The 985,835-nt window shown below is 48.4% G+C and overlaps 4 protein-coding genes, 1 long non-coding RNA gene and 1 other non-coding gene across 12 annotated transcripts; 3 read left to right on the top strand and 3 right to left on the bottom strand.

Annotated features, from left to right (window-relative positions):
• Positions 1-115,855: 115,855 nt before the first annotated feature.
• LOC139436253 (uncharacterized) lies at positions 115,856-125,116 on the bottom strand. Of its 2 annotated transcripts, XR_011645348.1 has the most exons (4): positions 122,295-123,973; positions 120,089-120,193; positions 119,153-119,251; positions 115,856-118,312 (listed from the first exon to the last, which is right to left on the bottom strand). It is a non-coding gene; the product is annotated as an uncharacterized lncRNA (long non-coding RNA). The 2 variants fall into 2 exon arrangements; XR_011645347.1 differs by lacking the exon at positions 115,856-118,312 and having other exon boundaries at positions 118,993-119,251; positions 122,295-125,116.
• A 1,615-nt stretch (positions 125,117-126,731) lies between these two features.
• HNRNPU (heterogeneous nuclear ribonucleoprotein U) lies at positions 126,732-136,989 on the bottom strand. Of its 2 annotated transcripts, none has more exons than XM_058309401.2 (14): positions 136,070-136,989; positions 135,229-135,340; positions 135,067-135,140; positions 132,963-133,102; positions 132,324-132,423; positions 131,804-131,916; positions 131,150-131,413; positions 130,940-131,059; positions 130,341-130,469; positions 129,966-130,134; positions 129,315-129,569; positions 128,712-128,896; positions 128,272-128,343; positions 126,732-127,852 (listed from the first exon to the last, which is right to left on the bottom strand). In XM_058309401.2, exons 1-14 carry the CDS (start codon positions 136,758-136,760, stop codon positions 127,799-127,801), a joined length of 2,478 nt encoding a protein of 825 aa, XP_058165384.1. In that variant the 5' UTR covers positions 136,761-136,989; the 3' UTR covers positions 126,732-127,798. The 2 variants fall into 2 exon arrangements, with proteins under 2 accessions (XP_058165384.1, XP_058165385.1); XM_058309402.2 differs by having other exon boundaries at positions 136,127-136,960.
• A 43,476-nt stretch (positions 136,990-180,465) lies between these two features.
• Positions 180,466-182,169, top strand: LOC131273119 (cysteine-rich, acidic integral membrane protein-like). Its single transcript, XM_058275361.1, has one exon. The coding sequence runs from the start codon at positions 180,466-180,468 to the stop codon at positions 182,167-182,169; it is 1,704 nt and encodes a 567-aa protein (XP_058131344.1).
• A 25,723-nt stretch (positions 182,170-207,892) lies between these two features.
• On the top strand, positions 207,893-421,030 carry EFCAB2 (EF-hand calcium binding domain 2). Of its 5 annotated transcripts, XM_071207325.1 has the most exons (8): positions 208,288-208,319; positions 253,017-253,096; positions 360,263-360,335; positions 413,096-413,188; positions 416,762-416,841; positions 418,109-418,196; positions 418,301-418,367; positions 420,741-421,030. In XM_071207325.1, exons 2-8 carry the CDS (start codon positions 253,053-253,055, stop codon positions 420,854-420,856), a joined length of 561 nt encoding a protein of 186 aa, XP_071063426.1. In that variant the 5' UTR covers positions 208,288-208,319; positions 253,017-253,052; the 3' UTR covers positions 420,857-421,030. The 5 variants fall into 5 exon arrangements, with proteins under 5 accessions (XP_023440486.1, XP_058165381.1, XP_071063427.1 ...); XM_023584718.3 differs by lacking the exons at positions 208,288-208,319; positions 413,096-413,188 and adding an exon at positions 207,893-208,128 and having other exon boundaries at positions 253,017-253,101; positions 418,154-418,196; XM_058309398.1 differs by lacking the exon at positions 413,096-413,188 and having other exon boundaries at positions 208,137-208,319; positions 253,017-253,101; positions 418,154-418,196.
• A 77,750-nt stretch (positions 421,031-498,780) lies between these two features.
• Positions 498,781-966,974, top strand: KIF26B (kinesin family member 26B). The gene is made up of 15 exons (XM_058309397.2): positions 498,781-498,952; positions 499,602-500,003; positions 682,703-683,218; positions 727,738-727,901; positions 828,261-828,444; positions 887,871-888,077; positions 892,598-892,691; positions 893,689-893,951; positions 896,477-896,660; positions 911,819-911,978; positions 940,345-940,507; positions 941,904-944,838; positions 954,252-954,454; positions 954,744-954,894; positions 966,166-966,974. Exons 1-15 carry the CDS (start codon positions 498,890-498,892, stop codon positions 966,312-966,314), a joined length of 5,838 nt encoding a protein of 1,945 aa, XP_058165380.1. The 5' UTR covers positions 498,781-498,889; the 3' UTR covers positions 966,315-966,974.
• LOC111764634 (small nucleolar RNA SNORA70) lies at positions 660,466-660,600 on the bottom strand. Its single transcript, XR_002797203.1, has one exon. It is a non-coding gene; the product is annotated as a small nucleolar RNA SNORA70 (small nucleolar RNA).
• Positions 966,975-985,835: the final 18,861 nt, after the last annotated feature.

Below are 985,835 nucleotides of genomic sequence, written 5' to 3'. Positions count from 1 at the left end.
TGAATTGAGATTCAGAAAATCATCATTCTTGTGGGGACCGTTGGTGTGGGTGTGATGTTGTATTTGTTCAATAGTCCGCAGTGGAATGTGGATTTCACTTGACTGGCAAAGGGGCCTGTGGAATAAAAAAGGTTAAGAAGCCCTGCAGTAGAGAGAGGACACGGCTCCCACGTCGGGGATGGAGGGGAGCCTTCCTTGAGCCCCCCGCCCCTGCCCCTGGCCCTGCCCCCCGCCCCTGCGCCGCCCCCCCTTGAACACCAGCTGCTGAGCCCCGCTGCCGCTTGTCAGAGCCCTTGGGTTCCTCGGAGCCCCTGTCCATGCCGGGGGAGCCCGTCCCTCACGGGCTGGTGCCATGAACGGGTGGGCTCAGGAACAGCCCAGAGATGCCGTGGCTGAGGCTGCCGTCCTCTGCGGCGGGAGAGGAGCGCGGGCGGACAGGGGTAAGAATTAGACCAGGAGACGTAACTCAGCCCACCCAAGAGAGGGCTGGGGCTTTCAGGTCACAAAACTGGAGTAGAGGCCTGAGGGGGCCGGCGCGGCCAGCCTCCGGCCTGAGCGGGAGGCGCTCCTGCCTGTCGTCTCATAGTCCTCCAGAGGCCCGGCCAGGAGCCGCAGAAGGCGGGCCCCGTGCGGTGGAGCCCCTCAGGCCCGGCGCTGGGTGTCGTGGGCCCCCCAGGAGAGGCAGCTCTCACCCCTGCCGGCCTGCAGTCGCGCTCCAGCCCTGCCAGCCCACGGCCTTGTTGACCTCACTCGGGGGACCCCCCCAGGGCCTTGACCTCACTCGGGGGACCCCCAGGGCCTTGTTGACCTCGCTCGGGGGACCCCCAGGGCCTTGTTGACCTCACTCGGGGGACCCCCAGGGCCTTGACCTCACTCGGGGGCCCCGGGCCTCCTGGGGGCCTCGCCCATCCCGCCCCGCCGGCGCTGTTCCTCAGCCACACTGCTTTCCCGAAACGGACAGCCCCGGCCCACCCTGGCCCTCCCGAATCCAAACCCGCCTCCCTGACAGGGTCCCGGGGCTCCGCGTGCCTTCCCCGCCGAGGGGCGCCGGTGCGCGCCCCAGGAGTGGGCCCTGCCAGGAAACGCGGCCCCACCACGGCCCCTGTGGGCAGCTGGGCACGACAGTCAGGCTCCCGGAGGACACCCCGGTTCAGCAGGCCTGTGCCGTGCCTTTCTCGGCTTTTCCTGGGTTGATTCAATCCATATAGATTGTCCAAGGAGCCCCCCACTAACCATAGGTCTACGTTTGAGCCGTCCCCACTTGCTACAAGCCAGCTCCTGTTCCCGGAGCTCAAGATTCCAGAATCGCCTGCAGCTGCCAGCGCGCGGGCCGCGCCCCACCTCCGTGCAGGCCCACCAGCCGGCCCGGCTCCCGCTCCTCCGCTGCCCGCCTCGGCCTCGCCTCCAGCCCCGGAGCTGCCGGCCGCGGGGGCAGATGGCCCAGAGCCTCAGCTCCTCAGGTGCGTCCTGACCTCCTTGGTCTCTGTCGAGCCTGGCTGCCCCTGAGGGCTCCGCCTGCCCCAGGCCTCCCGTCTCCCGGGGCTGGTTCCTTTCTTTCTCCTCTTCTCCAAAGCCCCCAGCGCCTCCGTATCTCAGCGCTCTTAGCTGTGTTCACAGCGTTGTCCTCCTTAGGAAGCCTCCCGCTGCGGAGACCACCGCCATGCCCACCACTCCACCATCCCAAAGGGAGCGCTGCACCTTCTAACCATCAACCCGTCACCTCCCTCCACCCCCACCCCTGGTGCATTATTTTCTAATTTCCAGATAGGAATTTGCTTATTCTAATTTCTTCCTATCCAGTGAGCTCATACAGTCTTTTCCTTTTGTTCTGGCTCACTTCACTCAACATGATGATTTCAGAGTTTGTCCATGTTGTCTGATGCTCCAGAACGTCATTCCTTTTTATAGCTGAAGAACGGATTCCAGAATGACTATGAAAATGAGCAGGTTCTTCTCAAGTGGACTAGGAAACAGTTCCAAATGTTTCTGACTCTTAACAGTTTTTTTATTTTTAAAAAATATTGAACTATATCACTCATACATACATATAAACAGTAAGTGTGTAGTAATAGTTGTGAACATACGTAACATCACACAGGGCTACTGTACCTCACCTCACCCTACCAATACCTTGCATTGTTATGAAATATTTTTGACTAATGATTAAAGAGCATCCTCAAAATATTACTACTAACCAAAGTATTTCACCCCAACCCACCCTATTATTCTTTTTTATGTCATTTATAAATGAATATTCATAAACAATAAGTGTATAGTAAAGACTGTGAACTTACAAAGCAAACATGCATAACATCATACAGGGGTCCCATACATCAATCGTCCACCAACACCTTGCGTTGTCCTGAGACGTTTGTTACAAATTACAAAAATATTGTCAAAATCTTATTACTAACTATAGTCCTTGTAGCAGCTTGATACAGTTCATGAATTCCAAAAATAGATATTGGACTATGTTTGTAAACTGGTCTGTACCTGGGTGTGATTAAATTATGATTAATTTGGGCTTTGATTGGGCCATGTAAGTAGTGTGTGGAGTCCCCAGCCCTTGGTGGGGGGGGCACACAGATAAAAGGCATGGCAAAGAACAGAGGTGTAGTTTTTGATGCTGAAGTTTTGAGCTAAAGCCCCAGGAAGTAAGCACACAGGAGAGCTTGGTAGTGAGGAAAGAGAAGGCCCTGGGAAGAGAAACAAGCCATTTGCCTGATAGTCTACAGCTGGCCTTGTGGACATAACTGAGGCACTAAAGCCCAGAGAGGAGCAAGCCCTGGGAAGAGAGGAACCCAGGAAGCCTGAACTCTGGCCACGTCAGCAGCCATCTTGCTCCAACACGTGAAAATAGACTTTGGTAAGGGAAGTAACATGCTTTATGGCTTGGTCACTGTAAGCTTCTACCCCAAATAAATAACCTTTGTAAAAGCCAACAGATTTCTATTATTTTGCATCAGCACCACTTTGGCTGATTAATACAGTCCTTATCTTACATTTGGTGTATTTTTCCCCCAACCCACCCTATTATTATTTTATAAATATATTTTTATGACATAAGTTGTAAACTCACAAAACAGTCATGTGTATGTGCAGAATTCCCAAACAACACCCATCTATCAACACACCACACTGTGGTGGAACATTTGTGACAGATTGAGAGAATATCAGATTATTACCAGGTCCATAGCATACATTTGGCACACTTTTTCAATACTCCCCCATTATCAATACAGTATATCTATGGCATAGGTGCATGACATTATTACTGTTAACCACAGTCCATAGGTCACTCCAGTTGTATTTTTCCCATGCGTCGCCACATCTCCACCACCCTGCAATGGTGATGTACATTTGCTCTAGCTCACAAAGAACACTCTTGCATCTGTACCATCAACCACAATTCTCATCCACTTCTGGGTTTACTGTGCTATTCAGTCCCCTAGATTATTCTCTAGCTTTCTGTCAAATGGCATTTATATCCCTATATTATCCTTTTCAGCCACATTCCCATTTATAAACCAGCTGTTATTTACTATCATGTGTTATCAACTCTATACATTTCCACAGTTTTACAGTAAAGTTAATTAAAACTTCTACATACATTAAACATCAGTAGTCCATCTCAGTCCTCCTCTTACTTCCTTTAAGAATCCACCACCTACCACCAGATCTTGAAGATAGTTTCCTACATTTTCTTCTAGAAACGTTATGGTTCTTGCTTTTATATTTAGGTTTTTGGTCCATTTTGAGTTTTCCTTCCTTTGGCTATGGATATCCGGTTCTCTTAGCACCATTTCTTGAATAGACTGTTCTGCCCAAGCTGTGTGGGTTTGACAGGCAAGTCAAAAATCACTTGACCATGCATGTGAGGGTCTGTTTCTGAACCATAAATTCATATTCCATTTGTCTATGTGCCTGTCTCTATGCCAGTACCATGCTGTTATTACCACTGTAGCTAGGGAATGTGATTTAAGTCTGGAAATAAGAGTCCTCCAACTTCACTTTTCCTTTTTAAGATGTTTCTGGCTATTCCAAATAGATTTCCTAATCATGTTTTCCACCTATTTAAAAAATGCTGGTGGAATTTTTATCTGGATTGCATTGAATCTAACCAATTTGAGTAGAATTGACATCTTAATGATATTTATTCTTCCAATCCATGAGCATGGAATGTTCTTCCAATTATTTGTCTTTTTATTTTCTTTAAACAATGAGTTGTAGTTTTCTTAATACAAGTGCTTTACATCATTGGTTAAGTTTATTCCTTAATATTTGGGTTTTACCTGTCATATTTTATTTTCACCACTCTTTTGACATTTTCAGTTACTTTTATTGATATAAGCTTCATTTCTGTACTCTCTTCCAAGCCTCTCTCTCCTTTTCTTTTCAGGCTGTACCACACTATTTAGTATTTCCTGCAAAGCCAGTGTCTTGGTTACAAACTCTCTCAGTTTCTGTTTATCTGTGAATATTCTAAACTCACCCTCATTTTTTAAAGAAAAACTTGCCACATACTAGATTCTTGGTTAGAAGTTTTCTCTTGTAGTATCTTAAATATATCACACCACTGTTTTCTTGCCTCCATGGTTTCTGATGAGAAATCGACACTTAATCTTATTGGGTATCTCTTATATGATATGCATTGCTTCTCTCTTGCTGCTCTCAGATTTCTCTCTTTGTCTTTGGTGTTTGATATTCTGATTAGTGTGTGTCTCAGACTTGGTCTATTTGGATTTTTTGGGAAGGGAGTATGCTGTGCTTCTTAGACATGGATATCTGTGTCCTTCAATAGGATTGGGAAGTTTTCTACCATTATTTCTTTAAATATTCCCTCTGCCCCTTTTCCCTTCTCTTCTCCTTGAGACACCCATGACACACATGCCTGCATGTCTCTTGCTATCATTTAATTCCCTGAGACCTTGTTCAATTTTGTCCAGTCTTTTCTTCATCTGTTCTTTTGTATGTTCACTTTCGAGACCATTTCTTCAAGCTCACCAATCCTTTATTCTGCCTCCTCAAATCGGCTATTATATGATTCTAGTCTACTTTTTATTTCATTTATTGTGCCTTTCATTCCCATAAGATCTGCTGTTTTTCTATGTATGCTTTCAAATTCTTCTTTGTGCTCATCCAATGTCTTAATATCCTTAATCTCTTTAGCCATCTCATTGAATTTATTAAGGAGATTTGTTTGAACATCTGTCGGTTGTCTTAACTCCTTTATGTCATCTGGAGGCTCATCTTGTCTAACTGGGCCATGTCTTCCTGTTGGTGTGGGTTGTAATTTTTGTTGGCGTCTTGGCATCTGGATTATTAGATGTATTTATTCTGGGTGCAGTTTCTCTCTTTAGTTTACGGCTTTGTGCCATTTCTCCCTTGCTGTTTGTGTAGTCAGGGCCAAGGATGTAGTTGGTGCTGTAAGCTGTGGAGGTTCAAGCTGCCCTCATTGCCCCAAGGACTGATGAAGCTTCTCCCAACTTTCTCCTTTGCCAGGGGTTGGGAAAAAGTCACAGCTGTGTGGAATAATCCAAGTCATGCAGGCCTAGACTGTAGTTGCCCAGAGAGACTGATGAAACTTCTCCTCTGCCTGGGGAGATGGAGCTGCAGGTGTGGGCAGCAGTCTATGCAGTGTGGGTCCAAAATGACCACAGTTGCCCTGGTAAACATCTGATTATTCAGTCTGTGTCAACCAAGAGTACTTGCAGTTACCTGGATAGGCTGGTGCAGGGCCTGCCAGCCTCCTCCCTGCCAGAGGTGGGGCTAAAGCCTAGGCTAGGGTTGCAGGCTGATCTGGGTGAAAAAAACTGGTCCCTACCATCACTGTGGGTTTTGATCCTAGCTTCCCCTCATGCTGGGGGTGGAGCCAAAATGGCAGCCACCAGCCTCTTTCCTATTTGGACAGGTTCAAACTTTAGCTGTTCTTAGGGTTATACTTTAGCCAGCCAAATTTACTAATCAGTAGCTGAAATCGTGGCCAACCATCTCCTCCTCCCATTTTTAGGAAATGGAGCTTCCAATTCCAGCCACAGAACAGCTCCTGGGGTGGCCTGCGCCTTCAGAGTAGGATGATCTCCATCCTCCATGGGGTAGACTGTATTTTCCCAGAGAGGTTGATGCAGGTCCCCACAGCTTCCTCCCTGCTGGAGGTGGCGCTGGGGCCTATACTAGAGCTGCAATCTGACCTGGATGGAAAGAAGCCGGTCCCCACCAGCACTGGGATCTCCAGTCCACCCTGCTTCCCCTCGTGCCTGGCACAGAGTTAAGATGGCGGCTCCCGGCCTCTTTCTGACCTGGACAGGCTCAAACTTTAGCTGTTGTCAGGATTATACTTTAGCCTGCTGAATTTAATCATGGTAGCTGAAGTTGGTGCCCATCCATCTCTTCTTCCCCCATTTTTGGGAAGTGGAGCTTTCAAATCCAGCCACAGAACAGCTCCCAAGGTGGCTTGTGCTCCAGTGGAGGATGGGCACCAGCCTCTGGGACATGGAGCACTGTACTTACGAGTCTTCTCTGCAGATGGGTAGTCTCCTTCCATTCCTTCAAGGACGTGGCAGGATGCTCTTCTGGCCTCGTGGAGCCCCCAGACAGGTGCTTCAGCAGCTCCAGAGAGCTCTGGGTGTTTGCTAACTCTCCTGTAGCACTTGCTGACTCCACGAGCCCCTTACTCCACCACCATCTTACTGGTTGTCTCTGACTCTAAGTTTTGTTTGTGGTTATTGGTCGTTCTTTTTCTTAAAATTTTTAAGTGAGTGTGGTGACTGCAGAGGTTAGAGTTGTGAAAAGCTGGTCTAAATATTCTTTCTATAAATTCAATTAGGATTCCATCCCCATGAGATAACACAAATTTCACTTTTTAGAAACAACAGCATATAAACTATAATGAAAGAGAAAAATTAGGTAGGTATGCATAACCATATTTGTGAATCTTTCATTTGACTCAAATTATATTAGAAACCAGATTAATAACTTTAAAAGTTCAAAAGTTTTAATTGTAAAAAAAAAAAAAAAAAAAGAAACAAACCTTCCCACCTCCACTGAAACCCTTGCTATCAACTTCTACCAGCCCTTCTCCTCCCTGGACAAGCCTGCTGCTGTCCTCTTCTTGCTCTTACTATCTTCCTCTTTTCCTCTCTTCATTCTCAGTGACTTGATAATCACTCGGACAGCCCATCCAGTGCCCTGGCCCAGGGTTCCTCAAAGGGGGCTCTGCTGGCATTTGGACAGTTCCTCATTGTGCTAGACTTGCACGTTTCAAGACGAGGCAGCCCTCCCTCCCTGCTGCTGTGAACCTTCTAATGCCTTTCTCCCGCTGCAAGGTGTGATGGCTCTTCTCGGCATGGAATTGCTGGGTCGTAGGCAATGTTCAACTTTATTAAACTAGAAAAAGCAATGTACTCTTCTTCTTATACTTTTATTAAATAAAATCCTGTTTAGCCCTTTCTCCATCTGCTAAGCAAATGGAGCTCCACATTTAATGTCATATAATGAAATTCCAGAGCCTGACCTTAAAAAAATACTTCTTTCATAATTAACAAAAGAAGTCAAAAAGTTGAGAACTGTGCCCTACTCCCTCGCAGCCATGGAGAAAAATAACAGCAACGTAAAAATAGTTCAAAGAATCAGGTTGATTCGGTCGAGAACTTTATCTTGTTCTCCTTTATAGCGTGCACGCCTATGTGAATATTTATTATGATTAGCAACTCTTCTGTTGGAGCAGGGTGCCTATTTAGACTTCTATAACTTTAGAAATTATTGCCACATCCTGTGTAAATAACCACCCTGTGAAAACAGCTTTCAAAATACATCTGTATTTGATTGCTTATTTTACCTGATAAATCGCTGTCTTCGTTGGAATGTTATAAATGACATCTCAGGATTCCTAAAGTTCCAGACACTTGAAGGACTTCTTGACAGATGAGCTCAGAAGAGGATCATGGCACTGTCCTCTCACTTGCACGATGGAAAAATCACAGACCTGCTAAATGTATTATTTAACAAATTATCTGAGAGTCCTTGATTCATCAGATCAACACTGGGTAATCAAAATTATTTCCCAAAGTGTCTGTAACACTTTACACTCCATCAGCAGGAGATTTTAGTTTCCGTTATTCCATACTCTTGATACTAACTCTTGAATGGTCGTCAATCTGGTAAGCAGAAATTGGCCTCTAGCTGTGCTTTGATTTACATTTTCCTGATTATTAATGAAGCTGAGTATCTTTCATTGTTTCTTGGTCATTTAGGTTTCCTTTTCTGTGAAATGTCTGTCCTATCTTTTGTCTTTTTTCTATTGTATTATTTATATTTTTTCCTTACTGAGTTTTAGGTAATCTTTTCATATTCTGCCTGATATTCTTTGTCAGCTCTATGTGCTACAAATCTTTTCTCCCATTTGAGGCTTGTCTTTTCATTTTCTTTAAAATGTGTTTTGATGAAATTATTTTAAAATTAGTAAAAAATATCAGCATTTTCTCTTATGGTAAATATTTTTTGTGTTGTGTTTAAGAAATCCATCTCTCCCCACAAATCATAAAGATATTCAAGTACTTTAAGATCTTGTCTTACACTTTTTTTTTTAAGATTTATTAATTTTTATTGATTTCTTCCCCCTGGTTGTCTGTTCTCTGTGTCTATTTGCTGCGTGTTCTTCTTTGTCCACTTCTGTTGTTGTCAGCGGCACAGGAATCTGTGTTTCTTTTTGTTGCATCATCTTGTTGTGTCAGCTCTCCGTATGTGCAGTGCCATTCCTGGGCAGGCTGCACTTTTTTTCACACTGGGCAGCTCTCCTTACGGGGTGCACTCCTTGTGTGTGGGGCGCCCCTACGCGGGGACACCTCTGCGTGGCAGGGCACTCCTTGCGTGCATCAGCACTGGGCATGGGCCAGCTCCACACGGGTCAAGGAGGCCCGGGGTTTGAACCGCGGACCTACCATGTGGTAGACAGATGCCCTAACCACTGGGTCAAGTCCACTTCCCATTGTCTTACACATTTAAGTCTTCAATTCCACTGGAATTGCTTTGTGTATGAGTGAGGTAGGGAATCAATCTAATATATTTTTCCATATGGGTAATTATTTGTCCTAAAACAATATGCTAAAGAGTCTGCCCTTTACCCACTGATAAGCAGTTCCTACTTTTCTCATAATCAAGTTTCCATATATATGTAAATCGTTTCTGGACTGTCTCTAGTTCTGTTGTTTTATTTGCTATCCTGCACCAAGGACACACATCTTAACTACTAAAGCATAATAATAAGCCTCAATATACAGTAGAGCAAGTTCCCTCAACTTTTTCATTCTTGACATAGTTATTCTTTGCCCTTCATATTGACTTTTGAGTCAGTTTGTCAGTACAGGCACATATACACACAAATCCTATTGGAATTGTATTGAATGCATAGATCCATTTATAAAAAACCAACATCTTTATGATATTCAGTCTTTACCCAAGAACATCATCATCACTCTATTTATATTAATCTTTAATGTCTTTCAATAAAGTTTTATAATTTTCTCCATCAAAGGCTTTCATATTTTGTTAGACTTATACCTAGATTCTTTGTATTTTTGTTGCTAGTATAAATTTTTTATTTCTAAATGCCTCCCCCCAAGATGGCTACTTCATCTGTTTGCTTGTTGTTTGCACTTGTCTCTGTTTTCTCTTCAGGAGGCACCGGGAACCAAACCCAGGACCTCCCATGTGGGAGACAGGTACCCAACTGCTTGAGCCACAACCACTCCCTTTTATTTCTTATATTTTCTACCCTATTGTTCCTTGTATGTAAAACTGCAATTGAATTTTATAGAGTTTTTACTCTACAATATTGCTAAAATCTCTTGTTAATTTGAATAATTTTCATGAGACACTTTGGAGTTTTCAACATAGTTATGTCATTGGCAAATAATGACAGTTTTGTTCCTTTCTAATCCGGATACTTTAAAAAAAATTTTTTTTTGTCTTTGGCTAGGACTTTCCAAACAATCTCCCAAACAATATTATCTTGATTTTAAAGGGAATGTTTTCCACATTTCAAGTTTTACTTCATGCACTTTGAAGCTCTGTTATTAGATGCCTACACATTTAGAGTTACGTCTTGATGAAATTAGCTCCTTTATTATTCTGAACACCATCGTCCTTACCCGGTTCTCTTCCATGTTCTGAAGCCTACTTGTCTGATATTACTATAGCTACACCAGCTTGGGTAGGACTAGTGTTTTTGTTTTCCATCTCTGGCAGACTGAGTTATATACTCCAGAAAAAAAAAAAGTTCTTAATCTGAATCCATTCCTGTGGGTGTGAACATTGTAAACAGGACCTCTTGAAGATGTTACTCTCAGTGAAGGCGTGGCCACCTGGCTAGATGCGTCTTAATCCTGTTCCTGGAAGGTTATAGAAAAAAGCCAGGGAGAAACCAGAGGCTGGAACCAGGAAGCAGCAGGAGAGAACATGGCCACGTGATGAAAGAACTGGGGCGTTCAGGGATTGCAGGCCAGCCAGAAGGCTTCAACCCTGCGAGGGAGCAAGTCTCCAGCCTCGGAAACTGGGAGCCAATTGTCAAGCCAACTTGGCGCTGGCTGACCCTCCCTCCCTCCCTTCCTCCCTCCCTCCCTCCCTCCCTCCCTCCCTCCCTCCCTCCCTCCCTACCTACCTACCTCCCTCCCTACCTCCCTCCCTACCTCCCTACCTCCCTACCTCCCTCCCTACCTCCCTCCCTACCTACCTACCTCCCTCCCTTCCTCCCTCCCTCCCTCCCTCCCTCCCTACCTCCCTCCCTACCTCCCTACCTCCCTACCTCCCTCCCTACCTCCCTACCTCCCTACCTCCCTCCCTACCTCCCTCCCTACCTCCCTCCCTACCTCCCTACCTCCCTCCCTCCCTCCCTCCCTACCTCCCTACCTCCCTCCCTACCTCCCTCCCTACCTACCTACCTCCCTCCCTACCTCCCTCCCTCCCTCCCTCCCTCCCTCCCTACCTACCTACCTCCCTCCCTCCCTACCTCCCTCCCTCCCTACCTACCTCCCTACCTCCCTCCCTACCTCCCTCCCTCCCTACCTCCCTACCTCCCTCCCTACCTCCCTACCTCCCTCCCTACCTCCCTCCCTACCTCCCTACCTCCCTCCCTACCTCCCTACCTCCCTCCCTACCTCCCTCCCTCCCTACCTCCCTACCTCCCTACCTACCTCCCTACCTCCCTCCCTACCTCCCTCCCTCCCTACCTCCCTACCTCCCTCCCTACCTCCCTACCTCCCTCCCTACCTCCCTCCCTCCCTACCTCCCTACCTCCCTACCTCCCTCCCTACCTCCCTACCTACCTACCTACCTCCCTACCTCCCTCCCTACCTCCCTCCCTACCTCCCTACCTCCCTACCTACCTACCTACCTCCCTCCCTCCCTCCCTCCCTCCCTCCCTCCCTACCTCCCTACCTCCCTCCCTCCCTCCCTACCTCCCTACCTCCCTCCCTACCTCCCTACCTCCCTCCCTACCTCCCTCCCTCCCTACCTCCCTACCTCCCTACCTACCTCCCTACCTCCCTACCTCCCTCCCTACCTCCCTACCTCCCTCCCTACCTCCCTCCCTCCCTACCTCCCTACCTCCCTACCTACCTCCCTACCTCCCTACCTCCCTCCCTACCTCCCTACCTCCCTCCCTACCTCCCTCCTTACCTCCCTACCTCCCTACCTCCCTCCCTACCTCCCTACCTCCCTCCCTACCTCCCTCCCTACCTCCCTACCTCCCTCCCTACCTCCCTACCTCCCTCCCTACCTCCCTCCTTACCTCCCTACCTCCCTACCTACCTCCCTACCTACCTACCATAGCAGCCAGGAAACTGACACCATCCTTTTACTTTTAATCTATGTGTGTCTGTATATTTAAAGGGTGTGTGGGGAGAAAGAAAAAGAATGAGAGACTTTGCACAGAATTGGATGTCACCTTTTTATCCCAGTCTGATAACCTCTGCTTTTTAATTGGAGTTTTTAAATGTTTACATTGACTGCAGTCATCAATACTGCTGGGTCTAAATCTACCACCTAGCTCTATTTTTTTTTTTCTATTTGTTTCATATTTTCTTTTTGTTCCTTTGCTCCTGCCTTCTTTTAGGTTATTTTTTGAACTCCAGTTTATCTAATTAGTGTATGTCTTTTTCTAAGTGGCTTACAATATGTAAAGTAAGTTTACAATACGCATCTTTAAGTTATCACTGTCTACATTCAAATATTATACCACTTCATGTATATTGTTAGCACCTTGAAATGTATACTTCGGTTACCCCCCCCCCATTATTTGGGGTGCTGCTATGCGTTTTGCTCTACCTATGTTGTAAGCACTGTTCTTGCTTCAGTCAAGGTGGGCGATTAAACTGTGCACGCCAGCGTGGGCACGGTCTTGGTCCACGTTCTGGGAAGTGTGAGCGCATCGTAAACAGGCTCCTGCGGATGCGCCTTCATGGGGTGAGGCCAACTGCATCGGGCTGGGCTTTAATCCAGACTGCCGGAGTCCTGTGTAAGCAGAAAGAAATCAGACGCAGAGAAAACCACAGAAAAGCAGCGGGACTCATCAGAAAAACGAGGAGCAAGGCTTCCACGCAGCTGGCCCCAGAATGCCACAGCCTGACGCCTCAATCCAGGGCTTCTAGCCTCAGAGCCATGAGCTAGTAAATTTCTGTTGTTAAGCCAACCCATTATATGGTATTTGTTTTAGCATCTAAAAATTTAAAATAGTTATCTTTTTTTTTTTAAGATTTATTACCCCTCTCCCCCACCCTGCTGTTTTTGCTGTCTGTGTCCATTTGCTATGTGCTCTTCTGTATCTATTTCTCTTTTTGTCTTCCCATCTCGTCTTTCTCCTCTAGGATTCACCGGGATTCGATCCTGGGGACCTCTGATGGGGAGAGAGTTTCCCTGTCAACTATGTTCCTGGTCTCTGCTGTGCTTCACCTTGACTCTCCCTTCGTCTCTCTTTTGTTGCATCATCATCTTGCTGTGTGACTCACTTGCGTGGGCACTGGCTCTCCATGCGGGCACTTGGCTCTCCACGCAGGCACGCTTTCTCTTCTTCTTCACCAGGAAGCCCCAGGGATCGAACCCGGGTCCTCCTGTAGAGTAGGCGGAGGCCCTACCACTCGAGCCACACCCACTTCCCAGTCAACTATCTTTTAAGTAAAAATTTTAAATGACAAAAATGTCTATTTTATTTACTCATATATTTACCATTTCAACAAATCTTCTCTCCTTTGTATAGATCCAGGTTTTTAAGTGGTATCATAATTCTTTCACCTGAAGTACCTCCTTTAACATTTCTTACAGTACAGTCATTTTCTTGCTGTTTTCAAATTTTCTGGAATTTTTGGCATTCTTTCTCTTTTTTTATGATTTTTATTTCTACTCACCCAAGCCCTCATTGTTTTGCACTCACAGTCTGCTCATTTTAATTTTTTTTTAGTAGGCACCAGGTACTGAAGCTGGAGGCACCCCATCACTTGAACCACCTCTGCTCCTGCTTGTTGTGTCTTATTGTGTTATTTTGTTGTGTCATCGTCTTGTTGCATCAGCTCACTGCGCCAGCCCCTGTCACCTTGCTGTCTTGCTTGTGTTTTTCAGGAGGCACCTGGAACAGAACCCAGGACCTCCCATGTGGTAGGCTGGCACCCAAGGGCTTGACCCACATCCGCTTCCCAGAATTATTTCTTAAAATACTTTTTTCTGTACTGCCCCACCCCCACTCCTCTCCTTCATAAAACTCTGATTGCTCATTGTTAAAATGCTTGCTCTTGTCTTAAGGCTCACTGATACTCTGTTCATTTTTTGTTTCAGTCTTTTTTACTCTGTGTTTCACTGTGGAGAGATTCTATTGCTCTGTCTTGATGTGATCTATATTTTCTTCACAGTGCTTAATTTGCTATAAATCCCTCCCAGCAATTTTTTTCCTCTAAGATATCATTTCTGGAAATCTTCCATTTCTCTTCTCGTTCTGTCCATGCTTTCCTTTAAATATATAAGCATATTGAGAGTATTTATAATAACTATCTTAAACCTTATTTGATATATTCTATCACGTCTTTCATTTCTGAGCCTGTTTTTATTGACTGATTTTTCTCCTGATTATCAGTCACATTTTTCTGCTTATTGACACCACAGGAATTTTTTATTTGGGTGTATTTATTCAAGTGTTACATTGTTATGGGTCTGGATTTAAATATATACATTGTGCTTTGCTTTGGCTGGCAGTTAAACTGTGGATCAGCTTGATCCTCCTGAGGCTTGTGAAGCATTGTTAGGGCCGGTCAGCAGTAGCCTTTGCTCTCAAGATGGGTTAGCCTTGCTGTTGGGCTGTGATCCTGCAGTGATCACTGCTGAGCACCCCAGACGATCAGCAAAGCCCTTCTAGTCTGGCTGGTCAGAGTTTGGACATTTCTCCATCCTGTGGAACTCTGGGAATTTTAGTGTTGACTTTCCAGGTCATTCTCTGCCCAGACTAATGGAGTTTGACCTTTCTCCCAGCTTAGTTTTCAGTGACGTTTCAAAGGGGCCTCTACAGGGAATTCTGGAGCTCTTTTTCTATGTCGCTCTCTCCTGTGTGGGACTGTCCCACAGCCTGCTCGGCTCTGCCTTCTCGAACTCCGATCTCGAGTTCTCCACTCGTGAGCTGCCATGCTCCGCTTGGCCCGTGCCTTGGCTGGGTGGAGCGCGCCTCCAGGCAGAGCTGAGGCAGGCCCGGGCTCCACCTCCTCTGCTTCCTTCCCCCGCACCACCAGCCCTCGTCCTGCACTTCGTGTTGTCCAAAGTCTGAAAACAGGTGATTCGTATGTTTTGTCCAGTTTTTAGCTGGTTATGGCAGAAGAACAAGTTGGAACTCTATTACTCTATAATGGCCAGAAATCTCTGTTAATCTCTTAATATGGTGAATTTCTTGATTGATTTTCTAAATAACTGGTTTTCAATTTTACAGTCCTTGCATAATTGGAATAACTACCCATCATACAACTTGGTCATAATATATTTCCTTGTTAATATTGCTGGATTTAAGGCAGACAGGTAGATGATAGAGATGAATGGATGGATAGAGAGATTCTAAATGCTGAGTGAAATTGGCCTGTAATTTCCTTTCTTGAAATGTCATCTGATTTTGGATTCAAGTTTATTCTGCCCTATACAATGAACTGAGTGTTTCTTCTATTATTTGGCAGAATTTGTGTATGACTGGAATCATATGGTCCTTAAAATTTTGTAAAATGAAAGCTGTCAGGCTGACTGAACCTGATGTTTTCTTTGTGGGAATATGTTAAAATATTGATTCAGTTTGATTAATAATTACAGGGTTATTCAGATATTCAATTGTTTCTCAATTCTATTTTTGTAAGTTGTATTTATGTAGGAATTTATCCATTTTATTGTATCTTTCAACAGTATTGAATAAAATTATTCTATTTATTACCATTTTAATCTCTGCTAGATATGTAATTATGTCCTAATTTTCATTCTGAATATTTTTTGTTTCCTCTCTTTTTCTCTTAGTTAATTCTTCCAGTTTAGTGTGCCTGTTTCACTTTTTTTATTATTTATTTGTACACTGTTGTGTAATTGTTTCCTATGTCATTAATTTCTGCTTTTATCTTTTTAATTTCTTTTCTTTTGCTTTTTTTGATTTATTATATTATTCTCTTTTCCCATGAATTTTTAGCTTTTCTTCTTTTCTAATTTTGTTTGTTTTTAGGAGGTACAACCCAGGACTTCATACGTGGGAAGAAGGTGCTCAACCACTTGATCTACGTCTGCTCCTCTCTTTTCTAATTTAAAAACGTATATTTCCTTCTCAGTGTTGCATCCCTCAAATTTTGTGTTTATTTATATATTTACTGTAATAACTGATATAATTATATTTCTATCTTCCTGCTTTTTTCTTCCTCCCCTTTTTTCCTTTCCTTCCTTTCCTAGCCTTGACCTTCCCTCCCCTCCCCTCCCCTCCCCTCCCTTCTCTTCTTTTTCATCTTCTAGATTACATCATTTCTTTTAAGAAGTCTGCCAGTAGTCTAATTGCCTTTCTTCTGTAGTGATTGATTCACTCATTCTTTCAGCAAATACTTATGACATGTACTATGTGCCAGGCAGTCTTCTAGCTACTGGGTACAGACCAGCAGAGAAAACAGGCAAAGGCCTTGCCCACATGGAGTTACATTCCAGTGGTAATGTGTGTGTTTTCTCTCTCTAGTTCTCTTTAAGATCTGTGGGTTGCTGCAGTTTCACTACAGTGTGTCTAGGTAGATTGTTTATTTACCCTGGTTGAGAGTCATCTCTGGCTTCCTGAATCTCAGGAACAGTCTTTCAACAATTCTGAAAAATTCTCGACCATAATCCTTTAAAATATTTTTTTCTTATCTGATCTCGCTAATATCTCTTCCTTAGACTTATATTGGCCTTTCTCTAGTCTCACTCTTAATATCCCTTTTATATTTTCTCATTTCTTTGCTTCTCTGTTATACATTCTAAGTAATTTGGATCTATCTTCTGGTTCACTAACTTTATCTTTAATTGGGTCTGATTTGCTACTTAATACATTCATTGAGTGTTTAATTTCCATTATTATATTTTCACGACAGGTATTCCTATTTGGTTCCTTTCCAGACTTGCTTGGTCATTCTTCATAATCTTTTGTTCCCTGCATATTTTTCTAACCCTTTAAAAAATTTTTTTTTCTTTAAATATATTAGACATACTTATTTTTATTCCTTCTTTAACCAATCCAGTGTTTAAAGCCTTTACGTTCTGCTGGCTTTTTGTTTTTCATCCTCACGCATAGTACGTTGCTTCTTGGTGTGTTTTATAATTTTAAGGTGAGTGCATGTTCCCTGGCACTTTGTAGAGATTCTTTCAGGCCAGGTTGAGGTTGTGTTGCTTCCTAGAGGATATGCATCAGTTTCTGCCAGTTGCCTGTGAAAACAACACATTCAGGATCAATTTAAATAAGTTAAAATTCTGCATTAGACACAAAATGTACTCAAATATAAAAGCCCAGGGAGCAGGGATGGGGCTGGGAGGGAAAGAAGGAATAAAAAATTTAAGAAATTGTCCTTTTAAAACATTTGGATCTTAATATGTAATTTTTAAAAAAGATTTTTTATTTCTCTCCCCTTCCCCCCCATTGTCTGCTCTCTGTGTCCATTTGCTGTGTGTGCTTGTGTGTCTGCTTGCATTCTTGTCATGCAGCAACAGGAAACTGTCGCTTTTTGTTGTTGTTGCATCATCTTGTTGTGTCAGCTCTCCGTGAGGGTGGTGCCATTCCTGGGCAGGCTGCACTTTCTTTCGCGCTGGGCGGCTCTCCTTACTGGGCGAACTCCTTTTTTTTTTTTTTTTAAAGATTTATTTTTATTTATTTAATTCCCCTTCCCTCCCCTGGTTGTCTGTTTTCTGTGTCTTTTTGCTGCGTCTTGTTTCTTTGTCCGCTTCTGTTGTCGTCAGCGGCACGGGAAGTGTGGGCGGCGCCATTCCTCGGCAGGCTGCTCCCTCCTTCGCGCTGGGCGGCTCTCCTTATGGGTGCACTCCTTGTGCATGGGGCTCCCCTACGCGGGGGACACCCCTACGTGGCACGGCACTCCACTGCGCATGGGCCAGCTCCACATGGGTCAAGGAGGCCCGGGGTTTGAACCGCAGACCTCCCATGTGGTAGACGGACGCCCTAGCCACTGGGCCAAAGTCCGTTTCCCAACTGGGCGCACTCCTTGCGCGTGGGGCTCCCCTACGCGGGGGACACACTCCTTGCACACATCAGCACTGCACGTGGGCCAGCTCACCACATGGATCAGGAGGCCCTGGGTTTGAACCATTGAGCCAAATCTGCTTCCCTTAGGAGTCCTTTAGATGACAAGCTCCCTGAACCTTTAAAATGATTTGAGCTAAGTTGTGGTTGTCAGGAATACAGCGTTGTATCAAATAAGGTCTCCTTGTACCCATATAAATCAGATTCCCTTTTTCCCTTTTTTTCCATCTTAAATCTTACCTATCAGTCGAGACAGACTGGACAAGCATACCTACTGGTCAGTGTATATCTGCTCCCCACTTTGTAAAACACTCCCTGTGTAAAAAAGAAACTCAGTGATGTCAGCCGATCAGAGCATTTCCTCACCCGCCCCCCGTCACCCTCGGTGGAGTCCCTTGCACCTTGTGAACGGGATGCTACCCCGCTCAAGAATCACACAGTAAAGCTCAATCAATCCTAAGCTGCATGCAAGGTTTTCTCTCCTGTCTAGCTGCTAGCCCACAGCACAGCCCCTCTGAGCCTCTCTGTTATAATAAAACAGTTAAGACGCCCAGTCCTGCCAGATTCACAGAACTGCGCACAGATCCCGAGAACTGCAGGTGAGCAAGGGAGGAGCGTTGCCATGGTTACGGGTGAAGAGAAGGACAGTGCTCAAGAGGGGACGGCCCAGCCACCTGCGCACAGAGGCCGGGCTGGCTTCCAGGGCGCAGGACTGACGAGGACATCCTCCTCGCCTGTAGCTACCCCCTCTGGACGTCCACACGCCAGTGACAGGCGCGCCCGCTCAGGCTGCCCGTCCTGCCGGGAGCCCACTCTGACCAAGACTGCGCAGCCCGGCCCCGCCGCCTTTCCGGGCAAGCAGGGCCAGATTCCTCTTACCCCAGCCTCTGCCTTGAGCCACAGCAGCAGCACTCCCCCTGGCATGAAGTAGCCTGGCCTCGCCCCCAGGAGAGCTGGTGGCTGACTGAGCCAGGGCTGCCCGCGGACGTGGCAGGGGAATACAGAGGGACTGGCTGTCGATGGTGAGAGACGAAGGGGGCAGAGCAGCAGAGGAGGCGGGGCTGCCCCCCCCAGAAGTGCCGGGAGGAGCCTGTCCCCTGGGCCACCTCTGGGCCAACGGTCATCCTGCCATAGTTCCCGCGCAGGCCATCCTGTATCCAGCAAGCACGAGTCTGAGCTGGAAAGGCCTCGAGAGGGGAACTAGAGCAGAGAACTCATCTAGAGTAAGTCAAGGCCCAGCTTGACTGGCCTCCTCTGGCCAAGAGACACGCTTCTGGAAAAGCGACATCAGAAAACACTCAACCGACAACGCTGAGTAATGAGGCACTGCTCCCCCAGCCCCCAACTGTTTTCCTGCCCTTAAGGTGATGAGTGTAGAAAGAGGTCCGAGTCATATGCCGGGACTGTTCCAGCCCGGGAGTAGCAGAGATCAAAGCTGTCATCGTGAAATACTATAAAACGAGCCTGGGAGGACGGGGCGGGGAGGGGCCGCTGGCAGGCGCGGACAAGTGGCCTCCGCACCGAGGGCCACGCCGCCCCTGATTTGGCCCTTAGCCAGGGGTGCCTGTGGTCTATCAGCCCAGCAAGCCCTGCAGGAGCGGCCGTTTTGCCAGGTGGAATCCACTATGATCGATGGCCTGGAGACTCCGATCCCAGGCAGGTGGCTCCACCAAACACACCACGCTCTGTATGGGGACCTGAGAGTGAAACTGGGAAGAAAAAGAATTCACATGGAGCCTCCGGAATAAACGATCTAAATCAAGCTTCACCTTGTCGTGGCTTATACACAGCTGACACCTCTGAGTGTGTGAGAGAGAGAGAGTGTGATGGTGGATTTGGGTCCACAGTCTAAGCCAGTTTCCTTGGCCCATGAAAGGGCCATGGAAGGGCTACCCACAACCCAAAGTCACAGCCACGTTCAAATTAAGGGTGAGAGAACGAGCTGGGCTTTAGCTGGGGCTGCAGGACTGAAAGGAAAGGGGAGCCAGCTGGGCTCTCCTGCGCCTTCAGCAGCACCTCTTCCCGGCATTTGTGGGCTCAGCGGCCTGGGCTCTTCTGGTGGGCTCCCCCTTTTGGCCTCTGGCTTCAAGCTGCCCAGGCAGGCAGGATTCAGTCGGGCTCCTCCCCAAGAACAGCTTTTAGCTGCGGCATCCTGGGCTCCCAGACTTCTAGCAGGACGGTTTCCTGAGAAGGTGAGGACTGCTGCGGGAGCCTAGCCCTCCCCAGGCCTGCAGCGCGGTTACCCCTCTGGGCAACCTAACCCCAAACCACAGCCTTAGGGAGCACCCCGCCTGGGGCCAGCTCCTGGCCCCGCACCCTGGCCTCGATGGTCCTTCCCTTCTCAGCTCTCCAGGCCCCTGCCCACAGCTCGCCCTCACTCCCCTGCCTCTGAAAGGGGGTCGCAGGCTCCAGACCCTCCACAGCCCCCTGTCCTGAGACGACCCTCTCGGCCGAGGGCAGGGGAGGCCACAGCCTGGAAAGCATCGGGAACTGCGCAGCCGCAGCGCAACCCACGGCGGGGACTGGGGGCGCTCCTGGCTGAGTTTTTAACTTGCTGCTTCTTCGGGGATGGGGGGCGGGGGGGGGGGGGGGTTGGCAGTCTGGAATAGCCGGGGAAAAGACGATTTCACAGCGTCCTAAAAGCCCGCTGGGGTCCTTGGAGCGCCTTCCCGTCCCTTCCTCCCACCCTCGCGGGGCTGTAGAGCGGGAGCAGGTTTTCACCCACCAGGAAAAGGGAGACCCGCCCACGAGCGGCTGGATCCCGCGCCCTCTCCTTTTCCCCCCACCCTAGCTTCCCAGCCCCCGCCCCAGCCTGGGAGCTGCAGGCACCTCGGCTTCCCCAGGGCTGCAAACAGAAACGCTGCGTCCATCACGTGGGTGTGGGGTGCGGGCTCAGCCGCAGCTGGGACCCGAGGAAAAAGGGCAGAACCCGAGGACACTGCAGGAGACTGAGCCCCCCTGCTGCTCCCCCCTCCACCCTGGGGGTCTGCAGGAGAGACGGCGGGGCCTCTGGGCAGCTCTTCCAGCCTGGCAGCCCCTGCCAGGGATCCCGAGGCCCTGGGGCCGCAGAGGCCCCTGAGGGGCAGAGCCTGCTTTCCCCAAAACCTGCGACCCTTGAACTCCTGAAAAGGTTTCAAGTGCACGTCCTCAGGGACCAGGCCCTAAGTTCAAGGCCAACGACCCTTCCGAGGGATGGCAGAGGTGGTGGGTAGGCCGCAAGCTTCCCGAGGCAGGGCTCGTCCTTGAGAGCGCGATGAAAGCGTCACCACGCGCCGTGCGCGCCCAGGACCGCAGGAACCGTGCGCTCGCCCCCTGGCGCGGCCTCGTCCTGAAGCCCCTCTGTCCGCCCTCATTAGCGCCTGTCCTCCGCGCGCTACCCGCATTCTCCGCGCCGCCGCGTGGGCGCCCCTCTCCTGTCCCTAAGGCCCAAGCTCGTGGCGCGCCAAGTGCCAGGTGTGTGCTTGTCTCCAGGCCGCACCCACGCGTGCCCTCCTGGAGCTGGGTCGTGGCGCGCAGCCCGCCGAAATCCAGGTCCTCGCACTCACGGGGTGGGGGGTTTATTTCCATTTCTTTGCTTTGTTACAACAAAACCAGAGCTCTGGGTGCTGGGGCGGCCGGGCGCGGGGCTGCGGGGCTAGTCGGGGGCCCGCGCGCGCCCCAGCACCAGCAGCGGGATCTCCTCCCGGCGCTCGGGCCGCGCGCCGCGCCGCCGCCACCGCGCCAGCCTCCGCAGCAGCGCCCGCAGCGCCGGGGGCGCCCACGCGCCGCGCGCCGCCGCCCTGCCGGGCCGGGCCCCGCGCGCGCCCCGCAGCAGCCGCCAGCACCAGCAGCCCAGGCCCGCGCCGTCGCCCGCCGCCTCGGGCTCGCCGCGCTGCGCGCCGCTCCGCCGGGGCCGCGCCGCCCGCTCCCGCCGCTCGTGCTGCGCGCGCCGCGCCTCCGCCATGGCCCGGCCGGGGTGCGGGGGGTGCGGGGGCGCGGGAGGTGCGGGGGGCGCGGGGGGCGCGGGGAGGTGCGAGGGGTGCGGGGCCCTGCCCGCCTCTCGGAGCTGCAAACGCCAGCGCGCGCCAGGGACCCGCGTCGCCGTCTGCGGCCCCTGGGCCTGGGCCTGGGCCCCCGCGCGCCTCGCGGTCGCCAGGGCAACGCCAACGGTGACCTCATAATGCCCGGCCGAGGCCGTCCCGCCCTCCGCGCCCGCGTGCGCACCCCGCCCCGCGGCAGCCGAGCGGGACCCCCGAATCCGGGCTCAGTCCCAAACCAAGGCGGCCGCGTGGCCGTGGAGGGATTTGTGGGCGTGCCGCAGGCCAGAAGAGAAGCCGGAGCCCCCGCCACCGCCCCGTCCACTGTCACAGCCAACCTCGGGCCACCCCTTGTCCACTCTTACATTCAACCTCGGGGCCACCCCTTGTCCACACGGTCGACATCGGGGCACTGCCCTGTCCACTGTCACATTCAACATCAGGCCACCGCCCCATCTACTATTAAATTCAACATCACACCACCCCGTGTCCACTGTTACATGCAACATCAGGCCACCCCTTGTCCAGTGTTACATTCGACATCGGGGCCACCTCCTCATCCACGCGTTCAACATCAGGCCACCCCTTGTCCACTGTTACACTCAACATCGCCCGAAGGTGTCGCCACGGGGCCTGGACGCCAGCCGGCCGTGCGCTGCCCTGACCCAGCCCAGGCGTCTGTCCTCTGCCAGCCGGGGGCCAGCACTGGGAGAAAGATCCCAAAACCTGTTTTCCTTTATCCAACGGTCACTTCTTTGTGGGATCATTGCAAAGAAATTTTGATTTCTTTTTCTGATGGCAAACCTAAGTTTTTTGTAGAAAATTTGAAAAACACAAATACAAGGGAAAATATTACCTTTTTTCCTGCTTCGTATACTTTGTGGTGCTTTTTATTTTTCCCAATTTCAAGTAAGGAAACGATCAAACAATAATAACAGCCGCCGTGTATGGTGCTTATTCTACGAAGCCCTCTGCTTCGCCTTTAGCCTAACTTTCCTCCTTTAGTTTCTTCCCCACCGACAACGGAACCGGCTCTGGAGTGGGTCAGCCTGCGTTGGAATTCTGGCTCCAACATTTACCAGCTGTCACCTTGGTAAAGTTACTGCACCTCTCTGTGCCTCGGGTTATTCATCTGCAAAACTGGGATAATAATCCTACCCCAGAAGGTGGTTGTGCGAATTAGAGACAATACATGTGCAACACTTAGCACATGCTTGACTCACAGTGCACAGTGAATAAATGTGTAGCACGCAATCCTCCCAACGCCTCAGGAAAGTGCTTTCCAAACGGAGTGATGTTCCCATTTTGCAGATTGAGAAAACTGAGGTAGAAAGTTAAAATTCTTACGTGAGCTAGCATAGCTTGCAAGTGGAGGAGATAGGATTTGAACTCTGGGTTCTTTGAACCCCAGGATATCAGATGATGGTTGCTGTTAGCCTTCAGCTATTTACCATACCAGGCCAGTGTCCCATCCCCCCATACCTACCCTGCAACACGGCCACAACCAGCACTAGAAGTCAGCATTGCATGTGCGTGCAGCCTCTGGATACAAAAAGCAGGCAGGCGGGGGAACTACCCACTCCTTATTTCTAGCAACTTTTAAAATCTCCAACCATCTAGACAGGAGCATATTTGGGTCCCACACTCCTGCACACACCCCTCCAATGTCCTTTCCTTGTCCCCTCACCTCAGGGCAACCCCACGAGCCAGTCTCCTTTACGAACTGCCATTTGCCATTAAGAATTCCCCAGTTTTCCGGGGGGGGGGGGGCCTCTTCCTTGTAGCTCCTGCCCCAGTTCTCCAGCAGGACCTCCTTCTCGTAGCTCCTGCCCCAGTTCTCCAGCAGGACCTCCTCCTCGTAGCTCCTGCCCCAGTTCTCCAGCAGGACCTCCTCCTCGTAGCTCCCTGCCCCAGTTCTCCAGCAGGACCTCCTCCTCGTAGCTCCTGCCCCAGTTCTCCTCCCAAGACCTCCTCCTCATAGCTACTGCCCCAGTTCTCCTCCCAAGACCTCCTCCTTGTAGCTCCTGCCCCAGTTCTTCAGCGGAACCTCCTCCTCGTAGCTCCTGCCCCAGTTCTCCTCCCAGGACTTCCTCCTTGTATCTCCTGCCCCAGTTCTCCAGTGGGACCTCCTCCTCATAGCTCCTGCTCCAGTTCTCCACCAGGACCTCCTCCTCGTAGCTCCTGCCCCAGCTCTCCAGCGGGACCTCCTCCTCGTAGCTCCTGCCCCAGCTCTCCAGCTGGACCTCTTCCTCGTAGCTCCTGCTCCAGTTCTCCAGTGGGACCTCCTCCTGGTAGCTCCTGCCCCAGTTCTTCAGCAGGATCTCCTCCTTGTAGCTCCTGCCCCAGTTCTCCTCCCAGGACCTCCTCCTTGAATCTCCTGCCCCAGTTCTCCAGCGGGACCTCCTCCTTGTATCTCCTGCCCCAGTTCTCCAGCAGGACCTCCTCCTCGTAGCTCCTGCCCCAGCTCTCCAGCGGGACCTCCTCTTCATCTCCAGGCTGGCCACAGCTCCCTGCCTCCTCCAGCAGTCAAGCGCCTGACTGACAGATTCTGCTGGTGAGAAACTGCCAGCCCCTCTTGGGCGGTGAAAGGAGCCAGCCCAGAGAGGCAGCTGCCCGTGGGCCTGGCACAGGGCACCGCTGAGACATAAAGGGCCCCGATGAGGGCGACAAGGGCGCTGGGAGCTGCTCCTGTCACCCGCAGCTAAGCATTTAGAGCCCGCAGCCGCGCGCTCTCGGCGTGCCCCCTCCCCACCCGCGCGCCCCTCCTCACGGCACCTGGAGAGGAGGACAGGCAGGGCTGGACACGGGGACCTCGCGGCCAGCAGGAGCGCAGGGCCCCCTGCCAGGACGCAGACGAGCGCTTCCAGCCTGGCCTCCCTGGAGCTGTGCACGGCCCGGGGAGGCACGAGGCACCGTTTCTCGGCACGAACCACTCACGTGCTTCCCAGACCCGTCCCTGCGTGACCGGCACTGGCCTCCGCTCTCCTCCTACCTTCCACCGCACTCCGCGGCCACCCCTCTCCCCAGCCCTGGAAGCACGGCCTCTGAGCGCTGCGCTCTGGAAGCCCCCCGCCGCGGCGGCGCAGCCCTGCGCACCTGCAGCTGCGCCCCGGGCCCCGGGCCGCAGGCCCCCGCGAAGCTCGGGCACCCGGACAGCCGCAGGCCTGACGTTCAGCCAGGGGCAGCTGGAGCAGCCAGCCGAGGCCCGGGCTGGACCGTGACGCCGCACCCAGGCCCGGCGGGATGCGTGGTGACGTCGTCCTAAACGTGCGCGGTGACGCAATCGTAAGCAGAGCCACGTCACGGCCACAGCACCTGCCACTACTCAGGTACCGGGGCCAGAAGTGGGGTGCGGAATTTGGACAAAATAGAACAGCTTTTGCCTCTTTGCTTTACAGATCTTGTCCCCGTTCTAGGAGATCAACCTCACAGGGTGAAATTTTCCAAATTGCTCTTTAGTATAAAAACCAGGGAGCAGAGTTGACTCAAGCGATTGGGGGCCTCCCTCCCACATGCGAGGTCCTGGGTTTGGTTCCCAGTGTCTCCTAAGAAAAAGAAGACAGACAGACACAGAGAGCAGACAACCAGGGTGGGGGATGGGAAGGGGGGAAATAAATTAATAAAGTAAATCGTTAAAAAAACAACAACAAAGTTTTCTCCAGGCATCCTGAGATGGAATTTCAGCGAAATAAATGCATCATAGAAAAGGGCTGGTTCCCGTATTAGGAAAGCAAATTCTATGTCCGATATATTCCGTGTAATGATGGTGTCATAATTTTTCAACAAGTCTTTTGAGGCACCTACTAAGAATTTAAAAGTGGAACCTCACAATGTCCAGAATATACTTTAATATATTTAATACATCTAGGAAAAAGGAGCAGGGGGCAGGTGAGAAAGATGAAACAAGTCTGGCAATGCTGAGGCCGGGTGAGGCTGGGTGAGGGGTTCCTGGGGAGTGGTGCCCTCTCCCCTGATGGGCAGGTGTGAACTTTCCAAAGGAAAACACTGCAAAGCTCCAGGGACGGGGTTTGCGCTGTGTCCCACATGAGCGTGGAAGGGAGAACAAACACTCATGCAAGGGATTTAAACAAAACTTGGAACTGCCTACCTCAACTCTCTCAACCATTTCAGGAGAAAGTGCGACTTGTCTGGGTGATCTAGTGGGTTTCCACCTACTTTGGCCTAATCTGCAGCCCAGAGACCTCAGAGCAGGGAGGGTGTGCCCCACATTTTTTTCCCCCGTTTCACCGCCGCAGGGTCACGTGCCCAGAAGCCAGGCCGACTGGTTGTCACTGCCTGAACCCAGGGGACGACTTTCTTATGCCACTTGGAGTGTCTAAATCAAAAAATCAAAACCATTACCATAAAGTCAAGTTACTTTCTCTTGGTGCCTCAGTTTTCACATCTGGGGAAAATACAGGACATAACAAACCAGTGACCTGGGAAACAATGACAAGCCACACAGCTTCCCAGTGACTCCCCCCCTGGCCCCTGGTGCCTCTTTAGCCAGGAAGGCCAGAGCCTTGGCTGCCAGAGGCCGGGGTCCGCGTGCTGCACGATTCTGTCAGACACCCCTGAGTGGGCCGGGCGCAAAGTCCAGGCAGTTCAAGAAAGCAGGGCTGAGAGCTCAAGTGCGGGGATGAGCAGCTCAACCCCAGCTTCCACGCTGTTGAAAGGAACTTGGCCAAGGGCTGCGTTTATTTTGGTGCACATTCTATCTAAGGACACCCAAAACATTTGTTGCAGTCAACAAAGTCCCTGTTTAACACTCAGCAGCCAACACAGCCTCAGAAGAAAAGACGTGGGTGGGTAGTTCGTGTTGCCCGTGAAAACAAACGCTTCACCCTGCGATTTAGACCGTGATCCCCAGAAAGTCAGGACCAGATCTCTCTGCCGGGCTTTGCCGCCTTGAGAGGGTGTGGAGACCCACGGGACGGGGGAAGCAGAGGGCCTCTTCTCTTCGCGGCTTCGCTTTGCAGATGGGAGCGCGTCCCGCCAGCCCGGGAGCAGGGCAGGCCCCGGAGCCGGCACAGCCACTGCCTCGGCGGGCGGGATGGGCAGGGAGACCAGCCTGCTCAGCGCCCCTCCCCGCACCGAGAATCGCCCCAGCTCCGGCCCTCGTTCTGCACCACCTGCTTCTCCCAAGCCGCAGACGGAACTCACGGGGGCAGGGAAGGTCTCTCTCCAAGGAACTAGGAATTGGGACAGAGATTCTAGCCAGGCAGGTGCCAGGAAGGGACCTGGAAAGCCAAGTATAGTCGGGGCATTGGGGCACCACCACAGCCCAACTTTATATCTATAGAAAGAGAAGGAGAGGGAGGCGGGGGGAAAGGGAGATCTGGCCCTTCCATCTGCTCAAAACTCTTCTGAGCAGGAAATATCCGTTCTGTTGGATAGGGCAGGCTAAGACTTTCAATAGACATGTCAAACGACTTCTCAAGGTCATACAATAACTCACTAAAATAAGCTAACCGGCATTTGGATTTCTCTACCCAAAATCAGCTTGTGCGTGCTGAATGAAGACCGCTGCCTCCCTTGCAATGCCACACGCACATAGCGGCAGCTGCCCTAATGATGCGGATTACAACGGCTGGCAGTGGTGAGGCTAAGTGCCTTTGAACCCTGGAAGGTCTAGGTGGATTATTAAACAGCTAGCATTCAGCAGAAAATTGCCAGCCCTGAAATCACGGTATCCAGCAGATCTCCCAAATTACATATACTTTAGGTGATGAATGTTATCTTCAGCTCTTTTTTTAGCCTTCTGATCCTACAAAAGCGTTCGTAAGAGCACAAGAAAATCTCTGTGACAGAAGCTATTAAGTGTGCACTACTCACCTGGTATTTCAGGGGCAGAAAGTACAATTTCTCGGGTTGCGCACTGGTATATTTTTGGAAGGTAACACAAATGGAGTTTTAAATTTTCCCCTCTTCATAGTAGGGTACGTAACACATCTTTGTAATTGGAACATTCCTCAAGGTCTGTAAATTAAATCATTAACACTTAGTCTTTCTCAGGCACGATGCTGGTGAAAAGGCTGAAAAAAGAGAACTTTGGTTTTCCTTGACAATCAACTTTAAAAACCTTCACCAGAACCGTGGTCACAGCGAAGTGTTAAGCTGGCCGCTTGGATTTCTGTGAGGATGCATCACACTCACATTTCCACGAGGGGCGAGTGGACCCTTCTCGAGCTCAGACACTCCCCTGGGATTCCCGTGGACTCAGCACGCCCCAGGCCGCACTGACCATCTTCCACTCCAGCCCGGACAATTTCCCCATCAGGCAAAGACTGAAGGGTGCTCCCTGGATTGGGCGACAAGGACGTGATCTTGGCCAGGGCAATTTCAGAGGAGTCATAAGATGAAATGGAATATTGGAGCTTCATGTTTCAGAAGGGAGCCGTTCCCCCAGTGGCTGCCGCGTGGAAGTGAGGGCTCCTGGAGGTGAAACCCCAGAGCAAGGAGGCTAACGGGGCGGGACCGAGGGCGCCTCGGAGAGCGCTGGGACTTGGCGTTCCTCCGCGGACGTGCAGGCGTGTCCCGACGTGTAGCAAGGAGGAGAAAAGTGCGGCTGCGCTGGACGTTTGTCATCTCTTTGGTTACTCAGCATCCAAGCACCTGCCTTTTATAGGAGGACTATGACAACGAAGGCGGGGGGGGGTACCAGAATCAGGGCCTGACAGTCCTTTTCCCAGGCCCCCCCGTGAGGATGCAGGAGTGAGTTGATCTCATGTTCTTGGCCAAGCCTTCTACTCTCGAGGGAGGGCCTTAAAGACGAGGGGTCAGCTAGCGTGGCCGGCAGCAGAGCCACAGGCGAGCAGCGTGGTGGCACAGGTCGAGCACGTGGTAACGGTAGATCTTCCAGTGGAAAGATCTGGAAGTGCACGCAGAGGCCCGCTCCCATAGTCTCTACACACTTTCTGAGCCTCGTGTTCTAGACTTCCCTTTGATCCTGTGACCCACGCAATAGTCTTCCGATACATTGATTTTCTACTGAAATTAGAAGTGGTTCCTGCTGTTTGCAGCCGCGCTGAGGTAATGACACAACTGGGTGGTGTCAGCTATGAAGGAGGAGAAGCAGTTGTTACTATGAGATGGAGGAGCAGTGAGCAGCCTGGAGAGGAGCAGTGGGCAGCCCAGAGAGGAGTGGTGGGCAGCCCAGAGAGGGCTGGTCTCCTTCCCCAGGCTGGACATGGTGGGTAGAAGTAGCTCAGCGAAGGTGTGAGATGGGGGTCATGAGTGGTTCCTCCATGCAGAACCAGATTTCAGTTAAAGCAAGGGGTTGGAGTATTATTCTTTCTTTTTTACTTTTTAGAGCAGTTACAGGTTAGAGGGAAAAAAGCATGCAGAAAGTCCGAGTTTTCATATACCACTACCACTACACCCATGTGCACAGAATTTTCCCTATTATTATTTTACATTAGTGGAGCATTGTTTTAGTTTGCCAAAGAGCTGCCGATGCAAGGTACCAGGATGGCTTTTATAAAGTGGATTTATTTGGGGCAAAAGCTTACAGTTCTAAGACTGTGAAAAGTCCAGACCAAGACACCAAAGTCAACTTCCACGTGTAGAAGCAAGACAGCCACCGAGCTCTGCTGAGGTTTGAGCTCAGTTGAGGACAAGTAGGAGTAAGGCTGTGTCTTTCTGGGCCTCCCACATTAGTCTCGGCTATTCCCCACTCTTCCCAAGTTCAGCTGTGAGCCATCAGGCATAGAGCAGGCCCGTCTCCTCCTGAGCTGCTCAGGGCCCAGCTCCTTGGGGCTCCATGCTGAAGCAATCCCCTCGTCTTCTCTCTTACATGGCAGAATTCAACATGGCGGCTCCCTTTCCCTGTGTCTGTCTGTGGGATCAAATAAGGCGGCTTCCTTCTCCTCTGATGTATCTCTTTGTGTCTCTGGGCTTATATCAAACCCAGCAAGGGGGTAGAGCCTCAACCTGAGTCACGCCTCACTGATGTAACCCAGTCTAAAGCCAAAGCTTATCAAGCAATCTAATCACAGGACCCTCAGCCAAACTGAACGCAATCAAAGGGTATCACAACCACAGGAAGAGGTGAGTTTAAAAGCATAAGCTTTCTCCTTTTTAAAATAACCTCAAACTGCCACAAGCATTCTTCTTTGAGGTGGTTGAGAATGGAGGTCAATGGAGTTCCCAAGTTCCTCAGTGGAAAGGGGAAGGAGAGCGGAATGAGAAAGAAGATGGGGCAGGATGAGGAACTGCGGCGCAGTGTCAGAGAATGAGGGGAAGGGGTCAACAGAAATAACCATTTATCTGCCCAATGTTCATTTTGCCCAAAGTTGAAAGGTAGCAGGATAATAGGTGACTAATAAATAGCTAGCAAATAAAAAAAGGAATAGCCCATAAAACCCCCCACAGGCAGTTCCCCACTCTGTCTCGTCTGCATCAGTCTTGGAGTTTCATGTTGAAGGTGACAGTGACACAGGGGGAGGGAGGCTGGGTCCCTGAATGACATGTGAAAAAGCCATCTCCATCCTCTTCCCCCACCAGCTACTTTGGACTGTGGTATAAGAAGTAAACTTTTATTGAGGTAGGCCGCTGATTTGAGGGATTTAAAGCATTTAGTCTATCCTGACTAATACACCAAGCCATTGTGGTAATGAATATATTAAGATGCCTTCCATTGCAAATAATACACGAAAAATAAAAAATAATCTATGCCAAAAAAATTGGATGAATTGGCTTGTGTAACAGAAGCAGCTTCAGATATGGCTGGATCCAGAGACCCAGGTCCTCCCATCTCATCACTAGCTCTGTCCCTTCTGGGTACTGGCTTCATTCTAAGTCCTGGAGGTGGCTTCCTCCATGTGGCCAGGAAAAATGGCCCTCCAGCTTGCTCCTTCCAGTACCTTAACCGTGAAAGCAGGAGGCAGTCAGGCATACTAAGTGAAAGCTTCGTGTGATCCCTAATCTTCACAGACTCATCCCCGAGCTAACCACTGGGGTGGACAGGGAGCAGGGACAGTGAGGTACTGTACACGATGCCTGGGTTTCCAGCCAGCACTGCCAGGAATGGAAAAGTGGCAGGGCAGGAAAAAAATAAAAGCTACCATCACCCCTTACGGTGCACAGAGGGCTAAAGGCTCACCTTTTCTACTCCAAAGTCAGAAAATGCCACTCTTTGAAGTTTGCATTAATAAACACCAACCCATGGACAATACCCATCCCCAGGAACAGAGAGAGTCTGCAACTGCAAGCAAGACAGCTCCACCCATCTGCCCCGTGGGAGCTAAGCCCTTCTCCACTGGAGGCAGAGTGCGCATCGCCGCCCACAGATCCTCAGGATTGGAGAATGAACAATGGACTCGTGTAGACTTACGGCCATTCTACGATAGCCTTACTGTGATTCTAGCAATGGGAGAACTTTATCACTGATATGGAGGCAGCAGCTGCCAGAGGTTCTGAGGGGAGGGAGAGGGAAAAACAGGTATGATATGGAGCGTTTTCGGGATATTGGAATTGTCCTGCATGATGTTGCAAGGACAGATACAGAGTATTATATATTTTGTCATGACCTACAAAATTGCGTGGGACAGAGTGTAAACTGTAATGAAAACTGTAGTCCATGGTTAGTAGCAATGCCTCGATACGTGCTCAGCAATTGTGCAATAACAAATGCACGACGCTAATGAGCAATGTTGTTAATGTGGGAACGTGTATGGGGGTAGGGAGTGAGGCCTATGGGAATCTCATATTTTTTTATGTTACATTTATGTAATCTAAAGTATCTTTAAATAAATAAACAAGTAGGTATTATAAATAAATATCAACCCAGAATTGATGGAAAGCTCTATCTCCAGAGGTTAGCCAGTAGGTGACAAGATTCTAGGAGATGAAAACAGCGATCAGAAGCTTGACTGATAAGCAAGGGGTTTGGCGGGTCCTATGGGATATTTCCCAGGCCGGGCTGGGGCTGAGCGTACCTCTCTGGAGGCCCGGGTGGGCCTGCTCTGGGCTGAGGATGTATTTCAGTGGACTCAGGGCAGTGCGAGGATATGCTCAAGAGCCCACGGTGGAAAACAATCCTGGGGTTCTCTAAGTTGCCAGATGGCTTTGTGGTGTTGAGGGACTCCTCCCAGGGCTGGTCAGAGGCCCCCAGCCAAAGTGTCGCCCAAAGAACAGTCTCGGGGGCTCCCGTCTACCATGCAGGAGGTCCAGGGTTCCATGCTAAGGGCTTCCTGGTGAGGGCGAGCTGGCCTGCGTGGTGAACTGACCCACGCAGAGTGCTGGCCCAGCAAGACGACGCAACAACAACAAAGACACAGAGAGGAGATAATAAGAGACGCAGCAGACCAGGGAGCTGAGGTGGTGCAAGAGGCTGAGCACCTCTCTCCCACTCCAGAAGGTCCCAGCATCGGTCCCAGAGCTGCCTACTTGAGAATCCAAGCAGACACAGAACACACAGCGAATGGACGCAGAGAGCAGACAACTGGGGTGGGAGTGGGAGGGGGGGAATAAAAAAACAAATAAATCTTTAAAAAAAAAAGAAAGAAAAGTCTAGGGCTTGGAACCAAAGGCTTTGTTTTCAAGTCTCCTGTTTCTTCTGTTGGAAAATGGGGGTTGTTATATCAACTCCAAAGTACTTGGTTAGATATTACGATTCCGTGAAGAAACTGAGGCTCATTGCGTATACTAGCACCCGGCACACTGCCCTCTATGTACAAAGTACTCAGTGAATATCCGAGGACACGGAGAATCATTACGACTGTTTCACAGCCTGCTGAGCTCCCCCCTAGCGAAAGAGAACGCAAAGCTCGGATCCCGGTCATGACGCAACTGCAGGGGAGGGGCGCGTGCCCTCTGACCTCCGGGGGGGCGGGTGAGGCTGGGCGGTGGGCCTTTGAAGTACGTGGGAGCAGAGAGGCCCTGTGTCAGCCTTTTATAGGTGGCAGATGCTGTCTTTTTTTCCCTTAGAAAAAAACTAACAATTAATGGGCTTTGGTTTCCAGGCAACCGTGCTCCGTGGAGTCCCGTGCTTTGGCAGGTCTTTGAGGCCTGCGCCGGTTGCCTGTGCGCTGCAGTGACTGTGCAAAGGGACACAGCTTAGACGAGGCCTTGGCAGGGCTGCTCAGCCTTTTCGTGCCGTGGGTGCCCTGGGCAGCCTGGGACGCCCATGGCCCTCTTTTAAGAGCAGTGTTTCTATAGGATTAAAAGTGAAATACTGGGGGGTGGGGGCAGTGGGGTTGAATGGGACCTCATATTTTTTGAATGTAATATTTTTAAAAAATGAATAAAAAAATGAAAGTAACCAATGTTCAACTTAAAAAAAAGTAAAATAAAAGTGAAATACAGGGGAGCGGAGGAAGCGCCGTGGCTGAGCGCCTGCTCCCACGTACGAGGTCCTGGGTTCAACCCTGGTACCTCCTGAAAAAAAAAACATACACAGGGTTATAAAGCAAACCAATCAAATTCGTGATAAATACAGTTATTTCATTATCGACTCACTCAATAACAAGATTGAGCAGCAGGTCTAACATAACCGTCATACTGGGAAAAGACAGGCCAAGGACAGGTCACGACACTGTAGCACGCTCTGAAAAGGCCTGTGGCTCTGCGGGTGGCGGTGCCGGGCCTGCCAGGGCGGCGGGGGTCCCTGCCTTTACAGTGGCAGCACAGGGCGGATTTCAGGAGAGGCCAGTGAAACCCGCCCTCGGGCTCCGGTCCCCCTGAAGTTACCCTCAGACCTCCCGTTAAGAGCCCGTCCCTAGAGCTCAGAGCCTGGGGGTCTCCCCAGCTAGAGAGCGTCTCCCTGCCAGCAGCCGCAGGCGCAGCACCCATGGCTCAGGACCCTCCCGGGGTCCCTGGGAGCCCTTGAGCCTCTGGCCCACGCAGAGCTGCAGAAGGCCTTGGTGGCGAGGCGCGGCGGGGTCTCGGCAAGAGTGAGCGGAGAAGGCCAGAGGTGACGGTGGAGGGCAGGAAGGGCGAAGCCTAGGCTGAGAGAGCGCCTCGCCCGCCCGGCGCCCACCTCGCCCGCCTGGCGCCCACCTCGCCCGCCTGGCCCGCCGGCGCCCGCCGCCTCTGATGGCAAGCAGGGCCGCCTCCAGGGCCCGCGCTGCGCCCCTGTCCCCTGGCCGTGGTTCAGCCTCCGATGCGCGCCCCCCAGGCCAGGCATTTCCGCTTCAGGCCTGAGTGGCTGCGGCAGGTGTCCCCCTTCTCCCCCCAGGGTCCCTGCGCGCTGCGGCCAGGCCAGGGTCTCCCGGAGCGGCTTTCTGCCGGGAGTCGCCCCTGCCACCGCTCCAAGAGCCGCATCCGCCTGGCTTTGCAGGCCTCTCGTCATCTCACCCCACCCTCCCAGCCAAGCTCATCCCCTGGCAGTCCTCAGCCACTGCCCGTCTCCCGCGCCCCTGGCGCGCGGGCACGCTGTCCCGCTCTCTCTCCTCTCTCTCTCTCTTTCTTTCTCTCTCTCCTTTCTCTTTCCTCTCTCTCTCTCTCTCTCTTTCTTTCTCTCTCTCCTTTCTCTTTCCTCTCTCTCTCCTCTTTCCCATCTCTTTCTCTCTCCCCACCCCCTCTCTCTCCATCTCTCTCCTCTCCTCTCTCCCATCTCTCTCTTCTCTCTCCTTTCTCTCCTCTCTTCTCTCTTTCTATCTCTCTCCTCTCTCTCCTATTTCTCACTCCTCTCTCCTTTCTCTCTCCTCTCTCCCATGTCTCTCCTCTCTCCTCACTCTCTCCTTTCTCTTCTCTCTTCCTCTCTCTCTGCCTCTCTCCATCTCTCTCCTCTCTTTCCTCTTTCTCCTCTCTCCTCTCTCCTTTCTCTCCTCTCTCTCTCCTCTTTTTCCTTTCTCTTTCTTCTCTCTCCATCTCTGTCTCTACTCTCTCTCTCCTCTCTCTTTCCTCTCTCCCCTCTCTCTCTCTCCTCTCTCTCCCTCCCCTTCTTGAGAACTCCTTTCTCCGTGGACACCCGGCCCCTAGCCTGAAGAGCTCTCCTCCCAGCCCCCGGGGTCCGGCCCTTCCTCAGCGCAGTCCGCGCCCCGCTTCCCTCCCCGCCGCGGTCCGGCCTCCCGCAAGCTGGGCACTGAAGCCTTTCCCAACCGTGCCCCGTATATGAATTCTCTCTCCAACTGGGCTCTGAAGGCTGGGGAACCATTTCTTAGGCTCCCCTGTATTTCTCTATATTAAAGCAGAGCAAATAGAAAATTCATGTAATTGGTCAAGTTGTAATGAGATGGCGCTTTTTTTTTTTTAAAGATTTATTTATTTAATTCCCCTCCTCCCCCGGTTGTCTGTTTTCTGTGTCCATTTGCTGCGTCTTGTTTCTTTGTCCGCTTTCTGTCGTCAGCCGCACGGGAAGTGTGGGCGGCGCCATTCCTGGGCAGGCTGCACTTTCCTTCGCGCTGGGCGGCTCTCCTTACGGGGCGCACTCCTTGCGCGTGGGGCTCCCCTACGCGGGGGACACCCCTGCGTGGCACGGCACTCCTTGCGCGCATCAGCACTGCGCGTGGGCCAGCTCCACACGGGTCAAGGAGGCCTGGGGTTTGAACCGCGGATCTCCCATGTGGTAGACGGACGCCCTAACCACTGGGCCAAAGTCCGTTTCCTGAGATGGCGCTTTTTAAATGTCCTTAGCTCTCTTTGGGAAGCATCGCATGTGTTTAGTGGAAATACTCTGGCGCAGTTCTCCCAGGACAAGCGTGAGGACCCCGGGGTACTCCCAGGCAACTCAGGGCCAGGAGGGAAAAGTAAAGAGGAGGGTGGGAACGAGGCAGGGCCGTGTGCATTGCAGGGTGTGACTCCCACCCCCAAATTCCCCGAGTCCTATGAAAACCCACCAGGGCTGGTGTGGGTGGCTCCTGCCCTGTGCCCGTGGAGGGTGACGGGAGGCTCTGAGGCATCCTGCGCCCCCGGGGGCCGGGCCGATGGGGCCTCGGCCGGGTCTGGGTTACCGGGGCCTCCAGCTCCCCGTATGTAGCACGTAAGGGCAACCTCGTTCTCCTACTACATCGTCTGCAATTATCATCTGGGGAGGGGGCAGTTCTGCCACCAGTGAACTAGAACTTGACTGGTTAGATGAACCGAGGCAGAGGGCTGATCAAAATGATTTGGGCTCCAAATTAAAATATGGGCCTCAATCACCATCTTGCTAAAATCCTTCAATTTAAATGTGATTATTTTGTTGGGTGGAAAATTTATTTAGGCATCAGGTCATAGGCTGGAAAGAGATGACCCCGGTTTCGCATTCTAGCCCTGCCAGCCATCCCGCAGGGACTCTTGGGGGCCATTTCCTCCGCCTCACAGTGGTGTGGGGTGGACCAAAGTGCATGTACGCGAAGCGCTTAGACCGTCGCAGCTCCTCGCGTAAGTCATCCCTGTAATTCACTGTTCCAGGATCCTGTGGCGTCAGGTGAGCCTGGCCTGAAGAAAGTGGGTGTAGTTCAGCTAGAAATGTGTGTGAACTCCTCTAATCCTTAGGAGGTCTGTAGCTTTTCACTCAACAGGGGACATTTAAATAGAATCTAGACCAGGTCAGATCAACAAGTTGCATCAACTGGATTATAATATGTGTGATTAGGTAAACGTATTTTCACTAAGATGGAATAAATGAAAGTTATTTCAAAAGAAATTTAGTATGGTTGGCCTGATGTTTTTATTATCTATGATCAACCCATTTGATGACATGAGCATGTGCTAGGAAAGTAGTATATTTAACTGCATTTGATGAACTGATGGAGTTTTAAATCTTGAGAAATAGAATTTGAAATGACAAGTGTAGTTCAAAAATAAGTAATGAATATATTTTAGTGACAGTAAAAAAACTTCCTTTTCACATTAATTTAGCTTTCCTGCTAGCCTTAGAAAAATTAATTTTCTACCCAGTAGTTTACAAACTATGACAAAGTACTGAGACCAATCTTAACAAGCATTTTGAAAATGTGATTACTGAAGAAAGTAGTGGAATTTTTTTCCTTCGGCGGGGCAAGGGAAAGTTTCTCTTCCTGAAACTTTCATGCCAGCTAACCCCAAGGTATAAGCCGAAATGAAAATAATTATGTAACTTCTCTGCTTCATCTTATCTCCTTTTTAAGGAATATAAGATATTAGTAATACAGTAGTGAGATTTTTAATATGTGAGTCACAGCATGTGAATCATGGTAGCACATCAAAAGGCTCTCAGAAAAACCAAATTATGTCCCTGTTCCCACAGTAAAATAATAACTCCCCTCCCACATGAGCTAGAAGCAAAACACGGTTTTTCAGCAATGAACTTAAATGCCTTTTCTTTCTTCTCTTCTGATTGATTTTTACAGGACTCTGGTCTAGGATGTTCGGGCTCTCTAAATTTTGCGTTGTTTAGAACTTTCTTCCATCCAAGCCATAACTCATGCTTTTCCTCTCTTCTCTCTCTCTCTCTCACGTAACTTTCTTGTCCTCATTTCCACAAACTTTTCTTAGAACTTTACAGTTTACAATGAACTTGCATAAACATCTCACCCCAGCATCTTAGCGGCTTTGTAGGAGAATATACCCATTTGTGCAGCTCAGGAAACAGGCGACGAGCAGCCGCGTGACTTCCAGAGGCCCCAACGGCAGCGCCGCTTCCAGCAAGCCCAGCCAATCTAAAGCCTCGTGGGCTTGGCGGGCGCCGCCTGCGCTGTCATCACGGAGCACAGGACAGACACGGCGAGAGCACGACAGCTGCTTCCCAGCAAGGCGCAGACCTGCAGAGGTGGGCGTGTGCGCAGGACACAGGTGCGCAGGACACAGGTGTGCAGGACACAGGTGTGCAGGGGGGCCCGGACACACGTGTGCAGTGGGGGCGCAGGACACAGGTGTGCAGGGGGCACAGGACACAGGTGTGCAGGGGGTGCAGGACACAGGTGTGCAGGGGCGCAGGACACAGATGTGCAGGGGGCGCAGGACACAGGTGTGCAGGGGGCACAGGACACAGGTGTGCAGGGGGCGCAGGACGCAGGTGTGCAGTGGGGTGCGCAGGACACAGGTGTGCAATGGGGGCACAGGACACAGGTGTGCAGGGTGCGCAGGACACAGGTGTGCAGGGGCGCAGGACACAGGTGTGCAGGGGTGTGCAGGACACACGTGTGCAGGACACACGTGTGCAGGACACATGTGTGCAGGGGGTGCAGGACACACGTGTGCAGGGGGCGCAGGACACACGTGTGCAATGGGGGCACAGGCCACAGGTGTGCAGGGGGCGCAGGCCACAGGTGTGCAGGGGGCGCAGGACACAGGTGTGCAGGGGCGCAGGCCACAGGTGTGCAGGGGGCACAGGCCACAGGTGTGCAATGGGGGCACAGGCCACAGGTGTGCAATGGGGGCGCAGGCCACAAGTGTGCAGGGGGCGCAGGACGCAGGTGTGCAATGGGGGCACAGGCCGCAGGTGTGCAGGGGCGCAGGACACAGGTGTGCAGTGGGGGCACAGGCCACAGGTGTGCAGGGGCGCAGGACACAGGTGTGCAGGGGGTACAGGACACAGGTGTGCAGGGGGCACAGGACACAGGTGTGCAATGGGGGCACAGGCCACAGGTGTGCAGGGGTGCAGGACACAGGTGTGCAGGGGGCGCAGGACACAGGTGTGCAGGGGGCACAGGCCACAGGTGTGCAGGGGGCGCAGGACGCAGGTGTGCAATGGGGGCACAGGCTGCAGGTGTGCAGGGGTGCAGGACACAGATATGCAGGGGGCGCAGGACACAGGTGTGCAGGGGGCACAGGACGCAGGTGTGCAATGGGGGCACAGGCTGCAGGTGTGCAGGGGTGCAGGACACAGATATGCAGGGGGCGCAGGACACAGGTGTGCAGGGGCGCAGGACGCAGGTGCACAGGACACAGGTGTGCCGCAGGGCGCAGGACACAGGTGTGCAGGGGATGCAGTGATGTTCCCGACCCCGGCAGCGCAGCGCAGCTCTTCTCGCTGGTGGGTGGGATTACACTCACCTGCCCGCCCCTCTCCCTGGGATGCACGCGGCACCACGTGCGCACACACGCACACACCCCTGCCCACCCCCCCCCGCGCCCCCCATCCCAGCCATCCGCTGACCCACTGAGACCCCGGCCCCCCACATGAGAGGCCCCGCCTGCCTGGGCCGCTCCCTCCTCTCCTCCCTCCTCCCCTGCCACCCTCATGGTCCCACAGCGCACCCCCCACGCCCCCACCACAGCCCCCTCCCGCCCCCCGGGCCCCTACGGAGGCTGCAGGAAAACAGGCCGCCCTGCCCTTGAGCACCCTCGAGTCACCCTCCAGGAGTCGAGGGGCCCGGGGCTCCCCAGATCCCTCCCCTCGCCCTGCCCCCTGCCCACCCCCCTGGACAACCTCAGGCCTTCTCCTTCCTCCCCCAGCCTCCCCCAGCCTCCCTCTCAGCGACTTGCTTCCTGCTCCCCCAAGAAAATGGAAGCTACGAAAAAGACCTCCAGCCTCCGGCCGCCTGCACCCGTGTCCCCGCGGGCGCCGCCTGGCCCCGGGGACAGCTGTGCCCTACAGGGCAGCACAGGCGCCACCAGGTGCTCACCGCCCTCCCCGCCAGCGGCGCCCAGCGGCTCCGGCCTCTCTCCTGCATGTCACTTCTTCCATTTCTACTCACTTATTCCCATCAGCACAGAAAGATACGTGGCTACCACCCCAGCTCTCTTCCTTCCTTTGTAGCAAAGTTTTTTGAAAGAATGAGGTTTGTCTCCTGCCCCCTCCAGTTTCTCTCTCTCGTGTCCACAAGGCGCCCAGGCTCTCCCCACCGCACCCCGCCCCCTCCACCAAGTCGTCGGCAAGGTCACCGGTGAATTCCGCGCCGATCACTCCTCCCTTGGTCCCAGCAGGGACTTTCATCGTCGTGGACCGCTTTCCTCTCTTGTTCCAGGACACCACACGCTCCTTCCTTTCCCGGGAAGCTCACTAGGCTCATGGCTTCAAAGACCGTCAGCATCTAAATCCTCAGACAGGGAAGCGGACGTGGCTCAACTGATAGAGCGTCCGCCTACCACATGGGAGGTCTGCGGTTCAAGCCCCGGGCCTCCTTGACCCGTGTGGAGCTGGCCCATTTGCAGTGCTGATGTGCGCAAGGAGTGCCCTGCCACGCAGGGGTGTCCCACGCGTAGGGGAGCCCCACGTGCAAGGAGTGCACCCCATAAGGAGAGCCGCCCAGAGCAAAAGAAAGTGCAGCCGGCCCAGGAATGGCGCCACACTCACGCAGAGCTGTGCAGCAAGATGACGCAACAAAAAGAGACACAGATTCCCAGTGCTGCTGATAAGGATAGAAGCGGTCACAGAAGAACACGCAGCGAATGGACACAGAGAGCAGACAACTGGTGGTGGTGGGGAATAAGTTATAAAAATCTTAAAAAATAATAATAATAAATTCTCAAACGGTTCTCTCTAGTAGGGCCTTTCCCTGAGCTCCACCCCCCGCCCCAGGGCTGGGCCATGCGGGTAACAGGCGTTGCCAGCCGAGGAGCCAGGACGAGCGCCCAGGCCCCCCCACGGCCCCGCAGCATCTTCTCCATTTCCACAGAGGCAGCGTCCCCTGCTCGGCCGCAGGCCTGGTCTCATCCTGGCTCTTTCTTTCTCTTGCCCAGGACATCATGTTCACCAGCAAATTTGTTGGCTGTGCCCTCAGAAGCTATCCAAAATGCAGCCACTTTTCATCACCCGCACCAGCCCTTGCTCAAGCCACGGTCACCCGTGTTTGGATACTGCAATGGCCTCTTTAAAAAAAAAAAGATTTTTTTTCCCAGCCCCCCTCATGGTTTTGCCCTCATTGTCTGCTCTCTGTGTCCATTGGCTGTGTGTTCTTCCTTGCCTGCTTGTCTTCTCTTCAGGGGGCACCAGGAACTGATCATTGGACCTTCCGGAGTGGAGAGAGGCGTTCAATCTCTTGCACCACCTCAGCTCCCTGGTCTGCTGCGTCTCTTATTGTCTGTCCTCTGTGTTGCTTTTTGTTGCATCATCTCGCTGTGCCAGCTCTCCTCGTGGGCCAGCTCGCCACGTGGGCCAGCTCGCCTGCACCAAGAGGCCCTGGGAATTGAACCCTGGACCTCCCACATGGTAGACGGGAGCCCAGTCGCTTGAGCCTCGTCCTCTTCCCTGCACTGCCCTCCTGAAGGTCCTCCACCTCAGTTCTGCCCCCGCCTGCCCAGTCTTAACAGAGCGTTCAGAAGCATCAGGCTGAGTCCTGTCACCCTCCAGTCAAAGCCGTCCAGGCATTTCCATTTCCCCTGGAGACAAGCCACGGCGACCCCGCGCCCCTGCCCCTCGGTCTCTCTGACCCCTCCCCATGCCCCTCGCCCTGCTCGTTCCGCATAGAGCTCTGGGTGCCGGGCTCCCCCCGGCGCCGGGGCCCTCCCGCAGCCTCCGCCTGGGCCGCTGTCCCTCCGGCAGCCCCCGGGGGGCTCCCACCACCCCCTGGGCCTTGTTGAGGCCTCCTTTCCCAGACTCCTTCCCTGCTCCCCCTTTCAAAGCTGTCACCCCCACATCCCCGGCCGCCCTCGCCTGCTTTCATCTTTCCCCGGAGCACCGACGGCCGGCCAGCCCAGACACTTACTTGAGCGTCTCTCCGGCTAAGAGGCGTCTCCCGGCGCCTGGGAGAGGCGGGCACGGGCCAGGACCCAGCCAGCGCTGCTTGTTTCAGAGGCAAGAAGGTGTCGCAGCATGGGCGGCCCCGCAGACTCTTCTAGAAGCCAGTGGCCTGGGCCGCACACGTGCTATGGTTTTCAGAGCCCGCCTCCTCGAGGACCGCAGGGACGCGGCCAGTCGCGACAGCTGGCTGGGCGGGCGTCCACCTCCCCGCCGGGCCTGCGGGGCCGCGGGCCCGGGCTCTCCAGCCACAGCGGAGGTTGACCTTGGAAAACCGCCCTGCAAAGCGCAGGCCCCTGGCCAGTAAAGCGGAGATGAGCTCGACGGCCCAGGACTCCTGGAGCGTCAGAGGACACCGTCCCTGCGGCGGGCTTTTTACAGCGCCGGACATAGGGCACACCTGGAGCACGGAAATGGGTTTTATTGGTAGTAAGAGATTGTATATGGTGTGTGACTACATCTCAATAAAATTGTGCTCATTTGTTTAAAATGAAAAGTTCTAAGCCTTGCAGGTGTGGGCCTGGAAGAATCTCACTGGTGAGATTTGCAGACTGTATCGCCTTTATCAGAAGGATTCAGGCTGGTTGTTAGCTACCGCCACAGACGCTGACGCAGGAGGAAACGCGCCTTAGCTACAACAGGAAAGACTCCAGTCCAACCTGTGGGAGAACTGTCCAGTTTTAAGGGGACTAACCATGGCAGCGGGCTTATCTGAAGAAGCTGCAGATCCTACATGGTCGTGCGTTCCAGCCACAGATCAGATCTTTCTGGATGAGAAACCTGCAATTGCAAGCCCCAAAAATGACCCTTACCAAGAGGTGCAGCAAACTGCACAGCAAAATGAGGCTGCTGACGGGCCCTCGGTCTACACGGCAATTGCGAAACATAGCAAACCCCGTATTCTAATTTTTTTCTTTTACTTTAAAAAAAATTTATTGAAGTATCTCACTCCTCCATAAACATACTTACGCAAGTGTAGAGTACTAGTTGTGAATTTACAAAACAAACATATGTAACATCATACAGGATTCTCACACCTCACCCTACCACTAATACCTTACATTATTGTTAAATCTTTTTAACTAATGATTGAAGAGCATTGTCAAAATATCACTACTAACCAAAGTATTTTCCCCCATCCCTGTTATTATCTTTATATCATTTATATATGAACATATATAAACAATAAGTGTATAATAAAAGTTGTGAACTTACAAAGCAAACAAGAATAACATCATACAGGGGTCCCATACATCAACCTTCCACCAACACCTTGCATTGCCGTGAGATGTTTGTTAACAAATTATGAAAGAATATTGTCAAAATCTTACTATTTATATAGTCCTTATCTTATATTTAGTGTATTTTCCCCCTAACCCACCCTATTGTTATTTTTTAAATATATTTTTTATGACAGAAGTTCTAAACATATAAAACAATCATGCACATGTGTAGAATTCCAAAACAACACCCCTCCATCAACACACCACACTGTGGTGGAACATTTGTTGCAAATAATATAATATCATCTGATTGTTACCACATCCATAGTGTACATTTGGCTCACATTTTCCAGACTGCCCCATTACCAATACAGTACATCTTTTGCATAGATGCAAGAAGATTATATTATTACTACTAACCACAGTTCACAGGTCACTCTAGTTGTATCTTTCCCATGCTTCTCCACATTCCCACCACCCCTGCAATAGTGATGTACATTTGCTCTAGCTAACAAAGGACACTCTTGCATCCGTACCATCAATCACAATTTTCATCCACCTCTTGTTTTACTGTGCTATTCAGTTCCTAGAATATTCTCTAGCATTCTGTTAATTGGCATTTACATACCTAGACTAACATTTTCAGTTACATCCCCATTTATAAACTAGCTGTTACTATATGTTATCATCCACTCTATACATTTCCAAACTTTTACAGTAAAGCTAATTAAAACTGCTACATACATTAAACATTAGTAGTCCATCTCAATCCTCCTCTTACCTCTTTTAAGAATCCACCATCTGCCACCAGGGCTTAAAGATATTTTCCTACAATTTCTTCTAGAAGCTTTATGGTTATTGCTTTTATTTCTAGATTTTTTACCTATTTTGAGTTAATTTTTGCATAAGGTGTGAAATAGGGGGTCCTTTTTCCTTCTTTTGGCTATAGCTATCCAGTTCTTTCAGCACCATTTCTTGAATGGACTGTTCTGCCCGAGCTGTGTGGGTTTGACAGGCTAGTCAAAAATCACTTGACTATACATGTGAGGGTCTGTTTCTGAGCCATCAGTTTGGTTCCACTGGTCTATGTGTCTATCTTTATGCCTATACCATGCTGTTTTTACCACTATAGCTAGGTAATATAATTTAAAGTCTAGAGAGGAGAGTTCGTGTTTCATTTTTAAGATGTTTATGGGTATTCAGGACCCCTTACCCTTCCAAATAAATTTGGTAATCATGCTTTCAATTTTTTTTTTAAAATTCTGGTGTAATTTTTATCAGGATTGCATTGAATCTGTATATCAGTTTGAGTAGAATTGACATCTTAATGATATTTAGTCTTCCAGTCTGTGAGCATGGAATGTTCTTCCAGTTATTTAGGCCTTTTTAAATTTCTTTTAACATTGAGTTGCAGTTTTTTTAATACAAGTGCTATACCTCATTGGTTAAGATTATTCCTGACTTTTTGAGTTTTATCTGTCATATTTTATTTTCATCACTCTTTTGACACTTTTAGTTACTTTTATTGATATAATCTTCATTTCTAGTCTCTCTTCCAGGCCTCTCTCTCCTGTCTTTTCTTTTCAGGCTCTAGCACACCCTTTAGAATTTCTGAAAATCTTATCTCTTGGTTAGAAATTCTCTCAGTTTCTGTTTATCTGTGAATATTCTAAACTCACCCTCATTTCTGAAAGACAATCTTGCTGGATATAAGATTCTTGGCTGGAAGTTTTTCTCTTGCCGTATCTTAAATACATCACACTGCTGTCTTCTTGCCTCCATGGTTTCTGATGAAAAATCGACACTTAATCTTATTGGGTATCCCTTATATGTTATGCATTGCTTTTCTCTTGCTGCTCTCAGAATTCTCTCTTTGTCTTTGGCCTTTGACATTCTGATTAGTATGTGTCTCAGAGTTGGTCTATTTAGATTTTTTCAGATGGGAGTATGTTGTGCTTCTTGGACAGGGATATCTATGCCCTTCAATAGGATTGGGAAATTTTCTACCATTATTTCTTCAAATATTCCTTCTGCCCCTTTTCCTTTCTCTTCTCCTTCTGGGACACCCATGACATGTATGCTTGCATTTCTTTTGCTGTCATTTACTTCCCTGAGACCTTGTTCAATTTTTTCCATTCTTTTCTTCATCTGTTCTTTCATATGTTCACTTTCAGAGGCCATTTCTTCAAGCTCACCAATCCTTTCTTCTGCTTCTTCAAATCTGCTATTATATGATTCCAGTGTTTTTTAAAAATTTCATTTATTATGCCTTTCTTTCCCATAAGGTCTGCTATTTTTCTATGTATGCTTTCAAATTCTTCTTTGTGCTTATCCAATGTCTTCTTAATATCCTTAATCTCTTTAGCCATCTCATTGAATTTATTAAGGAGATTTGTTTGAACACCTATGATTAGTTGTCTTAACTCCTTTATGTTATCTGAAGGCTTATCTTCTTCCTTTAACAGGCCCATAGCTTCCTGTTTCTTGATGTGGATTGTAATTTTTTTGTTGGTGTCTTGGCATCTGGCTTACTAGAGTATTTATTCTGGGTGCAGTTTTTCTCTTTAGTTTAGGACTTTCTGACATTTCTCCCTTACTGGTTGTGCAGTAGGAGCCAAGGATGTAGTTGGTGCTATAAACTGTGGAGGCTCAAGCTGCCCTCATTGTCCCAAGGACTGATGAAGTTTCTCCCAACTTTCTCCTTTGCCAGGGGCAGGGACAGAGTCACAGCTGTGTGGAATAATCCAAGTCATGCAGGCCTAGACTGTAGTTGCCCAGAGAGACTGATGAAGCTTCACACCCCTTTCTTCCCCACCTGGGGCAGGGATGGAGCTGCGGGTGTGGGCAGCAACCTACGCAGTGTGGGTCCAAGATGACCTGGGTTGCCCGATAGACTTCTGATTATTTAGTCTGTGCCAGCCAAAGGTACCTGCAGTTACCCGGATAGGCTGAGGTAGGGCCCACCAGCCTCCTCCCTGCCAGAGGTGTGGCTGAAGCTTAGGCTAGGGCTGCAGGCTGATCTGGGTGATAGAAGCCGGTTCCTACCATCATTATGATTTTCGGTTGGCCCAGCTTCCCCTCAGGCTGGGGGCAGAGTCAAAATGGCAGCCACCAGCCTCTTTCCAACCTGGACAAGTTCAAACTTTAGCTGTTCTTAGGGTTTAGGCAGTTGAATTTACTAACAAGTAGCTGAAATTGGCAGCCAACTGTCTCCTCCTCCTGTTTTGGAAGGAGCTTCCGATTCCAGCCACAGAATAGCTCCTGGGGCAGCTTGTGCTGCCAAAGTAGTATGATCACCAGCCTCTGTGATGGGGCCTGTAGTTGCCCAGAGAGGCTGGCGCAGGTCCCTGCAGCTTCCTCCCTGCTGGAGGTGGGGCTGGGGTCTAGGCTAGAGCTGCACTCTGACCTGGATGGAAAGAAATCAGTCCCCACCAGCACTGGGATTTTCAGTCTGTCCCGCTTCCCCTCGAGCCAGGTGCGGAGTTAAGATGGCGGCCTCTTGCTACTTGGACAGGCTCAAACTTTAGCTGTTCTCAGGATTATAGTTTAGCTGCTGAATTCACTCATCAGTAGCTGGAGTTGGTGCCCAACCGTCTCTTCCTCCCCCGTTTTGGGGAAGTGGAGCTTCCAATTTCAGCCGCAGAACAGGTCCTGAGGTGGCTTGTGCCTGCAGTGGAGAATGGGCACTGGCCTCCAGTGTGTGGAAACTGTACTTAGGAGTCTTCTCTGCAGACGGGCAGTCTCCTCCTTCCACTCCCCCAAGGATGTGGCAGGATGTTCTTCTGGCCTCCTGCAGCCCCCAAACAGGTGCTTCAGCAGCTCCAGAGAGCTCTGGGTGTTTGCTAACTGCCTGTAGCAAGAGCTGTCTCTAGGAGCTCCTTACTTCACCACCATCTTGCTGGTTGTTTCCATATTCTGTTTTTTTAAAATATATATATTTTTAAAAAGATATTTAGATTACATAAATGTCACATAAAAATATAGGGGATTCCCATATGCCCTGCTCCCTCCCCCTCCCCCACTTTCCTACATTAGCAACGTCCTTCATTAGGTGGTACATTTGTTACCATTGATGATAACATTTTGGTGCACTGCCAGTAAGCATGGATTATAGTTTACCCTGTAGTTTACACTCTCTCCCACACAATTTTGTAGATTGCCCCGTATTCTATTTGTTAATAATCTTTTCTGGTCTTTTGTTTTTGTTTTTTTAATCCATGCTCTAAATTCTCAGTTCTTTTTTTTCTTCTTGCAGTGTTAACAAATGCAATTTAAGCACTTAGCTTTGAAAACTGTACTTCTCACAGCTGGTAAAAGAAATCTCATTGAGATGAGAAGGAAAGACGCCTGCACTTTTTCCTGCAGGCTGGAAAAAGCAGCTGCTCGTAAACCATCCTTACAAATACAACTTCTAGCGAAAGATGTGGTAAGATGCTATGGATTTCAGAGAGTGTTTCAAAAATAACCTTTAAAAGTCTATATTTCCCACCGGTTATCTCACCTAAAAATGTGTGCCTTGGTAATACTAACACTAACGTTGACAGTCTGTTTCCTAAACGCTCCTGAGTGCTCGTGTCTTCAGGCAGAAGGTCACTGCCCCTCCCTTCTCACCCACAAGGAGATTAGATACAATTTAGCGCTCTCTAGATTTCCTTATTTAAACAACAAGTTTGCAAGTCCATGTCTCATTTGAATGAAAACGCTGAGCAGAGCAGGGTGACAAGGTCACCAGTAATGTTACCTTTACGCCAAACTGGATAACAAGGTCATGAGTTGCTCAAACAATAGATGATGATGTATTGAATTAGCTGAGATGCTCTTCCAGGAAAACAAACTCCTGCCCTGGAGAGCGAGAAAGCAAACAGGTCAGCTGGCCCTCCGTCCACACCTCCCTGTGGGGACACCTGTCTTCACCCTAGAGAGGTGGCCGCTGTGGGTGATTGCAGTTTAGCCATGACCGCCGGTCGCCCTCCAGAGCCGGGACGTGAATCCTGTTAGACAGGGGAGCTGCCCTCAGGGAAGCCTCTGCTGACCTGCCCTCCTCAGCGCGGGAGGAGTCCCCACCTCGGATTAGGCCGGACTCCCAGCCGGCCAAGGGCGGCGGCCCGCGGCGCTGCTCTTTGCTTTCCTCGCCTCAGCAGCGTGCGCCGAGCTGGCCTGCTCTGCTCCCAGATGGCCCGGAACCAGGGGCCGAAGGCGGCGGACCCCTTCCCCAGGGAATCAGCGGTGCTTGCCAGGGCCTGCTGCCCGCGGTGCCACAGCAGGAGCTCCTGCAGCAGAAAGCTAGCTTTTGGGGGATTTCTGCCCTCTGCCTGACAGAAAATCTGACAGTGGATGTATTATGGAGATTTAGCGATTTTAGTATCTCTCCAATCATACCTTTTTCCTGAGCAAAAAGTGGGATTACACCCACAGTTCTCTACCATACAAGGTTCAAAAACTGTTCAAATGGGTTTGAATGTTCAGAGTAAAGGAGCCTGACCCTGTGCAAACCGTCGAGTGGCAGGGATTGGCAAAGAGTATTGCTGGAGTCTGAGTGGTACAATGTGGATGAGGGAAGCGCTCATGAGAGGATTGCGGGGTACATGGGCCATTGGGGTTTCGGAGGTGTGAGAGCTTCTGCTGGGACTTGAAGGAATGCTCCTCCACTGAAGCATTCATTAGCAGAGCTTGGAAGACAAGCCAAAACCCCCATTCTGATACATAAAAACTGGTAAGGGGAGCGGATGTGGCTCAAGCAGTTGAGCACCTGCTTCCCACATGGGAGGTCCCCGGTTCAGTTCCTGGTATCTCCTAAAAGCAAAAACAAATAAAAGAAAGAGAAAAAAAAAAAACTCAGGGAAGCCAATGTGGCTCGGTGGTTGAGCACCAGCTTCCCACATATGAGGTCCCTGGTTCAATCTCCAGTACCTCAAAAACAGCACAAAACTGATGGGTAAAATCGCAGGCTATGCAGAGAAAAGGCGGTGGTTATCCAGAAGCCCGAGCCTCACCCCATGATCCCAAATGCATAACAATTGGAATGTCAGCCCTAAAATTCTGGTGGAAGGTCAAAGAGGCAAGGAAAAGAAATAAAACACACCCAGGTTGGGGAAAAAGACCTTGACCAAAAGGGGGGGAAAGGTAAAGACGAATGAGTTTATGTGGCTAAGAGACTTCAAAGTGAGTCAGCAGGTCATCCCAGAGGTTACACAGATGCACGTCTCAGCAGGATCTCATTGACTGCCAAAGTAAATACTACCTCAAAAGTGGGGCTCCTGAGGGCTCTGGAGACACCCAGACACTATATTCAGGGCAGACAGCTCAGGAGGTTGATGCCTTGCCAGCGGGCCCTGCTTTGGAATTTATGCTTCCCTGTGTGACAGAGTTGGACTCAGTTGTGGTTTCCTTAAACATGGCTCTTCTGGCCCCTCTAATTTGAACCTATAATTAGTACTATAGTTGATAGGTGTACGTCCAAGAGACTAAAATCTTTGGGCTGCCCATGCACCAGTTGGGCCTTGAATCTCAACGGAGTTGCAACACCTACTCTCCAGTTCATTGGACTTACTCAGGCAACTCACAAGGAGATGATGATGGACAACGACCATCCCTAGGAACTGAGAGTCTGCAGCTACAAGCAAGAGAGTCCCATCCATCTGCCTGAGGGAATCTAAGCCCCCTTTCAATTAGAAGTGGAGTGGGCATCACCATCCCAGAATCCTCAAGATTGTGGAATGAACTATGGACTAAGTAGACTTACTGGTATTCTACTATAGACTTATTATGATTCCAGCTATGGAAGACCTTATATCATTGATGTGGAAGCAGTGGCCCCTGGAGGTTCTGAGGGAAGAGAGGGGGAAAAACAGGTGAAATATGGGGGCATTTTCGGGACTTAGGAATTGTTCTGAATGACATTACAATGACAGACACAGGCTATTACATATCTTGCCATAACCTACAAAATTGTACAGGAGAGAGTAAACCACAACATAAACAATAGTCCATGCTTAGTGGCAATGCTCCAAAATGTTTTCATTTTCAGTGAAATTTCGTTTGTTTCAATTGTAACAAATATACCACACTAATGGAGAATGCTATTAATGTGGGAAAATGTGAGAGGTATAGGGAGAGGGGCATGTGGGAATCCCCTATATTTTTATGTAACACTTATGTAAACTAAATATCTTTAAAAAAATAAAAAATATATTTTTAAAAAAACACCTAGATTGGAAAGGAGGAAATAAAATTCTCAATTTGAAGATTACATGATTGTATATAGGAACTCCTAAGGAATCTCTTTTTTTAAAAAAAGACTATTAGAATTAATAAACAGATTCATCAAGTTTGCAGGGATCAATATACAAAAATCAATTGTATTTCTAGACATTTGTAATGAGCAGCCTGAAAATGAAATCAAGAAAACAATTCCCTTCACAAGTCCATCAAAAAGAATAAAATGCTTTTTGGGGGTGGGATCATGTTCTCCACCAGATATGTTCAAGCCCTACCCCTTGTCCTGTGTGTGTGGACTCATTTGCAAATAGGATCTTTGATAATCCTATGAAGATGAAGCTAAGCTGAAGCAAGGTGGATCATAGCACAGCGTGACAGGAGTCCTTATTATTAGCAAAGGGATTTTGGACGTGGAACAGAAGCCGCAGGAAGAGACCGAAGGAGATGGACCACCATGTGGAGGAGGCAGAGACTGACGGCAGCAGCCACCACCAGAGCACGGCGGATGGCGGAGGCGTGGCCTGTGAAGTCTCAAGCTGGCTGACCAGCCTCCAAACCTGTGAGCCAGTAATTTCCTGTTGTTCAAGCCAGCCTGCATGTGGCATCTGTCATACCAGCCCAGGCAAACTAATTCGTACTTAGGAATAAAGTTAACAAAAGAAATACAAACCTTGTACCCTGAAAACTACAAAACATTGTTGAAAGAAATTAAAGAAGATCTAAATAAAGGGAAAGATATCCCATGTTCATGGACTGGGAGACAATATTTTTAAGATGACAGTACACCCCCAACTTAATCGACAGATTCAATGCGTTCCCTATCAAACTCCCCACTGACTTTTTTGCAGAAATTGACAAGCTGATCCTAAAATTCATATGGACATGCAAATAACCCTAAATAGCTATCATTCTCTGGGAGAAGGAAAATAAAGTTGGAGGACTCACACTTCTCAATTTGAAAACTTACTCTAGAGTTACAGTAATCAAGGCAATATGGTATTGGCATAAGGATAGACATTTAGATCATTGGAAGAGAATTGAGAGACCAGAAATGAACCCTCACATTTATGGTCAGTTGTTTTTTGTTAAAGATTTTTTTAAAAACTTATTTCTCCCCATCCTTGTTGTTTTGCACTTTGCTCTGTCTGTTTTTGTTGTGTGCTGTCTTCTCTTTTTAGGAGGCACTGGGAACTGAGCCCAGGACCTCCCGCTGTAGAAGGGAGGTGTCAATTGCTTGAGCCATCTCTGGTCCCTGCTTTGTTGTGTCTCTCATGTTTTTCCTCTTTGTCTCTCTTGTTGTGTCATCTTGTTGAATCAGCTCGTCACACCTATCCATCACATCAGCTCACTGTTTTGCTCATCTTCTTTAGGAGGCACTGGGAACCTCCCATCCTTGCTTTGTTGTGTCTTTCATTATATTTTACTCCTTGTGTCTCTTGTATCATCTTGTTGTGTCAACTCGCCATGCCTGCCCATTGCATCAGCTTGCCATCCTCCTTGTCTTCCTCAGGAGACACTGGAACTGAACCCGGGATCTCCCATGTGGTCGGCAGAAGCTCAGTCGCTTGAATCCATCTGTTTCCCTCAATTTATTTTTGGCAAGGATGCAAAAACTATTCATTGGGAAAGAATTAACTTTTCAATAAGTTGTATAGGGACACCTGATATCCACATGCAAAAAAAAAAAAAAAAAGAAGAAGTTGGAGCATGTATTAGTCAGCCAAAGGGGTGCTGATGCAAAATACCAGAAATTCATTGGTTTTGATAAAGGGTATTTACTTGGGGTAGGAGCTTACAGATACCAGGCCATAAAGCATAAGTTACTTCCCTCACCAAAGTCTATTTCCACGTGTTGGAGCAAGATGGCTGCTGATGTCTATGAGGGCTCAGGCTTCCTGGGTTCCTCTGGGCTCAGCTCCTCTCTTCTCTCCACAAGGTCAGCTGTAGACTAAAGTGAACGGCTCTGTCTCTTTCCCTGGGACTCCAGCTTAAGACTTCAGCATCAAACTCCAACATCAAAACTCCATCAGAAACCCCCAGCTCTGTGCTTCGCCATGCCTTTTATCTGTGAGTTCCCACCCATTAAGGCATAGGGACGCAATGCCCTAATCATAACACAGACATGCCCAGGTGCAGATCAGATTACACGCATAATCCAATATTTCTTTTTGGAATTCATCAATAATATTAAACTGCTACAGAGACCATGTGTACCTTAGTGACTGAGCACCTACTTCACAAATATGTGGTCCCAGGTTCAATCTCTGATACCTCCTTAAAGAAAAGAAAATAAAAAAGGCAAGGGAAGGAAGGGGAGGGAAGGGAAAAGTTGGACCTCTTTCTTAAACTATACACAAAACTTAACTCCAAATGGATTATAGGTCTAAATGTAAGAGCTAAAATTATAAAACTCTTAAAAGAAAACTTGGGAGTAAATCTTTGATCTTGGGTTGGGCAAAGTCTTCTTAGATATGACACCCAAAGTATAAGCAACAAAAAAAAGTATTTGTAAATCACATATCTGAAAAAGGACTATCTAGCAACTCTGTTAAAAAAAGACAAATAACCCAATTTTTTCAATGGACAAAAATGTCTGAATAAACATATTTCTAATGAACATATACAAATAGCCAAAAAGCACATGAAAAGATGCTCAAAATATCTCATTAGCATCAGGGAAGTGCAAATTAAAACCACAAGATACCACTTCATACCCACTCAGAAAGGAGAATAAAAAAGTCAGTGAGTGTTGGTGAGGACGTGGATAACTGAAACCCTGATACACTGCTGGTGGGAATGTTAAAATGGTACAGCCACTTCAGAAAATAGGTTGGCAGTTTCTCAAAATGCTAAATCTAGTGTTACCAAATGACCCAGCAGTTTCACTCCTAGTTATATACTCTAAGAAATTGAAAACATGTCCATACAAAAACATATATTATTATCCATAATAGCCAAAAAGCAGAAACAATGCCAATGCCCATCAATGGGGGAATGGATAAACAAAATGGAATATTACTGGACAATAAAAAGAAATAAGGTACTGATACATGCTGCAGGGAAAGCATCATCCTGAGTGAAAGAAGCCAGGCACAAAAGGGTACTTACTGTATAATTCTATTTATTTGAAATGTACAGAATAGGTAAATCTATAGAGACAAAGTAGATTAAGGGTTGCTAGGGTTAAGGGGAGGGAGAGGGGATTCTTTTGGAATGATGAAAGTGTTCAAAAATTGATTGTGGTGATAGTTGCACAGCTCTGTGAATATACTAAAAACCATTGAATGCTACAGTCCAAATGGGTCGGTTATACATATGTGAATTATTAGGTTTGGGCAAAAGTAAGTGCGGTTTTGCACTGGTGAAATTTGCCATCTAATATTGGCGTACATTCTTAAATAAATGTGGTTATGGTATGCATCATTTTAATGTGCATTTGTTGCTTTATGCTTTTTGCTAATGACTTATTACTTGCTGTTTATTTTATATTTATTTTAGACTATGGAAAGGATGTTAGGCAAAAAGCAAATTTGAGCGATTTTCTTATTTGAGTTCAAAATGGGTCATAAAGCAGCGGAGACAACTGGCAACTTCAGCAACGCATCTGGCCCAGGAACTGCTAATGAACGTACAGTGCAGTGGGGGTTCAAGAAGTTTTGCAAAGGAGACAGAGCCTTGAAGATGAGGAGTGTAGAGGCCATCGGGAATTGACAATGACCAATGGAGAGCAATCATTGAAAGTGACCCTCTTAGAGCTACCCGAGACGTTGCCAAAGAACTCAGTGTCGACCGTTCTAGGGTTATTTGGCATTTGGAAGCAAATTGGAAAGGTGAAAAAGCTCGCTAAGTGGGTGCCTCCTGAGCTGACCAAAAATAAAAAAAATCGTCGTTTTGAAGTGTCCTCTTCTCTTATTCTACGCCACAACAATGAACCATTTCTTGATCGGATTGTGACGTGCAACGAAAAGTGGATTTTATACAACAACCGACGATGACCAGCTCAGTGGTTGGACCAAGAAGACGCTCCAAGCACTTCCCAAAGCCAAACGTGCACCAAAAAAAGGCCATGGTCACTCTTTGGTGGTCTGACCCACTACAACTTTCTGAATCCCGGTGAAACCATTCCATCTGAGATGTATGCTCAGCAAATCGGTGAGATGCACCAAAACTGCGAGGCCTGCAGCCGGCGTTGGTCATCACGAGGGGCCCGCTGCTTCACGACAATGTCCCGCTGCCGTCGCACACCCAACCCTGCAGAAGCTGAACCAATTGGGCTACGACGTTTTGCCTCACCCGCCACATTCACCTGACCTCTCGCCAACCGACAACGTTTTGCAGGAAACGCTTCTACAACCAGCAGGATGCAGAAAACGCTTCCCAAGAGTTTGTCGAATCCCAGAGCACAGAATTAGCAAACGTATTCCTCCTTGGCAAAAATGTGTTGATTGTAATGGTTCTTATATTGATTAATAGACATGTGCTTGAGCCTGGTTATGATGCTTTAAAATTCACAGTCTGAAACCACAAGAATTCCTTTTGCACCAACCTCAGTAAAATGCTGTTAAAAAGGCAAAGAACCGGGCGGGCCGCCTCCTGAGTGCGGCCTGACCGGGCGCCCACGAGCGGGGAGACGCCGGTGGCTCCGGGCGGGCGAGGAGGGCAGGCTTCGGCTTTCAGCCACTCGGGCGTTAAATGAGAACCGCACATTCACGCGCCCTGGGTGAGGTGCGCTAAGCACAGGTGACACCTGACGAGGCACATTTGGCGTCCCCAGCTTTACATGCGCTCAAGTTGGAGAAGCTCCAGAGGGGCTGAGGCTCTACCGAGTCTAGACCGAGGCCAGCAGTAGTGGACACAAATCGAGAGGCTGTATTTAGCTTCCCTTTTTCTTTAAATATTACCTGTAGATTGTTATTATTACTGCTTTTGGAAATTGAGATAGTTAAATGTTTGCACTGTTCTGTGGACATAAAGGAAGCGCTCGGTACCGACCGCCCTTCGCCACCTGGCCCGAGGGCCCGCTGCCTCCTGCCTCCTGGAGAGCCCACCGCCGGCGCCAGGGGCGCTGAGGCTTCCCTGCGGAGGGCTGCCCTTCCCACGCCACTGCGCACGGCCCGCCAGCCAGGAGAAGCCCCCTCCATGCTGGAAATTGTTGGCTGTTCACGAATTTACCTAGCCTAACCTCACTTATTGTAACTATGTAATCCAGAAAAAAAGCAATGAAATGTAAGGGCAAAGCGTTTCCATGAAAACTAAATGAAAAGCTTTGGAAAGGCTAATTATGAGTGAATTACTTTATTTAAAAAAAGCCCTCGGTGGAAACATACCTGTGAAAACTTGGAGGAGGACCAGAAGTGGCTCAAGCAGTCGGGCGCCCACCTCCCACATGGGAGGTCCCAGGGTCAGTTCCCAGGGCTTCTTAGAGAAGACAAGCGGACAACAAGCAGACACATGAGTAGACACAACAAGCAGTGAATGGATGCAGTTCAAGCAGTTGGCACTCACCCCCTGAACATGGAACAAGCAGGCAAAACGGCTGGAGATTTGGACCTGAAGGGTATCAGGAATGAAAGAAAGAGAAAAGGGAGAAGGAAACAAGGAGAAAGAACGAGAGAGCTGGGATCAGGGGGTCTGTGAGTAATGACTGCTCAAACAACTTTATTGTTTACAAGGGGGTCTTATATACCCAGTGTACGTGCCTATGCACACAAACACTAGCCTACGTGACATGAAGCATAAACGTTAGCATTGACACAGCATACGTGACATTAAGGAGCAACATGTATTAACTATCCGCATTACCCAGTCTAAGGACTTTAAAAAATCTTATCTCAAGGTACAAAGTCTAAGTGTCCTATTCACTACAAAAGGTCTGAGGTCATCTTGTCTTTCAGCCTTTAGCAGCTTCATCCCATTTGCCGGGAACTCCCAATCACCGCATTCCTTAGGTTGCAAGCATAGTTATGGAGACAGCATGTCTCTCCTTGAGAGGTCACTGTGCCTCAGTTTCCAACACAAAACAAGCAGGGAGCGAATGTGGCTCAAGCAGTTGGGCACCTGCCTCCCACATGGGAGGTCCCAGGTTCAGTTCCCAGTGCTTCTTAAAGAAGACAAGCAGACAATGAGTGGACACAATGAGCAGACACAGCAAGCCGTGAACGGATGTGGCTCAAGCAGTTGGGCACCTGCCTTCCACATGGGAGGTACCAGGTTTGATTCCCAGTGCTTCCTAAAGAAGATGAGCAGACAACAAGCAGACATCAAGGGAAAAAAACCAAGCAGACAATGAGCAAAAAACAACGAGCAAAAACAACAAGCAAGACAACAAGCAGATAACGAGCATAAACAAACGAGCAGGGAGCAGATGTGGCTCAGACAGGCTGAGCACCCACCTCCCACACGGGAGGTCCTGGGTTTGGTTCCCAGTGCCTCTTAAAGAAAAAGCAAACAAACAGACAGGGGAGCCATCTCAGATAGGGGAGGGGAGAATAAAGAAATAAAGAAACATTAAAAAAGAAAATGTGCTACCCTCTTAAACTCATCAGAGTACAGAGACCCTTAAGGCGCTCCCAAAGACGGCTAACTGCTCGTGGTCCCTCCAAATTCACTTTTTCAACAAAGCTAAAATGTGCTGGTGGTGACAGTCACCCTGAAGGGAACATGAGCACGACAGGCCAACAACAGAGTGGCCAAGTGCGGCTTGGAAATGGGTCCCACAAGGAGGGGACAGAATAAAATAGGAGTGACAAGATAGCATAGTTTAAATTCGGGTCAGATAGTGCATCATTTCAGATATAGAATCAGGCAATATTTATATCTGGAAGTGACTCTCAAATATTTCCTGTACAGAAAAAAATTAGAGGCCCATATGGGGAAAATTGTAAATAGTGAAAGGATTAAAAATATCTAAATAAAGATACCATGCTCCAGAGTTAGAAGATGTAATATTGTAAAGATGTCAGTTCTCCCCAATTTTATCTATGATCTTCATGTAGTTACAACCAAAATACCATGGAAATTAATAAACTGATTCTAAAATGTATAAGCAAAAGGCTGATAATAATCACGACATCTCGGGGAGGGGCTTCCCTCGCCATATAGCACGACTTATCATAAATATCTAGCTATTAAGACAGCGTGCTTAGGTGCAGTGATACATCAGCTGAACAGCAGAACAGCACAGAGAGCCTAGTAAGTCAAGAGAGGTAACACAGCAGATCAGCGCAGCTGGGGATAATGATTATTCATTTGTACAAAAAATGAAATGAGAGCGCTACCTCTCTATGCAAGCATAAACCCCAGGGGCACCAAGGCGTAAATAGCAAAAATAATTAAGCGTGCCTTTTAATTATCTAAGTGAACACGTTTTCACCTTGATATAGGAAAGATTTCTTAAACAAGATGAAAATAGCATAAACTATAAAAAATGACTGATAACTTTGACTATGTCAAAATTAAGAAAACTGCTTATCAGAAGACACCTTAAGAAAGTAAAAAGGCAAGTTACAGACTAGAAGATATCTGCAACAAATTAGTATCAAGGACCATGAAGATCTCCTATAGATCAATAAACAACAACAACAAAAAAAAAACAGAAAAAAATAATCCAGTAGAAAAAAAATGGGCGAAAGATGTGAGCAGATATTTCAGAGAAGAAACACATATGGTCAACAAATATACAAAAACATGTTCAATCTCATTAACGAGGAAAGTGCAAATCAAGACCACAATGTGTTAACATTTTATCTGCATTCAAATGACAAAAAATATGACTACCAGTACTGTTTTAGAGAGGAAGTAGATCAACCGACTCTCTTACACTTTCCAAGTGGTAGCATGTATTGGTAGAGGCATTTTGGTAAGCAGTTAAAGATAATTTTATAAAGTTAATCATTTATAAAGCCTACGATGCAACAATTCTACTTTTATATATATACACTTAAGCAATCTCTGTACTTATACATCAAAGGATGAATGCGAAAGTGTTCCTAATAGCCCTTTTGTAAAATAAAACCCTGGAAACAACCCAAAAGCCCATTGGCAGGAAAACAGATACTGGACTAGAGGGACACAATAGGTAGGGTACAGCAGCTTCATGCAATGATGTGTCCCAGTCGCCTACTGCTGTGTAACAAACCACCCCCAAAATTGACTAGCTTAAAACTTAATGGTATAAACAACAGCCACTTTATTATATTTCATAATTTATGGGTCAGGAATTCAAACAGAGCTCACTTAGGCAGCCCCGCCCCACAGGGCATTGACAGCGGTCACCACTCTCTTGCCGGCGCCTTGGCAGGGATGACTGGAAGCCTGGGCTTGGCCAAGGTCAACCAGAGAACCCACCCGTGGGCGCTCCAGCCTGGTGGCCCCAGAGTGGCGAGACTTCTATGCGGGAGTCTGGCCTCCCAGAGGGTTCCAAGAGACAGGAAGTGAACGTTGCAGTTTGTGTCACTTCCACCATATTTTATTAGTCAAAGCAACCACAGAACCTGTCCAGATTGGAGGGGAGATTAGTGACCATCTTTCATCTCACACAAATATAGATAAATCTAATAATTAATTCTGAGAGAAAAAAGTACTAGAAGGTTATGTATATATAATGCTCTTTTTATAAAATTAAAAACAAGGATGATGGCAATAGTCTGTAAATAGATAGTGGAGAAAGTTACAAAGTACTGTTAATGTACTTTGAGTTAAGGAATTGTCCACTTAAAATGGTTTATGTTGGAGTGGATGTAGCTCAGTTGTTGAGCTCCTGCTTCCCAAGTTCAAGGTTCTGGGTTCAGTTCCTGGTACCTCATTTTCAAAAACAAAGAAAAAAGGTTTATGTTACATATATTTTACCAGAATTTTTTAAAAAATTAAGTAAATAAATAAAACAAGGTAAGAAAAACTGTAATTATAATGCCATAATGTTATGATTCTAACTTTAATGTTCACATACACACACACATAAACTCACATATATGAACTGACCTATATATTTTTAGTGAAATATTTCTGGTGACTTTCAATTATTCTTTATACTCTTCTGCTCTGTCGTAATTTTAAACTGTTAGTATATATTATCTTTACAACAGATTAAAAAATAAGCAAGTTTCCTTTCAAAGCAGCAATAAACACTTGAAGCGCATTAGCACCTTCTTCAGAAGGGACGTTAGCTTTGAACCCTAGCAGTGGTTTATGTGGCTTCACATAATCTGAAACAGCTCAGTGCAAACCTCGTCTAAATTTAGTGTGCCCGCCAAGACATTGTGATGCGAGAACAGTCAATTCAAATGGGAAAGACATAGCAAAACCTGCTATTTACCTGTGGTATTGAAACAGCAAGAGCTGGGAGCTGAGGACGCAGCTGGAAACAGCAGCACCTGCTCCACCTCGGTTTCTTGTCACTGCCAGGTACAAAGTCAGAGTTACTCTTTTTTTTAAATTTTTAAATTTTTTTAAATTAAATTGTCTTTTTTTTTTTAGATACATAGATCACAAAAATCTTACATTAAAAAATATAAGAGGTTCCCACGTACCCCCCCCCACTCCTCCCACATCAACAACCTCTGAGGAAGTCACCAATGGGAAGCAACCTGCGTAAGTGTACTGTGGCGACACCTGGCGGTAAGGCATGCAATAACATCATGAACCTCCTGTGATGGCATAAAAGTAAATAATACGGAAATCTGAAGAAACATTCCCTAGAGTTAGCAACAAGGAAAGAGTGCATGTGTGAGCATGTGAGTGTGCGTGTTTCTCCTTGCACGTTAAGGATAAAAGCGTTCCAGGACACAGTTGGTGGAGGCGAGGGCTTGGCCAACAATTTGTGCTTTCATTCTGCCACCTGCTGCCCTGGCCTTCAATGCTTAGCCCCTTTGGCCTCAGCTTTCTCATCTGTGAAATAGGAGCGCTGACTAATCCCTGCTCAGGTCACTGAAGAGCGTGGGTCAAAAGTGTTCTGTGGGGAAGCGCTTGCAGCTCAAGCGACTGGGCTTCCGTGGACCATATGGGAGGACCCGGTCAGCCCCCGGGACCTCCCGGTGAAGGCGTGCCCACGCGGTGAGCCAGGCCCACAGGGTGAGCCACGCAGCGGGATGATGACGCAACGAAAGAGAGGCACGGGGGAGCCAAGGCGAGACGCAGCAGAAGCCAGGCACTGAGGTGGCGCAAGCGGCAGAGAACTTCTCTCCCACATCGGAAGTCCCCCGGATTGAATCCCAGTGAAGCCTAGAGGAGAAAACAAGAAAAGAAGGGAAAGAAATAGTGTTTTGCAAACTGTATGCATATTATGCTATACAAATATCAGCTATTTTTTTATAATGGAGGTGTTATTACAAAGTCAATTCTCAGCCACATGTCACAAGCATTTCCTTTGAGAATTTTAATATTGTTTAAAGATGAGACAATATTAGTCTGGGCTTTGCACCTTAGAGAAAGTCCCTTTTACTCGGTGGTTAACTGTTTAAAAGTATCACGTGGGGGGGGGCGGATGTAGCTTAGGGGTTGAGCACCTGCCTCCCTCTATGTGGTCCCAGGTTCAATCCCCAGGTCCTCCTGAAAAATAAAAATGAAAATGTGCTAATCCACGACGGTCACAGCAGCCACCTCTAGGGCAGTTGTTCTCAGCCAGGGTCGGTTCTGCCCCCCAGGACATTTGGCAATGTCTGGAGACATTCATTCTGGGGTGTTTGACCAGGGAGGGAAGGAGGGGGAGGCATGAGAAAGTGCAGCTCGCAGCCGCCGGCAGCCATCTTGCTCTAACATGTAAAAATAGACTTTGGTGAGGGAAGTAACTTATGCTGTATGGCCTGGTATCTATAAACTCCTACCCCAAATAAATACCTTTTATAATAACCAGCCAATTTCTGGTATTTTGCATCAGCACCCTTTGGCTGACTAATACAGAATTTGGTACTGAGGAGTGGGGAAGTGCTTTTGCTATTACCAGAATGCTGGAAGGGTTTTATAAATAGGTAAGAGGTATTTTTTGGAGGAATTATGAGGTGCTTGGAAGAAAAGACCTATAGTGCTTTGAAGAGACTGTTGAGCCTCTCTTTCTCTCTTCCTCCGCCATTGTGTGTGCGTTTGACTTCAAGCTTCACCATGTCTTCTCATAAGACTTTTAGAATCAAGCGATTCCTGGCCAAGAAACAAAAACAGAATCGTCCCATTCCTCAGTGGATTCGAATGAAAACTGGCAATAAAATCAGGTACAACTCCAAGAGAAGACATTGGAGAAGAACCAAGCTGGGTCTGTAAGGAATCGCACATGTAATAACTCACATGCTTACGCTGTATTGAGTTCACTTACACCTTGTTGGAGGAGACACTTTTCTTTCTTAACAGTTGGACTTTATTAGAAGAAAAAGTTATTTTTGTGCTTTGGCATAAATATATTGATTCAGTAATAAATATGTGAGACCTTCTGTTTGAAAAAAAAAAAAAGAGACTGTTGATAGCAATATGGATAATGAAGAGACTTTTTATGATGCCTTAGAAGTAAATGATGAAACTATTATTGGAAACTGGCGGAAAGGCAATCCATGTTTTTAAAGTTGCAGAGAACTTAGCAAGAATAACTCCTGGTGTTTTATGGAAGACAGACTTTGAAAACGGCGAGCCTGGGCATTTACTTGAAGAACTTTCTAAAGGAAACCCAGAGAATGAGGCTTGGCTTCTTGTAGCTTAAGCAAAATGCTAGATGAGAGAGATATGCTGAGGACTGAACTGTCAGGCACAAAGAAACAGAAACTGATTCTGGAAATTCCAAGCCTCTGGAAGTCAAGCTCCCAGGTGAAAATGCCCCACTGGAGGACTTAACTAAACTTGGAATTTGTAAACCAGGATTGAAGATGCAGTTATGTCGGAAAGACTTGTGGAAAGTCTTACTGTCTGATGACTTGGATCCCTGCTTCTTGCATGCTAAACCAACAAGGTTTTTGAGAGAGCTGTATGAACAAAACCACTATTGGCTTGGACTAAAAGATGCATGGAAAGGAGAGCTTGAAGGAGAAACAGCTTTAAGAGGAAAACCACGGAAGCTGAGATCTGGAATTAAGACATCACCTTGGGCCAAGAGAGGAACCCCACCCATGTGTGCAGAGAGGGCGAGTTTGCCCCAGCAGTTAAAGAGGGTGGATGTTCCCACCCAATGTTTGGGGAGAGTTTTGCCACCCCAGAGTACAGGGAGGGTGGAGCACTTTCCTCAAGGATTAGGGTGGCTAAGGTCAGCACCCGACAGGTCTGAGAGGGGTGGACCTGTCCCCCAAAGGTTAGGGAAGGCCAGGTGGTCACCTCATTGCTCTGAGAGGGTTGAGCCTGTATGCCAAAGGTTAGGGGAAATGTTGTCTTCACATCACTGTACTAGCGGGCTTAAGACTCTAACCCAAAGATTGGGTAAGGTGTGGCTATCACCCCAACACTCCTGGAGGGTGAGGTCTGGAGCTTGGTGAATACCCAGATGCTTGATGAGGATGGAACCAAGTGGCCGTTGGGCAAGCGGGTGGAAAGGGTGGGTTCCCATAAAGCCCCAAGGAGAGGAAACCATCATCTTAAGAATGACTCTCAGACTGCAATCGAATGGAGGATGCCATGCAGGTTTACTGACCTTTAGAGGACCGGTGACTCATGTATCCCTCCCAACTTCTCCTTATTGTAATGGAAATATTTATCCTTTGTCCATTTGTGTATTGGAAACAGATAAATTGTTTTGTACGTTTCAGAGGTCTATAGCAGATAGAACTTTGCCCAAGACAAACTTTATTTCTTTAAACTTATTGTGATATGATTTAGTACTTGCATTATTACTGATATAAGGATTTTTCAAATATTGTAATGTCTTTTTGGAATTCAGAGGTTGGAGTGTAGCAGCTTGATATGATTATGAATTCCAAAAATAGATATTGGATTATGTTTGTAATCTGGTCTCTACCTGGGCATTACTGAGTTATGACTGGAGCTTTGATTGGGCCACGTCATTAGGGCACTAAGGGGTGGGGACTCACAGATAAAAGGCATGGCAAAGGACAGAGTAGAGGGTTTTTGATGTTGGAGTTTTAATGTTGGTGTTTGATGCTGAAATCTTAATCTGGAGCCCCAGGAATTCAGCATGCAGAGGAAAGAGAAGCCAGTCCCAGGAAGAGAGGACCTGAGCCAGGAGAAGAATACAGAGGAATAGAGACAGCTCCTTAGACATGGCAGAAACCCCAGCGAGAGAGAAAGAGCTGTTCACCTGATAGTCTACAGCTGACCTTGTGGAGAGAAGCAAAGCATAGAGAGCCTCATAGTCTACAGCTGACTTTGTGGAGAAAACAGGAGCTGAGCCTGGAGGAACCCAGGAAGCCTGAGCCCTCACAGACGTCAGCAGCCATGTTGCTCCAACACTTGGAAATAGACTTTGGTGAGGGAAGTAATTTATGCTTATGGCCTGATATCTGTAAGCTCCTACCCCCAATAAATACCCTTTATAAAAACCAACAAATTCTGGTATTTTGCATCAGCACCCCTGTAGCTGACTAATACAAGGGTTAAAAAGGAAAGAGTAGCTTCCAGGCTCAAACATGATGTAGGTTTTCTCTCACTGTTACCTGGGGCAACAGCTGAGCAGTCTGGGAAGGACCGCAGCTTTCCTCCTGTGGGCGTGAGTCAGGAGCTGCCCTCCGTCATCTCAGTAAGACCAGGTGGGATGTCTAAAGGTGTGGGGAAAGGACCAGAACTTTCAGGACCTGTAGCCAACAGCCCAAACTTACTGTATCCATCAGCGATGGGGGAAGTGAAGTTGATGTTCCAGAAAGTTCTTCCAAACAAGGGCAGTTGTCTGTGGAAGATGTGACCACAATGGTACTGTGTAAACCCAAACTTTAACCCTTAATCTCTGACTCTGGAAAAACTGGAGAAAATGCACTAAGCCACACAGGATACAACTGGCCAACAAGAAATAGTAGAGAACTGGAGTTGCTGAAGGCAGAGAGAGGGAAAAGGAGGGGTGACATGGGGGCATTTCAAGACTAGGAGTCATCCTGAATGGTATTGCAGGGACAAATGCAGGACAACATATATCCTGCCATAACCCACTGAATGGACTGGGGGAGAGTGTAAACTACAATGTAAACTAGTATCCATGTGGTGCAGCAGTGCTCCAAAATGTACTCACCAAGTGCAGTGAATGCGCTACGATGATGAAAGAGGTTGTTGATGTGGGAAAAGTAGGGTATGTGGGAAGTGGGGCATATGGGAACCCCCTATATTTTTTAAAGTAACATTTTATGTGTTCTATGTATCTTTTAAAAACAAATAAAAATATTAAAAAAAAAAAAAAAGAAATGTCAGAGAAGGAACAAGAGCAGCAAATAACAAGGGAAGGATTTAGCACTTCCATGAAAACCCGGCTACTATTTAACAATAACCAGAACATAATCTGCATCTGTATGCTGAAAGTAGTATTTGTTAATAAAATCAATAGTATTCATATAAACAATGTGAAAATACCCAAGACTGATGAAACCTATACAGTGACTTTTAAAATTTTGGTTTGTATTGAACTCAAAACTTTGAACTGCATTTTATGGTTTGTTTACCCAAGTGTTTAAAATTGCGAACTAAATTATTGTTCAATATTCCTATTGCTATCAGTTTTTTGGATAACATTCTTAGGAACAAGTAACTAAATGCAACTTTCTGTATACGGGAGATCATTACCCCTTTATTAAAAACCTGCATTTGAAGATATGATTTAATCTTGCTTAAGGCACTCATGCTGGGCTTTTTATGTTACCCACCATCATATTTTACCAATTTTTATGTGCAAATGTTTAAAGCTATCTTGCCTGACAAACTGATCCTACCAATAATGATAAAATGTGTTTCTTAAGCAAATTTAATTTTTTAAAAACCATCACCTATTTTGTATAGTCACCTATATTTTTAGTTATACTGATTTTTTTCTGGGAGGTACCCGGGGTTGAGCCCAGGACCTCGTACAAGGGAAGCAGGCGCTCTGCCACTGAGCCACATCCGCTCCCCTATACTAATTTTTTAAATGTAAGAATTACACGGCTACCTTGATTTTTCAGGTATCAAATAATTAAAATCCTGAAAATGGTTGTGTAATTATCTATAAGCCACAGTAATGTAGACTTTAAAGAGATCATGAGGTAAATTTGGAGGTTAAGTTTGGAATTTTAGTTCTAAAAGACTCTACCTAAACTTGTAATAGTTTTATTCCTAAGAATACTGCTATCAATTCTAAATAGAATTCTAGATTGGTTTGTGGTAGTCACTAATAGGCAATTTAAATTCTCACAAACCTTGAGGTCTTGCTGAGTAATTAAGCTCTACAAATGAGAGGTTAGAAATGTGACCATTCTCTGGGTGGTTGTTATTTATTCATAGCTGGTATTATTTTCTCAGACACTGGTAAATGTAAAAAGTTGAGTCTTTGGGGAGAAAGTGTAAACTACAATGTAAACTGTAATCCACGCTGTGTAGCAGTGCTCCAAAATATTTTCACCAAAAGCAATGAGTGTGCTGCACTGATGAAAGAGGTTGTTGATATGGGAGGAGTGGGGGTAGGGGGTTGGGGAATGGGGTATATTTTTTAACGTAACATTTTGTGTGCTCTATGTATCTTTTTTAACAAAGATAATAAAAAAGGGGGAAAAGCTGAGTCTTTGGAGAATAATTTTTTATAACACAACATTAGTTGGTAGTAGACTTTTTTTTTTAAGATTTATTTATTTCTCTCCCCTTCCCCCCTGTTGTCTGCTCTCTGTGTCCATTTTCTGTGTGTTCTTCTGTGTCCACTTTTATTATCAGGCGGCACTGGGAAACTGTGTCTCTTTTTTGTTGCATTATCTTGCGGCATCAGCTCTCCATGTATGTGGCACCACTCCTGGGTGGGCTGTGCTTTTTTTCACGTGGGGCAACTCTCCTTATGGGGTGCACTCCTTGCATGTGGGGCACCTCCATGTGGGGCATGGCACGGCACTCCTCGCACACGGCAGCACTGTGCGTGGGCCAGCTCACCACACCGGTCAGGGGAACGTGGGTACCGAATCCTGGACCCTCCATATGGTAGACGGACGCTCTATCAGTTAAGCCATGTCCGCTTCCCGGGAATAGACTTCAAGAATAATGAAAGGTACACAAATTTTAGAAATTTTATTAAGGTCTAGATAAGATCAATAAACATCTTGCATGCAACTTTCCCCAATATAATACTAAAAGAATGCATTCACTATTACGCTTTTGATTTAAATTCTTGCAAGGAACAAGCTTATATTCACTAGATTCTAATGTGCTTCTTTACGTGTTTTTAAATTTTCTCTATGAAGTAAAAGTTTAAAAGTTTTTTAAAAGACAAAATAAATGTACTTCCAATAAAAATCAACACTAAAAAAAAAAAGGAAATAGAAGGGGAGCGGGTGTAGCTCAGTGGTTGAGTGCCTGCTTCCCAGGTATAAGGTCCCAGGTTCAGTCCCCGGTATCTCCTAAAAATTTTTTTTAAAAATAAAAAGCAAAGAGTAAATAGTATATTTTGTAATGGCCATATGCTTTGACATAGATAGAGTATGGCAGTTTTTTTATTTGGGGAGCGTACCAAAAACAGGGTGTTTTTAAAATGGTGTCTAGTAATCTCCTTGGTAGTATCACTATTGCTACACTGAGACTGTTGTGTGGGTGACACAGGGAAAGCAAAGGCCCAAGTATGAGATAGTCTGATTCTACTGTCCATTTTTTCCCCCAAGGGAGTAAAGAGTTTATTAAAAAATAAGAAAAAGAGAAAAGTACACAGCTGAGGTATGGGCTGCGGGCGTGCTGCAGAGTGAGAGGCTCCATTTGTTTCTGAGACTCATCTTCTTGGCTTGGAAGAAAGAGTACAAGACAGAAGAGGCTAAGGAAATGCCTCGTAGTCCTGAATTTGAACTTGAAGGATAGCGTGAACTCGTGGGGTGTAAGATTTCTCAACAGATGAACTGTAAAGAAGAGAAAGGATTGGGAGAACTTTAAAGAGACTCCAAATCCTATCAAACTGGAAAAACGGACAACTGTCAAGTCCAGAGGTGATCACTTGGGTGATAGAACTATAAAGATGCAAAGGCTTCTCGGGCGCTTATTGTGGGAAGGCACACAACCCTGCTTCTTGACTTGAGTGGTCAGTTACAAGAGGGTTCCTCTGACAGTGATTCATAAGCTATACAGTGGTTTTGTGTGGTTTTCTGTATCTGTGTTTTATTTTCCCCAAAAAAGTTTTAAAATAAGTGGTGGTAGAATATGTGGCATCTTCTCACACCAACAGAAATGCGCGGTGGATTTCTGCAACTTTTCTTTCCGAATTGACATCAGCGTGGTAGTGAGAATTACTCAGGCCGGCCACTAGGGCGCGCAGTGTGTCACCCGCCGCGTCCCCTCGCAGGGATAAAGGGGATTTTAGATGCTTACTACGTAGTATCCCAGGAGTATCAGGACAGAGCAGACCGTTGTTCATTGTCCTGTGATCATGATTTACATAAGCGAGGGCCAGGGCTGGATGGATCAACTGCACCTTTTACGTGGACAGCCAGGCCCACCGTGTAAAGGCAGCGTGGGTCCTGAAAGCACTGTAACTTCCCCTCCTCTGAATGAGCTGAAGCCACAGGCCTCGTGCTGAGGCTGGGCAGTGGAAGTTTCTCGGAGCCGCCTCCTAAGAGGACAGGGGAGCCAGGGTGCAGGGGAGAGGCCCTGGGGGGCCTTGGCGGGCAGCTGGGAGCCCCGGTGGGGGCGAGGGGCGTCGTCTGAGGGCCCAGCTGGGGGCCGAGGGGCGCAGCCGAGGCCGCCAGCCAAGAACCGTCTGCCTCTGCACAGGGTGCCGGGTGCGAGTGCTGGGACTGCACCCGTCTGCACCTGGGCCGAGACTGGCAGGTGCGCGCCCTAGGTGAGAGGGTGGCTGTCCCGAGCAGGGGCCTGTCTTTCTCAAAGGGGAGAACAGGTAACATGCCCGCCTTCGTCACCTCCTCACGGACCCCAGATGCTGAGTGTGCCAAGAGCATGGACCCCAGGTGCTGATAAGCCGAGAGCATGGACCCCAGGTGCTGACATGCTGAGAGCCTGGACCCCAGGTGCTGATAAGCCGAGAGCATGGACCCCAGATGCTGAGTGTGCCGAGAGCATGGACCCCAGGTGCTGGTATGCCGAGAGCATGGACCCCAGATGCTGAGTGTGCTGAGAGCATGGACCCCAGGTGCTGGTATGCCGAGAGCATGGACCCCAGGTGCTGAGTGTGCCGAGAGCATGGACCCCAGGTGCTGGTATGCCGAGAGCATGGACCCCAGGTGCTGGTATGCCGAGAGCATGGACCCCAGGTGCTGAGTGTGCTGAGAGCCTGGACCCCAGGTGCTGGTATGCCGAGAGCATGGACCCCAGGTGCTGGTATGCCGAGAGCATGGACCCCAGGTGCTGAGTGTGCCGAGAGCATGGACCCCAGGTGCTGAGTGTGCCGAGAGCATGGACCCCAGGTGCTGAGTGTGCCGAGAGCATGGACCCCAGGTGCTGAGTGTGCCGAGAGCATGGACCCCAGGTGCTGAGTGTGCCGAGAGCATGGACCCCAGGTGCTGAGTGTGCCGAGAGCATGGACCCCAGGTGCTGAGTGTGCCGAGAGCATGGACCCCAGGTGCTGGTATGCCGAGAGCATGGACCCCAGGTGCTGAGTGTGCCGAGAGCATGGACCCCAGGTGCTGACACGCCGAGAGCATGGACCCCAGATGCTGAGTGTGCTGAGAGCATGGACCCCAGATGCTGAGTGTGCCAAGAGCATGGACCCCAGGTGCTGAGTGTGCTGAGAGCATGGACCCCAGGTGCTGGTATGCCGAGAGCATGGACCCCAGGTGCTGGTATGCTGAGAGCATGGACCCCAGGTGCTGAGTGTGCCAAGAGCATGGACCCCAGGTGCTGATAAGCCAAGAGCATGGACCCCAGGTGCTGGTATGCCGAGAACATGGACCCCAGGTGCTGATATGCTGAGAGCATGAACCCCAGATGCTGATATGCCGAGAACATGGACCCCAGGTGCTGAGTGTGCCGAGAGCATGGACCCCAGATGCTGAGTGTGCTGAGAGCATGGACCCCAGGTGCTGAGTGTGCTGAGAGCATGGACCCCAGGTGCTGATAAGCCGAGAGCATGGACCCCAGGTGCTGGTATGCCGAGAACATGGACCCCAGGTGCTGAGTGTGCCGAGAGCACGGACCCCAGGTGCTGAGTGTGCTGAGAGCATGGACCCCAGATGCTGAGTGTGCCGAGAGCATGAACCCCAGATGCTGATATGCCGAGAACATGGACCCCAGATGCTGAGTGTGCCGAGAGCATGGACCCCAGGTGCTGGTATGCCGAGAGCATGGACCCCAGATGCTGAGTGTGCCGAAAGCATGGACCCCAGGTGCTGACACGCCGAGAGCATGGACCCCAGGTGCTGAGTGTGCCGAGAGCATGGACCCCAGGTGCTGATATGCTGAGAGCATGGACCCCAGGTGCTGATATGCTGAGAGCATGGACCCCAGGTGCTGAGTGTGCCGAGAGCATGGACCCCAGATGCTGAGTGTGCTGAGAGCATGGACCCCAGGTGCTGAGTGTGCTGAGAGCATGGACCCCAGATGCTGAGTGTGCCGAGAGCATGGACCCCAGGTGCTGAGTGTGCTGAGAGCATGGACCCCAGGTGCTGACACGCCGAGAGCATGGACCCCAGGTGCTGAGTGTGCCGAGAGCATGGACCCCAGGTGCTGGTATGCCGAGAGCATGGACCCCAGGTGCTGATATGCTGAGAGCATGGACCCCAGGTGCTGATAAGCCGAGAGCATGGACCCCAGGTGCTGATATGCTGAGAGCATGGACCCCAGGTGCTGATATGCTGAGAGCATGGACCCCAGGTGCTGAGTGTGCTGAGAGCATGGACCCCAGGTGCTGGTATGCCGAGAGCATGGACCCCAGGTGCTGAGTGTGCTGAGAGCATGGACCCCAGGTGCTGATATGCTGAGAGCATGGACCCCAGGTGCTGATATGCTGAGAGCATGGACCCCAGGTGCTGATATGCTGAGAGCATGGACCCCAGGTGCTGATATGCTGAGAGCATGGACCCCAGGTGCTGAGTGTGCTGAGAGCATGGACCCCAGGTGCTGGTATGCCGAGAGCATGGACCCCAGGTGCTGAGTGTGCTGAGAGCATGGACCCCAGGTGCTGAGTGTGCTGAGAGCATGGACCCCAGGTGCTGATATGCTGAGAGCATGGACCCCAGGTGCTGATATGCTGAGAGCATGGACCCCAGGTGCTGATATGCTGAGAGCATGGACCCCAGGTGCTGATATGCTGAGAGCATGGACCCCAGGTGCTGAGTGTGCTGAGAGCATGGACCCCAGGTGCTGGTATGCCGAGAGCATGGACCCCAGGTGCTGAGTGTGCCGAGAGCATGGACCCCAGGTGCTGATATGCTGAGAGCATGGACCCCAGGTGCTGATATGCTGAGAGCATGGACCCCAGGTGCTGAGTGTGCCGAGAGCATGGACCCCAGGTGCTGAGTGTGCCGAGAGCATGGACCCCAGGTGCTGAGTGTGCCGAGAGCATGGACCCCAGGTGCTGACATGCTGAGAGCCTGGACCCCAGGTGCTGACACGCCGAGAGCATGGACCCCAGGTGCTGAGTGTGCTGAGAGCATGGACCCCAGGTGCTGAGTGTGCCGAGAGCATGGACCCCAGGTGCTGACACGCCGAGAGCATGGACCCCAGGTGCTGAGTGTGCCGAGAGCATGGACCCCAGGTGCTGATATGCTGAGAGCATGGACCCCAGGTGCTGACACGCCGAGAGCATGGACCCCAGGTGCTGAGTGTGCCGAGAGCATGGACCCCAGGTGCTGATATGCTGAGAGCATGGACCCCAGGTGCTGAGTGTGCCGAGAGCATGGACCCCAGGTGCTGAGTGTGCCGAGAGCATGGACCCCAGGTGCTGAGTGTGCCGAGAGCATGGACCCCAGGTGCTGACACGCCGAGAGCATGGACCCCAGGTGCTGAGTGTGCCGAGAGCATGGACCCCAGGTGCTGACACGCCGAGAGCATGGACCCCAGGTGCTGACACGCCGAGAGCATGGACCCCAGGTGCTGAGTGTGCCGAGAGCATGGACCCCAGGTGCTGATATGCCGAGAGCATGGACCCCAGGTGCTGATATGCCGAGAGCATGGACCCCAGGTGCTGATATGCCGAGAGCATGGACCCCAGATGCTGAGTGTGCCGAGAGCATGGACCCCAGGTGCTGGTATGCCGAGAGCATGGACCCCAGGTGCTGGTATGCCGAGAGCATGGACCCCAGGTGCTGGTATGCCGAGAGCATGGACCCCAGGTGCTGATATGCCGAGAGCATGGACCCCAGATGCTGAGTGTGCCGAGAGCATGGACCCCAGGTGCTGGTATGCCGAGAGCATGGACCCCAGGTGCTGGTATGCCGAGAGCATGGACCCCAGGTGCTGATATGCTGAGAGCATGGACCCCAGGTGCTGGTATGCCGAGAGCATGGACCCCAGGTGCTGAGTGTGCTGAGAGCCTGGACCCCAGGTGCTGATATGCCGAGAGCATGGACCCCAGGTGCTGATAAGCCGAGAGCATGGACCCCAGGTGCTGAGTGTGCTGAGAGCATGGACCCCAGGTGCTGATAAGCCGAGAGCATGGACCCCAGGTGCTGGTATGCCGAGAGCATGGACCCCAGGTGCTGAGTGTGCCGAGAGCATGGACCCCAGGTGCTGAGTGTGCCGAGAGCATGGACCCCAGATGCTGAGTGTGCCGAGAGCATGGACCCCAGGTGCTGAGTGTGCCGAGAGCATGGACCCCAGGTGCTGGTATGCCGAGAACATGGACCCCAGATGCTGATAAGCCGAGAGCATGGACCCCAGGTGCTGATATGCCGAGAGCATGGACCCCAGATGCTGAGTGTGCCGAGAGCATGGACCCCAGGTGCTGAGTGTGCTGAGAGCATGGACCCCAGGTGCTGAGTGTGCCGAGAGCATGGACCCCAGGTGCTGGTATGCCGAGAACATGGACCCCAGATGCTGATAAGCCGAGAGCATGGACCCCAGGTGCTGATATGCCGAGAGCATGGACCCCAGATGCTGAGTGTGCCGAGAGCATGGACCCCAGGTGCTGAGTGTGCTGAGAGCATGGACCCCAGATGCTGAGTGTGCCGAGAGCATGGACCCCAGATGCTGGTATGCCGAGAGCATGGACCCCAGGTGCTGGTATGCCGAGAGCATGGACCCCAGGTGCTGGTATGCTGAGAGCATGAAACGCTCGTGACGTTTTCTCAGGCTGAGAGGCAGGGGCTCAGGTCCTAGAATTTTCAGCAGGGGCTATGATCGATGATACCGCAGAGCAGGTCCTAAGCTTTCACCCTCGTCGTCAGGATTTCGTCTTGCCACACCTCTCCGGCCATCCCCAAAGGGCGAGACGGTGTCTGCGAGTGTAGACGGGTGTGCACCTGTCAGAGTGGGCCGGGAGCCACTCACTGCGCTCCGTTTTGAGATTTCCTCGGAGGCAGCTGGAGCCCTGCCCTCCGCGCTGTCATTCTAGCGTCTTGGCCCTGGACAGGCGGAATGCGGACTGTCCAGGAAGGAGGAGAGGGGGAGCAGGCTGGGCCATGCTTGGGGTCACAGCTGAAGAGCCCTGGGGGGCTTCTCCATAGCCCTGTGCCCCTCGGGGCCCCCGGGCCCACCCCATTCGGCACGTGACTTCCTTCCGAGCAGCGTCGCCCCCGACACGCGAGGACACCGTCCTTTCTACCATTCTCAGTTGCTCTCCAAAATCGACGTTTAAGTTTGCTTTTTTGCTTTCCTCTTCTGGCCCCCAAGTTTGCCTTCGCGCTTCGCCCACACCCTCCTCTCCCTTCGCGCCCTGCCCAGCCCCTCGGCCGCTCCCGAGCCCTCACCCACCCCGTCACTGGAGGAAGGACGTCCAGCGACAGGCTGCGGCCCCGTGCTCTCTGCCCAACCCCCAGGCTCAGCCCCAGCCCGCCCGCAGCTCTCCCGGGGGCGCCCGGCCCCGGCCCCGGCCCCCGCCTGCCTCTCACCGCCTGGTCCTGGCCACAGGAGACGGTTCCCACCTGCCTGGCTGTCGGGGGTTTGCCGAGGATGTGACTAGAAGAGAAACTGAGCAGGAGCCCAGGACGGGAGCAGTCGCCTCTGCTGTGTGACAAACCACCCGACGCTCGGCAGCTTCAGGCGACAAGCGTTTCTTACTCAGGTTCCGGGGCAGGAATCTGGGCGCACTGGGCCGGGGCTCTGGCTGGAGCCCCCTGTGAGGGCGCAGCCCCCGAGGCTCCATGTCGAGCTGAGCCCGCGGGCCTGGCGGGCTGCAGTTCCTGCCGCCTGAGGCTGCCGGCTACAATTTCTCCTCACGGTCACCCCTCAGAAGGGCCCTGACCGTGTGGTAACTGGTTCCTCTAGAGGGTAAGGCACAGAGGGGGAGCGGTGCCCCGAGCCGGCAGCCGCGGGCTGGAGTGACCCAAGCCAGGACTTCCACCCATCCCTTTTGCTGAAATCTGTTCTGTAGCAGCAGGTCCCTAAATCTAGCCCAGGCCTAGGGGGAGAAAAATTAAGCACAAACTCTTGAAGGAAGGCGTACCAAAGAATTCGTGAATATATTTTTAAAATTAGCACAAGGGTGTTGTCAAGAGACTGACTGGATGGAGAGAGAAGTAAAGATAGGAGAGGGCTGACAGAGAGAGAAAGCATAAAGGCAGCCCTAATAAATAAAACATAGAGGGTAACTTAGTGTGAAAAGCTAGTGTGAAAGCTAGAACACTAGGAGGACAGAACAGAATATGTGATTTCTGGAGTAAACATGGAAAAAAGAAAAGGAATTTACAGGAAACAGAGATAGTGTACGGAACAAAAGAACACTTCAATTAATATCCTCAGTGAGGTAGGACCAGATACCACATCAAGTAAAAATGATGTGATATGTTAGAAAGGGATCGGAGCATGAGAGAGGCTTCTCAGGTATGAAAAGTGATAAAGAAGGTCCAGTCAAGATGGCAGAGTGGGGCGCTTCAGGGCGCTGTGCACCTACAGAAGCTTTGAGCAACCAGCAAATGCTGGCAGACAACAGTAAAGAGAGTGCAGGAACAGAGCGAGCGCCCATCGGGAGAGTCGGCTTAAAAGGCCTGGCTGGCCCCTCCCCCACGCTCCCAGTGGTGTGAACTTGAGCCATGCCCCCAGTGGCATGGACTTGGTCCACGCTCCCACTGCTGTGAAATTGGTCCACACTCCCACCAGTGTGGTGTGGACTTGGTCCATGCTCTCATCAGCGTGGTGTGGACTTGGTCCACACTCCCAGTGGTGTGGACTTGGTCCATGCTCTCACCAGCGTGGTATGAACTTGGCCCACGCTCTCATCAGCGTGGTGTGAACTTGGTCCACGCTCCCTGTGGTGTGGACTTGGTCCATGCTCTCACTAGCATGGTATGAACTTGGCCCACGCTCTCATCAGCGTGGTGTGAACTTGGCCCACGCTCTCATCAGCGTGGTGTGAACTTGGCCCATGCTCCCAGTGGTGTGACCTTGGCCCATGCTCCCTGTGGTGTGAACTTGGTCCACGCTCCCTGGGCAAACCCTTCCTCCCACTCTGGAGGGAGCAGAGTAACCCTCGTGCATAGACTGGGAGCATGTAGGCCTCGCCTGGTCTGTCTGGTGGTGGCCTGAGGGACTTGCTTAGTCGTGCCCAGTGTGAGGAGGGTGGCACTGCGTCCCCTACAGACGCTGTAGGAGGACAGTCAACTAGAGCTACCTGGGGCAAAGGTTTGCTGGCAGTGGGACATACATCAGTCCTTGGGACCACCAAGAAACTATTTCCTAGGGAAGATGAGAGTCATATCCATGTATTCAGGGGACTTCATAGGACCACATGTACATGCCCCAGGCAAGGATCAGGAGGCCCCTGCAACTTGGGTGAGCTATCCCCCAAACCCATTCATGGATAAGCCTGAAGGAGAGCACTTGAAGAGGACAATCTGCAAGGACTTGAAAAGGTGTTTTCTCCTCCTCCTCTTCTTCCTTCTCTTTCTTATCCTTCTTCTTCTTCTTCTTTTGGTTACCTCCTCACATTCATTCAAGGAAAGCTCCGTCAGCTTTGCCACAGCACTAGCTGGATACAAGCTTAAGGAACAGATGCCTGAGAGTCTAAATTCCAGGGAGTACACATTAAAATATCAAAATGCCCAGGTTTCGATTAAAGGTTACAAAATATACAAAGAAACAGGAAGTGATGGCCCAGGCAAAGGAGATTAAAGCCTTAGAAACCATCCATGAGGAGAATCAGACCAGGGACATTCCAGACAAAGACTTTTAAAAAATGGTTCTAAATATGCTCAAAGAACTTAATGAAAACATGGACAAAGAACTAAAGGAAATCAGGAAAACAACAGATGAACACAAAAAGAACATCAATAAAGAGATGTAAATTATGAAAAGAGATTAAACAGAACAGAGGACCAAGTAACAGAAATGAAAAATTCCCTAGAGGGGTTGAACAACAGATTAGAACTGGAAAAAGGAATCAGTGAATATGAAGATAAGACTATTGAAACCATCCAGTCTGAGGAGCAAAGAGGAAATAAAGAAGAAAAATGAGCAGAGCCTGAGGAAACCATGAGACACCATCAAGTGCGCCAATATATGCATTGGCGGAGTCCAGAAGGAGAGAGAGATAAAGAATACAAAGAAATACTGGCCGAAAATTTCCCCTATGTAATGGAAGACGTGAATATACACATCAAAATACACAAGCAAAGCAGATAAATAAACCTACTTAGGGAAGCTGATGCGGCTCAGTGGTTGAGCGCTGGCTTCCCACGTACAATGTCCTGGGTTCAATCCTCAGCCCCAGTACAAAAAAAGGAAAGGAAGGAAAGGAAGGAGGGAGGAAAACTAAAGAGATAATGACAGTTAAATGCAACACATGATACTGGATGTTATCTAAGAATGGAGGAGAAAAGTTTCAAAAAGTCATTATTGGCAAAGCGTAGGACGCCATGGATGAACCTGGAGGACATTATATTAAGTGAAGCAAGCCAGACACAGAAGGACAGATACCGTATGATTGTACTACTATGAACTAAACACATTGTGTAACATATTGTATGATGCCATTTATATAAAATGTAAATATAAATCAATTTATGAGGATGAAATCGGATTGGTGATTATGTAGGGCTAGGGAAGGCATGCTAAGGGATGTGGAGTTTTTCTTTTTGGAGTAGTGAAACTGAAACAGTTCTAAAATTTTGTGGTGATGAATGGACAACATTATCATTATACTAAAAGCCATTGATCATACACTTTGGATAGATCATATAGTATGTTAATATATCTCAATAAAACTGCTGAATAAATAAATGAATAACTGTGCAAGAATAGCCAGAAATAGCAGCTGTGTACAGCAGGGGAAACAGACTGAGAGGTCAAGAATTTTCTTGCTTACTTGTGCATTAGTCAGTCACAGGGGTGCTGATGCAAAGGACCAGAACTCTGCTGGCTTTTATAAAGGGTATTTATTTGGGGTAGAAGCTTACAGTTGCAAGGCCCTAAAGAGTCCAGCTCAAGGTACCATAAGAGGTACTTTCTCACTAAAATCTGTTGCCATGTGTTGAAGCAAGATGGTGGGCGCCCTCTGCCTGGCCTCTCCTTCCTTCTTCCTCTTAGGCTCCGTGGGCCCAGCTTCTTCCGATCTCAGCTGTGGGCTGGCACAGGGCTTGTCTCTCAGGGCTTCTGTACCAGTCTGGCATGGCACTTGTTTCTTGCCAAGTTTGCTCAGCTGCCTAGCTGCAAACTATCAGGCAAATAGCTCGTCTCTCTTCCCAGAGGTTTAATTGTTTGAGCCTTCTCCTTTCTGTCACATGGTGGGACCAAAAATGACCAAGTTCTTTCCTCTTATGTCTTCTTGAGTGAGTATCCATTAATATCAGCCCACCAAGGGGTCAGAGACTCAACCCTGAGTCATGCCCTATTGACATGGTTGAATCAAAGCCCTAAACTTAAAATAATTTAATCAAAGACATCTCAGCTGAAGCTAATACAATCAAAGGGTATCACACCCCAGAGGAACAGACCAGTTTACCAATAGAATCCTTATCTTTTTGGGGTTTCATAAAAAATCTCAAACTGTCACACTCCACCCTCCAAACCCAAAAAAAGATATTACAATATTTAAAAAAAAACTTAAATCCTTTCAGCTAGCAATGCTAAGAATAAAAATCACATCACAAGTATGTAGAAATACAGTTTGTCTTGGGGCAAAGTCCCCTCTGGCTGTAGACCTGTGAAACTTAAAAAACAAGTTATCTGCTTCCAACATACAAAGGGATGGACACAGGATAAACATGTGCAGTACTGCAAGGAGAATTTGGGAGGGAAACAGGAGTCACTACAGTTACATAAACCTACAGGGCATCCTCCGTTAGATTTCAAAGTCTGAGAGTTATTCTTAAGATGATGGTTTCTTTTCCCTGGGGCCTCATGGGAATCCACCCTTTCCACATGCTTGCCCAAAGGCCATTGCCTTGGTTCCACCCTCATCAAGCATCTGGGTGGTGACTGAGCTCCAGACCTCACCCTCCAAGACCACTGGGGTGATGGCCACTTCCCCTGATCTCTGGGGTACCGTCTCAACCCTCTTAGTACAGTGAGATGGTGGCAACATTCTCCCTAATCTCTGGCATACAGGCCCAATTTTCTCAAAAAGTGAGGTAGTTGTCTGGCATTCCCTAATCTATGGAACAAGCCCACTCCTCTCAGAGCACTGGGGTGGTGACCTCAATTTCCCCAACCCTTGAGGTATGTGTTCCACCCTCTCTGTACCCTGGGGTGGCAAAACTCTCCCTGAACAGCAGGCTGGAACATCCACACTGCTCAAATGCCAGGACAGACTCACCCTCTCTGTACACATGGGTGGGGTCCTCTCTCGGCCCAAGCAGATGTCTTAATTCCAGACTTCAGCTTCCATGGTTTTCCTCTTAAAGCCATTTTCCCTTCATCTCTCCCCTCCATGTCCCTCTCAGTGCAGGCTGACAGTGATTTTGTTCATACAACTCTCTCAAAAAGCTTATTGGTTTAGCATGCAGGAAGCAGGGGTCCAAGCCATCAGACAATAACAATTTCCACAAAGCTCTCTTGGATAATTGCATTTTCAATACTGGCTTACAAGTTCCAAGTTTAGTTAATTCCTCAAATGGGGCACTATCGTCTGGGGGCTTAATTTCCAGAGGCTTGGAATTTCTGGAATCAGCTTCTGGTTTCTTTGTGCCCAACAGTTCAGTTCTCAGCTTATCTCTTTCATCTAGCATTTTACTATAAGCTGCAAGGAGAAGCCTGGCCCATTCTCCAAGTTTACTTTGGAAAGCTCTTCAGCTAAATGTCCAACCTTGTTATTTTCAAATCCTGCCTTCCATATAACATCAGGAGTCAATCTGTTAAGTTCTCTGCAGCTTTAAAGCACAGATCGCCTTTCCTCTAGTTTACAATAATAGTTTCATCGATTACTTCTAAGGCCTCATCAAAAGTGTCTATAATGTCCATATTTCTACCAACAGTTTCTTCAAAGCAATCTAGGCCATTTTTATCAAGCATCTCACAATTCCTCCAAAAAAAAAAAAAAACCCTTACCCATTTGTAAAACCATTCCAGCACTTTCTGGTAGTTGCATCCGATTGTACTCTTCTCTCATGGTACCAAATTAGGTATTAGTCAGTCAAAGGGGTGCTGATGCAAAGAACCAGAAGTCTGTCGGCTCTTATAAAGGGTATTTATTAGGGGTAAGAGCTTACAGTGATAAGGTCCTAACGAGTCCAGCTCCAGGTACCATAAGAGGTACTTTCTCACCAAAGTCTGTTGCCATGTGTTGAAGCAAGATGGTGGGCGATCTCTGCCTGGTCTCTCCTTCCTTCTTCGTCTTAAGGCTCCATGGGCCCAGCTTCTTCCAGTCATCAGCTGTAGGCTACGTAGGGCTCAGCATCTCTCTTCTCTTCAGCTGCAAACTATCAGGCAAATGGCTCAGCTCTTTTCCCAGGGCCACAGGATCAAAGTTCTAGCCTCTTCCATGTCTATGGAGCTTTCTCTCTCTCTTCCTGTGTATCTTCTATATCTTCTTGAGTGAATGCTCATTTATATCAGCCACCAAGAGGGCAGGGACTTAAACTGAGTTATCCCCTACAGACTTGGTTGAATCAAAGCCCTAATCTTAACATAATATAACAAAGACATCTAGCTGAATCTAATACAATTAAAGAGTATCATCGTGCCCAGAGGAACAGACCAGTTTACAAACATAATCCTTATCTTTTTTGGGGTTCATCAATAATCTCAGACTGCCACAACTTGTTTGTCTGTTGTTTATTTATTATTACTATTGAAATAATGAAAATGCTGTAATAATGATCAAAATGATTAGTGTAAAACTACAGGGAAGCGGCTGTGGCTCCATCGTTTGGGCTCCCGTCTACCGTTTGGGAGGCCCTGGGTTCACGTCCCGGGGCCTCCTTGTGAAGGGCTAGCCCGCAAGTGCTGCAGAGTGACCTCCGGCCCACAAGCACCACAGAGAGCCAACTCAGCAAGGTGACGCAACAAAGAGGGAGACAAGCAAAAAAACAAAAACAAAAAAACCCCACAAAAGAGCATGCAGTGAATGGACACAATGAGCAGACCACAAGCAAACCACAAGGAAGGGGGATAAATAAAAATAAGTACAGACACAGAAGAATGCACAGCAAATGGACACGGAGAGCAGACAGGAGCAAAACAAAAAAACAAAACAAAACAAAAACTACACTGGTTATACCAAAGACTATGAATTGTACACTTTGGAGGAATTGTATGCTTTATTAATATGTACCAATAAAATTGATTGTCGGAAAAAAAGACAGCATTGGAACATAAGAAAAAAAATGGATCATAGAATGTAAGTTTATATCAGTGTTGTATTTCTTGCTCTTTATAACTGCACTTACACTGGTGACATAAGTAAATATCACTGTTCATAGGAAATGTACATGAAAGTATTGTATTCAAGGAGTATGATGTGTGCAATATGCTCCCAAGTTTTCAGAAAATAGATAGATGATAGATAGATAGATAGATAGATAGATAGATAGAGCAAAGGTGGCAGAATGATAACATCGGTGGAACTGAGTATCTGGGAGGAGGAGTATATTGAAAGTTTCTGCACAAAGTTTGAACTGTTTTTGCAACTATCCTTACATGAAAATGTATTTTAAAATAAAATGTGATAAAGAAAATCTTTACTAGAAGGGGTAATTGACAAAAATCTCTCGGAAAGTAAAAAAAGAGAAAAAGAGATGGAAACTAGAGAGTAAAGATAGTAAAAATAATGAGTCAAATCAGAAGGTCTCACGTACAAATAACAGAGGAGCTTCAGAGAGGGCATAGAGTGGAAGGCATTATCCAAAACTACAAGAAAATTTCCAACTGAAGGACATAGGTTTCTAAATTGAAAGGGATCACTAAATGCTGAGCACGGTGAATGAAAAACTACCCACACTAAGGCATACCATCATAAATAATCAGAACATCTGGGATAAATAGAAATCCTAAAAAATTCCAGAATGACAGAAAAAAGGTCACATGCAAAAGACCAGGAATTTCAACAGCAACACTGCAGACTAAAAGATAATGGGAGGGGAAGTGGCTGTGGCTCAATCAATTGGGCTCCCGCCTACCATATGGGAGGCCCTGGGTTCACGTCCCGGGTCCTCCTTGTGAAGGCAGGTTTGCCCGCATGCCACGGAGAGCCACCCAGCCCCCAGACACTGCAGAATCCTGCCCAGCCCACAAGCGCTACAGAGAGCCGTCTCAGCAAGGGGATGCAACAAAAAGGGAGACAAGCAAAAAACCACAGAAGAGCGCACAGCAAATGGGCACAGAGACCAGACAACAACAAGCCACGAGGAGGGGGGGGAGAAAATAAATAAAAATAATAAAAATACAGACACAAAAGAATGCACAGCGAATGGACACAGAGAGCAGACAGCAGGCAAAAAGCTGCAAGGGGGGGGAGGTTAAAAAAAAAGGAATTAAAAAAAAAAAAGGGAACAAGAAAGAAGGTCTCCTAGGATTTAAATTTAAAAAAAGAGAATGGGAGGACAGGAGCAGATGTGGCTCAAGAGGTTGAGCACCTGTCTCCCACGTGGGAGGTTCTGGGTTCGGTTGTGAGTACCTCCTAAAAACAAAGACAAACAACAAGCAAACAAATGAAAACAACAACTCAGGGGAGCAGATGTGGCTTAGTGGTTGAGCGCCAGCTTCCCAAATATGAGGTCCCTGGTTCAAACCCCAGCCCCAGTAACTAAAAAAAATAATAATGGGTGGAAAATAATGGCCAACCTACAATTTTTCAGCCCAGGCACAATCTCCAGCAAATCTGAGATTAGACTAGAGACATTTTAGAAATGCAAAAATCTCAGGATGAATCTCAGGGAGCTAAGGCTGTGCATGAGCAAAGCAAGGTAAACAAACAAACAAAACAAAGGAAACACGCGATCCAGCACCAGAAAGAGGTGAAGTAAAGTGCCAAACCGAAAGGCCTAGAAAGCTGTCTCCCCACAGAGCCCCAGGAAGGCTCTCTCTGAAAACCAAAAATGTTCTGATGCCTTGGAGGAAGAACTTAACAGCTCTCTGTTGATGAGTCTGGAAAAATTGAAAGAAAACTAAACAAGTTATTTCAATGAGGAAATTATTAAAAACAAGGCATTGTTTTAGTCCAGTAGGGGGGAAATTTATATAAGAAAGGAAATGTGATGAAGCATACTGCTAGGCTTACCTATGAGTGATAACTTCATAGTCATACTGATGTAAATAGTGACTAATGATTTTTTTAAAGATTTATTTTATTTATTTCTCCCCTTTCCCTCATTGTTTGCATTTGCGGTGTCAGTTGTTGGGTGCTGGTCCTTCTTTTAGGAGGCACTGGGAATGGAACCTGGGACCTCCCTTGTGGGAGAGAGGCTCCTAATCGCTTGAGCCACCTCCACTCCCTGGTGTGTTGTAGCTCTCATTATGTTTTCCTCCTTGTGTCTCTTGTTGTGTCATCTCATTGTATCAGCTCACTGTGCCTGCCTGTCACATCAGCTTGCTGTCTTGCTCATTGTCTTTAGGAGGCACCAGGAACCAAAACTGGGCTCTCCCATGTGGTAGGCAGGAGCTCAATTGCTTAAGCCACATCCACTTTCCATGACTAGTGACTTTAACCAAAAATTTAATAATTATAATATATTGGGAGGAGAGAAAATGGTGGCAGGAAGGGGTCACAGAGAGGGAATATAACAGAAGCTAAGCCATCATACACTATTACAGGATGTCATCAAATAACATTTAAAATTTTAAAATAAAAAATAGCAAGATAAACATATTCTTTAGAAATAAGAAGGTTAATACCAGAAAATAGCTAGAAAATTGGAAACTGGTTGCCTACGGTTCAGAAATTCAGGAAAGGGAGAATTGAGGTAGAATGTTTTTCTTTATAAACATTGTAGTACAACTTGACTTTGTAAGCCTATAAAATATATTTTTAAGCCTGTGCATGTGTTAATTTTTATAAAATAAATATTCATGAAGGCATAAAGAGAAAAATTAACAAAATATTGATTACCACCATTTAGGACTAAATTAGCTACTACATGAAGTAGTCTTCCAAATTCTACTACAGGGGAAGCGGCTGTGGCTCCATCAGTTGGGCTCCCGTCTACCAGGTGGGAGGTCCTGGGTTCGCGTCCCGGGGCCTCCTTGTGAAGGTAGCCTCACCTGCACACCGCAGAGCGCTGCCCAGCTCACAGGTGCCACGGAGATCTGACTCAGCAAGGTGACACAACAAAAAAGAAGGGAGACAGGCAAGAACACAGAGGAGCCCGCAGCACATGGACACAGAAAGCAGGCAGCAAGCAAAAAGCCACAAGGGGGGAGATAAAAAAGTCTATAAAAAAAAATTCCTACCGCAGACCTTAACTTCTCATTCCTCTCTCTTCTACTCTGTGAAACACTAAATCAATTATTTACATTTTAAATTTGAAGAATAGATTTTGAAATATCAGTGAGTCCAATTACACAAAAATCTTATCTCAAAACATGAGAACATGAAAGAACTTCGACATTTTTAAGGTGCTATTCAAAGGTAACAGAGAGAAACCTAGAGACCCTCTCCACATTGTTACCGTAAGGACAGCTATTCCCAAGGGGCCCACCCAACCCCACGCTGCACAGAACAAACGTGTCTTTTAATGAGAAGGTGATTTATTGTGAGAGCACAAGCAAGGAACTGGGGGAATCTCCCCAGAACAAGGTCAAAGTGAAAATGGGAACTAGGGTTTTCATAGGGGAGAAAAAAGGAAAGGGGTCGTTGAGAAGAAAAACAATAAAAAAACAAACAAACCCAAGCGTTGCCAGACGTCTAGTGAGAAGGGAGCGTGCGGTTTCTCAGTCCGGGGCGTCCCGAGCCCCTCCAGCCCGGCCAGGGCAGCGGCTGCTGACCACAGGCCTCCGCGGCCCCTTGCTCAGGCGACACTCAAGATCAGACGTTTCGTCTCTGGGAAAAGCTAGAGAGTTACACCATTCTGTCAGGTTTTCTTTGAGCTGTTCTCTTATTCCTGTAAGACTGAGACGTTCTGGTGAAAACCTTTCAGGGAACTAAGCACAAAGAGTGACCCTCTAAGACTAATGAAGAGAAGAGCAGCGCGATTACCTTTAGAAATCTGAAAGCTGCTTCAGGGAAGAAACTTCAGTAAGCGCGTTTTCCCCTCTCACAGCTGCTTGAGTCTGAGAAATACGGGGGGAAAGCGGTTTGGAAGAAAACAGAAGAAGCCCAGGCTGCGTGACATTCTCCGTAAAGCCCGTCTCCCTCTGCGCCTCTGGCGCTTCCCTCGCTATTAGTTGCCCGGGCCCTCGTCCCCGCAGGCCATCGTCCCCACAGACCCTCATCCCACAGGCCCTTGTCCCACAGGCCCTCGTCCCACAGGCCCCTCATCCCACAGGCCCTCATCCCCACAGGCCCCTCATCCCACAGGCCCTCATCCCCACAGGCCCCTCATCCCACAGGCCCTCGTCCCACAGGCCCCTCATCCCACAGGCCCTCGTCCCCACAGGCCCTCGTCCCACAGGCCCTCGTCCCACAGGCCCCCGTCCCCACAGACCCTCGTCCCACAGGCCCTCGTCCCACAGGCCCTCGTCCCACAGGCCCTGTCCCCACAGGCCCTCGTCCCACAGGCCCCTCATCCCACAGGCCCTCGTCCCACAGGCCCTCGTCCCACAGGCCCCCATCCCACAGGCCCCCGTCCCACAGGCCCTGTCCCCACAGGCCCTCGTCCCCACAGGCCCTCGTCCCACAGGCCCTCGTCCCACAGGCCCTTGTCCCCGCAGGCCCCCCTCCCCACAGGCCCTGTCCCCACAGGCCCTCGTCCCACAGGCCCTCGTCCCCCAGGCCCTGTCCCCACAGGCCCTCATCCGCCAGGCTCTCGTCACCCACAGGCCCCCATCCCACAGACCCTCGTCCCACAGGCCCCCGTCCCCACAGGCCCCGTCCCCACAGGCCCTCGTCCCACAGGCCCTCGTCCCACAGACCCTGTCCCCACAGACCCCCGTCCCCACAGGCCCTGTCCCCACAGACCCCCGTCCCCACAGGCCCCCGCCCCCACAGGCCCTGTCCCCACAGGCCCCAGTCCCACAGGCCCCCGTCCCCACAGGCCCCCATCCCCACGGCCCTCGTCCCCACAGACCCCCGTCCCCACAGGCCCTCGTCCCCACAGGCCCCCGTCCCACAGGCCCTCGTCCCACAGGCCCCCGTCCCCACAGGCCCTCGTCCCACAGGCCCTCGTCCCACAGGCCCTCGTCCCACAGGCCCTTGTCCCCGCAGGCCCCCCTCCCCACAGGCCCTGTCCCCACAGGCCCTCGTCCCACAGGCCCCCGTCCCCACAGGCCCTCGTCCCCACAGACCCTCGTCCCACAGGCCCTTGTCCCCGCAGGCCCCCCTCCCCACAGGCCCTGTCCCCACAGGCCCTCGTCCCACAGGCCCTCGTCCCCCAGGCCCTGTCCCCACAGGCCCTCATCCCCCAGGCTCTCGTCACCCACAGGCCCCCATCCCACAGGCCCTCGTCCCACAGGCCCCCGTCCCCACAGGCCCCGTCCCCACAGGCCCTCGTCCCACAGGCCCTCGTCCCACAGACCCTGTCCCCACAGACCCCCGTCCCCACAGGCCCTGTACCCACAGACCCCCGTCCCCACAGGCCCCCGTCCCCACAGGCCCTGTCCCCACAGGCCCCCGTCCCACAGGCCCCCGTCCCCACAGGCCCCCATCCCCACGGCCCTCGTCCCCACAGACCCCCGTCCCCACAGGCCCTCGTCCCCACAGGCCCCCGTCCCACAGGTCCTCGTCCCACAGGCCCTTGTCCCACAGGCCCTCGTCCCACAGGCCCTCGTCCCACAGGCCCTCGTCCCACAGGCCCCTCATCCCCACAGGCCCCCGTCCCCACGGCCCTCGTCCCCACAGGCCCTCGTCCCACAGGCCCCCGTCCCCACAGGCCCTGTCCCCACAGGCCCTTGTCCCCACAGGCCCCCATCCCCACGGCCCTCGTCCCCACAGGCCCTCGTCCCACAGGCCCCCGTCCCACAGGCCCCCGTCCCACAGGCCCCCGTCCCCACAGGCCCTCGTCCCCACAGACCCTCGTCCCCACAGGCCTGTGCCCACGGCCCCTTCCCGGGAGCCGGCCTTACCAAGCTATTTCCACTTCCTGGTGTTTGCTCAAGCAAAGACAAAAGCAATGGTTCCCCTTGAACAACGGGAAGTTATTTGCTGAGAGTTTTGAGGCTAAAGGAAAGTGCAAATCCGGCATCGCCGAGGCAGGGCTGGCTGCCCGGACGCTGGGGCTCACCCGCCCGTGGCCGGCTGCGGCCTCCGTGGCGCGCTCTGGCCTTTGCACGCCTTATAAGGGACCCCGGAACAGCAGGAAGCCTCATCCTGCCTGGCCTGAGCCCCTCCGTGGCTGACGTCGCCGCGTTCAAAGGTCCACAGGAAAGGATTAAATTTGCCAGCCTGCCCTTCTGGGCACCGCGGCGGCATTTGTCCTGACACCACCCTCCTGCCCCAGCTTGCTCCGGGCCATCGTGGAAACAGAGGACGGATGCGAGACTCCCCTCTCCACCTGCAGGTGACATCTTGGTGGATGTAGAAGTGCCAACAGCTTACACAGCTGCCGAAGTCCATGGGCTGCAGCTCGAGCGTCTACACTCGAGAGGGGACAGTCGCTGGATCCATCCCCTGGGCCTCAGTGATTGTCTGGCACACAGCAGAAGATCAAAAACAACTTCGAAATGAGTGGATAAGTGAAAGCCACTGGAGAACATTTGAATTTGAACTTAATGGTAAACATTTTATATTTCGTTGAGGCAGCAAGGGAATTTCCAAGAATTGGTTTATTCATTGCACAGAAGTTCCATGACTCTCTAATTATGTGCTGTTATTTTTTACCCCCTTCTCCTTTTCTCTTTTTTTTCCCCCAAATTTAATTAATTTATATTGCCACCTGTGAAAAGCTGTAAGAGTTATGACTTACAGTGGGTTTGAAAATCACTCTCAAACACAAACATAAAAATCCCATTCTAGGGAAACGGACTTTGGCCCAGTGGTTAGGGCGTCCGTCTACCATATGGGAGGTCCACGGTTCAAACCCCGGGCCTCCTTGACCCGTGTGGAGCTGGCCATGCGCAGTGCTGATGCGTGCAAGGAGTGCCATGCCACGCAAGGGTGTCCCCCGCGTGGGGGAGCCCCACGCGCAAGGAGTGCGCCCGTGAGGAAAAGCCGCCCAGCGTGAAAAGAAAGAGCAGCCTGCCCAGGAATGGCGCCGCCCGCACTTCCCGTGCCGCTGACGACAACAGAAGCGGACAAAGAAACAAGACGCAGCAAATAGACACCAAGAACAGACAACCAGGGGAGGGGGGGAAATTAAATAAATAAATAAATCTTTAAAAAAAAAAAAAAATCCCATTCTAAGTGTAAAAGATAAATTCTATGAATGATTGCTATAAAGAAAATGTCCAGGGAAGCAGCTGTGGCTCAAGCAATTGGGCTCCTGCCTACCATATGGGAGGTCCACGTTCGATTCCCAGGGCCTCCTGGTGACAGCGAGCTGGCCCGTGCGGAGAGCTGGCCCACCTGGAGTGCTGGCCTACACAGTGATCTGGCCCGAGCAGAGACTTGGCTCAGAAAGATGATGCAACAAAAAGAGACGCAGCAGACCAGGGAGCTGAGGTGGTGCAAGAGATCGAGCACCTCTCTCCTTCTCTGGAAGGTCCCAGGATCAGTTGCCAGCACTGCCTAAAGAGAAGACAAGCAGGGAAGCGGATGTGGCTCAACGGGTAGAGCGTCCGCCTACCATATGGGAGGGTCCAGGGTTCAGACCCAGGGCCTCCTGACCCGTGCGGTGAGCTGGCCCATGTGCTGTCATGCACAAGGAGTGCTGTGCCACGCAGGAGTGTCCCCCGCATAGAGAAGCCCCCTGTGCAAAGAGCGTGCCCAGCACGGAGGGCTGCCCCACGTGAAAAAAGCGCAACCCGCCCAGGAGTGGTGCCGCACACACGGAGTGCTGACGTAGCAAGGTGACACAAGAAAAAGCGACAGTTTCCCAGTGCCACTGAGAATGCAAGTGGACCCGGCAGAACCCACAGCGAATGGACACAGCGCAGACAGTGAGAGCAGGGGGTGGGGAGCAAAAGAAAGAAATAGATCTTAAAAAAAAAAAAAAGAAAGAAAATTAGAAATTCATCTTGACCAAAAGAAGCTGGTCCCTAGATGAATAAGTGAATCGTATACTTAATGACGCCAACAAACCTTTAAGAAGTCACGTTTTAAGGAAAATTCCCTTTTGAAATGACAATATTCAAAGCGTTGACCTGAGTGGACACACCAGCGCCTTCTCTCTTATTAACACCCAGGTCTCTGACTCCTCCCCCTTCCGGCCTGGGGGGGGGGGGGCCAGCGCAGCAAGGGCCACCGGGGCTGGGGGCTTGGGGCCTCACGCTCACAGTCCCGCTGTGTGACCTTGAGCCAGTCGCTTAACCTCGCTGGGCCTCTTTGTTAAACGAGGTACTAGTGCCTCCCTCCTAGGGCTGCTGTGAGGCTAGATGCCTGAACTACAGCAGCGCTGGCCGACATTGGCCATTGTCTCCATTTTTTTAGGCTAAAAACCTGAGAGTCCTGGAAGCAAAATAAGAATACTAAAACACGAGCAAACCGTCAGAACAACTGGTTTAACATCCTCACAGGGTCCCACTCCGGAAAGAGCGGTCAGCGAAACTGCAGAGACTTCACCAAGGTTTACCAGCAACAAAATACCTCAATATTTTACACTGACATCTAAGCAGGTCTAGTGAGGGCTGGGTTTTGTGTTTTCGTCCTTTTTTATTTAAAGACATCACCTTCTCTTACTGGCTGTGTCACCAGACCCAAATCTACCGTGTGATACAAACATGGGCCTCGGGACAGGCGGAGAGCGCGGGCCGTGGAGCGGGCTCCTGTCTGCTCGGCCGGGGAGGGGCAGCCCCGGGGCAGCCTGGCTCTGGCCCTCTTGCCCGTGAAGTGCAAGGCGGCATGAGCTCACGTCCCGGCGTCCCCCAGCACTGGCGTTCAGTGGTGGAATGGTAGATGGCTGCACGGTTACGGAACCAGTGGGCGACTCGAGGCGAACACTTCACCTCCATGAACCTCAGATGCTTTCTTTATAAAACGAAAACTTCCATCTCACAGAGTTGTTGGGGTAAAAAATAAAACCATAATCTATGCAAAATGCCTAGTGCATAGTGAGCACTAAAAATATTTATTCTTCTTTCCCAAAAATGCATAAACCCTGCTTATGAATACAAACTTGTTCAACGATATGCTGTTAAACAAAGCTAGTTAGTAATTTTTACGTGTCCAAGAATGGCCAATGACCAATATGTTTTTATCAAGTAGCTTAGTTACTGGTAATAAAAGATGTCAGGATTGTTCCTGGGACTTCTGGGGAGATGGTGCACTAGAAAGACGCAGGAGTCTTCTCCAGAAAAACAGCTGGAGGACAGGCAGAAGAAGCCTAGAAAAACAGCTTCTGGGAGAATGTAGGATGCCAGGCGAAGACCAGGCACTGCCCAGAACAGAGAGGAACAAAGGAGGGGAATCACGACACCCGAGCTGCGAGCTGAAACCAGCGGCTGCTGCTGCCGGCCCCCTCCCCACACTAAAGACACTTCAGAGTCCTCGGGCCGCTGGGCTGAGGCCACAGACAAAGGGGCTCCCGGGATCCACCCCCCCAGGAGAGGGGAGAGAGAGGGACACACCTAAGGCCGACAGCTTCTGAGCCACAGACTTGGTCTGGGGTCCCAGGAGCGCCTCCAGCCGGGTGGGCCAGGCCATTGCTTGCCTTGGAGCGGGCCAGGGGCTCAAGAGGCACGACCCTCCACTCTCCTCTGACTGTGGAGGACTCAGAGGGGAGGGGAAGTATTCCCCACGTGGGAAGGGCAGGGGGCTGCCAGAGAAGGCTGGAGGACTGTTTCTGAGGAAGTTTGAGCATGAGGCTCCGAGCCTCCAGGCAGGACCTCTGTGACGTTGGTCCGTCTGGGTGGCAGAGGGCTGCGGACCAGGCACGGGCATGGGAGGGCTGCCCAAGAGCACCACCTGCTGGCAGGCACCGTAGTGCGTGTGAGAAAATTAAAATAAACTAGGCTTTTTCTGGCCTGTACAGCCTCCCTCCCAATACCCCAGGAAGGAGTCTGCGACCCATTAGTGGGTCCAAAGCACAGTTTTGGATAACTAACGGGGACAGTCTTAATGATCCATGTAGAGCCAAGAGTCAAAGAGCGGCAGTAACACACAGCCTCCCACCACTAAGTCCCTATGAAAGAGAAAGAAGTTGAGCATCTGAGGAAACTAATCCTGATCAGATGCCTAAACAACAGCAAAAAGTTACAAGCCATACTAAGAAAATGGAAGACATAGCCCAGGAAAAGGAATGTATCAAAGCACCAGAGGAGACACAGGATTTGAGAGAGCTGATTAACGAGGTGCACGCAAATTTCCAAAATCAAACTGATGAGCTGAAAGATAATGTGGCTAAAGAGATGAATGACATCAAGAAGATATGGAGCAAGCACAAAGAAGAATCTGAAATCCTGTCTAGAAAAGTAACAGAGTTCATGAGAATGAAGACATATAGGTGAAATAAAAACACATTAGAGGCATACAACAGCAGACTCAAAATGATAGAAGAGAGAATAAGTGACACCAAAAACAGAACAGCTGAAATAGAACAGAGAAAAGAATAGAGGGAGAAAAGAGTGGGAAAAAATTGAGCAGGGGCTAAGGGAGTTGAATGACAACACAAAACATACATTTCATGAAAGTTCCAGAAGAAGGAGAAAGTATTTGAGGAAATCAAAGCTGTAAATTTCCCAACTCTCATGAAAGAAATAAATCTCCATGTCCAAGAAGCACACTGTATCCAAATCAGAATAATCCAAATAGACCTACCCCAAGACACATATTGCTCAGAATGCCAAATGTCAAAGATAAAGAGAAAATTCTGAGAGCAGAAGGGAGAAGCAAACCATCATCTACAAGGGATGGCCAGGAAGACTTAGTGCAGATTTCTCATCAGAAATCATAGAGAAAAGAAGACAGTGGTATGATACAATTAGGATACTGAAGGAGAAAAACTGCCAGCTGAGAATTCTGTATCCAGCAAAATTGTCCTTCAAATATGAAGATGAGTACAACATATTCACAAACAAACAGAATCTAAGAGAGTTTGTAAAAAAGAATCCACATTGCAGGAAATATTAAAGGAAGCCTTAGAGCCTGAAAGAAAAAAAACAGGACAGACGGGCTTGGAGGAGAGTATAGAAGAAAGAATAGCAGAAAGGATAACCAGGGAAACGGATTTGGCCCAGTGGTTAGGGCGTCCGTCTACCACATGGGAGGTCCGCCGTTCAAACCCCGGGCCTCCTTGACCCGTGTGGAGCTGGCCCATGCGCAGTGCTGATGCGCAAGGAGTGCCCTGCCATGCAGGGGTGTCCCCCGCGTAGAGGAGCCCCACGCGCAAGGAGTGCACCCGTAAGGAGAGCCGCCCAGCGCGTAAGGAGAGCCGCCCAGCGCGTAAGGAGAGCCGGCCAGCGCAAAAGAAAAGTGCAGCCTGCCCAGGAATGGTGCCGCCCACACTTCCCGTGCCGCTGACGACAACAGAAGCGGACAAAGAAACAAGACGCAGCAAATAGACACAGAACAGACAACCGGGGTGGGGGGGAATTAAATAAAAATAATAATAATAATAAATAAATAAAAGGATAACCAAAAGAGTAAAAAGACAGATGAAAATATGATATGACCTATGAAAACCAAAGAAAACAATGGAGGAGGTAAATAGTGCATTTACAGTAATGTCATTGAATGTGAATGGATTAAACTCCCCAATCAAATGATGCAGGCTGACAGAATGGATAAAAAAACAAAAGCCATCCATAGGCTACTTACCAGAGACCCACCTTAGACCCTGAGATACACTCCAGCTGAAAGCAAAAGGCTGGAAAAAGATAATACTTGCAAATAGTAACCAGAAAAGAACAGGGGTAGCTATACTAATATCAGACAAAACAGACTTTAAATGCAAAAAAAAATGTTATCAAGATACAGAAGGCCATTACATATTAATAAAAGGGACAATCCACCAGGAAGATGTAACAGTCATAAATATCTATGCAATTAACCAGGGTGCCCCAAAATATGACACAAACTCTAGCAAACTCAAGGGAGAAATAGACATCTCTATAATAGTAGTTGGAGATTTCAAGACATCACTCACATCATTAGGTAGAACAACTAGACAGAAGATCAACAAGGAAGGAGAGAACTTAAACAATATGATAAATGAGTTAGACTTCACAGGCATATACAGAAGGTTGCATCAAAATTCAGTGGGTTTTACATTCTTCTCAATTGCGCATGGATCTTTCTCAAGGATAGACCACATGTTAGGGCACAAGGCAGATCTCAATAAATATAAAAAGATTAAAATCATACAAAGCACTTTCTCAGATCATAATGGAATGAAAGTGGAAATCAATAATAGACAGGAAAAAGTACACTCGCCAATGTGTGGAGGCTAAACAACACAGTCCTAAAACAGTGGGTCAAAGAAGAAATTGCAAGTGAAATCAGTAAATATTTAGAGACAAATGAAAATGAGAAGACAACTTATCAAAACTTATGGGATACAGCAAAGGCAGTCTTGAGAGGGAAATTTATAGCTCCAAATGCTTATATTAAAAAAGAAGAAAGAACTAACCTCGGAGATTTAACTGACAACTAGAGAAACAAGAGAAAGAACAGTAAGTCAATCCCAAAGCAAGCAGAAGGAAAGAAATAATAAAGATTAGAGCAGAAATACATGAAATTGAGAACAAAGACAAAAAAAAACCAGAAACAATGGAGAAAATAAACAAAACCAAAAGCTGGTTCTTTGGGAAGATCAATAAAATTGGCAAATTGCTAGCTGGAAAAAAAGAGAGAAGATGAAAATAAATACAATCAGAAATGAAAGAGGGGAAGTTTCAACTGACCCCACAGAAATAAAAAGGATTATACAAATATATTATGAAAAATTGCATGCCAAAAAACTAACCCCCCTAAATGAAATGGACAAATTCCTAGAATGCACAAACAACCTACATAGACACTACAAGAATACAAGAACTAAACAAACCAAATACATTTAAGGAGAGTGAATCCATCATCAAAAATCTCCCAAAAAGAAAAGTCCATGACCAGATGGTTTCAAAGGTGAATTCTACCAAGCATTTCAAAAAAAATTAACACGAATCCTGTTTAAAACTCTTCCAAAAAAGTGAAGAGGAGGGAAAATTATCCAACACATTTTATGAAGCCAACGGCACCCTAAAACCAAAGCCAGGTAAAGATACTGCAAGAAAAGAAAATTACAGACCAATCACTGTAATGAATGTAGATGACAAAATTCTCAATAAAATACTTGCAAACTGAATCCAACAGCATATCAAAAAACTTATGACCAAGGGGAATTTTTTTCCTGATATGCAAGGTTGGTTCAACATAATAAAATCAATCAGTGTAATACACCACATTAACAAATTGAAGGGGAAAAAACACATGATCATCTCAATCAATGCAAAAAAGGCATTCGACAAAATCCAGCATCCTTTTTTTGAAAGAAAACACTTCAAAAGATAGGATTAGAAGGAAAATTCCACAATGTGATAAAAGGCCTATATGAAAAACACACAGCCAACGTCGTACTTAATGGGAAGAGGTTGAGAGCTTTCCCTCTAACTTCAGGAACAAGACAAGGATGCCCACTGTCACCATCGTTACTTACTATGGTACTAGCAGTTCTAGGTACTGCAATTAGGCAAGCAAAAAATTTAAAGGCATCCAAATAGGACAAGAGGAAGTAAAACTCCCACTGTTTGTGGATGACATGACCCATACTTAGAAAATCCTGAAGCATCCACAACAAAGCTACTTGAGCTAATAAATTAGTTCAGCAAAGTGGCAGGATATAAGATCAACGTGCAAAAATTAGTAATGTTTTTGTACACTAGTACTGAACCATCAGAAGAGGAAATCAGGGGAAATTTTCATTTACAATAGCAACAAAAAGACTCAAATACCTAGGAATTAATTTTTTTAAGACTTATTTTGTTTATTTCTCTCCCCTTCTGCCCCACTGTCTGCTCTCTGTGTCCATTCACTGTGTGTTCTTCTGTGTCCACTTGTATTATCAGGTGGCACCAGGAAACTGTGTCTCTTTTTTGTTGCGTCATGTTGCTGCATCAACTCTCCGTGTGTTCAGCGCCACTCCTGGGCAGGCTGCACTTTTCTCACATGGGGTAGCTCTCCTTGTGGGGCACACTCCTTGCACATGGGGCATCCCTATGCGGGGGACACCCCTGCGTGGCATGGCATTCCTTGGGTGCGACAGCACTGCATGTAGGCCAGCTCACTACACGGGTCAGGAGGCCCTGGATATCGAACCCTGGACCCTCCATATGGTAGGCAGATGCTCTATCAGTTGAGCCACATCCACTTCCCTGAATTAATTTAACCAATGAAGTGCAGGACCTATTCTGCAGAAAACAAAAAAACAATGCTAAAAGAATTTTAAAATATCTAAATAAATGGGAAGACATTCTGTGTTCATGGATTGGAAGAACAAATATTGTGAAGGTATCAATCTTACCAAAACTGATTTATAGATTCAATGCAATGCCAATCAAAATCCCAACAACTTACTTTACAGAATTAAAAAAGGCAATTACCAAATTTATTTGGAAGGGACAGTGCACCCAAATAGCCAAAAGCATTCTAAAATAGAAGAGCAACATGGGAGGAATATCACTGCCTACCTTGAAACATGGTACAAAGCTACAGAGGTCACGAGAGCATGGTACTGGTATAAAGATAGACACATTGATCAGTGGAGTAGAATTAAGAACTCAGAAATAAACCCTCACCTATACAGTCAACTGGTTTTTGACAAACTTACTAAGCTAATGTTCATGGACAAAACAGTCTCTTCATCAAATGGTCCTGGGAAAACTGATACCTACAGCCAAAAGAAAGAAAGAGGACGCTTATCTCACTCCCTATGAAAGAATCAACACAAAATGGATCAAAGATCTAAATATAAAAGCCAGGGCTACTATAAAACTACTAGAAGAAAATGTAGGGAAACATGTCCAAGACCTTGTAGTAGGTGGTGGTTTCTTGGACCTTACACCCAAAGTATGTGCAACAAAAGAAAAAATAAATAAATGGGACCTCCTGAAAATTAAACACTTTTGCACCTCACAGAACTTTGTCAAAAGGATGAAAAGGCAACTAACTCAATAGGAGAAAATATCTGGAAATCACATATCTAATAAGGGTTTAATATCCATGATATATAAAGAGATATTACTGCTTAACAATGACAAGAAAAATGATCCAATTTAAAAATGGTCAACTTTCTATACCTGCCTCTTCTGTCACTCACTATTACTGGACCTTTGGTTGGTGCTAGGGATGGTGCATACTCAGGGGTCTTGAATCTCTGGACCGCCCATGTGCCAGCTGGGCCCTGAGCCTCAGCAGAGTTGCAACCCCTACTCTCTGGTTCGTTGGACTTATCCAGGTCAGTTAACAGGGAAGTGAAGACGGTCAACTAACATACCAGGGAACCAAGAGTGCCTACAACTGCAAGCAGGAGAATTGCACCATCAACCATGAGGAATCAAATCCCTCTCTTGATATAGAGGTGGAGTGGACATCACCATCCCAGGGTCCACAGAATGGAGGAATAAAATATGGATTAGAGTGGACTTACTAATATTCTACTATAAAACTATTGTGACTAGTAATAGAAGAAATTGTACCATTGACGTGGAGAAAGTGGCCACAGTAGCTGCTGAGGGCAGGGAGAGGGAAGAAGAGATGTGATAAGGGGGCATTTTCGGGGCTTGGAGTTGTTCTAAATGATATTGCAGGGTCAGATACTGGACATTATATATCCTGCCGTAGCCCACTGAATGGACTGGGGGAGAGTGTGAACTACAGGGTAGACTATTATCCACATGGTGCAGCAGTGCTCCAAAATGTGTTCTCCAAGTGCGATGAGTGTGCCACAGTGATGGGGGAGGTTGTTGGTGTGGGAGGAGTGGGGTGGGGGGATGGAGAGTATACGGGAACCTCTTATGTTTTTTATAATTTTTTTGTGATGTATGTATCTTCAAAAAAATACAATTTACAAAAATGATGGCGGTGGGAGAGTGGGGAGTGGGTTATATGGGAACCTCTTATGTTTTTTTTAATGTAATGTTCTATGTGATCTATTAACTTTAATTTTAAAAATGTGTTAGTATTTTTTAAAAAGGGAAAAAAAACAACTCAGTGGAAGAATGATTGAAGTGATGAATGCACAAAAATGTGATTACACCAAACCATTGATTGTACATTTTGGGTGGATTTATGCTTTATTAATATGTATCAATAAAACTGATTTATTTTAAATGATGGTCAAAAGACATGAATAGACATTTGTCCAAAGAAGAAATACAAATGGAAAAAAAAAACACATGAAGAAATGCTCAATATCACTAATGATTAGGGAAAAGCAAATCAAAACTACAATGAGATATAATTTTGCACCTATCAGAATGGCCACTATTGAAAAGACAGAGAACTGAAAGTGTTGGAGAGGATGTGGAGAGATAGGAACACTTACTCACTGTTGTTGGAATGCAGAATGGTACAGCCACTGTGGAGGACTCTTTGGCAGTTCCTAAAGAAGTTGAGTATTGATTTGCCGCATGACCCTGCAATACTGCTACTGGGTATATAGCCAGAAGAACTGAGAGCAGTGACACAAATAGACATCTGCACACCAGGATTCATAGCAGAATTATTCACAATTGCCAAAAGTTGGAAACAACCCAGGTGTCCATCAACTGATGAATGAATTTTAAAAAACTGTGGTGTATTCACATAATGGAATATTATGCAGCTGTAAGAAGAAATGAAGTCATAAAGCATATGACAACATGAATGAACCTAGAGGATATTATATTGGGTGCAGCAAGCCAGACACAAAAGGACAAATACTGTATGACTGCGTGATGATGAACCAAATATATCTGTAACATATTGAATGATTAAAAAAAAAAAATGTATAGGTATCCAGGCATTTAATTGAGAAATGTAAGTTTTTATTCAACTGTGTTTTCTTTTTAGTTTTTAATTGTTTACATTTTCAACTATTGAATGTACAAAATAAAGTTAAAAAAACCAAACCCGTATCAGAAATGTGGTTTCCAAATATTTTCTCCCATTGCGTAGGTTGTCCTTTTACTTTCATGATAAAGTCTTTTGAGGGACAAGAGTCCTAAATTTTAAGTAGGTCCAATTTATTTACTTTTTCTTTTGTTTGTGTTTTTGGTGTAAAGACTAAGAAATCATTGCCTAACACAAGGTCCTGAAGATGTTTCCCTGTGTTTTCTTCTAGGAGTTGTATAGGTCTGGTTCCCAATCTTAGAGAAAAAGCTTTCAAACTTTCCCCATTGAGTATGATGTTGGCTCTGGGTTTTTCATATAGGCCTTTTGTCATATTGAGGAATTTTCCTTCTATTCCTATCTTCTGAAGTGTTTTTATCAAAAAAGGATGCTGGATTTTGTTGAACGCCTTTTCTGGGCTGATTGAGGTGATCCTGTGTTTTTTCCTTCAATTTGTTAATTTGGTGTATTATGCTGATTGATTTTCTTACGTTGAACCAGCCTTGCACACCAGGAATAAATCCCACTTGGTCATGATGGATAAGTTTTTTGATATGTTGTCGGATTTGAATTGCAAATATTTTGTTGAGAACTTTTGGATCTATGTTCATCAGGGAGATTGGTCTGTAATTTTCTTTTCTTGTATCTTTATCTGGCTTTGGTATTAGGGTGATGTTGGCTTCATAAAATGTATTGGGTAATTTCTCCTCCTCTTCAATTTTTTGGAGGAGTTTAATTAAGCAGGATTGGTGTTAATTCTTTTTGAAGTGCTTGGCAGAATTCACCTGTGAAGCCATCTGGTCCTGGACTTTTCTTTGTTGAGAGATTTTTGATGACAGATTCAATCTCCTTAAATGTTATTGGTTTGTTAGGTTTTTGTATTTCTTGTAGTGTCAGTGTAGGTTGGTTGTGCATTTCTAGGAATTTGTCCAATTCATCTAGGTTGTCTAGTTTGTTGGCATACAGGTTCTCATAATATCCTCTTATGATTCTTTTTATTTCTGTGGAGTCAGTTGTAACTTACCCCCTTTGATTTCTGATTGTATTTATTTGCATCTTCTCTCTTTTTTTTCTGTTAGTCTAGCTAGGGGTTTGTCAATTTTATTGATCTTTTCAAAGAATCAGCTTTTGGTTTTGTTGATTTTCTCTATTTTTTGTTGTTCTCAATTTCATGTATTTCTGCTCTAATCTTTATTATTTCTTTCCATATGCTTACTTTGGAATTGGTTTGCTATTCTTTTTCTTGTTCCTCTAGCTGTTCAGTTAAGTCTTTGAGTTTAGCTCTTTCTTTTTTTTTAATATATTCATTTGGGGCTATAAATTTCCCTCTCAAGTCTGCCTTCACTGTATCCCATAAGTTTTGATATGTTGTGTTGTCATTTTCATTTGTCTTGAAATATTTACTGATTTCACTTGCAATTTCTTCTTTGACCTGCTGATCATTTAGGAGTGTGTTGTTTAGCCTCCATACATTTGTGAATTTACTTTTTTCCCATCTATTATTGATTTCCAGTTTCATTACACTATGATCTGAGAAGGTACTTTGTATAATTTCAATCTTTTTATATTTATCAAGACCTGCCTTGTGCCCTAACATGTGGTCTATCCTTGAGAAAGATCCATGGGCACTTGAGAAGAATGTGTAACCTGCTGAGTTTGGATGCAGTGTTCTGTATATGTCTGTTAGGTCTAACTCATTTATCATATTGTTCAATTTCTCTGCTTTCTTGTTGATCTTCTGTCTGGTTATTCTATCTAATTATGTGAGTGGTGTGTTGAAGTCTTCAACAATTATTGTAGAGATGTCTATTTCTCCCATCAGTTTTCCCAGAGTTTGTCTCACGTATTTTGGAGCACCCTGGTTAGGTGCATAGATATTTATGGCTGTTATATCTTCCTCATGGATTGTCCCTTTAATTAATATATAATGGCCTTCTGTATCTTTTATAACTTTTTTGCATTTAAAGTCTGCTTTCTCTGATATTAGTATAACTATCCCTGTTCTTTTCTGGTTACTATTTGAGAGTATTATCTTTTCCCAACCTTTCACTTTCAGCCAGTTTGTATCCCTGGGTCTAAGGTAAGTTTTTTGTAAGCAACCTATGGATGGCTCTTGTATTTTTATTCCTTCTGTCAGCCTGTATCATTTGATTGGGGAGTTTAATCCATTCACATTCAATGACATTACTGTAAATGCACTATTTACCTCCTCCATTTCTTTCTTTGGTTTTCATATCTTATATCATATTTTCATCTGTCTTTTTACTCTTCTGGTTATCCTTTCTGCTATTCTTTCTTCTATACTCTTCTCCAAGCCTGTCTGTCCTCTTTTTTCCTTTTAGGCTCTAAGGCTTCCTTTAATATTTCCTGCAAAGTGGGTTCTTTTTTACAAACTCTCTTAGTTTCTGTTTGTGAATATTTTATACTCCCCTACATATTTGAAGGACAATTTTGCTGGATACAGAATTCTCAGCTGGCAGTTTTTCTCTTTCAGTATCCTAATTATATCATACCACTATCTTCTCATCTCCATCATTTCTAATGAGAAATCTGCACTAAATATTCCTGGTCATCCCGTGTAGATGATGGTTTGCTTCTCCCTTCTGCTCTCAGAATTTTCTATTTCTTTGACATTTGGCATTCTGAGTAATACGTGTCTTGGAGTAGGTCTATTCAGATTTATTCTGATTTGGGTACAGTGTGCTTCTTGGACATGGACATAAATTTCTTTCATGGGAGTTGGGAAATTTTCAGCTATCATTTCCTCAAATACTCTTTCTGCCCCTTTTCCTTCTCTTCTCTTTCTGGAACTCCCATGACATGTAAATTGTTGCATTTTTTGTTGTCATTCAACTCTCTGAGCCCCTGCTCTATTTTTTCCTCTCTTTGTCTCTTTTCATTTAGTTGTTCTGTCTTCAGTATCACTTATTCTTTCTTTTATCATTTTGAGTCTGCTGTTGTATGCCTCAAATGTGTTTTTTATCTCACCTATTGTGTCTTTCATTCCCATGAGCTCTGTTAATTTTCTGTTCAGGATTTCAAATTCTTCTTTGGGCTTGCTCAGTATCTTCTTGATGTCATTTTTCTCCTGACCATATTGTCTTTGAATTCATTAATTTGACTTTTGGAAATTCATGCACATTTCGCTGATTAGTTCTCTCAAATTCTGCATTTCTTCTGTGGTTTTGATATATTCCTTTTCTTGGGCCATGTCTTCTATTATTTTTTATGGCTTGTAATTTTTTGCTGATATCTAGGCATCTGATTAGGATGTAGTTTACTCAGCTGCTCATTCTTTCTCTTTTGTAGGGATTTAGTGGCAGGAGGCTGTGTGTTACCACTGCTCTTTGATTCTTGACTTGACCTGGATTGTTAGGATTGTCCTGCTGGTTACTCAAACTGGGCACTGGAACAGTAATTGGTTGTAGAGTCACTTCCTAGGACCTTGGGGAGGGAGCCTATACAGGCTAGCAAAAGCCTCTCCTACTTTTTTTTGGTGTACATTAAACATTTATTACTAGCTGGTGATATGCTAAGACAATGATCATGTAGCCTGAATATTGGTCATGATTACAACAAAGCTTAATCCAGTCCAGCATAGACAAGTGAAAGTGTAAACTGTGAAGACACATTTAAATACATATGAGTATATATAAAGGCGATACTGAAACAATTATACATACAGCTTTTAAAAATATAGGGCCCATTAATGCCATTTTACCTCATTCACCTCTCACTTTTCTATGAAAGTTATCTTTTTAAATTTCTCTAGGATTTCTGATAGCCAGGCAGTACCATAGAAAGGAAGGATGATACCATAAAGTTTGCTTCCCTTCTAAATAACACCAGGGAAGCAAAATTAAATTTGGCTTTCACAAGCACCCTAGAAAGAACACTAGTGCTTTAAACAATGACTTATGCAATGCTTTGTGAAAAGACCCACACATTTTCTGTTAAGATACTGTTAGGAAGAAGTCCTGATAAATCAACATTTCCACTTTATATGGGGCATCAAAATAATGCAACTAAGTGACTAAATGACTACAACCAAAAAGAATTCATCTCAGCAGTCAAATGTACCTTGACCTCAAAAAAAAAAAAATGTGCTCATTATGAAAGAGCTGATCCTATGTTCCTTGTCCCAGGTTCAGAAAGCCTAAGAAACAATTTTTCGTGTAAAACCATATCATTCTAATTAAGTAATTTAAAATCTCTATTCCCTTTTTTGTTTTAAGGTATGTAGCTTCCAACAGGCATCTTTGGTATAAATTTGTTTTAGAAAGTCTCAACATAAGAGTTAAATTTTCATTCATTATATAACATGTCAATTCCCTTTATTATCACTTATACTGAAATATTGCACTGATCTTTGGTTTCATAAAACCAGGCTTCACATTATAATTTAAGTTTCCTTTGCCAAATATAGTAATGTAATAACTGCACATTGCCTGACTATGTCATTTTCATGCATACACATTAGATTAAGAGAAACTGACATTCAAACTTTTAACTATCCAGTAAAGGTATCTTTCTTTCCTGCAGCATTCTAATTCATACTTAAGTCCCACAATTTCTCACTTGATTAACCAAAGTTCCCTTTAAAAAAAATAGTATTTTTGTTTAGGTCTGGATGAAGCAGCTTAGCACACAGTAATACTGATAAACATCTTACACCATCAGCTAACATGGACATGAAGGCAGTGAACAGCTACAGTGTGTGAAATGCCACAAGAAGTCGTCAACAAGGGAGGAGAGCTATATCAGTCCAATTTCTTCAAGAACACTGCATGGGGTTTCAGCTTCTGTCTGCAGGAGATCTACCTGCTCAGTTGCCTTGAGGACTTTTTTCTTGGATGTTTCCTGAACTTCCCCTCCCAAAAGAAACTCATCCAAAATAAAATAAGCTTTCTCAAAATTAAAGATGATATCAAGTTCACACACACTGCCAAAATACTTGTCAAGTAATTCCACGTAATGATGAATTATTTCCAGGGTAATTAGTTCATTGTCTTGATCCTCAATAGCACGGCAAAAATACAGATTAGCATATCTTTTGTAAACAATCTTCAGATCTGCCACTCAAGAAAGCTGCACATTTTAGGTTTATGTGCTAAAACTGTCTGAACAAGTTCCCTGGTAATCTTTTTCTTCTCTTTGTCTGACAGTGGGATGTACCATTTCTGCAGTCGAAGCTTTCCCTGACAACTAAAAAGCAACATAAACTGTATCGTGGCCGCGGGCCACAGGCGCGGTGAAGCTCAACCAGCAGCTGCTGCGGCAGCCTCTCCTACTTATTTTCAATTTTCTTGCATGGACTTCCATAGTCTGCCAGTAGATGGCACTCTTTGGTAGCTCTCAGTTCAATGCCTGGTCAGAGTGTATTTGTTGCAAGACAGACAATGTGTGACAGAGCTTCCTGTCTGGGGCTAGGAGCTTTGTAATTCAAACTTTCTCTGAGACAGTTCTCCAGCCTTTTCTGGCAACTCCCTCCCTTTTCCTGGGTCAGAAATACTTCCGATCCCCTCTGAGTCCTCAACAATCAGTCCCTGTTAGTAGAGGAGGAGATTGGAGGGTTGTGTATCTTTAGTCCCTTGCTGGCTCCAAGACAAACAGTTGCACTGCTCCACCTGGCCTGGAATAGTTCATGGGACATAGCAGATCAAATTTGTTCAAAAGCTGAGTTAGCCTTAGGCTGCGTCCCCCTCTCTCCCCTTTCCTGGAGTGGTGGATCCCTGGAGCCCCTTTGTCTGTAGTCACAGGCCCAGAGGCCTGAGAATTCTAAAGTGTCTTTAGTGCAGGGAAAGGGGCCAGTAGCAATGGCCACTGGTTTCAACTCACAGTTCCATTGTTGTGATTTCCCTCTTGTCCCTCTCTCCTCTGGGTGGTGTCCAAACTTTGTCTAGTGTCCTAAACCCTAGAAGGTCTCTTCTAGCCTGTCCTCTAGCTGTTTTTCTGGAGGAGAAAAGTCCCATGCTGTTCTAGCCCACCATCTTCCTGGAAGTCCTGTTAAGGGTTTAATATTCAGAATATGTAATGAACTCCTACAACTCAACAAGAAAAAGACAACCCAATTTTTTAAAAATGGTCAAAAGACTTGAATAGACATTCCTCCAAAGATAGACAAATAGCCAAAAAGTAGGTGAAAAGATGCTCAATGTCACTAGTTTTTAGGGAAATGCAAATTAAAACTACAATGAGATACCATTTCACAATCACTAGAATGGCTACTATTTTAAAAAATACACAAGAGAAGTGCGTGGTGTGGGGAGTGGGGTATATGGGAACCTCTTGTATTTTTTATTGTCACATTTTGTGTGATTTATGTATCTTTAAATTTTTTTTTAAATAAATAAAACGTTGAATGAAAAAAGTGTTTAAAAAGCAGATACTTGATTTCAAACACTTGGTATGAATAAAAGAATGTAAAAAAGTTTGTTAATAATTTTTACATTGATTACATGTTTAAATGAAAATATTTTATATAAATTGGCCTAAATAAAACGTATTGCTAAAAATAAAAATAAAAAACACACAAAAATGACAAGTGTTGGGGAGGCCTGGAGAATAGGAACACTCGCTCGTTGTTGGTGCGGATGTAAGTTGGTGAAGCTGCTGTGGAAGAGAGTTTAGCAGCAGTTCCTCGGGAAGTTAAGTATAGAATTTCCATATGACGCAGTAATCGCATTTCTAGATATATACCCCAAAGAACTGAATGCAGGGGCTTGAACAGATGTGTGCACACTGATATTCACATTATTCACAATTGGAAAAGATGAAAGTATCCATCAACCAATGAATGGATAAATAAAATGTGATATACACATACAATGGAAAATTATTCAGCCCCAAAAAGGAATGAAGTTCTGATACATGTGACTGCATGGATGAACGTTGAAGACTTCATGTTTAGTGAAATAATCCAAACACAAAAGGACAAATATTGTACGAGCTCACTGATATGAAATAATTAGAATAAACAAATTCATAGACTTGGAAACTAGATTATAGGTTACTAGGGGGTGGGGTGGAGGTAGGAAATGGGGGGTACAGCAGTTTGATATTGTTTCTGAATTTCAAAAATAGATATTGGATTATATCTGTAAACTGGTCTGTCCCTCCCGGCATATGAGATTATATTGGATTCAGAGGGTTCACTTGTACTTGATTAAATAATGATTAAGGCTTGCACCCCACCCGCTTGGTGGGCAGGGACCACAGAGAAAAGACATGGCAGAGAACAGAGTTTGGAGGTTTGATGCGGGAGCCCAGGAAGTAAGCACACAGAGGAGCAGAGAGAAGGCTCAGTTAGACAGGGCAGAGGCCCTGGGAAGAGAGACGAGCCATTTGCCTGAAGGTCTACAGCTGGCCTTGTGGAGAGAGCAGAGCAGCTGAGCCTGGAGAGAAACAAGCCCCGGGAAGAGAGGAGCCCAGGAAGCCTGACCCCGGCAGACATCTGCAGCCATCTTGATCCAATAAATGGCAATAGACTTTGGTAAAGGAAGTAACTTACTTCCTGGAAGTAACTTACTTATGGCCTGGTAACTATAAGCTTCTACCCTGAATAAATACCCTTTAGAAAAACCAACCGATTTCTGGTACTTTGCATTAGCACCCCTTTGGCTGACTAATACAGGAGGTTAATGCTTAAATGGTGCAGAAGTTCTTTTTGGGGTGATAGAAAAGATTTTGTAATGGGTGGTGGTGATGGTAACACATTATGAATGTAATTAACAGCACTGAATTATATATTTGAAGGTAGTTAAAAGGGGAAATTTTAGGTTGTATATATGTTACCAGAATAAAAACAAAACAAAACACATAGATCTGTACAACACAGTAAACCCTAATGTAAACCATGGAGTCTAGTTAATAGTACAATTATAAAAATATTCTGTCACGAGTTGTAAGAAACACACTACACTAATGCAAGGTATTAATAATAAGGTGGTACATGGGAACTCTGTATATAATGACTGGTTTTTCTGTAAACCTACAACTTCAAAAAAAAAACACCAAAACCAGATTGTTCCTCAATTATCCACCAATAGATTAAATGTCTACCAGCTCAGCCACAAGCAGGTAGTTGAAATTCCCTAGCCCACTCACTCACTGATTCACTCATCCATTTATTGCACACAAATAATTACAGAGTGCTGATTACGTGCCAAGCACTGAAGCACTGGGCTCTGAAGATGAGTGGAGAGTGAAATAAATAATTCCCTGCTCTCCAAGAGCTCATGGTCAAACGTCACTGTGGGAACCAGCAAAAAAACACAACATCTTATGCAATGTCTGCTGACAATCAGCATTAAGAAGGAAAGGAATGAGGATTAAAGGGATAGAGAGGAAAGGAAGGAGTGCTTCCTTAGGAAAGGTGGTCAGAGGAGGCCTCTTTAAGGATATGCAGGTGAACAGAGATCCAAATGAAACACCAGAAGGTACTGGGCTTGGGGTAAGGATGAACCTGGCAGTTGGATAAACGACGCTGAGACTGGTGGGCCAGAGTGCAGGGCTGAGAAGGAGAGCCGTGGATGTGACCAGAGAGTGGGAGAGGCCAGGCCTCGGAGCGGCCGTGAGGAATGTGGACGTGGTTCTAAGTGCTGTGGCAAGCCAGTAGCAGGAAGAGAGCAGGCGATGGCTCTGCTGGATGTGTGAAAGGATAATTATGGCGGCTGTGCACAGGAAAGCCCATGTGGGGTCAGGAGTGAATAGAGAACCACCAGTGAGAAGGCTGCTGATGGCGGTGGCTACAGCAGGGCCCAGGAAGGCGGCGGCTAGAGCAGGGCATGGGACAGAGCTGGTGCTGGGTTACCGTGTGAGCAAAGGCATGAGTGTGACTTACCTACTAAGACCTGGTAAGGTGAGCAGCAGCTTCGTACCCAAGTTAGCTGTAACGTGCCCCAAATCAATTTGAGTAGGAAAAAAGCAAATGTTCTTAAAACCATCCCCCCTTTCCTCTTTCAGATCTATTTTCCCAATTTAAAGGTGCTCTTCTCCTGCTCCACTGTGCCCTCCTTAAAAAGGTATTGTTGAGCGGGCCCTGCTTTGGGATTTGTGCTCCTGAGTGTGATGGAGCTGGACTCAGATGTGACCTGTCTACACAGGCCTCCTCTGTCACTTTTACTGAAACTGTGTTTGGCACTGGGGTTAATATATGCTCAGGAGACTTGAATCTCTGGACTGTCCATGTGCCAGCTGGGTTCTGAGCCTCAACAGAGTTGCAACACCTACTCTCTGGTTTGTTGGACTTACCCAGGTCAGCTAACAGGGAGGTGAAGCTGGTCAACCGAGAATGCCTACAACTGCAAGCGGAAGAATTGCATCCGTCACCCATGTGGAATCTAAGCCCCCTCTTGATCTAGAGGTGGATGGACATCACCATCCCAGGGTCCACAGGATGGAGGAATAAAATACAGATTAGAGTGGAGTTACTGGTATTCTACTATATAATTATTGTGACTAGTAATAGAAGAAATTGTATCATTGATGTGGAGAAAGTGGCCACGGTAGTTGCTGAGGGCAGGGAGAGGGAAGAAGAAATGTGATGTGGGGACATTTTCGGGACTTGGAGTTGTCCTAAATGATATTACAGGGACAGATGCTGGACATTATATATCCTGCCATAACCCCCTGAATGGACTGGGGGAGAGTGTGAACTGCAATGTAAACTATTATCCATGCAGTGCAGCAGTGCTCCAAAATGTATTCACCAAATGCAATGAATGTGCCACAGTGATGAAAGAGGTTGTTGATGTGGGAAGGGGGGGGTAATATGGGAACCTCATATTTTTTAATGTAACATTTTTTGTGATCTATGTATATTCAAAAAAATACAATTAAAAAAATGATGGGGTGGGGGATGGGGAATGGGGTATATGGGAACCTTTTATGTTTTTTAATGTAACATTTTGTGTGATCTATTAACTTTTTAAAAAGATAATTAAAAAAAATTTTTAAATGTATTTTAGTTTAAGAAAAAAAGTATAGTTGAGGCTACCTCACAAATTTTTTTCATTTGAGTACATTTGTATTGGATGAATTTAAATTGCTTTTTAAATGCTGTTATGTAAAAACAAAAAAATCCACAGGTGAAATTAATTTAAATAACATACTTTATTTAGCTCACTATATCCAAAATATTAGCATATTAAAAATTTAATGAGGTATTTTACATTGCTTTTTGTACGAAGTCTTCAAAATTCAGGTGTATTTTTATACTTAAAGCACATTTCAATTCGGTCGCTAAATTTTCTTCTGAAATTCCTGATCGGTATCTAGATTTCATAAAATTTACAGCTGAAAAGGTAGATTCATATACCCTAGTTACTCCAAACCTATTTAAAATTTTCCCAATAAATGAATTGAATGTGTCTTCAAATTTAAATTAATTAAAATTAAATAAAAAATTCAGCTCCTCAGTTGCACTAGCCACATTTCAAGTGCTTGGTAGCCCCATGTGGCTAATGGCTACCTTATTGGGCAGTGAAACCCTAGACCTAACTTCCAATTCACAGGAAATGAAGGGAATAGTAGATATACAAGAAAGTTAAGTGACAGCAAGAGACAACTCAGGGGAGCGGATGTGGCTCAAGTGGCTGAGTGCCCACCTCCCACATGGGAGGTCCCAGTTCAGTTCCAGGTGCCTCCTGAAAAAAGAAAAAACAGAACAACAAGCCAAAAAAAAAACAACTCAGGGAAGCCAAAGTGGCTCAGTGGTTCTTCCCACCAGGAGGTCTGGTGTTCAATCCCTGGTACCTAAAAAAAAAGACAATCCAGAATGTGGAACATCCTATAAAATAACTGTCTTAGACTCCCCAAAAGTCAATATCATCAAAAAAAAAAAAAAAAAAAAAAGATAAGATGGGAAAATGTCCTGGACATCATACTAAAGGCCTAAAGAAATATAACAAGGACACACAGTATTGGATCCTTTTTGGAAACTAAAACAAAACCTTGGACGATTGGGGAAATTTGAATATGGACTTTTATCTGAGGTGATATTGTGGAATTGCTAATTTTCTTAGGTGTGATAACGGTAGTATGGTTACACAGAAGATCAGATCACTTTACTGCTATGAGGGATGATGGCATTCAAGTGGGAGAATAATATTAGAAATGCAATTTTTAATTAAATGTCAAAGTTGATAGAAGAAAAACTATTTTTCGACATTCAAGAGCTCAAAATATTTACCTTCTAAAAACTCAAGGAAGCACTGGAGGTTACCCTTCTTCAAAACGAGGGCGTAAGTGAAAAATGAGAAAGATCTGTATTTTTATTACGGGAATCAAGAAGGCCTTCTTAAGAAAAACGTAAAAGCAAACGCCATAAAAGAAAACATTGATGGTTTGACTCAACTGAAAAAAAAGTGAAAGACTTCATAGACAGTTAATAAGCGGTGAACTAGAAGAAAATATGAGGCTAAACAGGAAAGAACTATGAACATAATTAAAAAGAGCTGCTGAAAACTAGTAAAATCACACACAAATTTTAGAATGAACAAAAGCTTTACATAGTTAACTCAGAGAAAAAGAATGTCCAACTTGAGGCATACCAGTCATCAATTAAGTTTAAAACATTATGAGGTGGCGTGCGAGCCAAAGACGGTTCACGTAGGAGTCACGTGTGTGACGCTGGGGACGTTCACGTAGGGGACGGCGTGCGTGAAGGGGGCGGGGTCACTGGGTGCTGAGGGGCAATCCTGGTGTACACACCAAAAGCCCGGCTGCCTCGCGTTTTTCATAAGTGCCTTGTTTCTCTTTAAAAATTGATCTGGAAGCAAAAATATATATAGCCAATAGACATCAATATTTGATAGAATCTGTGCTACCATATAGAATAAATTTAAGTGCCAGCAAAATCCATGATCTCTTTCTTCATGGAGTTTGCAAAATAAAAAGGACAAAAAACTTTAATAAATTGCACAACTTAATGTAAAAAGAATTCCTATGGTGGAGGCACTTGATAGAATTTCCTTCCTTCATTTTATATATAAGACTGGAGATAGGATGCCAGTAAAGTTTCCTCTGAAAGTTCTAATTTAGGGAAGAAGAGCAGATTAGTAAGAACCCAAAGAACTTATTATGGATTCATTCTGTCAATATTTACTACACAAAATATTAGCCCAAATCTCCCAATATATTTATTTTGAAACCCATTTTTAAATTAAATAATTCATTACATCATGTTAACAAAATTACACATTGATATAAAGAAAGATTTTCTAAAAGAGCAGATAATAAAAAGGATGAAAGTTTCAGGTCTTAAGAAAAATCCAAGTCAAATTAAATGGGAGTTCTAACTACCATTGTATTGTTTACAGATTAAGCTAAAAATATTTATGAATATATATGATGTAATAGTAATGAAATTATAGATACAGGTCTAATTGTGTCTAAAGTCAAGGGTAAAAAAAAAATTTAGGAACGTTAACCACAAGCAATACTGTTGACATTTATGAGCACAAGTGAGAAATATCTGAAAATGCAATTCACATTCAATTTGGGTTTCCAAACTGAGTAAAATGTTTGTATTTACCCATTTATGTCATCAGTAAAACACATCTTATTTTTACAATATTAAAAACCTGATTGAATTCAAGAGGTGTGCCCTCGTGTGAATAGCAGGGGAGGAAGAACTCTGCCTATAAAACCCCCGCATCAATCAGTCTCACTCTTGAACTAAGCTGCCTTTGGAAGCACCTGGGGGTCAAAGGAGAATCTAGCAGAGGAGAGTGGCCATGGCTGAACGCTTTAAAGAAGCAAGTAGGTGTCTTGTCTGTGTGGCTTATCTTGAAAATCCCATGCACCTAAAATGTGGCTCTGCCCGCCGCCTGCACTGCATCAAGTCACTGAAGAAAGAGCCCCATGGGGAGGGTTTATCGTGCCCCTCCTGTTTGTGACTCTCAGAAGAACCACATCACACCCAAGCTGCAGCTGGGGAAGCTGGTTTCCACGGTCAAAGATTGGAGCCCCATCCGGAAAGCTTTCTACAGACGATCCCAAGGATGCTGAAGTTCCAAGTGGATATGACCTTGGACATTGACACAGCCAATGAATCCCTCATCTGATGACCTGAGCGGTGTCCAGTGGGGACTATCAAACAGAAGCTGAAAGACTCCGCTGAGAGATTCAGCTTCTGTGTCCTGGACTTCTCTCGATTCACTTCTGGCCGCCATTACTGGGAGTGGCCGTGGGAACAAAGGATGGGTTCTAGGCATTGACAAAGAATCTGTTCACCAAAAAAGAAAGATGCAACTATCTATTGAACTTAGATTCTAGACACTGAGTTTGAGAAAGGGAAGCTACTATTGGGTTCACCCCACTTCAACTGCCCTGCGTGTAAATCCCGTTTACACCAAGTGGTAATTTTCGTGGCTATGGATAGTGGAAACATTTCCTTTTGCAGCATTAATGATGGATCCCATATCTTTACATTTACCAAAATTTCAGCCACTGAGCCATCGTGCCCTTTCTTTCTTCCTTCAGAACCAAGTAATGGTGATAAAGGTTGCTTGAGAGTCTGCCCTCTTATCAATCCCAGTACCCCATTCTCCAGCACAACCCAAGATAGTAAAGCCAAGATGATAAAAACATTTACTGACAATTACTTGGTGCTTCAAGCTACAGCCTTTCCTAACTGGTACACACATTGTGCAAATAAAAGAGAAATATGGACTGTTGTATGATTCACAAATACAAAAATTTGATTAATCAGAATATGAATTGCATTTTAAACATATTATCTTTGGGTTTTATGTTTCCATAACTCTACCTATAACTATGGCCAGAACTCCATCATCAATTTACAAATATTCTTTTTCTATCTTAAGATTAACTTCACATGTTATGAAGTTTATGAATAAACATTAGAATTTGACCAAAAAAAAAAAAAAAAGACACCAATTTGCACCTCATCAGATCACAGAAACGTTAAAACCTTATAATACGCAGCACTGGAAAGGCTGCTAGATGGTTGATGGGAATGTAAAATGGTAGTATTTTTGGACAGCAATATGACAATATGTACTAAATAGTTTAACGTGCGTATGCTTTTGAATCAGTTATTCCACTGCCAGAAATCTAACCTACAGAAATATTTTAATATGTTCACAGACATATGCATAAAGATGCTCACTGAAGGTTTTTTTTTGATTAGTGAAAAAATGAAAACTATATGTCAATCAGAAGGAAAATGGTTAAAGGATTACCCAGCACCATTAAAATGAGTAAATCTACAGGTACTTACATAAAAAAAAATTTCCAAGATATAGTGAAAAAAATAAATTACATCAGCATTCACAATGTTAGATGTTTTGTCTTTAATAAATTTTTAAAAATTAATTCCACTAATAGAATTCAGAAATTTAACCATTATTAAAATAAACCATAAACTTAAATCATCTGATATATTGACTTAATTTAAAACAGGTTTATTTTAAGTGTTGAAAAGTTCTCCTACTAATGATCCAACACATTTAACACATATTGCTTCATACCTTGTGCATGAACAAGAGAATTTGAAATGGAAAAGAAGAAAATTAATTTAGAACAGTCATTTGATCTAAATGAAAAGTAAAAAATACATTATTTCAATGCAAATTGCATAGTAATGCCATTTGGACATGTAGGTATCATATATAGACACATACACACGTGTGCTATATTTTCATTTGTTTATATATTCCTGTGTTGTTTTAATGATGACAAGTATTCATGTAAGTTTTCATTAAGAGAGTAAGAAAAAAAAAGTTTGGAGACACATGAAACACTTCCTTAGCAAGGGGTGAGAGGGAAACATTTTTTCCTTTTTACTCTACAAACTGTTAAAAAAAAAAATTAAACATGGGTGTTATGCGTTTTTGTAAAATTAAAAATTTTTAATGCAAAGAAATAACATATAAAAATACTTCCATAAACAAACGAAATGGGCCCCAAATTAAGCCTAGATTAGCCATTAGTTACATTAAATAAAATAGGATGGCTTATTGATGTTCTACCCGGTACTGTCCAGTTATCACTCCTTTAAAACATAATTAGAAAACAAAAAATTAAAATTAAAAAAAGAAACAATTAGGAAATAATTCAAAAGAATTATTCACACGGCGATTGAATATTACCACTGGCCAAGAGTTCAAAGCACGGTTTGCGTAAGACTGTTCTCTAGTAAATATTAGAGCAGCAGTAGCTTATCTGTAAGTGTCCAATTTCCCAAAAAAGTACTCACTTTTTAAAAAATAAATAACTGCCACACGTAAATACGCCCCAAATTCCCTATTTCACTGAGATTGTGGGGCGGATTAAACCGGCGCGAAAGGAAGGCCGCTGCGGGACGAGGGCGCGCGCTGAGTGCGCGGCGTGGGCCCGCACAACCTACATTCCTAAAACCGCCCCCAGCCCGCACTTCTGGAGGCCGGATGCGAAGCCACAGCACAGGGACACAGGGGCCGCGGGCAGAGCCGTGACGGGCCAGCGCCCGCAGAAGGACCTGCCCCGCGTGGCCCGCTGCGCCAAGGCCGGCGGGGGCAGCCGCAGCCTCCGCCGCTCCCGCCAAAACGCCGGCTTCCTGCCCACGGGGCGGCGGGGAGGAGCTAGGCCCGAGGGTCCCGGCCCGCCCGCGCTCGGGCACGACGCCGCGGCCCGCGGGCCTCCATTTTGTCCCGTCTCCCGCGGCCGCCGGCGCGGCGCGAGCCCAGGCCCCGAAGGCCGGCTGCGTGGGGAGTGAGGCGACTCGTGGGGGCAGCCCCGGGCCGTCCTCGGCTCCAGGACGAGGCCGCGCCGCGCGGGGGGCGGGGGCGGCCCGCCCCACAGGACAAAGCGGGGCGCGCGCACGGCGCTCGGGCACGGGGCCCGGGTGCGCGCGGGCCGCGGCTAGAAATGGCGGCGGGCGCGCAGGCCCCGGGGCTGGGCGGCGGGCGCGCTTCGGGAGGCCCGCGGGCCGGGGGCAGGGAGGGATGCGCGGCGGCCCGCCCGCGGTGATCGGGGAGGCGGCGGACCCCCGCGCGTGGGGCGGCTGCGGGCCGAGCGCGGCGGAGCCGGAGGCGGCCTAAGATGGCGGGCGCCGCGCGGGCGGGCGGGCCGGAAGCGCGGGGGCGGGCGGGGCCGCAGCTCGGCTCTGAGGCGCTCGAGTCCCCATGGCCGCCCCCTCGGAGCCCGGCGAGCCCGGGAAAGGGAAGGTAACGCGGCGGGAGTGGGGGCGGCGCGGGCAGCGGCGGCGGGGCCGGAGGGGCCCTAGGCCCGGAGCGCGGGGCGCCATCCCGGGGTCTGAAGCCCCCCCGTTATTTTTTATCTAAATTGCCAGGACAAAGTGGACCGGAAGTGGGGGGGAGGAGCTAGCGCTGGCCGACCTGGTGCGGGCCGCGCGCCGGCCGCCGAGACGGGCCTGTGGGGTCCTGCGGCCCGGGGCCTGCGCCTTCCCGGTGGGGCTCACGCGGGCGGCGAAGGGCGTGCTGGGGGCCACACAGCGTCCGGGGACGCAGGGAAATGCTGAGGAACCGGGGCCTGGTTATAGTCCGCTGACCTTGTAGCCAGGGCAGGGGGACCCAAGGAAAGGGTGACGATTTTCCCCGGTCACCCAAGTTCTCTCCCGACCCCGGGCGGGATGCGGTGTCGTACGTAACCGGTGGCGGCCTCGACTGCTGTCCCAGTCTTGCTGCTGCTCTCCTCCGCAGTCCACCTCCCGCATCGGTCACCTCTAGCCTGTAAGCTGGAAAATTGCACCCCTCTCTGCTTAAAACCCGGTACTAGCCCATTGCTTTCAGGATGAAACCCCAGTTCCTTGAACCTGTCATACTCGTCTGTCATCCCTGGCACCGTTCACATAAATTACAGCATTTTCCATACTGGAAGGGAATGATTTTGTATTTTGTCTTCCTCCTTGCTTGGGCTCTTTGAGAGAAGGGAATCCTGTTTCCTTATTTTTACATCCTCGATGCAAAAGCAGATACAGGTGTTCAGAAAGAGGTGATGACCGTCCAAGAAAAATGTAAACAGTGAGGTCTTTTTTTTTTTTTGGCCTATCCAAGAGGGTACAATGACTAAACATTAAATTTCTAGATTCAGCTTTGTGATGAACACTAGGACCTTAAATAGGGCTTTTCTGATTCTCATCGCTCGTCTTTGATAGACGCCAACATTTCAAAGTCGTGAGGGTGGTTTAAGTGACTGGGAGTCAACTCAAGAAAAAGATGTCTTAATATCGTCTTAATTGGACTACCAGTGGCTAAAATATCGTGGTCAGTAAAATGACTGAACCACCCCTCAGACTGGGCAATGCCAAATTTGTGGGCAAGGTTGAGAGGATTTACAAATTGCTGAAGAAATAGTATCTACCAAAGCGAACCAAATAATTATAAAATGTAATTGGAATTAACAATCCAGGGTTATGTTAGAAAATGGTACGGTGTGTTTGTGGTTTTTTTTGGTCATTTTTGCAATACCATCCAAGGTACAAGGATTACTTGATTAGCATCAGCAAACCCCAAGGTAAGTTACCAAGCTAGCATGCCTTGACAGACCGCCCATGCAATAATCTTATAGGCCAGCTAGAGGAATGAAGGCCAGTGTGCCTACCAGTGGAGGATAAAGAGTGGAACAACAAATGAAGCAGGGGGGGGGGGGGTCAGATCACCTAAGGACCTCCATAGCAATGGTGAGAAATACCTTCTTAAAATCAGAGACCGTTTTAAACGGGGAGTGCCATCTGAAGGATTTTTCAAGAGGGGAATTAAGCTCTTTTAAGCAGCTCTGAGAGATGCTGGTGGGTTGGCAGTAGATAGTAGCAGTGGAGTGTGGGTGGGAAAGATCAAAGTTCGATCCCTACAGACTTCCTGAAACGCTGAACATGGATTAGATGAAGGAAAGAGAGGAGTCAAAGAGGACTCCTAGGTTTTCAGCCTGAAAACTGAGAACTACGCAAATCAGTGAGACCAGGCTTTGATGAGACCCAATTTGAGTCATCACATAAATGCACATGGCATTTCATTGAAAGCCTGAGATACCAAGAAAGTAAAGGGGGGGGGGGGAACAGGAACCATATGGTGTATCAAGTGTGTCTGCAGGTGAAGACAGCAATAAATACCCACCGGTCAGATAAAGAAAACCATGTACCACATTGGATTTTGTGTTAAATGTCTGGAGTTGTAGATTGAGTTTTGCAAAATGGGTCTTTTTAAGATGGTGATGAACCTGCTGCAGTGACATACGGAGGATAAAGGGAGCATGAGAGGCGGAAATGGGTCAGTTCTTTTTAGTGCTGGGGAGTGAACCCAGGACTTCGTAAATAACAGCAAAAATTTAATGTCTACTTGAGGAAATACCAGAGAAATGCTAAATGCATAGATGTTACTAAAAAAAACATCTTCAAAGGGACTTGACTGAACTTGAAGGCTGGCTTATAGTACTCCATAGTTGCTTGAAGTTACCAGTAGTCTAAAATTCAACCTAAGTCAGAGTTCCCTACTAGTAATGGGGAAAATCATGGTCCCAGTTCAACTAAACCAGAATCTGAAGGTGGGGTTTGAAAATCTCAAAGATACCTAGTTACCTAAGCTGTCTTGGCACCTTCATTTCAGGCTTTTTTGGGGGGAAGTACTGGGGCTGGGGGTTGAACTGAGACATTATATACTGAAGCCTGCACTCAACCACTGAACCACATCTCCCGTGGGTTGGTTTTTTCTTTTTAGGAGGCATTCATGACCTCCCACGTGGGAAGCAGGTGCTAAAAACTGCTGGAGTCACATCCACTCCCCAGTGAGGCTCCAAAGACAGTACAGATCTTAGTGTAACTGGGAGTTGCACTATGTCCCCATGAATCCACTAAAGACCTGAAGTTAAATTCGGAAAGGAACCCTCACCATGTTGGTAGGTGGAAGGAATGGGGTGCAGCACTGGACAGGCCACCCTCTCGGCCCAAGCACTCTACCCATGGTAGAGTTTACTTCTAGACCCAATAAACTGGTACCAAATGCCATCATGCCCTGTTGGCTCCAGAACCCACATTGCATGGGAACCAGTGTGTAAAGGCATATTCTGGAACTGAGTGGAGAGCCCAGCATTTCTTACTGAATGTGCTGAGAGGGTAAGGGCCTTTGCTAAACGAAAAGCCTAGACTCAAAGAGGAATAGCAGAATTAAACCCAACTTCTTTGCATGAATTTTTTACCAGAAAGATTTTTAAATGTGTTTAATAAGCACTTGGGTGTTCATAAAACTGTTAGGTGTGGGGCGAGGGGAGAAGGAAAGGAAAAAAAATGGAATAGAATGACCCAAAATAGTATGCTTTATTAATGAACCCAAAGTCACACTTTATTTTCCAGGAGAAGCTTGAGTCAAAGAGCAAACATAAGATGCAAACATAGGATAAAAATGAAATGGAGAGCATCTTCACGTTTCCACCTTCATCCTGCCTTGCTTTTTACTCACCTTTCCCCATTTCTTCCTTTGTAATATTGTATTACCCTCTAGGTATCACTTCACTCTATCCTTCCCCCTTAGAATAACTTCCTTCCTTGCACTGTTGAAAATTCAAGTTTTCTTTCCAATGTCTGTCCTCCCTTTCCAAAAGCCCCAAAGTAGTGTCAGGTTGTTAGAGGCCCCAGTTAAATACATTAGGTTTAAGGTAGCAACATGTATTTTTTAATCAGGGAAAACAGATCAATACATCCCATGACAACTACTGTAGAAAGAGATTAAGGAAACAAAATCTGTCCATAAAAATCATTTATAGCACTTGAAGGATTTTAGTAAGCATCCAGTCCAAGTAATCATCCAACCCTTCAATTTACAGATGGCGTCCAACAGAGACAAATTACCTACAGGTTACAAAAGTATTGATTAGTGGCAGAGCTGGGGCAAAAATCCAGTTCTCTGGATTCCCAGCATTTTCCACCACATTTAGGTTGTGGTTACTATGCAATATAAAAAAATACAACTAAGTGCATCCTCTTTATCACAGGTAAGGAACCTGCATATAGCAGTATATTAGACTAACATGGTTAAATATACTTGAATGCTGTAAACAAACTGGTTATTTCAGTGTTCCCATCTTGAAAGTGTCCCAGATTACTGGAATGACTCCACATCAGTAGGTTGGCAAATTAATTGTGTAACACAAATATAATAAAGTTTTCAATTTAAAGTCTCAGATTGTGGCACAATGAAACAGGATGACCATATATAATTTAACGTTCAGAGTTATCAAATAGTATATTTTCTAATTTGGTCCCCTAATTATAGCAAAGGTTTGTCCTGCTACTCTTTACGAAATACCATGGCATAAAGTTTTCCTTGTTGAATCTGTTTTTATTTTACCCTAGCCCTTTAAACTCCTAGGGATTCTAGATGTTGAAAACATTCCCTGTGCACGGGATTCGATACTATATGGTTCATTAGGATCTGTTGTGGCTGGCCTTGGACATTTTTTATTAACTAGTGAGTATCTTTTTATCTATGCAGTAAACAATATTCTCATAGTTGAAGTAATTATAACAAATATTAATTATGGTGGTTATGCTTATTGGCAGGTAGAATCAGAAGATCATGTGATGTTGGAGCAGGAGGATTTATTTTGGTGACTTTAGGATGCTGGTATGTATACTGTAAGTGGTTTAATTCAAAAGCATCTGTTCTTTTCAGAGCAGTCTCCTACTGGGAGATTTCAAACACCAGTGAGGAATCTTGGTAACTTTTTTTTCCTTAAGCCTTTTAAATGGCAATTGTTTTATAAAGCAATATGCTGGAATACCTCTCTATAGCATTTATAGCATCTGTTGAGTACTTAAATAAATGAGGGTATGACATCAGGCATTCCATTAATACCAACTATGGTTTCTACACTGTTCCTTTGGGAAAGCTGTAACTTTTTTCATTCTCATGTTTTTCATCTTTGTAATCTCTCATGCACATCTGAAAATACTACTTGCACCAACTAAAAACAGGATCAGAAGGTAATGTTTGTTAGCAAAAGAAATATTCTTTATGTTGGTTCTACAGTTGTAGTACACTTAAAATCTTCAGAATTGTACACTTAGAATCCTCATTTTATATACAAAACATACCTTAAAAAAAGGACATATAATATAGTCACAGATATTGACAAACCAATGAAAAATAGCACTCTTAAATCTCCAATCTCAGAATAGTCATCTGTAACCACATTTTAAAATCTGATAATAAAAAGCAGTAAATGAGTTTTATGAAAAGTACTTTCTATAGGAATTTTATATTAACAATTTATTCATATTCTTTTCTTAAAGGTTCCATTGTAGGTATAATTATGCAAAGTTAAGAATCAAAGAAAGAGTTGCCAGAGAAGGAATTAAAAATAAGATTTTATATGAAAGTACCCACCTTGATCCTGAAAGAAATCAAACTAACAGCAACAGCAGCACTTGAGCAGAGAAAAATCAAAATACAATTTACTGACATCTGTGTGAACAAAGCTGAGATCAAGGACAGAAAACATTTGATGTACAATAAAAAAGCTTTCAATCAAGTAATATATGTGCAAGCTGTAGCCTTTTTTACACTTGTAGAAATACTTGCAAATGAACTCCAGCTCTGTATCTACTACTTCTGTCTAACATTCTTAAGTGTTGCTTATAGTGGAGTTTTCATACTTAAAATATGAACAGAATTTATTGGTAATGTGATGATTAAGAGTCTCCTTGGAGTAAGTTCAGTTTAATGAAATCTCTCCCAGTTGAAGTTTTAAGCTTGCCTTAAAAAGAAAAATCACAATCTTATGAGCAAATAATTTCTGGTTTCTAAAAAGCAAAGGTTAGAAGGCTATAAAAATAATGGAATTTATCACTTTGAAAATCATTAGTTGGCACTGTATAAGCATTCTCCTACTCCTCAAGTCAAAAGGTTATATTTAACTTGCCCAAACACTTTACTTTTTTGGAAGCACACAAGGTTTGGAAATTTAAATATGTACATATGTTATACATTAAAGATATTCTCAGAACCTGTTTCATTGCCTGTTTGGCCCAAGAGAAAATGCATAATTATATTATACATGAAAAAAAGATACCAGTGCACAGTATCATGGTGCACTATTACTTTGGTGGATCCAGATGAACCAAAAGAAACAGAACAAGGAAGCAATGTCTTGCAACAAGTAAATATTTTGTTCTGCATTCCTTTTTCAAGGGAAAAGTGGGGCTTGCTATGGGGTTCAGCACAAAAAAGTATCTTCCAATCCATGCCCACCAAAGGATGCATACAGGCTAAGTGATTTATAACAAATAGTTAGTGCTACAGTTACTACTCTATGGCATTGTCAAACACGTTCTAGCACAAACCAAAACAGAGTAAAGCCTAAGTATTCATTTAATCATGACTAAATAATTATATTTCTAAAATTCCATGTTATATTAAGAAGCAGCACTGCATCCGTGGGGGGAAAAAACTGATGAATGTCAACCAATCATCTGATCATTCATAAGATGGGTGGGGTAGGCCACTTCCTTTTACTAACATGACATGTAAAATCAAGCAGGTGGATTAAAAAACCTATGGTCCCTTCCAGCTCTATCATACTATGATTAAATCTTACCCTGGGATAAGAGAAACCTCTTGGCTGGTAAATGTTCCAAGGCCTTCACCAAATCAAGGTTAGTTCATTTTCCCAGCAGAAACTGCATACTGGAGACACCTAGTTAAAACCAATGTTGTAATATACTTACCTGGTTGTATTATATTACCTTTTTGTGTGTATGCATTATATGCACTTTTATTAGAGAATTTTTAAGTTTACAGAACCATCATGCATAAAATAAAAGATTTCCATATACCACCCCACCACCACCACCTTTCATTGATGAGGAACAGTTATTACAATTGATGATAGCACATTTCTATAGTTGTACTATTAATTAAAATCCATGGTTTAACTTCAGGTTGCATTACTTTTAAAATCATCTCATCAGATTACATTATCATTTATACGTTTTATTTTCTTGAACTATCAAATGTTACAGAGTACATTAACCAATTATTTGGGCTGGAGTGTACTCCAGTCCCTCACCACATTTCTACTGGACACACCTTTAGTGAGGCCTCCACATTCATCACTTTCCTTCCCAATACAGTCTATTTCCACCCCATCATTCCAAAACTGAAGTTTCTCTTACATGCACTCCCAGCCACCAGGACATTACTCTCCCGTGCCTGTGCTCCTGTTTCTTCATCACTGCATGTGTGACGTCTTTCCCACCTCCTTATGACCTTTACATTCTCTTGGTCACTACCTCTGAGAATTCTAATCACTCTCACATTTAGGTTCTGCTACTGTTTTCTCTTTTAAGCTGACACTTTATTGGTTATTTACATGTATCCTACAAATAGAAACATTCTCAGCCAAGTGTCTAACACAAAAACTTTAAATGTTTGTTCAATTACATTATTGAATGTTTGCTACCAAGTTGAGTCCAGGGTCCCCTCCCACCCAAAGCTTTACATTTTCAAATTTTAGATTGAAAGAGCAACCTACCTTCCAATGCCCAATTGGAGCCTCCAGCTGCACTGCTTTCTTCACTGTTCCATTAATTCCAAAATTTCATACTAGGTGATATAGCAGTAGGTACCAGCTAAATAGCTGATTGGAATAGAATTGTGGTCATTAGTAGTTTTAAACTCTTAGCGGCTTATCTATTATACTTATTTTATAAGAATTCTTTCTAGTGCTTTATCCATTTCCCCCCTCCCTCACCCCTCCCTTTTTTTCTTGACTACTACTAAAATTCTCAATAAAAGGACCTCGGGGAATTTAAAATTCATTAGCAGCTTTTCTCTGGATATGTGATCATACTGACTGAGTTTGGCAACAAGCCAACTACCCTGGTACCATTTGATTTGCAAGTATCTCAGTCTACGTACCTCCACTCCATCGCTGGTTTCCCTTTGCTTCGATTATATAATGCGAGGAGGTCTATATAATAAATTCAGGATTCCTGTTTATGCACTTTTCAGCAAAGAGCTAAGGATCAAATAGGGTTTGAATCCTCTATTCCTAGATAAAAATCTGTGAAGGGGGTTCAAGGTACCCCTTTAAAAGTCATGTTAAGATAATATACTATTCTTTGGGTAAGCAGAAGACCGTAACAAGGAAAATGAAATTAAAATATAGTCCAATGGTCATCAAATCAAGTGAGTGTATATTCCGATATCCTCCTAACCACCAAAATTCTGGTAATTAGGTAACTTACTTTATACGTAAGTTTCATTTGAAACATTTAAAAATCTTCCTAAAAAAGGGAAATGGTGTGGTTAGGGATATTTTTTATCACAAAGATATTTTCCAAATATTACATTTAAAGTTTGTAATGCAAGCACTATAGATAAATGTTGCGTTGCTGCAAGTATTTTGTTTATTGCTTTTCAACCACTTCATTCTCCTTACTCATCCATTTTTTGAGTAAGAATGACATTTTTTCCAAGTATTTTTATCTTGAAAAGGCTACTACTACTTACAATTAACAAGCAAATACTATTAAAGAGGCCTCTTGTGCATTTAAAACTTTTCTTCAGTTTAACAGATATATTTTCCACCTTTTTTCTAGGAATAAAATTTCTCTTAAAATCTTGTATGTTGCAAGCCACTTATGAGGTGCCTCTGCCCTTAAGGGAGTCAAAATAAACAATCACTTCATATACTGGTTTCTTAAAAATGAGTTTCCATAGAAATATTTTCCCCTATACCATTTGAGGACAAGTCATGTGAAATAAACTAGGCTTTACTATCTAAATTCAAAGTTTATTTCCAGTAAGAATGTTTCCATTTATAGTTTTATGGGGTTTTCTCAATGATGGTTAGTATATACTGAAAAACCTCAAGCGTTGTCTGCTATTCAGAAACCACTGTATCGCTGAATGTTTGACAGAGTAAGGGGCCATATTTCATTGAGCAAACCTGACAGCTACACTTGTCCTGCCATTTCACCAAAATACAATATTCTAGGTATATGTAAGTAGAAAAATTAAATTTCTCCTAAGGTTCTTTTATCGCCTCTAAATAATTTCAGGGCAATAGGAAATTATAAGCTGTAGACTGGCACAAAGCTCATACCAAGCTTTCCCATTCCCTCAGTTTGTTGAACATAACTGCTAGGAACCAAGTTCTGCCTCTGGAAAGATGTCCTTTGGGCTTCAGTTTCCCTGAACACATTTCAAAAGTTTTAAATTTGAAGTATTACATGAATCCTTTATCCAAAAAGAAAGCCTTAATCTATTTTCCAAATTTTCATAAGCTAATAAAAAATATATTAAGTACTGATATATATTTGGTATACAGGAAAGATTTTGAAAAATATAGAAGATATTCCATACTTATTTTCTTACATTAGAACCTCTGTAAGGATATCTTTACTTTAGTTGAAGACAAAAATAACATTAAAACAAATGTCTAGCAAAAAAATAAAAGGAATTTGAACCATTAGAAAATGACCTAACTTTGAAATGATTAATGTCTATTTACATTTACTACCTTAAACCTAGGTAAGAGGACTGCCAACTGCTAACAGAACACCAGATACTTCAAAACTTCAGGTATGACAAGGAAGAAATAAGGAAATCTTATTTTTCCCATTGTAGAATTTGTTCCTCTGGTTAACTAATTTCTCCATTTCCTATCTTTTTAAAATAAAGGGAGTTCTAATAAAACAATTTTAAGTGTACAAGCAGCAATTAATTTAGAATACCTATTGGAATCACTGGAACACATTTAGTTGGGCCCTTTAACTCTTCCACACAGCACATTCACATGGCCAGACTAAGGAAAAGGAGATGAGATTTAAATCAGCACATTTCTTGCTTTATTACTTTTTAAAAAAGAAAAAGAGAAAAAGAAAATAGTAGTATATTGGAACCTTCGATTTTTCCACTTGACCATGACACTCACCCATCCCACAGGGCACTTTTATTAACTGCCTAAAATATAAGCACTCTTCTGCAATATTAATTTTACCTCATCTTTATGTTTTCATACTTTTGAAGCTTTACATCACTCAAAAAGTATTCGTTATGTGAGATGTCTCTACTAGCCTTCACTGTTCTCGACAGGGTTTGTTATTGTATAGAATATGTACATACACAAACACATTTAGGAGAGGTACCAAGGACTGAACCCAGGACCTTATACATGGGAAGCAGGTGCTCAACCACTAAGCTACACCTGCTCCCCTAGAGTATTTTTGACAAAATTATTTTTACTTCCTGGTAATGGCCATAAAGAACACTCCATACACATATTTCAGTGTCTTTTGCACCCTGTTAGCGCTCAGGCTGGAATTCCTTCAAAACCCGTGGCAGTATAGCCATGCTCACTGGAATGGTAGTGACTGCTAGCACAATAAACTATATGTCTAGGCTGTACTGCCTCATCACTTTCAAGTACAATGCAACTTCCCATACCCACAAATCCAACTGTTTAAAAACAAAACCTCTGTTCTTGTCAAGATGCAGTATGGGCTGAATCCTGGCATGAAAAGGGAAAACAAGTTAAATTATCCTCAGACAAAAAAAAGTAGGTAACTAAAAGTTACAAACATGTGAAGTTCTGTCCTAGTAACTCCTAATCCAAGTCACTACCGCCATCCTGGCCAGCTGGTCAGCTGCCTGCAGCCTTAGTTCCCCTGAAATTAGCGACTATCTTCAAAACACAAAAAAATTACTATGGCAGACTTAGCTTTCCACGCAGACAGCTCGTTCCCAATTCCACAAAACATCTCACTGACCCTTACAGCCTGAAAAGTAAAGGTCTTGGGGTAACTAAGATTACTCAAATCACCTATATTTTTAGTCAATTGGCTAGGGCTTGAAAGCTTACTTTTACTTAACCTAAGTGCATAATCTTGGTTAGCTAAAGCTATGTTCCACCTATCTAAAGATCTTATATATATTAAGGCAGATTGTTTTAACTGCTCAACTTCATGAATGTACAATTTAAATTTTGGAATGCTGAAGCTACCTAGGGATCCCTGGCTGTTTTCTCCTATTCCATCACACTCATGGGATACACACACCGTTATTAATCAGCACTGTAACTTACTTCCAAAGTCATTCAGGGAAACAGGTTTGTTTTAAATAACATCAAGGTTGGTAATGAGAACTAGTAAAACAAAAGCTATTCCAACCTCAACTAGCCAGACAAAGCACCTCTTGTGCTTGTCTTTGGAGTATGTGCCTACAGCACTTGCACATTAGAATCGGGCTGAGTAGAGAGTAGCCTAAGGGACTAAAAATTCAAGCATTAAACCAACTATCTGCCACCGTCTTGTTTTCATCTAGAGACTGAGAAATAATGGCTATGGGAAAAAATTCAAAGATAAAAATTATCCAAGGAAAAGGCACACCACATCCTAATGAAGGGTAATGTAGTTTCAATACTTAAAATAATTAGCAATTTATAAAAATGATTTAGGATTTACTCGACAAATAAGCCCTAATGACAAACATATGTATCTCCTGCCTTTTATTAACTATTACTAAATTGTTAAAACGGAAACTCAGTTCTTCATAAACTAAAACCCCTTGAATCTCAGGGCCACAGATATCTGAACAAAGTTTAAATTCAAACAGCTTAACACTAATTTTAAGGAAAAGTTGGTTTACATGGAGTAGTGTTCATCTTTTGATGGAAACATCTCTAATATTTGGGGAGTTAGGGAGTAGATTATTATTCCCTGCTACAAGTTCAATATGCTTTCAAAAAAGACATTTTGCAGGTATGTGTAGTAAAGGAATTGTGGGAACTAATGTTCTTAAGATGCGTATTTACGCATCCAACTAATAACAGAAACCAAGGGTTCTAAGAAAGAAAAAGACTTATGCCCTTCTCTCCAGAATACTAGTATTATAATTACATTATTCTAGTTTTGCTTAAATATATATATATAATCAAATCTTTTGTGTCTAAGAGCTATTATCTCTGCCACTTCCTGGAAAGGTTATTAAAATATCCCATCCTTTTTATTTGTGCAATGGAACCCATTATATAGCAATGGTCCCGGGATTAAAAAGCCAATTTTTATTAACAAGCACAAGGTTTTAGATTTAGAGAACATATTTAATTCCCACCAATTAAAGCAAATTTTGAATACAGACTACATCTATCCATGAATGTAAAATCCCCACAGGGTGAAGAACACATTAGAAATACTGTAGCTGCCTTTCCTGGAATAATTTTTAGGTACTTTTTCTAAGGAAATTGCTTTTAAGAAGCTTTAATATTTTGAACATCTAGTTTCACGCACATTCTTTTCAGTTAGATTCTTTCCTAGGCAAATGAGGATTTAATATTGCTTCATTTTGTCATTTCAATGTTCCAATTCACTTGACTCATGCTTCATTTTAAGATTTTATTTCCCTTTCTGGTTATTAGGGCCAAAAGCTCAAAAGCCAGAGCCTTTTACCAGTCCTCTCATCAATCTAAATGCTCTTTAAGCTCAGCAAAGGCTAGCAATGAGGAACATTAGCCTACAAGCGACAAAGAAACTTTTATACGATAGCTAATTTAAATCCCTTTTATCATTCCTTTCAGCATTTCTCTTTCTCGATAACCTCTTCATACTTCTGCAGCTGACCATCATCCCCATGAGGATGGTACAGGTTAACTATATGCTGAACTTGACTGGAAGTATCCCTAAAACCAACAGCAATGTAACAAGATTTTTTAGGGTATAGCCAGAGTATCTGGTCAGATCTAAGCCTGGTGTTTTGTTTTTGCTTGCCACGAGGTGGGGCAAGACAGATCAGGCACAGATAGGGTTGAATAAACCAAGTTTTTCATTTACAGATCTTGATTCTGCCAGGATAGGCATTTCTTTAACTTACCTATTTTTCTTCCTTTTGCTTGCTATTTCATACATTTTTTTCTCAATTTTCTAAATACTTTCTAAGATTATATCTGTTCACACATATATAGACAACAGAATTCTAATCTTGACACAACTCAAGAACTCTTCTGGACAGCATCTTACTTATCTCTCTCTCTCCTCCCAAAATTTATTGGGCTGCACCAGCATGGTAATCTACCTAAATAACTTATTTGACAACTACCTCCCTGTTGCAATTAGAGGTATGATTCCTTAATAAGCCATTTTAAACTATAAAGTATACTGAAGATTTTTTAAAGGTGCAAATAAAAATTTTAGGATACTTGAACGGAGTATTATTCACATCAGTGTACAGTCTGGAGGTTATCCCCAGGGTTGTCTGCACAATCCTGGTAAGAGTAATGCAATCTGGCAACAACAGCTTAGGCCAATGGTTGCTAACAGTTAAAATGCTAAAAATCAAAACCTTTGCAACACTACCTTTGTAATATTTTAAAGTTATATGCAAGAGTTTTGTTAAAAAAAAAAATTTTCTTTTAAGGTATATGATTAGCCTTTGTTCCAGAAAATCTTCAACTGAACCTACACCATCATGTAATACCTTCATTCCAGCTTGTAGGCAAGATTCCTAGGAGTATGAAAATTCAGGTTAAAAATCTGATTTAAAATAGCTAAACAAAATCTAAGCAACTAGAAACACAGCAAACCTAAACTTACCAAAGCAACCTAAAAGTACCAACAAAAAACTAGACTGAAGTCAAATTTTAGTTCTACAGTTTGACTCCTGATTCCTCACTTCACATCAGTGAGGGTCCTTTAGAAGATTTAAGTGTTCTGTGCAAACCCAATAAATTACAATTAGGGGATCTAATGTCATCACATAGCTACAGTTAAGTTAGCAGTGTTGTGTAGTAGTGAAATCAATGACTGGCTTGCATGATGGCTTCTAAAAGCACCTGTTCCCAGAGTTTCATGTATTATATATATAATAATCAGTTGAGGACAGCCATTAGCATTTTGTATTTGTAATGTCGATAAACTGAGTGTTTACTTCTCCCAGCCAGTACCTTTTCCCCTCATCAAATATCATAAAAGTTGTCTGGGGGAGGGGGGGAGGGGAAGGGAGGAATTCAACTTTACTTCATAATTAAAATGAGTCGTCAGTATACATTTAAGTTTTTAAAACCTAAATGTTCCAAGTACAGAGTAAAGAATAAGCTGTCCAGAAAGCACACACTTAGAATCTCCTCTTGGGAGTTTTAGGGATTTTGAACCTTGATGGCGAGAATCCCAAAACAAGAGTAAAATGAATTCATTTTATTGCAAACAAACGTCTAAATTAATTTCTCCACCCACTTTCTTTAGAAAGAAAAAGAAATCAGCAGGCTAAGGAGATACCCATTCAAGAACTGACATGATTAAAAATTAAGATATAAATGGGTGACTCACAATTTCATTAGCTTTACAAAGATGGTGGAGTTAACTACTACAAGCACACTAGTTATACAGTATTTTGTGGGAGAAGGGCATACAGACATAGCTAACTTCATATAGATCCCATTAGACAACTGGATTTACAACAAGTTTTTTTAATAAGAAATGGGCAAAGCCAGCTTTCTTTTCAGAATCAAAATGCAGAACAAATGGAAAAATTATGGTATTAACCTTCACAAGTTTGAGCCTCCACAAATAATGCAACCAAATATTACATTTTTAACAGCCCTTCTACATACACTCCATCTTCTCTCTCTTGATTCCAAGTTTTCTCTTCATTCCCAATTATGCCAATCCCACTGTTATTTAAAGAGAAAAACCTTCCCAGTTATTGTCAGAAACTGCTACTTAGTTGACAAAACCCCTCCACTACCCATCATACCACAGAGAGGATGGAGTGTAATATGAGCAGTACAGAGTCTCAGGCCATTCATGAGGACGCTTCGTCCTTCCATGAATCTGGTTGCTAACATTTCTAATATATTGTGACAATGACTCCCGACTGTTATTCTGTGAGAAATGGGGGGAGTAAATTCTTAATAAAAGACACCAGGTACAAAGCAACATTTTACTTTTGTTGTGATAAAAAAAAAAAGTCACATTTTACAGATAAAATGTAGAACCCTGAAATACTGACACATTCTCTTATCGTGCACAATGCTGAGGTTCTCTTACGATTCACTTTAAAACTGCAATTAAAAATGTACAAAAAAGAAAAGGGAAAAAAAAAAAAATCAACCCACAAAGCTTCTAAAAAAGGAACCCGCAGGCACTTCCTCTTGTGGAATGTTTAAAAAGTTAGCCTACTAAAGAAAACAGTCGACTTCTTGTGAAGGTTTTGGAGAAATATGTATCAGTTCGTTTTATTTGGGTATTCAATAATATCCTTGGTGATAATGCTGACTCCATGGCTTCTGACCCCAGAATTGCTGTAAGAGAAAATTTTTTTTTTAAAGAAAAAAAACATCAATAAGCCACTCAAACTGCTTTTTAGGAAATGACAATGAATCTAAATCAGAGTAACTGCTGGAAACAAATTTATACCTGTCATACCTCTAATTTCTATCAAACCAGATTAAGTTAGTAATATATCCCAAAATATTATCAATAAGACATTACAAAAGGAAACACATCATGGTTTGGTTAGTTTACACAATTAAAGCTAACAGTAAAAAAAAGAACCATGTATTAATTAAATACCATTATTTTTAAAAAATCTTTAGTTACAGCAAACTCCAACCTATTGTCTTTAAAAAAATAAGATTCACTGGACAAGATCTTTTTCAAGACTGATTCTTATGAATTCAGAATACAATTAATGTATATAAGCACATAAGAGATTACTTACACCCTGCTGCCACTGGTTGTAGCCCTGAGATTGATTTTTGTAGCCACGATTGTTGCCTCGTCCTCTGAAATTCTATAAAGAGAGAAAAAAATCTTTAAGAATGCAGAGCCCAATCGTTTGTTAGCATACTTGTACTTTTGCAGTGGGTTGGGGGTGGAGGTGTAGAGAAATATTGAAGTTGCTAGCCAGTTATCTTACAACACTGCAGAAACTCTGGGGGACCCTGTGCTGATTTCTTAACTGTTTAACTTTTTAATTATGAGAAATCCACCAGACATACTGCTAGTTAGTGTGCCTGAAAATGAAAATTTAACATCCACTTCCAGTTTAACTTCTCTTATGTTACAGCATTTACACCATGTGTCTGTGCATTCCTATTGTGGCTCAACAACTTGCCAAAAGACAGCTGTTAGTGCCTCCCAGGACCTGAAAAGCATTACCTGGTTGTAGTTCCCTCTGTTGGGCATTCCACCTCTGTTGTAGTTCCCTCTATTTGAGTAGCCACCTCGGCTGGGGAAAACAGGGCCACGAGGGTACGGATAGCCGATTCCACCACTTCCACCACCACCACCACCTCTCTGTGGCATATTGCCCCTCCGATTATAGCCACCACGGTTCCCAGGAGCTAAAACCAAGAAATATTTAGTTTAAGAGGGTGTTGTACCTACTTATACAAAAGACTTGTGGTTCAAGTTTATTTCAGAAGAAAAACACACACTTAAAGAAAAATTTATATTGAATTTTAGCCATTTTACATAACCTATGATATAAACTCAGTACTCAAGAACTGTTCAAAGGGAGTGAGTATAGCTCAGTGGCTGAGCATCTGCTTCCCATGTACAAGGTTCCAGGTTCAATTCCCGGAACCTTTAAAAAAAAGTTCAATATCGTATCACGAGTAGTTACTACGGCAACATTGGCTCAGTATCAGGATCAAAATTCCTTATATTAAACTTAGATAATTAACATATAGATCCACACCATACAATTACATACTTATTTTGACCTTACACCAAGTCAGCAGAATATAAAATTTAACTTGCCTCCCCCTCTGAAATTTCCACCACGCATGTTGAACCCTCCACGTCCTCTATGGCCACCTCCTCTGTTAAACTGGTTCTTGCCACTCTTATTTTTATTGCTCTTCTTGGAGCCAGTGTTCTGTTTCTTTTCTGGGGGAAGAGCCTTTTTGCTTTCTTCCTTATATTGCTCCAGAAGTTTCTGGGCTTCTTCCTTCTGCAGTTCAACATAGGTTATTTCATCAAAGCACTCAGCCACCTCTGGCAGCGTAAAGTTTCCTACAGGGAATAAAGTCAGATCATTTACTTAAAAACCCACTATGCACATCTACAATCATATAACTACAATAGCTACAATTCTAGAATAGCTTTAATTCTTTTTTTTCCTTAAAAAAAAATAAATAAATAAATAAAGCAAAAGTTAAAACACAACTTCACAGTTACCATCACTGGAATAATGAAAATACACAACTATGACTATACCAAATACCACTGATTGTACACACAGATAGACTATGCTTTATAAATATCCATCAATAAAACTGATTTAAAAAATAAAAAGTTAATGGAAGTGTTCCTAAAACAAATGTATTACTAGCAGGAAATGTTAATTTACGTTCACAGCTCTAATATTATTAATCATAGAAAGATTCAACAAAGTAACAAATGCCATGCCTTTCATTTTGAGAACTGCATGTTCTGGAAGGTCCTTCCCCTCTACTTCTGCCTTCTTCTGTGTTCTCTGTTTATAGTCTTCATCTTTTGGGCAAACTACAACAGCTTTTCGTTGAAAGCCTGCAAACAGGCACATTTTCCTCCTCTGTGCAGCAGCAGACACATTTGTCTTTAAACAAACAAACAAACAGTTTGACTTAAAGTTGAGCTGCTACATTCAACTACAGAGCTAGAAAATGTTACAAAATCTAATTAATTTAAAATGCATGCCATTAAAGTTTATAACCTCAGCTATTAACTCCAAAAAACTAGTACAGAAAAAAAAAACCCTAATCACAACTTGCAAATTTATAGTTTTAAAAAGCTATAGCATACCTGATCCAAAATAAAATTTCGCTTCTTACGGGCAGCAATCTCAATGAACTTTCCAAGACACTGAGGGGCTCTCTGCAACAGTGTGTTCAGTTTTCCAGTATCTGCCATTTGCTTCTTAAAACCTGCCACCTATTTAAAGTTAAAAAATCTTTCAACTTGCAGTAGATGGATTACATAAAGCAAATGTTATCTTTAAATTAGGCTTTTAATACTAGCGTATATCTATATAAAAAGAACATTTTAAAATTTAAATATTGCTATATGGCCTCATTAATGCTACAAAATACAAGGCCACTTCATCATATAACAAGGACCTATTGTATTCTCAATTCTTTTCTTTTATATATATATGTATATATATATAATACACACATTTTCCCCCCAGATCTTTTTAACTGTTGGCTAGTTAAAAAAAAAAAAAAAAAAAAAATCTACAGAAAAGACTGCCTGGCCATTAGAACGCAGTTCACCTTAAGAGAGAAAAAACCTACTTAAATTAACCATTTAAAAATGGATAAGAACAGGTGAAATGGTTACTTTAGATGGTCTTCTAGTGTATTTAAAATACTGCGGTTACATGCCCCCAACATTTTACTTACCATCATTTTATCCATAATGGTATTTGTGCCAAGAATGTTGTATTTACCAGGATTTTCTGCTGCATGTTTAGTAACCCAGGTAGTTTTTCCAGCTCCTGGCAAGCCAATCATCATTACAACCTACAATGGAAAAAAATGTTATTTCAATAACCCAATAACACTAAAGGGTATCTTTAAAGAGCACAATTTAAAAAGGAAAAAAAAACTTACTTCACAGTCTTTCTTCTCTTCAGGCCCCTTTGGTCCTCTGACTCGATCCTCTAAAGGGACATTCTGGATAAAAGTATAATCTTCAGGAATTGGGAAATATGGCTTTTCCTTCTGGCCAAAATTAAATTCAACTGCACAGTTGTGACAGAGAACGTGCGGGAAGAGTGGCCGTCCAGCAAGAACTTCCTTACTGATTTTGAAGGCAACACCAAGATCTTGCCCATTCTTAGCATAGGAGAGTTCTACTTCATCACTTTCAAAGTTCTGTTTAACAGAAAAGATTTTAACAGCTTTAATCTGCTTCATATTAGCTTTCCAAATAATTTCAAAATTCAAGAGGGAATTGGCTAAATCAACTTTGTTAATGGTTATAGAACAATGAAGTCACGTAGATCCAGATTCAAACAGTACTGCCCTAGAGGACATACTGTATTTTCAGATTAACTTCATGTTTAATAGTTTAAGTCAAAGTGAGTTAGTGATTTCTTAATTTCCTATATTCCCCTAAATTCAACTGCTACATCATTTCTTCACTCTAACTCAAGGTTAGTGTATATATTTATAGTACTGAAGAGTGACAATCATCTAGCTTCAAAAAAAAAACAAAACTAATTTATTTGTTACTAAACACATAGAAAATTAGCTATTACTTACAGCAAAACATGTAATCACATCATTTTCATCAAACTTCTCTCCGTAATCTTCAGTCTCACAGTTGCATGTTTTTATTCCTTTTAGAGAATATCCATAAGAAAATTCTTCTTCACCTAAAAAAAATTCCTAGTCATTTTATGAAGTCCCATTATATCCATCTACTTTAAGACACAGTACACAAGAAATGAGTTTATAACTTAATAATCTGTCATTGACACTTTAACATACTATCTACCTCTGTACCTACATCCTAAAACTAGATACAAAATTGCCAAGAGCTAGATTAAGTATATACATCCCATTGACAATTTTAATTGCATGCAATGGGTAAGATTTTATTTTAGCCATTAGTGACAAAACTTAAGTATTAATAATATTTACCTCCTACCTACTACATTGTGCTATTATTTATCTCCTAAGTATTAACAGATAGTATAGAAACAGTGAGATTAGTTAAAATTTTGAGATCAAAGATCCTACATTCACAAGCCCATACATAGTACTCAAATGGAAATCTTACCAAGCAACATTCCACTTGTAGTTAAGGACCAGCCAATCCGAACTTCATGTATATCAATATCCTTTGTATACAAATGCCTTACTGGGATCTTCTCTGTAACCTAAAAGTCAAACCATAAATATTTAAACTGTAAGCCCAAGAAGGCAAAGCCTTGAATCCTGGCTTACGTCATTTAGGCCACGGGCTCACAATGCTGTGGCTACTGCTACAAAGAAGATAACCCCTCTCCCTCACTGCCCCCACTGCAATGTTTACAAGAACTGCAGCTTTAAGTCTTTTAAGAGTTTATAAACTACAAAATGAAAAGGTGAACCAATTCACATTTAATAAATGTTCTCAATTTTCAACCTAAAACCAATTCCAGCATGTTAAAATATGCTCCAACAAAATCACAGACCCAACCGAATTTTTTATGACCTTGGTGGTCTTTGCAAGAGCTTGATAAAATTTTTTAAAAGGGGCTGGCTCTACACGGCAATTTCTATTTCATTTCTAATAACAAATTCGACTATTTCAAAACCAGCCCCTCTTCCAATTCACGAAAACTTCAAAACTTAAAGTTCTGTTTAAGACTATCAGGGAAATGAGGACTCAAACTCATACCAAAAAAAAAAAAAAAATCCCAAAATTGGAAATTACCTTCATCTCAAAACAGACTTTGCCTTTTGAAACACCGTAAGATGCCCTTCCTCCAGCCCAAAGAAAAGCAAAACTCTCCATGGTTAGGGAAGAAGCACTGAGACGATCTCTTGATATTTTAAAATGCAGATCACAATTATCTGTAATTATATCAAATATCGTATTATTTCCTTTTGACGTCCAATGTAAATACATCTGCTACACAGACAAGAAAACTTGGTTGTTAAATGTTTGCATTTCTTGATGCTGCATAAAATTTTTACGTCATGCTGTTGGTTAAGCCCCACTCCCACCAAGCCACTCTTGCCAAAATTATGAACTCAAGAATAAACTGCCTATAAAACTAAGAAATACCAAGGTTTAACATGTATGTTAAGCACATGAAATAAGACAACGTGACATTAAATACATACCTGCTCTGCTCTTTACCTTGATTTAGAGGCAAGCAGTAGAGGATAGCAGGAAATCAAAGTGAAGCATGCCAGAAACAGGTTGAATTTACCAGTGCCACAAATAAACTGAGGGGAGGCCATGACTAAGTATTTTTTAAAAGGAGTATAGGTTGCTTATCTCTGCCCTTGGTAACTTGACAACACCAGGGTGTTAAGTCCTAAATTCTCTTCTAAAACTTGCAAAGTCAGCTTCAATCTACAAAGTACAACTCTGTCGTAAAGCTGTTAATATAGCATTTTCAGTCCCCCTTCCCTAAACTTGCTCTTTAGTCAATAGGAATGAGAGGGATTACATGCTACCTGGATTATCTAAATCCACAGCATCTTTAGCCGAGCTATCTTTGGGTCACTGACTCATTACCGTTAGCCTGCACCTTCTTAGAGTTTATATTTGAAAGAGAGCTAAAAAGCCAAATTAGAAAACCGTTTTCTTTGGAAAGTTTTTATTAGGGAACTACTGCCACCGTTTGGAATTCTCCATCTGTTAGCTTTGCTCTTACAATTTCCGAGAATCATTGATGAAATCTGTCTCATACACAACCTGTGTTTGAACTCAGTTCTTATATTGATATTCCTAGCTGACCAACCGAAATCCTGCCTACTTTACAAGAGTCACCTTCTTGTAACACTACTTCACTATATCACCAAAATTAACAATACTTTCAAATCGTGGTTTGAAATTAATTTACCTGGCCAAATAACTACTTTTTCTCTAAAAGACCCCACTAATCTCAGCTACCTATAACAAATATTCAGTAAGAAATCAAGAGTTCTATATTTATACTCCTACAAATCTGAATAAAAACAATTTCTAATTCATGCAAATTTAAGCTTCAACTGCTTAAATCTACAGGGCAGGTTGATATCTTACCTGCTTATACTTCAATAATTTCTGCCATCTTACCAGGCTGTGCATTCTGATCAAACACTAAAGTGATTTTTCATATCGGAAAAAACTACAAATCTGACAGCCAAGACTCATTTAAGGTTTGGAATACTTCCTCAAGACTCAATTGCAACCCAACTGGGTAAAGTAGCAGTATTTACAGTGCTGCCATTGATACCATTCGCTGCTGAAGGAAGCTAGTGGCCCAGTGAAAGCCCACTGCTGCTGCCCCAGGTCTTTGGAAGAAATCAACTTATGTTAAAGCAGCAGCTACTGAACTGGAATTGAGAACAAAACAGCAGTTATTGAAAAAGTAGTATTACAATCTTTCGTTAGAATAGGGAATAAAACTTGTGTGCTAATGGGAAAGGATCATTAGCAAATATTTAGCTAACCCCAAATAACTCCCTTAATATAATTCTACAAACAGTGAAATTACTGTAGAAGCCTTTGACAAGTTATGGGTACAAGGGTCTATTAACTAATTAGTCAAAAGTTGGTATAAATCTCACATTTCCTAAACATGAAAACTTGCAAGTCATATAAAATTATCAAAACCCTAGAGCCTATGAAATTATCAATACAACTGATGCTGTACTTACAATGATTAAGCTATGACAATCTGAATATAAACCATAATTTCCTATTCGTACTTAGTTTTCTGCCTTTATACTGGACGTACAGCATTATGTTTGAAACCTTGGGGAACCAAACACCACCGGCACTGACAGCTGGGGGAGGGAAAGGGAGGAACGGCTTCACTTACAAGTATCAAGACAAACCACTGTGTCATCAAAGTGTTCGTCTTCTTCTTCAACAGGTGGCTGAGGAGATTTGGCTCTGAAAGAAAGAATTGTCCCCTGAAATAGCTCTTCCCACCCGCCGATGAAGAACAGGTGGTAAGACAGCCCAGGTTCCCATGCTCTACCTGCTATACTTGTTCTCTTCAATGTACTCAAAATATCCGCGGCCATGATCTTCCCGAGGTCTTTTGACACCTCTCTTTTTGTCTCCGCCTTTCTGTTCTGTTTTGCCGTCTCCTAAAATACACAACACCCTTGTCAGAGACCTAGCCGATGATCAGTCGCAAAAAAACCTTTATCTCGAGGCGCGACACCGCTGGTCCTCGGCCCTTTCCGTGCCTAAAGCGCTTTTAGCCGACGACGCCAACGCGCAACCCCGGCCTCGAAGCCGGCCGGTGACGCAGTCCGCGGACATTACTAATTTCGCCCGTGTCCTCGACCATTCGAGAAAGCGAAAGGAAGCCAGCGCGGCCCCAGCCCGCGCCCACGTGCCCGCCCGCGCGAGCCGGGGGGGAGGGGCCGAGCGCGGGCGGCCGCCCCTCCCCCCGCCGCATTGTGCCCGGCTTCCGCCCGCCGCCCCGCCCGCCCGCCGGAAGTGACGTCACGCGGCCCTGCGCCCCTTGCACAATACGGCGCCGCCGAAGCGCGCCCGCCCCGGGCCCGCGGCCCCCTCCCCCGACATGTGCCCGCACCGCGCGCACGCAGCGCCGCCGCCTCCGCGGGCCGCCGGGGCTCCTCCCCTCCCCGCGGCAGCTGCGGCCCCCCCCCCCGCGCCACATAATGGAGGCGCCGCCGTCACGCAGTCGGCGCCCGCGGCCTCCCGCCCGGCCCGGGCCGCCCCGCAGCCCCCCCACGCCCCCCAGCCGCCCGCGGCGCCCTCCCCCGGCGGGGCTCCGGCGGGCCCGGGGCACGGTCCCCACCCCGCGCGGGCCTCCCGCCGCGCGCAACGTCCAACGCAGCACTCACCCGCCGCCGGAGCCCCGGGGCGACCGCCGCCTCCGCCGCCTTCCGCCTTCTTCTTACCTCCCGCCTGCTGCGGGCCCTGCCGGGCCCCGGGCGGCGCCACCGTCACCGCGAACAGCGAGGTGGGGCCGCTGCTCTTCCCCGCGGCCTCCTTGGCGGCCCCGCGCTGCTGCGGGGGCTGTTGCTGCGGCGTCGCCGGCGGTTGGGGCTGCTGCTCCCCGTGCCCGTTCTCGTCCCCCGCGCCTTCCTCCTCGTCCCCCAGCTCGTCCTCCCCCTCCTGGAAGCCCTGGTCGTCGCCGTTCTCGTCCTCCGAGGCGGCCTCCTCCTCCTCCGCCGGGCCAGCGTCGGCCGCCCCCGCGGCCCCGTTCTCTTCGCCGAGCTCCATCTGGTCGCCATCCAGGGCGGCGATCCCCTCCTCCTCCTCTTCCTCCTCCTCCTCCTCCTCGTCGCCGGCGGCCGCGGCCTCCTGCTCGAGGCCTGCCCCCGAGCGCCCGGCCGAGTCCCCGCCCAGGTCGAGGCTGCCGTTCCCGGGCTCGCCGGCGGGCCGGCCCCCGGCCTCCTCGTCGTCCAGCGCGGCCTGGAGGCGCTCCATGAGCTCGGCCTTGAGGCCCTTGTCCGAGAGGCGCCGCTTCTTGAGCTCCTCCTTCAGCTCCGACACCTTCAGCTTCTTCACGTTCACGGGCGACGAACTCATCGTGAGGCCCCGATTCTCGCTGGGCGCTGGCTCAAGCTCGGCTCCGCTCCCACGGCCACTGGTGGCGGCTCTGCGGCTGCTGCTTGGCCCGGGCGGCGGCTGCGGCTGCGGCTGGACGGGGCTGGTGCTGCAGAGCGGACCCGCCTGGTGTCGAACGGCGCCAATTCCTTTCACCGAGTTCGCGAGGGAGACGCGGAGACTCGCCTGGCGCGAGCGAGCACGCAACGTCCTCTCGCCGGGGCGGGGCCGCGCACGTAATATAGCCGCCCCGCCCCCCGCCTCGCGGGCGCGCTGCGTAGCGGGAACGCGCCGCGCGCCCGCGCCCGGCCCCGGCCGGCCGCCCCGCCCCCACCAGGCCGGGCGCGAAGGCGCGAAGGCGCGAAGGCGCGGGCGGCCGAGCTGGGGGCGGCGGCGGGGCGGCGACGGGGCGCCCTTCGCCCCGGGCCGGCGCGCCCGGGCGGTGCTCCCGGGCGGTGTCGTTAGTCCTCGACGCGGCGCTGCCAGCTCGCGGCCTCCGCCTTCGCTTCCATTTTGGCTGCTCCCCTCAGTTAGAAACGCCTCAGGCGTCTAGTTCGCTTCTGATTCGTGCCACACGGCTGAGCATTGTTTACAAGCGTTGGGTTTTCCTTTTTTTTTTTTCCTGCCGCTCAGTTGTTTTGTTTCGTCTTCCCAAGACCTGCCTTGCGCAGTGGGCTCTCCCCGGGCCGGGCGGGCAGGGCCCTGCTTTTGTTCCCCGCGGCGCGGCCGGGGAGGTCGAGGCTGGCCCGCGCGGCCTCCACCCCGGGCCGCAGCGCCCCCTCGGCGGGCCCTTTCCCGGAGAAGTGGAGGGAGTCCCCGCCCTGGAGGCCGGAGTTTCCTCCACCCGCCAGAAAGACGGGTCTCCTGCAATCTCGGCCTAGCCGAGGGCGGCCCCGCCGCGGCCCCGTGGTGAACAATGCCGGGCAGACCCGGCCGGGCGCGCTGCCTCTGTCCCCACTCCAGGGGAACGCAGCGCCTCGTGCCGAAGCGACAGAGAGGGATGGGACCCGCAGGCCGTGGTTCTCTAGCAAGAAAATGGTCACTCTGGAAAAGCAATGCTCTTTCAATCGTGTTTTAGAAGCATTGTTCTCTTTAATAAATAAGAGGGGGCGTCTGCTTGCAGTCTCAGAAAACGGGCGTGATAGAGTGACCAGCCGGTGTGCCACTGTCTGTCTAAGGAGATCAGCTTTACCCACTGTTGGGTGCTCTGATTGGTACAATAATGCCCCAAGTTAATTTGAAATTTGCAAGTGTAGACGTGTGTGCTCAACTTTTTCCCGTAGACTCGTCTGATTTAACTGATGGGATAAATTTTGCTCTTACGGTTTCTTTTTTGCAGCTTTTGAGAAGCATGCACCTTACCATGCAGTCATGTATAAAGATAAAAGATCAGCATTTGTAAAATGATTTGAGTTGAAGCTAATGAACTAGGTACAGGACTGGTAATTCTTCATTCAAGTTGACGGAAGTGGTGGGAATACCTCCAAAACAGAAACTTCCTAACGGTGCCAAATACTAATTTTAGCCTTGGGTTATAATACCCTTGCAGCTTATAAACAAATGACAAAACTGGAATTTGAACTCTTTTCTTTGCCCTTGATCAAAAATTCGAGGAGAACTACAGGAAGCTTACACAGTCACACACTGGACAATTAGTCCCTTAATGAATCGGTTGAATACAACTATTATGATAATCTTTTAAATGTGTAACTATCCTTAAATAGCATTTACATTTTTAAGTATTAGTGATATGAAAATTTCCATTTAGCTGGAAAATTATAGCACAAAAGGGTATTTATCAAAATAGAGATTTACAATAGTCGTTACAGATACATCAAATCAGTTATAATAATAAACATGAAATATAACTTGAGATGCACATTAGAAGGTTCCATTCATGGTTTTACTTTTCCAACAGTTTTGTGACTTTTAGAGCCAGATGGGACCTGCAGATCACATTCAGTCTGTTCATTTTACAGAAAAGAAAGTTGAGGCTCTCACTGCTCTACCAATGTTCTCTTAGTGCATTGAACTTCCTTAGACTTCATTTGAAAGAAAAGCAGTTTCTCTTAAATGCTCAAAAGCCATCATCTTACTGTTTCCTTTTTACAAAAGGAGGAAACTAGCATTAAATATTTTACCATTGAAAGGACAAATAGTGACTTAATTTTACTAATTATTTTTGCTTCCTTATACTTTTGATACTATCACCACAGTCCTGTTCTGCATAGATGAGTAAAAGTTGAGGTTACTTCCTTTATGTTTCTGAGGGATCTGAAAGGAACCTGAAATTCCCCCTTTTAAAAATCCTATAGGCTACCCAGAACACAGAGTGGGAGTGGGAACAAATTCTCAATGGCAAAAAGTTACTAGTGAATCACCCATGGATAACAGAGATGTATAAGAGATAATTACAAAGTTAGGTTACTCCAGATAATTTACATTTTGAGGTTGAAGCAAAGAAACAACCTAAATGCTGTAGTGGCACACAACTCACTCAGCAAATGTTTTTGAGTGCCTGCTCTAAGACAGGCGCTCGTCTTCTAGGGATACAGAGGTGGACTCTCTAAATGTGCCTTCACTCTCTTAGGGAGACTTAGTCAACAGATGAAATAGAGATGGCGCCAGGTACTCCAGGGAAAAAGCAAGCAGAAGGGCAGGGCGTGCTGAGGTGGGGGTGGCGGGGGAAGCCTCGCTAACGAGGTGACGAGGTAAGGATGGCCGGGCCTGAGGGGTAAGATAGGGAGTGAGTCGGGTGGAAGGCCCAAGTGGGGGCCGCAGCTTGCCAGCGCCTCCTGGGCCCTTTGGTGAGCTTTTGCCTCCAGGGAGAGAAACCCGTGGAAGGGTCATTAGCAAAGGAGTGACAGGAACTGACAGGAATACTAAGTTAACTGGATCAGCATCGTGTTTGTTAATTATGACACTTCCATTTAACTCTATTTTTTTACATTACGATTTAAGTTAATGAAAGAAGGAAGAAATAGGCTTAAGTATGTTTTTCAATGTATTTTACAAAAGATGTAAGAAGTTACAAGTACCTCCAGTTTATTGTATATTAAAAGTACGCTTTTTCAAATAGACCAACCGGAAAGCCCAATTGGAAGGGGGCACATACCAAACAGCAGTTAAAAGTGCAAGCTTTAAAATCAGACAGACCTGGTTTGCATCCCAGCTAAGCCACTCAATAACTGTGTGATCTTGGACAAGCTACTCATCCCTCTATGCCTGATTTTCCTCTTGTGTGTTATAAAATGATACCTGCAAAAGAAAAAAGAATGATACCTGCTTCATAGGGTTGTTGAGAAGAGTCACTGAGGTAATGAGTATAAAACCCTGAGTATGGTGCTTGGCACATAGCAAGAGCTCAATAAATATTGGTCTTCATTAGCTATGCCTGGCAATTTGATGTGCTTAAGAAAACCTATGATTCAATTAGGGCATTATTTAGGAATGATGACTTGTACATATGTTGTCATTTGTCAGGTATTTGACCTCCTGGGAAGCAGCCCAAGCAGGAGCGTGCAGACTTGACTTCTAGCCCCGGCACTGTCGGGATAACCAGCAGATAAGCTTTCTGGACATCAGTTTCCCCATCTATAAACCAAGTAGAGCGGCACCCCCCCTCCTCCAGGGGGAACTTTCTTGTTGACTCTGACACTGTAAATGGGAGGCTGGGGCTGGGGCTGGGGGTGGTGGGAGCATCATTAAAATTTGAAATAGTTGTTATTCATATCCAACTTTTATTTGTTATGCTTAAATCTTTGCATTAGAGTCTCAAAGCATTTTACATTTAATTTGTAGACTGAAATTTGAGCTAACGTATTACAGGCTTTCAATTTTAAATCATATACAATACTCCCATTTACATAAGATTTGGATACCACAATATGCTAAAAGTTTTAAAGAAAATAGTATCTATATGAAGTCATCTTGTCTTTGATGTTATGAATCTGTTTTCATATAAATTATGTAACTCCCATAGAATAAGATATGCCTGTTAGAAACATTGCCGGAAAGCTAGCATCATGTGGTTAAAATAATATTTTAGAGCTTTTCTAATAACTAAAATTTTTGCCAGGTAAGGACTGATAACACACACCAAGGCTTACCTTATTTTCAAAGGAAATAACTCTCCTATCCATGAAGTATCAAATTCATGGGCATCCAGTACTTCATCATTATCCATCCAAACTTGATCTATTTGTGGCAAATGCTTCTATGCTAGAACTAAGTACTCTGTGGTACCACTGCCTTCACCCTCAAGAGCGTTGTTATCAAATTGCCTACTTAGACTTTTTTTGTCTTTCCAATTAGATTTTAAATTCCTTGAAAACAGGACCTAGCTGCCTTTTTTGGCCCCAGCACCTGGCTCGGTGCTCTGTTTGTTTACTGCCTTAATGCCCCCTGCCCCTCAGCGCCAGCAGCAGCAAACGCCATGTGATGCTCGCCCGCTGTGCACAAGCAGGCGAATCCTCTAGAGCAGCCAGTGGCTGAGGAAGACGTTCTGCCCCTTCTCCAGAAGCTTAGGTTCAGGAATACCATGAAGCAGCGTTTAAATTTTGGCATGAATCAGCCCCTGTGCAACTTGATAAACCGAACCTCACTCAAGTAAACCATTTTAAAAGCACAGGAGTGTTTTTTTTTTCCCCTCGAAACAATTGTACTGTATTGAAAATGGTCATTTTATCAACTAGTCCTAAGATTTAAGAAATCGCTGAGTTAGAAGCAGTAAGTTGAATGAGAGGTTGATAGTCTACACCATCACACGTTGTGATAGTAAGAAAGAAAGGGAAAACAGAAGAAACTATTTTTTTGTCTTTATTTTTTAATGTTACATTTTAAAAATATGAGATCCTCATATACTCCCCCACCCCCCCTCACCCCACTCCTCCCACAACAACAACGTCCTCCAACATCATGGGACACTCCCTGCCCTCAGTGAATGCATCTCTGAGCACTGCTGCACCACATGGTCAATGGTCCACGTTACAGTTTACACTCTCCCTCAGTCCACCCAGTGGGCCATGGGAGGACACACAATGTCCAGTAACTGTCTCCGCAGTACCACCCAGGACAACTCCAAGTCCTGAAAATGCCCCCACATCTCATCTTTTCTTCCCACTCCCCACCCTCAGCAGCCACATGGCCACTTTCTCCACCTCAACGCCACATTTACTTCCATCACTAATCACGACAATTTCAGAATAGAGCATCAGCAAGTCCACTCCCATCCATACTCCACTCCTCCATTCTGTGGACCCAGGGATGGCCGTGTCCACTCCACCTCTGTATCAAGAGGGGGCTTAGATCCCACATGGATGATGGATGCAATTCTCCTGCTTTCAGTTGCAGGCACTCTTGGCTCCCTGGTGTGGTGGTTGACCTTCTTCACCTCCATGTTAGCTGAGTGGGGTAAGTCCAATAAACCAGAGGGCAGGAGTTGCAAGTTTGTTGAGGAGAAGAAACTATTGAGACTGTTCTGAATCACCACAGGCAAGTCCCATACCAAAGGCTTACTGATTCTGACCTCGTAAATTCTCCCCTGCTCCCTGAGCTGCAGCCCTCTCCCAGAACTAGTCTGCCTTCTGTGAGGGAAGGGCCAGGCTGGACAGGCTTTTTCAGCTCCCGCAGGTCTTACAGTAACATTCGCAGAGAGCCCAGCATTGTACTGGGAAGCAAGGTGGACGCTCAGCAAAGAAGAACATCCTCTCAAAATGTGTGATACTACCGCTCTAGCGCTCACTGAATTTTTTTTTTTTTTTTTTAGGAGGTACCGAGATTGAACCTGGGACCTCATACATGGGAAGCAGGCACTCAACCACGGGACTACATCTACCCTCCCCGCACTGAATAATTCTTGATTTTGAGAGAGAGAGAGAGAGAGATCTTGAAATCAGGTGGAGGCTGTGATAATAAATCACCAGAACCTTCTTGGCATAACCCCTACCCCCCAAAAAATGAAATAACAAGCCACTTACTCTGTGCGGCTCTGCTCTCCACATGGCTTGCGTTATTGCGGCATCATAGTGCACATTATCAAGGCTTGTTATTGGTCCTAAGCAAGAACTCTTAGAGCTGCTGAACAACAAGTTTTCTGTGGCCCATAGATTTAATTATTAATGTATGTATAGGCACTTTTCCTGCAAGTCTGCAGTACCTTGTACAATTGCTTTTCTAGGGAAGCAAGATTGTATCAAAACATTTCATACCAAGCTAGAGTAACCATACCTTAGGCTGTGTAGTCTATTTCTCTATTCTATTGTTTCATGTTTCCTAATCCATCTTCTCGTTAGATGGTAGCAACACAAAGGTAGCAGCTTCATGTTCTCCAAAACTCCTAGCAATATTGCAAAGCACCAGATGCTCAATAAATACATTTCACTCTATTTAGAAAGTGGTATTAGACTATGCAGAAAGTCTTCCAATTCCAGATAGAAGCATTATCTGTAAATGTCATCTGAGATCCATCAGGTGACTGATCTGGAAAAGCACCTCCAGATGACACACATAGGTTACAGACTTGCATTGACCAATACACTCGCCACTATCACATGTAGCTATTTTTTTTTTTAAGATTTATTTATTTATTTTTAATCCCCCTCCTCCCCCAGTTGTCTGTTCTCTGTGTCTATTTGCTGCATCTTGTTTCTTTGTCCGCTTCTGTTGTCGTCAGCGGCACGGGAAGTGTGGGCGGTGCCATTCCTGGGCAGGCCGCGCTTCCCTTCACGCTGGGCGGCTCTCCTTACGGGGCGCACTCCTTGCGCGTGGGGCTCCCCTACGCGGGGGACACGCCTGCGTGGCACGGCGCTCCTTGCGCGCATCAGCACTGCGCATGTGCCAGCTCCACACGGGTCAAGGAGGCCCGGGGTTTGAACCGCGGACCTCCCATGTGGTAGACGGACGCCCTAACCACTGGGCCAAGTCCGTTTCCCACCTGTAGCTATTTAAATTTAATCAATGTTCAGTTCTTCAGTCACACTAGCCACATTTCAAGTGCTCCATAGCCACCTGTGGCTATTGGTTCCCATGTTGGAAAATGCAGAATAAAATGTTTTCAGTCATCATAGAAAGCTCTCTGGGGCTGCCCTGCTATCAGCTGTTTTAAATGTACAACTTATGCCAAGGAAGAAACCTGTGGCAGATTGGATTATATATCCCAGAAAAAGCACGTTCTCAATCTTAACTCACATTCCTGTGGATGTGAGGCCATTGCTAACAGGATATTTTGAGGATGTTGCTTTGGTGAAGGCGTGGCAAACTGAATCAGAATGGGTGTTAATCCTGTGACTGGAGACCACCAGAAGGCAGAGGCTGGAAGGCAGCTGGAAACTGGATGAGAAGGGAGAGGACATGGCCATGTGACAGGAACCCCAAGGAACCCCAAGATTTCCAGCCCACCAGAACACTACCCCAGCAGGGAATAAGCCATCAGCCTCCAAAACCGTGAGACAATCAATTCCTGCTGTTGAAGCCAACCCATTGTATGGTGTTTGTCCTACCAGCTGGGGAACTAAGACAAAACCCTCGTCTATATGTGGCTCAACAGCCAGACTAAATGCAAAGCTGGCCCCAGGAATATGAGTAAAGCATATGTGTATGTGTGTCTCCATCATCATATGTATAGGGACCTACACACATAGCCAACTCCCAATGCATCCAGTAAATAGATACTGAACACCTACTGTATACCAGGGCCTGTAGCAGGTGCAGGGAACACAGATGTAAATGACACAGTACAGGCCTCCAGGAGTATACAGTTTGCAGAGAAAGGTCAAGGTATACCCGGCTGCAAAGGACTCTCTTAAGACACCAGGTGGACGCCATGGGGAGCCCGCCGTCTTGCCAGCTGCCGAGCCATTGCCTAGAGGGTTCCCACAGAGCAGGCTCTACACGCGCTTGCCCACACACGTAACAATCACAAATGCAGATTCTCCCACCCTCGTACACACAAGAAGCCAGTTGTATGACATTTGCAAGTAAATAGTAATTAGCTAAGATTTTCTTAAATCATATTCATTATTCCATATACTGAGCTGTCTTATCACTTGCAGACTTCTGCCAGCTAATAATTAAGCAAGTCCTTCATTAAAAAACTGTCAGGTGTTTAGGGGGAAAAAATCAAACTAAAAGTGCCCCCGTGCTGTCTTAATTGCCAAGGCACTTTTTGTTTTTTTTGTTGTTTTTTTTTTTAAGATTTATTTTTTATTTATTTCTCTCCCCTTCCCCTCCCCCCCCCAAGTTGTCTGCTCTCTGGGTCCATTCACTGTGTGCTCTTCTGTGACCGCTTCTATCCTTATCAGCGGCATTGGGAAATCTGTGTTTCTTTTTGTTGCGTCATCTTGTTGTGTCAGCTCTCCGTGTGTGCAGCGCCATTCTTGGGCAGGCTGCACTTTCTTTCGCACTGGGCGGCTCTCTTTATGGGGTGCACTCTTTGTGCGTGGGGCTCCCCCACATGGGGACACCCCCGCGTGGCACAGCACTCCTTGCGCACATCAGCACTGCACATGGGCCAGCTGCACACGGGTCAAGGAGGCCCAGGGTTTGAACCACGGACTTCCCATGTGGTAGGCAGACGCCCTATCCATTGGGCCAAGTCCACCTCCCCCAAGGCACTTTGTATACTCTGTTTCTATATAACCTTTCCTTCTTTTTCCTACTTTCACTTTGCCCCATCCAAACACACTTTCTATAGCTTGTCTTTGAAGTCTGATGTGTTTTGTCCTGATTAATTTACTTGTGCTTTTTTTTTCCCATTATTTTATTGATTTATTTATTTTTAAAAATTAGATTACGTAAATGTTATATAGAAAATACAGGACATTCCCATTTGCCACTAGAGAAATTCTGTTAATCTTTAACTCCCCATTCCCTATCCCCAACTTGGCCCCTGCTAATATACACTCAAGCTTAGAATTATTACAGAATTAGTTCATATTCATGGGCTCATATGGTATTTGTCCTTTTGTGTCTGGCTTATTTCACTCAACATGATGTCTTTAAGGTTCATCCATTTTGTTGCATGAATGAGAACTCCATTCATTTTACTGGCTGAGTAATATTCCATTGTATGTTCATATCACATTTTATTTTATTTTATTTTATTTTTTTATTGATTTTGTAAAAATATTACATTAAAAAAAAAAAAGAGGTCCCATTCAACCCCACCTCCCCCACCCCACCACTCCCCCCTCAGCAACACTCACTCCCATCATCATGATACATCCATTGCATTTGTTAAGTACATCTCTGGGCATCTCTGTACCTCATGGTCAATGGTCCACATCATGGCCCATACTCTCCCACATTCCATCCAGTGGGCCCTGGGAGGATTTACAATGTCCGGTGATTGCCCCTGCAGCACCATCCAGGGCAACTCTAAGTCCCAAAGGTGCCTCCACATCTCATCTCTTCCTGCTATTCCCCATACCCATATCAGCCACCATGAGCCTCCTCTTGACATAGAGATGCCACGGACATAACCAATACTTGTGCTTTTAACTGCCAGTCATCGAATGCCTGCTATGTACCAGGCACTGTACTACACACTTTATACAAACTCTAACTCTCATGGCAGTCTCATGAGGTAGGAATTCTTAGTCTCAATTTATAAATATGGGCCCTGTGGTGGTTTGAGATTGTCGGTACCCCCGATAATCATGTTCTTGAAGCTGGCCGTTCCTGGGGGTGTGGGCCTATTGTGGGGGAGCCCTTTTGATTAGTGACTTCAGAAAGGTGTGGGCCAGGGTGGGTCTTAATCCTCTTACTGGAGTCCTTTATCAACCGGATGAACATGGGGGGAGAGAGAGAAACCACAGAAGCCGAGAGAGAGAGCTGTGAAAGCTGGAAGCTGAAGGCCAGGAAGCCGGGAGGAAGAGGGGGGCCAGCAGACGCCACCAGGTGGCCTGCACGGGCAGAGGAGGCTGGGGTCAGCAGCAGCCGGTCTTCGGGGAGAGAGCGATGCCGTGGTTTGGACGTTTTCATGGCTTCAGAACTCCAAGCTCTGCAAGTTAATAAATGCCCCCTGCAAAAGCCCGCCCGCTCCTGCTACCTTGGTTTCAGCAGCCCAGCACACTGCAACAGCCCCTGAGAAGCAGGCAAGTCACGTCACGTGGCCAGGGCTAATGTGTCGTGAAGCTGAGATGTAAAGTCAGGGCCCCCTGACTCCCAGGCCCAAGCTCTTTCTCCTGCATCAAGTTTGAGTCACTAGAGTTTCAATGTCAAAAAGGACACATTCTATCCTGGTGAAACTTTATAGGCTGTATATGGTAGATTGAGCTATGGACCCCAGAAAATAATGCATTCTTTCCTTGTTGTTGTTTTGTTGTTATTGCATCATCTTGTTGCATCAGCTCTCCATGTGTGTGGCGCCACTCTTGGGTGGGCTGTGCTTTTTTCACGCGAGGCGGCTCTCCCTGCGGGACACACCCCTTGCGCATGGGGCACCCCTACGCTGGGTACCCCTGTGTGGCACGGCACTCCTTGCACGTGGCAGCACTGCACGTGGGCCAGCTCACCACACTGGTCAGGAGGCCCTGGGTATTGAACCCTGGACCCTCCATATGGTAGGCGGACGCTCTATCAGTTGAGCCACGTCCGCTTCCCCAAAACATGTTCTTAATCGTAATCCCAGTCTGGGGATGTGAACCCATGGTAAGTAGTTTTTAGTTATGGTGTGGCCAGCTGAGTCAGGATGGGTCTTTATCCCGTGACTGGAGGCCTTAGAAGGAGAAAAGCATGGGAGGAGCTGAAAGCTGGAAGTCGACAGAAGCCAGAAGAGAAAGGAAAGGACGTGCCTCTGTGATGGAAAAGCAAAGGAGCGCAAGAACTGCCAACTAGCCGGAACATTTCAGACCCAGCAGGAAGCAAGCTTTCTAGCCTCGAAACCAAGAGGCAGTAAATTCCTCGTTAAGCCAAACCAACGTCATAGCAGCCGGGTAGCTGACAGATGCAGTACAGAGGGGAGAGGCAGGCCGACCGCGAGAAGAGTGTATGTGCTACACTACAAGGGTAGTCCCCGTGCTATGATAGAGGTGTATCCTCAGTGCGGGAAACGAGCAAGGGGCTGCCTGGGGGAAAGGCACCTGAGCTGCGGAGCTAGTGAGGCTGCGCGGGCAAAGGGCATTGCAGGCAGTAGGAAGAGCCTCTGCAAACGGCTGGGATTCGGGGTGGCTGGAGTGTCAGGTTGCAGGTGCAGGAAAGAGCAGGATTATAGTGGAAAAGAGCAGGTTAGGAAGAGCCAGCCAAGCTGAGGCCTTGGATGTGAGCAGAGGCACCAAAGAATTTCAAGCTGAGAAGTGACATGAGCAGGTCTGAACTTTAGAAAGATCAGGTGGGCTTCCGGGTGGTGAAAACTCACATGCCAGCAGGTTACAGGCAGGAAACGTGAATGAATAGGGAGGACCAGGGGTGGGGAAAGCAGCTGCTGCGTGGGATGATGGAAACCTTCAGGTAGTGGAGGCGGTGATGGTTCACAGCGTTGTGAGTGTAATCTAAGCCCCTGAATCATGCACTTAAAATGATTAAAAAGGCAAATTCTATGTTATATATTTGTTGTCACAATAAAATTTTAAAAAGAATAGTGACTGCAGTCATAAGGATACATATAAGTAACATTTGCTTCAGGTCAGGGACATCTTAGGGAGTGATGGAGATTTTGAAGACCTATTTAAAGGACCCCAATTTAAGAGGGCAATTACCAATGGGATCAGGATTGTCAGATTTTCTCATTTTTCAAGGGAAGTGGAAATCTTAATTTTATTTGACATCTTGTGAATTTTAGAGGTGACCAACATAATGCAGAGCAAAAAAACTCCAATGTGTTTTTGTTTGGTTTTTAAAGATTTATTTTATTTATTTCTCTCCCCTCCCCGTTGTCTGCTCTCTGTGTCCATTTGCTGTGTGTTCTTCTGCATCCACTTGCATTATCCAGCGGAACTGGGAAACTACGTCTCTTTTTGTTGTGTCATCTTGCTGCGTCAGCTCTCCGTGTGTGCGGTGCCACTCCTGGGTGGGCCGTGCTTTTTTTCACGTGGGGAAGCTCTCCTTGCGAGGTGCACTCCTTGCACGTGGGGCTCCCCTACGCGGGGGCACCCCTGCGTGGCACGGCACTCCTTGCATGCGGCAGCACCGCGCGTGGGCCAGCTCCACACGGGTCAGGAGGCCCTGGGGATGGAACCCTGGACCCTCCGTATGGTAGACGGATGCTCTTATCAGCTGAGCCACGTCCGCTTCCCCCCAGCGTGTTTTTGACCCCGTTTGTAACCATTAGATTTGAAGGTCCTCATGGAAGGCAAGTCAATCCTGTGACTGAAGACCCTAGGGAGAGAGAGAAAAGCGCAACAACATTGAGAACCTGAATGTCAGGAGACCTGAAGAGAAGGGAGATGCCAAGAAAGGCTGCCAAGTGCACTGCCGTGGGAGAGAAAAGCCGAGGGCCACGGACGACCAGAAGCCCAGAGCACCACCGTCTTCCGGGAGAAGGCACTGCCTTGATGATGCCTTGATGTTGGACTTCTAGCCCCAAAACCGTGAGCCAATAAATTCCCCTGGTTTAAGCCAATCCATTGCACAGTATTTGCTTTGGCAGCCAAGAAACTAAAACACCTGTGAAGGACACATTCGGAAGGTGTGTGTGGAATGATGAGCCCCTGTGGAGAGGACACAGCTCAGCCAGTGGCCGTCCCCATCTCAGGCAGTCACTTCCCTCTCGGTCTCTTAATATGTGAAGTGATGATCATCACAGTTGTCCTGTCTACCCCTGAGGGGTAACAATGCTAAACTGTGAAACACTATAGAAATGGATGGTATTCATAGAATTACCTCTCACTTACCAAAAACAGACTCGGGAAGGGGGAGGGGGAGTTTTTCTCCACCTTTCTCAGTCGTGGTAACAGGGTTTTTGGAAAGCTTTTTCCATCCAAGTTTCATAGCTCTAGGAATAAGACCACATGTGGACCAGATTCAAAAGCTACATCTCTTTTGGTGGGTGGGTGAGACCATGCTCAGGTGCTTTCTCCTGAAGGGCTCAGGTCCCTCTAAACTAGCATTCTTGAGAGGTTCTTGACTCGTGAGTGCTTGTCTGTGCCCATCGTTCTTGATAAAGGAAATCGGTAATCAGGTGCCTTATTCATGTTATTTCTGCAGAAGAATTGTAATTCTTGTGGAAAAGTTAAATGAAATGTGTGAAGTGCTACAAAAAGAGTGTGGTGCCCTAAGATATGAAGATAAAGTCAACGACATCCCATCAGGAGGGACAGGTGTCCGTAAGGTAAGGTTTAGGAGTTGGTGCTGCATCCAATCTCACCTGGATTGCTCCATGATTAGAACTCAAGGCACTGCTGGAAAAAAGCAGAGCTCTAGGGATGCAGAGAGGAGTTTTACTTTGATGGTGCCTTTTGAAACTGAACTTCCCAACTTGGCCTTTATTGCCTAAATACTTGTACAGGCCAGCAGTCCTACGATGGATGAGTTTGAAGCAAATTCTCAAATTATGATAGGTAATATTGCCTCGAGAAGCTAATTAAGCACTTTGTAAACAAAATCTTAATTTGCTTTCATCCAGAAGGAACTGAGGGAATTTACTCCCTGCCCCCAGGGACGACATGAATCAGCAAGTTGGGAGAGGGGAGCCAGCCACGTTTTTTGGCTCAGATGTGTTTCTATCTGAGAGGTGACAGGATTTCTTCCCAACGGGGTCGAGGTTTGATCGCCTGTAAAATGGGACCAATTCCCAGTTTTTTCCTTTGTCAAACCTCCAGAGTCAGACGATATCGTTTATGTACAGAAACATGAATGCCTAGATGGGAACTCCAAGCAGTCAGCACCCCAAGATTTTACAGTGTCAACAGCAGTGATTGTCTGTCCTGGGTTGTTCAAAGCCAGCGGTGCCAGAGTACTTGCCGTCAGCAGAGTAATACAGCAGGTCGAGGAACGATTCACTCCTTAGCAAGGTGCAGAGGGAGTCATCCTTTTAACGTTCTGCTGAAAGCTCCCCAGCGATGCCCCTGCCTGGGAGCTGGAGCCCTCTGTCAACCCCCCTTCTCCACCTCCTGGAGCCCTCGGTCCCCCGGCCTCCCGGACATGGCTGGAGCCCTCTGTCCTCCCCTGGCCTCCGGGACATGGCTGGAGCCCTCTGTCCTCCCCTGGCCTCCGGGACATGGCTGGAGCCCTCTGTCCTCCCCTGGCCTCCGGGACATGGCTGGAGCCCTCTGTCCTCCCCTGGCCTCCGGGACATGGCTGGAGCCCTCGGTCCCCCCAGCCTCCGGGACATGGCTCCTTGCTGCCTCTCCAGCCTTGTCTCAGGCTCCCCTGTGCATCACGGGCTGGGGCGGGGGCTCTCTTTGCCCAGCTGGCCGCAGTGTCGTCCCCTCCATCGGACATACTCTTGGCGCGGCTCAGCCCACTCATCCTTCAGGGCACGGCGCCACCTTGTTACTACAGAGACCCTCCCAACTGCTTGGGCCAAGTCCTGTCTTCCAGGCCAAGCCTTGCCCTCTGGCAGCAGGCTGCCCCCCCAGCCTAGCGGGCTTGCTGTGGACGGCCGGTAACGTGGCACCTGCTTCGCAGCACTGTGCCCGCGGCAAGGGCCTGCTGCCAGGTCAGCGCTTGTTCAGCGAACGCCAGCTCCTCCCCCGCCGTGGGTGCGCCTGTCTTCCTCCCTAAACTTGCCTCCACGGGGGCAGAGAACGCGCCTGTCCTGTTCATTCTGAACCCTGGACCTCCCCACCGGGAGAACCGGGCAGTCTTAGGTGCTCAGTGAACACGTGCTGAGTGAAGGAATGCATACATTTTTATTAAGTATTTTGAACCAGGTTCTGTCCAACTCTAGTATTTCGAAGAAATAAATGTCCAAGTCCTTCCTGTCGGTAAGACATAGAGGCATAGCCTCAGACTGAGCTAATAGTCTATAAAAACTCAGAACTCAAGCCCACTCGCCCTTCGTAGGCAAAAATGTTTGGACTGGCTAGACAGGCTTTATTTAGCTGTATGTACTAAATAGCTAACTCTTTGTATGTGCTCAGTTAACAGGAGCTAAATTGCCATTAAGTCCCTGGCCATTCTCGGGTGTTTGCTCAGGGCTTCCGGGTACGGGGGGCTCCCCGTCCACAGCTCACACCGGCACAGCGTCCTGCACGCTCACCCCTCCTTCTCTTTCCCTTTCCTTCAAGCAGCAGCCAGAACAGACCCCACTTCCTCAATTTCTTCATCCTTGTCTCACTGTTTCCAACTGTTGGTTTCTAGTTCTCTTTCACATATGTCTAAGCAAATTTTGCTGTTTTGCACCTTTCTCCTTGTCAAAGTCCAAGCCCTGGAGAAGGTTACATTTGACTCTGAGGCCGAAGCCGCATTACTGGGGACGCGGCCAGTCAGCAGGAGACGGACTGGGCCACCCACCAAGAATCCGGGGAGCCTCCGACGTAGCAAGGCCTTCTGCGCACCCTTGCCACCTTACTTTAAAAAGGAATCACACAGCGTTTGTCCACTACCTGTAGTTTGATTGGTGGCTGGGTTTTCTGGTTTCTTCTTTCATTTTCAACTGAAGAAACTTCAGTTAGAGAATAAAGTATATGGAGGTATTATAAAGAGAAGGGAACATCAAAAAGTAGGAGGTACATTAGAGTAAAAAAGAATATTCCCCATTTTCAGGGTCTAATGTCAAACGGGGTTTCCACCAGAAGGAAAGTATCCCATAAACCCTGGCTTTCAATTATAGACAAAATGGAAAGCAGCGGAGGTGACCGTGGTTAGATGAGAAGCCGACGCTCCCATCTGGCTCCCGTATGCCTGACGCCCTTGACGTCTAGCAGAGTTCTCCTTCTAATATTCCTCAGAGGCGCAGCACAGCACAGCGATTAAGAGCACAGACGCCAGCGCCAGGCTGTCGAAGTAGAATCTTTTCCTTCAATTCCTTAAGCAAGTTTCCTAGCCTCTCTATGCCTCAGTTTCTTCACCTATAAAATAAGGATAACAAGAGAAACTCACAGGGTTTTTATGAGCATTAAATAATACTTGCAAAGGACTTAAGACAATGTCAGGCTCATATTAGGAATGGTATCGATGTTTGATAAATAAATGCAATTATAAATATAGTTAATTCACATCTAAGTACCCTATAGTTTACAAATCCATTTTCTTTTTTTGTCGTCCTATCACACTCTCACAACTGTAACGTAGTTGTTAATACCCAATTCTATGCATCAGGAAAGGAAGTTTCCTAGGTGTTTTGGTAAGTTAATAGGTTTGGAGCCAAGTTGATCAGAGAGAAAGATAAGTGCTTTGTTTTTTCTTATCCTTTCTCCCTGGGAAGGCGTCAGGTCTTTTTGTTCCTATTTCCATAGGAAAGAGAATGGTGGCTTTATTTGAGTATTATGAAAATGAGTAGATACTTTCCACTGAAATAAAATATCGTTTGTGCAGGCACGTTTGCCTTATTGTGTGTCTCTCCGGGAACACTTCCCTGTTGGTAAGCCTTTCATTGCTGAGGACCTTCAGGGAACAGCATTGGTCTTGACAGTGAACCTCACACTTACCCTTGCCTCCCCCGTTGAGGTCTGGGCTGCCGCCATAGAGGGAAGCTCACCATCAGTTTTGGATGGAAAGAATCTTCCCCTTCCTCCCCCAGTACATACCCACACCTGGAGTTATGTAAGGCGCTTGTTTTCTTCTCTGAAGTTATGGGTATTTCCCATTTTAAATAGGGTGCTCTGCCTGGGTGAAGGGTCCCAGGACCCCAGGCCCTCCCGGGCACTGCAGAGAGGTGCTACACGTGCAGCCTGGAAGCTAGGAGCTGGGCACGAGCTGGAGTCCTAGCTAGATTGTTTTCTAGCTGCATGACTGTAGGCAAGACCCTCGATTTCTCTGTTTCCTCATTCACAAAATGGAGATAATATTCTCTCCCTTATTGGGTTGCTGGGAAGCCTGTATGGGTCAATGCCTGCAGAGCATTTGGAGCAGCGGTGGCTCAGGTCGAGCCTCCAAGAAATGTTCGCTGCGGTCTTTATGCTCTGCTTTCTTAACACCCTCCTCATCTCTAAGTATCTCTACCAACAGTCTCGTCAAAGCAATCGCGGTCTTTTTTATTAGGCATCTCACGATTCTCCCAAAGCCTCCCCTTCCCCATTTTAAAAGCCTTTCTTATCCTTCCTGGCATTCACATAGCAGTACACATCCCATTCTTCCAGTACCAATTTCTGTTTGCGTTTGCTAAAAGCTGTGATATACCAGAAACGAGTTGGCTTTTCCGGTGGGGATTGTTAGTTTAGAAGCTCCCAGTGCTGAGGCCGTGAGTGTCCACGTCAGGGCATCACCAGGCGTGTTTTCTCCCCGAGCTGTGCTCTGGGCGGTCAGCTCGTTGGCCTCCGTTCTTCCCGCCTCTCCTCCCGGCCTCCCTGCTTTCAGCTTCTGGCTAAAGGGCCTTCCTCGGCCTCTGTGTTCCCCTGACTTCAGCTTCTGGCTCAAGGGCCTCCTCTCTCAGCTTCTAGATTCCCTTCTGTCTCTGCAGCTTTTTTCTATGTTGTGGTTTTTTATCCCTCTGTTTATAGAGGGCTCCAGAGAGAGAATTAAGACCCACCCTGGACCAGGCAATCTAATCAAAGGCCCTTAACTGAAGTAATGTAATCAAAAGGTCCCACTTACAGTAGATTTACAGGCACAGGACTAGATTAGCTTTAAGAGCAGGATTTTCTGGGGTCCACGAAAGACTCACACCGCCACAGGGGCATTCAAATATTTTTGCCCTTGACCTTTCAGTAAGAAATACATTTTAGATCACGATCCAATACACATCTAGTCACACATCCCTAAGCTAAACATTCATATTCTTACCACATGCAATGTACTCTATTAATTTCTATTCCCTTTAAAAAAAGATTGGTAGTTAGCCCTATTCAATTGCTGTCACGACCCACTGAGTCAGTGTGGAAATCTCTGCTCTTCAGTAGCTGTGACAGGCGGAATAGTGACCCCTAAAATGTCCATGCCCTAGTCCCTGGAACCTGGGAATATGTTACCATACCTGGAAGGGGGGACTTTCCAGATGTGATTAAGAGTGCTGACCTTGAGATGGAAGATGAGCCTGCGTTATCCAGGTAGGCAAAAGCGGAGAACCTGTGTCAGCCGAGCTCAGAGAGAGAGAGGCAAGTGAAGAGGGCTTGCTCCTCTTCGTCGGCCTGAAGACGGAGCCAGGGGGCCGTGAGCCAAGGAGAGGCGGCAGCCCTTGGAGGCCGGAGACAGATGCTTCCTTGGAGCCTCCAGAAAGGAGCCCAGCCCAGGCAACACCTCGGTGCCAGCCAGTGAGACGCCTGTCAGACTTGGGGCCCCCAGAACCTAAGGTACCAGATTTGTCTTGTTTAAGTCACCAGCTTCGTGATACTTTGTTCCGGCAGCAATAGAAAACACGCACTACCTAAGCAGAAGCCTCCACTTCATCTCCCATGACGCTCTCCTCCCAGCCCCACCCTTCCAGTAAGTCCCGGCGCCCTCCTGCTCCCCCTCTGTGTACCCCTGGAAGAACCCACGTGCCCTCCCAATGTGTGTGGCCACTGCCCTCCTCCAGAGCCCAGCTGTCTTCCTCTTGGACTATAAAACCTCCTGATTGCCATCCCTGTTCCCGGGCCCCTCGCCTGTCCCTCTGCCTTCAGAGCTGGCTTTTTAAACTCCCGGTACGAAGACCCCTTGGCACCGCTGAGGTCTCATCACACCTGCAAAAGGAAGGCAGGAGCGTTTTGAGCCATCTTCAAAGCACTTCAGAGGACCCGGGCCAGAACTAGGAGGACCCATTTCCCGGCTGCAGATTTCCCTCTTCTCGCCCCTCAGAATATTGTATAGAAAAAGTTATTTTACCATCTCACTTTATTATAGTTGTTTGTTCATTTATTTATTTTTTTAATTGCTTCTTGGGAGCCAAAGAAGGCACAGAAAGGGGCTGTCCTTGCTGGGCGGCCTGCTCTGCCCGTGTCCCCAGCGCGGCGTCGGAGCTTGTTTGCATTAGGGCTCTCTAATCACAGCACATTTTATTTTATTCTTTGATGAGGATGTTCGTGGGACAGAGCACTCTCCTTCCCCTGCTTCAGAAAAAGCCTCTCTATCTCCTGCACCCAGCCCACGGCCTGCCCTCCCGACTTTCTGAAGGTTGATGCAGTGAAACGCTGCAGGCGGTCATGCTCGAATATTCTTTAGTCTTTTGGGGACATACGTCAAAGGGAGTGGCTGACTGAACATTCCAGTTTAAATATTAAGGAAACAGAGACAGGGAAGCCATCCTCCCCTATAGAGACAAAGAGAGACTGTGGCCCTGCCTGGCAGATCACTTCATCTTTTCATGCGATGGAAACAGAAGGTAGGGAAGGAAAAGGACAGCCCCGCGTGCCAGCAGCCCCAGGCGGCCCCCACCCGGTGCCCAGCATGAGGGGGTGGCGTGGACCCTGGCGGCTCTCGGTCCCATGAGAAACCCCTGCTCTGCTGGCAGCCGGGAAGGAAGGGCCCAGAACAGCACAGGCCCGCCCGCTCGCCGACACCTGGGGGCTGCCCTCCCCTGCGGGCTGGGGGTGGGGGCCCAGCGACGCTTACTCGCCAGTGTCCCCGGCTCGATGCAAAGCGCCCTGGACTCCTTCCCGATGGGAAGAGCGTGAAGCTGCACACCTCCCGCGAGGCCGCGGTGGGCTCAGGGGCACAGGGCAGCGCTGGCGGCAGCCTGGAAGCCTGACGCCCCTCAGAAGGCACCGGGCACCCCGAGCACGGAACCAGGAGGCCCGTGACGGGGTGAAGTCACTGGGGACTGGGCCATCGCCTGGCCGGGGGTACCGCCCAGAGGTCCAGGGGAAGGGGCGAGGCGTGGCAGGGAAGGACCTGGAGACAGAGAGCTGCACCCACGCAGCGAGCAGAGAGGCCTGCCAGGAAGGCAGCCGGCGCCTCGAAGCTGCTAACTCACCGGAATGAGCATCCCGAATCTTAGCTTAGTGTTTCCAAAATAGCACCCCGGCATTTGGGCGAGGCTGTGCAAGGTAAGCCCCTTAGGATTCACCATGCCACTGGAAGGGCCCAAGGGGTGCTTCATGAAATACAAAACAAAAACCGAAACAAACCCACAAAACCCTGCTTTGCTTTATGTCACCCAGTCTCCCAACACTGTCCTTTGAGGCAGGCCATTCCCATCCTGCAGAACCAGAGCTCCATGGGCTACGAAGTGGGAACGCTCTTCCACCCAGCCGTGAGGCTCGAGGCCCACCTTGGTAACGACAGACTCCTTTCAGCCTTCTACAGGGAAAGGTAAGTTTAGTTACAGATAGTACATGCAGATTTTTTTAAAAAGATTTATTTTATTTATTTCTCTCCTCTTATCCCCCCATTTGTTTGTTCTCTATGTTCATTTGCTGCATGTTCTTTTTGTCTGCTTGTGTTGTCAGCGGCACAGGAATCTGTGTTTTTTTTGTTGCATCGTCTTGCTGTGTCAATTCTCCGTGTGTGCGGCACCATTCCTGGGCAGGCTGCACTTTCTTTCAGGCTAGGCAGCTCTCCTTACGGGGCACACTCCTTGCGCATGGGGCTCCCCAGTGTGGGGGACACCCCTGCGTGGCAGGGCACTCCTTGCGCGCATCAGCACTGCACGTGGGCCAGCCTGGGGTTTGAACCGCGGACACCCTATCCACTGGGCCAAGTCCACTTCCCGCGTGCAGATTTTTAAATCCCTGTTCTCCCATGACATATCAGAGTGGGAAGCCCACCAAGTTTCTTACAATTGTGCTTCGCTGTTGTTAGATCTTAGGGTATTTCAGTGTAAACATCTTCCATTGCTGGCAAATCCCTGGCTGATTCTTTACCTTCTAACAGGGTTACTCATCCTTGGCACAGCTGACCTCTGGGGCTTCGTCTGGGGGGGCCGGGCTGCCCTGTGTGTTGTCGGGTGTTCGGCAGCATCCCTGCCCTCCACCTGCGAGGTGCCAGTAGCATCCCCCTCCCAGCTGGGACAGTCAACTACGTCTCCAGACACTGAGAAACGTGCCCCAGGGAGCAGAACCTTACCCAGCGGAGAACCACGGGTCCAGAGGGGACGCCCAAACTTCATCAGGAAATTTCAACAGCAGTTTATATTTCATCATTTATCTCTGGTAGGCATTTGGCCACCCAGAAAGCTTGGTAAGGAGAAGTGAGATGAGGTAGAAAGCCCGAGGATTTGCTGCAAAACCTGCAGTGTGGGCGAGAACGTGGGCTTTTCCTCTCACACAACAAACTGCCTTACCCTTCGGACGGGACAGCACATCAGGAAGCAGAGCACAAGGTCAAAGCCGAAAGAAAGTGTTTTCCCCGTTAAGGACTGAATCCTAGAACCCCTGTTTTTGGGTTGTTTACGTATCTTCTCTGTAGCTGAGAACAGTTTGGTTCAGTTCAAATGTTCTTTGAAGGATCAAAGAGGGGAAATATTTGTTCTCCTCAAGAATTAAAGCGAATACTTGGCATTACCTGCTTACACTGTAAAATCATTGTAATAAAAGTCTTAACTTTTAAAAAAATCCCTATTAGAAACTTAGAGTGAGATACCTCTGAGCCAATAAACTGTGAAGGGGTGACTCCACATACTAAAGACTGGACAAACTTCCCGAAAGGTCCTTGGGAAGACCTTCTGGAGACCAAAAGAGAGAAGAAGGGGAAAAAAAGACACCCCCCTGGCTCTTAGGATAAATTTCCAAATCCTCAGCCCTTGAGCCCTGCCCACCAAGGCAGCCTCTTTTCAAGTCCCTCTCCCTGCTTTTCAGTCAGATTGAACTTCCTGCCACCTCCAGACTTTTGCATATGCCATGCCCACTACCCAAAACCCACTTTCCTCCTCGTCCTTATCCTTTCCCAATTGCCTCAGCAATTCCTGCGACTTCTTGAGGTCTCCATTTAAGTGGAGGGAACAGCCAGTCCAAACATTGGGAGGAGGAGAGCAGCTTGGTCTCCTGAGGAGCAGCCAGGAGGGCTGTGTGGCTGGACTTAGGGTGGGAAATGAGGTGGCGAAGTTGGGAGTGGACAGCTCATGGGCAGCATTTTAGGCCTTGGCGTATTAATCAGCCAAAAGGGTGCTGATGCAGAATACCAGAAATCAGCTGGTTTTTAGGAAGGGTAATTATTTGGGGTAGGAGCTTACAGATGCCAGGCCATAAGCATAAGTTACTGCCCTCACCAAAGTCTATTTTCACGTGTTGGAGCAACATGGCTGCTGACTTCTGCAAGGGTTCAGGCTTCCTGGGTTCCTCCCTTCCACCGTCTTGCTTCTCTCTGGGCTCAAGATGCCTTTCTTCCCAGGGCTTGCTTCTCCCTGGGCTCCAGCTTAAGACTTCCACATCAAACTCCAACATCAAAGCCCCAATCATAACCCAATCACACCCAGGTACAGACCAGATCACAAACGTAATCCAATATCTATTTTTGGAATTCATAACCATATCAAACCACTACACCTGGTAAGAGGTTTGATGGGCCATTGGAAGGCTTTAAGGAAGGGAGTAAAATATAATCTGACCAACTGTGGAGGCCTGGAGTCAAAACCCCAGAAAACACGATCTTAATCTTCATCCATCCCTGCGGGTGTGGACATGCTGTGAAACGGACCTTTCGAGGAGGTGACTTCAGTTGTGGCCCAGCTGACTTAAGATGGGTTTTAATCCTACTACTGGAGGATTGATGGAGAAGGTCTCAGAGAGCAGCCAGAAGCCTGATGTCAGTGGAATAGTCGATGGAACCGCAAGAGAAAGGAAAAGAGGCCACCGCATGCGTGGCCGTGTAATAGAAAAGCCAGGGATTGCCGGCCAGTGGGGAGAGGCCCACGCGGGAGCAAGCCAGCCTTGGAGCCTCTGCAGCTGGGAGCCAGTCACATTCCACAGGTAAGCCAACCCTTTGTATGGTATTTGTTTTAGCAGCTGGGAAACTAAAACCCCATGTAGCTCAGTTACTGCACTCCTGGAAAAATGAGAACGTTTGCCTAAAACTCTGTACTCTGTCAGTAGGTTGTCTACTATATGTACACCATATGAAATGGCAAACCTCTAAAGATGGAGAACAGACGCATGATCGCCAGGGGTTAGGGAAAGGTAGCGGGAGGGAGGGGGCTTTGGCTGCCAAAGCACGAGGGATCTGTAGGATGGAATTGTTCTGTGCCTTGTGTGGTGATGGCCACATGAATCTACACATATGATAAAACTGCATAGGACTAAATACACACACACATACACACGAAGGAGTGTTGGTAAAGCTGGTGGGATCTGAGTAAGGTCGGTGGGTTGCCCCAATGTCAGTATTCTGGTTGTGATGTTGTGTGATAATTCTACAAGGTGTTAACCTTGGGGGAAACTAGGTGAAGTGTATGTGGGATTTCTCAGTATTATTTCTTACAACTGCATATGGATCAACAATTCTTTCAAAATGAGAGGTTTTAAGCAACCGAAAGAAGAAAGCAAATGGAAATTGAGTGAGGGAAAGAAAACCAAAATGAACCCATTGAGAAATTTCCTAACATACATTTGCATACATTGTGATTAGCCATTTTTAATATGTAAATTACTAGAGGGTGGGAGTCCTCGCCTTCTGTATGTTGCATTGCCCACCACACTCTATGCCTTGTGGCTTCTCAGGAAACTTTAAATGCTCTGCTGCCATACAATGTCTAGTTTGCTTAAGAGTTTGATTTTTCCTCCCCAACGACTCTACATGAAACATTTTTATTTTCTTTTGCACCAGATACTCAACTTGATTTCTGTGTGGGAACAGATTTTGAATTAGTCCTTTTTCTCTTTCTGCTGCTTGCGAGATTAGGAAGAACAAGTAGTTTATATTACTTTGTAGAGCTCCTCAAGAAAGGAAGACTGTGTTCGTAGGTACTGTGCAGGAGAGATGTTGGTCTCCCGGTGGGTGCTGTGCTGGTTTTAAAACAGCATTCACACCCAGCTGGGCTACAACAATCCATCCAACAAGAGGTGCTGGGAGAACTGGGTATCCACACCCAAAAGAGAGAAAGAGGACCCCTATCTCACACCTTATACAAACAGTAACTCAGAATGGATCAAAGACCTACATAGAAAAGCAAGTACCATAAAGCTCCTGGAAGAAAATGTAGGGTGGTGGATTCTTAAACCTTACTTACACCAAAAGCACGAGCAACGAAAGAAAACGTTATGGGAACACTTTAAACTTGAACACTTTTGTGATTCATAGGGCTTTGTCAAGAAGGTGAAAAGGCGACCCACTCAATGGGAGAAAATATTTGTAAACCACATATCCGATAAAGGTTTGATTTCCATTCTATATAAAGAGCTCATGTAACTCAACAATAAAAGGGCAAGCAATCCAGTTGGAAAATGGGCGAAAGATTTGAATAGACATTTCTCCAAAGAGGAAATACAAATGGCCGAAAACACATGAAAAAAAGCTTAACATCACTAGCTATTAGGGAAATGCAAATCAAAACGACAATGAGACATCATCTCTCACACCTCATAGAATGGGCGTTATTAGAAAACAATAAGTGCTGGAGAGGATGTGGAGAAACAGGAGCACTCCTTCACTGTTGGTGGGAGTGTAGAATGGGGCAGCCTCTGTGGAAGAGAGTTTGGCGGGTCCTCAGGAAGCTAAATTTAGAACTACCGTGTGATCTGGCAATCCCTCTCCTAGGAATATATCCAGGAGAACTGAAAACAGTGACATAAACAGACATCTGCTCACCAGTGTTCACAGCGGCATTACTCACAATTGCCAAAAGACGGAGACAACCCAAGCATCCATCGACTGAAGAAAGGATAAACAAAATGTGGTGTGTACATACAATGCAATACTATTCAGCAGTAGGAAGAAATGAAATTGGGACACATATGATAACATGGATGAACCTGGAGGATACTATGCTGAGTGAAATAAAGCCAGACATAAAAGGACAAATATTGTGTGGTCTCACTAAAATGAGCTAAATATGACGAATAAACACAGAGTTAAAACTTGGACTATAGGTTACCAGGAGATAGGATGGGAGCTGAGAAAGGGTACTGATGCTTAATGTACGTAGAATTTTCAATTAGCTTGACTGTGAAAGTGTGGAAATGGATAAAGTTGTTCAATTACCTTGACTGTAAAAGTGTGGAAATGGATAGAGTTGATTGGAACACATTATAATGAATATAACTAACATGGCTGGTTTGTAAATGGGACTGTGTCTGAAAGGGGTGATGTCAGTTGAAAGAAAGCTAGAGAATAATCCAGGACTGAATAATATAGTGAACCTAGAGGCAGATGAGGACTGTGGTTAATAGTACAAATACAAGAATGTTCTTCAATGAACTAGAACAAATGTACATCACTATTACAAGGTGATAAGAATGTGGAGAAGCATGGGAAAAATACAATTAATGTAACTTAGGGACTATAGTTAACAGCAATATTGTAATACTTTTACATCAATGTCAAAGAAGATACTGTATTAATAATAGGGAAATATGGAAAAAATATACCAAATGTATGCTACAGACCACATTGTGGTAATAGTCTCTCATGAACTTTAACAAATGTCCCACAACAATGTAATGTGTTGGTGGAGGAGGGGTGTTGAAAGGAAATTCTGCACATTATGCTTGATTGTTTTGTAAGTTTACAACTTTCCTAATAAAAAATATTTTAAAAAAGGAAAAAAAAGAATTCATGGGTTCACACGTGGATATTGATCCTTCCTTGTATTTGTCTGTCCTCAGCATGCTCAACATTCCTCCTCCTACTGCACATTGCATCCCGGTCTCGAAATTCGTCACCATCTTTGCAGTAGGAGACCCTTCCCTTGTGTGTGCTGAGGATCCACCCTCTGCTCAGATCAGGAGGAGCCCAATACACAAGGAGGCTGCTGAGGCTTCCCTCATTGCATCCACGTCGGGAAATACTGTTGAGCAACAGCTACATGCAAGGCACACGGTACCATTTTATTTTATTTTTAAAGACTTTAAAACATTTATTTCTCTCCCCCTTCCCCCGTTGTCTGCTCTTTGTGTCCGTTTGCTATGTGTTCTTCTGTGTTCGCTTGTATTCTTGTCATGTGGGACCAGGAAACCGAGTCTCTTTTTTGTTGCGTCATCTTGCTGCGTCAGCTCTCCATGTGTGCAGCACCACTCCTGGGTGGGCCCGCTTTTTCGCATGGGGTGGCTCTTCCTGTGGGTTGCATTTCTTGAGTGTGGGGCTCCCCTATGCAGGGGACATCCCTCTGTGGCAGGGCACTCCTTGTGCACATCAGCACTGTGCATGGGCCAGCTCCACACGGGTCAGGAGGCCCCGGGTTTGAACCCTGGACCCTCTGTATGGTAGGCGGGCGCTCTATCACTTGAGCCACAACTGTGTCCCAGTATCATATTAACAAATGGGAAAATTCCTGGGTTGGATCGTCACAGCAGCAGCCTCTGTGGGGAAATTCAACCCCATGGCCGGGCAGAAGGACTTTAAGAAGCAGCCATTTGAACGTGGTTGGAACAGAGGCCTCCACTGTGCATTATTCTGGAAGATCATTCTCTAAGAGAGAAAAAGAAGCCTGACAAGCTTTTTATGTTTGCGTCAAGCTCTTCCAATACTTGAGGAGTAATTTAGGGGAATTTGCATATTCCTTGGTGGTGACCTCTGTCCCACATAAGGCACAGATGTATTCTTCAAAATGAATTGGATCTTAATTTCCAATTATGGGTTTTTAAAATGCAAAATTAGTACAAGACTGTGGGTGAATAACAGGTTTGAAGAAAATATATAATCTGCATTTTTTCCTGTCTTAAATTATGCTCTAGTTGCTATTAACTGTTCCAGTGATAGCCTGGATATAAGGGAAAATATTTATCTCAGCTCATTTGTCTAGCAATTGTTTTGTTTTTGGTTGTCCTTTTTTTTGTTTTGTTTTTCTTACAATAAGCAAGTTGTTTTAGCTCTCTGTCCTCCAATCTCTGCACCCTGAAATATGGGAGTGATAAACGTATTACAGTTGTTGAGATTACATGAGTTAACGCATGTAAAATTGACTTTAATGTTAGCTATCAGGGTTATTATTATTAAAATAGATACAAACTGACACTTAAGTCAATATGAAAAGTATTTAGAGCTTTCAGCAACACAATGTTATTTTTAAAAATTGTGTGCCAGCAATTTCACTCCTGGAGAGATACCCAAAGGTATTGAAAACAGGGGCTCAAACAGATACTTGTTCACCAAAGTTCACAGCAGCATTGCTCATAATTGCCAAAAGGTAGAAACAACCCAGTGTCCATCAACGGATGAGTGGACGAAAAAAACGTGGCCTTTACATACAATGGAATGTTATTTGGCCTTAAACAGGAACAAATTTTAGGGAAGTGGATGTGGCCCAAGTGATTGAGTGCCTGCCTACCACATGGGAGGTTTTGGGTTTGGTTCCCAGTGCCTGCTAAAGAGGGTGAGTGAGATAGTGAGCTGATTCAACAGGCTGGCGCAGTGCACAGATGCAACAAGATGATGCAACAAGAGACACAAGAAGGAAAACATAATGAGAGACACAGCAAAGCAGGGAGCAGAGGTGGCTCAAGCAGTTAGGCATCTTCTTCCCACATGGGAGGTCCCATGTTAGGTTCTGGTGCCTCCACAAAGAAGACAAGTACACAATGAACAGACCCAGCAAGCAGAAACAACGTGGGGGCTGGGGATAAATAAATAATAAATCTTAAAAAAAAAAAGGAACAAATTTCTGACACATGCTATCACACAACATGGATGAACCTTGAAAACATTTTGCCGAGTAAAATAAACTGGTCACAAAATGACAAATATTGTATGAGTCCAGTTATATGAAATACCTAGCATAGGCAAATGCATAGTGACAAAAAGTAGCTTAGAGAGTACAGGGGGAGAGGGAGGGGTAAAAGGGGAGCTATTACTTAATGGGTACAGAGGTTCTGTTTGGGGTGATGAAAAAATTTTGGAGATAGAGAGTGATGATGGTTGCACAATACTGTGAATGTAATTAATGCCATTGAATTGCATACTTAAAATGGGAAATTTTATTACACATTTTTTACCACAATAAAATTTTTAAAGTAATTTTTTAATAAGGCAGAAAATGTCATCCTGTAAGGATACATCATTTTTCTTGGTGACTACAAGATTCTTTGGAGACGATGAGAAATTTGGACACTTCAATGAGTTAGATTTTCATGGTCAAAAGTGAAACAGATGAGAGGATGGGGGCGACTAGCTCTAGGTAAAGGACACCGAATCCTCCCGAGAACGATTTCCACTGGGAGAGCCGTGTGTGCCACTTTAGATCAAGAAGAACATGAAAGAAGAGGAGGAAACAGCGGTGGATCTGCAGGGCACTATAAAAGTGAGCCTCTCCCCCCGAATACATTTTTAAAAGTTAAAATAAAGAAAAAGAAAAAGAAAAAAGGGAGCCATGTGGAAACAACATAACTGGTGTCTTTGAACTTCCGGTCAAGGAAATGGAGAGGCTAGTCTGTGAATAATTATATAATAGTTACTACAAGTTGTGTTGGGGGAGGGGGTGGCTTTCTTATTTCCAGGGAGTTTCAGGTACTGAATCAAAAGAGAAAGAAAAAAATGAAGATAATGGTGGGGAAAATCTAATATCGTTAGAAATAGCGCCTGTCTAGTGGGGTAAACGGGGGGTCAGGTGAAAACAGCCTTGGAAAGGTGAGCCATTTGTGCCGCAGTTTCCCACCTACAAAAGGAAAATGAAATGGAAACAATTTTACTCTACTTCAGAAAGGTAGAAAGAAAGGGAGACAGTATTAAAGTTCCTTAAAAGAGACATTTGCTAAATGTAATGATCACAGCTGAATATTAGCATTTATTTATTCTTCCGGATTAACTTTAAAACCACTTTGCTAATTTGCTAATAAAGTTCTTTTGGACTTCTAGCCAAAATATAGACATTAATTTGGGAGAATTGACAGTGCTTTCATTTTAAATCTTTCCTGCAGAGAACAGAATATGTCTCTCTACTTATTTAAGTCTTCCTTTGTGTACTTCAGGAAAGATTTTTAGTTTTCTTCATATAGATTCCTTACATTTTTTATTTTGCATTTTATACTCTTCAGTTTCTTTTTAAAATTGGACTTTTTCCCCCTATACTTTGGGACTGGTTTAAAGGAAAGCTGCTGTTTAATGCTGATTTTATAAACAGCTGCTTACTAAATTTTCTTAATTCTTTCCAACAGTGCTTCAGTTGATTCTCTTGGGATGTCTGTCTACACAGACACATCCACCTCAAAAAAGAAAAAAAAAAAAGCATAGTTTAATCTCTTCCTTTTCAATAATTAAGCTTATTTTTTACCTCCTCTCTTTTCATTGTCTAAAACTATCAGAACAACATTGAATAATGGTGGTGTTAGAGTATACACTTTACACTTTCGTTTTGTTCTATATTTTAAAATAAATGTCTAGTGATTACCATTAAGTGTGATGTTAGTTGATCAGATAGAAAAATTGTGTCACATGAAAGAAGTTTCCTTCTATTTTTTTTGGCTAAGTTTCCAATTTCTTTCTTATTAGAATTCCTGTTAATTCAAAGTACTTTTCATAAGGCCCCACCTATCTCATTTGGTTTAAAAGCTGTTATTCCTATCCCAGTTTAGCATGCATTATTGGATTAATTAGTACTGCCATAATTTGTATAATCATTAGGTCCTGAAAATGTGAAGCCTTTTTTAAGCAATATGGTGAAAAATAAAATTCAGGAAAAAGTATTACATGTAAGTGCCATAGGTAAAGCCTTTCATGAGATGCTCAAGAGCATTGCTTCTCTGAGGGTTCCAGATTCTCGTCAAGCACTTGTAAGCAGTGCAGACTGATGGGCCACACTCCAGGGGTGCAGGAAACTCAGGGGGCTGGAGCCTGAGAGGCTCCATTTTCAACGAGCTCCCCAATGAGCTTACGGTTTGAAAACCCTGTCATAGAGGATAAAAGAACAAGTAAACCATACCGAGCTTTACTGAGAAGAGAGGTGAGTGTTTGCGCTCATACCACTGCAGAGGCCTGGCTAACCTCGTCGTGCTGCAGTGATTAAGCTGACGGTGACTATGATGAAACAGTGAGCTCAGCCAGGCCTCATCCAGTCATTTTTGTCAAGGCTTAGTTCTGACCATTTCTAGACATTCTTTTAAATCACTGGCTTTTCCAACAATGCCACAGAGGCCCCCAGCGAAGGAAGGTAGGGGAGACTGAGCTGCTGGACTCTCTTTTCAACTTCAGGCAGAGCCACCTCTCTTCTATCTCTGACATGTTCTAGGTTTCCAAACCGTATTTTAAGAAAAAAATGTTTTGCAAATTATTGATTTACACCATTTAACTCCATCCTAATTTTGTGATAGTTTGATCGTATGTTGGCGTACCGTGATCAAAACTCAAAAAAAGCTTGCAAAATCCTTTTCATGTTTTCCTGACTTTATATTTTGTCTCTAAAAATGAAATCTCGTTTATATCAAGGATGATGACTTTGCAGATAATATGCAATGGGAATCTGAAGGCATTCTGTATCTGTTTATTATGATTATCATTATTATTAATCAGAAATTCTCTAAAACTTATATTCGAAAAATTGCAGAAAGGAAGGAAAAAACCACACGAGCTCCTTAGGGGGTGACTCCTGGTGGGCGGTATAGCCCGCTGGACCCCTCACGAGAGCAGGTGGGGTTTCTGGGCCAGGCACTCTCATCACATCCTGCTTGTTTGGACACATCCTCTCAGCTGGGTCTCAATTTCTTTTCTTCTAGAAATTGAAGGAATTGGAGCATGTGATTCCCAAGATTTCTTCCAGCTCTGAAAGCTGATGACTTCTTGAATGTTAAAGAACTCAACATAGGGGAGTGGAACTGGCCCAGTGGTTAGGGCGTCCGTCTACCACATGAGAGGTCTGCAGTTCAAACCCCGGGCCTCCTTGACCCATGTGGAGCTGGCCTATGCGCAGTGCTGATGCGCACAAGGAGTGCTGTGCCACGCAGGGGTGTCCCCGCGTAAGGGAGCCCCACGCACAAGGAGTGTGCCCCGTAAGAAGAGCCGCCCAGTGCGAAAGAAAGTGCAGCCTGCCCAGGAATGGCGCTGCACACACGGAGAGCTGACACAACAAGATGACGCAACAAAAAGAAGCACAGATTCCCGTGCCGCTGACAATGACAGAAGCGGACAAAGAAGAACACACAGCAAATGGACACAGAGAACAGGCAACCGGGGTGGGGGGAGAAATAAATAAATTAAAAAAAGGAATCTTTTGAAAAAAAAGAACTCCACATAGACTTGGATTAGTGCACAATGTGTTGCTTGGGGCGCTATCCAGAATAATGTCCTGGATTGGTACGCATTAAGATTAATTTATTCTATAATTAATTCAACACAACAAGTGCCTACTTACATGTAATTAAAAGCAAATTATTTTAAGGGACACTAGGTTAATCTTGTGTTTTTAAAAACATAAGCACAATGAATTAGCTTCTTATGTTCTATGAAGATACCCAGTTCATGGTAGAAAAGGGGTGACCCTGTAAATCAGGCCCAGGATCTCATTGCCCACTTTAGGTTTTAGTTCTTGTATTAGTCAGCCAAAGGGGTGCTGATGCAAAATACCAGAAATATATATAAAGGGCATTTATTTGGGGTAGGAGCTTACAGATACCAGGCCATAAAGCATAAATTACTTCCCTCACCAAAGTCTGTTTCCACATGTTGGAGCAAGATGGCTGCCGGCGTCTGCCAGGGTTCAGGCTTCCTGGGCTCCTCTGGGCTCAGCTCCTCTGTTTCCTCCACAAGGTCAGCTGTAGACTATGAGGCTCTCTAAGCTTTGCCTCTCTCCACAAGGTCAGCTGTAGACTATCAGGTGAACGGCTCTGTCTCTCTCCCTGGGGCTCCAGCTTAAGGCTTCAGCATCAAACTTCAACATCAAAACTCCAACATTAAGAACCCTCAACTCTGTCCTTTGCCATGCCTTTTATCTGTGAGTCCCCACCCACCAAAGGGCAGGGACTTAACGCCCTAATGACACAAAAGGTTTACTCAATTGCCAACATAATCGCATATGCCCAGAGGAAAAGGCCAGGTTACAAACATAATTCAATATTTCTTTTTGGAATTCATCAATAATATCAAACTGCTACAGGTCTCCTTACGTTTATTTTTCAATAATTATTTTTCCGGGTAGGACTTTCTTCTCTTCCCACACTCCTTGCAAAGCTGAAATGTAAAATGCCTTTCTTCTATTACCACCATAAAATTTTTTTAAAAAAAGAAAAGCCCATAGAAATGTACAACATGAAGAGAGAAGCCTAATGTAAACTATGGACTTTATAATAATATAATTCTAAAAATATTGGTTCATCACTTGTAATAAATGTACCACACTAACACAATATGTTAATAATAGGGAAAACCATATGTCTGTGAACTCTGTACTTTCTGCATAGTTTTTCTGTAAACCTGTAAATGCTCTTTAAAAAAGTTTTCTTTCAGTTATTTTGCATGATTTCTCACTAGTGCCCCCAGCTTATAACAAAGTGAAGTTGTCTTTCATCTGTTTAGTAAATGCCCTCTGTGCACACCCTATAGTCCTATCAGTGTGCTAGGACACTGGAAGCAAAAGGAGAAGGGGAGCAATCAGTGGTGACCTTGAGATGACCTTCCCTAGTCTCTGGGAAAAGTGGAAACCACATCCAGCATCTTAATGTCTTGATAAGGAAGATCCTGAATTATGGCAATTTTAAAAAATCCTTTAAACCAACATTCCTTAGCAACAGTTGCTTGTGAAATATACATCTGAAATTTTAGCAGTGATGGTAAGGATTTAAAGCAGAACCCTGGTAATGTCTCTGTGGTTGTCAAAACAAATTCGAGGAAGCAGATGGGGTTCAACAGATAGAGTGTCCGCCTACCATATAGGAAGTCCAGGGTTCAAACCCAGGGTCTCCTGGCACGTCTGGTGAGCTGGCCCACGCGCAGTGCTGCTGCGTGCAAGGAGTGCTGTGCCATGCAGGGGTGTCCCCCACATAGGGGAGCCCCACACGCAAGGAGTGCGCCCCCAGGGAGAGCCGCCCCGTGTGAAAAAAGTGCAGCCCGCCCAGGAGTGATGCCACAGACACCGAGAGCTGATGCAGCTAGATGACGCAACAAAAAGAGACACAGATTCCCTGTGCCACCGAGAATGCAAGTGGACACAGAAGAACACACAGCGAATGGACACAGAGAACAGACAACTGGGGGGGAAGGGGAGAGAAATAAAATCTTTTTAAAAAAAAACAAAAATTCAGAAGCAAGATAATGAGTGTGTCGAAGCAATTAATAATGTTTTGGTAAAAGCATCACCAACAAAGTAGTAAAGACAAGAGCACGGGAATGGCAGCTGCTGTACACGAGAATCAAACCCATCTCCAACAACAACCACCAAAAACCCTACTATGCTGTCTTACAACAGAGAGCTATTGACTTAAGGCATCTTAGTGGGAGAAAAAGCATGTAGACACAACATTCAAAGAAAGGAATTTTTTCTTACCTTTCTCTCCACCCCAGCGTATTCTTCACCTAGAGATTGCAGCATAGACGCTCTTCCTAAGAGGCCGCGTCCCATGGGGTGGAACGTAGGAACAGAGCTTTAAGAATTCTTCACGTCTGGCTGTGCCACGCGCTGCAGAAGCCCGGGCTTACTCTGTTTTCTCTTTGCTTTGCTCTTCTTTCCTTGAGCTGGGAGACGCTTGATGGTGCCTTGCACTGGCAATGTTTATGCCTCACCCCACAGTTGCCTCGTTTCTGTGCCTGAGAGTCAGGCTGCTGTCGGTTTCTCTGGCTGCTGTTCTGTGGGGAAAGCTTTCAGAGCAATCCCCGTGATCACTGGTGCATTCGCTGGCAGGCCCTGAGCTGTGGTAAACCAGGAGTCTAATGCTTCACCTTTTGTCCCACACAAGGAAACTTCCTTTTGGATTTGACCTAAGTACGAGTCAAAAGCACTCAGGCTCAACTATGAGGTGTGCCCCCCTCTACCTCCGAGAAGAAGAAGCTGCTTCACAGAACCTAAGCTGTTAAATATGGCTAGGAAGAGGAAATTATATCCACCACCCTTCCAAGAGAACTGCAAAGAGAACCAAGATAAAAACCAAGGGGCACCCGGCCTCTTTTCTTATTGATGTGTCAGTTGTGGCAGAACTTAAAAGAGCTGGGGAAAATGTGAATTCTATTCCTTGTGATCAGATAAGTACCAGTTGGTTATTTCTTTTGTGCATTTGAAAACTAAACTCAATGAAAGAATCTAGGGCCTTGGAAATCTTACTGCAATGCTAAAAACGATCGTGGTCTGCCTATGACGAGAATCTTGGAGTAACTATTGTCTTGTAATTTAATCCCATGTAATTCATGTTCTTTTCCTGTGATCCCTGACGTTTTAAAGAATAGGTATCAGTGTAGTGGTCTTCAGCAGAAAATCTATTTCTGAACCGCACCAATCAAATGTGCGATATGGTAGGAACAGGCGGTGGTCTTTGAGAGTTGTGGTTTTCAAAGTGTGTGTAGTTAAGGGATTTGTCACACCGATATCCAAATCTGCATGCCCTTGTTCAAACAGTACAGAACTTTGGAGAATATGGGAGGCCTGTGGGGCTTGGGCTTTTGGTGACAGGATTTTAAACATGAACAGGCTTCAGGAAAGGTCGAGGCGAGCAGCGGGGATGGGACCTGCCCTCCCTGGAAACGCACAGCAGACGTGCCAGGGGCTCGGGACAGGCTGAGGCTGGCCTGCAGTTCTCGGCCTGCATCGCCACACACTGGTGTCACGGGGGCACGGGGGGACGCCTGCAGAGCTGGCCCCAAGAGCATTGGCTCGTCAGAAAGCCAGCTAGCTTCTCTCACGCGGAGAGGAATTTTTTAAATGGGAGATTCTGCTGTCACATGCCAGATCGCCTATGTGACATCGTTTTCTTGAACTCAGTAAGAATGTATTGTAAAGCCATGACATGTGTGAATCTCTAAATTCATCTTAAAGGTTAAGATTAAAAAAGATTCCCCATGTACATCCAAAAACTCTGTGTGTCCTGAAATTTTCATTGGTCATACACAGAGCTATTCAACGTCAGGAATGTGATGACTTTGTAACTGTGGGTGACTGCATTTGGGGACTTACCAGCACCCGTCAATAGAAGGCAGCCAGCTGGACTTGTGCCTAATGAGTTTCCTGAGACCTTCACTTAGTAGTGGCTCATTTTGGAAGAAAAGGTAAAGATTCAAAATACAGACAACCTGGAAACTGGTACTTACACCTGGAGGTTTGATCAGATTCAGTTTCGAGTGTGGGTATGACACGTCATAGGTGGAGCCGTGTGCCTCCTCCTGCAGGTTCATGTAGTGCTACGTACGCTGAGAGGACATAACAGATATTGCCAACCTGCTACAGTGATTGTAAAGTTCCCCAGCCCCTTTTCATCGATGGTTCTAGCAGACATCCACAATCAGTGCTTAGATGTGTTATTTCATTAGGGGTTGCAAAACGGCAATGTTTCCTGTCATTATTCCTTCTTCATTTATGAGCTGACTCCCTTATCAGTTGTTTTGTTGCCCTGAGATAACAGTTTGTACAGGATAAATGCCTTGTTCTATCTCTTTATTTACTCATTTTCAGAATGGAGGGCTGTTTCCTTAGAGTCATCCTAAGGTGACTAATGAAACTATTTTTGGAGCATTACTCTGAGCCCATGGATATTACCATACTTGGTGGAGATAGATATGCTGTAGTTATTTTCTTATTTATTTGTGGATAGTTAAAATACTGCCACTTTCAGCCAGTGCCCTGGGGTCTTTCTGACATGACCCCGGAAGTTTTTGATAGTTTCCTCTCTTCTGGTGCAAGAAGATGTTCCAGCAGTCAGAGGAGCATATTCAATGATACGATGGGGGAGCAACAAAATCCAGAATGTAAGAAATATACAGAGCAAACAGCTCCATCCCTTCGACTATACACTGCAAGGGGTGAAAGAAGGAAGCAGAAAGCCCACCGATGAGAAGAGACCGAAGAGACATCACACGAAGGCAGCGTCTTGGTCTCGTTTGGATCCTGATTCAAACCAACCAACTGTACTTGAACGCCCTCGGGCTTTTGATAACATGAAGGAATGACCGTAAACATTTTTAGGTGTGGTGATATTACTATGATTATGGTAAAAAAAAAAACAAACCTCCTTTTATTTTAGAGATAGATACTGAAATATTTATGGCTGAAATGAAACATCTGAAATTTGTTTCAAAATAATCTAGTTGGGGTGGGGAGAGAAAGACAACCTAAGACTGGCCGTGTCTTGAGAGCTGTTGGAGCTGAGTGGTGGGTATATGGGGCCTCATTATGTTAATCTCTCTGGTTTTATGTAGGTTTGAAAATTGACATAATTAAAAGTTTAAAATTATTTTTAAAATCCATATTACCCTAAAGGAAGCTGAAGAGTGACTGACTGTGGCAGAACCAGACCAGCTCTATATAAACGAAGTGCTGCCTGTTTCAGAAATGTGCTTGCTCCTTGCCGGCTGCAGCAGCAGCAGAGTATGAGGACAGGCCTGGAGAACAAGCAAGGACGCTAATGCCGTCTAAGGCCTGGTGAGGTACGTTGAGGCCCTGAGCTAGACGCCTTGCGTGCATTTAACCAATTGATTGACATTGTGGGGGGTGGTTGGAGGCCTTTTTGGGCCCCGTTCCTGGGGGGGTGAAGCCATTGCAGGTGGGACTTTGGATTCGATTCACTTTTGATTAGATCGCTTTAGTAGAGTGTGGCCCAGCGTGGGTCTTAATCCTCTTACTGGAGCGCTTTATAAACGGGAAGAAGGTGGAGAAGGGGAGCTCTAGAGACAGAGAGGAAAGACTCAGAAGCTGACACAGAGACACAGCTCAGAGAGGAACCACGGGTGCTGGCGACAGAGCCAAGGACGGGGCAGCCAGAAGCTGAAGGTGGAGCCTGAAGGAGAAGAGACCGGCGCGTGCCCATCTGCGTGATGGAGGAATCCAGGGCGCCCGCAGCAGGGCTTCTGGTTGAAAGCACCGCCTGATGATGCCTTGATGTGGATGCTCTTCTCAGCTCAGAGCTGCAAGATTGTAAGCTTGTATACCCATTTCTGGTATATTGCTTTTGGCAGCTTTTACCAAATTAAAACAGATCAACACCATTATTATCGATATTAGGTCTTTGTTTTAAAAATGGAAACACCGAGGTTCGGAGATGTCACTTACTTGATAAGGAGCAGAAATAGGCTTGAAACCGTTGGGTCTGGCTCTTGAGTCCACACTATGAATAGAAGCAACCGGAATAGCTCTAGAGACTTGTTCCAAAGGCTTACATTTGTTAATTCCTTTAAGGCACACAGTAGCCTGTGAGGAAGTTTGTCTTGTTAGACCCATTTTACCAATAAGAAAATGGTGATGTCGAGAGGTTAGGCGACTGTGCCAGGTCACACAAAAGTGCGTGGCAGAGCCAGAATTCAAGCTTGGAGGCTCTGGATCAACCCCACCTGGCCGCCTCTCCTACCCCTCATCAGGCTGCTACGCTGAGAGCTATTTGTGCAGGGTCGTCCTTCCTTTGTTCAATAAAGATTTACTGAGCACACGCAAGGGACCGTCCCTATCAGAGGTTCTGGGATAAGGTGATAAAAAGATACGTTTTTTTGTCTTCCAGGAGCTTACAGTCCCTGAATTTCCGGGGAGCTGCATAGAAGATGGTGGGGCTAAAACTGAGAGGCTCATGCCATCCTGTTGGCACTTGTTTGAAGGTGAATTGGAAAGGGCATTGGACTAGCAGCCCCCAAAAAGACTCTTTGCAGCTTAGCCTGGCTGAGGTAAGCCTGTGAAGGAGGTCGCCTCTGGAGCCTCGTACTTCACAGTTTGACCACCCCACTGTGGCCCGCTGACCCCTGTACAGCCCCCCAGGACTCTTTCCCCTGCCTGCAGTATCTTTTCTCTCTCATTCTGGGTTGCGGTCAGTCCTCAGCTCATCTCACTTCAGCTCTCAATGAGCTCCCCTTTTTCTGAAATCTGAACACCCTTATCGGTTGCACGAAACTTAATTTTATGCAACCTTCAATTCTCATCTAACAGCTCTGCTGTGTGTATCTTGCCTCTTCACTTAGATAGTAACTATTTCGAAGGCTAGGACTAGGTTTTATATGCCATTGTTATTTCCCCAGCAAGCACCAAACCGTGGAGTGGGAGCTCACTAAATAGTACTTAAATGTACAATTATGTTTAAAACAGTGTCGTGTGTGTTAGATGATAATAAGTAGAATGAGTAAGAGCACAGACTCTCTTTACTATTATAATTGTGCACCCCAAGGCAAGTTATTTATGTTCTTCATGCCTAATCTGTAAAATAGGGGTAAAAGTTCAACTTGATGCATGTAGAGAGATTGGCACAAGGCCTGGCACACAACAAATGCTCAGTACGTTAGCTGCTAATATTTCTATTATTAATACTAACTTTGGAGTGGATGTAGCTCAAGTGGCTGAGTGCCTGCTTCCCGTGTATGAAGCCCTGGGTTCGATCCCCAGTACCTCCCTAAAAATATATATATACTAACTGCCTAGTGAAGTTGAGTACTTTTTCCTATACATGAAGTCAAATTAAATCAGCATGTTGCTGGGAAGTCTCCTTCAGAATGGCTGTGGAGGCAGTGGGCTGCGGCAGAACAAGAGCGGACATTATGCTGGACCAGATTTCAAATCCCAGCCCTGACACTGGTGTGAGGTCTTGAAATGTGCATCCCATAGGGCTGTTTTATGGCTCAGAGATAATGAATATAAAGCGCCTAGCCCAGAGCATGACCCAAAATGGAACTTTGATAAGCTATTTCTTAATATCATTCAACCTGTAGTGTGGCTCTCTTCAGAGACCATGTCTGCTTACCACATGAGACATTTGTGGTTGCTCATTGACCCCTCTATTTTGGAAAGTTCTCTCTAGACTCATACCTCTGTCCTTCTGAACGTAAAGCTTTTAACCGATCACCTTCTGCTATATCCAGGATATAAACGCCAGGCACGTGGTAGGCAGTTGATGAATTTACGTTAAATGACCCAGTAGCTTATCTTTCATCGAAGCACATAGATCGCCCCTCTTCCATTAACACATTCTTTCTCAGCTTATCAAACCCTCAGGGATGTCCTCCATTACATTTTGGTACTTCGTAAAGTTCTCAGAGGATAACCATCACTTGAGTGCCCTTTGTTCCATCTGCTCTTCGGATTTCAGATTAGATGGGGAAGAGAACATTCCAGGCTGGATGAATGATATTTTTTTTTTTTTTTTTTTTTTTTTTTAACGCTTTCCTCTCACTTTACTTCTTTCATACAGGTTTTTTGTTTTTTTTGCATTTTTCCTACAGAAGTTACTGGTTTACAGAAAAATCATGCAGAAAATAGAGTCTCCACATTACCCATACCACCCCACCCCCACTATTAACACATTGCATTAGTATGGTGCATTTGTACAATTATAGTATTATAACTGTACAATTTTCATAGGCCACAGTTTACATTAGAGTTCCCTATTTTTTTTTTTTAATTTTTTTATTTTTTATTGACTTTGTAATAATATTACATTAAAAATATATATGTGAGGTCCCATTCAACCCCACCCCCCCACCCCCCCTCCCCCTCCCCCCCAACAACACTCGTTCCCATCATCATGACACATCCATTGGATTTGGTAAGTACATCTTTGGGCACCTCTGCACCTCATATACATTGGTTCACATCATGGCCCATACTCTCCTTTATTCCATCATGTAGGCCCTGTGAGGATGAATGATATTTTTTAAAGGAGTTGAGGAAGACCAAGCAAATAGTACTCGACTGGACCAAAAGTACAAGACAGAGAAGAAGCAGGGACGGGCGTAGATAGGGAGAGAGAAGATGGCTTGCAGAGGGACTTGGCAGCCAGGCTGAAGGCTCCTACTTGACACATCAGGCAACTGGAGAAGCCGGGGATTATTTACCCAGGCTATGGTGATTTTCACATGCAATGTTTGTACATTAGCTTAAAGAGTCAGAAGTGCTATTGGGGGAAGCAGCTGTGGCTCAACCAGTTGGGCTCCCGTCTACCATATGGGAGGCCCTGGGTTCGCGTCCTTGTGAAGGCAAGTTGGCCCGTGCGCCGGGGAGAGCTGGCACAGCAAGATGACACAACAAAGGAGAGAAGCAGATACAGAAAAAGCGTGCAGCAAATGGACACAAAGAGACAGCATAAGAAAGGAACAAGCCGCAAAGGGGGAAATAAATAAACAAATCTTAAAAAAAACAAAAGTGCTATTGGGCCCACGATGACAATCAGCTGCCTCCCAGCCCACTTCTCTCAAGCCCCTCTTGCCCTTCCCCAGCGGCACCCACGGTCACCCACTCCGCTTCTGCCGGGGATTTGAAAGTGCTTGTCCTTCCGTGGAGCCGGACGCCCCAGGCTTGCTCCATCACCTTCACCCCATCTTGCCCATGTAGTCACGCTGTAAATTTGCTTTACTCCGTTTGTAATATTTACATGATTATGACCGTTAATGACACTTGCTTGGTTTTCGGTGGAAGGACAAGAATTCCGCCCCAAACGCCCCAACAAAGATGCAAACTGATGGCGTACATTAAGTAGCCCGTTAGTTTCATTTTCTCCTGCCCACAGCCCTGCGGAGCCCCCTGCTCCTGGTCTAGGTGGGCTGGCTGCTCTCTGAGCCCACTGCCCGGCTGAGGCCTGGCCGTCCCGTCACCAGCACCCTGGAAACTCTCTTGACCTCTCTTCTGTGTTGAATTTCCCATTTCCTGGAGCTCATGTCTCATCCTTTTTTGGGTTACCTTGTCTTTTTGGTGGTGTGCATTTTCCAAGAGCTTCCTGATCTTAAAAAAAGCGCAGAAGAAAAAAGTTTTGCAATTTTGCACAACAGGTAAGGTTGCCTTTCTTTTACTTTCTTCTATAGGCTGGAGATGTAATTTTTGTCTGAAAATCATGTTTTCTCTGAATTTTGAAGGCCTCTTTTCCTTTCTTCTGCTGAAAAAAAGAACGCTAGTTTTCTGTTGTTATAGAGCAATATGTTATTCCAGTTCCTTTGTGTGTGACCTGTTACTCTTTCTAGGAAATTTTAGAATCTTCTCTAGAAAATGGGGTAATATTAGTACTTACCTAATTGGATTAGTATCTTAATTATGAGGATTAAGTCAGTGAGTACATTGAAACTCTCTTGAATAACCCTGACATGTATTAAGTTTTTGATGTGCCTGCTATCAGTTTGACTCATTTTGGAGGGATTTTGGGAGAGATGGAATCAAGGCTTAGGTTTAATGACCATGCATAACTAGGACTGCACAAGTTAATATTTTGTAATTTTTCTCATAGTATTTTTGTGGAGGTGATCTTTTTCCAAAACTTAAAAAATGACAAAAAGGGAAATGAGTTGATGAACCATGCCTAAGAGATTTTGATTAGGGCTAAGTCCCAGCCCTAAATTGTAAACACACCTGACTGGTGAGAGCATGTAGCAGTTTGACATAGTTATGAATTCCAAAAATAGATATTGGCTTATGTTTGTAAACTGGTCTGTACCTGGGCATAATTAAACTATGATTAGGGCTTTGATTGGGCTACATCAGTTGCATGTTGAAGTTCCCACCCCTTGGTGGGTGGGGACTCACAGATAAGAGGCATGGCAAAGGACAGAGATGGAGACTTTGAGGTTGGAGTTTTGATTTGGAGTTTGATGCTGGAGTCTTGAGCTGGAGACCTGGGATGTAGGCACACAAAGGAAAGAGAAGCCAGCCCCAGGAAGAGAGGACCTGTGCCAGGAGAAGAACACAGAGGAACAGAGATGGCTCCTTACACATGGCAGAAACCCCAGGGAGAGAGACAGAGCCATTCACCTGATAGTCTCCAGCTGACCTTGTGGATAAAACAGAAGACCTGAGCCCAGAGCAAAGCAGGGCCTGGGAAGAGAGGAGTCCAGGAAACCTGAACCCTGGCAGATGTCGGTGCCATCTTGCTCCAACACATGGAAATAGACTTCGGTGAGGGAAGTAACTTACGCTTTATGGCCTGGTCACTGTAAGCTCCGACCCCAAATTAGTACCCTTTATAAAACCCCACCAATTTCTGGAATTTTGCATTGGCACCCCGTTGGCTAATACAGGGCAGGAAGGTGTGGAAGGGAGGGTGTTGGCAGCTGAGGCTTGATGTTACCTTGAAATTACGCTCCCAGCAGGTGGACTCGTTTCTCCAATGTGCCCGTTCTGGCTCCTTTTGTGTCCTTAGCGCACAGGTACCTGTTTGCTTCCTGACAGGCAATGGATGTAACATCCTTGGCAACATGCCTGGCATGAAGTAACTGCTAAATATCAGCTCTGAATTGTGTAGCACACATATCTACTTGGAAACTTTGTTTTCATTCTGCCTTTGGTGACCCAAAAGAATTTGCATGCAATTGTTAATTTCCTCAAACATTTTCACATTCATTATTTTCATTTGATCCTCCAAGTACACAAAGAATTAAACTGATTTTTTAAAACCTGGCACCAGTGCTTAACAGGTGCGGGCAAGTTGCCTAATTTCCTTTTGCATTTTTCTCAGAGAAATTGCAGATAATGTGAGGATTAAATAAAATAATCCATGTGAAACACTCAATACATATTGGGTTCTATTATTGAGGTAAAGTATTATAAACTCTAGTTGGTGATTAGACTAATCAGAACACAGAAGTTAAGTGACTTGTCTTGTTTACACTGTGTGTGAGGGGCACATCTGAGCTTAAAGGCTGGCACCCACTGGTTTACAAGACACCTGTTAGGCAAGAGTTCAATTTATATTCTCCTTCACTGTGGCATACCAGCACCTGAAATACCCCATATACAAATGGTGACCACCTTAATATAAAACATAAAATTTTATACTTGGGAATGGCCTCAGAAATGTTTAGTTAAATGAACTGAATTTTCAAACAGGGAAACTGAGGCCCAGGCACTTGCAGTCGACATCGCCTATTGGTGGGCCATGGGCAGTTTGGGTATTTGTTTCTGTTGTATTTCTTTGTGTGTACATAGTGCTGTGAAAAAAGAGAAACAAAACAAAGCATGAAGCAATTGCCAAATTAGGTTTGGCCACATATGAGCAGAAAATCCCTTAAGTGGCCTAAATAGGATAGAATTTGTTTCTTTCTCATGTCAAGGAAAGACCAAAGGGAAGCAATTTGAAGGGTGGCCCCAGAGCTGGCGGGCCCCTCGGCTCCTGTCCTCAGCACGTGGCTTCCGCCCTCAGTCCTGTCGGTGGTGCAAAGTGGGTGCAGGGCTCCAGCCCTTGGCATTCTGTCAGGAAGGAAGGAGACAGGACGAAAGGAGACGGTTCTTGGCTGCGTTTAAGTAGAGATTGTCTGGAAGTCCCACACGGCTTCCCCGTAGAGCTCGTTGTCCTCTCAAGAGGCAAGGGTGGCTGGACAATGTTTTCTTTTCGCTGGGAACCCGCTGCCCAGATTAAGAGCAGGTGCCTGTTAGGAGGAAAGGGCCAGGGGCACCGCGGAGGCGGCTCTGTCGCAGCCTCGGGGGATTCCAAGTGGGAGTTTGGATTTCTAACTTCTCTTGTAAGACAGAAGATGGAGCTGAGGTTTGGGGCAGGGAGAAGGGGCCCCTCAGCAGGAGTGGAAGGAGGAGGCCGGTGACACGGAGGAGGCTGGGGATGAGGAGGCTGGTGACATGGAGGAGGCTGGGGATGAGCAGGAGGCTGGTGACATGGAGGAGGCCGGTGACATGGAGGAGGCCGGTGACACAGAGGAGGCTGGTGATGAGGAGGAGGCTGGTGACACGGAGGAGGCTGGTGACGAGGAGGAGGCTGGTGGCCTGGAGGAGGCTGGTGACATGGAGGAGGCTGGGGATGAGCAGGAGGCTGGTGATGAGGAGGAGGCCGGTGACATGGAGGAGGCCGGTGACACAGAGGAGGCTGGTGATGAGGAGGAGGCCGGTGACATGGAGGAGGCCGGTGACACAGAGGAGGCTGGTGACATGGAGGAGGCCGGTGACATGGAGGAGGCTGGTGACATGGAGGAGGCCGGTGACACGGAGGAGGCTGGTGACATGGAGGAGGCCGGTGACACGGAGGAGGCTGGTGACACGGAGGAGGCTGGTGACATGGAGGAGGCTGGTGACACAGAGGAGGCTGGTGATGAGGAGGAGGCCGGTGACACGGAGGAGGCTGGTGACATGGAGGAGGCTGGTGACACAGAGGAGGCTGGTGATGAGGAGGAGGCCGGTGACACGGAGGAGGCCGGTGACATGGAGGAGGCCGGTGACACGGAGGAGGCTGGTGACGAGCAGGAGGCTGGTGATATGGAGGAGGCTGGTGACACGGAGGAGGCTGGTGACATGGAGGAGGCTGGTGACACAGAGGAGGCCGGTGACACGGAGGAGGCTGGTGACATGGAGGAGGCCGGTGACACGGAGGAGGCTGGTGACACGGAGGAGGCTGGTGACGACGAGGAGGCTGGTGACGAGGAGGAGGCTGGTGATATGGAGGAGGCCGGTGACACGGAGGAGGCTGGTGACATGGAGGAGGCTGGTGACACGGAGGAGGCCGGTGACACGGAGGAGGCTGGTGACATGGAGGAGGCCGGTGACATGGAGGAGGCTGGTGACGAGGAGGAGGCTGGTGACATGGAGGAGGCTGGTGACATGGAGGAGGCCGGTGACATGGAGGAGGCTGGTGACGAGGAGGAGGCTGGTGGCCTGGAGGAGGCTGGTGACATGGAGGAGGCTGGTGATGAGGAGGAGGCTGGTGACATGGAGGAGGCCGGTGACACGGAGGAGGCTGGTGATGAGGAGGAGGCCGGTGACATGGAGGAGGCTGGTGGCCTGGAGGAGGCTGGTGACATGGAGGAGGCTGGTGACACGGAGGAGGTTGGTGGCCTGGAGGAGGCCAGTGACACGGAGGAGGCTGGTGATGAGGAGGCTGGTGACATGGAGGAGGCTGGGGATGAGCAGGAGGCTGGTGATGAGGAGGAGGCCGGTGACATGGAGGAGGCCGGTGACACAGAGGAGGCTGGTGATGAGGAGGAGGCCGGTGACATGGAGGAGGCTGGTGGCCTGGAGGAGGCTGGTGACATGGAGGAGGCTGGTGACACGGAGGAGGTTGGTGGCCTGGAGGAGGCCAGTGACACGGAGGAGGCTGGTGACACGGAGGAGGCTGGTGATGAGGAGGAGGCCGGTGGCCTGGAGGAGGCTGGGGATGAGCAGGAGGCTGGTGACGACGAGGAGGCCAGTGACACGGAGGAGGCTGGTGGCCTGGAGGAGGCCGGTGACATGGAGGAGGCCACAGGAGGGCCCAGGAGGGTGGCGGGGTGGACGGACACGCACAGTGTGCAGCTCTGTGTCCCTGCTGAGCAAGGGGCCTTTTTCGAGGACTGAGCTAGTAAAGGCCTGAGCGAGGCGCGGCCGCCCGGAGGACGGCGGAAAGAGCAGGCGGTGAACGACGAGCGTCCCCCAGCGAGGCCAGCGGAGACAGGTGACAAGCCGCACAGGTGACTAAAGTCGTCCAGCAGCCACATTAGAAGCAGAGCGAGAAGCAGGTGAGGGTCGTTTCACTGAGGCCCTCGTCTACCCTCCGCGTGGGGCTCTGGGCTGCGGGACACGTGTTCTGGGAGCCCGTCCCCTCCCGGCCGTGGCCCGAGAGGCCGTGGGGACCCGGCGCTTCAGCGGAGGCGCCACCCGCCTGCCCCCGGGGGAAGCGGGAAGCTGGGGTGGGTGAGGCCCGGGAGAGAGGGCGACCTGCAGGCGCTGCGGCTCCCGGCCGCTGGCCTCGGGAAGGGAGCGGCGCCTTGGTGGCGCCCGGCGCCGGGCGCTTTCCGCAGCCTCGGGACCGGCACAGGGACGTCCCGTGGCTCCAGCCGACCCCCTTCACGGCAGCTGCCTTGCGCAGCGTGGGGAGCGAAAACACCCGCTGTGTCTGAAACACGGTTGTTTCGCTGATATCCATGAGATACTTTCCATCTCTGTTTCTGTATTAAGTCTCTGCAATCCAGTGTGTTTTTTACACTAGCAGCACATCTCAATCCAGATGCTAAATTTTCATCAGAAATAATTCATCTATATTTAGATTTTTAAAAGTAATCATTGAAAAAGTAGATTCACATAATTAAGTTATTCCAAACACACGTAAAAGTTTTCCAGCAACTGAACTGAGTAGATCTGGCCTACGTCTTTCTTCTCCATTGGTCTTTTAGTCTGCTGTATTTTGAAAGTCTTAATGCCATTTTTGTTTTGGCTATTTAAACGTTATTTGACGTGTCACTTCCACATAGCAGAGTTCAAGCTGGCTTCGACATAAAGCCTCTCTCTATAAAATCTGCCTGGTGCCATTTTGTATAAAGCTTTTACCTTCTTTAGCCTGGACATCCAGGCACACTGCTGCACTAATACATTTGAAATTAGTTTGTGTGTCTCTTTGGCTGTTGCTTTTTGTGAGGACAGCACCTGCATACCGCAGTTCCTGGATGACACCCTAAAGGACTCCTCAAAATGTGTGAGGCGTTCCTGCTGGCGTAACTTACTTAAGTCAGCTCGTGTGGAACAGCACGGCAAGACACACCGTCACTCCCAGGTGATGAAGAAGAGATGGCATCAGGCATTCATTTGGGCAGCTTCACAGGAATGGAGAGCCGACGTCCAGTGTAGCCGAATCTGAATTGGTTCCAGGCTTTAGATGGCATGAAACCGAGTGAAGCTTAGATGAGCTCAAGTAGTCAGGAGGCAATTTGGCAATATCTATTAACATTTTAAGCACACATTCCCTTCAACTCTCCGTATCTGTTCTTGGGAATTTCTTGTGTAGAAATAGTTGCATAAATACAAAAACATATGTGGAAAAGGGTGACCTTTGTATTACTGGTTGTTCTTTCAAAATTTTGAAATAGGCGCTATATCCATCTAGTATCAGATTAATCCTGTAAAATATGGTATATCCGTACAATGGAATACTGGGCAGCCGTTGCAAAGAGTAAGGCATACGCAGCCTCGCCTCACTGTTCGTGGAGTCCACATCTGCACATGCGCTTACTCGCTAAAATGCATTTGTAACCCAAAGCCAGTACTTGCAGCACTTTTGCGGTTATTCACAGACATGTGCAGAGCAGTGAAAAATCTGAGTTGCCTGATATGCCCCTTCCCAGCTGAGCTTGAACAAGACAGCAGCTTGGTCCTCTTCTTTGCACTCTCGTACTGTAAACAAGTGACTTTTTTTTTGCAGGATATTTAGTTCTGTTCTTTTTCACATTTTTGGGCTTTTTGTGACTCCCAAGTGGAATATCGAAGTACCAGCTAAACGCAAGAAGGCTGTGATGCACCTTGTGGAGAAAATACGTGTACCAGTTGAGTTTCATTCATGCGTGAGTTATGGTGCTGTTGGTCCTGAATTCAATATTAATGAATCAATAATATTTAGTGAGTGAGGTGCCTAAATAGAAACACACATAAACCAAGGTTGGGGATTGATCGGTTGATGAAAATGCTGTGAACAGACGCTCTCAGGAACCTACCCCTGCATTTCACCTAGGAGCAATGGTTCAGTATCTGTTGATTCAGAATTCACGGGCAACTTCGTAGGACCAAGTTACTGTGAAGGAGGATCAACTCTAGATTATATGGATATACATAACTTTTTACATGGCAACTATCCATTGCGGAATGAAGGAAGCAAGTTTACAGAACATACTATGCTAAAAGAAATATGCGAGAACATGACACCAAAACTTTTAATAGTGGTTATCCTTGGTTAAAATGAGGGGCAGGATCAGCTGTCACTTACACCAACATATATGTCTTTATTGTTTGTGATTTGTTCAATGGCTATGTATCATTTTTATAATTTTAAAAGGCATTTTTAATTATGTAATAAGACCAGGCAAGTAAGGAAACAAGAAAATGTCTCAGCTGCAGAAAATCCAGACTCCATAGAAAATGGAGAAGAGTGGACGTGGCTCAATGGGCAATGGACATGGCTCGACTGATAGAGTGTCCATCTGCCATACGGAGGGTCCAGGGTTCGATACCTAGGGCCTCCTGATCCGTGTGGTGAGCTGGCCCCTGCGCAGCGCTGATGTGTGCAAGGAGTGCCATGCCACGCAGGGGTGTCCCCCATGTAGGGGAGCTCCACGAGCAAGGAGTGCGCCCCGTAAGGAGAGCCGCCCCACACGAAAAAAGTGCAGCCTGCCCAGGAATGGCGCCACCCACACGGAGAGCTGACACAGCAAGACGATGCAACAAAAGGAAACACAGATTCCCGGTGCTGCCAAGAATGCAAGTGGACGCAGCGAATGAACACAGAGAGCAGACAAGGGGGGGGGGGGTGGGGGAGGGGGGAGAGAAATAAATAAAATAAATCCTTAAAAAAAGAAAAAAAGAAAATGGAAATTCCAAGGAGCGCCTTTTAGGAAACAACAGCACCTCTAAAGATCTGATACTCTGTTCTTTCCTCCGAGCAAAGCCTCTCACACCCTCCTTTAGCAACATGGCCCTCGTACTAACTCATTTCCCCCAGATCCAGATCTGAAGCCTTGTCGCCGTCCGGCTCACATCCTCACCCCCCGGGGAAAGGCCCTGGACCCATCTGCAGGCTGGACTCCTCCCGCTGGCCGGGCTCCCCCGCCAGGCCCTCCCGGCTCTGCTCCTTCCCTGAGGTTCCCTGGCTTTGGCCAGAACTCTTACCCAGGGCGGTCGGTGGTGGCCAAGGTGCCACACCCAGAGGACCCCTGCAGCCCCCCTGCCTGGAAGGAGAATGTGGGAAAGGCATGTGCTTAGCGTTCCACGAACCGTCCTTTGTGCTCTCTCTATCGTAATGCAGCAGAGAGGGCAAACAATTAATATTCTGTGAACGGAATTCATATTCATCTGATGCGGTTGACATGTCCTTAGGAAATCTAGTCAAGAGCCCCTCCGTAAGATGTCCTTGTCAGAGTACAGGAGGGCTGGCTCCATCGTGTCTCTCAGGCGGGTCAGTTTGTGGTCTCCAAATCTAGTTTGCCATGCGCATGCTCTAGATCAACAGAGCAGGTTCTAGAAGCACCCCTTTTCCACTACTTGAAGTTTTCTTTTCATTCGAAGATGAAACCGATGAAAAGTAAGTAAAGAAAAATATCAGGGTGATAGCTTTTGAAGTGAGGATGGAAGACACACTGCTCAGAGGGATGAAAGTGCAGCTCGAATTTTTATGGAATCTGGGATTCCTATGATGCTGGGTTCTTGAACTATTTCAAAGCACATTCTGGGCACCTATTTTTAAAGTTTAAAAGGCAGGTCATTCACACCTGCCAGAATGAAGGAAAGACAAGAAAAGGTGCGTCCGAAAGTGCTGAGGAGACGAACACTCCCTTCTTCACAGTTAATTTCTAACAGGCGTCGCCAGGCCACTGGGCTATTGTTAGCCTTCTCTTGCTGGCAGAGGGGACGCTTGTCTTTGGAGATGCACAGAGGACGTATAAGTGGTGCGTGTGTGTGCACCGCTTCCAAGCAAGGCGAAGGTCCTGTCTCCTTGAGAAGAGTGGCCCTGTGACGGCCACCTGTGGCATCGTCCACTTCCCACGCCTCGAGGCAGGAAGGCCACTTTGCCGGGCCGAGCTGTGGGGCCATGCAGTTACTTACTAAGTGAAGTGTGGCGCTCATTTTCCGTTTGCACTTACCCCTCAAGGTGTCTGCTATGATGCTCTCTACTAGGATTTCAGTGGCACGAGCCAACAGGTGCTAACATCCGTCCTAGGCCGAGCGCAGTGTGAGGCACGGGGACGCCAACATCAAAAACCCCCAACTCTGTCCTTTGCCATGCCTTTAATCTGTGAGGCCCCACCCACCAAAGGGGGGGACTCAAGGTCCTAATCATGTGGCCCAATCAAAGCCCCAATCCTAACTCAATCATGCCCAGGTACAGCCCAGATTACGAACATAACTCAACATCTATTTTTGGAATTCATAACCATATCAAACTGCTACACTCTCCCTCCTTCATTTCCTGCAAATGAAAGTTAGCTGGAGAGGTTTGATTCAATATAAGTTCAAAATCTTTGGCAAGAATATCACCTCATAGGTGATCTGGCCATTGGTATTTTGATAGAACTTCCTACAAAAATCAATTCTAAAAATAATGTGGGAACGTAAAACTCAAGTGTTGTTGGATCACTCCACGAAGTGTCTGGGATCTCTCCCAGATTTTCACGTGGTGGGTTAGAAAAATAGCCCGAGTCCAGCCACTAGCTGCAATCTTTTTTTCTTCTCCCTTGTCATGTTGGCCAGCTCTGATTGCCTATTTTTGTCCCTGTCTACAGCACAGACAATAAGACATGTCCCACTTAGCCGACTATGGGGCATTTCCCAAGGAATAGATAGATGCATATCCTTCTCATCTTGGTTGTAAGCAACAAAAATGGACTCTGCCTAACTTAGTAAGAGGACTGTATTAAACAGACAGGTGCAGCAGAGCTCCAAAATGTATTCACCAAATGCAATGAATGTGCCACAAGGATGAAAGAGCTTGTTAATGTGGGAGGAGTTGGGGGGTGTGTGTGGGATATGTGGGAACCTCTTATATATATATATATATATATATTTTTTTTTTTTTAAAGATTTTTTGTTTATTTCTCTCCCCTCCCCACCCCTATTGCCTGCTCTCTGTGTCCATTTGCTGTGTGTTCTTCTGTGTCGGCTTATATTCTTATCAGTGGCACTGGGAATCTGTGTCTCTTTTTGTTGCGTCATCTTGCTGCATCAGCCCTCCGTGTGTCTGGTGTCACTTCTGGGCAGACTGCACTTTTTTTCACACAGGGTGGCTCTCCTTATGGGGCGCACTCCTCACGCGTGGGGCTCCCCTACGTGGTGGAGATCCCTGTATGGCACCACATTCCTTGCGCGCATCAGAACTGTGCGTGGGCCAGCTCACCACATGGGCCAGGAGGCCCTGGGTTTGAACCCTAGACCTCCCATGTGGCAGGTGGACGCCCAATCAGTTGAGCCAAATCCGCTTCCCCCTCTTATATTTTTTAATGTAACATTTTTGTGATCTATGTATCTTTTTTTAAAAATATTTATTTTTATTTATTTCTCTCCCCTTCCCCACTCTCCCCTCAGTTGTCTGTTCTCTGTGTCTATTCGCTGCATGTTCTTTTTTGTCCGCTTCTGTTGTCGTCAGTGGCACGGGAATCTGTGTCTCTTTTAGTTGCGTCATCTTGTTGCGTCAGCTCTCCGTGTGTGTGGCGCCATTCCTGGGCAGGCTGCACTCTCTTTCGCGCTGGGCGGCTCTCCTTACGGGGCGCGCTCCTTGCCCGTGGGGCTCCCCTACGCGGGGGACACCCCTGCGTGGCAGGGCACTCCTTGCACGCATCAGCACTGCGCATGGGCCAGCTCCACACGGGTCAAGGAGGCCCGGGGTTTGAACCGTGGACCTCCCATGTGGTAGATGGACACCCTAACCACTGGTCCAAGTCCTTTTCTCTATGTATCTTTTTTAAAAGACAATTTAATAATATTATGTATATATATCATTAAGATATCAATTTTACACAAATTTATTTACAGACTCAATGCAATCCCAATAAGTTTCCAATGACTTTTTTTTTTACAGAAACAGCCAAAAAAAAAAAAAAAATGGTACAGGCTAGATTGCAGCACCTATAGGTAGGCTGGAGAACCAGGCTCAGGAAAGGGACAGGAGCCCCAGGAAGTTAGGCAGCACCCACAGCCACGGTCACTCCCCACACCTCCTGGGGCGAAGCAGCCGCTTCCACCACCAGCCTCCGGCACTTCTGCCAATGCCTACTCCTAGGCCTGCTCCAGGAATGAATTCTAAATTGCCCCTTCATCCTTGCCAGAGTTCAGGCAGGCGTAGCTAAATGGCCAGGCTGTGTCACACATTCACGCCCTGCGCGTGAGGGGTGGGAGAGGAAGGCAGATACCTGCTCTCCCATGAAGACCCATAAACGGGGGATTTGGAGGCAGCGAAGCCAAAAGCCTGGACAAATGGCCATTGCACAGGATTAATTCAGTTATCGGTGGGACCAGGGTGAGGAGAGGCGAATGGGGATCGGTGAGAAGGTAGGTGTTCAAGCACACACTTAAGTGCACTCAAGATGCCAGGCTACGAATCCACATCTGACGATCTGTCACGCTTCTCAGATTTTAGCCTGCAGCAGGATCAGCCTGTGGGACATTAAAATGCAGATTGCTGGGTCCCACCGCGGGAGTTTCTGATTCAATAGACCTGGTGTGGGGCCAAGAATTCCATTTCTAACGAGTTCCCAGGTGATGCCGACGGGGCCGTCGTAGGCACAACGCTGTGAAAACTCGGGTCTGATTCTAGACCAGCCACCGCTCCCTCTGTGTCCTGGTCTTTTTGAGATGTGTGTAAAACTTCCAGGCAGAGGGACAGGTAAGTGAGATGACCTCTGAGGATCCTTCAAACTCTGCGAGTCTATGGTCCAGTAATATCCTATTGCAGTTCTCTAGACCCAAATCCATAATTTCATCAGCCATTCAAAGATTCGCTTTCACGCGTCACCTTAGTCACTTTCCTGTGGCTCCTCTACAATTGTTATTGTTCCTGTTGACACGTGTTTATTAGTCAGGCTTCCCCGGGGAAACAGGATATATACATCCTAATGTGGATATTATGAGATTTATTATAGGAACTGGCTCACATGGCTGTGGGGATGGGCGAGTCTAAGTTCCTTAGGGCAGCCTGCAAGACGCTGGGGACTCTGATGAAACTTTTTGATGAATTCATGGGGAGAAACTGGCTAGCTGGAAAAAAGATGGGAATTCTCCCTTCTGACTGCTGAAACACTCACTTCTCCCTTTAGGGCCTCCAACTGATTGGATGAGACATCTCTCCTTGTTGAAGGCAATCTCCTCAGGTGATTGTAGAGATTAGCCATAGAGGCAATCAACATAGTGATGATTTAAATCCATGACATCCTCACTCTAACAATCTGGCCAGGCTTGCTTGACCAAACAACTGGATTCCTAGCCAAGCTGACACATGAACTCGGCCATCACAGAGTGGGACCCAGAATTTGAAACGTACCCCAGATGGAGCCTGACTACTGTAGAGCCTATATGGTGGTAGAACATACCTTCCTTTATTTTTGTTCCCTAATTGTCTATTAATTTAATTTGTTAGCTATATCATGCTACTAACCTCATTTTGAGGTTCATAGCCACTAAAATTCACAGCATTCTTTGTTTCCGTTCATTTTTCTCTTTCTTTCACACTTTAAGCCTTAATGTTCCTGTCTTCTCACGGTGCACATGACTGTGGAAACCTAGGTTTAGGATTTAACATTTATCCTTGTTAAATTTCCTTGTATAATATTAGCCTTGACCAAAGAACATTTGTCAGTTTGTCATTTGATATAATTATTGACTTGAACCTTGTGACAGTTAAAACTCTGATCAGCACAGTACAACTATCCTCATTCATTCATTCAATTATTCAATAATTGTAAGTCCTGCTATAATACATCTCTGCTCTGGCCCAAAGCATGAATAAAACCTAGAGGAACGCAGGGCCAAGGACGCAGCCTTACTGCATCAACTCCTCGGAGCATATCGGCCGATCGTCAACACCTGGGAGGAAATCATTACTTTATCCATTATGAACTCACTTACATCTATTTTTAGCTAGTTTTCTTGACTCCATTTTGCTTATGAATGTCTTCAGGCTTCTGGCATATGCCTTGATGCAATGAGATGCACAGTGTCCAGGGTCCCACTGTTTCTAGACTAGTGGATTCTGTGTTTTAGTGGATTCTGTGTTTCCAACACAGAATCCTGACTTAGGTCGTCAGAGCTAGAGGTGCAACCAGACACACAGACCACTGTGAGCCTGCGGGAAGGCGCCTCGGGGCTCAGGGTGTCAGCTCCCACATCTCCAAAGGACCCACAGACCTGATCTCGCAGGGTTGTTGTGAGAGTTAAGCATCGTTGCATACTACTCTTAAAATCTGTATACTCAAGGGTCCAAGACAGTTTCCCTTGAGCACACATTTTCCTGTCCTGTAGGTCTTTCTGTTGTTTTAACCAGCACTGCCCCAACTCACGAAGGCCACGTTTCATCTTCCCCAGATGACCACACTGAAGCATCCTAGGTGTCCAGCTCCCGATCTGGCCATGGCCTGCTCGGAGGAAACTTTGTATGTATTTTGTATGGCATAGATTCTATATTGTCATGATGTCCTATGCAAAAAGAAAAAGATGAACAAAATTGAAAATTTTATTGTTTTAACATGTATGCATGTTTAGTGATGTTTACCTTTGGAAATAAAATTTGTGATTCATTAATAAAACTCTGTATAACTTATACATTTCTTAGTTGATTCTTATTTTGTGTTAGAGCAGTTACAGAAAGTACAGAGCTCTCATATATACCCCCCACAGTTTTCCCTATTATTAATACTTTGCATAAGTATGGTATCAATTGATGAAGCAATGCTACTATAATCATACCACCTCTGTTCCATAGTTTATACTAGGCTTCAGTCTTTGTGTTGTATAGTTCTATGGGTTGTTGTGTTTTTTAAAAATCTATTCTGGTAACATATATGCAACCTAAAATTGCCCATTTCATCCACTATCAGAACATAATTCAATGGTGTTAGTCACAATGTTACGCCGCCCTTATACCACCCAAAACTCTTCTATCATGCCCAATAGGAACTCTGCACCAGTTAAGCATTACCTCCCCACTCCCCACTCCTAACCAGCCCCGTAACCTGTGTTCTGGTTTCTGACTCTGGATTTGCATCTTTCAATTTTTCCATATAAGCAAGATCATACAATGTTTGTCCCTTTGTGTCAGGTTTATTTCACTCAACCTGATGTCTTCAGGGTTCATCCATGTAGTAGCGTGTAACAGAACTTCATCCCTTTTTAGAGCTGAACACTATTCCATTACAGACTACTTTTTGAACTTGACTTTTGAAAAAATAAATCATTAGGAACAGAAGGATTTCTAGTTAGGGGAAATTGTATTTCTTCAAATCCTATATAAATTCATGAAAAGCTTTGATCCAGGTAATAGGCAACCTGAGAAAGAGATAGTATATACAAAAAATGACTATCAAATAACTAAAGGCTTTATTAGGATCTTTAACTTTTTAAAAACTGTATTTTTTATTTATTTTTAAAAGATACATAGATCACACAAAATGTTACATTAAAAAATATAGGAGGCTCCCATATGCCCCACTCCCCACATCAACAATTTCTTTCATTAGGATGGTGCATTCAGTGCATTTGATGAATACATTTTGGAACACTGCTACACAGCATGGATTATAGTTTACACTCTCTCCCTGTCCATTCAGTATGTTATGGCAGGATATATAATGTCCTGTATTTGTCCCTGCAACATATGATCTTTAACTTTGATGAAAGTTTTCTCCTTAGTTAAAATATACAATATAGATCATTTTGGCTTTTCCTTTAAAATCTGTGGCAGGCTTTACCATCGTTGTTGTGTTAATGTGCAATAGAAGACTTTCCCCAGGCTCAGAGAAAATAAGTAAATTTTCTTTTCTTTATGCTTCATTTGTAACATAAGGACTTTGTCTAGGATTCTGGATTATATGCCATTTTTCTGATTATCCTAAAAGGAAGGTAACAAGACATTAATGAAGAATTTAAATATTTGCACCTGGCTTTTAATAAGTAGAGAAAAATAGAACTGGTAAGTACCTCTTAGGAGGCTGGGGCACAGAGAAGGGGGAGGGGAGGCAGCCTTTTCACTCTCAGCCTTCTTTGTACCTTTGAATTTTGTACCATGTGCATATATTACGGATTCAAAAAATAGCTAACCCTTTTTAAGTAATGGAAAAAGAATTTTAAACAAGACTATCCTTTTTACTGAGAGTTTCTTCTAATAAAACCTCAAAGCACTGAATAAAAAGACGTCAAAATAAATTCTCATTCAAGTCTGACAATATGTATGAGTTAAACCAGTTAAATGAGCCACATTTAAATAATTGACTTTATTACACTTCTAAACTCTGCCAGCTAGGTATTCATATGAAAACTAAATTATTTCTACGAGGAAGACCCATCCATTGTGAAACTTTTACTGAGAATACTGAATTTTTAAATGGGAGACATTTTAAAAATACAAGCAGGAAAGTTAAGCTGGATTTAGATATCAATATTAAAAAAACTAATTTTTCAATATACTATATAACATTTTTTGAGAGTAGGTGTTTAATTTTTGCTGACTGTATCATATGAACAATCAAAATTTACATAAATCCTGACTGCCTATTTAAGGCAAATAAAATGAGTTTTCTAAACAAGATTGTGCACAAGAAAAAAGAGAGAGATTAAAATAGAAATACTCTCCAAGGGCTACTTAGATCATTTTGTTTTATCATACAAAATGAGGGTCCTCCAGTTTGTAAAATTTCATGCAAATTCTTTCTTTAAAAATGTTTAAGTCTTGACGTAGTAGGCAGCATCATTGCAATTTTCATTGCCTCAGAGACTGCTATGGCACAGACACGATGACAGAGAGCTGTACTAGCATCTAAGGATACAAGACATGCACAGGAAACGCCAGAACCAACATTCAAAACTACGCTCCGTGAAGATTTCTTCTATTACACATCAGTGGACACTCAGCAGATGACATAGTTTCTTTCTGTTCCTTTAGATAACCAGGAGAAAATAATGTGTTTCTCATTATAGTCACATAATAAAAGAGTTTGCTTTTAAACACATTGGACGTGTAATGCCAGGAGCGCCAGTCCTCCTAACCCACCTAATGTGGTGGTATTGTCTCACTCGTGACATTCTTGATATATAAGTAGAAACTCGGGAAATGGGGGAGCTCTTTTTTATGTTTTTCTTCCAAATGAAAGTAGTTTATTCAACAGTGATTAATATATTTGGTTCTTTGTCATTTTTTTCAACAAATCAATTTTATTGATCATATTAATGAAGCATACAATTCATCCAAAGTGTATCTGGAATAATCACATAGTTGTGCATTCCTCACTGTATCATTAGAGCATCATCATTATTTCAATAATGATAAGAGTAAACGAAAAGACAAACAAGAACACTCTTCCCCTCCATGGCTCTGCTGCCCCTGCAGTGAGAGCTGTCTGAATTCCTTCCTCACCCAGCTCAGGTGCCTCGGTCCGCCAGCTCCTGCCCAGAAGCTAAAGGAACGGAATCCACGTCAGTTAGAAAAGGCCAACAGCAGACGGGAGAAAGAGCCATCCAAGAGTCACTCGAGCAGGAATAGGTGGAATAGTCTGTTACCTCTACCGGCACTCAGGGAAAACTTAGTCTTGGGACGTAAACTCAGGCCCCCCAGAAAAGCCCCTGGGCGTGCTGTCCAGCAGGCACGCGACTGGCTTCCCGGGGAACGTGGCAGGGACTCTGACAGCTTCGCCAGGTGGTTCTCCTCCAGGCCCGCTTGGAGGTACCCGTGAGAGCCGGGGATTTCTCTGCAGGTGTGTGCAGAGCTGCTTCTTCCTAAGCCAGCACCCCAGCACGGGCCTGCTCGCAGCTGATCCTCTGCTAAGCAGATGTTCGAGCTCTCCCGGGGAAAAGGCCCCAGCGGAAAGGCCCGGCCGCCATCCGCGCCCCCGCGGGTCACTGCAGCACCGCCCAGCTGCTGGGATCAGATTGCCAAGGTCAAATAGCCCTAGAGCGGTGTCCTCAGCCGCTCACCACCTGCGTCGTCCCAGGTCTTCCATCTCTCCTTTTCTTTCCTGGGACGTACAGGAAGAAACTTGAAACTGGGAATAATGAACCCCAAGAGTAACTGTCATTTACTGTGCAGCCGCGCTGTGCCTGACACTGCGGAAGTGCCCAATATGCTACATCAACTCACATGATCTTGCCTCATACATAACCTTCAAGGAAGTATTATTGTTCCCATTTTACAAAGGAAAAAACTGAAACGCAGAGGTTAGCTAATTTGCCCAAGTTCGTATAGCTAACAGGAGGCAAAGATAGGATTTGAACTCAGGACCGAGGACACAGCCTGATGATTATGCCTGGAATTACAGTATCCTTGGCAGGGCAAGAAGTCTCTACCAACACAGGATTTCTTTTAAGGATTAAATGAGAAAACACACAAAAGCACACAGCCTATTGCCTAACATACAGTAGGAAGTCTGTAAATGTTTATTTTCAAAAATCATTATTTTACATCCTGGAACATGTACAGGGGAGTGGGACAAGCAGTGGTCTTTTATATGATTTTTAATTGGTTCTAGGGACAACTATTACATATTTTAAAATAGCAATATTCACATGGTTCCAGAGTAAGTCAGTTGGCCAAGTTAAAAATAGATTCTAAACATAGCAAGAGTAGAAATTCAATCTAAGCTACCAAGTCATGGAAAGCAGTAACCACGGTTGCAACAGAAAAAGAAGAGAATGCATAAACTGACTACGCATTCATTTAAAATTATCCACCTCCACTTCTGGTGCCATCTATCCTTTCTCTATAGTAGAAAACATATATTCATACATACATGTCATACATGGAAATAAAGACACACACTTGCAAGTAAAGATGACATTTTCCTATTCATCTGCAATAGCATTATTACAAACCCATTAATGTTGAGGCATTGCTACTTAACACATGCTAGATATGTTACAACCATATGAATTTCCTTAAAGTCTTCGAGCAGAGGAGAGAGGACAGTGTTTTAAACGTTTGGGAGCTAGACTAGTGGATAATTAGGTTGTGGGGCAGGAGCTATGTTCTTAATTATTCCCTCTGCGCTCAGTAAATTTGCAGTGGCAGACTTAGACTACGGGGTTAACACTGGCATTCTGTCATTTGAAACCCCGGGCTCCGTTACGCCAGATAAAAACTTCAGCCACTGTGCTAAGGACTGACTGCCGGAGCCACAAGGGGCTCCTCGGAGAGAGGATGGACCTAAGCTGCCCTGAAGACTCCAACTTCAAAATGTTTGGAGCACGAAATTAGTTTTCTCCCTGTTGCTAGGGTGTACCAGCTGTGGGTGTGATTACTAAGGAGGAAGCCAGGAAGTGGGTATCCTTAAGTCCCAAAATGTTATTATTAATACATGAACATCAAGAGAAGAACGGCAGATGGGTGTGCATTGTAACTTGAGTTTGGCGCCCAACAGCAAGCAAAACTTTCCACAGAAACACAAAAGTACAGATATATTTAAAGAATGATTTTTTTTTTTTTGGGTACCATAAAAGGATTTTAAAAAGACAGTTATGGAGGGACTCAGCTTAAAATTGATTTATAAACTTAGGAACCACAGCCTTTCTCCTTTAAAGAACGTTTGAAAGAGGCTTATCTGTAAAACATGATATAAAATAGGAGAATTAAGGACAAAAGCACAGGAGAGTCCTTCAGCACGCGGGCTTTGGAGTCGGATTGCTGGCGCTCTTAGGCCAGTTCAGTGGATGCAAACTGTGGGCCTTTGAACAAGAGACCCCACTTCTCTGGGCTCTGATTTCCTGAAATGTCAAATGGGAATAAGTATAGTATGTATCTCAGAGGTTTGCTGTGAGTGCTAAAGTCCTATAGTTAGCAATGGGACTAGCGCATGGATTATAAATATTAGTGGTGTCATGCTTTGAAAGTAGCAAAGGCAATAGATATTATTATGTACCTGAGATAAGCTGTTTATTATGACCAAGGGCTGATTTTTCCCAAGAGCTAAGACCAAAAAAAAAAAAAAAACAAAATGAGTTTGCTTTTTGATAAAGTTGACCAAGAACCATAAACATTCTTCAGTGGATATTCAAATTCAAATAGGAGGTTATTAAATGAATCTGAATACAGGGCATTTAGGCAGGAAATTTCAAGGGCAGTTTTGCATACCCCAACAATAATTGCTCAACTGAGGCTCCTTCTGTCCACTCTCTAAAAGAGTTACATTGTGGGGAATTGAGATACATGCCCCAAATTCTTTGCCTTTTCATTCTTACTGAAATATGCAGGCCATGGAAAATAAAAAAAAAATAGAATGATGAAAAACATTCAAATGACTGATATCTTATAGCAGAACTGGATAATGGTTTATTCATCATTAAAATATCTATTTCTTTTGGTTCAACAAATATTTATTTGTTTTAGGCACGGGGCAAAGGTATATGGATTATGAAAATGGGTAAGACCCAATGCTCCTTTTAGTCTTACATGTTCCATGTGTAAGTAGATAAAAGAGCCACATGCTTTAGATGCCAGAAGTGATGGAAATGAACCGCATGTGAAAACAGGAGTGAAGTTCTACTCCTCTCCCAGATGAAGGCCAGCTCACATCGGTGCCTTGGGGACCAGGCTGCGGCCAGTAGAGTCACGGCAGCATTTTACTTAGGAAGGCGCTATGCGCTAAATCAAACACTGGGATAAGTGTATCACTAATATATCAAATTACTGCCATATAATATGAAGACATTGTCACAGCCTGAAAAATTCTAAGATGCATTTAATCAGCCTCTTTATTCACCAAATGGTCCTATAGACTTTGTCTAATTTCCAGAAAAAATTTTTTTAAAGATTTATTTATTTCTTCCCTGCCCCAGTTGTCTGTTCTCTGTGTCTATTTGCTGCATCTTCTTCTTTTGTCCGCTTCTGTTGTTGTCAGTGGCACAGGAATCTGTGTCTCTTTTTGTTGCGTCATCTTGCTGTGTCAGCTCTCCATGTGTGTGGTGCCATTCCTGGGCAGGCTGCACTTCCTTTCACGCTGGGCAGCTCTCCTTACAGGGCGCACTCCTTGTGCGTGGGGCTCCCCTATGTGGGGACACCCCTGCGTGGCAGGGCACTCCTTGTACACATCAGCACTGTGCATGGGCCAGCTCCACACGGGTCAAGGAGGCCCGGGGTTTGAACCATGGACCTCCCATGTGGTAGATGGACGCCCTAACCACTGGGCCAAGTCCGTTTCCCTCCAGAAATGTTGAAAATATTTTTGAATCAGATTTAATTACCTTTGTTCTATGCTTCCTTACCTCTGGATCTTTCATATGGTACTTTTCTTATTACACTATCTTATTCCTGTAAATTCTAAGATACTTGTTTATTAAGCTCATTTGTTCATGAGTCAAATTATTTAGAGAGCAAGAATATAGATTATAGAGAAGCGTTCTAGGATACAGCCCGTTTGACACTATTTCTTGGGTGGATTCATGCATTATTTAAGTCAATGTTTCCCAAACTTTATTCGGAAACGCTTTACTTTCATTTTTGTTGTTGTTATCAATCAATCCATGTTACTTGTACCAAGAGACAAGTAACATTTTCTTAAATTTGACATCGAGACTAATTTTAAAAGATAGTCTTATCTGAAGCAATATTTGTGAACTCATGGGTTTAAGATATTCAATTTCTTAATCACATTAAAATAAAAATAGATTTATGTAGATTAAAAAGAAAAGTATGACCTGCCTAAAAAGTCTCCCACTCATTTTAGGGAATGAGGAATTAATCAATTAATGAAATTTTGGGCTCTTAGATTTTCTAATCCAACCCAGAATTCCACAGAAGAGTTAAAGCCAAAGTTATGAACAAAGAGAAGTGTTAGGAGAAGAAACTAGGGCTGTGTTAGTGCTTTCTTCATCATAGTTGGGTGCAAATGGTGCCCCAATGGCTGAATAGCTATTTAAATATGTGAGTTCCTACCAAATAAAAGAATTTTTCTCTGGGTGTAAATGATGTCAAAGTACTTCTTCTGTCAGTAGCTAATAGGTCCAATTGCTTCTTAAAGCCACTACAGTACTTATTTTCTTATTTGCCAAAGTAACAGCTGTCTCCAATTATGGAAATACTATAGATTAAGAAGAATGGCATTGAGGCGTATAGGCCTGTTTAAAATCGAGGGTATATCTAGCTAAGATCTTTCCCATTCACTTTATTTTAGCAGAAGTGCTTTGTTTTGGACTATTAAGAAGGTTCAAGAGTCAGGATAGCTGCAGGTTGCATAGTTTGGGCCTCTGCTGGGTTGTGTTGAGGCACCTGCACGACAGACTTACATGGTAAATAGGAATAAGGTCCTGGTTTGGAAATGAAATTTGTCTTTAACATTATCAAGACAGTGATCCTATTTAACATGTGTGATCTTTAAATTACATCAGTGTTGCTGCCAGGTAAACGATAACTTAGTGGAAAAGAGTAATGTATAAAGCTCTAAGCCCGCACAATGACTATCATCTTAAGATTTCAAAGGCAAGTATTAGCAAGCGGTAAAAATATTATGCCCATTTAAAGAAATGGAGACGGAAGTCGAACATTACTGGATGTCACCAGAGCAAAAATAGAAATAAATTCTGGGTGCTAGGGCCCTGGCTTTCCCTTACACTATTCATTGTTAAAGTGAATATTCTTTTACAAATAATTAATATGAAAAAGACATGGTCCAAGTCTTTTGGGCATTCACATTTCAAAGAAAAGAGCATTTAAAAAGGAGATACAAATAGGCTGTACTTTTGTGTAGGCCTAGTTCTTCAAGATCATTTGGGCATTGTTTTGTGTTTGTGGGTGTATTAGTCAGGGTTCTCTAGGGAAACCGAACCAACAGGATATTATTTACATAATATCTGTGATTGAGATTTTTATAAAAATTGCCTCATATGACTGTGGGGATGGACAAGTCCATTATAGGGCAGATGGCAAGCTGTGAACTCCAATGAAAGTTTTTGAGGATTTCCCTAGGAGAAGCTGGCTGGCTGACACAGAGATTGGGATTCTCTCTCCTGGCTGCTGGAATCATCACTTCTCCTTTTTAAGCCTTCAGCGGGTTGGGTGAGACTTCCCTCACTGTTGAAGGCAATCTTCTCTGTTGATTGTACATGTGATCAGCCACAGACGCTGTGCTTGCTCGACCAAACAACTGCACACCGTCCCACCTGGCCAGGCCGGCACGTGAACCCAACCATCAGAGCATTTATGACATTCTTGGCTGCATCTTTTTTTTTCCCCATGAAAAACACTGTTGTATTATTAAGGCAAATATATTGTTGTCTGCCCTATGAGATAAACAATAACTAGTACTAAATTTCTAGTTAATGTTCTACGTAATTAAAGAACCACAAATTCAAAGGCCTTGAGACCCCCTCAAGGCACTGAAATAAAACAACCTAGTGAACAGACTTAAATCAAGTTGCTTACATTTGCAAGTCCTTGCTCCTTTAGAAATAGGTATAACCCACTAATCTCCTGGCAGAAGGCACCATTACTCTAATACCCTTTCATGGTGCTCTGGTCTGGTGCTGGGTTGCCCGTTGCTAATTTTCACATATTGCAGATACGAACCTTTATTGGGCAAGCTGTGCTCATGGCTGGGCTAAGAATGTGCTCTATACCATTACAGTAAGAATGTGCTCTATACCATTGGGAGAAGAAAGTAGCTTTGCTGGGTGAGTCTTCCTATTCCATAGGTTGTTAATTTCGTGAACTCTGGGACAATAAAAAAAACAAAAACTGCTGGAGTGAACTCCCAGCTCTAAAAATAGCTCAGCAAATAGCAGCTGTCGTGTTTATTCCCTTTTGGGCCTAACAGACTGCCCCGCACAGAGCAGGCACTTCATAAATATTTTCTGAATACTGAGTGAGTCTTCCTCCTCCCAAAAGGGCTGGGGCGTCCACGATGAAGGCGGGCTCCCGGGACCCTGCAGCTGCAGGGCCTTCCTCACTCGCTGAGGAAGGACTGCCAACGCGTGAGAGGACGGAGAGGGGCTGCAGCAGGGCCTCGCGCCTGCTCTGCCCAGGGGGCCCTCTGCCCGTCAGCTGAACGCCACCCACCCTTCCGAGGGCCACCCTGCCCTGTGCAGCATTTAACCACCACATCGCCCCGCACCCACACGCCCCCACACGCCCCCGCAAGGATAATGGTTCTTTGAATTTCAGCTCATGCTCCCCGAGCCCTTGGTAAGAACCTCCGGGCTGGAGAATTACATAAACCTTCACCCTTCAACCAGCAAACCTTCACCCTTCAACCAGCAAACCTTCACCCTTCCACCAGTCCTCCCTGTGCGCCTTGTCCCCCGCCCCACTCCTACCTCTTCTCAGCATTGTTTCCCTTCCCACCCAAATCTTCCTAAAAATAACTTCCTCTTCTAACCTCTCTCCTGTCACCACTAGTCATGCCCAGCCTCACACCTTCCCTTGCCTTCTCGAAAACACAGCTGACCTGAAAAAAAAAAAAAAGAGGAAAATAGAAAGAAAAACCCAGAGAAAGCTGGGAAGGCTTTGAGGGTTTGTACTGCCTGCGGACGAGGTTTGGCTGAGTGAGGGTCTCTCGGGGAGGGGCTGCAGAGCCTTGTGCTGGGGCACCGCCAGCTATGTGGAACCCTCTCAGGAGGTCAGCTTCCAGGGAGCAATGGTCGGTCCCAGATTTATTACGCGTTCATCGGGGCAAGTGCTGGCACTCAGGCCGGGCCAGGTCAGTCAAGGCCAAGCACAGCTTCGAGTCATTTTGTGCTCAGCTCTAAATTGTCTGTAATACAAAAAGAGTAAAAATGTACTTCTTTTGGTATGTTATCCACGGTGTTAAGAAAAATCCATATATCCACATAGCTTCATAACTCTAACAATTTATCCCCCAGACTATTTCCCCCTTATCCTTTAAGAGCCTCAATTCACCACTAATCTGTGTGAATTCTGGGGAAGGAAAACTGATGATAATCCTGGCAGTATCCGTCTGGGAGGAGTGGGAAGAGCCGCACGTACCAGGCACACCCTTTCACCATCTCCGAGAGTCAACGTTTATGAATCAGGAAGGGGGCCTGTAAAAATGTTATAAGAACCTATAGTCTTTATAATACCTCCATTAGGTAATTTTATCTTATCCTTTCCCCATAAATTAGCTGTAAAATCCTTAAAAAGAAAAAGCCTATGTGGTTTGTATTCAAAGGTAGCAAGGAAGGTGGGAGCTGGAGAGGCGGGGCGCCCGCGCCCTCGGGGCTCACCGTACAGTGAGCTGCCGACTCCCTGGAGAGGGTGAGAAAAACCCAGAGTGAGCCGTGAGGCAGGCCCTCGGAAGAGACCTTGGGGCTGAGCAGTAGAAAGGCCACTTTTCCTCTCAGAGCAGCTGTTTTGGGAACCTAACTGTTGGTTCCCCCATCTTTAAAATGGGAGTCATATCAGTATCTTTCTTACAGGATTATTGCGATAATAAAATAGTATATAATCCATGTAAGATGCTTGGCATATTTCCTAGAACATAGTAAATGCTCCAAATATTATCCCTATAGGCCTTAGAGTCATGAAAAGGTCACATGGACTGTACTAGTCAGCCAAAGGGGTGCTGATGCAAAATACCAGAAATCAGCTGGTTTTTATAAAGGCTATTTATCTGGGGTAGGAGCTCACAGTTACCAGGCCATAAAGCATAGGCAACTTCCCTCACCAGAGTCTGTTGCCACGTGTTGGAGCAAGATGGCTGCCGACGTCTGCCAGGGTTCAGCTTCCTGGGCTCCTCCCTTCCAGGGTCTTGCTTCTGTCTGGGCTCAGGGTTCCTCTCTTCCCAGGGCTCCAGCTTCAGCATCAAACTCCAACATCAAAACTCCCACAGTAAGAACCCTCAACTCTGTCCTTTGCCTTTTATCTGCGAGTCCCCACCCACCAAGGGGCGGGGCTCAATGCCCTAGTGACGTGGCCCAATCAAAGCCCTAACCATAACTCACTCACGCCCAGGCACAGACCAGATTATGAACATAATCCAATATTTACTTTTGGAATTCATAACTATGTCAAACTGCTACAGGACACAGTTCAAACCAGTATATTATTGTCAGACAATCTCCTGGAAAGAGCCTCCATGTATCCTTTTACAGATGGGGAAACTGAGGTTCCAGAGAAAAAACATGACCAAAATCATATAACTGATGAGTAATGGACTGAGATTCAATCCTGGTCCATTTAATATTCTTCTCTATAGCAGTAATTCCTAATATAAATGTTAACATAAATGACTAATGTTAATGTTGACATAATTCCAAAGATGTGTTTTGGCTTTTTTAAAGATTTATTTTATTTATTTATTCCCCCCTTGTTGTTTGTGCTCACGGTTTGCTCTCTATCATGTGCTCTGTGCTCTCTGTGTCTGTTTGTCTTCTCTTTAGGAGGCACGGGGAACCAACCTGGGACCTCTCATGTGGGAGAGAGGCGCTCAAGTGCTTGAGCCAACTCGGCTTCCTGCTTTCTTGTGTCTCTCGTTGTCTCTCCTCTTTGTGTCTCCCTGCTGCATCATCTTGTTGCACCAGCTTGCTGTCGTGCTCAACTTCTTCAGGAGGCACCGGGAACTGAACCTGGGACCTCCCATGTGGTAGACAAGAACTCAATCGCTTCCTCAAAGATGTGTTTTTGGAGCATGAACCAAAAAAATTACAAAGTCAATTGCCAGCATAGCTCTAGGTTTTTCTCGTACTCTCACACCTGAACGAGAGGAGGTCATGTGAGCAAACGTGCACATCTACTGAACCTCTAGTTAGCCACCACCCCTCACCTTTAAGGGCTTATCTTCAATGAAGGAAGAGCAGAGACTCCCCAAAAGCTTCTCAGCGGTCAGTGCCCCCGAGAAGTGCTGCCTAGGACGGGAAATGCTGAAGTAGTGAACTGAACAGCGACTCGCCGTGTCAGTGTTGTTTTTAAGGAAAACATTAAGTGTTTTTTGTGAGAGAAGCAAGGCCAGGGGTGTGACTTTCCCCAGAGTTTTAGGAGTGGTGGTTACAGGTAAGATTTATTTCTAAGCCGCCCAAAGGGCGAGGCCCGGCTCCTGATCTGGGTCTCCCCGAAAAGCCCACAGGCCCTGGGCGCCAAGGGGCTCTTGTCAGGCCGTGACTCTAGAGGGGCCTGAGTGCCCAGGCCCGCGAGGTGAGCAGGGAAGGCAAGGGGGCGGGCAGCCCCCGGGGTCTCGGGTGAGGAGCGGGTTTCCCAGCTCTCCTGCCATCCAAAAGCACCCAGCCAGGCTGGTGTCTGTCCGTCCAGACAAGGACAAAGCACACGCCATTGTCTGAAACCGTGGAAGTCCCCGCCAATTGCTTTGGTTTATGTAGTAAGCAGGAAAAACGGGGGCGGGGGGAGGTGACGAACGCATTTTTGCCCTTTCTTCTCTGGGTGTTCTGGTTGCTCACTGGGCTACACCACCGATACCTCCTATTTCCAAGGAGGCCGTGGAGCACAGCGGCTCTCGAATCAGAACTGTATGCCTAGCCAGCCTACTTACTGGCTGGGCCTGAAGCAAGCCAATGACGTGAAAGTTTAGTTTTTTCATGTATAAAACGGGATACTAGTATCAGTCCCATAGGGATTGTCAGATTATACACACATTTAACATAGCTAAAAGAGAGCTTTTCGTTATTTTGACTAACGAAAGCATGCCCTTACTCTGTTGTGAGCTGGTCGGGTTTTCTTTGGACATCACAGGTAAGGCGGCTCACCTGTGGGTAGGCGTGGCGTCATCCTGGAGAGGAGGACATTTTGAGGCTAATCACCCGGGGAGGGGCGGTGCCCTCAGTTAGGAAACTGGAATTTTAGACAGTCCAGAGACAGGACTTCCACCCTCTCGCTTTGCTGGATCTAGAGCTCAAGGAATCCAGATCTGCTTAAAGGTAGTCCTGCTCGATAAGCTCTAAAACGGGCAAAGTGGAAACCGGGAAGGGGCTGGAAGCTGAAGACGGGGATCTCGCCACCTAAGCAGCAGCAGATTTTAGTAGTTGAAGTCATCCCTGGAGTCACACCACCTCCAGCTGTGTGGCTAAGGCCTCGGGAAGGCAAAAGTTCTGCGAAGGGAAGCTGCATCTCAGAACCACGGCTGGGGACTCCCCGCTAAGCGACCCTTCCTCTGTGGGGCTGGCAGTTATTTCACTTAAAGCTCTCCTTTCAGGTTCTTTAAACTTTTTAAAGATTTCGGTTACATCTATTCTGTCTCCAGAAAACTCTAACATAGGAAATTTGGTCATTGTTAGTTTATTTTTCTGAGTCGACTAAGGTTTAAAGAGATTACATGACTTGCCTACGATCATGAGGTCAGTCAATGGGAAAGCCCAAGGCAAATGCATTTAAAATTTAAAAAGAAATCATTCCTAGTCCGAGATTTCTATTATCCCCATGCGAGGAATATAGACACCATGTAAGAATTTTTGGACTCTCATTTTGCATTTATACCACTTACCCTTTCCGCTTCATTCACAGTTGAGATAATGGAATCAATTATATTCAAAATAAATATTTTCTGCATCCCTTCATGGCATGGTGCTGAAGCCTGTCTGAATAGGTTTAATTCACTGGAAATTCAAGCATCAAAAGGACATAACCTGTACATATCCACCTGGCCCCGTAGAATAATTAATCAAATAAGCGTCACTGTCTAAAACTATATATACCCTTTGAAGGTTGCATAATTTCCATGAGTAGGAGCAAAAATATTAAAAAAATTTTTTGTGCCTTTTTTTCCCCTAGGAGGTCCTGGAGAAGTCAAGCTTTGAATGTGGGAAGCAGGCGCTCAACCACTTGAACTACATCTACTCCTGATGTGCCTTTTTATTTTTTTAAGATTTATTTTTTATTTCTCCCCCCTTCCCTCCCCCCTGCCCCCAGTTGTCTGCTCTGTGTCTATGCGCTGTGTGTTCCTCTGTGTCCGCTTATATTCTTGTCAGTGGCACTGGGAATCTGTGGCTCTTTTTGTTGCGTCAGCTCTCTGTGTGTGTGGTGCCACTCCTGGGCAGGCTGCGCTTTTTTTGCGTGGGGCGGCTCTCCTTACGGGGTGCACTCCTTGTGTGTGGGGTTCCCCTAAGCAGAGGACATTCCTGTGTGGCACCACACTCCTTGTGCGCATCAACACTGCACATGGGCCAGGCCACCACACCGGTCAGGAGACTCTTGAGCCAAATCTGCTTCCTGCCTTTTTTTTTAAATAAAATTTTATTGAAGTATATCATTCATACATGGACATATAGAAACAATAAGTGTATAGGAAATGTTGTGAACTTACAAAACAAACAGCCACATCATCATACAGGGCTCCCATAAATCACCACAGCACCAATACCTTGCATTCTTGTGAAACTTTTGTTACAAAGTATAAAAAGGCATCATCAAAATATTACTACGAGCTGTAGCCCATTTCTTACATTTGGTGTTTGACTCTTAATTCCTAAATTCTTAAAGGAAAAAATGCTTTAGCAGCATACAAAATTACAAAGTTACTTAAGATTTCATACAGAAACAAAAATAATAATAAAAAAAGTTTACCGTTGTCCAAAGCAGGCTAGTAACATTTAAAAAGGGTTAAAAGTGTAAATATAGCTAGGGAACCAGGTTTCCACAACCAAAGAAAAGTGGAAAGTCGTGTCAAATATCAGTATACTACTGATTACTCATTGGCATTGCAGGCCTTTTTTATTTGGATAACCATTTTCACCTTGCGGAAGGGTTTCCAGAATAATTATGCATTTTTATGTCTTATCAGCGCATATCGGTCAGTTGAAAAGTATTAAGCAGCTGATATGTGCCCAGAATTAGGGAGAGTATATAAGATCCAGGTCTTGACTTCAAACTTAATAAGGACAGGGAGTTAATTAACATAAAACAAATATTTTTTTTACTTATCCAAACGAAGAGGAATATTATTCTCTTAAATGTACTTTACGAATTCAGAGAAGTAATTAATGTGGTCTAGAATAATTTAAATAATAAAAAGTTTTGCTGAGGAGTTAGTCAAAAACATAAAAGTATTATCGAGGAGGGCATTTGCAGATATCTGTTCAATTCTTAATAACTTAGTTTTTATTTATAAATGTTCATATATGAATTCCATTTCATTAACATTTGCTGCCAAGACTTAACACTGATACAATAATATAATGCAAAAGGAAAATATCTTACTTGGAATAAATCTGCGAATCTGGGTCTTTAAAAAAATAATTGAGAAGACTAACTCCAGTCTGAATTCAAAAAAATATATTAGGTCAGACACAAAAATTGAAAAATTGTTCTAGACACTAGAGATCTACGGATGAATAAGCTCATTCCTGGCCTCAGGAGGTAACAAGTAAATAAACGAAGTTGTTGGGATCGCCTTGAGAGGGCCACCATGAGTACCGGACCCCCATTAGAAGAGGTCTGCAGGGCCAGCTTCAAGGAGTGGCCGTCACGGAGGTCACCTCAAGGACGGCCAGGCTCGTGGCCGGGTGACTGCTGAGGCAGGGAGGGAGGGAAAAGGCACTCCAGAAACAGGAAACTGCCAACAGCATAGAATATAATAAGGCACAGCGAGTGAGCAGCAAACCTGAGACCAGAGATGCGGTTTCCTGCATTTATTTCAAAGCCCTTCATGATCTATATGAAGAGAGGGAATCTAAAGACCAGTAACTAGACTATAATGACTATGAAATTTAGCATCCATGAATGCTAATGATGACTCTTTTATGTTTGAATGTTAAGAATTCACCATACAAAAAAATAAAAAGAATTAAAAAAAGAATTCACCATACAATATATATCAATATAATTGATTTGTTAAAAAAATTCACCATAATTGTACTTACTTTATTTAAATATTTATCTTGTAATATGAAATTTTGTGATTGAATTATTTATATCTAATATTAAGTGCTGATCACAGTACCACATGAGTACCTTTTAGAGAAAAACCATTTTAGTAAAGAATATTGTCAGCCGCTTTAGGGTTTAAAACATGACAATAAAAGGAGCACAAAAATCTGTGATAATAAAATCATTAAATACAAATAGCTTGCGTTTTCAAGGCTTCTTACAATTCATTTACTAGTCTATAAATCGATGCTGCATACATCGCGTCATTTAAATTAGTACAACATTTGCGCTAAAGCAGGTGTCCTTAACCAGGGGTCCGTGAGCTTGAATTTAAATTAAGCAAAAAAACATTATTCTTGAGGGGACGTGTTGGTGCAGGTGTGATGTATTTAGTAAATACACAGTGCAGTGTGGATTTAGGAAGGGGTCCGCGCAACAAAAAAGGTTGAGAAGCCCAAATTAGATTTAGTCTCAAAAATAAGCCATTAAAAATTTGAACACGGTTGCAAAATTTGAGAAAAGCAGAATTTAACACTTTTCCGTAGCAACATTTCCTGGCGGTCAGGTCCAATTTCGCAACTGCGAGCATTTTAACCTGCGCGGCGTGGAGCGCACGTCGGCACGTTCTCGCTGCGGGCAGAACCTGCTCTTTGGTCCGAGGAAGCGCAGCGCCCCCGGCCCGCACTCGTCCCAGGGCGCGGGCCTCGCCCTCGGCGCGGGCCTCCCGGGCAGCGCGCTCGCCTTCTCGGGCCCGGCCGCCCCGCCGGGGCACGCGCGGAGGCCGAGGCGCCGCATGGCGGGCGCTCGCGGGGCGGCTCGGCGGGCCCGGAGCCCTGCGCACGGAGGTGCGGGACCCTTAGGCCAGAAGACCCCGCGCCGAGACTCCGGCTCGGGCCTCGGCCTGCGGCGCGGGCGGCGCGCTCGGGGGCGCGCGGGAAGGGGCGAGGGGCGCGCGGGGCCGGGCTCGCCGGGTACCGCCCGGCAGCTCCCGGGCGACGGCTCCGCGACAAGATGGCGGAGGAGAGGGAGCGCACAGGTAGGCGCCGCCGGCCGAGCCCGCCCGCGCCGCCGCCCCCGGGAGCCCAGCGGGCGGGGAGGCGCTGCTCGCCGGCCCCCGCGCCCCGGCCGCCGAGAGAGGGCCCGGGAGAGGCGCGGGGGAGGCGCGGGAGCCTGCGCCGCAGGGCGGCCCCGCCCCGCCCCTCCCCCCCCACTCCCTTCTCTGCTCCCCTCCTCCCCTCCCTCGTCCCTCCTTTCCTCCCCTCCTCGTCCCTCCTTTCCTCCCCTCCCCCTCCAGCCCTCCCTCCCCTTCCCCTCCTCCGCCCTCCTGTTCTTCCCTCTCCCTCCCCTCCCCCGCTCCCCTCCCCCTCCCCCGCTCCCCTCCCCTTCTCCCCTCCTCCCCTCCGCCCTCCCTCGGAGCAGAGAGCCGCTTCTCTGGCGCGGGGCTGCGGCTGAAGGGCCGGCGGGGAAGCTCGTCATGGCGGCCCTGTTCAGGGTCGCGGGACCGCCGCCGCGCCGTGCGCTTTCGGAGCGGCAGGCGCCGCGCCGGCAGCTGCTCGGGCTCCGGTCGCCGCCGGGTGGCCCGGGCGAGGCCGGGCTCGGGCCCCAGCCGCGGGCGGCGTCCCCCGGGGGCGCGCGCAGCCCGGCCCCAGCCCGCCAACGCCGGCCGCCATCTTGCCTCCGCCGCGAGGTGGAGGAGGGCCTGGGCCGCCGCCCGCCGCCGCCCGCCGGCCTCCCTGAAAAGCACACCCGGCAGTTCCAGTACAGACGAGAGCACCGGCGAGGGGCGGCCGGGGCCGCGGGCGGAGGCGCGGGGGCGGGCGGCTGAGGCCGGACGCAGGCGCTCGCGGCCTGGAGCCCCGTTATCCGCGGGACGCGGGACGCCTGAGGCGTTTTCTCTCAGCCGTGGGGCTTCTAGCCGAGCCTTAGCTACCTACTAAAAATAACCGCTAAAGTCACCGCAAAAAAAAAAAAGCCGCAAAGCAGAAGTAAACGTCTCAGAAATGAAAAGAACACTCCACCTTTGTTTCCTTTCCTGAGCCCTCAGAACGTCCTGTCAAGCTCCCATTTTTCTCAGCGTGGAACAGAAGTCGGGTTACGGGAAGAAAGCCCGCGCTTGAGTCGCCTGCCACGGCGGCGACAGAGTCCGCGGGGAAGCACGTGAAACCTGCCCGGGTCCACCTGTAGATCCGAGCACTCTTACCCTTACCTGATACGGTTAATTGGAGGATCCGGAATTATTAAGCTGTTCAGGATAGTCTCCCTAAGTTAATTATACTTTTGTGCTGCTATTTTGGAAGTATAAAGTACTTTCTGAGGAATTTGTTTAGATTAATCGTAGGCCTTCCCCAGAAAACGGCATGATTTCTTCTTTACACTAAATTCTGATGTATAAAAAATGGAAAATCGCTAGGAGATAGATGGTCTGGTAATTTATTACTGGATTTTTGTTTTTGTTTTTTTAAAATGATTAGGACAGCTTGAGGAACAGTGCTGGATTGTGCTGCAATTACAGTGTTTACTTTTTAACAGACTGAGCGCTTTCCTGATTTTCCAATTTTCAAAAATCTCTAAGATTAATTCAGAGGAAGAAACAATTCTGTACACAACATTAAAAGCTGGAGCCGTTCGTTCCCTTGGCACATGTCTAATGCCCATTATATGGAAGGCGTTCCGCTTAGGTTAGAACCTCGGAGGATGCAGGGATGAACAAGGGCAGGAGGTGAGCTCGACGAGTCACGGACCAGTGCGCGGGACCAGGGAGGAGGCGGGGCGGCCTTCGTGCTGCTCGCCGCCAGGTGGCGCCAGGTGCCGCCAGGTGCGCCAGGTGCCGCCAGGTGCGCCAGGTGCCGCCAGGTGCGCCAGGTGCGCCAGGTGCCGCCCTCCTGCTACTCCCGAGTTGTCTGCGGGCAGCGGGTGGGCATCCCTGAGAGTGGATCAGAAATGAAGACTCTCAGGCTCTGCCCCGGGCTGTGAATCCCAGGCTGCATTCTAACATGTCTGCAGGTGGTACTCATGCACACTAACCTTTGAGAAGCACTGTTATTTACTGTTTTCATTTATTCTTAACAGTTTTTTTTTTTGAGTTAATTTTAACTGCAGTTTGAGGGGCATGATGAGGTAAACTCAGGCCGTCTGAGGATAAACTGCACAGAGACTTGGCGATATGGATCTTTGGTGGGCAGATGCCACTCCTGTATTTGAGTCTCAGCCCTGAGGGTTCCGAAATTACATCTAAACTTGACTAATCAGAATTGACCAGGCTTTGGGGATTCACTCAAGCTAACCAAACTCAGGACAGACTGATCTGCAAACCTGGATAGTGGTTTATTAATTTAAGTAGGGCTGTGTTGATTCAATTACCAGAAAGCGAATTTCTGCAATGTTCTGTATTATGAGTATTAAGCTTTTGGGAGATTGAATTTATATTTCAAAAGTTGCTTGGGGACCATGGAATCAAACAAAAGAAGATAGTTTTGCAGGATATTTCCATTACCCTATGAACTTCAACGGGACAAGGACCGTTTCCGATCTGTTATCCCCAGTGCCCAGCCCGGTATCCGGTATCTAGCCTGTGCTAGGTATTGAGTAAATATTTTAAGTTCAGATCATTTGAAGCCATCAAAGACGGTTTATGTTTTAACTGAGGCATTATTAACTTTATTCTATATTCTATATATGAGTACATGAAACTAGTTTTAGTTTTTATTATTATTTTCCTTTTCCTTACAAGTAAGCTATATGTTTGTATTTACCTGGGTTGACAAGCTTTTTTTTTCTTTCCCCAGAGAACCAAGGTGTTAACTAGTGTCTTAAAAATCTCTTTGTAGAAACATTCATTTGTTTTAAATGGTTCCTCTTCATTTTAAGATGTATTACAGTTATAAAGGAGGAATAAGTTTCTGGTTCACCTTGCCAACATTTAGGAATTAATCCTGATATAAGTATTGAGAATAGTGATAGGAAAAATTAAATTAGTACAGGGACTATTATATTCTACTTGTGAAACCGTTCTATTTTATATCTTGAAGTTATTATGCTGATTTGTAGCATTTTTATGCCTTAACATAGTATTTATTATTTTTTCTAGATTAAAAGAGAGTGATAGTTATGTTACGTAAAAAAAAGAAAAGAGTTTAGATTTTAGAATTAAGGTAATTTTAGAATTCACTTAATTTTTTTTTTGTTTTGCTGAAAGGAGAATGTTTGAAGTGGAATAGAAAAAAAAATATTTTTTTAAGTTTTAGCGTTTCCCTAAAGTTTTCTGAGCCAGAACTTTTTTCCCCCTTTCCTTTCTTTTCCTTCTGTTTTGTTTTGTTTAAACAGAAAACCAATGCAATTGTTGATTCTTTGCCTCCTTAAATTATAATTGTTTCTGTCCTCTACAGAACATTGTCTAGAACTGGAAGGATATTCTGTTTGTAGTGAGAATCATATCTAGGAAACAAACTGCTTAGGGATAAGATTCTAACTTTTGGTTACCCAGTGAGCTTTGGAAGGTATGTTCATTTTTTTAGTAAGCCTCTTTTTTGTACATCAGGTAATCAAAGCTTGTTCCTGGGTTTACAATTTTTGTTTGTATAAAAATATTCCTTGTTACTTTGCATGCTTTGATAATATTGGTTGTTAAAGTGTCTCGATTCATTTATTACATCATAGAAGGAAGAGGTTTTATGAGTTTTGTTTTGCTTTGTGTGGTTTTTGGTCTCTATATTGTGCCACTTCTCTGAAAACCCAGCATTTGGAAATCTAAAGTGAAAAAACAAATTACAGAAGAATATTACTTTATGAAAAGAGTTCCATTAAATATTAACTGTTGATAGTATGAAGTATAATGTATAGCGTAATAGAGGTAGGCTTTGGAATAAGACCTGAATTTGAATTCTAGCTTCTCCAAACTATGATCGTAATCAAGATGCTGAACCTTAGGAGCCTCAGGTTCCTAAAATGTAAAATGGGAGCAGTTATACCTATTCCATAATGTTACAATGAGAACAGGGCCTTCGTATTCCTCTTTATATCCCAGCACCCTCTGCAATGCCTGGTATTGAGTGAGCAGGAAGGAAAGAGCTTGGTACATTCTAGGGACATGGTAGCTGTTCTGACATGTTTGACATGGAATGTAGGGGTTAAGAAAAACTTAAACCCAAATCTTAACAATTGTTGATTATATGTGCTGCATTCATGCATATTTATGGAGCCTTTTAGTAAGTTTTCTCCTGGCTTTAGACCAACGTAAATACATCCAGGTAGAGACTAACTGACCCTAATTTACATACCCTAACTCAGAATTCATAAAATTCAGAGAAGAACTAGACTGGAATTTATCTTTGCTAAATAAAATAAAAAATTTAAATATAAAAAATATATAAAAATTTGTTAAGAAAATTCACAATTTAGAAAACCAAATAGAAATATTCAGTGCATTCAAAATGAAAGAAAAATTTTGGTACATTTATTTTGGAAAGTAAATTGAAAATTTGTATTAAGAAAAAAAATGATGTCTATATGTTTTTCTTCTTTAATGTACTCCTGGGAATTTTTCCTGAAAAAATATGTTCTGAAAAGGAGAAAGAAAAGAATAAACACAAAAACATTAATTGCAAAATTATTAATAAATTTGAAAACATGGATATAATCTACTTTCCCAACAAATGGGGGATGCTAAGTAAATTGTTCTATATTGACTTGTTGGATTGAAGCCACTTAAACAATATATAAAAATTATGTGTGTAAATGGATAAGAACTACAGGGAAACACAGGAGAAGATGGTATCAGAGTACTTTGATTTTCAGGGGCATTTACTTATTTTTTTAAGATTTATTTATTTCTCCCCCTCCCTCCATTGTCTGCTCTTTCTGTCCATTTGCTGTATGTTCTTCTGCGTTTGCTTGTATTCTCATGAGGCACCTCTGGGAACTGATCTTGGGACCGTCTGGAGTGGGAGAGAGGTAATCATTCTGTTGTGCCACCTCAGCTCCCTGGTCTGCTGCATTTCTTATTATCTCTTCTTTGTGTCTCTTTTTGTTGTGTCATCTTGCTCCTCCAGCTCTCCATGTGGGCCAGCACCCCTGCACGGAGCAGCACTCCTGTGCGGGGCAGTACTCTGCACAAGCCAGCACTCCTGCGTGGGCCGGCACTCTGTGTGGGCCAGCTTGCCTTCACCAGGAGGCCCTGGGCATCAAACCCTGGACCTCCTATATGGTAGATGGGAGCCCAATTGCTTGAGCCATGTCTGCTTCCCAGCATTTTTTTTACTTTATTTGCATTTTTTTATCCCCCCTCCCTTGTGGCTTGCTTGCCGTCTGCTCTCTGTGTCCATTCACTGCGCACTCTTCTGTGTTTTTGCTTGTTTCCTTTTTCTGTTGTGTCACCTTGCTGAGTCAGCTCTCTGCGGCGCTTGTAGGCCAGGCGTTGCTCCACAGCGTGTGGGCGAGCCTGCCTTCACAAGGAGGCTCCGGGATGCAAACCCAGGGCCTCCCATATGGTAGATGGGAGCCCAACTGATTGCGCCACAGCCACTTCCCACAGCATTTACTTTTAAAAGTTATTATTTTAATGTCACTTCTATGAAACTTTTAAAACCCATGTAGTCAGCAACTATTTTTATATTTTAAAATCTGTATGCTAATTACAAATTATTATTACCTATTTGTGGAAGCATATTTACCACATCCTGTACTTGACAATATTTTGTAAGTCTTTAGTACGGGTTTTATAGCTATTAAGAGTGTAATAAAATAATTTACATTTTAAAAGTATAATAGATTTGGGTTCTTTAGACCTGAACTTAAATTCAGACCCTGCTATTTTCAGTTTTACTTGGGCATATCCCTTAATTTCTCTTTTCTTCAGTTTCCTTCTCTGTAAAATAGGGATAATAGTTTGTTTCAGAATTTTAAATATAAAGTGCTATACAAATAGGTGAAATTTCTTCAAATAATAATTGTTTAACCATAGTTCAATTATTTGAAATGAATTTTACCCACATACACAGTTATAGTCCCAGAAGTGAAAAGGAAATGAAATTAGCAAGTGTATTTATGTATTCATTCAGCAAACATTGGTAAATGCTGGGGTAAGGACATAAAATACACAGCATCCTTGCCGTCAAAGAGTTTCCAGTCTAGTGAGGAAGCCAATGAAGGAGATACTGCTGTCACAGTGTGATGGGTGCTCTGGTAGTTGCACTTTACAGCTAGAGGGTGGCCTGAGGCAGTAACTGGTCTCGAAGAGAAGTCAGTTTGTGCGCCATTTTCTCCAAGATCCCTATCCTCACCTCACTCCCCACACTGGTTAAATTATGATCCCCTTTTATTCTCTCTCATAGTCATGTGTTCTTTTTCTTTATATTGTAATTTGTAATTACCTACATATTTGTTGTGTAATGTCTGCTTCCTCTTGTAGACTCTTAAGTTCCAAGAAGATAGGGTTCATGCTTTGTTTGCCATTATATTCACCAGGGCTTGGCACATAGTAGAAGCTCAGTAAGTATTTGCTGAATGTTGACTAAAAGATGGATTCTGAAGGATGTGCTTTAAGCTTATCTTGGATTAATAGTTAGTCAGGGGAACAAGTAGGGGCAAAATATTTCAGGAAGAGAAGAAATAATATGCTTAAAATCATGAAGGTGAGTTCCAGTAATGGCAAAAGAGTTTAGTATGGCTGGAATTTGGGATAGGTTAGGCGGTATGGTGGGATTTTAATTTTTTAAATTCTTTCTTTCAGGAGGTACCCGGGATTGAACCTGGGCCCTCATATATGCGCAGCAGGTGCTCAATCACTGAGCTTCACCTGCTGTCCTGGGATTTTAAATTTTATTCTTAAAGCAGTTATGGACCAGTAAAAGATTTTTAACAGGAGATACAATAATACTTTTTGTTTATAAAATAGTTTACACTCAAAATCCTCAAGATTGAGGCATGAACAAACATAAGTGCGGATTGCAACTATGGACTAAAATGGAGCTATTGTTATTTTAGCAATGAAGAACTTGTAACATTGATATAAAGGCAGTGGCCACCAGGGTTCTGAGGGGAGGGAGAGGGAAGAATAGGCATAACATGGGGCATTTTGGGGACATTGGAATTGTCCTGTATGACACTGCAATGACGGATGCAGCCTGTACACATCTTATCAAAACCTATAAAATTGTGCAGTGCAAAGAGTAAACTGTAATATAAACTATAGACCTTGGTTAGTAGGATTGCTTCAATATTTCTTCCTCAATTGTAACAAATGTACCACACTAATGAAAGATGTTGTCAATGGGGAAAAGTGGAGGAAGAGAAGAGGGTGGAGTTTATGGGAAACCCCGATATTAGCAATGTAACATATATGTAATCTGAAGTTTCTTTAAAAATAAAAACAACAACAACAATAAGAAACAAGAAAAATAAATCGGCATACATTATAGTTTCAAGTCTAAGACAAAACACAAATCTCTCTAGAAAAGTCCTAGAAGGAAATATACTAAAATGGCAAACAATACTCTAGATTCCAGACCAATTGTTTTTAACGAAGAAATGCAATTCTTGGATCCCCCCCACCTTACCCCCTACCTACTGATGAAGAAACTTTCGGGGTAGGGCCTGGCAATCTGTGGTTTAACAAGCCCTCCAGGTGATTCTGTATATCCTAAAGTTTGAGCACTATGGCTGCAGATCATGAGATCATGGGTGAATTTTATTTTATTTTTTCCTTATAAACTGCTCTTTGATTTCTCTGTGTGGGACATAGAGGTTAAGAGCATTACATTGAAGTCTGACAAATCTTAGGATCTTAGCTTTCCCTGACTTTTAGATGTTTAGATTGTTCCAAAATTTTCTATGTTATAAATAATGCTGCCATGAATGTTCCTACAGAAGGATCTTTGATTCAGCTTTGAGCCATACCCCTAACCCCCTGTGGAAAAAAAATTTAACTTAATCTCATCTCTGTCGGTTCTTATTAGTTACTCACAGAAGATAATCTAATTTTCAAATTATTTGAGTACCCTACGATCCTCTTTTGCTATTTATTTTAATTCCTTTTCAATTTTTTTCTCTCAAAGGGTCACATAATTGCCAATCAGAGTTTCTGATCGATATGAGATATATAGAGATATTTATTTGTTTATTGTCTGTATTGGAAACCACATGAAGTCGGAGGCTTTGCTTCATTTACTGCTAAAGCCCTGGAACTCAGGACAGTGTCTAGGATATATAATCACTCTGTAAATACTGTTGATTGAAGGAATGAACCAGGAGCACATGTTGAGTAAAGAAACAATGCCAGCCTGCGTCATCTTATTATGGGTAAATGTATGTTTTTTGTTAATCTAAAAATAATGAAAATAGCTCAGAGTTACTCCCATTATATTTGCAGTGGAACTAAGATTGGAAATCACTTATTTAACCCAAACTCATCATTTAAAAACCTACAATGGCATTTCCACGTAAACATGGTAGATTGAACACACGTTTATTTTTACCCTGAAACCCCACTAAAATGGCAGTAAAGGAATAAAAAGGCATGGGCCCACAAGGGCAAAGAGAATAGGAGAGGAGATAATAGTGCTAGGTAAAAAGAATTAGAAGAAGAGATAATACATTATTAAATTAGAAGAAGAGATAATACATTATTAAATGGATGGACAAGTGGCAACTAACCTAGTAAAACCAAAGAAAATAAATACAAGTCTGTAAAGGAGGAAGCCCCAGAGAAGCAAACCACTTGGAACTGAAAAGCCTTGGAATAGTTTAGGATTAGAGGCAGCAGCCATTCTGGAGGACACGTGTGGCATGAGGCTAGCTAGAGGAGTTCTAAGTGAAAGTCAAGGCAAGTGGTTAACTTTCCTATTCCCTGGAGTAACCGGGGCTCACTCCCCTTCCCTCTATGCAGGAGAGCGGAGGCTTGCTCCCTGGAGAGCTTAAATCAGTAAGGCCTGGGATTTAGGGATACCTGGGACAGCTGTTGGTGGTGGTGGGGTGGTGCTTACCATCTATGATGTAGCAGTTGAAATATTACCAAAATTTGTATGAAATTCAGCATTAGTACTTAGATTAAATATTCCGAGTAGGGCCCTCAATAAAAAACCTGAAAATTGGTGGTGAGTCTAATAGAATGTATAAGAGATGGGAGTTTGGAATTCTCTTAAGATCTTCATTAGGAATTAGAGAGGAGCTCTGTATCTCTTAAATTATAGTATTAATTGATTTGCATTGGTAACTAAATTATTAAATAGTAGAAGCACTGAAAACCTCAGAAGACAAGTGAAAGGAATTAAGAAATTCCTTAAGGTGAAAGGAACTTAAGGTGGTGGGATGGTATATGGGAAATGGGAAACTTAAGGTGAAATCAATAAAGTGAAATTTAATATGAAACAGTGCAATGTAATGACATGAGAGAAAGACTGTCCAAGTGTGACCTCACTTGCAATGACTTTTACTTCCATTCCACTTCAGCCACCCACTTCCATGGCCAGCCTGTGGCTTTTGCCATCTTCTAGAATTGTTCTACCTCTGAAATCTTAAATTCGGATATTCCATTCTTGGACTATAATCTTATTCAACATTATTTTTTTTAAATGTTTTTCCCTCTCAAGCAGATTTATTTATTTATTTTATATTTTTAAGGTACCAGAGGCTGGAGATTGAACCCAGGACCTCATATGTGGGAAGCTGGTGCTCAGGCAGTGTGCCACATTGGCTTCCCTGAGTTGGTTTTATGGTCTGTTTTGCTTGTTGTATTCCTGCCTTTTTCAGGAGGCACCAGGAGCCAAACCTGGGACCTCTCACGTGGGAGGTGGGAGTTCAGGTGCTTGAGCCGCATCCGCTCCCTCAAGCAGCTTTTATTTATTTATTTATTTGTAGAGAAGTTGTGGATTTACAGAACAATCATGAATAAAATACAGGCTTCCCATATACCACCCCACCACCAAACCTTGTTTTGGTGTGGAACATATTATAATTGATGAAAGCACATTTTTATAATTGTACTATTAATTAACATCCATGGTTTAATTTAGGGTTTACTATATGTGTAATGTAGTACCGTGGATTTTTTTTCCCCAAATCTTATTCTGCTACCGTATACATAATCTAACATTTCCCCTTTTAGTCATATTTGGGTATGTATATCAGTGCTTTTTAATTCCATTCACAATGTTGTGCTACCATCATCACCATCCATTACCAAAATATTTCTATCATTCCAAATAGGAACCCTGTACATTTTTTTTCCTTTTTGCCAATTTTATTTTTTAATCTTTTTAAAAGATACATAAATCACACAAAATGTTACATTAAAAAGGAGCCTTGTACATTTTAAGCCTTAACTTCCCATTCCCTAGCTGTAAAAATTTAAAATTTCCAGAAAATTTACAAGAGTAATTAACAGAGAACTCCCACATTCCCTTTATCCAACTGCACTAATTTCCACATTTTACCACATTTTTTATCATTACCCCCACACTCTCTCTGAGAAAGTTAGCTTTTCCTCTTGGAACCATTTGACAGTATGTTACATGATACAATCATGCCACCCTACCCCTTAATAATTTGTGTTTCATGAGTAAAGGGATTGTCTCTACTTATGTAAAGGGTCTATGAACTTCAACATAGACACAATTCTTTTGTCCTTACTACAATTTTGTCAGTTGTTCAATTGTCAATAATCCCTATACAGCATTTTCTCCCACTAGGACAGGTTCCAGTCCAGGATCACATGTTGCATTTAGTCGTCATGTCTCTTTAGTCTCCTTCTAGAGCAGTAATTTAATCTTTCTCTTCTTTGTGACATGGATCAACATTGACCCACCTGCACAATTAGCGATCTTTTCATACCTCTAATCCCTCGGCTCCCTGTCCACTCTGCAAACTTCTTCATGTGGCAGAAAAAATACATGCCATAAAAGAGAAACTCTGTCAATTTCCCGACACACGTATTTATCTGTATTCACTTGGAACTTTGTAAAAGCCTCTTAGTTGGTTTACCTTTCATTGTCCATGCTGAAAATCTGGTTATTTGTTATAATTCTGTACCAAAAGCCCTTTAATGGTTTCCTTTGTCCCTTCTTAGACAGTCTAAACTCTAACAAAGCAGGCTGGGCTGTCTTATTTTCTCCGGGGTTTTTCCTGATCACGTCTAGAACCACCCTCCATGCATTCTACACTTCACCATAGAAACAATGTATTTGCTGTTCTCAGAGTGAAAGAGCTAGGCCTGTGCACATACGGCTTCCTCCTCCTGGGCTGCGTTTAATAGGTAGTATTTCTTAGTGAGTAAAAATTTGAAATCTAGACTAAATCCCTGTAGGTTCAAATTCCAGCTCTGCCACTTGAGAGGTGGGTAATTGTAAGCTAGGTTTAATTTCTTCACATGTCAAATGAGGGGTAGAGGGGAGCGGCTGTGGCTCAAGCAGTCCTGCCCCTCCCACATGGGAGGTCCGGGGTTTGGCTTCCTGAGCCTCCTAAAGAAAAAGAAACAATGAGCAGACAACAAGCAAAACAACGACCACAAAACACAAGGAGCAGACAATGAGGGCAAACAATAAGCAAAAATAACGAGCAAACAGATGAGAGTGCATTGTGGGGCAGGGGGAAGTGAGAGGTAATGGTAGACCCTACCTGATGTGGTGTGAAGCATGTAGCAGGGAGCTTCACCTGTAGTAAAACCTCTATAAACTTATTAATCATTACTTATTGTGTAGGGCAGGATGCTAGAAATTGGAGGATAAAACAGATTTGGTTATGTATGTTCATGTATGGATGAAATACTTAAATACAATTTTGTTAAACAGATTTAAGTTCTGTCAGGTTTGTGTTATTTTTGCATCTGTCTTATAAGTTTGAAATTATTTCAAAATAAAAGTTAAAAACCCCACACATAATAGATTTGGGTCTTGCCCTTTTAGAAACTGCATTACTGTAGGAGAGAGAGCCATTGAAGAATAATTAACTACGTTGGGGATAAGTACTGCAAAAATGTTCTTCCAGAAGAGTGTAGAATAGAACAACTGATTTAATTTTTCTTCTTTGAATGTGGCATTACTTCCCTCTGCCAAAAATCTGCTAGTTTTAGGCAGAGGGAACTGCATATTCCAAAGCTTGAAACAAGAAAGCAGCATGGCTTCTAGGAATTGAATTAGTTCTAGCTTGGCTGGAATGGAAAGGTGAAGGTGGAGGCTGTGAAGAGAAGTTGTTAAAGTAGATAGAGGCCAGGCCTTTTGAAGACCTGGTTGGGGTTCAGCCTCTTGTTGCGTGAGGAAGCCATCAAAGCTTTTTCAGCAGGGAAATAATACAATTCAGTTTAGGTCTTAAAGAGGTCGCTTGACTGCTCTGAGGAAGAGTAGAGCAGGGCAAGGGCATATGCTGATGGCAGTGTGATCAGATGGTTGGCTTACTGTGGCAGCAGCGGAAATAACAAAAGGTTTTAGAATCTAGGGACTCTAGATACCTTTGTGAGTGGATGTGGGGATTTGGAGGAGAGGGTTCAGGATGAATTAATGCCTCTCCATTCCAATTTCTGACTCTTCTGGTCTTTACCAATCAACTGAGGTTGATGCACATCTTTTATCTGTCTGTATACTTGGCTGAGTTTTAGCACTTACTATTATAATTTATTGTTGCTTGTCCATTTTCCTTTTAGACTGCATTTATAGTGTATGATCCATAACCATTTGCTGAATGAAAGCACAAATGATCATTAAAAGTAGACCATGGTTGACTATGTTACTTCATCGTTAGGCCAGGTGTTTTGGTAGTACATTGTCTTTGGATTGAAATATTTTTAAAATAAGAATTTATTAAGCACTCCTCCCTTCCACAATCAAAGGATTTTAAAGAAAGACCAGAATTGGGTTCTGGACTGTTTTTTTTTAACAGCGTATTTCTGGAATAAATATTGGCATTACTTGGGTCAACTAGAACAATAACATTATTTCTACTTCCAGTTAATTAACCTTGAGGGCTTTTCTTTATCTTCTTTGTTGTATGCCTTAAACAGTTCCCATGGCAAGTATTTCTCTTGGGGCTTATTATTTTATCTTAATTTCTTTTAGCTGGGGTTTTAAGCACCTGGTTAAATGTTTAAATATGTATACCTTAGCTTCAAAAAACCTCAACTGAACTATTCGTTTAAAAACCCCTTTAATTTCTCTCATTAATTTCTTCTTTTGAGATTGTTTAACATTTTTGTTTGTTTTTATTTCTATGGTTTGATTTTTTAAAATAATTTTTTATTTTAAAATCCACCCCCCCAACTCATCACCTACCTGAGGTCGTTTCTGTCAGGTTGCTCCTTTATAAAGTGACTTTTTTTCCTTGCCTGAGCTGTTATCACAAATACTATACAATGGGTTGACTTAAACAAAGGGAATTTATTGGCTCATGGTTAGAAGAAGTCCGCAGTCTAGATGTCAGCGAGGCTTGCTTTCTCCCTGAAGTCCACAGCGCCCAGGGCCCGGCAGCCACCTGGGGCTCTGCTGCTTTCCCAGCACAGGGCGGTGCCCTGCGCTTTCCCCTCTGTAGCCCTGCTGGCTTCCTGGGGGGCTCCTTTGCTTTAGATTTTGGTTTCTTCTCTTCATAAGTCCTCTGGTAATCCAGATAAAGAACCCCCTCGTTTTGGGCCACACCTTAATTTTAAATAGCTTTAAGAGGTTCTATTTACAGTTGAGTTAAGTAATTTTTAATGGACAATTTCTCTTTGACTCTGATCTTCCTGATTATCATTCTAGTTAACATTTATTGAGAACTAATTTACTGTGAAGCAGATTTATGCTAATCCACTTATATACATTATTATATTTAATATTCATAACAACTCTATGAGGTATATTTTCATTTTACAGATGAAGAAATAGGCAACTGGAAGGCAGGGCCTGTTTGATCAACATTTTGCTATTATCTGCTATTTTAAAATTAACAGCTGCTTATTTCTGGGAAATCATGCAAAGATCTTAACATTTATTTAAAAGCAGTAAACTAACATCCATTAGCAAACTATGATTTTTCTTGGCATTAAATATCTTCTAAGTTATTTTTTGTGTGTGGTTTGAGCCTTTAAAAATAGAGGGTTTTCTGTTTTTCTTAGTCTAGAAAGTAGAGAAAGTTGGTAAAATTAAAGTTCTGGACTGATTAATTCAAGAGACTATCAGTTGGTTTATAGAAGGCCTTTAACATTTTGTGACTGTGTGTGTTTTAAACCACACCATAAAACAGCTAGGAATAGCTGACAGTGAGCTGAAAACTGCAATAAGCTTTCTTTCTAAACTATAAAATGCATTGACAGACATCTTTTTATAGGCATGTCTACAATTGCACACTGTTAGGCTTGATAATTTTCCAACAAGGAAAACCCTTCCTTAAAAATATAAAAGCTTTTGCAGTAAAATAGCAAACTATGACAAGACAAAACCCACTCAGCTCATTTTAAAGCTATGTTCGACAACATGTCTCTTATAGACAACAGCAGCAGTGGGACAACACTAAGTATATGTTTAGTGAGGCAAAGTTTTTTTATATTGCCTCTGAAATAATTTTTCAAACCTTGCATTCTGTATGAAATTTAAAAAGTAAAAAGTCTAGATGAGAGAGGGATGGATAAAAAAACTAGTTTAGCAAAATGTATTGGACAGCTAGGAAGTTGCGATAAAGGACTGAATTGCACACAGTCCCTACGTTAGGTAGCTGTGCTTGTGAACAGTTGTCCCCACATCTGGCAACTCGAAACAACAGACATTTATTATTTTGCACAATTTCCAGATGCAGTTTAAATGGGTGATTCTGGCTCAGGGCCTCTCACCAGTCTGGGGCCCACTCACGAGGCTGTTGGCAGGAGGCCTCAGTTCCTTACTGACTATTGGCTGGAGGTCTCTGTTTCTTGATAAATGGGGCTCTCCAAAGACCACTCAGGGGTCCTTCCAAAGTGGTATCAGGCATGCCCCAGAGCACGGCATCCCACAGAGTTAGAGAGAAAGAGACATCAGCACAGGAGCCACAGTATCTTTTATGTCCTAGTCTTGGAAGTGGCACACCGTCACTTCTGCTGTATTCTGTTGGTCACATACACCAACGGTGGTGTCATGTTGGGGGGGACTGCACAGGGGTGTGACCACCAGGAGGTGGAGGCCATTAGGGGCCATCTTGGAGCAGGTGGCTGTGCAGTCTGCCCTCTGGCTCCCATTGGTTCACATCTCTACCCCACGCAGATGTCCGCCGCTCTCCCAAGGCCCACTGAAGTCTCATCCTCTTACAACCTTAGCTCAGATTTAAGAAGTCATATCTAATCAAGCCCAGGTGTAGATGAGGTTCCTTGGGTACAGTTTCTCCTGCAGTGTTGACCTGTGAACCAGAGAGACAGCTATTCACCCACCCACACCCAGAATACAGTGGTGGGATAGCACCCTATTGTATAGACGTCTATAGACACCCTGTTGAAGAGGGCGAGTACGAAGGGACTCTGAGGTTCCACATTTGACCTTTGTGAAGACTTAACAGGGATTATGTAGCCACAAATGCTGCTTCATGTTTAGATTATGTTTTCCTGGCAGTACCCTAAGTCTGATCTTTGCCTGGGAGCCATTTCTTATTTTAGCCATCATTTGCCATCTGGAGAGACTGAGAATTTTCAAAACTAACTGTTTATGGATCTTTTTTTTTTTTTTTTTCCCTTTGGAGGTACCATGGATTGAACCCAGGACTTCATACATGTGAAGCAGGTGCTTAACCACTGAGCTACACCTGCTCCACTTGGCTCCTTTTTAGTTAACAATCCTCCCTTTAGTTTATCTTTCTCTTCTTGTATTTTATTATAAGCAGCCTGAAGAAACTAGGGAGTGACTGCAGTACTTTGTCTTGGAATCACCTTAGCTAGATCTCCCATTTCAGTAAGCCTATTCCCTACTTTTCCTCTTTATACAGATGATGATGTCATAGAATTTTTGCCATTACGTCAAGTGATCACCTTTTCTGTAGTTTCTAACGTGCTTTTCCTCATGTACCTTTTTTTTTTTTGAGACACCAGGGGCCGGAAACTGAACCTGGGACCTCATATGTGGGAAGCTGGTACTCAACCACTGAGTCACATCGACTTCCCTGAGTTGGTTTTCTTGTTTGTTTTGCTTGTTGTTAGTTTTGTTTTCTCATGAGGCACCAGAAACTGAACCCAGAACCTCATTGTGGGAGGCGGGCTCTCAACCGTTTGAACCACATCTGCCCCTGCTCCCCACTTACCTTTAAGCTTTAATCTGCATCCTGCTCAAAGGCTGGTATTACTTCCAAAGCTTTTCCCATATTTTTAGGTATTTGTTCTAGCAGCATTCAGATTCCAGCTACCAACATCTGTATTAGTTAACTAATAATTACTATTATGTATTAGTTATCTATTTTGGGGTAACAAATTATCCAAAACCTTAGCAGCCTAAACAACAAATATTTATTCTGTCACACAGTTTCTGAGCTTGGGGTCTCTCATGAGGCTGGAGTCAAGATGTTGGTAGGGGCAGTGGGGGCCTGGGGCTTGGCTGGGCTGGAGCACCTGCTGCCAAGCTCACGTGCATGGCCGCTGGCAGGAGCCCCCGTTCCTCCCTGACCGCTGGCGGGAGGCCTCACCACAGGCAGCTCCCTGTAGGCTGTGAATGTCCACACAGCATGGGAGCTGGTGTCCCCCAGAACCAGTGATTGGGGGGGGGGAGGGAGGGAGAGAGAGAGAGATTGTAATGCAGTGATTTAATCACAGTCGTAATTATTTGTACAATTTGTTTAATATTTGAACAAGGCATGCTCAATAAAATTATGGAATAAATGAAGAGAGTTAAGCACAGAGTGCTAGAATGTCATGGAGTGGGCACGTGGCCCAGCCTAGAGGATGAAGGAATGAAATTGGGGGTGGAACCTGGGGGCGAGGAGGCTGGTAGGGAAGATGGCAGGAGCAGGATCTTAAAGGTGTGGGGTCTGTCAGGAGAGAAAAAGGATGGGGGCATATACAGGTAGAGAGGGAGCACAATGAGAGTGAAGAGGGGGTGGAAGTGGTTTGAGTAATCAAATGTGTAATTGACAGTTAACATCTATTGAGTGTTTACATACGTGCTGAATAGTTTACACATTATTTCATTGAATACTCACAGTGTTCTTGGAGTAATTTATTATTCTCATTTTAGAAATAAAAAACCTCTGAGACCCTTAGACTAAGTAACTTGCCCACTTAGCCTGTAAAGGGTAGAGCAGGGAGTTGTTTTTGGGTCTTTTTTGGCTCCAAAGCTGAGTACTCTCAATAACTACCCTGTTACACTAATGTAGTGATTCCTAGACTTGAAGGCTCGTTAGAATCTCCTGAGGAACTTTAAAAAAAAATACAGATTTCTAGCCCTACCCCAGACCTAAATCAAAATTTCTAGGGGCAGAGCTCCTAGATACCTATTTTTAATAAGCCTTTGGGTGATTCTAAGGTAACTGGCCTGGTACTGGTTTGTCACCCTTGGGATCATTTTTTGCACCTAGTATCAGTAGATCAGGGAGGTTTTCCTGTGTGCTGCTCAGGGTCTTAGACATTATCTGGTAGGTAAGGGGGAGTTTCTAAAGGGTTTTAAGCTGGGAAGTGATGGAGTCAGATATGCATTTTACGTACATCACTTTGGTCACAATATGGGGGATGAAGGGGAGGGAACCAGATTGCAGGCAATTAGAAATTTTGTCGTCAGATTTCTGTCATGACTGACTTCATCATATTTGCCTACAAGTGTTCTCAAATTGTTTACTCTTGGTCTTGCCAACCTTTCAAGTCTGTGAATTTCCTCTTTTTCCTAGCTAAATAATTGAAAGAAATAGCTATACTCAATGCCCAGGTTTCAATCAGTTAAAAAAATATGTATTCCTTTTTGTCATTACTGCCTTACTACCTAGCTTTTACCCCATTAGATTATAATATAAAATATTATAAATATTTTTGAATATTGTTTGCAAGAATGATCCTTTCTCAGATTTTGATTTGAAATAAAAATACCTGGGATCTAAGAACAGGAGTTTAAGAAACTAAGAGAATTGGACAGTTGTAGAGAAATCAGTCATTGAAGTCTTAGTGGACTTGCCTGTTTTAGAACTCTTGGCATGAACAGATGGCTCACAGGCAATTATAATTCAAAGACCCTCTATCTGAAGATGAATGAAGGATCTGATGGAAAATTAGCTTGGTTTTGGATAGGTTGAGTTTGAGGAGGTAAGATAATATAGTAGAAATATAGGACTGCAGTAGGGTGAGAAAGAGCTTGATGCTAAACAAACAGATTTGACAGCCTACAACTTGAAGTTAAGTGTGAATACATCTTACAATGATGAAAGACATAATGTCAAAAAACATTTTTTAAAAATTTTATATTTTTAATTATTTTTTATTCCAAAACTTTTTCAAGTTTTTGTATTTTATTTTTAAAACTATCATTATTTCACTTTCTTATTAATTATATTTGGCTATTTTCTTAGCTTCATTTTTGAAGAAGTTTTGTATCACAGAAGGGTTACAGCTGTGGCAAGGGAGGATCATTGGTGCGGGGTGTCAGTGATAGGGGATGCATGGGAGGAGGTTCACCTGGGGCATACCTATAAGGCATATAAATGTGTTCAAGTGTTCATAGGGCATTGTCAAGTTGCGTGTAGATTCACGCTATAACTGAAAGTTTATCGAATTCCCATCCTGGGGCGCTCTGCCACATTGTCGAAGGGGATAGCAAGAATCCCCTGAGTACAGGGGCAGTGACTAGTGAAGGATATTGTTGAATGTACTTATGAACCTTTACTTTTGAAATTGAAACTTAGCCTAGTATTATAGGGTGCCTAAGAGTTACCTCCTGAGAGCTTCCTTGTTGCTCAAATGTGGCCTTTCTGTAAGCTGAACTCAACGTATAAATACATTATCTTTTCCCCAGTGTGGGACATGACTCCCAGGAATGAGCCTCCTTGGCACCAAGTGATTACTACCAAGCACCGACTAGCAATGCTGCTGGAAAAATATATTGTCAAAAAGGGGGAAAGGGTAAAGACAAATGAGTTTATAGAACTAAGAGACTTAAAAGTGAGTTGGGAGGTCATTCCAGAGGGTGTGCTTATGCACATCTCAGCAGGATCTCATTGACTGCCAAAGTAAATATTGCCTCAAATAGGTGGGCTCCTTGGGACTCTGAAGACATCCAGACACTATAGGTAGGGCAGATAGTTCAGGAATTTGGTGCCCTGCCAGTGGGCACTACTTGGGAACTAATGCTCCTCAGTGTGACAGAATTGGATTCCAGTGTGGCTTTCCTACACATGGCTCTTCTGCCCTTTCTATTTGAATCTATAGTTAGTGTTGGAGTTGATAGGTATATGTCCAAGAGACTTAAATCTTTGGGCTGTCTGTATCAGCTGGGCCCTGAATCTCAACAGAGTTGTAACACTTACACTCCAGTTCACTGGACTCACCCAGGGCAGCTGACAAGGAGATAATGATGGACAATGCCCATCCCAAGGAACAGAGAGAGTCTGCAACTGCAAGCAAGAGAGTCCCATCCATCTGCCCCATGGGATCTAAGCCCCCTCTCAATTAGAGGTGGAGTGGGCATCACCATCCTAGAATCCTCAGGATTGGGGAATGAACAATGAAATAGTGTAGACTTAGTGTTATTCTACTGTAGACTTACTGTGATTCTAGCAATGAAAGAACTGTTATCATGGATATGGAGGCAGTGGCCACTGGAGGTTCTGAGAGAGGAAAAGGGAAAAACAGGTGTAATATGGGGGCATTTTCGGGACTTGGGAATTGTCCTGAATGAGATTGCAATGACAGATACAAGCCTATATATCTGGTCATAACTTACAAAAATGTGCGGGAGAGTGTGAACTACAATGTAAACTATAATCCACGCTTGGTGGCAATGCTCCAAAATGTGTTCATCAATTGTGACAAATGTACCACACTAATGAAGGATGTTGTTAATGTGGGAAAATGTAGGAGGGGTTGGGACCAGGGCATATGGGAATCTTCTATATTTTTAATGTAACATTTATGTAATCTATCTTTAAAAAGAAATAAAAAACTGTATTAAAAAAAAGGCAGTGATAATGCATTAGAGTCATAAAATATTTTGTAATAATTTATATATTTACACATTTTTATATCCTGGAGATAAACTTCATTCACTAAAGGAATGATAAGCATATCATGGGGAGTTTAGTTTATCATGGTGTTAGAATTTAAAATTATAAAGGGATTCAAGCTGACTTTTTGGTTTGAATTATGATCACATGAGAACTTCCCAAGTGATTGCTTTTTTTTTTTTTTTTTTAGGAGGTACTGGGGTTTTTTGTATATGCAAAGCAGGCATTCAACCACTGAGCTATACCTGCTCCAAAATGGTTGCATTTTATTAGAATAAGTGCTTTCTCTTTTATATACTTTATGCATTCCCCTCATTTTCTGTGTTTTCTTTTCAAGCTATATGCCCCAAAATCTTATTTTCTGTTCACTTTGTTTTTCTTTTTATTGCTTTATTCCCCTCTTAAGGTGTTCCTCTACATTGCCTCTATAAAGAATGAACATCAACTTAATGTTTAAAGTTTTGGGTCAGGTTTGTACTGTATTAATTTTTGTTATTATTATGAAATGTACCCTGAAACTGGATAAGCAGAAGTATAATAGAATAAGTCTTGGGAAGTGGATGTGGCTCAAGTGATGGAGCTTCCACCTGCAATATGGAAGGGGCTGAGTTTGATCCCTGGGGCCTCCTGGTGAAAAAGAGAAAGCGTGCCTGCATGGTGAGCCAGTGCCCACACGAGTGCCTGTGTGATGAGCCAGCGCCCTGCGCAAGTGAGTCACGCAGCAAGATGACTACGCATCAAAAGAGAGATGAGGAGTCAAGGTGAAGTGCAGCAGAAACCAGGAACTGAGGTTGTGCAATTGACAGGGAACCTCTCTTCATTAGAGGTCCTCAGGATCGAATCCTGGTGAATCCTAGAGGAGAGAAAAGGAGAAGAGAAGACAACACAGACAGCAAAAACAGCAGGGTGGGAGGCGGGGAAGGGGGGAATAAATAAATAAACCTTTTAAAAAAAAAGAATAAGTCTTGCAAACTTTGATACCTGGTTAGAACCCCTAATTTAGTCTCATTGCGTGGCTATAATTTTTAAGAACCTCTGGGAACATATTAAAATATGTTTTAAAACTGGCCACAGCTGGCACAGATAACTTCAGGAGGAAGCAACAAATGAGGACCCCTGAGTCCCATTTCATTATGTGCATATATTTAATGTAAAATTAGACAATTTGTTTCTTGTTTCTACAACTGTACAGAGTATTATGAAACTTGTAAATATAAACATTTCAAAGATTCAGAACTTATGAAGAATTACAGATGTATTCCATCTTAAATGTCAACCCTATTACATGGTATTATTTATAAGTTAAGCAATTTTTTAAAACATTGAAAAGCAGCATAATGTAGTTAGAGGAGTCTTGGAAGCTGTACAGACTTGAACTTGAATCTTCAATTTGCCATTTACTAGTTAGTTATGCTCACGTCACTTGTTTACCTTTCTGAGCCTCAATATCCTCATCTGTTAAGTAGGATAGTGAAGCCGCATCCAGAAGAATATTGTGAGAAGTGATAAGAGCTGCTCACATCTAATGAGCGCACGTCTCCATACACTGCTCACAGCTCTTAGTGTTATTGCCCCACATTCTAGATGAGGAAACACAGCCTCAGTGAGGTTTGGTAACTTCCCGATGTAGTAAGTGCTTGCGGATTCAAACCAGTTTTGTCAGACTCCAAGAACCAGCTTTTAAATATGGTCATGTATGTAAAGTACCTCACTGTCTGGCATCTAGTACATGTATGCTCTTCCTTTGTTCAAACGCGTTCCCCACACCTATTTTGGAAATGAAGCTAATATGCCCATCTTTCACATTTTAGGATAGAAAGTAAAGTCAATCCTAAAGTTAGCATAATAGCAACAGTCACTTATGTTTTTGAGTGCTTATTATGGTCCAGGCACTTTATGTATATTAATGCCCACAGTGACCCTATAGGATAGGTAACTATCTTTAGGTCCATTCTGCGGTGGAACACCAGGGCCCAGAGAGGTTAAGTAACTTGCCCAAGATGATATGTCACCTGGCAAAGCTGGGATCTGAACTCTGCGTCCAGAGCATATGTACACCTTATTCCTAAAGGTTTAGAAGAATACAGTGCCTGGCATATGGTAGGTACTCGGTACATATTTGTTAAGTCAGTGAATGAACAAACGATTGACACACGTATGGATTCTCTTCACTTTGCTGCTTCAAGACTCCAGATAACAACTGTGTATCCTGGTAATATCATCTGAAATTTTCTGATACTAATTTTTTCCCCTACCACGTTCATCATTCTCTCCACTCAAGAATTATGCAATTGCTGTGTTCACATTCTAATATGTGGCTAAATATTGTGGTATGTGTCTCATGCTTGCTTGGGAGAAGGAAGCTAGAAGCTTGCCTGAACTACAGTGTGCAGGGCTTATTGGGTGTTTAGCATCTGTGGTTTATTCATCCATTTTCTCATTTAATCATTCATATACCAAATTTTATTGAGCACCAAGTACCTGCCATATACCTGGCTAATGTATAAATTGGGGGAGAGTCAATTGTTTGGTGGAATTCCGGGTGCAGTGGGGCATGCAGTCGTCATCTCCTCTGTGGATCACCGTATCAATCTTCTACCTGTTTCTTTTCCTCTAGCCTTGCTCTCCCCAAATGATTTATCATCACAGCAGCAAGAGTGATCTTCCTCATAAGGATGATGGTGACGGTAGCACAACACTGTGAATGTAGTCAGCACTACTGAATTATGTGTCTCCATGTGGTTAAAAGGGGAAATTTTAGGTTGTATGTATGTTACTAAAATAAAAATGGAAAAAAAGTGATTTTCCTTGATTATAAATCTAACCAGACATTTTATCCTTCTAATAAGATCTAAAGTCCTTTAATGTGTTGTATTTGTCTGCCAGAGGGGCGCTGAGGCTAAGTACCAGAAATCTGTTGGCTTTTATAACGGGGATGTATTTGGGGGTAGAAGCTTAGCGTTCCCAGGCCCAGTGGAGGTCCTAGCTCTCTCACCGACGTCAGCAACTGTTGGGCCTGCTCTGTTGCCACGCGGTGAAGCAAGACGGCTGCCCATCCCTGCGAGGCGTCAGCCTTCCTCTCTGGGCCCTCTCTCTCCTGGCATAGTGCTTGTTTCTTGTTTCTTTCTGGGCCTTCTACATCAGTCTTGGCTGGTCTGCTCTCTTCCTGATTTCAGCTGTAGCTCTCAGGCAGAATGGCCCCTCTCTCCACCGGCCTCAGCCTTTTGAGCCTTCTCCCTTCTGTCCTGCGGCAGGATGAGAGTGACAGAGCTCTCGCTCCCCGTCTGTCTGCATGAGTCCATTTATATCAGACCCACCAAGGGGGTGGGGACTCAACCTGAGTCCTGCCTTACTGACATGGTCCAATTTAAAAAGCCCTAATCTTATCAGGTAATCCAATCAAAGTCCTCTCAGCTGAATTTAATGCCATCAAGGGATATCACACCCAGGGGAAGAGGTTAGTCTACAGACATAATCTTTCTCTTTTTGGGATTCATAAATAATCTCAAAATGTCACATGTGTCTTAATAAGAAAGACCTTAATGACCTGGGACCTGCCTTGACTTTGCGCTCTTCTAGCTACATTTCAATTTAAGAAAGTAAAGGAGCGAAAACTTGAATTTTTCCCCATGCTTTACAGTTTCTTCTCAGAAACTGTATTCTATTACAATTCTGCTTTTTATTATTTTGAATTTTTTAAGGAAGAGAAAAAACTTGACCATGTTGATATAAAGGATGTTATTTTTAAAAGCACACCTAAGAAGAAGTATGTAATAAACACCCATAAGAATGCATGGGGAATGGAAGTTACACAATAATTGACAAGCGTTACTTGTCACTTTCTCGTTTGTTAAGATCTTAGAAAATGCTTATAAGATTCTTACTTTATTAAAAAAAAACCTAAATTTTCAGTTGGTATATATAATCTATTTAAAAATATACAAGACCGTCTGAAATGAGGCATATATTGCAGTGGTTCTGTTATAAAAATGTGCTTGCTATCTAATATTTCTGCTACTGTTTCACTACCTGACCATCTTGTAAAAGTGCTTATTTCTACATATGACTGTTCTATTTTTTGTTAAATGGGCATTCTATAAAAAGTGTTTTCTAGAATACCTACTTAATATGCCATTTTTGAAATATTAAAAATATAATTGCTACTATTTTCCCGAAAGCTAGGCAAAATTGTATGTTCCTTACTGAAATCTTACACTTTACATTTTAGCTTTATTTAATTTTTGAGATAACCTTTTCTGGTATTGAATTAGATATAAAAACTCATTAAATTGGACAGAATGATTTGCATTATCAGGCAGACATTTTCTCATAAATGTTAAGATTATAGTTTAAATGTGTTCTGTGGCAATTGATTATTTTTAGAGAAAATTTATTAATTATGACTTAATTTACATTTCTATTGATGTGATTAGTAAACAGTTAAGTTTAAAGAAGACTTTGTGCCTTGCGAAGGGGACTGAATGTGCTATGCCTTTTTCTTTTTTTTTGGTAAAGACCTCTTTAAACATAGTTTTCATTAGTGGTGGCCTCAGTCAGTGCAATACTTCTTAAATAAACAAAACGAGTGATTGGTTTTTACAAGACAGAACAATAAACCAGATGGTGATCCATGACCATGTGAGCATGTCCCAGAGGGGATTCTTCCATGGGGTGAGAGAAGCCAAATGACTTCTAAATTTTTTTTCACTGCTAAGATTCTGTGACCCTTAACTGCTTTTTACCTAAGAAAGAAATCACCAGCCCAAAAAGGGCATGAAGGGGAAAATGATGTTTCAGTTTGGTTTTGGCTGCTGGTTGTTTTCCTGAAACCTTGGATAGTAGTGTTCAGAAGGAGTATTGGAATGGTTAAGCTCATTTTCTTGTCCAAAATATGTATGCCCTTTAATCTTACAATCAACACTGTATTTGAATTAGGATGAAGTGTGTGTATATATATATATATATATATATATATATATATATATATATACACTTTTTTTTTTCTTTTTCAATTTTTAAAAATTTTTAGGAGGTACCCAGGATTGAACCTGGGACCTGTTATGTACAAAGCAGACTCTCAACCACTGAGCTACACCTGCTCCTCAGTTTGAAGTCTATTTTATTTACTCTTGTGTCTCCTCTGCTCAAGATCGCTTCCTGCTTGTTCTGAAGTACGATAGGTCAGCCTATCCAGGAGCTATTTTCTTTTGAAGCTCTGGACTTACCTTTCTGTAGCATTATCACGTACCAATATAACTGTTGGAATCTATCAGAGTAATTGCATTAAAAAATCCAACCTAGTTTTAATCCATTTAACTGATAGATTACATGAAGGTTTTCAGTACACTGGAGTTTTTTTCCATAAAAGTTGATTCATGGTCTAGGCTCATCAGTTTGAATAGTCTTGCTCTTGTAATAGTACATTTTGAAACAGAACCTCATTCAAGGCCAGATTCAAGGCTTGATTCAGCATAATCAGGGATAGCTGATCTATTCCTAAATGAGGACCAAGGATTCATCTAAATTCTGTATATGCTTTAACTAGTTTAATCCTTAACCATAATCCTTAAATTATGACGATGATACTATTTTTATCGCCCTTTTGTAGGTGAGGAAACGTGGGCACAGACAGGCTAAGTACAGCTAGTACCTGGAGGAGCCAGGGTATGACAGGAGGTCTGGCTCCAGGGCAGTGTTTTAACCAACATACATTTAATATATAATATATAATAATATACAGTATACAGTATACATTTAACCAGTGCCTCTGTTGTATTAGTCTTAGTAATAATGGAACATTTTTCTAGTTGAGGAAGACTGACATCATTTGAATTTTTGAGAATTGAACATAGTAAACCAAAATTTTTATTCTTAATATTTCCTTTCTTGGGCTGATTTTTTACATGTCTAAGTTGTTAAAATTCTTATGAGACCTTTTGCAAAACAGTCCTAGATAAGTATACAAAAAACAATATTGTTCTACAAAACACAGCACAAACAATGGGCACTAATAGTGTTAGTGTCACTGACAAAAACCTTAATTAGCATGCTTTTACTACAAAATTCAGAAGCATATTTTAAAAAGGATATTCTATACAACAGCTATCTCTTTAGAGTTCCCCGAAACTGCTTTCTTTTAGCTTCTATGTAAAAATTCATCTGATGATATAGACTTAGACCAACGTAGTCTTAGAAGTACAATAGAATCTCTCAATTTCTTTCTTTAATTTGTGCTCTGGATTAACACACACTTACTATTTCCTTTGAAAAACATACTGATTCTCTTGGTAGGCTGAATACTTTTGCACCTATCCTGCTGGCTTAATCATTTCTTTATAAGAGTTGGTTTTGTTTCAAACATTTATGAGAATTGTACTTGTTATGATCTAATTTAATTAAATATTATATAAACTGACTAAATATGAGGGCAGAAGAAGTTGTGTCTATGAAAACTAATTGAATGCTTTGGAAAGACTAGAGAAAAGCAGGTCTCAAAAACTTCCGAATTAAGTGTGGCTCATTTGTCTTTTTATTAAGTTGTAAAAGGTCTTTATAAATACTGGATAAAAGAATATTTTCAGATAGATGATTTGCAGTCAGTTTCTCCCATTCTGTGGATTGTCTTTTCACTTTCTTGATACCATCCTTTGTGAGGACAAAAGGTTTTGATTTTTATGAAGTACAATTTGTCTAGTTTTACTTTTGTTGATTGTGCTTTTGTCATATCCCAGAAGCTATTGCCTAATCCAAGATCGCAAAGATTTACACTTACATTTCTTCTATAAGATTTGTATTTTGCTCATACATTTAGTTCTTTGATGTATTTTTAGTTATTATTTGTATGTGGTGTGAGGTAGGGGTCCAACTTCATTCTTTTGCGTGTGGATATACAAGACTATTGGTTGAAAAGACTATTCGTTCTACCGAATTTTCTTGGCATCCCTGTCAAATATCACCCCCATTTTATTCCATTGATCTATATGTCTATCCTATGTCAGTACCATACAATTTTGGTTACCAAAGCTTTGTGGTAAGTTTTTTTAATTTTCTTTTTAGGAAGTACCAGAGATTGAACCTAGAACCTTGTACTTGGGAAGCAGATGCTCAACCATTGAGCTACATCCTTTCCCCAATTAGAGTTGGTTTTTTTGTTTGTTTTTAGGAGGAACCAGACATTGAACCCAGGACCTCTTATATGGGAAGCACGTGCTCAATCCCTTTACCTACATCTGCTCCCTGTAGTTGAGTTTTGAAATTAAGACGTGTGAGTCTTCTAACGTTGCTCTTTTTCAAGATTGTCTCAGCTATTCTAGGTCCCTTGTATTTGCATAAGAATTTTGGGATCAGTTCCCTAATTTCTGCAAAATAGGCAGTTGGAATTTTTCTTAAAATTTTATTATGGTAAAATATATATAACATAAAAGTTGTTACTTTAACCATTGGTAGCTGCAATTTTGAATAGGATTGCATTGAATCTGTAGCTCAATTTTGGGAGTCTTCCAATCCATAAACACAGAATGTCTTTCCATTTATTAGGTCTTTAAAAATTTCTTTCAGTGATGTTTTGTAGTTTTCAGTGTAGAAGTCTTATATTTCTTTCGTTATATTTATTCCTAAGTATTTCATTTTTTGATGCTATTATAAATGAAATTTTCTTAATTTCATTTAGGATCTTCTTTGCTAGTGTAGACTACAACTGTTTTTTGCATTGCTCTTAAACTGTGCAAAGTTGCTGAATTCTCTCATTAGCTCTGACAGTTTTTTAGTAGATTCCTTAGGCTTTTCTGTACAAGATAATATTATCTACAAGTAGAGCAAGCTTTTATCTTTTATTTTTTTCTCTTGCCTGATTTCCTTGGCTGGAACCTCCAGTACAATGTTGAATAAAAGTGGGGAGATGGCTTCCTTGTCTTGCTCCTGATCTTGAATGGAAAGCCTTCAGTTTTCCCACTGAGTATGAAGTTAGCTGTGGGTTTTTCAGGTTGAGGAAGTTTCCTTCTTCAAGGAATATTGAATGTTTTTATCATGAAAGGATGTTTGATTTTGTCAAATACTTTTTCTATGTACATATTGAGATGATCATGTGGTTTTTGTCCTTTATTCTATAAATATAGTATATTACATTGACTCCTTTTCAGGTATTGAAACAATCTTATATTCCTGGGATAAATCCCATTTGTTCATGGTGCATATAACCCTTTTAATATGTTGCTGGATTTGGTTTGCTATTATTTTGTTGAGAATTTTTGACTTCTGTAACAATAAGGGATATTGGCCAGTAGTTTTCTTTTTTCCTAATGTCTTTGTCTGGTTTTTGAAGCAGGAAAACACTGGCCTCATAGAATAAGTTGGGAAGTATTTCCTTCTCTTAAATTTTTTTGGAAGAGTTTGTGAAAGATTGGACTTAGTTCTTATTTAACTTATGTACTTTTAAAAAAATATTTATTTCTTTCTCCCCACCCTCTCATTGTTTGCATTTGCTGTGTCTGTTTGTTGTTGTTTGCTGGCTTTTTTTTTTAGAAGGCACCAGGAACCAAACAGGGGAGGCACCTAATCACTTGAGCCACCTCCACTCCTTGCTTTATTGCATCTCTCATTATGTTTTCCTCTGTGTGTCTGTTGTTGTATCAGTTTGTCCTGCCAGCTTACTGTCTTGCTTATCTTCTTTAGGAGGTAATGGGAACTGAACTCAGGACCTCCAATGTGGTAGGTGGGAGGTCAATCAGTTGAGCCACATCCGCTTCCCCACTTAGGCACTTTTAGTGTGCACCGTATATATGTTTGTATTTTAAACTTATAATTTGGGGCATATGGCATGAAAATATATTCTACTTGATAAATAGCACAATGGAGAAATGCTATACCGTATGGTATATAGTTTTCCCCTTCAGTCTTGGAAAGGCAGAATAGAATGTATGTAAAGAATTTTGATGAGATTGCCTTTCTAAATTTCCTGGTTAATTAAAGCATAGATAAAAGCCTCAAGTCATTTTATAGTAACTTTTCTTTTTGAGGTACTGGGGCTGGGAATTGAACCTGGGACCACATGTGTAAGAAATGGGCCATGTGTAACAACTGAGCCACGTCGGCTCCCCTACTGGTTCTTAGGGTTATACCCGTTGGCTGCAGGTATGTTCACAAATGATGGAGGGGCATAAAACAATGGCAAGATATTTTTCATATAGTATTTTGAGAATGTTTATCCTTCCTATAGCAAAGCTTTTAAGAATGCTTCTACCATGAAATCACTATAATTCACACAGCTTTTTAAGTAATCTGGTTTTAGAAAGATAAGATGGGAAAGGAAATTATCATAAAATTGAAGAACTTTTGGTTATTACTAATACTCAAAATGAACATTATTTCACTACAAAATCTAAAGCAATTTTTTTCATATCACAATCATTTGTCAAGGAAATAAATGTCTGGAAATCTACCCTGGAGTTGTAAAGATGTTGCCAAATAAAAAACTTATTTTCCAAGGATACATATGATTAAATGCTCTCCAGTGTATTATATTATATATCCAATGTATTTATATTGCATATCCAGTGTATGTATATTGCCATAATAAAATGGATTGCTTTTACAAAAATGTTACTGTATTATTGAAAATCTTTTGGAAGTAAATTTGCATTAAATAGCAATAAATAAAAGTAAAAATAAATATTTTGCGGGAAGCGGACTTGGCCCAGTGGTTAGGGCGTCCGTCTACCACATGGGAGGTCCGCGGTTCAAACCCCGGGCCTCCTTGACCCGTGTGGAGCCGGCTCACGCGCAGTGCTGATGTGCACAAGGAGTGCTGTGCCACTCAGGGGTCTCTCCCACGTAGGGGAGCTCCACGCGCAAAGAGTGTGCCCTGTAAGGAGAGCCGCCCAGCACGAAAGAAAGTGTAGCCTGCCCAGGAATGGTGCCACCTACAAGGAGAGCTGACACAACAAGATGACACAACAAAAAGAAACACAGATTCCCGTGCCGTTGACAACAACAGAAGTGGACAAAGAAGATGTAGCAAATAGGCACACAGAACAGACAACCAGAGTGGGGGGGGGGGAGGGGAGAGAAATAAATCTTTGAAAAATATATATTTTGCAATATTTTTATTTTTAAAATTTTAGTAACTTTTTTGATTGTATAAAACACACACTAGGTGGCAGACTTGGCCCAGTGGTTAGGGCGTCCGTCTACCATATGGGAGGTCTGCGGTTCAAACCCCGGGCCTCCTTGACCCGTGTGGAGCTGGCCCACGCGCAGTGCTGATGCGTGCAAGGAGTGCCCTGCCATGCAGGGGTGTCCCCCGCGTAGAGGAGCCCCACGCGCAAGGAGTGCACCCCGTAAGGAGAGCCGCCTAGCGCGAAAGAAAAGTGCAGCCTGCCCTGGAATGGTTCCGCACACACGGAGAGCTGACACAACAAGATGATGCAACAAAAAGAAACACAGATTCCTGTGCTGCTGACAACAGAAGCAGACAAAGAAGATGCAGCAAATAGACACAGAGAGCAGACAACCCGGGTGGGTTGAGGGAAGGGGAGAGAAATAATAAATAAATAAATCTTTAAAAAAAAAACAAACAAACCCCACACACTATTCATTAGAATAAAAGAAATGGTTACTTATGTAATTATCTTCCTTTTGATTCCAAGAATTATAATATACCTTCCTTCCTTCAATAAAATATTTTAAATCTACTTTCTCCAACTGTAGCAAAGATACTTTCATGTAAAAATGTACTGTTCCTACATTACAGCATAACAGTAGCATCCTTAAAATAAGTAAAATGGATAAGAATCACAGTACTTTCCCCATGAAGCATTGCTGTCAGAACTAAAGGGAAAGACTGGTGGGGAGATCTTTCTAAGGGGGGAGGGCAGAGAAAGTACCCACCTCAATTAAGTCTTCGTACCCAGTGGACAGTGCATAATTTTTTCATTAATGATAATAATTATTAGGTTTACTGACTATCAAAGATGTAGACTCCTGAGCTTATAAATCATTAAGATGCTATTAATTTAAGTGGACTTTAGAGAATATAGGGGAGTAAGTGAAGAAGAGAAATTCCTGGCAAAAACTTTTAAAATAATACCACAAAACAGTTGAAACAGCCGCTCTCATACGTTGTTTTGGAGAGTATAAATTCTAATACGTTTATGGAAAGCCATTTGCAATGTGAGTCAATAGCCTTAAAAACAGATGTGTGTGGAAAGAGGATGTGGCTCAAGCGATTTGGCTCCCGTCTACCATACCGGGGGGTCTGGTGTTCGGTTCCCTGGGCCTCCTGGTGAAGGCAGGCTGGCCCGCTCTGCGGAGAACTGGCCTGTGCCGCAGAGAGCTAGCCCATGCTGCTAACTGACGCAATAAGATGATGCAAGACAAAAAAAGAGACACAGAGGAGAGACAATGAGAGACTCAGCAAACCAGAGTGCTGAGGTGGCTGGGGTGACTGGGTGTCCCTCTCCCATGTCAGGAGTTTCTGGGATCGGTTCCCAGTGCCTCCTAATGAGGAGAAGAGAAGACAAGCAGGCTTAGAAGAACGTGAAGCAAATGGACACAGAGCAGACAGCGAGTGCAGGCGGTGGGGAGGGGGCTAAATAAAATAAAATAAATCTTAAACAGATATGTGTGTATGTATATATACTAAATAATTTCATTTACTAATACTCAAAACAAACGTAATTAGGAATCCATCCAAAGAAATTATTCAAAAGTGGGACAAAACTTTATGAAGATGTCAATGGAATATTATTCAGATATTAAAATTATGTTTGTCATAAGTATAAAAACTAGAACAAAAGTTTTATGTGCAATGTTTTCTCACCTATGCTGAGGAAGGAAGGGACTATGATGTTAAGAGCACTTACTTTAGGATGGTAATATGAGTTGCTTTTTTTTTTTTTTCCTTCTCTTTATTTTTCCCACAAGGAACAGTTCTCTTATAAAGAATAGTTGTTACTTTTTTAATGAAAAAAAACTTTTTTTGAGGTACTGGGGCCTGGGTTTGAACCTGGGACCTTGTATGTGGGAAGCTGGTGCTCAACCACTGTGCCACATTGGCTTCTCTGAGTTGGTTTTTCCATTTGTTTTGCTTGTTTGTTTTTATTTTGCACTGGGAACCAATCCTGGGACCTCCCATGTGGGAGGCAGGTGCTCAACTACTCGAGCCACATCTGCTACATATATACATATATGTTTTTTAGATGTTATGTATTTTTAAAAATTTATTTTTATTGTATATTTTTTTAAATGTCCATGAACCCATTTGAAAAAGTATAACGGTAGACTCTGGTAGGATTTCACATTTTCTTCCTTACTTAAAACGAGCTCACTCTCTCACTCCCACTTTACCATTCCCCATGGTTTTACTGACCGTTCCGGTACTTTGCTCAGTTAATTGACCTCAAAATCATTGCTGCCACCCTGTGTGGCGATCATCACTGACACTGCCATGGCACTGGGCATCCTGAAGGCACTGCATCCGCTAATAGGCTAAGCCTTCACGGGAACCCATGAGGTGGCTTCTGTGAAGAGCCGCGCTCCTCAGAGGAGAAGAGGAGGCGCAGAGAGCGTAAGCAAGTGGCTAACTTCACGCATCTGTGCGTTGCAGAGCTGGAGCTTGCACCCACGCCAGCCCGGCCTCCCTACTGTGATACAGCCGCCACGGTGGCCTTGGCCAATTTCTTACCAAACAGATGATTCTCCTTTGATGCAGATTGTTTTAAAACTGGAAAAAATGAAATCTCACCCAGTTTAATTATATGAAGGAAATAGCCTGATGATAATACTCAGAAAACACCAAAAAGGGAAGCTCCGGATCAATTTCGTAACTCGTTATGAACTATTCAGCTTGCGTTTATCAAGCTTGTGTGTTCCAGGCACTGTCCACGTCATTCTCAGGGTGAATGACACCTTGGGAGGAGAGACAAATAAATAAACTGCTGCTTACCAGACAGTTTGAGATAATATTATGACAGAGATGTCTGTGGGTGCTACACGAGTACACGGGAAGGTGCGTGCTCCAAGGAGAACGAGGACGGCCTCTGATAGGAAGTTGCTCTTAAATGATCTTGAACGACGAATGGGACTTAGCCAGGAAAGGAGGAATATCCCAGGCAGCCGTCTCAAAGGCCGTCCGGAAAAGCACAATCCCTGGAAGTTACGGTATTTACAAAGCTGGTGGCTCTGCGCGGGGAGTGCTGAGCTGCTGTGATCGCGGGAGGCCGGCCCCCTGCCCCAGACAGCTTTGTCCCCGATTCAGGAGTCTGAATTTTATCCTGACAGACGTGGAGAATCGCCGAAGGAGTTTCAGCCAGAGGCACGTGGTCAAACTTGCATCTTAGCAGGATCTTCCCAGCAGAGCTCACTCTTGCTTAGGGAGCACAATGGCAAGTGAGGAAGGGGAGAGGAAGGGCCGGGAGACAGGGCTACGTGAACCCGGGGCAGAAGTGGTCAGGGCCTGAGGTTAAGCAGCGACTGAAGAAGTGTTTAATCAGAGCATGGAAAGGTGCTGATGATCAGATGGAACCGTGGGTTGTTGGAAACGGAATTCGTTGGGAGGATGAATTTGGACAGGCAACCGAGAGCCTACGGCAACCAGGAAGAGTAGAGCCTGGCGTGCCCTGGCGGGGGGCCGGGGTGGTTCAGTTGTCTTTAATGTGGTATTGAAACAAGGAAGCTATTGGACAGGTCCAGCGTATGGGACATTCTATAAGGCATTGCATAGCTTTTTTTTCTTTTTTCTTTTGAGGGACCAGAAATTGAACCCAGGTCCTCATACATGGGAAGCTGACACGTCAAACCAGTGACCTAGGAAGGCAGACGTGGCTCAATGGATAGAGCATCTGCCTACCATATGGAGGGTCCAAGGTTCAAACCCCGGGCCTCCTTGACCCGCGTGGAGCTGGCCCACGCGCAGTGCTGATGCGCGCAAGGACTGCTGTGCCGTGCAGGGGTGCCCCCATGTAGGGGAGCTCCATGTGCAAGGAGTGCGCCCCACAAGGAGAGCCACCCTGCATGAAAAAAGCACAGCCCACCCAGAAGTGGCATTGCACACATGGAGAGCTGACGCAGCAAGATGACACAACAAAAAGGAGATGCAGTTTCCTGGTGCTGCCTGACAACGCAAGCGGACACAGAAGAACACACAGCTAATGGACACAGAGAACAGACAATGGAAGGAAGGAAGGGGAGGGATATAAACAAAACCAAAAACAAAACCAGTGAGCTACGCCTGCTCTCCTGAGACACTCTGTAGTTTGTTCTCTTCAACAAACTAATTTCATGGGGAGGAAAAGAAAAAAAGATGGAGGACCCTTTTAGTTTAAAGGTGATTAAAGAAATATGACAACCAAATGTAGTGCAAAAATTTTGATTAGATTTTAGTTTGAGTAAAAGACATTTGGGAACAGTTAGGAAAATTAGGAAAATTCTAAAAGACATAATGATAATTGGGGTTTGTAGAGAACATCTTTATTTTTAGTAGATGAATGCTGAAGTTTTTAGGGGTGAAGTATCCCCATGTCTGTGATTTACTTAGAGATGGAGACACAGGGAGGGAGGAAGCAAAAAAAAAAAAAAAAAGGGAAAATGTTAATAAATATCAATCTAGGCATATGGTTTACAATACTACATTTTCAGCTTTTCTCTTAAGTAAAAAGTTGGGAACACATGATGGTCTTGAAGTGAGGGGCTCCTTGCTTTAAGGAGCAAGGGGAGCAGAATGTAGTCCCCGAGCCCCGGGAGCTGCGGGAGGTTGGCAGCCAGCGGCCCAAGCACTTAGGAGCGGTGACCCCAGGCCCTGCCTCCCCACTTCCATCACTTCAGAGCATGAATGTGGAAACGCCGTTGCCATGGTACACTGGGGCAGTAACTGGAAGGATTTTGGGCTCTCCATAGCTTCGTCCTTGATGGAAAAAACTCATTTTCTTCGAAAGGTTTTATAAGAAAATGAAACAGCGTATTAGGAAATTTTAAATGATAAATTTATATAAAACTTCTGAATATGTTAAGTTTTTAATTAAGAATTTGAGGTTCCTTCCCAGAATATTCCTTTCAGTGTTGGATTTTATGCTTGGAATGGTTTACTCAATGTCCTGATAAAATATTTTTAATATGAGCTCTTCAACTTTTTTTTTAACAAGTCAATTTTATTGATGCATATTAATTAAGCATAAATCCATCCGAAGTGTACAGTCAATGTACTTGGTATAATCACATAGGTGTGCATTTATTACTTCAATCATTATTCCAGTAATACTAATTAACAAAAAAACAGATAAACAAAAAACCTCATCACCTTTCAGTCTCTCTGTGCTTCCCCTGCTGTACATAGCTGCTATTCTGCCTCCATCTCTCTGGTTTATTTGTGTTCATATTTTGTAAGAACAGTCTTATGTATGCAATATCACCCATATGCGTGTTTTACATGAGGTTTCACTATCTCTTACAGCCCCATGTTACAGTTTTAGCTTTCCTTCTGGTAATATACATGACTGTAGCCTTTCCCACTCAACCACTGTCATACCCATATATAACTGTCTGAATTACAAACACCATGATATGCTTTCACCATTTCTATTCATTCCAAAGACTCACAAACAACCTTTTTACTAACTCTGTGCAGGTTAACCCTCAGCTTTCCATTCTTTACCTTCCTTCTGTGTTCTGATTAATGCCATGAGTTTACAAAATATATTTCGTTCATAGTAGGACAACCATACAGTATTTGTCCTTTTGTGTCTGACTTTTCTTCACTCAACATAATGTCCTCCAGGTTCATCCATGTTGTCATATGCTTAAAGACTTCATTTCTTCTTACAGCTGCGTAATATTCCATCGTGTGTGTACACCACAATTTGTTTATCCATTCATTGGCTGATGGACACCTGGGTTGTTTCCATCTTTTGGCAGTTGTGAATAACGCTGCTGTGAACATCGGTGTGCAGATGTCTGTTCGTGTCACTGCTCTCGGCTCTTCTGGGTATGTACCCAGTGGTGGTATTGCAGGGCCACATGGTAGATCTATATCTAACTTCCTTAGGAACTGCCAAGCAGTCCTCCACAGTGACTCTTCCTTCTACATTCCCACCAACAGTGAGCAAGCATTCCTGTCTCGGCACATTCGAACACTTGTCGTTTTCCAACTTTTTAGTAGTGGCCATTCTAATAGGGTGAAATTGAGCTCTTAAACTTTTGACAATTTATCGCCAGTGAGAAAGTTTGTTCATGCAAAAATGTAAAAGCATTTTTCACAACCATTCAAAAAATTTATAACCATTGAAATTTATAATCTAGAAACTCATCCTTTAATTGACAAATATAACTTTGAAATGTTTGTGATATGACAGACGACTTTTGAATCCAGTTGAAGTTCTCCAAAGCAATTATTTCAAAATAACAATGAGGATAAACTTTACATAAAGTGCATGCGTTAGAGCTGTGCCGTAAGCTTGGCAGCCATGGAAAGGGCACGTCAGCTGCAGAGGGACAGAAGTAATTATGTGACCAAGAGGATTTGTGAATAATCTATATGACCAAGGAGCTTCCTAGAGCCAGAGCCACGCAGCCCAGCTAGTGACACGTGGGTGGCACACCGTGCTCCTTAGAGCAGGAGCTTCCCAGCAGTTCCACCGGTTCCTTGTCCAAATGGGCAGTGGAGCAAAGATGCCATTTGTGCTTGCCACCTGCGTAGACCAAGGCACGTCCCGTGGGGTCCTCCCCTGCTCCGGGCCTCTCTCTGGGAAGCCCTGAAATAGACTTTCAGGTGCTTGACCTCACCTGGCTGTCTTGAGAGACAAGAGGATCAAAATTGTTGGAGGCCCCGGTAGTCCATTCACATCATACCCGCGTCCGGGTGTGAGGGGCTCCGAGTTAGGGAAGCCTCAGATATCAAGTAATAGACGGTAATTGGCAAAAAAAGAGTTCCACGATCAAGTGAATTCTGAAAATGCTGATAAAGTTAACAGATTTCTTTAGTATCCCGAACGTTAAATATTAACATGCATTCTAAATCTCCAAGAGAATATAGTATACAGAGTTTCCAGACATTTTTTTTAAGATTTATTTTATTTATTTATTTCATCTCCCTCGTTGTTTGTGCTCACTGTCTGTTAATTGTGAGCTCACCTTCTTTTTTGGAGGAGGCACTGGGAATAACCAAACGCAGGACCTCCCACGTAGGAGGGAGGGGCCCAGTCACATGAGCCACCTCTGCTCCCTGCTTGTTGTCTCTCTCATTGTGTTTCTTCACTGTGTCTCTTCGTTGCATCGTTGTCTCTCTCATTGTGTTTCTTCACTGTGTCTCTTCGTTGCATCATCTCATTGCAGTGTCTTGTTGCGTCAGGTCCCCGCACCAGCCTGTTACATCAGCTCACCATCCTGTCGTCTTCGTTAGGAAGTACTGGGAACCAAACCCAGGACCCCCATGTGGTAGGTGGGTGTCCATCTTTTGAGCCACATCTTCTTCCCATTCATACATTTTGAATCATTGAAGCCTTTTATTGAGAAGTAACTTGAGGAACCACTTGAGAAAATGTGTTAATAAGAGATTGTTAAAATTGTGTCCACAGGAACAGATGTGACTCAAGCGGTTGAGCGCCAGCTTCCCACATGGGAGGCCCTGGGTTTGGTTTCTGGTGCCTCCTAAAAAAACAAAAAACAACAAGCAAAACAGATGAAAAGGCCAACTCAGGGAACTGATGTGGCTCAGTGGTTGAGCACCAGCTTCCCACGTAAGAGGTTCTGGGTTTGATCCTGGCCCTGGTACCTCAAAAAAAAAAAAAGTAAGTGTCTGCTCTTAATGCAAACTCTTTAACACAGGAATACAAATACCTATTTCAGACCTATAGCATTAAACTTATTGGTAAAAGATTAGTGTTCTGGTCTATTAAATAATGACAATGCTTTTTAAAAAATAAGGGTTACCTTATCACTGTTAGTCATTAATGTTGTTTTGATAATTCTGGTCAGTGTCATAAGCCAGGAAGAGGTATAAATAGTGGAAAAAAGAGACAAAATGTATTATTTGAAAATACAAAATAACTGATAAAGGATTATAATTATTAGAAAGTTTTAGGAAGTAAATGGATATAAGCAAAAAAGTCACCATTTACCTCAAGTGGCAGACATTACAAGGCTTAAGAAAAGATCTCTTCACAATATCTACAAAACCCATAAAATACCCAGACATAAACTTCTTGGAGAATTGTGTGTGACTTAATATTTTAATTTAGGGATGTGAAAGGGGATATATATCTAATATATATATATATAATTAGATATGAAAGCTAAATGCTCAAAAATGTTAATTCTTTTATCAGTGTATAGTTTCATTGCAATAGCAATAAAAATTCCAATAGAATTTCATTTGGAACATTTTGAAAAAGAATTTCTAAATTTCATTTGGAAGAATAAACTGGTGAGAATATTAATGAACATTATTGAAAAGAATAAAGTGGCAATAAGTAAAATAGCATGGTAATGGCACAAGACTAGAAATAGAAATGCAAATCAGAATAGAATCAATAGAATACAAAATCAACAGAAGTAGTATCACATAAAAGTCTATAGCACATTGTAAAGTAGAAGGAAAGAAAATCAAGTGCTTAGTAAAATAGAAAAAGCCAATTTAACCTTTCACTTTTAATTACAAGCCAAAATAAATTTCAGATGGATTAAGGAGCAAATATATTTTTTCAATTGTAGAAGAAAATAAAATTGAATATTCACCCAATCTCTAGAAAAAAGGATTATTTTCTCCCTCCCTCCTGTCCTTGCAGAGGTTAAGTTTCTAAACATTTAATGATGAAAAGGATCTCAACAGATTTTACTGCCTAAAAAATAAAAGATGATAAGATTTTAGAAAGCTCTTAAAAAGCAAGTATCAGCTTTGTTCAGTGGCAGTGTCATTACCAGTGAGGTTTTCCTAAGATATTATGGCTAATAAAAACTTCCCTGTTACCTCAGACAAGTTTAACTGAATCAAACTCACTGTATTTCAATGAGATAATAAAACACATGTACAAAGATGAACTGGCCAAGATTATTCACTAAAGAAGTATATATAATAATGAAAAACTGGAAACAAATGCTCACAGTTAAAGAATTGGTTAAATAAATTATGGTACAGTTCAACAATGGAACACCAACCGGTCACTAAGAATGGGAACGTGATATTTTTTGAGAACAGAAGATACTGGCAATTTATTGTTGAGTGAAAAATAGGTTAGAGAACAACCTTTTTTTTTTTTTTAAAGATTTATTTTTATTTATTTAATTCCCCTCCCCTGGTTGTCTGTTTTCTGTGTCTTTTTGCTGCGTCTTGTTTCTTTGTCCGCTTCTGTTGTCAGCGGCACAGGAAGTGTGGGCGGCGCCATTCCTCAGCAGGCTGCTCCCTACTTCGCGCTGGGCGGCTCTCCTTATGGGTGCACTCCTTGCCCGTGGGGCTCCCCTACGCGGGGGACACCCCTGTGTGGCACGGCACTCCTTGCGCGCATCAGCACTGCGCATGGGCCAGCTCCACACGGGTCAAGGAGGCCCGGGGGCTTGAACCGCGGACCTCCCATGTGGTAGACGGACGCCCTAACCACTGGGCCAAAGTCCGTTTCCCTAGAGAACGACCTTAAGAGCAGTTATTTCTGGGTGGTAGGATTCAAAGTGACTTTTACTTAATTTAAACTCATCCCTCTCTCCCCCGGCCACCCTGCCAGTAATCATGCATGATTTTGATGGTTAGAAAGGAGATAGAACTGTTTTTGTTTTAGAAAAAAATGCAGACAACTGATCTGGAAAATTGCGGTGATTATGACATCGGGTTAAATCTTCATTATTAAAGAACTCAAACAAATTAAGAAAAACGTGAAGATCCCAGTAGGGATAAGCACAGAATATGGCCAGACAATTCATAATATAGAAAATGCAGGTGGTAAACAAATATATGGATCACTGTACAGACTTACTTGTGATAAAAAAGTATTAATTTAAATAATGAGGTCCTTTTTTTTCTTTTCTTATTAAATCAGCAGAAGCTGTTCCCTGCCATGTTATTTATAATAGGAAATTATGGTATCAATCAATTATGGTACATTTGTTTGGTGCTGTTAAAATTGGAACGGAACAGGTGTGGCTCGAGTAGTTGAGTGCCTGCCTTCCACATGGGAGATCCTGGGTTCAGCTCCCCCTAAAAACAAAAGCAAACAGCAGGCAAAACAGACGAAGAAACCCACTCAGGGAAGCCGAAGTGGCCCAGTGGTTGAGCTCTGGCTTCCCATATGTGAGGTCCCGGGTTCAATCCCCTGCCCTCGGTACCTCAAAAAAAAAATCCTTTTTTTGGAGTTTATATAGATTATGTTGCGACCAGTAACATTTGAGTAAAGTAATTAGGAGTTATAGTTTTCATAATTGTTTGGTGTAAGGGGAAGTAAGATAGACCTGGCTCAATCCAGCTCTGCCACTTAATCACTGAGATCTTGAGCAAGTTGCTTAACCTCTTTGTGCTTTGGTTTCTTCTCTCTAAGGATGAGAGTCTCACTGTCTTGTTGTAAGTGGTTGTAAATGTGTATAAAGCATCTGACACAGAACTTAATACATAGTGTTCACTCAGTTACGTGTTTGTTAAATGAATGAGTGGTAATTATTAAACACTACATATAAAACAATGTATGTGAAAACAGACTGGAGAAAAAGACACAAAATGATTAGTAGTTACGTTAGAGAAAAGGGAATGTAATTAAAACTCCTACCCTTTTCTACACTTTGGTGGTGTATGTATAAATAAAATATTCTCTCCGCCGGGCCCTGCCCCGGTCAAGGTGGTGACGTAAGACTTCAGGGCCCCGTGCCCCCGTGGACGCTTTGATCACCAGCAAGAACGGCAGAATCGTGTTTCTCAGGGTCCCAGAAAACAGTTCAGGGACTGCAGGTCAGATGAATGCTGAATCGGGAAAAGCGGGAGGATGAGCAACAGCCAAAAGCAGTAGGGTCTTGCGGCCACCAGGCTGGCCTCTTCCCCTGCCCCCGGCCTGTGTTGCCACTGCAGCTCCTCCCTTGGCTTCCAGAAGGGGCCGCGGGACCCTCGTGCGCTTGGTGGGAGCTGGTATGCCTGCCTGGGACTCATGGCCTGGACCTTGCCCTGCGGTTCTGGGCCTTGCCCTGCCCCCTGGACCTTGCCCTGCTGCCCTGGACCTTGCCCTGCGGCCCTGGACCTTGCCCTGTGGCCCTGGACCTTGCCCTGCGGCCCTGGACCTTGCCCTGTGGCCTGGACTTTGCCCTGATGCCCTGGACCTTGCCCTGTGGCCCTGGACCTTGCCCTGCCCCCTGGACCTTGCCCTCCCCCGTGGACCTTGCCCTGTGGCCCTGGACCTTGCCCTGCATGTGGCCACAGCTCCAGAGCTCTCCCGCAGGCCCTGGCCGTGCAGCCCAGTCGTGCGGCCTGGGGCAAGGCATTGCTGGCTCAGGACAGTGCAGTGTGTGGGACTGTGAGGAAACTGTTTTCTAGGGAGGAGGGGGCATTTGAAACTGTGTCAGTGGGGGACTTCCTGGGGCTCCATGCTTGGGCGCCCCAGACGAGGCACGTGTGCAGAAAGGGTCAGGGAGGCCTGGAGCTCTTCTCCAACCATCGTCCAGCAGAGCCTGAGGGAGAGCAGTTGACGGTCACTATGCAAAGACTGGGAGTGGGGTTTCCTTTTCTCCTCCTTTTGTTGTTAGCTCCTGACATTTAAGGAAAACTTGGTCATAACACTAGCTGGATACAAACCAAAGGAACAGACGCTGCAGAGGCTAAATTTCAATGATAACACATTAAAATATCAGAATGCCCAGTTTTCAACAGAAGGTTACCAAAGATACAGAGAAACAGGAAGCCATGGCCCAGGCACAGGGGAAGATTAAAGCATTAGAAACCATCGGCCGGGAGGACCAGACCTGGACCTTACCAAACAAAGACTTAAAAAGAAAAGGTCCTAAATACGCTGTGAGAGGTAAAGGAAAACACAGGCCAAGGACTACGGGGCACGAGGAAAGCAGCAGATGAACACAAAGAGTATCAACAGAGAGACGTAAGTTATGAAAGGAACCTAACGGAACGGAGACCACAGTTAACAGAAATAAAACCAGTCCCTAGAGGGGTTCAGCAGCAGATTGGAGGTGACAAGAAAAAATTAGTGAAGTTGAAGGTAAGAAAATTGAAATCATTCAGATTGAGGAGCAGAAAGAGGAAAGAATGAGGAAAGGGGGCAGAGCCTGAGGCAGCATGGGACACCATCAGGTGCACCGATATATGCACTGTGGGAGCCTCAGAAGGAGAGGAAACAGAGACCCTGGCAGAGAGAACATTAAATAATGGCAGAAAAGTTCCCAGATTTAGCAAAAGACATGAATATACACATTGAAGACACTTAATGACCTCCAAACAGGATAAACTCAAATAGACCCATCCCATGTCATTATAATCAGACTGTTCAATGCCAAAAATAAAGAGAATTCTGAAAATCACAAGACAGAAGCTATGTGTCACATACAAGAGAGCCTCAATGAGATTAAGTGCCATTATCTCATCAGAAACCATGGAGCCAAAAGGGCAGTGGGATGACATATTTAAAGCACTGAAAGCAAAAAAACTGCCAACCAAAAATTCTATAGCCTTCAAAGCTGTCTTTCAAAAATGAGGAAGAGATGAAGATATTCCTAGATAAACAGAAGATGAGGGAGTTTGTCACCACTAGACTGGCCTCACAAGAGCTGCTGAAGAGAGTTCTGCAGATTGAAAGGAAAGGGCAATAGACAATAGATTGAAGTTGCTAGAAGAAATAAAGGTCTCCGGTGAGGGTAATGATGTGGGTAAAAATAAATGCCAAGTAAGAAAATAAAATAAATGCCAGTACTGTTGTAGTTTTGGTTTGTAACTTAACTTTTTACTTCCCATAGGATCTCAAAGGTGAATGCATAAAATATAATGAGAAACCAGTGGTTTTGGACTCATAATGTAATTTTTGTCCAGAACGACATAAAGTGGGGGAATGAGGTATAGGAACATAGTTGATGTAGACTATTGACGTTAAGTTGGAGTCAAAGCACACAAGATTGTTGTAGATTTAAGATGTTAGATTTAAGCCCCTTGGCAACCAGAAAGAATATATTGGAGAATCTTCAAGCTTATAGAGACATAAAATAGTACAGGTTGCCAGGGGTGAGGGGTGAGGGGCAGGGGGAATGGGGAGTTAATGCATAATGTCTAGTGTTTCTGTTTGGAGGGATGGGAAAGTTTTGGTAATGGAAAGTAGTGAGGGTACCACAATATTGTGACTGTGATTAATTCCATTGAATGTTAAGCTTGGGAGTGGTTGAGATGGGAAAGTTTATATGTTCACAATTTTTTTTTTTTTTTAAGAAAGCGCAATTAAAGACACAATGACAGATAAATGCAATCCATGATCCTGGGTGGGATCTAGCAAGGAAGGCTCAAAGGCTCAAAGGGATATTGTTAAGACATACGAAAAAATTGGAATATAGACTGTAAATTTATATCAGTGTAAAATTGCTTGTCCTTGATAATTGCACTTAAGGTGTTAGTAAGTGACTATCCTTGTTTTTAAGAATGTACATGGCAGTATTAAGTGTTTAAGGAGCATGATACATATTCAGCCTACACTCAAGCGTTCAGAAAATGGATGGAAGGAAGGATGGATGGATAGATAGATAGATAGATAGATAGGTAGAGTGCTATGGCAAATTGGTTGATCTGAGTTTCTGGGAGTGGGGGAAGGGGTGTGTTGGAGTTCCCATATGGGGTTTGTATTATTTTTGTAACTGTCCTTTAAGTTTGAATGTATATTATCTTGCTCTCCCTTTTGGATATCCCATTGCTTGTACTTACTGTTTTAAAAAAAGATTTTGAAGACTTAACTCCATTTTCCCCCTTCACTTTCTACTCATCCAAATACTGTGGAGTCAACCTTGATACCTTTCTTTCCCTGTGCTCTTCACTTCACACCTGTCAGCAGATTTGCTGGCTCTGCCCTTTAGAATAAATCCAGAATCATGTTGTTTCTTACCCCCTTCAGTGCTGTCATCCTGCTCCGAGCCACCGTCCATCGCTCAGCTAGAATGTTCCTTGGCCTCCCAGCTGCTGTCTGTGTCCACCCTTGCCCCTGTCCAGCCTGTTCTGAACTTGGTAGTAGCCAAAGTGAATGAAAGTCAGCACATGCCACTCGCTGCCTAGAGCCCACCCAGTGGCTTCTTACCTAATTCAGAGTAAAAGTCAAAATCCTTGAAGTAGCTAGCCTGCAGGGCCCTTCTAGAATCAGCCCGACCCCCTGCCCCCAAACTGACACATTTCTGACCTCATTCCTTCCTGTTCTGCATTGCTCTCTGCCTACAACCTCATCCTGCAGACACTCACACATCACTGTAAATTCTTACCCCCCTTCAAGCCTCTGCCAAATGTCACCTTATAAGTGAGGTCTAGCCTGTTCTATTCTTTGAGATCTCTAGAAGAGTTAAATATCTTAAATGATGTGTTAAGAAAATCAGGGAAGAGTTCTTTATGTTCTTCATTAAGTATTTCTAGGTTGGTTGTTGAAATTTTTGTTTTGAATTTAAAATTAAAGTAACAATTACTATTTACTTTGTTTTTTTGCAGAGATAGCAGTGGCAGAATTTCACAAAAAAATCAGAGATGCTTTCGAAGTGTTTGACCATGAATCGAATAATACAGTGGATGTGAGGTTTGGAAATGTTTTCTTTGTTAGAATTCCAAATTACTGATACAACTCCTAAAATTGAAGAGGGCTCTTTTCTCTTCTTTTTACATTGTACCTTGTATTTATTATGCTCTTTACAGTATTTGTTTTTGTCTGCCTTGTAAAAGCTGTTTGCTCACTACTGCTTCAGATAAATACTTCTTATCCTTCATAGCCTATATACCACAATGCCCATTCCAACCCGTAGACTGTAAACTCTGTGACGGAGATGACTCCACCGTAGCCTTAGTTTTTGGCACATGGTTGGAATTCAATAAGTGTTTCTTGAGTCAGTGAATAGAGTTTGCTTTAAAAATACATAAAGTGTCTATTATCAAGACATGAACCAGCTATTACAAAGAAAGATGAATGATGCTTAGCAATGGTACAGGAAGAACCAAAACAGAAGGAGAGAAAGTGAGACCAAAAATCAAATAAAAGAGAAAGGCAAAAGGTAGAAAGATACAGGGACAGTCATATGGATTTAATAGAAATCGTAGAATCCATGCCACATAACATCAGAGGAAAACTATCAACCCTCCAGGAGGCCAGGCTTGATGAGGTTATTTAATGGGATCATAATCCCAAGACTCAAAACCTAGTGTGGGTGCAGCAAAGCCGTGGGAGGTTATTTAAAAATGATACTGGAAAGGACTGTTTGATGCTTAATAAGCCAGCACTTTCCAGTGCTAGTGCTTTCAACTTGAGCTAAGCTGAGTGACTCACGTGAGACTTTATTTATGACAGATTGTAACTGTATGTATTCTTTGGTGTCCATACCTGCAGGTACAGGTGTGAGTGCAGGTAGAGTCGAGCAAGTGCATTTACTTTACAGCAGCACCTCAGGCATTTTGTTCCGTTCCTCAGCGATGGTCATGGGTCCTCCTTCAGTGGGTCGGGTGGAGACAGGAGCTGTCTCTCCAGCACCGTCCAGGTAGTAGGCTTCACGGGAGCCGCGTTCACGGCCAAGGCAGTGGGCAATGCCTCCGTTCCTGCTGCGTTCTTGTGAATGACACCCCTGCCCTGGGCCTTTCCTGGAAGGAGAGTGCGTGGTGGGCTGGAGGTAGTGGTGGGGTTTGGGGGTGGGGGGACAGGCAGGTCTTGCCTGCAGTTTGAATAGCCAACCCTGTGAAGGTCACATGCCTGACCTCAGCCCTCTTTGAGGCTGGAGGGTTTGCCTCCTGGGCCGGTGAAGCGTTAGAGAATTGAAGTGGAGAAAGCCAGGAGAGCTTCATGAGAAAGCCTGGGAGAGAGAGAAGAGAAGTACGCAATTGGACAAAGCCTTGTTTTAGAGTTGGCGTCTCTGTGCTTGGAGTTTGCTCAAGGTCGTATCAGGTTTTTTCTAATTTCAAAGCGTTTGCCCCCAGTGTCCTTCATGGCTTTTCTCTTCCCTTGAGGATCCCTGGAAAGAGCACTGAAGACCAAATCGCTCCAATCCCTTAGGGCAGTGATGCTAAACTGTTTTTGGTAGAAGGGCCAATTCAGGAAAAATAAACCTGGTTATTTGCTGCATCTTTTTCCTGTTCAAAATGAGCATAATTTTCTGAGGCCTGGAGGGAAAGTGTATATTCCTACTCCTAAATTGTCAACTTTATTGAATAAAGAAGGTTACTAAGAAAATTGGCAAGCACTAAAATATTAATGCTAAGCACATTTGAGCAATAGCAATGTGGATAAAAGCAGTTTTCTAATCTTTATTTCTTACGGTAATTTCTGTAGCACTCTAGTGTTTAGAAGTATTCTCATGCTGCTTATAATTATTACCATTCACTGTTTATAAATGAGAAGTTAAGAGCAGAGAAGCAAATTGACTTGCCCAAGACCACACAATGGGTTAGCAGCAGAATTGGAACTCAAGATTAATTTTCTCTGTTTGAGGCAGCATTTCCAAGTCTTTGTGTACCAGCCCTGGGCTAGGCTCAGGGAATGCAATGCTGAGTAAGGTTTGTCTGCTCTCTGTGTCCATTCACTGTGTGTTCTTCTGTGTCCGCTTCTGTTCTTGTCATGTGGCACTGGGAATCTGTGTCTCTTTTTGTTGCGTCATCTTGCTGTGTCAGCTCTCCTTGTGTGCGGCACCATTCCTGGGCAGGCTGCACTTTCTTTCGCGCTGGGCGGCTCTCCTTATGGGGCGCACTCCTTGCATGTGGGGCTCCGCTACGCGGGGGACACCCCTGCGTGGCAGGGCACTCCTTGCGCACATCAGCACTGCGCATGGGCCAGCTGCACACAGGTCAAGGAGGCCCGGGGTTTGAACTGCGGACCTCCCATGTGGTAGGTTGACACCCCATCCGTTTATCCACATCCACTCCTCCCTGTATTCTTCCTTTTAAACATTTTCATCAAGAGTTGAAGGGAGTGTTGTGTGTCAAGATGGAGTGGTATAAAGAAGTGTCTTTACGTGGCGAGGTCTGGAGATGTTTGTGATGGTTGGGGCGGGAAGGGAGGGCTCTGTGGGCCGCAGGGCGTTTGGCTGCTCCAGGTCTGCTGTGCCCGGCCCTCAGGCGGGGGTGCCGTGCCCTTCCCAGAGGCAGGCCCCGGCTTTAGCGTGAGCTGGCGGCAGCCACTCTGCCCTGTCCTTTCCTGGGCTTCCTGCCAATTGGAAGGCTTGCTTTGAGCTTCTGATCCCATTTGTGGAGGTCTAGGGCTGGCATGGTGGGCTGCTCGCCACTCTCGGAAATGGTGTAAGATGGTCCTGCCGCTTCTCTCAGGCCACCCGGGCAGCCCCGACATCTGGGGTGCCCCTTCCCGGGTTCAAACCCCAGCGTTGTGACTCTGGACAATTGATTTATTCTCTCTCTGCCTCAGTTTTCTCGTTTACTTTGTAGGATTGACATAGGTTCTCAAAGTGTAGTTTGGGGTCCCCAGAAAGTACCTAGGACCCTTTCAGGGGTCTGTGAAGTCAAAACTATTTTCATCATAAATCTGGACATTATATACTACTTTCATTCTCATTTTTTCACAAGTGTACATTGAAGTTTTTCAAAGGCTGTAGGACATGATACTGCAACAGACAGAATGAAGAAGTAGCTATAAGAATCCAGCTAGCTGTCTTCTATTGAGCCAGGCATAAAAGAGATTTGCAAGCTTGTAAAACCCATGCCATATTGGTAATAATTTTTTTTGTTTTGGAAAATATAGTTATTTTTTCATAAAATTATGTTATACAAATACAACATTGGTCTGTTATTTTTTTCTATATGAATTAATAAATAAATATTTTTAAAATTTCAGGTTTAATTTCTAATGGAAAATATAGATAAATAGAATCCTCATAAGAAAAGCTGTAAGGATTTCAATAACTTTTAAGAGTGCAAAAGGGGTTCTAAGAAAAATGTTTGAGGACCACTGTTATCACTTGACATTTTAAAATGTCTTAGAATATTATTTGCTTGGAATTTAAAGCTTGAAACAATATTAATTATTGTTCTTCCATGTTTAGATTCATCAAATAGGTAATTGAGATGGTTTTTCTCCAAATTAATCTGGATTAGTGTTTTAGTTTGTTAAAGGCTGCCAATGCAATAAACCAGAAAATGGTCGGCTTTCACAATGGGGATTTATTTGTTTAAAAGCTTGCAGTCCTGAGCCCGTGGAAGTGGCCAAACCAAGGCATCCCTGGAGGATGCTGTCTTCCCGAGCTGCAGCTCTGGGTGCTCAGGCACGCGGTGGCGTCCACTCATCTCTCCGTTCTCCTCCGGCCTCTTGCTTTCGGCGTATGGCCAGAGTGTTTTCTGCTCAACTTCCGTGCTCCACTGACTCCAGCCCCAGCTCCTGGGCCTTCTCCCTCGACGTCTGCAGCTTTATTTCCATGTTTGTGGCTTGTTATTCCTCCATGTATAAAGGACTCCCATACAAGGATCAAGACCCGCCCTGGGTCACACGATCTAATCAGAGACCCTTAACTGAAGTAAATGGATCAAAACGTTCTATCGAAAATAGGTTTACATGGACAGGACGAGATTAGCTTTAAGAAGAGGATTTTCTGGGGTTCACCAAAGCCACAATTAGTAAGGTTGTATTGTACATAATATTCTTATAAGGATAACTCAGTTTTTTGCATTCTGTATTCATCTTTAAGTCCTGATGCAGTTTATTTTCCTTTCCTATTTTCCTTGTTAAATCACTTTTGAAAGCTTGTGGCTTGAAAAACGTTGAAGCAGGTTTTCAATATCATAAATTAGGGGCATTTATTTTGCTTCATATAAAACATAGACTATAATTCATTTTTATATACATTATCCTGTCCGTGTTCAGAAACCAATAAGCTTGATTGAAAATTAAATTTTGAATAGATAATATATGCACAAGGATTAAAATTCTGAAGATATAAAGAATACATAGGGGTAAGTAAATCCCTTAATTTTTAACCCTTTGATAACCATGTCCTCTTTCTAAGGGCAAGGTTACAAGTTTCTCTAGTTCTTCCAGAGATAGTCCTTATAAATATAAGTGGATGTATATATGTGTTTAACATAAGTGGTGAGATACTATATAAACCATTCTGCATTTTGCTTTTTTTCACTTATCAATATAACTTGGTGTTTATTCTTTTTCTTTAAACAAATCAATTTTGTTTATACATATTAATAAAACATACAGTTCATCTAAAGTGTACAATCAGTGGTATTTGGTATAATCACATAGTTGTGTATTCAGCACCTCAATCATTAGAGCATTTTCATTTCAAAATCAATAATAATAAAAAACAGGCAAACAAACAAGAAAATTCTTCACCTCTCAATCTCTCTCAGTTTTCTCTGCTGTCCATAGCTGCTATTTCTGCATATTTATTTATTTAGCTTGAGATATATTCATATAACATGATTTATCTAAAGTATATTGATTATTCTGTAATAGTACATTAAGAGATTCCTTGTTTCATTGTATGGATGAGCCATAATTTATTGAATCAGTCTCCCATTAATGGACATTTAGGTGGTTTCCAGCTTTTGCTATAATAGTTAATGCTGCGGAGAATATTTTAGTATGCATGTCATTTTGCAAAGATGAGACTTTTTCTCTAGGATGAATTCCCGAAACATGTCAAAGTGCATGGATATTTTTGATAAATAGTGTTATCTTGACAGTATATTCTCTCACCTCAGTATATGAGAGTGCATGTTTCTCTATTCCTTCTAAAACAAAGTTTAATTGTCAAACTTTGGGATTTTTGCCAATCTGATATATAAAAAATAGAAACTCAACGTTAATTTTCATTTTCCGAATTCTGAGTATGTTTTTATACATTTAAAAACTATATTTCATTTCCTTTCCCCTTTTTCAAAAAACGTTTTATGACCTTTTACTTGCTAATAAGAACCCCATAGTATCCAGCACTCTTCTACTTTCTAGCTAGGATACTTTGGACCTCGACTTGCTCACACAGGTGCGTTTTCCTGTCCTGCCACAGACCAGGGCTGGTGCGCAGGCCACGTGCTCCAGAGTGCCCGCCTGAGGGCTGGGCGTTTGTGAGAGGCCAGCAAGGCCGAGGCGTTCAGGAGGTCTTCCTCAGCATCGTCAGGCCCTTCCCCACACTTTGAAAACTGTGGTAACTGTGTATGATGCTTGCCTTTAACCACTGTGAAACATTGACAGCGTTGTGCAACCTACCTCGCCATCCATTCCCAAAACTTTTTCATCACCCCAGAGAAGCTCCATTAAGCCATAACTCCATTTCTACCTTGGTAACGTCCAATACACTTTATTTCTCAATGAATTTGCCTATTCTAGGCATTTCATGTAATTGGGATCACACAGTATTTATCCTTTTATGTCTTGCTTCTTTCACTTACCACAGTGTTTTCAAGGTTCATTTATGTTGCCACATATATCAGAACTTCATTTCTTTTTTTTTTTAAGGAGGTACCGGGAATTGAACCTAGGACCTCATGCATGGGAAGCAGGCACCCAAATACTGAGCTATACTTGCTCCCCAATGAGAGTTGGTTTCTTTGTTTGTTTGTTTTTAGGAGGATCAAACCTAGGACCTCATACATAGGAAGCAGGCACTGAACCACTTGAGCCACATCCACACCCTTAATTTTTTTTAAGGCTGAATAATAGTCTATTGTATAATCTCACATTTTGTTCATCCACTCATTTATTGATGGGTACTTGAGTTTCTTCCATCTTTTGGCTTGTAAATAATGTTGCTATGAACATTGGTATACAAGTATTATATCTGTTTGAGTCCCTGTTTTCAATTCATTTGGTGATATACTTAGAAGTAGAATTGCTAGATCATATGGTAGTTCTATGTTTATCTTTTTGAGGAGCTGCCAAACTGCCTCCTGCTATGGCTGTACCATTGTACGTATCTACCAGCTGTGTATGACGGTTCCAACCCTTGTTATTCTCCAACTGTCCCCCCATCATATCAGTTCTTAGTGGATATTAGTGGAATTTCATTATGGTTTTTATTTGCATTTCCCTAATGACTAATGATGTTCAGCATATTTTCATGTGATTATTAGCCATTTCTTTCAAGAAATGTTTATTCAAGTTCTTTGACCATTTTTAATTGAATGGTTTGTGCTTTTGTGGTTGAGTTATAGACATTCTTTATATATTTGGGATATTATATCCTTTTTAGATATGACTTCTAAATATTTTCTCCCATTTGGTAGGTTATCTTCTCTCTTTTTTTTTTTTAAGATTTATTTTTATTTATTTAATTCCCCTCCCCTCCCCCGGTTGTCTGTTTTCTGTGTCTTTTTGCTGCGTCTTGTTTCTTTGTCCGCTTCTATTGTCGTCAGCGGCACGGGAAGTGTGGGCGGCGCCATTCCTGGGCAGGCTGCTCCTCCTTCGCGCTGGGCGGCTCTCCTTATGGGTGCACTCCTTGCGCGTGGGGCTCCCCTCCGCGGGGGACACCCCTGCATGGCAGGGCACTCCTTGCGCGCATCAGCGCTGAGCATGGGCCAGCTCCACACGGGTCAAGGAGGCCCGGGGCTTGAACCGCGGGCCTCCCATGTGGTAGACGGATGCCCTAACCACCGGGCCAAAGTCCGTTTCCCTATCTTCTCTCTTGATAGCGTCCTTTGATAAGTTTTTAGTTTTGTTGAAGTCCAATTTATTATTTTTTTTGGTTGCTTGTGCTTTGGGTGTCATAAACCCCAAAATATTGCCTAATCTAGGGTCATAAAGATTTGCCCTTACAGTTTCTTGTAAGAGTGTTACTGTTTTAACTGTTAAATTTAGGTCTTTGATCCATTTTGAGTTATTTTTGCATACAGTGTAAGGTAAGGGTCTAACTCCATTCTTTCGTATGTGGAACTCCACGTGTCCCAGCGCTTATGTGTCGAAGAGACTGTTCTTCCCCATTGATGAGCCTTTGCACCCTTGTTGAAAATCAATTGACAGTAGATAAGTGGGTTTACTTCTAGACTCTCAGTTCAGTTCCACTGGTTTATATGTCTGTTCTTATGTATCTACCACACTGTTCCCCCCCCACCACTTCGTGACTTTTTGTGTGCTGTCTGCTCTCTGTGTCCATTCGCTGTGCATTCTTCTGTGTCTGTATTTATTTTATTTATTTTCCCTCCGCCTTGTGGCTTGCTTGCTGTCTGCTCTCTGTGTCCATTCGCTGTGCACTCTTCTGTGTTTTTTCTCGTCTCCCTTTTTTGTTGTTGTTGTTGCATCACCTTGCTGAGTCGGATCTTCATGGCGCTTGCAGGCTGGTAGCTCTCCGCAGTGTGCGGTGAGCCTGCCTTTACAAGGAGGCCCCGGGACGTGAACCCAGGGCCTCCCATATGGTAGATGGGAGCCCAAATGATTGAGCTACAGCTGCTTCCCCCCACTGTATAGATTTGCAGTATACATTGAAATTAGGAAGTGTGAGTCCTGCAACTTTAATCTTCTTTTTCAAGATAGTTTTGGCTATTCTGCCAAAGATTCCTTTTGTTTGAACTATTGTTCATGGCCTTCCCCTATCTTCCCACTCTATTAATTATCTTTTTATATATTAATTATCTTAGTGCTGGTCTGTGTCTGTGATGATATGTCATCTGTCTTTTGACACTATTTTGACTTTCTGGCATTCAGACAGTAAAGGAAAATTCACCAAATTATACATATGTTGAGTATGGATTTAATTTTTAGAAACAAACAAAAATCATTAAGAATAGTTTTAATATAATAAAGTTAGATTACCCTGAATAAAGTTACTTTGACAAGAAAAAATGTCCTACAAGGAGTGCCTCTAAAATAAAGAAGCTAATTGTTCCACACAGCTGATGCATTTAAGTTGAAGTGTTCTAATATTATTCACAAACAGATCTAGTTTTTTTTTTTTTTTGCAATCTCTGTTCTTTCTTCTTTGACTCCAGCAGAATGAAAGTGCACTAGCTGTCAGCAGAGTCAGCTGCTGGCCCATCATTACTTTTCCACGTGCCGCCTTCTTTTTATTTCATTTTCCTTATCAACAAAATGTAAATAATAATACCTTCCCCACCTAAGCTATGCATATAGAGTACCAAATTAAGAAAATTAAATGAATTTCGAAAAGCATATGTTTTGTCTACATAATTTTAAATATTCCATTCTAGTCGATTCTAGAACAGAAAGATGCATGCCGCCTTCCCCCATTCTCCAGTCACAGCCTTCAGTGCCAGCCCTGTGCTCAGTGCCTTTGCAGGATGACCAAAGGACCTAATTGTCACTGTTCATTTTCCAGACTGCATTGTGTTTACCTTATACCTGCACCATCTAGAGAAAAGTTTTCCTATTATTTTCTTTACTTTTGGTAAACTTTCTGCAATCCAGCAGCCCTCAACTATTCTTTTGCCTAATGCAGTGAGGGTTTTTGTTTGTTTGTTTATTTGTTTGTTTTTCCATTGCTTTGATCTTCAACTGAATGCAAATCTGAGGCCTGTGACATCCAGTGTTCATCTCTTTCACTGATAAGGAGACTTAAGTTTCAACTTGAGTTGATTCAACTCAAGTTGGCAGGCATCTTGAGTATCTTAGGGCTTGTCTAAAATTCACTAAGAAGGAGGTAAGAACCTTTTTGCAATGGGTTAGAAATAACTCTTCATAACAGACTGGAGAAGTGAGATGTCATAAATATTACTTCTTTTTTTATACACATTTTATTTTTTAAAGGTACTTACATTAGATAAATGTTACATTAAAAATACAGAGCAGGGAAGGGGATGTGGCTTCACTGATAGAGCATCCACCTACCACCTGGGAGGTCCAGGGTTCAAAGCCAGGGCCTCCTGGCCTGTGTGGTGAGCTGGCCCACGTGCAGTGCTGATGCACACAAGGAGTGCCCTGCCACGCAGGGGTGTCCCCTGTGTAGGGGAGCCCCATGCGCAAGGAGTGTGCCCCGAAGGAGAGCTGGCCTACGGGATAAAAGCGCAGCCCACCCAGGAGTGGCACCGCACACACAGAGAGCTGACACAGCAAGATGATGCAGCAAAAAGAGACAATTCCTGGTGCAGCCAAGAATGCAAGTGGACACAGAAGAACACACAGCGAATGGACACAAGAGAGTAGACAATGGGGGGGGGGGGAGGGGAAGGGGAGAGAAATAAATAAAATAAATATTAAAAAATATATATATATATTTGGGATTCCCATATGCCCTACTCCCTACACTGCCACCCCATTTTTCCACATTAGCAACATCTGTCTTTAGTGTGTATATTTGTTACAATTGATAAACAAATTTTGGAGCATTGCCACTAAGTGTGGATTATAGTTTACCATGTAGTTTACACTCTCTCCCGCATAATTTTGTAAGTTAAGACAAGATATATAATGGCCTGTGTCTGTCATTGCAGTGTCTTTCAGGACAATTCCCAAGTCCTGAAAATGCCCCCGAATCACACCTATTTTCACCTGTCCCGCCTCTCAGAACCTCCAGTGGCAGTCTTCACATCAGTCTTACAAGTTCTTCCATTGCTAGAATCACAATAAGTCAATAGTAGAACAACAGTAAGTCTACTCTAGTCCATTGTTCATTCCCCAATCCTGAGGATTCTGGGATAGCGATGCCCACTCCACCTCTAATGGAGAGGGGCTTAGCTCCCATGAGGCAGATGGATGGGATGATCTTGCTTGCAGTTGCAGACTCTCTCTGTTCCTTGGGATGGGCGTTGTCCATCATCATCTTCTTGCTAGTCGTCCTGGGTAAGTCCTGTGAATGTTTCCCTTGGGCCCTTTGTCTCTTCCTCCTCCTTCCTGGACATTGCCCTGCAACCTCCTGCTCTGTGGATTCCCAAAACAGCTCACTCAGGCAGGTTTTTGTTCCTTCTGACGTTTTGTGCAAAAGAGCTGAGCAATGCCTACCTACATCAGTGCCCTTTTCCATAAATATTATTTCTATTTCTTCACATTTCATGCTGTTTTTTGAGGAAAATTAACACAAGTTTTCACAATTCATTTTTATCAGGTAGTAAAATCTGTGAGCAGTGTGGAGAAACTGTATGAACAGATTCCCCCAACTGATAATATCTGAGAAAGCAGGAGGCTACTCAAAGAGCTATAGAAAAACTGTGTAGGTCAGTGAGTCTGCATTTGTGTGATGGAAAAAAAATGGTATAACCGAGGAGGGGGTGTGTTTTGGACCTGCAGTCTCCTCAGTAGGAGAATGAGTTGTAAAAAGTGCAGTTTATTCATGTAATGATTTGTCACACAGCAGGTAAAATGAATGAACTTAGTCTACATGTATAACTTGTATAAAATTAAAAAACAGTGTAGAGTTAGAAAATTACGAAAGGAAGCAAACATGGCACGCAATATTTGTAAATTTTAAATGCACAAAACAATAGTGTATATTGTTTATGAATTCATAAACATACGTAGTAAAAGTACAGAGACATACATGGGAATGATGAACACTAGTCTCGAGAGTAGCTGCATATGAAGGTGAGGAGAACGGGGCAGGCGTTGGACTTTACCTGCTTCTGCGATGTTTTATTGTTAGGAAAAGAATTCGAAGCAAATGTGGCAAAATGTTAACATCTGTTAAATCTAGGTATTGGATAAATGGGTGTAGATTATATTTTTTTCTGTACTTTTCTTTGAAATGTTTATAATAATTAAGCAAAAAGCCAAATATCTTCAAAGAGTGGTTTATACCTTGTCTCCTCACTATTTCACTTTTCACTTATTTTGTGTTAGATTGGTTTGCTTATCAGAGCCCTTTGATAATTTGTGATTCAAGAAGAGTCCTTGTTTTTGTAAGAATAGTACTTATTTATTGTAGATAATTTAAGCAATGCAACGAAGAATAAAGACCATTGTAAAAATCTATCCCAAATCCTTCCTCCTCAAATAATAATCACAATAATTCTGCTTTAAAAATAAACAGCATTCATTTAATTTTTTCTTGAATGTAACAAAAGAAAAAATTAAATAGCAGAAATTGTGGAATCTCAAATGTTTGTTAGCCATGAGAATCTTCCTGTATTTTAAGTTCAGAAAATACATTGAGAAAAACATCTAAATGTTGTAGTCATTTTTAAAAAACTATCTATCTCAAATATATATATATATATGTATATAAATTAGTTGATTCCCTGCTATGCAAGTTGAGGATTAGCAGTTTCAAAATTTCTTCTACTTCCCCCCCATCTCCCAATTTATCTTAGACATATAATTTTTTTTACACTGAAAAGGTAGTCAAACTTTGTTCAGTGTTAATACAATTTTCTAGTATATATATTTTATATTTGAATGGAATCACTACACTAATCACCATTTTCCCCATCTTTTTTCCATCCTTAAATTCTTTATTTTGATTTATTTCTGTTGTGTGTATTTTCTATTTTTCTGCTGTCAAATATTCCCCTCTTCCCCGTCCCCAGGTAGAGTTCATGGGTAATCTGAGTTCTTTTATATTTAAAAATGTTTTCATTATACTTGAATACTTTGCACTTGAATGACATTTTATAAAATTTCATCATCATTTTTAATGACTGCAAGGTGTTCCAGTATGTGACTATTTCATAATTTTGGAAATTTGGATTGTTTGTAATATGATGTACTATAATTGTGATGGGGCTAAAATTATTAATGTGGGTTTAAAAAATTTTTTTTAAAGATTTATTTATTCCTTCTCCCCCCTCCTGCCCGTCTGCTCTCTGTGTCCATTCGCTGTGTGTTCTTCTTCCACTTCCCACTTCCCACTCCACTTCCAGAGTGGAAGAGAGGCAGTCATTCTCTTGTGCCACCTCAGCTCCCTTTTCTGCTGCCATCTCTTATTTTCTCTCCTCTGTGTCTCTTGTTGCTGCACCAGCTCTCTGTGTCGGCCGGCACTCCTGCCCGGGATGGCGTTCCCGCACAGGGCGACACTCCCGCGTGGGCCAGTTCACTTTCACCAGGAGGCCCTGGGCATCGAACCCTGGACCTCCCATATGGTAGACGGGAGCCCAACTGCTTGAGCCACAGCCATCTCCTATTAATGTGGGTTTGTTCAAAGACTTTACTCCTTTCCGAATCTGCCAAAAAGTAAATCCTGTAAACCCAAATTCTTTTCTTCCACCCTTTCTTAAAGAGAAAGACATCAAGCTACATCATTAAGGTCTGAGGACAGACGGCAGGCTGGTCAAGAAGGAGCTCCCTCTGAGACTGGAAGGGGAGTTTGTTGAAGATGGGGAGGTAAGATTTGAAAGAGAATAGTAGAGCTCCAACAGTTACACAGTAAGACTGTAGCAATCAGGAAGGGGATTACAATGAAAATATATGTTTTTGAGTTGACAATATATTCACCTGGTGAAAAATTCAAAGAGAACATAGGCAGACTTGGCATCCAGGTTCTTGGTTAGGTCATAAGAAAGAATTCCACGACGCACCCCATTTACGAGAAGCTAGAGCGGAGTTTAGGAGAGATAGAGCACTCAGACCCGAGTGTGGGCGTGGGCGAGTGGAGACGCGCCCCCTGTGCCGGGCGCCCCTTTTTACGGGGCCCCCAGGGCATAGGGCCTGCGTGGATCGCGTGTTTGGGACAAAGCGGGGGAGACTCCCTGGGGGGTTTTGCTTCTCTCGGGGTTGCTGTGGGCGATGATCGCCCTCTGGCTGCTGCCCAGGAACAGTACGAGGTGGGGGGCGCCCCTCCAGCAGCCGCTGCGATGCTGTGAGTGGCCCTGTCACCTGCTGTGGGAGTCGATGGCTGGTGCCAGCCGGCAGGCCGTCGCCCGAGCCTCCTGGTAGGTGGCGTTGGTGTGGCTGCGTGGCTTCTCCGCCCTGCCCCGGGGGTCCCTGCCTCAGCCTGCCCCAACAACAAAGTACAGAGAAACCCCTTCTTACCATCACTAGAGACAATGGAAGAACTAGTGTCTAGGAATTACTTGAGAAATATTCTGTGGATATTCAAGGAAATGCATATAAATGATCTTACCCTCCACCTCCTTTCTTTCTTTTTTTTTTTTATCAAATAATTGCATACTTGCACGTTCCTAAGGACAAGGCCAAGCCCGCGGTGAAATTCACTTTTATGGGAGCGTCATAGTAGGACCCAGGGACCTAGAATAGATGTAGGTTTTCAGTGCAAGCTTGAGCCGAGGTGCACAAAGGTCCCAAGAGCATCTCGAAGGCTGTGCAGGGGACTCGAGGGGCCCGATGGGCTTTTGGACTAAAATTCCTTAATAAGATGGCACTGGGACAGAAAAATAACGCTTGGGTTCAGGCTACCCTATTCATGGCACTTTACTGGCTGTTTTTCTACAGAAGACACTTTCTGGATTCCATATTTTTGAGAGCATCTTTGGTTGATTCTGGATTGTAGGTATCTGTCTGTTGTGCTTCTTGTATTGTTTAAATCAAGTACAAATTTTTCTGTATGGCTGTACACATGGAAAGCCAGAGGCTGTCCGAGGGTTGGGTGGTCTCGGGGAGGGTACTTCCTGGGGCCTCTGGGCATGGACTTCCTGTGGCCTCTGGGTGTGTACCCTCTGTGGCTTCCAGTTTCCTACTTCTCGCAGCTGCCACCTGTTCTTCTCAACGTGTGAAATTAAATATTTGGATTCACCTTTAAAGTGTTGGCTCTGTTAAATGTGGAAGACAATGCAAATACTTAGCAGAGAATAGTTCATGGTAATATCTTCATTAGCTTCCAGAAATTTCAGGGACTTAAGCTAAAAAAAGCACTGCTGTGTACGCAGCCCCAGGCAAGGCTGCAAACCTGACTTGCTTTCATCATTGCGTTGGTCACATTTGTTGCCGTTAAGGATACAGGGGCTGTATTTCAACAGTCTGTCTGGTGACGCCACATCACCTCCAGTATTAATAGTTTAACATGCTGGTAACTCTACTCGGCTGCTTCTGTTCCCAGATTCTCCTTCTATTTTGCTATTGACTAATTTAACTTCTACTGTGTACCTCCTACCCCTTTGCTTCTCCTTGGCTCTTAAGGCCTTAATTCTGCTACCGCCTTCTCTCTGTTACTTGCCGTCTACCTCTTTTACATATGTGTCCCTTGCTGCATTCCTGCTTTCAAACTCCCCAAAGAGAAAGAAGAAAAGGTCTGCTTTGGTCCTGTGTTGTTCTTCAGTAGAGTGCCTCTGATAATCAGGACTCTCCACAGACACATTTAGAGACCTTTCTCTTGGAGGGTGATAGGGAGCTGTCGTTTTTTGGTTAATGGCCATCTCTGGCTCAAGCAGCTATGCGTATGGAGGCAGATCAGATGGTGCAAAGCATAACAACTAGTACATGAAGATGGGGCCTGTGGGTTTAGCAGGTGCCTCCATTTCCTGATGGAATTGGATGAGCCTACCATCAGGCCGTTCCAGCTCGTTTTCTCGGCCAGCAGTTGAAATGGAAACACCCTGGTCTTTTCCCACTCCCCTTGCAGGCAGTGCTGGAGACGCATGTCCTGGAGGCCAGCTATGGTAGAGGTAGGATGGTCTGATCCTATTTCCTGTTCTGAGCACATAGCTAGACTCTAATTTCCAGCCTCCTTTGCAGATAGAGGAAGGCTGGGAATGACAGTCTCACTAGACCCTGTGCCTGAGTTTTGGCCAGTGGAGTATGGGCAGATGTGATATGCATCCCTTCTAGGCCTGGCCCATAAAAATCTCCCATCTGTGATCTCTCACGCTCTTTCCTCTTCTGGCTTGGCCCATATAAGCAGAGTGATTGTGGAAGCCGTGTGTTGAAAACAGTGGAGCCACAAGATGGGAAGAGTTGGGTCCCTGAATGATTTTTTGGAGGAGAGCCACCTACCATCAGGAAAACCCATTTTGGGTTTAATGTAAGTCCCTTCAGTGACCATTGTGTTGTGCCACTGGGGGTTGGAGTTTGCTATAGCAGTGAGCATTATCCTCACATAGTGACTGTATTAAATTTGCTCCGCAGGGACCCAAGGAAGGGTTTGAGGCCCTTAGAGATCTGGGTAGTCTATGTTTGAGGTTTTATGGACTGAAGTTGGCCGATCCCTTCAGAGAGAGCAGATGGGGTATACAAGGGCCATCATTGTTTTGCTACTTCCATAAAGCATGACGTGAATGTTCCCTTTAAGGCTTCTTCCACAAATCACAAGCCAAGGATATTCAGATACATTATAGTTGTATAAAAACGTCCTGGAGTTTTTTGGAATTGTCCTCAAATTTATCTAGGGCTGAGGGGAGAGAGAAGGGAGGCAGGTACCACTTTGTATACAGGTAGTAGTACAACCTTGGACACAGAGCAAGTAACTCCATCTTCACCATAGACAACTGAGCCAATAGAATTCAGTGTTCTGTATATTCTAGATAGAGACAGTGACTGAAAACGTCATCCATTTAACCTACATGGACACTAAGGCAAGAGCCTAAATTTGTTCTCTCCCTAGGGGAGGTGGGAAAGTCAGGACTGGTAGGAGAACTATTCAAGTAGCTACCGAAGGGAGATTGGTTACAGTAGTGTGTTAGTCAACCCAGGTGTGCTGAGGCAAAGTACCAGAAGTTTGCTAGCTTTTATAAAAGGTGCTTATTTGGGGTAAAAGCTTATAGTTACAAGGGCCTAAAGAGTACAACTCAAGGTTCCATAAGAGGTACTTTTTCACCCAAGTCTGTTGCCACGTGTTGAAGCAAGATGGCGGGCAACCTCTGCCAGGTCTCTCCTTCCTTCCTCTCAGGCTCCGTGGGCCCAGCTTCTTCTGATCTCAGCTGTGGGCTGGCACAGGGCTCGTCTCTTCCCAGGCGTTAGCTGTTTGAGCCTCCTCCTTTCTGTCACATGGCAGGACTGAAACGACCGTGTTCTCTCCTCTTCCCTGTCTGTGGCGCTCTCTCTCTTCCTGTGTGTCCTCTTGAGTGTCTGTTTAAACAGCCCACCAGGGGGGCAGGGACGCAACCATGAGCATGCCCTGCTGCTGCGGTTGAATCAAAGCCCTAATCTTTTACCAAGTAAACTTAAAACCTTTGAATTTAATACAGTCAAGGGGTATCAAACCCAGAGGAACAAACCAGTTTGCAAACATAATTTTTCCCTTTTTGGGGGATTCATAAATAATAACAAACTGCCACAAGTAGCAAGGTCCCAAGAAGTATGGAAATTCATTTTTTTCAGCTTGGAAGGACTTAGAAGCATTGTTTAGGGGTACCACTGTTATGTGCAGTACTGAAACCATGCTGGAGGCCTGGCTGTAACTCAAGTTAAGTTTTTGGTTAATTTAAAGGCCTGGTAGTAGCTTCACCAGCTCTTAATCATTCTATTTCTTTTCTTTCTTTCTTTTTTATTTTTTAATTACTGAGAAATGACACTCAAATATCTACTTCTGACATGTACTGAATATATTTTGTACATTCTACCGAGAGCTCTTCATAGGCCATCTTTTCTTTGCTCGCCAAAATCCAAGAGTATTTATATTTTTAACTGAAAGCTTTTATTTCTTCTCTCTCCTAAGTTAAAGTTGTACTGAATATGAAACATTTAATATTTGGTTTCTGTAACATAAACTTGCCTTTTGTCCATACATAGCCTTAATATTAGCTGAGCTACTTAGCTAATTGTGTGGCATTTTCAGAAAATGAATTTGTAAAGGTGGGTTAGAGGCCATTCAGTGAACGGTTTTGTGTGCTGCCCTAAGGAGTCTGGATTTCATTATGTAGCCCATACAAATCCATAAAAGCAGAGAAGTCATCTTGGGTTTTTAGAAGGAAAGCTACCACTTTGGGAGGTCGAGTGACTGGCATGCAGACCTAACAGGACTTCCTGCTTCTGGCTGCACATTAGAATCACTCGAGGAGGTCTGCAAACAAACAAACAGAAAATGGGCGATGGAGGTCTGCAAACAAACAAACAGAAAATGGGCGATGGACAAAAGACTCGAACAGGGACTAGAAGAACAAATTTCAATGGCACAAGGTCTGATAATACCAACTATAAACAGAGGATGTGGAACAACAGAAATTTTCACACTCTGCTCAAAGGAATCTAAATTAGAGCTTGGGAAAAAAGTTGGATAATGATGTGTCTGTGTGGTGGCCTTACAGAGCTGTCCCACAGCCCGGAGAGTCCAAACACTGAATGCTTAAGAGCAGCATAGAGCAGACCAGGGAGCTCTCCAGCCTGACGAGATCTGGAGACTCTCATTACCTACAGCCTAACCCCGGGCAGAAACAAGGAAGTAGGCATGGCTAACAGGTGGCCCTAAGAATACGCGCTTTAGCCCCACACTCACAGATAATTAATTACCTTTCCGTAACTTGGCTTTCCTTGGCGTCCACTCATTCCCTGAATTCTGCTAACTTATCCTCTCCCCGTGGCAGTGAACATGGGATGTCCTATCCCCCTGGTTTGGGGGAGGGTATAAAGAGTTATATGCCATACGGTACAAAGAATAATGGATGGGAAGGCCTCCATTATTATTTCAAAATATTCCACCAAACAAATATCTTCCATATTAAAAATGAAAAAACAAAAGAACAGAAAAAAACTTTTACCCAATAAAATACCCATTTTTCTCTTCTAGCTAAGAATCTCAAAAAGGACTTTGATAACCTTTGCTTCTTCTGTTCATTCTTCAACATGCAGTTTATAATTTGACATCTCTCTCCCCATCCCATTCCCGTTCAAACTCTTTCCCCCTAGGTCAGTAGTTGTCTCTTTCCTGGTTTTCCGCTGCCTTACCTTTGGTTTTCATCCAACATCTTTGACTCCTCCGTCTCAGCCCCTTGGGGGCGACTGGCCGGCCTCTTAATGCCCACAAAGTTTGATTTGCACCCCTCTTGTCATGGGATGTTTACTTTCCTGGGAAGTCTCATCCATACCCAAATCTAAATCTGAACCTTAAAAATCTTATTAAATAAGCAACTCTTGGGTCAAAGGGAAAGTTTAGGGCAATGGAACTGAAAAAATAACAATAATGGAAACGAGATACATCAGTACTATGAGATATAACCAAAAGCAAGACTCGTTAAATGCCAACATAAAAAAAGAAATATAAAACAAACAAAAATGACAATATCAAGAAAAATGAAAACCTGGAAAAAAAAAAAAGAATGAAACACCCAATTAAAAAATCTGGGGAGCACCACAGATCTAGATTTGTTTATTAAGGAAAAAATACATAGAAAAAAATCTAGGGGAAAAAGTAATCTGAAAGAAAGCATAAGGGAAGAATTATGAAGATAAAAACTGAATTAGGGAAACGGACTTTGGCCCAGTGGTTAGGGCGTCCGTCTACCACATGGGAGGTCCGCGGTTCAAACCCCGGGCCTCCTTGACCCGTGTGGAGCTGGCCCATGTGCAGTGCTGATGCGCGCAAGGAGCACCCTGCCACGCAAGGGTGTCCCCCGCGTAGGCAGCCCCACGTGCAAGGAGTGCGCCTGTAAGGAGAGCCACCCAGCGTGAAAAGAAAGTGCAGCCTGCCCAGGAATGGCGCCGCCCACACTTCCCGTGCCGCTGACGACAACAGAAGTGGACAAAGAAACAAGACGCAGCAAATAGACACCAAGAACAGACAACCAGGGGAGGGGGGGAAATTAAATAAATAAGTAAATCTTTAAAAAAAAAAAACTGAATTAATGGGTTAGAAATTGGATAATAGTAGGAACAAATAAAATGAAAAGCTGATTTTCTGAAAAGGTAAAAAAATAGATAAACTGCTAGAAGTGGTTTGGGTTTTTTTTGTTTTGTTTTGTTTTTTGAGAAAGCACAAATACACAAAGACTTGGGGGAAATAATGATCAAAACAGGAAAATTTAAAATATCATAAGAGACTAGTTTGTACAACTCTACACAAGCAAATTTGAAAATGGAATTGTGCAACATCCTAGGAAAATATAATTTGTCAAAACTGATTTTTGCCTTGTGTACATGGATTAGAAGACTTAATATTGGTGAGATGGCAGTACTTCCCAAATCAATCAACAGATTCAATGCAATTGCTGTGTGACAGCTTGAGATTATTTTTGTGAATCCCAAAAGAGAAAGATTATGTTTGTAAACTAATCTATTCCTCTGGGTGTGATATTGTACTAAATTCAGTGAGGGGCCTCTGAATAAGTTTACTTATAAAATCAATGTCGGGCTTCTGATTGGGCTACTTCAGTAAGGCGTGCCTCAGGTGGAGTCCCCGCCGCCTTGGTGGGCTGATTTAAATGGACACTCACTCAGGAAGACCCTGGAAGAAGAGAGAACTTTGTCATTTTGATCCTGCCCTGTTACAGAAAGGAGAAGGCTCAAACAGCGAAGGCCCTGGGGAGAGATGAGCCACTTGCCTGAGAGCTGACAGCTGACCTTGGGAGGAGAGCCGAGACCGATATAGAGAGCCGGGAAAGAAACAAGCCATGTGCCAGGAGCGAGAGGAAGCCCTGAGAGAGAAGCCCCGTGCCAGCCTGTACCTGAGAGGGGAAGCCCCTGCAGGGGGGAAGGCTGAGCCCTCACAGAGGTCAGCGGACGTCTTGCTGCAACACGTGGCAGCTGACCTCAAGCAAGCAGCCCTGAGCTGGACTCATCAGGGATTTGTGACTGTAAGCTTTTACCCCAAATAAATACCCTTTATAAAAGCCAACAGATTTCTGGTACTTTGTATCAGCACCCCTGTGGCAGACTAATACATGCTATCAAAATACCAGCTGCCTGTTTTTGCAGAAAATGACAAACTGATCCTAAAATTCATGTGGAATTGCAGGGGTCCCAGAATAACTAAAACAAACTTGAAAAAGAAAAACAAAGTTGGATTCATACTTCCTGATTTCAAAATATACCTCTGTAATCAAGTCTGTGTGATACTGGCAAAAGGTTAGACATATAGACCAATGGAATAGAATTGTTCTAGAAATAAACCCGTATATTTGTGGTCAATTGGCCTTTGACAAAGGTGGCAAGACAATTCACTGGAGAAAGAATAGTTTTCAACAAATGATGCTGGGACAACTGGATATCCACATGAAAATAAATGAAATTGGACCCCTACTGCACACCATAAAAAAATTAACTGAAAATGGATGAAAGATCTAAATGTAAGAGCTAAAACTACAAAATTCTTAGAAGAAAACATAGCATAAATCTTTTTGACATTGTATTTGGCTATGGTTTCTTAAATATGCAAAAGCAACCAAAGAAAAAGTAGATAAATTGAATTTCATCAAAATTTAAAACTTTTATGCTTCAAAGGATAGTATGATAGACCACAGAGTGGGAAAAAGTATTCACACATCATATAATCAGATAAGGGTCTAGCATCCAGAATAAAGAACTTGTACAAATCAACAAAAAAGGCAAGTAATTTAATTAAAAAGTGGGTAAAGGATTTGAATAGACATTTCTCCAAAAATATGTACAAATGGCCAATAAGCACTTGAAAAGTAAACATCAGCCATTAGGGAAATGTAAATCAAATTCACAATGTGATGTACTTTCATTCACACTCACTAGGATAGCTAAAATAAAATGAAGAAAAAAACAACAAATGGAAATAAGTATTGGTGATAATATGGATAAATTGGAAACCTCATATATTGCTGATAGGAATGTGTATTAGTTAGCCAAAGGCAAAGGGGTGCTGATGCAAAGTACCAGAAATCTGTTGGCTTTTATAAAGGGTATTTATTTGAGGTAAAAGCTTACAGTTGCAAGGCCCTGAAGAGTCCAGCTCAAGGCTGCTTTCTGACCAAAGTCGGCTGCCACATGTTGAAACAAAATGGCGGGCGACCTCTGCCTGGTCTCTCCTTCCTTCTTCCTCTTAAGACTCCATGGGGGAAGCAGATGTCGTTCAAGTGATAGAGCTTCCACCTACCATATGGGAGGACTTGGGTTTGATCTCTGGGGCCTCCTAGTGAAAAAGAAGCAAAAGTGTGCCCTCTTATCAGCTGCTCAGCTGCAAACTATCAGGCAAATTGCTCACTTCTACCAGGGCTTTAGCTGTTTGACCTTCTCTCCTCTGGCATCTGTGGAGCTCTCTCTCTTCCTCTGTGTCTTCTTGAGTGAGTGTTTTTCAGCCCACCAAGGGGACTCAACCCTGAGGCTCTACTGACACTGTCGAATCAAAAGCCCTAAATTGATTTAATCAAGTAAACTTAAAACCTTTGAATTTAATACAATCAAAGGGTATCACACCCAGAGTAAAAGACTAGTTTATAAACATAATCCTTCTCTTTTTGGGGTTCATATCAAACTGTCACAGAATGTAAGCAGTACAGCTGCTTTACAAAACTGTTTGGCAGTTCCTCAAAAATTTAAACATGAAATTACCATGACTCAATAATTCTACTCTTTGGTATGTACCCAAGAGAATTGAAAACATACATTCACACAAAAACTTGTACATGAATATTCATAGCAGAATTATTCAGAATAGCCAAAAAGTAGAAACAACTCAAATGCCAACCAACTAATGAATGGATGAACAAAATATATATCCAGACAATGGAATACTACTCATTCACAAAAAGGAATGAGTTATTGATACTTATATTTTCCCAAATCACTATCCAGTTAAATTTATCTTCCCCCCTCTTACTGGAGATACTATCTGTATCCTATATTCAGTTTCTTTCTGGATTTTCTATTCTATTTCCATTTATATGAAATGCCCAGAATAGGCAAATCCACAGAGAGACGGTAAGTAGGCTAGTGGTTGCCAGGCGTAAGGGGAGGGAGGAAAGGGAAGTGGTTGCTCTGATGGTATGGGCTTTCTTTTTGGAGTCATGGAAATGTTCTAGGATTAGATAGTGGTTATGGTTGCTCTACCTTTTGAATATAGTAAAACTACTAAACTATACACTTTTAAAAAGTCCATTGACAAAAAAATGCAAACAAAAAACTGAACCCAGTAAAGATAAAAATATAAACATACTAATTCCCGTAGTATCAATAGGCAAGTGTCCAAAGAGCTGTCTCACCGAAAGACTCCAGGCCCAGAAGGTTTCACAGGCAAGATCTATCAAATTTTAAAACTTTTAGTATCAATGGTACTTTGGTACTTCCAGAAAATAGGAAATGAAGGAAAACTTCCAAATTATTTTTATGAAGTGAGTATAATGTTGACACCAAAAATCTAATAGAGATTGCACACAGAAAACTATAGACCATTCTTACGAATATCTACGTAAAAATTGAAAATAAAGTATTAGCAAAAAATTCCGTAGTCCATTAACACAAAATAGGGTTGATCCCAGGAGTGCAAGAATTGTTCTGCTGGATATTTATTGATATAATTCATCTTATTATAGCCCTAAGAAGAAAAACCACAGGATCCTTTCTATAGATGCTTAAAAGGCTTTTGATAGAATTCAACACTCTTATTAAAGACTCGGTAAGGTAGAAATTGAGCAACACTTCCTTAGCATGAAATGTTTCTCAGTCCCTAATCCGCTTTAAGAGGAAGCACAAGCAGCATTCCCATCAAAGTAGAGAACAAGGATATCCACTCTTGCCACTATTACAGCATTAGCCAACACAGTTAAACAAGTGATAGTAGTTAGAGGCTTAAGTATTGGACAGGAAATGGTTAGTGGTAGAAGAGAGAAGAATCATCTTTGTTTGCAGGTATATGATTAACTATCTAGAAAACCTGAGAAAATCAAGGAAAAACTACTGCAAAGAACAAGGGAACTCCTGCGCAGTGGACTTTTTGTGTTTTCTTTTGGGGTGGGCAATTATTTGACAATGTTTAGTTTGGGATTATTTAGACCTTTCAGAACACTAAGAAAATGTTTTAGTTAATTAGTTCAGTAAACATTTAGTAAACCCTTGTCATGACCAAATCTATGAAATATACAAAAGGTGTAGTAGTTCTGGTCTGCATCGGAGGCTTTTTCTCTGCCAGGTCTTTTCACCTCGAATTACACTCCCATGATTTGTTCTAAGAAGATATTGTGACAGGAACAGAGAGATGGAACCCAGGAGGCAGAGGCTGGGGCCTGGCTTCCAGTTTTGCTCCATCCTGGCTCTTACAGGCAGTGCAAGTCATCTCCAAGGCCCAGTTTCCTTATTTTAAAAAGGGGATTATAACTCAAATTGATCTGAGAATTAAATGGGTGAATGCATATAAAAGTATCTTTTTTAACTGAAAAGCACTTCCAAATGGTCAAGTGTTCTACAAATTCATTCAATATTCACCAAATATTCCTTGAGTCCCTATTATGTGTGAGGCTGCTTTCTATAAGTTGGGGCGTGGCTGTGATGGAACTATACAAGGCCTCTGCCCTTGTGTAGCTTATAGCAACATATACAAGTAAACAATAATATAATCTCAGTAGTAAGCTCTGCAAAGTAACTAAAACAAGATGATATATACTAGAATGTGCTATAAAGAAAAGAAAATAGCATGATGTATTAGGGAATGATGAGTGGTTAGGTGGGAAGTTCATGATTGAGACATTCTGGTCAGGGAAGTCTTCTCTGGAGCAAACTTTGAGTTAAGATCTTTGAAGGATCTTGGAAGGAGCCAGCCCTGTGAAGAACAGGGGAGGTAGAGTGCAAAGGCCCTATGAAGGTGGAGGGTGGGCTCTTAGTGTGTTAGAGAACAGGAAGGAGGACATAAAGTGTGATTTCAGTGTAGTTGGAGAGTGGTCCAAGAGGAGGACCAAGGAGTTGACAGGGGCCAAACTATGGAGAGCCTTGACAGACAATGACAAGGACTTTAGGTTGGAAGTGCAATGGGAACCTCTTGCAGGGTGTTAAGCAGGGGAGTTTCATGATATGATTTACAATTTTAGAAGGTTGCTGTGGCTGCTTGAGGAGTGTGAACTGAGGTGGTTGGTGAGAGCAGCACGTGCCGACATGATGGTTTATGGCCGTGGCCCAAGGCAAGCATGGCTGGAGCAGAGGTATAGGACAATATTTTTGTTATGGTGGTGATGGTGATTTCTGACAGTCGTTATCCTTGCCTGAAAGTAGCTCAGATACGAGTTGATGTGATGCTTTTAGTCTCCTCCCACCGGTGTGTGAATTCTGTGATCAGAGCCGAGATCTCTCCTATCTAGTTCACGCAGCGCCCTGCCTGAGCCCTCGCAGACACAGAAACAGAGATACCCTTAAATCATTTATAAGATCACTCTCTGTGTGGTGTCCAATATTTGGCAACCTTTTTGCTCTTTTGAAGATTCAGCAGTCTTCATCTGGGGGTATATATACTCTAGTACATAGGTATATATAAGAAATAATACTGCAACAATTGTGAACCAGAATTTTCAGGAAACATATTTTAGTGTTGAAAAATGTTCATTGCTGGACTGTAAGGACCTTTTGAGGGGATAAAAGGACTTTTTAGAAAGTAGTCATTCTGATGAATACAGAGATTTAATTATTATTTCAGCTTCATTTCATGCCTTTGCCAAAGGAAGGTTCACCTGTGAAGAATGCTTTCCAGGAGGACGCAGGCTTTGTTTTGTTCTCTGCTGTTTTCTTTGAATGGTGTCTGGCCCAGAGTAGGGTGACGGCTTGAAGTTTTTTGTGGATTCCAGAAAAGACGGTGTCTCTAGAGGTGATCCGTTGTGTGACCTATCGTAGGTGGGGTTAGTGGGCTAATCGAGAGCCCTTGATTAGATTGCATGACCCAGGGTGGGTCTTAATCATCTTACTGGAGTCTTTTATAAACTGAAGAGTAAACGCAGCAGACACAGAAAGAAAGTGTCAGAAACAGAAACGCCGAGAGGCGGAGAGACAGGTCCTGGCATCAGGGGAGCACAGCGGCACTGGAGAGGCCCTGGGGGGCTGCGAGCGGTGAGGCGGGGAGGACGGGGAGAGCGCAGGTGCCTGGTGGCCGCAGCGGCCTGGGAGGCGGTGGGCCTGGAGGAGCCGGGAAGGCGGCCGGCGCCCTGCGCGGGCCACGCGAGTCCAGAGCGGCCAGCAGCCGGGCTTCCGCGGGGCAGCGCCTCGGAGGTGCCTTGATCTGGGCATTTTCACAGCTCAGAACGGTAAGCGTTTAACGCGATAAATTCCCACTGTAGAAGCCAACCCATTTCTGGTATGTCGCTCCCCGCAGCTTTTAGCAAATTGAAACAGCAGGACTCAGTAAATATTTGTTCAGTGGCTGGAAAGCACTGTCAAATCCTGCTTTGTTTCTTCTTAGAAATTTTTGAATGGCTTTAAGTTTTCTCTCATATTTAACATAATGCCAGCTGTTTCATAGAAGAGGTAAAGTGTTCTGCCTGTTTTGTCCTCCCTTAGAATTGCACCAACTGCCCTGAATCAGCTCTTCACTCCGGCGGTTAAGGCCTTCCCAGGCGAGCTCTGGAACTGGAGACGCAAACCTAAGCTAGCCACGTGGCACGAGCCCCACCTTGTGTCAGGAACGTGACACGACACCTATGGATGCCTGCCCGCCCAGAACCAGTCTCCATCCGGTCAGACATTTTAAGTGGTCCAAATGCTATTTATAATTAAGTGATGAGGCCACTGCTGAGCAATCTTATTGTGACTCACTTGTCCTGGAATGATCTTACCCCATGTTGGTGCAGACACAGAAACAAATCCTTAGTCCTTAACTGCGTAATGATGAAGACTTTGTTTTTATCAAAATAAGACAGCATCTACTCTGACAAAAGAAATAAAATGACTCTGCGTATATTAAAGACTTAATAAGAAATAGTTGATTTTCATTTAGTCTAAAAAACCCTACCCAGATTGAGGTGTTGGCAATTATAATTTGATTTTATTCCCATGATGGAGATTTAAAAGGAAGGAAAATTTTTTCTAAAGAAACTTTTTTTTTTTTTTTTAAGGATTGTATTTACCCTCTGGTTTGGGTACGTGGTAGAATACTGAGTGAATGGGTCCTGACCACTCAGAAAATGCACCTGCAGAGCGACGGCCGGGGAAATGAAGCGCTCCCCGAAGGCAGTGCGGCACCCTCAGAGCTGTGCTGGCTTGAACCAGCTCACAGCAGCTGGCTGTTAAAGTCTCAGGAATTTTGAAATCCTCTATCTATAGAAAGCAAATTATATCAACTTACAATTAAACTATATTTAAAACAAAGGCAACAAATACTCAAAACTTACCACTTCCTGATTATTACATTTTACTTTTATCTTGAGATTATTTATGCACGTATGGTCTAAACAACCATGTATTTATATGCCTTTGTGAATCGCTTCCCAATTCCACCTTGAGTTACTTCGAGTTGGCAGTTGGTAGCTTGAAACTGGGGGTGGTGGGAGTACACAGTGGAAATTGACAAACTCTACAAATCAGGGCTTTTTAACCCCTAAGAATCTGATAAAAAGACTTTAGAAGAAATCATTAAATTAAAAAAAAGACAAGTATTTTCATTTTACTTTACCATATTAGCTCCAGCAAGTTTGTTTTTTTTTTAAGATTTATTTTATTTATTTATCCCCCCTCCCCCCACATTGTTTGCACTTGCTGTCTGCTCATCTTCTCTTTAGGAGGCACCAGAACTGAACCTGGGACCTCCCATGTGGGAGGCAGGAGCTCAATCTCTTGAGCCACAACCACCTTCCTCCAGCAAGTTTTTAATAGTTGTTTTAAAAGGCTATTTTAGTAATTTTAAATAGTTACTTTACTTAAATAATTTTAATAGTATTAAAAACAATTTTAAAATAATTTTCAGTCAATTCACTTGATACAAAATCTCATTTAGTAGAAGTCAAAATAGGTTAATTGGAGAGTGGGTGGAGCTCAGAGGTTGAGCACCTACTTCCCAGGTACAAGGTCCCAGGTTTGATCCCTGGTACCTCCTAACAAAGATAGGTTAATTAGTCCAAATATTACATACAATTCTGTCAATTACTTTTTCTTTTTTTGAGGTACCGGGGGCTGGGGATTGAACCCTGGGGACCTGTAAGAGGGAAGCCGGCGCTCAACCACTGAGCCACAGTCGCTCCCCAGAGTTGGTTGTTGCTGTTTTTTGTGTGTTGTTCTGGTCCAGGAACCAAACCCAGGATCTGCCTGAGGGAAGCAAGCGCTCGAAAGCTTGAGCCACATCGCTCCCTGTCATTACCCTTTAATCTCATATATATGTATTTTTTAATCTCATATTTTGGCCTCAGTTTCTAGTCTATCCTGCTCTTTCTTATTTCTGAACAGCTTTCTTTTATTTTCTCCAGAGCTGTGAACCTTCTTTTCCTGTCCCCTGAAACTGTATCCCCTCTTCCAGTATTTCTTACGTTTTCCTTTCTGATTCTCTCCCTCTCTGGACCTCGACCTCTTTCTCAAAACGAACGGCCTGCGCTTTTCCTGGTCTCTTCTCTTTTCCCTTCGCTCACCTCGAGAAGCCGCGTTTCCCCGGGGCTGGACCGGGGGAGCAGGTGTCCTGGACTGGAAGGCCGTCCCGCCGTCCAGCAGCGCGGGGTGCTCGCCAGGCCCGCTGCCGCCCCGTGCGCTGGGCACCGCTGGGCACCGCTGGGCACCGCTGGGCACCGCTGGGCACGGGTCCTGGCGGAGGGCGGCTCCTGGGCTCGTGGGCTCTCCGTGCCTCTCTGCACATGTCAGGGCGCGGGAGGACAGGAGAAGCCCCGAGTCGCTGCTGCTGCTCTACTTCCCTCCACCCTCACCTCAGAGACGGTCTCTAGGCACCCGGGAGGCCTCTAGAAATAAACTGAGCTCACGGTTGGAGAAGAAGCTCCCTCCCCATTTGCCCTTGCACTCCCCCTTCGCCGTCCTTCCCTGCGAAGCTGCCTTCCGGGCAGTGCCCTCAGCCCGCGGCCTCTGCGGGCCCTGCCTGGCCCAGCTGCCTTCTCGGGCCAGGGCGGCCCGCGCGCCGAGTGGGAACTGCTGTCGCCCCTCCGAGCTGGCCGCGCCGCCCCAGCCCGCTCCGTCCTCCTCCTGCAGCAGGAGCGGGTCCCAGGCCCGGGGGCATGAAGAGCGCGCCACCTCCTCGGTGCACGCGTCCTCATGCTGCAGAGGACGGTCCACCACATCCTGCCGCAGGGTCTACTTTTGCTTTATTTTATTATTTTTTTAATAACATATTCTTTTTTTTTAAAAATTTATTTCTCTCCCCTTCCCCCCTTTTGTCTGCTCTCTGTGTCCATTCGCTGTGTGTTCTTCTGTGTCCACTTCCATGGTCAGGCGGCACTGCGGAACCGCGTCTCTTTTCTTGTTTTGTCGTCTTTCTGCGTCAGCTCTCTGTGTGCTGCGCCATTCCCGGGCAGGCTGCACTTTCTTTCACGCTGGACGGCTCTCCTTACGGGCGCACTCCTTGCACGTGGGGCTCCCCTATGTGGGGGACACCCCTGCGTGGCGCGACACTCCTTGTGCGCATCAGCACTGCGCGTGGGCCAGCTCCACACGGGTCAGGGAGGCCCCGGACTTGAACCGCGGATCTTCCATGTGGTAGACGGACGCCCTATCCATTGAGTCACATCTGCTTCCCAACTTTTGCTTTATTTTAAATATGTCATCCAGTGTTGCCAGGTTTTCAATGTTAAATTCTAAAGCATTGAGTGAAATTGTTGTAATTAATATATTTTAATACCAAACCAAGGATTAGGACATCCATAGTGAGCAATTTTTCAAGTCAAAGTGATGAAAACTGCAGAATATAAAAGAGCAAATTGTTTTATAGATGATTTGTCTATCCTAGGTGGGGTTTCTGTTAATTATTTGTTATTACTTTGGTTGTGATTGCTAAGAATGAAGGGCGCTCATTTTATATATTTTTAAATAAAAACTTTTCACTTAAAAATTTTTTGGGAGTGGATGTAGCTCAGTGGTTGAGCGCCTGCCTCCCATATATGAGGTCCTGAGCTCAATCCCTGGTACTGTCTAAAAACAAAAAATTTTTTTCAGACTTACGGAAAAACTGTACACTGAATTCTTGCATGCTTTCTCTTGGTTTTACCAATTATTAACATTTGCTTTTTCTTTTTCTCCCCACTCTCTTTCTTACACACATGCAACAAACACACACACATGCATACTTATGCACATATTATTTTTTCTGGACTACTTGAGTAAGGGGTAGACATCATGAAATATTCCAGAGTGTATCTTCTAAGAACAAGAGCATTTTCTTAAATAAACCAAAGGTTTTTGTGTGTGGGTTTAAAATGATATCTTAGAATCATAGCAAAGTAGCAAACTTTAAGAGATCACTTGGATCATTACTCTGCTTCTTGCAGTAAACTCCCAAATAGCACAGAATTGATACTTTCCAGGAATGACAAACAGATTGCTTCAGGGTCCAGGCTGCTAATATTAATATAAACGTGTGAACCAGAAAGCGCAGGACAGTACCTATGACTTGTGTGTATGCCCCACTTAAATAAACAAACCAGTCCTATGTGAAGCAAACACGTTTGCCCCTTGGTCATTGTCTGTGGCCTCTGGATCTCTTTTCAAACTCCTGTGAAGTGAAAGAGCCACAGTTTTCTTTGGAAGCACTTTAACCAGGAAGTTCTCGTGGAAGTCTACCTGGACACTCAAGAGAGAGCTGTGAGTGGCGGCGGAGTGCAGTTCTTGATGCCAGGGATCCTAGACTGCGTGTTGGAATCCCATTTCCACTCTTTACTTGAGGTGCCATCTTGGGAAAATTAATGAACCTCTCTGTGGTTAATGTTCCTCAACAGTAAAATAATTGTGCCTACCTCACGGAGCTATTGTGAAAAAAGGTGAAGACTAATACTGAAAGCAGAGCCTGGCGTTCACTGTGGGCCCCGTGTGGTTGTGTCATGGTGCTGTTGACCTGACAGCCGGAAGAGCCATGCTGATCAGGGACAGCAGGGGATGTGGGGACCCTTCTCCTCCGAGGGCTGGAGAGTCAGTTCGTCCACCTTGCTCTTGGGAGAGATGGTTTCTCTTCTCTTTCCTGTTTTCTTTTTGTCCCTCTCGTCAGACTCCTCCCAGCTCTTTCTGAGCTTCCCCTAGTCTTGAAGCCATTTCTGAGTCTTGGGGCAGGCTGTGTAACTGGCTCGGGCACTGGTGTCCTCATCTACAAAATGGAGGTAGTAAGAGGACCCACCTCACAGCTTGAAACCAAGGAGAAGGGGCAGGAACCGGAGAAGGGGCTTGGGGGATGTAACAGTTTGACATGGTTATGAATTCCAAAAATAGATATTGGATTATGTTTGTAATCTGGTCTGTACCTGAGTGTGATTGAGTTATGATTAGGGCTTTGATTGGCCACGTCATTAGGGCATGGCCAAGGACAGAGTTGTGGGTTTCTGATGTTGGAGTTCCGATGTTGGAGTTTGATGCTGAAGCTGGAGTCCTGGGAAGTAAGCTCACAGAGGAAAGAGAAGTCAGTCCCAGGAAGAGAGGACCCTTGAACCCAGAGAGAAGCAAGCCCCAGGAAGGGAGGAACCCAGGAAGCCTGAGCCCTCGAAGATGTCAACAGCCATTTTGCTCCAAGTAGACTTTGGTGAGGAAAGTAACTTATGCTTCATGGCCTGGTATCTGTAAGCTCCTAACCGAAATAAATACCCTTTATAGAAACCAACCCATTTCTGGTATTTTGCATCGGCACCCCTTTGGCTGACTCGTGGAGGGGAGGAAGAGACAGGGATGGAGATAAAGGAAGAAGGGGGTGCTGACTGATCTCAGGAGAACACTGGTGATGGCTGTGCTTTGAAACGGGGGTAATGGGGGAGTGGGAAATGGAACTGGGAGTTACAAGGTCAGTAGTTGAGAGGAAATACTGAGATGGCAAAAGGAGGCAGAGAAATAGAATGGTGGGGAGTAGTAAAGTACATATCAATTTTTTTGAGATAAGATAACTGAATATTTTAAGGCAAGAAGGGAAAGAATGAAGATGCTGAGAGAAGCAACTATGTTAAGAGATAAGACTGGAACTAAGACAAACGAAGAGGATTACCTTTATTAAAAAAGAAGACTTCTCATTCCTGCAAGACTGAAAGCCTAAGAGGCAAGTAGTATAAAGGCAGTGACTGTGCGTGGTAAGAGGGGAAGTGGTCGCGCCCACCTCCGCAGTTTTCAGCTGTTCCCTGCAGTGGGTGATAAGGTCTGCTGAGGCCAGGAGGTCAGCACACTGCAGCCTGAGGTGAGCTCTTGGGGGTGGTGGCTGGGGAACCAACAGGAAATGAACAAAAGGGTTATTAGGCAACATGTGGGATACATTTGATGTTGGATGGCATGAATTTATCGTGGGTCATGTTTTTTTTACCCCCTGTTCTTTGTTTTTCTCCAGCAGTGCTTTGTTTGAACAAAGAAAGGGAAAATTAGATATGCCTAGGGTTATGGATTAACAGAGCAGACATGATGGAAGTTTAAGGGGCCCGGAGTTCTGGATGGTGATACTGGCAATTTTGAATGGCTAACTGTAGAATATAGAGCAGCCCTGTGTAGATGAATTCACTGCAGACACAGTGGAGGTGCCACCCAGCCAACCCACAGAATCACGAATAATAAAAAAATCAGGGAAGTGGATGTGACTCATGCAATTGGGCTCCCGTCTACCATATAGGAGGACCAGGGTTCGATACCCAGGGCCTTCTAGTGAAGGCAAGCAGGTCTTTGTGGCGAGCTGGCCCACGTGGAGTGCTGGCCCACACAAAGTGCTGGCCCATTCAAGAAGTGCTGGCAGAGGGCTGCTCCATGCAGGAGTGCTGTTTGGGGGTGTTTGCTAGGGAATCAATAGGAAATGAACAAAAGGATTATTAGGCAACATATGGAGAGCTGATGCAACAAGATGATACAACAAAAAGAGACACAGAGGAGAGACAATAAGAGTCTCGGCAGATGAAGGAGCTGAGGTGGCGCAAGAGAATGATCGCCTCTCCCCCACTCTGGAAGGTCCCAGGATAGGTTGTGGAGCCGCCTAATGAGAATACAAGCAGACACAGAAGACACATAGTGAATGTGTGTTCATTGTCACAGAGAGCCGACAATGGAGGGAGGGGGAGAAATAAATAAATTTTAAAAATCACTATCATTTAAGTCACTAAATTTTGAGTTGCTTGTTACACAGCAATAGAAAACTGCAATGCTAGAGTTAGCATTGCACAAACTCAGCAGGGAGCTGATGGTAAAGGAGGATTATCAGGTAAAGGAGCCTGACGCAATTCTTAGAGGCCAGTCACTTGGGAAAACAGAGCATGTAGAAAACGATTGAGAGAAGGGATCTGGAGGGCACATGGAAAATACCCAGCACATCGGCATGGATATCCAGCTCACTGGTTTTAAAATGTGAGCGCAAGGCCAGGGCTTGTTGTTTTGAAATGGGCGCCTGGAGGGGCATGTACAGTCTTATCATATTGCTGAGATTTGGTGATATTGGAATTATAATTGGGATATAGTGAAGGAAATATATATCTGAGTTAAAAAAAAATAGACTGTACAGGAAGGGAAACAGGGAAGCCCTGTATGTCAAGATAAAAAGCTTTGTAGAAATTACTAAGCCTGAAGGGAACATTTGAATGCAGAGAAAAGGAGAGAGCAATGAAAGTGGTTTGCCAGGGGAATGTAGGACAGAATCTGAGGGCAGAGGGAGGAAATGGATAACGCATTCCCAAAGCAAAAGTTGGGCCAAAGTAAGCTATAGAATTCTTAGGGGATTTACTCTTCCCACACCTCTTGGGAATCTCACTTAACTAGAAGCACCATGTCTGCAGGGTTCTTGCCTTGCTTTAGGGATACATAATCTTCTTAAAGTCTAGGAAATAAGGAAAAGTTAGTTGGTGAAGTGGTGAGATTCTTGGGAGAAAGAAGTGTGTTCCTGTTAGAGGCAGGCAAGGTGGCAGGAGTGCCTCACAGTCTATAGGGAGGCAGTTTTCAAAAAGACCAGAACAGGGAGGGGGTTCCACGTCTTGAAACTCGAGGACCCACGTTCAAGAGCACAGGGCACGGTGAGTCAGATTGCTAAGGCAAGGTTGGGGCGTAAAGATCAGCACCAGATTGTTGGTCAAAGGCGTGGACAGAGGGGGCTTGGGCGCTGCGACAAGCCCGGAATCGCTTCTGTTCTGTGGGTCACCGCGAGAGAAGCATCACGGTCTGCCTCCCAGGCTGGGCAAGAGCTGGACCAGGGAGCAGAGGGCAGCGGAGGACTACCTAGAGGCCTCAGCAACTTTACACAGCCCCCTGCGGGGTGGATTTTTTTAAAATGTGATTGAATTTGAAATATAATAATGCTTATATACTTTGGAAAACTCATTATAGCAAATCCTTAGGAATCCGGATGTTTCGAGGGGGCATTAGCTCATGTCTGGGGTAGCCTATTTATGGAGGCCTGCTCAGTAAACCTGTTTGGTTTTGCTTTTTGTTCCATCTCCTATATTGAGCAGTTAGCCCACCCCTTTAAAGAGGGCCAGCAATGAGGATGGAGCCTGGACACAGAAAAGATGGATCAGTTAGCAGATCAGTGGTAGGTTTCACAGGAAGGAGGCATTCTCTTCTTCAGGACCTTGTGCAAGACAATCTCTGTCCTTTCCTACGGCTGTCAGGCCTTGAGTTCCAGGGCTAGAAGGAAAGTTGTTTATCCTGGGAGACATCCCAGGCTTTCTCTCCTATGGTCTACCTAGGAAGAATGAGACAATCTAGCTAGATTATTGCCGAAGTGAAGAGGATGGTGATAGGTTCCACGGAGGGAAGAGGGAGAGAGTGCTTCTTGGATAGCGGAGAAGACACGAGACTCTTGGGTCCGAGACAAAGGACTTGGGCACAGCACGCAGCATGAGCACTGGCGTTTTGTGTTGGTTGCCTTGCTGTTCCCTTGCTGCCCTTCCATAGCAAGCGGTCAGCGAGCCTCCTCTTGTCCTGGAGGAGACAGTGTCTTATCCCTCAAGCTTGTTCACTGCCAAGGCAGCCCTGGAGACTGGCCAGGTAGAGTGCTCAGAGATCCCAAGAATGTGCAGGGACACTCAGGACCCCAGGCAAGCAGCTTCTCCAACCACAAGACCGACATATTCACTTGTATGTTGTGAGTAACTTAAATTCAACATGTCCCAAACCGAATTCTTCATCTCCCTCTCCCCTTTTTCCTAAGGATTAGTAACACATAGATTTCATCCTTGACTCTTTTCTGGCTCTCTCCTTCCTTAGGTCCATTTTCTTTTATACCTTTTATTTTGAAATAATTTCAAACTTACAGAAAAGTTGCAAACTTACAGAGAACTCCAATATATCCCCTACCCAGATGCCCAGATTTACCAACTTTTAATATTTTTGCCATATTAGTTGTATCATTCATTCTTTCTGTTGTCTATCTCTATCTGTCCATCCATCCATCCATCATCATCATCCTTTTTTTTCTCATTTTGTATTTTTTTACTAAGGGCTTGCAGAAATATCCAGAAAGATGAATAAATCTGATGCAGTGATATTTGTCCTAATATGAATAACTTCCTTTCCTTCACAATGGCCTTCAAATCACAGGTGGCTGTGATTTCATGCCATTTCCTCTTCTTTTTTTATATGCCGCAGGATTTCTGAATCAGTATTCCCAACTTCCAGTTTTCTCATTTATAAATCAAATTCATTTTTAATCTGTTGTTTAGGGGGCAATGTATTTTTTCTGTTCTATAAAGAGAACCTTTTTTTTGTTCACAACTGGGTCATAATGGAAGAGTCAGTTTCTCTTGTAGTTGGCTTCTCTTGGTGTTGAAGGCGTAACCTGTCCCAGTTTGGTTCATCATTTTCACCAGAATGGTTTTTGACTTGCTCCTGGCAAAGGAGACCTTGGTTAGGAGCATGGCGACAGCCCAGTAGAGTCTCTGTAACCTGCCCTAAACCCCATGAACCATCATCATTCTCCAAATGTTTGAGAGCAGGTTCCATATATTGTGTTCCTTGAACAAGTAATACTTTCGTGTATATATCCTAGGAAAAAGGATATTCACTCACATAACCACATTAATTACATTATCAAGTCAAATGAGTATAGCATTGATATAAAGAATATAATCTGTATTCCAGTTTTTTTAATTTCTCAATAATAGCCTTTTGGGCATTTCTTCTTATCAGATCCAGTCCAAGATCATGTGTTGCATTTAATTGTTTCTTTAGTCTCTAGCTTTTTAAATTGTGATACTGTATATACATATAAACTTCTGCATTTTAACCACTCACAAGTATATCAGTCAGTGTCATTAATCACATTCGCATTCGCAGTGATATGCTACCATCACGACCTATATATTACCAAAACTTTTTCATCACCCAAAACAGAAACCTCACACCTATTATCCATCAACTCCCTTTTGTCCCTCCCTCATCCTCGGTAACCTGTGTTCTATTTTCTGACTCTATGAATTTGCATATTCTAGTTATTTAAGAGGAATCATACAATATTTCTCCTTTTATTTCTGGCTTATTACATTCAACATGATGTCTTCAAGAGTCATCCATGTTATAGCATGTATCATAAGTTCATTCCTTTTTATGGCTGAATAATATTCCACTGTCTGTTTTGTTTATTCCTCTGTTAAGGACCCTTGGATTGCTATTGCGAATAATGCTACTCTGAACATTGGTGTAAAAATATCTGGTTGAGTCCCCGATTTTAATTCTTTGGGGTTATTTACCTAGAAGTGGGGTTGCCGGGTTATATGGTAGTTCTATGTTTAACTTTTTGAGGAACTGCCTAACTGTATTTCCCAGCAGCTGGGCCATTTCACATTCCCACTGTTTTAGTTTTCTGGCTGACAAAGCCAATGTCATGCAGTGGGTTGACTTAAATAGTAGGGATTTTTTGACTCACGTTATTTTTTTTTTTGTTTTTTTAAAAGATTATTTATTTAATCCCCCCCCCCCCCCCCCCCGCCGTTGTCTGTTCTCGGTGTCTATTTGCTGCGTCTTGTTTCTTTGTCCGCTTCTGTTGTCGTCAGTGGCACGGGAAGTGTGGGTGGCGCCATTCCTGGGCAGGCTGCACTTTCTTTCCCGCTGGGCAGCTCTCCTTATGGGGCACACTCCTTGCGTGTGGGGCTCCCCTATGCGGGGACACCCCTGCGTGGCAGGGCACTCCTTGCGCGCATCAGCACTGCGCATGGGCCAGCTCCACACGGGTCAAGGAGGCCCGGGGCTTGAACCTCGGACCTCCCATGTGGTACACGGACGCCCTAACCACTGGGCCAAGTCCGTTTCCCTGGCTCACAGTTTTGAGGCCAGGAGAAGTCCAAACTAAAGCATCATCAAGGCGATGCTTTCTTCCCAAATACTGGCATTCTGGGGTTGGCCACTCGTGACACTTGGTCCTTGGCTCCTCTATAACATGGCAGCCCCTTTTGGTCTCTCCCTTCTCTTCGGGGTTCCGTTGGCCTTCCGCTTCCTGCTTATGCCATTCTGCCTATAAAGACTCCAGTAATAGGATTAAGGCCCATCCTGATTGAGTTGGAAAGGAACCCCATCAAAAGTCCCTGCTAAAATGGGTCCACGCCCACAGCAATGAATTAACAAAATGTTTTTCTGGAGTACGTAGTGCCAAACCACCACATCCCCAACAATTTGTGAGGATTCCTATTTCTCCATATCCTGGCCAGCACTATTATTTTCCATTTAAAAAATAATAAGTATTGTAGCGGGTGTGGAGTGGTTTCGACATGCATTTCCCTAGAGGTAATGATGCTGAGGATCCTTCCATATGCTTATGGGCCATTTGTGTGGTTTTGTTGGAGAAGTGTCTCTTCAAGTCCTTTGCCCGTGTTCTAGTTGGGTTGTCTTTTTGTTGTTGAGTTGTAGGAGTTCTTTGTATATTCTGGATATTAAATCCATATCAGATATATGGTTCCAAAAGTGTTTTCTCCAATTCTGTAGATTGTCTTTTTATTTTCTTGATAACATCCTTTGATGCACAGAAGTTTCCAATTTTGATAAAGCCCACTTTATCCATTTTTCTTTTGTTGCTTATGCTTTCGGTGTAATGTCTAAGAATCCATTCCCTAAACAAAGTACTTAAAGATATTTCTCTATGTTTTCCTTGAAGAGTTTAATAGTTGTAGCTTTTATAGTTAGGTCTTTGGTCCATTTTGAGTTAATTTTTGTATATTGTATGAGGTCCACTTTAATACTTTTGCATGTAAAAATCTGATATTCTCAACACCGTTTGTTGAAGAGGCTATTTTTTCCATTGAGTATACTTGGCACTCTGGTAAAAAAACAGTTTGTTAAAAATGTATGTATTTATTTCTGGATTCTCCCTTCTATTCCAGTGGTCTATGTATCTGTCTTTGTGCCAGTACCACACTGTTTCGACTACTGCAGTGTCATAATCCTCCAATTTTGTTTTTCTTTTTCAAGAAGGTTTTGACTATTTGGGGTTTCTTGTCCTTCTGTTTGAACTTCATAATCAGTTTTTCCATTTCTGCAAAGAATGCTTTTGGAATTTTGATTATGTTGAATCTGTAGAATGCTTTCTGCAGTACTGACATCTTAACAATATTAATTCTTCCAGTCCATAAGCATGGGATATCTATCCATTGTTTGGGTCTTCTTGAATTTCTATAGCAGTGTTTTGTAGTTTTCAGTGAACAAGTGTGGAGCAAGTTGCTGTATGGTGTGTCACGGGAACACAGGCTTAGGCACAACAGAGATTCTCAATAATTGATCACTCTGTATCTTTTATAGCACAGAAATCCAAAAGAACAGGGGAAGAGGTCCCACTATGGCTAGCCCCGCAGGGAGGCCAACTCTTCTGGTCAGCATGGGTGGATGGCAGCTCTGCAAGCCCTGCTTCACGTTGGAGACGAGGGGCCCTGTGCTGCCCGGTCATGGGCGTTCGTACACCCCAGGGGGAGGAGGCCCTGCCACTGTCCACATGTATCAAGCAACCTTTGTGCAGAGTTCCACCCCAATAAGCAGCTGGGGATGCTTGTCCTAGGTTTTGGGTTCAAGTTATGGTCAGGCCATTCCATCAGACCTAACGCAGACCCCAGGTCTGTGAAATGCAAACATATTGAAACATCTGAACATAAATAAACAAATGGGGAAAGGAGGAGGGTAGGTGAGGGCTGGAATAGAGCTGCTGAATGTGTCCATAATTTCCCCAGCAACAAGTCCTTTAAATTCTTAGTTAAGTTTATTCTTAGATATTTTATTATTTTAGTTTCTATTACAAATCAAATTGTACTCTTCATCTCTTTTTGGATTGTGTGTTGCTGGTATTCAGAAATACCGTTGAGTTTTGTATGTTGACCTTGTACCCCACTACTTTACTGAATTCTTTTATTAGCTCTGTAGCTTTCTTGTAGAATCTTCAGGATTTTCTCTAGATAGGATCACGTCATCTGTGAATAGGGATAGTTTTACTTCTTTTCCAGTTTGGATGTTTTTTTATTTCTTTTTTGTGCCTGATTGCTCTGGTTAGAACTTCCAGAACAATGCTGAATAGCAGTAGTGAAAGCAAGCAGGTTTGTCTTGTTTCTAATCTTAGGGGGAAAGCTTTCATCTTGCATCATTGAGTATGATGTCAGCTATAGGTTTTTTTTTTCTTTTTAGATTTGTTTATTTTATTTATTTCTCTTCCCTTCCCTCCCCCCACGCCCCGGCCCCAGTTGTCTGTTCTCTGTTCTCTGTTCTCTGTGTCTATTTGCTGCGTGTTCTTCTTTGTCCGATTCTGTTGTTGTCAGTGGCACGGGAATCTGTGTCTCTTTTTGTTGTGTCATCTTGTGGTGTCAGCTCTCCGTGTGTGGGGGGCCATTCTTAGGCAGGCTGCACTTTCTTTCACGCTGGGCGGCTCTCCTTACGGGGCACACTCCTTGCACGTGGGGCTCCCCTATGCGGGGGACACCCCTGCATGGCACGGCACTCCTTGTGCGCATCAGCACTGCACATGGGCCAGCTCCACGCGGGTCAAGGAGGTCCAGGGTTTGAACCACGGACTTCCCATGTGGTAGACGGATGCCCTAACCACTGAGCCAAGTCTGCTTCTCAGCTATAGGTTTTTTATATATGCTTTTTATTGTGTTGAGGAAATTCCATTTTATTACTATTTTTCTAAGTGTTTTTATCAAGAAATGGTACTGGATTTTGTCCAATTCCTTTTCTGTGTCAATTAAGATGATCATGTGTTTTTTCCCCTTCATTCTATTAATGTGGTATTACGTTAATTTATTTTTCTATGTTTCTCTTCCTTTGCATAATTGGGATAAATCTCACTTGGTCATGGTATATAATTCTTTTAATGTGCTATTGTATTTGATTTGTGAGTATTTTGCTGAGGATTTTTGCATTTATATTCATCAGAGGTATTCGTCTATAATTTTCTTTTCTTGTGTTATCATCTTTATCAAGCTTTTATATTAGATGATGCAGGCTTTATACAATGAAGTTAGGAAGTTTTTTCTTCTCTTCAATTTTTGGGAAAAGTTGGGAAGATTGGTGTTAGTTCTTTGAATGTTTGGAAAATTCGCCAATGAAGCCATCTGGTCCTGGACTTTTCCTTTGTTGGGAGGTTTTGGATTACTGATTCAATCTCTTATTATTGGTCTGTTGAGAACTCTGACTGTCAGTAATTTGTGCATGTCAAAGAATTTGTCCATTTCACCTAAGTTATCTAATTTTTCATGGAGCATTTGTTATAGTATCCTCTTATAATCCATTTTATTTCTGTAAGGTTGGATTTTTGTTATTTACATCTCCTCTCTCATTTTGGTCAGTCTAGCTAAAGTTTTACCAATTTTAGCAATGTTTTCAAAGAACCAACTTTTTGTTTCATTGATTATAAAACAATAGGGAGCTATTGTTTTTTCTATTCTCTATTTCATTTATTTCTGCTCTAATCTTTATTTCCTTTCTTCAACTCACTTTGGGTTTAGTTTGCTCTTCTTTTTCTAGTTCCTCCAGGTGTGAAGTTAGGTAATGATTCTAGATCTATCTTCTTTTTAATGTAAGAATTTACAGCTATATAATGAAAATGCCCTAATAATGATTGAAGTGACGAATGCACAACTATTTGATTATACCAAATACTACTGATTGTATACTTTGGATGGATTTATGCCTTATTAATATGTATCAATAACATTTATTTCTTAAAAAAAAATCATGTGCAAAGTATGGTAGTGAAAGAAGCAAAAACCAACACATAATCTAGAATAAAAAAATTTTTTACAGCTATAAATTTCCCTCATCAGTGCCTTTACTGCAGCCCCTAAATTTTGGTATCTTGTGTGTTTGTTTTAGTTCATCTCAAGATATTTCCTCATTTCTTCTTTGACCTATTGATTGTTTAACAAAGTGTATTGTTGGAGAGCAGATGTGGCTTGAGTGATTGGGCTTCCGTCTACTGTGTGGGAGGACGCAGGTTTGATCCCTGGGGTCTCCTGGTAACTGTTTGCAAGCCAGGCCCGTGCGGTGAGCCACACAGCAAGGTTATGATGCAACAAAAAGATGAAGGGTAGAGTCAAGGCAAGATGCAACAGAAACCAGGAACTGAGATGGCACAAGTGATAGGGAACCTCTCTCCACATCAGAGGTCCCCTGGACCGGATCCCAGTGCATCCTAGAGGAGAAAACGAGAAGAGAAGACAAAAAGAGAAACAGACACAGAAGATCACACGGCGGATTGACACAGGCAGCACAAACGGGGGGGCGGGGAGGGCGCGAGAAAAAAAGTGTATTGTTTAAGAAAGACTGCAAATCTTGAATATTAAACGTGGAAGCTTCTACTAGCCTGCCTCTTCGATTTCACATCCAGGTTGAAGTGTGCATACCATTTGAACATTCTTGTCTCAGGTAAATGCAAAGGTCTGCTTACCCATCTCAATGTCCTGTTATCTATCCCTCTGCATACAGAAAATGCATTAAGTTCCACTTAGCAGGCAAGAAATGTGCGTTGCTGGTTTACTTTTATCGTCTATATTAATTGTGGTTATCAGAAACTGGCCTTTTTTCACTTGTTTGTCCTATGAATATGGCTCTTTTTAAATGAGAGATACTGGTGATAATGAAGAAGGTGGTCTGGCCAGGGTTTTGTACTTTTAAAAGGTCTATGTAGGGAAACGGACTTTGGCCCAGTGGTTAGGGCGTCCGTCTACCATATGGGAGGTCCGCGGTTCAAACCCTGGGCCTCCTTGACCCGTGTGGAGCTGGCCATGCGCAGTGCTGATGCGCGCAAGGAGTGCCCTGCCACGCAGGGGTGTCCCCGCGTGGGGGAGCCCCACGCGCAAGGAGTGCGCCCGTGAGGAAAGCCGCCCAGCGTGAAAAGAAAGCGCAGCCTGCCCAGGAATGGCGCCGCCCACACTTCCTGTGCCACTGACGACAACAGAAGCGGACAAAGAAACAAGATGCAGCAAATAGACACCAAGAACAGACAACCAGGGGAGGGGGGGAAATTAAATAAATAAATAAATCTTTAAAATAAATAAATAAATAAATAAAAGGTCTATGTAAATGCTTTATGATGAATCAAAGAGATCAGGCTTTATAGGGGGAAAAAACTGTATTGTTTAATTTCATGTACTGTGAATTTTCCAGTTTTCCATCTGTGGTTGACTTTTAGGTTAATTCCACTGTGATCAGAGTAGATACTTTGATGATTTCAACCTTTTAAAATTTATTGAGACTTGTTTTATGCTATAACATGGTCTCTCTTAGAGAATCATTCATATGCACTTGAGGAGAATGTTTTTTTCTACCGTTGTTGGATGAAATGTTCTATATATGTGTTAGATCTAGTTCATTAATAGTATTGTTGAAATCCTCTGTTTCTTTATTGATCTTCTGTCTAGTTCTGTCAACTACTTTATTTTATTTCACATTTATAGAAACCAAGAAAAAAGATTTACATTTTCCTACACTACAGTAAAACTTTTCAGGAATAAGATACTTTATCATAAATGAGATGTTGCTGATTTGTATAATGGAATATAACTGTTTATATTCTTCAAAGTAAAGGACAATGCATTTGTAAATGATTGTTTAAAAATTTAAAATCCAGATATAAACATGTGGCTTAATTATTAACATTTTATATTGAACACTTCCAAATTATTTCCACTTATCAATTAGCACCCATTTATAAAGATTAAGTCCCACCACTGTTTTGATCAGTTGGAATACAGCAAAAAAGTTCAAAGATGCCAAGCATACATTTCTATTAAATAATAAACCATGTGGTAATTATACCATGGTTTTGTGTTCTGACAACATTTTATTACCCAGAAATTTGTTTTCAAATAATTTTTCCAGTAACCTGAAAATTCTGACTCTATAAAATAAAAAGATTATTTTTTGTTTGCATGAAAACTGATTTAGAAAATGATTTGACTTAGTAAAAATTTCAAAGAAGTTCATTGGCAATAAAAGTAAAGCAAAATTTTCCAATAGATTCTAATTTTCCAGAGTAGTAGGCTTCAAATGTGTACAAAATAAGTAAACTCTATGCTACAAGGAGAATTATCTTAGACCAAATCATCTTAGAAATTGCAGTTTTTAAGAACAAGTTTTAAGTATTTTAGAATATACTAGAGTATGATCTAATTATGCTTCCAATTGATTACAGAAAATTAAAATCACAGAATTATTCCTCTTACCTGAACTAAAGATTCTAATAACTGAATAAGTCTAAATTTTAACTAATATTCAGTTGATGAAATAAGTAGTGCAGAAGTTTTAAGTGCTATCTGGTTTCATTATAGTATAAATATATCATAAATACCATATGTCACAGCATTTATTAACACCAGATATCTATGGCAGGGAAGCAATATTTGGTCTCTTATGAAGGAGAATAAAGGAACTACACAAGTCTTTTCTAGAGAGGACAAAAGAATATTAAATGGAAATGATAGCCAAAAAACCCCAAAAAAAAGTCTGGTCCCCAAATAAAAGGGCCATTAACTGAGGAAAACAATATTAGTCTTCGTACTACTAACACTTAAAAGCATTATTCCTATTATTAGGAATAATATAATAACATCTCATTCTTATTTTATATTACAATTATTATATATATGAATACATATGTAAAAATATGGTTACTGTATGGTGACTAGCAATTTTGGAAAAAATAGTCTAAGTCACAGTATGCTTTAATCATTTATATCTTAACTACTCATTTATACCTGAATAAATTTTCTTTAAGCATGCAAATAATTTCCAAATGATGTAATAAAAATTTTTATTGCAGTATTTTATTTTTTTTGAATTACAGTTGAGATAAAGAAGCTACCTGCTTCACCTATTTAATACTAGTATACTCTGGGATCATATTTTACGAATACATGTGTAGAAACTTAAAAGAACATACATTTCCCATGAGCAAACATTATTTAGTTTGTGTCAATGGAATGTGTTCACAAAACATTCTGACATGCAAACAAGAGGTTTCAGGATCAGGCAGGTTGAAAGGTCCCTACTGCACCACAGTGGTGCTGGTGTGCTTCTACTCTACACAGAGCCTCTTCATGGTGTCAATCAACTGCTGGTGGGACTTCTTCAGTGGATTGCTCCAAGGCCATCATTTCCTGGGGACATGGACTGTCAGTCCATGATGGATGACAATCAACCGATGGTAGAACTTCTTCAGGGGATTGCTCGATGGCCATCATTTCCTGGGGACATGGACTGTCAGTCCATGATGGATGACAATCCATCCATGGATGTCAGTCAACTGATGGTGGAACTTCTTCAGTGGACTGTCCATGGCCATCATTTCCTGGGGACATGGACTGTGCAGCATGCCCTCATAGGTTCTGAAGGTTATACCGGCTGGATTTACCAATGTTTTTTGGTATTTTAGCAGTAAGAGAGCCAAACGTTAGGTGAACTGAAGGGTCGCAATCTCCATGGCGCTGGAGAATAGAAATGTCTTTATTAGCACCACTGGCAGGACCTGAGGAAACGAACCCCAAAGTGGAAGCCAGCCACTGAGTGCAACGACACCTGCCAGGTTCTGTGGATAAGAGCAGTATATAAAGCTCCTCCCCGACAAACTCCTCCCAAAATAATCCTGGTGCAAAGAATTCCATTCTTCATCTCACAGTCTATCAGAGCTTTGCCATTTTCTGCTGCCTGCTTGATTCCAGGTTCATCTTCCTGCAAATTGGGCAAAAGCCCAATAATATTGAAGCAAGAAGGCAAATTCATGTTCATATTTAACATAACAGGCATAATCTTCTGTGGCACGATGGTGGGCAGTGGGCACGGTGGTGGGCAGTGGGCAAGATGGCGGCGTTGGTGGAAGGGGAAGCTGCAGGCACGGGGCAGCAAGATCAGCCCCGAGCACCCAGGGGAGGCCGCCAGCCTCGGCACAGGTGGGTCAGTGGCTGAGACGGTGTACTGAAAGCGCCTGCTATTGATGTAGAACTGTTTATTTTTCCCTTCAAGTCTGTCAATGTTCTCTTCATATTTTGGCAGCTCTGTTGTTAGGGGCACATGTATTTATAATTTTTATATATTCTTGATGAATTGACCCTTTTATCAATATATAGAGTACTTATTTGTCCCTTTTTAATGCTTTTCAACTTTCTGCAACCATTTATTCACATACACTTTAAAAAATTTTTTAATTTTTTTAAAGATTTATTTTTTAAAATTTATTTCTCTCCCCTTCCCCACACCCCCCGCCCCACCACCAATTGTCTGCTTTCTGTGTCCTTTTGCTGCATGTTCTTCTGTGCCTACTTGTATTCTTATCAGCAGCACGGGAGTCTGTGTCTCCTTTTGCTGCGTCATCTTGCTGCGTCAGCAAGCTCCGTGTGCGCAGCACCACTCCTGGGCAGGCTGCACTTTCTTTTGCGCTGGGCGGCTCTCCTTACGGGGCGCACTCCTTGCGCGTGGGGCTCCCCTACACGGGGGACACCTCTGCGTGGCACAGCACTCCTTACGCGCATCAGCACTGCACATGGGCCAGCTCCACACGGGTCAAGGAGGCCCGGGGTTTGAACCCTGGACCTCCCATGTGGTAGGCGGATGCCCTATCCATTGGGCCAAGTCCACTTCCCTATTTACATACATTTTAAAGTTAAAACGAGTTTAAAAATTTTAAAGAGTTACTATGAAATGAACTGTTTATAACACTAACCTCAACTTGTTTATGACATTAGGTATTTTAAAAAAGCAAATGAGGGATTTTAATTCCTTTATGGCTCTAGGACTCTAGTTAAAATATCTGTTTTATTAGATGTCATTTCCATTTTATTCTACTGATGTACTCTCTTGTGAGCCAGAAAAGTGACTTTAGCAACTCTGTGAAAACCAGCAATTTCTTGAGTTCCCTATGAAAGAGAGAAGCTGATGCCTGAGAAATCAAGTCAGTTCTTCACAAGGAACTGGCTTCTTGGCTTCCCTCTCCCTGAGGAGAGCACACAGGTGCTGCCGTCTCCTCCAGGTGACCTTATGTCGCCTTTCTCTTCAGGAGTGTCTGTCTTTAACCAGAGCAGGCGCAGCCCTGCACTCGTGGGAGCACTAGTGTGAAGGGAGCAGCCAGCTTGGAAGGCTGTTTTTCCTCAGGGCGAATGTTTCTTCTTTGACAGAAGATGACTCTGGGGTCTGGGTGTCAGGCGGAATGAAAACAAGCTGGGCTTGAGGTGCATGCGTTGACAGATCCCCACTGCTTTGCGGGTTGAGCATTGGAACGAGGGACCTCCCAGAAATGTCTTTTTTTCCAAGTGATTGGGGCACTCCTTGATTCAGGGGATCCCGGTGTCACTGAACTGGAAGACTGTGGGCTCTGAAAGGTTAGATGCGGGAAGCTGGAGGTGTGACTCTCGACCTGAACGTCTTGCCTGGGCTCGGTGACGGTGTGTCTGGTTGACTGGGCGCCAGCCTTCCGCCCTCACGTCCCGCTGAGGCCACGCCGTGTGGGGGGCCGTGGGCTTGCGGGCGCCCGTGTGGCGTGGGTGACGGGCAGCTGTGGAGGTCCAGAGCGGTGTGCGGGGCCCTCCAGTGGCCGCTGCTGGAAGAGCGGGGCGGCCTTCTGGAATCGGTGGTGTTTTTTTCTGGGCAGCACCACGAGGGGAATGAAGAGCAGTTAGCAACCACGTGGTGCTGGTCGCGGCCAGGTGGAGGGACAGGCTGCCGTTCCAACCCTGCCCACCCCGTTACTCCCGGGCCTCCCCTTTTAAACACTTTTGACATAAAATACATTTTGTTTGCATGGAATATATTTTCCATCCATCCCCTTTCAACCTCCTTGTGTCTTTGAATTTAACGCTGGTGCCTTGTAAAGAGCAGATAGTTGGATAATGCTTTTTTTTTTAAAGAATATTTTTAAATTTGTTTTTTATAGCAATGTTACAAGTTACTCCGTTAACACAAAATAATAACTACAATAAGAACACACCTGCTTTAGTCAGCGGTTGCGTTCCCCGCCCCCACCCCGTTATTGTTGTCCGTTCTTCAGTCTTGAGGGGTTTGGGATGCTGTCCACTCCGCTTAGGCTGAGAAGGGAGTGGCTCTTACGGGGCAGCAGAGTGGAGTTGTGTTCCCTGTGGTTGAAGGCGCTCCTTGCTTGGCGATGGGCCGGCCCGTCAGCAGCCCTCTGTTAGTGGTCCAGCCAGGCCCACAGACGGGAGAGCGGGCTGCTGCGGCTCTGCCGGGTTTCAGGCTCCCCAGCAGGGGAGCGACCCCGAGGCCTTGAGTCTCGGAGAAATAGCCTGAACAGGTACTTTGAAAATCGTAAGTTCAAGTAAAAGGAGTAGAGGAATCATGATTGGGATTTATACGTGAGTATAAAACTATGTTATGGGAAATGGACTTGGCCCAGGGGATAGGGCGTCCGCCTACCACATGGGAGGTCCGCGGTTCAAACCCTGGGCCTCCTTGACCCGTGTGGAGCTGGCCATGCGCAGTGCTGATGCGCGCAAGGAGTGCCCTGCCACGCAGGGGTGTCCCCCGCGTGGGGGAGCCCCACGCGCAAGGAGTGCGCCCCATAAGGAGAGCCGCCCTGCGTGAAGGAAAGTGCAGCCTGCCCAGGAATGGCGCGGCACACACTTCCCATGCCGCTGACGACAACAGAAGCGGACAAAGAAACAAGATGCAGCAAATAGACACAGAGAACAGACAACCGGGGGAGGAGGGGAATTAAATAAATAAAAATAAATCTTTAAAAACAAACAAACAAACAAAAAAAAACTATGTTATATTGGGGAAAAAATTTTTCACACATTCCCACTGAGGGGATGTTGGTTTCATGGGCCTGTGGCTTGCTTATGGGATCCGGACATCCCTGAGGCTCCCAGGAGCACTACTGTGTGAGTCTTTGTTTACTGTGGCAGTTTATGAAGCCTGGCTGAGATCTGCATAAGCGAAACCTCCAGAATGACCTCCTGACTCACTTTGAAATGGCTAAAAAGCACATGAAAAGATACTCCAAATTACTAGCTATTATGGAAATGCAAATCAGAACCACAATGAGGTATCAGTTCACACTTACTAGACTGGCCATTATTAAAAAATAAGAAAACTGCAAGTGTTGGAGTGGATGTGGAGAAATGGGAATATTCATTCATTGCGAGTGGGAATGTAGAATGATGCATCTGCTGTGGAGGACAGTTTGGTGGTTACTCAGGAAGTTAAGCCATCGTGACAGATGGCTCGGGAGTTCCTTGCCTTGCCAGTGGGCCCTGCTTTGGAATTTGTGCTACTGATTGTATTGGAGTTGGACTCAGATGTGACCTCTCTACACAGGCATCTTCTGTCACTTTTACTGAACCTGGGGTTGGTGCTAGCATTGGTGTATACTCAGGAGACTTAACTCTCTGGACTGTCCATGTGCCAGCTGGGCCCTGAGCCTCAGCAGAGTTGCAATTCCTACTCTCTGGTTCGTTGGACTTACCCAGGTCAGCTAACAGGGAGGTGAGGATGGTTAGCCACCACACCAGGGAAATAAGAGTGTCTACAACTCCAAGCAGAATTGCATCCCTCAGCTATGTGGGATCTAAGCCCCCTCTCAATTTAGAGGTGGAGTGGACATTGCCATCCCAGGGTCCACAGGATGGAGGAATATAATATGGATTGGAGTGGACTTGCTGGTATTCTACTGTAGAACTGTTGTGACTCTAGCAGTTGAAGAAACTGTATCACTGATGTGGAGACAGTGGCCACAGGAGTTGCTGAGGGCAGGGAGAGGGAGGAAGAGGTGTGATATGGGGGCATTTTCAGAACTTGGAGTTGTCCTGAATGATATTGCAAGGACAGAGGCAGGACATTGTATATCCTGCCATAACCCACTGGATGGACTGGGGAAGAGTGTCAACTACAGTGTAAACTTTGGTCCTTGTGGTGCAGCAGTGCTCCAGGGTGTATTCACCAAATGCAATGAATATGCCTCACTGATGAAAGGGGATGTTGAGGTGGGAGGAGCAGGGGTTGGGGGGCTGGGAAGTGGGGTATATGGGAACCTCTTATGTTTTTTAACAACACTTTGTGTCATCTTTTTATCTTTTTAAAAAAAGATAATAAAAAAATCTACTGGAGAACGGAAGAGCAAAACAAAACAAAACAAAAAGAATTGCCATATAATCTGGCAATCACACTACTAGATATATATCCAGAAGAACTGAAAGCAGATACATGCACACCAATTTTCATAGTGGTATTATTCATAATTGCCAAAAGATGTCCATCAACAGATGAATGGATAAACAAAATGTGATGTATACATACAATGGAATATTATTCAGCTATGAGAAGGAACAAAGTTTTGATGCATGTGACAACATGGCTGAATCTCGAGGACTTTATGTTTAGTGAAATAAGCCAGGCACAAAAGGACAAATACTGTATAATCTCACTTATATGAATTATTTATAATAAGCAAGCTCAGAGGTAGAATCTAGAAAATAGGGGACCAGGAGATAGAGTGGGGGTAGAGAATGGAGAGCTGATGCTTCAACTGTACAGAATTTAAAATTAGGTTGATTGTAATGATTTGGAAGTGGTCAGAGGTGATGATAGTGCAACATTATGAGTGTAGTTAATAGTGCTGAAGTGTGTGTGTGAATGTGGTTGAAAGGGGATGTTTGGGGTTGTTTATATTACTAGAAGGAAAACTAGAAGATAAAACATGGGATTGTATAACACAGTGAACTCTGTGGTGACCGAGGATTGTGGTTAATAATACAAATATAAGAATATCTTTCAGGATCTATAACAAAGTTATATCACTAGTTCAGAGTGTTGATAGTGGGGTGGTATATGCGAGAAAATGCATCTAAAGCAAAATATGTACTACAGTTAACAGTAATATTTTCACCTTCTTACATCATATGTAACAAAGGCACCATACAAATGTCAAGTATCATAAATGGGGTTGGGGAGGATTATGGGAATGTTGTGTTTTTTATTCTTAGAAAAATGTTATATGCCACAGAAAAAAAACAAATTTCCTTGTCAGTTATACTGTTTTACTCTGAGGTTTCTCTGAAAGTACATGCAGCCAGCTGCAGGTCAAATCTTCATCTTCAGGAAAAATAAAAAAAGAAGAGGAATGTTACATGAGAAGCAGGTAAGTGTAAATTATGTTCTGCAACTCAATCCAGGCAGGACTAACAGTGGCACAGAATCTTCAGGAATGAAAGTCTGGGTCGCCAACTAGGCAAAGAACCATGGTTCTACCCTCAGGTGCTTGCTGAGGGTAAAGGGAACATGCAATGGGTAGTGGAAGAAGGTAGTGATAAATATGAACTATGACCATGTGACCAGTTACAGAAATGAGGACTGTAATGGTCATGAATATTTCTTCCTTGTTTTGTTATGAGTATGTTTGTATGAATATCTTTGTTTTCTTCCTTATCTTTTCCCCTTATCATATGACATTAGTTGTATTAGTTTCATCTCGTGATATCTAATGATGTCAAGTTTATAAGTGAGGGAAATGGACTTGGCCCAGTGGTTAGGGCGTCCGTCTACCACATGGGAAGTCCGTGGTTCAAACCCTGGGCCTCCTTGACCCGTGTGGAGCTGGCCCATGCACAGTGCTGATGCGCGCAAGGAGTGCCCTGCCACGCAGGGGTGTCCCCCACGTAGGGGAGCCCCACACGCAAGGAGTGCGCCCAGTAAGGAGAGCCGCCCAGCGCGAAAGAAAGTGCAGCCTGCCCAGGAATGGCGCCGCCCACACGGAGAGCTGACACAACAAGATGACGCAACAAAAAGAAACAGATTCCCGTGCCGCTGACAACAACAGAAGAAGCAGACAAAGAAACAAGATGCAGCAAATAGACACAGAGAACAGACAACTGGGGTTGGGGGGGAGGGGAGAGAAATAAATAAATAAATCTTAAAAAAAAAAAAAGTTTATAAGTGAATATTACCCAAGGACTTGCACCCTATTCTGTAGGGATTTAGTGCATTTCAAGTTGTAGACAAGATAGTTGAGTATTGTTAGGTGGGAAAATGAATAAATATCTTTATATATGTCTGTTACTGTTTTTATTTAGAGACTAAATATGGTTTAAGGTGATGTGCATGGCTGCCAAGTTGAGAAGGGATGGTTAGGCTAATGTGTCAATTTGGCCAGGTAATGGTGCCCATTTGTTTGGTCAAGTAAGATTTGGGCTAATTGTAATACAAGGACATTTTGTGGACTTTAGTAATAAGTGAGTTGATTGCATAGATGGCTGATTACATCTACAATCAACTGAGGAGATTGCCATGAGCACTGAATGATGTCTTATCCAATCAGTTGAAGGCCTTACAACATGGCAGACATTGGCAACAAAGAACAGTTTGAACTTGTTAAGATTTGGATGATGTTGAAGAAGCAGAAGAAGAAACTGACTCTGATGGTTAGGTTAATGTGTCAACTCGGCCAGGTAATGGTGCCCAGTTGTTTGATCAAGTAAGCACTGGATTAATAATAAAACTAGGACATTTCATGGATTTTAATCATCAGTGAGTTGATTGCATAGATGGCTGGTTACATCCACAACCAACTAAGGATTTTGCCATCAGCAAGGAATGATGTCTCATCCAATCAGTTGAAGGGCTTAAAAGGAGAAGTTATTTCAACATTCAGAGAGAGAATCCCCATCTTCACTTCAGATAGCCAGCGTCTCCTGGGGAATTCAACAAGGATCTTCATCTGAGTATCTGGCTTGCTGCCTGCATGCAGAATTTGGACTTTTGCATGCCCATGGTTGCATCAGGCAATTTTATAAAATTTTATTCTATTTACAGATATCCTGTCAGTTCTGTTTTCCTAAAAACCCTGACTAACATACTGTCCATTAACATAACTGTGGTAAGAAGGTAAAGGTGAGACATGGTCAGGTGTCCCAACAGACAAGGCCTTTTGAATATCTTGAGTGTTATATAGCTACATACTTCTATGGGATGTAAATGTGTCCTTGTGGCCATAGGTAGGTTTTCTGCATAGATAGAGGCCCACACAGTAGCTAACAAAATATTGAAATTTCCTCCTAGGGAAGTCCTGCTACTTTCTCAAATAAGAGGGCCAAAACCTCTAGAATATATAAGCCTTGTCTCATAAAAGAAAACAGGCTAATAAGCCAAGCCTGTGATCTTAATGCTTGCATGTATGAAACTTATTCCTATAATAATGAAAATAAGCCTAATTTAATTAATGTCTAAAAGTTGCTTCCTGAAAACCCCCTTGTTAATCAAGTGTGACCTCTCTGTAACCCAAACTCTGTACCTAAACTCACTACCTTCCCCCTGAGAGGGGACATGACTTCCAGGGATGAGCCTCCCTGGCACTGAGGGAGGGATTATTGCTAAGCATTAATTACTGATGTATTTGGAGAAAGATCTTGACTAAAATGGGGAAATATTAGAGTTTTTATGGCTAATATATTTCAAAGTTGATCTTTAATTTTTCATATGCCTTCAGTCCAATGTCTGGTATCTTTTCCTCTCAAACAGAAGAACTCGTTCTCTTTAGCATTCCAAGTGGTGATGAGCTATCTCAGTTTTTAAATCTGGGAATGTCTTAATATCACCCTAATTTTTTTTCTTTATTAGAGAAAATGTAGGTTTATAAAGCAATGATGCATAAAATTCAGAATTCCCATACACCACCCCACCACCAACATCTTGACATTGGTGTTGAATGTTTGTTACAATTGATGATAGCATATATTTTACGATTGTACTATTAAAGTACATGGTTGAACTTAAGATTCATTGTTTGTGAGGTATAGATCCATGGATTTAAAAAAAAATTTTTTTCCGTAACCTTATATACAATCTAACATTTCCTCTTTTAATCACATTCAGATATATATATTTCAGTGCTGTTAATTATGTTCAAAATGTTGTGCTACCATCTCTATGATCCATTTCAAAAAATTCCCATCATTGCAAATAGGAACCCTGTACATTTTAAGCCTTAACTTCCCATACTCTATCCCCACCTTGTCACCTGGTAACCTATATTGTAGATTCTGACTCCATGAGTTTGCTTATTCTAAGTGTTTAACATCAGTGAAATTATACAATATTTGTCCTTTCATGTTTTATGTCCAGCATATTTCACTCAATATGATATCTTCAGAGATCATCCATGTTGTTGTATGTATGAGGACTTCATTTGTTTTTACAGCTGAATAGTATTCCACAGTATATACCACATTTTATTTATTTACTCATCAGTTGAATGACACATGAGTTGCTTCCATCTTTTGGCATTTGTAGATAATGCCATTATGAGCATTGATGTGCAAATATCTGTTGGGAGTTCCTGCTTTCAGTTCTTCTGGGTATATACTGAGTAGTGAGATGTCAGGTTATATGGTATTTCTATACTTAACTTTCTAATGAACTGCCAAATTATCTTCCATGGTGGCTGCCCTATCTTACAGTGCCACTAGCAGTGAATGAGTGATCTTGTTTCTCCACATCCTCTCCAATACTTATTTTCCATTTTTAAAATAGTAGCCATTTTAATGGGTATGAAATAGTATCTCATTGTGGTTTGATTTGCATTTCCCTTATGGCTAATGATGTTGACCATCTTTTCATGTGGTTTCTGCTCATTTATATATATATTTTTTGGAGAGATGTCTACTTTTCTTTTGCCCATTTTAAAATTGGGTTGTCTTTTTATTGTTAAGTTAAAGGATTTCTTTATATATTCTGGATATTAAACCTTTGTCGAACATATGGTTTCCCAATATTTTCTCCCATTGTGTAGGTTGTCTTTTTACTTTCATGATAAAGTTCTTTGAGGAACAAATTTTTTTAATTTTAAGGAGGTCCCATTTATCAATTTTTTTCTTTTGTTGTTTGTGCTTTGGGTGTGAAGTCTAAAAAACGATTGCCAAAAATAAGTCCTGAAAATACTGCCTTACATTTTCTTTTAATAGTTTAATAATTCTACCTTTTATATTTAGATCTTTGACCTATTTTGAGCTGATTTTTGTATAAGACAAGAGATAGGGGTCTTCCTTCTTTTTTTGTCCTTTTGCAAATGGAGATCCAGTTTTCACAACACTGTTTGTTGAAGAGACTATTCTTTCCCATTTGAGTGCTCTTTACTTCTTTGTCAATGTTTTGTACTTTTCTATATACAAGTCCTTTACATCCTTGGTTATATTTATTCCTAGGTATTTGATCCTTTTATTTGCTATTATGAATGAAATTTTTTTCTTGATTTCTTCTTCTCATTGTTCATTTACTGTATATAGAAATACTACTGGTTTTTGGGTGCTGATATTCTACCACACCACTTTGCTGAATTCATTTATTCACTCTAGTAAGATTGCTATGGAGTTTTCAGGATTTTCTGTATATAGGATCATATAATCTGCAGATAGGGAAAATTTTACTTCTTTCCCAATTTTTAGATGCATTTTGTTTCTATTTCTTGCCTAATTGCTCTGGCAAAAACTTCTAGTACAATATTGAATAACAGTGGTGACAGTGGGCATCCTTGTCTTCCTCCTGATAATAGGGGGAAGCTTTCAGCCTTTCACCATTAAGTAGGATGTTAGTTGTGGGCGATGAAATTTCCTTCTAGTCAATATTCTAAGTGTTTTTATTTTTTTAAAAATCAAGATGGGGTGCTGGATTTTGTCAAATGCCCTTTCTGTGTCAATTGGGACGATCACATGGCTTTACTCCCTTCATTCTGTTAATGTGGTATATTACGTTAATTGATTTGCCTTTTTCTTAGGTTGAACCAACCTTGCACATCAGGGAAAGACCCTGTTTGATCATGGTATATAATTCTTAACATGCTTTTGGATTCAGTTTGCTAGGATTTTGTTGAGGATTTTCATCTATATTTATAAGAGATATTGGGCTATAGTTTTCTTTTCCTGTTGCATTTTATCTGGCTTTGATATGAGGATGATGTTGACCTTATAGAATGAATGAGGGAATAATTCAATCTCTTTACTAGTAATTGATTTTTTGAGATAATCTATTTCTTCTTCTCCTTCTCTTCTCTTCCTCCTCCTCCTCACAGGAGTTGTGACTTATAATAGTTTTCAGTTTTGATCACATCTTACTGAGTCATTGATTACAGATTCAGCATACCTACAGTGTGAAAAGCTAAGGCACAAACACTTTAAAAAAGATTGTTTCATAATAAAACATGGTCCTATCTACTTTGACTTCTTCAAAGATGAAATCTCCTTTAAAAATTATCCAACTCTCCTACTTAGAAATCACCCCAACTTATTTTATTTTCTGGAAGTTCTTATAAACAGTTTCATTTGGAAGTTTGGATTCTTCTTCATAACTCTATGCCCAGCCAAAGGCCGTCACATTTTTCTTTTCTAGAGCATTTTTATTAAGTTGATAACTAAGTCCCCAAAAAGTCCCCAGAAAGCATTAAGAATATACTTTTAAAATTCTTTGTCCTCTTCCTTTTTTATATTTTAATTTTTATTCTCATAACATATATCCAACCTAAATTTCCTCTTTTAACCACCTTCTTTTAACCATCTCCAAAATTTTACAACGAATTTAAATATAAATTCTGTATAAATGAAGCATTAATTCCCCATTATCTACCCTGAACCCAGCCACTGGTAACCAATTTTTAGATTCTAACTCTTTGAGTTTGCTCACAGTATTTCATATGAATGAGTTCATACATTTGTACTTTTATTTTTGGCTTATTTCACTTAGCATAATGTCTTCCGGATTCACCCATATTTTCACGTGTATCAGGACTTCATTCCTTTTTATGGCTGAAAAATATTCCATTGTGTGCTCATACCACATTTTGTTCATCCATTCATTAGTTGATGGACAATTGGGTTGCTTCCATCTTTTGGCAATTGTGAATAATGCCACTATGAGCAGTGGTGTGCAAATATCTGTTTGAGTCCCTGCTTTCAAATCTGTTGGGTACATATATAGTAGAAGGATTGCCAAGTCATATGGTAATTCTATACTTAATTTCCTGAGGAATTGCCAAATGGTCTTCTGCAGCCAGGCACCATTTTACATTGCCACCATCAATGAATTAGTGTTCCCCTTTCTCCACATCCTATCTAACACTTGTAATTTTCTGTGATTTTTTTTAATAGCAGCCATTCTAATGGGTGTGAAATGGTATCTCACTGTACTTTTGATTTGCATTTCCCTAATAGCTAGTGATGCTGACCATCTTTTCATGTGCTTTTTTGCCATTAGTATTTCCTCTGGAGTATTATCGATTCAAACTTTTGACCCATTTTTCACTTTGGTTGTTTTTAAATTGTTGAGCTGTAGGATTTCTTTTTGTATTCTGGATTATAAACCCATATTGGATATGTGGTTTCTAGATATTTTCTCCCCTTGAGTATGTTGTGATAAATTTCTTGGAGACACAAAATTTTTTAATTTTGTTGTAGTCCCATTTATCTATTTTTTCTTTTAATGCATGTGCTTTGGGTGTAAAGAAACTATTGCCTAACACAAGATCTTGAAGATGCTCCCTTACATTTTATTCTAGGAGTTTTATAGTTCTGGTTCTTCTATTTAGGTCTTTGATCCAAGTTGAGTTAATTTCTGTATATAGTGTGAGATGGGGGTCCTTTTTCATTTTTTTTTGTTGTGGCTAACCAGTTCTCCTAGTACTATTTGTTGAAGGGACTGTTCTGTCCCAGAAAAGTAGACTTGATAGGCTTATCAAAAACCCATTTGCCGTAGTGGTGAGGGTCTGTTTCTGAAATCTCAATTTGATTCCATTGATCAATGTGTTTACCTTTATGACAATACCATGCTGTTTTGAACACTGTAGCTTTATGATGCACTTCAAGGTCAGGAAGTGTGAGTCCTTCGACTTTGCTCTTTGTTTTAAGGATATCTTTGGCTATTTGGGACCCCTTTCACTTCCAAATAAATTTGGTAATTGACTTTTCTATTTCTGTAAATTAGGCTGTTTGGAATTTTGATTGTATTGTGTTGAATCTAGAAATCAGTTTGGGTAGAAATCTTCACAGTGTTTAATTTTCCAATCCGTGAAGACAGAATGTCTTTCCATTTGTTGAGGTCTTCTTCAATTTCTTTTAGCAATGTTTTGTAGTTTTCTGAATACAGATCCTTTACTTTCCTAGATATTTGAGTCTTTTGTTGCGATTGTAAATGGGATTTTTTTCTTGGTTTCCTCCTCAGCTTGCTCATTGTTGATTTTTGTGTGCCGGTCTTGTATCCTGCTATTTTGCTGAACTCATTTATTAGCTCTAATAGCTTTGCTGTTTTTTGTAAATACAGGATCATGTCATCTGTGAATAGTGAGAATTTTACTTCCACTTATCCAATTTGGATGCCTTTTATTTCATTTACTTGTCTAATTGCTCTAGCTAGAACTTCTAACACAATGTTGAATGACAGTGGTGACAGTGGGCATCCTTGTCTTGTTCCTGATCTTAGAGGAAAAGCTTTCAACCTTTCCCTATTGAGTATGATGTTGGTTGTAGGACTTTCATATATGCCCTGTATTAGTCAGGGTTTTCTAAGAAAACAGAATCAACAGGAGATATTTGCCAATAGTATGAGATTTTGTAAGAGTTTCTCATGTGACCATGGGGATGCACAAGTCCAGGTTCTGCAGGTAGGCTGCAAGCCAGGGTCTCCAATGAAAGTCCAGTGAAGGTCCTTGATGGCTGTCCAAAGACGAGCTGGGGAATTCTCTCTGAAAGCTGAAATCACTTCCCTTTTAAGGCATTCAACTAATTTGATAAAGCATCACTTGTCACTGACGGCAATCTCCCTGATTGATGTAGATGTAATCAACTATCTATGAAGTAAACTCACTCATGACTAAATCCCTAAATGTCCATGTATTACAATTACCCCAGTGCTTGCTTGACCAAACAACTGGGAACAGTTACCTGGCTGAACTGACACTTTAGCCTAACCATCACATGCCCTTTATTATGTTGAGGAATTTTCCTTCTATACTTATCTTTCAAAGTGTCTTTTTTTTTTTTTTTCCAGAAAGGATGCTGGATTTTATCAAGTGCCTTTTCTGCATCAATTGAGATGATCATGTAGTGTTTTTTCCCTTTGGTTTGTTAATGTGGTTTATTACATTAATTGATTTTCTTATGTTGAACTACCCTTGCATATCAGGAATAAAATACACTTGATTGTGGTATGTAATTCTTTTAATATACTGTTGGATTTGGTTTGCTAATATTTTGTTGAGCATTTTCGCATCTACATTCGTTAGATTGGTCTATAATTTTCTTTTCTTGTAATATATTTATCTGGCTTTGATATTAGAGTAATGTTGGCTTCATAAAATGTGTTGGGTAATTTTCCCTTCTTTTCAGTTTTTCGAAAGAGTTTAAACAGGACTGGTTTTATTTCTTCTCAAAGTGTTTGATAGAATTCACCTGTGAAGCCATCTGGTTCTGGACTTTGTTGGAAGATTTTTTTTTTAAGATTTATTTACATCACCCCCCCCCCACCCCCGCCACCATCACTTGTGCTCCCTGTCTGCTCTCTGTGTCCATTTAGTGTGTGTTCTTCTGTGTTTGCTTTGTCTTCTCTTCTCATCTTCTCTTTATGAGGCATCGGGAACTGATCCTGAGACCTTCTGATGTGGGAAAGAGGCACTCAGTCGCTTGAGTCACCTCAGCTCCCTGGTTTGTTGTGTCTCTCATTGTCTTTTCCTCTGTGTCTCTTTTTGTTGCATCATCTTATTCTGTCAGTTCACCATGTGGGCCAGCTTGCCTTCACCAGGAGGCTCCGGGAACTGAATCTGGGATCTCCCATATGATAGATAGGAGCCTAATTGCTTGAGCCACATCTTCTTCCCTGTTACAAGATTTTTGATAACTGACTCAATCTGTTTATTTGTGATTGGTTTGTTGAGTTCCTGTATTTCTTGTAGAGTCACTGTGGGTTATTTGTGCCTCTCTAAGAATTTGCCCATTTCATCCAGCTTGTCTAATTTGTTGGCATACAGTTTTCTCATAATGTCTTCTTATGATCCTTTTTATTTCTGTGGGATCAGTTGTAATGTCCTGCCTCTCATTCCTGATTTTATTTATTTGCATCTTCTATCTTTTTTTTCTTTTTAATCTAGCTAAAGATTTGTCAATTTGATTGATCTTTTCAAAGAACCAGCTTTTGTTTTTTAAAATTTTCTCTTTTTTGTTCTCAATTTCATGTATTTCTGCTCTAATCTTTATTATTTCTGCTTGCTTTGGGATTGGTTTGCTGTTCTTTTTCTTGTTTCTCCAGGCATTTAGTTAGGTCTCTGATTTTAGCTCTTTCTAAATTTTGAATATAGGCATTTAGGGCTATATGTTTCCCTCTCAGCACTGTCTTCACTGTATCCCATAAGTTTTGATAAACTGTTCTAATTTTCTTTTGTCTTGAGATATTTAATTTCTCTTGCAATTTCTTCTTTGACCCACTGATTGTTTAGGAGTATAGTTAGCCTCCATATTATGTGAATTTTCCACTTTCTGGCCAATTATTAATTTCCAGCTTCATTCCATTATGATCAGAGAAGGTGTTTTGAATAATTTCCATCTTCTCAAATTTATTGAGAGGTGTTTTATGACTCAACACATGGTCTATTTTGGAGGAATACCCATGAGCACTTGAGAAGAATATATAACCAGCTGATTTGGGGTGCAATGTTCTGTCCAGTTTGTTTATGTTCAAGTTCTCTGTTTTCTTGTTGATCATCTATCTAGTTGTTCTATCTATTGATGTGAGTGTTGTGTTGAAGTCTCCGACTATTATTGTGGAAACGTCTATTTCTTCTTTCAGTTTTGCCAAAGTTTGCCTCATGTATTTTGGAGCCTCCCTGGTTAGGTGCATAGATATTCATGACGGTTATTCCTTCCTGGTGGATTGTGCCTATTTATTAATATATCATAGCCCTCTGCATCTCTTAGCACTTTTAAGTCTGTTTTGTCTGACACCAGTATAGTTAGCCCTGCTCTCTTTTGGTTACTGTTTGCATGAAATATCTTTTTCCAACCTTTCACTTTCATCTTTTGATCTAAGGTGAGTCTCCTGCAGACAGCATATGGATAGCTCATGTTTTCATATCCATTCTGTCAGACTTGTCTTTTGATTAGGGAGTTTAATCTATTAACATTCAATGTTATTACTGTAAAGACATTACTTATATGTCTTATCTTATTTTGTCTGTCTCTTTACCCTTTTGGTTACCCTTTCTGATAGTCTTTACTTCTACACTCTCTCTCTTTTCTTTTCTGGCTGTAGAACTCCCTTTAGTGTTTCCCATAGAGCTGGATTCTTGTTTACAAACTCTCTTAGATTCTGTTTATCTGTCATATTTAAAGGACAGCTTTACCAGATAAAGAATTATTGGCTGACAGTTTTTTTCTTTCAGTACTTTAATTCTAACCTCTGTGGTTTCTAAGGTGAAATCCACACTAAGTATTATTGTACGTCCCTTGTACATGATGTTTTGCTTCTCCATTGCTGCTTTTAGAATTTTCTCTTGGCATTTGGCATTCTGAATGTTATGTGTCTTGGGGTAGGTCTACTAGGATTTATTCTGTTTGGAGTGTGTTGTGCTTCTTAGACATGTATATTTATATCTTTTGTAAGAGTTGGGAAAATTTTGGCCTTTATTTCCTCAGATATTTTTTCCTCCCCATTTCCCTTCTCTTCTCCTTCTGGGACCCCCATGACACAATGTTTTTACACTTTGTGCTGCCACTCAAATCCCTGAGACACTGCTCTATCTTTTCTGTTCTTTTTTCTATTTGTTCTACTGGTGGTATGATTTTGATTATCTTGTCTTTTAGTGTGCTGATTCTTTCTTTTTCCTGTTCAAATCTGCTGTTGTATATCTCTACTGTATTTTTTAAAGCAGTTTTATTCATATACCATGCAATCTATCCAAAGTATACAATTAATGGCTCTCAATATAATTATAGAGCTGTGCATTTATCACCATGATCATTTTTAAAACATTTTCATTGCTAAAAAAAAAACAACAAAAAACAAACCCACACTCATTATAACTCCCCTCCACCCATTTTAATTTGCCAAAGGGGTGCTAGTGCAAAATACCAGAAATGTGTTGGCTTTAATAAAGGGGATTTGGGGTTCCAAGGCCATGACAAGTCCAACTCAAGGCACTATAAGGGGTGTTTTCTCACCCAGGTCAGCTGCCACGTGTTGAAGCAAGATGGCGGGCGATCTTTGCCTGGTCTTTCCCTCCAGGCTGTCTGTCTCCTGGAGCTCAACTGAGGGCAACCAAGCGTAGGGCTTGTCTCTTACTGTGCCTCTTCTCTCAGGCTCCACTTTCTTCCTGGTTTTAGCTGCAAGCTATCATGGAAAGGCTCCTCTCTACCTGGGGCTTCATGGCAGCATCAAATATGATGCAGCTCTTTTTTCTTGTGTGTCTCTGTTTTTTACTGGACCCAGCAAGAGGGCAGAGATTCAACCTGAGTCACACTTCACTGAGGTAGGCCAATTGAAAAGAAGGACTCACACCCACAGGGGTGGACCAGCCCACAAACACAGTCTTTCTTTTTTTTGGATTTATAAGATAATTTCAAGCTGCCACACCCCCTATTATTACTCATCCTCTTGCTTTCGTTCCAGTGACATACACGGCCCTAAGCTTCCCTTTTCAACCACAGTCGAACACACAATTCATTGCTGTTACTTACACTCACAATAATGTGCTAGCATCACCTCTATCCATTTACAAACATTTCCAATCAACCTTATTGAAAATTCTGCACAAATTAAGCATCAGATCCCCATCCTCTACCCTCATTCTATCTCTTGGTGACCTATACTCCAGATATTATCTTCCTGAGTTTTCTCATCATAATTAATTCATATTAGCAAGATTATACAATATTTATTCTTTTATGCCTGGCTTATTTTACTCCACATAATGTCCTCAAGATTCATCCATGTGCTCACATGCATCAGGACTTCCTTTCTTCTTAACAATTGAATAATATTCAACCATGTATATATACCACATTTTGTTTATCCATTCATTGGTTGATGGACATTTTGGGTTGTTTCCATTTTTGGGCAATTGTGAATAATGCTTCTATGAACATCAGTGTGTCTAGTGTATTTTTTTATTACATTGTCTTCTTTTTTTTTAAGATTTATTTATTTATTTATTTCTCTCCCCTCGCCACCCCACCCCCCGTTGTCTGTTCTCTGTGCCTATTTGCGTCGTCATCTTTGTCTGCTCTGTTGTTGTCAGCGGCACAGGAATCTGTGTCTCTTCTTGTTGCATCATCTTGCTGCATCAGTTCTCCGTGTGTGCGGCGCCATTCCTGGGCAGGCTGCACTTTCTTTCGTGCTGGGCAGCTCTTCTTACAGGGCGTACTCCTTGTGCATGGGGCTCCCCTACATGGGGAACACCCCTGCGTGGCATGGCACTCCTTGCGCGCATCAGCACTGCGCATGGGCCAGCTCCACACAGGTCAAGGAGGCCCGGGGTTTGAACTGTGGACCTCCCATGTGGTAGATCGATGCCCTAACCACTGGGCCAAGTCCGCTGCCACATTATCTTCTTCATACTCTTTATCTCTTTATCCATATTTTCCTTCATCTCCTTGAATTGATTTAGGAGATTAGTTTCAACTTCTTTGATTAGTTGTTCCAAATTCTGAGACTCCTCTAAAGTTTTAATTTATTTCCTTGACTGAGCCAATATTTTCATGTTTCTTATTATGGCTTATAATTTTTTGTTGGTGTCTGGGCATCTGATTATCTTGATGGGTCATCTCTGTAGGTCAGCTTCTCCCTCTTGTCTAGGAATTTATTGTTGATTGGCTTTGTGTTAAGACTTTTCTTTGATGCCTGGTCCAACTTACTCTGGACCTTTAGCGTAGCCTCTGTTTAACTGTTCAGATTTTCTCAGCTCATTCCTCTGATTCTTGCCCTGGATAGGACATGGTACAGTTTTTAAGATGGCACTGTTTTGTGTACTTGCTTCACCTCCAAGAGAAAGCTTCCTTCTGTTCCTTCCGTGGGATCTTGATCGGTCCTGTTTCTTTTAGTGTAGAATTTTCTTCCCAGCTCATGGGATTTGTTTAAATTCTCCTCTTTACTCGGTATCCACCCCTTTCCTTATTCTTTTTAATTCTGAGATTCTTCTGTATTATAGCAGTTTAATTTAATCCCTCTTATTATCTTTTAAATTATTTTTTCTGTGAGACTTTTCTGCTTCCAGTTTCTTCCCTGTTAGCGTATTCCATCCCGGGGAGCCAGAGGGAGCCAATACAGAAAAGGTGGGTCATTCCAGAATAGTCTGGTATGTGTTTAGGTGGTCCAGCCAGTGGAAGCTGGAATTAGTTTGTGCACCTCTTGCCAACAGTTCTGCCATGGTCTCTTTCTCCCCCCACCCCTTGCTCTCATTGAGGGCCCTTTTGTATGTAGCAGGACTTAGCAACTTGTATTCTGCCCTGGGTCTCTTCAGACTTGGGTCCCTGTGTCTGGATATGTGTGCGGTTCTATCTTGCTGCTCAGTGTGGCTCTATAGTCTCTGTCCACAGAGGGTGGGACCTGGGACATCCTGTCCCTGTGCAACTCCAAAGCTGCTCAGGACTGAATGAGGGAGAGAGGAATCAGCTAGTGGGTCTCGGGGATTGGAATGGACCAGTGGGTTTGGGACAGAAATTTCCTACCTGCTCTTGCAGATTTTTCTTTTTTAACTTAGACTCAGCATTTGTGGAGTCCTTACCCAGTCTCTATCATCCTCCAAAGTTCTAAGCAAGTGGTATTTGTCTTTTTATTACTTGATTCTGAGGGAAGACTTTTCCAGAGAATGTCTTATGTCACCACGTTGACGATAACACTCTTGTCCATTTCTTCTTGAGTTAATGTGGATAATTTATGTGTTTCTAAGAATTTACCCATTCATCTAAGCTATTGAAATTATTGGGAGAGGGGGCAAGATGGCGGCTGAGTGAACATCCCTGTTAGAGTCTTCTGCAGGGAATCGGCTGGGCGGCGTTGGAGACTCTTTGGGACCGGATTGTTTCGGGATTTTTGCTGGTCCGGAGGTGTCTGGACATCGATTTGGAGGGAAGGTAACAGAGAGGATTCGTCTGTGAAATATACACGGAGATCCCAGCTACCTGCAGAGGATTCCCTTCTTGGGTAGGCGGAGACGAGTCATCTAGCCCCGCTCGGTGGGGCTGAGCCAGGCCGGGCCGGGCCGCGGTAGCGTTTGGAGCCGGGCGGGGCCGGTGCAGGCCCCGGCTGCGGGCCGCGGTAGCGTTTGGAGCCGGGCGGGGCCGGTGCAGGCCCCGGCTGCGGGCCGCGGTAGCGCTTGGAGCCGGGCGGGGCCGGTGCAGGCCCCGGCTGCGGGCCGCGGTAGCGCTTGGAGCCGGGCGGGGCCGGTGCAGGCCCCGGCTGCGGGCCGCGGTAGCGCTTGGAGCCGGGCGGGGCCGGTGCAGGCCCCGGCTGCGGGCCGCGGTAGCGCTTGGAGCCGGGCGGGGCCGGTGCAGGCCCCGGCTGCGGGCCGCGGTAGCGCTTGGAGCCGGGCGGGGCCGGTTCAGGCCCCGGCTGCGGGCCGCGGTAGCGTTTGGAGCCGGGCGGGCCCGGGTCAGGCCGCGGCGGGTACGGAGCCGGGCAGGGCCGGTCCAGGCCGCGGTGGCGGGAGGTGGATGCCGGAGCCGGCTGGGCCGCTGTAGCGAGCGGAGCTGGGCGGAGCCAGGCCAGGCCAAGGCGGCGTGAGGAGCCGGGCAGAGCCGGTCCAAGCCTCCGCGGCGGGCGGAGCCGGGCCTGCGGAGGGGTTTCTGTTTTTTTTTGGTTTTTTTTGTTTGTTTGTTTGTTTTTTGTTTTTTGTTTTTTTTAAATTTTACTTAAATTTTTTTTTTTTTTTTTTTTTTTAGCATCTGCAGTACTGGGGAGTTCGTGGGCCCTGGGCGGCCTATTGGGGGTTTGTGGGAAGGGAGGTGCTTGCAGACCCATTTGGGCAGACAGACGGGGGGGTTTTAGGGCAAAGCGGGGGGAAGTTGTTGTTTTAGATAGTGTTGCAATTGTGACACGTGTGTACCTGTATCTCTCTTCTCCCTATCCGTTCCCCACCGTTTGCCCATCCTCTTTTTCTTTCTTCCTTTCTTCTTGCCTTTCTTTTTTCTCTATTATAATTAGTTTGTTTTTTTTTTGTTGTTGTTGTTGTTGTTTTTTCGGTTTTCTCTTTCCCTCTTGTCCCTCATCTTCCACTTATTTTTACTTTAATTCAAGTATACAATAGGTGCTACAGGGAACACCTCACATTTGCTGGGTTTTCCCATCCTCCACTGCCTCATTTCTGTGTGAACTGATTTAGGCTACCTACACTATCCCCCTTCCCCTGCATCTTGATATCCACTATCATCTACTGTCTCTCCTATATTCCACCCCCCACCTCCCATTCTTTGATCCACAAAGTGTCTAACTCTTAATTTCTAATACCTTTGTTCTGTTTTCTGTCTATTATCCACTCTTGAAACTATTACCTTTCTTTTCTTTTTCCCTCTCTCATGAAAACAATAGCTGTGTAGTTCATACCATATTCCTCCCAAATTCAGTCATCAACTTCATAAAAGGTACTCTACCTACAGCTATAACTCTATACAATCTACATGAATCTAACCTCCATCCTTCCAGATCTCATATTCCTGCTTTATTAACATACATCACCAATACAACTTTACACTTTTCCCTTGCTTACACAATTGCCTTTCCCCAACACTAATACTTTCCTCTAAAGTGAACTTAACCAACAACAAGTAACTAGAATAGAAAGAAAAAAGTGACAAAGAGAAGATATAACACCTGTGCAAAAATAACAACTAATTAACCTCCAAGAGCAGACAAAGAAGCTAAGGAACTGATTAAATTCGTCAAAATAAAGAGATGACCAGAAAGCAACAAAAATCTACGAACCAAACCAATAATCAGGAAAACATGGCTGAATCCAATCAACAAACCAATAATCACGAAGGGGAGCAAAACTTGGCACAAGCAATGAAAGAGCTCAGAACATTTATCACCGACAAATTTGATGCAGTAATGAAAGAGGTTAACAACATGAAGACATCACTTGGAGGGGAAATTGCAGACATACGCAAAAACATAACAGATATGATGGGAATGAACACCACAGTTCAAGAAATCAAAAATACACTTGCAGCAAATATCAGCAGACTAGAAGAGACAGAGCAGAGAATTAGTGATGTGGAAGACAGTACATCAGAAATCAAACAGATAGTAGAAGGGGTCAATAAGAAGATAGAAAAAATCCAATTAGGATTTAGGGACCTGAATGACAATGCAAAACGCTCAAACATACGTATTATAGGCATTCCAGAAGGTGAAGAGAAGGGAAAGGGGTCAGAAAGAGTGTTGCAGGAAATAATGACTGAAAACTTCCCAAATCTACTGAAAGAGACAGATGTACATATCCAAGAAGCACAGCGCACTCCACAAGTCATAAACCCCAACAGGCCCACCCCAAGACATATACTTGTCAAATTATCCAATGCTCAAGACAAAGAGAAGATCCTAAAAGCAGCAAGAGAAAAGAAAACCATCACATACAAGGGAAGCTCAATTAGATTAAGTGCTGATTTCTCTTCTGAAACCATGGAGGCAAGAAGACAGTGGTATGATATAGTCAAGGTACTAAAGGAAAAAAATTTCCAACCAAGAATACTCTATCCAGCTAAACTAGCATTCAAACATGATGGAGAGTTCAAAATATTCGCAGACAAACAGAAACTGAAAGAGTATACCAACAAGAAACCTCCCCTTCAAGAAATTCTAAAGGGAGTTCTGCAGGAAGAAAGGAAAAAACAGGAAAGGCAAAGTTGGAGGAGAGTATAAGACCAACAACAACAACAAAAAAGACAAAAAAAAATATACAAACAAAATATGACAAACACAAATCCAATCAAAATATGGCTAACACAAATAATTCCTTGATAGTAATAACACTGAATGTCAATGGATTAAACTCACCTATCAAAAGATTCAGACTGGGACACTGGATAAGGAAATATGACCCATCCATATGCTGTCTACAAGAGACACATCTTAGACCCAGAGACGCATGGAGATTGAAAGTGAAAGGCTGGAAAACAATCATACAAGCTAACAATAACCAAAAAAAGGCAGGAGTAGCTATATTAATATCAGACAAAATAGACTTTAAATGTGAAACAATTGTGAGAGACAAAGAAGGATACTACATTTTAGTCAAAGGGAAAATCTGTCAAGAAGATCGAACAATCATAAATATCTATGCCCCTAACAAGGGTGCCTCTAAATACGTCAGGCAAACGCTGGAAAAACTAAGTGAAAGAATAGATACATCTACAATTATAGTGGGGGATTTTAATACACCACTATCAATTCTGGACAGAACATCTCAAAAGAGAATCACCAAAGACACAAAACATCTGAATAGTATATTAGAGGAGCTCGATCTAATAGACATATATAGATCGCTACACCCAAACACAGCAGGATGTACATTTTTCTCAAGCGCACATGGATCATTCTCCAAGATAGATCATATGCTAGGCCACAAAGAAAGGCTGAACGAATTCAGAAAGATTGAAATCATACAAAACATTATCTCTGACCACAGTGGAGTCAAGCTGGAGATTTGCAAGGGAAAGAAGCCCAGATTTCACACCACGATTTGGAAATTAAACAACACACTCTTAGAAAAACAGTGGGTCAAAGAGGAAATCTCAAAAGAAATCAATGACTACCTTGAAACAAATGATAATGATAACACAACATACCAAAATTTATGGGATGCAGCAAAAGCAGTACTGAGAGGGAAGTTTATAGCCATAAATTCATATATCAAAAAAGAAGAAAGAGCAAAAATTGAAGAACTAACTGCACATTTGAAGGAATTAGAAAAACAACAACAAAGTAACCCAACAGGAAGAAGAAGGAAGGAAATAACAAAGATAAGAGCAGAACTAAATGAAATAGAAAATAAGAAAGCACTTGAACAGATAAACAAGACCAAGAGCTGGTTTTTTGAGAAGATTAACAAAATTGACAAACCTTTAGCAACACTAACAAAGAAAAAAAGAGAGAAGATGCAAATACACAAAATAAGAAATGAGAAAGGCGATATCACCACTGACCCCACAGAAATAAAGACTATCATAAGAGGATATTTTGAAAAACTATATTCCAACAAAAATGACAATCTAGAGGAAATGGACAAATTCCTAGAAACACATAAGCAGCCCATATTGACAAAAGAAGAAATTGATGATCTTAACAAACCAATCACAAGCAGAGAGATAGAATCAGTTATTAAAAATCTCCCAACTAAGAAGAGCCCAGGGCCAGATGGCTTCACAGGTGAATTCTATAAAACATTCCGGAAAGAACTGACACCAATCCTGCTGAAACTATTCCAAACCATCGAAACAGAAAGAACATTACCCAACTCCTTCTATGATGCCAACATTACCCTAGTACCAAAGCCAAACAAAGACATCACAAGAAAGGAAAATTACAGACCAATTTCTCTAATGAACCTAGACGCAAAAATACTTAACAAAATACTTGCTAATCGTATTCAACAACACATTAAACGAATTATACACCACGACCAAGTGGGATTCATCCCAGGTATGCAAGGATGGTTCAACATAAGAAAATCAATCAACGTAATACACCATATAAACAGATTGAAGGAAAAAAATCACATGATTATATCTATTGATGCAGAAAAAGCATTTGACAAAATACAGCACCCTTTCCTGATAAAAACACTCCAAATGATTGGAATACAAGGAAATTTTTTGAACATGATAAAGAGTATATATGAAAAACCTAAAGCCAATATTGTTTACAATGGAGAAATCCTAGACTCCTTCCCTCTAAACTCAGGAACAAGACAAGGATGCCCACTGTCGCCGCTCCTATTTAACATTGTCTTAGAAGTACTTGCTCGAGCACTGAGGCAAGAACCAGAAATAAAAGGCATTCAAATTGGAAAGGAAGAAGTCAAAATTTCATTATTTGCAGATGACATGATCCTATACATAGAAAACCCTGAGAGATCTACAACGAAGATTCTAGAACTCATAAATGAGTTTAGTAAAGTCGCAGGTTATAAGATCAATGCGCAAAAATCAGTAGCATTTCTGTACACCAATAATGAGCAAGATCAGGAGGAAATCAAGAAACAAATACCATTCACAATAGTAAATAAAAAAATCAAATACTTAGGAATAAATTTAACTAAAGAGGTAAAGAACTTATACACTGAGAACTATACAAGATTGTTCAAGGAAATCAAAGAAGACCTAAATAAATGGAAGACTATTCCTTGTTCATGGATAGGAAGACTGAACATTATTAAGATGTCTATCCTACCAAAATTGATCTACACATTCAATGCAATCCCAATAAAAATCAATGCAGCCTTCTTTAAGGAACTAGAAAAACTAACTATGAAATTTATTTGGAAAGGAAAGAGACCCCGAATAGCCAAAGACATACTGAAAAAGAAAAACGAAATTGGAGGAATCACACTACCTGACTTCAAAACATACTATAAAGCTACGGTGGTGAAAACAGCATGGTATTGGCATAAGGAGAGACATATAGACCAATGGAATCGAATTGAAAGCTCTGATATAGAACCTCACATATACAACCACATAATATTCGATAAAGCCACCAAACCCTCTCAACTGGGAGAGAGTGGCCTATTCAACAAATGGTGTCTGGAGAACTGGATAGCCATATGTAGAAGAATGAAAGAGGATTACCATCTCACACCTTATACAAAGATCAACTCAAGATGGATCAAAGACCTAAATATAAAAGCCAAGACCATAAAAACCTTAGAAAGCAGTGTAGGGAAACATCTACAGGACCTTGTAATAGGTAATGGATTTATGAATATCTCACCAAAAGCACGAGCAGCAAAAGAACTAATAGATAAATGGGACTTCCTCAAAATTAAAGCCTTCTGCACCTCAAAGGAGTTTGTCAAGAAAGTAAAAAGGGAGCCCACACAGTGGGAGAAAATATTTGGCAATCATATATCTGATAAGAAACTTATAACTTGCATATATAAAGAACTCCTACATCTTGAAAATAAAAAGATAAACAATCCATTTAAAAAATGGGAAAAAGACTTAAACAGACACTTCTCCGAAGAAGAAATACAAATGGCAAGAAAGCACATGAAAAAATGTTCCAAATCTCTAGCTATCAGGGAAATGCAAATCAAAACCACAATGAGATACCATCTTACACCCATAAGATTGGCAGCTATGAAAAAAACAGAAGAATACAAGTGCTGGAGAGGATGTGAAGGAAGGGGAACACTCATCCACTGCTGGTGGGAATGCAGAAGGATCCAACCATTCTGGAGAACAGTATGGCGGTTTCTCAAAAAACTAGCCATAGATTTGCCATATGACCCAGCAATACCACTGCTGGGAATATACCCAGCAGAACTGAAAACAAGAACACAAACCAATATATGTACACCAATGTTCATAGCAGCATTGTTCACTATTGCCAAAAGTTGGAATCAACCCAAATGCCCATCAACAGACGAGTGGATCAATAAAATGTGGTATATACACACAATGGAATACTACTCGGCTGTAAGAACAAACACACTACAAACACATGTGATAACATGGATGAATCTTGAGAACCTTATGTTGAGTGAAGCAACCCAGACATTGAAGGACAAATACTACATGACCTCAATGATATGAAATAAACAAGCTGCCCTAGATAGCAAGAGACTGAACGATAGGCTTGCAGGAAATCGGAGGGTGGAGGAAGGATATGAGCCGATGTCTGCAGGGGTGGAATTTAAGACGAGATGGTGGTAAGTATGAACACAAAGAAGAGATAAAAGGGGGGCAAGGGGTTGCCTTTGCTTGGGGCTTTGCGGGTTTGAGGGTGGCTGGGGAGGGACGGGTGGGTAACGTTGCCCAAAAGTGGGGGGAGGGAGGGGTAGCATACGAACCAGGAGAGGGTCAGGTGTTGGTGGAGAGTAAAATGCCGAGAAAATCATATCAAAATATAATAAAGAGGGTTACCTGTTTAGAATGCTCGGAGGGGAGGGTCTGATGCAGGACGGGCTCCTGGGGAATGTCTAAATGCTCATTCTGCCAGAGTGGGTGACACCATGGGGTAGAAACCCAAGTAGTGAGAGTGGGGGTGGACCCACATCCTGGGGAGGACTAATGCCATCCAATAGAGGGAACTGTATCCCTCAAGAGAAAGGGTGGCTCCCAGGGCATTGGGGCAGTTGAGCAAGTTAGGCCCTGAACACTATTCCATCTATCTCTGGAAGTGGCTCCTCAGGAAACGGAGGTTGGCTATCACTGAGGGCACCAAGGTGGAAGGGAAAATGGACGTTAAATGTGTGGAACCAAAGTAAATGGGGGGTAAGAGAGGAGTTTCTTGAGAGTACACAAGGATGGATATAAAACATGTAATATTACACCATAACATATAGGAGATGACAGACTGATAATGTAAACCATAATGTAAAACATAGGATAACTAAAAATGTAAAGAACTGTGTATCCTAAAGTATGCACCATAATGTAAATACAGATGTCACCTTGTTAGAAAGCTAATGTCTCAGACTCTGTACATCACTTTAAGTAAATATGATATGAATAGGGCGTAAGAGTATCACTGTGGAAGGGAAAAGGTTTTCTGGTGGATGTGTGGGAGTGCTGTATATTATATATATACATTGCTGTGGTCTAGGACTCCTGTGAAGAAAAGCTGAATAATTAGGGGGGGGGGGGGGGGGGGGAAAAAAAGAAAAAAATAGGATGTGGAATTTTTTCAAGTCAACATTCTTTATCTAAGTTCTTTATCTAACTTTATCCAAGTTCTTTATCTATCCTTTAAACTCATCGCTATATGCCATTCCCTAGTAAGGGACCATGACATTATATTGGGCTTCAAATTTCGGGGAGTTCTGGATCACAGAGTGTTTCAACAATGGCAATGGAGGGATACTGGTATGGGATACCAATGACAGATGATATATGACTGACAGGGAGCTGTACAGAACATATGTCCAGGGTGCATGGTAATGTTTGGATATACTCATAGTGGCAACAATTAAAAACCACAGTAGGGGGGGGTACTGGGTTCCCGGCCAGTGGTGCTCTGTCGTGGTCCCTAGGGGAGCAGTGACAGTCTCCCAGGTACAGTGGTGGGGACCGGGAGGGAGTGAGGGTTCAACAGTGAGCCCCTGATACTAATGACTATGCTTGTGAGCTGATAAACCCAAAATAATAACAAGGCCTAGAGCAACTTTGTGCCTGGGAATTTCCTTCTGTCAGCCTTCATGTTACTCAAATGTGGCCAGTCTCGAAGCCAAACTCAGCATGTAAATGCAATGCCTTCCCCCCAGCGTGGGACATGACACCCGGGGATGAGCCTCCCTGGCAACGAGGGACCACTATCAACTACCAACTGATGATGCAACTGGAAAATGACCTTATACGGAAGGTTCAATGCGGATCAGCAGAATATCCATGTCTACATAAAATACCATGACTTTAAAATGCTGTTTGACCTAAAGTAAGGGGGAAATGGAAAGGAGAAATGAGTTTATATGGCTACGAGTTTCTAAAAAAGAGTCTGGAGGCTGGCAGAAGGTTTGCCCTCATGCACAACTGAGCAGAGTCAGAGAGACAGATAAAGCAGATACAACCCCCAGATATTGGTTCCTTTGAGGGCTAAAGAGACCCATGGGAGTTATGGTCATGGCCGATGGGGTTAACTACCAGGGCAGATGGCCCCTCTTTGGAAATGGTGTTTATGTGTGATGAATCTGGACTCAGATGGGATCTCCCTTCATAAGACTTTCATGCTAATGTGCTGGAGGTGCAGTTAATGTTGGGGTTTAAGATATATTTAGGGGATTTGAATCTCTGGACTGACAATGTGATAGCCAGATCCTGAGCCTCAACAGACTCCAGCACCTACAATCTGATTTATTGGACTTACCACACTCAGCTAAGATGGAGGTGAAGAAGGACAACCACCACACCATGGAGCCTAGAGTGATTACAACTGAAAATGGGAGGATTGCATCCAGCATCCAGGTGGAATCTGAGCCTCCTCTTGACATAAAGGTGCAATGGACACAACCAATCCAGTGTCCACATAGAAGAGGTGGCATTGGATTGGGAAAAGTGGACATAATGGACAAAGGGTATGGGGAAAGGCAGGAAGAGATGAGAGGTGGAGGCGTCTTCGGGACATGGAGCTGCCCTGGATGGTGCTTCAGAGGTAATCACCGGACATTGTAAATCCTCACAGGGCCTACATGATGGAATAGAGGAGAGTATGGGCCATGATGTGAACCAATGTATATGAGGTGCAGAGGTGCCCAAAGATGTACTTACCAAATCCAATGGATGTGTCATGATGATGGGAACGAGTGTTGTTGGGGGGGGGGGGAGAGGGGGGGTGGGGGGGTGGGGTTGAATGGGACCTCACATATATATTTTTAATGTAATATTATTACAAAGTCAATAAAAAATAAAAAAATTAAAAAAAAAAAAAAAAAAAAAAAAAAGAAATTATTGGTACATTTGTTCATAGTATCTTTTTATAGTCCTTTAAATTTCAGCAGGTTGGTAGTAATGCCCTCCTTTTCATTTTATTTGTATCCTCTCTCTTTTTTTCTTTGTCGGTCTAGCTAAAGGTTTGTCAATTTTATTGATATTTCAAAGAATCAACTTTCGGTTTTGTTGATTCTCTGTATTTGTTTGTTTTCTATTTCATTGATCTCTGCTCTGATCTTTGTTATTTCCTTCCTTCTGCTTGCTTTGGGTTTAGTTTGCTCTTCTTTGTCTAGTTCTTCTAGTTTTGAGGTTGGGTATCTGATTTGACATTGTTCTTTTTTAACGTAAACATTTAGAGGTATAACTTTCCCTCTCAGCACTACCTTCACTGCATCCCTTAAGTTTTGGTATGTTGTATTTTCATTTTCACTTACCTCAAGATATTTCCTAATTTAGCTTCTAATTTCCTCTTTAACCCATTGGTTGTTTAAGATATGTTGTTTAATTTACCCATATTTGCGGGTTTTCCATTTCTCCCTCTATTATTGATTTCTAGCTTCATTCCATTGAATATACATTGTATAATTTCAATATTTTTGAATTTATGCAGAGTTGTTTTGTGACCTAAGATCTGATCTATCCAGTATAATGATCCGTGTGTACTTGAGAAGAATAAAGTGTTCTGTATATGTCTGTTGGACCTAGTTGGTTATCTTTCAAGTCTTGTGTTTCCTTTTTGATCATTTGACTAGATAGTCTATCCATTATTATGAGTGGTATATTAAAGTGTCCTACTATTAATATAGAACCATCAGTTTCTCCCTTCAAATCTGCCAATATTTGCTTCATATATTTTGGGGTTCTGCTCTTAGGTGCATGTATATTTATAATTGTTATATCTTCTTGTTGAATTGTCCCCTTTATCCTTGTAAATAATGACCATCTTTCTCCCTTGTAACTGTTTTTGACTTAAAGTCTATTTTATCTGATATTACTGTAGCTACCCCAGCTATTTTTTCGGTTACTATTTCCATGGTATATATTTATCCATCCTTTCACTTTCAACGTACTTGTATCTTTGAATTTAAGACAAGTCTCTTGCCAACAGCATATAGTTGGGTCATGCTTTTTATCTATTCTGCCAATCTCTGCCTTTTGACTGGAGAGTTTAATCCATTCATACTGAAAGTCAATACTGATAAGACAGGACTTTCTTCTGCCATTTTGCTATTTAGCCTTTGTAAGTCTTATTCCTTTTTTGTCCCTCACTTCTGGTCATGCCTATTCTTATATTTATTTGATTTTTGTGTGTTTTATCATATTGAGTTCCTTCTCATTTCTATCTGGATATAATTTTTGTCTGTTTTCCTAGTGGTTACCATAGAGTTAAATTTTAACATCCTAAATATATAACAATAATATTTGGTTTGATACCAAGTCAACCTCATTGGAATGCACATATACTTTTCCAATATGCTACTATCCCCACACTGCTTTTTGTACTTGTTACCACTTATATCTTTGTTTATTGCATGTCCAAAAATATAGATTTATAATTACTTTTATGCATTTGCATTTTAGTACCTGTAGGAAGTAAGAAGTGGAGTTATGTACGAAACAGGACACTACAATAATACTGGCATCTGTAATTATCCAAGTAGTTACCTTTACACACAGGCCTTTATTTCTTTATGCCACTTTGGAATGGTGTCTTGTATTCTTTCCTTTAAGTCTGAAAAACTCCCTTTAGCATTGCTTGTAAGGCAGGTCTAGTGGTGATTTACCCCCTCAGTTTTTATTTATCTGAGAATGTCTTAATCTCTCTCTCACCTTTGAAAGAGAGTCTCACCAGATATAAAAGTTTCACCTGGCAGTTTTTCTTTAGCACTTTAAGCATCTCAGCCCACTGTCTTCTTAGCTCTATGGTTTCTGCTGAGAAATTGACACTCAATCTTATTGGGACTCACTTGTGCCTAACATGTTGCTTTTCTCTTGCAGCTTTCAGAACTTTCTCCTTGTCCTGTACATTTGATAGTGTGATCATTTATATGACAGTGTGTATTTTTCTTCATGTTTATCCCTCATCAGTATCAGGTTGGTGGCTGGATTGTAGGCCCCACCCACCTCAAGCATCAGGGTGGTGGCCAGCTTCTCCTTAATCCCCCAGGCATCTGAAAAATCTAGGGTGGTAACCCTCTACCTCAGGGGTTCTTAACCAGGGAGACCCCTTCCCTTGGGGGTCTGTGGAAAGATTTCAGGAAGTCCCAGAGCTTAAATTGAAAAAAAAAATCAACTTATTATCTTTATTTTCTCTGACCTCTAACCGAAATCTAGCATTTCCTTCACTTATGAATGTATGCAATAAATTACAGTAGTATTCATTTCATATCACATTATAGTTGCATAACTTGAAAAATCACTTATGCTCATCCATACTTGGAAATTATGGTAGTTGTTAGATCTGATGCTAGCTGAGTGCCATAAAACTCTCTGCCACTACATTCTGAGACGGGGTCAGTGGTGGTCACCTGACTGGGAAAAGGGTCCATGGAAAAAAAAGGTTACGAAGCCCTGCTCTGCCTGAATAATGAGTGGAAGGCCCACCCTCTAAGCTCTGCCTGAATAGTGAGTGGAAGGCCCACCCTCTAAGCTCTGCCTGAATAAGAGTGGAAGGCCCACCCTCTAAGCTCTGCCTGAATAAGAGTGGAAGGCCCACCCTCTAAGCTCTGCCTGAATAGTGAGTGGAAGGCCCACCCTCTAAGCTCTGCCTGAATAATGAGTGGAAGGCCCACCCTCTAAGCTCTGCCTGAATAGTGAGTGGAAGGCCCACCCTCTAAGCTCTGCCTGAATAATGAGTGGAAGGCCCACCCTCTAAGCTCTGCCTGAATAAGAGTGGAAGGCCCACCCTCTAAGCTCTGCCTGAATAAGAGTGGAAGGCCCACCCTCTAAGCTCTGCCTGAATAAGAGTGGAAGGCCCACCCTCTAAGCTCTGCCTGAATAGTGAGTGGAAGGCCCACCCTCTAAGCTCTGCCTGAATAGTGAGTGGAAGGCCCACCCTCTAAGCTCTGCCTGAATAGTGAGTGGAAGGCCCACCCTCTAAGCTCTGCCTGAATAAGAGTGGAAGGCCCACCCTCTAAGCTCCGGGGCATGTGCACCCTTCCCTCATACGTGGGTAGGTCCCCTCTCTTGGTCCAGACCTCAGTTTCCATGGTTCTGCCTCTGAAGTTATTTTTCCTTCAATCTTTTCCCTTTTCTGTCCCTTTTAGTCCAGTCTGGCAGGGGTTCCACTCATACAGATCTCACAAAAAACCCTGTCTATTTTGCATGTAGTACACAGGGGTCCAAACTATCAGACAGAAGAACTTTCCGCAAATCCTTTCTAACTCATTTCCAACCTTGACTTGCGCTGAAATGGCTGAACGGTTCCATGTTTAGTTAAATCCTCACACAGAGCACTGTTCTCTGTGGACTCATTTTCTGGAAGCTAAGTATTTTCCAAACTATCCATGTTTGGTTCCTTTGTGCCCAGGAGTTCAATTCTCAACGTATCCCTTTCCTCTTGTGTATTACTATAAGTTGCAAGGAGAAAACAGGACTCCATTTCCACATTTAATTTGGAAATCTCCTCAGCTAAGTGTCCAGGCTCATCACTTTCAAATTCTGCCTTCCGTCTGCTACCAGGACTCAATTTTGCCGAATTCTCCACCATTTTAAGACAAGGGTTACCTTTCTTCCAGTTTGCATTTCTGTTTAGGGCCTCATCAGAAGTACCATTGGTGTCCATGTTTCTACCGATAGTCTCTTCAGAGAAATCTAGGCCTTTTCTGTCACACATCTGACAATTCTTCCCGCCTCTATTCATTACCCAATTACAGGGCTTTTTAAAAAAAAAACCAAAACATTTTTGCTATTTGCAATAGCAGAATCCCACTTCTGGTATGGAAATCTGTTTTAGTTTGCTAAACTGCCAAAAGCAGAGACCATAAGATGCATCAGCTTTAACAATAGGAATTTATTGGCTAAGAACTTAGAGTTTTGAAGCCATGAAAATGTCCAAATCAAGGCAGTGCTTTCTTCCTGAAGACCAGGTACTGGAAATCCTGGGCTCTTAAGCACACGGCAAGGCACATGGTGGCATCCGCTGGTCTCTCCCTTCTCTTCTGGGTTTTGTTGCTTTCAGGTTCTTGCTTCTATGGCTTTCTCTTTTTCTCTGTGTTCGTGCCATTCATAAAGGACTCCACTAAGAGGACTAAGACCTACCCTGAATAAGGTGGGTCCCATCTTGCCTTATGCTCCTACTCACCGAAAGATCCTACTTATAATGGGTCCACATCCACGGAAATGGATTAACTTTAAGAACATTCTTCTCTGAGGTACATACAGCTTCAAACCACCACGATGTAGGAACAAGACGAGGATTCCCACTGTCATGGCTGTTATTCAGCATTGTGCTGGAAGTTCTTGTCAGAGCGATTAGGCAAGAAAAAGGAATAACAGACAACCAAATTGCAAAAGAAGAAGTAAAATTTCCCTATTTGCAGATAATATGTTCCTATATAGAAAATACTGAAAAAATCCACAATAAAGCTCCTAGAGCTAATAAATGAATTCAGTAAAGTGGCAGGGTATAAGAGTAACACCCAAAATTCAGAAGTGTCTCTGTACTGAAGCAATGAACAACTGTAAGAAGAAACCAAGGAGAAATTTCTATTCACAATAGCAAATAAAAGAATAAAATCTTTAGGAATAAACTAATCAAGGATGTAAAGGACTTGTACACAGAAAACTACATAGCATTGCTAAAAGATATCAAAGAAGACCTAAATACTAATGAGGTGAGGATGGTCAACTGCCACACCAGGGAACCGAGAGAGTCTGCAGTCTCCTGCAAGCAGGAGAATCCCATCCATCAGCCATGTGGGATCTAAACCCCTTCTCACAGGGGCTAGGACATTGCTATCCCAGGGTCCTCAGGATGAAGGAATAAAATATGAATTAGAGTGGACTTACTGGTATACTATAGAATTATTGTGACTCTAGCAATGGAAAAAGTTATATCACTGAAGTGGAGACAGTGGACACGGGAAGAAGAGGTGTGATATTGGGGCATTTTCGGGACTTGGAGTTGTCCTGAATGATATTGCAGGGACAGATGCTGGACATTATATATCCTGCCATAACCCACTGAATGGATGGGGGGAGAGTGTAAACTATAGTGTAAACTATAATCCATGTGGTGTAGCAGTGTTCCAAAATGTGCTCATCAAATGCAATGAATGTGCCACACCAATGAAAGATGTTGTTGATGTGGGAGGAGTGGGGGTGGGGGGTGGGGAGTGGGGTATATGGGAACCTCTTTTTTAATGTAACATTTTGTGTGATCTATGTATCTTTAAAAAAAATTTTTTTAAAGACCTAAATAAATGGAAGAACATTCCATGTTCGTGGATTGAAAGAATAAATATCATTAATATGTCAATACTACCCAAAGCAATTTATAGATTCAATAAAATCCCAATCAAAATTCTAACAAACTACTTTGCTGAAATGGAAAATCCAATCATCAGATTTACATGGAAGGGTAAGATACACTGAATAGCTAAAAGCCATCTTGAAAAAGAAGAGTAAAGTTGGTAGACTCACACTTCCCAATCTTAAAACTTACTAATCATGACAGCATGGTATTTTTACAAGGACAGACATGTAATCCAATGGCATAGAATTGAGAGCTCAGAAATCTGCTCTTGCATTTATGGCCAACTGATTTTTGACAAGGTGGCAAAGACTATTCAATTGGGAAAGAATAGTCTCCAAGATACGATGATGTGAAAACTAGATCTCCATTTGCAAAAAAAAAAGAAAGAAGACTCCTTTACTTCTTACCATATATAAAAATCAATTCAAAATGTATCAAAGGTTTAAATATAAGATTTATGCAGTATATATAAAGAAATACTTCAACTTAGCAATATAAAGACAAAAGACCCAATTAAAAATGGGCAAAAGACTTGAACAGACATTTCCCCAAAGAAAAAATGGCCAAAAAGCACATGAAAATGTGCTTAACACCACTAACCACCAGGGAAATGCAAATCAACACCACAATGAAGTACCATTTCACATTGGTTACCATGGCTGCTTTTAAAAAAGTGGAAAATAACAAGTGTTAGAGAGGATACAGAGACATAACACTCATTCATTGTTGGTGGCAATGTAAAATGATACAGCCGCTGTGGAAGACGGTTTTGCAACTTCTCAGAAAGCTAAATATAGAACTACCACATGACCTGATAATACCACTACTAGATATATATCCAGAACAACTGAAAGCAGGGGCTCGAACAGATACCTGCACACCAATGTCCATAGGAGCATTATTCACAATTGCCAGAAGATGGAAGCAACCCAAGTCCTTCAGCTGATGAAGGGATACATAAAAGGTGGTGGTCTATACATACAATGAATGTTATTAAGCCATAAAAAGAATGAAGTCCTGATACATTCAACAACATGGATGAACCTTGAATACATCATGTAGAGCAAAATAAGCCAGACACAAAAGGAAAAATATTGTATAATCTCCCTGGTTTGAAACAATTAGAATACGCAGATTCATAGAGTCAGAATCTAGAATATAGGTTACCAGGGAATGGGGTGGGGATAGGGAATGGGAAGTTAAGGCTTAATGTACAGGGTTCCTATTTGGATGATGGAAATGTTTTTGATAATAGATGGTGGTGATGGTAGCATATTGTAAACACAGTTTACAGCATTGAAATATATATGTAAGTATGATTAAAAGGGAAAATATTAGATTATGTATAACAACAGAATAAAATTTATTAGAAAATTCATGGAACTACATTGCACAGTGAACCTTAAGTTAAACCATGGACTTTAATTAATAGTACAATTATGAAAATGAGTGATCATTAATTCTAACAATGTTCCACACTAATGGAAGGTGTTGGTCATGTAGTTGTATATGGGAATCCTGTATTTTATGCATCAAAAGTTCTATAAATCCCCTACTTCTCTAATAAAGGAAATAAAAATTAAAATAGAAACTGATAAATCGGTTAATAATGTTTTTTTAAAACTAAGTCATCAAATATATTATCTTTTCAATATGTAAACCATATAAAAGTTATTAATGAAATATTTTACATTCTTTTTTCATAGTAGGTTTGTGAAATCCTTGTTTATTTTATACTTTCAGCACATTTCAGTTCAGATGAGTCACATTTAAAATGCTCACTATTGTCATGTAATTTCAAGGTTGTTGAATTGGACAGCCTCCTTTTCTCCCTCACCCCAACTCTCAAACATTCTAGCCTGTAGGGGCATTCAGGTCTCTTCCTCCTCCCACCCCGTTGCCTGCCACACTCCCCATAACGTTTTATTACAAAGGCAGTCTTTGTACTTGATTCTGATTCTCATAACAAAAGGCCTAGAATGTTGGAGAGGATAAATGTGTGAATACTTATCAATTTATATTTCTTGTCCTTACCTCATTAACTATTGTAATATATACAATAGCCAGTCTCATCTTACAATAATATATTTACTACATTGGTATTAGCCAGTTTCATGGGACATATTTAGAAACCATGAGAGAAATTATGAGAATGTTTTTAGTTCTTTATAACACCGTCATGTTCAGATCCTGCCTTGATGAAGGATATAGGGCATGAAAAATAGTGTAAATGCTTTGAGGCTACGGTACTCATGCAAATATGGGATATAGTTGACATGAAGACATGTGCTTTGCTAGCCCTTCATTACTATGAAGGAAAATCAATAAATGAAAGTTAAGATTCCTATATTTCACAGTTATCAACTTTAGTTTTCCTCAAGTTGATACTTACCCTGTAACTTATTTAAGTAAGGAATTTACAATGTTTTCTGTCAAATAGGGACTAAATATAATACCCTAAAATCATCCTGGATGTTTAAGAAATTAAGTATTCCAGTTAAGTGACCATATGTTAAATTAACATTGAAATATTACGTTAATTGTAATCTCTTTGAATACAAATATTTAATAGCCTATTATAAATTCCTTGCCTTTGTATCCAGAGAATGCTGAATATAATAATTTATACTTTCCTTAGGTTATTTGTTGAATTGAATTACATTATTGTTGGGGAGGGTGAGGTGAACAATGTCAACCAAGAAATTAAAAAACAAAACAAAAACAAGCTGCAAGGCAACAAAGATGTTTATTTGGGAGGTCTTAGAATGGCAATTCGGGATGCACAGATTCAGGTAGTAACCCAAATCCTGTCCTTTCTTGGTGCTTCAAGCAGGGGTTTTTTATTTAAAATTTTTTATTATTTCTTTAAAGATACATAAATCACACAAAATGTTACATTACAAAATATAAGAGGTTCCCATATACCCCACTCCCCACACACCCCCACTCCTCCCATATTGACAACTTCTTTCATCAGTGTGGGTACATTCATTGCATTTGATGAGTACATTTTGGAGCATTGCTACACAGCGTGGATTATAGTTTATGTTGTAGTTTACACTCTCTCTCAGTCCATTCATTGCGTTATGACAGGATATATAATGTCCTGCATCTGTTCCTGCAATATAATTGAGGACAACTCCAAGTCCAAAAATGTCCCAATATCACACCTCTTTTTCTCTCTCCCTGCCTTCAGCAACTCCCGTGGCCACTGTCTCCACATCAATGATTTAATTTCTTTCATTGTTAGAGTCACAATAATGCTATAGTAGAATACCAGAAAGTCCATTCTAATCCATACTTTATTCCTCCATCCTGTGGACCCTAGGATGGTGATGTCCACTCGAACTCTGAATTGAGAGGGGGCTTAGATCCCACATGGCTGATGGATGCAATTCTCCTGCTTGGAGTTATAGACACTCTTGTTTCCCTGGTGTGGTGGTTGACCATTCTAACCTCCCCATCAGCTGACCTGGGTAAGTCCAACGAACCAGGGAGTAGGTGTTGCAACTCTGCTGAGGCTTAGGGCCCAGTTGGCACATGGACAGTCCAGAGATTAAGTCTCCTGAGCATACACAAACCCCAGTGCCAACCACAGGTTCAGTAAAAGTGACAGAAGAAGCATGTGAAGAGAGGTCACATCTGAGTCCAACTCCATCACACTTAGGAGCACAAATTCCAAAGTAGGGCCTACTGGCAAGACACTGAGCTCCAGAGCCATCTGTCATGACTGCAGGACCTGGGTGTCTCTGTAGCCCTCAGGAGCACCACTACCTGGAGTTTTATCTACTTTGGTTGTCTCTGAGATCCCCCTGAGATGTGCATAAGCGTGACCCCTCTGATGACCTCCTGACTCATTTTGAAGTCTCTTAGCCATATAAACTCATGTGTCTTTACCATTTCCCTCTTTTATTCAAGGTCTTTTTCTAGTTGCATCACCAGCTGGTGCTTGGGAGTAATCCCTTGGCACCAGAGAGGCTCACCCCCGGGAGTCTTGTCCCACACTGGGGGGAAGGTAATGCATTTACATGCTGAGTCTGGCTTAGATAGTGGCCACATTTGAGCAAAATGGAGGTTCTCAGGAGGTAACTCTTAGGCACCCTGCAGCTCTAGGCCTAGTTGAAATTTCAGGCACACAGGCTCATAAGCATAGTCATCAGTATCAAGGGCCCATCATTGGACCATCCTTCTTCACTGGTCTCTGTATTTGTACTTGAGGGATTGTTTCTGCTCCACTGGGGAGTGCAACAGAGTTTTCCAGAATGGGAACTCAGCACTCCCTCAGTTGTTATGTGATACTCTACCCTGTATGTCAATATTCAATGAACATCTGAACATATCTATATACCCTATATGTATGTCCTGGAGAACTCTCTCCCACCCATGCATCCCCCATCAATGACACCCCACATCAGTGCTCTTTCCCTGCCATAGTTGAACCCCTCTGTGAAGTAAAACTTCTTCAAAAATGAAGTCTAATATATTGCCAAATTCAATTAATAGGAAAATGAAATAGTAATGATAGGTTTAAAGATTAGAAATAGAATACATAATAATTTAGAAAAACTAAAAAAGTAAAAAGGAAATTGGGTTATTAAATGAAAAATGTCTAAAATTTTTTTTTATGTTTGGCCTTTCATCACTTTAATAGGTGTTGCCGTGTATGTACAGTGTCGAGGCAATCTCTTCTATTCCTTCCTCAGTGTCTACATCCTTTTTTTAAAAAAATTACATCTTCAAAAAAGTTTTAGGTCACAGTAAAGTCACATATATAATATAAGGAACTCCCATATACCCAACATCAAATCCTTTTCCCCTTCCCCAGCAATGATATTTTTTCATGTAGATGTTACATTTGTTGCAACTGATGTACAGATATTGAAACATAGCTACCAACCATGGTTCCATTATGGTTTACATTCTGGTTTACATTTTAGACTGTATACTTCTATAAATTTTTGGTTACATTATGGTTTACATTTTAGACTATACACCTTTATAAATTTTTGGTGATATTTAACATGGCCTGTATCCATCATTGCAGGATCATGCAGAACACTTTCATTGCCCCCCCCATTGCCCCCTCTTCTGACCATTCTATTCCTCTCTCTCCCTCCCCTCGGGGCCCACAGTGACAACCAAGCTTCACTGCTTGAAGGACAAGATTCATAGACACTTGCAACAATGCTGAGGGCTTGACACACTAGTCTGTCCTCCCCCGTTGGGAGCTACCCATGCTCTCGAGAGGCACCCTCTGCTCTTTTTGAGAGCATCAGGCCTCCCCAGGATGAGGGCATAACACCTTCCCACTCATTGTATGTGTTTCCACCTACTGATAGAACACATTATGATATGATGAGCACTCACACACTCCCTAGGAGCCTGCCCCAGGTGGTACCCTGTGCCAGATGCCCCCCATCAAACACCTTAAATCAGTTACTCTTCTTTATTATATTTTCTAAAGAGTTATTTCAACATTATAGTTTCAACCACATACCTGACAATCTCCCGTGTTCACTTGCTCCCCCCCCAATCCTCCTCCCAATTCCTTGGAACATCTGACCCATCCTCCCAACCCTAGCCCTCCTTAAGCTTGCAAAGCCCAACTCCATAGTATTCCTATGCCCTGTCTTACCCCTACACTGCACAACTACTTACCTCCACTTTATCACAGATTTTGCCCATGTGGGCATAGGCTCACAACTTTCCTTGCCCCGCCCCCTGCCCCTGCATTTCCTGTAAACCTATCTTCCAGCCTCTAACTTTCTGAGACAGCTTGATTTGCTTAATTCATATCAGAGAGGTCATGTAGTATTTGTTCAAGCAAGGGTTTTTTAAGATAAGATTACATCAGTTTGTCACTGGTGCATATGCAGGACGCTGGAGATGTCCTTCCAGTTTAGTTTACTAAACTGTGGTTTGTGTCTGGTATCCAGATGTCCTTAGAGTTTGGAGGAACACTGTTGCTTGAGGCTTTGCATACTTTGGCAGGCTGTTATATTGACTGAGATTTGCATGAGAGTAACCTCCTGTATGACATCCTGACCCCATTTAAAATCTCTTAGCCAGAGTAACTCTGTTCTGTTTTTTTTCTTTTTTACAATTCCCCTTTTTGATCATGATCTATTTCCCAAAATATCACTGATCAACAGTTGATATTAATTGCTTGGCATCAGTGAGGCTCATCCCTTGGAGTCATGTCCCATGTGGGTGGGGAGAGGTAGTTTGTTTATTTGCAGAGTTTGGCTTAGAGAGGGACCACATTTGAGCAATAGGTAGGTTTTCAGGGAGTGACTGTTGGGCATTAATTATAATTAGGCTTAGTTTCATCGTTACAGAAATAAGTTTCCTAAGTGCCAGCCTCAAGATCAAGGGTTTGGTGCATTAGCATAACTTGGGAGGTATTTGTACCTGATATTCTGGAGATGAGACAATGAATGAGACATTGTGGAGACTATAGTAAGGAAAATGATTAGCAAGGTTTGAAATATCTATGAATCCAGTCTCCAAGATCTAAGATTTAGCCAACTAAATAAGTCTGAAACATCACTGTTCCCTAGTTCATATAATATTTGAGTTTTATGTCTTATTTCTTCAGTGTTTATCTTGGTTTGCATGCCTTAGTGCGTCCAGTAACTGGGGACCCATCCATGAGGTTTAAATTAGTACAGTCACAGCAACTGATAGATTGCCTAGGTCAGCACCCCTTCGTATGGCTGGAAAACAGGACCAGGAAGAGTGTAAGCCAGGAGTGAGGAGTTTAAAAGGAGGTAGGATTCATTGTGGGAGGGACCGAGATGGACTGGGGTTCAAAATAAGGAGTGAGGGAAAAATAAAAATGTGAATAAGAAAGGAAATAGGATAATATTGAAGATTATAGCAGGCATTATTGAGTCATTTCAATCTGATGACAATCAATCTGGTCCTGTTTCTTGGGTTAGCTGTCTACATCAGATGCTGTCTACTTCTGGGTGACTGAAGCCAAAGACCACTAGTGAATATTAATTATACAGGCCTAATCCAAGATTTTGTGTTAGGTGTCTATATCAGATGCCATCTACTTATGATCCTTGGTAATTTTGAGCTTTAGGTTCTTGGTAGGTATGGATTTCGAGGTAGGCCTGGGAGCTTTCTTTAAATGAGAAATACGAATCCAAGAATGTATACCTTCTGATTCAGTGGCATATGGGTTAGTTCAAAGTACCTTATAAAAAAAATTTTTTTAAATAAATAAATAAGAAAAAAAAGTACCTGATAGGGTCCTTTCCCATGAGGTTAGAGTGTATCGTTTTGGAAGTGTCTGTTCCAATATACAAAGGCACCAGTCTGAAGATTGCAGTTTTGAATATCTTTGTCTCCCGGAATGTGCTATAAAACTATTGTTCTACCAGGGTTTCTTTTTTTAAAAAGGTTTTTATTAGTTCCTGACAATAAATTTGCGTATTTCCTTTTATGAGACAGGGCTTATATATTCCAGAGTTTATTTTCATAGGTCTCTCTGTTATAATTTCAAGCAGAAATTTGTTTTTCCAAAAGGAGTGGATCTTAGATTTAATAAGACTATGTAGGTAAGACTTTGGGCCATGGTAGATTGGAGGAGTCCATGAATTTAGCTAATTGAGTTTTTTCTTTTAAAAAAAAATTTAGCTAATTGAATTTTAATTATATCCTTTGTTCTTTCTATTATTTTGGGGTTTGGGGTGATCGGCACAATGAAAATGTTGCAAAATAGGCTATATTTTGTATAATTAGTCCTGTAAAATGTGTTCCTTGGTCCCTGTGAAGTTCTGAGGGAATTATTCAATTTGGAATTATTTTTTTTCTAATACTGTCTTTGTGATGGAAGCAGCAGTAGCTTGTCCACAGGTAAAGGCTTAAGCCCAATGGGAGTACACACAAATCATTATTAAAACATATTATAGCCTTGGAATGGAATGGGGTAATTGAATAAAATCCAATTGCCTAATATCAGAAGGCTCAGATTGGTAAGGGAAAATGTCCTTGAGAGAGCTATAGGAATGTTTTTCTTGGATTATACTTGAAACAAATTAAACATTTGTGATGTATTTTCATAGCAGATTTAGTGGACGGTTTCCAGAAATATCGCTTTGTTCAGCTTACCAATTTAACAGTATTCCAGTGAGTTATATTATGAATAATTGCCAAACCTGTTTCCTGGAGACAATTAGAGAGGACTGATTTACGAATAGAACTAAGCCATGATTCCACTGGAAGCTTATAAAAGCAGCTGGTGTTTTACTATTTTTCTATCTCCTGAGGAAGAGCATTTTGTTGTGCCTTAAGGAGAATTTTTTTTTTTTATTTTTTTATGTTTCCAACGGAGTCATTTGGTTCAAAAGTCATTATAGAAGCAGGAATAGGAATAGAGTTTCTGCAGCTGTGTCTGTCATGTTGTTGCCACTGCTTTCCTCTATATTTGCCCAAGAATGAACAGGAATTTTAATTATAGCCAAAGCCTTTGATAATAGTATAGTATCTAGCAATTCCACAACATAAGAATTGTTCCTACCTCCACACCCTGTTGGATGTTAAAAAACAAAACAAACAAACGAACAAACAGCCCCTTTGCTTCCATAACATCCCACAGTCATGAACAACCCCAAAGGCATACCACTATCAGTGTGTATATTTGGTGTTTTTCCTTTGCAGATATACAGGTTCTTGTGAGGGCAAAAAGTTCAAATTGCTGTAGCATTAGGTAAGGGATTTGTATCTGTTATTTCAATGTTAGAGGTGTTAGCATATCCAAAATGACAGATTCCTGAGTTATCTTTAAGGTAGGAACCATCTGTATATAGATAACATCTGCATTATCAATTGCAGTTTCTTAGAAATCTATTTGAGGGATTAATTATTTGTCAGTTAAACCTATGCAGTCATGAGGAGTTTATTCAAAAATAGCAGGAAGTAAATTGTCAGGATTACGGTTATAACGATGAACATGGGAGGCACTGGAAGGGAAAGTAAAAGAATTTAAGAAGTTAATCTTTTGTTGGAAAGGGCTTTGACAGAGGGTGGATGAAAATAGTTAAGGGAGAGTTCCCATAATTAATTCTTGAATTGATTTTAAAAATTTTGCCATGGCACCAATGGACCTCTCTTGGCTACAGTATCCAATTGCTGGTTATAATATCCTAGAAGTCTATGGCAGTCTCCTTGTTTTTATGTAAGGAAACCTAAGGCATTCCCTTCTCATTCATGGACAAAAGGAAAAAAAGGATAATTTGTAGTTAGGGTGTCCCAGAGTGGGAGTGCTCGCAAACTATTTTTTATTTCCTTGAAGGAATTTTGGCTAGTTTTGTTACTGGATGGCTCTAGTTTCTGGACTTCTAGGTTCTTGGCTTATATTGCATAAAATAATTTAAGGGCATGCCATAGGGTAGGCAAGGGAGTAGAGTTTATTAAGAAACAAGATAATGAGAAATGTGCACAGTCTAAGGGACGGACCATAAACTTACTATAGGGTGAGTTGTGTGGGTGGGACCCCAGGTCAGGGCTTTTTAAAGTGCTTGCTGTTCTGATTGGTTGCCCCACCTGTCATTTCCCAGGGGGCCAATGGTGAGGCCTTTTGAGGGTATCCAGGGCTTTCACATGAACAGGATTCTCATTCCAAATGAGATTCTTGTGGCCAGGACTTGGAGTGTCTTTCTGGCAGCCTTCATTTCAGGAGGTTTCCAGGCAGGGTCTCATGGCCATGTGGTCTGTTGGCCTTGTTGTCTGCCAGGCCAGCCACCTTCCCCCTTTCACTACACTAAGCTGCCTCAACTCCCCTCTCAGGTGGTTTACACCCTGATTCTTAAGGGTGTGCTGAAGGGCTACGGTCATTCTTCTAGCTACTTCTTCTGGCTAAGGCAAGTAGACCTTACCTGACAAGGTGTAAAACCCTGTGGCTATTCTGTTGCAGCTGAGGAAAGACGAGTCTGGCACCCTGGTTGGAACTGGATGAAATCCCTGCATGACTTATAAGGTGTTGATTCTGTAATAAATAAACTTAATTAGAATTTTGAAGATACATGGTCTTATTAAAAGGATAAAGAAGATGGTGGTAAGTGGGCCCAAAAAGGAGGCCAGCTGTGATACACTGGACCATGAGAGTGAGAAAAGCCAGGTACCTTCAAAAGCTGCTTCCTCCCAAAGCTGATGGGAACAGCATTCTTCCTTGAGTTCTCTTATGCTGTTGGTTAACTCTAGGGAGAGATTGCGGTAGACCTGCTGGTTTGAGTAGGAACTGCCAGCCCCAGTTCCCACAGCAGTGGTTATGCTTAGGATAGCTAGGAGAGGTATGAAGAGAGTCACTGCCCTAAACATAAACTCACAAAGATAATGTAGGCAGCAACAAGACAAGCATATAGCAAACAAAATAAAGACAGCAGTTAAGAGAGCCATTCCTTTATCTTACAGGCACGTTCATTAACTACTTAGAAAATGAATCGTTTACATAAGGTATTAGTCAGCCAAAGTGGTGCTGATGCAAAGTACCAGAAATCTGTTGGCTTTTAAAAAGGGTATTTAGTTATTTCAGATTTTATTTTTATTTCTTTCTCTCCCCTTCCCCCCACCCCCCGCCCCAGTTGTCTGTTCTCTGTGTCCATTCACTGTGTGTTCCTCTGTGTTCACTTCTATTCTTGTCAGCAGCACCAGGATTCTGTGTCTCTTTTTGTTGTGTCATCTTGCTGCATCAGCTCTCCATGTGTGTGGCACCACTCCTGGGCAGCTCTCCATATGGGGCGCCCTCTTTGCGCATGGGGCTCCCCTACAGGGGAGACACCCCTGCGTGGCACAACACTCCTTGTGAGCATCAGCATTGCACATGGGCCAGCTCCACATGGGTCAAGGAGGCCCAGGGTTTGAACCGCAGACCTCCCATGTGGTAGGCAGACGCCCTATCCATTGGACCAAGTCTGCTTCCCCAAAAGGGTATTTAGTTTTGAGTAAAAGCTTGTAGTTACAAGGCTCTAAAGAGCCCAATTCAAAGTACCATAAAAGGTACTTTCTCACCAAAGTCAGTTGCCACCTGTTGAAGCAAAATGGTGGGTGATCTCTGCCTGGTCTCTCTTTCCTTCTTCCTCTTAAGGCTCTGTGGGCCCAGCTTCTTCTGATCTCATCTGTAGACTGGCGTAGGGCTCTCTCTCTTCCTAGGGCTTTAGCCTTCTCCGTTGTATCACATGGCAGGACTGCAACGACCTAATTTTCTCCTCCTCCATGTCTTCTTCCATGTGTCTTCTTGAGTGCGCATCCATTTATATCAGCCCACCAATCCTGACTCATCCACACTGATGGAACTCAACCTGGGTCGTGCCCTACTGACGCGATCAAATCCAAGCCCTAGCCTTAACTTAATTTAATCAAAGACATCTCAGCTGAATCTAACACAATCGTAGGGTGTCATACTCACAGGAATAGACCAGTTAACAAACGTAATCCTTCTCTTTTTTGGGGTTCATAAATAATCTCAAACTGCCACACAAGGACTTTTAACATATTGAATATCCCTCTACATATGATCTAGAATAGAAATTATATCATTATAATCATCTGGCATATAGGTATAGTACTTCATACTAATCAATGCACAAGTTCCTCTTTGAGCTGCAATTAATAGATCCAGGTTCCAGGTTTGCAATACCATACATGTTAACAGGCCATAATGCTAACTGTGTTTAAGTTCTACTATATCACTCTGGTAATCATTGCTGCACTTGGTATGCCCTTCACACAGCCAGCATGCTGCAGCACTGTTGATCTTAGAGAGACTACAAGGTAAGGCTCCAGTGTTTCACTGCCCTCGTGCATAGTGCCCTTTGGCACTATAAAACAGAGCCAGTCTGGAGGCAGTGTCCATTGTACATCTGGCCATATTGAGCCATTACTGGCTGCTGCAGGAGTCTGAAACTGCAACATACTATCCGTCCACTTCAGGAGCATGTTCAGAGATGTAGTAGATACTTTCATTGTTTTAGGAGTCTTAGTGACTGATCAAGCCAATAACTCAAATGGAGAGGCATGATGCAGAGTATTCAGGCCTGGTTTGAATGCACAAGAGTGTTTCACAATACTGAAGTCAAGCTCTTTTAATCTTTATACACTTTCTAAACACTTTGAATCAGTGTATAACATATCAAATGAATTTAACTATTTTAGTTATTTGCTTTTTACTGCTACACCTTTACCATGATGTGTTAATTTACAGGTATTTTACTTTAGCAATACAGGAAAAACTATTTTCTCCATTATTTTATGAAAACCTAAGATACCAAATGGAATCAAGGTTATCTTTCCTTCATCATTTAATATGCAGATTGACATGGCCTCTGACAGGTTTCTCTTTTATCAAGTTACTTTTTTGTAATTAATATCAATTTAGGTTTTTATTTAGCAATAGCTTCTTGGAACTACATTTAAATGCTTCAGTTTAGAAGGTGCTTTTATAAATTTCTTATAATTAACTAGAAATTACTTTGCCTTTAAATAGGCTTATTAAACAACTGCAATTAGCAACCAGTGAAATTTACCTTCATCTTGATTTCATTAAACACTAACTTACAGTTTTTATCACCTTAAAGATTTAATACATATAATGTTAATTTATTTAATTGGTATCCTATAAACATAGGGAGATAACACCAAGCTAAATAAAATTGAAACAATTATAGTTTATGCAAAGAATCTTCTTTTTCCTTCCTTTACAGGAGGCTAAAACTTCTTTTCTTTAGTAAAATTCTTTAAAAAAAACTGTGAATACTCTTAAAAGCATACTTACTGCTAGATTCTGGGATATATTATAATATATTATAATTGTTTAATTTGTTTTAAAATTCTTCTTTTTTTTTTTGAGGTACCAGGGGCTGAGGATTGAACCTGGGACTTTGCATGTGGGAAGCCAACACTCAACCACTGAGCCACATCAGCTTCCCTGAGTTGGTTTTATCATTTGTTTTGGCTTCTTGTTTTGTTTTTGTTTTTTCAGGAGGCACCAGGAACTGAACCCAGGACCTCCCAAATGGGAGGTGGGAGCTCAACTGCTTGAGCCACACCCATTCCAAATTTGTTTCAATCATAATTTGGAAAAGATATTTCCATAGCTTTCAAGGACCTTTCCTTTACTTAATGAAATTTGGTAATAGGATTATTAACTACCTTTATTTTAAGGCTGATAAAAGGTTTAAATTGGGGAATTACAGGATAAACTATGATTTTTATTTCCCCAGCCTAGAAGATAGAGTTTTAGTCTGCCACAATTAGCCCCTCCCTCATAGCTCTTGCAAAGAGAAGGTCCTGGGAGCTGGGTAGTTCAAAGAGCTTAGGAAAAACTTCCCCCTTTTTCAGTTTCTATATTCAGATTTCTATATGACCTTTCCATCTGTTTAGCCTAATTTGGGATCCAGGAATATTCACATATATAATTGCATATTTAATTTTTAACAATTTGAATAGAGCTCTTTTAAGAATTTTCATTTGTTAATTTGTTACCATCCTGGAGTATGAAAATATAGCAAATAGGTAGACATAAATAGACACAAAAACACAACTCAACTGATATTACTTATACAACTTTAATTCTTTTACAGAATAAGTTCAATTGTTTGTTGCAGTTTGATATCATTGATGAATTCCAAAAAGAAAAATTGGATTATGCTTGTAATCTGATCTATACCTGGGCTTGACTGAGTTGTGATTAGGGCGTTGAGTCCCCACCCCTTTGTGGGTAGGGACTCACAGATAAAAGGCATGGCAAAGAACAGAGGTGAGGGCTTTTAATGTTGGAGATTTGATGTTGGAGTTTGATTCTGAAGACTTAAGCTGGAGCCCTGATAAGTAAGCTCACAGAGTAATAAGAAGCCAGCCCCAGGAAGAAAGGAACCTTGAACCCATAGAACAGCAAGCCCCAGGAACATAGGAACCCAGGAAGCCTGAACCCTCCCAGATGTCGGCAGCCATCTTGCTCCAATACATGGTAACAGACTTTGGTGAGGGAAGTAACTTATGCTGTAAGCTCCTACCCCAAATAAATACCCTTTATAACGCCCAGCAGATTTCTGGTATTTTGCATCAGCACCCCTTTGGCTGACTAATACATTTAAAAGATTTCCTTGAATGCTATTTCTAATCACTGTAATTTGCACTGTGACTGCAGTTTTGCACAAGAATTTTGTTCCTTTTAATTATTGGTTTATAACCAAATTGTTCCCAATGCTTTAAAATACAATTTACAACATTTTCCTTTACTTTGGAGCTTTGCTTATTTCCTGTTTTGATAGACCTTGGATGAGAAATGGTAATTCCAGCATATACTCACTGAGGCCATTGAGTCTCAGGGAAACCTGGTTTATCCCATGACCTGCTGCTTTTAGGAACATCAGCAATCAAGTTGGGAGACCCCCTCTCCCCAGTCCTTGGCCTCTGGACTGAAAGAGTGGACGTCCAACACTGAGGGTTGAGAATTCCACCAGGCAATGATCTAGTCCACACCTGGAGTTACAAGAGAAAGCAGGGTCACTACTACCAGAGAAGGCAGGAGGCAGGGGTGTCTTAAATTTGACTTCCCCTGAGTCATGCGGTGTAGAAGTTGTTAGGAAATAACTATAAACAAAGGCAAGGGGTGAAGCTAGACCTGAAGTAACCTTAACCAAAGACAAACTCAGTTTAGAATTATCATCATAATGCTGATGTCTAAGGGTGAGGTGACTCTAGTAAGCTAGATACAAAATAACTATAATCAAAGGTAAGTTTAAAATTACCGTTACTATAGCAAGCACAAGCTAGACCTGAAGTAGCCATAAACAAAGGTAAATTAGTCTAAGATTACCATTACAATAGTAGGTTCTAGACTAAATCCAGTTAGTTATAGCAATTTCAGATATCCTTTTGTTGTTTTATAATATAAAGGCATCTGTATAATGATCTTAGTTACAGTTTCTAGTAAGTTTTTACTTTGGAGCAAATTGGACACTTTCGTGTATTAACTAAGCAACTAAAACAATTTTATTAGTAATGACTTTGCTAAGATTTTCTGCTTTTCCAGCAGTTAAACTAATTCTGCTTGTGAATTATACATCAAATCCAATCACAAGATAGTATTGACATTTAAAGACATAATTTTAGGTTACCTTTCACTGTTATCCAATTTGTAGCAGGCAAGCCCCCAATATGATTTACGAGTTCCTAGGTATGAGCAGGCTGACAAAGTTAAACACAGATTAAAAGTTAAACACAGACTTAAAAAATTAAACACAAAGTTAAGCACAGATTAGAATAGAAGAGAGAATTTTACACACTTAGCTTGGCTTAAGGAAAGAGCTGCCTTTAGAATCACCTAGATGCAAAGCTCCCAGTGTCTGTCCAGGGCAGAATCCTTGTGCAGGACCCTCTGTAGTGGAAGCAGAAAGGATTCAGTGATCATGTTTTGAAGGCTAGAACTCAGGAATCTCTGAGAAGAAGACGACCAGCCAAGCCGATGGACTGCTGTCCAAAAAGCCAAGCCCCATGCCAGACTTGTAGGTTCTTTTAATCAGAGAGTGGGGGCAGGGGTGGAGTTAGGAAACGTTTGGCACAAAGGGTTATGTTTCCGTTTCGGTTTTTGCAGGTTGGGGATTTCCAGAACTTAGACAGGCTGGAGTGGTTGGCGTGGTTACAAGAGGCAGGGCTGCAGTTCTTATTGTTTGCGTGCACACATGGCTTATGCTGGAATCTTAAGTTTAGTGAGTTTACACACACAGCCCAGGTTATTCATGAAGAAACACACAGCCCTCATTATTCCCCCCTTTGATGCAAGCTTAACTTGGTAAGCTTTGGCATCACCATTGTTGGAGTCATGAGGTGGGTGGCTGTCTGTGTTCTTACTGCATCATTTACTAAAGCATGTACCTTAGCCATTATTAAGGGGAGGAAGCAGGGAAGTATGATGAGGGCACGGCAAGAGTTTCAGCTGTTCACCATCTCGACTGCTCATTTTCCCATTAATTTTTTTCAGGAGGACTTAATGATAAAGTTTCTGGGTACATCCAGGGCTTCTCTTGGCTTCTGGAGGAAGTCTTCTGAGTGGTGCAATCTTGGGGAGATTTCTTGCTAGATTCCAGATCCATCTACTCTCTCGGGCATCTGGCTTCATTCAGGATTAGTGTACCAAGCTGGACATTCCTTTAACTTTTTCAGGAGGGCTTAATGACAAAGTTTCTGGGTACATCCAGGGCTTCTCTTGGCTTCTGGAGGAAGTCTTCCGAGTGGTGCAATCTTGGGGAGATTTCTTGCTAGGTTCCAGATCCATCTACTCTCTCGGGAATCTGGCTTCATTCAGGATTAGTGTACCAAGCTGGACATTCCTTTAGCTGTGGGAGTGATCAGAACTACAGAGTAAAGTTTCTTACATTTTGGCTCTAATTGAGCAACTCCTAGTAATCTTTTTGACTGTTTTTACCAGGTCTTGTCTTTTGAAAACCCATTTGGCTAAGCACCTCAGGGGTTTTTAGTAATTGAGACTGGTATTAATTAACCGGCTACCTGTAAGCTACTCATGGCCCTGTTCTCAAGCACATCCTTCTCCTGGTGTGGGGTGAAGGTTGTGAGAGGTTGCCCCCAAGTTAATTTGGTGGCTTTTTAAATTAAAAGGGCCGTTGGCCCCACTGTTTTCAGGCAAGGTGGCCATTTCTTTTTTTTATCACAGACATGTTTATTAATTACTTAGAAAATGAAGTTGACCAGAACTTTTAACATGTCTAATGTCCTTCTGCATATGATTTACTAGAAGTATTACCATAATCATCAGACATACATTTAGAATAGGATATAGGTACAGTGTTTAATACTAATTAATGAACTACTCAATGCATAAGTTTTTCCTTGAGCTGCAATTAATAGCTTCAAGTTTCAGGTTTGCAATACCATACCAGTTATCTCTCCATGGGAGCAAGCTATAGGGTCAATTGTGTTTAAGTTCTACTTACAGTACTCTGGTATTCATTGCTCCACTTTGTATGTTCTTCACAGAAGCTGCAGTACCGTTGATCCTAGAGAGAAGCTAGGAAAGTAGATTTCAGTGTTTTACTGGCCTGGTGCATAGTACTCTTTGGCACTATGAAACAGTGCCAGTCTGGAGATGATATCCATTGTACATTTGGCTGTATTGAGCCATTGTTGGCTGCTGCAGGAGTTTGAAACTGCAAAGTAGTTCCCATGCACTTCAAGAGCACGGCCAGAGATGTAGTAGATACTTTTATTGTTTTAGGGGTCAGTGACCAACCTAGGCAATAACTCATATGGAGAAGTGCCCAGCAGTGTATTGGACGCCTGGTATGAATGTACAAGAGAGTTCAACAATGTTGAAGTCTATCTCTTGATTTTTATATATCTTTTTTTACATTTTTAATGCAATGTGTGTTATATATTAAATGAACTTTTAGTACTTTGCTTTTTACTTCTACACTTTTACCATGAAGACATTAGTTACACAGGTATTTTACTTTAGCAATAGAGGAAAAACTACTTTTTCTATTTTTAAAATGAAAACTGAAGATTCCCAATGGAATCAAGGTAACTTTTCATTACCATCATTTGAATATGCACATTGAGGTGACTTCCAGACAGGTTTTATTGCTATGAAGTTACTTTTTGCCATTAATATTAATTTAGATTTTTAGTTAATAATGGCTTTTTAGAACTAGGCATTCAAATGCTTTAATTTGGAAGATGCTCTTACAAACTTTTTATACTTAAACACAACTACATAAACTGGCTAATTTACCTTAGATTATAATTAGCAACCAATGGATTTTTACTTTATGCATTTAGGAGAAGGCAGATCTACATTTCTTTAACTTAATTTCATGAAACATGAACTTACAGCCTTTATCATTTTAAACATTTAATACATATAATGCTAATTTATTAACTTGGTATTTTATAAACCAAAGTGATAACACCCAAGGTAAATTAAGTTGAAACTGTTATTGTTTATACAAAGAATGTTTTTTTTTTTCTCTTTTCCTTGCAGGGGGCTAAAACCTTTTGTCTCTGATAAAATTTTAAAACTGAATAATCTTGAAAGCATACTGACTTCTTGGCTCTGGAATATATTATAATTATTTAATTTGCTTTAATTATAATTTAGTAAGGACCTTTTCATAGCTTTCAAGGACTTTTCCTTTCCTTGCTGAAATATGGTAATAGGATTAGTAATCACCATTTTTTAAGGCTGTTAAAAGGTTTAAAATGGGGACCTACAGGAGAAACCGACTTCATTCCCCAGCCTAGAAGACAGTTTTAATCTGCCAAGCCTGGCCCCTCCCTCAGAGCTCTTGCAAGGAGAAGGCCCTGGGGGCTGGGCAGGGCAAAGAGCTCAGAATTTTTTTTTTCCTTTCCCAATAGTTTCAATATTCAGATTTCTATATGACTTCTTCATACTGCTTAGCCTAATTTGGGTTCTAGGAATATTTATTACATATATAACTGCATATTTAATTTTTAACAATTTGAAAAGAGTTTTTTAAAGAATTATTTGTTAATTTGATATTATTATCCTGATATATGAAGATATACACTGAGCAAATAGGCAGACGTGAATAGTTTGACACGGAAACACAACTTAGTTACTTAAAACTTTCCTTTTTTCTTTTCTTACAAAACAAGTTCAACTGTAAAACAACACTTGAAAGATTTCCCTGAAGGCTTTCCTTTGCTGGCTTCTCCAGACTAGGGGTTGGTGCGTTTCTCCCCTTTGTGGCTTTCTTAATTAATGGCTTATAACCAAAATGTTTCCACTGCTACCATACAATTTTTCTTTGCTTCAGAACCATAAGCAGAGGCAAGGGGAGGGCCAGACTTGCAGTAACCATAAACAAAGGCAAAACTCAGTTTATAATTACCATCACAATAGTTGAAGTCTAGAGGCTAGGTGAAGTTAGTTATAAAATAATCCTAATTAAAGGTAATTTTAAGTTATAAATACCATTACTATAGTAAGCACTAGATAGACTTGAAGAAGCCATAAACAAAGGTAAATTAGTTTAAGATTACCATTACAATAGCCAAAATCTAGGCTACATCTACTCCACTGTAATAATTTGTGTGTGTGTTGTTTTTTTGTTTTGTTTTATATATAAAGGTACTTATACAATGATTTCAACTCTTAGTTTCTAGAAAGTTTTTACTTGAAATCAATTTGGGCACCTTTAAAACAATTTTATTAGTAACAACTTTGTGTAGTTTTTCTGCTTTTCCAGCAATTAAATAAATTTCACTTGTGATTTATGCATTAAATCCACTAGCAAGACAGTATTGGCATTTAAAGATTCATTTTTAGGTTATCTTTCACCATTATCCAACTTGTAACAGGTGCACCCCAAGTCTGATATCCTATGCACAAGCAAACTGACAAAGTTACACACAGGGAGGTGGACTTGGCCCAGTGGCTAGGGTGTCTGCCTACCACATGGGAGGTCCGCGGTTCAATCCCCAGGCCTCCTTGACCCATGTGGAGCTGGCCCACGCACAGTGCTGATGCGTGCAAGGAGTGCCGTGCCACGCAGGGGTGTCCCCTGCATAGGGGAGCCCCACGCGCAAGGAGTGTGCCCTGGAAGGAGAGCCGCCCAGCACGAAGGAAAGTGCAGACTGCCCAGGAATGGTGCCGCACACACAGCGAGCTGCCACAACAAGATGACACAACAAAAAAGAAACACAGATTCCCTGTGCTGCTGATAAGGATAGAAGAACACACAGCGAATGGACACAGAGAGCAGACATGGGGGGGGGGGCGGGGAATAAATAAATAAATCTTAAAAAAAAATAAAAATAAAAAAGTTAAACACAGATATCAAAGTTGAACACCATGTTATGCACAGATTAAAACAGAAGAATTTTTTTTTAGCATTTCTAGGAATTTTTTTTTACCTTAATTGATGGCATGTGAAGTTTCTTTATTTTGATCACTATTCATACCTTTTATAGGCGTGACTGAGTTTAAACTGAGAAGTTTGACATTCTCATTTCTTTAAGGAGACACGACATGAGGTTTCTGGGTTTCAGAGCTATCTCCCCCCCCCCCCCTTTTTTTACGCCAGTTTAATTGGAGTTCAGGATTTCACACGGAGCCTGCTCTGTGGCCATGTGGACCAGCAGCAGGCAGAACTTCCCAATTCCTGAGAAGAGGCTCCTATGGGGAGCCCGCTGGCATGCCAGAAGCTGTGCTTATTATTCTAGGAAGAGTGAAGAGAAACCCTTTTAGTTGACTGACCTGGTGTCCCAGAGTTCCAGCCTAACCAAAGTTCACCATTTCACAGAATTCAATACCACTAACCAGAGGCATGAAAACATACACTGGCTTTGAATAAATGGACAAACACTAAAGAGCCACAACACACAGACAGAAACACGAAGCCCATCAATTTGACTCATAATTTTTGTTTCTCCAGTACGGCTGTTTCCAAATTTTCTCCTTTTTACTTTTATTTTTAGGAGGTTTCTTTGTTTAACTTTTGGGAAGTGCCACCATAGGCTATGGGGGGAGGGAGCTTATCTTTCTTTAATGCGTATCAGGGGGAACTGAGTTACAGCTAGTTAATTATTACAGCCTTAGCAAGGGGAAACTTCTAACAGGGCTCTTTGCCTACTCTTGCTGTTTACAAAACAAGCTCAATTGCAATCCAGCATTAAAATTAAAAGATATTTCTGGCTAAACTTCTCCATTGTTCAATTCATATTCAGACTAAGCTTTATTACAAAAATCAATTCATTTTTCTGTAACCAAGATCTTCCAAATTTGGACCAGTTCTTCAGGATGCATCCTTGTGGAAAGCACTGGGATACTGATCCCTCATTTCCTATGGTGGCTGAGAGAGAGAGAGCAGCCAAAAGAAAGGCACAAGAGGCAGCCGGCCTTTTTTTTAAAGAGAGGTAGGGAGCAGGACCTAAATCCATCAATGCCTCTCCCACTGTAACCAAACCTTCACTACCTTAGTGAAGGCAAACCAGATGCCAACCCACAGTCAGCTAAAACCAAACATCAGGTTTTTTTTCTTTTCAGACCTGGAGAAGATGGCTTCCCCCCAAACTTTTGGGGGTACTGTGGTCCTTTTGGGAGCTGATCAGGCCCTCCTTCTAACGTTTACTGTTAGGCCTTTCCTACACTATGCCCGCAGGGGTCTTACCTGTCTGGCATGCGGAGCTTCTTTTTTGTTCTCAGGATTTCCTTTTAGACCCTTTGGTGTGTCTGGCTTTTTCCTGGGAGGGATCCAGTGTAGCCCACAGTCTCTTTCTGGATTAAAAGGGGTCCAGGGGTACCCTGGGCTGGTGATTTGCCTGGGCTCTCCTGGCTTTCTTGGAGGCATCCGAAAGGGGCAACGAAATGCTGCTGTCTCTGGCCTTCATTGCAATCCTTGACGAGCCCCCAGGAAATGTAGTGGAAGCAGAGGATTCAGTGATCGTGTGTTGAAGGCTAGGACTCAGGAATCTCTGAGAAGGAAGATTTATTGCAACTGTCCAGGCCTGGCAGATTCCTGTCCAAAATACTGAGCCCTGTGCCAGTCTTGTAGGTTGCTTTTATACAAAGAGTATGGGGGATGGAATTAGGAAGCGTTTGATGTGTAGCGTTAGATTTTAGTTTTGGTTTTCGGAGCTTGGGGCTTTCCAGGAACTAGGCAGGCTGGAGTGGTTGTTGTGATTACAAGAAGAGGGTCTGCAGTTCTTATTGTTTGCATGCACACATGGCTTATGCTGGAATCTTAAGTTTAGCAAGCTTACACACACAGCCCAGGTTATTCACAAAGAAATACACGTCCATATCACCTCCAGCTTTGTTCCTCCAGGAAAATCCCTGGGAAGCTGCTAAGCACAGAACTAAGGAGCCTAGGGCAGCCTTTTCCCTGACAAGACACAAAATTGGAGCTGCTCTGGGGGCTGCATTCTTTTAGTTACCTCCCAACAAGGGATAAATGCCCTGCAAAAGATTTTTTCACTGGAAGGATTGGAGTGTTACAGGGGAATAAGCAGGGAGCTAGGAATTCCCAGGAACCTTTTAATCTTAACTGATGGCACATGAGGAGGTTGCTTTAGTAAATGGCCTAGATCTCGAGCCCCCATTCACTGCACTCATTAGGCACAACCGAGGTTAGAGAGGTCTGGAGTGTAGGCTAGGGCTGAGTAATTGGCTCCTGTGTTAATTAAGAAATTAACATTCTTACTTGCCACGTCAGGGGTCCCCTGAGGCCTCCTGGTCATGCTTTACCTGTGCATTCAGGCCCTTCTGTGCTCCCCTGGGGTCCACGTGGCGAGGCAGCTTGGGGCCAGGTTCCTGCTGATGAGGAGTCTGGATTCGGGTAACCCTTGGGTGACAGTGCCTTTAACGGTGGCAGTTAAAAGGTGAGACTGGCCTGGCCCTGCGCCCACCCCTCCAACCTCTCCATCTTGGCAGTGTGGCCTTGATTGTTGAAAACTGAGAAGGCTGTTTCTAAAAGGGAGTTAATGGAAGCTTGGGGGCCCAGGGAAAGTTTCTGCTGCTTTCCCCAGATATCCGGTGCAGACTGGAGTTCCTAGGGGAATCTGTCCTTCTCTAGAGTTAGGATCTACAGGGGGTGTTTTACAGCCTCGTCACCTTTCTCTGAACTAAGGCTGGTTTCTCAGCTCTGCCTCTGAGGAACTTCCCTGAGCTCATTTAAAACTGAGCAGTTTGGTAGTACGTTTCCTCGTTGATTTCAAGGAGACGTGACCACATGGTCTCTGGCCCTCAGACCTGTCTGTCCTCTCCTTTCTTACTCAAGTTTAACGGAATTCAGGGTCCCATACAGAGGCCACTCTCAGCCATACTGTGGCCACACGGAGTGGCAGGAAAAGATTAGCCTCTTTCTTTTTAGGCTGTCAGTAGGCAGGTTGTCACACTTAGATGCTGCCCTGTGTCCTAGGGGAGGATAACTGTATTCTCAGTCTGCGAGGCATCCCACCACTAGACCTGGTTGAGTGGATTACTTGCCGAGCCAGTGTCCTGGAGGTTGGAAGCCCTGCTTGCTGTCCCCATGTTCCAGGGATCAGGAGCCTATGTCTCTGGTGTCCCCAGAGCCTTCGAGGTCTTGGGAGCCATCTGGGTCCGGTTCCCAGACCTTAGCTTCCAAGCTGGGCTTTCCCGCTAGGAAAGGGACTGGCTAGGGACCTTTCTTTTACCTGCTTTGCAGAGGTCTTAGGAAGTAGCCATGAGCGAGCTCATCTCATGGCCACTCCTAGAGTCTGAGTTCCACAGTCAGATCCAACCTTAAAAGGCAATTAAGAAGCAGGGACTGATCTGTGGCTTACATCAAACAGCCTCAGGGGCCCCGGGGGCAATGAATTAAGAGGAGCTTCAGGGCCTCCCAGGGGCTGAGTAAGGAACTGGCTCAGGTGAGAATCTTGGGCACTGACAGGCTTTAATTAAAGGATTAGTCTCACTAGTCCTTGCTGGGTGTTGGGAGTGCCCCTTCCCTCTCTGTCTCCTGGCTGGCTCACCAAATAATATTACCAGATGGCTCTGGTTTCTGGGCTTATGTTGTATAACATAATTTAAGGACACATCATAGGGTAGGCAAGGGAGTAAAGAGTTTATTAAGAAACAAAAAAACAAGATAAGTACATAGTCTGAGGGATGGACCACAGCCTTGCTACAGGGTGAGTGGCACGGGTGGGGCTTTTTAAAGTCTGTTTGCTGTTCTGATTGGTTGCCCCACCTGTCATTTCTCAGGGGGCCAATGGTGAGGCCTTTTGAGGCTATCTGGCACTTTCCTTTCACCCTGAAAAGTTTTCTCACTCCAAACAAGATTCTTATGGCCAGGATCTTGCAGTGTCTTTCCAGCAGCCTTCTCTCAGGAGGTTTCTGGTGGGTTCTCTTGGCCCTTCGGTCAGTCAGTCATGTTGTCTGCCAGGCCAACCACTTTCCCCCTTTTGCTATACTAACCTGCTTCAGTTTCATCTCAAATAAGGGGATCAATTTGTTCAGTCTTTTTTTTAAGAGTTATTTATTTATTTATTTATTTATTTATTTATTTATCTGTTTATCCCCACCCACCCATCACCTCCCGTTGTCTGCTCTCTGTGTCCATTTGCTGGGTGTTCTTCTATGTCTCCTTGTCTTCTCATTAGGCAGCTCTGGGAACCAATCCTGGGACCTTCCAGAGTGGGAGAGAGGTGGTCATTCTCTTGCACCACCTCAGCTCCCTGGTCAGCTGTGTCTCTTATTGTTTCTCCTCTATGTCTCTTTTGGTTGCATTATCGTGTTACACCAGCTCTCAGCATGGATCAGCACTCCTGCGTGGGGCAGCACTCCTGCGCGGGGCAGTACTCCTGCGTGGGGCAGCACTCCTGCGTGGGGCAGTACTCCTGCGTGGGGCAGTACTTGGCGCAGGCCAGCACTCCATGCAGGCCAGTGCTCTGCGTGGGCCAGCTTGCCACAAGGGCCAGCTTGTCTTCACCAGGAGGCCCTGGGCATTGAACCCTGGACCTCCTATATGGTAGACAGGAGCCCAAATGCTTGAGCCACATCTGCTTCCCCAATTTGTTCAGTTTTAAGTAAGATATATAAGGGTTGAGCCATCAAGGAAACATTAGGAATCCAATTTCTATATCCTACCCGGCCTAAAATTCTTCCTAATTGACATTTGGTCTTGGGAGGAGGGAAGGTTAGAGTTCTTTGGATTTGGTCAAAGTCTGGGAGGAGGCTCTGGGGCAGGCATAGGGGCGGAAACAACGTGGCCCATATCGGTAGGTGACGTGGATGATGAAATGGGTTGGAATAGTACCTAAAAGAGGGTGGTGGCTACATTTTATTTCTTTGCCTGAAAGGACAGGAATACATATGGGACTTAGTTCCTTATCCTGGTCTGTTGAATCTGGTTCTAAAAGTTCCAAGTTAATTTTCTCCTTTTTTTGGAGAAAGATAAGTGTGCCTGGAATAATCCAAGGAAATCTCCTCTGAGAAGGTGAATTGAAGTAGAGGGTGCTAGCAAAAATTAATGGGTGCCTTGTAAAGACAGAGAAGGTAGCCTCACTATCTATTAGAGCCCGTATACCCTTGTTTCCAATTAGCAGATCTATCTCGCCTAAAGATGTATCATGGACAACTGGAAAAACCTCTGCCATATCCCTGGAGCAGCCCGAGCAGTTGTTTTAGAAGACACTTTGCTTCCTTAGAGGGCAAAGAGCTTTTGGGGGAGGGGGTGCTGCTATTTCAGGGTAGTTTTGGGCAGTCTCTTCCAATGTCGGGGTTGCTTGCAGTAATTACAAGGACCTGGGTCCTGAACCCTGGTGCCTGAAGTGTTCACGGAGAGCTGATTTAACAGCCACTGTAATTGGCAGCTCCTCGTTTGTGTTCATTGTACTTGCATTCTTTTAGCTTGGGGGCATTTCTTTTTCTCAGCCTTTTTAAAGATGTGATCCAATTGATATGTAAGATTTACTAAATCATTAGGTTCCTTTGTGACCCAATTTAGTTGTTCATGGTTTAGAGTGGTGCTTCTTTCTTCTGAAAGACTGTTAACAAAAGTAGAATTAGATAAGGTTGTTAGGAACAGAAGTGGTGCGGTGCCTGTCTGATACGATCCAACCATCTAGCCCTGAGACACCAGATTTCAGAGAGAGAGAGAGTGTTGCTAAGCACAAAGGAGGGGATCAGACAGGCACCCGCCCCAAAACCTGTCTCTCGAGTCTAAGGATTTTTCTAGATTCTAGAGTCAGGGTTTTTCTAGATTCACACAAGGGAAGATACAGAGTGTTATCATTACAATACTAAGTGTAAACGAGGGTTGAGACTAGTCACAATATTGAGTATAAACACGGTCTGAAACTAGTTCAGTGAGTTTCAGTAATTTCAGGTACTAACTTTTGGCTATACTACAATATATTAAAAGTAAAAAAAAAATCTATATGATGATTCAGTGGTCATAATGATTTGCTAATTCTTAGCTCTCAATTACAGGGTGGAGTTTTCATAGTTAATATGGTCAAGACCGGAGAATTATTTAAAGGGTTTTTGAGCCTGTTATATTCATAAATGGGCTTGTCAAGCTTCTGGTTACATTGTTAGGTTTTTCTCCAATCAATAATTTGGGGGAAGACTTCAGATATGATCTTGTGGAGTTCCTTAGCTAGCTTACATGCCTCAGTATTATCAGTAGCTCTTTGTATTGAAAAGGCATTTGTGGGATCTTTTCAATTACTTTGTCTGTCCAGATTTTGGCATAACCTTCACCAAAGGTCATGTGAATTAATTGGTAGAAGTTTGAGGATCCAGGCTCATAAATCTGAGTAATATTGAATTCTTTCGCAAAGCCTATGGGGTCTTCAGCAGGATTTAGGAAATCTTATCACTCTAGAAGGGGAGTTAGGCTGAGTGAGGACCAACAGGAGGAGGACAGGAGGTGTTTAAAGGAGGGCTGGAACAGTCAGAGTGGAGAGTTCTGGATAACTTTTCAAGCATGATAAGGTACTTAGATAAGTCTTATTTAGACTCTTAATTTAGTATTTGTTTCTAGAAGAGAGGCAATTTTAGAATTAGTTATAAATTTGGAAGCTTTCAAGTAATAATTAAAATAAGTATCCCATTAGGGTTGCTACTTTTGTAGCCTCTATCTTCTAGTTGAGTACACAAATATACCAATCTAGGCAAATCAAAAGGTCCCCTTTGTGGCCATTATAATTCAAGATTTTCTCTAGTGTGCCAGGTCCAGCAGGTTAAGATTTTACATGAAGCAGGACCATAATTTTTGTACAAGAAGCCAGCTGGCGTGCTAGACAGTGGTGTACCATTACAGTTCTTAGAAGATTGGAACCAATTCTTTTACTTATTTCTGATTGTGAGCAATCCTAAACCCTAAACCTGAGAGGAATGGCCTGGGTTTGGGGCAAGTGTGCCATTTTGCAGTGTGCCTCCACGGGATACTGGTTTTACCTGGTGAACAGCCTGTGCTCTAGTTGTCCATCCTCGGCCAGGTGTCCCTAAGTGCACTGCCACGGTCTGGAGGGTGGCAGGTAACCTTGTGTCATTCTAGCCCATCTGTGACCCCCTAATCCTTTCGTGGGAGTCTTGGTCTTCGGAAGCTGAGGCTTCTCAAGAAAATGTGGCAGGTGCTCGAAAAGCATCTAAATGCCTATCTTGTGCCCACCAAAATAATGACTTGATTGCTCACGGTCAGAACAGAGGTCGGGTTGATTGTTAGAAGTGCCCCTCCACCGAAAAGAGCTCAGTACCAAAGCGGGAATTTCTACAGTCCCATTTGAGTCCTCACCAGACGAGGAAAGGTTCCTCGTCTACCAAAAAGGGCAGACCCAAAAGGGCTGCGGCAGCCAGCCTGCACCACAACCACATTTCAGATGCCCTTTACCAACAGACACCCCAAGAAAAGCCAGACCCTCAGCCAGGCAGAGGAGCTGGGAACCAAGAGGCCTCCCCCACCGGAACCAGCGGCCCTGGGGAGGCTGCAGAGCCCAGGGGCTCCTGAGGGCGGGGTCAGATCCCTGGCTCTGCCCTCAGGCTGCTGGTCACTTTGGGTCCATTTTCTGACACGAAAGGTCACCTGAGAAATAACAAACTAAACTGCAAGGCAGCAAAGGGGTTATTTGCCCTAGAATTGCAGCTGAGGGTGCACAGGTTCAGGGAGCAGCCCCAGTGCAGTCCTCTCGTCGCATCGCGCGAGGGTTTTTAAAGAAAAGGAGATTCCATGGCCCTGACTGGCAGGTATCTGGCACTCGGTGGTCCTGAAGTTAGTTCACCGAGTTCCTTACCTCTGGGCTGGCGTCTGGTGTCGGCTTCCCTAGGATTTGGGGGAGTACAGCTGCTGCAGGCTTCGTCCACTCTGGCAGCCCGTGAGCCCTGGCTGAGATGGGGGTGGGAGGAACCCCAAGAACGCCCTCCCAGCTCCACTTTACGTCTCTCAGCCATAGTCACCGCTTTCTTTCTTTTTACAATCACTGACTCTCCCTGCGTGGCTCCTCGGCTAAGAGCTGGGCTTTGCATTAGCGAGAGCTCGTGTTTACTTAGCCTGGGCAGGTGCCCAGGACCCGAGCGGTTCGGTGTTTCGCAGAGCAGGCGGCTTAACGGCCCAGGGCCAAGGGGCAATCTGCAGAGGTAGGGCTGAATCCCACCGTGTGGCCCTCGAGGTCCCGCTCTCCAGGGCTCTGCACTGTCAGCTTCACCAGGAACCTCGGGGATGGACAGAATCGTCCCATTTCACAGATGTGGAAGCCCAAGTTCACAGGGAACACCGAAAATCGGCCAATAGTGGACTGACGTGTCTTTTCCTTCTTATTTTCCCTCTATCTCTTGTTCTAGAACTTTATGATCTGGCCCAGGTAGGGCTTGACTTTGCCAATCAATGAAAACACTTCTTTCCTCTTTCTTTGGTTCCTTTGTCTGCCTTTTCCTTTCTCCAGGAAGTATCTTTTGTAATTATAAATATTTACTGAGTGACTTTGCTATGCTCTGAAATAATTGAGAGAGACATAGCACTTGCCTTTTCAGAATTTATGTTCTAAAAGTATTGACTAATTTTTTTTTTTTTTTTGCCAGAGAGATTGGAACAATTATCAGGTCGTTAGGATGCTGCCCTAGCGAAGGAGAGCTACATGATCTGATTGCAGAAGTAAGTAAGGCAAAGAAAGTTTCATTTAGTGGACTCTTGAGTATTGATCCAAAGGACCCTGCGCAATGATTTGTAATTAAAAGATCCTTACCTGAAACTAAGAATGCTGAAAACTAATGAATGTGCTCAGTGAAAACTTTAGGGCAGCCAAGCATATTAACCAGCCAATAAGATCTGAAAGAATTAAGATCAGCTCTTGAAGAAATGACTATGAGCTCGTAATTCCATGGATGATGTAAAGACCTCACTTTAGATATTATCTTATCTTTCAAATTAGTTGAAGAAAGACAAGTAGGTGTAAGGGATTGATCATATGCAGAAAGAATATTGACATATGAATATGAAAGACAAATAGTAAATGATACCAGTTCAAAGAGATTAGAAGCAGAAAGGGAGACCACAAGGGATTTACGTTTATTTGGAGGAAGTAAAAATAACATTGAGAACAAGTAGTAAACAGGATACAATAGTAAACTGTTAAAGAAAATGGCTGCCTGCCTTGGGTGTGGCTGGAAGATGACCCCTCTTCCAGAAGGGCTTTCCATGAGTCAAAAACACTTGGCCTGCAGGGGTCTTTCAGGAAAATGGAACACGGAGGAGCATCACCTGGTGACGAAACTGGTCTCTGTCCCAGAGGCAGCCTATCAGAAGGGACAGCATGCCATACTAATCCATGTGGACCTGCCCCCCATTTTATAAGCCCCCCTGTGTAAATGGAAGCGCATTGCCTGCTAGTCAGAACACTTCCTCAGTGGCTTCCACATTTGTCCTATGAGCGCCCCCTCTGTACCCCCTCCGTGGGTCTCCCTTCTACTTTCTGAGTGGGATGTTGCCTGATTCATGAATTGCTCAATGAAGCTCCAAGAACCTAGATTCCATGAGTCATTTTTCCTTGATCAGAACTAACTTGACATTGACCAGACATCCTAAGAATTTAAAAAAATGACAAACTGTAACAGTGTAGATGAGTCCGTGGAGAGAATTGCCCCATAAAGCAGCAATGGGCAACCCAAGACCAGAGAGCCGAATGTGCTCTCTGGCCTTGATCTGATTTCAAGTGCAGCTTTCAGGTTAATGAAACAGAGGACTTAAGGGGAAAAGCTACCTGGGCAACTCCCAGGAGAAGAATTTTTTCAGAATTGCTTATCCCTAGAAGCCAGGATTAACAAAGACTGTGTTTTCGTTTGCTGAAAGTGGTGGGAGCAATATACCAGAAATGGGTTACTTTTACAGTGGGAAATTACTCGGTTGAAAAGCTGACAGTTCTGGGGCCGTGAACGTGTCCAAATCAAGGCAGCACTGGGAGCTCCTTTCTCGTGGGCGGCCGAGGGCGGTCAGCACCTGGCAGGGCGTGCAGCAGCGGCTCCGCTGCCCCCTCCCCCGGCCCTCCCTGCTTCAGCTTCCGGCCCCTGCGGCCTCCTCTCGCAGCTTCTGGTCTCCCCTCAGTCTCTGCAGCTTCCTTCTGTGTCTGGGCTTTTTGTTCCTGTGTTTATAAAGGATCCAGTAAGAGGGTTAAGACCCACCCTGGGTCCCACAATCTCATCCAAGGCCCGTAACTAAAGTGATTTTAATCAAGAGTTCCCGCCTACAATAGGTTCACATGCACGGGAATGGATTAGCTCTAAGAACAGGATTTTCTGGGGTCCACAAAAGCTTCAAACTGCCACAGAGGATAAGGGAGAAAGGCAGGAAAGTGGGATTTTATTTTATGGTTTATTCCTTGCACCGAGCACAGTGCCTGCGTTAAAGAGGCCCTTTGCCAACGTCACATTGAAGAGAAGGAACTGTGACTCTGAGTATGGGAGTAATACCTACTTCAAAGTTGGCTCCACAAGTAAATGAAACAATGTATAAGACGGCACTTTGAATCCCAAAGTACTGTATAAAGTTAAGGAATGGAAGATTAGAAAGATGATCCTACTGCCCAGACATTAGCACCTTGCTAACTGAACAGAAGTACCCATTTTGCGTTAACACTTAAAAATATTCGATAAAGCAAGGAGTTGTAAGGATACAATGTTTTCAACTTGGGGATTCTATAAAAATACTTTTATGAGTGGGGGAAAATTCGATTTTTCCTGAATTGCTTCTCACATAAGTAAGGTTGCCGACTACTGCCTTAAAATGTTAAAGATAAAGAATTGACCTTAGGGTGAGGAAGCCTGGCACTGTGGAAAGATGGGAACTGAAAGATGAGTTTACAGGGAAATCATCATTATTGGATATAATTTACTAGATTAGGTGGAGCAATAATGAAAAATGCCTCTGATGGTCAGAGAGAAAAACTTTCGGAGCCTCCTCCCTCTGTGGAAGCCTTAAGGTTTTTGTGTGTATGTTTTAATGTGTAGTAGGTCAGCAAACCACAGCCCCTGGGCCAAATCCAGCCCCCCACCTCTTTTTTCCTTAGTAAAATTTTACTGAAACACAGCTAAACTGATGTTATTTTCTGTAACAGTTTTCACGCTTTAGTATTGGGCAACATTAAGTAGTTGTGACAGAGACCAGATGGCTTGCAAAGCTTAAAACGTTTACCCTCTGGCCCTTTATAGAAAAGTTGCGACTCTTGATCTATAGGTTTCTACAGCAAGGAAGAACAAATGTCACATCTGGGGCTAGGAGATCAGGTTCAAATCCCTCGACTCCCACTTATAGCTAGCTGTCTGGTCTTCATTGAGCCCATTTAGTCTCTCAAAGCTGGGTTCCACATCTGCAAAAAGAAATGAAATAGTATCAAAGTGTTGTTATGAGGATTTAGTTTAATAGGGATTTTTTTCCTTTAGTTTTTAAGCATTTTAAAAATTTATTTTATTTTATGATTATTTTTTAACAGAAATTTAATGGTTAGGAATCAATGGTCATTTGGTGGGCACCTGGTGCATATTTGGTTTTGCTTGCTTTACAGGTAGCTCTTTACCAAAAGGTCCCCACTAATTTGGGCAGTTAGCCACAGTGGATGCTAAGATCCCAAGTTTTTATACTTTCTTTACCCTTTTCTTAGGCACGTTGACCCAGACTTTTAAAATAATACCTATTTAGAACAGTTATGAACGAATAGGGATCTCAGAGCTATCTAAACTTTATAATCTATCCACTTAGTATCCATGACTAGCAACTTGTCGTGCATAATCTCTGCCTGTTTGGAATATCACGAAAACTGGCAAGTGTGTAAAGAGTTAGTGAATATTTTCCTGACATGCAGGTTATCAAATGATCCTTCCTTTAAGACTAAGGACCATCTAGGATCTTCAGTGTTCCAGAGCTGAGAGGAGGTAATGGCATTTAGTATAAGTGCAAAGAATATTTGGAATTCTATATCCTTTGAATTTCATACCTAAGTGGAGTTATGGAGAATTAAAAGTAGTTCCAAAGGGGAACTAAAAGGTGTTTGGAAAAGAAGGCTTATGTTGACAAGATTATTACATTGCAATCATGATAAGCAGGTCACTTAATCAAGAAGATGTCACAGTCATAAATGCCTATGACCTAATAACAGAACTTCAAAATACATGAAGCAAAAATGGACTGGTTAAAGGGAGAAATAGACAATTCCACAACCACAATTGGAGATTTGTACAACCCTTTCTAAATAATGGCTAGAGCAGCTAGACAAAATGCTAGCAAAGAGCGAGAAGATCTAACAACACCATCAAGCACTCTGAACTAATTGATATTTGCAGACTATGACACCCAACAACTGCCAAGTGCATGTACTTTCCAAGTGTTTAAGTGCTGGGCCGTAAGATAAGTCTCAACAATTTAAAAAAAAATTGAAATCATAGAGTAAAAAAATGGAATTAAATTAGAAATCAATTGAGAATAAGGTAACTAGGAAATCCTCAAATATTATGAATTAAGTAACACTTCTCATAATTCATGAATCAAAGATCAATCACAAGGGGGAATTGGAAAATATTTCACCCTGAAATATTCATGGAGTAGAAATCTCTACACTTTTAAGGTGACAGTTCTCCCCACATTTATCTATAGATTCAATACATGCCCCACATTTATCTATAGATTAAAAAACAATCTTTTTTGAAGAAATTTATAAGTTGATTCTAAAATTTATTGGAAAGACAAAGGACCTAGAATAGCTAAAATAATAGACCCACACTTACATGGTCATTTGATCTTTGACAAAGGGGTCAAGGTACTTCGATGAGGAAAACATATGAGTTTCAACTGATGGTGCTAGAACAGCTGAATATCTGAATGGGAAAAATCAAACTTAAACCCTTCCTTACACAATACACAAAAGTTAACTTGAAATGGATCATAAGCCTGGACATAAGAGCTAAAACTGAAAAACTTCTAGAAGAAAACAGTAGGAAACTGTGTGACCTTGGGTTTGCCCAAGATTTCTTATGTATGATACAGAGTGGTTAAACTATAAAAGAAAAATGATTAACTTTGTCAAAATTTTGTTCAGCAAATGACACAGTTTAAAAACAGCACCAATAACAGGAACAAACACAAAAATACAAGCCACAGATTAGAAGAAAAATATTTGCAAATCATTTATGTGACAAAGATCTTAGGTCCAGAATATATAAATAGCTCTTTCAATTAATAATAAGAGCATTGATATGGTTCAGTTTATGTGTCACCTGGGCCAGGTAATGTTGCCTGGTTATTTGATCAGGCAAACACTGGCCTAATTATTACTGTGAAGACATTTCCTGGACTTAAATCATAAATAAGTTGATTGCATCTATGGCAGATTACATCCACAATCAGCTGAGGAGACTGCCTTCAGCAATGAGAGACATCTTGTCCAATCAGTTGGCCTTAAAAGAAATGATGATTTCAGCAGTCAGAAGAAAGAATCTCCATCTCTGCTTTGGCCAACCAGCTTCTCCTGGAGAATTAATCAAATCATTCATCAGAGTTCCCAACTTGCAGCCTGCCCTATGGAATTTGGACTTGTGCATCCCCACAGTTACATGAGACAATTTTATAAAATCTCATAATATTTACAGATATCTCCTATCAGTTTTGTTTCCCTAGAGAACCCCAACTAAAACAACCAATCCAATTTTAAAAATAACCAAAGATTTGAACAGACATTTAATAAATGATATCAGAATGGCCACTAAACACACGAAAAGATGATGAATATCACTGGTCATTGAAAGTAACGTGCTATCACTGTACCTACTGGACTTGCTAAAATGAAACAGGTTGACAGTATCAAATATTGGCAAGAATTTGGAGCAGGTAGAACACTCATACATTACTGGTTTGACTATAAAATAGTACAGCCATTCTGGAAAACAATATGACAGTGTCTTTAGAGGTAAATGTACACTTACTAAATATAGCAGTTTGATATTATTGATGAATTCCAAAATGAAATATTGGCTTATATTTGTAAACTGATCTTCTCCTCTGGGCATATTAGATTATATTGGATTCATAGGTTTACTGGATTAAGTCGTTATGTAAACCTCTTGTGCCAGTAGGATGTTGAGTCCCCACCCACCAAAGAGTGGGGACTCATGGATAAAAGGCATGGCAAGGGACAGAGTTGAAGGTTTTTGATGTTGGAGTTTTGATGTTGGAATTTGATGCTGAAGGCTTAAGGTGGAGCCCCTGGAAGTAAGCTCACAGAGGAAGAGAGGAACCCTGAACCCAGAGAGAAGCCTGAGGAAGGGAGGAACCCAGGAAGCCTGAACCCTCGCAGACGTCGGCAACCATCTTGCTCCAACACGTGGAAATAGACTTTGGTGCGGGAAGTAACTTATGCTTTATGGCCTGGTATCTGTAAGCTCCTACCCCAGATAAATACCCTTTATAAAAACCAACTGATTTCTGGTATTTTGCATCAGCACCCCTTTGGCTGACTCATACACTATACAATCCAGCAATCCCACTTGTAGGTTTTTACCCAAGAAAAATGAAAATATATGTCCACACAGATTGTGTGTCCTGCCATGTTCCACTGGGTGGACTGGGGGAGAGTGTAGACTACAATGTAGATCACTGTCCATGTGGTGCAGCAGTGCTCCAAAATGTATTCACCAGGTGCAGTGAATGTTCCATGATAATGGAAGTGGTTGTGGATGTGGGAGGAGTGGGGTGGGGGTTGGGGATATATGGGGGATCTCGTATTTTTTGCATGTAACATTTAAAAGAAAATAAAAGGGAGCAGAGGTGGCTTAAGTGATTAGGCACCTCCCTCCTACATCAGAGGTCCTGGGTTCAGTTCCCGGTGCCTCCTAAAAGAAACAAGACAAACAGATACAGCAAGTACAAACAACAAGGGGGTGGGGAGAAATAAATAAATAATATTAATCTTTAAAAAAAAGAAAGAAGAAAAAAAATTTAAAAACAAAAACAAATGTTTATAATAGGATCAATCACAATATCTCTAAAAAACTGGAAACAACCTAAATCTCTATAATTTGGGGAATGGATAAATAAGTTCTGGGATATCCATACTATGGACTACTACTCAAGAATAAAAAGGAACAAAACAGTGATATACACAAAACATGGGTGAATCTCAAAAATAATATGTTAAGTAAAAGAAGTCAAATGCAAAAGACTGTATATTATTATTTCATTTATGTGAAATTGTGCAAAAGGCAAAACTGTAGTGATAGAAAGTAGATCAGTGGTTGCCTGGGATGAGGAATTGGGGGATAGGATCAAATGCAAAGGAGCTTGAATTAACTTTTTATAAAGAAGGAGGTTTTCTATATCTTGATTGTGGTGATGGTTATATGACTATAAAATTCCCCCAAATTAATTCAAACTGCACATGTTACTGCATTTAAATTATTTTTCAATGAAACTGTGAGAAAGCATAATAAAGGAGTATTATGGACAGCTTTTTCCTCTTTCTTCAGTCAGTGGAGTCCAGATATGAAAGTTGGCTTGGGTTTAGGAACTGAGGAAAGAATCATGCCTTTTTATTGGGTTGACCATCCTTAACCTCCAGCTCCTCCATCCTGGCCTTTTTTGGAAACAGTATTCTTGTTGGCTACTCGTCTGTTTTAACCACGCTCTGTTAACCATCTCCACAGCTCCCTCACTCCTTTTCCATCCTTACTGGTCATCATATGCTGCCGCTTAGCTTCTGTTGTTAAACAACTCTGCTTGGCTTCTATTACTTGCAAGGGTAGGGGTAGGGTGGGTGGGTAGGAGTTGGGAGTGAAAGGAATGGTGAGCCATCCATGTACATTAATGGTCCTGGTAGGTGATTGCCTACTCTACCACCAGCCCTGGCCTGGAGGAGAAGCGTCATAGAACTTCTTAGTAATGACGGTGCCCTTCTCACCAGCGCGTCCTGACAGCCTTGGTGAGTGGTGCGTCTTCTGGGCCCTAGCACGGGACATGATCCTCTGGTTTTCTTTTTTTTTTTTTAAGATTTATTTATTTAATTACTTATTTATTTGTATTTATTTCTCTCCCCTTCCCCTCCATCTCCCCCCCCCCCCCAAGTTGTCTGCTCTCTGTGTCCATTTGCTGTGTGTTCTTCTGTGTCTGCTTATATTCTTGTCAGCGGCACCTGGAATCTGTGTCTCTTTTGTTGGGTCATCTTGCTGCATCAGCTCTCCATGTGTGCGGCACCATTCCTGGGCAGGCTGCACTTTCTTCGCTCTGGGCAGCTCTCCTTACAGGGTGCACTCCTTGCCCATGGGGCTCTCCTATGCTTGCACATATCAGCACTGCACGTGTGCCAGTTCCACATGGGTCAGGAGGCCCGGGGTTTGAACCCTGGACGTCCCATGTGGTAGGCAGACGCTCTATCCGTTGAGCCAAATCCGCTTCCCTAGTAAATATTCTGACTCATATCCACTCTAGCCTGCCCACTTCTCTCAGCCAAGGCAGCTCTGGCTTTTCTGTTTCACTCAGTGTTGGTTGCAATTACTTTAAGTCTCTAAGGGCCACCCTCGCAGCAAGTTTGCCCCATCCTCTAGCATCTTTGCCAAGGTGTTACATCCTGTGCCCTGAGAGAGTGTCCAAAGTCAATGAATTCTTACCGTCCAGTTGTATAGTCTAGCCCCCCAGCCAGGTCAATCTAGCCCAAGTTATCAGTCAGCCTGCCCCAACAGAGGAGATGGGGGCTACCCCCGAGGGATCTCCTACAGCACAGCAGAAGTCTGCTTCCTACTAGAGAAGGGTGGGCCACCTTGATAAGCCAGAGAGTCCAGAGGATCTGCCCAGCTAACATCCTCAGGGATTTCCATCTGGATGTTTCCATACCATGTTTTAGGGTGCCAGGTTTTTGCAGTCAGGGTCCTGATCTTAGCAAAATAGGCCTGCCTTATCTGAATATTTAAACATTTCTGGATGTCTTTAATTCTAACTCTTAGATCTTCTCTTTCAGAGATGTCAAGCTATGGCCCACAAGCCAGATCCTCCCCTGGCCTATTTCTGTACAGCCTTGCGAGCTAAGAATGGTTTTTCCATTTTTAAAAGCTTAGAAAAACAAACAAAGAATACACGACACATCTTATATTCCCTACAAAGCCTAAAATATTTACGTCTTGTGTTTACCTTTTACAGAAGAAGTTTACCAAGCCCCATTTTTTTATTGCCCATCTAAGTCTGCTCTTTCCGTGAAGGAGGTAAGAGCTTCTTTGTAATCTACTGAAGAGACCCTCTGGTTTTCACGTCTAGTCTTTAACTGCTGGAAGAGGGCCCTCAGTTTCTCATTCTTCTTCTGCAGGGTATCAGTGCAGCTTAAGAGTACACAGCCAGCCCTGCTGCTCTGTAGGCACTGTCCCCCCATATCTTTCAAATGCTTGACTCATGGCACCTGCAAGGGCTTTCCTCCTCCCTAGGATTTTCAAGGGGTGGAATCTTTAGCAATGACCCGCCAGGGGTCGTCATGTTCCAGATTCCACCAAGGACAGCGTTGCTTTTGGCCTGCCTGGCAGTAACTGAACCTCTCTCAGAACCCCATCTTACTGCCTGTTTCCTCAGACCGTTCCTACAACCACTCGTAATACTCGGGGTCCTCTGAGAAGCAAGCACTAAGGCAGCATTAGATTTGCAAGTGGTTTATTGGGGGAAACACCTGTGAGGGGATCATTGGAGCCAGGGCAGGCTGGGAAAGCCATCAGAATATGATGCAGGTCTGAACCTGTGAAGGAGAGATGGGAGGAAGAAGGGTTGAGAAGGACAAATCTTGGATTGCAGCAGTTCTAAGAAGTATCAACAAAGACTGGGGAGTTCTCAATTCAAACCTAGCCATGAAAGGAGTCCCTTTTCTTTCAGAAATGAGACCTGTCTTTGTATCCCTGCCATACTCAGTTATTGACTGGGATCAACCCATGGGAAGTGCAGCCTTGGCTAAAATGTTATAATGGTTTTATGATGGCTGGCGATATAATTCAATTGTTTTTTTTTGCAGTTGGAGCTCTAAGAGGTGCATTCATGGCTACCATGTTTGTTATCTGGAAGAACTGTAATGTCAACCAGGGTTGAATGTCCAGTAGAAATGTGGTTAAAAGGAGTTGGCTGCTCCATACTTTCTCTTTCTAAGTTCCTCATGGCCAACTTCCAGCTTTCAGGAGTAGATCAAAGCAGAGCACTGCTCAGGGCTGAAATGAAATTCCTCATCTGATCCAAGCAGTGGGACATGGAAGATTGAGCAGAAACATGGCCAGCACATGGTCAAGGCATGTCAGTAATAGATAAGAACTGGGCCAGGCTTATTCTGCAATTCTGTCCTTAGGTAAAAAGATGATATAATGGTAGGGACGATCTTGGTGGTGATAGTCCTCAAAATATCTATCTCTCTAATCAAACATCTTCAGTGTGGAACGGTTGCCTTCTTCATCTGGTACACTGCTGTCATTCTGGTATCTCCTTTTATTTTTTTTAGAGAAGTTGTGAGTTTACAGAAGAGTCATGCCTTAAATACGGGATTCCTGTACACCACAGCACTGTCAACACCTTGCATTGATGTGGAATATATGTTACTATTAACAATAGCACTTTAAAAAAGTAAGTTACAGGGAAGCAGCTGTGGCTCAATCAGATGAGCTCCCATCTACCATATGGGAGGCCCTCGGTCCACGTCCTTGTGAAGGCAGGCTGGCCCAGGATGCTGCGGAGAGCCGACTCAGCAAGGTGATGCAACAAAAGAAGGGAGACAAGCAAAAACACAGAAGAGTACCCAGCGAATGAACACAGAGAGCAGAGAGCAAGCAAGCCACAAGGGGTGAGGGGAAAAATAAATTAATACAGACATAGAAGAACGTACAGCGAAATGGACACAGAGAGCAGACATCACACAAAAAGTCGCAAAGGGGGGGATAAAAAAAAGGAAATTACATTTTTTAAAATAGTAGTTACCTCTGTTACAGTTGATGAAAGATTATTAAAATAGTTCTATCTGTTGTCTATTATTTATATTAGGTGTATTTTTTATACCATTCTATTATTACCACCTTGTATTAGCATCACATATTTGTTACAATTCATGAAACAACATGCTTATACTTGTACTATTAACTATGGCCCATCATCTACAATAGGGTTCACTGTATTATTCAGTTCTATATTTTATCTTTTAATTTTTATTCTATTTAATATATACATCCTAAAGTTTCCTCTTTTAACTACACTCACCTATATAATACAGTGCTATTAATTGCACTTATAATAATCACCACCACCCATTTCCAAACCTTTACCATCTGCCTAAATAGCAATTCTGAACAAGTTAAGCATCAGTTCCCCATTCTCTATCCCCAATATATCTCCTGGTAATCTATATTATGGATTCAAACTCTATGAGTTTGCTCGTTACAGTACACAACAGTGAAATCATACAGTATTTGTCCTTTTCTGTCTGGCTTATTTCAAGGTTCATCCATGTTGTCAGGATTTCATTCCTTTTTACAACTGAATAATATTGTATTGTATATACCACATTTTGTTTATCCATTCATCAATTGATGGACTCGGGTTGCTTCCGTCTTTGGCAGTTGTGAATAATCCTGCTATGAACATCAGTGTGCAAATACCTATTTAATCCCCTGCTTTCAGTTCTTCTGGGTGCATAGCTAGTAGTAGGATTCCTGGATCATATGGTAATTCTATACTTAGCTTCCTGAGGAACTACCAAACTGTCTTCCACAACTGCTGCACAATTCTACATTCCACCTGCAATGAATGAGTGCTCCTATTTCTCCACATCCTCCCCAGCACTTGTTGTCTGCTGTATATTTTTAATGGTAACCGATTCTAGTAGGTGTGAAATATCTCATTGTGGTCCTGCTTTGCATTTTCCTAACAGCTAGTAATGCTGAGCATCTTTTCATGCACCTTTTTAAAGGCCATTTTTATATTCTCTTGGGGGAAATAGCTATTCAAGTCTTTTGCCCATTTTTAAATTTCGTTGTTTGTCTTTTATTGTTGAGTTATAGGATTTCTTTATATATTCTGGATACTAAACCCTTATCAGATGTGCAATTTCCAAATATTTTCTTGGCTGTCTTTTCACTTTCTTGACAAAGTTCTTTGATGCACAAAAGGTTTTAATTTTGAGGAGGTTCCTTTTTCTTTCAGTGCTTGTGCTTTGGGTGTAATCGCTAAGAAACCATTGCCTAGCACAAGATCCTGAAGCTGCTTCCCTACATTTTCTTCTAGAAGATTTATAGCGCTGGTTCTTATATGCAGGTCTTTCATCCATGTTGAGTTAATTTCTGATGTGAAATAGGGGTTCTCTTTCATTCTTATGCACATAGATATCCAATTCCCCCAGCATCATTTGCTGAAGGGATTCTTCTGTCCCAGTAGAATGGACTTGGCAGTCTTTCCAAAACTCATTGTCTGTAGATGTGAGGGTCTATTTCGAACTCTCAATTCAATTCCATTGGTCAAAATATCTGTCCATATGGCAGTATCATGCTGTTTTGACCACTGAAGCTTTGTAATATGCTTTGAAGTCAGGAACTGTGAAACCTCCAACTTCATTCTTCTTTTTCAAGATGTTTTTGGCTATTCAGCACCTCTGACCCTTCCAAATAAATTTGATAATTGGCTTTTCCATTCTTAAAAGATAGGCTGTTGGAATTTTGATTGGAACTGCATTGAATCTGTAAATCAATTTGGATAGAATTGACATCTTAACAATATGTAGTTTTCTAATCAATGAACACGGAATGTCTTTCCATTTATTTAGGTCTTCTTTGATTTCTCTTAGCAATATTTTGTAATTTTCTTTGTACAAGTCCTTTACATCCTTGGTTAAATTTATTCCAGGATTTTTCATTCTTTCAGTTGCTATTATAAATGGAATTTTTTTTTTCCTCCTTAGATTGCTCCTCATTATTATATAGAAACGCTACTGATTTTTGCATGTTGATCTTTATCCTGCTACTTTGTGAACCCATTTATTAGCTCTAGCAGCTTTGTTGTCAATTTTTCAGGACTTTCTATATGTAGGGTCATGTCATCTGCAAATAGTGAAAGTTTTACTACTTCCTTTCCAATTTGCATGTATTTTCTTTCTTTTTCTTGCCTAAATGCTCTGGCTAGAACTCTAGCACAGCATTGAGCAACCAGGGTGACAGTGGCATCTTTGTCTTGTTCCTGATCCAAGAGGGAAAGCTTTCAACCTCTCACTATTGAGGATGATGTAAGCTGAGGTTTTTCATATATGCCCTTTATCTTGTTGAGGAAGTCTCCTTCTATTCTGCTTTTCTAAACCCTTTACTAAGTGGAGCGTTCTGTTTGTTTGTTTGTTTTTAGGCAATACCAGAGATTGAACCTGGGGCCTTGTACATGGGAAGCAAGTGCTCAACTACTGAGCTACACCTGCTCACCCTTTTTCTAAGAATTTTTATCAAGAAAGGATGCTGGGTTTTGTCAAATGCCATTTCTGCATCAGTCGAGATGATCATAGTTTTTTCCTCCTTCATATTGTTAATGTACTAGATTACATAAATTGATTTTCTTGTGTTGAATCACCCTTGAATACCTGGGATAAAATCCACCTGTTCATGATTTATAAGTCTTTTAATATACTGTTGGATTAGATTTGAATTTATTTTGTTGAGGATTTTTGCATGTATATTCATAAGAGAAACTGGCCTATAATTTTCTTTTTTATAGTATCTTTATCTGGCTTTGGTATTAGGGTGATGTTTGTCTCATAGAATAACTAAAGTAGTGTCCCCTCCTGTTCAGCTTCTTGGAAGAGTTTGAGAAGGATTGGTATTAATTCTTCTTGAACTGATTGATAGAATTAACCTGTGAAGCCCTCCTTCCTTTGTTGGGAAGTTTTTGATGACTGATCAATTTCTTTACTTGCAGTTGTTCTGTTGAGATCTTCTACTTCTTCTAGAGTCAGTGTAGGTTGTTTGAGTGTTTCTAGGAATTTGTCCAATTCATCCAAGTTGTCTAATTTGTTGGCATACCATTGCTCAAAGTATCCTCTTGTGATCCTTTTTATTTCTGTGGGGTCAGTAGTAATGTCCCCCCTCTCAGTTCTGGTTTTACTTATTTGCATCTTCTCTTTTTCCTTTGTCAGTCTAGCTAAGGGTTTGTCAATTTTATTGGCCTTCTCAAAGACCCAAATTTGGTTTTGTTAATTCTATTGCTTTCTCATTCTTTTTTTTTTTTAAAGATTTATTTATTTATTTAATTCCTCACCCCCACACCCCCGCCAGTTGTCTGTTCTCTGTGTCTATTTTGCTGCGTCTTGTTTCTTTGTCCGCTTCTGTTGTCGTCAGCGGCACGGGAAGTGTGGGCGGCGCCATTCCTGGGCAGGCTGCACATTCTTTCGCGCTGGGCGACTCTCCTTACGGGGCGCACTCCTTGCGCGTGGGGTCCCCTATGCGGGGGACACCCCTGCATGGCAGGGCACTCCTTGCGCGCATCAGCACTGCGCATGGGCCAGCTCCACACGGGTCAAGGAGGCCCAGGGTTTGAACCGCAGACCTCCCATGTGGTAGACGGACGTCCTAACCACTGGGCCAAGTCCATTTCCCTGCTTTCTCATTCTTAATTTCATTTATATCTTCTCTAAAATTTGTTATTTCTTACCTTCTGCTTGCTTTGGGATTAGTTTGCTGTTTGTTTGTTTTTTTGCAGTTCCTCCAGGAGTGCAGTATGATCTTTGATTTTAGATCTTTCTTCTTTTTTAATGTAATTATTTAGGGTTATAAATTTCTATGTCAGCACTGACTTTGACATATTCCAGAAGGTTTTTTTTAAATAAAATTGTATTGAAGTATATCATTCATACATGCACATACATAAACAATAACTATATATTAAAAGTTGTGAACTTACAAAAGAAACATGCGTATCATCATAGAGAGCTCCTGTATATCACCCCACCACCAATACCTTTTGTTGTGAAACATTTGCTACAAACTATGAAAGACCATCATTAAAATATTACTACTACCACCACACCATGGAGCCTAGAGTGATTACAACTGAAAATGGGAGGATTGCATCCAGCATCCAGGTGGAATCTGACCCTCCTCTTGACATAGAGGTGCAATGGACACAACCAATCCAATGTCCACATAGAAGAGGTGGCATTGGATTGGGAAAAGTGGACATAATGGACAAAGGGTATGGGGAAAGGCAGGAAGAGATGAGAGGTGGAGGCGTCTTCGGGACATGGAGCTGCCCTGGATGGTGCTTCAGAGGTAATCACCGGACATTGTAAATCCTCACAGGGCCCACTTGATGGAATAGAGGAGAGTATGGGCCATGATGTGAACCAATGTATATGAGGTGCAGAGGTGCCCAAAGATGTACTTTCCAAATCCAATGGATGTGTCATGATGATGGGAACGAGTGTTGTTGGGGGGGGGAGAGGGGGGGTGGGGGGGTGGGGTTGAATGGGACCTCACATATATATTTTTAATGTAATATTATTACAAAGTCAATAAAAAATAAAAAAATAAAAAAAATAAAAAAAAGAAAGCTACACCTCAAAAAAAAAAAAAAAATTACTACTAACTATAGCCCATATTGTACATATGGTGTATTTTTCCTCTACCCACCTGATTATTAACACCCTGTATTAGTATTGTATATTTGTTATAGTTTATGAGAGAACATTCTCATTTTTGTCCTGTTAACCACAGTCCATCATCCACCACTGGATTCCCTGTGTTATATAGTCCCATGGTTTGTACAACCCACTCAAAGTTATCACTCAGTGGCTCTCATTCTCATCACAGAGTTGTTCTGTGATCACCTTAGTCAATTTTAGAACGTTTTCATCACTCCAAAAGGAAAATTTCCATACCATTTTATACGCTCCTATTCTTGTCCCTTAGAACTGATATACTATCTTTGCCATTGCTGCAAAATATTACACTATTACTATTAGCTATTGTCCAGAAGTTGCATTAGTTGTACACTTTGTAAAGAAGAACATTCACCACAATCTTCATCCACAAAGTGAAATCACTGTTATACATTTCCTAGATTATTCTCTAGCTTTCTTTCAATTGACCTGTACATTCAAAGACTACCTCTTTCAGCCACAATCACATTTATAAATCAGCAGTGTTAATTATACTCACTATAATGTGTTAGCATCAACTCTATTCATTTCCACACTTTGCAATAAACCTTATTAAAAATTCTGCATACATTAAACAGCTTCCATTCTCAACCAACATTCTATCTCCTAGTAACCTTATACTCTAGAGTTTACCTCCCTGAGTTTACTCATCATATTTAGTTCATATTAGTGAGACCATACAATATTTGTCCTTTTGTGTCTGGCTTACTTCACTCAATATAATATCCTCAAGGTTCATCCATGTTGACATATGCATCTCGATTTCATTCCTTCTTACAACTGAATAGTTTTCCATTGTAGGTATATACCACATTTGTTTTTGCATTCATCAGTTGATGGATACTTGTGCTGGTTCCATATTTTAGCAATTGTGAGTAATTCTGTTCTGAACATTGGTGTGCAAATGTCTTTTTGTATCCTTCCTTTCAGTTCTTTTGAATATATTCATAGTAATGGGATTGCTGGATCATACAGCAGTTCAATATTCAGCTTCTTGAGGTAATGCCATTTGTATTTCCTCTTTGGAAAAATGTCTGGTCAGATCTTTTGCCCATTTTTAATTGAGTTGCTTGTCTTTTTATCATTGAGTTGTATGATCTCTTTATATAACATGGATATCAAACCCTTATTAGATACATGGTTTCCAAATATGTTCTCCCATTCTGTAGGCTACCTTTTCACTTTCTTTTTTTTTATAATTATTTTATTTATTTATTTATTTTATTTCTCTCCCCTCCCCCCCCAGTTGTCTGTTCTCTGTGCCTATCTGCTGCGTGTTCTTCTTTGTCCGCTTCTGTTGTTGTCAGCGGCATGGGAATCCGTGTTTCTTTTTGTTGCATCATCTTGTTGTGTCAGCTCTCCGTGTGTGCGACGCCATTCCTGGGCAGGCTGCACTTTCGCGCTGGGTGGCTCTCCTTACGGGGCGCACTCCTTGCATGTGGGGCTCCCCTGTGCGGGGGGCACCCCTGCGTGGCATGGCACTCCTTGTGCGCATCAGCACTGCGCATGGGCCAGCTGCACACGGGTCAAGGAGGCCTGGGGTTTGAACCGTGGGCCTCCCATGTGGTAGACGGACGTCCTAACCGCTGGACCAAATCCACTTCCCTACCTTTTCACTTTCTTGACAAAGCCTTTTGAAGAAAAATAGTGTTTAATTTTGAAGAGGTCCCATTTATTTTTTCTTTTATTGCTCCTGCTTTGGGTGTAAGGTTTAAGAAACTACCACCTACCACAAGATCGTATAGATATTTCCCTACATTTTCTTCTAGGAGTTTTATGGTTGAAGCTGTTATGTTTAGGTCCTTTATCCATTTTAAGTTAGTTTTTGTATGAGGTGTATCCTCTTTCATTCTTTTGGACATGAATATCCAGTTCTTCCAGCACCATTTGTTGAACAGATTGTTCTGACCTAGCTGAGTGGGCTCGACAGCTTTGTAATAAAATTATGTGACTGTAAATGTGAGGGCCTATTTCTGAGTTTTCAGTTTGGTTCCATTGGCCAATCTGTCTATGCCAGTACCATGCTGTTTATAGCACTGTAACTAAGTAGTATGCTTTAAAGTCAGGAAGTGAGAGTTCTACTTTGTTCTTGTTTTTTAAGGCATGTTTGGCTATTTGGGTTCCCTTACCCTTCCAAGTAAATTTGATAATTGGCTTTTCTATTTCTGCAAAAAAGTCTATTGAGATTTATATTGGGATTAAGGTGAATCTGTAAATCATTTGAGTAAAACTGACACCTTAACAATATTTAGTCTTCCAATCCATGAACACAGGAAGTCCTTAATTTATTTAGGTCTTCTTTGTTTTAACAGTGTTTTGTAGTTTTCTGAATATAGGTCCTTTGTGTCCAAGGTTGTTTATTCCTAAATATTTGATTCTTTTTTTTTTTTTTTAAGATTTTAATTTATTTATTTAATTCACCCCCTCCCCCTTTTGTCTGTTCTCTGTGTCTATTTGCTGCATCTTGTTTCTTTGTCCGCTTCTGTTGTCGTCAGCAGCATGGGAAGTGTGGGTGGCGCCATTCCTGGGCAGGCTGCACTTTCTTTCACGCTGGACAGCTCTCCTTATGGGTGCACTCCTTGTGCGTGGGGCTCCCCTACGCAGGGGATACCCCTGCATGACGCGGCACTCCTTGTGCGCATCAGCACTGCGCATGGGCCAGCTCTACACGGGTCAAGGAGGCCCGGGGTTTGAACCGCGGACCTCCCATGTGACCTCCCTAACCACTGGGCCAAGTCCGTTTCCCTATTTGATTCTTTTAATCGCTATAATAAATGGAAATTTTTCTGACTTCTTCCTCAGATTGCTCATCAGTAGTGTACAGAAATGCTACTGATTTTTGCATAAAATCTTGTATCCTGCCACTTTGCTGAACTCATCTATTAGATCTAGTAGCTTTTTTGTGGATATTTTGGGATTTTCTAGATATAGTATCATATCAGTAAGTAGCAAAAGTTTTACTTCTTCCTTTCCTATTTGGGTGCCTTTTATTTCTTTTTCTTGTCTAATTACTCTAGCTAGAACAATATTGAATATCAGTGGTGACAGTGGGCATCCTTTTTGTTCCCAATATCAGCGGGAAACCTTTCAGTTTTTCTCCATTGAGTACAATGCTAGCTGTGGGTTTTTCATATATGCAATTTGGCATGTTCAGAAAGCTTCCTTCTATTTGTTGGAGTGTTTATCAAGAAAGGACAATGTGTTTTGTCAAATACCTTTTCTGCAATCTAGAGGATCATGTGATTTTTCTTCTTCAATTTATTTTGAAGAAGAAATCAGTTTATTAATTGATTTTCTTGGGTTGAACCACCCTTGCATAGCTGGGATAAAACCCACTGATCATGGTCTATAATTGTTTTAATGTGTGTTTGGATTCAGTTTGCAAGTGTTTTGTTGAGAGAATTTTTGCATCTCTATTTATTAGAGTAATTGGTCTGTAATTTATTTTTTCATAGTATCTTTATCTTGTTTTGGTATTAGGCTGATATTGGCTTCATAGAATGAGGTGGGTAGTATTCCTTCCTTTTCATTTTTTTAAAGAACTTGAGGAAAATTGGCATTACATTGTCTTTGAATGGTTGGTAAAATTCACTCTTGAAGCCGTCTGGTCCTGGGCTGTTTTTTTGTTTTGTTTTGTTTTGTTTTTTAGGATTGAACCCAGAACTTTGGACATGGGCAGCAAACCCAGACCTTGTACGTGGGAAGCAGGTGCTCAAGCACTTGAGCTACACCTGCTCCCCTTTAGGAGGCTCTGATGGCCATGTCAGTCTCTTTCCTTGTGACTGGTTTGTTGCAGCCTTCTGTTTCTCCCAGGTCCGTGGTTGTTCATGTATTTCTAGGAATTTGTCCATTTCATCTAAGTTGTATACTTTGTTGGTCTACAGTTGTTTATAGTAACCTCTTATGATCTCTTATTTCTGCAGGGTCAGTGGTCATGTCTGTCCTCTCATTTCTGATTTTATTTATTTGCATCTTCTCTCTTTTTCTTTCTTTGTCAGTGTAGCTAAGGGTTTGTTGATTTTGTCGATCTTCTCAAAGAACCAACTTTTGGTTTTGTTGATTCTCTCTATTGTTTTTTTTTTTTTTTGTTCTAAATATCTTTTATTTTTTCTCTGATTTTTATTATTTCTTTCCGTTGGCTTGGTTTGGCATTAGTTTGCTGTTTTTTTCCAGTTCCTATAGGTGAGCAGTTAGATCTTTAATTTTAGCTCATTCTTCTTTTTTAATGTAAGCATCGTGGGCTATAAATTTCCCTCTCAGCACTGCCTTCACTGTATCCCACAGTTTTTGATATGCTGTGTTCCTGTTTCCATTTGTCTTAAGATATTTACTGATTTCTCTTGCAGTTTCTTCTTTGACCTACTGATTATTCGAGCATATGTTGATTAATCTCCATATATTTGCAAATTTTCCCTTTTTCTGTCTGTTATTGTTTTCCAGCTTCGATCCATTTTGATCATAGAAAATGCTTTATATACTCTCAGTCTTTTAAAATTTATTGAGACCTGTCTTGTGACCCAACATACGGTCTGTTCTGGAGAAAGATCTATGTGCCCTTGAAAAGAATGTATATCCTTGGGCTATAGTTAGTGATAATATTTTGACAATTCTTTTTTATAGTTTGTAACAAATGTGTCACAACAATGTAAGGTGTTGGTGGGGAGATGTATGAGAGCCTTGTATGATGATGTGCATTTTTTTTTTTTTTGTAGATATACAGATTTTGCTATACATATATTATTTATGTATGTTCATGTATGAATGATAGTCAATAAAATTTTATTTAATAAATAAAATGTATATCCTGCTGTTTGGGAGTGTAATGCTCTATAAAGGTCTGTTAAGCCTTATTCATTTATCATATTCTTCAGGCTCTCTTTTCTTTTTTATTCTCTGTACAGATGTTCTATCCAATGCTGAGAATGGTGTATTGAAGTCTTCAACTTTTATTGTAGAGATGTCTATTTCTCCCTTCAATTTTGCCAGTGTGTGCCACATGTATCATGGGGTACCTAGGTTAGGTCCATAAATATTTATTGTAGTTATTTATTCTTGGTGAATTACCCTTTTTATTAATAGATCATGACCTTCTTCATCTCTTATAAAAGTTTTATATTTAAGATATATTTTGTCTGACATTAGTATCACTACTCCAATAATCTGAATTTCATAATCAAAAGTTGCAATCAGTGCTCAGCTGTACCCACCCTGTTTTTGGGGAAGAGGATTTTTATCTCCCTTTCTAACAACAGCAGCTAGCCAGGGACTGGATCTCAGTGTGGTCCACCACAAGAGTGGGAATGACTGCCAGCAGTCACCATGCAGAGAGATCTACTCACTGTTCTTTAGTGTAGCTTACAAACCTCTTCCTCCCGCTCTTTCTCGGATGCTGTACAATGTTCTTCTGGACTCTGTAGCCCCAGAAGAGTTGTTTCTGACAGTTCCTGCCTGTGTAATAGCTGTTTTGGTGGAATGACTGAGTCCTGGAGCTCCCTACTCTGTCACCTTCCCCAGAAGTTCCTTCCTGGAATCTCTATGATATTCCTGGGAATTCTGTTTCTTTGTATCCAAAATTTTCCTCTTTTTAGTTGTTTCCCTTATTTTGGCACATTCTTCATTATCATTCTTTTCTCTTTCTGTTCTCCTGTCCTTTCAAGTTCAGATGTTCTGTCCTTAATATCAATGATTCTTTCCTCCATCAATTCAAGTCTGCATTGTATGCTGCTAATGTGTTTTTTTTTCAAAGATTTATAATTTTCCCCCTTCCCCTCCTCTCACCCTGCTGTTTTTGCTGTCTGTGTTGTCTTCTTTTCTCATTTTTTCTCCTCTAGGATTCACTGGGATTCTATCCTGGAGACCTCTGATGGAGAGAAAGGTTCCCTGTCATTTGTATCACCTCAGTTCCTGGTCTCTGCTGCACTTCACCTCGACTCTCCCCTTGTTTCTCTTTTGATGCATCATCATCTTGCTGCATGATTCACTTGTGTGGGACACTGGCTTACCAGTGGGCATTCACAAGGGCACTTGTGCAAGCACTAGCTCACCATGCAGGCACTTGTGCAGGCACTAGCTCACCATGCAGGCACTCACGCAGGTACTGGTTTGCCACATGGGCATGCTTTCTCCTCTTCTTTTTCACCAGGAGGCCCCAGGAATTGAACCCAAGACCTCCCATATGGTAGGCAGAAGCTCTATCACTTGAGCCATATCCACTTACTCTAATGTACTTTTTTAAAGATTTATTTATTTATCCCCTGCCCTTGCCACTTTGCTCACTGTCTGCTCTCTGTGTCCATTCACTGCACATTCTTCTGTTTCTGCTTGTCTCCCTTTGTTGCACCATCTTGCTGTGCCAGCTCTCCACAGGCATGGGCTGTCAGCTCTCCATGGGTGTGGGCCAGCCTGCCTTCACAGGGAGGCCCTGGGATGTGAACACAGTGTCTCCCATGTGGTAAACGGGAGCCCAATCAGTTGAGCCACATCTGCTTCCCTCCCTCTAATGTATTTTTAATCTCATCCACTGTGTCATACATTACAGGTTTCAGGTGGTTCCTTATGCTCACCCACTATCTTCTTAATATCCTTTATCTCTTTAGTCATATTTTCCTTCATTTCTTTGAATTGATTTAGGAGATTTGTGTGATTATCATTGATTAATTGGATAGTTGTATGAAATCCTATTTCTCATCAGGATATTTGATTTGTTCATTTTCTGGCCTTCTCTTCCTGTTTCCTAGTATGGCTTATAATTTTTCGCTGATGTCTAGGCATGTGACTATATTGGTATATTAGTCAGCCAAAAGGGTGCTGATGCAAAGTACCAGGAATTTATTTGGGGTAAAAACTTATGGTTACAAAGCCACAAAGCAGGGGTTCTTAACCTTTTTTGTTCCATAGATCCCTTTGTCAGTCAGATAAAAACCACAGACCCCTTACTAAGTCCACATTACACTGTGTATTATTTAATAAATATATTATCCCTTCACCAACATGTCCCCACAAGAATAATGGTTTGGTTTTTTTTTTCTCAATTCAAGCTCACGGACCCATTGTTAAGAACCCCTGCTCTAAAGAGACCAATTCAAGGCTGCTTTCTCACCAAAGTCAGCTACCATTGTTGATGCAAGATGGCAGATGATCTCTACCTGGTTTCTCCTTCCTTCTTCCTCTTGAGACTCCATGGGCCCAGCTTCTGATCACAGCTGTGGGCTGGCACAGGCTCATCTCTCAGGGTTTCCTACATCAGTCTGGCATAGGGCTTGTTTCTTTCCAGTTTTTCTCAGTTGCTCAGCTGCAAACTATCAGGCAAATGGCTCACCTCTCTTCCCAGGGCTTTAGCTGTTTGAACCTTCTCCTTTCTGTCACATGGATAGACTGAAATGACCAAGTTCTCTCTTATTCTGTTTGTCTTCTTGAGTGTGTATTCATTAATATCAGCCCACCAAGGGGGCAGGGGCTCAAACGTGAGTCATGCCTTACGACATAGTTGAATCAAAACTCTAATCTTAACAGGTAACTTAATCAAGACATGTCCGCTGAATCTAATGCATTGAAAGAGTATCCCACCCATAGGAACAGATTAGTTTACAAACATAATCTCTCTTTTTGGGATTCATAAATTATCTCAAACTGCCACAGTTGGTGACTTTACTCTGATGGTCAATTTTTCTCTCTTACTTAGTGTTTCCCCTCCCCCCCATGGCTCATCTTTGATTTTTGTTTCAACGTATTTTGAGTCTTTAAAATTGCCCAGCTTAAGTTATCAGAATCAGACCAGGGACTCACTAATGGGATGCAGATTTTCTTCCAGGATTTTGGGTTAAGAGAGACCTAAAAATAGTTTTTCTGTTGCATTTTCCTGGCTGGCCAGCAGATGCTGCTCATCAGCAAATCTTTGCACTGAGGTGTTTCTTTCAACCTCTGCTTGCTGGTGTTTGTGATCTCGGTAGAGCTGAGGTTCAAAGTGAGCTCTGCTGGCCAAATGCACTGAAGAGAAAACTCCTTCCTCAGCTGTACCCTCCCTTTTCCCAGGGAGGAGGACATCTGGTCCCCTCTCAGTTTGCTGCAGTGGGCCATGGGATTTATCCAGGCTGCATACCTTGGAGTTGGGTGATGGGTGCCCTTCCTGGCCACTGCAAAGTTTAGTAACTCATGGTTGTTGCTTTGGTTCTTCATCTCTCTGTCCCTCATCCTCCTAGGGGTTGTGCAGTCTGTCCTGGTCTGCTGACCTGCAAAGCAGGTCCCTTGGACAGCTTTTGACCCTTTCTCCATTGTTTTTGTGAGAGCGCTGAGCCAAAGCTGCCTACTCCGATACCATCTTCCCATAACCTCTCCCTTCATTTGCTTCTTAAAAAAGAGTGTCTTGGAGGTAAAATTTTTAAATGTCTGTATGTTTAAAAATAACTATTCTGATATCTAATTGATAGTTTGGCTGGATAGGGAATTCTCCATTCTCTTCCTTGTTTTCATGCTTCTCAGAATTTACTACTGAGAATGAGTAAATGAATTCTGATTCCTGATCCTTTGTATGTAACATTTTTTTGTAATTCTTTTTTTTCTTCATTTTTTAATTATCCTTTTTTTTTTTTTAAAGATACATAGATCATACAAAATGTTATTCTTTTTAAAATTTCCTTTCTTGAAGCCTGGACAATCTTCTTTATGTCACCAGTGTTTGAAATTTCACTGGGTTATACCTTGGTGTGGTTCTGTTTTCAATAATAAATTATTAGGTAATTGGTAGACTTTTCAAATCGGCAACTAACATTTTTTGGTTCCAGGAAATTTTTTTGCATTATCTTGTTGATGATATCTAACTATACCCTCATTTTCTTTCTTCTGTATTTTGGAAAAACTGCTATTCATTTGTTCATCCTTCTGACTAGTCTTCCACTTTTTTTTCATTTTTTACTTTTCCCTGTTTTATATTCCATCTGTATCTTTGTTCTGCTGTCTGGTAGATTTCTTGACCTCTCTCTTCTAATATTTCTATTGAGCTTTTCATTTCTGTCATGTTTTTCCTTTTCAGTAGCTTGTTTTTGTTCTTTTTTTTTTTAACTTTATTTTTAAGGAAGTGATAGATTACAGAAATGTCACATTGAGAATACAGGGGATTCCCATGTATCTCAGGGCTCCCCCTCCAACATATTCCTCCATTAACAGCATATTTCATAAGTGTGGTACATTTGTTACAATGGTTGAACATATTGAAGCAATGTCACTAACCATGGTCTATAATTTACATTATGGTTATGTTTTGCATTGCACAATTTTATAGGTTTTGACAAAATGTATAATGAACCTTATCATTCATTGCAATATCATGTAGTACAATTCCAATGTCCCAAACATGTATTTTATTTTAATTTATTTTATTTCTCTCCCCCAGTTGTCTGCTCTCTGTGTTCATTCACTGTGTGTTCTTCTGTTTCCACTTGTATTCCTGTCGGTGGCACCTGGAATCTGTGTCTCATTTTGTTGTGTCATCTTGCTGTGTTCAGCTCTCCATGTGTGTGGCACCATTCCTGGGCAGGTTGCACTTTCCTCTCACCGGGTGGCTCTCCCTACATGGCGCACTCCTTGCACATGGGACTCCCTTATGGGGGGGGCACCCCCACATGGCACGGCACTCCCTGCACATATCAGCACTGCACATGGGCCAGCTCATTACATGGGTCAGGAGGCCCTGGGTTTGAACCCTGGGCACCTCATGTGGTAGGTGGATGCCCCATCTGTTGGGCCAAATCTGCTTCCCCCAAGCATGTATTTTAAGGGGCAAAATGACAGGTGGTAATTTTTGTTACAAGTATTATGTTCCTAATTTATTTGGCAAAGCATCACCAATCAAAGGAGTGTAGCATCCATGGTTTCCATGGTTTTACATCTAATGAATACATTTTTGCTCTTTATTGAGGAGAAGAGTAAATTTCTGGAGGTAAGCCCAAGGGCTGTATCCTCACACCACGTCAGGGCTTTGGAGATCTAAGGAACCTAGACAGGTGGGCGACTTACTCTTAAACTTTAGAGCAACTTTAAGTCAATGGATGGGGGATGATGCTAGGAGAGTACATCTGTGGAAGTCAGGGGAGTTCATGGAGGAGAAATAATAGAAATGTGATTCCCCTGACCCAGAAACTGGGCTTTTGGGAACAAAGAATCAATCGGAAAAAATTTCCTTTCTGTCCAGATTAGTGTCCCACAAGAAATGATGGATAAGGGATAGAAGTAAAAGTGAAATGAGCTAATGAGTGGCTATAAGCAAGTTCTGAATATCTCCTCTGCTGCCATCTCTCATCCTGTGCAACCCTGGGCTGGATGAGACATGATGGTTCTTTTTGGAGCCAAAGCTCAGGCTCCTTCCTGTTTTTTGTTTTTGTTCTTTGAATGTACCTATCTAAATAGTGTCCAGTTCTTGTTTCATAGCTCTGAAGATAAGAGTTTATTTGAAGTTTTCTTCTCTTTAATAATTTCTGGTTTCTCTAGGTTAATCTTCATGTTTATTTGTTTTTGTCTCTTTCTTTTTGTTAGTAGCTTTCCTCAGATGCCTGATAAATGTTGTCTGTCAGCTCCTAACAAACATGTGTGGGGCTTGTTAGCTTTACTCTTTACCATTGGGCAGTCTGGGAATCACCAACATCAAAGTCTTTCAGAATTTTATGTTTTGCACATTCAATTCCCTATTAAAGAATGGTCCAGTTTTCTTCCTGGGAGGCAAAAGCATCTGGCTGCCAGACCAGACACTCCCTGTTTTATGGTCTCCAAACAATAAATCTCCAGATTGCTGCTGAAATAGGAGAGAGGCAGCCTCCCATTGGAAATACCTGATAGGGAATGTAGGGCTTTCATTTTGAAACACATTTTACTCTAATACCGCTCATTTTAGTTCTTCTTTCAGCCCCCATTCCAGTAGTAACTGGTGATTTTTGAAGATTCTATATGCACTGCTGGACTGGGGGATTCTATTTGTCCATTAGATCATTGTTACTCTTCCATCTGTTTTCCAGCTTCCAAAATTTTATTTCTATAGCCTCCTTTCTTATTATCTCTGTCTAAGTGGGCTTATGAGTGTTTAAAAATAGATACCTTTACCTCAGTTTTATTGTGGTTTGAGAGAGTGATATTAGGTACATATGTGAAATTTGCCTTCTTAACCCAGAATTCCATAAAGGTTGTTTTGTTTTTTCAGAGAGGTACTGGGATTGAACCTGGGACCTCATACATTTGAAGTAGGTGTTCAGCCACTGAGCTACACCTACTCCATTCCCTTAAGTTTTGATTAATTAATCATTCAACAGAAAATAGCAACAGTACTCTAGAAAAATTAATAAAAATCTTTATTGAAGATTTAATTATCCTTTGAGATAGAGCATTACTAAATGTTAGAACTAAAACACTGCAGAATTATAATATGTAAAATGGGATAGTGTGATAAATGCTTAAGTTCCTAACTTCCTTGAACTGTTCAGGTGGAGGGTAGAAACAACAAATAAACAAACAAACATGTGTGTGTGTGTGTATTATATATATAGTGTCAAGCTATTAAGTACACTTCTTTAAATATTATGGGTAACTACAAAAAGAATAGAAATTGAATTTATAACTTCCAAGTATGTAAAGAGGATAAATGAATTAGGTGGCCCTCAGTCAATGCCATAGAAGGCAGAAAAGTGAAAAAGAAACAGAAAAATCAGGGTATATTGATGGTATATAGAAAACACAAGATAATGGTGCTAATAATCATTGGTGAAACTAGACTAAATTCATCACTTAAGAGAGAAAGATATTAAGATTGCACTTTTAAAATTCAGAATTTTTTCTGTCAGCAATTTCTGTCATCTCTGCCTTCAAATTATGAATCTGACCTTTCTCAACACTTCCACACATCTATCACCTTAGTCTAAGTCATTGTCACCTCTTCCTGAGCTACCGTAATGACCTATTTTCCCCTATTATTAATTTATTTCACTTTTCATGTGGAAACATCCATACAACACAAAATTTCCAACTCTTTTTTTTTTTTTCCAATTTTAAGTATATGTTTCAGTAGTATTAATTGCATTCACAATGTTGTGCTACCATTACTACTATCAATTACTAAAACCTTTTCAGTACCTGGAACAGAAACTCTGTGCCCATTAAGCAATAAATCTCCATTCTCCCTCCATCTTGGCCCTTGGTAACCTGTAATCTACCTTATGTCTTTATGAATTTGCATATTCTAGCTATTTCTTATCAGGGGATTCAAACAATAATCGTCCTTTTGTGTCTGGTTTATTTTATTCAATATTACGTCTTCAAGGTTCATCCAAGTTGTAGCATGTATCAAAATATTATATGGCTGAACAATATTCCACTGTGTGTATATATCATGTTTTGTTTATCTGTTAATGGACATTGAGTTTCCACCTTTCATTTATTGTGAATAGTAATGCTATGAACATTGGTGTACAAGTATCTGTTTGAGTCCATTGATTTTTGCATGTTAATCTTTCACCCCACCGATTTGGATGGCTTTTATTTCTTTTTCTTGCTTGACTGCTCTGGTTAGAACTTCCAGTAAAATGTTGAATAGCAGTGGTGAAAGTAGGTATTCTTGTCTTGTTCCTGATCTTAGGGGGAAAGATTTCAGTCTTGCACCATTGGGTGTGATGTTTGCTGTGGTTTTTTTGTTTGTTTATATAAATGGACTTTATGATGTTGAGAACATTCCCTTCTATTCCTAGTTTTCTAGGTGTTTTTTTTTTTTAAATCATGATAGGATGTTGGATTTTGCCAAATGCCTTTCCTGTGGCAATTGAAATGATTGTGTGTTTTTTCCCTTTATTCTATTAATTTGGTGTAGTACATTGATTGCTTTTCTTATATCTAACCATTCATACATTCCTGAAATAAATCCCACTTGGTTATGGAGTATAATCCTTTTTAATATACTGCTGGAATTGATTTGCCAATATTTTGTTAAGGGTTTTTATGTCTATATTCATAAGCGATCTTGCTCAATATTTTCTTTTCTTGTGCTGTCTTTGTCTGGCTTAATGACTTCATAGAATAAGTTAGGAAGTTTGAGAATGATTGGTGTTAATTCTTTAAATGTTTGGTAAGAATTCAGCAGTGAAGTCATCTGATCCAGGAATTTTCTTTGTTGGTAAGTGTTTGATTATTAATGCAATCTCTTTACTTGTTTTAAGTCCATTGAGGTTTTCTATTTCTTCTTGCATCAGTTTAGGTAATTTGTATGTTTCTAAAAATTTGTCCATTTTTTTCAAGGTTATCCAATTTATTGACATTCAATTGTTCATAATATTCTATTATAGTCCTTTTTATTTCTGTAAGGTCGGTAGTAATGTCCCCATTTTCATTCCTGATTTTAATTGTGTCTTATCTCATTTTTTCTTTGATTGTCTTGCTAAAACTTTGTTGATTTTATTGATCTTTTCCAGAAACCGTCTTTTGGTGTTATTGATTCTCCCTATTATTTTTCTATTCTTTGGTTCATTTATCTCTACCTAGTCTTTACTAGTTCCTTCCTTGTGCTAACTGGGTTAATTTGCTAGTTTCTTTAGGTATGAAATTAGGTTATTGATTTGAGAGCTTTCTTCTTTTTAGTGTAGGTATTTATAACTATATATTTTGCTCTAAGCATTATCTTTGCTGAGTCACATACATTTTGGTATGTTGTCTTTTCATTTTCATTTATCTCTTAAGTATTTTCTAATGTCTTGTGATTTTTCTTTGACCCATTGGTTGTTTATGCATGTATAAACATTATTTAATTTCCACATAGTTGTAAGTTTTCCAGTTTTCCTTCTGTTGCTAGCTTTATTCTACTGTGGTCAGAGAAGATACTTTGTATGATTTCAATCTTTTAAAATTTATTAAGATTGAATTGTGGCCTAACATATGGTCTATAGCTCCTGGAGAATGATCAATGTGCTTTTGAAAAGAATGTTTCCTCTCCTATTGTTGGATGGTGTGTTCTATAAATGTCCTCTACATCTGATTGATTTATAGTGTTGTTCAAGTCTTCTATTTTCTTATTGATCATCTGTCTAAATAGTCAATCAATTATTGAAAGTGGTGTATTAAAGTCTCCAAATATTATTATAGGACTCTTTCCCTTCAATTATGTCAATTTTTGCTTCATATATTTTGGGATTTTCTTTTTAGCCCATTTTTTTGGTCTTTATTTATTTTTTAAATGTTACATTAAAGAAATATGAGGTCCCCATATATTCCCCATCCCCCTCACCCCATAACAACAACCTCCTCCATTATCATGAGACATTCATTGCACTTGGTGAATACATCTCTGAGCACCGCTGCACCTCATGGTCAATGGTCCACACCATAGCCCACACTCTCCCCCAGTCCACCCAGTGGGCCATAGGAGGACATACAATGTCCGGTAACTATCCTTGCAGCACCACCCAGGACAACTCCAACCCCTGAAAATGCCCCCACATCTCATCTCTTCCTCCCACTCCCTACCCCCAGCACCACCATGACCACTTTCTCCACACCAATGCCACATTTTCTTCGATTACCTATCACAGTAGTTCATGAATAGAATATCAGTAAGTCCACTCTAATCCATACTCTAGTCCTCCATCCTGTGGACCTTAGAATGTTTGTGTCCACTCCACATCTATATCAAGAGGGGGTTTTTAGCCCATTTTTATTTGTAATTGTTATATCTCCTTGTTGGATTGAACCTTTTATCAATATATGATATGCTTTGTCTTGTAACCCTTTTTGACTTAATGCCAATTTTGTCTAACAATAATATAGCCATTCAGCTTTCTTTTGGTTACTATTTTCATGGAATACATTTTTCCATCCTTTCACTTTTCAACCTCTTAATTTCTTTGTATTAAAAGTGGGTCTCTTCCATAGTTAGTGATTATAGTCTGATGATATTATCTCATAATCTGTAACAAATGTTCCACCATGGTATGGTGTGTTGGTGAATGGGTGTTCTACACATGTGCATGATTATTTTGTAAGTTCACAACTTCTGTAATAAAAATATATTTTAAAAAGGTAATATGGGAAGTGTTATATAATGTTCCATGAAAATAAAGGTTAAAAATGGAAAAACAAAAGTGGATCTCTTTCAAAGTGAGCGTAACTCAGTGGTTGAATGCCTGCTTCACATGTACGAGGTTCCAAGTTCAATCACTAGAATGTCCTAAAGAAAAAAAAAAGTGGCTCTCTTGAAGACGGCCTATAGGTCCTGTACTTCTTTGGTTAAATTAATTCCTAGATATTTGAATCTTTTTGTTGCTATTGTAAATGAAATTTTTTTTCTTGATTTCCTCCTCAACTTGCTCATTAATAGTTCGTAGAAACATTACTGATTTTTGCATATTAATCTTGTATCCTGCCACTCTGCTGAAATTGTTTATTATCTCTAGCAGCTTTGTTGTAGATTTTTTGGGACTTTCTAAGTATAGGATCATATCATCTGTGAATAGCAAAAGTTTTACTTCTTGCTTTCCAATTTGGATGCCTTTTATTTCTTTTTCTTGCCTGATTGCTCAGCTAGAACCTCTATCACTATAGTGAACAACAGTGCTGACAGCGGGTATCCTTGTCTTCTTTCTAATCTCAGTAGGAAAACTTTCTGTCTTTCACCACTGAGTACAATGTTAGCTGTGGGCTCTACATATATGGCCTTTATGATGTTGAGAAAGTTTCCGTCAATTCCTGTCTTTTGCAGTATTTTTATCAAGAAAGGATGCTGCATTTTGGCAAATGCCTACTCTACCTCAATTGATAGGATCATATGATTTTTCTTCTTTAATTTATTAAGGTGTTATATTGTGCTGATTGATTTTCTTGTTTATAACTTGCATGCCTTGTATAAAACCCACTTGATCATGATGAATAACTCTTTCAATGTGGTGTTGTATTGGATTAGCAAATATTTTGTGGAGGATTTTCACATCTGTCTTCATTAGAAAAATGGGTCTGTAATTTTCTTCTTTTCATATCTTTATCTGACATTGGAATTAGGGTGATACTGGCTTCCTAGAATAAGTTTGGCAGCATTCCTTCTTGTTTGATTTTTTGGACGAGTTTGAGTAAGATTGGTATTAAATCTTCTAGATTATTTACTTATTCCTAGTAGAGGGATTGCCAGATCATATAACAGTTCTATATATAGAACTGTATTTAGGACCCATATACCACATCAAATTTCCCATTCCAACCACTTTCAAGGATACAAATTCATTTATGCCACTCACATTCACAATATTGTGCTATCATCAACACCACCCACCACCAAAACCTTTCCTTTCCATTACTTTATCTGTTCTTTTATAGGTTCACTTTTGGAGGCCATATCTTCAAGATTACTGATCCTTTCTTTTGCCTCTTCAAATCTGCTGTTATATGCCCCCAGTGTATTTTTAACTTCATTTACTGTGCCTCTCATTCCCATAAGATCTGCTATTGTTCTATGCATGCTTTTAAATTCTTCTTGGTTCCCCCCCAGTGTCTTCTTAATATCCTTAATATCTTTAACCCTCTCACTGAATTTATTAAGAATCTCTTTGAACATCTATGATTAGTTGTCTCAACTTCTGTATGTCATCTGGAGGCTTAGCTTATTCCCTTGACAGGGCCATATCTTTCTGTTTCTTGATATGGATTGTAATTTTTTTTGTTGGTGTTCCAACATCTAATTTATTAGATGCATTTATTTTGGATGTAGTTTCTGTCTTTAGTCTAAGGCTTTCTATTTGATTGGCCTTGTGCTACAGCTCCTCTTTGATACTTGGTTCGACTTAATTTGGAACTTTATAGTGGCTTGTGTTTAGCCAATCTGAGAATTTTCAGCTCTTTTTCATCTGTTTTTTGCTCTTTCTCCCTTGTTTGTTGTGGAGTAGAAGTTGAGGATGTGGTTGGTACTGTATGCGTGAAGACTGAAGCTGCCCTCATTGCCCCAGGAACCAATGAAGCTTCTCCCACCTTTCTCCCCTGACAGAGGTAGGGGCAGAGCCACAGCCATGTACAGTAATCCAAGCTGTGCAGACTGATACTGTCTGTAGTTGCCTGGAGAGGTTGATGAAGATTTATATCCCCCTCCTTCCCTATCTGGGGTGGAGATGGACTGCAGGTGTTGGCAGCAACCTAAGCTGTGCAGTTCAAAACTGACTGCAGTTGCCCATGTAGACTGACAAAGCACTGTCGCCCCCCTCCCCATCAGAGGCGGGGATGGAACCTCAGGTGTACCCGGCAGTCTAGTCCCTGAGATCCAAAAGCAGCAGAAGTTGCCAGAGGTGCTGAGGAAGTATCACCACCCCCATCCTATTGGGAGGAGAGGATGGAGCCACAGATGCCCAACGACCTAGTCTGTGTGTGCCAGAAGTGACTGGAGTTGCCCGGAAGCACTGGTGCAGGTGTGCCCAGCTTCCCCCCTCCTGCTGGGGCTGGAACCTAGGCTAGGGCTGGAAGCTGACCTGGGTTGAAAGAGGCTGGTCTCTTCCATCACTGTGATTTTCAATCAGTTCTACTTTCCCTCACACCAGGAGCTGAGTTAAAATGGAGGCTACCAGCCTCTTTCTGACTTGAACAGGTTCAAACTTTAGCTCTCTAGCTGTTCTCAGGATTGTACTTTAGCCAGCTGAATTTACTGATCAGTAGCTGAAGTTGGTGTCTGATCATCTTCTCTTCCTCCCCCGTTTGTGGGAAATGGAGCTTCCAACACCAGTCAGGGAGTAGCTCCTGAGGTGTCTTGCACCACCAGTGGGGGATAGGCACTGGCCTTTATGGTGTGGCGTGCTCTACTCATGAATCTTCACTACAGATGGGCATTTTCCTCCTTCCATTCTTCCAAGGACGTTGCAGGATGCTCTTTAGGGTCTCGTGGGCCCCCAAAACAGGTGATTCAGATAGTTCTGGGTGATTACTAACTGCCCTGTAGGACGAGCTGCCTGTTGGAGCTTCTTATACTGCCACCATCTTGCCCCACCCCAAGTTCTTTTTTGAAGGGAGATCTGAGCAGCATAATCCCAGGGCTGACACACATGAGAGCTGTGAAAAGAGAGAGTAGATAGATTTGACATATGTGTAAGGGGCAGAGTTGACAGGGAGTGTGCTCATATAGTTTTGAAGGCTATAGAATTCTTGGTAGGCTGTTTTTTTTCTTTTGAAACCTTAAACATGTCATTCCATTGCCCTGTCACCTCCATGGTTTCTTTTGAAGAGTTCACACTGAGGCTCTCTTGTATCTGATGAATTGCCTTTTTCTCGTGGCTTTCAGATTCTCTCTTTGTCTTTGACATTTGACAGTTTGATTATAATGTACCTAGGCATGTCCCTTTTCTCTTTATTCTCCTTCTGGGACTCCTGTAATCCATATACTGACATGCTCTATTCACTTTTCTTCATTCTTTTTTCTTTCTGTTCCTTAAACTGGATGATTTCATTGTCATATCTTCAAGTTCATTGATTCTGTCAGCTCTAGTCTGCTGTTGAACCCCTCTAGGCAATTTTTTATTTCTGTCATTGTTTCAAGCTCCATTAGTTCTGTTCAGTTCCTTATATGATTTCTATCTCTTTATTAAAGTTCTCATTTTTTTCATATATCATTTTCCTTCTTTTCTTCAGTTCTTTGTCCATGGTTCCCTTTAGCTCTTTGATTAAATATCAGGCAGTTTTTTAAAAGTATTTGTCTGGTATGTCCAAAACCTAGGCTTCCTAGTTGGTTGTTTCTGACATTTCATTTTGTTCCTTTGTTTGGGCCACTATTTCCTGTTTCTTTGTATGCCTCATGATTTTTTGCTGCACACTGGGCATTTGACTATTTTAATTTAACTTTGGAATTTAGTCACTGAAGTGACTGTTCCTTAAGCTGGTATTATGCTAATATTATAACAGAGAGGTCCTTGAATGCAAAGAGCTAACAAAAAATTAACGGAAAACATCTTTCGCAGTGTTTGCCAATTGGCTCTGTACATTGCCCTCCTTCAGCCAGGCTTATACTGAGTCTATAGAACAGCCTAAGGTGAAAATACAGGGTCCTCCAGGTCTTTTCTGAGCATGTGTCTTGTCTTGGTCATGTCTGTGTGAGCTTATTAATTCCTCTGTTTGCACACATATTCAAAGGCTTCTCTTCCCCCAGCAAATTTGCAGTCTTTCTTCTCAGTCCTGGGTCCTGTATTGTATTTCTTAAAGTCAGTAATCCTTTGACCAAGGTAGCTGTGGTTTGGTTATTTTCTCACAACATTTTAACTGTCCTGAAATCCACTTCTATGTCCAAAAGACGTTCTGGGACTGATGAGACAGAGATGAGCATCCTGGTTCAGTCTTTCAAGTTGCCACCAGTTGGATTGGTACAGACATACATCTACCCCTATATGCACATAAGGATTAATTTTTTCCTTCTGGAACTGCTACCAGGAATCTACACAGAGAGAATGGATTTATTCCATACTGGGTCAGGAAAGGGGTGGGGAAAGGGTCAGCAAAGGTGTTGTGAGGTTTTCCAATAATTTTAAAGTTGCCTTTTTCTTGATTTGGTGCTTGCCCAGTTACTGCAGCCATTTAACTTTTCCAAGCTCTGAGAAAGATGATTCTGCCAGTTTTTTCTTGTTCAACACTTCTGTGTTGTGAGATGACGGAACACTGGATCATCTTCCACCATCTTGGTGATGTCATCTCCCACAATGGCCTTTTTAAAAAAAAATTTATTGAAATATATCACTCATGCATAAACATACATAAACAATAAGTGTATAATAGTTGTGAACTTACAAACCAAACATATATAACATCAAACATATATAACATCTCACCCTACCACCAATAACTTGCACTGTTTTTAAACTTTTTAAACTAATGATTAAAGAGCACTGTCAAAATATTACTACTAAACAAAGTAGTTTTACCCTAACCAATCTGATTATTTTTATCTTTATGTCATTTATATATGAATATACATAATTAAGTGTATATAAAAGTTGTGAACTTACAAAGCAAACATGCATAACATCATATGGGGGTCCCATACATCAACTCTCCACCAACACCTTGCATTGTCATGAGACATTTGTTACAAACTATGAAAGAACACTGTCAAAATCTTACTATAACCATAGTCCTTATCTTACATTTGGTGTGTTTTTCCCCCAACGCACCCTATTATTTTTTAAATATAATTTTTTATGACTTAAGTTGTAAACTTATAAAACAATCATGCACATGTGCAGAATTCCCAAACAACATCCCTCCATCAACACCCCCACAATGTGGTGTGTCATTTGCTACAGATAAAATAATATCATCTGATTGTTACCATGTCCATAGTGTATATTGGGCTCACATCTCCATACTGCCTCGGTATCAACACAGTACATCTTTTGCATAGATGCAAGAATATTATATTACTACTAACCACAGTCCATAGGTCACTCCAGTTATATTTTTCCCATGCTTCTCCACATTCCCACCACCCTACAATAGTGATATACATTTGCTCTAGCTCACAAAGGACATTCTTGCATCTGTACCATCAACCACAATTCTCATCCACCTCTTGGTTTACTGTGCTATTCAGTTCCTAGATTACTCTCAAGCATTCTCTCAATTGGCATTTACATAACTAGACTACTGTTTTCAGTAACATCCCCATTTATAAACTAGCTGTTACTCACTGTGTGTTACCATCCACTCTATACATTTCCACAATTTTACAGTAAAGCTAATTAAAACTTCTACATACATTAAACATCAATAGTCCACCAGTCCTTATCTCCTTTAAGAATCCACCACCTACCACCAGGTCTTGAAGATATTTTCCAATAATTTCTTCTAGAAGTTTTATGGTTCTTGCTTTTATTTTGAGTTTTTTAATCCATTTAGAGTTAATTTTTGTAAGATAGGGGTCCTCTTTCCTTCTTTCAGCTATGGATATCCAATTTTTTCAGCACCATTTGTTGAATGGATTGTTCTGTCTGAGCTGTGTGAGTTTGACAGGCTAATCAAAAATCACTTCACCATACCTGTGAGGGTCTGTTTCTGAACCATAAATTTGGTTCCATCGGTCTATTGTGTCTGTCTTTATGCCAGTACCATGTTGTTTTTACCACTATTGGTAGGTATTATGATTTAAAGTCTGGAGATGAAGGTTCACTTTTCCTTTTTATGATGTTTCTGGCTATTCAGGACTCCTTACCTTTCAAAATAAATTTAATGATTGTGTTTTCAATTTTTTCTTTAATGCTGGTGTTATTTTTATCAGGGTTGCATTAAATCTGTATATCAATTTGAGTAAAATTGACATCTTAATGATATTTAGTCCTCCAATCCATGAGCATAGAATGTTCTTCCAGTTATTTAGGGCTTTTTTGATTTGTTTTAACATTGAGTTGCAGTTTTCTGAATGCAAGTGCTTTACATCATTGCTTAAGTTTATTCCTGACTATTTGAGTTTTATCTGCCATATTTTATTTTCACCACTCTTTTGACACTTTTAATTGCTTTTATTGATATAATCTTAATTTCTAGACTCTCTTCCAGGCCTCTCTCTCCTTTCTTTTCTTTTCAGGCTCTAGCACACCCTTTAGTATTTCCTGAAATTCTGGTCTCTTGCTTAGAAATTCTCTCAGTTTCTGTTTATCTATAAATATTCTAATTTTGCCCTCATTTTTGAAAGACAGTCTTGCTGGATATAAGATTCTTGGCTGGAAGTTTTTCTCTTGTAGTATCTTAAATATATCAGACCACTGTCTTCTTGCCTCAGTGGTTACTGGTGAGAAATCAGCACTTAATCTTATTGGATATCCCTTATATGTTATGCAATGCTTTTCTCTGGCTGCTCTCAGAATTCTCTCTTTGTCTTTGGCCTTTGACATTCTGATGAGTATGTGTCTTGGAGGTGGTCTATTTGGATTTTTTCAGATGGGACTATGTTGTGTTTCTTGGACAGGATATCTATGTCCTTCAATAGGGTTGGGAAAATTTCTACCATTATTTCTTTAAATGTTCCTTCTGCCCCTTTGCCCTTCTCTTCTCCTTCTGGGACACCCATGACATGTATGTTTGCATGCCTTTTGCTGGCATTTAGTTCCCTGAGACCTTTTTCAATTTTTTCCATTCTTTTCTTCATCTGTTCTTTTGTATGTTCACTTTCAGAGGCCATTTCTTCAAGCTCACCAATCCTTTCTTCTGCCTCAGGGATGGGGCTGCAGGTGTGGGCAGCAATCTATGCAGTGTGGGTCCAAGATGACCGCAGTTACCCCTGTTGACTTCTGATTTTCAGTCTATGCCAGCCAATGTTACCTGCAATTACCTGTGTAGGCTGATGCAGGGCTCCTCAGCCTCCTCCCTGCCAGAGGTGGGGCTGAAGCCTAGGCGGGCTGCAGGCTGATCTGTGTGAAAGAAACAGGTTCCTGCCGACACTGAGAGTTGCAGTCAGCCCGGCTTCCCCTCAGGCTGGGGGCGGGGTCAGAATGGCGGTCACTGGCCTCTTTATGACCTGGACTGGTTCTCACCCCAGGTGTTCCCAGGGTTATCTCTTAGCCAGCCAAGTCTCCCAATCAGTAGCCGAAATCAGCAGCCAACTGTCTCCTCCTCCCCTGTTTTTGGGAAGGAGCTTCCAATTCCTGTCACAGAAAAGCTCTTGGGTCGGTTTGTGCCAACAGAGCAGGACAATCACCAGCCTCTGCGGCTTGGCCGGTAATTTCCTGGAGGGGCTGGTCCCTGCAGCTTCCTCCCTGCTGGAGGTGGCACTGGGGTCTAGGCTAGAGCTGTAATCTGACCTGGAGGGAAAGAAGCCAGTCCCCCCAGCACTGGGATCCTCAGTCCTCCCTGCTTCCCCTCGTGCCAGGCGCAGAGTTCAGATGGCAGTTCCCAGCCTCTTTCTGACTTGGCCAGGCTCAGACTTTAGCTGTTCACAGTATCATACTGTAGCCGCTGAATTTCCTCATCAGTAGCTGAAGTCGGTGCCCACACGTCTCTTCCTCCCCCGTTTTGGGGAAGTGGAGCTTTCACTTCCCACCATGGAACAGACCCCTAGGTGGCCTGTGCCTCAGTGGAGGATGGCACTGGCCTCCAGGGCGTGGAGCCTCTACTTACAAGTCTTCTCTGCAGACGGGCAGTCTCCTCCTTCCACTCCTTCAAGACGTTGTAGGATGCTCTTCTGGTCTCCTGGAGCCCCCAAACAGTTGCTTCAGCAGCCCCAGAGCTCTGGGTGTTTGCTAACCACCCTGTAGCAGGAGCTGACTCTAGGCACTCCTTACTCCACCGCCATCTTGCTGGCTGTCCCCACAATGACCTTTTACGTGCTTTTACTCCTTCCACTCCAAGCCCCCTACAACCTGCCCTTCACACTGCAGTCATGAGAGAGCTTTTTAAAATGGTAAGTCAGAGCTTCTCATTCCACTGCTCAGAACTCTCTAATCAACTCATTTAGGAAAACAATTCATAGCATTTGTACTCCTTATAGCCTGCAAAGCCCCAAGAGATCAGGTCTGTCATCTCCTACCTTTGCTCTTGTTCACATACTGGTCTCCCCGCTGTTTCTAGAATGTGTCAAACATACTCATACCCAAAACCTTTGTCTTGCTCTTATCCCTGCCTTGGAATGCTCTTCCTCCAAGTATCTGCAGTATTTAGAGATCTTATATGTTAAATCTGGGCCAGGGTGAGGCCTAATGTGGCAAGAAAGGACCTGGGAGGTGTGGTGGCATCTCGATCTTCTCTATGTTTCACCTGTGCTTTGTGATTCTTTACCTGTATCCTGGACTAGTATAAAGTTTGATACTGAGTAAAATGTTGGTTTCTGGTGTGTCTGTGCTGACTGTCCAACCCTTTGTGTTATTTTGGTGGTAATTAACACAATGTGAAATTACCTTATTTACTTTTCTGTCTGTCCCTTTCCTCTGGAATATAAGCTCCTTGAAGGCAAAAAGTTTATCTGTTTTGCCTACTATTTTGTCCTTAGTATCTAGAACAAAGCCTGACATATACTGAGTCAAGAACCTTTTTATTGTTTCTCAAATCCTGAGTCATATTTTCATTGTAATTATGTTTCTTATACTTTCTCCTCCAGCCCTAATACTTAACACAGTTTTAAAAATTATTAGAGTTTACTTCCGAAACCTGGTACTGGAATAGCAGCAAATGGGGAAGGAAGTTCAGGCTTGCAAAACACTATGAGTTATTTGAGTGATGAGTTTTACAATAAGTCTGATTCATGCATTCAAAAGTTCAAAGTTTACGATAAATAAAAGTAATTAAAAACTATTATGAACTGGTATTCATTCAACAAATGATTATTGAGCACTTACTATGTGCCAGATGCCAGGAATACAGAGTCAAGCAAAATGAGCACAACTACATCTTAACTTTACTCAAGATAGTTTTGAACATTTTAACAATTATAACCACCAAAAATTTAAATACATATATGTTTAAATATTTGAGATAGTATTCAGTTCCACTCCTTCAGCTAAATGAAGAAACCTACCCATAAATAAATGGTCAGTAGAGTTTTGTATATCTGGTTTCAATGATTTAGTGTTAAATTAAAAGTGGTGAAAAAGCTTTCTGATGTCAAAGTATGATAGTTATTCCGTCATAACCAGTAAAACAATAAAATTACTCTACTTTATCATTTTCCAAATGTTTTTGTCTTAGATACCATAATACGTTTCCAGACATAACACAAGCCCCAAAGGTTCTAAATCATGGTTTCTCATTATTTTTAATAATTAAGTATCTCAGGGTGTGTTTGTTTTTTTTCTTTGAGACTTCAGAAATGGCTTTTAAAGTTAGGAACAAGATCTATACAATCCACACCCTTGTGAAGTGGGAATTTCTGCTGTCCTGAAAGTTATTCAGGTCATTCTGGTTCGAGATGAGCCCTGAGACGTTGCATCACTCAGAATTTGATGTACTAAGCCAAGATAATTAGCTTCTGGTTTTGAAGTAGTCAGTGATATGAAACATTTTGGTTTGTATTGTTCCTATACACACACTTATTGGGGAAGGTGGGAGAATGGAATAGATCTGAAGTAATTTTTATTAATGTTAGGTGATGGTGTTAGAGAATTGTATACCTGGAGGTACTTTGGAGATTATGTAGTAATGGTTACCAGCCATTACTTCTGAATGGAAATTGGTAAAATGGTGGGGTGAGAGTGGGGGAGGAATGTGTTATAACGAGAGTGCACCAAGAGTTATTGGTTATTGGTAGTTGGAAGAAATGGTGCTAAGTCAGTAACCATCAGCGGAAAAATAGGATCCAGAGAAATCTGTAAAATTGGATTTTTCTCTTTTAATAAATGTGTTTTTCTATAGAATACAACCATGATAATAGACTAATATAATTTTTACTTCAAATTTTTAGTTGTATAAGTAATATTCATATTATAGAAAACTTTAAATATGGAAAATATCCTTTACAATAAGCCTACTACCTTAACATAATCACTATTAGTATTTTGAGTTTTATAATAGCTATTTCCATATTATTTTCCTATACATGTTTTTAAAAATGGGGAAGTATGGGAGGGGGAGGGAATGGGATATATGGGACTGTCCTATATTTTTGATGTAACATTTATGTACTCTAAAGCTCCTTTAAAAATAAAAAATATATATTTTTGAAAAGTTCTGTATGTATGTATAATTCTGAATCTTACCTTTTTTCTCTTAGTTATATCACGGTCACTTTCCATGTTATCACCAAGTGCTAAAATGTTTTCACTATTAAAAAAATAACGTGCTAATTAATTAAAATTGGACAAGAGAAAAGTAAAGGAATGATCTCTCCTGCATCTGTCACTCAAGCACAATAAAAATATTCGACTTTTTCCACCAATATTACATCACAATAATTCTTCCATGCTGTTATCTAGTCTTTAAAGCCCAATGTGTTTTTTTGTTTGTTTGTTTTTGCTAATACAAAAGCAAAATACAGTTTCTATGCACAAAAGCTGGAGAACACAGAAGAGCACTGAGACAAACCAAACACCTTATAATACTGTCACCTCAAGGTGAACATTTGATGTGTTTTTCTGTTAACATAGGTTTGCATTATGTTCACATATATTTTTCAAAAATAGAATCATATCATGCAGATTGTTTTGTAGCCTGATTTTTTCACTTAGTACTATGTCATTAGTATATTTACATGCCAGTGTTCTTTTTTGTTTTTTTGTTATTATTACATTTTTAAAATTAAAGTTAATAGATCACATAGAACGTTACATTAAAAAAAACATAAGAGGTTCCTATATAACCCACTCCTTACTCCCCTACCCTCATCATTTTTGCAAATTGTAATTTTTTGAAGATACGTACATCACAAAAAAGGTTACATTATAAAAAACATAAGAGATTCCCGTACACCTCCCAGCCCCCCACCCCACTCCTCCACACCAACAACCTCCCCCGTCACTGTGGCACACTCATCACACTTGGCAAACACATTTTGGAGCACTGCTGCACCACGTGGATAATAGTCTACCCTGTAGTTCACACTCTCCCCCAGTACATTCAGTGGGTTATGGCAGGATATATAATGTCCAGCATCTGACCCTGCAATATCATTTAGGACAACTCCAAGTCCCAGAAACGCCCCCTCATCACATCTCTTCTTCCCTCTCCCTGCCCTCAGCAACTACTGTGGCCACTTTCTCCACATCAGTGATAAAATTTCTTCTATTACTAGTCACAGTAGTTTTATAGTAGAATATTAGTATGTCCACTCTAATCCATATTTTATTCCTCCATTCTGTGGACCTTGGGATGGTGATGTCCACTCCACCTCTAGATCAAGAGGGGGCTTAGATTCCACATGGCTGATGCATGTCATTTTCCTGCTTGCAGTTGTAGGCACTCTCGGTTCCCTGGTGTGGTGGTTGACCACCTTCACTTCCCTGTTAGCTGACCTGGGTAAGTCCAATGAACCAGAGAGTAGGGGTTGCAACTCTGCTGAGGCCCAGGGCCCAGCTGGTACATGGGCAGTCCAGAGATTCAAGACCCCTGAGTATATACCATCCCTAGCACCAACCACACATTCAGTAAAAGTGACAGAAGAGGCATGTGTGGAAAGGTCACATCTGAGTCCAGTTCCATCACTCTCAGGAGCACAAATACCAAAGTAGGGCCCATTGACATGACACAGAATTCAAAATCCATCTGCCATGATCATATACCCTGTGGGTCTCCGTAGCCTTCAGGAGAACCAGTACCTAGGGTTGTATCTACTTAAGCTGAGGCATGTGTAAGTGTGACCCCTCTGATGATCTCCCAACTCTTTTGTGAAGACTCTTAGCCATGTAAACTCATTTCTCTTTGCCATTTCCCCCTTTTATTCAAGGTCAAAAAGCTGTTTGTAACACATGATCATACATGTAGGTTGAGATATTCTGCTGGTCTGAGTTGACCCTTTTATTCAAGGTCTCTTTCTAGCTACATCACCAGTTAGTGGCTGGTAGTAATCCCCCCGGTGCCAGGGAGTCTTATTCCTGGGAGTCATGTCCCACATTGGGGGGAAGGTATTGCATTTACATGCTGAGTTTGGCTTAGAGAGTGGCCACATTTGAGCAACACGGAGGCTCTCAGGAGGTAACTCTTAGGCACCCCGCAGCCTTAGGCCTAGTTGAAATTTCAGGTACACAGCCTCATAAGCATAGTCATCAGTATCAAGGGCTCATCATTGGACCATCCTTCTTTGTTGGTCTTTGCCATTGCACTTGGGGGATTATTGCTGTTCCATTCGGAAATGTGACAGAGCTCCCCTGAGTAGGAACTCAGCACTTCCTCAGTTGTTGTTTGTAACTGTAACTACTATGAAAATACTCAATATATATCAGAACATTTTTATGTCCCCAAATACGTGCCCTGGAGAACCCCCTCCCAACCATGTGCCCCCATTAATAATACCCCACACCAGTGTTCCTCCTCTGCCATAGTTGTACCTCTCTGTGGTCCAAAACTTCTTAAAAAATGAAACCTAATATATTGCCAAATTCAATTAACAGGTTTAAAGATTTAAAGATTAGGAATATAAATACTAATTTAGAAATACTAAGATAAAGTAAAAATAAGTGTATTAATAAAAATGAAAAATATTATAAAGCTTTGTTTTTAATGTTTTGCCTTTCATCACTGTAATAGGTGTTGCCCTGTATGTACAGTGGCAAGGCACTTTCTTTTTTTTTTTAAGATTTATTTATTTATTTCTCTCCCCTTCCCCCACCCACCCCGGTTGTCTGTTCTCTGTGTCTATTTGCTGTGTCTTCTTTTGTCCACTTCTGTTATTGTCAGTGGCATGTAAATCTGTGTTTCTTTCTGTTGCGTCATCTTGTTGTATCAGCTCTCTGTGTGGGCGGCACCATTGTGTGGGCGGCACCATTCTTAGGCAGGCTGCACTTTCTTTGGCACTGGGCGGCTCTCCTTACGGGGTGCACTCCTTGCACGTGGGGCTCCCCTATGCGGGGACACCCCTGCGTGGCACGGCATTCCTTGCGTGCGTCAGCACTGTGCATGGACCAGCTCCACACGGGTCAAGAAGGCCCGGGGTTTGAACCGGACCTCCCACGTGGTAGACGGACACCCTAACCACGGGTCCAAGTCCGCCGTCCTACTTTTTTTCATTACTTCCTCAGTGTCTACATCTATTCCTTTTTTTAAATTTTTTTTTCTAATTTTTAATTTTGTCTTCAAAAAAGTTTTAGATCACAGTAATTCACATATACAATATAGGGGACTCCCATATATCCATTATCGAGCCTTTTCTCACTTCCCCAGCAATGACCTTTTTATATGTTCGTGTTACATTTGCTGCAGCTGATGTACAGATTTTGAAACATAGCATTCAAACATGGTTCCGTTTTGGTTTACATTATGGTTTATATTTTAGACTGTGCAAATTTCTAAATTTTTAGTTTCTTATGTTTTACATTATGGTTTACATTTTAGCTTGTAGACTTGTATGCATTTTTGGTATACATTAACATGTCCTATATCCATTGTTACATTATCTTGTAGAACACTTCCATTGCCCCCCAGTTACTCTACTTCCATCTATTCTATACCTCTCTTTCCCTCCCCTCAGGGCCCACAGTGACAATCAATCTTCACTACTTGAGGGACCAGATTTACAGATACTTACAACAATGCTGAGGGCTTGACATACTAGACTGCCCTAACCCATTGGGAGCCACCAGTTCTCTCAAGGGACACAGTTCTCTCTGTTTGAGAACATCAGGTCTCCCCAGGATGTGGGTACACCTTCACACTCATTGTACTGTCTCCACCCAATGATTTAACACACTATGACAAGATGAGCACTCACACACTCCCTAGCAGCCTGCTTCTGTGTCAGATGCCCCCCCTTAAGCACCTTAAACAGGTAATCCTTCCTTATATTTTCTAGAGTTTTCTCAACCTAATGGTTTCAATCATATACCTGACAGTCTCCCATATTCAACCGTTCCCCCCAGTCCTCCCCCCAATTCCTTGGGCCATCTGACCCATCCTCCCAACCCTAGACCCCTCAAGCCCACAAAGCTCCACCCAAAGGTATCCCTATGCCCCCATCTTAACAAGATTTTAATGACTTTCTAATATTTGATTATATGACAATCATCATATTAATAAGTGGAAGCATAGTATTCAATTGAATGAATGTTCCATAGTTTACATATCCATTCATCTACTGATAGACTTTTAGATTGCTAACAATTTTTAATATTATAGACATTGCGATGGTAAACATTATTCGAATAAACAAAGACCCTTTTGAAGGAAAAAAAAATCTCCCTCCTCTGTTCTGGGCTGGTGAATTATCAGGCATGCTCAGAGAAGTTATATATATATATATCTATATATATCCCAAGAGTGAGGAGGAGGCCATATCCCAGAGGGCCTTGTGGCGCCTGCCAGGGTAGGCAGAGGTAGGCCCCTGAAGAACTTTAGATGGGAGTAAATACAGCAGGACTGTATTTCAGACAAACCTGTCTGATGGCACTAAGAGGTCAGACTGGAATAATTTAAGGAATCTCTTCCCTTGGTCATATCTGACAGCTTGGGGCCCTTTATATATTTGCATGATTTTTTCCCCCAAAATGCTTTACTTGACTCATTAATAAATTTATTTGCTATGTTCCCATCAGTTTGCACCTTTCTGAGTTCTTCCTCTTCACACTCTACTACTTAGATCTGAGTCATTTTTATGTACTCTTCTTTTAAAATAAAAATTTTAAGATATTAGATGAGATCAGTTTCATCACAATACCATGAAGATTTTACTCTTAAAATTACTTTTGTTAGGTGATGCCTATTACCATGTATACCTAAATATAGGGCACATTTCTTTCCAGTTGCTGTTGTTGTTTTTGCCAACATTATCTATGAGAAAATAAGACATCACCTTAGATTTGAGCCCTTATTACTTTATTAGGAACCACAGAATACTGGTTAAGGGAAACGGACTTGGCCCAGTGGTTAGGGCATCCGTCTACCACATGGGAGGTCCAAGGTTCAAACCCTGGGCCTCCTTGACCCGTGTGGAGCTGGCCCACGCGCAGTGCTGATGCGCGCAAGGAGTGCCCTGCCATGCAGGGGTGTCCCCCGCGCAGGGGAGCCCCACGCGCAAGGAGTGCGCCCCGTAAGGAGAGCCGCCCAGCGCGAAAGAAAGAGCAGCCTGCCCAGGAATGGCGCCGCCCACACTTCCCGTGCCGCTGACGACAACAGAAGCGGACAAAGAAACAAGACGCAGCAAATGCAGCAAATAGACACAGAGAACAGACAACCGGGGGGGGGGGGGGGGGGGGGTTGGGAATTCAATAAATAAATAAATCTTTAAGAGAATACTGGTTAAATAAGACCCATTAGCCTAAAACCCCTTTAATCAACTTTAGTTTTGAATGCTTAATAAAGAGGTTTCCTATTGAAATTGGCTTTTAAAAAGAAGGATGTGAAGTAAATTAACTCAGATTTAGTAGTTGTTGTTGGATGTATAATTAACAAATATGAAATCTCAACAAACCTTGTTTTACACAGAATACAGTAATGGGTTACATCAGGAAGCTCACAAATGCACACCCATTAGACAGGCAAAAGCCCACTGTCCTAAAAGCGTGGAAATGAGTGCTTGTATTTTGGGATAAAATTTCTAGGTGATGGTATTGTACAGGTTCAAAAGGTACTTAGGAAGGTAACGTGCTCCAGAAAGCTGCGCTATATTTCATCAGTAAAAAAATGAACTGCTGATCCATACTACAACATGGATGAACAACAAAACATTGTGCTAAGTAAGGGCGGCCCATCAAAAAGACCACATTCATATGAAATGTCCAGAAAAGGCAAATTTTATGGAGACAAAATAGGTCAGTGGTTGCCTGGGCTGGGGGTGGGAATACAGGTTAACAAGGGAATTTTGGGAGGATTATGGAAATGCTCTAACATTGGAGTGTGGGGATAGTTATCCAACTCTATATATTGATTATAAATCAACAAATTGTACACTTGCAGTGGGTAAAGTTTAAGGTATGTAAAATTTACCTCAATAAAGCTCTTTAGAAATGATTATCCATCCTGCCAACATTTATCTTTAAAACACTGAACATCTCTCCCTTTTAGATGCCATTCCTTGCCTTAGAAAATGGCAAAGGTTTTTAAAAAATAAGCACTTGGTGTTGACACTTCTATGTTGCTAATGGCGATGTGAATCGGTAGCATTTTCTGTACCTTTCCGGAGGCCAGTTTTAGAATATGTATCAACAATCTAAAAGATGTACATAGTCATTGATCTGTTTCTGGAGAAAATACATTATTGAAATTTAGCCTCAAAAATGTTAATCACAGTATTGTTTATAACAAATGGAAACAACCTAAATGCCCATTAATAGGAAAAAGGTTAAGCAAATCTTCGTTTATCCATATTACGGAAATGGACCTGGTAAGATGTTCACAATATGTTAAGTAAAAAAGCAGATAGACTAGAATTCCATTTTTGTTAAAATATACGCATGTATGTTTACATACATACATATGTTTATACGTATGTGTCAGTAAATGCAAAAACACACCCCAGCATCATATACACAGAAGTAATCACTAAATGACAGAATTACAGGGTGATTTGCATCCTTTATGCTTTTCTGTATTTTTCAGTTTTTCTACAAAAGATGTATTACCTCTGTGATAAGAAAAAAAAAGCTGCATTATTATCCAAAAAGTTGTCTAGTGGTAGCAAAGACACTGATGTTGAAGATGCATGTTGAAAGTGAACAAAATTACTTTATAAAGTGTAAAAATAGAGTAATGTTTTAAAATTGTTGTATAAATGGCTTTAAATATCTGTGACCCTAGTAAAGTTTATACATAAAACTTGACTAAAATTCCTTTAGGGGATTTTCTCATTAGGAAAAAGGGGGATAATTTTTTTTCAAGTTGGGTATATTCAGGTATTTATTGTTAACAATTGCTCCGTTGTTTAAAGTAAATCTCAGTGCAGGATGAAGCCTCTCCTCCGATCTCACAGTTTTTTAAAGCTGCCTTTGGGTGCCTGAGCGGGGCGACTGCTCCAAGGGGGTTGCCACAGTCAAATAAAGGGGGACCCCACTGGCGGGGCAAGAGGCCCTCAAGTTCAGGCTGCGAGGAAGGCAGCAGTGAGGGGAGCCCTCAACGATAAACCCCGGGACCCACGGCCTGCCTCCGACCCAGCCTTCTCTCCCAGGCCCTTCAACCTGTGGACACTCGCGGTTGTTAGGCCTTACGATGACCTGGTTTGGCCTCCTGTCGGTGCTAGGAACCTCTGACGGTCCACGCCGTCATATTCGATACTTGATACCTTGACACTTCCAGTAACAGGAGAGGAGCTTACAGCACGGAAGAATCCTATCTCCTAACTTTGCACAACAGCCCCGGGGGCTTCAGAGCAAATAATTTTTCTAAAGTACATGGCTTTAAAGATTTTTCAATTGTAAAGATATTTTTGGGAAATGCTGATGAATTATTGTTGTTTTATTCTATCTAAGGTAGAGAAATATTTTCTAAATTGTATTTATATATTTTGGTTTTAAAACATGATTTTTGTCAAAATTTGTATAGATAGTATTTAGAGCCTAACTTGACGTATCTCAAGGTTTTTATAATTTTACTACAATTAATTATTAAATAATTCTTTGGTTTATCTTATTTGGTGACCTGGAACTCGTTGAAATAAATCATCTTAAATACTGATTATTATCTTGTTCCTTGTGAAGCATGAACTAGTTTGATTCATTGACTGGTTGTTGTGTCACTGGGGAGAAATGAATTTTCACTGTGTGTTTAATGTGCCAGTTCCGTGGGTTCAGCATTAAAATAAACAAGGCTGTGATGAGAAAAGAGTTGCCTCAACGATTTCACTGTGAGGATGAGAGTAGAGACCCCTAAGCTGTGACCCCATCAAAATACTTGACTTAACTTTGAGGACCCAAAATAGGCACTTAACCTCTCTGTGCCCATGTTTCCTCAACTGCAAAGTAAATGAAAAGTGATTTTTAGTAGAGAGACTATATTTGCCTCATGCTTCGAGACATAGATAATGTTGGTATTTTTAAAAATCCCATAGGAGTTACTGTGGCTTCTCCATATTGGGGAAGAGGATGCAAAGAGAACGTGGAGTGCCCGAAATCACTGCAGAGCCACACAGAGGTGCGGGCTCACGGCCTCCTCCTTCAGCCCCTTTTTGTGGCAATGACTAGTATGTTTTCTCCAGGTCCCCTGCTCTACCGTAATTCCTTGGGTCAGGGCCAAGGTCACACTCTAATGATGAATTCCCTAGAAATGGACTTGAGGTCCAAGCCGGGGGACCTCCTGTGCAGAGGCTGAATCTTGTCAGCCCCAGAGACGGAGTCGAGCAGGCAGTGCCCTTCCACTCCACAGCCAGAGCCACACACACCCATGGAAAGGGTCGGAACTGTATTTCTTATTTTTGTGCTTTTTTGAACATTTCTGCTATAACTTAGGGATTTTGTTTCTTTTATTATCGTTTTTTAAAAACACACATAAATTATGCAAAATGTTACAATAAAAAATGTAAGAGATTCCTATATGCCCCACTCCCCACACCCCCTATTCCTCTCACATCGACAACTAATTTCATTAGTGTGACATATTCATTGCTTTTGACGAGTACATTTTGGAGCATTGCAACACAGCATGGATTATAGTTTATGTTGTAGTTTGCACTCTCTCCCAGTCCATTCAGTGGGTTATGGCAGGATATATAATGTCCTGCATTTGTCCTTGCAATATCATTCAGAACAATTCCACGTCCCGAAAATGCCCCCATATCACACCTCTTTTTCCCTCTCCCTGCCCACAGCAACTCTCGTGGCCAACTGTCTCCACATCAGTAACATAAATTCTTCCATTACTAGAGTAAAAATAATTCTGTAGTAGAATACCAGTAAGTCCACTCTAATCCATATTTTGTTCCTCCATCCTGAGGACCCTGGGATGGTGATGTCCACTCCACCTCTCAATCGAGAGGGGGCTTAGATCCCACGTGGAGGATGGATGGGATTCTCCTGCTTGCAGCTATAAACTCTCTTGGTTCCCTGGTGTAATGGTTGACCATCTTCACCTTAGGGAATCTTTCTTGAATTCGTTTCATTATAAATTAGTTGCATTTTCCCCTGAAGAAAGTAGGTCTGGAATTGTGCCATTTTCTCTTCTCTGTAAAATATAGTTCTGAATTTTGAATATCTGCTTTGCTAATCTGCAATTGATAAATGTAGGGACTTACTGCTTAATGATAGTGATTCAAAGCCTTTGGATAAAAATATAGCATACACTTTAGAATATGAATATGTTTTTATATATAAACACAACATATACCAAAGAGTAAGTTCCAATGTTTGATATATTTTTATAAATTCTTAAAATAGTTTTTTATTCATGGATTTAAATAACACTGAGCCATCATTGCATAACATTTCTAGAAAGTAGTCTTCTTATCCTAGCTTACTGATGGCCTCATGAAATTAACTAGCTTTTCCTGCACCCCAAATAACAGCACTGACTCCTCTTGATCCCACCCCACCCTGGCCCAGTTTCCAGATTCCCAGAAGTGATATTCAACCCTACACTTCTTTTTCTCTTCTATGAAAGAGGAATATACCATATTTTTAAAATACCTTATAGAAAAATGAATGAAATCTGAGTAAAGTGTGGCAATCACATTTTGTATCAATATTAGTTCATTAGTTGTGACAAAGATACCATAGTATTATGATAATGATGGAAGCATTCACATAGGGGAAACTGGGTGGGGGTTATTTGGGAATTCTTTGTACTATCTTTGCAATTTTTCTTTAAATCTAGAACTATTCTACAATAAAAAGCTTACTTATCAAAAGCCTTGTATAAAATACAATAGTGTCTCACAAATTAAAAAGTTCATAAATTCTGTATTTAGAATTATCATACGATTGTCTTGTTTTTTTATGCCCTGGCTTCTAAATCCTTTCTTATGAAAGAATGATTTAGTTGTGGCCTCTAGAGGACAGTGTTGGTTCATAGAAAGATTTACAATCTGCCCAAGTTGAAGATAGACTTACCATTTTTCTTTTCAACTTTTTAACAAACCCTCTCTTTACTCAGTATCTCTCTTTTTTCATTTAAAATTTTATTGAAATATATCATACATACATGCACATTCAAAAACAGTAAGTGTTTAGTAAAAGTTTTGAAGTTACAAAACAAACATGCGTATCATCATACAGGCCTCCCATACATCACCCCACCGCCAACACCTTGCACAGTTGTGAAATATTTGTTACAAACTATGAACTAACTATAGACTATATCATACATTTGGTGTATATTTCCCCTAACCCACCTAATTATTAACACCTGTGTTAGTATCATATACTTGTTATAGTTCATGAGAGAACGTTCTCATATTTGTCCTGGTAGCTACCGTCCGTCTTCCACCATGGAGTCCCTGTGCTATAGTCCCATGCTTTGGACAGTCCATTCAGAGTGCACAATTCTTAAAAAGTCAAAGAAAATTTATGCCTCTTCTGCTATCATGATTAGTTAGAGGTGCTCTGTTGTAACATCATATCTTTGTATAATTTTGGTTCTCCAAAAATCTCTTAGGCAAGAATGACCCTGCAGAGTTTCCACCATAGTGTTCGCAGCACTGGGTGCTGGGAGGTTGTGAGGGAACCTGATGAAGCACCATGAGGAACCAGGTTACGTGTCATTCGTGAATTCTCACATGGTGGAGGGAGAGCTGGAGAGCTGAATTTCCCTTGGAAAACCTAAGGACACTTTGTAGATTGATGAGGATGCTCCTAAAAGAAAGAGGAAGTTTTATGGTTTAAAGGTTAAGACAGCTTTACAGTGGCTTGTTGGGAGGAAGGAACAGGAAAAGAAACAATTGCTCCCACTCCTGGAGCAAATTGTTGGGAGTAATCCTAATAGAAACTCAACATGTTAATTTAAAAATGATTGCTCCTTAGGTAATCTCATGAGATTGATATTTTACTTGTAAGTGGCTCCCAGGGATTGGAAGTTATGTAATGCTACTTAAGCACATCAGTCATGTGAACATTAACTTGCAAAATGTTCAGCTTGGACCCATAAGCAGCTGATGATAATTGTTCATGTATTTATAGGTTCAAAAATTTTGAAATACATCCTTCTTTCATCAGATGGATTAAATTTTCTGCTGGTAGTAGAGTCTGAGGTCTGAAGGATTTTCATGGTGTGAACCTAATATAAACCTATTTAAAATAGTTGTCATTTGGATGATGGTGTGTTCCACTTAGCAGCAACCTATAGTTGTTGTTTCTTTTCTCAAAGAATAAAGCTCATCTGTTGAGTGGGGATCTATGAGCCTTTTAATAGTATGTTTGAAAGGGAGTGGAAAATGTACAGCTTCTCATAAATAGCTTGACATGAAAGTTTAGATCAATCAAAGTTTAATCAATTGGTCTCATTCTTACCTAATATTGCTAGGTACCAAAAATTCTCTTTCTTGGTTATAGTGTTCTTTTAATTTATTGGTTTGTAATAAGTTTGTATATATTATCAAGATATTTAATAAATATTAAAACAATATGAGGAAAGCAGATGTGGCTCAAGTGATAGCGCTTCCACCTACCATAAGGGAGGACCTGGGTTTGATCCCTGGGGCCTCCTGGTGAAAAGAAGAAGGGAGAGTGTGCCTGCGTGGCGAGCTGGGGCCTGTGCAAGTGTCCACGTGGTGAGCCAGTGCCCCACGCAAGTGAGTCATGCAGCAAAATGATGACACATCAAAAGAGAGATAAGGGGAAAGTCAAGGTGAAGCGCAGCAGAAACCAGGAACTGAGGTGGTACAATTGACAGGGAACCTCTCTCCCCATCAGAGGTCTCCAGGATCGAATCCCGGTGAATCCTAGAGGAGAGAATATGAAAAGAGAAGACAACACAGACAGCAAAAACAGCAGGGCAGGAGAAGGGGACAGGGGGGAAAATCAATAAATCTTTAAAAAAAAAAACAAACCAATATGAGGTGTACTTTAGTCCTTGACTTAATAATTGGTCCCATAATCTGGCCCCTCAAACAGTATTCCTTATCTCAGGAGAGGCATCATTCTATCTAGTTGTGTAGGTCAGAATCCTGAGAATTATCCTTGACTCCTCTCTCTTTCTTATCCCTACCCACAACAGATGCAGTACCAGGCCCTAGTAATTTTACTTCTTAAATGTCTCTTGAAACCTTTTTTTTTTTTTTTTTTAGGGTAGGCAAGGAAGTAAAGAGTTTATTAAGAAAGAAGAAAACAAGAAAAGTACATGGTTCGTGCCAAGGCATGGACTGTGGGCATACTGCAGAGTGAGTTGTGAGGGTGGGGCCCTAGATCAGGGCTTTTTAAAGTCTGCTTGCTGTCATGATTGGTTGCCCCACCTGTCATTTCTCAGGAAGCCAATGGTGAGGCCTTTTGAGGCTATCCAGGACTTTCCCTCTTTTTCCAGAAGAGGTCCTCATGGCCAGGATCTCGTAGTGTCTTTCTGGCAGTCTTCTTCTCATGAGATTTCCAGATGTGGTCTCATGGCCATGTGGTCTCTTAGCCGTGTTGTCTGCTGGGCCAGCTGCCTTCCTCCTTTCACTGCACTAACCTGCCCCAACTCCTCCTCAGAGAGCTCAAGCCCTTATTCTTAAGGGGGTGCTAAGGGGCAAAGGGCATTCTTCTGTAGTTACCTCCTGCTGGTTAGGGCAGCAGGCCCTGCCTGATAGGGTGTAAATCTCTCTGGCTATTCAGTTGCAGTTGAGGGAAGATGGGTCTGGCACCCTGGTTGGAACTGGATGAAATCCTCATATAACTAATAAGGTGTTGATGCTGTAGAAATGAAATTAATTAGAATTTTGAAGATACATGGTTCCACTAAGAATAAAAAAGATGGTGATAAGCGGGCCCATAAAGGGGACCAGCCATGATGCACTGGATCATGAGAGTGAGAAAAGCCAGGTGCCGTCAGGGCTGCCTCCTCCCAAAGCTGATGGGAGCAGCCTTCTCCCTTGAGGTCTTTTATGCTGTTGGTTAGCTCTAGGGAGAGATTGCGGTGGACCTGCTGGGTTTGTGTGTAAACTGCCAAGCCCAGTTCCCACAGCAGTGGTTTTGCTTAGGACAGCTGGGAGAGGTGTGGAGAGAGGCACTGCCCTAGACATAGACTCACAAGGACAGTGTAGGCAACAACAACAAGACAGGCATATGGCAAGCAAAATGAAGACAGTACTTAAAAGAGCTATTCGTTTATCTTATAGGCATGTTCATTAAGTACTTAGAAAATAAATTAAGTTTACCAGGACTTTTAACATGTCCAGTATCCCTCTGCATATGATCTAGAATAGAAAATATATCATAATCATCAGGCATATAGGTATAGTACTTAATAATAATCAATGCACAAGTTCCTCTTTGAGCTGCAGTTAATAGATCTAAGCTCCAGGTTTGCAATACCGTACATGTTACGTCCATAGGAGCAGGCCATAATGCCAATTGTGTTTGTTTAGGTTCTATTCACAGTACTGTAGTAATTATTGCTGCATTTGGTATGCCCTTCACACAGCCAGTATTCTGTAGCACTGTTGATTCTAGAGAGAGACTAGGAAGGTAGGCTCCAGTGTTTCACTGCCCTGGCGCATAACACCCTCGGCACTGTGAAACAGAGCCAGCCTGGAGGCAGTGTCCATTGTATGTCTGGCCATATTGAGCCATTGCCGGCTGCTGCAGGAGTCTGAAACTGCAATGTACTATCCGTCCACTTGAGGAACATGTTCAGGAATGTAGTAGATACTTTCATTGTTTTAGGGGTCAGTGAACACCTAGCCAGGAACTCAAATGGAGAGGCATCATGCAGTGTACTAAAGGTCTGGTTTGTACAAGAAAGTTTGACAATATTGAAATCCATCTCTTAATTTTATATACTTTCTAAACACTTCCAGTGCAATGTACAACATATCAAATGAACTTAACTATTTTAGTACTTCATGTTTTACTCTTTCACCTTTACCATGATTACATTAATTAACAGGTATTTTACTTTAACAGTACAGGAAAAAGTATTTTCTCAATTATTTTATGAAAACTCAAGATTCCCAGTGGAATCAAGGTTGTCCTTCCTTATCAACGCTTTATTTTTTTATTATCTTTTTTTAAAGATACATGGATCACACAAAATGTTACATTAAAAAAATATAAGAGGGAAGCAGACTTGGCCCGGTGGTTAGGGCATCCATCTACCACATGGGAAGTCTGCGGTTCAAACCCTGGGCCTCCTTGACCGGTGTGGAGCTGGCCCATGCACAGTGCTGATGCGCGCAAGGAGTGCCGTGCCATGCAGGGGTGTCCCTGTGTAGGGGAGCCGCATGCACAGGGAGTGCACCCAGTAAGAAGGGCCTCCCAGGGCAAAAGAAAGTGCAGCCTGTCCAAGAATGGCGCCACCCATGCAGAGAGCTGACACAGCAAGATGACGCAACAAAAAGAAACACTGATTCCCGTGCCGCTGACAACAACAGAAGTGGACAAAGAAGACACAGCAAATAGACACAGAGAACAGACAACCGGGGTGGGCAGGGGGGAAGGGGAGAGAAATAAATAAATAAATAAATCTTTAAAAAATAATAATATTACAAAATATATATATATAAGAGGTTCCCATTTACCCCACTCCCTATGACCCCCACTTCTCCCACTTCAACTTCTTTCATTAGCACCTTACCACCACTTTAATATGCAAATTGAGGTGGCCTCTGACAGGTTTCCCTGCCTTGAAGTTACCTTTTATTATTATCGATTTAGGTTTGAAACCATCCATTTTTTTTCCTCCCTCACCACCACTCCAATATCAAGCCTCATCATATCTACTTAGACAACTGCAGAACTGTTCTCACCTACAACCAGTGTGATCTTTCAAAACTCAAGTCTGTTGAAACCTTCAGTAATTTCCCATTGTTCTTAGGATAACAGCCCAAGTCACTTTCATGTACAACCAGGCCCTCCATGTCAGGCTGCTGACCCTCTTCACCTCATCTTGAAACATTCTTTTCCCTGCTCCCTGAGCTCTCTGGCCTCGTGGCCTCAAGTGCATCTGCTATATCCCAGCACAGGGTCTTTATGCATTCATTTTCCTCTACCCAGAAGTCTCTTTCCTGCTTTCTTCATCTGGTTACCTTCTGCTCACCCCTTCTAAATCAGCTCAAGAGTTATTTCCTCATTCCTTTCAAGATCTCCTGGTCTAGAACAGTCTCTATTTGATGCTTTTATAGACCTATCCTCCTTTATTTCATTGTGCTTACATGAATATAATTATACATAGTAGTGGTTTTTTTAAAAGATTTATTTATTTTATTTTATTTCTCTCCCCCTCCCCACCCTAGTTGTCTGTTCTCTGTGTCTATTTGCTGCGTGTTCTTTGTCCGCTTCTGTTGTTGTCAGCAGCATGGGAATCTGTGTTTTTTCTTTTTGTTGGGTCATCTTGCTGTGTCAGCTCTCCGTGTGTACGGCACCATTTCTGGGCAGGCTGCACTTTCTTTCGCGCTGGGCGGCTGTCCTCACAGGCGCACTCCTTGCGCGTGGGGCCCCCCTACGCGGGGGACACCCCTGCGTGGCACGGCACTCCTTGCACATCAGCACTGCGCATGGCCAGCTCCACACGGGTCAAGGAGGCCCGGGGTTTGAACAGTGGGCCTCCCATGTGGTAGACGGACGCCCTAACCACTGGGCCACGTCTGCTTCCCTAGTATTGTTTTTAATTAATGTATGTCCCCCACTACCACCAGAATGGAAATTCTCTGAGCAGGGATCATGCCATGTATTCTCATCATCACATCCCTAGCACTTGGAAAAGGTAGTTGCTCAATGCATTTGTTGATGAATAAATGGTGATTTCTTTATTAAATGTTTAGGTAGAAGAAGAAGAACCTACTGGATACATTCGATTAGAAAAATTTCTTCCCGTGATGACTGAAATACTACTGGAAAGAAAGTGAGTATATAAATGCAATTGTTAAGGCAAAATAATGATCAGAATTAAAGTAATTTCAAAGCACTTGGTGTTTTTACTGTGTGCATTGTATACAACTAATATTTATCTTAAGGTAGTTTTCTTCCAACTTTTCACTATACTTCTGAACTTCATTGGTGTGTGCTTAGAAATATCAAGCACTTTAGTATTAATCTAAGCAAAAATTGGTTAAGGACCAATAAGCTACAAAATTCATGAATCAGCATTTTTTATTACCTACTGTTTTGAATTATCAGTGATAAATAAGAAACAACCCTAATTGTTTTTCTAGCAAAAGTATTGCATTACTTACCATACTTGGTTATAGTAGAGGTTTTATTTCCAGATAAATTGATTTTCATAATGATGAAAAATATGTATACATGGTTGTTTCAATTACTTATTCACCAAAGAACCTTTTATATTACATGAGTTAATTTATTTGATAGTGATTTATAATGTGTAAAGTACTTTACAAATCTAGGGTATCATTATTATAGGTAACAGATGCAGTAAACTGTGCTTGGGAACTGGTGCTTTGAGAGTCTCAAAATTCTACAAATTATTTTTAAGTGTATTTATGCTTTATAGCTATAGGATTAAAGTTACTTGCATTGCCTTTTCTCAGTATCCACAAAGCATCAAACACATTAATCAGATGTGTAAGACTGTATGTTCTAAATGTCCAGGATGTCATTTTATAAACATGAAAAATCATGTTAGTCAAGTTCCTACATGAAAGAAGTCCACATGTGTCCAGGCATGTGGGTTGTGTGGACTGTGTCAGACAGTATCTAGCAGCAGGGGAGATCTCAAAATAATTATTTTAAACAAACACATGTTTCTGCCCGTGTGTCAGGCACTGTTCTGAGTGCTTTGCAAACAATAAGACATTTGATCTCCTGGCAACCCGATGAGATGGCAGTAGCATTACCATCTCTGTTTTCACAGACTGGGAAACTGAGGCACACAGAGGGTAAGCAACTTGCCCCAAATCTTAAAGCTGGTAAGGAATAGCCAGAATTAGAACCCAGGCAGTCTGGCCCCAAGCTTGTGCTTCTAACCTTTAAACCGCTTTCCTCCCATGCTTACTCAAACTGAAAACGTCCGGCATGCCAGTGATTTTGGCCTGAGTACTTCTTGTGGGAACTGGGTTCTTTCAATGTCTGTGTCCAGAAATACAAAAGGTCTTAGTGAGGGACGTATTATTATCCCAGTGTGTTAGCAGATTTTACTTTGCTTTATGTAGAGACAAGATAAATACTGTGGCACTCCTCTTACCGCACACTTACAGGTACAGACCAATTCCAGAAGATAGCCTTCTTCGTGCTTTTGAGGTGTGTAAGTTCTAGATTTTATACTTTTATATTTATATGAAAAATTGGTTAAATTCTGTTTCATGAAACAAAAAATGAAATACTTATCTCTTACTTTTCTCTAGGTGTTAGATCCAGCTAAACGTGGCTTTCTCACCAAGGAAGAGCTGATCAAGTACATGACTGAAGAAGGTTAGAGTGACCTATTATTGTTATTGTAACAGTGATTTATATAAGATGTTAATAATTGTTAACAGCCATTACATACAGAAAAAATTACTATTAACCATTCTGGTTACAAATTAGAGTTTGCTATTCATATTATTTTGGTTTGGGGGTGTTTCTCTTCTACGGGGAATAAAAATACAAAAGGTGGACAAGGGGAGACAGATCGTTGCCTCAGGATTTTGTAAAGCATAATGATTACTTCTATAAACAGTAGTCCTCTCATACACTTAGACTCTTTCTGGAGTAAGAGGTATACCATGTAGAAAACATGAACTATCAATCACTGTAAATCAATGCTTGCTACTAAATTAAAGATTTTAATTGGTTTATATAAAAATTCCTTTTTAAAGAGCTTTTCAGTTGGTGACTTAATAGAAATATGGTCTCAATTGAATATGAATTTACACATGAATTTTAGTTTTGTTTTTTTTTAAGATTTATTTATTTACCCACACCCCCCCCAGTTGTCTGCTCTGTGTCCATTCGCTGTGTGTTCTTCTGTGACCGCTTCTATCCTTTTCAGTGGCACAGGGAATCTGTGTTTCTTTTTGTTGTGTCATCCTGTTGTGTCAGCTCTCCGTGTGTACGGCACCATTCCTGGGCAGGCTACACTTTCTTTCGTGCTGGGCGGCTCTCCTTACGGGGTGCACTCCTTGCGCGTGGGGTTCCCCTCCGTGGGGGACACCCCTGCGTGGCACGGCACTCCTTGCGCACATCAGCACTGCACATGGGCCAGCTTCACACAGGTCAAGGAGGCCCGGGGTTTTAACCCTGGACCCCCCATGTGGTAGGCGGCTGCCCTAACCACTGGGCCAAGTCCACTTCCCTGAATTTTAGTTTTTTAGGCTAATGGCACCATGTGTACTTGCTTTGAACGTGAACGCTATACCCACTCCTACACACTTAAACGCATAATACCTGCACACTTTAATCAAATACTACGGGTCTGTTTCCTTGTCCAGAAGGATTGCCTTCTGGATTGTCCGTGAGGAAGGCTTGTTCTAAGCTGTAGAGGGGAGGTTAAGCCCACAGACCCTGAAGCTGGACTGCTGGCATTCAAATCCCCGTTCCGCCACTCTCCAGCCAGGGCAGGCTGCCTTGTTTTTTGTACACTAGTGTCCTCAGTTGTAAACTGGGATGATAACAGTTTTACCTCCCACGAGATGGTTGGGAGATTAACTCTGTTCAGGTACGTGAAGCACGCAGGCCAGGGCCCGCACACAGTGCTCAATAAATGCTGGATCTTAGTATTCCTCTACGTTGCTCGGGACCTCGGTAGTGCCGTCATCGTCATTTGGCATTGGATTGGCAAGATGATCCAGAATTTGTCTTTTTAGGCACTTTAGGCATTCTTTCTTAGCACATAAGCCTGACTTCAAAAGAACTCTGTACATTCTCCTTGTTCAACAGCATTGCCATTGTCATCAGAATCTCCATCCGAACCATTTCAGTATCACTAAATGAATCCAGCGTAGAAGCGTTGTTTGTGGTGGCAGGTGACTCAAGCTCAGGAGGTGGGAGAGCCTCAGCCCTTGATAACTTAACTGCTGGACTAAAACTCTCAACTAAGATGGCTATTTGGATGTTTTGGTATTTTTGTTCTATGTCAGGATGAGGTTCTGTCTTTAGCAGTCCAGAGCCTGTTCAACAGTCTTCCTGAGTTTGCTTCTCATCTTGGTGATGGCCCTCAGCTGTTATGGGAACCCCGCTAAAACCCATGCACTTTCCATCCAGCTTGGCCGTTCAACGCCAACACTCTGTTCAACAGAGTGGACTGTTGTGAAATGGCTGGTGAGTGGCATCTCTAGCTGGGTTCTGGGTTCAGCTGGCATTGCTGGTTGTCCAGACCTGGTTAGGAACTACTCAGAGGTGTAATCATTACAGTGTCAAGTCTCTTGGTATCTGATCTGCTCTTCAACAATGGTGCATAGCAGCCATATAATCCTCTCTTCATACCCTTACTGAACATCATTATCAGATTCCTAACAGATGAGGGCTTCAGGTTAATTTTCTGGCAATTTCAAGTTTTGTTTAAATAAATAAACCATCTTATTCATGTTGCCTTTATTCCTCCTGCTATTTGGGAAGACATGATCAATTCTGTGAATTGCTTAATCTAAGATATCTTCAAGGTAAGATAAGTCCAGTTCTACTGGGGGGTGCAAAAGCGTGCTCTTTGAACCCCTGAATTGTCATGTTGGCTCAATAGCCCTGGGAAGTGTAACTAGTGACAGTGGGGGCTTATGGGACTTCATGCCAACTAAATTTGCTAGAGGAAAGAGAAAGAAAAAAATCAAAAGATTGTAAGTGATGGATTGCCTTTCTTATCCCTCCCAGGTGAGCCTTTTTCTCAGGAGGAAATGGAAGAAATGTTGTCTGCTGCAATTGATCCAGAATCAAATTCAATTCATTACAAGGACTACATAGCAATGATGGTGGTAGATGAAAATTAAATGCTCTCAAAAGTTAATTTCTAATTCAAAGGACAATTTTAAAAATTGCTTGTCCTTATTAATTTCACATTTTATCTTGTAATTCCTATATCTAAAAATCGATGCCTCATGACATAACTATTTCAAGGTGTATTTTAACTGTGATTATAACTATTAAAATATGCATTTATTTAATATGTCTTGCCTTATGGAACAAACAGATTGCTAATTATTTAAAAACTCTTCTTAACATTTTAATATTACCCATGGATTCTTGTTCATTTTCTTTATTAAAACTCAAAGTTAATTAAACTGGCAGAATGAAGGATGACTGGAATCACCCCAGGTTTGGAATATTAAGATCTTGGGAGGGGGTAAAATGACCACAAATTGAAAACGAGTAGCGATAGGATTAAAACTTCTGTTTTAAACAACATATACTCTAACAATATGAATGTGGAAGAGTTATTGAAGTATTAATAATTGATTTCTTATGAGTACCAATTATTACATATCTCATTTTGAGATTATAATAAATTATAAAAAATTTAATTTTCTGATCCAGCATGTTACCATTTATGAAATAGTTAAAGGAGTTGAGAGAATTGAATCTAGAGAAAAGAAGACTGAATGGAAATTGATAATATAAGTGTTCAGGACAATAAGAGATACTCTGAATAGGAGAGAGTTCTAAAGACAAGATTATTATAGTGATTCTTTCCTTGTCTTTAGAACTCTCAATTATTGAGAATATCTCTTAGTATTGTCCTAGTACTAAGAATATTAAGAAATTTCATGTTATATAGGTGGTACAGCTGTTGAAAAAGCAGAATAAAGTTTTTTGAGCATAAGGAGTCTCAATGGAAGAATGCATAAGAATTTACAAGAAAAGGAGAAAATCAAAAATCTTACATAACCTGTATATACTTTCATATACCACACACACATGTACATGCACATCCACACAGTGTGATTCTATTTAGAGATGGCTTTACCATTATATGTGTGTATGTACAGAAATGCAAAGGAATTGAGGAATCAGCAAGAAAGCGGTTATAATCAAGGCCTGTGGGGTAAAAGTACTAGGGAAGGATGTGAGGAGGTGTGAGTGAAAGCAAGAACTCAGGATCTCTAAGTCCAGCAGCTCGTCTGGTAAGGGAAAGGGACGATCGCCTTTCCTTCCATTCATGAGTAATATTATGTGTTGCTTGTAGTGTTCTTACAATATTTTCTTTATTCTTCTCTGTTATTATTGTAACTAAAAATAATAGCTAACAGTTGCTGAATGTTCACTGTATGAACACTGTTCTAACTTCTTTACATAAGTTAATTCATTTAATCCTCACAACCACTCAAGGATATGGGTAATATCTTGTTACTTCTGTTTTATAGAGATGGTGTGGCAGTTTGATATTGCTAATGAATTCCAAAAACAGATATTGGATTATGTTTGTGAACTGGTCTGTCCCTCAGGGCCTATTAGATTGGGTTTTACTCGAAGGTTGAACGTTTACTTGATTACACAATGATTAAGGCTTTGATTGGGCCACGTCAGTAGGATGTTGAGTTCCTGACCCTTGGCGGGTGGGGACTCGCAGAGAAACTGCCCTGCAGAGAAGGGAGGTTGGAGTTTGGATATTGGAGTCCCGGGAAGTAAACACACAGAGAAGCCAATAAGTGAGACAGGAGAAAAGACTCCATTAGACACAGCAGAGGCCCCGGGGAGATAGATGAGCCATTCGCCTGATAGTTTACAGCTGGCCTTGTGCAGAGAGCAGAGAGGCTGGGCCCAGGGAGAGGAGCCAGGAAGCCTGAACCCTGGCAGATGTCGGCAGCCATCTTACTCCAACATGTGGCAACGGACTTTGGAGAAGGAAGCAACTTATGCTTTATGGCCTTGTAACTGTAAGCTTCTACCCCAAATAAATACCCTTTATAAAAACCAACAGATTTCTGGCAGTGGACTTGGCCCAGGGGTTAGGGCGTCCACCTACCACATGGGAGGTCTGCGGTTCAAACCCCAGGCCTCCTTGACCCGTGTGCAGCTGGCCCATGTGCAGTGCTGATGCCCGCAAGGAGTGCCGTGCCACGCAGGGGTGTCCCCCACGTAGGGGAGCCCCACGTGCAAGGAGTGTGCCCCATAAGGAGAACCACCCAGTGCAAAAGAAATTTCAGCCTGCCCAAGAATGGCACTGCACCCACAGAGAGCTGACACAACAAGATGATGACACAACAAAAAGAAACACAGATTCCCGTGCTGCTGACAACAGAAGCAGGCAAAGAAGATGCAGCAAATGGACACAGAGAGCAGACAACCGGGGTGGGGGTGTGGAAGGGGAGAGAAACAAATAAATAAATAAATAATCTTTAAAAAAAAAAACAACCAACAGATTTCTTGTATTTTGCATCAGCACCCTTTGGCTGACTAATACAGATGGTAATGAAATTATGTGGCTAGAAGAGGTTGTATTAGTCAGCTTTTGCTAGGTTATGTTGTGATAACAAACAACCTCAGAATCTCAATGACTTACAACAATAAAAGTTTTTATTCATGTTTTATATCCACTGAGGTCATCTGGGAATCTACTTCCTGTGCCTTCTTCATTATACTCACTTACTTCTTAAGTAATCACAGGTGCCATTGCCCAGGATAGCCAGCCTATACTTGCTGTCCCAAAATAATTATTAATAGAGATGTCTTTTACTCTCACAAGTATTCTAGTTGTGATGGTTTGAAACTATATTGTATCCCAGAAAAACCATGTTCTTAAAGCAAATCCATTCCCGTGGGTGTAAATCTATTGTAAGCAGGGCCTTTTAATTAGGTTACTTCAGTTACAGCATGGCCAATCATGGCTCTTAATCCTCTTACTGGAGTCCTTTATAAGAGAATGAAATTCAGAGAGAGAAAGAAAACAACAGAAGCAAGAAGCTAAAACAACAAAGCCCAGACAATAAAGGAGAGATCAGCAGGTAACACCATGTGCCTTCCCATGAGACAGAAGTCCAGGACTGCTGGCCGCTGGTGCTGAGAGAAAGAGCATCGCCTGATGTTACCTTTTTTTTTTTTTTTTTAAAGATTTATTTATTTATTTATTTAATTTCCTTCCCCTCCCCTGGTTGTCTGTTCTTGGTGTCTATTTGCTGCGTCTTGTTTCTTTGTCCGCTTCTGTTGTCGTCAGCGGCGCGGGAAGTGTGGGCGGCACCATTCCTGGGCAGGCTGCTCCTTCCTTTCACGCTGGGCGGCTCTCCCCACGGGCCCACTCCTTGCGCGTGGGGTCCCCCACGCGGGGGACACCCCTGCGTGGCACGGCACTCCCTGCGCGCATCAGCACTGCGCATGGCCAGCTCCACACGGGTCAAGGAGGCCCGGGGTCCGAACCGCGGACCTCCCATATGGTAGACGGACGCCCTAACCACTGGGCCAAAGTCCGTTTCCCTGATGTTACCTTGATTTGGACATTTTTCTCAGCCTTGGAACTGTAAGCTTGTAAGCTAATAACTCCTCATTAATAAACATTTACGCACCTAACCAGGGTACCCCAAAATGTGTGGCAAACATTGGAAAAATTAAATGGAGAAATAGATGCCACTACAATTATAGTGGGAGATTTTAATACACCATTATCATCATTAAGACAAAACATCCCGACAAAGGATCAATAAAGAAACAGAGCCCTTGAATAATACAGTAGAGGAGGCAGACCTAATAGACACGTACAGAACATTACACCCAAAAGCAGCAGGATATACATTCTTCTCAAGTGCACATGGAGCATTCTCCAGGATGGACCACATGCTAGGTCACAGAACAACTCTTAGCAGATTCAGAAAGGTTGAAATTATACAAAGTAATTTCTCTGACAACAATGGAATGAAGCTGGAAATTAAGGGGCAGAGAACCAGAATAGGCACAAAGGTATGGAAATTAAACAACACACTCGTAGACAATCAGTTGGTCAAGCTGAAAACTGCAAGTTAGTAACTACCTTGAAATGAATGAAAATAACATAACATATCAAAACCTGTGGGATTCAGCAAAGGCTGAGAGGGAAATGTATAGTCATAAATGGCTAATTAAAAGAGAAGAAAGAGATAAAAATCAAAGACTCAACTGCACACCTGGAGAAACTAGAAAAAGATCAACAAACTGATCCCAAAGCAAGCAGAAAGAAAGAAATAACTAAGATTAGAGCAGAGCTCAATGAAATTGAGAATTTAAAAAAAACAAAAACTAGAAAAACTTAACAAAACCAAAAGCTAGTTCTTTGAGAAGATTAATAAAATTGACAAACCCTTAGCTAGACTAACAAAAAAAGAGAGAAGATACAAATACGTAACATAAACAAGGGAGGAGATGTCACCACTGATAACACAGAAATTAAGAGTTTCATAAGAAGATACATTGAGAAATTGTATGCCAACAAGATGGATAAATTAGATGAAATGGACAAATTTTTAGAAATACACAAGCAGCCTACATTGATGAAATAAGACATTGGTTAACTCAACAGACCAATCACAAGTAATGAGATTGAATTTGTCATCAAAAACCTCCCAACTAAGAAGAGTCCAGGACCAGATGGCTTCACAGGTGAATTCTACCAATCATTCTAGAAAGAACTAACACCAATCCTGCTTAAACACTTCAAAAAATACAAGTGGAGGCATCATTGCCTAACTCATTCTATGATGCCATCATCACCCATACCAAAGCCACATCAAACACCACAAGAAAACTACAGACCAATCTTTCTAATGAACCTTTATGCTAAAATCCTCAACAAAACACTTGCTAATCTTATTCAACAGCACATGGAATGAATCAGACACCACGACCAAGTGGGCTTCATCCCTGGTGTGCAAGGGTGGTTCAACATGAGGAAATGAATGTGATACGCCACTTAACAGATTAAAGGAAAAATCACATGATCATCTCTATTGATGCAGAAAAGCATTTAACAAAATACAGCATACTTTCTTGATAAAAACCCTCCAAAAGATAGAAATAGAAGGAAACTTCCTCAACATGATAAAGGGTATATATGAAAAACCCACAGCTAACATCATATTCAATGGTGAAATGCTAAATGCTTTCCCTCTAAAACCTGGAACAAGAGAAGGATGCCTGCTGTCACTGCTGTTATTTAACATTGTATTAGAAGTACTTGATCGAGCACTTAGGCAAGAAAAACATATAAAAGGCATCCAAATTGGAAAAGAAGAAGTAAAAATTATACTATTTTCAGATGACATGATCCTATATATAGAAAGTTCTGAAAAATCTACAACAACACTTCTAGGGGGAAATAGATGTGGCACAAACAATTGGGCTCCCGTGTACCATATAGGAGGGTCCAGGGCCCAATACCCAGGGCCTCCTGGTCCGTGTGGCGAGTTGCCCACGCGGAGTGCTGCCCTGCTCAGGAGTGCTGCCCACATGGAGAGCTGATGCAGCAAGATGACACAACAAAACGAGACACAGAGAAGAGACAATATGAGATACAGTGAACTAGGGGCTAAGGTAGAACAAGAGAATGATCACCTCTCTTCCACTTTGGAAGGTCCCAGGATTGGTTCCCAGAGCTGCCTAATGAGAATACAAGCAGACACAGAAGAACACACAGCGAATGGACACAGAGAACAGACAACAACAATGGGGGGGGGGGGGTTGGAGAAAGAAAGAAGTCTTTTTTAAAAAAGCTTCTAGAGCTGATAAATGAGTTCAGTAAAGTGGTGGAATATAAGATCAACACACAAAAGTCAGTAGCATTTCTGTACAACAATAATGAGCAATCTGAGGAGAAAATCAAGAAAAAATTCCATTTACAATAGCAACCAAAAGAATCAAATATCTAGGGATTAACTAAAGATGGAAAGGACTTGTACACAGAAAACTATACTACATGGTTATAGGAAATCAAAGAAGACGTAAATAAATGGAAGAATATTCCATGTGCAGAGATTCGAAGACTAAACATCATTAAGATGTCTGTCCTACCCATATTTATTTACAGATTTAATGCAATCGCAATAATAATTATAGCATTTTTTACTGATCTGGAAAAGCTAATTATGAAATTTATTTGGAAGGGCAAGGGACCACAAGTAGCCAAAAACATATTGAAAAAGAAAAACAAAATTAGAAGAATCATGCTACCTGACTTTAAAGCATATTACAAAGTTACAGTGGTCAAAACTGCATGGTATTGGCACAAAGGTAGACATACTGACCAGTGGAACTGAAATGGAAGTTCTGATATAGATCCTCAATATATGGTCAACTGAGGATTTGACAAGGCCACCAAGACCACTTAACTGGTACCGAATGGCCTCTTCAACGAATGGTGCTAGGAGACTGGGTATCCATATCCAAAAGAAAGAGAGGATCACCATCTCATGCCCTATACAAAAATTAACTTAAGATGCATCAAAGATGTAAATATAAGTGCCAAGACTACAAAGTTCCTAGGAGATAATACAGGGAAGCGTCTATGAGGTCTTGCAATAGGAAATGGTTTCATAAACTTTGCACCCAAAGCACAAGCAATGAAAGAAAAGATAAATGAGACCTCCTCAAAATTAAAACCTTTTGTGCTTCACGGGGTTTATCAAGAAAGTGAAAAGACAGCCTACTCAAGGGCAGAAAATATTTGATAACCATTTATCTGGTAAGGACCTAACATCCAGCATTTATAGAGAAATCTGACATCTTGAAAATAAAAAGACAAACAACCCACTTAAAATGGGCAAGATATTTGAATATTTTTCCAAAGAGGATATACAAATGGCTAAAAAGCACACAAAAAGATGTTCAACATCATAGCTATTAGGGAAATGCAAATCAAAACTATAATGAGATATCATCTTATACTTATTACCCTGACAGCTGTTAGAAAAACAGAACTATAAGTGATGGAGAGGATGTGGAGGCAAGGCAACCCTTATTCACCACTGGTGGGAATGAAGAATGGTGCAGCCATTGTGGAAGAAACTTTGGTGGTTCCTCAGGAAGCACAATATAGAACTGCCATATGATCCAGTAATCCTACTTCTGGGTATGTATCCTGAAGAATTGGAAGCAGGGACACAAACATATATATGCCGATGTTCATAGTGGCATTATTCACTGTTACCAAAAGTTGGAAGTAACCCAAGTGTCCATCAACAGATGAATGGATAAACAAATTGTGGTATATACACACAGTGAGGAATATTAGGAATGAAGTATTGACACACGGGCCACCATGGATGAATCTTGAAGTCCATATGTTGAGTGAAGTAGACCAGTCACTGAAGGACAAATATTACATGGCCTCACTTGTAAGACCTAAGCAAACTGAGCAGACTCACAGAGCTAGAGTCTGGAAGATAGGTTATCAGGAAACAGAAAGGGAGTAGAATGTGGTGAGCCAATGCTCAATACAGATAAAACCTATGATAAAGTGGAAGGGGGTGTTTGGGCAGTGGATGGTTATGATAGTGGTGCAGGGATATGAGTGGGGGCAATGGTACTGGAATGTGAGTGTAAGCAGAGTGGGGGTGGGGTGGGGTGGGGTGGGGTGGACTATCCACGGAGGAAGGAACAGGTGAACTCTGGGAACTTGTAGGTCTGTGGTTAGAACTACAATAGTGGGAATGTTCTTTTAGGAAATAGGGGAGGGTCATTGGTGCAGGGCATTGGACATGAGGGGACATGTGGGAAAGGGTACACCTGGGGCATGCTTCTGTAGAATACTAAAGTGTTCATTTTGTCATAGGGTGTTATCTTAGTGGGTGGAAACCCACACAATAAACAGGACAATATTAATCTCCCATCCTGGGGAGTCCTGCTAGGTTCTCAAATACAGGGGCAAGAGTCTCCCGAGAAAATAGGCAGTGCCTAAAAAAAGAAGATGAACCAATATGTCAAGCCCTCAATATTAATACATATAACTATGAACATTATTCTTCAAAAATTGCAACCTAGTGGTTACCATGGGTTCCAAGGGGAGAGGAAGGGAAGAATGGATGGAGCATGGGACATTTTTAGGGCATTGGATTTGTTCTGCATCATCTTGCAATAATGGATACAGGCCATTATGCATTTTGTTAGAACTTATGAAAGTGTATGGTGCAGAATGTGAACCATAATGGAAACCATTGACCATGGTTAGTGGCAATGCTTCAATATTTGTTCATAAGTTGTAACAAATGTACCATGCTCATGTAAGATGTTATTAATAGGGAAAATGTGAGAGGGAGAAGGTGTGGGGTATATGGAAATCTCTTATAGTTTATATGTGATGTTTCAGTTACCTATAGCTTCTTTGAAAATAAAGTGGAAAAAAAAGACACTGGGGGAACATAAAATAAAAATAAAAGTTAAGAGATCCCATGGGAATGAAACACATTCATTTTTTTAAATTTAAAGAAAAATTTATATATATATAACTTTTAATTTTTTAAATATTTATTTATTTATTTATTTATTTATTTATTTATTTATTTGGCTTGCTTTTTGGGGAGGTTTTGGATTGCAGAAAAGTCACAACTGTGGCCGGGGAGGATCACTGGTGCAGAGTGTTGGTGGTAGGGGTATGTGTGGGGAGGGGTACATCTAGGGTATGCCTTTATGGAATATGAATGTGTTTAAGTGGTCATGAAGTGTTTTCTTGGTGGGTGGAGACCCACACAATAACCATAAGAATATTGAATTCCCATCCTGGGGAGTCCTGCTACATTCTCTAATAGAGTGGCTAGAATCTCTAGAATACATGGGCAGTGCCTAGCATAGGAGGACAGAACAATACACCAGGTCCTTGATATTGATGTCTGTACTTATGAACCTTGTTCTTGTGAAATTGAGCCATAGTTATCTCCTGAAAGCCTCCTTATTGCTCTAATGTGGACTCTGTCTAAGGCAAACTCAGCATATAAACTCTCTACCTTACCCCCAGCATGGGATATGATTCCCAGGGATGAGCCTCCCTGGCACCAAGGAATTATTACCAAGCACCAATTAGCAATGCATTTGGAAAAAGACCTTGACCAAAAGGGGGAAATAGTAAATACAAAAGAGTTTTTTGGCTAAGAGATTTCAAAATGAGTCAGGTCGTTCCAGAGTTTATACTTATGTATGTCTCAGCAGGATCTCCCTGATTGCCACAGTAAACAGTGCCTCAAGTACGGGGGCTCCTGAAGGCTCTAGAGACATCTGGACATTGTAGGAAGGGCAGACGACCCCAGGAATTCAGCACCCTGTCAGTGGGCCTTACCTTGGAATATGTGATAACCTATCCACCCAATGTATCCAAGTTGGACTCATTTATAATTTTCCTACACATGGTTCTTATGCCCCTTTTATTTGAACCTATAATTAGCACTATATTAGCACTATAATTAGCAATATATGTCCCAGAGACTTAAATCTTCCAGATGTTCATATGCCAGTTGAGTCCTGAATCTCAGCAGAGTTGCAGTCAACACCTACCCTCCAGTTCATCGGACTTGCCCAGGACAGTTAACAACATGATGATGGACAGTGCCCATTCCAAAAGAACATAGTATGTACAACTGCAAGCAAGATAGTTCCACCCATATGCCCCACAGCATCGAAGCCCTGTCTTAATCAGAAGCAGAGTGGGCTCATCCCCAAATCCTCTAGATTGAGGAATGAACAAACATAAGGGAGGATTGCAACTCTGGACTAAAGTAGACTTATTATCATTCTAGTAATGGGAAAATTATATAGTAACACTGACGTAAAGGGCAGTGGCCACCAGAGGTTCTGAGGGGAGGGAGAGGAAAGAATAGGTATAACATGGGGCATTTTTGGGACTTTGGAATTGTTCTGCATGACCTCGCAATGATGGATACAGGCCATTATACATTTTTTCAAAATCTATAGAATTGTGTGGTGTGAAGTGTTAACCATAGTGTAAACTATAGTCCGTGGTTAGAAGCAATACTTCAATATGTGTTCATCAATTGTAACAAATGTACCACACTAATGAAAGATGTCATTAATGGGGAAAAGTGTGTGTGGGGGGGTGAGGTATATGGGAATCTCCTATATTTTTGATGTGAACTTTATGTCATCTAAAGCTTTTTAAAAATAATACTTTTTTTTTTTTTTAAAGAGTGGGTTATTTTAAAAAGCCAATGGTATACTGCATTTTGGCAGCTTAGCAGACTAGAACCCCCAGTTTATGTGATAAATTATATGTTCATCCTGTTCAAAATACAGTCAATAAAAATGAAGGAATCATCACGGTTTGGAAAGCTTAGTGAAAACCAGCCATAGCAGTGGTAGCAACGGAAGGCGTTTCTTCCTTCACTGTTCTCCCAAGATGATACCCGGGTAAAATCTAGCTGGAGAAGCGACGTGCCGCTCACTCAGCAGGCCTGGTTAGAATCGCCACACAGAGTGGGTGGGCACCCCCTGCCCTCGGGCCAGGGTGGAGCAGTGAGGAAGGGGCTGTGGGGACGCCCAGAAGCATGAGCAGCCAGGCTGTTGCGAGGTGACACTGCAGCCAGGAAGGAGGGGGCAGGGACTCGAAACACCCTTCCAGGAAGCACCCCCGGGGCACATCATCCGGCAGCAGCGGCCAGCACCAACATGCGGCGGTGAGGCGCGTGCTAGAGCCTGGCGCGGAAACCCGGGCACGGCCTTGTTTGCTGCACCCAAGGGAGCCCTGAGAATCCTCTACAAGCCATTACCCTGCATGGCCCTGGTGAGTACCTAACCTTGGCAACTAAGGAGTGATGTCATAGTCTCCTTCCGAGGACAGGCTCCCATACCCAGAATCAGTAGAAGGATGCCTCAGGTTTGCAAATCCCACCTTCTAGAATGCTTTCAAAAGTTCTGACTGATGTCATGCATTACACCCTGTCTCAAGGAAATCCCATCTCTTTAGTAGTCATAGAAATGACTTTTTGGAATGTAATTGATTTTTTATCTGTAGCATGAGTGTCTTTTTAAAAAATTTTTTATAAAATACAGGATTCCAATATACCACCTGTAGGAGTTTGACATAGTTATGAATTCCAAAAATAGATATTGGATTGTATTTGTAAACTGGTCTGAACCTGGGCGTGATTAAGTTATGATTAGGGCTTTGATTGGGCCACGTCATTAGGTTAAGCCATGGCAAAGGACAGAGTTGGAGGCTTGTAATGTTGGAATTTTAATGTTGGAGTTTGATGCTGAGGTCTTAAGCCGGAGCTCTGAGGAGAGAGACAGAGCCATTCGCCTGAGAGTCTACAGCTGGCCTCGTGGAGAAAACAGGAGCTGAGCCCAGAGGAACCCAGGAAGCCTGAGCCCTCGCAGACGTTGGCAGCCATCTTGCTCCAACACGTGGAAATAGACTTTGGTGAGGGAAGTAATTTATGCTTATGGTCTGGTATCTGTAAGCTCCTACCCCAAATAAATACCCTTTATAAAAACCAACCAATTTCTGGTATTTTGCATCAGCACCCCTTTGACTAACTAATACACCATCCTATTATTAACAGCTTGCACTGGTATAGTACATTTGTTACAAATGAAAATAGCACATTTTTATAATTGTACTATAAACTGTAGTCCATGGTTTAACCTAGAGTCCACTGTTTGTGTAATGTAGTTCCATTTGTTTTTTAAAAGATTTTTATTCTGCTACCATATATACAATATGATATTTCTCCTTTTAATCAGATTCAGATGTTTCAGTGTGTTAATTGTATTCACAATGTTGTGCTACCATCACCTCCATCCATTACCGAAACATTTCCATCATTCCAAACAGGGGCCCTGTGCATTTTAAACCTCAACTTCCCATTCCCTACCCCCATCCTGTCCCCTGGTAACCTATATTCTAGATTGTGATATCATGAATTTGCCTATGCTAATTGTTTCAAATCAGTGAGATCATACAATATTTGTTCTTTTATATCTGGCTTTTTTCACTCAACATGATGTCTTCAAAGTTCATTCAGGTTGTTGCAGGTATCAGAACTTCATTCCTTTTTACAGCTGAATAATATTTCATCATATGTATATACCACATTTTATTTATCCATTCATCAGGGGTTTATTCCATCTTTTGGCAATTGTGGATAATGCCTCCTGTGGCTCCCCTCTCTCTCTGAATTCATCCCATTTATAAAGGACTCCAGTAAGAAGCTTAAGACGCGCTCTGGGCCCTGCCCTAAAGGAAGTAATCTAATCAAGAGACCCTTATCTGAAGTGGCCTAACACAAAGGCCCCACCCACGACAGGTTCACACCCACAGGAATGGGTTCGTTTTAAGAACATAATGCTCCATGGCCCATAAAAGCCTCAGGCTACCACAGTCTGTCTGTCTGTCCTTGTACCAGTATCCTGCTGTTTTGACTTTTGTGACTGTATACTAAGTTTTGAGATCAGGAAGTATGAGTACTCCAACTTCTTTTTCAAGATAGTTTTTGGTCATTTAGGACCCCTTACCCTTCCATAGATATTTGATTATGGGCTTTTCCATTTCTGCAAAAAAGGCTGTTGGAATTTGGATTTAGGTTGCATAGAATCTGCAAATCACTCTGGGTAGAATAGACATCATAACAATATTAGTCTTTCAATCCATGAACACGGAATTTCCTCCCATTTACTTAGGTCTTGTTTGATTTTTTTAAAGCAATGTTTTATCTATTCTGCATATAGGTCCTTTAGATTTTTGGTTAGATTTCTTTCCAGATATTTGATTCTTTTAGTTGCTATGGTAAATGGATTTTTTCTCTTGATTTCTTCCTCTAATTGTCCATTACTAGTGTATAGAAACACTACTGATTTCTGAGTGTGGCTCTTGTAACAGCCACTTTGCTGAATTCATTTATTTGGTCTAGGAACTTTGTTGTGGATTTCTGAGGATTTTCTGTATATAGGATCATGTCGTCTTCAGTTAGGGAAAGTTTTACTTCTTCCTTTCCAGTTTGGGTGCCTTTTATTTCTTTTTCTTGCCTAATTGCTATGACTAGAACTTCCAGTAGTGTGGAGACAGTCTTGGTCCTGTCTTAGAGCAGGGGTTCTTGACCTTTTTTGTTCCGTGGACCTCTTTGCCAGTTAGGTGAAAACCATGGACTCCTTACTAAGTCCACACTATACTGTGTATTATTTAATAAATACATCACATCTGCACCAACATGTCCCAAAAAGAATGATGGTTTTTTGAATTTCAATTCAAGCTCATGGGCCCCTTGTTAAGAACCCCTGTCTTAGAGGCAACATTTTCAGTCTTTCACCATTAAGTATGAGCGAACTGTGGGTTTTCCTATATGCCCTTTATCATGCTGAGGAAGTTTCCTTCTACTCCTAATTTTCTAAGTGTTTGTATCAAAATGGGTGCTGGATTTTTTCAAGTGGCTTTTCTGTGTCAATTGAGAGGCTCACGTGGTTTTCTCCCTTTGTTTTGTTATTGTGGCATATTACATACCACACATACCACCACTGAGCCACTCTGCATACCTTGGATAAATATGACCTGATCATCACGTATATTTTTTAATGTGCTGTTGGATTCTATTTGCTAGTGTTTTGTTGAGGATTTTTGCATCTGCATTCATAGGAGAAATCGATCTGTAATTTTCTTTTCTTGTGCTATCCCCATCTTGCCTTTTTTTTTTTTTTTTATCATTGTGGCACATTCATTGCATTTGATGAATACATTTTGGAGCACTGCTACGCTGCATGGATAGTGGTCTACATTGTAGTTTACACTCTCCCCCCAAAACATTCAGTGGGTTATGGCCGGATATATAATGTCCAGCATCTGTCCCTGCAATATCATTTAGGACAACTCCAAGTCCCAAAAATGCCCCACATCACTTCTCTTCTTCCCTCTTCCTACCCTCAGCAAATACTGTGGCCACTCTCTCTCCCCTCTTGCTCTGATATGAGGGTGATAGTGGCCTCCTAGAATGAGTCAGGCAGTGTTTCCTCCTGTTCAGATTTTTTTATTTTAAAAAAATTTATTGAAGCATGTCACTCATACAGGAACATACATAAACAGTAAGTGTATAGAAATAGTTGTGAACTTACAAAACAAACATATATTAACATCTTACAGGGCCTTCATACCTCACCCTACCACCACTACCTTGCGTTGTTGTTAAACAGTTTATACTAATGATTAAAGAGAATCCTCAAAATATTAATACTAACTGAAGTATTTTCCCCCAACCCACCCTATTATATTATTATATCATTTATATATGAACATGCATAAATAATAAGTGTATAATAAAGGTTGCAAACTTACAAAGCAAACATGCATAACTTCATACAGGGGCCCCATACATCAACTCTCCACCAACACCTTGAATTGTCATGAGACATTTGTTACAAATTATGAAAGAATGTTGTCAAAAGCTTACTACAAATTGTCTTACATTTGGTGTATTTTCACTGCAGTGGTGACGTATATTTGACCTAGCTCACAAAGGACACTCTTGCATCTGTACCATCAACAGCAATTCTCGTCCACCTTTGGGTTTACTCTGCTATTCAGTTCCTGGATTACTCTCTAGCATTCTGTCAACTGGCATTTATATCCCTAGACTACCCTTTTCAGCAACATACCCATTTATAAACCAGCTGTTATTCATTATAATGTGTTACCATCAACTCTGTACATTGCCACACTTTTACAGTAAAGCTAACTGAAACTTCTACACACATTAAACATCAGTAGTCCATCTCAGTCCTCCTCTTACCTCCTTTAAGAATCCACCACCTTCCACCAGGTCTTAAAGATATTTTCCTACATTTTACCCTAGAAGCTTTATGGTTCTTTTAATTTTAGATTTTTTATTCATTTTGAGTTAATTTTTGGATAAGGTGTGAGATAAAGGTCCTCTTTCCTTCTTTTGGCTGTGGATATCCAGTTTTCTCCACATCATTTGTTGAATGGATTGTTCTGCCCAAGCTGGGTGGGTTTGACAGACTAGTCAAAAAATCACTTGAATATACATGTAAGGATCTGTTTCTGAACCATCAGTTTGGTTCCATTGGTCTATGTGTCTGTCTTTATGCTAGTACCATGCTCTTTTTACCACTGTAGCTAGGTAATATGATTTAAAGTCTGGAAATGAAAGTCCTCCAACTTAGCTTTTCCTTTTCAAGATGTTTCTGGCTATTCATTACCCTTCCAAATAAATTTGATAATCATGTTTTCCATTTATTTTTAAAATGCTGGTGGAATTTTTTACCAGGCTTGCATTGAATCTGTATATCAATTTGAGTAGAAATGACATCTTAATGATATTTAGTTTTCCCGTCTTTGAGCATGGAATATTCTTCCTATTATTTAGGGCTTTTAAAATTTAACAGTGAGTTGTAGTTTTCTGAATACAAGTGTTTACATCATTGGTTAAGTTTATTCCTGACTATTTGGGGTTTATCTGCCATATTTTATTTTCACCACTCTTTTGACACGTTTAGTTACTTTTATTGATATAATCTTCATTTCTAGACTCTCTTCCAGGCCTCTCTCTCCTGTCTTTTCTTTTCAGGCTATAGCATACCCATTAGTATTTCCTGCAAAACTGGTCTCTTGTTTACAAACTCTCTCAGTTTCTGTTTATCTGTGAATATTCTAAACTTGCCCTCAATTTAAAAAACCAATATTTAATTTTTTTATTCCCCCTTGCGACTTGCTTGCTGTCTGCTCTGTGTCCATTCACTGTGCTTTCTTCTGTTTGTCTGCATTAATTTTTATTTATCCCTTCCCCGCCCTTGCAGCTTGCTTGTTGTTTTTGCTCTCCGTGTCCATTTGCTGCACGCTTTTCTGTGTGTTTATTTGTCTCTCTTTTTTGTTGCATCATCTTGCTGAATCGGCTCCCCATGGCACTTGTGGGCCAGTGGCGCTCCGAGGCATGCAGGCGAGCCTGCCTTCACAAGGAGGCCCCGGGACATGAATCCAGGTCCTCCCATATGGTAGGCGGGAGCCCAACTGATTGAGCCACAGCCGCTTCCCAACTGGGCCTCATTTTTGAAAGCCAGTCTTGCCAGATATAAGATTTGTGGCTAGAAGTTTTTCTCTTGCAGTATCTTAAATATATCATACCACTGTCTTCTTGTCTCCATGGTTTTTGGTGAGAAATCAGCACTTAATCTTATTGGTATCTCTTATATGTTATGCATCACTTTTCTCTTGCTGCTCTCAGAATTTTCTTTGTCTTTGGCATTTGATATTCTGATGAATATGTGTCTTGGAGTTGGTCTATTCAGATTTATTTGGATGGGAGTATGCTGTGCTTCTTGGACATGTATATCTATGTCCTTCAACAGGGTTGGGAAATTTCCTACCATTATTACTTCAAATATTCCTTCTGCCCCTTTTCCCTTCTCTTCTTCTGAGATGCCCATGAAATGTGTGTTTGCACATCTCTTACTGTTGTTTAGTTCCCTGAGACCTTGTTCAATTTTTTCCATTCTTTTCTTCATCTGTTCTTTTGTATGTTCACTTTCAGAGGCCATTTCTTCAAGCTCACCAATCTTTTCTTCTGCCTCCTCAAATCTGCTATTATATGATTCCAATATCTTTAAATTTTCATTTATTGCACCTTTCATTCCCATGGGACCTGTTATTTTTCTATGTATGCTTTCAAATTCTTCTTTGTGTTCTTCCAATGTCTTCTTAATATCCTTAATCTCTTTAACCATCTCATTAAATTTATTAAGGAGATTTGTTTGAACATCTATGATTAGTTGTCATAACTCCTTTATGTCATCTGAAGGCTTATTTTGTTCCTTTAACTGGCCATATCTTACATATGGATTGTAATTTTTTGTTGGTGTCTTGGCATCTGGCTTAGTAGAATATTTATTCTGGGTGCAGTTTTTCTCTTTAGTTTAGGGCTTCCTGCCCTTTCTCCCTCGCTGGATGTGTAGTAGGAGCCAAGGATGTTGTTGGTGCTGTAAGCTGTGGAGGCTCAAGCTGCCCTCATTGCCACAGGGACCAATGAACCTTCTCCCAACTTTCTCCTTTGCCAGGGGTAGGGACAGAGTCATAGCTGTGTGGAATAATCCAACTCGTGCAGGCCTAGACTGTAGTTACCCAAAAAGACTGATGAAGCTTCATGCCCCTTTCTCCCCTGCCTGTGGCAGGGATGGAGCTGCCGGTGTGGGCAGCAACCTATGCAGTGCAGGTCCAAGATGACCGCAGTTGCCCATAGGAGACTTCTGATTATTCAGGCTGTGCCAGCCAAAGGTACCTGCAGTGTAGCAGTTTGATATTATTGATGAATTCCAAAAAGAAATATTGGATTATGTTTGTAATCTGATCTGTACCTGGGCGTGATTGAGTTATGATTAGGTGTTGAGTCCCCACCCCTTGGATAAAAGGCATGGCGAAGAACAGAGTTGAGGGTTTTCTGATGTTGGAGTTTGATGCTGAAGACTTAAGCTGGAGCCCTGGGAAGTAAGCTCACAGACGAAAGAGAAGTCAGCCCCAGGAAGAAAAGAACCTTGAAGCCAGAGTAAAGCAAGCCCCAGGAACGTAGGAACCCAGAGCCTGAGCCCTCGCAGACGCCGGCAGCCATCTTGCTCCAAACAGACTTTGGTGAGGGAAGTCACTTATGCTTTATGGCCTGGTCTCTGTAAGCTCCTACCCCAAATAAATAGCCTTTATAAAAACCAACCAATATCTGGTATTTTGCATCAGCACCCCTTTGGCTGACTGATACATGCAGTTACCTGGATATTCTGGTGCAGGGCTCCTCAGCCTCCTCCCGCCAGAGGTGAGCCTGAAGCCTAGGACACAGCTGCAGGCCGATGTGGGTGAAAGAAGCCAGTTCCCACCGCCACTGTGATTTTCGGTGGGCCCGGCTTCCCCTCAGGCTGGGGGCGGAGCCAAAGTGGCAGCCACCGGCCTCTTTCCTACTTAGACAGGCTCAAACTTCAGCTGTTCTTAGGGTTATACTTTAGCCAGCCGAATTTACTAATGAGTACCGCAAACTGGCAGCCAACCTTCTTCTCCTCCCGTTTCTGCGAAACGGAGCTTCCAATTCCAGCCACAGAACAGCTCCTGGAGCAGCTCGTGCCACCAGAGCAGGACAATCACCGGCCACCATGGCTTGGCTGGTAATTTCCCGGAGAGGCTGGCGCAGGTCCCTGCAGCTTCCTCCCTGCTGGAGGTGGGGCTGGGGCCTAGGCTGGAGCTGCAGTCTGACCTGGATGGGAAGAAGCCGGTCCCCCCAGCACTGGGATCCTCAGTCCGCCCCGCTTCCCCTTGTGCCAGGCGCGGAGTTAAGGTGGCAGCTCCCGGCCTCCTTCTGACCTGGACAGGCTCAAGCTTCAGCTGTTCGCAGGATCGTACTGAAGCTGCTGAATTTCCTCATCATAGCTGGAGTTGGTGCCCAGACGTCTCTTCCTCCCCGGTTCTAGGGAAGTGGAGCTTTCCATTCCAGCCACGGAACAGAGCCTGAGGTGGCCTGTGCCTCAGTGGAGGATGGCCCCGGCCTCCGGGGCATGGAGCCTCTACTTAGGAGTCTTCTCTGCAGACGGGCAGTCTCCTCCTTCCACTGCCCCAAGGACGTGGCAGGATGCCCTCCTGGCCTCCAGGAGCCCCCAAACAGGTGCTTCAGCAGCTCCAGAGAGCTCTGGGTGCTTGCTAACTGCACTCTCGGAGCTCCTTACTCTGCCCGCAGCTTGCTGGTTGTCCCCCTCCTGTTCAGGTCTTCTAAAGAGTCTGAGTGGAGTTGGTGTTACTTTTTCTTGGACTATCTGGTAAAATCCCCTGTGAGGCCATCTGGTCTGGTCTTGCCTTTCGGCAGGAATGTGAACGCCAGTCTGCCTCCTGGGGGCCTTCTCGCGCCCCAAATTCACTGCCCCTGCCCCAGGCGGGCTCTTCCTGGGCTTGGGTTTCTCAAGCCGTGGGGCCTGGAGGGCAGGCCCCGGGAGGCGGAACCGCCAGGGAGTTTCCAAAGTCAGGTTTTCCAGCCACAATGAGGCCAGGAGCGAGAAGGGGCACAGGCGGCCCCAAACTGCCCTGGGGGGCGGGCGGGGGGGGGGGGGCAGGAGCTTCTCCACGGCTGCCCAGAGCTGCGCTTTCTCGACCCCCCAGAAGCGCAGCCCCCAGCGCCCCAGGCCGCCCCCCGGGGCCCCCAGGAAGGGCGCTGTCTTTACGTGTCCTGCGCCGCCTTTGGGGTAGGCTGGGCAGGGCCCTCCCCTGAGCCGCCCCCAGCCCCTGAAGCAGCCAGTCGGGTACAAAGAGCTGATTCTGAAATCTAGTTATGGTGGTAAGTGGGGCAGGGTAATTTCCTCGGAACGGGGTGCATTTAGATCTTTCTCCTCCTTCCTGCTGCCCCTTTCCCTCTCCTGCCTCACGCGAGGACCTTTGCACACGAGTGGAACCACAGAAGCTCTCTTGGGCGGCTTCAGGAAAGAGGGAGCTCACGGCCGGGTGTCCCCGCCTCCTTCCAGGCCTGTGTGCTCCTGAGAGCGAGTCACCCACCACCTGCTCTAGAAGCACCTGCTAGGGCAGGGCGTGGTGGGAATCCAGACTCCAGCTGGTCCCAGCTTCCCTCGAACAGGAGAACAATGCCTGGAGGCCAGCGCCGGAACCCACGCCGCCGTCCTAAACGGCCCTCAGGGGGCTTTGGCACCGCAAGCCTAAGAGCCGCCCTCTGGGCAGTTGATCGGGAGGTTTGCAGCTCAGCTCTGCCCTTTAACTCCAGTATCTGGGGAAGGTCACTTAACATGTCCGCGCCTCCACATCCTAATCTGTAAAATAGAAAGAACACCTGCTTGAGATTGCGGTGAAGAGTGGAGGAGGTAACAGAGCTTAATGCTCTTTAAAGGCTACTGATATTCTATTCATGACCTATTGTGATTAGTAGTAATCCAAGAAAATGTGTCCTTGGTGTGGAGAAAGTGGCCCTGGTGGCTGCTGGGGGTGGGGAGTGGGAGGAAGAGATGTGATGTGGGGGCATTTTCGGGGGTTGGGGTTGTCCTGGGTGGTGCTGCAGGGGCAGTTACTGGACATTGTATGTCCTCCCATGTCCCACTGGGTGGACTGGGGGAGAGTGTGGGCCGTGGTGTGGACCATTGACCATGAGGTGCAGCGGTGCTCAGAGATGTATTCACCAAGTGTAGTGAATGTCTCATGATGATGGAGGAGATTGTTGTTATGGGGGGAGGAGTGGGGAGAGGGGGGTGGGGGTATATGGGGACCTCATATTTTTTTAATGTAACATTAAAAAAACAAAGACCAAAAAATTTCTAAAAAATAAATAAAATAAGAGCTATGAGGCCTGGCCCAGATGACCCTACAGGCACTACAGAGGGACAGTGGAGGGAGGGGCGCTGCTGCCCAAGAAGGACAAGCAGAGTGAGGGTCAGTAGGTGGGTCACAGCAAATGAACCCACGGGATGAGGGTGCGAGCCGCCTGCAGTGTTGGACAGGTACCCAGAGGTTTGCTCTCAGGGCGCTGTTAATTATAAACTGCCAAGTTTATTTCTAGAATGTGAAATTGGGAGGTTTTAGCAGATTTTTTTCCCCGCTATTATAGTGTTTTTGGAGCAGCACAAATCACTCCCCTCCTCTAGTGGAGAAACGCTCATTCAACTGAGGGAATGGTGTTTTCTTCTTCTTAAAAAATTCACAAAGTTGAAAATTGGGGCCCAATTCTAGTTCTTTGGAGAAGGAGGTAAGCTAAAATAGCTAATTCTGAAAACTAGACATGCGTTGATATGAATGGCTTACAAAATGACATACCTTGCTATCTCACTACTAAGAAAACTTCAAAGAGGCTCCTAACCATTTGCCACTGAGTTTATGAAATTCATTGAAGTATGACTTGAGTTCACATGACTTTACATATAGGTGAAAAATATGTCCAGGTCTGATCTTATGTTGTGAAGGCTTAGGTTTAACAGCTTGCCAGCTGTACTGGCTCCATCCTCAGGTGGATGACCAGCCCACAGCCTGATGTTCCCTTTTACAGAGGCTCTTGTCGACGATCATAGAGGCTAATCTATTTTCCAACTAGACTTGATACTTTCCAATATTTTTTATTTACTTCCTATCAAGTCTGATTAGACTGTCACTGTTTTCACCTTGTAATTCGGCCAACGAAGAGCCCCCACTAGGGGTGGAAGCGTCAGTGCTGCCGTTTTCTGAAAGCTCACCTGGGCTCACGGTATTAGTAGGATCTTTGATTCAAGGTCAGTTTGCAGTAAAATTTTTAAGCCTGTTATCAACTTGGGAGGGTTAGTTTAGTCAAAACGAGGTAACAGCTGCAAACCCTCCACTGACTGGGCCTGTAAGTTGCAGGAATTGCACTAGGTAAGCCAGGTAAAAGCCAGCACCCGAGGGGGGCCTCCCCCTTCCCCAGGATGCCTGCCCGCCTGGAATCAGCCCCCACAGCCCCGACGAAGGCCCCGGCGCCCGCCCGCTGGTGGAGCCGTGCTCCGAGTCTACGCTCAAGCAGGCTCTGCTTGTCTTCCCGTGCCCTGGAGAACCATCTTGCGCACCCTGTGGGTGTACACATCTCACTTTCAAGGTTGGAAAGCCTTCCCACAGGGAAAGGATCTTTTAGAAAAACGACATAAAATGCTCTACAAATTATTACAGTGTTTTGAGGCAATACGTAGTTACTAAAGAAAGATTGGAAAATTCCAGTAAGCAAAAGTTCCACAAAAGGTAATCACTACCATCACTTTGCTTCACTCTTCTGACGCCTTTCCCAAGAGTACACATCTGTGTGACCTCAAAATGCCAACACGGAACCTACCAGCTGAGACTGGCGGCCATGAGGACAGAAACCAAACCTATCTACCTGAGGCAAAAGGAAACTCATGGACGGTGCGTTGGCTGAGGGAGGGGTGCTCGGGCGGGCTGGGCTTGGGCAGCGGGGAGCCAGGGAGCGTCCGAGAGCAGAGAAGGCAGCAGAGCACAGCGGCTGCCTCCTGGACGGTGCTAGGGGCACTGCGGCCGCGTGGGTGGCCTTGCACTACGAGGGTCAAAGCCTGGGAGAGGTGGCAGAGGAGCCGAGCTGAGCCTGTCCTGGGTGTTGTGGGAAACTGGCTTACCTGTTCCTTATTGTAAATGTTACACCTCTTCTACTGTAGATGTTGCAGTTGTTCCCTATTATTGTAGATGATGTTGCATTTCTAATAGCAAACAGAAGATTGATAGTTTGCAATAATTACGAGGTGGAAACTAGGGTGGAGGCTCTCAGTTCCAGAAAGGTCCCACCTTTATCGCCTCTCTTGTGTCTCTCTCTCTGTCCTTTTGTTTCATAAAGTTCTGCGTTGCCTCCCCTTCAAGCACGGTGCTGAGCTGGTTCTCAGCAACTGGTGCCCAACGTGGGGCACGAAGGGAAGAAGGCTCGCAGCACCGGACAGGCAGAGGGACGAGCTGGCTCCTAGACATCTGCGTAGAAGGGAGGGATTATCTAAGATCCATCCAGCCACCAACCACACCCAACGGGGGAGTGAACCTGCTCCAGTAAGAAGTCAGGGTAGTACCGGGAAGGAGAAATACGTAAATAAACACAGCAACTGTTTACTACAGAACCATCCCACACATGCCATTAGGGGATCTCTATTTTTTTCATGCATCATGAACAATTTTTCATGTTAATACATATTAATGGAAAAGAAATTTTAATAATGGAATAGTATTTAATTGTTTGGATATACCTTATTTCATTTCATTAGATCGCTATTCTTAGCCATTTAAACAATTTCCAAGTTTTCACTGCTTTAGTACGTGAAGAAGAACATTCAGGTAGTTAAAACTTTGTCTATAATCTTAATTAACGAATGGCTTAGGATATATCCTAGACTTGTTGGGTCATGCTTAGAGTGGTGGGGCTCTGTTTTTAAGTCTTTTTCACGTGTTTTCACTGTCTCAGAGGAAGATTGTTTCTATATCCCATACCTTCATCAGCACAGTTTTGTTTTGAACTTTGCCAATTTGAAGGGAAAAAATAGTTGCCTCATTAATTTTTAAAATTTGCATTCCTTTGATTCTTTGAGCTCTCTAAAGGCCCATGACAATGTGCACTGAAGGATTCAATTGGATTGGCTCCAGGAAGCACCAAAATTGAGCCTCACAGATTGTTTCTTGTCAGGCAGAAACAAGCAACCCTTTGGCTGTTGTGAAATGCAGACCCACAGAGCACAAAATTGCAGGCAGAACCTGAATTCAAGAAATACGTTTTCATTCTGAACCATTATCGTTTGAGTTGGTTATTAGTGAGAAAGAGCTACTCTTGCATACAAGAGTTAGCGGGAAATGTCACAAATATTCCAGCAAAGAAATAGGAACTGGGGAAATAAACATGCAAATAAGAAGCGACAAATGATCACCAAAGCCAGAACAGGGGGCCAACTGGCCATCTGCTCCACCCCCGGCTTCTAAGAATGTGAAACGCTTTCCTAATGCTGTGCAGCCCCTCATGCCTTCCACAGATTGAATTCCCACAATGTGTCAGACACTTCTGGGCCCTGGAGATAACAAATGAATAGAAGGCACAGACAGTTCCACTGAGCGGCAGTTGCTCAGCTACATGAGCAGAGTTTGGGGTCAGAGCCGACAGCAGTTCTGCCGTGGGACTGCGGAGGACTGCGTGGAGGAGGTGGCAGGGTGGGCCGCAGGTGGGATGCTGTCTCCTGGTGGCAGTGCCACGGGGGGAGGAGGGGGTGCGGGGCCAGAACGCGCCGGTTTGAGGCTCACGACAAAGCAGCTCGTCAGCACGGCCGAAGGGAAAGGATGCACCTGCTTCTGGAGCCCAGCCGGGCCAGGTACGGGCGCGTGGCCTGGGAACGGCGCTTGGTCTGTCGGCACACCTGCCGTCCGCCTGTCCACGGTCGTCTGCTCGAGCTGGTGGGTCTCGCTGCGCGGTGGGGGGCTGAGCGCACCCAGGGCTAGGAAGCGAACCCGTCGTTGCAGAGTGCTGGGCAGCGTCTCTGCATGAATGAATAGAAAGACGTTCTCCACGTAGCTAATCTTTTTCAGTTCTATTGCGGCCCAGATATTTCTGGGGTTTCTGGGAATAAGGAAAGCTGTTTTCTTAAATTAGCGACCCCAGAAATTTCATGCAAAAGATGTACATGTCACCTTAATTTCATTTGTTAAAGAAATATATTTTTAGTGATCATCTGCGCTAGAAACCGCTCTAGTAAAACCAAATGAAGGACCCCGCCCTTAGGAGCTTGGATTCTGGCTGGGGAGCCAGGCAATAAACCGGCAGAGAGCTGTCAGCAGAGGCAAGCTCCAGACGGAAATACAGGGGGTGAGGAGAAGTGGCGCCGGGGCTCTTTCAGCTACAGTGATCGGGCCGTCCTTTCCGAGGAGACGAGAGCTGAGCAGAGACCTCCGAGGAAGGCGGGAGGTCCGCCAGGCGGGTCCCTGCAGAGGGAAGAGGACGCGCCTCCAGCCTGGAGGGGGAACGAGGCGGTGGCAGGGGAGCGAAGAGGGAGCGGCCGAGGAGCGTCCAGGCAGGCGGGCCAGACCCGAGGGCCTGTGGGCCAGGGACGTGTCTGGGTGTAGACCAGCCCTGAGGGGGGCCCCTGAAGGGCCTTGAACACGGGTGGTGTGATCGGACTTGGCGACAAGAACGGCCTGTGTGGGGACGAGCCTGGAACCAGGGAGGGGGCCGTGGGCAGGAAAGGCGTCTCGCCGCAGGCGGGCTCGGAGCCCCTGGCGAGGAAGGGGGTCTGGGGGCCGCGGGAAGGTGCGAGCAGAGGAGTCTCCCGAGCGGTGGCAAGGGCGACCCCGGGCTGGGGCCCGAGCAGCCAGCGCCCTCAGCTCCGCGACTTCGCGGGGGAGAACCGGCGCGCGGCTGCGGGCGTGTGAGCGTGGGAAGGCGGGGAGCGAGCCCGGGCGCAGGAACAGCCAGCGTGGACAGGACGCTGAGGGCCAGAGCTGGGCACGATCGCCCGGGAGGAGGCCCGCAGAGGGCGGAGCGGGGCTGCGCCCTGGACAGCGCGCGCGGGTGGACGCTGAGGGCCAGAGCTGGGCACGATCGCCCGGGAGGAGGCCCGCAGACGGCGGAGCGGGGCTGCGCCCTGGACAGCGCGCGCGGTGGAGAGAGGAGGGCGCGCAGGAGGGTCGGGGCCTCCGTCCAGCTCCGCCGCGCGGGGCCGCGGCCTCCAGCGCCGCTGCCTGGACTTTCCTCCCGGGCCTCCTCCTCGCGGTCCTTCAGGGCCCGGGGCCGCGGACGCCAGGCGGGGAAGGCTGCGGGCGCTGCCCACGCGCGGGGCCAGCTCAGCCGCGGTGAGCTCCAGCTGCCGCGCCCCGGCCCCTCAGCGGGCGCCCCCCTCGCCCCCGACCCCTTTTCTTTAGCAAACCAATTTTATCGATGCATATTAATAGCGTGTGCAATCCATCCCAAGGGTGCAGTCAGTGGTATCTGGTGCAGTCACAGAGTGGTGCACTTATCACCTCAATCATTGTTAGAGCGTTTTCTTTATTTCAGTAATAATGATAAACAAAACACCAGACAAACAAAGCAACCAAGAAAATTCCTCACCCCTCAGTCTCTGCTTCCCCTGCCGTACAGAGCTGCTATTTCTGCTAATTCTTGCCTAGGTATCTATCTATCTATCATCTATCTATCTATCATCTATCTATCATCTATCTATCTATCTATCATCTATCTATCATCTATCTATCTATCATCTATCTATCTATCATCTATCTATCATCTATCTATCTATCTATCATCTATCTATCATCTATCTATCTATCATCTATCTATCTATCATCTATCTATCATCTATCTATCTATCATCTATCTATCATCTATCTATCTATCATCTATCTATCATCTATCATCTATCTATCTATATATCATCTATCATCTATCTATCTATCATCTATCATCTATCTATCTATCATCTATCTATCTATCATCTATCTATCATCTATCTATCTATCATCTATCTATCTATCATCTATCTATCTATCATCTATCATCTATCTATCTATCATCTATCTATCTATCATCTATCATCTATCTATCTATATATCATCTATCATCTATCTATCTATCATCTATCATCTATCTATCTATCATCTATCTATTTATCATCTATCTATCATCTATCTATCTATCTATCATCTATCTATCATCTATCTATCTATCATCTATCTATCTATCATCTATCTATCTATCATCTATCTATCATCTATCTATCTATCATCTATCTATCTATCATCTATCTATCATCTATCTATCATCTATCTATCATCTATCATCTATCTATCTATCTATCTATCATCTATCTATCATCTATCTATCTAATCTATCTAATCTATCCACAGTTTCCTTGAGATATACTCACATACCATACGATCTATCCAAAGTGTATAATCAGTGGCTTTTAGTGTAATCACAATGTTGGGCATTCATCCCCACAAAAAATTTTAGAACAATTTCATACTCCAAAAAGAAAAACCCCACACCCCTTAGCAGTCCCCTCCCAATCTCTCTTCCTTTCCCAGCTCTACATAACCACTAATTTAATTACATCTTTATAAATTGATTCATATTTACATTTTATATAAATGGAATAATTCAATATGTAGTACTCTGTGTCTGATTTCTTTTATTTAGCATAATGTTTTTTGTCTGATATTAACATCTTGTAACATTAACATACATTTAAGTTTCAAAGAAAATGTTCTTATGTATGCTATATTACCCATATTAATATTTCACATGAAGTTTTACTATGCTATACATCCCTGGTTACATTTTTAGTTTTCCTTTTGGTAATTCACATGACCTTAGACTTTTTCTTTCAACCACTTCCATACCCACGTAATAGCACTGCTAGTTACAACATTATGTTGTGCTTTCACCTTTTCTATTCATTTCCAAGGATTAGCACACATCCTTCTAACCAATTCTGCACAAGTTAACCTTCACTTTCCATTCTCTAATATTTTATTTTCTGGTGACCCATATTCAAGTTATTAAGTCCATGAGATTACACAAAATATTTAGTTCGTAGTAGCACAATCATACAGTGTTTGTCCTTATGAGTCTGGCTTGCTTCATTCAACATAACGTCCTCCAGGTTCATCCACGTTGTCATATGCTTCACAACTTCATTTCTTACAATTGCATAATATTCCATCGTGTTAATAAACCACAGTTTATTCATCAGTTGATGGACATCTGGGTTGTTTCTGTCTTTTAGCAATTGTAAATGACTCTACTAGGAACATTGGTGTGCGGTGTCTGTTCAAGTCAGTTTCTGGTTCTTCTGGATATATATTCCTGGTAGAAGCGTTGCTGGATCACATGGAAGTTCTATATTGAGCTTCCTTTTTTTTAAAAAAAAATATTTATTTTTATTTCTCTCCCCTCCCCTCCATTGTCTGCTCTCTGCGTCCATTTGCTGTGTGTTCTGTGTCTGCTTGCATTCTGTCAGCTGTACCGGGAATCTGTGTCTCTTTTTTGTTGTGTCATCTTGCTGCGTCAGCTCTCTGTGTGTGCGGCGCCACTCCCAGGTGGGCTGCGCTTTTTTCGCGTGGGGCGGCTCTCCTTGAGGGGTGAACTCCTTGTGCATGGGGCCCCCCTACATAGGGGACACCCCTGCGTGGCAGGGCACTCCTCGTGCGCATCAGCACTGCACGTGGGCCAGCTCCACACAGGTCAGGAGGCCCGGGGTTTGAACCCTGGACCTCCCATGTGGTAGGCGGATGCCCTATCAGTTGAACCAAATCTGCTTCCCCATATTTAGCTTCCCGATGAACCATCAAACAGTCCTCCACAGGGGCTGTAGCACTTTACATTCCCACCAACAGTGAATAAGTATTTCTATCTTGCCACATCTTTAGAATAAAAGAATCCCATACCCCCTATTACTGAGGCTTAGTGTTGATACAGTGCCTTCTTTGACATCGATGCAAGAATATTATAATGTTACAATACTGCCATTAACTATAGTCCATAAGGTACATTAATCCAATTTACCCACACATGACTACATCTCACCACCTTGAATAGGGACATGGTTTGTTCTAGCTCAGAGAAGAACATGCTCTCATTTGTTCCATTGACCACAATCCCCCTCCCCCTCTGCGTTCACTGTTGTCCAATACCTTCCTCTAGCCTTCCGCCTGCGTGGACCAGGTCATCAGACACCTCTCTGCCGCCACCCCCCGCCTGGCAGCGCAGGAGGAGGCACAGCGCACCCTCAGCCTCTCCGGGCACCTGCAGTGGCTTTTGGCCTGTGCGGGCTAGATTGGTGGGTGCACCTGTGCACACGGCTCCGCCCTCAACAGGGTGGGAGGGGGGCGGTACTGCCTCAGCCTCTCCAGGCAACTTCGTTCCTTTTATTTACTTATTTTTAAAATATGTTTTAGACTGATATATTACTGAGGAATGACAGTGTGGGGTTCATTTTTTTTAAAAGATTTATTTATTTATTTACTTCTCTCCCCTTCCTTCCCCCCACCCCGGTTGTCTGTTCTCTGTGTCTATTTGCTGCGTCTTGTTTCTTTGTCCACTTCTGTTGTCGTCAGTGGCACGGGAAGTGTGGGCAGCGCCATTCCTGGGCAGGCTGCACTTTCTTTCGCGCTGGGCGGCTCTCCTTACGGGGCGCACTCCTTGCATGTGGGGCTCCCCTACGGGGGGGGACACCCCTGCGTGGCGCGGCACTCCTTGCACGCATCAGCACTGCGCATGGGCCAGATCCACACGGGTCAAGGAGGCCCGGGGTCTGAACCGCGGACCTCCCATGTGGTAGACGCATGCCCTAACCACTGGGCCAAGTCCGCCGCCCTAAAGATTTATTTATTTACTTTGTTATTCTTTATTTATCTCCTCCCTCCCCTACATGGTTCTCTTGTCTGTTTTCTCATTGTTTACTTATCTTCTCTAGGAGGCACCAGGAACCGGACCCAGGACCTCCTACATGAGAGGCGAGTGCCCATGCCTGAGCCACATCTGCTCCCTGCAGTCTGCGGTGTCTACTGGCTTGTGGCATCTGCTCCTTGCAGCAGGAGGCGGTATCTAGCTTGTTGCAGAGGGAGGTGGCGTCTGTTCATCTTCTTTTAGGAGACACTGGGATCCAAACTTGGGACCTCCCATGTGGTAGGCAGGCACCAACTGGTTGAACTATATCTGCTTCCTTCATTCCCTTTTGATGCTGAATAATATTCCATTGTATGCATATACCACATATTATTTATCCACTCATCAGTTGATGAATATTTGGGTTGCTTCCATCTTTTGGCAATAGTGAATAATGCAACTTTGAACATCGTTGTATCTGTTTGAGTCCCTGCTTTCAATTCATCTGAGTACCTAAAAGTGGGAACGCCAGACATATGGTAATTCTATATGTAATTTTCTGAGGAAATACCAAACTATCTTCCAAAGTGGCTGCACCATTTTATACCCCCACCAACAATGAATGAGTATTCCTATTCTGTATATCCTCTCCAACATTTGCTATTTTTAATTTTTTTTAATAGTAGCTATTCTAATGGGTATGAAATGGCATCTCATAGTGGTTTTGATTTTTATTTCTGTGATGGCTAGTGACGTTGAGCATCTTTTTGTTGAGTGCCTGTGGCCATTCATACATCTTCTTTGGAGCCATGTCTAGTCAAGTCTTTGCCATTTTAAAATTATTTGTCTTTGTGTTTTTAAGTTGTAGGATTTCCTTATATATATTCTGGATATTAAACTCTTATCAGATATGTCGTTTCTAACAATCTTCTCTCATTTAGTAGGTTGTCTTTTTATTTTCGTGGTAAAGTCCTTTGACATGCAAAAGTTTTAAATTTTGTTGAGGTCTGATTTATCTATTTTTTAAATTGTGTTGCTTATGTTTTAGGTGTAAGGTCTAAGAAACCATGCCCAATAAAAGGTCCTGAAGATGCTTTCCTATGTTTTATTCTAGGAATTTTATAATTTTGATTCTTCTATATTTAAGTCTTTGAGCCATTTTGAGTTTTTTGCACATGGTGTGAGGTATGAGTCTACTTTCATTCTTTCGCATGTGGAGTCCAGATTTTCCCACCATTTGTTGGGGAGACTGTTCTTTCCAAAACGAGTGAACTTGGCACTCTTGTCTAAAGTTGGTTGGCCATAGATGCGAGGATTGATTTTCAAACTCTCAATTCAATTCCATTGGTCTATATGTCTGTCCTTGTGCCATTACCATGCTGTTTTGATTACTTTGGCTCTGTAATATGTTTTAAAATTGGAACATGTGAGTCCTATAACTTTGTTCTTTTCCAAGATGGCTTTGACTATTCAGAAGTTTGATGATTCATTTTTCCATTTCTACAAAGAAGGCTGTTGAAATTGTTATTGGGATTGCATTCACTCTGCAAATCGCTTTGGGTAGAGTTGACTTCTTAAAAATATTTAGTCTTCCAATTCATGAACATAGACTATCTTTCCATTTATTTAGGTCTTTTTTTTTCACTTTTTTATTTTAAAAAAAAATTAATGCTTTAATTGCATAAATATTACAGAGACTATATAAGGGATTCCCATATGCCCTTATCCCCATACCTCCCACATTTTCCTACATTAGCAACATCTTTCATCAGTGTGGTACATTCATTAAAATTATTAAACACATTTTAGAGCATTGCCACTAAGTATGGTATTTAGGTTTCTTTGATTTCTTTTAGCAATGTTTTATACTTTTCTGTGTATGACTACTTTTATCCTTGGTCAGATTTACTCCCAGATTATTAATTTTTTTTAGTTGTTATTGCAAATGGAATTTTTTTCTTGATTTCATCTTTGAACTGGCCATTAATAGTGTATATAAACACTATTGATTTTTGCATGTTGATCTTGTACCCTGCCACTTTGCTGAATTTGCTTATTAGTTCCAGGAGCTTTGTCATGGACTTTTCAGGATTTTCTATATATAGGATCATGTCATCTGCAAATAGTGAAAGTTACTTCTTCCTTTCGAACTTGAATGCTTTTTATTTATTTTTCTTGCCTAATTGCTCTGGCTAGAAATTCCAGTACAATGCTGAATAACAGTGGTCTTGTTCCTGATCTTAGGGGGAAAGTTCTCAGTCTTCTACCATCACGTATGATATTAGCAGTGAATTTTTTGTATATGCCCTTTATCATGTTGAAGAAGTTTCCTTTTATAACTAGGTGTAGCAGTTTGGTATTATTGATGAATTCCAAAAACAAATATTAGATTATGTTTGTAAATTGATCCTTTCCTCTGGGCATGTTAGATTATATTGGATTCATAGAATTACTTGATTAAGTAATTATGAAAACCTCTTGTGCCAGTAGGGCATTGAGTCCCCACCCAACCAAGGGATAAAAGGCATGGCAAAGGACAGAGGTAAGGGTTTTTGATGTTGGAGTTTGATGCTGAAGCCTTAAGCTGGAGCCCTGAGAAGAGAGGAACCCTAAGCCTGGAAAGAAGCAAGCCCTGGGAAGAGAGGAACCCAGGAAGCCTGGACCCTCACAGACGTCGGCAGCCATCTTGCTCCAACACGTGGAAATAGACTTTGGTGAGGGAAGTAACTTATGCTTTATGGCCCGATATCTGTAAGCTCCTACCCCAAATAAATACCCTTTATAAAAACCAACCATTTCTGGTATTTTGCATCAGCACTCCTTTGGCTGACTAATACACTAGGTTTCTAAGTATTTTTATCAAGAAGGATTTTGCTAAATGTCTTTTTTGTGTCACTTGAGATGATCATTTTATTTTTACTTCATTCTATTAATATGGTATATTACATTAATATATATTTTTAATGTTGAATCACCTTTGCATACTTGAGATAAAACCCACTCTATCACGGTAAATAATTCTTGGTTTGCTAGCACTTTGTTGAGGATTTTTGCATTCATATTCACAAGGGATATTAGTCTGTAATTTTATTTTCTAGTGCTGTCGTTTTATGTCTATCCTGTTCCGCTGATATCTCCTTACCACTTACCTTCATTTGGCAGCCAATCCAAGACATCACTTCATTTAATCCTTACTTTATCAGCACATATATCTAAAAGATAAGGACTGTTTTTAAAAAGCAGAGCCACAATATTATTATCACCCCTAAAAGTACTAATTGCTTAATGTTATAAAATATCCATTCTCCATTCAAATGATAAATTTTCTTCAAAGAACATTCAGTTTGTTTGAATTTAGAGTAAAAAAAGCTCCACCATTGTGATTGGTTTATACATATTTAGTTTAGGGCAAGCAATATTCCCTTTTATTTTTTTTTATTTCATTTTTAAAACAATTTATTGAAGTATATCATTCATACTGGAGCATACATAAACAATAAGTGTATAGCAAAAGTTGTGGACTTACAGATTAAACTCAGCTTTCCATTCTCTAACTACGTTCTATTCTCTGGTGACTTGTATTCTAGCTAATAACTCCATGAGTTTGCTCATTTTATTTAGTTCACAGTTGTGAAACCATACAATATTTGTCCTTTTGTGTTTGGCTTACTTCACTCAACATAACGTCCTCCAGGTTCATCAGTGTTGTCATCTGCTTCACAACTTCATTTCTTCTTATAACTGAATAATATTCCGTCGTGTGTATATACAACAATTTGTTTATCCATTTGTCATATAATAGTTCTAATAGATTTCTTGTAGATAGTTCTGGACTTTTCTAAATAGAGAATCATATCATCTGTGGATAGTGAGATTTTAGTTCCTTTTTTCCAATTTGGATACCTTTTATTTCTTTTACTTGCCTAATTGTTCTAGCTGGAACTTCTAGCACAATGTTGAATAACAGTGGTGACAGTGGGCATCCTTGTCTTGTTCCTGAACTTAGAGGGAAAGCTTTCAACCTCTCCCCATTGATCCCGATGTTAGCTGTGAGATTTTCATATATGCCCTTTATTATGTTGAGGAACTTTCCTTCTACCCCTTTCTTTAGAAGTATTTTTATGAAGAAAGGATGCTGGATTTTGTCAAATGCCTTTTCTGCATCAATTGAGATGATCGTGTGTGTTTTTCTCTTTGATTTGTTAACGTGGTGTATGATGTTTATTGATTTTCTAATGTTGAACCACCCTTGCATACCAGGAATAAAACTCACCTGATCATGATGTATAGTTCTTTTCTTATGCTGTTGGATTCAATTTGCAAGTATTTTGTTGAGGATCTCTGCATCTATGTTCATTAGAGAGATTGGTCTATAATTTTCTTGTAGTATCTTTTTCTGGCTTTGGTATTAGGGTGATGCTGGCTTCATAAAATGTGTTGGGTAATTTCCCCTTCTTCTCAATTTTTAAAACAATTTAACCAGGATTGGTGCTAATTCTTCTTGAAATGTTTAGTAAAATTCACTTGTTAAGCCATCTGGTTCTGGACTTTTCTTTGTGAAAAATTTCTGATGAATGATTCAGTCTCTTTGCTTGTGATTTTTTGTTGAGTTCCTGTATCTCTTGTAGGGTCAGGGTAGGTTGTTTGTGCATTTCTAGGAATTTCTCCATTTCACCTAGGTTGTCCAATTTTCTGGCATTCAGTTTCTCATAATATACTCTTATGATCCTTTTTATTTCTGTGGAGTCAGTTGTAATATTCCCCTTTCATTGCTGGTTTTATTCATTTGCATCTTCTCTCTTTTTTCCTTTGTTATTCTTGCTAAGATCCGTCGATTTTATTGATTTTCTCAAAGAAAAATATTTGTCAATTTTCTCTTTTTTTTTGTTCTCAGTTTCATTTATTTCTTTGTTATTTCTTTTTATTTGATTTGGGATTGGTTTGCTGTTATTTTTTCAGTTTCTCCAGTTGTTCAGTAAGATCTTGAGATACGTGCTAATTTCTCTTGCGGTTTCTTTGGTCCAGTGATTGTTTAGGAGTGTGTTGTTTAGCTTCCATTATTTGTGAATTTTCCCCTTTCCAGCCTAGTATTGATTTCCAGCTTCATTCCATTATGATCAGAGAAGGTGCTTTGTATAATTTCAGTCTTCCCAAATTTATTGAGAGCTGTTCTGTGGCCCAATATGTGATCTATCCTGGAGAAAGATCCATGAGCACTTGAGAACAATATATAACCTGCTGATTTGGGGTGCAGTGTTCTGTATGTGTCTGTCAGGTCCAACTCACTTATTATGTTACTCAAGTTCTCTGTTTCCTTGTTGGCCTTCTGTCTAATTGTTCATCTATTGATGTGAATGGTGTGTTGAAGTCTCCAACTATTATTGTAGGGATGTCTGTTTTTCCTTCCAGTTTTACCAGAGTTTGTCCCATGTATTTTGGGGCACCCTGGTTAGATGCATAGATATTTATGACTATTACTCCTTCCTGTTCAATTATCCCTTAATATATAATGACCTTCTGCATGTCTTATCTTTTTTGCATTTAAAATCTGTTTGTCTGACATCAGCATAGCTACCCCTGCTCTCTTTTGGTTATTATTTGTGTGAAATACCCTTTGGCTTTCACATCTTATATCTTATTTTTGTCCATCTTTTTACCCTTTTGGTTTCTCTTTCTGAGAGTCTTCACTTCTATGCTCTCCTTCAAGCCTCTCTTTCTTCTCTTTTGTTTTCTGGCTGTAGAAGTCCCTTTTCTGGGCTGGCAGTTTTTCTCTTTCAGTACCTTAATTATATCATATTACTGCCTTCTTGCCTTCATAGTTTCTCAAGAGAAATCCACACTAAGTCTTTTTTCCTTTTTAAAGATTTATTTACTTATTCCTCCGCCCCCTCCCCCCCACCTCATTGTCTGCTCTCTGTGTCCATTCACTGTGTGTTCTTCTGTGTCTGCTTGTCTTTTCTTTACGTGGCACTGGGAACTGATCCTGGGACCTTCCAGAGTAAGAGAGAGGCACTCAATCTTTTGCACCACCTTAGCTTCGTGGTCTGCTGCATCTCTTTTTGTGGTATTATCTTGCTGCACCAGTTCTCTGTGCTGGTCAGCACTTCTGCGCTGGCACTCCTATGCGGGCCAGCGCTCAGTGTGCATCGGTACTCCACACTGGCCAGCACACCACAAGGGCCAGCTCTCTGCTCAGACCGGCTCACCATGTGGGCCAACGTGCCTTCACCAGGAGCCCCAGGAATCAAACCCTGGATCTCCCATATGGTAGATGGGAGCCCAATCGCTTGAGCCACATCCGCTTCTCCCACACTCTTTTTGGATGTCCCTTGTATGTGATGTTTCGCTTTTCCCTTGCTACTTTCAGAATTTTCTCTTTATAATTGGCATTTGGCATTCTGAATATTTTATGTTCTGTGGTAGGTCTATTTGGATTTATTCTAATGGGAGTACGCTGTGCTTCTTAGACATGTATATTCATGTCCTTCATGAGAGTTGGGAAATCTTCAACCATTTCCTCAAATACTCTTTCTGCCCCTTTTCCTTTCTCTTCTCCTTCTGGAACTTCCCTGGTGCGCTTTGTGCTATCATTCATTTCCCTGCTTAATTTTATCACTTTTCTCTCTCTGTTCTCTCTTTTCAATTTCAGTTGTTCTTTCCTGTACATCACTGATTCTTTTTCCCATGATTTCAAATCTGTTGTTGTGTGCCTCTATTGTATTTTTAATCTCATTTACTGAGTCTTTCATTCCCATAAGCTCTGTTATTTTTCTATCCAAGATTTAAACTTTTCTTTGTGCTCATCCACTGTCTTTTTTTTTTTTATTTCTCGCCCCTCTCCCCATCCCCCCCCCCCCCCCGCCCCAGTTGTCTGCTCTCTGTGTCCATTCACTGTATGTTCTTCTGTGTCCACTTCTATTCTTGTCAGGTGGCACCAGGAATCTGTTTCTCTTTTTGTTGCTTCATCTTACTGCATCAGCTCTCCATGTGTGCGGTGCCACTCCTGAGCAGGCTGGACTTTCTTCACACTGGGCGGCTCTCCTTACGGGGCGCACTCCTTGCAACTGGGCTCCCCTATGTGAGGGACACCCCTGTGTGGCAGGGCGCTCCTTGCGCGCATCAGCACTGCACGTGGGCCAGTTCCACACAGGTCAAGGAGGCCCTGGATTTGAACCCTGGACCTCCCATATGGTAGCCGGATGCTCTATCCTTTGAGCCAAGTCCACTTCCCACCCACTGTCTTCTTAATGTCTTTTATTTCTTTCACCATTTTGTCCTTCAGCTCTATGATTTAATTTATGAGATTTGTATGAACCTCATTGATGAGCTATTTCAAGTCCTGTGTATCATCTGGAGCTTTGATTTGTTCCTTTGCCTGAGTCATAGCTTCCTTTTTCTTTGTATGGCTCATAATGTTTTGCTGATGTCTAGGCATCTGATTCTGATGATGCGTTTACACTGATGTTCTGTTTCTCTCTCTTGCCTAGGGATTTGCTATTAAGCAGCTGTGTGCTACCACTGTTCTTTGACTCTTGGATCAATTGGTTCTAGATATTTAGGATTGCTGCTGTTTAACTCCTCAAACGAGGGCTAAGCACCCAGTGATGGGGTGCAGGCCAGTTTCCAATGGCCTTGGAGAGGGTGACAGTAGAGACACCTCCTTGCCTTTTAAATTTATTATTATTTTTCCCTTTTCATGCACTTTTCTGATCTGGTCAGCAGACCAATACTCTTTGGCAGCCCTCTTGGCTCAAATGCCAGGTGTTGGGGGCAGGGGGTGGGGGGGGATGCATTCAGTTTAAGTCCTCCGGTGGGTGGACAGTGCAGAAGCCATGTCCTCAGGGCTGGCCAAGCCTCACCCACAGCTTTCTCAGAAGCTGTCCTCCTCCCTTGGCCAGCAGCACCCTCCCTTCCTCTGCCTCCTCAGCAACCAGTCAGAGTGTTTGAGAAGGAGGCAGAATCTTCTTAGCTCCCTGCTGGCTCTCAGTGCAATATCATGGCCCTACTTGGCCTGGAAGTGTACAACCCCTCCAATGCAGCAGACCAGGTTCCCAGGCCAAAACCTGAATTTGCTGTAGACTGTGTCCCCCCCTCTCCCCTCTCCTTGGGAAAGAGGACCATGTAACCCCACAGCCCACAGACTGCTGTTCGCTCTGTAGGTGGGGGAAGGGCTCCTGTGGCTGCTTCTCTAGCTCTACTCATGGGACTTCTCAGCCAGCGGAGGCTCCTTTCCTCCAGCCCTCTCTTCTGGGTGGTGTCTCGCCTTCCCCTGTGTCCTGAGCCCTAGAGTGGCTCTCCAGATAGTCTCCACCCGTCCTCTAGCTATTTTTTTCTGGAAGAGAAGGGATTCCTCTGCCTCTCTAATCCTCCATTGTCCAATTTGTTTTTAAAGTTTCTTTTAAAGTATGGTTTTCCCCTCCAACCTTATTTTGTTGAAGAAAGCCCAAACTCAGATCTGTAGTTTGCTGATTGCACCTTCAGGTGCATACAGGTCAATGTGTATTTAGTCTTCTTCATTACAGGTATATTGGTGGCTGGATACAGGCTTGGTCAAATGCAGGTTTGATTGTTTTGGGCAAAATTAGTTTACAGGTGTAATTCCATCAGGTTGACTCTACATTTGTGATGTCAGCACCATAGATTAATGCTTTGATCTATTGCTACATCATGGGTTGCAGAAAAGTGATTATCTAATCCTATCATTCCTTTCTCATTTATTAGTGAAATACTTCTTTAAAGAGATTATATATCCTGCCATAACCCACTGAATGTACTGGGGGAGAGTGTAAACTACAATGTAAACTATTATCCATGTGGTGCAGCAGTGCTCCAAAATGTGTTCATCAAATGCAATAAATGTGCCACAGTGATGAAAGGTTGTTGATATGGGAGGAGTGGGATGGGGGTTGGGTGGGGGTATATGGGAACTTCTTATATTTTTTAATGTAACATTTTTTGTGAACTATGTATCTTAAAAAAAATACAATTAAAAAAATGATGGGCTGGGGGTGGGGAGTGGGGTACACGGGAAACTCTTATGTTTTTCAATGTAATGCTTTGTGTGATATATTAACTTTAAAAAAGATAATTAAAAATTAAATTAAATTGTAAAAATATATGTATATATAAAACTACTAACCAAAGTTAAAAAAAAAAAAAGAAATATTCCTCATCTAATATTTGGTTACCTAATGGTACATTTCTCTAAGAAAGGTAAATAAATATGTGAGACTTTCCCTTTATCTGCCTGTTTTCACAATAATGATTTGGAATCTTAGCATTCTCTGATAGTGAATTAATTTTTGTTTGTGTTTCAGTCAGGGTTTTATGGAAAAACAGAACCAATAGCGTGTGTGTGACTCGTGTGTGTGTGCATGTGGAGAGACAATGAGCCGTTTATTTTATATTATATGGAACTGGGAATTGGCTCACATGATTGAGTGGACTCATGGCGAGTTCAAAATCTGTAGGACATGGAGGATGGAAAATCTGGTAAGAGTTGATTTTGAAGTCTTAAGAGAGAATTCTTTAACTCTCAGTTTGCACTTTTATGTGCCCCAGCTGCTGGATGAGGGCCACTCACATTATTGAGACTAATTTCCTGTACTTAATGTAAACTGTAGATGCTAATTCCATCCACGAAATATCTCCATAGCAACAACTAGGCCAGCATTTTGACCACAACAACTGGACACTATAACCTAGCCAAGTTGACACATAGAGTTAACCATTATAGTTTCTTTCTTTTTAATATCACGATAAATTCATGGATATTTGGTATGTTTCAGTTCATTGTAGTTGCTTTCCTATTGATGCTCTAAAAACCCTGTCTTTGGTTAATGGAAGCCCCGTCAGGTTGGCTCCTCAGAGCTTCTCTGGATATATAGTATTAGAAGACGCTTTAGGTTGTACAATCTTGTACAACATTTAGTTTTCAATGTTCGTCTTGCACAATATTTCATTTTAATGACATGCTGCCAATCTTGGTGATCTGAAATCAGGGCAACAGTGGGCCTTTGCTGATGGTACGTTCGGCCACAAGGAGAGGAAGCAAAGTCAGGTTTTGTTAGAGATTTGTAATTCCCATTACTTGCTTTTCCATCAAAGTGCTACACGATAGTACACAGACATTGTATTCACTGACTGGTTAAATGGGGAATCAAATAATTCTCTAGGATGGTTTATGAGCTGCCTAATATCTCCCGAATCTGTAAGCTCGACTGGAGAATGTAGCTTGAACCTGCGGCCAAAGCATAGGCCTCCTATTCTCAAGTTAAGACTTGAAATCCGTAGATGTATATATCTGACCTCTGAATCCATGTACGCCCCGGGGCGGGAGGCTTTACAGTTGCCTCAAGCCCCCATTTGTTGGTGGATCACAAGAATGCCAAGCAGAGGGGGACAGGCCCGACTGGCTTTTCAATGGAGCGAGCACGCCCTCTGGTAACAGCAAGCGCAGCACCTGCCCTTGTCTCTGACCCAAGTCGGTCATCCTCATAAGGGAAGTGGCACGTAGGTGGGAGAGAGCAAGGATTGTTTATTCTGACCCTCACCCTAAGAGATCGAGGAGGAGCCTAGACGTTCCTTTCTACCCTAGGTAGGCCGCGAGCAGAGCTGAGGAGGCCTTGGAACGCTTGTGCCAAAGCTGGATCCCCTGAAGGAAAGACGAGAGAGGAGAAGTGGCTGGGTGTGGAATGGCGACGTACTGGCTGGGGTGGCTGCCACGGGGCGGGGGGGAGACGTGTGAAGGAAGTGATCTGTAAACACGGACCATCAGGCGGGAGGGTGGGTGCGGGACCTGGCGCGCTGAAAGAGGCAGGGGAGGCAGGAGATGGTTTATACAGGGCCAGAGACAACTCAGAGTTCCTGTTTTTAGAACATTGGAGATAAGGGGGCTCTTGCATGGATGGGAAGCGGCACAGGAGAGGAGCCTGTGGATGGAATACAAAGGAACTCAAGTTAGTTTGGAACTACTTTTGCGATGCAGTAACCAAGCAACAGTTTAGGTAATTTATAAAGGATTTTCCATTAAGAAATTCTAATTAAGAAACTTCAATACAGAAAGAGTGGAATACAGAAAGAATAGAATAAATGACCTGAAAGCATGCATCATCAGTTAACATCTGACCAACCTTGCCTCCTGGGTTTTCCCTTCACAGATAGTTCCCCTCACTTCCGCCCTAGCCCTCCTGCTTTACTTCAAAACAAGGTAACCCATCATTTCATCTGTAAGTACTTTGATATTATCTTTCACAGACAAGGCCTCCTTCCCCTTTTACCACATGAAACCATTGTCATGCCTGAAAATAAACCAACGGTAAAGTCTTTAATCTCACCTGATACACAATCATTGTTCAAGTTTCCAGAAATGTCTCATAAATGTCTTCTTACTTCTAGTTTATTCCAGTCAGAATCCAGACAACGTTCATGCATTGCATTCGGTTGATGTGTCTTTTAAGTCTCTTTTAATCTATAACACTCCCCTCCTTTTTCATTCTTGCCATTTATTAATTGAAAAGCCCCTTTATTGGTCCTAGAGAATTTCCCACACTGGGGATTTATTTAATTGCATTTCCATGCAATTATCATGTCCCTCCAGTCCCTGTAGTTCCTATAAACTGATGGTTATGTCCTGAGGCTTGATCAAATTCAAGGTCAGTTTTGTTTTGTTTTGTTTGTTTTCACAAATCCTCCTCTTTGAGGTGGAGTCTTCTTATTGCCTTCAGGAGGCACACAACACCTAGAGTCTCTTTTGCCACCACTTGGGTTCAGATGCCTCCAGCCTGATCCACAATACAAAGTTTTCCATCGACCTTTTGCCCTATAAACATTATTTTGTTAGGAGTTGCAAATAGTGATTTTTAAATTCTATCATTCCTTCTGCATTTATGCACTGGAATTCTTCTTGTAAGGATGATTTTCCATCATCAGCTATTTGCTTTCTTTGTACAGCAAGGGCATAGCAGTTTGCATGATTCTTTTCTTTAAATTTGCAAAATAAATATTTCTTTATTTTTTTCAAATCATGCATTTTATTTTTATAATTGTGCGAATCACAGGTGTGCTCTGAGTTTGCCTGTGCCCCTTATCAGAACTGTAAGACCTCATTTGGCACCCAAAGCTGCACTGGGTGTGATGATTTACAGTGTTTGCATTAGCAGTTATACTGCTATTTCTGTCACAGTTCATCTATCTTTTCTTTATGTGGGTGGAAGTGAAGTGTTTGTACTGGACTTGATATAATAAAACTGCCACAGATTGATAAAATAAGTTTCAAAAATCATAGAGTTATAAGAAAAAGATGATTTATAATAGCTATTTATATGAATGATAACAGTATAGCAAGAATTTACAATAATTCTGAATATAATTCTTCTGTAGCTAATCAAGTTAAATAATCAATTAGAAATATATATGAATTTTGTTTTTTTAAAACTTTTTTAACAAATCAGTTTTATTGATACATATTAATACAGGATAAATCCATCCCAAGTGTACAATGAGTTACTTGGTGTCTTCAAATATTTGTGCGTTGATCACTTCCATCATTCTTAGAGCACTTTCATTATTCCAATAATAATAAACAACAAACAAACAAAACTCATCACCTTTCAATCTTTCAATGCTTCCCTTGCCATACATAGCTGCTATTCTTTTTCCTTCTCTCTAGTGTATTTTTATTTATATTTTGTAAAAGCAGTCTTATATATGCAATATCGCCCACATTCATATTTTATGTTACATTTTAGCTTTCCATCATAGTAATATACATGACCTTAGACTTTCCCTTTCAACCACTGTCATACCCGTATAATAGCTCTGTTAGTCACAAACACCATGATATGCTTTTACCATTTCTATTCATTTCCAAAGATTTACAAACAACCTTTTCACCAATTCTGCACAGATTAGCCCTCAGCTTTCCATTCTCTACCCTCCTTCTATTTTCGAGTGACCTAAGTGACATATATTTTAATATATTCTATATTTAAATTATTCTATATTTTTAAAAAAGAAAACCACTCAGCACAGATTTGCAACTGGTTATCTCTATGTTTCTTCCATTTTAATTTTGGTCATTCAGCAGCACATGTTAGTTACCAATGAATTTGAAGTTCTAAGCAAGGTAGAAATTTGAGTTAATTTCTGCAATAACCAGAGCTAACTAGATCATTGCAAAATTATCTTAATCTAGGAATGAAGAATTCAGATGATATGGAAAATAGAACTACTTCCAAATAGTTTTGCAATCTAACCCCAAAAAAAGGTTGCATTTCCAAACCCCTGCAGAGCGCTGCCTTGTACATGACAAACCTCACAGGCCAGGTGTTTGGAGACGGATGAGGGGACAGCGGGGGTGAATGTGCAGCCCCGGAGCTAAGCACAGGGACAGGGGTGGAGACTGGGGACCCCAGAGGGGGAAACTAGGCAGTAATCATTGTCGAAAACCAGGACCAGGGAGTTATTTCATGGACTTGGTGTGGAAGCAGGAAGCCTACACGGTTGCCGTGGCGACGAGTGTACACGCAGTTCATCGGCTTTCTCTGCTTGTGCATTGCAAGACTAGGGTGGAGTCAAAAGTCAAGCTGTGGAAAAATAAATGTGCCTGCTTTCCCCGAGCAGACTTGAGAGTGCTGCCGGCACCAGCGAGGGAGGGCGGCCAGCCAGGCTCCCGTCCACTCAGGGATACGGCGGGCACCCAGAGCCTCTGCTCCCCCCTACTGCCACCCAGCTGACGGCTGCTTCCAGCCTTCACAGCCCTTCTGCTCGGGGACCCGGCCTCTCACTCGGCAGAGAGCGTGGACAGCTTACGTGTGAACGCGCTCAGATCTCCCTTGTCAGAGAACAAAGGGCACGGGTAGAGCCTCCTGGAGGTGCAGCCGCCGGGCACAGCGGAGCAGCAGGCTGTCACGACTGTCACGGGTGTCTGCGCCTGTCTTGGCGACCTGCTCCTGCTGCGCCCGGGTTTGGCTCAGCTCCTGCCTCCACGCTGCCCGCTCCTGGTTCGGGGCTCCCCTGGCTTCAGGGGGTTCTCAGGCTCCAGCCCCGGCCCAGGGCTCCCGACGCAGCCCTGCTCCAGAGCTTACCTGCCAGCGCGTGGCACTTCCACCCAGCCACTTCAGCCCCAGCTCCGTCACGGGTGAGTGAGTGGGCACGGTGCGCGCTCAGGCTCTGAGCTCACCTGTTTCCCACTTCCTTTCCTCCTCCCCTCTGCCCTCAGAAGTCCCCGCGCCCTCTCCAAAGCTGACCTTCCTCCCGTGCTGTGCCCCGTGCGGGGCTGCCTCGTGCCTCCTCCGTCAGCTATGCCCTTTGTCCTTTTGCCTTTGTCCATGGGCGTGTTTCTCTCAGTCACAGTGTTACTGGGGTCTACCCTATCTTTTAAAAAAGTCTAATTCCCTTACAGTTATCTCCCGTGTATTCACTCTCTCCGTCTTAGTTTCCTGGCAGCTAAAACGAATACCATACAAAGCACCAGCTTGAACAAAGGGACTTTATTGGCTTATGGTTTTGAGACCACAAGTCCAAAATCGAGGTGTCAGCCAGGTGCTGCTTTCTCCCTGCAGCCTGTGGGCCCTGAGCGGCTGCCGCCGGCCTCGGCTTTTCCATCACTTGGCAGTGCGTGTGGCGGCACCTTCTCCTTTCTCTTCCAGGTTCCATCCGGCTTCCTCGCCTCTGCGTGATTTCCTCCCTAGCCTTCTCTATAACTCCTCCAGGGATGGGCTTAGGACCGGTCCTGAGTCAGTCGGCCACGCCTTCCCTAAAATAACACCTTCAGAAGGCCCTGTCTACAAGGTCCACCCCCACAGGGAGGGATTCCGATGGAGAACACGGTTTTCTGAGGTACAAAGTTCAATCTACTGCAGCCCCCTCGCCCCCCGATGTTATGCAAGCGTGAACTGTGCTCTCTGAATTCACACTTCACCTCCTTCATTTCTTATGTCCTCCACTTTGACTTCTGTTTTCACCTCTCTACTGAAACTGCTGACAAAGTCACCAGTGACACGTGAGGTGCTGATTCCAACCACCCCTGTCCAGTCCTTGACCTATCTGAATTTACCGCAACAGGTGACACTTGCTGAAATTTCGTCCTTGGATTCAGACTCCACTCTACAGATTCTCTCCTTTCTTTTTGACTATTGCCTCTTATCTCTTACTGGCACCCCCTTCTGTTCCCACTCTTAAATAGGAGTGTGCCCAGGATTCTACCTTACCTTCTTCCTTTAACCCTCTCGCTAAGTGGCCTCGTTCATTCCATGATCCCATCTACCACTTACAGGACAAGGACTCCCAGATCTCAGCCTGGGCTCTAACTGCCCTCTGAGGGATTCTCCGGCCGAATGTCCTGCGGGTCCCGCACATGCAGCAAAACCTAGTCCTCCTTTCCCCCAGCAGCCTCACGCCCCATCTAGACACCGAGCACCTGCCTCGGTGCCTCGGGAATCCTCCCTCCATCCCTTCCTCCTACTCTTAGGAACGCAGTGTGGTTCCAGGCCTCATCAATTCTTCACTTGCGGTAGCGTCCTGACCTGCCTCTAGGTCCACCTATCCAGTCCATCATCCTCCACCTGCCCCCAGAATTGTCATTTTATTTTTTATTTTATTTTTCTCTATTTTTTTAATGTTACATTAAAAAAATGTAAAGGTCAACCACCACACCATGGAGCCTAGAGTGCCTACAACTGAAAGCAGGAGGATTGCATCCAGTATCCATGTGGAATCTAAGCCCCCACTTGACATAGAGGTGCAACGGACACAACCAATCCAAGGTCCACAGAGAAAAGGTGGCATTGGTGTGGGAAAAGTGGCCATGGTGGCTGCTGGGTGCGGGGAATGGGAAGAAGAGATGAGATGTGGAGGCGTTTTCGGGACTTGGAGTCGTCCTGGGTGGTGCTTCAGGGACAATTACGGGACATTGTAGATCCTCCCAGGGCCCACTGGATGGAATGTGGGAGAGTATGGGCCATGATGTGGACCATTGACCATGAGGTGCAGCCATGCCCAGAGATGTACTTACCAGGTGCAATGGATGTGTCATGATGATGGGAGAGAGTGTTGCTGTGGGGGGAGTGGTGGGGTGGGGGCAGTAGGGTTGAATGGGACCTCATATTTTTTGAATGTAATATTTTAAAAAAATGAATAAAAAAATTTTTAAAAAAATCAACAACTTGAAACTAGAAAAATGAGAGCAAACCAAGAACCAAAAACAATAGAGAATATCAACAAAATCAAAAGCTTGTTCTTTGAGAACATCAATAAAATTGACACACTCCTTGCTAGACTAACAAAGAAAAAAAAGAGAGAAAATGCAAATAAATAAAAACATAAATGAAAGGGGGGAATCTATGACTGACCACAGAAATTAAAGTTTACTTCTCAGTTTCCAAACATTTGGAGGCTTTCTAGTTATATTTTACACTATTTCTAGCCAATTGTCTCATGATCAGAGAACATATGTCCTGTGGTTTTGCTACTCAGAAATTTATAGGTACATGTTTTGTGGCCAAGTTATGTTCAATTTTTGTAAATGTACCATGTGTGATGAAAACAATGTAGCTTCTACAGTGGGTCAATGTAGTATTCACATATGCCCATAAGGCTAGTTTTATTTATTGTTCGGATCTTCTAAATCGTAACTGAATTCTAATCTGCTTATTAAAGCAATTACTGAGAGGTGAAAAAAAATAAAATAAAAAATAAAAATAAAAAAATAAAAATAAAAGAGGTGCCCAAATAACCCCCACCACCCTCACCCCACTCCTCCCACATCAACAACCTCTTTCATCATTGTGGCACATTCATTGCATTTGGTGAATACATTTTGGAGCACTGCTGCACCACATGGATAATGGTTTACATTGTAGTTTACACTCTCCCCCAGTCCACCCAGTGGGCCATGGCAGGATATACAATGTCCAGCATCTGTCCCTGCAGTACCACCCAGGACAACTCCAAGTTCTGAAAATACCCCCACATCATCTCTCTTCTTCCTTCTCCCTACCCTCAGCAGCTACTGTGGCCACTTTCTCCACATCACTGCTACAATTTCTTCCATTGCTAATCACAGTAGTTCTATAGTAGGATATAAGTAAGTCTACTCTAATCCATACTTTATTCCTCCATCCTGTGGACCCTGGGATGGTGATGTCCATTCCACCTTTGTATCAGGAGGGGGCTTAGATTCCACATGGATGATGGATGCAATTCTCCTGCTTGTAGTTGTAGGCACTCTTGGTTCTCTGGTGTGGTGGTTGACCTTCTTCACCTCCCTGTTAGCTGGCCAGAGTAAGTCCAATAAACCAGAGGGTAGGAGTTGCAAGTCTGCTGAGGCTCAAGGCCTGGCTGTCACATGGACTGTCCAGAGATTCAGATCTCCTGAGTATACACCAACCCCAGAGCCAATGACAGGTTCAGTAAAAGTGACAGAAGAGATGTGTATAGAAAGGTTACATCTGAGTCCAACTCCATCACACTCAGGAACACAAATTCCAAAGCAGGGCCAACTGACATGGCACTGAACTCCAGAGCCATCTGCTATGATCATAGAACCTGTGGGTCTCCGTAGCCCTCAGGAGAACCAGGGGTTGTATCTACTTTGGCTGTCTCTGGGACCCTGCTGAGGTGTGCATAAGAGTGACCCCTCTGATAACCTCCCAACTCTTTTTTGGAGACAGATAGCCATATAAACTCATTTGTCCTTTCTATTTCCCCCTTTTATTCAAGGTCAAAAAGCAGTTTTTAACACCTGATATTATATGTAGGTTGGGATATTCTGCTGGTCAGAGTTGACCCTTTTATTCAGGGTCTTTTTCTAGTTACATCATTAGCTGGTGCTTGATAGTAATCCCTCGGCACCAGGAAGGCTCATCCCCAGGAGTCCTGTCCTATGCTAGAGGGAAGGTAATGCATTTACATGCTGAGTTTGGCCTAGAGAGTGGCCACGTTTGAGCACCATGGAGGCTCTCAGGAGGTAACTCTTAGGCACCCTGCAGCTCTAGGCCTAGTTCATATTTCAGATGCACAGGCTCATAAACATAGTCATCAGTATCAAGGGCTCATTGTTGGACCATCCTTCTTTATTGGTCTTTGCCACTGCACTTGGGGTATTTTTGCTGTTCCATTGGGGACTGTGATAGAGCTCACCTGGCTAGGAACTCAGCACTCCCTCAGTTGTTGTTTGTAACTGTAACTACTATGAAAATATCCTAACATTTTAATGTACACTGTATACATGCCCTGGAGAACTTCCTCCCAACCATGTGCCCCCATCAGTAACCCCCCCACACCAGTGTTCCTCCCCTGCCATAGTTGAACCTCTCTGTAGTCCAAAACTTTTTCAAAAATGAAGCCTAATGTATTGCCAAGTTACATTAAGAGTAAAATGGAATATAGTGATGGGTTTAAAGGTTAGATATAGAATGCATACGAATTTAGAATAATAAAGAAAAAATAAATTGAGGTATTAAAAAATGAAAAAGCTTTGTTTTTGACGTTTTTATTTTAAAAGTTAATGACTGGTCCATCATTAACTTTTAAAATAAAAATTAATACTGAAATGTGGCTTCTGGTTTAGTGTCATGCATGCAGGCCCTGGGGTGTCAGGCTTCTTAAGCAGACACGGCCGTGATATCGTGCTGGGCAGGAAGGGAACGGAACGTTAGCCCTGAGGGAGCTGGGTCTGGGTGCTCTCGAAGCGCCCCGCTGGCAGGGGCTGCCACCTGGATTGTCTCCCCAGGGACAAGCAGGGTGCTCACTAAAGCTTGGCGTGGTCTCCCACCTCTCCCAGCTCACGCGGGACAGCAGCCACAGTTCCCTAAAAGCCCATCGGGCTCTGAATTGGGGCACTGAGGGGGTGCAGGTGGGGGTCTACACTGCAGAGCCCCCTCCTTTATTGTTTAGACTTGAATCGACAGGAACCGCCCCAGGGGGTTGCTGGGGTTTACTGTGCCCTTGACAGTCCAGTGGCCGGAAGGAAGCTTCTTCCTGGGCAGGAACTTCCCCCTTGGTCCCTGTAATAGACCAGCCCACAGACTTTGAGGAAAGGAGACTTTCCCTACTGAACGCGAACTACGAGGCAGAGTAAACCCTCCAGCAAATGAAAACTGCACCTGCAAAGTCGTCAAAACCTGGCTTCACAATCCAAGTATTGAGTCTGCTAATAATGATAGCCTAGGAAAACAAAGACCAAAGAAAAGCAAAATTAACTTCATAATTGGCTTTTTTGGCAGTAGGGATAATGAGAAAGAACAGGGAAGACCTTTAAAAAAGGCGTCCCTCTTCCTTCTTCGCTGGGTCCCTGGGCTGTTTGCCAAGTGCTCATGTGCACCGAGTGGGGACCACCGAGTGGAGACCACCAAGTGGAGACCACCGAGTGCACGAGGGCACGTCTGGTGCCAGGAACCAAGGGGACCTGCTGAGGACAGCCGCGCCCCAACCTACACCCGCCTGCCGGCAGCGGGGCAAAGTTTTTGATTGTCAGAGAATGTCATGGCTCCTTCCCCGCCTCCCCTCTATGTGGAGCAAAGCACAATTCTTTACAGTGCACTTGGACTTCTTAGTGCTGCAGGAACCTGTAAAGCCAGGAAGCCTACACGAGCACCTGCTTCCTCGGATTCTGTGGCTTTGGGCTCTTCGTTACCTCTTGATATTTATCGTCTTCTCAACACGTGCATAAAAGGCACGGCTTTTCCTTCTGACTTTCAAATGTCCTACAGAGACTCATGATCTATATTGCAAATGAGAGGTATCAGCTGCCCCTGCCTCAGTGGACCTACAGTCTGGAGACGTGGGAGTGTGTAGAGGGCGGTCCTGGGCAGGTGTCGCGGGAGAGCCATGAGCCAAGTGCTGCTCCAGCACCAAAGGCGAAGCGGCAACTCCAGCGTGGGGAGCCCAGAACCAGAGGTGACTCCAAGTTCCCAGACCAGTGGTGGCAGGAGATGGCGCCCGCAAAGCCACCTAGCCTGGGCCTCGTCAAGCGGACGCAGCGTCAGAGATGCTAAGTCCTCAGAGAACAAGGGAAAAGTGCCTGCACGTCTGGCTTTTGTACTGTAAATTTTAAAAAACCAAAAACCTTTATGTCTATTTTCCTAAGGCTTTCAGCCACCTTGAATATTTAAGAGTTTGTGTCTTAAATATAGACACAAAGACTAGTGTGGCCAAAGTAGCATAAAAGCTGGTTTAAGAGAACACTTCATATACTAAATACATGGAAGAACTGCAGTGTAAAACCTTGGCTCTTAAGCTCTTTTTTGTGTGTTGTGGGGTGCAGAGTATTTTGTTTTTATCTCCCTTCTTGTGGCTAATACTTAGAAAGCTAGCAATGATTTTATTTGCCATTGAGAAGTATCACTGTAAAAGCCTCTCAGCCCTGTAAAGAAAAATTCCTGTTTTTTGTCATCTTTTCCCCAATAGTGAGAAGCTCCCAAAGACACCCAGTGTTAAGCAATTTGCATTCAGCTTGTTAATAAATCTGGCTTCCTTTTATTGGTAACTGATAACAGCAAAATAAAAGCCTGTCCAAGAGGAGGGTTTAATGTGTGTAGAAGAACTATGGATGCTTAATGTATGTAGAGGTTTTAATAAACTAGACTGTAAAAGTGTGTAGATGGATAGAGTAGATAGTAACATATTATAGTGAGTAGCACCTGGTTTATAAATGGGATTGTGGCTGAAAAAGGTAGTCTGGGGAAGTAAATGTCAATAGAAAGAAAATTAAAGAATAATCTAGGGACTCAATAACACAGTGAACCCAGAGGCAGCTGAGAATTGTGGTTAAGGGTACAAATGCAAGAGAGTCCTTCTGTGAGCTAGAGCAGATGTACATCACTATTGCAGGATGATGGGAATATGGAGGAGCATGGGAAACTATAATTGGTATGACCTATAGACTGTGGTTAACAGCAATACTATAATATTCTTGCATCAATGCCAAAGCTGGACTGTGCTGATAATGGGGGTGCATGGAAAAAGTGTGCCAAATGTATGCTATGGACCATGATTGGTGGTAATAGTCTGATGATATTGAACAAATGTTCTACCTGGGTGTGCAGTTTTATGGGAAATCTACATATCTGTATGATTGTTTTGCAAGTTCACAATATCTGTAACAAAAATATATTTTTAAAAAATAGTATGGGTTGGGGGAAAAATACACCAAATGTAAGAGAAGGACTATAGTTGGTAGTAATATTTTGATGATGCTCTTGCATAGTTTGTAACAAATGTTTCACGACAATGCAAAGAGTTGGTGGAGGGGTGATGTATGAGACCCCTGTGTGATTTTATGTATGTTTATTAAGTTCACAATCTTTACTATACACTTATTGTTTATGCATGTTCATGTATGATGATATACTCCAATAAAAAAAATTAAAGCATGTCGACTTTGTTTTAAACATGCTCCAAATGAGGCGGCCTTGGGTCGCCTTGGGGATGGCTAAACTTAAAGGAAAAATTCAGTTTTGGTTCTCAAGCACTGGCAAATTTGAATAATTTTGAAATGATGGGATGAGCCTAGCCTGCCTGCCTGCCTCCATGAAGTTGACAATCGGCAGATCCTGGAGGCAAAACCATCCAAGATCTGCCACAAGAAAAAGGCGAGGGGGGATTAGAACACACAGGGCGTCTACAGGGCATTTTGAGATTGAAGTTGTAGATTAGTCTGTTCCAGGAAGCCCCAGTAAGTCCTGAAGGAAAGGAAAGGGCCCGGAACAGCCCGGGGATAGTACGGGCACATCACGGTGCTGGTTTGTGGAGAACTGGAGTGCCCCAGGGATCACCACCGAGGGCGTCTTAGAAACTAACAGGAATGCTTGGCTGGGAGATGCTGCCTTCTGTAAAGGAAAAATGCTATTGGCTGGTGGCACGCTTTGATTTCTAACAGACGCTCTGTAAAGAGAAAACTTTGCCTTGTCCAGGGAGAGATGACAAGCTTTGTTTGCCTAATAGGTTCCTCATCATTTTAGTTTCAACATTCTCAAACATTTTGTTTTAGGTGTGTTTTTTGTATATTCAAGAAGTGATTGTGATTTTTTAGGCAATTGCTAAAATTTCCATTTTATATACAGAGACATCTGTCACTTCATGTATTAAATGAAAAGCTTCTGAGCTTGTTTCTTAGATAGGAAGGATATCTAGTGACTGATACATAAATAATGTAAAATAATGCAATTTAGGCTGATTGCCAGCTGTATTAGTCAGCCAAAGAGGTGCTGATGCAAAGTACCAGAAATCTGTTAGGTTTTATAGAGGGTATTTATTTGGGGCAGAAACTTACAATTACCAGGCCATAAAGTGTAAGTTACTTCCCTCACCAAAGTCTGTTGCCATGCGTTGGAACAAGATGGCGGGTGATGTTTGTGAGGGTTCAGGCTTCCTCCTCCTCCCAGGGCTCGGTGGTCCCAGCTTCTTCCAATCTCAGCCGCCGACTAGGACAAGTCTCGTCTCTCTCTGGGCTCAGCTGCTCTGCTCTCTCCACAAGGCCAGCTGTAGACTATCAGGATGGCTCATCTCTTTTCCCGGGCCTCTGCTGTGTCTCATGGCACCTTCTTGCTTTTCCTCACTTGTCTGCTTCTCTGTGTGCTCCCTTCCTGGGCTCCAGGATGAAAACTCCAACTTTGTCTTCTGCCCTGTCATTTGCTCCATGAGTCCCCACCCACCAAGGGGGCAGGGACTCCACGTTCTGCTGACGTGGTCCAATCAAAGCCCTAGTCATAATTTAATCAAGTAAAAGTGAAACCTCTGAATTCAATACAATCTAAGGGTATCGCTAGCCTGGGGGAACAGACCAGTTTACTAACATAATCAGTATTTCTTTTTTGAATTCATCAATAATATCAAACTGCCACACCAGCTAAGAGCCATGTTAGGCTTGGTCAACGTGGACTTGCAATGTGCTAAAACACAGAACAACGTGGTACCCGTCCTTTTACAAAAACCACACTGTGCAGTGTTGCCAGGAATGGTGCTAAGCCAATTGCACTCTGAGTTTCTAAAGCATAGAGTTCTATTTTTTAAAGATTTAGGGCAAGGAATTCAAAATTAATTTCATCAGCTACATTTTTCTTTAGTTTTGAAATCTTTGCAGATCTTGATGAATCATTAAACCCACACAAATATTTCATAAGCAGAATTTTCAGGAATTTTTATGTCCCTTTTTATAAACCTCTAGCAGAAACAAACAACATAAAAAGGAAACAGTAAAGTATATTTTTCATGTTTTTGGTGTACTTAGACAGTAACACCTGACCATAGATGTGATCTTTGTCCTTCCAAGTAGCAAAAAGCACAACCCATAAAGGGGAATTAATTGACTTCTATAACTGAATGGTCCAATGGTAGATATTTCAGATGCAGCTTGACTGAGGGCTGATATGCCGTAATTAGCATCACCTCTTGGTCCTGCTTCTTCTGGGTGGCTCTACTTTCAGACAATTTCCCTCATAATTTTCAAGATGGCTGAAGGCAGTGCCTGGATTTTCCCTTGCTGAGACACATCACCAGGGAACTGAACGGTTCTTTCCCCTGTCATGGAACAGTAGTCTTGGAACTTACTTTCACCAGACAAGCTGAGTCATATCTTGGAACCATCTCACTTTGGAACCATCACTAGCTCTAGGCCCGAGGCACATGGCCCACCCCTAGAGATCAGGCAGAGCTGGCTTCCCACGAAGCACGTGAGCTGGGTGGGAAAGAGGCATACATCAGAGCAAAGATTAGGGGCTGGATGCAGAGCAGGTAATTTCCACCATGGTTCCCATGCCTCTAACCGGAAGACAACCAGCATGTCTTGCCTTCTGACAGCCCTAGCCCCAAAAATCTCTAGGAGCCTTATACAGCTTAGGCTTCAGTTACTTCTTGATCTAACTTTACTTCCTTAATCTTGGAGCTCCTCTCTGCATCTTTTCTGTGCATTGTTCTTTTCTTTCCATATTCAGATACAGAATATCACCCCCTTTTTCCTTTTATTTGCTTCCGAGTACCCTCACATGAGGCTCTGCATGTGGTGGACCTTATAGGAGGGAAGTTTGAAGTTGTTGTGGGAAACTGGCTTACCTGTTCCTTATTGTAAATGTTACACCTGTTCTATTGTAGAAGTTGTAGTTGTTCCCTATTGTTGTAGATGATATTGCAGTTCTAATAGCAAACAGCTGCTTGGTAGTTTGCAATAAATACGAGGTGGAAACTAGGGTCGAGGCTCTCAGTTCCAGAAGCTGTGAGTTCCCTGGTCTCAGCTTATCTCCTCTCTTGTGTCTTTCTGTCCTTTTATTTCATAAAGTTCTGCATTGCCTTCCCTTCAAGCCAACCTATTGCTGAGCTGATTCTCAGCAGAAGTAATGAAAGGGAGTTACTTAGTAGCACAGCACAGCACAACATTTAAAGTTTAATATCAGCTCATTTTTAAAAACAGCTTATGGCACTCACATACCATAAAATTCATCTTTTTAAGGCATACAATTCAATGACTTTTAGTATAATCATAGAGCTGTACAATCAACACCATTATCTTATTCTGTAAAGTTTTATCACTCAGGAAAGAAACTTTGTAGCCATTAGCCATCACTCCCTCTTCTCCCAGCCCCTGACAGCCACTGATCTACTTTCTGTTCCAGGGATGTGTATATTCTGGATGTTTTGTAGAAATGGAATCATACGCTATATGGCCTTCCATGTCTAACTTCTTTCACTTAGCATAATGTTTTTTCAGGCCTGTTCATGTGGTAGCATGTATCAGAACTTTATTCTTTTTTATGGCCAAAATATATTCCATTGTATGGACAGGATATATCTCATTTTGTTCAGCCATTCAAAAGTTGAAGGACACTTGAGTTGTTTCCACTTCGGGGCTATTACGAATAATGCTGCCGTGAACATTCATGATACTAGCCTGTTTTATTTTCACCATGCCTGGGGGGCGGGGTGAGTGGGATTTCTCACTGGCTGCATTTTTCTCTTTGTACCCTAGCCTACCCCCCTGTTTTGGCCTCTCCCTTTTATGAGTCTAGGCCAGCTTCTTCCTTCATGCCCTAGAGCAGTCTGACCCTCCCGCCACCCACCTTTGCATTTCTAAAATCTCCATAGAGTGCTCTGGTTAACAAGGGGCCATCCATTCTACACATCCCCCTTTGAAATGGAAGCACCAGCCCAAACTCTGCAGTGTAATATTCTTTAACTCAGTAAATTCTCAGGCAGGCCTTTTACATGACTCTAGCAGTTTGATATTATTGATGAATTCCAAAAAGAAATATTGGATTATGTTTGTAAACTAGTCTTTTCCTCTGGGTTTGATTAAATTATAATTAGGGCTTTGATTGGGCCACATCAGTAGGACATTGATTTCCTGTCCCCTTGCTGGGTGGAGACTCACAGAGAAAATGATGTGGCAGAAGAGTTAGTTGGAGTTTTGAGCTGGCGCCCAGGAAGTAAACACACGGAGGAACAGAGCACCTGAGCCCAGATAGAATCAAGCCCTGGGGAGAGAGACAGAGCCAGTCACCTGACAGTCTATAGCTGGCCTTGTGGAGGGAGTAGGTCAGCTGAACCCGGAGAGAAACAAGACCTGGGAAGAGAGGAACCCATGAAGCCTGAACTCTTGGCAGCCATCAGCAACTATCTTGCTCCAATATGTGGCAACAGATTTGGTGAGGGAAGTAACTTATGCTTTATGACCTGGTAACTGTAAGCTTATACCCCAAATAAATACCCTTTATAAAAGCCAACAGATTTCTGGTATTTTGCATCAGTGCCCCTTTGGCCGACTAAAACAATGACCAATCTCTTTAAGTCAAAGGGAAGGTAAGATTCAGTTTTCACATCTTATGAATGTGATGATCCACCTTTAAATTTAGATTTTTGGTTTGAGTAGCATTTTTTTTTTCTTGCAAGATGTGGAGCAATATCAAGACTCTTAGGCTGCATTCACTGTTGGTCTTGCTTAGCAGGCCTCTGTGCCTTTAAAAGCTCAGCAGGATCCTGAACTTCCACACTTCAAGGGCCCTGCAGATTGGAGAAAAAAGTCTCAGCTGACCAAGCCAGGTTAGTTGGGCTAACGTAGCATTGCAGAGTCATGTCCCCAAATACATGAAGGGTGTAAAACTTAGTCTAGAAGATGGTGGTCAGCCTCAGCAACTCTCATTCAACTCCACAGAGATAATTATCACTGCAAGACCTTAAGACTTTTAAGGGGGTTTTGAAAGGGATGGTCATCACCATGAGTGCTAGGGAGGGGGGGTGGGTCATAATTTTTAATAAAGGGCTCAGGCTAGGCTTCAAGAAGCAGGTAGCAAAGGCCTGAAGAAAGTGAAGGAGTCAGGCAGGCAGCTATCTGTGAGTGCCAAGATGGGAGTATTCCCAGCTTGTTCAAGGAGGAGCAACCAGGCTGGTGTAGCTAGAGCAGAGAGAGAGAGAGAAAGGGAGAGAAAGAGCAAGAAGAAGGTAGAAAAGCAAGTCTGAGAGACACGGTGGGACCAGATCACACACAGCCTTGTGGGCCTTTGTGAGGACTTGGAGCTACTTTCAGATTTTGGCAGAGGAGGGATGTGATCTGGTTTACATTTTAAAGACTTACTCTGGCTGCTGCATGGAAAATTGTCTGTAGGGGAAGGGGTGGGAGTAGGAAGATTAGTTAGGAGGCTATTGCAGGAATCCAGGCAAACAGATGATGGTACAGGGTGAAGTGGCAGCAGTGGGGGTGAGGAGAGAGGGTCAGATTTGGGGTGTGTTTTGAATGTAGACCCAATAGGGTTTCCTGATAGATTGGATGTGGAGTGAGAGGAGAACTAAGATGACTCCAAAAACTTTGGCCTGTGGGACTGTAAAGGGAGAATTTCCATGGGTGTGGATGAGGAGGACAGCATGTGGAGCAGCTTTTAGGGCAATCAGCTGGAATTTAGGGTGGGACATGTCTGCTAGACATTTAAGTGGAGATGAGAAGAGCTCGCTCTGTGGGGATGGGGCCAGGGCTGGCGATATGGCTGGGAATCCTCAGCATGTGGATGGCATTTGGAAACTCAAGATTGGACCTGACCACCAAGGGAGGAAGAAAAGACTGACCAAGAAGAGGCTGGAGGAAGAATCCCTGGGGTGCACCATACTAAAGAGGCTGGGGAGATGAGAAGAACCAGTCAAGCGACAAAGGAGAGCAGCACCTTAGAAGTCAAGTGAAGAAAGTATGTCAGGAAGGCAAGGGTGATCAACTGTGTCAATATATGCTAGTGCCCGGCACCCATAAATGCCAGCCCCTTATGATTTTTATTAATATTGGGAGACTGGAGAGAGCAGGGAGTGTGGTGAATAAGAGCTAACACTTAATACACCACAACATGGAGTAAAAAGCTAATGTCCAAAATTGATAAGTCAAGAAACAGCAGGATAAGCACATTTAGGAAAATGGAGCTAAAAATCTTAAAATGTTCAAAATGCTTGCCTCAGAGGAGAGGAGATTAGGTGGGGAGAGGTGGTGTGGGACAGAGATTTTCTTTTAATAAGTCTTTTAACCTACTGGGCATGCATTTTTATAAAGAAAATTTAAAAGGCACAACAAGGGGGTTTTTGGACCAAAAAGATGGGGGAGGGAGAGGGGAAATGGGAGAACTCGACTGCTCCATGTACCTTGTAATTTTTCAGGGTGCTTTGCCCTGACTGCTGAGCACCTGTGTGGCTGCAGGGCGGCGTGGGTATAACCTCCCTCGGCCGAGGCCCCCTCCTGGTGGGAGCCCACCTGTGTGCTCAGGCACTTGACTCTATTCACAGAGCTTTTTTCAGGTTCAGGGAGAGGAAACCCAGAGGCCAGGAAGGAGTAACACAGGCTACAGACCAGAGAGGATGGTGTTAAAAAGCTCTTCTTCCTGCCAGGCTGATCTGCTCTGCTCACTCTCGCTCCCTGCTGCTGAGGGAAGCTGGAGGGGTGTAGAAAGTGGGGTGCCTCTCCTCGCCTGCCCCATCACACTGTGATCTCGAGCACATCAGCCCACCTCACTCAGCCTCAGGGAAGACTCTGGAAACGTGAATTCCTAGAAGACCAACAGAAGTGTGCATAGAAAAGGACTGCAGTTACTGGAACTTGGTTAGCTGAGTGACCCAGAAGGAAAGGAAGAAGGAGTATGGAGTGGAGAGGGTGGAAGTGGCTAAGCACCTGGAATGAGGCCATGTGCCACCATTTGTTTATTTTCGGTGGCTTTTGCTCCATATTAGAGGTTTTGGCTTTCACAGACTGAACTGCAAGTACAAACCCAGCGTTCAGCACACACATGCCACTGTGGGGGTACAGCAGTGTCCAGAGTTCCCACCAGCAGGGAGAAGGAAGGCTGGGAGAGAAGGATGAAGAAAACGGAAAGGGGATGGAAGAGCGGGAGGTGAGAGAGGAAAGCCAGGTATGAGGAGGGAAAAGGAGATGGGAAAAGAGTGACGCCATCACCAGGGTGACACGAGACCACGAAGACAAATGCCACTTGCTTGGGACTCTAGAGGACAGTGGAGAGGGAAGCAGACCCCACAAATGCTGGATCGAAGAGAAAGGAAAACATCAGGTGGGCGATTGCTGTCCTGGACTCAACTCCACAATAAAAAGACAAACAGCCCAATTGAAAAATGGGCAAAAGACCTGAATAGACATTTCTCCAAAGAGCATGTACAAATGGCTAAAAGGTATCTGAAAAGATGCTCTATATCACTAGCTGTTAGGGAAATGCAAATCAAAACCACAACGAGAAATCATTTCACACCCACTAGAGTGGCAACTATTAAAAAAAAAACAGAAAATTACAAATGTTGGAGAGAACATGGAGAAATAGGAAAACTCATTCATTGCTGGTGGAAATGTAAAACGATGTAGCTGCTGTGGAAGAGAGTTTGACAGTTCTTCAGGAAAGTAAGTTTAGAATTACCACATGGCCTGGAGAACCCACTGCTAGGTATATGCCCAGAAGAACAGAAAGCAGAGACTCAAACAGATATTTTCACAATAATGTTCATAGCAGCTTAAGTCACAAGTGCCAAAAGATGGAAGCAACTCAAGCATCCATCAACAGATGAATGGAGAAACAAAATGTGGTATGTACATACAATGGGTTATTATTCTGCCATAAAAAGGAATAAAGTCCTGATACACGCATCAACATGGATGAAACTTGAGGACATTATGCTGAGTGAAATAAGCCAGACACAGAAGGACAAATATTGTATGATCTCACTACATGAACTAATTAGAGTAAGCAAACTCGTGGAGTTAGAATCTAGGATATAGTTACCAGGAGATGGACAGGGGTAGAGAATGGGGAGCTGATGCTTAATTTGCACAGAGTTTCTACTTAGGTTGATTGTAAGGTTTTGGAAATGGGTGGTGGTGCTGGTAGTGCATTATTGAGGGTGGAGTTAACTTAGCTTGTATATGTTACTAAATAAAATGAAAAGGGAAGTGGACTTGGCCCAGTGGTTAGGGCGTCTGTCTACCACATGGGAGGTCCACGGTTCAAACCCCGGGCCTCCTTGACCCGTGTGGAGCTGGCCCATGCGCAGTGCTGATGCCTGCGAGGAGTGCTGTGCCACGCAGGGGTGTCCCCCACGTGGGGGAGTCCCACATGCAAGGAGTGCACCTGTAAGGAGAGCCACCCAGAGCGAAAGAAAGTGCAGCCTGCCCAGGAATGGCGCCACACACACGGAGAGCTGACACAACAAGATGACGCAACAAAAAGAAACACAGATTCCCGTGCCGCTGACAACAACAGAAGCAGACAAAGAAGAAGACACAGTAAATAGACACAGAGAACAGACAACTGGGGCGGGGGAAGGGGAGAGAAATAAATAAAAAATAAATCTTTAAAAAAAAATGAAAAGATAAAATATAGGACGATACAACACAGTGAACCCTGTTGTAAACGATGGATTGTGGTTAATAGCACAAGATTGTTCTCTGATGATCTGTAACAAATGTACAACCCTAATATGAGTGTCAGTGCTAGGGTGGCCTGTGGGGAAATACACTTACTGTAAGCCATGGACTGTAGGCATTAGTAGGCCCTGAATACTCTTTCACCAGTTTGCATCACCACACTAAGGCAAAATGTCAACAACAGGGGGTACATGGAAATGCTATATTTTTTTACATGATTTTTTCTGTAAACCAGCAACTTCTCTAATTAGAAATAGTGTTTAAAAAGGATACCTACCCCCCCACACACACACATAAAGGAAATGATAAAGCAGAGGGGACGGGGCATGACAGCTCAAGAAGGCTGGCCACAGGACGGCTGGGGGTTCTGGGGGCTGGTCCTCGTTTCCTAGGTCTGCCGTGACACATGACCACAAACGTGGCATCTTCAAGCCACGGACACCTGCTCTCGGGGTTCTGCAGGAGCTGGGATCAGGAGCTGGCAGGCCGCCCCCTCCGAGCCCGGGGAGGACCCTCCGGCTCAGGCTTCCACGGCAACACCCTCAGCCCCTGCTTGCACCCCATGGCCTCCGCCCATCGCCTCTCCTGCCAGCTCGAGTGACAGCAGCCCTGGGTTTAGGTCCAGAGCCATCTCATCTCCAGGCCCCCAACTGTTTCCAGACGAGGGCCGGGTCACGGCGGGGCACTCAGCACCTGGACACTGGACACATCTTGTGGTGTTCATCATTCAGCCCCCTGCACTGACTTACCCTTGGCTTAAAAGGGATTTTCTAGAGGGAGAATTTCTTAAGAGTAATGGACAAAACTCCAAGTTATTTATCTACTTGCCAAAAAAAAAAAGAATAGGTCAATAAGAACCTATTAAAAACCTAAAGAAAAAGCAGGGCAGGTGAGAACCTGCAGGTGAAGAAGCAGCCTGGTAGAGGTGGAGTGTTTTCACCACCACCCTGGATTTCGTTTGTGCCCCTGCAGAGGCGTGGGGCAGCTGTAAAGCGGCAAGGACAAATTGGACACTGGTGCTCTCAAGAAGCGGGTAGCTGAGAGATTTTCCTTTTTTTTTAAAGATTTATTTTTATTTATTTATTTCTCTCCCCTTCCCCCCAGTTGTCTGCTCTCTGTGTCCATTCGCTGTATGTTCTTCTGTGTCCACTTGCATTCTTGGCAGCACTGGGAATCTGTGTGTCTTTTAGTTGCGTCATCTTGCTGTGGCAGCTCTCCATGCGTGCGGTGCCATTCCTGGGCAGGCTGCTCTTTCTTTTCACGCTGGGCGGCTCTCCATATGGGGTGCACTCCTTGCGCGTGGGGCTCCCCTATGCGGGGACACCCCTGCGTGGCAGGGCACTCCTTGAGCGCATCAGCGCTGCGCGTGGGCCAGCTCCGCACGGGTCAAGGAGGCCCGGGGCTTGAACCGTGGACCTCCCACATGTAGGTGGACGCTCTATCAGTTGATCCAAGTCCGCTTCCCCTGAGTGATTTTCTAATTCCACACTTGATGGAAACAGATACTGGTCTCGAGTGTCACTGATGGTAGGAACCCTGAGCGGTGAGCGGAGCCTATAGGAATGTGCCAGGGTCCCAGAGAGCGGGGACTGCTCCCGGGCAGGAGCCCACCCAGGCCTGCGCTGGGCTGAGGAGGCCGAGCCTGCTGGAGGCAATCGGGAAGTCTTCCCAGAGGAGGCGGCCTGGCACTGGGCCCTGGAACAGGCGCCTGGATACAAGGTGACAGTGGCCTGGGCTGAGGGGTCCGGCCTTTGGGGTCTGAGGAGGACGCAGGGGCCCCGGGTGGACAGGTGGGTGGGCGCTGGCGCCCAGGGGCCTTGAACGCGCACAGAGGAGCCCACCCTGCAGGGACGGGCAGAGGCGGCGCAGCCCGGAGGAGGCTTGAGAGCGCGCAGGGGCGGGCGCTGTTGGAGAGCCGCCCCGGCCGGGGGTCTCGGAGGCCCCCTCGGCACCCACCGGGCGAGGAACCCCATCCTTGAAGCTGCGCCAGGCGCGGCGCCGGCTCCTGGGGACGGCCTCGGTGCCCCGCGGGGCCCCTGGAGGCGCAGCGCGGGGCGGGGGCCCTGGCCGGGTGGTGGCCGCGGGCACAGGCGGGGCTGGCGGCCGCCCCTGCTGGGTGGGGCCTGGGCGCGGCGCTCCCCTCCCGCTGGCCTGGGGTGGCTGCCGGGGCGCCCGCCTCCTGCTGGGTGCTCCTCCCTCCCGCCCGGCCCCGAGGCCCCTCTGGTCCTCGAACCCTCCGCCTGTGCGGTGGGGGAGCCACGGACCCCGCGCCAAGCCCCCTCTGCTGGGGGTCGTTGAATAAACACCCGCACCAGCGCACCCCCGACCCCCCCCGCCGAGAAGGGGGCTTTTCTGAATCTCAGTTCACGCTCACGGGCGGCGAAGGGGCTGCTCGGGGCTTCTGCTCCACTCACGTCGGGGGAGGGGTGGCTGCTCGCTGCCCCCGCCCCCGTTTCGTTGCTGCGGCTGGTGGGCGACGCCCGTGTCTCAATAGGCTCTCGTTGAGCCCCTCTGCCGAGCAGGGGCGGGCCAGGGCGGGCTCGCGCAGGAGGTCCTGCCAGGGGGCCTCTGCCCCCCATTCCACCCCCAGCTCCCCGGTCTCGGAGCCAGTGCCCCTTAACCAGGTACCACCGACGCGGCTTCCACCCCCAGAGGCGCCTGCCCCCCAGGCCCGCAGCCCCCACCCGCTCAGGGTGCTCGAGGGCTGTGGGAGGAGGCTGCTTCCAGCTTCCAGCGGCCTTCGGGGGACCCGCTCAACCCCAACGCAGCCTTCAAAACGTGGCCCTTACATAGCTTCAAAAAAATATAATTTACAAAAATGATGGGGTGGGGTATATGGGAACCTCATGTTTTTTTATGTTTTTTAATGTAACATTCTTTGTGATCTATTGACTTTAATTTTAAAAGCGTAAAAACAAAACAAAGAAACGTGGCCCGGGTGGGCCAGGCTCCTCGTCGCCCCGCCGGGTGGCTGCAGGGTGGCCCTGGCCGTCCGTCCCCCAGGACTCACAGCCCCTGAACTAAGCGGGGTCCGCTGTGTGGCGCCCCGGCTCAAAGCCCTCCGAGGGGCTCCTCTCGGGTCGAGCGAAAGCCCAAGCGTGGTGGCCGCGGGCCCCGTGTCGCCCCCTGTTCCCTTTCTCTCCGCTCCTGGGCCGCGATGGCCCTTGGGCTTTGCCGGTCGTCGGACAAGCCAAGCGCACCTGCCCGGGGCCTCCGCCCGGCGTGGGTCAGCTGCCCGGCACAGGGGGCTCGCGCCTTGCCCCTGGCTTCCCGGCCACGTCCAGTTCCACCCTGGTGCCTCCCGTCCCGACACAGGCTGGCTCGTCGTCTGTGTCCCGTTTGTTGCCCCCACTCAGCTGGAGTCGCTGGAGCAGGCCTTTTTCTCTTTGGTTTGCTGCGACACTAACACCCATACCGTCGTCTTCTCTTTTTTTAAATTGTTTTTTCTGAAGATACGTAGATCACAGAAAATGCTGCATTAAAAATATAAGAGGGAAGCAGACTTGGCCCAGTGGTTAGGGCGTCCGTCTACCACATGGGAGGTCCACGGTTCAAATCCCGGGCCTCCTTGACCCGTGTGGAGCTGGCCCATGCACAGTGCTGATGCGCGCAAGGAGTGCCGTGCCACGCAGGGGTGTCCCCCCCCCCCCGTAGGGGAGCCCCACACGCAAGAAGTGCGCCCCATAAGGAGAGCTGCCCAGCGTGAAAGAAAGTGCAGCCTGCCCAGGAATAGAGCCACACACTCAGAGAGCTGATGCAGCAAGATGACGCAAGAAAAAGAAGCACAGATTCCCGGTGCCGCTGATAAGGATAGAAGTGGTCACAGAAGAACACACAGCGAATGGACACAGAGAGCAGACTACTGGAGGGAAGGGGGATGGGGAAAGAAATAAACTACAACAAAAAACTAGAATGCTAATGGTTAAAAATATATATATAAGAGGTTCCCGTATACCCCACTCCCCCCTCCTCCGCCATCAACAACCTCTTTCATCATCGTGGGACATTCAGTGCTTTTGGTGAATGCATTTTGGAGCACTGCTGCACCACATGGATAATAGTCTACATTGTAGTTTACACTGGCCCCCAGACCGTCTTCTTAGGCACTCACCCAGTATGTTTGAATGAAGGAGCAGGTGGAAACTTCCCACCGTGAAGGCAACCGAACAACAAGGAAAGCAGAAACCAGTCTAGGGATTTCAAGCAGGAAGAGATTTAATACAAGGATTCGGGCCACTGGGAGGGCTGCAGGTGCACAGGAAAGAGAAGGTCCACTCCTAGCTAAGGGAAAACGGGATGCTTCAGAAACTGCAGGAACCAGTCGGGGGCAAGGTGCTCACAGCGTGGAGCAGTGGTTCACGGAGGAATCTGGGGTCGCAGCAAAAGGCCACACCTGCCAGTTGCCGCATGTCAAACGGGGAGCAACCGAGCGGCCTGTTCTTCCAGACGTCACCTGAGTAGCTCTCACTGGTACAGTCTGAACTGGAGCCCCCTGGCAAGATACCCTGGGAAGTATACAACAGTGGAAAAGGGGCTGACAACCCTCGAGGCACAAAACGTCCACTCTCGTTCTTCTAGGAAATTAATAGCACAGCTTTTCTCCAGTTACACCTTTTTGGTGGAAGAAAGACTTTCTCCAAGAAAGACAGCAACAATGTAGACTTGTTTCAAGGCTTGGGTCCATGTAGGAATGTTCTACCTTGATTCCCAAAAAGTCAGGGTTACAGCTGAAATGTACTGAGCTATGCTACGCATCCAGCACTGCCCTAAGCCTTTCACATAAATCACCTCATTTTATCCTCATGAGGTGAGCATTATTTTTCACCCTCATTTTATGGACAAGGAAGGAAGAAACAGAGGTGAAGTAACTTCTCCAAGTTTGCACAGCCAGGAAGCTCAGGGCCAGAATTTGAACTCAGCTCTTCTGACTTCGGAGCTGAGTTCTCAAACATTATGATGCTCCCCCAAGGAGTGGAAACACCAGCTCTGAGGACCTCAGCTTTGTGAAGATACACAAAGAGGGATGTGCTTTCCAGGTCCATGTCATGCTAACAGTGGAAAAAAGAACAAGCACCTGCTTGGGATATAATGCTTGGGATTTGGAAACACAAGCCAGAGGCTGAACTCGAGAATCCTGGGCCAGCTATGCCACCTGCTCACTGCAGCAAAGCGCAAGGAAGGAGGGAGAAGAGTAGTTAGTGGAGTTCTCTTCTCCTTGCACTTTAACTTTCTTTTTTTTTTTTTTTTTGAAAAATAAAGATTTATTTATTTATTTCCCTGGCCCCTTCCCCTCCTCCTGCCCTGCTGCTTTTGCTGTCTGTGTTGTCTTCTCTTCTCGTTTTCTCTCCTCTATGATTCACTGGGATTTGATACTGGAGATCTCTGATGTGGAAAGAGGTTCCCTGTCAATTGCACTACCTCACACTTTAACTTTCTTGAGATGCTGGATATATCATTTAGACTTTTTGTGTTTCCAGGCTCCTCATCAGTGAAATAATTATGTTTTAACTTTATTCAATAGGAGAAAAAGTGGGGGAAAATCCTAATCGCTTGGTATAGATTTTCTGAAAGCCCAGCCTGCTGGGAGTAATGTTCTAGGCCAGTAGAGAATTAACTATTGGATTAGAGGATTTCCTACGTACAACGTAAAAGTCAGCAGAGATGGGCTTGCTACCAATAGCTGAGAAAGACAATTACATAGTCTGCTAGATTTTGCAGTTGTTAGTTTTACCTTGAAAACTTGTCTGCATTTTCCTTAAGTTCAATCCATCACTCCTAATTTTACTCTTTTAGAACTAGATGTGTTCCTGTCTTTGTTCTCACAGTCAGAAATGAGTTTCCTGATAAAGATCTTGTTTTACCTTAGTTATCTTTTAGATCTTATACCTATTCAAGTTGCTTCAAGCTTCCTCTCAGACAATGCCTTCCAGGTTCTTAAACTACTTTTTTTAAAATTGTGCAATTAAAAAAAATTTTTTTTTTTTAAAGATACATAGATCACAAAAATTGTTACATTAAAAAATATGAGAGGTTCCCATATACTCCGCCCCCCCCCCACATTGCGCCCACATCAACCTCTTTCATCACTGTGGCACATTCATGGCATTTGGTGAATACATTTTGGAGCACTGCTATACCGCATGGATTATAGTTTAGATTGTAGTTCACACTCTCCCCCAGTCCATTCAGTGGGTTATGGCAGGATATATAATGTCCTGCATCTGTCCCTGCAATATCATTTAGGACAACACCAAGTCCCAAAAATGCCCCACATCACATTTCTTCTTCCTTCTCCCTGCCCTCAGCAACTACCGTGGCCACTGTATCCACATCAATGATACGATTTGTTCCATTGCTAGAGTCACAATAGTTCTTTAGTAGAATACCAATAAGTCCACTCTAATCCATATTTTATTCCTCCATCCTGTGGACCCTGGGATGGCGATGTCCACTCCACCTCTATAATGAGATGGGGCTTAGATCCCACATGGCTGATGGATGTGGTTCTCCTGCTTGCAGTTGTAGGCACTCTTGGTTCCCTGGTGTGGTGCTTGACCATCCTCACCTCCTTGTTAGCTGATCTGGGTAAGTGCAACAAACCAGAGAATAGGAGTTGCAACTCTGCTGGGGCTCAGGGCCCAGCTGGCATGTCCAGAGATTGAAGTCTCCTGAGTACACTAACCCCAGCACCAATTACAGATTCATTAAAAGTGACAGAAGAGGCATGTGTAGACAGGTCACATCAGTGTCCAACTCCATCACACTCAGGAGCACAAATCCCAAAGTAGGGCCCACTGACTCCACTGGACTCCAGAGCCACCTGCCAATGTACAAAGTGGCGTTATTCACTATTGCCAAAAGTTGGAATCAACCCAAATGACCATCAAAGGATGACTGGATAAACAAAATGTGTATATACATACAGCGGAATACTACTCAGCTGTAAGAAGGAATACAGTACAAACACACGGGGTAACATGGATGAATCTTGAGGACCTTATGTTGAGTGAAGCAAGCCAGGCATTGAAGGACAAACACTACATGACCTCTCTGATATGAAATAAGCAAACCAACCTGTCTCAGAGAGCTAGAGACTGGATGAAAGGCTTACAGGAAACTGGGGGGGTGAGGAAGGCTTTGAGCTGATGCCTACATGGGTGAAATCTATGATAAAGTGGAGGTAAGCAGTTGCACAGGAAAGGGACAAATGGGAGCATAGGGATAATATAATTACTTTTGATCATACACCATCTTTGCCTTTTGGGCTACAAGACCTTGAGAGTAGAAGGTGTCATCTTAGATTGTGTCAACCGAGCCGTTTCCCATGAAAAGCAAAGCACGTGAATGATGACATTCTCGTTCTCCATACACAGGATGTAAGTGCCACAGCCAGCACTGCACTGGGTGCCAGGGACCTAGAGATGCAGGGCTTGGTCGCTGTCCTCAGGTAGCTCACGTCTAGTGCGGGCATTTGAACCGTTAAGCGGACGCCTCAAACCTTAAGTCGGAGCTGGGTATTCAACAACCATTTCTCACCTTAGCGGCCCTGGAACGCTGTGGGAGTAATCAACTTAAGAGGAAAAAGAGGGCAGGTGAACATAGACAGGTGGGCAGTGCCTGTGGCGCTCTCTTATTATATGGCGGTCCCGTGGGCCTCCACGCTCAGGAAGCAGGGCTTTGGGGAGGAGATGGCAGTCACCCAGGGACTATGGAGAACGCTCTGGGCGGGCTGGAGCAGCTGGGACTGCTTCCCGCGGGACGTGCGCCTGCCCCGCGGAGCTGAAGGTGGCACTCATGTTAGCCCGTTGCCTCTTCTCGGGCGTCTTTGAGGGAACACTGCTCTCTAAGTGACTACCAGTCAGAGCCTGGGGTTCAAAACGCATTGTTCTGATGGGCGGAGTTGGACGTTTTTGGCTTTCTTTGATGTTTTCTGTTTTCTCGTACTTCTGAGGCTGCCTTTTCCCACGTTATTTCATTTTTCCTGGGCAGTGTTGGCAGCCCCTCTCAGTTCAGCTCATCTCTGCCTTTCGTTGACTGCTGTTGACTCTCCTTCCTCCAGGCCGTGCGCTGAGCAGGGCCAAGCCTCCCCTGGGCTCCGCTCTTTGCCCAGCTTGTCGGCCACACCTGGGGTGTGGCTTCGTGCTTCGGGGGTTCCCACCCGCGCAGCTATTTACCTGAGAGTGAGATGCTGCGATCTGCTACAAGTAAAGACCCGTGTCGCCAGCGGGGCAGCGTCGTCTGTCCTCGAGGGGACGATGGCTGGAGCTGCACTGGCGCGGCTTCTCGTGGGCAGGCTGGAGGCCGTGGCCCTGGGCCTCCTGACCGCTGGAGGGACTGCTCTGCGCCCCTGGTTCCGCCCTCCGCCCCGCAGGTGGGGGCCGACGGCCGGACCCCCGAGCTCCGGGACTCTCCTCGTTCGTCTTCCCCTGCTCTCCCAGCCGCCGCGGGACTCCTGGTTGTCACGATCACTTCCTTCGTGGCCGGCGTGGCCCTCTCCTCAGGGGCTGGGGCAGCGTCCCCCGGCAGGGCGTGGTCTCCGATCGGCCTCGCACCTGCCTTCCACCCGCCCGCTGGCCTGTGGGGGCAGTCAGCCCCGGGCTTCCTCGGCACATCCCGTTCCCCCGGCCTTGGCTCCTCGCCCTTCCCCTCTCTCCGGGGGGCTGTGAGGAATTGAGCACCACTAAAGTGGTCGCTTAGCATACAGCTGAGTGTCAAGGGCAATGTAAATGCTTCATTTAATTTATTTACTAGTTGGGTGGCTGTGTGTCTGTTGCTGCGGAAACCACAGCTCCTGCGTTCCCTGACACTTACCTGTGCTGTCGTTTTCACATGACGCTTTAAATCTAAACCCTGCGATTTTAAAAATCCTGTGACTCGTTAGAAAAGCGAGAAGGCTCGCAGCTTGGTGTCAGTCTCTACCTTTTTATTAGAGTGTGAGTTGCCACTTGTCCCCCACCCAGGAGGGCGGGTTGCCCAGTTATCCTCACATAATCCCTCTTTTTTCCCCCCAAGGTCATGTGTCTCCCATCCATCTCTCCACTTGTCCATCTGTCCATCCATGCACCCATCCACCCACCTACCCACCCACCCATCCATCCACCCACCCATTCACCCACCCAACTGCCCACTCATTCATCCACTCACCTGCCCACCCATCCATCCACCCACCCGTCCACCCACCTATCCATCCATCCACCCACCCGTCCACCCACCCATGCATCCATCCACCCACCCGTCCCCCCACCCATCCCCCAACCCGTCCACCCACCCACCCATCCAGAAACACTGCATCACCAGCTCATGAATTGAATGGGCCAAACACGAATAGACCAGAACTACGGATTTTCCAGTGGAAGTTTAGAAGTGAGAGGCCTTCCAGCTCTGCTCTGGCTGCTTCTCTCCCGTCACCCGGATGACCTTGGCCGCGTCTGCTGGCTAGGGCGTGAGCTGCCTCCGGCTGGCTCTCCTTCCGCAGCTGTGGAGGCTCAGTCCTGCTGAGGTGGAGACAGCCCACCCCCTCCTCGTGGGTCCTTGCTCTGGCAGTTTCTTAGAGGGAGCCTATTAGCACACTTTTTCAGGTTTTTTTAAGATTAAAATTTGTTGCGGCTCCTCCATTTCCAACAGCAAGCAGCCAGTGTCTCTGGCCACTCTGGCTACTGTGGGGATTCACTCTCCTGGGGTGCTCTGGTCAACACGGAGGTAGACCCCACGGGGCTGCAGCTGCCCTGCCAGAATCCCTGAGGTGGGCACACAGGCCCCCTCTCTGAGACTTTTGCTTCTGTCTTAGTCAGCCAAAGGGGTGCTGAGGCAAAGTACCAGAACTCTGTTGGCTTTTATCAAGGGTCTTTATTTGGGGCAGGCGCTTACAGTCACAAGCTCGAAGAGTCCAACGCAAGGTACCATGAGAGGTACTTTCTCACCCAGAGCCTGTTGCCACGTATTGATGCAAGATGGTGGGCGACGTCTGCCAGGGTGCAGGCTTCCTCCTCCTCCCAAGGCTCCTGGTCCCGGCTTCTTCCAGTCTCAGCTGTAGGCTGGGACAGGTCTCGTCTCTCTCTGGGGCTCGTTTCTCTCTGGGCTCAGCTGCTCTGCTCTCTGCACTAGGCCAGCTGTGAATGGTCAGGCGGATGTCTCCTCTCTTCCCGGGGCCTCTGCCGTGTCTAATGGAGCCTTCTCACGTGTCTGCTTCTCTGTGTGCTCCTGCCCAGGCTCCAGGATCAAAACTCTCCCTAACCCCTCTGCTGTGTTCTTTTCTCTGAGTCTCAGGGAAGTAGACACAGAGAAGCAGAGAAGGCTCCATTAGTCACGGCAAGGGCCCTGGGAAGAGAGATGAGCTGTTAGCCTGATGGTCTACAGCCGGCCTTGTGCAGACAGCAGAGCAGCCGAGCCCAGAGACAGATGAGCAGAGAGACAAGACTCATCCCAGCTCACAGCTGACATGGGAAGCAGCTGGGACCACAGAGCCTTAAGAGGAAGAGGGAGGCTGGACCCTGGCAGACACTGGCCGCCATCTTGCTCCAACACGTGGCCACAGACTTTGGTGAGGGAAGTAACCTATGCTTTATGGCCTGGTAACTGTAAGCTTCTACCCCCAAATAAATACCCTTTATAAAAGCCAACAGATCTCTGGTATTTTGTATCAGCACCCCTTTGGCTGACTAATACAGCTTCAGAGTGCAAAGACAATTGGATTATTGTGCCCACAGCTTTTCTAAACCAAGCATGTCATCTTCTGTCCATTTTCCCTCTTAAAAAAGGCTGTTTCCGTCTTCTCTGCTGCCCAGCTCACAGGCCTGGAGACGCCCTGGACTCCTCCAGTCTCCTGCACACCTCTGCTCAGTCTCAAGCCTCGCTGGCTGAGAGCCGACATTTCCGGGGTCGGTACCTCATTTCCACCCCACCGTTACCTCTCCCATCACTTAAAAAAACCCAGCCTCTTTAAGATTTGAGATATATTGTACAAATAACACCATTTGCCCGTTTCAAGTGTTCACAATTTTTGGTCAGTTAACTGAGGGGTGCAGCCACTACCATAGAGGAGTTTCAGCGCACGTTCCTCACGCCGACAAGCTCCCTCACGTCCGTGCACAGTCCAGCTCCATTCCCGCCCCCGCCCCCGCGGCCACGAGGCTGCCTTCTCTCTATAGAGTCACCTTTTCTGGGCATTCCATATAAACGGAGTCACACAATGTGTGGTCTCCTGCGTCTGGCTCTAACACTGGCGTCATGTTTTTGAGGTTGATCCGTGGTGTAGCATGTAACGGTCTTTCATTCCTTTTTGTTGCCAAATAACATTCCACTCTGTCGACATACCACCTTCTGTCTACCCGTCCATCCATAGATGGAGATTTAGGTGGTTTCCACTCTTTGGCTACTGGGAATAATGCTGCTATGAACGTTTGCACATACGTTTTTGTGTGGACAGATGTTTTTGTTCTCTTGGGTAGATGGAATTGAAGGGCGGTACAGCAACTTTATGCTGAACTTTAAGCTCCCACCAGCAACGTTGGAGGGTCCTTGTTTCTCCACAACCTTGCCAACAGTGTCTTTTTGATAGTCATTCTAGTGGGTATGAAATGGTATCTCATTGAGGTTTTAATTTGCATTTTCTTAATCACTATTGATGTTGAGCGTCTTTTTATGTGCTTCTTAGCCATTTGTATATCCTCTTTGGTGAAATAACCTGTTCACAATTTTTTCACTCATTGTTTTGCTTATGTTGTTTGCTTTCTTCTTTTCGAGTTTTAAGATCTCCCATCACTTTCTATCTTCCAACTGGCATGCTTGCTTCCATGCTGCTCCAAAGTTTCTTACAAACTGCTACCAGATTGTCGCAGCATAGCCTTGGCACTGCCCCCACGGACTTGGAATCCTGCCGTGTTCTCCCTCTCCTGTAGGTCAGACTCCTAAACTTGACATTTAAAGGAATTCGTCATGTGCTGCCCTCCTGCCCTCCTCCTGTAGGTGCTCTGAGTCCAGGTGGGTGGCTCCTGGGGCCCTCTCTGCCGTTCGGTGGGCCTCTGTCCCTGTGCCACGTCCTCCCCTCCCTCTAGCTCGTCTCCCTCAGTCCAGGCCCAGCTCACAGCTGCCTCCCCAATGGCCCCTTCATCTGCCCCCTGCAGAGGCACCTCCCTGCCCTTCTCCTTTCCCCTTTGTGCTGGCCTGTTCACTCCACCCGGGCTTGTAGAGACGTTAAATGAAAGGGCTTCCGCCCAGCCCCACAGAATGGTATTTTGGTCTAGTCCCAAGTTTTTCAGAGCGATCATTCACCAGCTGTGTAGTCGTGTTTTATTCTACCTCGATGATTTTCCCAGCCCTTTTATGCCCCACCGGTTGTCCAAGAGAGCTGCACCTCTGGCCCTGAGACTGTGGGTGCTCCCAGAGAAATGTGTTCCCAGCTGGGGACAAGGAAGAGTCTGTGGTTGTTCCCTGGCATTCTCCGACTGCATTTGTGTCTTTGGGCAAGCCCTCTGACTTGACTTCCAGAGAGCTCTGGGGTCCCTCTCGTATTCCTAACTCCAAATTCGGGAAGCTATAAAGTATTATTAGTGTTTTTTTTTTTTTTTTGGTAGAATGCTTTGAAATCCTATTTTATTGCAATTATTTATTTTTCATCACCAATATCCCCTACCCATCTTCACCGTGGTCCTCTCCTGCATTGTTTTTTGTACCCTGATTTTAACTAGGCGTGCAGTTCTGTGTGTGTGCATGTGTGTTCAGCTGTGCATGGCCAAAGATGCTTTGTAGAAGCGCACACATGTATCTTGGTCATCCTTCCCCCCCCCCAACTCCTTGTGGTATCTTTCTTAAAAATGGAAAGTCGCTGTAATTTCCTTTTTCCTTTTCATGATTTTTCTTATAAAAGTACGATTAAATTTGTTTTAGAAAACATAGAATGGACGATCCTACCTCGCAGAGAGCTGTTACAGTCAATATTTTGGTGTTTCAGTTTGGTCTTTATTTTTCTGAAGCATATATCATTTTCTTTAGGTTTAACTGAGCCATCATACTATACACGATAAAAAAAACTTAACATCGACATCATCAGTATCCTTCCATTCAATTCTTCTTTTATTAAAACATTTTTAAGGCTGCACAGTGCTCACTGTCTGACTCTACCTTAAGTTACTAAACCCGTCCGTACTGACACCATGCGAGTTACTCCCCTTCTTTTCCTAGTACAAACAGTGATACAGAGGAGGCCACGATCGGTTTCCAAAGCTGCACAGCCCACGCTCCCCGAATCTCGTGCCCGACGTCGTGGCCCGGGCACGCACGTCTCCAATCCGGAGGACCGTGTGGCTTTACGTAAGTCGTCTCCTCCTCTCTCAGCCCCCAAACAAAATAAAACAAAACAAAAATAACCATCTAAAGAAGTCACTCTGGTGCACAGACGAGACGGACACCCCTTTGCCTTTAAACCCGTTTCCTCTGAACTATCAACTCGGGACTGAGAGCAAGACTTGGACTTCAGCATGAAAAAAATTTACGAGGATGAGGGGTAATGACTGAAAGACAGTCCACAAGTGGGAAACTGTCCTCAGCTTGTGCGATGACACTTCATTACAGCATGGTAGTGGCTGAGTATGCAAATCAAAGGGATCCGCTTGCTGATAGCCCCCTGGCAACACGCGTGATCCCAGGTCCCAGGACACCAGGGGATCATGTACAGATAGTGTCTGCATATCCCTCCAGACACCACAGGGACAGCGTAAGCTGCTTTAATTGTCGTTCAAGGAGAAACACAGCCGCCTCTGGCTTGTGCGCCCAACGGGCTCGCTGGGCATTTTGACGCCTGGACTGATAGGGAAATTGTTTAGAAGGAAAAATGTTAAGGAGGCATGTTACACTCCTCTGCTTGGCAATTAGAAATCAGATTTTGATGTTCTGTTTCTGATTTGTACTTTTGGATTTTTAAAAACATGATGACAAATTTTACCTATAAAATGGGCGATCCATTTACCTCTGAGGGTTTTTTTTTTTTAAAGATTTATTTATTTCTTTATTTCTCTCCCCTTCCCACCCCACCTTACCCCACCCCATCCTGGTTGTCTGTTCTCTTTATCCATTTGCTGTGTGTTCTTCTGTGACCGCTTCTGTTGTTGTCAGTGGCACAGGAATCTGTGTTCTTTTATGCTGTGTCATCTTATTGTGTCATTTCTCCATGTGGGCAGTGCCATTCTTGGGCAGGCTGCACATTCTTTTGTGCTGGGCAGCTCTCCTTAAGGGGCACACTCCTTGTGTGTGGGGCTCCCCTACGGGGGGACACCCCTGCACGGCAGGGCACTCCTTGCGCACATCAGCACTGCGCATGGGCCAGCTCCACACGGTCAAGGACCTGTGGTAGGCAGACGCCCTAACCACTGGGCCAAGTCCGCCGCCCCTCTGAGGTTTAAATAATGGCAAAGTTAAATTGCATTCTCTGAAAACATAAACTTTTCTGTGAAACATTCCCAAAGAAGTAATGATGCCCACTTAATAATAAAACAACAAGGAATATGGAATAGGAATTTCATTCGCAGCCAGGTAATGGACCTTAATTTATTTTTGCTTTTATAGTTATTGATATAAAAGGGAGATACTGCTTTGCACCCAGGGGGTATCGATGGCATCAGTAAGTGGGTATTTATAGAGGCTCTGGGTTGAGCATATACTTTTTTTCATTCATGAATGAGAGTTTTTGTTCACCTAAATCTTAAAGTAATGCTGTTAATATCCTGGAATGTAAAGAGGTGAGAAATATATTGACATCTGTATCTAATCATCTATTACTGAGAGGTTTGATTGCACATTAAAATCCCTTATCCTAATAGAAAATAAAAGTATTGTTAGTTTCAAAATGGAGCTAATTCACAGAATAAAACTCCTAAAACTATACAAATTCTCTAAGCCCAAGGTAGACTTGAAAAAGGCATCACACAAACAAAAATTAAAGAGTATCTTGTATTGAACCTTGAATTTTCCAAAGAAAACAATTACAGGCATTTCACAAATAAAAAAACCTATTTGGAGGTACTGGAGACTGTCTAAAAGCAGGCAGAAGTTGGAGAGGATATAAGGATTCAGACTTTGAAAAAAGGGGTAGGTGGTCATTTTTTTTTTCCCATTCTGTTGAGCGCAAGTGACAGGAACATGAGGAAAAAGCCAGTTCTATTGTTTTGAAGTATTACATGACAGAGTTAGGGACTGAAAGTGTACCTGGAAATGAAGGAAAATCCCAAAAAGAGAGAGCCACAGTGAGGCAGCCCTGTATCCAGCATTAAATTTCCCTCAAATTTTTGCCAGATATTTTGAACTTTGTAAGCACAGAACAGCTGTAAGAATTCCAGGGGAAAGCAACTCAGAAGCTGAAAGAGTTGTACAGAGATTTCAGCTGCTGCCTCCTGCAGGGGAGCAGAGCTTGAACTTTGAGTCCTAAGTCAAGGGACTTGATAAATACCTTAGACTTTCCATTGAAACCTCAGAAGGGCCACAACACCTTAGGGGTAAAGACTAGGTCCCAGGACTAAAGGATTTTTAAAATTAGAACTAAGGGCAAAAACCTAAATAGAACCACCCTAACAAAACATAAAAGCAAGCCTCCACAAGTTCAAGGTGATCAGCCAGTAATTAAATCAATACTCTTCAAAGCAAGATAATAGAATCCAGAGTCTCCGCAATGTTGAGCACACTCAGCACACAATTTAAATTTACTAGATATGTGAAGAAACAAGACGTGACTCAGAGTCAAGAGAAAAATCATTTAATAGAAAATGACCCCTAAATGAGCCAGATGTTGGAACTAGCAGACAAGGAATTTAAAGCCACTATTATAACTTTGTTTGAGGATTTAAAGGAAAAGTAGCAGAGAACTGGAAACCATGTGTGCAAGTGGATGTGTGTATGTACACACATTTTCTAGAACTGAAAAGTACAATAATTGAAATGAAAAAGTTCACTGCCAGATAGGCTTTTAGCAGACTGGAGATAGCAGAAGACATGGTCAGTGAACTTAGTAATAGATCAATTGATATGATCCAGTCTGAAGAATAGAGAGGTAAAGATTGAACTAATGAACAGGCTAATGTCCCAGTAACCTATGAGACAATATCAAGCAGTCTAACATATATGTAATTGGAGTTCCAGAAGGAGAAGAAAGAGAGAATCAGGCAAAAAACACATGTGAATGTGTTTCAAAGATGTATTTGAAAATTCTTCAAATTTGGTGACAAACTTACTAATGGACTTACAGTCTTAGAAATTCAGTGAACCCTAAGCAGGACAAATGCAAAGAAAACTACATCCAGGCACATCATGGTCAAATAGCTGAAAACCAAAGGTAAAGAAAATCTTGAAAGCATCCAGAGCATCCAGAGACACCCATAGAATTATCACTGACCTCTCATCAGAAACAGGGGCTGGAAGCAGGTACCTTCCATGGAGAATTCTACATCCAGTTAAATGATTCTTCAAACATGAAAGTGAAACAAAGACATTTTCAGATAAACACAAGTTGAGAGAATTTATTGCCAGGAGACCTTCACTACAAAAAGTGCTAAAGGAAGTTCTTTAGGCTGCAAGGAAATGACCCATTTGGAAACTTGGCTTGATAGGAAAAAACGAAGAGTTCTAGAAATAGTGAAAGTGGATAAATAGAAAACACTGTATATTTTTAATTTTTCTAATTTCAATAAAAAAACAACAGATCACTTGAAGTAAAAATGATAAGATTGTCTTGTGGGCTTTATACTGTATGTAGGTATAAATGATATGAAAATAGCAGCACAAAGGAGGGAAGCAAAATGGAATTATACTGCTGCAAGTGTCCTACATTTTAGGTGAAGTGATACCTGGTCTAAATAGACCAACATAAATTAGAGATGCATAATCTCTGTAATCCTTAGAGCTAAAAATCCAATAGAGTAATTAGATACTAAAAAATATGCAATTAGCAAAAAAAAAGTGGGAAAAGAGAGACAGGAATGAAAAATAATACAAATAGAAAACCAATAGACTGATGCTAACAACGACATGAAGCTCAAAAACCTTATTCATCTGAAGAAAAAAAAAAGCCAAACACAAAAGAGGACATGTTCTCTTAAATAAAAAGTTCAATATTAGGCAAGCCTGGTTTAATGATGACAGACATGAGAACAGCGGTTGCTTATGACAGGTGGCGATTCCCTGGGAAAAGGCAGGAGAAAGAAAGCTTTGTGAGTGATAGAATTTATTGTTTGAGGTGCTGGGTTACATGGGAGTATACGTTGATCAAAATTCATAGAACTGCACACTTGTGACCTGTGCATTGGCCGTGTGCACATTTTACAGCAATAAAAAACTCAAATCCAGCTCTCGAGGGGCCTCAGTTTAGACTCTGATCAGGAGAGGGCGCTCTGAGTCCAGCAACGGGCTTTGGGCCGCGACTACTTTGGGATGCAAATCAGATCAGCCGCGGTCTCGAGCGCGGATCTCGCGCTCCCCAGCACGGCTCCCCCGAGACCCTATTTCCCGCCCCACGGCCTCACCGGCTCGCCGGTTTCACCCGCCGCACTCTGCTTTCCGCCCAGATGCGGCGCGTAGCGAATGACCGTGGTATTCGCCGCAGCGCTTCCGCGGAATACAGATGGGCACCCCGGGGGTACCTGCGCCCCCGAGGCGTCCCTGCGCCCCCACGCCCTTCGCGTGTAAAGATGCGGTCGCTCTAAAATCCGCAGTAGGAACGTCATGGAAACTTCCAAGGTGCCCTCACCTTCCTTTTTGATCTTGCCTCGCTTTGGTGGCTGTGAAATATCCCCGCGCAAGGGCGCAGGGGAGGGTAGTGGCAGCGCGGGGGCGACCCGGGGAGCGGGCTGGGGGCGTTACCCAGGGGTACCGGACCCTGAAACACTCTCCTCCAGCCCCTCCCGCCGCGTCTGAACCCCTGAGGAAGCCAGCGAATGGCAGGGCCCCGAGCGGCCTCTGCGCCCTGCGCTACCCGCAGCCCCGGCATCTCGGGGACGCGGAGATGCCACTGCACCCCACGCGATGCCCGCGCTGGGCCGGTCCTTCAAGAGGCGTCTCGCGGGGTGGTAATGAAAGGTCACGACACAACACACCCGTGCTCCCAGGAAATGAAAAATGACACCCCCGAGCAGCCACGTGTGGAGCCCTGCGGACGCTGCCTGCGCTCGCGGGCGCCGCACCCGTGGGGAGGGGGGCGGGGAGGGGGCAACGAGCGGGTCCCCCGGGCCTCTGCCAGCCCCAGGCGCCGGGGTTGGGGGCTCCCAGGGGACCGACCCCCGCGAGGGGAGGCCTCGGCCGGCCCGCGCCACGCCCCCCCGCCAGCCCTCGCCGTCCGCTCCGCGTGTGCGCGGCGCGTCCCTCAGTTTCCCCGGTGCGGGGGGTCCCCGGGCTCGCCGGCCCCAGCCCGAGGCGGGTTAGCGAGTCGCAGGCTGGGGCCCCGCGGGCGCTGAGACTCCCGGCCCTCGCCTCGGGTCGCGAAGGGCGGCCGCCGGCCGGGGTGGGTGGGGACGGTCCTACAAGGGCTGGCAGGCCAGGTCTGCGAGAACAAAGGGCGGGGGAGGCCCCGGCGTGTCCGTGGCCTCGCTCGGGACTCGGTCCCTCCACGCGGCGTTTCCGAGGCCGCAGGGCCGCCTGGGCGCGGGGAGGCAGCGGGGGGCCGGGGGCGCGGCCCAGCCCCGCGGCGCGCCCCGCTCCCTCCCGCGGCGCCCCGGCGGCCGGCGCGCGCCGCCGGCGTTCATTAGCGCCCTGGCCGCGGGCCACTCGGCGGCCGTCTCCCGGCAGGGACGGAGATTTACGACCCCCCCGCCCCCCGCCCCCCGCCTGGCGGTGGCAGCGGCAGCGCCATAAAATGGAGCCGGGCCGGCGCGGCGGCGGGCGGGCGAGGGGCGCGGCGGCGGGGGGCGCCCGGGCCGCGGGGCCGCCCTCCGCGAGGCTCCCCCGCGCGCCCTGACCGCGGACGCCGCCGCCAGCCGGAGCCGCCCCCCGCGCTGCCCTGCGTGGCTGTCAGCGGCGCGGGGAGACGGATATTGGCTCCGCGGGCCCGAGGCTCCTCCCCGAGCCCGGAGCTTGGTATTTGGGGAGAATTTCTCCCAAGTCAGTTGGAAGCTCGCGGAGGAGCCGAGCGCCCGCCGCCCGCAGCTGCCGCGCGCGGGGCTCCGCGGCTCCGGGGCCGGGACATGCTGCGCCTCCGGGGCCGGCCGTGAGCGCGGAGCTGCGGCGGGGAGGCCGAGGGCCCCAGCCGGGGAGCAGCGCCCACCCGCCCGGAGATTGGAGCCGGCGCCCGCCCGGGGGCCCCTTCCTCTGCCCCCTCCCCGCCGGGAGTGCTGGGAGTGCGGGCGCCGCGCTCGCCCGCCGCGGGGGCGCCTGGCCGCCGGGAGGACCTCTTGGATGCGGCCTTGGCGGAGCGGCACGAAGCCCTCCCCGCGGACGTCGCCATGAATTCGGTGGCCGGGACCAAGGAGAGGCTCGCCGTCTCGCCCAGGGGCAAGAAATACGCGGTAAGTGGGCCCCGGCCTCCCGCCACGCCCCCGGCTCGGGGCCCGCGCGCCGCGCCCGCAGCTCGGCTCCCGCGCCGGGGCCTGGCGGTGGCGACCGGCGAGGGCGAGCGCCGCGGCCGCCGCGACCCCCCGCGGGCCCGGGACCTCCCCGGGCTGCCCTGCCAGCCTCGCCCGCACCCGTAACTTTTGAGGCATTCCTGCACTTGGAGGCACAGTTGCGCGGGCCCGGGAGTCCCCCCCACCCGGTGCTCCCCTCTTCCTCGCCTCGAGTCCCCGGGGGCCGGAGCACCGCCCGCTGCGCACCTCGGTCCGGAGGGCTGCGCCTGTGACACGAGACCCGGCGCCCCGCTGCCCTGGGAGGGGGTCTCCCGGGATCCCGTCCCGGGTGGGCGCGGGGCTCGGGAGCCCAGGGGAGCCGGACCTCGGGGTCCCTCCGGAATCCATTTAGCCCCCCGCCCCTGCGAGCCCCTCTCCCAGGTCCTGGGAGTCCGTCGGCGCCGGAAGCCGGCGCGGGGCGTGCCCGGGGTGGGCTGGGGTGCCCCTGGGGACGGTCCCCGGGCTTGGGTGGTCGGCTCGGCCGCAGCCCCGCAGCGGGCGGAGGGGCGCCGGGCGGCCCAGCTGCCCGTGCGACCCGTGCGTCTCCCCGCAGGTGACCGACGTCTGCTCGCCGCCCAAGCCCGCCGCGCCCTTCTCGGCCGAGAGCTGGTTCCGCCAAGCCTGCGAGGACCCGCGCGCCGGCGGCCGCCCCCCGCCCGAGGGCGCGGGCTCGGCGCTGGGCTCGTCCGGGACGCCGTCGCCCGGCTCGGGCACCTCGTCGCCCGGCTCCTTCGCGGGCTCCCCGGGCCCCGCGTCGCCGGGCATCGGCACCAGCTCGCCGGGCTCCCTCGGCGGCTCCCCGGGCTTCGGCACCGGCTCGCCCGGCTCCGGCAGCGGCGGCGGCTCGTCCCCCGGCTCGGACCGCGGCGCCTGGTGCGAGAACTGCAGCGGCCGCCTGGCGGAGCTCAAGAGGCAGGCGCTGCGCCTGCTGCTGCCCCGGCCCGGCCCCGGCAAGGTGAGCGCGCCCCGCCGCCCCCGGGCCCCTCCCTGGGCAGTCCCGCCCCCGGTGCGCCCCAGGCTGGCCCCTGTGCCGCGCGCCCCGCGGGCCCTTCCCTCTCCCCGCCACTCGATGCCTGTCCCAGCCCCCACCCGTCATCCTGTAGAGTGTCGCCGGAGGCTGCAGCAGCAGCCCAGGTCCAGGGCTGGCAGCTCCCGGGGCCCCTCGGCGGCTCTCCTTCCTGGGGTGGCAGAGAGTCCCGCACGCCCCGCGTGTCCCCGGGAAGGGCTGCGCCCTGGAGCCGCTCTCACCTGGCGGGCGCCCTCAGCCCGGCGGGGCCCCGAGAGGGAAACAATGCGGTTTATTTGCACGGCTGGGCCCAGGGACTATCAGATGATAATATTTACTCTGCCCCTTCAAAGAGTTTTTATCGGGGGTGGAGGGAGAGAAGTATCAAGACAACCGCGAATTGCTTTGGCGGTTTCGGGCACTGTTTGTTCCCTGGCATTTTCCGGTTTATGTTTCTGTTACTTTTGAAATGAAACGCTGTGATTTCGAGAAGGGGAGCTGAGGAAAAACCGCACCTGCTCGTCCAGATACACACACGGATGTTTCCTGTGCAAGGGTTAAGTTAAACCGGCACCCACAGACTTTGTAAAATTTGAAATGTGGAAAATTACCACGGCGAGAATTGGTTTTATGAACCCAGAATTTATCTCACGAGTAATTAACTCCTGGGATCGTTGTCAGTGCGCGGTATTTGGAGTTTGGTAATTCGTTGGTCAGGACATCCTGAGAATAAATGTCAGAATCTAAAAGCTCATTTCACCCTTGAATGCTACATCTTCCAATTTAACAGTTTCTTCACTCAGATTTAGCTGCTCTTCAGAGCATTCATCCAGTATTTATGGATTGACATCCGAGACCCGCAGTTGGTCCAGCAGTGAAAAGAACGAGCCAGTCCTTGTCCACATGGAGTTTATACTCAGGGAGGAGACAAGGTGAACGGGGAATGCGTAATTCACCGTTTCAGACGCGTTTGTTTTAGGCGCTGTGGAGGAGACGTGCTGTGACACTGTATAATGAGACTGAGCTATCTGATAAAGATATGAAGAGCCTTCATTCCGAAAGATACAAAATCTGATATTTGGCAAACCTAGTAAGTTGCACCCACCAGATTATTGTAGAGCATTAGTGGAGCACTGTTCTTAGAAGGGGTTTTTGTGCCATTGTTTGAGTGCTCCTTTGTGCACAGAGGTAAATCAAAATCTACTCTTTATAAACTAGGAGGGTGTGCGGAGGAAAATGATCTGTGGGAAGGAGAAATAAACGTTGGCACTTAGATGCCTCCGTCATGTTTTATGGACAAACCGGACTTTCGTTTTTGTTGGAAAAGCCTGGAAAATTCACGAAGAATGTTTAGGAGGCAGTTCAATATGTTTACCCGTTTTATTTACGCTATGAGATACAAGCGAATTGGGAAACTGATGAGAATGCCAGAGTGAGGGGAGCGCTGCAGGAGAAGGAACCCGCAGTGGTGCATGTCCAGAGAAGAGCTGCCCGTCCGCGAATCTGGAGGGGCCACAGGGGCCCGAGTTTTCTAGGCGACGCGGCACTGGGGGCCTGGCATTGGCACAGGGGAGTGTACAGGCTTAACCAGGAAGGAGGGTGCTTTGGATCAGTTTATTGTTAGTAATGACCACGATTTTAACTAGAAATTCTCCTTCTGCATGTTCCTGGGAAGAATAATTTTAAGTTCTTCTACGAGAAATTATGCCACCAGGTTAGGCATAATTTCCTTTACACCTTTAAAGTTTACAACATTTCAACCCAATCAGCGCCCCGTGTTCTGTACCCTTGTAACTCTGAGAAAAGGTCTGTCTTCTTCCCAGAGTTGGATTTGTGAGGAGACTGTGGGCCTCTGTGGCTGTCTAGCAGGAAGGAGTTAAGTTTCATTAGGAAAAGGGATTTAACTCTCACTCCAACGTGCATTTCACCCTGGAGAGTAAGATTCAGGAGGAGAAAGATGAGTTTTTGAGGAGTAATTAGCAAATATCGTCTTTGTAATTCATTGAAGATGCTGGAGTGTATTTGGGGCATGTTTTCTTCAGTAGAGTGTGAACTGTAGCCAGAGGGAGGGAAAAGCCTCCTCTGCAGGCCTCTAGAAGGCCAGGCAGGAGACGAGCACATCCAGAGTTCGTTAGCACGGACTTGGTGTTGTCCTGTCTCCACCGCTGGTTTACTTAGTGACCTCGAGTACACCGGTTTTCTTCTCTATAATTTTAACTTTCCTATTAAGTTATGGAAACAAAATGACTCAAACTCTGTTAGAATGTTGTAAAAATTATTTAACATGAGATTTTGAAAAGGGCTTCTGTTCTTTAGAGAAAGATGTGAGGATCAATAAAAAAAATTTGAAAGAAAAGGAGAAAAACCAAAAGATGTGAGCTTCAATGATTTAATTAGATAATATTCTGCTAGAGTTTATGTCTTATAGAATTTAGGGGTTTTCTTACAACGCATTAGCCCCTTTCTCTCCTAATTTTGTCAGTGTGCTTCCCAAATGCCATACTGCTGTAGGGGTTCCCACTCGATCCCCATCGGTGAGGTGGGAAGCCCTGCTGAATTCCCCCAGTTTGTGTCTGAGACGCTGGTTCAGGAAGAGGGGGACGTGCTGGAGGCCCGCGGAGGGGAGGTGCAAGGAGGGGGGAGTGCTGGAGGTGAGCAGGGGTGAAGTGGGGGGGGGGTGGAGACCGTGCAGGGGCGCCTGGCTGAGGAGGGGGGAGGTGCCTGGGTGCGGCCAGGAGTCTGGGTGCGCGCTGCGCGGCCTCACCGCCAGCCTGGTGAGGGCTCCTGGGTGGTGGTGCCGGGTCCTCTGAGGCAGGAGCAGGAGGACACGGGGCTGGAGCAGGGCTAGAGCGGGGCGTGCACCTGCAGGCTTGGTTTTCCTTCTCTGGAGAGGTTTTAAGGAAAAGCACAGCCCCTGTTGGCTGTTCGGGAACCTGGCCGTGGATCTGGCCGTGGCCCTGGCCGTGGATCTGGCCGTGGACATGACTGTGGCCCTGGCTTCAGCCTCGGGAGCTCACCTGCCAGGGGAGATGCCTGCGGCCGTAAACCATCCTCCGCCAGTAAAAAAGTACTTACTGGTTTATAGCCTTTCTTTCTGTGCTGCTAAGTGGAAGTGGTCAGACCAGACAAAGAATGTGGGACTGTAAAGTTTGGGGGTTTAAATGAAAATGGCCCTTTCGGCTGTGCTGCTGCAGTGTGTAAACAGAAAACACCTCCCAGCCAGCGCAGGAGGGGCTCCCCGTTTATACCAGTGCCGGCCCCAGGGGCCAGGGTGTGAACCCCTCATTTTCGGGCTACCCTGGGCCGGTCTGCCTGCGGTGAGGTGCAGGTCCTACCGGGAAAGAAATCAGCACAAAGGACTTCCCTGGAGGAAGCAGGAATGCTCAGGTTGGCAGGCGTGGATCAGATACCTGCTCATTTACATGTCAATACAAAGCAAAATCTTTTTTCATGTTTAAAAAAGTCCCATAGTCTGGGTCCACCTGTGCCCCAGAAATATCAGGAAGATGAGCCAGCCCCGCTGAGAAGAGTGGCCCGAAAGCAGAGCAGAGAAAGGAACGCGTCCTTCGGGGAGCACACAGCCCGCCGGCGCTCTAGATAGCCGGCGCCCGGGGAGCCCTAGCTTCGGGCAGGGAACCACAGACACAGGTTTCTATATTTTCCTGGCTCCAGAACGGGCAGGAAAAAATATCCAGAAGGTCCTTCATAAGCCATCGCTAGACGCTTTACAAACAGGGAACCTCGGTGTGCATTTTAAATCTACATTACTTACGAGAGAATTCTAGTGGAAACTTTTCTCCCCCCACGAACACACGGCTATTTTCAAAAAGCTTCCTTTGAGTTCTGACGTATCTCCTTGTTCTCGGAGATACTCGTGATTTAGTTTTTTGCCATTTCAGAAGTATTTTAGATAAAGGGTTGCCTAACAGATGAGGTCACTGATGAGGAAGGTCTGTAGCCTTTGCCGCTGGGAAATCCCTGAGATCTTTTGAGTTCAGGGAAACGTCCCCGAGAGGCCTGTGTGCGAGCTGGGCGCGTCGGCCTTTCCTTCCAGCGGCTTCTCCGCCGTGCGCAAGCAAGGCCCGTCTCGATGTGCCTTCGTCCCCTCTGCCGGCATCCCTGGCCGGGGACCCTTCACGCTCCCTGCTGACTGGATTGCTGCATTAGGGACGTGGTGCTCATGAGGCTGAGGCTGGAAATTTTGCTGGCTTTTAGAAGGATAAAGCCAGTTAAAATCCAGGCGGCGCCACCTGCTCTCTGGCATTACATCATGCTCTCCATCGCTCATCACAGGAGGACAGTGGCGATGATGACAAGCAGCCAGCGGTTACAGCCTCGTGTGCCGGGTGCTGTCGGTCTGTCCAGACGTGCACACACACACACTTACTAAGGTACATGTTTCTCCACTTACTGAGGCACACACAGCCGCGTGATGCCTGCTCACATACGTGTACACACATGATGTCTCACATGACCAAACGAAGATGGCCCTGATTTCTTTTCTTCACCGGAATTCCAGGTGTTTGGAACAAATGCAAGGAGCAGAGACGTCCAGGCACTTCCCCCAGGAGTGGCCAGGGCCCCTCGCGTGTCACCGAGGGGGAGACCCCTGCTCGGGAGAGGTGGTGGTGGGGGTCTTGCCTGGCTCTCGAAGGCTAACTCTGCCCCGGGGGTGGGGACGGGAAACACCCGAGGGGCTGTGAGGATTCCCAGCTGAGCAGTCTTCTTGGCTGGCAGGTGATGGGTTGGGGTGGGGAAAGGGCCTCCTCCTGTTTATATTCCCTCCCTTGAGGCTGTAGCTGGCCATGGGGCAGGACACCCCGGCCCGTGGGGCAGGACACCCCGGCCCGTGGGACAGGACACCCCGCCGGGGCGCCTGCCCGGCCTCTGGGAGAAGAGCGCGCAGGTGCGCAGGCCTGAGCCGTGGGCAGAGCTGCCGGCTCCTCTGCCCTGCGCCGGGGACGGAGGGTGGCTGGGTGGGCAGGGGGCACGGTGTCTTCAGGAATAGAGGCTACTTTCCTGGCTGCTGCTGCCTTGAGCTACAGGGTGGTTTCGGGGCCTCTGTTTTCTCCCTCCCTCACCTCCTGTGGGCGCTTGCTCTGGTCGGGAGCTCCGTTTAGAGTGGGCTCCTGCCGCTTTCACGCTTGTGCCCCCCAGTCTGAGATGGCTTGTCTTAAGGTACAGTTGTCAAGGCGCAAAAGGTGCCAGAGTACCCACGTGCTCCTGGGTTGCTCTTGGGTTCTTTATCAAAATGGCAAATCAGTTGGTATCCGTTTTTCTATTTGCTGTTGTCTCTGGGATTTTGAGTCCTGATTAGAAAGGTGTCTGCCTACCGGTGAAGGGTAAAGGAACTCATCTGGTTTTGAGTATTTATATTGTTCCCTTTTTCCATTTATACCTCTCATCCATTGGACAGTTATTTTGGTATATAACAAAAGGTGTAGATGAATTGTATCTTTTTCCAAATGTCTCTCCAGTTGTCCCCAAACCATTTATTAAAATATCCATCTTCCCCACTGATTTCAGATGCCACCTTTATCATAAGCCATGAATCCGTTTGTCCTTGGCTCTATTTCTGGACTTTCTATTCTGTTCTGTAACCTGCCTTTGTGTGCCAGTTCCACACTGTTTTAGTTATAGAGGCTTCGCAGTATGTTTTACCATTGGCAGGGCTAGCTCCTTCCCACCCAAGCAGTGCCATTCTGGCTGTTCTTTCCTGACTAGTTATTTTCCCATATGAACTTCCAAGTCAGCTTGCCTAAAAATAATTTTAACTGGGATCATGTTACGTTTACAGCTTTATCAGGGGAAAATTGGTACCTTTAAGATGTCTACTCTTTCCCAAGAACATGAAATGTCTTTGCATTAGAATAAGTCTACTTTTCAGCAGTTTTTCCTCATATAGGCCATGTACATTTCTTGTTAAATATATTTTTAGGTATTATATCTTTTGTAGCTATTATGAATGGGATCTTCTTTTTCCATCAGCTCCTTTTATTGATAATATTTGTATGTATAAAGGATGTTTATGTGTACAATAATTTTATATCCTATTGCCTTATTAAATTCTACTAGGGTACTCATTAGTTCTTTTAACTGGTATTCTTGGGCTTTCTAAAGAATTTATCTTCTACAAATCAAAATATTATTACTCTCTTCTTTTACTATTTTTACGCATCTAAGTATTTTTCTCTTTTCTGTTTCATTGCTTAATACCTCCATAATAAATAGTAGTGATGTAGTAGGCAAGTATGTAGTTTTTCCCAGTAAGTAAGATGTCTTTTTTTTTTTTCCTTTCCTCCCCCTCCCCTGCCCTGCTGTTTTTGCTGTCTGTGTCGATTCACTGTGTGATTCTGTGTCTATTTCTCTTTTTGTCTTCTCTTCTCATCTTTCTCCTCTAGGATTCACCGGGATTTGATTCTGGGGACCTTTGATGTGGAGAGAGGTTCCCTGTCAATTGCACCACCTCAGTTCCTGGTCTCTGCTTTGCTTTCCCTTGACTCTCCCCTTCGTCTCTCTTTTGTTGTGTTGACTCACTTGGATGGGCACTGGCTTGCCACATGGGCACGCCTTTAACAGGAGACCCAGGGATTGAACCCGGGTCCTCCCATATGGTAGGCGGGAGCCCAATCACCTGAGCCACATCCACTTTCCAGTAAGATGACTTTTGAACTGAGGTCTCTATTTTTAAAAGTTAAGGAAGTAACCATTAGTTCCTATGGTACTTAGTGGAATTTTTTTTTTTTTTTTTGGTCAGGAATGGGTGCTGTATTTTGCCAAATATCTTTTTAGCTTTTAGGGAAATGATCATCTGATTTTCCTCCTAGGTCTATTAATATTATGTATTATAACTGATTTTCAATGTTAAACCATCCTTGCATGCCCATAATAAACCCCATTTTATCATGATGTATTTTTAAAATATGCTGCTCAGTTTTCTAATATTTTATTTAATGCTTTTGCTCTGATATTCATGAGCCAATAAGCAAGTTTGAGTCCCTCTCATGTACCAGCTACGGTCCTGTGTCACATTGTAACCAAGATATGAAAAGGACAACAATTCATGGCCTAGAACAACTTACAGTCCAGAGTAGAGCCAGACAAGAGGCCAAAGAATTAGAGTACTTAAGTGCTAGAACAGAGGCACACAGGCTGCTTGAGAGCACAAGGAGGGCATGCTCTCAAGCTGGGTTTTGAAGGGTGAGTAGGAGTTCAGCATATGACATGGCAGAGGGAATGGCAGGCATAAGGCAAAAGGAGTGCTACAAGCTCAGGATGCTTGGGGAGCTAAAGTGGTGGTGACCAGCGCTCAGTGAGAGTCGGCGAGTGAGCGCTGGGGCGTGCGGGCTCAGGCACCTGACCTTGCTTCTGCAGGTGCTGGCAGCCCTGGAAGGGCTTTCGGGCGTGTGCCTTTCCAAAGACGCTGGCGGAGAGGAGGATGGTGGGAGAGTGGTGTCGGGGTGGCCCCTGGCAGTGGCTTGTGTGAAAGGCGACTGGCCCGAACCAGGCGGGAGGCAGGTGGATGGCGCACCTGGATGCGCACCTGGAATCCCCACGGTGGGGGCAGCCCGGCCGGGGCAGGAGGGCGAGGGGGACGGGAGCTTCTGGGTGCCTGCCCAGGGCTGGTGCGTGTCGGGGCTGCCCTTGCTGGGATGGAACGCGGCAGGGGGGTGTCGGCCGCCGCGGGTGAAGAGGCGGGGTGCTGGGGGTGCAGTGTCTGTGGGGTCCCGTCTGGGCTGCTGGGACAGGCTGAGGGCTGGAGGCCCGGAGCTGGGAGCTGCCCGCCTGCAGGAGGCCGTGGAACCTGCCGTCGGGGTGAGCTCTCCGCGGAGCACCCAGGGGAGAGCAGACGCTGGAGAAGGAGCCGCCGCGCAGCCAGGGTAGAACGAGGAGGGCAAGCCCCCCGAAGCGGGAGGAAACCAGGAGAAGGCGTGTCGTGGGGACGGCGGGGCAAAGGGACGAATCAAATCCCCTACGTGGGGGACACCCCTGCGTGGCACGGCACTTCTTGCGCGCATCAGCACTGCGCATGGCCAGCTCCACACGGGTCAAGGAGGCCCGGGGTTTGAACCGTGGACCTCCCATGTGGTAGACAGACGCCCTAACCACTGGGCCAAGTCCGCCACCCACTCTAAATTTTATAAAAGGTCTCCCCTCCCCTCCCCCTCTCTTCTCCTCTCTTCTCCTCTCTTTCCTCCCTCTCTTCTCTCTCTTTTCCTCTCCCTCCCTCCTTCCCTCCTTCCCCTGAAGAATGACCCCAAAATGCCGAAGGAGCAGCAGAGCAAAGGGAACCATTCACACCCCCTTTCTCTTTCTTTTCCTCCAAGTGAACCCAGCCTTTCCGGCTTCATCTTCCCTGGTCGGGGGAGCTCCACAGAAAATTTAAGTCGATGAAAACAGCCGCTCCTTTAGTTGCGAGGCCGTGCGTGTGATCAGATGCCGTGCGTGTGATCAGAACCTTCGTCGCCGTCCCGCCGCTGGCAGGGCCCCAGGAGCGGGGGGCGGGGGCTCTGCTGCAGGCGGGGACGTGTACCCCGGCGACCGCGTGGGCCGCTCCCAGCAGCACCCGGAGCTGGGGCTCCTCTGCCCCCAAGCCGGGTGTTCTTTCTCAGACGGTTTCCTTCGCAGCTCTGCTTTGCTGATTTCTTCGGGTGGTTCCCGCCAGACCCCCGGAGAAGTCTGCACGCAAACCCCGCGCCAGGCATTCTCGCACTTTTCTCAGCTCTCGGAGCTGGAGCTGGTCTGGGTGGGGATGGTTCTCGTAAACTCTCGCACATGAGAAAGGGTAAATGTTCCCGCTGCTGCTGCCAGGTTAAACAGCGCCAGCCCCGGGGGCGGGAGCACGTCTGGATGCATCTTCAGCGTCGTGGACCAGGGCACAGCTGAGGGGCTGTTTTCACCCGTCCTTTCTCCTTATTGCAGTGTCAGTTGTCGACCGTGGAAGTTCTCGGAAAAAGTTTAACCCTCTCCACAGGATGGATTTAAATCATTGGTTGTTCCTACACGCAAAATTTCTTTCTTTTTTATTTTGCTTAAAGCATGAACCGCAAGTAATAATCAGATCTGCTTTGTCACCGGAGCGCCGGGTGACATATGTCAACGTTTATTTTGATGATCCTTTGCCCAGTCTGAGGGATGGCTGGGGTTTGTAGCTGCTGATCCAGGATGGTCTGTGAGATGAGATGGGAGCTGTGGAGCCTGAGCGCTTCCTGCGGTGTGGCCTCCACGTTGCGTCAGCGGCAGCAGGCAGTTGCGCGGTCCTTCGAGACGCTGCATCTTGTTTATAGGGTTGGCTTTCTTTGGTGCTGTACCCGCCTCGTGCCTACCTGTAACGGGCTTCCCTGCAGCCAGAGGAGACTTAGGAACTGCGAGAGCCCGAACGACCGCCACGTACCACGACAGCCAGCCCACACCGCGGCGTGGCCTCGCCAAAGCTTAGCTGGACGAAGGACAGGGGGTCCGGCAGCCGCCTCCCCCCCCCCCGTGTTTAAACGCCCCGCTCGGGCCTGGCGCTCGCTCGAGGCGGCCTGCGGTCTGGAGCGGGCGTGCGTCCTGCGGACGGCAGCTGACGGCGGCCTCGACTGTCTCCCGGCCTTGCTGCGGGCTGGGGCCCCCGTGTCCTCGGCCAGGCCTGACACCGTGGCAGTGGGTGCCGAGGACAGGGGGGACGTAGAGGGCGGGCGAGGACTGCGGGAGGCGCAGCAGGTGGCTGGAGCTGCAGGGTCCGCCCTGGGGCCCGCCTCCCTGGCAGCCCGTTTGTCAGGAAGAGGCGTCCCTGGAGCGCCGTCAGGGCGCGCCGCCCTGGCCAGCCTGTCAGGGACCCCCGACTCCTTCCCGGTGCGTGAGTCTCTGCAGCTGGAGAGAGTGCCCTTGCGTCTAGGGGACCCTGCCCTGGCCCCCTAATTCCAGAGCGCAGCGCCCCACAAAATCCCAGGGGCCTGTCCCCAGTGGGACTTCCCGCCGCCAGGTGACCGCGCCTGTGTGCCCGCGGAGCCTGCGGCCGGGTCCTGGGTGGACGGATAGAAGGCTCCCTGTGCCCTGACAAAGCCATGTGGACATGCGTGGAGGTTTGGCCGTAGGAGGGTGGGCGAGGGTGTTGGAGGACCGGCACTGCCTGGACGAGGGGCTGCTCCTGGTTTCCCGTAAAGCCCCTGCCAGCTCCGCTGGGTACCCCGCAGGCCTCGGCGCAGCACGCCGCAGAGCCGTCGCTCTTAAAAAGCGGGCCACGCAGGCATGCTCCGGGTCTTTTCCCGCTCTGCTGGTGCGTCCTTCTCCCTGCTCCGTCCGGGGTCTGGGTAGAGCCACATCTGTGCAGCTGGTCCTTGCCTTTCCAATGCCCGTGATTTGGGTCGAATAGTCCTGTGCTTCGGTGTCGGGGTACAGCAGGAGACTGCTGCCGGCCCAGCCCGTGATGAGAGACGTAGCGCCCTCCCGGCCGACTCCACACGTCTGCTGGCCGCGAAGAGCTCCCCTGCCCCCAGCTCAAGTCCCTTTTTGTGTTTTAAGTGCACACGGTTCAGGGAGCACAGGTGCTGCAAGCAGGACCCCGTTCTTTCCTCACCAGCTGGGGCACAGCCCTTAGGCCTCAGGGGGGTCTCGCCGGCCACAGGAGAGCCGCCGGGCGCGGGGCTGCCACCTGCCACTCCTCCTTCCGCTGAGTCCTTCGCACATCCGGGTGGCAACACTGCAGCGTCCGGCAGCCAAGTCCTCCCACCTCAGAGGGTGTGGAGGAGGTACAGCAGACAGAGCAGAGGCTTTGCGTCCCCGGATAGTGCATCTCTTCTTGTTCTTTCCCCTGAATTTGTTCACGCGCTAAGTTGTGGGATTTCCAACAGGCCGTGTGTGCGCAACTTCGCGGGGCCCTGGAGGAAGCACGGTGGCTGCCAGCAGGTGGACGTCCGGTCTCAGGCTGCAGACTCTGTTCGGCCCAACCTTTGGGTGGCGGTCGAGGTGGCGGGTGGAGGGGGACGTGCAGTTGAGGGGGTGTGCGGCGGGAGGGTGGGGGCACTGGCAGGCGGGGTCTGCCGGGGCTCACGCGCGTTCTCTGCAGGGGGCGGCCGCTGTGGCACAAAGGCGCTCGCTTCCAGCATGGAAGGAAGGTGGTGGCTCCGTGGCCTTGGTGGCGGGGCGCGCATCCCTTCGCCTTTGGATAGATGCGCTGGTTCTTAGCGATTCTCCGGGGGCGGGAAGCAGACAGCAGAGAGGGGCCTGCGGGGCCCGCCCAGGGGCCCCGGGAAACCTCTGGCTTCGGCACCTGCCTGGGTTTGAACAGAACGTGCGGCGGTGGCCGTGCCCGGTGCATCCCTTCCGTGTTCGCAGCTCCCCGTTTTGGGCTCCACGTGGTGTCTGTGTTCCTGGTGGACAGTGAGCGTTCTTGGAATAAACGAGTTCTCCAAGGACTTCTGGCCTTTGGAAAACATCTCCCTCCTGCTGCTGCGTCGTGAATCACTCCCAAGGGTGAGGCAGGAGGGGGGTGACGAGGAGGGGCGCTAGCGGCTGCGGCGGGGGCCCTGCAGCCTGGGCTCGGCCCGGGGGGCCCCTGCTCTCCTCCGAGGGGTGCACGGTCCTTCGCCCTGCCAGGACTCGTCCAGTCGTTCCTGACCCGGTGGGCTGGGGGTCTGGTGCTTGCCGGTGGACATGCCTGTGTTTGTCCCGTTGGTGCCACTGTATTCATTTTCACTTTGGTAGAATCAGAATTTGGGGATGTCCTCTGGACGCGTAGCTGGGCCTGGGTGTTCCGGGGGGGACACTTGCCGTCCGTCACTGGTTGACACTAAACAGTGTGTGTGGCCTCCCCGGGTGGCCCGCAGACGGCTTCCCCACTGACCGCAGCTCCTTGGGGAGCCGCTGACCACTCACGGCCAGGGGGCTGGGGCTGGGGTCACGAAGGGGCCCCCCTCGAGGCTCAGGACTGCCTCCTGCTGGGAGCTAGAGGAGAAACTGGCGCGGCATCGGCGTCGAAGTGCGTGGAAGCAGGCTGGTGGCGTCCGCGGCCTTCCTGGGTGCGGCTGGATCTGGGGAGAAGGGCCCTGCTGCTCCCGCTGGGGGATCAGAGCACCCGTTAGTGTGTTCTTAGTAAGAGCGTGAACTTCCTGAACTCTTTGTAACTTTTGCATAGGGTAAAATTCAGTGTCAACGTGTCAATTCAGGTGAATACCCTTGGTTGCTGTCGTGCACGGCAGCTTTGCTCTGGGGGCCTCGGCACGTCCCTTTTCATCATCGGTGTCTTGTCCTCGTCGACTGGTAGACCAGAAGGAACCTTGTTAGAGTTTAACAAGCTTCCCGTCCCAAGTTCATATTACAAGCACTGTTCTGAGTCAGACTTTGCGTTTAATCCACTCTGCCGTTCACCAGCTCTGAGAACTGCAGGAAGACTTGCCGGCTTTCTGCATCCGTTTCCTCCATTGTAAAGTGGTGTTAGTAGTGATTACTGTACAGGCCTGCCTTGTCCGGCATGGAGCATGTGTTCAAATGAAGTGTGGGCATCCAAACTCCATCCCCATCTCCCAGAAGAGAAAACGGAAGCTCAGTGGTCGGGGCGAAGCCTCCGGGCTCCGGGGCTCCTTCTCCAGCGTCCATGCCGGCTCGTCAGCTTCTCTTCCTCTCGTCCGTCCACCTGCCTGTGCGGCCTTCTTTGGCCTTCCCCGTGTTGGCACGTGGCCGTTGGACTTGGTGCTGGGGATGTGAAGATGGTGAGCCCGGCCCCTGCCTGCCAGCGTCTCTCCCTCTTGGCCGGGGGTGGGTGGTCAGAGATCGGGTGGCGAGCGCAGGGAGCGGCCCCGGCTTTGGGGATTGTGGAAGGGACAGTTTCCCAGAAGAGGAGCTGGTGAGGAAGGCTGGTGGGGATGAGGCCCTGCAGGCCAGACACACCTGGGAATCGAGGATGTCCCTGGACACGAAGTTTCCGAAGAGCAGGCCCAGCATTTTGCCTTCACCCCAACATCAAACACAGCGGAGGATTTCTACATCGGCTCTAACAGAAGCAACGTGCGGTGCGTCACAAGAGCTGCACAGCCCTCCCAGAACAGTGCCCCGGAGGGAGCGGTGTCCCCGGGGCTGCCCCCCTGGAAAGGCTCTTAGACGGTGACGTTGGGGACGTTGCCTGGCCCCACGCCAGGCCCCTCTGAACCCTGAGCTGCTCCGTCACACGCGTCCCGGGACAGCTCTGGCTAGGTGGTGCTAGGGAGTGGGGCAGTGTGATGTTATTTGTGAATTCCAAAAAGAGACATCGCTGATGTTTGTGAACTGGCCGGTTCCTCGGGGCGTGATGCCCTTGGATTGCACTAAATTCACAGAGGTTATGTTTGCTCGATCGTGTTAAGATTAGGGCTTTGCTTTGTCATCAGGGCGTGCAGGCTTGAGTCCCCACCCCCTGGGGGGCTCTGTAAACGGACACTCAAGGAGAACACAGAAGAAGATACACACGTGAAGAGATCGCTCCACGGACACGGAAGAGGAGAGGACTGTGATCCTTCCCCCGGAAAGGAGATAAGCCTGAGAGTCCATAGCTGACCTTGTGAAGAGAGCAGAGCAGCTGAGCCAAGCAGCTGAGCCCGGAGAGAAAAGACCCCTGGGGGAGACGAGCCCTCCAGCCCACAGCCGAGATGGGAAGAAGCTGGACCACGGAGCCTTGAGAGGAAGAGGGAAGCTGGACCCTCGCAGACGTCGCCCGCCATCTTGTTTCGACACTTGGCAACTGACTTTGGTGAGGAAGGAATGTTGAATTGGACTCTTCAGAGCCTTGTGACTGAAAGCTTCTACTCCAAATAAATGCCCTTCATAAATGCCAACAGAGTTCTGGCGCTTGGCCTCAGCACCCCTGGGCTGACTAGTGCAGGGAGTGTCACACTCCCACTTACAAACCAGGGCCGCAGCAAGTTCAGGAGCCTGCGCCCAGGGCCGGTAGCTGCCGCTCTGGGGAGGCGGGGTCGCTGCCCGCACTCACTGCCCGCTCGTAGCCCGTGTGCCGCTTGCCCATCAGCCTCGTTAGGTCCCTCCGCAGGTAGGGCAGGATGGTCCAGCCACGCGGCCAGTGCACGGCCTGTGGGGTGCAGGGACTTCCCACCCTTCTCTCCCATCCGCTCGCCTCTGAGAGGAGCCCTCCGCGCCACCCACGCATTTGCACGTCCCCCGTCCCTCTGCTCTGCAGGACCCTGTGGGAGGCGACAGCTTCTTTGTGCCTGTAAGTTATCATCACTGAGTAAACACATTAAGCCGGCAAATAAATCTCGGCGAGGGCAGCACGTTAAATGGTCCCCTGCATAATAGTTATTAATACGTTACTATAATTACATTGCACATTTTGCCATAAACTCCAAAAAAATGATTTATTAGCTCTTGGGCACTTGACAGCGGTATGTTCAGTGGCAGCATCACTTTTCCAGATTTGCCAGCACATTTTGTGTGCGTTACTTTTTTGGAGCTAGACCAAATGGCTCCTTTTAAAGATCAGATAAGTAGATACTGCCTTATGTTTACACAGCCACTCTTTTTAGGTCCCGGTACCACGGCTGCGCCTTCTTCCCCTGCTTTCTCCCAGCACCCTTGAAGGAAGGTCAGAGCTGGGTTGAGGTGGCCTCTTCACGCCGTTTAACAAACAAGATAGAAGAATAGAAAGACTGAGAATGTTTCTTTCTCTTTCTTTTCCTTCCTTTCCCCTCCCTCTCTCCTTCCCTCCGTGTTTCTCTCTTCCTCCCTTCCTTTCTTTTCTTTCTCTCTCTTTCCTTCCTTCCTTCCCTCCCTCCCTTCCCCTCCCTCTTCCTTTCTTTTCCTCCCTCCCTCCTTCCCTCTCTTTCCTTCCTTCTTCCCTCCCTCCATCTCTCTCTCCCATCTCCCTGTCTCTCCCCCTGTATCTCTCTCCCGCATCTCCCTCTGTCTCCCCCCTGTATCTCTCTCCCCCCTCACCTCTCCCCCCCCACACCCCCTTTCCTTTTGCTCGACAGACATTCCTCAGGTACCTCCCCGAGCCTATCCTGCTCTCATCTCCTAGGCACCAGCAAGGTCAAGTCCGATGTGGACCCCCGCTCTTCTGGCTTCAGTCCTGCCGGCCCTTGCTAGAGCAGAGCCCCTTTGAGCTTATGGGGTTGCAGAAGCACCTGCCTTTTTATCGGGATCTGACATCCCCCAGGTCAAAGAAAGGGGGCGGCACACGGTGCGGCGCGCCCACAGCTTCTGCCCGTGTTTGGCGCCGCGGGCTCGGGCGTGCCCAGCTAGCGGGCGCTCCTGCCCGGCGCTCCTTCGGGCTGACCTCGGGCTGCGGCTGATGGCGCGTGTCTTTCGGGGCCTGCTGCTCACTCCTTGCTGCCTTCCCGGTCGAGGTTTCCCACGGGGGGCACAAACAAGAACAGCTGCTTCCGCCTTAGATGGGACAGCAACTGCTTTCCAGAGTCAGTGGAGGACCCCGAGGGGCTCCGTGGCCCCCGGCCAGCCCCGGCTCAGTCCTGGGCGCCGGCCCACTGGGCAGCGTAGACGTTGCGCTGGGGAGACCTGAGAAGAGCCTCGACTCCCACAGAGGTTCCTCCGAACGGCCGTGCCCTTGTCAGCGCTGACACTAAAACGTCAGGGACGTGTCCCGCCCTCCTGGACGTAGCTGAAAGCTCGTGCGCGCCTGAGCATGCACATGGAGTCCGGTCCAGCGTCGTCTTCTCCTATTACAGTCTTAAGGAAGAATGAAATCACTGCCACGTCGTTTGGCGTCACCAAGGGTGAGCGCAGGTCCCAGCAGGTGAAGTCGCCTCCCTGCGGTCGCAGCCGTTTGGCCTCGTCCGCTTGGGGCGTGGTGGGCTCCCCTGCGCTTGGTTTGGGTTTCTTGGCTGACGTGGTGACGTACAGGGGACTTGAAAGAGGGAAGCGAGTGGGGCCACGGCTGCCCTTTGCTTTTGAGGAAGTAGGTGGCTTCCCCACAGATGCTAAGGGACGGTTTCTGCTGGCTGAGGTCCTCTGAGATTCTGCCAATTCAAGATCTGAAACAAAAGAGGAGGCGTAAGAAAATCAGGAGATTTAATCCCATGGCGAGGGGTCGAGTCCCGTATGGCAGTGGGAAGGATAGCTTAGAAAATAACAGAGGTCATAATGTAAGGGGGAAATGGAAAGGAGAAATGAGTTTACATGGCTATGAGTCTCTAAAAAGAGTCTGGAGGATGTCAGAAGGATTGCCCTTATGCACACCTGAGCAGAGTCTCAGAGACAGATAAAGTAGATACAACCCCAGGTATTGGTTCTTTTGAGGGATAAAGAGACCCACAGGTTCTATGGTCATGGCAGATGGAGTTCACTGCCATGTCGATTGGCCCTTCTTTGGAGCTGGTGTTTCTGTGTGATGGAACTGAACTCAGATGGGATCTCTTTTCACAAGCCTTTCATGCTACTTTACTGGAATTGTAGTTGGTGCTGGGGTTTAAGATATATTTAGGGGATTTGAATCTCTGGACTGACAATATGATAGCCAGGCCCTGAACCTCAACAGACTTCAGCTCCTACACTCTGATTTATTGGACTTACCCCACTCAGCTAACATGGAGTTGAAGAAGGTCAACCACCACACCATGGAGCCTAGAGTATCTACAACTGAAAGCAGGAGGATTGCATCCAGTATCCATGTGGAATCTAAGCCCCCACTTGACATAGATGTGCAATGGACACAACCAATCCAATGTCCACAGGGAAAATGTGGCATTGGTGTGGGAAGGGTGGCCATGGTGGCTGCTGGGTGCAGGGAATGATAGGAAGAGATGAGATGTAGAGGCATTTTTGGGACTTGGAGTTGTCCTGGGTGGGGCTTCACGGACAATTACGGGACATTGTAGATCCCCCCAGGGCCCACTGGATGGAACGTGGGAGAGTGTGGGCTATGATGTGGACCATTGACTATGGGGTGCAGCGATGCCCAGAGATGTACTTACCAAATGCAATGGATGTGTCATGATGATGGGGAAGAGTGTTGCTGTGGGGGGAGTGGGGGGTGGGGGTGGTGGGGTTGAATGGGACTTCATATTTTCTGAATGTAATATTTTTTAAAAAATGAATTAAAAAAAAAAAAAAAGAAAATAACAGAGGTCAGACCCGAGTGCGGGGCTCTCATTATATTACACTGACGGTTTCCTCAAATCCCCTTGTCTGTTCCATGTCTAATTTTTTTCCCTCTCCTGTCTGGAGTAGAGAAGGGAAGAGCCCTCCGTGGGGAGGTGTTGCTTTATTTAAAGGTGCTGAAATTTCATTCCGAGAAACGTTACCTGGGAGACGTGACATCATCTTTCAGAAAACATTTGGGGAGATGCAGTTTCAGCCCTGTGAAGACTCTCACCAGCGTGTACCAGGCAGCGGCTCGCCGTCCGCGGAGGGACCTGCAGGGACGAGGCCCCCTCGGTGTCCTCACTGCTGCTCTCCTCCTCGTTGCGCTCCAGAGCCAGCCGGTGGCCGCCTGGATGGCATGCCTGGTCGCTGCAGGGACAGAGGGTGTTCAAGGGCCAGCCCAGGGCCGTGGACGTGCCGCGCCCACTGCCCCGCCCAGGCTCTGGCTCCTCAGGCCCGTGGGAGCACTCGCGGGACCCTGGTGGGTCGGCACCTGAGCTGACTGCCGGGGCCAGGCAGGGCTGGCCAGAGGAGCAGCGGGGACGGGGCTTGTGGATCTCGGGCGGCTCTTTCGGTGGCTTTCACAGGTCGTGTTTCCTCCTGGGCGTGGCTGGAAGCAGGTGACACCTTCGGGCTCTTTTGTCAATGGGTGGTTTGCGGAGAGCTCTTGAGCCGCCTCCGCAGGCAGGCCGTGGGCTCTGAGCCCTTGAGGCGTGACCACGCGGCGGAAGAGGCCAGGCAGGGAGGGCCGCTCCCCTCACTGTGCAAGGAGGGCCCCCTGCCCTCACGGCCCCTGCTTCCCTCCTTCCCTCCTTTGATGGAGGAGCAGTACCAGGCGGCCCCACTTAGGGTCTTTGGGGGGCGTGGCGGGTTGTGGAATGTCCCTGAGGGAGAACCCAGGCTGTCGCGGCACTTGGCCAGGGCAGTGCCGACGGCAACGTGGGCACGTGGCTCATCCGAGCACGGCGCAGAGCCCGCGGCGGGGGGAGCCCACGTCGGCCTCCTTGGCGCGCTGTGCATGGACTCTCCAAGGAGCCATCGTTCGCCTCGCCGTGGCTGACGCCAGGGTAGGGTTGCGGCCCTGGTTTTGATGTACTTGGTGCGTGTGTCCTTCTTGCCTTCCGGTGATGGCGATTCATTCCTGCTCCCGAGGAGGAGAACGACCTTCAAACGAGACTGAGGAAAGTGCCGTCCTTGAACTCCGGAGCACTGGTTCTCCCATGGCAGGTGTCACGGGCTCGGCTCTACGTGGGTGGCTGAGTAGGTGAAGACTTGGTCGGGGGAAGGACAGTGTTTTGTTTAGAGAGGAGGGAGCAGGGTTGATGTGATAGGGCGTCCGCCTACCACATGGGAGGTCCACGGTTCAAACCCCGGGCCTCCTTGACCTGTGTGCAGCTGGCCCACGCGCAGTGCTGATGTTGGCAAGGAGTGCCCTGCCACACGGGTGTCCCCCGCGTAGGGGAGCCCCACGCACAAGGAGTGCGTCCCGTAAGGAGAGTCGCCCAGCGCGAAAGAAAGTGCAGCCTGCCCAGGAATGGCGCCGCCCACACAGAGAGCTGACGCAGCAAGATGACGCAACAAAAAGAAACACAGATTCCGTACCGCTGATGAGGATAGAAGCAGTCACAGAGGAACACACAGGAAATGGACACAGAGAGCAGACAACTGGGGGGAAGGGGAGAGAAATAAATAAAAATAAACCTTAAAAAAAAAAAGTTAATGTGGGATGGGCCGCGATGGGCTCCCCCCTGGAAGGAGAAGCCTGAGGGCAGGGCCCGAGGTGGGCTGTGCAGGCGGCAGCTGGTGAAGAAAAGGTCCTTCTGCGGCTCCCAGGCAGGGACGTTTGCCCTCGGGAGAGCCTCACCTGGAGTCGCGCCACTGTCCCGGCGCTTTCCCAGGAAGCTTTTATAGCCAGCTGCCTCCCAGGCCTGGAGCTCCGCACTCACGCTCTCCTGGACGTTCAGGAAACGTTGAGCGCTGCCTGCCGCGTGCTGGGCACTCGCCGGGAGAACAGAACCTGCAAGCTCAGCCAGGTACCTGGAGGCGGGCGGGCCTTGCGCTCCTTACAGAGGGGAGGGGCTGCGCTTTCCAGTGAGGGGCCGTGTCCTCAGGGCGGGGTTTTTCACTTTTTTTTCCTGAGTCCTTGGAATGGCCCGAAGATTCTTGGGCTGTCCCTTGACTCGGATGTTTTTTGTTGGTTTTATTCTGAGTTATTCTTGAGCATTTGAAACGCTCTAGGAAGCGCTCAAGAGAACGGCCCAGGTGGGCTCCTGCAGCCGGTCACGCCGGCCCCTTCCTCAGACCCTCCTAGGTGCCCGGCGAGCGCCGCGCTCCCTGGCACAGGCTTGGAAACCAGGAGAGGAAGGCTTCGGTCCAGAGGGGCTCACCACCCCGCAGATGGCGCGGGGGACGGAGCGCCCCTGCGGCGCGGGGCCCGGGGGCCGTGGCCGCTTCCCGGCAGGCCGGGCGGCCCGGGACGTCCAGGGCCTTGGAGGCCAGGCTCGACGGCAGAGGGCAGGGCCTTCGGGAGCGCGGGCGCTGGGGCGCCGAGGCCGCCCGCGGGATCTGGGGGCGCTGGGCGTGCCGGCGACGGTGGGGAGCAGCGGGCACGGTGGGCGCCGCGGGCGGGTGGGCCCGCGCTCCGATGACGGGGCTGAGGCGGGTCCACTGGGGTGAGGGCCGTCCTGTAGGGCGGGGGCTGGGGGAGACGGGACCCGGCGCGAGGTACGGAGGCTCCCGGATGGCTTCGAGGGCCCCCCCCCGTGCTTTGGGACTTTTGTGTTCCTGTGACAGGACCCGAGGGTGTCAGGTGTCGGGTGGACTCGCACGCGCGCTCCTCTCCCCTTGGACTGAGTGCTCTTGGGGTGCTGGGTGGTGGCCGAGAGCGTGGGTGCTGGGCTCTGATCCGGCTCTGCACTGGGCGGTGACTTCAGCCGCCCTCGCCCCGGCTTCCTCGTCGGTGAGGACGCTGCTGGGACCAAGCGAGGCCACCTCGGGAGGTGCCTGGCGCGGACGCGGCCCCGTACCCCGGAGCTGTTATCGCCAGTCGTCAGGTCCTCGGCCGCGGTGCTGGAAGAGAGGGGACTTGGGGTCACTCTTGTTTATTTTATTTTTTAAAATTATTTTTTGTTTCAAAGATGCTTTAGATTACATAAATGTTACATAAAAATTAGAGGGGATTTCCCTAAGCCCCCCCCTTCCCCATTAAGAGCACCCCCCATTAGTGGGGTACGTTTGCTACAATCGACGAACACCTACTGGGGCACCGCCGCTAACCGTGGACTCCAGTCTACATTCTCGTTCACGCTCTGCCCTGTGCAGTTGTTCTATAGGTTCTAACAAAATGTGTAATGGCCTGTATCCGTCATTGCAGGACAATTCCAGTGTCCCCGAAGCACCCCGGGTTGCACCTCTTCTTCCCTCTCCCTCCCCTCAGAGCCTCTGGTGGCCGCTCCTTTGTATCAGGGGTGAAGGGTGGTCACTTACTGAAGTGTACGCCTCTGCTCCAGCAGCCTCCAGTATGTGCGAGTTTTGTGTGCGCTGTGGGTGGGGGGCTCGCGGGCTGTGGGTGCTGAGCACGGGCCGTGGGTGGGGAGCTCAGGCCGTGGGTGGGGAGCTCGGGCTGTGGGTGCTGAGATCGGGCCGTGGGTGGGGAACTCACGCCCTGTGCGTGCTGAGCTCGCACTGTGGGTGCTGAGCTCGGGCTGTGGGTGCAGAGCTCGGGCCGTGGGCAGGGAGCTCGGGCCATGGGTGCTGAGCTTGCAGGCTGTGGGTGCAGGGGGAGGGCAGACGGGGACATGGAGCGGGTGCCCAGAACCGCAGGCTGGCTCATGGCCGTGCTGTGGCCTCCGGGGCAGGAGGCTCGTGTTCTCCCGGGGGTCGGATGCGGTGGGTGCCCTCTAGCCTACTGCCCCCCCAGCCTGCCCCAGCCCCCGTCAGGCACCTGGAGGCCTGACCACTGCCGCAGTCCCTGTGCCGAGAGGAAGGCCCCAGCTCAGTGCTCTCTGCCTTAAAGTTTCTTTTCTTTATAGCTTTCACATGCACATTTAAACCTTTTTTTCCCTTTAAATCACTTTTGTGCTGCTTAACCTCTTTGCCCTGCCGTCCCCTCCTTTCCTGCGCCTTTTATAGTGGCTTCCAGTTAATGGATCACCTGGATAAGCTCGCCCCCGGCTTTGTGACAGTGGCAATTACCTCTCACCCCGAGAAGGCGCCGCTCTGTTGCCTGGCAGCCTCGGTGGGAGCATGGACCGGCCTGACTCTTTTCACTTGAAAGTAGGTTATCGATTACTGCAGATGCCAATTTACTGCAGGGGCTCTTGCCAACCCCTCTTGATCTCATTAGGGCGTAAATTTTCAAGATTATATCATATTAGCTCAGGAGAACTCAAGAGAGAAACATGTAAGGAAGGAGAACAATGACAATGCACACAAGAAAATGAATATTTCTCCCATTATCTATAACCCAGGTAAAAATAGGCCATGACGGGAGAACCTGGGGCAGCTGTGCATCTAGGTTGGTAAAACCCAGCTGCGTGTTTCAGGTGCTTCAAGTTTTTGGCTCAGGCCTTGGATTTGCTCTCGGGTTGCTTTCTTGGGCAATCCTGACTTCAGGGGAAGGCTCTACTGTTGGGTACGCTCGTCGCGGCAGGATCCGAGGGACTCTGCGAGGCGATTAAAGAGCACGGGGTGTGCGGAGGGCAGAGGGGACGTGCAGGCGCCGTGCACCGGGCTGATGCCAGTTTCATCGGCCCAGCGGTCCGTCTAACCTTGAACTGTAAGCCCTGTGAGATGGCTTCTTTCAAAAAATATTTGTACTGAGATATCATTTACATCCTGCAGCAGTCTGATATTACTGATGAACTCCAAAAAGTCATATCGGGTTATGTTTGCAGACTGGTCTTTTCTTCTGCGTGTGTTAGAGTGTACTGGATTCAGAGGTTTTACTTTCACCTGATTAAATGATGTGGAAAGCTGACACAGCAAGATGACGCAGCCAAAAAAGAGACACAGATTCCCGTGCCGCTGACAACAACAGAAGCAGACAAAGAAGAACATGCAGCAAATAGACACAGAGAACAGACACCTGGGGCGGGGTGGAGGGAAGAGAAATAAATAAAATAAATCTTTAAAAAAAAAGATGATTAAGGCTTTGATTGGGCCGTGTCGGTAGGACGTTGAGTTCCCCCTCGGGTGGGGACTGACAGATAAACTGCACCACAGAGAAGGGAGGTGGGAGCCTTGAGCTGGAGCCCTGGGAAGTAAGCACACAGAGGAGCTTGGTCGTGAGGGAGGAGAGAAGGCCCTGGGAAGAGAAACAAGCTGGTCACCTGAGAGTCTCCAGCTGGCCTTGTGGAGAGAACAGAGCAGCTGAGCCCAGAGAGAGGCAAGACCCGGGAAGAGGGGAGCCCAGGAAGCCTGAACCCTTGCAGCCGTCAGCAGCCATCTTGCCTCACACATGGCAGTAGACTTCGGGGAGGGAGGTAATTTGTGTTTTATGGCCTGCAAACTGTAAGCTTCTACCCTCAATAAATACCCTTTATAAAAGCCGACAGGTTTCTGGTATTTTACATCAGCGCCCCTTTGGCTGAGTAATGTACATACTATAAAACTCATGTATTGTAAGTGTGTAATTCAGTAGTTTTTAACACATGGGCAGAGTTTTGCAACCTTTACCATCTCATTTTGGAACATTTCATCACTCCAAAAATAAACCTCCTGCCTGTTATGAGGTACCCACCCCCCCTTGCTCCCTGCCCCCAGCCGAGGGGACTCTGCCCTGCTCTCTGTCTCTGTAGATTTGCCTGATCCGGGCATTGGGGAAGTGGAATCAGGCAGTGTGTGCTCTTGTGTGCCTGGCCTCTTTCCCTGGATGCCGTCCTCGTGGTAGCATGTATCAGTGCGTCCTTCTCTTTCTTGCCAGATGGTATTCCATTGTGGGCAGTTCATAAATTGATGGGTCTGGGGTGCTTGCAGGCTTTGATTATTATGAGTAACGCTGATAGGAACATTTGTGTACAAATCTTTGGGTGGACACATGCTTTAATTTCTTATGGGTGGTTAGCTAGGAGGGGAATTGCTGAGTCTGATGGTAACTTCCAAACTTTAAAAAAAAATGCATGAAACATTTTACATTCCCACCAACAGTGTATGCATATTCCTGTTTGTGCATATACAGCATTTATTGTCTTTTAGATTACAGGCATTCTTTTGTTTTATTGTGATTCTCTCTGTTGTGCTTAGCACATACTGCGTTTTGTTATAGATTGAAGTTTCGTGGCAACCCTGCATTGAGCAAGTCTGTCGGTGCCATTTTTTTCCAACAGCGTGTGCTCCCTTTGTGTCTGTGTCACATTTTGCTCATTTTATCAATATTTCAAGCTTTTTCATTATATCTGCAGTGATCTGTGATCTTTGACGTTACTAGCGTAATTGTTTTGGGGCACCGTAAAATCGCGCTCACGTAAGACCGTGAACTTAAATCACGCTGTTGTGTGTGTTCTGACTGCTCCCCTGGCCAGCACTTCCCATCTCTCTCTCTCCTCTGCCCTACCTGTTCCCTGACACAATGATATTGAAATTAGGCCAATTAAGATCTCTGCTATGGCCCGTAAGTGTTCAAGTGAAAGGAAGAGTCGCACATCTCTCACTTTAAATCAAAGCTAGAAATGATTAAGCTTAGCGAGGCAGACATGCGAGAACCCAAGACAGGCCAAGAGCTGGGCCTCTTGCACCACAGTGACCCAATTTGTGAGTGAACAGGAAAAGTTCTTGAAGGAAACTGAAAATGCTGCTTTAGTGAACACAAGGATGATAAGGAAATGATATTGCTGATTCGGAGGAAGTTTTAGTGACCTGGATAGAAGGTTATATTAGTCAGCCAAAAGGGGTACTGATGCAAAATACCAGAACTCTGTTGGCTTTTATAAAGGATATTTATTTGGGGTAGAAGCTTACAGTCCCAAGGCCCCGAAGAGTCCAACTCAAGGTACCATAACAGGTACTTTCTTACCCAAAGTCATTGGCCACGTGCTGGAGAAGGTAGCAGGCGATGTCTGTGAGGGTTCAGCCTTCCTTATCCTCTTAGGGCTCCATGCTCCCAGCTTCTTCTGATCTCAGCTGCAGGCTGGCATAAACCTCGGCTTTCTCCCTGGGGCTCGTTTCTTTCTGGGCTCAGCTGCTCTGCTCTGTTCACAAGGTCAGCTGTAGACGATCAGTCTCGTCTCTCTTCTAGGGGCCTCTACCATGTTTAATGAGCTGCCTCTCTTCCTCTGTGTTCTTCTCCATGTATTTACCTCCGTGTGAGGGTCTGTTTTATCCCCAAGGGGGTTGGAACTTGACGTTGAGTCGTACTTTAATGACATGGTTTGATCAGAACCCTAATCTTAACGTAATTTAGTCAGATGTCTTAGCTGAATCTCATACAGTCTTAGCATGCCAGAGGAACCAACCAATTTACAAATATAATCTGTATTTCTTTTTGGAATTCATAAATAATATCAAACTTCTACAAAGATCAAATGTGGCTGCACAACATTCCCTTAAGCCAAAGCCTAGTCCAGAGCAAGGCCCTAACCTGCTTCAACTCTATGAAGGCTGAGAGAGGTTGCGGAAGCTGCAGAAGAAAAGTTCGAAGCTAGCAGAGGTTGCTCCATGAGGTTTAAGGAAAAAAGCCATCTCTGTAACACAAAAGTGCAAGATGAAGCAGCAAATGCTGATGTAGAAGAAGCTAAGATCATTTACGAAGGACGCTGTTTAGTGACAGCAGATTTTCAATGTAGACAAAACCACCTACTATTGGGAGAAGATGCCGTCTAGGACTTCCATAGCTAGAAGGATGCCAATGCTTGACTTCAGGGCTTCAAAGGACAGACTGACTGTCTTGTTAGGGGCTAATGCAGCTGGTGACTTCAAGTTGAAGCCAGTGCTTCTTTACCATTCGAAAAACCCTAGGGCCCTTAAGAATTATGCTAAATCTACTGTGCCCATGATCTGTAAACAGAACAACAAAGTATGAATGGCAGCACATCTCTTTACAACATGGTTTATTTAGTATTTTAAGACCACCATTGAGACCTACTACTCAGAAAAAAAGAATCCTTTCAAAATATGACTGCTCACTGACAATGTACCTGGTTACCCAAGAGTTTCGATGGAGATGTGCAATGAGATGAATGTTGTTTTCGTGCCTGCTCACACATCATCCATTCTGCAGCCCATGGATCAAGGAGTCATCTCAACTCTCAAGTCTTCTTATTTAAGAAATCCATTTTGTAAGGCTATAGCTGCCATAGATGGCCGTTCTTCCAGTGGATCTGAGAAAAGTCAATGGAAAGCCTTTGAGAAAGGATTCGCACATTTAGATGCCATTAAGAACATTCATGATTCATGGGAGGAGGTCAAACGATCAACATTAACGGGAGTTTGGAAGAAGTTGATTCCAACCCTCATGGGTGACTTTGAGGGATTCAAGACTTCCATGCAGGAGGTAACTGCAGCTGTGGTGGAATTAGCAAGAGAACGAGAATGAGAAGTAGAGCCTGAAGATGTGACTGAACTGCTGCAATCTCATGAGAAAACTCGAATGGATGAGGAGTTGTTTCATATGGATGAGCAAAGAAAGTGGTTTCTTGAGATGGAATCTATGCAGTGAACATTGTTGAAATGACAACAAAGGATTTAGACTGTTGCATCAACTTAGTTGATAAAGCAGTGGCAGGAATTGAGAGGACTGATTCCCATTATGAAAGGAATTCAATTGTGGATAATTGCTGTCAAGCACCATCACATACCACAGAGGATTTTCTCATGAAAAGAAGAGTGATTAATTTGGCAAAATTTGTTGTTTTATTTTAAGAAATTGCCATCCCAATATTTTTTATGTAACATTTATGTAACCTAAATATGTTAAAAAAATACATATATATAAAGAAATTGCCACAGCTGCCCAACCTTCAGCGACCACCACCCTGGTCAGTCGGCAGCCATAACATTAAGGCAAAACCCTCTACCAGCAAAGAGATTACAGCTCGCTGAAGGCTCAGATACGGGTTAGCATTTTTAGCAGAAAAGTATTTTTAAATTAAGTTATTTGTGTTTTTAAAAGACATAATGCTATTGCACACTTAATAGATTACAGTGTAACGTGAACATAGCTTTTATATGCACTGGGAAACCACAGATTTTGTGTGTCTCTCTTGACTGTGATATTCCTTTATTGCCGTGGTCTGGAACCAAACCCGCAGTATCCTGAGGCGTCCCTGTAGAGATGCCAGGCTTTTAAAATCCGTTCTTCCAAGCTTCGCCTTTTGACTGGGGAGCTTATTCCATTTACATTTAAGGTAACTACAGGTGATGCAAGACCATCTTCTGCCATTTTGCTACATGGTCTTTGTAAGTCTTATACCTTTTTTTGCCCCTCAGTTTTTCCATTAATGCCTCCTTTTGTATGTTTTCCTTTTTTTTTGGTTCTCTAGTATTTTGAGTCCTTTTTCATTTCTTTCTTTCTCTGTATTTCTTAGGTTTTTGTTGTAGTTACCATGGAGTTATATTTTGCATCCTAAATCTGTAACAATCACGTTTGATTTAATACCAGCAGAACTTCAATTCCATACATATACACTGTTCTTATACCCACTCTGCCCCCACATTTTTGTTGTACACGTTATTATACAAATTATATCTTTATACAGTGTATATCCTAGACCATAGATTAGTTCTTTATGTAATTTATGGTATAGACTCAGATTTTTAATTACTGACTCCACTTCTTATTTTTATGTAGGGCAGATATGTATACTTGATTTTCCAAATCTCCCAAGATTTTCAAATCAAGATTTTCAAACATTAAATGAGAGACAACTCCACTGGAGAGTACATATAAGCAGGGCATACCTGTGTGTACAAATGGTGATGTACACGGGTAAAACTGCGTGTCCTTGATTTAGCACTCACCCAGTTCGAGCAACCTAGAACTGTTTTCCAGAGATTGAGGAAGATGGCTCTGCTGGTTTTGGTTCTGGGTATGGGGGGACAGTACCCTGAAGCCTATACCATGTTGGTTCCCCAGGATTCATTGTGATTTAATTTGCATTTCCTGAATGACTAATGATGTTGAACCTCTTTTCATGTGCTATTGGCAATTTGTATGCCTTGTTTGGGGAAATGTCTGTTCAAGTCTTTTCTGTTTTCCAATAGGGCTACTTATCTTTTTGTTGTTGAGTTATAAGAGTTCCTTATATATTCTAGAAACTAGTCTCTTCTCAGTATATTATTTGCCAATATTTTATCCCTGTCTGTGGGTTGTCTTTTCACTTTCTTGATGGTGTTGTTTGCAGTTCAAAAGTTGTAAATTTATCAAATTTTCTTTTATTGCTTATGCTTTTAGTGTCATGTTTAAGAAATCAGTGCCTAACTCAAGGTCACCGAGATTTACTTCCATATTTTCTTCTAAGTGTTTTATACTTTTAATGCTTCATTTAGGTCTGTGATCCATTTTGAGTTAAGATCATTCACCCTTCCTGCAATAAAGATTTTTCCCAGACTGATTCAGGTTTCAACAAGTTAGACTATAATGACCACTGTGGATTTTCTTTTCTGTTTTACATACATCATGGCCATTACATGCTCGGTAGAGTCAAGATTGCAAAGATTGATGTGAGAATTGGCACGTGAACACACAGGAGTAAGAGATCCTGCCAAAATCTCTAGCAGATCTCCGGAGGCCAGGAGAACTGTCACACATGTGACTTAGAGGCGGAGATGGACTCCAGAACCTTGGCACTGTTCCGAAGAAAGCTTGACCTCTTACCCAGCATCAGAGGTGACAAAGCAAACAAGCCGTTGGAAAGAGGTCTGGGTGGCATGGCCCAGTTAAGTCACGATGGCAGCAGGGCAGCCTGCCAAGCAAGCTGTCGGAGGGCAGACAGAGTTATCAGTTTTTTTTTGCTGGGTTGCTGTCATGCAGTTATTTGATAAATTTTCTTTTTGTTTTTGAATCCACTTTTTGCTTCCTGTGGCTGTTTTGTTTCACACCCACACCCTAACCAACCTATTGCAAAAGGCCCAGGTTCTCCCTTAGGTGCACCTCCGGTTTTCCTCCAGAGTCCTCCCAGGATCAGCTGTCATAACTTCAGGGACCTGGCAGGGAGGGAGATTCTGAGCTTATTTATAAATAAAATCCAAGACCAGTGACAAAAGACAGAAGTCCCTAGCTGGAATGACATCACAGGACTTTCCCTCTTGAGGCATTAGTCACAAAAGCCAATTGAACAGTGGCATGTCCAGATGAACTGTAACTTGTAACTTGCTCTCCAGGACAGGTCTTGCAACTCTGTAGGCCTAGTAACAGGAGTAGCTCAGCCCACCCCGTGAAGTGAGTGACGGTGTCATACGGGCTCTTGGTGGCCTTTAGGCTGTGATCTCGCCGTTTGTGTGCACATGTGCACATCACCATTTGTACCCACGGTATGCACTGCTTAGATGTACTCACCAGTGGAATTGTTTTCCATTTAATGTTTCTCCACCCCCACATTTCACTTGAAAAACCTTGGGAAGGGCATGTGTGGAAAATCAGGTATACACATCTGTCCTCCAGAAAAGTAAGAAATGGAGTCAGTATTAAAAAAATCTGAGTTTATACCATAAATTACATAAAGAACATCAGTTCTCATCACAAAATAAGCTGTATAGGGCTTACCTTTAGAGAGTGCTTTCTCCTTGGTGCCGTTGAAATGAGCTTTTCAGGCATTGGTTTTATTGTATATGGAGGAGCGCCTGTGTCTTCTGGCTTCCAGACAACAGAGCACAGGGCTTAGTAAAGAGTGGTGGGTGGGTTTGCTAAATGTGGCTGACTGGTTGCTAATTCTTAAACCCGGGATGGCTGATAAAAGTTGATTATCTTGCAGCAGATACAGATAAGTTACTAAACATGTCTCTTGTTTGCAGTGGAAAAGTCTGTTTAGAGCAGTTTGTTAGCTGTTTCTTTGGGTCTTTATAGCCCATTACAGAGGAAGATCAGAAGATTCCAGTTGGAACCCAAGCTTCTTAAATCCATAGTTAATTTTCAGAGCCAGGCTTTCTAAATTAATTCTCTGGAATTAAGCTACTCATCCCATACAAATTCAGTTCAGCCCAGAGTTTTGAGAGCCTTCTGTGTGCTAAGAGGGTAGATAAGACATGGCTCCAGCTTTTAAGAAGAGTATACTTAAAGTCTGGACAAAATCCAGAGAAACCAGTTGTGTTGGGGCTAAGCAAATCTAAACATTTTTTCTTGGATTGTCGAATTACTCTCAAAGTAAGCTCTGTTCTCAGTAAAAAAAAAATGCCATGGCGTCTCTTTGCAATGTCGGTAGTCTCGTGTCATGGGAATGGCAGTCATTTAATGACCAACATCGAGCATTGTTTACTCCCTGTATTTCTAATCTCTATCTTTTCTCAAAATGGGTCTTCCCTTACCTTTGTGATATTTGTTTAAATAACAACTACAACATTGCCCGGAAACAAGCCATGGACTGAGTTGGGTTCTGCAGATGCTGGCAGCCTCCTGAGTTATGGGAAAGCTCTTCTAGCAAAGAACAGCCTGTTTCCTTCACCCCAGGTTCAGGGTCATCCCACAGGCACCTGCCTGGGCTTCTTTATTTTTTGCTTTATTTGGGTGCAGCTAAAACCACTTGAACAGCCCTGATAAGGTATTCCTCAGTTAAACAACCTCGCGGTGTCTAAGAGGTAAAAAGAATCTCAGTAACGTTATTGTTGACAGGAGTAGTTCTGCGAGAGCAAGCCTGATTGGGAGCTAGGGTGGCGGGAGGTCGGGAGATGAGGCTCGAACACCTGGGCGTCCGCCCCATTCCCTGCCCTGAGAGCCCTGCGGTCCGTGTCTCACCTTCAGTGAAGTGGGAATCGTAACACCTCTGCTTTTATTTCAGGCAAGAATCAAATGAGATAGTGGGGGTGTTTAATAAATTAAAGTGATAGTGCTATCAGGGCTATTATTATAATCGTCATCAAAGGAACTCTGCTAGTGTTGGACAAAAAGTCCAATTTAATTCTCCAAAATGCAGTAAGCCCTTAGCGATAACTAGTGGTTGCCAGTGCAGAGGAGTGCTTCTATGGTCACGTCCTTCAGAGAGTGAAAGAGAAGGTCGGGGCTCTCTGTCTTGACATCGTGCTCAGGGCACCTGCTGGTGCTTCAGGAGAACGTGGGTTGGAAGGCTTCGGACATTTCTGTTTTGTGAGTGAGAATGGGTACCTATGTGTATGTGTGTGTGGATGAGATGGCAGGTGTTTATGGCTATCAGAGAATATTAAAGAGTTATTAGAACATTTATTAGTCACTTTTACAGGGAGAATTGGTTAAGGATCTTGATGAACAAGGGATATGGAATTAATTTTCGATAGTAAGGGACTAATTCATAGTCTTTGGTTCTAGACTGATGTGGTGAAACTCGTGGTTGAAGGTTATTTCTCTGATATTGGAGCAATTCAAGTTTGATAGGATGAGAATGAGGGTAGGAAATGTTGAAATAGGAATCAGGTCCATGGGCCCTGAGCCTCAGCAGAGTTGCAGCTCCTACTCTCCAATTTGTTGGACTTACCCAGGTCGACTAATAGGGGGTGAAGAAGGTCAGCCACCACACCAGCGAACCTAGAGTGCCTACAGCTGCAAGCAGGAGAACTGCATCCATCATCCATGTGGGATCTAAACCCCCTCTCAATCTAGAGGTGGAGTGGACATCACCATCCCAGAGGCCATAGGATGGAGGAATAAAATATGGATTAGAGTGAACGTACTGGTATTCTACTATAGAACTGTTGTGACTAGTAATGGAAGAAACTGTAGCATTGATGTGGAGAAAGTGGCCATGGTAGTTGCTGAGGGCAGGGAGAGGGAGAAGAGATGTGATGTGGGGTCATTTTGGGGACTTGGTGTTGTCCTGAATGATATTTCAGGGACAGATGCAGGACATTATATATCCTGCCATAACCCACTGAATGGACTGGGGGAGAGTGTAAACTACAATGTAAACTATGATCCATGCAGTGCAGCAGTGCTCCAAAATGTATTCACTAAATGCAGTGAATGTGCCACAAGGATGAAAGAGGTTGCTGATGTGGGAGGGGTGGGGTATGAGGGAACCTCTTATATTTTTTAATGTAACATTTTTTGTGGTCTATGTATCTTTAAAAAAAAAAGACAATTAAAAAAAAAAAAAAAAAAAAGACCCAAAGGGGCAGGTTTGAGATCTGTAGAACTAGCCCTGGCTGGGTTGTTTTCAGTTTCCCTCTGTGAAGCTGGGTGGGCAGGAGGGGGTCACGGAGGAACAAGCAAAACCAGCCCCCTCTAATGGGTCTTCCAAGATTTTACTTTCATACGGTCATACTTAGGTTTGACTTAATAGCTCAACTTCAGAGAGAGATTTTTAAAAAAACTTTCCCTTTCTGCTTTGCAAACTAGTGACAAGACATGCTTTGAGAAACTAGCTTCTGAGTAAGTTCCACTTCTAAAACTGTTTAGCTGTGAACTTGTACTACTTGGCATTGGTGACTTTTTTCTTTCAAACCCTGGAAAACAATGGATTATAAAATTATGCTATGTTTTCCAAGTTCTGGAAATGTAGGTATGGCTGGCCTTCTCTTTCCAGTGTCACTTGCTCTAAGAAAACAAAAGGTAATGGTGTTTCCTAGGCCAAGCACACCTTGTAAACAGTTCCATAACAAAACAGCAAACTGTAATTTAAAGTTTTATCTCCTTCTGTTATTGTTAAGTAACAAAGAAGCGATGTGTACGGAAGGTTTTGCATGAACAATTGGACTTTCTTTAAATGCATATTTGGGGTGCATGGTGGGCTGTGTGGCTCTCGGGCTGTGGAGGGGTTCTTGTGGTAAGAATCTATCTTTCTGTAGCTAGAACTGATCTTGCTATAGCTAAAATCTGTCTGGTAGCTAGACTCTATCTTGTGGTAGCTAGAATCTACCTTGTAGCTAGAACCCATCTTTTTGTAGCTAGAGCCCATCTTGTAGCTAGAATCTATCTTGTAGCTAGAATTTATCTTGTTACAGCTAGAATCCATAGGTAAATGTAAGTCTCTGAGTTGCTTTTTCTAGTTACCTTCTCTTTTGGGCAAGGTAGAGAAAGATCTTCTCAAGAGTTGCTAGACTGTTAAAAAATAAAGGTGGTCCAAGCACCTGCTCAAAGGATGCTCTTGTAGCCAGGACTCGCTTTTCAAAGCCCCTCCTCCTCCTGGGCCAGGGGTTATCAGAACCAGACAGTTTTGTTGTGGCCTGGCCTGGAATGATCCGGTGCTGTTACGGCTTGGGTCAGGGGAAGCAGGGCCCTGGCCTCGCAGGCGCCCGCCGTGATCACACCCCGTAATCAGTCCCAGGTGCTGCTGCCACGTTGGAAGTCCTTTCTCCTTCCTTCAGGAGTGACTCCTGCTGGTCTAGGGAAGCCCAGTTCCTGCCTTGGGGAAGACCGGTTCCTGATCCTTGAGCAGGATCTGTTTTGGTTTCATACGTAGGCTGTCTTTTCCTCTTTCCCCTACATGATTTTCTTACTTTTCTCCCACTCATGTACAATCTCAGCACCTCAGTAAAGCTTTCCTTGATTTGAAGGATGTGATCATTTTCCTTTAGTCTCATGAAGCCTCAAACTCTCTGTAAAAGAAAAGCACCAAGTATATATAAATATAAACATTTATTTATGCTTTAGACTTTACCTGTGACAGGTATAAGATGCTACCAAGATTTGGGAAAAATTTGGGAAGAAGTTGTTTTCCACAATGGAAACTAGTAAAATTAAGACCTCGTAGATGGTATTATCTATGTGTAGAAAACCAACAAGCAAATCTGTTCCGAGAAATGGTTTATCAGTGATGAGTTTGTGGAGCCAGAGTATATGCTCTGCATCTTTGCTGTGACTAGAAATTCGTAATCAACTCAACTGTATTGTAATATGAGGCCATGAATTGATGGTGCTGTGGCTGACGAAAGAAAAGGAGAAGTAGATGGTATTTGTCAGGGTGCCTTAAAAACTTCTGAGGGAGAAGGTACTTGAAGATTGGCTAGATGACTGAAAGGGTCCCTGGAAATAGGGCAGCTGGTCAGCTGGTGTGTGTCCATGTGGCCTTCTTGATCTACGGGGCATCTTTTGGGATGACTTGGGTATCGATTCTAATTAAAATTAGGGCCAAGGTCACCTCAGGTGTTAAATACAATGAGTAACATTGCTTCTAGAGGTACAGCTCATGAGCCCTGCTTTACTTTTTATAGCAAGATGAAATAAAATGCAGTTTACTACTTTTACGACATAACTATTTAATCACCTTAATCATTTAAGATCCCTTTAATTTACTCGCTAATTATCTTGAGAATATAATTCAATTATTGTATTTTAAAATAACTAACTAGATTAAAGAATTAGATGTAAAAAAGTTAAAGTCCAGAAGAAAATATAGATGATTATCTAATTTATGGATGGAGAAGTGTCTGAGCTTAAAAGAATGGAAAGTATCACAAGGGAAAATTGGGACAAGTTTGATGACATAAAAAATTAAACTCTGTATATCGAAAACCATCTGGAAGGACAAGTAGCAAGATGGCAGCAGAGTAAGAAGCTCCTGGAGTCAGCTCGTGTGACAGTGCAGTTAGTAAACACCCAGAGCTCTCTAACGCACCCATTTGGAGCTCCAGGAGACCAGAAGAGCATCCTGCAACATCCTTGAAAGAATGGGAGAAGGGGACTGCCCATCTGCAGAGAAGACTCATAAATAGAGCCCTGCACACTGTGGAGGCAGTGTTCATCCTCCACTGGTAGCACAAGCTGCCTCGGGAGCTGTTCATCCATGGAATAGCTCCCGAGAAATTTCTCCAGCAAAAATGGGGGAGAAAGAGATCATTGGGCACCAGCTTCAGCTACTGATTAGTAAATTCGGAGGGCTAAAGTATAATCCTAAGAACAGCTAAAGTTTGAACCTGTCCAAGTCGGAAAGAGGCCGGGAGCCACCATCTTAACTGTGCCCCTGGCATGAGGGGAAGCGGGGTGGACTGCAAATCCCAGCGCTGGTGGGGACTGGCTTCTTCCACCCAGATCAGATTGCACATCTAGCCTAAGCCCCGGCCCCACCTCTGGCAGGGAGGACGCTGGGGGGACCTGCACCAGCCTCCCTGGGTAACTGCAGGTACATTTGGCTGGCACAGACCGAATAGTCAGAAGTCTGCCTGGGCAACTGTGGTCATTTTGGACCCTCACAGCATAGATTGCTGCCCACAGCTGCAGCTCCATCCCTGCCCCAGGCAAGGGAGAAAGGGGCATGAAGCTTCATCAGTCTCTCTGGCAACTCTAGCCTAGGTCTGCGTAACTTGGACTATCACACATAGCTGTGGCCCTGCCCCTAACCCTGGCAAAGGAGAGAGTTGGGAGAAGCTTTATCGGTCCCTGGGGCAATGAGGGCAGCTTGAGCCTCCACAGCTTATAGCACCAATTACATCCTTGGCTGCTACTACACAACCACCAAGGGAGAAAGAGCAAGAAACCTAAATTAAGGCTAGAAACTGCACCTAGAATAAATACATCTAGCAAGCCAGATGCCAAGACACCAACAAAAAATTACAATCCATACCAAGAAACAGGAAGACATGGCCCAGTTTAAGTTACAAGATAAGCCTCCAGATGACATAAAAGAGTTGAGACAACTAATCATAGATGCTCAGACAAGTCCCCTTAGTAAATTCAATGAGATTCCTAAAGAGATTGAGGTTATTAAGAAGACATTGGATAAGCACAAAGAAGAATTTGAACACATACATAAAAAATAGCAGACCTTATGGGAATGAAAGGTGCAATAAATGAAATTAAAAATACACTGAAATCATATAATAGCATATTTGAGGAGCTAGAAGAAAGGGTTGGTGAGCTTGAAGAAATGGCCTCTGAAAGTGAACATACAAAAGAACAGATGAATAATAGAATGGAAAAAATTGAACAAGTTTTCAGGGAACTAAGGGACAGCAAGGTATGTGCAGACATATGTGTCATGGGCAGCTCAGAAGGAGATGAGAAGGGAAAAGGAACAGAAGGAATATCTGAAGAAATAATTGGTAGAAAATTTCCCAACCCTATTGAAGGGCACAGATATTCATGTTCAAGAAGCAGAACATACTCCCATCTGAATAAATCTGAGTAGACCAACTCTAAGCATACTAATCAGAATGTCAAATGCTAAAGACAGAGAGAATTCTGAGAGCAGCAAGAGAAAAGCATGCATAACATATAAGGGATATCCAATAAGATTAAAAGCCAATTTCTCATCAGAAACCACAGAGGCACGAAGACAGTGGTGTGATATATTTAAGATACAGCAAGAGAAAAACTTCCAAGAATTTTATATCTGGCAAGATTGTCTTTCAAAAATGAGGGCGAGTTTAGAATATTCATAGATAAACAGAAACTGAGATAGTTTGTACCAAGAGACCGGCTTTGCAGGAAAAACTAAGGGGTGTGCTACAGTCTGAAAAAAAAAAAAGACAGGAGAGAGAGGCTTGCAAGAGAGTCTAGAAATGAAGATTGTATCAGTAAACGTAACTAAAAATGTCAAAATAAAATATGACAGGTAAAACCCAAGTATTTTGTAATAAGTTTAATGAATGATACAAAGCATTTGTATTCAGAAAACTACAGATTTGAAGACTAAATATCATTAAAATGTCAGTTCTACTCAAATTGGTATACAGATTCAATGCAATACTGATAAAAATTCCACCAGCATTTTAAAAATAAATGGAAAACATGATTATCAAATTTATTTGGAAGGATAAGGGATCCTGATAGCCAGAAACGTCTTAAAAAGGAAAAGGAAAGTTGGAAGACTCTCACTTACTTCTGGATTTTAAACATATTACTTAGCTACAGTGGTAAAAAAACAGCATGGTACTGGCATAAAGACAGACACACAGATCAGTGGAACCAAATTGATGGTTCAGAAACAGACCCTCACGTCTATGGTCAAGTGATCTTTGACAAACCTGTCAACCCTACCCAGCTCGGGCAGAATAGTCCATTCCACAGATACCTAAATAAGCTTCTAGAAGCTTTATGGTTCTTGCTTTTATAATTAGGTTTTTGATCCATTTTGGAGTTAATTTTTGTGTAAGAATCAAAAACCTAAATATAAAAGCAAGAACCATAAAGTTTCTAGAAGAAAATGTAGGAAAACATCTTCAAGACCTGGTGGTAGGTGGTGGATTCTTAAAGGAGACAAGAGGAGGACTGAGATGGACTACTGATGTTTAATGTGTGTAGAAGTTTTAATTAACTTTACTGTAAAAGTGTGGAAATTATAGTATAGAGTTGATGGTAACACATTATAGTGACCAACAGCTGGTTTATAAATGGGAATGTGGCTGAAAGGGGTAGTCTAGGGATTAAATGCTGTTGACAGAATGCTAGAAAATAATCTAGGGACTGACTAGCACAGTAAACCCAAAGGTAGATGAGAATTATGGTTGATGGTACAGATTCAAGAGTGTCCTTTGTGAGCTAACACAGATGAACATCACTATTGCAGGGTGGTGGAAATGTGGAGAAGCAGGGAAAAGATACAACTAGAGTGACCTATGGATTGTGGTTAGCAGTAACAATGTGATATTCATGCATCTATGCCAAAGATGTACTGTATTGATAATGGGGGAATATGGAAAAAGTGTGCCAGATGTACACTATGGATCTGGTAATAATCGGATGATATTATGTCATAATCTGTAACAAACGTTCCACCATGGTGTGGTGTGTTGATGGAGGGGTGTAGTGTGAGAATTCTGCATATGTGTGTGATTGTTTTATAAGTTTACAACTTCTGTCATAAAAATATTTAAAAAATAATAATAGGGTGGGTTGGGGGGAAAATACACCAAATGTAAGATAAGGACTATAGTTAATAGTAAGATTTTGACAGTGTTCTTTCATAACTTGTAACAAATGTATCACACAATGCAAGGTGTTGGTGGAGGGTTGATGTATGGGAGTCCTGTATGATGCTATGCATGTTTGCTGTGTAAGTTCACAACTTTTACTATACACTTATTGTTTAAGTATGCTCACATATAAATGACAGTAATAATAGTAATAGTAGTAAGCTGGTTTGGGGGCAAATATACCAAATATAAGATACTTTGGTTAGTAATACTATTTTGAGGATGCTCTTTAATCATTAGTTACAAAGGTTTCACAACAATGCCAGGTGTTGGTGGTAGGGTGAGGTGAGGCGTGGGAGCCCTGTGTGATGTTACGTGTATTTGTTTTGTAAGTTCACAACTATTACTATATACTTGCTGTTTATGTATGTTTATGTAAGAGCGATATACTTTAATAAAATAAAATGTGGACATTTGGTATAATCAAAAGGCAGACAGCAGTCTGCAGAGAATATAAAAAATAGAACAAAGCATCAATATTCTTAATACTTTTTGTACCAAATGTTAATATAAACAGTGAGGTCACGATGGATAAAGGGACAAAGTTTATGCATAGGCTTTGTGAGAGGGGAAATAAAAATGGCTAATTAGTATAAGAAAAATTGTTCAACCTTATTGGTAATCAAATAAATGCAAATTAAAGCAACATTGAGATCACATTTTTGATAAAGCTTAGCAAAGATGCTTAAAAATGTGATATTCTCTCATAGAGTGAAGAGTGAATTAATGCAAGTATGTTGAAAATTAGTTTGGTAAACCTTAAGTTTATTCTTACTCTTTGACCTTAGTTAATTCCACTTTCAAGAATCTATCTTAAGGGAATAATCACAACTACAAAGATTAATGCACAAAGATGTTTCCTGAAGCATTATTTGTAATTACAAAGAATTGGAAGGAATCTACATGTCCAGCATTAGGGAAATGGTTACATAAATGATCATTAGTTCATCTGATTGAATACTATGTGGTCATTTACAATGACATTTCTAAAGCAATTTCCAGTGCTTCAGGGAAAATGCTCATGATATAATTAATGCTGAGTGATTTTAAAAACCAGGATGTAAAATAGCATGTGGAAAACTTGACAGTAAAAAAAGTGAACGAATGTTTGTTAAAATGTTAGCAGAGGGCAGTATGGATCTCTTCTGTTAAACTTTGTTTTGTAAGCTGTTCACAGTGGGCATATGACTTCAAAAAACAATACGTTTTGGCACATTTTGTAAAAAATTTCATTCTCACATATCCTTTCAGAAATTTCTCTGTTGTACAAACTGAGGAACATGTTGTCTGTGCTTGCCCGTGAGAAGTTATATGGTTCCAAACTCTATCCAGCTAAGTGATCCTCACCCTGTGAGTTTTAAAATAATACAGCCTTCTAGAAGGGTGGGAATGACTATGTGTATTTTGGGCGCCTGCACAGCACACAGGAATTCCTTCCTTTTAGAGAAAAGGTGGTGAAAGCCATCAACAGGCATCCGTTATTTTACTTCTTAGCGCCGCTGTGTTCTCTAAGCGCGTACTCAGTTATGAGGCAATCTGTTTTCCATTTGGGTTTGTGAAACAGAACGCTTGTCCTTCGTTTTTTAAATACTCTTTTTTCTAAGTTCCATATTGCTTCCTTCATTTTAGGAATGCAGTAGTAGCATACACTAAGAACTTAGTAAGAGCCAGGTACTCTTCTAAGCACTTTATTTTATTTTCTTTTTAAATATCAACTTTTTAATCTAAGATTATATGTTTCTTGGGGACAATGTGGTTAAAGATTTACTATTTATTTATTTATCCCACCCCCCTCGTTGCCTGCTGTCTGTGCCCATTCGCTGTGTGTTCTTCTGTGACTGCTTCTATCCTTAGCAGTGGCACCGGGAATCTGTGTTTCTTCTTGTGTCATCTTGTTGTGTCAGCTCTCCGTGTGTACGGCACCACTTCTGGGCAGGCTGCTCTTTCTTTCGCCCTGGGCGGCTCTCCTTACGGGGTGCACTCCTTGCGCGTGGGGCTCCTCTACGCGGGGGACACCCCTGTGTGGCAGGGCACTCCTTGCGCGCATCAGCACTGCGCATGGGCCAGCTCCACACGGGTCAAGGAGGCCTGAGGTTTGAACCTTGGACCCTCCATATGGTAGACGGACGCCCTAACCACTGGGCCAAGTTTGCTTCCCTCTAAGCACTTTATAAATGTTATATCATTTAATCTTTTTTATTGGAGTGAGATATATATAAATAACATGAAATTTGCTATCTTAACCATTCTTAGATGCACAATTCATTGACACTAATTACATCCACCATGTTGTGCAAGCATCACCGCTGTCTAATTTCCAAAAGTTTTCATCACCGCACACAGAAACTGTATATCAGTTTGACAGTAATCCCCAATTCCACCTTCCTCCCAGCCCCAGGCCCCCCTGATCTGCCCTGCGCCTTGACTGTTCTCAGTTTTCACGGGCGCGGAATCGTACGATAGTGGTCCTTTTGTGTCTGGCGCCTTCCATTTAGCATACTGTTTTCAAGGTTCATCCACACTGATCATTAAATCTGCACAGCAATCTCTAAGGTGGGCACTATTATCAGCCCACTTTTACAGTTAAGGAAACTGAGGCACAGCAAGTCAAGTGAAGCGAAGAAGCCGGTGTTTCAACTCAGAGCCTGCCCCCAGTGAGCCAAGCTTATTTACGATTTTCATGTCCTTTCACGGAGGGTCGACTCAGGCCCAGAGGCCCGGCCCGCTCCTGACGCATCGCGCGGCGGCAGCGCGGAGCCTTGGAGTGGCGTGCTGCTGTGGTAGCGGGGGACCCAGCCGCGGGCGCCAGGGGTTGCCCGTGCCCTCGGAGGTTTCTTTTTGCTTTTAAATGAACACGGATGGATTTCCCGTGAGCTTTTGAGACTAATGCCCAAGTAACGGTAATACAATTGTGAGTGCACATTCGACGCAGGTTGCTGGTAGTTTGATTTTTGTAGGAAGTGGAATTTGGCCGTTCCTTCCATTTATTGTCTCGACAGCCTGTGAGAATCTCCGCTTCCGTCCTCGCTTCTACCTCCCTTTGGCCTTGGAGACGGCGTCGTTCCGGCACGTGCCTTTTAAGCACCTGGCCCTGTTCGGGAGTGGGTTTGGGGTGCATTCTGCACAGGTCGCGCGACGCAGGAGACGGTTCTGGAGAGGCAGCCCTGTGGGCGCGGGGCCGCGTGATGACCGCGCAGACTCTGGGAGGGGGTGATTTGCGTTGCGCGCGCGTCGTCTGGAAGCAGAAGAGCATTTCCCGTGTCGGCCTGAGAGGGGTCACGGGGCTTGGCCGACTCACAGGAAAACCTCGATATGGGGCCTGCGGGGTCGGGAAGTGGAGATGCCCGCCCGCGGTGGTGGCGGCTTGCAGGGCCAAATCCTCCCCTCGCGGAAACGCCCGTGATTTCCTCCCTGTGCGTGTGCGTCAGGACAGGGCTGCAGGTTTCTTAACACTGTTTGAGCAGCGCTGCTCTGTTCATACAGTCCAGATAGAATATGTAAAGCTCCAGGGTACTTGGCATAGGAAGAAAACGTAGAGGGGCTCAGGTTGTAGCGGCCGCCGAGCATGAGGCCGGGGGGTTGCTGTGTTCTCTGGTTCTGTGTGCATTTTCCGGGGGCACCGTGTGGTCTGGGGATTCCTCTAGAGAACGCCCCACACAGCCTCCGTGGTGTCCGTGTCGCATTCCTCATGTGCCCGCAGGTCTCCGTTCTCCACCTGTGGTCCACTTGGACCCCCTGGTTCTCCTCAGGCGGCTTCCACAGGTGTCGGCAGCACTTTCTCTTTGGCCTGTTTCTCTGCTGCTGCCTTGGCACATGATTTGGGGCCTGCTCCCCTTCCTGGGACGGGAATGGTAGAGTCCCCCTCCTCCACGGACAGGTGTGCAGGGCTAGCGGCCCTTTCCGGCTGGTGCTGGTGAGGCACGGGGGGCTGCAGCCTCTGTGACCTGCACGTTGCTCTACTTCCTTAGAAGAAGTGGTCAAAGCAGCCTGAACCCGGGGTTTTTTCGGAGGCGGGAGGGGATCCCTGTGTCCACTTCTGAGCTCCTGGCCTTTGACCTTCCCAGGCCAGGGCGCCTGGCGGGCTTGGGCTCCTCAGGGCCGCGGGCGGGGCAGTCCCCGGGGTCCTGGCAACGTGCCGCCAGCTCGCCCTTCCCTTGTGGGCGGTGGAGGGGCGGGGCCTGGCCCGGGCCCTGAGGCGAGTTTGTCAGCCCCTCAGGGGTCTCTGTGTGGAAGGAGGGTCCCAGGGACCCCTCGCTTCCAGTGTCTTCTTTTTGGATTCAGGACCTCGTGCCTTAGGGTGACGGGTAGGTGATGCCACCGCGGTTAGGTGCTCTCCCGACAGCAGGCCTGCAGCTTTTATGAACAAAACCGCCGTTCTCCTGGCCGGCGGGTTGCAAACAGAACGGTCTTTGCCTCCTCCCCGGCATCTGTCCTGGGGCCGCGTCCTGCCGCGTACCCCTCGGCGGCGAGCAGGGGCTCCCACCTGTCGTTAGCCCCGCCCCGGTGCCTCCTGCCTGGCTCCCAAGTCCGCCGCCTTCCCACTCTTAGTGGCCCTCAGCACAACCTTCCTTGTGTTTTTCTAGAACACTTTCAAATTTGTTTTCAAGTATGGTTCTTACAATCCTGATCACCGTTTACCAAACGACGCCGGCGGTGTGCATTCCTGCGACCTCCCGTCAGGCCTTCTGCTCCACCCCGACCAGCGTTTGCCCCCGTGTGCTTCCCACGCTCCAGCCCAGGCTTCTTCCACTTTGGCACGCTCCAGAGTCCCTTGGAAGAGTTGTTTAAACAGATTGCTGGGCCCCGCCCCGGAGTCGGCCTGGGGTGGGCCTGAGAAGCTGCATTTCTAGCAGGCTTCCGGGCGATGCTTCGAGAACCCCTGCGCTAGCCAAACCTGGACTGTCGGGGTTTAAGCATTTAAATATTTTAATCTTCTTCCTTCCCTGTGAATAGTCGCCTTGGCTCATTCTACCTAGGAAAATGCTGCTCATTCCGCAGTGCGTCTCCTCATGCCGCCTTTTTAAGGAAGTGATTACCAAAGGGCTGGGAGGACCTCTTCTTGGGCCACGGTCTTTTAGCTTTTCCATCAGAGGCTACCACGTGCTATAGTTATTTATATCCATCTTATTTTTCCTGTATGAATAGTAAGCCCATGGAGAGGAACAAAATATAGCCCCCTCAGTGTCTGGTGGGAAAACAATTTTGAGATAAGACATCCTACTTCCATTGGACTCAGCAATGCATTGAAAGATTCTGGCAAGTGTTTGAGGCCCGCAAAGGGCAGGCATTTTGTCTTATTCATATTTGAATTCTCTGCCACACCTGGCTAATTTCTCGCCCGTAGTAGGCCCATAATAAGTATTTGCCAAATGAATAACAAGCTTAAATGCTGCAGATGAGCAGGCCCGAGAAATGGGGAGAAAGCCCTGCTTCGCCCTCTTGCCTCTATTCCTGTAATCCTCTTATAAACTGCCGGCCTTCTGGGAGAACGTGTATTACTTTTAATGAGCGGGTATGCGGCGTGGCTTAAACCTAGTCATTACCCCTCCGAACTTCGCCTTGAACAGTGTCCACCGGCCAGGGAGGCGGGAGGAGGGCGGCTTTGAAGAGGGCGGCGGGCCCGCGCTTCTGTTTCGCCTCCGCGTAATTACGCTGGCTTTGTTCTCGCGGCGCACGTGCACGCGTGCACACGCTCTTCCTGAGAGGCTCTTACGGTCAGTGAGGGCGGCCGTGTGGTCACACACGGGGCAGACTTGAAGAGGGCCGAGCAGGGAGAAGAGGCGTTCTTTTTTAAGGGTATCTTTTTCCATGCTTGATTGGAACATTTTCTAAAAGTCATGCATGCTCCCTGTAGACAACGCAAATGGTACAGAAGTCTATAGAACCAAAGATTTAAGTAACCCTGGAAAAGTGTTTATCGTTTCAAGCAATGGTTAGAGATCCTTTGGCCTGGGGATGCCCAAAGTGTAACGATCTAGAGAACCATCAGCTCTGGGTTTGTTACTCAGGATGAACCAAGGGGTGATTTTTCTCATGTTCTCGAAACTACTTACACTTCTGTATAAATGGCAGAACTTTTGAATTTTGCAGCAATGTCTCCGCTTCGCATCTGAAAGTCTCCCAGTGGCTTCCAGCCTCAGTGGGTACCTCGTCCGCAGCGGCCCTCTCCCAGGCTGTGGGGCAGAAACAGCCGAGGAATGAGATCCCATCTGATGATTTCATGCATTCATTCATTCATCATCTTCACTGAGTTCTTCCTCCTTGTTGCCTCTCACAGGCCCTGTGCTGGGCATCAGGAGAACAGCGCGAGCGAAACAAACCCAGTGCCTGTTGGAGGGAGGTTGAGTTGGGTTAGCGGAGTCAGTGCAGTGCCTGGAGCCAGCTGGCCTGAGTTCAGATCCCACATCGGGCACTTACTAAGCTGTGTGCCTTGAGTCCCGAGGCCTCAGGCCCTCAAAGGTTACGGTAAGGATTAAGGTAAAGAACGCGGGTAAAGTGATGAGCCCAGAGCCTAGCAGTTGTGAGTGCTCAGGAAGCGTTAGTTATTATCTGTAGTTGGGGTGAGGACAGGCATGTAATAAATATGTGCAAGGCTATGAACTGGGATGAACTGATAAAGGAGAGATGAAGGGTGTCACGAGGACGTCCCCTAGGGGCCCTGGTTTAGAACGGGAGGTCAAGGGAGCACAGCCATCCTGCAGGAGGAGGCCAGCTTGGAGGGGGTGGCGTGAGCAAGGGAGAGCGGCGTGAGCGGGGCTGGAGCCCCAGACGGGACCTTTGAGCACCTGGTTCACCTCATTCATTTTGGAGCGGAGGAGACTAATCAGAAGATGATTGCTTTACGCAGGCCACACGGTCGGTGGCAGAGCTAAGGCGAACGGGTCTCCTCGCTCCTGCTGCACTGGCTAGAAAATCCTTTACGCTCAGGCTTGGGTCACTTTCCATTCCTACCAAACACAAATCTAAATGTGCCTGTGCTTGGTTAGGTGGCAGGTCCTCAGACTAGAAGAAGGCAGAGCATTGGAGTGTGTGATAATGATTCATATATACACGTATAATCTGCAGATGTTATAATACACTTGCGTGCACGTGCTCTCTTCTCTCCCACCCTCCCCTCCCTCTCTCTCTCCTTCCTTTCTTCCTTGGGGTGGTAGGCTCACTTGCAGCTGTGTGTAGTGATTGACCGAATAGGGGAGAGTTCAGGCTGCTCCTTTTCCCCCCAGATTTAAATCATCTGACCCATTTTGGCTCCTCAGGAATCCGTCTATCCACCACCCATCTGTCCATCTGTCCGCCCATCCAGCCATCTATCCACCCATCCACCCACCCATCCATCCATCCACTTGTTGATTCACGTATTCATGCAATTCACAGATATTTTTCAGAGACCAATCATGAGTCAAAGCACTTGTGCTAGGTATTTAAGACTGTCAAATAAACCGACGTAGTCGATCTCTGCCTTCATGCAGTTTCCAGTCTCTCAGCAGTAAATCAGCAGGAACTTATCATGTGTTTGTCCTTGAGATGTGCTACCAATGTGCTATGGGATGTGATGGTCCTAACCGCACAAGGAATTTGCAGTTGGGTTGATCCCACAAAGCTATTTCTTTACTGGCTTATTTTATTATTATCATTACTATTATTATTACTATTATTTTAGGAGGTACCAGAGGTTGAACCCGGGACCTTGTACGTGGGAGGCAGGCACCCAACCACTGAATTACATCTGCTCCCCTCCCATATTTATTTATTTTTTTAAGATTTATTTTTATTTATTTATTCCCCCCATCCTTGTTGTTTGCAGTCGCTGTCCACTCTTTGTGTCCGTTTGCCGTGTGCTCTCCATGTCTGCTCGTCTTCTCCTTAGGAGGCGCCGGGAACTGAATCTGGGCCCTCCCATGTGGGAGAGAGGCTCTCAGTCACTTGAGCCGCCTCAGCTCTGCTTTGTTGTGTCTCTCATTGTCTTTCCTCTTTGTGTTTCCTTTGTTGTGTCATCTTGTTGCATCAGCTTGACATACCTGCCCATGGTGCTAGCTTGCTGTCTTGCTCATCTCCTCTAGGAGGCACCAGGAACCAAACCCAGGACCTCCCATGTGGTAGGCGGGAGCCCAATTGCTTGAACCACATCTGCTTCCCCATATTTGTTTTTAATTTCCAAGGCAGGGACAGTGATATCCCCAAATCTCATGTCCCCCCACAGCTCATTTCACAGATGCTCAGTGATGTTTAGGGAGACAATTGCAGCGGCACAGAATTTCACGAATTATTTTTCATTTCCTGGTTGATCTTGATTAGAGCCCAGATAATCTCCTAGACAAAATATTTCAGTCTTCAGCTCTAGAGACCTTGACGAAGGACACTTGTGGCTCAAGTCCTACCTGTTTTCGTGAATGCAGGTGCCACGGGGGCTGCTGCCCGGCACAAACTCCAGCCCGAGAGAGAGAGCTGATGACTTTGGGGATGGAAATGCACACGCAGGAATTTCGCCCACCTCCTTATTTTGTATCCCTTTCCCCGTTGGGGTTAATTCCTGCTTTCCTCCCTTATCCACGAGTTACATCGTCTCTGTTTTTAGAAGGAGGATGAAAAATCGCTGTGGTCAGTGATTGTCATGTTACCTCCTCCAGAGGAACTTTGCCTTTTCATGGAAATCAAAGCTTTACTCCGAAGTTGAATTCCAGATGTGGGAAGGGCTGATTTGGGCATAATAGGATTTTCCAAGCATTCTTAAAATTGCGATATACAGACGCAGGCATAAAACTGGGTGTTTTCCGGATGGGGTGAAGCCTTTGCGCCCCCCCAATGTAGTGGGAAGGTAAGAGGATTAAAAAAACAGTCATCTGTGAGCCCCCCCACGTGCCCTTTGTCAGCCCTACAGCAACCTGAGAAAGGGGCTTAGCCATCTTCATTTCACGGGCAGGCACCCGGCGGCCACAGCAGTTAGGGGCTGGTCCAGGTCACAGAGCGGGGCCTGGAGTTGGCCTTACGCTCGGTCAGCGTCTGGGTCCCCTGCCTGTGAATTTCAGCCTCAGATCCCAGGGCCTGACCCCCTGGTGTTTAGGTGACCTTGCAACCTGAAAACACCAACAGGCCAGGTCAGTTCCGTTTTGAAATAATGTAGATGCTCTTGTGCTCACGATAAAACGGACCTGATATTGGAGCAGCTCGGTTCCCTGCCTTAAGAGTTATTTATCAGCAGAGAGGGCGCAGTAAGGGGTCGTTCCTGGGTTCTAATTCTCTGTCTTCCATATTCCTCTCGTTCTCCTTCTGACCTTCGGGCTTGCCATGGTTTGGTCCGTGACCACTGGAATTCTGAACTCAGACAAGGTTATTAGCCACCTGGATAATTGGCACCCTTGTAACTTTTAAGAAAACCACCTTGAGGCAAAGGGTAACTACAATAAATGACCTGTAATTCTAGGCCTTAGAGCTTTGCTCGAACATCAAAACAGCCTTCCACCTCCTTAGCTTTACCACCGAAAAAAATCAAAGCTAAACATTGCCAGAAGTCATTATCTCCATTTAAAGCATGTTCTAAATTGGAAACAAGTCTCCTTTCTAAGGGCGGAGGGGGTCAGGGGATGCAATTCCAATTTTGCCATGCTTCTGCAGGAATCTTAAAAGCAGGGATTTTTTTTTCACCCTAGCAGTTCTGCCCCCAGGGGCACGGTTGTCTCCGAGGGGCAGCTGGCCTTTGTGCTTCAGGGAGAGGCCTCTTGTTTCCTGTCGGGCATTTAAAGTGGCTCTTGCTTCGTACGTCAGCCGCGTGTTCACGGGCGTGGCCGTTGCCCTGTGTCACCCTGGCCTTGGGCATTGGAACTACAGAGCAGCTTTATTGGGGGTGGCTGGGCAGGCCACATGTACCCAATTATCCCGTTTCCAACGACCGGGTCCTTTGCACCAGACCTCCCCCTCCCCCGCTTCCGCGAAAGCCGCTCGCCTCATTACCCGCAGCCAGCGGGCCCCGCAGGACCGTCCGCCCGTGAGGGCCCCCTTCATCTCCCTGGGCCCTCTCGGGGCGCCCATCGCCCTGGCTGCAGCGTCCTCCTCCTTGGGCCCCGTCTACCTTAACTAAATTTATTCTGAGGATTTGATGGAGTAAGTTCACGTACACGGGTGTGGACAGGCTCATGAGGCTCAGGAGGGGAACGTGGGGCTTTGGGGGCCAGCAGGCCCCGTCCGAGTCCCCGTCCAGCCATCTGAGCCTGGAGGTGGTACCCGGCTTTTCCGTCGGTTTCTCCATTTGAAAGTGCGTTGAAGTTACGAGGAAGCTGACAGTGGTGCCTGCGAGGAAAACGGGGAGAATAATGATAGTTGCTTCATGCCTGCCGTGAGGATGGCTTCTAAGTAGATGTTTACGATAGATATACTTTACTTTTCCCTTTCTCTGCTTTCTCTGAAGTTTTTCACGCAACAAGCTGTTACTGATCCTCCCGAGGTGTCTCGGGACAGGCACATTTGAATTTTAACTGGGAAAACGCCCCCACGCCAAGGAATTCAAGTGGTGGCCGCGGGCCGGGGCGGGTGCTCGGGGCAGGTGTGGGTTGCAGGGCTGGGCCTCCGCTCTGGGAGACGTTCCGCCTGCTTTCGTGTTGAGTCGGGCAGTGGACTCCTCCTGGCACACGCCGTGTCCGCTCGCTGCCCTCCTCCAGGCGCCCGCTCCCTTTCTCGCCCTGGCTGTGGGCGGCTTTGCTCGTGTCACTTATTCCTGGGGCCCTGACAGCCACATCCGCTCCGCAGCGGCGAGAGCCAGAGAGAAGCGGCGGGGAGCCAGTGCCGCTGTGGACCTGGGCGGTCAGAGAGATGCAGGACGGGGCTCTCGGGGACGGCAGCGACGGGGTCTTCTTGACTCTCCGTCGTGTCTTAGGGCTCCGCAGAAACAGCCCGCACTCGTGACTCCTGCGGCTGCGGGGCTGGGGGTCCCAGCTCTGCTTGCGGACACACGCTGGGAGCAGCCGCGGCGGAGTGGCCCAAGCCCTCGGCGGACTTCCCCAGGGCCAGCCGGCCAGCAGGAGCCAGCGTGGAAGTTGAGGCAGGCATCCTTCCGACCTCTGAAACGCTCAGAGCCGACTCTGAGGCCTCCGGGGATTGGATGAGGAGCCTCCCCAGGTATGCCCTCTTGGCATATGGACAGACCAAAGATTTGAGTCTCTTGGAGATAGACCTTTCATGCACAGTACTAGGGTGTGTACGTGTGTTGGGGAGGAGTTGTGGGAGAGGGGGACGCTGCAAGGTGGAAACGAGCACGGAGTAGAGAGGTTCATACAGAAGGGGCAGAAGAGCCACGGGTAGGGAAACCACACGAGTCCCACTCTCATGTTTTTCTGAATTTAAATTCAAGCTCATGGCCCTTGCTAAGAACCCCTGGTCTAACCAGAAGCCCGTCTGTTCCCTCTTGCTTTGCTCTTTAAAAGTCAAATACCTTAAAGTTTATGAAAGTTATGTTTTAATACAAATTAAAATATTTTTCCATTTATACAAGTCTTACATGCCTATTGTGGAGAATTTGGAAAATATAGAAAGAAACCAGGAGTATAAAATCATCTGCAAAACTGCTTACAAACACTGTAGAATTGAGAGTCGCCGTGGTAGTGACCGGCTGGCGTTACCAAGTGGGTGGGCAAGGCCACCCTTAAAGGGGGTGTGTCTGGCCCAGCCCCTTGGGGGAGAAGCCCCTTGCCCTGTAGCCTAGCGCACTGCCCGCGCAGAGAAGGTAGGGTGTTGCTGAAGGAATGAATGGGCGATGGGTGGAAGGAGACTGGAACCTGTGGAGGGAGGGCAGGGCCCACCCGGGGCTCTCCGCTTTGGGTGAAAGCACAAAATGATGCACTTCCTGCAGGCCGGGGAGCTTTTTCTCTCCTCCGTGCTCGTTTCCAACTTGCAGTGTCCCCCTCTTGCCCCACTCCTCCCCAACACACGTACACACCCACTTTCCACACCATCAAACTTTTTATTAGAGAAATGTGCACGTTAGGCAGCTCCTCGCCAAGTGGAACAATCTTCCGGTCTTTTGAAACACGTAAAGCGAAGAGGAGGTGCAGCAAGGGGGGCTGGCGGCGGAGAGAGCAGCCCCTCAGTTCTTTCTGCCTCCACGGCTCTCTGGAAAGCCCGTGGCGAACTGAGCATGGCGGTTGGCTATGTGGAGAGATACTCACTGGTTTCCTTTCTCAGCAGGTTTCTTTTGTCAGCAGATAATTTCCTCTTAATCACCTGGCTCCTCAAACTGCAGTTCCCTCTCCTCACCTCCGTGCCAGGAAAATTTTCTTGGCCATTGAAACCAAAGCAGGGGTTGGCAGTGGCACCCTTCTTGGCTGGGGGTGAAATAACCCATGATTGCGCATAATTGCAGAAAACGATTTTGAATTTTATTAATGAGGTGCTTTTAGCCCATTGTCCCACTTAGCAGCCAATTCACTGGAGTTTAGTGCGCCGTAATTCGTATTTATCTCCCCCAATTGATAACACCAGGCCCTTGTGTTCTGTAAGTGATACAAGTTGGTCATTTCAGGGATGTCTCTCTCTCAAAGGATGTTAACTGGGCAGACGTGCTGGAGAAGTGCATCGCTTCGGCCGCATCCAGGTGGCCACCAGGTGCTTCTGCTTGGAGCTTGTTTCTTCTCCAGAGGGGCGGTGACGTGGGCACAGGAAGTCGCCAGGTTAGAGACCCTGAGGTGGAGGCCTGGGGAGGCAGGGGACATCTGTATCTAAAAGACGCTTCCTTCCCGCCTGAGCCGAGTTCTAGGGAAGGGGTGCAGGTAAGGTGGGGAGGGTTTTGGGGGAGTAGGCAGGGCCAGCGTTTCCCGCTGTCGCATCTCAAGAGGTGACGTGTGATTTCCGCCGTGGTCGCTGTGATCCGGGCTGACCCGGCATTTCCGCGGTGGAACCCACGGCTGACTCTGCGGTTGGTTTACTGGGCTGTGGGCCTCTGCTCTGTGCTGGGCCCCCAGGCAATAGAAAGACGGAGCCGGGTGTTGCCCTTTGGGTATTTTTTGGGAACTCCTGTTATTTGTTTCCCCACCGGTTTGTAGGTTCCCTGAGGTCAAGGACGGTGTCTTCTGTGTTGTCGTGTGTTCTGTAGAGCCTGGACACAGGAACAAGTGGATTAATCCACTGGAGGATAGAAGACAGGTACAAGCATACGTGCTGAACAGGGAATGAAAAAGATAACCAGCGAGAGCGCTCAGGGGTCCCAGAAAGAGCTGGAGGGTGTAGACGAGGTAGCTTCTTGTCTGGGGAGAGCCTGGAGGCCTGACGGGTGGGTAAGGGGTGATCGGAACAGGGGGCTGGGCGTTGCAGGGGCGAGTTGAAAGGACATGCGAGTGCTTGGGAGGACGAATGCCGAGTGCTCTGGCTCCACTTGACCCTCAGGTGTGTGCAGGGGGGTAGTGGGAGATCCAGGGGGGATGTGGCTGGAGGCAGGTCAAGGGTGTCTTGAATGCCAGGCCGAGGGATGGACTTGATTTCCTGGCCAGAGGATCTAGTAGAGGCTTCCGAACGACGAGTCGTCCGCTCGTCCACGTCGCGGTGCAGGCGGGTGGCTTTGCGGAGCGCGCCTCCGGAGGGGCTCTCGTAAGCGGAAGGAGAGAGGCCCTGACCTACGGGGCAGTGGCAAGGGCGGAGGGAGTTGGAGACATGACCCTCCACCGGCCCTGGGACCGTCTCAGTATATTCTAGAAGCCACAGGACGGAGGACAAGGCAAGGCGAGGGGAAAGGATTCGTCTGGAACGGAGATCCAATTTTCTCCCAGTTGGGATTTTTAGTTTCTTCCTCGTTTCTGTCCTGGGGGTGGCGCAGAGGCTGTGTTATTCATGTTTGGGTCAGAATTGCTGCTTCTGGAAATGCTTTGTCTCAGAGGGAGGAGAAACTGGGCTTGCAGAGTCCCGGAGCCTGGCGCTCTCGGTGGCCTGGGGGGCTGCGGCGGCTGTCCCTGCAGTGGGCGTTCTCCCGTGTGGGAGCCCTGCGTGTCGCAAGATTGGGGCTGAGTGCTGCCAAACCTGCTGCCCCTCAGCTCCACCCCTCCTTACCACCCGTGATGTCCTGTTCTGCCTGGGAGACCACAGCCTTATTTGTTTTTCAAGACCAAAAATATGTCCCAAGGAAGTAGGGCAGTTTTTAAGCTCACTCCAGGAAAAGAAGGAGGTTTTGTGGGCCTTGTGATTGCTCAAGATTATTTCCCCAGGATGGGCCTGAGAAAGAAAGACCAGCCAACTGCTGCTAAATGGGAGGTATTCCCTTGTGCACCAACAGACCCAGTTTCCAGCCAAACCAGCACCCCGGGGTGCTCAGATACACCCTAGGTTCTCCCAGCTAATAACGGTCAGGAATGTCTCTCCTGCTGGAGACGGGAAAGGTCAACCACGTGGCGTGTGGGAGGCGGCCCGTCCCCTCCACCACTGCGCCGCTCTCTGCTCCTTGACCAGACCAAACGTGGCCTGGCTGAGAAGCCAGCTTTGACCACCCAGGACAACTGGAGGTTGTAATTAGAGGGTGCTGCACGCAGGAGTCGTGTGGGGAGGGCTCAGGCCTGCTCACGTCCCCTGCGATCGCGTTTCAGGTCTTCCCAGTGGTGCAGACGTGGGGGGCCGGCTCCCGACGGCGCAGATGTGAAGGGTCAGCCAGGGACTTGCCCTCTGGAAAGAGGCGTCAAATGCGATGGCAGCGTCTCAGTTCTTAGGCCAGACCGTGGGTGCTTGGTTGTTGATTGTATTCTTTATGCTCTTTTGTATTTCTCTAAGAGCCGCAGTAATTTTTTATAAAGAAAAAAATGAAATCCGTTCTTCTTTCTCTTCTCCTCAGCTTCCCTTACTTGACCCACCTACAGTGAAAGAACTTGCCATCAAGAGCAGTTTCGTTCTCCCGTGGGACGTCTCCTCCCTTCCTAGCCCCCCCCAGGGAAGACGGTTTCTCTGGAATGTTCCAGCAGAAGTGGGAGGCGGTCCGAGCCTTCGTTTCCCTCTTGGTGGTTTTGCGTTGGAGAAGCACTTTCTCCTCATCCTGCTCGGGAGAGCAGCGTATCGTTGGTCCTCGTCTTACAGGCTGGGACCTGGAGGCCGGGAGGTGACGAGGCCTGGCCCTGAACCGCAGGGCACCGCGGCGCTGGGCTCTGACTTTCCACGCTGTCGCAGGACGCCCTGCCGCCGGTGACCGCGGCAGGCCCCTGGGAGTTTCTTATCTTCTGAGTGAGAACACGACCCGTTAAAGCTCAGCTAGTAAACAGCATTAACACATTTTTAGGTCAATTGACCAATATCCTTTAAATCAGTGTGATTTTCCAAGGGGGGTGGGAATAAAACCTTACTGTACCTGAGCAGGGTTTCTTTCAATTAACCTAGTTCATTTTGATTTCTTTTTGGCTCAGAACAATTTAGGTCAACCTCAGATTTTTAAGAATGAGCCTCTGGAGGAGAAGGAAATGAACGAGGCCTTCAGGGCCCCGATTCCCACAGCCAACCCCGAAAGGCAGAGTCTCAGGCCGGGGGGGTTGACCGCTGCAGGCCGTCGCTGCACGCCGAGGCCCCCGCGAGTGACCTCTTTCCTCGGCTGCCCGCCGCGGTCCCCGATTCTCACGACCCCCCTTAGAAGAGGGTTTCCTCTCCTTTCCTGAGGAGAGGGTCGCTGACTCTTGCGGGTACCCCTGGCGGGGCTCAGAGGTGGGAGAGGCCGCCCCGGCAGGACCGCGGCGGGAAGCAGGCGGGGAGGAAGAGCAGGCTGGGGTGAGGGCCGCCTTCTGCTCGGCGCGTGACGCGTGGCCCGGGCCGGAGAGCCCCCGGCAGGCCTCGTTAGAAAGTGCTTTATGGGCGGACACGCGTTTCGTTCTTCACGTCCTGAGGGACGGCCGTGCTGGATGCTCCCCTGGGCTGCAGCTCTGCTCCCCGCACGGAGCCTGGGCCAGAGCTGGGGTGCAGTCGTGGCCCCTGGAGTGTGAGGTTTCCTAGAAGGTGCCGTCTGGGCTGCGCCGCGCGCTCTTCCGCGCGGAGGGCCCCCCGCCGCCCTCTCCGTCCTCTGTCCTTCACAGGGGCTGCAGACTGGACTTGGTAGCAGGGGTGCCGCGCACAGCGGCGGGACGGGGCGGGCTCCAACCTGCGCTGCCGAGTTGGCGGGGTCCTGGGCGCCGCGGGGCCCTTTGAGACAGCGGTTCCGTGGTCGAGGGGCCCAGGCACCCTGGCTGTGATCTGGTTAGGGTGCCCAGCGTCTGGTGTAAGTGGCACCCAGAGCCGGAGCCACGGGAAGCCCACACCCGGCGCCGTTGACTTTTCGTCCCCAGGGCCCTGGCACTTTTCTTCCCAGGTTTTGAAGTAGCTTCTGCTGCATTGTCGCCGGGTTTCCGAAAGAAGGTGTGAGTTAGGGGCCAAACTTCCTGAGGAGCGCAGTTCCCACTTCACAGTCTGGGTGTTCGGGGGCCAGCTCTCCACGGTCCATGCGTCACAGGGCGGCTCGTGTCGCGTATTAAGGAGAGAGCACCTGGCACAGGCGGCTCTTTAACCTTGTTGGAAGAGTAAACAGCTGGGCGAAAGTCAAGCACAAGTGCTCACAGAACCTTTTTGCAGGAGCGGACGGGGCTCAAGCGGTTGAGCGCCTCCTTCCCGCATGAAAGGTCTTGGTTTCGGTTCCCGATTCCTCCAGAAAACAAAAAAACAGCAAGCAAAGAAACGAAAAAACCAAGGGGAGCTGGCGAGGCTCAGTCATCGAGCTCCCTCTTCCCGTGTATGAGGCCCCAGGTTCAATCCCTGGTCCCAGCACCTCAAAACCAAAATTAACAAAGAAAACCCTTTTTGCATTCACACCAATTAACGTCATTTAATTCTAAGCAAAGTATAATATGCTTTTCTACCTGGTAGACCTCCCAAACGTTATATCTGAACAGAGGTGGAGAGCAGCTGATCAGAAATTTAAGAGAAAAGCCTTTTCCCTACTCAGGAGTTCTATTCTTAGGGTACCAGTCGGTTTACTGAATTAAACGCTTCCTGCTGTCAGATGCTATTACAACTCTCTCCTCTCTGATCTCGGAGACCATGTTGAATAGAAATCATCGATATTGGTGAATTTGATGAGTTCACTGTAACCCCTGACATGAAAATGAACATTGTTATTTCCTCTACTTCCTGGTTTGATTTTTGTTTTATCGTTTCATTCTTCTTTGCATATATCTTTCCATGATGTTTTGTTGTTAAGTTTTTTGACATGTGGCTTTGATCTTACTTTCCCAGAATTTTTCAGATTCCCTGACTTCCTAATTTGCTTCTGTCCTTTGTCCACTCTCAATTTCAACTTCCTTTATATCAGGGGATGTTTAGTAAGTGTAGCTGGCCCTGGGCTGAGCGATGTGTCCGCGGTGGCCCTGCCCTCTCGGTCTGCGGGGAGTAAGGGAGGCAAAGCAAGCCTTCAGGACCCCCGCGTGAGGCAGCCGTGGCCGTGCTGAGAGGTGCCGAGCAGCGGGAGGAGAGGGCTGGAAGAGAGGCTCCGCGGGGGGACGGCTAAGCTGGCTCTTTTCTGCTGAAATCGCCTTCCTTGACTCTCTTAGGTTTCTCTTCCTTTTCCCAGGCTGAAGTGCGTCACCTGCGCTGGATAGCTTTGCTTCTTTCGGGCTGTGTGTCCTCAGGTTGCTTTAGGCTTGGGCCAGGTGGCAGGACCCGTGGAGGGAAGGGGACGAGTGCTTGGGGCAGGCAGGTGCCCTGGACCTTGCGGTGCTGGGGGTGCTTGGAAGAAGGCGCGTGCGGCAGGCAGGCTGGGCTGCTGAGAGCAGGCGCCGACTCAGCGCGCCTCTTTGAGATGCGGGGCCCCGGCGCACGGCCACAGAGGGAGGCGGAAGGAGCCTCTGCTCCCTTCCCTTTCTGACAGCCCGTGGCGGCTTCTCCTCTGGAAGACGCGCTGATTTCGCTAGTTCTCTCGCTCCTCTCCCGCTCGTTCTTTCCTTAATTCACCCGGCGTGTCGCCATTCGTGTTTCCACTGTGCGGCTTGGGTGAGAAAAGAAACGAGCGTGGCCCCTGCTCTTGGGAGTCTCACGTCGCTTACCGGGGTGACTGGGAAGCCGGGACATTAGAAATCAGGCTGCCGCTTAGATGAAAAACACAGTTGGGCATTTCTGTATTTTTTACTTTCTTTAGACACGTTCATGATCAGTGTCTTTTTTTTTTTTTAAGATTTATTTATTTTATTTATTTTTCTCTCCTTCCCACCCCCACCCCCTCCAGTTATCTGCTCTCTGTGTCCATCCACTGTGTGTTCCTCTGTGTCCACTTATATTCTTGTCAGTGGCCCAGGAATCTGTGTTTCTTTTTGTTGTGTCATCTTGCTGCGTCAGCTCTACGAGTGTGCAGTGCCACTCCTGGGCGCACTGCGCCTCTTTTCACACTGGGCGGCTGTCTTTACAGGGCGCACTCCTTGTGCGTGGGGCTCCCCTACGTGGGAGACACCCCTGCGTGGCACGGCACTCCTGGCGCACATCAGCGCTGAGCGTGGGCCAGGTCCACACGGGTCAGGAGGCTCTGGGTTTGAACCCTGGACCCTCCATATGGTAGGCAGACGTTCTATCAGGTGAGCCACATTCCTGATCAGTGTCTTTTTTGGAGTAATTAGTGTTAATTCCTTAGATAAAGTGAAAACTTACCCTCTGATTTCATTATTTAAAGTGGTTTAATTTTAACATGACCTAGTCTTCCCTCCAAGATTTCCTTTTTATTAAAAGACCTGAGTTTTAGTTTCATTGCCCATTATTTTTTTAAAGAGAAATCCCTTAGCCTTGTCTGATGGTTAGGCCATTGTGTCAACTTGGCCAGGTAACTGTGCCCAGCTGTTTGTTCAAGCAAGCACTGGGCTAACTGTAATACAAGGGCATTTATGGACTTGAGTCACCCTTGACTTTACTGCAGTGGGAAATCATAGGTAGCTGATTACAGTTATATCAGTCAGGGAGATTGCCATCAGCAAGAGTGACGCTTTATCCAGTCAGTTGAATGCCCTAAAAGGGGAAGTGACTCCAGCATTGAGTGAGAACTTCCCAGCTCGTCTTTGGACAACCAGCATCTCCCAGACTCGTCAAGAACCTCCACTGGACTTTCACTGGAGCCCCTGGGTATAGCCTGCCTGTGGAACCTGGACTTGTGCCTCCTCACAGTCACGTGACAGACTCTTACAGAATCACATAATATTGACAGGTATCGCTTGTGGGGGCCGAGATGTGTTGTCTGATTCCCCTGATGGTCGGCCCTTTTGCTCTAAACTGCTGGGACTTGAGACAGGGTGTGGAGATGGTTAAAGAATAGAAGCCGCAAAGCCCCCTACCTAATTTAGCAGGGACGCAGAGGAGCCCAAGTTCAGGGCAGAGGTTTTCCTCTTAAAAATTCTTCCCTTTGAAATTTGGATGACTTAGCGTGACCCTTTTGCTGTGCTGTGCTGGGTTTACTTGAACATTCCAGCACAGGCTATTTCTGGCACTTCGCCTCAGTTCCCTGCTCTGGCTCGCTAGGCCGCCGGGAGCAGGTGCTGTCAACGGGCGGGTCTGGTGGTGGGAGGCTCTTCATTCTCAAGGTCACGGGTTTAAGGCCGAGGAAAAGGGCGAAGCAGGGCCTCTGCAGGCCGCGCTCTCCCTTCTCGGGGCGTTGTGGTCCCGTGGCTCTCTCTGTCCCTCTGTCCCCCTGCCCTGCGTGCAGCGGCCGATGCCGTGGGAGCGGGCAGCTCTTAGAACATGACTTTCAGGGGTCCTGCTGCATGGAGCCGCCTTCCCTGCCCAGAGAGGACACGCGCCTCCTGGTGACACTAGAGCGGCGGCTGCACCTGCGCGTGCGGCAGGCCCCTGGCCGTGTGTGGGCTGTGGCGTGTCGTGCACTTCTCCTTCCAGAGCGGGCTTTGGGGACACGGAGCTCGGGCGGGGCTCTCGCCCTCCTCTAAGGGACCCCCTCAGGGTTCAGCGCAGGTACATCCTGGGCAAGGGGCAAACAGCGGGGCACGGCTGGGACCCGCTCCGAGGCGGTGGAGCCTGGGGTCCAGCTCTGGGTCTGTGTGGCGCCCCCCCCCCCCCCGGGGTGGCTTCTCCCGGGGTGCAGTCGCCTCGGCTGATGGGTTGGCCGGTATCGGGGGCGCGGGGTCGGTAGCGGGCAGCAGGGGGGACAGGAACGAGCCCTGGCGTCTCCCCCTGCGTCCCCCTCACCTGAGGCGAGAAGGCGAGGTGGGGGGATGGGCGGGGCCAGCCTGCGCCGCCCTGAGCTCCCCTCGAAGGTGGAGGCCACGTCCACTTCCGCCCCTTCCCCGCCCGGGCGCCGGAAGTCCCTCTGATGCGCAGCTGGGCCTGCAGCCTCCGTGGACGGGCTGCCCTGCCGGCCTCGCGGGTCCATGCCCAGGAGTGGCCAGCGGGGGCCTCTCCCGAGGGAGCGGGGGGCCCGCCCAGTGGGTCGGGGGCTGTCGCCTGCTCTTGTCTCCTCTTGACAAGCTGCTCCAGACGCCCTTCCGGGGATGTGGGGCTCGGCCCAGTGCTCTCGGTGCCCCCTGGCCCCCGCCACAGTGCTCCCTGGCCCCTAGCCTCGGTACTCCCTGGCCCCCATCCCCAGTGCTCCCAGGCTGCCTGCCGCAGTGCTCCCTGGCCCCCCTGCCCCGGTGCTCCCTGACTACCATCCCCTGTGCTCCTGGCTTCCACTCCCAGTGCTCCCTGGGCATTCGCCCCGGTGCTCCCTGGCCCCCACCCTGGTGCTCCCTGGCCCCCGCCCCGGTGCTCCCTGGCCCCCATCCTGGTGCTCCCTGGCTCCCACCCTGGTGCTCCCTGGCTCCCGCCCTTGGTGTTCCCTGGCCCCCGCCGCGGTGCTCCCTGGCCCCTCACCCCTGTGCTCCCTGGCCTTCCGTTTTCAGTGCTCCCTGGCCCTGCCCCCGGTGCTCCCTGGCTCCTGCCCCCAGTGCTTCCTGGGCACCTGCCCCAGTGCTCCTGGCCCCCGCCCCCAGTGCTCCCTGGCTCTTACCTCTGGTGCTTCCTGGGTACCTGTCACTGGTGCTCCTTGGGGTGTGCCCCCGGTGCTCCCTGGCCCCTGCCTCAGTGCTCCCTGGTCCCCGCCCTCGGTGCTCCCTGGCCCCTGCCTTGGTGCTCCCTGGTCCCCGCCCTCGGTGCTCCCTGGCCCCTGCCTTGGTGCTCCCTAGCCCCGCCCCCGGTGCTCCCTGGCCCCTGCCTCGGTGCTCCCTGGCCCCGCCCCCGGTGCTCCCTGGCCCCGCCCCCGGTGCTCCCTGGCCCCTGCCCTTGGTGCTCCCTAGCCCCGCCCCCGGTGATCCCTGGCCCCTGCCCTTGGTGCTCCCTAGCCCCACCCCCGGTGCTCCCTGGCCCCCGCCCCCAGTGCTCCCTGGCTCTTACCTCTGGTGCTTCCTGGGTACCTGTCACTGGTGCTCCCTGGCCCCTGCCTCGGTGCTCCCTGGCCCCCGCCCTTGGTGCTCCCTGGCCCCCGCCCTTGGTGCTCCCTGGCCCCGCCCCCGGTGCTCCCTAGCCCCGCCCCCGGTGCTCCCTGGCCCCTGCCCTTGGTGCTCCCTAGCCCTGCCCCCGGTGCTCCCTGGCCCCTGCCCTTGGTGCTCCCTAGCCCCGCCCCCGGTGCTCCCTGGCCCCTGCCCTTGGTGCTCCCTAGCCCCGCCCCCGGTGCTCCCTGGCCCCCGCCCTTGGTGCTCCCTGGCCCCTGCCTCGGTGCTCCCTGGCCCCCGCCCCCGGTGCTCCCTGGCCCCGCCCTGGTGCTCCCTGGCCCCCCGCCCCCGGTGCTCCCTGGCCCCCGCCCTTGGTGCTCCCTGGCCCCGCCCTGGTGCTCCCTGGCCCCCCGCCCCCGGTGCTCCCTGGCCCCCGCCCTTGGTGCTCCCTGGCCCCGCCCCCGGTGCTCCCTGGCCCCCGCCCTTGGTGCTCCCTGGCCCCCGCCCCAGTGCTCCTGGCCACCTTGCGGAGGGCACTACCCTGCCCTGGCTCCTCTCTGTCCTCTTGGGGCCCCGTCTGGCCTCAGCACACTGCCCGTGGTGCCCGTGCTTCGGCCACCTTCCCTAGGCCACTTACGGCCTCGTCCCGGGCGACCAGCCGTGGTGGCCCAGTGAGCTGATGCTGGGTGGCCTGGGGGCTGTGCCCTCCTCCTGGACATGGGGCGCTCCCTCCAGTTTACGTGGAGCGGCCACAGGAGCCACCAGCGTTCCCGCCACCCCCCCGCATCAGCCTCACGTGACCCTTGCGTTGAAGGCGAGCGTGTGCCGTGCGCTCCGGCCTGCCCACGAGGCGCAGGGCGAAGTGACCGAGGGCTGGGCTGGGCCCTGGCGCGCGTTCTGCGCCCACCGTGCCCCCCAGCTTCGGGGGGCAGCCCCGGCTCCGCGGGCGATGCTCTGCTTTGACGTGGACGAGGTGGTGAGCAGGTGTCAGTGTCGGAGCAGGTGGTCGCCTGGTGATGGGGGTGTGGCACGCCGGCCGTGGCGCAGCCCCAGCGCTGCCAGCGCCGCTCGCGGCAGACTCGCTGCGCCTTCGGAGGAGGGGGGCTCATTTCACAGCGCTTCTCCCTTAGCTGCCGCGTTGTTTCCAGACACAGTGGAAATCCCGGGGGTGTGGGGGTGCGGTGGGCAGCGTGGGGGACCTCGCAGAGCCGCCCTGTCCTCGGTCTGTTTCACCCTCGACGTCCTCCGCGGGACGCTTGAGGGCGAGCCTGGGAGGCGGGGGCCCGGCGGGAGCAGGTGGCGGGGACCAGCAGCGACCTGGACGGCAGCCCCTGCTGTGGGACCTCGTGTCACCCCCTGGGCACAGGGCGTCCTTTCCTCCCCGAGCCAGATTTGTACCAATACATCCATTAACGGGGAATGAAGCTTTTCTCTCTCCAGTCCTACAAAGTGTGCGGTCGGAATCCCAATATCTTCAAAACAGCAGCGACAGGAACCGCAAAAGGGGACCTGATGTCGCCCACAAACGTGGGGGATCAAGATCAAACCAAGGAAAGAAAAGGAAGGAAAGGAGCGGAGGGAGCAGAGCGCCTGCAGAGACCGTCCCCAGGGGCGGGGGCGCCCGCCGTGCTTGGCGCAGGGGTGCTTGGCGCAGGCGTGCTGAGGGGCCGTGCCAAGATGCTCTTCTCGCCCTGCTGCTCCTCAGGCGCCTCCTGTAAACCGCGTTTGCGTCACCTTCCAGCCGACGGGCCCGGCCAGCCTCCCAGGGATGCCAGCTCCTGGGCGCTCCGGCTCCGCGTCCTGAGGCGCAGTCTTCTACATGCCTCTCTCGTCCCTTGACGCCCGGGGAAGCAGGGGCCCGGGGTGGAGACGAGGCTGCCCGTGGCTGAGGGAGCTCGGTCTGTCAGCGCAGCGCGCCGCGCGCCGGAGGAGCCACGTCGGAATTCTCCAGGTCGTGAGGGGGACTTCTGGAGGACACGCTCCCTTCATTCTCCCGGGAGGAAGAGGCCCGTCTGAGTGGCAAGGAAATACCGGCGCCAACGCGGGGAGAGAAGTCTCCTGACAGCTGCTCCTAGCCTGAGCACCGCGAGAACCAGCACACCCTCCAGAGGGACTGCACAGGTCATACAGAAAACGAGACTCGGAAAAGACTAGAAGAAAATATGGGTAATTATCTCATCTCAGAGTGGGGAAGAGCTATCTGAACATGATGCCACGGGACGAGCAGTCGGTGAACAAGGCCGATAGACTGAATTGCAGATACAGTCACAGCCGTGCCTGCCGCAGCCAGGAGCAAGCCCTGGAAACCATCCAAGCGCCTTCTGAGAAGAAGACGGGGAAACGCTCCTCTCTGGGACTCACCGGGTAGAATTTCTCGCACAGTGGAATTTTTTTTTTTTAAAGCTGCCTAAATGAGTGAATTATATACAAAAACATGGATAGCTCTTTGCCAAATAATATACTAGTAAGTGCCAAATGATTGCTTATAACTTAATAGTCTTGTTTTGTTTCAATATGAAACATTTTAAACACTGAACAAGGATTATACAGGTAGTGCCCCCTCCGGCCACCCAGGTTGTCCCACTAACACTTTATTCTCTTTGCTTTGTCACGTGTCTGTCCTCCCTTACCTGAAGTCCACTGGTTCTCAGCCGGGGGTGGTTTTGCCTGCAGGACATCGGGCAGTTGTGGCTGTCACTGCCGGCAGGGATGGGCGTTTTGCCGGCACTGCGGGGGTAAAGGGGGAGGGTCCCTGAAGGGCCGCGGTGCCGAGGGCAGCCCCCTCCCCAGCAAAGAATTGTCCGCCTCTGAGCATCAGCAGAGCCTTGGCTTGGGCCATCTTAATTTTGGGATGCATTTTGAAGAACCTTGGTGACATCAGTACACTTTCCCCTAAATACGCACATGTACGTATCATTCACCATAGCTCAGGATCTGTTCAGTGTTTTTCTTTCTACGTGGAATTTATACGCAGGGAGATGCACGGTCTTAAGGCCACGGTTTCTGAGTGCGACCAGTGCGCACAGCTGTGGGACCGAAACCCATTCCTTGGCAAGTGACGGCCTGGCCCCTCCCCACCCTCTCGGCCACCCCACGGCCACCCCACGGCCACCGCGGCTCCGAGTTTTCCCGTCGTAGGTTGGTTTTGCCTCTTCTAGAATTAGCATTTAAATGGAATCATGAAACAGACATTGTTTTGTGTGACCTCAGTGTGATTTGTAGGCCACTGGGACCGCACTAGGCCCCTCGGGTGACTCCTGACGTCTGAGTTTTCATGGTATTCAGTACGCGAAGGTTTTTGCGGCCAGCGTCGACACTTAGGCTGATGGCGCGAGGGCGGCGGTGCTGGACTGCCGGTGACGCCACCCGAGGCAGGGCAGCGCCCCAGACCCGGCTCGCAGCATTCGTCACTGCCCCTAACCACAGAAGCAGCAGTCGGGTCAGGTAGCATGCCCCGGTGGAGCGGCAGCGGTGACTGGCTTTACCAAGCCTCTGCCCTCGAGCTCACGCCTTCCACCATCGGGCACGTCGGGGCGGGACGTGGCATGAAGCCGTGTGCTGCTGCGGGGCGCGCAGGCTCCAGCGGAGCACGCCCGTGATGGTACCTAGCCAGGCTTTTTGTCACGGAACACCATCGCACCTGAAAGGACAAGTGACCGGCAAACCACAAGTGAGGATGTGGCCAATGGAGTGACCGTCCCTTCAGAGGAAACCTCTAGCTGCATTTGCAGCTGTTGATAAAATTTGAATTTTCAAGTGAAAAGTAGAATTTTGGAAAACCTGTATCATTCAATTTGAATTCTGAAAACCCTGTATTCCCCGCTGTAAGTTTGTAGCTCGTCAGCATCTGAAGACTCTTGTGATGAGATTGGTGGTGATAGTCACAGAGATGAACTTTTAACGCTGTGAATGACACGTGTCATCACTCGGAAGCGCCATTCCTCCGTGAACCAGTGTTTCCAAATGACCTGTGCACGATGTTACACAATCACACAGAAAACCTCGTCCCGAGCACAACACGGACCCACGGGTTTTCTGAGTGTGAAAAGCTTATTGATAAGGCTTCAGGTTCCACAGTACGAATTCATGGTGCACATGAAGAAAATACCACCTGTGAAGTTTTGGTTTGTATCAAAGATGGATAACTGTACTTATCTGAAAAAGTTATAAAAATGCTCCTCCCTTTTCCAGCTACACATCTGCGTGAGGCTGGATTTTCTCCATATGCTTCAACCACAAAAATACCACGACAGATGGAATGCAGAAGCAGATGCGAGGACCCAGCTATCTTCTGTTAGGCCAAACATGAGAGATTTACACAAGTAGAAAATAGAAAAATAAAAGCTACTTTCCTCATTTATGTCTTTGCTTGGGGCAGTATAATTATTTTTCTAAAAAATATGTTCATAATTAATTTCTGTTGTTTTTCAATGAAATAAACATTTTAAAATTTTCTTATTTTTCTCCTACCACTATGAATATTGAGTAATTTAACTCATTCAATTAATGGGTTGAATTAACAACTGCTGAGTTCCATGAAGCATTTAAGATCTTCCCATGTTACTGTGGGAATCAGTAGTTTGTCCTTTTTAATTGTGAGTTGGAGTCCACTATATAAATATATTGCAATTTGTTATCCAAACTCTATTTTTTTTTTGGTACCGGTTCTGAGGATTGAACCCCTGACCTTGTATGTGGGAAGCTGGTGCTCAACCACTGGTCCACGTTGGCCTCCCTGAGTTGGCTCTTTTCCGTGTTGGCTTTTGTTTGTCTTTGCTTTTAGGAGGCACCGGGGACGAAACCCTGGACCTCCTGGGTGGGAAGCGGGCACTCAACCGCTCGAGCTGCCCCTGCTCCCCTATTCTGTTCTCCTGCTGATAGAAAACCGGGCTCTTTCCAGGTTTGGGCCATGGCGAGTAAAGCTGTTACGTACATTTTTGTACAAATCTTTTTTTTTTTTTTTTTAGTGATTTTTTTTTTTTTTAGTTTCATTTTATTTTATTTTATTTTTAAATATTTATTTATTATTATTATTTTTTAATTACATTAAAAAAAATATATGAGGTCCCATTCAACCCCACCGCCCCCGCCCCCCACTCCCCCCACAGCAACACTCTCTCCCATCATCGTGATACATCCATTGCACCTGGTAAGTTCATCTCTGAGCATCACTGCACCCCATAGTCAATGGTCCACATCATAGCCCAGACTCTCTCACGTTCCATCCAGTGGGCCCTGGGGGGATCTACAGTGTCCCGTAATTGTCCGTGAAGCACTATCCAGGACAACTCCACGTCCCGAAAACGCCTCCACATCTCATCTCTTCCTCCCGTTCCCCACACCCAGCAGCCCCCATGGCTACCGTTCCCACACCCATTTCACATTTCCTCTGTGGACATTGGATTGGTTGTGTCCATTGCACACCTATGTCAAGTGAGGGCTTAGATTCCACATGGGTACTGGATGCACTCTTCCCGCTTCTAGTTGTAGACACTCTAGGCTCCATGTTGTGGTGGTTGACCTTCTTCAACTCCATGTTAGCTGAGTGGAGTAAGTCCAATAAGTCAAAGTGTAGGAGCTGAAGTCTGTTGAGGCTCTGGGCCTGGGTGTCATATTATCAGTCCAGAGATTCAAATCCCCTACATATATCTTAAACCCAGCACCAACTACAATTCCAATAAAGTAGCATGCAAGTCTTGTGAAAAGAGATCCCCTCTGAGTCCATTTCCATCACGCAGAAACACCAGCTCCAAAGAAGGGCCATCTGTCATGGCAGTGAACCCCTTCTGCCATGACCATAGAACCCGTGGGTCTCTTTATCCCTCAAAAGAACCAATACCTGGGGTTGTATCTACCTTATCTGTCTCTTAGACTCTGTTCAGTTGTACATAGGGGTATTCCTTCTGACAACCTCCAGACTCTTTTTTTAGAGACTCACAGCCTTATAATCTCATTTCTCCTTTCCATTTCCCCCTTACATTAGGTCAAACCGCTTCCCGAAGTCATGTTATTATATGTAGACAGGTATATTCTGCTGTTCCGCATTGAATCTTTAATTCAAGGTCATTTTCTAGTTGCTTCTTCAGCTGGTATGTGGTAGTGATCCCTCGGTGCCAGGGAGGCTCATCCCCGGGTGTCGTGTCCCAAGCTGGGGGGAATGCATCACATCTACACGCTGAGTTTGGCTGTGAGAGTGGCCACATTTGAGTAACATGAAGGCTGTCAGGAGGAAACCCCCAGGCACAATGCTACTCTAGGCCTTGTTCTTATTGCAGGTGCATAGGCTCAAAAGTGTAGCCATTAGTATCAAGAGCCCACTGTTGGGCCCTCCTTCCTTCCTGGTTCTTGCCGTTGCACCTGGAGGATTGCCGCTGCTCTCCCAGGGCCCACAACAGTGACCCCCCGGCCAGGAGCCCAGTACCCCCCCAGCTGTTGTTTTTAATTGTTTCCACTATGAGTATATATAGACATTACCATATACCCTGGGCATATGCCCTGTATAACTCCCTGTCAACCATATATATCCTGTCAATAACATCCCATATCAGTATTCCTCCGCTGCCATTGTTGAACCACTCTGTGATCCAAAACTTCCCGTCAAGTGAATCCCAACATAATGTCAGCTTCAGAAGAGTCTTAGATCACCAAAATTCATATATACAATATACAGTATTTCCCCAGATCCACCATAAAACCTTTTCCCTTCCACAGCAATAATCTTTTAACTTATTCATATCATATTTCCTGAAACTGATGTACAGATTCCGAAACTATAGTTTTCAAACAAAGTAACATTTGCGCTTACTATGTGGTCCATACTTTAGGTTGTACAGTTTTCTAAATTTTTTAGTTATCCTATGTTTTGTCTTATGGTTTTCATTATTAGTCTTTCGTCCCCTATATGTTTTTGGTGTAGTATTAGCTGTTTTATATTCATCCTCGTGTACTCTCACATAACTCCTCTTTTGCCCCCTTATTTACCTTTGTTCCATCCATTGCACATCCATTTTCCCCTCCCCTTAGGGCCCACAACGCCTGCCAATCTAATGCCCTGGGAGCCGTCCTTTCTCACGAGAGATACAGTTCTCTCTATTCGACGGCATTAGTCTTCCCCAGGATATGGGTCCACCCCACCCAATGGTAGAACCCACCTTGGCAAAATGAGCCTTCAGCTATTCCCTCCAGAGTCCTCCCGCATCAGACCATACCCCCTGAGCGTCCTAACCAGGTGACCCTCCTATTTATACTTTGATACGTTTTACTCAACATTTAGTTCTCAACGAACTTCTGGCACTCTCCCATGTTTGTATGTTGCCCCTCCCTCCCACCTATTTCTTGGACCATATTACCCCTCTTCCCATCCCCAGCCCCCCTCAAACCCAGAAAACCCCACCCGAAGGTAACCCCTTGCCCCCATTTTGTCCCTTCTTTGTGCTCATACTTACCCCCAGCTCATCACAGATTCCACCCCTACAGACATTAACTCACATCCTTCCTCCACCCCCCGATTTCTAGTAAGCCACTTTTCCAGACTCTAGCTCTCTGAGGCAGTTAACTTATTTCATATCATTGAGGTCATATAGTATTTGTCCTTCAATGCCTGGGTTGCTTCACTTAACATAAGATTCTCAAGGTTCATCCATGTTATCACGTGCGATTGTAGTGTATTGGTTCTTACAGCTGAGTAGTATTCCATTGTGTGTATATACCACATTTTATTGATCCACTCATCTGCTGATGCACTTTTGGATTGATTCCAACTTTTGGCGATGGTGAACAATGCTGCTATGAACATTGGTGTACATATATCGGTTTGTGTCCTTGTTTTCAGATCTGATGGGTATATACCCAGCAGTGGTATTGCTGGGTCATATGGCAAATCTATGGATAATTTTTTGAGAAACTGCCAAACTGTCCTCCAGAATGGTTGGATCCTTCTGCATTCCCACCAGCAATGGATGAGTGTTCCCCTTTCTTCACATCCTCTCCAGCATTTGTATTCTACTGTTTTTTTTCATGGCTGCCAATCTTATGGGAGTAAGATGGTATCTCATTGTAGTTTTGATTTGCATTTCCCTGATAGCTAGGGATTTGGAGCATTTTTTCATGTGCTTTTTAGCCATTTGTATTTCTTCTTTGGAGAAGTGTCTGTTTAAATCTTTTTCCCATTTTTTAAATGGGTTGTTTATCTTTTTGTTTTCGAGATATATGAGTTCTTTATATATGCAAGTTATAAGTCTCTTATCAGATATATGGTTGCCAAATATTTTCTCCCATTGTGTGGGTTCCCTTTTTACTTCCTTGACAAACTCCTTTGAGGTGCAGAAGGCTTTAATTTTGAGGTAGTCCCATTTATCTATTTGTTCTTTTGCTGCTTGTGCTTTTGGTGTGATATTCATGAAGCCATTTCCTATTACAAGGTCCTGTAGATGTTTCCCTACACTGCTTTCCAAGGTCTTTATGGTCTTGGCTCTTATATTTAGGTCTTTGATCCATCTAGAGTTGATCTTTGTATAAGGTGTGAGATGGTAATCCTCTTTCATTCTTCTACATATGGCTATCCAGTTCTCCAGGCACCATTTGTTGAATAGGCCATTCTCTCCCAGTTGAGAGGGTTTGGTGGCTTTATCGAATATTATATGGCTATATACATGAGGTTCTATATCTGAACTTTCAATTCGATTCCATTGGTCTGTGTGTCTCTCCTTATGCCAGTACCATGCTGTTTTCACTACTGTAGCTTTGTAGTATGTTTTGAAGTCAGGAAGTGTGATTCATCCTATTTCGTTTTTCTTTTTCAATATGTCTTTGGCTATTCGGGGCCTCTTTTTATTCCAAATAAATTTCATAGTTAGTTTTTCTAGTTCCTTAAAGAAGGCTGTGTTGATTTTTACTGGGATTGCATTGAATGTGTAGATCAGTTTTGGTAGGATAGACATCTTAATAATATTCAGTCTTCCTATCCATGAACAGGGAATATTCTTCCATTTATTTAGGTCTTCTTTGATTTCCTTGAACAATCTTGTATAGTTCTCGATGTATAAGTTTTTTACCTCTTTAGTTAAATTTATTCCTAAGTATTTGATTTTTTTATTTACTATTGTGAATGGTATTTGTTTCTTGATTTCCTCCTGATCTTGCTCATTATTGGTGTATAGAAATGCTACTGATTTTTGTGCATTGATCTTATAACCTGCGACTTTGCTAAACTCATTTATGAGTTCTAGGAGCTTTGTTGAAGATCTCTCAGGGTTTTCTATATATAGGATCATGTCATCTGCAAATAATGAAATTTTGACTTCTTCCCTTCCAATTTGAATGCCTTTTATATCTGGTTCTTGTCTCAGTGCTCGAGCCAGTACTTCCAAGACAATGTTAAATAGGAGCGGAGACAATGGGCATCCTTGTCTTGTTCCTGATTTTAGAGGGAAGGATTTAGGACTTCGCCATTGTAAACAATGTTGGCTTTAGGTTTTTCATATATACTCTTTATCATGTTCAAAAAGTTTCCTTGTATTCCGATCTTTTGGAGTGTTTTTATCAGGAAGGGGTGCTGTATTTTGTCAAATGCCTTTTCTGCATCTATAGATATAATCATGTGGTTTTTTTCTCTCAATCTGTTTATATGGTGTATTACATTGATTGATTTTCTTATGTTGAACCATCCTTGCATACCTGGGATAAATCCCACTTGGTCATGGTGTATAATTCGTTTAATGTGTTGTTGAATACGATTAGCAAGTATTTTGTTAAGTATTTTTGCGTCTAGGTTCATTAGAGAAATTGGTCTGTAATTTTCCTTTTTTGTGGTGTCTTTGTTTGGCTTTGGTACTAGGGTAATGTTGGCATCATAGAAGGAATTAGGCAATGTTCCTTCTGTTTCGATTTTTTGGAATAGTTTCAACAGGATTGGTGTTAGTTCTTTCCGGAATGTTTTGTAGAATTCACCTGTGAAGCCGTCTGGCCCTGGGCTCTTCTGAGTTGGGAGATTTTTAATGACTGATTCTATCTCTTTGCTTGTGATTGGTTTGTTAAGATCATCAATTTCTTCTTTCGTCAGTATGGGCTGCTTATGTATTTCTAGGAATTTGTCCATTTCCTCTAAATTGTCATTTTTGTTGGAATATAGATTTTCAAAGTATCCTCTTATGATAGTCTTTATTTCTGTGGGGTCAGTGGTGATATCACCTTTCTCATTTATTTTGTGTATTTGCATCTTTTCTCTTTTTTTCTTTGTTAGTCTCGCTAAAGGTTTGTCAATTTTGTTGATCTTCTCAAAAAACCAGCTCTTGGTCTTGTTTATTTTTTCAAGTGCTTTCTTATTTTCTATTTCATTTAGTTCTGCTCTTATCTTTGTTATTTCCTTCCTTCTTCTTCCTGTTGGGTTACTTTGTTGTTGTTTTTCTAATTCCTTCAAATGTGCAGTTAATTCTTCAATTTCTGCTCTTCTTTTTTGATATATGAAGTTATGGCTATAAATTTCCCTCTCAGTACCGCTTTTGCTGCATCCCATAAATTTTGGTATGTTGTGTTATCATTATCATTTGTTTCAAGGTAGTCATTGATTTCTTTTGAGATTTCCTCTTTGACCCACTGTTTTTCTAAGAGTGTGCTGTTTAATTTCCAAATTGTCGTGTGAAGTCTGGGTCTCTGTCCCTTGCAAATTTCCAACTTGACTCCACTGTGGTCAGAGATATTGTTTTGTATGATTTCGATCTTTCTGAATTCATTAAGCCTTTCTTTGTGGCCTAGCATATGGTCAATCTTGGAGAATGTTCCATGTGCGTTTGAGAAAAATGTATATCCTGCTGTGTTTGGGTGTAATGATCTATATATGTCTATTAGATCCAGCTCTTCTAATATACTGTTCAAATGTTTTGTTTCTTTAGTGATTCTTTTAAGATGTTCTGCCCAGAGTTGATAGTGGTGTATTAAAATCCCCCACTATAATTGTAGATGCATCTATTCTTTCACTTAGTTTTTCCAGCGTTTGCCTCACATATTTAGAGGCGCCCTTGTTAGGAGCATAAATATTTATGATTGTTCGATCTTCTTGACAAATTGTCCCTTTCACTAAAATATAGTATCCTTCTTTGTCTCTCACAATTGTTTCGCATTTAAAGTCTATTTTGTCTGATATTAATATAGCTACTCCTGCCTTTTTTTGGTTGTTGTTTGCTTGTATGATTGTTTTCCAGCCATTCACTTTCAACCTCCATGAGTCTCTGGGTCTAAGATGTGTCTCTTGTAGGCAGCATATAGATGGGTCGTATTTCCTTATCCAGTGTCCCAGTCTGAATCTTTTGATAGGTGAGTTTAATCCGTTGACATTCAGTGTTATTACATTTAGAGAGTTATTTATGGTAGCCATATTTTGGTTGGATTTGTGTTTGTTATATTTTGTTTGTATTATTTTATTTTCCCCTTCTATTTTTGTCTTTCTTGTTGCTTTTACACTCTCCTCCATCTCTGACTGTCCTGTTTTTTCCTTTCTTCCTGCAGAATTCCCTTAAGAATTTCTTGAAGGGGAGGTTTCTTGTTGATATACTCTTTCAGTTTCTGTTTATCTGTGAATATTTTGAACTCTCCATCATTTTTGAATGCTAGTTTAGCTGGATAGAGTATTCTTGGTTGGAAATTTTTTTCCTTTAGTACCTTGACTATATCATACCACTGCCTTCTTGCCTCCATCGTTTCAGATGAGAAATCAGCACTTAATCTTATGGAGTTTCCCTTGTATGTGATGGTTTTCTTTTCTCTTGCTGCTTTTAGAATTTTTTCTTTGTCTTGAGCATTGGATAATTTGACAAGTATATGTCTTGGGGTGGGCCTGTTGGGGTTTATGACCAGTGGAGTGCGCTGTGCTTCTTGGATATGTACATCTGTCTCTTTCAGTAGATTTGGGAAGTTTTCATTCATTATTTCCTGCAACACTCCTTCTGACCCCTTTCCCTTCTCTTCTCCTTCTGGAATGCCTATAATACGTATGTTTGAGCGTTTTGCGTTATCATTCAGGTCCCTAAGTCCTATCTGGATTTTTTCTACCTTTTTATTGACCACTTCTACTATCTGTTTGATTTCCAATGCACTGTCTTCCACATCACTAATTCTCTGCTCTGCCTCTTCTAGTCTGCTGATATTTGCTGCAAGTGTATTTTTGATTTCTTGAATTGTGGTGTTCATTTCCATCATATCTGTTATTTTTTTACGCATGTCTGCAATTTCCCCTCCAAGTGTTGTCTTCACGCTGTTAACCTCTTTCATTACTTCATCAAATTTGTCGGTGATAAATGTTCTGAGATCTTTCATTGCTTGTGCGAAGTCCTGCTCCCCTTCCTGATTTTCAGTTTGTTGATTGGATTCAGCCATGTTTTCCTGATTACTGGTTTGGTTTGTAGATTTTTGTTGCTGTCTTGTCAACATTTTTTCTTGACGGGTTTAATCAGATCCTTAGCTTCTTTGTCTAGTCTTGGAGATTAATTAGCTGTTGTTTTTGCGTAAGTGTTATATCTTCTCTTTGTCACTTTGTTCTTCTTATTCCAATTTCTTATTGCTAGTTAAGCTCACTTTAAAGGAAAGTATTAGTGCTGGGGAAAGTCAATTGTGTAAGGAAGGAAAAAGTGTGAAGTAGTATTGGTGATATATGTTTACAAAGCAACAATATGAGTTCTGGGAGGATGGAGGTTAGATCATGTAAATTGTGTAGAGTTATAGTAGTAGGAAAGTACCTATAATGAGGTAGACGACTGAATATGGGAGGAATGTGGTACGTACTAAGAGGCTATTGTTTTCGTGAGAGAGGGAAAGAGAAAAGAAAGGTAATAGTTTCAGGGACGAATACCAAATGGAAAACTAAACAAAGGTATTAGAAATTTAGAGTTAGACACTTTGTGGATCAAAGAAAGGGAGATGGAATATAGGAGAGATAGCAGATGGTGGAGGATATCAAGTTGTAGGGGAAAGGGGATAGTGTAGATAGGCTAAATCTATTCACAGAGAAATGAGGCAGTGGAGGGTGAGGAAACCCAGCAAATGTGAGGTATTTCCTGTAGGACCTTCCCACCAAATCGATGTCCAGACACTTCCTGCCCTGAAAAAATCCTGAAAAAGCCTGGTCCCGGAGAACCTCCAGCGGTGCCCAGCTGCCTCTTCCCAGGAGCGACGGCAAGGCAAGCTCACTCAGCCACCATCTTGCCGGAAGTACAAATCTTTTTGTAAACCTGTTTTATTTCCCTGGGATAAGATACCTAGGAGTCGAATTGCTGGCTCGGAGGTGTCTAGCTGGTGAGAAACTTCCAGATGGTTTTCCAAAGCGGTTTGCCATTTTATATTCCCACCAACAATATTGATGGATATAATAGCCTTTTTATGAGGTTTGAATGACAGGATGCAGAAACACAGGCCTAAGTTCAGGATTCATGGAGCCGAGGGAACAGGAGAGAAGGGAAACCAAAAGGGTGATGAGCGCAGGATTTGCGATGAGCGCGCCCGCGGCGGGAGAACGGCATTGCTGGACGTGCGATGGTCAGGGCTGGTGAACGCCCTGCTTCTAAAACAAGGAGAGGGCTCCTGGCGCGGCTCTTCCCGACAGAAGCCACTTCTCAGAGGACGAGGACCCCTGCACAGCGGGCCCTGGGCCGTCTTTATCTCTGTCTCCTGAAGTTCCCAGATCTCTACAAAGAACAGGACTTTCTCCCCGGGGCTAGTGGGTAACCCGGCCCAGCACTCACTGGCCGTGCCCGAGAAGGGGCGGGAGCCCGCTGGGGTCACGACTGCTGGTCTCCTGGGCTGTCCTCACCCATCCAGATTGCTGGGCCCCCTTGCAGGAGAGTCTCCCCGGAGCTTCCGGGTAGTTGCAGGTGGCTAGAGGCCAGAGAGGACGCCCGTAGCTGAGCAGACGCACCCCACGTCCGCAGCCTGAGTTTATTTACCCTTAGCAAAACCCCATCAGCTTTTATTATTATTATTATTTTAGGACTCGGGATAAAAAGGCCCATAAAAACAAGGGCATAAAGCAGCTTTTTCTGAGCAGACATTATGCTGATTTATTTCTGAGCGAAATCTGAACCATATGGACTCGTTCCTTTCAAATCTACACGCGGTTCAAGAGGAAGGAGCAGGCGCCTGGCCGGTTGGTTTTGCCTTTCAGGGGACACTGCCTGCTCACAGAGATGTGACAGGGGCGCCCCGCAGCCCCAGGCGGGCAATTTGGGCAAAATGGGGGAAAGCTCTGGAACCCAGGCTTTATCCAACAGGCACCGCTTTTTCTCCTAAAACCCCCTCATTACGGGGACACGAGCTTGGGGCTGCAGGCCAGCTGGCCTCCTCTCCCGCAAGTGGCTGCGGCGGGGACAGAGCGTGAGGCCTCCCTGGCCAGGGAAGGCGAGGGTTCACTCTCGGCCACACTCGCCTGGAGCCCCAGCCCTGTCCAGTGTGCGTATTTTTGGGTTTTGGAAAGAAAAGTGTCCTGGGAGTCACAGGCCGCCGGGAGCTAGGGTGCCTCAATCCCCGCTCCGAGCTTACGCTTCTGGGTTGCTTTTTGGAGCGCCCGGGGGGCCTGCCTCTGCCCCTCAGGGTGACCCAGCTCAGCCCAGGTTGCTCGTTTCTTTCCGGGAAGGACCCCCTCACATCCGGGGCCGGGCCACCGCTGAGTCGAGTGGCCTTCTTCAGAGTTTGAAACACGGGCGGCTCGTTCCGAAGGACTGTGAGTGCCAGGCTGTGGCTCCACCAGCCCAGAGCGGGCAGCCCTGGGCCTCTGCACACACTTTCTAGAACACTGCCCGGCAGCACCGGTGGGCGTCATCACCAGGACGCGGCGCCGAGGGGCACATGCTCCTGTTTTATCTGAGCCTGGGACAGGCCAGAGGAGAGGGACAGATGTGCCTGTGGCCCGGACGTCACGTTGCTTCGCTCCACGGCCAGAGGCTTTCAGCTCTCCTGGAAAGGTGGCACTGTGTGGCCCCTGGGCGCGCCAGCCTGGAGGGCACCCCCAGCCCCACGGCCACCCTCCTTGCCTTCTCCCCATCTCCACCGCCCTTGGCCTGCTCGCACAAAGCCCCCCCTCAGCACCTGCACCTGGTGGTGCTCCCGTGTGCGGGATTTAAACTCTAGGGCCAGGCTTGGGGAGTAAGGCAGTCGACAGCCTGGCACACGTTGTCCACGTCGTTTCTCAGCTACCAAATGTAGCCCACTAATGTATATTTGGGTTATTTTCCAAAAATCGTTTTAGAAGTCTTTAAAAAATTTTTTTAACACCCTGACTATATTCATCCGTGAAACAATGACGTAAAATTCTTCGACCTGTCCCTAAAATCCACATACGCTTATGGTGTCATATAACCTGTGCCTGCTTCTTCTAGCACAGATTCTATGACAGGTGGCGCCCGGGAGGTCTTCTCCCTGCACCCCCTCCCGTCCGGCCAGCCTCCTCTCCTGGCAGACCTTCATTACTTCGTTAGGTCTCTGCCCCTGCACGCGTCCCTAAGTGAAGTACCTTTCCTCTTGAAGGTGTAGGTAAGAATCACCCCGAGGTCCCTTTCTGCCGTGTCCTGGATTAGGGCACAAAGGGCCATTTCCCCAGTGTGGTTAGAGGAAAGAGTCAGGCTGATGTAAATGGTAATGACGGAGCACTGACCCTTGTCACTGTCCCTGCTGTGCTGGCTGGTGCTTTCGGTGGTTAACTCAATCCCCACAACGACCTTAGGAGATAAGAGTTTCACTGTCCTTTCTCAGATGAGATTAGCAAGGTTGTCTCACCCCCGGAGGCCCCTCAGCCAGGAGTGCCGAACAGGTCAGGAGCCCAGGTGCCTCTGATTCCAGAGCTTCTTCTCCAAACACGCTGTGGTGCCGCCTCCTAGCAGTGCTTTGAAAGTCTTAAGAGAAAATAAGACCACATTCCTATTAAATACACGTGCCTTTCTGACAGGAGAGATGTCAAATTTACAAGCTGTTGAGGGAGGCTGCAATTTCTCCTTCCAAGTGATCTCTTAGGAGCAGACTGCTCTAGAGTGACAAAGGTGTGGCTCCTAAAGGAGCAGGTACATTCTAGCCCATGGCACCTGCAAGCAAAGTGCGCCATGGCGCCTGGAAGCAAGGAGCGCTGTGGCTGGGTCACGTCCCTGGTGAACTGCCGTGGTCAGAGCAGAGCTGTCCACTAGAGCAAAACCCCTTCCGTCCACCAGTGGTGCACAGCAGCTTTGGTCCGGGCTAACGAGTCTGATGTATGCTTACGGTGTTTGTGTACATTTTGCCAACATTTTTGGCCCACCCATGGTCTGTAAGTGATGGGGGACACGTTGACGGTTGAAAGGGCTAGTAAAAATTAGTGTTTGTTCTGTAAGCACAGTGCTAGTTTGGGCTTAAAAACAAAGGGACTGCCACCTGGTTCTGAGTTCCTGTCCATAGTTCCCAAATTTCTCTGCTCGTTCCTCTGTTGGAGAATGCTGTAAACTTCAGGGGCACATTAGCAGGAGATGGGCTTCCCACGCCAGCAGAACCAGCACGGGGCCCGCTCTAGAGCAGCGTCAGGCCGAGCGTGCGTGGGGCCAGCCGTGGCCGTTTTCCGACAGCCCTTCTCAGGGAGAGGGAGGTAACTTGCGAGGAGGTGTCCCCTGGAGGCTTGGTGGTAAAAGGAAAGAGCTGAGGAAGGAATAGAAATTAAAGTACTTCAGGGGAAAAAGGAATATCGCCGAGTGAGAGGACACACCAACTCCCATCCCCCTCCAAGGAAGACGCCTTTTAGTGAAGATTCTGCACTTTATTTGAACAATGGAAGAGGGCACTCTTGAATTATGCAACTTAGCAAGTCATCCAGAGGTGTTTACAAACACCTGTTCCTTTATTATTGTTATTTTTATTAATATATTTTTACTAGAGAAGTTGTAAACTCACAAAACAATCATAAACGTGTGGAATTCCCTTACAACACCCCTTCACTGACACTACATTGTTGTGGAACATTTGTTAAGATGATGAGGTAACACCATCAGACTACTACCACTAACTGTGGTCCATAGTGAACATTTAGCCTTCTTCCCCATACCTCTTGTTATTAACACAGCACATCTTTGGCATTGAGGAAAGAATATTACAGTATTGCTGTTAACTGTAGTCCATAGGTTACATTAATTGTATTTTCCCCATGCTTCTCCACATTCTTACCACCTTACAACAGTGATATACAATTGTTCTAGTTCACAGAAGGGCATTCTTCTATTTGTCCTATTAACCACAATTCTCATCTGGGTTCACTATGTTATTCTCTAGCTTTCTTTCAATTAGGATTTCCATCCCTCTACTGCCCTTTTCAGCCACAATCCCATTATAAACCAGCTGTGTTAGTTCCACTCACCGTAACGTGTTACCATCAACTCTATCCATTTCCACACTTTTACATTCATGCTAATGAAAACTTCTGCATGCATTAATGATCATTACCCCTTCTCAGCACTCCTCTTGTCTCCTAATAACCTATACTCTAGGTTTTAACTCCATGCATTTTTAAAAAAAGATTTATTTTTTTATTTATCTCTCTCCCCTTCCTCCCCTCCCCCCCATCAGTTGTCTGTTCTCTGTGTCAGTTCGCTCTGTGTTCTTCTGTGACCACTTCTATCCTTATCCGCGGCACCAGGGAATCTGTGTTTCTTTTTGTTGCATCATCTTGTTGTGTCAGCTCTCCGTGTGCCCATGCATTTATTCTTTGTAGTTAGTTCATATTAGTGAGACCATGCAACGTTTGTCCCTTTTATTTTGTCTGGCTTATTTCACTTAAGATAATGTCTAAGGTTCATCCATGTTATCATATGTGTCCCAATTTCATTTCTCCTTCTGGCAACATAGTATTCCATCATATGTATATACCACATTTCGTTTATTCAGTCATCAGTTGATGGACACCTGGGTTTCCATCTTTTGGCAGTTGTGAATAATGCCTCTATGAACATTGGTGTGCAACTGTCTGTTCACATCACAGTTTTCAGTTCTTCTGGATATTGTGGAGGAATTGCTGGATCATATGGCGGTTCTATATTTACTTCCTGAGGACCTGCCAAACTGTTTTCCACATAGGTTGCACCATTTTACAATCCCACCAACAGTGAAGGAGTGTTCCCACTTCTCCACATCTTCTCCAGCACTTAATGCTTTCTATTTTTTAAAATAATGACCATTCTGTGCAATGTGAGATGGTATCTTATTCTTGTTTTGATTTGTGTTTCCCTAATAGCTAGTGATATTGAATATTTTCATGTGCTTTTTCATTATTTGTATTTTCTCTTTGGAGAAATGTCTATTTAAGTCTTTGGCCCATTTTTAAACTGGATTGCTTGCTCTTTTATTGTTGAGTGGTATGATCTCTTTATATAGGATGAATATCAAACCCTTATTAGTTATGTGGTTTCCAAATACTTTCTCCCATTGAGTGGGCTGCCTCTTCACCTTTTTAATGAAATCCTTTGAATCACAAAAGAGAAACACCTGTTCTTACTGGACTAGGCAGTCAAGTAAATTAAGAATGATCAGAAAAGTTAGGCAACATCTATGAAAAATTACTATAAAAAGAAAACAAAGTAAGAATCAAAACTTCTCTGCTGAAGAAAATACTCTCCCTTAAGAAAACAACAACAAAAAAATGAAAACAACAAAAAAAATACTGCCTCCATCATGAACTAAATATTATAATATAAGCTTTTAAAGAAATGGAAGAAAATCTCAACTCAGAAATTTGAAAATCTCAGAATAGAAACAAGGCAATGACAGATGTAAAATGAAAGAAGATGACATGCAGGCAAAAATTGAAGAAAAAGACAAAATCATCTCAGAAATGAAAACTGTTACAAGGGAAAATCTGTTATAAGGGAAAATCAAAAGGGTATTGGGAAGAATGAATTGCAGTTAAGACAACAAGAATGAGATAAAGAGGTGAAAAGGATTGGAGAGAAAGTGAGAAATACAGAAGCAGGCAAAGAAGATCCAATATAGGAATAATTGAAGAAGGAAAGCTATCAATGGAGTAGAATGTTTGAAAGTATAATCCAAGGGAGCCAGTGTAGCTCAGTGGTTGAGCAGCGACTTTGTGCATATGAGGTTTCAGGTCAATTCCCAGCTCCAGTACCTCAAAAAAAGATGTCTTAAAGAATGAAATAAAGAAAGTCCTAAGATTTTTTAAAAAGTGTATTCCAAGAAAACTTTCCAGAAAAAAGATGGGAATCTACATATTGAAAGTTTCCACATGTATCTGGGAAAATTGACCCAGAAGGTTAACTTTTAGATATATATTAATACACTTAGAGGTTAAAGAAGAAGAAGATGAAGAAGAAGGAGAAAGAGAGAGAGAAGGAGAGGAAGAAGGATGAGAAGGAGGGGGAGGAGGAGAAGAAGAAAACAACTCTCCAGGTGAAAAACCAAATCACTTAAAAGAGAAAGTTAGGTTGACATCAGCTTTCTTACTAGCCACATGTAAGGAAAGACAATAGTATGACAACATTCTCAAAAAACTCAATGAAATTATGGGCCAAGGATTTTATGTCCAGTCAAATCTGGCTTGAGTGTCAAGATTACAGAAAAAAAAGGTTTTATCCATTTAAGAATTCAGGGAGCACTTTACTCAGAAGCTGTTCGTGAGCTTCAGCTGAGCGATGCCTGGGAAAATCTGGCAAAAGGGCTGGTGAGTGCAGGGGTTTGAACAAAACCAGCTGCAAACCTTCTTTGAAAGAGGACTCAGGCTTCTGAAATTAACTGGATCTATTCATCCATTAGCTCCTTGCTACAGAAATTTGGATAAGAAAATAGGGAGTCTGAAACCTGGACTCTTTGAAGTGACTGTGGAATTAGGACATACTTTTGAGTGCTCTGGATGCTAAATTTATGAAACAGAAGAAGGTAGCAAGTGGAAGTGATTAGTGGGGTTTCGAAAAGACCCAAATCAGTGTAGGTGGGAATGGATGAAGGGATGTTTGAGGAAGGGAAGGGGAAATTTTGAACTTGATAAATTTTGAGAGAAGGTCCCCAAGTACATTTGGGTTTGTAGTTCTTAAAATATTAATTTTACTTCCTAGAACAAATTAAAAAAACTTTTTTTTGGGTGTTAAGTTCATACTTCTCAATTTTCATTTTAATTGGTTACATTATGGAGAAAATCTACATATGATATTACCTCCTTTATCTATATTTGAGAAGATTCCAACCTAGAAATGGTGGCAAATACCTAGCACCTATGCTTTCATTCCTTTCTCTCAGGTCGTGTTGGACAATAGTAACTGATCTTGGCAATAGTTCTCTACTGGGAGTGGAGGTGGCTCAAGCAGTTGAATGCCTGCCTCCCACATGAGAGGTCCTGGGTTCGGTTCCTGGTGCCTCCTAAAGAAAACAAACAAACAGTGAGCAACCAGACGAGGATGCCAACTCAGGCAAGCCAGTGTGGCTCAGTGGTTGAGTGCTGACCTCCCGCATGTGAGGTCCCCGATTTCAATCCCCAGTCCTGATACCTTAAAAAAAAAGTTCTCTGCTTCACTAAGCCCCGACGATGCCTCAACACAGCACGCCAGAAGCCTCTGCCATCCTGTCTGCCTTGGCTGTAGGTTGGAATCTGCTTGCTCTCCCAGCCCTAACTGCAGGATCTGTGCTCTGATTACCTTGTGCCTTCATTTAGATTGTGGAAACGAATGTGATTATTGGCACTTTCCTGACAGCACTTACTAGTCACTCACTAAACGCCAAGCACTATGTTAGGCCCTGGGAAAACCAAAATAATTAGGATACATTACCATCCTCTAAGCGACTCATGGAGTCCAGAAGGAAATGCTTGGTTCTGTAGAATTTGGCTTGTGAATGTGTTGATTTTAAGTTATACCAAGCACCGCAGTTTTCAGAAACTATTCTGTAGAAAATATCACGGAATCTCAAAGACCTCAAATTTTCAGACCCGGGAAAGCATCACGCCTGATTTCTTTAATCTAGTGAACAGCTCATATTCCTCGTCCCTCGCTGCTCCCGGTGTGGTCCAAGGACTGTCAGCTGGGACCTGCTAGCAATGCAGAGTCCCAGGCCCCTGCCAGATCGACCAAAACAGAAGCTGCGTCCTCCTAGGATTCCCAGGCGATGCGTGTGCACGCTGAAGTCTGAGATGGCGACGCATGCTCAGAGCAAAGGTCCCTCGTTTGCCACCTGCTGCTTCTCTCTCCCTTTTACCTCCTTCTCCCCAACCACAGGGCATACTCATCGCTTTCTTATTTGCAAAGGGAACCCCTATTGTAAAATGGTGGAGCTGGTAGTACCCGCCTGGTGGATGGGCTGGGAGGATTTACCGAGTCAGCGCACGGGTGGCGTTTAGTTGGTGCCTGGCTCGATGAGCTCATGCGCGTTCATGAATGGTGCAAGTAGAGCGAGTCCGAGAGGAGATGGGCGCTCGGCCTTGCTGGACCACAACGCCCCGTGGTGGCCTGGGGTAGCTGGTGGGCTCTCGTTGGGTTCTTTTAAGTAATGACCCATGACTGGTCCCTCAGGTACCCTTGAAGAGCCGGGTGGTATTCACACTTGCACACACACACGCCCATGTGCACATGTGCACAGGGCAGGGGCAACTGGCCAGGCGAGCGTGGCTGCAGGGCTCTGCCCTGCTGAGCACCACGTGGGGACAGCCCAGGTCCAGGGCAGCCTGGCTGCGCGGCCCGTGTCTGTGAGCTTATGGGGAGCTGAACGGCTGGGCCGGGGTCCCCGCTTGGGCAGAGGGTGCTGGTGGGGCTGCGGCTTCCTGGGCTACAAGCGGGCAGCGTGGTTTGGGGCCAGCCTGGCCCTCCCTCCTGGCTTGCAGTGCTTCAGTCTGCGGGTGGGAAGGCCCTTCTCGGGGGCTTGTGAGGAGGGAAGGTGAGGAGAGGGCACCGATGCCTTTGACTTGAGCTCCCTCCGGTCCAGGAAAGCTTTTGGTTTGCGGGAGCTGGGCAGCACTGCTCCTTTTGGAGGCCTGGTCACACCAGCCTCTACTAAGTGTTTCTAAGAGAACACAGTGGTGCTCAAATGCTGTGCTCCCCGTCAGCCACGGCGGACCCCCAGCCCGCCCGGTCACCCAGCGCGCAGGCTGACCTGGCAGGTGGCCTCACGCCTTCTCAAGGCAGTTTGCGTGAAGAGAAGTGTCGGGATGCTGTCTCCTCGCCCCCCGCCTCCTCCCCCTGCATTTCATGCCCTGTGGAAGGGCACCTTGGGCCTTTCTTTTCCAAGTTGATTGCTCCAGAAAAATACTTGCGTATGTCGGGGTTTTGTAAACTAGATCGTTACTCTTTTACTTAAAGGTTGAACTTTGAAAGGCCAAAGTTTCTTAGAGGATGGTGTACTTTGCCAGTTAAAGTGAAAATTAGGACAATTCAATCAGAGTAGCCTTTTTTTTAAAAAAGATTTCTTTCTTGCCACCCCCCCATCCCGTTGTCTGCTCTCTGTGTCCATTCACTGTGTGTTCTTCTGGGTCTGCTTGTATTCTCATTAGGCGGCTCTGGGAACCAATCCTGGGACCTTCCAGAGTGGGAGAGAGGCGATCATTCTCTTGCACCGCCTCAGCTCCCCGCTCTGCTGTGCCTTCTGATTTTCTCGCCTCTGTGTCTCTTGTTGCATCACCTTGCTGCGCCAGCTCTCTGCACTGGCCAGCACTCCTGCGCGGGGAGGCTTTCACCACGTGAGGTGGCATTCCCACGCAGGTGACGCTCCCACATGGGCCAGCACCCCACGTGTGCCAGCTCGCCCTCCCCAGGAGGCCCTGGGCATTGAACCCTGGACCTCCTACGTGGTAGACGGGAGCCCAGTTGGTTAAGCCGCATCTGTTTCCCCAGAGCAGCCTTTGAAGTTCTGTCACGTAACGGATGGAAAGGAGGGACCCACGGAGTACCAGGTGGCCTTGTGCGGTGATACTGCTGGTGACCACAGCTGGGGCGCCATGTGGGGACCCCCCAGCCTTCCCTCTGCTAAATGCGACTCGTGTGTGCACTTTCAAGACTCACGAGTGATGTAGAGGGTTTTGAGGAGCTGGAATAAGAAAGTGCCTGGTGCCTTCCCAGACGCCAGCACCACAAGCTGCTCGTGCGTATTTTACAGTTTCCACTGGATGGGCGAGGTGTGCGCGGGTGAGGAGCTACGTGTGCGAGTGCTGTTGCTTGGCTGGGTTCTGCAGCTTCCTCGCCGTGGGGTTTTACCTCCTTACGGTCCCCTCTAACCAGGAGTGAAGCGTTACCTGTGGCATAGACTTGTTGTCGAAATTAAAACATACTGTAAACGTGAAAGTGCAGCCCAGTGCCTGGTGTGAACTGACCCTCAGTAAATGTTCCAGTTATTACAATCTGGACTATAGGATTTTGTCATTTTAAAGAGCCTTGAAACGAATTCTTTTGTAACGATGGATGCCAATAATGAGCTCAGAATGGATTTGTTTTATAACGCAGAAGTTTGGGGTAATTGGTTTTCTTAAAGGATATCTGTCTTGCTCTGTGTTAGGCATGATGCTTGATTTTTCCTTGGACTTCCTTGCTTTTGGTAAGAAAATCTGAACACACTGAAGTGCAGAAGTAAAGATACTAGTACAGAGCCCTGGAATGCTAGGGCTGGGGAGAAGCTTCCAGTCCCCTCTGCTGCCAGCTCTGTGTTCCCTGCAGAGCACAATGCTTGGCACGTGGGGCGCAGTAAGTATGTGTTGAGTGAATACATGAACGAAATCACATGGCTCAACCTTCTCTCTCGCTCTCTCTCTCTCTTTTTTTTTCTTTCCTCTTTTGAGGTACCCGGGTCAGGGATTGAGCCTGGGGCCTCATATTTGGGAGGCTGGTGCTCAACCACGGCGCCACATCCATTCCCCTGAGTTGGTTTTTATGTTTGTTTGCTTGGTTTTTGTTTTTTTTAAAGAAGCACCAGGAACCAAACCCGGGACCTCCCATGTGGGAAGCAGGTGCTCGACCACCTGAGCCACAGCCGCTCCTCTCAGCCCTCTCATCTGCCGATAGAAAATGGGGTACCAAGAAATAAAGCGGCTTGCGCAGTGCTTCTTAAGCAGGGCTGATGCTTCCCAGGCCCCAGGGCCGCGGTGTTCTCCTGACACCACACCAAGCAGGCAGCGTTTCTCTCTGCCCTCCCTCTTTGCCTCCTCCCCTGCTGGCACCTGCGGGTGTGTCCTTTGCCACCGTCAGGATGTGGGTGAGGCACACTGGCCTAATGTCTGCCTGGCCTGCGGTACCCCTGCCAGCCATCCTTGGACGAGAGCCTCCGGTCCCCCCTTCTGTGTGGCATCCGCCACGGTCCCCTTTCCCCGTTAGCAGGGCCCTGCTGCGCCCATTTCAAGGTTTGGTTGGCCCTGGAGGCCACCTGGCTGGAGTACCAGGGAGAAGAGCTTCTCCGGCGCGCAGGAAGCCTGGGTGTGTGCTGGGGCCGCGATTACTCAGCCACGGTCGGCCCGTTGGACTGGTTTAGTAAAGCCGTAGCCCGGCGGATTGTGCCGAGGAGCCAGAAACACCACGGCTTCCCGGGCTCCCCACTGCGTTCCGTTCAGCTGCTTGGAAGCAAGCACGTTGCCCCCCATTCTTCCCAGCAAAGCCGTCTTTTTGTACCGAGTGCTTAACTTTGGTTTATTCCGGGGTATCTGCAAATTTCTTTACCAATGGGAAAATCATCTGAACATTGCAAAACACTGCTTTGTTTGTTTTTAATATGAAAAAGGCACATAGGGCAGTGCTTCTGGAACTGTTTCTGCTGGACCAGTTTTAAAAAATTCCAGCATGTGGTTTGATTCGTTTATAAAATACAATAAAAATGAATTACTAGAAAAATGAAATAAAGTCATACAAAATACAAGCATAAATATTTTTAATGATTATAAATGGTAGATATATAATTACTCAAATTACTGCAAAATATTCTACATGCTTGCCCTCGATTTCTCCTCCTCTCTGGGGACCTGACTTTAAGGAACCATTAAGGAGCCATGGCTTTTTAACTCAAATTTTGTTTTCTACTACATACTGAAAGGGCTTTATTTTTGTTTTTGGCCCTATTTCCAAGCCTTTTTTTTTTCTTTTCTCCTCCCAACTAATTTCTTTTACTTCTGCGGTCTTAGAATGACCTGAATAGCTTGAAGGGCGTGGCGCGCAGCGGAGGCTTGAGAAGGCGCCCGAGAAGCGCGGCTGCTTTCTCTGCACTTGGGTTGTCCCGGCGAGCCAGTCCAAGGTCTTTCCTTCATCTAGGCAGGGGCTCTGGACCTCCTATGTTCCATGGACCCCTTTGCCAGTCAGGTGAAATGAAAACTGCTGTAATTTACTGACTGCATACATTCACAAGCGAAGGAAGCGTGCGATTTCAGGTAGAGGTTAAGAAAAACAAAGATAATAAGCCGCTTTCTTTCCATTCAAGCACGCGGACCCCCGGAAGTCTTTGAACCCCTGGTTAAGAACCCCTGATCTGGGCAGATAGGAAGCTGAGACCCCTTAGAACATGATGCTGCTGCACATGGCAGGAAAGCAGAGAGCAGCGTGAGGCCAATAAAAAAGATCATGAGCTAATAAAAATGTTCATGTTTCACTTTCCAGAAGAGCTACATTGTGATGATTTATTAGAAAGTGACTTCTTTCTTTGCATTGATTTCTATCAAAAACATAGAGGAAATGCCTCCCCTGATGCCTGGAACACATTTTTTGGTCCGTTGATTAGGTTATGTTTAGTGCAGTGATCTTCTGAATGCTTTAATGTTTCTCCCTCCCAAAGTTGTCTCTCCTGAAAGTGTGTTTTCCCTTTTCCTAAGGAGTCACTTCCCATGAAAATCTCCTCCTCCTCACCCCCTGGGAATTCCTCTGATGCCTACTGACTTCCTGAGTCTATTTTTTGCAGCCTCCATGACCACATTTTCTGTATTTTTCTCTTCCTGGGGGAGGGTGAAGAGAGAGGGTAGTTATTGTAACTTGCGGTGTTGAGTTGCAAAATCACACTATGTTAGTGTATGCCTTAACATGGAAATTTCGGAAAATTGTAACTTTGGGTTAGTCCAACTGGTTTCCTACTTCATAAATCCTGTAGTTTTGAAATCCTGCATTTTGAGTTTGTTTAGAAAAATAATGTATATGTATACATACATACATGGACATAGACTCATCCAAACATGCATACATATACATATACAGACACATGAATACACATACACACCTACATGCATACTTGCAGACACATATTGACATGCACAATACATACACATACGTACGTAACACATACAAATAGACATACAATCACATAACACAAACATATACACACATGCATACATGCATTTGTACATATATACACACACATACACAATACAATTGCACACACATGAAATACCCATGTACACGCACACACATACAATCACACACAAAGACAATCACACTACACACATACACACACATGCATACACACATTTGCATATATATTTACACACATACATACACAATACAGCCACACACAAACACACCCAAACACACGTACACATAACACACATGCACGCACAAACACACATGCACACATGCACACACATGTGCACACGCAGATATACATGCATAACACACACGACACAGGTATATGCACGCACGCACACATATACGTACACATGCATACACACATAACACTCATACATACATTCATGTACATACACAATGCACACATACATGCATATGCATCCATTAAGACTGGAAATGGGTAGGGAGAGGCCGGGAGAAGCACCAGCAGGGCCATCTTGGTGAGATAGTGATATCAGAAAGGCGGGGATGCAGAAAGCAGTAAGGAGATCAGACGAACCGGGAGGCAGCAGAAGATGCCAAAGGCAGAGGAGAGGCTGCTGGTGGCTGGAGACATGCACTGGCCAAAGGGCCCGGCTGGAGATGCTGGCTCAGAGCGCCGTGGTTGGAGATTGCCTGGTTCTCAGTGGGAGGAAAGGTGGAGCAGGAGCCTCAGGGGCCGTGGGCTCCCCATGTCTGGGGCCTCCAGCAGAGCTGCCCTGAGCTGCCCTGGGCTGCAGCCCAGGGCCTCAGGCCCGGCCACCCGTCCCATGCCCCTCAGTGCAGCCCTGGGGACAGCCGCAGCTCCACAGGGACCAGCAGTGCTGGCAGCCAGCACAGACATGCCGCGCCCAGCAGCTTGCCAGCTGCGCGGCCACAGGCGTCACGGAGCTGGTCTGTGGCCCTTTGCTTCCAGCATGGGGCCACGCTGCTCAGGGGCCCAAAAGCTGGTGTCCTCACCTCCAGCCTCATCTCCAGCCCCTGGGCTGCTTGGCCTGACTGCTGGTCCCTGGAGATCTCGTGTGTTCTAGAACCTCCATGCTTTTCGTCATGCCATCCTTCTGTCTGCAATGTCTTGTATTGCCCCTGAAACAAAGGAGAAAAATGCCTGTTCGATTTAAAGCAGCATCTAGGAGCCCTGGGTTATTTTTAAATATTTGAAACATATGGATAAGAGTAGAGAATCGTCTAACATGTCTCCATCACCCAGGTTTTTCAGATGTTAACATCATGCCATGTTTGGTGCTGATCTGTTATTATTTTAAAGTGATGATGATTCAGCAGAGGCTCTCTGGGCACTCTTTCCTGACCCCTTTCTCCTTCCTTACAAGGTGTCTCTTCTAAGGTACCTTGTGTTTGTCATTCCTGTGAATGGTGTACCTATTCGATGGTGAAGTACATATAACCAGATTTGCCATTTTAAGCATTTTTAATTGTACAATTCAGTAGCATTGATGCCAAACACAATGCTGTGCAACCACTACAGCCTCTATATCCAAAACTTTTCCTCCACCCAAAACAGAAATTCTGTACTCATGAAGCAGCAACCCCCCAGTCCTCACCGTCTCCCCCAGCCCTGCCCCTCCCTCTGGCAACCGTCTACTTTCTGTCTTTATCAGTTTGCCTGTTCTAGGTATTTCACACAGGCGGAATCATGCAGTCTTTGTCCTTTTGCATCTCATGTATTTTATTTAACATAATGTTCTCAGGGTTCATCCATGTTGTATCAGAACTTAATTTGTTTTACAGCAGAATAATACTCCATTGCATGTAAAAGGCATGTTTTGTTTATTTGTTCATCTTTGAGTTGTTTCCACCGTTCAGCTATTATGAATAAAAATGCTGGGAGCATTGGTGTACAAGTATCTGTTTGAGTCCTTGTTATCAGTCCTTTCTTGAGTGTATAACTAGCAGTGGAATGGCTGGGCCGTGCAGGAAGTCCACATTAAGCTCTTCGAGGAACTTCCAAATTGTTTTCCGCAGTGACCACCATTTATGTTCTTACAGCCACGTGTGAGGGTCCCTGTTTCTCACTTCCTGCCAACACTTGCTACTTTGCATTTTCTTGATCCTAGCCATCTTAGTGGGTATGAACTGGTATATTATTGGGGTTTTGATTTGCACTTCCCTTCTCAAATGAAAATGGCGAGCCTCTTTTCATGTGCTTTTTGGCGATTTCTGTATCTTCTTTGGAGAAATGCCTGTTCGAGTCCTTTGCCCATTTTTAATTGGATTTGTGTCTTTTGTTGTTGAGCTGTGGAAGTTCTTTAAGTATTTTGAATATTAAATCTTTAACAGATAAATGATTGGCAACTGTTTTCTCCCATTCTGTGGGTTGCCTTTTCACTTCCTTGATAATGTCCTTTGGTGTACAGTTTTTAATTTTGATGAAGTCCAATTTATCTGTTTTCCTTTTGTGGCTCATACTTTTGGTATCAAGTCTAAGAATCATTGCTGAATCCAAGGTCATGAAGATTTATCCTTATATTTTCCTCTAAGAGCTTTATGGTTTTCACTTTTATACTTAGGTCTTTTGTCCATTTTCAGTTTATTGTGTATGTGGTGTGAGGTAGGGGTCCAACTTTTCCATGTGGAAAATTCTTTTCCATGTGGAAATCCAGTTGTCCCAGTACTGTTTGTTGAAGAAACTACTACATGTTTATATAATAAATATAAACATGGATTAACTTGATCCATTAAAGAGCTGTTTGTAAATGGTATCATATTATGTATGATATTCTGTAACTTATTTTTTTCATTCAATATTGCTTTGAGGTTTATCCAAGTTAATATGTGTAGAGTATTAGCTTCTGTATAGTATTCCATTGTATAAACACATGGTTTATTTAGTTCTATTTAAGGAACATTTTTGTGTTTGTGTTGATTGCTGTTCCCTACAGTTCTGCTGTATTTATTCTTATATATGTCTTTTTTTGCACCTATGTGGAAGTTTCTCTGTGATGTGTGTGTATATGGATCTGTGGATCTATGTGTGTGTGTGTTTATATAAAATGGCTGTTCCATTGACACACCATCTTTTTTCTTCTTTGCCAACACTTGTTTTTTATCAAACTTTAAATTTTGCCAATCAAGTGGGTAAGACATGGTATTTCTGGTTTTATTTAGGTATTGCTTTCCTTAGCATTTTCCTGATTTCTGTTGAGATTGATCATCTTTGTATATTTTTATTAACCATTTGGAATTTCCCCTCCAAAAATGGCCTGTTCATCCCCTTTGCCATTTTTCTATCGGGTGTTTGTCTTGTCCTTCTCGACTCGGGTGCTCTTTATACGTTCTGGATAACAATTCTTTCTTGGTTCCGTGTGTGGCACGCACCTCCGCACCCCGTGCTGGTCATTTCCCTGATTGAGTCTGTTGTGCAAAATTGTGAGCTTCAGCAGAGTCAAATTTAGCTTTCTTCTTTGGTATGGGTTGTTTTTTTGAGTGTCTCACCTGAGAAATACTTCTTAAATCTCCTAGCTTTTCCTCTAAAGGCCAGTTTGTTTCCTTACTCCGAGAAAGGCAGTCCAGGACATTCCAGGGTCTCTTCTTGAGCACCGGGTAGCGGCGTGTCGAATACCGTTGTACCTGCGTCCGCCACGGCAGAACCAGCCGAGCCCGTGAGAGCGTGAGCGTTCCGCTCAGTTCTGCAGTTTTGGCGGCGGCACCAGACGCTTCAGCCCGTTAGGAAGGGGCACTTTGGCGGCAGTGTTGTCGAGGGGGTTGGCCCAGAGGAGAGGCGACGCCTCGAGCGAGCGCAGAAGGGGCGAGCCCAGGCTCCAGGGGAGGGCCGTCTCCTCCACCGTCTCTTCCCACGCGGGGACCTAGGGTGGTCCTTGTAATCCGATTTCCATCTGCCTGGAGGTGTGTGTGCGAGCGGGCGCATGCGGCCTCACCTCGGGGTGCTTCTGGCTGCTGGTCGTGAGTCCATCTGACCCCCACGCCCTTGGACGGCCTGGTTCTGTGGGGGGCTCAGAACGAGGGTCACCCCCACCTCACAAGGCAGCAGGGCGAAACCAGCCGAAGAGAGAGCTACATCCTTAACCACACGAGTCCCGAGGCGCTTCGGGTCTGAGAGTCGTCATTTCAGTGTGGAACCCACGTGGAGAGTGCGGGAACCTCAGATGATGGGAAGGAGGGAGAAGTGGCTGATGACGACTAGCACGAAAGCACACCTTCGTGAAGTCTGCATGGCCGGAGCGGAGGGCTGTGGGCGCCGCGCTGCCGGGGCCTCGTCCGGCCTGCCTGCCTGATCCCAGATTTTCCTGAACAGCCTCACCCATCCCGTTTGCACCCTGATCCCAGATGCCCAAAGCCCTCCTAACGTGGGGCTGTGGTGACTTGGCCCGTCGCTGGATGGGGGCTTGGGAATCCCAGCCTGACGGGGTGGCGCCGGCACCTGAGGGGTGGGCAGAATAAAGCCGTGCGACCTTCTGGACTGACCTCGGCTGGAGATGTGGCCCCTTCCAGGTCCCTCACGGCCCCTCCCACGGAGCCCCACCTTCTCCCGTTAGCCCCTCGGCCTCTCGCTGCCCCCACCTCACACTGGGCTCATCAGGCCCCGTCCAGGGTGGGGCAGTGTTGCTGGCGTTGTCCTCAGTTCCGCACAGCTGCTCTGCGTGCGGCCACGCGGGGTAAAGTCCTGGACACTCGCGCTGGCTGGAAACAGCCTTAGGCCCCTGCTCTGGTGTCCCTGGATCGCCCCACAAGTCAGCACCTGAAGGTTAGCCCCTGTTGCAGCAGGGGGTCCTGAGGCCCCTGCCCTTCACTCTGGCTGGTTTATATTCTGTGAGGGAGACAGACACACGGACACAGGCACACACCTGGTCATCCAGGAATCCACGTTGAGTGGTTGGTGCCGAGACCATCAAAACGCCCTCAAACCAAGATCGGGGCCCTCTGCTGTGGTTCGAGGACAAAGGATTCCTCTGTGTGCAGAGCAGAGCGTGGACGTCTTTAGAAGCTGTAATGCTAGAAGGTGCCGGAGCAGCTGTTTGTCGGGGCAGAATGCACACATGCACACACACACACGCACACGCGCACACGTGCACACGCGCACACATTAACTGAAAGGGCACTGTGTTACATGTGGACCCTGATGGAGAGCAGGTGCTGGCCCCACAGTGTAAACTTCTTTCTTTCCTCTCTGTGGGTTCCTTACAGGGCCTGCCGCCGTGGCTGGCGTGGAGGAGGGTTTCAGTAAATATTTAAAAATATTGGGGGGATTATAAAGTAAGTGAAACGCTAAGGCAGGAAGGATGGGTTGAGGGAGAATGGGGCGCGGGGGAAGACACGGGTGCCTCCGTGGGGGGCATGGCTGGGAGGTGGGTTGTTTGCGGGGTGACGGTCGGTGCGGGTGGGGCTGGGGGCTTGGCAGGACCCCGAAAGCGGGACGTTGGCCTTGGTTTTACCCTGAAGGCCTGATCAGTGCCCCGTGAGGGCTGTGTCCAGCCTTCAGGCCCCAGGCAGACTCTGCGCCCAGGAGAGTCAGGGTCCCCTGTTCCGGAGCGGCGGCACCCCGCTTGGCCACGCGCTCCACGGCCACGGCCTGCGGGTTGCTTGCCCTTGCGTCGGCTTTGTGCGCGTTTCTGCCGTCACAGCAGGTGTCCGCAGCTCACCTGAGCTCACACCCACCCAGGTCCATCCTCAGCCTCACCGAGGGGTGCAGGAGAAGGAAATCGAGTCCTGCTGTGGCGCCCACGCTGCTGCCCTCGTGCAGGTGGCTTCCTTCTGCCAGGGACGTCCTGGGAGCTCTGCGGTGGGCGCCAGGAGCCGCACCTCGGCTCTCCCTCTGGTGGGAAGGCCGGCCGTGTGCTTTCACACCCCGAATAGCGGAGCGCGGTGGGGGCGCGTGCCCTCCTGGGGCCTGCTCCTGGCTGGGGCGCTGCTCTCTGGGCGGCGAGAAGCCCCCGCGTGGGGTGGCCTGCCTGTCTGGGCTTCACCTCTGGGACGCCGGCCATTGCCGTCCCGAGGCCGAGGGCCTGCTCGTCCTCTGGCTTCTCCCTGCTTCCTGACCGTCCCGACGGCGTTCGGCGCTGCCCTTCCACCCTCTCGGGTCGCTCCAGCACCGTTCACTGACCGGCTGCCCGCCATCCCGACTGGCCACGCCGCTTCTGTCCCGCCGGGCGCCCCCGTGTGTTCCGCGGGGCCGCTCGTCTGCCCCGCCCCAGATCCCACGCTGTTCCGCCGTCCCGCCTCGTGCTTGGTGGCACACGTTCCCCCTCCTGTCCTGCTTATTCTTGCCTCTTAGGTTCAGCCTCTTAAATTCTGCAAAAAGGAAGTCATGTATTTCCACTGGAATTGCTTACAATTTGTAGATTAATTAAAGGATAATTGATGTTTTTACAACTACTCAACCTTACCGGGCGGGAGCCTGTTCCCACCCCTCATTCTGGAGGTCTTTTTTGCTGCTGCTCAGGAGGAGCTGGCGTCTCTGTCCCCAGCCGCTCTGGTGCCGCGGTGGCAGGGGCGGTGAGGCGGGCCCCCTGCGCAGCTCGAGAGCGCGCGGCCGCCCGGCCGCTCAGCGCGCTGTTGGCGGTGGTGTGGGGTGCCTGCATCAAAGAAAGGACGCTCTTGTCACAGTTTGCTTGTTATTTTTAAACTTTATGCCTGGGAGTTGATGTGTAGCAAATTCCTTTTCTACGTCTCTTGAGGTGATGGGTTTTGCCCTTGACACGTTAATGGTGGAGCTGTGGTGAGACGGTTTCTAGTGTTAAACTACCCTTACGTGACGGGTCAGCGTCCTATTTTTAAACGCACTGCTGCGTTTGCCTTGCTAAACTTTTTTTTTTTTTTTTTTTTAAGGAATTCTACACCCTAATATAGTTTTCTTGAACTGCCCCTTTCAGGTTGGGTTTCAGAGTTTTACTTGCTTCGTTGAATGAGTTGGGGAGTGTGTCTCCTTTCTCTTTTCTCTGGAAGAGTTTACATAAGATTGGATTGTTAACATTTGGTAGAACTTTCCCATAAAACCACAAGAACCTGGGGATTGTTGGTGTGTTAATTTTTAACTACTGAAATAGTTTTTAAAAATCGTATAGGACATTTCCATTTTTTATATATTCTTGAGTGACACACAGATTTATACATTTGAAATTATACATATGTAGAATTTTAAGTTCGGCTTTCTTTAAAAAAAAAACATGGGCATTTCCTGCATCATTAAATATTCATCAAGAAGATGACTTTCAAAGCATTTACTCTAAAAGTGATTTTTATTTATGATTAACTCTATTTCTAGAATGACATAAGGTAACACGTAACACACATACGATACCATAACTAACAGTGCTAGGCACATGGGAGACACAGAGTAATTTGTGCGGGATGTTGTACTACACCGGAACTAACCAGGGATAGTAATTTCCCAGAGCAAAGCCTGGAACTTCCTCCTGCTTACAGGGAGAAGGTAGAGTCAAGTCTGCGAAAATAACAAAGGGCAGGGGAGGAGGACACTTTCCTCTTTTGCTAAAGGAAAAATAGCACATTCTTTTTGAATGACGACATATTTTTGAAATGCATCCTGCCTGAACTGATGAGCTCAGATTTCTAGGCCTCAGCTATTTCTGTTGAAAGGTATTTGTAGAGATTTCCAACAGTGCGTATGAAGATGGCAGGTTCTTCGTTGTGGGGTAAGTAACGGGGGAAGGAAAGAAACGTCCGCCCCCTTTTATCGACCTCAGGGAGCGGCGAAGCCTCTGAGTTCTCATGGACGTGTTCTCGTGCCCCACGTCGGGTACAGCAGTCTCGGAAAAGCCGGTCACTGGAAGGCACCAAGGCGGCTGTCCTCTGGGGGTTCCTGCCGGCTGTGTTTTAGGTTTGGAACTGTGGACCGTTGGGGCGCTCAAGCCGATATGACTCATGACGTAGCAGCCGTACCTCCTTAGTAAAACCAGAACGCCTTCCCAGTTTTCAAGGGCTGACAGCGTTCTCTCCATGGCCGCCCACACCTGCCCAAGTCGGCTGGGGTCCCAGCTTCTCTGCAGCCGGTGTCCTTTGGCGGGAAATCTCTGGCAATTCGTGTTGGGTTTCCTGTGAAGCCCCCTTAGATTGGAATCAGAATCGTGCTCAGGCGTGGGAGGCTCCTCTTAGAGGGCCCTGGCTGGCCCTTGCACACCTTCTCAAAAGCTCTTTACACCTCGGTGTCCCCGTTTTCCGCTTGGCGCCGTTACACGAGCTTCCGTAGCCCCACGGGTGGACGGGCCTGGAGGCCGCTGCTGCCCAGCTCTCTTACGAAGAGCGGCTTGTCCTCCATCGGGACCTTCCTGTTCTGATGGATTTTTAAAAATCCTTTAAGGCAGCTGCAGCATATTTATGTAAAATTTCATGTCAGTGCCATTGGAAAATATCAGACATCGAAAAACACGATGGCACCACCGATGTTTTCTTATTTTTTTGCCCAAGCAGTAGCAATTCCTAAGGTGTGTTAGACCTGGTGCAGTTTTGGTTTCATGTAGCACATTTCTTCGTGGTCCTCAAACTTAGTGAACAATTGAAGTATTTCCTTGGGGGTAGAAATGGGAAGCAAGGAGGTCAAACGGGCACTGAAGGTCGCTCTAAGGCAGTTTTGTGTTTTCCTTTGTGGCTGTGCTGTTCTTTTTATTCGGCTTGCCCTGGCCCCTCCCACTCCTGCCTGCCAGCGAGGCCCCTGGGCCCGCATGCACTTGCCACTGTGTGACCCCTCCAGGCTGAGCTTTCTCACCTGTAAAGCCTCAGGCCCCTTCTCTTCCTGCAGCCACTGGCCGTATCACCTGCAGTCTCCACCGCCGTGTCTACAGGCCCAGAACAGCAGCCTTTTTGGATTTTGCTTTGACTCAGTGGAACTCAGGCCCTGGGTGTGCAACGAAACCTCGGTTCACTGCAAGTGGGAGAGTGGTGCCCGCCGCACGTCAAGGCCCGCGTCGACCGGCGCGTAGCGCACGTCCAGCCCAGCGTCCCCTTTTCAGACGAGGAGGCCGCGGGTGGGGCCGCGAGGCCAGGGCCCCTCGTCACGGCCGCTGCTGCCCGGTGCTGCCCTGCCGCCTCCCCGCAGGAGCTAGTGAAGGTGCTCGACGGTCAGGGGAAGTGTGGGTGTCACAAACTGCACCCCCCACCCGGTGAGGGAGGGGCCAGCCCACCCCGCAGCGGTCGGGCACCCGGGCTCCTCGGTCTCCGCGTCCCTGTCCTTGTCGTGCTGCGGAAGGCCTCGCCTGTGGCGGTGGGGAGGAGGCGCGGGATGAGGACGGTGCCTCCCGCCGGGCCTCCCGGTGCTGGCGGCCCCGCGGGCAGAGGCCGGGCTGGCTGCGCGTTAAAGACCCTCCCCGGGGCCGCTGGGCCGGGCGGGGCCGAGTGTGCCGCCATCCTCGCTGTGTTGCCGTTTCCTCCTTGTCGTTGTCCCCGCCAGTGTCTGCTGCGTGTTGACTTTGCACAGGCCCCGACGGTGCAGAAAGCTGTAGGCAGAACCCCGTCTTCCGGAAGGTTCCAGTCAGCCCCGGTGAGGGGGAACTGACACCTAAAGGACGAACCACCAGGCGAGGCTCCCAGGCAGAGGGGAGTGCGGCCCCCCCGGGGAGCCGGAGCAGGCTCGCCCCCGACCTGGGCGTTGGCCACGCGCCCTGCGCTGTGCGCCGTGGGTGAGCAGGGGCGCAGGTGCAGGCTCGGGGCTCACTGCTCGCCGACCCCCGCAGGTGAGTGGAAGCAGACGGGGCCGACGCGGCGGCTCGAGCGGTTGGCCCGTCTCCAAAGCCCCCTGCCCGGCGTGGGGCTGGCGTCTCGCCGCAGGCGTCCTCTGGCCGCGCCTGACGCAGGCCTCGGGTAACGCCACGCTGGGTTTGCCGAGGATAACACGGGCAGCGCGGCGCAGCGCCCGGGCGCGGGGCAGCGGGGGCCCTGAGGGAGGCAGCCCGACGCGCCTGCGTGCTGGAGGCCGCAGAGCCTGCCCCGCTGCGCCAGCCCTGGACGTCGCCTGGCCCGCGCCCCCTGGCACGAGCGGGAGGGCGGAGCTGGGCCGCCGTCGCGGGCACTCCTCGTCGGCCAGCCGGGTGTCTGCCACGTCGCCGGTTCCCCAGGCCTGGCCAGCCCCCGGGGAGGCCGAGAGAGGCAGCAGAGGTTTGGGGGCCCAGCCCCGGCGGGGTGCGCTGGGGGGTGACGCAGCCATCCTGAGCCTCACCCTGCTGCTTCCGGCAGGCCCCCCGAGTGTCCCCACTAGCCTGGAGGGGCGGAGGAGAGCGCACTCCGGGGGGCTTCCGTGACCCTGGGCGGCCGCCTTCCCGCTGGAGGCCGAGCAGGGCCCGCGCCAGGGGGAGTGCCAAGACCCCGCCTCGGTGCTGTAGGAGGCCCGGCGAGGGGGCCTGCGGGCCTGGAAGGCGCCCGGCCCTGGCTGGGTCGTCGCCGTCACCGTCATCAGTTGTCCCCAGCTTGGCGCCCTGCTCCCCTCAGTCCTCGCCCCAGGTGGCCACGTGGCCTCTGGTGGAGTGGCAGGAAGAGCGGCGGGCACACACCTGTGAGCTGGGCCAGGCGCACCTGCCGCGCTGGCGTCTGTGTCGTCGTCGTCTTGCTGGCCCCGGGCCGGGCCCAAGCACAGAGGGAGCTGCGGACGGCAGAGGAAAGCCCCTCCTCACGGGCTTTGGGCGCTGCGGCCGGCTCGGGGGCCTGGGCCTGGCTCTCTGCAGACGCTGACGAGGACCGCGGCCAGCGGAGGCAGGCGGGCTGTCAGCCCTGGGCTTCTGGGTGGCTACTGGCCTGTTTTTTAAAATAATTAGTTTTTTTCATTTCAAGTAGCACGGCTCAGCCCGGTGGTCGTGATTTCTCAGAGCCGCTAGGCGTATCAGCACCCGCTGCGCTGCCAGGCCACGACCGGAAGCCTCCCAAGGGCCTTTGTCGCAGTGAACGTGGGAAGAGCTCTGTTTGCTCCCTCACCTGGGCCAAAGCGTGGCCTTTATGAAGAGAAAACAAGCCCCCGAAGCAGAGGCGGGGAGGAAGGGGCTCGTGAGGCTGATTTCGAGGGCCAGGGCTCGGCAGGCGGCGCAGGCCTGAGCGGGGGCCACGAGTCGCCCCTGGGTCTAACCCTGCGTGCGTGCCCCGCTGTGGTCCCGGCGTGCGGTCAGCGCGTTGCGATGCCCAGCCCGCCTGGGGCACGAGACGCACGGGGGCACTTGGTAGCTCTGACTCCCGACCTGGAGGACGGCTTGGCCGTGGCCTGGGTTGGTCCCTGGAAGCCTCGTCTCCTTCCCTCCTCCGCAGCGCATGTGCCCAGATGCCCAGGAGTCAGCATTACAGGAGCAGAGGAGCGCGCCTCCTGCGCAGGCAGCCGCTCGACTGCCCGAGGGAGAGCCCAGCGGCCGTCGGCTGGGGCCCTGCTTTTGCTGTCTCTACAACTTGAGTTCCTTGCGGAGAGCCACTTCTGTACTTCCCTGATGACTCTTTAAAAAGTTATTGTTTCGTTTACTTCTTATTAGAAAAGTTGTAGATCTACAGAAAACCGTGCAGAAAGTACCGAGTTCCCATTTAGTACTCTCCCAAACTCTTTCTTCCCTAACACTTCGCATTAGTGCTACTATGGAAGGAACAATATTATTTTAATTATATTGCCTCCAGTAGTTCATACTTTACATTAGGCTTCACTGTTTGTGTTGTATCGTCCTATGGTGTTTTAAAACTTTTATTCTAACATATATACAACCTAAAATTTCCCCTTTTAACCACATTCAAATATGTAATTCAGCATGTTATTATATTCACGGTGTTGTGCTGTCATCACCACCGTTCATTACCAAACCCTTTCTAATATCCTGAAAGAAATTCTGTGCCAATGAAGCGCTAACTCCACACTCCCTACACGGACCTGGTTCTGATCACCTGTGTTTTAGCCTACTAGGTTTGCCTCTCTGAATTTCTTATTCCAATTATTTCCTATCAACAAGATTACACAGTATTTATTTTTTGTGTGTCTGACTTTCTTCACTCAACAGGTCCTCAGGATTCATCCATGTTGTCACATGTATCAAAACTTAATAGTATAATAATATAACTGAATAGTATTCCGTTGTAGGAATATATCACATTTTCTATATCCATTCATATGTTAATGGACACTGAGGTGCTTCTATCTATTGGCAGTTGTGAATGATGCTGCTGTGAACAGTTGTGTTCAAGTATCTGTTGAGTTCCTGCTATCAGTTCTTTTGGGTATTTAACTAAATTGGGATTGCTGGGCCATAATTCTACACTTTGGAACCCACAGGACCTGCTAAACTGTTTCTACAGCGGCCGACCATTTTACACTCCCTCCAGCAATGAATGAGTATTACTATTTCTCCATACCCTCTCCTATACTTGTTTCTTACGGTTTTGTTTTGTTTTAATAGTAGCCATTCTAGTGGTGTGAAAAGGTGTCTCATTGTGCTTGTGATTTGCATGTCCCCATGGCTAGGAAGTTGAGCATCTTTTCAGTGCTTAGTGGCCATTTGTGTATCTTCTTTGGAGAAATGCCTGAGTCTTTTTCTCCCATTTTAAAAATTGGGTTGTTTGTCTTTTTGTTGTGGAGTTGTAGGATTTCTTATATTTTCTGGGTATTAAATCTTTATAAGATATCTGACTTGCAAATATTTGCTTCCATTCTGTAGGTTGTCTTTTTACTTCCATGATAAACCCCTGTGATGTACAAAAGATTCCAATTTTTTGAAGAAGTCTCAACTGTCTATATTTTCTTTTGTTGCTCCTGCTTTTGGTGTAAAGTCTGGAAACCTTTGTCTAGCAAAGGTCCTGAAGATACTTCCGGTATTTTCTTCTAGGAGTTTAATATTTCCAGTTCTTATATTGAGGTCTTTGATCCACTTTGAGTTAATTTCCATACATGGCATGAGTAGGAGTTCCACATTCTTATGGATATCAGTTTTCCCCACACCATTTATTGAAGAGATGATTCTTTCCTCCATTGAGTGGACTTGGCACCCTTGTCAAAAGTCATTTGAGGGAAGCGGACTTGGCCCAGTGGATAGGGCGTCCGCCTACCACATGGGAGGTCTCCTTGACCTATGTGGACCTGGCCCACGCGCAGTGCTGATGTGAGCAAGGAGCGCCGTGCCACGCAGGGGTGTCCCTGCGTAGGGGAGCCCCTCGCGCAAGGAGTGCACCCCGTAAGGAGAGCCGCCCAGCATGAAAGAAAGAGCAGCCTGCCCAGGAATGGCACCACACACATGGAGAGTTGACGTAGCAAGATGGTACAACAAAAAAAACCACAGAAGATCTCCCCAGGGCCCACTGGATGGAACGTGGGAGAGTGTGGGCTATGATGTGGACCATTGACTATGGGGTGCAGCGATGCCCAGAGATGTACTTACAGGTGCAATGGATGTGTCATGATGATGGGAGAGAGTGTTGCTGTAGGGGGAGTGGGGGGTGGGGGGGGTGGGGTTGAATGGGACATCATATTTTTTGAATGTAATATTAAAAAAAAAAAAGAATAAAAAATTAAAAAAACAAAACAAAACAAAACCAAAAAAAACCCCCCACAGATTCCCGTGCTGCTGACAACAGAAGTGGACAAAACCAAGAACACACAGCAAATGGACACAGAGAACCGACAACTGGGGTGGGGGTGGGGGCGGAGGGGAGAGAAATAAATAAAAAATAAATCTTAAAAAAAAAAAGTCAGTTGGCCATAGATGTGAAGGTTTATCTCTAAACAATCAGAATCATTGGCCTTTGTAGACACCAGGTACTCTTCCTTCTGCCAGTACCATGCTGTTTGGATTACTTTGGCTTTAAAATCAGGAAACGTGAATTCTCCAGCTTTGTTCTTTTTCAAGGTGGTTTTGGCTATTTGGGACTCCTTATCTTTCCATGTAAATTTGATGATTGGCTTCTCTACTTCTGTAAAGAAAGCAGTTGGAATTTTGATTGGGATGGCAATGAATCTGTAAATTGCTTTAGTTAGAATTGACCTAGTAATAATACTTAGTCTTCCAACCCGTGATCATGGAATGTCCCTCCTTTTATTTAGGTCTTTGATTTCTTCAAGCAATGTTTTGTAGTTTTCTGTGTAAATGTCTTTTATATCCATTCTTACATTTATTCCTAGATATTTGGCTCTTTTAGTTGTTAGAGTGAATAGATTTTTTTCCCTGATGTCTTCCTCAGATTGTTCATTACTAGGGTATAGAAACACTACTAATTTTTGCGTATTGATCTTGTACCCCACCACTTTGCTGAATATATTGGCTCTAGTAGATTTTTAGTAGGTTTTTCAAGATTTTCTGTATAAAATATCATGTCATCTGAAAATAGGATAAGTTTAATTCTTCCTTTTCATTTTGGGTGCCTTTTATTTCTTTTTCTTGCCTGATTGCTCTGGCTGGAGCTTTCAGTACAATGTTGAGCAGCAGTGGTGACCGTGGGCATCCTTGTCTCACTGCTGGTCTAGTGGGGAAAGCGTTCGTCTTTCACCATTGAGTGTGATGTTAGATGTCAGAGTTTCATACATGTCCTTTGCATGTTGAGGTTGTTTCCTTCCACTCCTAGTTTTCTGAGTGTTTTTATGAGGAGGAGTGCAGAATTCTGTCAGAAGCCTTTTTTGGGCATCAGTTAAAAGGATCATGCAGTTTTCCTCTTTGTCCTATTAGTGTGGTGGACTACATTAATTTATTTACTTATGCTGAGCCACCCTTGCATACTTGGGAAAAATCCTACTCGATCATGGTGTATCATTATTTTAATGGGTTTTTGGATTCAATTTACTAGTATTTTGTTTATGATTTTTGCATTTATATCATAGGGATATTGGTCTGGAATTCTTTTCTTGTGGTATCTTTATCTGGCTTTAGTATTAGGATGATGCTGACCTCATAGAATAAGTTATAATTTTCATGTCTTGTTGAATTTAGCCTTTTATCATTATATAGTGTAAGTCTGTTGTAACAGTATTTTTTTTTTTAAAAGATTTATTTTTTATTTATTTAATTCCCCCCCCTCCCCTCCCCCGGTTGTCTGTTTTCTGTGTCTTTTTGCTGCGTCTTGTTTCTTTGTCCGCTTCTGTTGTCGTCAGCGGCACGGGAAGTGTGGGCGGCGCCATTCCTCGGCAGGCTGCTCCCTCCTTCGCGCTGGGCGACTCTCCTTATGGGTGCACTCCTTGCGCGTGGGGCTCCCCTACACGGGGACACCCCTGTGTGGCACGGCACTCCTTGCGCGCATCAGCACTGCACATGGGCCAGCTCCACACGGGTCAAGGAGGCCTGGGGCTTGAACCGCGGACCTCCCATGTGGTAGACGGACGCCCTAACCACTGGGCCAAAGTCCGTTTCCCTGTAACAGTATTTTTGATGTAAGTGTATTTTATTTTATATTAAAATAAGTACCCCAGCTTTCTTTTGGTTACTATTTCCATGGTATGTATTTTTTCCTACTGTGTCTTTGAATTCAAGGTTAGTCTCTTGTAAATACCATTTAGTTGGGACATGCTTTTTTTAAATGCATTCTGCCATACTCTGCCTTTTGACTGGAGAGTGTAATCCATTTACGTTTAAAGTATCTACCAATAATGCAGGACTTCCTTTTGCTATTTGGTCTTTGTAATAGTGCTGGCATTTATAATTACCCATATGGTTACTTTTATAAGAAGTCTTTATTTCTTTATGCCACTTCAGTCCTCTGTCTAGTGTTCTTTCCTTTCAGTCTAAACAACTCCCTTCAGTATTGCTTGTAGGAACCTTCTAGTGGTGATGAACTCCTAAGCTTTTGTTTATTTGGGAATTTCTTAATCTCTCCCTCACTTTTGAGACAGTTTCTCTGAGTATAGAATTCTTGGTTGGCAGTTCTTTTCGGCCAGCACTTTATTTCGTCCCACTCCTTCTTGCCTCCATAGTTTCAATTAAAGATTGGCATTTAATCTTACTGAGACTCCATTATACATAACACTTTGCTTTTCTCTTGGAGCTTTCAAAACTCTGTCCTTGTCCTTGACTATAATATGTGTGGATGTGGTTTTCTTTGAGTTTATCTTATTTTGAGTTTGTTGGACTTCTTGAACGTTTATTTTCATGTCTTTCATTACATTTGGATGTTTTTTGTCATTATTTATTTGAATATTCCTTCACCTGTCTCTCTCTTCACCCTCTGGGACTCCCATAGTGTGTATATTGGTGTACTTGGTGATATCCCACAGGTCTCTTAAGCTCTGTTCACTTTTTTTCATTCTGTTCCTCAGCCTGAGTCCTGTCTATTGTCCTGTCTGTGAGTTCACTGATTCCTTATTCTGTGACCTCTGACCTGCTGTTAAAACTCCCTAGAGAAATTTTCACTTCAAGTACTGTGGTCTTCAATTCTAGTATTTTGGTTTCATTCCTTTTTAAAATTTCTATTTCTTTACGAGATTCTCCTCCTGTTTGTTCATTGTTTTACTGATATCCTTTAGTTCTCCATGTTTTCCTTTATCTCTTTGAACACAGTGAAACAGTCTTTTGTCTGTTTTGTCCAAAGTCTGGTCATCATTGACAGTTTCTGAATTTTTATCTTATTCATTTGGATGGCCATAATTTCTTTGTTCTTTGTCTTGTAATCTAATGTCGCATACTGCACATTTAATATTTTAACATGTTAAATCTGGGGCTTGGGCCCTGGGCTGTCTGTTCCTTAAGTTTTATCCAGCTAGTTGTGATATGACAGACATTTCTTTGGGTGTCAGGAGCTGCCCAAGCAAACAAATCAACACACACAAAAAACTACCTTTCACAATCTTTGAAAATTGGGTCTGTGTTGACTGTTGTTCTTCACTGTGTAGCCTTCCTGTCAAGAAGATCAACCTGAGATGAAAGTGAAGTGCTGGGTCCCCTTGATATTTTCGGAGCCTGGGTCTTATCCTGGGCTTGTGCCCTAAGGATTGCCCCATTCACAAGAATCTGAATATCTCCTCTATTCCCTATGAAATTGACTTTTCCCCGTCTCTTCTCTATACTTCCTCCCCTCCCCCCACTTTTCTATTGTTTGTCTTAAAGCCAGCCATCCTTTGCTTCAGGTCAGTTGAGATTCATTGTTTCTTACACTGCTTTAGCTTTCTTCAAGCTGCGTCTCCCTGCCAGGAAACTTTTTTGGGGGTTGGGGGTTGGGGGTTGAGCCAGAGAGGAATATCTGGCTTCAGTCTTTCAGGCTGCCACCTGAGAGACTAGCAATGACATGCACCCCAGCACGCGCGTGAGGGTAACTCTGCGTCCTCTGGAACAGGGCCAGGGACCCACAGTAGAGCGTAGGCCAGCTCTAGACTCTACCAAGGAGGGGTGGGAGAGGGGCCAGCAAGGTCACAAGCTGCTTCTTTTTTTTTTTTTTTTTTTTTTTTTTAAGATTTATTTATTTATTTAATTTCCCCCCCTCCCCTGGTTGTCTGTTCTTGGTGTCTGTTTGCTGCATCTTGTTTCTTTGTCCGCTTCTGTTGTCGTCAGCGGCACGGGAAGTGTGGGCAGCGCCATTCCTGGGCAGGCTGCACTTTCTTTTCACGGTGGGCGGCTTTCCTCACGGGCGCACTCCTTGCGCGTGGGGCTCCCCCACGCGGGGGACACCCTTGCGTGGCACGGCACTCCTTGCGTGCATCAGCACTGCGCATGGCCAGCTCCACACGGGTCAAGGAGGCCCGGGGTTTGAACCGCGGACCTCCCATATGGTAGACGGACGCCCTAACCACTGGGCCAAAGTCCGTTTCCCACAAGCTGCTTCTACTGTTCCTTTTTTTTTTTTAATTTTATTTTTTTATTGTCTTTTTAAAAATATAGATTAGTAGATCACACAAAACGTTATGTTAAAAAAAATAACGTAAGAGGTTACCATATACCCCGCTCCTCCCATGTCAACATCCCCTTTCATCAGTGTGGCACATTCACTGCATTTGGTGAGTACACCCTGGAGCAACTGCCACACCGCACGGACCATAGTTTACATTGTAGTTCACACTCTCCCCCAGTCCATCCAGGGGGTTATGGCAGGATAAACATTGTCCTGCATCATCATTCAGGACAACTGCAAGTCCTGAAAATGCCCCATATCACACCTCTTCTTCCCTCTCCCTGCCCTCAGTGTGTCCCGTGGCCACCGTCTCCACATCAATGATACAATTTCTTCCCTTGCTAGAGTTACAATAGTTCTATAGTAGAATACCAGCAAGTTCACTCCAATCCATATTATATTCCTCCATCCTGTGCACCCTGGGATGGTGATGTCCACTCCACCTCCAAATCGAAATAGGGCTTAGATCCCACATGGCTGGTGGATGCGCTTCTCCTGCTTGCAGTCGTAGACTCTGTCAGTTCCCTGGTGTGGTGGTTGACCATCCTCACCTCCCCGTCAGCTGACCTGAGTATGTCCAATGAACAGGAGAGTAGGTGTTGCAACTCTGCTGAGGCTCAGGGCCCAGCTGGCACATGGACAGTCCAGAGATTCAAGTCTCCTGAGCATACACAAACCCCACTGCCAATCACAAGTTCAGTAAAAGTGACGGAAGAGGCCTGTGTAGAGAGGTCACATCTGAGTCCAACTCCATCAGGAGCACAAATGCCAAAGTAGGGCCCACTGGCAAGGCTTGCTTCTACTGTTCTTAAGCTGTGCTTTCTTGATCTGGCATTTGCCCAGTTGCTGCAACCCTTTAACTGTTTTTGTTTTGTTTTATTTTGTCTTGTTTTGTTTTTGGAGCTAGAGGAAAAAGGTTTGCCAGTTTTTGCTAGGTGTTCAAAACTTCTGTCAGGGAGTGAAGCCTCTGGAGCATCTCACACCACTATGTCTGCTGGTTCTTGTTGACACTTAGGAAACATAGCAAGGGCCTCTTTCAAACTCTGCCTGTGCTTTACTTTTTAATTTCTTTTCCAGGTAGTCTCCAGCGATGGGGTGATTTCCTCATGGGGCCTCTTGGGAGTCTGTCTTAAGTAGAATGGCATTTTTAGAAGGCTAGAAGACAGGGGTTCATGTCACAGCAGGATGCTGTGTACACATCAGGTCAACAGTAGTGACATTTCAACCGATGCTTATACCATGGTCAGGAAGAGAACTTCATTTTCATTAGGAAATCCGTTTACATGTATGTTGAAACACTTAGAATCTACTGGAAAACAAGGAGAAGCTCTATAAATATTAATTGTTCTTGTTGTTGTTATCGTCTTCTACTTGTAGAGAGAGCTTCGTAGCAGGCTGAAACCAAGGTGTTTCATGACAAGAGGACTTGAAAAGCCTGTCTCAGATTTACAGGCCATTTGTAGCCCCCGTGGGGCAGGAGAGGCATTCCTGGAGAATTTGTTAGCACTATTTGGTGGCTTGTCTGACTTCTCTGTGTATGCTGCTGCTTCTGAGCTTAGTTCCCGGGAACCATCACGTCCCTTTACCCGAGGGCTCACATCCCATGCTGCTTGCTCCAATTTGGAGAGAAGGTATAGGGGCTTCTATCTGAAGGTAAGCCTCTGTCATGTATTCTGTCCCCAGTTTTAGGTTTGAGTCTTTGGCATTTTAGTGCTTCCTGTTGACTCCACAACAGGTAAATGTTAACAAATTTGATGAATTACCACGCTCTACTGAGCAGTTCCCAGAGTATGAATCATGAACTTCCCAAACAGATCTGCAGACAAATTCCATCCCCATTGATTGAATACCTAGTGAATACCAGGCACTGGGGAGAGCAAGAAGAGGCAGTCCCTGCTGTTGATCTCATTTCATCCTGCCCTCAGGAACGCGGGTTAATTGGGGCAGGAGTTTAGAAACTCTAGGCTTCCTAGACCCTTGGGGACACACGTGACTTGTAAGACCCATTTCCTAAAAAATGTAAGAATTGTCACAAAGGATTCTCGTCGTGGAGTCAAGCATGAGTCATCTAACAGTCTGGGTAGTACCAAAAAATTTCATTTGGAAACAAAGAGAAGCACAATTAGTTACCTTATTTCATAACGCCAAATAACTGGTTGGGCCAACTTGAATGAGCTGACTAGTTCTTTTGTCAGCTCGTCCACGCAGCCTGTGTGTCTGCTTAGCTTTCATATGCTGCAGCTTTTCCCTTAGGATCAGCAGTAGTTTTTTCCAGAATTTAGATGATTCAACCCACAGATGGCGGCTCCTAAGTTACTATGCTGCTGATTAAAGAATTGTTAAGGCAGATTTATTTCTCTAAATACAAACACATGCAAAACCGAGATTTTGGCCCCAACTTTCCTAGACACAATAGCGTATTGTTTCTTTCTTCAAAATGTGCTCCATTATATACTTGTGTCATAATACAGCAGTGCTGGCATTTTTATTATGGTGGCTCTCTCTAAAGAACTCTAAGCTCTTGGCTGCATTTTCAAAATGCTCAATCCTTCCAGTTTTTTTCTTTTCTTTTATCCATCATCACCACCACCCTTAGACGTGATCATATGTGTAAAGCCCTGCATTGCCTATGGCGAATGCTGCTCATTTTGATTATTACCTTTACCAAGAACTCTAACAATTGTATTAGTGTTTAAACATGCATGGTCTTTGACCCACATTTTTGCATCTTTGCTTTCTTTTTGGGCAAATAGAGAGCTGGTGTTCATTAAGATCTTGTCACAGTTGTTCAGAGAACAGGGAAACTGCTGGTCTTGGGTTTGCGTCAACTGGTTCCAGATTACTGTTCTTAAAAAAAAAAACTTTCATTATTCACAGATAAGATTTTGTACACTAAACCTATCCCTCCAATATACAGATAAATTATTGATTTAATAAAAGAGTTCTATCAAGATTTCTATCTACAAAATTAATAAAAATAAATCGTTTTTATTTATATCACCAGCAATTTGAAAATAAAAATGTACCCAGTAATAGATTTAACAAAAGATGCATAAAACTTCTATGGACAAAATTACAAAATTTCATCAAAAGACATTAAGAGTGCTAAATAAATGGGGAGAGTGTGGGCCGTGGTGTGGACCATTGACCATGAGGTGCAGCAGTGCTCAGAGACGTATTCACCAAGTGCCATGAATGTCTCGTGATGATGGAGGAGGTTGTTGTTATGGGGGGAGGAGTGGGGTGCGGGGGGTGGGGGGTATATAGGGACCTCATATTTTTTGAATGTAACATTAAAAAAATAATAAAGACAAAAATAAATAAGTAACTGGAGAAGCATGCGCATGCTCAGGCCCAGAGTGGCTCCGTGTCGTAAAGATGCAGTTCTCCCCCCACTGAAGGCTCAGTGCAATTCCAGCCTGGGTTACTCCTGGCTTGTTCTTTGGTTTAGGGGATTTGTAAGCTCACTCTCAAATTTATACGAAAGCGTTGAGAGGAAGAGAGAGAGATTTGTTATAAAGCCTTCTCCATGAAGACACATAAGGAGGAGCGGTGTCAGGACTGGGGGAAGCAGAGCAGTCGAGCAGCATGCGGGCCAGCAGCAGGCCCCACGGGGACGGTCGTGGGGCCAGCGGCGGGCCCCACAGGGACGGTCGGGGGGTCAGCGGCGGGCCCCACGGGGACGGTCGGGGGGCCAGCGGCGGGCCCCACGGGGACGGTCGTGGGGTCAGCGGCGGGCCCCACGGGGACGGTCGGGGGGCCAGCGGCGGGCCCCACGGGGACGGTCGGGGGGCCAGCGGCGGGCCCCATGGGGACGGTCGAGGGGCCAGCGGGCACTGCAGACAGGCCGCAGGAAGAGGCCGCTCGGGAACAGTGTGAGACGACCGGAAAGCAAACGGGCAGCAACGGAGTCAAATCCCCGTACAGACCGTTTACAAGGCATGCATTTCCAGTGGATTACAGTCTTAAATGTGAAATTTGAAAGGCAAACTCTAAGCAGTTTAGAAAAGTATGTATATGAAGATATTTTTATGACCTTGGGATACGGAATGACTTTTTCAAGAAGATACCAAAAGCATGACCCGTGAGCGAACAGATTGATAAATTTGACAATATTAAATTAAGAACTTCTGGTCATCCAGAGATACCATAAAGAAAGTAAAAAAGAAAATCCACACACTCAGAGATGTTATTTGCAACATACATAACTGAAAGAGATTAGTAGTCAAAATATATAAAGAACTACTACAAATAAAGAATAGAGACAGATAATCCAAAAGAAATGGGGACAGGACTTGAACAGTATTTCAGAGAAAAGAAAGTAGGAATGGCTAATATATATGTATATATGTATGTATTTGTGTGTGTGTGTATATATATATATATGAAAATATTACTAATTGTCAGAGTTTAGGAACTCCCAATTAAGGCCATAGTGAGATACCATTTGTATCCACCAGGTTTGTAAAAAAATGTAATGGTCTCATGTGGGCAAGACCTGGGAAGCCCCGAGGATGAGGGGGGATGCCATACACTGCCGGCAGGACTACCAGTGCACAGACCAGAAAACAATTCGATTTTCCCTCCACTGACCAGATGGAGCGGCCTCAGGTCCTTCGCATCCACTCGTGGCAGAGAACCTGGTAGAAGGTGAACGAGTCCGGCCGACCCGCCTGAGTCTCTTTTGCTGGGCGTGTGGCGTTGAGCATATGAACTCCTCAGTCTTCTTATCGGTCGAAAGGAGAACCAGGACTCTTGTGCCTGTGGCCGCACGTTCCTGGCAGAGCGTCTTTATGGAAGTCAAGCTGCCGAGGACCACGTCCCCCCCTTCCTGCCCATGGTGTGTGGACGACGAGCGCTGTGAAGGTGACGGTGTGGTCACACCAAACGCCAGCTCCTACTGTATGCCGTCGGGGACTTTAATTCTGCACCGGCATCTTGGGCCCCTGCTACCCCAGGCCACACACCACAGGTTTCCACCTGGCACTGGCCATAAAGTCAGCCTTTCGCGTAGCAAACGCCCCTAGAGCACAAAAGGGTATTATGCGGAAAGGGTGTGCTGTTTCTCTGTTAAGGGGCCCCTTTATTGCTTCTTTCTTTTCTCTCTTTTTTTTTTTTCCTTTGAGGTACTGGGGGCTGGGAGTTGAACCCCAGGACCTTGTATGTGGGAAGCTGGCACTCAGCGGCTGAGCCACATCGGCTCCCCTGATTTGTTTTTTTTTCATTTGTTTTGCTTGCTGCTTGTTTGTTTTTAGGAGGCACTGGGAACCGAACTCAGGACCTCCTGTGTGGGAGGCAGGTGCTCAACTGCCTGAGCCATATCCACTCCCAGCCTTTACTGCCTCTTGAAAGTCATTCTCCTGGCATTGACAATTCCACAATAGGACAGAAGGCCGACGTGAGGCCCACCCAGAGCCCTCTCTGAACGTAGAGGGATCTTCTTTCTTAGGTCGGTGTGTGTGGAGAAACTCTGCGGGAGCCGTGTGCCCATGCAGCGCCTGCGATCGCCGGGCTCGGGCTGCGGCAGAGCGCCAGGGTCAGCTCCGACGGCTGCAGTGGGTGACACCCGAGGCCTGTGCCTCGATGGGAGAAACACGAGGACGGGGCAGCGATTCCAGGTGACGTCCAGATGCCCGGGCCTTGGCGAGTCCCGGGGAGTTCTCGGGCCGGGGCTCTCAGGGGAGAGGAGACCCTGAGCGCCGGCACGCCTTCGAGTTACGGGAGGCGCTCGCAGGGCACTGGAGGCGCGACTGCGGCCGTCTCGCCCGGGGCCGCCCGTCTGTGGCTTCTGGGCCTGGTTGATAGCCGAGGTTTCTAGCGCTCAGATAAGATAGGAGAGCGCAGCCTCGTCACTGCAAAGATCCTTACGGCGTGACAGTAAAGGAAGGGATTTCAGAGCTGGGGGGAGAGATTTAAAAACTCCATTTTAGGGAAGGGGATTTGGCCCAATGTATAGAGCGTCCGTCTACCGTATGGAGGGTCCAGGGTTCAAACCCCGGGCCTCCTTGACCCGTGTGGAGCTGGCCCATGCGCAGTGCTGATGCATGCAGGGAATGCCGTGCCACGCAGGGGTCCCGCATAGGGGAGCCCCACACGCAAGGAGTGCACCCCGTAAGGAGAGCCGCCCAGTGCGAAAGAAAGTGCAGCCTGCCCAGGAATGGCGCCGCCCACACGGAGAGCTGGTGAAGCAAGATGATGCAAAAAAAAGAGACACAGTTTCCTGGTGCTGCCTGATAATGCAAGCGGATACAGAAGAACACATAGCGAATGGACAGAGAGAGCAGACAATGCGGGGGGGATTAAATAAAATAAATCTTTAAAAATAAGAAAAATAACAAAAATAGCTCCATTTTAGATTATTTTTGTGGGATTTACTGTAGAATTTTTATTTGAAGGGGGGGAAACACCTCCGTGTCAATGAAAAGAGGAAAGGAAAGAAGCTCCTGGAACCCCTCAAGGACACCCCGCTTTCCTGCCCTTTCCTGCCAGCACCTTTTAGGGGTGCAGCAGCCTGTGTGGTCTCAGGGGCTCCAGAAATAGGTGGGGGCTGTGAGCAGAATACAAGGAGGACGGGGGGCTGCAAGGCCCCCAGCTGAACCCCGAGGAGGTGCGGCCGCCCGCACCCCCGCCCCGAGCCCCTGCTCCCGGCCCCTGGCCCCTCGTGCGGCAGCGTGCGGCCAGTCGCCCCCTCCGAGCCTGGCGCGGCCTCTCTCCCGACGGCCCCCGCCAAAGCAGGGGCAGGAGAAGGTCGGGGGGCGAGGGGGCGGGCAGGGAAATGATTTTAAAAGGCTTGGGGAGAAAGGGAGGTGGGGAAGAGTGACAGGAAAAGCGGCGCGTGCATGGGATGCCGTAATCTTCCCAAGAATTGCCATAGAAATCGCACCTGAGGCGCTCGGGCGCGCACCTGGGAGCAGAACAATTTCCCTGCGTTGTTCGCGCCGGGTCATCAGCGTCCCCTTTCTGCAGGCCTGGCCGGCAGGACACGTTTCGTCCATTCTCGCTGGGGCTCTTGGGTATTCATTGCTTTGCAGTGATTTTGCTGCCCGGTGTCCCCTTTTCAGGTCCTGGAGAGCATGAAGGGGCCTTTGATTTTACATCACTTACCGTTTTCACAGCTCTTTTATGTCGTTACTTTGCATTCAAAATTTCCGGTCTCAGTCAAGAGCCTTGGCGTGGAGGCCGGGTCCTGCTTTCTCTGCCTGGCGTTGGCAGCTCCTTTCCTGTGTCGGAAATGTCGTTTTCTTTCCCAAATGTCCGATAGTTAGCTTGCCGAACGTCTTAGCTTGTCAGAGGGGAGGATGAAGATAAAAACTGGTGGTGGGATCCCCTGAAAGCAGCTCTGTCCCCTGCCCTCGGCCCCCGGTGGCCTGGTCGCAGGGCTTCGCTTCCCCCGGCTGCTCGGCCTCACCTTTGCTTCTCCCTCCTCCAAGCCCGAGGCTCCCCGGTCCCTTAGGCTGATGAGGTACTGCTGGAAAGACCGGAGGGGACTTGGGACGTCCCCACTGGGTCCCGCCGAGGGGCTGGGCTCGGAAGGAGGCGGCAGGGGTCTCTGAGCTGCGTGTGTGCAGAGAGCTCACCATCAGTGGAGGCGAGTGGGCAGGGCCCTCTTTCCTCTTTCTCCTTTGCTGCCAGGCCCTCCTTTCCTGGGAGGACAGCAGGAGCGCTTGCTCGGTGACACCAGACGCTGAGGCTTTGGGGCATTTTGATGCTGTCCGAGATGGCGGCGGCAGGGACTTTGTCAGACCTGCCTGTTCTCATTTCTTCCCAAATAGCCAGCGCTTCACGTGCCACGTGCTTTCGTGGCTGGCAAGTGTCACTCCGCAAACCACGACGCGAGTCCTGGGCCATCGGTTTTCTCCCTGTTCGCTCACTTGGAAAGGAGGAAGGTCACCGGAGGCCGCTGGACGCCTCCCTGGTTGTGGCGGGGCAGGGCCTGCGCCTGCGCAGCCTCTCTCTCTCCTTTTATTTGATTTAAAATATAAGTTCAAGAGAGTATATAATCTATATGTGTAATGTATACGACATAAACGTAACATTCAGTGGGAGGAAAGAGCGGCCACCTCCCTCCCTGCCCGAGAAATAGAGCTTGCCAGTGCCTTTAGAGCTTGCCACGCCTTTGGAGCCCGTGTCTGTGCCCCCCCGATTGCACCTCCCCTCACCTCAAAAGTGTCCTCTCGCCTGGATTGTGTGTTAATTAACCCCTTGATAGTCACATAGTTTCACCACATATTGTAATTTAAATAACGCATTGTTCAGTTTTGTCTTCTGAACTTTATAGTGAGATCATAGAGCATCGTTCTGCAACTGGCTCAAAACATTCCTTTTTAAGTTGCATTTTTGTAGATTTAGGTATGGTAATTTATGATCGGAATTCCCATTCCTTATCATCTGTAAGGAATTTTCGCATGTTGGGTTTAATGGAATTGCCTCCAGAGAGGATTTAAGTTTTATATCTATAGATATCTGGGGTAGTACCTGCCCAGGGTGTCTTTAAGCTGAAATTTGGATTTTTGGGGAACTCACAGGTGGTGTAAATATGACCTGGGAAGACGTTCTCCATGCCTTCCTCCCACCCAGGGCCTCGCTGTGCCTTTCTTCTGTGAGGCTGTTTCTGTTCTGGTTGATCCACAAGTGTGTCAGGTTCTGGGGTTCTCTCGCTTGGACCCCGTCCTTCTAAATGTGTTAGGCAAGAGGCCTGGGTGACACACTTCAGCAGCAGAACAGAGACGCGTCCTCTGCGCCACACAGTGCTGCCCAATAGACCCCCTGGCCCTTGGCAGCTTAAAGCAACGAGCATTTAGTTTTGCGCCTGTCTGGGGGCCAGCTCAGGCCTGCGTCGAGGCTGGGCTCTGCGGGCCCGGGGCCGCCTGCGCCGTGCGTCTCCACTTGCACCCTCCTTGGACCGGGAGGACGCCGTCGTCTCACGCCAGCGCTGCGCAAACATGCCAGGCCGCCAAGGGCTGGCCTCAGAGCTGCCCTTTCCGCTTCCCCCACATCCCGTCAGAGCAGGGCCCGCGGTCCCCCCGGGTGGGGGCACGCGCTGCAGCATCCTGGCAGAGGAGGGCTGGGCGCGGCCTTCGGCCCGCTGCTCCCCATCTCCTCTGCCCGTCGGGCTCTGGGCCTGTGCCGCTGAGTTTCATTCGTAAGAGCTGAAGTTTCTTGACGGTCAGAGGATATTCAGGTCTACCCTTGTGGGCTCCAGGTGGGATATTCCTGATGGGTAGTTCCTAAAATTACAGGAAAAAAAAATACAAGACATGTCAACTCGGGCCACTGCGTCCTCCAGCTTTCCTGCTCCCGAAGGCGGGCCTGAGAGAGGAATTCCTTAGGACCGGCTCATCCCAAGTTCAGGAAGGCGCCTGGCGGTGAAGTACCTGTGCCTCTGGGCTGGGTGCCTGGGAAGGTGAAAGCAGACCTCAAGCTAGACTCCCAGCCCTGGTTCTCAGGCCACCGGTGAGCCGTGGCATAGTTCTGCAGAAAACGACTGAGATACAGATTTGCTCTATTTTCAAGATATTGGGCATCAAATAGATAAATGAGGTGGAGATTATTCCTAAATTAAGGATTGTTCACTTCATAAAAGGAGACAGTGAAAGGTAAATTTAAGCAACAGATTTTTCCAGAACATTTAAAATTCATGCAGTTTAAAAATTTTGATTTTGTTACAAGTTTTTAGAAACCTAATTATTGTGTGTAATAGGAAAATCTTGGGAGGTCTGGAAGTATTGCTCCTTTTTTTGGTGCTTACTCTATATTTTAAACGATTTCATTTAATTTTTTAATTTTTAAGGATTTCTGTATGATTCATTTTACATGCATGCTCATTTCTCTACTTTAAGTCATTTAATTTTCACTTTAGGCAGAATTTAAATGTCTTAAAATTGGCCTGGGTTTGCATATTTTTAGTTATCTCACTTTTTGGTAATCCGTACCAAAGTTTTTGTCTTTCTCCCACATTACTGGGGTTTGGCTCATTTTCCAGGGCTGAGTGAGAGATGACTGAAGCTTGCTCTTCAGTGGGCTGGTACTTCGAGCACATAGTGGAGACGACATCGTGGAGAGCCCCTGCTCTGCTGATCTCCAAGCGCTTTCTCTCTTTCCTGAAACAAGCACGAGGAAGAGGGAGGATTCCCTAATTTCAGTGTTAACTTGGGAATCACGTTGGCGTCTTCTTTCTATCCTGCCGACCTTACACTTCCTGCCAGCTTTTGAGTTTTGCTAACCATCTTTCGAATATTCCAATTCTACTAAAAAGAAATGAGCAGAGAGGAAAAAGAAAGTTTGGTATAAAGAAAATAAGCAGAGACGAAAATAGCCAGAAAACCCACCGACAAAGCCACTTTCCGTGCCCCGGATTGTTTTCTCTCACTGTACCATCTCTCCACCCCACCATTTTTTTAGTACTGTGCATTATTCCTGGGAAAAACTTATTATATTTTTTAGGAGTCCATCTGGTCTTACTCCTTATCTCCCACCTGAAGCCATAATGCTCTGTTCTGAGCATCATAATCATTTTCACAGCAACTAAATGTGATTTCACACACAGCAGATCTGACTGCTGTGGAGAGCGAGCAGCATAAAATGATTAACCCCTTAGGACAGGGAGCCCATTTCACACAAATCTCCTTAGTAACCAACGGGAGACAGGATAATGGGCAGCGTAAATGGATTGAGGATAATACCGCATCCCATTTAATGACCTGTTCTAAATGCCTCTGGAACAGACTCTCAGCCAGAAATCAGAGTGACACCCAGCAGTACCGAGCAGATTTCTCTGGAAAAGGTGGTGCTCATGTGGAAGGAAAACGCAGGAATGACTGTGCCCCATTAAACACGGGGAGTGGGCCTGTGGAAGATGAGCGCGCGCCCTGAGGGCGGGCCACGGGCCGGCAGGACCCCTCAGTGGGGAGGGCAGCGCTGGGGATGCGCTGACCCTAGGTTACGGCCACCGTCCTGGTGTTTGGAGGCGGAGGAGCGTTTTAGAGGCGCTAGACCCGAGGTGCGGCTTACAGCCGCCCTGGAGCTCGCAGTCAGAGTCACCAGAGGTTTGAGTCCTTGGGCCTTTGGCTCAGGACAGTCGAGTACCGGGTGTGGAGCGCCTAGGAAGGGCATTTTAATCGGGAAGAGGTGGCTCCAGCCCTAAGTCCAGCAGCTCTTCCCTCGTGCCCGCTGCATGCCCATCACGGCAGCTGACACCACGGCGCCATCATATGGATTATGCCTGAGCTTCATGCTGATTTTTATTGGTCCTGTGTGTCGAAGAGATCTGGCTCATTGTAGCCGGTGGTGGTTAGAACTGGTGACTAAAAGACGCACAGATGGCGGCGCACTTGGCCCAGTGGATAGGGCGTCTGCCTACCACATGGGAGGTCCACGGTTCCTTGACCCGTGTGGAGCTGGCCCATGCGCAGTGCTGATGTGCAAGGAGTGCCGTGCCACGCAAGGGTGTCCTGCACATGGGGGAGTCCCGTGTGCAGGGAGTGCACCCCTTGGGGAGAGCCGCCCAGTGTGAAAGGAAGTGCAGCCTGCCCAAGGGTGGTGCCACCCCACGGAGAGGTGACACAGCAAGATGACGCAACAAAGAGAAACACAGATTCCCGTGCCGCTGACAACAACAGAGGCGGACAAAGAAGAACACGCAGCAAATAGACACGGAGAACGGACAGCCGGGGTGGGGGCAGGGAAGGGGAGAGAAATAAATAAATAAATAAATCTTTAAAGAAAAAAAAAAAAGCACAGAAATAAATCGTTTCCCTTGGAATCCTAGGAAGTTTGAAATCCTCACCAGATCTGATTGGCCACGCCAGGCAACCTTCTTCCTCAAGTGAAAACCGAAAATTGAATTTTGCTCCGATCATCGATGTGATTCTGGGGTGGGGTTCGAAAGCGTCTTCTGTGTCTTGAGTAGAAGACTGTCGTTGAGGACATGACTGGCAAGTTATAGGAATCCAGGCCCTGAGAGCCCTTTGATGGTCCCATTCAATTATTATTATTTTGATTTTCCACTCAGCAAGTGTGTGGACTTGAAAAAAATCACCGGATAAACATTCATTAGTAGCTACTCTAGGCCGGAGAGAAGAAAACTGGAAGGAGCCAGATGCACCACTTCAATTAATTGGTGTAATCAGGACTGGCACGCAGCGCGGGGACAACTGCGAGCCTAAATTGTGGCTCAGACGAGGGTTTGCGGTTTCCAAGTCGTTTTCCTGACTCGCTGGACGGCTTCTGGGTGCTCCTCTCCCTCTATCTGAGTGTCTTCCCTTTCTCGGGCTCAGGGGGGGGATGCTCCGTCAGAACTCTTTCCATGGAGTTTCAAATTGCCTGTTGTTTCGCGGAGCGCTGGGGGCTCAACCCCTGACCCCCTCAGTTCCTTCAGTGGAGCAACAGGAGGAACCCGTCAGGCCTGGGGCGGGGGAGGACCTAGATGCACCCCCCTTTGAAGACAGCAGAACAGAAGGAAAATGTAAGCCACGGTCCTCCACCCAGAAATGCCTTTTCCGTTTTCCCAGCGATTCTACTCCTCCCGTAGGTCTCTCCTTAGACCTATGCTCTCGGGGAAGCTTTCCCAGTCTGCCCTTGACCCCAGTCTGCCCTTGACCCCAGTCCTCCTCTTCACCCTGTCTTAGTGCTCAATACATGGAATGGAATGGCCTGTTGATTTTCTATATCCTCTTTTATTTGGGATCAAGGACTATGTCTTTTCACCTATAAACCCTCAGAACCTGGTATTCAGCCGGTGCTCAATAAAACCTCTGCTGAATGAATGAATGGAAGCAGTGTCTGTCTCACCTAGGTGGTGGCACTGCGTGGCACTGAATGCCTCATTCATTTCTGCGTCCCCAGTGCCTCCTTGGTGTATCTGTTATCTATTGCTGCATAACGAACCACCCCAAAACTTCGTGCCTTAAAACCACAGCCAGTTATTTAGCCATGAGTCTAGAGGCTGGCGGTTTAGGCCTGGCCCAGCTGGGCGGCTCTGGTTGTGGCTGGACTCCAGCTTCTCGAGCAGTTGCAGGTTGGCTGATCCAAGTTGGCCTCGAGTGGTCTTCCGTCTTCCAGAAGGCTTGCCTGGGCTTGTTCCAAAAGCGGGCGGGCATGGTTCACCCGTGGTCGCTGGGGGCCCAGCCCAGGCGTGGCACAGAGTCACGTCCATGTGTTCTTGGCTGAAGAAACCACAAGGAAATCCAGGTTCAAAGGGAGGGGAACAGATGCCACCTCTTGATGGGATCAGCTGCAGAGTCCCATTGCAAAGGGAAGGAGCGACTGAAGACGTTTCGCAAGTAACCTACCACGCTCAGCATGTAGGAAGCGCTCAAAAAATACTTAAATTGATTGGGTCAAATCTGAGAAGTATTTGATTTAACCAAAATCTGTGGAATTCTTTGAAGGAAGATAAAGTTCCTTTTTGGACCCATTCCACATCCCTTTGATTATCCTTCTGCTTCCCAGTCACACCGCTCCACTGCTTCCCAAGGCTCAGGCCTTTGCACTGCCCTGCTAGTTAGTGGTGACCACTTACTGAGCACCTACTATGCTGTTAAGCTCTTGGTATAAGCCAGGCTCGGTACCAGGTAGGAGCACAGCAGTGAGTGTGTAAAACGTGATTCTTGTCCTCTCGTGGCAAGACCAGCGTTGGATTAGAAATTACAGATGGGATTCGCGTTCCCCGAGTTGTGCAGGGTTGAAGGAGAACAGGAGAGGGGAAGTTGAGGCGGAGCTAGGAGGAGCAGGGGTTCCCCCGGGAGCATGTGGCCCTGGAGGGGGTGCTGCTCCGGGTGGGCGCAGGGAGGCGATGTGGAAGGCTGTCCAGGAGAGCGCGGGGGCCGGCTCCGCACGGAGGCGCACGGCACCATGCCCGAGGAATGGGCCAGCCGACAGCTGGAGCGCAGAGGACGAGGGGCGCAGGGCAGCTCTCCCCAGGCCTTGGGGTCTCCCTGCGGGTGATGACAAGCTGCCGAAGGCTCTCAGACAGGGAGAGCGCCGATGCGATGCACGGGTAGCGAACAGGCTGGCGGTGTGCGATCGCTCCGTTCTGCACCATCACAGTCCCGGGAGCAGAGGTGGCTCAACTGCTGAGCGCCTGCCTACCACGTGGGAGGTTCTGGGTTCAGTTCCTGGTGCCTTCTAAAAACAAAAGCAAACAGCAAGCAAACCAGTGGAAAAACCAGGGACCCGACGTGGCTCCGAGGTTGAGCGCCGGCTTCCCACTTGCCAGGTCCCGGGTTCGACCCCCGGCTCCAGTACCTCAAAAACACAAGAAACTAGAAGCACTCACTCAGTGGCAGGGCGGCAGGAAGGAGGCGCAGGTGCCCTTGGGGTGCGGATTCAGGCCAGCCCCTCCCGTGCCACCTCAGGGTGCCGAGCCCCGGGAGCCCTGGGTGGGTGCGCGGGTGAGCGTGCTCAGCAGCTCCTGGAAGCTGAGGGGGAGGCAGCGGGGCAGGAGCGTCCTGCTGACCCCAGGTGCCCGCGCCGCCCCCTCGTTCCCACGCTGGCACCCTAAGGGGGCAGGTGGCTCTGCGGAGCTGCCAAGTCCTCCCGGGGGTCTCAGAAGCGGCTGATCCGGGGCGGGGAGGTGCCTGCCCGGCTGCCCTGCTCGGGGTCCGGGCAGGGGCTCCACTTGCCCAGCTTCTCCTCCACCTGAAGGCTGCCTGCCTGCTATTGTGTTGCGTTATATTGTGTTGTGTTGTATTGTACTGCATTGCAGTATATTGTATTGTGCTGTATATATTACGTCGTGTTGTGTATATTGCATTGAGTTGTGTTGTATTGTTGCATTGTGTTATATTGTGTTGCATTCTGTTGTGTTGTGCTGTGTTGTATTGTGTTGTGTTTGTTGTATTGTGTTGCATTATGTTGTGTGTGTTGTGTTGTGTGTGTTGTGTTGTAACATGTTGTATTGTGCTGTGTTTTTATTGTGTTTTTACCTTTCACTGGGCTTCATTTGTAAGTCTGTGACAGCCTTGGGGGCCTGGCTTTCGGGGTGCAGTGGAAGTCTCCGGCTTGGCCACGGGGGCCTCCCCAGGCACAGCCCCTCGGGCTTTACTCCACTGCCCTGGAACAGCCGACAGTAGCCCGAGCGCGTGTCTGGACGCGGCGTCCTTCCCGGGCTCCTCGGTTCCCAGTGGGACACGGAGCCTTGTCGTAACTGCCCGCTGCGTCCTGAGGAAGCGTCTGTGGTCCTCTCTGCCACCTGCATGTCCCGAGCCATCCCCTGTGTGGCCCTGTGTGTCCGGAGCCGTCCCCTGTGTGTCCTGCGTGTCCGGAGCTGTCCCCTGTGTGTCCTGCGTGTCCGGAGCCGTCCCCTGTGTGTCCTGCGTGTCCGGAGCTGTCCCCTGTGTGGCCCTGTGTGTCCGGAGCCATCCCCTGTGTGGCCCTATGTGTCCGGAGCCGTCCCCTGTGTGTCCTGCGTGTCCAGAGCCGTCCCCTGTGTGTCCTGCATGTCCGGAGCCGTCCCCTGTGTGTCCTGCGTGTCCGGAGCTGTCCTCTCTGTGGCCCTGTGCGGCCCTGTGTGGCCCTGCATGTCTGGAGCTGTTCCTGCATGGCCCTGTGTGTCCGGAGCCGTCCCCTGTGTGTCCGGAGCCGTCCCCTGCATGGCCCTGTGTGGCCCAAGCCGTCCCCTGTATGTCCTGCGTGTCCAGAGCCGTCCCCTGTGTGGCCCTGTGTGTCTTGCGTGGCCCAAGCCATCCCCTGTGTGTCCTGCGTGTCCAGAGCCGTCCCCTGTGTGTCCTGCGTGGCCCAAGCCATCCTCTGTGTGGCCCTATGTGTCCGGAGCCGTCCCCTGCGTGGCCCCTGCCCTGCGTGGCCCCTGCCGTGCATTTCCACGCTCTGAGTTTTCAGTCACGCTGCTTCTCAATCACGTTCACTATTAGGTTACATGCAGAATGGAGTCTTTATCTTTAATGCTTAATAACTGGGCTGCAATGGTAATGTAATAAATTCAAGAAATGTGATTTAGGAGGGCTTTCGACTCAGGCCTCACATGTGCGTCTTCCGTCTTCCGTAACCTGCTCCCCAGGTAGAAGCCCCTGCTCCGCGCTGTCTGCCACGGGCTGTGCTGTTTGTTTGGTTTTGTTCGGCTACGTCCCTGTTTCAGGGGGTCTCGGGGTGGGGGCTGGAAGCAGAGATGACGCTGGGGACTCGGTGGCCGCTGGTGGGGGCAGGGGGGGCCGAGCCCTGGGGCGTGGAGAGCAGTGACCTCCGGGGGTCCCTTGCTCTTGTCACAAATAAACAGCGCGTCCAGGTCTCCTGGGGGTGTCACCGGCTCCCCAAAGCCTGGTGGCCTCACGGTCTCGCAGGACCAGCTCGAACCTCCCGGCAGAGGCGCTTAGTGGAGGCAAAATCCTGGCAATAAAGAAGGATGTTCCCTTTTCTCCTTTTTGCTTTAGGAACTTGCATAAAATGGAACCTAGTGCTTCTGATTTATCTTCTTGGGGAGCCTGGTCTTTAAATTTGCAGATTGAAGCTCTGCTTTTCCCGGGCAGCTCCTGAGGAAGGCTGGACTGCGCGGCGTTCTGCAAGGCCATAAAGCGGCCCTGGTTTGTGTCCTGAGGGGGTGTGGGCAGGAAGTCTGTGGCAAGGGTCATAAAACACTCAGGCTTTTTCGGGAAAGGAGCCCTGGAAGGGCAGGCTTTACAACTGCCGCAACCTCCCACGGAGCGGCTCTGTTTCACTCCCGCCTGGGGGGGTCTGCTGCTCCCCCAGTCCTCTCTTCTGTAGGAAAGAATCCAAGGGCAGAGTCTAACTACCCCCGAGAATCCCTTCAACAGGCCACGGGCTGGCCTTCCCACTGACATCTTTGAAGGAAGCGGGGTAGCTCCACTCGCAAAATCTTGCCCTTTCTCTGTTTCCTGTTTTTCAATCATTCCATCAAAAGTAAGCCGGTGTGTCTTCTTAAGGAATCAAAGTTAAGACAATCCCTGGGCAGCTTGAACCTGAGCCAGGGTCATTGCAGGGATTTGCTTTCTCATCCACATGACTCAGTTTCTCCTTTGGGAGGTCCCATGGATGGGCTCGAGAGAGGTGGAGTGGAAGGCGGTCCAGAAGGCCGGCCCGGGCCCCGGTCCTCTGGGTTTTTGATATTTTCTTAAGGATCTCCCAGTCTCCCTCGGCTCACGGGGAGAGACTGCAGAGAGAGAACCCAAAGTGCGTGTCGCCCCAAACCAGCCATAAAGAACAAAACACACACCGGCGAAAGGCCTGCATTGGGAGTGGAGAGAAATCATCCCCTTTCAAACATTAGAAGCAGAGATCCCTTTTCAAACATTTCTAGGGAGTTGTTTATACACACCATGGGTTTAACATTTTAAAGGAATTGATTAGACAGTTCGATTAAACAAGTAGTCAATCTAGTCGGCTTCTTACTTGATTTCTAACAAAACCGTGCCGGGCAGCTGGTCGAACCAGACAGTCAGCTGTGACAAGCGGTCGCAGGCCTGGAACAAGGTGGCTAAACTGACCACGGCGGATGGCTCGGGCCAGCAGGACGGAGCCGTGGAGAGCTCATCTCCGGGACAGTCCGATGGAGTCACGGGCCCTTCTTCTGGGGGTTGCTAATTTCACAGTAAGTGGCAGTCGCTCCCGTATTGCAAAGCACAGGAAAATACATGGACACGCTTGAAGAGCTGGTGGTCCCCGAAGAAGGTGATGAGAGCCAACTTTGAAGGTGATTTGAAGGTTGAGATGAGGATTAAATGTGATGCTTCTCCAGTCCTTTTTGGAAACACTACTTTTCAGAAGTTTGAACTGATTGAAGATCTCCTTGCAGTGTATTTTTCTCTTTCACCGATTTTTATTTTTTAAATCTCATTCCTAGAGTGGCTGGGGGATCTGCTTGGACTTGGGTGGGGTTGGCTATGAGGCGGCCTGAGCCAGGGTGCAGCTGTTTTGGGAATTAGGGTTTGCCTTAGCTGGGGTGTAGACTTGAGCTTATGCAGAGCCTTCTCTGCCTGCTCCTGAGTCACCTTCCTACCCCCCGCATCAAGCACAGTGTTTTGTTTTGTTATAAAGATTTATTTTATTTCTCTCCCTTTCCCCCCATTGTCTGCTCTCTGTGTCCATTCGCTGTGTGTTCTTCTGTGTCCACTTGCATTAGCAGGCGGCACCAGGAAACTGTGTCTCTTTTTGTTGTTGTTGTTGTCATTGCCTCATCTTGCTGTGTCAGCTCTCTGTGTGCGCGGCACCATTCCTGGGCAGGCTGCACTTTCTTTCATGCTGGGTGGCTCTCCTTACGGGGCGCGCTCCTTGCGCGCGGCAGCACTGCGTGTGGGCCAGCTCACCACACGGGTCAGGAGGCCCTGGGTTTGAACCCTGGACCCTCCATATGGTAGGCGGACGCTCTGTCCATTGAGCCACAGCTGCTTCCCTCGAGCACAGTGTTGGACGCGGGTAGACGTTCAGGAAATCTCCGAGATGGCTTGTTGGCCACCTAAGCCCTCGAATTGGTTCTTTGCATTGGTCTCTATTTGCTAGAACCCAGGACTTCGGGGAAAGAAGCTTTGGCGGCCGGGAGTTTAGGTGTCTAGTCGTTTGGTTTTTCTTGTGGGCTGGGGAATTTACCCCGAGGTCCGAGAACAAAGGGAGCCTGTGTGCTCCCCGAGGAGCCGGGGCCTCGGGGGTCTCCTCTCTCGCGTCTCTGCAGAAGAACCGTCTTCCTGAACAGCTCGCTGCCTCTTTAGGTGCTGGCATGTCTGCGATGGCAAGAGAGCTGTTTCGGCCGGGGCTCAGCAGAACAGCCCCGAGGCGTGGTTGGTGACCCGGGTGGACGCGGTGAGGGGCCAGGCGGCAGCTGGAAGCGGCTCCGGCCCGTGCGCGCCAGGTAGCGCCGTAGGCTTCTGACTCGAGGCCCTCCTTTGGCGTTGGGACTCGGGTGCTTGTGAATGCCCCGGCCAGCGGGGCTGCGAACTGGGGCTCGTGGCTTGCGTGGAGGAGAATGATGAGACAGGAGACGCGAGGAATGACAGCGAGACAGGGTGAGGATCAAGCTGCAAATTTTATTGAGGGGAACAAAGCATATATACTCTTGGGAAGGGGAGGGGTAATAGGCGGGGGTGGAAGTTAGGAATTGGTTATGATCACTACTGACGTATAGGGTGGGTTTCAGTTTACCTGCCTTGCGCCTGCCCACTGCCTTGTCAATCTGGGCAGTGGCGGGAAGACGGAGAACAAAGGCCTGAAGGGGAAGAAGAATAAGGAAGTGACAGGGCAGATTTGGATTCTGCCATGTTGTGGGACCTGACGTATTGTGAGGAGCTAATTATAGTTTGCTTAATTGAGAGGGTTGGCTCTTCTCTGGCAGCCGTGCTACTGATTCTTGCTGAGTTCGACATACATTCTTTTTATCGCTCCCAACAGGTGCTCTGCTCGGACCCCAAGCCTTGGTGGGCGCCCAGAATAAACAAACCCTCGCTTAGCAAAGCCGATGCTCCTTTTCCCCGCGTAGCCACTGGGTTTCCCTTTTACGTCTTTGCTAACTTTGCGGCTCGCCAGGAATTCCATCCCCGACGTGCTCCGCTAATTCGTGCCCATCGCGCTCCCCGAGAGCCCATTCGAAACTCAAACCTTCCAGAATTCCTGCTGCTGTACCTCATAATTTGGTCTCGTTCCACACCTGACTTGTAAATGTGCTTTAGAGACCTCATTTATGTATTGACTTCTTAGATAGCAAACTTAAAAGCAAAGAAGTGCCTTCTTTTTGAATTGGTAGGCTGAAGCAAGTAGAGTGGAGCTGCACACATGAAACCATACGAACCACGCTATGTACGTTCTCAGTTTGGGATTTTTTATTTGATTCTCAGAATGACTCTGTGAGGGTAATTAATACTCCATTTTGCAGATGATGAAGTGGTTTCAGAAAGACCAAGTGACTTAGCTAAGGCCACACGGCCAGGGGAGAGGCGGAAGCAGGGTTTGAACCTGTGCCCAATACTCTTCCCGCCACCGCACGCTGTCTCTTATCTTGACTGAGTAAATAAACCCTGCCTTAAAAAAATAGAGTCACAGAGAAAAAGCAGGAAATACCCTCCTCCACAGCTATGATTTTTCTAGAAAATCATCTGTGTTCGAGGCTGAGCGATGGCACGCGGTGGTGGCAGATTGCCTGCGTGCGTGGGGATCTGTGGAAGATAGGCTGGCTGTTCTGACCTCCCGCTAAGCTTATCCTACAGGAAAATTAGTTCCCAGAACACTGTCAGCTGAACTTACCACTCGAAGGCCAGAGGCAGCCAGTCCTGGTGGCCCGAGGAAGCTAGACGTGCTGGCGTGCCAGCAGCCCGTGGGGAGAAGAGCCCCCACACCTGGAAGTGTTCTCAGAATCCTTTCTGGGAGCGGAGAGAACCCGTGCCCAGGATGGGCATGCGAGAGCGACTCCGGGGCGGGCGGAGGAGCTGGGCAGGAGCTGGACGCCTCCCCAGCCGCCGGGCCGTGAGGGCTGCCCTCCGCGATCGAGGGCGTGTGTCCTGGAAGGCTGGCTCTGCCTAGTGTCCCGAGGATCCGGGAGGCCAGATGGCAGCTTATGTGGCTTCAACAGCTGTGATTTCGGTCCATCACAAAGCCCGTTCGTGTGCTAACTCAGTTCCCTGCCTGCCTGCCTGCCTCGCCGCTTAGCCCTCGTGCCCAGAGCTTGGCTTGCACTGCTGCGTTGTTGCTTTCCTTTTCCTTAGTATTGCATCGGTACCAGCCTCTGCTGCCTTCAGACCCGGCACCTATTTGCTTGCCCAGAGTCTGGAAGAGAAAATAAAATCCTTTTCCCAAGTGGGTCTGATCGTCTGAATGGCTTTTGTTTTGTATTCATGTTCAATTCTGGACTTAATTTTTTTTTCAAGTTTGGACCCCCTGTTTCATGGGTTATGAGGACAATCTTTGATCCCATGTCGGCTTCTTATCCAGCTCACCTTCATCTTCAGAGAGTATGTGCACAGGAAGGACAAATTCATTTTATATGTAATGTAAGAAAACACTGTAAGGAAAGTTGTAATAAAATTAATATTTGCAAAACCTTTTAGGTTTTCAGAATACTTTTCACATAAATAATCCTTTGCAGTCCTCACCATTGTCATAAGAACGAGTTGAGCAAATATTAGTATCCCCGGTTCATGTAAGGAAACTGAGGCTTGGAGAAGTTTTGCAGCTAACAATGGGGAGAGCTGCAAGTGGAGATTAGAGCCTCTGGGTCTGTATCCAGAATTCTCCCTTCCACCCATTATACTTGCTAGAAAAGAAAATCTAATTTAGTGTGGATAATTTCAGCATTATCCCCCATTTTTTGCTCCTCACCAGGTCACTGTTGTCTTCTATTGAAAAGCCACAGTGGCCATTCTTTCATATCCTTCGTCCTTTGGGAACCCCTGGGATTTGGGCTTGCCCTTGACCCATTTTAATAGGCTGGCAAATTAGCGAGGAAGCCGTAGGTGGGAGATAGGCTGAGATAAGAGACTGCCACTTGAGGATGCCTGCTTTGGTGTCTTGACCTCGGCTCTCACTGTCCCAGGAAGGAAAGGATCCCAGACATTACAAAACTCAGTGCTGTGAAACCTTCCAGAGACTTCTCATAGTTTTTAGTAAGAATGTAGTGTCCTGGTGCCCAGCTGAAATTCTGGTGTGACTAGAGGAGCAAGTGTATTTTATTCATCTATTTCTGGTACTTGGTCCAGTCCTTGGTGTAATAGGAAATCTGTTGAGTGGAACCTCTGAAGAGACAGGCTTCTTCTCATGGAGAATTGTAATAGATTGATTGCTCAACTCAGGTTCATTTTTGTCTAGATTTCAGACTTAGCTGCCCCTTCATTACTTCTACTCTTACTTCTTAAAAAAAGCCACTCTTTCAGTTCTTCTTAAAAAGCAATCATGTCCTTTCACTGGTAGATGCACACGTCATTTAAAATCTCATTAAAATGAACATGAACCCCGATGCCTTGCCCGTGGCCCCTGCGTGGCTGCTGCCTGCAGGCTGCCCCTCTCCCCGTCCTGCCCCGTGCAGGAGTTGGCCCGGCTCCCCGGCTGCGCCGCTCTGGGTTATTAAAGTGATGGATCTTGGAGCTGAGCTTGAGCAGGGATCATCCCGTTTCCTGTTGGAACTGATCTCCTGTCCAACTAGCATTTCCTACAGTTCGTCCCTTTGGGGTCAGAGCAGCTCTGTCACTGGCAGGACTTTGTCTAAGAGGGCCTCCTGGATTCTCGTGTAAATGAGGAGAGCGCCTGCTGGCCCCGGCTGGGGTCGTACTGACCGGGCTCTCGGCTGGAGGCTGGAGCTGTTCGTCTTCCAGACACTCACCCTGAGTCCTACCTTGTCAGTACTTTAAAAAAAAATTGTTTTTAAATTAAAAAAAAGTGTTTCCACCATTGCAGCTTGTTTTGTTTTTTGTTTTTGTTTTTGTTTTTGTTTTTGCTGTCTGCTCTCTGTGTCCGTTTGCTGCGTGCTCTTCTGCGTTATTTGCTTGCCTCCCTTTTTTGTCGCGTCACCTTGCTGAGTCAGCTCTCCGCAGGCTTGCAGGCTGGGCGGCTCTCCGCAGCGTGCGGGCGAGCCTGCCTTCACAAGGAGGCCCCGGGCCGCGAACCCAGGGCCTCCCACCTGGTAGACGGGAGCTCATCTGATTGAGCTCTGTATTCTTCTGTGAATACAGCCGCTTCCCCGGCAGTACTTTTTCATACGTCAGTTGGACTTTCTCAGAAACCTGCCCCAGCAAACTGTTTAGAGGGAGGAAACGCTGTGTGGCTGTCATTGTTTCTAATGTTCACTGCTCTAATTCATCAGGTTCAGAGCGAATGGCCTGCTGGTGAACCACAAAGCTCTGTGGTGCCTGAGATTTACCAATAAACGTTAAGGTGACAATCTCCAGATTATTAAACATTGTGGAGAAGCTGGAAAGTGAATCCTTATTACTTCAGGATGCCTGGTAGAATCGACACAGCTGTGGTTTCTCTCATGTTCTCCATGTCCACTTTTGTTTTGGTTGCTCTGTCCTATTTCCATATCTTTTCAAGTATTCTAGGATGTTTCACTCAAGCAGAATAGTAATAGCAATAAAATGTGCCTTTTTATTGTTTATCAAAAATGAAGAATTTTGTTTAATCTGTTATTATGACTTACACGGAGCAACCGTTTTCCACCGCATTTTGGATTGACACTTCGTGTACCACAGCAGGCCGTTCACTGCTTTGTAATTGAAGGCCTGCTTGTTGAAGTGTGATCCTAGCAATGCGGCTCTGCCTGTCAGCATGTCATTATCAGTGAAAATCTAATATAAATTTACTGTAATGCCATCATGGGGGGGGCAGCTCCTTTGGCTTAAATAATCTCTTGTCGGGAGATAGAGTTGGTGATGTGGTAAAGGGATTGGAGGGTGTCCTTGGCAATTATTTCTAAAACATGAGAGTTGCGTGAGACACAAGCATGTCAAAGCGTCCAGTTTCATTCCACCCTAACTTGTATGTGGTATTGATTACACATAACAAAGGATGGTGGTTCCATAAATGCAGCAGCAAAGAAGGTAAGAGCTTGCTTTCCACGCCTCGCCTTGTGCATTTCTGTATGTTGAAGCGATAAAGAACATTAAGATTTTTCCCAGCATGTCAGGGAACTGTGTTATTTCTTCCGGAGATGAAGTAGGTGGTGATAGAGATGAAGAATAGTCATTTATGTGGTGTTTAAGGAAAAGGTTAGAGTCAACCACGAGACCTGCTCCTGTTTCTCACTTCTGCTTCTGACGTGCTCTGTGACCTGGACCAAGTTTCTTTACCTCTCTGGGTCTGACTTTCCTTACCTGTAAAAAGAAATTGTTGGACCAGATGACCCTGAAGGTCCTGTCCAGCCCTGACACTGAACTCAATGCATGAATGCACATGAATGCATGGCCATGTAATGTTGCATGCAACATTAGTTTGGGTTTGTTAATTGTTTGCCTCTGGGTCATGATTGCTTGCACACCTGAGCACTACCTAACTACCTATAACTAAATGGGCAGTGAAGGAAATGTGGAATCCCCAAAAACCAAAACTAGTGAAAACTTCTCTTTTAGAGCAAGTCCTGATCAAATTAATAATGATTTTTTTAAAAAGGCGCTCCAGCCACGTCCTCTTCAGCAAGTCCCAAGGGGTGTAGAAATACTGCTGTTCTTTGTGCTATGAAATGACGTCCCGTCAGGCTGTGCGACAACACCAAAGAGGAAATATGAGACTCAGAATCCCCTCGTCCATGTGCAGCTGCTCCAGGGAGCCAGGGCGCTGCTTCTCAAGATACTGACTTTGTCGGAAAGTTTCCCAGCTCCGCAGCCTTCCCTGCTGCATGAGGCTCCCAGGGAAGTGCTCACAGCATTGCGGATCCCCTTAGCCAGGGGTCCATGAGCGTGAATTGAAATTCGGGAAAACATTATTCTTGTGGGGGGACGCGTTGGTGCAGGTGTGATGTATTTATTAAATAATGCATGGTACAGTGTGGACTTAGTGAGGGGTCCACGGTTTCCACCTGACTGGCAAAGGGATCTGTGGGACAAAAAGGGTTAAGAAGCCCCTTGCCTTGCACTAAAGAAAAATTTAAAAAACCATTTCGGTTCTAGGAGTATAAACCAGCCACATACTCAGGAGACAAATTTTGCACTGCCTTTTAGAGAAAAGAAGAACACTAATAACAAGTGAGTCCCATGGGATTTCAGATGACTTCCAGTCTCATTCTTGTGTGCGAGTGGAGAGCTCAGTTTTGGTTTATTTCCTCTGGCCATGGTTGTAAACACCGAGGGCCGTAGGTATCTTCCTGCCTGGCCAGTCCAGGTTGCTAAACAAGACCAAGAAGAGGCCCTACCGTTGATGGCAAAAACGCCTGTGAGTTGTCTTGTGACTGGGGAAGGAAGAGGGTGTTTTTACTTAGGGAAGTGTCTGCCCAGTGGATACAAAATGGAGCTGGCCTCCTTTTCGGTTCAACTCATGAACCTTCAGAGGCCTGAGGCTTCACTGACCCTTGGGGAGAAGCAGCCCTTCTCTTCTCCAAGTGTCCCCAAGTGGCTCTGCACGTCCTTGTCCCTCTTGCTTTCTGTAGGAACTTGGACCATCTGAATCTTCATCAATTTAAAGTCTAATCCAAATCAAAGGAAAAATCAAACATGCCCTCTTCCTGCAGGATTTTTTTTTTTTTGCCCTAACTCTCCATTCACTGACTAACTTCTTGAAAGAAAGTTCTGTACTTGGCCACATCCACCACCTGGAGACTAGCTCACTGCTGAATCCGTCTGCACGTGGTCTTAGCTCCTCAGTGTCCTTCAGCAGGTGCTCAGCTGTGGCCGACGACCTTCTGATTACCACTTACCATCACCAGTGCCTACGCGATTTTGTGAACTCTTGTCATTTTTTACTTTTTTACAGTATCTGAGACTCTTGACTGTATTTCCATTCTGGAAATTTCTTTCCTTCTCCAGCGTCCTCTCACAGGGTCACCACGGGACCTAAATCAAGTGATGTATTGAAACGCTTGGAGACTGTGGGTATGGAATTAGTGAAGATGAGCTGTCACTAGTCTGGGACGTTGTGCTTTCAAACTCTCATTTTACCTGTCTCCTTTGTTGATTTTATTAATTCTTTCTGCTTCTTAACTAGAAACGCCTCTCTAAGCTTTGGCCTTGCCTCTTCGCTGTGCCCAGTGCACTTCCTGTGACGCTGGTGAGGTTTAAGCTCCAAGCTTCTCACTAGCGCAGGCCTTTCCTTTCCTTTTCTTTTTTAAGATACATAGATCACACAAAATGTTACATTAAAAAATATAGGAGGTTCCCATATGCCCCACTCCCCACACCCCCCACTCCTCCCACATCGACAACCTCTTTCACTAGTGTGGCACATTCATTGCATTTCATGAATACTTTTTGGGGTGCTGCTACACCACATGGATTATAGTTTACATTGTAGTTTACACTCTCCCCCAGTCCATTCAGTGGGTTATGGCAGGATATATAATGTCCTGCATCTGTCCCTGCAATATCATTCAGGACAACTCCAAGCCCTGAAAATGCCCCCATGTCACACCTCTTCTTTCCCACAGCAACTCCCGTGGCCACAGTCTCCACATCAATGATAGAATTTCTTCCGTTGCTAGAGTCACAATAATTCCATAGTAGAGTACCAGTAAGTCCACTCTAATCCGTATTTTATTCCTCTATCCTGAAGACCCATGCAGGCCTTTTCTAAGGTGTGTGGGCCCCTCTCCTGTGCTCTCTGGTCATGCGTTTTGGTAGATTTTCACAGGTGAGGGAATGCACGGCAACCAGTCGAGACGCCCCCCCCCCCCCCCCTTTTCTCTGCCCCTCACCCTCTCACACTGCCCTGTCAGGTGGCGCTGGAGCAGCTAAGGGCACCTTGGATCCTGTTAAGCAGGAGTTTAGCCGGAGATGCATTTGGGTTTGGTTTCGTGGGCCTGTGTGCGTGGCTGCCAGTCACTGTTTATGAGCGTTAAACGGCCCCTAGGGGTGCTGGCGTGGAGACGGTGCCCGCTCTCCAGGGCGAGGCTGCCTCACACGCGGATATGGATCTAGCACCAGAAATACGGGCTACTGGAGGTGAATCACCTCGTGTGTCTGATAAGGGACTTGTATCCCGAATGGAGGAAGAGCCCCTAGAGCTCAATCATAAGAAGGCAGATAACCAGGTGAAAAAGGGCAAAGGACTCAAAAAGGTGTTTCTTCAAAGAAGATATACAGATGGCTCATAAGCACATGGAAATGCTCAACGTCATTAGTCCTAAGGGAAATGCAAATCAAAACCACAACGAGATGCCATTCCACACCCACTAGGGTGGCCACGTGAAAAGCAGTAAGAAGTGTTGGCAAGGATGTGCAGAATTGGAACGCTCACACAGGCGGTGGGAACGTAAAACGTGCGGCTGCTTTGGGAAACAGCCTGGTTAAACATAGAGTCACCACATATCTCAGCAATTCTGCGCCTAGGCGGACACCCGAGAGAAATGAAAATACGTTTCCACGAAAACTCGTACCGGGATGTACGTGAATGTAACGGTCCTGTTCATAATAGCCCAAAGCGGGCCCAGCCCAGATGCCCATCAGTTGATAAATTGACGAGTAAAATCGGCATAGCGTACAACTGACACATGCTACAGCACAGGTGCAGTTTGGAAACAGGATGCTACGTGAAAGAAGCCAGTGACAGAAAACCAGGCGAGAAGGCCCAGACTTACGGAGCTTGGAGACAGAACGTAGATTAGCAGTGACCTAGGGCTGGAGTGGGGAGGGGACTGGAGAGTGACAGCCGATGGGGCTCGTCCTTGGGGAGACGGGCGGAAGTGTCCTCAGTTGATGGTGGCTGCACAACCCTGAGAGGATACTAATACTGAAAAATACACCTTGGTGACTTAGAGGATGTAAATCGTCCCTCAGTAAAACTTTTAAGAAAATGTACAAATTATATCATAGATGGTTCTCTATCTGTGCTCCAAAATTTATCCATCGCCTTCCAGATAAAGTCCAGCCCCATGGGTGGCTTTCAGGGGGTTCTATTTGGAGGACCCCGCTTTCCCCTCGTCCCTCCCCGTGTAGAACTCCCGCCGTATTCTGTCCATCCTGCGTCTGCGCTGGCCGAGAGCGCCCGATGGCCAGGCAGGCGTGTGCCCCATGCGCCTCCCGGGCTCGCGGCCAGCCTCGCCGGCTGGTCCCCGACAGAAGGAGGCGAGGTGGGAGCTCAGCGGTGCCGCAGGTAGGGTGGCTTCCCCTCCCCCCTTCGCAGGGGTCTCTCGAGAGCAATGCCAGATCAAACGTGGCAGGACGCCTTTGGAAACTCTGGAAAACTCCGCGCAGGCTGTTATTATCTGTAACCCTGGTAACCGTTCAAATTAGCGTCAATTAACTTTTGGCGGCGCTCTTGAGATTCCTTATCTATATTAGTTTGTCAGATGAGGTAATGCGCTTTTTCTGGGTACAGTTGTCTTTGAAGAGATTGGCAGCATTTCATAGTTGTAAACAAAACTGTCTCATGTGCGGGGCTGTGACAAGGAGGGACGAGGGTGCCAGGAGCTCTGTGAAAACACTCACGGCCACTGCAGCCTGCAGAAGTTGTGATCTGATGCATAATCGGGCCCCGGAGCCTTCTGGTTCTGGGTGGTCAGCCCGGATAGCTCTTCCAGTTCATTTACAAGCTCACTTTCTCTAGGGAGCTTTGTTTAAGAACACAGTTCTTTAAGCGAATGTATTTATCACATTAAAAAGGAATTTTCAAAGATACAGAAATGAGCAGCGAATGATGTAACCAACAAAGCTACCTCTCACTTTTAACAAAGGCTCCTTTTGTTTTTTTGCCATTTCGGCTTTGGATCTTTATTTTTAGAGAAAAGCATTTCAGGTACAGTTAACTGACTCTTTCCTTCTGCTCCCAATCTCCTTTGCCTTCTCCCTCCTCGGAAGTACGGAGCATCTCTTTCCAGGAATCTTTAACTGGTTAACCCTTCGATCCAACTTCCACGCGGTCGTTAACGTGGAGGCAGTTTCCAGTGTCAGAAGCGTCCTCTCTTCAGAGTCCATCTTCAATCAAGCCTATTAAATTGGGAATTTTCTGAGTTCGTTTAAATCTGCCTTTGGGGAAAGAATGACAGCTGTCCTTCAGGGCAGTTCCACCGCCGCTCCCGGCACCGCAGTCCTGGAATTTGGGGAAAGAGGGGCGAGAAGACCGTGAGGTGGACTTTTCTTTGGACTACAAAGGTTCGCTGACACCCAGGATATTTCTGATGTGGCAGGTTTTGTACAGTTGGAGAGACTGTAAAATTCCGATCAGTCTAGTTCGCTGTTTGCATTTGGAAAGGTGACCGCGTGGCAGGCACTGGGGCGAGGAAGGTGCAGCCAGCGTGTGGGTGTTCCTGTGTCTACACCTGCCCGTTGTTTGCGGAAGTACCTGCTTCGCTCAGAGATGAACCGGAGGTGTCTTTTTCAAGTGCGTGCAGCCGAAAGAGAGAAAGGGTGGCCGGGGGAGGGAATGGAGGTTGGAATCCTGGGTCCAGGCGAGGGCGCGACCAGCACAGGAGTGCCTTCCCGTGGTGCGGCGCCGGGGCTGGAACTGCCTTGGATTTGGCCGTGAGCGCGTTAGGAGACAGAGGAGGTGAGGTGGTCGGTAACACCGCTCGGGGCCCGTGAGCTGAGGCCAGCTGGTGTCCGGGGAAGAACTGCCCTTCCCAGCACAGCGGGCTGAGGTCCTCGTCCTTGGCGGGGAGCGGGCAGGGGCCCGACAAGGACGTCCTGGAGCACGGGTAGCACAGCTGGGGACGGAGCAGTCAGCATGCCTCAGGAAGCCTGGGACGCCGAGGGCGGTGGGTGCCGTCACCGCGGCAAGTGCTTTGTCCAGAGCGCGCCCGGGAGCGCTGTGAACTTGAGTAGGCAGCTCTGCAGTGGGTGGCAGTGCCTGGTGGGGGTCCCTGGATGGCGGGGGGCCTGGGGACTCTTTCTCCCTTGGCCTATTACAGAATTCACAGGTCGTCTTCCCCCTCCCTGTCCCCTCCCCTCCCTGCCGTTTTGCTGTCTGTGTCCATTCACTGTGTGATCTTCTGTGTCTATTTCTCTTTTTTGTCTTCTCTTCTCATTTTCTCTCCTCTAGGATTCACTGGGATTCAATCCTGGGGAGCTCTGATGGGGAGAGAGGTTCCCTGTCAATTGTGCCACCTCCGTTCCTGGTCTCTGCTGTGCTTCACCTTGACTCTCCCCTTGGTCTCTCTTTTGATGCGTCATCATCTTGCTGCGTGACTCACTTGTGTGGGCACTGGCTCTCCATGCCAGCACTCGGCTCTCCACGCAGGCACTGGCTCACCGTGCAGGCACGCTTTCTCTTCTTCTTTTTCACCAAGAGGTCCCAGGGATTGAACCCAGGTCCTCCCATATGGCAGGCGGAGGCCCCATCACTTGAGCCACATCTGTTTCCCACCCACAAGTATTCTTGATTTTTTGTTTTTTAGAAGGTTTATTTTAAATTTATTTACCCCCCCCCCTCTTGCTGCTTGCTTGCCGTCTGCTCTCTGTCCATTCACTGTGCGTTCTTCTGTGTCTGCTTGTCTCCCTTTGTTATGTCGTCATGCTGAGTTAGCTCTCTGCGGCGTGTGGGCGAGCCCGCCTTCACAAGGAGGCCCCGGGACTCGAACCCAGGGCCTCCCATGCAGTAGACAGGAGCCCAGCTGATGGAGCCACAGCCACTTTCTGCACACAAGCGCTCTCTAGTATTTGTGTAACACCACCAATGCCGTTTGCGACACAGCTAGGACTTTACACGATGGCTTGTTCAAGCCTCATAATGATAGTCCAGGGAGAAGTTGAGCCCCCAGAGGTCAGGTAACTGCCCAGCTGGGGCAATTTTCAGGCTAACTGAACTAGAGCTCGTCTCCCGGGTCCCGTGAGGGGGAGAGCAGGCTCCACGGGGGAGGGCCAGGCGGCGCCTTCCTTTGTCCTCGGGTCTCCCTGGGGCAGGGGAGGAAGCCCGCGGCGGGGTGGGCTGCTGGGTGTGCTTGGGGTCGAGGTGGCCCCCCTGGGGCTGGCCCAGCGCCCGAGCGGGAGGCCCGCTGGAGCCGCGTGTGGGGAAGGCAGCGGGGGCTCGGGCCCATGTGGGCCCCTCGAGGCTGCAGGCCCCCCAGCCGCGTGCCACTCCCCCCGCGCTCTCCTGGCGCCCGCGGTCTCTGGCCCCTCTGCCTCCCGCCTCCCCAGTTCCACCCATGCCTCAGGAATTAGGAGCTGGAGCCAGGGAGGAGAAAGGAAATGGGGCAGCCGAGCCCACCCAGGGGGTCTGGAAGAGCCAGACGGGGCGCGGGTCCCCCACTTGCTTCTCCTTCTGGGAGAACTTGCCGCATCCTGGCCTCTTCCTGGAGCCTCACCTGCTCGGCGGACGCCTGGGCTCCGGCGGCGTGGGAGGGGGCCCGGCGAGGCTGGAGGTGATTCCCACCCGCCCCCGGCATTTAGGGAGCTGTGCTTGGGGGCTGTGCTTGGGGGAGCCTTCCGGAACCTGGGTCCAGCACCCGTGTGTCGTCAGCTCCTCCTCCTCGAGCGCTTGCAGCCTGCTCTTCGGGACTCTCAGCCTTGCCTGCTACAGCTGTCAGTCACCCCCAAATCAGAGCCACTCAGGCCGTGCTGGGGTGAGGTTACGGGTGTGTCAGATTGAGGGGCTCCCGGTAGAGACGCGGGGCTCCAGGACAGCCGGCTTCGTAGAAACGGGCCCGGCCTCCGCCGCACCTCCAGGTGGACCTGCCGTGTGGCCTGGCCGCCGGGAGCGACGGGCGCGGATTCGGAGGATCTGACGCGCCACTCCCTGCGCTGTCACCGGCCGCGCGCCGCCGCCCTTCCCGCCAGGTAAACACTGCCTAGCTACCCAGCTCCCAGTTAGGGCTGCGTGAAGGAACTTGTGCTGAGGATGCAACCCATGGCACGCGTCGGCTTGTTGGAGCTAAAAAATATATTTTAATTTGTTTCGCTCTCTGGGGAAATTATCTGAGCCTGCGTGAGATAATCAACTTTCACTTGAGCTTTCAAGAAACCTTGAAAGGATTCGAGCAACAAAATGAGATTTTTAATCGACATAAATACAGAAGCCTTTTTGCCCTTTATTTATTTATTTATTTTGGCGGGGGTGGAGATGAAAATTCTAATTCCAATTCCTTCCTCCCGCTCCCTTTCTCCCAGAACGCTGTCATTAGCCCTGGAAGGAAAATGGCGAGTCTAGCACACCTTGCGTAACACCTAAGAGGACACATTGCCCCCCTTTGTTTTACGCCTCAGGTGAGGTGTGGCGGTCAGCTTTCTTTCCCGGCCTTTTTGGGGCGGGCAGTGGCCTCTCCTCCGAGAGTCTGCGCTTGCCGGCGGTCCAGGGCTTGGGGGCAGCGGCTGGACTCAGCGCTCCCGTCACCCGCCCGGGCTGCACGTGGTGATACTAGCAGCGGTACGGCGGGCATTCCGGGTAGAGGTCAGGGGAGACGGAGCAGCCTCGTCGGGGTGAGCCCGGCCGAGGGGTGCTGACGTCAGACCTCCCCTAGTTTACCACTGGAGACGTGTCTTTCCAAAGGCAACGTCCACCCCGGGCCCAGTGGCCTCCCAGGCGGCTGTCCTCACGTTTCCAGTGCTCTCATCCCGTACTCCCCCGGCCTGGCGTGGGCCACGGGGGCACGAGGCAGCACACGGCGGCACGGCCTGCACTGGGAGCCCAGTCCAGAGGCCAGGACCAGTCACAGGGCTGAGCCCGTGTCTGTGGGGCAGCCAGGAAGCCCGAGCAGGGCTGCGCTGGCCATGGGCAGGCCACCCCCAGGCCACAGGTCACCCACAGGCTGTAGGCCACCTGTAGGCCACAGGCCACCCACAGGCTATAGGCCACCCGCAGGCCACAGGCCACCTGTAGGCCACAGGTCACTGGCCACCCACAGGCCACAGGCCACCCACAGGCAATAGGCCACCCGCAGGCCACAGGCCACCTGTAGGCCACAGGTCACCCCCAGGCCACAGGCCACCCACAGGCTATAGGCCACCCGCAGGCCACAGGCCACCCCCAGGCCACAGGCCACCCATAGGCTATAGGCTACCCGCAGGCCACAGGCCACCTGCAGGCCACAGGCCACTGGCCACCCACAGGCCATGGGCCACCCGCAGGCCACAGGCCACCCCCAGGCCACCGGCTACCCGCAGGTCACAGTCCACCTGCAGGCCACAGGCCACTGGCTACCCGCAGGCCACAGGCCACCTGCAGCGCCGGCCCCCCTTTGGGTGAATGCCCAGGTCACAGTGCACAACCGGGATTGCTTTCGGGGCGCATCTCGGTCCTTAGACCTCTAACAGCCGGGGGCCACACAAGCTCCCCAAGGCGTCTCCACTCCAGCTCAGGAGAGTGCTTCCTGTTTCTGACACCGTTTTCCTGATTGAAACCTTCTGGGACTTCCCTCATCCTGAGAAAGCCGTTTCCTTCCACGGTGTATAAGGCCCACATGATTGCCAAGCGCCCCTCACCCCTGAAAACCCCAGAGCTGCCCCCGTGCGCGCCCCGGGTGCCTGGCCTCCTTCCGGCCCTGGGGGCGCCTGCTCCACCTGGCCTCCGCAGGGCTGCTCCCTCGCCTGCCCCCGCCCTCGCCCGCCTCCTGCCTAAACGTCCCTCCCCTGGCCCTTGCGCCCATCCAGTTAGACGACCAGCTCCTGGGGGCAGGCCGGGGGCCGGCCTCGGCACTCCCCTTCCGAGCTCGCACTCAGCTCGCAGGAGAGCGCGCGCCTGGAGGCGTAAGGGAAGCAAACGAGCAGGTGCGTGGGTGGATGAACGGGCCTTGACGATCACCGCTTCATCAGGGTGACGTGGCAAGTCCCTGGGCCGCACACGCGTCACCCCGGCTGTGCTGTAAGCCAGTGACGAGATGGTCATGTGTATCTTTTCTTTATTAAAGAGGTTGTGGTTTAGGGGTGGTTGATTCTGAGCTGTGGGCTTCCACCGCTTTGGCTTGCGATGTCAGCGCACACTTGTAGATGCCTTGATTCGCCGCTCGCCTCGTAGACTGCTGCCCTTCCTTAAAACCAGTAGAAATTGTCTGTATTCGATTGTTAAATAATCTTCTGTTTCTCTGGCAATGTTTAATTTCATGTGCTAAAACAGGAATAACAGTAAAATGTACTTCTGTACCTGAATTGTTTGACTGTAAAATAGACCTCCATTATAACGTATATCATTAATTCTACAAATTCAGAGTCCTGGTCAAAGTAAGTCCTCAGAACGTAGCTATCGACCGTTCAGGGTCAGGGCATGTGCCGAGGCTCCTGTGACCATGCTATGTAGAAACTGCGCAGGCTGAGACTGGCACGTTTTGGCTCCCTGGCTCCTTTTTATTTAAGAAAATTAGTCCCAGACACAATTAATTTTGGCTTAATACAAATTTGTCTCTCCCTACCCCCCAAGATAAACATCCCGCTTAGTGATTTCTAGAAATTTTTTCTATCATCTTCAACTTCTTTTACTTTTTCCCTAATGGAATCTGCTTTAAAAAGCGGTTTTAAACTATCTCCAACACCTACTTTTATCAAATAGCTCACTTCTCCGTCCCCTGCCCCTTGAATCAGGATGCGTGCAGGCGCTCAGGCGTGCTTGGTGGGCTGGGACGGCCACTCGCCCACGCTGATCTGACACGCTTGCCCCTCGAGGGACAGTGTGAAGGCAGGAATAGAAGTTTGGTTCTCGTGGGACTTTCTGGCGTGTCTCAGCTCCAGAGCCGCATTCTCGCCTTCGAGGAAACATGGCGATTTGCGCTCGGTCTCCTTCACGATCTCGCTGTCCCTTCCAGCCCTCTGGGCTCCCTGGTGACGGGTGCCCATTGGGCGTGTGTGTACTGGGTGGTACATGCAGTGATACATGAGGTTGACATTTAGTTACTGTCCCCCCGACTGGAGTTTTGCTGCCCCATTGCCTTGTGCATTGATCTTCAACAAGAGGAAAATACGTCTTAGCAGAGGGCGTGCAGCGTGCCGTTCTGTGCCACGGAGGCACCTGCCAGTCTAGGCCGACGTTTCTCAGCTGTAGAAGGAAGACGTGCTGAGGCCCCTCCAGCTGTCCACATTCTAAAATTCCAGTGGACGACACCGTGACCCGACCTGTTCCTTACCTTCCCTCGCCTGGCAGGCGCAGAGGGCCCCTCGTCCACGGGTTTCACAGCGGCTGCCACCCCAGGACGGGCTGGCGTGCTAATTCCACGCTCATTTGGGGTACGGCTGAGAAGAGCAGGCTTGTCACCTGAAAGCCCCGATGGGGACGCGGTGACTTTACCAGCAGCGGAGCCTGGGCCTGGCTTCTTGCCTGGAGTGACAGGGACGGGGCGCCAGGGTGTGGGCAGACCTGGACAGGTGCGCGCTGGTGGCTCGCGGGCCTCGGTGGCGCCTTCCCCAGGGTCCCGAGGCCACCCTGCCACGCGCGCGCCTCGCCGGCTACTGGGGCTCCCCCGCCCCGGCGCCGAAGCCAGGGCCCCGGGAAGGCCTGTGGGGGGCGCGCCCGAGCCGCCTCCCCTGCAACTCTGGGGGTTTCCGGCAGAGTGGAGTCGAGCTCGGGACGTCCTGAAAGTAGGCGGCCACTGGAGTTTGTCCCTGAGAAAGGTGGAGCGGGTGGGAGGTACGGGCCTCAGCGCCACACCCCTGACCTCCAGCGGCTGGCCGGGCCTCTCTCCTGAGGGGGCTCCTCACAAGAGAAAGGCTGGTGGGTTCAGTCTCCGCCCGGTTCAGGTGCAGGGAGGGTCGAGGACATCGGGAAGAGCCCTGAGTGTCCAGACGTAACCCTGGGCCAAAAGGGCAGGCATCCATCTACACAAAAGCCAGGGCATGCAGGGAGGATGGCAGCTCATCGCCATCCGTCCCTGCCCGTGTTGGGGGCAGAGGCAGTACCCCAACTGCTGGCGGATCTGCCCTGTGGGTTCCACTCAGCTTCAGCCAGGTGGGAAAGAAGGTGCTGGAAGGAGAAACCTGCCAGCCCGAGGCCTGGAGCCCGGCCGGCCATGCGCAGCGCCTTGCGAGGCCGGTGGACTGGGCAGGGCCCCTCCTGGCCCCCCGGTTGGCTTCCTTCCGGCTGGGGGGCTGGGCCCCGTGCTGCTCTCACCGACGGCACTTCGCTAGACTCCCAGTTGGGAAAACAAGGACTGGTTGGGACACTCTGACATACACACCAATATTCCAGGGAAAAGGGAGTTCTGAAGACTCTGGAAACTGTGTGTAACTGCGTTCCCTTGTCTGTCTGTGTCTGCCTGTCATCCCTGAGGCCAGAACTTTAAAATGACCAGATGAGACCGACCCAGGCTAGTGAGGCAAGACCTGGCAGAACGAGGCACAGGGTAAAGGGTTTCTCACCAGCAAGGGAAAGTCCTGCAGTTGTGGGATCAGCTCGAGCCAAGACGGAACTAGAACAAAAATTCTGTTGCATCTCATTCCTAGAAAGAAGGAAACGCTTATAAATAGAAAGAATTCAGGAATATTTTGATATGGTTCTTCTGGGGATTTATTTCAACTGTTTTATGTTTTTCTACCCCAGTTGGCAGCATCTTTAGGTTAGAGGAAAATCCAAGATTCGTGAAATATCATGTGCTGGAAGAGAAAGTTGGGGATTTTGTACAAAATTGAGTCAACAGTAATTCCTTTATGGGAAGCGGACTTGGCCCAGTGGATAGGGTGTCCTTCTACCACATGGGAGGTCTGCGGTTCAAACCCCGGGCCTCCTTGACCCGTGTGGAGCCGGCCCATGCGCAGTGCTGATGCACGCAAGGAGTGCTGTGCCACGCAGGGGTGTCTCCCACGTAGGGGAGCCCCACGCGCAAGGAGTGCGCCCCGTAAGGAGAGCTGCCCAGGAATGGCGCCGACCACACGGAGAGCTGACACAAGATGATGCAACAAAAAGAAAACACAGATTCCCGGTGCCGCTGATAAGGACAGAAGCCGTCACAGAAAGAACACACAGCGAATGGACACAGAGAGCAGACAACTTGGGGGGAGAGGGAGGGAAGGGGAGAGAAATAAGTAAATAAATCCTTAAAAAAATAAAAAACAAAACAGTAATTCCTTTATAGGGAAAACGCTTTCCGAGGTGCTTGGAGACTCGAGGAGAGGACGGAGCTGTCCTCGTTTGGGCGAGGGGCTTGACCCGGCCGTCCTGGACGAGAGGGAGAGCCTCCTTGGAGCTGGCGGGCCAGGGCAGGGAGCAGAGGGGGGGGAGCAGAGGGGGGGACGCCAGTGTTACCCTGCCACGACCCGCAGCTGGGATGCGGAAAACGGCAGGGGTTTGGCGCTGGGGATTTGGGTGTGGTGTGCCTGCCGTGCGCTGAGCAAGTGGACCCCGGAGGTGCCGTGCGCCGTGGCCGTGCCGTTCTCCTCTCAGTTACAGCTCCGAGGGCTAAACACGAAGCAACAGCCAGGCTGAGCAAGCAGCACACGCGCCGTGCCAGCTCCCTTGTTTGCTCAGACTCGGGCCCTCCGTCCTGCCGGACTCTTGGAGTGTGCACGGCTGTCTCATCCAGGAAGACGGCAGCCTGCTGGCGAGCGCTGACGGAATGGCCCTGCACGCGGCCGCTTCTTGCTCGGCGTGCCTCGTGAAGTTCCCTGGCCCTGGCCGTGTGCCAGGCCTGACAAACAGCCGGGAAGACGACTTGGCATGAAGGGATTTAAAAAATCATAGTCGAGGTTACTTCATTATTAATGTCGTTCGTGCTTTGCAGAATAATTCCTGCACTGTGTGTTTTGTTTGTTTTAAATCAAAGGGAAGGTTGATTGGACTTTTCCCCTCTATTTGGAGTATGGAATGTTTGATGATCTCTGATCTTTGTCTTCCTGGTTGTGTCTCCCACAATCTCCATCCTGCGTGGAAAACCGCACCACAGATTACTGGCACACCCCTGGTTATGGGTGCGGGTCAGCTTTGAGGGCCGGTTTTTGGGAATCACTGTCACATGTGACTCATCATTGCAGGGTCTTTGCTCTGGTATTAGAGTTTATTAGAGTAGGTTTATGGAAGGAAAGATTGTACATGGACGTGCAGCTCTGTGGCTTTAAAAATATGTGAGTGGGAGCATTTTGAGTGTAGATTTATGAGTCTTTGATAATTTCCTGGATCCCTAAAATGGGAATAATTCAGGAGCATGAGAAGCCAGGTCCCACGTCAGCATTATCACGTTGTCTCCGGTTAACATTCCCCCTAGCCCACGGTATTTATTCTTTCTGTAATAATGACATGACATGATGTTTCAGCCGTCACCACCACTTACATTTATTTAGGTTGTTGCTGTTCACACGGTGCTTTGCTTGTATTACTTTGATTATCGTGATGGCATCTGTAGGTAAACCAAGAAGCTGTTGTTACTCCTATGTGTTTCTGGTGAGAACGCGGAGCCTCGGACCCACCCACCGCCACGCCACGCTGGGGGCAGAGGCCGGCTGGAACCCAGGACTGTCCTGATTCCTGGTCTAGAACTATTGCCTTAAAAATCCCTCTACTACCTTTTTAAACCCCAGTATTTTTCCCCTTCATTGTTTATATCCACAAAGATATAGTCAGTAAGATTCTTTCTATTTAAGTTGGAAATTATTCGTGAAGAGAACGCGTACAATAAAGAGGCCCCTCATTTCCCACCAATTCCTTGTGCCTGTTCTTAACCTTAGTTAGAATGTGCTCAGTAGATTTATCTCTTGGTTAAGACATCCTTGTGTGAGATGGCAGAACCTAACTGTTGGCATATGTAGCAGTTTGACATAGTTATGAATTCCAAAAATAGATATTGGATTATGTTTGTAAACTGGCCTGTACCTGGGCGTGATTAAATTATGATTAGGGCTTTGGTTGGCCACATCAGTAGGGCATTAAGTCAGCACCCCTTGATTTGATGTGTGGGGACCAACTGATAAAGTCATGGCAAAGGACAGAGTTGGCATTTTTGAGCTGGAGCCCAGGAAGTGAACACACAGGAGATGAACACAGAGGAATAGAGACAGCTCCTTAGACATGGCAGAGGTCCCAGGGACAGAGACAGAGCCCTTTGCATGATAGTCTACAGCTGACCTTGTGGAGTGAGCACAGAAGCTGAGCCCAGAGAGAACTGCAGCCCTGGTAAAAGAGGAACCCAGGAAGCCTGAACCCTGGCAGATGTCGGCAGCTATCTTACTCCAACACGTCGCAAAAGACTTTGGTGAGGGAAGTAACTTATACTTTAGGGCCTGGTCACTGTAAGCTTCTACCCCAAGTAAATATCCTTTGTAAAAACCAACCAATTTCTGGTATTTTGCCTCAGCACCCCTTTGGCTGACTAAAAAAGCATTTGCTGAGAATTTACCTCTTGGTTAAGGCATCCTTGCATGAGGTGACAAAATCTAACTGTTGGCAGGAATTTTGGACCTCAGAGGGAAATCAGAAAAGGTCTTTATTGTTCTAGTGTAGCCTCACTTTTATCTACTACCTTGCAAACCTGTGGTGATCGGTAGAGAATTCTATCTAGTGCACTTGAGAAAACTGTGATTTTGAAAGAGGAAAAGCTTACCTAAGAGAAGACCAGTAAGGGAATAGAAAATGACGGCCGAGTCGTCCTAGTTTACCTCTGAGATGTTGTTGAATTTAACTACTTTGGGCCTGTGCCCCAAAAGAGAGACCTCACAAGGATGGTCCGTGCCGTTGAGCGCAGTCATCTGACCCTGCTCTTGTGGCCAAACCATGGGTTTGATCTGCATGAGAGGTAGCCTTGCCTTGACTCTCACCTGTAACTGTGGGGTTAAAAGCTCTGGGCTCCTGTGGGCACCCCTGAATTGTGAGGGGAACCGAGGAGTTTAGACCCCACCCCCTTTTGCCCCCAAACAACTCAAAACATATGTCAGCGTCGGGTCAAGCATGTACTTTTTCCTTTTGCACCTAAGGCAATTGATTAGTATCATGGGTTGATGGAAGAAATTGCAACTGATACCAGCATCATGGTGGACAGAAGAACCGAGACTGTGTGGAGAAACTGATGTTGTTTCACAACGGACTGCGCGTGTGCTTGACGCTCTTCATGACTGAGTGTCTGGTGCTCTGGTGGTGGTCGTTTATGATTATTAGAGATGACGAAAAGGTGCAGGGTCAGAAACACTTCAAAGCCCTCTTGCTGTTTTAACAAGGGCCAGCGTATCCTCAGGTCACCAGGGACATGGTAGTTGATGGCTTGCTTTTGGGGTCCTAGAGTAATAAATACGTGTGGTTTAGCCTTGTCGGTTAGGTGGCAGTGTGTCCAGGAGGAAACTGCTCTACCTGTGGGTCACCATTTCTACAATTTGCTCCTGTCTTTTATTGAAATCATACTTGGATGACCCTGGGACAGGAATTTGATTTCTCCTCACTGTGTTTATGACATTGGGACAATCCTACTGGTACTTGGCTATGGTAATACAAACTAAGTTTGAGCTGTCAATACACAATTCCACTCTCTTATGCAGGTACCCAGACTATCAGTGCCATATTTATTTTACATAGCTTAAATATATTACCTTGCTCTCTAGCTGACAGATTAATGTTCATTTTATATATATGTATGTATGGATAGATGAGTGTGTGTGCATGTCTGTCTCTCTTGCATACGTGTGTTTTTGTGCCTTAAGGTTTTACAAAACTTTTTTTCAGGCATTCCCTCATGTGAGGCTCCCGACACGCCATCTGAAGGGTGGATGTCGGCGCGTTCATTTTATAACTGCAGCTCAGCGAGGTACTGGTTCCTGAAACTTGAGACAATTAACACGCTTTTTGAATGTGGAAAAAGAACTTCAGTGCAGGCAAAGGTCACACTGTCAAGTGCCTTCGTAACTAAGTTGTGAATAAGCTTGAAAAAGTTGCAAGAAATTCATCGACCGAAATCAAGAAGATCAGCCTTTGAGAAAGGTGGCACTTGAGGGGAAGGCCATGCGATGTCTTTCACTGAGCTGCAAATCTGCGGGTTGGTTTGGATTTCTGGGGCAGTTCTGCTCAGGATAGTGCCCTTCGGTCAACCTGAAGAGGAATCTTAGCTTTGTTAGTTCAGCTCGTTCTCTAAGGCACCCCCTATCAGCGTGGTCCCCGGTTTGTTAGCTAACACATCCATCCATCCATCCATTTGTTCTGCTCCTCAAAAGCGTTCTCTAAGCTGCAGTGGGTGAGGGTGTGCCCACTCAGGTAAGCAGGAAGTGCCTTTTCTGATACAGACAAAGTTGCTGGCAAAAAATAAAATAAGAACACGTTATTTAAGGTATGGGTCTTCTTGACGGGGGCTGCTCTTCTTACAGAACTTTTACTGGGGGGGAGCGAATTATTTCAGTGGAAGCCATCCATACAAAATTCACAAGTCATAGAAAATCCCTTCAATGGGACCAGGGAAATCTCTGCAGACAGAGAGGGTCTCTGTCCTGCAAGACTGGAGGCTGGGATGATGAAATGAAGCCGAGTGCTGGTGGGTGGGGCTTACTCTTTTTCTTGTCATTTCTTCTTAGCTTAGTGCCCAAGCTGTGCTGAGGAAATGGAGGTCCCTTGGATGGCTCCCTTCCCTTGAGACGTCTCCTGCTCTGGTGACTGTGGCCTCTGGAGTGTGCAATGGTAGCTCCTCAGACCCTCTACTGACCACGGACAGGGCCAGCTGCCCTCAGGCACATCATTGCTGTGATGTTTCAGACTTGTCAACCCAAGAGGGGATCTGAGCTATCACCTCCCTAAAGAAAAGTGAAATCTATTGCTCCTGCCTTCCCACACACATTGGGGAGAATTAATTGTTTCCTCACCTCTGCAATCATAACACTTTTTACATATATGTATTAAATTGAACCAGGAATTTATTGGCTCATGGTTTTGAGGTTAGGGGAAGTCCAAAATTGAGTGTGAGCCAGGCAATGCTTTCTCCCCAAGGACTGTGGCTCTCTGGGGCTGGCTGCTGAGACCCTCAGTCCTGGGCTTTTCTGTCCCGTGGCGGTGCGTGGGTGGTGTCTTCTCCTTTCTAGTCCCGTTGAGTCCAGCTTGGCCGCTCCCTGTGGCTTCTCCCTCCACCTGATTTTCCCTCTGCTTAGAAAGGGCTCTAGGAATCCAGATCAAAGCCTAGCCGGATTCAGTTGGGCCACACCTTAATTTGAAGAGGTCCTATTTTCAGGGGTCTACACCTGCCGGAGTGCAGAACAAGACCAAGAACTCATCCAAGGTGGCTCCACCACCTTGGGTCCATCTCACAAACATAGGAAGCGGCCAATACGCACTATGCTGATCTACCAAAACGTGGTGGGTCCATATGGTTCAACCTGAGCCTGACTTAAGTCTCCCAACTTAACTTCTGTTGTCACAAAGTGATTTAAGTTTCCCGACTTAACTTTCATTGTCATGAAGGTGTTCTCTCTAGAAACAAAATATGCTGTTGGACTATTTCAATAGAAGTGTCGTTAATGTGATTTTAATAGGTGGGTTATTTAGGATTCCATAGCTAAGAAACAGCCTTTTTGGACGTGGTAAACTTGTTTGGCTCCTCAGCGTTCAATGACGTAGCCTTTATTTCTTCCCACCAGGTAGCTGCCCTGCTTTCAGTCTAGAAAAATTCTAACGGCTGTTGGATTTCTTCCAGAGCAGCCGGGCACAGGTCCCAGGTTCTGGGCCAGTTTCTTTTCCAAGTTGTGTGGCCTCATAGTGCTCAGAAATGTTGACTTTTACAAAGAGGCCAAGTGCATTTCAAGGCTTTGGTTGTGGGTTTGGCATGAAGAGAGGCACCCGTGGGGACGGAGCACTTAGAAGCTGAGTCAGACGGACAGCCCTTTGGTTATGTGACTCAGCAGGCATTATCCTGCTCCCAAGATTAAACTCATGCTTCAAAAGATCCATCTATTTATTGGTAATTGGAAATATCCTGCAACTGGAAGGTAACTTCGAGATCACCTTTGGGCTGGATTCCAGTCCCTCCTTTTGTAGATCAAGGTTCAGGTGCCAGGGGGCCACATGGTCCATGAAAATCCTTCTCCAGCCTTCCCACCCAGTATGCAATCTCCATGCCTTCTTATAACACCTCCAACAGCTTCCCTCTCTTTTCCTCCTTTCTCTCCTTTCTTCGCCTGCTCCTCACAGTATGAAGAACATACGGTCACAGTAACGTTAGGACAAGGGCATTCCTTGAGGCCTTGTACGGTTTGGGGGACCTTCTTTAGGAAAAAGGATGCCCCCACCAAGGGGGCTGGACTCAATAACGAGTCATACTCTTAAGACGTAGGTGAATCAGAGCCCTAATCTTAACATAACTTAGACATCGCAGCTGAAGCTAATACAGTCAAAGGCTATCATACTCAGAGGAACAGATCAGTTTACAAACATCATCTATATCTCTTTTTGGAATTCATAAATAATATCAAACTGCCACATGCCCTACGGCAAATCGAGCAGTTTTGTGGGTTTGTATTGCAAAGCGGATCAAAATGCCTCCCTTTACCTGATGGTATCGTTTCAGATTCTGGAACATGTAGAATAAATGTGGGTAAGCTTGAATTACTCCATTCGTTACCTCATGCGTTGTTCTGGCTGTTTCCCCTTCCTTATTTGTTTTCCTCCTTAGTGTTTTGGTATCTCCCCTCCCTGCAACTTGAGCTGTGACCTATCTCCAGAAGTCGACATTTGCCAGGTGATTAAGCCGAGGTGCTTGATCTGGGATCATGTGCTGAGAAAAGCTCTTGTTGTGTTAATAATTAGGAGGTTCCCATTCACTGGATGCTCCTGCAAGCCAGGCACACGGGTTCTGCCTTGTCACGGTCTTAGAGGGGCCTGGGACCCCCAAAGAGTCAAGAACCTGCCATTTCACACACAGTATCTGCTGCAAAAGCGTTCTGGCCCTTAATGTCTGTTCTCTTATGCTGACTGCAAAACATCCATGTGTTTTCAGTTCTTCTTTTCCATTAAGTGCGTTTTCCAATTCCAGTTACCATTAGACAAATGGGGGGAAATGGGCGTTTGTGTTTTTGTGAAGGTAATATTTCCATGGGTAAAATTAGGGTTCCAGAAAATAATAATGCTGAAGGCCGGGTTGAAGGACAGTCTTTATCCTAGATATGCCAGTGGACACTCGTCCTGCTTACAGGGCTTTCCGGGCCATCGGAGCCCATCAGGAGAGGGTCAGGTCAGGGGGCCAGCCGGTCCAGGAGGGCTGCGCAGTGTGTGCAGGGGAGGGAGGCGGGACAGGAGCTCTGGGGTCACGCGCCTGTGCTACTGGGAGTGTTTCACGGAGGCTGGGGCTCACTTGCCCTTTTCTGGGTCTCAGGCTATTTACGAAAAACTAGGGGTTATTATATTAGGATGGAGAGCCCTGCTCTCAGTCTGTGTGTGTGTCTCTTTTAATCTGTTCTTAGGCATCACTGCGATCTTTAAAGTGGGTCGAGTTAATGAGTTAGTTCTACTTTTACTTTGGGGAGCTTTCTTTCCCTTTGGGGTATATTGTTTCCATTTTATTGGTTAATAAGCTGGCTGTGTTAGTTACAGATGGAGTTAATGCCTGTGTATTGCTGTAAGCATCCTGCCTGCGTTCACGTTGTGTCTGCGGTGTGGTTTGTGCAATTCCTGGAGTGGCCAGCTGCTCTGTGATCACCCCTGGACCCCGGGCTCCTCGCAGAGACCAGGGCTGTGGCCGCACCTTTAACTGGCCTGCGCAGCCAGATGCCAGCACCAGTGACAGGGCGCGGCCCGCGCCGTAGCTGGGCAGCGTGTCCTCCGGCCCCAGCACCCGTCCCCCCACCGGCAGGGCTGAGGATGGGAGCAGCGGCGTAGGACACGGGCATCTGCTGGGGGGGAAATGTGCAGACAGCAGGGGGGCAGCGCCTGCGAGTTAGCCGGGGTGTGCTGCGCGCCCTGCGCTGAGAGCTGTGCCCACACATGGCTTCTGTGTCCCCACGTGCCGACGCCCTCTGCGTTACATCAATTTATTGCTATCCGTTCGAGGGTGATTTTCTCCAGTTTCTGGTCGCTCAGTGGCTCTGTGCAAAAGGCATTAAAATGCCATTTAAAATGAGGGAGTCTGGAAATACCAGCTGGATTCAGAGGCTCTCAGGGAGGCCGTGTTTGGAAAGGCGCCTGCCGTTTCTGCCATTTCTTCCTCTTCCGGGTGGTGGGGGCAGGTGGGACGGGCAGGGAGCCGCACTCCTCTGTGAGCGGTGCCCTCTGTCACCGTGGCGTCAGGACGGGCTCCGCGGTGGCCCCGGGGGCCGAGCCGTGCAGGGAGCGGCGGGCGCCTGGCTCGTGCCCACGCGGTCACCAGAGGCCAGTGAGGATGGCCTCGGCTCTGCGGGCGAGGAGGGCAGGGTCGCTCCGCACAGCTCTGCCAGCACGCTGGCCTCTGCTCTTCCCTCGCCATCGCTTTTGGGATTTAAAGGTTCTGGAAAGAGCTGCGGGCGGCTGGGAGCGGCACCTGGAGGGAGACTGACGGTTACTCGCTGTTTAATCGTCGCTGTGCACTGCGACGATAGCAGGTGTGATAATCCACGCTGCGTGATGTGTAAGCATAAGGTGAAGCGAGCAGTGCGGCGTTGCCTGCCCTTTACCGACCTGGGAGATGCAGGCAGTCTCCAGGATGCGCGTTCTGGGGTCGGCGGACATGCAGGTGGACGTGCAGGGGGCCTGCGGCGCGGGTGGTTCTTCTGGCCGTGCTGGGAGGAGTGTGCCACCCTTCTGGCCTGCTGCAAGCATTCAGGCAGGTGACGAGAGCCGACGTGCCCTGCCCCCAGGGTGGAGGAGAGGAGGTGCGGGCTTCAGGGTAGGCGGGCCCTCCCCACTGCCCCCTCCCAAGCCCATCGCCGGCCCAGGGCGGCTCTCTGGCTTCCGGATGCGGGAGGTGAGCACGTCCTCTTTCTTCTCTCCTTCTAGCGCATTCTTCAACCCCTGCTGCCCTGTGTCCGCCCCTCCTGGGAGCCACGGGGGCTTCTTGGGGTACTCCCCAGCACCCCAGGCCCGCGCGGGGTCGAGGCGCCACCCCACGCTGGCCCCCGCTCGGACTCAGTTTCCCTGCGTGGCCGTTGTGTGGTGGCTCTTTGGGGTGAATGCCTGCCGGGGCTGGTCCTTTGCCATCCCTCTCCTCTGCAGAGGGGCTGGCTTTGGCGGGTGACGAGGGGGCGAGAGGCAGTTTCGAAGGTGGGGAACGTTCTCTGGAGAGACTGCGTGTTTGCAGTGTGGGTCGGCCCGAGCCACGCTCTGCGGAGCCAGGACAGAACGGGCTCGGGCAGCCGCGTGACGCCGCACGCTTGTCCAGGGGTGTGTGTGGGCGGCGGTCATCGGGGTCGGGAGGAAGAGGAGACCGCCGTCCGCCCTCGGGGCTTAGTCGAGCCGGGAACTTCCTATTTCTAGCCTCCGTCTTTAACCTCTCCTTGTCTGTAATCCCAATACCTCCCCTCTGAGTGGGTGGCAGAGTTGGGGTGTCAGATTTATTTGGCACAAAGAAGGAAGCAGAAAAGTAAGTTCCATGGTCTCTGGTTACCCCTGCAGTGAGGTACAATAAAACCCGTGTGGGAGCCTGTGGCGGCTCAGCTTTATTTTGCAGAGAAAGGGGCGCTTTCTTTCCTTAAATGCACCAGGCATTCTGCATGGCAGTGCCACAGTCCACACCTGCGGACCTCAAGCGCTCGGGCCTGCTTCCTAACTTGCTTTGTGTTCTGCTCAGTGCCGATATTCCGGAATGCCTCTAAAACGGGTTTCCTGGCCCTAACTGTTGCTCTCAGGCTCGGGAGCTGCCGATGGATGGCAGGGTAATTGCCCTGCAAGACGGTGCCCCCCGGGCCTGCACTGCCCTCAGCAGATGCCCTCTGCCACGAGTGGAATTCCCACCAGCTGGGCCCGCCCCCCCACGGCACGCAGGGGAGCGGGCCAGTCCCAGACTAGTGTCTCCGACAGGGCAGGCGAGTACTGGGGGCTGGGGGCACAGGAGGAGGGTCCTCTGGGAAGGAAGATGGATGCCGGCAGGGGAAGGCACGGAAAGCGCCCCCGAGAAGGAGGACCCCTTTGCAGTGGTTGCGGGGTGTAGTATGGGCTTGTTGGTCTGTGCTCTGCAGACAGGTGACATTTTTTGAGCATCTGCTCCATGCTGGTCTCTGCCAAGCACCTTCCGTCCGTACTCTCCCGTCAGCCTCTTACTAACCATTCCTTTTTTTTTTTTTTACTTTTTAAAAAACATACATAGATCACACAAAATGTTACATTAAAAAATATGAGTTTCCCATATACTGCACTCTCCACACACCCCCACTCCTCCCACATCAACTTCTTTCATTGGTGTGGCGCATTCATTGCATTTGATGAGTACATTTTGGAACACAGCTACACAGCATGGATTATAGTTAAGGTTGTAGTTTACACCCTCCCCCAGTCCATTCAGTGGGTTATGGCAAGATATATAATGTCCTGCATCTGTCTGTGCAATATCATTCAGGACAACTCCAAGTCCTGAAAATGCCCCAATATCATACCTCTTTTTCCCTCTCCCTGCCCTCAGCAACTCCCGTGGCCACTGTATCCACATCAGTGATATAATTTCTTCCATTGCTAGAGTCACAATAATTCTATAGTAGAATACCAGCAAGTATTTTATTCCTCCATCCTGGGAACCCTGGGATGGTGTTGTCTGCTCCACCTCTAAATCGAGAGGGGGCTTAGATTCCACATGGTTGATGGATGGGATTCTCCTGCTTGCACTTGTAGACTCTTGATTCCCTGGTGTGGTGGTTGACCATCCTCACCTCCTTGTTAGCTGGCCTTGGTAAGTCCAACAAATTGGAGAGTAAGTGTTACAACTCTGCTGAGACTCAGGGCCCAGCTGGCACATGGACAGCCCAGAGATTCAAGTCTCCTGGGCATACACCAACCCCAGTGTCAACCACAGGTTCAGTAAAAGTGACAGAGGAGGCATGTGTAGAGAGATCACATCTGAGTCCAGCTCCATCACACTTAGGAGCACAAATTCCAAAGTAGGGCCCATTGGCAAGGTACCAAACTCCAGAGCCACCTGCTATGACTGTAGGACCTGGGTGTCTCTGTAGCCCTCAGGAGCACCACTACGTGGGGTTGTATCTACTTTGGCTGTCTCTGAGTTCCTGCTGAGATGTGCATAAGCACAACCCCTCTGCTAACCTCCCAACTCATTTTGAAGACTCTTAGTCGTATAAACTGACTTGTCTTGACCAAGTCCCCCTTTTATTCAAGGCCTTTTTCTTGTTGTATCACCAGCTGGCCAGGGAGGCATCCCCAGGAGTCATGTGCCACGCTGGGGGGAAGGTAATACATTTGGCTTAGAGAGTGGCCACATTTGAGCAACATGGAGGTTCTCAGGAGGTAACTCTTAGGCACCCTGCAGCCCTAGGCCAAATTGAAATTTCAAGCACACAAGGTCATAAGCATAGTCAGTCAGTATCAAAGGCCTGTCATTGGGCCAGCCTTCTTCACTGGTCTTTGCCCTTGCATTTGAGGGATTGTTGCTCTTCCCTTGGGGAATGCAACAGAACTCCTCAGGATGGGAACTCAGTTATGATGTGAAGCTCTACCCCTTGTCAATATCCAATGAAGAGCTGAGCATATCTATATACCCTATGTGCATGCCCTGGAGAACTCCCTCCCACCAAGCATCCCCCATCGATTGCACCCCACACCACTGCTCCTCCCCTGCCAGGCCATCCACCCCCATGTCAATACCCAGTGAAGAGCTGAACGTATCTATGTACCCCACACCAATGTGCCTCCCCTGCCAGGCCATCTGGTCTACTGGTCACACTGGGGGAGAGAGGCAGCGTGGAGAGAGGCACCGTGTGATCCAAAACTTCTTAAAAAATGAAGTCTAATATATTGCCAAATTCAATTAATAGGAAAATGAAATAGTAACGATAGGTTTAAAGATTAGAAATAAAATACATAATAATTTATAAAAATTAAAGTAAAAAATAAATAGGGGTATTAAAAAAAAGTCCCTTTTTATAGATGAGGAAACCCAAGTACAAAGAGAGTAGGTAACGAGGCCAAAGCCACGTCGGGTGTCAGAGCTGGCCTCTGAACGAGCTCTGCCCTGAGCACACACGCACGCACACGTGCACACGTGGGCATACACACACACATGCAAGCACACACGCATGTAAGCACACACTCTCTACTATCATGCCTGTCAAGCCAGAGGTTGTGTTTTGTAGCCTGAGGAATCAGGCACCGGGGCCTGGGTGGGGTGGGGTGCTGCGCGGAGGCCAGGCCAGGAGGGAGCGGGTGGGGGCTTGGGCAGTGGGCCGGGTCTCCTGGAGGGAAGGGAAAGTTCTACACGGAGACTCCTCCGTAGCCCTACTCTGTGCCGCTCTTGGACTTCGTGCTGCGGGGCTGTTGCCCTGAAGTCCCACCCCTCTTTCCAGAAACAAGGGGGAGGTGGACACACTGGGCCCTCACAGAAGAAGGAGTCCACAGAGCCCTGGTGGGCCAGTGTGTGTACGCAGGGTGCAGTGCAGGACCGGCGTCCTGGCCGTTGAGGTGCCCCCACCCTGGCGCCTGAGCCGCCGAGCTGGCCCCGGGTGGTGGCAGCCGTGGTCGGCGCTGGAGGAACGTTTGCCTCCCTCCACGCTGCCTCTCTCCACCAGCGTGACCGGTGGACCAGATGGCCTGGCAGGGAGAGGCCTCCCCGAAACGAGGCTTCCCGGCATGCGTGTGGGCAGGCAGCCCTGGGAGCACTTGCTCGGGAGCTCTCACCTTGGGCCATCGTGCTCTTTGACCCTTCTCCCCTGAAAGCTGCTTGCACCCAGGCACCCTTATCCTGCCTTCTCCCACAGTGTCCCCAGTTGCACACCCAGCTTCATTAAACTTGGGCGGTCTTAAAGGAAACTGAAACCCAGCTGGGGTTTGGTTCACCTCCCGGATGGCAGGAATTTATTGCCTCATTAACAGTCAAATAGCAGCTTTAGAGGATCCCAGAGTGGGCTGACCACTTGGACTCCAAAGCAGTCTTTGAGCTGGTTTGTGACTTTCCTTGGCCCCCCGGGGGGCCGCAATGGGCGGAAAGGAAGCAGGAAATAAGATGCAAAGAGATGAGTGGGCAGAAGGAACCCTGCCTGGTGGGGGAGGGGCATTTAGGCCTTTTGTAACTCGAGCTTGTTCGTCATTTAACCGGTGACCTGGAAGACTGGGGAAGTGTGTGTTTGTATTTAACTGAGCTTTGTTCAGAACCAGGTATCGTTAGTGATTTAGATCCATTTCTTTGGTGCAAAGATGATTTCTAGCTTTGTTTAATTGTCTATCTCCCACTGCTGGACTCTAAGTTCCTTGATGGCTGTTTTTGTTTTCGTGTGTTTGTTTTGGTTTTCTTATCTTCTATTCGTGATTGTATTTCAGGCACTTCGAACAGTGACTGACACTTAGGAATTCAATTAATACGTGTTGATTGAATAAATAAATGACAGTGAATGTGTGTGTGGGTGTGTGTAGCGGCATAAACACAAAGAGCAACATCTCACGCAGAAGTCATTTATCTAACAACCTTGAGTATTTAGAATAAATGAAGAATTAAAATACCTTTCAAAAGGCCATGGATTGCCACCTAGAGGTGACCAAGCTCGCCTCAGGGTTCTTTACTCATAAGAGACCTTTCCTCTTCCAAAACCAGGTCTCCTGTCCAGACTTTTCTTGGAACAGATCCGAAATGGCAAATTAAACATGGGGAGGCACAAAGATACAGAGAAAAGCAACAAAGTGACAGCTAACGGCTTGGAAGGAAGAGAGGAGACCAAAAGCAGACGCGAGTGCCCGCTCCCCTCTGCTGGCCCCTTTGGACATGGTACCGTGTGGCACAGCATGAGATTAGTGCTCACAAAGGACCCCAACTCAGCCCCTCTCGAACCACGTCTCATGATGTTGTAAGAAGGCGAGGCGAACTTTAGTTCTTTGGGAAGCATTGCTGGGCATGGTTTAAACCACTGCCCGCTGCTTTCGTCTACATCAGGAGTCAGCACACTGTGGCCTGTGGACCATGTCCAGCTCACCGCCTGTTGGATTGGAAAGAGCTGTCCTCATTTATTCACATCCTGTCTGTGTCAGCTTTTGCTTCCCCAAGTGCAAGGGCAAAGACCAGTGAAGAAGGATGGTCCAGTGATGAACCCTTGATACTGATGACTATGCTTATGAGCCTGTATGTCTAAAATTTGAAGTAGGCCTGGAGCTACAGGGTGCCTAAGAATTACCTCCTGAGAGTCTCCATGTTGCTCAAATGTGGCCACTCTTTAAGCCAAACTCAGCATGTAAATACATTGCCCGCCCCCCCACCCCAGCGTAGGACATAACTCCTGGGGATGAGCCTCCCTGGTGCTAAGGGATTACTACCATCACCAGCTGGTGATGCAATTCTAGACCTTGAATAAGAGGGGGAAATGGTAAAGACAAATGAGTTCATATGGCTAAGAGTCTTCAAAAAAGAAACAGGAGGTCATCAGAGGGGTCGCACTTATGCACACTTCAGCAGGATCCCAGAGACAACCAAAGTAGATTCAATCCCAGGTAGTGGTGCTCCAGAGGGTCAGAGAGACACACACGTTCTACGATCATGGCAGTTAGCTCTGGGGTTCAGTGCCTTGTCAGTGGGCCCTACCTGGGAATATGTGTTCCTGAGTGTGATGGAGTTGGACTCAGATGTGTGGCAAACATCACCAACCCAGGGTCCACAGGATGGAGGAACAAAATATGGATTAGAGTGAACTTACTGGTATTCTACTACAGAACTATTGTGACTAGTAATGGAAGAAACCGTAGCAATGATCTGGAGAAAGTGGCCATGGTAGTTGCTGAGGGCAGGGAGAAGGAAGTAGAGATGAGATGTGGGGGCATTTTCAGAACTTGGAGTTGTCCTAAATGATATTGCAAGGACAGAGGCGGACATTATATATCCTGCCATAACCCACTGAATGGACTGGGGGTGAATGTAAACTACAATGTAAACTATAATCCATGTGGTGCAGCAGTGCCCCAAAATGTATTCACCAAATGCAATGAATGTGCCACAATGATGAAAGAGGTTGTTGATGTGGGAGGAATGGGAGGGTAAGGTGTGGGGTATGTGGGAACCTCCTATATCTTTTAATGTAACATTTTTTTTGTGATTTATGTATCTCTAAAAAAAAATCCCATAAAAAAAAACTTTACTAAAAATCCACATACGTATTCTCTGTGGCTTCTGTGCAAGGGTTTACTGGATTCTGAGAGTTGCTTTGTAATTCCCTCAGTTGGGCGGTATCAGAGGTCACCCATGTCCTAGGCCTCCAACCTAACTGCAGAGCCTGGAAATTTGCCCAAATCCCCACCTTCTGGAATTCTTTATCTCTGCCAGACCAGCTGCAGGGTCTGAGCAGTCTGCCTGCCTTCTTGACTGCCTTATCACCAGAGAGAAACATAATAGAGCAAAACCGCGCCAGCCGAGCTGGAGTTCTTGTAGCAGCCCAGACGGAGATGGCAATGCGGCCAGTCCTGCCTTTCTCTGCCCCCTTCCTCGCTCCTTGTCCTAAAGAGCTGTGCGAGTCAAGGACTCATTCTTCTGCTCATTCCCTCCTCCCTAAGTGCTCGCTGAGATCCCGTGATGTGAGGCCCTGAGCAAACAGGTCAGGTAGAGTCTGCTTTGTTCCCATGAAGACGAGGCATTAAATGAGGGACTGCCCAGTGGCCTGGGCAGGCGCGGCCCTGACCGGTGCCTCAAGGACTTGCGCAGGGCTTTGTGGTAGGAGGCCCTGAGCCCGGGGCCCGGAGGCTAAGGAGGGTGCAAGAGCTTGGCTGAGATCAGAAGGGGAAGTAGAAGGGCCTGACATGCACAGAGGCTGGGTTGTGGAGAGGGAGGGGTGGAGCGAGAGGGAGACCCGCGCGGGAGGGGAGAGGGCTCCGTCCCGGGGCCGCGCCCGCGTGGGAAGGGTTTGGACTGGCAGTGGGAGCCGCTGCTGTTCCAGATGGCGTCCTCCTCCTGGGTGTTGAGCGGTTCGAGGGCAGCCAGCGTGGGACGGGGCACTCACTGCAGTTGTCGGGAGAGAGGGTGGTGGCTTCCGTGCTCGGGAGGCTCAGCACGGCAGAGGGGTTGGTCTGAGGTGCGTTTAGGAGATGCACTTGGCAGGTAGCATTCAATCTCATTGACTTTTTTTTGTTTTCGCCTCTACACACTCGCGCCTCCTTTCTGAACCCTAGCCCCGTAGACAACTCCACTTTTCCATTTGGCTGAGCAAGACACTAAAATCACTCAGTGCCCCTGGAGTCAAGTTGGAGTCATTTTGGAGCAACTTTGGAGCTGTGTCTGAAATAAGAGAGACCCCCTGATTTATACAGCGAGCCTTCTGCAGATCATTTTCTGAGCTTATTCCAGGGAGGTTTCCCTGGGAAAGCCAAGAGCTTCTCCAAAAGGCTGTTTTCAGAGGGGGCAGAACTCTCTGGGGACCTAGGGGAAATTATAGGGCAGTAAAGACCTATTCATAACTGGCTCCAAACGCAAGCCACTCCCTTCTCCACACTGAAAAGTTCTTGCATCTTTTTGAAAGCCCCCCGTTTCCGTAGCTCACTTTTGAGGAGGCTGGCGGCAGGGGCACCGGTTGAGGTGAGGCGTGAATGGTGGGGTTGCACAGCTCGTACCTGCCTGAGACTTTTGTCTTCCACGCTTGACCCCGTGGAACCATCTCACCGTCCCTCGGAGGTGACAACATAGTCTACCCAGGACCTCATTGCACTTTGGCCAGATGCATTTAATTGCCTCTGGGCCTTAATATTGCTACTTAATACTGATGGTATATACATTGGTGTTAGCACCTGCTCTGGCTAGTTAAGATTTTTCACAGATTTATCTAAGTAAATGACGGCTTGCCTTCAGTGGGGTTTTTGTTTCAAGACCAGTGAACACTACATCACGATGAAAAAATCGAAAAGATTTAAAGGCATTAGAGTTAGATGATTTTCTTTATCCAGGGACTCAAAAAAGAAAAACGACAGCCTGTGTTTTCATATAAAGCTTGCTCTTAAAAAATTACTTTGTATAATTAAGAGTATCGATGACATGGAGTAATGCAGGAATGGACAGTACGGATGGGGAAACAATAGGACTTTTAATTAAAAAATGGGTCCTTAGTCTGTCATTATCCACTTTGCTTCCCATCTGTCTTCTGAAGTCAATATTGATTTTTCCTTTTTTTTCCAAGGACATGGGGCCTGTATTAGTCAGCCAAAGGGGCGCTGATGCAAAAGACCAGGAATTTGTTGACTTTTATAAAGGGTATTTATTTGGGGTAGGAGCTTACAGATAAGAGGCCATAAAGCATAAGTTACTTCCCTCACCAAAGTCTGTTTGGAGCAAGATGGCTGCCGACGTCTGCGAGGGCTCAGGCTTCTCGCCTGTGTTCCTGGGGCTTGCCCTTCTCTGGGTTCAGGGTTCCTCTCTTCCCAGGGCTTGCTTCTTCCTGGGCTCAGGGTTCTCTCTTCCTGGGGCTGGCTTCTCTTTGCTTTGTGTGCTGACTTCCCGGGGCTCCAGCTAAAGGCTTCAGCATCAAACTCCAACATCAGAAACCCTCAGCTCTGTCCTTCGCCATGCCTTTTATCTGGGAGTCCCCACTCCTTGGTGGCTGGGGACTCAACACCCCAATCTTAACTCAGTTTATACCCAGGTACAGATCAGATTACAAGCATAATCCAGTATTTCTTTTTGGAATTCATCAATTATATCAAACGGCTACAGGGCCCAAGGGGCTAAAGGGACCCTTCCGCAATTTCTCAGCAATCTCGTTCTGTTTACCAGGATTTGAACTCAGTACTCAGCGCCTTGGGAGGCAGTGGTCCTGCTGAGTGGGGATCTTTGTACAAAGACTTGGGGCAGGGAGGCCTTGGCTTGAAGGAGGACTTGGAGCAACAGATCAAGGGTTTAGATTTGTGCTTATTTTAGAAATAACCAACCCTCTGTATCTATTGCGGTATTGGTCTAAAGACTAAATTTGCTGATGGCTGAATTTGGAAAGGAAATGCCTTTGGTGTCCTCAGCATAGTAGTTGCTTGGGTTTGCTGTATTGGAAGGAGATAACTCATTTCAGGAGAGGACGCCCGAGATCCCGACTAGGGCTGGCTGCCACCTCTGGTATATGAAAACTGTTTACGTGTTAGTTCCACACAGGCCAGCTTTTCCACCATGATGCATGTCCTCGTGAACGAGAAGCTCCGTTTTGCTTCCTTGCCATCAGGCTTGTCGTCATCCCACGCACGTTAGGACTCGTGCCCAAATCACTGCAGTGAAGACTGGCATGAAAATGAATATATACTCTCCATAAAGTCCTTAAGTTACTGAAATTGAGGCTCTAAACTTGTAGCCATGCAGGCGACTGGTGGGACAGAAGCCAGCTCTGTCGCTGACATGCAAACGCAGATCCTTTTCTCATAGTTGACAAGGCCCTCGTCGCATCAGCCACAACAGTCGTGTAGTAGTCTTGTCGGCGCTTGACGCGTTTGACAGGCCACAAAATCTCAAGTCAGAGAGCTGTGTCTAGGCCTGAGAGGTGGCCTGCGGATTCGTGGAGTCGCAGCCATCCACCTGGAAGGGAGAGGAGCTGGCCAAGGCGTGGTTTGGGTTTATGTGGGGAAAAGCCAGGAAACAAACAAGAAAGCCTTTGTCCCGCCATCACAGCTCCCGAAGGCAAAGGCGTTAAAAGGTCTAGCATGTCCTTTGCAGCGTCATGACGGGAAGTGCCCTTGGTGGAGTTCCTGGGCTGTCTTGGGGTGCACAGGGGTGCTGTCCTGCTTAAACCAGAGCTATCGTGCCTTTTTCTGTTTTCTGGTTTTTAAAAAAAATCGTGTTTCTGTATAAGACTTTATTTGAGAAAAAGGATCCTGTCCCCCCTTCAAAAAACAATTCCTAAGAATCCCTTCTTTCTAGGAACGCTGGTGCTGAGCTCTTCTGTGCTGGAGTAGGGCAGGCACCCTGGCCACTTGAGGGACCCTGGCCTCCTTTTCCATTTCAGCAAGTCCAGAGTACATGGCTATACCGCGGCGTACCCATGTTTCTCCTGTATTTCTAGGTTTTCCCATTGGCACGTGGACCCTCTCCCTGCCAGCATCCAGATCACTTAGACGCACAGATAATCTTCACAGGGCCCGAGAAACTTTAGGGTGCAGATATAGCTTGTGTTTTCGGATAAGTGGTATCATGATGTATATATATTCTTTTACAGCTCAAAATGTAAGCTCTAAGTTGCATTTTTTAGATCTATCCGGGTTGACCCATGTGTGAAGGAGGCAGTTCTCCTCCTCGTTAGTCTTCGCCCCAGCTGGGGTTGACCCCTCCACTGTCCTGCCCTCCCAGCCCCCCACGGCCTCCACACGCAATTCAGCTCTGGAGGAGCTGGATTGGCCCACGCTGTCTACATACATGGAGATGCTGTGAAATATATATTTTGAGCAGCTACCCGGAGGACATGGTAGCTTTTTGCCCCCTTGGATGCTCTTGCGTCGTCGGTCTTGTGACGTTGACTGTGTTTGTACGTCATCTGTGACCGAGGGCTCAAGGGAAAGGCGGTTCCAGGCTTTGTTGTTTTCGTGGTGAAGAGGGACCTGCACCCTACTGTTGACCGGAGGCAAGGAGGAGCTTCAGCTTGCTCCTGGCGAGACCCCCATTCCTCCCCGCCACACGACCTCGAGCGTTACCCCCAGTTCTCAGGGACGTCAGAAGCAGGCACGCCGAGCCCTGCCGTCCCTGTCTGTGCCACTCATCATGGGCAGCCCCCGGTGAATCTCCTACTCTAGTCCATCTCCCTCTTCCCTCCTTCCCTGCTCACCACACGGAACTCTCATCTCACCATCAGCAAAGTCCCCTCCATCCTCAGCCTCTTCTCTGGAAGGCCCTTCACCCTCTTTCCCCAGCTGCTCCCGGCCTCTCGAGTCACGTCTGCTTTGGCTCCCACACCCCCGAACCACTAAATTGGGTGCTTGCTGTTCGTTGCTGCTTCTACACCATCATTCATCCCTCCTCTCCGAAATACCCAGCTCTGCGGCTCCTGCCGTCCCAGCGTGACTGCGACCGTCTCCCATCTCTGCCTCCTGCCGCCATGTTCCTTTAGCACTTTGGCACTGGGTGCGCTCTCTGCACCATCCCTGCGTTGCTCAGAATGCGCAATGATCTCGATGTTCTCGTAAGTGATCATTCTGGTGTTCTGGCCCCATCAGGTCCTTGACCCCTTCCCCTGATGGTCGAGCCACCATTTCTGTAGGTGTCCTGGACTGGTTCTGATGGTGATTACTGGTGGTCGTTGTCGGGCACGACCCCGGCTTCAGAATCGGGTTAGGCCTCCCGTTCTTTGATGACTGCCTCGTTCTAGCTCACTCCTTCTATCATCTTTTTTTTTTTTTTTTTTTTTAATAAAGGGTATTTATTTGGGGTAGGGGCTTACAGATACCAGGCCATAAAGCATAAGTTACTTCCCTCACCAAAGTCTATTTTCACATGCTGGAGCAAGATGGCTGCTGATGTCTGCGAGGGTTCAGGCTTCCTAGGTTCCTCTGGGCTCAGCTCCTCTATTTTCTCCACAAGGTCAGCTGTAGACCATGAGGTTCTCCAAGCTTTGCCTCTCTCCACAAGGTCAGCTTAGACTATCAGGCGAACGGCTCTGTCTCTCTCTTTGGGGCTCCAGCTTCAGCATCAAACTCCACCTTCAAAATTCCAACATCAAAAACCCTCAACTCTGTCCTTTGCCATGCCTTTATCTGTGACTCCCCACCCACCAAAGGGTGGGGACTCAATGCCCTACTGGCACAAGAGGTTGACATGATTACTTAATCAAGCAAACCTCTGAGTCCAATATAATCTAATATGCCCAGAGGAAAAGATCAGTTTACAAACATAATCCAGTATTTGTTTTTGGAACTCGTCAATAATATCGAACTGCTACACCTTAAGAAAAAAATGCCTAATCATATTCATAACTCATAAAACTAAAGCCCATATTCTTTTTTTAACCTTATCAATTATATAGTACCTTCTTTGCTTTTGATACAAAATATTACTATATTATTAACTATAGTCTATAAGTTATATTTTTCTCATGTATCATCATATTCTTAACATTTAGTGGTAGAGCATTCCTGCATTTATATTACCACAGTCCTCATCTACTGTTTTCTGTTTTTGTTTTTTTTTTGCCAGCCAGGAAGTCATTTATTGGAGGGCAAGGGTCAGGGGAGGGCAGTGCTGGCACAGCCCTCATGAGTGCAGGGCCTGCCACTTGTCCAAGGGGCCACGGTTGGGGATGTACTTCACCCCACAGTCATGCAGGATGAGGCACTTCTTGGCCACCATATCTTCGAATTCGTCAGCATTGAACTTGGTGAAACCCCACTTCTTGGAGGTGTGGATTTTCTGGCAGCCAGGGAACTTGAACTTGGCCCTGTGCAGCGCCTTAATCACATGCTCCTTGTTCTGCAGCTAGGTGCAGATGGACGTGATGACCTGGCCGATGTGGACCCAGGCCACTGTCCCCTGAGGCTTTCCAAAGGCACCTCGCATACCCATCTGGAGCCTAGATTGGGGATGGCACGAGGTCACAGACAGGACCAGCAACAGGCAAGGGCTGTCTCCAAGGTCCCTTAGGGCAACCTGTACGGGCAACAGGCCACATGCACTACTAAGGAAGCTGCTGTCTGCAGCCATTGCACACCGGACCCCCATGGGGAGAGGGGGCCGGTCGGCTTAATTGGTTGCAGACTCCTTCTATCATCTTTACTCCAGAAGTATTTGCTCTCCACCGAGGCCTAAAGTCCACTGATCCTACCATCTTTTCTCTCTTTTTCACTCACCTCATGTCTTCACCAGCCACCGTATCCAGTGTAGATTCCTTCCACTTCTCATAACGCTAAGTCATTTGCCCATCTCTCTCCTCGTCCTACTTGCCAAATGGCAGCTCTTCTCCTTTGCTCCTGAACCCAGGGGGAGGAAAGGCAGAAGCCTGGAGACTCTCAGGTCATGGACATCACCCGTAAGCAGGTTGCAGCCTTAGCGGCCCGCACACCATCCACTCCCCACCCCCATCAGTCATTTCAGATCTTCCCTCTTCCTGACCCATGACGCCTCCCTCCCCGTCCTCCCTCTCCGCTGAATGTCCGCAGGCTCCTGCCATCTACCCACCGCCCTGCGCCCAGGCATGTACGCATACCTTCCTGCCCGACACGGTGGATGAGTCGTGGGCTTGTTCTCTAAGGCCAGCCTTTCTCTGAGAAGCTTCACAATCGTCCCCTCTTACTTGTTTAAGGACACTCTCTGCAATTTCCCCCTCCGTCTGTGTCATCATTTCTTCCCTCTCTATTGGATCATTCCCTTTAGAATGTAAAAGTGCTATTAACTTTAAGGAAAGCTTCTCTTATCAGCAGAATATCCCTGTCTACATATAATAACATGACTTCAAAATGCTGTTTGACCTAATGTAAGGGGGAAATGGAAAGGAGAAATGAGAATATAAGGCTATGAGTCTCTAAAAAAGAGTCTGGAGGTTGTCAGAAGGAATGCCCTTATGCACAACTGAGCAGAGTCTAAGAGACAGATAAAGTAGATACAACCCCAGGTATTGGTTCCTTTGAGGGCTAAAGAGACCCACGGGTTCTATGGTCATGGCAGATGGGGTTCACTGCCATGACAGATGGCCCTTCTTTGGAGCTGGTGTTTCTGTGTGATGGAATTGGACTCAGAGGGGATCTCTTTTCACAAGACTTGCATGCTACTTTATTGGAATTGTAGTTGGTGCTGGGGTTTTAGATATATTTAGGGGACTTGAATCTCTGGACTGATAATATGACACCCAGGCCCAGAGCCTCAACAGACTTCAGCTCCTACACTTTGATTTATTGGACTTACCCCACTAAGCTAACATCGAGTTGAAGAAGGTCAACCACCACACCATGGAGCCTAGAGTGTCTACAACTGAAAGCAGGAGGAGTGCATCCAGTATCCATGTGGAATCTAAGCCCCACTTGACATAGATGTGCAATGGACACAACCAATCCAATGTCCACAGAGAAAATGTGGAATGGGTGTGGGAAGGGTAGCCATGGTGGCTGCTGGGTTTGGGAAATGGGAGGAAGAGATGAGATGTGGAGACATTTTCGGGACATGGAGCTGTCCTGGGTGGTGCTTCACGGACAATTACGGGACATTGTAGATCCCCCCAGGGCCCACTGGATGGAACGTGGGAGAGTGTGGGCTATGATGTGGACCATTGACTATGGGGTGCAGTGATGCTCAGAGATGTACTTACCAGGTGCAATGGATGTGTCACGATGATGGGAGAGAGTGTTGCTGTGGGGGGAGTGGGGGGTGGGGGCGGTGGGGTTGAATGGGACCTCATATTTTTTTAAATGTAATTTTAAAAAAATAAATAAATAATTAAAAAATAAAATAAAATAATTAAAATATTAAAAAAAAGAAAAGCGTCTCTTGACCTTATATTCCCCACTAATTATTGTTCCCTTTCTTTGATCTTCTTCATAACAAAATTCCTTAAAAACGTCTTGTTTTTACTGTGTCTCCAACTTCTCATCTGCATCCTCTTTTCAGACGACTTTGTTCAGCCTTTAGTTGCTACTGCTTAACCAGTAGCTCATCAGTGACCCCGTGTTGCTAGATCATAGTTGATAGTTTTACTCCATTCATTCACGCTCTATTTGGTGACCGTCGACTATGTGCAAGACACTGTCCTGAGAGTTGTGCATGTATCAACTCATGTAAGCTCTTGAGCTTGGTACCAGTATTATCTCCATTTTATAGACGAAGAAACTAAAAAGCAGAGAGATTTGGAAATTTAATCCTATACCCCAGAATTAGTGCACCATGGTCAATTCTCAGTTTCATATTACTTGACCAATTTTCAGGGTTTACCAGCTGATAATCCCTCTTTCTTGTAGCACTTCCTTTACCTCTTTTTCTTTTCTTTTTGAACATCACTCTTTTTGGTTTCTCCTTTTACTTCATTAGGCTGCTCCTTCTCAGTCTTTTTTTCTTCTGGTTCCTTCTTTATTATTATTTTTAAAGATTTATTTATTTATCCCCATCCTCCCCCCCCTTGGCTCTTCTCTATGTCCATTTGCTGTGTGTTTTTCTGTGTCTGTTTGCCTTCTTGTCATGAGGCACTGGGAAACTGTGTCGCTTTTTTGTTGCATCATCTTGCTGCATCCCTTCTCCGTGGGTGCGGTGCCACTCCTGGGCAGGCTGTGCTTCTTTCACATGGGTCGGCTCTCCTTACAGGGCGCACTCCTTGCACATGGGGCATCCCTATGCGGGGGACACGCCACTCCTTGTGCGGAGCAGCACTGCACGTGGGCCAGCTCACCACACGAGTCAGGAGGCCCTGGGGATTGAACCCTGGACCCTCCATATGGTAGGCGGATGCTCTGTCAGTCGAGCCACAACCGCTACCCTTTTCTGGTTCCTTCTGATCACTCCTAAATAAGTAATGGAGAGGTCAGCCATCAGCCTTTTCCTCTGTGTACATCCCTCTCTGTGTCACCTCTCCGGTCCATGACTCTACACTGTCTACGTGCTGTGGACTCCTGAAATTGTATCTCCAGCCTGGCCCTCGTCCCTGAACTCCAGACTTGATTTTCTCCCTGACCCACTGTCAACTGTTTACCATCCTCGGCCATCCCCCTCAAGCCATGCTGGCTCCCTGCTCTCCCTCGGAGACTAACAGCGCTCCCACCTTCGCACCCCAGACCTGCATGGTGCATCTCCTCGCGTCCTTCAGCTCACTGCTCAAGTGTCCCTTGTTAGCGAGCCTACCTCTGGCCATCCTACGCAAAGAGTAGTCCCTCGCCCACCCCCGAAATCTGTCTCCTTCTGCCTCGCTTTATCGTGCTACATGTGTTACCATGTGCCATCTTATATTTTTGCTCATTTACGTGTTTTTCTCCAGAAGAATGCTCCAAGACAGCAGGGACTTGATTTGGCCACTGTCATTGCCTATTGCTGGCACATAATAGGTGCTCAGGAAATATTTGTTGAGTGAATGAATGAGTCATTGAAGGAAATGAAAAGACAGATGACTGTTACAACTCCATGTTTTTAGTTTTATAAAGTGAATCTCTTTGTCACATGTTCAAAGTGAATAAAATAATAAACTTACAAGTGAGTCCTCTTTGCCTTTGCCTTGTTTTAAGGTATTTATAGATACATATAAAATTGTAATACAGTTTTACAATATGCTTTCAGTTGATAGTAATAAATGGAAATACTTTAAATAACAGCATTAACAGGTTATGGTTTTGCGAAAGGACCACAGTATTTTAAAAAGTATTTTGCTACTTCCCTAAACCTTTGAAATGCATAGTACTCATTAGTGTTGCATTATTTAATAGAAATAAGCCAAAAAGAAAAACCCACCCTGATATTAGCTACCTAGGATTTAAAGGTTTTTTTTAAATAGTGTCTCAATAATATTGGCTTAATGAATTAGGTTCCAAGAAAAATGGCCAGGCTTAGTTAACAATAAATCAGGTTATACTGTTTGTAGAAAAAGCAACTAAAATTCTGCTTGTAGATAATAATGTGGAGAGAGCTGGCGTTAACTCACCACCCACAGCTGGGCTCTGTGTTCAGCTTCCCAGCACGGCGTGGTTAATATTGAGCGTATCTGTGTTTGAAGCTTAAAGAACACACTCATTCGGTCCTTTGAGGACATGCTTTTGCCTCAAACCAGTGGCCATTGCACCTGAAACGCACTTACAAAATCACTCTCCCGAAAGGCATTGTCTGAGAACACTTAAAAAAACAAAACCTGGTGGGAGCCTCTTAACCGCCAAGTCGGTAGTGGAAAAGAGTGTCGAGGGCTTTTTTCTGGTGTACATAATCGCCCTGCACGTTTCCACCTAAGGGTGCCACCTGCTGAGGCGGCGGCTGCCAAGCCCCCTGGCCTGGAGCGACACCTGGCGCGTGGGACCGCGGCCTGCCCGGCCGTCGCGAGGCGCGCCGGCTCTGCCCTGGACGTGCCGGCACAGCGGGGCCATCCGTCTGGGTGGACAGGAGCTGGATGAGGACATGGCTCTTGCCAAGACAATCTCCTTCTTTCTGAAGGAGAGGCCTTGGGCTTTTTCTGCATTTCCTGCCAGCCACCTCTGGGTGCCCAGAAGGTCTTGCGCGCGGAGTCACGGATCACCACGGAACCCTTCACCTTCTCCAAAGCCCACCTTCTGCCTTGAGCGACGGAAATGTTCTCCGGCCCCTCCGAATGTGCTTGATTGCACCCTCAGCCTACCCGGGGCTCTGGACTGTCCTGCAGAGCGGTGCCTGTCCCTCTGCCGGCCTTCCTGGCCCTGGGCGGACTTAGGCGTGTGGCCGAGGTCTGGGTGAAAGCTGCCTTCCGCGCGTTCTCCGGTCGTGCGTGCTCTGGAGCTGCGTCTCCCATCCCCTGGCCCCGGAGCGCCCTGCACCAGGATCCAGATCTGGACTCCGAGGCCGGTCCTGGTTGTGCCGAGAGACCCCCAGGTCCGCCTTGGGGCAGGCGCCTCTTGCCTTTGGCCCACTGCTTTGGGGTGACGCTGAGATCCCAGGGAGCTCGCAGGAGAGGCTCCCGGTGGCTCCAAAGCGTGGGACGACCCCTTTGCGAGTGCAGATGGCATGGGATTCTGCTGGTTTGTCCCTACTGGAAAATTCTGCCCCTCTGCCTGATGACACAGCAGTGGGGAGAGGAGGGCGGGGAAGTGACTTCCCACCAGCGTCCAGCGGGCCTGGGCAGAGCACGAACGAGGTTGACCTTACCGCAGGCCAGGGGAGAAGCGGAGCCACATCTGGCTTTATCTTTTCTGGGCTTTCCTGTGTGACAAATTTGGCCGAGAGTATTTCCCCTGGGTGTGGAGGGTCTGGAGAAAGAGCTGGGTGTGTGGATGGACTTAGCACTTGGTCTCGGCCTTTGGCCCTCGTGTTCTGTTATCCCCTGTGAGACTCGGCCCTGAGCGCTCCAGCTGAGAGCTGGTCGGTGCCCTGGGCAGCTCTGGCTTCGGCCCTGGCTAGGCTCTTCCTGTGCTGAACCCGCTACACAGTCTTGTTTGTAGTAATAGCAGTGCACTTGCAGCACTCTTGTCAAAGTGCTTTTACATCTGTTATTCTATTTAACCTTTATATACCGTCAAGGAGTAAGTATTAGCCCTGTCCAACTGATGAGGACGCCAAGGCTCAAAAAGATCGAGTGATCTGGCTGAGGTTATGCAACTGGGAGATGGCAGTGCTGAGAATAAATCCAGGTCTACAGGCAATGGAAATGCGAAAACAATTTCTAGAGAAGAGGGCAATGCCTAGACTTAACCCAGGTCCGTAGATGATGGCATGCTGAGATAAATACAGGTCTATGGAAAATGCCAGCGCCTAGGCTAAACCTGTGTCCATAGAAGATGGCAATGCCCAGACTAAACCCAGGTCCTTAGAAGATGGCATGCTGAGATAAATACGAGTCTATGGAAAATGCCAGCGCCTAGGCTAAACCCGGGTCCTTAGAAGACGGCGATGCCCAGACTACAATGTCCGTCTTCTGAAGGCAGTCGAGGTCTCTGCTTATTCTAACGTCACTTCTTCACCAGCTCCCTGGATGTAAAGAAAGGGCTTCCTCCTGGTTTGAATCTGTGATTGTAGAATTTTCTAAGAGTCCGTAAGGGCTGAGGCCATCTTTACTTGCCTGCACCTACCACAGGACCTGGCACCTATTAATAAATGTTTGGTAAGCTAGTGAATGAAAAAGGGAATGAGTAAGTATATTGGGCGAATAGATTAACCAAGCAAAAATCTATTTATCTGCATTCGTATTGGAAAGTACTACCTGTCGTATCTTCTTTTAATGGGTTTTAAAATGTGGCCCTGTGGGGGGGATCTGCCCTAAATCTTTTCTTTCTTTGGATGGCTTATTGTCTTATAGTTAGCCAATGGGGTGCTGATGCAAAGTACCAGAAATCTGTTGGCTTTTATAAAGGTGTTTATTTGGGGTAAAAGCTTACAGTTACAAGGCCCTAAAGAGTCCAGCTCAAGGTTGCGTCTCACCAAAGTCAGCTGCCACGTTGTTGAAGCAAGATGGCGGGCGATCTCTGCCTGGTCTCTCAGGGCTGCCGATATCAGTCTCTGGCACAAGGCTGTTTCCTTCTGGTCCTTCTCAGCTGTTCTGTTCTCTTCAGCTGCAAACTATCAAGTGAATGGCTCTTCTCTCCCTGGGGTCACAGGATCAAATATGACAGAGCCCACTCTCTCTTCATGTGTGTCTTCTTTTTTTTTTTTTTTTAAAGATTTATTTATTTATTTAATTTCCCCCCTCCCCTGGTTGTCTGTTCTTGGTGTCTATTTGCTGCTTCTTGTTTCTTTTGTCCGCTTCTGTTGTCGTCAGCGGCACGTCAGCGGCACGGGAAGTGTGGCGCCGCCATTCCTGGGCAGACTGCACTTTCTTTTCACGCTGGGCGGCTTTCCTTATGGGCGCACTCCTTGCGGGGGACACCCTTGCGTGGCACGGCACTCCTTGCGTGCATCAGCACTGCGCATGGGCCAGCTCCACACGGGTCAAGGAGGCCCGGGGTTTGAACCGCGGACCTCCCATATGGTAGACGGACGCCCTAACCACTGGGCCAAAGTCCGTTTCCCCCCATGTGTGTCTTCTTGAGTGACTGTCAGTTTATATAGGTGGGGACTCAACCTGAGACATGCCTTACTGGTGTGGTTGAATCATTGCCCTAATCTTTTTATTTTTTTAAAAGATTTATTTATTTTTATTTATTTTTCTCCCCTTGTCCCCCCCTGCCCCAGCTGTCCCCTCTCTGTGTCCATTCACTGTGTGTTCTTCTGTATCTGCTTGCATTCTTGTCAGCAGCACCAGGTATCTGTGTCTCTTTTTGTTGTGTCATCTTGCTGCGTCAGCTCTCCATGTGTGCATTGCCACTCCTGGACAGGCTGCTCTTTTTACACACAGGGCAGCTCTCCTTATGGGTTGCACTCCTTGTGTGTGGGGCTCTTCTGCGCAGGGGACACTTCTGCGTGGCACGGCACTCCTTGTGCACATCACCACTGCGCATGGGCCAGCTCACCACTTGGGTCAGGAGGCCTTGGGTTTGAACCCTGGACCTTCCATGTGGTAGGTGGACACTCTATCTGTTGAGCCAAATCCTCTCCCCTAAAGCCCTAATCTTGTCAGATAATTTCATCAACTGAATGCAATGTAATCAAAGGGTATCTCATCCAAAATATATTAGTTTACAAATACAATCTTTCTTTTTCTGAAATTCATAAAAAATCTCAAACTTCTACACCCATCAGTATCAAAGGTCTGAATCTTATCTACACCATGTTTCTCAAATATTTTCAATTGGAATCTATAATCAAAATCAAAATTAGAATCTATTTTAAAATGCCTCCTATGCTGCTATTCTCCCATTCCCACTACTCCTTTTAAGTTACCTGGGAAAGACTTGGGGCACAGCTTTGTAACCTTGGCCCTCGTTAGACCAGGCAAGTCAATTTATGAACATGTTAACGTGTTCAGAGTAAATCCCGAAGAGAACTGGTAGAGGCAGGTGGAAGGAGGGTGGTGGATTTTCTTCCCACTTTTGAAAATCTCAGTTCCCAAGCTCCTCCCAGGACCCGCCACCTGAGCCGTCTTACTGGTTTGCGCCACAAGCGTTGTGCAGTGCCCGCGTGTGTGTCCACTCGTGGGCGTGTAGAGTGGGGAGCGTGGGAGTGGCCCGCTTGCCCTTTGGAACGCGGGATGGAGTCTTGGCTGCGCTCTGCCTCTTGGGCCATTCGTATTCCTAAGATTAGCACACTGAGATTTTGGCGGCACAGTTGCGATTAAGTTTCCTCTACAGTCAGCTTACACAGGCAGACCCTGTCTGTGGATTGACTGACGGGGACCCTTGTTAAAGATCGTGAGCGAGAAAGCCCTCTTTAAATCTGAAGAAGGAGGAGGAATTGAGCGGTGTGGCAGATAGACGCAAGCCCGCCTTGACAAATTCTAGGCTCGCACGTGCCTAACAGGGGAGCTTGAGCCGGGGGATGGGAAGGCCTGGGCGGCTCTGTCCTCTTCAACAGCGGTTGAGCCTCCACAGGGACATCTAGCAGGATCGTTCCAGAGGGCTCCAGCTTTGGCTCTGCCCCTTCTCCACCACGGGTCTCCTCTGAGAAGCCTTGAAAGAAGTCCAGCTTCTCTTGGGGAGGCCTACTCAGGGCCACCCCAAGGAGAATGGCAGACCGCAGTGACCTGTGCCGTGGACCGTGGTGCCCGGCCGTGGCCCTTCTGGGAATCCCACCTGCCCCACAGAAACCCGGCTGGGTTAATGAGGTGAGAATCTGTATTCTCTGACCCCGTGAGCATGTGAAGAGCTTGTGGGGAAGTGGACTTGGCCCAGTGGTTAGGGTGTCCATCTACCACATGTGAGGTCCACGGTTCAAACCCCGGGCCTCCTTGACCCGTGTGGAGCTGGCCATGCGCAGTGCTGATGCGCGCAAGGAGTGCCGTGCCACGCAGGGGTGTCCCCCGCGTGGGGGAGCCCCACGTGCAAGGAGTGCGCCCGTAAGGAGAGCCGCCCAGCGTGGAAAGAAAGTGCATCCTGCCCAGGAATGGCGCCGCGCACACGGAGAGCTGACGCAGCAAGATGACACAACAAAAAGAGACACAGATTCCCGTGCCGCTGACAACAGAATTGGATAATAGAAGAACACGCAGCAAATGGACACAGAGAGTAGACAACTGGGGCGGCAGGGGCTGGGGAAGGGGAGAGAAACAAATAAAAACTAAATCTTAAAAAAAAAGCTCGGGGAGCTCCGCAGGCACGACTGCTGCAGGACTTTCCTTCCTGCTCTCCCTCCCGCCTGCCGTCTTCAGAGGGCCCTCAGTTCAGGCCTTCCCTCTAAAGAGCGCGTGGAAGGAAGGCGGCGGGGCGCGCTGCCGGTGGCCCGTGGAGCCACCCTCCCCAGTACGCCGGGTCTAACGGCGGGTGCTTCAGCTCTGCGCCTCCAAGTCCAGGGCTCGTGCCCGGCCCGGGGCATTGCTGGCTGTGGAGCTGCAGAACCCCTGCCACGCGCTGTGAGGTGCCTCTGGCCGAGCGAGTGTTAAGGCGTGTGGAACTAGCACGAGTGGAAGCCACAAGCAGCAGCTGAGGCGCTCAGCTAGGGCCTGCCCAGCCGGGCACTCCTGGCCAAGCCGCGCTGGCTGCCCTCGGCCGCCCTGGCCTGGCGCGGAGCCTGGCACGCGGCCTGTGCGAGGGAAACGCGGACTTGCAGGGACAAAGGAGCCCCTGCTTCGCTCTGTGCCTGCACTGAAGCGCCCCTGGAAGATGGCTTTTTCTTACCGTGGCGTTGATTCCCTCCTCCAGGGGGAGCGGCCACGTCACCACGATGTGAGCTGGTCAGAGGCGTGGCGTGACTTCTGACTGAGGGCGACGTCGGCCATGCCCCCTGCGGCCAGGAGGCGGAGAGGGGAGTGGCGGGCCCTGAAGGGCCGCGTCCCACATCAGCCCTGCCCGCCCTGCCCGCCGCTCCCTCGTAAGCGGCCGGTGGTCCACGGCGTCTCTCCAACCAGGCAGAGGCGAGGTGGGAAGGGGCGGCGGGGTCCTGCCTCCGCGCCCCCCGGCGGGCTCCTACGACACGCCGGCACCCGTCAGCGTGCTCGCTCCCACGCCAGCCTCACGCTGCGCTGCGACAGGCAGCCCACCGAGAGCTCGGGCGTCCCAGACATTCATATTTCCACTCTTAAACCACACCTGAAGTTTGAACGCCTGCCCCCGGGGCCTGCCTAGAAATTGCCCAGGCGGCAGTGGCGCGGCGTGCGGGAGCGGGCCAGCGTTTCCGTGTGGGCCCGTTGGCCTTTGGGGGCTGGGCAGTCCTCGGTGGAGGGGCTTGCCTGGGCCTTCTAAGCTCTTTTGCAGCGTCTTTGGCCTCTGTCCCTGTGAGGTCAGTGGCACCTCCCAGCTCTGACGGACAGAAATGGCTCTAGACTTTCGGAGGCCCCTGGGAATCAGAGCCATGCCTGGTTGAGAACCACTGGAGAAGGGAAGGATTCGGTAAGAATTTGCATTTTTCCTTTAGTAAGCTCTCCCAGTCCTCCCAAGGCCATTAAAATCTAGCAGATAAAAAAGACTGCTGCGCAGCAGAGAGTGACCAAGTCCCTAAAGAAGACGGGCGACGGAACCCCGTACTGGGAACAGGGCCTGCCGTCCTGCACTGGCCCGGTGCTTTCAGCGCCTGCTCTGTGTTTCAGGCATTGTCCTAGCGACCAGGACTTCAGCAGCCAACAAAAGAGGCAAAAGCTTCCCGCTGTCATCCGGTTTACATTTTGCAGGGGGGGATGGACAGTAAATAAGCCCTGTAAGTATAGACTGTGCTGGAAGGCAGCCGTGCTGTAAAGAGAAGTGCAGCAGGGGAGGCGTTGGGAGCTGGCTGGGTGGTCTGCAGGGGTGATCAGGCTCGTTTAGAAGGTGCTACGTGAAGCCCGGATGGTCGTGAGATGTTTCCCAGGCGGAATGAGCAGCCGGCAGGTCTGAGGTGGGAACGGGCCTCACCTGCTGAGGAGCAGCAGCGGGCTCTGGGGCCCGGCAGAGTAAGCGAGCAGCAGTGGAGGCGAGGCCAGAGGGCAGCCGGGAGGTGGGGGCAGAGGCCGTGGGGCCAGCGGACGAGGGAGGCGTCTGCGCTGGGAAGTGGGGTAGGGGTCAGTGACGGATGGCGAGCCGAGGAGGGGCAGTGCCGGGTTTCAGCCTGAGAAGGTGGATTCCTGGCTGCTGGGCTGGGAGCCGACTCCGGGGACGAGAGTGGAACTTAGCATTACTCATAAAGCGAGAGCACGGTTCCTGCCCCCAGGAATGCGCCGATGGGGCGATAGAGCATGTTCCGGCCAACGCATCAGGAGGCGTTGGCTGAGGCCCAGGAGTGGCTCCGATCGGAGGACGCCCTGGAGGCCCAGTGGAGGGAGGAGCTGAGCCTTAAGATGAACAGGAGTGTCCTCGTTGGCTTGAGCTTCGCACTGGACATGCAGCAGGCTGTGCACCTGCAAAGGGCGCAGTTTAATACGTTGTGGCGTCTGTGTGCAGCCCTGACCCCGTTGCAGCAGTGAGGGGCTTTCTTGTGGTTTACGAGGAAGGGGGGGAACTGTCGTCAGAGCAGGAACCCAAGCAAAGGCGCGGAGGCAGGGAGGCGCAGGGCTTCTCCAGGAGGAGGGACGCCCTTCCCGCCGCACTAGGGCGCCACGTGGCAGGTGTGCCAGACAGGTCTGAGAAGGTGGCCTTAGGCAAAAGATGTGGCTCCCAGAATACTGGGTCACAAGGGTTACGTCACAGGGAAATCGGTGCAAGTATTTGTTTTGTTGGATATGGTCAAGACAGAGTTTATCTGTTAAAATTTAAAATTTCATCTTTTAAATGCAGATATGCACACACACACATAATCAATTTGAGGCAGCTCATCTTTTTGTAATAAGCCTAAGACATCATAGCTAAGTGCATTTCTGTAGTATTTCATGCCTATATAATAAATTAAAGGAAAAAGAAACATTAGGCAATTTCATAATTAGATAATTAGCAGAACCTTTAATAGCCTTACAAGACTGCAACTACTTACAAATGGAAAATAAACCATTTGCCACCGGATTAAAGCCTGCCCATTAAAAAAATCTAGATAGGCTTTAATAATTTAGAGGTGATGTTTTCGTGTGTCCTACTAGAATCTTGATTACTGCTTTGCGTTTGTAAAGCCCAACACTTTATTTTTGTGCCATGTTGAAGTTAGGGAAAACCGTTTAAGTAGGTTGTAAGACTCTCCTCGTCCATCCCAAGCTTGTAGTCTATTTGTGAGTGGATCTCATTTCCCCAGGGCCAAGGGTGAGACTGAAGAGCAAGATTTTCAAGTTTTAGGGAAGCTTCTTCTCCTCCATCTCCTGGAGTGGAGCTTCGGTAGCTCCTAGAAACACTGGCCTGCCGACGGCTCCGCAACGCTCACTGAGAACCCAGCAGCACCCTTCTGGAGCGCTGCCCCTCCTGCGGGAAAAACGAAGGGTCCTGTGCTGGTGGCCTGTTGTAGAGAGACGCTTCGCCTTCTTGTTCCGCGGGAATGGAGGACTCCAGAAGGCTGGTAGCGCCTGGCCCGTGCCTGGACATCAGCGCAGTAACCCCAGGCCCCCACCTGACGTTGGCTTCTTTCAGGAGGACTTGCCCAGACGTAGGAGGTGACCCGAGGGGCCCGTGTTCCCATCGGCACCATCCTCGCCTCTTGATTCCAGAAGTGGTTGCTGACTCCTCCCGCCATCACGGTTGCCATCGTCACCATCATCACCATCATCATCATCACCATCGTTGCAACATGAAGGATTGAATTAGGTCGTTTCTTTATCAGATACTGAGAACAGTGACGTTAGTAATAATCGCTTCCATTCGTTCAGCATTGACCCTGAACCGGTCACTGTGCTAAAGGGTTCCACGTATCGCATTTAATCCTTACCTAACTCAATAAAATAGGTACTAATGGCAGTTCTTTTTTTAAATTTAATTAATTAATTTGTTTATTTTTAATGTTACATTAAAAAATATGAGGTCCCCATATAACCCCTCACTCCTCTCATAACCACAACCTCCTCCATCATCGTGGGACAGTCATTGCACTTGGTGAATACATCTCTGAGCGCCGCTGCACCTCATGGTCAATGGTCCACACCACAGCCCACACTCTCCCCCAGTCCACCCAGTGGGCCATGGGAAGACATACAATGTCCAGCGTCTCTCCCTGCAGCACCACCCAGGACAACTCCAAGTCCTGAAAATGCCCCCACATCACATCTCTTCTTCCCATTCCCTCCCTCAGCAGCCACCATGGCTACTTTCTCCCTCTCAGTGCTACATTTACTTCCATTACTAATCACATTTTCACATTTCAGGACACTGAAACGTGGATAGGCTCTTCCAAAATGGCTCACGATGACATAGCTGCTAAGTGACAGGGCCTTGGTATAAACCTCCCATACCCAGGGCCTGAGATTTTAAAAGATGCAAGAGACACTGTCTGCTCCATCGAGCTGGGAAAAATGGGACATAGACACAAACAACCTCATGGCTGTGATGAGAAATACCTTTTGGGTAGTTCACGAGCTGTTCTTAATCATTGTAAGTTCTCAAAGTTCCCTCCCGTTTCGAAGCAGCAAAGTCTCGTGCTCGGAAGCCTCTCCCCGCCCCGGTGCAGTGGACAGCCTGGGCTCTCCGCCTGCCTGCCCTGGTGGCCCCAGCAGCCTGGCGCGGGGCACCTGCTGCGTCGTCTTCTCATGGGCCGCGTGGGCGCAGTGGTACATTCTGGGCGCACGTGCTTTCCTAGGCAGAGTGGCTTTGGTTCTTCTCGGACGTTCTCTTGTCTCTGTGGGCTCTCCGCCCAGCACATGCGTGCGTTCCTTTTTGTGCGTGGTTTCCGTGGACAGTCACCGTGGGGTGAAGCGCTGTGGGCTCATGGAGCAGACCAGTCGCGGCCTTACCGGGGACAGCCTGCTGGGCCCGCAGGAAGTTCTACAGGAAGGAGGCAGATGTCAGGCCTGGGCTTCCACCACGGCCCTGCCCGGGGCAGCTGGCTTCTTGCAGACCCTAGTGGAACCATGCCAGACCCTTTTGCAGGCCTCGTCCCTTGTTCTCCCTCCTAGAACCACCTGACTTGGAGGAGGAGCTGTGCCCGCTTAGCCATCGAGGGAGACACGGGGACGTTCTTCAGGTCACACATCATGAGGGTGGTAACCCTTTCACAACGAGCCATGGACCATCCTTACTTGGCTGACCGTCCGATCTGTTCCCTGGTGTCCCTCTGAGAGAGCCCTGTGTCTTGAGGGCCTGGAAGGCTCTGGAATTCAGAACTGAAGGATACCAGGCAGCCCCCTGTGAACTCCTGTGCAGGGCGTCTCCCTGAGGAAGATGTGGCTTATCAGGACCCTTTGTGTCCTCTGGATCTTCCACCTTATGTGTGAAAAATGCGGTAAAAAGGGCAGGAGCTACTAAGCAACGAGGACCAACCTTTTCCTGGAGAGGAAGTTGAATCTACTGGCTGGCATTTTGGGGTTATCTTCAGATCTTAGATACTCACATTCTCCTCTCTGCCAATGTCTAATTAATTAAGATTTAGCCAACTTATATGGGTCTTTCTTCTGAAATCACTAGGGGGGAAGTACTACTTCTTTGAGAGGCCTTTGAGTCTAACTATTTGAATGTTGAACTGAGAATAACAGTATTTGTGTTCTTGGTTGCGATTCATCTGAAGTTCGTCATATATTCTTTTGAAAACTTTCAATTTTGATGTTTCCATTTTACAAAAAGAGGCTCATTCATCCTGACACCTTGGGGGATGGAACTGCTGTGAGGAACACTGAGATTCCCAAGGAAGAGAGGGCGCCGGTGGGGCATGTGTGGGGGCGGCCGAGGGTGGGAAAGCCGGCGGGGCCCAGAGGTGAACCCCATTGATCTTCTGGGAAGCCGCCGGCTGTGAGGACAGCACAGGGCGTTCTCGGGGTGCTAGCCCCCACGCAGGCCTTCTGAGACAGTGTTTATGGAGGAAGAAGGTTGAGGAACAAAGCGAAAGGAAACTTCCTTTGAAGAGCAGCCTAATCTTGTTGAGCATGTCACCAGGGGCCTCGGGAATGACAAACGAGAAGCAAAGCAACAGGAACTTGTACAGCACATGCGGGGCGCCTTCGTCAGGGATCCAGAGGAGGCTTTTGGTTAAAATAACCTGGAAAATCACCCTGCCCTCAAAAGTGGCATTAGCATCGATTGCTGAGCATCAGAGGATGGGATGGAACAGAGAGAAGTAAGGCCCGTTAGTGAAGGCCGTTTGCTGGGGGTGGTTCCTGTTCCCTTGCTCCCTTCGCAGATCCTCTGGCTGTCGTTACCAGCCCGGCCGCAGGCCTTAAGCTGGCCGCCAGCTCCTGGGCAGTGGCCGTGCTACCTGCTTGTCGTGGCTCTAAACTCGCTGCACCAAGTGTATGGTACTGCTCTGGAGTTTTCCTTCTGGTAGGCTGAGTTGGCCTGATGGATAAAACCAAAAAATAAAACCCTTTTTCTAGAACATTACTTCTTGGAGAACTTAGGAAAAAGTTGAGTCGCTTTTGATTTCACATATTGAGTCAGAAGAATCTGTTCTAATAGTTTAAGAAAGAGTCAGGTCAAAGAAGAATCCAGACTACAGTTGATGCATAGCATTCTCTTTAGCCAGGAAGAACAAATATGGTTGGGAAACTATTTTAACCTTCAATTTGGAAGAAGTTGAATCATGACAATTAAACGGTGGATGCCAAGCTCAAACAAAATAAATGAAAGGTGGACCTAGACCAGTTTTGTTATTTGACTGTTTGAATCTTGGCTGGATTCCTTTCGTTCATTCATTTATTTTACAAATACTAGTTGAGCCCCTTCTCTGTAGCAGGTACTGTGCTGGACCCTGGGAAATTAAAGATGAAAAAGTATTTGTATTTAATGAGCTTTAAGCCTAATGGAGAAATAGTTTTACGGGTAAAAATTACAGACAATAAGATGACTCTTCAAATGGAGATAAAGAAAAGCAGGGGAAGGACACGATTAGATTAGCATTTTAGTAACGACATTGGCGCGGCCGTGGTCCAGGAGGGAAGGGACAGCTGGAGAGCTTCTGGGAGTGGGAGGAGGCTAGGAAGGCTCCAGGTTTCTAGCCTTGGCCCCTGGTGGAAAGCGATACTGTTTACTTCGGTAGTGATTGCGGAAGGAGAGTAGTTTTAAGGGCAGAGGAGGCTCATTTGAACGGGCAGGTTGAAGGGCGCCTGGGAGGTCTGGGTGGGGCTGCCTGGTGGGCTCTGGGTGCAAGGCTTGGAGTCCAGAGGCAGAGGTGGAGGCAGGGAGTCCGGGTCCCCAGGACAGGGTGCCGCTGAGGCCACGGGTGTGGACACGCTCGTGGAGTGGACGTCAGGAGGTGGAGGAGGGCTTCAGTCACGGTCCCGTAGGTAAGTCATCCGGCAGACGCGGGCGCCAGCCCTCCGGGTCGCTGGACTCTGCGTGACCCTGGGGGGACACCAAGGAAGGCGCGCTTCCCTGGATTGCCACGCGAAGAACGCAGTGAGCTGTGAAGGGATGGGATCGCCGTGGCACAAGCTGCCTTTGCGGCTGCGCAGTCGCCAAGTGGGCAGAATTAGACGCCCCGGCGTTCACGTCGGCCACACCAACCTTCCTTCGGAGGAACTTTGTTTCCTGCTGTAGCTGGTCTTGTCTAGGCTCTTGGCTGCACTGCAGAAATGAATTTCAAGAGCCCATCGGGTGCGTTAGGGATGTAATTTATTCAGGCAGGGAGGGACAAGAAATGGGAGCAAACAGCAGAGCGGGGGTCCAGCTGGAGAGGACGGGGCTGAAGAGAGGTAAAGGGGCTGATTTATAGACTACGATTCTCCATGATAGATTATAAGCGCCCAGGTTTTACTTGCGTGGCCGCGTGGCAGAGGAAGAACGGCGAGGGCAGGGTGCAGAGGGCAGGAGCGGGCGCACGGGCCGAGAGCGGGGCACAGAGGGCAGGAGCGGGCACACGGGCCGGGAGCAGGGCGCAGAGGGCAGGAGTGGGCGCATGGGCCAGGAGCGGGGTGCAGAGGGCAGGAGCAGGCGCACGGGCCAGGAGCGGGGTGCAGAGGGCAGGAGCGGGTGCACAGACTGAGAGCAGGGCGCAGAGGGCAGGAGCGGGCGCACGGGCTGAGAGCGGGGCACAGAGGGCAGGAGCGGGCACACAGGCCGAGAGCGCAGAGGGCAGGAGCGGACGCACGGGCCAGGAGCAGAGCGCAGAGGGCAGGAGCGGGCGCACGGGCCAGGAGCAGGGCGCAGAGGGCAGGAGCGGGCGCACGGGCCAGGAGCAGGGCGCAGAGGGCAGGAGCGGGCGCACGGGCCAGGAGCAGGGCGCAGAGGGCAGGAGCGGGGCGCACGGGCCAGGAGCAGGGCGCGGAGGGCAGGAGCGGGCGCACGGGCCAGGAGCAGGGCGCGGAGGGCAGGAGCGGGCGCACGGGCCAGGAGCAGGGCGCGGAGGGCAGGAGCGGGCGCACGGGCCAGGAGCAGGGCGCGGAGGGCAGGAGCGGGCGCACGGGCCAGGAGCAGGGCGCGGAGGGCAGGAGCGGGCGCACGGGCCAGGAGCAGGGCGCGGAGGGCAGGAGCGGGCGCACGGGCCAGGAGCAGGGCGCGGAGGGCAGGAGCGGGCGCACGGGCCAGGAGCAGGGCGCGGAGGGCAGGAGCGGGCGCACGGGCCAGGAGCAGGGCGCGGAGGGCAGGAGCGGGCGCACGGGCCAGGAGCAGGGCGCGGAGGGCAGGAGCGGGCGCACGGGCCAGGAGCAGGGCGCGGAGGGCAGGAGCGGGCGCACGGGCCAGGAGCAGGGCGCGGAGGGCAGGAGCGGGCGCACGGGCCAGGAGCAGGGCGCGGAGGGCAGGAGCGGGCGCACGGGCCAGGAGCAGGGCGCGGAGGGCAGGAGCGGGCGCACGGGCCAGGAGCAGGGCGCGGAGGGCAGGAGCGGGCGCACGGGCCAGGAGCAGGGCGCGGAGGGCAGGAGCGGGCGCACGGGCCAGGAGCAGGGCGCGGAGGGCAGGAGCGGGCGCACGGGCCAGGAGCAGGGCGCGGAGGGCAGGAGCGGGCGCACGGGCCAGGAGCAGGGCGCGGAGGGCAGGAGCGGACGCACGGGCCAGGAGCAGGGCGCGGAGGGCAGGAGCGGACGCACGGGCTGGTACTGGGACAGGGCGAAGGTGAGAGAGCAGGAAGTCTTTGCGCTTGCTTTTTTTTTTCCTTCCCATTCATTTTTTTGATTTTTTGAAAACTATCTTGTTTTTTAAAAGATACATAGATCACACAAAATGTTACATTAAAAAATAAGAGGTTGTGCTTGCTTTTGAAACCACTGATTATTCCGCCCCTTTGCTAGGGCAGGGGAGGGAGGGGTCCTGCTGCTCGCTGTTTTGACCGATTCCCCCCCCAGCCCGCAGGAGGCCCCGTGGTCAGGCCCCTGGAGAACATCCGGGTCTCTCCTGGCTTCCGGAGGAGTCCTCTGAATGGCAGAGCTGGTGGGGTCTTCCAGCAGCCTGCTTGGGCGTACCCAGCACACTGGGCTTCCTGCCGGGTTCCAGAACCGTCCGTGAGTCCCTGTCTAGCCTGCCGCACTACGTGTTCCTTGGATTCTTCCTCATGACAGGGATGGGGCAAAAATAATGTTGCCTGTTGTCCTGAAGGATGGGGGTTTTGAGTACATGTAAAAACCCTTAAACATTGAGGTGGGAAAAAAAGTGCCAATAGCACATTTAAAATTGCCCTGAAATAAAATTAGGGCTTTGAAAATAGAAGTTCGGCTTGTGCGTGGGATCACTGTACTGCCCCTTGACTACTTCCCAGACTAGAACGAGGAAGACCAGGCAGATGTCTTTGAAGCTGCAGCAGGGGCAGGCCAGGCGGGGGCTGAATCGGCTCCGTCCTCGGCCCACGTTTCTTTGGCACCAGCTGCCAGGGCCAGAGGCTGTCTCTGTGTCCCGAGGCCTCTGCACTTCTTTTTGTGCCCGTGTCATGGGAGCACGTTCCGTGGGAGCCATCCGGCATTTTGAGACCTGCTTTTCTCTTCTCTCCCGGCTTATCACTCTCCTCCCTCGTGCAGTAGCCTCGTTACGCAGCGCCAGCCGAACGCCGCGTCTGCTGCCCACTCCTCTTTGAGGTTTCGAGCAGCCCTGAAATATTTATCATGTGTGCACAAGCACTTGACAGTGGTGCTCGTTTTCCTAAGAGGTAGCTCCTGCCTTACCGAGGCCGTCAGGTGATGAGAACTAGCCCGGGTGGCAGATCAAGAGTCGCTTGGTTGACGGAACCCTCGTTGGCATCAGTCAGCGCGAGCATTCTCGTTACGGAACCAACCTCGGCTTTCCTCCGGAGGAGACGGGGGTGCTGCTTGCTGCTCCGTGGCCGTCCGTGGCTGCGTCCATCGGGCTGGCAGGGGGCGCGGCCAGCCTCGTGGGCCCCAGCAGGGCTTGCTTTGGTGGGCACAGGTCTGAGCTGGGGAGAGCTGCGAGAGCTGGGGGTCTCTGTGCCAAGGCCCGTGAATGGACGAGCCCTGGGCCACGTGGCGGCGGTCCACCCTGTGACCGGGGGTGCGCATTTGGGAGTCCAGGGCCCTCGACGGTCCCCCGGGCCATCGCTCCCAGAGGACAGGAATGGCTGGCATGCGTCTTCACTTGCCCGGGCCGCTGCCCTGCCCGGCACGTTGGAGTCCAGCGCCCGTGTTCATAGCTGTTGGAAGCTGAGCAGCAAATTGCAGAAGGGCCGAGAGAGCGGTGGAAACCGGGAGGAAGGGAGGAGAGGCGTCCTCAGCACCCCGGGAGGCTGCACGGGCCCCACGGAGCGGACGTCCCCCTTCAGCCCCAGCTACAAAAGCAGAGCGTGGCGCCAGAGCCCAGGGGCGAGGCTCTCAGAGTGGACCAGAACGCACGACGGCACCTGTGGACCTGCCGCCTTCCTGTGGCATTGGTTGCGTTAACGCAACAGTTACGGTGAAACCAGGTACTCTGGTGACGTGAAAAGCCTTGGGATGTGGTTTACTTTAGAATGCCAGCTTCCTGGTTTCTCACGCCACCTCCAATGACGTAGTGAAAGGTGGGAATAAACAGATGAGTTCTGGAACAGCTGAAGGATGGAATACTCCATGGGCATTAAAGAATCCCATTTTCAAATGCATTTATTGATACGGGAAAAAGTCCCCTGAAATAGTACACAGAAAAGCAAGATCCAATTTCTCAGCCAAGATGGGGTTCCAGGTAATTCTTATGGCGTCAACGGCCTTTCCAGGGTGCAGGAGGTGACGCTGTGCGTCCGTCGACGGTGTGGCCCTCTGGCTCTTGAAGTGGAGATCCTGGGGCAGTGATCCGGATGGGGGGGGGCATCTCATTGCAGCCTGGGGCGCTGGTCTGCCACCCCGTGGTCCCACGGGCCCGTGTGCGTCCAGCGGGCACTCATCTGTGACTGGACTCCGAACCCAGCAGCTTCTCCCAGGAGGAAGCCCCAGGCAGGTCCAGTACGGTGTGCGTCATTTTGTCCACCCCAGACTTGATCGACCTTGACCTCCCATTGTTCCCCGTCCTTTTTTACGATCATCTTGAGTTTCTACTGCCTGAGCCACCCCTGGCTGCTGCAGTGTAGAGAGGCCTCTTGATTTATTAATCAATTAATCAGTGCCTGCCGAGGAGCTGTTCGTGACGGTTAAACAGTCAACAGGACGCTGGGGCCCTGATCAAGGCGGCCATCGCTGGCAGCAGCCCCCGTGGGCGAGCCCTTCCGCCCCACTCCCCAGCCCCTCCTCAGCCGCGGCTCACGGAGCCCCTGCCGGCCCTTGGGGCTTCTGCCCCGTCAGGGCTGACCACACACTTCAGGAGGGCAGAGCTTCTCAAGCCCCGGAGGACACGGGCCTTGAGATGAGCCTCCTAAACTATTTCCGGCAATGGTTGAACCTCAAAAGTTCAACCGGGCCCCAGAAGTGGCCTAGCGGTTCTGTCCACACTTCCCGTTACCGTCCTCTCCTGCCCCTGATTTCCACAAAGACCGTCGTGGAGCTGGAAGGGCGTCACGGCTCAGCTGGGCCACGGCCTCGTGTCACACATGAGGGCCTTTGTAAGACTAAGTGAATTGTCCAAGGACACAAGCTAACTGGTAGCAGAACGGGAACTAGAACCCGGTTATTTTAGTGTCTCGTTGACACTCCTAGTGCTTTATTCTCGGTGCAGTTAGGCTTTCCTGTAAAACGCAAAACAAAGCAGATGACAGAAATCAGCCTTACTCAATTTATTTTCTGACTTCTCTTAGATACGGGCATCTGAGCTAAAGATTCTTTTTTTTTTAGTAATAGTTTTAGGTGACGTCTGTGGAGAAAACTATCTTGGGTTTACTGGGGCAGTGCACTGCTGGTCAGGGCCGTTGCGCTTTATATCGGCCAGTGTGGTGGGTGAACCCTGCCGCTCTCAAGGCGTGTCGCGGCTCTAACCCCCGTCCTGTGGGCGTGAGTCCATTTACAGGTAGGACCTCCGAGGGTGCTGTCCCCAGGATGTGGGCCCGCTGGCGAGCATGCGCTCCACCCGTAGGAAGGGAGGCCTTTTAAGCCGAGGAAGTTCAAAGGCCTGATGCCAGGAGAAGCCAGAGCGAGAGAGAGGGAGGGAGAAAAGGAGAGAGAGGGATTGCCCTGTGACAGCACTGCCGCCTGCAGATTTGGACAAAGCATAGCCTCTTCCAGACCTCGATTTCAGACTTCTAGTTGCCCAAACTGCGAGACAGTAAATTCCTGTTGTTCAGCCAGCCCACCAGCCCACCGTGGGTTTTGTCATAGCAGCCCTGGCAAACTGAGGCGGTGGGGATATCAGGTACATGGATACAAGCTGGCCGCCTTGGGGCAAATGGGGGCCAGCTTTCCATGGGTGACAAGGAGCCAAGGCCACCGTGGAGTAGGTCCAGAATGGCTGCAATCATCCCCATCGTGCTGGACAAACGTTTGCGTCTTCTCAGGGAAAACCTTGTGAGGTCCCAGGTGGGCCTGTACTTCCTTGGAGGACGTAAGGGGAAGAATCTGAAATGTGCTCGTTTGACTGGCCCGGAGTGGATGCTTAGAAATCTTTTCTAAATGTGCCTGGAGCCGTCGCTATGAGCTTCCTACCTTGGTCAGGTGCGCTTGCCACCTCTGGTCGTTTCCGGCCAGCCAGTCTTCTTATTTCTGCTGGGTTTCCACCAACGGACTCTGCGCGCACCCAGGCTGGCCTCGGGCAGCAGCCCTCCCAGTGGCACTTGCTACTCTGAAGCTCTAACGTCTTTCTTTTCTGCCCGTGTCTTCTCCAGGACCCTGCTTTCTCGGCCGTGGTTCACGACAAGCTCCAGGTCCCCAACGCCAACCGGAAGGCATGGAATGACCGGGACAACCGCTGTGACGTCTGCGCCACACACCTGAACCGGCTGAAGCAGGAGGCCATCCAGATGGTGCTGGCCCTGGAGCAGGCGGCCGGCGGCGAGCAGGACGACGCCGCGCCCGGCTCCCCGCCGCCCCTGGCCGCCATCCCCACCCCGGCCGGGGCCAGGCAGGGGGGCGCGCTCCAGCAGCCCCGGGACTGGGCCTTCGTGCCTGCCCCCTGTGCCGCCTTTGTCACCAGCAAGCACAGCGGCAAACCCAACGGCCTTGGGGTCAGCAATGGGGCGGAGAAGAAGGGCGGGTCGCCCCCGGCCAAGGCCAGCGCCCAGGCGACCGCCTGCCCCAGCCACGGGGCTGTCCTCAGCTCGGTGGCCATTCAGGCTCACCAGTACCTGGACGGCTCCTGGTCCCTGTCGAGAACCAACGGGGTCACGCTGTACCCCTACCAGGTACGTGCCTCCGTGAGTGGGGAGGAGCGGGGCTGGCTCGCGCGGGCAGCACTTCCTCGCTCCCCTCCCCTTCCTCGGGGATGCTCCGGCGTGGCGCCTGGTGCCTCCGCGTGCCCCCGGGGCCTCAGCGAGTGCCACGGGCAGCCTGCCGTCCCTGCCCCCTCTCATCCGGGGTCCCCCCTCCTGGAGACCCCACCAAGCCGGGCGACGCAGAGGGCTTCCAGCCCTCAGGTTTCCTGCGTGGTGGCGTGATTAAGAGCGAGGGCTCTGGGGACGCACAGACCGGGTTCAGGCCCTGACTTGTCCATTTGCCAGCAGGTGAGACCTGACCAGAAGGACCTGTCCTCCCTCAGGCTCAAACCCTTAGTTTATAAATGGGCAGAAGAGAAGGGAGACTGAATCGGGGTAACACGTGCAAGAGTAAAGTTTAGCCCAAAACCTGGCATGTAAGAGGGGATCAACGCTTGAGTTATTTTGCCGTCGTGGCCGTTACCAGGTTTTAGACAAACGGATGAGAGATTTGAGCCAAAGGGTATCGTAGGTCTCATACGAGGCAAGGCCGATTGGTGTCAGGTGATGGGGTGGCTTCTCACCCAGGACCCAGCTGCCTTAGACGGCTGGTGGGCGGCCTTTCGTGGTTTAGCGGGGACGCGAGCTCTTTCCATCGAGGGGCATCACCATCTCCCGGGGCCCCAGCGTCAGCCTCCGCATGCCATGCAATGCTCCAGGTAGGGAGGGGAGAGAGAACAGGGGTTTGGGGGGCCTGGACAGGGCAGATATCCCTCATCCGTCTTCCAGTGGCAAGAGCCCAGGCTTCTGGGAAGCTGGGAAATCCAATCTATCCATGTACCCAGGAGAAGGAAACACCTGGAATGAGCACAAAGCATTGCCTACGTTGGGCAAAGAAATGGGGAAACAAAATGAGTTCAGTGTGGCTAACAGAACTCCTCGGAGCGCTCCTGGAGTGTTTAAGAGAGGAGTATAGATTGTGTCTGTTGAGATCTTCAAAGAAAATAGAGAGCACTGACCGCTACCCTAAGAAGTCAGCTTTCTTGGCCTGTCAGACTGTGCGTTCACAGGGTGCTTTGCAGTTTCCAAAGCAGCACCCATGTTGCTTTATTCACCTCCACAACAGGCCTGTGCAGTGGGCGAGGCAGAGGTGGGCGCTTCCTTGTGCAGATGGGGCATGGGACGCTTAGAGGAAGTCGGTGACCTGTGGCCTCCCGGCCAGTGGCCAGGCCAGACCTGCGCTCCCTCTCCCGGGGAAACAGGCTGCCCTCCCCAACAGCTGCCTCCAGTACCCCACGCGGCCTCCCCGGCCACACTGTCTCCAGCCGCGGTTCCTTTTCAGAGCTGGCTCATCAAAAGAAAGGACTCCTCTTTGGATTTGCAGGGGCCTGGCTGGAATTTTCTGGATTGTGTGTTTAAATATAATGAAAACGCACTGGCCCCTGGTAGGCTCCAGGCTAAAGCTTGACGATAGCCATCTAGAGCAGGAGCAGAATGAGGATTCTTTCCACTGCTGAGTGGCACGCTTCCCCCTTGCAATTTTCTACATAGGCTATTCAAGCAGCTATAAAAACTAATGCATATTTAGTGCAAGACAGAATTAAAAATATGAAAAAATTTAAATAAGACTTTAGAAACCAATGTTCCCCAGGATAAACTATCTAACACTTAGGTTTATTTCCTCTCAACATTTTATACACACACACACACACAGCTTGTAAAATTGTGACTATGTTCAATTCTGGGACCTGATTTTCACCTAGTATATAGGGTGTGTTTTCCAAGTCATTATAAACATACTTCTAAAATATGATCTTTAATGGTCGCATGATATTTCATTATAGGAACATGTCCAAATTCATACAAGCAGACCTCAGTTCATAGTTTTTGCTGTTGTAAATACACTTCCTGGTGACAGCCTTCCACCCTGCTCTTCCTTTCTGCACACCCCCAGGTCGTGCTAGCCCCATAGTACGCAAAAGTGCACGTTCTAAGTGGCCCCAAGGCGCTTGCAGCGGGTATTGGGTGCTGTTAGGGCCCCTGTGCTGCACCCACTAAGAGAACAAGGGCCCGGAAGAACCTGACACTCCTGCTTTTATGTAAAACATTCCGTGTGGTGAGGAGGAAAAACTGAAAATACTGCTTCCAAGGAAGAGTAGGGATTACTGGTGCCGTAATTCTTTCTGCCCCCAGCCCCCTTCAGAAGAACGAGAAGTTCCCATAGAAAACAAGCATTTATTAAGCTCCACCTGAGTGCCAGGCACTGTGCCAGGTGCTGGCCGGGGCTGCTGCGTCGGGTTGGAGGGTTCCAGAACTGCGGCCCTTGTGGTGGGGCCGAGGCCGGTGACCTGCTGTTATTCCTGCAGGCGAGTGAGGTGCACGGGCTTGGGACGCTCGGGAAGGATGGCAGCCCAGCCCGTGGGGCGAGGTGGGGAGGAAGGGTGCGCAGCTTGAAGGGATTTGCCGGATAGCCGTCTGTGAGGGGGTAGCGCAGAGCGCGCTTCAGAGGCGGTGCACGCAGCCGCTGGCTCGCTGCTGTCCGGGTGGGTTGCATGGCTCCTTTCCAGCTCCACGACAGGCCGGTGCACCCGTCCCCCAAACGCTAGCTCAAGGGAGCAGAGGACGCCTCTCCGGGATAAACAAATGTGGTGTCGCCAGGGCGTGCCTCGCCAGCGTGCCCGGCGTGGGCTTGACTCGGGGCGCTCTGGCCCCCTGGTGAGCCGGCGCGCTGCCTGCCCTGGAAGATGACCTCATTTCCCTGCTCGCCCAGGCCCCCACGCCCTCCCCTCAGAGCACACGGCCTCTGGTTTGGCGCCAGAGCCCTTCCCTGGGCAGAAAAGCGTCTAGACTTGGCCATTCCCAAGGGTGCTGCTCCACGCAGAGATCCGGAGCCTGTGGGCACAAGGGGGCTTGGGACGCTTGGGGGACGCAGGGCTGGGAGCCGGCTCCTCTGGATCTCTGAGGCCCCTCTGTCACCCACACCAACGTCTAGTAATCCTTGGAAGTCACAGTAGGAAGTTTTCTTTATCTTTATTATCTTTTTTTATTAATTTTTAATTTTCACTTTTTAAAAGATACTTAGATTCCATAAATGTTATACCAAAAATATAGGGATTCCCAAATGCCCCAAGCCCCACACCTCCTACACCCTCCCACATAAACAGCATCCTTCATTAGCATGGCGTGTTCATGGCAATGGGTAAACGTATCCCAGGGTATTGCTGCTGAGCGTGGACCATGGTTCACATTGTAGTTTACACTCTCTCCCACGCAACTCTGCATGTTATGGGAAGATATAAAATGGCCTATATCTGTTGTAACAGTGTCATTCAGGACAATTCCCAAGTCCCGAAAAAGCCTCCGTATTTCACCTGTTTTTCCCTCTCCCTGCCCCCAGAGCCTCCAGTGGTCACTTCCTCCACATCAATGATATAATTTCTTCCATTGCTAGAGTCACAATAATTCTATAGTAGAATACCAGTAGGTCCACTCTAATCCACATTTTATTCCTCCATCTTGAGGACCCTGGGACGGTGATGTCCACTCCACCTCTAAATTGAGAGGGGACTTAGATCCCATATGGCTAATGGATGGGATTCTCCTGCTTGCACTTGTAGACTCTCTTGGTTCCTTGGTGTGGTGGTAGACCATCCTCACCTCCTTGTTAGCTAACCCGGGAAAGTCCAACAAACTGGAGAGTAGGTGTTGCAACTCTGTTGAGGCTCAGGGTCCAGCTGGCACATGGACAGTCCAGAGATTCAAGTCTCCTGGGCATACACCAACCCCAGTGTCAACCACAGGTTTAGTAAGAGTGACAGAAGAGGTATGTGTAGAGAAGTCACATCTGAGTCAAACGCTATCACACTCAGGAACGTAAATTCCAAAGTAGGGCCCACTGGCCAGGCATTAAACTCCAGAGTCATCTGCCTTGACTGTAGAACCTGGGTTTCTCCGTAGCCCTCAGGAGCACCACTACATGGGGTTGTATCTACTTTGGCTGTCTCTGAGTTCCTGCTGAGACGTGCATAAGTATGACCCCTCTGCTGACCTCCTGACTCATTTTTCAGTCTCTTAGCTATATAAACTCATTTGTCTTTACCATTTCCCCCTTTTATTCAAGGTCTTTTTCTTACTGTATCAACAACTGGTGTGGTAGTAATCCCTTGGCACCAGGGAGGCTCATCCCCAGGAGTCATGTCCATGCTGGGGGGAAGGTAATGCATTTACATGCTGAGTTTGGCTTAGAAGCCACATCTGAGCAACAAGGAGGCTCTCAGGAGACAACTCTTAGGTACCCCACAACACCAGGCTAAGCATCAATTTCAAGAGCAAAAGGCTCATAAGCATAGTCATCAATATCAAGGGCCCATCAATGGACCATCCTTCTTTATCACTGCCCATGCACTTGGGAGATGGTTGCTGCTCCGTTAAAGAATGTGGCAGAGGTCTCCAAGTTGGGAATTCAATAGTCTCTTGGTTATTGTGTGAGTCTCCACCCACTGTGACAATGCCCCATGAATTTGAACACATTTATATACCTTATATGAATGCCCAGGTGAACTCCCTCCCATTTATCCCCCATCACTGATACCCCACACCAATGATTCTCCCCTGCCCCAGTTGTAACCCATTAGAGCAGTTGTAGATTTACAGCAAAATCAGGCAGTAAGTACAGAGTTCTCATACAACTCCCTCCCTCACCATTTTCTCTATTATTAACGTTTTGCTTTAGTGTGGTACCTTTATTACTATTGATGAAACAATTTATTGAGCTTATAATATTAACTGTAGCCCATAGTTCACATTAGAGTTCACTGTTTCTGTTGTACAGTGTTTTTTTTCTTCTAAGTAACTTGCATACCTAAAACTTGCTGTTCTATCTGGTTTTGAATATACAATTCAGTGATAATTATATTCATAAAGTTGTGTCTCTATTACCATCGTCATTGCTAAAACTTTTCCATTACTGCAAACAAAAAATTTGTACCAATTAAACACTATTTCCTATCTCCACACAGCCCCTGCTCACCTGTATTCTAGTTTCCGAATGTATGAATTTGCATATTTTGCTTATTTTATATATGTGAGATTATACAATATTTGTCTTGTGTTTGGCATATTTCACTCAACATGATGTCTTCAAGGTTCATCCATGCAGTAGCATGCATCAGTAATTCATTCCTTTTTTATAGCTGAATAATATTCCATTATAAGTACATACCACACTTTATCTCTTCATCTCTTGAAGGACATTTGGGTTGCTTCCACCTTTTGGGTATTATGAATAATGCTGCTGTGAACATCAGTTAGCAAATATATTTTAAGTTTCCTGCTTTCAATTCTTTTGGGTATATCCCTAAAGTGGGATTACCGGGTCATATGGTAATTGCCAATTGTTTTTGACAGGAGCTGCATAATTTTATATTCCCACCAATAATGTTTAAATGTTTCTATTTTTCCATATCTCCTTCAACACTTGCTATTTTCAGTTTTTTTAATAGTAGCCATTCTGGTGGGTGTGAAATAGTATTATATCGTGTTTTTTTTAAGATTTATTTATTTCTCCCCACCCCTTTGTTGTTTTTCACTTGCTGTGTCTGTTCAACTTCCCTATTTTTCAGGAGGCACCAGGAGTCGAACCTGGGACCTCTGATGTGGGAGGAATGTGCCTAATCATTTGAGTCACCTCTGCTCCCTGCTTCTTGGTGTCTCTTATTATGTGATTTCTTCTTGTGTCTCTTGTTGTGTCAGCTTGCTGAGCCTGCCCATCATGGCACCTCGCTGTCTTCTTTAGGAGGCACCAGGAACCGAACCAGTGACCTCCCACGTGGTAGGCGGGAGCCCAGTCACCTGAGCCACATCTGCTTCCCTCATTGCAGCTTTGCTTTTTATTTCCCCTATGGCTAATGACTTTGAGCATCCTTTCATGTGTTTATTGGCCATTTGTATATCTTCTTTGGAGAAATGTCTACTGAAGTCTTTTTCCCACTTTTAGATTGGATTGTCTTTTTGTTGTTGGATTGTGGGATTCTTTTTATATTCTGGAAATTAAATCCTTGTCACATACATGCTTTACAAGTACTTACTGCTGTATGGTTTCCAGGTATTTTCTGCCATTATGTAATTTGTCTTATTACTTTTATGATGAAGTCCTTTGATGCACAAAAACTTTAATTCTGATGAAGTCCCTTTTATCTATTTTTCCTTTTGTTCCTCATGCTTTTGATGCAAATTCTAAGAAACCGTGGCCCAATACGAGTTCCTGAAGATACTTCCCTATGCTTTCTTCTAGGAGTTTTATAGTGTTGGTTCTTATATTTAGGTCTTTGCTCCATTTTGAGTTAAGTGTTGTATATGGTAAGGTAGGGCTTTACCTTCGCTTTGTATTTAGCTATCCAGTTCTCCCAGTGCCCTTTGTTGAAGAGATTTTTCTTTCCCCATTCAGTGAAAATGGCACCCTTGTCAAAAATCAGTTGGCCATAGGTTTGAGGGTTTATTTCTGAACTCTCAATTTGATTCCATTAGTGTATATGTCTGTCCTCAGGCCAGTACCACACCGTTTTGATGACTGCTGCCTTGTAACAAGTTTTAAAGCCTGAAAGTATGAGTCCTTCAGCTTAGTTCTTTTTCAAGATGGTTTTGGCTGTTCAGGGCCCTTCACCTTCTACATGAATTTGACAATTGGCTTTTCCTTTACTGCAAAGAAGTCTGTTGGAACTTTGGTTGGGATTGTGTTGAATCTGTAAGTTGCTTTGGATAGAACTGACATCTTAGTATTAAGTCTTTGAATCCTTGAATTCAGAATGTAGTAGGGAAATATCTTGATTATCTTTTGAAGAGTCTTTCATGTTTCTAAAGTATCTTAAGATAGAGCAGGACTCTACACACAGCATGGGTAAATACAACTCTAACCAGAGAGATAAGAAAAATAGTAATTTAGAGCCACTGAGATTGCATCAACAAGGTTGAACAATCCACAATGATATGTTCCCATCGACTATCTTAGACAATTGGCTTCTTAGACAATGTTGATAGACGCTTTCTTCTATTAATTTGCAGACATTTAGCACAATCTGTACACATGCATGGAAATCAGAAAATGCTCTCTAAAATCTTCCTTTGGCCGCATGGGTTTGGATTCGTTCTTTATAATCAACCATAAGAGATTCCTACAGCTGAGAGATTTGGAGTATCTTTTGTTCCAAGGTTTCCTGAATCTCGGTTTGATTTCCTTTGCTACAGTACAAGCTCCTTGAGAACAGGCATCAGTTTGAAGCGCAGGTCTCCTACAGCAGCTAGCACGAGCAGCAGTGGCTGTTCACTACAGAAAGCTCCGCTCTCAGGAAGACACTAAAGCCATTTGCCATGACCTTAAGGCAGGGAAAAAGGCCAGGCCATGAGACCTATCCATACCCCAGGATGGTTGGTGGAGACTTCTTGTTTGACTCCAAGCTAATCTTTACCCTGAACTGTCTTAATAATACTGAAAACTTTCCTGGATACAGTGAGAAGAGTTCAGGTGCTGTTTTGATGTCGCACCCACGGGACACTTGGCACTTGAAAGGGTAGAAGAACTTTATTTCATAGGGTTTTAATGAACTTGCCGAGAAAATCCTAAAACGTGTTAGATCAATATATCGGTAATAAATCCATAATACAACAAAGTTATTCCGAGTGCACTCAAGTCGAAGGAAACTGTCTTGGAAAACAATTATTGTGTTTTTTCCAAAACCATCCCTTGGGCTCAATGTCAGTGATAATGCTAGACTTAACTTGGGCTGAAGTCTGTGTAGTAACTGTCTGTATCTTTAGAAATTAATCGTGTCTAGTAAGCCCAGTCATTATTCAGTGTTACGTTTAAGACACGGGTGCAGAGGGAGGCAATGGCAGCCCCAACCCTGCAACAATGCAAGGTTTGTCAGCTGTAGTCGTTCTGCAGGACCTAACGCTCCCTTTCAGAGGTCAGAAGCCTTGGGGACCTTTCATGGAGGACTTGAGCGCCCGCGAGAGGAGGGGGCTGTGACGCCTGCGCGCGTGGCCCTCGGAGCTGTTGGTGCCGCATTCGAGCAAACGAGAGGTACCCATTCTGGGCACCTGCGTCGGGGGATGAGGCACACCTGTGCTCCTTCCTTGCTGACCTTCTGTCCGCGGGGGCGCAGGTGTGCCGGTCCGTACTGGAGGCTTCCCGGGCACATCTGGGCAGTGACTGGGGGCAGCTGCCTGTTCTTGGAAGAGGCAGTGTGCCCGTCTCGGGCCAGCCCCGCTTCGGTTTGCTGCCCGCTCACTGCTGTCGCCGCCCAGCCAGGCAGTGGCACCAGACGCCGTGTAACTGATCACTTAGGATGTAGAATTGTTTTCCTTCTGTTTATAGGCAGTCAGAGCACAGCAAATTATTTATCTTCATGCCTTTCGAGAAGCCAAGGACACAGGAAAAGGAATGAGTTTGTGTATTCAGCTGTCGACAGAGAATTTCTCAATTCTGATCTACTGGAAAATGCCAATCCAAATTTTGGAGTTTAGGACAAAGCTGTTTTGAACAAGCCACTTCTAGTCTCTCCCTCTTTCTTTCTCTCCTCTTTTACAAGAGCCCTTTCTCTTGCATGTGTCTCTCTCTTTTCCCCCTCATTTAAAAGCATAAAAATAACAAGTATTTCTCAAGAATATGGTTCTTAGGGTGAAATCCCAGCCAAATGGAGAAGATGTAGGTAGTTACGTCTTAGGAATACTGGCAGGGCCCCGGCCTGGCCTAAAGGGGCAGCCACTTTCATCAGGAAATTAAAGATGCTTTTCACCTGATCATTTAAGGTAAGCCCCAAAGGTGTGCTAATCCCTGGGATGGGGAGTGTGTGGCCTTTGGCTGAGCTTAAATTAAGGCTCTTGAGCCAGGAGAGAACCCAGTATCCAGGTGGGCCCAGGGTGATTCTGCGTCCTTGGGACGCAGGTAAGTGGGGTCAGGAAGGGGAGAGGGCAGCCTGCTGGCTTCGAGGCTGGGGGAAGGGGCCTCTGGATGCTGGGGGAGCCAGGAAACCTGTTCTCCTCGGGAAGGAGCCAGCTCTGCAGACCCATTTTAGCAGCCGCACCTCCGTGGCTGTGAGAGAAGACGTTTTTGTTGCTTTTCATCCGCTAAGTTAGTGGCAGTTTGGTCCGGCAGCTGGCGGAAACGAACGCCCCCGGAAGCACCCGTTCCCAGGAGGTGCTGCTGCAGAGGCTGCAGGGGTCCCCGCCCGGGGCCTTGGGGCGTTCGGCCCGCTGCCCTGTGGCCGGGCGGTGCAGTGGCGAGTCAGAGCCCACACGTGGGGGCCTCGGGAAGGAGCAGCTGCCGCTGCGGCTTTCAGTTGTCTCGGGTTTCCCTGTTGTGACCGCACCCTCAAACAGGCAGACGCAGCCCCTCTCCTTTGGGAGCTGGCCACTGCCGATCTGTAAGCCTGGAAGCTGCAGCAAGCAGGCGGGCTGGGGTGGGGTCAGGGCAGGGGTGGCAGGAAGCGGGGAGGGGCCTGTGAGGTTCTTGCCTGAGATCTGGGGGCTTCAGCCCCCCCCCCCCCAGGGCCTTTTGACCTCGGAGGACAGGGTGTCACAGAACTGCCCCCGCAGCCGTCCTTCCTAGGAGCGTTGTGAGGGCGACGTGCGTTTGAAATCACTTTGTGCAGCGCCAAGGCCGAGGCGGTGGTGGGCGCCATTCTCTAATTGGGTGGGTGGGAGACGGCCTTGGGAGGTTCCGGAGCTGCAGAACGGGAGGACCTTGCTTCCCCCCAGCCGCTCTCAAAGTGGCCACACACTCGGGTCACTTGGGGGCCTAACGTATCCCCCAGCCTCGGCCCTGCTCTAGCCCAGTTAGATCGGGATACCTGGGAGTGGGACCCCCGGCTTGGCTTGGACTGCGGGCCCGAGGCCCACAGCGTCACAGAGCATTTTCCCAGCAGGGTGTAAAAGATGAGGGAACAATGGGTGGCGTCGGTAGATGAGATGGACGAGGGACGAAACTGGAATCGAGAGGGTCAGGTGCAAGTATGTCCTTCCAGCAAGTGTGGGTGCCTGCAGCAGGTCCCTGGTGGGTTCTCTTCCAGCAGGAGTGGGTGCCTGCAGCAGGTCCCTGCTGGGGGACTCCCACTCAGGTTCTTTCTTTGGAGAGAAACAACCAAAGAGAGGCAGTGGAAGCGCTAGAAAGGGTAATGCTGAGAGAGCGAGGAGGGCGCGGCCCCACAGACCCTGCTGCAGGTGGGGGCGGCCACGCCCAGGCCGGTAAGGTGGGCAGACGCGCAGAGACAGGTGGAACGGCAGGTACTGGGATGACCGGCGCCTCCCGAGCCCGCACGGTACCTTTCCAGGCAGCTGGAGCCTCCCGCCCGGGAGGGAACGTCAAATCCAAGTGGAGCCTCATCTGAGCAGACGGGGAACGCTCCTTTTCCACCGGTCCAGCCGGTAGTCTGGGATGGGTAGGGTGGCCTGTCACTTCACCTCCAGCTGTCCCGCGCCAGGCTGGGGCGGTGGCCGAGCGGAGAGGGACCACGGGCCGCGCTCGCGCCAGAGAAGGCTTTCCAGACGTAGCCTCTCACGGCCGTCTTTCTGTTTCAGGCGGCGCCCCCGGTGTCAGCCACCCCCCGTCCTGGCTTCTGCAGGCAGCATGCCACGCTCCTGCGCTAGCTGAGGACAAGAAGCTAAGGAGGACACAGGCTTGCCCTCGCGCGCCTCCCGGGCTTCGGCTGAGCTGGCGAAGGCGGTGAGACCGCTCCGGCTCTTTACGAGGACGCTGCAGCAGAGGCCCTGGGCGAAGCAGACCCCCTGTTCAGGGGGCCGAGGCTGGTGCTCAGCAGCTGTTTCGTCCAGGACTCAGCCAGAGGGCCGAGGTGGGGGGCGGGCCCTGCTGCACGTGCTCCTCCGCACCAGCCACCACAGCCCCCCACGGCTCGGGCCCACTGCCGGGTGAGCAGGCCTGCCTCCAGCTGCGCGGCCTGCCTTCTCTGCAGCGCGGGAAGGGCAGCGTGCGCCGATGCTCGCGGGAGGTGAGGGGTGCTGTGTTAGCGCCGCAGGAGGTAGTGGAGCGTCAGAGCCGCCTCAGCTCAGCTCAGCTGCACGCGGCTCGGTATCGAGGGTCCGCTGGACCAGTACAATACCAACAAGTGGGAAACACGCCCAAACCCTGACACGAATATCGAGCGCATGAGAAAACGTTGTCCAATAACTCAGGAAACAGCCACTTCCGCATGTGACCAGAGACCAGCCTTCCATACGTACATCACACATTACGTGAGAACATCACGTTTTCAGTAGACTTTTTCTGATTCCACCAGCAGTGGAGAAACTGATAAAATATTGGAAACTTGTGGATCTTCCCCCCCCCCCCCCATATTGGGAGATAAGCCTCCCTCAATACTTTTATAAGGCCAAGGGGAGGTAATACACGAACTTGAATCATTTGAAAGTCTAGAATAATGGAGGTAGAGTTTAAAGTAATCTAGAAGAGTAAAACCTCATTCTGGAGTTAACTCGAAATATCAAGCGGTCAGACATAGCTCACGATTCTTGTTGAATAAATGCTTTGAAACCGTACTCAGGCCCGTCATTCCTGCTTTCCTTCTCTATATGCTAAGATAAAATAAATTCTAATACCCCTGCTTTCTTATTCACTTACATTTTGTAATATATGTTATTTTAAAATTATTATAACTTAGGGTCTTCAGTAAATTGGAAGACTTTTAAAGTCTCTCCTCATCACCCCACCCCAGTACCTAATTAAGTTCGAGGCGAGGTTTCAGCGCGCTGGCTGTCTTCAGTGGGACACACCGCGCGCCTCTGTGTCTCACGGAGGCACCTGTTGGGTCGACGCGCCCCGCGCCCCGTGCCCATGGCCTCCCGGGGTGACAGCAGTGGCGGTGCTTAGCAAGTGCGCGAGGGCTCCGCAGCCCGTCGGGGTGCTCTGCTCACCAGGGCCCTCAGGCTAGCACCCTCAGCAGCCCCCCGAGAGCCTGGGCACCGCTGAGGCTCTGGAGGGAGCAGGGCGCCGTGGAGCGCAGGCATGGCAGGGGCACACCGAGGACCGGGCCGTGCCCGGGCGTGCTCTAGTCCTGCCCGCCCGAGCCCAGCTGCAGTGACCGCCACGGAGGCAGGCCTGGCCTAGCCCCTGCTATAGGCTGTGAAGAGCAGGACCGGCGCAGAGAGGCCGAGCCGAAAGCAGACAGACCTGAGGCGCCGCCACACGCCAGGCTGGAAGGCAGACGGAATTACGGGGGGCACGCCGAGGCCCAGAGACGTCAGGTGACCTGCCCGAGGTCACACAGCTGGGACATGACCGAGCCAGGAGTCACCCGACTTTCCGTTTCCCTGCCCAGCACTGCCCTCCTGAGACTGGCCAGACGTGCAGCCTTGGGGCGGGGGCAGTGATTGCCAAGTCGGTCGTCACGTTCCATTGCTCTGTGTGTAGTGTAGAAATAATTGCCCTGTCTTACATCTTCTCATGAGGCAGGAGAGAGGGAGGAGGTAAAGATTTCAGACAAAGATGGGACCAAAAAACCAAAAAGGCCTTTAGAATGCTGCTGCCGTCTGGTGAGATGTACTTTAGCTTACCCAAGAGGTGGCCGCATGCCAGGCCTGCCACTTAGAATCCCAGCACAAATTATCATAACTTCTTGGGATTAACAAAAGGGAAAGGGGCATCTTTGCCAATCATGTGGTCTTTTTTTTTTTTGTCTTTATTTTTTGAATGTTACATTAAAAAAATACGAGGTCCCCATATACCCTCCACCCCCCTCACCCCACTCCTCCCCCCGTAACAACAACCTCCTCCATCATCACGAGACAGTCATTGCACTTGGTGAATACATCTCTGAGCACCGCTGCACCTCATGGTCAGTGGTCCACACCATAGCCCACACTCTCCCCCAGTCCCCCCAGTGGGCCATGGGAGGACACACAATGTCCAGCAACTGTCCCTGCATCACCACCCAGGACAACTCCAACCCCCGAAAATGCCCCCACATCACATCTCTTCCTCCCACTCCCTACCCCCAGCAGCCACCATGGCCACTTTCTCCACACCAATGCCACATTTTCTTCGATGACTAATCACAATAGTTCATGAATAGAATATCAGTAAGTCCACTCTAACCCACACTCTATTCCTCCATCCTGTGGACCTTCGAATGGTTGTGTCCACTCCACATCTATATCAAGAGGGGGCTTAGATTCCACATGGATGCTGGATGCAATTCTCCTGCTTTCAGTTGTAGGCACTCTTGGCTCCCTGGTGTGGTGGTTGACCTTCTTCACCTCCATGTTAGCTGAGTGGGGTAAGTCCAATAAACCAGAGTGTAGGAGTTGCAAGTCTGTTGAGGCTCAGGGCCTGGCTATCACATGGTCAGTCCAGAGACTCAGGTCCCCTGAGTCATGTGGTCTTAATTTATCACTGTGATGTGTTTAAATTCAGTTTCCCAAAACCTGTCTTGAGGAAAGACCTGGGTGCTGTGCGGATCCTGTGAGCATGCAGCTTGTCTTTGGCACCGTGGAAAGAGCTCCAGATTGACAGTTGAATTCTGGCTCACCTGCTTATGAGCTGAGTAATATTTGGTATATCACCCCTCAACGCCCTGATTTCATTTTCTGTGGAGTGGGGATAATAGTGTCTATTAAGGTTGCTGTGAGCATTAAGTTCATTTATTCTAAAAGAAACTTCAGTTCTACATACCTGGTTGTTCTAATCACTGGATTTAAATGAGATTATATATACATACATACAGAGAGTTGCAAAATTAGGTGCCACACCTAGAAGTCCCCTCCTAGTAGAACTGGCCTCTGGAAAATGGTGGTGGAACCGAGGAAGACGAAGACGTCTCGTACCTGAGGATGCTGTGGCTCAGGTTTTATCAGTGATTTCATGGATAAGGGTTTTGAACTCGGCTCAGATGCACCCACAGCCCACGTCAAAGGTGGGAGACTGTGTTAACCAGGTTTTGTTTTCCCCGCCGTACAGGCTTGCTTTCTTATCCAGCTCATGTCTCTGATAGAAGGCAAGCTCTTCCAGGGATCCCCTAATGCTGGTGGTCTGAGCAGCACACTCCAAACACTCGTGCTTCGTCATATCTTGTGAAACTGACCATTTAGAAGCAGCAGGGACCTGTTGAGTCAGAAGGTCAGGGAGGGATGTGTAACCATAAAATGAAAATCCTTGTCAACAGACAACAAGCAGCAAAGATGGACAGTGGCAGCGATTCTTTCTGGAAAAAATGAGGGGCAAGAGGCACGGCTTTCCACGTGTGGTTTGCGAGCTTTGCTGTTCAAGGAAAAGCTAAAATCCTTTCACCTGGGTAACTAAAGCTCAGGGAAAGTGTTTCAGCCCCGAAATGGCACCTTCTCCTGGAAGACGGTGGCGGTTCTAAAGAAAGCGCAAAGCACTAAAATCATGACGCCATTCCACCTCCATCACTCACCGCCCGGCTGGGGCGGCGCGTCCACCTGCGGGGACCCTGCAGCTGGCTCCGCACTTGGCTCTGTCAGCCTGCTGAGCTCCTTGGTTACGTTCCGTTAGCGTGCGCGCCCTTCGCAAGTTTACCAGGTACCAAGTCCACTCTCCCAGCTTTGGGAACCGTAGGTAGAGATCATTAATTTAGTTTAGTAATTAATCAGTAATCATTGTTAGTAATTCTAGGTAACATTTATTGAGTCCTCGCTGTATGGAGTGCTTGCCTCCACCGTGCTTTGGATCTGCTCTGTGCTTTACGCGTATTAACTCAAGCTTCACGAGAGGCCGGGTGTGGGGAGACGATGAATTGTAAAGATGGGGAAGAGTACAAGTTAGTGTTCTGTTGACACTGCCTGTGCAAGGGTGTTCCCATTGCTGGACTCTTAAGTCAACGTGCTTTACTGAGCATTTACTTAGTTACCTATAGGAATTAGGATGGCCAGGTAGCATTTCCACAAGCTAGTGTTTTATGTTCGTGTCACCTTCATTAGGAGGTTCTGATTTTATCTGGCCTTGAGTGCTAAGAAGTCCTGCCCTTGGCGGTTCATCTTCAGCCGCACAGCTCCCGGTCTTCGTTCTCACTTCTTCCCCATACAGCTTCTTTATTTTTATTTTTCCTCCTTTATTTTGAATGATAATCAGCTCTTCAAAATGAAGACCTAGTTATGTAGCTTGTAAATTATTCCTGCCTTTTCCTCATCCCCCACCCCTCTCTTTTGGATCCTGTCACAGTTTATTTGCATCTCTGAGAAGGGTGGGCATGGAAAGGACTTTCAGTGGAAGCCAATTAATTCTCTTATTAGTTCATACAAAAGGTATGGCAGAAAGGAAATCCAATCCAAAACAGAGTAACTTAAGAAGCCACTTATAACATAGGCATTGCTAACCTCTCGCCCCTGCTAAGTAGCTGGTAACGTCTAACTATAAACGAGCTAAAGAGAAAAACCAATGCAGCGTTTGGGGTCAATTGATGTATTAAGTATAGTCGTTACTGATTGTTTATGTTAGTTACAAGCATTTAACCTCTAGAATATTTCACAACCCAGCATGCTGACTCTACACCCTTGTCAGCTATCATTAGGTAGACATTGGGAGCAGCGCATAGAGTGTGGAAAGCAGAGCTGGTTTGTCAAGGCACAGAGATGTCCTGAGGATTGCGTTTCAGGGAGCTGGAAGAGCAGGGGAGAAGAAGGAGCATTAAAAAGGGCCGAGCAGATATGTGCTGGGTACATAAAAATGTCTGGATATTTTCACACTGGTTACAGTTGGGAATGATGGCTGGGGGAGCGCTGAGTTCCTGGCAGGGGAGCTCTGTCACATTCCCTAATGGAACAGCAAAAATCCCCCGAGTGCAATGGCTAAGACCAATAAGGAAGGAAGGTCCAACAATGAGCCCTTGATGCTAATGACTACGCTTGTGAGCCTGTGTGCCTGAAATAAGAACTAGGCTTAGAGATGCAGGGTGTCTAAGAGTTCTCTCTTGGGAGCCTCCATGTTGCTCAAATGTGGCCAGTCCCGAAGCCAAACTCAGCATGTAGATGCATTGCCTTCCCCCCAGCGTGGGACATGACTCCTGGGGATGAGCCTTCCTGGCACTGAGGGATTACTACCAAGTACCAGCTGATGATGTGGCTGGAGAACGACCTTGAATAAAAGGGTTAACTCAGACCAGCAGAATACCTTAACCTACATGTAATATCAGGAGTTAAAAATGCTTTTTGACCTTGAATAAAAGGGGGAAATGGAAAGGACAAATGAGTTTGTATGGCTTTGAGTCTCCAAAAAAGAGCCAGGAGATCATCAGAGGGGTTGCCCTTACACACACCTCAGCAGAATCCCAGAGACTGCTAAAGTAGGTACAATCCCAGGTACTGGTTCTTCTGAGGGCTACAGAGACCCACAGGTTCTATGGTCATGGTAGATGGAGTTCAGTGCCATGTCAGTTGGCCCTACTTTGGAGTTTGTGTTCCTGAGTGTGATGGAGTTGGACTCAGGTGTGATCTTTGTTCACAAGCCTCTTCTGTCACTTTTACCAGACCTGTGATTGGCGCTGAGATTTAGTGTATACTCAGGGGACCTGAATCTCTGGACTGTCCATGTGATAGGCAGGCCCTGAGCCTCAGCAGACTTGCAACTCCTACCCTCTGGTTTATTAGACTTACCCCCGCCAGCTAACAGGGAGGTGAAGAAGGTCAACCACCACACCAGAGAGCCAAGAGTGCCTACGACTACAAACAGGAGAATTGCATCCATAGTCCAAGTGGAATCTAAGCACCCTCTCGATACAGAGGTGGAGTGGACATCACCATCCCAGGGTCCAAGAATGGAGGAATAGAGTGTGGATTAAAGTGGAGTTACTGATACTCTATTCTGGAACTAATGTGATTAGTAATGGAAGTAAATGTAGCATCGAAGTGGAGAAAGTGGCCATGGTAGCTGCTGAGGGTGGGGAGTGGGAAGAAGAGATGTGATGTGGGGGCATTTTCAGGACTTGGAGTTGTTCTGGGTGGTACTGCAAGGACATTACTGGACATTGTCTGTCCTCCCATGGCCCACTGGGTAGACTGGGGGAGAGTGTGGGCTATGGTGTGGACCACTGACCATGAGGTGCAGTCATGCTCAGAGATGTATTTACCAAGTGCAATGAATGTCCCATGATGATGGAGGAGGTTGTTGTTGTGGGAGGAGTGGGGTGAGGGGGGTGGGGGGGTATTTGAGGACCTCATATTTTTTTAATGTAACATTAAAAACAAACAAACAATAAATAAAAGGAACGAGCGGGGCGACGCCCCTCAGCGCCGCATCCCCAGCCTTTGGCAGTTGGGTTGGGGGTGCAGGCTGCTGCCAGGAGAGGGCGAGAGGATGCAGGCAGACCTCCGGTCATGGGGGTGCCGGGACTTGGGTAGGAGAGCCGGTCTAGAGCGTGGCAGCAGGCTTGGAGAACTGTCTCACGAGGGGTGGCGGAGGGCAGCACCCTGTTTCTGAGCCGGTGCTACAGGGATGCCGAGCTGCCCCCTGGCTCTGGGAAGGCGAAGCACGGCGTTGGAGAAACAAGGACAGGTGAGCCTCCAGCCCACGGGCTCTGGGTGTCTGTGCCCGAGGCCCGGGGGGCTGCTCGGTAGGGGGTGGGCACAGCGAGGCCAGGCCGCTCAAGAAGGGGAGGCTAGAGGGCACGTCCTTCCAGAAGCCAGTTCTCCCAGCCCTCGCCCGTGCACTTTCCTAGCCGTGAAGAGCTGTCGCCACACTGCGCGTGGCCGTCCACCCACTCGTTCCTTCAGTGAGCACCGAGCCGGACACTGCCCAGGCACCTGGCGTGGGGCTTCGCTAGCGTCAGGCGTCCTGGCCTAGGAGATCTGCCGGGTGCCGCGCCGCTTTGACTGTCCTTGCTGGCTCTGAGGGGGCGTGTGGCGTGTCCAGGGGTGCCCTTCAGGGTCGGCGTTGTGGCTCGTGCGTGCTCACGGCGGCCAGGACCTCCGACCCTGACTCAGGCGGGGGGTCAGAGGGCTGCTGCCCGCGGGGCTGCGCGTGTGCGGTGAGCTAGCCTCGGGCCGGCCACGGCACGGAGGACGTCCGTGCCCCCCGCCCTGGTCTCCATGTCTGTAGACACGGTGCGGGGCGTCGGGACCCGCTCGTGGTGTGTCTTCTTTTAAAAGCCATCCGCTGATGACAGGAGCGACCAACAGCTTCCTCAGCCTCAAGGACAAACGTGGAACATGGACGTGGCTCAGCTGATAGAGCATCCGCCTACCATACAGGAGGTCCAGGGTTCAAACCCAGGGCCTCCTGACTCGTGTGGTGAGCTGGCCCACACGCAGGGCTGCTGTGCACAAGCAGTGCCGTGCCACGCAGGGGTGCCCCACGTAAGGGCGTCTCCCGTGCAAGGAGAGCTGCCCCGTGTGAAACCACAGCCTGCCTAGGAGTGGCACCGCACACATGGAGAGCTGACGCAGCAGGATGACACAACAAAAAGAGACACAGATTCCTAGTGCCGCTGACAAGGATAGAAGTGGTCACAGAAGAACACAGCGAATGGACAGAGAGAGCAGACAATGGGGAGGGGGATAAATAAATAAGTCTTTAAAAAAAAGAAGACGACCAACGTCGCCACCCACTGGCCTTCTCTGACCTTGAGTGGAGAAACATCCAGATGAAGGTCAGTCCAGTGCTTCCTCTCACGGCAAGCCAGGCACCCGGCGACGGGCACGTGGTGATGGCGAGTCAGCCTGCCGTCAGTCCTGGGGAGGAGAGGGCAGAGCCAGGTGTGAGCGCCACCCAGGTGTTGGGAAAGTGTCCTACTAGTGGCTGTTTACAGATCTGTGAAGTAGACCCACTGTGCGTGAGCAGGGACCCAGGAAAGTGTAGTGAGCCTCGTTTCCCCAGAGGCTCGAGGTGATGTGACCCTGCGGAGCTCCTGAGTCCGTCTTTGAAAATCTTTCTGATGCCCTTGCCTGCGTGGTGTCAGCAGGCCTGGGGGCCCCGACACCCCCAGAGTGACCGCCTTGTGGACGCCCGGGGGTCAGGCAGATTGGGAGGGCACCCGAGACCAGGGCCAAGCCCCTTCTTTGTCCGTTGTCCACGTCGCCCACCCTCTGGCCATCCACCCGGAAGAGTTGCGGGTCCTGGGCTGTGGTCACCAACCCGGGTCTAATCAGTCCTGACGTCTGGGGGCTGGAACGGGCACTTTCGAGCCACAGGGTGGTGACCTCTTCCTGTGGCTCTTTGGCGGTCATCTCCAGGCCAGCTTGCTCTGCGTGTCACCGTGGTTTATCAGAGGAATGCAAGAAGAGGAGACAGGAAGCGTTCCCAGTAATGGCATGGGAATTATTGTGAGAGCTTCACACATAGCATCTGGTGGAAATAAATCTCCAGAAAGGAGCCCATGACGTGAAGAGTTTAGTATAAAACAACCCTAAGGAGAGAAGTCACACGGTAACTTCAGGATTTGCACTTTTGAAGGAATAGGGAAGTGTTTAGCTCGTGGGAAATACTTGTCTTTGGAAAATGCAACCAAAGTGACCCTGAGAATCAGGTGCTCTTAGTTTCTGAAGAAAACCCAGCCGCTTTGTGTGCTTAGCGGCGCGGAGGCCGGGCGCACTTTGCCCAGAGGCGCTCCCTCCTGTCGCAGGCGCGGGGCTGTGGCGTCCCTTTGGAAACTGCGCCGCCCGCCCTGCGAATCCGCCCGGTCCGCGCCTTTCCCCTAAGCAGGAGCGTGGCCGGGGGGTCCCTCCTGCCCGCCCTGTCCAGGCCCCCAGGAGGAACGAGGCCAGGGCGTCCTGGGGAGGGCCTCGAGCCTGCTTCCCGGGGACAGGCCAGCTCCTCGCTGCCGCTGTCACTTCTCTGAGTTGACCCTGGAACCCGCGTTGTCCGCAGCTGCTCACCTGTTGGGAACGCCCTCCACGTCTCTGTCTTCGGAGGAGAGCGGGGTGGGGGGGGGTTGTTTTGGGACCTGATCCTGCCCTCAGTTTATTCCCCTCCGTGTGCTCTCCCGTGATAGAGTCTGGAAGAGAGAGCCTTGGAGAAGAGAAGCAGCAGGCCGGGGGCTGCCAGGGCCCCCTGAGTCAGCAGGAAAGCTTATTCCAGGAGGAGGGCATCCCCTGGCCCTCGGACAGGGGAGGGAAGTCAGTTTCCGTTGAATCTAGTGCCTGTAATTCCTTGCATTCTGGCCACTATCTAAGAAGCTTATCTCATGACACACATTCACCTGTGCACCCTGCCCTCTTGGCAGAACCGGAATAAGTTAAATTTTATCTACCTTTATTGCTAGAATTGGCTGACAGCGAGCTGTAGTTTATAGTACGTCAACATTAGAGGTGAAATTTTACTGCTCATAATCATGTTTATGCTTTGAAAAGGTATTCTAATCTTTTGAGTTTTGGAGGCAATAAGTTATATTTCGAAGAATGCTTAGGTTACCAAGTTTAAATTTAAAATTGTTTTTCTGTTTTTAAAAAGCAAAGTTACACGTGCCCGTAGTTTAGAGTGAAATCGATGAAAAGGCTAGATTTTAGAAACACCAGCCGGCACCGGGGATGCAGTGCTTCCCAGAGGTTCATGAGTATTTACTCCACAGCTCATGACGATTTTGTCACCTCTTGATTTATTTAGGTTTAGATTACCTATTACCAATGGACCAGTTGTGTCCTCAAGACCCTTTTGGTGGGTCCCTGAGCTCAAAACTCTTCTCATTTAAAGCTCAGGTCGTTTTTTAACCGTGTCGGTGTTTGCGCCCATGGCTCAAAAGCAGCAGTGGGTAAAACTGCTGGCCTGTCGCGTGAATCAAAGTGGGGGCACCAAACTGCACTGGCCACTGTGCTCCTCACACTCACAGGTAGAAGAGAAGAGTACAGCTCCCCCGAGAGTGTCCTTGATGGCGCCATGGAGATTATTAAGGAAGTCCTGAGCCGTGGATTGGAACGTGACGCACGTATGCAGAAGCAGCACGTGCGCTTGCCTCAAGGAGAAAGCACCCGTGCCGTTGTCTCAGGAGCAAACTCCACACATTTCACCTGAAGAATAACTGACAGACGTTCCATGGCTATTCTGACTGCAGTGTCTGACGTTTTCTCAGAAATGAACAAAGGTGCCTGCGACCTAAAGGAAAACCGATGGTGCTTCTTTACCAACGGCGGCGTTTTCTCTTTCAAGTGAAAGACCGAGTTTTGAAAAACTCGGTTGTGCCTCTGGGAGCCTGAAAGCTCTGCGGTATCTAGACTTTTCTGAGGAGATTAGTGGGGTGTGAACAAATGTGGTTTTGATCTCATGGACTGGGACGGTGTCGGCATCTGGAGGATCTGCTTAACCTGGAGGACCGCTGTTTTCCAAATGGCCTATGCCTGTTAGCGGCCTTCTAGAAGACCCATTCCAAGGTCAAGGTCGCCTAATGGATTTCAGCATAATAGAGTATTACAAGCTCACTCATGGTCTCACACCCCACTTCTCAGTGAACCTTTAGGAAACTACCTCTTGTCAAGGTTTAGTGCACTATCAAAGAAGACGCCCACTATTACCTGAAAAGGCTTTTAAAACACCCCTTCTTTTTCCAATTACATGCATGTGTGAAGCTGGATTTTCTCCATGTAATTCAACTGGAGCAACATACCCTGACACAAATCACATAACCAACTAGGTAAGCCAAACATTAGAGATGTGTGAACATGTGAAACAGTGTGGTTCTTCTCGAGTTGTTTTTTTTTTGGTTTGGGAGAAGATAAATATTTTGTAAGTGTTGTTTACGCTAACACACAGTGAGTTTATTATTAGTTTAAAATGAATTAATGTACCAATTTTGAAGTTGCATCTAATTTCTAATATGGTAACTATTGCTATGAGGAGCAGCCAGTCACGCTGGAGCAGGTAAGGAGGGTCGGAGAAATAACCCTTCAGAACGACGAAACTAGCATGTCTGAACGTTTGAGAGCAGAGTTACAGAACAAGGAGAGGCTGGGGTTCGATTAGTGATACGTAGGAAAGACAGTAAATTGAAAAGCAGGGTAACTGTTGTACAAGGAAGGAAAAGCTCTGGGGGTCCTCAACTTACAGGAGTATAAAGGGTTCCTGAAACTAAATATTTGAGCACTGCTGACCCAGCTGTTATAAAATGCCTACCCATGGCAGGCCGTGAGGATCTGGCTCTTTTACCGCCACCTCCTCCCACCCCACACGCATGCTCAAGTCATACCTTTTCATTGCTTCAATAATCGGTCAGAACTTTGGTTTGACCAATAGCTGGTATTGCTTTGACTCATAAAGGCTATTTGCAGCTGAGCCATTTAACTGTGGTTACTCTTTAAGTGTGCAAGAGGGGTAATTTTTTTTGATAACTTGAATTTAAAAATCTCTCTCTTCTGCCTTGACACTTGAAAAGTAATTTCTGGCTGGGTAATAGAGTTCTAGGTTGAATATCATTTTTCCCTCAGAAATTTAAAGACACTTCTAGCTTCCGTTGTTGCTGTTGAAGAGTGTGAATCGTAGTCTTTTTTTTTTTATGCTCTCTCTCTCTACCACATTCACTCTTTCCCTGGAAGCTCTTTATCCCTCGGTGTGAAATTTCACAGGGATGTGTTTTGGTGTGTCTCTAACGTCATCTATTAGATGTCCAGCCTTTCAGCCAACAAACACATGTTGTTCTAGTCTAGGAATTTTTCTTATTTCTTTGACAGTTTCCCCCCCTGCATTTTCTACTCATTGCTATTATTTGGACATTTGACCTTTTTCTAGCCTGGTGGGTGTAAATTCTGGCTGCCTGAATTTGGGAGCTGAGTAGAGGAAAAGAAGGGAGATCTCAAATTCCGCGTGTAAGCTTGGGCTCACCCTTTGGCCGCCTTGTTTCGAGTTCCTGCTCCTCGCCGCACCTGCTCTGCTCTGCTCTTTAGAATCTGTCTTGTCCCCTTGGAAAACTACCTTGAGTCTCTGCCAGGGCAGGGCAGTGCAATCACCTAGCTGCACTGAGCAGAGGAGCGGGTAGTGCAGAGCTGAAACCCTTCACCCCCTTCTCTGGGTTTTCTCTCCACCATCGCCCCTATTTCCAGTGGTACCTGGCGTGGATTCTCAAGCCTTTGGGAGGGGGGCTCTAAGTTGGCTTGTCCGCAGCTTTGCCACCACCAGCTGGGGCTTCTCTTTCTTGAGTCAGTTACCACTTGCTCATCTTCACTGTGGCCTCCAAAATGTAGTTGTCATGGTTTCCTCTCCATTCTCTTTGTCCTCTTGGGTTTATGCCTTTTTAAAGATCCTGTATTGTCATTGCATCAGGGTTTCAGGTGAGAGCGGTGCCAAATGCATGTGTTGAATCTACCATTTTATCCAGGTGTATGCTTTCATAGTTGAGAAGCATAAAAAGTACTTTGAAGGGTATATTCCTTCTGTTTTTTAAGATTTTATTTACTTTATTTTTCTTTATTTATCCCTCCCAGATGGTTCATTCGTCTGTCTGCTCATTGTTTGCTCAGCTTCTCCAGGAGGACCCGGGAACCAAACCCGGGACCTCCCACATGGGAGGCGAGTGCCCAACGGCCTGGGCCACCTTCACTCCCCGTGGGCTGTGGTGTCTGCGGGCTTGTGGCCTCTGCTCGTTGCAGCAGGGGTGGAGTCTAGCTCTGATGTGGCAGGAGGCAGCATTTGCTCGACTTTAGAAGGCACAGGGACCCCAACCAAGGACCTCCCGTGTGGTAGGCGGGCACCCAACTGGTTGAGCCACATCTGCTTCCCTAAGGTGAAATTGTTAGCGGTTAAGAAGCATTTTTTGCAAGGTACTTTTTTTAAACAAATGTACCTTTATGCATTATTATAGATCTAATAGAAAAAGTAAGTTGTTTGACTTTGGTTCCAACATTTACTAGTCATAATGTAATTTTAGGTTCCAATTCAGGCAGATCTGGGCATGTGCTTACATTGGAATGCAAGCCCCTCTTTGGATGTCGTAAGGGTGCTCTGGTTTCCCAGTATCAGTATGAGGCAGGGACCGCTTGGCTCTGGGTTCTTCACTGGGATCTTGCATAGCTGGCTTGGTCCAGACATAGTTCCTTCTCTATTTTCCTTTTCCTTTTCCAGAAATGGCTTCAAATTACAGATAAATTTTACAGACACTTTAGACATTTCCGGTGGTGGTGGGAGGCACAGTGTAAGGGAATTAGGTACTTCCTGCTCGCCGAGGAGTCGACTTTCTTGGATCCTCCGACTTGGGAGCGTCCTCTGGACCCGGCGAGTGCCGCAGCCCGGCGGGGGCAGGAAGGCGCCTCCACCCCTCCCTTCCCAGCTCTGGGTTCAGTGTCACGCCATCGGGTAGAGTGGGATTGGCAGTCATGACATTTAGGGTATTTCCCCCTAGGACAGGGGTTCTTAACAAGGGGTCCGTGAGCTTGAATTGAAATAAAAAAACGATTGTTCTTTTGGGACGTGTTGGCGTGGGTGTGACGTAGTTATTAACTAATCCACAGTGCGCTGTGGACTTGGTAAGGGGTCCGTGGTTGTCACCTGACTGGCAAAGGGGTCCGTGAACAAAAGAGGTCAAGAATCCCTGCCCTCGAAGCTGGTTTTACCCTTTTTAGCAGCACACCAGGGCCTAGGCCTACTTCACTCTGGGGCAGCCTGGTGGGCCCAGAGCTTCACAGGTACGTCAGCCTAAGGTACGACAGCTCGACTTGCCCCACTGAGGGCCTGCGGGGGCCAGCGGGTGCAGAGGGCCCCGTGCGGCATTTCAGCCACACAGCCTGACATTTAGGTTCTTTCTGGGCTGTCTAGCTCTGTGACCTTTGGCGAATTTCTCTGGGCCGCAGCTTCAGTATCTTTATCTGTAGAAAAGGGGAAACAATTTCCTCCTATCAGGATCGCTATAAAAACGAACAACAGTGACAGCCTGCCCTTCCAAAACGGCATCCTGCAGGAAGTCCTGGCTTTGTGGCTCAGACCTCCGTGGCCCATTTCTGTGCGGCAGTCGGCTTGTGATGACATCGGTTAGCAACCTGGTTGTAACAAAATGCTAAATCTACCTCTTATTTGACCTCCAAAGTTTATGAAGCCATCCTTCCTCAAGAATATAAGGGTAGTATACTTCAGACTCTCACGAGAACATGTAATCTTAAACTCTCTTACCCAGGGGTCAGAACCCTGGGGGAGGAGTGGTTTTGATAAGGGTGGGTTGTTAGAGGATTGCTTGCTGTCACATTATCTACTCCAAGTTCCATCCCTGAGTAAAGTTAAATGTTTACAGACTTGCACCAAATCTGCCTAACCCTCCTGATAGCACCCACTCTGAGCTGTGTGTAGGCCTCAGGCTTTCCTCAGGAATTACCTTAACACACAGCTCTGGCCTTGGCTCCGTTGCTGTGGCTGTGGGTGCAGGCACTGCCCCTCCTCAGTTTCCCTGGTTTATCCCGCCCTACACGGGACGTCTGTCCGTGCTACGGGAGCCACCTCTCCTCTCCCGAGGGATTGGCATGCTTCCCCCTCTTGACATGGGTTGGGAACGTGTCGTGTTTCCTGCTCACCTTCGCACAGGGGCTGGCCCTGCTTGGTAACCAATCCCAGTGACTTAACTTCTTTGTTTGGCATGTTCGCTTTCTCCTCTTCATCCTCTCTCCCGCATCGTAAGGTGCATTTTGTTTTCTTGTACCTGCTCCGTTTTTTTCTAGCTACGTCAAATTCCTTTTGGAGAGAAAAGGATAAATAAATGGCTGCGAATGAGCTAAGGAAGGTCAGGAGCGATAACTAAGCGTGCTTTAAAAATTGTCGAGGATGCATGCTTACGGGAATTGGGAACCTAGAGGCCGGGCAAGGCCATGCGTAGCGGCTTAATGTTTGAAGTGCTGTAGCCTGGAGGAGTGGACGTCCACGGCTCCCGAGGGCCTACGAGGGACCAAGGCGTGGACGACGCAGTGAGTGGTCCCCTGGCTCCCGGGGGCCTTGTGTGGCTGCTCTGTGCACGGCGGCGAGGCCGCGGTCGGATAAAGAAGACGACTTCCCTGCTGGCAAATGGCTTCTGTTTTAGGGAAGAAGGTTTGGTTAACTGCAAAGGAGAACTTTCTAACAGAGTTACCCAATAATGGGGTGCATTGGCTTTCAGAGTAGAGAGCCTCCCAAAAGAGACTGGATGACCAAGTACCCCGAAAACTAGGCCTGCGCCAGGAGAGAGGGCGCGCCCGTTGACCTCTAAGGCTTGGTCTTGCTCTGCTTGCATCGTTCCCTTTTATTTGGAGGTTTTGGTGCTAAACTAAAGGATGAGGTTGTTTTAAAGTAAACGGAAGCTCGGGGGGCAGAATGGGGGGAAGGCAATACAAATGCCTGCAGGGAGCAGTTCCTCTGCTCTGCAGCCAGGCAGGTCCCACGCAGACCTTTCCGTGGGCCGGTCCTGGCTGCTGGCCGCAGTGCTGGCCGCCAGGGCTGCCCCGAGCCTCTGCGTATCTCCTTAAGAAGGGGCTGTCAGCTCTGAGAGCCCCTGGAAGGATTGCCTTAAACACTGACGGAACCTCTTCCTGTGTCACCCCTGCCCTGAGCGCAGGAGGCCAACACCTGGGCACAGAGTGGGACCCGGCGCCCACAGACCACGGCTTTTCTATGCAGGAGTCAGGAAGATGGACTCAGCTTCGTAGCTAGAGTGAGAAGTGGGGGGACGAGGGGGAGCCCTGCGCCACCCGTGAGCCAAGTCATCGCCTTGTACCTTCCTACATTACAGCCGGGAGGTTTGCTGTGGAAATCAGGTAGAGGCGAGGGGTTACGTGTGCAGATTTCTAGAAGAAAACTTTGACTCAATTTTTTTCCCACATGTTTATTCTTTAAGGGAATTAGTATGATTTTTAAATTCGAAAATAATTTCTAACTCACAAAAAAGTTGCAAGAATAAAAACAGTACAAAAGTCACCCATATTTCCTTTACCCAGCGGTACCTATTGTTAACCTATTTTTCTCCTGCACCATTTGAAAGTATCTTGCAGGTGGGCTCTTCCCTTGTGTGGGCAGTAAAATTAACATGCTGCATGCCTTGATGGAATCTACTCTCCCCATTCCCATGTTTTTCAATTGACCACTTATTGTCCTTTATAGCAGTTTTTCTTTTCCAGCATCAGATTGCATTTTGTCATCATCTCTTTAGGAAGATCTTTTTATGGTGACATTATTGCAGTTAATTGGTCATCTTAGTGGCTTCTTCTAAATCTTGAGATAAAAGTTCTTATCGTAGGGCATGTTTCATTTATAACCATTCTTTCCTTGACTTGAAAACCAAGGCTAAATTCTCCAGCTCCAAGCCCACTCCCATCCTATGGAAAGTGTTTCCATATACGGGCTGAAAGGGTAGGAGGTGACAGACGTTTGGGGAGTATTTTATATGTGGTTAATTTTTTCCTTGTTTAAGTCCCACAAAAATAGGTGAGATCCTTGGAAACCATTCTCTAGTGCCCCTGTCATCCATCCCACTTATTGCCAAGAAGGTCTTCTCTTCACCTTTGAGGAGGAGAAAAAAAATTACCTGAGATTCTTTGTTTTATGTTGAGATCATCTAGCAACAGATAATACACCCTTTTGTCAGCACGTTGGAGCAGCCTGCGTGTGGTAATTAAGCATTTCCATGCGTGTGGTGCTTGGGTTAGCTCAGTAAAGGGGGTTCCGCAGCTACAGTGCCTGCCTTCCAGAACAACTTGTCTCGCATGCATCAATTGTGTTACTGAATATAATAATATATTAGAGAGATGCCCAAGTGTTACAAGATATAATATTATCCAGACCTAGGGTTATTGGGACATTTTTTCCAGAGGGTAACGTTTAATCTCAGAGAAGCGGAGTAATTTGCCAAAGCTTACTAAATTAAAAAAAAAAAAACAACAGTGCCACCATACTGACTTTGCAGTTCAGCTGCTCATTTAAAAAATGCGCTTTAGGAATGCCTTCTTCAGCACCTGTGGAGCAGAGGGATGGCGTGGGAGTGATGGAAGGGGCCGTTTTTAAAAAACGGAACTGAAAGCGCGCCCATGGCTTTCTTGTCGGGGGTGAGGGGAGTTCAGTGGGAAGAGAAGTGGCTGCTCGTTTCCCAGGGCTGTGACTTTACACGGAAAGGGCTTGTCTTAGAAGCCACAGGTGCTCTGGAGCCTGGGCAAGAGTCCGTTGGTAACTCTTTCTTCCTTACCTGTAAATGTGGAGCTAGACAATTAATTTTTAATTACCCCAAGTCGTTCTCCTCACCTTTGCCTATTTTATTATGGACAGGAAAATCAGGCTTTAAAACGGCAATTTTAATATTTTCTGAGTTTATAGTATTCCATGGTCATAATTTATGACCTGGAAGAGGTGTGCGCACACAGTATAAAACAATCACATGAAGTGTGAAATTCAGTTGAAATTATCTTTCCCTTGGCTCTTCAAGGATTCTCTGGAACTGTGGTGTCTAAGGCGGTAGCCACTGACCACACGTGGCTGTTGTGCCAGTGTGGCTCGTCTGAATTGTGCTGTAAATGGAAAATACACACCGGATTTCAAAGGCTTGGTGCATCAAAGAGAATGTAAACGCTCATAAAAGTTTAATGTTGATTATATGCTGAAATGATAACTTGGATATCTTGGGTTAAATAATATCCCTTTCACGTCTTTCTTTACTTTTTAAATGTGGCTACTAGAAAATTTAAAAATCACACACGTGGCTTGAATTTGTGGCTCCGTTATGTTTCTGTCTGGCAGCCTTGCTCTAGAAGGAAAGAATTTAGAGAGCAAAACCCAAGTCGTGCAGAGTCCTTTAGAGTATGTCATTGAAGGGGAAGCGGAATCTTCAGTGATCCCATTTTTTGGTTAGGTCTGGATTTCATGAAAGCTTCTTCAGTTAAATCTGTTGTAAATCTGCCCCCATGTCCAAACTGGGAAGAGAATGGCATCTTTTTGTTCGCTTAAAACAATTCTGAGAAAATCTTGAACTCATTTCAGAAGCGATGTATTCATAAAAGCTTTGTAAAAAGCTCTCCATTTACTTGGCCTGGAGGTCTGATGAATATTGAGTTTTTGAGAGGCTACAGAATTGTGAAAATGACCCAGAAACTTCTGAGAGGTCCTTCCAGTCTCCCAGAGGACTCTGAAGGGGAGTTGGGGGCCCTTGGAGGGCTGAGGTCAGCTACAGGCCTCTGTGGTCACACCTTCCTCCCAATAAACGGAAACACTGGGAAGATAAAATATTTATTCCTGAATGTCTATAACTGGATTTATGGCTAGAACTCGCTGGATATTATTGCCTGCGTAAACCCATGTAAATGTGCACGTAAAGCATGTTTTTATTAGTTCCTGCATAAAATTTTTATGATAATGGCAAACAAAGGACCAATTTAGCATAGCTGAGTTTGTTCTTATGACTCCAGCTTGGAATGGATAAGGAATAGTGGGGAGACAGCAGCCAGCGGGGGTGGGGGGCTGGAGCGGGCTCGGGGTGGGCCTGGAGGCCGGGAGCGTGGTGGGTGGGCGGCCTCCAGCCTTCCCCGGCCGCTGGCGAGCAGTGCCGCTCCCCGCCGGCAGCTGCGGCTCTTCGCGTGGCTTCTGAACAGGCCTGCGCGGCTGCGGGAAGGACTCCCACCTGCGGCCTCGCCCCTGCGCCCCTGCAGGGACAAGGGCTCCACCAGCCTCGTCGTGGGTGCCCTCCGGCGCCGGGATTTGAACCAAGCGCCTTCCCCCGAGGCCCCGTCCACCCATGGGGTCTGCGGCTGTGCTGGGTGCAGAGCCCCCACCTCTTGTGCCCTGCCCGTTGGTGTTCGGTCCTGGGGTCCCCCAGCCACCGGACTGGAGGGGAGCCCTTCTAGGACTGGGGGGCACAGCCGCTCCCCTGCCTGCAGCACTGCCTCCCTTCTCACTGACCCCTTACAAAGGGGTGCTAAGCCCGTGATCCGGAGTGAGCCCCAGTCCGGGCGCCCCACCTGGCAGCAGCAGGGGAGAGCTTCCGTGAGCGAAGCCGAGAGAGAACGGGCCTGTGGTTGCACAGGTGTGTGGACTGTCTTAGACATCGGAAGTCAGCGGGAAAGACGGGCGAGCGGAGCACCCGCAGGCCCAGCCTGGCTCGGGTCTGGCCGGGACCCTCGGGAAATGGCAGCGTGGGGGTCAGCGGGCCGCCGGCTTCAGGCTCAGGACACTGGCAGCGTCTACACCTCGACAGGACTCGTGGGTGAGGAGAGTTTCCCTCCCGCCCAGCTCTGGCCCGTCTCTGGCTGGAGCAGGGCTGCTTAGCCTGTCCTGTTCCACGGAGCCCTCTGCCCGTCAGCTGAAACCACGGACCCCTTCCTGGGTCCTCGCCATTCTGTGGATTATTTGATATTGATAAATATCACGCCCGCACCCGCACGCCCCCACGAGAATAATGATGTTTTGAATTTCCGTTCAAGCTCACCGACCCTTTGCTGAGAAGCCCTGGGGTCGAGCTGCCCCGGGGCCCCCCTGAGCCGGGGTGGGGTTTCCTAAAGGCCCCCGAGGAGGGGCTCCCCCCGCCGCCCCCGCCGCTGCGTCTTGGCCGCGCTCCTTTTAGGGCTAAGCTGGTTTGAAGCTCCTTACCCGACTTGTTTCCTCGTGGACACCTTTACCGGTTCTCACGTGGGTGTTTTTGTATGTCGTGGGCTGTTTCCTATCTCCTTTTCCCCGGACGCTGCAGAGCCTTTTCCCTGGTGGAGGCGCAGTTCTCCCGGGGCGGGGTGGGGGGCGTGCACGTGCAGTGCTGCTTTACTTTGGCCTTTCTCGGGCTCTAAGTCTTAAGCGCCCCCTAGAATGAGGACCTGGTGTGTTTTATCCATCTGCTGGTGGCGAGCCCGGTGGAGATGCAGATGGCATTGTGTGTGTGCCAGCAAAGGGCGCTGATGCAAAATACCAGCAATCGGTTGGTTTCTATAAAGGGTATTTATTTCGGGTAGTTGCTTACAGATACAGGCCACAAAGCATAAGTTACTTCTCTCACCAAAGTCTATTTGGAGCAAGATGGCTGCCGACGTCTGCGAGGGCTCAGGCTTCCTGGGTTCCTCCCTTTCAGGGTCTTGCTTCTCTTTCCTCTGTGAGCTTACTCCCTGGGAATCCAGCTTAAGGCTTCAGCATCAAACTCCAACGTCAAAACTCCGGCATCAAAATTCCAACATCAAAAGCCCCCAACTCTGTCCTTTGCCCCCCCACCCACCAAGGGGTGGGGACGCAACACTCTACAGGCACAGGAGGGTGACCTGATGACTTAATCAAGTAAACCTCTGAGTCCAAGATAATCCAATATGCCCAGAGTTGAAGATCAGTTCACAGAACATAGGGCCAATGTTTCTTTTTGGAATTCATCAGTACTATCAAACCGCTACACATTGCTTTCAATTCTCCAAGAGGATTCCAGAGTAGTAAAGCTGTGCCAAAGGCAAGATCTATCTTCTGCATTCGTGGAACTGACCACCCAAAGTGGCTACGTTGGTCTGTGCTCATGGGGGTCCGTGCTCTACGTGTTCCCACTTTGATTTGAAATGTGCGCTTTTCCGAGGCACTGGCCTGCTGGGGTGTCCAGCTGCCCTGCGTGGGGGACTGCCGTAGGCATTCCAGGTACTTTGTGTTAAGGGGGAATCATGGTTTTTATTTGGGGGGGCGCGAGGTTGTTGAAGAAAGAACGGACTTGGCTGGAAGGTTGCTCTTGTTTTCTTTCAAGAGGTTGTTTAGAAAATAATTCAATTTTGGGGAATTGCAATGAAACTGATCTTTTTTTTTCAATACGGTTTAGAGTCTTTTAACTCAGGATTAGATGAATAGCTTTTCAAGGGTGTATGAAAGACGAGAATCCCCAAAAGTTAGCTCTGTTTTCCCTAGACCCCAGGGACTCGAGCTTTGTAACAAAAGGGCAGCCTGGAGGAGATGAACTCCAGGGCCCCCTCTATTTGAGAAGAAAGCGCGCTGGCTGGGATCCCCGGGGCCGCGGCGGCTTTTTGGCTAGGGGGATCTAGTTAGATATGCTCCCGATAAGTCGGTTGGCGTTGATTTTGCTAGACTTCGGGAAACGTCTGACAGGTGGAAAAGTACTGCTGAGCTTTGGGGAAAGCCATCCTACGCACAATAGAGAACCAACATCTTCAATGAACAGAGGAGAAACTTGAGCGGGACTGCCCAGGGAAGAAACCAGGGCACTGGGTGGAATGCCACAGCCACCCCGAAAAAAGGAGACTGTTTATTTAGTGAAGACATAATGAGATTCTGCGGTTCTCTGGTGTCAACTCGCACAGAAAATCTTTGTCTCTTTGCTAATTATGTCGCGAGCAAATTGCAGCGCCCGGAAGAGAAATGACAGCAGCAGAAGTGGTTTTGGAATTTTAGTTTGATAAAGAACGAGGTCCAGGGTTTTTAAAGATACGTAAGTTTGAGAATTCAGAGTTAGGGAAGGGGTTAAAGAAGCATTCGTAATTTTACTCTTGCTGGTAAACTAGAGAATGAGCACGCGCACGTAAATCAGCATATTTTATTAAAACACAGAGGTCCTGGGTGACTCCAGGGAGGAGGCCGTCGCGGGCCCGGGTCTGCACGGCTCTGCTGACGCGCTGAGGGTCAATTTGGAGCAGGCTGCCCAGTCTCGAGGTTCTGGTAAGCAACCCTCCCAAGCTCTTCCGAGAGGGCTGGATTCCTAGGACGGTGTGGACGTTGAAATGAGCAGCGTTTTAGAGCGAGTGAGCCTCCAAGCAGAATGGAGTAGGCAGAAAAACTGTTCCAAACAGCTTCACAACACTTGTTAAGTCAGTCCATAAATATTTGCCTACTTGTGAGCAGACTGGCAGTTAGTCTTTAACGGGTTGGTTCTGATTCCTAAGCTGTCTTCATTTGAGACGGATGCTTTTGAGAGGGTTTCTGGTTACGAATCTTCACGGCCCTGCTCTGATCTGGGAGGCGAAGGGACTTTGCAAACCGCGCGGCTGGCCTCCGCCAGGCCCGAGCCCCTGGCTTGTGGCGAAGCCTGCAGAGACCGCCATTCTCTCCTTCTCTGTGCATGTCACAGAGTTTCAGTCTGCTTAGAGTTCTGCCCTGTTGGTTTTTAAATATGCACAAGTAAGTGCTGCGTGAACTGCACCCGCTCCCCGTCGGGGCCTGAGTCCCTTCGTACTGACCTGTGAAAGGTGGCCCCGATTAAATCTGACTTTCCAGCTCCTTTTTGAAAAAACGTCTTCTGGAGTGGGTAGGGTTTGGCATTTCTGCAGTTGGTAAACAGAAGATGTGGGAACCACGTGGAAAACAGCTGTCCCTTAAACAAAATCAACTTGCAGGCCACCACTGGTGGTTTGGGACAATGACGCAGTGTGTTTTTTGTTGTCTTTGATGTGTTTCAATGATTCTGGAAGAGGTCACTCCAATGTTAAGCAGAGACTTCTGTTTATGGTTGATGATGGCTCTAGAGCTTACCAGCGCACCGAGGGCACTGGCTCCTCGCGTGCTAGCACAGCCGTGCGAGGACCCAGAGGGGTGACCCCGGCTGAGTGACTCGTCCAAACGGCCCGTGCTGTCGGCAGCCACGCTGGGGCCAGGCTCTCGCAGCTCGACGCAGCATTCGCCGGGGGCCTGCGGTGGACACGCGCTTTGCTGGGCCCTGGGCTTAGGCTGACCGCGCGACTTGGCCCGGCCTCTTCCCGGCCGTGACTGGGGCTGGCCAGGGCAGAGCAGCGTTTGCCGTGGCCCGAAGGCCCCGCTCGAGGAAGGGGCCCCATCCGGCGGGCCTGAGCCCTGCGATATGAGCGCCTGCCCTGGGCTCCCCTGCGCCGGCCCCTCGGGGCACCCGCAGGCCTTCTTAGTTTCCCGCCCTTGTGGCCTTGGTGGGCCTGGAATGAGAAGCTACTTCTGCAGTCAGCTCACCGCTGGTCTACAAAACTACCTGGGCACTGGCGGCCAGGTACGGCCTTCTGGTCTCCCGTTACTTCACAAGAATTCGAGAGAAACGCCAGGAGGTCGGAGGCCGACGAGGAATGCATGCTAAATCCAGTGCGTCATGTTCTGCTGGTTTCCTTGAAGAGTCCCGTGCGTTAGCAAGACGCAGGTGGACAGTGGCGACACCCGAGCCAGGAAGGCGCTGCTGCTTGAAGAGGTGCGGTGATGACCTCGACAGAGACGCAGGGTTGGCACAGCCGGGAGAGGCCGCTAAGGTCCGGTTCTTGATCTGCCTGTGGTTGCCTCGGCAGCATGCCTGAGAAGCAGCCGTTCCGTAGCAGGTGCACAGAGCAGGCCTTCAGCGGCCCCGTGCACGCCCTTTCCTCCAAGTCTGGCCTGTTTTTCAGGAGAGGAGGAGGCTCCTGGCCTGAGCTGGGTCTTTGAGTGCTTCTCCGCCCCTCTAATGTCCGGGGCCTTGGCCGAGGGTTCGTACCTGGCCTGCCCTTCACTCCTGGAAGGCCCCCTCCCAGGCCACGGCCCCCCGTCCCAAGAGCTTGGTGCTCCGGCCGCGGCCGTCCGGACTCATGGAAAGCTGCAGCAGGGCGGTGGGCGTCCTCCCGGCCCCTCGCCTGTTTCTCTTCCCTCTGTCTCTCTCCTTCTCTGCTCTGAGTGTTTCTTTTTTTTCCTTAAAGATTTATTTATTTATTTCTCTCCCCTTGCCCCTGCCCCAGTTGTCTGTTCTCTGTGTCTATTTGCTGTGGGTTCTTCTTTGTCCGCTTCTGTTGTCGTCAGCGGCACGGGAATCTGTGTTTCTTGTTGTTGTGTCATCTTGTTGTGTCAGCTCTCCGTGTGGGCGGCGCCATTCCTGGGCAGGCTGCACTTTCTTTCGCACTGGGCAGCTCTCCTTATGGGGCACACTCCTTGCGCGTGGGGCTCCCCTATGCAGGGGACACCCCTGCGTGGCACAGCACTCCTTGCGCCCATCAGCACTGCGCATGGGCCAGCTGCACATGGGTCAAGGAGGCCCAGGGTTTGAACCGCGGACCTCCCATGTGGTAGACGGACGCCCTAACCACTGGGCCAAGTCCGCTTCCCTGTTCTGGGTGTTTCTGCTCGCCATCCCAGCAATTTGACTGACTTTAATTCCATATTGCAATATGTCTGAAATACCTTCTTTTTACCGAACAAAGCTTTATGTTCCCTAGTCATGATGCTTAAAATCAGGCGAAATGACCTCGGATCCTTTTCTGGCAGCCCCAGACCCGCCACGCTGATTTCGTTTATGTTTGCACGCTTTTATGGACGAGGCGCAAGTGCAGGGACAGACAAGACGAGGCTCTGGTGGCACAGGGTGTGAGCAGCACGTCGGGGGCCAGGAGGCCATGCGGGCACTGCAGTGCGGGAGCCTTCCGTGCAAGAGCCGCTCCTGGGAGGCCCGGGGCTTGAGAGCAGCTGGAGCGTCCAGCTCAGACGTTGGCCCAGGTGGAGCCTTGCTCTGAGTCGATGTCCACGAGGTCAGGGCTGGGATTTCACCTTGACCGCTCAGAGTTGGCTTAGTTGAAAACTGAGGGTGGAGTTAGTTGCAGCAAGCTTCAGGCTGTCTGGCTTTATTTTCACTTGAACATAAACCTCACAAAGCCCTGGACAGAGGGAGCCTCTGCACATACTGAGAAATGGCTCAAAGGCTCCTTTCCTTCGCTCCTTATGAAATCTTTCCGTTACCACCTTTTCTGAACGGGGTGGCTGTGGGCGAAGAGCTCCGCACTTGAAGGTCTCCAGGTGCCGGTGGGAGTGGTAGAAACTGAGCCGGCAGCGCCCACGGCCAGGGCACCCAGGTGGCACGGTTTTAGCTGTGACATGACATGGGGTCGTTGTTGTGATGAACTGTCATAGTACTCGGCACAGAGGGTGCCCCACGGTGGGCGCTCAAAGCTGTCAGCGGTGATGGGCGCCTGCGAGGGTTCGTGGGCGCTTCGGGCAGAGCCGGTCTCACCTGGCCGCTGGGCCTCTCGCCAGCACGTCACCTGGTGCGAGGCTGCAGTATGGACAGTGTTGTGATTCACGTGCCAACGGGGGATTCAGTGTGGCTGTAGAAGCACGCCAGGCCTGCTGGGGAGGCTTTATCATTTGATAGGAGGAAATGTATTTGAGCTCTGCCTTAATCTGCACGTCTTGGAATAAGAAATCTACGCGGGGGAACGGATGCGGCTCAAGCAGTTGGGCTCCCGTCCACCATATGGGAGGTCCAGGGTTCGATGGCCTTCTGGTGACGGTGAGCTGGCCCACGCGGAGTGCCAGCCCATGCGGGGATGCCGCCCCACGCAGGAGTGCCAGCCGACGCAGGGAGCTGGGGCAGCAAGATGACACAATCAGAGACAGGAGAGAAAATAAGATGTATCAGAACGGGGCAAGGAGGTGGAGCAAGACAGTAATCGCCTCTCGCCCACACCGGCAGGTCCCAGGATCGGTTCCCAGAGCTGCCTAGTGAGAATACAAGCAGATACAGAAGAACACACAGCGAGTGGACACAGAGCACAGACAACTGGGAGGCGGGGGGCGGGAATAAATAAAAAAAATCTTTAAAAAAAAATCTAAGCAAGTCCCAAAGAGAAACGCAGCTGGCCGTTGGCTCCGTCGCCCTCCTCGGTTGGTTGGTTTTCTCTAAGCAGGGCAAACGCCCTGTCCCTTTACTTTGTGGCCATGCCCAGAATCAACGAGGACAGTTCTCAGGTGCGGAGGGGCCAGGTCAGCCCTGATAAGAGTACTGGGGAATGCGATCAGGTCCTCCCGTTTGCCGAGTCTCATCACACAGGGCAGGGTGCGCCGTGGAGGTAAGGCTGTGAATTGCTGGGGAGCGAAGGCGGCCCCCTCCTAGGCTCTGCATGTTGCCAGCTGCAGAGCTCGCCGCTGCCAGAGGTCACCCAGTCCAATGCTGTGGATGGATAATTTTATGGCCACTAATAAAATTTATAGCCAAAGCAAGCTCAGATAATAAGGGTAATCAAACGTCCAGCGCTGGACATCAGAGTCCTGTCTTGGCCAGCAGGTGCTGGCCGGGGGCCGGGCCGCGCGGAAAGGGGTCACCTGTCTGCTGCAAGGCCGTGCCCAGTCTCAGCGGTGATTTGTGTCCACGTCAGCCCGCGCGCTGGCCAAGCCTCACGTCGGGCGGAACGGTCCTGCTCTGTGGACGGCGCGCCGATGGCCATCGTTGGGAAATGCCTGGAAGTACACCATGGGCACGAGAGCTCGAGCCAGCCCGGTTCGGGGCTACTGGGCCGTGTGGAGAAGGTTGACCGACTGCTCGGGGGTGACTTGCAGCCAGGGGGGAGGATAAGAAGTGGGGCAGGTGCCTGGAGCTTATTCCAGTGCGGAGTCCAGCGGGGTCTGGTGGAAGAGCCGCGTGCCCATGGGGCTGTGCAGCCCAGCTCCGCTGCAGCTCTGCCCTCCTCCAGCCTCCTTCCTCCTCCTCAGGGTGCCCCCCCCCCCACAACCACCCCCCAGCACGCCGTGTGTGCAGGGCTGACGGCAGCACCCCGGCACCTCACCAGCGTGATGATGGGACTGACATGGCCGTGTCCCCAGAGGGGCAGCGCGGGCGGGTGGCCCCTTGGGATGCAGCAGGAGGAACGAGCTCTGTGTGTGTGTGTTTCTTCATGAAAATTCCTTGGACGAGGTAGGAGAAAAACTCGTTTTATTGTCCTAGTTTTCAGCAGATCTTATTCCGGCACGAGGAGCCCAGCAATAGCCAGCACTGCCACGCGGCTCGCCCATGTCCACTCTTGCCGTCCCGTCCTGCTTGGGCAAACCTTGCGGAATGCCAGCTGCCATAGAAGGACTTCCTCCAGGGCTGCAGGCGCTGGGGTCAGGGCAGAGAGGACGGGATGGGAGGGGGACGTCTGAGCGGATTAACAGACCTGCAAGGGACCGGGGGAGGAGACATGGGAGCAGGGGACGGGGCGGGAGGACTTGGGCGAGAGGAGCGTCCCGGCCGTGGGGAGAGACGACACTGACACTGGTGCTGCAGAAGGGGAGGCACAGTGGCCAGGAGGGACTGCCGTCCTCCAGGCAGGTGAGGCAGTCCTCCAGACAGGTGAGGCCGCCCTCCTGGCAGATGAGGCCGCCCTCCAGGCAGGTGAGGCCGCCCTCCAGGCAGGTGAGGCCGCCCTCCAGGCAGGTGAGGCAGTCCTCCAGGCAGGTGAGGCAGTCCTCCAGGCAGGTGAGGCCGCCCTCCAGGCAGGTGAGGCCGCCCTCCAGGCAGGTGAGGCAGTCCTCCAGGCAGGTGAGGCAGTCCTCCAGGCAGGTGAGGCCGCCCTCCAGGCAGGGGAGGCCGCCCTCCAGGCAGGGGAGGCCGCCCTCCAGGCAGGGGAGGCCGCCCTCCAGGCAGGGGAGGCCGCCCTCTAGGCAGGTGACAGCCCTCCAGACAGGTGACAGCCCTCCAGGCAGGTGAGGCTGCCCTCTAGGCAGGTGACAGCCCTCCAGGCAGGTGAGGCAGCCCTCCAGGCAGGTGAGGCCGCCCTCCTGGCAGGTGAAGCAGCCCTCCTGGCAGGTGAGGCCGCCCTCCTGGCAGGTGAAGCAGCCCTCCCGGTAGGTGACAGCTCTCCGAGCAGGCTGTTTCCAGCGTTTCCTTCCCGTGGGTGGAAAACGAGTGGAACTCACAGCGAAGGCCTCCACTCCCCAGGGGCAATGCCTGAGCCCGAGCTGCCCGAGCTGGGGCCCCCGGCCGCTGGCCCTCGCCCCCCAGGCAGGAGGCTCGAGGGGCAGTGGCCAGGAGGGGGGCTGCGCCCCAGCCCGGCCCCTCCCGTCTGGCCGTGGGAACTGAGATTCATGCAAGGGCTGTGATGTGGGGGCGCGTGGCCCCAGTTCAGTTCCTGGAGCAAGCAACAGGTGACCCCAGCCGGGTCTTGAGGCAGCGAGAGGGGGGCTGCTGAGCAGCACGCGCTAAAGGCTCTTCCCTGGGGTGTGCGAGGCCGATGCCACCAAGGGGCGTGACACCTGGGCGAGCCCGCTGGCTGTCCCCAGGGGCCCCGCGCAGGAATGGACAGGGCTGGGGAGTGGGCGGGGCTGGGGAGTGGGCGGGGCTCCGTGCTCCCTGCTGCCTTGGTCTGGCCGCCCTGGAGGTGGCTTTCGGACTCACCCCCAGAGGCCTCCAGATCACGCTTGGTGCTGGAGAAACCTGAACATGCCCGCGAGACACGACCTGGCCTGGGTGAGCAGTGCCTGCGTGTGCCCCGAGGGGCGGGCTTCTCAGCCGTGCAGGCCCCACGCCCGCCCACCTCGCCCCACTGCGGGGTTCGCGCCCCGGCACCGGCCGCGGCATGGATCAGGGCCACACTTAGACCGGAGCCCATCCTGCCAAGCGGTGACGTGGCCCCCGCCACCGAGACGGAGGGCTGAGAGCAGATTTCCATGGAACTTGACCCAACAAGACCCTGTGGTGACAATCCAGCCCCCCAAAAACTTTGTGATCGGGGCCTGGCAAGTTTTCAGCTGCTGCTTCTAGACTGCGATGCTTTGCACCCACGTGATCAAGAAATCCTTTCCCGAGGGCTCTAGCTGTTTCACACCTTAGGGGGTCTCCGAGGCTTTGGCACCTGAATTTTCTCAGGAGGAATCCTGTGTTACGGGGGAAGACATTTATCATTATCTAAAAATCAGAGGTCAACCTAAAAACGAGGCTCGTGATTGGGAATTCGGCAGTGGAGCCCGAGTTTGAGGGCCCCCTGCTGGGGCCTGCTCTTGACGTGGATGGGGCGAGGCCCCCGGGAAGCGCAAGGTGGGGAGCAGGGGGGGGCCGGGCTAGCATCAGGGGTCCCAGCTCCCCCCTGCCGGCTGCTGTCCTCAGCTCGGTCGCCCAGACTTCCCGAGCATCCGCTCCTCACCCACGAAATGCTCCCGTTTCTCTAGGACTCAGGGGGCTCTGGGCTGTGCCTCGCGCCCTGGCTGGGAGCCACGGGTGAGGGGGCTGGGTGGCCAGAGGGCAGGGGTCCTGGGGGCCCCCCGTCCTTTATGAGGCTCTCAGGATGCAGTTTTGCACGGAGAGCCGAGCTTTGCTCTAGCCAGCAGCAAAACCCAAAAGAGCACCCCAAACCCCACAGCCCCTCTTTTGCCTTTGAAGCCTGGGGGGGCAGGTCATCCCACTGACGGGTGGGGAAGGCGGCTGCCCGGGGATAAAACCCAGAGCCCAGAGAGTGACGCCTGCCCTGGAGCAGGCGCTCACCCCAGGGAGGGCTCGGCTTAGCTGTACCCCGAGAACCACCTGCAGTGGAGATGCCCCCACCTTGTGAGGAATGCCCGGTCCCCCACTGGCCTTCTAGAAGCAGCTCCGCCACGGGAGGCTGAGTATGAGGGTGCGCGAGGGCTCCCAGGGGTGCGCCGGCTCCTGGTCCAGGGCAGGCTGGGGTGGCCAGGGGCAGCACCTGCCCGTCCGAGCGCCCCAGGACGCGAGCAGGTGCACGCGGGCAGCTTCCTACCTTGCAGGCCCCAGAGCCCCCCGGCTGGTGGTTTGGCTGAAAGCACTCTGGAGCCTGCCCGTCACCGGGTCCCAGGTAGCGCCCTACGCACGCGTGCACGCTGACCGTGCGGCGCTGGAAAGAGCACGGCTCCCTGAGTCTTTCAGTTTGGCTTTCTTTTAAATATCTTGAGGCCAAACGCTAAGCTACGTTTGTTTTCTATAATCCCCAAGATAGGTGGTGCTCAGGTTATCCAGGAAACCTCGGGAACTGGGGCGAGATGGTATAATAATCGGGGGGAAGAGAGAATGGAGCCGGGAAGCCTGTGTTTCTATCGCTACGGCCCTGCTTGAGACCCAGTGACCTTGGACAGGGGCCTCCCCTCCCTGAGCCTGTTTCTCATCTGTGGAATGGGAACCTCAGCCCCCCTGTGCACCTCATTTAATAGGGATGGCTTCCAATGAGGCCTGCATGGGGCAGGAGTTTTTATAAGCCACCTAGGACTGCCCTTTATATGTTAATTATGGAATTGTCATAGATAAGGATCTTCAGCTTTCCTTGCTTAATATGTAACTAATTCAGGGAAAAGCTACCACGGTTTCAGAAAGCCGAGAGAGAAAGAATTTGGCCCGGAGCAGTGCTTTCTCAGCCAAATCTCAGCCAATAAATAGGCAGTGAGTTTGTTTCCTCTATGGGTGGAACCAGGAAGCTACGACTTGTGGGGTTGTTGTAGGACACTTGGACGGTTGAGGCGGTTGAAGTCCTGGTCAGAAGCCCTGCTGTACCTTGTGAGCAGTGCCCCATCCACAGCCCGCGCCGCAGCGCACGACAGAAAAACCAAAGCTCTTCTGACACGGTGCTCTCAGAAACATTTGGAATTGGTATAATTTTAAATGTTAAATTAAAGCAGTGATGTAGCCAGTTCTCCTGAGAACAAGCCTCGCTCCTCTAGTTTTCAGAATTATGCAGATATAGCTAAATGGAAATAATGGGCTTTGCTTTGGGCCAGTTACCGTGTGGGCCACCTTTGTATGAGGAACCCAGGGCCAGCGAGCTGTACACAACGCGCCTGAGGCAGGAGATGCTGAAGATGTGGGGGAAGTGCTTGCGTGCGTGCCTACCAGTGGCGCCTAATAAATGCTGGTTCAAATGAATGAAGAGGTCAGCTGGTGAACTAAAAAGGGGGCTGCTCTTGGTCCCCAAACTAGCACACGATGGGGTCAAAACACTACACTTGGCAGGTGAGGGTCAGGGAAATACGGCCGTATTCCAAGAGTTAAACGAAAAAGGAAAACAGTGAAATCTTTAAGAAGGATGGCTTCTTACTTACAGGTAAAAGGAGATTTAATTAGATGAGTGTGAGCAGTAGAAAGTAATAGCTCAGCCTTATGCCACAAGTACGTTTTCATCATCTGTGTGCCGGGCTCCGCGGGCGTCCGGGGATTCAAGAGTGGGCAAAGCAGCCCTGCCCTACTGTCCTGGGCTTTGCGTGGTGGGAGACAGTAACTTACTGTTACCTATAATATGAACCCAGGTAAAGCTACTGTAGTAAGACTGCAGTCCTGTGAAAATATCCCCTGGAGGAAACTTAGGCCGGCATAAGTCTTCTCCAAGAGAATGATGGTTGAACTTGGATCTGAAGCTAAAGCGGAAACAGTCCAGCTAGAGTGAAGACACGTGCAAAGGCCCTGTGGCAGGCAGATCCCAGAGTATTTGAGGTACTTAAAGAGGATGAGGATCTGGGGTGCAGCGAGCAAGGGGGAGTAAGTTAACAATGGCTCTGGCTAAACCATTGGAAGTTATTTCTGAAAGGTCAAGGTCCTTGGAAAGAATATGGGGTATAAGTACAGGTATTAGGACAGCGAGAGTCTACAGGAATCAGCTTTCGAGAGGTTCCCTTCTCTGCATTGTGGAACAAGGAGAACAAACCTAGAGAAAGCTCAGAAGAAACCAGAGTGAGCTCAGTCAGGCTCTTGGGAGGCAGTGGGGTGTGACGGATATGCGGCACCGAGAATGAAACCATGGGCTGGCTTGTTGCCAGAACCAAGCACCAGGCTGTGTCTGGGAAAGGAGAAGAAGAAATGTGAAGGGACATAGGAAATTCCAGCTGAGTGTAATGCTGGATTTCCCTTAAAATATATAAAGATAACTGAGCAATGATAACATCTCTAACAATGGCAATGGACACACAGGTTTGATTTTTTTCCTATGTCCCTTTTATTTTTTATTAGAAGGAAGAGAGGGAGGAAGGTGCGAGGGTGGGGGCTCGAGCATTGGCCCAAGAGCCCCCGACGGAGGCGCTCAGCCGGGAAGCGTCTCCGTTCTGGGCTCCGTGTGCGAGGAGGGCCTGGAGAGTTGCCTTGGAGAGCCCTTCCCGCTCCACACGCCCTGTGATTCCAACCTCCCAAGATAACTGATAACTCTAATTCTGCTTGCAGGCTTGACTAATTCTGCTTATAATTCAGCATCCCACACCTGCAAATCCCCGAAGCTTTAAACGTAAGAGATGCAACGTGCTTGGCACAAGAGAGCCAGGAGCGCCCTTTTAAAGGGTCCCCGTGTGGAAACTCTTTGGCTAAGTGACGATTTTGAAAGCTGTGAGCTCACAGGATGCTCACGCCCACTCTGGGCTGACTCGGGGGGCCTGGAGCCCCCCCAGTCACCCCGGGAGCTGGCCGCGACCCGTGCCACTGCGCACGTACCCCCTGGCTCCTCTGTAGGTTCGCGGGGTGCCGACGAGGACGGTTTAGACATCGTGAGGCAGAAGGACCCCATTCCCTTCCCCCCACACCCCAGATTAGAAACAGGTCCTGGAAATGACAACACAAACCGACAAAGCCGGACGACAGCCCCCGCAGGGCCCCTGAGCTGGACAGGCCGTGACACTGCACGGCACGGTCGTTCCCTGACTTACCCAGCACGTGTTTCCTGGACCGTGGCTGCTCGAAGGGGAAGCTGGGCTCTTGGGGTTGGCTTTGTGGCGGGCGGTGCCCGGGTGGCATCGCGGACGCGCTTAGTGGTAAGCAGCGCACATGGCCATGCCTCGGTGTCCCCCCCACCCCAACAGCCTGCCTCGAGCCTCCAGGAGGGGGGCAGCGGTTTGAGGGTGCCCACGGCCCAGGGGCAGTGGAGGGCTGGCCGAGCGCAGGGACGTCCTCCAGGCGGTGGCACCTTCGCGGCCTGCTCTTGAGCGTCATCCTCGGCCGGGTCTCCTTCGGGCGCATTGGGGAACGAGAACAAGGATGTGTGTGTAAATCCAGCTTCCGAGGAAGCGGGGATGGAGCAGGGCTGGGGAGCAGGGGTGCTGTGCTCCAGGAGGGTGCAGCGCCGGGCTCAAGGCCAGCAGGGCCCCCTCACCGGCCCGCCTGCCCACTCCAGGGCGGACTCCTGACCGTTGTGTAGTGCCCTGGGGTTTCTAGGCAGGTAGAACCATTTTCCACTCAGCACTGAAGAGGCTCAAGCAGGCCGCGTTGTAGCTTAAATGAAACTTCCCTTTCATCTAACTAGAGGTGGTTTTTCTTTTCGTAAAAAGACTGACGTTTTAAAAGTAACAGGCTTTTGCAAATAATATGTTTAGATTTTGCCAGAGTAATTATTACCTTCGTTGTGGGATTAACACCTTTCAAAAAGTGTACTTGCTACAAAAGATTCTCATGTGGCCCAGAAGTATGGCTCTTCTTAGTGTATGGTAGAAATCTGAGGGAACAGGGGCCCAGTCCCGTCCACTAAAACTTCAGTTCTGAGGGCAAGCATTGCAAATAAAATGGGAGCTCTTTATCTTAATGAACCAGCAGGAAATGAAATCTGTTGAAATTATCTAAACTCTCCAAAAAACCACCCCCCCGGTCATTCACAGTGGCTTTCCAATTTCACTAGCCATCTAAGCCCCCCGTTCGCCCACCCAGGAAGGAAGCGGGCGGTGCTGGCCTCCTGCTGGCGGGCTCCTTCTCCCCAGGGAGGCTCCGCCTCGCCCCGGCCCCCGGCGGGGAAGCGCGGGGAGCCCTTCCCCACGAGGAACAGGCCCTGGGAGCCATCTGGGCTGCCGTGGGGCCAGGGCCCCGTGCTCTCCCCTCCAAATGAGGGGAGACGGACAAAACTGCCACTTACGGTGTCGGGGTAACTTTATTCCGTTGTTTTCGGTGAAAACGAGGAGGTGTCCTCATCAGAGGCCGGAAGTGGCCTGAGCACCCAGGCATCACCGACTGCGGGGAGGAACCCCTCCTTGCCCCCGGGGGCGGGCGCGTGGTGGGGGGACACGGGAGGCCACAGGCGGTCAGCTCGGTGTCCTTTCTCCTCGTCAGATCTCGCCGCTGATGCCAGAGCCGGCCCGGGAAGGACCGACGGACGTGGCGCTGGCCCGCTGCCCCGCGGACCAGCCCCTGGCCTGCAGCACCCCCGCCTCGCAGCCTGGAGAAGCCAGCGAGCCGCCCGCGGGGACCTCGGTGGCTGCCTCCTTCTTCGCAAGGTAAGAGGGTTCTGGACCCTCCACGCGTCCCCCGGTTTAGCCGAGACGCAGGAGCGCTGGGGCAGGTGACAGACCTGTTCAAACAGGGTCCCCCAGCCACAGCGCGGCTGGCATCTCGGGCTGCGCAGCTCCTGGCTCCGGAGCCGTCCTGTTTGCCCCTGGCCTGGACCCCCAGGTGCTGGGAGCTCTCGCCCCGTCCCCCGTTGTGACCACCATAAATGGCTCGGACACCTTGGAATGTCCCCTGGGCTGAAAAACCCCGCTCTGGGAATTCGGGGCTCCAGAGCTGGCCCTCCGTGGGCTGGGGGCTCCTGGTGGGTGCGGCCCCACGGTCTCCAGCCTGCCCGTCTCATTGCCGAAAATGCACGGCTGAAGAATGTTAACTAGACGGCGGCCCTTTCCTGCTGAGTAGACTGGAGGGAGCATTAGCTTGCTAATCTTAGAAACTTCAAGAACATGAGAAACAAAGAGAGAGGTATTTCAGCAATGCCTTCTGCTAACTTTAGTAGCGTGACCCCGGCGGGGCAGGAGACAGCACAGCTGAGCAGGAGAGGGCCTCGCCGTCTGCCTCAGGCTCCCTGTTTTGTGACCGGGGGAGCAGAGGTCCAGGAGGGAGAAACTGGGAGTGAGTGTGCAGCAGAGCTGGAGTTAGACGCCAGGCTCCTCCGTCTTCATCTGCTGGTCGGATCTTCACTGCCGAAAACCTTCTCTGTGTGAGACGCTCAAGTTCCTGAGTGAGTGAGGTGGGGGACAGATGGCACAGGTGTGAAATCAGAAGGCCCTGTGGGGTCGAGGTCCAGCTCCGCCTCAGTTTCCTCCTCTCTGGCATGAGGTGTTAATCAGCAGGTATTAATCTGAGGACTAAGATAAAACGACTGTAAATTATAAAGGGTTGTACCAAGCGTGTGAGGAGGAACACTGTGTGGCTTTTCTCTTGTCCTTGTGAATGGGAGCAACCAGAGGGCCTGTAGGAGGACAGGCTGTTGCTAGAGGAGCGTGCTGCGGGCGCGAGGGGGCTGATATCCAGGATCAAGGCACAGCAGGGCAGCGGACAGGGCGTCGCGGCCGGGTTTGAGGCTCGGCCTGCCCCCGGGCACCATGTTTTTGTCCTCTGAGCCCTGGGCTAACCTGAATGCATGGGGAACAACGGGAAATGGCGGCTCGCTGCCTGGGTGGGCCGCCGTGTCCTCCGTGCATGAACCTCCGTGTCTCTGGGCCCACAGAGCAGGGACCCCGAGCTCACGGGGTTGCCAAGCCTGCCCCTTTCAGGGAGGAAACGGAGCTAGCTCAGGTGATGAGGAAGTGCCCCCAGCGCTGCCTTCCCTGGGCCCGGAGGGTCCTTAGAGCGCGGCCCGGGTGGGAAGTGGGCGGTGCTTGCAGAGCGGTGAAGGGAATCAGGCGCGTCTATTCCGGAGAAAAGGTGTGGAGGCACGTCGTAGCAGCCCTCGCCTCTCTCCTGGGCCATCGTGTGAGAGGGCTTTGATGGACTCTGCAGGGCACCCGAGGGTACGGGCAGGGGTTGACTGGCCTCTGGTGGTCTCCGGGAGCTCCATCTCAGCTCAGACGGAAGGAGATCCCGCTGACAGCTCACACTGACCCAGAAGAGAGTGAAGGCCCCGTCAGGGAGAGTGACCAACTTTGTGTTGACCGATCCCTGGCCTCACTGTGGGGAGAACGCCCGGGGCCCAGATGGAGTTGATCTGTGGTGCGCCATCTTGAATGAGGAGAGCCTTCCGCTCAGCGCCAGCCACAGCGCTTTTCAGATTTCTCATGCTCTGAAAAACCCAGGAGAAGGATTTGAAGCAGGAGGAAACGAGGTGAGGGCTCCTGATGGGCAGTGTGGAGGGAGAACAAGTGTTTCCTGGTGCTCGGAAAACAGCAGTTTCTTTAGAGCCAGGGACGGGGTGCCAGAAGGAGAGGGGCCCCCAAGCTCCTGAGTCTCCCTGCTCGAAAGGAGGGTCTCCGAACCAGCCAGCCGAGGAGGGGGTGACAGGCACCGCCCTCTCTGGGAACCTTGCTCATACAGGCAGGGCACGGAGCGCAAACTCTGCGGTGAACCCAGAATGGGTGCGCCAAGGACGCAGGGGGAGGCCCTGCAGGTGTCGTTAGTGGTAAACGAAGGCTCTGAAGCTCACCGCTTTGCCGTCGCACGCGCTTGTGTTTGGAGCTTCCGAAGAGCTAGAAAGGATCCACGGAACGGCCTGAGTCCTTGCTACTTCTTGTGTGGGGTACGCCGAGAGCCCCGGGAGCTGAATGCGTAGGGTGCCAAACCCTTGGTTGTGTTAAAGGGTTTCCAGGGAAGAGTGGGGAAATTCCCACGTGGAGAAGAACAGTAGACGTATGTACGGTGTCCCCACCCCAGCCGTGGCCCTGTCCTGCTCCGCTGACCACCGCAGTAGTAGCTGGGGTCTCGCCCCTCCCCGTGAGGGGGGCTGCACTGGAACAAGCTCCCTGGCATGACGCTAGCCTAGCGCCGCAGACGGAGCACCTTTCTCCAGGCCCCGCGTCCAGGGCTGGCGCAGGAGCGCACCTCACTCCAGTTTCGCCCCAACAGAGCAAGGCCGGCTTATGCTGCCGGCAGTACACCGAGCCGGGTGTCAGATGTTGCGTTTCCGCTAAAGCAGAGTTGGTGTGCGCAGCTGTCCACTGACGTGAAATCTGGGTTTGTTGCTTCTGCCAAAATTAGAAACACTCCCCTGGTCATGGTTCTATACGGAGAGCAGGGGTCGCACTCTGCATCGGGGTTTTGGGGCGCAGTCAGCTCCTGTGCCTTCAGTTTGTGTGCACCACGTGTCATCCTCGGCCTGCATGTGTGATGGACACGCAGGCCGCCCAGAGGAGCCTGGAACCCGCCTGGAGCTGCACTCAGGGGCCACCCCAGGACACGGTGCTGGATTCTTCCCTCCCACACGGGGAGGAGCCACGTGCCGGGTCCACGGCTGCTGCGGCTGTGCTGGGGCCTGAGCTCTGCGCACCCACCACGCCCTGCCCCAAGCTCTTTCCTTGCAGAACCTCCTTACGTGTAGCCCCCCGAGACTGACCCTGTCTCCCTCTTTTGCGATAAAGCGAGAGGTTTCCTGAGGTCGTAAGGGACCCACAGCCACGCAGTGGGAAGCGGCGCCGTGGGCCTTGAGCCCGACGCTAAGCACGCTCCCCAGTATGTAAGCTACTTCACCGCAGGCTTTTCACTGTCACCCTGTCCTGCGGTCACTGCTTCTAAAACACATTGGAAATATGTGGCCCTTGTGATGTTTGGTTTATTTTTTTTGAGAAGATAAGTAGAACAAACAGTTTGTTGAAGGTTGCAGATGTCCACTGTTCCTTCTAAGCTTCACCTGTCTTCTAAACTTACTTTTCAGAGCTATGGGTGGACCTTGTTGCATCTCAAACACGATATCGATAAAATAAGGATTTGTAGCTGGGGAACCAGTGAGGCTTGCGGCCAGTGCTGCTGGCCCATTGTCCACCAGCCGTTAGGGGCCTGTGACGAGGCGAGCGAGAAAGCGAGAAGAAATACAGAAACTGGGCGTAAGCGCGGAAACTTCTCTGGCAGGTGGCAGTCATTTCATTCTGAATCTAAGAATAAATAATTGGGGCTTTATATTTTACATGTAATTATCCTTCAACACAGTTTAAGAAACATGGCTTTGAGAAATGATGGAGCCCAAAGCACTGACCCTTTTAAGCCTCTTGCCAGAATTTCTTTGCAAGTTGGGTTAAATATCAGCGCCGTGGTAAACTACCTTTACCTCGGAACCTCAGTACCCTGTGTTTGTGTAAAACACATTGATAGTGAACCCGTAAAAGAGATTGGCAAAATTGGTCCACAGAGTGGTTAACCATTGTGTGCTGGCAGTGAAACACCAAGAGCATTTCAAGCGGGACAATTTCCTTTGCACAGTCCACCTTGGTGGGATGTGGCAAAGGAGGGTGTGATTAGATTTTCCATTTGTTGACTCACTTTAGATAAAGGTGTTTTTTTTTTCACTTTTTTTACATACAGTACCTTGTAATGTATAAAGTGAATGAAACCCACTAAAAATTCTTGGGCGAAATGCTAACCTTAGCAGGTTGAGGTAGCAAATATTCGTTTTTATTTGAAAAGCAGTGAGTGGCTTCTGGAGTACGCATTGCATTACCCTGAACCTGGTAAACAAAATGAATCTTTGGGATAACCTCTTTTCTCTTTGGTGTTCATTTTCAAATAACCTGAACAACTGTTAAAATCCTTTTATTCATGGAGAAAATGATCCTCTAGAGGATTTTAGTCTTCATTCAGAACAAGTATTAGGACAATAGTGAGAAGTGCCAACTACCACATGAGCTTTTCAAAGACAATTTCGAGTTTTGGCAGAGCTGACGAGCACACATGTTTTCAGTTTTGCTTTCAGACGTCACTTCTTCCTGGAATGTTTTCATCTATAACTTACGTCCAGTTTACAGTCTTTGTAAGACTGTATCTTCTACCAAATTCAAATAAAAATTTGTATCTCTAACTGCCAGCCAAGCAATTCCTCCCGCTGCCCCATATATCTCAGCCCCTCTCAGCCTGAAGCATTCGGAGTGGACGTCGTCCCAAATCCCTCGAGATTGAGGAGTGAGCCAACAATGGGAGTGTGCGGCCACAGACCAAAGTGGATTCGCTGTTACTGTAGCTGTTACCTGGTGTTAGCAGGAGAACCTGTACACTGACCTAAAGACAGTGGTTGCCGGGGTGGGGGGCGGCGGGGATGAGTAGGTGGGACACAGGGCATTTTTAGGGTGATACTTCTTCCGTGTGATACTGCAGTGGCTGACACATGCCATTATACATTCGTCAAAGTCTACAAAACTGTACAGCACAAAGTGGAACCCATCATGTCAACTGTGGACTTTGGTTAGTAGCAGTGCTTCCGTATTGGTTCGTCCATTGTAGCAAATGCAGCACACTAATGTAAGACAGTAATAATAGGGGAAACTGTGTGTGTAGGGGTTATAGATGGGAATTCCTTATACTTTCAGGGTAATTTTTCTGTAAATCTAAAACTTTTCTGAAAATACTATGTATTATTATGAAAAGCCTACTCAGAAAACAAACAAAATCTCTCCTGGGTCTGGAATTTTCTGGATAAATTTTCATCTTCACCTTAATATAGGGGTTGCCCTCACACTCCTTTGGTGGGCTCCATTTGTTCTACTTCTCTTCTCCCTTACTTCCTTTCACCAAACTCCTCGCCTTTTGCCTGAACGCATTCCTTCCTTGGGGGTGTTAGGGTATCCTTGTCCATCTTGACCTCTTTCTCCAGTGGTGTTTTAAGCCATTCCCGTTACCCGAGAGTGTGCCCCCAGCCCCTTGAACACGCCACTGGTTCCATGAGCATCCCTCGAGGCCAGAGGCTGCTGTGGCCTGAGGCCGAGGCCAGCTGCAGGCCGGGGTCGCTGGTCTGAGCCAGGGCAGCTCTGGGGCCCTGCTCTGGGTGCACGGCTGTGCTCCGGACGTCCGGCTCGCACTCTGCAGGGCAGGCCTGCCTGAGAAGCCCTGTCCACGGTCTTTTGCGAGCCAGCTCCACGGTGCCTAGCAAACGCCCAGCTCTGCAGCGTGCCCAGCCCCTGGCACTGCCCGAGTCACAGGGCATTAACGCTGGGTTGTGTGCCACGAGTTCACCGACCCAGAGGGCAGGTCTCTTGTTTTCCATCAGGTCTGGTCCCTAAGGATGCTCCTCTCCTCCCCTTATAAAGATACCAGCAGCCCTTACCAGAAAAAAAAGGAAAAGAAACCATCCGAACCATGCTCAGGTGATCTGGAGAGAGAAGAATGGAGGAGGGTGTGCAGATCCCCTCTTCCCACCAGTCCCTGTGGTGAGACAGGGCAGCAGGGGAGCCGCAGCCTCTCGTTGTGTAGACCGGGGCAGGTGGTTTAGCACCATGGCCATTAGGAGACCTCTTCCCCCAAACCCTACGAGCTTTGAGGAGCCCCAGCTGGGGAGCTTCTGTGTTTCCCCCGTTTCTTGTCCTGCCTCTGCTGGTGCTGATCGCACCTCCCCTTCTGCCGGCCCCTCTGCTCTTGCTGGGGCTCGTTGGCCCCGTGTCGGTCCTTTTCTCCTCTCTACCCACCCCCTCCCAGCTCTTTTCTGTGGGTGCCACTGAGCTCCTTTGGGATATAGTGCGCAGATTGCTTGGGGACAGTGGCATCTGGGAGGGGGCAAGCGGGGCTGAGGTCTGGCCAGCGTCCTGCTGGCCCAGCCGAGGTGGCCCGCAGGGCTCTTCTGCCCGAAGAGGACATTTTTCCTCACTTGCCAAGGCTCCGTCGGGCGAGTGCTGCTCCGGCCCCTCTGCCTTCTGGTAGCAGTGCTGGGACAGTGCTCCTTTTTTTTTTTTTTTTAAAGTTTTATTGATTTCACCACCTTTCCCCTTCTCTCTCCTTCCACCCTGCTGTTTTTGCTGTCTGTGTTGTCTTGTCTTCTCATCTTTCTCCTCTAGGATTCACCGGGATTCGATCCTGGAGACCTCTGATGGGGAGAGAGGTTCCCTGTCAATTGCGCCACCTCAGTTCCTGGTCTCTGCTGTGCTTTACCGTGACTCTCCCCTTGTATCTCCTTTCATGAGTCACCATCTTGCCACATGACTCACTTGCGCGGGGCACTGGCCCACCACGCGGGCACTCGTGCACATCACACAGGCACTGGCTCACCACGCAGGCACCAGCTGGCCGTGCAAGCACGCTCACTCTTCTTCTCTCCCACCAGGAGGCCCCCGGGATAGAACCCAGGTCCTCCTGTATGGTAGGCGAAGCTCCATCAGTTGAGCCACATCCGCTTCCCTGGGGCCGTGATCCTCGACGGGCTGAACTGGCAGCCAAGCCTCTGGATTTCTAGTTAGCTTTACTTTTCTAGAAAAGACTTTTTGGACTCCTTGGAAAAGACACTCTGACTCATGTGTATTGATGAAACGAATTTTTAGGAGTCGCAGTTTACGAACACAGTTTCCCTTCGGCTCACACGCTATGCAGTATCACAGGAAAACATTGAGCAGGAGCCAAATGCGTTTAGAGTGCCATCAGGTGCCTCAAGGGCCTGGGGCATTTGCATGAAAGAGTGCGGCCAGGTTGCTGGTGGACAGCAGAAGCACCGGGGGCCACAGGGCAAGGTCTGCTGTGCTCCTCTGTCTTGAACCTGCATCGGAAAGCAGGTCAGGGTGGCTCTCAGCTGGGTGGGCTAGATGCCCGGGTGTGCAGACCGTGCAGCAGAGGCCTTCAGGCGTGGCGCGGCCCTTTCTGAGTCGACCTCCACCAGTGAAAACGGCCAGTGTCTGTAGCCCCTTTTGGTCTGCTGCAGGGGAATGAGTAAAATGGGGCATTTTCTGACTAAGCAAGTCTGTTGCCTGACCGGTTGCCAGCTGGTGTTGGCAATCCGTTCATAACATGTGGGAAACATTTGTGCAGCTTTGCCTGTGATGAAAACCCAATTCATGCCTCGTGTGGGCGTTTGAAGGCAGAGCGATTTCCGTGAGCCCCAAGGACCCCAGGGGCTCCTGTCAGATGTTCTCAGGGGTAGGCGTTCGAGTTGTACGTTCTGAATGCCTTTTTTATTGATATGAGGGGACGGAGAAGAGGGGTAGATACTGGATAAAGGAAGGAGAAGGACTTGGAGATAGAGCACATGGGTTGAAGCCACAGCCTGTCCCTGGCATTGTGACTTTAGGCAAATAAGTAAACCTCTCTAATCCTCAGTTTCTTCTGTTATAAGGAGATAATCATATCTACTTCATGGGATTATGGTAGGATTAAATGAAAATGTGACAGTGCTTTGTAACCGTCATCTAAATCCCAGAGATAAGGGGATGCTTACTGTAAGGAGGATGGAGCACTGCCCTCAGTGGAAATCCCGCGAATCCTCAGCTTTCTTGTTTGAGTAGATGATTTTTTTTTTATTAGAGAAGTTGTAGGCTTACAGAAAAATCATGCGGAAGATAGTTCCTGTATATCCTCTCTCACATACAGCTGTCCCTCCTATTAACACTTTGCATGCCCATGGCACCTTTGTTAGAATTGATGGAGCAATGTTATTATAATTCTATTAACTATAATCATTTACATTAGGGCTTACTGTGTTGTATAGTCCTATGGTTTTTTTTTTAAATTTATATTCCTTTAGCAGTCTATTTTACTTTATTCCCCCCACCCCCATTTGTTGTTTTTGTTTGCACTCGCTGTCTGTTCTCTGTGTCCATTCGCTGTGTGTTCTTTCCATGTCTGCTTGTTTTTTCTTCTCATCTTCTCTTTAGGAGGCCCTGGGAACTGATCCTGGGACCTCGGGAGTGGGAGAGACCCGCACTTGAGCCACCTCAGCTCCCTGGTCTGCTGCGTCTCTCACTGTCCTCTGCATCTCCCTTTGTTGTGTCATCTTGCTGCACCAGCTCTCCGCAGTGCAGGCCAGCTCGCCTTCACCAGGAAGCCCCGGGAATCGAACCCAGGGCCTTGCATATGGTAGATAGGAGCCCAGTCGCTTGAGCCATGTCCGCTTCCCAGTCCTATGGTTTTTTAAAAAAATTATTATAACATACAACCTAAAATTTCCCCTTTTAAGGAAAGGATCTACCTTCATTCTTTTGCATACGGACATCATTTTTCCAACACCATTTTTAAAAGAGAATATTCTTTCCACCAATGAGTGAACTTGTCACCCTTGTCAGAAATCAGTTGGCTGTAGGTATGAGGGTTTATTTCTGAACACACAATTGGATTCTATTGCCTATGTATCTTTCTTTGTCCCAGTACCAAGATGTGTGATTACTGTAGCTTTGAAAGTTTTAAAATTCGGAGGTGGGAGTCCTTCCAACTTTGTTTTTCTTTTCCAAGATGGCTTGGCTATTCAGGGCCCCTTACCCTTCCATATAAATTTGATGGTTGGCTTTTCCATTTCTGCAGAGAGTGTTTTAGAACTTTGATTGGGATTGCATTGGCTCTTTAAATTGCTTGGGATCGAATTTATATCTTAACAATGTTTAGTCTTCTAACCAATGACCATAGAATGTCTTTCCGTTTATTTAGGTCTTTGTTGATTTCTTCTAGCAATGTTTTGTAGATTTCCATGTACAAATTCTTTACATCCTTACTTAAGTTTATTTCTAGACATTTGGTTCTTTTACTTGCTATTGTAAATGGAGTATTTTATTGATTTCCTTCTCAGTTTGTTCAATAGTAGTATATAGAAATGCTACTGATTTTTGCATGTTGATCTTGTATCACACCACTTTGCTGAATTTATTAGCTCTAGTAGCCTTGTGGATTTATAGGATTTTCTCTGTATAAGATCACCATCTGTAAATTGTGTAAGTTTCCCTTCTTCCTTTCCAATTTGGATACATTTTCTTTTTCTTGCCTAATTGCTCTGGTTAGAGCTTCCAGTACAGTGTTGAATAACAGTGGTAACAGTGGGCATCCTTGTCTTGTTCCTGATCTTAGAGGGACAATATTCAGTCTTTCACCACTGAGTATGATGCTAGCGTAGGTTTTCCTATATGCCCTTTATCACGTTGAGGAAGTTTACATCTATTCCTAGTTTTCTAACTCTTATCCAGAAGGGGTGCGGGAGGTCATCTGCCTTTTCTTTGTCAGTTGAGATGACAGTGTTTTTTTTTCCCTTTGTTTCATTACTCTGGTGTATTATACTGATTGATGGTCAGTGGGATTTACCATTTGACCATGGTGTACAATTCTTTTCATGTTCTGTTGGATTGTTGGATTCAGTGTGCTACTATTTTGTTGAGGATTTTTGCATTATACTCATAAGGTATGTTGGTCTGTAACTTTTTTTTCTTGTAGTATTTTTATCTGGCTTTGTTATAGGGTGATGGTGCCCTCATAGAATGAGTTATGAAGCGTTCCTTCTTTTTCTTTTTTTTTTTTTTTGGAAGAGTTTGAGCAAGGTAGGTGTTTATTTTTCTTGGAACGTTTGGTAAAATTCACCAGTGAAGCCATCTGGTCCTGAATGTTTCTTTGTTGGGAGATCTTAGATAACTGATTCAATTTCTTTACTTGTTATTGGTCTGTTTTTGATCTTCAATTTCTTCTTGAGTTATTTTAGGTAATTTTGTTGTTGTTTCTAGGAATTTGTCCATTTCATCTAGGTTATCTAATACGCTGGCATACAGTGGTCTAGTATCCTTAGATCCTTTTTATCCTTTTCATTTCTTTGGGGTCAGTGGTAATGGCTCTCATTTAATTCTTTTTAATGGCTGCTCCTCTGCCTGAATCATTTCTTTTGCCTTCAAGACAAGATCACCGATTCTTTTTTCTACCGGCTCCAATGTGTTGTTGAAACCCACTAAGGAATTTTCATTTCAGTTATTATGGTTGTCTTAGTTTGCCAAAGGGCTGCTGATGCAAAGTACCAGAAATGTGTTGGCTTTTATAATGGGAAATTTAGTAGGGTAAAAGCTTACAGTTCTGAGGCTGTGAAATGTCCAAATAAAGCACCATCGGAGATGCTTTCTCACCCAAATCTGCTACTGTTGATCCTAGCATCCTGCCATGGGGCAGTCAGCCAAGACTGTGGTCCTGCCATCTCACGTTCTTCTTGGACTCAGCTGTGGCTGATCACCCATCCCTCCCTGTGCTTTGGTGTTCTGAGCTCAGCTGGGGCAAACCTGGATTCCTTCCTCTCACATGGCTGGAGCAAATATGACAGCTTCCTTTTTCTCCTGTTGTTGTGTGTGTGTCTCTCTCTGTCTCCATTTATATCAGACCCAGCAAGAGGGCTAATAATTACACTTTACACCAAAAAAACACAAACAACGGAAGAAAAGTATTAGCTGAGAAAATATCTTTCTTTTTGGGATTCATAAAAGAATTTCCAACTGTCAGAGTAGTCCAACTCCAGTAATACTGTTTGGTTCCTTTTTAAAAATTGCTTTTTGATTCTTACATTGTTCATTGTTTCCCTGATATCCTTTAGTTCTTAAAGGTTTCTTTGATCTCCTTGAGCATACTGAGGATCATTTTAAAAACTATGTCCAAAGCCTGGTCTTCTACATTGATGGTTTCTAAGTTTTTATCTTGTTCCTGTGGGAGAGGCATCATTTCCTGTTTCTTTGTCTTGGGATCTCTCTTGCACACTGTACATTTTAATATTTAAAATATTACCTCTGGGATTTAGTCCCTGACCTCTTTGCTCCTTAAATTTGTATTCCTCTAGTGACAGAGATTTTCTTGAGTGCCAGGAACTAACAAAAACAAACCAAGGCAAAAAACGCCTTTTACCAAATTTTCAAAATGGCTCTACATTGGACCATGCTCTCTTCAGAGTTTATCCCTCCTACCAAGTGCAGTCTGAGATGAAGGTGAAGTGTAGGGACCTGCCCGTCTTTTCTGAGCCTGCTGAGGTGTCTTCTGGGCTGGTGCTTGCTCGTGTTCTTAGGAATTCTCACGTTTCAGGAATTCCAGTGCCCCCTCCACTCTCCATGAAATAGACTTCCCTCTGTTCAGGGTGTGTGTGTGTGTGTGTGTGTGTGTGTGTGTGAATGATTACTTGCACTACTGTATGTCCTCAAGCAGGTAGCCCCATCCCACCCCACCCCTAGCAGCTTTGACTTTGCTGTTTCTTGTACTGCTGAAGTCGTCTGCAAGCTGCTTCTGCTGCAGGGTAGGTTCTGGGAGCACAGATTCTGGTAGGGGGAGTCAGAAGTGGATTTTCTGATTCAGTCTTTCAGATTACCACCAGATTGATGGGCACTGACATACGAGCATCCCGTTAAGTGCATAGAGGCTACTCTACTCCCCGTGGACAAGGCCGAGGACCCAAGTGGGAGCGTGGCCTGGCTCCATACCATGCGGGAAGGGTCCAGCAAGGGTGCCGTGAGCTTCTCCTACTGCTTTTAAAGCTGTTTTCCCAACTCAGAAGTCACCTAGTTGCTGTAATGTCTGTTTCCCTAGTTTTGAAGATGTCTCTCTCAGGTTTTGTGGGTTCAGTGATTCCCTGGGGGCATGGCACCCCGGAGCACCTTCTGCCACCATCTCGGTTTGTCATGCCACCGTGCTTGTCATGCCTCCCTTACAATGTGTTTACCAGGTGCTTTTTCATCCTGCCCAGGGATGCCCGAGGGCCCCTGCGGCCGTCGTAAAGGTCTGACTTTGTGCCTGAAAGCAAACCCCGCCTTCTCCAGGAGGCAAGGAGCACAGTTGTTCTTACAGCCTCAGCCATTCACAAGTGGCACCGTGGGAGATGGGCAACGCCAGTCGCCCAGGAGAGTCACCCTGCTCCCGAGCTGTATTCCACTGGCGCTCCAGTTAGCTTTCCTTTTGAAGGGTTCCATTTTTTAGTTTTATGGCACTATTTCTTTTGAAGAGGTTCCATTTTTTAGTTTTATGGCACTAGAAAATCTGGTCTCAAAAATAAGAAAAAAAAATGAAATCAGGAAAGGCAGAGAGAGGAAGGAGCTATTAAGAATTCTGTTATCATCGAGTCTGGTGGTGGCTCAGGTGTAGGGAGCTGGAATTCTAACATGACACTGCCAGTGAAAATTAACCAAAATAGTACAAAAGCATATGAATCGATCATTTCTTCTTTAACACCCTTATGGTTTGAATTATGGCCTGAAGATGGAGGATGGGATGACATGGGGTAGATTCAGAAACTGCGAAGGAGAGCTGTGTACACCAAGGAGAGGCCAGATGATGGTGCAATTTCACCTGCTCTACATTTCTTTAGTTTTTTTTGCTAGTCTGTACTTCTACCACCTCCTATTACAATCCTTCTAACTTATTTCCTTTCTTTAATATTTATTTGAAAAGAACATCCTGACGTTTTGGAGGGTTTCCTATATGCTGCATGCTATTCTGAGTTCTTCATGTGCATTGACTCTCAAAACCAGCAGAAGTAGCTTGGCCAAGGTCACCCAGCCAGCGGGGGATGAGCACGTGCTGGAGCCAGGCCGGCGGACGCAGAGCCCTGGAGCCGCCACGGACGCGTCCTAAGGAGGGGATGTTGTGTCTGCTCGTGGCCTCGTCCCAGTGCCTGAAGAGCACCCGGGAAGGATCTGTTCAACAGGTGGACAAATGCCCATAGTCCCTGTGTGCTTCTGCCTCCCAACTCGAGAGGGGCTCTGGGCGGGGGGCGTGAGGACATGGTCTTGCTACCCTGGTAAGTGAGCCAGCTTAGGGGAGGGAGGCGGCGCCGCGCAGAGCTATGGGGAGACACGCTGACCCACTGCTCTGTGGTCTTGTAGTCTAGTTAGTGACTGACACACAGACAGTGCCCTGAGTGGAGGTTCTCCAGCGACGTCCCAGCTGCTCCCTGCGGCCTGTCCCTTCCTGTTCCTTCCCTGCCGGCCACGCGCTCCTTGCTTGCCTGCTCTGGGGACACCAGCTTTGCTTTTCTGCAGTGTTAAGACCGCTTTTCTCCGCATAGGTGTTGCTTTTTCCTGTTCCTTCCTCTCTTCCCCAGGAAACCTGCTTTCCTCACCCTACCCTTCCTTCAGAGCCTCCCTCACATGCCACCTTCTGGGTCCGTGCTTCTCTGACCTCCCCATTTCATGCCTTGACCATCCTCCCTCTGTGTCCCGCCCCATGGTCCCACGTTGTACCCACCATATTCTGAATATTTGAATGAATGAGTGAATGAATGAATTGACCTCAGACCAGCAGCTCTGTCTCCAGATGGCCCTTCACAGTTAGAAGTTTTTTTTCCACTCATGCTTGGGAATTATTCTTTTGGCCTTAGGACATTTCTGGGAGAAACTGTCATAACCAAGCTTGCAAAAGGCACTGTTGGGAAACTATGTAGGTGCCTGACTTTTTTTTTTCAAGAGGAGACTTTGTACGGTCTGGGGCGAGTGGTCCTGCCTGGGATGATGCCCCCAAGGAAGGGTTAAAAACAGGGAAGAGGGGCGCCTCGGAGGAGCACACACGAAGCAGGCTCTCCATCTTTTCCCTGTCGCGTGGAAAACCTGTCTTTTCCTCCCTTGAATAAGCCTGTTTGCTTTCTGTCACCCTACTTTGATTTATTATTTTAATTCTATCACTGTCTTAGTGAAGTATGTTAAGCATTTGAGGATAAAATCATGTGGAAGACATTATAGAAATTGAAGATGTATTATGTGGTCCTGGACTGAGGTTCAGTTTCAGAGACTGAGGAGTCACGTGGTTGATGAGCGTGCAAATCAGTCTAGGGCTCTATCAGCTGAGTAGAAGATCGGCTCCTCACAGAGGATACAGGAAGGAGAAGTTTAAGGAATACTGTAAAATAATTTGGTTGAAAACAGGAAGCACTGAAGCATAAAGAGGGCTAGTGAAGTGTCGGCTTTTTTCCTGAGAGCTGTCCCTGAAGGTGGCTTGCTTTTTCCTACCTCTAAAATGGAAGTGTTACTTGTTCTCTGTCTGCTGAACTGTAGATTTCACAAGAACAGAAACGGTGCCTAATCCTCCCAGTGCACTCCACCTGGCATGTAGTAGGAGCTCAGGAAAGGAATATTGAAAAAATCAACCACCCATTTGAGAAGATTTAGGTCTGTCTTGCTTCTCGAAAGAGTGAAATACTTAAAAAGAAGCCATGGCATTGTGCTTGTAAATGACAAAAGTTTATGGTGTAGCCTCAGTTCCCATCCCAAGTACTAGTATCCAGGATAAAAATAACTTCAAAGAACAAACGAATGAAACGTTTTTCATTAATGATTTCAGCACTGTTAGATCCAGTACTGCACTATGTCTGACAATCATCCTTTTTTATTTACTGTAGGCAAAAGTGACTTGATCGCCACCTTGTAATTAGAGGCTTTTTTCCCGGCACCCGGTGCGCTTGCTCATGAAACACACTGAAAGGCAGGAAATAGGAGGCTGGGGACCTAGAAATAATGACCTGTGTCATTTTCTTGGCATCCTCCAAAATCAAAGCCTTAGCAGACCATAGCGTGTCCTTTTAAACCCACGCAAAAGAGAGAAAAGCCCTTGGCAATGACAGAGAGAGAGCAATTCTCAGGGGCCTCCAGTGAAAAGGAGTAGACCCAGCAGCAGGCAGGCCCCTTCGGGGTAAAAAACGAGCAAATATAAACTGCCACTCAAAATTTATTTCCAGTCTTTTAGGAGCTTCAAAAAATAGATGGAGCTCATTTCTCTAAGATAAATTTTCATTTATTATCACCGGTCTCTTTGGTGCTCATTCTAAAGTGGCAGGCAAGGTGGCACTTGCGTGGAAAGCAGGATATTTCTGAACTTGGGTATACACAATTTTAGAGGTGGTTTGTAGGGACAGAAAAAGTGCTGGACCGCCTAAATCCCTGTACATGCTCTCGTCACTTAAAAGTGGGATTGAGGTAGTCCATTCTTGTAGTACAAATACAAGAATACTCTTCTATGAACTGGAGCAGACAGATGTCACTAGTACGTTTTCCCAGCTCGAAGAGGAAAACGGACTGTGATTAACAGCACACGTATGAGAACGTTCTCTTATGAACTGTAACAAATATAAAGCACTGATACATGCTGTTAATAATAGGGTGGTTTGTGGGGAAAACACACCAAATGTAAGCTCTGGGCTATGGTAGCAGTAACATTCGGAGGATGCTCTTTCGTTTGTAGCAAACATCCCCCAACCAGGCAGGAGGGTGGTGGCTGGTGCTGTAGGGGAGCCCTAAAAGCCACGCGTGAGTTTTTGTAAACTCTCCACTTCTCTAATAAAAACAAGGTGCTGTTTCCGCTCTGGGGAGCCGCAAGTGTCAGGTGAGGGGAGAGGTAGCCAGAGAGTGGCCACTGGTGAGAGGGACGGGGCCACCGTCCACCTGGCTGCTGCGGCCCTGGCACGCGCCCCCTTCCCCGAGCCACTCTGGAATTGGGAAGAAGCTCACCGTGTGTGCCCGAAACCTCAGCGCCGCGGGGCCAGCGCCCGTGGCTCTGCAGCTGGAGCCCACTGGGCCAGGCAAGGGGCAGGCTGGAGGCGGGGGGGGGGGGGGGGGGGCTGAAGCCTTCGGGAACAGCTGGCCAGTGTGTCTGGAAGGAACTGGTGGCCACGTACGCTGGCCCCTTCGGCCCTTGGTTGGTGCTCTGGGGCAAGGCATACCGTCTCCTGGATTTCCTAAGGCGTCCTGAGCCTCGGGGGTCCCCGTTCGTAACTTGACGGGCCTCCTCCCCTCCCAGTCGCACTTCTTCCCCGCCTGCCACTGCCGCTGGGAATCACCTCCCAGGTACACTGTTAGCACCCCATCCTTGGGAGGCTTCTGGGGGGACCTGGCTGAGAGGTGGGCAGGATGGCCTCATTCGTTCATTCAGCCACCATGGGTAGGCACCTGCTCTAGGCCAGACGTGGTGTGGGCCCGAGGAGAGAGGATGAACGGCGCTCAGCCACTGCCCCGGAGCGCTCGGTCCAGCGGGAGCCCGTCCCTCGACGAGCCCGCGGCGAACAGCACCGGGCGCTAGGTGACATCTTCCAGCGCAGCTCCCCCGAGCCTTTGGCTTTTTGGGAAACCAAAGGTGACTCCCCAGCACTCGCCATCAGAAATCGCCCTGCTGGAGCGTCTGCCTTCTCCTTCCTCGTGTCTCCCCTCTGGAAGGCGAGAGCCGTGGAAGGTGGCGCTTGGCCCTTGTTCCAGCGCCGTCTCCTCCGGCCTTAGCGCAAGGGCCGGCGCGCGCTGGGGCTCGCACGTCTGGGCTCCCTGCCGCGTCCGGCGGCCTCCTCCACCCGTCCTGGGGGGTTCGCCGGGGCTGAGTGGAAGGAGACCCGCTCTGGGGGCAGCGCTCTCCGCGGGTGCTGGCAGAGCCTGTGCCCAGGGTTCCTGGGAAACGAGAACTTTGCCTGACTGGACCTGAGATGGGCACTTTTCTTTAATAAACTCGGTTTTAAGCAATTCCAGTCCAGCTTGAGTTCTGTTTCCCTTGGACTCTGAGCAGTAAACTCCCCACTGGGAGGTTCTGCTGATAGACCCCCCACCTGCCTCCTTGTGCCCACACGACACCCGGAGAGGAGCCCCTGAACCCTCAGCCAGCCCTGACCCGGCGGCGCTGGGAGAAGGGCAGTTTGAATCTGGAGTGCACGTTTTACCGGCGGCTGAGAAGCAGCTGCCCAGGCGCTCACCCCGGCCGCGGACCAGCCTGTCCAGGGGGTGGCGGCTGGCGCCTCGGGGCCTCTGCCCATCTCCAGGCTCCTTGTCCTTGGTTTCTGCATCTCCCCCCCTGGTGACGTGTTTGCTTAATCCTTGGGTCTTTTCGAGATGTAGGGGAATCCTGTACCGTCTTATTTAAGATGTGGTGCGCTCGGTTTCAGCTTTCACACGAAAGCTAGAGAAGGAGAAAATTAGGCCTCGTTGCTCTGTGAGCTGCCCCGGTGGTCCTCACCGCCAGCCGCAGCCTCAGAGACCCGCGGCGGATTTACTGCGCTGCGTGTTCTCTATTTCCTCTCAAGCGGGGCCTGAGGACACCTGATGGATGGAGCCTGGGCCTGCTCGGTGGGGGAGGGAAGCAGAGGGTTGTTCAAGCCGCAGTAAATTCAGACATGACTAGCCTCTCCTTACACATGCAAGGAAGAAAAGCCTCACAAGTCCATTGCCACCGGAGCTCATAAATTCCAAATAGCAAGGCTATTTCCTGTACACCTGGAATTTCAAAATTACACTCTGTTAGTTCTGCCACTGCCCCTTCACAGAGGCCCTGAGAGTGAGGCTCACACAGGGCCTTCCTTCAGGACTTTGCAACCCACACACGCACTCGCCCCGTGTCTGTTGACCTCTGCTTAAGAAAACATTTCAAGATCAGGGAAGTTACCAGAAGCCCAGGCTCTACTCCCATTATTTTTTCCCTCTAACCTTCTAATATTACTCTTTTCTTCCTCCCTCTCTCCCTCTGTTGTTGTTTTTTTCAATTTAAGAGCAAGTCTGGCATCAGAAGCCAAACAGGAAAGTCGTCTTTACTTTCCACTCTGTTTTGAACCATAAACTCCTCCAAACGCTCATATGATATACCCCAGGTGGGCTGGTGGAATGAACTTGACGAGCCTCTTAGCTGTTTTAGCACCACAGAGTGTCCAAGAGGGGAAGACGAGGCGCCTGCCAGTCCCGCAGGAACTGCGTGTCTCCTGGGCCTCGTCGCTGCTGTATGCCACAAAGATCGAGCAGATCGAGTGGACAAAGCAAGTTCTGAAGGCACAACCTCAAAGACCCGTATATTACTATTATTTCTTCAGTTTGCTCTTGGAACTATTTTTATGCATAAATAAAGTAGAAATGAATTTTCCCTGCCATCCCACCCAGCCGTTGCATGCCTAGGTAGTTACCCAAGAGAAAGGAAGGTATATGTCCACACAAAGACTTGCATGTGGATGTTCTTAGAAGCACTATTTAGAATAGCCCAAAAGTGGAGCAATCCAAATGTCTACCACTGGATGAATGGATAAAGAAAATGTGATGTGTCCACACAGTGGAGTGCCGCCCGGCCCGAAAAAGGAGCAGAACATTGTATGTGCAATGAGACAGAGGAAACTCTCGTCACAGTGACAGGTGGTGGTATCAGCAGTTTACTGGGAATGGGGTGGGAGGAAGACAGAGACGCACTTGGCATGAGCAGACTTCTGTGGGTGGATATGCTCATCACCTGCACTGTGGTTTCATGGTGTATGTGTGTGTGTGTATACACAACAACACTCACTAAATTGTATGCTCTCACGTGTACAGCTTCCTAGACACCAGCTAGTTTGAGTTGCTGGGCTCGTCATCTTCTCCAGAAGAAAAGCCTATGGAACGAGCCTCGTCTAACACCTTTTCAAGGGATTGAGATAATAAAGGACCATGGGAAATCTACAAATTTGTACACAAAACTAAGTTCTTCAATGGTAATAAAGTACTATCAAGGATGAATGAATGAGTAAAATGAATGGAGAAGTTTTAATGAGGGAAAAGAAAAACACTTGGGGAAAATAATTCATACTATTGTTATGAGATGATAGATTCTGAGAAACTGGTTATGACTGAAGAAGGGGAATCTAGATATTTGTTGCCTGAAGAGTCAGCCCAAGATTATGAACAAGGAAACAAATAACAAAATTTGTTGGATACTATCAGGAAGAAAATTAGAAATGAAGTGAAACGTATGTTCTAACCCTTGGGTAAAATTAAAAAAAAAAAAATTCGTTTGAAGCTATACACTCGTAGGCTGTCTTAATAAGTATACCTTGAACTATAAAAGGAAAACAAAAACAATCAGAGGAGTATAGGAACTTCCTCCATCTGAGAACCAGCTGTTGGAAGGCCTCCTCAGTCTAGAAGACAAAATCTAGGAGGAACACTGAGTCGCTCATTTGACATGTGGATAAAATACTTATCAAACCCTGGAGTTTTTTCTTAAGACTGCTGTACTAGTCAGCCAAAGGGGTGCTGATGCAAAATACAAGAGATTGGTTGGCTTTTATAAAGGGTATTTATTTGGGGTAGGAGCTTACAGTTACCAGGGCATGAAGCATAAGTTACTTCCCTCACCAAAGTCTGTTGCCACGTGTTGGAGCAAGATGGCTGCCGACATCTGCAGGGTCCAGGCTTCCTGGGTTCCTCTCTTCCCAGGTCTTCTTCTCTCTGGGCTTAGGGTTCCTCTCCTCCCAGGGCTTGCCTCTCTCCAGGCTCAGCTGCCCTGTTTTCTCCACAAGGCGAGCCATAGACTCTTAGGTGAATGGCCTGTTTCTCTTCCCAGGGCTCCAGCTCAAGACTAACTCTTCAGCCATGTCGTTTCCTTCGTCGGTGGGGACTCAGTGTCCTACTGACATGGCCCAATCAAAGCCCTAATCATAATTTAATCCTGCCCAGAGGAACAGAGCAGTTTACAAACATAATCCAATACATATTTTTTAAATTCATCAATAATATCAAACTGCACAATTGCCAAGAAGCAGCCTTAGGGAAAAACAAAGCCGACTGTGCATCGCATCCTAAGTCCCGGTCCAGAAGGCATGTCTGCAGTTTTGGATGAATTCACAGGTGGTAGGCTGACCGGAAGGTCTTAGACGAAGCTAGAGGTGTTTGGGAGCGAGTCCCTGACTAGTACACCACAGAGGGTGACACGGGCTTCTCCAGCCCAGCTAAGAGTTAAGACTCCCATTCAGCAGGATGGCTGCTCTAATCTGCTTCTGAAATAGCCTTTTCTGCAGCATTTTAAAGAGTGGCTCCCTCGTCCTGAGCAGGCAAGTCCAGGGTGGACACGGGCCTGAGCCCTCTGCTTCGGGAGGCAGCTTATGGGCCTGGAGCTGCGTGACCCCTGCAATCGACGTTGGGGCTCTGACGGCAGCAGGGCAGGGGAGACCCCCGGTTGCCCGGGCGGGCTCCCCAGCATCCAGCTGCTTTCATGCCCAAAAGGAGGCGAGACAGGAAGGACTGAAAATCCAGATCGTGCAGTCACTCGGAAAGACAACCGGTGATGGCCCGGCGTTCTCTTTTTGTTTTTATGTGGCATTCCAAAGTACTGCTTTGGGGGTGCGAACTCCAGCCATCTGCTTCCTTTGGAACCTGGAGAGTAGGTCCAGGTGTACCTACAAGAATTAGGAGGGCTGCACGCAGCGGGCCTGCTGTCCGGTGCGACTCCCTGGACAGAGCCGAGCGTGGAGACGCACGTCGGAAGGTGGTGGAGCCAGGAGGCTGGCGGCTGCCAGGTTTCCTTTGTAAAAGGAAGGGCGGCTACAGTTCAGAAAAAACGTTACCTTTAATTCAAGATGTCTGTACCTTGGGCACGACAGAATGCGAGTCTGTCTCTGCGGCTGGCGTCTTCTTGGCTGTAATCATTTAATTTTCCTGTAATCCATGACCACTGGTGCCACCCCCTGCTTCCTTGTCCCCCACCTCCGGCTCATCTGTGTGCTCCTGGAGTGGAGATTCTAGTCCACGTGGAGAAGGAACGTGTGATTCCAACGGTAACTAGCTACCGAGAGACATCCCAGGAGAGGAGCAGGAGTAGGAAGTTCCTGTGGTTTAAATGTGGAGATTGATAATCAAGGCCAGCAGTCCCGGCAGAAGGCGAGCAACACATTAAGCTGAGGGGAGAAGACAATAAAACAGCACCTGCTGCTTCACAGCCGTCGGGTGGAAACTGCCCGGCTCGACACAGCTGCTTCCCGTGACGGCTCGTAAAGTCGGGCAAGGTCCGTCAAGGGCCTTTGTCCTCACCGAGGGGCCATTTTTTCCGGTGCGGTTACGATGGCATCTGGCTCCTGCCCCTGGAAGCGGAGGAATCCACAGGCCCAGCAGCTCAGAAGTGCCTGCCTGCAGGGGCATCTGCATTCCTCGATGGGGTTCGGGTCGCTGCAGACCCTGGGGCCTCGCCGTGAAGACGCAGATTAAATTCAGCAGCTGGTCACCGAGCAGCTGCTGCGTGCCGTGGTAGGTCAGCTCGGCGACTTCTCACAGCCGAGAGGTAGGAATTATCACCGTGAAAGAAAAGTATGGCAGCAGCCCTGGGCTACTTGGTCACAGCCCCAGGTCGCCCGGCCGGTGAGCGGCAGAGCAGGGCTCCCTCGCCTCTGCCCTCACCTGGTGGCGCGGTGCCGCGCAGGGGTAGAGAGAGGCGAGACCGACTTCCGCTCCGCGCTCCAGGCGTGTGCGCGCCTTCCGCGCCGGCTGGCCCTGCCTGGGTGCCTGCACCTGTGTGGGTTGGGGAGAGGACGTTTTCCAGAACCCTTACAATAGATGGCGGGGGGACGGCGGCCTGCCGTCCTGGGCCGGGCTCCCCAGACGCAGGTCCTGAGTGGAGGGCCCTGCGCCTGTGCTTGATTACAGGAGCTGGCAGCAGCAGGCGGGGAAGGGCCACGGGAGCCAGGCCGGGTCCCCCCGAGGGACGACGAGCCTCCACGTTGCCCAGGGCCCGAGGCATCGAGCTGGGGCCTCCCTAGCTCCTGGGGGACTTCCCGGGCGCTGCAGCTGGCACCCCTCCTGCAGGCCCAGCGGCCCCTGGCGGCTCAGGGCGGTGCTTTGGGATGACCGGCAGGCACAGACTGTTAACGGGGGCACGCCCCTACAGAGAGGATCTCAGGGCACCTGGGCAGAACACCCGGCACTCTCACCTCCACCCGCCCTCGGTCAGCACCTGTCCGAAGGGGGCCTAGGAAAGCCGTGGCCTCATCAAGGCCCCCGATGAACCGCCGCCCGGAAGGGTGCCGTTTTTCCTGACTTGTAGGGTGGCGCGTGCATCGCTGAGGTCCGATGTCTTGAGCCACCTTCGGGCCAAGTCGACGCGACGCGGGCTCTTGGGTTTCATCGGGGGGAGGACGTCGTGGGACAAGGTAGACCAGCATCTCCTGGGCGTGAAAGGAGGTGGTTCCCAAGTGAACGCCCATGTTCTCCGTCAAGGTGGGAAAAGGAAAAGGGGAGGCTGCCCCGGGCAGGGAGTGCCCCCGCCCCCCAAAACCATGCTGGGCCTTGAACCCCTAGATTCCAAAATCCATGTGCGTCGTTCTTCAAGGCCCACAGCGGTGTGTAAAAGAGTGACCTGATCCCCTAGGAATGACATTGTCCATGAAAAGAGCCATTTAAAGACATGTTTTTGAGGGTGGGGGTCCCTGTGTGTCCCAGCCGAGCCTGGAAACTGGATTCCTGTGCCATCTGTGGTAGACCCTGCCGCCGCCCTTTGCTGACTTTGTACTTGTCACACCGTCTACCAACGCCAAGCGTGGTCGCGTTCAATGCGTGCTGAGTGGGGGCGAGGGGGGCCCTCCTCTCGGGCTCTTGGAGGAGCGGGCCCGAGGGCTGGTGACGGCAAGCGTGGGGGCCCCTGCTTCTCTGCTGCAGCCCCGGCTCCCGGGCAGCACGTCCCGGGGGCACCCTCAGAGGGCAGAGGTCACAGCTTAAAAGGTAGTCACTAAAATAGTTCACGACTACCGAATTGTAGCTTTTTGAAGTGTTGCTTTTAGATGAATATTTCAGATGAAATGTTAGGAGGATGGGGTTTTCTACACAATAGTGCAGCAGAGGGGAGAAGGAGGGGTACGCATGAGATGAGATGGGCCAGGAATTGGTAATTGTTGAAGATTGTGAGAGGTACAAAGACTGCTCTATTTTTGTATATGTTTGACGCTTTCCATAGTAAGTTAAAAAGGTCGCATGAGACGTACATAGACTCCTCTTTCCAGAACAAAAAGTTTGAAAGTAATGAAACCTCTACAGACCTTTCCAGAAGAACCTCTGGGAGCCCAGCCCTGCAGGCCTCCGAGGCTCCCTCGTGCTCCCTGGTGTCCACACAGCACCTGCTTCACTACAGGTGAGGCCACCTGGCCGGCTGGGAGCAGCTTGAGGAGCTGCTGCTCTGCTCTCCCCTCGAAGCCCGCTGCTCAAGCCCTGAGACCCCAGCCCTCCAGTGCGGGTAGGCTGCCCCTCTCTCCTCTTGCTCTGTACTTCTGTGTACCACTGCAAACTCCTAGTGACTTCCAGCAAAGGTTAAATCATAGAACTTACTTCGTGAACTGTGAAAACACTATCTAGATTAGTGTTGAAAATTAAATAATCTTTTTTTTTAAAGATTTATTATTTTTTAAATTTATTTCTCTCCCCTTTCCCCCCTGCCCCCCTACAGTTGTCTGCTTTCTGTATCCATTTGCTGTGTGTCCTTATGTGTCCGCTTGTATTCTTGTCAATGGCACGGGAAATCTGTGCATCTATTTGTTGTGTCATCTTGCTGCATCAGCTCTCTGTGTGTGCGGCGCCACTCCTGGGCGGGCTGCACTTTCTTTCGTGTGGGGTGGCTCTCCTTACAGGGCGCACTCCTTGCACATGGGGCTCCCCTACACAGGGGACACCCCTACGCGGGGAATACCCCCACGTGGCACGGCACTCCTTGCACGCATCAGCACTGCCCATGGGCCAGCTCCACATGGGTCAGGAGGCCCGGGGTTTGAACCGCGGACCTCCCATGTGGTAGGTGGATGCTCTATCCGTTGAGCCAAATTGCTTCCTGAAAATTAAGTAATCTTGCACAGTTGCTTCTGAATGTGTTCCAGGCATTCTGCTAATCTGAGCGGCACCCTCTATTACTAATCCATTTACTCTTGTCTTACCTGAGAAAAGGGAAGTGCCACAATGGACACACGGGGTTGGTTGCTTCTCCTGAAGGAGCCTGGCCAAGTTTTACAGGGCTTATCATGAGCTGTATTAGGGAAGTAGGAAGCTGTGATCGAATCCCGGCCCTTTGTGATCTTGGAGACAGGTGGCCCCAGGTAGCCAAGCCCCTAGAGCAGGCTCAGTAAGAGATTGCGTCTGGGATCCCAGGCCGCTGGTTCCCAGGTAGGCTCTGGATGTCCCTCAAGGCCGGCTGCTTTTGCACTCAGCCTGGGGGTTCTAGAGCTTGCTTCATGACCCTGATGAGTAACTTCCAGGCCTAAGGGCAAACTAGAGAATAACCAGCAAGCCTACTAACAGTGGACTGCATTACGTGAACTGCTTATCTCGTGACCCCAGTCTCCCGCAGGCCTGGGGTGGTGCCCAGTGGAGTCTCCAGTCCTGCTCTCACAAAGCAGAGGCCCCTCCCACTTTATACAAGACCAGTTATTACTGCTGTCACCAGCTACGAGCTACAGGGTTCTGCAGGAGAAGAGAGGCTTCCATTATTTGAGAAGCTGGTTGTGTACTTCAGCTGATCTAATCCAGAACAGTAAATTTCGTTTTCTTTCCTACCTGGAGATATGATTTCTGAGTAGGGCCCATGGCCTCTCCCATAAGCACATGCAGGACTGACGGCTGACCAGCCTCCCAGGGTATACCTACGGGTTAAGTAATAAGCTGCTCTACACCTGCCACCCTCTGCTCTCCTGCACCTTTGCCTCTTCACACCACAGCCCCCTGGAGAATCAGGCTGCTCTCCGCTGGCTAGTGCACGGCCAGCTCATCCCATGCCATCATGTTTGATGTCACAGGCCCTGCGCACGATGCTTGGGTGGAGACCCTGGCTAGTGCAAGTGCTGAGGAGCACATGGCTAAAGTTCTCGCCTGATGGTTGTGTTTTTCTTGATTAGAGAACTTGTGGGTTTGCGGAACAGTCGTGCATGAGATACAGGACTCGCCTTGGGGTCTTACATCTGCGCAACCCTCCTTTTTTCTCTTGAGTAGTGAGAAAATGAATGAGAATATGCCTAGTTCTGGAAAGATACATCTCAACCAATTGTATAAGGATTAATCCTTCAAGGAAGTAAGAAGTAAGCAATGTAGGTCTTTTTTTTTTTTTCTCTCCCCTTCCCCGCCTCCCCCAGTTGTGTCTTCTTTGTGTCTATTTGCTGCGTCTTCTTTGCCCATTTCTGTTGTTGTCAGCGGCACGGGAATCTGTGTTTCTTTTTGTTGAGTCATCTTGCTGTGTCAGTTCCCCATATGTGCAGCACCACTCCTGGGCAGGCTGCACTTTATTTTGCGCTGGGCGGCTCTCCTTACAGGGCGCACTCCTTGCGCGTGGGGCTCCCCTACGCGGGGACACCCCTGCGTGGCAGGGCACTCCTTGCGTGCATCAGCACTGCACATGGGCCAGCTCCACACGGGTCAAGGAGACCCCGAGTTTGAACTGTGGACCTCCCATGTGGTAGATGGACGCCCTAACCGCTGGGCCAAGTCTGCTTCCCTAATGTAGGTCTTAAGAGGTGTGGCTGAGGCTCAGAAGACGGGCAGTGACGCTGGAGTTCTTTGTTTGATCTCAGTTTGGTCTGGAGTTTGCTAGCGGTCGTGAGATTGGGAATTGGCTTTCCAATCTTTAGTTCAAAGTGTTGACTCTGTCACATGCGCCGTCCCAAATTTTAATAGCTTTAGCCATTTGTTCAAAGTATATTATTGACTATCCGTGGACTCCAGATGTTGGTCTAGACCTCGGCCCGCTTTGTGGTTCAACCCCAGGAGCCCCGGGAGCGAGTCAGGCCTGGAAGCAGGACAGAGCCCTGGCAGCCATAGCGCTCCCAGCGGAGAGGGCCCCGGAGCCTGGCACAAGGCGCTGGGCGTCTGGCATGTCCCTCCTGCAGGACTGACCTGTGGTGTTTGGGCCTACAAGTTCAGGATCCATCGTGGGGATTTTGAACCCGGACGAGCCAGACGAGAGTGGACCGTCATAGGAGAAGGGGGCCGGCCTGCAGCGGGCGTGCACCAAGGCCGGCCTGTCCTCGGCCTCGGCCTGCCTGGGGATGGTGGCCGGGGGAAGGAGTTCACGTGGGCTGAGCGCGGAGGGGCGAGGATGACCAGAACGTTCCCGAAAATCCCTGAGAGCCGTTTGCAAGCCCGAGTTCTGGAACAAGCTGGGCTTGCCACAAAGGCAGTGCACTTTCCCCATCACTCGTTTTGGAGGGGGTCTGGGGTCACTTCCTTGGAACTGCTTTTGTTGCCAGGCGTGTGGTAATCACTGCCCCGATGCTGTGCCGGGAGGGGCTGTTCTCCGCTCAGCCCTAATTCCCAGGACTCAGCATGGGGCAGCAGCTGCACTTCCATCGCCCTCGCTCTGGCAGGCACACGCTTCCACCTTGTGCTGTTAATCAGGTAAGTTACTGTGTCTGGGAAGCACTTTCACTAGACACCTGCCTGCCCTGGAGCTTGTTCCACTCGACAAACTGGGAGACAAAATTATAATGCATTTTAGACGGGATGATCGAGTCTGGTAATCGAGATGACTTTAGAACGTTGGCTGAATCTGGAGGTGCAATATCCTTGATACTTTATGGCCGGAGGGGAATTTATACAACAAAAGACAAAAGCGTACATTTCAAATGACGGCTTGTCCCAAGGTCGTTCACCTTGCACCAGCTGCTGTTCACAGCCCGCCGGTTAGCTCGTGTAATTATTGCCAATGCTTTCAACTCATGGACTCATCGCAAGTGGGCGTGGCGCACATGGAACCTGTTGTTTCTTGTGCGATCGTTTTTCATTATGTGGATGAGGTGTGTCCATTTGTGGTAGATGTGTTATTTATGAGGAGAGAAAAATGTATCAATACGGTTTTTACACACAGTTTGCCTTGGGCCAGCCCCTCCATTGTCACGGAAAACTCAGTAGGTGGTCGTCTGCGCAGCGCAGGGGGCTTCTCCTGCGCTTTCATCCACTCGGCACTTGCAGTGCTCGGCTGCCCCCTCGGTGGGCATTTTGGGGGCCATTTTCTGTTACTCTTCTCTGTTGACCTTTTGGAAGCAACCCTGTGGCTCCTTCCAAATCCCTGAATTTATGGGGTTGAATGAGCTTGCTTATCAGCTAGACTGGCTGACCCGGCTTAGGGTTTGAACACGAAGACTGAAGAGGAGGGAATTAGCACCACTCTTCTCTGGGAAGTCACGATGGCGTCAGGTGTTTTGAAAGGTGGAATGAGTCGCCTTCTCTAAGTTTTAATGGCAGAGGGAGAGAGGAGCCATGGTGGAGGGGCATCCTTTTCTCTAAGATCCTTTCTCTGAAGTTGGGGGCACCATCCGGTGCGCCCAGCGGCCGTGTGAGAGCAGGGGTGGGGGTTTCACTGCTGCCTCTGGTTGACTTCGGTGCTTTTGAGCAATAATTACACTTCCCTGGGACCCAGGCTTCCCAGTGGAGCCTGAGGAGGTTGGTGATGTCACACCCCGTAGATGGGTGTGTCCTGTGACACCTGGGGTGACTTAACACCGAAAGGGTGCTTGTCAGAGTGGGGGATCCGTACCCCCACAGATACAGAGCTGTGTACAGGGGCTCCACGAGGCTGTGGGGTACAGCACGTCTTACAGGAGCATTCGGGTTTTTTGACGATTTGGGGAGGAAGCTGTCTTCTTTAACAGTAAAAACCTGACATACATTCCGGAATAGAATATGAAATGTGTATTGAATTTTTCAGATAGCACATAAGGTTCTAAGTCATTTCTTGCTAGATTTAGACTGCTTTGAGTTGTGCCCCTCTGTGGGAAATAATTCACACTGCCCATTGTATTAGATTTACTACAGGGGGTAGTTTGCTTTTTAAATCTTCTTCAATGAACCAGCATTTTGATTTATTTATTTTTTCCTACTTTTTTCCCCTATTGCTACCTCACTGATTTCTTTTTATTATTTCTTCCACTTTCTTTTACTAACCTTTGGAACTGGAAATTTAATGCATTTCTTTTTACTCTTTTGTTTTTATTGATATAAACATTTAAATTTAGGAATTTCACGCTGATCACTGCTTTAATTATATCCTACAGATTCTGATAGGTGACGTAGTTTTTAAATTAACTTTCTTTGAGAAATTCTGTAATTTTAGTTTGTTTCCCTTTTCACCTAAGAATTATTTTAGATAGAATTTAAAAATTACTGAAGGTGAGAGCCTTTGTTGATTATTTTATTATTTCTGGTTTTACTGCGTTATGATCAGATACTGTGGTTTGTGTTATTTCTAATTTATGGAACTTACTGAGGCTTTCTTGGTAACTTGATGTACGGTCCATTTTTATGAATTTGCTTTCAGTAGAAGGTGCCTTCTCTTTAGTCAGGGTGTGAATTTCAACATGTATCCAGGAGATCTACCTTACTGAGCATGTTGCTTCAGTCCCCTGTAACCTCACTTATTATCTCCTTGAATTGTCTCGGCCTGAGAGTGGCAGGTAGAGCAGTGCCATGCTGAGCTGTGTCGGAGCCTGAGGCAAAAGGAGAAACTTAGAGTGTTCACGTTTTACTCATCATGGACTTTTTGCATTAATTTTTATTTTTGTAAGTATTGCATTCCGTATGACTTATTTTGTCTGCTGAGTTTCTTGGCACCCTTTAAACTGGATGCGCAGGGAGAGGGCCTCAGTCTTCTCACCCTGGTCCTGGGTTAAATCTCCCCTTATTAGCGTGTTTCCATCTCTCTCCTTTATAGCGCATGGAATTTTGCTTTCTTGAAAGTGGTTGCTCTCAGTCTGATGCAAGAATTATCATCAGTGTTATACTTTGCTAGGAAATGTGGTTTTTAGTGTCATAGTCACTTGTCTTGGTCAGAGTCTGGATTTTACCTTGTCTGCTTTTAGGATTGAAAACTCCAGGGGAAAATCAGATTCTAACAAATCCTCAGTTTACAAAGGATGCAACCGGAATTGAAGCGGCTGAAGTAATGATGCTTGCTTACGTTAAAAGGCGGATCCCTTTCCTTCGACGTGCTGGCGTGCGACTGACACCCTCTGTGTATTTCAGTGTGGACACGGTCTTTTCTGAAATCGGGATTGACGACGGCGGGGGGGCTTGGGGAGGGCGGGCCGACAGCCTGCGAGCTGAACGCTGCCCCCTGTCGGGAGCTGCGGCCGCTACACCCAGGAAGGATGTGCGCAAAAGACAAGCAAGGTAAAGTGGGGTGACTCATGCCTGAAATAGTTTAACCACAACGTACCGGGCCTCCTTTCTGAGCTGCTGGAAGCTTTATGAGTGAAGAGGGTGTTGTCTTACTGTACTTTATGGAGCAGTGTCTCCTTAAGATTCCCTTCCGTGATTCTGGCCATAACCTCAGAGTAAAACAATCAGCCTGGCTCAGTTGATCAGGAAGCAGCATGAAACAGCTTCTTACTTCTCCCCTGAGCACCTCTTGTGTCTGAGCATCTGGGAAGTAAACCTGCAGAGGGATGGAAATGAAAGATGGCGTGATTTGCGCCCTACCAGCCCCTTCCAAAGGCATTCAGGCTTCTCTCTGCACATCTCCTTATGCCAATGAAAGGAAAGCAACCACACTGTTTCCAGCAGTCCCTTTAAGAGACTCACAGGCTTGGCTGGTGGAGCAGGGAGGCCTGGCAGAATAGAACGTAGACTTTTTCTTTGATGCCTTCCATCACCCTAATACCAAAGCCAATAAAGATAACATGAAAGAGGAAAATTATAGACCAATTTCTCTTGAGAATATAGATGCAAAAATCCTCAACAAAATACCTGCTAATCGAATCCAACAGCACATTAAAAGAATTATAAATTGTGATCAAGTGGGCTTTATCCCAGGTATACAAGAGTGGTTCAGGACAAGAAAATCAATCAATGTAATACACTACGTTACTAAGTTGAGGAAGAAAAATCAATGATCATCTTGATTGATGCGGGAAAGGCCTTGGACAAAATCCAACATCCTTTTTTGATGAAAACTCGCCAAAAGGTAGGACTGGAAGGAAATCATCTCAGCACAATAAAATGCATCTGTGAAAAACCCACAGCTAACACTGTACTCGATGGAGAAAGACTGAAAGCTTTCCTGCTGAGATCAGGAACAAGCCAAGGATACCTGCTGTCACCACTGTTCCTCAATATTGTGCTAGAAGTCCTCGCTAGGGCAATTAGTCAAGAAAAAGAAATAAAAGGCACCCAAACCCCACAGGCTTTCATATGTTGTGTTCTCACTTTAATTCATCTCGAGATATTTGCTGATTTCTCTTGTGGCTTCTTCTTTGACCCACTGATTATTTAAGAATGGGTTGTTGAATCTCCATATATCTGTGAATTTTCCCTTTCTCCATCTGTTGTTGATTTTCAGCTTCATTACAATATGATCAGAGATAGCACTTTGTATAAATTCAGTTTTTAAAAATTTATTGAGATTTGTTTTGTGACCCAACGTATGGGAAAATCCATGAGCACTTAAGAGGAATGCTGATCCCACTCTTTTGGGGTACAGTGTTCTGTATCTGTCTGTGAGGTCTAGATCATTTATCATATTATTCAAGTTCTTTGTTTTCTTAGTGATCCTTTGTCCAGTTCTATCCAAAGGTGAGAGTAGTGTTTTGAAGCTCCAACTATTATCGTAGAGACATCCATTTCTCACTTCAGTTTCACAAGTTCATGCCTCACATATTTTGGAGAACCCTGGTTAGGTGCATAAATATTTATTAGTGTTATTTCTTCTTGGTGAATTACTCCTTTCATTAATATATAATGCCCTTTTCATCTCTGATAGCAGTTTTGTATTTATGCTATTTTGTCTGATATTAGTATCACTATTTCAACTCTTTTGTGATTACTGTTTGTGTGGAGTATCTTTTTCCAGACTTTTACTTTCAGTCTTCCTGTGTCCTTGTGTGTAAAGTGAGTCTCTTATAGACAGCATATAGATAGATGATTTTTTAAAAAATCCATTCTGCCAGCCAGTCTTATGATTGGGAGTTCAAAAATAGAATGATGTAAGGAAGATCTTTATCAAATCTTACTCTTTTGTCATGTTTCTTTAAATCATTTTTAAAAATTATGGAAATAGTTGACATCCCTTCCATTCTCTTCTTCAATGTCATCCCCTCTTCCTCTTTAGGGGTAGATAGTTTTCTGAATATTGTGCTAATTATTTGAGTATATGCTTTTCTACTTTTAGGATGGAGATATGTGTCTCTACATAATATGTAGCATTGTTTTACATTTGAAACCTTTTATAAATGGCATCATGCTATACCTTTCCTACTGCAACATTTTTTTCTCATTCTATGTATTTTTTTGAGGTTTATCCATTTTAACAGTATGCTGTCCTATAGAAATTTCACATCTTATCCATTCTCCCTTTAGAGGCCACTCCAATGCTTTGCCTTTGCAAGCACGACCACAGTGAGCCATTGCTGACCTGTCCCATTGTACCCGCATGTGACTTTCCCTATGGTCAGACCGGATTTGCTAAATTGTAGGTGTGAGCATCGCCTCCTTTTCTAGAAAGTACCAAATTGCTTTTTGCGTTTTTAAGGTATTAAGCCTGAGTTTTCCTGATGGATACCAATGTAAATAATGCATGTTAATATTTCTTGAACAGGGACTGTTCTAAGGGCTTTACGTGACTCAACACATTTAATCCTCCCGTATTCGTTTTACAAATGAGGAAAGGGAGATGCAAAGAACTTGCCAATCTTGCCCAAAGTCATCCAGAAAATGATGGAGCCCATTCAAACCCAGGCAGTGGCGTTCTCAAAACTGAACTCTTAATACAGCTGGCATGAAGGCACCATCCGTGCTTTACGTGTGTATAAAGATAGCAGCTATTTAACATACGAGGATTCTCTGAAGAATGAAGCAGCTTTACTAGAGAATTTACTGGCTTACAGGTGGGAAGAACCAGATGGTTGCTTAATTTGCCAAGGTGTACCGATCAGGGATTGAGCCAAGTCTAAATCCCAAGCTCCGGGTGCAGTATGCCAGAAGGTTGTTTGCAGTCCCTCTCTCTCCACCTGCGTGCTCGTGAAGACGCATAGTTACCTCTTCATGTGCTTTCAATCTCCTTTAGTCTAGAAAGGTCAAATGAATTTTTTAGGAGTAGTAATGAATCTAATCTTACACAACTTAACTTTAATCGTAGCACTTTAGTCCCTATTTTAAGTGCCAAACTTTTAGGATTAACTTGGTGCATCTTTGGTAACACTGTACTCAGTCTTCTGTCCAGATTCTTTACCTAAGGGCTCTCATTTACTAATGAGTAATCGCTGCAATTTTCAGAGAAAATGCTACTGGTCCAGTCATGTTTGAACATTCATCATCTCTGACATGAGTCCAGCTAGAGATGTTAGCATCCTCAGCCTGCAAATAAGAGCCTAGGATGAACTCTCCCCCGCTCTGGTTTTCCTAGGTATTCTTTCCATCCGGGTTTGGAACGGTCGGTGATGAATCCCTTGGAGGCCTTCCAGTCGGCTTGAGAGGACGGTGTCGGGAGTCAGGTTTACGGAATGCCTGGCAGAAGCCTTATTTCCATTTGCCTTTCGTTATTCCAGTCCGTTTTGGAAAGGGAAGGCAGACGGGGGAGAGGAAGTCATTCCAGCAGGAATGCATCTCTCTTTGTACACACATCACAGACCAACAGCAACGACAGCCTAATTATAGCTTTAGGTTGAGCGTTTCCTTCTTCTGCATTTTGTTTGCAAACAGCCAATTATTTCCATATTGCCTGCTGGAGAAACACGAAACAGAGTGGGCTCATCAGTAACGCTTCCGCTAAGTCCAGCTGTCCACTCATCTCTCCTCTCTCGGCTTGTGTTTTTTGCAGGTTGGGTTCCTAACTCCTCTCCCAGTCCTTTATGTTTTTAATCTTTCTAGTCTAACTATGGCCTAGGGAATGGAGTTCCAGGTTTGTGTTCTCTCTCCTACAGCCAGCCTTACCTGCTTTGGAATGTGCTAAGAGTCAAGACAGCCACATACCCTAACCTGCCCTGTACCCCCTGACATCGGCTTCCTTCCCCGGTAGCACACCTGCTTGCTGGTAGACCCGATGGGAGATGCAGGTGAACTTGAGCTTGCCATGAAGCACCTTACACCTGACTGAGGCAGTGAGAGAAGGAATGGATACTTTGGGGTCACCTGAACTGGAAAAGAAACACAACAACTAAATTCTAAGGAAAGCAGCCAAAAACAGAAACAAGGGTGGAATGGAAAATGCAGTCCTGGAAATCTGGTGCCAGCTCTTTGCTCTGTTAGGACACATGAAGGGATGGATATCTGGAATGGTGGGATTTGGGTTGCTGCCTAATAGAAAAGCTATGATTCGGAGTCTCTTCCTGCACCCCCAAAGTGTTTTTCTGCATGTAAGCTGTGTCAAGACAGACCCCAGATTATCTCTAGAATTTTCTTACAGTAGAGCAAGTCTACCATGTTTTCTCTGGATCATCTTTCTCTTGCCTCAGGGATTGGCAAACAGTGGCCGGGGGCAAATCCCTCCTGAGGCACCTGAGTGTGTGCAGGAAGGTAAAACAGACATGTTGTTGTTCACATGTTGTTGTGGCTGCTTCTCGCCGTAGCCGTCGTGGGACTGATGTATCTCACAGAGCCTAAATATTTACTGCCCAGCCTTCACAGAAGTTTGGGAAACCTTTTACGGTATTAAAAAAGAATTTAACTGTGGCAAGGCCCTTGAAAAATCTTTTGGTAAAGCAAAGTTGTGAGAGAAAGGTGTGAATTTCAGAAGAGAAGTGCCATCTGGGCAGTTTCCTTTCCTTCCAGGGCAGGGAGCCCTGCGCCGTGGAGACGGGGGGAGCACGAGAGCTGGCCGCCCGCCGGCGCTGGGGGAGCGTCCGGGAGAGCTCTCCCTCCGTTCTCCGGGCATGGGGCCCCGTCCCGACCCTGCGCTCCTTGGGGGTCGTGTGCTGAAGTCTGGTTCTGCCTCCTCTCACGTCAGCGCCGTGCTCCCGTCTTGCCCCTCGCAGTGTGCTCCGTGAGCGCTGGGTGGGTGTTCAGTGCTCGGCGGGGCCCCTGGGCATTTGTCGAGAGGAACCAGCTGAAGGAAAGAAGCTAGAGCGATTGCGTTCCAGTGACCTTGAGACCAGCCTCCCGGGGACTGTACCCCTGGCTCGCGGTGACCCCATGAGCTCTGAGCCCCGCCTCTCCATCGCCCCTGAGGCTGTGGGGGGCCCGCGGTGCCCCCACCCAACACGGGGCTTTAGCGGGCACTGGAAGGCGGGCACCTGTGCGTTTCCACTGTTGCCTCGGGGAGCCGGGCTTTCCTCTTAGGTGTCTGGAGATTTTGACTGGTGATGATAGAAGATGTTTGCCAAACTCCATGAATATTCCTTAGTCCTCAGATAGACCCCTGAGAAGAGAGTGTGAGTTACGGCAAATTCTGATCAGTGGCATGAAGAATTTAAAAATTGCTGTTATGTGGACACGGTGGCGCTTTCCCTGAGGAAGTGCTTTTCAAAAGTTAATCTCCAAAAAAAGGTTTTAAAATCAAGTTTCATAGTAACGTCTTTTTTTTTAAATAGAAAAATCTAATCTATTCTTTTTATTTTTTTAAAGATTTATTTTTATTTATTTCTCTCTCCTTCTCCCTGCCCCCAGTTGTCTACTCTGTGTCCATTTGCTGTGTGTTCTTCTGTGTCTGCTTGTATTCTTGTCAGTGGCACTGGGAATCTGTGTTTCTTTTTGTTGCGTCATCTTGCTGTGTCAGCTCTCCGTGTGTGCAGCGCCATTCCTGGGCAGGCTGCACTTTCTTTTGCTCTGGGCGGCTCTCCTTACGGGGCGCACTCCTTGCACGTGGGGCTCCCCTACATGGGGACACCCCTGCGTGGCAGGGCACTCCTTGTGCGCATCAGCACTGCGCGTGGGCCAGCTCCACACGGGTAAAGGAGGCCCGGGGTTTGAACCGCGACCCTCCCATGTGGTAGGCGGATGCCCTAACCATTGGGCCAAATCTGCTTCCCCATAGTAACGTCTTAAATACACACAGGCCTGGCGTATTTTTTGTTATTGAGTATTTTTGGCAGTAAATCAAAGCCCCGAATAAGCCACTCCTTTGAAGAAGGGGCCGTGGTTGTTCTCGTGGCAGTGGATGCCTGTAGGAGCACCGCCACTGCTCACGTCCCGTGGCCCACAGGGTGAGCGGTCAGCATCGTCGTGTGGCTTTCAAGTGTCGGCCGCCCTGCGAGTAAACACTCTGAGGGCGTCTGGTTTGTGCTCACACTCACCATTCGAAGGAGCGGAGGCCCAGAGCAGGAAGCCAGCCGCTGGGGGCCGCGGGAGCCGGGATTCGACCCCAGAAGGGCCACGTCAGTCCTTCTCTGCGCAGCCTCTGATGAAGCATCAGTGAATGAACGGATGAGCCACGCCCGCTGGGGCAGCGGGCTTGGGGGACGGTGACGGCTCAGCCTGCGCGCGGGCTGGGAGAGGAGACCCTACGGGACGCAGCGTGGGTGGCAGGCAGTACGCGGCGGGCCGCGTGGCCGTGGAGGAAATCCCCGTCCTGCGCTCATGCTGCCCTTTGCCGACGAGACCCTGCCTCCCCCCGGGGAAGGACCCACCACGCCGGCAGGCCAGTGTCGGCAACTACAGGGGCATCAGCTGCGCTTACGAGTTGCGCTCCCCCCTTTACGTCACCGCATCCGCTTCTCCCATCAATCCGTGATGTTGGCTAGGATTGTCCTTCCCACTTTTTGGAGGAGGAAACCGAGGCTCAGAGTGGTGAAGCGGCCCTCCAGATCTGATGGCGTAGAGCAGTGGGCTCGGGTTCTGCAGTGGGGCGCCGCTCCCGTGTGTCTCGCGTGGGCACGTAGCGGCACACCCCATCCTGGGTAGAAAGGAGAGCTGGGGACCTGCATGCTCGGAGGGTGGCAGCGGCAAAGCCCGGGCGGGTCGCAGAGGGGCCCCCGCACGCTGCTGGACTTGCCTCCGCGGCCACAGACGCTGCTCGCAGGCCGGCGGGCCCCGGCACGCCCCCTCCTCGCCCCCCACCACCTGCCCGCCTCTGGGGCCACCACACCCCGTCTGGGTGGCTCAGAGTGTGACGGGAAGCGGAAGCAGGCCCGTTCCGTCCTGGCGCAACGTGGCTCTGCAGGAGCCGAGGTGGGTGCAGGCGGGCAGCGCCGGGGTCGCGTCCTGGAGCCGGTCCCTTCACGACGCCCCGCTCGGGGAGCTTGTCCTGCGAGGTCCGTGGTCCGAGGCATCCTGGGGTGGCTTTTCCTCATGGTTCATCCTCAGTTAGTGGTTCTGTGTCTTAGCGCTTCGCCAGAGCTTCCTGCCGAAAACCATGCCCGGACCTCGCTCCCATCTCATAACCCTCGTCCTCTCCAGCTTTCGCACACTCCAGCGGCTCCTGACCTCCCAGACGGGGCACGCGGAGCGGGGCGCCCAGGCCCCAGAGCTTCCAGAAATCACGCTGGCCGCCGAGCCGGGGAGCCAGAGCGAGGCGCTGGGCGGTGTGGGCTTGAGGGGAGCGGGCAGGGGGCTGGTGGCTCAGCAGGGAACGGCCAAGCCCAGGGGTCCACCCGCCCCCGCGAGAGTGCGCGTGCGCATGCATGCACACATGCGCGCGCGTCTGTCCATATGTGAGTGTGCACATGTGTGCATGTGTCTGCGCGTGTGTGCACACACGCACACAGGTGCATGTATGCATGTCTGCGCGTGTGGGAGTGCGTGCACATGTGTGCATGTGTGCATGTGTGTCTGCCCGTACATGAGTGTGCTTATGTGCGTGCGCACATGTGTGTGGTTGCCTGTACGCGAATGAGCTTGTGTGTGCACGTTTGCATGTGCATGCCTGTGCACATGTGTGCAAGCGTGCATGTGTGTGTGCATGTGTGTCTGCCCGTACGTGAGTGTGCTTTGTGCGTGGTCGCCTGTATGCAAATGAGCCTGTGTGCGCACGTTTGCATGTGCATGCATGTGCGAGTGCGCGCGCATGTGGGCACGCATGTGTGCGCACACATGTGTGTGTCCATTGGTGCGCATGTCTGCAGTGCGCATGTGTGCACATGCATGTGTGCATGTCTTGCATAGGTGCACCTGCATGTGTGCGTGTCTGCCCATATGAGTGTGCTCGTGTGTGCGTCTGCACACGTGTGGGTACGTGTGTGAGTGCGTGTGTGCGTGTGTGTGCGTGCGTCTATGTGCATGTGTGTGCGCACATGTGCGTGTCTGCATGTGTGTGTGTGCGTGTGCATGCCTGCACGTGTGTGTGTGTGTGTGCGTGCCTGCACACCCAGTGTGGGTGTTTCTTCCCAGACTGGAGTCGTCGAGTCAGTGGCGGGCAGACACCCAAGGTTGTGTCCTCAGAGGTCACTGCCGTCCAGCGAGGGGACACCAGTGAGCCAAGGAGCGGCGGAGGGGGCTGGGCCCTGGGGGAAAGGCAGGAGGGTCCCCTGAGCCCTCCAGGGCGCCAATGCGCCTCCTGGGGCAGCGACAGAGGAGCAGGCAGGGCGGCACCCAGGCGGCGGGTGCAAGCAGCACCCACACTCCTGTCCCCTGGCCTGCGCCGAGCCCACCTGGCGTTGCCTCAGTGTCCTTCCACTCTAAACAAGCTCCTTCAAGGTGGAGATGACCTCAGCCCTTCAGGGTTGGGGGTCCCACCTGTGCATTCTGGGATACTGGCGGGGGACAGACGCCGCGTCCCCACGACAGCTTAAAAGCATACTTCTCCAAGCCGTGGCCGGCATAGGGGAGGCCACGAGAGGGGCTGCAGGGCCGTCGCCCCCAAGGGCCCAGCGGGGCAGGGAGAAGAAGCCGTCCCCAACCCAGAGGGTCAGCCCTGGTGGCAGCCGAGGGGGCGGGGACGAAGGCCGCGGCTCCCCTCCTGCCCGTGCCCATCTCTGTCCGGGCTGCGGTCGCTGCGCCCACTTGGAGACCAGAAGGAAACCTGTCCACTCAGCCTGTGTCGGGGAGGGCTGGAGGGGGGGCCTTGGAGGCAGTGGACCCCCAGCACAAGCACCTGCTGAAAACGGGGGAGGGGGGGAGGAAAGGGTGGGAGGGGGGAGATACACACACGAGGCCTGGCGCCTGTGCTTGGGGGGTGCAAACACAGAAACACAGCCCAGCACAGCTCCAGCCCCAGGTACAAGGCTCGACCTGGACCGATGGAAATCGTTTTTTTCTAGATAAAAAGTCTTGGGTTTGTGCTCCCCTTAAAGTTCTGTAGCAGCCGAGGGGGTCACGGGCACGGCAGGCTGTTTGTTTCTAGCAAAGGGATAAATAAGCCCAGAAGAAACAAGGATCAGGTAAAGGCAAATACAGCCACACGTCATCTTTACGAGGCCTTCAAGGGTGGCAGTTTATAAGAAGGTTTGTAGCTGGGACTTACAAGTTAGAACCAATCATAGGGAAGGAAGGGAAAGATTTTACGCCCCAAACCTCTTCCTTTCTTTGGTTTTCTGAATGAAAGGCAAGTGTGTATGTAGACAATGGTGAGAATCTCGGCTGAGAAACTTGATTGAATTTTCCCTTTAATGATTTTTTAAAATTTCTGGCTTGAAACAGTCATCAGAAACCTCCCAAAGACGCAAAGCCCGGGACCAGCTGGCTTCGACGGTGAGTTCCAGCAGTTGTTCAAGGATGGACTAATACCAGTCTTGCTCAAGCTCTTCCAAAAAACTAAGCAGGAAAGAACGTTACCAGACTCATTGTATGAAGCCAACGTCACCCCAGCACCAAAGCCAGAAAAAGATACTACGAAAAGGAAAATTACAGACCAATATCTCTAAGGAATATAGATGCAAAACTCCTCGCCAAAATACTTGCAAATAGGATCCAAAAGCACATTAAAAGAATTATACACTCCAGTCAAGTGGGTTTTATCCCAGGTGTGTGAGAGCGGATCAACACCAAGAAAATCAATTAGTATAATAAAGCACATCGATAAATTGAAGGAGAAAAATCACATGATCCTCTCAATTGGTGCAGACAAGACATTTGACAAAATACAGCACCCTTTTTTGATAAAAACACCCCAAAAGATAGGAATAGAGGGAAGCTTTCTCAATATGGTAAAGTGCAGATATGAAAAACGTACAGCTAGCATTGTACTCAATGGTAAAAGACTGGAAGCTTTCCCGCTGAGATCAGGAACAGGGCAAGGGTGCCCACTGTCACCAGTTATTCAATATTGTGCTAGAAGTTCTAGCTCGAGCAATTAGGTTCGATAAAGAAAAAGAAGGGGCACCTAAAAAGGAAAGGAAAATGTAAAACAGTCACTATTTGCTGATGACATGATCCTATATCTAGAAAATCCTGGAAAATTCGCAACTGAACTACTCGAATTAATAAACAAGTTCAGCCAAGTGCGGTGTACAAGGTTAATACACAAAATTAATAGCATTTCTATACACTACTGATGTGCAATCTGAGGAGGAAATCAGAAAAAAAAATTCCATTTATAATAGTGACTAAAACAATCAAATATTTAGGAACAAACTTAACGAAGAACATAAAGGACCTATATTCAGAACACTCTCAAACATTGCTAAAAGAAACTGAAGAAGACTTAAATCAATGGAAGGTTATTCTGTGTTCATGGATTGGAAGCCTAAATATTGTGAAGATTCAGTTCTACCCAAACTGATTTACAGATTCAATGCAATCCCGATACAAATCCCAACTGCCTTTTTTTTTGTAGAAATCGAAAAGCCAATAATCAAATTTATTTGGAAGGGAAAGAGCCCCGAATAGCAAAAAATGTCTTAAAAAAGAACGAAGTTGGAGAATTCTCATTCCTGACTTGAAAGCATATTATGTAGCTGCAGTGGTAAAAACAGCGTGGTGCTGGCATAAGGACAGACAGATGGACCAGTGGAACTGGACTGAGGACTCAACAGTGACCCTCACATCTACAGGCAGGGCTTCTGACCGGGCAGTCAAGCCCTCCCAGTGGGGCCAGGGCAGCAACAAACGGTGCTGTGGAGCTGGAGAGCCACAGCCAAAAGAAAGAAGGAAGACCCCTATTACACACTTTGTGCAAAAAGTAACTCAAAATGGATCAAAGATTTAAATGTAATAACAACAACCATAAAACTCCTAGAAGAAAATGGAGGAAAACAGCTTCAGGATCTTGTGGCAGGCGGTCGTTTCTTAAACCTTATACCCAAAGCACGAGCAACAAGAGAAAAAATAGGTAAATGGGACCTCCTCAAAATTAACACTTTTGCACCTCAAAGGACTTTGTCAAAAGGGTAAGAAGGCAGCAGACTCAACTGATAACAGTTTAATATCCATGATAGTGAAGATCATACAACTCAACAGTAAAAAGACCAAGTATCCGATAAAAAAGACTTGAAAAAGACAGCTGTCCAAAGAAGAAATACAAATGGTGAAGAAACACATGAAAAAAAAGCTCAACATCAGTAACCATTAGGGAAAAGCATATCGAAACTAAAATGAGATACCGTTTCACACCTTTAGGCTGGCTGCTGTTAAAAAGTTGGAAAACTGCAAATGTTAGCGGGGATGTGGAGAGAGAGGCACGCTTACGCACTCTTGGTGTCGCGTTCACGAGCCCAGCAATGTGACATCTTCTTCAGAAGGTGAAATGGCTGCTTTTGTTCAAAATGTGTAAGACAGGACGTGATGGCGCCTCGGACGTTGGACACTTGGACCTTGACAAAGATTAACGTTGATGTTTTGAGCATTTCGTAATAAGAAAGATTCTGTTAAGTCTTAGACACACTACCTCACTGGAGATATGAAAGAACAAGGGACAAAGTGGCGGTCAAGGTATCGAAGCGTTTCCCTGTGTTCTCTGCTCGGGCACTAGGCCGGTGTTCCCTGCCTGTTTTGTTCGGGCAGGATGCCTGGTAGGCTTTGTTTCTGGGAGCCTGAGATGAAGATTTGCTTCCTTGAGAAAAGTCTTTGTTCTTTTGCTGGAGCACACGGTGTGTGGGACTTGAGTGGTTGCAAATAAAGTAAGAGGGCCTCTGGTTTCCCGGTTCTGCCTCGCCTCCCTCTGCTGATGCAAGGTGGACCCGGCTGGGCTGTTTCCATCCTTCCAGGGATCACCACCGGTGGCCGTGATTCTGAGTGGCATTTTAATCCCCTGGCTTTCGCAGTGTCCTACAGCATGGGGACAACCCGGAGTCTCTAAAAGGTGACTGAGAAGCAGGTTGGACCCCCCAGAAGCGCCGGCCCTTCATCCGACAGAGCCCTCTATGCCCCAGAACTTTCTCAGGATGGGGTTGAAATCTTCAGCCTCCTCCCTGCTGGTTTGGGGTGACCAGGAACTCCCGAGCCAGGCTGGTTTCCGTGCTTCACCCTTCCCCATCCCTGCCTGGGAGCCATCCCTTGGAGATAGGAAACAGAGAGCGCTGCGCAGGCCCCAGCTCGCTGTGCGGTGCCCCCCCAGGAGGCCTCGTGGGCTGGAGGAGGAGAGCGCCGCGTGCCCCCGCCCCTCCACGCTCGCTGCTTCTGGGCGTTCCTCTCCCTCCTCTCCTCGCAGAAGGGCTAATCACCTCATTCAGGCATCCTCCTGTGGCGCAGGTGGCAGCCATCAGAGGGGTCGCGTTTCACCCTCGTGAGAGCGAAACCTCGAAACCTCGTTGCAAAATGTCCCAGGGGTCAGGGGCCGCGTTTATGGGCGCCTGAAGAGGGTGGAGGAACGGATGAAAAAATTAGAAAGCTTTCACTGAAGAGAAGGGAGCTACTTGCCCAAAGAGGGAAACTGGGCTTGGAAAGTTACTGTTTGAAATACTTAACATCTTAAAGAAAAATAGACTCTTGTTATTGAGTTCAGTGCTGTTATGTTTTTTATTAAAAAGTTATAGAGACGGCTGAGAGAAGTGTGTTAAAACTCAGTTACATGCTGGGTTCCCCCCTTGTTTTGCTAGCTATCCTCTTCGAGCAGTTTGCATCTGGACTAAATTAAAGGATTCTTGCGGTAGAAAACTTATTGCTTTAGCAAGTGAAAATACTCTGTAAGTAGTTATTTAAATATGTATGCCTATAATCATGTACCTACTTGGGGGTTTGGGGCTTTGTTTTGTTTTTCTAACATCAGCTGGGGTACCAAGAGAAGGACGGCCGTGGAATCCTTACCCGAGCGGAGCGTCAGGAGGCGCCGACGTGCAGCTCAAGGGGCGGCCTTCCCCTTCCCCCGAGCCCCGGCCCTGGGCGCAGCGCCCACTCCCCCCGGGTGGGGGTCCCTCTGTGGTGCGCCTGCGTTGTGGACACGAGCCAGCGCTGCTCGGGGGAGGAGCGGGAAAGAGGGTCTGCCCGGGCGCGCCTCGCGGTGGAAGCCCGGCCTTCGCAGGGCGGCTTCCCTTGCTGTGTCCGTTCACCGGGGAGCGGGGAGGGGAGCGGAATTGGCTGGCAGAGTCTTCAGGCTTTTCGTGTGCATTATTGACATTTAGCATTATTATCCATATTCCCCGCCTATTGCAAGAGTGCTCGTGGCCTCACCAGTTACCCTGCACTCCAGAACGAAGCAGGGCTTTTTAGGGTCACCCAAATTCCAGGTGGGGCCGGGCACAGCTAAGCATCATCTTCAAGTGGCTTCAGTGTCAACCAAGCCTTTTATAAAGACACTTCTTTTGATCCTTGGGTGCATCAAATTGCCAACCACGTTTAATGAAATGGGCAGCCTACGCAGCCCGTCCCAAGCCCAGAGCACCCAGCGCGTTACTCAGAGCCTTCTTACTGCCTTCCTACCGTGCGCGTAAAGGGTCTGTTAGTCCCTGCTTTTTGGTAATTCAGAATCCCATTGGATGGAATAAAACGTGCACGATTAAAGGCCGCCTGCGGGTCCTACAGGAGGTGGTCGCATTGCGTACCAGGCAGCGGTAGGGGGGGAGTTCCACGGGATTGACAGGAGTGGAGGTCACGGTGCATTAGAGCTGAGAGAGTGGAGGGGAGCAAGGGGACTCCAGGTAGACCCTTAAAAATCAGAAGGTTCAGGCGAGCTGAGGAGTGACAGGAAGCGAGAGGAGCCGCTCGGCCCCTCGAGGAGGAGGGGGCGGGCAGCGTGGCTGTGCGGCCCAGGACAGTGGTCTCACTCAGGCCGCGAATGCCAGGCTTGGACCTGTGAGCAGGGGACGTTCCCTGCAGGACGCAGGGCCGAGGGGGTGGGCGCCAGCGAGGTGAACGCGCCACCACCGCCGCCGTCGGCTGGGGTTACAGGTGGGCTGGAAGGGAAGCCGTGGGCGCAGGTGCGAAGGGATGAGCGGGCGCAAGCACTGGCCACAGGTGCTGCTGGGAAGCCCCTGTCCTCTGAAGCCTGACGCCACTCGGTTCCACCGTCTTCTTTCCTGCCCTCCTGAGGGACAAAATGGCCTTTCCATGATGTCTTACGATTTCCTGCCAATTGGTGTGTAATTTGAAAACATGGCTGTGTCCTTGTTCAGATGCTCATCTCCTTCTGGATTTCCCGGTACAATGTCATACTTTCATAGGGTGTCGGTCTGTCCGCCCCACCCCCGAGGTCTCATAGAGATGTGTAAAATATATTTTATTTAATAACCGGCTGGAACATTGCAAGGTAGGTTCCGTTCCTGTTTAGCTGGAAGCATTTTTAAGGGACCTGAAACCCGTACTCGTACTGGTGTCTAATTTTATTGTTACAGACTCAAGCAGGACAGTGCGATAATGATTACTAAGGTTGCGCCAAAATAACAGCTTTTGAGAGTTATTTTTAACTCTCGATCAAAAGACATCTATAAAGACATAGAAGTTCAGGCAAGAGTCACTTTTATACTGACAGACACCATTACGAGGTTGTCGGTATCTATTTACTTCAAAGGAAAGTTCTGTTTTACCGCATGAAAATGTTAATTCCATCAATAAAAGCACTTTCTTGTGAGCTCTGGATCTCTTAGAGCAGCGCGTAGGCATTTGCTGTCTGGATAGACAGTGTTCCTATTCAGTGATTAGACCACAAGGACACCCTGTTGAGCCTGGCTCTACGCTGGCGCGATTCTAGGCACCGGGGTGCCATGGACAGCAACGGCCAGCTCCCTGCTCCCACAGATCTTATATCCTGGTTGGAGGACAGAGTTAGGAAAACAGAAAATATCTGCTAGAAAGCTGGCATGGAAACCAAAGATGTAGCGCAAGCGCATTCCGGGTGCCTCCCCGCGCGTGTGCCCTGCACGTGAGCCCAGCGCCTTCCACGGAGCCCCCGGGACGTGTTTGGGTGGCTGAACGAAGGCCGGGTGGATTGCTTTCCTGCTTGTAAAGCGTCCTCTGGTGGGTGGCTGCCCTGAGCCCTGCGTCCCGCTGACGTGGTGATCTTAGGGAGTCAGTCTCCTCTCTCCAGAGGCGGGGAAGGAAGCCGCTGGCTGCCCCGGCCGGCCCCGCATTCCCGGGCTCTCCTCACCCTCTGACCGTCCGACATTCAGACCAGTCAAGTCCTCTTGGCCTTCAAGAACCCGCTGGGGCTGGAGCTCTCCAGGGAGCTCCCCCGAGTCCTCCGCCCGGGTCGGGGACTCCCGTGGCCCGAGTGGAACCGCGTTGTGCTCCTGAGATGGCCACGTGCCCGTCGTCTCCTTTAGACTGTTGCGCTTTGTCCTGGGCAGCGAGCCTTACTGACCTAACGCAGGCTGCAGTAGTGCTAAATTCTTCATTTGGGGCACCCTGAAAAGCCGAGATTTGAGCAGAGGCATGTGAAGGAGGCGAGGGAGTTGGCCAAACAGGAGCCTGCCTATCTGTGAGGGAGAAATGTTCCCCGTGGAGAGAATGGCACGGTCAGCGGTCCAAGAGGAGAGCAGGCATGGCACGTTCAAGGAACCGCCAGGAGCCTGGGAAAGAGCCTGCGCGGAGGGTGGGAGCCGAGGGACGCGGAGCCCCCCGGGAGGGGCAGATGACCGAGGACTTGGGAGGCTATTGTCAGGATTGGGGGATTTTTAACAATCGAGATAACTTCACCTGTCACCGTGAAGTGCCAATTCCGTGGGTTTTAGTACGTTCACATTTCGTGCACCCTTCACTAGTTCCAGGACACTTTTACCACCCCAGGAAAAACCCTGCACCCCTCCAGCAGTCTCTCTCCGTCCTGTCCTCCTAGGCCCAGCAGCCCCGCTCTGCTCCCTGACTGTGGATTAGCCTCTTCTGGACAGTTCACACATGGAACCATGGGTAACGTCTTTTGCGTCTTCCTTCACTTAGCACAGTGTTATCTTGTTTTTCCTTTTCTCTTTTTTCTTTCTCTCCTCCCCCGACCCCTCCAGTTGTCTGCTCTCTGTGTCCATTCGCTGTGTGTTCTTCTGTGTCCACTTGGATTGTCAGTGGCACCAGGAATCGGTGTTTCTTTTTGCTGCATCATCTTCCTGTGTCAGCTCTCTGTGTGTGCGGTGCCACTCCTGGACAGGCTGCACTTTTTTGGCATGGGGCGGCTCTCCTTACAGGGCACATGCCTTGCACATAGGGCTGCATGGGGCTCCCCTATGCGGGGACACCCCTGTGTGGCAGGGTACTCCTTGCACGCATCAGCACTGTGCATGAGCCAGCTCCACACGGGTCAAGGAGGCCCTGGGTTTGAACCCTGGACCTCCCGCGTGGTAGGCGGACTCTCTATCTGTTGAGCCAGATCTGCTTCCCAGCACAGTGTTTTCAAGCTTTCTCCATGTCATATCATGTGTCAGTGCTTCATTCCTCCTTCTGGCAAAATAACCTTCCATTGAAAGGACGTTTTGTTTATCCATTAGCCAGTTGGCAGACACTTAGGTTGTTTCCACTTTCAGGCTGTTCTGATTAATCCTGTGTACGAGTTTTCACGTGGGTGTATGACTTTATTTTACTTGGGTCTATGCCTAGAAGTGGAAGGACTTTCCATAAAATGGGGAGCCAGGGCAAGGTTTTTGACATGCTCTGACTTGCTTCAAAAGGATGGTTTCGGCTGTCGGGTGGGAATTGACTACTGAGAAAGCCCTGAGTAGAAGTAGGGAGACCAGTTTGGAAACGATTGCAGTTGTTTGGGTGAATTGATGGTTCCCCAGAAAAGGGCAGGTGCAGTGGAGGTGCTGAGAAGTGGTTGGTTCAGAGTTGCTTGGTGACTAGAAGGCCAGCTCCAAAGATGGCCCTTGGCCTACTGTGAGGACGGAGCTGGGGTCAGTGAGGGGGGCCGTGCAAGCGAGGCCAGCAGGTCAGGGGGTACACCGAGGCTCTGCCCGCTAGATGTCCGAGAAGCAGCGGACTGTAATGGAGCCTGAGGTGAAGAAACAGGAGAGGTTGGAAGCATCCCTTTGGGAGTTATTGGTGCATTTGTGGTATTTAGACGCTGGAGAATGAGCAAGATCACCAAGGTTCTCATCTCTGTTTAGGACAGAATAACGTAAATGTGTACGAGGGGGTGATATTTTCTATCAAGTTCCAACCATGAGCTCATGTTGTAATTGAAAATACACATCACAGATGAGCTTCTCTGGAAGGGCATATTTCAGGGCCGCTGGGCTGTGATCACCAGTGCGTATACCCGGAAGGCATTCATTGATATCTTAGGGACCTAGCTATAAACCCCGTGTGAAGTCTTTTGTCTTCTGTGTTTTCTAGTTATGCTCTCTGTTTGGTTGATTTAAGATTTCTCGGTTCTCCCAAATACTCCTCAACTTGTGATCAGTATACAAAGGAAGGAAACTGGTTGTTTGGTTGAGACATTTGCAAAAAGTGAGTGGTAGCCTTATCTATCTTGACTAATTTCCACAGTTTGCAGGGCAGAGGCTAGAAGAAAGCAATCCTCTGTTAGAGCACTGATAAAATACCAAGTCACTTCACCCGAGGTAAAGGGAAGCTGACTGGTCCAGACACCCCTGCAGGGAGGGATAACTGCAGATGGGAGGAGTTTAGCCTGGGGGGACCAAGTGGGGGAAGAGTGGGAGTTTTACGTTCAAATATCTGAAAGGGCACAGACTTGTTTTATGCCGTTGTATGAAGAACTTGGATTCATGGATTAGGGTTGCAAAGAGACAAATTTCAATGTAAAAAAGAAACGACTTGCAAATAATGAAAGCTTCAAAATGATGCACAAGGCAGGCTTGGGTACAGAGCATGGACCACCTGTAGGCATTGCTTGTAGGAGCTGGGGATCATCAGATGCAACCGAAAGGGCCTCTGTTCAGTTAGCATGTCTCAAGAAAGAAGGGATGATTTCCAGAGAGCAGTTGTGTCAACAGTGTGACGCACTCAGAGCCCCGTTCTTCACCAGCGGGTAGTGCAGGCCGGGGTGCTGTGACCAAGCTGGAGTGTGCACAGCCCAGTTGTGACGCTGCGTTTCAAGAGGCAGAGCTGGGAGAATGCTGGGGTTGCACGCGCAGCCTGCGCTGCTCTTTTCCACGTACACGCTGCACTTCTGGACGTGGATGGTCCGTCAGTCTGTAGAAACCATGGGATTCTGGTTTTGTTTTAGCGCCGTATGAGCTACAAGTGCTAAAACAGTCCAAACCCAACACTTAGAGGATGGAGAGGGGAAGTATTTGAAGTTTTGGATACAGCCCTTAGAATCATTGAATACCCTCCTGAAAGACCACAGAGCCCATCTGGGCCAATCTCATTTTATAGAGGATCCCACGGGGCCAGCCACGGTTCACCCAGATCAGCTGGTTAGTGCAAACCAACCCTCCTCCTCCCCACCCTCAGTGTTATACCCACAGCCCTGTTTGTGATTTGGCAATAACTGGCATATGAGAAGTTCTTGGGAGAAGCGGATGTGGCTCAAGTCATAAGGTCTCCGCCTACCACATGGGAGGACCCGGGTTCAATCCCTGGGGCCTCCTGCTGAAAAAGAGAAAGTGCCTGCGTGGCGAGCCAGTCCGTGCGTGGCAAAGCCGAGTGCCTACACGGTGAGCCAAGGGCCCGTGTGGCGAGCCAAGTCCCTGCACAATTGAGTCACGCAGCAAGATGATGATGCAACAAAAGAGAGACAAAGGCGAGAGTCAAGTTGAAGCGCAGCAGAGACCAGGAACTGAGGTGGTGCAACTGGCAGGGAGCCTCTCTCCACATCAGAGGTCCCCAGGATCAAATCCCGGTGAATCCTAGAGGAGAAAGACGAGAAGAGAAGACAAAAAGAGAAACAGATACAGAAGATCACATAGTGAATGGACACAGACAACAAAAACAGCAGGGCAGGGGAGGGGAAAATAAATATTTTTTTAAAAAGTACTTAACATGCCTGGCATCATGCTGGCCACGCACAGCACATGCCTTTTCTTATTTAGAATATCACCTGAAAGTAACTCTCTCTGGGCTATTTATCCTTTGGAAGGAAGCATCTGCTTGGGCCGACGATGAACCAAGTGGCTTTTCTCCTGTCCTCACTACTGTGCCGCATCTCCATAAATAGCTGGCCCAGGCCCTCTCAACAGCTCTGCGGACCACTGGGCTCAGGACGCCCGCGCCTCCCGCCCAGCTGGCACGTGGAATGTGTCAGGTCCTGTCCCATGTCCCAGGCAATCTGGCTAGTGAACAGTGGGATGCCTGAAACCTTCTGAAGCTCAGATGCAATGGGAAAGGCCGATACAGAACTTCAGGCGTCGGTGTTTGAGCCGGTGCCCTGGGGACCCGCGTGGAGGCTGGAGCTGCTCATGAAAAAAGAAGACGGACGTGCCGCCCGGGGCCCCGCTGCCAGGGGACCTCACATGCCTGCTCCGGAGCCTTGGTCTTTCCACATGAAGCGGATACTTGAGAATTCTTACCTTCCCTCGAGCGTCAGGCCTCCCGTTGGCTCACTGTGAAGACAAGGAAGAGATTTCCTTTCTCGCCGATTGAGGACAGGCGCGCCTGGTGTTGATGCTTACTGGAAGAGAAGAATACAGGTGTTGGCGTTTGCACGCTGTGCTCGTTCTTTCTTCCGAATTCCCCTGGAGCTCCTGGGCCGGGAGGTTCGCCCCTTGGTAAACGCCCTGTGCCCCTTGGAGCAGCCTCTAGTTTGCAGTGACAGCGTGTGGCCGTGTCCCTCTTAGCATGGCCAGCAGCATCTCACCAAATGGCACTCCTCCCCTGGCTGGGGGGATTTTGGAGCAAAGGGAGAGAAAGAGGAGCAGCAGGGGACTGGGGGCTGTAAGGGACCCTGGGAGGAGGTGGGGACCAAGGGTGGGGGCACGAGTAGCCGGTGGGGAAAGGCATTTATTTAAGTAAGACCTTCTGAGGAGTGACCCTATAAACCCATCCACTGGGACTGGGTGTCCAGGGGTGGCATGTTTTTCATTTCAGGGGAGTGCACTATCTTCTGTGAAACCCTGGCTGGATGTAAACCTCCTGAGCCCAGCTCTCCCGGGGCTTGGAAGAACCTACCCAGGGTACCTGCTCTCCCAAGGCACCTGCTTTCCCGGGGTACCTGCTCTCCCGGGGCACCTGCTTTCCCGGGGCACCTGCCTTCCTGGGGCACCTGCTCTCCCGGGGCACCTGCTTTCCCGGGGCACCTGCCTTCCTGGGGCACCTGCTCTCCCCGGGGCACCTGCTCTCCTGGGGCACCTGCCCTCCCGGGGCACCTGCCTTCCCGGGGCACCTGCCTTCCCGGGGCACCTGCTCTCCCAGGGCACCTGCCTTCCTGGGGCACCTGCTCTCCCGGGGCACCTGCCTTCCCGGGGCACCTGCCTTCCCGGGGCACCTGCCCTCCCGGGGCACCTGCCTTCCCGGGGCACCTGCTCTCCCAGGGCACCTGCCTTCCTGGGGCACCTGCTCTCCCGGGGCACCTGCCTTCCCGGGGCACCTGCCTACCCAGGGCACCTGCTCTCCCAGGGCACCTGCCCTCCCGGGTCACCTGCCTTCCCGGGGCACCTGCTCTCCCAGGGCACCTGCTCTCCCAGGGCACCTGCCCTCCCGGGTCACCTGCCTTCCCGGGGCACCTGCTCTCCCAGGGCACCTGCCTTCCCGGGGCACCTGCTCTCCCAGGCACCTGCTCTCCACCCTTAGTCTCGGTGTCTGCCTTGACCTCCCTTTGGAGGAGAAAGGGCCCTCCCAGCCGGGGGAGGATGGAGGTGGTCTGTGGGGAGCCACGAGACTGCGTTTCCTCTGCGGGGCGCGGGCCTCGGCTCCCGCCTTCCCCACGTGCCTCCCCGCTGCTGGGTGCTCCCCAGAGGCCCTGCGCTCCTTCAGGTGGGTGGGCCCGCATGCGCGGTGCGCAGGGATTCCTGAGCGCCTGGCGTCTGTTGAGGCCCTGGAGCATGACGCGGCGTGAAGAACAGTCCTAGCTCCTGGGGCTGTGCCGTGCCACCCGCCCTGGCGCTCCATGCCCTTCAGGTGGCAGAAGCCGCCAGCAGCGTGTCCTAGGGCTTCCACTTGTGGGCATGGCTTCCTTGGGAAGGCAGCAGAGCAGGTGCGGCCAGAGCCCCGAGTCAGCCTCTGTGGTGTCCCCTCCACAGCTCGGGGGTGTCCTGGGCGGTCGGGGTCCGGCATTCCCGACAGAACCCTGAAGCCGGGGGCGGAGGAGCCGTCTGAGCCCGTCAGATCAAGAGGACCCAGTGGCTACCGTGTGGGAAGGTTGACTTTGCCGGGAGGCGTGCTGAGCGTATTTTTTAATCCTCTCTCATTCCGCCAGTGTCCCACCTAAGATGAGAAGCTTGAGGCTTAGACAGGTGAAGAGCTTGTCCAGGGTCACCTGCTTGCATAGAAGTCCCAGACGCAGCCCGTGCCCTGTGCATGTCAGTCTCACCGCAGCTGGTTTGACCTCACCTCCTTGTGCTTGCCTCGGGGGAGCAGCGCAGGTGACTGAGGCAGCTGATGGGGGGCCACCAGCCTGCGGGGTCGAGGGAACTGCTGGAACAACTCCATGGTAACAGCTCCACTAGAATTAAATAAGGACTCTTAAATTTAAGACCAAAGCCCACAGCAAAGTAGGAAACCTTTTTGAGTTTCCTGCCTGGCCGTCCAGTGAAGAACTTTCCCACCATGTTTTTTCAGAGAGAGAATCAGTATGGAAAAGAGGGGTGCGCTTTCAAGCCGACTTCACAGACAGACACCTGGCGGGATTTGAAGTGCAAAATGCCACACGGGTGTAGGCCCAGAGAGCCTCAGAGGGCTGATAGCAAAGGGCACCGGCTGAGCCATGTCAAGTGAAAATGCAAGGGGAGCAGGAGGGAGAGCCCGGCAGAGGCAGTGCCTCGTTAGCACTTCTGATGCATCCTAGAACCCACTTACGTGAGGTCTGGGGGGAGAAGGTGGCTCCAGATCTCCCACTTGAGGAAGCCAGCAGTCCCGGAAGTGGAAGACGCGCTTGGGGAGTGGAGCATGGGGCCTTCACTGCCATGTGGGAAATCTTAATAAAGAGCTGCCAGGTGGTGGTTCTGTGTAAGATTGCCAAGATTCAGGCCACAGGCAATAAGGAAAACTGATCTAACCAAACTAGAATTGGAGTTGGAATCTAGAGCCTGGACTCTAGAGAAGCTACCTCTAAGGTAGCTTTACAAAATCTCTATTAGGGATACTCAGCATAAAGCGGTGACAAAGGTACTCCATCAAATTCTCTTTCTTTTGATATACATTTGCTCGGAATATATGGGTAGTGTGAGTTGCTAATGAACAACCTGGAGCTCCAGAAGGACTCAAGAGCCTTTTACGCATTTCCCATTTCCTTTGCATTCTTGGAATAAAACCTGATTAGCTCAAGGAAATCTACTTTTCCCATGTAGTTCGCACTTTCCTTTAAGCCCGACTTCAGGAAAATTATATCCATACTCCAAATTTCTAGATCATGCCATGAAAATACATATTTTTCCTTCTCTCTCAATGCTCCTTACCTCTCTCCAGTCCCCTACAGAGGGAGGCTTACCCTCACTTGGCTGTTAACATAAAATGAATCTGACAAACTGTGAGGGCTGCCCTGAGATTTAATAGCCACAGACAGGCCTGGATTTGAAAATGACAAAGCTTGGGTTAACCCAGCGTCGTGAATTTCTAGTGGTAGACTGCATAGTCTGAAAGAGATGGGTGGGAAAGTCAACCTCAAAGACACATTCATGATGTGTGTTTTGCAGAAGGGCGTGGTCTGGGGCCTTGCATCGCATCGCATAGGCCTTTTGTGTGTGTGTGAATTCAGGTCACTGGCAGGATGGATTCAAGGCTTAGATTGGGAAGATTGGACATGGGTGGGGTATGGTAGCGACTGTGGTAACCGGTACCAGGAAACCTGGAGACATGCCTTGGTCTGACCATGTATTGTTCTTCGCCTCTCCAAGCCTCGGCTTCTGTGATGCTATGAATATAAAGTGAGGATAACAGAGGCTGCGTCTTTTTCATGAAGTCTAAGTTAGATATATTTTGGGTTTTAACCCCAAACTCCCCTGGCAGAAGGCTTATGGAAGGGTGATCCTGTGCTTTGGTAGAAGTGGCTAACAGAGGATTGCTGGGGCCTCGGATGCTTGCTCAGCTCCTTGATCAGGAGATGGCTGTGCTGGCTGGATTTCGGCAAGCATTTTCTTACTGCAAGGGCTTCTTATCGTAAGTTATTAAATTGAGCCCAAGGTCTGTTCTTCTCTCCCCATTTCACTAGTCAGAGATTTTGTTCTTGATTTCAGCAATAAATGCTGACATTTAAGAGAAGGATCATCATGGGGCCCTGATAATGACACGGGAGAACTGTCTTCCATGAACTCTGTGCTCCTGTTAAAATAAAACTCATTTGGCTTCTTTTGGAATTTGGGTTATGATTATTACTTGGTAACACGGATCACGGGACAGGTTTTTTTGAGCCTGCCTCTCTTGGCTAGACGATATTTGATAGCACTGGGGCTTAGGCAGATGCTGTTATTTTTAGCTAAGTTCCTGTTGACCCAGGGAGGGTGCAGGGACAGTTTAAATTGTTAAGAAGTTTAGTGCCTTAAATTTGAAGGACATGCTGAGCAAGTCTGTCCAAGTGCATGTTGCCACAGCCCCCATGCCGTTGCAGGTAGGAGCGTAGGTGAACAGGTGCACCCAAGGAAAGGCACGGTGCAGTGACAGCAGCAGCCGGGGCCCGCAGAGGCAGAAAGCCTCAGGACTGGGGGGCACTGTGCTTCCACTGTCAGGACTGGCTTGATCACCCCAAACTCTGGGTGTTCAGGACAGGCTGCTTGGCATGCAGGCAGGAAGGATGCTTCTGTTTATCTTAGTGTGCAAAATGGTTTTCTTTCTTTCCTCCTCTTACTCTAATAATATACTCATCAAATATTCTTCTAAAAATGTGTAGCTCCTCATTCCACCTTGCTACTTTCCTCTCTGCCTTTTCTGCATTCTAATGTCCTTTCTTCAACCCACAGCTCTTCCCTTTAATGATTTGTTAGGAATGACCTTATAGCAACCCATTCTCTCTTTTGCCCAGTTTTATTTCTACTTCTACCCCCAAAGATTTTCACCCCTCCTTCACCCCGCCCTCTCAGCCTCCTTTATTCATTGTTATTAATTCTGGGCTAAGGTTTGCTCATTCTGGCCACTATTCTGACTCTTACTGGAATCCATGGAAATTGCTAATGAAATATTCCACATTAGGCATCTGTGATCTCTCACAAACACAGATAAGGTCCAAACAAGTAAGGAGGCCCATGAACAGTCCATGTAGGGACGTAACGGCCAGGGATCAGAGCCACCGTCTGCTCTGCTCACCTCCCAGACGTACCCCAGGACCCCGGAAGTAGACCTGCAGCTTCTCTACTGCATTTGAAGGCAGCCGGGCTCTCTGCTGTTTCACGTCGTTCCTGGGACAGATTCCTCTGGAATATCTGGCTCACAAATTGAACTGATGGAAAAATTAATTTTGTAGCAAAACGAAACAGATTTCACAATTCAGAGCATTTTAAAAATGTGGACCATTACCAATTTATCCTTCGATGAAGAAGTCCCCAACAGAGTTGATTTGTGTGAGAAGTCGGGCTGTGAGCGTAGCTTTCCTCTCTGCATTAAGTGGGATGGCAAAAGACAAGCTGACGCCTCGGTAGCTTAAAATCCATTTCCCCGGTGGAAACAGAAATAGACGCAGTGCTGGACGTGAAGGTAGCTGGAGAAAGCACTGCCGCTTCGTGTGAAGTGACCCTGGGTAGCCATCGATCCCTCGGGGAGGCTCTGAGAAGGCAGGTCGCAGCCCCTCACATCGCGCCGCCCTGACTCTCCCCTCGGCTGGGAGGGGTTGCGGAGGGAGAGCTGAGACGCCAGGCCACTTTGCGTTTTGATCAACAGTCATCGCGTATTGTTTTGTTTTTGTAGCAATCTCCCCCAGCTGTTATTCTTAACTGTTACTAGCATTGACTTCAGTGAACCTTCTTCGCAAACATGAGTTGACCTCTCCTAAAGGAGCTTTTTTTTAAAAAAGAAAAAACCAACTATATGCCCTGATTAAAAATAACAAATTATGTGCTTTCTCAGGGGTCAATGTGGGAAAGCAATGCCGGCTCCAACTTAAGTCCATCTAGCTCAGGACTCCTTTCATAGCCCCTTCCTAGTTCGCCTTCTCCATCCACGTGAGCTAAAGCCACTGCATTGAGCATTTAATCAAGATTTATTTTTATTTTTTATTAATTTCTCTCCCCTCCCCCTGTTGTCTGCTCTCTGTGTCCATTCGCTGTGTGTTCTTCTGTGACCGCTTCTATCCTATCAGTGGCACCAGGAATCTGTGTTTCTTTTCGTTGCGTCATCTTGCTGTGTCAGCTCTCCGTGTGGGCGGCGCCATTCCTGGGCAGGCTGCACTCCCTTTCATGCTGGGCGGCTCTCCTTACGGGGCGCACTCCTTGCACATGGGGCTCCCCTATGCAGGGATACCCTTGCGTGGCACGGCACTCCTTGCGCGCATCAGCACTGCGCATGGGCCAGCTCCACACGGGTCAAGGAGGTCCGGGGTTTGAACCGTGGACCTCCCATGTGGTAGACAGACGCCCTAACCACTGGGCCAAGTCTGCTTCACTCATCTGCTTTTAAAATTACACAATCCGTGATCCAGGCGGTGGGGCAGAAGTCTGCCGGGGCAGCGCACCCGGGCTGGAGTGGCTCTGGGGGGCCTGCGGTGGCAGCAAAACCTGTCGTTCTCCATGGCCAGTTCAGTACACTCGAAACACGTCATAGTACCCCTCTCGAAATAGTTCATTTTACTGTTTGCGCAGTTGCCATCTTTCAAAGCAAGGTTTACCTTCAGTTTATGATTCCCCTTCCAGAGGCCTGTAGGTAGCATCCAGGGCTGGCCGAAGGCAGACGCAAACTTGCCGGGCGAGATGGCGCGGGGTGACGGGCTGTGGTTCGTGTGCCTCAGAGCAGAGCCTTTGCATCTTTAGACACTGCTAGTGTCGTTTCATTATTTCCACTTGGCTAAGAGCCTTATACAAATCATCTCCTTTAGTTGTTACAGAAACGCGGAGGCAGATAATGTTATTACCCTTATTTTACAGAAGGGAGAAATCGCGGCTCAGAGAGCTTACGTGACATGCCCGAGCCCAGCTCCCTGACAAATGACCTTGCAGCCCTTCTCCTCTCTGTGTCCAAAACCCACGCTTTCGGCCCCTGTGCTTCGGCACGCAGGCTGGGTCGAACCCCTGGCATAGGAAATCAGTTTCAGCTCCCAGGCCCACCGCAGTCAAATCTCGGCTTCCACCTCGAGTGTCACACTTGTCGGGAAACGGTGCTGTGGCTGGCTGTGATGTGTGTCGTAGGTAGATCGAGTAACGCAGGACAGAGGATTGGTGAAAACAGATTATTCTGCACACTGTCCCTGAGGGACTGCTGTGTGGACCACACGGCATTCCGGCTTCTGTAGGACAGATTTCTAACTACACAACCCACGCTTCTGTTTCTAGCCAATCAGTAGGCTACATGCCAGTAAAAAGCGGGCAGTTTCATATTAGTGTCATCCAAAATAATGCCCATTTTCCATTAGTTCCACTTTGGAATTTCTTTTCTTCTGCAATATGAATCTTTGGAATGTGGTCTGTACATTGAAAACGATTTGAGAGTATCTGAGAATGATTTTCTCTTGAATTTATTGCTCCTTGTGAACCTTTCTGTCGATAATCCCAAGTACTTTGTGATTTCTCTGTTTACAAAATACATTGTTAGCTCTAACCGTGGTTGGAGAAATCAAATCAGAACAAGTAAATGGTGGTTTGGAATACCTGTTTTATTACAACTAAGTCAGATCCTTGTAATTCTTCGTATTTTCAGTTGAAAACTGCATCACACATCACCTCTCTCATAATGAAGTTTTTTTCTCTTTCATTTGGTTGCTTAGATTGGAGTTTGCCCCATGAGAAATCACCGAACCGATTTAATTTAGCTTAGTCTTTCTTCTAAGATGACATATTCATTCTCTGCCAAAATTATCCAAAGAATGAAATGAATTTCAACCAGAGATGTAGGATCTGAAAAATTTAGGTCAAAGCTAACATATAAGTGGCTTTGTCTTGCTAACATCTGTATTTTCCTTTTTCTCTTCTAGAAAGAAAACAACTCTGTATTGACGCTTCCGAGTTAAAGGTAGCCCGCTATTACTACCTGACATTCTTTCCTGTTCCTCTCATATACAGACCTTCTATTTCCTCTGTCTGTGGCTCTCTGCTCACATCAGAACAGCTGGCGACTACAGGGGCCCTGGGCCAGGGGCAGCATTATCCTGCCCTGACTTAGTCTGGGTCCTGAGAGCAGGCTGGGCCACTGTGACTAGCTCCGCATGGAGAAGACAAAAAGGGCCCTAGAGAGGACACTGGGTTACACGGCCAGTGAGCCGAAAGTTGGGCCAGGGCCTGCCTTCCCTGTGCAGACCAAGGCCCGCTTACCAGACTTCTCTTGGCCTCAGTTTCTCTGGCTGTGCAATGGAGATGTTGACCTGACCTCTCGGCTCCTGGCAAGTTTGAGTTCAAGGTCGCCAGGACATTCCTGGTGCCTTCTCGGGAGGGCAGCCAGCTCTGCGTCTTGGGGACCTTTGGGGGCTCCTTCTGCTGAGACCCCTGAAGATAGGGGCCGAGCATGCTCAGCTCTTCTCCAGGAGGCAGTCTGAACCCTTTGGGATGGTCAGAAAGGCCCTTTATTTTAAAAAGATTTATTTATTTATTTCTCTCCCCTTTCCCCCCACCCCGGTTGTCTGTTCTCTGTGTCTTTTTGCTGCGTCTTCTTTGTCCACTTCTGTTGTTGTCAGCGGCACGGGAATCTGTGTTTCTTTTTGTTGCGTCATCTTGTTGTATCAGCTCTCTGTGTGTGCTCCACACGGGTCAAGGAGGCCCGGGCTTTGAACCACGGACCTCCCATGTGGTAGACGGACGCCCTAACCACTGGGAGAAAGGCCCTTTTTTGGAAACCTTTCTGGGTTCCTGGTATGTTTCATCAAAGCAGGATTCAGAGTCTCTAGTATCTATTGAACAGCTCCCAGCTTCCCAGGCTTTCTTCTGATGGGGAGGGGGAAGAGTTCGGTTCTGTTGAAGGCCGTGCTCAACTGTCAGCTTTAGGGAGACCCTTGGTCACCTCGGGTCATCCTTGCTTGTACCTATAGTTAATAAGAGCGTTGGGTAAACTGGGCCAAGAATACGCCAAGATGACACGGTCCCCGTGACATTTTAAAGACAAAGGAGCAAAGCCAGAGCAAATAATAAGGCCCTCGTGCCTACTACATTTTAGAACGACTTCTGAAGCAAGGGGCATTTTTCAAACTGATTTAAGAGCCAACTCGGTTTTTCATAGTCATTTTTGGTAGATATTGTTTCAGCATCGTTGGGGCTAAGGTTTCCACCCATATAACCTTGTTACAATGAAAATAAGTCCTAAACTGAATTCTGCCTTACAAACACCTTTTAGCAGTCTGGCAGAAAACAGCAATGCAACCTGTTTTGAAATGTGATGAAGAGCCATTGCCCCCTGTAAAAAGGAAACGAGAGGCAGGTGTGGGTATATGCAGATAACGTGGTTCAGAAAACCATCTACACCAAGTCAGGTGGAATATCCTCCCCCCATTTTTTTTTAAGGTTTTTAGAAATTTATTTCTCTTGCCCTCCCCCCACCCGTCAGTTGTCTGTTCTCTGTGTCCATTCGCTGTGTGTTCTTCTGTGTCTGCTTGTACTCTTGTCAGTGGCACTGGGAATCTGCGTCTCCTTCTGTTGCATCATCCTGCCGTGCCAGCTCTCCATGTGTGCGACGCCACTCCTGGGCAGGCTGCACCCTTCTCGTGCAGGGCGGCTTTCCCTACAGGGTGCACTTCCTGCACCTATGCAGGGGATACCCCTGTATGGCACGGCGCTCCTCGTGTGCATCAGCACAGTGTGTGGGCCAGCTCACCACACGGGTCAGGAGGCCCAGGGTTTGAACCCTGGACCTCCCATGTGGTAAGCGGGTGCTCTATCCATTGAGCCAAATCCACTTCCCTCCCCTAATTTTTGCTTCTTCAGGCCCATGAGACTACCAAAAGATCTTCTGAATTCCCAGCCTCTTACCCCACAGAATAAACAAGTGACCTGAGAGAGAAAATCAGCTTCTCAACTCTTTATGATTTGAGCAAGAAGGGAAACCCAGTTACTCATGTCCTAGGCACCTTGGCAGCTCTGAGACCTTCAATAAGCATTTTAATATTTTTATCCGATCTTTCTGGTTATTCCAAAAGAGAGCATTGGTGTGCTGCAAGCTGCTCCGTCATATCCCAAAGTAGACGCCTCACTTTAGGATTTATGAGTCTCTTTAGTGTCCACTGGCTCACTTGATCCTCATCGCAATGCTGGCAAAGCAGGGGATTTCCAGGATTTAGTTTCAGCTGAGGCCAAATCTGTTCTGATTCGTCAGTTCCTATGTCAGTCCAGGTTGTTACGTGAAGGACACTGATCGGAGAGTCAAACTCCAGAGGTAGTTACTTTACTACAGATGCTTTGGCTGTCTTTATTATTATATTTTTTAAAGATTTATTTTTATTTATTTCTCTTCCCCCCCCCCAGTTGTCTGTTCTCTGTGTCTATTTGCTCATCTTCTTTGTCCGTTTCTGTTGTTGTCAGCGGCCTGGGAATCCGTGTTTCTTTTTGTTGCATCGTCTTGTTGTGTCAGCTCTCCAGTGTGCGGCGCCATTCCTGGGCAGGCTGCACTTTGTTTCATGCTGGGCAGCTCTCCTTCTGGGGTACACTCCTTGCACATGGGGCTCCCCTACACAGGGGACACCCCTGCGTGGCAGGGCACTTCTTGCGTGCATCAGCGCTGCGCATGGGCCAGATCCACACGGGTCAAGGAGGCCCGGGGTTTGAACCACGGACCTCCCATGTGGTAGATGGATGCCCTAACCACTGGGCCAAGTCCGCTTCCATTGGCTGTCTTTTTTAATGGTCAAAAGCAGAGGCTTTGTTAATTAGAATGATGGAAATTGAAATGCTGTTCCTTTGGCAAAAATGGTTTTGTTCAAGACATGTGAATTGGCTGAAAATAACAAGCAGGTACTCCTGCTCTTGTACAGACAGGGTGTGAGAATCCAGTGAGCTCAGTTACCCCAAGGAGTGGAGCTCTGATGGCTTCACAGCATATATATCCTTATAGGAAATAGGTGGACTCTACATGTAATTGGAGTTCCAAAAGAAGGAAAGTAGAGTGAAGAAGAAGCAATATTTTCTGAAAAGGACAAAAGACATCAAATCATGGATTCAAAAAGCCCTGACTGTTCCAACCAGGATATATACATACAGAGAAAACCACAACTGGATGCTATGTGGTAAAACTGCTAAAAAACAGAGAAAGGTTCATGAAAGCTGCCAGAAAAAAAATGCATTATTTTTCAAAGTACTCACAAGAAGATTAACAGCTCACTTTTCAACTGAAATGTAGACAGCCAGAAGACAATGGAATGCTATATTAATGTGTTGAAAGAGTGTAACTGACAACCTAAAATTTTATACCCAGCACACATATTCTTCAGAAATTGAAGTGAAATAAAGGTATTTCCAGACAAATAAAAATTGAACAGATTCATCTCCAGTACACCACTGAAAGAAATACTGAAAGAATTTGTACAGGTGAAAATGATCCCAGAAATTTAGGAAGGAATGGAGAATGACAGAAAAGGTAAATATATAAGTAAATTAAAATGCATTAAAAATATATGCTACATTGGCTGGATAGATAGGTGGTAAAGCAACTATAGAAACTAGTTACTTATATAATCTGGATAAAGGGTATATGAGTATTCACTGTACAGTTCTTGCAGGTTTTCTTTATTTTTAAAAATATCAATAAAATGTAGAGAAAAATACGACCAGATATAAATTAATATGGATCATATGGATCAATACACATGATGTCTTATTTGGGTCTAAAATCTGTAGAATTAAAGATATAATCAAAATAATACAAAAAGTGGAAGAGAGTTAAATGAAGTTAAAGCATCTTAAGTTCATAGCAACATGGGAGGGGAAAAGGTCAAATTTTACTAGACTCTAATAAGTCCAGGACACATGTAATTTCGATGGTAACTCGTAGAATAGTACATAGAGGGTCAAATGGAATGAAAAATGTTTGATTACTCCAAAAGCAGGGAAGAAAGGAAAGTAAAAGGAGCATAAGATAGGGAGACCAATAGAAAATAATTATAAGATGGTGGGTATAAACCCAGCTATATCAGTGAGTTCATTAAATAGAAACTGATTAAATATTCCAATTAAAAGAAAATTGCCAGGCTGTATTAAAAAGCAATAAAATCTGACTATATACTGTTTATAAGGCATGCACCTTATATATAAGACACAGAGAAGTTGAAAATAAAAGAGTGGAAAAAGATACATCTTGTAAATCCCAACCAAAATAAACTGGTGGTGTTCTATTAATATCAGGGAAAGTAGACTTTAATGGAGGAAGCCTCACTAAAGACAAGGGTATTTTGTAATAATCAAAGGGTCAGTCTGCCAGGAGTACATAAAACTCAAAATTTATATACATTTAACAATGTAGCCCCAAGCATATAAAACAAATTGAGAAAATTTAAAGGAGAAATAAATCCACAGAGTAGAAGACTTTAATGAACTCCTCTCAAGAACTGACTGAAGAAGCAGACAGAAAAATCAATAGGGATATAGAAGACCTGAACCAGACAGTTCGTTAGTTTTTACCTGGTTGACCTCTGCTCACCGCTGTGCGCAACGAGGATGCAGAGTTCTTTTCCAAGGACTCCTGGAACGTTTGCCCAAATCGACCACATGCTGGCTCAAAGTGCAAGTTTTGACAGCTTCCAAAGGATTAGAATTATTCATGTTTGGAAATTAATCCATCCACTTATAAGTAACCCATGGGTTAAAAAAGTTTCGAGGAAATTAGTCAGTATTTTGAAATTAAACGATAATGAAATTTTGATCAAGTGCTAACCAACCAGCACTCCTGAAATGTGTATTCCTGATGAAAGCACTTCAAATTTTAACTAACTACCCCTAGAGTAGAAATTAATACTAAACCACATGTATATTTCACTATGTATGCTGAAGTGTCTTTAAAATTTTTTTTATGTTAGCACACACATATAAAAAAAACAAAATTTCCCGTTTCACTGTTTTTCAGGGTGCAATTCCGTGGTATTTATTACATTTACTATGTCATGCTACTGTTGCCACCATCCATTATGAAGGACTATATTTTAAAGTAAATCACAGACAGTTTAACAAGTATGGAGATAATTATGGTAATGCCATGTTTTTAGATGAGATTTTCAATTATTAAAAAGCAACACTTAGGTGAAGCTATTTTAAGCACATACTTGTTTTATCATATTATCCTCCTCTCAAAAACTAATACAACTGCACATTTAATTCCCAGATGGTTTTTCAACATTCCACTGTCACTTATTACCTGTCGACTTGCCGTCGTCTCCCATTTCGCTGTGTCCCTCTTTCCATGCAGAAATCTTCCAGGGCGCAGCGGAGGTGGGAGGACGAGACCTGCTCTGCCGCACGTTATGCTCTAGTGATTTCAGCTCGATTGTTTCGCGTGGTCAGAGAAGCTGGAGGTTGAAGCAGAGGCCTCAGGGCAGCCTGGAAGCGAGGACCGTGGCTGTTGGCGCCACGTGCTGAATCGGAGGCTCGTGAAATACAGTTTCCTCGACCAGCAGAATTCTTCACTTGAGAGGCAGCCGGGCTAGTGAGGAACATGCTGAAAACAGTTTGTGATCCACAGCTGGAAACTGTTCATCACAGCAACCCCAAAAGCCGGGGGGTGGGAGAGAGGCAACAACGGGGTCTCCATGGCACTCCCGTGGCCTGGAAGCTGTCCACATGGGCTGGACTTCCTCCTGAGAACACGAGAACCCCATGGCCTGTCTCCTTCCCCTCATGGTCTGGTGGTCTCCTCCTAGGTGGTCTGGTGGTCTCCTCCTAGGTGGTCTGGTGGTCTCCTTCCCTCGGTGGTCTGGTGGTCTCCTCCTAGGTGGTCTGGTGGTCTCCTCCTAGGTGGTCTGGTGGTCTCCTTCCCTCAGTGGTCTGGTGGTCTCCTCCTAGGTGGTCTGGTGGTCTCCTTCCCTCAGTGGTCTGGTGGTCTCCTCCTAGGTGGTCTGGTGGTCCCCTTCCCTCAGTGGTCTGGTGGTCTCCTTCCCTCAGTGGTCTGGTGGTCTCCTCCTAGGTGGTCTGGTGTTCTCCTCCTAGGTGGGTCTGGTGGTCTCCTTCCCTAGGTGGTCTGGTGGTCTCCTTCCCTCAGTGGTCTGGTGGTTTCCTTCCCTCAGTGGTCTGGTGGTCTCCTCCTAGGTGGTCTGGTGTTCTCCTCCTAGGTGGGTCTGGTGGTCTCCTTCCCTAGGTGGTCTGGTGGTCTCCTTCCCTCAGTGGTCTGGTGGTCTCCTTCCCTCAGTGGTCTGGTGTTCTCCTCCTAGGTGGGTCTGGTGGTCTCCTTCCCTAGGTGGTCTGGTGGTCTCCTTCCCTCAGTGGTCTGGTGGTCTCCTTCCCTCAGTGGTCTGGTGTTCTCCTCCTAGGTGGGTCTGGTGGTCTCCTTCCCTAGGTGGTCTGGTGGTCTCCTTCCCTCAGTGGTCTGGTGGTCTCCTCCTAGGTGGTCTGGTGGTCTCCTTCCCTCAGTGGTCTGGTGGTTTCCTTCCCTTCATGGTCTGGTGGTCTCTTCCCCTCATGGTCTTGTGGTCTCTTCCCCTCAGTGGTCTGGCTGTTAATGTCCCAAAGTCCTGTACCCTGGAGCTTTCTAGAGACTGCAGAGCTGCCCTCGTGAGCTGCCTGCAGAGAAAATGGGTGTCCCAGGCAGCATCCGAGTGCATTGGGGTCAGAAGTGGGGGTCATAGCCCTGTTCCTCTCCTTTGCCCACCTGTGCAGCTTTCACCAGCCGCGGTCGTCCATGCACCATCACATGCCAAATGAGGCTGGAGGATGGGTGAGATACAGAAGAAAACGTGAAGTGTGACAGGGAGAGCAGGGAGGAGGAGGAGAACCCGCTCTGGTGCTGCGGGCCCCCAACCCAAGCCCCTGGCCCACCGATCCTTGACCGTGCCTAGTGCCCGCTGTCGTCGCTGCCAGATCTCTGGGTTCCACGCTGCAGGTGGCTCATGTCCCTTTCCTGGAAAGAAAGGTCTCAGGCCCTGCCCTTGGCCACCAGCTTAAAGTTGTGAGTGAGGATGAGGGTCACAGCGCTGCTGTGGACACTCCTTTCTGGGGACGCCAGCACGTCACGATGCCCCCTCAACTCATTCTCCAGTGCCAGCGGCGTCCAGCTGCCACTGGAGATACAGCCAAGGATACAGCCAAGGCTGCGTGGTGAGGCGGAGGCAGAGCCAGACGGGAGCCTCCCGCCGATTCCCGTGGAAGCGGGCCGAGGCTGTCATCTGATTTTATCTTCCAGGACCAATAAACTCACCGCATCACTGGGGGCCACACAGCTCAGACCCCCCCGTGCACAGCGTAGCTTAGACCCAGCGCCTCCACTCACAGGTTTTCTACCCCTCCACATGAGAGTAACTTAAGGAGGCGGGGGAAAGCTGCAGCAGTGCCTCAAAACTGTATTCTTAGAAAATAGCGCCCATTGCTTCCAGCCTAGCTGGTGGAAGGGATGGAAGAGCCGAGCCGCAGAAGCCGGGTTGCGTTGGGCGGGTTCCGCCCGTGACTCTAGCGGTGGCTCCGCTAGCCGTGGAGGGGCTGTCACAGGAGCGCGCAGAGGCCCCGGTGTGCGAGGCGGGGGGGTTTGTTTTCCCCAAAAGGGAAAGTCTCCCTCCGAGGCTTGGCTGAGGCTTGGCCCGGGTGGGAGCGTCACTTCCTCCAGCTCTGACTTTCCGGTGCCAGACGCGGTCAGGCTGTGGGCGGGCGCCGTCGGCCCCGGACACTCCCAACGCGTACAAGAAGCTCGGGAGGTCGTAGGACTGCGGCCGTCGACCTGCGTTCCCGCGCCTGGGGTGGGCATCCAGCCGCACGCTTTCCGGTTCTGAAACTCCTTTGGGTGAAGGTCTGACTCTCACCAGAGACCTGGAGGCGCCGGGCCTTTCCCAGGACGCGGACTCGTCCCAAGGCCCCGAAAGGCCTCTGACCCCGTCTTCAGCTTTAGAAAGTGACCGTCGGATTGCCAGAGACATCACGGGTCCTAGTCCACGCCCCGATGCCTCACCACGACTCATCTGCGATGTCAGCCTCACACTTGACGGCTGAGTTCTTGACACTCATTCTGTTTTCCAAGCTAGAAAAATAGGGTACTTTGTTCTACAGGACAAAAAAAACCCACAAAAAAAGCACCACCGTGTAACCCAAGCGATAGGTTGAAACTGGGGTTTGTTGTAAGTACCCTGTCCCTAACACCTGGATAAGTAGTGCAGGCATGCTGGGGGCCTGAGCCAGCTGGCAGGCTTTCCTCCTGCTTTTGCCAACAAGTCGTCAGGAACCGACTTCGAGTTCCTTCCAGACCCTCAGAGGAGCCCCCGAGACGAGGGAGCTTGAGCACCCTCCAACTCGACCGGGCCGGCGCTGGCTCCTGGCCCACCGGCGAAGCCACACGCACGGAAGAGGCCTTCCCGAGAGGTGCGCGGGCGCCTCGCCGTGGCCAGAGGCTGGGCACGAAGGCGGCAGGGGAACTGTCGGCGGCTCACGTGGGAGTCGGGGAGGGTGAAGCGGGCACTGGCTGCCTCCAGCGGGCCCTGCCCTTCCCTCCAGCCGGCGGCCTCTCCGGGCTGCCCCCGTCCCTGGACAGCCGGAGCGTAACACGCAGCGGGGGGCTGGAGGCTGAGCACCCCAGAGGCGGGCGGGCAGCCGGGGCAGGCTGCGCGGAAATCCCTCAGGTGAGAGTGGGCTCGGCACCCGGGAGGACGGTGAGCGGAGGTGGGCACTGCCCAGGCCAGGTGCTGCGCAGGCGAGCTGACCGGGCCCTTCAGAGTGCTTCATCTGTGATGCCTCGGGGACCTGGGAGGGCAGAACCATCTTATCCTCATTTCAGAGATAAGCCAGGAGCTTCAAGGACGTCAGCAGTTCACACGCGGCGTGGAGGGTGATGTCTGAGTGCGCTCAGCACTCCAAAATCACACCGCCTGGGCCCAAACTTGTGCGACCTTGACAGAATCCTGGAGGGCCCCTGTGCTGCTTCCCATCTGTAGAATAAGCATAATAGTATTGTTTTATTTTATTATTTTTTTTAAGATTTATTTTTTATTTATTTCTCTCCCCTCCCCACCCCCCAGTTGTCTGCACTCTCTGTCCATTCACTGTGTGCTCTTCTGTGACCGCCTCTATCCTTAGCAGCAGCATCGGGAATCTGTGTTTCTTTTTGTTGCTTCGTCTTGCTGTGTCAGCTCTCCGTGTGGGCAGTGCCACTCCTGTGCAGGCTGCGCTTTCCTTCGTGCTGGGTGGCTCTCTTTATGGGGCACACTCATTGCACATGGGGCTCACCTACGCGGGGACACCCCTGCGTGGCATGGCACTCCTTGCGTGCATTAGCACTGCGCATGGGCCAGCTCACCACATGGGCCAGGAGGCCTGGGGTTTGAACACTGGTGGGCGGATGCCCTATCAGTTGAGCCACATCTACTTCCCAACAATAATATATTTTAAGAGCTGCAATGAGGACTAAACAGATAGATGTCACACCCTTAGAACTGGGCCTGGCATGTGCGAAGTACCATTAGGTGTTTGCTGTTGTTTCAGCAGTTCTGAGAGATCTGAACCCCCATCAGTTTGAAAACATACTGCTATATGGCTTTATAAAAGCAAATGGAGTCAATTCTCTTCTTCCTCTTACATCTAAAAGGAGGTGATAATCCTGCCTCGGCCTTCACAGGTATCAGAGAGATTAGTTTTTTTCCTACAAAACACTTTTTAAAAGAGGAGAACTGCTACACTGGGCTAGTAGTAAGAACTCACATCATATGGGTGGAGGAGTGGGGTGAGGGGGGTGGGGGGTATATGGGGACCTCGTATTTTTTTAATGTAACAGTAAAAAAAAAAAAAGACAATAAAAAATGAAAGAATTCACATCTAAGTCAGACTCCGTGACTCGTGGTCACACCTTGCGTTTCTGCTGAGAGAGCGAGCAGCTGTGGGAGAGAACTCTCTCCAGGGTCAGCACACAGGCAGGGTGGCCTCACTTCTATCTTTAGAACTCGTCACATGCCCGTGATATTTCGGTGGCCGCTGCCCTGCCGCACGCGTGTGGGACGCCAGCCGTGCCTCTGCAGGACTCCCCGCCAAGGGGCCATCGCCCGCCCGACGTCCACGCACGAGCCGGCGTTGGCGGCGCCCGCTTCAGACGGGCCACGGCGGGTCCCCGAAGGCGACGGAGACCGCCCTTCTGCGCTTCCAGTCAGGAAGGAGGCGTGCTGCTGTTCTAAAACGCTGTGGTACAAAAGGCAGTTGTCCATGAGTTCTGCTAGCGATTTACAACTTAACGAGAAATGGATGAAACGTGTCCTTTCTCTTGTCTTCCCAAGAACGAGGTGGAGGCTGACGCGGGGTCAGGCCTCAGAGGGGGAGGCAGACCACGGGGGCCGGCGCGGCCTGAGGCGCGGGGAGGGGGGGCAGGCTGCCGTGCGCGGGCTGCAGGGCCGGAGGCGCTTCGTGCGTGGTTGTTAAGGGGCGAATGGATGATGGATGGTTATGACCATAGACTTTTCCTGAGTGTGGAGAAAATGCGCCTCAGTCAGGGAAGACAGAATGGCGGGCAGCAAGCGCCAACCTCAGGAGCGGGAACCACCTGGGAACGCTTTCCTTTCCGTGACAGGGATGTCCCTGGAAAGTTCTCCATGTTAACCAGGGAAGAACCTCGAAAAACTGCACATCTGTTTCCCTAATTTTGTCTTCTAAAAAATAAATGTAATATCCCTTTCCCTCGTGAGTGCACCTAACACATACTTTTCAGGCGTATTTGGCTGGATGTAATATGATTAAAATTCGGGTATTTCTGTAAAGTGCTAAGATTTTCATGTGCCTTTTGGGAAGTGCTGACCACCCTCTATAGACCACATGTTGAGTGAGTTTTTAAAGTTATTGGCGTTTCCCAAATTCAGCATTTACGTTCTTGAAAGCACTTCCTTTTTCCCAGCTCAAATCTAACCCCAGAGGTATCTGACCTTTTATTTTTAAAAAAATGTTTGATGTTCAGACTATTTTCCACAAAAGGTCTCTGTTCTCAAATGTGCTCTTTGGAGAGAATTCCTCAGTTCTTTTGAGAAGGATAAAAGTCCTCTCAAGCCTGCCAGACCACAGATCAAGGACATCACAGCCTCGCGTCGCCTGCCGAGTCGAGACTGACCGTGCCCGTGAAAGACCGCTCCTCCACCGTGACGGAGGAGGCGAAAACGCCCGCGTGGACCCCTGGATGTGGAGTTAGAACTTGGGAGTTTCACTTGGCCCTGCCGCTCGGTGGCTGTCCTGCCCGAGGAAGGTTTAGAGCTCTGTCTCTTCTGTGAGGATCCGGAAGCTTCTTCTCTGGCCAACCTGGCGTAACGGTGGAATTCACTGTAGCAGGGCTCCAGACAGGCCTGTGCAGTTGTCCGCAGGCTCACTTAGACTTTTGTGCTCTCTTCCTGGCAAGGAGACTGGTGCTGCTTTGGTCACTTTCTAAAACATCTAGGGCTACTTGATAAAACACCAATTCCCAAGTGGTCAGGGCTGCTGTGCTGCCTCTGCAAACTGTTTGAGCAGGGCTGGTGAGGACAGGGCCGGGAAGGCAGTGCTTCAGCTGAAGAAGAGGGTAGGCCCTAGGCCCTGTTTTATCAGGGGAGCCTTTCGCCTGCTCATCCGTCACCCCCTCTCCTGGGAGCAGCTGGCTCCATCCTAGGGCTGCTGCCCCAACCCCTTCCCACCTGCGTCCCACGTACTTTCCTTTCTCTTCCTTCCTCCTCTCCTCAGTGGAAGAAGTAGCTGTGGTCAGGGTACCCCAGCTCCTAAGGAGGCTTAGAAAATGGGACACAAAGGACCTAATGCCTGACTGCGTCAAGGAGGGACAGGGGTGCCATCTTCTCACTTGGGATCCACATTGGGGTACAACTAGTTTGGAAGAGAAAAAGGATTATATAAAAGTCATTATGGGGAAACAGACTTGGCCCAGTGGTTAGGGCATCCGTCTACCACATGGGAGGTCCGCAGTTCAAACCCCGGGCCTCCTTGACCCATGTGGAGCTGGCCCATGTGCAGTGCTGGTGCGCGCAAGGAGTGCCGTGCCATGCAGGGGTGTCCCCCGCGTAGGGGAGCCCCACGTGCAAGGAGTGCGCCCCGTAAGGAGAGCCGCTCAGCGCGAAAGGAAGTGCAGCCTGCCCAGGAATGGCGCCACCCACACAGAGAGCTGACTCAACAAGATGACACAACAAAAAGGTACACAGATTCCCGTGCCGCTGACAACAACAGAAGCGGACAAAGAAGACGCAGCAAATAGAAACAGAGAACAGACAACCGGGGTGGGGGAGAAATAAATAAATAAATCTTTAAAAATAAATAAATAAAAGGCATTATGTACAACTATCATTATTTACCATGGGTATTTCCATTCTTACTGGCAAACTTTCCTTTCTAAATAACATGGTTTTAAAAAAAATTGTCCAGTATAAATAAATACTAATAACAGGTGTAGATTTGGCAGCACAGAATATGAAGGAACACGTTACCTTTTAATCATTACTGAATTGTATTTTCAGATTATCCACGTGTATCAGTCAGCCAAAGGGGTGCTGATGCAAAATACCAGAAATCTGTTGGCTTTTATGAAGGGTATTTATTTGGGGTAGAAGCTTATGGTTGCCAGGGCATAAAGCAGAAGTTACTTCCCTCACCCAAGCCTGTGGCCACGTGTTGGAGCAAGACGGCTGCCGCGTCTGCCAGGGTCCAGCCTCCTCTTCCTCTTCAGGCTCAGTGGTCCCAGCTTCTTCCAGTCTCAACTGTAGGCTGGGATAAGCCTCGTCTCTCTCCCAGGGCTCGTTTCTCTCCGGGCTCAGCGGCTTTGCTCTCTCCACAAGGCCAGCTGGAGACGATCAGGTGAACGGCTCGTCTCTCTTTCGGGGCCTCTGCCTGTCTAATGCAGCCTTCTTTCCCTCTTTCCTCCGCACAGATCTGCTGCTCTGTGTGTTTACTTACACACAGGGCCTCCAACATCAGAACTCCACCCCCGTCTCCTCTGCCCCGGCATTTTCTCTGTGACTCTCCACCCACCGAGGGCAAGGAAACTTGACGTCCTACTGACGTGGCCCAATCAAAGCTCTAGGCAAACTTTAACCAAGCAAAAGTGAAGCCTCTGAATTCGATGCCATCTGAGGGTGTCACTAGCCCAGAGGAGCAGACCAGTTTACAAACATAATCAGTATTTCTTGTTGGAATTCATCAATAATATCAAACTGCAACATCACGATTCATTTAATCCTGGTGTTTTATGTAGATTAAAGATTGTCTTGCTTTTGGTATTTCCCACAGGTAGTCAGATATCATTCTTTTAACATTTTTCCCTTGTACCATTAATTACCATTAACCCTTCTTACATATGAATACGTATATGTTTATCGGAGTTTCTTTTCCTTTTTACCATTCCTTGGGATTGTATTTTCCTGCAAGGGGTAATAACAACGGTGCCCTTCTGTCTTGGGCATTCTCACCGACAGCGGGACCTTGTGTCTGTTACCCCAGGGAGCCCCGCTTGCCCCAGGAATATCTTAATTCCATCATCAAATATAGTTTCCTATTTGTCATATAAACCACAATATCACCTAAAAAGAGTCTCTTCCTTGCTCTGTACTACATCCGTGTCTCTCTCTGTGAGTTGACGTGGATGTGACTCTTAGGTGCCATCTCGTGCTACTTGCTCTTTGGCCTCCGAGCACAGTTGCAGGGTCCCAGGATGCTGGGGATGGGAAGAGACGATGGGACCATCTGGACCAGTGTTTTCCAAAAAAATTATGAACAGCAAAGCCCGCACTTCAAATGTGCTCTCCCCAGACCCCCAGCATGTGGCACAGATAACAGCAGTGCCCCCCTGGCGAGGGGCAGGTGGGGGGTGCGGATTCCAGCACGGCCCCTTCCCCACGCTGCTCAGGAGGCCTCGGGGCCCCACAGAGCCCCCTCGAAAAGCCTCCGTGTCCTCCGGAGCAGAGGACCCGTTGCCCCGCGTTTGGGCGAGGGAGGAAGAAGGGGCTTTCGTAGTCTCGAAGCTCTGATGTCACGAGGGGCCAGCAGAGGAGGGGGACGTCAGCGCTTCGCGCCCACCAGTTCCCTGGAAGCAGGTGCGGGGATGGAGCACACAGGGTGTCCGTTAGAGATCAGCACCTGCAGAGAGAGGGACGAAGCAGGACGGCGCCAAGGACAGAGCCAACTGCAGCCGGGCCCAGCTCAGCCAGCCCCGTGGGAGGCTTGGCGGGAAAGGCGCGGAGCACCCTTCCGAAGGAAGATGAGAAGGCGCGGCCCCAGGCCCGCTGCGCGGCCCCCAGGAGTCCTAGTGTCGTGAGAGAAGGTGGAGCCGAGGGCCGCGCTGGCGGTGGCTGCCCCAGGTGCCCGGGCCGCTCCGATCTCCTGCTTGGGGATTCCCGCTCCACGGGGCGCAGTCTGACGCCCACTGCCTGGCATTGTGGCCAAGAGGCCGGTCCTGGAATGGACGCAGTCTGCTCGGGGCTCCAGGCACACGCCCTGCGGACAGCTGCCCTTTCAATCCCCGTCTCCCCAATTTCGACGACCGTTTTCACATATCCAGGCTTAACGTAGTGTAGTGGATAAACCAACAGGTGAGTCCACAAAGCTCTGCGTTCTAGATCTGGCTCTAGCAGTTAACTGGCTGTGTGACGAAAGAGAAAGTCGTTTAACTTCTCTCAGTCCTACGTGAGTGAACGGACACCCAATGAAACACTTTGAAAACTGCCCGACAGGATTTAAAATGCTCCTTCCCTGACTGTGTTCTCCAGGGTTCTTTAGCTCCGTCCCCTACCACTCCATTTCGTTCACTCCTTCCATTACTAGTGGGAGTGGTTCCCAATTTTTAATCTAAAATTCCTCCAAAACTCGTAAGCCGAGGACATAGGCTCTGTTTCCTGCTTGTGATCTTGGCGCTCCTTCTCTAGGAGAGCTAGTGCCAGCTGTGCTCCCCTCTGAGCAGTGACCGTGACTGCTGGTTGCGATGCGACAGCTTTCGGAGCCCCGGCCACCTCGGTGGCTCTTTGTCAGAGCCCCTCTGCAGCTCTGCTCGTTGCACTTGGCTCCGCTCTCTCCAGTGAGTCCTTGCTTTTTGTTTTGTTAACTTCCTCTTTAGGTTAGTTCTTTGCCACCTATTTCTCTTCATTTTCCACTAAGTCCTAACTCTCTGGACCCAATCCCAGATGCTATGACTAGTTGAACATTTCTTCTCTGTATGAAGTGTATCATGTGTACAAAGCAGTGTAGACAATGTAGCGAGCCGCTCGGCTTGCAAACCTGTAACGGCGCACGTGCCACGTGTCAACCACCAGAGCCAGGGGCGCTCGGACGCCGTGTTTAGCTGTTTAATTAATGCACATTTAATGAGCGCCTTCCTTGTATCCAGAACTTGGGGACACATCGTGATGACTGAGAGATCATCTAGCCTCCATAAAACAGCTCATCGCCATTTAATAGGAAGGAGAAAGATTGGCCAATAAATAACGGCAACCCGTTAAGGAACGGGTAACGAGGAGGAGGAACTCGGTGTGCGTGGGGCCAGGGCCGTCGTCGGGGGGCGGGGGGAGTCGGTGGCTTCCAGGACCTTTGAGCTGGGTTTGGAGGGAAGTTCTGTCCGGGGAGACGCAATTCCAGGCGCAGAGAGCATAAGTACAGCCTCGGAGCTGGAAAGAAACATCATAGCCGTTTTGGAAAGCGCGAGCCATTCTCCCTCCCCGAGCGCCCCTCCGCCCGCCCCCCGACCACTCACCTGCAGCTTTGCGGTCTTGCTCCCAGTCCACAAACGCAGGTGCTCGTTGAGCGCTCGCCTCACACTTGCCCTCGTTTCTCCGCTCGCCCGGGACAGGTGGACGAGCAAGTCCTTCTCCGCAGGGCTGGGAGAGCCGCCCCGCTCGGGCCCTCGGCCGAGCCTGCGGACACCCTGGCGGCTCAGCGGTCCCCCTGCATCCTGCATTTTTAGCACACTGTCACCAGGCAGGGACTGGGACACATTTGGAGAAACACCGGTGACAGGAAGTCTCCTAAATGGGGGGTGGGCTGCGGGGGGTACTCGGGGGGGGGCGTGGGGCTGGCCCTGGCCTTGACTGCCCCCTGCCTCGCCCTCTCTGCGGCTCTTGCCCCCCGTCCTGCTGGCTGCTCCTCTGGCCATCCCGTCCTCTTCCTCACCTGTGTCCACCTGCTCCTGGGCAGCCAGAAGCCCCTCCTGCAGGTCAAGCCCCTGCTCCACGCCACCCCCATGCTCGGTCCCTGCGGACAGTGGCGGGTGGCGTCAAGGTCGCAAGCCCCAGCCTCGGCCTGCCCTCCTGCTCGGGGCCTTCGGCCGGGGAAGGCGTGGGCAGAGCCCGTGCGCCCACTGCCATTGCATCCACTGCCATCACCAGGAGTGTGTGCACAGCTCGAGGACGCGGGCACTGGGGGCTGAGCCACTTGCACTCAGAAAATGAAAGCTGTGTGGTTTATGCGTCTCAAGGGAACTTGTGCTGGCATCTGTTTGTCTGCAAGTGTTTACTTCCAGAGTCTCACCCGCTTGCAGGGCCTTGGGGCTGTCAGCTTGTTTGCACACATGACTAAGTGTGCACACGGATAGGTAATTACAGATTTAAAACACTTGATTTTGGTGGTCTGCCTGGCAGTGCTATGCCCAGAAAGTTCCTGAGCTGGTGTAGGTTAACGGGAGTTGTAGCCAGCGTTTCCCCTCCACGGGTCTCTGTAAAGCCCCCCTCCTGCTCTCTGCCTCTTCCTCCCTCTCTCCCTCCCTCTCTCTCCCCCTGTTTCTCCCCCTCTCTCTCTCCCTCTCTGTCCCTCTCTCTCCCTCTCTCTCTCCCTCTCTCTCCCTCTCTCTGTGCCTGCAGCCTGTCTCTCCCTCCCTCCTCCCTCCCTCTCTCCACAGCAGACAAGAGAGTGAAGCTGCGCGGCTTCCTGGAGCAGTGTGCTTGCAGGGTGGGCTGGCGGGATGTGGGAGCTCCCCTGCCATCCCTGCGGCGCGGTGCTCCTGGGGGGAAATGCCATGTCAGAGCAGGGGCTGCGCAGGGCTGGGCGCCCAGGGGCCAGTGTCGTGCTTTAGCCAAAGGCTGCGCTCGCGGGTGATTCACCATCTGCTGGGAGGATTCCCAGACCCCGTGGATTTTGGAATTCCCAAACCTTTGCCCCTGGACCTTTGCTCCCTCTTACCTCCCCCTGAGATGGCCCCAGATCTGCAAGAGGCTTGAGAGGAGCCGCTGATTAACAGGCAGGAGAGCCGGCGCCTGCGCTCGTTCCGTCGGCCGTCATGAGTCGCTGACGATGGACTGGAAGGCAGTGTAAGTAGCTCCGTTGCGTGTGCGCCTGTGTGGGGTGGTTTGTCTTCCTGGCTTCTCTTCACTGCCACTTTCTCAGTGGATTTCCTTTTGGGGAAAGTGACAGTGACATGCAGAAAGTATTCCAGAGAAGTTGAGAGAGTCCAGACTGGGGCTTTTGTGGGGTTTGTTGTTTAAGGGACCGGCTGGGTCCATGGAGCTCATCAGAAAAGAGAGACGGACTCCCGAGTGGACCCGGCAGGCCTGCGGGAGGGTGGCCTCACGCGGCTTCGGGCGAGCCACTCTGCACGGGCTTCTCCCAGGGTTGCTGAAGCACTTGACGCTGGCCCACTTAGAATCAAAGACAGAATGTCCAGGGCATTTCCTTCACAAGATCATGAGCAGCAAGTTCGCCTCTAGCTTTGAGAACAGGTTCTTTCTGGCTTCACAAATGGGAGACTTTTAACTAACATTAGCTATCGACTCTGTCACACGTTTCCGCTGCCCTTGACAGATCACCTCCACGTTCCAGCCTAGAGCTGAGGATGTGGGTAGTTGAGAGCTAGTTACCGCTGGTCCGTGCCTTCTGGAGGGTTCCATCCTCTTGCTAGGGCTTGATTTAAGCACTTAAATTCCCAAGTATTGGAAGGGGGGAAGGCAAAGCAAGTAACTGAAGACCAAAATCAGTTCATTTCACAGGAGAAAGGAACATCTAAAAGATTAAAACTGTAGTGGAAAAATATGATTTTCCTTTTCTTTGAAACTTGACCTGAGGTCAATTTTGTATAAAAAGAGCAACTTAAGCTTTCTTGATAGAAAAACCAGAATTTTAAAGGAGACTTTTAAGACCCTGAATCACTTAGGTAAGACTGGATTGCCAGGACTTTTAATGGCCAGTTGCAGATTTTCCCTTTGGAGCCCATGCAATAGTGTGAGCACAGATATGCTTCGCTTGGACAGTGGGATCTTGACGGCGACCCTGGATAGCTTCTCTTGGCCACCTGCGCCTCTCCCCGGTGACGTCCACACCCCAGGCAGGGTCGGTGCAGGCGTGCGGGCGTCTCGGAACATCCTGAGAGACCCTTCTTCCACAGACCCTCTTTGCAACGCCCTGCCCGCTTGGACGGAGCGTCGTGCACGCAGCGCACAGGGCTGCCCGCTTTGGAGCGGAATGAGCCCGGCTGGTTCTGGAATATTAAATCAGCTCTGTGCAATGGGATGAGCTCATATCTCACAGGCGGGCCCAGCCGCCGCCCTTCCACCGGCATCGACGTCCAGTGCCAGAGCAGGTGAGGCCCCAGCTGACACCCGGCGCTCTCCCCAGGCCCGGCCTGGGGCCACATCCTTGCAAGTATGTCCCCTGTTGCCACGGAGGCTCCAGGCGGAGGACACAGCTGGGCCGCGCGGCGGGGGTGCCTCTCCCAGGCACCGTCCTTTCGTGGGGGAGATGCTCTGGCCTTGTGCGTTTTCTTTTGTGCCTTGTTTACGTGGGTCCTGTCAGGCTCCCACACCTGGAAGAGGTTTGAAGGGGAGCGAAACACCCGGAGCCAAGGGGAAATCATGAAAAACCCAAGTCAGACTCGGAGGGGCGCCGGTGTCGGGCCCCGGCTCCGGTCCCCGCTCTTGGTCTGGGGTCTCCGTGGAAGCAGACGCGCTGACCGCCGTCCCGAGGGAGCATTCTCGGATGCTGCTTTTGGATTTTGAGCACAGGAGGAGGATTTCTCCAGAAACACCCAAGACAAACCAGTCAGAAAGGACTTCTGCGGTTCCTGCTCCTTGATCGGAGGGGCCCCCCCCTCCCCGTAGACCTCGCCTCTCCTTCCCTCTGAAGGATCTCCCGGGGAGGGGCCCGGACCCCCCGGGGCTCTCGTGCGTCTTGTCAACGCGAAAAGGTTAGCCGCGGCGGGCAGGGCTTTCAGGAGGGCGGGCTGCGTTTTTAGTGGGATGGAAGAAAAGGCCAGATACGTGGCTACCTGCGGAGTCTTTCGAGAGGCAGCTGGTTGGCATCAGGAAAACTGCCACGCAATTACAAAAGCAAAACCGAGCCAAGATGCCAGCGGGCGGGCGGCGGGTTCTCCGAGGAGTCTCCAGCTATGTTCTGTGACGCGTCCAGAAGGCCTGGACTGATAACACCAGGTGGTGCTTCCGGTACGTCTTAAACCATCATACCTTTCACAGGAAATGAAGCTTTCATTTCGGCCCAATGTTCTGCCAAAAAGCTTGGCTTGAGATGAACTGCCAGCTCTCCCACCTGGCCCTGCCGTCCTTCTACGTAGCATGTTCTCTCCCTGCGTATCCATCTTCCGTAGCAACTGGTGTGCGCTGAAAGGCGGGAGCTTAAGAAGAGATCCAAAACCTTGACTGGGGCCTTCAGAGGAGCACCTCCGAGGCGCACCCTCCCTGTTCTTGTGAGCCACGTTGTCGGGGTTCTCGATGTCTGCCCTTGTCTGCGCTAATGGGCCTGCTTTACATCTGCTGACACTCTCCTCTCCACCAGCTCCAGTCTTCCCTGCGTTCGTCCGTGCAGCCGAGAACCCTCTCGGTCCTTGTGAGTTTTATCACAGAGGCAGCGATGCTCACACAGCACAACCTTCCCAGCCACTCCTTCCCACCTGTTCCCTGGGAGAGAAGACAGGAGAGAAAAATGCCTCCAGGAACTTGGGAGAAGAAAGGGGGCCTGTGAAAATGATGGCAAGCTTTTCAGGTCAGTCCCAGGCCCTGCCTTCTCCCCTGGACACGTTCTCTTTGTTTTCTTCTAGGGGTCTAATGGAAGCACTGTTGTCAGGGACCGGCCACGCTGAGCAGAACCAGGAGCGGGGACCTGCAGTTAGACTGCGTGGCTTGCTAAGCTCCTGTTTCTGCCCCAGCGAAACGGGCGCCGCGCTGTGCTTGCCGGGTGTGGAGCGGAATGAGCTCGGCTGGGTACAGCCCGGTGCGGGCGCCGCGCTCGTGCCCTCCTGTCCACACTGGACTCTTCAGGGAGCCTGTCCTAGGTGGGGGGGGGCGCTGGGGAAGGCGGCGGGCGACGTGAACGGACGGAGAGGTGCTCGAGCCCGAGGCGGGGCCCGGCTGCTTCGGTCCAGCTCAGGTTGCACCCGCCTGCTGAGCTTGAGAAAACTGCCCGTCATGCCCCGTCTGAGCTGACGTGCTCCCGATCCCCTCAATACGTTCCTCTGTCGCTCTCCCCCGCCTCCACCCGTGCTGGGCTCTCCACGGCACGTCGCCCTTCCCCTCTCTCGCTGACCTTCCCAGGTGCCCCGCCGTTTGTCTAGAGCACCACATTTGACGTTGGGGTCATCACCTAAAGAGTGACACCTCTGTCACTGAGCTCTGCATTTGGCCTCAGGGCCTTGGCCCCGCTCGGCAAGTGTCCACTGACTGCGCGTGGGAGTGAACGAATGAGTCGGGCCCTGCTCCGCCGTCAGCCGTGAGTGGAGATACAGTGAAAGAATGCGCGTGGAAGGTCCCGGTGAGTGGCTCTGCCGCCCGTCGCCCTCACGTTGAGGCTGGTTACAAGGCTGGTTGTACTTTAAGACCAGGAGTTTTATTTGCTTGCTCCGATACCCAGAGCCACCGTTTCTAGCGAAACAAAAACACCTTCTCTTCGGTACTGTCCTTGCAATGCCGCTTCTTTCTTTGTCCTAGAAGCAGGGCAGGTTTTGTGTGGGCCAGAGGCTCTGAGGTTTGAAACGCTGGGAGCGACGAACTTTTCATTCCAAAGTTCGAGATAAGACTCTGAAAGCCAGGGCTCCCGGGAGGCTCGCCCGCAACTCATTTGCCCACGGTGTGAGCGGCTGGCTTCGGATCCTGCCTGCGAGCAGGAGAATGGGCAGTGGGCTGCCAGAAGGAGAGGTGGGTGAGCGAAAGAAGGGCCACAGAGAGCCCCCTGCCCGCTTCCCCAGTGTCCTGGGCACAGAGTGCCCTCTGCCTGCTTCCCCGGCGCCCTGGGCACAGATTGCCCCCTGCCCGCCTCCCCGGCATCCTGGACACAGAGTGCCCCTGCCCGCTTCCCCGGCACCCTGGCCACAGAGTGCCCCCTGCCCGCTTCCCCGGCGTCCTGGACACAGAGAGCCCCCTGCCCGCCTCCCCGGCACCCTGGCCACAGAGTGCCCCCTGCCCGCTTCCCCGGCGCCCTGGCCACAGAGTGCCCCTGCCCGCCTCCCCAGCGCCCTGGACACAGAGTGCCCCTGCCTGCTTTCCGGCACCCTGGACACAGAGTGCCCCTGCCCGCTTCCCCGGGACCCTGGACAGAGAGTGCCCCCTGCCCGCTTCTCTGGCGCCCTGGCCACAGAGTGCCCCCTTCCCGCTTCCCTGATGCCCTGACCACAGAGTGCCCCTGCCTGCTTCCCGGCACCCTGGCCACAGAGTGCCCCCTGCCTGCTTCCCCGGCGTCCTGGCGAGCAGCCCGGTGGAGGGGTGAGCGCTGCAGAGTCGGAGACACGGGTTTGGATTCCAGCCTTGTACCTCAGTTTTTGCTGCATTTCCCAAGCCGTCTCACTGGAGAAATATTTGGTTTCTCATCTGCTTCTCCTAGCAGTTTAATTTCATCATGGGGACTCTACATGGCTAAGGAGAATGACACTGAATTGTTCTTCCTTTCTGGAAGCCAAATCTGGATGTGCCTTTTTTTTTTGCAGAATGGCTTAGGCTTTCCTTAGCAATGCTTGAACTCTGTCCGTGATAAAGCAGGCTTTTCCTTGGCATAAGGTCTGTGGGATGATTTTCCTTCCGAATATGATCTTTGCAGGAAAAAAACCCAACAGGAATGGTCAATTCCAATGGTCAGTCTTAATGTAAGTCCACCCAGTGGCCCAGAGGATGACACGAGGTCGTGCACATGGACATCCCTGGTTGGTAGAAAACCCTGTAGGGATACGTGTGCGTGAAAAGAGCGTGCGTGTGGCGGCCTTGCCACGGCGCCTCGCCCTCGTGGGTCTGTCATCCGCCTCTTCAGGCCCAGCTCAGAGCTCGTGTATGCGCGCTTTCTCTTTCCCCTTGACCCTCAGTTGTGCGCACAAAGGAGCCACCTGCCGTAAGGTGGGGTGGAGGTGGAGATGGGGGGAAGCGATGAGACTGTCTGGGCCTATTGGCTGCTCTAAAGGGAAATTGAGGAACACTGCAAAGCCTCAAATCTGAGATGTCAGCTCATAAATATGCAAGCTCTTTGCTTAGGTAATAAGCTCCGTGACAGCCGAAACTGTCATTTATACGTTCTCTACAGCTGAACACAAAAGTTCTAGTTGCTGAAGTATCCCTGGATATGGGAACTAAAAGCTAGAGATGGGGAGGGGCCGGGCCGATGGCATTTTCAGGGCCTTTGGCTGCTCTCCACGGCTGCCCCTTTGGGCCACCCCCCTGCCGGGGCTTCTTCTCTTGGTATTTTGATTAGCAACTGCAGGGAAAGATTTTGCAGTGTGGTACTACTTGGGTTAGAAAATGGGTTGAATGAAGAGGGTATCTGTAAATTGGGGACAGGAGAAATAGTCGCCAGCATTTAGCTTTGTGTAACAAAAAATATGCACAAAAACTCCAATCTCTGTTGCGTTATGTTTACGACCCTATCAGGAGCTTAATAAAATTCCAATCAATCGTTTGCTATACACCTAATACTAAAATAGAGGCCTTCAGATCAAATTTAGGGCAGGAAGCAGGTATTTAGTACATGAAAATTACTGAGCAGACACAGGAAGAGTCACGTGCGTTAGACCTGGGTGAAGAAGGGCATTTTAGGCAAAGGAATTGGCACAGATATCTGTTTATGCACCAAAGCATAAAAGTGCATGGGTATCATGTAGTTATATTCATATTACAAGGGCATTAAAAACTATTTTTCAGATTTTAAAATAGGCAATTAGCAATAGATCACATTAAATAGGATTTTGTAATGATGAATAAACAACTGTATCAGATAAGATTCAAACTCATGTCACATTTTCACAGTTGATTGGAAACAGTAGATCATGGGTCAAGAATGAGGGAGAAGATGGAGGAACTGACTGAGAAACTATGTTTAGAACCTTGGTTCTTTGACTGTGTGGGTGGGTAGTTTTAGACTATGTGTTAACTCATTGTATCTATTTATCATAATGTGGTATTAGCATAATTATTTCTAAAAGAATCTATGCTCAGAAAGGAAGAGCTGTCCTTGAGAGAAGAGTAGATTGAGTACAAACAACTTGATTTCACTTGAGAAATCAGAAATCACTGGGGGAAGCGGACTTGGCCCAATGGATAGGGTGTCCGCCTACCACATGGGAGGTTCAAACCCCGGGCCTCCTTGACCTGTGTGGAGCTGGTCCATGTGCAGTGCTGATGTGCACAAGGAGTGCCCTGACACGCAGGGGTATCCCCTGCGTAGGGGAGCCCCACGTGCAAGGAATGTGCCCCATAAGGAGAGCCGCCCAGCACGAAAGAAAGTGCAGCCTGCCCAAGAATGGCACTGCACACACGGAGAGCTGACACAACAAGATGATGCAACAAAAAGAAACACAGATTCCTGGTGCCACTGATAAAGATAGAAGCGGTCACAGAAGAACACACAGTGAATGGACACAGAGAGCAGACAACTGGGGGGGGGAGGGGAGAGAAATAAAAAAAAAAAATCAGTGGGAAACTATCTGGAAATAAGAAACATGGGATTTTTTAGCAAATACTCTGCCGGCATTCATTTAACTGGTTCTTTTATTAAGGTTCGCTTCCAAAATTCATAATGGTGGAGAAAGATACTAAAGGGCCTTCTAAAATGCCAAAGGGGAGTAGAATAACATTTTGGATGTTTTTAATAGAAAGTCAAAACCTCCTAGTTGTGACAGAAGCAATAGTGTTTTAGGACTGGGAGAGTACCTACAGATCATGGTGCTTGTTCACTTTCAGATCTTTGAAAAGTGAATTTCTAGGTTAGGAAACTGAGATGAAAACCTACGACCAAAGTTAGTGAGAGCCACGCCACTCTGACCCTTTCATTCTCGAATTCATTCGTGCGTCAATTTTTTCACTCGACAAATGTTCCCAAAGCCCTTTCAACAAGTGGGATAAATACTTGAGTAAGATACTGGTGTTCCTGCCCTCTTGGAGCTGACAGTTTTGTGAAGGGGTGAGGCATGTATGTAAAGAGTGTAAATCTAAAGTTATTTCAAAAATAAAGCAGAAGAAAGCTATTAAAATTCAGAAGAGGGAGACATATTTCCAAGGGCAATTGATGACTATGCCTGAAATAGAGAATCTGTTATATTAACTTGGACTCACGCATTCATGTTTGTTTTATTTAAGAAGTTTTGAGCATCCAAGAGAGAGAGTAAGGTAAAGTTAAGTGTTTGGCTTAACCCATGTCTCTCTCCTGGGGAAATGCAAAGCAGGATTGGCATTGAATTATTGGTTTACTTGTCACTTGTTGATAGCTTAATGAGGACAGATTGTTCAAGTGCAGGAATGTTGATTTAATTACCTTGAAAAGATAATTTTGAAAAATTTTTCTAAAAAGTCGAAGACTCATTATTCAGTTACGAGTTGATCTGAGCAATAGCTGAAGGCATTATCACGGAGAACTACCCCAGGAATGAGCCAGGCAAATACAGACTTTGAGCCCCCTCTGGAGGAAAGAAAGAGTGCCCTCCCCTGCTGCTTTGGTGGCAAAGGATTTCCTTTCTAAAGGTCAGAAATAGAAACCAAAATCATCTAATCCAATTGACTTTTGGAGTTAACCTTATGAAGCCGATGCCTGTGGCCTTTGACTTGTGGGGAATCCACTGAGGGTATTTGTTCAAAAGACAACTTCAAAACCACCCTTCCATCAAAGGCCTGGGAAAACAAATAGAGGACACAGACTACTAATGATGTGAAAAAATAATTAGGAACATGATACTATTTATTTCAAGGACATAACCTGCAAAATCCCATACCACAGAATATTTTACAGATTATCATTTAAGTAGCCACCAAATCTTTAAAAAAAAAAGCCCACATAAAACTCCTGTCCATTTACTCATTCACTCATTCCTCAAATACGGGAGTGCCTACTAGGTATCAGCACTGAGCTTGGCGACAAACAAGTGCAAACCCTGCCTCGTGGGCCTCACATCTGTGGGAAGCACCAGCACCGAACAGCGCCGGTCCTCTGGGAGCACCACAGGCTGAGGGCAGTATGGGTGCAGAGGAAGCAGAGGTGCTGGGGAAGCTGGGGAGGTCTCAGAAGGTTAGACGTGCTACGCCCTTCAAAAGGCAGCAAGCGGAACCCATTTTAGCCCCCACTTGATGGAAATAGTCCTTTCCCTCAGATGATTAAGAAGCTGCTGGTGTAATCTGACAGGCTTGTTTTGGAGGCTGTTTAGCACCTTAAATGTATCTAAATAGAGCAGAGCATGGTAGAACCCTGGGTTGAGGGAAACTTAAAGAAGTCCTTTTTATAGGCCAGCATTGCCAGACGTCTACTGATGGAGGGAGTGTGAGTGTCACAGGCTGACCCCATCCAAACCCCAGAGCCAGACTGACTTCCTCAGGGGCGCCAGCCATTTTGGCCCCCTTGTCCGCCCGTCCATCCATCCATCCTTCGATGCTTAGTTAGCGCTCGCTGTCGACAAGGCAGTGCTGGTGACACAACTCTGGAGGTCACGCGCCGCCCCGGCCTTGCGGAGCCGTCAGTCCCTGGAGGAAGACACGAGTAATTACAGAAATGGCGGGCAGCAGTGAGCCGGCCGCGCTTTGGGCACAGTCTTCGTCTTGACCAGGGACCACGTGGCAGATTCCTGGCTGGTGTGTGACGCGCTCAGGCTCTGCCAGGCCTGGGGACCGGCACGATGAGCTCTTCACAGGGCGCACGGGAAAGCGGCGCTGCCCACCACCTGGGAGCGGGCAGCCGTGGTCGCTGGCTTCGTCCAGGCACCTTGCTCTCGCGAGCGTGTTGCCGGGCTCACGCGCGCCCTGAGGGCCCTGCGACACTGCCTAAACTTCTTGGGGAAGGTGACGATGGTTTGTCTTTTCCTGGGTTGTTCCCGCACGAGGATACACTGTCCAGGGAGCACCACCAAGTGACTGCCCCCAGCACACGTGCGCCAGGCGCATGGTGGACGTGAGAATCTACCTGAAGCCGATGGCTCCCAGGGGAGGCAGCTGCAGCGGAGGAGACTTCCCGACATCTGGTTTAAGGTGGTGGAAGACCCCACTTTACTGGCTCGATTTGAGAAAGTCCTCTTTACTGATAAAGTTGGGTCAATAAGGCTTGGGACCCAACGGACGCTTTAGCCAACACTGACACAGTCTTCCAGTGCTGTAGTATTTCCAGGTCGGTCAGTCCCTCTTTCTTTCTTATAAACAAGAGCCCCCAAGCCAGTAGCACACCAGCACCCGCAGTCAGGCCTTGCCATCCGCACGGCGTTACACCGCCGCCAGCCGCGCTGCTGCCGGGCCGACCGGCTCACACCCGGGGGGTTATCGTTCATCTTTCGACACTGTGGTCAGAGCAGCTTGAGGGAAAGAATCCCTGTAAAGAACCTTTGAGGACAGAGTTTTCCTACTAATGTTTGGTTACAGGAATCGCCAACACTGACTGATTACCGTGGGCAGCCTAAGAGGCGATCGACAGGTGCGCACGGACGTACATGGAGATGTTTGCTCATTTCAGTCTCACAGACCTCCACGAGGGGGCCACTGTTATCCTGTTTAGCGGCAGAGGAAACTGAGGCAGAGGAAAGTTGAGTCACTTGACAAAGCCGCAGAGCTCATGGGTGGCAGAAGGGAGCCAGGCGTCCTGCCTGGCGTCCCCCTCCCTGAGGGAACCCTGCACTACTGCAGGTCTGGAATACGAGCAAAGGTCGGCAAAGGCGTCTCCTGGGGCACAAGCCTTCGTCTCAACACCACTCAGCTCCACGCACACTTTTGTAGCCTCATGAGACCTCTGGAAATCCAAGGCCTGAACGCGCCCTGGGACAATTTTCTAGTCGAAACTAAGTATTCACCATTTTATAATCAGAATTACGGTAGTAACACACAACCAATTTTAACCCACCTAACTGAACGAACATCGAAAGACCTGCAAGGGTGGAATACTACAATACTGTAAGACGTTAGCTATGAACTCCTTTTAGCAACTTTGTTAGACACCTAAGAAAAAAAATCACCCAGAAGAACAATAAATAGAATAGGCTCATGTAAAACTCTTTCAAGGATTGATATTATTTTCCCAAGATGATTTTAATTTACTTCCAAAATTAAATATTTATAAAATCAAGCAATTGGATCTTAAAACGTATATTAGAAACCAGTTAAAAAGAGAGAGAAAAAAGAAGTTTCTGGACCAAGTTGGTTATTGCAATATTCAATAATTAAACTCTGAATTTTATGGACTCTAAAGCAAATGGATCAGAGAGGAGTGAGGAAAGAGGAAGGGAACAACAACATTTCTTGAGCTCCTACTGTGTGCCGGTCATTTATTTTTCCATACATTATGGCTTTCTCGTCACAACCCTTAAGGTATTATTTCTATACACTTCTAAATAAGTGGTAGAGCCAGAATTTGACCCAAGTCTATCTGACTCTGAGGCCTGTGTGTTTTCATATTGGATGACTATATTCTCATCCAGTAAAATGACACATATGATGTGTCTGGAGACACTTAGTCTTTTCTTGGAGAATTTTTTTAAGACTCCTTAAATAAGGAACATTGGTAATAATAGCACAGTAACCTATAAATAGTAAGCGTCAGCCAATAGTTAGAGAATAACATGAATAAATAAATGCATGAAAATTAGGATGGTAGCTATAGTCTTTAATTTTCATAAGGACTAGAAATGGTTTTTATGGATGCTATTATACCAACCACTATAAAAAGCAAAGCTATAACAGAGCATCGTAATTACGCATGAGGCGTTTAGGGTAAGTGCCTAAAAATATAATATTCTCTGTTTTTGTCTTTTCTTTCATAGTCTGAATTCTTGAAGGAATAGCCTAGTCTAGACACCATATTTTTATCTCCTCAACGCCCTTGACTTCTGAGCCCCCTGATGGGTGCTGCCCCCTTCTCTGATTCTGCCGGGTTAGTAAAAAACTCCTTACCGCCAGCTCCCGGGCCCTGGCGCCCTGCTCCTGGGCTGCCGGGGGCGTCGGGCGGCAGTGCTCTCTTCGGCGCCCCTCCTCTCTGGCTGCCCCTTCCCCGTCTCTCTGCGCCTTGTAAGAGTCAAGGTTTCTCTCGGCGCCATCACGGGCCACTGTCCCTCCTCCGCGCTCTCTCACCCACGGTCCTGACGTCACCTGCCGGCGTCACCCGGAACACTCCGAATCTGAAAGCCACAATCACGTGCCTCGTCTGTCCGAACCTGCCAAGCGAGAGAGGCCCGCTGTGAGAAGTGAAGCTGTGCATCTTGGAGAGAGGTAGTTGCTGTTTGTGGAGTCAAAGGTGCAGTAACAACTGAAAAATACTCTTAGCCGGTTCTTGGTGATTACGCACGCATTCAGAGTGAATTCTGTGTCTTTAAATACAGCGTCTGATGACTGCATTTGCCCTTGGTGATTTGATTTGATTGACAGGGGGAAAGAGCACAGAAAGGTAAAGATAAGTGTTTGTAGCACTATCAACTGAATGTCATTCATAAATATAAAATGTCTCTGAAATTTTAATTGAAATCAATGTGAAATAAGATTCAATTTATAAAAGCTCCAATTACAAGCAATCTGTAGAAGCATATCTGTTGTGTAAACGTGGGAAGAGGATTGATTGATTGTTTGATTGATTACATAACACCAGAGGAAGAAAAAAGCAAAACTATGAATTCTATTTCTACCCATCTGTATATGATTATATTCGCGGCACAACCCAATGGCTTAGAGAACTGGAGGACATCTGTTCCCAGATGCTCTATCAGAACATAAATATTGTTTTCTCATAATATCTGACCTGGGAATTTCTTTCCTGGCCAAGTATTTGGTTGCAGAAAACTATAGGTATAATTAACAATGTGTTTTTAAAAGTCGAGATATTACTTTGAACCTATCTGGCTACTTAAAATAATGAAATTATGTTCTGATTCCTGCAAAAATGGGAATCCTTTAACTTAGGATTCTAAGAGCTCACAGTATCCACAGCATATACATTTCCTTTCTAATATTGTAAATATTACCTACCTAAGAATAAAAATAACTCGCCCGCTCAAGAAAACACTAAGTAAACGTGCAGCTTAACATTGCCCAGGATTCTTTACAGATATTTGAACTAAATCTTCATTTTATTTTGATAAGTTGCTCTATTGTCTGCAATTTATTTAAAAAATCATTTCCTTCCTTTATACAGTGTTTAATCATTTGGTAATTCTTTTCTAAATATTTAACTGCTCTACAAGATAAATAACTATGAAGACTAGTAAAAGCTTTAGTTGAGACGAATTACTTGAGAAGGAAAGTACTGAGTTATCTTCTTTCTGCTTTATTTTTCTTGCTGTTTCTCTCCCTGGCCATATCCACTGCCGGGGCACGTGCGTGTACTTACACACGCACACACACACCCCTCCGACACCCTCGGGGCAGCCTTCGAGGCGGGCGAACCTGTGGTCTGTGCTGGAGGGCAGGGCTTCTTCTCCACACCGAGCCACGGCCTGCGGGGGACTCGGCCCCCAGACTTAGGGTCTCTACATCTGTTCCCGTCCCATACTACTTTGTTGTTACACCCCGCAGCCACCAAAATCATCAAAAAGACCATCAGTTTAACAAATGTCCCACACTAATGAAGGATGTTGTCAATGAGGAAAGCATGGGATATGGGAATCCCCTGTATTTTTTATGTGACATTTATGTAATCTAAAGCGCCTTTAAAAATAAAAAAAAAGAATTAAAAATAACCCCGACAATGGGCCTTTGTGAAGCAGCTTCGAAGCAAAGCGGCGACAGGAGCTGCCCGGAACGTGGGGCCGGCGTGGCTGCGTGGCTCCTGCCCTCACAGGTCGTCTCACTCTGGAGCAGCCTGCTCTGTGCCACGCCATCTGCTCCAAGATCGGGTCTCTATTGGAACCTGCCTCCGCTTCCTAACGGGCCTCGGATGCGCTACTCGATCGCGCGGTCCCCCGTGGCTGAGGGTGGAGCGGGAGGGCAGCAGGGCGCGGCGGGCACTGCCGAGGCATGGGCGGCACAGGACGGCAGGGCCGGGGCAGCTTGGCCTCGCAGCGTGGAGCCCGGGCAGGGCTTCCGGCCAGGGCGCCGCTGACTTCCTGCCTTTTGGTGCGGGGATCCCCTGCAAATCATTTTCCTTTGGAATAAATTTACTTAATGATGTCTTCAGATTTCAACTGAAGGAAATAATTTGTTAAATAAAAAGAAACCTTGGAATTAAAAGGGGGGGGGGGAGGAAATTAGTTCCTTCAGCAGATGAAACCAACTGTCATGTTCAAATTTAATTAACCAAGAAACCCCCAAACCACAGAGCATGTCACCAGCAGTGACAATTAATTAGCTTTGCTCTGAAAGTGGCACAGGTAGTGGGCAGAGTGGGGGATTAGGGGCTGTCCTCGCGCTGCGAAATCCGCCCCTTTCCAGCTCTCGCACTTTGACAGCAGTTTGCTGCTTACAGCAACACATTATAGCCAAAGTGTGCCATTTGATGTCAGTTTTTAAGTTCATGTGATCATAACATGGAAAAGGTGAGATAAAACACCTTTTCTTTTAAAGTGAAAACATTCAAAGGGAACAGCCCAGCTGCTTTACAGTTTATTTTGCTCATCAAGATAATTGAGTTTACCCAACAGTTCTGGGATATGGATATGGAAGAAAGCTCCCGGGGAATTAGGAACCGCCCCTGGTTTTGTGGGCTGCTCATGGTAGATCATCCAGCTTCTTTCTTTGCACGTAGCAGTAGCGTATGTGTAAATGATTTAGCTAGAAACTGCTGGAGTTGGCGTCTGAAAGGCAGCCCGACGTAATGAAAAGAATGTTATTAGATCCATTAGATTCTTGAAACCAGATTATCTGAAATATACTTATTCCTTGAAGGAATCTTAATTTTAGTTGAATAGTCCTTGGGCTGTAGAAGATGAACATGCAAACACACGTACATACATCCTATACATGAAACGGGCAGTTATTAGCAGAAAAGTCAGGTGCTGGCATTGCACAAGGAGTGGGGTAGCCTGTGACAGTCCCTCTGTTTTGAGAGGCATCTGTCAAGGTTTGTAGGTGCAGGTTTCGTCGATTCCATTCAGTAAGACGAGGTCGTTCTTAGTGCCTCCTGCTTAGGAACGCAGAAGTTCATGTCAGATAATGAAAATCATTTACAGCTGGCTTTGGGGTGTGCCTTTAAACCTCCACCTGCATTTACGGGGTGTGGTGTCCTGGGCGTGTCCAGTTCCGTTAACTTACGTGTTCTGTCCAGTCTGCAGTCACACAGCTTTGGGGCTGGACAGGATCAGACCAGAAATGGAGAGATGTGCAGAAGAGGAGCAGCTGGTCAGAAGGGACCCATGCCCAGTGAGTTAGCACAGGGAAGTGTGTCAGAACCGCGTGTGGCTGCAGAAGGGGGTCAGGAGCCCAGTCCAGGCTGGAGGACAAGCCCAGCCGCCCAGCAGAGGCCAAGGAGGACCGGGAGGCGGGCCGAGGGACGTGAGGGCCGAGCCTGGGAGGAGCCGGACCCAGGGCTTGGCAGGAACGGGCAGGGGGCACAGCCGGGGCTCCCTCCTCACCCCCGGGCTCGGCGCGGGCGCCGGTCAGGCGGCAGGCGAGGGAGGCCGGCCCCGCTCGCGTGGTGGGTCCACCTGCGCGTTCTCAGGTGGGGCGCCCCACGTCTCTGCCGTGCGTCAGCCGAACGCCCGGAGGCGCCCCTCCAGCTTCTTGTGCTCAGTAAGCGGATTTGCTCCCCGAGACAGCTGCTGCTTTCTTGGAGAAGTTGCAGTTTACACAGCGAGCATGAAGACAGGGTCCCCAGCACCCGCGTTGGGGGGAACAGCTGACACAGGTGGCCATCCTGGTGGGGTGTGCACGGGGGTGGGCCGGCAGTGGAGCCCACCCCCAGGGCAGCAGAGCGGGCAGCTCTGCAGGTCTGAGCAGCGACTGCGAGGCGCGGGGGATAAAGAATCCAGGGCCCTGAAGCGGCCAGCTGGAGCGTGTCCTAGGGACCTCAGGGGCAGGCTGCTAACTGGCGAGCTAGTTCTTCAGCGTTTTCCATTACCCGTGAGTTTTGGATCAGTTTTGGCCAAGTCCTCCTTCCAATGTCCTTGAAAAAGGGCACTCTCGCTTAAAATATGGAAGACGGAGGCTGAGGCCAGTTGCCTCCTCCTGCGGTCACTCAGTCTAAAACCAGCACGTGCCCCTCTCTGAGAGCTCTCCTCCAGCTCCCAGCCTCAGCCTTGGCATCTCAGCAGCTTGGTTCTGACTTCCCGGGTTGCTGGACGTACAGGAAAAGAAAAGCGTGGTGAGGTCAGCCCGTCCTTGCGCCGCGGGTAGACGTGGTGCCGCCCTGTCGAGTTCCGGAAGATGTAGCGTTCCTGGGGGCGGGGTTCCCGGCCTGCCCTGGAAGCCAGCCTCCCACGGGGAGCATCTCGGCCGTCCGGGAGCGGCTCCGTCCGAGGCCCCGTCCTTGGAAGCGTGTGACAAAATGAGAATTCCAGCAGCGACGTCTGGCGTCCCGCTGCGGCCCGTCAGGGACACGTGTGGGCAGAGGCACCGACAGCTGGCGCACGGCGAGCCGAGGAGGCGTTCTTAGAACACGCCTGAGCGCAGCGTCCAGGGCCAGCTTCCTGAGGCCTGAGAAGCCACGCCACAGGTAGACCGCGGCCTGTCCACCGGCCAGAAACTTCCCTGCGAGCCTCCGGGGCAGAGGACAGCATGTTCATCTGATGTTCGTGAAGTCCAAATGCCCACGGCAGGAAAGAACGAGTGCTGGCCTTGTGCTTGTGTTCAGCCTCCTGTGCCAACAGCTACTTCTTTTCTTTTTTTCTTTTTTTTTTTTTAAGATTTATTTATTTATTTCTCTCCCCTTTCCCCACCCCAACCCATTTGTGTTCTCTGTGTCTATTTGCTGCGTCTTCTTTGTCCGCTTCTATCCTTATCAGCGGCATGGGAATCTGTGTTTCTTTTTGTTGCGTCATCTTGCTGTGTCAGCTCTCCGTGTGGGCGGCGCCATTCCTGGGCAGGCTGCTCTTTCTTTTGCGCTGGGCGGCTCTCCTTACAGGGCGCACTCCTTGCGCGTGGGGCTGCCCTACGCGGGGACACCTCTGTGTGGCACAGCACTCCTTGCACGCATCAGCACTGCACATGGGCCAGCTCCACACGGATCAAGGAGGCCCAGGGTTTGAACCGCAGACCTCCTATGTGGTAGACGGACGCCCTAACCACTGGGCCAAGCCCACCGCCTACTTCTTTTGTTAAACCCCTTCTGCTTCATTTGGGCACCTGGAAGGGTCTGCAGCTGCACGCAGTGCACGTAGGCTCAACAGACCTTTCACAGGTCCCTGGCTTTGAGCAAAGAGAAGGTTGTATTTTGATTAGCCTTTGTAAAAAAAATAGCTTCTCAGTGGGTTACTTTTTCTCCATTGATTTCAGCCTTTTGTCGTATTTTCGTTAGCCTATCATGTTCTCATTATACCCATGACAAAATCCATACGCCACCGAGTCGGCACCCATCCACGGTGGAGTTTCCAGATACTTCTTCTCACCCTTTGGTGCCTCCAGGCATGAGCTAGCTGCCCAGCAGCTTAGGGCTTCCACGGGTAAAGCTCCTACTGGGTGCCGGCTAGACCTGCCATGTCTTCAGGCTCCCCAGGAAGCGTTTTCTGTCTGCTCCGGCACCAACGTGATATCGTCTAGAGGCTCTCCTCACTGCGCCAGTTGGTGGTGGACGAACCAGAGCAGCTGCTGGGCTGCCGCCAGCAGTGGTATTTATAGCCCATCGATTGCATAGTTCTTTTGTGCGTAGTTGTCACTCAGTAAATATTGCTTGATTGGCCGAGTTCCCAGAGAACGGAGACACATTTTAAGCAGTGTGCGGTGTCCCCTCGGCGTCTGTAGAGGAGCAGCCGGAGGCTGGGGACACGGCACATGACGGTGTTAGCTGCGGTGGCGGCAGGAGCGGTGGCTCCGCAGGGGCCACTCCCAGCCATGGGGCTGGAGAAGCCATTTTCCTGTCCTTGGCCTTTCATGTCCTAATTCTGGGCATGACCTGATTCCCTGAGGCTCAGCCCCCTGTGAGAGGAGGCATGTCGCTAAGCAGCAAGATCAGTACTGGGTAAACGCTTCTCTAGGACTTGGTTTGAGTTATGTAAAAAATACGGAGCTGGTTTTTCCTCTTCATTATTGGACAAGTGATGAGCCTTTGATTTGATTTGCCCATATAAAACGACTGCTTTCTTCGTTTATCAAATTGTGTGATGATGAGAAAGAAAGGCCCAGGGCCTGGAAGGTGGAAAACCTGGGTGCCATCCCCGGTGGGGGGTCACCAGCCCCGTGACGGCAAAGAATCAGGCAACTTCTGAGCGGCTGAGGCTTGGATCCGGAAGTCGCGCCTCTAGCACTGCTCGCCTCGCGGGGCCGGGAGGAGAAGGGCTGTGACGGCATCGAGGCAATGCTCGAGGAGGAGGAGAGCCTCCCAGGGACAGGATGGGGAGCACTGCAGGCCATGTGCTCCGGGGCTGTGTGTGGTGCGTGTGAACCCCAAGACTGAGTCACGGAGGGCTTAACTGATGCCACCGTGCTAAGCCGGCGCAGACCCGGCTGCTCCGGAGGGAACGGAAGACGGTGATGGGAGCGAGACGTGCCGCACAGCAGCAAGAGGCCACGCCTCGGGGCACGTCGCGCAGTGTTAAAACGCGAGGTCTGTGCTCTCAAGACCACTTGTGAGCGGTCGGGGGAAGAAAGGCTGGTACTCCCTGACGGCTGGAGGAGTTGAGAGCCGTTTGGACAAGTCCTTGAAGAAAGGGTCAATTAAAAAAATTATTCAAGTATGTCATTCACACATGAACATAGTAAACAATAAGTGTATAGTCAAAGTTGCAAATTCAGAAGACAAACAAGCATATCAATATTCAGGGCTCCAGTGTCACCCCCCACCACCACCTTGCATTGTCGTGAAACATTTGTTACAAAGTAAGAGAGAGCACTGGGAAGTGGACTTGGCTCAACAGGTAGAGCGCCCGCCTACCACATGGGAGGTCTGTGGTTCAAGCCCCGGGCCTCCTTGACCCGTGTGGAGCTGGCCCATGCGCAGTGCTGATGCGCGCAAGGAGTGCCGTGCCACGCAGGGGTGCCCCCCCATGTAGGGGAGCCCCACGCGCAAGGAGTGCGCCCCGTAAGGAGAGCCGCCCAGCGCGAAAGAAAGCGCAGCCTGCCCAGGAATGGTGCCGCACACACGGAGAGCTGACACAGCAAGATGACGCAACAAAAAGAAACACGGATTCCCGGTGCCACTGATAAGGATAGAAGCAGTCACAGAAGAACACACAGCGAATGGACACAGAGAGCAGACAACTGGGGGGGGGGGGAGAAATAAAGAAAAATTTTTTAAAATCTTATAAATAAATAAATAAACCCTATGAGAATATATATATATCACTACTAACGATGGTCCATGGCATACATTTGGTGTATTTTTCCCCAACCCACCCCATCAACACCCAGTGTTAGTGTTAAACATTTTGTAATAGTTCGTGAAAGAATGTTCTCATATTTGTTCTGTTAACCACAGTAAGAATAGGTAAATTTTGAAGAGAAAAGGGGTAAATTCATAACAACTGTCACCGGGGATTATAGCTCTGCATCAGGTTGTGAAAAATCAATCCCTTTTTACATAATGACGATGCCCGACTCTGGTGTTCCTGCACAGTGTTGTCTGAGGTTGATGGTCAGCCTTGTTTTACCTCCAGCAGTATTTGATCTGAAGTCACGTCATGAATTATCTTCCTGCACTAATGAAATGGGTCATTTCCATAAACGTCAGCAAGACCCCAAGACCCATATGTTTCCCAGCCTCGGGGAGATGGAGCTGCCCTCCTTGACGGCCACTTGAGAGCGGGAAGGGGAGGGGTGCCCTCCTTCTGTTTGCAGAGCTGCCAGCATGACTGACGGCTGCTTCGTGGTGGAGCCAGCACGTGTTTACTGGGTGTTATTGCAAAATGAAGCAGATCGGGCGTGTTCGCGGGTGGAGGGACATCTTAACTGTTTGCAGAAGCTCTGCCCGCCCCTGGTTCTTGTCACACATCCCCGCTGTTCACGACCTGCTGTATGGTCTCCCCCTGCGGCAGCGAGCCCTGGATGTCCCCAGCGGCCAGCAGGCCGTTGCCTGTCGTCAGAGCTTCAGTCCCCCGAGCGCTGAAGTGTCAGCCACCGTCGCCAGGGCAGCACCCCACGGCCACCGAGCCCGCGGCCGGGACCGTCCTCTCCCGGCTGATGGCGGAGATTCCGCCCCTGTCGTGGCCCCGGCCGGCCAGGACCCTCTCCGAGCCGCAGGTGTGGCATCCTGAGGGCTCGCCCGGCCCTTCTCCGGAGCAGGTGCTGGTCGCCGTCCTACCAGGCGATTGCCTGGGTCAGATTTAATTTTCATAGGCCTTTCACCCACGTGTCTGGAGAGCCACGCGCCGAGACGCGGTACCCTCGGGACGCAGCAGGGAACGCGCCATGTGGAGAATGCCAAGGCGGGCACCGTCCTTAGAGCCTGCCGACCTGGCTTTCCCGCTGCTCCCTAAAGAATGTTCTAGTCGTGGAGCTCAGTATTCTGAAAAGACCCTGAGGTCAGTCTGTGGTCATCCCTAATGCAAGGGGGTGGACCCGTGCAGTCTGCTGGACCCGAGACACCCGGAGTGCGGGGCTCTCCACTTATCACCCCGCAGTTCTGAAACCTCGGGGCGGTCCCTGGAAAACAGCGGGTCACAAAGGCAGGGAAAGGCAAGCCAGAAAACCCCAAGTTCTGTGTAACTGAGACCCAAGACTTTTTTCTCACCTAAGTCCATTAAATTTACCAGATAAGTATTTATCTCATTTTGCTGTTTCTATCTGAGTAGTGCTGGTCAGTGCGACCATGTGAAGGTCAGCTCAATCTTATTCTAATTCCTAAACTCACACAGCGTCAGATCGACGTGTGGATAGTTGTCTTCTGCTTGCGAGATGAGGAAAGGTCGGGGGAGAAAGAGGGAAACCAGAAGTAAGAAATGCCCTGAGTAGGTTTAAATTCTCATTGCGTACCAACTCTTGCTCTTCTTCTCGCAGTCTGGAAATGCTTAGCCTGGCGACATTTTCTTTATAGGTGTTCAGTAAATATTAATTTCATTCTACACGAGAGTATCTTTTTCCATGAAATAAAGCACAGAGAACTGAATGAAACTAATAGATATTTAAAGATGTGTATGCTGGGATGTGGTAATATGTGATAATGTCTTTGATAAGAATAAGACAAGTAACTATTGCCCATCATAGCCTTTGAGGTTAATTTTTGTCACTTGGAATCCTATAAAACAACGCACTCGCCTGTTTTTCTCCATATGCAAAAAGAACTTGCAAGATATGAATTACCCAAAATACAAATCTAGCCAAAATGTCTTTGCCTTCCCCTTCTCTCCTGCCCGCTTCTCCTTTATGTCACTGAATAATACAACTACGCATGGAGGGCTCCGTCCCCTCCCCTTCTCCTGTCTGTGTGTCACTGAAGTGCCACATAAAAAGAGCTGAAGCTGCTGACTTCCAGGAAATTGGAATATATAAAATAGAGACCAAGCAGCTGGTTATAATGTCAAAATTAAAAGGAAATGTTATTAGGGAGTCTGACCATAGAATGCAATATCTATTCATTTCAGAATTCTAAAGTTCTCATGATATATTTATTTCATATACATATTTTAAGAGGAAAATAATTTTAAAATGTATCCTCAAAAGATTTCCCTCCACTCCTATTTTTCTGCCCCGAGGCCTGCAGAGGCGCCTCTGTGTGCGAGATGGAAGCCAGACTTGGGAAGGAGAGGCTCTGCGCTGGAGAGCCCGTTGGGGGCCATGTGGCTCCCATCCTGCCTGCCTTCCTCTCCCTAACGCTCCCCCTAAGTGCTCTCCCGGCACTTCTGGGATACTTCCAGCTTGCTCTTTCATGGAGCAGACCCCATCATTAAATGTTACTCCAGTTTTTAGGAAAACGTCCTTTATAAAGGCACAATACACCTTTGCACGTCACCAACCCGTTTTGCACCTGTGTTTATATAAAGCTAATCCCTGTTCAGAGATGTGATGGTACAACAGGGGGCACGTGTGGTCTCGGCTCCCCTACTTACCCAGGTCCTTCGTGTGCCGGGTACTAAGTTCTTCCCCGTGTGCTGGGCCTGATACTAAACCTTCTACACGCCCTGGCTCATTTAGTTCTAAGAAATCTGTAAAGGTTAGCCCTGGTTTGTAGATTTTGCTTTGCAGAAACGGAGGCTCGATGCTGTTGAGCCATGCTGACAGCACTCCTGTGGGCCGGGCTGTGCTGACCCTTGGTTGTACACGGTGTCAGAAGGCAAGTGACTTGCCCACGACCACTCACCTTGCGTCTGAAGAAGATGGACGCTTAGACTCCCGTCAGATCCTAAAGGCCTCTGGGTTTAGCCTCTTTTTTTTTAAGATTTATTTATTTATTTTATTTCTCTCCCTTTCCCCCTCTCCCAGTTGTCTGTTCTCTGTGTCTATTTGCTGCGTCGTCTTTGTCCGCTTCTGTTGTTGTCAGTGGCACGGGAATCTGTGTTTCTTTTTGTTGTGTCGTCTTGTTGTGTCAGCTCTCCGTGTGCAGGCTGCACTTTCTTTCGTGCTGGGCGGCTCTCCTTACGGGGCACACTCCTTGCGCGTGGGGCTCCCCTATGTGGGTACACCCCTGCGTGGCACGGCACTCCTTGTGCGCATCAGCACTGCACGTGGGCCAGCTGCACACAGGTCAAGGAGGCCCGGGGTTTGAACCACGGACCTCCCATGTGGTAGGTGGACGCCCTAACCACTGGGCCAAGTCCACGTCCCTGGATTTAGCCTCTTAATGCCTCATTTCTTTGTGCTAAGTGGGGGTGGTATTCTGTTCACAATATTTCTGAGATTAAAAAAGATGGCCCGTGAAAGCACCTCGCGTCCTTGCTTGAGAAGTACTTCCACCTGTCATTTATTTAGTTCAGAGATGGTTTTTACAGGCTCTCTTCCTTCCCCTTTCTCCAGAGGAATGTTCTCCAGGCTAAGTACCCTCCAGTTGCTTTGGTGTGCATGCATCCATTCAGCAAAATAGTTGCGATCCCTGCCTTAGTGGGACTTGCCTTCTAGAGGCAAAACAGATCATAAGCAATGAACGTACTAAGTAGGTAATTATCTACTGTGTTAGAAGATAAGAACCGCGCAGGCCAGCACGGAAGGAAGCCAGGGGCCGGGGTGGATGGCATCCCGCTCACTTTGTGTGACCGTCAGCCCATTCCTCGGCAGCGTAGAGTGACAGTGATCGTGTGTCACCTCCCGGCTTCTGAGGTCAGCATCTGGATGAGACAGTGCAGATGGCTCGTCCCTGCTCCACCGTGCAGGGCTGTCGTCCCCAGTCATGGCGGTTGGTGCCTGGAGTCCTCGCTTGTTCATGCCCTCTCGTGTCCAGCAGCCGATGCTGGCTCTCGGACTGGGCTCCTTAGATCGTCTCCCCCTGCCGCTCTGCACGTGGCCTGGGCTTCCTCACAGCGCGGTGGCTGGGTTCCAAGGAGAGCGCCAGGGGGCAGCCACCTGGCCCTTTCTGACCTACCTCTGGGAGCCACACGGCCTCACTTCCGCCATGTTCTCTGGGCCGAGGTCATGTCAAAGTTCCCTTCAGGCCTAGAGAGATGGGTGTTGACCCCACTTCTCAATGGAGGAGCGCCAGTGTCATTGTATATCCTCCCATGGGCCGCTGCGTGGAACGTGGGAGAGTGAGGGCTATGATGTGGACCATTGACCATGAGGTGCAGCGGTGCTCAGAGATGTATTCACCAAATGCAATGAATGTCTCATGATGATGGAAGAGATTGTTGCTATGGGGGGAGGAGGGGGTGAGGGGTGTGGGAGGTATATGGGGACCTCATATTCTTTCAATGTAATAAATTTAAAAAATAAAGACAAAAAAAAAAAAAAAGAAAAGCATGCCGGGTGGGATATATGCCAGCACAGCCATCTCTGGACAGGAACTCGGCTGTGGTGAGACGGGTGTGAGAAAGAGGCCTTTGAGGAAAGGCTGGAAGTGAAGGTGTGAAGAGCTCTCTGTCTGGGACCGGGCACCCCAGGCTAAGGCCGGAGCCCGTGCAGGGCGCGCCCTGAGGTGGAAGCTCACCCAGGAGCGTCTGGGGGCTCGTGTTGCCGCAGCAGAGGGACCGAGGAGGACAGCAGCGGGAGAGGTCGCGGGGTGGGGAGCAGTGGCCTTGGTCAGTACTTTGGCTTTTACTCTGAGACCGGGAGACAGAGGGAGGATCTGGAGCAGAGTGCTATTTTTAAAGAATAAATCCAGCTGCTGAGTGGAGAAGAGACAGGGAGGGGCAGAAGAGGGGAGTGGGCAGTTAGGAGCCTCGTGCAACAATTCAGACAGAAGGGGTCAGTGGCTCCAACCAGCGTGGGCCAGTAAAGGTGGCGCGAGGTGGTTGGATTCTAGGTCTCTCTTGAAAGTAAGCCGACAAGACTTCCCGATGGGGTGGGGGGCGGTGTAAGGAAAAGAGGATTCAAAGACGCCCGCGCCGCTGGAAGGGTGGAGTAGCCAGGTTTCTGAAATAAGTTAGGCTTTGTAGGAAAAGATCCCGAATTTGGTTTTGGCGATGGCAAGTCTGCAGTGCCTAGTAGATATCCAAGTGGAGTTGTTGAAGAGGTGATTGGACAAATAACTAGCAAGTTCCAGAGAGAAGTGTAAACTGGAAGTGAAAATTTAGAAGCCACAAGCATACGGATATTATTTGAATTGTGGTCCTGGAAGAGGACACCAAGGGATTGAGTGTCAGTAACACAGAAGTGAAGAGAAGCAAGGACTGAGCCCAGGGCAGGGACTGAGTGTCAGTAACACAGGAGCGAAGAGAAGCAAGGACTGATCCCAGGGCAGGGACTGAGTGTCAGTAACACAGGAGCGAAGAGAAGCAAGGACTGAGCCCAGGGCAGGGACTGAGTGTCAGTAACACAGGAGCGAAGAGAAGCAAGGACTGATCCCAGGGCAGGGACTGAGTGTCAGTAACACAGGAGCGAAGAGAAGCAAGCACTGAGCCCGGGGCAGGGATTGAGTGTCAGTAACACAGGAGCGAAGAGAAGCAAGGACTGAGCCCTGAGCCCAGGGCAGGGATTGAGTGTCAGTAACACAGGGGCGAAGAGAAGCAAGGACTGAGCCCGGGGCAGGCTGCCATGAAGCGGTGGGAGGCACGAAAGAGGCAGCAGCAAAGGAAACCGGGAGAGGAGAGGCGTCTCGGGAAGGAAGGCCACCCTCGGTGCTTGCGATTGGCCGAGATGGGCTCAGGACACGCCGTCCAGTGCCCGTGGCGGTCATCGGCGGCCTTAACAAAAGGCATTCCAGGGGAGCGGTGGGTGGAAGCCTGGGGGGAATGGGTGATGGAGAACGGCGGGAGAGAAATTGGAGAGAGGCTGTAGACAACACTTGCCACGAGTTTTGCTGCAAAGCTAAGTAAGGAAATAGAACAGTAGCTACAGCTGTCGATTCCGAGGAAGGAGAATCAAGACAAGGACTTGTATTTTTAATATGGAAGAAAGATCAGCACGTTCGTACGCCGCTGGCCATGACCTAGGAGCGAGGGAAGGCTGGCTGGTGTAGGAGAGTGTGGAAGCGTGGTTGGCGTGGCGCCGCGTGCCCCTCGAATGCTTTCCTTCCCAGGACCCTCCCTGTCTTCTTGTGAGTAGGGTGTGGGTGAGTACGTGGTCTGGGTGGGGAGGTGGCCACCAGCCAGCCGCCTTCCGAGCGGCCCTCCAGCGTCACTGCCTTCTCCCTGTGTCTCCAGCTTGGACGAGGAACCGGGGGAGTGGGACCCACAGCGGTGCCTGGTCTATTTGCTGCTGTGCAAAAGGATCCTGAACGTCAGCCACGAACAGCCCCTTTCCACTACTTATTTCTAGCTCTCGCGACACAGGCAGCCTGGCCTCAAAGCCCTCGGGGTCACAGCGCAGGGGGCCAAGTGACAGGACTCGACGCCCACGCCTCATGCCACTGACACCCCCCCGGGTGCGCCACCGTCTGCTTAGGGAGAGAGTCTCAAAAATGAATGCAAACTGCCGAGAGCAGCAACAGGCTAGTGGTTGAGCAATTCCGTTTCACCCCTAATTTTAAAAGGGAAGCGTCAGGAAGTGTGGTGAAAGACAATTATTTTTTAAAACGGTTGCTAATTTTAAAAAATTTTTGTGTCTCCAGCGCCTTTCATTTTTCTGTCATCCTGTGAGAAATGTGACTGTAGCATTCCTGAAGTTTGGCATGTAGTATTACTGAAGTGGGGTATCCTTCCACCAAAATTCATTAGCCCTCAATTATCTCCTTCTGCTGTATTTCACTCCTGTGAAATAGTATAGGTTCTCGGTTTTACGGCTGAGAAAAATGAAGCTCTGAATTGGAAACACAGTTCGCCGTGCTTGTGCAGTGGCAGCCTTGTAGCTCAGGATTTGTCAGAAACATGATCATTCCTGATACAAAATTAAAACCAGCAACCCCAGACTAGGAAGAGCGGCGAGGACGAAGGCACAAGCGCAGCTGACGGGTGTCTTCGTGACCTGCTGACAACACGGGGTGGGTCCTGAAGCTTTGATCTGTGGAATAAAGTCATGGCAGCCCCTTGGTTTTAAGCAGCAGCTCGAACGTTTAGTAATATTTGGAATTCTTAGAGCAAGAGTATAGTGTCCTCATCTCACCAAGCATGACTCTGGAAATAAGTAGGCTCCTGTGCCCTGGCTTTGCAGCGTATCCCGACTGGCCACACTGTTTTCCTCTCCCGTCTCCTCTCGGGACAGTCCTGTAGCCGTGAGACCCCCAGGGGCCGACCCCAGCTCTTTCTGGAAAGCCCCTACGCCGCCTCCTCTCCCTCTCCTCTGGAATAAGCTGGCAGCGTCCTAAGTGCTGGGGAGTGTGACGGGCACCCAGGGCTGTCGGTGATACCAGCCCCCTCCGTGTCCCCGCGCGGGCGCCAGCCTCTCCTCACGCCTGCCCGGCCCCCGTTCCACGTCTGAGGACCGCCCGGGACAGAGGCCCGTTTCCAGACCCGAGCGGCCCGTCGTCTCGGCTCCCTGCACCTGGGGCTTGCATTCTGACCCGGCGTTGTGCTTCTAAAGTCAGTTTAATTTATTTCCCCTTTTGAACCGGGGCCTGTGTTTTTCTTCCGCAGCCAAGTCTACAAGCTGCCCAGTGGTGCTTCTTGGATTTTATAAGGTGTTACAATCTTTAAATAGCTCCTAAGGTCTCTCCTGCTTGGGTTTATGCCAGAGAATTACGAATGATTAGCCTGATAGGTGCGGCTTATCCCCAAAGACGCGCAGCTGGGTTCCCGCCGACGGTGAGCGTGGGGAGCGAGCAATTCCGTGAGCTGCGATGGCAGAACCACGCGCTCGCGCTCTCCACTGCTGCCGTAAGGATGGGGGCTCCTTAGGGACCCCCGCTGTAAGGGAGCACGAGGGGTGGCTGCAGGCAGCCGAGGCGGGGGGAGGAGGAACCGTCAACTCAGTAAGAGAGCGCCGCGCCGCGGACCTGGGCGTGCATCGCCCTTGCCTCACCCCCTCTTCTTCGCTGTCCCCTCCAGAGCAGCCCAGAAGCTGAATCTGTCCTCGAGGAAGAAGAAGCACCGGCCGTCCCCCGCGTCCGCTGCCGAGCCCCCCCTCTTCGCCACCAGCTTCAGCGGGATCCTGCAGAGCTGCCCCCCGCCCGCCCCGCCCTGCCTGCTGAGAGCGGTCACCAAGGCCAAGGACAGCCCCGGCCTGGGCAAGGTAGGCAGGCGCCGGCTGGGGCCGGGGGGGCTTGTTCCTGGGCTGCCGGGGGGCGAGGGGCAGGGGGAATTTCCGGCGGGAGGAGCAGCGCTTTGGTTGCCGTGCCAAGGAGTGGAGGCAGCCGTTGAGGGCGCTGAGATCTGATCTGGTCTTGGTGGGAAAGAGCTTTGCGTTGCTGGACAGGACCGCGGCCATTTAGGGAGGAAAAGCGCGAGAGAAAGGCGGAGGGCCGGGGCAGGAGCCGTGCGGGGCTGCGGCTCTGACGTGGCCGCGCCGTCGTTTCCCCGGGACGCTTGCGTTTTCCCTGCCTTCGGAGAAATCGCGACTTCTGCTTCTGAGCCGGGCCACTGGTGGGATCTCTGGGGTGCGTTTTCACATGGGCGTTTCTGGCCGAGAATCGCCATCTGGAATTGTCGCAAACGCTTACAGCAGGGTTCTGAGCCAGGGGTCCGTGAGCTTGAAATGAAATTCAAAAGAACGTTATTCTCAGCATGTGTCGGCACGGGGTGCGACGTATTCATTAAACCATCCACAGTGTGGCGTGGACCTAGGAAGGGGTCCCTGGTTTTCACCTGACTGGCAGAGGGCTCCGTGGAACAGAGCAGGCTGCAAGCCCCCGAGTTAGATGTGGGAACGCGGTTGCAGGAGGCGGTCAGCTGTGTTTGGAAGAACTGCTTTTAAAGGCCCCCTCCAGCGCTTCCTCCTGAGGTAAACATTTGGGCGAAGCAGCTGCGGTTACCGTTCAGCCGGCCGACAGGGTGGGATTTAGAACCACTTCACAGAAGGAGAGAGGCGGCCGCAGGCCTCCTCTGGTTTTTGTCCGAGGTGGGATGGAGCCTGCCCTTTGACGGTCCCCCGCCGACCCCAGCCGCTGCTGGCATTTCAGCTGCGGAAGTGGTGACATTACGCAGGATGAGGTTTGATTCATTCCGACGACCCTTGGCCCCGGGCCTGGCGGCCTGCGCCCCACGCGGCCCTCCCCTGGCGCCCACCCTCGCCCCGCTCCTTCTGGCGTCTTCTTTTCTTCCCTGCTCTCCCACCCCAATTTCACCTTCGCCCGGGAAGGCATTGACACCCCACAGCGCTGAGGCTGACCCGGGCAGGGCGGCCGGCCTGGGCTGCGCCGCGCCCGAGGGGGCGGGTGGTTTTCCGTGAGGGCGGCCCAGCGCCAGGGCTACGGGGGGATCCTGCCGGCGCAGACCTCTGCTCCGTCCTGAGGGACGCTCCGGGGCTGGGAAGCTGTGCTGGGGGGCGGCAGGGATGGCGGCGAGCTGCCCCCGAGGATGCGCGCGGTGTTGGTTTGCTCAGAAGAACCGTGGCTGAAGGGCCCGTGCAGTACTCCTCCGTGAGCCACGCGCCACGTACCTTCCCTCTTCTCTTCTGAATAGCTGTGACAAACCGTAACGGCCCTCCTTGAGGGGTGCTAGTGACTGGCCAGCCTGGCTGTGCAGTCCAGCCGCGCAGGACCCCTCGGGCAGCCCTGGGCACGTGGACCTGCCTTGAGAGCACCGAAAGTCGCCGCCAGCGCGTCTGCAGGTGTGGCCGTGCCGTCCCTCCTCACCCCGGGGTCCCCCCGTGCAATTCCGAGACGAGGGGTTCGGGGCACGGGCCGGCCGGTCCAGGCGCCGCGTCCCTGGCACTTGCCCCGAGGAGTCAAAGGGGTCGAGGGCCCCTCCGGCCCTGGTTCAGACGCACCTGCCTGGCCGGGGGGCGGCCGCGCAGAACCGCCGCGCTAGTGGCGCTGACCGCTTTAGCGTCACGTCTTCTCCCTCCCGCACACTTGCAGCCCAGGGCGCCTTCTCGAGAGTGGGAAGAGGGGCAGGCTCGCCGGCGGAGCGGGGGCCGCGTGGGGCCGTGGCGGGGGCTGCCGCGCAGGACGCCGGGCTCCGTCCTGGCTGGCCGAGGAGCCGGGAGCAGCGCCGACGAGGAAGCGAGCGGAAGGCGTGCGCTCGGGCCAGCGGGGCCAGCGGGCTCCCGCGCTTTAAACCTCGTGCCGCGGTCGAAGCGAGAGGTCCTGGAGGACACGCCAAGCCGCTCTGGCGCAGGAAGGCCTGGGCCTCCGCAGGCCCGTCCTCCCAGGCTGGCACCTCTCTGCCCCGCTGATGTGTCACAATAATTGGGACCGCCATGCTTGTGCCCACATGGGAACATTCCCGTCACTTTTCTCTGCTGCATAACTTACATTTTAATACTCCGAAGAAATACAGTAGAGTTTAATATAGAACATAAGTAGTTGGTGCACTGGAAGTCAGCAGGTTTCAAACAGACGGGTTTGAATGAGTTGTCCAAAAGCAGCTTAATTATTTTACCCTGAGCTCAGCCCTCCTGGGGAGGGGGCGCAAGGCGGCTCCAACTTGCGGGGGACCCGCGGGGGAGGGTCTTCCAAGAGCTTTCGTAGGAAACTGGGGAGGTTTTCCCAATAAGAAGGCATCTTCTGGGCTGACCTGGGGGATCCCCTCTACTCAAGAAAACTGAGGGCCAATGAGGGGATGAGATTTTCCAGTGGCTCCGGAGTCGGGACTGGAAGTCCGGCCGTTTTAGTTTTCGCCCGTACCTCTGGCTGTGGCCCTCGGGGTCCCATGGCCCCTCAGAGCTCCGGGCAGAGCCCGGCACGTAGTGGAGCTGCGGGGGTAGCAGACAGCGCCCGGAGCCAGGCGCCCTCCCCAGAGCCTGGTCGAGAAGGCCGGGCAGCAGCACGCTGTGCACCCGCCCCTCGTGGCCGCTCCGGCTTGTCCCACCGCAGTGCCCCCCAGGGAGGCCTGGCTACCACCAGGCCCGCTGGAGGCAAGAAGCTTCTCGGAGGGCCATGGGAATTTTTTTCTGGGAGACACATGGGATGAGTTAACTGCGAACACAGCCCATGTACATGGAAGCATCTGAAGATCCCAGCACCTAGAGCTGCTCCCAAGCACCTGCTGTATGCCAGGACCCTGCTGGGCGCGTGCTGCGCGGTGACGGACGAGGCCAAGCGCCTGTCCTTACAGCACTCAGAGTCCAGCGCGTTATTCCAGAGCGCTGTGCCTGTCAGCCTCAGAAATCACACCAGTTTGGACCGATTTGAAAGACAATCTGATTTAAGGAGAAATTGGAATTATAGTCTTTAAGCATTTCTGCCAAACGTTCAAATTGTGTCAAGAACTCGTTCTGCTCAGTGGTCTCGTGGAGACGTTCCTGGTGAGTAAACAAAGGTGGTTTGTGAGGAGTGGGTGTGGGTCAGAGCCGCGGAGCCCGTTTCCACTTCACTGACCCGGCTTCTGTGCAAACGATACTTGCAATCTGTCTGGAAAGGGTTCCTTCGCCCGAGTCGGTACACGCTCTTCGTGAAATTTGTTTGCACAGTTGATGAACACCCGTGTTTAAAGTTCATTTCATAGTGTGTCACGGCTTAGTGTCAGAGGCCTTGGTCTTGGGTTACAGGCTCCCGGGGCGGAGCAGTTGCTGTTAACTCGCTAAGGTTCTGCAGGTGGATAAACGCTTCTAAAGAGGCCGTGAGACTGGCCACGACGCGTCAGGGACAGTGACGGTCCACCTGCGGCTGATTCTCCTCCTCCCAGAGGAACACTTGAAGGGGAAAGGAGCCCTCCTTTCCCTTCATAATCCCCAAGAATGCCTCAGAAACATGGCAGTGATAGGCTCCCAGCCTTTTCTTCCCTCAAACATGTTTTGGGAATATAAGAAAGCTTAGGAGGCGCTAGAAGCAAGAAGCAGACTAGACTTCAGAAGAATCAGTGGGTGGGTGGAGCAAGCATGAAGCGGCGGAGGGACTAGCGCCCCGGTCACTCAGCGACCGTCCACGTAGACCCTTGCGCTCCGGGGACTGCTGCAGGTGGCCCTGGGGGACAGTGCCAGAGGCTGGCCGCTGCCCCGGCCACATCCCTTTCAGGGGGAGGATGCACCCTGAGCCCCGCAAGCCCCAGGCTCCCCCGAGGATGCTTGACGGGCGCCCAGCCGCAGCTGCCACTGCCATGCCCCACACACCTGCCCTCCGCTTAGTGTCGCCGCTCGGCCCGGCCTGCGCGGAGCAGGGCTGTGTGGCCTTGTTACGGTGGGTCCCCGCTGCCGCCAGCCCCCATCCGCCCGTGCGTCCCCAAAGGGCTCGATGGTAGTGTGGCCCAAGCAGGGAGTTGGTGTCCCCAGAATCGTACTTTAGAAACCGACTCACTGTCCAGCCAGATGACCTTTCCTTTTAATAAGCCATTATCCTCTGTGCTCCTCGGTCCTCAAATTTAAATCCTCTGCCTCTTATTCAGTACTATTTTAAAAACAACGAAACAGTGCCAGCATATTTTGACCTCTGTCAAAACTTACATACTCAAAAAAATCACACACCTGTGCACACACTTACCATTTGGCTTATAAAACACCCGCTGGTGTTTAATTAAACTTTCCTTTGTTTGGTCTGTAAATTACTAAATTGAAAAATTAAAAGGACTAGGTGAGCTTTTAATAGGAACATTTTTCCTTTAGAGATTTAGTAATATTTTTTAGGGTAGAAGTCAGTCAGTTATTAAACCCATGTGACACGGAATGGAAAAGAAAGACAGGATTCCTGTTCAATTACAGTTAGGATTGCAACAAGGAGAAAAAAGATAAAAATGTTTTTAAAATAACTGATGTAGGCATTACTCATTTAGTCAACAAGTAGAAATGCTGGCTTAACAGCCTTCCCTGGTTCAGGAGGTGATGCCAGGTTACACTGAGGAGAAAATGCCAGGCTCCCCAGCCCTCCAAGGTGCAAGCTGTTCAAAGGGCAAATTGTCCAAATTCCTGACTTCCATGCCTGCCTTTCCTTATCCTGAAGCACTATAGGAGAAGAGGAGAGATTTGAGCCAGCCTTTATTTTATTTATTTATTTATTTTTTAAGATTTATTTATTTATTTTATTTCCCCCTCCCCCAGTTGTCTGTTCTCAGTGTCTATTTTGCTGCGTCTTGCTTCTTTGTTCGCTTCTTTGTCCGCTTCTGTTGTCGTCAGCAGCACGGGAAGTGTGGGCGGCGCATTCCTGGGCAGGCTGCACTTTCTTTTCACGCTGGGCGGCTCTCCTTATGGGGCGCACTCCTTGCGCGTGGGGCTCCCCTACACAGGGGACACCCCTGCGTGGCACGGCACTCCTTGCGCGCATCAGCACTGCGCATGGCCAGCTCCACATGGGTCAAGGAGGCCCGGGGTTTGAACCGCGGACCTCCCATATGGTAGACAGACGCCCTAACCACTGGGCCAAGTCCGTTTCCCATGAGCCAGCCTTTAAAATTCATTTCAAGTATATACGAAATAAAGACTTCGAATGTGATGGAAACTTCTGGACTCTACTGCCCGCCCACCATTTGCCACTCCATCCTTCCACATCACACAGCAAAAGTGAACTGGGCATTCTCCCTGCCTGGTGTGCTGCTGGGGAGGGAGCAAGTGGGATGGTTAACTAATCCACGAACATTCATCACTTCCGCTGCCTGGCAGCTCGCTCAATTAAACCGTTGCCTGCTGGGAGGTAAACCCACCTGGTGGCCGCTCCCTAACCACAGTCCTTTTCTGGGCTCTGGGTTTCGGCTGCGTCTCTTAAGGCGCGGAGTTAGAGGGTCCCTCCCTTCCTCTCCACCCCTCCTTCAGCTCCTGTCTCAAGAGTGTTCTTGGAGAAATCTTTAACACGTCAACCTTGCACCAGCCCTTCCTGGCAGTGCCAGCTCTGGGCCACATGTGTGCTATGTGCTGCAGTGCACCCCAGAAACCCAGCCCATGGGAGCTGCAGGTGCTGCCCGTGGCGGCCTGGCCGTATGTGTGCCATGCGCTACGGTGCACCCTGGAAACCCGGCCCGTGGGAGCTGCAGGTGCTGCCCATGGTGGCCTAGTCATACGTGCACCATGTGCTACAGTGCACCCCAGAAACCCGGCCCGTGGGAGCTGCAGGTGCTGCCCATGGCAGCCTGGCTGTATGTGCGCCATGTGCTGCAGTGCACCCCAGAAACCCAACCCATGGGAGCTGCAGGTGCTGCCCGTATGGCCTGGCTGTACGTGTGCTGTGCACTGCAGTGCACCCCGGAAACCCGGCCCAGGGGAGCTGCAGGTGCTGCCTGCGGTAGCCTGGGTACACCCTGAAAACCCAGCATGTGGGAGATGCTGCCGAGGGAGAACAACGCTGGCCTGGGTGCATCTGATGGACTTTTTACACACACACGCGCACACACACACACTTGGATTTAGCAGCCTTATTTTTGCAAACAAGAGGTTCTGCTCAGAGCATGCTCTCCATTGAAAGGACACTAGGTGGAAAAGCCAGTGAAGACCTGGAAAGTACAATGTTGTAGGAGTTTTTAAAATAGTGGTAAATGTATGTAATGTAAACTTTGACATTTTAGCCGTTTAAAGTGGTACACAGGTCAGCGGCATCAATGACAGTCACGGTGCTCGGCACCTGTCCCTGCCGTCGATGTCCAGCGCTCGTTCCTCGCTCCACACAGAAGCCACTGCCCGCTAGGCAGTACTTCCTGTGGTGTGCTGCGCTCTTCCTTCTTCCTGCCGTGGCCTGGAACCTGATCAAGTCGGACAGGCGCCATTTCCCGTTGCCTCCCTCGTCGGCAGGGCACTAGGGGCGGCAGGTTGCCATGGACGGCCGTCCCTGCACACCCGCGCCCGCCCGGCTCTCCCTGTCTGAGAGGCCGCAGCGCACACCGCGGGAGGGGCCCGGGAGCAGGGAGGGGCGACCCCCGCCTCCCCTTGTAGCTTTCAGGGCGCAGATGGAGGAAGAAAATTGTGCTCCCGTTCTCTTCATGGAGATGCTACGTTTTCCGTTCCTCGGAACTTCCGTCTGCTTCAGGTGAAGAACCGGGATCTTCTGAAAACCTCCTGGTTTAGTTCAGGGACCTGCGCAGCCCTCTGGGGACCGGTAGCTCCGGCACAAGAAGTACCTTGGGCAGACTGGAATTCCGTGACTTACATTTCGAATCCATCTTTTCCGGTTTCCCTCCCGAGTCTGTAAACCTCTTGAGAGAAGGAGCCGTGTTTTCACCTTCGTGCTCCTGCAGGGCTCCGTGGGCAGAGGGACTCGCGGCAGAGGTCGCTTATGGGATTTTTACGACCAGAAGTCCAGCTGGGCACCAAGCTGTGGTCGGGGATGTCCTCACAGGAGTGGGATGTGGAGAAACACCAAGAACAGCGAAATTACGAGACCCCGCGGTCCCTGGCCCCACAGGAGGTCCCTCGGAGCCTGGCAGCCCGAGCAGGTGATGCCCTCGCAGGCAGGTGCCAGCACCGCGGCACTCCTCACGCGGCATCTGCTCGCGCACTGCCGTGTCCAGGCCCTCGTTTTGCATAGGAGGAAGCGGGGGCCAGCAGGATGAGGTAACTCGTCAGCCCGTGTGGGGGCCGGGCTGCTGGAAGACCAGAGATTAAAGTTTGGGACGTAGCAAGGCGATCAATCATGAAGACTTGAAAGCAAAATTTGAGTGAAATTCTTAATCTCCCTCCCCCTCTAGTTTTGTGGTTTTCAGCCTCGATTCTCCGGCTCTATTAGGTATCAGGTGGAGATGCTGGGCCTGTGCGTGTACATGTGCGATTGTGTGTGTGTGAGAGGAGGGGAAGGCTTTACAAGGGGACGTTTTAAAGGCTGGAGACCTTTACCATAATTGGGGATGGACTTGGGGCCTCCTGGAATACCTCTAATCCCTAATTAGCATCTTGATTTATGGATTGAAAATGTGAGACAAAATTAGGGAATTCTTCTGGAATAAATGCCACTTTCTTAATTAACTAAAGGACAGCAAGATTGATTATAATGCCAGAATAGGTCTTCCCATCAGTCTTTGTCCAAAAATCACATTTTACTTACGCTCAGCAAAATCAGACAATTATAATATCAAGAGAATGGGAACCGTAGGTGTATTTTAAGCTAACGTTTCTAGCATCTTATCTTTCTATGTCTTTCTCTTGCTGAAAGGGAAGTTAATCTTGATCTTCTATAATTAGCCCATTATAATGGAATTGGTTGCAGTATTTTATAAAAAAAAAATTGTGAGTCCAAACTGCTGAGTTAATTAGAAAGTTTTCCTTTGTGCTTCTGAGGAGGAACCGCTGTTCCTGCTGAATGATTTGTGTCACATAGGAGATGTTTGAATCCTTTCTGATGCTTCACTGAGATGTGTTATTATGGAGGGGTGGAATCTCTCCGATACAGTCTTAAAAGCAAAACATATTTTTAGCTCGGTTGTTTCTGAAATAAAAATCCTCTTGCTCCTTAGAGCCACAGCGTAAGCCCGTCTATTTTCTCCTGTGTCTTCACAAGTCCCCTTAGCCCTGCGCTGCGATGCGGACCTCTAAATTCCAGCCGTGATTTTGACTATTTGACTTTCCAGGGAAAACAGCTAGACCTGGAACGTCTACGGTCATCGTCAGTGCTAGCGACAAAATTCCCTCCAAGGTTCTAGTCCCTTTTCCCTGGCCAGCCTGTATGTTCCACGCCACCGCCAAAGACTCAGATAGAAATTCTGTCCACTTGTAGCTCTTTGCACCACCAGCAGTGAGTATGTAGCGGGTTTGCTCCTGGAGCGCCGTGCCAGCTGAGCTCACCAGAAGGCTGTGAGACGGACACCCCCTGCTTGCTGAATCCAGCGATGGGGGAGCCAGTCTGTTCCCAGTGCCCCCGCGGTTTCCCAGCGCCAGCCGCTGGGTTCCTGAGTCCACCTCTTTCCTTTGGAAGTGCAGTGTCACCGCGCCTGCCCGCGGAAGGCGCTCCCCTGCCCTCACCCTCTCCAAGGCCTGCCCTGGCCCGGCCCGCGCTAAGTACCAAGTGGTCCCACGGAGCTGCGCCACCCATCCTGCCCCGAAACCCTCTCCAGCCCCAGAAACTCCAGGCGCCGCAGCGAGGCCAGGGCAGCCCGGGCCGCCGTGGGGAGAGCCTCGGAAGGTGGTGACCTGTGGGGCACCTGGTCCACCGGCACCAACGCCACGACCTGGGCGTGGCTCTGGAAGAGCAGCCAGGGCGCGGGGGCAGGACGTGCTGGCTCGCTCGTGGGCGGCCGAGAGCAGCGAGCACAGGGTCGGCTCCACGAGGGGCATTTATTAGCTCCCAGCTTCGAAGCCGAGAAAACGCCCAAAGCAAGGCCACGTCGGGCGGCGCTCGCTCCCCAATACAGCGGCTGGCGAGCCTGGACGCCTGTCGCATGGCCGGCCCCTGGCCGCCCCCCGCGTTTCTGGCTTCTTTGCGTTCAGCTTCCTGCTTCCAGGCGAGCGCTTGCTCTCGCTCCTTGTTCCATGTGCAAAGGGCTCGAGGAGGGTGAAGGCCCGTCCTGAGGGAGGCGGTCAGCCCCTGACCGCAGGAGCCTGTCCGAAGTCCTACTCTCGGCGGTCCCCAGCCCAGGCACGGGTGACATTTAAGGACAGGCCGTCCTGGGTCCGTCCAGCTTCAAACCACGCCATCGAGAGTGGACGGCGGGCGGGCAGGTCTGGTTTGCGCGCTCAGGCGCCCCTGCTGATGTTGTTACTAAAGAGCTCACCTCCAGGCTCGCAGCCTGACTGTCCTCACAGCAGGAGGCCCAGGGGAGGTGACCTCTGGGGAATCTTCCAGTTTTTTTACATGAAAAAGGAGGTTTTTTTCCCCAAGGGTTATTTCCTTGGGCAGCGTGGCCTCACGGCCCTCCCTCGACCTTGGGAGGGGGACAAAGGGCCCTTTGGAGTGCCTCACCGGGTGGACATGCCGAGCGACGGGGTCACTTTTATCCCGCCACTGTGGGCTTGGGCTGGGCCCTGTTTTAAATATTGTGAGAAAGTATTTTGCCTGTTTGCACCAGGAGTTGTCAGTGAAAGGCAGTTTTCAGACCCAAGCGGGGTAACCCTCCGCGGGTGTGTTTTCATTAACCGGGTGGAAAGGTGGTCCCCGCCGTGCTCGGTGAGTCCTCACGGGTGGTGGGTGGTGGGTGGTGGGTGGTGGGTGGTGGGTGGTGGGTGGTGGGTGGTGGGCTCACCCAAGCCCCATTCCTGCTGGGAGAAGCCTCTGCCATGCACGGCCCTTTGCTTCCATCGCCCCGTTGGCCCTGGGAGGCCCGGCCGACTGACAGAGAGGAACTGAGAAAGGCAAGGGAATGTCCAGGGATGACGCGGCTCGTTTTAATTCTTAACTTTTAAAAATTCAGAGCACGTATCGATTTACAGAAGACCGTTTTTAATAGTGGATCGATGGGGCCCTCCGTTTGTTTCCCAGGCGGCGCGCTTCCCTAATAAAACCACGTCTTCAGCCGTTTGCTGTGTGCCGAGCACTGTTTTGACCGTTTCACGTGTATTAGCTCATTCAATCCTCATCACAGTCCTGTGCGAAAGGTCCTGTTAGAATCACCCATTAAAATCTGAGGACGCTGGGACGCCCTGGAAGGCCGGCCTGCGGCGCAGACGCGGCCCGCGGCAGAGCCGTTCTCTGGCTCTCCCTCCACGTCTGTGCAGGCATTCTGGTTTGCAGACGAGGCACGCTGGGCAGGTGTCCCTGCAGGTGTGTGGGGGGGGAGGACACAGAGCTGAAGCCGAGCCATCCCCCGTCTGCTGCCTGCTGTCCCACCACTCCCTTCTTCACCTCCCATCTGGGAAAGCCTTCCACCCACGGAGGTCTCTGGAATTGTCCCTACGTTGTCTTGTCCCTTGGGTGAAAGCTATAGTGGTGCAGAGATGGTCTTTTGTGGCTCATGCCTCCGTGCATTGGGCAAATCAATTAAAGTAAATTAATATGCAAAATGATTCTTAAAAGACCAAAACGAATATGTTGAAGGAGAAGGCCGTTGTTCTTTAGCCCCAGTCCAGAAGAGTGAAAATTCCAGGCCAAAAATTAGGGTGGGAACAGGACTTCTGGGTCTGATTTGATATTTAATCGCATTGCAGACTAAGTCGGTCCATCTGGGTGATGCGACCAGTTCTGCTGAGACTTCTGTATGTCGAGCACCAGGAGAGTGACAATAGAAATGTCGGTATGCCAACTTTTGTCCAAAGAAATCGGGTGTATTTATGAAGCCCCTGGTCTGTGGAGGCAATTTCGGGAGAGGCAGCACCCCTGCACCCACCGTGCCTGCCCTGCGGTCAGCTTCTCCCCTGCTCGTCCTCACAGAGCACGCCGTCCCTCTGTGCTAACCGCCCGCTCCTCACGTCTGGCCCACTGGCCCATCTTCAGCGTCCCATGTCTACCCCTATTCCGGTTTTTTTCCTTCGTGTTTTGCACCATGTACTATCCCAGTGCAGATTTGTCTCATTAACCGTTGACTGCTATATGGTATCCTCATTGTTTTGGGGTACAGCTTACCTCCTCCAGTGCGTCTTTAGGCTGCTTGAGGGCAGGGATCTTGGTTTATGCTACTTTCAAATCCTCCAAAACGCTTAGCAGTGTGTCAGGTAAAGGAACTCCCTGGGGTGACGACATTATGATAATACAGAGTGTAGAGAATACAGCCGAGCCTCTGTCTGGCTACTCCCCTGCTGGCCGACTCCATTTCTTATTCATTTATCCATCAGTCCATCTGTCTGTCCATCCATCCATTCATCCATAAAGCATGGATTATGTGCCTGCTGCGTGCACATTATTTTGGGAATAAGAGATGATTTAAAACATGGTCTTTGTCCTTAAGAAACCCAGAACTTGCTTTTCGAAAGAGTTAAAAATCATTCTTTAGGTAGACAACTCAAACTAAGAATACCTGTTATTATCATCACCGCTCTGGCTTATCACAGCCGATAAGGCTGATTTTGTGCAAGATAATTGGCTTCCTGCTGAGCTTTCTAGCTCATTCCTTTTCACTGAGTACACTATGATATTCCTACAGTATTCACACTGCATTGTAGTGACAAGTGCAGTGCAGCAGTGGGGAAGGGTGTACTTCTGCATTTTTAACACTTTGACGTGGTACATGTGATTCCCCTGCAATTAGCTTGGATGCATGAATCATAGAAGCATGCAAAACATTGTATTCATAGGGAATCTTTCAGACCCGTGGGTGTGGGTAGAATTCTCTGGAACATAGGTGATGAGATGCTGTCCTGGGCCTCTCTCTGGCAGGATGAAGTGTGGAGTTTTGTTCATTTTCAGCAGCACTGTCCATTCTCTGCTCTGCTCTTACCATCAGGGGAGAACCTCACTCCCTTCCAAGCCCCAGCATTTCGACAATACCTCTGTGCAGACAGGGAAATGGCGTCAGTGACAGACAAGATTCTGACGTTATCCCGAGCAATGCGTGTAAAGAAGATGGTGCAGTCTGGAATGGGACGGGGGAGGGAAGTGGAGGAGAATGACAGGGTTTGGGTAGTGACTACAAGTCTTTTGGGTTTCAAACAAAAGAAATGCAACCTGGCAGGTCGTGGAAATGATGGAAGGACGCTGGTGTTCTGAGCCAGCCCACAGGAAGGCCACGGGCCCTGGGCCGGGCTCTCTTTCTTTGTCTTGTCTTTGTGCGTTTTCCTATTTCTTGGCTTCAGTCTTGTTCAGTTCCGTCAGACCAGCTTTTTCCCTCCCACAACTCCACCAGCAGGCCAGATGGGCACTTCTCCTCTTGGGCCGAAACCCCAAAGTTTCAGGGGAGAGCTGGGATTAGTCCAGACTGGGGGTGGGTGTAAGAAAATGGCTGGCCCCGTTTGGGTTGGAGCCGGGGGAGAGCACTTCCACGTAGAAGACGGCGCTGCCCTAGAAGAAGGATGGGCAGACAAACAGAAGTCAGCCGCTGCCTAGCCAGGTGATTTGGAAGAAGCATTTGGGGGCATGTAGGAGGGAAGACAAGACGAAGCTATGCAGAGGAGGCCTGACGTTTAGGCCATGACACGTGTCAGACATAGTGCCCGAGAAAAGGGAGTCAGTTTTCCAGTCGGTGTTCACTGAGCATTTACTCCATGCCCTTGGAATGATGCTGGCACTGGAAGTTCATCTTGTGAACTCCTCACTTCACAACGATTTCGCGGTCTATCGGGGGGCAAACGCGGCGTGCTTACTCAGCAGAACTTAGAGGAGAGAGGGCCCTAGAAGTTCGCCCAGGGAGTGAATGGAGAGGTGAATTGTAAAGAAAATTGAAGACTCTTTCTCAGCCTCCCTGCAGCCTCCCACGAGATGGAGAGGCAGCCGTGAGCAGAGCTTTTCTCTCTCCTCATTGTGAATGGATAGGGGCACGTCTGCCAGCCGGTGCTGGCTTCGACCTGCTTCCTCTGTAGGACAAGTGTTGCATCAAAATGCCCCGATTTCTGCACAGTAACCTTGATGAAAATGCTTTTGTTTCTGCCTTCGCCCTAGCCCCACTGTGTCGGGATTCTCCATAGACACAGATCTAAAATTGTGTGTGTATGTGTACGTGTGTGTGTAAAGAGATTTATCTCAAGGAATTCGTTTACGTGATAGTGGGAGCCGGCGTGTCTGAAATCCGTAGGGAGGCCAGCAGGTGGAAATCCGGAGGTGGCAGGTGATGTGGTCTGGAGGCAGAAGGTTTACTTCCTCTGGAAATCCCTTAGTTCTTGGCTCTTTGGGCCCTCAGCTGAGTGGATGAGCCCCCTCTCCCAGGATGGCGGGTCGTCTCCTTTATTTAAAGTCTACTGGTTGTAGGTGCTAAACCCATCTCCATGGCAACATCTAGGCTTGTGTTTGACCAAACAACTAGATACCCCAACCTCGCCAAGTTGGCTCACGGAGTTAACCATCGCCCCCCGCCATGCTCACCAGAACCCGTCCTACTTTCCGAGCAGTGTGGAACACTGACCCACAGCCAGCAGGACACGAACTCCCAAATTAACCCCACCGGAGAGTCATACTGTGAAGCAGACACTTGGAACAAGGCAGTGAGGGACATCGTCTCCATTTAGACCATGTACTAACTCCCTATATTTTCTAAGAAACATTCATGCCAAAGTACCAGGTAATGTGTGCTAGACACTGGCTCTGCAATGTAAGCAAAAACAGACATTTTTTTTTAATTTTAGAGATTAGGGGGAGCAGATGTGACTCAGGCAGTTGAGCACCCACCTCCTACATGGTAAGTTCCGGATTCAGTTTCTGGTGCCTCCTAAAAACAAACAGAGAATGAGCTGACAGTGGAGGGGGAACGTGAGCAGACAACAAGCAAAATCAATGAGCAAAAAACCAACAACAAGCAAACAGACAAGGAAGCCATCTGGGGTGGGTATTTTAGAGATTGCTAGAATTTTCCAAATAATTTGGATAGTAACAATTGATGTCCATATATAGTAATCTCCAGCTAGCAGAAAATCTGACGAGGTTCATAGATTTTAGTGGATTTGATTTAAAGTCTGAGATAATCCAGATTGCTTTGCAGAGTGGTATCCAGAAGGATGTGCTCAGCATCATTACTGTATGAGCGAGGGTTCTCTAGGGACACAGAATCAACAAGGGATATCTGTCGATAGTAAGAGATTTCATCACAGTCTGTCACATGACTATGGGGATGCACAAGTCCAGGTTCCACAGGCAGGCTGCAACCAGGCACTCCAGTGAAAGTCCAGTGAAGGTTCTTAATGAGTTCTGGGAGATGCTGGCTGTCCAAAGACGAGCTGGGAAGTTCTCTCTCAATGCTGGAGTCACTTCCCCTTTTAAGGCATTCAACTGACTGGACAAAGCGTCACTCTTGCTCATGGCAATCTCCTTGACTGATGTAACTGTAATCAGCTATCTATGATTTCCCACTGCATTAGAGTCACTGGTGACTCAAGTCCATAAATGCCCTTGTGTTACAGTTAGCCCAGGGCTTGCTTGACCAAACAGCTGGGCACAGTTACCTGGCCGAGTTCACACAATGGCCTAACCAGCACAATTACTTTCTCACCACCCAGGAGCGTGATGTGTGTATGAAGTGAATGGAGCAGAAGGAACATGGACCTTAGAGAGAGAGGACTTGGAGTCCCAGCTCTCCTCCCTTGTGTGTGGCGTGCCCTTAGGGAAGGTGTTTGCTTTCTCTGGGCCTTATCTCCAAAGCAGGATGATCATGAGGCTCCAGTGCAGTGCTGGAGAAAGCAAGCCCAAGCCCCGGCTTCGGCCTGTGGAAGCCTCTTCTGCTGGCCTGTGGCTCTCGGGCCTGGTGGGAAGTTCCAGACCAGGACAGGGTGGGATTCAGACTCTTAGGAGATCGATGTGGACACTAGCAGAGGGGATGCGAGTGCATGTTCAGGTCCCAAGCTAGGATTCAGACCTTTGACCTTTGAGGGGAAGACGCACAGGTGAGGTATTCAGATGGCTTTGGCCAAAGGTCCAAACTGAGGCAGACCTCAGTCTGTCCATCCAACCAGAGGCGAGGCCTCCAAGGTCAAGGAGGCAAGGGGCAGACACCGAGAGCACAAGCAGCCGTTGCTCGAGGATGGCCAGTGGGCCCTCAGGTTCCAGGGGAGTTATCCACTTGGGGTACTAAAAGGTCCTGATTCCTGGGAAATTCGGGTCCTAGGATTAGAGGTTAGAGTCAGAGCAGCAGTGGAGGTGCGACTGCCCGAATCTGTGGCCATGGGTGACCAGCGGAGGCAGCTCAGGTTTCCCTTAGGGGCTGAACTGGACCACACCAGCAGCCCCCACCTTCTTCCTAGCCCGCGGCCCTCTCCCCAGCCACCGGCCCTCTCCCTAGCCCCCGACCCCCAGCCCTCTCCCCAGTCCCCGGCCCTCTTCTCTGGCCCCCGGCCCTCTTCCCAGCTCCCAGCCTTCTCCCCCAGCCCCCGACCCTCGGCCCTCTTCCCCGGCCCTCTTCCCCAGCCCCCAGCCCTCTCCCCCAGCCCCCGGCCCTCTCTCCCGGCCCCTGGCCCTCTCCCCCGGCCCCCGGCCCTCTCCCCCGGCCCCCGGCCCTCTCTCCCGGCCCCCGGCCCTCTCCCCCGGCCCCCGGCCCTCTCCCCTGGCCCCTGGCCATCTCCCCTGGCCCCCGGCCCTCGGCCCTCTTCCCCGGCCCCCAGCCCTCTCCCCCGGCCCCCAGCCCTCTCCCCCGGCCCCCTGCCCTCTCCCTAGCCCCTGCCCTCTCCCCAGCCCCCAGCCTTCTCCCCAGCCCCTGCCCTCTCCCCGGCCCCCGGCCCTCTCCCCAGCCCCCGGCCCTCTCCCCCGGCCCCCAGCCATCTCCCCCGGTCCCCAGCCATCTCCCCCGGCCCCCAGCCATCTCCCCCGGCCTTCTCCCTGGTCCCCGGCCTTCTCCCCCGGCCTTCTCCCCAGTCCCCGGCCTTCTCCCCTGGCCCCTGGCCCTCTCCCCAGCCCCCAGCCTTCTCCCCAGCCCCTGGCCTTCTCCCCAGCCCCTGGCCCTCTCCCCAGCCCCTGCCTTCTCCCCAGTCACTGTCCTTCTCCCCAGCCCCCACCTTCTCCCCAGCCCCCGGCCCTCTCCCCCGGCTCCCGGCCCTCTCCCCCAGCCCCTGGCTCTCTCCCCCAGTCCTTGGCCCTCTCCCCCGGCCCCATGCCCTGGTCCCCAGCCCCCGGCCTTCTTCCCAGCCCCCGGCCTTCTCCCACGCTGCCCTGTTGAAGCTCTTCCGATCCCTGCGTTGCCCGCAGTGGACAGGCTGGTTTTTCTGCCCGGGGCTCTGAAGGCCTCTGCCCCTCCAGCACCACTTCTCCTGCCCGTGCCCAGGTGCCCCGTGAATCCTCGGAGCTCCAAGGATGGCCCTGTCTGCCTTCCAGCTCCTTGGTCTGCCCGGCTGTGCCCCCAGCCTCAGACTTCAGGAGGCTGTTTCCGCAGGGAGTGTCCCTTGGCCCCAAGGCCTCAGGCCGCCCTCCGCGCCCTGGGCTTGGTGTCCCTGTGCCGGGTTTGTCGCCCTGCCCCTCTGGACCACCAGCCCCCCCAACTGTCCCTCCGTGCTGCCTGGCCAGCCCCAGCGCGGGCTCCATGCGGCGTGTTGGCTACCCGGGGTCAAGGATCAGGAAGTGTCGGGGACGGGGAGACCACCTGCCCCTTCTCGTTCAGTGTGAAGGATGCCTGCCTGTATTCAGAGTCCAGCGGAACGCTTGCAAAGAGGCACAGTTATTTTCAAGGCAAGACGCTGCACGACGTCACTGGGAAAGAAGTGACAATAAGTGCACAGGCTTAGTTCAGGCATTTTCTGTCCAGGCAGCTTACTGACACACAAGGACAATGTTCTCAGACGTTTGGTAGGAGTCAAGGGAGAGTTCTCCCCAGAAAATATTAGAAAAACAAATTCACTGTTAAACTATGCCTGCTGGAAGCCACTGTGTTTTCTCAAAGCCTTTGTGTGTACAGACTTACAGTGTTTAAATTACAGGTAAAGATTTCTGTTTTTACTACTAAATGTGCAGTGAGTTACAAGGGTTCTTGATTTGTTCTTGGGTTGGTCTATTTTTTCTGATTAGTATCTTCAATATTTTATATCCAGAACAGAGGGGTTTTCTCCCTTTAACATGTTATTTTCTTAGTTAAATAAGTAATACATTCTCATTTAAGCAACTCAACTGTCCAGAACAGTGTATAGAGAGTGGCTTTTTCCTCTTTTATTCCCACCAAGCCCACTCTCCTACTGAGAGATATTCACAATATGTCTTTCCTTGCATGTCCTTCCAGATCTTTCTTCTATGTGTGTGTGTGTGTGTGTGTATGAAATCATTTTGCAGATACTCTTCAGTGATTTGCTTTATTCCCGTAACAACATGCTTGAGCACTAACTCCCTGCCGGTGGGAATTTTATGTACATGTCAGTATTTATTTATGTTCCGCGTAAGTTATTTAACCTCTGAGCTTCAGCTCAGGCTCCTTTTGTGTGAAAAAAGGACAGTGATGCATTTCCCAGGATGGTAGGGATGCTAAAGCCAGAAAACATCTGTAGAGCAGGGCCCCAGTCTCTGCCTTGCAGCGCGCTCCGAGTGCTCTGACTTGTTTACATTATCGCTTCCTGTCTCCCATCCCACGACAACGCCAGCTCCTGCGTCTCAGCGCTGTGCGCCCCGCGTGGAGTCTCAGCGCTGTGCGCCCTGCGTGGAGTCTAGCGCTGTGCGCCCCGCGTGGAGTCTCAGCGCTGTGCGCCCCGCGTGGAGTCTCAGCGCTGTGCGCCCCGCGTGGAGTCTCAGCGCTGTGGGCCCCGCGTGGAGTCTCAGCGCTGTGCGCCCCGCGTGGAGTCTCAGCACTGTGCGCCCCGCGTGGAGCTGTGTGGTGTGGAGTCTGAGCACAAAAAAGCTGGCCCCCAGCTGCTCCCATCTGCACCCCCGACCCCAGGCTCCTAGCTCAGCAGGCGTCCCCAGCTAGGGAGCTTTGCGAGCCCCTTGGGGGGCAGGGGTGGTCAGCCCTGGATGTGGGGGGAGGCCGGTGGGGCGGGCCAGGGGGGCTAAAGAAGAGGGGCCTCAGAACATGCGGGTGGAGAAAGTAGCTTTCCAGAGGCTCCGCAGCCCCGGCAGGGGAGGGGTCTCCACCCGGACGGGCAGCCAGGCCTCCAGGCTCCCCAGCAGGAGGATTTGGGGGGCAAAGTGGGCCGGGAATGCCGCAGCTCATTCCCTCTTAAGGCAGGCCAGGGGTTCCCAAAGCGGAGCCCGTCTCAGCGTCACCCTGGAACGCATTAGAAATGCAGAATCTTGGGCCCCCCTCCAGTTCTACTGAATCTAAAATGCCAGGGGCAAGACCAGCGTCTGCTGTGCCCTCCAGACGGTGCCAGAGCGCGCCAGGGCCTGAGGAGCACTGTACGGGAGAGTCAGAGTCAGCCGCACTTGCCTGGTGGAAAGGACCAGCTCGCTTCTGGGTACGGGTGTACCCAGAGCTCTGGAAGCCGCGCTGCCGAGACACCAGCAAGTCGTGTTCCAGAGAATTTGAGGAGTTGCTCTGCTTTCCAATTGAGAGTAACTGTTGAGTTCCACCTATGCCCAGAAATCCAGAAATGGATGGCTTCCAAGTGTCAGCCGCGGCCGAGCTGCCTCCACTGGCCCTGCCGTGGGACACGATTTCCTTTACCACTACCATCATCATCGTCATCATCTCAACACCAGCGTAGGCAGCTTGTACGTGTGCTTACTATGGGCCTGGCACTGTTCTTAGCACTTGATAAACATGCCTTCACTTGATTTTCACAAAAACGCATACTATTAACTTTAGTCCATTGTCTACAGTAGGGTTCACTGTGTTGTGCAGTCCTACGTTTTCTCTTCTAATTTTTATTCTAGTAATATACACATCCTGAAGTTTCTCCTTCCAAACATATCCTCCTAGGTGGCTCAGTGCTGTTGGTCACTCCCACAGTGACGTGCTGCCATCACCACCAACCCTCTCCACACCTTCACCATCAGCCTAAAGAGAAACTCTGCACAGGCATCAGCTCCCATTCTCTATCCCCGATCTACCTCCTGCTAACCAATGTTCTGGAGTCTAACTCCATGAGTTTGCTTATTATAATTAATTCATAACAGTGAGATGATACAATATCCGTCCTTCTGTGTCTGGCTTACTTCACTCAACAGAATATCCTCAAGTGCATCCGTGTTGTTGCATGTGTCAGGACTTCATTCCTTTCATGACTGAATAATAGTCCATTGTACATCTGTGCCACGTTTTGTTTGTCCATTCATCAGGTGATGGGCATTTGGGTTGCTTCCATCTTTTGGCATTTATGAATAATGCTCCCACAAACAATGGTGTTTTCAATTATTTGGGGTGCATACCTTGTAGAGGGGATTGCTGGGTCATATGGGAATTCTACAGTTAGTTTCCTGAGCAACAGCCAGACTTTTCCACAGCAGCTGCACCATTCTACATTTCCACCAGCAATGAATACGCACCTATTTCTCCACATCGTCTCCAACACTTGTAGTTGGTGTGAAGTGCTATTGCATTGTGGTTTTGATGTGCCTTTCTCTAATAGCTAGTGATGTTGAGCATCTTTTCATGTGCTTTTTAGCCATTTGTATTTCCTCTTGGGAGAAGTGTCTATTCAAGTCTTTTACCTATTTTTTAATTGTGTTGCTTGTCTTTTTATTGTTAAGTTGTAGGATTTCTTTATGTATGCTGGATACACTCACACACACATACACACACCCTTATTGGATATGTGGCTTCCAAATATTTTCTGCCATTGAGTAGGTTGTCTTTTCATTTTCTTGACAAAGTGCTTTTCACAGAAGTTTTTAATTTTGAGGAGGTCCCATTGATCTGCTGTTTCTTTCAATGCTTGTGGTTTGGGTGTAAAGTTTAAGAAACCATTGCCTACCACAATGTCTTGAAGATGCTTCCATACATTTTCTTCCAGAGTTTTGTAGTCCTGGTTGTTATATTTAGGTCTTTGATTCATTTTGAGTTAATTTTTGTACATGGGGTGAAATAAGGGTCCTCTTACATTCTTCTGTATGTAGATAGCCAGTTCTCCCAGCATCATTTTTGAAGATATTCTTTCCCAGTTGAGTGGTCTTGGCAGCCTTGTCAAAAATCAAGTGGTCATAGATGTGAAGACGTATTTCTAAACTCTCAATACCATTGCTCATTATATCAATCCCTATGCCAAGTCCATGCTGTTTTGACCACTGTAACATTGTAATATTCTTTGAAGTCAGGTAGTGTGGTCATCCAACTTTGTTCTTCTTTTGGAAGAGCCTGGCTATTTGGGGTCCCTTGCCCTTCCAAGTGTATTTGATAATTGGCTTTTTCATTTCTGCCAAGTAGTCTGCTGGAAGTTTGGTTGGGATTGCATTGAATCTATAAATCATTATGGGCATATTTAATCTTCCAATCCATGAACATGGAATGTCCCTCTGTCTATTCAAGTCTTCTCTGATTTCTTTCAGCAATCTTTTGTAATTTTCTGTGTGGAAGATCTTTACATTCTTGGTTAAATTTACTCCTAGATATTTGATCTTTTAGTTGCTATTTTGTAAATGGAATTTTTTTGTTTTCCTCCTCAGATTGCTCATTACTGTTTTATAGAAACACTGCTGGCTTTTATTTGTTGACCTTGTATCCTGTCACTTTCCTGAAGTCTTTTAATATCTCTATTAGCTTTGCTGTCAGTTTTTCAGGAAATTCTATATATTTTATCTCATGTCATCTGCAAATAATGTTTTTCTATTTCTTTCAAATTTGGATGCCTTTTATTTCTTTTTCTTGCTTAATTGCTCTGGCTAGAATTTCTAGCACAATGTTGAATAACAGAGGTGACAGTGGGCATCCTTGTCTTGATCCTAGAGGAAAAGTTTCAGTCTTTCACCATTGAGTATGATGTTAGCTGTGGTTTTTCATATAAGTCCTTTATCATATTGAGGAAGTTTTCTTCTATTCCTAGTTTTATCAAAAAAGATGCTGGATTTTGTCAAATGCCTTTTCTGCATCCATAAGATGATCATGTGTTTTTCCCCCCTTCAGTTGTTAATGTGTATTACATTAAGTGTTTTATTTTGTTGAACTACCCTTGCATATATGGGATAAAACCCACTTGATCATGGCATATAATTCTTTTAATGTGCTGTTTGATTTGATTTGTAAGTATTTTGTTGAGGGCTTTTACATCATAGTCACGAGAGAAATTGATCTGTAATTGTCTTTTATTGTAATATCTTTATCTGGTTTTGGTATTAGGGTAATGTTGACCTCATAAAATGAGTTAGGTAGTATTTGCTCCTCTTCAATTTTTTTTGGAAGTGTTCAAGCAGGATTGGTATTAATTCTTGGAATGATTGGTAGAATTCACATGTGAAGCCATCTGGTCCTGCTCTTTTCTTAGTTGGAAGGCTTTTGATGACTGATTCAATCTCTTGACTTGTAATTGGTCTGTTGAGGTCTTCTATTTGTTTTACAGTTAATGTAGGTTGAATGTTTCTAGGAATTTGTCCATTCATCTAGATTGTCTAAATTGTTGGCATAGATTGGTTCATACTATCCTATTAAATTTTTTTATTTCTGTGGGTCAATAGTAATGTCCCCCTCTCATTTCTGATTTTCTTTGCATCTTCTCCATTTTGTTCTTTGTCAGAATAGCAAAGGGCTTGTAAATTTTTATTGACAAAGAACCAACTCTTTGTTTTGTTACTTTTCTCTATTGTTTTAGTTCTCAATTTTATGTGTGAGTTGTTTTTTCTTTCCTTCTGCTTGATTTGGTATTACTTTTCTGTTCTTTTTCTAGTTCCTCCAGGTGTGCAGTTAGGTCTTTGATTTTAGCACTTTCTTCTTTTTTAATGTTGGCATTTAGGGCTACAAATTTCCCTTTCAGTACTGCCTTCCATGAGTTTTAATATGTTGTGTTCTCATTTTCATTCAGCTTGAGATATATAATGATATCTCTTGCAATTTCTTCTTTGACCCACTGTCTAGGGATGTGTTTCTTCACTTCCATACATAATTTTCTACTTGTCTGTCTGTCTATTATTGACTTCCAGCTTTATTCCATATTGTCAAAGAAAGTGCTGTGTATACTTTAATTTTTTTTAAATTTATTGAGACTTGTTTTGTGGCCCAACAAGTGGTCTGCCCTGGAGAATGATCCATGTCCACCTGAGAAGAATGTATATCCTGCTGTTTTGGGATACAATGTTCTATATATGTCTGTTAGTTCTAGTTCATTTATCATATTATTCAAATTCTCCATGTCCTTATTGGTCCTCTGTTCAGATGTTCTCTTTAATGCTGAGAGTGGAGTGTTGAAGTCTCTATTATTGTAGAGACATATATTTCTCCCTTCAGTTTTGCCATTCTCGTGTATTTTGGGGCAACTATGTTAGGTGCATATTTTTTTTATTGCTTTTTCTTGGTGAATTGCCCCTTTTATTAAATATATAGTGTCCTTCTTTGTCTCTTTTAACAGTTTTGCCTTTAAAGTCTATTTTGTCCAATATTAGTATAACTACCCTAGCTTTCTTTTCTATATTTTCTTTTTTCCTTTTTTGTTAATATTGCATGGAATATCTTTTTCCAACCTTTCATTTTCAACCTATTTGTATCATTGGGTCTAAGGTAAGTCTCTTGTGAACAGCTTTTGGTTCTATCATGCTCTTTTACCCATTCTGCCAATCTGTGACATTTGGTTGGGGGAATTTAATTCATTAACATTTAGTGTTATTGCTGTAAAAGCAATACTTACTTTAGCCATTTTATCCTTTGGTCTTTATAGATCTGATCTTTTTTTCTTTCTCTCCTCTTACCCTTTTAGTTACCCTTACTGATAATCATTTCTTCACACTCTTCCAAGGCATTGTCTCCTTTCTTTTCCTTTTAACCTATATTATTCCCTTTAGTATTTCTTGTAGGCCAGTCTCTTGTTGATGAACTCTCTCAGTTTCTCTTTATCTGTGACTATTTTAAATTCTTAGAAGGGCCGTTTTGCCATATAAAATTTTTTTTGTTGCTGGCAGCTTTTCTCTTTAAGTACCTTTAACATATCATACCCCTGCCTTCTTGCCTCTATGGTTTCTAATGAGAAATCAACACTTAGCCTTATTGTGGATCACTGGTATGGGATGAGTCGCTTTTCTCTTGCTGATTTCAGAATTCTCTATTTTTGTCATTTGACATTCTGATTAATATGTGTCTCAGAGTAGGTCTAATAGGGTCTGTTTTGTTTGGAGTACATTGTTTGGAGTACAGGTACTCCAAACATGCATATTTATGTCTTTCATAAGAGTTGGGAAACTCGGGACCATTATTTCCTCAAATATTCTTTCTGCCCCCTTTCAGCCTCTTCTCATTTTAGGGCACTATGATGCATATGTTTGTGTGCCTGTGCCATCACTCAAACCCCAAAGAATACTGCCTCATTTTTTTCTATTCTTTTCTCTATCTGTTCTTCTGTTTGTAATATTTTCATTTTCCTGTTTTCTAGTTCACTTCTTCTTTCTTCTGCCTACTCAAATCTGTTGTATGTCTTTAGTGTATTTTTAATCTCTTCTTATAATCTCTTATTTTTAATCTCTTCCATCCCCATAATTTGTTATTTTTCTATTTATACTTTTCCATTCTTTTTGCTCACCCTCTGGCATCTTTTTTTTTATTTTAATTTTTTATTATCTTTTTTCTAAAAAATGATTTACATTAAAAATTATAAATTATAAGAGGTTACCATATACCCCACTCCCCACACCCCCCACTCCTCTCACATCAACCACTTCTTTCATTAGTGTGGTTCATTCATTGCACTTGACTAATACATTTTGGAGCACTGCCGCACAGCATGGATGATAGCTTACACTGTAGTTTACACTCTCCCCCATACTTAAGCAATGCTGAGGGCTTGACTCGCTAGTCTGTCCTCCTCCATTGGAAGCCAGCCTTGCTCTCCAATACCGCCCTGAACGCGCCCCATCTCGTCTGATCTCAGAAGCTAAGCAGGGTCGGGCCTGGCTAGTCCTGGGCTGGTAGGCACTGCCATCTTAATGTCCTTTATCTCTTTATGTGTATTAGCCTTCATCCCCTTGAATTGATTGAGGAGATTTGTCTGATCTTCCTTGACAAGCTGTTTCAAAGTCTCTGTCTCCTCTGAAGTTTTAAATTATTCCATTGACTGAGCCATATCTTCCTGCTTCTTAGTATGGCTTATAATTCGTTTGCCAATATCTGGACATCTGATTTTCCTGATGAAAGAAAAGCAGTTTCTCTCTCTTGCCTAGAGACTCATTGTTGCTTGGCTTTGTGATAAGGTTCCTCTTTTATGCTCAGTCCTCCTTACCCTTGACCTCTAGAATAGCCCGAGTTTACCTGACCAGTTTTTTTTTTCAGCTTTTCTTCATCTGATTCTTGCCCCAGATATGTGGTAGTGTTTTTAAGATTACACCTTTTGTGCAGTTATTTCAACTCCAGAAGGAAGTGTTCTGTTTTTGTTTTACTTTTCTATACTTTTATGTCCTTTTCTTTGTTTCTCGCTGCCTGGAGGGCAAATTCTGGGAGAAGGGTCACCCTGGTAAGGACGTTCCCAAATCAGTATTTCCGAGACAAAACAGTGCCAAGGACCCACAAAGAGGGCGCACCAGCTCCAAAGTGCCCTGGGGAGGGGGTAAGAGAGAATGTCAAAAGCCTCCTTGGCGGCTCCTCACGCTGAGCTTTCCTGGCCTCCCCAGCAAGGTCGACCCCCTGTTAACTGTCTTCCACAGCCCAAAGGAAGCACCGTGTCTCTAAATCTCTACCACCTCCAGCCTGTCCTAGGTGTGGCTGACGCAAGGACTGTGGCCGCTTTTGTCCAGGGAGGGTTGAATAGTAGCTCGGAGCCAGGACCCAGCAATCTGCCACTGCCGTGCTGGAGAGAGCAACTCACTGTTTTCTACTGTTTTCACTGTTTTCTGCCTGCTGCTCTTCCCTGGATGATGTACCGTGTTCTTCTGGCCTCCAGAGTTTCAGAATGGCTCTTCCAGATAGTTCTTCTCTGTCTAATAGTTGCCTCGGTGGGAGGACTGAGTCCTATTCCGCCATCTTCCCACAGTCAGACGGGACACAGTCAGCCGTGCCGCGGGCTGCTGCTCTTTGTGCCTCCCTGTCTGCTCTCCTGCCCTCCTCCCTGCTAGCGATGCTCGTCTCCCTATTACTCAACCGGAAGAGGCTCTCGTCCCTCAAGGCCCGTTCCGTGCACTTAAGCCGTGCAGCCCTCCCGCCCCTTCCCCGTCCCATCTCTGTGCTCCTGTGCCACCCGGTCACCCCCTGCTCAGACCATGAATGCTGGGGGAAGGGGCTGAATCTTAGTCACCTCTCTGGGGGTTCATTCGTTGAATACTCTGGTGTTCATTCAGGTCAATCTATCGAGCACCCACTGTTTGCTGGGGGTTCTCCGCCTTGGAAGGAGACCAAGGTACCCGAGTCCAGGCTCTGCCTCTAAGGAGCCGCTCCTGCTGGGGAGGGGAGGTCCTCGTTGAACGCAGTGCGATGCTTCACCTGGAAACTCATGTCATTTCTTTTCCGTGAAATTAAAACGTGGCTTATGGTGTTACCTCATTTTGATTCTGCCGTGATATTTGTGATAGTTATTTTAAAATTCACAGATCATCAGATGTTCGCTCTTATTATACTCTGTCCCTAATTAATTTATATTGGAAAGAGAGCAAAGCGGTAACTTGGATTTTGTGTTGCTTTCACAGAGTGTAGAACTTTTAAATCTCACTTTACTTTTTGGAGGTCCTTGGGGGCCCCCCGTGCATTCACGGCAAGGGGGAGAATTCAAACCTGTCAACTTGTCAGTCTCTCCTTCCCTGGGAATCTGACATGTGGATTTTGCATTGTTCAGCGGGCTGTCAGATTACCTGTCTTCCTTCCAGCTCCAGCTGCCACTTCCCGCCCCGCTCAGTCCCCTGTCCCCACGGGGTTTTCTTCAGACAGTGGTGCCCAGTGCGCAGCCCCCCTCCACCCAGACAGCCCCCCTCCAGCCCCCCGTGCTCTGGAGAGAATCCCAGCCCCAAGGAGAGCCGTGCGGACGCGTGATGCCAGCCACGGCCTCTAGTCCCACGGGAGGCCTGGCTGATAGCAGCCTGTGCAGGTGCAACAGATGGGGCCCAGCCCCTTTGGGAGCAGCCGAGGCACCTCTGAGGGACAGTGCCGCCCCGGGGGCTAGCTGTCGGCACCCTGGGACCCGTGAATCTGCCCAGCCTGTGGGCGGCCATCCATCAGGAGGGCCGTTAGGCAGAGCAGCAGCCCCCAGCTCAGAGCTGTTGCAGCCCGATCTTGGCTTATGAATAATGCAACAGCAGTGGAGTGGGCTCAGCGAGCAGTAGGTGGGTGGGTGGGTGGGAGATTGGACATTTGGGAGACAGCCTGGGCCGCCGCAGATACGAGGGAAGCCATTTGGTGTGTGTGCCGGGCCTCCCCCCAGGAGAGGGCGCCCCTGGAACGACGCGGGCAGGGCCGTCCGCGAAGCCAGGTGCACTGGACCCGCGGCTTTCCAGCTAAGCCGCAGGTGAGCTCACCCCCGGGGGCACGAGCCGCTCGGGGGCCGCGTCTGTGCGCCTGGCTCAGCGCAGGCGTTTGTCTCCCAGGGAAAATGGGAAGGGCGTTTCTGAGGCTGATGTAATGATAACTAACAGTTAACCCAGACTGGGGCTGGTGCTAACTAACAGTGTTAACCCAGACTGGGGCTGGTGATAACTAGCAGTGTTCACCCAGACTGGGGCTGGTGACAACTAACAGCAGTTAACCCAGACTGGGGCTGGTGATAACTAACTGTGTTAATCCAGACTGCTGCTGGTGATAACTAGCAGCGGTTGACCCAGACTGCTGCTGGTATGATGATAACTAATAGTAGTTAACCCAGACTGCTGCTGGGGCCTGTGGGTGCTCTGGGGGCTTGGCAGACTTGAACTTATTCAAATCAGCCCATTTTACTGATGAGGAAACTGAGGCACAGAGAACCCTGTGCCTGAGGTCGAAAGGCAAGGAAGAGGCGGAGCTCGTGGGCCCGCGCCGGCGCCCCCAGTGCTCCTGTGCGGCTCTGGTTTGGGTCGCAGGTCCTAAGTACCTTGTCGTTTACTGGTGGTGCCACCGCCCACCGAATCCCCCAGGACGGCTCACTTAGGGTGAGGTGGACTCTGAGGGTGCTCGGTCATGGGTTCGGCCATGAGGCCAGCGGCACCCGCAGTCCCCTCAGCCCTCACTGGGCCCTTGCCCCTGCCCCCGCCTCCCGCGGCAGGTGCGTCTGGCGCCTGGGCCGTCTGCGGGACGGCCCTCCTGGCGGCAGATGTGGCCACACAAGCGGACTCAGGCCGGGGCTTGGTGCGCCCCTGCCAGCCTTGCTGTGGGTGGGCGTCCAGCGCTCCCCTGTGCTCCCCGCCACATCTGGAACCAAGCCGAGAGGGCAGGCAGGCCCCAAGGTGAGAGAGGTGGCAAGGGGGGCCTCAGGGGTCCTGGGGGGAGGCAGTGCGATTTGTGACTTTGGCCTTTTGTGGTTGAAAAACAAAACCTGGCGGCAAAACTTTCAGTTCTCGTTACCCCCTTAAAATGGGAGGGTGTTGCTTTAGAAGGGACGTAAAGTTGGCTCTGCCGCATGTCCGCGTTCATCCTAAGAGGCAGGTCCACACTGCGGGACCCGGAGCCTGGTTCCCAAATCGTGCGCAGCCCGTTCCCGGAGTGGCCAGTCAGCTGCCCACGCATGCAGCCGGAGGAACCTGCGCATCCACGAGGCCCTGCACGTTTGCGCGTGCTCTCCTCCACACGTGTGGCCAGGACACGTTTGTGCTTGCTCTTCTCCACGTGTGCAGCCAGTAAACGTTTGTTCATGCTCTGCTCCACACGTGCAGCTGGACAAGACTGCGAGTCCACGTGTGTTTCTGTTCTCCACGCGTGTAGCTAGGACACGTTTGCACGTGTTCTTCTCCACATGTGCGACCAGGACACGTTTGCGTGTGCTCTTCTCCGTGCGTGTAGCCAGGACACATTTTTGCATGCTCTTCTCCACGTGTGTAGCCAAGACATATTTGCACGTGCTCTTCTCCATGTGTGTAGCCAGGACATGTTTGCAAGTGCTCTTCTCCACACGTGTAGCCAGGACACATTTGCAGATGCTCTTCTCAATGCATGTGGTCAGGACACATTTGCCTGTGCTCTTCTCCACGCGTGTGGCCAGGACACATTTGCGTGTGCTCTTCTCCCTGTGTGCAGCCAGCAAGCCTGCTCATCCCTGCATGGCCCTGTGTGTGTGTGCGTGCTGTCCTCGCCCAGCCAGCTCCTCATGCGCGGAGCCCTGGTGCTGTGAATCTCCATCGTCAGGCGCCAGCAGGCCTTATAGGTGCTTGCCAGGTTGTGCTGTCTACTTGCCTGACCCCACAAGACCTGGAGAATCGCCCTTTTACCCTTTGCCCTGCTCGCATTCTCCCACACCAGCCCCGGAACTGGCGTCTAATACCCATGGTCAGGCAACAAACGCGGCGTCGCAGGCGCGTGATCCCACGGTGAGCCGTTAGGGGTGGCACAGGCACGGCCGGATGCTTTGCGCTCAGTGCCAGCCGCTGCTCTCTGCCCTGCCTCGTGCCCCTGCCCCTGCCACGGCCGGCGTCGCTCGAGCGCTTTGCTGCAGCCCCCTCAGCGTATCCGCGAAACTCCAAACCCAAATTTCGTCTCTCTTGGCGGCTGGATTGCAGGCAGAGGCTGATCAGGGCGTGCCAGGCTCTGTTCCACCCAGTCCCCAATTCCGCTGGGCCCACCACCCTCCCCACGGGCCCCCTCCCCGCCTCACATCCCACGCTGGCACCTCCGTGCTCCCGCACATGCAGGCCCATTCATCTTTGTCTCGCGTCTCTTCCGTAAGCGTCTCCCTCTGTCCTCAGCCCTGCCGCTCACCCACCGCACGCCTCGGCCGCGGGCAGGGCCCGTGGGCGCTGTTGCCCTCCCCACCGGTGCTGCCCTGCCTTCTGCCCCTCCCTCCCGCGCTGCCGCCCTGAGCCCTGCGAGATGCCATCGCGCCCCCTCCCCTTCCAGATGGTGCCGGGCCTGGCGCATGGATGGCGTCAGCATTTGAACGCGCTGGGTCAGCGCGGGTCTGCAGAAACTCAAAAGCAGTGCCAGGCGCCCGCTCCCCGTGCATCCTTAGAGAAGCTTCTAAACCGAACCCCGGGTCTGGGGTGCCTGCAGGTCTTCTCCACAGCGGACTTTGCAGACCCCAGCCCCGGGACTCCTGCCCAGAGCAGCGCCGTGAGGAGCAGCGATTGAGCTCCCAGGGTTTTCCTTATTCGTGGCGGTGAGACGTTACAGCATGAGGGGTGCCCGGTAAAGGGTCGCCCCGAGCACGTTTGACTCCCGCCGTCTCCTGCCGGCCATCTGTACAGTGCCTTGTCTGCACGTTCTCGTTCAGCTCGTCAATTACGGGCAGAAATTTGACTTCTCCTGCCCCGAAGCAAAAGCTTTCAAGTGCGAGGTGCTTTTTTCACCGGCTGCCTTCTCTGGCCGTGTGCTAGCCGAGAGCTCGGGCTGAAACCTCCGACTGCGGCGGACGCCCCGGCGGGGGTTCCCGGAGGCGACCCCCTATCCCCCCAGCCAGGGCTGAGGGTCAGGAGCAGCACCCAGTGATTGATCAGGCGGCTCCTGTCTTAGGATGCAGGAAACGCTTGTTGTCTCTGCAGCCAGACCGCAGAAACGAGCCGAGCCGGCGCAGAAAGCCCACCAGGACTCTTCCCCTGGAGAGAGCCCAGGCGCCGCTGGCAGCCTGCGCCACGGCGGTGGGTGTTCCTCCTGCGCCACAGCGGTGGGTGTTCCTCCTGCTCCAGGGCGGTGGGTGTTCCTCCTGCGCCACGGCGGTGGGTGTTCCTCCTGCTCCAGGGCGGTGGGTGTTCCTCCTGCGCCACGGCGGTGGGTGTTCCTCCTGCTCCAGGGCGGTGGGTGTTCCTTCTGCGCCGTGGTTTATTCCAGGGGGAAGCGCTTTCCCTGGAGGGGGGTTCCGCCGTCGGCGACGCTCTGGGTGCTCAGGAGCTATTTCCAGGCTGCTGCTTTGGGTGCCCCCCTGGGGTCCGCGGTGAGCAAAGCCGGTCCCAGACAGTGGCGCTAGGATTTGCCTTCTGCGGCCGCTGTTCTGCTCTGCGCCCCACGTCCTCTCCGTTCCCAGGGGCTGCAGAGCAGGTCCACTGAGCGAGGAACGGCTAGAACCGCGGCCTACCCCACCCCAGCCACACGTCCCTGTTGCGTGGTGGCCGCAGGGACGTGAGCTGAAGGGCTGACTGGTGGCAGGAGCGAGGGCCCTGGGCCTGGGGCCTGTTCAAGGCAGACCGCTCTGGTAATTCAGGGGTGCACCCTGGAAAACTGAGGAGCGCCCTGCTGCCTGCCGGCCGAATGGCTCCCATTGGCTGACCTTGGCAAGATGAGCTGCCCTCCGGCCGGAGCCGCTGCTCCTTTGCCATCAGGCCGAGAGAGCTGGCAGCCTCGGGTTCTGGGGGGGACAGGCCACTGTCCTATCATCATTCCTCGTTGTAAGCATTAATCAAAATTAGCAGGGTTAGAACTCAAAGGGCAAAGGGGCTTCCAGAAGCTTCTTCAGGGATCTCGAAAGACGTCTCAAAGGTCACGTAGTCCAAGGGCACACCCCGTGCTGTAGAGGAAGGGTTAGAAGAAACGGAGCTCGAGGGGTGCCTGAGTGCCAGTTGGCAGCGCAGAGCTCATCAGGGCACGTGGAGGGGTTCTTAAAAGAAACTGAGGCCATGGAGAATTAGTTACTCTGTGCCTTCTCTTGCGTGCTCTGCCTCTTTGCTTGGTGTCATAGAAAGTGTTCAAGAAAGAGGCATAAAAATTCCCAAGAGTTTCATGATCTCCCAGAGGGCTAACGCCCTTCATCTAAGTTGTGCTTTTGACCTTGAGCTGAACTAGAGAGGACACAACGGAAATACAGTGCAAATGGTTTTAGAACTGGACATCAAGTTCTGTGACTTGTCCACCCTGAACGAGAGGCGGTTACGAGGCGTGCCAGGCTGGAGGTGAGGCAGTCGATGGGTTTTGCTCCACACTCACAGGTCTAAGATGAGAAACAGGCTTCCCTCTAGAGAGTCGGAATGAAGGGGAAGAAGATTCCATGTAGTCAATGAATAAATATTTGGACAGGCCCCCAGGGGAGGACGCAGAGCCTGGTGGCTGGAAATTGAGTTTGGATGTCGGCACCAGAGGATTAGGCAAATGACCACGTAAATTCTCCTTCTTTCTCTTTGTGTAACGTGCCCCACTGTATAGTGCCCAGCTTCCCCAAGTGTCTTGCTGGGCCCTGGGGGCTGTCCCCCAGCTAGGGGGATAGTAAAACAGCCCTTGATAACGCAATATATTGACAGTTCCTTTTGTTTTTTTTTTAGCACTTTCCTATGATCCTTTATCTTTCTCTTAGAGCAAGCCTATGAGTTAGGTAGGGAGAGGTTTTTAATTTCCACTTTATAGACAGAAAACTGAAAATCAGGGAAGTCAAGTGATAATTCTACTCAGGTTTGAAACTTCAGCCTCATTTTTGTGTTTCTTCTCCTTGTCCCCCATTTAATACATCACCAAATTCTGTTACTTTGTCCTCAAAGCCTTAGCCATGCCTGTTTCCTTCCCTCACACCTGTCCCCAGTCCGGGGTTCGTCACGGCGTGCGTGGGCCTCTAGCTCGGTTTCCGACATTACCTTCCAGGTGCCGGTCTCACCTCCTCCTTACACCTTCCTCCACGTCTCTTCCGGCCACTGGGCAGCTCACGCAGGTTGTGGACGTAGAGGCGGGGCGGGCCCGGGACGGTGAGCGGCCGCGGGAGAGCACTGAGGGCAGGGGCTCCGGGGTTCAGGTGCTGGCGTTCTCGTGTCACCTGCCCTCATTCTCTGCTGCAGCATCTCGGTGTTTGCTTTCGGACAGTGGACTTCTGCTCACAGCGGGCGGCTTTTATGAGTCCATGTGTCCTCCTCAGTGTTGCCCAGTCACCGAAGGTCGATCGCCAGTCAGGGAGCGCTCACCCTGGACCTCCCAGCCCCGAAGGAGGGTTCACTGGTTTAGCTGCAAACTCGGTTTTGGAGCAACATATTCAGGTTTGCAATCCCACATTCACGTTACCTTCTGATGTCACCAAGTCTCATTACACCCAATTTTTAGTCTCTCTTAGTTATATTTAAAATTTTAAAACCTGTCATGTGTTAAAATATACCAATTAGAATAATAATCCTGCCTACTTTATAGTATCTATTTTCATTGAAATAACAAAATTGCATTATGTCATATCCTGTTTTTTTCATGCCCCCTTCTCCAACTAGAATGTATGGTCCTCAAAGACAAAGAAATCCATTTGTCCATTTATTTGGATTTTCAAGAAGACATCTAATAAGTGCCCAGGTTGTGGCAGCCCTGTGCTCACCCGTCTGGCCCTGTAGGAGTCGGGTTGCTTGATGTTGATGATGTACCCAAGGATGATGATTGCTGTTGGGATCGAGTGGGCTCCGGCTGCCTGTCCCACCTGCACTTGCTTCTGAATGTTGTCGACTGACAAGTCATGGGATCCCTGGATTGAAGAACAGAGCAGAGAAGACAGATCTCCCAGCCCTATCAGGAGAAAGTAGATCTAACGTCGCTCAGAGCATGCTGCTCAGGGACCTCTTGATCGGCTTGCCTTCTTGGGTGCCGTCCATTAGCTTTTGCCTTCCTTTGCTTAGGCTCTCTAAACACTGTGCATCACAATTAATTAAGCCTCTCCCTTGGTTTTAGAAAATCAAGCTGTAGCTTAGGAGAGGAGTCATTCTGACTAGCTCTCATTCATTCAGTAGATCCACCAACGTGGGCTCCTCTATCTCCAAGGCTTGAGTTTCTGTTTGATCATAGGCCTCCAGGTGTTTTGAGTGTATTCACACAGATTCCTTTGTGAGCCCCTGGATCACGCACGGCAGGGACATACATCCCTCAATGCCCTTAGTGGACATCAGGAAATTATGTCCTGGTTAGAAATTAGGTGCTGGCATGAGCCAGCCTTTCAGAGAGGTGTCTGCAGCCAAAAGGCCTAACGAGCCAGACGATGGCCGTGCCTGCTTCCTCTTCACTGCCTTGCTCGAGGCCAGCTGGGCCTGCTGCTGCCTTGGCGATGGTAGTTCATTAGAACAGCATCCTCGGGGAAGAGCTTGTATCTGCTACGCACGACAAGCGTGGCAAACGCGCGCAAAGCCCAGGTCCCGGGGCCTGCGAACCTGCCCCGAAAGCTCTTCCTCCGTTCCTAGAGAGAGGATGGGCGGCTTGTGGTTTACCCCTCCTGTCCTTTGGTGTGTCACGTCACCCTTGGTTGTGGCTCCCGTGGAGACAGAAGGAGGGAGAGGACGTTTCTTGTAGACACAGAGGACATCGAGGTCCACAGAGCTCAGTACTCTTTTCGGAGCAGAGGGGCTGCTGGAGCAGCAGGCTGGCTTGGGGTGCAGCCCCGAAGGCTGACACGCCTCTGTTGTCCCCGTGTGTTTTCTGCCGTGGACCCTTCAATGCTGGCACCACAGCTTTCCCCCCACATTGTCTTGTCACCCTGCCTCCCCTGTGCTGTCACTGTCCCCAGGACAAATGGGATGTTGCCATGGTGATGAGGAAGTCCCCCCAAAGATGAAATTTCATCTCCAGGAAGGCATCGTCCCGGCAATACGCGTCCTTAATTTTCCCGTTCATCCCTTCCTAATGACCGGCTCTACTTCAAGGTGTGTGTTCGTTTGTTTTTCTGTGATATGATGCTGTAGAAAGTCCGATGCCCATCTAACCAAAATCTAATCAAGTTGTAAGGCTGTTTTGTGGCTCAGATGTGTTTGCTGCAGGGAAATACTTGTTGGGAAGGGCGCCTGTCGAATGTGGAAATGGAAAAGCATGCTCTCCCCTCTTCCTGCTGCCTGCTCTGAGCACTTTGATTCTGAGTGTGAAATTCCTTATAAATATACATGTCGATAGAGTGCTTGACATTTTACCCAGCACCTCGAGGAGGGATAAAACCTTTCCAACCCATGTGAAACACACAGAATAAAACGTGAGAGCAAAAAGAAATCCCAGAACTCAGACGAGAAAGAAAGAGTTACGCTCACGTCCTCGAGGTGATGTTACAGGTGGGATAGACACAAACTGTATATAAATTAAAATGCTTATTTTTTACATGAAAGTCCTAAAGTCTGCCTTTGAGGATTAGTTTTCTCCAGAAATCAATTCCTTCTGCATTACATCATCTGATGGCCTCTTGTGTTTTCTTTTTTCTTTGAACTTCTCTGATTTCCCACTGACCTCTCCTCATTGAAAATTAGGTAAGGAAAACAGGCCAGCATCTTCCATCATTTCTTTCTGAGGAGGGAGATTGGCACGCATTGTCATAGATGAGTTTTAGATCAAACCTCACTAGTTCTTAGAGACCAAAGGCTCCAAACAACTAGGGTCCCAGGAGGGCAAAGTGTTCCTGGAGCAGCTGCAGAAGGAGCTGGAGAACAGGCAGGGCGTGGCCCTGGGAGCCACCTGCAAATTCTGGCTGATCTCAGGGCTGCAGGGGACCCCTAAGGTTCTGAGGTTCAGGTGCCTTGTGGCCGCTTTTTGCCACTTTCGCTCTGTGGTGGGACCGTGGGCTGCTCTTGCCTTAGTCTTGGTGGCCAAGCCAGGGCCAGGGGAGGAGCCGGGGGCTTCTGTGTTGCCTGAGGCACGCTTTCCCTCCTCCCACACAACAGCTGAGCACTCTCCTTCTCAAAGAATAGTTAAAATAGAAATTGTGGGACTTTGCAGGGGGAGGGGGCATCAGATCTCTTTCAAAGAAAGAGGTAGAAAAACAACCAAGAGTTGTATCGGTAGCATTCTCTAGGGAACCAGAACCGGTGGTAGACATCTGTAATTATGATGAGATTTTACAGATTGATCTCCTCCGGCCATGGGGGCATTCAAGTCCAAATTCCGTAGGGCAGGCTGCAAGCCGGCGACTCTGATGAAGGTCCTGGATGAGTTTCGCAGCAGAAGCTGGCTGGCTGAAGTAGAGCTGGGAGTTCTCTCTTCTGACTGCTGAAATCCTCTCTTCTCCTCAATGTGGCTCATTGCTGAAGGCAGTCTCCTCCATTGATTGTAGATGGCATCAGCCATGGAGGCAGTCAGCTCACTGATGATTTACGTCCAGTGCTTGCTTGACCAAGCAACTGAGCACCGCTGCCTGGCCAAGTTGGCGCTCGAGCCTGACCATCACAATCTCATGGCTAGCTGGAAATTAGGTTGCACCCACTGACATGTTTTTGGATTCTCCTTTCAGACTTTTAACCCCTTGACCTGTCAGGTTGCTTAAGCTGGCTACCGCACTGAACTGCACAATCTAACTCTCCCTTAGAGTGGTGGCTTTGTTCAAACAACAAGACTTTGTCGAGTGGGTTTGGATGTAGAGAGATGAAGATTTAAAATTCATAACTATATTAGCACTGTCACTACAATAATCTTATAAATGTTCTTTGGAGGAAACCAGACATTGACAGAGGCTACCTTTTCTAACACTTTTCTTTCCATGTGACTTTTTTTTTTTAAAGATTTATTTATTTATTTAATTCCCCCCCCCCCCTCCCCTGGTTGTCTGTTCTTGGTGTCTATTTGTTGCGTCTTGTTTCTTTGTCCGCTTCTGTTGTCGTCAGCGGCACGGGAAGTGTGGGCGGCGCCATTCCTGGGCAGGCTGCTCTTTCTTTTCACGCTGGGCGGCTTTCCTCATGGGCGCACTCCTTGCGCGTGGGGCTCCCCCACGCGGGGGACACCCTTGCGTGGCACGGCACTCCTTGCGCGCATCAGCACTGCGCATGGCCAGCTCCACACGGGTCAAGGAGGCCCGGGGTTTGAACCGCGGACCTCCCATATGGTAGACGGACGCCCTAACCACTGGGCCAAAGTCCATTTCCCCCATGTGACATTTTCACTGAAGGACTTTTGTAGAATTATGGAAATGAGACAGTTGTCAGTGGAGAACCTATGGCCTGAGCTCTCTTCTTGCCTCCTCACCTTCCTGGGCTGCCACTTTCCGCTTGCCCAGGGCCTCTCGTGCACATGGGACGGGCTGCGGGGACAGTCCCCCACGTCCATGGCATGTTCTTGAGGTTCTGTGCAAATGGCAGGACATCAGGCGGTAAATCTTCCAGTGGTTGAGTGGACGGAGCGCTGTCCCTGTACCTCCTGCTGCTCACACATTTGAGAGTCAGGATCACCATGACACTGGGAAAATCCAGTTGGCTATAGTGTCCCCCAATTCCCCCCAGTTTGAAATTTATCAGAATGAAACATGCAAACTAAGCCTTGGAGACTCACAAGCACAGGCCCTCGTTCATGAGGCCAGACAGCCGTCCCGTGGAACACCAGACCTGCCTTGCACCAAAGGTTCTAGAGTTTCTAGGTGTTCAAATTTCCTTGCTGCCAAATCAAATACCGTACCAAGGATTGGCTTAAACAATGGGAATTTATTGGCTCACAGTCCTGAAGCTAAGAGAAAGTCCAAATCCAGGTGATGCTTTCTTCCCAAAGGCTGGCATTCCGGGGCTGGCTGCTGGTGATCCTTGATAATGGCTACTCTGTCACATGGCAAAGCACATGGCAGCATCTCTGGGCTTCTACTTTCTGGCTGCTTCCTCTGGCTTCTTCTCTTTCTGTGGCCTTCCCTATAAGGCTTCTAGTAATAGGATTAAGACCCATCCTGATTCAGCTGGGCCACACCTTCACTGACGTCACCTCACAAGAAGGTCCTATTTACAAGGGAATGGACACAGGCTAAGAATGTGTTTTTCCGGGGTACGCAGCTCCAAGCTGCTGCACCAAGGCATGCTGTTTCTCTTCTCCAGATACCTATCTGTAAGTGGAGTGTCATTTTTTTCCCTGTCATAAGACGTGCCTTGTCCCTCAGTTTCCCCAGGTCCCGGTCATCCTGTTGGCCTTCAGCTCTCTCACTGGACTTTGGTGACTCTGGAGAGAGGAATGGCCACCGTGAGGCCTTCGCGAAGCCTGTGATGTCAGCCTTTGTGTGACCGCCAGATTAGACGCTCCCCAAGCTGACCCTTTGTGAGCCGATCGCCGTGCCTCCTGGTCAGAAAAGCTCTGGGCGTCAGGTAGCTCCGCGGTGCCTTAGTGGGGCCGCTCGCTCGTTTCATGGAGGATCTGACCAGCATTCCTTTAGGGCTTGGGAAGGAGGTGCTTTATTGCAGCTCCTCCAAAATCCATTTCCACACGCGTCACCTCTGGCCTTTTCCTGTTTGGCACATCGTTCAGACAAAGAGCAGTCTGTGTGTCTCACTTCCACCCTTCTCCTAAGTGGAGGCCTGGGATTTGGAACCTGGGATTTTTTTCTCACCTCTAAATGAAAGCCTTGTTGGCTCCCCTGTCACTACAGTGCGGGTTCCCCCATGTTTATGGCGTAAAGGGCTGCCTGAGCCACGAGGACCCACTCCCTCATCCGCGATGGGAGCTGCTGGAATTCCACGTACGCACTTTGGGGATGAAGTGTTGTCTCTCAGCATCGTGTGTGTCATGCCTCATATTTAAATTTAATATGAAATCATACATGTCCCCAATGCTTCATCTGCATTTCAGAATTTCACCTCTGAAAATGATTTTTTAAATGATCGAATTCAAAGCTCTCATTTCACAGATGAGAAAAACCGATTTAGAGCAGGATTCCCCGACAGCGACAGTATTGACATTTTGAGCTGTGGGGGGGGAGGGGAGGGGAGGGGAGGGGGTGCTCCTGTGCACGTGGGGTGCTTGGCAGCATCTCCTTGGCCTCCACTGGCTAGAAGCCAGTGGCACCCCCAAGTCGTGACACCTAAAAACGCCTCCAGACTTTGCCAAATGTCGCCTGGTTGGGAACCGCTGGGCTAGATGCAGGGACCACACAGCCGGGTCCCGAGAAAGTCGGGCGTGGAACCCAGACCTGCGCCGTGCAGGGCCAGGCCGCAGAAGTACGCTCGCGCCGTGCGCAGGTCTCAGAGTAACAGCCAGGGGCCCCCCAGGCTCTCGAGGGGGTGAGAGGGCAGCAGGTGGCGCACCAAGAGCACGGGAGCGCCGAGCTCCCTCGCCCAGTCCCCTCCCTGATAGAACCTGGCCCGGGTGGAGCGTTCCCTGCGTTGACTTTGACTCGTTGACTCTTCTGGATGAACTTGTACCAGACAGTGTTTTAAAAGCTCACGAGTGTGTCTAGAGCGAATGGGTGGAAGGAGAGACTCTGGAGGTGCCGGAATGTTCTCCGCGCGCCCAGACGCTGGGGCTGGCGCCGTCACGGGCCGCGTGAGCCAATGTGGCGAGGACAGCTCGTTCTCAGCCAGGTAGATGTCCCTTGGCCCCACCTCCAGCCTCTGGTGGACGTCGCTGGCCCTCTTCCTAAGCTGTGGCAGAGGCCCGGTTTGCATGGGGCCCTACCTGAGGGGGGCGGTGGGACACAAACGCCCCCAGGTGTCAGCATCCCCTGAGGGACCAGGGCAGGTGTGATCGCCCGGCCTGGCTCGGCTGTGGGCATCTGCGCTGCCCCTTGAGCGGCGCTGAGGCAGTTCCCGGCCAGCCCTTCTGGTTGGCAGGGCTCGCCGGAGCTGGCCAGAGGTGGCTGTGCTCCAGGGAGAGCCTCAGGTATTGCCTACGCCTAAGAGCACAGTCAACATTTCCGTCAAATCTTGGAGTCTTTTGTCAAACGGTGCCAAAAATAGAGAAACGGGACTTTTGCATGATATTACTTTCAGGTAGTTCAGTAGGCTCTAGTAGCAGAGGTAGTGAACTTGGCTATGCTACTAAAAATTGTAAATTTGTTCTAAGTTATTGCTTTAGAGAGAGGCCCTAAATTCTTCCTGCCCTCTTTCTTTTCTGTTCTTTGAACAGTAGGGTATTCTCTGTATTTGTGAGTTATTTCCTTCCCAGCCACCTGGTCATAATCCAAAAGGAAGAGCAAATGAGCTGGATTGTGCGAGCTCTAGTTAGTTCACTGCCGTTCACATGTGGACCACAATGCTCCGTGCTCCACCAAATAAAGGAAGAACATGCTGGAAACTCTTTACAGAGATAAATTAGTGTTTATCTCTAGAGTTGAAATTTCCTAGAAAAAAAATCACAAATCAAGTAAAAAAGAGCCTCAATTTTCAGCCTCCATCTGTCTTTTGAAGATTTCCCCTTCCAGGGCAGTTCTGTTGCCGGTTCTGCGCAGTGAGGAGGCGGTGGGACCGAGGGCGGAGCCGGGGACGTGCAGTGAGAAGCGGGGTCCCTGGGGGTCTGCCCGAGGTAGGGCGGCTTTGGATTTGTCCCCTCGCGCCTCCAACCACCGTCCCAGCGTCAGATGGGGTGATGGCCGTGCCGGGCGTCTTCACGTAGATGCTGTGAGCACAAGTGCCGGAGCAGCTGGGGCAGGACCCGGCTCCTCTAACAGCATCGTATCGCAGCAGGCCGGAGCCCCCACCTGACCCCAGGGTGCCAGGCCACCCAGGCCCAGACCACCCGGGCCCAGGCCACACGGGTCCAGACCACCCGGGCCCAGTCCACCCGGGCCCAGGCCACCCAGGATGCCAGACCACTCAGGGTGCCAGGCCACCCAGGCCCAGACCACTCAGGGTGCCAGGCCACCCAGGCCCAGACCACTCAGGGTGCCAGACCACCCGGGCCCAGACCACCCGGGCCCAGGCCACCCGGGCCCAGGCCACCCGGGCCCAGGCCACCCGGGCCCAGGCCACCCAGGCCCAAGCCACCCGGGCCCAGACCACCCGGGCCCAGGCCACCCGGGCCCAGGCCACCCGGGCCCAGGCCACCCGGGTCCAGGCCACCCGGGCCCAGACCACCCGGGCCCAGGCCACCCGGGCCCAGGCCACCCGGGGCCAGGCCACCCGGGCCCAGGCCACCCGGGCCCAGACCACCCGGGCCCAGGCCACCCGGGTCCAGACCACCCGGGCCCAGACCACCCGGGCCCAGGCCACCCGGGTCCAGACCACCCGGGCCCAGACCACCCGGGCCCAGGCCACCCGGGTCCAGGCCACCCAGACCTAGACCACCCGGGCCCAGGCCACCCAGGCCCAGACCACCCAGGCCCAGGCCACCCGGGCCCAGGCCACCCGGGCCCAGACCACCCGGGTCCAGGCCACCCAGACCCAGACCACCCGGGCCCAGGACACCCAGGCCCAGACCACCCAGGCCCAGGCCACCCGGGCCCAGACCACCCGGGCCCAGACCACCCGGGCCCAGGCCACCCAGGCCCAGACCACCCGGGCCCAGGCCACCCGGGCCCAGACCACCCGGGCCCAGGCCACCCGGGCCCAGGCCACCCGGGCCCAGACCACCCGGGTCCAGGCCACCCGGGCCCAGACCACCCGGGCCCAGACCACCCGGGCCCAGGCCACCCAGGCCCAGACCACCCAGGCCCAGGCCACCCAGACCTAGACCACCCGGGCCCAGACCACCCGGGCCCAGACCACCCGGGTCCAGGCCACCCAGGCCCAGACCACCCGGGCCCAGACCACCCGGGCCCAGACCACCCGGGCCCAGGCCACCCAGGCCCAGACCACCCAGGCCCAGACCACCCAGACCTAGACCACCCGGGCCCAGACCACCCGGGGCCAGGCCACCCAGACCTAGACCACCCGGGCCCAGACCACCCGGGCCCAGACCACCCGGGCCCAGGCCACCCGGGCCCAGACCACCCGGGGCCAGGCCACCCAGACCTAGACCACCCGGGCCCAGACCACCCAGACCTAGACCACCCGGGCCCAGACCACCCGGGCCCAGACCACCCAGGCCCAGACCACCCGGGGCCAGGCCACCCGGGGCCAGACCACCCGGGCCCAGTCCACCCGGGGCCAGACCACCCAGACCTAGACCACCCGGGCCCAGACCACCCGGGGCCAGACCACCCAGACCTAGACCACCCGGGCCCAGACCACCCGGGCCCAGACCACCCAGGCCCAGACCACCCAGACCTAGACCACCCAGACCTAGACCACCCAGGCCCAGGCCACCCGGGACCTAGACCACCCGGGCCCAGACCACCCGGGCCCAGGCCACCCGGGTCCAGGCCACCCGGGCCCAGGCCACCCGGGTCCAGGCCACCCAGACCTAGACCACCCGGGCCCAGACCACCCAGACCTAGACCACCCGGGCCCAGACCACCCGGGCCCAGGCCACCCGGGCCCAGACCACCCGGGCCCAGACCACCCGGGCCCAGACCACCCAGACCTAGACCACCCGGGCCCAGACCACCCAGGCCCAGGCCACCCGGGTCCAGGCCACCCGGGCCCAGGCCACCCGGGTCCAGGCCACCCAGACCTAGACCACCCGGGCCCAGACCACCCAGACCTAGACCACCCGGGCCCAGACCACCCGGGCCCAGGCCACCCGGGCCCAGACCACCCGGGCCCAGACCACCCAGGCCCAGGCCACCCGGGCCCAGACCACCCGGGCCCAGACCACCCAGGCCCAGACCACCCAGGCCCAGACCACCCAGACCTAGACCACCCGGGCCCAGACCACCCGGGGCCAGGCCACCCAGACCTAGACCACCCAGGCCCAGACCACCCAGACCTAGACCACCCGGGCCCAGACCACCCGGGGCCAGGCCACCCAGACCTAGACCACCCGGGCCCAGGCCACCCGGGCCCAGACCACCCAGGCCCAGACCACCCAGGCCCAGACCACCCAGACCTAGACCACCCGGGCCCAGGCCACCCGGGCCCAGGCCACCCAGGCCCAGACCACCCAGGCCCAGACCACCCAGACCTAGACCACCCGGGCCCAGACCACCCGGGGCCAGGCCACCCAGACCTAGACCACCCGGGCCCAGACCACCCGGGCCCAGACCACCCGGGCCCAGGCCACCCGGGCCCAGACCACCCGGGGCCAGGCCACCCAGACCTAGACCACCCGGGCCCAGACCACCCGGGCCCAGACCACCCAGGCCCAGACCACCCGGGGCCAGGCCACCCAGACCTAGACCACCCGGGCCCAGGCCACCCGGGCCCAGGCCACCCGGGCCCAGACCACCCAGGCCCAGGCCACCCAGACCTAGACCACCCGGGCCCAGGCCACCCAGACCTAGACCACCCGGGCCCAGACCACCCAGGCCCAGGCCACCCAGACCTAGACCACCCGGGCCCAGACCACCCGGGCCCAGACCACCCGGGCCCAGGCCACCCGGGCCCAGACCACCCGGGCCCAGGCCACCCAGACCTAGACCACCCGGGCCCAGACCACCCAGGCCCAGGCCACCCGGGTCCAGGCCACCCGGGCCCAGGCCACCCGGGTCCAGGCCACCCAGACCTAGACCACCCGGGCCCAGACCACCCAGACCTAGACCACCCGGGCCCAGACCACCCGGGCCCAGACCACCCGGGCCCAGGCCACCCGGGCCCAGACCACCCAGGCCCAGGCCACCCAGACCTAGACCACCCGGGCCCAGGCCACCCAGACCTAGGCCACCCGGGCCCAGGCCACCCGGGCCCAGACCACCCGGGCCCAGGCCACCCGGGTCCAGACCACCCGGGCCCAGGCCACCCGGGCCCAGACCACCCGGGCCCAGGCCACCCGGGCCCAGACCACCCGGGCCCAGGCCACCCGGGCCCAGACCACCCGGGCCCAGGCCACCCGGGCCCAGACCACCCGGGCCCAGGCCACCCGGGCCCAGGCCACCCAGACCTAGACCACCCGGGCCCAGGCCACCCGGGCCCAGGCCACCCGGGCCCAGACCACCCGGGCCCAGGCCACCCGGGGCCAGACCACCCGGGCCCAGGCCACCCAGACCTAGGCCATCCGGGTCCAGGCCACCCAGGCCCAGACCACCCGGGCCCAGACCACCCGGGCCCTGGCCACCCGGGCCCAGGCCACCCGGGGAGCCACATCCGGTGCCCCTCCCGCTCTCCTGCGTGCGTTCTTCCCTTTGCCCACGGGATGGCGAAGCTCGAGCTCCTCTCTCCTCCCTCTTCCCAGGAGCACCCGTTGACGGAAACTGAGGGAAACGTTAGAGCAGGGGATGCTTGAGTAGCAGATGGGTGGGTGAGGCCCCGTCAGGAGAAAAAGAAGAAACGGGTCGCCCTCAAGTGGGGCCTTTCGGGGAGTGTTTAGTAAGGGACTGTGTGAAAAGTGCAGGGAGCGGTGTAGTCCAGTGGTTAGCGCCTGCTGCCCACATACAAGGTCCTGGGTTCAATCCCCCGTACCCCTAAAAACAAACGAATGGAAAAAACCAACTCGCATTGGGGAGCGGGTATAGCCCAGCGCTGAACGCCTGCTTCCAATGCACGAGGTCCTGGGTTCAATCCCCGGGACCTCCTGAAAAAGGCACAGGTCGCTTAGCAAACCAGGGGGCTCGTGCGGGAGCCAGGGCTGGGAGCGGCAGAGCCCAGGACAGCCTGGGGCAACCGCCATTCTCCAGAGGGTGGGGGGTCCTCGGTGGTGCCAGACAGACGTGCCTTGTGGGCACTGCGTGGGGAGAAGGGTGCAGAGGGCTCCGGGGGACACGGAGGCACACAGCACACACATCACAGAGGGCGCAGACTTCCTCTAAACAGCCCTCGCCCTCCCGGGGACCAAGAGCCTGCCACGCCCAGCTCCTGCCCCTGCCTTTGTCCTGGGGTGAGCACAGCTCGCGCCCCGCTCCCCACCCCGGCCGTCGTTTCCCTGCCTCCACCCCGGTTCTGCGGTAACGGTGGAGACGCTCACAGCTACCCCGGGGTGCCTTCCCGCGGCTCCTGGCGCAGGGACACAGCCCGGGAACGAGGCTGCAGCCCTGCACCCACTCACCCGTCCTCCCCAGCGCGGGCCGTCCTCCTCCTCGCCCACTCCCGCGTGGCTGCACCTGCTGTGCGGGGCGCGCTGGCACGGTGGGCTTTGCCCCGCTCACCGGGTGGGCGCGGAAGTGGCGGCTCCCCAGGCGAGGCCCCGGCTGTGCAGCCTGACACCCACTGCAGGCCTTTCAAAGTAGGTTCAGAAAGCTGGTGTTTTTCAGGTGCGTTGCCCATGCCTAAGAGGCCTGCAGGAGTTGGTGCTACTTGGCCAGCGTCCACTCCGCTCTGCGCACGAGGTTCTTTGCAAAGTTCAGACAAATAACCCTTGATAATGCTTCACCCTCGAACGGAATAGCTCGAGTCTTGTGGCGAGCGCCTTCAGGTGCGTTTTGGTGATAAGTAGCTGGGGAAAGGCGCTGGGGGTTGGAGAATGCGGCGCCCGTGTAGGCAGAGCCTGGCCTCGAGCTCTCCCTTGAGGGCTGACCACGGTCTCGGTCCTGGGGCCTTTCCCACGTCGGGGTCTCCGCTTGCGTATGGCCCACGACCGCAGCTCCCTAGAGCCTCGCCAAGGGGGACATGGCGGTGCGCTCCCACACCTGCTGAGCCCCCCTAACTGCCCCTGCCCGAGCCTCCGGCATCTTCTCTGGAAATACAAGCGTGGAGGGCCCTTCCGGGGCCTAGCCCCGGGAGCAGCTCCCACGGCCACGCGGCCACCGAGACCTGAGCAGGGCCCTGGGCGTGAGGCCAGTGTGGGGGACACGGGGCGCGCTCGGCTTCTCCACCAACACTGCGCTGACCCTGCCTGGCGTGCCCGCCGCGGGGTGGCGGTCCTCTCGGGGGAGGGTCACCGAGCCGGGTCCCCCCCTCCACGGGGGTCATCGCGTCCATCAACCTGTCAGTCAGCACCGCGGGAAGGTTTGAACAACAGAGCGGAGGGATTCCAGGGGACCCACTGCCCTCTGTCAGGCCAGAGCTTACGTCTCAGAAAGTCCCTGGAAACAGACTGACCCAAAGCTGTGCTGTTCTTCCACTTACCAGGCCACTGACCCTGGCCGTAAGGTCCCCGAGGGGGCGAGTCGGGGCCGGGGCTCTTCCGAGGGGCTGGGGCCGTGTGCGCACCTGCGGCCTGCGGTGACAGGTGATTTCAGGGAGCTCGAAGAGCCGCGCCTGCGGTGCCCCGGCGTGTCCTCTCCGTGCAGGAGGCGGCCCGGCACGCGCCTGCGTGTTCTTACCTTGACCCCCAGCTAGACGGCTGTGGCACGAGGAGACGCGCAGGAACCCGCGCTGCACCTCCTGAGGGACCCAGGCTTCTCGACCACCTCGTACGCAGCGAGGCCTCCCTGGGGGGGGCCTGTGAGGACCAGCGGGGAGCACGGCACAGGCGAGCCCCCCAGACGCCACTGGAACCCGGGTCCGGGGAGCTGGCGCCGAGCATGGGCACTGGACAGGGCACCCCAGCACACACACGCACACACACACATCACACACACCACACACTCACACACACTCACACATCATACACACATCATGTGCACATCACACACACCACACACACACACACCACACACACATCATACACACATCATGTGCACATCACACACACCACACACACACACATACACCACACACACACACACACCACACACACATATACACCACACACACCCTCACGTCCCCCCCCAGAGGAACCAACAGTCAGAATGGCCTTTACTTCCATCTCCATTTTTTTCCCCTTCTTTAGTATTATTTTTTTTAATGTTACATTAAAAAAATATGAGGTCCCCAAATACCGCCCCACCCCCTCACCCCACTCTTCCCACATCAAAAACCTCCTCCATCATCATGAGACATTCACTGTACTTGGTGAATATATCTCTGAGCACCGCTGCACCTCATGGTCACTGGTCCACATTATAGTTTACACTCTCCCCCAGTCCACCCACTGGACCAATGGAGGACATACAATGTCAGTAACTGTCCCTGCAGTACCACCCAGGATGACTACAAGTTCTGAAAATGCCCCACATCACATTTCTTCTTCCCTCAGCAGCTACCGTGGCCACTTTCTCCACATCAATGCTGCAATTTCTTCCATTACTCATCACAATAGTTCCATAGTAGAGTAGCAGTCCACTCTAATCCATATTTTATTCCTCTATCCTATGGACACTGGGATGGTGATGTCCACTCCACCTATATATCGAGAGGGGGCTTAGATCCCACATGGATGATGGGTGCAATTATCCTGCTTGCAGTTGTAGACGCTCTCAATTCCCTGGTGTAGTAGTTAACCATCTTCATCTCCCTGTAACCTGGCCAGGGTAAGTCCAATAAACCAGAAGGTAGGGGTTGCAAGTCTGCTGAGGCCCAGGGCCCAGCTGGCACATGGCCAGTCCAGAGATTCAGGTCTCCTGAGTGTACACTAACCCCAGCACCAACCACAGGTCCAGTAAAAGTAACAGAAGAGGCATGTGTAGAGAGGTCACATCTGAGTCCAACTCCATCACACTCAGGAGCACAGACTCCAAAGTAGGGCCCATCTACATGGCCCTGAACTCTAGAGCCATTTCCATTTTTAAATTCTGACCCATCCTTAGCCTCACGACCACCTTCCCGTAAAAGTGTAAGAAAAGTTTGGGGCCTGGGCAGGCCATTTTCCAAACCTTCCCGGCCCCACACCCAATCTGGTTTTTAACCGTGGCGCGCTCGTCCCTCTTCCTTCCGCCACCCTCTGCTTCCCTCTGCACCCTCGAGCAGGGCCTCTGCCCTGTGTGTCCCCGTGCCGTCCTGGTGCCCGAGTTAAGAGCCTGCGGGTCCTGCACCCAGCCTCCTGCTCGTGAAGGGTGCTCTGAGGGTGTGGAGACAAAGGAGATGGACCCTCGCTCAGGGCGCTTGGCTTCACGCCCCAACACAAGTGCTCTGCTGGGTGGCGCAGACCAGCTTGGCACCCGCTGCCCAGTGCCCGCCCGCGCGAGCCGCCCGCCCCTCGAGCCCCCGCCTCTGCTCACGGCCTTCTCCCGGAGCTTGTCTGCGGTCTCGCTTTCCCTTTTATGGAAGAGTGTTTCTTACCTTGCACGAGAGTTTGAGTCCATTCCTGCCCGTGGTGCTCTCCAGTGCCTCCCCGTGCTCCCCGAGGGCTCGCCGCCACCTGGACGGAGAGTGGACGGTGTGGCAGGAAGGTCTTCTGGTGCCCGCCTGGCCTTCGAGACAGATCTGGGTTGTGTCTTAATCCTCCCTCTGCGTCAGAGCCGAGGAGCTGCTGGCCGCTCGCCAGCCTCCGCCGCCCCGCAGAGCGCAGTTTTGCGTTTCTTTCACCCGCTCAGGAATTACATGGTCTTAGTGAATGGTTTATTCTGGAATATTTAACCCCAAATTCAAGCAGAAGTTCCTTCCCTGGTGACTGTCTTAAGTCTTCTGATTTAATAACTATTTTCCATATGGCAAAGTGGCCATCCTACCAAGCGTACAGGCTCACTGATGTACAAATTACTGAATAAAAGCATTACGCTGCATCCTTCCGCGCACCCACCCTCACCATGGCAGTGTCAGGGCAACGTGCTCTGGGAGGAAAAATGGTCTGGAGCAGTTGGATATTTTTGCCCTTTAATTTTATTTCCTATTTAGTGTGATTTTAATAAGATTCCAAATAATTGTTGGTTTGCATAAAGAGGGGGACAAGGATCTGTAAGAAGAGTGAGTGGAAGCTAATGTGGGAAATTTGTGCTGCTGCGATGCTGTACGCAGTAGATGTAAAAAGAAAAAAGCAGCAGCAAGGAGCTGAGGAAATGCAGATCCGGCATCTGGTCTCCTCCTCTGAAGAGAAGGTCTCTAGTCTATTGATCCTTGCAAAGGTTAACATTTATTTCACTCCAGAGCTTCAAATAGAACTATGCAATAGAGTCAGAAGCCACTTCCCTTTTTTTTTCAAAGATTTATTTCTCTCCCCTTCCCCACTCCCCCACCCCCTGTTGTCTGCTTTCTGTGTCCACTTGTATTCTTGTCAGCGGCACTGGGAATCTGTATCTTTTGTTGCGTCATCTTGCTGTGTCAGTTCTCCGTGTGTGCGGCACCACTCCTGGGCAGGCTGCACTATTTTCGTGCTGGGCAGCTCTCCTTACGGGGCGCACTCCTTGTGCTTGGGGCTCCCCCACGCAGGGGACACCCCTGCGTGGCACGGCACTCCTTGCGCGCATCAGCACTGCGCATGGGCCAGCTCCACACGGGTCAAGGAGGCCTGGGGTTTGAACCTTGGACCTCCCATGTGGTAGGCGGACGCCTTAACCACTGGGCCAAATCTGCTTCCCCACTTCCATTTTGATAAAACAAAAACCTTCTCTCCTTAGGTGCCAAAACCTTTCAAGCCAGTAAGAGCCTTGCCAGGAGGTGGGTCCCCTCAGTGTGTGTTAGTCCCACGGGGCTAGGGAAGGCAGGGTTCCTCCCGCGTCGCTGCCCTCCAGGGCTGAGCCGGGGCTTGTTGAGATTCAGATTCCGGCCCCCCCCACCCCCAGGCATGAGCCAGCAGCTGGGAGCAGGGCCCAGCACTCTGCATTCCAGCAGGCCCGCCTGGGAGCCGCTGTTCGTGGGAAAGCACGCGCGTCCCCATGCCGACGTGAAACCACTTCCCGGTCTCCGAGCTTCCTCAACAGATACCGTGCCTGGGGGTCCGTCTCGGTGGCCCCATTGCCTCATCCACGTTTCCAGATGAACCCAGCTTTCCCCCACGCGTGGGAAAATGCCTGCGCCAACTTGGAGGACGGGCAGGTGCAGGACGGGGCCACGTCCGACGTGGGCAGGTGGGCGGCCCAGCCACGCCTTCCCCACCAGGGAGGAAGCACCCAAGCTTCTCCACCAGACGGATGCACCGCCGCCCCCGCCGCTCAGCTGAGCAGAACGCCGCAGCCCCGGGACGGGAGCCCTGGAGAGAAAGCAGCGCCGCCCTGGTGCTCGGCCTGACCCCAGCGCCTGCGCACTGCGCTGTCCTGGGCGAGGAGGGCGCCTTACCACTGGCAGCTCATGAACGTTTACTTGTGGGTGACCGATGCGTCATCCTCAAGCCAAGCCATGTGGCCGCTGCTCTCAGCACGTCCATCCTGTGTGGAGCCACGGGGAGTGCTTCGAGGGTCCCTGCGGAGGCGTCATCGAGCACGCGGGCAACACACTTGAAAGCTGCGCGAGCCAAGCCTGCGTCGCCTCTGGAGCCTGTCACTGTCCAGCCCCCGTGGCTTCTGTGAGCCGTAGGCCCTGGCGTCACCTCTGGAGCATGTGTCACCGTCGAGCCCCTGTGGCTTCCGTGAGCCGAAGGCGCTGACATTTTCTTACAGACAGGGAGGCGAGGTGCAGAGCGGCCCGTAGCTCGACCACCCACGTCCTGGGCTGGCGTGCCTGCCCCTGCCCGAGGGGCCTGTGGTGCGTCCCAGCCATCCCGTGCCCTCTGACCTGCACCTGCAGAAGTCCATCCTGACCTCCCACTCCCCTTCACCCCTTGGTACCCCAGCCCAGAGCTCTCTTGTCTCCCGTAACGGCCCGGCACCAAGCGCTTTATTCCCCCGCGCCCCCGTGGCCCCTGGCCTCGACAGGTGCTGGCCGTCGCCCGCAGGCGGTAGGACAGGTGTCCTGTGTTTTCACCTGGACGCTCGCCCCGGGCTGGCATGGGCTGCATCCAGGGGCCTGCGGGGGCTGCTCGTGCTGGCCGTCCAGCCCACGCCCCGGGGCAGGGTTCGTCTAGATGGCTGAACAGGAGGGACAGAGCCAGTGCTCGGTGAGCGGAGCAGCTAAGCTCTTTGGAAGTACAAAGGGGGAGGTTTGGGGCTCCAGGTGAGCCGGAGCCAGGGACAAAGCTCTGTGGTGGGGGCGCCTCCAGGACGGGCGCCAGTGTGTCCATTCTGCGGGGCCAGGCGGTAAAACTCCCCTGCGCTCTGGACTCTGAAGGGAGCCGGCCCCAGCACAGGAGGGCACGCGGGGGGGCTTGCAGCACCGGAGCAGGTCAGCCTGTGCAGTCGGCAAGTGTGGCCATCCCTCTCAGCGCGTGGTGAGTGCTGGACGTTTCCTGCGGACACCCAGGAAGGCTTTTAAATTCGCGAGGGCAGGAGCCCGCCCGCAGGACGAGGGGCGCCAGGGCGGGCGCGGTCACCTCGCAGGCCCAGGCTTCCAGGCCGGGGGTCACGGTCGCCGGGGCGGGCGCGTCCTTCCTGCGTGTGCGTTCGTCCCTACCTCGGGCACGCTGGAGCGGGGCACGGCTAGGTGCCTCCTCCACCTCCGTCCGCTTCGGCCCACATCCTCAGAAGAATCCTCCTTTAGGACTGGCTGTTCCGCTTCCGGGCTGTGTGCCGGCTGCCGGCACGGGCCACCTGCCAGGAGGGGAGCGCGGGAGCGCAGGGGGCAGCGGCTCGCCGGCCTCTGGCTGGAGGTGGCAGCTTCTGGCCGGCATCTGCCCCTGAACCCTGGCTGGCCCTCGCTAGCCCCTCTTACCGGTCCCCCCCAGGCTGTCCAGGTTTATTTAGACCCCACAAGGGCTTCCAAGAGATGGCGGCAGGGACCCCTGCTTGGGGCTTCCTGAAGCAAAGCCTAGAATTAAAGTGACTCTAGCTCCAGGCCAAAAGAAATTGAAATGAAGGAGCTGGTACGTGGCCATGCCGTGGACTCCCTTTTGCTTGTAGGAGCGTTGACCGGTGCTCCAGTTCCCTGTGGTGGCCCCGGCTCAGGGCTGGGTGCCCTGTACATTTAGTGGGACTTCCCTGGAGCTCTCGCAAAGTAGGGGGGGCTTTCGGGGGAAATGGAAGGAAGGAACGGAGTCGCTGTGGCTCGTGTCTTGTTGAGCGTCCTTCCTCTCCCCTACTTAGAGAACAAGCGTCTCTAAGATTTCCTGGGGGCAATCAGTTTGTGTCCTCCTGCCGTGGGAACGTAGAGCGTCCACTGTGGTCATCTACTGGCACGTGTCAGGCTGCGATGCGAGTTCAGTTGACCTAACAGCCCACATACATTCTCCTGACCAAAAGACGCCCGGACGCTTTTTCCCACAGGGACAGCCCCTCGTGTCTTTCCCTTCCCTCCCTCCCGGAGCTAAGGCAGCAGAGCTGCGGGCTGGAGGAGCAGCCAGTCCTGGCGTGCACACCCGGGCTTTCCCAGGAGGCGGCCCCAGCCCTGCGTCTCACCAGCCTCCCGGGGGCCCTGGAGAAGGTGCCGCGCTCACCCGTGAGGAGGAGCTCAGGGGGCCTGTCCTGGCTGGCCAGGACGCCGGAGAGCCCTGGGATCTAGTCATGCGTCATCTCTAGGCAGTACTGCTGGGACAAAACCACCCACCTGCAGGAGGAACCCGCTCTTCCTAGAACTTGGGCCAGCACAGCAGTCCAGAGGACAGCTAGAAACAAAGTGGCTTAAGGGATGACTGCCAGAGAGAGCTACCTGGTCCCCAGGCGGCCCGCACCCTCCTTTGTCTTAGATAACTGGCTTGTTCGTTTGGTGCTTTACCAGATTCCATGGTGGGGCTGCAGAGACTTCTAGACCCCCTCCTGACCAGGTACTTGGCTTCCAGAGTTCTGGGTTTTATTTATCAGGTCATGGCCGGAAGCAGCCGGATGTCGAGACACAGCTGGGGCCAGAGAGAACCTGGCAGTGAGATATGGAAGACGCTAGACCAAAAGCTGTGTTAGCAAGCTGACGTTTTCATATTTATAATAAAGTGGGCTACAAAAAAGAGAAACGGCTTCCCTCAGTCCTGTCGTTTTCCAAGCCAAACAGCTTGTCTTTGGTGACAGACAAGACTGGGTTTGCGGATGCCGTGTTGCTTGAGTGTTTGCTGTTTAATGACTGATCTGCTACTTAGTGCTCCCAGTCGGTCGTAGCCCACGAGTGAGCTCTAGCGTGCATCGGCCCTTTATGAACCAACGCCAAGCTCCAAGCTGACTGTGTCTGTAAGAATTCTGATTTCAAGGAATGCCCATTTATGCCTTACTCAGATTCCTTCCATGCCACTTTCTGTCTTCAGTCACAGTAGTTTTCCTATCTAATATTTAGAAAAATCTCCAATTATCAGTCACCCAGTACTTACTGGAACTCAGGCACGTGTGATAGTGGGTGGAAGTTTAAAGCTCTAAGTTGGCCTTGTGGGGAAGCGGATTTGGCTCAATGGTTAGAGCATCCTCCTACCACCTCCGCCTGACCCGTGTGGAGCTGGCCCATGTGCAGTGTTGATGCACAGAAGGAGTGCCCCGCCCACACAGGGGTGTCCCCCACGTAGGAGAGCCCCACACGCAAGGAGTGCGCCCCGCATGGAGAGCCACCCTGTGCGAAGAAAGCACAGCCCACTCAGGAGTGGTGCCGCACACACGGAGAGCAGACGCAGCAAGGCGACGCAACAAAGAGAGACACAGATTCCTGGTGCCACTGATAAGAATACAAGTGGACACAGAAGAACACACAGTGAATGGACAGAGAGAGCAGACAACTCGGGGGGGGGTGGAGAAATAAATAAAAAATAACGCTCTAAGTTGGCCTTGCGACTGTCAGATTGGGTGCCTTGGCAAGTGTGGGCTCCACTGCAGCTCTGTGTATGGGGGCGACGCTCTCTCTCTAGGTCTCCCATACGGAAGAAGTTGATTGAGAATCCAGTGACGCCAGATCTCCTGACCTCCTGGGCCACTGGTGATTGGAGAGGGTCGGGAAGCCGCGATGGTCTGTCCTGGCCGAGGAAACGGGCTCCTACAGCCTCGCCGTGGATGCGGGTCCAGCGGGACAGAAACTTGTTTCCTGAGGACCTACTTTGTGCCAAATGCTTTGCATGATTATTTGTAAAATAACACGCCAATCCTTCCTGAGAGGGGTAATCGTCCCCATTTTACTGATGAAGAAACTGTGATAAAATAATGCGCTCGTGGGCATGCAGCTAGAGGCTCGAACCCGTGACTCTGGGTCTTGCCCTTCCTGGTAGACTCGGCCTTCTCCGTAATTTAATAGTTGTTATAATTATAGCTGAGATGTGCTGAGCACTGTTTTAGTGTCTTGGGCTGCTCAAGCAAAGACTGTGCAAGGGGTTGGGTTAAACAGTGGGAATTTATTCGCTCACGGTTTTGAGGCTGAAACAGTCCAGGTCCAGGTGTGCTCCGCTGGCCTTCCGGGGCCGGCCGCCAGCGGTCCTTGGCTCCTGTGCCACGTGGCGAGGCGCGTGGCCGCCTCCTTACAAAGCCTTCTCTCTGGAGTTCCTTTGAATTTCAGCTTCTGGCTTCCGTGGCTTTCTCTCTGTGTCTGGATTTCATTCCCTGGTAGAGGCCCCCAGTAATAGATCAGGACCTGTCCTAATGGCGCTGGGCCACACCTAACTGAAGGAGCCTCCTCCAGGGCCACCCGCAGGAACAGGTTAACTCCAAGAACGTGTCTTTCCGGGGCGCGTACAGTTCAACCACCCCTCCTGTGATGAGCTCGGCAACCCTGGGGTACCTCCAGTCTGACCAGTGTGTAAACAGCACAGCCAGAAGGCTCCCCCGCCTCCAGAGCCCGTGGCCCGAGCCCCAGGCTGCGCCCCAGAAGTCAGGGGGCACCGGCGGCGCCCTTCTCTCGGCGAAGTTGCGGAGCCTGCCTCCCCTGCGCCCTGAGGATTCCTCTCTCTGAACCAGCTCCTTCGTTTAGAATTAGCTCCTGGTCCAGAAGCCGCGGGGCCGCGCGTCTCCACGGCCACGGTCAGAGTCGCGCTCATTGTGACGGTGCAGCCTGTGCCTGGTGCAGCCTGTGCCTGCCGCAGCCAGTTCTGTCCCTCCGTCCCAGGCCCGGGCCCGGCGGCCGCCCGGGGAAGGCCTCTTCTCGCCCTCGTCCTCCCGCCCTCCAGGGCTGCAGCCCCCTCTGGCCCGGCCTGACGCTGGCACAGCTGGGGGACCCGTGCCGCCCTCCGCACCCCGGAGCCCTCCTTCCTGAGGCCGCTGGGTCCCAGGCTCCACTTTCCGTCTCGCCTGCGCGGCCTCGCCGGGTGGCGCTTGTCCCCTCCCCGGCCTGGCTCTTAGGAGTGCAACCTAAGCCTCCCCTCCCCGGCTCTGCTTTGCCCCCCGGCACCACGTGAGCTCACCCGCTGGCACGCACCCCTGCAGCCAGGGCCACCCCCCCCACCACCCTGACGCTGGCCTGGCCCAGGTGGCACAGGGGCCTGGGGCTTCGGGGAGGCCCAGGCCGCTCTGTGGCTCCGGCCCGATGCTGGCCCTGGGAAGGGCAGGGCGTGCCACGGCCCTCTCTCCTCCGCTGGACGGCCGTCCTTGGACCAGCCCCTGAGCGCCCCCAGCCTCAGTTTCCTCCGTCTCAAAGGAGGGATCAGGGTCCGGGCATCGCCGTCACGTCCTGAGCACAGGTTTCGGGGAGCCCGCTGCAGACAAGGTGACGTGGAGGCCTTTGTAAACCGTGCACCCGAGGGCCCCACGAGGACGTCAGGGAGCGGCGCAGCTCGCCACCCGGCCCCCGAAGGCTCGAGTCCATCGACTCAGAGCCAACAGCCCCAAAACGGGCACGGGGGCGCTCGGCCCCCGCCCCCCGGCCCCGTGGGGTCGGGTTGCTCTGGCCTTTCTCCAGGGCGCTGAGAGCCCCGTTCTCCTTGACGATGTCCTGTGTGTTTAAAGTTGTGTTTTTATGCGGAATTCAATCCCGTTTCCTTCCGCTCCGTAACGCACAAGGGACCGTGGCATAGACTTGCGCAGGCCATCAGGTGCCGACCTGTGACGCCGACGGTGACGGGGGGGGGGGGACAGGACCCCGTGAGGCGGGTTCAGAGCCCCCCTCTGTGAGGTCAGCGGCTGCCACCTGCGCTGCTCCCGTGCTGTCCCCGGTACCGAGTTGAGATCGCCAGCGTCGTAGTGCCTTAGGATTCCTGTGACATCCCAAAAAACCAGAACCTTCCAGTCGCAGGAAACCATGTGGTCTTCCCCCAGATAAAGCGACTTCAGATCATTTGTGGAAGCTGTGCCAGACACGCATTTAAACTTTCTCCTTTCAGAACACCTGGTTTTAATTTACTTCTCTCTGCAACATCCTTGTCCATCTCTCCTGTCAGGCTAAGCGGGCGCGTAGGGCAGATAAAAAGGAGAAAGGAAGGTCCTAATGTTAGATGAGCAGCCTCAACCAACAGGGGAGAGGACTTTTTAAATAATGGCTGGAAATCGCAGCGTTAGTGCTTGTCGTATGTTTTAGAAATCTGCCCTTCCTCAAAATCTTTCATGATACGTTTGGCAGAATGTCCTAGTATAGAAGAATATGGGATTTCTTGAATTTTTTTGGTAGGTCAGCAAAGCTAGTGGGTTGAGAAGTATATGCCGTTTTAAATCACCCGTCTCTCCAATCGTCTGACTGAGAATGGTTGGGGAATTTTTCTGAAGTGCCTGATGTACCATGAGCAAGTCACCTTGCACGTGTTCCTCATGTGGCCTCATCGAGAGAGGAAAGAAAGGAATAAAAGAAGAGAAACAACCACGTCTAGCTTTGAGAAGCTCAGATCAAATTTTGCATGGCTTGCTCCCCATTTCACAAACTCTTTATTTGGGGGGGAGAGGGGGGATGATTTCTTCTGAGTGTCACTTGTCTCTGTGTATTTATGTGTTCAGTAAATAACTTTCTACTTTAATATTTGAAATTAGGCCCAGGAAGGGGGCTTCTGAAGTCATCAAGTTGATGTGGAGAGGCTACTTGGGGTGATTTGAGGCACATGAATTCCTCCACTTTTTTCAAACAGACTTTATTTTTCAGGGCAGCTTTATGTTTCCAGAAAAATTGTCAGAAAGCAGGGAGTTCCCATGCCCTCTTCTCGCCGCACAGCTTCCCCTGCTGCTGTCCTACGGGGCAGGTGGTCGTCTCGTGAGCGATCTTGGATTTCTTGAGTTTTCTGGGTTAAGAGCTCTTGACATCTGCGAGGTGCTCTACAGTCTGTCGTGAGCTCCTGGCTTCTTCGACCGTCCCTCCCAGCAGGTGGTGCGTGGACGGGCCCCCCCGGGGGTAAGGGACCCGCTCGGCGGCCGCCACACCACAGCTCCAGCCTCCTCCCTCGTGCCCGCAGTGCCCGTTGCTCGTGTCCTGGTTCAAGGGAACACCCTGGTTCAGGGCCGCCTGCCCTCCTGTGAGCCCTCGAGTCTCCCCTCAAGAGCGGGAATGCCCCCGGCAGGCCGCCGAGCCCGGGGGACCGCTTCCAGCCTCCCGGCCACTTCCCCCGGCAGGCCCGGGGCCCAGCTCAGGCTCCGGCCGCACCGACTTGCCTGAGCGTGAGAGGGTCACCGGGAGAGACGAGGGACCGAGGAGGTTCCATTCACCAGTGCCGGCCTCGCCCCGGCCGCAGGAGGAGGGAACGAGCTCCGGCCCAGAGCTGCTCCAGGCGGGACGGCGCTGCCGCTGGGCTCTGCTCTCGCTGCGTGACTTGGGCCTTTGCTTCCCCTCCGGCCGGCAGGCTTTCTTATTTTGCTTTTTCCACCATTCCTCCCATTGGTGAGGCCTCATTTGCCTCTGGTTTACCTTGGAGAAATATTTCCAGACTTGTTTTAGAAAGGTAAGAAGAGACGTGGAAGGCTTAGGGGTGACACGGCACGGCCGAGGTCACTCCAAACTTCAGTCACACATGGTTCAGGGACCCATCCGCACCGTCCCCAGTTTTCACGATGCTCCTTCTTAAAAAGTGGTGCACTTTGGCACCGGCGTAAGGGAAGCTAAGAGGCAGAAATGGGAAGGCATCGAAAGGACGGTGGTGGTGGATTCCCCAACCTGTGACGCCGAGCGTGGCCCACACGCGTTCAGTGAGCGCTTCCCGTGGCCGAGACGCAGGTCTGGGCGCAGCCCACGGCCGTGTGTCTGTCCGGGGCCTCCTGCCTGTGCGTCCACGAGTTTAAACAGGGCTCGTGAGCGAGCGGGTCGTTGGGTCCTGTTTCTCCCACAGCTGATCTTTGTGGTCTTGCTCCGATCAGCGAGGGATCCCTCCTGTGGTCGCGTCTGCGCCGCGTCCTCCTTAGCCCCAGCGTCTAGAGGTGGCCTGAGCTGGACGGCGTCCGGTAGAGAAACAGGCGAAGGGCGGCCCACGGGGCCTGCCACAGGACGGGCAGGAGCACGCGGCCCCCGTGGTCGCAGCAGCACTTACGGGCCCGCTCGGGCGCCCCCAGGAAGGCCCCCGGGTCGCGTGCATTCGGGACGCGGCTCTGCCTCTTCTCCGTGAGCATCTCCCGCGTCCCCCCTCGCCCCTTAGCGCGGCCCTGAAGGAGGGGCAGGACGACGAGCGGCCGGGCATGAAGGCGGCTCTCGCAGCACCCGCAGAATACCCAGACACGCGCGGCGAGGGCGCGGGCGCCGGCGGAGCGCAGGCCTCAGGCCCCCGCCCCGCTTCCTCGGCCGCTCCTGCTGCCCGCCTCGCCTGCCCCGGGGAGGGCTGTGCGGAAGGGCCCCCGTGCAGCCGGCGCAGCGGGCGAGGGGGCTGGGCGCCGTTGAGCCCTAAGCCAGACCTTCTGGCGGGAAGGCCGGGGGCTTTCTCGATCACGGGGGGGGGGGGGGGGACTCCTAGCGCTTGAACTGCAGGGGCTTGCGCAGGAGTGGAGAGCTGGCCCCAGGGTAATGGCACAGAGGAAGCGAAGCAGAAAAACTTATTTAAACAAATTGCAAAGAAAAGAATGGAGTGCGGCGTGCCTCCCAGCCCAGGACCCCCGGCCCAGGAATCCCAGCTTAGGACCCCCGGGCTCAGGCCCCCCAGGCTGCACTGGTTTCTCAGCCTGCAGAGCCTGATGAGGGAGCGGGAGTCTTGCTTCTGGCCAGCGCCCTCTACCTCAGCTCCCTTTCCGGCTCCTCGTCATAGGCCCAGGCCTGGCTTGGCTCGTACATGAATTTTTTTTTTTTTAAAGATCTATTTATTTATTTTTAATTCCCCCCCACCCCCGGTTGTCGGTTCTCTGTGTCTATTTTGCTGTGTCTTGTTTCTTTGTCTGCTTCTGTTGTTGTCAGCAGCATGGAACTGTGGGCGGCGCCATTCCTGGGCAGGCTGCACTTTCTTTCACGCTGGGCAGCTGTCCTTACGGGGCGCACTCCTTGCGCTTGGGGCTCCCCTACGTGGCACGGCACTCCTTGCGCACATCAGCACTGCACATGGGCCAGCTCCACACGGGTCAAGGAGGCCCGGGGTTTGAACCTTGGACCTCCCATGTGGTAGACGGACGCCCTAACCACTGGGCCAAGTCCGTTTCCCACTCGTATGTGAATTTGGCACCTCTGGTTACCCAGACGTTGCGTGTGAAATCGTGGCATAGACATGTGGTGGGCCGCGGCCTCGCCTCGCAGGCCTCAAGGCGGGCAGGGCCCTGGACACAGGGTCGGGGGCCAAGGCACCCACCGCAGATGCCACCTGAGTGTAGCTCTTTACACCCCTCTGTGCTACGGGGGCAAAGCTGTGGAAGTGAGTGGCCTGAGCTAGGAGTGGAAATGTACAGTGAGCGAGGAAGTTGCTGAGCGGCGCAGACCACGTGGGGCTACGCTGGCGCCTGCCCTGCAGCCTTGGCTGTGCGCTGCAGGCTCTTCACCCTGCAGCACACAGGGCCAGACCTGTGTAGCGTTCCCTGACCGTTCCTGTGCCTTTGAAAGACTTCATGTAAACATTTACAGCCGTTCGGGACTTCAGGGAAAGGATGCAATCAGGGGACAGGGCGGAGAGGAGATTACGAGGAGTCCTGGCTGCTCCATGTCCTTCTGCCTGGCAGCTGCATCTGCAGCGGCTGCCCCAGCTGGGCCGTGGGTGCCCGGCGGGCGGCTGGCGGCCATCCCCAGGGGATTTGGCCTCTGCCGCCCAGGCGTGACCCTTTGGAACTGCACTCCTTGTTCCTGCACAGGCGGTTTCCACGTGCGCTCGTCAGGGCCGTGGGGGGGCTGGCTGTGGGCCTGGGGGGCTTATGCTGAGTGACTGGGGGGCTGCCTACCTCCCCCCCAGAGGTGCCGTCATTCCATGAAGTGACAACGTGTGCGCTCGCTCGGCGGGAGCCCACGTGACGTGCTGTAGGCAAACCTCCGCTCACGGCGCCCCGCGGCCGCAGGGCAGATGCTGCCCGTTTGAAACAGGCCAGCGCACAGCCGCTCACGGAGACACGGCTCCCCGGGGGTTGTGTCCCGAGATGGGCACAAGGCACGAGTCAGTTCCCGAGCGCCCATTAGTGCCCGGTTCTGACCCGTGTGCCTCGAGGAGCTCCAGCCGTCCAGGGGCCTTTCTCGTCTAGGTAACTGGGCCACGAGGGCGCCGTTCACTTCTTATTTCTATCCCTGGGAAGACAGAGAAAACGACGTGCCATCTCGGCATAAAGGACGGACGTATCAGACCGTCCCACCTGGTCGTTGCATCGCTTTCCCCGCGTCCCCTCTGGGGTCTTGCGGCCGGTCCTTGGTGCGTTTATTTCCTCGTCGTTTACCAGGAGCGGGTGGGCGCCATGCGGATAGAGGGGTGCGTCTGCGCGCGGCGCCGGCTCCCCTGACCCCTGCTGTCTCCCGACAGGTGAAGGTCATGCTGCGCGTCTGCTCGGCCCTGGCGCGGGGAGCCTCTGAGCCCAGCTCCTTCCTGAAGGTGGACCCCCGCAAGAAGCAGATCACGCTGTACGACCCCCTGGCCTGCGGGGGCCAGAGCGCCTTCCAGAAGAGGGGCGGCCAGGTCCCACCCAAGATGTTCGCCTTCGACGCCGTCTTCCCGCAGGACGCCTCCCAGGTGGGTGCGGCCCCCGGGCCCCGGCGAGTCCCTCCAAGAAGGCTTCACGCGCTGCCTGGGCCCGTGCGCAGGAGGGGTCTCCGGGGGACTCCAATGGCGGCCCCTCCGTCCACGGGCTCGGGAGGCCTCCTTGAGCGCCACTGAACGGCTCAGTGAGCAGGAAGGCGGAGGGCCGACCGGACGTTCCGGGGCGGCGGCCTCGAGGCGCTGGTGATGGCCGTTGGTGAACCAGCCCCTCCCACCTGGGCACCCGCGTGGGGCGTGGAAGAAGGGGAGCGGCTCCTGGGGGCTGGATTAGAATCAGGCAGGGTCCCAGGCCCTACACGAGCACCCTGGGGTGTAGGGCAGATCTCTAGTCCTAGCGAGGAACGGGAGTGCCAGGCAGGGAAACCGAGGCTGAAATGCAGTCCCGTGGCCTGGCTCAGTGGGAGAAGAGAGGCCAGGGGATGGCCGTTGTATCAGTCAGCTACTGCTGCGTCACCAACAACCCCACAGCCCAGGCGTTAAAATGAGAAGCATCTGTAACTCTCACCTCTCGCCGCGTCACCAACCACGCCACAGCTCAGCGGCTTTCAAAGCAGCAGCATCTGTCGCTGACCACGAGCCCAGGGTTGAGCTCGGCAGGCCTGGCCCCTGCTCGTCTCCCTTGCTCGACGGTGGGTTGTCGCAGTCCTGCTGACCTCGGCTGTCCACTGTCGGGCGCCTGGGGCTTGGCTGGCTCTAGACGGGTCCTGAACGGCCTTGGTCGGGGCAGCCGGTCTCACTCCAGCGGCTGGCCTCGGCTCGTTCGAACGGCAGGGCCCGGAGCCACGGCCTGTCGAGACCTCAGGGCACCCCTGGCCCAGCATCCCGTGAGCCGCGTTCTACTGAACCCAGCGTTAGGCCCTGGTTCCGGGGTGCGGCGGAGCCTGCGTCCTGCTGGCAGAGCCGCAGGCCACTACGGAGGGCCTGCCCATGGGGAGCCCGAGAGAGGCGACTAGGGGGTCGTTAGGAGGCTGCTTGGGGACGCAAGATCCCTGGGTCCCAGCAGCCAGTTAACTGCAGGCCCTCCCAGGGGTGCGCCGCACCTGCCGGTCGATGGCGGTCCTTACCGGGGCTGGCTCGGGGGGCCTCGATGAGCGTGGGGTGAGCCCAGAGCCCTGTGCCCCGAGGGGCACGCGGGTCCAGGGCTGGCTGCAGGAATGAATCGAGGGGCACAGCGGCCCTTGGCCAGCGTTTGACATCAGACAGCTGCACCTTTCTGACAGATTTCCAGGACCTCCCAAGAGTCATACTAAATGGGGGCTATTGTGGCAACGGAGAGCCTGTAGCAGAGTGAGGAAGCAGGCGCTAACGAGCTGCCAGGTGCAGCGTCGTCGATTTCCTCCGTGTTCCCTCCGAGCGTGGACGTAAAGACGGGCACCCCAGCGCCCGCGTAGGCCAGGCACGTGGCGCCCACGTCGGCTCCCTTCACAAACAGGCAGAGCATGTACTTTCCCCAAACAGATTTACCCGGAGAAGACCAGGTACTTGCAGTCTCTCTTATTACATTTTTGAGTGAGTGGTACCACCCACCTACCAGTAACTTAACTGCTCAGACTTTTCAGAAACAAGTCTCTCTAAGTTGTAAGAATTCCAGAGCAAACCTAAATTAAACACGGACTATTCATAAGTTTGACTGATTCCAGACAAAGAAACCTTTTGTTAGCCTTTGCTTACATTTCCCGATCGGTCCCAGCACTTAACGTGCTCAGGAACCGTCTTGCTGCGCTTTCCCTCCTGTCAGAGTGGGAAAAGTTTACGTTTCTTTATAAACGTGCAGTTTTCAAGCAGTCCAGTATACGTGATGCCGTTGTCTCTTCCTGGACTGCCGTGGTGTAGGAAAGGGAGACATTGCTATTCCCACATTAGAGAGTAGGAAACTGAGGCCCGAGCGTAAGCGTCTCCCTGGGGCCTCGTTCTAGATTCTTCCGGAGCCTCTGCGCTCACGGGCTGTTGAGGTTTGACCTCCTGCGCTGTTCCTTACCCGCTGTGTGTCCTCGGCCGGCCTCAGCGTCCTCGGTAAACGTGCTGGGCCCCAGACAGGCCTGCGAGGGGACAGTGCTCCGGGCGGGTGGTCGAGGGGCGCAGGGCAGAGCAGCAAGGGCCGCGCCGGTGGCAGCGGCTGCCCCTCCGTCACCCTCAGGCATATCCCTGCGCGGCCCCTGAGCGCGGGGTGGGCGCCCGCTGCGCCCCCAAAGCAGGAGAGCGGCCTCGGCTCCTGGGTCCTCGCTGGAGTCAAGGAGCAGCTGCAGCGCTGAGCGGAACTCGAGTTGTCCTCCTCTCCGCTCCTGAGGCCCAGCAGGACCAGAGCCTGCCTTGCTGCCCATCGCCCTTCTGAGAAAGCGGCCTCCGCCGCCGTTCGAGCCCAGGACTGGCTGGCTCCCCGCTGGGTCGGGCCGGGGCGGAAGGCAGGCCTCGGCTCCTTGGTGGGGGGCTCTGGTGAAGGCCCCGTGGTGGGGGAGGGCGTGGGGGAGCATGGGGGGGCTGTGCTGAGGAGGGCTGTGTTGGGGAAGACCCCAACGTGGGGGCGCTGTGGTGGGGAAGGCCCTGAGCTGGGGGGGGGCTGTGGGGGAGGCCATGGGGGGGAAGGCCCTGTGGTGGGGGGGCCCGAGCTGAGGGGGCTGTGGTGGGGAAGGCCCAGTGGTGGGGGGGGCGTGGGGGGGCTGTGCTGAGGGGGCTATGTTGGGGAAGACCCCATGGTGGGGGGGCTGGGGGGGAGGCAGCCAGGGCCCAGCGCCCCCAGCCAGCGCCGCTGACCGCTCTCGCCTAAGGACTCCGGCCGGGCCTCCTCTGCTGATGCTGCCGCGGTGACGTTGGGTCCACGCACAGCCGTCCTTCCCCCGGGGGCTTCCGAGCCCTGCACCCTCGAGCTGGGCCCTGGACGCGTCTCTGTTCAGGTGCAAGGAGGCGCCTCCGGCCGCCTGGCGGGTTGGGGCCGGGGCCTGGGCCTGGGAACCCCCCGGTCCTCCCGGCAGCCCCGTCCTGCCGCCCCTCGGCAAAGGCTCCCCCCGAGGGCGGTTTCTCCCTCGCAGTTTGGGAGAGAACATCGCTTTCCAGAGGCGCAGGGCGCTTGTGCCGCGGGCGCTGAAGCGGCTCAGCCACGCTCCTGGCCGGGCTGCGGGCGGGCGGCTTCCTGCGCAGCGCGGGCTCTGGTGTTTGCAGAGCCCCTGAGGCTGCTGGGAGGGAGGGCCGACGAGGCACGGAGGGGGCGGAGGCGCAGCTCACCCTGCCCCGTCCTGCACCCGCAGGCGCTCACGCTTGGCAAACAGGGACGGCCCAGGCCCCAGACGGGCCCACAAAATGTACGGCCTTCCTGCTGTTTGCAGAGCACCGCACTACTGGGTGTGGTGGGGAAATTTAAAAACGGACGAGCCTGGCTCCTGCCGGGAGGGAGTCCCCGAGCCGGAGATGGGGAGCGTGCATCCGGCAGGCTGACGAGCTGCTGAGGAGGGCACAGAGGGGGAGCGCTTCAGCCCAGAGGCACAAGAGGGCGGCTTTCCACGGACCTGCTTGTACGGCTGGAGCTGTGCCCGCAGGCCTGTCTCCTGAAATGCCACCCGGCCCTTCCTCCAGTCAGCCTGGCCCGTCTCCTCGGCGGGGTGCACGTCTGTGTCGAGCAAGGACGCGTTTTCAGAGAGCCGGTGCCTCGTCCAGTATCAGGGCAGGAAGGTGCAGCCCTGGGGCAGCACAGAACGGCAGCCCGTGCCTCAGGGGATGTGCAGCAGAGGTGGGGTCTGCAGCCCATGCCTGGGGACATGCACCGCAGGCTGGGGTCCTTAGCCCATGCCGGGGGACATGCACCGCAGGCTGGGGTCCTTAGCCCATGCCGGGGGACATGCACCGCAGGTGGGGCCTGCAACCTGCAGGGGAGCTGCTCCACAGAGGCGGGGGTCTGCAGCCCATGCCGAGGGACAAGCACTGCAGAGGCGGGGTCTGCAGCCTGCAGGGGAGCTGCAGAGGCGGGGGGTCTGCAGCCTGCAGGGGACATGCACCGCAGGTGGCGTCTGCAGCCTGCAGGGGAGCTGCTCCACAGAGGCGGGGTCTGCAGCCGGCAGGGGACATGCACTGCAAAGGCGGGGTCTGCAGCCGGCAGGGGACATGCACTGCAGAGGCGGGGTCTGCAGCCGGCAGGGGACATGCACTGCAGAGGCGGGGTCTGCAGCCGGCAGGGGACATGCACTGCAGAGGCGGGGTCTGCAGCCGGCAGGGGACATGAACTGCAGAGGCGGGGTCTGCAGCCGGCAGGGGACATGCACTGCAGAGGCGGCATCTGCAGCCTGCAGGGGAGCTGCTCCGCAGAGGTGGGGTCTGCAGCCGGCAGGGGACATGCACTACAGAGGTGGGGTCTGCAGCCTGTGCGACACCTGGGCTTGCTGGGCAGGAGGAACAGGAGGGCTCTGGGAAGGTCCAGAACTCCGGGAGCGGCCAGACCAACTGGGCCGTGGCAGCCGGGGCCCTGAGCAGGTCCTGACCGTCGTGTCCCCTCTTGCGTCCAACAGGCAGAAGTGTGCGCCGGGACCGTGGCCGAGGTGATCCAGTCCGTGGTCAACGGGGCGGACGGCTGCGTGTTCTGTTTCGGCCACGCCAAGCTGGGTGAGTAGAGCGTTGTCACGTGTGGGCTCCCGGCAGCCCCCCCGCCCCCTCGGGGGCCCCAGGCTCTGTGACAAGAGGAGGGGCTCGTTCCTCGTAGGTGCTGACCGTGAGGCGTGCGTGCCCACCTTTGCGCTGGCGAGGTCCACGCGCTTCGTGCACAGGTGCCATCCTCTAGGAAGGAGGCGAGCAGAGCAGCCCCTGGCCCCACAGGCCCGCCCGAGCCCAGAGAGCAGGCGGGGAGCGGGCACGCCCCCGCTGGGGGCCTGCGTGGGAAGCAGGGAGGGTCCCCGCCTCCCCAGGGGAGCGCTGGCTGCAGGATGGAGCCGACACAGCAGCAGGGGCGCAGCCACCTGCACAGCCCGGGACCCGGTGGGCAGCCTGCCGGCGTTCACCCGCCAGCCCCTGACGCTGCCCGGAGGGGCGGCAGCGAAAGCCCTGGCCGGCGCGGGAGCCCTCCGGCCCCTGCCTCCCTCACCCGGGCCAGCTCTTGCTTTGGAGCTGATGCGCGAGAAGGGGGCGATTTGGGGAGCTCCAAAGCATGCCCCTTGGCAGAGATTTGAGGAGAGGTCTCACGGAGGGGGGAGAAGGCCTGACGCGTGTGTGTCCCTCCTTCTCTGCTCCGAGCAGTGAGCAAGGTTTTAGTGGAAAATGCTCTCCCTGCAGAAATGCCCAGCTTTTAACTCAAGAAGGGTGTCGAGCGTAAGCAGGCGAGCCTCGCCTTGGGGCGCCTCCGAAAGGAGCCCTAACGGTGCATGTAGAACTGCACAGCTGTGCGGCCCAAGGGCACGGGGCCTAGCCGTGTCCTCCCGGAAGCTGCGTTCCTTTCCTGCGGCCGTGCAGCAGGGCCCAGAAGCACCCGCGTGGCCGTCGCCGCCCGCCCGCCCACCCTCCCTCTCCCCACCACCCATGCCCCCCTGCTGCACCCTTCGCGCCGTCTCCTCGGCCCCCGGGCGCGCCGCCTTGCCCCGCGCTCAGGCCCGCCCTGCTTCCCCGCCAGGCAAGTCCTACACCATGATCGGCAAGGACGACGCCACGCAGAGCCTGGGCATCATCCCCTGCTCCATCTCCTGGCTCTTCAGGCTCATCAACGAGCGCAAGGAAAGGACGGGCGCCCGCTTCTCCGTCCGCATCTCGGCCGTGGAGGTGTGGGGCAAGGAGGAGAACCTGCGGGACCTGCTGTCCGAGGTGGCCACGGGCAGCCTGCAGGACGGCCAGTCCCCTGGGGTCTACCTCTGCGAGGACCCCATCTGCGGCATGCAGGTGAGTGCGTGGCGCGGGCCCGCGGGAGGCCCCTGGCCACACACTGCGACCCCTCCCCAAGGACACAGGGCGGGTGGCCGCAGGCCGGGGGACCCTCTGCTCGCCCGCCTAAATATTTGTTCCTGGACTCTGACGATGAGCAGGACCCCTGGTTGCAGTGTAGGGGGCAGTCCACTTTCTTTACACCCCTTTTGAAAAAGTACCATCATTCTGTCATTTAACAACAAACCAAAATATTTACTGTGCTGCCCAAGTAGCTGCAGCCGTTACTGGGGTTGTGTATGGCTCTGTAAACCTTCTGGTTTACAGCTGGATTAGCAGTGCAGAAGGAGAAACTAAGAACCACTTTCTCATTAGCTCACGGTGCGATTGCTGGAACCGTGGCCACCTTTTTGGGCTGCCGTGTCCATGCAGCATCTTCTCCCTTGCTCTTTGACGCAGATGTAGGAATAACTCAGAGAACCCCGTCTGTATCCAGGAAACCACTTCTTCCGTCTCTAGCTTTATAGTTTAGATCTGTCAGAAGTCTTGTCCTTAAGATGGGGGTGCAGTTTGATAAGGACTTGCTCAGGGGAGGGTACCCCGAGGGGCCCCGTCTCAGCTGCTCAAACCCGCCGCGCCTGCCCCTGCTTGGAGCAGCTCAGCTCCTCACACTCCCCTCAGCGCCCTCCATCCCAGGCCCCTGCCCACCTGTCCATGTCACCTCTTGCCGCTTACCCCCAACCCCCCTTGCAAACATCCCACAGTCCCCTGAGAAGAAGCAGGTGCCTGTGAGTCACCCGGGGCAGGCTCTGCCACCCTTGGCTGGGGCTGGGCCCTGCCCGCATCTCCAGCAAGCCTCCCAGGTGGGCCACAGTCTCGTAGCCCCTGCGGCAGCAGCCATGCCCCTCGCACCCGTGACCTCTGCATGGTCAGTTCCCCGTGCGTGGACAGACCCACTCCTCTTGAGCTGTCCTCTGGCTGACTCCTTATCCCTCGGGTCTCAGCTGGATGCCGCTTCTTCCAGGAAGCCTGCCTGGGTCACCAGAGCGCTCTGCAGCATACACAGTGATGTGAGTACCCAAGAGGGCGTGGACCAGGCCTGACTAAAGCTGGCCGTCCAGAGCTTTAATAGATGCCTCGGCTGCCATCAGACGTAGGATGAAATTGGAACGTGAGCCAACCGGCCCCACAAGCCCAGCCCCCTGGGAACACTCTGGAGGAGCTGTTCTCGAACTCGAACTGCACGCTCTGGAGGCCCCACTCCAGTGCCCTCGCCGGGCGCACCCAGGCTGTGATTCAGTACCATGCACCCAGCCCCAAACTGCATTTCCAGCACGTCCCCTGGGATGCGGACACGCTGGCCCAGGGGCCAGGCTGTGAGAACCGTGACGCGGGCCACGAGGTTTGCTCAGGGGCTGTCGCCAGTGCCTGCCTTAGCCTGACCACCAGCTCCCGTGCCGAGGTTTGCCTCGGCTTTCCTCTAGTCACAGCCGTTAACAAAGTCCCGCTCGGTGAAAATGTGCTTCCCCGAAGGCTGAGCCGGAGGAGAACCAGCATCCTGTGCACCTTAACGTGCTGAAAAGGCTTAAAAAGTCCTTGGCTTACTTTCCTGCCATTACAGGTACGAACCAGTGAAGGCAGCACAGTCTCGCTTTGACGTTCGAGGATTTCGATGGCCTCGGGTTCTAAATATCGGCTCTCACAGTTGAGAATTGTAGGTAGAGTTAGAGTGAGCACAGGAAATGGTCCTAAGGCGTATCCTGCACATCAGTTCTTAGCAAAAATCAGAAATTTGAATTTGCTTTTCTCCCCCCAAAGTAAGGAGTACTGGGCTAATTCTAATAATGGTTGTTCTGATTAAGATGTACAATAACTGCCAAGAGATCACAAAGGATTTAGGAAAGCTACCCACCATGATTTCTTTTATCACGTAACGAGCATGCCATGAATGTGAATTTAGAAACTAAAGATGAAGACACGTCCCTTAAATGATATGAAATGGGACTTTCCTGCATCTGGGTATTTTTACTTAACTTTTTTACTTCTGTTCAATTATTATGCTGGTAAATGTGGTCTAAGTTTAACTAGGTAGCTGGAAAATTTTGGGGTCAAGTCAAAGCTAAACAAGATTTTTACTCCTTCGGCGTACCAGTGACGTCAGGTCTCGAGGCGCATTTGGCAACCCACCTGGTGCCCCTCCCCAGACAACCCAATCATTGAACTCCCTTCCCCTGCGTGTTCTTGGGTAGAGAGCTAACCTCAGGTCCCGGTTTGCTGCCCTCACAGGGCACGGCGGGCCACCCGCGCCCCTCGGTGGCTCCAGTACAGCCATTCGCCTCTCCCTCTGCTGTTAATAGTGACGTGTTCTATTTAAACTGTAAACCAGGTGAGCGAGCTTCCGTCCAGTCCAGGTGTCCCCTGTTCCTTTTCAAAGCACAGTCCAGCTGAGAACCTCAAACCCGCCCCGGGACCACAGCGAGCAGCCGGGGAGCCCCGCGCAGCCTGCGCCCCCGGCCGCCGCCCCAGCCCGCCCTGTCTTCCAGCTGCAGAACCAGAGCGAGCTGCGGGCGCCCACGGCCGAGAAGGCGGCCTTCTTCCTGGACGCGGCCATCGCCTCCCGCCGCAGCCGCCAGCAGGCCTGTGACGAGGACGACCAGCGCAACTCCCACATGCTCTTCACCCTGCACATCTACCAGTACCGCATGGAGAAGAGCGGCAAGGGCGGAAGTAAGTCCCCGCCGCCCGCACTGCGCCAGCCCCAGCTCGGCGCCATGCAAGCGGTGGCAGCGTCCGGGCTGAGCGTGACTTTTGTAAAGAAAGCCTTTCATTTTAAAGAATTTCAGGTTTGCAGGAAAGTTGCAAAAATAATACACAATGCAGAGGTCTCCAGGGGAGCCCCAGGGGCCCAGCTCTTTGCACCTTGCACGGGGAGGTGCCGTCGCCTGCCGCCAGCCCGCCTTCTCGGCGTCAGAGAGCAGGTTGCGTTCATCGTGCTCCTCGCGTATTTAGTGCTTTCCTGCACACTCCTAAGAGCAGGGGTGCTCGCTCACACGACCACAGTAACTGCAGCTATCAAGTTCTAGAAACTTGACATTGGCATCAAGCTCCGTCCGACTCCCAGTTTCTTCACGTGTCCCAATAACATCTTTACGGGCCTTTCCTCCTCCTTTGCTAGGGCCACCCCCGCGTCATGTACTGCGCTTGGCCGTCGTGGTCTCTTCAGTGTCCCTCGTTTTTTAATCGTGGAGGCATACGTACAGCACGCCTCTCCTCCCAGCCGTTATCGTCTCTCCGGTCTCGCTCATTTTTCGTGCACGTCATTTTCCAGGAGGCGTGTAGACCACGTGCTTCTCCTCCCAGCGCCTCCCAAGCACACCGTCCAGCTGATGACGTCCACAGCGTTGGGCTCCCCTCGCCGACCCCTGAATGCAGCCCTGCACTCTGGCGCGTTAGCTCCCTGTTCCCCCGCCTCTGCCCCCCGGACGCCTGAGCTCTGCTCTGCCTCTAGGGATTTGCCTGTTCTGATGAGTTCATCTAAGCAGGAGCATTCACCATCTGTCCTGCTGAGCCTGGCGTACTTCACTCACCAGTGTCTGCACGGGCCATCCGTGTTGTGGCGTGTAGCAGAGCCTCACTCTGTTTTACAGCCGAGTAGTACTCCGTGGTGGGTGTGCATCACCTTGTGTCCATCCGTCCTGTTGGTGGGCACTTGGTGGCTTCCATCTTCTGGCCATTGAGATAGTGCCGCTGTGAGCATGGGGTGCAGGTATCTGCTTGAGCCTATGCTTTCGGCCTTTTGGGTGTGTGCCTAGATGTTGGATTGCCAGGTTGTGTGGTAGTTCTGTTTTTAAGAGCTGCGGCTTACTTTTTGAAAAGCTTTTGCTTTGCTGAGATGATTTATAAATGCAATTGCCATAGGATCTTGAGAGAACAAACTTAAATAGAAAACTGCTTAATAGTACGTTTGTGTTCATAAACCCTCAAGGTTCTTGTTAAAAAACAAGACCAACTTTTAGCCACCAAAGCTCCCTGGTAATATGTTACACCTTAATTGCCATATGGAGCTGGGAGAAACGGTTGTTTTTTTAAAAAGAGTGTAGAAGTCAAAAGTTCACTAGCTAACCAGACGGCTGCCCCTCTCCATGCGCCTGTTGAGGATTCCCCGTAAACTCAGGCACCGTGTCTGTCGCACGTGCGTCGTCCTGCCCGGAAGCTGCAGCCGGGGCCGTGCCCTCCGGGCGTCTCTGCCAGGTCTGCCCTGACCTGGGTGCTGAGCTGGCCCCTTTGTCAGGCTATGAGCTCCGGGCACAGGAGGGGTGGCTGCCAGCTCCCAGCCGAGGACCTGGGGCCGTGGCCCGTGGTCCGTCCATCGTCCTGGGCCCCCTCCGGCCATTGCCGGGCCACGCGGCTGTGCCCGCTGGTCTGAGGCTGCCACTGCCTCGCCTTGCCCGCCTCGTGGGACTTCTGGCCCCTTCTGAACAGCTGTCTCAAGGACACTGGATGCCAGAGAAACAGAACAAGTTCATCTACCAAGCCTGGTGCCCGAGAGCGGTGACGCCGCGTGACGGAAGCAGGCGGCAGGCTGGTCTTAGGTGGAGCTGGGAATGAAAGGGTCCGCATGGCATCTGTGCAAGGGCTCCCTGCTTCCCCCAGGTCTCCTTGTTGCCACAATGACTCAGAGGACGGGGCCCCTGGAGCTCCCCTCGGGGTCTCTTGCCCCTCGTGGCAGCTCTCCTTTCCCCACTCAGGGCTCCTTTTCACCCAGTCTTCTGCCAGCGTTCCCACTCCATAGCTGGTTTTAAAGTTTCATTCCGTAAAGCTGGCCCCATTTATGTGTGTTTTATACTCGCTTCCTCCTAACGGCTGGGAGTGACTTTAAGTCCTGCCCTCGCCCACCTTGTCTGGGTCACGTCTTAGTGTGTCTTGGCCAACGTGTACCCGCCACGGCCCCTGCACACGGCGCCGGGCCCCTGCCACATACAGCCCCCTCGGTTCTGTCTGTGCCTCGTGGCTCCCCCGCAACCCCAACCTCCAGGACTGAAGTTTCACCCTGAGCCACCGAAGCCTGGAGCCCACCTCCTCCCACGGTCCCGGAGCGGGGCTGGGCCTGGAGCCTCGGCCAGGACACCCGGAGGGCCTCTGTCGGCGGAAAGCCTCACGTGTGCGGCCAGCGTCGGCGAGAAAGGCCTGGCGGGGGCGGAACGGAGCGGTTCGAGCGGATCCTTCCGGGGCGAGCGATTCACAGGACGGGGCTCACCCCACGGGCAGTGCTTCCAATTAGAACAGACGCTTGAAGAAGGAAAGGGGGCTCAGGGCACGGAGGAGAAGAGCCAGGCCTTTGAGAACGTCACGGGACCTTATCCACGTTTTCTCCTACCAGTCGGGGCGCCGACTTGACGTCCTGCCCTCGCTGTTTATTTCTGGGTAATGTTTTAGCAGTGTGCATGTGGGAGTCTGAAAAATGTTTATTTTATTCTTTTAAGCAGCTGTCAATAATGATAAGAATCAGAGCAGGCAGTGGATCCTGGTACGTTCAGCAAAGGGTGACTCACAGAAGATTTGAGCCTTGAGCCAAGTGGCTTCGAAATGGCAGGAAGGCTGGAAAAAGCTCAAGGGATGGGATCATCTTCTGGGTTCCCAACCAAACCAAAACCACTCTGCTTCCATCGTTCACTTTCTTCCTGGTTCTGCTTTCAGTTTAGAATCTAAAGGTAGGAGGTGTCTTGAAAACAAAAGAATTAAATTACTTCAATTCATAGACCTTGAAATTCAGCTCCCACAGAAGCTTAGGCTGGGAATCGCCAACCCATCTGTCCCCTCCGCATCAGTACTTAATTAATCCCGGGCCCTTTTTAAATATTTAACCTCCAACTCATCTTCTTTCTAGTTATAAACTGTGAAAGAGAATTGCTTTTAAATAATAAATTCACATGAGAGGGAGAGGCTAATCTCCATTAACGCTTCCAGAACGTCAAGTAGCCACTTTCTACCGTGTCCATAGAAGGAACAAAGAAAGGACTAGGGGCTAGAGTCCAGCCTGATGGGTGAGCCCCAACAAATCTCGGGGTGCCCCCACCGTCCAGAGCCCTCTGGCTTCTGGGGCAGCACGGTCCTGGCATGCGTGTTGCGTCCCAGCCTGCGGCTTGCTGGAGCGGAGAGAATTCACGTCTGTTTAAAATGTAGCGAGGAGGTTTGAAGAGCTGTTTAAAATGGAAATTCTGTTTATTTATCCATAAGTCATAATGTGGACCTGGCAGCCAGAACTCAATTTAGGAAAAGTGTATTAATTACTTAGGCTGCGGGGCAGCAGAGCATGCTGCTATTAACTGGCCGTTAGACGCTTAGATGATGGATTTGAAAAGATCTCTGCTGCAAGAACTAATGCACCTGAATCTTACACACATGTGTGCATTTTACACAAGCACACATATACCCAATTTTTTAAACTTTTCCAGTCAAGATAGGAAAGTCTGTGTTGACGTATCTCTGTTTTGCAGCCAGCATTAGGTTAAGCTGAAACAGTTCCTGGGTTTCGAGGGTTTTTGGAATCTCCGTGGGGCTGTTTCTTCCCTGGTGGTGGAGGAGAAGCCGGGTGGACAGGGTAAAGGTGGAAATGGCTGGGCGCAGCCGACCCTTGGGGAGGGAGCCGAAGGAGCTGAGGAGGAGGAAAAGGGAGATGGTTTTTTATTAGCAAAGTTGTGGGTTTACAGAAAGCCATGCATAAAGTACAGGGTTCCCATATACCATATACTACTCTTTTTTTTTCCACCTTGATTTTAATTTTACAGTTATTTATTATTATTTTTAAATCTATATTTATTTTTAAAAGATACATAGATTACATAAAATATTACATTAAAAAACATAGGGGATTTCCATATGCCCCACTGCCCACACCTCCCACTTTCCCAAATCAGCAGTGTCTTTCATTAGTGTGGCACATCCATTGCATTTGGTGAGTACATTTTGGAGCACTGCCACACAGCATGGATCATAGTTCACATTGGAGTTTACCCTCTCTCCCACTCCTTCTGTAGGTTACGGCAGGATGTATAAAGTCCTGTCTCGTATGCTACCCTATTATTTACACCTTGCATCGGTGTCTTAGCTTTATTATGGCTGAATAATATTCTCTTGTATACATACCACATTTAGCGTCTCCAGTCATTGCTTGATGGGCACTTGGTTGCTTCCATCTTTGGACAATTGTGAATAATGCTGTTGTGAACATCAGTGTCCAAATATCTGTTCAAGTCGCTTCTTTCAATTCTCTTGGGTATATACCTAGAGATGGAATTGCCAGGATATGGTAATTCTTAATTTTCTGAAGAGCTGTAATAGTGTCTTCCACAGCGGCTGCACCTGCACCATTTTACATTCCCACCAGCAATGAACGCGTGTTCCTCTTTTTCCACATCTGTTCCAACACTTGTAATTTTCCATTTTTTAAAAAAATAATGAGTGTAGAAGAATGGTATCGCATTGTGGTTTTTATCTGTATGCCCCTAATGGTAATGATGTTGGCCTCTTTTAATGTGCCTTTTGACCATTTGTCTACCTTCTGTGGAGAAATGTCTATATATGTCTTTTAGCCATTTTTTCATTGGCTGTTTCATTGCTGTTTATTTGTTGTTGAGTTGAAGGATTTCTTTATATATTCTGGATATTAAACCCTCATTGGATATGTGGTTTCCAAATATTTTCTCCCATTGTGTAGGCTGTCATTTTACTTTCATGATTAAGTCCTTTGATGCACATTTTTTATTTTAATGAGGTCCTATATATCTATTTTTTTCTTTTGCTCCTTGCGTCTAAGAAACCATTACCCAGTACAGGGTCCTGAGGATGCTTCCCTATAGTTTCTTCTAGGACTTTTATAGTTTGGGCTCTTATATTTAGGTCTTTGACTAAATTTCAGTTGATCAAAGAGACCATTCTTTACCAATTGAGTGATCTCCGTCCCCTTGTCAAAAAATTGGTTGGCTGCAATTGTAAGGGTTGTCTTTTCTGAACTCTTAGTTTTATTCCACTGGTCTATATGTCTGTCCTTGTGCCAGTACCATGCTGTTTTGATCACTATGACTTTGTAGTATGTTTTAAGATTGGGAAGTGTTAGTCCGCCAACTTGGTTGTTCTTTTTTAAAATGTTTTAGGCTAGTCAGGGAACCTTACCTTTCCATATAAATTTGATGAGTAACTTCCATTTCTGCAAAGACGACTGTTGGAATTTTCATTGGTATTACATTGAATCTATAAATCACTTCAGGTAGAACTGACATCTTAACATTATTTAGTTTTTCAACCCATAAACATGGAATATCCTTCCATTTATTTAGGTCTTCTTTGATTTCTTTCAGCAGTGTTTCACAGTGTTCTGTGTACCAGGTCCTTTACATGTTGGTTAGATTTATTCCTAGATACCTGCATCTTTTAGTTGTTATTGTAAATGGGTTTTTTGCCCTTATTTCTTCTCCTGATTGTTCATTAGTAGTGTATAAAAACACTTAAATTTAGGGGTGTTGATTTTGTACCCCACCACCATGCTGAATTCATTTATTAACTCTAGGAGCTTTGTTGTGGGTTTTTTAGAATTTTCTGTATATAGGATGGTGTTATCTGCAAATGGGAAATTTTACACTTCTTCCTTTCCAATTTGGATGTCTTTTATTTCTTTTTCTTGTCTAATTGCTCTGGCTGGAACTTCCAGTTCAGTGATGAGTAACAGCGGGGACAGCAGGCTTCCTTGTCTTATAAGGAACAAGGAGATTTTGAAGCTAAAAGGAGAGGAGCTGAAGAAATAACTTCCCACTAAAGAGGGAGCAGGCTGTCTGCTGAGAGTGCTGGACCAGGGACATGAAATAGTGGAGAAGGGCTGGGACTGCTGCTGTGACGGAGGTGATGGGAGGGCCACTGGAGATGACGACCGGAATTCCAGAAGCACAGTGTGGACTCTCATCTTCTGCCCAAAGATTTCAAAATACAAAACCATTCCTTCCTTATGAGTGGAGGGGAAGGTAAGAGCCTGCCATGGCTCTGTGCCCTCTTGCTGCGCAGGACTTTGCTCTTGGGGAGACTGAGGCTTGGCTCCACTTCCAGCTCCCACCAGCCCTCCCTTTCTCCCATCTGCCACCCACCTAATGGATCTCCACTGTCGTCTTGCCCACACGACAAGCTGTGGGTGTTCATGGATGTAAACCGCCCCGGGACACGTGAAGAGAAAGTGATTTGTTACCAGAAGAAACCCGATGAAGGAAAAGGCCCAGTCAGACTTGTGAACAGATGCGCCTAAGTGCAGAGGCATGCTCACAGGCACACGCAGCGCCCAGCCACACTCGGTCCCTAGCGTTCCCCTAGAGGCAATAAAGACAGTGGAAAACTCCCAGACCACTAATATTCTTTTTTTTTTTTTTAAGATTTATTTTCTTTACTTCTCACCCCTTACCCCCGCCCCTGTCTGCTTTCTGTGTCCATTTGCTGTGTGTTCTTCTGTGTCCGCTTGCGGCACTGAGAATCAGTGTCTCTTTTTGGTTGTGTCGTCTTGCCGTGTCAGCTCTCCGTGTGTGTGGCTCCACTCCTGGGCAGGCGCTTTTTTCACGTGGGACGGCTCTCCTTGCAGGGCACTCTCCTTGTGCATGGGGCACCCCCCTGTGGGGACACCCCTGCGTGGCACGGCACTCCTTGCGTGCAACAGCACTGCACGTGGGCCAGCTCATCACACGGGTCAGGAGGCCTTGGGAATCGAACCCCAGACCCTCCCATATGGTAGGCAGACACTCTATCAGTTGAGCCACGTCCTCTTCCCAGCCACAAATATTCTTGAGCCTGGGCAATAGCTGCTTGCAAGCTTAGATTACTCATCACAGTGGTGCTTTCAAAACCATCTTCATCAATCCAGAAACCGAGGTGAACCCCTGTGTCATTAGCATATTACCTTGAAGTCTCACTGGTGCTATCTTGCTTTAGACGTCTAATACAACCTTCATGACAAGGACCGGCTATCTGACCCTTAGGGTGTTAGGGCCTCTTCCTCGGTGCTGGAGTTCCCGAGGGGGTTCTCGAGCCCTTGCAGATCTCCCGTGGTCATCTCCTGTGGCCTTCCCGCCACCTCCATCCCAGCAGCAGCCCCGACTTCCTTTGCAAGTCTCAGGGCCCTGCTCTTCCCCTCTTGGTGGACAGCCAGCTTCCTTGTCAACAGAAAGGTATTTCCCAGCTTCTCTCTTTTTAGCTTCGAGTTCTCCTTGTTCCTCTACCTCAGTTTCTCCCCGGCTCCCATCTCAGAAGTTGGCTCGCTCCCTTCTCCTTCTCTTCTTCATCTCTCCCCTTATACCTTCTCTGGGACCTGCCCCATCAGTTGACTTCTCTTGCTTAAATCTTCAGTCTTTCCTACCACCAAAGCCAGGGCCACCCCTTCCTAAAAAGAAGAAAGGGGCCGGGGAGGGAAGAAAAGAAAGAGTAACAACGATTAAAGCAAAAGATCTGCTCTCTCCCTGCTGCCCCCTGGAGCCGTGTCCACTGAGCCCTTCAGACTTCCTGGACCTCCTTCTGTGCTGGTCACTTCTGGGCTGTCGTTGTCCACATCCCAGCCTCAAGTCCCATCCTCAGCACGGGGGGAGAGTGGAAAAGGTCACAGCAAGCCCAACATCTCAAGAAATGAGGAATTAAATGAGATTAGGAGAATCGAGCATTTCCTGGCACTTACCGGGTGCTCCCACATTAGCTGGGAGAGTGGTTCACAACTGAAGCTAGTCCACTGCTTCCTGGGCGAGTGAGCCGTGTGGGTGGCTCGGCTTGGTCGAAGCCCAGACTTAAAATAAACAAACTGGACCATAAATAAGGAGTATGCAAGGCAGTGTGGGCTCTAGTCTTTAGCCCTGCAGCCTTGACCTCAGAAATCTGAAATAGTCAATGAGGATTTCCTCTTGCCTGCTGTTAATTATCACCCACTTCATTTATTTGTTACAGAGCTACTTTCTCTCCACCTGCTTGTAGTAAGGTAAATTCTTGATAATAGCAGATGACCTAGGAGCATTCAGCTTGTGCCACTCCAGATTAAGCAATGTGTGCGCAATTCAGAGTTTGGTGACTGCTGAAATTCCAGTGGGTATGGAGCAGACAGGAGATTTTCCATTGTCTAAACGTGACTCTCATTTTGAGTCATGCAGGTATAATTATAGGGATTCTATATTATTATTATTATTCAGCACAGTATAAACTGTGCCTTTTGTTCCCTGTGTTCTGTTTTACTACAGGTGTGTTATGCGTTTTGTTCCATTACATCAAACAGGCTATTAGAATCTGAAGTCCAAATTGGTCCCCGTCTTTGCCCTTTAATCTGTGATGCTTGTGAAAACCGGGCCTTCTCCTGGCTATGTAATTAGGTTGCAACACCAAGGCTCTTTTGCTTTAAAAATAACTACTTCCCTAGCACACCGCCATGACCCTAGCTTGCATGATCCAACATGGAATGAAAGAGAAGTACCGTCTCGTGTGCTCCCTTTTACGGGGTTTTACCGGGAATGGTTAAGCATGAACAGACGCACCCTCCTTGGTGTGAAAAGGTCTTTGCCATGTAGGGAGCTGGAGAGCCTGCGGACAGGCTGGGCTTCCCGGGAGCCTTCGCTGCTTTTCCTCTTTGCTGAGCGTGGGACTTGAGGCCAGCACGGTCAGGGGACCCCGGGGGTAGCAGGGCAGTTCCCAACGTCTTCGTCCCATAGGTGCGCGGTGCCTCGTGGTGCCCCCGGGCTGCCGTGTGTGCTCCCTGCTGCAGGGCGGGAGCCCACCTGCTGCACTCGCAGCCGGACTCCACCCAGGTGCTCCTCACCCACAGGTCCACCAGACCCCGGCGTGCCCACGGCCCACCGCCCCGTTAGCTTTCCCAACCAACCCTTTCCAGCTTTGCCCCAAAGGCTCCAGGGAAACCTCAGTTTCCCTGTCCAAAAGTTTAATTATAGATTTGATTTCTTTAATGGCTATAGAGCTTTTCATGTTAACGTGTTTCTTCTTGAGTGATCGTGGGTACTTTGAATCGTTCATGAAATTTGTCTATTTATTCTGCTCAGTTGTCTATTTGTTGGCCTAATGCTCCTTTTCCATTGGCTCCTGTAACAATGTTACTGAAGCTCCCTCTCCCACTCCTGGCGTTGGTAATTATTCCTGGGATTGGTGATTTTGCCTTTTTTCTTTCCTGATCATATATGTTATTAAAGTTCATCAACTTCATTGATCTCAAATAACCAGCTTTTGGTTTCATCGATACTTTCTATGGTTTTTTTACTTTCTATTTTTTTCATTAACTTCTTTTGTAATCTTAATTTTTTCTCTCTGCTATTTGCTTTATCTTTAATTTGTTCATCATCTCCTAATTTCTTAAGGTAGAAGTTGAGGTAACTGATTTCAGATTGTTGTTTTCTTATATAGTGCTTATAAATTTCTTCCTAAGTACATTTTTAGGGGCATCCCACAAATTTGGATATGTTGTTATTTTCATTCTCATTCAGTTAAAAACTACTTTCAAATTTTCGTTTTGATTTCTAACTAACTTTGTCCTTAAGTTATTTTAAACTGTGTTGTTGAATTTAAAAATATTTCAGAATTTTCTAGATATCTTTCTGTTATTGATTTATAATTTAATTCTGTACCACAGAATGTACTTTAAATAATGTGAATCCTTTAAAATGCGTTGATACTTGTTTTCTAGAGCAGAAGATGGTTTATTTTGGTAAACGCTCCACCTGCTCTTCAAAAGAATCTGTTCTGCTGTGGGATGGCGCGTTCTGTGGATGTCAGGGAGGATGAGTTGTTTGATGGGGTTGTTCAAACACTCTGTGTCCTTCCTGACTTTCTGTCTCCTTGTTACATGATTTATTGAGAAGAGGGTATTTGAAATTTCCAACTGTAATTGTGGGTTTATCTTCTGGTTACTATTTGCATGGGATATCTTTTTCCTCACATTTATATTTATTTATAGTTGTTTTTGTTTTTTGTTTGTTTGGTTGGTTTTTTTTTTAGTTGAGCAAAGAATTTCACATGTATTATTATTATTTTTCATCTTACTTTTGGTGTATTTTTCCCCCAACTCACCCTATTATTATTCTTATATCATTTATACATGAGCATACTTAAACAGTAAGTGTATAGTAAAAGTTGTGAACTTATAAAGCAAGCATGCATAACATCATACAGCACTCCCATACATCAACCCACTACTAACACCTTGCATTGTTGTGAGACATTTGTTACAAATTATGAAAGAATATCATCAAATCATACTACTAACTATAGTCATTAATACATTTGGTGTATTTTTCCCCCAACCCATCCTATTATTGTTTTTTAAAATATTTTTATGACAGAAGTTGTGAACTTACAAAGCAATCATGCTCATGTACAGAATTCCCATACAACACCCCTCTGTCAACACACCACACTGTGGTGGAACATTTGTTACAGATTATGAGATAATATCATCAGACTATTACCAGGTCCATAGCATACATGTGGTACACTTTTTCCATACTCCCCCATTATCAACACAGTACATCTTTGGCATAGATGCATGAATATTACAGTACTGCTGTTAACCACAGTCCATAAGTCACTCCAGTTGTGTATTTCCCATGCTTCTCCACATTCCCACCACCCTACAATACTGATGTACATCTGCTCTAGCTCACAAAGCACACTCTTGCATCTTTACCATCAACCACAATTCTCATCTACCTCTGGGTTTACTGTGCTATTCCGTCTCTGTATTATTCTCTAGCTTTCTTTCAATTGGCATTTTCATTCCCTAGGCTACCTTTTTAAGCCACATTCCCATTTATAAACCAGCTATTACTCACTATAATGTGTTACCATCAACTCTATACATTCTCACACTTTTACAATAAAGTTAATTAAAGCTTCTTCATACATTAAACATCAGTAGTCCATCTCAGTCATCCTCTTATCTCCTTTAAGAAACCACCACCTACTACCACCAGGTTTGAAGATATTTTCCTACATTTTCTTCTAGGAGCTTTATCATTCTTGCTTTTATATTTAGGTTTTTGATCCATTTTGAGTTAATTTTTGTAAGGTGTGAGATAGGGGTCCTCTTTCCTTCTTTTGGCTATGGATATCCAGTTCTTTTAGCACCATTTGTTGAATGTACTATTCTGCCCGAGCTGGGTAGATTTGACAGGCTTGTCAAAAATCACTTGACCATAGATATGAGGGTCTGTTTCTGATCCATCAGTTTGGATCCATGGGTCTATGTGTCAGTCTTTATGCCAGTACCATGCTGTTTTTACCACTGTAGCTAGGTAATATGATTTTAAAGTCCAGAAGTGAGAGTCCTCTGAATTTGCTTTTCCTTTTTAAAATGTTTCTGGCTATTCAGGACCCCTTATCCTTTCAAATAAATTTGATAATCATATTTTCCATTTATTTTTTAAATATTGGTAGAATTTTTATTGGGATTGCATTGAATTTGTTTGTCATTGCCATCTTAATGATATTTAGTCTTCCAATCTGTGAGCATGGGATGTTCTTCCAATTATTTAGGTCTTTTTAAAAGTTCTTTTAACAATGAGTGGTAGTTTTCAGAATACAAGTGCTTTATATCATTGATTAAGTTTATTCCTAAATACTTAATTCTTTTCATTGCTATTGTAAATGGAAATTTTTTTCCTGACTTCCTCCTCAGATTGTGCATTACTACTGTCTTTTAAAGTCTTTCATCTGATATAAGTATAGCTACTCCAGCATTTTTTTTTTTTGATACTGCATGCTTAGAATGTCTTTTTCCAACCTTTAAATTTATTTGTATCCTGGGATCTAAGGTGAGTCTTGTACGGACAGCATCTGGGTGGCTCATATTTTCTTATCCATTCTGCCAGTCTGTATGTTTTGATTGGGGAGTTTAATCCATTAACATTCAATGTTATTTCTGTAAAGGCAGTTATTATTTCACTCATTTTGACCTTTGAGTTTTATCTGGCATATTTTATTTTCAACACTCTTCTGAGACTTTTAGTTCCTTTTACTGATGTAATCATTTCTAGACTCTCTTCAGACCTCTCTCTCCTGTCTTTTCTTTTAAGACAGTAGCACACCCTTTAGTAGTTCCTGCAAAACCAATCTCTTGGTTACAAACTCTCTCAGTTTCTGTTTATCTGTGACTATTCTAAACTTGCCCTCATTTTTTAAAGACAGACTTGTCAGATATAAGATATAAGATACATAGAAGTTTTTCTCTTGCAGTATCTTAAGTATATCACTGTCTTCTTGCCTCCATGGTTTCTGATGAGACGTCAGCACTTAATCTTATTAGGTATCCCTTATATGTTATGCATTGCTTTTCTGTTGCTGCTCTCAGAATTCCCTGTCTTTGACATTCTGATTAGTATATGTCTCAGAGTTGTTCTATTCAGATTTATTCAGATAGGAATACACTGTGTTTCTTGGACATGGATGTCCATGTCCTTCAATAGGGTTGGGAAATATTCTACCATTATTTCTTCAGATATTCCTTCTGCCCATTTTCCCTTCTCTTCTCCTTCTGGGACACCCATAATACATTAGGTTTGCATGCCTCTTGCGTTCATTTAGTTTCCTGAGGCCTTGTTCAGTTTTTTCCATTCTTTTCTTCATCTGTTCTTTTGTATGCTCACTTTCAAAGGCCATTTCTTCAAGCTCACCAATCCTTTCTTCTGCCTCCTCAAATCTGCTATTACATGATTCCAGTGTGTTTTTAATTTCATTTATTGCACCTTTCATTCCCATAAGGTCTGCTATTTTTCTATGTATGTTTTCAAATTCTTCTTCATGTCCCCCTGGTGTCATCTTACTATCCTTAATCTCTTTAGCCATCTCATTGAATTTATTAAGATTTGTTTGAACATCTATGATTAGTTATCTCAACTCTTTTATACCATCTGGAGGCTTATCTTGTTCCTTTAACTGGGCCATGTCTTCCTGTTTCTTGGTGTGGATTGTAATTTTTTGTTGGTGTCTTGGTATCTGGCTTACTAGAGAATTTATTCTGGATACAGTTTCTCTCTTTAGTTTAGGGCTTCCTGCCCTTTCTCTCTTGCTGGTTGTACAGTAGGAGCCATGGATGTTGTTGGCGCTATAAGCTGTAGAGGCTCAAGCTGCCCTCATTGCACCAGGGACCAATGAAGCTTCTCCCAACTTTCTCCTTTGCCAGGGAAAGGGACAGAGCCGCAGTCATGTGTAATAATCCAAGTTGTGCTGGCCTAGACTGTAGTTGCCCAGAGAGATGGATAAAGCTTCACGCCCCTTTCTTCCCTACCTGGGGTAGGAATGGAGCTGCCAGTGTGGGCAGTAATCTATGCTGGATGGGTCTGAGATGACTTCACTTGCCCCAGTAGACTTTCAACTATTCAGTCTGAGCTGGCCAAATGTACCTGCAGTTACCTGGTGCAGGGCCCACCAGCCTCCTCCCTGCCAGAGGTGGGGCTGAAGCCTAGTCTAGGGCTGCAGGCCTTTCTGGGTGAAAGAAGCTGATCTGTACCATCACTGTGATTTTCAGTCATCCCAGCTTCCCCTTAGGCTGGGGCCAGAGTCAAAATGGCAGCCACCAACCTCTTTCCTACTTGGACAGGTTCAAATTTTAGCTCTTCTTAGGATTATACTTTAGCTCACCGAGTTTGCTAATCAGTAGCTGGTGTCGGTGCCAAACTACCTCTTCTTCGCCTGTTTTTGGGAAGTGGAGCTTCTAATTCCAGCTGCAGAACAGCTCCCAAGGTGGCTTGTGCCTCCAGTGAAGGATGGGCACTGGCCTCCGTGGCATGGAGCCTCTACTTATGAACCTTCTCTGCAGATGGGCAGTCTCCTCCTTCCATCCCTCAAGGATGTTGTAGGATGTAAGTGCTTTAGATTGCTCTGGGTGATTACCCACTGCCCTGTAGCAGGAACTGACTCCAGGAGCTCCTTACTCTGCCGCCATCTTGCTGGTTGTCTCCTTACTTATATTTTTAACCTATGGTTATTTATATTTGAAGTGTATTACCCATAGGTGGCATCTTGCACTCATTCAATCTGACAATCTCTGTTAATTAGGGTATTCTGATTATTTATATATAATGTGATGATTGATATGTTTTGGTTTAAGGTATGATTTTCTGTTTGTCCAATGTATTCTTGTTCTCCTCTTCTTTTTTGCCTGCCTTCTTTCAGATTTACCGAATCTTTAAATGTTTTGCTGATTTGGTTTCTTTCAGGTAAGAGTGTCAATCTGGTCCCTGTTATTCTGTCCAGGCCAGAAGCAGAAGTCCTCATGAGAAAGTTTCCCCACTTTTTTGAACTTCCATTTCCTCATCTTTGGAACAAGAACAGCAGTATTTGGTGCCTGATTTTGTCATGGGATTGAATAGATGGATGTTTATTCAGCACTGGGCAGGTGCTCCACAAACACATGGGTCTTTTCTGTCTCTGCACCTGGATGTTTTTCCTCTGAGTTTGCACTGGGTTGTCACCTTGATCCTTGGATGAGCTGTAGGTCAGGACTCATGGGCCACTGAGGTTTAAACGTAATCAGTTTCAGAGTTCTGCTATCCAAAGAACGTTTATCCACATTGAACTAAACATTTACCTTCTTTGACCTCTCACCTGATTCAGCCTACAAGAAGTCTTTGATTATGGGCAGCATGCTGGCAGCTTTTAGAAGGTCCCTAATGTGTGGGAGACAGAATGTGAGAGGCCCGATGTTATTGGTAATCCAAATACGATTTTGTTGGCATTTCCGACAAGGTCATGAGCATGTCCTTTTATTTCCCTTTGTCCTCTCTCCTCAGGTTCCCCAAGGAGCTGCATGGAGAGCAGGTGAGTGTTGCCAGGTGGTGACCACGTCTTCCTTCTCTTGTGTTCTCTCCCCGTGGTAGTGTCTGGCGGTCGCAGCCGCTTGCACCTCATTGACCTGGGCAGCTGTGTCAAGGCTCTGAGCAAGAACCGGGAAGGAGGCCCGGGGCTGTGCCTCTCGCTGTCTGCTCTGGGCAACGTCATCCTGGCGCTCGTCAATGGCAGCAAGCACATTCCATACAAGTAAGTGGCTCCCCCGGCTGGGCAAGGGGCCCCTGGTCGGTGACATCTGGGGATACCCACAGAGGGGCAGCCCCGGCCAAACTGGTAAGTCAGCGCCAGAAACCAACCGTGGCTATGATGACGGAGTACATGATCCTCCAGATTCCAAAGCTATGGAAATCCTTGACTCGCCCATGGTCGCGACTTCAGACGTGCAAGTTAACGTCTTCAGTCAGGATTGTCACTGGTGTTAGACTGTCACCCTCGTTTGGCTGTATCTGGTCTGCAGTGATGAGAGCAGTGGGCAGAGGATTGGTCTGAGGAGTTGCCAGAGTTTGCCCATCAAAACACAGGACACCCAGTTAAATTTGAGTTTCAGATAAGAAGTCATTTTTTAGAATATACATGTCCCCAGTATTGCATGGGGCATTTGGGGACCTCTATTTTATCTGGCATCTGTACTTAGGAAACCATCCCATGCAAATGTTTATTCCACTTCCAGCAGCCTTGCCCTCTTTCCATTACCGCTCCACGACCTTGAAATCATACCCATCCATACAAGGAGTTATTCCCATCCTGTTGCCTTCTAGCTGCTTACCTGGACGTTAATGAATTGTGCTGCTCCTGTGTCTGACGCAGTCTCAGACTTACCATATCACCTGAATGACCTGCCCGGAGCTGCCCCTCTCCACCATCGCCCCCGCCCAGCCTGGCCATTGGGCTGAGCTCCCCTGGCTGTCCCCCTGCCAAGGCCCAGCTCTGCCTCCTGCGAGCTGCATGAACCTCCACGCCATAAGAGGAGGGTTATGCCATGTGCCTCCTCTGCATCTCAGGGACGTTATAAACCCAGCCAGTGTTTGTAGACTGCAGAGCCTTTTGCCAATTACCAATCATTATAATACAGCTTTTCCTATTTCTGCATCTGTTTAAATGGAAATCATGCCTACCTTACAGAGTTTGCCTAAGGATTAAGCAAGTATCCCCAGAACCATTTTTAAATCTGTAAAATCCTACAAAGTGTCAGCTAGCGTATGGGAAGAAGGAGGTAGGTCATGCAGCCCTACGACTGAGACTCCGGCCGCGGCCTCCCCGCCGCCCCGGGTTGGTGCCAGGCTCCCGAAGGCTGTGATTTTGTTTCCACCAGGAAGACCATCAGGAGACCGACTTCAGGGGCTCAAAGGGCGATTGTAGCCCTGGGTCAGTTCCTGAAATCAGAAATCCAAGTTGGATGAGCCCAGAAACGGCTCTCCCAGCCCTTGTGAGGACTCTCCTCTATGCGGAAAAAAATTCAAGGTGAAAGTGTATAAAGTTTCATCCAGTGCCATTTCTGCCGTTGAGTAAACTCAGCTTGTGATTAGAAAGAAGAATGGTCTCGAGCGGCCCGGTCAGGATTGGAGAGCCTTAGAGAGGAGGCCAGCAGTCATTGGCCCCGACTGGAAATGGACTCGCCTTTTAACGTGCTAGCTCATCAGCGCGCGATGCTTGGAAACCCAGAGCTCCCCTTTCGGGGCCATTAACTGTCTTATTTGTTCCTCGCTGTGTATCTGTAAAGCGACGTGCTCTTAGGATTTCAGTGTCTGTTGACCTGGTGGTGTGAGGGATGGATGGCTGTAAACGTGAAATCGCTTTTACTTTGGCTATAGTAATTTCCTGGTGGTTAGACCTGGGCTTTATTATAATAAATAGGGAAACTTTAAGAATTGCTTTTGTGACAGCTCAGGGTCGCTTGTTAAATTGAACGCAGGCATGCGCATCAGCAGGCCTCACCCAACAGCCACCAGGCGTGGCCGCTCCCCTGGCCATTCCCTGCCCGCCCCCGTCTCCCTCCACTCTGAGGTCTGCTTCCTTCCATGCGGGCACTGAGGGGGTGTGCCTTGAAGTGCCTTGACCTGGCCGAGCCTTGGACCCTTCCCTGCAGCTGCCCCATCCCTGCCCGACCTGCCCCCACCGTCCTCCTGGACTGCGCGTTGCCCAGGGCCGGGAAGGGGTGGCCCGCCAGCCCTGCCAGCTCCGTCCTGCCCCAGGGCTTCTCGTTGGTGCGTGCGTGGGCCCAGCTCTGCCTGCGTCTCAGTGTGCTCGAGCGCCTGTGCCCAGCTCTGCGCCCGCGTTCCCTCCTGGCGCTGGGTTCAGCTCTGTTTTCTCAGAAGCAGAACCAGCCGAGGTCCAGGAGGCGGGAGAAGGGGCTCAGGCCCAGGGGCCGGAGGTCACCTGGCCGGCGAAGGCCCAGAGTTCACCCAGCAGCTGGAAGGGTCCTCTGGGCCTGGACGATACCAGTTACATTTAAAATGACATTTAATGGGTATTTTCCAGGAAAAATGCAAAAGGAGTATCAGTCCTCCAGATTCATTTAATGTAGCCTGTAACGGGGAGAAGCCTGGGTTAAAAATCTTCATGCGTGTGTGTGTGTGTTGCATGTTTAGTGTCCTTTAGACGTATATTAATGCAGTATTATCTCCTTCTGATTTGCAGGGAGAACGTGAACATCAATTTAGAACTATTTGCACAAACTCAGGATAACAGTTTATAGCATCCCCTGTTTAGAAATAAAATAAAGTCCCAGGTTGCCAGGCAACTGCAGCAATGCCAGTTCTTGGTATTCCTGCTTCAAAAATATACACTTTTATACATTTTAATGACTGTTAGGACACACAAACAGGGAGTTCAGAAAATCACTGGGCACGTAAGTCCCTTTTCTAGATGTGCACATTCTTCACTCTCTTTTCTTTCCCCTCCTTGCTCTGTTTGCTCCTTAGCCAATGACATCCTCCTATTTAATGATTTAAATGTATTTTTTCTAAATTTCCGGCGATGTGATTAACAGCTGAGGCAGGAGCTGCTGGTAAGTGAACTCCGCCGGGCTCGTGATGGAACTGCGCTGTGAACAACTCCCCCGGGGCCCCAGGCCCTGGGCCAGACCCGGCGGTGGGCGCTGGCCTGCGCGTCCGCTCTGGCACGTCAGCCGCCCTCGCAAGGGGACCGCCTTCCGCCCCTCCTCAGGGCCTCACTGAACGGGGACCTCGGTCCCTTCCTCGGGTCACAGCCACAGCTTGTATTTCCCTCGTCCATCCCAGCTGGCCGCTGTGCTCCTGGCTGGAAGGGCCCGAGGCCGGGTGAGGTCCCAGGCTTCTTACTTGCCCTGTCGGCTTTTGGGGCGTCCTCCTCCTCGATGCCCAGCACCCGGGCTTACCGATCACGCTCGCTCTCCTCTCCGGATTCTGAACCGATGGGCAAGTAGATGCAAGAGTATTTTTTCTTTTAAGATTCATTTTATTTATTTCTCTCCCCTTCCTCTGCCCCCCCATTGTCTGCTCTCCATGTCCATTTGCTGTGTGCTCTTCTGTGTCCACTTGCATTCTCGGTGGCTCAGAGAATCTGTGTTTCTTTCTGTTGCGTCATCTTGCTGCGTCAGCTCTCCGTGTGTACGGCACCATTCCTGGGCAGGCTGTGCTTTTTTCGCGTGAAGCGGCTCTCCTTATGGGTGCACTCCTTGCACGTGGGGCTCCCCTACGTGGGGGCACCCCTGCGTGGCACGGCACTCCTTGCGCGCATCAGCACTGCACACAAACCGGCTCCCCACACGGGTCAGGAGGCCCGGGGTTTGAACCCTGGACCTCCCGTGTGGCAGGTGGGCGCTCTGTCAGTTGAGCCACAGCCGCTTCCCTAAAACTGGGCGTTGAGCCCTAGCTTCCTCTCCCTAGCCGGGTGAGAGGAGCGCTTCTGCCCTCCCGTCCCCGGGACTCCTGGGGACAGAGTCAGGTCAGCTGGGCAGCCGCACGGCCCGGTGGAGGGGAGACGTGTGTGGCCGGCCAGCAGGGGAGAGAGCAGGAGGCGGGCACGGGCCGTGAACCCCGAGGCACTGACCAGCCTCTCCTGCCCCGCCTCTTTGCCGCCACGAGAAGAAGTGACTACAGGGGCAGGGAAAGGGGGGGGTCTCAGCCTCCTCCAGGGGAGGGGGTTCTAACTTCAAGGCCTGGAGGGACAGAGAGAGAGAAAATAGCCCCCAGACTTCTCGTCTGATCGGTCAGGTCATTCCAGGCACTTAGCACTTGCATAGATGAACTCCAAGTGAGCGTGTTTCCCGCGTACACACGGGAATCCTAACCGCAGCGCACGGGGTTCCCGTACTGTGCGTCAGGAAATGCTTCGCGGGCGTTGAATCCTGACAACCTCGTGACCCAGGGACTGTTAGGAGCATGCGCACTTGACAGGTGAGGAAACTGAGGCAGGGAGGTTGAGTGTCTTGTCCAAGACTTTACAGCTCAAGGTAACAGAGTCCTTCACCGCCCCCCAGTAAATCCGTCCCCGATGCGGCGCCTGGGAGGTGGTCGGCGTTCAATCAGCATTTGTCAGAAGGACAGACGCCTGAGACAGCGGCACCGATGGGCTGCCGGGTGGGTTATTTGCAGCTGATGGTCCCTGGAGGCACCGGTCCCGGGTGGGCCCCACCGTGGCGCTGGCACGTCCATCCCTGTCTCACCTTTCCGCGACCGACTGCCAGGTGCTGTGGCAGCGAGCACAGTGAACTGGGCTGAGCTAAGGAAGGATTTCAGAGCCTGCGTCGCTCGTCAGAGCTGAACCAGTAAAACCCTAAAGGACAATGACATCTGTGAGCACGTCCTGCTGGAACTGGAGGGGCTGGCGTGGCAGGGCGGACCTGCGGGGTCTCGGCGCCTCGCCCGGCGCTGGCTCTGCGTGGAGCCTGCGCGTGAGTCCCGTGCCCCGGGCGCCACCCGCAGAGGAGCTCCGCAGGCGCCAGCCTACTCTGTGGGTCTCCCAAGCTCCTATGACCTGTCAGTGGGGGAGCTCAGAGTCCTGGGGGGCAGTTCCCGCCCCGCTCCGGGGATGACCACAGGGCTCCAGGGGACTCTGGCCGAGGACCCCGCACCCCTGAGCAGGGTTCCAGCCGGGAAGCGCCCCCTTCCCACCCCGAGGACAGCCGGCCAAGGTCCCTCACTCCTCAGGCAGTGTCCGCGAGGGGCATCGAGGCGTTGCAGGCGGAGTAGCTTCCCGTCCGAAGAGGCTGTCGCCGCGCAGCCTGGCTCTCGAAGCTGTGCCAAGGGCAGGGTACGAGGACCCGTAGCGAGAGGATGGCGGTGGGGCTGTCGGAGCCTGAGATAACGAATCTCCTCGAGCATCACCGGCTGAGAACAGACGCTCTGGAGCCTTCCACAGCTGGCACACGAGAGCGTGACTGGAAGTGTGTGTGTGGTCGGCTGCTGTCCCTCCAAGGTGGATGGCAACTGGGTGGGCGGGCCAGGGCCAGCGGGGCCCTGTGGGCCCTAGCTCTCTCCCTCTTCACCCCTCCGTCTCCCTAGCGACTCCTTTTGATTTCCCAGTCAGCTGAAGCGGAATAACCACTCCACTTCTTCTCTACGACGGGAGCATGACGCCGTGACCCAGTCCGTGGCAGCCCCTTGAAGGAAATGGGCTTCAGAGGCAACAAGCAATTGTTTTGACATGTTTCAGAATATTACAACTGGCACTATCATATCATCTCCTCTGCTCCTTAAAAAAATAGATACATACCTCTCTTTTGGCCAAGTCGGTCATTACGCCTTTTTGTTAAAATGGAACCCGCATGTATTTATGCAACAAGAGTTTGGGACACTGTCTGATGCAGTCATTTAACTGAGGAGAATTCAACTCCAAGTACCCGCACAGAGAGAGAACTAACAATTTGATGATGCAAGCGCATCCACCTATCTCTTGACCCAGTGAGGTGAGGGCCAGGCGCGGCGGTGTCCCCGGCTGGACCGCGTAGCCCGCTGACCAGGGCGTAATTCAGATCTCGAAGGATGCCGTTTTCCCGTCACAGCCTTTAAATGTAAGCCGAGCACTTGTGCTCCAAGAGGCAGCGATGCGCTTCTCCACGGAGCTCAACCCCCGTGCTGCCCTCGTGAGAGAAGGGTTTTCCTCTAGAGAGGTTTTCCTGGCTGACCTGGCTGAGAGTCCCTTCACCTTACACTCTGAGTCTGACGTGACCCAGAAAATGCAGCTCCATTGTTCCTAGAGCTCAGGGTTCTAATCAGGAAGGCGAATTCTGGCCCAAAGAACCTGGTTGAGGAGTTTCAGGGATTGATCGGTCACGAGTCTGGTTGAGCATACCAGTCACATATAGGAAACATTGGAGAAATGCATAGCAGAATGTCAGATTCATTCATTCAATTGTTCATTCCAAAATACCAATTGTATCCCTACAATAGATGAAGGGCCTGGCAGTGTAGAGGAGGGTAACACAAGTGGGAAACGTACGGTCTAGTCGGAGCTCAGACACCAAACAGCTGACACGGTACCTGACAATAGGTGAGCAGGTTATAGCCCAGCACCGCGGAGAGCAGGGGCCAGGAGGGGCCAGCCATCTGGGCAGAGGCATGGATTCTAGACCTCATTCCTTCTCTGCTCTCACTAAGGCCTTTAGCAGTTTGATATGGTCATGAATTCCAAAAACAGATATTGGATTATGTTTGTAAACTGGTCTGTACCTGGGTGTGATTAAATTATGATTGGGACTTTGATTGGGCCATGTCATTAGGGTGTTGAGTCCCTGCCCCTTGGTGGGTGGGGACTCACAGATAGAAGGCATGGCAAAGGACAGAGTTGGAGCTTTTCTAATGTTGGAGTTTGATGCTGAGGTCTTAAGCTGGAGTCCCAGGAAGTCAGCACACAGAGGAAAGAGAAGCAAGCCCCAGGAAGAGAGGACCTTCTTCTCTTGAACACAGAGGAGTAGAGACGGCTCCTTAGACATGGCAGAAACCCCAGGAAGAGAGACAGAGCCGTTCACCTGATAGTCTACAGCTGACCTTGTGGAGAGAGGCAAAGCTTAGAGAGCTGCATAGTCTACAGCTGACCTTGTGGAGGAAACAGAGGAGCTGAGCCCAGAGGAGCCCAGGAAGCCTGAACCCTGGCAGCCATCGGCAGACATCTTGCTCCAACACATGAAAATAGACCTTAGTGAGGGAAGTAACTTGTGCTTTATGGCCTGGTGTCTATAAGCTCCTACCCCAAATAAATACCCTTTATAAAAGCCAACAGTTCTGGTATTTGGCATCAGCACCCCTTTGACTGATACAGGCATCGTTTCCAGAGCTTTCAGTAGGCCACCATTTTAATGCCAGAGCTGCTCTGTCAGTTGCTGAAACGATGTAGACATTGTCCAACACAAATCATGACAAACTACCAACCAAATGCAGGGCTTCGAATCCATAGCTCATTATTATCGATGATGATAACTGATCACCATATCAGAAGGTGTGTGGCTACCAGAAGGAAACAGCAAAAGAAGAAGGGCCTTGGCCAGTCTGGGGCCAGCGCTCAGACAGCCCCAAGAGCCCGTGGGCCCCGCAGGGCTCTGTGATTTTTCAAGGCTGACTTGATGTAGGCGTGTTGGCAGGAGGGATGAGCCTGAGATGAGCTGGGGCTTCGTTCATTAAAAAGCTGTCTTGAGTGCTAAAAGAGCTTCAGCCAAGGCACCCAACCAGAAACTGTCACCTGTTTCACAACCCTTTCAGGCTTAATTGAGCTTGCATAGGTTTTTCCATGCAAATGAGGTGATAATTCATTTTGTGTGTAATTGGAACAGTTTTCAAGGACTTAGATTCATGGAGCAGTTCTGTTATACCAAACTGTCTGAAGGATCTAATAATCTCTTACTTAATACAGAGCTGAATTTTATTTTGATATAATAGAGACCTCAAGAAACAGGGACAGCGATGGTACATTTGCTCCTGGTTTGAGGAAGAGTGGATTTTAAGAGATTTTACGCTGTTCCGTCCTTGAGGACAGCACCCACGATTGCTGTTGATTTTTGTTCTTGTCACCGTTTCTTACCTTACTCCATACCAGTGAGTCAGTTTTTTATTTTCTGGATTTCTTGGGGGCAAAAGGAGAACATATTGGGGGGAAATCCTGTTCAAAGTCCTTGATCTAGAAGCCTGTTTCCTAATTTCGTGCCTTGCCGTGCCTACTTTACCCAGAGTTACGTGCGTCTGCCTTTTAAGCGCTGCGCCGCCCCATTCCTTCAAGCCGCTTGCCGAGGCCTCTCTCCGCAGACCTGCCAGCCTGGCCTCACCCCCGTGATTCCCGAGCACACCGCTCCTCCCTGGAGACGAACGACACCGTTGTTGTCTTGAGACTATTTTCACACCATTTCACTGCTCAGCTCTCTAAGGGCAGGTGCCGTAGCCACTGCTGCCTGTTGAGGCTTCTTTTTGATGAAGGTTGGGGAGACTTTAGTTCCATCCATCCCCCATGCACCCTTTACACGGCTGCCAGAATGCCTTTCTAACTATGAGTCTCAGGTCACCCCATCCTTAAACTCTTCAATGAGTTCCCGCTGGCTAAAGGAGAAGTTCAGAGCCTTTTACGGCCTAGAAAACTCTTTCCTCATTTGGGCGACACCCACTTTTTGGCCTTATCCTCTGACCACAGAAACTGGGCCTGCCAGCACCCCTGCCCTCTGGTGCTCCCAGGCGTTGCAGGTGAGATTGATTTTGTCTGCTTATGGCAGCCTTTTCATTCTCTCATTCGTTTGCTCATTCATTCCTTCAGTAAATAGAATGCATGCTATGTTCCAGTACTGCCCTGGCCTGCCTTCTCCATTCCGTGAGACGTGCTTACCTGTTTACACGTTGTAGATGCAGAATCGTCTGCACAATTTATAGAATAAACCAAATACTGGGAGCCCCCTACCCAAGGGAAACCAGAACCTTCAGCCCCTCAGAAGGCTCTCGAGGGCCCTTTCATGATAGCCCCTCCCCCTTTCCCAGAGGGCCCCGTGCTGAATTCTGTTGATAATCTCCTTGCTTGATTACTCCCTAAGTACGTGTAGCTAAAAAATAGATTGTTTGGTCTGTATTTTGAATTTTACATGAATGACTTAAAATAATCTGTTCTTGGCCCTTCTGCAACTTGCTTCTTTCAGTCAGACTCATCCATATTGACGTGTGTGCCTATTGTTTGTTTGTGTTTGTTGCTACATGGTATTCCATTGTAAGAGGATATCACAAATCCTGTTCCTCTGTTGGTGAATTCCTAAACATTTTTTAAAAATGATTGTTGACTTTCATTTTAAACCTTTCCTGAGCCTAATGAGGTAATCATGTGGTATTTCTCCTCTAATCTGTTAATATAGTACATTATGTTAATCAATTTTCTAATATTAAAAGCCTTGCATTCCTCCCTGCTTATTCTTCAATGCTCATTTCAAATATTATCTCCTCTTTGAAGCCTTCTCTGAGCTTTTTCCCCTCCTGATTCTTGGTTCCAGAAAAGTTGTTTCCATTCTCTAATCTCCCATGAGATCCCATAGATATTTCTTTATAAACATTTGTTATATTTTTAATTATTTGTTTACTTACTTATCTCTTCCATCATATGAGCTTATCAACATAATGATGCAGAATCTTTTTCTCCAGGTTCCTTATTATTTTTGCACCAATTTTAATTAAACCAACCTGCTCTAAACCCCACATTTTAATAACAGATATTATTTTCTTGTCATCAACTTTTTGGTAGCCTTCCCCAATATCTGGAATATACCTTTGGGCCACCATACTTGCTCTGTGGTCATCTGAGCCACATTCTACACTAGTATTTAGTGTATATTTTTGCAGTAACATCACCTGTTTAGGATGTGGAGAAGCACAGAAGCTCTACTTCTGCTTTCTGAATTGGTTATATAGCAAAAATATGTTCACTCTTCCAGGCTATTTTGACAAATTTGTTGAGTACCTATAATGCATAAGGTACTATTCTAAGCATTAGGGCTGATGTGGGGAGCTTATAAGCTACCTGGTCAGAAAAGATCAAAAGTAGAGTGCAAGGACAAAGTGTTAAAAGTCTCATTATAAAGTACATTTAAGGAAAAGGCGAGAAGCCACATTGAATATGTTTTCTATGGCAATAATAATAATAAATACAGATATAGATTCCTATTAACTACTACAGCTCTGGAAACGTCTGGAGTTTGGTAGAAGCAAATCATCTTAGAGTTTACCCAAGAGGCTTAGGTACTCTAACACCTCTCTGTAACAGTCCTTTATTGCCTGGCTGAGCAGTAGGTGTCCTGAGGCTATAATTATAGTAACTTCCAGGAAGGCACTAGAACGGGAAGGGAAGGCTGGTCCTGTGACAAGGGAATGTCCCCAGGCATTGGCAGCTGATCAGTTGTCAAGGACAGGGGTTTTGAGCCGCGTCTACAAGACTGTGTGCTCTGGTGCAGTAAAGTGGGCAGCCTATAGCCCCTTGCCCCTTCCCGTCTGCTCAGCTTTGACGCGCTGTAGGGAAACGGACCAATCGCAGCCCAGAGCCTTTGTTTCCTGGAAAAGCACCTTCCTCTTTGACTTTAGTTGCGGCGGCTTGCTCGGTCGGTAGAGGTGGGGTCTGGCTGCGGACGAGGGGTCGGTCCAGCTCTGGACGAGGGGTCGGTCCCGCTTGGGACGAGGGGTCAGTCCCACTTGGGACGAGGGGTCGGTCCGGCAGCAGACGAGGGATCGGTCTCACAAGGGGTTGCGCGGTTTGGCTGACGGGGTCGCCCGGCGAAGCCAGCGACGAAGGGGTCGCCCGGAGAAGCAGGCGACGAACTGGGGACAAGGGAGGCCAGGCCCTTGTCGGGGGCTCTCAGGACTGGAGGGCGCACGGCAGAAGAACTACCGCGGAGACAAGGTAAACACGCAAGTCCACTTTATTGAGGGAGAGGCAACAGTTTTATAGGGGCTGGGGAAGGCTGATTGGTCGAAGCCACGCCCTGTTCTGATTGGTTGCCGGCGAAAGGTCAGTGGGCGGTACTGGACGGGGGAGGGGTGGTGGTTAGGGATTGGCTGTTGCTGTTACTGGGGGAAGGGGCAGGGTTTAGGGATTGGTGGCTGCTGTTGCTGGGGTGGAGGGCAGACTTGAGTTTCCCGCCCACGCCTGGCTGTTGCTGCTGTGGGGCGGGGGGGGGGGGGGGGGGGGGGGGGGGGGGGGGGAAGGGCAGACTGGATTTTTCCGCCCACGCCTGGCTGTTGCTGCTGTCGGGGGAGGGGAAAAGGGCAGACTGGAATTTTCCGCCCTGCGCCTGCGCAGGGAGAAGGAAGAAGAAGGGTGCCGCCCCACAGGCATCGGGTGGCGCCATCTGGGAGGAGGGGCGGCCGCGGAAGCATGGCTGCCGAGAAGGGGAGACCCGAGGGCACTCTGCGCCCATGCCGAGCTCCCTTCAGGGGTGGCGGTGAGTCCGACCAGCCACCCTATTATGGGGGCAGCGGCTTGGCCTGCCGCGGCTGCTCCCCCGCCAGGCCAGCAAACCACACTTCAGCCCGAGGGTGACCGCAGTTAGTCTGGAATGATGACGCCCATCTTGGCCGCTGCTGGATAATTTCCTTTGGAGAAGTAGAATAGCCCCTTTTACAAACCATCCAGGTTGACCTCTCCAAAGCCAAAGGCTTTTCTTCACTAAAGTCATTCACTTGAACCTATAATTTGTGATTAAAAGAGTCAAGGGACGCTTATTCCAAACGCCTTTCAGTAGAGTCAGAATCACCTGTTTGGCATTAAACCCTCTTTCAAGGGTCAAGACCTGTTTCACAAGGCCTTGGAATCACGGGTGTCTTGCAAGAGCAATGAGCATGATAAAGCTACTGCCTCGGAGAGCAAGTCCAGCCTGCACAGTACAGATCCTCTTAACCTTCGCATCAGCTCTTTGCAGTAGAAGCTGTTATAATTACCATTTTACAGACAAAGAACCTGAGGCACAGGACATTCTAGTACATCTCCCACCCTCCCATGTCAGCTAGGATTGGCGCTGAGGAGGGTTAGCATCAGAGCCCGCCCTTTGAATTCTCTACTGGGACATGGTGCAGTGAAGATCCACAGAGCTGGACTAGGAGGGCCTATGTGCAAGCCCCAACTCCTCACTTGTGACGTGATGATGCTCAGGCACCATCAGGAAGATGCAAAGAGGCTGGACTTAGGGGTAAATGAAATCACGCATGTGAAAGTGTTCGGTGCGTAGTGCCGTGCTGTGCGGGTGCAGGGGGATGCCCATCCTCAAGTCTCTTCCCACATCTTTTATATGTGCCCTTGGTCTGGACCCTAACACGGCAGCTCCGACTTCAGTTTGACCATGATCTTGCAACTTAGCTGCTTAGAACTGGAACCCATGAATCCAAGTCGGTGAGCCAGAGCTTCCTCTTTGCTCTGTAATACTTGGGTTCTTGTGACCAATACACTGAAATTATAATCGGTGTGTATGAAACCCAACAGGCTTTTCTTCTCAGGCCATCACCAAGTTAAACTCACTGTCCTCTGTCTTGTCCCTCCAGGAATAAAGAGTAAAAATAAATGAGTCCAAACCCACCAGGGGTGTGGACGAAACACAACTCAGTGTGTCAGTGCCTGACTGCAGAGAGAGGGGACCCACCTGTGATTAATCCATGGTTCCCTAGAAGAGGTCACGCCAATGCATCTCAAGCTATTCTCTAAACTTAAATGAATGCCAACCTAGCCCAGCATGCCAAGTCTTTGTGCCATATAGATCCGTGTAGACAATGTATCAAGCCAGAGCTTCCCCCTCTTATATAATGCCGAAGTATTCCTATCCCAACCACTATTCCTGGGGCATCTATTATTTTTGAGATTTTGTCCCTGGGGTGATAGCTTAGAAGCCTGCACAGCTGGGCTGCTGTGACTCATTCATTTTTCCTTGACCACAGGGCAGTGAAAAAAGCTTAGTGGGACAACTAAGCCATCGTGCCTGTATTAGTCAGCCAAAGGGGTGCTGATGCAAAGTACCAGAAATCTGCTGGATTTTATAAAGGATATTTATTTGACGTAAAAGCTTGTAGTTACAAGGTCCTAAAGAATCCAACTCAAATTTACTTCCTCACCAAAGTCAGTTGCCACATGTTGAAGGAAGATGCCCTGATCTCTGCAAGGTTCATCCTTCCTCTCTGGACTTCCCCTCTGTCAGCTGTAGCTGGCACAGGGCTTCTCTCTCAGGGCTTCCTCTCTCTCTTGGCAGAGGGCTTGTTTCCTTCTGGTTCTTCTGTGTCAAGCTCAGCTGCTCTGTTCTCTTCCAAGGTCAGCTGTGAACTATCAGGTGAATGGCTTCTCTCTCTGTGGGGCCCCAGGATCAAAAATGACCAAGCTCTCCCTCTTCCCAGTGTCTTCTTAGTGTCCATTTATATGGACCCACCAAGGGGGCAGAGACCCAACCTGGTTCACACCTTACTGATGTGGTCGAATCAAGCTCTAATCTTAACAGGTAATTCAATCAAGTGCCTCTCGACTGATTTAATATAATCAAAGTGTATCACACCCAGAAGAATAGATTAGTTTACCAACATATCTTTTTCTTTTTTGGATTCGCAAAAATAATCTCCATCTGTCCTATTGCCCAGAGTGCTAACTCAGGTGCCTGGAAGTCAGACTCTCGTGCTTGAGGGTGTGTCGTCATTGTCCTCATCACTGTCACTGATTGTGAGGTTTTTTCTTTTTCCTCATTGTGCTCCACAGCCTCATACTTCTCAGTGCTAGCCATGCCCAGAAATCACGTGCTGCATCATCATCATTAACGTCATCTACAACTTCACGACCATCACCATCATTATCGCTAAAATTAAACTTAGTTTCTATTCTATGCCAAGCCCTATTTTCAACACTTTCTATATATTTACTCATTCCATCTTCATAGCAACTTCATAGGACCAATTCTAGAAATTGACTGAAGGAAAAGATGGTCTCCAATTTTCCTTTGCAGTCTTGAGCAAACAAAGCAGGTAACAGAAATTTCTGTAGCCACATTTGATCGATCACAATTAGTGTAACTGGCATGGGGCAAAATTATGAACAAAGCCTGACTCCTGTGCCTGCCCAGCACCTCTCCACTCCTTCTAGTAGGTGGCCCTTCTCCACCCTTGAAGGTTCTCTATCTTCATGCTACCCAGGAATGCCCCCTGCCTGCCACTCTGTGCCCCCATCCTCTGGTCGTACCACCATTGAGTGCCCTCTTGCCTTTGGCCTCACTGAACTCTGTGTCCATACCAAAATTCACCTGTCTTCTGGGCTGTGCCTTCAACATTCTGTTTTGTGATAAGGTAACATGCTAAGTCAAATTGAAATAGTAATAGCTCTAATAACGGTCTAACCATATGAGTTCTTGTTGCTCCGCTACCTTGTCAATACTTGCATCGTCCAGTTTTTATGGGTTTTTTTGGGGGGAGGTGGGATCACTCAGGTAGATATTTAATGGTTTATCATTGTAATTTGAATCTGTATTTCCCTGATCACTAATAAAGTTGAGTATTTTGCCTGTTTGTTGATCTCGTAAAGTTCTTGTTCGTGTCTTTTGCCTATTTTTCTATAGAATTGCTCATCGTTCTTTTCTCTTCGTAGGGATTCTTTGTAAATTATGGATATTACTTTTTTGCAGATATGTTCTTCTAGCACCAAGTATTGAATCCCCACTAATCTGCAATGACCTTCTGTCACAAAACAAGTATCTAAATAGGTGGGAGTCTGTTTCCAGGCTCTCAATCCCTATGCCAACACCACAGACACACAATGTCTCAATTACTTTTGAATTTGTTAATTTTCTTTACAGTATATTTTCTATTTTTATTAATTTCTGCTCTTTATTTTCTTCCTTCTACTTCCTTTGGGTTTACTTTTCTGTTCATTCCTCCTGAGCTAAAATGGCTACTTAGTTTAATAGTTTTCACTCTCCCTTGTTCTACAGTTAAGCATTTAATGCTTTATAGTCATATCTAAATACTGCTTTGTCTGTATCCTCAAGTTTTGATGATGGCAAGCATTTTCACTATCATTAGTTGAAAACGCTTTCTTTTTTCTTTATCCTTGCTTTTTCGATCTGTGGGTTATTTAGAAGTATACTGATTAAGTTTCTTGGAATCAGCTAATTCCTTTTCAGGCTCACAGTCTGGGGAAAACTTAGCTCCACTTTTTAGCTGTGTGCCTTTCTGAGGACTTGGATCCGATGCCCCGTCTCCACAGATCTTTCCGCTGTGTCTGGCTGAACACACATGTCCGGTCTAAGGACCGGTCTGACCGCTCCTTCCAGGGGTCTCTTCCAGCCTTGGTGGTCTTAAGTTCTTCAGAGGTTGTGCTCCTCTCGAACCCTGCAGCCCTCTCCTTTCTGCTGCCTTACTCAGTAGAGTTCAGCTGCCTTGGCCTAGCAAAACACTGAACTTGTCCCCTAGTCTCAGGCAGACTGCCCGGTTCTCCGCGGCTCCCTTCTCTGTCCTGTGGCCCGGGCACACACTTCCTTCGTGTTCTCTGCAGCCCGCTGCTCAATGTCAGAAGCCGATTTTGTCTTAACCTTTAGTTTTCTGGTTGTTGAAAGTCATAGGGTAAATCCAATTCACATTTTCCAGTGTGGCTAGCAGCAGAAACGGGTCATTCCTAATAACTTTTTTGGTTTAAATTTTCAAACATCTTATTATCTACTTTAAACGCGTTAATCACCATTCACATTGTTTATGAAATGTCTGAAAATTCTGCCATCTGTTGTTTCTGCTGGTTTTTTCTCACAGTGCCCTGTTTCTTTGTGTGTTTATTTTTGCCTGGGGGCTATCATTTTCATTGGCATGCTATTCGTGAGAATTCTTTGAGACCTGGGGTAAAGATGGTTTACTTTTTAGAGAGCATTTGTCTTTGCTTCTAGTAGGTGCCTGGATGTGCTACTAGTTCAGGATACTCTCATTAAATTCTCGGCATGGAGTATTTTGGACCTCCCAAATATTGAAAATTACAACTGCAGACCTTCCTGGGGTCTCAAATTCCCAGGACAGTTTCTTTCTCCCCTGCTCTGTGCCACGTTCAAGGCAGTTATATCTCATAACTGAGACTTGCAGTCGTAGGAGAGGGAGATTTCCCACGCTGGGCAGACTTGGGTTTGGTCTTCGTTTCCCCTGCCCTTTGAGGCGATGCAAAGCTAAGCTGAATAGTACCTGGTTTGGCAAATGCCTTCATGTTGAAAGCAAGCTCCAGTGTTGTGCTCACTTCCTTGAAACTGTACTTACTTTTTGGCCTGAGAATTTCTTACTCTTCTGCATATTTAACAATGCATTTACTAAGATTTAGAAAACACCTTGTCCCGTGTTTCACTGTACTTGGCAGGGAGATCTTTCTAGGTCTTAGCCTACCATACTGCTCTGCTGTTATTTTTCTGAATTTTTCTGTTCACATCTTTCCCTCTTCTCAATTATAAGAAAGAGAACCATATAATTTATTATCTAAGCCCAGACACTATAGGCGTAGAAGGAGGGCACTTAATTAATGCTAAAGTTTTGAAATGCTTTCTGATTGACAAATCCATTTAATTATATCGTATATCTATAAAATAGTCCTAAAAAATTATTTTCAAAAATGAAATATTTTCTTACATAAAGAAGACAATTATCCATGTAAATCAAAGTTTAAAAAAATTTAAACTTCTTCTATTGCTTATTTGAACATTAAAAAAATAAGCAGAAAAATTTTCCTTGGTATGCCTTTATATATTTAATCCTTAGTCATATGTCTGTGATACCTTGTCCACTATATTTTTCTTAAGAATGTACTTTCTCCTATTATTCTCTTATAGTCATAGTACTTTTGTTCTTCAGTTATTCTAGTCACCTACTATATATTTATATATATAGGTATGTGTACATGTGTATTAGATGAAAATTTTGATAATTACAGCTTCTATTTCTCTCAGAATATAACATTTTGATTAAAAATAACTGAATCTATATGCACCACAACTAATTACAAGTTCATTTCAACAGAATAACTTGCTCAATGCAGAAAGCATTTTGTATGTTGAAATTTCAAAGGATTCTTCCCACAAGTCAATTTCCAAAGCACGATTACAGAATTTCAAAAGGTAATCTTTTATGGTGTCTGAGCTCTCATCATCTAATATTCATTTAGTTCCTTCTTTGCTTTTGCAGGGGTATATTTCAGTGTCCTCCTGTTTTCAAGTTTTGTTTTTAATAATTGCAATTCATTAACAGCTTCAAAGGCTGGGATTTTTGTGTTTCATTTATGAACTACTTGCCTACAGATTGAAAACTTATTGAGAATAAAATGCAATCAAAATTTGGAGGACTTGTTTCCCAAACTTCAATACTTTTTTGTAGGACAGTTAGATAGATTTATAAAGTAGGTTTTGAAGTTAAAAAACTTGTGAATATCGTTCATGCTAGTTCCCTGAAGTTGCAAAAATTTCTCAAATTGAGTTGATGGCCGGCAGCAGAGAGAGCTGCGCACCCCCTGCTGATACAGTTTTTAAAATTCCACATTACTTCATCACACACATTTTGGAGTGCTGTTACTCTCTATGTGTGCATATATGTATATAAACGCATATACGTACATGCGTATACATATAAACATATACACACACATAAAAATACCTCCTCATTTCGACCACTGCAGCTTTTATTTCCCTGGGTAGAACTAGCAGCGCGGCGACCGCAGCTGTGGATGGCGCGCGCACCGCGGCAATTCCCAGTGCGTTCGGCAGAAGGTCCTCAGGCTGGTGAGAGCAGCGTGCCGTGAAGTGTGAGCTCTGCGCCCTGCACAGCTCCCACACTCACTAGATGAGACTGCGGACGTACAAGGCAGGGGCCACCTCTTCCCTGCCCAGCTCCCTTCAACGAAGGCCTGGAGGATGATGCTTTGCTTAAAGAATGAAAAGTCCAGGATCAATTAACCGATGGGAGGCAGGACACCAGGGGTGAACGCAGGCATCTGGCAGACTAGGCACGAGGCTGGCCCCGTTGAAGCCTGGGGGCAGAGCAGGTGTCACTCGCGCAGAGGCCTGCCCGTGCCCTGGGCGCCTGCTACCCGAGCCATGCCCCGGGCGTACTCGTGTGAGTAGGAGTGTGTGATTAAGAGCGAGTTAGTGCCCAGCAGTGAGGAGCGGGGCCGCTGCAGGCCCTGGACCAGGAGCCCTCCAGCCCCACCCCAGCTGTGCAGCTGGCCCCAGAGGCGCTGTGCTGCTCCTCCTGGCGTATCTTTTCCACGAGCCGAGGCATTTGGCTTGACTGCCCACACTCGCCTCCCCAACCCTCTTGACCCACACCCTCCTGGACCAAGCGCCTTGGTCGGCGAGACCCCCTTACGGCCAGTGGAAGGACAGCTCTGCCTGGCTGCCGTGCGGCGGCCTGCCCGCTGACCTGGCCCTGCCTGCCAGGCTCCCGACCTCAGGCAGGGCCGTGACGGTGGCCCTCGGGGAGCGAGTTGCCCTTGTGCCTCCCCGGGCCTGGCAGCCGTGGTGAGATGCCCCTCCTGTGACCCAGCTCCCCTGGAGGCTGTGCCGCATCCTCCGGGACCCCTCGGGAAGGGGTCTGCGAGCCTGGCACAGGGCGCTCGTTCCAGGCCAGCCGGAGCACCTGCCTTGGTTTTGTTCCAGCGGCAGCTCCTAGGAGGGAAGAAAAAAGTCATGCGCGGGAATTACGGAACAGGAGTTGGGAGTGATGTCTTTGAATGGACAGGTACCCGTTAGACATTTATTTAAATCTTTCAAGAAAGGCTCCTCCCTGGTGGACACTGCCTTAGGCCCTGGATGTGCAGGATGGGAAAAAAGATCTCTGAGATGCAGGCATTGCCGGGGGGCATTTGGGCCCTCTGTCCCCCTAGTGCCTTCCACAGCACTTCAGAAAAGAGCCTCGGATGTTTGAGATGTGAAAGTACCAAAGAAGTGGCAAAGGAAGATGGGACTCCTTCCTAAAACGCAGCCTTGTGTGCTGGCAGGACACGGAGAAGCCAGCCAGTGCGGCTCTTGGAGGCTCTACACGATGGGACCCGGACCTCAAGCCACATTTACCCCGGTGGGAAACGGAGAGCAGTGCGTTATCAAACTATGTGACGCCCTTAAAGGGAGGAAAAAGTGTGCATTAACAGCTGGTCATGTTTTCCAAACAAATAACTGTCACTGGAAAGCCCTAATCCTTCATTTTTTTCAGGAAGTACATAAATCCTTCATGTCATTCCCCACTAAAATTTTACGGACTCTCCTCTAAGCTGTTGAATGAATGGCTCCTGGCCTCTGTTTTTTCATTTTTTATCAGACTTGTCCTAGTAATGGAAACCATTCTTAAACTTCATTTCCTTTTAATTCCTTCTAATTACCAAGGACTGTTCTCGTGCCAAGAGCCAGTCCAGCTGGAATGTCCTGTAAGCCTGCGCGGTCCTATTTCTTTAAGCCTCACGTGGCACCCAGAAGGCACCCACAGGGTGGCCCTAGCACTTTCCTGCTCGAGTGAACGGCGGTTTCACTCGATTTCAAAAGAGGCCCGTCCCCGTGCAGCCCGTGGCCCGTGCCTAATGGTGGCCTCTCCGCGGGGGACGGGTCAGTGGTCTGCGTGGAAGCAGGACCGTATAGACCTCCGCCCCAAATCGCACAGGCATATCCTCGGTCCTTCTCCTTGGAGCCTCATCAGAGGAAAACCGGACAGTGGGAGGCTTTTGAGCCGCAGGTGCCGAAAAATACTCGTTAAGTCTAAGACGGATTGTGTGTTACCCAGAAATGAAGAGGAAGGAGGCCTCCAAGCACCTGCGTCCCTGGGCGTGGCTGGCACCCCGGGCTCCTGTGTGTTTCTGAATAATTAGCGGACTCGAGCCGGATGGGGAAGGGTTTCCACGGCCAGGATTGAAAAGGACGGTGTCCCAGGGAGGACCCGGGCCAGCGGCAGCTGCAGATTGTCCAGGGACTGTGTGTGCAGAGGCGTGGCCGGAGCCCAGCACAACCTCCAGATGGCCAGGCCCCGAAGGCCACGGCGGACTTGGCCACGCCAGGCGGGTACCCATCTCGGCAGCCGCTTTCCGGATCCCAAGCCAGAGGGTCCTGGTCAGGAGCGGGCGGGGAGGGCCTTGGAGTCCAGTCACAGCCCCCCCTGCTGACCTCCAAGGAAGGCACCCGCCGAGGGCGCGCGCTCGCCATGGGCTCCGTCCCCACGGAACCGCTCTGCGTCCTTCCTAACGGCCACGTTACTGCGCCGTTGGCCCCACGTGGTGGGTCAGTTAATGTCTCTCTCTGGAAACGTCCGCTGATGCGCAGTCCGAGCAGAGGTGAGGCTTCCAGCCTTTCGCGTGTCCAAGATCACCGCGGTCAAGTGGACGCACACGAGGTCGCCGCTCCAGGCTCCTATTTGCATTCCCCTGTTGATTTTGATAGTGAGAAATCTTGGAGCAGGTCAAATCAAACTCTGGAGACTGGAAATAGTCGTAACTGTAACTCAGTGCAGTCACCAGCCTAAGCCCTTTGCTGGTCCTGTTTAATCTCCTGTTGGCCTTTGAGGAGTTGGCGGGAGAGGCCTCCCCTGGCTTCCCAGAGCCGGGAAACGAAAGCTCCGTCATGCGCCCTGCACCCACGGTCCTCTATATCTCAGGGTTTTGCTTAGAGGATGCATGAAAAAGGTAGATGAAACCCTTCCAGATGTTTCCTGCCCGCCCCCCCCCCTTTTTTTTGGAAACACATTTCTTCGGAAGAACTCCAGATATGCTTGCCGATTTCCAGAGCCCGGATTCTCCACAGTTCGAATGTCAGCCCTGGAGCCAGGGCACAGGCTCAGCTGTAGAGAGAGGCCCCGTCAACGTGCCACATCAAGCGTAAACTTCATGCACGTTTCTTACCTGAAGCAAACCCCCGAACCCACAGAAAAGCAGAGGGATATTCTAACCTTGGAACCTATCACTGCGGAGATCCAGGCGGTAGGGAATGGTGGAAGGGGAAGGCAGTGGGAAAGATTTGGGAGAAGAATAGGACTAAAATACAATATCAGAAATGCCACTTGTGACCTCCATTTTCTTTCTTCCTGAGAAATTTTACAAATCCATGGCAGAGGGCAGGGGTGAGCAGAAATCGGGGGAGGGGCTCTGTTACCATGACGACCCAATTGAGGATTCCCTCTCTACCAGCCAGCGGTCCCTAAAACCCTTTTAGTATTCCTACAGAGGTCTCCAGCCTGGGGATTAGCACAAGCCCCTAAACCCAAGGATGATTTAAAGTTGAAGATGAGCAAAGATTCTAAATGCTCCAGTGAGCTCATCTCTGCTCGAAACGTGTGGAGTGGTCATAATGCAACACAATTGAGCTGTTCCCTTATCCCTGCCCATAAAGCTGTCAGAAACCACTGCAAGAGCTCCATGAAAAGCAGGAGGAATATGGAAGTGTCTGTGGTAAAGCATGGCTAATGAATGATAATGGGTGGGCCAAATACATTTTTTAATGGAAGGGAAACTTCAGATAATGCAAAGACTGTCCAAGTAACGTTGATAGTCTCCATTGCAGTAACAACAGAAGCATTATTACTCGCCTTGACCTGGTCCTGCAGGCGGTGGGCAGCAAGTCCAACCCCATCCTCCTGCACCTCGTTAGCGTACGTAGTTGTGGACAGCCTGTTGATTCAGGGCTCTGTGGACCTACTACTCCGTATTTGTTGACGAGGTCTGCTGTTTGCCTCCTGAGGTCCTGCTCTTGTTTGGTTTTGCATTTCATCAACATGGTCCCGTTCCTGATGAATCTACCTTAAATAGAAACCACTGCAGGGTGTTTCCCCTTCTGCGCTCGAACAGTTACTCCATTATAATCCTTGGCTGGGTGTGTAAAGACGGGTCAAGGTCAGAGTCAGCTCCTGCCTTCAAGGTTCCTGGGAAAGGGCGACTCTGAGCACAGAGAGGCTAGATTGGGCGGGAGACGGAGGGAGCCAGCGTGGCACCCCAGATACGTGTCTGAAGAGTGACGGAAGGAAGGCGGAATGTCGCACAGCAAGAGATCCCGTAAGGAGGACATGCTGTGTGTCTTCAAAGACGTGAGGGGCCGGTGTGTGCAAGAGGGGCTCTCCGTACCCTGCGTGGCCCTGGACTAGGCCTGCACCCACGGGTGGGGGGTTAGCCGGAAGACTGAAGTTCAGCATCAGGACGGGCTTTCTCGCCATGGCGGCTCTTCAGAACCAGGCTGCCCTGGGAGATGGCCAGTTCTCAGTCACCAGGAATATTCCAGCAGAAAGCAGGTCACCCGTTGTCATGTCAGTTCTTTTGTTGGGACATGCAGGTCACCCATTGTCATGTCAGTTCTTTTGTTGGGACATGCAGTGAAACCTAGGAATCCTTTCTACTCTAATCCTCCATGGTTCTAAAAATATTTTTCAACCTGGACCCAGAATTGTGTCCTGGAATCAGCGGGCTTTCTGTATCATGATTATGATGTGAATTCCCTTTAAAATTTATGATGCCATAGCTGGGTGTTCCGGCCTTGCCACGAATGTACGTTTTCCTGAGAAGAACTTAGATTTAGAATATCTAGAGTAATTCAGAGTCTACTAATTCTGCATGGCACTAAGTTAGACTTGCTCTAGATAGGAAGGATTGAGTTGTTAAGCAACTGAATAACATAAAGACGTTTTCATGGGACACAGTTAATTTATACAAGTGAATCCATATTTTACAACCACTTTCGTCATTGCAAGTGAGTCTTGTTAAATGTCATCAGAGCTGATTGGTTAGGATTTTAACACGGAGCTATCTGGTAGCTATAAATTCAAGTTACAACATATATGCCCCATAAAGTATTCTAGGAAACTATAGGCCGTTTATAGAAGGTCCTTCCCATGAAGGAGACTGAATTAATGCAAACTTTATCTTACTCATGGAGTGAAACTCTGATAATCCAGGATCAAATGGATCCATCTACTCCAAATTGCTGAGCCCTCACCTTCCTGTGTTGACAGTGGCAAACAAAGCCGTTGCTCAGATCTCATTCGCTGTAGCCCCTCCCTGTGGTGTAAAACCTCTAGTTTGTGTGAGCGGCCCTTTGATTGGGGATCTTCTGAGGTCACACATGCCTGTGGCATGCCTCATCCTGCTGGGAGCAGCCACCGCCTCCCCAGGGCCCCTGCCCTCCTGTGCCTGCCCTGGAAAGCCAGCGTGGCGTGGGGAAGAACGCATGCCCCGCGCTGAGGTGTCCAGAGGGTCTGCTTATACAGCAGAGTTCTACGATGCTGCAAAGAGGAACTCTCCAAGAGGACGAGATGAACCTTGCCCATGCTTTCACTAGTTCAAGTTTCAGAGCATCCACCGACAGGTGGTCAGAGGATACACGAGGCTGACCTCACCGCAGGCGGTATACCAGTCGGCCCTGTGTAGGTGGTTCTCCTCCAAGCCCTTCCCTCATGAGAGAACTCCCCACTCCCCACACCGCTGGGGAACAGAGCTGGCAGAGGGGCCTCTGAAACACGTGCTGGACACGGGGAGCTATTTCTGGCCTTTGTTATCCAAGCCAGAGTCACCGAAATTGGAAGCCCAGAAAGCTGTGCCTCTCTGTCAAGGTTGCCAGCCTTACGCGGTCAGCAGCCCAGTGCTCCCAAAGACCTGCTCGTGGCCTGGGCAGAGCAGATGGAGGCAGATCTGGAGCAGAGCAGCAGGCGCTGTCATTTTGAAATGCCGTTAGGATGGCTTGGCCTGCTCTGCAGGACCGAAGGCCAGCCAGCTCGGGTCCTAAAACGTTGGCGTCCTCGACGGGAACGTGGCTGAGGCAGGGCTGCACCTGCCAAGCAGAAAGGGGGTACGAAGTCTTCCCCCAAAGGTATGACTAGCCGTAAAACATTCAGGAGAATGGGGTCATCAGGTCTCTTAAAATAAACCTAAGGAAAGTGATTTTCCCCGGCGGATGCATGCGTTTCAACCTGCCCCAAGTCAACAGTGACAGAGAGAAAGGCCTGCTGGGACCTAGAAGACAGAGGGGCCCAGGGCTGTGCGCCCCCGTGGCTGGCTCGTCTGCCCTTTGCACGCACTTTCTTGTGGACGGGGAGAGCTGCACAGATGCCGTCTGCTCTAGCCAAGGGCACTGCTGTCTTGGAGCCTGCTTCCCAGCATTTGGGCTGGCCTCAGGGCCACAGGTGACCCTGCAGGGGACAAAAGAGAAGGCTGTTTCTAGACCAACCAGACGTGAAGAGGAAGGAGGCAGGGGCAGTGGGAGAGGGCGTCGGGGCGATTTGGGTAGCCCCAAATACTTCAAAGCCATCGTTTTATCTACCTCTCGTCTGGCTGGCTGTCCCTTCCGTTCTTCTCCTCGGTCCACTCTCCTCCTGGGGCCATGAGAGGAGGCAGGGGCCTGGGACGTGGGGCCAGCGGGGGGAGGTCAGCAAGCTTGGTCGCGGGCAGCTCATGCCCACCATTTCAAACTCCCCATCGGTTTTGTCAGTTTACACCTGAAGCGGGTAGAGAGTCGAGGGGGTGGGTACTGGAATGCAGTGTAGGTCCCGTATCATAGCCGCGGGAGCCAGAATGATGCCCGGGTTCTCTTGTATTTGAATATTAGTCTTCTTGAACCTTGGACCCATATCAGAATTCGGCATGTGGTTTCCAATCTTGAACACAGTGGAGTATTGCTTAAACACACACGCACACGCTTCTCTCCCTTTTCCAAGAATGTGAGTGTATGATTTACACACCTGCTCCCACCGCCCACGGGAACCTTTCTCTTGCGAATAGCTCTGGAACTTACTTCGTTTTCTGGATTAACCTAAGCGTCTTTCTTGAATGTTTCATTAAGCATTGACTGAGAGCCCCGGCCTCACGGTGCTTTATTCCGTGATCCCGGCGTTGTCCTGAAGGAGGCACGTGTATGAAAGCCGAGCCGTCCCCGGGATAGGATGGCGCTCGAGTTCTCTCTCCACAGGAAGCAGGGCGCAGAGCAGTCCTGTGGCTGGACTGGAACTCTGCTCCTCCCACTCCGCCGAGCGGCGTGGCCGCAGCCGCCCTCCTTTCTGCCTCCAGAGCCTCTCCCCCCAGTTGGGAAAGAAGTGTGTCTGCGGGCTGCTCGGGAAAGGACAGGCTGGTTCTTGTGACACCGCCGGGCCGGCGCGGGGCTTGAACAGGGGGTCTCCTCGGGGCGCAGCGCTCCCAGGTGGGAGCTTCCCCCCGAGGTCGCAACGCGCTGCGAGTGGGGCTGCCCCCGCTGGCGCTGCGGGGCGCGGACGCGTTGGAGACCCGGCAGACGTCCCCTGTGCCTCCCGGGGCGCCGCCAGGCAGGAGAGGGCCGCGCTCGCCCGCAGAGGCCCGGGCGGCCCCAGCAGCGGGGGGGGGCGGCCCTGCGGCCTCAAGCGTCTTTCCAGCGCGTGTCGGGCCCGAGGCTTGTTCTGTTGCCGATTCCCTCCATCGGGCGAATGCCTGTCCCTACGTCTGTCTCCCTCACTGGACAACAGTCTGCGGAGCCTGTTTCCACAGTCTCTTTCCGGCACTTTCTGAGCACCTGCCCGGGGTCTCAGGGCCAGAACTCAGTGGCCGCTCCTCGAATGGGCAGCTGCGCAGCCGGATGAGGGAACGCACCCAGGGACGGGGCACAGCCTCCAGCCCCGTGGAAGGACAGCTCTGCCTCCGTGAAGCTCGGAGCTGCTGCGGGTGCCAGCGGTGGCCGTGGCCTGAGCTCTGGCGAGTCCTAAGCAGCTGCTCCTCTCGGCCTGTTTCCAAGGCGCTGGCGTGAATCTTCCGCGTGAAGCCTCTGCACTGAAAGGGGCAGCCGGGACAGCAGCGGTCAAGTTAGAAAGACACTGTTGGCTGGTCAGGAAGTAGAGCCCCTCGAGTCTCTGGCTGACGGTCCTTGGCTCAGTGCCAGGTGGCACCGCGTTGTGTCACTGCTCTAGAGTCAGGAAACGCTTTCTCTAAAGGACCAGATAGTGAATATTTTTGGCTTCGCAGGCCGTAGCGTGTCTGCCACAACTACTCGACTCTGCTGTTGTACAAAAGCAGCCACAGACAATACAAGGTGCGAGCGTGTGCCAATAAAACTTTATTTACAAAAGCAGCCAGGGGGCCATCATTTGTGAGCCCCTGTTCTAGAGTACTACATGCTCTTGCATGTTTTAAAACAATTATTATTAATTAAAATGTGTTCATCGTCCCATTCTTTTGCTGTCCTCTTACCATGTCTAATAAATGCGTTGATGTTTTTCCAGAAATCATGTTTTAAAGTGCGTGGTAGGGCTGGGGAGGTGGGATGTGCTACCCGGGGGGCTCCCCAGACCCCAGCCAGCCGTCCCTCCCCCAGGGGCCTCCCCCACGGGCCCGGGCCTCTCCCTCCCCGGTCAGTCCTGGCTCAGGGCCTCAGCCAGGCCGGCAGCCCTGCACCGTGCGCGGCTCGCCCTCTTCCCGGGTCTTGGTGCAGGGGGGCGGCCGAGTTTGTGCTGACCGTTCCCCCAGCGGCTCTCCTGGACCTTCGCGTTGTCTTCGCATTGGCTAGGCTCCGGTTTCAGCCTGCAGTGCCCCTGGGTTCCTTTGTGCCCCTACCTTAATCGCCTTCGTTCCAAGTTACAGGATCAGCCCGAGGTCGAGAGAGCCAAGGCTTTTTGTCTACCTTTTCCACTCCCATAAAGATCCGTTTTAGGGGCTAGGAAGGCTTGCATGAGTCTTGCCAGCAGTTTTACGGGCTGTCATCAAGGAGCGCTAAAATGCTGGTTGCCAAGCAACACACATGTCATGGCTTCTCCAACAGTGTGGATTTTTTAAAAAACACATTTGTCCGTGCGATGGACTCATGGGTGAGTGACGATGTAGAAATACTCAGGGCAAACAGCAGCATTTCAAGCTTGTATTCCGCCTTGGGGATCCTCTCCCGAGGACACGGACAGGGTCCCGCCCGCGTGGAGGAACCCGGGATGCGTGCCGTCTGGGGTGCAGCCGAGCTCTCGTTAGGAAGGCCGCAGCACCCCTCACAACCTGGCCCTCGTGCAGCCCATCTCCCGCTTCCCGTTTTGGAAACAAAGTCCGAGGCTCCGCAGCCGTGGCGTCTCCACGGAGACCGCCAGCCCCAAACCCTCGTGCCCTGCCTAGCCCCTCCGCCCACCGCCCTCGCCGCTGATTTCCTTTCTCACTAGGGAAGTTCATTCAGGAAGTAGAGCTCCCACCCGGCTAGGACCCCCTTGCGTTGGTGAGGGACTCGTGTCACGGCTGATGAAAGAGCAGTTGGGTGATTGTGCTACTCCCGTCCCTTGCGTGTAGGGCTCAATGTGTTGTGCTTTTTAAGATTTTTAAGTTAGTAACACAGACGCAACCTGAAATCTCCCCTTTTAACCATATTCAAATCTACGATTCACTGCCGCCAGCCAGCAGCAAGCTGTATGGTCAGACCCAAACAGGACTCCAGCCCCGGCTCCCACCCCGCCCCACCCCATCCCCGGGAGGGAGCCGCATCCTAGCTTCTGACCGCACGAGGGCACTTCTCTAAGGATTTCTACCAGACGCCACCACTGAGTGGGCTCCAGGGGCAGCCCTGATGCATTTCTCATTGCTCTGGATCGGAGCCAGCTGAGCCCGGCGTCCCCAGACTGATGCCTTAATTGGTCCCAGATGGAAGGGAAAACTGTTGCCCTGATGCGGGTCGTTGCAGACGTGCTCTCGCCGTCCCCGTGCTCTAATGTGGCTGGCGGTGACCGCCGTCTCAGAGTCAGGGTCGGACGGTCCCTCCGGGGAGCTCTGCGGGGCGGGAGGTGGCCGTTCACTGGGGCTGCTCAACGCCTGGTGGGCGTCTCCCAGCATCGTCCACGCAGCGTGGAGACTCGAGCACAGGGGGCCCCGGCCGCAGGGCCAGAGAGGAAGTGGCCTTTGGCAGCAGGTGAGAGGACCTGTGTGATGAGGACGGGAGCAGAGCCTTTTAAAAGCAAGGCAGGAAGATGTGGGACAAGGAAGGGATGGGACAGACAGAGCCATCCCCATGGGTCAAGTTCCTAAAGAACCTAGAGGCGCCATTTGTAGCCTCCTGGACCCCATCGCCGTGGGTTGTGGTACCTGTGAGGTCCCTAGAGGAGGCCTTTCTAGAAGGTTCTGCCTCTGTTGCTGACCGAGTGCTTGGGCCTGGGTATGCGGATGCCTCATCCTTCATTGCAGGGCAGTTTAAGAGCTAATGAGATAAGAATCAAGGAGCCAAAGTCAGTGAGGCAATGACATCAAGCATTCCAACGCCTCGGAAGCAAGTTCTGCTCGTACTGCAAACCTACAATACAAGTGCTTGGTTGGTTCTGTGCACTCACAGCTTCTCAAACAAACTTCTTTTAAGTTCATGGTTGGGGACTGCTTTTTGTCGCAGTGGTACAAGTGTACAGAGACGCCTGCAGAAAGGCCGTCGGGGCAGCTAGAAGCCGACAGACGCTGAACCGCCGGTCAGGGCCTCCCCCCGCTCCCCCCTCCGGGTGCCATTCCCGGGCCTCGTGGGTGCCGCAGCCAGGACGGGTGCCAAGGGAGGGGTCTGCGTGAATCCCCTCCTCGGGCTTAGCCCTTGCTCAGCTGCCAGCTAGAGAGAGCCTGTGCTGGGAAGGGCCGCTGACCCCGGGGAGGAGGCCGTTACTCGGGACGCCCGCCCGCGCCGGCCGGCACAGCACGCCAGGCCCTGAGGTCCGCCCGTGCCCCGCAGGGACAGCAAGCTCACCATGCTGCTGCGCGAGTCCCTGGGCAACGTGAACTGCCGCACCACCATGATCGCGCACGTCTCGGCAGCGGCCGGCAGCTACGCCGAGACGCTGTCCACCGTCCAGATCGCCGCCCGCGTCCTGCGGATGAAGAAGAAGAAGACGAAGGTGAGGGGGCCGCTGGGCGGGGCGGGGGCGCGGCCAGCGGGTCAGTGCCCGCCTCGGGCAGCCCGAGCAACGCACGCCTTCCCCGCAGCTCGTGCTCTCCACGGGCACCGGGCCGGCCCGAGGGGGCGCTTGCTGCTCTTCATTTTTACTTTTGAATTTTTTATATTTATTTTACTTATTTATATACAGTTTTCACAGGACTTTTTTTTTTTGGTTCTACAATCTCTTTTTTTTTTATGTTATATTCAAAAAACATAAAAAGTTCCCATATACCCCGCACACCCCCTCCCCCCACTCCTCCCACATCAACAACCTCTTTCATCATTGTGGCACATTCATTGCATTTGGTGAATTCCTTTTTGGAGCACTGCTGCACCACGTGGATAATGGTTTACAATGTAGTTTACACTCTTCCCCCAGTCTACCCAGTGGGCCGTGGTAGGACATACTATGTCCAGCATCTGTCCCTGCAGTACCACCCAGGGTAACTCCAAGTCCTGAAAATGCCCCCACATCATACCTCTTCTTCCCTCTCCCTGCCCTCAGCAGCTTCTATGGCCACTGTATCCACATCAATGCTACAGTTTCCTCCATTCCTCGTCACAGTATTTCCGTAGCAGAACACCAGCGAGTCCACTCTAGTCCACACTCTGTTCCTCCATCTGTGGACCCTGGGATGGTGACGTCCACTCCCCTCTATTCTTTAAATGCCCCACGCACGTGGCTACTTGAGAGGACGCACGCTGAGGGCCAGGAAAGGCCTGGTTTTGCTCTTGACTGTCAGTCTTGGAGGAGGGCAGCGCCTCCCTCTCTGACGTCAAGAAGCTTCACTCCCTGCTCAGAGGCGTCGCTCCCGCTGCGTCTCCGGGAGGCGCTTTCCCTCCGCTGGGTTTCACCGGGTGAATTCAGTGGTTCCTGGCAGGTGCTGACCGTCCGCTAGGACCCACGGGCACCTTTTCTCCTGCAGAGGCAAAGCCGGACTGCGGTAGCCTAGCAGGAATGCTGGGAAGCAGTCCTGACTCGGGCCACCGGTTCCACGATCAGTGGGTGGTACGTGGCACTCTTTTTCTTCCGTTTTGTCTCTGTTTGGTACACAACAGGGCTTTCCAACCAGAGCTCCGTGCCACAGGCTTCCAGGGGCTTGGATGTGCCAAGCCGGTGGTCTGCTCAGCCCACGAGGGTCCAGTGGACCGTGCTCACGGGCAGCCCCTCTGTTTCCCAGCACGCCGTACGGGGACGCTGTACATCCCCTGTATGCGGAGTGCGGATGTGGGGAGCGGCTCTGGGCGTGGCTGCGCTGTGGCACCCCAGAAGGGTGGCCCGGGAGCCAGACGCCACAGTGGCTTTCCGTAGCCCCCCACCGGCCGCAGGTTAACTGCTGCCCTCTCGCTCACAGCACACGTCCAGCTCCTCGGGGGGAGAGAGCTCCTGCGAAGAGGGCCGGATGCGCAGGCCCACCCAGCTGCGACCGTTCCACGCCAGGAGCGCGGTGGACCCCGACTTCCCGCTCCCCCACCTGTCCAGCGACCCCGACTACTCGTCCAGCAGCGAGCAGTCGTGCGACACGGTCATCTACATTGGGCCCAACGGTGCGGCCCTCTCCGACAAGGAGCTCACCGACAACGAGGGGCCTCCCGACTTCGTCCCGATCGTGCCCGCCCTGCAGAAGGCCAGGCCCGCTGGCCGGCTGGCCGAGACGGGCGAGCCTGCGGCCGGCGCGGCCGAGCGGGACTGCCTCAAGTGCAACACATTCGCGGAGCTGCAGGAGCGGCTCGACTGCATCGACGGCAGCGAAGAGCCCAGCCCGTTCCCTTTCGAAGAGCTGTCCGCGCCCTCGGGGGCAGAGCAGGTGGGCAAGGGCACGGCAGGGGCCGACAAGGAGGAGGACAGGGACGGCGCCGGGAGGCCACGTGCCCCCTCGCCCAGCCCCACTGCGGCCCTCGCCCCCAGCCCCACCCCGGCCTCCCCCAGGAGCGTCCTGGGCGGCCAGCCCGGCCTGGCCCAGCTCACGCCGAGCCCCAGCCTGCGCGGCAGCCGGGAGAGCCTGGGCTCCTGCGGCCTCGGAGAGGGCAAGCCGCGGCCTGTGGGCTCGCCCCGACTGGGCGTCGCCAGCCTGGCCAAGGCCTCCGAGTACCGGCCCCCCGGCTCTCCTTCCCAGAGATGCAAAGTCTACACCCAGAAGGGGGTCCTGCCCTCCGCGCCCCCGCCGCCCTCCAGCCGGGACCCTCTGCAGCCCGAGGTGCGGACGCCCCCTGTCGGCATGAGCCCCCAGGTCCTGAAGAAGTCGGCGTCCGCCGGGAGCGGGGCCTTCGCGCAGGCCGCCCTGGACGCGGCTGGCTGGGCGGCCCCCGAGGCCGGGGGGGAGCTCCTGAGCGCCACAACGGTGACGCTGCAGCAGCCGCTGGAGCTCAACGGCGAGGACGAGCTGGTGTTCACCGTGGTGGAGGAGCTGACCATCAGCGGCGTCCTGGGCCGGCCGGCCAGCGCCGTCAGCTTCGGCAGCGACTGCTCCGTGCGGGCGCTGGCCTCGGGCTCGCGGCCCGTGAGCATCATCAGCAGCCTCAGTGAGGACCTAGAGCGCCACGCCGGCGCCGGCCCCGTCTCCGAGGTCAGCATCACGCAGTTCCTGCCGCTGCCGAGGCTGGGCCTGGACGCCAGGGCACGGGAGGCCCGGCGCCCCTCCTGGCTGGGCGAGGGCGGCGAGCGGGCGCACCACGGCTTCGTTGCCCAGGCGTGCTTCGGGCACGGGGAGGCGATGGCGGAAGCCGGGACCTCGGAGTGCGCCCAGGACCCGGCGCTGAGCTGCAGGCAGAAGCCCCCTGACGGCGTGCTCGTCCTGTCCGAGGGCAGCGGGGCAGCGCTGGACGAGGCCGCCGCGCTCCAGGGCTGCGCCGTCGCCCCCCTGGGCAAGGCCACGGTCACCATCTCCAACTCGGCCGGCCTGTGTGGCCGCGGTGGGTACGTCCCGATGACCACCAACATCACGCTCTACCCCTGCATTGCCGTCAGCGCCCTGGGCGTCCAGGAGGCCTCAGCGCCCGCTGCCAGCCCGGCCCCCACGTCAACCCGGCCCCAGGAGGACGGGGACGTCGGGGCGCAGAAGGAGACACGCTTCGAGGACCCCTGGCTGAGGCGGGAAGATGAGGTCGGGGCGGGCTGTGACGCGGGGGCCGGGACCCCGAAGCCGGAGGCCGGGCTGGAGCGGGACAGGAAGATGAGCCCCGGCGCCTCCCCTGTGGCCGACAGCTGCGGGCGCATCGTGGACGGGTGTGAGATGGCCGTGCCCACCCCAGCCACACAGGGCCCCCGCGGCGGCAGCCTGCCACGGGCCTTCCAGAAGGGCAGCAGGCAGGAGGCACTGGACGGCCTCCTCCACGGCGCCGCGGAGGGCAGCGCGCCGGGCCCCAAGGCCACCACCGAGAGGAAAGCCGCTTCCCCCAAGCACTGCGTCCTGGCTCGGCCCAAAGCGACGCCTCCCCTGCCCCCCGTCCGCAAGTCCAGCTTGGACCAGAAGAACCGGGCCAGCCCCCAGCACGGCGCGGCCAGCAGCCCCGGGGAGGCGGGCGGCAAGGCCAAGGACGCGGGCGGCAGCGGCAGGCTGTTCAGCGCCAAGCTGGAGCAGCTGGCCGCCAGGTCCGGCTCTCTGGGCCGCGCCGGCGCCGGCCACTACGCCTGCCTGTCGCTGGAGCGCGCCGAGAGCCTGTGCTCGGTGGGCGCCCGCGCGCCCGCGCCCCGGGACAGCACGGTGCCCCGCGCCGCCAGGCCCGCGCCGCCCGCCTCGCCACGCGCCGGCCCCGCGCGCGCCTCGGCCGTGGGCAGGCTGCTGCTGGGCAGCCCCCGGGCGCGCGGGCTGGCGGCCGCCGCCCGGCCCCTGAGCCTGTCCACCAAGTCGCTGCCGCAGGCCGGGCAGAGCGCGCCCGCCAGGCCGGCCGCCTGGGCCACGCAGTCGCTGAGCAGGACGCGGGGTCCGGGCGCGGCCGCCAGGCTGCCGCTGCGCGCGCTGCACGGGCGCGTGTCGGAGCTGCTGCGGGGCGCCGAGGCCGGGCCGCCCGCGCTGCCCTCGCCCTACAGCACCGTGACGCCGCCGCGCCGGCCGCAGCGCTGCAGCAGCGGCCACGGCAGCGACAACAGCAGCGTGCTGAGCGGCGAGCTGCCCCCCGCCATGGGCAAGACGGCGCTCTTCTACCACAGCGGCGGCAGCAGCGGCTACGAGAGCGTGGTGCGCGACAGCGAGGCCACCGGCAGCGCCTCCTCGGCGCACGACTCCACCAGCGAGCACGGCGCGGGGCGCTGCCGCGGCCTCAAGGCCCCGAAGAAGCGCGCGGGCGCAGGTGGGCCTCGGGGCGGGGCGCGCGGGGTGGGGGGCGGGGGACGCGCGCGGGTGGGGGGGGACGCGCGGGGGGGGGGGGGACGCGCGCCGGGGGGGGGGGTGCCTAGGCCGGCCGGCCCCTCCTCCATGGCCCCCCCCAGGCTTTATGTGCTCGAGGGCCGAGAACCCGGGGTCCCGGGCGAGGGTCTCCTGGGCGCGGCCTGGGCCTCTCAGGGGCAGGGGCGAAGGCCGGGAGGCCTGGGGTTGAAGGACCTGGCCTGATGGTCAGCGCCCGCACGCGGTGAGGCGGGGAGGGGAGGGAAGGGGAGGGGAGGGGAGGGGAACGGAAGGGGAAGGAGGAGAGGGGGAGCGTGGAGGAGAAGAGGGGCGGGGGCCGGGCGTCGCTCCTGTGCTCAGCAATCCCCCCTGCTCTTGGGCACCTCCGTGAAGGGGCTCCCCTGTGAAGGGGCTCCCCGTCCTCTCCGTAGAAACTTTTCTTCTTCCTGCCTTTGTTTTAAGTACTTTCCAGAATGAGAGAAGCCCGTGCAGAGACCCCCAGCCCGGCCCCCGGGCCTCGGCTCCCACCCTGCTGGTGCTGGCCCTCGCCGTGCCGTTCCCCCTGTCCATCTGTCTTTCTGTCCACCCTTCCTCCGTGGCTCCCCTTATATTTCCCAAGAACAAGGACGATCGCGCCTGCGGCTGCCGCGTCCAGTCAAGCCCGAGCGCTGACGGGAGGCTGGCCGTGCTGTCCCGGTTTCCATCTGTCCCAGCAGTTGCCTGAGCTCTGTCCCCCGCTTGCAGGACCCTGCCCCGCCCAGGAGCGCCCAGCGCCATCCCCATTTCTTTAATTATGGGCACAACCCTAGGGGGCTCCCCACCAGCTCCCCACCAGCTCCCCAGACAAACCCTGCCCACAGGACTCCCTCAGCCCCTCCCCAACCCCGCCCACCAAGCCCCCACCAAGCCCCGCCCTCTGAGCCCCAGCCCCTCCCCAACCCCGCCCACCGTGCCCCACCCTCTGAGCCCCAACCCCGCCCACCGAGCCCCCACCAAGCCCCGCCCTCTGAGCGCCCAGCCTCTCCCCAGCCCCGCCCACCGGGCCCCCACCAAGCCCCGCCCTCTGAGCCCCAGCCCCTCCCCAACCCCGCCCACTGAGCCCCGCCCTCTGAGCCCCCAGCCTCTCCCCAAACCCCCGCTCACCGAGCCCCACCCACTGAGCTCCCCCCAACCCCCGGCCCCGGACCCCCCCCAACAGATTTCCCACCCTGCCCCTGCCCCCTGAGCTCCCCCAGCCCCGCCCCCTGGCTGCGGCAGGGTTCTGGTATTTTCTTTGTAGTTACCCCGCGGCCTAAATTGAACCACTTTTCCGGGTGTGATACCAACTGAACTTGGATAAAGAACTTTTTTTTATTAAACAGTTTTCAGCAGAGCCCCCACGTGCAGTTCTGTGCCCTCGCGGCCTGTCCCCTGCCCCCCATAGCTCTGGCGCTCTTCCGTGGGACCCCGGGCTCTCCAAGCTCCTAGACCACCCCCCCACTCCCCCCCACAGGGTGAGATGCGCGTCCTTCTCGGGGCTGGGACGCAGACCCCAGTGGCCCCCTCTCCTGCACTCCAGCCAGTGCCTGCAGGCTCCTCCCCGGCCACGGGGCCTCCTTCTGCCCCCCCCACCCCAGGCCAGCATGCTCTGGAAGATTCCCACCCAGGGCAAGGGTTAGCGCACAAAACAGTCTCCCTCAAAGCAAAGGGCCCGCACAGCCCCACACCCTCACGCCCACCGCCCCCTCGCCCACCGCGCAGGCCACGGGACCCTGGCACGTGTGGGAATCCCCGTGGCTGCCGGAGCCCTGGAATTTTCACACGCGGGCAGCGTGTGCTGCGGTCTTTGCGACGCGTTGACGGGCGCCTGGTCAGGCCTGACCCTTGGGGACAAAGCCCCGGGCCTGGGAGCAAAGCCCCCATACACGACGGGTGGAAACGAGAGCCGGTCAGCGTGGCCCAGCAGTGTGGGCCCCAGGTGGGGCGTGGGGCGGATGGAACGAAGCCACAAGCCAGTTTACCTGCGCCTGAGCCATGGGAAATAAAACCTGGCCTTCCCTGATCTTGGCTGGTCAGACCTTGTGGTTGTACAAGACTCCGGTGTGGCCTTCAAAGTCCAGCTGGCCGCGACTCGCGGTGCGGCGACGCCACTGTAGCGCTCTGAAGTGCTCTCGTGTGCGGACGTAGCAATCCAGTTCTCTCTCTACCTATCTTTTCCCTTTTTCCAAGCCTTTCCTGGTTTGCTTGGGCTGCCACGCTGCAGGAAGCAGAAGGACGATGGCGAGAAAGCCCGTGTGTGCGCCGGGCTGGCTGGAGCGCGCACAGCAGGCCCTGCCGCCCGCCCGGGGGGCTCCCGCCGCGGTGCTGAGCCCTGGGGTCCTGGCAGGGCCAGGCGGCTGGAGGCGGGTCTTACAGCGCAGGCAGCGCTCCACCCTGGCGCCCGGCTGCCGTGGACCCAGGCTGCGTAACGATGTGGCGGGCGGCTTGCGCCTAGGGGCCTTGTCTCGCTGGCTCATGGTTATTCACAGGAGAAACGCGGCTGCCGGGCTTGCTCAGCTTCTGTCAAGCGCCGCTTCTTACGAGAAGCCTTAAAACGCCCTCAGGGAGAGCCTGGCTGGGGATGGCTGTACTGTGGCTGGAGACGGCGGGGCCGGCAGGGCAGACGAGCACTTAGCTTTTATCTGAGATGGCTTTTAAATTTGGAAAATGTGCCTGACTCCTTAGTAAAGACGAGCTCGCATGTGTTTCTGGGGAGAGGAGCTTGCGTCCTTGAAGTGCGGGTGGCAGCAGAGGAAAGCATCGCCGTAGCTCGTCCTCGGGGGTTCCCCGTTGACAGGGAGTGCACGGCGCCGGGGCCCGTCCAGTGGCGTGGCCGGTGCGGTGAGCAGAGCACCTTATGTCCGGCAGGAGGGGTCCTGAGCCGTGCGCCCTCCAGGCGTGACGGTCCCCCTGGGCCCAGTAGGAGTGGGCGTGTGCCCTCGGTGGCCCTGGGCCCAGAAGAGGGCCCTGGTGGCAGCCAGATGGCGCGGTCGGTGGGCCTTACGTTCAGTCGTTTCTTCTTCTGGGCCCCAGGACTTACCACGTTTCAGGATTGCGAGGAAGGGGCCTGCGGCGTCTCAGACAAGACCGCCGCGAGAAGTTTGTAGTATGTGAATTGGAGAGAAAAGTCGAAATGCGCGCAGCGCAGAGAACAGCGAGCCGAGGAGCAGTTCCACCCATGGCGCGGAGGCAGGTCGAGAAGTGTCAGAAGCCGGGATGGGGGCCTTAGGTCAGAGCCGGGGGATGGCCGCTGGGTGCAGCCTTGAGGGTGCCGAGCCTGGACAGGCCAGGGGAGCGGGACCGGGAGGCCCAAGAGTCACGTGGGGAAACTAGTGAGGTTCCCTCAAGACGGGAATTCTCTACGACGCAGCGAGACTAAGAAACGTGAGCCCCAGTCAGTTAGTCCTTGAACCTTCGGCAGCTGTAACAAGAATTTCTGGGGAGTCATCCTGGGTTCTCCAGGGCAGCCTCGGGTTCCCTTAGCAGGGGATTTTGTCGACCCACCCACACAGCTCTGCCAGCCTTCCGTAGTTCAGTGACACGAGCTCGCCAGTAGCCGATGGCCATGAGCGGAGTGATGACGGCCTGGCAGCATGTGCCCAAGTTGCCAGGAGGATAGAAATTGGGCAAGAGGTGGGCTGGGGCATGGTCGTGTCTGGCTAGTGCCCCCGCACCCCCAGACCGCACACGTCACGTGCCTCTCGCAGCCCAGCTTCTCCCGGCCGCCCTTCTGTGCTTGCTGATGTCATCCCCGTGGCTTGTTCCCGCCCTCCTCTTGGGCTGGCTGGGAAGTCTTAAATTCAGTCAGCGTTTGGGGTGGAAGGAGATTCGTTCTCTGCAGGCGGCCCGGTCGGGAGCCCCTGGGGTGGGGGCTGCCCAGGGAGAAGCCCACCCAGGGAGCGTGCTGGCTCAGGGCCGCACACAGCTTCCCGGACAGAAGCTCCCGGGGCCTGCTGGCCAGCCTCCACGGTCCCCGGCCAAGCCGGGGGGCTGGCCCTGGGCGTCCGTGATCTGTCGCTTCAGTGGCCGTGTGGTCCCAGAAACGAGCTCGCGTTTCTTTTCTCTGTATTTTTCACGCCTTGTCCTTTCGGTGCCCCGCTGTCCTGAGCACCGGATGCCGGGCCTCCCCTGCCCATGGGGCTGGCGACCCTGCCGGGTGCCGTGTGCGCAGCACCCAACGCCAGGGCGGCAGGGCTGTGCCCAGAGCGCTGCCCAGGAACTGGTGGTACCCTCCGAGGCCGAGGGGCCGCGGTCTGCTCGGCCCCACCAGCCGGCGCTCTGCTGGCTCTCACCGTTTTAACGTGTTCCGGGAACACAGGGCCACTAGCCTAGGGAAAACGCTTGGGGCGGATTGGAGATGGCCGGGCGCTTCGAAGAGAGCCAACCCAGCGACACCGGGAAGGGTGCAGGGTGGGCGGCTGCTCTGAACGCGTAGCCGGGGGCAAACGCTGACGCGCAGCGCCCTGAGACCCTGGGAAGCCGACGGGGCGGTGGGGTGTCCGGGCCCTGGTGAGGCCGGGGTCCTGGGCTGGAGGAGGAAGCCCAGCTCTGCCTCTTCCTGTCGCCACTTTGGGAACGGGCCCCCCGCTCTTAGCCCCCCAGGCCGACTGGCCGGCCCCCGCGCTCATCCAGACATGGAGCGGAGCCGGTTCCTGTGGGTCAGTAAGTCCAAAGCCCCCGGCCCAGCCCCTCCGGCGTCGAGCTGCCTGCAGTGTGGCATGGTGCGCCGTTTGCCCACTCACTGCGTGGCCCGGGCCTTGAGGCAGGACGCCGGAGGGGACGGGGAGGCAGCAGCGCGGCCCGCTGGATGGGGCAGGCTCCCGGGTGTGGGCATCCTGGCCTCTCAGGTCAGCGCAGCATTCTCGTCTCACTGTGCGCGTGGTCACTGGGTCAGTGACACTACAGGCAGGCCCCTCGGCGGGGCCACCACCGCTGCGAGAGCGGAGCGAGGCGCGGCCGCAAGGGCGAGGGCAGGGTGGGCAGCCTGCGCAGAAGGCGGGCGCTGGGGGTCCCTTCCCACCAGGGAGATCTCAAGCCAGCTGGCCCCACATGTGCCACAGAACTGCCCTGGCTCTCCGGATGCCCGCTCGGCGCCCCGTGGCCAGTGCTGGGCGGCGGTGAGGGAGGGATGTCGGGGGGGCAGTCCCAACCCGGTGGGCATCGCTCGGCTCATCCCAGGCTGGGGCGCGTCCCTGACCCACTGCAGCCTGCCAGGAGGGGGGTCGCCGGAGCCAGGAGGGGGTCCCTAGAGCCGGGAGGGGATCCTGGAGCCAGGAGGGGTTCCCAGAGCTGGGAGGGGTCACCGGCGGAGCCTGGTCCCCGCCGAGGCAGGAGGCGCCTGTGCCTGGAGCGTGCCCCGCGTGGGCATTCCAGGAGGCCCAGAAGGCGGGCCCAGCCCAGGCCTGCGGTCGCCCGGAAGGTGTGGCGGTGGCGCCGCCGCTTCTTGGGCCCGTGGCTCCCTTTGAACCGTCTTCCGGTCACTCGCTGTTTCCACCAGCCATGACCACACGCCCGCGTCTTCACCTGCGCCTCGTGGGAGAGGCAGGGGCTGTGCCTTGGGGTTAGCTCATTCGAGGGCGTGGCCGACTGGGAACAGGCTCCAGGCGCTGGGTGTGGGGCGGGGCCCTGACACTGGCACGCCCACCACGCGCTGCGTGTCCCGGGGGACCCGCGCCTGTGAGCTTTCGTTCCCATTGTGCCCAGGTGGCCTGCCTCCTCCGTCGGGGACGCCCTCCCATCTACCACGCCGCTTGGGGTGCAGATTGGCGGCCACGGGGTGGTCCTCGTTCCAGAGATTTCCCCTCCGATGGCCACCCGTCTGTGGGCACAGTGTCCGAGGTGGGCCCCAACTGCCCACCGCCATGGCCTCCTCCTGCGAGGTCCCTCTCGCTCATACCAGGGCTGGCCCGTGTGTCCACGTCGGATCGGAGGACTGGCCTCTGTCCTGGGCTGCACCACGCTTGGCCCACGAGGGGAGGCCCGAAGCCCCCCAGCCTAGGCGGGAGCTGGGACAGCCCTGCTGGCTAGACACCGCCTCCTGGACGCCCTCAGCGCCCAGGCCCCGGCCCGCGGGAGCACGAGAGGAAACGCGGGGTTAGGCCGCAAGGCGCGGGCTGCTGTGCTGGGCAGTGGGTCCCCTCATGCCTGCCCGCCGGGCCCAGCTCCACTCCCGCTTCTCAGGACAGACCCTGTATGCAGCCGCCCCAGGCGTGTGTGGGGACCTGCCCCCATGCTCCCGAGCCCCCTTCCAGGGGGGCGTGTGGAGGGGGGTTCCTCCGTGTTCCCAGGAAGGGAGAGGGGCTGAGGCCCGAGCTGTGGTCTGAGTGGGCCCCTGCCAAGCCTGGAGACAGGGCGTGACGGCCCCCATGGACGCACATAACCCGCAGGGGGAGGCTGCCCCGGGCACGTGCGCAGCCCGCAGGGGGAGGCCGCCCCGGGCATGTGCACAGCCTGTAGGGGGAGGCCGCCCCAGGCACGTGCAGCCTGCAGGGAAGGCCGCCCCGGGCACGCGCAGCCTGCAGGGAAGGCTGCCCCGGGCACATGCGCAGCCCACAGGGGAGGCCGTCCCGGGCACACACAGCTGCAGGGGGAGGCCGTCCCGGGCACACACAGCTGCAGGGGGAGGCCGCCCCGGGCTCTCCAGGACCAGCCGCCTTCGCGGGTTCTCGCGGCTCCCCGCCAGCCAGAAACCCCAGCAGTCCCGCCGACACAGACCCGCCAGCACCCCCTTGCTCCCCGCGTCCTTTTGGCCAGGTGCACAGGCCTGGGGCCCACACTGTGGCTCAGCACGCAGGGGGAGGAGCTGAGTAAGCGATGGCCTGGGCGGACCGCGCCTGCAGCAGTCCCCCAGAGCAGCTTCTGCCGGCCCGTGCATGGCGGGGGTCCCAGGGTGGGCACGAGACTGCCGGGGGCAGCGTCTCCTGCATGTCCCAGCACTGCGTGCTTTAACATGCCTGGTCGCACACGCGACCCTCGCGGTGGGGAATCGACTGCTATCGTGAGCTAAAGTCCCCCTAAACTACACCTGCGGAGCTCACCGACACCCCAAAAACCCGGTCGGGGGCATCTCCATTTGCCGTTAGCCTCCGCCGCACCTGCCGACGGCCGGCAGCCATTGCGCAGACCGAGGAGGGCTTGGCAGGACCTAACAGGGAGGCCGAGCGGGCGGGTGGCTCTTGCCGGGGCCTCCCACTGTGCCCAGGCGTCCGGGTCCCCTTCTGCAGGGGCCGCAGCGGAGGGGACAGCCGGGCACTGGCTGGCCCGGGTCCCCAGCTCGGTCAGCCGAGGCGCCCCGCCGTCGCCGCGCCGTTTCCGTTGTGAATGTCCTGGGCACGACACGGGCCCTGGCGTTGCTCCAGCGCTGCCGTCTTGTGAGTCAGTGCCCGCGGGTGTTGACAACCACGTGTGGGCGGCGTGCGTCCACCACAGCGTGAAGAGCTGGGCCGCGCAGGGCGAGCTCGAGGGGACGCCGAGGGCGCCCAGTGGGCCCCGGTCCAGAAGCGAGGCGGCTCCCTGGGCACAGGCCGTGGCTCGGCCTCCTGAGTGCCCGGGGTGAGCGGGAGCCCGGGCCCGCCCGGCCCACCCCGCGGCCGCGCTGCTCTTCCCGGGCCCGGCGGGGGCTCCTCCAGCCCCTCGGCGGCCGGCGCCGTGGGAAGGGAGCAGAGCACCGCGGTCCCGGGCTGTCCACGCGTGGGCAGGCTGCGCCGCCTCCGGGCTCGGCGGGGGGAACCTGCGGGGTCGGGGGACAGGGGAGGCGGAAGGCGGCACTCGGGCCTCGAACCCTCACCTCGTGCCCCCCGCCGCCTTCCTGTCGCGCAGCCTCCCTCCATGGCCTCGAGGCCGGCACGCCTGACCACGAAGGCCCCGAGCGGGCAGGCTGCAGAGCTCCCGCCCTCCTGCCGTTCCCACCAGCCCGGGTGGACAGGCTCCCCTCGTCCTCAGGAGCAGGAGCCCGGGGCCCCGAGCGCAGCCGGCAGAGGCCAGGCAGCCCCTGCTCCGGCCGAGTGGGCAGGGCTGCGCGTCTTCAGAGGCAGGGCCCGCCCTCGCTGGACAAACTAGAAAGACGCCCGGGTGCCGGCTCGGCAGCCCCCGGGAGCGCGGAGCCCAGGGACGGGCGCTGGACGCTGCTCAGGGCTAGGGCAGGCTGTGTCCAGGGGCCTCGGGGCCGGCCTCCAAGGGCGGCTGCGCTCCCTGGGCCTCCAGGCCCACCTGTCCCAGTGGCAGCCATCACCCTCCCCAAGGCCTCAGTGGGGCCCGCGGCCAGCACGCCACCTCCAGGACAAATCCCAGGTCACCTGCGAGTAGGGGGGACGGGCTCCTAGACGACGGGAAGGCACGGTCGTTCCGATGGCGCCGGGTTCCGTGTTCGCTCGAAGACAGCACGTGCTCTGGGGAGTTCGTGATGACTTAGTGAAGAGTGCCACCCCCGTGCAGGCTCCTTGAGGTCCTGTGCCTCAGTTTCCCCTTCTGTGGGAAATGCTGCAGGAGCCTCGGTCAGGCTGAGGTTTGTCGCAAGTGGAGGAAAACCCCAGAAAGCGACATGGAGATGCCTGTCTCCCGCGAGGCGCCTGTGGCCGATCGTGTCAAGGCCCCCGCATCTCCTGAAGGCGAGCGCGGAGCCCACCTAGCTGTGTGTCGTCCCTCGTGCGGCGCAGCCGTCGCTGCGTGATGAGCAAACGGACGGTGTTTTCTGGAACTCCCAGAGCCGCGGCCCCAGCGGCTGCACCTGCTCCCACGAGCAGCCCTTTAGTTTGCCGGCGTTGTCCGTATGGCTCGCCACCTGGGCCGCGGGTTTGGGGGTCGCGTGTGCTCCTTGTGGGTGAAAATGGCGGGGGCTGGGGCACGGGGGTCCCCGAGCCTCCAGAGGTGAAGCCTGAGTGCCGTTTGGGGCCTGGGCTGCCAAGGCGGGCAGTAGGCTGAGCGTGTCTGGGGTGCTCACACAACCCCCAGCCCTGCGCCGGGAGACAAGGACGCGGGCGGGGGGTGACGTGGTCGGGGGATGATGCGGGGGGGGCGACGTGGACGGGGGTGACGTGGGTGCGGGTGACGTGGGCGGGGGTGACAAGGGCAGAGGGTGATGCAGGCAGGGGATGATGACGGCAGGGGCTGATGCGGGCAGGGGTGAGGCGGGCGGGGGCGGATGCGGGCGGGGGCGACGCGGGCAGGGGCGACTTGGGCGGGGATGATGACAGCAGGGGCTGATGCAGGTGGGGGTGACACGGGCGGGGGGCAACTTGGGCGGAAGTGATGACAGCAGGGGCTGACGCGGGTAGGGGGTGACGTGGGTGGGAGGTGATGCGGGCAGCGGGTGACGCGGGCGGGGGATGACGCGGGCAGGGCTGACGCGCTCCCCCTCCGCAGGGTCGCAGCGGCGGCGGCTGGGCCCGGCCTCGTCCCTGGACGCCTCGTCGCCGGCCCGCAAGCCGGCCAGCAGCGCGGGGGGCCGCTGGGTGGACGGCCCCTTGCGGAGCGCCCCGAGGGGCCTGGCAGAGCCTTTTGAGATCAAGGTCTACGAAATCGACGACGTGGAGCGGCTGCAGCGGCGGCGAGGGCCCCGCGGCAAGGTGAGGCCGGCTCCCTCGGGCCCCGCGCAAGGCCGGGCCGCGGCCTGAGCGCCCAGAGGCGTCCCCAGGAGGCGCGCGCGGGAGGGAGGCCCGGGGGCTCCTCCAGCCTGGAGAGGCCTCTGCCCGGCCCCTCGGCTCACGGTCAAGGCTGCGGACCCACAGCCCCGGCAGGCGAGCCGGCCAGCTCCACAGGGCCCCGTGGTGCCCGCCGCCGCCCGGCCCGCGCAGTCGCCCCGACGCGGGGTGCGGCGGGGTCAGCGCCCCCTCCACCTTCTCCTCCCTCTTCCAGGAGGTCGTGTGCGTCAACGCCAAGCTGCGGCTGCTGGAGCACCGCCAGCAGAGGATCGCCGAGGTGCGGGCCAAGTACGAGTGGCTGAGGAAGGAGCTGGAGATGACCAAGCGCTACCTGATGCTGGACCCCGACAAATGGCTGAGCGAGTGTGAGTCGCGCGCGGGGGCCGGAGCGTCGCCGGCGTCTACCCAGAGCCAGGCCTCGGGTGTGGACCACCTCCGAATCCCGCTTCCCTCGGGTGGCGAGGGTCTCGTGGGGCGCGCAGCCCTCCGCCCGGGGCGAGGGAGGGGCGGGGCGGGGGACGCAGAGAGGTCACTTCTTATGCCTGAGCCCCCAGAACCCCAAAAACAGCCCCAGCCCAGCCCCGCGTGGCAGAAGGTCAGAGGCTGTGCTGCAGACGTGCTCCTGGCCACGGGCGCCCACCCGGCCGGAGGAGGGCTGAGCTCTCCACAGGGCCGGCCGTGTGGCCCCAGAAAAGCCACGCAGAGAACCCGGGGAGCCAGGAAAGCATTTTTGAAGGCACCAATAGCATTTACAGCGTTGTCTCCATTTAATAGAGAAAGCTGGGATGACGACAGTCACCATCTAGTAACAACTCAGGACAATCCTGCTTCTCTTTGAAAGACGGATTCAGTTGCCTCTTACTTCTTTGTTCCCGACCTTCCCACTTACCACAAAATAAAGCTCAAATCTGGTCCCAGATGTTACAGGGATATGGAAACCCATGCTGGAAAATTCAGTCTGTGCCGAAAATTATATTCCTGGCATTAAAATCCCTCCCGCCCCCCGCCGTGCCGGCCCTGCCCACTCTCCTCGGCGGCCCCTGCCCGCCCAGCCCCTGCTCTGTGCCCCCGTGTGGCCCTGTGGAGCGGGGGGCGCAGCAGGCGGAGGCTGGAGGCGTGGGCTGCGCTCTGAAGACGCCAGCTTTTAAATCCTGAGTAAACGATGCTGGGCGAAGAGAAAGGGCCGTGCCTGCTACTGAGAACCTGTGTCTCATGCGCTTCTTTACCAGGAGCTCGAGACAAGGACGTCTCCTGGGTTTTTGTGAGGATCAAAAAAAATAACATGTGGACGCAGCACTGTTGGCCATCGATGGCACCTTCTACCATTTTGAGTTGTAGCCTTTGAGGCTATGACCACGGCCGTCCAGCCCTGATTTGGAGACCGGCTTCCCACTTCCCAGCTGTCACACCTCGGGTGAAAGCTTAGCCTTTCTGAGCCTTGATTTCCACAGCTGTAAACTGAGGAAAATAATAGTGCCTCAGTCACTGCGTTGTTGAATGAGCTCCGATCGGCCAAGCGCTTATCGCCCTGCCTGACACATGATGCGATTACCTGGTAGTAACTACTATTACCCCGGAGTCCAGCTAAATCAGGGGTTCCTCACCAGGGGTCCACGGACCCCCAAGGGATCTGTGGAAAGATTTCAGTGGGTCCGTGAGCTTGAATTGAGAATTCAAGAAAACATTATTCTTGTGCGGACGAGTTGGTGCGGGTGTGATGTATTTTTTAAATAATCCGCAGTGTAGTGTGGACTTAGGAAGGGGCCCATGGTTTGCACCTGGCTGGCAGAGGGACACAAAAGGCTAAGACGCCCTGAACTAAATAGATGCTCTCAACAGGCGACATTTCCTGGGCCCCTGCTTGCACCCCTCTGAGTTAGGTCCGTCGTTGGAGACCTGGACGAGGAGAGGAGCTCTTCCTTCCCACGGTGTTTTATCAAAGGCGCGGGGGGCCCACGGGCCAGGGTCGAGTTCGTTCGCCGACGCTGGGCCTGCGTGAACGTGGCATCCGCTTCTCTCCCTCCTGGGGCTGCTCTCTTCCACCTCCAGGAATTCCCAGGCTCTTCTTCAAGATCCCGGGAGGCTGTCCGTTCAGGCATTCCCTTCGTTTCTACCATTTTCATTAAAATGCTGTTTTCTGAGAATTGTTTATGCCCAAGGCGGCTTGAAATTGTTTCCATTTTACCAAGGCCCTGTTCCCCTAAGATTGGAAGCAGCTTGTGCGTGTGCTCAGAGCTCCCAGGGAAGAGCCTTTGCTCCTGCCTCTGCAGGCCCGGGGACCCACGGAGGGGAGGCACCAGCGGCCGGGCGAAAGGCAGCTGAGGCGGTTCTTTAAGACAAATTGAAAGCAAGAGCGAGAACTCGGCGAGGCGCCCGGCCCCCCGTGTGGGTGGTAGCAGGGGCCCATGGGGTACTTTATTTTGATCTGCTTCCAAAGTGGTTGTGGTGTGGTGTTTTGGTTTTTTTGTCTTTTTTTTAGATTTATTTTATTTATTCCTCTCTCCTCCCCCCCCCCCCCCCCCCGCCCCAGTTGTCTGCTCTCTGTGTCCATTTGCCGTGTATTCTTCTGTGACCACTCGCATTATCCAGTGGCACGGGGACTCTTTGTCTCTTTTTGTTGCGTCATCTTGCTGCATCAGCTCCCGTCTGTGCAGCACCACTCCTGGGTGGGCTGCGCTTTTTGCATGCGGGGCGGCTCTCCTTGTGGGGCGCACTCTTTGGAAGTGGGGGACCCCTATGCAGGGACGCCCCTGCGTGACAGGGCACTCCTTGTGCACGTCAGCACTGCGCATGGGCCAGCTCACCACGGGCCAGGAGGCCCTGGGTTTGAACCCTGGACCCTCCGTATGGCAGGTGGACGCTCTATCAGTTGAGCCACGTCTGCTCCCTGGTGTTTAGTTTTTGAAATGTCGGCTTGGGAAGAACAGGGAGCCCTGGTTTCACCCCCGCTGGGGCCCTTTACCCCACGTGACCGAGCAGCACCTCACCTCCTAGACCTCAGGCCACTCATCTGTGCCAGGCGTCGGAGTCACCAGCAGCCCTTGTGTTCTCGAGCATGTGACGGTTTTCAGACCGCGCCCACGTTCGCGCCCCCTTTCCCTTCTCTCAGGCGGGCGGTACCTGACGCAGCTGCTGGGGCTGCTGTGGCCAGTGGCCACAGCCGAGGTCTCCCAGCCCTGGAGGCCAGAGGCCTGAAGTCAAGGGGCCGGCACACTGGGCTCCGGCCATGCTCGTGGCAGTCAGTGGCCTCGTCACCCTCTGCCCCCACAGCCGTCCTCTCTCGTTCTGCCTCCTCCTCACATGTCCAGCCTATTGGATGAGGACCCGCTCTTATCAGTCTGGGGCTTCACCTTGACCAGCGACGTCCTGAAGGAGCTCGTTTCCAGGCGGATCCCCGTCCGTGAGAGCAGAGCTGTGGCCCTGCTCCCCAGTTCTGGGGTCACATTCAGTCGTCTGCTAGGGCGGGAGTTTCTGTGCCCGTTTTCCTGGTCAAGGACGTGCACGTCTCCTGCTGTGACGCCCAGGGCTGCCCGCACCAGCCAGGCGCTGCTCTCCCACCCTCCCTGTACCGGCCCCTCGGCACCCCGTGCCCTGCCCGGACCCCACAGGACAAAGTAAGGCTCTGGGGCCAGGATGGGATTGTTCCAGAAACCTGCCCCTTAGCCGCTGGGAGAAGTCGTGGGGCCTCGGCACCAGGGGGACCTCAGCGTGTCCTCCGAGTGGGAGGAACCTACGTCTTCCTCTAGGTGTGGCATCGTCATGCTTCCCCCGTGGCCGGTGAGTGTGTGCAGCTGCACAGAGGCCAAGAGGCAGCGCCAGGCCCTCACCCGCTTGGAAGGGCAGATGCGTGAGGGTTACAGCGGGCCGGCCGAGAGGAGCACGGTAGCCCGAGCAGGCCGAGGTCCCAGGGCTGCTCGCCAGAGCCCAGAAGGAAGGGCTGCTCCCCACCCAGCTGGACGGCTGGTGGTTTTGTAGCTCGCAAAGAACGAGGGAGGCGTTAAATCTTTCTCAGATCTTAGGAAGGAAAGGGGTGGAGGTGGACGGAGACAGATATCTTACTGTTCCTCAGTATAGTCTCAATAAAAATTAAAATTTTTTATTAGACCAGTTTTAGGTTTACAGAAAAATCAGGGGAACATTACAGAGTTGCCATGTACCCCCACCCCAGGCAAGTTTTCTCTAGTCATAACATCTCGTATTAGCATGGCACCTTTGTTACAACTGAGGAAACAGTATTATAATTATAATAGCTATAGTCTGTATTTATAGTATTATAATTATAACAACTATAGTCTGTATAGTAAGTTTCACTCTTTGGAATATACAGGTAACTGTACAAGTACTTTTAAATTCTTTATTCTGGTAACATATATATACCCTAATTTCCCTTTTTAACCACTTTGAAGTAAACATTAAAATAGTGTTAATTACATTCACAGTGTTGTGCTCTTATCACTAGCATCTACTGCCAAAACCTTCCCGTCACCCCAAACAAATTCTGTACAAGTTAAGCTTTAACTCCCAAGTCCCCTCCCCATGCTGCCCCTGGACTGTATTCTAATTTGACTCAATCTGCATAAACTGGTTATTTCATAGAAGTGGAATCATAATAATTGTCCTTTGGTATCTGGCTTATTTCACTCAAAAAGATGCCTTCACGTTCCATCCTGGGTGTAGCATGACCAGAGCTTCATCACTTTTGACAGCTGCATGAGATTCAGTGTATAGACATGTATTTTGTGTACCCGTTCTTCCACTGATGGTCGCTTGGGTTGTTTCCACCTTTTGACAATGGTTAACGTCATTGTGCAAATACCTGTTCACGTCCCTGCCTTCAGTTCTTCTGAGCCTATAACCAGAAGTGGGATTACCAGGTGTTTTAGTTCGCTAAAAGCTCCCGCAAGCAACATACCAAAAATGGGTTGGCTTTTGCAGTGGGGGTTAATGGCTGACGCGTCCACTCCTGAGGCTGGGAAGTGTCCACACCAGGGCGTCATCAGGCGACGCTCTCCCCAAAGACCTGCTGCCAACGATAAGGCCCGTGGCGGCGTGTGCCAGGCTCTGCCTTCTCCAGGCTCCGCCGATGTCAGCTTCTTGCCGTCGAGGCTTTCTCTCTTAGCTTCTGTGAGCTAACTGAGCTCCTGTGCTCTCTCTCTGTGCCTCTGTGTGGATTTCTCTGTGTTTCTCTCTGTACTTGTCCCATTTGTAAAGGACGCACTACAGTGAGAGGAGTAAGACCCACCCGGGCCAAACAACAAGTGATCTAGTCTAAGGCCCTTAACTGAAGTGACCTATCCAAAAGTTCCCACCTACAGCAGGTTCACACTCGCAGGAATGGATTAGCTCTAAGGACGTAATTTTTTTATGGGGTCCATAAGAGCCTCAAACTACCTCAACAGGTCATACGATAATTCTATACCTAAGTATATGAAGAACTGACAAACTGTCTTCCACATGGCTGCCCCATTTTACATTGCAACCAACAGTGAACACGTTTCCTATTCCTCTGTTTGCTCACCAACAATTGTATTCAGGTTTTTTAATAGTAGCCATTCTTTTGAGTGTGAACTGTTATCTTATTGTGCTATTGATTTGCATTCCCCTAATAGCTTGTGATACTGAGCATCTTTAAATGTACAAGTTGACCATTTGTATATCTATGGAGAAAAATCTTTTCAAGTTCTTTGCCCATTTTTTAATCAGATTGCTTGGTTTTTTTGTTGTTGGGTTTTAGGAGTTCTTTATATATTCTGAATATTAAACCCATATTAGATATATGGTTTCTAAATATTTTCCCCCATTCTGTAGGATGTCTTTTCACTTTCTCGATAATGTCTTACACAAAAGTTTTAAATTTCGACAAAGTCCAATTTAACTATTTTTTTCTTTTTTCTCTTGCCCTTTTTTTTGGTATAAAGTCCAAGAAACCATGCCAGATACAAGGTCCTAAAGATGTTGCCCTATGTTTTTTCTAGGAGTTTTATAGTATCAGTTTTGTATTTAGGTCTTTGATCATTTTGCGTTAACTTTCGTATGGGCATTGAGATGTAGGGGTCCACATCCATTCTTTTGTATGTGATATCCAGTTTTCCTAGCTCCATTGGTTAAGGAGACTATCCTTGCCCTATTGAGTGAACTTGGCACTCTTGTTAAACATTAATTGGCCATAGATACAGATATGAGGGTTTATTTCTGAAGTTTCAGTTCGATTCCATGGGTCTTTATGTCTGTCCTTGTGCCAGTGGATCACTGCACTTCATATGTTTCAAAATCCGAAGACTGATTCCTCTGCCTTCATTCTTTAAGTTTGGCTATTCAGGGCTCCTTAACTTTCCATATGAATCTGATGACTGACTTTTCCATTTCTGCAAAAAAAGCTGTTGGAATTTCTATATGGTTTATGTTGAACCTGAAAATCGCTTTGGGTAGAACTGACATCCTAACGATATTGAGTCTTCCAATCCATGAATACCAAATGCACTTCCATTTATTTAGGTCTTCTTTAATTTCTTTCAGCAATATTTTGTATTTTTCTATGTACAAGTCCTTTATATCCTTGTGTAGATATATTCTTAGATATTTGATTCTTTTAGTCACTATTGTAAATGGAATTTTTTTCTTGATTTCTTCTTCTGATTGTTCATTACTAGTGTATAAAAACACTACTTATTTTTGAGTATTGATCTTATACCCTGATACTTTGATGAATTCATGTATTAGCTAGGACTTTCTGTATATGAGATCCTGTCTCTATTTCCAATTAGTATGCTTTTTATTCCTTTTTCATACTTACTTGCTCTGGCTAGAACGTCCAGTACAATATTGAAAAAAGTGGCAACTGTGGGCATCCTTGTCTTGCTACTGATATAAGAAGGAAAACTTTCAATCTCTCACCATAAAGTATGTTAGCTGTCAGTTTTTCATATATGCCCATTATCATATTGAGACAGTTTCCTTCCATTCCCAGTGTTCCAAGCATCTTGGTGAAGAAATGGTGCTGGATTTTGTTACCTTTTCTGCAGCAATTGAGATGATCATGTGTTGTTGGTTTTTTTCCTTCATTCTATTAATGTGGTGTATTATATTAATAGATCTTCATATGTTGAACCACTCTTGCATATCTGAAATAATTCTCATTCGATCATGGTGTATAATTCTTTTAATGTGCCATGGGATTCAGTGTGCTAGTATTTTGCTGAGGATTTTTGCATCCATGGACATAAGAAATATTGGTCTGTAGTTTTCTTTTCTTGTGGTATCTTTATCCAGCTTTGGTATATAGTTGATGCTGACCTTATAATATGGGTTCATTTTTTTGGATTAGTTTGATCAAGATTGGTATTGATTTTTCTTGGAATGTTTGGTAAAATTCACCTGAAGCCATCTGGTCCTGGGCTTTTCTTTGGGAGGTTTTTGATTACTAATTCAATTTATTTACTAGTTATTAGTCTGTTGAGATCTTCTATTTCTTCCTGAATCAGTATAGGTAGTTGTGTGCTTCTAGGTTTATGTAATTTATTGGCATATAGTTGTTCATGGTATCCTCTTATAATTCTTTTTATTTCTGTGGGGTCAGTAGTAATTTCCGTCCTTTGTTTTCTGATTTTAGTTATGTATGTCCTCTTTTTTCCTTTGTCAGTCTAGCTAAAGGTTTGTTAATTTTATTGATCTTTTCAAAGATCTTTTGGTTTTGTTGATTCTCTCTATTTTCCTATACTCTGTTTCATTTATCTCCACTCTCATCTTTATATCCTTCCTTCTCACTTCAGGTTTAATTTACTCTTCTTTTACTATTTCCTCCACATGTGAGGGTAGGCCACTGATTTGAGATTGTTTTTTAAGCATTTAAAGCTAAAATTTCCTTCTGAACACTGTCTTTGCTGCATCCTGCAAGTTTTGTTATGTTGTACTTTCATTTTCGTTCACCTCAACATATTTCCTAATGTCCCTTGTGATTTCTTCTTTGACCCATTGGTTAAGTGTGTTTTTTCTAATTAGGGAATTTTCCATTTCTCCCTGTTATTGATTTTTAGCTTCATTGTAGTCAAAGAAGATACAAGGTGTGATTTCAATATTTTTAAATATATTGAGACTTGTTTTGTGACCTAGTATGTGATATATACAAGAAAAGGACACATGTGCATTAGGAAGAATGCATATTCTGCTGGTGTTCAGTGACGTGTCGTGTATGTATCTGTTAAGCCTACTTGGTTTATAGTATTGTTCAAGTGTTCTATTCTTTATAGATCATCTGTGTAAATGTCTATCCGTTATTGAAGATGGTATATTGAAGTCTCCTATTTAACGGAGAACCATCTATTTCTCCCTTAAAATCTGTCAATACTTGTTTCATAAATTTGGGGCTCTGCTGCTAGATGCATATTTATAATTGTTAGGTCTTTTTATTGAACTGACCCCATTTTCTGAATATAGTATTCTTCTTTGTCCCTTGTAACAGTTTTTTCTTAAAATGTGTTTTATTTGATAATTATCTGACATTACCAGCTCTCTTTTGGTTACTATTTTCATGGAACACTGACTTAATTTGCTAAAGATACCAAGGCAAAATTACCCAAACTGAGTTGACTTTTATAAAGGGGATTTATTTGGGATAAAAGCTTACAGTTCTGAGGCAGTGAAGTGTCCAAATCAAGGCACAGTCTGAGATGCTTTCTTCCCAGAGGCCGGCTGCTAGCAGATCATGGAGTCCCTCCACATAGCAAGGCAAGATGGTGGACCTGCTGGTCACCCAACCTTCTCCTTGAGCTCAGCTGTGGGCAATCAGGCCATCTCTCTCTGGGCCTTGTTGATGTGAGCCTTTTGAGCTTCTCTGTCTTTCTGCAGCTGTCATGAACATGAAATTCTCTCACGTGGCAGGGTCGAAATGGCAGAGCTCCCTTTCCCTGACTCTCTTTCTCTCTGTGTGTTCTCAGTTTATATGAGACCCAGCAAGAGGGCGGAGACCCAAGCTGGGTCATGCCTCACTGTCCAATCAAAAGCCCTAAAGCTATCTAATCAAGTGATCCAATCAAAGGTCCCTTAATTTAATGCAATCAAAGCCCCCACCCCAGGAATGGATTCAAGAACATAGTCTTTTCTGGGATTCACAAAATTCAAACCATCACAGGTACTTTTTTTCTATCTTTTCACTTTCAACCTGTGTCTTTGAATTTAAGGTGAATCTCTTGTGAACATTTATAGTTATTTTTTCTTAATACCTTCTGCCAATCCTTTCCTTTTGCTTAGAGAGTTTACATTTCACAAAACTGATAATTCAGGACTTTCTTCTGCCATTTTTCTATTTGTTATTTCTAAGTCATATACCTTTTGTCCCTCAATTCTTCCAATATAGCCTTCTTTCATTGAGTTCCTTCTCATTTCCTCCTGTGCATATTTTCAGATATTTTCTTTGTGGTTTCCATGGGACTTATATTTAACATCCTAAATCTTTAACTTAACTTCAAGAGCACTACAAATTATGTTCCTATACTTCTCTGTTCCTCTACCTTCTTGTTGGTCTTGTCACAAATTTAATCTTCAAGCATTGTGTGTCTAATGCCATACATTTTTCAATACTTTTTATGCATTTGCATTTTAGATTCTTTAAGAATAGCAGTACAGTAACATACCAAAAATACAGTATAATGGTAGTGACATCTCTAATTACCCATATGGTTACTGGAGATCTTTATTTCTTTATGCTGCTTCCACTTCCTGTCTAGTGCCCTTTCCTTTCAATCTTCAGAACTCTCTTCATCATTTCTCATAGAGAAGGTCTACTGGTGATGATCTCCCTCAGCTTTTGTTTACCTGGGAATGTCTTAATCTCCCCATTTTTGAAAGCAGTTTCACTGTCTAAAATTCTTGGTTAGCAGTTGTTTTATTTCAGCACTTTTAACTATTTTGTCCACAGCCTTCTTGCCTCCATGGTTTCTCATAAGGAATTGGCACTTAATCTTTTGCGGGGGCTCTCTTGTATATGACATGTCATTCTCTCTTGCAGCTTTCAGGATTCTCTTTTTGTCTTTGACATTTGACAGTTTGTGTCTGAGAATGGTTGTCTTTGAGTTTATCCTGTTAGAGGTTCATTGGGCTTCTTGAATGTGTATATGCATGTCCCATTATTTCTTGGACTATGCCTTCTGCCTGGTTCTCTCTCTCTCTTTCTCTCCTTCTGGAACTTCTATAATGCATAAATCGATATGCCTGATGGTGTCATGCAGGTCTCTTGGGCTCTGTTCACTTTTCTTCATTCTTCTTTCTGCTCCTCAGCAGAATCACTTCAACTTTCTTATCTTTAGGATCACTGATTATTTTCTTCTGCCACTCCCATCCATAGTTGAACCCCTCTGGGGAATTTTTTGTTTCAGTTATTGTAGTCTTCAATGCCAATATTTATGTTTGGTTCCTTTTAAAAATTCCTTTTTATTGAAATTTTCATTTTGCTCATATTATATTTTCCTGACTACCTTTAGTGCTTTCTACATGTTCTCTTTTAGTTTCTTAAGTCTAATAAGATCTTTTAAAAAAACAAAAAACAAAAAACTTTGGTATACCCAGAGTCTGCCTTTCTTTATTGATGGTTTCTGGACTGCCTTGTTCTTTTGGATGACCATCACTTCCTGTTTTTGTCTTGTAGTCTTTTGTTGCACACAGTGCCTTTTACTATTAATAGCTTGTTAACTCAGAATTAAGTCTCTGAGTTTTGTCTGTTCCTTAAGTTTGTATCTAGTTAGTGATATGACAGATATCCTTGAGTGCCAAGAGCTAACCAAAAATACATAAACCAAGTGCAATAAATATCTTCCACAGTCTTTGAAAATTAGTCCTGTGTTTACTGGTGCTTTCCTTCCGAGTTTAGAATTACCCGTTTTCAGATGTCCAAGTCCCCCCTTTTCTCCCTATAAAATAGACTTTAATCCCTTCCCAGGTACTCTGTTGTATATCGGTGGCTCCTTTGCCCTAGGCTAATTCTATTTGATTCTTTGTTATACTGATTTAGCTGTCAGCAAGCTGCTTTTCCCTGCAGGGTAAGTTCTGGGACAGTGAGCCAGAGACGAATTCCCTGGTTCAGGCTTTCAGGCTGCCACATGCTGCCACCAGCATACAGCCATCCCAGTGGGTACATAAGGGCTCTCTGTTCCCTCTGGATCAGGCCAGGGAGCAGGCTGGCTCTACACAGCACCAGGGAGGGCATGAAGGAGGGGGCAGCAAGCATGCCTCGAGCTCTAGCTGCCATTTTTAAGTTGACTTTTTCTTGATTCAACGCTCTCCTACTTACTGCAACCCTTTAACTGTTTTCTAGACGTCTGAGGAAGATGCCCCGCAGGTTTTGCTTGTTCACACATTCTGTAGGGGAGGGGATCCCTGGAGCATTTCACGTTGCCATTTTGGTCAATTGCTCTTAAAACTTAAAGGATCTAAAATTAGAATTAAGGGCCCTACAATTACATTATAACTAGCACAGAATGTTCTCTTCTCAACTTGGGTGAGGCAGGAGGAAGCACCAGCGCTGCTTAAGACGAGCGAAATGAGACCCTCAACTACAGGGTGTGAGGCCTGCCCGCTGGGCTGAGACTCAGGTGATGCCTGCCCCACTTGCTCTGAGTCCTCATCAGCCTTCTTCTTCTTTGCAGTTGACGTGGAGCAGGTTTTGGAGCTGGATTCCCTGGAGTACCTGGAAGCCCTGGAGTGCGTGACTGAGCGTCTGGAGAGCCGCGTCAACTTCTGCAAGGCGCATCTCATGATGATCACCTGCTTTGACATCACCTCCAGGCGCCGGTGAAGGGCTTCGGGGCCCTGTCCTGCCAGTGCCCGCCCCTGCCCAGGACTTCACAGAGCCGCTCTCGCCCAGGCCCTCTGCGTTGGTGGCACTCAAAGACAATGGGATGAGGATGAAGGTTGGTGGCAAGTCTGGAATGAGCGTGGAGCAGAAGGCGGTTTTTCTTTTGTTTTCTGTAGGAAAGGTGCAGACACCAAACACATATGGAAGGAGAAAATGATGGGAAGCCCGAGGGAAGGCGAAGCCCCATGAGACTGAAAAAGCACTTTGAGGAACTTTAGAAGACTTGTTTGTCCATAAGAACTGCTAGCAAAAGAGACCTCACTCTTTTCTTGCTTTTGTGAGAAGTGGGGTAGGGTGGGTGTAGGATTGCTGTTGGAAGCAGAAAGAAAACGAGAGATTACCCAGAATGACTGATTAAGTGCCTTGCAAATGTTTATTATTATCCAAACATTTATGTTCATATTTCTTGTGTACAGATGGTGCTAGTCAAGATTAAACAGCAACACACACACAAAGTCACATTTTTGAAATGTATTTACAGTTTGTTTTCTCAGTGTTTTATCCTATTTCTGACTTGCTGTTTGTAAGTAACTTGTGTTTGTAGAGCTATTTCCTAGTCAGTATTGCATATGAATAAATGTTAACTGTCTTTTATGGTTATTCTGGTAAGGCCACTCAAACAGAACTTCGGGACTTCTTCCAAAGGTTTCGTGCAGCAGGCGGTGGTGGACGCAGCCTCTCGCACACAGCACGGTCAGCAGGTGGACTGAGGATGCTGCCATGGGCAGGTGCCCTTGAGCTCTAGACACGGATGAGGAGAGAGGGCTTGACCCGCACGGGGACAGGACTCGGTGCGGTCAGGCCCCTCCAGCCACCGCGGCGGGGATGCCCATGGCTATACCACCCCAGGTCCTGACGCACCTACTGGCTCTACCCATAAATCAGGGTTTTCCTGGCCCTCCCCAAAAGTGTTCATATTCATTTTTATTCCAAAGACTCGGAATTGAATGCTGGAATTCAACAGAGCCATATTTTTTCTGTTTTCTAGTTTTGGGAAATCATAAAGTCTTCCTCAGTTTGGAGGCCTCCTTAGACTTGCCTGTGCCCAGAGTCCGTACGCATCGGTCTAGGAGAAGGAAGGGTCTGGGGTTGCACGTGGAATGTTCTATCGTCTGTTGCCCAGAGCACTGCTTGAGAGCTCGGAGCTCAGTTCTCCCACGCCCCGGGGCCGCCAGGCCGTGGAGGAATGATGCGTGTGCCCCCAGCCTTGCACCCAAAGGCAGAGAGGTGGCTTCTCCACAAATTGAGTAACCTGCGTAGGCAGAGTTAGCGAATATGACATGCAGGTCTTGGCTCCCAAGAATTTAGACGGCCTTCTCCAATTAAGCCACCTTTGCAACAGTCATGCCAGCTGGCGTGTGGCGCCGGCACAGCGCGGTCAGGGGCCTCCGGTCACGGCGGGGCAGCGGCAGAGGCAGCTCGGCCCAGGAGTCATCCTGTCTTCGGGGCCGGGGGTCTCTAGAGCCCCCCAGTGGGTGGAGGTGGGCTGGGGTTCACTAACGATATTCTCATGAGCCGTGTTCCAGTCCTGTCACTCCCAGCCCAGCCGCTCCGCAGGGAAGGAGAAACTTCCCGTTTCTCTGCCAGCGTGGCTCTGAGCAGTGTGTCGCAGTGCCCAGGGGCTCCGCGAGGGACCTGTTCCCTCCGTGGTCAGAACGGGACCCAGGCCGCCCTGCGAGCTCGCTCGCTTTGGAAGCCGGTCCCGCAGACCCTGAGCCTGCAGCGCGCCCACAAGCCCCCGGCGGCGTGTCCTCACAGGGCCTGTCCCCACGACAAGGCGCACAGAAGAGGCCCCGGGCTGCTGGGCGAGGGGCTGCTCCAGAAGGGATCCCTTTTCCTCCTCTACCACGTGCCCCGAACTTACCAAGCGTGTCCCCTCGGGGAGCAGGGCCCCCGCCGCCCCTCGGCTCCCCCCCCCCGTTCTGCAGGACCCCCGTGGCCGGGCGCGGCTCCGTGAGCTCAGCCCCGGTGCGAGTGGACCCGCCTGCCCATGCCGGGCTCGCCAGCTCAGCGCCCCCGGGAGCGCCGGTCTTGCGCTGGCGTTCACCAGCTGGCATCCCCTTGGGCTGCTGCTTTGAAAGATACCGCTTCGTGAAAAGCCTTTACTGGGGGGTTTTCTGCTATTTCCCAAGGTGAGTGTCTGGAAACAAGGCCACTTGATTGACAAGCCCGCCTCCCCCTCCCTGCGCGAGCTCACGGCGCTGCAGGCGCTCGGAGCTGAGCCCCCGGGCCCTTCCTGGGGGGCGGCTGGAGGGAGAAACCGACAGACAGACTCCCAGGCCGAGGGACCTCCCGGGGAGGCTGCAGCCGGCCTCTCACCTACACCTGCTTTTAGACCCAACTTTACAAGACACCGAAAGTGTGGCACGAAACCAAGAGCCCCTCACCAAGTCGGGCTCCTGAGCCCCCACCCACTGCCGCCTGCGGACCGAGCTCCCAGGGCGCTGGCCGGGCAGTTCAGGGCACCTGGGCGTGGCTGTCGTCCGTCCTGCGAGACTAAGGCCGCTTGCCAGCTCCCAGTGAACTGTGGGCAGAAAAGCTAACCTGAGGCCCTGGTGCCTGCACCGGCCTCGCGCGTGAGGGACAGGTGCAGGCGCCGTCTTCGGGCCGAGGCGGGCAGGTGCACGACCACCCCGAGGGTCCAGCGGCTGAATGAGCCTGTCCCGGCGGCCAGCGGAGGGGCCGCCCCCACTCCCTCTGGCTTTGGTGACGGGTACCCCGGGAGGCTGGCGAGGCCGCCCTCTAGAGCATTATTCACAGGCGAAAGGACTGGAAAACGTGTACTTGAAGTTAGCAGCTGTCCCAGCCGGTGCCTTTCTGAAATGTTCAAGTGGGGACACCAGCAGCAGTGGAAAACCACGAGCCGAAAGGAAAGAGCGACGCTGTTCGCGGGGGAGTAAAGCGCATCGGGCAGCGTTCCCTGTGCCAGGCAGACTCGTTGGCTTTCTCAGTTCTGCATCCCCACTGGCCACGATGTTTGGACGCTCGGCCCGAGATGCCCCTCGTGTCCCGGGGACGCTGTCTCTAGCTGCAATCTCTTCCGGATTTGAAACCTGTGCCCCCTGCGCATTGTCTTCTCTCTGGCAGCTTTTCGGGGCCAGGGCCTGGAGCTGGGCCTGCAGGGGCACAGGTGGGGTGCACGCACCTGCCCATGAGAAGGGCCGCTGCCCGCGCGGGCGACGTGGCAGGCAGGAGCCTGGCCCGGCCGTCCCCCACGTCCAGTCGAGGCCTTTCGGCAGTTTCGCTCTGGTCCCGGTCGGGGGCGGCTCAGAGGCAGTTCCCAGCGGCGCTGGGCCCGCTCAGGGCGGGGGATGCCGCGGGGCCCCCTGGCCGGTCATCCCGTCTTGGAAGCCGCCTTAGGGCTTCCTGATCTGCTCGTGGTGAATTTGGTAATTCATCCGCCCTCTCTACTCACTGTTCGCTGCTATTTGAAAGCAGCTGTGGGACCTGGACTGCCTGGGGTGAGAGGCGGGGCTGGCGGCAGCCCCACGCACCTGTTCAGTGCGCACAGCTGCCCACGTCACGGCCACAGGCCTGTGCCCGAGGCTGCTGATGGCGATGCGGTCAATGTACGCGTGTCCCTTACTCCAAAAACGGTTGTAAGCCGTGCAAGAAGTGACAGACGAGGCAGCGCCCCAACTCTTAAAGGCGATCCACTTCAAACCCTGAAAGTGTGCTCGTGAGAAGCGGTTAAAGGCCACGCTCGCCGCTCGCTGTGAATGCGCTGCCCAGTCCCAGTGCCCCGGGGCCCTCCCCGTGGCCGCCGGGCCGTGTCCCCCACGCAGGCGCATCCTCACCCTGCCACCTGCCACCCGAGCCCTGGGCCTGAAAACGAGGCCGGGGCGCCCTGCTCTCCTTTGTGCCGCACCAAACACAGCCAAGGTCAAGTTTCACTGGCCCTGCCAGTACCTGGGTCTAAGGTATGGGGGGAGCAGGTGCTCGAAACATACTGTTCCTTTAGATTATATGATCTTTCTCCTTCTCCAGCATCTATCTGTCAACATTTGTGGGTGAAAACACATCGATTGTGTCATTAATCTCCCTGACGATACATATTTTATTACAAACTGTTATTTCCAGATAAAAACATAATTCCAATCCAAGGAAAGCTCTTGTATGTTAAGCTCCTCTTCTCAAAAATAAAAATCTTAAATTCTTGTAATCTAATTTATCTCTAAAACACACCCTGCTTTTGAGTGCCCCACTCAGAACCTGACACGATGTCCCCGTATGGGACGTGGAGTGGTGCCTGAGGCGGCGCCAGGCCTTTACCGTGTAAGATTAACGTTCCCTGTTATCGAGGGTGCAGTGTCCAGGGTGAGGGCGGGAAACGGGCACCGCCCCTGCTTCACGCAGGTGTTGGAACTGCATCCAGAAACAAAACGGCGCGTTGCTTCGTGCCCACGCAGCCAACCTCCCACGTTGCCAAGCTCAGTTTATGACGAAGCTGTAAGGTATCTGTGAGCCGAGGACATTGTTTCACGGCGTTGCTCGTGTTTTATCATTTATTTATGCACCATGGTTGGAAACACCATCCCAGCGCTATGCACTGAAGCCCCGCTGCCCTAGCCAAGTTGGGGGGGAGACAATGAGCAGGAGAACAGGGATTAGGGCGGAGGAGACAATGAGCAGGAGAACAGGGATTAGGGCGCAGCCTCGAGCGCAGGGCTTAGCTCACAGCCGCTGTCGTGAGCCCCGGTGGGCGGAGGGCTCTCCTGAACTGATCACGAGCTTGGACCCAGCCGCCCGGCTGTGCGAGAACACCCAGCCTCCGCTTCCCGGGTCAGCGCCAAGCTTCTGAGCACCAGCCGATGACCTGAGGCCTCTGCGTCTCCCCAAGCCCCCACCCACCCCCGGGGCTACTGACTGGGTAGGAAAGCAGCTGAACCTCTGTTTTTTTCTGGAACAACCAGAGCACTTTTACAACCCATAAAGCCTAAGATGTCCTGTCTCCCCCGTGCCCGGAGCGTCAGGGGACGGGGGTGCAGGATGGTGGCCTGGGGGGCACCTGAAGCCTCGAGCCGGGAGCCCACCCCCCACTGTGTGTGGAAAGCTGGGGTGCTGGCATCTGCCCCCCTGGGGTGGTTCGGAGAGAAAACGAGTCTCTGGGGGGAAGTGCTTTGAGGAAGCTGACGCTCTCAGTAGGAGCTCAGCCAAGCGTCTAGACGGAGGGACTGCGGGCCCAGCCCACGAGTGGCCCCACGGCAGAAGCGGGCCTGGACCCGCGCGGCGGCTCCGGGCTCCTGTGTCCAGGTGCTGTCTGGGCACAGGGCGGGGCGGTGGCACGGCCAAGAACCTGGGCTCTGCTTCCACATTGACAGCCGTCCTCCGGCCCTGGCCACACCACCCAACTTCTCAGGGTCTCGGTTTTCTAATCTGTAAAGTGAGGACGTTGTGCTAGATCACCGTCGTACCTTCCCCCCAGCGCCACGATTCCACGGCGAGCGATGTACGTACATGCGTATGAACAGCCCATCTGTACACGGGCGCCCACGTGCAGGGTGGGCACAAGCCCACTCAAGTGCATTTACTGTGTCAGAAAGTTCACAAACTTCATGGTTCCGTAGTATTTAATGCCATTGCTTTAAACTCATTGTCTAACTGGAAAAGAGATTGGTACGGTTTTAAAAATTAACTCCTTATCTCCTCGTGTTTACGGTTCAGGTATTTTTCCGAGCTCGTTGTCTGTTCTCTCGGGCAGGCTGCTTGTGGCGTGTGGGCCTGTCGTTGGCGCTGAAGCTGGCTGTTGACTGGTCGTGGTACATTCAGCCGGTGACCTGGGGAAGAGCCCAGGAAAGGGAGCTGCGGTCTTACCCACTGAGGCCACGAGGCCGCTGGGCCGCGCCGTTCCCAGGGTGCAGCTGTGTTTGCTGGCTAAGAGCGGATTTTCCGTGGCATACGAAGTGTAAAATGTTGTCAGAAGAGAATCTGGTGTTTAAAAGAATCAAACTATGGTGGCATTAAATGTTCACTTTTATTCTACCCAGAGTCACAAATTCCTCTCTATCCAATTTATCCTTCCGTAAAGGGGGAACAGTCGAGGCCGAGATGGTTCTCCACGCTCACACTGCAGGCCGAGGACTCCTGAGGGGCTCCCCAGCCATGGAGCGGAGGCGGCCGTGACCTGACGTCCCCCGGCCATGGCCACAAGCAGGGCGGCTGACGTCCCCCGGCCGTGGCCACATGCAGGGCGGCTGACGTCCCCCCGGCCGTGACCACATGCAGAGCGGCTGACGTCCCCCCTGGCCGTGGCCACACGCAGGGCAGCTGACGTCCCCCGGCCGTGGCCACACTCAGGGCGGCTGACGTCCCCCCGGCCGTGACCACATGCAGGGCGGCTGACGTCCCCCCTGGCCGTGGCCACACGCAGGGCAGCTGACGTCCCCCGGCCGTGGCCACACGCAGGGCGGCTGATGTCCCCCCGGCTGTGGCCACACTCGGCGTGCTGACGTTGACAGGCCCGCCGGTGAGTCTCCCCCCCTTGGCCGCTGCGGACCCTGCGGGCCTGTCACGTGGTGCCCACGTTCCCACATGCCCGTCTCGGCTCTGGGGGAGAGAACGGGTCAGAAGCGGAGGCGGCTCCGGGAAGCCCCAGCGGGGGCCGCTGGCCGTCCCTCCATGTTGTGCCTGCACCCTTCCCTCCCCTGCTGCGCTCCAGGCGTGGAGGCGAGGGGCAGAGTCTTCCTGGGAGCGCGCCGCGCTCTTGGCCCCGGCAGGCCCTGCCCCGCCGAGCTCGCGGGCACGGGTGCGCTTGTCCCGGGGCACGACGCTCTCTACACTGCCAACACGACCTTCGTTACTTTTATCCGTGAACCTCGTCTTCTAGCCTCCGGCTCTGGGGCCACTTAGTCCACCACAGCCCAGTGTCCTCGGCCAGGCGCCAGGGGCCCTGGACAGACTCACAGACAAAAGACAGAGCCCGGTGGCACTTTCCCCGGACGCTGCGGGAGGGCGGTCCCCGCCCCCGTGCCTCGCCCAGGGCCTGCTGGGCCCCACACCCAGGCGCTGCTCCAGCTGACGGCTCTAGAAGCCCCCCGGCCGGGCACGCCTGGCCTGGAGAGGGAGGGCGAGCGCGGCGCCCCTCGACCGGGTGCGTGAGCGGAGAGAGGGCAGGGGCCTGGGCGGGCCGGCGGCAGCGGCAGACGCTCTGCGCGAGGGCCCGGTGGCCCTGCCCTGCCGGCGCTGCGCTGCAAACCAGCGGGGGCGGCCCTGGCCCGCTGAGACGCGGGGTCAAGCCCGCGCCCCTGCAGCCTGGACCCCGGGCCTCCCTGGAAGCGTTTCCACCCGCAGGAGGCGAGGGGTGAACGTCCAGGGTCAGCTCCTACTCGGCACAGGCCGTCGCGGAGCCAGCCCGCGGGCGCTTGTTTTGTCGCAGACGCTGCGGTGGTTGTTAATCAAGAAAACGGGGTCCCAGCCCCAAGAACCTCGGCTACACTGACAAGACAGGCTGGCAGACGCACACCCCGTTACAAACCGGCCGAACACTGTGCCCCGATATAAGGAAAGGGCGCCCGCGCGCTCCCTCTGCTTCAGCCCAGGCCTCGCGGAGACGCACCTCCTCTTTCACGCTCTCGGCCGGGGCGCTACGGCAGGGGGTGGGCGGTCCTACTGGAGCCCCCCGCCGGCTCCCACCCCCGGCGGGCCGAGGCCTCGGGCCCTGATGGCAGCGGGAGGTTGGAGCGCAGAGCCCGGGAGCGTCGGCCCCCCGCACGTGACCCCCCGGCCCCACACTGAACCACCTGCGGCACTGGGGGCGGCCGAGGGCCTGGGGAGGCCATCCCTGGGGGCTCCACGGCCGAGCCACCCAGCAAGGACGCACCCTGACCCCGAGCAGCTTGACGCGGCCCTGCGCTGGTGAGCCCCGCGCCAACCTCATCCTAAATTAGCGACGTGTCCTCGCTCGGCCCGGGCTCTGGGCCCCGCGTCCAGGGCTGTAAAATTCACCTGCTTGAGTGTGCTCAGCAGACACCGGAAACAGAGGCCTCTGCCCACCAGCCCACAGCCTCCCCTGACCCCAAGAGGCGGTAACCACCCGGAGAGAAAACGGCCTAAAAAACAACTGAAGCTGGAAATGGAAAATAGAGATTACCTTTAATCCCACCCGAGAGAGAAATGCTTTTATTTATAGACACACGTTAGTGTGCCTTTCTGCGCATCTCCCTGACCTTCTGCAATCTGCCCGTTTCCCTTCAATCCGTCCCCATACACCTGCTCCCGTGGCTGCAGGCAGCCCCACGCGTGGTTTTAGCGGCCGTGGAGTATTCCAGCACAGAGCCTGGCCACCATTTACGTCCTACTCTTCTGTGACTGAATTTACGATGACTTCCACTTTCTTGCCATTATAAATTGCATGTAATGAACGTGCTTGGGGAGGCTGCCTCCCTCAGCTCTCACAAGGCCTTGATGCACGGCGAGCGTGGTCGTGTTTTTTTTGTTTTTTTTACCAAGGAAGTTCACTTTATTCATTGAAAAGAGGGCAGACCTACTTCCTTCTTTTAACTTAATTCCACTAAGCATGAATTTAGAACATTCATCGTCTTAAAGATTTAGTAAATATAATATTGATTTATTTACTTGGTATTCGATAAATGCAGGGAGATTACACCTAAGGTAAGTAAAATGGAAACCATTATAGTTTACTCCAGGAATGTTCTTTTTCCTTCCTTTACAGGAGGTTTAAAACTTCTTTTCTGTAATAAAATTCTAAAACTGAATAATCATAAAAGTACTGAAAGCTAGGTTCTGCAATGTATTACAATTATTTAATTTAATTATGATTTAGAAAAGATTTTTCCATAGCTCTCAAGGAGTTTTCTTTTACTTACTGAAATTTGGTAATAGGATTAATAACCACCCTTATTTTAAGGCTGTTAAAATGTTTAAATTGGGAAACAGGACAAACTGACTCTTAACCCCCCAGCCTAGTTCTAACCCGCCACAATGCCCCCCCCAGGCGACAATGAGAAGGCCCGGGGGCTGGGGAGGTTAAAGGGCGCGGGAAAACCCTCCCCATTTCCCAGATGCCCGCTCCCTCCCCTGCCCACACTCCCACATTAACAACCTGCCTCATCAGTGTGGTACATTTGTTACAAGCGATGAGCACATATTGGAGCACTGCCACTAAATGTGGATTATGGCTTATAATACAGTTTAAATTCTCTCCCACACAATTTTTTAAGTTATGACAAGATATATAATGGCCTATATCTGACATTGCAACATCATCGAGCGCAATTCCAAAAAATCCTGAAAATGCCCCCAAATTACATCCATTTTTCCTTCTCCCTCCCCCCAGAAACTGCAGTGGCCACTGCCTCCACTGTATCCATGATACAGGTTCTTGTGTTGCTAGGGTCACAGTAAGTCTACAGTGGAATACCAATAAGTCCACTCTGGTCCACCGTTCATTCCCAGTCCTGAGGGTTCTGGACGGCGTTGCCCACTCCTCTAACTGAGAGGGGCTGAGACCCTCCCTGCTCACCCCAGGCCAGGGGCCGTCTCCTCTCCCAACTTCTCTTTCACAAGTCCAGTAAACTGTCCGCTGGGCCCCACGTGGGGTGAACCTTCTTGTTCTTGGCGTCCAGTGCTTGTGGTCCAGGGAGCACAGCCCGGGGGCCGTGGGGGAGCCTGCTCTGTGGCCCGCGTCCAGCTGTGGCGCAGGGTCAGGGCACGGGGGCCGCGGGCATAAGGAGGCAGCGCTTGGGAAGCCCCTGCGGCCTCTGCGCCACCTCCCGCCCTGGCCAGGGCACAGGCGGCCTGGGGCGGAGGGCGCTGACCTCAGCGGGGCCCGGCCGCCCCAGCAGCGTGGAAGGCTTACGGGTGGGCGCGGGCTGCGTGCGGGCTGGGGGCGCTCAGGGACCCACTGGGCCGGAGCAGCTTGGCGCCCCCAGCCTAGCCCGCGCCTACTCGAGCGCGCACGTGCCCCAGACGCGGCCCTGGTGGCCCTGGTGGCTGCTCCTAGGACAGCGGACCAGGCCGGGGCTGCGCGCGTCCCGGCAGGCAGTTCCAGCTGGGGAGGGGACCACCGGCGTTCCCCGGCTTTCAGGGCGGGAGCAGCCGCAGGTGAGGCAGCCGGGCTCCTGCCCCCAGGGCCCTTCTGGAAGCTTCCAACCTGCACCGACCGCCAGCACCCCATCACCACACCCCAGCAGCCCCCTAGCGCCCCGTGGACGCGCCTGGGGGCCTCTTTGCCTCCTCCCTGCTCTGCTGTCCTCCTCCCGACCCTGTTACCTGGCTTTGACAGGGAGGCGGGATGCTGCCAGGGGCCCAGGAAGCCACGTCCCCGTGGCCCTGGTACGATGGGCGGGTGGTCATGGTCCCCTGACCAGGCAGCAGCTCCTCCCACGGGCGGCATGCGAGTTGCAGGCACGAGGGGGCTGGCCCCGGAGCCCCCCATGCCCCAGCCCTCCCCGCTGCCCCCCCTGCACCCCCAGCCCTCCCCACTGCCCCCCTGCACCTCAGCCCTCCCTGCTGCCCCTCCCCACTGCCCCCCTGCACCCCAGCCCTCCCCGCTGCCCCTCCCCACTGCCCCCCTGCACCCCCGGCCCTCCCCGCTGCCCCCCACTCCCGCAGGCGCAGGCCCAGCCCCCCAGCCCCCCAGCCCCCACACACACGCGGCAGAGGGTGAGGGGCCCCTCCCGCCTGCCTGAAGCCTCTTCTTCCTCTCACGAGCGAGCGCCCTCTGCGAGAGGCCGGCAGGGAAAAGGAAAGCCCGTTAGTCCCTCCCGGCCAGCGCGGGAACGCTCACTGGGGCCTGGATGGGTCTGCCTGGGAGGCGGGCTCCCGGGCCTTGTTCAGCCTCAGGGCTGCCCAGGACGCCCGCCTCCCCGCGCCGTTTGCTCACAGGGGGGGCAGGACCTGGGGCAGCGGACCCGCCAGGGCAGCGGCAGCCTCCCGCGTCACAGCAGGTCACGGCGCCCGCCGCGGGGCCTTCGCGCCTGCGCCCCGCGCGGAGCTGCGCCGGCCACACCTGGGCAGGGGGGCCAGCCGGGGCGGGCGGGCAAGCACCTGGGCACTCGGCCTGGCCGTGCGTTCGCCCGAGCCTTGCCCGCCCGCCGGGGCTGCCGGGGCGCTGGGGCCGGGTGAGGAGCCGCCGGGTCCTCCTGGTCCACGCCCGCGTCGTCGCCAAAGGCGCCCAGGGCAGGACCAGGCAGCACTGGGCTTTTCTAACGGGGTTCACTTGGGGAAAAGCTTGGCGTTCCAAGGCCCGATCGAGACCCGCCAGGGCCACGCGGGGGAGCAGGACGGCCCGAGCGCCGCGAGCCTCCTGGCTTCCCTCTCCGCTGCAGCAGCTGGCGCAGGGCGTCCTCTCAGGGCCCCTCTCGGGGCTCCTCTCGCGGCTTCCTCTCAGAGCTCCTCTCAGGGCTCCTCTCAGGGCTCTTCTCGGGCTCCTCTCATGGCTCCTCTCATGGCTCTTCTCGGGCTCCTCTCGGGGCTCCTCTCAGGGCTTCCTCTTAGGGCTTCCTCTCGGGGCTCTTCTCGGGGCTCCTCTTGGGGTTCCTCTCAGGGCCCCTCTCATGGCTCCTCTCGCGGCTTCCTCTCAGGGCTCCTCTCAGGGCCCCTCTCATGGCCCCTCTCATGGCTCTTCTCGGGCTCCTCTCAGGGCTCCTCTCAGGGCTCCTCTCATGGCTCTTCTCGGGCTCCTCTCAGGGCTCCTCTCATGGCTCTTCTCGGGCTCCTCTCGGGGCTCCTCTCAGGGCTTCCTCTTAGGGCTTCCTCTCGGGGCTCCTCTCGGGGCTCCTCTCGGGGCTCCTCTCATGGCTCTTCTCATGGCTCTTCTCGGGCTCCTCTCAGGGCTCCTCTCATGGCTCTTCTCGGGCTCCTCTCGGGGCTCCTCTCATGGCTCCTCTCGGGGCTCCTCTCAGGGCTTCCTCTTAGGGCTTCCTCTCGGGGCTCCTCTTGGGCTCTTCTCGGGCTCCTCTCAGGGCTCCTCTCATGGCTCTTCTCGGGCTCCTCTCAGGGCTCCTCTCATGGCTCCTCTCGGGGCTCCTCTCAGGGCTTACTCTTAGGGCTTCCTCTCGGGGCTCCTCTCGGGGCTCCTCTCGGGGCTCCTCTCGGGGCTCCTCTCATGGCTCTTCTCGGGCTCCTCTCAGGGCTCCTCTCATGGCTCTTCTCGGGCTTCCTCTCATGGCTCCTCTCATGGCTCTTCTCGGGCTTCCTCTCAGGGCTCCTCTCATGGCTCTTCTCGGGCTTCCTCTCATGGCTCCTCTCATGGCTCTTCTCGGGCTTCCTCTCAGGGCTCCTCTCATGGCTCTTCTCGGGCTTCCTCTCATGGCTCCTCTCATGGCTCTTCTCGGGCTCCTCTCAGGGCTCCTCTCATGGCTCTTCTCGGGCTCCTCTCAGGGCTCCTCTCATGGCCCCTCTCATGGCTCCTCTTAGGCTTCCTCTCAGGGCTCCTCTCGGGGCTCCTCTTGGGGTTCCTCTCAGGGCCCCTCTCATGGCTCCTCTCATGGCTCTTCTCGGGCTCCTCTCGGGGCTCCTCTCATGGCTCTTCTCGGGCTCCTCTCGGGGCTCCTCTCAGGGCTTCCTCTTAGGGCTTCCTCTCGGGGCTCCTCTCGGGGCTCCTCTCGGGGCTCCTCTTGGGGTTCCTCTCAGGGCCCCTCTCATGGCTCCTCTCATGGCTCCTCTTAGGCTTCCTCTCAGGGCTCCTCTCAGGGCTCCTCTCGGGGTCCCTCTCTCCTGGCACGGGGCTCGTTTCCCTCTGGGCCCCTGTGTCACTGTGGGCTGTTGGGCCTCCCCAAGATCAGCTGTGCGCTCCCGGCGAGCGGCTCTGCTCCCTGGGGCCTCAGCCTTCCTGCTAGGAGGCGGTCAGAACGACAGCGCCCACTCTCCCATTTACGTCAGACCCACCTACCCACCGACGGGCGGGCGAGTCAGGCCTTACCGATGTGGTCAAGTAGGAAAGGCCTCATCGTAGGTGACCGAGTCACCCTCGCTGAATGTCACACAACCCAAGGGTCTCACACGCAGAGGAGTTTACAAACATAATCGTCCCTTTGGGGGACTCATAAAATAATCTCCAACTGCCACGGTCCCCTCGTGGGGCCTGCAGTCCAGCAAGCAGCTCTTGACGCCTGCCCCGGCCAGGCCCGAGGACGCCGCCCCCCTCGGTGGAAGCCCGGCACCGGGCGCTTTGGCCCCCATGGCAGCTGTCACTCCCCCTCTCCACGGTGACGGCCAGGTCACCGTGTGCCCCCGTTGGTGGAGGCCTCCTCCAGGCAGGGTCCGTCTCCACCCGGCCGCCAGCATACCTGGCACACGGGCCCTCGGGTGACAGCCTGGACTGCGCGCCACGGCGGACGAGAAACCGCGGCTACAGTGAAGAGAGCCGGGCCTCTCCTCCAGCGTCGTGGAGCCGGCGGGGACATGGGGTGGACGAGCCGCTGGTCCACGGGCGAGCTGTCTGGGAAACGCTTGAAGCAGCCAGGAGGAAGGCGCAGAAGCGCCCAGGGAAACACGGGGGACGGGAGGAGGGGCTCCCGGGCGGCGCGGGCAGTGGGGGCACGGGTACGAGGGGCCCCGCTGGCCCCGCCAGGCTCGAGGTGGCAGGAGGGCAGGGAGCGCCTGGCGGACACAGAGCCGAGCCTGGCGGCAAGCGCGGGGCCCGGGCTGTGTGGGCAGGCAGGGGAGAGCGGCCCGTGCCCTGCCCTGGAAGAAGCAGCAGCTGCCTGGACGTAAAATCCCAGGTGCTGGCCGCGGGAGAGACGTCCAGGGCCTGCTGCCGGGGCGCACAGGGGCTCCCGAGGCCCCGCGGCGGGGGGCGGCGGACACCGAGTTCCCCAGCCCGCTTCGCCACGGCGCACACTCCCGGGAGCACCTGCGCGTCCCCTTCTCAGGCAGCGCCTCCGCAGCCTTGGCTACCAGGGGCCCCGCGCCAGCCAGCGAGCCTGCCTGCGCTTACGGACCACAGCTGGAGCAGGCTTCTCAGCCCTTCTGTCCCACGGGCCCCTTCAGGTGTGGCTTCACCTGAGCTGTGAAGCCACAGACACCAGGGAGTTTCATGATGCTCGACATCGGCCAGTCTTTAAATTTTAGGATTATTCAGAACTATGTTTTACAACTTTCCCGTCATTTCAATACCTGGTAACACGGTTCAACATCTGTTCGGTCATTTTCGGCAAACGTTTAGAATTTGACTTTTCCCACACGTCCTAAAGCCATCTCTGCCGCCCTTGCCCACCTTTAGCAGGCAGTGATCCACTGCACGCAGCACGCACTACGTCAAAACAGAACTCACACTAAGTCCCCGCTACACGGCGCATTATTTGATAATCACGTCACACCTGCACCGACGCGGTCCCACGAGGATGACGTTTTCTGCGCTCCGTCCAAGCGTGGGGACCCGGGCGAGGGCCCCTGCTCTCCCGTGTTGCACAGGGCAGCAGCTCACTCTCACGTGGTCTCGCGGAAAAAAGGACTTTCCTCTGTCCCTGCACTTTCCTGAAAGTTTGGGATGGCTTCTTTAAAAGCCCCGTGGGAGGGACCTTCCTTCCTTCACTGTCCCCTCGTTCAGCAGCCAGGGCCTCCGTCCAGGATTAGCTGTCGCGGCCGCCGAGGGCCCACCCATGCCAGGGCCAGCCAGCGCTGGGGCACCTGGAACCCGTGGGCACACGTGGCTGGGCCACGCGCCTGTCTGCGCCATTGGACGTGTGTATGCGAGGGACGGTGCTGTCAGGAGTGACGGGACGTGGCTTCTTCAAAGGACCCAGGGACAGACAGACCACGGGATGGCGTCCCAGAGCAGGGCTCGGGCATGGAGTTGGGGTGCATCGGGCCGGCATCCCAGAAACCCCGTAGACTGCAGCAGAGCCCGGCATGGATGCGCGGAGCCAGCGTGGCTTAGCCCAGCTTGAGCGCCTGCCCCACTCACGCTCCCAGCTCACGCCACGCACAGCCACGCGCAGCCACGCCGGGAAACCTGCCTGCATGACGGCGTTGCGCAAAGTCCCCCGGTGCCGGGCCAAGCCCAGTCGGACCCGGAAGGCTCCGGAAGGAAAGGCCTGGATGGCTGCTCTTGTTCTTTTCGTAGGTTTTGCTTATGATGTCCCGGCCAGGCGCCCCCACTCGGCTGTGCCCGGGGCCCGGGTTTCTCACACCGCAGGAGTGCAATGCCCAGCGGAGAAAGAAAACAAGCAGTGGATCATCCCTGGAAAAGCAGGGGAAGCAAAGTGAGAGCCCACTCGGGGGGCCCGTGCCTCGCCGCGCAGCCGGGGAAGCCGTCCTGCGGGGCCGGCGTTGGCTGCCCCGCGCGGGCGCTGTGGTGACGGTAACAGCCTTGGCGGGCGGGAGGGCGGCGGCCCCGGGCTTGCCGCAGTGCCGCCTGGTCAGCGTGCCGGCTGCCACGAGCCTGCCCCCGTGCTCTGACAGGCCATTTCCACCCTGTGCTCCTCCGGGGGCTGTAGTTTTGGGACTCAATTTGCCATAAAATTGTCCTAAGTATCATCTTGGTAATTGGAGAGCATGTGGCTCGTGAAACGCATCGAGCTGAAAGATGACACTTCTTGGAATTGAGCGTCAGAATTTCCCCCAGTGAGAAAGCCCGAGTCACTGTGTCTGCAGCGAATTTCGCTGTGGCAGGGCGGGCGAGGGTAAGCCGGCACCACCTGGCTAGAGCGGGCGCCCGTCACCCGTACCCGTAACTGAGAGCTCAGTGCGCAGGCCCTGGGCAGCCAGCAGCACCCGGGGTGATTCCGATGATACTTTTCAGCCAAAAACTCAGCGTGTGGTCTAGCAAAAGATGCTTTTTGCTAATTTCAGGTACAGAAGGCAGTTTACGTGCCAAGTCTGGCAAAACAAAAGGTGGGTCAGGAAGCGGCTGCAGCTCAATCAGTTGAGCTCCCGTCTACCACATGGGAGGCCCCGGGTTCGCGTCCCGGGGCCTCCTTGTGAAGGCAGGCTCGCCCACACGCTGCAGAGTGCTGCCTGGCCCACAAGTGCTGCGGAGCACTGACTCAGCAAGGTGATGTAACAAAAAAGGGAGACAAGGAAAAAACACAGAAGAACGCACAGCAAATGGACACAGACAGCAGACGGCACGCAAGCGGCAAGGAGGGGGGATTAAAAAAAAGTGGGTCAGGGTATCAGAATTTCTGGATCATTTTGCTCTTGACTGTATGGCCAAATAACCCAAATGTAGGAATTCTGAGAATGCCATGGAAAAATTGAGGCATTTGGGCTGGGACTTTGGAACCTGCTGTCGGAGCGGAAGCACAGGCCTGGGAGCTCCGAGAAGGCAGGGCTGGGATGTGGGAGAAAGGGCCGGTGCACTGCTGCCCACCTGCAGAGCACGCAGAGCCAGCCTTGACCGGTTGCTTTGGCTGCAGACCAAGCTGGCCACACACCGTGTCCGTCCCGCAGGCGCTCTCGGCAACACCGGTCACATCGGCTGCCCTGCAGCCTTCCCCTGCACAGGTGTCCCCTCTGTTCCCGCGCACTTGGTTCCGGGCTGGCCGCTGCCCGCTGGCCTGCTCGGGCCCGCCTGGACTGGCGGCCGTCTCTCTCTCTGCCTTCAAGCTCATCACCAGTTCCACACCATGGGCAGCACCAGGCCTGCAGGTGCCCTGAGGACACGGCCGGGCCACCCTGGTTCCAAGCACAGACACAAGGCAGCCTAGTTGAGTCCAAGACGAAAAACATTCCGCGACCCACTGGTCACCTGCAGGGACCGGACGAAGCGCCATCGTGACGCTTTGTGTAAACTGGGGGCACCACTGTTTTAATGATGCAAAATCCTCCTACTGGGTGTTGTTAAGATTTTAAGGTCCACGGGATGGAGGAATAGAGTATGGATTGGAGTGGACTTACTGATATTCTATTCATGAACTAGTGTGGTTAGTAATCGAAGAAAACGTGGCATTGGTGTGGAGAAAGTGGCCATGGTGGCTGCTGGGGGTAGGGAACGGGAGGAAGAGATGAGATGTGGGGGTGTTTTTGGGACTTGGAGTTGTCCTAGGTGGTGCTGCAGGGACAGTTGCTGGACATTGTATGTCCTCCCATGGCCCACTGGGTGGACTGTGGGAGAGTGTGGGCTATGGTGTGGACCACTGACCATGAGGTACAGCAGTGCTCAGAGATGTATTCACCAAATGCAATGAATGTCTCATGATGATGGAGGAGGTTGTTATGGGGGAGGAGTGGGGGAAGGGGGTTGGGGGTATATGGGGACCTCATATTTTTTTAATGTAACATTAAAAAATAAATAGACAAAAAAAAGATCTTCACCACAAGACAGCCTGCATCAGAAGAGACCCGAGGGCTCCCTGCGCCCCTGCCACCAGCCTGCTCGCCATCTCCCGAGCCCGTCCTCAGAACCCGTGGTCCTCTCTGGATTTGGGGCTTCTAGAGGGTCCAGGCCATGGGGACACGGGTCCCCCCCGAGACCCCACCGTGAGGCCTTCTCCTTGGGGGCTGACGGCTACAGCCCGGCCCCACGGAGGCCCCGCGCCCCTGCCCATGACGCACGCAGGGAGGGGCCTGGCGAGGCCCCAGGATGTCCCTCAGCGCCCGGCCGAAGGCCTCCAGGCGGGGGTCCCACCGCACCAGCCGGCGCTGCCCCTTCCTGCCCCTCGAGTCAGCGCTGGGGGGCAGCCTGTGGGCGGCCGTCGCTCCTTTACCCCAGAGGCCCCCGGCTCCAGTGCTGGCGTCCCACCACCCACCCCCTCCCCTGCCCAGTGAGCCCTGCCGTTCCCTGAGACCCCCGCCTCACGCCCGGGGAGCCTCTGGGCCCAGGGGGCTCAGTGGCAGCCCTCACGCCTGGTCGGCCCAGGCTCCTCAGTGGGTCCTGGAGACACGGGGCTCCCGGGAGAAGACCCCGGCCTCTGTTTGTCCCCTGGAGGGGTCAGGAGGCCGCAAGGGTCCTGCCAAGCCTGCCAGGTGACACAGGGTTCCTCTCACTTCAGGGAACCTTGGCAGAGGTCGCTGCCTCAGTTTCCCTCTTTTGGCCTCTGGTGCCCCTGGACGGGCCTCCACAGCCCCTGGGGCCCCGTGGAATTGGGGGCTGTTATACGTCTAACTTAAATTATATATCTGAGGGGCAGATAGCAACGAAACTGAGCACTGGGGAAGGGGGTGCTACAGTTTTGTAGAGTTTTTTTCGGGGAGGGTTGCTCTGGGTGCCTGAAGATAACCTTTCCCCCCCAAAATTTTTTTAACGAAAAATGATTTTATTTACATGTCAAAACAGCTGGCTGGATTTTTAAACACCCTCGTCCAGGTTGGCTGGAGACGCGTCCTATATATGACAGCACTGAAGCAATAAATGCAACATTTTGTAACAAAAAAGAAAGAAAGAACAAGAAAAACCCTGAGAGGCTGCAAAGTGGAGCAACACTTGGGTCGGCTTTGTGGGGCTGGGGGGCAAACACTGGAGCCCAGGGCCCAGCCAGGGGAGCCTGATGACCCTCTCACTCGGCCGAAGTCCCCAGGTCCGTCCTGGGAGGCAGGGGGCAAACACTGGAGCCCAGGGCCCAGCCGGGGGAGCCTGATGACCCTCTCACTCGGCCAAAGTCTCCAGGTCCGTCCTGGGAGGCAGGGGACGAGGGCAGTGGCCCCAGCTGGCCACCCCCTCTGTCCTGACGTTGATTAAGGCGGCCCCACGGTACTGGTTTGCCCAGACACATGTCAGAAATAAATATAAATAACGTTTTCCTAGGTCACAATTATTTTTCTAACTTTTCATATACAATGTCAAACACAACAAAATAATCAGGCACACAAAGAGACAAAAAACATGAATGACAATCAAGAGCAACAACATATTTCAGACAGTTACAGATGTATTGAGTATCAGGTACAGTCTTTAAAATAGTTATGCTTAATATATTTAAAAACATGAAGGACAAAAACTGAGAATTTCTGTAGAAACTAGGCAATTAAAAATCAAAAGGAACTTCTATAACTGAAAACTAAAGCAAGTGAAATTAAAACTAAGTGGTTAGTTCTAACAGCAGATTAGACTCAGCTGAAGAGAGAACCTATAAATTGGGAGAAAAATGAGAAGATATCCAGTATTAAGTGAAAGTGTCAAAACAGTAAGAAAATAGAAGAGAGGGTAAGATACAGGAAGAAGAGAGAGAAGGTCTAGTATACATGGAATTGGAGTCTCTAGGGAAAATGAGGGGAGGATAGGCAAGAAGCAATATTTAAAGAGATGTTTGCTGAGAATTTTCTATAACAGATATATGGCATCAGCCACTGGTTCAAGAATCCCTACAAACTCCAAATAGGATAGGTAAAAAGAGACCCAAAATTAGACACATCATAGTCAAATTGCTGAAAACAAAAACAAAGAGCCAAAAGGAGAAATAAAACAGATTGCTCTTGCAGAGTGTGTGTAGCTCAGTAGTTGAGTGACTGCTTCGCATGTATGACGTCCCAGGTTCAATCCCTGGTACCTCCTAGAAAACAAACAAACAAACAAAAACAAAAAACAGATTGCTATTAAGAGAGCAAAAATAGAAAAAT

Source organism: Dasypus novemcinctus, chromosome 13, assembly GCF_030445035.2.
Source record: "Dasypus novemcinctus isolate mDasNov1 chromosome 13, mDasNov1.1.hap2, whole genome shotgun sequence".
NCBI lineage: Eukaryota > Metazoa > Chordata > Mammalia > Cingulata > Dasypodidae > Dasypus > Dasypus novemcinctus.
Note: the sequence above shows the minus strand (reverse complement) of the source record. Positions and strands in the feature narration are given on the sequence as shown.

Bases quoted from the DNA above. Each gene is read 5' to 3' on its own strand.
- HNRNPU (XM_058309401.2), bottom strand. From the start codon at position 136,760: ATGAGTTCGTCGCCCGTGAACGTGAAGAAGCTGAAGGTGTCGGAGCTG. The intron at 128,897-129,314 runs GCAAGTTAAATT...TCTTGGTTTTAG, and splicing joins TGGAAATTTCAGAGGGGGAG to CTCCTGGGAACCGTGGTGGC. The intron at 127,853-128,271 runs GTAAGTAATCTC...TTTCTCTTACAG, and splicing joins ACAACCAGTGGCAGCAGGGT to CAATTCTGGGGTCAGAAGCC.
- LOC131273119 (XM_058275361.1), top strand. From the start codon at position 180,466: ATGGAGGAGGCTGGGGATGAGCAGGAGGCTGGTGACATGGAGGAGGCC.
- EFCAB2 (XM_071207325.1), top strand. From the start codon at position 253,053: ATGCTTTCGAAGTGTTTGACCATGAATCGAATAATACAGTGGAT. The intron at 253,097-360,262 runs GTGAGGTTTGGA...TTTTTTTGCCAG, and splicing joins AATCGAATAATACAGTGGAT to AGAGATTGGAACAATTATCA. The intron at 413,189-416,761 runs GTGAGTTGTGAG...TTAAATGTTTAG, and splicing joins GACTGTGGGCATACTGCAGA to GTAGAAGAAGAAGAACCTAC.
- KIF26B (XM_058309397.2), top strand. From the start codon at position 498,890: ATGAATTCGGTGGCCGGGACCAAGGAGAGGCTCGCCGTCTCGCCCAGG. The intron at 888,078-892,597 runs GTGGGTGCGGCC...TGCGTCCAACAG, and splicing joins TCCCGCAGGACGCCTCCCAG to GCAGAAGTGTGCGCCGGGAC. The intron at 896,661-911,818 runs GTAAGTCCCCGC...TCCCCGTGGTAG, and splicing joins GAAGAGCGGCAAGGGCGGAA to TGTCTGGCGGTCGCAGCCGC.